General features: G+C 29.8%; 5 protein-coding genes across 7 annotated transcripts; 2 read left to right on the plus strand and 3 right to left on the minus strand.

The window, feature by feature from the left end:
* Positions 1-1,778: 1,778 nt before the first annotated feature.
* Lrrk (Leucine-rich repeat kinase) lies at positions 1,779-232,289 on the minus strand. The gene is made up of 45 exons (XM_075359136.1): positions 231,848-232,289; positions 230,683-230,839; positions 224,988-225,028; positions 219,318-219,483; positions 160,131-160,290; positions 158,705-158,849; positions 157,099-157,235; positions 131,196-131,343; positions 111,736-112,041; positions 108,800-108,970; positions 107,636-107,818; positions 106,433-106,578; positions 105,239-105,386; positions 103,554-103,730; positions 97,797-97,939; positions 96,709-96,903; positions 90,983-91,167; positions 84,673-84,863; positions 79,212-79,374; positions 76,903-77,180; positions 75,193-75,338; positions 72,044-72,188; positions 69,961-70,070; positions 61,829-61,968; positions 60,191-60,415; positions 57,900-58,022; positions 56,665-56,855; positions 52,792-52,912; positions 50,921-51,102; positions 46,102-46,262; positions 45,466-45,701; positions 40,561-40,703; positions 38,528-38,652; positions 37,255-37,435; positions 32,798-33,004; positions 30,750-31,001; positions 27,606-27,747; positions 26,969-27,078; positions 24,719-24,841; positions 20,988-21,183; positions 18,208-18,397; positions 11,258-11,512; positions 6,533-6,729; positions 3,251-3,384; positions 1,779-2,093 (listed from the first exon to the last, which is right to left on the minus strand). The coding sequence occupies exons 1-45, from the start codon at positions 231,899-231,901 to the stop codon at positions 1,779-1,781; spliced, it is 7,644 nt and encodes a 2,547-aa protein (XP_075215251.1). The 5' UTR covers positions 231,902-232,289.
* Positions 232,290-251,408: 19,119 nt separating this feature from the next.
* On the plus strand, positions 251,409-300,221 carry LOC142321145 (ionotropic receptor 25a-like). Its single transcript, XM_075359139.1, has 16 exons — positions 251,409-251,493; positions 252,296-252,436; positions 260,348-260,554; positions 263,191-263,357; positions 266,347-266,529; positions 268,424-268,588; positions 271,405-271,626; positions 275,079-275,294; positions 278,797-278,896; positions 280,383-280,560; positions 281,528-281,711; positions 282,733-282,854; positions 284,484-284,631; positions 285,617-285,786; positions 291,956-292,077; positions 299,945-300,221. The coding sequence occupies exons 1-16, from the start codon at positions 251,421-251,423 to the stop codon at positions 300,178-300,180; spliced, it is 2,634 nt and encodes an 877-aa protein (XP_075215254.1). The 5' UTR covers positions 251,409-251,420; the 3' UTR covers positions 300,181-300,221.
* LOC142320752 (serine/threonine-protein phosphatase alpha-3 isoform-like) lies at positions 293,563-298,108 on the minus strand. Its single transcript, XM_075358745.1, has 2 exons — positions 297,431-298,108; positions 293,563-293,805 (listed from the first exon to the last, which is right to left on the minus strand). The coding sequence occupies exons 1-2, from the start codon at positions 298,037-298,039 to the stop codon at positions 293,563-293,565; spliced, it is 852 nt and encodes a 283-aa protein (XP_075214860.1). The 5' UTR covers positions 298,040-298,108.
* Positions 300,222-408,409: 108,188 nt separating the features above from the next.
* LOC142320909 (uncharacterized) lies at positions 408,410-421,241 on the minus strand. Of its 2 annotated transcripts, XM_075358891.1 has the most exons (3): positions 420,919-421,241; positions 414,257-414,422; positions 408,410-409,621 (listed from the first exon to the last, which is right to left on the minus strand). In XM_075358891.1, exons 2-3 carry the CDS (start codon positions 414,265-414,267, stop codon positions 408,478-408,480), a joined length of 1,155 nt encoding a protein of 384 aa, XP_075215006.1. In that variant the 5' UTR covers positions 414,268-414,422; positions 420,919-421,241; the 3' UTR covers positions 408,410-408,477. The 2 variants fall into 2 exon arrangements, with proteins under 2 accessions (XP_075215006.1, XP_075215007.1); XM_075358892.1 differs by lacking the exon at positions 414,257-414,422 and having other exon boundaries at positions 420,919-421,239.
* A 14,630-nt stretch (positions 421,242-435,871) lies between these two features.
* On the plus strand, positions 435,872-965,420 carry gukh (NHS actin remodeling regulator GUK-holder). 2 transcript variants are annotated; one of them, XM_075359939.1, is made up of 7 exons: positions 435,873-436,345; positions 916,147-916,415; positions 939,695-939,858; positions 941,093-941,281; positions 942,328-942,612; positions 945,873-947,803; positions 963,877-965,420. In XM_075359939.1, the coding sequence occupies exons 1-7, from the start codon at positions 436,057-436,059 to the stop codon at positions 964,932-964,934; spliced, it is 4,185 nt and encodes a 1,394-aa protein (XP_075216054.1). In that variant the 5' UTR covers positions 435,873-436,056; the 3' UTR covers positions 964,935-965,420. The 2 variants fall into 2 exon arrangements, with proteins under 2 accessions (XP_075216055.1, XP_075216054.1); XM_075359940.1 differs by lacking the exon at positions 942,328-942,612 and having other exon boundaries at positions 435,872-436,345.
* The last annotated feature ends 23,005 nt before the right edge of the window (positions 965,421-988,425 follow it).

Below are 988,425 nucleotides of genomic sequence, written 5' to 3' on the forward strand. Positions count from 1 at the left end.
GTTGCTATAATGAAACCAACCATCAAAAAACTTTCCAATTAATTAAAGTATACATAAAACTGTGTTCTTAAATATGCACATCTATCTTACATATAATCTCTTTTGAAACTGCATTACTAGGAGAATAAACAAATATCACAGTATTTTTATGCATTGTAACACTTCACTATTACTACTGCAAATATTCTTCCGATAAATTGCAATTCACAAGAATATTGTGAAGATTGCAAAAAAAATTTTAAAGCTATCAAATTTAATTTTTTTATCAAAAGATATAAGTCTTCAAAGATAAGGTTATTCTTTTAGTAACAAGTATTACAGTGGAGTTCTAAAGTTTTGTAATGTTCATGAATCTTATTAGCATAACTTGAACTAAAATAATAAACTTTAATATATTTATAAAAACAATGATACCTGATACATTAAATTAACTTTCTAAACAAAAAAATTAAAAAGTTATACATGGAAAGTATATTTTCCAGCATTCAATTTTACAAAAAAATATGTATTTTCCAGTGTTTTAACGTCTGACCAAACTATCTGTGATCAAAGATTGTTCCTGTTTACGGATCGTTAAAGTAGTTGGGTAAGATATTTTAAGTTCTCACAAATTTAGTCCCTTGTTTGTATGAGTGCAATCACAAAAGCAATTGTCACAACTTTGATTTGTTAATTTAATAAACATAACCGTTTCTTATTTGTAAAGTATTAAGTTTGTTTTTGTTATTTCAATATTCATATGGTTATAAAACATTTAATTTTCAGTGTTATACAGAACACACAAAGCAACTATTAAACTAATTGTTCATTTCTGGCTCTTTTTCATTAATTTGAGAACATTTTGCAAACAAAACCTTTCATTCACAATGTGGATTGAACAAGTTGTAATATTCTGCTCTCAATCTTTCATAAACATTACCATTCAGAATTTATAAGGAAAATTTTTAATGGAAAAACAAGAATTTATTTTAAAACTAAACTAGTAGGCTATATTTAAAAGATTTTACTTCTAAAGACTTAATTTTTAATATTGACTTTTTTCATGGAGAAAAACAGAGCAACATATTTATTTGTTTTTATTCTGTAAGAAAATAGTCTATTTCATTTTATCATAGGTAACACTTTTGAACAACAATTTCCATCTCTTCCTCTGGCATAAAATAAATATTTGCACAGATATTAGCTGCTTTGACAAAAGTATCAGTTTCATAAATGTTATATTTTTTTTTACTTTTACAAATCTGAAAATGTAACAAGATAAAATTAAAAAAAACAAATGTACCAGTTGTAGAAATGAGATTTAAAAAAATAATGCTTTTTACGGGGGGAAAAATACGTTTCAAACTTAGTAGAAACCACTTTTTACCTCACAGGATTAAAATTACCGAGTCATTAGCTCAAACAGTTCCCAACATAAATAAAATATACTTATAATAAAAACTAAATGTTAAGAATAGACAATAGATACACTAAAATTATACTTAAACAGATTTTTAAAATGATCTCTTTCTATACAGGTTATTAACTAAGAATAAAATAAATAATTTGTACAATAATTACGTAAAAGACTATAAAATTACATGACTATGGTTAACATAAGTCATGAAATGCAATTCTACAATGACAAATAAAGATACAAACATGATAAAATTATTAAAAAAATACAAAATTTATCATGGATTAATATTACATTACAAAATGATATATAAAATGTATCCATGTATGTTTTTGTAACTTGAATGGACATCCTTGATAAAAAATATTTTCTTTTTGAGCAGTTAAGTAGCTGCCCAGTTTTCTGTAGCCCAAAGTAAGGCAAATGAATTGTTGTGGGTTTGTGAACTTTGACTCATAAGTGTTGGTGTTCCAACAACATCTTTATATCTTTTGATTAAACTTCGATATCCTCGTCCAATAGTAGCAAGTACAGTTTCACCTTCTTCATTGGGTCGTAATGCTACTATAGCCGAGACTTCTTCTTGAAATGGTCGGAACACAGTGATAGGTCTCATAGTTGTTCTTTCAGCAACTACAATGCAACCCCATGTTGTACCGATATATAACTCCATATTTAAGACACAGAGGCTGGTTACCTGAAATTCATTAAATATATTAAATATTGTAATGTTTTGAGGGAGGGCATTCACCACAAACAACCTGAAGTGTGATATAGAGTAATTAGATATTCAATCACAACAATACACCCATCCACACAGCCTATGAAGCAAATAACAATTGTCTAAAGTAACATGATTATTGCTACAAACCTGGTACTTACCAGATTTAAATACCTGAATTTTTCCCCAAGATGAAGCACAAGCTGAAGCATCATTGTTTTGATGTGAAACAGTGACAGTTACAAAGGTGCTTGACATAAATGACTTACTAAGTGAATTTGGACAGCAGGAGAAGTACTAGAGGCAGTTTCGCACTGCACAAGAGGACTATGGTGAAGTAAATGGTAGCCAAATTAAATATTAATAAAATTTAATAATTTTATAATATTTTGATTCCACCTTGTTTTTATTTCAGTGTAATGAATTGATATGCTAAACATGTATAAAACTGTTTTCTTGCACATGTGCATTTTTAACGTTGCATATGATATGTCTACCAAATAACTCCAAAACATAAAATGGTATGTTTACCACATGTTCATACATGCTAGAAGATCATTTTATATAAATTTCAGATTTTTGTGTTCAGTCCATTTTTGGATATAAGCTATAAAAAATCAGAATTTTTAGAAAAATGCATTTGAAGCCTATTACTACTTATACAATGGAAGGTAAAAATAATGAGCTTCTTATTTTTTCATCTATTTAACTACATATAGTAAATGAACTGATGGAATAATAGTGTGTACATTTTCCCTTGCCTAACTCTGAACTTTAAAAAAATTTAACTTTTATCTACAAGTTTTAACTTAATTCTTATATCCTTAATAAAATATACCAGGACATGTAACATCTCAATTTGTAGCTTGTAATTTTATGAATTAAAAGTTTTTAAAGTAAACTGATATCTTACAATTGCAGAAGTTATTATAACATGCACAAATGCTTGCAACAATAATCTTTATTGGTTGGAGGCAGCAATTATTTTTTTAAAATGGTTGGTTGTAAAAAATAATTAGTATTTTTCTGAGTTTTAAAGACACTAGAAATTATGGTGAAAAAAATAATTGTTCTAAGAATGTGCTATGACCATTTAATTCAAATTATGTGATATTTTACAAAATGACACTTACCTGACATCTTCCAGGACTAAGGTGCTCTTCAATGCTTATTGATTTCAAACTCTCACTGCATGGTACAAGTTTAGAACAGTCAAGTTTATTAATAATAGTCCTTGTAGCTGGGTCCCACTGATATACCACACAACCTGTTCAATAAGTAAATTTCCATTAGAAACTATGAACTCAAAGTAAAACATACTTGCTTTAATCAAAATTATATAAGAGACAGTTTAAAAGTAAGGGCCAATCCGTAACAAAATTGAACAAATGTAATTTTTATTAATGGTTTCAAGTACTTCGTATTTACTTTATGTTTCTACATAATCACTATTTTATTCCAAATACTTTTGATGTCAGGTAACAAGCATCTTCAAAGCCACTGCTTAAAATTCCATTGCCTGAGTGTAGCCACTTTTGCACTTAAATTTTCAACTCTTCATTTTCCTCAAATCACTGATATACAAGCCAGTTTTAGAGACATAGGAAGAGATATAGGAGGTGTAGTCATTGGATGTGAGATCAGGACTGTAAATCAATTATCAAAAAAAAATCCTCCTCTGAATTTTTTACTGTTTCTGTTGTGAATGCAGCTGTGTGTTATCATGAAGAACAATTCTTGATCTCAGCAGTCCCCATCAACAGTTTTGAATGGCAAGACGCACTTTAGAAAGTGTTTCACAATAGACTTGTAATGTGATGGATGTTCGAGGTTCCATGAAATTAATCAAAAGCACACTCTTTTAGTCCCAGAATACAGTCGCGATGATTTTTGTTTGAGACTGAGCTTGTTTGAATTTTTTCGGTTTATATGAACCAGAATGATGCCACAGCATTGATTGTTGTTTTATCTCAGCACTGATGTACGAAATCCACGTTTCATCAACAGTGACAATATAAGAAAAAAATTTGTCTCTTATGGTTAAAGCAGTTCAGAAAAGCATGTACAGATGTCATTCAGTGTTCTTTGTGAGCACTTATCAGCATTTTGACTCCATCATTCACAGTTTTTGATTAGGATAGAATGTCAGTCACAATTCTCTGCAACGTTGTTTTTGAAACTTCTGGAAAATCTAAAAAAACGACTGCTAATCGTAAAGCAATGATTTTCTCTCACTTTAATATTCACACATTCAACGAGATCATCAGTCCAGACACTAGGCCTACCACTTCTCTGTTGGTTGTGAACATTTAAATGGCCTTCATTAAATTCAGGGCACCATTGTAGCATTTTTCCTTCACTCATTGTGGTAGGCCCATATGTTTCACACAATTGATGGTGAATTTCAGCAGCATTATGTCCTATTGCATTTAAGAAATTTAACTGCAATTGAACTTCACAAATGGCAAGATTTTTTATTAATATACTGCTTTGTAAAGGGCAAACAACAATGAAGTGATGCCAATGTGGCGGTTACATGCTCAACAGACTACTTAAAGCTACTCCACATGCATGAACCAATCAGTGTTGCCAATCATTATTTATGACTCATCGACCCTTACATTTGAACTGCGCCTCGTAGTAAAAGTTCTTTCTGAGTTTGTCATCAGAGTTGAGGTCATTTTTTTGGAGTTGATTTTTTTGTAGTAGTTAGGAATGAGGTATAATTCAAAGTTGTTTTTGGCCATGAAAATATAGTTTAATGTCAAGAAAAAAGTTATTAAGTTTGGCTTTATTTAGATCAAAGTTGTATGAAGGAGGCGCAAACATGTTTAGTGTGATTTTGGGCTGGATGATTACTTTTGTTTGGGAGTGTTTAAGAGCAAACGCTTAAATGAGTTTGGGCAAAGTTGGCCTGAGCCCTGAAGGAGTGAGGACAGCTAAGATGCGCCCTATGGGTGCATCGAAGGTTAATTATCCATAATGCAGCTAACAATTATATAATATAATATATATATATCAATTAAAATATACATATCAATTATAATATAAATCAATACCAATATAAAAACTAATATATCAATTTAAAAACTAATGACATCCACAAAAAAATATGGATGAGGAAAAAACAAAGAAATAAAGAGTGCAATGAAAAATAAGAAAAATCAAGTTAATTTTATTACTGATTACATAGTTAAGGTTATAAAGTTAATTATAATATTTGAAATACCTACCACATTAACATTTTTACTGTACCAACCTGATTGCTATGCTTTCACTATTTGTATCTTTTAAGTTAAAAAATTAATCGGTAAAATTTTTGGCTGATAACATGGAATTTAAAATGAAGGATAAGTGTTTCAAAACTCTTCATACCCAAAGTAGTACAAACCCTTTATGACCTGTTCAGAAAGCATGCACAATGCACAATATCAGACAATGTGCATTAATCTCTTTCATTGCATGGAATTCCTATGTGGCTAGGAACTCATTAGAAACAGACTTACATATTGCTGTCTGTAAGAGACAGATATGAACTAAATGAATATCCCAAATTATTGGGATTACATATATTACTTAGATCTTGAAGAGTATTACTAATCAAAGCATACCAGCATATGGTGGAATCCAAATGTGTTGTGAAGAAGTGGAACATTTTGGCAGTAAATATTCTGGAATGGTAAGGCAAACTGAATCTGTAAACTCTGTAACTGACCACAAAGTAACAGAACATCTAAAACTATCAGAAATATTTGGATAGAATTATAAATAGCTATATGTTAGAATCTTACAACAAACTTTTTTTTCAATATAGTGACTATTAGAATTTATATATTTGCCTCATTGTGTCATTAACTTTTTTCATCATAGTGGAAATCTGACATAGTTCTCAGCTTTTCTGACCTTTTCATCACTTCCAAATTAATTACAACCTAAAACTCTATTTACTTTAGAAAAAATGAATATCATTAGAAACAGATCAAGGCTGAATATTAGTGCTTACCAAGCAAATTTTTGAAGCAGCTCATAACAGTTTAAGGATACCTTAAAGTTGTAAAAACTTAATTGTTGTAAACATTATTAGATATAATTTTATACATTATGCATGACTAGCATATTAAAATACTCTAACTAGTTAAGAACTGCATCTAATAGGGCAAAATTTTTCATTAGCTGTAACTCAATAACAAAGCGGCTTAAGACCTATGTTTATATTCAACTTTATTCCTTATTTCAAGCTCTAGAATCAGTTTCCAAATTATTTACCCCTCCTGAACCACCCTGTGTGTTTATATATATATATATATGTTGTTCAAGTACATAAATTGTTATTCATGTTGAGCTCCCTTTAGATATAGATTAGGCAGTTTCTTTAGAACAAATGTTTCCTCAGCATGATTGTACTTCTTAATTACCTGGATAAACATATGTCCATACAGATGCTGGACCATCATATTTAACAGGTGAATGAGATGAGATGATCTGTAGCACATCAACATTTACAATTATTGGTTCATAATGGTTCAAAACATCATGACCTGTAACTATATTTTCACGCATTGTATAGACTGATAGCGCTCCATTACTTTCACCACACCATAACTGACATTCCCTAAAAATTCAATCAAAAAGAAAATTTATCAGCTTTATGTATTTAAAAAAAATTAATCAGTAATAGTTATTGTTTTACTATTTTAAAACTCAAGTTATACATAGGTTTTCTAAAATAGTCTCTTAAAACATAATAATAATAATATGTAAACAACTATATATATATATACGGTATAATTACAATTATCATGCCTTATTAATAGTAAATTTATGGTTGATCATGAGGGCCTAATTTTATGGTTAATAAAAAATATACATGTCGTTTTATCCTCAATCAGAGACTAGTTTCACAAAACTGCCTGATTTGGATTTGTATCTGTATAATTCCTTAAATATGAAAATATACGAGGTTTGATAAAAAAAAAAAAAAAAAAATAAGCTGAATTTTTTAATTTTCCGTGGTCTGTACACCACGGACAATTGTCACAAACAAAAAATTTGTGACAATTAGACTTAAGTCTAATTGTCACAAATTTTTTTGTTTGTTGGTACACTTGTCCCTAACATATATTTACATTTGTAGCCATATTGGACGCTTAGTTTATTGTTGGCTTTCGCAAAGGCTATACATGTTTGCATATGGTCAGGGATTTTTAACTTGTGAAAAAAATGGAACTAGGCATTCGCATTAAATTTTTTTTTTGTCTTCAGTCAATAGACTGGTTAGATGCAGCTTTCAAAGATTCCCTATCTAATGCTAGTCGTTTCATTTCAGTATACCCCCTACATCCTACATCCCTAACAATTTGTTTTACATACTCCAAACGTTGCCTGTCTACACAATTTTTTCCTTCTGCCTGTCCTTCCAATATTAAAGCGACTATTCCAGGATGCCTTAATATGTCGCTCGTAAGTCTGTCTCTTCTTTTAACTATATTTTTCCAAATGCTTCTTTCTTCATCGATCTGCTGCAACACCTCTTCATTTGTCACTTTATCCAACCACCTGATTTTTAACATTCTCCTATAGCACCACATTTCAAAAGCTTCTACTGTTTTCTTCTCAGGTACTCCGATGATAGGTTTCACTTCCATATAAAGCTATGCTCCAAACATATGCTTTCAAGAATGTCTTCCTGACATTTAAATTAATTATTGATGTAAACAAATTATATTTCTGACTGAAGGCTCGTTCACCAGTGCTATTTGACATTTTATATCTTTCCTGCTTCGTCCATCATTAGTAATTCTTCTTCCCAAATAAAATTCTTCTACCTCCATAATCTTTTCTCTTCTGATTTTTACATTCAGTGGTCCATTTTCATTATTTCTACTTCGTTTTGTTCTTGTTTATTTTCATGCAGTAGTTCTTGCGCAGGACTTCATCCATGCCGTTCATTGCTCCTTCTAAATCCTTTTTACTCTCAGCTAGAATTACTATATCATCAGCAAATCGTAGCATCTTTATCTTTTCACCTTGTACTGCTACTCCAGATCTAAATTGTTCTTTAACATCATTAACTGCTAGTTCCATGTAAAGATTAAAAAGTAACGGGGACAGGGAACACCCTTTCTTATTACGGCTTCTTTCTTATGTTCTTAAATTTTTACTGTTGCTGTTTGGTTTCTATAAATGCTAGCAATTTTTTTTCTATCTCTGTATTGGAACCCTAATTTTTTTTAAAATTCTGAACATTTTATTCCAGTCTACGTTATCAAATGCCTTTTCTAAGTCTATAAATGCCAAGTATGTTGGTTTGTTTTTCTTTAATGTTCCTTTTACTATTAATCTGAGCATTAAAATTGCTTCCCTTTACCCTATATTTTTCCTGAAACCAAATTTCTCTTCTTCTAACACTTCTTCCACTCTCCTCTCAATTCTTTTGTACAGAATTCTAGTTAAGATTTTTGATGCATGGCTAGTTAAGCTAATTGTTCTGTAGTCTTCACATTTATCTGCTCCTGCTTTCTTTGGTATCATGACTATAACACTCTTCTCTAAATTCCACCGATTCATCTGACCACTTTTCTTCAGGTTTTTACATCCCAATCTACGTTTCATAAACAATAAATTATGGTCGCTCTCAATGTCTGCTCCAGGGTAAGTTTTGCCCTGGACGACGAATTGATTTCTAAATCTTTGCTTAACCATGATATGATCTATCTGATACCTTGCAGTATCACCTGGCTTTTTCCATGTGTATATTCTTCTAGTATGATATACTGGGTGTTAGCAATTACTAAATTATACTTTGTGCAAAACTCTGTAAGTTGGTCCCCTCTTTCATTCCTTTTGCCCAGCCTGTATTCACCCACTATATTTTCTTCCTTGCATTTGCCAATGCTCCCATTCCAATCTCCAACTATTATTAAATTTTCATCTCCTTTTATGTGTTTAATTGCTTCGTCAATTTCTTTGTATACACACTACCTCATCATCATGGGTGCTTGTAGGCATACAGGTGTTAACAATCGTTGTCGGTTTAGGTTTCAATTTTATCCTTATTACAATGATTCTATCGCTATGCATTTTGAAATACTCTACTCTCTTCCCTATCTTCTTGTTCAATATAAAACCTACTCCTGCCTGCCCATTATTTGAAGCTGAGTTAATTATCCTAAAATCACCTGACCAAAAGTTGTTTTCCTCTTTCCACCGAACCTCACTAATTCCTACTACATCTACATTTATCCTATCCATTTCCCTTTTTAAATTTAGAAACCTACCAACAACCTTGAAGAAACTGAATCCCTATTAGAGAGATTGCTGAGCAATGTCAAGCAATTTTTCGGAGTTTTGTACATGAAACATGCGGCAGCAAAATTTGTTCCAGAATTGTTGACTTTTAACCAAAAGCAGTGCAAAATAAATATTGGTCACAAGTTGCTGAATGAAGTGAATGATGATCCAGAATTGCTCAAATGGGTCATAAGTGATTTTAAAGTTTATATCAAAAGTTTTGACAAATTTTGTTTTATTATATTTATCAAGATTTTTATTTTGTTAATGTTGCATATTTATAATATGTAATATTACGTGAACAATTAAAAGAATTGATCAACTGAAGGTGCAAGAAAATTGTGAAAGTACTTTTGTGTATATATAATGATGTAAGATAAGTGTCATTCTACCTAATTTAATTTTATTCTGTACTTGGTGGATCAAGTTATTTATATTTATATACACACACATACATGCATATATATATATATATATATAATTCTCTATCAAAAACGTTTGCTCCAATTAAAAAGGATTTCAGTGATAAAATGCTATCAGAAATTTTCTGATTTTGAAATTTCAATTTCATGGGGAGTTGCTGAATTTTTAAAATAGTTTTATTTAACTTAGCCCAGTCAAGTCAGCATCTATACTTCAGTGAACAACAAATAAATAAACACTTTACTTAGACCATAACATAATACGTAATAATTATAAATATATTTGAACAATTATACATTATACAGACCCACCTGGAATGGTAGGTGAACTCTTTAGTTTACATTCATTCTTGAGCAGTAAAAGTACTGCTCAAGAATCAAGGGAACATTACTCTGTTCAAGAAGTTAGCATTAAAAAGTAAAAGATTAATTACTAACAACTGGTGATAGTTGATGTTAATGTATAAAAATAATAATTATGTGAAATAACAGCGTGGCAAGTATGTAAAAATTATAAACAAATAATCTCTATGAATAAAATAATTTTGAAAGTGTTAAATTCCAAATTTTAATTACATATTTAAGTATATTTTAATTGATTGTGCAGAAAACCTAATTTTATCTAACCAGTTAAATTAAAATCCAACTAACACTAATTCTTTTTCCACAAATGGAAATATTCTAATTTTAAATAATTAATGGAAAAATCTTACAGATCATTAGATAATGTTTTCTAAAAAGAGAAACTGAGGCATAGTAAAAGGATGGGAAAGTACTTTCTATTAGACTAATGGAATATTATCCTACATAATGAATAACAGTTTTATTATCTAGTTTATTATAAATGAATATTTTTATTTTGTAAAAACATATTAATATTCTTCTTTATATCAAAATCTTGTACTTAGTAAAATTTTCGAACTGCCATAATTATGGCTCAATTAACAAGAGTCATATTTATTGGCACTAAATGAAGATCAACAGGCTAGTTTTATGTCCTAAGGATTCTGGTATTTTGAAGTAACTCCATTATGTAGATAGAAGTATAAAAAAGCATAATTAATAATTAATGATGAGCTTATCGATTGTATAAGCTGCTTCAAAGTAAAACAAAATGGTTTGATTTCATAGCAAACATAATGAATTTGGACTAAAGTAAGTAATTAATAAATGAACAGTGATGAAGATATCCAACTAGACTCAGTAAAGTTAATAATTAAAGTTAAATCAATTCAATTCAATCTGTGAATATGATACTTTATAGTTTTTTTTTGTGCATGAAATATTACTTTCAGCAATCATTTACAGGTAAAGAAAATTTCAAACAATTTTCAGAAATACTACTTTTTAGCAACAATTTATAATCAACATCAAAGCCACAAAAACAAATCAAGTAATAGACAGATGAAAAAGTACTATCATACTTACTTAGGATTATCATTAAACACAGCAGTAATTGCATGTAACACAGTACTACTGCCAAGTTCACTCATAACAAAACTACCTTCACCCATAGTAGGGGCTGTAGGTGACATATCATCACGTACTAAGAATACTCGACCATTTGATAAACCGACTGCTACTCGACTCTGTTCTGGTAAATGTAACAATGCACAAACTCTTGCATTATCTGGAGAATCTGGATCCAGAGCATAACTGAAGACATGCTGACAATCACCAGCACTAAAAGCAAACAATTTATAACAACAACTGAACCTTTGACTACTAGTTAGCATTGTCATACTATTTATCTGAAGGATTTATAAAGTTGCATCGCTGTGAAATTTTCATCCAATTAAAAAAAAAAAAAAACATGTAGTGTATTCAAATATCCAATAGTTACAGAGTGATTTTATAAATACCATTGATTTAACTAGTTTATTAAAAATCAGTATATATGAAATTACTGTCTCCTGTTACAACTAGTTTATAAGTTATATAAAAATAATTTATTAATAAAATTTTAAGCAGTACGAGCAGACAAAACGATTTTTGTAAACAAATAATAAGTTTCATGACTGTAATAACACAGATTTTCCCATAATAATTACCTAAAAAACCAAAGAGCCAATAAATCAAAGACTGCATTCAATTTTTAAGAGCAATCCATTGTCTGTTTGAGGAAGTCATAAATGAGATTACCACATATCTGAATTCTTCTAAATTATTTTTTCTACATTACATGTTCAATAGATAAAACTCATTTTACAGACTGCTCTTTAACCTATCAAGTTCTGTATTTACAGAACATTCCAGAAATAAAGTATCATATAATACAACTATTTTAAATACAAATTAATATTATATCCTTCTACTTTAACAGTATAGCGGTCAATATTATTCAAACGTTTATGCTGAAAAACCATAAGGGTTAAAAATGCCTTCTGATCAAATCATCTTCATGAATTTCATTCAGCTTACTGTTCCATTTTCTATTTCGTCATCGTACATTATCAATTTTGTATGTTAACACATTTTTACAGATGCCTTCCACCCATTATCTTATTTATACTGCTTCCTGATAACTCTGAGGAATCTCTGTTGTAAAAATGTCATCAAACTTAAATAATATTCATCATATCTGGATAGTAAATTTGTTTTTCTATTACTTGTATACTGTTAAAACTTAAATTTTCTAATCTAGTATTCTGTATTTTATTAACTTCTTCTTCGTCATCTGTTACACATTATAATTTGTTTGTGTGTTAGTAATCTCTTGATCATTCTATTCTTCTCTGATATTATCACAAACTGGTAACAACATTGGCAGTGTTCCATTCTCATGTTCATTATCTCTATTTTTCTTGTTCATCAAAGAAAATACATTTAGCGGTAGCAACTTAATTTCTCTCTTGATTCCACAGCCAATACCCATTTCATGTGTAACATATTGTATAAAATTCCTTATTTCTTGCATAGAGTTTTCCTTTGCCATCTTCTTTTGGTACATATGCTTCAGAATCAAAGATTTTAATATTTTCTTGATCTATCTTCTTATCTTACAATAATTCCATGAGTACACCCCTATTTTATTGATGTAAGTAATAGTAATAGTTATATACACTCATGATTATACTGCCTCATAATGACCTTAGTAATAACAAATCATACAATAAATATTTGGTCATAATCAGAATAATTCTGCTGAGTCTTTCATGGACTCCATTTTGCTCAGCATTCTGGCATACAATGTACTCAATTACATTCTTGGCTGATACAAGATTTCTTAATTTTGTCATAAGTTTCTTTGTGGTCCATCATTTTTTGTCATTCTTTGTTTCTGGTTATATAGATCCAACCATACTTGCAGATATAACCTAATAGCTTTTCTTCTGATATAATTCTCAATTGGAAGCGTGTTTGTTTGCCCTTTAAATAGAGAACATAAATTTTAAGGATACAGAAATGAACATCTCATCTTTTGACACATGTAATCTTCTGTGAAATTTACAATATTTGTATATAATAATAATAATCTAGGATTGAATATAATTCACCTTCAATTCCTACCTTTAGATCTTCATCCAGAATTTTAGCATTTTGATTTTTTGAATAAGACCCCAATCCTGAATTTTCAATTCATTTTACTGAAAAATGATTAAACTCTACTTGACCTGAAGAACATCACACAATCATTATTAACTATCATCAGATAATTGAAAAAACATTTTTCCACAATTATTTGGTTTAACAGATACACCTCATTTGCTATATGGATATCAAAATTTATAGATTTTACTTCCATTAAATGTTTACTCCATTTGGAATTTATTAAATGATTCATTGCTCCAGGATCTATTACAAAAGGTATTTTTTCAATCATTGACAATAATGAAATTAAATCTTTTGACATCTCCTGATTCCTCTTTTAATTTAATATTTATTTCTTGGTGTGCAGTAAAAACTTATTTCTTCTTTTACTGTACAAGGCTTACTTCTTGAATTAAATTTTCTACAATCAATTTCTTTATGATCAATCTCACCACAACTATGACATTTAAATAGGAATGCATTTTTCTCCACCCTGCTGGTTCCATTAATTAAACTCTTGATTGGCTTGACTTAGTTTGAAATTTCTTTTACTTTTATTTGTCCTTTAAAATCTTTCTTTCCAGTGAAAGCAACTTTCACATTAAACATCTGATAAATTCATATCTGAATTTTTACGTGCTTCTTCCTGTAATAACTTATTTTTAACAAATTGAAAATGAATTTCATTACGTTCTTTTGAGTACAAAACATCAACAACAGAAGTTATTGAAATTATATACTTATCCAACATAACTGATAATAACTGTGTAACTATTTGTCAGTTCATTCAAAATCTCTGATGAATTCACCCAGATTACCTTTTACAACTTCATATTGCTTAACGTTTTTTGAAATTCTACTGGAGCAGCAAGTGCCTTTTTAAATTTGTGGTTTTAAGAGCATTAGACATTTTCTTGGAACATTTCTAGTTTTGATATATTTCTTTTGAAAATCTTCCGATGTTTGTACTGATAATAAAATTAAACAAATATGGAATAAAAATACATTTTACTTGCTACAAAACATCTATTTTTTTTCTATGTAGTCATCATTGACAGCTACACATTTCTTCCAATGATGAACCAGTTTTTTCATTCCATCAATGAAGAATACTGGCAGTATTTCTTTAATCCACAACCTCACTGTGCATCAATCAGTTCATCATTTATGGTGAAATGAATACCTTGAACATGACATCCCTTATTAATTGAAGAGAAAAGTGAAAATTGCAGTACCCCAAATCTCAAATAGTTTCAAATTTCAACTTCACAAGAGCCTCAGTAGTTGCATGTGACATGTGTGGCCAAGCATTTTGTGTTGCAGAATTATCGGTTCTGCAGATTGTTGAACATGACACACACTTCTTCTAAGGTGTTTTAAAACCTCTAAGTGTGTGATGTAACATTAATTTTGAGTCAATTCATCCACCTTCTTTTGGTGTTTTTCATCAGTCACAGAAACTGGTTGATCACTGTAAGGTTTATCTTCAATACTCACTTTACCAGCTTATGATGCATACAATTCTATTGCTCACCTAATCACAGTACTTTGATCATCTGTTTTATTACCATGAATGAATGGTTTTTAGACGACAATGAATGGTACTAGCATTCACTTTTTCTGGCATTAAAAATTCAATCACTCATGTTGTTTTAGATGCACTGACAACCGACAGTAAATGAGAGGGCATGGGTCAAGTTTTGGAATGTTAATAGTAGAAGAATGAAACTACAAGGTGGCAGCATCTGTCACTTCATGCAACATTTCATTCTCCCATTTGCTTCCAATGTTGCATTACTTTTCAGCCACCATTGTTTTATACTAAATTGTACCTCATTTTTAATTACATGATATGTATTCATTGATATATTAATATAATTATTCTAATCTACAATATTGTAAGTAAAAGATAAAAATAAAAAGGTAAAAAGGATACACATCTCATTTATCTTTTGGTTATATGAACAACTATATAATAATTTAAAAATGCAAAATTTGAATTTAAAAATTTTAGATTTACTAACTTCTGATATTTTTTCAAATTTTTTATTTTTATTGTTATTATTGAATTATTATTTATCATAATTTTTTTACAATCAGATAATTATTAATAAATCAATTTATTTAAATTAAAAAAAAAAAAAATTAAAAAAGTTGATGAAGTCTGATTTGAATTGATATGCCTTTCTCTTGTAAGATCCAAATATTTCATTAATTAAAATTTAGTTTGGCTATAACTCTGGAACCAATGAAATAAGTACCATTTATGATATATCGTTGAAAAACTCTTAATGAGGGCTGCAGTTAGGAAAAGTCCAAAATCCAATTTCTTTTTTGGATTTTGGGCTTTTTTGGACACTTTTGGTTCAATCAATTGTAATCAAAAGGGGAGGTGCACAACTAGTTGTTACAACAGTCCTAAATCCAAAATTTCAAATTCCTACAACTAATTGTTTTTGAGTTATAAAAGATATATACATACGTACAGATGTCACACTGAAACTAGTCAAAATGGATTCCTTTACTTTGTACAAGGAAGTAAAAATAAATGGCATTATCAGGCTTTTACACCTTTTACAAATTTTTCAAATAATTCTTAAAACCAAAAGTATAACAAAATACATCACATTACAAAAAAAATATATACATATATGTACACAAGTTGAGAATAAGAATATAAAAATATTAAACCCTTTTATACTTCATGTATGGGCCAAGGTAAACATTTGTGTCAAGCAAACAATATCAAAATAGAATTTGTAAAACACTTAAATAATATAAAATTATATAAATTTAAAACAAAAATAGTGATCATTAAACGATATATGCTGCGCCCCAACTAAATTGTTATTTCACAAAAGTTTGTTCTATCTCTATCCTTTCCACTGCTATAGCTTATCATAAGCAGTTTATTCAAAGTATCATACACTACGCCTGAATTAAAATATAATGTGCAATTTAAGTTTAACAATAGATTCCTTTTAAATTTTCTGTAAATTTTGAATCTCTCTACAATTCATCTTTTATCCTTTACTTGCAAAAATGTAAAATGTTCATGTTAACTTCTATTTTACCACAACCATGATTTTCGTTGAAGTGTGCTCTGCAAAACTTATATTTTTTATTTTATGTTTAACTTTATTTGTTGTTCCCTAACTTGCTGCTTAAATGTTCCATCAATTAGTTATATGTACTGTTTTTTATACACATTGCACTTCAAGTCTGTACATCTGCTGTTATATTTATTGTGATTGCTTTCTGCATCCTTAATGAATTGGTTAAGTTACAGGAAGCTGGAAAGAAACCAATGTCATAACTCTTCTCAAAGTTTGTATCTGACAGCAGTTTACATTTGACAGTATTATATTGCTTGTAGTTTCCTCTTTGCTCAGTTGCTGGTTCTTCCTATTTGTTTTCAGTTACCTGCTCAAACATCTATGGATAATTTTAGGTTTGTAATCATTCTGCAGACAATTCTATAAAGTTTTTTATGTGTGGGTTAGAATAATATAATGATACATGAATAATGCAGCTTGTTTTCTATAAACTCTAAATATATTTTTTTTTATTGTTACATTTAAATAATTAATACTATTATTCTTTTCTACTTCATGATGAAATTGGCTGCTGAGTGACTTAATACTTGTTAACACTTTTACCTGATCATCTATACTTGGTCATTCTTATTATCGAGTAGTTCTTTATTTTCAACATAGATTAAAAATATCACAAGAAAGAGAATAATGGAGAAGCAATACTTTTAAAATTACATTTAAATGGAATATTTCAGTGTTAAAACAAAGATTATTTTAACTACAAATGAACTATCTTTAATCTAATACATTATTGAGTATTGAACCTTGTGAGAAGCAATTTTATAAACTTAAATGAGTTTCATTAAATGTGTACCTTCTATACAGTTGTCATAGAAAAAAAAAAATGGTATACTCGTACTTAGAAGAGTTGGTAATAATGTGTGCAAAAACTGATAAATAATAGTTGGTTTTTTCAGCCAAACAAGTTAAACAAAATATTGTAACAGATATTTTTATTATGCATAATGTGCTTGCTTAAGTTTATATTTAAAAGTTTCATACGCACATGTAAAGAGAACATTTTTTGTTAACTGAATTGATGTGATTAAAATTCTTACTTTGATTTTTAATTGAATTCAGATATTTTATTAAAATTCCATTTGGTTGAACTAATCCAAAAAATAAAAAATTGAATTTGATAAAAAGTATATGATTGAACAGACAGGTAGATTATATCATATTAATAATACTATTATTTTTAGAAAATATTAAATAAGGATAAATAAGAATTAAGAAAAAAGTTATTTTCTTTTAATCTTTTACAGTATTGTTATTTTTAATCATGGTAATGCAATTTAGTTATAACCATACATATTTCAAATTTTCAAAAATAAATTGTATTTTAAACATAAATTCATGATAATTATATATTTTTACAGTTTACAACCATCAAAAACCTTTAATTATTCAAGAATATTATAAGATGACTGTCAAAACAGTAGCACATCTAAGAAATATTTACAAAGAAATTGCAAATTGGAACTACAGAAGTAAGGCAAAAGACATCTGCATCTGTATTGTCACTGGGTTGAGAGATGAAGTAAATAACTGTCAAGTATACAGTTAGCATTTTAAAAACAAGCAAACCATTTATAGTTCAATCTATAAATATAGGTAATTAAGTTAAAATTCAAGGAAATCCATTTCAAAATTTATATTTTAAAGAACCAAAGATAAATACAAAAAAATGTTAGTAAAAAACAACAAACATTATTATATTTTATTTTATTTTAATAACATTTAAATACTCACAAGTATGCATGTATCTGGCCTTGACAATCACCTAACCATACAGTGCTATCAACAACACAACCAGCAGTTGGTGCTTCAGGTAAAGCTAAATTAGAATACTGTACAAACGATTGTCCACTAACTACAAGTTGATCTGCTTCACAATTTGAACATGCCAACCACAATTCCCCAAGAGCAGGCAACCCATCTTCTGTAAACATAAAAAATCTGATGTGTAAACCACATGACTTCCTTGTACGCCTATTAAATTATACATACACATTTTTTAAAATGAGAAGTACATAAAATTTTATTTCATTAATAACTTCTGATATTTTTTCAAATATATTTTTTTTATTGTTATTATTGAATTATTATTATTATTATTATTATTTATTGTAATTGTTTTTACAATCAGATTAATAATTATTAATAAATCAATATATTTAATTTAAAAAAAAAGTTAAAAACAAAAGGTGAAGTCAGATTCGAATCGATGTGCCTCCCCCTTGTAAGATCCAAATATTTCATTAATTAAATTTTTATTTGGCTATAACAATGGAACCAATGAAATTAAGTACCACTTATAAACTTATAATTTATAGTTGAAAAGCTCTGAATGAGGGCTTATTATTGCAGTTAAGAAAAAGTCCAAAATCTAAATTTTTTGGATTTTGGGCTTTTTTGGACACTTTTGATACAGTCGATTGGAATCAAAAGAGGACGTGCACAACTAGATGTTACAACAGTCCTAAATCCAAAATTTAAACATCCTATGGCTAATTGTTTTTGAGTTATGCGAGATACATATGTACACACAGACGTCACACCGAAACTAGTCAAAATGGATTGAGGGATGGTCAAAGTGGATATTTATGTTGAAATTTGAAAACTGAAATTTTTCAAGATCACAATACTTCCTTTCCTTCATACAAGGAAGTAAAAATAAAATTAATTAACATCAACTTTTTCACAGGGAGTAAAATCTGTTAGCTACAAACATTGAATTTCTAAAACACAGCAAAAACAAATCATTATATTATGTTAAATGGTATAAAGTATGTTAATGACATAAATACTTATAAAGTTTATAAACTTACTGTCAATAGAGCAAACATATAAAAACTGTATGTGTGTGTGTGTGTTTGTGTCTTTTGAAATTTCAAATAATTCATCAGCATATTGACCACTATGCTAATTAAATTAAATATTAAAAACGAATACCAATAATCGACTTTTGCAGGATCCCACGTAATCCATAAGTCGGTACACAAATTTTATAATTACATAAAACAAATATTAAAATTTAGTAAATATAAATCACTATTAATAACCACAAAATCTGAATGAACAACACAACTCCATTGCCATTACTGGAATCAGTAAATACTACCTACCACTTACTGGAATTAATATTTGTTTTTTTGTAACTATAGAATCTGTGTGCTGTCTGATGATGCAGGTTCCAACAAAAGTCAATTATTGATATTAGTTTTTTTAGGTTTTATCTGTTATTGTGCTTTTATTGTTACATTTTTAATACTGAATATATATAAAATATAAAAAGAATCAATGATAATTTTCTTTATTATAATTCTTTACTTATTTTAACTGAAATGCAATATAAGTAAACACTACCCAAATTTCAGTTCTATTATAAACAAACTGCAAGAAAAATTGATAATGCAAAGTACATATGGAAAATAATACTTTTTCATGCATCCTTACTGAGCAGGTGATCCACAGTTGCTTATTTCTATTCAGCAATCTCAGTAAAGTGCCTAATTAGTGTGTGTGTGTGAGTTCTCAATTCATTCTTTACACTTGTATTGCTCTTCTGCACTAAGAAAATAGAGAATGCTATTTGCCTATGTAGTAATAGCTGTGATTTAATTCCTTAGTGCAAGAAATATGTGACTAGAGATATTCCGTCAAATCAAGGAAGTTTGCAGATTTGATAGATGTATCATCAGTATAGTGATGATGTCAAAATTTTAAAATTGGGAAAGAGAATGTTCATGATGATGAAGGAATTGGTAGCCAAGTTCATTATGGAAGATTTTCTGCATCACGATGATGAATTCATCAAACACGATCAGCATGTCACACTTGATGAAATTGGGGATAATTTTTCATTGATTCTCAAATATTATCTGTGAAGTTAGTTCAGATAAATTTTTGCTAAGTGCTGGTTAAAACTCTCAACTTCGAAATCAGCTGATTTGCGACGATGAGGTTAACCACTAGATCAACCAGATGGGGTGGGGCCATGGTCTATCAGCATTTTCCTACTCCGTGATAATGCACGTCCTCATGCCAATGAAAAAACAAAACAGATGCTTGTGAAATTTAAGTGGGAAATTTTTGATTATCTAGTCTACAACCTGGATCCTAATTATTATTTTTAGACTGAAAGACATTTGGAGAGGAAAACATTTTGAGGATACTGAAGACTACAAGAAAACACTAACTAATTATCTCAATGAACTAGTGACAAGAGAAATATGATCCTGGAGTACAAAAACTATGAGTTTTTACAAGTTGAGTACAAAAAAAAGTTTTTTAGTACAACTTAAGGTTAATTTATGTTAAATAAAAAATTCTATTCAAAAATCTTTGTCCGTTACATTTTACCATAAAATGAATACTACTTTCTGGACAAATTTCATAAAAACTATTATCCTTTGTGTAATAGCTTAAAATCACTAATATGTACTTTAAACTTGTTGATAAAATTTCTGTAATTCCTAAGACGGCAACAACTTTACAATTTCACAAAATTTTAATAATCGATGTCATACCTGGTGCTTGTGAAACAGTTGCAGTAACAGTTGAGATAACAGATCCAGAATGATTTAAAGAGACTACATCATACAAATGAGTAAATTCTGGAGCAGATGCAATAGATACTATTTGACTGGCTGATGGACGATCTCTTGGTTGTTGACACCAGCACAGTACCATCAAATCTAACATATAATTAGGATAAAGTGTTTCCTAAATCAAAGAAAAAATAAAAAGTAATAATGAATAATGAACAAACTTGCACATAAGTAATAAAGCTAATTAATAATAGTTTATGCATCAACGTATATTCATTTTCAAGGTGAATTTGAATATTATAATTGGCTGGATAAATAGGAGTAAAAAAACACAAAAAATATGCCTCTAAATAGACAATAAATGGAAAATTACTGTTTATAATTTATGGCAGACGCTGAATTGATCCCATAATCCATATATACTAATTTCTTATTTTCTAAAAAGTAAAAAGAATAGTCATTATTAAAATAGTTTCTGGTTTGAATAGCTCATATAAAATGACTTTACTTCAAACTGAGTAGATAATCCACATAAAAAAAGCTTGAATAAATAATTTTCTATCTAAAAATATTTTAAAGTCAATGAAGTTTTAATATTTATATCATCCAAAATCTTATTATTTAATTATTTTCATAATTTTTATTGTATAAAGTTACCTACTCTATAATAAATTTATCTTGGTATAACCATGTAGTGAAATGCACATTATATATAATATAAATAACAGCTTTTTTTTTTGTCTTCAGTCATTTGACTGGTTTGATGCAGCTCTCCAAGATTCCCTATCTAGTGCTAGTCGTTTCATTTCAGTATACCCTCTACATCCTACATCCCTAACAATTTGTTTTACATATTCCAAACGTGGCCTGCCTACACAATTTTTTCCTTCTACCTGTCCTTCCAATATTAAAGCGACTATTCCAGGATGCCTTAGTATGTGGCCTATAAGTCTGTCTCTTCTTTTAACTATATTTTTCCAAATGCTTCTTTCTTCATCTATTTGCCGCAATACCTCTTCATTTGTCACTTTATCCACCCATCTGATTTTTAACATTCTCCTATAGCACCACATTTCAAAAGCTTCTAATCTTTTCTTCTCAGATACTCCGATTGTCCAAGTTTCACTTCCATATAAAGCGACACCCCAAACATACACTTTCAAAAATCTTTTCCTGACATTTAAATTAATTTTTGATGTAAACAAATTATATTTCTTACTGAAGGCTCGTTTAGCTTGTGCTATTCAGCATTTTATATCGCTCCTGCTTCGTCCATCTTTAGTAATTCTACTTCCCAAATAACAAAATTCTTCTACCTCCATAATCTTTTCTCCTCCTATTTTCACATTCAGTGGTCCATCTTTGTTATTTCAGTCTTTGTTATAATAACAGTTTACAAATTTTATAATGAAATCTAGTATAAGTAATTTTGATGGAAACTTTGGGTACTTTTTTGTAATTGAGTATTTTGTTTGAAAAGATGGGAAATATTTTCCAATGTCTATACAGGAAAAAAGTATTATTTTCTGTAATACTATTATTATTATTATTCTGTAATGGAATTATAACATATCTACTTTCTTTCATCTTGTTGATCGTGAATCCAAATAATCACAGTCAGGTTTTTGGCATGTTTTTTCCATATGCTATAAAATTTATTTCTTACAGTTGAAAAAAAGAATAATGCAACTGTAACTGAGCATAGGCCTGTAGTTATTGGAGAGAAGAAATAAATAAATATTATTAATTTATTGCAATTTTTTGTTCATATCACCAGAAAATATTACCCTGTTATTTAAATAGGTATGGTCAATGCAGACCGAGACATTACATCCATTCTGATGACCTACATAGTTTAATTTTTATTAAATTTATACATTATAAATCACTTTCTTAGTTCTTTGATTTAAAACTTCAAAGAAATAATAAAAAAAAGCTGACACAGGGTTACAAAACTTTCCCAGCTTCACCTTTGACAAACCTTTTTTTAAAATGCCAGTCAAGTACCACTGGTTCTTCTCAAATGGTTTAATTCAAGTACCACTGGTTTTTTTAAAAATATTAATGATTTTATTAGTTTCACTTAGTGATCAAATAAATTACGAAATACAAATAGCAAACAATTTTTGTAACTGATTTTAGATATAACAAATTTAGTAAAAAGTTTTACAAATTGTTTTGACAGTGTTCCTACAGGTTCTGCCAAAATTTCACTAGCTGGTATTGACTGTAGCAATGTTACCTCATTAAAAATTAGTAATCTGTTGTATATTTCTTTATGAGGCATTTTAATAAAATCCTACATGAATATAAAATCTGTTTATGATATTAGAAGAAAACTAATTAATGAGAAATAGGATAATACCACCTTATCTGCTTGTTTGTAGGGGTGGACTGTAAATTATACAGTCTTATAATCTTCTGTCTGTTTTTTTTTTTGTTATAATTTTCATGATCCACCTCAAAAATTTCAGTCACATTGCGGCTACTCATTAGTTTATTTGAATTAATGATATTTTATTTTATTCACAATAAAATACTTATCTATTTATCTCAGCATGCACATATTAAAATTTGCTTACAATGAATGTGTTAATAAACCATAATCCATCCAAAGAAAGGGAAGAGTTGAATGTTCCTAATGCTACTGCCTTTACAAGATGAGAAAATATTAACTGTATTTTATCTAACATCGCTCCAAATTCACTTTGTTATAAACTATTGTATTATGATATAATAAATGAATAACACATATTTCTGAAAAATACAAACTTCTTGAATATAAAATGCTTGTAGCACAGTTATGTTTCTATTAATAATAGACCAAAATATTTAATAACAATAATAATTTTGAAAATAGCTTATCAAAATATATATATATTTTTTGAAAATTCAAACAATTTATAACACATTGATCACTGTGCTAATAAAATTTAATATTAAATGAAATATAAACCACCAAAAGCACAGTAAGATAATTAAACATACCATATCAATTCCAAGAATTAATATTCATGGGATCCTGTATCTTTAGTTGCTATTAAATTCTATAATTATATTAAAACATCTATTTTTGATTTGTTAACTTGTTGAAATTGTTTTTTGAATTTATTAAGGACGAATACACAAATTCTGCTGCCCAGTACTGAAATCATGGCACACTCTAGTACTGAACAGCAGAATTTTCATATTTGTCTATAATAAACCCAAAATTTATAAAACGGCAATAATTTTAATAAATTCAAAATTCACAAATTATAAAAACAATTTATTCTAATGTAATTATAGACTTAAATACAAACTGAAAATGTAGGATCCTGTAAAAATTGATTCTTGGAATTAATATAGTAAGTTCAAGTTAAATTTCATTTAATATTACATTTTATTAACACAGTGGTCAGTATGTTAATGAATTATTTGAATTCTCAAAAAAAAAAGTATATATATATATATATATATATATATATATATATATATATATATATTTAAATTCTATTAACAGCACAGAGGAATAATATTAATTTTAAAAAGATTAATATCATAATTGAGTGTTTGAAAATAAGGTTGCAAATAAAGGGCCTGTTAAAAGAAATAAGCATATACTTATTACTTTTAATAGTATTGCTAACCAGTAAAATTACTAAAATACAACTTATTATTATATTAAATTAAATAGAACAATCTGTAATTTTTTTTTAGCTTCCAATTACCCGATATGTTAAAGGAGGTCTGCCTCCTTCCAATATACATTCCTTTACTGATTCATGACTTTCAAATGGTTGATGAAGAGTTAAAAGTTCATATACAAACATACCAAACGAAAAACAGTCAACCTAAAAAAAAAAAACACAAAATACGTTACATATAATGAACACATAATAAAATGGCTGGCAGTGCTGTGAGACAGAATATCCTCTAAAAATTGCTGGACTAGCAGGAAAGTAAAGATAATTTTATTATAAAAGTGTCTAATAAGAAAATATTACAATTAAACATTTTATTTTTACTAAAACAACTTTTAGTAAATTTTTATTTACCTTGACCTACTTTTCTTCATAAATTCAGGCATTTGTCACATCAATTCATAGGCAACACAACAACCTTTTGTACAAACAAATGTTAATTATTTACTTCAATTCATCACTTATGAAATAATTGCCAATAAAAAATCCTTTAACTTTCTGAAGAAACAGAAGTTACTACAGCTAAGTCTGAACTTAGTGTGTGTGATAGCAATGAAAAAGATTGCTTTTTATTTTGAGTCTGGGACCAAAACTACTTAAATTTTAACTGCCTTTAAAGAGACAAAGAAAAAAATGTTTTTTTAATTAAAATAGAACCAAAAAATAGAGGTAGGAAACAGATTAAAAAGAGGGAGATGGATAAAAAACAAAACAAATATTTCAAATTTAAAAGGTAGGGATTGATTTAAAAAAAGAAAATTGTTGGATTATTTATATAAGCAATAAGTTGAATGGATGGATTGAATGAAGCTGAATTGAATGGATTAACTTTCTTTTTTTTTGAAAAGAATTTGATATTCTTTTTTTGGTAACAAATTTGCCAAAGTTTTTTTGAAGTGTTTCTGAAGAAAATCGAAATTGGTTTTTTTGTGATATCTCCTCCCCTCTGAACAAACTTTGAAAAAAATTAACATGACAAAATTAATGCATCATATATAGAAGTATTTGAGAGAAATTTGAAGAAAATCGATTTGGTCAGTCCTGAGATTTAAGGCCAAAAGCACTGTGACATATGCGTACAGATGAAAGAACGTACATTATACAAATGTTTTTTTGGTTTAGTAAATTTCATTTTTTATTTTTTTTTGGGGGGGACAAAAAACGCTTCCACATTATCATTTCCCAGATCAAAATAATAACAAGACACTCCTTCTTGGATATTAAAATATTAGTTAAGTAGGGTTAAAATTATGATGAAAACTAAGATAATAATAGGAATAAAATTGAAATAGTAAAAGAAATGCAACAATTAGGATAATATATGTAATGCAAATAACAAAATAATATTAAGCACTACACAAATCGCTACAGATAAGGATGCGATGATATTTGATTTAATGATATTCAAGGCAATTTTGATGGCATATAATAGTTCAGCTTTGTAGACAACTATAATAAGATAGTAAACCAAACACATAAGTTCTCATATTTGCAACAAAAATGCAACTAGTGGTATAATTCTGCTTCCACTGATCTGTGTATACTACTATTTTTTTTTTTTTTTAATAAAACTGAATCAGTAAAAGAAACACAACAATTAGGTTTGGTAAACTGGTTGGACCCTAAAACATAAAATTTGATAAAAATACAATATCCCACTCTTTTGACATGATCACCATACTTTCTCCTTTAATGTACATATTCTAGCTATATTTACCAAAAAAGTAAAATGGATAATTATCTGAATTTCAAAGTAGCCACAAAAAAACAATTATAATTATTTTACAACTTAATACTTTTATTTAAAAAACTTATTTACATTTATGTAAAAACTTACACATAAATGACCATAGTGAGGTAGTGGTGAACGATAGACTTTAGCAAACATTGTCAACAACATCTGCTAAAGAAACTATTTGAGTAGTAACTTAATATAACTCACAGAGAAATTATATGAATAGTAAGTTACAATACACCTATTTCAAAATAAAACACTGTAAAAGACATTCTTTTATCCCAAACTTAACTTGTTAACTGGGATTTTTAACTTAAGTTCCCAGTTAACTGGGAACATATAAATTTTATGTAAAGTATAACAATAATAAGAGATTAAGATGATTAGAAACACAAATAAAATAGTTCATCTGATGTTTTTTTAATCTATTGTAGTGTTGTTTGATAAGCAGTCTTATGAAACAATTTTTAACTGGAACTAGAAAAGTACAAGCATTCTGAAAAAATTTATTTAAGCTTTTTATTTCATATTTTCTTATTTACCTTTTCTGTATATTCTTCTTCACCATTGTACCTCATGATTTCAGGAGCCATGAAACCTTCAGTTCCTCCAAAACCTTTAGTTCCAGAAGGTAGTGTTAATCTACTAATACCTAAACCAAAAAAAAAAAAAATTAATCAAAATGTGTAAAATAATTTTTGTCTCATAAAATTCTTAAAATATCACTTGCTACTAAAATATGACTAGTCCTTCAATGACAATTTAAAGATAAATTACAGGAGTAATTATTGTCAAAAATATAAAATAATTATCCATTATAAAAAATGTATTATTTTGTAAAGGCTGTCAATTACTAGACATTCTCAATAACTATAAGGAAGAAAAACAGAAATTTCAAGCTGTTATATAACTGTAACGTGAACATTTTGTGAGTATTCCAGTTTTTCTTATAATACTCATTACTTTTCATAATGATTGTTTTGGAATAAATTATTTAGCATAATGAGGCTAATAATAAGTAATAAAAACATAAAACAAACAAAAATTTTACAGCCAACCTTACTAAGTTAAAAAAAGTTACAAACTATCTAATTATAACCTAACAATTTTATAATTAATATGGTTTATAATTAATTAATACAACAATTTATAATTAATTAGTACTTTTCAAATACTAACCATAATCAGCTAGTTTGATGTGTACAGAAACATCTAGATGATCCTGGAATGGTGGGGGTATTGACCAAACCAATACATTTTCTGATTTAAGATCCCGGTATATAATATGTTGCTGATGTAAATATTCAATAGCCTTTGCTACCTAAAAAAAATAGATACTTATAATGTATGTGAATAAAACAGATAACAGTATAGCACAAAAAGAAAAATATTTTTGCATTGATACTTACTCAAGGTTTCATGGATCTTCAATCTAACATAAGATATTTTAATGGCAGAACATATTTTTTTGATAAAAGTGACACAAAGGATTGAAACTTTGGTAAAGGGTCAATAATTTAATTTTTTTATTAAAATAGTATTTAATTATAAAAAGGAACAGAGTCAGATGTTTTTGACGCATTATTCAACTGAGAAAATGATTAATATACTTACTACTGTTTCATGGTGACTTCAGTTCATAATCACAAATTCTTTTGCTTTGCTATAAAATCTGACTACTCTTAGTGTTTTACATGTTGCAACCTAGATTATTAATTTTTTAAATATTAACTTTTCAAAATTAAACATATGGCTAAACCTTTCTTATTACATTGTTTATACATTTCACTAGATATTTTTAAGTTTTGATTTTTATTACTACTAATATCAAAAAAAATGTTGTTTTGTTCAATTTATAAATGATTTTATATAATCAGTAAAGAATGCTTATAAAGGTAGAAAAAAGTACTGTATACTGAACACAAGAGCACACGCATGTGAGCACAAACATTTTAGGTATATATAAAACACAATCACAATATAAATTTAAAATTATTAATTTCTATTTTACTATCCAAATTAAACTCAATGTATTCATAAACAAGTATATAAAAAATAGAAGAGAGGGGGACAAAAACAAGCATAGTCAAAATAAAAACAATGACATTACTAAAAACCATGGCTGATCTCCGTGGTGAACTGGTAGCGTCTCAGCCTTTCATCTGGAGGTCCCTGGTTCGAATCCCAGTCAGACATGGCATTTTTCATATGCTTCAAGCTTATGTGGTATTATCATCAAGAAAAAAAATAAAGGAGTGACACTAGAGGTAATTTGCAAGAACAAGAAGCACTGGAAACTAAAAGATTTAAATATTTAGAATGTGAAATTGGGGATAGGACAATCACTAAGGAAATTATTAATACAAATTGAAGAGGATTTTTTTTCTCTATGCTGCTATAAAAATCTAACTGAATTTAAGAGTTTTATTAAGAGTGCACCCTGATCACTGAGGAACTAAAACATAATCAAAAAATGGTTAGCTTAAGATCAGATTTTAATCGCTGAAATGAGCTTTGTTGTACTTTTAATAACAAACATATGTTTTTCTTAAATAATATTACAAAAATTTTTAAAAACTTGCTTTATATTTTTTAGTCATACTTTAATCAAATTATCATACATTGCATGAGTTTAATTAGAAATTAATTATTGGATTTCAGAAGATAATATCATATATTGAAATTTCTAATATATATATAAAATATCAAACAAATTTTCAATTAAACATTTACTATCAAAGTAACAAAATAGTGAAGTTTTTGATTACTGAAATACAATTGTAAATTAACAAATATTTTGTTGTCGCTTATATACATTTTACAAATTTACCTGTACAGGCTGATGTTTGCAAAAGTAATAGTTGAATATTGTATTGTCACCCGACCTTAGTAACTGTGTAAAATTTCATCAATAAGCAATGTCAGGAAGTATGTTAACTTATTACACCTGCACCCTTAATTTACCCCTGTACAGGGGGATGTTTGCAAGAGTAATGGTTGAATATTGTATTGTCACCAGACCTTAGTAACTGTACAAACTTTCATCAATCGGCAATGTCAGGAAGTATGTTAAATTAAGGATGCAAGATTTGACAACAAACATGAAAAAAAAAAACATTGTAAGTTAAAATAAAGTAAGTAAAAAGAAATGGAATCACCTTTTGGTCTCTCCCCAACTCAGCTAAGTTGCACTTTTTTTGTTTTGTAGTTGATTCATATATGAACTCCAGTTTAGTTTAAAAGGTTTCTGTCATCATTTACCATTTTAATAAATTTAGCAGACAATCCAGCAAGTTGATGTTCCAGTATTAAAAACAAAGAATAAAATACATGCACACTTTTTTCATATCTTCAACTAAAATTTGACTACTGTCTCTATTAAACACAGTCAATTATTATAACATATGATCACTCAAAGTTCAATCTTCAACCAAAAAGTTAATGATTGAAGCAAAGTTTTAATTTAAATCTGGTAATTTTTGCTCAGGAAGTTGCTTATCCATTCAGTTCTATTTGTTTTCTTTGAACCATTTTTGCTACTCAGTTGTTTTTAATAAATAATCTTCACTGTATAAAATTTTAAACATTTCAATTGTTTTGGAAGCCATTTTCACAAATTTTACCCCAAATTTATTATTTAAGCTTTGTTCTAATATAAGACTTAATCAAACACAAAAAACAGACCTTAACATAATAATTGTTAACTCACAATAGTATCAATCCAATAATCTGAAACTTGCAAAACTTATAAAAGAAACATTCTTTATAATTAGTATCATCAATCCCCCATAAACAGTTTGGCCGTAACAAGTTCAGTCTGGAAACATAATTGTTACATATATCTAAATATTTGCCTCTCCAAAATTAATTTTAAAACTCTGTGAAATTTTTATCTCTCTTAGATGAAGGTTCATTGGCTAAATGGGTTTGGGATTTTGCTTATATCCAATCACAACTACAGTCTAAGACCAGGGTAACTAATTTTTTTTATACATAACAAAAAAAATTTACATATAATAGTAAATACATATTGGATTGGTAGGCTGCATATTAATTATCTTAGGCTGCATATTAATTATTACTTTTTTTAAGACATATCAATTATATTTGGGTTAAAGGATTGGCAAGTACATAAAGGAACGGAGAAAAATATCTAATAATCAAATGACTCAAAAAGAAGAAGATTAATGTTGGAAGAGCCAAAATAGAAAGTATAAAATCAAAAAACTTAATCTAATAGAGGCATAATGAAAATAGTAAAGCTAATGAAATACTGTTCTAAAATTTAAAAAATATAATATATATATATATATACTTATTTACTTGTAAAATAATAGCTTGTAGTGTGTACGGTCCAAGTCTAGCACCAGATCTTCTGTAATGACGAAGTGTAACATCAAGAGCTCCCAGTGGTGCCAAATCAAGTACAAGTGCTAATGGTTTAGTACACACACCAACAAGTGGTACAATGTTAGGATGACGTAGAGTTAGCAATATGTTTAATTCTTGACGGGCTGTACAATATGCTTTACTAGCATATTGTAATGGATCTCTATCCCACTTACCTTGAGCTCCCTAAAATATTGAGAATTATTTATCAAAATTGAAAATATCAGATAAAAATTACAGAACTATACATAACATGATAGTAATGTACATATATATATTACTATTTTACATAGCTTGAATAAGATGGTTTTCAATGGGTAGTTGCCAATATACTACCAGCACTTTCTTTATGAAGTTGTAAATAATAATTTACAATAATAATTATTTATTTACCATAAATATAATCTTAGAACAAATAGTTAAAAATAAAAATATGAACTGTTATTATAAATAGAAAAATCACAATTATAATTATATTAAAGAATTTTAAAGAATTATAATTGTGAATGCCTTATTAATTTTAGGCAAAAGAAGCCAAAGAAGGTAGCTTGGATCAGACTCTTTCAATTCGACTTGAGTTTTTGCAAAGTGAAAAACGGAACAATTATTAAAAAAAGGACTAAACAAAACAATACCTCAATTTTTGCATGAATTTTTGATTCAATTTTCTGAATCTTCAGTCTATTAAATTTTCTGCAGGATACCACAGAAAAGTAATAAAAAATCTTGTAAGTAATTTCTCAAATGTTTCAGAAGATGTAAAACACATGCATACAACAGATATTCAGGTAATTAGTATTGTACAAGTGTTGGATGTCATAACCTAAAGATTGCTTGATATAAAACATAATTCACTCATGAAATTGGCAAGAAGAATGACTCATCCCTTACTGACTAGGAAAAAACTGTCAAATGGTTTCCTGTTGCCTTCTTCATCAAGCCTATACAACTATATCAATACTAAAGTCCTCTAAGCCTGGGCCCCACAGATGATTTCTTCAATATATTCATTACATGGAATGTTTGAATAATGAACACTACTAGTACATGTTAAGAAAGCAACTCTTCAAAAAATGCCACTTGTACTTCCCAAATTTTACACGCATCAGATCTTACAGAAAGGTTGTGACAAATAATGTAAAACAACAAATTAATACATCCCTCCTTGTATAAAATACCTCATAGTATATATTATCACCAGTTAATAGGAGAACTTCTATGATAATTTTACATATTTTTATATGGTGTTGTTTGAATAAAAACCGCCTTGGTGTCATACCTTGGTTAGGTGCACTTATTCTGTCTATTAACCTTGCTGGTTCATATTTAGTAATAAATAAAATACATTATTTAGTCATATTTAAATAATATATTTTCCTAAGTTATAATGATCATTATATGTTTCACATTTCAGTTTAATTTGTATAATATTGTTGAAGAATTTACTGTATGTATATGTTAAATCTATGAAGTGTAAATTTGGACCGAACAATATTAAAATTAGATACATTGTTACATTATTAATATAAAATATCAGCAGTTAACAAGGCCATCTTAATTGTAACAACTTATATAAATTTCATGAAAAAGAAGTTTGTTTCCTTATTTAAAAAATAATAAGGATGAATGATACAAGAATCTGAACAGGTATTAACAAATCCATATTAAAAAAAAATTAAAACATGAAAATACACAACAAAAAATATTATGTAAAATTGAACCTAGGAATGATTACAAGCAAGTTGCAACAGTAATGAAATTAAAATGTAAATAAGTTAAAACATAAATAATATATGTTAAAAAAAATAAAAATTAAAGATTTAAGATATTTCTCAATAGAGGTAAGTTTTATCAAAACTAATAGAGATAAATGGTTAACTATTTACAAATAAGATGCAAAAATAATCAACCTATTTTATTATCAAATATGATAAAATATAAATTTCTGTTTGCACAAAATAAATTTACAATAAAAAATATACCTTATATGCGATAATAGCAGACTGGCTAGCATTAGGTCCAGGCTGAACAGGTTGTAACATCTTCATGGCAACTTCAATAGTAGCATTAGTACCTCTTACTTTACAAGTTCCTTTGAATACAAAACCAAAAGCACCTCTACCTAATAAACGACCTCTTGTTATGCTGTTTGGACGAATAAGATGTCGCTCTCCTAAATCTAGGAACATCTGAAAAATATTTGTTTATTATTTAAATAGTTATTGTAATATTATACTATACATTTCAACATCAATATTCAATAACAGAACTAGATACAGATTATTATTACAATGAAAATAATATCCAAAGTAACTTATTAAAAAAACTACATATTTTTTAACTTATTAGAATGAATGAAAAATGATAAGTGTAACTATACAATTTCTCCAGCAATATTAAAAGAAGGCAAATTTTTAATTTTGATAAAAACATGGATATACTATTTTACCCTGGAGTCAAGACAAGCATGTATGCAGTAGTAATATTATACCTCCACCATAGGAAGCAGATTTTCATCTGGAAAAATAATACCAATCTTCTTTGCAATTCATAGGGAATACCCTCTACGTCTTAGACCGAAGTCTGGATGACAATCAATTGGAAGACCTGACAGAAAAATTTTCTTTGACTTTCATCGATGCCACTGAGAATTCAATTTCCCTTACTTCCCCTTAGTAGTCCAAGAGAGAACTAACTGCCCCTTGGTGGACTAGAGTTGTCATTGTTGAAACAGTTTGTAAACCATACCAGGAGAGCTACTCAGCAGGAAAATGATCTTGAATGGTGAGCAATTTTGGTACATGACTATTGAAGGCAGAAGTCTGAATATTTTCATTTGGTCAGGATATCAAAAAGGGTTTTGGCATTCTTTTATTTGACAGCAAGGAAATATGAATCCTTGGGGTGTTGTGTACAGTGTCCTAGGGAATAAGCATAAGAAAAATGCTACTGTCGGCTCTTGGATTCGCAGATGATATGAGGTTTCACTAGTCACAACATCATCCAGCAATAAATCATTCAATAGAATATTTAAAATCTCAGCTTTATTAGAAACAACATCCTGCTGGCTCGAGAGAGCCGACAGTAGCATTTTTCTTATGCTTATGCCCTAGGACACGGTACACTAAAGCTGAGATTTTAAATATTCTATTGAATGATTTATTGCCAGATGATGTTGTAACTAGTGAAACCTCATATCATCTGCGAATCCAAGAGGAAGTTGCTGCTTTTATTTACTTATTTTTTGGTTGATGAAGCTTTGAAGCTTGTACATGGAATATGAGAATGGAATTTTTAGCGTATGAAAAATCCCATGCCTGAACAGGAATCAAACCTGGGATCTCTGATGTTTATCTATTTTCGCTCTGATACTTTAACTATGGAAATTACATAACAGAGGTACGTCAGGTAACTTGCAGTTCAACGCAATCACGGTGGAACTCCTTGTCTGTTCTGCTGGAATTTGTGTAGGTACTTTGACTAGAATTTTTATTAGGATGCTCTTTGCTGGCTATTGCCCTGTTTGTTGGAAAAAGGTATTCTTAAATTGCTGTTTAAAGGTGGTGATAAGAACGTCAATGTGAGCTCCTCTTATAGTCCTTTAATGCTCCTACCGGTTATTGGAAAGGTTCTTGAGAAGGCTTTGTTCCTTCATATTAATGATAGGTTGAATTCTAGAAAGTTGTTGATGGATGATCAGTAATGGTTTTTGTTCAGGCAGAGGCACTGAAGATACTATTCTTAAGGGTATGAGCATTGTTTCTTCTTGAGAGTTTGAGTATGTCTTAGGTATCATTTTGGACATATTAAGGGTTTTTAATAATTTGTGGTGGCCCTCTGGCCTGATTCAGCTGCAGAATTGTGATGGTATACAGAATGAGCTGAATGTATTACATAGTTATTTCAGCAATTGAGAAGCTGTTCTTCAAGATGGCATCTCATAAGTAAGAAAGATGCTATCTAAAGGCTGTCCGCAGGGCAGTATTTTAGGATCCCTGCTCTAGGTTGCTGAATTCAATTTTTTGAGCTGGTTGAGGTTACCCAGTATATATTGCATCATCACGTATGCAAATGATGGGCTTTTGCTGGTTAAAGGAGATTCAAAGAATGAAATTAAATTCAGGACAGCCCTGGCTTGCAAGATACTCCAGTTGTGGAGTTTGCAACATATGATGGTGTTTAGCTCAGAGAAAACAACAATGATGTTGCTCAAGGGCGATTGATCAACCTCTTGATCAATGGCAGATCATTGAATTAGGTACGTCCTGCTGCAGAAATATCTAAGTGTTATCCTTAATGAGAATCTTCAATTTAAGGAGCACTTTCATATGCTTCCTAAAAGGCTTGTAATACTTTCTTTGGTGTTCGGAGAGCAGTTCACTCCAATTGGGGACTTAATTTCAGAACCATGTGTATTCTATATAAAGGTATGCGAAGCTATAATGCTGGTGCTGCACCTGTCTGGGCTCATCAAATAAGGTACAAATATTACAGAAATATTTTGTTGAGATTCCAACATCTCTTATCGTTATCTGTAACTGTTAGGACTGTCTCGCAAGAGGTAGTCCTTATTATTTCTGGTATTAAGCCCTTTGATATCCTTACAAATGAGTGCCGATTAAATTATGATACCATGAAGATATGTCAACTTATCTCTAGGTGCATAAAAGAAATAGATAACCTTGGTTCCCATTTATGGCAGGTCAGGTAGACTGATTTGACCAATGGCTGTTACACGCATGGTATTTTTCCTCATGTGAGAAGTATGCAGGTTGTTAGGTGGATTATTTACAATCAATATATTACACAATTTCTTTCCAGATATGACGTTTCTCGAGATAGGTTGGCCAGATTTGGTTTGATTAATTCAGAGTGTAGCAAGTGTAGGTGTCATTATTTCCACAGCGTAGGGCCGTTGATGATGTGCGCCATGTCTTATATGTCTGTCCCAGGCATAAAGCTGAATGTATCAAAGTTGTTAGAGAGCTTCTAAGGATCAATTCTGGTTCTGATCTGTAAGCTAATTGCAAAACCAAAAGGGGATGGAACATAGTGGCTTCTGAAATTCTTAGCCCTGAGGAGGATGGCTGAGGGGGTCTGATGCAGTTATGGATGTATAGATAGAATAGCAAACCAGATGGCTAGGAGCCCACCTAGGTACTTACGTCGCCAAAATAGGCGTTTGGCATCAAGCCCTGGTTAGCTGACATAATTGCTATTAGGATGAGAATGGATGTGTGGAGAACACTGTGATGCAGCTGTGGTGTGGGAGGGTGTAGGCATTGACCTTGCTCTCAAAAGTGGACCAGAGCAGTGAGAGGTAGGATGTTTCCATTAAAGCTTATTAAATTTTGGAATTTGTTTCTTGATTTTTAAGTAAATCAAGAGGACTTTGAGTAAACTGAATTATAGGTCAAAATTATCATTGCTGTGATCAACACTTGTTTTGTTGGTGTAAGAGTAGTATTTTTGGTGTTTAAGACAATCAAATTTTTATGTAAAACCTTTGGTGGTAGAGGAAGGCACAGAGGATTGCGTTTCTGAGAATCAGTTAATTTGATAGTTGAGGGTTTAAGTTATGGTAGATGGCTGTGGTTGGAAAAAACTATATGAAGGATATATATAGTATGCTGAATAAATACACCGATGAAAATGTCTGCTGAGGCATTTGCGTTAGTAGAATCCAGACAAAGACCAAACTGCTGACTGTTTCATCAGGTTTAGACCTGATGACCTCCTCAGGTTTAAAGATGACCTCCATCATGGCACTAGTAACAAATGGGGTGGTATGGATGAGGATCGTCACAAGGCAGGTGGTGTCTTTCCCTATGGGAGGTCAGGATTCAAACTGTTTTACTCAAAGAGTAAGCCTCCTTTTTAGGAGGTAAACATTTGGCTTGAATGATGCCATTAAAGCTGTGCAAGAATAGGTCTTGTGCAACCAAAACATTTCTCCTCTTTTATGATCAAGAAGCTTCCTTAGCACTATGACAAGTGCATTGAGTGATGGAATACAGCTCATATCATTGTATTTAATAAATGTTATGAAACTGCTGTTTACATCTGAATCTCCTTAATAACTAACATTTCCACAAATCAGCAAAAGCTTATTTTCCGTATATCTAATACTTATAATTTTTATTTAAGGAATGAATAAATAATTTTTTACAGAGTCTTATTATAATTATTATTTTATTTAGTTTTAACCTAACAAGAAAAGATATTTCATTAACTTCTGAATTTTTTATCACTTGTGACTGTACAAATGTAAAGTATATAAAACATTTCAATAAATATTGATGGTGAATATGCTTTGTAAATGATAAAATACCTAAATGAAATAGGCTGTATTTATTATATTAGTAAGAAGAGAAAAAAATATTAAAAAGTCTGAATAGAAAATATGATTTAGATGTTAATAACTAATAGTGAAACATACCGTATCAGGAGCAATGTGCGCCAGAGATATATCACCGTGTGTAGGACATTTAACACTTTTTTTATCATATGCAGCTAAAATACATTCTTCAACCATCCAACTATATTGAGGTTCAAGATCTGGTTCAGTATCACCATCACCAACACCAACAGAAGGATGACCTTCAACTGATGGCTTGCGGCTAAATAAAAAAAAATATTTTATATTAACCGAAGTCTATAGAATATAATAATAGATTACATTACATTATCTTTACAGTAAATAAGGAAACATAAATATAATTACTTTACATAATTTCAACAAAAATTAATTTTCAGTTTTTTTCACTTACTACTTTTTCTATTTTACAATTTTTTTGAGTATTTTCGTTGAGATCTACTTCTCAGACAATTCTGTTTTTAAGGATTAATTAAAATTTAAAATTATACATCAAGATATTTACTATCTTAGTCATTAAAATGCAATGAACTAACTATTCTGTTCTGTTACAATCTATCAGCAGATAATTGAACTATTTTTTTCACACCATATTTATATATTTTTAAAATAAATTTTTGAATAGACTTAAATTCAATTTAATATTTTTCTAAGCCAACTATTACCTTGTCTAAATTTGACCTAAGGTTAATTATATTTTTTTAATTACAGTTTATTATTATGTGCATCCTTTTTTATGAATGATTTCAATTTGTTACTACTGATTTCTAAAAATGGGACGTTTTCTATGTTTTAATATGTGTGTTTATTTTTTCAAAGATAATCAATATAATTCTTAGTGTATTTATATACCTGAAAATGTTTCTGAGAGCAATTTTAAAGATTTTTTTTGTCACTACAAAGTAAAATTTTTTAAAAGTTTGATTTCCACATTTTACTTTATAGACACAGTACCAACAAACATTAGAAGAAAGTTTTTATTATTTTACTTAATTTGTTGTTGTTATTTATAATCCACTGTTATTTAATTGATACAGGACTGTCAGTAGCACGTGTGGTAAAAGCTGTTGTAGCATGTGCCCTATCTGCCCATTTGAAAAGGCAGTTTGTAACTTTTCTTTTCTTTAGCTGAAAAAATGCTAAAATAAGTGTATGTTTCAATAGTGTATGATTCAATAATAATAATAATAGTGTATGTTATAATAGCGTATGTTTCAGTAGTCAATAAATATTATTGGAAAAAAATTACAGTTTTACATTTATTATTAAAAAAATTACTAGAAAAATATCTGGTTAAGTTAAAAGTTAATAAATATTTATATTATCTTCTACTTACCTTGAACCTGGACTGTCAGGTCCAACACCACTATCCCCATCAGATGTATAGCTCTCCTGTGACTTTCGTATTCTTCGACTACTATTACCACTGCTAGTCCCCAATCCGTCATCTTCATTAAATGACTATCAAAAGAAAAAAAAAAACAGTCCAATTTTTATATTTATTACTATTATAAATAAATCAATTAAACTTCCTAATCAATATAACTGTCAGCACACGCAGACACACACGCATGTACACATACACACCTTTTAGGCAGAAGCTCGTTCAGGTCTCAATTGTGATACACCTGCTTTTAAGTGGATTTCAGGTACTATGCAATTTTAAGGCAAACATTTGAGCAGTTCTGAAAAATAGCAGAACATGTCAGTCACATAACTGAGCATTAACATCACATCATTGACTGGTGTCTATTTCAAGTTTGCCATTTCATTTGATTATCCTGCACATTCTTTCTATTCTTATTATTACCATTATCACTGTAACTATTACTATTACTATTATTGTTCCATTTTCATCCATTACTTCATATCTATCCTTATAATATGTTATCAAGTAATGTGAGCACAACCAATATAAAAGATTATTGTATGCTACATAATTTCATGAATACTTCTCTTAAAAGATATTTGAGATGGTATATACTTAAAAAATATAGCCTACTGGGAATGAAGTAGATAATGAATCAAACAGTTATCATCTACAAATGTAAATCAGGAAGAATTTATGGTTAAGAGACATAAAAAAATAAGAGAAAACCTGTTTTTGTAATAACAAACATACAATAATAGACCTTTGTTAAGTTCATACTACATAAAGACATGTGGATTAGGTGAAGTAATTATAAACCAGGTTGCTGGAAAAGATAGAGGGAGAAAGAGTGCAAACAATGAAAGCTCGTTATGAAAAGGAATACAATCTTCATATTCTAAGATTATAAATTAAAGAGTGTTCAACTTAAAAGAGGCCCGCCCCATCACCCAGTAGTTCAGACTAAATGCATATTTTGTTAAAATGCATAAAAAGGAAGTACCATGAAAAGTTTTATTTAGAAGTTAGTTAACAAATTTTGCAAAACAGGTTCGGTGTTAGACCAGAAACGTGCTTGACACAGTCAGTTTTAACAACGCAGGTTGTACAGGATATTAAAGCAGCAGTTACAAGATCTCCTCATAAATTTTTGCAAAGACTAAGCTGGGAAAAGAACGTTTCACTAAATTCAGCCCACACTGCAGTAAGGAGAGAATGCTGATATGTTATCCATATAAAATACAAGTTTCCCATGCGCTAACTAATGCTGATTATGCTAAAAGGGTTCACATTGTCAATGGTTCAAGAACTTTATCAGAGATATATTGGCATTTTAAATCTAGAGTTTTTTTTACAAATGAAGCATGGTATCACCTTGATGAGTATGTTAATAGTCAGAACTACCAGACCTGAGATACTGAATGCAAATGGTATGTGGTTTCAAGGCGACGAATAATAAGACTCTTGTTTTTTGAAAAAAAACTGTGGATGCTGCTGTCTACCATGAAGTTATCCAACAGATTATAACCTTACTGCAAGAGAATAAGCGTGACTGCTGGTTGCAACAGGACAGCACCAATTGCCATAAAGCTCACTCTATTACGGAAATGCTATAGAATTTTTTCAGAGGAAGAATAATCTCTCGAGCATTGTGGCCACCAAGATCTCCTGATCTGACTAGTCAAGACTTCTTTCTGTGGTGTTACTTAAAAAAAATTGTTTATAGGAGCAATCCACATAACCTGCAGGAATTGAAGACAAACATTATCAATGCCATCCAGGAAATAGACAGGGTACGGCAAACAAAAGTAGCCAGGAAGATGGTCAAACATGTTAACAAGTGCATAGAAGTGGATGGACAATTTTTAACACCTTCTGTAAATTATTTTGTAAGCGTTTGCAAATAAACTATTATTTATAGACTATAATAAGTGGGGCCTCTTTTAAGTTGAACATCTAGAATCTAAGAAAAAAAGGAACACTCAACAATAATTTGTTACCTCATTAATATGTTGTCCTAAATGATGTCTAGATCCAGGCCAGTTGTCCATCTCATTTTCTTGTGCAGATGCTAGGCAACGAGGACAAGGTATCAGTCGGGTCACTAAAAATTTACCTTCTGAGGTATGAACAAATCTTGTACCTGAGCAAATAAATAAATAAATAAAAGTAGATAATTAGACGATAATTTCCTACACAAGCTCTCTTAGAATGAAATATATAAAACAATATTTTACTGAGACAGGATAATATCATTAATACAACATAATTGGATACAAAACATAATTATTGAAGTTTTCTTTTTCCATTTAATAGATATTGCATTTAACAACTTTATAAGAGTATCCTAAAAAAACAAGAGAATTTTGAAAATATGGAAATAAAACATTTTTTTAAATCTTTTAAAATCAACATTGATAATTATTTATTAATTAAAATTTAAACATGGTTGCCAAAAATGATTTTTTCTTTTTAAATTTTTAAAAAGAAGAAGTTTTAAAATTTATTTATAAAAAAGAAAAAGCACAGTTTTTTCTTACAGTGATATTTTTTTAATGGTTTCTCAACAGTGAATAAAAAAGTTAAATGATGTTAAACATTTAAAAAAAAAATAGTTTTACTAAATTTCTCCAGATAGTGCAATAAAATGCTACAAAAAAATTATTTACAGAAAATTGAAAATTAGACAATCATTTCAATTGTTAAATAACGATTATCAATCGATTCTGAGGAGTTAAAAGTACATCATTTAATTACAATTTAAAAATATATAATAATATATATTGAACTGGGTAATCATCTGAAAGTTACCGCATTTGTAATTAATAATAAACTGTAATTAAAAAAATATAATTAAGCTTGGGTCAAATTTAAACATGATAGTTGCCTTAGAAAAATATTAAATTGAATTTAAGTCTATCAAAAATTTATTTTAAAAATATTTAAATACAGCTATCAATCCCATCATATTTCTGTTGCAGGGAAGTATACAATTCTCAAAGGGCACCTTTTTAAAATTTTCAAAGGGGTGGAGAACCCACCCTCACCGCTACACCTTTCCTTTTTTTGTTTAACCTCTGGGACCACTGTTAGGTATTGTTTCAGAGGTTGAGATGAATGATTTCTAGCGTGTGTGGAAATGCCATGCCTGACTGGATTCAAACCCAGGACCTCCGGATGAAAGACCAAGACGCTACCACCAGTGCCACGGAGGCTGGTACATCAACTCCGCTACACCTAGCCCAACTCAAAAATTTGAAATGACAATGGTAACATTACATTAATTGACAATATGAAAAAAATAATGAATTTTGATGAAAAGAAAATTAAGATCCTCCCACCTCTTTGCTCAGTAAGTGCAAAAAACCATTTGTGGAAGTACTTTTTTTAAATTTCAGTCCAACAAAAATCACATGATATTTTTTAAACCATTTGAAATAATCATAATCTGTAAAAATTATTTTTTAAATTGCCAACACAAATTTCACTCTTAAATGTTTTCTAAATTTTCAAGGGTTGAAAACTTATTTTTTTTAAAATGAGATGATATAGTTTGTGACACCTCATTGGAAGGCCCTTTGAAGGTCAAGCGGTTTGGTACAAATAAAATAAAAATTGGTTCACTGGTATTGAAGTTATGATTAAAAATTTGTTTTTTTTTTTGTTTTTTTTTTAGGTTATGCTGGATAACAGTGTGTAACTGACCCAAAGCATTAGGTCTGATATTGTCTGTTTTTGTTAAAAATATGGATTTTAGGTTTCTCCAGCATTGAAAAAACAAAACATACCACTAAACACAGCATCAGTTAAATATATGAAAAACCAATAATAAGGTATCTACTTCTTTGCTGGCAACATGTTGAAAACTGATTACCTTATTATAACAGGTTATAATTTTCTGCCAATTAATCAGATCTTAGTTTCTATGGTAAATTTCTGCAAATTGTTTTCTTTCACGTTGTACGTAATTAGTGGCAAAAAGTACAAGGGATATCTCTAAAGTAAAAACAGCTGGGAAATTTCTCTCTTTAAGGTTGGCGAAACTGTAACGTTCTTGGCCAGACTAGTAATGTACATGCTGCATTGTTGTCTGTAAGTTGTCATGTTGTAATAACTTTGATTATGTGTGAGTTATTACAATATAAAATGAATAGGAAAATCTATGTTGCCGCCGACTGTGAAATATGTGGAGTTACACGTTTCTTAAACCATGAAAACATTAAGCCGGCTGTTAGTAATTTAAAAATAATCTTCACAGTTTTAATTCACAGATTATGATTATTTAAAATGGTTTAAGAAGAAATATCCCATAATTTTATAGTTATTTTTGTTGGACAGGTATTTAAAAAAGTTAGTACTTTTTGCAAAAACCCATTTGGGGTAGTCCCCAAATGATTTTTTGCACCTAGCAAGCAAAGGGGTGGTGGATTTTAATTTTTTTTCACCAATATTCATTATTTTTCAGGTTATCAATTATTGTAATTAAATGTTACCATTGCCATTTAAGATTTTTGAGTTGGGGTAGGTGTAGCTAAGAGAGTAATTTCCACACCTTTGAAAATAATTTTCAAAAGGTTCCCCCTGAGAATGGTGTACATGCCTGCAAATAGAAATATGATGGGACTGATAGCTATTGAATAATAAATGTGGTTACTTTGCAAATGATCACCTGGTATATTAAAACACACAATAAAACAGACCGTTATTGCTCAATTGCGTTTTAGAGAAGATAGTTAGAGAATGGAGAAAGGCAATTAACACCAAAGGCCTACATCTCGGAACAAAAAACAAGAGAGTTGTTATAGACTGCTTAGCTTTTGCTGATGATATGGCGTTAATCACCGACATAATAGAACATGTGCAAGAACAAATAACAAAAATCCAAAGACAAGCAGCTAAGGCTGGCTGGCTTACAGATCTCCTTTGAGAAAACACAATACATTACAAACATCAAGAATGCGCCACAACATCTTAAAATAAACAGAAATAAAATAGCCAGAACTGACAGTTTCAAATACCTAGGAGAACGGATAACACAAAACAATAGTGAAAAAATAGCTCTAGAAAACAGATTACTCAAAATAGAAAAAGCATACAATATCACGAAGAATACCTAAAACAAGAAATCCCTTTCCTGGAACACCAAACTAAGACACTACCAAACGGTAGTTAGACCAGAAATACTATATGTGGCAGAAATGCTAAAACTACATAAAGTACAGGACGTAGAGGGAATAGAGAAAATAGAGAGAAGAATCTTACGGAAAATATTAGGCCCGAAAAATAAAACAGAACTAGATTATAAACAAAGATCAAACCAAGAACTATATTCCAAAATAGAAAAAATAACAGATGTAATCAGGAAAAGAAGACTGCAATTTTATGGACACATATACAGAATGGAGAACACCAGACTAACAAAACAGATCTTCACCCTACTAAACACTCACAAGAACAAGATAACCTGGCTTAAAGAAATAGACAATGACCTAGTAAACAATTCAATAGACTCAGACATTTTAAAAGACAGAGCAACATTCAGAAAAACAATACAGGAATTAGAGTTTCAGGAGAGGAAAAAACTCACTTGTAGAAGAGGGAGAAAATGGACTCAAGAAAACCACTCTAGAAAAATGAAAGAAGCATGTGCTAAAAAGTTGATTAAGCGTGCCCTCTAAATGGGCTATTCGAAAAGAAAAAAAAAACACACAATAAATTGTAAAACAAAAAAATAATAAAAATAATAAATAATAATAACTATAAAAAAAAAAAAATAAATATAAAAATTAAGACGTTAATTTAAGAAATACTAAAATATATATTAATATATTAAATAAATATTAGGACAAGTATTTATGAAATTGTTTATAGCATAAAAGTAAAAAATACAAACAATTGTTGGCCAAAAATTAAAAAAAAAAAAAACTATTTTAATCAATTCTAAACAAAAGAATAAAGTAAGTTTAAAAACAGTTTCAACTACTGAAATCTCCAAATCAAATTACCAACCATGATCCAATGTTTGTTCTTTGAAAATTGGATAATAACCTCAAGGAAGATAGAGGGAGGTAAGCATGAAACCAAAACACTATTCCTTTATATGTATATAATATTTTTGAATATTCAAATAAATCAGTAACATTTTAACCGCTGTGCTAATAAAATTTAATATTACATGAAATAAAAATCATCAAAACAGTAATTATATAAGTTTAACTTACCTTATTAATCTCCAGTAGTTGGTTTTCATGTATCCCGCATCTTCAGTTTATATTAAATGGTATAATTATTACACTAAAGGTTATTTTAATGTCATTTTTTTCAGAAATTTATATTAACATTAATACCTGTCTAATACTGGACAGCACAAGTATTTAAAATTTAGAATTTGACAATAGAAAATATTATAAACTTCGCAAAATAATGACAATCATTAAAAAGAATAACTTTTAATGTAATAAATATAGAATTTAATTCTAACTGAAGATGCGGGATGCTGTGAAATCCAGTTATTGGAAATTAATAAGGTACGTTTAACTGGTCTAATTATTGTGTTTTGGTGGTTTATATTTCATATAATATTAAACATATATACATATTGTGCATGTGTGTGTGTGTGTGTGTGTGTGTGTGTGTGTGTATGTGTGTGCATGCGCGTGCGCATACTCATTATACATCGAGTGACTTTTACATATCTGAAAAAAATCTATTTAATGAAAATCAGCGCAACCATTCTGGGGTGTCAAATGCACCAAAAAATAAATTTATCACAGAAAGATATCGCTTTCCTCCGGGTGTAGGATGAAAACAATATTGGTGTATATAAAAAAAATTAATCATAACAATAGCAATGATTTATGTTCAGTATTTGTTTTTGTTATGGTTAAATGTAAAAACTAACTAACCTAATGTAGGGTACCAGTCCTCAAGCAATACGTCAATGTGGTCAACAGCAAGAGCAAGAAGTTGTGCAGTACATTCAGGAGATGGATCAAGAACAATTGCTTGATATCCAATTGGTTCATCATCATCTGTAATTGGTCGTTTAATAACAATCGTATCAAGTGGTAGTAGTATTTCCAGTATTGATGAGTTATTTAGATCAACATCTGACCATACCCCTTCTTGCTTCAACTTTAACCTGAATTAAAAGTTTTTATAAGAACGCATTTTAATACAAAGAATATCACTATAATATAATGTTTATAAAGCAAACATAACAAGAAACAAACAAATATTAATTAAAAAATATAATAAAAAAATACATTCCAATTATTTAAAGATGTTACATTACAGAATTTATAAATAAAATCACATATCAAACAATTACAAGGATAAAAAGTATGTGCCTAAAGGGTGATCTGACTCTCACTAATGCTACCATCAGCTATAACTTTCTTAGATATGATAAAATGTAACTGTCGTTTTATATAATAAATGAAGTAAAAAACTTAAACTTAATGGTTTCTCTTTTCAAATTCAATCCCTCAAAACATTACAAGCAACACTTAAATGACTACGACAATACTGAATTACTTTACCTGAGTCTACGATAATCAATAGGAGAATTTCTCACAGATGGTATAACTTCTTTCATACGAAAAAGAACCATATCTGAATATCTTAGTTCCATTCCAGTCTGCCAGAGAACCCATTCTGCTCTAACATCCAATAATTTTGCTAACTTTGCATCCTGAGATACCTAAAATTAAGATATCAACATTATTATAATTTACTAAAACTATGACAGACTATCAATCAAGAATAAATATAAAATTCTGCTATCTTTTCAGTATCATTAGATACTCATATATCAGAATAAATATGTATGAATCTATTAAAAGGGTTAGGAATCCTATGATGAGGCATGTGCATATGCTACAAACAGTATCTGATACTTTAATAACCTATTAACATAATTTAGTGAAAAAGTATATTCATTTGTTTGATAGCAAGAGGTGATTCTTTAAACTTAAGGTTATTCTATTTGTTTTTCCAAACAAAATAGAAAAGCTTCATTAACATTTGAATCTTAGCACCCACATTTACAAATTAAGCACAAAATTATCAAATGAATGGTGGTGTTCATTGATGTTCATAAAAATAATGACTGACTTACTTAACGTGATTGTGTGATGATTCCAATGTTAATTCTGAAAGTGAAAGCAATAATGAATCTGCTGCAGTTTCTTTGAAAAAACAAGTTTCATTTAAACAAAGTTTGAAAATGAAAAGTTAAACAACTTTCTTTGAAAAACGTAGAACTGTGGTAAATGCAGTAGTACTTAATATAATGAAATTATTTTCTTCACATTTACAATCTGTAGAAGAAACCTGAACATTTTTGTGAATTATTGATGCACAATTATTATTAGTTGCATACATTGTAAAGGCATGAAAAAATATTTTTAACTGACTTCAAAAAAAAAAATGAGGAAGTTCTCAATTAACCTACTACATGTTAGTTGACATAATACTAGACTCAATTAACATAATATTAATTTGTTAATTGCATATAAACTTAAACTTCTTATTCATGACCAAGCACCCTGATTTCAACGACTTTTTTATATATATTTTTTTTTATTACTTCAACACATGAGATTTCATAACACAAAAAACTTCCCAAGTCTGGCCAGAATTTGAATCCAGGTTCTTGAAAACTAAAGGTGAAATGCTACCACTCCACCACACAGGTCATAAAGAGAAAGTTTCTCTTATCCTGTAATACATATCTTCAGATGACTTAACTGGAAAATTTTTGAAATTAAAAATTACATGTTCTTGTAAATTATAATTTTTTTAATTTATTTGCCATCATAATATCAGAATTCTGCCATAAAATTTATAACCTGATGTCCTTTGATATGTAAGGTAAATATTTAAAGTTCTGATATTTAAAGTGTGTGAATCATTCTATAGATTGGTGGTACTTATGTAAAATAGATATATAAATATTAATTATTAACAAAAATCATCTATGAACACATCAAAATAGCAATATTTTGGTTATAATCTTATTTAAAAGTTAATATAAATTTATCAATTTATACAAAAAGATTTTTACAAGTATCAGGTTTTGTATGTAGATTTTGTAGAATGCAATACAAACTAAATATAATAAGTGATGGATTTGGAATAAAGACAAATTTAGAATCTTTTTGTATGATCATAAATGTGCAAGTTTTAAGTTTACTATTTTGATGTGTTCCTAGGTTACTTGTGTTAATAATTAATTATTAACTACAACATATTAGATGTGTTTAACACACACACACACACACACTACAGATGCTTATAGCACATGCTTGATGATTAGTTACGTCCGTAAACTTCATTCACTTCTACGCTTTACTTTTCTACTTTTTATTAAGAAGCAGGTTTCTTGTGTTTTTTGTTTTTGCATAAATTTTTTTATACGAATTTAGTTTTAGAGTAAATTAAAAAGGTGAAGTAAAAAAATGTTTCATAAAATCAATTTAAAAAAAAATTAAACCAACATTTAAAAATGCAATAAAAAGTAAAAAATAATACTTCTCAATCTTTTCTTTTCATTTTGATTTTTTTTTTTTAATTTGCTTTAAAAAAGCAAATAAGTTAAGTTTTAGGAGGTTAATTTCTTTTAATTTGTTCCAGATTTCAGAAAGTAAAAATATAAAGCACAATTGATTAATTTTTTAATTTTTATTATATAGGTCATTTTTTGAAAGTTTTTATAATACAGAAAAACAGTAGACACTTAACATGTCAAAAGTGAACATAAATAAAACAAGATGCATTAATGGTTTTTTTTTTTTCAATAAAAGATTAAGATTTTTTAACATTTATTTTTAAATATAAAAATTATTAAATTTCATAAACTTAGTCTATGAAATACACACAACTTTCTAATTTCTGAACTCTTTTTTGACTAGATTGAGGTAACTGAACATTAAAAATGAAAATGTGTAGTTCATTTTAATTCAAAATAAAATAAACTCAAACAGCATTCAAATCTGTTTTAGAAATATGGAAAGAAAGATTCATAACATAATTGACCTGTTTACAGCTCATACTACAGATTCCTGAACTGTGAAGGTAAAAACTTTTACTTTGATAAAAAATCTGATGTGGGCACATCATGGCTTTCTTGTATGCCTATTAAATTACATACACACATTTTTTTAAAATGAAAAGTACATAAAATTTTATTTCATTAATAACTTCTGATATATTTTTTTATTGTTATTATTGAATTATTATTTATTGTAAAAACGTTTTTACATTCAGAGATTAAAAATTATTAATAAGTCAATATATTTAAATTAAAAAAAAAAAAGTTGAAAAAAGGAGATGAAGTCGGATTTCAATCAATATGCCTTCCCCTTGTAAGATCTCTAAATATTCCATTAACTAAAATTTTATTTGGATATAACTCTGGAACCAATGAAAATAAGTACCACTTATGATATGTGGTTGAAAAGCTCTCAATGAGGGCTTATTACTGCAGTTAAGAAAAAGTCCAAATCCTAATTTTTTGGACTTTTTGGACACTTTTGGTCCAGTCAAAAGGGGACACTTTTTTTGCAATCAAACGGGGACACTTTTTTGCAATCAAACGGGGACACTTTTTTTGCAATCAAAAGGGGAGGTACACAACTAGATGTTACAACAATCCTAAATCCATAATTTCAACATCCTACGAATTGTTCTTGAGTTATGCGAGATACATACGTACATATTTATATATATATATATAAAAATATGTACAGACATCATGGCGAAACTAGTCAAAATGGATTCAGGGATGATCAAAACAGATATTTCCATTGAAATCTGAAGGTTTTCACAATACTTCCTTTACTTCGTACAAGTAAGTAAAAATAGTAAAGTCCAGCCCAACAATCAAGACTGGTAGTGAATGTAACTAAAGAAACTTTTTATTTAAATAACATTTCAAATATTTAAACATTAAAATGATACAGTTAAATAGTACAGTTCATTTTGGTTCTTTTTGTTATCTGACTGCCAGTACATTAAGGAAATGTTTCATTGAAATTGTCTTATAATCAATCTGTTCTATCTATAAAATAAACAAAACACATTTTCATGTTTGAACAAGCCAGATAAAACAATATCAAAATTCCTGGGTAGCAATGATACCTGATAGTTTATTTACCTGGTAATCTTGTATGTGCATCTGTTCTGCAATATGGATTTCATTTGTTTAGTTGAAACTATTAAAAATGAAAAAGAACCTGGGAAAGTGAAATTGTGGCCATGAAATGATTTTACAGTTACACAGTCACGAGAGATGATGTCCTAAACATAAGAATGATGAGAATATAAACATTTACTAAAAAACACATACTTGACAGGTTCTAAATTGCCTTCCAAATTTATTTTCCATCTATTGCTAGTACAATGAAATAACAACAAATCTTTGTGAGCAGGTCAATAACAATAGCTAAACTAAAAACAATAGGCCTTTGGAAATCAACCATAATTTTATGAAATTATGTGTAGGAAGTGTGTGCTAACAAATAATTGAGAAACCAAATACAAAAAATAGGTGCACCTGGAAAAATTGTCAAAATTACAAAACTCTATTTGTAACATACAACGATGTTGGCAGTGTTTTACCATAACAATGAATGTTTGAAGATGTATGTTATAAAACAGGAGAATGTTTTTTAGTTGCTGTTGAGAACCAAACAGAGGCACAGTTGTTACCCATCATCAAAGAACTTATTCTTCCAGAGGCAATAATTACATCTAATGAATGGAAACTATATACAACTCCCTTCAAAAACACAATTATACCTATCACACTGAAGTACATATATATAAAACTTTGTATACTCTGACACCAGCATGCATACACAATCAGCAGAATGCACATGGCAGCTTGTAAAGCAGTGCAACAAATCTCAGTTCGGTGCACACTGATCCAGATTGGGTAATAATTTGTATGAGTTTATATGGCGTTGATGGCATGAAAAGGAGGTATCTGAAAAGATTTTGGCAGATATTGTGTCCCACTGAACTACTGAGTAAATATAAAATATTTATATTTACAATTAATTATTTATAGGTTAATGTACTGGTAAGACAGATAAAAGAAAAGATCTGTCATTACTAGTCAGAAACTATTGGTCGTAAAAGACCAATTGGTAGTAACATATGTTACTGATATACCCTAATCATAATGAAACTGAATGGCAGAAGTTTCTATCCACTAGTTTATTTTAGCCACTTGCATCACAATATTTTAATTTCTGTGATTATGAAGAGACAAGTCCATCTGCACAAATTTTTAATTAATCTTAAAACATATAAAATATCCTAATAAATATTTAAATAATTTTTTTTAACACTAACCTCCTTAGGCATAATAAAAAAAGAACGAACAATATCAACAATAGCATCATCTGCCAAAAGACGAGTCATTAAGCGAGACCAGAATCCAGATGGAAAGTAAGACATCAGTAGCAATCGACGTATAGACACTTCCGGATCATTACGTTCACTCATTTCTAACTCTCCTCCAACTGATTCTGGAACTAATGTACATTCTATAAATACCTCTATTTTATTGTTAAACAATAAATTCAATAAATATAAATACGGGTCGATAAGGTTTAGAAGATCTTAATTTAAAAAATAATAATACAATTTAATTATCAATCCCAAATACATTTAAATATGATACAAGTGTTAATATTTAACATGAAATAATATTTTTTTAATAATAAAAAACAAATGGAAAAAAATATACAATCTTTCAGTATTTTTTACATAACGTATATCTCACTTAAAAAAGCATTCTTTAAAAAAATAATACAATCACACATGAAAAAAAGTGAAGGGAAACTTTTATTTCCCTCCATATTACAAGTCTCAGACACTGACTGTTGTATTATGAATCATAATACCATACCATCTGTCATTAGAATTGTCTCAATGTTAGCTGTTTGTGGTAGTGTTTAAAACTCAATCTAATATGACTGATTTTTTGTTTGATTGCATCAAGGAAGAAATGTGAGCAAGAAATGTTTTCTCAATTGAGAAGTTGTGAAACAAGCAGAAATTATTTGTAGAATGCAGCAGTAATATGGACAGTTGTTTGAGTGGAAGCATGAGCTACAAATGAATTGACTGCTTTAAAAAAGTAAGATCTCTCGCTCTCTCTCTCTGCGAACGTTTCTCTCTGATTTTTCAAGTACATCTGCATGAGTTCTAAGGGAATCATTTTTCTTCCATTGAAAAAGTGATGTAAGCAATAAAATCAGTTACTCACCTGATCAAAAAGTTTCTTTCAGATAGGGATTCAAAAGCTTATTAAAAGATGGACTAAGTGCATAGATGCAGAAGGGGATTATGTTAAAAAATAAAATTCATTAATGTAAATGTAAATAAATTAATGTAAAGGAATGTAGGATGTAGGGGGTATACTGAAATGAAACGACTAGCACTAGATAGCGAATCTTGGAGAGCTGCATCAAACCAGTCAAATGATTGAAGACAAAAAAAAAAAAAAAAAAAAATGTAAATGCAAATAAAACTAACAGTATTCTAAATCTCCCTTTACTTTTTGATTTACCCTTCTAGTTTTTATAATTTTGTATATAAATTCTACTAAATAAACCATAGTACAGAATAATGAGATAATACATAACTTAATTTTTCATGGTTAAGTGTTTGAGGGAGACGATCTTAACTGCAACAGATAGCAGCATTTGTTTAAATTAATACACAACTTCCATTATTTTAATATTTATATTTTTATTAATGCAATAACAAAATTATTTCAATCATGACTGAGGATGGGGATCCTGCGAAACAACTTTCATGAAAAATTAAGATAAGCTATGTCTTATATTAATATTCTGTACTTGTGGTTTATTTAACAGAATTTAAATATAATTTAACAATACAGAGGAATAATATGAATCTTAAAAAGATTAATTTAGTAAAATAGTTTTATATTTATAATCTTTTTCTTGCCTTATTACAAATTTTATAAATTACTTCATGATATATTTGTACTAATAGAACTTAATATACCCTTAAGTACCACAGGCACTAGCTACATATGGGGTACATAGTTCTAAAAAATTACTCAATGTGGGTAGACACTTCAAATTAAAAATTATTAAAAAAATACACAATAAAGTTTATTGTGGAACAAGAGGAAAATGAAAAAAAAAATCTACAACTTAAAGAACACAATAAATCAAACGATTTCTTACCTACTGCAGATGGCCCAACAGCAGAACCACTATAAAATGATGAATTACCAACAACAGTGGTAGCAGTAGAAGGAAGTAATTTCTTACTTCGAACTGCCCAGCCACGGGATCTCACTGGAATCTGAAAATAAAGAAAATACGAGGGTTATTTTTTTTTCAAGGTCTGATCAGTCGTGAAATAAAAAACCGTGCAAAAATTGGATGAAACTTTGTGCATATGTGTTGCGCAGCATCTTTAGTGTGGCCTTCAATCATGCCACGTCACTTCATTTAGTTCTAAACACGCAGCTTGCGCGTAAACATGTCAATAACAATAAAATCTCCTGCCAAGTGTGAAGTGCGTGTGGTAATTCGATTTCTCAGGCTGAGGGTTGTAATGCAGCTGAAATTCATTGACGAATAAGTAATGTATATAGTGAAACTTCAATGAGTGACAGCAAAGTGCGACAATGGTGCAGGAACATTAAAGCAGGACGTACAGATGTTCATGATGCAGGTGGTCAGGGAAGGAAGCGAGTGTCAACCGATGATCTCGTTGAGCGAGTGGATGAGGCAATTCGAGAAAATTGATAGTTCACAATTTCTGTATTGAGTGATTCGTTTCCTGAAATTTGAAGGTCAGCTCTCTACACCATTGTGAGCGAGAGACTTCAGTACTGCAAACTGTGTGCGAGATGGGTTCCCAAGATGCTATCCGACCATCACATAACAATGAGAATGGATGCCTACCTAATGTTTCTCCAGCGCTACCACAATGAAGGAGAAGATATTTTGAACAAAATTGTCACAGGGGACGAGACATGGGTCTATTTCGAAACTGAAGAACAAACCAAACAGTGGATGCATTCTCATTCTCCCAGTAAACCAAAAAAGTTCAAGTGAACCTTCTCCAACGGAAAGTGTATGGCTACTGTGTTCTGGGACTGGAATGTAGTTCTCTTGGTGGAATTCATGGAACGTGGCACGACCATCACTGCAGCCTCATACTGCGTGACTCTTTAACATCTACGAAGAGCAATTCAGAATAAGCGGAGAGGAATGTTGTCATCAAGCATTGTCTTTCTCCATGACAATGCTCGGCCGCACACTGCAGCTGTAACAAAGAAGCTCCTGCAGCGTTTTCATTGGGAAGTGTTTGATCACCCACCATACAGCCCGGACTTGGCTCCATCTGATTTTCACCTCTTTGCTCACATGAAACGCTGGCTAGAAGGACAACATTTTGGCATAGACATCGAGCTGCAGACCAGCGTAGAAACATGGCTGAAAACACAGGCGGCTCTGTTCTATGACGAGGGTATTGGAAAGTTGGTACCACGCTATGACAAATGTCTAAATCGGAATGGCGACTATGTAGAGAAAGAGCGTAACTATGTAAGTACTTGTTACAAATAAAAAAGCTTTTATCTTCGCTGTGGTTTTAATTTTGTGACCGATCGGACCTTGAAAAAAAAATAACCCTCGTATTAAATTTCATTAACTGTTTTTACAAAGTAACAACCATCTAACTAAAAATGAGATTCAATGATAAGAAAACCTCTGTGACTCTACTTATTTATTATTTGATTCATAAGATCTTTGCAGTTTTTTTTTTATTCACAACTCTTTTTCAAATAGTTGCATTTCACAATCACTTGTGATTTAATTTTCATAAAATTAACAAACACAAAGGAAAGTATGCTAAAATATATCATTACTAACCTGACCCCCGCAGGAAAGACACCCTCTGCCACCCCCTCTGTTCCAAGCCCTTATGGACTTTACTGGAGGTCATCTTCGAAACCTCGGCTTTTGACATATTCCAGTCTGACTCAGCTAGGATGCCACCAATGCCAATGCCACAAGTGACATTCCCACGGTGTACTACTAATTAATGAACTCAAAACAATCTCACACAGCTCACCAATCTTAAGAAAGACTGAAAATACCTAACTAACAAAGGAATTGAACTACCTACCTATAGAAGGCAAAAGTGAGTTCAACACACAACAGAAAACATAAAAATATTACATGGAACAATAACAACACAGTAACATTAAAATAAAACAAAGCAAAACAAGGACAAGAACAACAAAACCATAATTTATAAAACAAAACCTCAACAAAAATAGATTAAAAGAGAAATCTAAGCAGAGCTCTAAATCCTCTCAGCAATCTTTTACTTTGCTAAGTATACTACAAAACTCTCCACTACTGCCCATTCAGCCTGGCTCCTCCAGTTTACACGGAAGTCCAACACCGACCCGATAAGATCAAGTCTCCATACGCATTAACTCGTATTTTCAGCACTCATAAAGAACATGGTAGGTGTCGTCCAATTGTCCACACAGAGGACACACCCCAGAATCTACCAGGCCGAATTGCTGCAGCCTGTCCCTAAAAGCACCATGGCCAGAAAGAAATTGCATCACATATTTATTAGGGTGCACCCATGCGTCCCACAAACCAACAACATTTGGAGAGAGATCATGCATATAATGCCCATCATCTGTCTCATCCCATCTGGCCTGCCACAAGGCATTGCCATATTGTTCAATTTCTCAAACTTTATCTCACGTCAACTCACCAGACTTCTTAGCAACATATTGCTGCTGCTTCTCAGATGCAATCAAGTCTATCGGTTTCATGCCTGCAATCACCAAGACTGCCTCCCGTGAAATAGTACGGTAACGATTAAAAGAATGGATATTTCTATCTTTTGTTTAGTTACATTCCCTTTTACCTATTTTCAGACTAATCTTTTTAGCAATCCATTCTTTTATTCGTTTTTTAATTGCAACATACTGATGCACCATTAATGTAACAAGGGATTTTAAAGTTCAAATCCTGATCACGAGTCAGTCAGTACCAGAGTTATTGGGATAGATCATAATTATAACTGATATGAGTAAATATAGAGATATGTGATTACTACAGTTTATTAAAATTTTACGAAAAAATGCAGTGTAATTGAAATATTCTATTTCTTTATGTGGTCTACTGTCTTAAAAAGTTAAAAAAAGGTTTCTATTGAAGGGGTCTCATGCCCTCTGTACCTGCAGTTTTCTTCAGCAAGCATAACTTGTAACCAGAAATGATTAATTTTCTTGTCTTGTGGGAAAAAACTAGTTACAGAATTAGAATGGTTTAATAACTTTTAAATGCAGTATTATATTGAGTATTAATTGGTCATTCTGATTCAATAAATATAATGTAACATACAAATTACAAAAAAGGAAAACATATATATTTGCAATCAATTTATATACATAAAAAAAGAATCCAAGTTAACATGAGCTAGATACATAACTTTTCACAAGGTCCTTCTTAAACTGCATCACAGCTTAAACAAAAACAAGACACACCACTTCAATACTGATACTTCCTATAAGCATAATAATTGTCACATATCACCTTAAGGAGATAGACAACATAAGCCTATTGCTGTGGTTCTTTAAGAGAATTAATGTCCATCAATTTCCTAATTAAGAGAGTATATACAAGAGGAAATTTTTCTAGTTAAATAATTCATAAATTTTCGTTGGGCGGCTTCAATTTGATCCGTTATATAAACCTGCTCATATTTTCCACACAACTGAGAAATATTCAATAATTGGTTGGAGAATAATCTAGCAATCTGGCTAGCCAGTAATTTGGCTTTATAATTAAATAATTAATAATACTTAAACAAGCACAAACAAACAGTAAATAAAATTTTTGCACAGCTAACAGAAAATTACAAAAGAATTTGATAACTTTCTTAAAAAAAACAATGTGTGAAAAAAAGAATAAAAAAATAGAAATTAAAAAAAATATGACCGCTTAATTAATTATTTACTCATTCATAACAATCAGTTACACCAAAAATGTTACAAAAAAAGAAGTTATTTATACCTTGACTTTAACAGCTGGTGTATGAAGATCATCTTCAGATGGTAATAATGAAGGAATTAAGAGTGTTCTGTTATCCCAGGTCAATGCGACTTCAAACTTATTTAACAGATTAACAATATATCCTCGAGTATCAACAGGACCCAAATTAGATGATTTGAAAACATGCTTCAAATCATCCAGCTTCATAACACCTGTAAGATTTAAAACATATATACATAAAATATAAGCAACAGACATTAGATTTTATAATTAATTATCATTAATAAATGATTATTAATTATCAAATCATTTTGTGAATTAAATAAACAGTTAGCTGTTATTTATTAATAAACAATTCAATTGATAAAAATGACTAATAGTCAGTTGATCCAGGGATCAACTCATGGTGTAAGAACAACATTTTTCTCTCATCTCTTAAGAAAAAAAAAATCCTATGTTTTTTTAATCCTGAGGATCCCTGGTTCTTCCCACTAATAAATATCTAAATCTGATAATAAATATCTAAAAACTATTATCTTAAAAATCTTACTTTTGGTAATAAGCAAACTAAAAAGGACACACAATGAAATTAAATAATTACTACAGTAAGAAATAACAATTTATTCTTCTTTTTGATTCTCTTATAATTCAAAAGTGTACATCAGTTAACAGATACTATCACATTCAGTCAAATCTATATGTCATTCATAATATTAATACTGACTTAAACCATCAAAAATAATTTTACAAATAAAATAACATAATTTTCTATAATTCCACCAAACTCTATGGGGAAATTGTAGCATTTCATTCTTTCATCTAGAAGATTCTGATTCAAACCTTGATCAAACATTTTTTATATAAATCCTTCATACGCTATAATCTCTATTTTGCATAACCAAACAAAACCTTTGAGCTTATATGGTGAATTAAACGTCTACAAACAAAACTTCTTTAATTTTTTTTTAATAGAGTAAAAAAATGAGACATTATCAGTCAATACTGACTTCTCACTATTCAATAAATGAATAAAAGTTACAAATCTAATAAATTAAGTAATGAATTTTAGTTTATTTCAAGGATGCAATCCTCATACAGTTCTAAAGATCTTTGCCTACACGATTTGAATCCATATTAACTACTACAACCAACTGAATAGTAGCTAATAACTCTATCACAACAATATTATTCCTTAATTCCAATCCTTAACTCTATGAATAAATAAAAAAAGATACAAAAAATTAACATCAGATTACCAGTTCTTGCAAATGGATTTATTTCCCTAATAGTTACAACATGAGCTAACATATCACAAAGCCACTGTGGATCTAAGAAGTAGAGATCTTTCAATGTTGCATCATCATAGTGTAAAAGGACACCTGGAACAGACAGATGATTAAAATAAATCACCTTAAGTTAATAAATAATTAGTTGTATGAGTAAATAACAAATTCACTTTTTACTCAAACTTTACTAAAAAAAAAAATTGTGTAGAATTTCTTTTACTAGTGGCTAGAATTGTGAAAGTACATAGCATAGATTATGTGTAAGTACGTAGCATCTAGAAATATCTTTGGAAGTGAATTATATGTAATAATTAGTTTTGCCCAAAAAATATTGTTTTAAAATATTATGCAATAATTTTCTTTACCTTAACTTAGCTTTAGACATTACCTTTGTGACCAGCTAGTAAGGAAATCTGGTGTATGCCTACTTGAATAATTTAACAAACGAGGAAAAATAAAACCTATAGTAAAACATAAATCGTAAATCAATAATCACAAACCAAGAATTATGTGATTTAATTTACTATCAAATCCTTTTCTACCTAGCATCAATTACTTTAGAGTTCAGTTTTGTATTTTCCAGATTCAAATCAATTCTTCAGTTCAGTTAAAAATCCAAATATTTAACAACAAATCCTTTATTCACAAAATCTTTTAATAATAAATTTCAAAAAGTTACATTTTAGGTGCTATAGTCACTTCTATAAAAAAAAAAAATGCTTAGACATGCAATGAAATAGTACCCCATATTCTTTAACTTTGGTGATCAATGGGAATCAGCTAATTACCTGTGGCTTTGACTCTTTTTATATTTTATACTTTACAACAATTTTCTAAATGTAATTCACAGACATTCCAGGTGTTGCAAAATCTTCAAGACACAACAGATGCAGTTTACAATCACTCTAAATGACCCAAATCCTGAATTTACACTAAAATTAACAATATTAACTTCTTTTTCTTTTTTTCTTACTCAGTTGAATCCTCTTTTACCTGCTGGGTGTTAAGAGTAATAGAAAGCTCTTCATTTCTGTCTATCATCTACTAGATGACTTCTAATTAATTCTACTTCTCTTGCCTGAACTGACCACCCCTCCATATAGCTCTGGGCCGTTCTCTTCAACTCTGGCAGTCTGTCTTTTTTCACGCTTGTCAAATGGTGACAACTTAAGTTGTTAAATTTTATTTTCTCAATAATAAGGTTCATCTTCAGGAAATTCCATATATAAAAAGATCAATCTACTTCACCTAGTCTCAATTAGAATCCATTTCAGAAACTTCATTTCAACATTCAGTAATATTTATCCATTTGTTCTAAGAAATAACAAATGAATCATTTACATAAGTCATTAAGAACAATATAATATTCTGATTACTTAGGTGCAATATTAAGACATTTTCAATACGCTCCATGATGTAACATATTAAGAATTCAGGATTGTAGCATATTATCTAAATAAGATTCATACTGCACGATTCCTTTCAATTTAACAGAAAATTATTCCTTTCAGTTTAAGAGAAAAATGTCCATTTTCATTTTTACTTCCTTGTACGAAGTAAAGTATTGTGATTGCAAAAAATTTTGATTTTCAGATTTGAACGGAAATATCCATTTTGACCATCCCTGAATCCATTTTGACTAGTTTTGGCATGACATCTGTAGTATGCATCTCGCATAACTCAAAAATGATTGGTCATAGGACGTTGAAATTTTGGATTTAGGACTTTTATAACATCTAGTTGTGTACCTCCCCTTTTTATTGCAATAGACTAGACCAAAAGTGTCCAAATAAGCTGAAATAAAAAAAAAATTGTATTTTGGACTTTCTTAATTGCAGTAATAAGCCCTCATTGAGAGCGTTTCAATCATATATCATAAGTGGTACTTATTTTCATTGATTCCGGAGTTATAGCCAAATAAAATTTTAATTAATGAAATATTTGGATTTTACAAGGGGAAGGCACATCAGTTCAAATCTGACTTCATCTCCTTTTTTTAACTTTTTTTAAAAATTTAAAAATAATTATTTTTTATAATTTAAAATAATAATTCAATAATAAAAAAAAAAATAAAAAAATATCAGAAGTTATTAATGAAATAAAATATTATGTACTTTTCAGTTTAAAAAGTATTATGTGTAATTTAAAAGGTGTACAAGGCAGTCTTGTGGTGTCCACATCAATATTTTTCTTCTAAAAAAATTCTGAATTAAAAAGAAAAGATAATTATTGTAAAGATCAACATTATGTAAAATATGTACCATTATCATGTAAAAATAGAGTTGCTTGGTGTAATTCAGCAGCATCTCTAAAAGTACGTTGATATCTGTACTGCATCTCAGACCATACAACAGCACGATACTGTTCAGCATTTAGAACAGGATCAACACTCTTCTGTCTCCTTTCAGCAGCTACATGACTAACCACGTCTTCTAATGCAAGGTAACTAGCTGGAACACGCTGTTCAAGCAACAATTCTTTGCTTCCTGTAACAAAAGATTTTACGTATTAAATTATACTAAATACTACAAATTTTGTACTTCACCAAATACACAAAAAAAACAGATCATACCACAATGAAATTAAGAAAATATCTCCATCTGAAACCAAAAATATTGGATTAGACAATGAAGTGGAGAGGTGTCAAATGTGCTGATAAATAAAAAATTCATCAATAAAATTAAATTTTTAATGAAAATATTAATAATTGAATAAAAAAATATTGCATAAAATATGCTTTTTATAAAACTTAGAAAACATGGCTGTACAACAAAAAAAACAGATCATACCACAATGAAATTAAGAAAATATCTCCATCTGAAACCAAAAATATTGGATTAGACAATGAAGTGGAGAGGTGTCAAATGTGCTGATAAATAAAAAATTCATCAATAAAATTAAATTTTTAATGAAAATATTAATAATTGAATAAAAAAAATATTGCATAAAATATGCTTTTTATAAAACTTAGAAAACATGGCTGTACAACATTAAAAGAATTTTATACCATAAAGAATATAATCCTACAAATTATGATATGCCTAATTTTCAATTAAAATTAAAATACCTGTTATTCATAATATTACAGTCCTTAAGTATACAGCTCTTGATTTGAATGGTATTTCTGCAGTGTCACAATAAAATCATTAAAACATACATAATGCAGAAGGGTCTGCTCTAATTGTTCAACGAAAGGCAAGTGTATTAATTTCAAGAACTTCATTTTGTTCTTATTTTTAATCTAAACCTTGCTACAACACTTTCATTAACCAGTCCCATTAAATAGAACCTAAATTCACCAGTAAATTACATTAAAAAAAAGTCACCTTAATTGCTTGTGATATGACATGAGCTGTTGGATAATAGACTCAAATGTAATTTTCTTATCTGTTACTTAAAAATTCTGGATAATCTGGTAAAATTTTATACAAATAAATAAAATTTTACATTCTGAAACAACTAAGAGACTTCAGTATACAACTGCAAAAGTGCTTTTGCTCATAGATATCTGAAATATTGGTTTCATTTTATATACAAGTAGTTAAGTGCTCATCATTAATATTCATTTACCTATCTACATATATAGTTATTATTATATATAAAGTACATGTATACTTTTTCAACATCAGAATTAAAAATTAATCATACATACAGGCTAATAAAACAGAATTCATCATTGGAAAACTGTTTCCAAACTTATACAATACTGACTATTGACTAATTATTATTAACACAGTAATAACAATATTTAATATGAAAATACTGGTATTGGTAATGTCAGTAACATAGTTAATACTATGTTTAAATTGTTTAATATATATATAATATTTTATAATTATTAATAACTGATAAGTGAAATAGGATTTACAAAAACAAATTAAATTACTTAACGTACTAACCAGGTGGTCGGAGACTGAACGCTGTATCATATATTAAGTTACATAATAGCTTAATATTATGCCTGGTTTTACAACTGACTTCTATTGTGTCAAGAACTCTAGGAAGTCCACATTTTTCAGCATCAACAACATTAATAAATCTGTAAAATAAAGTAATATATAAAGTAATATTTAATAAAGTAATATGTTAAAAAGGTTAACTGCAAAACAGAATCAAGATTTATATCCAACGCACAAGCTTTAAGCTGTGGCGATATCATCAATAAAAAAAAATGTACATTTACTGAAGTACTTTCTGAGTAAAAAATATTCCACATATCGCAAATGCTTGATTAAAAAAATTAATGCTAATCATTTTACTTAGAATCTCAATTTTTCACATATTAAGTGAACGATATAATATTATATTAAAACAAGTAATTAGGATCTACGGAGTAAAAGATAATAATGGTAAAAATAAATAACATCCTTTCAACAATAAAGTACAATAAAAAATTCAAATGATTTTTTTTTTTTTACGCAATTATCAAGACTATACTATAATATATACCAAGTTAGTCATAAATATGTTGTAATAGTAAACATTTGTGTGTTTTTATCAGAATATTTAACACAAATTCATCATGAATATACAAGGCTGTTCAGAAAATAACAGATTATTTTTAATTACGTGCCAACAGAGATATTTAGTGGCTGTGGTTGGTAGCACTGTGTTCTGCATAATCTCCACTGTAACCACATGCTCTTGGTTGCAGATACTTCATTTAGTTTTCGTGTTATTATTATTTGAGTGCAATGTGTTTAAGTGTTAGTAGTGATTTTTGTAATGTGTGGTTTTTGGGAGCAATGATACAATGTACAATTTTGTGTGACACTAGGGAAAACTTTTACAGAAACGTTTCAACTTTTGAAACAAGCTTACAAAGATGATGCTCTGGGTCGCATGCAATGTTATGAATAGTTTTCATGAATTAAAAGTGGTCGTCAGTCAATTGAAGATGACACTCAACCAGGAAGGTCTTGACTTCAACTGATGACACTAACGTTCAAAAAGTCAACGATCTGCTGCATGCAAATCACCAATTGACTGTCAGAGAACTTGCAGAAGAGGATAGCATCTTAATTGGATCATGCCATGACATTTTGACTGAAAAATTGAACATTCATCAAGTTCCAGCAAAGTGTGTTCCTCGTTTGATGACCGTTCAGCAAAAAGAACATAGAGTGGACATTTATTGTCAACTTATTGAACAAGCCAATAACGATGAAACAGTCATGCAATGAATTATAATGGAAGATGAAAGCTGGGTATATGGCTATGATATTGAGACAAAAGTTCAATCATCACTATAGATTGGGAAGGATCTCTACGCCCCACGAAAGCATGTCAGTCTCAACCCAATGCCAAAGTGATGATGCTCACTGTTTTTTCGATTTTAATGGAATTTTACAATTTGAATTCTTGGTTCAAGGTGAAACAGTGAACTATGCACACAATCAAGGTGTTTTACAATGGTTATGTAAAAAAATCCGCAAAAAGAGACCAGAGTTGCGGCAAGACAATTCATGATTCCTTCACCACAATAATGCACCGGCACACTCAGCTCTGTGCCAAAAATGAGATGACTGTCCTCCCTTAGCCTCTATACTTGCCAGAACTGGCTCATTGCGATTCTTTCTTATTTCTGAAATTAAAGTCAGTGATGAAAGAATGTCATTTTGAGATTATTTATAACATTAAAGCAAATTCATCACAGACCTTAAAGGCCATTTCAAATGAAGCTATCCAGGACTGCTTTGCAAAGTGGAAACATCACTAGAAAAGTGTGTGAATAAGGGAGGGAAGTACTTTTAAGGGGACAAGGACCAATAATCTGTAAAATTAATAATAAAGATTAAAAAAATAAAGTTCAGTTATTTTCTGAACAGACCTTGTATGATTATGGATAAACTTGATATAATATTGATAATATAAAGCTTTTTTTTTACTTTGAAACTAATTTCCTAAACTAATGTGGTGAAGGTGTGTAAAATATGAACACAATCTTAGCACTCTAGTATTTACTTTCATTAATTAAATAATGTGATTCTTTGTAACATTAAAACCAATTTTTTTTTAGAACTGAGTTCTGATCCAGTCAGAAGATAAAACTGATATAAAATGGAATGAAAACTACATAAGAGGTTTAATATATAGATATATATTATATAGAGGTTTAATATATAGAACAGTTTAAAAATATACTGAATCAATGGAATTTTTACTTCAGCACCTTAAGTGATCAGCAATTCCTAACTACAGATCAATTTTTTCATTACCATAAAAGTTTTTAATAAAAATATAAAAAATAATTAATAAATTTGAATAAAAATAATAATTAAACTAACATCCAATCTGATCAAAACACTTTCTATATTTTTTTGTGGAAACTTTTTGGAAACTTCAGCATAACATGGAAATAGATCCAAGAGTGCAAGTGTTTCATAGACTTGTAAAGTCAGTCACTGCCAGCCAGCTAGTCTTTGTGCTTGCATGGTCACATGCTCACATACAAGGATTGCATTTTTACTTTGTAAAGACAAAACATACTGAACAGTACTACTGTATAAAATTTTCCCAAAAGTATGGAAATACCCAAAGTGAAACAATTCATAACATTCAATAGGTTTTTGTAAATGATGTTTCAGAAATTAAAGAAATAAAAAGAAACAACAGAACATGTTTAACTTTTTTGGATAAAATGTTTAAAAATGATGAACTTAACTAGGCAGTGACCAGCATACATACATCAGGCCATACATTTTGTTTCATTAATTCAGAGTATTATTAAACGATTTTCCATCATCTTTTATGGACAACCTCTTAATAAATAATACAGTGAAAAAATTGAACATGTGGAAGTCACACAACTCACATCCATTAAGATAGTTTCTCAGCCTATTCTTTATAACTGACAAAGGTTTTTTGACCGATAAGTAATTCTCCAAGTTTTACAGGCTGCTTACTTTCCAGATATAGTGGTTTCTGATTGTTTCCAGATTGAAAATATTGTTGAAAGTTTCCAATTTAAGAACCAGAAGGACATAAACAAATTATTAAAGCTCAGCTTATATCATAAAAAAAAGAAGAATTAGGAATTTTTCCACCAATAAAGTGGTAGGTTAAATGAGTTGAGTTACAAGAAAACCTTCAGTAAATAATATTAGATTTGGAAACCAAAATGTAAGATATTTTTTCTCCGGCCTATATTGGATACTATTTTGAACATATTTTGTATGTACATATGTAAAAATCAATGTACTCTATAAGAGGAATGGTTCCAGGAATGAGATATTATTAACATAGGATGTCATGAGCCTAAGTATAAGTAGTTTAAAAAAACAAGTGATTTCAGTGAGTAGTAGCTTTAAATTTTGCAAATTGTTTCAGTCAAAAAAAAAAAAAAAGAAGTTTTTTAAAGCCTCAGAATTATTCCTAAGGAAATTTCTACATAATGCAGGAAATATTTATAAGTACATACTTTTACATAAAAATGCAGATGAACTGATCCTCACATAGTTAAAACAAACCCTCAAAATAAAATTAAAAATACAAACATATGGTTTGTTTAAACATTCAGATATAAAAATATCTATCATTTCTTTGTTCTTCCTAGTTACACATCTTCAACATGAATAATAAATTTAACCACAAGTACTTTTAAAAAAATTTTATGTGGACACCACATGGGGTCCTTGTATGTCTATTAAATTATTTATACACATCTTTGTTGCTCTTCATTTAAACTTCTTTCATTTGAAAGTGAAATACAATCTTCCAATTCTTTAATAAACACGGACAGTTAAACAATTACTACAATATTAGTTTTTATTAATCAAATATTTATACAAATATTAATTCAACAATCTTATCTGAAATATTAGGTTAGAGTAAAAGTCCCTTGATTACTCTTTAAATAAATTGTTTACCAAACAATCCAATAATAGAAACTGATTGTTCTACACCGTCAGGTAAAATTAATATTTGTAACCAGTATATACAGGAGTTCACTAAATGGAATAATTTAATTATTAACTTTTATTTATACACCAGAAATATTTACACACCAGAAATCCAAAATACAAAATCTTGTGCATATTACACGTGAAAAAAATGTTCAACAATCACTTTAAATTGAATACAATTCAAAAATTAATTTTATTTTTCTGTCAAATAATTAAATAAAATAATTTTTTTAAACATACAATTTTTATAAGGATTTGTTAAAGAAATCCAAAAATAAAACAATTCTATATTATAATTTTTAATTAATATTAAACAATCAGATGTTTCACCAAATATATTACATATACACATATGTAATGCCTATTAAATTACATTTATACATTAAATGTGTAAATAAAATTTTATTTCATTAATAATTATTTTTCATTTTTTTCTTATTATCACTGAATTATTATTTATTATAAAAGTTTTTTACAATCACGCGTTAATAATTGTTAAAGCAATACTAATTAATTGTTACAACATTGTTAAAGCAATAATCATTGTAATAAGGATAAAATCAAAGCCTAAACAGACAACGATTGTTAGCGTCTATATGCCTACAAGCGCCCATGATGATGATGAGGTAGAGTGTGTATACGAAGAGATTGATGAAGCAATTAAACACGTAAAAGGAGATGAAAATTTAATAATAGTTGGAGACTGGAATGCAAGCATTGGAAAAGGCAAGGAAGGAAATATAGTGGGTGAATACGGGCTGGGCAAAAGGAATAAAAGAGGGGACCAACTTATAGAGTTTTGCACAAAGTATAATTTAGTAATTGCCAACACCCAATTTAAAAATCATAATAGAAGAATATACACTAGGAAAAAGCCAGGCGATACTGCAAGATATCAGATAGATTATATCATGGTTAAGCAAAGATTTAGAAATCAACTCGTTAACTGCAAAACTTACCCTGGAGCAGACATTGATAGCGACCATAATTTGGTGATAATGAAATGCAGATTGGGGTTTAAAAACCTGAACAAAAGGTGTCAGATGAATCGGTGGAATTTAGAGAAGCTTGAGGAAGAAGAGGTAAAGAAGATTTTTGAGGAGGACATCGCAAGAGGTCTGAGTAAAAAAGATAAGGTAGAAAATGTAGAAGAACAATGAAGAATGTTAAAAAGGAAATTCTTAAATCAGCTGAAGCAAACTTAGGCGGAATAAAGAGAACTGGTAGAAAACCTTGGGTTTCAGACGATATATTGCAGCTGATGGATGAACGTAGAAAATATAAGAATGCTAGTGATGAAGAAAGTAAATGGAACTATCGGCAATTAAGAAATGCTATAAACAGGAAGAGCAAACTGGCGAAAGAAGAGTGAATTAAAGAAAAGTGTTCAGAAGTGGAAAGAGAAATGAACATTGGTAAAATAGATGGAGCATACAGGAAAGTTAAGGAAAATTTTGGGGTACATAAATTAAAATCTAATAATGTGTTAAACAAAGATGGTACACCAATATATAATATGAAAGGTAAAGTCGATAGATGGGTGGAATATATTGAAGAGTTATACGGAGGAAATGTATTAGAAAATGGTGTTATAGAGGAAGAAGAGGAAGTTGAGGAGGATGAAATGGGAGAAACAATACTGAGATCTGAATTTAAGAGAGCATTAAAAGATTTAAATGGCAGAAAGGCTCCTGGAATAGACGGAATACCTGTAGAATTACTGCACAGTGCAGGTGAAGAAGCGATTGATAGATTATACAAACTGGTGTGTAATATTTATGAAAAAGGGGAATTTCCACCAGACTTCAAAAAAAGTGTAATAGTAATGATACCAAAGAAAGCAGGGGCAGATAAATGTGAAGAATACAGAACAATTAGTTTAACTAGTCATGCATCAAAAATCTTAACTAGAATTCTATACAGAAGAATTGAGAGGAGAGTGGAAGAAGTGTTAGGAGAAGACCAATTTGGTTTCAGGAAAAGTATAGGGACGTGGGAAACAATTTTAGGCCTCAGATTAATAGTAGAAGGAAGATTAAAGAAAAACAAACCAACATACTTGGCGTTTATAGACCTAGAAAAGGCATTCGATAACGTAGACTGGAATAAAATTTCAGCATTTTAAAAAAATTAGGGTTCAAATACAGAAATAGAAGAACAATAGCTAACAAGTACAGGAACCAAACAGCAACAGTAACAATTGAAGAACATAAGAAAGAAGCCGTAATAAGAAAGGGAGTCCGACAAGGATGTTCCCTATCTCCGTTACTTTTTAATCTTTACATGGAACTAGCAGTTAATGATGTTAAAGAACAATTTAGATTCGGAGTAACAGTACAAGGTGAAAAGATAAAGATGCTACGATTTGCTGATGATATAGTAATTCTAGCCGAGAGTAAAAAGGATTTAGAAGAAACAATGAACGGCATAGATGAAGTCCTACGCAAGAACTATCACATGAAAATAAACAAGAACAAAACAAAAGTAATGAAATGTAGTAGAAATAACAAAGATGGACCACTGAATGTGAAAATAGGAGGAGAAAAGATTATGGAGGTAGAAGAATTTTGTTATTTGGGAAGTAGAATTACTAAAGATGGACGAAGCAGGAGCGATATAAAATGCCGAATAGCACAAGCTAAACGAGCCTTCAGTAAGAAATAAAATTTGTTTACATCAAAAATTAATTTAAATGTCAGGAAAAGATTTTTGAAAATGTATGTTTGGAGTGTCGCTTTATATGGAAGTGAAACTTGGACAATCGGAATATCTGAGAAGAAAAGATTAGAAACTTTTGAAATGTGGTGCTATAGGAGAATGTTAAAAATCAGATGGGTGGATAAAGTGACAAATGAAGAGGTATTGCGGCAAATAGATGAAGGAAGAAGCATTTGGAAAAATATAGTTAAAAGAAGAGACAGACTTATAGGCCACATACTAAGGCATCCTGGAATAGTCGCTTTAATATTGGAAGGACAGGTAGAAGGAAAAAATTGTGTAGACAGGCCACGTTTGGAATATGTAAAACAAATTGTTAGGGATGTAGGATGTAGAAGGTATACTGAAATGAAACGACTAGCACTAGATAGGGAATCTTGGAGAGCTGCATCAAACCAGTCAAATGACTGAAGACAAAAAAAAAAGCAATACATTTAAATGAAAAAAAAGAAAAGTTAAAAAAATGGTTAAAAAAACAAAAGGAAATGAAGTCTGATTCAAACCGATGTGTCTCCCCTTAACATCCAAATATTTCATCAATTAAAATTTTAATTTTACTTTCGATTGCAATCAAAAAGGAAGGTGCACACCGAAACTAGTTAAATTGGATTCAAGGATAGTAATGGTTATTTCCGTAGAAATATGAAAACTGGAATGTTTCACGATCACAATGCTTCCTTTATTTTGTTCAAAGAAGTAAAAAAAAGTTAAAAAAAATAAAAAAGGAGATGAAATCTGAATATCGAAATATTTCGTTCAATATGTCCTTTATTTCATACAAGGAAGTAAAAATTAAACATTGTAAAATTATTTTAATTTAAAATATAAATAATTTAAATTGGATTTTACTATCACATTACTTTTTTATTTATTATGGGATAAACATTAATCATAAAACACAGAAAAAAAATTACAGTTGAATTTTAAAATGCCCATTAGAAAAAAGATTAAAACAATAATAATAATATATTTTACACTTTTAAAACTGAATTACCAAATTGACTGTAATGTGCAAACTTTGAGAATATTATTAAGTGGAAAAATCTGGAGACAGACTTTAATTTTTTTATGTTAATTTAGAGAGGGAAAATAAATTGCCACCCATATTCATAAAAAATTATCGCTGAAGCATTTCTAATACACAAAAAAAATTAAAGCTAATTCTCAGATATAATATTAATCATAATTCATCTCATTACTTACAAACCAAAATCCTTAAACAGGGATCACAGATTAAAACAAAGAGTAACGAATTGTTCTACTGTTAAGTAATCAAACACTTAAATCTCAAAGTTCAAAACCTAATAAATCATTAGAAATCAAAATAATTACTATGATTAAATAAACCTTATCTATCAAAAAATGTCATAATTTATGATTTAATTGAATCACTAAAGAAGAGTACTAACTTATCTCTTATAAGCTGCTGAAGATCTTCAGAGCGAGATGATGGATATTGTTCTCTCATCATGTCATAATGTGTGCCAACAATAAGTACAGGTGAATTAGGAGCTCTAGCCTGAAAAATCATCAAGATCTTCAACACTGTAAATATAATTTGGGTGTAATATTTAGGATCACATATAGTAACTTTCTCCAAACAACTTTAAAAAAAGTCAAATTAAGCCTTCAAGAGGTGTACGTGGATATATCCGAAACAAATAAGAGATTTGTATGGTGAACTGAATAAACAAATCTCACAGGTTCATTTATCATCAAATCACACCTCACTAGATCACATCCAAAGTTATAACTCAGGACCGAGTCCCACCTCAGGTGACTCCTTGACAGTCAGCCATGAAAGCTCCTTTAAGGAATACTTTACTGGCTGAATCAAGTAACACCAGAGTTCAAAGAAGGCAGCATTAGGATACGGTAGGCTGCCACTTAGAAGATAACATGTGATCGGAAGCATTGGAATGTCCCAACACTACACACATGGACATGAAAAATCCAAAGTCCAAAATCAAACTGAACCAAATCACCTACATTTCCACACACAATGTAAACTTGCTCGTGCAGACTAGTAAACTAAAAATAATAACTGATCTAATGGACCAATACAAAATTCTCATCATGGGTCTGCAAGAAATAAGAAACACCAACCAGGACACCATGGAATCTCAAGGATATAGGCTCTACAAAGGTATACCTGGGAAGAGAGTGATGAAAAATGTTCCACAGTTTGCAACAGGCTCAAAATAATAAACTCCATAAAACAATTCAAGTCACAATCCCCAAGAATCTTAACACTCACCCTAAAAGCATCTGATAAAATCTGCATTATAAAAATCATGGGCATTATAAATGCCCATGCACCCACTAATAATAAAAATAACACTTCAAAAGACCATATAGAAACAGAAAAGTTCTGGGATCTACTCGACCTAACTATAAATAACATCCCCAAAAACCGTGTTAAACAATTAATCGGAGACTTCAATAATCAACTAAGCAGAGAGAGAGAGAAAGAGAGATACCGTGACATCATCGGAAAATGGCCTGCCCAAAAGAAAACAATATAAACAAACAGATTCATCGATCTCTGCAGAATCCACGACCTAATCTCGAAATCCACATATTTTAAGAGAAAACCTCAAAAACTCAAAACCTGGAAACACCTCAACTACATTAAAGGAGAATGGCAATTAGACCATGTTTTCATGGACAAACACCACCTCAAGGAGATCTACAATGTAAAAGTCCTCCTCCGAATAATAGACATAGGTTCAAATCACTATGTAGTCAAAATTAAAATTAAATTTACTCCTCAAAGAAAGCAACAAAATCAAGCCCCTAAAACTAAAAGAAAAATGGACTCTACCCAACTTATCAAGAATGAAAATTACCAAAAAGCAAATGAAAAATTAAAAACCACGGATAAACTTGAAAACCTAGTCAACAACCTTAAACAAATCACAGAAGAATTGGCCCCAATAAAATCTCATAAAAAATATCAATGGTGTAACAGCGAATGTGACAAAACAGTGAAAAAAAAAAAAAACGAGCATGGCTATTTAACCAATCCCAAAAATCACAAACATCCTTCCAAAATCTAGTAAAACATACAGAGTTAGAACCCATCACTGATACCATGCATAAGAGGACACTATTCTTTGGAAATATCATGAAGATGCAAGATTCAAGACCTCTGAAACAGCTAGTACAGTACAATCTTGACTTGAAAAACACCAAGACAGGATGCAGTTGGATCAGAGAAATAAGCGAGAATCTGAAACATATTTTGGAGTGTATGAAAAAGTACTGGGAAGATCGCAAGACCCAAACAGTTCCATCGAAGAGATTTGGATAATAGACTGACAAAGGAGATCCTATGCGATCATAAAAGATAACAATAATAAATATAATTTATTTGCTAACAATACAATACACATAACTTTTTAAGTTAATGTAAATAAATAAACATATTGTTAAAAATAATAATGTACAATGCTATATTATAAAATAAATAATTAAATAATAATGTCATACCTGAATATTAACCAACCATTGTAATATTTCAGCAATACCTTTTTGACCATCAGGTATTCGCCAAACTACTAAATAAAGACTTCTTTTAGAAAGGAAGTATTGATGAGTTGCATAATATTCACGTTGGCCACCAAAATCCCATGTCCTAAAATAAATTAAATAAAAAATTGATAAAAAGCAAAGTATGTCTAATAAATAAATATTAATCATAATAATAGATAGCCTAAAAGAAATTGAGTCTTTTGTGTATGAGATAGCATTAGCGTATTCTTGGCAAAAGTTGAGGGAAACTGGCATGTAAGCAGTCATGACATCACCAATGACCCCCGCCCCATCATCAAACTATTTGGAGACAGCTGGCTGCAAAAAGAAGCTCAATGTTTGGGTGGCACATGATCTGACTCAGAAAGCTTTACTCGATTGAATTTTTATTTGCCGATTTCTACTGTCAATCTGCCGATTGAAACAATGAAATCAGGCTATTTTGATCAGAAGTGATGAAAAGTGGATAACCTACCATAACAATGTCTGAAAAAGATCATAGTAAAAGGCAAGGAGAAGCACACAGTCTGTGGCAAAGTCCACACTGATGCCCAGGAAAGTTACATTGTGCGTTTGGTGGATTGGAAGGGCATCATGCATCATGAGCTGTTGCCAACAGGCAGAACAATAAGCTCAGACCTGTACTAGTAACAGAAATACATTGTTGTATACCATGCTGACAATGCCAGACTGCACACATCTTTAATGAAACCTGTCAGAAATTGAGAGAACTTGATTGAGAGGTTTTAATACATCTATCGTATAGCCTGGACCTGGGAACATCATTTGTTTCCTGAATGGTGTTATTCATTTCACAGACCTGTGAAAACCACGTGTCACAATTTATTTGACCAGAAACCACAAAAATTCTATAGCAATGGGATTATGGTGTAGATAGAAAAATGGCAGAATGTCATAAGAAAAAATGGTGCATACTTGGTCTCATAATGTTATCTTCCAATAACAATAAATGTATTCACAATCTTTGGGCCTTCAACGGCTCAATATGTTTTAGACAATTTTTTTATAATTAAACATATGAGGGTAAGTCAATTATTATCCGCAATGTAGTTATAAATTTTATTGCAATACAAGGAAACTTACATGCACATCATTTTTCAACATAGTCCCATTGTATTTCAATGCACTTGATCCATCATTGTACAAGCTTCCTGATGCCCTCATAAAATAAGGTTTTCAACTGAGCTGCAAGCCAAGAATGCACCGCTTCTTTCACTGTTTCCAAGGTAAATCGACGGCCCCTTAATACCTCTTTGAGTGCACTAAACAAGTGGTAGTCAGAAGGGGCAAGATCAGGACTATACAAAGGATGAGCCAGTACTTCAAAGTTGAGTCTCTGGAGCGTTTCAGCAATGTGGGCAACAGTATGTAGATGATCATTGTTGTGCAACAACACAACACCTTTCGACAGCAGTCCTCGGCGATTGCTTAAATTGCAAGCTTCAGCTTGGCAGTAAGCATCTCACTGTAATGCACACTGTTTATTATCGCGCCTCTTTCCTCATAATCTTCCAGTATTGGGCCTTGTGAGTCCTAAAAAACCGTAAGCATCAGTTTTCCTGCGGACGGTTGGGTCTTGAACTTTTTTTGCAGGGTGAATTTGGATGTTTCCATTCCATACTCTGCTGTTTACTCTTCAGCTAGTAATGATGAATCCATGTTTCATGATTCTGTCTAAGAAGATGTCCCGTTCGTTACCATAGTGATCCAAATGTTTTTGGCAGATGTCCAAGCACGTTTTTTTATGCGATTGTGTGAGTTGTTTTGGGACCCATCTTGCACAGACTTTATGAAACCCAAGTCTGTTGTGGATGACTTCGTAGGCAGAATAGTGACTAATTTGCAGACGATGTGCCACTTCATGAATAGTTACTCATCTGTCTAAGAAAACCATGTCACATGGACACTCAATGTTTTCCTCATTTGTGGCGGTAAACGGTCATCCGGCTCCTTCGTCGTGCGTAACACTTGTGCGACCATTTTTTAAATTTTCAATCCATTCGTAGACACTCCGATGTGGCAACACACTGTTCTTGTACTGTACAGAAAGTCTTCAATGAATTTTGACCCCTGATACACCTTCCGATCACAAAAAACAGATCACTGAACATTGCTCTTCTTTGGTGCAAACAGAAAGCGGAGCAGTCATGGTTAATGGGAGGGCAGCAATAATGAAACTAACCTAGCAGCATCAAACCTGCACAGACATAACAACAATTAACCACACATGCGTCATCTACGCAACACGACAGTGCTACCAACATAAACAAAAATATAACTAAATTGCAGAAAATAATTGACTTACCCTCGTAGATATTAGTAAACAGATGATGATAATTGGTAATTAAAATTTACAAATTAGATAAACACAAAAGAGGCCACAGTTAATTAACAGTGAACAAAAATTATTGACATTAAAATATATTCAACAAAAAAAAAAACAAAGAAGACAAAAACCTGTAAAATTGTATATAAAAGATGAAATAAACAAAAATTAAAACATTAATAATTACACCAAATTATTAATATAAAATCAGCTCCAGTAATAATGCAGTAGTTAAAAAATTTACGCAAGTGTAAAAACGGATAAACCAACAAAAATGCAATAAAAATTTTCTTTAATCTATTCTTTCCAAATGTGTACAGGTATTATCAATGTTAAAAATAATATTTTTTGGATCTCTCAATAAATATCCATCTCTTAAACTATTAAAAATGGTAGAAGTTTGCTATGCTTAGGTTCATAAAATCCAACGTAAAATCGTGTGTAATTTAAGGCAATGTAATTAAAAATCATATTTTTAAAGGAAATGGGATTAATATTTGTGTCTGCCATTGACGTCAGCAGCCGCTGCTGCCATCTTCAATATCAATCATCATCATCATCATCATCATCATCAAATCACAGAAACTTCATAAATAATATTTAATATATATATATATATATATTAGAAAACAACATTTAATAAAATTAAACATATACATATACATAAACAAACAAATCTAAATTACCTAAACTGACAAAATAATAATATACAATATTAAAATTAAGAGTAATCCTATCATAATGTAAACTTCTTAATCACCTGAATATAACAGGTCCATACGAAGAATGTCCTCTAATTTTCTTTTCATAAACCCAATCACCAATATCAACACCAACAGTAGACATGTTGGTACCTCGAGAAGTTTTAACATTTATGTTCTTATTACCCATTCTTTTTGCCCAGTGCTATAAAAACAAATAAATAATATGCATCAAGTTAAATTTTTTTAAATAACATATACCCACTGCGCCAAAGACTAAAAGAAGCATAGAATGTAAGATATGTTTAAACTTTTCATTAAACTTGCTTGAGAGCAGCAGCAGCAACAGTGACTGAAAACATTTTAACATTAAGTATAAAATATTTCTTGAAGTTTATATGTATAAATAAATTCATATCATACATAATAATAAAATTACTGCTCAATAAATTTAATATGAACTAATTTAAACTTAACATCAGAATAGCTACCATTTTACTTGTCAACATTTTTCAGGAAACAGTGCCCAATACAATTTACAACAGGATCAGTTTAAGGCTCAAATCATGCAGATACAATAAAAAAATTTCAAATTTGGATGTCACCTAATATTGTATATGTGTATATTTAATATACTACAACATATCTTTGCAATATGGAGTTAGGGATTCATCTTCTTTAAAGAGTTGCTGATAACTTCATTATTTTCTTTTGGTGCATTGCTGCCTTGCACAATTTTATAGAAAATCATACCCTAAATATGTTTTAATGAAAAGATGATGTCTCTTTGATGATGTCTCTAATGAAGATGTCTCTTTCCAAATAGTACATAATTTTACATGACACTATGAATGTAGAAATCTTTTTTTAATTTTTATTCTATTAGAAATTTTTGCTGTGTGAGAAGTACTTATGTAGAAGATTTAATTGTTGCTTTGTTAATTTTAGTTGATGACAAGGGAATGACTAATACTCAACACTATAAAAAAATAAGTCGGAATGTCAATTAAGTAAGAAATAGCAGATGTTAGCAGAATCCATTCTATTCTATGCCTTACATTTAGTTCTAGGAGATTTTCTCATTACATAAAATACTACTATCAATAGTACTTCTGATGAAGAATAGTTGGTTGGTTCAGAAAAATCCAACCTTTTGCTACTTTAAATAAGAGAGCAGCATTATATTATTTTTAAAAAAAATCAAAATTTTTGTTTAAATCCAGTTTATTTCTTTTCATAAAATGAGCACAATAAACAAACTGACCTCATTTCATATATGTATAAAAAAATTTTAATCGCTAGAAATATGAATCTCTTGCTTAATTAAATATAATCTATAATGTTACATGTTTTTATTAAATGGTTATTTAATAAGCAATTAAAAAAAAAACGTAATGATTAATTATTCACGACAAAATGTATGCACAGCATAAAAGCAATTTAATTCCTTTTCTTTTCTGATAATCAATTTTTATTAAATATTAATTGACTGTTAAAATAAATAGTAATATATTTAATTTTATAGAAAAAATTTATTTATCTAGTTCATTTATTCAGTAAACAAAATAACTCCAAAATCATCAATTCAGGCATTAAATATGAATCTTAAACAAGTATTCATTACATTAAAAAAAAGAACTATAAAAATAAAAATTATTTGAAGATTTCATTCAAAATGAAAAACATTTAAGAAGAATGAATTGTCTTATTCTCTAGAAATTCTAATTAACTAATAACAAATTAAATAAATATATTAGCAACTAACAAACCTCAACCGGTTTTTTTCTATAAGATCCAGTTCCTTCTTGTCGTAACTGTTCTAACAATGAAGTTTTTCCAATACCTTGTACACCGACTATCATAAGTTTGATGCGTGCATATGGCCGAGCATCTTCCAAAACTGATTTTAAATAACCAATAATATCCATTGTTTTGTATTTTTTAGAATCAATCATTGATTTTAATGGTTCTTGTAAACTACAACCTCTTGTATTCAAATTCCATAAACGAGACAATAGTCCCATTTGAGGTGGTAATTCAGATATTTCTGAAAAAAAAAATTACTTGTATGAAAAACGTATTTAAATTGACAAATAATACATTATACACCAAACAATATATTTTCTACTAATTGAATATTTTCAACGGTATATAATCATGAATAATGAAAATAAAATAACTTAAATGGATTAACAACAACTTGCAATACACACATAAATAGGACCACAATTATCACATGAAAAAATACATACAACTTATTAGTCCAAAACAAACCTTTTATAAAGAAGTTGAGTAAATAGCAGCAATATCTGATAACACTATTACAGAAAAATGCTTAAAAAAACTTGTATAAAATTATATTTCAGTAACTCACTCTTCTCTTATTGCTTTCTTACCCAATCTTCACTAGACTTTCCAACGAACACTACGTCTTCAAAAAATTAAAAATACCATTTTTTATAAAAAATTATAAGTAACTGAAATTAATTCTTCCACTTGTACAGTGATGAACTATTTTTACTTATATGCTAAAAATTTTTAGAAGCAATTCAATAAATTTAGATGAGTTTGGATAATTGCACGACTCCCTTCAGTTTCTATCTACAAATTTAAAAGATTTAGAGTACATTTATAAAAGATTTGATAATAATGTAAAATAATAATTATAATTCATGCAAAAATTTAAGTTAACAGCTAAAAAATGTAAACAAAAATATAGGAACAAATCTTTTTTATAATGTATTCTGTACATGCTGATTATATTATATTGCCAAAATTTTACTATGGTTCATTTTTTATAAGTTATTTTCAAAAGTATTATAATTATGTAAAAATAGAATATACATCTCAGTGAATGATTTGATATGACTGAAATAAAATTCTGAGAATGTTAGCTACACTACAAAAAACTGAATTCAAAAACAAAGTGTATAATTAAATATTTGCTAAAACAATTATTTTAATTTGACATAACAATCACATTTTGGTGCTGAGATACAATTAAATAAATTATGTATTAATATTGTATACAAATTTTTATGACTTTTAAGAGTTTTATGAAATTTTTTATCAAAACAAGATTTATGCAGTAATAAAGAAAAAGATTCTTTACCGACCAACAACGGGTTGTATAATAAGTAAAAGTTTACCAAGAATAGAATCCGTTTCAAAAATCAGGCTATTTGGCAATTTTTAAGATAGGATTATAAAACTAATTAAGCACAATTACAGAATATATTGAATTTAAGCAAAATCAGTTCAGTGGTTTATAATCTAAATGCCTTAGACCTTTGACAGAAGTAAAAGGATAGAATAATATTTTTTTAAAAGGCTTCAGAATGTTAAGATTACAATTCTGGAAAAACGTTAGTAGTAGTTTTTTAAACTACAATTACATATATAACTTGTAGATAAAAAATAAAACATTCCGAATTTTAATACTACTACTTAATGTAAAACAATATAATGTTGTTTCATAAAGTTAAAACATAATTTTAGGAAAACTTATATTTCTGATCTTAATTTACCAAATTATCAGAAACAATTAAAACAGTAAATACTAACCAAGCTGTTAAAGTAAGTGTTATCCAGCTATTTACCATTATATTAAAAATTATATTTATCATTCTATTGGAAAGATATTAAATGAGATTTATTATTTTTATTGAAGTTCACTGCGTATGCTAGCAGCATTTTGAATTTCTAAAAATATTTTCTTGGCAACTTAGGTATATTCTAAAAATTATACACTGTAAAATAACAACGAAAATATGTTTTTTCATAATCAATTTTATTGTACCTACCTCCGGGAAACTACTAGACTAATTTTCATAAAAAACAAAAGCATTTGACCCTATCAAAAAGATAGGGTCAAGCTGGTATTATAACCAGATGATTACAAATGAAATACACTTTTGCATTTATAAAACATTTAACTTATATATGTAAAGACAGTAAGTAATATGGCTTTTACAGGAAATATTTTTAAGTTGGTACAGCTGCTGTTATTGATCAATATTAATTACTACGCAACTGACAATAATCTTAACATAATTTATTGAAAATATAAATATTTTACCTGAATTACCACTAACATTAAGAACAGATAGATTTGTCAGTTCATGAATATTGGATGGTATTTCTTTTAGTAGATTATTGCTTAAATCTAACATGCTTAAATTAGGAAACATAAGACGACATTTTGTAATGTTTAATGCACTCTGTGATCCTAAAACTTCTTGCTGCAAACAAACAAACAAACAAACAAATATTATTAAATAAAATTAAAAGGATACATATATAATAACATATTGCAATACACCTTTTTAATCCTTTTAAAATAATAAAATCTGGTATTATAGAGGGATGATTAAAAATGACTTTTGACAGTTTATTAAAAAATTAACTTTTATATGTAAAAACAGTAATATAACTTTTATGGGGAATATTTTTAAGTTGGTACAACTATTATTGTTGATCAATATTAATTACTATGTCACATTATCAGTCAGGAAAGATGAAACTACTCCTCTGTTAAAAGCTTATTGTGTGAAACATCATTACTATTGTGCAGCACATTTCAGAACAAAGTATGATAACTACCACTAACCAGGTAATCCATCTACAATACGAAAAAGCAAATAGTATGTACAAGCTACCTGTATAGAAAGAAAATTTCTGGAAGAGCTCCTGTGTCAGAAGAACAAGTTGATTGTATTCAAACCATGTAACAATGTAATCCAGGTAAATCGACTAATCAACAAGTTTAGAATTACATATTCCACAACCGATCGTGTGAAAATCTTTACAGAAGTAATTGAAAATGATATCTTATAAATTGTAGTTAAGTTTAAGGAGCAATGACAAACTCTTACATGATTTCAGTATGGACATGCTGGAACATGTTGACAAAGAAGATGGTTTGAAAATTATTCCATTAGGCTTTCATCGCTTAATTTTTAGAGATGAATGTACATTTCACACTAGTAGTAAGGACAACAGAGACAACTTATGAATATGAGGAACAGAAAACCATAGAGATAATGTGCAATATACACAAAATTTGCCAAAAATGAACCTTTTTGTGCAATTTTCAGACAAAAACGTAAATGGACTATTTGTTTTTTAAACCCACAATTGATAATTAGAGAAATTTATTTCTACATGTAAAGTGAATGGCTAATGCATCAATTTGAGCATGCTGAAAACTTCAGTTTTGTTCAAGATGGAGCTCTACTTAATTGGTACATAGAGGTTCAAAATTATCTGGATGAATTCCTTCAAGATGTTGGATTGCAGTGAAACTATCGAAAGCTTGGTGTCAATATGTTGGTCATCAAGAAGTCCAGACTTAATGTCTTGTGACTACTTTTTATGATTTTTTAAAAAGACAAAGTTTTGTCCCTGCCTTTCCTAATAGTGTAGGTGACTTAAAATAACATCACAGATGCTATTTCTCATTGCTTTTTTTAAAAGAGCTGAATATTCTGTTTCAAATCAGGATGTCAATCCTATTTAAATCCTTTAAAATTTAACTTTGCAAATGACAATTTCACTGTGCAACAACAGTGTCTAGACATGTGCCATTTTTTAAATGTCATACCACTAAATTAAAATAATATTTACACATAATTTATAATCTAGTAATGAGATAGATTAGCCCTTTACTGGATCTATTTTAAAAATTGGTTGCCACATGAAATGTAGATGCAACTTGCTTCTAAATACTCCTTTTGATTATCACTCTTTTTTACGCTTAGTTCACGGTGGATTTTTTATCAAGTAACATCCCTTTCATTTAAATGCATTAAAAATTTACAAAACTTTTGCATCATTAAAATTATGTACTTAAACATGAATGGTAGCTGAGATTTAAAACCAGTAATACTGATTTTACAAAGCACACAAATTCTAAACTAAATTATGTTTACTGTGCTGGAGATCTAATACAACAGTTCTATAAGTATAATAGTTATAAGTGACATGACAAGTCATCTCTAAAAATGATACAGATGGTGTCAAGAATAACAAACTTGCATACCAGTTTTAGCAAGGAAAGTAAGGAGTGAGGTGGTTTCCTATCATCTTATCAATAAGCCAAATATGGCTACATATCAGCAATCCAGTGGGAGCTGGATGATATTCATCCCTACAAACAATATTTTTTTGTCTATTTACCACAGGGACTGACTTTACACTTATTTATTTACCACAGGGACTGACTTTACACTTATTTATTTATTACGTACTTTCCACGTGTCACAGCCATAAGAATAACTGGGACAAATAGTGTTAAGCAACAAATTAATGTACCCCCTTTCTGTTGTGAAACAGTACATTACATGCATTGCTGCTTCAACTCAGCAGAAGACTGGTTAGCCTACCATCAGCAATGAAAATTATATCTTAGCTTCACACTGACATCAGCAATTTATTTTAATGTATTTTGCTTTCATTCATTTTAATTTTAATTCAATTTTCTTAATGCTTTATACAATGCCATTTGAGGTAACAAGCTTTGCTGAAATTTCAGTTATTTTCTATCTTATTATACAAAGCTAGATTACAGATATAATTTGATATCAGAATTTATTTTTATGTTATAATTTCTTAATAATTTTCAATCTAGAGCTAAAATTTTGTCATTCTGTATTTTGAGGCAAAAATACAGAATGCAAGTTCCAATGCAAAACCTTATTCAATTCCTTGTTGAATATAAAGTTCTGTATAATATAATACATATGCAGAGTGATACTAGCTGATTCATGTAAGCTTCAATTCAATTTCCTACCAATAAAGTACAAATAAGCAATTATTTTTAGTTCAAAAACAAATTATGGGAACAGCTAGGATTCAGTCTGAATTTTTTTCCAGGATGTGATGTATTAAAGTATAAAATAAGACTAGTTTATTATTTGACCAAACTTAATATTTCTCACTATACAGGTATTTTCCGAGTAATTATACTCTGATGATACTATACTTATAAAGTGTTAAAGGTAATATAATTGGAAAAAGGTGCTGTTTTTTGTTCTTAGTTATGCTTCGTTTTATTTTCATTTTACTGTTAAGTACAATGCGTTCGGAAAGTTGCTGTGCACTGGAATTATGGAAGTGTAACAACAAACTTTCTTAATTATTACTTTGTATTTTTATTTCATTATTTTATAGAAATAATATTACAACTGAAATAGTTTATGAAGTGTTGAAAATGACCTCCTCCATCATCAATACAGCACTGCACATGCTTCAATTTGTTTTCAAACACTTTAACCAGCTAATGTACTGAAATGTCTCATACGAATATGCCATCATTACTGTGGTTTTTAGTTCATCAATTGTGGGTGGTTTATTATGATAAACCACTTGTTTCACTGCCCACATAGAAAGTAATCAGGGGGAGTCAGATCAGGTGATCATGAAAGTTACAAACTCCTCGAAATGATTCATTCATCAGAGACATTTTGTAAAAAGTCACTGATCTGTTAGCTGTGTGCACTGTGGCGACATCTTGTTGGAACCAGCTGTGATTGATTTCCACTTTCTTTAACTAACTAATGAAGTTTATTAAAAGAAATTGGACCCACAATGTGCAATGCAAAGCTCACAAAACTCCAACACACACACTGACTCAGATTCCAATTTAAGATTCGTGCAAAGATTTGGAAATTTTTTCAGAAAACTTGTGTTTCCCTAAATCAGTATAGTTGTCACCTTCATGAAAGATGTATTCAATGAGAAAAATGTGTTTCTCTACTGAAAGAACCATTACATTTCTCACAACTGTTGATTCCAATAAACGAAAAAACACGAAGCATGTTCAATCACAACTGGTTTATTAATGAGCAATGCCCAACAAATCCACAAGGCAACCAACCTAATGCTGCAAGAACTGAATGCAACACATAATTCTAAGGCATACTGCACAGCGATGCACTGTATAATGATTGAAACAAATGCTCTGTTTTACTATAATATATAATATAGTAATATATACTATACTATATAATATAATATATATTTTTAATTTAATTTTAATTGTATTTATTTTTATTAAGCATAACTGACCTGAAGTTATTTTATTTTTACTCAGTTTTCTTTTTACAGTTAATAATATAGACAGCCATTACTGCAAAACCATTCTTTTATTCTTATTCTGATTCCATTCAATTATTAAGTGTAGTTAATGAACAGTTACTTCATTAGTAACTGTTTTTACAGTAATTGTAAAGTAACTGTTTTATTTCTGACTTTTTTCTTTTGTTTAGTCAGTTATAATTCAGGATTTTTAACTTTTCTAATTTTTATTAGATGCATGCATTGAGCAAAGGTTAATTTTTCTGAAGTTCAGCCAAAGTGCTGTTTTAAACTTACTTTATTTTCATTTAATTATTAAATGTAAGTTGCTGAACTAAAGGGACTGTTTTATTTTAAGTTTTTTTTTACTTTTATTTGTTATTTTCATTTTATTCTAACAAAAATATTACTTTATTGTTTCTTATTATATTTTCTATCATTACCTTTTTTATGTTTTATACATTTTTATAATATATTTTAGTGTGTTAGTGCATGTAAGAAGAACATTAGTTTACACCATTCTTAATTACGATTGCCAATCTGATAGATGGTGAAAGCCAATATCTGTGATGTTTCGATTATTTGAATAAACAATAATATTACTAAAAACTTTTTATTGTAAAATCTATGTATAAATATGTATTTATGTTACTTGTCTGAATCAAAATCTTATCTATACATACAATACTTGTATTAGATTATGATAGAATAAGGTTACAGATTACATTACATATATAGCTCAAGTTACTTAAAACCAATCCAAATGCTAAAATAAAATATATTTCTCTTATTATCAGAGCCTATAAAAATATAATCACATGAAACATATCCTTTAAATGCAGAAAAATCCCAAAATCATTGCTGTCAAATGTCATGAACAGCCTGAAAATCATTCCTGCATCACAAATGCAGCACTGCATTTGTTAACAAAATGTGAAGCCTGTCATTATTAAAATCATAAATTTGTTTAATGAAATGCAATGTACCAGGTATTTTTGAATCTAGAAATTAAATTACCAAAACAATTTATTGTAAGAAAAAAAGCATGAGTTGAAACTACACCCCCCCCCCCTGCTTAGAAACTGGAAAAACAATATTATGGAGTACATACAATTTAATTTACCTCTCACAGCAAAAATGGTGTTTGGAAACAAAGTCAAGTAACACCATAATCAGTCTTTGTGTGTAATACATTTGCTGAAAATTTTAAAAGGGTTAATTTTTCAGCTTAAAAGTGTTAATCAAGCTAAAGAAGTAAACAATTATTAAAGTGAAAATTTAATAATAAATTCTAATTTTGGCATTAATACTAAAATACACTTCTCAGGAAGTTTTAACATCCTCTTACGTATCATCAATTAACTGTATGTAGAATTAAATCTGGTAAAAAACCATGAAAACAAAACACAACAAAATCATTAAATAAAAACTAAACATCATTAAAAAAATAATCATTAACTAACCCATTCATTATCAAAATCCTCACTGTCTTGAGAGGAATACCCATCATCATCAGTAGCTAACTGAATACGAGTAATCTTATTATCAGCTAATATAAGTGTACGTAAATTATCAAGTCGTAAATGTCTTCTGTGTACACACAAATTGTTTAATATTGTTGTTCTCAATGATCTACTTGATCTCCTTGAGTTTGCTAAAAAACAAAAAAAAAAGACATTTTGTTTAACTTAGAAATTTGAATGTTTTACTTTTGGAGGACGATATACCTAACTTAATGAAAACCAAATGATAAATATAAATTTGAAACTTTCATTATGGAAATTAGTTCAGGTCACTTATAAATTAGTGCTGAGGTAATGCTATGTCTACTACCTATGCAAGCTTTGGTATTTAGGTAGTGTATTTAAAATTCAATTTATTCACTTACAGCATTATACATTGGGCTTACTTGTCAAAGTATTGCATTATTTCTACAGTATTTATTTATTCTCAAAGTCACACTGCTACTCAATTAATTATTGTCAATATATTTGGCACAAAATGAGTACAATGTAATTCTACAGCTAAATTGAAGCTTAAAGTAACTGATTTAATTGGAAAGAAAAGTAATAGTAAACAAGCAGCTGATCATGAAATGAGGCATAATTCAAAGTATGTTATATGTTTAACAAAATGGTGGTAAATCAAGGAAAGAAATTATGGAACTTAAAAGGAGAAAATGTTCTGAATGAAAATGAATGTTTGTTTGTAAAATGTATGCACAATGCGGATGCTGTTTCATCTGTTTCTTTTCAGACTGACTTAATTTAAAACAAAAGAAATACAGGATAAACAGCATTATGAATCGACAATTAAAAATAGAAAGAAAATGGAATTGTTAGTTAATAAGAAACATTAGCAGATGTCAACAAATTAAGAAATCATTGTGCTCAATTTCACATTTTAAATCAATTATGGAGTGTTTGTAGGAGCACTATGTGCCAAAATCAAAATTTTTCAAAAACAAAAAGACTACCTCTACTCTCATAATTTCAATTTTTTTTTTTTCATAATGTGTAGGTTTGTGTGAAATAATATGCTGTTAGTGACGCACACTAACTTTTTATTTTCCCTAATATATTTCTTTATTGAAAAACTATCAATAATCATAAACATAAGAAGTTAATTTGACACGTCTAATAGTACAACTACAAATTGCTTTTTATTGAGAACAATATAAATCCATTTTATCCAATGTTGTTCACCACAAGAAAAATGTTTATAATACAAATTTAAAAAAAGAAAAAAGGAATAATGATAGCTTATTTTTTTAACCTTAATAAAAAGTCTGTAAATCCTAATCTTTTAGAATACATAACTGAAAAAGAAAATTTATTTTAATATTTATTATTAACTAAAAAAATCTTAATGAAAAAAATTGTAAAAACTAATAAATTATAATAACAATAATACAATGTAAATTATCTTCAAAAAGAATTTTACAAAATTGTTCACAAGAATGAAAATACAGTAGATTCGGGATAATTGGACCACTTCAGGACCGAGACTAAATGGCGCTATTAAGTGATATTAACAAAAAATGAGGAGCTATGCTCAAATACAGTATACGAGTGTATTCTAATTATTAAACTCGAATTAGCGATTTACTATTCTGAATTTTATTTCTAATATTAAGATTACATGAACAATATTATAAATTACAACATAATAAAAATATAAATACTCTACCATATAATATGTGTCTAATAAAATACAATATATTATTTATTATCCTTTTACATTGTATAGCTATATATAAAAACAGGCCTATTACGTGTAAAAACTACTGTTCTGGTATAACGCATCACTGAATAGCTTTTGTAATCTTACATAATTAAAAAAACACACCAAAATAAATAAAACAAAACGATTGATAAACAAATAGAGGTAGAAAATACAGTAATGATCGCTACTTAAGATAAAAAAATCACATCGAACAGTAAGATAAAAAATACTTTAATATCTCTTACTTGTTTAAACTTTTTGAAAGAATTCTTTTATTTTGTCATTTCCCTATAAATACTTGGCATTCTACAAGTTCCGCAAAGACTTGTACTTCTTCTAGTGAGTGGGCTTCCTTCACTGCTTCTTGTATAAAATACTGCTGAAGTTCGTCAATGAACTTTTTGCATCTTGTGTAGATACGCGCGTTTGATATCAGGTTCATCTTCATCTTCTTCAATCTCATCCAGTTGTTGAGTACCAATAATGTTTTTAATTATTTCTTCATCACCAATTTCAATCTCATCATAGCATTGTATTTTTTGTCTGTATTTGAAAACTCTTCAAATTTTGAACCTTGTGCTGCAAAAAATGTAATCATTATCATCAGCATAGATTGTTTCAGTATCATCAACGGCATTGACTTTTAAACCACTTTTGGCCAAACAATTTCTGATAGTGTTACTTTTCACTTCATCCCAACTATAGGCTACAAACTGAATTGCCTGCGGCAAATTTACACATGCAATAACATCTTTAGGCGTAGCCGAGGAAGTCAACGTATTTCCTTCAATTTCTTGTAAAATGTAACTTACTAGTTTACTTTGGTAAATAAATTAAAATTTTTTTATTATTCCCATGTCAAGCGGTTGAATTAAACCCATTGTATTCAATGGCAGAAATTCAATTTGAATGTTTTGCAAATCTAAATTAGGTTGGGCAGAACAGTTATCAATAAACAGGTAAATCTTTCTTGATTTTTTCTGTAATTCGTTGTCCCAAGCACTCAGCCAATCATCAAAAATTAGACTTCATCATCCAGGCTTTTTTATTAAAATAGTAGTAAACTCTCCATTCTAACCCACTTAAAACATCGTGGTTTACCTGCTTTACCAATAACAAGAAGTTTTAATTTGTCACTGCCAGACATATTCATGCAACAAATCAAAGTAATTCGATCCATTGGTTTTTTGAACCAGATAACGTAATGTGCTTGTAACAGAGAGACCGATGATTAAAAATAATTATGCAAAAACAATAACAACAACACCATACACAATGAACAACGAACTCGCAGTGAAAAAAATAAAAACATTTACTTTGTCATAACTGCATGATGTCATCTGCGTCGCCACACACTACATACTGCACAGACCAGTGATAGAAGGAAGTTACCTCCCTCAACATAATAATCAACAATAGTCAAGCGATTTAAATCACTAATAAAACTTTAATATTTTAGAAGTAAAAGAAAGACATAAACGAGCTAATGAGCGTTATAAGCGGCATTTTGGACTGTTGAACCAGTGTAACTTTACATTAATTATACAAATATGTTTCTATTTTAACAAAAATTACTCAATTAAACAGCAGCCCTGAAAAACCAACTGGTGGTCCTATTAACCGGAATCCACTGTATTTAAAAAGACAAATATCTTTATATAAATCATATTTTTTATCAATGTAATCCAGAATTGATAGATGGTCTTTTCTATTTTCATTACTTATTTTATTTGATGAATATAATGCAGGAAAGTTATCTAGACTAACAATGTATTGATGAATTTTCCCTTTTTTGAAAACAGAATGATCATCCAGCTTTATAATTTACTTAATGATTGTCTTCTTAAAATTTTAGTTAGATATTCATTAAAAAGATGTAAACATGATATGTTAGTGACATGAAATTTTAAATTTATGTAAGAATCAACAACAACTCTAAGATCAAACGAGTCTTCATTTTTCATTTACATAACTTTAAAAGGTGATTTTATTCTTCTATCTCATAAATTCTTGTATTTATTTGGATATAATAGGTTTACAATGACATTTTCTTTTCCCTATGAGACCAAAGTCTCTATCACGTGGCTACATCAACAACTGATATATGTTATATCAATACTTTCAAAATATCCTTCACTAACATCACTAACATCCAGTTCCTATTTTGGTCAATGTGATTGTCAAACCAAACCTCAAGCTTTTCCTTCACAAGAAAATTGTGAATATAAAACTTTAAGACAGCAATGCCTCCACAATCAGAAATTCTCTCGTACTACATACATATGAATCTATTCACAGTCACTGAAATGGATCCGTAAGTTGTAATTAGAAAATTGGTACATGTGCAAGTCCATTGAAATACAGTAAACATCACTTTGTGGCACATAGTTTTCAATCATGCTTTAGTTCATTACATCTAAAGCCTTTATAACCTTTCTTTGATGATTAGAAAGTTGGGTTCTAGGAGAAAACTGATCAGCGGCTATATTTGCTCCCTTTATTTTTGCATTATACCTATTACAAATTCTACATATACTGTTTTAGGGATTGCAAATAACAGCTTATGGTAGTATTTCTTAAATATATTCTGATATTACCTATAAGATACTTTTTGATTCTGGGAGCTTAATTTTCATTAAATGTACAATGCATTCAATAGTAATTCAAATCAGAACTGAAGTATTATTTTATGCTTTTCCTTATTTGTAAATGTCGATTTTGGATGCTTCTGCAATATTTTGATTCTAACAGAAACAAAACTGCAGGCTTCTTTGGTGAATATAAATGTATGTTTACAAATTAGGATTTCTCCCTCTTTTATCATTGTATGCAATATTCCCAATTTTCTTTTTATGATTAAGTATTTGCAATTTACTGTTAGAATGGCTGAAAATTTCTTTAAATGTTTTTGCACATATCTGAATACGACTTTCCCTGAAACCTAATTTTTTTTATAATAGCTGATTTTCTCATTGTAACACTTGGCTTTGCTTCGAATTACGAGACATTTCCTAGAAATTGGCTCAGTGAAAGAAGAACTAGGTGCGGGGTTCGTGCTTCCGCAAACTCGGTTAGCTAGTTCAGAAGGCAATGATGTAGGACACTCAAGATATCCAGACAAGGCCTACAGCGAAGACAAAAGCTGAATTTAAAATCATCAATGTAAATGTTGACATCGGTGGCATCCCATCGAGGCCTGGCTTATTACTATGAGATGTAAAAAGTTAGAGGGTGAAAGATGATTCCAGGAATATGAAGGGGGTTGGTGTGGCAACCGGAAGCGTCACAAGTCCTCCCCCCTACAGGGTTGGGATGTAACACTTGGTTCTTTCATTATTCTACCTCATTAATAAAAACAAATTACTTTATTAATAAGTTAATAATCTCTTTATATCATAATGGCTGCCTGGTACTCATACAACTCTCTATAATAATCCCAAGTGGAGTAGTAGATGCTGCACTTCACCACTCCCAATACCTACTTTTGAAACTTGTTTAGGTGCGTATACGATTTTTAATGAATAGAAATGACTACACAGGATAATTTCCAAAAACCTTTTTTTTTTAATTAGGCACTTATAATGTTTTCTACAAACACTCCTCAGTTACAAAAGAAAATATTCATAGTAATAAAAAAACAGAAAAATTTATCAATCACTTCACTACTTATATTACTCTCCTCTGAATAATCTATCTCCCAGAGTAAAGAAAATGTAACATATGTATAACATGTAGTAAGAAACAAAGGGGTCACACCATTTTTTTACAGTAACTCATAAATTTCTTGATGCATTCACACTTTTTGGCATAAAATATATTACCGTATAGATTTAACTTTTAATTTACTTCTTCTATGAAGATTTTACTTTTGTAGATTTATCATCATATAGATTTTTACTTTCAAGGTTAATACTAACTGATGAGGTGAATGGGTAGGATTATCAGTGATATCCTACAAAAACTGTTTCCAAAGGATCCTATTTCATGCCAAGAGGCTAAAATGCAAATAAGTGTAGAAGGGTTTAGGGTAATAATAGTACTATTGTGGCTGGGATTCAGGATATAATAACTAATAAATATAATATTCTGTAGGAAAAGTCCCATGACAATAAAAAATAAATAAAATGACTTAAAAAAATTTTAAGATGTCAAATAGATAAAATTTTTCATAACTTGTGTAATTATTTGTTTTCTTATTTTTGGAGACATTGTATTCTCTCAAAATACACTGAGAAAGATTTTATTATCTATAGCTTCTTCCTCCAGAAGATACTATGGCCAGTAACATTCTATACATCAGATAATTGTAAACAGTGAACATCCCGTTTTATTAAAACCAATTTAGCAATGCTACTAAATAATCATGCTGCAATGCTAAACCCGCACTTTATACACTATACAAATTGGCTCTTAAAAATAAAACCATTTTTTATACAAGAAATATTTAATTGCTTTATGTAACTGTTTGATACTCCAATCTTAGTATAATATGTACCCTATCTTACTTCACACATTGAATAGTATATTGAGAAAAAATTAAGGGTCTACCTGTAAGAATTTTAGAAGTAGGTTTTATGCTATGTTCAGGTGCATAACAAGCAACAGCAGCCTGCTCCATTGGATCAGATGCTTCAATCTGAGGTAGACTAGGCCAGCAACACACCTGATTATGACTTAAATCAAGCTGCTTTAATGAACTTGGGTATGATGTTATATGACTCATTGTGCGCAAACTACAATATCAGATACAACAATAAGCAATAGATAACACACTGTACTGCATAATGAAAAAATTAACAAAAATAGTATTGCAATATAAACACAAATTTTTCATAGTAAAATATAAAATAAATACATTTGTAAATCATTTTCCTGGCTATACTACACGGTTGTATTGTATTTGTAGTTATACTGTATAGTACATACACTAAACAGCTAAACAGTGAGCTACAAAAAGGAAAAGTATGCTTAGTCAAGTTTTCAGTTAGGGTTATTGGAGATCTTGATGTTTTTTATCATCTCTTAACAAAAACAATTTTAGCATTGAAAAATTCCAGGAAGATATATGTATGTATGTACATATGTTGATCTGTTTTTTCTTGATATCTCCAACTGGAGGACCAATTTGCCACAATGATTTCTGTAAATGGAAACTGATGCTATTTAATTTTGGTCATAATTGGTCAAGGGAGCAAGGAGATACAAGGAGCAAGGAGCAAGGAGATCTGCCCACTTAGTGTTAAAGAGTCCCCATATCTCAAAACTTTACTAAATAGTAGATAAATTTTTTCACACAGTTTTAATCCCCCCAAAAAGGGGTAGAAGCAAAAAAACATTTTTGTATTAATTAAATTCCAACACTCTACATTCAGAGTGGGAAATTTAGAAGATGGGAGCATATTATTTTCCTTTTTATTATCAGTTGATGTTTTTCTTGATATCTCCAGATTGGATTAACCAATTCCTATGAAATTTTCTTTTTCTTGAATAAGGGTCATTGACACTTAGTTACAATTGGTATCAGGATAGGTTAACATGGTTCCATACCTAAAACTTTTAATCAAAGAGTAGAATAATTTTTTTATGAATTCCTTACATACTTTAATTTACTACTCTATGTAATAGTCTGCCTATGGCAAAGCCCTTAGTAGCGAGAGCATAACTTTCCCGATAAAGGCAGGAAAATTATACAATGCTTTGCCAGTTTTTTCTTGTTATCATAATAGTACATTAACATAATCTGACATTAGATCACTCAATCTAACATATCTGAATCATCTTTAAAATATGAGTACCCAAACACACAAAATTTATTTTAGTAACACCCTGTACTAATTATTTTTTATTTATTTTATTTTTCTAAATACAAAAATGGAAAATAATTATATATGCTGGATAATATCCAAATACAAAATGTAAAAGCAAACATTCTTTGAGTTAACACAGGAAACCAAACACGTCTTAATGTCAGGTTTTCCTTAATTTTAAGAAGAAATAATATGAAATTAACATTATCTAGATTACTAAATTACACTTTTCATAGTTTAAAGAAATAAAAATCATCATAATTAGTTTTAACACTTTATAAAAAGTAATGTTTCAGGATAATTTAATAATTCTTTGAGAAGTAATTTTCTACATGACATGCCTAAAGTACTTCAGCAAAGTGAACAATCAAGTCATTCTTTTCTAAATTTCTTAAGAAAATATTAAATTAAGTCTATGTGTCTTCTTTGAAAGTAACTTTCCAAAGCAATCAATTGATAAAATAAAGATTATATCAAACAAATTTCAAAAGAATTTTTCACTAACACTATATTATGTTTAGATTTTTTTTTTTAAATTTATTGAAGTTTTTTTTTACCTCCACAGAAGTAAACCGCTCACAAACAGATCAAACTTATGATAAATAAAATATACTAAATAGAGAACACAAGAAAGACCAATATAAAGACTAATCAAGTTTTTTTTAACCATTTCAAGATAAGATGGCATCATTAACAAAATCCCATTGGCAATTACCACTAATGAAATAATTAGGATCATCTGGATATATATTCCATGTATTAAGAAAGTAAATATTTTTAAATTAGTGTTTTTGACATTTTACAAAAAAAAGTGTCAAATTCTTACCAGGTCAATTTTTTTTTCTACAGTTACTTTTTTACTTTAAGGATAAGACAAAAGTGCAATAAATTTGTTGTTAACAATCTTTATAACTCTAATAATTGCACAATTGCTCTTTCCATTACTGGCATAATCAAGCTAGTTTAATTAACAAAATGTGTGAATTATACAGAAAATTAGTAGAATTATAGCACCATTTATCAAATCATGTGCAGTATTATTTTTACTTTCTATCTAGCAATCCTACTACAAAATAAGCAACTAAATTCTCTAACTTCATAAAATAAATCCTAATACCCTTTAAATAGAAATGTGCATGTATACCACATTACTGTAAGATATTTTTTTATATTTTTTATATATATATGTATGTGTGTTTATATATACAACAAAGCACATAAACATATAATCTACAAACATATAATTTATTGAAGATATGAGCAAATACATTTAATAATCTTCGAAAAAGGTTCCTTATGCAGCCACACACCACTCCCAATGATATTTCCATTATTGCTACACTATCACAAATTCTTGTTGCAGAGGTTCCTCGTCATGCTTAAAGGAGCTTCAAAGGTCACAAATGTGTGTCCTTTCATGTCTATTTTCAGCTAAGGTAACAAAAAGAAGTTTTAGATAGACAGGTTGGGGCTGTAGGGTGGCTGTCATAGCATTGGCACTTTCTTGTTGGTCAGAAACCTCCTTGATATCAATGAAGTGTGGTTTGACCCATTGTCATAGTGGAGAGTCTAACTATTGGAGATCTCAGGACAGATATGAACGATGTATTTTTGAAGTCTTGCCAACTGCAGTTAGTTGCTAAGACAACCCCATTACATTCCACCACTAAAGATTTATACGGAAAATCATAATTTCCCATAAATCACCGAAGATAAAAAATGGTATGTGGTTTCATCACAGACTGTTCACATTTATTAGTGGTTAATAACCATAGCATTCATTACACAACTTTTATTACACGTTTTTATTTGTTTTAAAAAAACAAATAAAAAATTTTAAAAATTAAGGAAAGGCTTTATTAAAGCTAATCACAATCACAATAATATAAGGTGTGTCAGAAAAGTAATGAGACTGGCAGTACTGGGAGCGATTTGGCAACAACACAGGCTCTCCTTTCACAAAGCTAGTGCATCAGCCACTCCCAGACATGAGTGAAAGTTTCAACTTCATGCGGCAACTAGGTGACCCTAGAAAGTGTGATAAATGAAGTTGTGTTTTTGAAGTGCATTATGAAAACGAAACAGCAAAATTTGAAGCAGTGTGTCGTGAAATTCTGTGTTAAACTTGATGAATGCATAAATTTGACTTACGAGCCTTTGGGGAACATTCCTTATCAATAGTACAACTTCTTTGGTGACACAAAGCATTTTTGAGGACCGAAAAGCAGTAGAAAACAAACCTTGCTCAGGGAGGCCTTCAACATTGAAAACTGAGAAAAATGTAGAAAGAGTGAGGACCCTAGTGAGGTCAGACCATCGATTAACATTGAGACTGATGCGTAATGTATTAAATTTGAATCGTTTTACTGTTGATCAGATTTTAACTGAAGATTTGGGCATGAGAAAGGTGTGTGCCAAGTTGATGCCAAAAAATCTTTTTATTGAAGAGAAAGCCAATCAGAAAAATGTGTACTTTACTTTCAGCACAGAATTGAAAATTATCCAGGTTTCCTTCAGTCATATGACTACTGGTGATGAATCATAGATTTTTTAATATAATCTAGAAACAAGACGTCAAAATCAAGAGTGGCACACTGACGTCTCCTCAACTAAAGAAAGCTCAAATGAGCAAATCAAAAATCAAATCCATGCTGATTTGTTTTTTAAACAATAGGGGGGGAGGGATTGATCACATAGAGTTTGTGTCTCAATGACAAACTATCAACCAAGTTTTTCTATGAAGTCCTTGAAAGGTTAAGAAAAAGGGTACTTCATGTCAAACTGAACATTTAGATACTCCATCATGACAACGCCTCCTGTAACCATTCTAAATTTTGTTGGTTACGAACAATATATATTATGTCATAAAGAAAAAAGTTTCAATATTTTCAAAAGTAGTTAATATTCATTTGGCTTAGCTGATATTAAAAACAGAAAATAGGCAAGATAGTATTATATTATTTTAATAGTTAAATAAATGTAATTAGTTTGATAAGAAATTGTATTACATAACTTTGTTTTCTGATGTATGACATGGTCTGGATAGCCAGACGGTGATGTCATCGTGGGCTGGTGGGAGCATATACATTCTCAGAAAAAAGTGTGTATGTGCATAAATACGAACGGGCCTCTGGTGGGGGAAGCCAGACTGACATTCTTTGTTTTCGGGGCTAGTGTGAATTTAGCAGTCATGGAGTGGAGACGTGTTATGAGTTGGCTCATAACAAACTAATCAATGACAAACTCATTCACTCGGAAGTGGTGATGTGTTCTTTGTTCGATGAGACAGGACAGTGAGACTGGGTAAATAGGTGTATTCGATGCGAGGTCATCGTTATTTTTATATGTGCAGGAAAGTATCCTTATGTATAATGAAGAGAAAAATTAATGATAAAATTTTTTTTTTTAAATATGACAGACGAGTAGTGTGGAAATGTGTTTTCTATGATTCCATATATATGATTCAAAATATATGATTCCATATAATTCTGATATAAATAATATGTTTAACTAATGTTAAAAAAATTATTTTTCGTATTGTTAATGTTAATTATTTTTTTAATTTTAATAATATACATGTGATCAGACTACATAGCCCTAGTACATTTTTTCGTTGTTCCCCCATTAATTTGAATTGTTTTGTGATTGAGCTTTTATTTTATATTGATTCACTTGAGCTTTTCAAATTAAATTTTCTTTTTTTTTAATTTGGAAATAAGCTCGCACTCCTGCCACATGGCCATCTCCAAAAACCAGTTTTTGACAAAAAGGGGGGATTCCAGTGGTTCATCAACCCCCCTATTTGCCTGATCTTGGTCAATATGACTTTATTTTGTTCTCCAGGATCAAACCCTACTTGAAAGGTCATCATTTTAGTATTATCCAAAACATTCATAAGGGCCTAATTCAGGAGCTGACAGCAATTCCAGTTTAAAACTTCTAGCATTGTTACAAAGAATAGAAGCAACACCAATGTATAGCTGCAGTCCAAGGGAAATATTTCAAAGGTGATAAAACTGATGTAAATAAAATAAAATCTTTGAAAAAAGAATGTCTGATTACTTTTCTGCCATACCTCATATATATCCTTCAGTAACATCACATAACCTAGGTATACAGATTAATAAGTATACAGTATATACTTATTTTTAGGTTGAAAAAAATGTTTGATCACTACCCACATAATAAAGTACATAAAACAGTTTGTATTATCCATTCCAAAATATAAACTTACAAATCACACAATTCTACAAATAAAATCAGAAAATATCAGACTTGTTTCCCACTTGGTGGTCATATAAACAGGGGTTCCCCTTTCCTATACAACTGCTGGATCCCGTTCCAGCATTATAAGAGAAAGCATTTTGCTAAAGCTATTAGCAAGGAATTTTGATAATACCTTTAAAAGAACATAGAGTGATAGTTTTTATTAATATCAAAAATAGATATGAGGTAAGACATAATTACCTGTTATACGAAAGATTCAGTCTTGTTAGATTAACAGCCAGGCAAGAAAGTACAGTAGGTATAGAAGTGAACTGATTGTGGGCAAGATTCAGCGAAGATAACTGTGAACAGTCTTCACAATTATCACGATCAGGATGTAGTATTTGTTCTGTAACTTCAACACTACGACTCCAAACATTGTGATGAGTTAATAACCTAAAAAAAGATTGAATTGCAAATTAAATTCTAGTTTCATAAGGTTTTACGAGCATAAGAATCTGAGTGCACATGTGTGGACACACATATGCACAAATACATTTCGTTCTTACGCATCAGGGTGGTTAAAAAATTTACAGTTTAATAATGGTGCATTTAATATCAGTGAAAATGATCAAAATGAATAAGTTAACTACATGAATGTAGTTACATGAATGAATAAACTAAAATACATTTAACAAAATAAGTTATGATAACTTAAAAACTAGGATGAGATTATAATATGATAAACATAATGGGAAAGAAATAAAAAATAAAAAAAACTGATTACAAAAGGTTAAGGAAATTTCAATTAGTAAAACAATCATTACAATTTATTAAGAGTAAAAATTGGTGGAATTATGATATCTGACAAACCAGTTTAAAAACATAAAATAGTTGTTTAAAACAACTGGAGTAAATTTTAATATGAAAATTAAATATTACTGCTGAGATTGCACTGGTATGGTATCATTGGATTTCTTGTTAAGTTTTCAAGGATCTTTATTGTTTGATATGTGTTAAGAGTGTATGCAATTTAAATTGTGCTAATTCATTTAGAATGTTGTTGATACATTATATTGTGAATTTGTATATTTTGAGTTGGTCAAGCATATCTAATTTTTGCCCTTTGTTTTGTGTGTGTGTTTTCTTTAATAACAAGAGGATCTTCCATGCCCCAAATACCCAAACATAGCACATAATTTGCGCACAGTTTCAGCACAACACTTTCAGTATTTTATAATATATTTTCACGATAGTTATATAGTTCCTGCATATATTTTTCCAGCACGATAACTCATTACTATAACTAATAAAAACAAAATAAATAAATTTAGAAAATTTTAACTTACTGTATAGTTCTGTCTTTTGATGCTAATTCTGAATTACTAATACTAAGAACTACTTGTGTTTTCATTGGCGAATTTAATGCCAGTTCTGAATCAATGCTCCTAGATGATTCAACGGAACATACACTACTTGTATCACTAATATCCTACAAATAAAAGAAAAAAAAATATTTACTGATAAAGTATCTACAGGCTGATATTCTTAATCTAACAATAAAGCAGAATAAGTTGCAGTGCTTTATATATATATATATATATATATAACACATATATAAAATATATAATATTTTTATTTAAATAACTTTGTAAAAATAAAACCCTATAATTACAATTATTATTTAGGCAATCTGTTTCAAATGAAACAGGTTATACCAAATAGACACACAATTAAAAATTTAAACAGATAAAATTATGGTTTTGTTAAATCAGTTCAAAAAGAACAAAAAGAGTTGTTAATTTATTAGAATTGATAACAAAATTAATTCATGAATGTTTCAACTGAACAATAAAAATATATTAATTTTTTTTTAAAAAGCTGAAATTTCCCCTAAATTAATGCAAAAAAAATAAACTGCAAAAGTAACCCATAAGTGTTGAGTATAACAATGAGATTAAATATATTAAGTAAATCATTTAATTTTACATACATAATATAATATTTAAAATGCATTTAAGTTTTTTATGATAATAATCCTTTTAATGCTTTATTTATTATTCACACAAAAATAACGACTGATATCCAGTTACAATTACTTTTTCTCTTTTTCTTGTGGTAAATGAGAAATTAATTTTGTAGTAAGTGAAAAAACATCAAGTAGGACCAGGATTTGTACCCTCATCTTTCTGAATGGATAGGAAACACTACCACCTGCCACAGAGGTCTGAAAATGCTAATGATTACAATTATAAAATCAATTTCTTATGAAATTTTGTAATCTAAATATCATTAAATAACTCTTAATGTTGATTATTATTAATACTTAATAACAATTAATAGTGTAGATATGAGTAACTGACTCTCAGTAATAATCAACTGACATTAATATCCATTATTTTATACAGTTAATATTTTTTATGGAAGAAAAAACCATAGTTCTATTTTAAATATTTATTATATATTGATATTAAGAGCAATAAATTAACAACAAAGCAGAATGTGATCTGAATAAAATTCATACAAATCAGAACTATTAAATGACTCTATTTGTATGGTAGTTTTTTGGCTAATATTAATGCTGATATAACTGGTCAAAATTTCTACAGTTTTTAGAAAACATTATGTTATAGATAAGAAAGGCAGTGACTTTTCATTTTTTTAATAATGAGATAATTTAACACATTGTTAGAAACCAATATAAACATGCATACAAGGTAAGAATAGCATCAACTATAAATTTGATGCTATTTTTACCTCGTATGCATCCCAAATATAAATAAAACCTTTTGTACTAGTAATAAACAATAATAATAATACTACATTATAATACAATAGTAATATATGTAAATTATATTTAACAAATCAACTCTTAAGATGACTAAACATTCAAAAAATATTTTTAAAATGGTTATTTCCTTTCACATAACACTGTATTTGATGCTTCATTTATTATTATTACAGATATTGATAATAATCAAGTTTTGTGAATAATATGTCTAACTGTTTCAAAATTGATATGTCGAGAAAATTCCATTTTACTTGTGAGGATATATGGCACTTCGATCTGCATGATCATGCACAACTGTAATATTATAAATTCTCACTGAACATGCTTTGTAAATAAAAGTAAAATTAACTATCAACTCTCATAATTCTCATTGCTTTTTACAATATTATACTAAACAAATGAGAATTACTTCATCCTTGAACTTCCTAACCAATAATCTGTTGAATTGTTACTATATTATTTATGTATTCGATTAGTTTAGTAAAACTTAAAAAAATAAAATTAGATATTTTATTTACATGCGCAATTTTAAGAAAAATTTGGGGAATGTTTAATAGTAATTTTCATATATCTTTAGTTAAAACTAGGTTACAGCTTCTTTGAGGCCAGGATTTGTTGTTCTTTGTAATAAATAATGTTGTACATCAATAAATAATGTTGTTCTTTGTAAATAATGTTTGATGAAAACAATATGCCTGTTTAATTTTTGTATTTTTACTCCCCTGGCATTATAGCTCCAGAGCTATGCTGGAAGAAGGAAAGTATGGTAACTAGTCAAAAAAAATGGGATATAGGTTTTTTGCATTTCTTGATGTTCCATAATCCATGGACCCCAAAAAGAAAAAGAAAAAGTGGGAGGGTAATGTTTGTACATGCATATTTATGTACATACAGATGTATCATGAAGTTCTCATGGGATTTTAATAACCTATTCTATTCGTGAAAATAATGGAAAATGTTCATAATAAACACATGTTCTAAAACGTTTCGTTCATGAGTTACGGCTAGTGAAATATTTTGCTCAGATTTCAGCTACCCTGGTGAAATGAAGTCATACTGAGATTTTTAGAACATTAATTAAGGGGCATAATTAATTATTTATTATGGTTTTTGAACTGAAAAATTGAATAAGGTAGATCAAAGAACCATATCTGCAGTAGTTTTTGAGAAATTTGGGGTGAAAACCAATAAATTGGAGTAAAAAACCCTGTTTTTTTATGTTTGACGTACAATAATTTAAAGGGTGGGTAATAATATGGGTTTATTACTGGGAATAATAAACATATAAAACTTTTAAACCAAACTTGTACAGCATTTAATTCTGAACAAAATAGTGTAAGATGATAAGTTGAATAAAACAAAAAAGAAAATAGAAAAATTTGATTTTATTTAAAAACATTACATTACTACATCTGTCAAAAAAGTACATACTAAATGTAAGCAAAAAATAAATTCTTTTTTGGTGCTGCAAGAAATTTTTAAAAACTAAATTTACTGTTAAACATTTTTAAAAAACTGTTAATTACAAAATTATTGTAAAATAAAAATTACTTGGTTAAGAGTTGTTTTTTATTAATGACAGAAATACAATAGATTATTTGAAAAATTATTATTTCAAAGTTGGCAAAAAAATAACAATAGCTGATCAGCACAATAATGTGAGTTTATCATTTTGTAAGGAAAATTAAGTATATTGAGTATTGTGAACTTAGCTGGCTTTAGCCAGCCATAGGTTTTCTGTGAATTTTAGTTTGAATATGATTGGTCTGCCATTAAAGTAATGCTGTACTTATTTACAACAGAGGAATATGTTGATATAGTATTCATTCTGGATGTATGTAATGGTAATGCTACAGCTGCTGCAGTAGAATATGAAATACGTTTTCCGATTCACAGGATTCCAGATCCCAAAACAATTAGCATAGCTTTTTGCAATCTTAGGTAGTGAAACAGGTTTACTACCTAGTATTCATACCAGCTATGAACCGTCTCTACAGCATGACACTGTTATTGATGAAATTATTATCGATGGAGTTAAGCACAGTCTAGCTATCAGCAGATCTCAGTCTTGTATTACAGTACATCTTTCTGTGAATCAAGGTTTCACATTCGACGATTGGTGGACACTTAAAACAAAACAAATTTTATCCTTATCATAAACAGTCAGTTCAACATCTACACCCAGGAGACAGCAATTTTCAACACCAATTCAGCTTCAATGTATGGTGTGCCTGCTTCACAATCAGCTGTTTGGACCATTCATATTATCTGGCCACTTAAATGCTGAGGTCTACTAGCACTTTCTTCAAGAAGAATTACCTCAGCTGCTTGAAGATTTTTTTCCAGTGATGAGATGCAAAAATACATTCTCGTGAGGAATTAATAGTCCACATTATGGATGCAGCTGAGCAACTTAAGGGCACCACTAAAGAATCTAAGAGAGCAACAAAAGCAGTACAGTAGCGTGCCAAGAAATGTGTTGAAAATGGCGAGCTCTCTTTTGAACATTTTTTATAAACTGGTAAGTATAATGCCCTTTGGTCTAGAACACTGTTTCTAAATAAAATTTGAATTTTTCTAACCTTTCTTTGTTTTATTCAACCTATCTTGTACCAATTTTTTAAGAATTAAATTCTCTACAAGTTTTGTTTAAAGGTTTTACGTGTTTATTACCCATTAACAAAGTTATTGACATCAAACATAAAACCAGGGTTTATACAGAAATTTATTGGTTTTCACCCCAGATTTCTCAAAAACTACTACAGATACAATTCTGAGACCTACTGTATTCAATTTTCAGGTCAAAAACCATAAGAAATCACTGATTTTGTTCCCTTAATTAATATCCTAAAAGTTTCAGTAGACCTAATTTCACCAGGGTAGCTGAAATCCAAGCATCCAATGCATTTTTGGACATATGTTTATGTGAAGTTTTCCATTATTTTTATGAGTAGAATAGGTTATGAAAGTCCCAGGAGAAGTTTCTGTTACAACTGTATATACAACATGTACAAGAACATGTACACGTACATGTGTTAGCATGTTTGAAGCTTAATAATTTTTGACTGGATAAACCAATTTTGATGAAATTTTAACCAGAGACTCATGTATATGGAACAATTTGTTGGTAAAGTTTGGGGTCAATATCTCCATAGGGTGGGGTAGACAGTTTTCTTGGGGTCAATTTTCTCAAAATTTTGCTAACATAACCCTAGTTTAGATTAGTCTCCTCAGTACATGGATTCATGCTTATCTTACCATTTTTTTTTATTTGCCCCAAAATTCCCCCTTCCCCAAAACTTGAATTTTTTTTTACCCAAAAAATACTTTTGGGGCAATATTGAAGGTGGGGGGAGTTAAAGTATAAAAATATTGATTTTTTGAATTTAAAAAATTTTTTTGGTTTATTTTCATATGTTATTATTTTTCTACCTATATAAGAATAAATAAACATTGTCAGCAAATTATTACAACTTTGTCAGCTCTTTTCATCTCTAGCTATTGAATTCTTTCAATCTCCATACTGTTGGTTTGTAGTTGTAAGATATCACCATTTTCATTATGCCAAAGAATAAAATAAAATTACTTCAACTCAGTTTTAAGATATTATTCTCATCATTATACAAAAAAAGTTACTTATTTGATTGGAGAATAAAAATTTATTGTTTTAGCCAAACATTACTACAGTAAATCTTCATTTTTTAATTTTAAATAAAAATTAATGACTTGGAATTTTGTTCTGAGTTTTAATTTTAATAAACCATTGTTTATTACTTTATGATATTGGAAAACTAGCTGATTTCTAAATAAAATCTTTTGTTTACTTCTAAAAAGTAAACAAAAACGATTGCAAAGAAGTGAACTTTTTTAATTTTTAAAGAGTTTATGAAAATTATAAATTCTCCTTCAGTAATTTTTTAAACCATGTTTATTAAAAACGGTCAGCAGTAAAAAGATTATTTTTTTAAATATTTATAACTACATACAATTCGTGACCTCAAAGTTTGCCTCTCACCAACAATTGTGTCTAGTGAAATATTCATTGTACTGTACAAGTCTGTTGCATTTGCATACCATATACAAATGTGTCATGTTATTAGTTATGGATGATGTCATCTGGTTACATAGTACAACAAACCCCACTCACCTGTCTCGTCTCAACTAGCCAACAATTCGCTTGACAAAGACTGAGGCAAACCTTCAGCTCACTTGGTGCACAAGAAGTATATCAATCATATAATTATTTATAAGTGAAATATTAATAAATAAAACTTATAATCAATAAAATAATTAAGAAAATTAAAATAATACTAACATCAGGCTGCATAGCAGGAAGATCTTTCAATAAATTGAATGCAGCATTCAGTTCTTTTAATTTAGGAGCTCTCCATATTCTAAATGGTAACATAGGTAATTTATTATTTGATACATCAAGAGTGACTAGTGCAGGTAAATTAAACAATTCCTCAGGCAACCATTCTAACCTATTATCCTGAAAAAAAATAGTATAAAACTACTAAATTGATGATACAGATTACTACAATAAAAAAATTACAAACCAATTTTATAAAAATTTAAAAAAAACTTAGTAAAATAATATTTCAATTTTGGAAAAGATTAGAGAAACACAACATAGACCAAAAATGTTATACTGTTGTAAATAAGCAGAATGAAATAAAAACAAGCAAAATAAAGAACTAACAATTTTTCTTTTTTATCTGTCCAAAAACGTAGAGAAGAAAAAGTAATTGAGTTATATAAATAACAGACTCTAACACTACATGCAAGAGAAAGGTAAACTGCAATACACTAAATTACATTAAAAACGAGAAAAAAGTTTAAAATAAATTCTCCAGTATAACAGGTATGACTAATCTTTATGCAATCTCCACCAGGACAATCAAAATAATTTGTATAAAGTTTCTATCTACCAACAATTTTCAATATATATATATATATATATATCCTAGTACTTTCGGAGTCACTACCCCATCATCAGGATTTCATAAAAGATGCTAATTCAAAATTCATTTGTATAACTTCTCTAAGTGTTATAATATTTTCTAAATTAAAATTGTTATCTTCATAATAGTCGATTGTCAAAAAATAACTTATAAATTATCATTTATTGACGTATAAATTATTTTTTATTTTTTGAAGATTGACTATTATGAAGATAACAATTTTAATTTAGAAAATATAATTAAACATGGAAAAGTTATACATATGAATTTTGAATTAGCATCTTTTATGAAATCCCTGATGATGGAGTAGAGACTATAAAAGTACTAGGATATGTAAACTGAAAATTGTTGGTAAGCGGAAACATTAATTTATACAAATTGTACTAATACCAACGGTGCCAAATGCTTAGGAAATTAAATCTCATCAATACCAGCTGTGGTGTACCGTAACATCAACTATGAATATAAAGAGAACAATACAAATGTAAAATAAAGAGAGAATAAAAATAAATACAATTATAAGTATACATTTGTAATACAGAAAATAGAGTAACAGTGAAATTTAAAATAAAAATTATTTAAGAGTTTAAAACACTGAAATAAGTTAAATAAATTATATATAATAATATAAGAATAGAATATAAAAAGTGTTTAACTTAAAGCCAAAACTGACAAAGTACATGAAGGACAGAACATATTATTATAAAGTAATATCTAGTTGAAAGAAACTCTAGATATGGTTAGAATACATCAACAGAATAGTTAAAGAAATAATGCGAACTGTATTTTATTAACATATAAATAAATGGCTGTCTATGAAAAATTAATTTTATCCAGTTATACAAAAACACATGTTAATGTAGAACACTAGTTGAATAGCATTAGAGGATAAAAAATTAAGACCACAATTTACATATTAGATTCAATAAGAAAGAAAGATGAATGTAAAATTACATAAGTAAAAAACTACTTTTATTGATTTTTTTTTAACAACTTACAACAATCAGATTTATCAAGTAAAATTATTTAATGATACCTGAAGGTAAAGCTCTTCCAGCATCGGAGCTGAATATCCTTGCTGAAATTTTAATGAAGATCTAGAATGCCTTTTGTTACTTTCATATTGATTAAAATCTTCAGTAGTAGGAAGTTTTTCAATCTTATTCTGGGCCACATTTAAATACCTGCATGAAATTAAAAATAAATTATAAATATTATTTCAATTAAAAATGACGACCCTTCTTTATTTATTTGCAGTGAATTCAAGTAGAAGAATTTCTTGAAAAAATTAAAAGTATAAGTTAATAATATATTTTTTCTCTAATAAACTACAGCTTAGTAGCATATCTTTCCAACGAATAAGATCCATTTTAAATTTACTGATAATTTATTCTCATGATCAAGTAAGACATATTTCTTTATAACAATAGTAAAATAATGTCCGATTATTACTATTATATTAGATGTTCTATCAATGAATAATCAGAGCTAAATCCTACTAGCTATGAAGTTTGAGATGTTATCTGGTTCTTGATGGTGAAAAACTGATTTAGAAATTAATGGGAAAAACTGTGAGATTAACTGACCAAAATTATGGAAAACAGTAAAATGTCACATGCTGTTTGCTTTGAGGAGGATACATGGATACTTATGACATTCTCTTAGAAAAGTTGTAGCCACCATTTTCTGAGAATTTAAAGATCTTGCTTGACAAATTTCTTGATTAAAGAATTATTTTCAATATGTATACATTTAGTGAAACTCTAAAAAAAAAAAGGGAGGTTATACAAAAGATATACAATGCTGTCCATCAAGATTTTAATTTGTATGATAATGCTTGCTTTTGGTAGCATATCAAACGCTTCAAGAATTGTGGTAATTACACTAGGAAACCTTTCCATAACCCAAATCTTGTATCAAATCATTACCACACTTTTTAAACGTAAATAAAACAATGACAATATAACAATTGACAACATAACATAAGTTCGAAAACTGAGAAAAAATAGAATTTATTTGGATAACATACAATTTTTTTTTTTAATTTACTATGATTTTTATTCCAAACTGAACTTAAAAATGCTGCTAATAACATTTATGAATGTCAATGAATGCTTATTATTAAAAACTTAAAACAATAACAAACTAACTGGAAAAAAGTATACAGAAACTAACTTAATTTTCAATCATTTAACAGGGTTAAACAAAATTAGATACCTGAGCAACTTACCTAAGACTGTGTAACTGGAAAAGCATAGATGGAAGCCAAGTTAAAGCATTATTCGATACATCTAGTCTAGTTATTGCATACAATACAACTTCTTGACTACGTGGATTCAATCTTAATTTAGGATTCACATGAAGTGCAGCATCAACCTGTAGGACCAAAAAGTCATGGAAATATAAATTTACACTTGGCACAAGTAAATAATTGAAAAAAAATAAAACCAAAATTTAATTTTTCTTAGATTAAAAAAAAGTTTTTTTTCAGGTCTAAAAGAAATTCAATTGGCTGCTATCTAGTTAGCATTAAGCTTTTAATTAACAGTTAAATCATCTATATTTTTTTTTACGATTCGTTTGAAAAATGTATCACTAATTACTAAAAAAATAAGGCACTAATTATTTAAAATAGTATATTAACTTTTAAAACTCTATTTCAGAATTATACTAAAATTTTTTGTTTAAAAATAACAATTAATGAATATTAGATGAAAGATTTATCTGAACTTCTATAATAAGAAATTGCAAAATCATCATCTCCACTTAAATATTCCTTTAAACAAAATGGTAAAAATGACTATTTTTGATAAAGTTAAATAATTTTGCTAAATATAAATAAATAAATAAATAAATATATATATATATATATATATATAAACCTTAAAAAAACTCAAAATTTATTTCCAACAATGAATTATCTGTTTTATTTATATATACTCTTTAAAATTAAGTGATAAATTCCATAAAATAATTAAAAGTACAGTAACTATTCAAACATATAAAAATACATATATATTATATATATATATATATATATATATTAATAATAATAGTTACACACATTGAAATTTAAGCAATTTAAAACAGTGTTCTAGGTATATTATCCACTTAACATGATACTTTCCATTTACATTTTTTTATTATATGGTAAATTACAGATAACTGAAGGATGGAAACCAGTCCATAGATGCTGGGGTTCTATTGTAATATATGACAGTATAAAGTCTGAAATAAAAGAAAACAATAATAATTTACAACACTTTAAATTGTTACTTTCTTTTATTACCTTATTTAGTTACACATAAAAATTTTTTAAAACTGAAAATAACTTTACATAACTTTAAATAAATTAAAGATTAACCTTCTCATTTGTACATGAAAGAATAAAACAGATGTAAAGAAAGAAAAAATAAATAAATATTGTTCTGACCAGCCACTGAGGACGTATTTGAGACAGCTGACAACGCTGGCAATGCCAGTTAATCATAACTGGTGTATTAGCAAACATGTTACTGTAAGTTAAACTCTGAAGGGCACTAAACTGTGTATTAGATGCAGGAATATGCTCGCTCATTGCTTTTTTGTTAATTCGATGCTCAGGATCTGGATATGCCTTAATAATAAAAAAAACTCATTGAATTATGACAAATACTTATTATTCAGTAGTTATAACTACAAATCACACACAATATAAAATTAATTAGCATTAAATTACATCTATTCACAGTTAAACTAAAAAGTTTAACTATTCCATACACAATATGGACAAACATGCTTTATATTAAATTTCAGCTTCTTTACACTCATCTATTTTTATAATCTGCAGTAATATAATATTCATTCAAAATCACTTATTTCTTTCAACAACTATAGTAATTATAAAAATGTTTACTTATTACTGACAACAATTTAATTATATAGTGTTGACAAAAACTATTTCAAAAAGTCATGGGATGTGGTCCCTCACACTAAAATAAAGAAAAAACTTTATATCATTAAATATACAAAAATGCTTACTTTACCAGCTATCTGCCATTTTGTATTTTAACAAAAATTTATTTTTCAGGAATGGTTAATCGCATCGAGCTGAAATTTTGTATACTGCTATGTTACCTGCAGGTTTACTTGTACAAAAATAATGAACCTGATCTCTTAATCCATTTCAAAATGGCGGCCATGTAAACTTTTTAATTGTTAATATCTTTGCAACCACTGGTTTATTTAAATGTTATGTTTACAAAAAATGTTAAGTTGTTTTATGAAAAAGAAAGTGACACCACCTTATTTATTCAGAATCATTCATAAATATCAAAGTTATGGCAAAAATTCTTGAAGTGAGCCATTCTAGATTAGAAATCCTATTTTCATTTCCTCCCAAAAATAACTTGACATGATCTCAATTGGAATAATTTTATTAACGTTATCATGTAATAAATTAATAATACTGAAAATATTATAATAAAATAAATTATTACTGATATCATGAAAATAATAAATAAAAATTAGTAATATTTAATAATAAGAATTTTTTAAATTCTAATTATTAACATTAAAATAATGAATAATATTAAATAAATTAATTAAAATGACTTACTTTAATGGATAACAATTTAGCTGTTAGAATATCATCCTGATTAGCAACTACGACAGATAATGCTTTACAATCATCATCTCTAGCGCCATGTTTTAGCAAAAGATCAACAATAGCTATATCTCTATTAGAACAAGCTTCAACCAAAGCTGAACCATTATGAACAATTTCTTCCTGTAATAGGCAATAACAAAAGAATTTATGATTAATTTTTTTTTTGAAATAACAAAAATTAATAAATATTTTAATTTTGAATAAATCTTTTAACCATTATATTCTAAATATTGTAAACAAAGGTTTTTTTAATAGTAAACAATCACAATAAATTACTAACTGGATACTTTTTATTCGTTGTAATCATCTCAATAATTTACATTAATAAACAATGCTTGACGATGCATGCCATCTTTTTGCATGAACCCAAATAGTTGAGTAAGCAGCAAAAACACAGCAAAAATGAACTTTCAAAGTTCCAAACGAAAATTTACAAGAAACAAAAGCTAAGAAATAAGTTAGCGATCAAAAAAGTCCTAAATGGAGTAATTAAACAAAAAGGATATTAGGACATCTAAACAAGATGCAACTGGAAAAAAATTAAAAAGACTGTTTAAGATAACAGAAAGATAGACAAGTTCAAACTAACAAGTGAGTGAGTTTGAAAAGATGATGATAATTGTATAACAGATGAATAAGAAAACAAATAAATCATCTAAAGATGAATTATTGGTAATAGGCGAGAGAGAGAGAGAGAAGAAATTAATTTAATATAGTCTCCAGATAAAGTGAGAAAATGTTAGGTAAAAAAGAACATTTTCCTAAAGGGAATCTAGATAAAACACTACAGATATCTTTTAGATAAAATAAGATAAGATATATTTTATTAAAAATAATTTTTAAAGGTATTCTTACTGTAAAAAGTATACATTTTTTGTTTTATAACAGATACATTTTGCAACTAGCAAAAGTTAATAAAAATTGAAACAAAATGTAATTCACAAAACATGCAACAAATACAAATAAATTTAACATTAAATATATAAATGTATGACTATTTTTGTACACCCACACAATCGTGGCAGATTTGACAAAATTAATGAAATTAATTAACTGTAATTCTCTCTTAGTTACTCGGTGAATAATTATGAATAAATCCATAACTAATAAACATGAGTAAAAAAATAACCTTCTATTACCAGCAAACTACAATATATGTAATATAGAAAAAACTCCCTAATACTCCTTATTCAATAAGAATTACTTGAAAAGTAAAGTTAAATAAAGAGAAAACAGTACCCAGCACTAGGAAATTTTAGCACCAGTATGACAAAATAGATCATCTCAGGTGGTTAGAAGATAGCAAGTGTTTAGACAGGTCCCCAACCTGCACTATTTCACTGTCTCAGTGTCATTTGCTTTTTAGCTATATTAGTGAAAAGAAGTACTGATGTATTGATGTCTTCATGGTCGAAATCTGAATATCAGGCAATTGCATTACTTTTCATGTGGGTTAAGTGTTGATCAGTGTTTACAGGAAATGACACCTGTACTTAGAGAGGATTTTCCTCATTACACAACAATATTTAGGTGTACCGAGAGTTAAAAAAATGATATTTTGGACTTGAGGATGCTCCACAATCGGGTCGACAGTCTTCATCTGTGACTGAGGGTAACATTGCTGCAATACAAAAAATGCTCGAGACAGACAGGAATGTCAGGAATGTAGGTAGGTCACCTACCCCCAAATAGAACTGTCCTTGGGCATTAATGTACCAGCAGTTCATGCTATTTTGCAAGATCATCTTCAAGTTAGAAAGTTTTGTACCCTTTGGATGCTACGTAACTTAACAAACGATCAGATGGCACATTGTGTTTCATGATGCCGAGAAATGATGAAAGATTTTGAAAATGGGAACTCTTCCTATTGTGAAAGGAGATGAAACTCGGTTGCACTATTATGATGTCCCAATCAAGGCTCAGAACAAAGAGTAGGTGTTAAAAAATAAGAAGACCCCTGTAGTATTTTGAAAATCCAGATCAACGAAGAAGGTAATGGTAACCATATTTTTAGTGAGAGAGGAGTTTTGGAGTGACTTGTTTTGGAAACTCTTTAAGTGGTACACTGAGGAATGGCTGCCTAAAATTGTTAAAGCTCTCAAGAAGGGCGGCCATACTCAAGGATCGAAACATGGTTCCTCAAACAAGGATTAACCATGATAAAACTCCAGCACACCGTTCCAAAGTTTGCTCCGAGAATTTGGCCAGCACCGGAATAAAACTATTAGATCATTCTCATTACAGTCCTGACCATGATCCATGTGATTTCATGCTGTACCCACAGGTGAAGAAGAGACTGAAAAGCGGGCATTTTACGAGAGATGATGACCTCCTAAGGGCTTGGGATGATGAGTGTGCCCATCTCTTGCAAATACTTTGTCATCTCTGACAAAACATGGCATAGTTTTTTGAATACTGGTTTTGAAGGATGGAGAAGTGTATAAGTGTATAATGTGTGGTGGAGATTATTTTGAAAAATTATAAAAAATAAAGACATATCACAAAATCTTCCTAGTGCCTTTTGTATTAATCAGTGTTAGTTATATACATTGCAATCATAATCACAGAAAGTTCTGTGAAATGTTTTATAAAGTGACTTTTTTAATAAGCAATATAAAACTGAGTGAAGAACTTTCTATGTATAAATAATGACATGGGTGAAAAAAGTACACAAATAATTTCAAAAAATAAAAATTAATAATGCTCTATTATCTTAATTTTAAAATGATTAATAATTATATGCATCAATAAATCAGTTGGTTTAAGTAATACAAGAAAACTCCTTCTTTCTTTAATAGAATATAATCCAAAATACACTGCACAAATATAAATAAGAAAAAACTTTACACATTACATCCTTTACACATTACATATAACAAACAGACCTGTTCAGAGGTTCCATGTTGAGGTAACAAATTTGGATTAGCTCCAGCTGACAATAAAGCACTTACAATATCACCATGACGACCCCGAACGGCAGAAAGTAATGCAGTTTCTGTACCATTGTTACAATAAGCATCAATATCCCATGGTGATATCATTCTTTCATTACTCTCTGGACTTGTATTACCGTTTCTGTTGCCTAAATTCAAACGTGACATAATCGACTGTATACCATCAGATATTCGCCTCCTTGTTGGACTTAATACCTCTTCATTATTTTCTTCTGAGTCTACTTTATCATCTATTCTCTAAAACACAGAAAAAGTAAACAAAATTTACGAGAAATATGTTGAAAAAATATAATTAATATCAATATAATTATTCTTATTCATCAATAACCAACAACAAACATTTCTATTAAGGTAATAGTTAATATTTATAATAGTTTTACTGTTTTATGTATTTAAAGTACAATCCAGTTTTTAAATGCAAGAAAGCTTAATTCCATAGAAATTTACAGGTATACAAGTAAAGTACAGGATAATGAGGTTATAAATGAATTGAGTGTTTGAAAATGATAAATTCTCTTCAATAAAGTAACACTTAATGTTCAAGACACAAGTCATTCGGGGCATCCCATTCTTGTCTCTCATCATTATCTGGTGTTCTGTCTAGAGACAAGGCACTTATGCCACAGATTGTAAATTACAATCTTCACATTATCTTAATCTCATCCTTCTTCTTCCTCCCTTCCTTTCTCTTTGTATTAATCTTTCCCATGCAATTATCTTGTAAATAAAATACTTAAGTAAATCTGAGAATGAAATATAAAAAGAAAAAGCTGACAACACAGTTGTAGGACTTTCCCATCATGCGACTTTTTCCTGATGCACAGCTTACACACACAATTTAATTTAAAATATCTATAATTTTATTTAAATATAATACTTTTTGTACAGCTATACATCAGTGCTACACTAGCATTCCTTGTGGTGACAAGAGGTACTATTGATGCAGTATACCACTTAATCATAGTTTAGAGCATTTTTTGGGTTGGGGTGTGATTTGCAAAAAGCTTTTTTTTGCAAATATTATTATTTTTTAATTCTTAACATTGTGCCTCAGAAAAATAAAACTTTAATTAGGTGAAATTTTGAGATACTTTTCCTCGAGATTTTTTGGGTTCCTTATATGTAAAAATGAAAAGATCTGATGAAAAACACATGTGCCAAATTGGACCAATTACAACACTTTACCTTCTACAGCTATAGCACTAGATGGGAATAAAAGATAGAAGATTCACAACTGATGAATTCAATAACCTCATATTTCAAGGTTTCTACAGAACAAAATTGTAGATGAAAATAGTGAATAAAAAATATTTATTTCAGACACATTTCTTATTTTCTGCCTCAAGATGTGATATAGTGAAGGGTTGATGAAAAATAAATATGACATAAAATCACTGAAAGTAAACATCAATCAGTGAAGTATGATCACTTAAGAACTTTTTCAAAACCAAAGAAACGCTGATCATAAAAAGAGATAATATTTTGGGTCTGGAAGAGCCTATTACTAATTCATTTCAACTCAAATGAAACAAAAATTTTACATGCTTACAATAAAATACCTAACCAATGGCATTATTAAGACTCAGGTTACATTTGCTACTTTTTTTATTAAAAAGAGGAACTTTACATTTTGTTAAAGGAGGACTTTTAAATTTTAAAATAAAAATTTTCACTTTTTTTGTTACTGTTTATAAATTCTCACTTTCTTTGTTACTCTAATTAACTGAATTGGTCGAATACCCCATTTTTAGTGAGTCTAGTTCCATCCTCCAAAGACTCAACTTGTGTTTGTTATGAATGTATAATTAATTGATATATATATGAATTACAAATTACAAGTATAATTAAAAAAAATTATATTATAAATGAAATAAAGACTTATCTATTTTCTTGAACTAGCGAATAATAAATATTTAGAATAATTAAACCTAAGCGATGTATAGAACCAAGGTGGCATATTAATCGACAGTTTGAATGTTGAAAATAATCAGATCTGAGGTGAGGTAGATATGGTGTTAATTTTTTTGACATCATTACTTCAAAAATGAGTGACACTTGAAAATTCTTTTCAGGAAATAAAAAAATAAAAATCACTGGGACCTGATCACAAGGTTTTATGGCAGGTGTTGAAATACATCTCACCCAAATTTTTTAAACTTTAGCTGGATTTATATTAAAGAAATATTTTAAAACAAAACAATACTATATTGTTTTGCTTCTCAGTGTTGCATTTTTTATTTTAAGTTGCATGATGACTGTCGAATAATATGCCGCCATGGTTCAATACCTCGGTTGGGTTTAGTTATTCTAAATATTTATTATTCTAGAAATAATAAATAATCATCTAGCTACAGCATGCTGGAGGGAAATAGACGATGATCCCTCAATGGTGTCTGGTATATTGGTAGAGTGAAACCTTGCAACCTTGAAGTCAGAGGCAACTAACACGTAGAAGAGGCTGAGGTGGACCACCAAGCTGCTAAACAAAGACTATGGGACCAGATATGGAAGGCGAAACAGGAGGAATGAGATAAGCTGATCATCATGTTGAATGACAATCCGTGGGGGAGGGTTTACCATATTGTCATGAAGAAATTTGTTAAATGCCTCCCTCAGCTGTCAAGAGGTCAGACGAAGAGAGCAGTATTGAGCCTCTTCCCAGTCATGGATCTGCATTGGGAGGAGGTCGGAAGCAGAATGCTTCAGCCCAGAGAATCAGCACTTTGAAGAACCCACGGCCTGACAGGAGTACCAGGCGTGGTTGTGAAGAGCCTGGTGAAACACCACTCATGGGCAATTTTGGACAGCATGAATGCTGCTTTGATTGGAAAGGTATTTCCCTGGCAATGGAGGGAGGCCAGACTTGTTTTCATTCCTAAATCTGGGACTGCTGAAAATAGAGAAATGAAATTCAGGCCCATCTATCTTCTGAATGAGATAACAAGACTATATGAAAGACAGAAGTGAAAGAGCCACTGACCAGCAAAAGGAAACTGATAATGTCGGCAACAGTGTTGTCGATTATGTACGCATTATCTGTCTGGATAGAGGCCCTAAAGTGTCAACGGAACATGGACTGACTGGCCTCTCTACAGTGCTGCGCGGCTCTTTGGGTAGCGGCTGCATACTGCACTGTGTCAGGGGATGCAGTCGAAGTGATTGAGGCGATTCCCCGATCAAGGTTCGAGCCAGGGAGCTGACACGTATGCAGAGCGGTACACTGAAGAGTATCACATGGCAAATGATGGAACATGAATGGCAGGAGAAGTGGGATGCCTCAGCAAAGGGCTTGTGGACTAGGAGATTGATCTCACATCTGGCGCCATAAATCTGGAAGAAAAACATGGTGAGGTGACGCATCATCTCATGCAGTTTCTCTCCAGACACAAGGGAGTTTGGGGCTTACTTTATCGTTTCAAAAGGAGAGCCCTGTATTGCATATACTGTGGCTAGGTGGACAGCCCCCCTTTACACCTTCTATTAGTGTGATAGGTGGGAAGGACGGTGTAGACTATAGGGTCTTGAATGGGTCACACCAGAGAATACAGTAGCGCATATGCTACAAGGAAGGCAAAAGTGGAAGGCAGTGTCTGTAATGGTCTCTGGTATCCTATATCCAAAATGGAAGAAGCTGCAGAGTGGGGGTCGGATTGATTATCAGTGAGCACTGGTGTCTTTCCTCGTTGGTCTAGATATAGTTTATGATAATTCATTGCTGTTTTCTCTTTGTATTATTGTGTTTATATTTTCTTCATTATGACTTTGTATTGTATATTTTCTCATGCCTGTAACTTTATATTGTTGTTTCTAAACATGATGTGCTTTGGAATGCAAGACGATGGTATATTAGTTATCCTGCTGGTTTCCTATTTTTTGGGACCCTTCTTAACAGAAGCTTTTGTATTATTTATTTATTTTTAGTGTTCTGTATATTAGGTATTGTTTTGTTGTAATGTTCCACTTATGTTGTTGTTGATGTTTTGGATGTGCCACATCTTAGAAGAAGGATGGTACTTTTTCATCAATCATATGACATTAAGCTAAGTTATCTCCTTTTTTTTGTTTTTTGTGATCTTTTCAATGAGTTATAATGTAATTTATGCTTGGCTCCATTACATGTTACAATTTTTACTGTATTTCTGCCTTCAACACTGTTTGGTTACATAATATTTAGGTGTGGTATATCCTAGAATGTAGGACGATATTCTTTCAATGGTTGTGTGTTATTATGTTTGTTCTATGACTATTAGCTATGTAATTAAATTTTTACTGAAGTTTTTTGTGTAGATTCTCACATAAATGTATTGTGTGGGTGTGTTCTACATTGTACCCTTATAATTGTTGTGCTCTTCAGGCTTTGTGTCGCTTTGTGTCGGCCTTGCGATATCGTGTATTATAAAGATATGAGTGAATTTGTTTGTGCAAAAAATACTGGCGCCTGGGATGGATTGTGGACCAGTGTAGGGCTAAGGAGGTAGCCTTTCTACTGAGGATATCTTGGCTTAGCCACATGCAAGAGTGGCTTGGTCAGGGCATTTTTGTTGATGCATTAAGGACCCTCATGATATGTGGGGCGGGTGCGCAGGGTGGGGTACTCAGACACTGAGTAGAATAGGGATGAGAAGAGTGGCCCTCCTAGGAAGGGGTATTATGGCTATCCAGAAGGGACGGTTGGGATCCTCCTATAATCCAGGAGGGAGCCCGATGGGTGGACCCAGTATGGCCCTAAGCTAGCAGGGTGCTTTAACGCCATGACACATGGGCTCGACTGAGTCAATGTCTTTTAGTGATTACTGGTCAACCCCCACCCATTGTATTTAAAAAGGTTTGAATAAAAAAAAAATATATTTATTATTCGCTGGTTCAATCTAATAAATAAGTCTTTAGACTTATTTATTTCATTTATAATATAAGTTATTTTCATTATACTTTGAGTCTGTAATTCATATATATATATATATATATATATATATATATATATATATAGTCCCCCATTTGGATCTCTGGGTGGAGACTACTAAGGAAGGGTGCCAGAAAATTAAAAATTAACATTCTATGAATGTTAGAATGAATGCGTTGAATGTTGGAAGACTAAAAAAGGTTGGTAGGTTAGAAAATTTAAAGAAGGAAATGGATAGGATAAATGTAGATGTAGTAGGAATTAGCAAGGTTTGGTGGAAAGAGGAAAACAAGTTTTGGTCTGGTGATTTTAGAATAATTAACTCGGCACCAAATAAAGGGCAGGCATGAGTAGGAAATGAATTAGAAACTGGTGTTATAGAGGAACAAGAGGAGGTTGAGGAGGAAGAAAATGCTGAGATCTGAATTTAAGAGAGCATTAAAAGATTTTAATGGCAGAAAGGCTTTTGGGATAGACAGGATACCTGCAGAATTACTGTGCAGTGCAGGTGAGGAAACGACAGATAAATTATACAAACTGGTGTGTAATATTTACAAAAAAAGGGAAGTTCTGTCAGACTTCAAAAAGAGTGTTATTGTTCTGAAACCAAAGAAAGAAGGAGGAGATAAATGTGAAGAATACAGAACAATTAGCTTAACTACTCATGCATCAAAAATCCTAACTACAATTCTGTACAGAAGAATTGACAGGAAAGTGGAAGAAGTGGTAGGAGAAGACCAATTTGGTTTCAGGAAAAATATAGGGACAAGGGAAGCAATTATAGCCCTCAGATTTAGTAGAAGGAACATTAAAGAAAAACAAACCAACATACTTGACATTTATAGAAAAGGCATTTGATAACATAGACTGGAATAAAATGTTCAGCATTTAAAAAAATTTACAATTCAAGTACAGAGACAGAAGAATAATTGCTAATATTTACAGGAACCAAACTGCAACAGTAATAATGGAAGAACATAAGAAAGAGGCAGTAATATAAAAGGGAGTCAGACAAGGATGTTCCCTATCCCAGTTACTTTATAATCTTTACATAGAACTAGCAGTTAATGATATTAAAGAACAATTTAGACAAAGAGTAACAGTGCAAGGTAAAAAGATAAAGATGTTACAATTTGCTTATGATATAGTAATTCTTGCTGAGAGTAAAAAAGATTCAGAAGAAACAGTGAACTGCATGGATGAAGTCATATGTAAAAACTACCGCATCAAAATAAACAACAACAAAATGAAAGTAATGAAATGTAGTAGAAATAAAGTAGATGGACCGCTAAATATAAAAATAGGATGAGAAATGACTATGGAAGTAGAAGAATTGTGTTATTTGGGAAGTAGAATTACTAAAGATAGACGACAGGAGTAATATAAAATGCTGAATAGCACAGACAAAACAAGCTTTCAGTCAGAAATATAATTTGCTTACATCAAAAATAAATTTAAACAACAGGAAAACATTAGCACTAGATAGGGAATCTTAGAGAACAGCATCAAACCAGTCAAGTGACTGAAGACCAAAAAAAGCATATCATTATTACATCAATTAATTACACATTCATAACAAACATAAGTTGAGTCTTTGGAGGATGGAACTACTCACTAAAAATAGGGCATTAGAGCAATTCAATTAATAAGAATATCAAAAAGGTAAGAATTTATAGAGTAAGAAAAAAAGTGAAAATTATTATTTTAAAATTTAAAAGTCCTTTAAAAAAATTTAAAGTTCCTCCTTTTAATAAAAAAGAAGCAAATCAAACCTGAGTCTTAACATAACTGCCTTCTAAAAATCATTTTTTTTTTTAGTTTAACATTGTAAATGAAACTATTACAAACAATAACATGAATCATATGATTTTTGCAACTACAATAAGTTACATACATGATACAATCCATAATGTTGCATTTCAACAGAATAACAAACAAGTTTAACTATGAATAAATTAACTATAATATAATTAATTTGTTAATATATGTTTATTTGAAATGTATTTACATGCATTTGTGATATAATATTAATAATAGTACTCATATAAATGTATAATAAATTAATTAAAAGACTCATAATAGTATTTTTAATAATAATAATAATAATCAGCATATTGCTTAAATAAATAATAATACAACTGAATATTTTAATCTATAATAGTTTGAAATTACTTTAACATTAATCTTAAATGAGATTCCATCCTTGGCTCTTGTAGTGAAAGGTTGTGTTTTGTTGTGCTCTGTGAATTGTCAGTTGTAACCAGTCCAGCCAGGTGTTCAACAGTGCTTCTACCTGCGTCGCCAGACAATGTGAGAAGGGTCTGCTAGGACATCAGCCGGGCGGCCAGCTACCTGGACTACAGGCCAGTCACATTAAGAAAAGGATAATCCTTTTCTTAATTTTACTTTTATACTATTCAATATTTCTAATAATGTAAAGTGAACTCTTGTAGTCATTGTGAATACGTTAAGTAAATAGCCTATTATTATAGGACTATTGTGCTACTTTTAAAATAATTTTATTTTTTAATTGATTTTCTTGTCAGTGATTTTATTTTACAGCAAGTGTAGATTAAGAAGTGTAAATTAAGTTTAATTTTAATTTTTAAATTTTTCTTCCTTTTTTTCCTCAATGGAAGGAAAAATAAGGCCTCCTCCACCCCGTTCTCCCACCACGGAACTGTCCGACGGTGGAGAGGAAAGCGGGTCTGGCGCTAGGAAGCGCCAGAAACGCCGGGACTCCGCGCCTCCTATGGAGGCGGAGCCCGTAGCGGGCTGTAGCAAGGCTGCAGCAGCCGCCAACTCGCAGGCTGATGATGGGGCCCCATCACAGCCTGCTACCGTCAGGCGGGAGAAAATCCCGCCGATAATGCTGGACTGCCCGAAAGAGTGGCCAGCATTGGCGAGGGACATAAAGTCGAGGATTGGGGGGCGCCTGGTGGCTAAAAGCACCGGGCTCTCGATAAGGCTGCAGCTGGGCAGCGAGGCGGATTACCGGGCTGTGCAGAGTTTTCTGCACTCGAAGGGAATCGCCTTTCACTCCTTTCAGCTCCCGAAGGACAGGGAGCTGAAGGTGGTTATACGGGGGATCCCCTATGGGGCTGCCCCGGAGGAAGTAAGGGAGGAACTGACCTCCCTTGGCTATGAGGTGGTTTCGGTTAAGAAGCTCCTCACAAGGGACGGTCGGGAAACCCCGACCTGCCTAGTGGCCCTTAAGAGGACCCCTTTGGCCCGGGCCATTTATGACCTTGGCAGTATTTTTTACTGCAAGGTCGCAGTGACTGCATTTGTGTCACGAGGGGGGCCACCCCAGTGCCACAGATGCCAGAAATTTGGACACTCGTCCAATTACTGCCAGAGGGCCCAGCAATGCGTAAAGTGTGGTGGAAACCACGACACTTCTGCCTGCGTCAAGCCGCGTGAGGAACCAGCCTCATGCGTCAACTGTAAGGGGCCACATCCGGCCAATTACAGGGGCTGCCCCTATTATAAGGAGCAGACAAACAAAGTCAAGGGACTTAAAAAGCCCGCGACTTTGGACGGCCGCAGCTGGGCCCGTGTTGCCGGTGGGGGAAAAACAGTCCCCAAACCGGAGGTGCCGGCACCCGTGGCAAAAGCGGTCGTGAAAAAAGGGGAGGTAACCTCCCCAACACCCGCCAAGCCAAAACCGGCGGCAACCACCAAGAAGGTGGTAAAACAAAAGGCGGCGACAAAGCCGGCCCCGGCGAAGAAGGCCAAGCCTTCCTCGACGGGAAAGGCAAAGCCGGCCCCGGCGAAGAAGGCCAAGCCTTCCTCGACGGGAAAGGCAAAGCCTGCTCCGGCTGGGAAGGCCAAGCAGGCTGTTAAAAACACCGCGGCCCCTGTGGCCCCGCGCCCCACCAAAAGGGCGGCCGCGCCAAAAGGCACCCCCAGCGGCAATCCGAAACCGGCTACCCCGTTGGAGACCACTGGCATGGACTTCCTGTCGCAGATGACAGTGAAGGATATCCTGCCAGATATCATGATGGTTTTGCCACGCCTGCTCCAGGCAAAATCTCTCAAGGACTGTATTCAGTCCTTAATAGAGTGCCTCATGGCTGTACTGTCAAGGTATGGTTAGGCCCACCCTCAGACTCTTGCAGTGGAACGCCAACTCAGTAGTAGGCCGGACGTTGGAACTATGCCGTCTGGCCGAGGATCTACTGATAGACGTGATACTGTTGTCTGAGACGTGCTTGAACCCAAACAAGCAACTGACCCTTCGGAACTATTTTACATATAGGACGGATAGGCCAGTTCGACCCGGATCTCGCACCTCTGGTGGAACTGCGGTTTTAGTCCACAGACGCCACATGCATACGCGCGTTGTTCTTCATACAAACGTGATGGAGCAAACGTGTGTGCATGTGGAGCATCTGGGCACGGTGTATCGGCTGGTTTCGGCTTATAGCAAGCCGAACGACGCGGTAACCGGCGCAGATCTGGATGCCGTGCTGGAAAATTGGGATGGGCCCGTGATACTCATGGGCGACCTCAATGCCAAACACGTGTCATGGAACAGCATTCTGACAAATCCGAATGGCAGATTGCTGTACGAAAGGGCGAGAGCCCGCCGCTTGGTCGTTGTAGGCCCTGAGGTGCCCACGTTCGTGCATCGCTCAGGCAGATCTAGGCCTGACGTGCTGGATATCGCAGTCATGAAGGGGGGTACCCTCCCATTCATGATTGAAACGATAGAAGACCTCAGCTCGGACCATTCCCCTGTCCTGTTGGAACTAGGTCAGGCAGGGGGTGGCCGAGATCCCCCGCCTATACCCCGAAGGTCAGTCAACTGGAAAAGGTTCTACGAGACCCTCCAGCGGGAGTACAGGCCGGTAAATCCTGAGCTCCTGAACACCCCGGAGGAAATCGACGACACTGTCGGGCGCGTCACGTCGTCAATGACCGAGGCCCTGGCAGGCAGCTCATCGGCCAAAACTCGAGCAGTTGTTCGAAACGACCTCCCTCCTCATATCTCCGAAGCCATAACGGAGAAACGACGACTGAGGAGGAGATATCGAATCACCCTGTCCCCCGCTGATAAGCGGGCCTTTTATAATCAAACGGACAGGGTAAAACAACTGCTGACAAGCCATCGAGAGGATTCGTGGAACGAATACCTCGCCTCGGTCTCTGACGACATCTCCTCGGTGTTCAGGTTGAACAGGAGACTGCGAGAAGGGAAGAAGCCTCGCCATCCGGTTGTGGGGCAGCGAGGTTTTCTTGCATACTCGGAGGCGGAGAGGGCCGAGGTATTCGCCGATACCTTGGAGGAGCAGTTCACTCCAAACCCCCCTCCCTCCCCGAACGACGAGCACACAACCGAGGTGGAATCCTTTCTTGTAGATTATTTCTCACAGGTGGAGGACGCCCCTCTAGAGATTGACCAAGTCACTGAAGCGGAAGTTTCCGCAGCCATTAAGGCCACAAGCCCCGACAAGGCCCCGGGTGTCGACGGGATCAGCGCCCGTGCATTCCGGAACATACCGGCCTCCGTGATTACAGCAATTTCGGTGATATTCACGTCCATTTTGTACGTTGGATATTTCCCGAATTGTTGGAAAACGGCCAAAGTCGTATGTTTACCCAAACCGGGGAAAAGTTTACTTTTCCCACGGAATTATAGGCCAATCTCCCTGTTACCGGTATTGTCTAAGTTGTTCGAGAGGATTTTTCTCGAAAAACTGAGGCGATACATGGAGGGAGAAGTGCGGCCCGAGCAATTTGGGTTCAGGGAGGGTCACTCAACCACCCTCCAACTGGTAAAAATAATAGACGACCTTGTCGGAGGCCTGAACAGGAAACGGGTGACTGCAGCCGTTTTTCTGGATGTGGCCAAGGCCTTTGACAAAGTTTGGCATAGCGGGCTGCTTTATAAGCTAGCGCGATCGGCGATCCCGTACCGCTATATCAGACTGATGCGGTCATATCTGCTAGACCGACATTTTGTCGTGCGCGTAGGGGAAACGATTTCCTCTACCAGAGAAATAGCCGCTGGGGTTCCCCAAGGAGCAGTACTTTCCCCGTTCTTGTACACTTTGTACGTGAACGATATGCCGCTGTCGGAAGGGGTCAAAACGGCCCTTTACGCAGACGACACGGCATATTTCTACGAATCCGCAAATGTGGATTACGCGGTCCGGAGGCTCCAAAGGCAGCTGGACTTAGTGGAACCGTGGCTCGACATGTGGAGAATCAGGGTCAACGGTGAAAAATCGGTGGCCGTGATGTTCACATGCAAGACACGTAAACCGACCAGAGAGCTGGAAATCTCAGGGGAGAAAATCCCTTTTGAGAAAACAGTTAAGTACCTGGGGGTGGTGTTGGACAGGCGGCTTACCTTCGGCGAACATGTAAATTATGCGACCCGGAGGGCTAAGGCCGCCAGAGCCTCGCTATACCCAGTGCTGAACAGTGCCAGCCCGTACCCACTGGCAACTAAGCTCCTCATTTTTCGGCTGTACGTACTGCCGATTCTAACATATGCTTACCCGGCATGGGGGGCAGTGTTGAGCTCCTCGCTTCAAAAGAAGATCGAGGCCGTCCAAAACATCGCGTTGCGGACGATCTTTGGAGCTCCGTGGTTCGTCAGGAACGCCACTCTCCGATCTGATGCGAGATTTCAATCCGTGTCCGAGGTGGGGGTGGCGCAGGCGCGCAGACTGTTCGGGAGAGCGGCTGTGTCCGAACACAGTCATCTTCGGGACATCTGCCGAGAGGACCCAACTCCGACAGTTGTAAGGAAGCGGCCTCACGCCGTACTGGACGAACCACCGTGATGGTGCGGTGCGGTAGCCGAAAATCGACAAACCAGGCTTAGGGGCCTCCATATCGCATGAGCCATAAACGGAATAGTGCGTCAGACGCGTTTCCGGGGTCGCGAGTGAAAAGTTTTCGCGAGTTATATAGTTTGAAGACGTCAAACACGGTAAGTCGCGCATAAAACAAAAACGCGGTCTAAATTTAAAAAAAAAAACTTACAGTAAGACAAAATATCCCAGCAATTGCGACTCCTCCGGAAAAGGGGACGCATTGCTCGCTCCTTATAGCTAGTGCCCCGTTGTGGCGTATTCCTGCTAGCCTATTAAAGAGTTAGCACCGAAAGGACTTCAGTGGACGGTCTGAAGGGGAATTACGTCGGGAGGACAGGCTTTATAAGCCTAGCCTTCCGCGGTCGGCCCATGAAATGGGTTCGATAACGCTGGTTTAACAACGGATTGGAATGCAATTAAATCCGTCTTAAATTCACTAAAATAATAATAGACAAAACTTGAAAAATTAGATCCGAGATTAAAAAATAACCCTTTTAAAAACAAGCCCGATTAGAATGATCCAGCAGCAAGGGACTCTGTCCAGGTTCTGCGATAAAGTAGGGAGTAATAGACTCCTGCCAACTTTGCATTCCATTCCATTCCATAATCTTAAATAATAAATAAATCTAGGAAAACCTAATCCTTGAGAACAACAGATACTGGTGTCTTATAGCACCTAATCCATAATTGTATAATGTATAATATAAATGTGAAATCATAATTAAATTAATACAAATATGTAAATTAGGTTATAAATGTTAATACAATATTTATGAGCTTGTAAACAGTCATATTATAAGAATATAAATCAAATGAAATTACAAGAACAATAGTAAGAAAATAATTAAATCAATAAAAAATATTACTTAAAAATATTATTTAAATCAATCATTTGGGACAGGTAATAGGCATAATTTTTGCAAAGGTCTTCTTAATTAACTGTATGTAAATCAACAACCCTTACCAGGTTGTCAGAGCCTGGATAAACTTGGGTGACAATTCCACGTTTCCAATGCATGGGTGAAGAATTTTCATTGGTAACTAATACTAAATCTCCAACACAAAATACAGGATAGAAAACACCATTTATTGTGTTATTGTAAATAATGTAAATAGTCCTTAGACCATCGTCTCCAGATAGATTATATAAATTTTTAAAGTAATTACCAACGGCCTAAGCAATTAAATTAAATTTTTTGGTAATTGAGTTCAGAGAAGGAAGTGAGTGAACATCCTATGATACGTGTCCTGACGCTCTTGATTGACACTTTCCTATAAACCACCAAATTGGGGTGAAGAGCGAGGAACAGATGATCAGGTTAAATTGATTTTAGTTTTTCTGAATTTAAAAATTGATGCAAATTATAAAGTATATTTTTGGCACAACAGAAATTGTAACAGTTATCAGAAAGGCTTGAGAGGGAATACCCTAACGTAATATAAATCTTTTAAATGTTGTAATAAACTACTGCAAAGTCAGGTTAGAAACTAATTCTAAGTGAATAACTTTAATAGTGAGACATATGAAAAGTGTTATGTAAGATTTACATAAGGTCTTAGACCTCTGTTCGCCATGACGAATCATAATTGGACTGCTGCAGTCTACTGCGCATATAGAGAATGGTCAGGAAGGAATAACTCTAGAAGATGGTAACTGACCAAGCTGTTGCACCTGCCTTTTTGCATTATATCGAAAGCCTATCATGCATTTACAAATGATAGAAGAAATAATTCTCTTACTTAAAATAATTCTCATTTATAATACAATATTTCTGACAAAAAGAATGATGTGTTAATTGAACACTCAAATACAAAAGACGCAAATGCTCAGCATTAATAATCAATTTTGTTAATATTTGCATATGGATGTAAAATAAGAGGATGTTTAACATGGTAATGAAATACAGAATGTTGTAATCTGCCTCTACACAAAGTAAGCCTAAATTATCCAGAAATGGATCAAGTGATATAAGTTTGCTATGATTAGAAATAGTTTGATTCTTTTTAAGATTATTTATTTCAAAACTAAAATGCATGTGTTGCAATTGTTAAATAAAAAAGTAATTCCTTTGTAGATTGGGAAACAATGATTTGTTCTGTTTTAACTGATTTAGCATTATGAAAAAATCTAAAACAGAAACTAAATGTGCGAATTAAAGTCTGTAGTGAAGAAAATTGTTCTGTGTAATTGAATACAACAGTAGATACAGTTACTGTTACTACATTTTTGTGTTTTTCTGTTAAACAATCAGAATTCATATTACAGTTATTGTAAGTAATATTATTATCTTTTGGCCAATGGAAAGAAGATTGTGAAAGTCACTGAGGGCCATGCCACCAAATTGGCATATGAAGTAATTTTACTTGGTGTAAAACCTCTAGACAATATGTCTGCTGGATTATCAGAGGATTTGACATAATGCCAATTAGCATTTGAATTATTTTTCTGAATCTCAGAAATTCTATTGCTGACAAATACTTTCCAATTAGATGGTTGTCCATGATTCCAATTTAGTGCTATTGTAGAGCTTACATCACTTGTTTCACTTACATTGTGATGTAAATGAAACACTGTGGGATCACCTTTTAATAAACATAAGTCCTAATTTTCAGACAAATTTACATGTGCAAAAATTTGCCTGGCTACCAGAATCTACTAAGATTCTACATGAACAATGATTACCATGTATGAGTATATCATTAGTGTTGCATAAGCTGTTGATAAAAGTATATTTTCGTTTGACTGATTATTAAATGAACTATAGGTATTACCTTCAGGCTTATTGCCATCTAAATTAGAATGATTAATTTTGTCCATATGAACGAGTGTATGATATGTACAAATTATACATAAATCTTTTGAGTAACACTAATTAATAGAATGGCCTTTATTTAAACAAATAAAACAACAATTATTATGCCTCAAAAAGTATCTGCGTTCATTGATAGACAAATTTAAAAATTCTTTATATTATTGTAAATGATGATTTGAATTACAAAATAAATATTGCATAGACTTAAATTTTGAATAAAACTGACATTATTTCCTTTATATTGCTTGTTATGATTCAAGGTAAAGCATTTGTTAAAAGCTTTGGTTGAATTGTTATGACACTGTCCTTTTTTTTCTTTCGTTTTCTGTTTTCACTTGTGTGTTTAAAGTGAATGCATTAATATTTCTAGAAGTTGTTGTCTGGAATTAAAAAAATTGATTAAGTCTTTAAAGGTGGGGTACCTTTGATTTGACAACATTTCTTTCCATAACCTCGAGGTATTGAAGTCCAGTCTTGATGTTAGAAATTGGACAACAATAAATTAAAATGTGTTTACAGGAAGTTGCATTGATTCAAGCAAATTGACATATGAGGAAATTTCATTAACAAATTTGAATGAAGTATCGATAGATTCTCTTTTAATAGAACCTGACCTTAAAATACACTCAGCATTATGAAATTCAATTATATATTTGTTATCAAATTGTATTTTTAACAATTCTAGAGCAATAACATAATTTTCATTTTTTATTGGCAGATTATTAATAATAGTTAAGGCTTCTCATTCTTCAACAAGTTATGTAAATAGTGTAATTTTGAATAATAGATAAATCATTTCTATTATGTACTAAATCAATAAATACGAGGGTAAGTCAATTATTATCCGCAATGGAGTTATAAATTTTATTACAATACAAATAGGAAACTTACATGTATATCATTTTTCAACATAGTCCCCTTCTATTTCAAAGCACTTGATCCATCGTTGCACAAGCTTCCTGATGTTCTCATAAAAGAAGGTTTGCAGTTGAGCTGCGAGCTAGGAATGCACTGCTTCTTTAACTGTTTCATCCAAGGTAAATTGACCCCCTTAATGCCTCTTTGAGCGGACCAAACAAGTGGTTGTCGGAAGGGGCAAGATCAGGACTATACGAAGGAAGACCCAGTACTTCAAAGTTGAGTTTCTGGAGCATTTCAGCAGTGTGGGCAGCAGTATGTGGACAGGCATTGTCATGCAACAACACAACACCTTTCGACAGCAGTCTTTGGCATTTGCTTCGAATTGCAGGCTTCAGCCTGGTAGTAAGCATCTCACTGTAATGTGCACTGTTTATTGTCGTGCCCCTTTCGTCATAATGCTCCAGTACTGGGCCTTGTGAGTCCCAAAAAACCATAAGCATCAGTTTCCTGGATGGTTAGGTCTTGAACTTTGTTTGCAGGGCGAATTTGGATGTTTCCATTCCATACTCTGCCATTTACTCTCCGGCTCATAATGATGGATCCATGTTTCATCACCAGTAATGATTCTGTCTAAGAAGATGTACCCCGTTTGTTACCATTGCGATCCAAATGTTTTTGGCAGATGTCCAAGCGCGTTTGTTTATGCAACTGTGTGAATTGTTTTGGGACTCATCTTGCACAGACTTTATGAAACTTTATGTTGTGAATGATTTCATAGACATAACCATGACTAATTTGCAGACAATGTGCCACTTCATCAATAGTTACTCATCTGTCTAAGAAAACCATGTCACGTGCACGCTCAATGTTTTCCTCATTTGTGGCGGTAAAAGATCGTCCAGCTCCTTCATCATGCGTAACACTTGTGCGACCATTTTTGAATTTTTCAATCCATTCGTAGACACTCCGTTGTGGCAACACACTGTTCCTGTACTGTACCGAAAGTCTTAGATGAATTTTGGTCCCTGATACACCTTCCAATCACAAAAAACGGATCACTGAACATTGCCCTTCTTTGGTACAAACAGAAAGCGGAGCAGCTATGGTTAATGGTAGGCAGCGATAATGGAACTAACCTAGCAGTATCAAATCTGCACAAACGTAACAACAATTAAAACACGCATGCGTCATCTACACAACACAATAGTATTACCAACATAAACAAAAATATAACTAAATTGCAGATAATAATTGACTTACCCTCATACATTAAAATAATGCTGCCATTCTAACACGTTACCTCTAAATAAAGGTATATTAATGGGTTGTAGTTGTGTTTGTTTAAATTTTGTATTTGCACTAAATTCTTGATTAAATGATTTTTTACTCTTCCAGTATGCGGTCAGTGTAGCTGCCTTATGACTAAAAACTAACCACAACTATCTTGCTTGTCACCTTCACCGCATCCATGTGCTGCCATATCCTGAGTGTTAGCTGTGTGGTGCAGGACGATGGATGCTGATCACATGAAAGATTGTCTGGCCCTGGACCATACCCAGCTGGATGGGTGCCCTTTTTCTTTTTCCTGTTTAGCCTCCAGGAATTACCGTTCAAGTATTACTTCAAAGGATAAATGGGGATGATACGTATGAGTGTAAATAAAGAGTAGTTTTGTAGTCTCAGTTTGACTATTCCTGAGATGTGTGAATAATTGAAACCCAACCACCAAAGAACACCAGTATCCACAATCTAGTATTAAAATCCGTATAAAAATAACTGACTTTACTAGGACTTGAATGCTGGAACTCTCGACTTCCAAATCAGCTGATTTGGGAAGACGCATTCACCACTAGACCAACCTGGTGGGTCAACTGGATGAGAGCCCAGAGTTCACAGAAATCCGTCTTTGTTGGTCAGTACATTGCCAAATTGCTCAGCAGCCAAGGGCAGGTGTTGGCTAGTAAGTAAGTAAGATTTTTGACTATTATTTATTATATGTTGCAATTTGGATTCTATAGTACACAAGTCTTGTTTGACTTGTATACAATCCGAAGCTAAAACATCATCAAAATCTTGCAATTCAATTTCTGATTGAATGGTGTCACATTTGCTTTGCAATTCAAGAAGATGCCTTATTTTAATTTGTAAGGTGGGAATATCACCTTGTGAAGGATCATAATTGTGAGTAAATGTGCCGATCCTAGTTACAGCATCTTTTACTAACCCTCTTTGTCTAATTACTGTTCCCTATTCATAATAATATGAACTTAAATTAACAATGTGAATTATTAACAAAGTAAATTAAATATGAAATGAATCAAATGTTATTACATAAATGTTGAGACAATGTAAATTAAATGAAATAATAAATTAAAAAACATATTACATAAATAATGTTGTAGATCAAATTGCTGCAAACCCTTTTATTGTTGTAATTTGTTGAACATCAAAATTCTTGAAAATCTTAGGTTATATCTGCGATTCTGGAAGATCAAGATGATGATTCAGAATTTCAGATTTTATCTGTAGTTCTGGAAGACTAAAAATTATTATTATTCGAAATTGTAGATTATATCCTTAGATCTGGAAGACTAAAGATGATGATTCTTCAAAGTTTCAGATCATATATGTAGCTGGAGGCCAAAAATGTAGAGTAATATGCTACCTTAGCTCAATACTTCGTTTAGGTTTAATGATTATAAATATTTATTATTCGTTGGTTCAATTTTATAAATAAAAGTCTTTATTTTATAATATAAATTATTTTTATTATACGTTGAATTTGTAATTCATACATATAACATCATTATATCAATTAATTATACATTCATAACACACACACACACACACACACACACACACACCCACACACCCACGCACACACGCACACACACACACACACACACACACACACACACACACACACACACACACACACACACACACACACACAAGTTGAGTCTTTAAAGGATGGAATAAGACTGACTAAAATAGGGCATTAGACCAATTCAATTAATAAGAGTAATAAAAAAGGTGAGAATTTATCAAGAGTAAGGAAAACTTGAAAATTATTATTTTAAAATTTAAAAGTCCTCCATTAATAACATTTAAAGTCCCTCTTTTTAATAATAAAAAAGGAGCAAATGAAACCTGAGTCTTAACACAAACCTTAAAAAACTGTTTACAACTGAAAAAAGTTTTGGATGGGTTGAAGGTAGTTGCTGCAGCATATCTATATTTCACTGATCAGAATTTTTTTCTATATTAAATTTTTAATATAGAAAACTTTCTATATTAAACTTATTATTTCTATATTATTTATATTATAACTATATTATTTCTATATTAAACTTGAGAAATAATCTGTTAAGTGCATAGATCTTTGGGATAAATATGTATACTACCATGTAAATTTCATGGCTGAAGATCCTTTTTGATCATCTGAGAACTTTCCATCAACAAACATATAAATATAACCTAAAAATACAATACTGGAAGAAAAATTAACATCAATAGACAAATACAATAATTAATATCACTAAAACTAAATAACCATACATATCATAAGCAAATCTGTAATCAATAAACAATTAAACAGAATTAGTAATTTAAGAATAAATGCTAAAATTATATAAACACAGTAATGAATTTATTAATACAAAATTACTAAAATTCAAAATTTCAGGATTTATGATACTTAAATAACAACTTATAATAACTTAATAAATAACAAATTATTTAGCTTAATGAAATGACACTTATCAACCAAACATTCCAATTATATAAAATCTAAAACAAAAATATGTATACTTGCATCTAAAAATATTTCTTCTGAAATCAGAGCTTCTTGTAATTTTAAGAGTTAAAGTTTGAGTTAGAAGATCTGAATTCTTCTAGGAAATAAGCCAAACTACAGAAATTTGAATTTTATTTTTTTAATAATTGTATCATTAATGCATTAATCTCAATGAATAATAATTTATTTACCTTAACTTTAGCTGCCTTGACTTTAAATTTTAAAAGCAAATCGACCATTTTATAATTTCCAAGTAAGCATGCAAGATAAAGAACATTTTGTCCAGTGACGTCTTTCATGTTTACATCAAATGCTAATTGATATTCCCAATCACCTTCCCTGAAACAATGATATTTCATTATTAGAATGACCATAAAAAGTTTAAAAAAATTTACAATAAAAATCTTTTAATCCAGACTTCATAAGATGGAATTAATAGTTACTAATCAAGGCCAGTCACAATGAAATACAATTTGTTCAAAATAAGTAAATTATGTCACAAACAATAATTTGATTATATGAATTGTACAGTAAATAATAAAAATCTAAATAAAAAAAATTAAAAAGTGAGTACTGTAATGAAATTACAGTTACAAAATCAATAATAAATTTTATGCAAGTATTATTTACTTCAACTATTAGCAAAGGAAACTATGTAATATCTGAAGGGGGGTCAGTAGTGCACAGTGGCATTCCCTCTACTGCTCTTAACATCAATCAGCATCTTCTCATGCCAGCAGCCAAAGTAGTGTACTCCAGATGTCATATACATTAATTTGCAATTACTTGCACCATATCCAATTATGACGTTACTATTATAGTAACGAAATATGTTCTGATAATTTGCTATTACAAATAAAATTATTTATGCCTAATATTTTGTTCACTATGTAAATGAAGTAATTTATTTATTTATTTCTTCAAAGTATATGTTTTTTTTTTCAAGTATGTCAAACTAAATAAACAATGACGTACAACAAAAGTATAAAACAGTAACAATGATGTACTACAAAAGTATATGAAATGAATTTAATTATTATAGGCTATAATTTTCTTTGAAGTGGCTTAGTTATTTACAAAAATTATTTTTAAATAGCACATACTTTTTTGAGCTACGAGGACTATTCAGAAAGTAAGGAACGTTTTGGAATTTTAAAAAAACCAAGTACAAGAAAAACTTTTTATTATATACATGTGAAAGAGGAACTAAAATACTACTTTTCAACATAATCACCATACAAATTCAGGCACTTATCATAGCGGTGGACAAGCTTTGAAATTCCTGTGTCATAGAATTCTGCCGCCTGTGATCTCAACCACTCAGTGATGCACCCATCTTACACAAAATTTGTGGTAGCCTAGCTTCTGTGAAACAATTTCAAACAATAAAGTCTGTGAAACTTGTGGGAAACATAGAGAAGGCTCAGTTATTGTGAAACAGCAGTTTTCACGAATCTTTTCGTCAACTTTGGAGACCAGATCGTCAGTCACAATGCTCGGACGTCCACTCTTCTCTTTATTGTGAACGTTTGTTCGGCCATTTTTAAACTGAATGCACCAATTCCTGACAGAACTTTCACTCATTACGTTGTTCCCGTACAATTCACACAGTTCCCGATGAATTTCTATTGGTTTTAAGTTTTTTGCCAACAAAAAACGAATCACAGACCGCACCTCACAACTGGCGGGATTTCCGATTGCAGCAAACATTTCAAATTTGTATATAAAAAAAAACGGGCAGTGCAGAGATGTTCCCGTTGTCACGGCTAGACGCTGACTGAGGTGCCGAGCACGAGCACACCAATATATACGCGATTGGCGTGCGCCTGGCGGCGTCAGGTGGAAATGTTCCTTACTTTCTGAATAGTCCTCGTATTTTTGAATAGCACATACTTTTTTGGCAACCAGTACCATATGTTCTGCATGCTGGGTTTACGAGTGGGCGTAAAGGAGGCAAGTAGAGGCCTAGACAGCTTGTAGGAATGACCCACATTTAGATGTTACATACATTATAGCTTATAATTAAACTTTTATCAATGAATAATCATACCTTGTCCCCTATTTACAATGAACTCAACAAACATCTTCTCATACTTGACTGCAGAATGGAACACTATAGTGCTTTTGTTGCAAATCAGAACATGCTACTGACCATACAAATTATAAATAAACTACATATACGAATTGCCAATATGTAAGGGAGTATTTAGGGGTCTATGCACAAATGAAAAGTAATAGAAAATGAATTAACTTAACTAAAGATTGAATTAATTATAAATAATAAAGGTTCTTCAATTTTGGCTTTATCATTACCAAAACAATAATTTTGTATGCTAGTTTAAGTTGAAAATAGAACGCCAAATAAGACAAATAATCTAGAATGTGATGCAAAGTTATATAAGAAACACCAGATGATGAGACCTAGTGTGCCAAATGCAGTACCCTAAATGCAGCTGACAACCTCTGGATGACTGTTTTACACTGATGACTTCTAGTGCAATACATTAAGGTTAATATGACACAGCTTATTATCAACAACTGCCTTTATCTCAAATCTGACAAGGAAATCAGAAGGAAGAACATTATTCTAAAAGATCAGCTACGAACAAGCTTCATAAGTGGCTGGATCGGTTTGATCACAGCCAAAACTTTTTTCATGGCTAGGAGAGCTAAAGAACATGTATATTGTGGTTACTAAAAAGAGAAAGAAATGTCTGTAAGTCAGCAATTATCAGAATACATCACATAGTGCTTGAAGAACACTTACTGATTACAACACAAAACTGTAAGAATACTTGATATGAGGTGATCAGTAAATCACACTGCAAAGATATTGTGTAAGCAATTTAAGTATTCTGATTTGTTGATTTTCTACCAGTTTGAATAAAGTAAAAGCTAGCCTTTCTACTGCGGAGAAAGGCTAAATGTTTGTCCTTACAGCTGTTTTCCTCCACATGCTATCCAATTTCATACACAGGTTAGGGTTTACTTTTGGTAAACCTAAACTTGTTCTTAGGTAACCCTTAGTAACTGTATAAGCAATTATTACACCATTTTTTTTTGTTTTTTGTCAAAAAATATCCAGCCTTGAGTTTCTACCTTCTTGGTAAAGATATCTTAACTTCTTAGTGAAATGTAGTAGGTAAGACACCTATATATATAATTTGAAACGGTTCAGTTGGGTTTAGTTAGCTTGTTTTGTAGCCTTCTGTGGTCCACCCACCGGGTTGGTCTAGTGGTGAACGCGCCTTCCCAAATCAGCTGATTTGGAAGTCAAGAGTTCTAACGTTCAAGTCCTAGTAAAGTCAGTTATTTTTACACGTATTTGAATACTAGATCGTGGATACTGGTGTTCTTTGGTGGTTGGGTTTCAATTAACCACACATCTCAGGAATGGTCAAACTGAGACTGTACAAGACTACACTTCATTTACACTCATTCATATCATCCTCATTTATCCTCTGAAGTATTATCTGAATGGTAGTTACCGGAGGCTAAAACAGGAAAAAGAAGAAGAAGCCTTTTGTCGTAGACTGTCCCTTTTTTAATACATATCACTTTCCCCTATCAATAATTCTTTCTGATGTTCTATGTTCTGTGGGTTTTCAACAGACAACTGCTGGAGCTAAGATAAGAATGTGTACACTTACTGCACAGTGGGTATTTCTGACGGGAGAATAGCTTTTGATAAATCTATCTGGAGAACTCCAATACCAGTGATGGTTTTTAAAAAATTAAGCCTTCATCTTTTCAATTTATGCTCATGTATTATTAAATAATTTAACGTGTATCAAGTTAATTTTTATCTAAACATACAGATAAGTGAGGATTAGCTTAAATCTTAATTTGTATATGCCTGAAAGGTCAAACTTGTTGTTTGTGTTATATTGGATAGTTTTTGACTACTTTGAGAGTTAAACATTAATTTTAATTTTTTAAAATAATGAATTGGTGTTTGTAAACACTGATTCAAAGGTGGGTAACTACCTAATAAGGTGGGTTAACTACTGAGATAATGGATTATTATTACCTTATTCTTGTTATAAGTAAATGATTTTTATAGGGAAGGAAACTTCAAAAAATTGTTCTACCTTTACACAAAAAACCAGAACCTTACAGGTAATTGAGCCCAAGATCTTTGATACAGCAATCAATGATGCTACTGACTGAGCCACAGAGGAAATCAATATTGTTATTACTTTCAGCAATACAGGTTTTTTCTTTAATAAATTTTACTTGGCATCACAAATACATTTCAATAATAAGCAGTGAAATGGCACCCAACAACAGTGATCATGGGAACCTATTTATTATGTGACTTTGGCTGTTGGCATTTTACCTTACTTTACATCCTTTAACTTTCAGTTAATCGATGAGATTTTCCAGGCTTTTAGAACCATCAAAAATTTAATTCATCTCTTACTCAAAGACCCTAGTGTAGTACTGTATTGAACAATCTGAGATAAATAAACAGCCAACAGAATTTTACTTTAAAAAATAATTAGAAAACCCAATTTTATAGAGAACCCTGCACAAAACAGAAATTCAAAACCCCACCTGCATTCTAATAACCCTACTCCATCTCTATATCCAATTCTTCCTTAACTCCTACAATCACAGAATATAGATTACAATAATTACATATTAATGCATGTACTAACCAAATGCAAAAATACTATTTAATGTTATTAGAGACAGTTGTGATATACATAATTACAATTTAACCTTAAACATATTTAAAAAATAAATAATGTTTATGTAAAAATAATAACATTATTCTTTCTTTATAGCAATTTATTTTAAAGAACCAAGTATAAAATTAATATCTGCTGCATAAAGCCATAACAGATGCTCATAACTGAAATGAGGCTTCAGTGATACAACCTTTATTATAGATATCTTTTATTGGAATAGAATGATATTTTTTATTACAATAGAATTTTTTATTGCAATAGAATGATATCTTTTACTTCAGCAGTATAATAGTTTTTCTGCAGCATTAAAAAGACTTTTAAATTTGATTATTACAGTGAAAATAAATAAAACATATGAAATGCCCAACACATATGAATAACAATAAATGGTAGCTAAGCAATAAAAAAGTTTTTTTAAATTCTGTTTTTGCTGCTTTTATTATTTCTTTACTTTTTTTATTGTTTGTACTTAAGTTAATATAATATGCTGTACACATTTTCGTGTTTTAAACAATTATAATTATTTTTTATAATTCAATTAGATATTAAAATTGTTAATGCGTAATACAATATTTTAAAAATATGGAAATACTATTAGAAACTGTCAATAAAACCTCATTACAAAAGTTAGCACTATCATGCATAGTGGCAGGTCTCTTTATTAAAGAATTATGCCAAAGGCAATACAGAAAATTAGAACAGTAAGTAAAATATCAAGTTCATTTTCAACTTACTGTAACATTTTCTTTTTTCATAAAATAATTTCATTCAAAGCAAATTAATTAGAATTATGATTAAATGAAATTACAATCCACAGGAAAACCACCCTAATCTAAATCATACCAAGGTCTATGATACAAGAACTCTAGATAATTATCTAGAGTTCTTGGCATTGCTTATATTAGAAAGGACTATGATGATTTTTCCTGATACATTCCAAGTTCGTAGTTTGTTCACAGGTGTTTATGCAAAACCATCAAGGGTGAAATAACTCAAAGGTCCCAGTAAATCAACAAGATGTACATTGTGAGAGGTGCTGTAAGAAAGTTGTAAGAGTAACACAACTAGAGATGATAATAAAAAGCAATAACAATGTTTCAGTACTTCTGAAAGGATATTTAGTACTTTAGGCATTTTAATAGATTTAATATTTCTCATATTAAAATATTGCAATCATCTGTACACTAACAAGGACATATAACTGAATTTTCCTTGTATATTCCCTTTTTATGTGAAGAGATGTAACTTTTAAAAACTGCAACAAATATTATGAATGATTAGTTTTAAATTTAAACATTTAAGTGAAAACTATCTCAGGAAATGTATCATTAACATGAATAATGTATCACAAGTTTGCATAAATAAAAAAAAAAATGAACTTTAGAAATTAAATAAAGGAAACAATATTTTAATGGCGAAACAGATTCCATTAGAATATATTTATTTGTGTTATTTCTTATGTTTACATTTTAAGTAACCAAGTTTATAAATCCCCAAAAAAGTAAACTTAGCAAATGAAAATTTTTAATCAAAGATAAATACTATTAAAATAGCCCTACAAAAAACTAATCAATTCTATGTTTCAGTTTCTCCCTGTTTTTTCTTTTTGCATCCAGAATCTAAAAACAAAATAAACTGAGTCACAAAATGTCCATTTTCAAAAATTACTATTTAGTAAATAACCTTAATTTATCTAAATATAACTCAATGTTTTTTCTATTCTAGAATAATATAACTTCATAAAATTTCCAATATATTAATTTCTCTAATTCTACAGTTAGATAATAAAATTAAGCAACCTAACTGAGCAATCTATTATTATATAGAGATAATTTCTGCTTACAAGTAATTTAAAAAAAAGAAGTTTTTATTTTAAATTGGTAGTGTAGCAGTTAGATGTAAATAAACTGTACTTCTTTACGTTTCAGCTGAGTAAAGCAAGTATTTACTTGGGCTAAACATCATGTAGAAATAATTTTTGTTGATGATTCAGGTTATTTTCCTAGCAGTAAATCAGATAAACTACTTAAGGTAAAAAATATTTGTTTAATATTTATCTATCAAATCAAACATGGTTCCATAAAAATTGTGAAAGTTACTCAAATAAAATAATTAAATGTTTATTGTAAATCACCAAGCAAAAAATTATTCTTTTAACAGAAGTTTTTCATGAAACCATTTAACAATACTGATATAAACTCTTATTAGTTTCTACATTTTCAGCAGTTATAACATCTAATAACATTAAAATGACACTTTCTTTATTACATTCTAATTTTTAAATATAAATAACAATAAAAAGATATTTATTATATGTTAATAATGTATGAAAATTTTATAGACTGTGCTTCTAATTTCTTTTACTATACCCATAATAGTTCTTCACTAATGTTGTTCATTAGGTCTTTATGAATTTTAACTGATAAATACTGAAACATAAATTATGAAAGACTTTTTTTATGATTTCAGCAGTAATGAAGAAACAATAAACTCTAATACATACTGCCTAAATTCTATAGATTTAAGAACAGAAAAAGAGGTAAATCAAAATAAGTCTAATGCAACAGATAGAGCCACAGAAAATGTTTCAGAAAGACAGGTAACTCAAAATAAGTCTAATGCAATAGACAGAACCAAAGAAAATATTACAGAAGAAGAGGTAAATCAAAATACATCTAATGCAATAGATAGAACCATAGAAAATGTTTCAGAAGAAGAGGTAAGTCAAAATAAGTCTAATGCAATAGACAGAATTACAGAAAATGTTTCAGAAGAAAAGGTATGTCAAAATAAGTCTAATGCAATAGACAGAATTACAGAAAATGTTTCAGAAGAAAAGGTATGTCAAAATAAGTCTAATGCAATAGACAGAATTAAAGAAAATGTTTCAGAAGACAAGGTAAATAAAAATAAATCTAATGCAGTAGGTAGAAGCAAAGAAAATGTTACAGAAAAAGAAGTATATCAAAATAAGTCTAATGCAATAGATAGAACCAAAGAAAATGTTTCAGAAAAACAGGTATATCAAAATAAGTCTATTGCAATAGATAGAACCAAAGAAAATGTTTTAGAAAAAAAGTTAAATCAAAATAAGTATAATGCAATAGATAGAACCAAAGAAAGTGTTTTAGAAAAAAAGGTAAATCAAAATAAGTCTAATGCAATAGATAGAACCAAAGAAAATGTTTCAAAAAAAGAGTTAAATCAAAATAAGTCTAATGCAATAGATAGAACCAATGAAAAAGTTTTAGAAATAGTGGTAAATCAAAATAAGTCTAACGCAACAGATAAAATCAAAGAAAATATTTCAAACTCATCTGATAAAACAACAGAAAACCAATCAAGTAATATTAAAATAAACCTAACATGCAGATCAACAGGGGATGATTTAAAAATAACTGATAAAGCAACAGAAAAAAAATTAACAGGTATTACAATCAACACCATAAATAAAAGACCAGAACACAGATCAGAAGAAAGAATAAAGATGACTGGCAACAATCCAAGTATAAAAAGTGAAAATTTAATAGAAGAAACTAATGAAATGCAAGCCATTAATTGTAATGAAATCCAAGTACCTTATCAAACTGACTTAAAAGCAGAAGTCATAAGTGAATCAGAAAAAGGTAATTCAACAGTAGAATTAACTTCAGCTTCAACAAGTCAACAATTAAGTTTCATTAAAGAATGTGAACTAAATTATGAAACACATTCAAACGAAATGACAGTAGATAATGAGCATGGTATTAAAGAAAAAATAATGATAAATGAAAAAGCAAATAGTACAAAACAAGAAATAAAAGAGAAAAAACAAAATGGGAAAAATACCATACCAAAAATAGAGCTTAAGAAAAATAAAACAATGAAATTAGATAATGAAACAAAAGAAAAAATAGTAACAACAAAAACAAAAAATGAAACACAAGTTAAAGGTGCAATGAAAATGGTAAATGAAATAAAAGAAAAAGAGGCCAGTATTAAAACACAGTATAAAAAAAAAGAAAAAGAAGCAATGAAAATGGAAAATGAAAGAAAAGAAAAAGAAGATGCAATAAAAGCACAGAATAAAAGAACAGAGAAGGAAACAACAAAATTACAGAATGAAAGAATTATCAAAGACAAAGAAAATGAAGCAGAGAAACAATTAAGTAATTCCATAAATAATAATGCTGACAATTCAGATGAGAATAATAGTAATACTGCTGACTTAATTCATTCAAAAGATGGTAAAGATACCAAAATTAGCAATAATACCTTTAAATCAGAAGAAACATCTTTAGGTCTTTATTCACCAGAAGAAACAAATAAGAAAACATTTTATGAAATAAAGGAAAAAGAACATTTAAAGGCTACATTAGAATTTAAAGAAGTAAATGATTCTGAACAAAAACAAAACACAGTTTTTAACTTTTCCAAATCTAATAATTCATGGAATTTTAATAAAACAAATAGAGACAATAGAAACAAATCAAATACAGAAAACAGGGAATCAATCCAAATACAATATGAAACTGTGCAAAATCACAGTTTAAAAACTGCACCTGAATTCACATCAGGTGATGCATCTTCAAGAATTAATTTATCAGAAAATACAAATAAGAAACTTTATGAAGTAATGCAAAAAGAGAATTTAAAAACTATTTCTGGATTTAAAGATTTAAATAATACAAAGTGTAAAGTCAATAAATTTTATAACTTCCCCACATCTCAGTTACTGAATTTAAATGAAATAACCAAAGAAAAAAGTAAAAACCTTAATACTGAAAAATGCACTAATTCAACACTATTTTCTGACATACCAGAAAGTAGAGAGAATACATACAGGTATTGTCTGCGAGAGCAACTACCTCCAATAGATGAACTCTCTGAAGAATACAGTCAAGAAGAAAGTGATGAACCAGATACAGACACTAATTTCAGTAAAACAGAAACATTTTCTTACAATGGCAATAAAGATTTTTACTCTAGTCATAATAAAAAAGGAGATGAGAATGACTTGACAAATATTTCTGGTTCAAAAGAAGTAAGTTCTACAAATAATTCTCCATCAAAGAAAGAATCTGAAATTGAATTTACAGAAAATATATCAGAAATGGATTACAGAAGTGAAAAAGGTGAATGTGGGATTAAGGAAAACAAATTACTATGTGATAACATGACAGATGAAATAAAAATAGAAGCTCAGAAAGTTTATCGTAATCTAAAATTAGAAAAATATTTAACAAATGAAATACAGTTTCCAGATCATGAAAATGTAATGGAATGTCACACAATCAATGAGAATATAGCAAGCAACAAAAATGAAATTATACAGCAAAAAAGTACTGAATTATGCTTTCCTGCACAAAGCAATCAGACAGAAGAAAGTTCTGTACATACTGAAGTTTGTGAAAATGTGACAATGTAAGTATCCTAATACAATTAATTAAGAATATTATTAACATTTTGTAAATATTGGCATATAATTTACATTTACTTATATCTATTTGGTTATCAGTTATTATTCTAATTCCATACAATACTCTATTTCTTTCTGCCAATCTTTCATTTCAAATATTTACTATATCCTAAATCTTAAAATATCCATCAAAATCAAACAAAATACCTCATTTTTGACTTTCATTACAGTTTCATTACATTCAACAACCCTTCCTTGTACTATTAAATTAACTTCCTTAGATTGATTAAACAATACACTACCCAACTAGTCAAAAAATGAGGAATTCTGCCTGAAAATTTTTATAACGTGTTATCATTATTTTCAAATAAGTTATTTACAGGCTCAATATCTATTCCCTAGTATAACTTGGCTTTGTCAAAAAGACTTAATCTACTTTGTAGGTTATCTTCATAATTGGTGAGAGTTTAGAAACAAAGTAGCATGACCAATCCATGATATGTAAGGGGTACGTTTCAAGGAACAATTACTGTAATGTAGTAACAATAACCCCTTCTCTAAATGTCTGAAAAAATGCCTCTAAATACTTCATTCCTCCTTCTTAAACTATGCCAAACATAACAAAATTTAAACACAACATAAAATTTCCTTAACATATCAAATATTCTGTCATATTCTTATCAAATATTCAAAATGAAACTTAACTCTTTTCATCTTCAACTTTTCCTTTTAATTAAGATAAGTTAAAATAATCCAATGATTCTTTTAAATCATTTAACAAAATATATAAGGGGAGTAAGTAAAATTTCATCAGCTAACATATTCTGGGATTTCTTTAAAATAAATAATCAATGGAACTGGTTCAGCTAACCAGCTGAGCCATTAAACATCAAATTTCTCCTGCTATTACCAGGATATCACAAACCTACAAGATATTTGCAGTAACTATTTACACACATTCCATAATTTCACTTATCATATCAAATAAAACAAATATTACTTTAACCTCAGTGTAACTGTAAATAATATAAATTATTACTTTGATAATAGAATTTGATTCAAAAGTTATACTATTAAAAAAAAAGTTATGTTGTAAAAATTATATTTTAAAATTTGGAAAATGTTAATATTGTAAAGTAATTATTTTGCCTAAGATAACTTAACTAGAACTTATGTTATTAGTCATAATTTAAACAGGACTTTTTACATTTTTTCAGCCCAAAATACAAAGCAGAAGGATTTGATTTCCTTGATTATGAAACAACACTGTAAGTATATTCAAATCATTTTTAACCAAATAATTTTAAAAGTTTATAAGAACTAAAAGATAATAAAACAAGATTTTAAATTATAATCATATTTTCTAGGTACAATTCTGTTTTGTTAACATTTTTAAGGGTCCCTAAAAAGATAATTATAAATCTTTTTCTTTTTTTCTTCAAATCTAGATATATCAAGATGTTAAATAAAAATGTATTCTTTTTTAATAAATATAACCTGAACAACAAAAATAAGAATAACTGTAATTCACTTTGAAGAAACATTTTGAGATCAAAAACTTAACATCAGTATTTAGGTTTATCATTAAAATTTATTGTAATTTTTTAGCAATGTGACATTTACTCTTTTGATAAAAATGTTAACATAAGTTAAAAAAGACTGAATCATGGTTTGTTTTTTTAATAATTTTTAACAAACAACCTGCCAAAAATATTTTTAAATCTGCTTTTTAATAGTGGCTTAAAACTATTACAACAGCCATTACAAGAAACATAAAAAAGCCATCAAGTACAATAAATACAAGTAATTTAATAGATGTAATCATCAAAACATTTAAAATAGGAAAACCATCATTTTAAGTTGTAATAAAGCCCTACATAGGAGGAGTCCTAAGCAATAAATAATTTGCTAAGAACTAACTGTTAAGGAAAGTCATCATACTGCAACATATTTTTCCACAGTAGCAAAAATCACAAAGGTATTTTCAATATTAATAAACTGTACCACTTTACAACCCAACCAATCAAATGTTTACATTTAATAAACTAATTTCTTATACATTATACGATTAATATAAACATATATTACAATAAGTAAGTTCAAATCCCGCCAGGCATGGCATTTTTCATATGCTATAAAATTCCATTTCCAAATCCCACCAATAAGCTTTAAGCTTAAGTGGTAGGATCATCAGGCCAAATACTGGATACATTTTACATGCAGAGGGATAACTTGTTTACTGATGGCGCATTTTGGTAAACATTAGGAGTTATTACAATAGTGCATAGTGCATGTATTATAAATTTGGTGGGTAAATTTTTAATATCTACCCAGTTGAGGCATAAAGAAAAACTAATTACTGATGAGCTATATAAGAAATTCTATGTCTACTCACAATTTATAGTTATATGGAATGCTAAGTTATATCCAGTTGATATCAAACTGTAACAGATTATTCATGCTAACCCACTGAATTGGCCTAGTGATCAACTCGTCATCGCAAATCATCCGATTTCAAAGTCCAGAGTTCTAAGGTTCAGTCCTAGTAAAGGCAGTTACTTTTATATGGATTTGAATACTAGATTGTGGATACCAGTATTATTCTTTGGTAGTTGGGTTTCAATTAACCACACATCTCAGGAATGGTCAACTTGAGACTAAACAAGACTACACTTCATTTACATTCATCCTCGGAAAAAGAGAAATTACCTGTGCCAACCCCATTACCTAAGCTTAGATTAAAGCTCAAAAAACTTTGGAAAAGTCAATATAAAAACAATCTGAGAGCACAATAGGAAGAAAAATAATTACCTAAAAAAAAAAATTTGTTCTTAAAATACAAATTTAATCCTTTATAAATTAGAAATACCTAGAAATCATACTTAAAACAACAGTTAGTTCAATTTTTATCATACTTAAAATTAAACTTATAATTTAATCATATTATTTCAGGTCAGTCTCTACAGATTCCAGCCGCACTTTTGATGAATACGATACCTCTTCAAGCGAAAAAGATGAAGAAGCAGAGAAATTAATAGAAAAAATAAATCAAATATGAAGTTAGTTTTAAGTAGACTATTATTTACTTTAAAATACAAATAAACAAAATTTATTCAAAATGTAATAAATAAACCATAAAACTTAGACATTTTTGATTAAAATACAATACTTCTAGGTTATTGAGCAGAAAAGATGAAGAAAGAAAATTAATGGAAGAAATAAATCAAATAGGAAGTTAATAAGGGAATTGGCATTTACTTTAAAATACAAATAAACAAAATTTATTTAAAAAGTAAGAAATAAATCTAAAATCTAAGACACTTTTGATTATTACAATACCTGTATTTTTTTGAGTGAAAAGATGAATGGGGAGTTAGTTATAAGTAAACTATTATTTACTTTAAAATACAAATAAACAAAATTTATTTAAAAAGTAATCAGCTATAAAACTAAGTTCAAACTTCAATGTGAGAATTAAATTGTCTTATTTTTCCTTTGATAATAAATAATAATTTATAAACTGCATGGGTTTAATTTTTATTTAAGTTATTCTTACTAGGCATAATTTTAACAGGATAAATCTACGATAGACTACAAACAGCAATTAATCACTGAAGAAAACATTAAAATTTGACATCTGATCTCCCAACCAATATTCTTAAGGAAACGGTAACAAAAAAAGATTGTGAAAACAACTTACATTCCCAACTTGTGGCGACTGACATTATTAAGAATAAAATCCAGAAATTTATGTACTGCATATTGTATATCAAACACACCTGATTTGTGTGAATGGAAATGATATCTCGCTATAAGCTATTGAAAATATATGCTCTATACCTACAGTAACATATGCTCAATCTACACAACTGATAAGTCATTCTAAAGACAGCTTGCCTAAGAGACCTTCAGAGATGTAACTGTCAAGCAATTTTATACAATCACATCCCTGTTAAACAACCTCAGGAAAGCTCCAAAAGCTTGGAGGTTTTTAAGAATGATCCAATCATGGAATGCAGGACATTCTGGTATATTTATAATGAGACAGGAAATGTGTAATATATTTATAATCATATAATGACATGTGCAAGAGAGCTGATCCCAATTGCATTATTTGCCTTCAAGCTATTACAGTATAAACATGTTGGCTCTGCAAGCAGTTTGCAAAAAGTAATCAGCAACAAGAAGTAATCAGATTTCTCTGGTCAAAGGGTGTGAAAGGGGCTGAAATTTATCGTTTTTTATCATAACACAGGAACAGTGCTTTATCAAGTGCTTTTTTAAAGTAGCCAGATGAATGTAATGCATGAAGAGGGAGCAGGATGCCCATCAACCTCCACCACAAACAAGATTCATGAAGCTCAAGAGATGGTTCTGACGAATAGGCAAGTTACCAATGATGAGGTAGCATCTTCTTTGAACATCAGTCATGGTTCTGCCCATAAAATCGTCCACAATGAACTCAGTTTCCATAGTGTGTGCACAATGAGTATCAAGACAGCTTACTGCAGAGTACAAGTTTGAACGTGTTGGCATCTGCCAATGCTTATTTGATTCCTCAAACAAGAAAGGTGACACACTTTTTAACAGAATAATCACCGTTGATAAAACATGGGTTCATCACTATGAGCCAGAATCAAAATGCTAGAAAGTATAGAGTGAATATACCCAGGACCTCGGACAAAAAAAATTCAAGATTGAGCCATTGGGAGAAAGGTTATGTCAACCATTTTTTGGGATTCAAAAGAGCCTACACTGGAAGACTTCATGGAAAAGGGGACTACAATCATCAGCGCAAGTTACAATGAAATGTTGGAAAACAAGCTGAAGCCAGCAATTCACAACAAGCGCCTGCCCAAACATAGCTCATCACAGTGTTCAAACCATCAACAAGTTGAATTTTCAAGTACTGGAACACCCTTCCTACAGTCCACATCTTGCTCCCTCTGACTTTCATCTGTTTGGGCTGCTCAAGGATTTTTTGCGAGGTCTCGATTTTCCATAGACTTAGATGTGCAGGAAATGGTGCAAAAGTGACTTCACAATCAACCGAAAACCTTTCTTATTGGAAGGAATTTGCAAACTTGCAGACCACTCAACCCTAGTACATTGATAAGTGAAGTGATGTAAATGTTTGAACCCTTACTTTGTGTAAATAAACTGTAGAATGAAAAGTGTATTTTTTGACTCGCCCTCTATATAATTAGAAATAAATCACATCGTTAGTTACTTCACTCTTGCCTAACCAGTTCCAACCCCCTAACCTGTCCTATCAGCAAGTGATCCTGTTGTAATTTGATTCTTAATACAGACATATCAAAACTTTAGCTCTCAATCAATCATATGAATTTTGATTTCAAGTTCAATAGACAATGCACAAATTGCTGACTAAAGACATTAAAGATTAAAAAGACGGCCAATGATCATTGCAATTTACAAATACATTGATGTTTAACTAAAGTAAAAAATAACAAGTAGCATTCTAAACCTTGTGTGGGAGAGTAAACAGTCATGACGCATTAACATCAAACAAGTTACCAGGAAGCGATTAGAAATTAATTTACAATCTTGTTTGGCAAAATGGTCATAACATCAGTACTCTGACATATGTCATAATGACAGAATCATAATATCCGGAGTCTGGTGAGTCCAACAACAATGAGGAAGTTAAAATTCATATGATTTGTTTACAGACTTCAGTCCTTTTAGGAAGGCAAGAAGGTTAGTACATTATAAATGGTTTTTTTTTTGTAGGCTTATATATGCCTGTTAAACCTCAGCAAAAGCCTATAGTGAGTTAGTTAACAGAAAATATGTCCTAAATCTTTGTTTATTGTAAGATGTAATGAATTCAATTTACATAAGCAATATGAACATGAAAGAATTTAAATACATCACTATAGTGAAGAATATGCCTATATTGTGAATTTGGGATGTTGTTACATGAATACTTAGAAAATCAACTGGTTGATGTATTTAGCTCAAACAACTGAACAATGTTTCTGAACAGAAAATCAAGTGCACCTACAGTAGACTTCTCACTTTTGAAACCGTCCAGAGCTGCAATAAATAACTAGCAGTTATCTAAAAAAAAATTACAAACCTGAATCTTAGCAATTATTTGAATTAACATACAGAAAACAGCAAAAAGCAAAATAAGATATAGTATCCGTCTCCTTTCTTAAAATCTAGGATGAGTACTGACAGTTTAGTAAAGAAAGGATCACTTATAAGACATCCATTGACACAAAGATAAGAGCCTAAAAAATATATTAATATGTAAAATAATATAATATATTAATTTTTTTGTTACATCATTAGAAATTTCCCAATCAATTAGAAGACTTAAGTAAAATATCTTTGTTAATATTATATCACATCTTTTACCAAATATACCAAATAGTTAAAAAAGTTATTTAAAGTCTTTGGATGATGAATCCACAACTACCTTACAATTATACTTTACTTCTTTGATTGTAATTCTGACTGTACAATCAGAATAACAATTACCCTTTGTAGTAACTTTATTTTGTATACCTTCAGAATTATAAAATAAGCTAAATCCTATCTTAGTGTAACATTTTTATTTCATATTACCTTCAGAATTAATCCAATAACAATCTATAGACAGTTAATGTTCTAATTAATGACCCAAACACTAATAACAGCCTTCACAATAATAAAACTAAAAGTAATAATACACAATAATTAAGAATTTGCAGTGCTATAACAAATTAAATGGCAAGGTCAAATGATTTTACTTTGATTATCACAATAATTAACCTAAAAATTTAGTTACATGTTTTTTTCAGTCCTAAATTAATACAATAACTTTTGAAAACATACCATTCTACAAAAAATGTTTAAAATGATTCCCCTCTACAGCTTAGCAGTGCACTAACCTTAAGTAACATTCGTTTATACTAGTACTATTATTTTTGGTGGCATACACCCAGATTCGTCAATTATATGTCTTTTCAAGTCATCAGTGTTCAGATGTTAGAGGTTAATATATACATTATTTTTAAGCAAACCCAAAAGTAATAACCTAGAGGATACCAATCTGTAAACCTGTCAGACTATCCTATGGCTCCTCTATGACTTACCCAATGATCTGTAAATGTTTCATTAAAAATTTGCTGTGCCTTAGACCATCTTGCTGAAATCTTTAATTTCTTTTTGGAGTCAATTCAATTTTTTTTTAGTTTTTATTTTACTGTTTTTAGTTTTTTAATTTAGCCAAAATTGAAATATGAGCACCCCTACAAACAGACCTGCTCTTAAGAAAATTTCTTGAAAAAAAACCAAGATCGGGTTTTGTTCATTTGACTAATACAATTAAGCAACAAAACAGCATCACTGTTAGCAACACAACTATCGTTTAAAAAGATTATCATCAAAATCATTGAGGCTTCTGATTAAAAGTAATGCCTGGACAAACATAAACACACACACACACACACACACAGAGAGAGAGAGAGAGAGAGAAATATTTTGTGTACTTCATGTTGAATGAATAATACTGCTGCAAATGATGGATCTTGGGAAGCTGCCAAATGGAATCCCATAATTCTAATTAATGTCAACAACTTTACTTTTGGTCTTTTACATGCAGTAAAATTAGCTACAAGGACATGAATAATGTTGCACCTCATAATACTTGTCAGTGATGTTCTCATAGACGGAACTATGGGTACAGTCTAGAAGTTCAAATGGCCAGCTCTTAATATCATGTAAAAAATGCAGATAGTTATGATTGTGCCTGTCAGTGCAACTTTTCAGGCCACTGAAGGATATGGGGTTCCATTAATTCTAAAAAGGCTTAATAGAACTATTAATTCCTTTAATCTGGGTCATGACAGTACACAAATTACAAGGGGCTACTCTCAATAAAGGCAAAGATATTTTTGCAAAAGACCAAACGTATGTTGCTCTCAGTTGAATAAAGAGCTTAGAAGGATAAGCTTTGTGTGATTAGGACCCTAACAGAGTACTATACTCTATACCCATATATCATCTGCTATATTCTTTAATCCATGTAGCTAATACAAAACAGAAAAAATTACAGAAAACTTCATAGCATATTTTAATATCTTGAATTCCGAGTAGTGCAAGAATATGAAGAATCTGTCTTAACAGATGACTTCAACAGGAAAAGGATAGTCGTAGACTGTTCAAATTTTTCATTCAAGATGATGTGAATCATTTGAATGATTTTTTTTTTTGTTCAGATTAGGTGTGGTTTTATCTTTCTTGATATATTAAAAAATGAAACAATAGAGTACGGAGTTGTGAGACTTCCCACATTTATCATGAAAGACATTCAAAACGTATTCTCAAAAAATTGGTGTTCAGTGCATGATTTCACAACAAAGAATGATTGGAACCATTTTACTTACAGAAACAATGCCTGCTGCAGATCACTATTTAGAAATATCATGTTAATATTACAAATTTCATAGCCTTGCTTGAAATCTAGGACCAAACTACAGGTTACAGTAAGATGGTGCTATGTGCCCTACTGCTGATTTGACTACGGCTAAGTGTTAATATTGAAATATTTCAATAACCATATAATTTTCAGCAGACTACGACAGCTCCTGCCTAATCTTAAATAAATAAAAAAAGGGTAAATGAAAGTATCAAAAAGAAGGCAACACTGAACAGTTCTATTAAATAAAATCTAATAGAATTTAAACAAGAATCTAGAAAGACATAAATTAGGAGCGATTTCAAAATACAAACAAGAAAACAGATTTTAAGGCAAAAAATAAACCTTTGTAAAAAGAGCCTGCAGGAGTAAGAAAAACTCAGTAAGTATAAAAAAAGGTTCAAGAAATTTAAAACTACTAAAACCAGAGAGGAAATTTAACAAGAAAGATTCTAATAAAACCAAAAAGAAGACAACACCTAACACTACAATTTTATAAATTAAACAAGGATTTAGGCAATTTAAGCAAAAAAGAACAAAAACAATAATAGTAGAACCATAATTTTAGTGATGGGGTGGGATAAAGTGGCTCAGTAGTGAGGAGGAAACCCACCCTGATAATTTTTTGATGTTCTTTTATGGAAATTTTTAAAACTGATATTTTAATAAATAATTTAAAAAGATAACAAAATATATTTTATTTTTAAATGCTACATAAAACATTTTTGTAACTTAAACTCTTTTTTTAACTACTAAAATTGACTTTTTATAATTTTTTATATTACAATTACTAAGTAAAATTACATCAGTTATAATTATAAAGTGCAGTTTGCAACAACTAGACTTTGCAGAGTTTTAATTAATTAAAATAATAAATTATTTATCTCTGTTTTTGCAAACTGATTGCCTACAATTCGAAAACAAAGGCATTTATCAAGAAACGGTTTTTATCGTGTTTTTCTTGTAAAATTTTTATTTTAAAATTTTATATCACATGCCACTTTTTATTTCTTTTAAAAAAAGTTTGATTTAGTAAGGTTAATCAAGATGGCAGGCAAAAATTTCAAACACCATAAAGTAATAATTTGATGTAGAATTTTATGTAGATCCACACTTGTTTCTTCCTCTTAATATCTCTCAGTTTTGAAATATGGACCCATTTTGATATTTATCACTTTATATAAAAGTGTTATTTCCTAATGTGCGAATAATTTCCCTTAAAGAAATTAGACAACATCAATCTACACCAGAAAAGTGTCACATTTACCAAGAATTACAATTACTTTTAAGAAGATATACTCCTGTTATCATTTCATACATTATTAATTCTACAATTATTTTCAAAAGAACATCTGATGAGAATCAATAAAAAATTACTATAGAATCAATTGAAAATATTGTTTACAGAAGATAATGTTAATAGCATTTCATAGGTTAATAAGGCATTAATTCGATCTTGTATCTGTAAACAGATTTTTTTCAGCAATATGTCTAATTACAACTGATTTAATAGTACCTTAACTAATATTTAAATTGTCAATTTCAATTGCAATAGAACCATGAATTAAGAAAACCACCTAGAATGTGATGTCTGCCATTACTGAAATTTGGAAAAATATTGTCTAGACACAGGATAGAAATGCTAAGAAATAAAGTTACTTTAATTTGTATAAAAATAAACTAATTAACAGAATTATAAAATTAGTAAATTTGCTTTAGTAAATTACATAAACTTGGCACTTGGCCCAAAAAATTAGTTTCCCAAGTAGGCAAACTAGGTAGAAAAACTTTTATAACTACTTGAGAAAACTAGCTGAATTAGCAACAGTTAACCTTTAAACTGATACTTCAACTAAATTATGATCATTGATGACAGTAGTTACTTCAAAATGCAACTCCATACAAAACTGACTAACACAGAATAATTTTATATTCAGTGTTATTTTCTACCAAAAACTGACTCTTTCCACAGAGTGACTGAAATGTAATGCACGTTGGAAGTAACAGGAGAATAAAATCTCACACAAAACGACAGGTAGTGCCATCTTGTAGTTTCATTCCCTTACAACTATTCCAAAACTGTTGATGAACATCCTCTCATTTTCTGTCATTTTGTTAGTTGCCAGTGTTAAGGAATCAAATATGCCTATTATATCAACATCCCTAAAACAACATGCAAAGATTGAACTTTTAACAGTGGAAAATGTGAATGCTAGTAATACTCATTGTCATCTAAAAGGTATTTATGGTGAAACTATTGATTGAAGTACTGCAATTAGGTGAGCAATAAAAGTGTTTGTGCATCAGAAAGTGATAAAATTCATGGTGTGCAGTGACTGACGAGAAGAACTTAAAGGAGGTGGATATATTGATTGAAAATGACCATCGCATTACCACAACAATGCACTGTCACCACCTAGATACGTGTATCAAAAGAACAAGTAAGATTGCAAACTAGGCTCCCATTAAAATTTATTTGTGGTGAATGCTACATAAACTCAAAGAAAAGAACAAATGAAAACAAAAGGAATCCTGCAAATAGCTTCCGAAACGTTATCATGCCAAGGGAGATGACTTCCTTTTCAATATTGTAACGGGAAGCAAACCTGGGTGCATCATTCTGACCCAGAAGAAAAGTGGCGGAGCATGGAATATCAGCACTATAGTTTGTCACAATAAAAAAAATTCAAAAGGTAACACTGCAAAAAAAATTATCTTGAATGTTCCGAGATTCCTAACATGTGTGTGTGGGACTGACAATCTGGATGCTGAATTGTCTATAAAATCTGTACAATTCACAGAAATGTTAGAACATCTTAGTAGACAAGTATGTTGTGTTTGATAATCCACAACCATGCCTTGATTTTTATGGTGCAAGCAATGCAGTTCATTTAGTAACATCTTGTAATTCAAGTTTCTTGACAACTGCTTGATAACATCTTTTCTTGTTAATTACATCATTCTAAATAATTTCTGCAACAACTCATTTTCCTTGCACAACTCATTTGCTTAAACCGTTTAAATTACAATATTTATTGGATTATATAATTAGGATTATCGTGACCAAATAGCCTTATATCAATAAAGCTGACAGTCTTTTAACACCAGATTTTAATTATTTACATAACAACTGAACTAATTTCTCTAACAAAATATGATTTACATAATCTATTAAGGCTTCCTTACTTTCTTTTAATCTAAGAATAGTATTAATAATTAGATTTGTAAATGATAGGAATACACCATTACCTAGTGATTCAAAAAGGACTTCATAATTTTAGAAGCAAAAAAAAATTTATTGAGATAACTTACAGATTCGTTTGAGATCTCATTTCATAGAAAACACATCAGGTTTGTCACCCAACATTTACTTTAGTTCGATAAGGCTTCCATTTGTAATGTGACTCACAAATTTGTAATCAACATACACCTGAAGTCAATTTCATTCCAGACTGTAACCAGCAAGTCGGGTGTTACCTCTGCAGCTGCAGTGTTAGTTTGAAGTCTTAGCTCAACAAGATTAGCAGGCAAAGGTGGTACAAAAACCCAATCTTTAATGAAACCCCACAAGAAAAAACTAGCAGGGATAAAATCTGGGGATTGAAGTGGCTGGGCAATTGGACCTTCATGACCAATCCACCAACCTGGGAATTGAGCATCAAGGAAATTAATCTCAAACTTCTAGGCAGTAGTACGGTGGTGCCCAGTCTTGTTGATAGTAATGGCATCATCTAAATGAAGAATTAGAAAATTTTGAAGCATGTTCACATAAACAATACCAATTACAGTTGCTTCCTAAAGAAGGCTGTACAGTCTTTGTTTGCTTAGGGCACAAAAAACATTGACCAGCAATATCATGAATGTGCTGCAAAGTTTCATGAGGGTTTTTGCTACCCCATATTTGGTAGTTATGGGTGTTCACCTGCCACTGATGTGAAATGTTGACTCATCACTAAAAATTAGATTGTCTAAAAATATATCCTTGTCTGTAATTTTATCAATCATTTTTCCACACAACACAGCTGCCAAGCAGCTTTGTCATCATCTATAATGTGTTTAACTATGGTTACTTTGTGTGGCATCAAGTGCCAAAACAAACCAAAACAAACAGCAAGCCATTCCGCACCAGTAAATCTATCCATTTTTAACATTGGTGACAGTGCTGGTGACCGAATTTGGTACTAACGAACTATGTGAGTCAAAACTTGATTTATTTTGCTATGAAATGGGACCTCAACCGAATCTCTAGTTATTTAAATAAATTTTTATATATTTTTAAATTTGTGATGTCCTTTCTGAATCACCCAGTAAAATGGTTAATATTCTTACATCAACAATTTAAGGAATTGATTAGATAATTGATCATCAGTCAGGGAACCTTTTCTACAACTTTATTAATTTTAATGTCTGCAACCTTCCAATTCCAATAGATATAATAATTTTAGTGTTTGTTACCTTCCAATTCCAAAAGACTACACTTATTATAGTCTGTTGAAGTTTGCATTGTGTTTGCAGATTTAAAATATCTTATCTAACACTGTATATTCTTAGCAGAAGCAAAGGATGGGCCAGTAAATCAATAAAACTAGTTTGCCTATTTCTACAATAATTATAACAAAAAATCTGGTAGTTCTCAATTCTACAAATCCATTTTCAAGAAAATTAGTTTTTTCTTCCTTCTCAAGAATTTTTTTACTAATTTATATTTTGCCTTCTTCTTCTTCTTCTCCTCCTTCTCTTCAATATTATGTGACATTCAAAAATCCCTTTAACTGGGTGTTTAAATTATAAAAATATAAATTTCTGATTGAAAATATTATTAGCATTTTTTTCTTTTCTGAAGTTACATTATACATCAAAACATTTTAAAGAACATTTAATTTAATTAGGTTATAATGCCAATATTGGCAGTTTTCATAAACTAAAAATTCATCTATCAATAATTTCTTAAGAAATGCTATCCAGCCTCTTACTTCTGGAGAAAGTAAATAAAGCTTTGACTGGCCCTTTGGGCTCCATTTTCATTTACATTACAGGATCAGCTGTATATATATATATATATATGAGGTGCTACCCAAAAAATCGGGAATTTGAATTTCGCACGCGAACCATTGCTGGTACGACCTACTGTCGCTAGATGTGGCTAACAGTACTCTTTGTGAATCAGTGTTCCAACAGCTGTGATGGTGAGAGGCTGCATTGGTGATTTTCATGCGGTTGTGTAACGTTGTGTTTTATTGCTTCGGCGAATTTCTAAATGGCAGATTTTAAAGAGCAAAGAACGTGTATCAAATCTTGCTTCATGCTTAAAAAACTGGTGCAGAAACCCATTGCATGCTTGTGGAAGCATTTGGTGACAATGCTATGAGTAAAAGTAAAACTTTTTTGTGGTACAAACGATTCAAAGATGGACAAACAACAGTCGATGACGATAAGCATTCAGGAAGACCATCAACAAGCGCAACACCGTAAAACATTGCGAAAGTGCGAGAGACTATTGTTGCAGATCGTACACAAACAATCCATGATGTTTGTGCAATCGTACAAATGTCATATGGGTCTCTGCAACGCATCTTGTCGGACAATTTTAACATGAGACGCATAGCTGCAAAATTCATACTGAGACTGTTAAACAGCGACCAGAAACAAAATCGCGTAGCTGTCTGTAGTGAATTGAAAACTTCAGCAAGAGATGACCGTAACTTCATCTCCAACATCATAACCGGTGATGAGACGTGGGTGAACGGGTATGACCCTGAAACTAAGCAGCAGTCGTCGCAGTGGGAGTCGCCAAGTTCAACACGGCCAAAAAAAAGCACGCCAAGTTTGCAGAAATGTGAAGTCCATGATGATTGTTTTTTTCTACATCAAAGGCATTATCCATAAGGAATTTGTTCATTTTGGTCAAACTGTCAATGGGATGTTCTATTGTGAAGTTTTAAAGCGGTTACGTGAAAGCATTAGGCGCAAACGTTCAGATATGTGGGGGTAACAACAGCTGAGTTCTGCACCATGACAACGCGGCCGTGTACACATCGCTAGCCGTTTGGAATTTCTTGGCTTCCAAAAAAACGGTAGTTATTCCCCACCCAACCTATTCGCCTGACCTTGACCCGTGCGACTTTCTTCTCTTTCCGAAAATAAAACTTCAATTAAAAGGCCGTTGTTCTAATACAATTGAGGAGATTCAGGAAGAAACCCAGAATGTGCTTCGAACACTTACACCTGCAGACTTCCAGGGATGCATGGGAACAATGCTGGGATCACTGTATCAATGCCCAAAGGGATTACTTTGAAGGAAACAGCGGAAATTATAAGTTATGGTAAGTAAGCTATTTTATTTTTATGGTAAAATTCCCAGAACTTTTGGGTAGCACCTCATATATATATATATATATATATGAATACACAGAAAATGGATAAAAAAGAAAATGTAATATTTAATTTAAAAAATTTGAAGTGGCATTACAATAATAATAAATAACACTGAATTCATCGATTATAAAACATGGATATCCAGCCAAAATAAAATATATATAAATCCTTTTAAATTATTTTTCTTAGATAAATATTAATAATTTTTTAATAATAGTAATGAATTCTGCTTCTTGGAATGAATCATATTTCAAATAAATAATTGGTTTCAAATCCAACAAATCACAAGTAATATGTATTGATGTCTTTTATTGCTTTTTATATTCATAATAAATAAAAAATAAAATAAAAGTATTAATTTTATTTAATTATTTCTTATTTTATTAAAAAAATGTTATTCTCTAATTCATTCTATTACATAAAAAAAGGTTATGATGATTTGGTGGTAATAGACAAACAGTTTCTGTAGGGTACAGAAATGTATAACATCTCTATGATGAGGTCATTTCCCATCTCTGTTTCTTTTTCTTTTTTTTTACGGAAATGCTAAAGTAAAAAAAAACTCTCTTTGTGTAGATCTGTTAAGTATTTTCAACAATTATTTAGCTTGTAATATTACTATTAAAACAGCTAGCAATATTATTTACTTATCAATGTTTCACGCAGAACATATTAACAACTTCATGATTTTATCTGAAATACCTTGTGGAATAACCAACAGAAGCAAAAATTATTCATTCAAAGTCCTCTATCTATGTTCTATATCTAAGTCCTCTATCAACAATTTTCAGTTTGGGTATTAGATTTCATTATAATTCTTTTGAATGGAGTGCTATTTGCAAAATTTTATTTGTAAATTTTTTATTCATTTATTTTTCAAGTTTATTTTTTAGCAAATTATGGTAACTGCTGTTTTTATAAATAATAGTAATACTAAATTTTTTGCTCATATTTCTCTAATAACAACCTAATGGTACTTGGTCCGTAAAAAAAGGAAGAGTATGATCAACCTAGAGATGATTCTAAGGTCCTTGACAATTTAGGTAGTTAACAGTCTTTCACAGGACCAAACTAGTACAAAGCAATTGAGTAGAACTAAAATTTCAATTAGACTAATATCCAAATAAGTAAGTGCTACTGCAATGAACACTGTAATAGTAATAATGATGATAATAATAATAATTTACATATTTTACCTGTATGCAGATAAAAGATGTTCAGGATAAGTAAATTTTAATAGCAATTCCATAACTTGAACATGACCATTGATGCAGGCTGCATGAATCGGTAGCCAACACTCAACAGTATGATGCTGTACTAATTCTGGAAACCTCTATAATAAAAAAAAAAATATATATATATATATATATATATAAAAAATATATTCGTTTGACCAAGGAAGAAGTGTAAGGCAAAAGTGCTACAGCTCATCCTTATATATGTTGAAGATGTGAAATACGATGTGATATAAGTACCGCTTATGATATATCTTTGATAAGCTCTCAATGAGTGTATATTATTGCAGTTAAGAAAAACTTCAAAATCCAGATTTTTTTGATTTTGGGCTTTTTTGGACACTTTTGGTTCAGTTAATTCAATCAAAAGGGGAGAACCACAACTAGATGTTACAATAGTCCTAAATTCAAAATTCAACATCCTACATTCTAATCAATCTACATTCAAACATCCTACAGCTAATCGTTTTTGAGTTATGCAATACATACATACGTACAGACGTCATGCTGAAACTAGTCAAAATGGATATATCTGTTGAAATCTGAAAACCTAAATTTTTCGCCATCACAGTACTACCTTTACTTCGTACAAGGAAGTAACTAGAACAACAATGGCTAAAAAAAATTGTTAGTGTTTAAACAGATAAGATGGTGCTTTTTCTATGAAAATGTAAGTCTGAGACTTCAACAGCATTAGTACATTACTACTTACTCAAAGAAAAATAAGAAACATAATCATAAAACTTAAATAAAATACTAAAAAATAGTTCTGTTACACCAGATTTTTTTTGTCAGAATTTGGTGGCGGTATATTCATTTTTTTAAACATTTTAATTCAGCTATTTCAATCATTATGCAATACCTACAGAAGAGAAAAGAACAGCCTATTGTAGCCTAGCACATTTCATCAGTGCTATTTGTGTTTAATGTAACGGTATTTACTATTTTTAAAATCCTTCAGGGTGTTAACATATACATATATTGCACACATCAGAGGCCAATCTCATCAGAATTAAAAGGCAAACAAAGAAGTAAAAAGAAATGCTGCATTATATAATCTACTTATATATACTTATACATAAACTTTACTCCTATCTTCACCTATATTTATAATCAGGAAAAGCGGATAATTTCAATTTAAGAGTTAAACATACTAAGGCTAACTGATTATACATTAACTTTTAAAAAAATTAAATGACCTGCATCTAATTTAGCTAAGATTAAAAATTATACAATCAAGTACAAATATGAAAGGCTTACTTTAGATTATTACTACATATCCTTTACTAAAAAACCTGCTAGAAATATTCACTAATCATGAATAACTTTTCAAAAATGTCTCTCAAGATCAACAAAAAAAACAGTCATAAATATTTGTTTCATACTATAATTAAAGTATCTCTTAGTAATTGTGCATATGTCTCAGGTCCCATCTGATTAAAATTTTAAAATATAAAAATCTTTTCTTAATTTCACATCAAGATAGAATTACAAAATGCTATGAGGTAAACTTGGATGTAACCAAAAAATAATAATACTAAAATAAAATTTAAAAGTAATAAATTACCTTTAATAATAATTCAGCAACATCTTTTCGTCCCTTAAAACAAGCAATATAAAGAGGTGAGTATCGAGTAACAGGATGAATTCTTCCATCTGCATTTGCATCAAGTAATAATTTAGCCACATCTTTTCTTCCTAATTCACAAGCACTACAAACAAACAAATACAAAAGAATATTCAGAACATTAAAGGAGCATAATTATAACACATAAAATTATCAGATAACAATGAAAGCGAAGAAGAATGTTTCATTATTCTCTGCAATTTTATATATAAACATGTTATATTTATTTATATAGATTGTTCTTAATCATATATAATTAACTGTTAATATTGATTTTCTTGGCAAAACAAGAATCATTCTGATAGTTTCAAAAAGTATATATAAAAATTATTTAAATGTGGATCTATCATATCTAACTTTACTTATCTCCATTGTATGTAACAATAATAAAAATAATACCAAACAATAAAATTAACTATAACATTTTTTTTTATTCTTCTTCTTAACTGTCTTAATTTAGAAAAAAAAGTCAATGTTATTTGCATAATTCTACACCGGATACAAGCTGGGGATACCAATAACTTTTATAATTAATCGCCTATAAATCTTCAAATAAAAAAAATACAGAGTGCTGTATTAGTACAATTTACACTTTTTGAACACTTACTCTCTTTTTGTACAATTGTAACACTTTTTGAACATCTTTAAAATGTATGTTAGTTTATATTCAGCATCAGTGATAATATTTAATGTTTACTGATTTGTTTACATGAACATAAAAACCAGTAAACAAACTGGTTAATTTTAGTAATAAGAACAGAATACTGTAAGTAAAATCAAAAATAGTGCTTCAATAGGAACCTGTTAACTGATTTTCAAACTAGAATTTGATAGATTTAAGCCAGTTACATTATTTTGTTTTTAAGTTTTTACGATGTTTAATAAAAGAATACACATGATACTGTCTTAACCACCATTCCGGTGGTTAAGTTCTTCAACCAAGATCTGCAAAAGCTGTTATTGGAATATGATATGTGCCTTAATATGGGTGGGAAGTGTGTGGAGATTGTATAGATATGCAGATAACTTTTATATAGGATGAAATCTTTATACTATTTTTTCCTAACCTATTTTTTCTTTTTTGAAACTAGGAAGTTTCAAGTTTACGATTACAATTCTATTTACAACAACAAAGGCTTGACCAGATAAAGTAACTTACATCAAATAAGACAAATACAATTAATACTGTGGAATCATATAACGACCACACAACTTACGCAAACACATAATAATAATAATGATGCATAATTATTTTTTAATTACACATTTATGAATAAATTATTTGCTAATTAAAAATATATAATCAGAACTACTCTTCATAACTTCAAAAACTATCATTAAATTTAGAAAAATAATTATACATTACGTGAAAAGTAGAGTATTTGAGCCACTAGGTGCCATGTTTATAAGTAATTCAGCCTCAACACCTAATTCAGCTATTAGATTTTTAACTGTAGTTACATCACCAGCAGCAACAGCATCACGTAATGCAGAATGTGAACTCTGACGTGCCAGTTCTTTAGCATCTGTACAAAAATATAAAATCCTATCACTCAACAAATTAACTTTTCTTTTTTTTTAATTTAAAATAATCCCTTCAAGGGATGGGATCAACATTCAATCTTCAAGAGTGTTAGGATTAGGCCAATCCTTACAATTTAAACCACATCTTTACACCACATGAAGATTAGGACCACAGAATAGATCAACTTCACCATAGTAGTGTTTAATTTGAAATGTTTGAACAGATTTTACAAACAACAATAGAAAAATGAGAAGGAAACTTATTTACTAGAAAAAAACAATCTTAAATTTCATCAAATACTGTTATGGAATAACTTAAGCTTTTATATGTAAAAGTTTCTAATAATGAATAAACAATAGTCTTGATAGTCTATTATGCTTTCTTACACCACTTGAGTAGAACTTCTTCACCCTCACACATTGAATTGTTCGTAAAGTTTACAAGATTATAATGTAAGTACATTAAGTATATAATGTGAGATATACCTTCATACTTGAGTCATAATTTAAAAACCCCACAAAGTCATGATCAGGAAAATAAGAGAACTTCTTACTCTTAATATATTACAACAAAAGTAATAAAAATTTGTACTTTCTATTAACTGTTATACAATCTTTTTTTTAAATAAATTTAAAACCATTTATTACAATGCCATCTTCACATAACAGCTAAAATAGAATGAAACAGACATAAAAATAAACAGCCATAAACAAAATTCAACCCAAGAGATGAACTATACGTGTGACATAAGTTGATTAATACCAGTTTAAAAAGATAAGACAAAACTGGAAAAAATTATCACAATTTCTACCATCATCAACTAATCTATAATATATCATACTAAATTTCAAATTTATTAAAACATGATTTTCCAACTGATTATTAAATACCTATAGTTATGTTTATTGATTTTGTTAACACACCTTTGTTTGGAATTTATGTGCTAATGTACTAATCATTAAACTGCAAACTTGTGAAAGAGAAAGTATTTGTCCTCCTACATAATTAGGGTAGAAAATTTAAAAGAGGAAATGGATAGGGTAAATGTGGATATAGTAGGAATTAGTGAGGTTCGGTGGGAAGAGGAAGGCGACTTTTGGTCAGCTGATTTTAGAGTAATTAACTCAGCATCAAATAATGGGCAGGCAGGAGTAGGTTTCGTGATGAACAAGAAGATAGGGAGGAGAGTGGAGTATTTCAAGACGCATAGCGATAGAATCATTGTAATAAGGATAAAATCAAAACCTAAACCGACAACGATTGTTAACGTCTATATGCCTACAAGCGCCCATGATGATGATGAAGTAGAGTGTGTATACGAAGAGATTGATGAAGCAATTAAACACGTAAAAGGAGATGAAAATTTAATAATAGTTGGAGATTGGAATGCAAGCATTGGAAAAGGCAAGGAAGGAAATATAGTGGGTGAATACGGGCTGGGCAAAAGGAATGAAAGAGAGGACCGACTTAAAGAGTTTTGCACGAAGTATGATTTAGTAATTGCCAACACCCAATTTAGAAATCACAATAGAAGAATATACACTTGGAAAACGCCAGGCGATACTGCAAGGTATCAGATAGATTATATCATGGTTAAGCAAAGGTTTAGAAATCAACTAGTTGACTGCAAAACTTACCCTGGAGCAGACATTGATAGCGACCATAATTTGGTGATAATGAAATGTAGATTGGGGTTTAAAAACCTGAAGAAAACGTGTCAGATGAATCGGTGGAATTTAGAGAAGCTTGAGGAAGAAGAGGTAAAGAAGATTTTTGAGGAGGACATCGTAAGAGGTCTGAGTAAAAAAGATAAGGTAGAAAATGTAGAAGAAGAATGGGAGAATGTTAAAAAGGAAATTCTTAAATCAGCAGAAGCAAACTTAGGCGGAATAAAGAGAACTGGTAGAAAACCTTGGGTTTCAGACGATATATTGCAGCTGATGGATGAACGTAGAAAATATAAGAATGCTAGTGATGAAGAAAGAAAAAGGAACTATCGGCAATTAAGAAATGCTATAAACAGGAAGTGCAAACTGGTGAAAAGAGAGTGGATTAAAGAAAAGTGTTCAGAAGTGGGAAGAGAAATGAACATTGGTAAAATAGACGGAGCATACAGGAAAGTTAAGGAAAATTATGGGGTACATAAATTAAAATCTAATAATGTGTTAAACAAAGATGGTACACCTATATATAATACAAAAGGTAAAGTCGATAGATGGGTGGAATATATTGAAGAGTTATACGGAGGAAATGAATTAGAAAATGGTGTTTTAGAGGAAGAAGAGGAAGTTGAGGAGGATGAAATGGGAGAAACAATACTGAGATCTGAATTTAAGAGAGCATTAAAAGATTTAAATGGCAGAAAGGCTCCTGGAATAGACAGAATACCAGTAGAATTACTGCACAGTGCAGGTGAGGAAGCGTTTCATAGATTATACAAACTGGTGTGTAATATTTATGAAAAAGGGGAATTTCCATCAGACTTCAAAAAAAGTGTTATAGTAATGATACCAAAGAAAGCAGGGGCAGATAAACGTGAAGAACACAGAACAATTAGTTTAACTAGTTATGCATCAAAACTCTTAACTAGAATTCTATACAGAAGAATTGAGAGGAGAGTGGAGGAAGTGTTAGGAGAAGACCAATTTGGTTTCAGGAAAAGTATAGGGACAAGGGAAGCAATTTTAGGCCTCAGATTAATAGTAGAAGGAAGATTAAAGAAAAACAAACCAACATACTTGGCGTTTATAGACCTAGAAAAGGCATTCGATAACGTAGACTGGAATAAAATGTTCAGCATTTTAAAAAAATTAGGGTTCAAATACAGAGATAGAAGAACAATTGCTAACATGTACAGGAACCAAACAGCAACAGTAACAATTGAAGAACATAAGAAAGAAGCCGTAATAAGAAAGGGAGTCTGACAAGGATGTTCCCTATCTCCGTTACTTTTTAATCTTTACATGGAACTAGCAGTTAATGATGTTAAAGAACAATTTAGATTCGGAGTAACAGTACAAGGTGAAAAGATAAAGATGCTACGATTTGCTGATGATATAGTAATTCTAGCTGAGAGTAAAAAGGATTTAGAAGAAACAATGAACGGCATAGATGAAGTCCTACGCAAGAACTATCGCATGAAAATAAACAAGAACAAAACAAAAGTAATGAAATGTAGTAGAAATAACAAAGATGGACCAGTGAATGTGAAAATAGGAGGAGAAAAGATTATGGAGGTAGAAGAATTTTGTTATTTGGGAAGTAGAATTACTAAAGATGGACGAAGCAGGAGCGATATAAAATGCCGAATAGCACAAGCTAAATGAGCCTTCAGTAAGAAATATAATTTGTTTACATCAAAAATTAATTTAAATGTCAGGAAAAGATTTTTGAAAGTGTATGTTTGGAGTGTCGCTTTAAATGTTAGTGAAACTTGGACAATCGGAGTATCTGAGAAGAAAAGATTAGAAGCTTTTGAAATGTGGTGCTATAGGAGAATGTTAAAAATCAGATGGGTGGATAAAGTGACAAATGAAGAGGTATTGCGGCAAACAGATGAAGAAAGAAGCATTTGGAAAAATATAGTTAAAAGAAGAGACAGACTTATAGGCCACATACTAAGGCATCCTGGAATAGTCGCTTTAATATTGGAAGGAAAGGTAGAAGGGAAAAATTGTGTAGGCAGGCCACATTTGGAATATGTAAAACAAATTGTTAGGGATGTAGGATGTAGAGGGTATACTGAAATGAAAAGACTAGCACTAGATAGGGAATCTTGGAGAGCTGCATCAAACCAGTCAAATGACTGAAGGCAAAAAAAAAACATAATTACTGCCAGAATAAATCTCAGTGGCTTTCTAGGTTGGTATATAAGTGGTATTCGTGAGGTTTAGGCAATTTCTAGGTTTGTACAAATAATTTTAATGTAATTATGATACAAAGAAAGGCAAACTGGAAGAATAATTATTGTACAACAATGACTGAAGAACTCAGAAGAGGATAGAAATCCTTAGATAAAATAATAAAACAGGGAAGAAGATAAAAATAAAAATCAGGCATGCATACACAAAAGGTTTCTACAGGAAAAATAATTACTACTGCTATAAATATGAATCGTATTTTGTTTTAGTAAACAAGAAAAAAAGTTTTATCAGTTTGACAAGCACAGTAGAGAAAGACAGACATAGAAAGGCCAGGAAAGTAAAATATAGGAATGTAAGCTACACTGACATGGGAAAATATTGTAAAACTTGGTCGTTATAATAAGAAGAAATTACAAGTTTTCAAGATTAATCAAAATAAAAAGTAGTTTATAGGAAACAATTAAAAGGAAACAACAGTCTTTGAGAGGTAAATTAACTGCCCTAACCTTCTGAGGGATCATTTTATCCCTCTACATTATCTCTTTTTATTATTTTTAATACTCTCTCTTTTGGGATCACGTTAACTCCCCTGTATTCATACAGACTGTTTAATGGGGACACTAACAAACTAATCTAACTAATTAGCTATCAAATCTAGTTAACTAATCTATCTTGTTTTAGCTTGGTAGGGGCAACAAACAAGGCAGGCAAACAGCATAACAAAAGCCTTAACTAATGGAAGTGCCTAACAAGTATTTCATAGGTTTTGAAGTACCTAGCCTTAGTTAATCAAAATATTAAAACTGTAAAGGAAAAAATCTCTGTGAGGGCAGATTAGAATAGATAAAACCTAAACTTCAAGAATTTGAATATACATATTCAAATATGAATAAGAATTTTAATAATAATACATTCATAGATAATATGCAGTCTCACTCTGTACACAAAATGCAATCGTTTGCAAACAGTGATTGGGTTTTATCAGACATTTTAATCTTAAAAACAAGTTAAATAAAATGGCTCTGAAAAATAATAAATAAGAAGCATACAATATTTTTATTTTTTCCAAAATCTAAACAAATCATAAATTTAAGCTCACAAGTTACTGAAACAGAAGATTCAGTTGAAAATGAATAGGTAAGGTAAAAGGAAGGAAATCATTAAGGCAAGATAGCAGACATCATGTAAAAAAATAACACTAGGTAGAAAACCAAGGATAATGATAAATATTGTAAGATTGATAGACGAACACAGAAAATATAAAAACATTAAAAAAAGTGAAGGCAGAAAATTGCATAGATGTATAAGAAATTAAATTAACAGGAAGTATACAGTAACAAAGGAAGATTGATTGCAGGAAAGATGCAATGAAATACAAAAAAAAAATCATTACTGGAAAGATACAAAACAGCATACAGAAAAATAAGAAACCTTTGGTGAAATAAAGCCAAATATATTAGTATAATATAGAAAAATGAGTTCAAAACCTTTGTCACAGAAACAAGGAAAAGCTAACAGATGGAAGGAATGTATCCAAAAACTATGAGGAGGAGGAAAATTGTCTGATGAGTACAACAGGAAAATAAAAAATTGATGATGATTACTGAGAAGACTGAACTATAATTTGAATCTGATAAAGCTTTGAAAGATTTCAACAAAAATAAAGCAAAAAGTATTGATGATATACCAAATAAACCATTACGCTGTATGGCAGCAGTAAGACTGTCAATCTTTATGAACTAGCATGTAAAATTTATGAAAACGGAGAAATACTCTTGATTTTAAAAACTCAACCAATACGGTACCAAAGAAAGCACAAGCATTTAAATGTGAGAACTACTACACCATCATTTTAATGCCTCATGCTAAAAAAATACTTATTAATAGTTTACACAAAAAAAGAACAAGTGGTATAATGATTATTAGATAAAGATCATTTGGTTAGAAAAAAAGAGCATGAGTACAAGAGATTACATTCTGGTAAATCTGATTAGTTTTAGAAGGCAAGCTAAAAGAATAAAATGATCGACATGGCTCTTGTAGATGCAAGAAGGATTTAATAATTTAAAATGGAATAAAATTTCAAATATTTAAGAAAATTTAGATCTAAAAAGAAAGAAGTGTTGTCAATAACACTGATAAACATAATTTTTGTTTCCTAACATGCAATGGTGGGATACCAGTAACGCACCATTTTTGAAAAACTTTTTAAAATTTAATTAAAGGATTTTCTCATTTTTCAAAATATAGTTAGCATTTTAAGCTCCTATATCGAATTTTGTTAGCTCATTTTTTATTGTTTAACTTGTTAACATAATTTATAAGCTATAAAAAAAGAATACTAGACAAAAAATTAAATCATATCATAGTTACATATAATGACATCATATCTAATACTGAAGAGTGAGCCTTCATGGACAAGATTAATCATGTCTGGGCAGATCAAAACATGTAGCTGAAAACACAGCTGTGGTGTTTGTATTAAGCACAGGATTTAGGAATGAATTAATTTTGTTCAGTGTTATTGCTATCTTAAGTTTGTTAACAGTACAGTGTAATAATTCCACGAAATTGTGTAAATGATGTAGATGCCTTTAGTTACATATGTGGTGAGTTTACCATAAAATCAGACAGAAAAAACATAACACCTTTAATTAAAAAAGCATATCATTTGTACTTTCAGTGTAACATTGGTGATCAGGATAAGACGTGGGCTCCTCATATAGTTATATGATAATTGTTCTGTATATTTAAGAGGATGGCTAAAAGGTACATGAATGGCTTTGCCATTTGGTGTACCTATGGTTTGGCGTGAACCAAAGGATCATGTAACCAATTGTTACTTTAGTTTAACAAGTGTGTCTGGAATTTCTAAAAATCTAAACATACTTTAAAATATCCTTCATTGCAATCTGCAATCAGGTCTGTACCTCACAGTGAAAATATTCCAGTTCCTGAGCCAACTGTGAATGTATGTTTCAAAAGCAGCGATGAAGAATCAGGCAATACTGAAGAAGACAACAATGACTTTGATTTTGGATTATATTCCAATAAGCCACATCTTATATCACAAGGTGAATTAAATAACTTGGTTAGGGATTTAAATTTATCAAAAAATCAAGCTGAACTGTTAGGATCAAGACTGCAAGATTGGAATTTACTTCAAAAATATACAAAAATATTAAGGTTTCAAAGCTTAGAAAAAGAACTTTCTCAGTACTTTATTGATGAAAATAATTTGGTTTATTGCACAAATATTGATGAGCTTATGTTGCACTAAGGACAAGTTCATAAACCTGAGGACTGTTCCGTTTCATAGATTCATCCGAGTATAGTTTAAAAGTGGCTCTACTACACAATGGTAACAAATATCCTTTGATACCAATTGCTTATGGTATTAATTTGAAAGAGACATACAATGTGATGAAAGACGTTGTTGAAAAAATAAATTATAAAAAAATAGCTGGATAGCTGGAACATATGTAGCGATTTGAAAGATACAGCTATTTTGTTAGGCATGCAGTTATGCTATACTAAGTAGATGTGTTTTCTTTCCGAATGAGACAGCCAAGCTAGGGATAAGCATTATGTTACCAAAGAGTGGAAGAAACAAGACAACTTAACTCCAAATGGGAAAAATATTATTCATGAGCCTTTAGTTGAACCCAAAAAAATATTTTTACCCCTTCTCCTTATCAAGCTAGGAGTAATGAAAAATTTTGTAAAAGCAATGAAGAAGGATAGTGCCGGATTTTTGTAATCAGGCAGAAATTTCCGTATGTAAATGAATGAAAAATTAAACAAGGAGTATTTGTTGGTCCTCAAATAAGAGTTGGCCAAAGATGATGTATTTAACTCAATGTTAAATAATGTAGAAAGTGAAGCTTGGGCTTCATTTAAAGACATTTGCAAAAGGTTTCCTGGCAAACAAAAATCCAATAATTACCACAACATTATTAATCAACTTCTTACTTCATACAAAGCTATGAGATGTAATATGTCTTTGAAAATACATTTCCTCCACTCACATCTGGATTTTTTTCCCGGACAACCTCAGAGATGTAAGTGATGAACACAGTGAACGTTTTCACCAAGACATTTCGATGATGAAAAGCCGCTATAAAGGGAAATGGAATACTAACATGCTGGACATTAATTCAGGATGTGCCTGAGGCTATTCATAAAAGAAAACCATTGGCGTAATCATTCTCACAGGTATGGCCATACAAAATTATAAATTTTACGGATTTTAACTATATTTTCCCTTAATTTTTTTAAAGCGTAGTTTATTTAAAACTAAGGGTGATGGAAAAATTGTATTTACAGATCTGTAATGTACCCAAAACAGCAATTCAAGAAATGGTATCACACTTAGAGAACCATTAAATTTTTTTTTTGTCTATCAGTGTAATCTGTACAAGAATCACGTGGTGTAGTTAGTAGTGGATTATAAGATAAAAAAGATTCAGAGAGAACTGAAAAAATTTATTCTAGACTTGTTGCTTTTAAATTTATACCTACAAGAATTAATACAGGAAAATCTGAGAATAGAGTAACTACCCAAGGAAAAATTAAAAATGTTCAGATTTGTAGATAATTTTCTTTTAGCAAAACTCAAAGATAAATTAGAATAAACTCTGGATGTCATGGGTTTATTGTTACAAGAGAACTTTATCTGAAAATAAACAAGAGTGAAGCAAATCTAATGAAATGTGATAGAAAGTCAATAAGCAATTAAGTAAGTATTAAGACATATTTGGATGAATGAAGTGAAACAGAAGTTAAAAGGAGATTCTGAAGAGCAAAAAGAACCTTCATTCAAAAAATGTTTGTCAGTGTCAAATATAAATCTAAGAATTACCTAGAAATGCTAAAACATATTTTTGTGGAATGTATTGCTTCATGCTAATGAAACAGAAACAGAAAAGCGGAACAGAAAATAATAGAATCCTTAGAAATATTGTGTAACAAGAACATATTAAAAATTGGGTAGGTTGATAAAATATAAAATAAAGGTCTTATTAACATATATACAGAGGTGATAAAAATTTGTTGGCACAATTTTGTAGAGAGATGAACTATATTGGTTGGCAATGAAATAAGCCATTAAGTTTTAGTTTATCTGGTAATAAAGAGATCTGTAACGGTTACACAAAATACAGAAGTACTAAAGATTGGAGAAAATAAAGCAGTTACTTTAAGACATAGGATATAGAAATAGTCTGAGTTTAAAAGAATTGTACAGAACAGCGAATGAATAATAGCATCATGCCAATCGATTAATGATTCAAAAAAAAAAAAAGGTTAATAAATCATGCAGTCATTCTCAAGAAACTAAAAGAAAAGTTGAAAACTCCAGATTAATGTTTAACTAAGCAAAAGAAATATCTTTATTTTAGTAGCATTATCACAAGATAATGCTACTAAAATAAAGTTAATCTAAGGCAATCTTAGCTGTAAGATCAATCCTGAGAAGTAGGCTGAAGTACTGCTGAGATAACTGTACAGCATTTCTAAATCTTCAAAAAAATTAAATAACAATGAGCAAAGTAAAATAATTAAAATAAGAAAACAACGCATACAGAAATAAAAGTTAATATCTACATAAGAATTAGATAGCTACAATAAAAATATGAAATCAAAAGAGCTTTCTACTCTAAAGGAGACAGGAGCGAAACCAGGCTGTAAACAATCCCTAAGGTTTTCAATTTATGCAATAAAAAGCAGTGATTTAAGGGCAAAATATCAAAGTCAAAGCTGACAAAATAACAATCGGAGAAGAAAAAGTGTACAAAAGCTTTATTTTATTCAGCTGAATATAAAATGACTTTATGGAAATGACTGATAAAGAGAAAATCATTAAAAGAAAAATTTAATCTGAATGACAAAAAAAAGAAAGACAGTCATTTGAAATGTGGGCATAGGAAAGATTGGAGAAGGTAAATGACAATTAAAAAAAGGAAATGAGAATGTAATAAGGAGAATGAATGAAATCAGAAACTTAACCAAAACAATTAATAATAATAGATAAGTTAATAGGCTGTAAAACTGTCATGATAGGAAAAGGATTGATTAAAAGAGAACTTGAAGGGTCAGTAGAGGGTGTAAAGAATAGATGGAAAACATTGAAAAATGTAAACAATTTTTAAAAAGTAAAGCTATTAAAAACTTCTTAATTTCTTGAAATTTATTCTGAAACTGTAAGAATGAAGATGGACATGCTGCAAGGAACACGCCTTAGGGATATGTATTATATTTACTTATATAAAATACTTTATACTTACTACTCACACATACATCAGACATCTGGAATAAAGCTCTAAAACGTAAAAATAATTAATTTTTATAATTAGCTCAATTAACTTTTATATCTACTGGCATTTGACAAGCTAGTATATGTTTGGCCATTAAAAAATCTATAACAATATAAAAGCTTCAATAAATTAAAAACAGAAACAAAATAATTAATTTATACTTAAATGTAATTTTCCATCACGGGAATACTGAATACATTTAATCTTCATGTACAAAAACCAATATTTTTCATTAGGAAACATGAATGTATTATATTCCAAGGTTAATGATGTTTAGGTTATTCCAAGATTAATAATTAAGGTAAATATAGAAAGTAAGAACAGGAGACAGAAATTAAATACATAAATCAAATGAGAAAAATATTGCTGGACTAACCAATGGATTTTAAAAGGCAAACTGATGTTTTTGATTTCATGGAAGGGTAATTTCAGATAAGGAAGTAGGTTTGTCTTCAGAAAGAAGAAAATATATGTGTTTAGATCCCTGATAAACCCTAATGTGTAAAATAATACTTTGCACACATTTGGTTTCATCAACAGTAAATTCAGATTTAAACATTTATCAGGAAGAAGAATTTGCTGAGAAGATATTTCTGGATGGACTATTTAAGCCAACATCAAAATAAAACGGAACTTTTCTGGACCTTTACTTCTGAAAATTAGCAGAGTTATTACAACTAAGACATGAAACAAACGGCCATCTAATAAAAAATTTAATAATAGCTTGCTAACTTCTCATCCTTTCTTTAAATTACCTATCTATGAACAAAATAAATATTTAACTATTTAATCCATTTCTACAAATTTAATATACATTCCATCACAACAAGACAAAAGGCCTTTTCAACTGTACATAATGTAAAGGTTTTTCATACCAAGCAAGACTAAACATCATTTAGTCAAGTAAAAGTGATAGTGTAAAACTGGTTAACCAACATGTCACTAACTCTATGGATCTAGTTCAATTTCACATTACTCATACAATCCAACAAAAAAAACTTTAAAAAGTTTTATGGTACAATAAAACACTGTAACCACTGATATCTTAGATCAAATTTCATGTTATTAAATAACTAAGGTCAGTGAGAATCAGAACATTTTTGCAAGTTACCTTGATATCTACATTATGCAAAAAAAACAAAATTTGTTTAGATTAAATTCCTCAAAACAGGCTGTAAGACTAATTAAATTCAGCACTTGAATTTGTTTGGTCTCACGCCAACATTTCTGAATCAGTGCCACAACTGAACATCTACAACCAAACTACACAAACATAATGCACACTTCATTTACTAAAAGTAATTATATTCTAAAAGTAACATAATATTACAATTCACGTTATACTAAAAGTATAAATGATAAAATTTTAGTCTGATTCCTAATTAATTCTCTTCAATTTTTTATTACATAATTATCACATCACATAAAATACTTCTGTTTATAAAGAAATTCAACCAGCCTCAATAAAGGACTAGATTGATTCACAATCTAGACACTTAGAAAAAACAAATGAGATTGTTCAATGTAGCCTGATTTTTTAATTAATAAATAACTACAATGTGATTGTTACATCATCACATTGGAAATTAATAATTTCCAATGTGATGCATTAGCAGAAAGTCTTTATCTTTCTCTCTCTATTTTATGTAGTAGTTATACATATTATGAATTAATACAATATAAAAAATAATCGCAAACATTTCAATGAGCATCAGTGATTCAGACATGTTAAAATAATATGATATAATTTTATCAGTATAATGGCTAAAACCAGTAAAGTGCTGAATTTCCAATGAAAAATTAAACTCAAGAACTGTACGATTAAAATATTCAAATTTTATTTTGTCACCCAACAAATTTTCAAAGATACAGTTTACCTGTTTGTTTCTGACACAGTTATGATAACACATTTTCTAATTTTTATTAAATTTTGCAGTAAGACTCTATGGTATTAGGTGAAATGACATAGGACAATTTTTAATAAAGATTTCCATTTTAAAACTGCAGTTGCTACCTTCCTTGGATGAAGGAAAACTGAGGTGGATGAAAAGTTTTAGTCACCAACCAGTACATCCACAGTCTGAACACATGATCTCCCCTCCACTCCTGATGTGACCTACTCCTCATATCAAACAACATTTTCAGTCTGTCTGAGCCACTGAACATTGAAATACCTCACTCTTTTCACATTTTGCTCCACATTTAATCCTAATGTGATTTTCTGAGACTATTCTGCTATTATGTTTTTTTCTGTTTGCAATTAAGTAATATAATGTTGATTTTCAATATACTTATTTAAAATGTTTCTTCTTTTTGGAAACCTAAATTTTAATATAATTTTAAGAAACATATAACAGAACTTGCTCCTAACGATCATAAACTATAATATCCAGTGCATCTGGAAACAATGCTTACATTATTGCTGAAGAGTAATTTAATTTAAACAGTCAGCTAAATTAGCATCGGTTAAATTTTCTAGAATCAATTATAATCAATTCTGTTTTGTGCTTTATTTTAATTTTTACTTTTTAAATTCAATTTCAATGTAAAGTTAAATTTGTTACATTCAGTAAAAATTGAGAAAAACTATTTATTATTCATACAACTACTAGTAAATGACTGCGCCTAGGCTTAATTCTAAAAACAGAAATGATTTAGAAACATATTATTAAGTTTATAGTAGAAATTATTAAAAGCTCCTATATTCAAAATATGTATGTACATCTTAGAACCTAAGACTACAGTATTCAATTACGGATTAAATGCAATTCCTATTTGGATAACTAAGGAAATATATGCAGAAATTGAATTTTTAATAATATTTTTAACAATTAAATTTTTTAATAATATAGCCTACAGTAAGAACAAGATAATTATATAAAATATGTACTTGTATCCCAATAGAACACAAATAGGGAATTACTATTTGGATAACTAAGGAAATATATGCAGAAATTGAATTTTTAATAATATTTTTAACAATTAAATTTTTTAATAATATAGCCTACAGTAAGAACAAGATAATTATATAAAATATGTACTTGTATCCCAATAGAACACAAATAGGGAATCTCTTCTACTGGACACAGAGATGACCAGCTTAAGAGGAAGTTTAAGTGATGACTATCTATATCAATGGGATAAACTGTAAATACACACTACGTGTAGTATAACTAGATTGAAATTCACAATGCAGCTAATTTTCAATATCTAATAGCACAGAAGTGCTAATATAAAAATTCTTTATAAAATGAAATTATTTTCCCAAGCCTTCACTTCATATAAATTCAAAAGCAAATTTAAATAAGTATAATAATAAATAAATAAAAAAAGTAAATAAAATATATAACTTTTCTCAGATAAGCAAATATATAAGAAATTATAAGAAATTCTCCACAAAATTATCACCTTCATAATAAAGCACTAATACTAAATAATATATCAAAAACCAAATAACAGTATTTGCACAGAATTCAATAATCTTTAAAATATTCTGCAAAGAATATACTTTACCTTCTTCAACATCGTTAACAAAATAAGAACATGCTTCAAATGCAACATCAGGTTCAACAGGTGAGTCAGAACATCCTCCAGGTATTACATGTTTCAACATTATTACAGCACTTCACAATCATTACACACAAAACACAACTACACGACATCCACTTTCTAATTATTAAAACATTTAATTTTATTTTAAATTAAAATTACTAGCACTCAAAATTGGCCACGTATTTTTATATAACAACATTTAATATAAAAAGTGTCCTTCACGAATGAAAATGAAATAAAATGTTTAAATTTTCTACAAAAGATTTACCTTAAAAATTAAAACCTCTACTCAAAAATGTTTTCTCAAATTAGAAATAATTAACTAATTGCATCATAACATCTACAAAAAATATAAAACAATGATGTGTAATCTCAGCATCATTAAATAATAAAACTTACACTGATTTAGAGTTCTAAAGAAATCTCTTATGAAACAAAACCATCCAATCCACACAATAACAAATCTTATAATTTTATAATATATTAAGATCTATGATCGTAATATAATGTAATTTTATAATAAATAAAAAAATCATCTTATATTTTTCATCCATCATCAATATTTGTCAAATATTGATATTTAAAATACACTATATATATTTATTTATTTTAAATATCAAAGCTCTCCTGGGACTTTTATAGCCTATTCTACTAGTGAATAATGGAAAAATATTTCCTAAAATTCTTTGTTTGCGAGTTATGGCTTATGAAATATTTCATTCGGATTTCAGCTACCCCAGTGAAATTAGAGGGTACTGAAATTTTTAGGACATTAATTAAGAGGCAGAATTAGCTATTTTTATAGTTTTTGACCTGAAATATTGAATAAAATAGGTTTCAGGACCAAATCTGCACTAGTTTTTGAGGAAGTTGGATGAAAACTAATAAATTATGTAAAAACCTGTTTGTTAATGTTTGATGTACAGAAACTTTGTTAAATGGGTAAAACTTTTAAACAAAACTTGTAGAGAATTTAATTCTGAGAAGTTGAATAAAACAAAGAAAGATTAGAAAATCTCGAACTTTATTTAGAAACAGTACATTACTACATTTGTCAGAAAAGTACTTATTAAACATAAATAAAAACCAAAATCTTTTTTGGTATTTTTTTTTAAATATTTAAAAACAAAATTTACTGTTATTTTTTTTTTTTTAATTGGATATTACCCAAAAATTGTAAAATAAATAAAAATTACTTACATAATTTTTTTGTTAAAGACAGAAATACAATAAACTGTATGAAAAATTAATATTTCAAAGTTGACAATAAAATAACTGTTGATCAACAATGCGCAATACTGTATTAGTGTTTAAATAATTCTATAAGGTACATATAACAGGTACTGTGAACTGTGCTGTCCTTAGCGAAGGTATTCTATGAATTTTAGTTTGAAAGTTATCAGTCTCCACTCACATAAATCATCAGTTCCCTAATAAATGGATAGGAGGTCATCATGGAGGTCCACATTCCTGGCCACCAGAATCGTCTGATTTAACACCTTTACAGTTTTTCGAATGAGGATTTTTGAAAAATATTGTATATGAAACAAAAATACATTCTCATGAGGAATTAATTGTCTGCATTATGGATGCATCTGAGCAACTTATCTCATTCCTTTGGTTTATTCAACTTATCTCAAACCACTTTGTTCAGAATTAAATTCAATATAAGTTTAGTTTAAAAGTTTTATGCATTAGCCATTTAACAAAGTTACTGTAAGTCAAACACAAAAAACCGGGTTTTTTTACAATTTATTTATTTACACCACAGATTTCTCAAAAACTACTACAACACGGTTCTGGGACCTATTATATTAGATTTTCAAGTCAAAAACCATAAGAAATCACTAATTCTCCCCCTTAATTAATGTTCTAAAAATTTCAGTATGACCTCATTTCACCAGGATGGCAAAAATCCAAACAAAATCTTTCACTAGCTGCAACTCGCAAACAAAGCATTTTAGAAGATTGTATGAACTTTTTCCATCATTTTCATAAGTAGAATGGTTGTGAAAGTCCTGGGAGATGTTCGTAATACACTCTGTATACATGTGTATATATATATATATATGCGCGCGCGCGCGCGTGTGTGTGTGATACTAATATAAAAGCCGACAAACATTATTGAAATTACATACAATTAGGGACTCATTTCCGTTTTTTGATGAAATTTGGAATATACCTTAATTGGAATTCCTGTTTTTCCTTAGTTGGAATTCCATTTTTTTCCTGTTTAGCCTCCGGGAATCACCATCAGGTATTATTTCAGAGGATAAGTGAAGATGATTTGTATGAGTGTAAGTGAAGTGTAGTCTTGTGTAGTCTCAGGTCGACCATTTCAAACCCAACCACCAAAGAATACCGGTATCCAATTGGGATCAAAGTCATTCGTTACAATTAAAATTAATCGTGACAAATGCCTTTCACCCGAGTTAGTCACTCGTAAGTTACACAGTACCGCCACAAAAATGTTTAATTCAGCACTATACAAGTGTAGTAAATCGGTCAGTTTAATATTTAAGGTCAATTACACGAGGTTAAGGTAAGAAGAAGAGTTAAGGTAAGAACCGAAAGATCGGAGGGCACTGATAAGTCAGAGTCGAAAGCCCATACCATCTGTAGCTGGCGGGGTAGAAGGTAGGCTGGTGGTCGTGCCGAGTGGACGAGGAGATTGATCACAGACTTGGAGATGTGGCTCAGCAGAGGACACAGGAACGTAAACTTCCACATCACGCAAATGATGACAGGACATGGGAATTTTGAGTCGTACCTAAATAGGATTGGTAGGCGCGACTCCCCCAGGTGCACGTTCTGTCCTGCAAACGACACAGCGGAACATAATCTGTCCACTGGCCAGAGTGGCGTGATCAACGTACGAAGGCTGGAATCGTCGATCTTATACCGGAAGACCTGATGTCTTACATTCTTGGTTCATTCAGTAACTGGAGAGTATTTGATGAGTTCGCCACGGTGATTCTTCGGCGCAAGGATGTGGAGGGAAGAAGAAGGGGCTATTAGTGCTTTGCACCGATTGCATAAATAGCCTAGATCCAGTAAGATGACCCCTCAATCTTGAGGTGAAGAAACTGATCTGCGAGCAAGGGGGGTAAATGACAACCCCCTGCGGGAGTCACTGTGCGTTCGCGATTGCGTGGATGGACGGCGATGATGACGCACAGGGACTCTGAATCCGTCTTAGCTCGAAGGCACCTCTCGGAGGTGCCTTCGTTTTAGCGAAGTGCTTAATCGCTGGGCCGGCCCACGGAGGGTGTTTGGTGAGGATTGGAAAGGTCAGATATAGTCGGTAGGACGCAGGTATACATACGCAATTTAATAACATCTAGCGAAACCTGTTGCGTGTCCCAACACTGCCCCGTCGGGGACATACGTAAATGGTATTCTCCCACCTCATCAATAACAAAAAAAGTTATGTTAATATCGTACGACGTTCATAGACGGAATCTTTAGTTACATAACCTAACCTGCGGAATCGTTAAGTTACCCTTAACCTAACTTAACTCAATCAAATTTACATAGACCAAATTATTTACTCCGTAAATAATCTACATTGTCCATAACTTAAAGTAACTTGCACTTAACTTTAACCATCTTAAGTCTTATGTCAATATAATCTCATTCAGTTAATTAACAAACTTAATCAAATTATTTGGTCCGAAAATAATGTTTATTACACTTTTACAAAATTGAATTACGAAATTTTTGTGTGAGGGTACTGTCTAATTTACTAAACACATAACTCGGGTGAGAGGCGTACCGACGAATAATTTCAATTATAATGAATAATTTAGGTCCTAAGTACATTCCAAATTTCATCAAAATTGGAGGTGACTCCCTAAATGTGTACAATTACCAACAGTACTTTTTTTTTTAACTTTTAAAAATTATCTGAAATTTGTAACAGCAAAACTCTAAAAAAAAAAATACCTAAGAATGGACTAGTGATAAATAATTTGTATTTCATAAGTACTTTTAAAAAATACATACATTATGATAAATAGCTAAGTACAGAAACAACATGAGCATCCATCAATAAGATATTTAAATAAAATAAAATAATTTTATATGAAAAACTTTAATATGAGAAATGATAAACGTGAAGAAATAGATTTAATAGAATAATGTATAAATCACAGACAACAAAACAGACAAGCAAGAAAGATAACAAATGAGATAGAAATCAATAAGGTAAGTCGTCTAATTTAAAAAAAAAAGTGATAATCTTATTAATGAAGTGGTAGAAAACATAATTAATGCAAAGAAAGAAGATAGATGTGACCAATTTAAAAGAAAACAAAAAACAGGATGCACAGATAGGAAGAATCATGTCCGGAACAGAAAATTAGAGAATGAAATACACACAATCTCAAATTGTTTTACATTTGAAAAATTCTTGTTTTAAGACAGAAAACAAATAATAATGAATTTTACCTTTGCCAAAACAAAATTAAATCTATAATCATAGTTTTAATTAGATAAACAACCCGCTGAACGATTTTGAAATTGGAAATCAATCCTAAGAGAATGTATTTAAAAAATAAATCAGAAAGAAATCTGCTTAAATTTTACTAGTTTCTAAATTTTTGTAAAATAATTATTCAAAGCGGTAAAATGTGTGCGTGTTTTGAAAAATGTACTGTACTAGATTACCTTAAAACTATTACCGTCAACAAAACACTACAGCACTGTATGTGAAATTTATCACGTTACGTTAAATGCATCACAATGAATTATCACAATTATTGAAATACTCCAAAATAGATCATTAATTAAGTGTGTTTACTGTGTGCTTCTAATGCTTACTACAGCATAAACTATAAAATCTCTTAAGGTTTGCTTTAATAAATTAGAATAGATTTAGAAATATAGTAATTTAATATCAACCGACTAAAATATTATCTGTTTTATATGTACTGTAAGTACATATAAAACTTCTTACTATGAAAGTAAAACAAAACCACCTGTTTATTTACTTTATATACATACTCAATGTATGTATATTTCCTTAAAACTAAAAAATCAATTTGCCGATGCGAATGATTTTTTTGCCAATGATTTTACTGAAATTTGATAATAATTTTAAGCGTACTTTAAAATAATGATTTCATTACTGTGATCTTTACATAGAAAACTTGAATTTACCGGCGTCATTTTTATTTACTAATAGAAAAAACTGGTTTTCGTAAGGTAAAATTTTGAAAAAAGGCTAAAATCGTCATAAAATAATGCTTTGCGTTTAAAATTTAAAGTTTTTAAAATAGTTTATTTAGTTTTAGTTTTCATATTATTTGGAATCTTTTCCAACGCTGCTAAATAAATTAATTTTTCATCGTAAAAACTTTCTGTTAAATGTGCGACGTCCAATAATTATTACGGCGGCCACTTTTAATGAAAAAATAAACAAATAAACGTTACGTTTGCGTTTCATGAAAAATCTAGACGAAACGGGGTTTTCCTTCAAAGGTTTTTGTTTACGTCAAATTGTGTCTATTTTGAATTTATTATTTGTACGGGATTTCGCATAAAGAAGAACCTGTTTTAAGGATACTTAGGGAATTAACTTTTTCGGTATTTTAACTGTACAACGCGATTTCCGCGCGGATATCTTTATAATACCCATTATTTCTTTACTCTCAATATTTTCCACCGGGCCCCAAACTCTTGAAAAATAAATTTTTGACACTAACTCGCTGGAGAAAAAAATTAAATTCGTTCCTCTTTGTTTGGTAAAATCTTTCTTTTTAATTTACACTCTCATACTGGATTTTAGCAAAAGTTTTTAACTGTGGAATTAAAACAGGATCATATATAACTTTACAGAAACGTTTTTTTTCAACTTGAAACAGGGATCCTTTCCACCATCTTACGGGAACAGTTTTTGTGATTTACAAATTATGGATTAATTTTCGTGAAAGATTACAGAAGACGAGATTTATCTTTAATAGATGAATTTTGGTACAAAATACTTTTTCAATATTTACCAAGGTTTCCCTTTCGGATAATAAATAAGACACAGTAGTCGAAGAAACACGTAGTGCATCTTACAATTCACAAAATCTCAATTCAAATTTAACAAATTTTATTTCAAATACGTAATTTCGTGTATTCCATCAATTATATTACACATTGTATAATGAATCATTGAGGAGCACATTTATTCATTAACGAAGGGAGTTTTCAATTAATTAAAACGTTGAAATATTTTTTCAAATATTTTAAAAGCATGAAGTTTACCTTTTTGGTATTAGAAGTAAGAAATTTCATGCCAAATTCAAAGATGATTATTATTAAAGTGTATGTCCAACCGTTATTTAACATCTGAGAAAATCTAATTTATCTATTATTTTTAGTAAATTTCCAAATTCTTTGGAAATCGATACAGCGACCGGTCATGTTTATATACATGGGTATGTATGTAAATTTTTGTACGCACGACCGGACGCAAATTTCAACCGATTTTGACAAAAATGCTGGAGTGATATTAAACCTACAGGGAATAGAATCCTATGGATTTTCAAGTGTATTGGTTCACAGGAACCGAAGTTAGAACCAAGAAACGGAGTTTTTGGGTACATTTTCAGCTCGCTATCGATATATTGGTCGATAATAACGGTCGAAATATCGCGACTAGTATAAAACATCCTCTCTATTTTAGTTTATAAAAAGTAAAATTTTATTTTTTATATGAATCTTTATTTTGTGACGCTGCTATAATGAAAGTTTGGCTACTGTTTCTCAAAATTAATCTAGGAAATAATAGGAAAAATTTATTATTAATAAAGCAATCATACATTCCTTTTCGTTATCTGATCTTCAATTTGTAATATATGCCTACAATCAAAATATTGTATTATAATATATGTAATATATTAATTATAATATGATCAAAATAATTTTATTTTTTAAAATATTAAAATTTTTTTTATATATTATATCTAATAAATAAATGAGAAAATCTGTGTCGGGTTCTATCCGTTTGCAACAGCATGACGCGAGAATCAACCAACCGATTCCTTTGAAATTTTCAGGTTAGATTTGTGTTATACTACAGAAAGTTTTATTTAAGCCATAGATCGAGGCCCTAGCCCCCTTGGGGCGTATGAGGGGATATCAGAGCTTTTATATCAAGAACGAGGAAAACTTTGAAAGAAAAAGAGCTTTTCAGGCTTAATTGTTATTTATCAGTACTATTACCACAACCATGAGAATGAGGATAACACACAACGGGGATCTAGGGGGCGGAGCTCGGGCTGACCAATAGTGTATATATATCAGTATAATACAAGATTATATATATATATAATCTTGTAATTTTCTTCGTTTTGTTTTTTTAGCGAACTTCGAAAGAATTTGGAAATCACCCATCAGATTTTTTAAGGGGAGTGTCGGACCAACTTTTCTTTACGTTTTGAGTTTCCTGAACACGATTCTGCAATGTTTATATACATACGCAAGTACGTATAAGATTTTTTTCGTCCCTCTACCAGAAACAAATCTTAACAGATTTTGACGAAACTTGGTGGGGTTGATGTAAATCTGTTGAGATTAGAGCCCTATTGATTTTCAAGCGAATCGGTTCAAAGGAACCGTAGTTAGAGTCAAAGAACTGTTTTTTGTAGTTTTTGAAGGTTAACTAAAACCGGAAATCCGCCCTTCTGACGCACTTACGGCGACAGAGTTTTATTTATAACTGTTATCGAGCAGTGCTGGTGCCTCTAATCAATTACTTCACAGGTAATTAAGTACTTAACAGGTTTCTAATGTCTATGTTCCTCACTAGACCTAAAAAATTAGGTTTTATGTTTATTTTAAGAATTTCAATACTGTACTTAATTTTTTTTCCTAAAAATGATAGAATTATACTAAAATTGAAATAATTGGTATATGTATATATGAATATATTAATTTAATATAAAAATATTCTGATTGTTAGTAGGTAATGTTACTTACGATGGGAAAAAGTGGAAATATGATATCAGTATTAGTTTTTGTTTTATAATTATATTTATTTGTTTATCCAGCATAAAGAATTCATGTAAAAATGAATTATATACTTTTTATTTATAATGTTACCCATCAAAGACAGAAAGAAATACTACCGCAAAAATAAACTTTTCAAAGTAACTTTTTCAATCATTTATATGTTTTAAGTATCCGTAAATCCATTTCAACCTATTTCACAAAATTTTTTGTAAGTGTGTTTCTGTAAACATGCGTGTCAATAAATCTACATCCAAAACAATTTACCACCAAAAAAAATTTCTTTGTTGATTTTAGTTTTTAAATGATTTATGTACAACCCTTAAATTAATTTAAGCCAAATTAACATAAAAAGTTTTTATACAATATAAATTTAAATACCAAAAAACATTGCTTTTATAATATTTCAATTAAAAATAATGGAGTAATAAAAAATTAATGTTTTTACGATGTTGCCAATATAAGAAAAACAACCACTTCAGTTTTTAATAACAAACTTCCATTAAATTGGATTAAATTTTTCCTGCCTACATTTTGGAGGAAACTACAAAACAAATTTAGAATATATATTACGAGTAACAAGAATAAAAACAGGAAAGATATACAGATAACTTACTTATTTTGTATTATTATTATTAATATTCACCGTATTAGAGAAAAACTCTACTGACCACAAAACATTTATTTTTAAAACTTTACATAAAAATATAACTTTTCTTAATGTCCGACTTCTTACTAACTTCAAATAAAAATGAAAAAATCTACTAACAATAACAGAATTAAATATAAATTAGAACGATACTTCAACGAAGTAAGCCTACACAAAAAAAAAACAAGATAAATAAAAATCTCACTTTTATACAGAGTCCGTCAAAGGTGAGGCCAAACTCTAGGAAGTGATTCTACTTAACATACTGAGGAAAAAATGTGCAGTGAACATAGGTCTAGAAACGTATATTTTTCTACCTGTCGGCCATTTTGTGTTTTTTTAAGAAAAAAAATATTTTTCAAGAACGGTTGGAGATAACGCAATAACATTTTACATATTTTTTTTAAATAACATTTTTTAATAGGAAAAAATAACGATGATACTCTTCGTCAAAAAATTTCAAAATGGCGGTCGTTTCAATTTTTCAATTTTAATATCTTAGGAATTATTAGATTTATCAAATTGTCTGATAAAAATTATGAAGAATTTTTTTGTGAATAAAACGACACCTTAGTCGTAAAAATCCGACGACAAACAACAGAGTTATTGCAAAACGTAGGCCTAAACCGATATGACGGCCATCTTGTTTTTTTTTTATGATCGTGGTTTCTTTATTCGTAGAGAATCTGATTTAGTTATCACGTGAATCACGATAATAAAAAAAACAATATGGCCGCCATATCGGTTTAGGCCTACTTTTTGCAATAACTCTGTTGTTTGGCTTCGGATTTTTACGACTAAGGTGTCGTTTTGTACAACAAAAAAATGCTTAATAATTTTTATATACAACACAATGTGATAAATCTAATAACTCGTAAGATATTTAAGATTGAAAAATAGAAACGACCGCCATTTTGAAATTTGTCGACGAAGAGTATCGTTATTTTTTCCCTTCTTAAAAAATGATAGTTTATTAAAGTAAATAATTTTATTGAGTTAGCTGCAATCGTTCTTGAAAAATATTTTTTTTCTTAAAAACACAAAACGGGGGACAGATAGAAAAGGTTTTCGGACTTATGTTCACTGGACATTTTTTCTTAAGTATGTTAAGTAGAATAACTTTCTAGAGTTTGGCCTTTTAAGGACACCTGTATAAAAAACAGGTCGTACAATTGTAAATAAAAGTTAACATAGTGTAAAAGTGTCGAAGAAATTGCGACTATATGAAAAAAAAAGCTATTATAAATGTCGCTTTATAACAGTTCCAATTTTATTTCATTTAAATAAAAATAAAATGATTTACATAAAATCAAAATATTACAGATTACCTTTTCTATGGCACGCGCACGTAAGATTGCGTGGTCTCAATTTATTACTTTTTGAAGAAAAAAATAAACACATAATATTGCTATAAATAAATACATACACATACATATACACACAAGAAAACAAGAGTAAAACAAAAATCATACTTAATGTAAAAAATGTAAACTCAAGGAAAAATCAAAGGAAATAATTTCAACAAAAATAACTTTATAACTGTAGTGAAGGGTCATTGAACACATTAACAAGATGAAGAAAAGAAGATATGAAAAAACTTAATCCACTCCCGAGCATATATAGCTACCATAAGCCGATGATCGGCACTCAGTAGATGACACCTGTTCCTACCTACGTTACGTAACCTAAGCGTACAATCCAATCCGACAGAAAAGATGATAATCGTTTACTGAAAACCATAATATAATACTGTTATATAATAAATTAAGCTGAACGGCGCCACGATCGTTATGAAATTATTAATACAAGATTACCGAGGTGAACTACAGGTATAAGTAGAGGAAACTAAACAACGTTCAGTGAGACAACCAGAACAACTAGCTATCAATATAAAACCTGAGAGAACTGTATAGAATATTTCTACTGAACACTTTTCCAGAACGGTTAGATGGAATGTAAAAATGTGGCTCGCGCTTACTATTTCTCTCTTACTAACTCTCTCTTTTTCTCCACAAAAGTTCTTCCATCGCAAAATTTTTTATTCTCTTTTCTTTATTTTTCGTAAACATCACTTAATATTTTCTATTGAACAAGAACTTGACCGTGAAATCAAATATAAAAACTAAACCCTGATTTAAAAATAAAAACTAATGAAATAACTTAATGATAGTTTAAAACACGTTTTAAGTTATATAATACAAAAATTTACACGCAACCGGTTTAAGGACCATAAAAAAAAATAATAGTAATAACTAGCTATTGCACAACAATATACTAGCACGTGTATATATATATATATATATATATATATATATATATATATAGTATACATATTCACGCCAGGAATAAATCGTCATTTAACTATTTTTTAACGTTAATATATAGGTTTGCGATATCAAAGGTAAACAGATTAATTAAATATTAAACAATGAAACGTAATTAATTACTATGTTTATGACGTAATTTAACTGGTATGGATCGAAATAAAAAACTTTATACTTAAAATACAACGTTTCTTTAAACAATCGCGCTGAATAAAATTGTTTCAAAACTTCTTTTCAGACATATAAGCCATTAAAAACATGAAAATATATACAGAATAATATTTCTGTTGATCTGTTTGTAAAAAAAATGTGTTCGAATCTGATCTTAGATAAAATATCTAATACATTTTTGTTTAATAGACACATTTAAGAGGACTTCAACATATCCAAACACTATAAAACATAACTGTAGACCTGTCTATATTTCGAAGCACTTTATGCAACACCGTTAATAAAAATACTGAAACACGTTGAACGTTATAAAGTTACCAGAAAAAGTGGCTAAAGCCCATGTTATATTAAACATTTATTAAATGTTTAATACATCCATTGAAAATGCAAATAAATTAATTTATTATGAAATAGTAGAAAAAAAATGTGATTTCTGAGGGCACGATTCTCCTGCCCAGAACTGAATATTAACAGCCACGCAAAACAGAATATATATTCGTATATATATTTAAAAAAATTTGTTGCCAAAATGCTAAATACAAATACTTATACATTATCCTCGATAATTCGAAATAGTTAAAATAGTTATTAATTAAATCAAATTACGTTTAACTTTTGCCTTTTCCAGTAACTAAAGAATTAATTAAGTAAATTAATTAATTTAAATCTACTTTAAATTATAGATTTATTTTCATGTTCCACGATCTATACCCAATTATCTTTAAATTAGTTTTTTAACAATTATTATTATTAAATTATTACATACATAATAAATAAAATACTTTTTTTCTATAACTTTTAAAAGGAGTTTTCATGCGTAATGATGTTATAAAACAAATTGCAAAAAAAAAATATATATATATACATACACAGTAGATCTGAAAGTTCCAGAACTAAATTTCTGTCGTCGATACAAGTAGCGTCATTTCTCGGAAAACCAAGGAACTATGTAGTACGATGTCTGACGAGTCTGTGTACAAAATTTCATCATGTTTCGTCACTCGTCTCGAGTTATATTCGGCCGCGTACGTTGTGTTCATGTGACCTAGTGCGAGCTCGCGACATGGAACAGAGAAGTGCGATAAAATTTTGTGTTCGACTTCAAAAGTCTTTCGTTGAAACTTGTTCTATGATACACCAAGCATTCGGTAATGAAGCCGTATCTCATACTACAATACTCACGTGGTGGAAGCGGTTTAAAGACGGTAGAAAGTCGTTGGATGAAGACGAACGAAGCAGGAGGCCGTCAACAGCTGTTCCCGACGAAAACGTTGCGAAAGTGCGCGTGCTCCTGCTCGAACAACCTCATCTTAACCTTCGGGCCATAGGAGAAGAGCTAAACATCGTTAAAGACGCGATACGGACAATTCTAACCGAAAAAAACTGAACCGCCGAAAGGTGTGCTCTCGTTTCGTTCTACACTTCTTGACCGAAGAACAAAAACAGGTGCGTCTTTCTTGAGCCCAAGACTTCGTTGAAACTACTGATAGCGACCCGAGGTTATTGCAAACAATTGTAACTGGGGATGAAAGATGGTGTGCTTCATGTATGATCTGCAAACGAAGCGTCAATCCGCTGCTTGGCTGAGTCCTGGAGCACAAAGACGGGCGAAAGTCAGGCAAAAAAATCAAGAGTGAAAACGATGTAGATTGCATTCTTCTATTCAAGGGCCTGATTTATCATGAATTTGTCCCAAGCGGTCAACTGTGAATTCTTAATTCTACTTGGAAGTAATGAAACGCCTGATACGTCGCATTCGTCGAATCCGGTCCGAGTACCGGGATCCGGGCAGTTGGACTCTCTTGCACGACAATGCCCTGGCACACATGGCAATAGTTTTAACACGTTATTACGCCTCAAATCAAATCACCGTCTCATATCCCACCCGCCCTATTCACCCGACTTGGCTGCAGCAGACTATTTTTTGTTCCCGAAACTCAAGTTAAAAGTGAAATTCCGCTTTTTCGACGACACTCCGGCCATTCAAAGGGCTTGCACCGAGCAGTTAAGGCGATCCCACGAAGTGATTTCTCCAGAGCGTTTGACGGGCTCTACCAGTGCTGCAACGAGTGTATAACTAGAGAAGGGTTCTAAGTAGAGGGCTGATGTGAGTAAATCCATTATTTATCTTTAAATCTATTTTTATTTAATTTAGTTCGGGAACTTTTCAGACATACTGTGTATACATACATATAAAACTTAAAAAAGCGTACTGGAAGTAAAGAAATAGTACTTCATCAATCCTTTAAACATCGTCTTTTAGACGTGGGTACCAAATTAAAAATCAAAACTTATTAACATATTTAAAGATGACTTTACAGTATTATTTTTTACTCTTTACTAGTTTTTTAAGTATATATATATATATATATATATATATATATACAAAACATATTATTTGTATATAAAACAGACTGCAAAATATATAACTATTTTAGTTTTAGTTTTATTTAAAACACATAAAACCTAAAAAAACCCTGCCCGTATCAATAAAATCAAATCACAAAGGAACTCAAAAGGAGAAAAGAAGAAGGGGAAATCCTGAGTCTTAATAAAAATAAGAAAATACAGGTATATAAAACTGCTACCGAGCGCGAGCTAAGGTTTGTGAATGCAGGAAATGTACATTATTTTTTTTAACCTAAATTTATAAAATAATTCCATTGAATATTCACGGAGAAATACTTGTAAAATAAAAAAAAAATACTAATATAATTTTTAAGTAACATCAGATCTACATATCATTACTAAATAATCCAATACTATATCGGCAAACAAAATAAATCTTCTAATTATCACATTTTTATTTAAGACATTTTTTATTAAAAAAACAAAAACATTCAATTTAAATTATATGGAGATACCAACTGGACCACAACTGCAACAACGTTTTCAATATAATAAGAATAGTCAAAGATTATCCTTTGGTGAATAGTAAGGTCAACCGCATTGCATTTAAACAATCCTTTAAGTAAGTTATATAATTACAGATGGCGTTCTTTTTTAAGATTGATTTAGAAAACTTCCACTAAAAAAATGTTCATATATCACGTTCATGTCCTAAAATTTGATTTTTATAAACTGTTCTAATTTGAGACTGTTTCAGTCTGACTTCTATTATTTACATGAAGAAGTTTATTCTTCATGTAAATAATAGTACTCTTTGAAAATTAACCGATTTAAAAAAAATGAAGTTCTCAATTCAAACATCTACTTCTTTTAGTCTCGCTCATGATCAAACAGAACGATTTCGATGATTTTTTTTTAAGTTACTTTAGTCGGACCCGAATTAAGTTTGCTTTTAGTTAGCATCAGTGGAACGAAAAATTATATGGCTTTACATCTAATTATCATTTGTTTTCATTCCTTTTTTTTTTATTTATTAGATCCTCACCTTTACAAGGTTTTTCGGCTTTTATACATCTTTCATATTTCCTTTTTCTTATATAATACTAGCTGCTCAGCCAGGTTCTCCAAGCGGGCGGCGTCTCGGAATGGGGTTATTAGGCGTCCAAAATTGATTACCTCTTGTGTAAAATTTTTTTTTTTTTAATGATGAAAATTGATATAACGACAGTTAAATTAGACATTTAACTCTAGAAATTGATACTAACGAATCGGGATTTTCCGCTAGTGATCGGTTCATTCCGGGGCCTACTTTTTTGTTATAGTTCATTATTTTATGATGAAAAACAATATAAATAAAATAAATATACAATTTTTATAAGATTTTAAGAACGCTTAATAAGATGCTAAGAACATTCATAAATAATACGATTCTAAATAATAATTTTCAGTTATTAAATAATCAGATGTTTCACCAAATCTGATGTGGACACTACATGACTTCCTTATACGTCTATTAAATTGCATATGCACGGTTTTAAAAGTACATAAAATTTGAATTCCCTAATAACTTTAATTTTTTTATTGTTATTATTGAATTACTATTTATTGTAATCTTTTTTATAATCACAGACTAATAATTATTAATTAATAAATATATTTAAATTATAAAAAAATAAAAAGAAGTCGATTTCGAACCGATGTAACTTCCGCTTGAAAGGTTACAATTTCATTAATTAAACAGTTTATTTGGTTATAACTCTGGAACCAATGAAAATAAGTACCACTTATCATATATCGTTGAAACGCTCTCAATGGGCAATGAAGGAAAAGTCCAATTTAGGCTTTTTTGGACATTTTTGGTTAAGTTGATTGCAATCAAAAGGGGAAGTGCATAACTAGATATTACAACAGTCCTAAATTCAAAATTTCAACATCCTACGGCTAATCGTTGTTAAGTTGTGCGAGATACATACGTACGTACGTACAGATATCACGCCGAAACTAGTCAGAATGGATTCAGGGATGGTCAAAATTGAAATTTCCGTTGAAATCTGGAAACCGAAATTTTTCGCGATCACATACTTCCTTTATTTCATAGAAGGAAGTAAAAATATATTATTAATATGTATTTCGGATATGTATCGTATACATGCGATACGTCGATATATATATGCGATGTACTGTTGTATAATAATATAACAAGTATACACCTGACCACCACGAGACATGTGCAAACGAATCGGGATTTTTCGCTAGTGATCGGTACATTCCGGTGCTATGCTAAGGGAGACGGACACACATACAAATGACCTTTAGCAGGATAGGATATATCCAAACAAATATAATTTATATTTCTTCTGTATTAATATTTTGTCTTTATATGGATGTCGTTATTTTGTAGGCCTATCTGTATTTAAATAAAAATAAAGTTAAAAATAATTTTAAATATTTTTTTTAAAACGTAATAATTTTTTTAAATTATTTTATAAATTTAAATTTTGATTCTGAAGTCAAATTAAGGGATCTTCAGTTGATGTTATTTGTTTATTTTTAATACACCGCCGGCTTAAAAAAAATGAGTTTTAAAGAATTGTCTAGTAATACATTTTCAGTGCGTTTCGGAGTAGGTTTAATATTTTTTATTCGTCTCTTTCAAGGCTGAGAAACCCTGCAATATAATAATAAATAACAATAACCTCAAGAGGAGATTAAACAATTTTAATCAAATTCTTACAATAAGTGGTTTTAGAACAAAAAATAAATTAAAAAGAAGCCTATTGTAATATATCTATATCATTGCATGTATTATACTGGTGCAAGTGCATTCTTACGGAAACACACTAAAAAAAATTACTAATATTTCATAACCGGTATTAAATAATAAATATAATATAGCCCCACAGAAAATCATCCGATTATATTTGACCTCAAAAGCCAATTTCCCATCTTTCGTCTACACCGCGAAGGACATTTTGCCGATGTTCCAGTTAGTTTAGAAGTGGAAAACAAATTAAAAGATATTTGCATATTTTCCCTTCATTTAAATGGAAGAAGTAAGAAGAAAAATTAAGATTCCCAAAGACTGAAAAAAATGAACTTAAATAATCAAACTTTCTTTTTAAATTACATTTATTACATTTTCAGACGGTTCCAAATTTTTACAACCGGTAAATGGTTTGCATCTTACATCCAAACCATGCAGCATACACGATCCGAAAAAATTACAGAACGTCTGAAATGCGGAGAAAAATACTAAATATTGATGATTTTTAAACAAGAGAGAAATTGTAATTTTTTTTAACAATTTTTCATTAACACAATCGATATTAAAGGCTACACCGAACTACAACTATTAACTTAATCGTTAGTAATGTAATATATGATAAAAAAACGTCGACCGATAAATTGAATTCCTGGAACCGTCCTGTAATATAAGTTAGTAGGCTAGTAGTGTTGGTACACGCTAACCTCAATCAATGAAACTTGTATTCCCTCGTGCTTTGAAAAAGAAAAAAAATAGCACAAAAAGGAAATAACGTAACATCTGTATTTAGATTTGAATTTTTTACGTGTTATAAATAAAAAGTTAATGAATTTACGAAACGCACGTGAAAAATTAACATATCGACGAAAACGAGAATAACCATCAGAAAGCCTACGTTTCCGGAGCAGACTTGTGCTCTCAATCATTATAACACATGACATCACGAAAGTTAACAGCCGACTATAACTCAAATCTTACACTCTGAACATATTCTTCGGTTACAGAGAGTTTGATGTATTTATAATCATTCAAATAACAATTTGTAATTTCTTTTTTCTGCATTCAGCATCGTCTGTTTCCTTACACAAGTGCTAAGTACAACGGTTACAAAATTATAATAAACAATGGACGCCAAAGGATGATGATTATGATAATAATTATCCAGTAATTGTGTACCGATTCTGAAATAGTGACAGTATGTATATAGACAATATATATATATAAAATAAAATTATCTGAAATTTTTCTCTTAATTAACAAAATATTTCTAATTGCAGAACAAATTTATTTTCTTTCACTGATGGAAAATATTTTTTTTCAATTATGATTGATAAAAACCAATATGTGTATAATCAATCAGTCACAGTATACTCGAATTCAAACGAATTTGCTCGAATCTGCTCAGGTCAAACTCCATCCATTTAAGCAAATGAATATGTCACAATGGTATCCAATTCAAAAAAATAACAAATTCACATCGATGGGACTTCTTTCTTTTTTTCCTGTTTAGTCTCCGTTAACTACCGTTTAGATAATACTTCAGAGGATGAATGAGGATGATATGTATGAGTGTGAATGAAGTGTAGTCTTGTACATTCTCAGTTCGACCATACCTGAGATGTGTGGTTAATTGAAACCCAACCACCAAAGAACACCGGTATCCACGATCTAGTATTCAAGTCCGTGTAAAAATAGCTGGGTTTACTAGGACTTGAATGCTGGAACTCTCGACTTCCAAATCAGCTGATTTGGGAAGACGCGTTCACCACTAGACTGTCTTTTTACAACCGATGTATTACTTAAAAAGTAAAATATAAAATTATCTAAATAAAGGGTACATAAATATTTATTATCAACAAAAGCAAGACGAAGAAACCTGGAAAAGAATTGGCAAAGTTAAACCGTTCAAGTCATACAATATCTTGCACAGCATTTCAATCTTTCCGGCTTCGCCGAAAAGTTTTTTGCAATTCAAACATTAAGGGTCTGACTTTTATTTAAAAAATAAAACTAAAATAATTTAAAAGAGAATAGTTAAACATCTAGAAAAAAATTCCTTCTCATTTTGAGTCCAGAATGTAATAATGTGGGTGCCAAAGTAACTTTAATTTTAATAGTAATGAAGAAAATACAATAAAAGAATTAAGAGCCAAAAAAAAAATTGAATATACTTGTATATTTTTTTGAAGTGGTGAATAAATTTTAAGATTTTTTTTTAATTTTAATATACACTCAATCTTAACAAATTTTCTTACGTAAATTTTTCTTTAAATTTAACACCACTAATAATAAAGGTAAAATAAGAAAAAGGCAATTTTCAAAATATTTTTCTACACTTTAGGTTCGGGGTCGATAATTTAAAAAAATGGTCGAGATATTTTTATAGTTCTACATATGAAGTATATAAACTTTCAAAAATTAAAAAAAAATAAATAAAATATTTAATCCGAATTGTAGGTAACAAATTTGCTTTAATCACTAATCAAGCTTTCTCTAAAATGCATCTGAAGAAAATCGAAATTTGTTTTTCACGATATCCCCCACCCTCTTAACGAATTAAAAAAAAACTGATCAATTCCCCATATATGGAAACATTTGAGCCAAATTTGAAGAAAATCGGTTTGGTCAATCCTGAGATATAAGACCAAAAGCACTGCGACATACATACGTATGGACATATATACATGTTTTTTAGTTTATAGGAACTAATTTTATTTTAAAACGTGAAGATTTTCAAAAAAATTCGATACCCCATTTTTTAACACGATCACCATACTTTTACTTACAATACAGAATTTCAAGCTATAATCGCCGGGAAAGTAGTACATATATTATATCTAATACATATTAAATATTTCTATCTTCATAAAAAACAATTCTTATCAGTGCTGCTTGTACCCTCGTATGAGTTACATAACAAACACCAATTAAAGTGACTGGGAAAGACAGGATAAAGCAACAAATTAATGAACTACTTTAAGCAGAAAAAAAATCATTGAATGTATTGTCTCCAGTCAGTAAGGGTGAACGAGGAGAAAACCTCTGTTTTTAGAAGTAAATAGAATTTGATTTAATGTTAATGTGTCGAGATAAAAATATTCCCACAGAAAACGTTATTACAATCAGTAAAATAAAAAATATTTCCTGTTTAATAATTCATTTTCATACATTTAAAAAAATAATTACATTTTTTAATTGTAAATTTCGAATTGAGTATTAATTTAATAAAATATTTTAATGGAAAGGAAGACCATCGAGTAAGAGAAAAATAATTCTCATAATTTTCAGAAATTAAAAAAGGTCGTAAGTCATTTTAACAAATATATACAAAATGCTATAGTTTCCCATCCCCATGAATTATATAACTATTTAATTTGATGTTAATGTTAGTTCGCGGGACAATTTAATTATTCTTTTCATCATACAAATTCATTAAATTTAAATTCTATACACCACTATACAAAGGTTTTAAAATTGAAAAAGTACATTAATTAATAAGACAACATGTTTTCTAATGGTCAAACAGTTCAGTAAAATGTAACGTGTAATTATTATTATATTCTGTAGTACATAAATTGCTTAGCCTTCAAGTATCAAATTTCATTAGTTATCCAAAAGAAAACGGTCAGTGAAAATTACAAAAAATGTTCCAATCAAAAGTTGTAACTTTTATTTTATTTTAATTCGTGTTCCCCGATTCGTTTCTCGTAAGAGGAAACAGAGCCCACTTAAAATTAAAAAACCAACTTTCCCCTTTAAATTGTGTTACAATTTATATTGCTTTATTTTTTATTTCCTGAAATTATTCATTAAAACGGATCCTTAGCGCGTAAACACATAAATAGTTTTGTCCAGGGGGAATCCGGAATATATAAACGTATAGGTTGTAGTAAATATGTTTGTGGATATGCTGTAGGATGTATATAGTTTAAATATGTCCCGGTTAAAATACTAGCATAAAAAAAGAAAGTAATAGAGAATAACATCAAACCAGTCCACTAGTTTGATAACTATTGACTATATAAAAAGCTAATTAATTTTTTTTATGTATTAGTACATTATTCCACACAGTTGATAACAAACTGTAAGTCGCACTTAATTTTTTAGACCGATGAACTTCTTAATTACTTATTTAAAATATTTTTTTTTTAAATATATAGCCTACTTCTAAAAAAATAATAATTTTAGGCTATATGAAAAAAGATATAATTCACACAATACAAACACACACATATATTATCTTTACACACACACACATTACTTATTTGTTGCATTTTATCATTTTTGCTGTTATTCATGTTAACACGAGTTAGTTATTAATAAACCACTCGTACTTTTTAAATTGAACTGTTTTTGTTTTTTATCAAGACCCATTAATTATTTTATATAGAATCGATTTTTACTTCATTTATTAATATTATTTGTATTTTTATATTACTTTAATCAAGACTCTCCTTGAACCCTCCACGGAATAAAGGAACAATTCCTTTTGTTTTCCAGTAGTAACACAACAATCCAATCCTAATGCTATCCACATAAAGTACATTATCTACGGAACCGTTCAAATTATAATTACTAAGCTTAATTAAAATGTTATTAACAACAAACCTATATCACATAAGAAAAAAACTGTCACAGGAAGAGAGGAGAAAATTTACACAGAAAAGTTTCTGTTATTACTCACTTTTTTTGTAAAATTGCCAACAAATTAATTTTATATTTACTATCGAACAGCTAAAAAAAAAAAAAAAAAAAAAAAAAATTATATATATATAAACAGCCCAAGTAACCCGTTCTTTGTAAAGAAAAATGCCGAATTTTTAAGCTTATAGATCCCATTTAAGATTTTAAACTTTCCTATTCCTCGATCCATTTAAGAATAATAGCTATTTCAATTTTCCAATTATTGGGGAAATGGGAGAAAAAATGAAGAAATGATAACAGCATTCCCATTTATATACAGATTTACTATCTCAGCTGTAGGTCACTATGAACTTAATTTTTTCCCGCACTTTCGAATGTAAACTGAAAATAAGAAATCGCTACATACGGGTTTTCTCTCCGAAGGTTAGTTTAAAAAGGTAAATCCGTGAGTAAATTTAATAAAAATTTCACAATCAGAATTTTTTTCTCAATTTTTACATTTTATTCAACGCGTTAGAAATACGCACGCTTTTCCCCGTTTGATTTCCGGTGATGAAATTACTTTAGGGGTAAGTAAAAGGAAAGGTCTCATTTTTAATTATTTAAGAATAACTTAATAAGAAAAAAGAGTTGTTCTTTTAAGAGCATTTTGGAATTGTCATCTGTGATGAATTTTAAGCACCTTTGACGAGCTCATTAATTAATTACATGGAGATGAAGGAATACAACTTAAATGTTATATTATAACCTCTTTGATCTTAAAGGAAATTTAAAAACTTAGTGTAAATATTAATAAAATCTTAAATAAAATATTTGTTATAACTTTCAGTGTTGTATCTCAAAATGAATCAAGCGATGGTTTAGAAAAGAAAATCTCTTTTTAGAGGTAACCTAACTGAATATCGGGCCAGACTTCAGGTTTCCGGTTTTTCTAGCACCGATATCTTTTTTAAAAATTTTAATTTTACCCTCTGATTGATAATCAAAATAAACTTGACTATTTTTTCTAAATACCTGAAATTTCACGTAATCACTAAACGAAATTTCGGCTTTCCAATTATTCGGGAAATGTGCTGAATTAACGTTTAGTGAGTCACACTGAATATACATACTATTTATTATTTATTTTTTGTTATCAGAAAATTTAAGTAAATACTGGTCATTAGACACACAAGCAAAGTGCACATTAAGAGGTTTAATGTAGAAAATCAAGTTCTTATACAGCAACGTAGACAGCACTTCTGGCAATATACTTACTTTCACATGAAAATAACCTCAATAAAATACAACTTCAAACACACTTTTCTTAATTCAGGTTTAAAATTTTTATTTTTAAAAAATAATAAAATTTAATATTAAGTAAATAAAAAACAAATTTCACACATGAGTCTGTACATATAATGGGCTGCCAGCACAATTGTCCGGGCAAAGATTCAAAGGTTCCAGGTAAAAGGAAAGAAGGGATATTCTCAACGATTTTTGAATCAGTTCAGATGAAAGATAGATATAATATCTTACGAGCAAAACATTCGTTGTAAATAATAGAAATTAGCTTAGCATTTAATGAAACCGCACAAACTGTAAATTTAACCTATATATTTAACATACAACTTTTACAACTTGTAAGTAAATTGACCAACTGATAAAATATACATTATCACAATCACTTATAAACTATATATCCAAATTACAAAGCTACTTCATTGCTAAAAATATGCAAAATTTAAGTAGATAAAAAGGCAAAAAATCTCTTTTACTAACACCTCAATTATTAATGGTCAGGGGGGAATACGTAATTGTACATTTAATCCATAAAAACTATTCGTATCCATATTTATAAAAAAAATTATTACTTCATTTATGGTTAGATGACGGGCAGAAAAAATAAAAGATAACTTACTAAATGATAATTAAAAAACAAATAACGTAATTTCTTTTTTTTTCTAACTCTGAACGCCAATTGAATAATTTAAACATGTCTAAAATTGGACTACCGTAGAAAGAACACAATACATTACACTACTATAACAATAAACACTATACTATCGTAGAACCATAAAAGAAAGTACTAACGTTTTATATATATATACTTCACGGTCAATAAGGGTTCAGTAACCTTTTTTCTATGAAAAATAAATAAAAATAAATCAATTACATAATAAAAATATAACAAATAAGATTATAATTTAATCGGAAATTTGTAACACTTTTTAAATTGCATAACAAAATAAAATAACTTTGCTGACACACAAAACATTTATATATATATATATATATATATATATATATATATATATATATATATTACTTTAAAACCATAAAATAAATTAAGAATTAAAAAACTCATATATAACACGGTTTATTCATAATTATAATTATTTATGAACAATTAATTGGATAATGTGTTTATCATGAACTTCATTATAAAAATATTTATTTATGCTTCTATTTTTCTAAAAAAAAAGGCAATGAGACAAATCAACACAAAGTTTGTTTTTATTTTTTTTATGTTTTTATGTACCTCTTATAAAGATTTTAGAAATTTCTAGACATATAAACAGTTTTTCTTTTTTTCAAGATAAACTGAACTGATAAAAATATAAGCAATTCAACAAAGTTATAAAAAATGCCAACGGCAGATGTTTCCAAATACGCTCAATAAAACACATATATTTTTTAACTTATATAATTCTCATGTTCATTCAATTACGAATAAATCTATTAAATAAACAAATTCATCAATTCGAAAAATAAATCCTTATATTGGTTTGATTTATCTGCACGTAAATTTAGAACCACTGAAATGATTGAAGTAATAAACTTTGTAGAACTCAAAATATAGGTCCTAAGCAAAATAAATATCCAATATTTATTAGTCTATTTTTTCTTTCGTTATATTCTTCATTTCTTCTAAAAATGATATACCAATCTTCACCTAAATCCCTCAAGAAGTCTATCAATTTTTACTTTCCCGTCTACATCGATATACGCTGCTATAGCTAAAACGGGAAAGTATATAGATCGGTAAAAAAAGAATCTAAAAAAAATTGAGTCTTTTTTAATTTTTTCCCTTAAGAAGACATTCAAAAAAAATTAACAAAAAACAAATTTAAATAATTGTAAATAATCTGCGAAAAAAGTTGATTCCAATGCTTCCAAGCCCAAAAAATTTATTTTTGTCAGATGGACATTCGTGCGTATGTACGTAGTATGCTGGCCGTATTTCATCTTAAAACTTTGGATCCCGTGAACCGATTTTCTTCAAACTTGACAGACGGGAGTTATAGTTCCCGTAGTAACTACAGCTGTCGTAGCAGTTCATATCGATATAGCCGGAAAAGTAAAAACACGTAGACTTATCTTCTAGGAGGTTTTAGACGAAATAGTGTATGACATTTTTACAAAAATTGGAAAATGGGAGGGAGAATTTTGGCCGAAATAAATTTAAAATCATTACTGGGGCACTTAAGCAAAAAGGTTTTCTTCCAAAGTTGATTTCTCTTTTATCAAGATTACAAATTCCCAAAACCTTTATTTAATATTCATCCCCTCCATAAAAGATAACTTATATAATTTTCTTTTTTTAGCTATCTCTTGCTTCTGAAAAAGAGTTAATATGACTTTATTGTATCTATATTTTTTAGACGAATAGGCCCTCAAACCACTATAAAAATCGTTTGTTTACTTCACTCTAATGGTCTGTGGTAACGGAAATATTATTTTTATTTAAATAATGTCGTTTTATAATCTATTTTAAATTTATATCCATCTCGCAAATTACCCATTGCATTTAAAATGTATAAATTTTAATTTTTTAGTAGCTCTTTACTATTTCTCGATTAAAAAAAGAGCCAAAAATTTTCATCCCTTCCTAGAAAATTACAAATTTGTTTATTTAGAATTATGGCTGTACCTTTGTATATTTTGAAAAGTTCTTTTTTTATAAATTTATTATCACTAATTAAAGATTATTTTCTTAAAAATTAATTTCACCCGAATGGTTCCTCTTGACCGTGGAAACCCCAAAATGAAAAAAATAAAATTTTCGCTATTTCAAAATTTTAATGCTCAAAACGTATTTTATTAAACAATAGTTACGAATTTTTTGTTTGTAATTTCGATTTTAATTTATTTAAAATGAATTTTAGTGAAAATTTTAATCATAAAAAAGCCCCCTGATGGATGAGCTCACAAGTTCTCAAAAAGTCGATTTGAAAAAGTATTTTTTGAAATTATGATGCTAATATTAAAACTTTTGGTTACGTTTTATTTTGTTGAACATCTCATATTCTTCAAAATATGTTTTTTTAATATGAAACTTACCCAAAGGTTATAACAGCGCTGTAGAAAATTTTTGCAAGCAGCAAGTTTCATAATAACTGGTTATGCTGTTGCATAAATAAAGTACAAGTAAGAGTAAAGAGAAAATTGATTATCATGTTATTTGTCAGATGTGTACAGATAATTTCTTACATAATAATTTATTTACGAGCTATCACGAATATCTTTATTACAGGCTAAATCATTACCTTCAGAATCAAACCTCTCAAGATTAAATTCAACTGTAATCTGCTAGTAAGGATATAGTTTTATACAGAGTGTAAAATTAAAACATAAGATGTATTTTTTGATATCTTATTCATACACGAATAATTATGTATGAATGTCCATGGTATTGAAATTAAAAAAACTTATTTCCCTCTTATTATCAAATAAATACTAAACAATACACTCTCAAATTCTGCAATTGATACGAAGCTAGCCAAAAATCTTTTCCAAACCAATTTCTAAAATTATCTGGAAACTTATCAATAAAAGTATTTGAAACTTAACATCTAAAAGGGCTAAAACAGAATTCTTACTACTAAAGAACAGATAAATATACATACTATATGTAACTGTTCTTCAGATGAGTAAATGCTGAATATTTAATTCCCTTGTTTATATTTTTTACCCTTCGAACTCAAGAGATTATTTTAGCCACCAAATCAAAATGCGATTTTTATAGTCAAGTAAATTTAAAATTCAATGTATAAGTATGAATGCAAAAAGTATGAAAAGTTTGTAAATGTATAAATGTATGTTAAGGTTTTGTCCTTCACATAATGCTTTTGTTTAATCTTTCCATAACCTTCAGAATATAAACTGGAAATACGAAATCGATTCTTAATTATCATTACATTAAGGATAGTTTAAAAGAAAACCTGCAGTATAATTGACAGCAATGTATAGTTGGCATCTGCATAAAATGTATTTCCTTTTGAATAAGTTAAAAATAATCATGAGAAGTACAGAACCTATGCTTACCCTTTTTCACCACCATTTTGGATGGGTAATGAATAACTACACAGATTAATAATTCCCGTATAATATTTTTACATCCCCTACTCCTTTTCTTGTTTTCATATGAGGCTTTTTCTATCATGCAACTGTTCTTTGACTATCGAGTCAGGCTCTCAAAGTTAATTTCACTTAAGTTATTCATTAATCTGAATGCGATTGCATAACATACTACTTGTTAATTCTTGGTCATTATTGTTATAATATTTTTTGTGCTTGTACACTTATTTTATTCATCTAGATGGTTTGTCCTTACCTTTCTGCTGTTTTTCTGTTTGAAAATTATATTCTAGAATTCGTCTATGTAAGTTATAGACTTTTTGAATTTTTGTTTAACCAACAATTCAATTTCAAGACATCAGAAGGAACTCTACTATTATTCAGTGTACCAGAAGCACCCCTTCAAAGAATATAACCCCTCCTTAAATTTAACCGTTAATTTTTGTTAATTAAAAAAATGTTTCCTAAAATTTTCCTTGATTCACCCTTGGCAATAACTATGACACATCAATCTGAGAAATAGGAAAATGGTGAGTGATAGATGAGTCACTTAGTGTAGGTCTTAGGTAGGCCTTTCCTACCTACACACATCAGAAACAAATTATAGGATGTTTTATTACATTATTATTTGTGCACAATCAAAAAACTTTGCATACCGCTTTTTAAAAATATTCACGAATATATTTATTTGATTTTAGATTTTAATAAATTACAAAATATTACACAGTGGTTTAAAATAATTTAAATTAAACCACTGGATTTTTTAATAGTTTGTAATCGTTACGGAGAAAAAAATAACAGAAAGAACCATGTTATAAAACATAAATATGATAAGAAAGAACATTGTTTTGTAACATTTCATGTTTGCTTTCAAAATACTGTTTAGTATTTATGATTCTCCTACAACCAATACTAAACAAGAAAATTAAACAATCAGTAACAATACGAGTTTCTACCACCTCACATTTTTATAATAAATATTTTATTAACTCTTTTAATCAATGTTTTCAAAAACATATAATGGCATCAGATTTGATGTTCATGATTCCTCCGCTCTCAACAGAATACCAATTATTTATTATTATTTATTTTACATAATATTTAACATTAATATTTATTTTATTATTAATTATTTATTTACGAGTATTTTCTTAACCTTTAAGAAAATATTAAGTGAATTAAACATTAGATAAAGGTTGTTCAAAATCTTACAAAGATTTAAATTATATTTTTTAGAATTAAAAAAATTCTAAACCTAATTAGGTTAGGTTAGAAAAATATCTTAATTTTTAGGAAACAGAAAAAAATAAAAAATAGCAATAAGTCACTTTTGATCAACAGAAGGGTAGTGAGTGCCCTGGAATACATTTATAATGCTAAACAACCTAAAGTGAATTTAATCGGGAAGTTTCATGGAATTCTATGAGCAAATTTTCATAAATAAGAAACAGCTTTTCAGGAGTGATTTTCAAATAGACAGAAAAATTTTTATAAATTTAAATATAGTAAATATGTTTTTATTGTCCTTCAAGTTAATATTTAGCTTTCACACTTTAGAAATCCGTTCATAGTAACTATCTTGCCCGCTATCATAATAAAAGTTAATGTATAAACATAATAAATAGCAGAATAATGTTAATCTTTTTGTTTTACACAAAATTGACTGCTCTATTATTATTTAAATACAAAAGCTTTTATATCAAAGAAATTTCGATTTTTATTTTCATCTTTTTGTTCCCTTATTTATACTGATTATAATGAAAATAAAAGATAAATACTTATAAATATTTGAAATTTGTAACAGATAATATAAACAATAAAGTTATAAAAGATTTAGTACAATCTTATAAATGTCCTCCACACACACATACACACAGATATGGTGAGAGGGGGGAGCGGGAGAGAGATATTAGACACATTGGCAAGTACATAAATACTTCAATTGTGACTACAATTTAGAATATAAAAAAGTGCAGCAAGTTTCTTCAATAAATTTCTCCCACATTTCTTTATTTAATGATGGCAATATTTTATTCTGCAACTATCCCTCTACTGTAACCCTATTCTTAAACATATTACATTACAAAAATAACTTCTAAAGCTCTAGATTACTACTGTTATTTTATCGTTTATTGTGCAAAAAAAAAGCAGTTTTAAACTTGAATTCATTTAATAGAATGTTTGTAGATCAAGATCAGGGCATAAATAATGTATCCATTTAAGATGGTCAATAGTGAAAATTAATTAAACTCTCACTTTTACAGTCCCAAACCATAGAAAATAGCTGCAAAAAAATGAAACCATTATAAAATATATTTGTTTTAAATTTTATTTTAATAAATTTAGGCTGGCTTGTCATTAAAAACTTAATTAATTTTATTTTATACATTAAACCAATGTTAAATGAATAAAAGTAATTCTAATAAGAAACAGCGAAATAATTTCTTTCTTATAATGTAAACAACATATGGTATGGTTAAATTTAAAATTCTCATTTAATCTACTCATCTACATTTTTATCAACAATTTTTTACTGAAAATTTCTAAAAATACTTAACAGGCAAAAAAATAGTGAAAGTATATGTTAGGAAAAACTCTTTGCTAAATCTTATAAGATCAACCAAAACTGTACATAAGACATTTTCATAAATATTACATTAAAAGATATAAATAAAAAGGTTTTAATGTTTTAAACTAATAAAAAAGATGCAGTTATGTAATTAAAGTAAACTGCCAGGTTTCAATCTAACTAAATAACATTAACATTCATAATTTACCACATCCAATTGTATTATACAGTCATGCCCGCTGACTTTACATAAGTTTTCCAAATTTCAAAACTAAAATTTTCATCTATGGAAGTTTATAAATAATACAATGTAGATTTACAAATAAAAAGAATCATTAAAATAAAACAATGGTAATTTATTGAATAACTAGCGTTAAAAGTACTTATATATTATATATGTAATAATTATTTCTACAATAACAAACAACATTCAGTTACACAATTATAAATCTATTTTTACTGATGATTACAGATGTAACAATAAGATGAAAAGTAAAAATTCTTATGGGGAATTGAACATAAGTTGGGCTTAATTCAGCACGGTCAGCATGCAGACCTTAGAAACCCTGGCCATCAAATTACTTCAAATAATTAAAAAAGCTGTTTAGATGCATTCATAATACTTTTCCCTGTTTTAGCATTTTTTTAAAAGATAAATAAAATTATATTTTATTAATTATATTTCTTTTTTTATGTAAAACTTTTTATTGATATAAAAGAAGATTAGAACCCAGGAACAGTTGAAAGAGAAATTAACAAGTTCACTATTATATTTTGGTTAGTTTAACTGCTACCTATAAAAACTATTATTTTATATTTAAAATTATTCCCATACAATGATGTCACTATTTAATAAATTACAAGTAAGTATGTAAAGACAGTATCTTTCCTATTGTTTTAAAACAAAACATACACACAAATACACCAGTACAAATTTCATATAAATATATTTTTAAACTCAATTGTCCCTTTTAAAGTAGAACATTAAAATTATTTTCTGTGTGAGAATGAAAAATAAAATAACCAGACCAATAAAAATATTAGTAACTGTTTTATGATCAAACCATAAACCTTAAAAAAAACTTCACACGAGAAAAAATAACCGAAAAATCAGAAATGGTTCAACACACATCACAAAAAAATCAATGTGGTAACCAATGTGTCAAAAAAATATTACAAAACATACAAAATGTGAAAATAAAAAATAATAAGTTGTATAAATCTATATCAGACCGCGATTAGACAGCTATAAGCTGCAGGAAAGGAGGTGATTTTTCAGTGGATTCCATTCCATGTGGGTATATACATATATATATATACAAGAGGGTAAGTCAATTATTATCTGCAATTTAATTAAATTTTTATGTTGGTAGTACTGCCGTGTTGCGTAGATGACAAATGCATGGTTTAATTGTTGTTATGTCTATGCAGGTTTGATGCTCCTAGGTTAGTTCCATTATCGCTGCCCTGCCTTAACTACGGCTACTCCACTTTCTGTTTGCACCAAAGAAGAGCAACTTTCAGTGATAATTTTTTGTGGTTGGAAGGTGTATCAGGGGCTAAAATTCAAGACTTTCGGTACAGTACGGGAACAGTGTGTTGCTGCAATGGAGTGTCTACGAATGGATTGGAAAAATCAAAAATGGTCGCACAAGTGTTATGCACAACGAAGGAGCCGGACGACTGTTTACCACCACAAATGAGGAATACATGAGCATGCACATGACATGGTTTTCTTAGACAGACAAGTAGCTATTGATGAAGTGGCACATCGTCTGCAAATTAGTTACGGTTCTGCCTACAAAATCATCCACAACAGACTTGGGTTTCATAAAATCTGTGCAAGATGGGTCCCAAAACAACTCACAGTTGCATAAACAAACGCGCTTGGACATCTGCCAAAAACATTTGGATCACTATGGTAACGAACAGAACATCTTCTTAGACAGAATCATCACTGGTGATGAAACATAGATCCATCATTACACGCCGAAGAGTAAATGGCAGAGTATGAAATGGAAACATCCAAATTCACCCTGCAAACAAAGTTCAAGACCCAACCGTCTGCAGGAAAACTGATGCTTACGGTTTTTTAGGACTCACAAGGCCCAGTACTGGAACATTATGGGGAAAGGGACACGACAACGGTGCGTGTTACAGTGAAATGCTTATTGCCAAGCTGAAGCCTGCAATTCAAAGCAAACAAAGAGGACTGCTGTCGAAAGGTATTGTGTTGTTGCACGACAATGCCCGTCCACATACTGCGGACCACACTGCTGAACTCAACTTTGAAGTACTGGCTCATCCTCCGTATAGTCCTGATCTTGCCCTTTTTGACTACCACTTGTTTGGTCCAAAGAGGCATTAAGGAGACGTCGATTTACCTCGGACGAAACAGTGAAAGAAGCGGTGCATTCCTGGCTCACAGCTCAGCTGAAAACCTTTATTTTATGAGGGCATCAGGAAGCTTGTGCAACGATGGACCAAGTGCATTGAAATGCAAGGGGACTTTGTTGAAAAATGATGTACATGTAAGTTTCCTATTTGTATTGCAATAAAATTTATAACTACAATGCGGATAATTGACTTACCCTCATATATATATATAAATAAATGAGACCGATCTCTTGACAAAAAAAAGCACACAAATCCTGCTTCAGCAGTATTTATATAATCTTATTATTATGAATGATATTAACAACAAATTCAGAGTTTCTACTTGACAATACCTTCTGTCATGTAGTGAAAATAAAAGATGGTCTTCACTGGTAGACAATAAAGCTATTATACCTGACAGTCCTGGAAGTGAGAGTGTGGCCATGTTCAGGATAACAACTGGCCATGTCTGTCTTGGTGCCTATCTGGACCAAATAAATATATATCTTATATGTTGATAATTCATTTGTAAGGCGGAAAACAGTGAACTGGGAACATAGAGTGAATGAATGTGATTATTTATAAAATTTTAAAGAAAGTCTGTTGAAAAGATCTACTGGCGACAGGGAAATTAATGAATTTGTATCAAAATTAGAGTATTTGTAATAAATAAATTAATCACTTATAAATTTATAAGGTTATGTAAGGCTATTTAAATGGTTAAATTACATCCCTTGATTAATTGTTTTTATCAATTTTTTGTTTAAAATAAACAAAAAGTGATATTTAAGAAGCTACATTTAATGAAAATATTAAGCCTCACAGTAAAAACTAAACAATTACCAATAACAATTATAATAAATATATTTTGCAATATAAATATTGTAAATACATAGTTTTATTTAGTTACAAACCAACCTCGTGTTGGTTTATAATAAATATATCAACAAACCTAATGAATCTAATGCACGTGCCTAATGAAAATAAAATATCTATTTTGAAAAATAAGAAAGAAGAAAACCATATGATTTTTGATGGAAGGATTTTCTAAATCTAAGATCATTACAGAGCATCAAAATGCTGAATTTCAATAATACATTTTAAGTCTTTTACAATTTTTCTTTTTAACAAACCCAGCATTACTTGTAGGATACATAAAAATAATTTAATAAATAATTATAAAAATCCAGATTTTATATTAAATCATTATTCAAATTATATTTATTAATTTAATTTTTTAACAAACGGTTTTTTTCAGGACTAATTTTTAATTGTTTCTTTACAGAATTTAGAGTGCTTTATTTTAATTTTTTTTTCATCATATTACTTTTAATAATAATTGATATTAAATGATTTTAAAATTCATTTCTGCAAATTGCTTAATGTTCACAAGTCGAAAAGGTTGCCAGTATACACATTAGGAATAGAAAATAAGATTTTTCATGCTCACTATTAATATGGTACCTTACAAAATAACACATTTTTTAAATCATATCTTACTTTCAAGAGTTTGCATTCAATACTTCAGATCATTCAATTTCAAACAATTTTGGTTTTCAGTTTAGAAATAAGGCAAAATGGTCACAGAATCTTTTTTTTTTTTTTTAAATAATTATGAATTTCTACAGCCATTACACAGTAACAGTTCACCAACAAAAATATTACCTTACTCCTACCATAAAAAAATAAAATGTTTAATTTTGGATTATTCTTCTTCGTCAATTAAGATTACACTACTACATAAGGGCTAAGGTTAATTGCAGTTTAACATAGGTTTCCAGGTTAATAGTACCAAGGTAGTACAGTACTGTTAAATGAATCCCGACAAATTGTAACTCTAACACAAGCATTGATTCAATTTCAAGTAAATACACCTACTAATTGATTTCTACAGGATGATGCATCATGAAATAGGTGATAAACTTGTTAGAAACAGAAAACATATATATATATATATATATATAGTCAAGTATTGTCAGTAGACTGATAATCTTTACATTTATAATTATTTTCAGATAGGGTAATGCGGGTAAAATGTTCTTTACAAAAACTTTTAATGAAATTGATCTTTTAATGAACTAATTTTATCAAAGTTTTCTGTTATAAATAAATCTATTTACTGTACAAATATTCAGAAGTAACAATAAAAAAGAACATATATATTTTTATATGAATAAAGTATACTTCTTTAATTATGTAGTTCTAATTAACATTTCGATAAATATTACAAAAAAAGTTTTCAATAATAAATTTAAAAATATAAATCTTTAAATTAATTTTTCTACATAATTAATTTTTATTTATTAATAATTATTTTAAAATTTGATTTAGATGAAAATTAAGACTCAAATAATATTTTTCTTAAGTTTTTATAATAATAATAATTGAAATAAGTTTAATTATTTATGGTATATTAAAAATGGTATCCTAATATGTAAAACAGGAACCAATTTTAGCAAATAGATAACCCGTATTCTCCAGCTAAAGATACTAATAAAATCTAAAAATTACAATTAAAATTATAAAACAACTTCATACTTAAGAAATAAACACATTTTTAATAGGAAACAAAATAACGCATTAGATTTAAATACCAGTACCGGTAAACAAACATACATTCACCAAATATAATAGAAAATACAAAAGTCAAAACACTACCACATTTCACGCTGACTGACAGCAATAGAAAACTTCTTTCACAGTCTAATGGTTCAGTTTCTCTTTGCAGATAAAAATATCCCTATCCAAACAAATATTTCCCTGTCCATATTTACCCTCGTGAAATTCACTACTGATTATTTACTCTCATCATTTACCTCCATAGCCGACATCCAAAAAGGCTTTTTTTGTAATAAAAGAAAATAATTTTAAAATGTCACTGAAATTACGAGTATATTGTAAAACTAGCAACTGGAAAATTAAAAAAATTTACCTAAATTATTTTTCATTAATAATACAAAAGAACCTGTTGTATTTTTACAAAAATTTATATTTTAAAATGTACAATTAAATCAACATAAATATTAATCGTGCAATGCAAGATAAAGTTTATTTATATATTTTTTTCAAGTATTTTTACCCACGAAATGAAAACGAACATTTTTAGTTATTTAAAACAATTGGTAGTTAAATTAAAAAAAGTTTAGTCATAAACTTTGTTTTATTAGACATCCAGGAAACATTTCAACATAACGGTCGCGTTTCTATATTGCAGTCACACACGTCACTTCCAATCAACAATACTTGTATTACATTGATTTCAGCTAAGTTAAGCGACTAAATTTGTAAAGGTACGTGCCGAACTCCCCATGACCCGGCCTACTGTGTTAGAATTGTCTAACACAGTACGTCACCTCTCCGGCCTTCCTCCGTAGCCACGGGGCGACGCGTAATATCAGACGTCGGGTCCACGCACCTTTATGAGAAGCATCCCAAATCCTCTGCCACTCCTCTTCCAGTAGTCTGCGTGCATCTCCTCTAGGTGTTCCCTCCCGCATCCTAATGAGTTCTTCAGCACAAAGTTTAATCGGAGAAATCCCCACAATGACCTCGAGCGCTACTCCCGACACCGTTCTATGTGCAGCGGTCACCTTAATTGCCGCTCTCCGTTGCAAGGAGGACATTCCGCTTCCTGTTCAAGGCCTCAATCCAAACTAGAACCGCGTACATTAGGGAAGATAACGCGACCGTCATGCAAGCTTTCGTTTGCTCGCCTTTGGTCCTTTTTGCGTCGTCATCATCCTTCCCAATGTCGCGATCACCTGCTCAAACTTCTTAGTCGCCTCTACAAATGGGCGGTGAATAGCCCCGACCGATCAATCCACACAGTACCTTTACAAATTTAGGCGACGGGACACACCACACTGTGGCTCCCGGCACACACTTTTTTTGAATGTGCCAGATGGGCAGGCCGTCGGCGGCTATCAGGCCTGCAGTAGCTGACGCCGGACAACGCGGTAGAGCACATGCTACAGGGACGGCTGCAATGGGGAAAAAGTATCTAACCTTGTCACAGGCATCCTGAAAACCAAGGTGGAGGAGTACGCTGAATGGGGTCCCGAATGACAGGACTGTCGACATTGGCAAAGTTACTCACAAGGTTCGTTATTTGGCGAATGGCCTACAGTATAGGATTAGTTTTTATTTGTTGTCCTTTTCACGATCATTCTTTTTGTATAATTTTATGTTTCTTCAGTGGATTTTTGGCTGATATGTTTGTTTTATGTTTTTCTACGGTTACCTTACTTTTGATTGCTATAATGTATTTTATTGTGTGAAAGGAAGCCTTGGGCTGGTCACCCCGGTTTTTGGACAACGAAACGTGGAACCGTGTAGGGCCAGGAGGCAGCCCTATTGCTGAGGGCGTCTTGGCTTTAACTACACGCAAGAGTGGATAAAGTCGGGGCGTTCGATGAAGTATTAGGGACCTCAACGTATGCGGGGAGGTCGCGCTGGACGGAGGGGGTATACGTGGGGAGCATACCGGACCTTGTGTAGAAGTAGAAAGGGAAGGGTAGCCCTCTTGTGGAGGAATTTTCAGGCCCTCCAGAAGCGGAACGTTCCGGTGATGCAAGGGGGATCCCGATGGGGGGGGGGCCTGCAAGGTCCCCAAACTAGGGTGGGTTTTTAGTCATCGCCACGACTCATAGGTGCGGCTGAGGTCAAGCCTTCTAGGCGAATGCCGGCCGCCCCGTGTGAATTTAAAAAAGAAAAAAGTAAAGCGACTGAGCATACCTTATAACTGTTTTACTGAGCGTAAAACGTGTGTGTGCCTTAAAACGTGTGTAAAATAAATACAGAAAATCCCGTTACGTATAAAATTCAAAGCGTAATCCCCGGTTTGTAAAATGTTCGCTCGGTAGATCCTATAGGCAAATAAGACATGATGAAATGATGAATGGTTGGTGTCAGAAAACTGTTTTATCATGTTCAATGAAGACCGAATGTTTTACGACGGAGATCGTTTTAGAGGAGTCTCCTTTCTTGTGACTAAAGAGCTAAACCAAAAATCAATGTCGTAAGGACAGATAATTTTTTATTACAGACGGCCTCCAGATTTTAGGTAATATTGCCTCTGATTTATCTCAGATTTTCGGGTACAGCCTAAATAAAATTGTCGACAAACATCACGGCTAAAAAGTTATTACCAGATGGAACCTAAAGTACCGCTTGAAAAAGAAAACCTGTACTTTTAATAGGACAAAAGTAATGAATCGGTATTAATATTTCTCGATCGGTATACATGAGAGGATGTTAATTTCTTAATCAAATTATTTCAGAAAATCAATCGCATAACTAATTAAGTAAATACGATCGCGTTAGCATCATTCAGGAATTGTCAGAATTGAGAAAAGTAAGTAACCTCTAAAATCATGCCTGTGACCGGGTAGCCTTTTTATTCGTTCAATTTATGTCAAGCGTAAGAAGTTAACATTCACAAATTTACTATGAAATATTTGCCGTCTTCAATGCTCAATATAAAACAAACTATGTGACATATAATTTTGTTTCACATTAACTTTCGCAACAACGCGCAATCGCTGCTTCAAAAATGCATATTGTGATGAAATAGAAGTACAATATTAAAAGCATTTAAATTGAAATGGCGGCTAAGTAGAGAAATTAAGTAACTTTTGTTGTTATGTTACAAATAAACAAGAAATATATATTAAAAATTAAAAAACACGATTGCTGAAGAAAACATTGCTCTTTAATACAGGATAATTAAAGACCACATAGTATTTCTATACAGTATAATTTTTAGGTTTAATTTTCTTAACATTTAATTTACCCAACCTTAAATAAGAATAATATTATCAAAAATACTATTATCAACATAGAAAGTAATTTATTTAAAATTGATAATATAGAGAATAAAAATAAATTAAGAAGACATTTTGTTAGTATAATTTTTATCATTAAAAATAATAATAATTTAAATGATATTACCAAGAATTCCAATAAAAATTATAGCATATACAGAAATATAAAAAGCAAATTATAAAATAATAATGCATTTATTGTCAAATCAGATAAAATCAATAATCCTGTTATCATTAACAGTATTATACATATATACAGAAAAAACAAACAAATTTATAGAAGATAATAAAATTAAAAAAATAAAGGATCCTACAAATAAAATTAAAAAAGAAATCACCTCTAATATCAAAAAATGCTTATGTATATTACAGGATGAATACGCTAAACAATATTTCAAACTAATACCAATGCACCAATACTAAAAACATTACCTAAAATACATAAAGATAACATGCCCATAAGACCTCTTATAAATTACAAAAACACTTCCACGTTATCAGTTAAGTAAAAATGTTTATCTAATAGATTAAAAGAATACATTAATATTGAGAATAAATATAATTTAAAAAATATTTACGATCTAATAAATATAATTAATAATATAAATATAAATAATACAACCAAATTAATAACATGATATAAAAGATATGTATACAAACATTGGCACTAATAAAACTATAAAAATAATTAATAATACTTTGATTAAATTAAAAATAGATGATATAATAAATCTATTAAAACTACGTGTTAAATAAAATTATTTTAAATTTAATAATAAATATTATCTGCAAGAAAAAGGTCTAAGTATGGGATCTCCACTTTCTGCTCTTATGGACAACATATTTATGAGTGAATTGGAAAACACCCTGCTACCCAATATAATTAATAAACATCAAACCCAAAATTGTTGGTAAATGGATATTATACTTTTTATATAAATAGTATAATTTTACTTTTCATTTTTTAAATTTATTTAAACAAATATATTTATAGTCTATGACACTCCCAGTAATGTAAGGATTCCAACTCGGGTCATACATCTAAATCAGTTCAGCCATTGAGCTGCTATGGTGGACCATACATGATACATACATACACCCTAAATACATTACACTCCGTTTTGGGCAGTCGTGTATAAACACTAGTAGATAACAATTTCACACATATGAGAGATGAGGTTTCCGAATCGTTCAGAATGAAGTGCTGAGATGAAAGTTTTTCAAAAGTGACTCATCATCTGATACAGTTTTTTAAATTACAAATTTAAATACATTGTATTTAAATACAATATTAAAAAAATAAATATATTTATATATATATATATACAGAGCGAGAGAGAGAGCCTTTGATGTTCCCATTAATTAAGGATTCCAACATGGGATCATACATCTAAACAGGTTCAGCCAAATAGCATATATTACTGTTTAACTTTAATGTACTATAATCAGCCATTTTTTACTACACATCAAGAGAACCATGGAAGAGATAAGATGCAAGGCATTATTTTTTGGTGCAAAATTAGATTGTTTAAATAAAAGTTGCAGTTATCTCAACTACAGCTGACATTGTCTGTAAAATGAGAGTTCTATTTTACTTCGTTTCAGCAAAAATATTATTTTCCACAGGTTGATTAATTGGCAGTATCGGTATTAATTTAGTATTCTCTAGTATTAAATAAATAAACACTGTACAAATACAAAATTATTTAATTTCTTTAAGAAAAATGAACTTAAGGGAGTTTATGGAAATATCCATACAAATATGAGCAATCTTTTACTGCAACAACATGGACACAGATGTTAATTCTAAGCAAAATGTAGAACTCTATACAAGTAAATGTTAATTTGCATTCGGTAAATCTCCCCTCTGTTGGTACATACACTCCCAACATCAATATTCATACTAATTTTTTTTGGAAAACATTCACTAAACTTAATTACTTCAAATTTTACATCATCAGCTTCATGAAACACTAAAGGATGTTCATTATATTCTCACTAATGATAATAAAAAACTGCTACAAAACAGTTTACCATAAAAATTAATAAAAACCGTAATCATCATTGTTAAAGACAATACTTTGAAATAAACCGACGAATACATTTAATTTATCCATTACGAACTCCCTTTGTCTTCTCAGAGACTCATTGAGTAGCGATAAAAACCATTTTACTATGAGAAGGAGCTTGTAATTAACCAGAAAAATGTTCTAGACATCAGCCATAATAAATTTTATGAACTTTATTTTTTCCAAATTATTTACACATTTAAACAAAAAATAAAATAATTATATTAATCAAATAGCTGATTGTTTATCTATAAATTTTGCTGTCAAAACTGATTTTACAGAATGACAATGAAAGTAGATGTCATCAAGTAAACCATTCTACAATTATATAAATTAAGAGAATAAAATTTAAACATTTTCAAATACATAAAGATTTTACATCAAATAGATAGGTGTTATAAAGTATGTAAAATAAACACAATTATTAATAATAAAATGTATAGCGATTAACAATGGTAGAAAAAAGTAACATGAGGGAAAACTTTGATAAGGTGTAACAACCACAGAGAACAAATAAAGATATTAAAATGATTATGCTGTGAAAAGTAAGCTTTTATCTTAAACCAAAAACTTCTTAAAAGAAAAACCTACGTGTTGTAGGTTCCTTGCTGAAAGAAATTTGATGAGCTAATTTAATTAAATACAATTAATATGGTCTTTGCAGCTTATTTTTTATTTAGATGACAGAATTTTAAAAAAAAGAGGATGAATATATAAAAAGCAGACAAAAATAACAACAAGAACTTCCATCCAGAAATAAATTCCTTTAGAACCACAAGGACATTTTAAAATTAGGTAAAAGGATCTATAATACTTGCATAGTGCTTTATAATAGTGAACAATTTAATACAGGAAAACCTATAATGCAGAGGTAATGAATTTTCATTTGTGGTATTACAAAAAAAAAGAATTATAAATTAAATAGCTGACTGGATAAAGTTAGAAATGATTTCCAGACAGACTAGAGAAGAAAGGATGACTTTTTAGTAGAGTTTTAAAAACAAAAAAAATCTATGATAAAATACATTTTTAGGCATCCTGAGTTAATTTGATATTATAAGAAAGTGTAAAAGATAGTACTTTTTCAATAAAGTCATGATTACTAGTACAAATGCAAAATTTTGAAGCTGCATTAAAAATCACCACCACATTTTGTATAATTGTGATAAAATTCTAATACATTTTATTTGAAGGTAAACTACAACATTCTGACAAAATATTTTGAGCATCAGTAACCACCATTACAAATTTACGGAAAAAAAAAATTTATATTTCTTCAAAATACTAGATTTCAAAACTGATTTTTTAAAATAGTTCATCCAATTTAAATATATTAATTTGTAACACACTTTTAATACATACAGGTAATTTTCATATAATCACTTTAAATTAATTTTTCTATGACCAATTCTACAACAAAAATTCATAAAAATAAATTATAAATCAACCTCACCCATGGATATTTGTATGGATTCTCAGAAGAGTACTCAAGGAATTGCATATCCTAATCTTTTTTTTTTTTTTAAAGTAGAGAATTTAAAAAAAGATACATTTAGTTTACTCAAAAAAGCTGGAATTTTATTGTTTCACCACAACTAATTTTTCTGAAAAGAATTCAGTGAAGGTTTTAGATATCCAATAATAAATCTATTCTTTCTAATTCAATTCCAAAAAAATAAAATAGTAGTCGAACTAATAGGCTAACCAACTGCCTGACCGACTGTAATTGATCATACTGAGCAATAATTGAGGTTTTGATTTATTTAAATTATTAATAAGTTGGAAACATTATGATTAAGCTATTAAAAAGCATTCAATCCCTTCCATTAAAATCTATCCAAACTTTTAATTTTTAAATTACCAAAAAAGTGATAGATATTACTCAGAGAAACCACAAAAAATTAAAGAGCCAGCATTTTATTAACAAGTTATAAGAGTTTAACAACCAATTGACAACAGTCAAGCACAAATCTACATACATAAGTAAATATATAAAAAATAATACACTAAAAACTAATACAGCTCAGCATCTCCCAATCCCCTGGCATATAAAAAAAAGAATTTTATTTGAGGATTCTACTTACATAATTAGCATTAACTAAGATTCTTTTTAATAAACAGCATTGTCACCCTGCTGGCAGAATGACAAATGGCCAACATGGTCTACAAAGATTTCCTACAATCTTTGAACGAATGGATCTTTGCAAGAGTACTTTCATTTCTGAAATATCTGTAAGTTAGTTATATTTAAAAAGCTCATAATGAGATAGGCATAAAATTTCTGAATATAAATAAATCAATTAAAAATTAACTGTACCAGTATCAATCATACAAAGTAAATTATCATTATTTAGTTTTTCTTTCATTTTTTTTTTCAATAGGAAAACCAAAAATATATCAAATGCATGTTGTAGCTAAATTCACTTGGATATAATATAAATTTGAACAATATCTAAAATTATAAGCAATTTCTTGCTTTCTGGAGGAGTGGCTAAAATCCCAGTTTATTGCAGTATCTAAAAAAAAGTGTTAGGAAATGTGAAGAATACTGAACGATCAGTTTAATATAATAAACCACTTTTTGAAATTGCTTTTGTAAATCATACATCCTTAAATACATAAGCACTGAGAGAAAAATCTGATTCCCACGTAGTTAGGTTTCAAAGATGACCTATAAACAAAAGAAGGTTTGTTTGATTCCAGGATTAGATTCAGATACAGGATACAAGTTGTAAGGTATATACTGATTTTCTGAAGGTGTTTGATAATGTATACTCTAAGAAACTGGTAAAAATACTAAATATTGATAAAAGAAGGAAGGATAAGATTATCATGACTTGTGTTTTACAAGCAGGTTGAGGGTGAACTACTAAAAATGGTTAAAATTTTGTAAGGTATGAGAGAGGGTTTGATATTATATCCTTTTTATATAATACATACTCTGAGATATTAGAAACATTAGTATTACGTTTTTGATATTAAAGCCAGTAGTCTGCTAAATGGATAGATAGAATGTTTCACAGGTAAATGTGTAACAAACAGTGAAAAACTATAAAGAATAATGAAAGACAATCATAATTAACACTATTAAATGTAGAAATAATATATAATTATATTATGAACTATAGTTCATATAATGCGAAACACTGAAAAGAATCAGTTATTAAAAATATTCTTCAAGGATTTAAAGAATACCTTGGATATCTTTCAAGGTAAAATGACTGGGTAGAGAAACATTAGTAGAAGAAAGATATCCTGACTTAAACCCCTTCAAATGTGGTTTTCAATTCTTGAATTTTTCAAGCAACTGTAATGAAAATTAGAAAAGCCATTATGATAGCCAACTTCCAGAACAGAGAGGCACAAGAATATAATAATAAGAGTCACTAAAACAAAATAAATAAATAACATTTTTATAAACCATAAAAGGCAACTAAAAAGTACAGTAATTAGAGTAACTATAAATTAATTTTTTAAGAACTAACTAAAACCACTGATATTAATTGAATGAAAACAACTTACTTCAAAATTATCTGTTAGAAGAATATTTCCACAAAGTTATAAAATCAGCCATTTTAATTCCATTTTAAAAAATGTCAACTTTTCATGATTAAACTGATACAAATTAAGTAAGAGGTAATTTCAGAAATAAGAAATTAACCTAATTAGATGACAACAATAACTAAAAACAGTAATTTTTCCAAAGAATTTCGGTTCAATTTTATTAACAAAATTTATTATGATCTAAATAATCATAATTTATTATTATAAACTTTATTTATTATCAATTTTATCAACTTTATTAAAGTATATGTATATATTTTTATAAATTTTGTTTTAGTGATTTTTATTATTATATTCTTGTGCCTCTCTGTTCTGTAAGTTGACTATCATAATTGCTTTCCTTATTTTCATCAATTAGTAGTTTAATAATTTCAGATTAATTTGGATTACAATCCACGAGAAATTATACTAAAATAATATATTTATAATAGTGTAATATAATATACATAGCAAGAACTTTTTATATAAGGACACAAACTTTTAAATAATTTTTTAATAAAACAAGTGGAAATTATGAAAAATAACAATGATTAAATGACCATCTCTGGCAACAACACAAATTTTGCAATTTTGCAACACAGATTTTTCAATATATCAGAGCACATTTCTGAGGTTATTTGCTCGATTTTATGACAAGTGTTGGGCTTCAATTGTTGATCTGTTGTCTGCTTGTTAGTATAGGTTCTTTCCTTCAGATAACCTAAAGAAAAAAGTCTAGTGCTCTCAAACCAAAGGAGAAGGCAAAATGACATTGCCTGATTTGGATTTTATTCAACCAGGAAATGGGACCACCAAATTATCATTGTACAAGCCAGACGGTCGTGGTGCTATTCTCTTGGAACAACATGTCATGACGATTGTTCAACTTTCTGCAAAAAAGAAGCTTGCAGCATCACACAAATTAACCTCTCCCCCCCCTTTAAGAGAATAGTTAAAGCATTTTCAATAGCATCTTCAAGAAAAAATGGTTCCAATGACACCACCCGTTCAAAAAGCACAACACACTGGCACTCTATACAAGTACAGAGGTTCATTCATCAATTTATCTCAGACTTACAGTTTCCCAAAATCAGTTGATTTGGGAAACAAAGCATCTTCACATTTGGCACATCATTATGCTTTGTGCTTTATTATGGGTAATTCTATCTTGGATTGTGAGGTGAGTTTCACACTCACAGCTAAGTTTTTTTTTCTTAATTCAGGATCATCTTATTATGGAACTGTAACACCTTTGCACTCTACTCACATGGTAACTTTCTTGAACTTGTGAGAGTAGAATTTCGCACAGAAAAACTTTAAATCTTTCTATAAAATTTTCCATGCAGAAGTTGCAAAAACATTAACCTTTTGTACACATTTTAGGTCCCTCAATTTTAACCATACTCTTCCTAAGGCATTCACTTTTTCTTGGCTAAGAACTGTTCAAGTTCTCCCGTACTTCAGCAGATCTTGTGTAGCACATAGTATCCTGAATTTTTTTTTATTACATACCATATTTGCTTCTTTGAATATTGTGCAGTTTTCTCGAGTATTCAAAATTAATCTTTTTTTTAAACATTATGCTTTGTTAAACGTATAATGAACTGTTGTTTTCCGCACTCCTTAAGACAAAATCCTGCCCACATTCTCCCCAATTATCATTCTTTCTTAATTTTCCAACAATAAATTATTTACATCTACATGTCTGATGTAATTTAAGTTTTATTCCTGCAAAATGGTTTCTTTTGATTATAATTAAAACCATTTTCTTTGAGATTATTTTCTTTAATTAATCTTAATTTTTACTTTTCAACCACTCCTCTTTTCTACTTTACATTTTTCTTTTCTACTTTAATATACTTTAGTCCTCTTTTTAAGAAACAGATTTCTATCATGTTTATCAATTGAGATCCAAGTTATAAATTAAAGATATTGCAGCAATCATAATGATCAGTACACTTTCATTTCAGTCCAAGAGCAACAATAGTAGTAACAACTCATTACTTCAACATATACACACAGCAGTTATTTTTAATTTATCTATCCATTTAATGTGATATCTTGTTTTTATCATGTGTATGTGTATAATGTTTTAACAATGTTTATGAAATACAATTATTAAATTAAAAAAAAATCAACTCATTTACTCTTTAATACATAAAGCATCCTCTGATAATACATCATACTTAAAGCAAAAATCTATATTAGAAAATTATGTTTTAGTTTAAAAGATAAAAAACTTTGAAAGTAAATAAAATTTAAAACTCTACAACAGAGCCTAAGCAATCCTGGCAAGTGGTTAATTCCTTTCTTCCTTACAATTAATTCAGCATAAAAAATTAAAGCCACCTATTTTTTCATCAAAAGGTAGATATAAAAAACCCTTGGCATTAATAGATTGTACAAAAAAAAGTTAATTAACAGGCAACCCAATCTAATAACTTTTTAAGATCCACATCCTCAGTCATGATTTCTCAATTTAAAAAAAAAGCTCGGTCTATCTTGTATCTTACAACATAAGAAACTTCTATCATTTTAAATGGTTCATTTTTAGAAAAAAATCAATTATTATTCTTATCATAAAAAAGAATTTCAAAAGGCAGAAATATTGACTAGATAATATTTTCTAAAATATAACAATGTATTTCTAAAAGGTAACTTAATAAAACTGATGTACTTACCAGCTGCCTGTTTCAAAACTTGCATACATTCTGCATGTTCACCCTTTTCAGCAATATCAAGAGCAGTCATACCATTGCTATCTCTAGCGACTAAATCAGCACAATGCGCTAATAACAGCATAACATTGCCAACAAACCCATGTTCAGAACATACATGCAATGGAGTCTAATAACAAAAATAAACACAACCAAATTAACTACTACACCTATCTACTGAATCTATAAATAAAAATCTAAAAATTAAACAGTATTAGAACACTTAAAAATGTTATAAATTAAACTTCTAATATTAATAATACACCATTTATAAATTTACTTCGGCCTGTTATTATTCAAAGAACCAAGGTCTACTTGATTCACTGAATTAAAATTATAAATTATAATGAATAAACCACAATGATTTAATTGATTAATATGGATCAATTTTAAAGCATATTATTTATTTGACAAACTCTTTTTACCCCCTCTATAAATCATGAGACCTTGCCATTGGTGAGGGGGCTTGAGTGCTCAGTGATACAGAGTAGCTGGACCGAAGGTGCAACCATATCGTAGAGGTATCTGTTGAGAGCCAGACTAAGGAATGATTCCTGAAAGAGGGCAGCAGCTCTTTCAGTAGTTGTAAAGGGTGTGAGTCAGGACAACTTAAATGGCCATACAAACATCACTCAGGCCTATGAGTACTGCGCAGCTGAAAGCAATGGAAAACTACAGCTGCTTTTTTTCCAAGAAAATGTAGCTCTCTGCATTTTCATACAACAATGATGGAGGCGCTTTCCTTGGTAAAATATTCCGGAGGTAAACTAGTCCCCCGTTCGGATCTCCGGGTGAGGACTACTAAGGAAGGGGGTCACCAGAAAATTAAAAAATAACATTCTATGAGTCGGAGCGTGGAATGTTATAAGTTTAAAAAAGGTTGATAGGTTAGAAAATTTGAAAAAGAAAATGGGTAGGATAAATGTAGATGTAGTAGGAATTAGTGAGGTTCGGAGGGAAGAGGAAGGCGACTTTTGGTCAGGTGATTTTAGAATAATTAACTCAGCTTCAAATAATGGGTAAGCAGGAGTAGGTTTCGTAATGAACAAGAAGATAGGGAAGAGAGTAGAGTATTTCAAAATGCATAGCGATAGAATCATTGTAATAAGGATAAAATCAAAACCTAAACCGACGATTGTTAACGTCTATATGCCTACAAGCATCCATGATGATGATGAGGTAGAGTGTGTATATGAAGAAATTGATGAAGCAATTTAACACATAAAAGAAGATGAAAATTTAATAATAGTTGGAGATTGGAATGCAAGCATTGGAAAAGGCAAGGAAGGAAATATGGTGGGTGAAAACGGGCTGGGCAAAAGGAATGAAAGAGGGGACCGACTTATAGAGTTTTGCACGAAGTATAATTTAGTAATTGCCAACACCCAATTTAAAAATCATAATAGAAGAATATACACTTGGAAAAAGCCAGGCGATACTGCAAGGTATCAGATAGATTATATCATGGTTAAGCAAAGATTTAGAAATCAACTCGTTGACTGCAAAACTTACCCTTGAGCAGACATTGATAGCGACCATAATTTGGTGATAGTGAAATGTAGATTGGGGTTTAAAAACCTGAAGAAAAGGTGTCAGATGAATCGGTGGAATTGAGAGAAGCTTGAGGAAGAAGAGGTAAAGAAGATTTTTGAGGAGGACATCGCAAGAGGTCTGACTAAAAAAGATAAGGTAGAAAATGTAGAAGAAGAATGGGAGAATGTTAAAAAGGAAATTCTTAAATCAGCAGAAGCAAACTTAGGCGGAATAAAGAGAACTGGTAGAAAACCTTGGGTTTCAGACGATATATTGCAGCTGATGGATAAACATAGAAAATATAAGAATGCTAGTGATGAAGAAAGTAAAAGGACCTATCGACAATTAAAAAATACTATAAACAGGAAGTGCGAACTAGCAAAAGAAGAGTGGATTAAAGAAAAGTGTTCAGAAGTGGAAAGAGATATGAACATTGGTAAAATAGACGGAGCATACAGGAAAATTTTGGGGTACATAAACTAATATCTAATAATGCGTTAAACAAAGATGGTATACCGATTTATAATATGAAAGGTATAGTCGATAGGTGGGTGGAATATATTGAAGAGTTATACGGAGGAAATTAATTAGAAAATGGTGTTATAAAGGAAGAAGAGGAAGTTGAAGAGGATGAAATGGGAGAAACAAAACTGAGATCTGAATTTAAGAGAGCATTAAAAGATTTAAATGGCAGAAAGGCTCCTGGAATAGACGGAATACCTGTAGAATTGCTGCACAGTACAGGTGAGGAAGCGATAGACAGATTATACAAACTGGTGTGTAATGTTTATGAAAAAGGGGAAGTTTCATCAGACTTCAAAAAAAGTGTTATAGTAATGATACCAAAGAAAGCAGGGGCAGATAAACGTGAAGAATACAGAACAATTAATTTAACTAGTTATGCATCAAAACTCTTAACTAGAATTCTATACAGAAGAATTGAGAGGTGAGTGGAGGAAGTGTTAGGAGAAGACCAATTTGGTTTCAGGAAAAGTATAGGGACAAGGGAAGCAATTTTAGGCCTCAGATTAATAGTTGAAGGAAGATTAAAGAAAAACAAACCAACATACTTGGCGTTTATAGACCTAGAAAAGGCATTCAATAACTTAGACTGGAATAAAATGTTCAGCATTTTAAAAAAATTAGGGTTCAAATACAGAGATAGAAGAACAATTGCTAACATGTACAGGAACCAAACAGCAACAGTAATAATTGAAAAACATAAGAAAGAACCCGTAATAAGAAAGGGAGTAAGACAAGGATGTTCCCTATCCCCATTACTTTTTAATCTCTACATGGAATTACCAGTTAATGATGTTAAAGAACAATTTAGATTCAGAGTAATAGTACAAGGTGAAAAGATTAAGATGCTACAATTTGCTGATGATATAGTAATTTTAGCTGAGAGTAAAAAGGTTTTAGAAGAAACAATGAATGGCATGGATGAAGTCCTATGCAAGAACTATCACATGAAAATAAGCAAGAACAAAACGATAGTAATGAAATGTAGTAGAAATAATGAAGATTTTCACTGAATGTGAAAATAGGAAGAGAAAAGATTATGGAGGTAGAAGAATTTTGTTATTTGGGAAGTAGAATTACTAAAGATGAATGAAGCAGGAGCTTCATTCATCTTTAGTGAGCGATATAAAATGCCGAATAGCATGGGTGAAATGAGCTTTCAGTCAGAAATATAATTTGTTTACATCATAAATTAATTTAAATGTCAGGAAAAGATTTTTGAAAGTATATGTTTGGTGTGTCGCTTTATATGGAAATGAAACTTGGAAAATCGGAGTATCTGAGAAGAAAAGATTAGAAGCTTTTGAAATTTGGTGCTGCTATAGGAGAATGTTAAAAATCAGATGGGTGGATAAAGTGACAAATGAAGAGGTGTTGCGGCAAATAGATGAAGAATAAAGCATTTGGAAAAATACAGCTGAAAGAAGAGACAAGACTTATAAGCCACATATTAAGGCATCCTGGAATAGTCGCTTTAATATTGGAGGGACAAGTAGAAGGAAAAAATTGTGTAGGCAGGCTACGTTTGGAATATGTAAAACAAATTGTTAGGGACATAGGATGTAGAGGGTATACAGAAATGAAACGACTAGCACTAGATAGGGAATCTTGGTGAGCTGCATCAAACCAGTCAAATAGTCAAACCAGACTAGACAAAAAAAAAACTCTTTTTAATTACCAAAAACTTAAAATGTTCAATAGTAAATAATATAAATTTACTTTAGTAAAAAACTAATACAATCATGAATTAATATTCATACAGCTTTTTTTAATAAAATCAAATTCTAAAAATATTAAGAAATGAACACTAATCATTAAAATTACCTTGTTCAAACTTCTGTAAGTCCTTGATGCAAAAATTAAAAATATTTCAAATATATACACTCAATTTTGAAGTCAAAACCTTGATGTGCATGTAGCCACACATAATATGTTATGTCAAATTCAACTTGTTAATCTGAATTTTATGAAGTTTATAAATTAAAAATTTTTGGATTACAATAAAAAATACATTTTTGTGTCTGAAGATCCAATACCTAACTTCAACATATTATACATCAAAAATGTTTGATTCAGTCATATCTAATTTCAGAAAAGAAACATTTTTTAACATAATACACACTAACTTCATGCAAGTAATTATCTAGGAATCTGTTCGTTCATACATTCATATTTATAAGACTAAACATTATACTCTTTCATCCATCAATTATTACCAAAACTTAAACGAGAAGTGACTTGTTAGTCACAGAAAAAATAAAGCTCTTAATAATCGCATTTGATTACGTTCTAATTCATTTATACATTATTTTAGCCGAACAAACAAAATTAGTTTAAGAAGAGTATTAAGTTTACATGAGTCTATTAAAACAAATTTGAAAATATAATTTAGCATCATCAAACTTTGAATTTTTTCAATAATTATCACAAAGAACCATAAAACTTCAATGAGGCATCATTTTCATTAAGCATCAAAAATTTTTATACAATAAAAAAAAATTGAACATTTGAAGTTATACCAACCTGAGTTTAAACTGTTTAAAATTATTCCAATCACAATCATTATTTTCCTTTTTACAAAAATAAATTTTAGAACCCTCATTTAAATTATACTTAGTAAATTTAAATATGTAAATTAATATAATTTAATTAATTTTACTATATATATGTAGAAAGGAAATATTATATATATATATATATATATATAAATACACACTTTCTCTCTCTGAACAACTTTCTTCGAAAAATTTTCAAAAGATTCAATTAGAAAACATAACTATAATCAATTTTAATAAAAAAAAGTATAACTAAAACTAATAATTTTAAAGAATAAATTATTACTTGTTATGATACACGTGTACTTTTAATCAATACACTATTTTTAATCAAAACACAAAACACATAGATAAAAATTTGACTGATTTCTACCAAACAGAAGAATACAGTCAAAAATTGTAAAACATAATTAGCTAAAATATATCAATATAAGTAAAACAACATCACATTCACATGCTAAAAAACTAAAACGAAAAATATGTCAAAAGTAAACTACTTTGATAAGCAATACTTGAAAATTGTCATAATAAGAAAACAAACTTAGACAAGAAATATAGACTGTAACAGTACAGATAAAACACCTGAAGAAATAGTATTAACAAAAAAAACTATTAATGTATAGTGAGAGTTTAATATACATAATAAATAACAAACAGTACTGATTCCTTTTAGATTGGTAAAAACTGCTAGCTCCTGGCTCTTACTGCTTATGATCATAACATTCTAAGACACTTGTTAAATAATAATATTGTTAAATAAAAATAAAAATAAATAAATAAGACTAAAATTTCCATACTGCAATTTTCATAAATGAAAAACATACACTATTAACACTGAGAAATAAATAGTATATATTTCAAATTTCAAAACAATGAAATACTGGCTTTCATTATAATGTGTTCTTAAAACCAAAATAAGTATTAGATTTATTATAATTTTATATTACTTATACTTTTTTAAATATTTAATATGGAACATTAAACAAAATTTAAGTACTAAAAAAAAAAAAAGTTATTAACTTACACGATTATCTCCTCTCGGACCACATGGAACATTTGGATCTGCTGCAAATAAAAAATTAATTTTTAATCTATCTTTTCCTAAAAAGCTTTAGATTTTTCAAGAAACTTTTACATTTTTCACTAACATGAATTTTTTCAGAATTATACACAAAAAACACATTATATTTAAGTGTCAATAAAGTTTTAGGAGGTTACATCCATGAGGATAAAAAAAATAATAAATGAAATTTCAAATCATTTACAAAAAAAAAAAGGGGAATCAAGCTTTTAGGTGCTTTTTAAGTACAAAATGGTAACAGAAATTGACAGTTATTTAGAATAAGATTTATTATGTGTCTACAATAAAATATGAGGCAGAGACGGAAAAGATGATAGAACGAAAGTGGAACTACCTTCAAGCCATTCAAAGGAAGAAAAAAATAGGATGAAAAATGTTTATAAAAGAGTGATCTTACATAAGGGAGTAAATTGAAGAGTTGAATGAAATTGGAATAGTATAGAAACATAGGAGAATTGGTGAGGTAAGCTTTCAAAGAGTGATGGAAAAATCCCCAATGGTATTCTAAGTTCAAGGCAATAAGAGGGGGGTTAAGAGTAATGAGGAGAAATGAGGATTCATCATGAAATGAGCAGAGAAGAAATAATGGGAAAGATAGAAGATCAGGAGGCCTACTGTGTAATAAAATCTCTACTAAGGATTAGTTGGGTCAGAATTAGGGTATGTACATATATATTAAAGTAAAATTGCATGCTTACACTACATAAAAGTGAATATTTATGTCATACTGATCCTCAAATTAAATTTAATAATAGCAATTTATTTATTTTATTATAATGACGAAGTTATGGCTAGAAAAGCTACATGGACTAATCCCCATAAATTTCTACAACTACTCAAAGAATTTTATTCACTTTTGTCTTCCATTTATATAATTCAATTTAAAAACTTAACTTAGTATATTTCAGTACCTAGCCAAATTTGGCACTTTATGCAGACCTGATCTGTAATTACCCAACATAAGTTTCAATAATATTTAATGCATAGTTAGTAAAAGGTGAGGTTTCCCCATTTCCTACCCCAGCTAGATGATAATATGTATTATATTTAATGTCATAATTTGCAAATACAGCATTAAATCAACCAAAAACACTTATAGATACAAGCATTATGATGAAGTATTCAATTTCTGATAGATACCACATGTAAAAAGGGGAAAGTCTAATAAAATAGCCATTTTTTAAAAATAGTTATAAACTTCTGTAAAACATATCACTCTAGTCTCCTTCAAAGTACACTCCTTTTGGCTAGTACACCCAATACAAAATTTTTCCCATTGCTGGAAACATTTTTCAATTTCTGCTTTTAATAATTTAATAATGACAGTACAAAGCTAACATCATTTTCTTTTTTATCTTTTTGACATCAACAAATACTTCCCTATCATTTGGTGTTTCATATGAGAGAAAAAAGAAAACATTTGGCTAACAACAGATCAGCTGAACAGGGAGAGCAGTCACATTGGTTTTATGCTAAAAGCTTAATTTCCCGAGAGACTGCGTAAATAAGGATATAGGTATGAAAGATAAATTCAAAACTGCTCCACACATTCGCACATTTGGTTTTTTCACACACTATTAAATCATCTTTTCAATATCTCCAAATAAAAGGATACAGCTGGTTCAAAAAAAGATTTTTCATGTAAAAAAAAGAAAAGAATAATATTCATGTCAATCCCTATTTCTGTTCATTGTGTTTACTGTGCCTAGCCTGTTTATTTTAGGAATATAAATTTACACACATAATAATATGGAAATAACAGAAAAATTCAATTTTAAATATAATTATAATACCATAAGGAAATCTCCTAAATGACCCTAATGAAAAGTGTAAAAATATCACAATAAAATAAAAATTTTACAATAAATTGGCTGAAAGTTTCAAGTTGCTTAATTCACATAAGTTTTAAAGAAATGTGTTATTAAAAAATGTAATTGCACAGATAAGTCGTTAGACGATACAGGTCCTGGCTACTAGTAGTTACATACTTTTAAAAGATAAACTATATATTTTCTTCACAAAATACTGTTAATAGGTAGAGAAGCTTCCAGAAGATGAGAGAGAAAATGAAGAATGAAAAATCTACCAATTTACTTCATTGAATATAAAATGAAAGAAAACCAAAGAAATTTTTTCTAGAAAGAATTTATTGAAAAAAAATTGAATTTATTGAATAAATAAAAGGTAGGTTGGCTACTGTTACAGGTCAATTTTTTTTTTTTAGAGCAAAAAACACTTTCATGTTATCATTGCCCGGACATGATGCTTTACAGCAAATGGCATAAATCGGTGAAACACAGTAATTCAAATATTTGAATATAAATGGACGGCCCTAACAAACTGTAAAACGTAAGATAACTTCATTTCATTATCCCCTAGAATAGTTTGCATGTTAGCCCCTACTTTAAATTTCTGACGCAAAGCTACATAATAGATACAATCCACAAGGATGTAATGCACTGTTAGTTGGCAGTTACAACGAGCACAAATTACAGGTCAAGGCCTAGGCTTGTAGACTTAAATACTGTTGAGAATCAGTAAATTACAGTTCAGTGTACAATAAATGCAAGTACAGTGTGTAGGAGCATTTGGAATGAGTGCACTGTAAGAAACAAGCGAAGAATGCATCAGGAGTATTCCATTTCTGGATAATCGTTAAATACAAGAAGCTGTTTCGTCAGTTCATTGTGAGCAGGGAACAAGTGAAATTATTCATTTTTAAAAGTGTAAGCTAGTTTCTTTAAGTAAATAATGAAAGTAAATAATTTTTGTATAGAGTGAATTCTTGATTCTGTGATTTTTATCTTGATGTTACTATCACTTATTAATTTTTATTAACTATTATAAAGTTTATAGTAAAATTTTAATTGTATTTTGCTATTTATAATTGAATTATTTTGTGCATTAAAAGTTACTTAATAATAAATAATTTGTATTTGTAAGAACTTTTATGTGTGTTATCTCTTAATATCCATGTCAAACCGCAATCACATGACAATATTTTTACAAGAAGAAATACATATGTACATAGCTTGAACTTTTTCAGTCAAACTTAAACATCAAACAATTGCTTAGTTTACCTTCTGTCAACAATTAAAAGGAAATTTTTCAGAATTAAATTCCATTTTTAAATCTCCATTAACATTTACTGACATGAATTCCAAGATATGTCAAGTCATTTCAGAAACCTTTTCAATAATCTTCATTGGTTGTAAAAACTTTATCTATATTTTCATAATTTCAACTGGTTGAACGGAAGCCAAATTTTGAATTTTACTTACAGCTTCTTCCTTAAAATCTTCTTAAAGCACTATGGCAAATTTAAAACTACACATAACAACATTTAGTATAAAACAGCAAGCTAGTCTATTTCTATCATGATACACTATTACCCGAGCATGTCAATTTATACATAATCCTCAACAATTAAATTTGCAGGCTGTGCCTATTCATAAACACACCAAAACGTTAAAGTATTATCTGCATTTAATATAATACTCATCTGCTTCTGTACAATGTTTACACTGCTCATTCAATGAACCAAATACCTTAGAAAACACAACCTTTGAAATGACCTGCAGTTTGCACATCATAACTTTTTTATTGATTAAAAGTTATCCTTGAATCTCATCCTTTTTATAGCCAATTTTATTATAGGAGAAATAGAGTTGGCTAGTGCTAAATCAGGTGATATGGTGTATGGTATTATACAAGGATTCTTGTTAAAAAAGTGAACAACTATTGAAGAATGCTCTAACAGATTGTCATGCAGAAGAAATCAAAACCCATTTTCTGAGCTTAAACTCAAGCTTAACATGATAAATTCAAGCAGTCAAATGAATGAATTTATTCTGTTATTTCTGCCCATTTTTATTTCTGTTATTTCTGACTTTCCTGCACAAATTGTTGATACCTTGGCATAAAAATGTACATTTTCATTTGTCATTTTTGCAATCTCGGTTTCTAAACTTTGGGTTTCTTTGAACCAAGATAAATTTCACTTTCATGTTTCATTATTGAACTGTACAGGACTCTCAACAAACGTTATGACATAATTTAAAATAGACTTCTATTTTCATCAGCAATTTTAATAAATTAAGCAGCCTATGTAGCACATTGTTTCTGTTCAAACATTTACAAATGAGGAAGAAAATGTCCACATACTTTTTTCTTTTAACATTTTCTTAACTAAAATCTTACATATCCTCTACTAATTATTCTGATTTCTTTTGAATTCAACAGAAATTCTGATCTTCAGCTAAAACATTTTGAATCAGTTCTGTAAACTTTTATGTTTATGAAGTTGAAGGATGTCCTGTCCTTTTGTCTTCCTTTACAGACTCTTACCTTCTTTGAAAGTTTATGCCAAAACACATTTAATAACAATCAACATTCTTCACCATACACAATTTTAAACATTTCAAAAGTTTCAATATTTGTTTTTTATAATTTTATATGATGCCTAATCACTGCTTTTTGTTCTTAACTTAATCACAGATTAAAAGCAAACCTTACCACAATTGAAGCTCAACTGTATCAATAGATGAAGTTGAAATTTGTACAACCTATAAAAAAACACTTTCACTAGCTAGTTTCATCAATCCCCAATAGATAGCATCAGGAATATGGTGGTTATAGTGTCCAGGAACATAACTGTCAAACTGTGCATAAGTATACACACACTAAATAAGATACTAAGCCATGTAAGAAGGAATAAAATGAATGGACTTTTATTCTTAACTTAATTTCACTTAATTATTTAGTTTGCAAACAATTTGCACATATACAAGGTAAAATAATGAAATTTTGGGTCCAATACTTGGCCGTAACTTTCATGAAAGGCATTTCCAACAAATAATTTACTTGTAACACGTAATTTATTTCCTAAGTAAGATATAAACCAATTTTGATTAAAATCAGAGGTGAGGTAGTAATTTTATACAACTACCCATTCTAGCAAAATCTTTACTTTTATTTAAAAATCTAAACTGCAATTTTTTAATTAATAAATTTTATCTTGGAAAAAGTACCAAATTTAAATTCATAGGTATATAAAGTTGCATACAGAATAAATTCCTCACTTACATCATTAGACCAAAATATTACATCTTAACAAATAAAATGTAGTACATTATTCAACTTCAAATAATCATAAAATAATCCAATCATACAATGATCAAGCTAACCTTACATATGCTATGTATAGCAACAATTTTGTTCCCAGGAGCCATTATTTAAGAGATATTAGTTCTATCAAAGTATATGAACTTTCTAAATTTGTTTACCATAGTCACTTTTTTAAACAACTTTCTACAAAAATAAACTAACGCAAAGCTAAATAATAACTAAGGTTAAGAAAATAGGTATACATTACTTGTTTCATTAACTTTATATATACACCACTCTTCAAAAGGTCATAATCACAGTTAACATATAAGAAAAATAAATAACTAAAAATTAATAATAACTAATGGGAATTTGAAATTGGCAAAATCAGTGTATTGGCAAATCTTACTTTAAACAGCAATTGAAATTTTAAAAATTAAAATAAAACGTCACTCAAAAACTTTTACTGTGAATAGTGTAAATAGATTCAAGTTGTTATCAATTTCTATAAACATAAGAAAGAGGAACTCACCTCCAGCTTGTAACAGTACACGAAGACATCGTGAATTTTCAGTAGTTGCAGCAGCATGAAGAGGTGTACGACCCCATGAATCCTGGCTATTAATATGAGCCAACTGATCACCTCTCAATAAATCTTCTAATAATTCAGCATTGTCCCATAAAGCTGCCTGTAAATTGAAATTATGAATACAAAGTAAATTACTAAATATAAGCATATAAATGAAACACAATGTATAACTTCTTACTAAAGAAATACAATTATTTACACCAACAAATTAGTACAAAATAAACATATTTTGTAATTAAGCACAATTGCAAAATTTCAATAATCATGAATATGAATAACTTAGGAAATGCCAAAGCATTACACTCATATTCATTTCATTCACATGACTACGCAACTCTACTGCTATAAAATTAAAAATTGTAAGTGGTGATTATAATATATACATCATAACTTTTATTTATAGCTAGTTATCTTTTTTATAATTATTATCACTCTTCATAAACCATAAATAATTTTTTTTTAAATCAACAGTAAAACTGCATATTTATTTCCCTATTAACAGAATTCCAGATCATAAAAGAAACCATTATATTAATTTCAGCAAAACTACAAGCATCTAGGTTTTAGTGTCTAATATCTGATCAGTTTATATTACCATAAAACTTAAAACTAAATAATTTGTGTCATCACTCATATATAGATTTAAATTAAAATTATGTGACTAACCCAACTTCTAAGTTAAAATGTAAAAATCTTATACCATGAAGATAGACAACCATTTCTACATTTACATTAACACAAATTATTCCAAATAACAAACACTTTCACAATCAATGCCTTTAGTAATATCACGTACATGGATTGTGGTTCAACTCGCATAGAGTACAATAGCAATTTTAACTGTAATGTCAACAACCAGTATACTGTAAGTACAGAAAATATATAGATTGACAGAATACAAAATTAAACGTTTTGAAATGAATTTAAGAAGAAATAAAAGGTTGTGGATCACTTTAAAAGGCAACCAGTGTTCACACGGTTAGGACTGTTAAACAAAAATGATTCAGTTACTGTAATGCAGTTAAAGATTAGAGTGCATAGACAACTTAAAGAGGAGTGAATTCAACCAGTAAATGATTAAAAAAGGTTTTAACTAACTGTGAATTACCTGATGCAGTAATCTTCCAGGAAAGTCTTCTTCTTCAGGTGTTGAAAGATCCATCAGTATTAATGCACCATAAAAATTTTTAAAAGCATTTAATGAAACTTCATTTTACCTTCCTACACAAATTTGGTGCGGTATTTTCAATCATGAGATTGTAAAGTATCACCTCAATAAGCAACTTTACTTATACTCCAATCTATTTAATTACGTTTTTTAATCAATTCAAGCTACTCGAGACAAATAAAACATAAATAAACACACAAACTTTCTCCTTACATGATTCGTCGTAAGCTTTCTATTATTTAAACGACAAGAAAAGTTTGATGTACAAAAAGAGTATTAAAAACACAGGACGAAAAATATTTACGTTAGAAATTAGCGATCATATATACTCCTTACGACTAAATACTTTAAAATGCCCTCAGCCTAGTCGTTTAAAATTCAACATCGCTCTACATTCACTCAGCTGATACACAGCTGATCTACACTCAGATCACTGACATAAACTGGCGGTTGTTTTTGTAATCATTCTATGGTTGAGCAAGTTAGGCTGGCACACGAGTCCGCTCTTAAAGAAAATTTTCAAATGCATTAAATTGAAATGCTTGTAACAAGAAATTAAAATAGTTTATTAATTTCATGTGAAAAATAGACAAAAAAAGAAATTGTTAGGTAAATTTAATATGGTTGAAAAAACAAATCTTCAAAGTCAAGAGGCTTTGTTTTATTTATTTGCAAAAAAATAACCTCAAATATTCGCGAAGATTTTTTAAAGTATTCATAGATAAATTATGAATGGAAAAAAGTTTTCAAACCTCCAGAAGCAATGGATTTGAACAAAATTTCATAATGTATAATTTATGTAAAAATGTTAAATTTTTAAACGAAACTACCTTACTTATTAAACATAACATTTCTCTGACATGGATATAATTTGAAAAGTTAATTGTTCCAGCTGATTTAGATATGAACTCGTGAAGATAAGGGTTTTTTATCACTCAGATCAGGCAAGAGGGTTGTACTTTCAAACATGAGGTAATCTCTGTTCTGCCCAGGTCGTATGTTTCAAACAGATTTTGAAGATGCTAGTTATTGTCTAGTACCTCTACAAGCAAGATCTGAGAGTTCCAGTGTCAGGTGACGACTAGCCCCAAGCTGGATCAGTCCCTTATTTAATGAAAAAGAAATTAGAATTAAGTAATAAAAAGAAATTATTATTTCTGTAATTACGTAATTTTATATAAATATAAATTTTGAATATTGTTTTATAAGAAGAATTTTTTGTTTAATATTATAAAACTGATTATTTTTTTTTAATGAGCCTAATTATGATTGTAAGACACATGCTCTCGCCATATCTGATTTTTTTTAAATTGGATTTCCTAAATAAGTTAGATTCAACAACAAGATTTAAAAACCTTACACTTTCAATTTTCTCAGAAGGAACATTTTTCAGTTTTCAAAAGTAAAGAATTTTATCAGCACAGATTAAGTATATATTATATTTTTTAATAGGTATATCTTCTTTAAAATGTTCGTTAAAAAAAAATCACTATTTTGCAAATCATGTATTTTTCTTTTGTTGCAATTATGACAGCCATTTTTGCTCTCAGCAATATGTATTATTTTACATAGAAAACTATTTCATAAACACAATTAAATACAATGTAAAAATACAGGGGATCATTGAGAAAGGTTGCAGCAATTTAAAAAATATCATCTCTTAGAAACTACTAGAGATAATCAAACGAGTTTTTTTTAATTTACCAGCTTATTCCTCTACATTTCTTAGAATGTTTCAATATAAGCACCATTGGTCGCTCTGCAAACATCCAGCCGATAATTGACTTCTGCCCAGGTGTGCCTGATCATCGCAGGCATAACTGTGACAATAACTGAAAACTTGCATTTTCCCTCAAGTTGACCAAACTGAACAAGAAAGTAAAATTGCTGTAATGTTTCAACAAGATGGTGCGACCCCATACTTTAGCCTAGGCGTTCAACGCGTTCTCAATGAAAGATTCCCTAATCGTTGCATTGGTAGGGCCAGTCCTGTGCTTTGGCCTCTGAGAAGCCCAGATTTGACACCCCTAGATTGTTTTTATGGGGATACATTAAAAATATTGTCTTCAGTGAAAAAATCACGGAGATACATCATTTAAGACAATAGATCACCGCTGCTGTTTCCACAGTTATGCCTGCATTGATCCAGCGGACCTGAACAGAAGTCGATTATCGGCTGGATATTTGCAGAGCAACCAAGGGAGATCATATTAACACATTCAGCCTTTTTCTGTTTTTCCCCAACAATAGTTTTTTTTTTTACGTTGCGTATTAGTAATTACTCATGTTTAAGCATGTCTGGTTACTTAGTACAACATTGCACAATATTACTAGACATTGGTGTTGCTGCCTGTAATCAGTCTGTATCTAGTTAATTGCACTGTGAAGATGTCATTTTAGTAAGGGAAAATGATCTGTAGGAGAAAGGCATTGAATTGAAGGTTTGCTATCCTTGACTATTTGCTTTATTTATTTATTCATCTGAAAATAGCTATAAAGTGTTAATATTTTTCATCAATGGATAATATTCATTGCATTGTAAACATAATGTAAAGTTTTGACAGTTATAAGCTCTCGTCCTTTGGCGAAGGTCAAAGTGTAGTCCACAATCTGTTGTACAACTCGTACTTTACTCAAGCATTTTACAATTTTTATTTTACAAGGGTACTGTGGTTGATAATAACGAACCAGATATTTACAACCTACTACTCATGTAATTATGCTGAAATTTACAACCTTTGGCCTAAACAAAATTTCCATCTTGATATTTTTTTAAATTGTTTTAATAATCACTTAAAATTTTATATAACTCCTTAATACAATAGCTGTTTTAGGATCTCACATTTACTGGCAAAGGTATGTAATAAACCCTACAATCATTAACCTGTCAATTGCTAGTCAGGGTTCAGTGTTTAACAGATGTACTCAACAATTACCTAACATACAATATGAAAATCAACAGGCCTACTAAAATTAGAGAATTTTCAGATGATGTCAAGATCAGCCTAATCATTTTTTTTTTTTTTAATTACCTTTTTTCACTCAATCATTTTTTCTGCTTTTTATGATAAATTACTCTATTTCTGCAACTGATAAATTACAATACGACATGGTAATAGGTCAAATCTGATGTCATCGATACTATTTTTATAAAAAAATGGGTAAAATTGAAAATAAAATCCCTTTCAGCACACCAGAAGGTGGAGGTAGATTTCACAGCTGCTAAGTAGGAGATAAAAAAGATTTACACCTTAAACTTAAGAAAAACTTCAAATTTACTTAATACGACAATGGCTGCATGTGAAAAAAAGTTTCATGTGTTTAGCATATGACAAGCTCCATCTTCATACAATTCCAGCAACATTTTGATCCCTTACTGTAAGGGTTGGTCATATCAAAAACTATTTCAGACAAAAGTACACAAGTAATAAGATTCAATGCACCAAAACAAATACTTCTGAATCTTTTGAAAACAAATACTGATTAATATTTTTTCCCACCTTTATTATAATCATTGTTATTTTACTTAGTCACTAATCAGATTTGTTGTATTAATTCAAAACCTTTTATAAATTCCATAAAGGAATTTATTAGTTTGTTTAAATTTTGGAATTTTTTTGAATTTAATTTCAAAAACCATATCTTTTACAAATTTTATTATCTGAATTCAGAACTTCACACAAATTTTTCATATTTAAATTCCAAACTTGAGTTGTTATATATCATTATTAATTTTCTTTTTATTATTGCAAACTTTTTTGCCTAATTTATAATTTTATTTAAATTTTAAAATCAGTAGAACTTAAATGAAAAAAATTAATTATTTAGATAATTAAACTAAGCATACTAAGAAATAGAGTTGAAATTCTTAGCAAAATTATATTACTAAACTTAAATGAAAAAAATTAATTATTTAGATAATTAAACTAAGCATACTAAAAAATAGAATTGAAATTCTTAGCAAAATTATATTACTAATTATAAAATATTTATTACTAGCGGTTAACCATGGCTTCACATGTTTACTTGTAACAATAAAACCTATAAAAAAGGAGTTTTTTCTGTTAAAAAAAAATAAGATAAAAAATATTCATCAAAATCATTGCAGTAGTACTTGCAGAATAAAGAAATTAACACGTTTCATAAACTGAAAGATTTTTCAAAATTACATTATTTATTTTTTTGAAAAAGGTAAATATGATATTCAGCATTTTTCCAGCCTATATATGTCTCTATAAAAAAGGAGGCACTTTAAGAAGCGGCAGTTTCACTTCCCTATTTGAGTAACAGATCCCAGGTGATTTGCCTTTATATTTCTTTGCCTGACAACAGTTACATATGACATTTCAACATCCCTATTACTTGGTTACATTCCTATTGCGACTTTAGGATGGGTACAGTAATCGTATCCTACATTGTAATTAAATGCTCCTAATTATTGAAAACAGAATATCAACTCACTTCTTGATCCCTCCATTCTGCGTAGTACTTGTTCTGGATGCAACTCTCATTCCTGTAACGTTTTCCTTCCCCTCGACATAGAAGCTCTGACATTTCTGGTATAGGCAAAGCTCTTTCCTCCAACGTTCCCTTGTTCTTAACGTAGAGGCTTTGATACACTCCTGCTGTAGATGAAACTCCTATTGTTCAGGTGTTTTTTTTGGCCGCACAGTTGGTTTTTTTTTTGGCTGCAGTTGTTATCTGACCAATATCCTTTCTTTTCTTCAGTACACAATAAATTTCTACAGTAAAAAGTACACAATACAGTATCCTGATTGACTGCATTGATTAGCTGCGTTGATAGTGACAGGTATGAACATGCATGGATGAAGTGTAAAAACACAAGCAATTTACAGATTCCAACTTGATGTGTATGTACCGTTTATTGTTTGTAATTTGGTCTCCTTGCGTAATATTCACTGTAAGAGTGTCATGTTCAAGCATGTAAATGATATGTTTGAACACGTCATATTCTCAACAGTACAAAAGAGGCGAAAGGGATTGCAGAAGTCAGTTTAGTGTCGAACACGAAGCGTGAGTCTAGTGCCTTAAGTTTTTAAAAGCGTGGTTTCAATGAAAATAATTAGGTTTCGGCTATTTAGAGTGCAGGCAAACTGTGTAACTGCTCTTTTTCAATTAGATTCTTCTGGAAATCGTTAAATTTGCAAAAAACTAAGTGAACCATTGGAAAACTAAGTGAATCAATTGGTAAAAAGACAAGATTTACAATGACAATTTAAATTATTTTATGTTACTGGATGGAAAGAGCAATACGTTGTTTGCTTTCAAGTCTTTTCCGATGAAAGCATGAAGCCATCAAAATTAATTTGACACTTTGGAACTAAACATCCAATCATAAAAATAAACCCTTGAAATTTTTCAAAAGAGAATTACACACTTTGAGAAGTCAACAAGCTTCTACTTATAAATCAAGCCGAACTGATAGAAGTACATTTGAAGCATATTAACTCATAGCATTAATTATAGTTAATATATCCAAATCCTAAACAACCACAGAAAACCTCATTGCCTGCTACAATTAATGATCTTTTTTTTTTTGAGAGTGGAAGAAGCAAAAAATTTGAAAAAAAAATTCTGCTTTCTAACGACATATTCAAGGCGAATCGATGACATGGCTGCCGAATGATCGCGATCAGATAAAGCAAGCGAGTTCAAGTGAATTTTTTAGTATCCAATTTGATGAATCAACAGATGTGGCAAACATTTCTTAGTTCTTGTTTTATGATATGTGAAATGCGATAGCGACAGATCAGTCAAAGAAAATGTTGTTTGGCGGATCAATAACTAATCGTGCAACATGTTTGATTTTTATGAAGCTACTAAAAACTATAACATACGACTGGGGAAAAAAATGTATTGCAGTATGTACTGATTCTGCAAAGATGATAACAGTAATGAACAGTGGGCTTCTGAAAAAATAAATCCTCTTATACCAAGGGCGGAGACTAAACGCAATGCTACCTTTATAAACATGCTCTTGCCACAAAAATATGCCGGAAAATCTCAAACAAATTCCTTGTAAAACTGTAAAAATGCCAAATTTTATTAAAAAAATGTTATCTTATGTTTTTTTTTATTAAAAGTCGACGATTACAGAACAGGCTGTTTGCTAAAATATATGATGAAATGTACGAAAAGAAAAAAATTTTTCCATACAGAATTCAGTTGGTTTTCATGTGATTATTTGCCTTCAACGTAAAAATTTTGGATGTTTCCACTCGCTTCAGATTACATTAAAAAAAAATTACATAAAAAAGACACTTATTCACCACAGTTTGGATACCATAAAAATGCATTTGCGTGAGATAAAAATTCAGTTGGCAGATTAATTTCCCTGAAGATAAAAGCGATTTCTCGAAGAGATGGGTACTGAATCTAGTGAAAAAGTTGCTGCAGCTTCTAAGTTAGCAGTTGAAATTGACGATCAGTTCATCAAAGTGTTTGCCGATAAAACGTTACTACAATTCACATCTGAGGATTTGGATGCATTTTGGGCTTTGAATATGGACATTTAGTTACATTAGGATTGAAATATTAATCCCTTTCGCCACGACTTACCTCTGTGAAAAGAGTTTTTAATATTATCTACAACGTATAAATATATACTATGGATATAATTATGTCTTCCTCTATTTTTGTGGGTTTTGTGATTTTTTGTACTTTTCGTGTCAATTGTACATGTTAGTGTCAATTGCTAAATATTGTATTTGTTTCTGTGGACGGAATTAAATTTTGGTAATCCTAATGTTTACAAACATTAAAAAATGACATTAAGAAATCCTGTTTGACATTTAAAAAAGGAGCTGTGAACGGATCACAGCTCCTTTTTTAAATGTCAAACAGGATTTCTTTACCGGAGATTTGTTTGAAAATAAAAGTTTTCTGTAATTTTTAAACTTCAGATTAGCTAACTAATGAATTTCGAATATACGCAAACTAATTGGGATTATTATTAAAACATATTTTAGTAATAATTATGACGATCTTGGAAGAAGTTTCTTCTAATATCATCATAATTTACTAAACAATTCCAGCCTCAGTGTAATACCTTGGTTATGTAAACTTGTATACATTAAGTAATTGCCAGATGCATAAATATTTCTTAACACGTACTTTATTCACTTTTAATTTGCAATAACTTTAATTAATCATTACAGTGAATTATATAATATGTTATATTTCATTAAGTATACATTTTAATTATATTTTTAATATTCTGTCTAGATAAAACAGTTATAATAAGTAGTAATGTGTTTTATTTCACATTTTGAAGGAAATGTGACCATACAAATTAATAAAGTAACAATATTTAATATCAGCTGGTCCATAAATAAGAAAATGACCGTAATTTGTTTACATTAGGTAAGAAGATAAAGAAAATAATCTAATACTGCCCGTCAAAAAAGAAGTTCCATTTTTTTATAATATAAAAACATAATAATTGAGTTACAAGATAAGTTACATAAATGTTATAATACAAATATAAATTGTACCAATAATATGATTCAATAATTTTTACAATGTAACAGTCAAACCAAGTATACTGTAACAGTTGAATACAAAGCATCTATTTTACATTTTTTATCAATATAATATGATTATGTATCGTAATAGTAATAATAATAAGAATAATGATGATGCTTACAGTTTTATTAACCTTGTTATGAATTACATAAATATATAAACATTCTTGCATAATCTTTTATCTAAAATCATATAGATAAGGATTTCTTTTAGTATGTTTTTCATGATGCAATTATTGTGAGAAGATGTGTCCAATGGCTTGAATTATCATGGTGCCATTGGCTAATTAAGTGTAGTTTCTTGTACCTAAAATCATATAGACTAGGATTTCTTTAACTATGTTGTTCATGAAGCACTGATTGCGAGAAGATGTGTCCAGTGGCCCAAATTATCATGGTGCCATTGGCTAATTAAATGTAACTGATGACTTCTTGTTTCTTTTCTGTTTAGTCTCCGGAAATTACCCTCCAGGTAATACTTCAGAGGATGATATGAATGAGTGTAAATGAAGTGTAACTTTGTACAATCTCAGTTCAACCATTCATGAGATGTGAGGTTAAATGAAATAAACGACTTATTGCATCATATATAAATAATATCTATGTTGTATGTGTTTGCATATGTGCCTGTCTTTTTTTTTTAGAGGTGGAGGAACCCTATTTACAGGTGCCTGGGCAGTGTCGGGCTTGCTAACAGGTTCCGCAAGATATAATTAAATGCATAGTATTCCTGCACACTACTGACTAAACCTCCATCCCTGGCTACCCACCCTTCCTGGTACAGCTGGTGTGCATTACTTCAGGAAGGGGAGAATATGCCTTCACACACACTCAGACACCATAGTCAACAGAGACAGACCTCACATCCACAAGGTATCAAACATTAGACTAAATCTCATCACATACTCTACAACATCCAATCATCACTAAGAAAACATACCTCACGCCACACTCCACACATCACATCAAAGCTAGTCACATCCAATCAAATAAACAAACACCCCACAGACAATCAAACACTATAGTATACTTACCTCACAGGTCACCATCAGATGCAGGAGCAGAGTGCCCACGACCTCATCGCACCCAGGCAATTCCCACACATAAATGGAACCCTTTAGGCTCTCAGCTGCGTGCCTGTCTGTCCCCGCACCCTCCAACAATCCCTTCTTATACCCCTGCAAGACTCCTCCCAGATGTACAGCTCCTCCATTATCTTCCTAGCAAACCTTGCTACAGCCGTCCAGTTTTCTGCGCTTATCAACATGATCTGTTACAGTTCCTCTGTGAGGAACATTTCTCTTTTATCTATGGTATCCAATATTTCCCTCCTCGCATCCTCAAATCGGGGGCAGCGAAAGAAGACGTGATAGCTGTCCCTTCCTTGTCTACATACATCAAACAACTAGCGGAGTGATCTAGCTTAAACCTAAAATGATATTCTCTGAACCCCCCCATGGCTCACTAGAAACTGTGTGAGACAGTAATCCAGCGGGCCATGAGCCCTCTCGCACCAACTTCTCAGGTCCCCAGTTATGCGGTGTATCCATCGGCCTCTATCACTGGTGTCCCACAGCATCTGCCATTCTCTTCTCATTTCTTCCATGATGGAGCTAGTCACTCTCCTTTTTTCCGCAGGTGTTGACGCCCGTTGGTCTTTAATCTTCTTTCTGCGAGTGATCTCCAGTTCAACAGGTAATATTCTCGCCAAGACTTCGACTGCCTCTCGAGAAACCGTGCGATATGCAGCTGTAATACGGAGGCAGCTCCTTCTGTGTATTGAATCGAGAGCACCTCTGTATATACTGTATCTAATGACCCCTCCCCATATCGCAGCACCGCAAAGTAACGTGGAGTATATCACTCCAGACAGCTGCCTCGGTCCCCCACAGTTCGGTAGTAATCTAGCAACCAGACGCATGACCTTTTCAGCCTTCGAGCAGGCCTCCAAGACGTTGGTGCCGAAACTCATCCTGGCGTCCACCCATATTACAAGATATTTTATCGCAGTCCTTGAAACTATCCTTTGGCCCTCAAGCACCATCTTCTGTGTTGGCCTTCGCTTGGTTGTAGTAATTACAAAAATCTCCGTCTTATCTGGAGCCATAGTTAACCCGATTCCGGGCATCCAGGTTTTGATCTTTGTGTATGAGCCTTGTATCTGAGCGATGGTCTCTCTCAGGGCACTCGACTCCACCAAGAGGGCCAAGTCGTCTACGGGATTGACGCTCGGCGGTAGAGGAGTGCGAAATACGCCATCATACACTATATTCCAAAGGGCCGGCCCAAGGATCGACCCTTGTGGAACTCCTCTATCTATGCATCGTTCGACTGCTCCGTCCTTCACTTCGCAGATCAATTTGTGCTCACTGAGATAGGAGAGAATTATCCTTCTCAGATGTGGGGGGACTCTCATACTCTCCACCGCAGTCTTAATGACGTCATGGGTCAGACAGTTAAGTGCGTTGCGAACGTCAAGCGCCACGAGCACGCAGATCTTCCTCCCTCCAATGATTCTTCTTGCCATACCAACAACTTCCAATACCGCGTCCAAAGCAGATCTTTCTCTGCGACAACCGAATTGTTTATCCGAAAGTCTCCCTGCGTCCTCAATAACTCCGGTCAGCCTCTGCAGCAGCATGCGCTCGAGTATCTTTTGCATGGTGTCCGATCATCGCCAGTGGTCTATAAGAAGACGGAAGCACCGGGTCCCTCCCAGGCTTGGGAACCAAGACCAGGCGCTGTCGTATCCACCTCTGAGGGAACACCCTCACCATCTAAACAATTATTGTATACCTTCAAAAAGGCATCAGGATCCGCCCAAACAACCACTTTAACTGCCAAATTTGGCAAAAGGTCTGGTCCCGGAGCCTTATCCAGAGGCATCCGTTTTACTGCTGCTATAATCTCCTCTGTGGTGAAAAGTGGAGCGGAATTCACATCATCCTCGACTTCCGAAACGATCCCATCCCCATGAGGAAACAGTCCCTCAATTATGTTATGAACTTCTCCGGTGTCCAATGATAAGGGGACTTTAGCTCTTAGTGCCCTTTTAACGATAATTTTAAATGGATTCCCAATGAGTCTGTATCAATTTCTGAGATGAATTGCTTCCAAGATGCTCTTTTAGAGTCTCTAATAAGTTAAGCTTATTAGAGCTTAACTTATTATGTAACTTAAGCTTATTATGTAGCTCGCTCCTACATCGGGCCGTGTATAACTGTCCTAGTGAGCAGAGACACGTACGCTGCGCGAGTCTCCCAGCCCCAAGGCACTCCCTGCGTTTCGGAACGATGTCTTCTCTCCACCAATATGCTGGGGAATGATTCTTCCAACAATACCTGCAAAGGAGAAGAGCAGAACATCCTGTTTCTAAGCTGTCGACCAGACATGCGGCCTGTCCTCTAACGCAGGAACCTCGTGTACCGCACTGAAATCCAATGTCTTCGAAAATTCTTTGAAGTCCATACTTCTCGTACTCCATTCACGGGGAACCGGCCTTCCAGCCCCCGGAGACCTCCATCTGTAACACTCATGAGGATGGCCTGATGATCACTCGCTAAGTAGTCTTCACTCACCTGCCAGTTTCCAATCCTCGAATCCGCACCGCCAAAGCCGGCATAGCAAAAGTAAAATCAATAATGGACCCAGTGGTCCCCCTCCTGAACGTTAGTACGCCTCCAAACTTGAGGCGTTCTAGATTCAGTAATGCGATGGCCTCAGTCAGCAATCTGCTCCTCACGTTGGTCCTGGTTGACCCCCAGGTAACCAATCTGGCATTAAAATCCCCATCCAATAATGCCGGCCGGTCCACAGATATGTTAGGCAAAAGATAACAGCTGTAATAATAAACGCCTCCAATCCTCACTCTGATGAAACCACGCTCTCTCAGAACGTCCCGCGCAGGTAGGTGCGCAATCGGCCAGATGACTGCACCCCCATCCTCAGAGATAACCCATTCCAGCAGCGAGCGATGAACGCAGGGGTCAGAGATGAGCGCAATATCAATACTCATCTGCGAGACATACCTTGTCAGCGGGTCAAGCGCCAGTGTCGCATGGTTCATATTAAACTGAACAATTTTCATCTCCATCTACAGGTTGAGGTACGCGCGGTAATCCCCTTGTTATTCTTACTATTGGCCCCCTTGAGGCATGTGGCACTGCCAGTGCGGTGCCCCTTCGCATTGCTCGTAAGACATTTCGGTGTTTTACTACATTCTACAGCGTGATGTCCGTCACCCCCGCAATTGTAACATAGCCTTCCTGTCTTCGCCCCCGCAGCTCCTTGTCAGATCTCCTGTTTCTAAACATCGGTAGCATCACAGAAGGAAATCAACAACATCTACTCTACAGCTCACAAGCCCGACTTAACACTTCCGTTTTGTACAATGGGTGTAACAATCGGTGACGGTAGGCGACATATCGTCACTCCGGTTTCTCCTAAACCCGGTCTAATTGTCACTCTCGTGTCAGCCGATAACTCCTGACCGGAGGCCGTAGACAGTCCCTGTAAGATCTCACCCGGCTGTATGCCGTTCTCCAAGTTCGGTACCGGGAGAAAGGTCTTCTTGGTCTTTGTGAGAACACTACCATCTTTCATAATTGACGAAAGTACCTGCTGAAGGGCGCCATAGGCTTCCCTTTTCTCCTTAATTTTAATATCCATATTGCTTCCAGCTTTCCTTATAGAAAGAATTTCTGAATCCGCTGGGACTTTCACCTCCGTCTAAAATGATTTAAGGAGGTCCGCGTAGGACGCCGTCGTTTTGACTACTATAGTCTCCGTCCTATGGTTATACTCAGGAGAAACATCACACTCCATGCAGCTGAGAGTTTAACAAACCGGCGCAGTAATATAGAAGCGTCAGCCAGTCCCTCTCCCTTCACATTCAAGGATCTTCCGGACGAAGGTAGCAGTATCCTACCATATAATTCCACTTGTAGCAGTCCCAAACGGCTTTCACTGTTCTCTCTGATTTTTGTAAAAATCTCCACTAATACCTGCGCAAGATCTCCGCCATCATCCGAGTCCACGTAAGCCACATGGAACATGCTGAGACCGGGGCCTCCCCACCTCCAACTTCCCCTATCAGTCTCGTCTCCAGAGCAGCCGACACGACATTCCCATCTTTTATTTCGGATTTAATCAACAGCCAGGCCACCTGTAGGTGTCTGCCAATCAGTGTGTCCATCGTCCTAGGTTTTGTCAATGCGTGCATATCAACTGCAACCCTATTGAGCGTCCTCTCAAGTTTTGCCGGGATCCCAACTTGGATACTTCTGAAGGCTTTCTTTGGCCAGCCTTTTTTTTTATAAAGTCGACCATCTGGGACGCCGGCACTCCGTTATACAGAGCATCCTCAATGGGATAGCCCGTGGCAACACGTGTCTGCATCGCCATCTCTACAGTTAATTTCTTGCCAATGGTAAAAGAAGTACCAGTATCCATCCTCCTCAGATCTTTCACCGCTATGCTAAGTTCCATTTCTAGCCCCTTTATAAGAGTTCTTATCAACATTCTTCTACTGGAATGTTTCTTAATGTTTTACATTTTAGAAATACGGTATTAATAGTGTAATTCCGTATTTTATACAATGTTCATTTTAAAAATTAATTACTATATTTTACCCGAATTACGTTAACTTCTTGTGTGATACTATATGAAATAAATCAGAATCAAACTTTTTGCTGTTAATGCTAAAAATAATAGTTTACATATTATGTTTATTAATCATAAGAAGGTCCCTAGCCCAGGCATGGCTAACAATTTTTGCCTCCAGGCCAAAATGGAAAGAAACCTTTTTTCAGGGCCCGAACGAAATATTAAAATTAAAAAATGTTAAAGACAAAAACGATTCTTCAAGTAAACAAAATTTTATTATGGAATTTGTTGCACTTTTATTTAGATTCATTAAAGAAAATATTTGTTCACAAATATGAGTTGAGTGACGGTTACTAAATATTTCTTGGCAAATTTTTTTTTTAATTTCTGTATTTTCCATTATTCAATTGCTTTAAAAAAAAGAAGCTAATACTGAAAAATGTTTCGCAGGCTGCATAAATTCATTACATGGGACGGATCCTGCCCACGGGTCGTTTGTTAGTCATGACTGCCCTAGCCGCTTATGGAGATTAGCTATTTTGCTATAACAATGCTGTATGTCTGCTACAAACACATAGTTTTGAATGTTAAAAGTGTAGACTGCTGTTTTCACTATTAATTATTTCCAATTGCCTTTACGCTTGATTGCCTTCTTGAAGCCTTCAAATTCACCATTTTACTTGTCTCAAATACTGTTTTGGCTAATAATCATGTTACTTCTTTACAAAAAAAAGTTAGAAGCAACTTAAATAATTTAAAAAAATGAAAGAAGAGGAAAAAGAAAATGTGGGCAAAAAACTGGTTCATTGAAAGAAACAAGTCACATGAATTACGTTAGAGAGTTAACAGAAAATAATCCAGAGAATTATAAAAGTTATTTAAGAATGGCAGATGAAGCTTTCAAAATACTATTTGAAAAAGTCAATTTCATTTGATAAGACGTAAATGATAAAAGCTATTATAGAAAAAATGTTCAAATACTAGCTTTAGTATATTCATATAAACAATTGACGTTTTCTGCAGCTATGCCTTTGTAGTCTGTTGGAGTTATAATTCCTGAAACATATTTAATTTTATTTGAGGAATTAACCTTAATTTAACTTTTACACATCGTCACCATTTACAGCAACACATTTCTCCCAACAATTATCTCATTCTGTCAATGAAAAGGGCTGGTGGTCTCTCCTTGACCCACTACCTAACTGTCTCCTTCAGTTTATGGTCTGTAGTAGTGAAATGAACACCCTTAATATCATTCTTTATCTGCGGGAAAAAGTGAAAATTGCAGTGCACCAAATCTGGTAGTATGGAAGATGTGGAATAGGTTCAAATTTCAAATTCACAAGAGCCTCAGTGGTTGTACATGATGCATGTGGCCAAGCAATATTGTTTTTCAGAACTATCAGCTCGGTTGATTGTTCAACAAGACATAAATGTCTCCTATTTAATGTGTAGTATCGCACAAAATTTACAGTCTAATCAGCTTCTAGGTAGTCATATACATGTGTTTAGAATCCCAGAACCCTGTCAGGAGAAGAGTTGCTCTTTGAATTGTTTGATCATGGTGAACAATAGTTTTGGTTTCCATGCTCTATCATTTTTCTTCTGGGTCATAATGGTGCACACAAGCTTTGTTTCCAGTCACAATATTGAAAAAGAAGTCATCTTTGTCAGGATAGCGTTTCAGAAGCTGTTCACAACATTCCTTTTTTTATTATTTGTTCTTTTCTGTTTCTTTTCACACCCATTGCAAACAGTTATGGTAACCCAGTCTTACAATAATGTCTTAATCATTCTTTTGATTTGCATATTTGGGTGGCGATGTGTTGCATGATGCGACCAGTTCAAGCTTCATTTTCAATGTTATATTTACCAGCTTCTAATGCACAAAATTGTATTACCCATCTACTCACAGTATTGCAAACAACTGTTTCATCACCAGAAACAGCTTTTAGGCAACTATGAATGTCACTAGAGTTCACATACTTCACTTCATAACAATGGTGACTGATAGAAACTGAAAGGATGTGGGTCATCAAATTTTGGAATGTTAGTATTAGGGGAATGAAACTACAAGATGGCAGCCCACCTGGGATTTTGTTCTCCATGATCCAGTGTGCATTACATTTCAGCCGCCCCCATGTATGTGATGTTTTTAAGCATATAACCAGGTTCAGTTTTAAAATGAAAATCCCCACTATTGCTTGATGTAGATTGAGCATAACGATAAATATGGGTTAAATTAAGTGGTGGTTGTTGCAACAATCAGTATTAAAAGCATATTAGACTTGATACAGACACCATGACCTCACTCGTAGAGTATGTTACAGTCATTGCATCAACCACTTCTTTATCAAAATGTACTTAAAACAGCTTCTAGAAGTAGCCTACAATCAAGATTTGCTAATAGACAAAAAGGAAACCGATTAAATCTACTACTTCTGTTAGAAGATTTGTGTTTAAGTATAAAATGTCACTTTTTTTTTAGTTTTAGTTTTCTAGTCTTTGTTAGTATTGATTTTTATTACTTAAGAAGAGCACAATTGTTTCAAAATAATCCAATAATTATTTATTAAATGAATATGTTGGATATTATTTAGTTAATCTTTAAATGTTGGTGTAATTTTTTACATAAATTAAACCAGTAAAGTTCATTAGCCAACCAAGATAAAAAAAAAAAAATTAGTATTTGGTTATCTGTTTATTGTTGCACGCATGTCAAAAAAACATAAAATTGTTCAAAATTAATTTAATAAGGTTGTAGAATGTATTCTTTTATCATATCAGCAATTTAATCATCATAAATTACTGACAGCATATTGATGAATAAATTATTATAATATTATTAAAGCTCTTCAGTATCACCATTTATAATCATTGGATATTGATTTTCTTTCCAATCATTTTTTCTCTAATAAATATTGTAAAAATGATATTCACTACAGTGTTTGAATAGAGGTAATATAATTTGTTTATAACTTGTAAAAAGGTTCAAAAATTTAGTTATTTGTTAAATAATTACTCATTAATTTTTTATGTACAAGATAATTTTTAAAAACACATGTTATTGGTGAGATTAAATAAGGTAAATTCTATTTCTTAATTTTTCTGCGACACTAATCCGTCTGTGGGCAGCAACACTGCATGTAGTTAATTAATTATATTGATGCATTTATCTTATTGTTAGGTTGCATTAGTATTCTTTTATAAATTTGAAATTATAGAAGCTTTACGTTAATTAAAAAAATGAAGTAAATTATCCAAATTACTAATTCTTAGGTATTTAGGTACTCCTCTTTTGATAATTCATTTTTATCACATAAATTCTGTTTTAACTAATGTTTTATTTTAATTTAATTATAAAATTCACTAATTTTACAAGAAATTGATCCATAAAAATAGTCTTTATTGGTAATCAGAGTTTGTTCTCTTTTTTAATGTTTTAGAATAATCCTAGAAAAAAAGAAGATTGATTATCTTAAAAAGTTTTCTTTTAGAATATTTATCTAACTTTTTTAAAAATTAAATTATCATTCAATTAAAGCACTGCGTCTGTTAACATGAGGATGAATCAATCCCAATTTCATGATTAGTATAAATTCTGATCAATGAGTATTTTAAGGTTGAGTGAATGGGCTTGTATAATATTAAAATATATTATGTTTCTAAAGATTAAACATAGGTGATAATATTTTAGTGAAGAGCTCTTTATGCATATATAACTTTTCCCCTAATGTGTACATTACAATCTGTTCAACTAGTGAAAAATATAAGCAGCCCCTCCCCCCACAGACCAGTGAGATGAGGATGACATGTAAATGAGTTGTAGTCTTGTACAGACTGAGGCCGACTATTCCTGAGACATGTGGTTAATTGCATTCCTACCTATAAATACATAGTAACTACTGTCTAGTATTAAAATCCATATAAAAGGAACTAACTTTTACCAGGATTTAAACCCCAGAACCTTCAACTTCAAAAATCAGTTGTCAAGTAACTGATAAAACTATTTAACACATACATATATTTTTCTTTTATATGTATACACACATAAATATTTTCTTTTTATCTTTTTCTTTGTTCAAGTAAATTTTGGAATAACCCCCATTTATTATAATTTTCATGTAATTATTGAAATTGATCAGATTATAATTGTGGTGTAGAATTTCTCTGTTTGGAGACGCTTAAGACATAAAAATACATCGAATAATTTAGAACTGGAATTTTCACTACTATATTATTACATTATAAAGTTAAAAAGATAGTTTTTTAATAATGCACACAAAAAAAAATCTAAATTCATTTTCATTCTCTGATTACTCTTTTCTTTTAACTTCAAAAATTTTTTTTATTACTTTACCAATTTCCTGGTTATATCTGTCTCTATAATATATTCATTAAACAGTATTGAATTACATAATTGTATGTAGAAGTAGTAAGATTTTCTCATTAAATCTTTTTACTGTATAACAAAACCCAGTTTCATTTAATTGACTCTTTCTAGATTCAAAGATTTTCCATTGTTTTTTCTTCTTGTTTATTGTAAAGTCTATCAATAAAAATAGTGTAGTTTAAAAATCACAAAAAAATTATTATTATTTACATATTTTTTTAAAAAATTGGCTTGATAACAAATGTTTATTGTTTTCATGTTATTTATATTTAAGCATTGCCGTTGACTAATTTTGATGATTCATATTTTATATTATAGAAGAATTAATTCCGGTGATACCACTGTTAGTTTTTTCCATATAATCTAGGTGGTTTATTTAATAGCATTTAAATATAATGTATAGAGGAAATAAGGTAAGTATCTTAATTAAGGCAAGGTATGTCCTATCTCAATATTCTGTACTAGGTAGTTTATTTAATAGAATTTAAATATATATATATATATATATATATTTAATTTTCATACATTCTAGGAGGCTGTCTTTCTTCTCAGTTGATTCTAATTATCTTTAACATATTTCTTTAAATTTATTTTATTATGTTTATCAAAATACAAGTTTTTCTTTATCTCAATGTTCTTATGAGATGAAGCTTTTTCAACAGAAGCTGCATAATTTTGAGTCTGTTTTAAATCAAAATAGAAAGAAAAAATGGTAAATAAACTTAAAAAATATCCTATAACTGACTGAAAAAAACTATACAAAAAAGTAAAATGTTATATTTTTAATATCAACTTTTGAAATTTGTGGCCATTAATTAAGAGTTACTGATTTAAATGTGGCACAGACTCTTAAAGTTTAAATAATTTAAACATGAATTAAAACATTTTTTTGAAAGTTTTTTTATTTATTTCTCTTTTCCTTTAGATTAGAAATTTTCTGAATTTCTATTTTTAAATATAAGAATTTAGAAAGAAAAAGTAATTTTGATCTTGTGATCAAAATGGGTCACAATCTGTTTCTTGGGTATTAATTTATGTATTCATATTTTTGGTGTTGTTAGAATTTGTGTTAAATCATTAAATATAACTTCAGTTAATTTAGTATACTAAGAAAATCATCAGCTGCAATTGTGAAAGTAGTACAAATGGCTGACATTAGTTTTGAACAGGTATAGTTTTCATTTTCATCTAACATACAGACCACTTGATTGAATAAAATTTAATTTAGATAATTTCTTGGAATTCTGTGGTTAGAAAATTTACACAGAGTGCTGTAGTAACATAACAAATTTCTTTTTGTTAAAGAATCTGTTTTTTAGTCAGTTTAATTTTCATATGTTTATTACATGTATTTCATCCTGTTTAGTTGGTTATGCTTTTTAATAATTTTTTTCTTTTTAATTATATCAAACAGTTTTTTAATCATAGCTTATTGTTAGATATTTGTAATTAAAGCATTAAAATCATATTTTAATGCTAAATCATATTTAAAAATCTAAATCATATTTTAGAATAATGATAAATGCAAATGCATTTATCATTATTCTAAAAGTTAAATGTACTGATTAATTTTTGGTAAGTTTATTGATGAAATAGAGGAATTTTATGAAACAAAGTATGTAAGGATTCCTCAGTAAAATTCAGCAACTCAACATTCATGATGTTTCAGTTCTACAGTTTACCAGACCCTAACTAATTTGGAATTGTAACAGTTTTTTTCAGGTTGGCAGTAATTTTTTGTTTAACTTAAAAAAAAATTTTTAGACCACTTTATAAGCTAATTTTTCAGAATTTAATTTAATCTTAGTGATAAAGAAAAGTAAGTTGTATAGCTCATTTACTTGGTTTCTGTAAGAACCAGATGCAGTAACTTAAAAGTATTTTATGGCATTGTTATTTTTTTTTTGTAATACTAAATTCCGTTGCATAATCTTTATTTTATTTATTTATTTTCAGCAATCAATTGAAAAAAATGATATACTTATGGAAATATTTAGTTTTCATCATGATTACAGAAGTAATGAGTGAGATAAATGTAAAAATTTGTAAGTATAACAGTTATTGTAGTTTTTTGTTGTATATGATGGAAAAAGATTGTAAACTTGCCTGATCTAGTTCCTTCTAATGTAATACATACTATTAAGTTTTCCATATCAGAATATGGATTGCGATATTAAAATTTTCATTCCCTTCTATGATACATATGTACACACTCACTTCTCTTTATAATTAATGGGTCTAGGTGTTAAGCAAACCTTTTCCTCTTTTAGAAATGCTTTCCTAATTTTGTAACTGGAAATGGACATGGTTGCAAGGGACCTACCCTATGACAGATACCACATTATGATGTATGGTTGTATGTGTCTGTGTATGTATGTATTTGTTGTATGTGCACCCATGTACCCATCCATGTGTGCTTACATACAATTATCATTGTTAGTAGTCTTAGGTGAAGTTATTTAATTTTTTAAATATGTTATATTTACTTATTTGCTTCAGAGCAACAACACTCTTATTCCCTATTAGACTTCCTTCAATCCCTCAATAACTTAATGAGATAAATTTTTTAGCATATGAAAATGCCATGCCTGACCAGGACTCGAGCCTGGGACCTCCAGATGAGAGACTGAGACACTGCTACATTAAATATTCCATAATCCAGTGCAATTTAATTATCACATTAAACCTTTTTAACACATGTGGAGCGTGTGTTAAAAACAGAAACACCTGAAGCCTTCTGTCACCTATTTTTATTACAACTGGTTATGAGGGTTTTTTAAATGTAAAGTAATTTTTAATTAGAATGTTTTATTTTTGCTTGAATTAATATATAAATTTTATGTTTAGTAATAATTGGAGAGGAAAATGATAACATAGCTGCAACATTCTCTAACACACTTACTTATACAGAAGCACTGAGTAACATTAAAATCACAGAGAAAGTAATCTCGCTAGAAAGACAAAATGAAGATTCTACAATCAATCTAGGTAAGATATATTCTCTGTTTACTTGCATGTGTGTGAGTTAAGACATATATAAATTTAATGTATAATTATCAAACATATATAAAACACTTCACTTACATATAAAAAAAATGCTATATAATTATAAAAAATTTATTAATGCATCTTTCAGTTACAGAGAACTTTTAAAGCAGACAATTTTTCTACTTCACAATTGCTTTAAGTATAGAATTTGTTAATAAAATATTCCAGATAAGGTAATAAATAATGGATGTGAAAATATTTTAGTCAAAATTATTTGTTTTTAAATATATGTATTTTACACGAATATTAATTTTATAATTAAATCGATTACATTTCTGGTTTATGCATTGTATTCTTACACCTCTTGTTTGTTTAAGTAGAAGCATTTCCTGCTCTTTAAAATAAACTCATGCCTCTAGAAATCAGATAGATTTAAAAATTAAAGATTTCCAATAGAAATATAGATCTGAACCTCAGAAAACCATTTCTCAGCTCGGTAATTCCAAGTTGCTGAAACTTTTTATAGAACTTCTCAAAAAACAATTCTCAATTTTTGTTAAAGAGTACCTTTTTAATTAAGTTGAAAGTTATCCTTATAGTCACAGAAAAAATTAATTTTAAATGCTGTGCAATTCAGTGTCCCAGTCTAAAATTAATATTAATGGTAATTTATAGATGTTCTGGTTCTTTTAAAATCTTCCTGATAAATTATCAGAAACTCTTTAAAATTCCTAATAAATCCAATGTCATAGTTTGTGACAATTTTAATGTTATTTTTGTACACAACTCTAGTTTTGTGACAACCGGACTATTAAGTTACCTCAGTTTAAGTTAGCAGGTCCAAATATTTTGTACTTCCTTACAAAGTTTTCAGCCACTTATATAAACAATATTTTTACAAATTTGTCAAAAGAATGTTTTGTCCTTTTCTGAAGATTATTGTCTTTCAGATCATAATTGTCAAAGTTCAACAACATTATTTATTAATGAAAACATATGACTAGAAAATGATTACTTTTATTCATTCAAGAGGGTAAGCAGTAAGGATTCAGTTTGAAACTTGAGAATCTTGTCAAAAATAAATTCAGAAAGGTAATAACAAAATTAGCTAAATGAAAATTTAACAATTTTTTTTTAATGAGTTTTAGAAGGCTTTCTTTCTAGCTTGTCCTTTAGTTAGAAATAAACAGTTTAAACATAAAATGAAAAATGCACGGATTACTAACTGAATTGTAAAATCTAGCTCTATACTAAGAAATCTCTGTAAAATGGCTAATTGTAATTTATCTTATAACTATCAGAATTATATGAAAGATTACTAACAAATTTATATTCAAGTTATTCAAACTGCTAAAACATTATATCATGATAATTAATATATAATTCAAATCATAAATCTAAAACCACGTGGACAGTCATAAAAAATGAAAATGGATTTGAAAATAAAACACATTAGATAACTTCACCAAAAATACAGAAGCATTCAACTTCTGTTATCACCTCAGGCTAGTAATTTCTTTCCAATATTTAAGTACATATTGATCCATTTCAAGCAGTGCCAATCATCTTGAATAGTTTTGTTAATGAAACAATATTTTTATTTCCATTGATATCCAGGAAGTTAAAATTTGCAAATATAAAGTGTAAATATTTCATAGGAACTGACAATATTCCTGCTTGTATTTTACAAGCAGGAATTTTTCTGCTTGATGAATTATTCCCCTTCTTCAGAAAGGTTTGCCACTTAATTTACAAAATTATACACTAATTTTGTTATTGTCGGTATATTTTCATGCCTCTAATTTAAAAATTTGTAAAAAATTGATTTTTATCATTTCTTGAAAAGCATACCAAATTAACAAACTTTCAGCATGCTTTTAGAAAAAATGATTCATATTCATATAAAAAAATAGAAAATGAATACTTTGTGATTTTCAACCTTTGTAGCTCCACAACCCCCAAAAAAATATAATTAATATTTCAAGATCCCCCAGCCACAACCCAATAAAACCTAGTTAAAACTATTTAGCTGCATTGATAGTGACAGGTATGAACATGCATGTATGAAGTGTTCAAATTTGAGCGATTTACAGGTTCCAACTTGATGTGTACATGCTCCTTGTAATTTGTTGCTTGCATAATATTCACTGAAAGAGCACCATGTTTGAACATGCATATGATACATTTGAAGATATCATGCTCTCAGCAGTATAAAAGAGGCATAAGGGATTGCAGAACATCAGTTCAGTTTTTTTTAATACAAAACATGCATTGGTGCCTTTTTATTATTATTATTATGCTTTTATGGCCAACATGGGACCACTTAAGTCAATTTTAGTTGGATCTTTTCTGAGAAAAGCGTGTTATTTCACTCTTCCGAGCTGCCCAGTATTTCTTCATCCGTTCAGATCTTGCTTTCTTTTCTTCATCCGTAAACACCCTCTTCGTTGTATTTTGTCGTTTGTCTGTCTTTTGTTTAAATCTAATGCTTTTATCTTTTAGCTTTGTAATTTTTCCAGTTTTATTCTGTAGGTCAGTCGGGGAAATTCCCAATTCTTTCATATCTTCTCTAATTTCTTTGATCCATCCTACTTCTAGCTTTTGGAACCAGAGCTTTTCAATGATATTTCTTGACAGTCTTGTTTCCGGTGTCCTTATGAGATGACCAAAGAAAGAGATTCTTTTTTTCCGCATAGTATCAGTAACAGGCTCTATTTCTCGATACACCACCTCATTTGGCACAATCCACCATTGGCCTTCTTTTTGGTGTTTTTTATTGATACACGTTCTGACAATTCTCCTCTCTATTTTCAGAATTTTTTCAATTCGGTTTTTCTGAGTGATTTTGAAAAGGGTCTCGCTTCTGTAGGTGACTTCTGGCTGTACTACAGTTTTATAATGTTTAAGTTTTGTTTTAGCAGAAAGGCATTTTTTGTTATATGTTGACCAAGTTAATTTTTGGGATTTAATCATTTTATTTGTCCTGTTTTGCCATGTCACTTTTTCATTTAAATTATAAGTTATTATTTCCCCTAGATATTTAAATTGTTTTACTATTTTAATTTTCTGATTGTTTACCATAATGTGCTCTATTACCAGAGGATCTATGGCCATTAGTTCAGTTTTTTCGAAAGAGATATGAATCTTTTGTGCTAGGTTTTGAAGGCTCATGATTTGTGTTTTGGCTTCTTGAATATTATTTGCTAAAAGGGCGAGGTCATCTGCAAATCCTAGGCAATTTAGTGTGATGGAGTTTTTCTTAGTACCCATTTTTATATTTTTGGGATTTATTTCATACCATTTTCTCATGACAAATTCGAGGGCACAGTTAAAAAGGAGTGGTGAGAGGCCGTCTCCTTGCCTCAATCCAGTTTTTATGTAGAAGGGTTGAGAGAATTCACCTCTGAATTTCACTCTGGACTGGGTATTGGTTAAAGTTAATTTTATCATGTTTACGAGTTTAAGGTGAAGGCCCAGGTTTCTCAGAATATTCAGCATGGATGGTCAGTGTATACAATCATAGGCCCTTTTAAAGTCGACGAAGGTGATTATTAGTTGTTTTTTCCGTCTTTTATATAAGTCCATCATAAGTTTTAGGGATATTATTTGCTCCGGGCAACCTCTCCATGGCCTAAATCCCCCCTGGTATTCCCCAAGTTCCAGTTCAAGTTGGTCTTTGCATCGGTTGTATATGATTCTCGACAGGATTTTGTATGTGCAATCCAGGAGAGATATGCCTCTGTAGTTTTCCGGATTAGTTTTATCCCCTTTTTTATGTAATGGATGAATGAGGGCTGTGGTCCAGTGTTCTGGAAGTTTTTCTTCGTTCCATATTTTCACGAGGCATAGATGTAGGGAAGTTTTGACTGAATAAACTGATGAGTGTTTCCAGAGTTCTGCGAAAAGCTGGTCTTCTCCGCTTGCTTTGTAGTTTTTTATTTCATTTAAGGCTGCGAGAACTTCTTGAACTGTTGGCGGGTTGATATTTACCGGTGAAGTTTTAACTGGAGTTTCAGTGTCAATCTCAAAAAGCTCTGGGGGGTCATCACAGTTGAGGAGTCTATTGAAGGTTTCTGCCAAAATTTCAGCATTTTCTTTATTGGTGTGGGCCATATATCCTTTTTTTCCTCTCAGCATAAGGGTGGGTGGTTCATATCTTTGAAGAGCCTGACCAAAAATTTTATAATAGTCTCGGGAGTTAGTTTTCTTGGAACTTTCTTCTATTTGCTGAATCAAGTTTTTTTGGGCTTGTCGTTTGGTTCCTCTTATAATTTTCTGAGTTATTTTCCTTTGTTTGGTGAAGTCATGGTTAGATTCTTCAGTTTTCCAGGTTTGGTGGTTGATCCAAGTCGGTCTTTGAATGCTTTGTCACATTCTTCATTCCACCATTGGTGTTTTTTTCTTGGGTTTATAGGGGCTAGTTCTTCAGCTATTTCTTTCAGTTGGGATGTCAGTTCTTTTAAATTATTAGTTAATTTGATTTTTTTTGTTGTTTCTTCAAAGATGGCATTGTTTATTAATTTATGTGGATCATAAGCTCTTTTGTTTTTAGGTTGGGATTTTTTCTTTTTATGCGGGGTGAATTTTATTTTAACTTTAATTAAGTAATGGTCCGATCCAGTATCTGTTCCTCTCAAGACTTTTACATTATAAATCTCCTTGTGATAATTCCCGTCCATGCAAACATGATCGAGTTGCCATTCCCCTTTTTTCCAATTTGGGTGTTTCCAAGTCTTCAATTTGTTTGGTTTTCTCATAAAATAGGTGGATTTTGAGATCATATTATGGTTTCTGCAAAATTCGACAAGTCTTTGGCCGTTCTTGTCAGTTTTCTTTTGGGCAGGCCATTTTCCGATAATATCACGATATCTTCGTTCTTTACCAAGTTGGGCATTAAAGTCCCCTATTAAAATCTTGGTGTGGGTCTTATTTATGTTGTTTGCAGTTTGGTCAAGAAGTTCCCAGAATTTGTCCATCTCTTCTTTATCTTTTTTAAGATTGTTTTTTTCATTGGTGGGAGCATGGACATTTATTATGGTGTAGAATTTGTTGGCTGATTTTAGGGTTAAGGTTGAAATCCTCGGGGAGTAAGACTTAAATTCTACGACTGAGTCAATTATTTTAAGATTGATTGCAAATCCTGTTCCAAACTGTGGGCAATTCTTCATCACACGTTTCCCGGGGATTCCTTTGTAAATTCTGTAACCCTGAGATTCAAACGGCTCTCGATCGGTGTTTCTCATTTCTTGAAGTCCTGCGATTAGGATTTTTTGTTTGTCCATTATGTCTGTTAGAGTTTTTAGTTTGCCGGGTTGAGTTAGAGAATTAATGTTGTGAGTGGCAATGTAGTTTATTTGCTTGTGTCTTATCCTCAATTTTGAAGTTGTGTTGTTTTTGGGTGTTTCCAAACGCTCCGATTCATTGTTATCTTTTAAGCAGCTGCCCACCGGATCCGAGTGCAGCCTTCTCTGGTATTTACCAGACGGTGGATTTTTTCTTAAAAGACCTTCCATATTTGACTTTTAAAGGCAAGTCAGCCTTGGGTGGGAATAAATTCCCGAGTTACAACTCTAGATGTGATCCAGAGAGGTGATTCCGATTTAGTTCACCAGTAGAAATCTCCACGTTTCTAACTGGTTATCCAGACGAACCAACGTGGAGGCGCAAACCGATTTTCTTAATTGAGATTTTAAGTATGGAGAAAGTTTAAATCGGTTCTGGAATCATTTCGTCCATTGGTACCTTTATTTAAGTAATTAAAGTTTAGTTTCATTAAAAATAATAATAATAATAACTGAGGTTTTGGTTTTTAGTGTGCAGTCAAATGGTGTAACAGTTCCCTTGGAATTTTTTAAAAGAAATTTACATACTTTGTGAAATCAACAAGCTTCTATTTATAAATCAAGCCATACTGATAAAAGTACACTTGAAGCAACGTATCTCATAGCATTAAGAGTAACTAAGATGTCCAAACCCCATACAATAGCAGAAAACCTCATACTGCATGCTGCAATTGATATGGTCAGTGTTTTAATAGGTGTAGAAGAAGCAAAAACATTGAAAAAAATTCTGCTTTCTAGCAACACAGTATCTAGGTGAATCGATGACATGGCTTTCAATGTTTGCAATCAGATAATTAAGCAAGTGAGTTCAAATGAATTTTTTAATATTCAGTTTGATGAATCAACAGATGTGGCAAACATTCTTCAGTTCTTATGTTTTGTGACATATAAATGTGATAGCAACAGATCAGTCAAAGAAGACATGTTGTTTTGCAAATCAATTTGGTCAACCTGGTCATGTAAAACAGGACAATGTCTTTTTGGTATTTCTTTATAAAGCTACTAAAAACTATAACATAGATTGGACAAAATGTATTGCAGTATGTAATGACAGTGCAAAGTTGATAACAGGAAAGAGCAGTGAATTTCTGAAAAAATTAAAAGATCGTCTTCTACCAAGGGCAGAATGGATGTATTGCTTCCTTCACAGACATCCCTCTTGCTACAAAAAATATGCTTGAAAACCTCAAACAAATTCTTTGTAAAGCTATAAAAATGGTAATTTTATTCTTAAAAGTCGACTATTACAGAATAGGCTGTTTGCTAAACTACACGATGAAATGGGTGAAAAGAAAAAATTTCCTTTTAGATGCAGAAGTCATATGGTTTTTATCGGGGAAAGTATTAACCTGGTTATTGGAATTGCAAGATGAATTAATAATATTTTTCCAGGATGAACAAACATCATTCTCAATGTTTCTACAGAATAATGGGTTATGTTTCTGTTTGCTTACTTAACTGAGGTATTTTCACAATTAGATGACTTGAATGTAAATTTACAAGGATGTGATAAAAACATTTTATTAATGACAAACAAAGTTCATGCTTTTATTAAGAACCTTGATATCTGGATTATTCGCCATTAAAGCAAAAATTTTGATATCTTTCCATTCACTTCCGATTACATTTAGAAAAATTTGAATAAAGAAGACACTCTTATTCGCCACATTTTTGTATACTAAAATTTCAGTTAGTGAAGTATTTCCCAGAAGATAAAAATGATTCCTTGAAGAGATGGGTACTGAATCCATTTAGTAAAAATGCTGATGCAGCTGCTAAATTTCCAGTTGAAATTCATGACCAGTACATCGAAATGTCTGCCAATAAAACATTACAACTACAATTCACATCTGAAGATTTAGATATGTTTTGGTTTGCTTGTCAAAGTTAATATGGAAATTTAGTCACAGAAGCATTGAAAATATTAATCCCTTTCACCATGTCTTACTTCAGTGAAAAGGATTTTTCATCTATGATTGCCCTAAAAACTGTGTATAGGAGTCGTCTTTTATCACTTGAAAACAATTTGCTTTTGTATGTTTGTAATATATGTATGTATATATGTATGTATATACATGTATGGAGAAACTTTTAAATGAAAAACGAACACAGCTATCTCTAATTTATTTTCTTTACATATAAATGTAAGTAATATTTTTTATAATAAATGAATATTTTCTCATAAAATTATTTCATTATTGTTTGCATGTAAAGTTGTAGGCTAATTTTGCAAATCCCTTTCATATCACCATAACCCCAAGTTGAGAAACCCTGCACTTTGGTATTTGGTGTTTTATTATTGTTTACATCTTTCTAACTTACACATAATCTTTTATATTTTCTTATACTAATGAATAACTATTCTAAATAATTACCAAATAAACTTAGATCAATTATAAAAAAATGATTTTCCGACTACCCAAATCCCTAGTTCTCAGGGTAATTGATTCTCTGTTGTAATGAGAAATACTAATTTACAATTATTGTAATTTTGAATTTTTTTTTTGATAATTTTTTTATCTAATTTCAATTTTAGTAATAAATATTTTAGAATTCTTTTGTGTTTTAGTTTGCAGAGAACTTGAGATAGGCATCAGTTTGCTGTTGGATTTTACTTGGACTGGGTGGAAACGAGCTAAACTACTGGCTGAAATGGTTGGAGTCCCTTATCTTAGAGCTAGAGTGACGATTTATCCTTTCCTTCGTGTTGCTGATGATACCATTACATCACTGCGTAGTGCTACTGATGCAGTTCTTTTCTTTAAAAATGATTTAGGTCAGTGAGTCCATACAATTTTTTACAATAATCTTGAAATATATTTTGTGTCACCACTACAGCTCAGCTGGTAGAATTACTGGCTGAAATATATAAGGTTCTGGATTCAATGGTATTTAGAAGTTTTAGGACCCCAGAATTGAGCTGGCAGCAGTTTTACATCAAATTGTATATAAACTGAACTGCATTTGTACTATTCATCTTATACTCTTAATGCACGATATTTTTACAGTATAAACATATCGTCAATTGATGGGCAAAACCTATTATGTATTTTTTTATTTTTATTTATCTTATTTTTTATTTTGTGTCTAAAGTAGGGTTTTTGTTTTTTTCTATTGTTTTGGCATTTCTCTAACATTTGGTGAGATCTGATGCATAATATTTACAAAATACATAGTGCAGTATTTACAAAGTATGTAGTATAGTATTTACAAAGTAAGCTACGTAGTATTTAAAAAATAAATTTCGATGTAAGTATTTTCGATGTATTGAATTTTCCAAATGCAAGTGTCTTATTGTTTGTTTGGGAAAAAATAGTTTATGTATCACTACAAAATATTAAAATTTTTTTCAGAATTATTGTTTACAAATAGTAAAATGTTCTGTGTGTAACCTTATGCACATAAGAGGTAATGAAAGGTGAGGCAGTTAAAAAAGAGACTGTTTAAGAAAACCGTAATAACAATAGTGTAAGTAATCTGAGGGCTAATACTGAAGATAATGAAGTAAGTCTGTGTTCTAATAGTGAAATTGATTACATTTTTTCATCTTAATTAAATAATGAAAAACATTTATCAAGCAGATAAACCCACTGTCAACAATGAATAATAAAACATGTAAGAAAAAGGAATTTTAGATTTTTTTTGGAAGAAACATTTTTTAATAATAAAAAAGTTAAAAATATAAATGGAAAAAAGATTAGAAAACCAAAAGAAACATGATGCTTTTGCATAGCTTAGTTGGTAAGTTGATGGACTGAATCAGCTGATTGCACAAATGTTGAGGTCCCAGGTTTGATTCAGCTAATTTAGTCTAACACCTTACCAACTGAGTTACAATGAGGCATCATTTCTTACATATTCATTACTGATTTTTACATTCATTTATTTTTTATAAGTTTACAATTAATTTTGTAAGTAATAAACAAAAATACAGATGTGACATTAAATTTTAGATTACAATTAGTTAAAGAATGAAACAAGATAAAACAATTGTTAGCCTTGGTTTTGTATCTAAGAAGGAAACAGTGTTCTCAGTATTTCCTGGTATTTTAGCTGTCATTACAGGCCTAATCACATCAGGCCTTTTTGCCTAATGTCATCTACTTCATTTCCATCAGCACATTCTTCGTAGGTGTCTTATACATTTCCTTCGTAATATTCATTAAAAATTATCCTGTAAATATTTGCTAATGTGTAACACAGCGCAATACACAATTAGTTTTGGAACTTTTTTCAAAGATACTTTCACTTTGTTTCCTAAAATTGGAAACCTTTGCTTGAGCTAGCCAAATACTCACTCAACTGTGACCCTGTCCTTAGGATGCTTGACGTTGAACAGTTTCTGTTTTCTGTTGACAAGGTTTTTAAATAGTGTTAATAACCACAGTGAAATTCCGTAACCAATATATCTAAGCAAGCAGAAATTATCTTTAAATTGTGACATAATCTGGTATTCTAAACACTGAATTCAAATCATGAATTCATGTATGCTTCTGGACTACTGAACATTTACATCAGTATTCATTTCAGTTAAATCACAAGTGACTTGCACATTGAGGCTCACAAATTCTTTTCTGTTAATATAATTATCTCTGAATGCAGATGGTTTTTCAATCCTGACATGTGTGCAATTGAGTGCACCAATAACTGTTGGTACCTGAAATCTGTTAGATCACTCCTCTCTAGCTACTTCCATTGCCTGTAAGTCAGATGAAATTTGATCGATAAATGTGCTTCTCCTTTATGCTGTCAGCTACCGCTATTTATAGTCTTACATACTGTTGAGTGGTGAACACCAAAATCTTGAGCAACTCCAGTTTGATTGCCATTGTCACTTACGAATCATAAAAATAGTTCCATTTTCTGGTATGAGTTGAGAGCTCCTACTTAGTTTTCATCTGCTTCTGCCAAAAATTGATCTGAAAGCATCTATGTTTTCACTTTCAAATCCTACTAAAATCTTTGAATTGCTGTGCCTAATATCCTTTCACTTCAAGTAAGTCTTCTCTTTTCGAAATCTTATGTACACTGCCATATGCCTCAAATTAAAATGCTATAGTCACCAGTGCTGTAACTCAGTATTATAATAATATAATAATATTATTATTATTATTATAATAATAATATAATTCAATATTCTCAATAGTTAACTTAAAAATAAATAAGTGTTATCTAATTAATTTGAGTCAGTTCTTGATTTTTATTCAATTAAAAATAAGATATTACTGGAAAAACTTGAATTTCTTATAAGGTAAGTAAACACTGATTAAATTATAAATTTACTTATTGCAATAAACGAACACTTAATTTTTAAGGAATATTTTTGTTTCATTCAATTTGCCATAAGTACTTAAAATGTTGTAAGAAGTTAATACTTTCTTTAATCAATAGAATCAATCTGTTGTTTTACAGAAATGGAACAAAGCTTGTATTATATTACTGAATATTCTTATCTGCGAGTGTTAGCTTTAAATGGTCTGAATTCAGAAATTGAAAAAGCAATAGAAAATTTAGTTCCAATGCCTTCATTTCCTGTTATTGTTGCAGATACAAATAATGTTAATAAAATCTTCAAACAAGTAAGTTTGTAATTATATCAGATAAAATATAATAATGTATGTACTGATGTTTGATGATGTAATAACATTTTACACGTGATTCAGGATGACATTGTAGTAAAGGCCACAAGCTCAAACATATAAAACTAGTTAAAATTTATTTTTTGAATATTTATCTTTAACATTGAGTAAGGTTGTAGCTGAACAAGCCTACAAGGGGTGATAATTCCTTATTTACTACTGGTTTTGTACTGACTAATTAGTTTTATCTTTAGATTATTAATAAACTGATTGCTTCACCTTGATGTCTCGGCATGATATAGATATTTTAGTTCAAGTATAATTATTAAATATTTTAACACAATTTATGGTTAAGATTAGGTTATGGTAAGGAAGAAATAGTGGATTGTACTAATTATCTTATTCTCTTTTAGTTTAATATTATTATCTTTTTATATAAATCAGAATGCCTGTGGGTATATTTGTTCACATATATGTTAGTTTATACAGAAGTTCACTTAAAACTGAAGTACTGCTGTTGTGCTTGAATAATTCTTTTCTCAATATTTTTTTCTGAGATTTGAGGATAATTTTTTTTTATAAATTTATCTAGATAACTCCATTATTGAATGAACAGTAATGCTTAAGTAGAGAGTATATAAGTTTTTATTTTGTAATACTTTGATTCATTGATATGATTCCCGTAAGTGAAATTTAGAAAAAAACTTGAATTTTATTGTGATGTTTCATTTGTCTAAATTAAGTAAACTGTTTTTGATACTTGTAATTTAATATATAATTTTCTTTATTGCAAACTTTATTGTTTGTGGGCAGATGATGTAATTTATGTAGCATCTTATATCAGTGTACTATCTATCTATACATGTGGTATGTCAATAAAGTTTGTAATTTAATCCTGTAAAAAATATTTATTGAAAAAATAATATAATTATACATTCCATCCTTCAAAGTACTCCCCCTGAGCTGAAATAAATTTCTCCATTTGCCTTTTCCAGCCTTTGAAGCACTTACAAAATTGTTTCTCTGTTACCCCTGACAGTGCCTCTGACATTGACTCTTTAATAGCCTGCACAGTCTAAAAACTGTGCCCATTCAATTTTCTTTAATCTTTGAAATAAAAAGTCATAGGGAGCCAAATTTGGTGACTAGAAGGAGTGTTCAAGGACTGAGGTGGCCATTTTGGCTAAAAACTGCTTGACAATGATGGCTGTAAGAGGGTGCGTTGTTATGGTGAAGAACCCGTGAATGGTTCTGCCATAAATCGGGTCTCCTTTGCAAACTTTTTCACACAGATGTTTCATTAATTCCAGGTAGTAAGCAGAATTAACTGTCTGATCCTGGGGAAACCAGTCTTGGAGTACAATTCCATTTGAGTCAAAACAAACCATCAGCATTTGCCTTGATTTCTTATTTTGACATCCTGAATTTTTTAATTTGTGGCACATCTGGTTTTTCCATTCCATGTTCTCCTTCTTTGTCTCAGGATTAGACTTGTAAATCCAAGTGTTGCCTCCCGTAATCACGTTTTGAAGTTATCTCTATCACTCTTAACAAACATATAAACAATTTTCCTTTTGTTCATCTGACAAGTTTTTCGTAATGATCTTCGCACAACACTTTGACATCCCAACTTTCGTGTGAAGATGAGGCACAAAATTTCTCAGTTGATTCCAGTGACTTGATGACATCTCTGACAGTAGAAGGATGCTCCAAATATTCATCATTCTCTTTTGATGTTCTCCCTTCTCTGAACCTCCCCACCCACTTGAAGAAGAAACTTCTTTTCACTAGATGGCTCCGTAAACAGGGTTCATTCATTTCAAGAATTTCTGTGTTCGTTTTCCTCGCTTTAACAAGAAATTTTATCATAATTTGTTGCTCTTCAAAATCATGATTGATTTCAGTCATTGCAATAGCAAATCATATGTGTACAAAAACAGAGCTACACTCAACACAATGTTGTCAAAAGAACTGAAAACAATTGCATGACTGCATGAAATGTTAACAATCACTGCCACTGCTGCCAACCTCCCAGTGTTGCCTTTCCTTACAATAAAATGAGTCCACAAATTTTATTGTCATACTTCATGTGTATCATCAGTGTAATTATTTTAGAGTCCTCTTTTCACTTCATTTGTCTCTGAAGTCTTTTATTCTTGAATGGTCTTTTATCTTTTCTCAGCTGTGGTATGCTCTAACTCTGACTTTGCAATGTACGCTGTCAGATCTTTGTTAGATTTAGACTTTAGATAGATTTTAGGAGAATTAACAACTTATTCAACATCAACTATTTTGGCTTTCTGTCCAGCAACTGATAAAAAAAAAGAATTGTTAATTAGTCCCACGGGAAGTCTCTACACCAGAAAAGAAGTGGCTATCCCATAAGCTATTAGGTGCCAGCTTGGTCAGCAGTAAGACCAGGGTAGTAGTTTACCAAAATTCTTTGGTTCTTAAAAGGAATAAAAGGGTTTAAGGGTAAAAAAAGAGGGTAAAGGAGTAGGATAATCAATCTTAAGAAAAACTGGTTTTGATCAGGATAGTTTATTGTATTATCCATATTAATGATTTCTGCAAACCAATTTCTTATTCTCTTAAAAATAAAACTGCAGAGATATAGGGATTTGCTTTACAACTTCCTTAGTGATATATTTTATTTCTACTAAATAGTAGATGAAATGATTGTAGATTAGATGATTGTGAAGATTTTCCACACTTTAATAAAAGTTAATATGAGTTAAAAAATAATTTCAAGTGAGCTTTATCTTATAAGGATTTATATATGTAAATCTAAATAAATATCTTGGAAAAAGGATGAGAAAGATAGACTGGATGTTCTTATTTTAACAAAGGAGTAGTTTCCTGATTATATACAGGACATAGTTCATGGTCAGAGTTAAAAAGAGTGAATTAAGTGAGTGAATGATTTAATTATAATAAAACTAAAAATTATTTATTTTATTAAAATCTAAGTATTATCATACTTTTTCAGGCATTAGAAGCAGATGTACTGAAGAGAGATGATCGCTGGAACCTAGTATTCACAGATTTTAATTATGAGAATTTCAATCGAGATCTACTTACAGTCTCAACAACATTATACAGAATGAAAAAGGAAATATGCTGTAAACTATTAGAACTGCAAGATAGTTGTACCTGCCCAAAAAATTTTCAGGTGTCATTAAATTAAATTTTTTCTTCAGTTATTTGTATTATATTATATATTATGTATTTAAAAAATAACTAGCTTATTATCATGGTATAATAGTGTATATACTGTAAGATTTATATATTATATTACTTTTCAACTATTGAAATGATAAATTGCAAATATATACGAATATTTTACTTTATGTTTTTTAACTTACAAAATTTACAAAAATGTTAAATGATACAATTTATGTATTTCATTTAAGGATTCTAATGGATAATGACGTTTTTGAGATCTCACCATAGTTGTTTTTAAAAACAATAAAGGGTTGGTCTGTATTTTCATGTTTGTAGAGATATATATTGTGGAAGGAATGTCGTAATAAGTACAGTGCATTGTAATGTATTATTAAAATCTGAGGATTCCTTAGATTTCCAGTCGGTTTTACTGGTCATTATATGTCATAATACCATTTTTTATCAAGAGGAATTATTCAAAATAACCAATTTAGTAAATTTTTTGAAACAAAAAATTATAAATTTTAATTGCTTATAGCATTATAATTAACTTTTTAACACGCACTCAATATATTTATACAACATATATTTTAACATATATTCTTTTTAGAAATAATAAAAATTATGCTACTTTTTCATTAACTGTCAGGTTCATATTTTTCTACTTTCATATTGAAAATATCCTTTAATACAAATCCTGAAAATGATAACTTATCGCTTTAATCTGGTTTTAGCAATCTCTGAGTACAGTATTGTACGGTTTGTAGTGAAGTGAATTTAACTTCTTAATTTCATTCATGAAACCCTGGGATTTACCCACCTCAGAAGAAAGTACCTTCACACTATTTTTACATGATTATGGTATTGTCCCTAGCTCTCAGATATGAAAAAAACTGGCACAAAAATAATGCAGGACATATACTTCCCCAACGATGGAAATTCAGAGGGATTTGCCTTGAAAAAAAGTAGTAATTTGTTCTGTTATAAGCCTGACAGGTTCCTATAATTATGAATACTATTAAAATAACATTTTGGAGTAGTCTTTCATTTACAGTGATTCAGGCTTTCATATTGCACCTTGTCTCTAGAAGCTGTTGGTTTTTAACTCTTCAAAGATAATAACAGATTTATCTTTGTGGATCCATTGAAAGAAGGGGCATGAAATGACAAAACAAAAAGCACTACAGCAAGACACCATTTAGTCATGTCTTGCTGAGTTCTAGTTGCATAATGTGACTAGCAACATCTTTAATGAGATTCTAAAAAGAATAAATACTTGGCTGTCACAAATACAGAAATGTAAGTAAACGTTGTCAGTTTACAATTATTGAATACGAAAACATCAATATAGATTATTATATGGTAAAATTAGAGTGGCATCTGATTAATGGAAAAGTAACAAAATTATATGGAAACTGGTCTTCCAGAGGATCTTTCTTGATTTATTTATGTAGTGCCTTTTGAGTAATTTTGAAAGTGAGTTATTGTTAATAATAGATGTACCATGCTTTGCCATGCTCATCAAGAAATTTTATATTCTACAAATACAGTCCTACAGTAGTTTGTGATAGCTAAAAAATAGAAACAATATTATAAAACCTCTTAAAATAATAGAATTTTATATGGTAAGATTGGCATCTGTTAAATACCGACAAAGTTCATTATAAAAACCTTTTGAACAGTACCATAGCATGCCATAAGCGTTAGTCGATACAGGTGTTCATAACTCAGACAGTGACGAAGATCATCTTTGAGGTACTTTACTGTTAACATAATTATCATGTTTCCTATTATTATTCGTATGTTTTTAATTGAGAAAGTTTGTAACATATGTTCTGACAGATTATGGGTGCTACTTATCTGACTATTTTCTTAAATTTTTAATAAGTTTTATCTAATAGGTAACTCCTGAATTTGTACGGCTATTATCGAAGAAGTTAGGTGAGGTATTTAGTGAAATGGGAAAAAACAACAGCTATACTGAACCAATGAAAAGAAACTGTCAATCAGATTATAAAGAATCTCAAAATACATTGGCTGCAATATTTTATCAAAATATGTTTCAGGTAAATTTTCAGTATTAAAATTGTATTACACTATTTATGATCTATAAATAAAAGAAGCTGTTCATTAATTATAAAATCTAATTTCATACAGAGGTATTTATTTGTTACATCTCTTATTTCTATATCTTTCATTATTACTTTCAAGAAAGTAATAATGGAATATAATGCACTATAGCAGAGCTGTAGCTCTAGAAGGGAAAGTATTGTAATCATCCAGTTAGGGCATGTATGGTTTTCACCAGATTTTGATGTTTTGACACCTAAGGAACCCAAAAAACTGGATCTTAATTTTCTGGCTCTTAATATTCATATGTATGTGTCTTTGTATGCGTGTTCGGTGTTGGCCTCTGAATCACCTTATATCTCCAGAACTACTAGACTAGACTAGAACTACTAGACTAGATAGAACTTTTGACCAAACTTTGTCAGATTACTTTTATATATGGCTATTAAATTTTCAACTTAAAAGGTCAAGGGGGTGAGGCTGTAGAGCAAGGTCATCCTCAGTATCTTGAGATTTCACCTAATTAAGGTGATATTTTTTTTAGGCATATTTATTAACAATTAAAAAATAACAATATTTGCAAAAAAGTTTTGCAAAATCACACCCTCACTCCAAAAAATGCTGTTATAGTCATCTGCTATGTCATGATGTCACTGGTGAGTAGTAGAATTAAACAAATTAATAAAATTTAAAGTGTAAAAAAGTAACTCGATCTGGGTGGGTCTTGAACTCAATTGCCCGGTTGACTCAGTACTTGGTATGTTAAGCCTCACAGCTACATACAAACAAAGTTATGCTGACCATACAAACAAAGCACACCATACAAGTATACCATTGCTGACCATACAAGCAAAATTTGGTCTATGTAAGTTGTGAAATTACATTAGTTTAGTTAGTGCCAACTGTCACCACTAGTACTACTACGCCTGCACAAATTAAATATGGTATACGCATGTGCTTTAGTTAGAATCATTGAATTAAATTAAGGAAAAAATATTATATTTAAATAAAATGATAAATAGTTTAATTGTGTGTGTAAGTCATGCATCAGAAACAAGCCACAGTTGTAAGACTTCCCATCACACAGCTAAGGCTGCGTTCTATTAGAACACTGTGTTGTCTGCTATTTTTTTACATTAAACATATGTTTATCCTTTTATCACCATGAGGTTAGCACTTTTATCAATTTAAAAAGTCTGTCTTCATTAGGTTTTTTGTAACCCTCGTAATAATCAGAAATTAAATGGAACAGTAATTTTTTTTGCTTTCTTGTATCCATATGAAGTAATTTTTTGTAGCTCAATCTTTCTTTTCCACATTTTTATCTAAATCTGATTACTTTGTAATATATAAATTCATATTTGCATGAATTGAATATTTAAAGCAGTAAAAATTATAAATCAAAAAAAGTTTCCTTTTTATAAAAAGTAATCTAAAAAAATGGAGTACACTATTCCACTAAAATATTAACTGAAGAGTAAATTTTCACCATTGTAGGTTTGGGTTCAAAATATCCCTGCATATATAAGTCCAACCAGACATCTGGTGTAGCTCCTGAAAAACTGCTTTAATTAGGGATAAATGCCCAAGCATAAAAAATTCTTATTTAAAAAAAGTCCCTGTTAAAAAAATTACATTAGAAAGATGAGTTATGGTAAGAAAATTAGATTGGCCACTTCATCTTTAAAGCTGCAGTTCCTGAATGGTTGCATTTAAGGAAAATTACCCAACAATAAAAGAGTTTTAAAATTATGTGTTGTATTGTAAACTGGTAAAAACGAGGAATTATATATAAAAAACATAAACTTGGTTACCATATTCTATAATAGAAAGTGATTTGAAAAATACCAATACCATATTTTAAAAAAAAAACAAAAAAAATAGTTATATTAAATAGTTAACTATATTTAATGATAAAATTGCATTCAATATGAATATTCTTTTTTTATATTATTGTATTTAAAATCCTCATAACTATTTAAGTGAAATGTTACTGAACGTTAACATGTAAAAGAAATTTGAGAGTGGGAGTGTTGTGGGTCGCTTAAAAAACAAAGTGTGGAACAGTATTAGAAATGTTTATTTTGATATTTATATTAGTATGATCTTGATAGTTAGTTTTTTTTAGATTATATATAAAATTGTTAAATGCTTTTTATTTACATTTAATATACTGTAAATTGTAAATGTAGAATAAGAGAGAGGATAATAAGGTGGTAATGGAGCTTTGGAAATCTATATTCATATTTTTATTTTAACACATTTCTTGGATGATTGTAATTTATATAAATTGTTACAAAACTTACTTGCAAATACCTTTATATTGTCCTAAAACAACACTATCTTTCAATGGTTAGCCATAATCATCACTGGTTTTTTTAAAGCCTTAAATTATTAAAATGTGTGAACATGAAAGTATATTAAACATTTTAATACACTGGAAGTTTTTAATTTTTTAAGTTTCTTATTTCTTCATTTCTTAAGAGGCAGCTTCATTTTTACTGGATTGTTACTATGTAGTACAAGTATATTTGAGTTTTGTTCAAGTGCAATTATGTTTGAGTATATTCAAATTTAGTTAGTTGTATAACAGTGATGTCCAGTTCAGAAATAACTCAAAGATAAATGTGTTCACATCAGTGTTAATTTTAATGTCTATTGCTGCTTTTGATTTGCTAAATGTTTTTAAAAATAAAATTGTATTCATAAAAGCTCATTTATATAATAGTATCTTAATCTTAAATGAGGAAAAATTATACATGCCAATTCTATAAATTGCAATAATAAATAAATTTTATTTTAACTTCTTCAGGATAATAAAAATTCATGGATACGTTACTCTTCAGATACTCAAGAAATGTACCCTCCATTAGAAGTTGAAATTACTCTAGTACCTAGTGCATCATTATCATCAGAAGGTAATCGTGAACTAGACAAAGTTATTGCTACATGGGATACAGAAAAAGGTCTTCATGTATCTCCTGATTATGTTATCAAGCCCGTCAAAAGATTTTTTCGAATTGGAACTACTGTGGTAAGTTGCATTTATTCTCTGTGTGGAAATTAAATTAGAATATTACAAATTACTTTTTTTTGTTAAATATTTTTTCTTTTATGTTAATTTTACCATCAATTCATTAACTTACTCAAACAGGATGTATATTCTCTATGTAATGAAGTTTTATTAAAATGTGTTATACAGTTAGTGTTTGAGCAATGCTACAGCCCCTAACAATCAGACCTACCTTTGTTAGACCAACTAATATTACATTCTATGAAGTTTGACTACCCATAAAACGCATGATCATAGTAATGGTGTTTTCATTTTACACAAACTAAAACTGACCCAGCAAAAATTATATATTTTTGTGGTAATAACTATCAGTTATAAATGTATGAATATTTATTATCTGTGGAGTTTGTTTATTTATCTTTATTTTATACCATATACTATAATAAATAAAGAAATACTCTTTCCATTACTAACATTTGACTATGTGTATAATTCACTTTTTCTCACAAAAAGGGTTATATAGATTTATTGGTTACACAGACAGTTTTTTTTTTTGGTTTTGATGTACATGAAGCAGCAGAGTTATAAGGGGTATTCATTAGAGTTGATTCTCTGATAGTATGGTGTTCATTTTACCACTATTACCATGAGAACAGAGTGAAGATGTCCCTTGTTGGAAGAACATCACCTGCATTTTGATGGGCTCAGCATTCTGATTCACAACATTCTCAGTTAAAAAGATAAAAGAAGACCATTTCATTTTCCCTAGTTTCCTGATGTTTTTAAGAATTCTGTTATTCACAAAAATGGCTATGGTGTTTTAAAAAATAGCTGTTTTCTTGTGTTGGGTAGCGTACAACCACAATAGTTAAAATATCCATAATTTGCTTTCTCAGGGTGTTTTAAGCACAATCTTTTTCTGTTTAGCCTCAAGAACCACTGTAAGGTATTACTTCAGAGGATGATATGTATGAAAGTAAATAAAGTATAGTCTCAGGTCGGCCATTCCTGAAATGTGTGATTAATTGAAACCTAACCACCAAAATCACACCAGTATCCGTAATTTAGTATTCAAATCCATATAAAAGTGACTGCCTTTACTAGGATTTGAACCATAGAACTCTCAGTTTTGAAATCAGCTGATTTGTGATTGACGACCAACTAGGCCAACCCAGTGGGTTGTTTTTAAGTCCAGTTACAATGTAGCAGTTGATCTTGACTTTCAGGTCATTCATGTTGAAAGATTTGATTAGTTTTTTTTTAACAGAAAGTTTCTCTATGAAAATAATATCCCTATTAATTATAATTTTAGTATTCTGTTGTCCTTAGAATAAAATTTTTATGTCTTATTTGAGGACAATCTGCATGAGATGATCAGATTGGTATAATATGTAACAAGATCAAAATATATTACTTCATCTAGCTTGTAATCACTATTAAATATTTATTACATCTTTGTAAATCCTATGTGAAAAGTCATATAACATATTAGGGTAGAAAAAAAAGAAAAAGTAGCCATTTATCACTAAAAAGTAAGACTATTCACTTCTATCAAACCAGACAATACAATTATTTTTGTGTTACACATTATAATATTTCAGAGATGGGAACTTTTTATGTTTCAGTTCTTATTAATAAGAAATTACTAAAGATCCAAAAGTTGTTTTGAAAATTTATCTAAATTAAATTTAAATATTTTTTTTTTATAGAAAGAATATTATTTTGTTGATGAATTTTTTAAATAACATCTAAACCTAAATTTTTGGAACTTTGTTCAACACTTATTTAAGAACGTATTAAAATATTTAATAATTAACATCTTTAAAAATAATTTATTGCATATGAATTTGATTTTTTTATTTTCTTCATATAGTCATATTACTGTCATTTCTTAAAATAATTTTTTGTATTTGAACTGTAACCACTTCTCATAATTATTCATAATTGTGTACTTTGTTATGCTTCTCTAATCAAGGTTTTTTCTATGGTTTTACTTAATTCTTAGCAAACACTGAAGCAATTCCTTTTCATTATCTGTAAAATGGCAAACCTACTGTTCCTAATGTGATTTATATAATGTGCAATTATGTTATGATGAGAATAAAGCATTTACTTAATTTTTCCTCTTATCTTTTGGAAACATTAAACAAAAACAATTTGCTGGCATGAATATTTGAGCATATAATATTGTGTAACAATGTTTAGTAATGTTTCAGGTGAAGAAAGCTAACTTTATAAACATTAAAATTTTGACCGCAACACCAAAATTACATGTAATAAATCTGCATTAATCACTGGATCATTGAGTTAGAAATTGGAATAGTTACAAATAGAATCCTTAATATAAAATGTAATTATTACTACCAAATAAATATTGCTTGCATTATTTAACTAACTGAAATATCTATTCTTCACAAAGACAAATAGTAAATTTTGAAGATCCTTTTTTGTATGCCTTGACCTTGCAAACACAAGAAAATATTTTGTTCTTCCACATCAAGTTGTGCAGTTTTTACAATCGGATTAATTTGAAACAGAATTTATGAACAGATATATGATGCTTTACCCTTTATTTGATGATTTTGTTAAATGTTTCCATCACTTTCAGATTATAAACTGGAAACTCAGACTCCTTCAAACCGTTTCACTTTCTAAAAGTTTCAGTTACTGTAAAAAGTTTCCAATTCGTTTATTCAGTTTAATAATTTAAATAAAATTCTGAAATATGTTTTCATAGAAGCAAGTTTCATATTTTCATTTTATAGTTAACATCTTTGTTAAATTTTTAGAAAACTTAAAATGTATTTTTTTTTTAAATATTGGAGTTGTCAATTATACTGAACTTCAATTTTCTGTTAACAGATTGATAAAGATGTCTGGAAAGTTGGGTATACAACTTCAATGTTGTTGTTAAATCTTTTTAGGGATGATTTTAAGTCAAATTCCTAACTATTATTTAGAGTAAATATTACTTTATGTAACAGTACAGTAGTACAATAGGTAGTTGTAGCAATAAATATTCCTAATAAATTTCAATTTTGTATTTCAATAAGAGTGTGATGTGTTTATTCAGAAAAATCAATTTTCATCCCTTATGGGTAAATAAGGAAAAATCCCTTAAATATAGTTAATACTTAAGGAGAACATATCTAGAGGTTTCATATTTCAATTCTTCCATTGTTGACACTCCATTTTACAACCAATTGTTAATTCAACTGTTTAGGAAATAATCTTATCACTTATTTTCTGTTTACTTTGTTTAAAGTACTTACTTTTTTGTAAAGTTTTTAAGACCTCTTAAGTATATATAAATATGCTAATTTCATTTTCCTACCTATGAAGAAAATTGGAAAATTTGTGATAATTGAGTCAGCGAGGAGTTTCGCACTTAAATGCAGAATTATTTTACGTTTGTAGAACTTCATAAACTTGAAATGTATTAAATTTGCACTAACAGTGTAGCATTTTTTTAGTCTGTTCCATGGGCATACCATGTAAAAGATCCAGAAACTGGAGAAATTAAGCGAGACCATGAAGGAAATGAAATTTGGGAAGGATATTGTATTGATCTAATAAAACAACTAGCAAAAGATATGTATTTTGATTATGAGATACTAACGTCTGATAAGCATGGCATAAGATTTCCTAATGGTTCCTGGAATGGACTAATTGGCGATCTTAGTGCAGGGGTAAGTAAAGAGACATTTTTTCTTTTTATTGAATGTAATAAATATTTTATAATATTATATAACTAAATGCTCAATATAGTCCCCAAATTTTGAAAAATAATACAGTAAATATCATCTATAGTGACCCCAAGAAACCGACAATTTTAGGTCATTTTAACTGATAGTCACAATAACCGATGTTTAGGTAGCTTAGTAGTACTACTTTAATATTTCATTTTCACGGGTATTGTAACACACTAAAATAATAATCATTAAAAATAAAAACAGTTTATTTCAGTAATAAAATAAAATAAAATTAAAAAATATATATATACAGTAATAAATACAAATACGTAGAGTAAAAGAGAAAAATTGTAAAAATTACTTTTTCTGCAAAAGTCGGTTATTTTGCTTTGTTTTGAACATTTTGTGTTGTAATGCAGTTTTTGAAGGTTCTTTTCTAAATCAAAACAAAAACTCTGTTTCTTCATTAACAATTTCTGTAAAACTGAGAAACCGGCAAACAGTTTTCATTGCTGTTCAAACTTCTGGAAGATTTGGCAGGTTGATGCCTTCATCATTGTCGCTATCGTTACCTTTGTGATCATTACCTACATCCCCGTCTATTTCTGCTGGTACTGAAGCCACTACATCATCATCTGTTACAGTTTCATGCATTTCTAAATCTTTGTCAACCTCTTGATAATCTTCAAACAATGCATTTGACAATTGGTTTTGCAGACTATTGCCCCCATTCCCTAAAAATTCTTCGCATGAGACATCAGTAACTTCACCAGCTTGTGGTAAAAATCCTACATGTTGAAAACAATTTTTTACAATCAGCAGAGAAACCTCATTCCATGATCTTTCTAACATAATTATGGCAACCAGAATAGTTATTTGTGTTTTATTTTTTTATCTAAATCCTGTAACATTTGTAAAATAAGGTTTTTTTTGTAGTGGACTTTTAGCAACTTGATCTAAGGCCTTTAAGACTGCTGTTGTTTTCGGTTGTAAGAACATTAACTTTATACACGAAAGATTTCCAACATATGAATGAGCTGTACAGTTGTCAATGAGCAGCAGTATTTTGTCATTTTCAATCTTTAATTCACGATCCCATTTTCATAACCAAGACGTAAAGATATCACTTATTCAAGCTTTCTTGTTACTTTCGTTCATAACAGGAAGTGATTTCAAATTTTTAAAACATCGGGGTTTAGCACTTTTCTATATAAACAAATTGTTTTTTTTTAGTTCCAGTCACATTTGTAGCAGTTAGTACTGTTAGTCTTTCTTTTGATAATTTCCCCCCAAACACATTTCGCCTTTAAACCGAAGGGTTCTTTCTGGCATCAGTTTAAAAAAAGACCAGATTCATCAGCGTTACAGATTTTTTCATCCGAGTAGCCCTCTTTTAATTTTGGTCAAATGGTTTCTAGCCATTTTTCTGACACTGGTTGGAGCTGCTGCAACCATGCCACTTATTCTCCCCGACACACAATATCATGACGTGATGGAACCATTGTAATTTTGAGAAAAATCGTTCGCCTTAGTTTGGAATATAGGGATCTCTCTCTCTACCCCTCTCTCTCCCTCTCCCCCTCTCTCTCACTCCCTCTCCCCGTCTCTTCACTCTCTCTCACTCCACTCACTCTCTCTCACTCCACTCACTCTCTCTCACTCCACTCACTCACTCCACTCACTCACTCACTCACTCCACTCACTCACTCCACTCATTCGCTCTCTCTCTCTCTCTCTCTCTAAACAAGAACTATAGTACATATGCAGGTAAAAAGGAAAAGGTGACTCATTTTAACCGACAAAGTATTTCTGTAGCTACATTGTAGATATACTACGTTACTGACGAGTCACTTCCATCAGTTATTATAAACAGTAAAACGTTGCATTGCAGTAGAAAAAATAAGTCATAATAACCTATATGTCACTACAACCGATGTAATAACAAACATTATACATACTGTATTTATGTATTAACAGCATACCCAACCAACCAAGAGACAAGTTTTTGGTCACTATAAACGATACAGTATGTGGTAATTATAGTTTAGTAAGGTGAAAAAATAAAACTTGAGTAATTGTAGACTACAGCTTTACTTTCTTCTGTATATAAAATATCCTGATAAATTGTAGTAGAAATATAGTAGTTGGCAAAAAACTGGATCGTAAGCAGTCAACATAACAACCAAGAAGATGGACACGTGTTCATGCATTGGAAGCAGCAGATATAAATAGAATCCATATTCTGTTTTTATACCAAAAATAAATATTTACTAAATTTTGGGTATTAAAAATTTTACTTAGATTTTATCTGATAAGAAGAAGATAATTAAGCTAAAAGTAAGAAAAAAATGCTGAAAAAATGAAAGTAAGAACGCAAGAAATAAATGCTGGTATTTTTCATTTACTTATACAATTTTTAATATTATTGTTCCTAAACATTCATTTATGATCACATGTATATGTGTATAAAAATTGATTAACATTGTCATTTAAAAATTCATGTACTGAATCATATGCATTAATTGTCAGTAAATCTTTTTTCTGTAAGTCCTTGAAAGAACTGTTATATTGTGGGTGAAGCTTGTTGTAGTGTTTGAGATATGTATATTGTGGACTTCTTTTTATAAAAAGCAAAATGTGGAGCAGATAATTTAAAAATATTTTTTCTGGTTCAGTAATTGTATTGAAAGAAGTCACATAAAATCATTGAGATTTCTATAAACATGGCAAAAGATATTAATACACAGACAACTAAGAGTTAGGATGTTTAAACTTGTTATACGATGTTTACAAGTTATTGTTTTGTTGGTATGACTTATTGTTCTGATTATTTTTTCAGTTATGAAAAAAAATTAGAATTAGATCAGAAAGAAATAAGGGGAATTAGGTATTACCAGCTCCATAAATAATATTATCATACTTAATATAAAGAAATTACTTAATATAAGAACAAATTTAAAATATGAATGATTTGTAAAGTCACTCTTGATACAGTTTTGCAAAATAATAGATAAAACAAAAGATGTAGAATTTAATTTCTTAGTAAGATCTAAAAAGTGTCTTTTAACCTGTCTTTTATCGTTTATAACATCTAGAAATTTATGATTTTGGATACATTATATACAAGTTTCATCAAACCTAAAAATAATTTCATTATTTAATCTACTTTGGAAGTAAAAGACAGTAGTTTTTGAGAAATTTAGAATTAGACCATTTAATGAAAACTGTCAAACCTGTTAACTATCTTCATTATATTTTAGAAACAAGAGCTGAATTTTTTTACAGTTTTTTTCCTTGAAAACAACTGCTGGTTTTGTCAGCATGCAAAATAACACCTGAATTTAAAGATGGAGAATTATTTGCTTGTATTACAAAAAATAAGTTTTGGGTTAGATTAAAAATTAGAGCCGACTTAAATAACCAAGATTAAAAAGTGATGGATTTGTAAAAACATGGTTATTGGTGACCATTGATTAAGTTAATTATTTATAATTTTCAGAAAACTGACATAGTTGTTACAGCCTTAACTATGACATCAGAAAGAGAGCAAGTAATAGATTTTGTAGCTCCATATTTTGAGCAAGGAGGTTTCACAATTGGTAAACAATAAATATTAATTCTTTTTATTTATAAAATAGTTTATAAATAGTACTATCTAACTCAGTAGTGTGTTTAGTTTATAGAGCAGCTGAATGATGTAATGGAGACTAGGGTTGAAGTTCGGGCTTCAGTTGTTTTTTTTATTAGACTGTTATGTTACTACCTACATACAAGCAAAGTACTTGCATAAAAATTACTCAAATTATTTTATTTTCTTCTGTCACATAAAATAAACTAATTAAGAAACAAATTCTTAATTATGGATCAAGGTTTTATTGTCAAGTACACATGCTAAAAAATATGTGATCTCTAACAGATATACATTCTATAATCTTGAATATACATTTCAATATCTGGGACATATGTGATCTGAACGCTAACTTTGTAACTACTATTAACTAATAATTGCTATACTTTATAACTTGATTTAAAAATAATAATTATAGTTTAAAAATTGATAGGCAGAATTCAGCTTCAGAAATTTACCTTGGTACAGTATTCAATAAAACATTTAGGTACTTTACAGAATAATGAGCATCCCTCTCCATATTTTGTCCTGACAATCCAGTTTCATAATTACTAGTAATTTCATTCTCAGATTGTTCCTTTTCTATTACATATAATATTACAATCTGTGGTGTTTAAAAAAATCACTTTCACCATTATTCATCTAAATAAAAACCCAGATTGTTAAGAATTTAAAATATTTCATCACAGATTGTCTACTCTTATTTTTGTTACACAAATATCTATCATTTGTTCCCTTGGAATAGTGAATTGAAGTTTTCAAAGTCTTTTTTCCATTTTATTGGCACCCTGTAAAAGCTCCCACCAATGGATAATAATGAAACTATTATCCATTGAATAATAGGTTTAGGTTAGGTTAGGTTTAGTTTTAGTTTAGGACTGGGACTTGAACCCAGACCAGAACCTCTGGATGAAAGGCATAACCACTCTGCTTTGGAGATCAATGCCTACTCATATAATTGAGAAAAATAACATGCATGAATACTAACAAAGAACTAGTAAATAAAACTTTGTTTTTGTGTATTGAATGTTCTTTTTATTGTATAAAAAGAAGTAGCACTAAAGATGAACTTAATATAAACAAAAATTCAGACTATAAATTAAGTTTATGGAGGTTATAAGTCTGGTGATAACCTCTTAAAATAGAACAATCTACTTGTGAAATCTAATGACAGATTTAATCCATTAGAAGCAAAGACAACCAAAGAAATATGACATACTTGATGATAAGATGCAAGAGACAGCTGCTATCAGCTGTTGAGTAGCACTTGACATTCTTTCTAAGTGTTAAAATTAACAGAATCTCAATCTTTAATAGACTAACTTTCATATTAAATGGCCAGTGCTGAAGTGACAGTTTATTGAAGCAAAATTAATTATAAAAAATAAGTATTTGATCTGACTAGTTCAAAATTCAGTTAGAGATTTTGTAATTATATAATTATTAATTTGTTTCAGTAATAAGAAAACCTGTTCGTAGAACATCATTGTTTAAGTTTATGACTGTACTTCGTTCAGAAGTTTGGCTCAGTATAGTGGCTTCTCTCGCAGTAATTGGTATCTTAGTTTGGTTCCTTGACAAGTATTCACCATATAGTGCGCAAAATAATAAACAACTCTATCCTTATCCTTGCAGGTTAGGTATTGCAGTTTATTTCTAATAGTAGTAATTAATCTCAGTCATGTTACGTTAAAGAAAAAAGGTGCAATAATACTGTAAATTCTGTCTGAAGCAAATCGAAATTCAAAAAATGTTTTTCTTTTTTTCGAAAAGGAGTAACAAGGACAGTGAACTCTTTCTTCCTCAAAAAAATTTGGTTAAATTCCGAGCATGGTAAAATTACAAAAAATTAAGCTTAAAATAATGTATTGAAATTGATTCTATTCTGAAAGTTCTTATTGCTTTAATTTTATTTAAGCAGGCAATATTTAGAATGTGATTGAAAATTGTGTTGGATTTGAACAATTACTGTGCAAACTTTCAGAACTTCATATTTGCTACAAATATTTGTGATATTATTTTCCTTGAAAAATTTTATTTATAATACTTCGACGTTAATTTTTCCACTGGTTATTTGTTTGTTGTGTGATTTTTTTTCCTTTTGGAGGCCACTTGAAAGACCTGTTCTGTTTGTATTCTGTTTCTTATTTATTCAGTTGCATTTTTACTCTACTTCCTTTTTGTATGCACAATACTGGAGGTTTATTGTGTACTGTTACTGTGCATTGAAGATGTTCTTCAATATTACTGTGCTACTCCCAGTTACGGTGTGGCAATTGTACGTAGAAGAGGAGCAATAGGAAAGAAGTAATTTTGAATGGACTTGTAGATAGAAATTCATTAAATCTAATTTTTTATTAAAAATCCAAACTATTATTGAAATTAAACAGACTTGAAATCTATTTTTTAAATATTTCAGGTCAAATGATGATTATTTTATTATTTTAATTATTTTTTGTTTAATGATTTTTTTTTATTTACAGTTAATTTTTTTCATTATTTTATTATTATTCAAAATGTAGATTAGTAACATGATTTGACATATTTCTTCATTAAATTAAATTGTATTTATATGTTTTTTTTTCATTTTCATTAATAACAGACATTTTACACTGAAGGAAAGCTTTTGGTTTGCATTGACATCATTTACACCACATGGAGGAGGTGAGGCTCCCAAAGCTTTAAGTGGAAGAACATTAGTTGCAGCTTACTGGTTATTTGTTGTTTTGATGTTGGCTACTTTTACAGCAAACCTTGCAGCTTTTCTTGCTGTTGAAAGAATGCAGGCAAGTTTTTTAAATTTTTCTTTAACTTGTGTTTCAAAATATAATAGTATCTTCTAAATGCAGTAATAAAGAATTTTTTAAAAATAGAAATTTATTTTTAGATATTCATATAAAGATGTCATACATGAAAAATCAAGTTATCTTCCTTTGTTACTGAGAAATTACAAAAAAAATAACTGGATTTGAAACAAAGTTCAAAATCCATTTTAACCCTTTAAGCTCAGAATTTCAAAGCTCTAGAAATAAGTTGTTTGATATTCACATGAAGATTATCCATACTAAAAATCAAGTTGATATCTTCATTTGTTACCACTGAAATATTTATAAAAATTGTAAGCTTCATTGTTACTCCATTTTAATCCTTTAAACTCAGAATTTCAAAAATCCCTTTCTTAATGTACACTTTTATCATAAGAACATGTATATAAATTTTCATCAATATATCTTAGTAGTTTTTGTTTGGCATTATGAATCAGTCAGTCAGGATAAGTTGCTTTACAGATATATAAATATATTTATATTTTCAAAAAAATTTGTATTCCTCACAAAAATGATGTTTAAATTTCTATACAAAAATTGTTTTCAGGTTGAGAAAAATATATATGAATTTTTTGCAAAATAATGGATGTATTTATACTGTAAAGTATCAGTTTTTGTAGCTAACAGCTGGTTCAATTTTATGTACACACAATGACAAGATCTTATTTTCTAAATGTACTTTATATATATTTATTGTATCAGAATAATGATTGCTGCTCAGTTAAAGGATAATATGAGGAATGTGCACTATGTACACTGACAATCTCCTTTTTCTTGACGTCATTCATCATCTTCTGTATCTTTTCTGTGTTTTTATATTCTAAATTTTTCATTTCTGCTACCTCTTGTACTGGTAACAAATACTTGGATATGCAGGACTTGGAAGTTTTCCATTACAATCCTCTGTCATGCTAAGCCTTCTCAGCTGCTATCTGCAAATTAAACAAGGAGAATTCATTTTTTGTATTTAATCTTTTTCTAGTTGTCTGTTCAATCTCTAGATCAGCTTGTGAAACAATCAAAAATAAATTATACAGTTGTAGCAAATCATGCTGCTCATAAATATTTCCAGAACATGAAAAATGCTGAAGATATTTTATACAAGTAAGTGATAAATAAATGTAATACTAGTATAATATATGTAAGAAATATTTAAAATGCATTATATCCTCTTCTTAAATTTTATGTTTCTATTTGCTATTATTATTTTCAACATTATTTACTATAACATTTTTGTAATTGTACTTATTATTATTACGCCCCGTTAAATTGTGAACCTTTTTTAAAATTAATTTTAAAATAAAGTTATTGTATTGTTGTTCTTATTTATGTATCCTTAATTAAGTCATGTTTCTCTGTCCATTCCAAAAAAGAAAACTGATAAAGGTTTTGAAATTTGAAAGACTGATTGGCTTAATTACCCAATTACATGTGAAAATGAGAAAAAAATAGATTTTACAGAAGGCTTAAAAACGTATTTCATTTAAAAAAATAAAATACGATAAAACAAAACACAGTTAAAAGAAATTATGATGACTAAATTTTTTATTTTATTATATTAAATGTGAAACATCTTACTTTTTTTTATCACATTTCATTATGGGAATTTTACAGTTGTTCAAAATTTTTTTTTTTATTGTGCTCATATTCACAAAAATAAAAGGGTTGTTCAAGAACTGATGTGGCAAATGACTGTAGAAAAAGAAAAATTGTTTATTCAATGACAAAGAAACTAACACTACTTTTTAACATTATACCTGACTATATTTAGGTACTTATCCCATCTTTATCTTTCAATAATCCTATTTCAATTATTGAAAGACCCTTGTAGCATTCAAGAGATTTTTGTGAAGAAGAGAAAATGGAGAAGTTTAACTTTCTTAAAAAATCAAGCTTTCTTTGAAAAGAGTCAGTATTAATTTAAATAAAAAAATATGAAAAATATTTCATAAAAATAAAGTAAAAAACATTGTTTTTGTATTTTGTAATTAGTTTTGATTGTTGAATTGTAAATTATTGTAACTATATGATATACTGTGAATAATTGTAAATATTGAATGTAAATTATAAGTATTAATCATATCTTTCACAATAACCACCATTGCAAAATTTTGCATGATAAATTTTTCATGATTATACCAGAATAAATTCCAATACGTATTGAGAAAAGAATAATTCTATACCATAGTAAGTTGATCTGGTTTACTTTTACAGGAGTAAATTATGTTTATACCTTTAATTTTTCAACGCCTGTAGTTGAACTTTCGTGGAATAAAATCCATAGAAGTAAATCAGTTTTTATGGGCAATTTTTTTAAATATTTTTTATGTACATTTTTGGATTTATGGCTTGTACTTTGCACATTGTTATTTTACGTATAGATATGTATAAAGGGTAATCTAGACAAGTGATGTAGACACTGGATAATAGGTGAGAATGTAATCATTGCAATGAACTCCTTAAGGTGGTGTATCAATTGAAAATTCACAGTCAAATCTATGACTGCTTAATTAATTCATTACATGATTTAAAAAATGACCCAATAGTTGATAATTTTGCAAAAATAATGTTTTAAAGTTTTCATGATAACTTGCACTTATTACTTGAGATTTAATATTTTATAGCTAAAAGAAAGTTCTTTACTTTATGGATGATGCTGGTATATTGAATTAAAGAAGTTTTACATATTCTTTTGCTTTAAATTTACATTAAGTTATTGGTTTCTTTGTTTAGAATGTGGAAGGAAATAACTCTTAATAATTCAAATTTTCAAACACAATTTCGTGTCTGGGATTATCCTGTCAATGAACAGTATGGTCATATTCTGCAAGCAATTGAAAGAACTGGACCTGTTCCTAATTCTTCTGTTGGTTTCCAAAAGGTATCAAAAAATTATGCTATCAAAAAAAAAATATATATATTTTGTTGAAAAGTAAATATACAATGTTAATTAAGGCTTAAATTAGAGTAATTATGCCTGTTATACCTAAATTAGTTAATCCCTATTAGAATGTTAATTTAACCAGACCACAATATACAAAGAAGGGTTATTTATTATCTAATAAGATTTTCAAAAGACTACTTGTTTTTCAAAAGAAAAAAAAATATATATATATAAAATCAACTGAAATGGTGCAATAAATAATATATCAACTGAAATAAAATACTTGTATAATGACTATTACTACTAAAAAATACAACTAAAAGAGTTGTCTTTTAAAAAAATTAATACCGAATATTTAAAATATAATTTAGAGATTGTCAGTTATCAATAAATTAATGTAAATAGGAAAAATAATAAATTCCTAACAAATTATCAATGTTTCTGCATGTTTATATATTTGAAAAAGTTGCTAAACTAAAAAATTAGTTTTTCTCCTGTTATTACTCTGTAACTAATTTATTTACAACTTTGTTGAGACTCAAAACACTCATTACATCAGGTCACAGATAACAAGCGTGCACCGACTAAGCTCACCAATTATGAGAGGAGTTTTTAGAAAATATAGCTTTTCTTATATTTAAAGCCTTACCACAATGGCGTTCAAATTGAAATATCTCAGTATATAATTAAGATACAGCATTCGTAAAGGGTCTTAAAACACTCGCCATGTCATATGCCATCTTTTGAGTCCACACAGACTTCGATCAATGCACATTTCCTCACCCTTAAAAATACACTTAAACCATTGCTGTGGAACAGCACAAGTCTTGTAGTTATCGTAATTTTTTGGTAATTTTTCAAAAAATATGCTTTAAATTATTTTCTAATTTTAAGTAATTTGAATTTATAGTTCAGTTACGAGCTTGTAGTTGTGGCATTTTTCTTATACTTTGTTTGAAAATTATTTTTTTTACTTTCTCAGGTACTTGATAGTGAAGAAGGAGAATTTGCATTTATCCATGATTCAGCTGAAATCAGATTTAGGATATCACAAAACTGTAATTTAACAGAGATTGGACATTTATTTGCAGAGCAACCTTTTGCTGTTGCAGTTCAGTTGTCAAGTGAACTTGGTGGAGAAATAAGTAGAAGGTATACCACCAATACATGTTTGGTATATATTATCATATACAAAGATTATGTTATATGAACATTATTAATTACTGCTAATATGATTGAATAAATATTTTAATTCCAATATGGATTAATTTGTTAATGATTGATTCAGATGAATTTCCCCTTTCAAAATACATCAGCTTTGGACTCTGTGTATTTATTTGTTTACATATATCCTAACAATTTTACTAGTTTTTAAAGAGAACCAGATATAGTGATGAAATCAGCTATGTTTTGTGTACATGAATTTTTTTTGTCACTACTCAAGAATAATACTGAAATACTCTACTTTCCTGTGAGAATCTTAAATCGCAAAATTAAAAATGGGTGTGAATAAAATTTTGAAGTTAGTTAATGTAAAAAAAATTTGCTAAAGTAGGACTTAAAAAAAGAGGAAGTTGTTAAATCTTTCTGAATAGGTTGTTTTTTGTGTATATATACATTTGTTTAAGCCTTACCTTTTAGCAAGTAGTACAAGTTTGATGATTCATTTCGTTGTACATTTTATCCATGTAATGTTTGTGAAAAATTTATATTTTAAATGAAAACTTACATAACTTCATGAAAAATTTAGAAATATATTTTTTTTCTTATTTCATTATTTCTAGTATGTTTTAGCACCCTTTTTTTTAAAGCTTTAATCTACTAAAACTAATTAGGATAGCTAACTTAACTAATAAGAATTTTTGAATAGGGTTTGTTACTTGTTTTTCTTTATTTTTTGTTTTTTACCTATAATGGTATTTCTTGGTTGTAGTAAATTGTCGCTAACTGTGTTGCTGTATAATGAGTTTAGTTTTCTTTTTTTCTTTTATACTATTAATATCATTTCTGTAAATCAAAGACATAAATTTGGATTCTGTAAATCTACCTTAATTTATGTCTTTATTGCTATAAAAATTGATCTAACATTTTTATAACAATTTATTTTTTATAGCAAGATACTACTCTTAAACAATTAACGTTGAAACTTGAAGAATTATTCATTTACTTTAAATTATTTTGTTAATATTAATAGAACACCATGTCTTATTTCATTTACACCCTCACAATAACTTGCACAACATACTGAACTTGTTTTTGCTGAGATTAGTACTTAAATTTTTTTAAATGTTTCCTTCCTATAGTTAAATCAAAGTCTAATTATCTGAAGTAATTTGAACTTCTTGAAGATACCAACAGATAGTTTGCAGTAGGAAATTGTCACTTTGGTGAAGACTCGCTAATATTTTTAGTTATTAACAACCAAGATATTGTAATTAAAAAATATCTGTTGTTCATTTAGTAGTCATTTGCAAGCATTTTAGTGTAATTTTCATTAATGGGAAACTGGTGTAATTTTTGTACATGATAGGTAATCTAAGCTACTACTTGTTTTTTTTTTAACTTTGATTTCTGTTCCACTGATTAAAAAAGAGAACTGTTTTTGTTTTCACCTTGAAGGCTCAAGGAAAACCATGGAAAAACCTTGCTCAGAGCAGCATTACAAAGTACAAAATTTTCAACGAAAAAGAGAAGTGATACTGTTAATAATAATATATAAAACTAATTATTTTATGAAATAACAGTAATGCATCCTACCTGAAGATAGTACTGGTCAACATAAAATTTGGAACTGAAAAGAGAGTAGGTATTCTATATAGTAATTTATGTGCTGAATCCTGAATATACGAGGTGTGATCAAAAAATATGGTGAATGAATTTTTATAACGACAACTGCAGACGCTACATCCATATGCTGTAATTTGTCCAATAGCGTGATCAACTGAGACAGGCAGGGACAAGTTGTAACACGTTCAAGCCTGCCAGTCAGCTGCCAGAGCTGCTAGAGTGAGATTGTGTTTATCGTGTCTGTCGCGCAACATGGATTTTGAACAACGCATTAACATTAAGTTTTGTTTTAAGTTGCAAAAGAGTGCCAAAGAAGCTCACGAAATGTTAGAATCGGTGTACGGCGATAATGTGTTAACTTTGAAGACTGCGTACAAGTGGTATGACCGATTTAAAAATGGAAATGAGTCTGTTGAAGACTAGCAGCATGCGGGACGTCCAGTAACCTCAAAAACAGTTGAAAATGTGCAAAAAATGTAAACACTGATTCGTTCAAACAGGCGAATTCGAGAGCTATTCGAGAGCTATCGGAAGACCTTAACATCTCGTACGGATCCGTTCAAAGCGAAACTACGTACGAAGAAAGCGACCAGAAAAATGGACCAATGGCTTCCTTCTTCACCACAACAACGCGCCGTGTCACAACTCGCTTCTCATTCGTGAGTTTTTGGCCAAAAAAAGTGTTCCTGTCTGTCCACATCCGCCTTTCTTTTTCCTGTTTAGCCTCTGGTAAACTACCGTTTAGATAATTCTTCAGAGGATGAATGAGGATGATATGTGTGAGTGTAAATGAAGTGTAGTCTTGTACATTCTCAGTTCGACCATTCCTAAGATGTATGGTTAATTGAAACCCAACCACCAAAGAACACCGGTATCCACGATCTAGTATTCAAATCCATGTAAAAATATCTGGCTTTACTAGGACTTGAACGCTGTAACTCTCGACTTCCAAATCAGCTTTGGGAAGACGCGTTAACCACTAGACCAACCCGGTGGGTGTCCACATCCGCCTTACTCACCGGATTTAGCACCATGCGACTTTTGGCTCTTCCCAAAAATTAAAACTGTGCTTAAAGGAAAATGTTTTGACACCATTGCTGACATTGAGAGGGCCACGACCGAGCAGCTGACAGCCCTTCCGAAAGACGCCTTCCAGAAATGCCTCCAGTCATGGAGTCAATGTTGGGATAAGTGCATTGCTAGCCAAGGACAGTACTTTGAAGGAGATTACATCGAATTCTATGTAACCTTATTACTTTTTTTAATAAAAAATTATTCACCGTATTTTTTTATCACACCTCGTATATTCCAAAACAACCAATCACATAACGTTCTTTAGTTACAACCCCTTAAATTTATTTGTTCAAATTGAACAAATAATACAAATAAGTTAATTTTTATTATTATTTTTATTTATTTTATTATTATTTTTATTTATTTTATTATTATTTTTATTTATTTTATTATTATTTTTTTTATTTTTTATTATTATTATTTTACATTTTGAAATCGGGCTTGTAAAAATTCTCCAGTTTTTTTTTTACGTTACATTTGCAGAGAATTCACCATGTAAAGTCAACAAAAACCAGTATCTGTCCCTTGAAGACAAAGATAAATTCTGAGCTCCATATGTAGCAAGCAGCAAGTGCTACATTATACTAACCCAGTGGTTAAAATGAAGAAAAGAGCATTTGCCTTTTGACATACCTATGATTTGGTGAGAGCATACTAACCATTATGATGACTGCTATTTTTGCTTAACAAATGTTACTGGTTTCAATTCAAACAATAAAAGGATATTGCATACCATGTTGTTGTTGGCTTACTCCAACATCTTGGAAAGAAAATTTTGATTACCCAGAAGGCCCAACCAATGAATCCTTAACTTCAATAGATATTTACATTCCAGAAGAATCAAATACTGAATCTCACCTCATTACTGAGTGACCTAATTCATGACTTGTATTTGTTGAAACAACATGCAGAACTCCTAGGATCACGTCTTAAACAATGGACTTTATTAAATAAACAAGGATACTAAAATTTCAACACACAAAAATTGAAACGAAAATTTACTGAAATACTATAGAAGAGATTGTTTAATTTGTTCCTGTCTTGATGTTTTTGGGCTAATGTCTGAACTGGTCATTGAATATGTTATTCATGATTGATATTTATTTATAGACTCATCAAAAAGAAGCTTAAAGGCAGTGTTGTTACATAACTCGAATAAGTTTTTTTCTATACCGGTAGCACATGCTGTAGCAATAAAGCATATGATAATATGCCAAAATTTTAAAAGCTATTAATATGATGAACACTCATGGCAAATCATTGCTGACTTGAAAGTGATAGTCCTTCTTCTTGGTCTCCAGATTGGCTTTACAAAATATATGTGTTTGTGGGATAGACAGGGATAAACACTACGCAATTAAAGACTCAGTTTACCCCAGGAAAGGAAAATGTTGTCAATATTCTCCTTGTCAAAGCAGATCGTATTATTTTACCACCTCTACACATAAAACTAACTATGCATAATGAATTTTCTAAGAGCATTATAAAGATGGAGATGACTTTGAATATTTCGCTGAGGATTTTTCACAGTTAAGTCAAGCCAAATTAAATGAGGAAATATTCATCGGGCCACAAATATAAAAATTAATTCTTGATCATATATTTGACAGCAAACTGAATCCAAAAGAACTAGCAGCATGGAAGTCATTCAAAGATGTTGTTACTGGTTTTGTTGGAAACAAAAAACTGAAAACCATGATCAGCTTATAAATTAACTTTTAGTGAACTACAAAAATTTAGGCAGCAGAATGTCATTGAAAATTCATTTTTTACATTCTCATTTGGACTTTTTTGCTTTAAACTTGGGTGAAATCAGAAACAAACAAGGAGAAAGGTTCAATGAAAATATATTACAAATGGAACAACGTTATCAAGGCAGATGGGATGAATCTATCTATGATGAGTTACTACTGCTATATGATAAAAGAGAAGACTTCACTGAACACAAAAGGAGAATAAGAAAAAAGAAATTAAGATAAATGTAAAATATCTGCAAAATAAAGGTAGGAATTTTAATTTTTATTATATTTTTATTCTATTATTTAAGAAGTTTCTCAATATTTTAAAGGGTCATAACTAAAAATTTGAGGATGATGAAGGAAAACTGATTTCATTTCAAGATTGGCGATAAAAAATACTCTCTAATTTACCTACTTTTATCTCAGTTCCAAATTTTTTTTTAATTGGCCTATGCAACTAATAAATTAAATATGTATACAATAAAATAACAGTTTTAATACCATTAATCTCTAAATATTACATTATGTATGTAAGTAGGTACATATATACGCTAGATGTTAAATTTAAGTATATAAAAAATTCTTGTTTACCTTTTCAGCAACTATTAATAAACTTGTCAACAGAGTTAATATTGTATTTGTCAAAGGAATCATTTAGTTTTAAATAAATTGATCAGTAGTGTTTTCTAATAGGTCAAAGTATTACACTGTGTAACAAAAATAATGTTTTTTTTTTTTAAATAAATGATTTTCTCTTTTCAGTAAATGTTGTGTATTCATAAATATAAACACATGGAGTTACCAGAATTTTTAATTTACTAAAAATTTGTCTTAGTAATATTTACTGGCAACACACAAAGACTTTAAACCCCATTTTTACATATTAAAACTTATTAGTTTTTTTTTTGAGTAGCTTCAGTTTTTTTTTCAGTAGCTTAAGTTTTCATCCCACAAAAATTTGTCATCAATAAATGTCCAAAGGTTTACATTATGGCAACAGAAAAAAACTATTTTTGTCATTAATGGAAATGCTTTCCATATAATTAGCAAAGCTACATCTACCTGAAAAATACATTGCAATGGTTTATGCAAAATGTTCTAACTCTGTTGTATCTGTTGATTAATATACAGTTTTATCATCTGTGAAGAGAGTAAAGGTGTATAGTGTGATATTTTGAGAAAAATCATTGCTAAGTATTAAGAAGACCACAAGACTAAGGAAGTGTCCCTAGGAGTCTCAATTCTACATTCTGAAATAATTATCTCCTTTTAGAATTTTTATATTTTGAAAGATGAAATTTCAACTGGTTGTTAGTCATTGTAGCCAGTAACGATCACTCTAAAAATTTGACTTGCATTTGTGTATTTATTTATTTGCTTTGTTTTGTATTTAAATTATTTTATTTATCTACTTTTTTCCAAACAGCAATTTAATAAGTTTTTTTGTTATCCAATTTATTCACTCAGTACATGCTGTAAAGAGAATTGTATTATGGTCTTCCATTTATACATCTTAACCATTCAATTATCTTTTAATACTAATGATATATAATTTCAGTTTCTGCTTTGGTTTTGTTTCATTTGGCTGCAATATGATGAAATGGAAAAATTAAATAAGAAAAGTCTTACCTGTACTTGTCTTACATGTACTTTTACTGCATGCATTTACTTTTTGTGTGAATTCACAGTGCTTTATATATAAATTTTTTAAATATTTATAGGATTTTGGATTTGCAAAAAGATCGATATTTTGAAGTACTCAATGCAAAATACTGGAATTCTTCAAATAAAGGAATTTGTCACAACTTTGATGATTATGAGGGTATTTCTCTGGAAAGTTTAGGTAATTATTTTTCTGTATGAACATAAAATATTTCAGTTTTAGTAGCTATTTTTTTTTATTCTGTAGATTTCTGTCATTAAAAAAAAAAACAAACAAAAAGAGAAAGCTGTACTATTGTTGAGTAATATTAGTGTAATGTTAATATCAAACTTTAACTGAAGAGATTTCATTTAACTCTTCTGGTACTATTTACTTGCAGAAAACTCTGTTGAAATCATCGGATGACTGAATTTAGATATAACTTATTTATGAAAACCACTTATTTTATGTTATTTTTATTATGTGAATTCCACTTAATTAAAATTGTACTGAAAGGAAAATATATTTCCTCTGATGAAGATTTGAGAGATACCTTATATAATTATGTCCTAAAATTGTAACTGCAATCTTTGATAGTAAAAACCTTTGCTGAACGTTGTATTGAGTAAACTGGAAATAATATTGAAGCCTGTATACCAGTTATGTGATTGTTCCATCATTTTTAGAGAAAGTCTTCTTTTCTCGTATATTAAAAAGATATTGTTAAAAAAAATATTTTTATTATTTTAGTAATTCTGTTAAACTTTAATTTGTAATTCTGTTAAAACTTAGAGGAAATTATTACTTCTTTGTACTATGATAAATGTTAAAGGATAATTTTATGTATAAAGGTTATTTGTATAACCTGTGTAACTAAATTTAAGATTGTATAGAATTAATTGCAAAAAAAATGTTAAAAAAGTAACACAAAATGAATAAAAGTAATAATAACAATGATGATGATAAGTGGTAGCATCTTGGCCTTTTATCTGGTGATTTTAGGTTCAAATCCTGTTCAGTCATGGCATTTTTCATATGCTACAAAATTCCATTTCTATATTCCCATGTACAAGCTTTTCAAAGCTTCTGTAATGAATTAATCCGTCAAGCAAAAAAAAAAATGTTTGTATCAGATTATGTTTTTCCTGTTTTGTTTTTTTTTTTATTTTAAAAAAAAAAACAATTTTTTAAGTGATTCTCAGCAAATAGTGTGAAACTAAAAAGTCTAGACTAAATTTTTAAAATTTATTTCATAATTTAAAAAAAAGAAATTATATTAAAGCTAATATTTTTAATTATGATATTTAATGATAATATCGACCATTATTTTCTGTATTCATTACTATTATTAATAATAAATATGTATTAAATATTCTTTCTTTAGCGGTTTTCCTGCTCCCATATATCCTGGATTGGACCACTGAAAGTATGCCACTTACACATATATATATATTACAAATCTATCGTTTTCACTTTATACTATTAGTTTTGTTATTAGAATAAAAAACAATTTTAATTATTAATCAGCGATTTTAAAATTTTAGTAACATCTTATTTTCATGTTATGAATACAGTATATTTTTGTTTTTAAAATGAACATTTCTTTGTTTAGGAGAAGGGTAAATGTAACAGTAGTGGTTTAAATTCTTATAAAAATAAATAAATAAATTATATCACATTATGTTATTACTGTAATGTGGAGGTTTCAGTTAGTTGTTTTACTTTTGGTTTTAAGGTTTTAAATGAACACAGAAATGTTTCATCTATATCAACTACGCCACCATCATTTTCAAATTCACCGCAGTAATTAGGAGCTGAAAACAATGTTACTAGTTTTTTATTGGCAAAAAATTCATATCCATCTTCAACAACTTGGTGTGCTCTACATATTAAATCTAATTGATGTTTTTCTAAAAACTTAGCTACCACCTGAAATTTAGAAATTATAAATTGAAATTATTCAAGTAAATTAATTAAATGTTAAATATTAAATTAACTTTTTTAACAGATATTTAGATGTCTAAATTATTTTCTAAAATTTATCAGCTTTAAGTGCAGTAGATGACATATAATTTAATATTATGATATGGTAGTAAATACCAAAAATTATTTAAATATTTCCATTTGTTTCTATTTAAAAAAATGCTGCACAAAAATTGATTTCCAATTATATTTTGAAAATAAACCAGTTATGACAATAAGCAGAGCATGCAGAATTGCCAGCAGTAATCCGTAATCTAATTGCACTACTAAAATATGACTATAGTGCTTTGAAACCCAAAGAGAATATTTCTGGCAAAATTCATGGAACTTGGAAATATAATAATGTCAAAAACTTCTGTAGAGTGTGAAAAAACATTGCAGCTCAAGAAGTTGTTTATAAATACCAGCAAATAAATATTGTCTCTGCCATACACATAAACTAGAAGAAGTATTTGTAAACTAGAACTATTTTTTCCACTGTATAATTTATTAGGAATAAATAAATTATATATTTACTGTTTATTTTTTTTTTTGGAATTGGTCAGTTGTGAATTAAATGTAAATAATGAAATATAAAAAAATAACTTGCAATTGAAAATATTAAGTTTCATGGAATAAAAATATTAGATAATTGTAAAGAATAATAAACCAGCAGAAACTTTTGTAAAAAATTATAATAAATAAATAAATAAAATGTATAAAAGAAGATGATCATAATATAAATGTATTAAAGATGCACCAAAGCATAAACAACATCGTCCGAAATGGTCTGAAGAACGGAAGATGACCTTTTCTGGAAGAATGAAAGAATTTTAGAGGGAAAAGAAGAATGCCAAGCGAAAGGAATATGAATCATGAATGCTTAAAGTCTTCCATTGGGAAGTTCTTGGCTTTTATTATTATTATAATGTATGTATTAAAAACAAAGTGCTATTAAAAAAAAAAAAATATTTTATTGTACACATAAGCTGTCTATGTACTTATGTTACTTCAGGCAGTCCCCACACACATTTAGTCACTTATTCTACCACAATACCAATTTTTGTTTAAAGAACTTTATCATCATGTACTCTTGGGTTTCTCATTAGTTTAAAGCTGCACAGACCTTTATCTTTTTAAGAAGATATAATTTGCATCAAATATTAGCTGTTGGTGGAAACCTCCCATTTGATCTGAGCAAGAATTCATGCTATCATACAGAATAATACCTACTTGAGCTGCAAAGTTTTTTCATATTCTGCAATTTCCAATGTTAAACCCCCTTTGAGTTCCAAAGCACTACAGTCATTATATTTTAGTTTGATAGTGCAATTAGATTATAGACTACTGTTGGCAACTCTGCATGCTCTGTGCTACTGTCATAACTGCAAATTTTGTAACACATTTTTTTAATATCTGTTTACAAATAATTTCAAATGTGTAGTATAGAATCCCAATACAGTATAAATAAATACATTGCTTAACAGATTTAATCTAGAGTAATCAACTATCATAAAACTATCTAGAGTAAACAACAACAAAAAATAATAAAAAATTATGATTTATAATATTTACCATTGTATAATTCTAATTAAATATTTCCATGTGAATTTAATTCCCCAAAATATTCTAACACTTAAACTACTAAAGTAATTTTATTTAATAACATTAATATTAGTAAGATTCCTAGTCCTCTTTGGTTCAAAGTAAATATTTATTTTTTAATCACTATTACACCAAACTGTTTTTTATTTCCTTATAAAGCATGAAAACATTAAGATTATTTTTTTACTGAAAATATTGTGGGCAGAATTATTAACTTTCAAAAGGATTACTTCTAAAGATTTAAAAATACATTTAGAACTTAGGATAAGTGAATAATCAGTCTCAAAACTGAAAACACAAAAAACAATCAACCTTAAAAAACAACATGTTTGGTAACTGTATTAAAAAATTCTAAATAAACTGTTTGGGAAGCAGAATGAAAGAAAAGACAGGCTTATTTCATTGCTAAACTAGTACAAGGTGTTTTATAAAGTAGTATATAGCAATTTATTTCTTCCTCACTAGCTGTTGACAGAAATTGATTAGTAATAATTAATTATGCAGAACTAGGCAGTGAAAGATAACAATGATGGTATCTTTTTATACTTTATCCATTCTTCTGTGAATGATAATTGTAATCATAATGCTAAAATGAATTTGTTAAATGAAATTTTATGTTAAGGAAGGCAGTAGACAAAATATTTCTTAGTTAGATCCATCCACAAAAGAAACTTAAAATAGTAATGATTCCATTCAAAGAAACTTTTAAGGGATTGAAAAATACATCCTTTTACTGTTACAGACAATAGATAATTGGGAATGTCTTCTTGACATTCTTCACTCTTAACAAATAACACCCAATTTTAAAAATCAGCAGAATATGAACTCAACAAATCAATTAACTTTCTAGACTTCACCATATACTAAGTGAAAAGCTTGACTTTCAAAGCATATAGAAAAACTATAGATTTAATTAAAGCATATATAAAAAAATCCTATCATAACTGACATTTGTATCCACTATAGATTTAATCAAATTACCCCATATAGCACAAACATGCATTTCTTTTTTCATGCTATATTGCCAATTATACACATTCAATTAGCTGGCAGTATACTGCCAGCTAAACAACTAAACAAAACAAAAACAAAAGAACTAAACAAAATTAAATATAGCATTTGTGAATGGTTACACACATATTCTTATAGTAGACTTGTAACAAAATATTTATTCCTAAAGACAATAAACATATATTAATTGACATTTACACAAAAATTATTGCCAATATATTCAGAAAAGGTGGAAAATTACTTCTTCCTTTTAAAATTATAAAGAAAATGTGTAAAGCTATAGGAAAAAATCACAAATAATTAAGAAAACAAATAATGATGTTTGCAACAAAGTTTAGAAATTTAAGTACAATCTAAGTTTTAAGAAACCAGGTTATACATTCATCCCCAGATATAAACAACATATTTGTTCACTGTACACAACAGACTCAACTTCAGCAAATTATTTTATAGAAACAAAGCTGTCAAAATTCTGATATCAGATTTTATTTAGTGTATATTGTAGCTTACTAAACCTGAATTTGATATAAAAAACAAGTTAAATGTATTGTTACATCCTAAAGCAGTTTCCTAATTACTTTAAGGTAAGGTATTTATAAAATTGCAATCTATCAACACTGATGATAAACGAACTGGACTGTAGTTTAAAGACCTTCTTGAACTATTCACTATAATTTTGAGTCATATTTTAAATTATTTTTTTATAAACATTAAAAATAAAGAGAAAATTTGGTTTGTTGCATTAATTTGCAAAATTTTCATGCTTAATAAGTTTAAATAAAATAGCTGGAGGAGATTTCATGTTATGTTAGTTGTATTTTTATACATCAAGAGATAACTAAGTGAAAATAAATTTACTACATATATTTATATTTAGTTTTCTTGTACTTAAAACATACGATGTATATTATATTATGACATAATATGTATTATTACTTTTGTAAGATATAAAATTAAAATAACAAAACTTGCTTACATCACGTCCAAAAGAGTAAGATATACCACGTTCATTCTGTGACCATCCACTTGTCATTTTACAAGGATCAGCCCATAGTAGGTCACAAACTAGCCCATAATCTGGTATTTCCAATGGTCTTTTTAACTTTCTTATCTGATCAAAATTATTAAGCTCTGGACTTAATCCACCATGACAGCAAAATATTTTATTTTCAATTAAAGCAGCTACTGGTAAACAGTTAAATGTATCTGTAAATGTTTTCCATATTTTAGTATTGTACCTTCTTTTGCAGTCATCATAAAAACCATATATCCTATTTATAAACGCACATTCATGATTACCACGAAGTAGGAAGACCTTTTCTGGATATTTTATTTTGTATGCCAAAAGTAGGCAAATTGTTTCTAAACTATTATTACCTCTGTCTACATAATCGCCTAAAAATAAAAAGTTTGCTTCTGGTGGGTAACCTATCCCATCAAACCACCTTAGCAAATCATAATACTGTCCGTGAATATCACCAAATATTTTTACTGGTATCTTTAATTCAATTAAAGATGGTTGTGACATTAATATTTCTCTTGATTTTATACACAAACTTCTTACCTCACCTTCTGACAGTGGCATATCTCTTCGTACATTTTCATCTTTCCCACCAGCTAATAAACTTTCTATAATTACATCGATATTTATTTCATCTCCACCTTCATTTTTATAATTATCCATTTCTTACTTATATTTCAATTGTTCCTTTTTGTTTCTGTATTTCTGTATAAATTATTAAAATTACCTCCTCCTCCATATGTATGTATTTATTGATATTAATTTGTTTTTACATGTTTTGTTTAATTTGTTATACATACTTGTAAATTTTATTGATCAGCTGCATGAAGTGTTTGCTTTTTAAGGTTAAATTGTTCTACTAATTAACATAATTTGTTTTTTATTAAAAATCCATTTTATTATATATATATTTTTTAATTTAAATATTTTTATAACAAATATTTATTTTGTCCTTTAAAAAATTTTAACATAATATAGATTATATCTTTCCTATTTACTAATAATTACTTTAATTTAAATTTCATTTTTGTTAATGAATATTTTAGCAAAACTTATTTAAATTTAAAAATGGTTAAGAAGAAAATTCAGAAAGTTTAGTTTTTTTCTATATTTTCAGTGAATTAGAAAATATAAAATAATTTTATTAATTTCGTATTAAAATTAATTAGCAAAGACTATGAGATCTGTGACTTTTTTAATGAAATAGAAAATAATAAAAAATGTAATTAATGTTAAAATAATACAAGAATCTTAATATAAATTTTCTTTGATGGAAAATGTTAACAATTTTTCTAAAAAACCTTTTATAATGATTTATTAGTCAGTCAGCTGCATAAGATTGCATCATATTTAACAACTTATTTTTAATGTTTGAAAAGGTTAATTTATCACATTCCTATAATGTGTTGTATTATTATAAATGTTGTCAAATAAATTTAAATATCTACCTGTACTAATATGTAAAAATACAGTTTATCTCTTTGAAATAGTCTCAAGAAATTTTGAACTAATAAGAAAAATTTGTACACTTTTTTTAAGCTTTATCTTTCCTGATTATAACAAGTTATACAATAATTTTGAAACTCCCTTTGCCTCCTTTGGTACCTCTTCATGGTATTATGATTAATACTGATTGGATAGAAATTCCCTTTTTTCTCAATCTGTTCTGTAGTGAAAACAAAATTAAATCATAGTAGAATTTCAAACACTACTACTTTGTATATATAAATATATAATATGCAGGTAATTCAAAATTGCTTGGCATTACTTAAGGAGCTGATTTGGGACAATACTGTAAGAAAAAAGGTTCCTAAACATGTCTTAAAATGAATTCATTGGGCCTAAATTAAGGAGCAAATTTGTTGGTTTTATATGCTTTTTAACTTGAAGAAATGAATAAAACAAATTCCAAAATTGTAACTAGTAGACTCCAAAAAAATTGTTATGAAGCCAAAAAATTGAGATAAAATATCCTTTTATAGATTTGCCAAAAATTAAGTTTGTTAGATTTCCAATAAATGAAAATTTCTAACAAAATTTGTTTAGAATTTAATTCTTACAAAATTAATGTGAGAAATTTTGAAAATCAAATTAGTATCTTCAAGTGGTAGTTGCATTGTTGAACTTTGTATGCTACACAGTTCCTAAGAATTTAACCTTAAAGTCTCATCTACACTTTTGTGTGATAGAAAATGTTGTGTAGTAAAGGAAAAGATTTGATTTATTTTTTTATAATTTCTTGAAATTTAAAAACAATTTGGAGAATTTTTTGATTTACTAATAACTTACAATTATGAATTCTGTAAGTGTGGATGTGTGATTAAATTTGAAATTAAGTTTATTAAATTTAATTAATAAATTTATTAATCTAACTAAATAAATTGAAAATTATCAATTGTATCAATATTCTTTCTTGAGATTATGTTAAAATAATATTTTATTATTGTTTATAATTGATGTGTTCTGCAGGTGGTGTTATTATAGCAACATTATTTGGACTGGTGTTGGCAATGATTACATTATTCGCCGAAATTGTTTATCATAAAAGAAAGAAAAATAAAAATGATAATCATCAAAATGAAGATAATATACAATTGGATATTCTTTCAGCTAGGGAATTTGGAGCTTCTATCAAACGCCGGTCACATATTATTAAGCCAAATGTAAAATATATATCTGTATTTCCTCATTCTCAGTTATATTAAATTATTTCTAAGCTGGAAAAAATTAAATAACTAGATGTGTATGTATATGTACTGACACCCATTAATTTTTATAAATAAAATGCACTATGGTTATTTATTTTTCTTATATTATTTATTATCAACAGGCAAATGGCCAGTTGTAGAGATTTTTTGTTGGTTTTCGGTTGAAATGAAGAAACTATCAAACTTTTACTGGTAGTTGAGATCGAGACTAGTTGAATTAAAAAAGAATGTAGATTTATTTTTAGTCTGCTATTTGGTAGCACTTTTATGTTAATAGTAAATAAATTTTAGTTAATAAATAAATGTTATACTTACATTTTTTAGCAAATAAACTTACTAATAACATATTCATTCATTTTTGATATGAAAAATACTAACAAAAAAGAGTTTTTTTGGGCATTACAAATTATCAGCATCATGACATTTAGTGGTAGCTCACATAGCTTGTAAACATATTGCTTTTACTGATATGAAATCTCAGCATCTAAACATCCTTCCTTCGTGTCAGTGACTTATCCTTATAAAATAGAATTGCACTCATCATCATTCCCTTTATTATAAATAGTAACACATTATTTCCTACTACACATTTACTCTATTTTAGTAGTAAATGAATCATCCAACTGAAATACCTTCTGTAACTGCTATGCTATTATTAATAAACAGCTATTTGTTTATTTACAGTGGGCCACTTCACATAGTATGTGTAATAGTTAACAGTAGTAATTTAATAGAAAAAAAGACTGTAATCATTTCCCTCTATGTTAATAGAAAATTATAATACCCCGTAAGCAATTTAAAACTGAATCAAGCCGGCTCGAACTGCAGTTATTTGTATGTCACTTTTAATGCTGCTATCATCACTGCTACTAATAGTGCCACTGTTTGTTGTGTATGTTACTACTCTCATCTATTGTTGTCATTAACTGTTCATGTTTCAGTGTAGTACAATTTTGTTCTTTGTAGTTGTGTTTATTTAAAATGCTTTATTCAATCGATGAAAGGATTGCTATAGTGGAAGCTTATGTGTGTTCTGGACAGTGTATCATAGAGTAGAAAAACTGAATTCCAGTATCCCAGCAAAGTGTGCATGGTGTTCACAATTTGGTTAAAAAAGGCATTTAATGAGGGTCAGTTTCAAATGAAACGAAACAAGCAACCTTCCATTAGAACTTCAGAGGCCATAGCTGATGTTCAAAGAAGAATTTTTGCCTATCCAAAAAATTTATTTGAAATTTATCACAATAAAGTGGTGTAAAATACACGTCTTGCCATTAGACTTTGATTTAAATTTGAAACCACATTGTATAACAACTGTGCAATAACTTAAGAACAGAAAACTAAAACATCTTAATTATTGTGATAATTATTGGCTTCTCAAAAACATTGTTGATGGTGATAGACCCAATGCACGTAATTCATGTTGGATGAGGCATGCTTTCATTTGTCTGGACATATTAATTCAGAAAACACAGGTATTGAATGACTGAAAATTCTTAATGGATATTTTGAGCATCCACTTCACAATGAAAAAAATTGGGTATATGGTGTGTTGTTTCTGGTAATCATATTGTGGGGCCAGTATATTTTGTCCAGACTATCAATACAGAAGTGTACCGTACAATTTTTGAAGAATTCTACACTTAACAGATTGTAAAAGTAAGCATGTCTTCTTCCAACAAGATGAAGCAACATGTCACACATCAAACAATTCACTAGCAAGCATTCACGCACCTTTCACAGAAGAACAAATTGGCAGCAAAGGGCATAGCCTCCACATTCCCCAGATTTGTCTAGTTGCAATTTTTTCCTTTGAGCATATTTGAAGGATGGAGTTTATGAATCAAATTCCCACAGAAGGATAAACTGAAGGTGAACATTGAACAAGAATCAACAGCATTTTGCATCAGGTGATTCTCAGTATGATCACTCAAGCAAAAAAGTGCATCCATTACTGTACAGGGCGCCTCACTTCAAACATCTTTTGTAAAAATATAGTAAACATTTAAACTTTTGATCATAAAAATATAGAATTATTTTAAATTTTCATCTCGTTCATAAAATGTTACATGTCACAATTATGCACAGTCTGTAGTAGTTCAGTTTTAAGTTGTTCACCTATATAAATGTTGTACTGTATAATTAAACCAGTACTGAAGTAACACAAATAAAACAAGAGTGAACATTTTTTAGAGTGATAACAAAAACCTGATATACTAATAAATTATTAATGAAAAAAACACAAAAAACAGACTAACTAAAAATTAATTCATGAACAATTGCCTAGATTTAAATAATGTGAGGCTTCATGTAAAGAAGTCTGCTGTTGGAAGCACACCATTTCTTGCAGTCTACCTATAGGATCAAAGTAACTACAAAGTAAAATCAATTGAAATGGTAATAGGTTGCAAACAGACATCTTGATCTTGTTTGGTTGAAATGGGTTAACCCAAGATAGTTAATTTGCTCTTATTATCCTATGTAGCATGTGAATTAGTTTGATGTTATTTATAAAAGATCTTTTTGGTATTTTGGAACTTAGACATATGAGTATAAGTTCATTTAAGTTTTTTAATAAAATATGACTGTTTATTTTTTAAGTTAATTGTAATTTGTGTCTTGAAAGAAATGTATGTCTGCTTACTGTAAAACTTGAGCTATAATTTTTTACTTAGCATATACCTCGAAGATTGTTTATTGATTTCTCTGGCTTAATACAGTTTACCCTTTTCTGATTTATTTTATAAATTGAATTTTTTTTTTTTTAAACTAATGAAATTAATATTTTTCAGTATTTGTTTACGATTACCTGAACTGGAAAATCCACTTTGGCAGAAGGTTGTATTCATTAAAAATAATTATCAAACAGGCTTCTTTAAATACATTTTTTATTATAGATCATGGATGTTTACTTCCCTTTAAAAGATATGTGTTTATTTGCAGGGGAATTTTCCCAACATTATGTCTATTTTTTCTCTTTAAAATACAGCTATCTGTATATAAATCATATGACCTCATCTATATTTCTTTGTTACAAATAATTTATTAATAGTTCCAGAAGTCTATGTTTTGAATTATTCATTTTAATTTTTTATTTTTTTTTTTAATTAAAAAAATCTTTGGTGAGTGATAAATTTTACACAGGTATGATATTAAAAATTTTCCTTGGTAAAAGTTAACCGATGTATTATATAAAAATAGTCTATAATAGGAATGAAAGATAACTACCATCAGAAATCAAATTTAATGAAAATTAAGTTAAAACAATTTTTGAAAAGTGTTTTATCTTTCTTTGAACCTGTAGGTTTTGATATTTATCTGATTTTAGTAAACATTCTTATTTACTCATTCCTGGTTCTATCAGTAATTTTTTCTCTTTCAAATAACTATGTATTTTAAAATTTTATTTAATGTATTGTATGTTACCAGCTTTGCTCATATTGTAACGTGAGAGTGAATAAAGAAAAGAACAAGGAAAGACAAATGAATTTGCTATTCTTTATCAAAAAAATTACACAAGATTAATTTTCAAGAATATTTTTGTTTGTTATTGAGAGGATATAGAATGATTAGGTAGTCCTACTTGGTGGTCCCAGAGGTTAAACAAGAGAAAAAAAAGGTAGCTCAGCAATGAAAGGTTGATTTTTTTTTAATGAATCTTTGCAGTTTTTAGTCTTACATATATGATAAAACAGAATTTTTATGAAAAATTAAATCTTTATTGATTGTGCCTTTTTTTATCCTTTATTTCCAGTTTTTTATATCCTACTGAATCTCCGGTGGTAGATTTTTTGTATATTTAGTATCTGTTTTTGTATTTGCAATCTTCACATTAATTTGAGACTTTTGTTTGTCTCTGTTTCTATGAAGCCATTTAGATTATGATCTGATGAAGAGTGGATGTAATGTAAGGTATTGTGTTTACATACAGAGTGATTCAGGAGGATAAGGCAATACTTTGACAACTCATTCTAGAGGCTAAAAATAAGAAAAAGTTCATATAAACATAGGTCCGAAAACTCTTCATTAGCAAGTTATACAGAGTGAAAGATTTCGCCCGAGTTTCAGTTCCTCCGGGTAAATTAAGTCTTTCTGAAATTCTGGGAAGGTCAATTAAGGAGCAAATTCAATTGTTTCTTATGGTTTTTGAGCTGGGAAATCGAAAAACATAGGTCCCAGAACTATATCTCTCTTAGTTTCTAAGATATCTTATGTAAAACACCAAAATTAGGGTCAAAAAACACATTTTTTTACGTTTGACGTACAATAACGTTGTTAAATTGGCAATAAATCATACATTTTTTAAACATAAATTGTAGAGAATTTAATTATAAGAAAATTGATGTAAATTATGTCATCAGAAAACAAATAAAATTTTAAACATGTCGACTCTTATTAACAACAAAACCGACGAAAACTTAGAAGAAAATGTTACAAAAAAAAGAAAACAGATGTGTCTAGTAGGTACAATAATTTTAGACCTACAGAAAACAAGTTGGCAACACTGATTTTTTTCATCACAATTTGTTTAAATACTACTCATTGTTGTCAGTTAGTGGTAATGTGTTAAATAACCTTTCGCTGATCAATTGTGTTTGCAGTAATTACATCGAATTCTTATCGTAAAAATTTCAGAAAACTGTTAAGTGTAATTTTGTATTCATTTTACAGTGCATAAAAATCAAGTCTGTTAAAAAAAGTGAAATTCTGTTTAATTTTGTTTTGAAAAATGCCGCGTATCTTTACTAATGCCGAATATGCCGACTTGATTTTCATCGATGGATTTTGCAATGTAAGTGCTGCGGCAGCTGTTACGGAATATCGACATAGGTATCCTGGTTCTGTTGTACCAAATCGTAAAGTATTTATTAGAATTTTTAATAATCTTCGTGAGAATGGTACACTTCCCAGCGCTCATACTTCATCTGAACGACAAGCAAATCATGCTGATGAAGGTAAAAACATTCTGCAGATGGTTCAATGTAGTCCGGCAACGAGCACACGATTAATTGCAACACGGCTCAATATTTCAGAAAGTAGAGTATGGAGGACATTAAATAATAATGGATTGCATCCTTTTCGTATTCAGAAAGTGCAATCTCTAGCCTGGTGACTACGCCAGCCAGCTGCAGTTTTGTCAATGGGTTAATAGGAATCAGCATTTAATTCCATTTATACTATTTTCGGATGAAGCTACTTTCACTCGTAATGTAATAAACAACACACGGAATGCGGATCGGTGGTCTGAAGAAAACCCACATGCTACAGTGGAAAAAAATTTCCAGCAACGATTTTCAGTGAATGTTTGGTGTGGTATCATAGATGACCAATTAATTGGTCCTTTCATACTGCAACATCATGTCACAGGGAGAAATTATCTGGAATTTTCACGTAATGAATTTATTATATTGCTGGAAAATATCCCCTTAGCAAAACGAATTGAAATGTATTACCAATTTGATGGAGCTCCTACACATTTCGTTAATGAAGGCAAGTCTTGATGAAAAGTTTGCTGGTAAATGGTTAGGACGTGGAGGGCCAGTTAATTGGCCACTGAGATCCCCAGACCTCATCTGTTGGATTATTGTTTATGGGGATGGTTGAAAAATGAGGTTTACAAGCAAAAAGTACACACACGCAATGAACTGATTGCTCGCATTCTCAACGCTGCAGCTACAATCAAGAAATGCAAAGATACAGTTAGACTGGCAACACAAAATCTAGTACAACGCGTTGAAAAGTGCATTGAACACAACCTTTTTGAAAGTTGTTAAACCACCTGAAATACTACTTGTAAGCAGCATTTTATCATAATCATAAAAAAACAGTAAGTATTCTTTCTTCCTCCAGTTATTTTCTACTGTACATAACAAAAAACTTTTTTCAATCTGTTAAAAATTAATCTCTTTTGTTGTCAATAAGAGTCGACATGTTTAAAATTTTATTTGTTTTCTGTTGACATTATTTACTTCAATTTTCTTATAATTATATTCTCTACAATTTATGTTTAAAAAATGTATGATTTATTGCAAATTTAACAACGTTATTGTACGTCAAACGTAAAAAAATGTGTTTTTTGACCCTATTTTTGGTGTTTTACATGGGATATCTTAGAAACTAAGAGAGATATAGTTCTGGGACCTATGTTTTTCGATTTCCCAGCTCAAAAACCATAAGAAACAATTGAATTTGCTCCTTAATTGATCTTCCCAGAATTTCAGAAAGGCTTAATTTACCTGGAGGAACTGAAACTCGGGCGAAATCTTTCACTCTGTATAACTCGCTAACGAAGAGTTTTTGGACCTATGTTTATATGAACTTTTTTCTTATTTTTAGCCTCTAGGATGAGTTGTCAAAGAATTGCCCTATCTTCCTGAATCACTCTGTATATTCATTGTAATTATGTCATGCACATGTAGTGCATTAATTCAGTCCAGTTGTATTTAAAGTAGTTTTTTATTTACTTTGCTTATCTTCTGTCAGGGTGATATAACTTAGAATCCCTAAATAAATGATTCCTAAAAGAATTGTATGGGTGTTAAAATAATTTAAAAAATTGCACAATTTTCAATAACTGATCTGTTAGTTTTTTATTGCTTTTGTTCTGTTGTATTTAAATATATATATTTATATAAAATTTTTAAATAATTTAAACATAGTTTCCAGTCCATGTTTTATTTATTATTATTATTATAAATTAACTATCTAATAGATTAGTAAAACAGAAATCAACAATTGATGATGTTTTTCAGTTCATAGATTTTCTTCAGTATTTTTTTGTGATGTAAGTTATATTAAAAAAAAAAGATATTGATTTGTTATATTTACATATATGTATAAATAATTTTGGGAATTGCAAACTGCAGTATCTGTAATAAAAACTATATTTGTATTGGGTATAATGTGGCTGCTTATTTGAATATATGTAATTAAATTACATTACCAAGGCCGTTTTAACTGTAAGGTTCGTCATTAAAGTACAGAATTTAAAAACATACTTACCCATTATAAAACAGTATGCACAATTGTATTTATAGCTATTCTGGCTCTTATAATAAAAACCTTGATTATGTGTTAACAGACAGCACGGGCAACATACAGTAATTTTCTTTTTAAGAATTCACTTGCATAATTTAATATTTTTTATTATTTTAATTTATTTTTGGGAGTACATAATTTCCCTGGTACAACTATGGAGTAATTTAGCCAAAGAACATATTCCTTCATTTCTACATTTGTGAGAGGTTATTTTAATTTTTCTCCACATTCAAAATTTAAACTTACTCATTTTATTAGTTTGTAACAAACTGAATACAAATTTCCATATTTTTAGCAATGTTCATACTCCTGAAAACGCCTTCTAAAATGAACAGTATAAAATTTACCATAATTTTCAATACACATATTTTGTAAAAACTCTGATTTTTCATTATTTCCATTATGAAAATTTTTACTTGCTTTATTAATTCTATTATTTTATTTTATGAGCAATTAAAACATTGTTTCAATCTATGGAATAGTTATTTATTTATTAATATATTTTTTGTATTAGTATTTTTTTTTTAAGAAACAAGCTTTTATTTGTTCTATGTGAATGGGTATCAAAGGAAAAAATTACATAGAGTTAAGAAATCTTAACTATATATAATAATCTTAACTAATCTTAATATATATATATATATTAATATAAAGTAATGCATTAAAAATAGTTGTTGAATAAACTGGTTTAATTTTTAAAAGGAGCTACAATGAACTTGGTTTAATTACTTTCACAACATTACACTTGTCTCACTTAACTTTCAGAATTAATTTTAAACAAGCAAGTACATGTAAGTAAAAAAAGAGCTTGTAAAATCAGAAGAGTATAGTGGATGCTCCAGAAACATTACTTTGAGTTGGCCAAGATATTTCTTGATCTGCATGGCTCGGTATGTCTATCTATGCATTGTTAAACAAAAAAAATTCAACTGTTTGTTCTTCTTTTTTAGGATGTTTACTTTTGATTTTGTCCAATAAATTATGAAGGATATCAAGAACATTTCCTAGTTCATTGTTTGCCTTTCAGAACAAATTTATGGTGGGCAGTACCTTGTGAATCAAAAGAAACTTTTTTATTCAACTTTTCCTTTGCTCTTGTCCAAATAAGTATTATCAATAGTAACACGGCCTTCATGGGAACACTTGTGCCACTGATATTCTCTTTTTTGTTGTTTTCTCTAATAATTTTTCTAATAACAATAATGTTTCTGACAAACCAAAATGCAAATCTGACTTTGTACCTTGTACAATGACAAGCATTTTGGACTGCAGTGATGATGAATCATATATCTTATATAAACACAGTTCAGGTTTGAAAGAAAACAAAAATATGAGCTGATATTGTGATGGTAACAATTTATTTATTTCAAGTTTTATATATTATTTGATTAATTTTTAAAAAAACTTTTCAACAGAGTTCAGGATAGTGTATCTGAATACTTTGTGGATGTAAAGGTTCTAATTCATAATATTTCTGTAATTAAATTAAGAAAGTTTTAATTTAATTTAATACTACTTTTGAGGATAATATTATATGTTTTAGATAATCATTTAATAATTCATTATGATATTTGACAATGATTTTAAATGATATTTTGTAAGACAATCAAATCTTTTGTTTATTAGGAAAATAACAATTCAGAGAGTTAGGTCCTTGTTATTCTTTTTCTTGTTTAGATGTTGTATATTATATACAGTTAGTAAGATTACATTTTGTGTTGTATGACAAATTTTAAAATTCAAATATAACTAAAAAATAAAAAGTAATATAAAAAAAATAGATATATCAAAACTCAATTGCTTTGGTATTTATGTTATTACAGAACCATGATTGTGTGAAAGAAAGTAAGGTTATACTATATACTACTATTATGAACGATCTCGCCTGAAGACGCCGTTAACACGTTATGGTAGATTTTAGAGTGAGGTTGGACTGTATGTTCATAGGTGATGAATGAAGACAATGCCTTGTTCTTGTTGAATAATGGTTTAATGAATTGGTTTGACAGTTAATGAAACGTATAACTTGACAAATAAAAATCAAAAATATGAAATTAAATACAACATTAAAGCTAACGTTCATCCGAACAAAGAATGGAGTCCATCCAGACTAAGAGTATGACGTGACTGCCTTGAATCAGATTCAAGCGCCGAATGAATAACTCGCTACCTCATAATGACCACTCCCTGCGGCATTATGACGTAGGACATGGCGTGATCAGATCGCCTGACCAAGCTTGTCGTGGAGACTCTAGCCCTCGCTAGGTAGCATCACCTGACGGCAAAGTGGAACGTAACTCACCGCCCACCAATTATAATTATTTTAATTATAATTTTATGACTTACAATTTAACTAACCTACAAATAAATTATGATAGATGAGATTAGTCATACTTACAATTTTAAATTAAAGTTAGTTCAACAATACAGTATTGATAAGAACAAAGATTGAAAGCAAATAAATTAAAGAATGAACAATTACATTAAAATGACGTTAAGTAAATTTCAAGGATTACATTCTGAATGATTCATGTTATCACAATCATTTAAATTTGGAATAACAATTAATTTGTTAATGGTTCTTTTCATTATTGTATCATTTGTCTTTACATCTCCTAATTTAACAAGTCTATTCTTATCTGGAGGTACTTGAACTATTACTCCTAATTTCCACATCAGTGAAAGAAGGTTATTTTCCTTAATTATAACCACATTACCAACACAAATGTTACAATTTGAAATTTTGGACATATTTCTCTGTTGCAGAGAATGTAAGTAATCATTAGACCATTTTTTCCAAAAATCCTTTAGTAATTTTTGTATAAGCTGTCACCTAGTGAGTTTATTTAAGTTAATGCCTGAGAAATCAGAATCAGGTAGGGAAGTTAAAGGAACAAAAATTAAAAAATGTCCAGGAGTAAGTGGAGCTGGATCAATTGAAGGTAAATATAATGGTCTGGAATTTAAGTATACCTCTATTTGGATTAACAAAGTGGATAACTCTTCGTAATTTAGAACAGAATTTCCCATGACTTTTCGCATGTGAAACTTCATGCTCTCCACAGCGGCTTCCCACAAACCACCCCCAACTAGGAGAGTATGGAGGAATGAAAGACCACCTTATGTTGTTTGAGGTGCAAAATGATTTAATTTTGGGACTAGCAGTATCGGCATTAAGAAAATCACACATTTCTTGAAGATAACGATTTGCATTGCAAAAGTGTTTTCCATTATCAGAAAAAATATGAGGGCAATCCTCAGCGTCCAACAAATCTTCGTAGGGCAGTGATAAAGCTTTCTGTAGATAAATCGGTCACAAGTTCAAGGTGTACTGTCTTTGTGCTGAGACATATGAACAATGCGATGTAAGCCTTAATAATCTAAGTAGTTGAGTACGCCACCCACCATGACGGTAAAGCATTGGGTCAGGATAATCAACACCAATTGACGAATGGTTTGGATATTGTGACTCTTTCTTTTGGCAGTTGACCAAGTAACTGACTTTGAAGTTGAGCTCTAAAGCGAAAACAAGCTAAACATTTATGTATGATGGAGCGAATTATGATTTTGGAATTAACGATCCAATAATTTTGTCTAAGTGAGGAATGAATCAATTATAATCCTGCATGGGATAATCATAAATGCTTTTGAGAAATAAACAATCGAGTGAGATGACTATGAGGAATTAAAATCGTAGGATGCTTAGCATTTAAAGACAAATTTGAAAACTTAAACAACCTCCAACGCGAATAATACCATGTTGACCCAAAAATGGGTTGAGAGAACCTAATTTGCTTTTCCTAGATAAAGCAGAATTTTTTCTTAAATCGATTAATTCTTTTGCAAAATACAATTCTTGGGTTTGGCGAACAAGAATTTCTAAAGTGGAATGTATTTCTCGTGGAGAAAGATCTGACAATATGCGATTATTTTTATTTTTCAAATTGTGGATGAATCGACGAAAATATGTTTAGTGTTCGCGTGAACGAAAAAATGGCTTTGAAAGTTCTACAGATTCTGTAGCTTGAAGAGCAGCTGCAAACACAATAGTTTTTCTAGACTTCTCTTCCTTAAGCGAATCAGGCGGAATCATAGAAATAACAGATTGATTGGATGGCCACCGTTCTCCTCTTCCTTCAGAAAAGATGGACCATTCCACCAGAGTTGTGACAAGGTTAGTGCAACCACGTGACAGGATGTCTGCGGGGTTATCCCTTGAAGGAATAGCTTCCATAAGCATTCCTTAGTTAACTCTTGAATTTCGCAAACTCTATTTGCGACGAATATCTTCCATCGACTAGGAAGCGATGACAACCTGTAAAGTACTACTTGAGAATCCGACCAAAAGTGGATTGAATGAAACCTTATACCTAAAATACACTTAAGCTTATTGAATAAACGAGATAATAGAAGAGCCGCATTCAGCTCCAACCTTGGAAAAGAGATTTGCTTGACTGGCGCAACACTAGATTTTGGATACAGTAAGTGGATTTCAACGTGTTCATTACTATCAACAGATCTGATGAAAAGATAAGTACCATATGCGCTGCTATTTGCATCACAAAAACCATGTAATTTATAAATTTTACTAAAACTAATTTTAACTAATCTAGTAATCTTAAAATTACTTGACGATTTGAAGTGAGGGTACAGAAAATTCCATTTTTCAGCTAGTGGAGCGGGAAGAACTTCATCCCATTGAAGGTTGGCACACCATAACTCTTGTATGAACACTTTAAATGGAACGATTGTAGAAGCAATTAGTCCCAAGGGATCGAACAATGAAGAAATAATTGACAAAATAGAAGGTTTGGTGTAAGAAGCATTATTATCTTTTGGTTTGATTTGAAAAATGAAATTATCCTCTTTAGGATTCCAATATAATGCAAGTGCCTTGATATTTTCATCCTTGTCTAATTTGATGAAGGAATTAGAGTTGTCAAACATATCAGGCATGTTTGAATGACATTTATGTAGTGAAAGTCCGTATTTGTTAAGCAATAACGAAATATCATTGTATAATTGTTTTAACTGATCGATGCTGTCACAACCAGTGAGCAAATCATCGACATAAAAATCTTGCTAGATAGATTAGCAAGCTTGAGGAAAGGAGGCTTCATTTTGATTTGAAATTTCAATCAAACATCTTGTTTCTAGAAAACTTGAAGCTGCTAAACCATAAGTAACTGTCTGTAAATTGTATGGAATGATTGATGAAATATCATTATCATACCAGAGGATTCTTAGCAATGGAAAGTCTTGAGGACTGATGCGAATTTGTCTATACATTTTAGGAATATCTCCTGATAGCACTTAGCTATGAGTTCTAAAACGAATAATTATTCGTTTTAGAACTAATTATTATAGAATAATTATACGTTTTTTATTTTCAATTGAAAATAAATCTTGTACTACAGGAGCTGTAGCAAGAATTGAATTGAATGATTGGCCATTCGAAGTTTTCGCACTACCATCAAATACTACTCTTGTTTTGGTAGTGGAAGATTCACGAAGTACGGCGTGATGGGGCAAATAAAAGGTTTCAGATGAAACCTTGGACTGAGATGAATCTACAGGTTGCATGTGATTCAATTCTTGATATTCCTTCATGAAATGGAAGTAGTCTTCCTTGAGTTTAGAATTTTTCTTAAATCTACGTTGTAACAAATTGAAACGATGCTTGGCATTTGCAAACTTATCTCCTAAAGTACAATTTTCCTTGCGAGGAAGACACAACAAATCTGCCTCGTTGAACACGAAAGGTATTTTCAACGAAATGTTTTTTGCAAAAAGATTCCTCCTTGGTTGGTAAACGATTTTCTATCGTCAGATCTCCAAAATGATTCTAATTGAGAGGAAAGCTGTTCATTACTAACAAGAAGTGATATTGAATTTGAATTGTTTTTCCGCTTACTAGATTTAGTACGGATTTGGCCCGAGACTATGGGCAAGGCAAGTTTCTTGAAGTATGTTATGATTGGAATTATGAGTTAATTGAACAGGCTTAAGTAGAGAAAGATAATATTAAGTTCCCAGGAGAATATCGATTTGCCCAGGAATATTAAAATGAGGGTCAGCTAGAAAAAGGTGAGAAGGAATTTCCTAGTCTGTTACGTTTATAAAATCATTAGGTAACATTCCTGTAATGGATGGCATTATATGGCATTTCAAATTAAAATGTTCATATCTAGAATTAACATTTAAATCAATACTTAACTTAGATTTAGTAACAACATTGCTAATACCTGTGATTTACATGAGAACAGGTTGGGTTTGAAGCCCAAGTTTGGCGGCAAATTTTTCAATACAAAATGAAATCGTCGAAGCGGAATCAAATAAGAGTCTAGCTTGGATGAAATTACCTTTTTTATTTTTGACGTTAACTATTGCTGTTGCAAGTAAAACAGGCTTGTTAGGTTCTGATTTTAAAAGTACAATATGAACTATTAGCTGGAGGAGTTTCATTCGGCTTAGAAGATTTATTTGCTGCGTCTTGCAGCGCCTTATCTAAATGAATTAGCGTATGATGCTTCAGTGAGCATTTTTTACATCTATGATTGCTTGCACAATCTTTGACAACATGTTGTTTACTTAAACAATTAAGACATAATTTTTCTTGAAACACAAAGTTTTTTCTTTCATTAACATTATAACTTAAAACTTACCACATCGATACAATGGATGGTAGTTGCTAGTTTTACATAATGTACACATAGAATTATTTACACGAAATACATTTTTACTAGAAATATGTTTTAAATAATCATATTTTTGCCGCTAAATCCTACATTAGACGGCTGTGTCTTTTCATTACTTTGAATACTGTCTGTGGATTCAAGTAATTTACGTTTAGATTCTAAGAAAGACATAAGTTGTTCTAACTTAGGGAATTCATTACTTTCTAATGATTGTTCCCAGTTTCTTATAGTATTTAAATTTAAGTTTTGTGTAATTAACTGTATTACAATAAATTCTAAATATTTAGATTTTTCAATGCATTATTGTTTGAATTAACTTGGTCAATGAACTTAGATAAATTTTCAGAATTTTCCTTTTTTAATGGTTTCAATTAATAATTTCTAAAGCATGTTTAGCTGCTATTAGCCTTTGTTATCATAACGATCTTTAAGTAATTTTATAGCAGTTTCATAATTTTCAGACGTTACTGATAAATTTTTTATTACATCAAGTGCGTTACTCCTTAAGAAATTTGTAAGGTAGTAAAATTTTTCAACATTAGAAAAATCTTCTCGGTTGTGGACTAAACTATTAAAAAGATCAAAGAATTTATGCCAAGCCTTCACATCACCGTGAAAGGGCTCGATTTGTACAAGTTTTAACATAATTGTGTTAGGTTTATTAATCGCTTTAATTGCATCAATTACTTCTGAAATTTTGAAATGATTTTCTAATTTTTTATGTTTTAATTTAAGTTTATCAAAGAGATTGACATATGTGTGTCACTCTTGTAGATCTTTATCTGTACGTCTTTATGTAACTCTATTTCAGATTGAACTTCAAAAAATGCCTTTTCGTATTCTAATATTTTGTTGAGTTTAATAGTAAATAGATCGTAATCATGTGATTCGGAGTTGAAGTTATCAATAAATGTTTTTAATCTTGTTATGCTATTTTTTACAGTGCCTCGTTTTTTAATTAAATATTTAAATTCCATTTTTACAGAAATGATATAAACAGAGATAATATTGAATCTGAATGAAATGAAGATATCATATAATAGTATTAAAAGATAAAAATTGCATGCAAACAATGTTGTTAAAATATGATCTAAGCTTAAGGTTGAATGAACTTCAACGCCTTGTACGTATATAATACTATTGTATCTATTATCATATGCCTGTGCAGGTCAACGAACAATATGAAATATGATCTGTGATTGTGAGTGTGCGTGCTTTGTACAGCGCTAACAAAGGGGAGCTTGCCCAAACCGGTATCGAGTTTGATCTCATATACCTGCTATGCTTATAGTAAAAAACTTAACTGCATTATAAACCATTGAAATATTTAATCGGAATATTTCACTAATATTAATTCTGTTAATTGCACTTTTAATGTACACCTTTGTTTTAAATACACTTTTTATAAATAAATTATAAATACCGCTTTGGTGACTTGATTTGACTTATTGAAGACCCTGGGTGAATGCTATAGAGCGGCGAAGTCCGTGTCGTTAATCCAACGACTTGAGGATGAAACGTTGGTAACCAGATGCAGTAGTCGATCTGGCGACGGTGTACCATGAAAGTGTGGAGTCGATCGTGGTTGAAACGTGGTACCAGATGTAGCATCGATCATGAGACGTGTTAGGTGCGGCGACTTGACGATCCGACGACCTTATCCTGGCCGGATAAGGTCGTCATAACATACGTTTTATGGTTCTCCTGGCCGGAGAACCATAAAACGTATGTTATGAACGATCTCGCCTGAAGAGGCCGTTAACACGTTGTGGTAGATTTTAGAGCGAGGTTGGACTGTATATGCATAGGTGATGAATGAAGACAATGCCTTGTTCTTGTTGAATAATGGTTTAATGGATTGTCATCTTGACAGTTAATGAAATGAATTGTAACATAACGTATAACTTGACATATAAAAATCAAAAATATGAAATTAAATACAACATTAAAGCTAAAGTTCATCGAACAAAGAATGGAGTCCATCCGAACTAAGAGTATGACGTAACGCCTTGGATCAGATTCGAGCGCCGAATGAATAACTCGCTACCTCATAATGACCACTACCTGCGGCATTATGACATAGGACATGGCGTAATCAGATCGCCTGAACAAGCTTGCCGTGGAGACTCTAGCCCTCGCTAGGGAGCCATCGGGTACAAGGAAGTGGAACGTAACCACCAAAGAATTTGACTCACAGTTGATTAAAGTTAGACCTTTTCTTCTGGAGTTATGAAAGATTTATATATTTATGATAAGAAAAAAATTCATGCCAGTAAACTTTATATTACATATTCTTTATTGTTCTTTGAAAAATATAAACATTACAAATTTTAGATGGTAAAATTATTTAAGAAAAAGAATTTTGCAATAATTTTCTTGACATGAAGACAGCTTAAGATATTCATAAACAGTATGGAAGCAATTATTTGAACATTGTAGTAAATAAATTTATGCTCCCAGTCAGTTCTGACATGCCAGCAGCTGCTTTCAATGGATAAATAAAGCCAAAATTTTGCCAATAAAAATTAGTAATTTCACAGATTTTAGGGCAAAAGATGTAAAATATAGATGGAAAATGTGTATTTTTAAAAACAGTTTATTTTTTTCTATAGATGAATCCTGCTTCACAAATTCAGTACTATTCAATTTATTATAAAATAAATTGTAGTATTTTACATGATTATAACTGCTTTAATTTTCAACCACACAAATATACCAAAGGAAATAAAAATATGCTTTGAAGGAATCATTTTACTCTAGTCCCTCTCCCTTAATTAGCTTTCCTATATTATGAATTTTGCTTAAACAAGCTGCTAATATTTCACCACTAACTTGTTTGTAAAATTAATTTATTCACAGTAGCTGTAATCATGTTTTCTTTACTTATTAAATTTCATTAAAAATTCATTTCAAATTGACGTAACTTGAATGTATTGATAAATAGCAATTTCTATCATAACTTTTTTTATAAATATAATTATTTAAAAGATAATTAATCTAGAAAAAGTAATTTGTACATTTTGTTTTATTATCAAGTAATTACTCTTTTGTCTGCTACTGTATATATGTATGTTGTAAAATAAATTTAAATTATTTACAGGAAAATTGTTAAATTATAGCTTTTATTTTGAAATCAATAAGTAATTTCTAATATGTGCATGTTACGGTTCAGTTTTCATAAAATTGGTTAAATTAATTCTTTTTTCTATTTTTTTTTTAATACGTAAAAAGTCCTTATATGATTCTAATAAATCTAGTTAATAGAATTTCATTTAGATTTTTATTTCTTGATTTTATTATTAGCACATATATCAGCAGAATGTAATTTTATTATTGTTATTTTTGTAAAAAGCTTTATAATTTATATGTATAACTTATTTGTGATTAAAAATAATGTTTGGAAAACACAATATTGTAGATATACTGATTACATAGTCCTGTATATTCAAAAACTGCATATGTCCTGTATGAGTGGATTTAACATTTTAAGTTTATACACTTGAAAGTTTGTTTCTAGTAGATAGAAAACTTTTTTAAAAAATATTCGCTTACAAATAGTGAGTATTTTAGATTTAAACATTTCCTTTGTTATAAATAATTTGATTTTTGTTTAGAGTAATTCAGTGATTCCCAAACTGTGTACCACAGCCTTTTCACAGGGGCACTGTGAAATATTGTAAAAGCTTCATAATTAATAGAAACAAGACATTTATAATAATTCATTTAATGTTAATAAAGTAAAAAAATAATAAAAATACTCTAGTTTTATTTATTTTTATCTCTTAATTATAAGTCATACTTTTACTTGGGTAGTGTTCCATGAAAAAATTTTAATTGAAAAAGGGCACTGCGACTTGGAAAAGTTTGGGAACCACTGGAGTAATTAACAAAAACTGTAACACGTGAAGTAAGTTTACATTAAATAATCTGTGAAGTTAAAACATAAGTATTGTTTTAATATTAGAATTAAAACAATAAAAATAGGGTAGATTCCATTTAAAATAATTCTATGAATCCATTGTTACAAGTGTAACTTTATTTTCATTTAACTAGGCTTAATTGTGTGCTTTGAGTTTATATGTAATTCAATACTTCCAAATTACTGCTTACAAAATATTTTCTTAAAAAAGTGATAGTTGATCAATTTTCCTCTTCTCGTAGGATTGAATTCATTCAGTTATATGGCCACCCAGTAGTATTGTGCAGCTGCTTATTGCATTGGTTGTAGGTTTGATTTCTGCACTTTTTTACTTCCTTGTACAAAGTAAATAAATCCAAAAAAATTTGGATTTGGACTTTCTCTTAACTGCAGTACTAAGCCCTCATTGAGAGCTTTTCAATGATATCATAAGTGGTACTTATTTTCACTGGTCCCAGAGTTGTACCCAAATAAAATTTTAATTAATGAAATATTTGGATCTTACAAGGGGAAGGCACATCAGTTCAAGTCCGACTTCATCTTCTTTTTTTTAACTTTTTTTTTAATTTAAATATATTGATTTATTAATTATTAATCTCCGATTGTAAAAAAAAATTAAATAAATAATAATTCAATAAAAAAAATAAAAAATATCGGAAGTTATTAATGAAATAATATTTTATATACTTCTCATTTATAAAAAAATGTGTACGTGTAATTTAATATGCGTACAAGGAAATCTACTTCAATTTTTTTTTATAATTTTATTTTATCATTACTTTCTTTACATTAAAAAAGTTGTGGTAATTACACAACCAGAGGTATATATCAAATAAATAGCCCCAATTTTTTCCAATTTGTATTTTCTGTCATTTCACTTTATCTGACATCATTGTTGTAAGAGAGGATAATCTGTCCTAAAACCTAATTCTTAAGACCTGTCACAATTGATAATAATCTATGCAGTAAGAAAATATTTCTTTGCTCTTATTTTGTGTTAATATTTTTTTCTGTAAAGCAGATCCCGAGGATTTCAAAGAAAATATACAGTCAAATAATGATGATGTTGTTGTTCATTAAAATTAAATAAAATCATCATAAATTAAATAAAAGAAATTTTAAAAAATATTTTAAAAAATAAATTCTTCAACTTAATAACACACATTATCAAATACAGATTTTCTTTCATTTAAACAAGGATCTTCCTTAGAATATTCACAAGGACTTCTTTATGAATAGAGATTCACTTTTCACTTTATTAAGTTATAAACATGTTTGATTTGGTTTATTGATATAGATTTATTTAAACATAGTTTTTATTTATAATATCTTACTGTAGAAATTTAAAAAAAAGTTACATGTGTGTAAAATCTTTTTAAGATTCATATTCCTCTGTACTGTTAAATTATATTTAAAAGATATTTCTTATCTCAATATTCTGTACTAAGTGATTTATTAATAACATTTAATATATATATATATATATATAAACTGATCTTCTCCTTTCATATATTTTGTTATCCTCCGCTAAAACATTTATCAAACTTTAACTTTCTAAAATCTACTAAACCAGAATAATGAACCATATCTCCTCAAAATGAAAAATGTCCTATCTTCTGTAAATGGGGTATCATTGAGACCAAGGTTATTGACCCACCCTAAATCTAAATATAGAATTATTTATTTATTTCTTACTAAAAATTAGGTGTTCTGCTGTGTAAGATATTTTTGAATTTCCATCTATATGTTCAGAAAAATATTTAAGTTATCAAATCATTATACAAATTACCAACTTTTACTTCAAATTGAGTGGTAATAAAAATAAATACAGTAATTAAGAAATAACTTTTATTACATATGTATTGGTTTTGTTTATTAATATTTAAGATAAAAAGATTTCATTATTACCTCTGTAAGCCCTGGCAGGTTGGTAATCTATCCTTATGAATGGATTATCTTTTCTCAGCACCTCTTTTCCTTATTTTTGATTCCTTCTTCTCTTTTGTCAGTTTTGTGGATTAGGTCTGACCCTGCTAGAAACTCCATGCTGAAAGTATATAATTTATAATTTAATTTCTATTAATAAACCACCAGTACAGAATATTGAGATTCTCTTAAATATAATTAATTTATTAATTTTAACAGTGCAGAGGAAGAATATGAATCTTAAAAAGATTATATAAATATATATGAACATTTTTCAATTTTACAGTAATATATAAATAAAAACTCTAACGCTACAATTCCATTACCATGATGGTAAAATCAAGGTACATCTATCCTTCATGTTATCTAGTGGGCTGCCTACAGACCATCTTAATGGCTGAAGTGTTACTGGGTAAAGCCATGTTAAACGAAATTCTAGAGAAAGAGAAGTGTGATTTAGTCAATTTTAAAACTGTTTTGTCTTACATTACTTTATCAAAAACCTTTAGAAAGAAACCTATCATTTACAGTTAAGAAAAAGCAAACAACTCAATTGCCATATACACAACACAACTGCCCATGGATCTCTTCAGTGCTCTGCCCTTCTACTTACAGAAAACGAGTCATACTATGCAGCTCACAAGTCTCATGTTTCATCTTCTCCTGTTTTACTAGCATTTAACAGACTGAACAGGAAATGGGTTACTTATGACACTGTACATTGCTGGTGGCTACTGTGCATGAAGCATGTACCTGTGGCAAATAATTTGTTTTCAGCACCAAATCAGAAATCAATTTTGAAGTAATCCTCGTAAAACAGTTGGCATTTTAACAGTAAACTGTATATTATGAACAAAATGATATTCTTCCGGTTTACAAATAATTATTAAAAATTATTGCTCATTCTTAAAACAATAATATTCACACATTTTTTTAAATTATTTATTTGTGTTCAGCAATTTCTTAATTTTAACAGTACAAACGTTTTTGTCATGATAAATTACAATTTTTATTGGATGTAACAGAAAAGACTATTTAAAACATACACTTACTTCCAGTCTGTTTTTAATTAAAAATATATCTAAACTTGTGGAAAAAATGTTATTATACTTTTATCTATTTGTTTATAATGCTAATTAGATTCTTGGAGCCATTCATCATCTCAAAATAAAAACAAAATTCTTAGAGTATAATGGTGATTATACTCTAAAAAGTAAAAGTACTTATTTTTATATCATATATATCCAATCAATCAAGAATGTTAAGTGTAATAATTTAATTTAAATTAAAATAAATTTATCCATACAACTGAGATCTTGTAGCTGCTGCTCACAAAAATAAAATACTTGTAATTAAAGCATATATCCAGTAAATATACTGTTTATATAAAAAAATTTCAAACGTAAACCCAGACTACTTCAAAAGTAAGGTTAGGAGGTGTTACCATATCCACCTTACAATCCTGATGTTTGATTCCTCTCAAAGAATTTTTATGTGGTGCCAAGTTTTACAATAATGAGCAGATCAAAAATGTGCTACAAAAAAGCTCAGACAGTGAGGTGAACACTGAATGAAGAGATAATTGATATAATAAATTCTCAGAATAGTTAAAAATTACTAGTTGAATAATGTTTTTATGTTGTTTAGGAATTTGTGGAAGTTCAATATTATTAGTAATATTTGCAGTTTTTATTTGTAATAACTGTAAATCATTTTTCTTATTAACTTATATTCCGTGTAGTGCGCATTGTATTTGCTAGATTAAAAATAATTAAAAAATAATTTTATAAAAATCTGTGCTGAATTGAATTTTTTTTATAATTTGTTGGTATCATATTCAAAAAGTAAATTTAAATTTAAACAAGAGTTACAAAAGTATTACTGTTTACTCTTTAATCGATTTTTAAGGTTTATTTTATATGAAAGATTTATTGGTGTAAATAATTGCTGCATAATGTTTTATGAAATTTTTAGGTTCAAATTCTAAAAAAATGAAAATTTTTATTTGGGTAATTTATATATAGGATTAAATAAAAGAATTTAATTGTCACTTGCACTGATAATAATACTATTATTTCATGAAATCAGTATACAGTATTTTGATTTAAAATTTAATAATTTAACATTCCATTTAGTTTTAAGAGATTTTATACTACACTAAAGATATTATTTTATTATTAATGTATTCTATGTTTTGTTAGTTTATTCCACTGATGACTAATATATTGACTACTTGTCATGTAATTTATTACATTATAAATCATTAAAAATGAATCATAGGTGAATTTTGTAAAATAATAAAAATATATGCAAATTGTTTTAATAAATTATCTATTATTTTTTTAAAACCTTCAGTATAGCAGTATTTCATACTTACCAGTCATTGTTTTATGACCAACATTTTAATCAGCTATTCAACTTGACCTTCCTTACCTAACCATAACCTAAGCTAAAACAGAATTCATTATACCAATTTGATTTTATTCTTTCTCCACATGAGAATAAAAATGTTATTATCTTCCAGTTAAGTAAAATTCAGTCATATAAAAATTAAAATTAAAAAAAATATTCATTCATATATGTTACAGGTTTCAAAAGTAGATTAAAATGAATTTACAGTAATTGTCTTTTCTTCTAATCCTAACAGTAACATGAAGTTACCATTATTGTATTTGCTATTACTACCTGCATTTTTCGTGAGTACCCAAAAGAATGAAAGGAAAGGAATGGAGTTGGTTAGTGATTATTTTGATGAGAGAGGTATTAGAGTTGCTATAATATTTGCTTGTACTTTAGAAGGTAAGTATATTAAAACTCATTCAAAATGCTTTAAAAAAAAATAACTGTATTTTATTGGCTAAAATAATCAAAATCCATTTTTAAATTACACTTAACCTTATTTTAACTGTTTCAGTGAAACTGGATTAAATAACTGGCTAATTAATATAATTACATTTTAAGAATATTTAAAGTGTAACTGATTTGGTTTGCAATATAACTGATGTTATTTACTGAAGACCATTCTACATTCAGTTTTTTTAATTTCCAAATAACTCAAAATCTTATGCTTGATAGATTATAATTATACTAGTTAGTTGTTCAATTTATTATTAAACTTTTACATTCACTGTACTTATTTTAATATTTTAATAACATCAATTTAAAAAAAAAGATTTTAAAACACTTCTTCACTGAACTGCATAATACTAAACAGTATTATTTAACTAATTTGATGTGCTGTATATTGAAATCTAAAGCTTAATTATTTGTCCTGGCTATCTATGGCAAGAAAAATAGGTAAAACAATATATTCTAATCTTTTTTTAACTTTTATTCATAAGCACTGTTAGCTTTAGAGATCTACAGGGAACAATACATTGAACATGGTGTTGGCAGTTGCAATTTTATATGCCCTTCAATTTCCAGGATTCATGGAATGATATAGGCATTGTGAAGCCATCAGGTTGTAAGGGATGGAATTTACCACCTTATTTAGATCCATTTAATTTTTAACTTGATGAATTGTCATAGTAAAAAAAACTGTAGAGAATCACTGGGCCTTCAAATGTACGGCATTTCTGATTGTTCTGTGAGATACGAAATGATTCAGGGAGTAGTACACTGAAATATATGCTAATTAATACAAACTGCTAGTCATAAAATTTATGTAACACTGGATGCAGTTTTTCTAAATTTCATTGGTATTCATTACTGGTTTTTGATAATGATAATAATAATTAGTTAATTTGAACTTCCCAATGCTAACCTTGAAATCAGTCAAAATAATTTTTCATTTTATTATTGGTCCACTCTGAAAATACACTACACATTATTATAACAATGTCATTAAATGACTTTATGTCTGCAATATTGATTGCTGTGCGGAGATAGTTTTAGCACTGAAGATCATTAAAAACATTACCGTTCAGTGAGTCTGAAGTCATTGTTTTTATTTTTTAATATATTATCTTTGTTCATAAATTTTTTTTTTGTTTGTTTACTTTTTCATTTTTTTTTCAGAGTCAATGGACATGTTAAAATTATTAATGAAAAATCGCACAGTTACATCAAAATATTATTATTTTGAAATGGGTCCATTATATATTAATATGACAATGGCACAGTATGATAAAATTGGATTCTACCTCAACTTTTCTTGTGAATTTGGAAGATATATGTTTTCAAAGGTATCATTATTATATTGCCATACAAGGTTGTTATCTGTTGTACTTTTTTTGGTCTATTAATATTGATGGGACCATTTCAAAACTGATTTCTAAATTCAAAGATTGGTTGATAAAAACCAAATGCAAATGCAGCAAATGAAATTAATTTTTAAACAGCCTTCATACTAAATTTACACAGTTGAATACAGTTACTATAGTAAAAACTCAAGTAGCCATATTGTATCTTGTTACTTTGTTATTATAAAATTTATAGAATTTAATTTTACCAATTTAAAATAACTTTGTACTTGCAACATATTGAATACTTTGTAAATATATGTACCCCAGTAATAACTCTATAAAACATTTTAGGCTATTGGTTTCAGCATATTATAATCGTATTGATATTCATGCAATTTGTATTTTTTTTTGTTTTTTTTTTTAAGTATTAGCATTAGTTAACTAGATGTGATCATAATTTGAGTTAATACTAATCCTTGTTTAAATATTATACAATTAGCCTTTAAGTGAAGCCTAAATTTATTTTTAAAAAAAATTTGATCAGACAAAAAGATACCTGTTTATATGGTTTTTTTTATTTAAGATTATACTGTCACATGTGATCATAAACTGTCAACATTCAGCAGTTGAATCTATATCAGATATGCCACTGTCCAGTATAAGATTTACCACTCCTAACAGGACTTTTAATTGAAACCAAACTGTCACAGTACATTGCTGACAAAGATATAGGTAACTTTTTTTTTGTTTTCAGTCATTTGACTGGTTTGATGCAGCTCTCCAAGATTCCCTATATAGTGCCAGTCGTTTCATTTCAGTATAGCCCGTACATCTTACATCCCTAACAATTTGTTTTATATATTCCAAACGTTGCCTTCCTGCACAATTTTTTCCTTCTACATGATCCTCTAATATTACAGCAACTATTCCAGGATGCCTTAATATGTGGCCTATAAGTCTATCTCTTCTTTTAATTATATTTTTCCAAATGCTTCTTTTTTCATTGATTTGGCACCACACCTCTTCATTTATCACTTTATCCACCCATCTGATTTTTAACATTCTCCTATAGCACAACATTTCAAAAGCTTGTAATCTTTTCTTTACAGGTACTCCAATCATCCAAGTTTCACTTTCATATAAACTGACACTCCAAACATATACTTTCAAAAATCTTTTCCTGACATTTAAATTAATTTTTGATGTAAACAAATTATATTTCTGACTGAAAGCTCGTTTTGCCTGTGCTATTCAGCATTTTATATCACTCCTGCTTCGTCCATCTTTAGTAATTCTATTTCCCAAATAACAAAATTCTTCTACCTCCATAATCTTTTCTCTTCCTATTTTCACATTCAGTGGTCCATCTTCATTATTTCTACTGCATTTCATTACTTTCATTCTGCTCTTGTTTATTTTCATGCGGTAGTTCTTGCGTAGGACTTCATCCTTGATGTTCATTGTTTCTTCTAAATCTTTTTTACTCTCAGCTAGAATTACTATGGCATCAGCAAATCGTAGCATCTTTATCTTTTCACCTTGTACTGTTACTCCAGATCTAAATTGTTCTTTAACATCATTAACTGCTAGTTCTATGTAAAGATTAAAAAGTAACAGGAATGGGGAACATCCTTGTCGGACTCCCTTTCTTATTACAGCTTCCTTTTTATGTTTTTCAATTATTACTGTTGCTGTTTGGTTCCTGAAAATGTTAGCAATCGTTTCTATTTTTGTATTTGAACCTTAATTTTTTTAGAATGCTGAACATTTTATTCCAGTCTACGTTATCAAATACCTTTTCTAGGTCTATAAATACCAAGTATGTTGGTTTGTTTTTCTTTAATCTTCCTTCTACTATTAATCTGAAGCCTAAAATTGTTTCCCTTGTCACTGTACTTTTTCTGAAACCAAATTGGTCTTCTCCTAACACTTCTTCCACTCTCCTCTCAATTCCTCTGTACAGAATTCTAGTTAAGATTTTTGATGCATGGCTAGTTAAGCTAATTGTTCTGTATTCTTCACATTTATCTGCTCCTGCTTCCTTTGGTATCATGACTATAGCACTCTTTTTGAAGTCTGATGGAACTTCACCTTTTTCATAAATATTACACACCAGTTTGTATAATCTATCAATCGCTTCCTCACCTGCACTGTGCAGTAATTCTACAGGTATTCTGTCTATTCCAGGAGCTTTTCTGCCATTCAAATCTTTTAATGCTCTCTTAAATTCAGATCTTAGTATTGTTTCTCCCCATTCATCTTCTTTGACTTCCTCTTCTTCCTCTAAGACACCATTTTCTAATTCATTTCCTCCATATAACTTTTCAATATATTCCACCCACCTATCAACTTTGCCTTTTGTATTATAAATCAACCATCTTTGTTTAACACATTATTAGATTTTAATTTATGTTCCACAAAACTTTCCTTAACTTTCCTGTGTGCTCCGTCTATTTTACCAATGTTCATTTCTCTTTCCACTTCTGAACACTTTTCTTTTACCCACTCTTCTTTCGCTAGTTTGCACTTCCTGTTTATAGTATTTCTTAATTATCTATAATTCCTTTTAATTTCTTCATCACTAGCATTCTTGTATTTTCTATGTTCATCCATCAGCTGCAGTATATCGTTTGAAATCCAAGGTTTTCTACCAGTTCTCTTTGTTCTGCCTAAGTTCGCTTCTGCTGATTTAAGAATTTCCTTTTTAACATTCTCCCATTCTTCTTCATTTTCTACTTTATCTTTTTTACTCAGACCTCTTGCAATGTCCTCCTCAAAAATCTTCTTTACCTCCTGTTTATCAAGCTTCTCGAAATTCCACTGATTCATCTGATACCTTTTCTTCAGGGTTTTAAACCCCAGTCTACATTTCATTATCACTAAATTATGACCGCTATCAATATATGCTCCAGGGTAAGTTTTGCAGTCGACGAGTTGATTTCTAAATCTTTGCTAAACCATGATATAATCTAGGTGTTGGCAATTACTAAATTATACTTCATGCAAAACTCTATAAGTCAGTCCCCTCTTTCATTCCTTTTGCCCAGCCCATATTCACCCACTATATTTCCTTCCTTGCCTTTTCCAATGCTTGCATTCCAATCTCCAACTATTATTAAATTATGATTTCCTTTTTAATTGCTTCGTCAATTTCTTCGTATACACACTATACCTATCATCATCATGGGCGCTTGTAGGTATATAGACGTTAACAATCGTTGTTGGTTTAGGTTTTGACTTTATCCTTATTACAATGATTCTATTGTTATGCATATTGAAATACTCTACTCTTTTCCTATCTTCTTGTTCATTACAAAACCTACTCCTGCCTGCCCATTATTTGAAGCTGAGTTAATTATTCTAAAATCACCTGATCAAAAGTCATTTTCCTCTTCCCACCGAACCTCGCTAATTCCTACTACATCTACATTTATGCTATCCATTTCCCTCTTTAAATTTTCTAACCTACCAACCTTTTTTAGACTTCTAATATTCCACGCTCCGACTTGTAGAATGTTATTTTTTAATTTTCTGGTGACCTTTTCCTTAGTAGTCCCACCCAGAGATCCAAACGGGGGACTAGTTTAGCTCTGGAATATTTTACCAAGGAAGGCACATCCATCATTGCTATATGAACATGCAGAGAGCGACAGTTTCTTGGAAAAAAATAGGCAGCTGTAGTTTTCCATTGCTTTCAGCTGCGCAGTACTTAGAGGACTGAGTGATGTTGATATGGCCATTTAAGTCATCCTGACCTATGCCCTTATTAACTAACTTAAATAAAAGAGCTGCTGCCCTCTTTCAGGAATCATTCCTTAGTCTGGCTCTAAAAAGATACATCTCCAATATGGTTTCACCTTCAGTCCAGCTATTCTGTATCACTGAGCACTCAAGCTCCCTCTCCAACGGCAAGATCTCATGATTTATAGAGGGAAATAGGTATCTATACTTTTAAATTAATTTGACCTCTGGTTTTGCGGTATTACATGTTAGTCTTAGTAATCATTGATCGATAATAATGGAAAAGATTTTCATTACCTATCATGATTACATCAGACTTTTAACTTTTTTCCTTATAGATATTGACTAAAAATCATGTTAAATTAAATAAAAGGAAAAAACCAATATTCTTAATTTCAATTATTATTATTTTATATGAACGTTTTGCATAAATAACCACAGATATACGGGAATTACAACTAACACTTTTTACAGAGAAAGTTGTTTTTTTTTAGAAAAATATTCATCCTTTGTTGTATAATCATCATAGTAATGGATCAAACTGAATCCCAGTCAGATTTTTTACAAAATGATCTCCATATTTGTTCTTAGGTAACTTGAATTTGTTGACTGGGATGAGCTTAGTTTGTCAGTTTAAAGATTCTGGGTTCAATAACTGGTGCTGAGATTCAGCATTTTCCTAATTAATTATATTTTCACTCCAATACAAAAACATACATCAGCAGCACCCAATTTTAAAAAAAGAAACAAAAGAAGATATTAGGGATACATTAGAAGTTAACCACTTTCTTTGGAACTGAAACTGAAATTTCATTTCAGTTAAAATATTCAAAAACTACCAAAGATAGAACTTTATTGGCGGTTAACTTAGTATTTTAATACTAGATTGTGGATACACCACGTCGGTGTATCAACAATCGTTCTTTGATGGTTGGGTTTCAATTAACCACACATCTCAGCAATAGTCAATCTGAGACTGTACAAGACTACACTTCATTTACAATCACACATATATCCACATTCATCCTCTGAAGTAATACCTTACGGTGGTTCAGGAGGCTAAGCAGAAAATGAGAACTTAGTAAGCATCTATTACCTTAAGTTCTTGGGTGCTGCAATGAAAGCTAAGATTCTTCCTTATAAAATATGTGGTTTCCAGACTGCAGAAAACAGGAAAAATTATACATGTTTTTCATAGTTGTGTTTTTCATATAAAATTATAAACCAATCAAATTGATAATTTTATTGTTAATGAAATTCATAAAATCAAAGGATTCATTGTTTATAGAAAAAGGATATTGCCAAAATGCTTTGAGCTTGTATAATAAACTTATCACATTAGAAAAATGATTTTTTTAATTTATTTGATTTTATTGTTACTTGTTATTTACCCTGAGTAATCTGCACAACAAACAGATTATTTTACACCTCTTATGCTTCTCCAGAATTTGATTAATTCTGTCATTTGTAATTACCAAGGATAATAATTAGAAATATATATATATATATATATATATATATATTTTTACTATTTATTAGCAACTTTAAAAACACATGATTTAAAGGAAACACTTATGATGTCTGTTCAGAAAATAACCAAACTTTTTTAATTACTCGCTAATGGAGATATTTATTGATGTGGGGTTGGCCGTATTGTGTTTCGCATGACCTCCTCTGTAACCATCTGTTCTTGGATTGTTGATATCGCGTTTTCGTGTTGTTATTTGAGTGCAGCGTGTTGGTAACGATTGTAGTGTCGATTTTTGGGAGCAACGTTACAACGTAAAATTTTGCGTGAACTGGGGAAAACTTTCACAGAAACGTTTCAACATTTGAAATAAGCTTACAGAGATGATGCTTTGGGTCGTACGCAATGTTACGAATGGTTTTCATGAGTTAAAAGCGGTCGTCAGTCAATCGAAGGTGACCCTCGACCAGGAAGGCCTTCGACTTCAGTTGATTCGTTCAGAAAATCAACGATCTGATGCGTGCAAATCGCCGATTGACTCGGAAAACTTGCTTAAAAGGTTAGCATCTCGATTGGATCATACCGTGACGTTGACTGAAAAATTGTACATGCATCGAACTTGCAGAAAAATTTGTTCCTCGTTTGATGATCGAACAGCAGAAAGAACACCGAGTGGACGTTTTTCGGCAACTTCTTGAACAAGCCGATGACAATGAAACATTCATGCAAAGGATCATATCGGGAGACGAAAACTAGGTTTACAGCAATGACATCGAGACAGAAGTTCAATCATCGCAATGGATCGGCAAAGAGCTCTGCGCCCAAGAAAGCAAGTCAGTCTCAATCTACTCTCAAAGTTATGTTTTCTTCTCGATTTTTATGGAATTGTATATTTTGAATTCTTGCCTCAAGGTGAAACAGTGAGCAGTGTGTACTATCAAGGCATTTTACAACGGTTACGTGAAAAAAAAGCAAAAAGAGACCGGAGTTGAGGCGAGACAACTCATGGTTCCATCACCACATCAATGCGCCCGCACACTCAGTTTTATCAATTCGTCAGTTTTGTGCCAAAAATCAGATGACTGCCTGCCCTCCCTACTCGCCACACCTGAGCTGTCTCCTTGCAATTTTTATGAAAAATTCTGTGAAGAATGACAACCTTTTTTTTTTAAATTAAAGTTAAGTTTTAATTAACGTTTTGTTTGATGTTTGTATTTTTCAAATAAGATTTAGTTGATCAGGTCTTTCCGTTTAAATGTAATGCGCATTAAGCATTTTTCATTGTTTGCTCAGTCATAACAATTAAAGTTTTGTTTGGGGTGGAAAAAACTGCATAAGTACTAAAAAAATAAATTACATTATTTTCTGAACAGACCTCGTATATGATTTTTGATCATATTTAATAACACTTATAAGCTATTTAAAAAGTTAAAAAAAAAAATAAATAGTAACTGTTTTTTCTTTTGTTTTTCTCTAGACTTCTGAAAAGTTAATGTTTAATGAAAGAAATGTATGGGTTTTAGTAAGTGATTATAAAAACATTATTTATGAACTAGGAAAATATAATCTTCAGTTAGATACTGATATGTTAGTAGGTGTGATAACCGAAAATTACAGCTCTAACTTCAATGAAATAATGTTGTATGATATATATAAAATTAGAACAAATTCATCAATCATAGCAATTGAAGCTGGTTATTGGAATAAAGTATCACGACTGAATATTATATTGGAGGGAACTAAAACCTCTCGTAGAAGTGATTTTCAAGGAATTACTATCAAGGGTACTGGTGTGGTAAGCTGAATTAATTCTTTATATTATAATAATAAATATATCTTATAAACTAAGCGGAACTTACCAAATGAAATGCATTTTTTGACCCTTAGATTATATTCAATTTTCATTATTATACTTTACATACATTATTAATTCAATAGGAGTGAGATTGTAGACTGGTAACCTGATGATTCCACAAAACATGAAATTTCAGGAAGTAGCATCCTGAAAATTGATGAAGGATGATATAGCAGTACTTAACACCATAAATAAATTAAATATATTAAATAAGTTCCAGTAGAACTCCAGAGTTAAAGAACAGTACTGGTAGTTTCAGTGCATTCTACTGGCATTTTTTTAATGGTTAATGATGTAGTTGTCATTGCCATTTAAGTATATGAATGAAGAAAAGATTTTTTGAGAGAAAGAGAAGACAAAACAGGTCACTGATAATAGAGTACTGTAAAACCATTATTGCCCACTTTTGAGATAATATTGTGTGAGAATTCTATTGAGGAGCTTCCAGATTAGTTACATTATGTTAAGATCATTACAATTAATAGTAAATCAATAATCCATTTGCCTACTGTCATATTTTGTAATTAAATTATTAATCCATCTCCTGTTTAACTGAAATATGTTCTCAATATCCTTTATATATCTCTGTTTGAAAAGGGATATTTTTTAATATCTGATTAAAAACTCCACAGTAATTTGAACTGTTTTGATTTTTGGCTTGTTTTATTTAATCTTAAAATTTGAATAATATTTACAAAGTTTTGCTATTAAATTTTGTTATAAAAGTATACAAAAAAAGATTTTATAATAAAATCCTTGCTTCATCATTCCTTTTGTAATATAATTTTTAAATATATACTTAAATTGATTTTTACATCCTGTAGTAAAATATTTGTATATTACTGTGTCAAAGAGACATAGTTACATACAAATCCACTATTAGTTATAGTTATTAGTAGTTATAAGAGACATAGTTATATACAAATCCATCTGAAGCCAAATAATTTGGCTTCAAATGGATTTTATTTTCTGTGTATATGACACCATGGATATTTACGGTGAACGATGATGGTGGTATCTCCTATTAGTTGATTAATTTGGCATTTCAGTCTCAAAGTTGTATATAATTTTTAACAGTTTATGATTTCTTATACTGAATTGTAATTGTTTAGGTAAGTGCTTATTAATAATTTTTTATATATTTTTTTTTATGTTAATATTTCAGTTAACTGACTTAGTTGTAAATGAGACAGAAGGATCTTTTCCACTGATTATGGATATTTCTTATGAAAGTCATTTGGATATTCTAAATAGATTTGCATTTACAATGAATATGAATTTAGCCAAGATGTATAATTTCACGTATGTATTTTAAGGATTTTTTTTATTATTAATACTTTTTTACATTCTGCTATTTAATTCACATGTTTAACCTGTAAGGCCCTACATTTACCTATTACATACATATTTTTGTATCTATTTTTCATTGCCCATAATGAGCTATTCCAAAAATGTTTCAGATTAATTCCGTTTTAGCAACAATCTGCAGGTGGATATTCGATCCGTTAGATTTCTCATTGTTAAACCAAACATAATGTTGTTTTGTATCCAGCCTTCTTCAAATGGTTTAAAACTGTTTTGTAATCAGGGTTTAGTTTATTACTGATATCATGGTTGCTAATGTGCTAGTCTTGCTCAATTTTTTCCATGATTTCAGTTTTCTTTTTCAGTCTCTTGCTGACTACAGTGAGGTATATCATTGACATCAAAATTTCCAGATTTAAAATGCGTGTACCAGCTTCGTGATGCATGTATCAATTCTGCATCATGTACATAAACAACAATTTTTTTTAGCAACCTGAGTCACATTCTTCCCTTTTTTGTAATGAAATTTCAAAACTGATTTAATTTCTTGTTTAGTTTGATTAGTTTTCAAGAAGCAGTAACATTTAAATAAATAAAGTAATATAACCTTTCTAAAAATATTCAGTGATATGTCTGTCACCTTTCAAAAGCCCACAATTATTGCCAGATTTGATTAATATTACCAGAATTAAGCGATCATAAAACCATCACTGGAAGAATATGAAGAAAATGTTCACCAACCCCCAATAATTAGAAAGTGAGGTTTTTTTTTATTTGCTGTCTTTTTTTTTTAAGTTTAACCACATTCTGTTGTACTGGTCACTGAATTTTCTCCTTTATGGACATTATTGAGAACTAGTCTCAATAATGTTCTTTCATGACATGAACAAATCAACACAAACTCGTGTTAATTTAATTGACATATTTGTCAATTATTGATATGACCAATCATTGAGTTAATGTTTTGGAGGGTTAATTATATTTTTATTTTCTATTTAGTTTTGGTTTTTAGCTCCTTGACAACTGGACTGAAAATCGTATTGAAACAATATTGTATACTATGTTTTAGAGAATTTAGGTTGTAGGCAACCTGATATTCAGCTCTACAAGTGATATCTTCACTCCATGGAGTCCATGTATGATGAACATCATTACTCTCACAGAAATAAACTTTGCTTAATGACATTGTACCTCAGATGTTTACTTGCAACACTGCTATAAAAAAAGACTAGTAAAAAGAATGCAAAGGCTATAAATTAATGTACTGCTTCATGGAGGAAACAAAGTAAAGTATATACCAATTGGTTGTCTCTAACCAGTAGGGGAAAATCTATGCGACTGCAATTCAATAATACTTCAGTGTATGTTGCTTAGGATGACTGTTACACTGATGAACTCAATTTATTAAAACTTCTGGCTCAGATTAATGGCTACTTGATAACATACGTTCAGAACAAACCAGTAACACCTAATTAAAGAAAATACATAACATTAACATATATTAACCAACTATTATATCATACAAAATTATCATCATTTTCAGGAAAGAGGGTTGTACTGAGTGTCTCTCAAAACTATGAACAAAATACACAAGATCATACAGCAAAATAACAAACAAACTGACAATTCAGAAGTTATTAAGTGCTGTACTAAAAATATGGATATAATTTCACTACTAAAACAAGGAACAAAACAAGAAAACATAACAAACAAAACAAACCATACCAAAAACAGTAACTAAAAGCTAACAAAAAACCACAACATAAACTAATGTCTTAATACACTTAAACAATATAGAAATTACAGTCAAACTAAATTTAACAAAGGCAGTATATTAAATGAAAAAACACAATACTGATCATATATACTGTTGAGCTACAAACTAAGAAAGAATCCTAACCACTCATACACCAGTATCAATAATAACAGTGGTGCCCTACTTACTTACCTTACTTAAATAATATCTTATCTTTGCTTACCTAAAAAGTGTTATAGAAAATTTTAGAGAAGAGCTTCTGGATTAGATGGTGTTTCCACATAACATGAAAGTTACCTATTAATAATTCTAAAAACACTTTTTCATGTTTCATCATGATCTACAGGTAAAATGTGTGTTATTAATAAAGTATTATGATTGACAAAATGAAAAAGGAAAGGATTTCCTTTTGCGGACATTTGATGGGAATGCCAAAAGATAGATTCACTAGACAGATAATAGAAAAACTATGAAAACAGAAAACACCACCCACTTGGATTAGAAAAGTCAAAGAAGACATGAAAGAATTGGTTCTGATGCTAGAGAATTTAAGAGAGAAAATAGAGAAATTGAAAAAATTGAAAGATAAGAATATAAGATTTCAACCAAAGGTAAACAAATCAGGATTGATCAAGAGGGTTTTTTCAGAAGCAGAAAGAAAAGCAAGATCTAATAGGATGAAAAAGTGTTGGGAATCAAGAAAACGTATAAATACCAAAGTTAAGAAACAAATCAAATACCAGAATAAATTACTAAAGTGGTCCAATGAGGCCGTAAAAGTAAAAAAAAGTATCATGAAAATGATACCTTGATAACTATCCAAAAACTAAAAGAAATATGTATGTATAATTTTTTTTCTTTGTTTTGTAGAATGGATGTGACATTTGCTGATGATTGGGGTGTAGGAAGACCTGATCCTGATGGGTTATTTGATGGTATGTTGGGAGAAATTGAACGAGGCAGATCAGAACTCGGATTAAGTACTGTAATTATGAACACTACTCTTATGGATATTATGGATTTCAGTTTTCCGATATGGAAATTCAGGTAAATATCGTATGAAAAAAATAACTGCATGACTAATAAATTTTTTTTAAGATTATTTATTCCATTATATATTAAATGATAACTTTTATTGTGTTACAGACCTATATTTATATTTCGTAATCCAAGGACATTTGGTACATATCATGCATTATTAATACCATTTACACTTGATGTTTGGATATTTATTGTAACTCTAGAAGTATTAATTGTTATAATACTAACTTTTATGAAAAAGATTAATGTTTCTGGTGTAAGCAGCAGTGATGATAGTAAATCCTTTGACAGAACTTGGAGTGAAAATTTTGTTATAATTATTGGTGCATTTTCTGCTCAAGGTAATAATTATTTCAGTTTTTTTATTTTAACTTTTAATATATATATATATATATATATGTATAAAATAAATATTTTAATAAATAAATCTACACATTTTTTCTTTGCACCTGCTATTGTATAAACATGTGATTTTCTCAGTTCAGCATGCAAATATTTTTAATTTGAATTATGTAGTATCATTTTTCATTGTAAACGTTTTATCTAAGCAATGTAATAAAACTAATTTTTAACATGATATTATTTCTTATAACAAATGTTTTAGATATAAAGTTTAAGAACATATAATGAAATTCATGAGGTACAGTTTTTTTTGTTACCTTATACTGAAAAAAAGAATCACAATTAATTAGATTAAGTCAACATATTCTAAAGTTGTTTAATTAGAATTCTTTATAATTTTTTTCTGATTTCCTTAGAGTTCAAATTTCCTTGTTTATTGGTAAATGTAAAATTATTTGTAAAGTATTTCATTGCCCATGGTAGTTGCTGAATTCTATCATCCATCTCATAGGTATATCAAATTAAGGTACTTACGTATTAACACCACCGCAGCTACAGCTTTATTTATAAACAAAGTAGTCAATCGGGTTTCGGTGGATTAACATTAATTGGATTTTGGTGCTATAACATTAAGGTTATATTATTAATAAGTTTGCGTATTTAATTAATAAATGCATATTTAATGTTAATTATAAGAGGTTAGCGAGCGAAACGAGCGTAGGTTATATTTAGTTAGGTTATTTTGATATATGTACGATTTGTCAGTACACAAAGTCAACATAACCTAAACAGCAGCTGTAGCTGCGGCGGCGTTACTACGTAAGTACCCAAATTAAAAAAATTCAAAATTTTTTACTGTTCATGAAAAAGAAAAAACTTATACAAAAGTTAAATTGAGAACCTTACTATCTTTTTAAGCCAGTGAATGTAACATTTAAATTTAACTGTATTTCATTGCAGTTTTTGAATTTACTGTATGCTTAAAATACATGCACAGAATGTATCACAAAGTTCTTCCAGGGTCTTTGTAACCTACTCTACTCGTGAAAATAATAGAAAAAGTTCATACAAACATATGTCCTAAAATACGTTTTTGCAAGTTACGGCTAGTGAGAGATTTTGCTCAGATTTCAGCTACTTAAGTGAATGAGATCATACTAAAATCTTTCTGCCGTTAAGCTGCTTGCTCAGCCGCATCCATAATGCAAACAACAAATTCCTCACAAGAATGTATTTTTATTTTTACACAATATTTTCATCCCCAAACACAAAAGTCTAAAGGTGTTAGATCAGGTCATCTTGGTGGCCAGGAATGTGGACCTTTACAACCAATCCATTTCCCAGAAAAATTATGGTTTAACTTAGTGGCTGTGGCACAAGAGAAATGGGGAAGTAGGCCATCGTGTTGGAAGTATACTTTGCATATCAGCGCTACAGAAACATCTTCAAGCAGCTGCAGCAATTCTTCTTAAAGAAAGTCCAAGTAGACATCAGCATTTAAGCGGCCAAGTAATATGAACGGTCCAAACAGCTGATTGTAAAGAAGGTAGCACCATACACTGGACTCTAAATCGATTGCCTTCCACCGTTTCATGAGAATTTACTTCTGCCCATGTACGTTCTTCATTGCTTAAGTTGATGACGCAATCTCGCGTGAAATTAGCCTCGTCGGTAATGAAAACATGCTTGTAGAGTTGTCGATTTGTATCCACCAATTGCAGAATTCCAAGCAAAGCGGACCGTCTCCTGTGTGTATTGTTGAACTGACTGTTTATGATAATGATAAAATTTGTTATGTTTAAGTGTTCTCCAAACAGTCGAATGCGAAACTCTGATCACTTAGAAAGATGGTCGTGTACTGATGCCTGGATTGCGTCAATAATAATTTCATCAAAACAGCCTAGTTTTGGACAGATCGTTCGTAGCTGATATGAATACCAAGTTGTGAACCTGTTTCCCAAAGATTCTGAAAAGTTGCACTAATTGATATGGGGTCTAGAATCCTGCGATTCGGCAACCGTATTTCATATTCTAATGCAGCTACAGTAGCATTACAATTAAATACACCCAAAATCATTACCATATCACAGTATGCCCTTTGTTGTAAATAAGTACAGCATTATTCAATGGCAAATCAATCATGTTCAAATTAAAATTGACAGAAAACTTTTGCTAACAGCACCGTTCACGGTACCCGATACACTTAATTTGTCTTACAGAATGATTTAAACACTAGTACAGTACTGCGCATTGTTGATCAGCTGTTTTTTTATTGCCAACTCAAACAATTTATTGTACTTTTGTCATTAATGAAAAAATTATCTAAGTAATTTTTATTTTACAATTATTGTCAAATTTCTAGTTTTTTAGATTTTTTAACTGCAATTTTTATCAGTAAATTTTGTTTTTATAAATATTACACATTACCAAAAAACAATTTGTTTTTTTGTTTATTGTAAACAAGTACTTTTTTGACAAGTGTAGTAATCATTAATTCTACTCCTTAGTTAACGTTCTAAAAATTTCAGTACGACTTCATTTCACCGGGGTAACTGAAATCCGAGCGAACTCTGTCACTAGCTGTAACTCGCAAACGAAGCATTTTAGGACATACGTTTATATGAACTTTTTCCATTATTTTTCGCTAGTAGAATAGGTTATGAAAGTCCGAGAGAATTTCGAGTGTATCACATATATCTTATATATATATATATATATATATATATATATCACACTAGCAGACCCGGCAATGCTTCGCTATTGGTAGATTTGAGAATATATACATATAGATTTAAATGAACACAATTAAAAATTTGATAAAACATCAAAATGAACATTACGGAACTTGTGTATACTTAACACTCCATGTTAAGTTGTTCATCCACAACAGCATATCAGGGAGTGATCATTTCAAATTCTGACCCAACAACATCTTGGAGATGCTAGTTATTGATATAACTGCATTTCCAGATTGGATCTCTTCTTTTACAAAACCCCAGAGTGCATTGTTAGGAGTGGTGAGGTCAGGGCTTCTTGCTGGCCAAGGCAATGGAGCCAATAACCCTTCTGACCCAAATCTGAACCACTGATTCGGAAAAATTTCATTTAGGCATCTACAGAGATTCATAGCAAAATGCACTGGAGCACCATCTTGCTGAAACATAATGATTTCAGCGATCTCTTTTGCTGTTAATTCTGGAAGCAATCGATCATTCTCAGATAACTGTGTTGTTTAACTGTGCATTGAAAAAATTTGAACCAAGGATATGTTCAGCTGTCATCCCAGCCCAAATCATAACATGAGGCAGTTGGTGTTGGATTTCTTCAAAAAAGTGAAGATTGCCTTTCGCCCAGAAAAAAATTTCAGTTATGAGAACTTTGATAAATCCACACTTGTCTGAGTGTGGATTCTTCTTTCTGTCGTTTGCTCTTGGAATGCATTTAAGCTATAACTAACATGCATAAACATATCAATCAAGGTCATTGTCACTCAACTCATTAACTGTGGCTGGACGAAAACATTTAACTTTCAAGTCCTTCCACATATGGTATCGTATTGTTGATCTTGGAATGCCTAACTCTGCAGAACGTTTTCACGTTGATTTCATTGGTGATCGTTGAATCAATGCCTCCACAGCAGCGCACATCTCAACCTGCTATTGTGGCACATCAAGAACACTTCCCGTTGCAAAAGTCCTCTCATATCAGTAAGGTTTGTGTGATGGTGACGATTTCCCAAAAGGCACAAAGAAGTCATTCATAATGTTCTCCAGTGTTTTACTCATGTGTGGACATTCATGGACCCATACATAACCCAACAAACACAAGGTCATCCCACCACAAATGAACACACCGAACATCCCAACCTCATAGGGGTGGTCACCTGCCTTGTGGCAGTTCTGGTCACCACACCACCCTGCCCGTTCCTAGCCCTGATGGGCTGGCTTTAACAGGAGAACACACTGAACAATCCCCACCACGGGTTATCCTCCCCACCTTTTCCAGCAGCAATGAGCAATATCAGTGGTGAGAATTGGCAGCAGTAAAGGTTAAGCTGGATTTATTACAGTAATAACAGGACTTCCTGCTTACATAGTACATTGATACTGAAGTGGGTGACAGTTAAGTATTTCTTACCTTAAACTGAAATTTTTTTATACATAGTAAATCATCCTGTTTAGCCAATTTTGTGGAACTATTTTACATCTAGAAAGACAGTCAGTTAAAAAGAAAAGAGAATACAGAAAGAATGAATAGTTAAAAGATTTTGCATTCCCAATTAATTGTAAATAGGTGTTCATCCGTTATACATGTGTGATTTATTATACATATTCATCATCATTTTGTGTTAAATGTTAATGTTTACACTTTTGTATGGTGTTTTTTTTTTAACTTTTTAATTTATCTATCTTATTGAGATTTTTATTGAGAAATGCAAGTAACAAAAATATTAATAATAGAAAAAAATAAATGATATCAGCAAAAAATAATTTTTACCTTAATATGATATTCATGACCTCAGGCCTACAGTGTTGTAACACTTTTGATTTCTGTATGTATGTTTTAAATTTGAGTTGCTGTAATAAAAAATTGTAAATCTCTTCGTCTATGTTTAGCAACCCACAGGCTGCTTTGCAGAAGTTCTCTAGAGTTCTCAATCTAGTGCCAGTCCTTTAGGTTGTTTATATGACTGACAACCAAAACCTTGAATCATTTGACCAATATATTCCACCAAGATCTTCCTCTATAATTCTTACTCTCTACAGAATCTTAAACAATATTTAGTAACGAGCAGTCACGTCTAAATAAATAATCCAGTTATGTATTCTCTTCCTCATGTAATCCATCAAACATTGTGGTTCTCCGATTTTTTTCAAAACCACTTCATTGCTTACTTTCTCTGTCCACGATATCATCAACATTCTTTGGTGGCACCGTAACTCAAAAGGCACCAAAATTGAGTCTACAACCATCCATTTAATTACAGTGTAGTGCATACCTCCTTTTGTATATTTCAAATCTAGGAAGTAGATGCAAAGTAACAAAGTAACTTTGAGTTATTGTTATATATTAATTGCAGTAAAAATGATGTATTAATAATAATAATAATAATAATCGTTATTTCACACCAAAAGAACAAAATATTGTGTATATGCTCGTAAAAAAATATACATTACAGAAAATCATATTAGAAAAATTTGACATATGTATTGATTAAAATTATTTATTATAATTACAGGATTATCAAGTTGTTCAGGAAGATTATCAGAGAGGATAATATTACTTATGTCACTTCTTGTTGGTATGCTCCTTTGTACTTTTTATAACTCAATGGTAGTCACATCATTATTAATGCCACCACCACCTAGTATTCAGACATGTGAACAGCTGTTAGAAAGTCATTTAAAGATTGGCATTACTAATATAACTTATTATGTTAAATATTTTGAGGTTTGTAGTATAATTATTTATTTACAACATCTAATAATACTTATTTGAATTAGAACTGTTGATTTAGTTGTATAAATTTCTATTTATTTATAAATCTTTATTTTTTTAGGTTTAATGATTTTGTAAGCAAATATATTTTCAGTGAAAAAACATATTCACTGTTAAAAATAATCTACCTATCAATTATTTCAAGTGGTTGATAAGAATGTATAAAAATAAAATATGTTGAATGATAAGTGGACTAATGTAGTTACATCTAGCTTCTCTAATTTTTTTATTTTGTGATAATTGATTTCAATGTTTAATTAATGATGAAAAGGTTATTGCTATCAAAAGCACTGTATTGTTATAGTTATTTATTATCGAACATTATAAACAGAACTTTACAGCTGAATTTAAACGTAAGCGATACATAATGTTAATAATAACTGAATAATTATGTCCAGCATTTATGTAATATTCATATTCATGGTGATGCTCATGTAATATTCACGGTAAACTTGATATTATTAAAATTAGTCATAGGATGTTGAAAGTTAACATGTTGTAACATTTAGTTGTGCACCTCTCATTTTGATTGCAATCAACTGAACCAAAAGTGTTAAAAAAAAACCAAAATCCCAAAAATTTGGATTTTGTACTTTTTCTTAACTGCAGTAATAAGCCCTCATTTAGTGCTTTTCAACAATATATCATAAGTGATACTTATTATTTTCATTGGTTCCAGAGTTATGACCAAATGGAATTTTAATTAATGAAATATTTGGATCTTAAAGGAGCAGGCACATCGGTTCAAATCAGACTTAATCTCTATTTTTTAAGTTTTTTTAAATGTGTATATGCAATTTAATAGGCACATAAGGAAGTCATGTGACATCAGATTTTTCTATTGCTATATTTTAAAAGATAAATTTTTTTCAGTAAAACTGACCAATTTCTTCCTTTTTTTTATTTTGTGTTTTTATCTTTACCACCCCTACATACAGTTTACTGACGTCTAGAATTGAAATAAATCAAGAAATTTTTAGTAAAATATAATTTATAGTATAATTTAGTAATATAATTTTTAGTATAATATTTTTATGTAGAATAATGAAAATGGAGCAATCATATTCAAATCCTGCTTGTATATTTTGTTGACAGCACTTACAAATCAATTCTTGGAAGAAGAACAAATACGTTCTTGTAAAGATTTGCATAGTTGTTTGGAAATATGATCGCAGTGGTAAGATTTATTTTGCTTGTGTATGATATTTTCTGATGCTAGTTTTGTTTACAGAATAGTTTTTTTCTTGATTATAAGTTTTAGTAATTTATTTCAGATGTCAAATGATGAACTGAGCAAGGAATTTTATAAAGTTGCATTGCTAGATGACAGTTTTATTGGACCGGAACAAGGAATGTATTTGGTTAAAAATACAGAGTTTGCATTTTATGGTGAAGAAGCAACTTTGTACCCGATTGTAACGGATACTTTTTCAAATAAAGAGATTTGCAGATTAGTAGAACTGGAATTAATATCTCCTTATTACTTACCATGTCCATATAAGAAAAGAAGTCCACTAAAACAGTTCATTAACAGTGGGTATGTTTCTTTTATAATTTATTTACATATAATATACATTTTTTGCTTAAAACAACTATCATTTTGAAGGATTGCATAATTTTAGATTTACGTAATTTTTATATAACTGTTTAAAGTTATACTTTTTTTTTTACTCTTCAGTCATTTTACTAGTTTGATGCACTTATGCAGTCTGGTATCATATACTATAACTTTTAGTAGCATGTAAAAAATATAATATCACAAGTGTTATGTAAAAAAAAATTGTCCAAAACATTGAGTTCTTATTCTGAAACACTTCATGTATTATTCTTTGTCTGAAACCCTAATCCACAGAAATACCATTTTACAGCCGTCATGCAAACTCATGAACAATTTTTTACAGTATATAAAGCCTACAGTGTAGATGGATGCCTTATATATGGGCTGTAACTTTACCCTTACTTTTATAAACTACTAAAAATGTCTCCCTTCCGTAATTCATTATGCTATTAACCTAACTTTTAATATTCTCAAAATTTTCAACTGCACTAAGTCTCTAGCTTTTATTTTATATATTCACAACTGTTAAAGTTTGCTGCCATAAAATTCTGTCCACAAATATTTTTAAGAATTTCCTTGTAATTTTATATCTGGTTGATATGTGTAAATTTCTTTAGTGAAAGCAGATGGGAGTAAATCACAGGGGTCCTTGGAAGTTGCAAGAGTTTAAAATTGTTTCAACCTTCATGATGGCATCATAAAACCAGTTTAAAAAAGTTTATCTAATTTTTAAATTTATGTAATCTTTAAATGTGTGAGAGTTTTCTTTCCAATTTATACCAAAAATTCAAGCTGAGACAGTACAAAAGAGTCAACAAGTAAATGTCAATGATACTACTGCATTTACAGTCGCCGCCAAATAATGGTGAGCTTGGATTGGCGACGATTACTACCCAACATAAAAACATGTTTCTTCCTCTTAATAATCTCCCTTACCAAATAATTGTTTGATTTTTAATGAATGGATGCAACAATTTTAAATGAAATATAGTCGGCTATTGTAAAATGTAATAATGGCTGACAAAATATTATCTGTTACTAATTACATGGTAAATATTGCGATAGATGGTTATTACTATAACTTTTGGAAAATGAATTATCCATTTAATTCCTCAGCTAGAACACTCTCCTCACTGTCTTCACTATCTTCATTGTAATTGTCACTATTATCTCTGTCATTACATAAAGAGACAATGAAAGATTCTGTCAGTGAATCTATTAACGATTCTTGGCTCCAATATTCATCTTTGATTTTTTAACTTTTTCACAATTAGGTTTTCAGTCTTCATCGCTCATCAAATTCATTTTACCTTCATACAGTTTCTGCACTTCTGACATCTTAAACATTTTCTTATGGCTCACAATATGTTGTTTTACCTCTTACCATACCGTCTTGATTAGATTTAAATCAGGATGGTAAGATAGAAGCCGTAGAACTTGATGTCCACTTCTTTCCAACAACTCGTCAAATTGGTATTGTTTTCTGTTGTTCAACTTAATTAGTTCGTACAATTGTAGTTTAAACATTTGTGAGACGAAAATGGAATTGATATTTCTGTAGCCAGTCATGTCTTGTTTGACACTTGACACTTTTCAAAAGGTGTTTCAGAAGGGATGTTATGATATGGTGCATTGTCAATAACTACTACAGACTTAGGAAGAAGGTTAGGAACTAATTTTTCTTCAGCCCATTTCAAATAATTTTCAGTATTCATGCTGTCATGATAATCGCCACTTTTTGTTTTGGCTGTCCAAATTAACATTACGTTTGGAATAAGGTCCATTTCACCTTCGGCGTGAAATATAATTAAACATTCACCTTTATTCATAGGTAAATTAACTCCTGCACTCCTCTCGTCAGCTCATGATTTTGCTGTTGAAAGAGATGATAAAATATAGGATTTATCTATATGATCACCCAGTTAAATTTTCTAAAATCACTGATTGCCTGCAAACATAGAAAGAATCTTCTTCTGCCTAATATGGTTTTCAACAAAAATTTCCTTTTGTTTTCTGTTTTGCGCCACTTAAAACCTTTTTTCTGTTTTCTATTTAGCCTCTGGAACTACAGTCAGGATTACTTCAGAAGATAAATGAAGATGATATGTATGAGTGTAAACGAAGTATAGAGTCTTGTACAGTCTCAGGTCAACCATTTCTGAGAGCGGTTAATTGAAACCCAACCACCAAAGAACACCAGTATCCACAATGTAATATTCAAATCCATGTAAAAGTAATTGCCTTTACTAGGATTTGAACGTTAGAACTCTTGACTTCGAAATCAGCTGATTTTGAAAAGACGCGTTCACCACTAGACCAACCTAGTGGGTTAACCACTTAAAACCTAATTCTTTCAAAATTTTTCTTAAACTAGTTTCACTGCCATTAAAATTAATTTTAATTTTCAATTCCCTACAGAGTTTTTTGTATTGTTGCAAATTGGATGTAGGATGTAGAGGGTATACTGAAATGAAACGACTAGCACAAGATAAGGAATCTTGGAGAGCTGCATCAAACCAGTCAAATGACTGAAGACAAAAAAAAGAGTTTTTTAACTGTTGACAGCTCCCCTAACTTTGAGTGAAATTCATTTACAGTTTGCCTAACCTAACATATCTTTCTTTTTCAGGGTGATAAATGAATATTCTGACCCCTAGGATCAAAGTTCTATTTTCTCTTTTCTTAGGTTTTGAATAGAAATGCCACAGGCAGCTGCACTTCTCTCTTCACACTTCTGTATAGCAATTAAATGCTTGTCATTCTTTAATTTTCCTGCAGATTCTTTCTTCATGAAATCGTGCATGTCGTTTACAATTTCACACACTTTGGAGTTTTTTACCTTTCACAATAGACTGAAATTCAGCCATAACTATTAGCACTTGAACGAACTACTTGTTTAATCGTAAACCATGATAAAAATATTTTTACAAATTATTGTATTGTACATTAATTGACTATATAACAAAATACACAACATATGTCAAAAGAACTGTACTGAGAGGAAGAACCACAAAATTGAACTCAATATACATGGAAAAGCAAAAGAGAAACAAAAATAAAATAAAAATAATTGTTTTGCATTTGAAATATGATGTCACTTTCTTAGTTCTGTAAACATAAAAATACATAGCTTTGTAACAACAGTTGCATTATGTTTATTTCACAGGTTATTTGGACATGTGGAAATTAGTTGCAAAATGTTTACCCAAGCTACTCTCAATTGAAAAAAAAAGATTTTAAAATGAACTTGACAAGACTGGTGAATTGTGGCAACATTTATTCTAATTTCTTAAGAGAATGTTTTTAATACTATGAAGGAGACTGGAATTGAATAAAAGATTTAGTAATAATTTTATAATGTTCTTTCATATTACAGAATTGATTATCTAATCCCAATGAAAAATGATGTCAGTTGCTGTTGAAGACTTAAGGAATTAGCAAATGTGTTTGTTCATTAACTACACTTTTTACTGAAACTTACCAGTATTGCTTGTTTTAAAAAATTGGTTTACCGAAAAGAAACTAGCATACCTGATAGAAGTCTTCCATTACAACATTGTAAGTAGAATTTGAATTGGATTCAAACAAGTAAAGATCATTTTCTCCACATGGAAGACATTTAGGGAAGCTTGTGGATGATGTGTGGACTGAGTATAAATGTTAAGTGTTGCTTCATGCGCCATGTAATAACTCAGATATGCTTACAAATTTTTATTTTGTTTCTCAAGAATGTGACATATGCCTATCATTCCTAGCCCCCTCCCCGGAGCTTTATACGATAATCATTGGTGCTTCCCAGGGCCAAACAAGATTGATGACCACATTGGACAGTAGTTATTAAGATTTAGGGGTAACAACATTTTAAAGAGATGCTACATTAAAATGTATATGAAAATAAAAAAAAAGAATAAAAAGTAGCCATTACTAATGAAATCTCTTTTGTAGGATATATTTGTACAGTTTCCTCAACTTATGAAGTACCTTGTCAGAAAATGGTTTAACCCTGAGCATTGCATTTAACTGTTATATGCTTTACATTCATTCATTGACTCCATGTTACACTTCTCAAAATACCAAAATCCATTTCATACAACTGTATCAAGTTACATTTAAAAACTTATGAGAATTTCATTTTAAAGTTTTTACATTGATCATTTGTTTTGTTTTTTATTTAATTAAAAAATGTACAGATGTTCTTGGTATTGCTTTAAATACTTAATTGCTTTTTATTAAACAAAACTTTTACTAAAATTTTATTATTACAGGCTTCACTTAATGAGAGAAAGAGGTATAGTAATGAGAGAACGTAAACGATGGCACAGAGAGAAACCAGTTTGCCAAGGTCGAGAAGATATACCAAGTATACAATTACAAACATTAATTGTTGCTTATATTATATTGTTATGTGGAATTTGTTTATCACTTATAATATTTACTGCAGAAATATTTATTTACAAAAGAGATAATGTTAATAATCATAACAATAAAAAACGAAGACGAAACAGAATGAATGAGATCATTGAAAATTATAAATATTAAAGTCAGCACTTTTTAAGAAGAAAAACTAACAATAACTTCTACTACATATTAAAAATACAATATTTCTTCTGTTATACAGGATGCCTATACATTGTTTTTTTACTTCTCCGATGGCCAATTTTAAATCTGAAGTGGGGCTCTCATATTATGTTGATAGTTGCTATATGAATAATTGTATTTATGTATTGATTATTGTGATACAGAAAATAAATAATTGCCAATTTTTTTAAGAATCAGTTATGTAAACGGTCAGTTAGAAGAATAATCACCCTGTTTTTTTTTATACATACTGTTACTAAAATGGTATCTAGTATAACATACATCAGTTTTTATATATTTCTTTAAACACTCAATAAAAAAAAATTAAAAATTATTAATGACTTACTACTAATCCTTATTTCTTGACACTTATCCTTAATTTTTATTATTACTTATACAGCAAACAAGAAACAAGAATGATTCTGATAGTAGTAGATCACTCAACAAAGTATTCAGATACAAAATTCCTTCTGCACTCAGTTTCAAAGCTGAATTGAGAATGAAGGAAATAATTCTTTTAGACACTTATGTCAAGTAGGTGTTTCCTAAACTTCGTAACCAACAAAGAAAATTTAAGAGGATCAGTGCAGATCTAGCTAAGTTAAACTAGTGTTGGCTCAGCTAGAATTTTATAAGAGAGGTTTTTTGGTTTTTCTGGGATTTTGGCATGAGAGTAACATTTGGTTTTTCTGGGATTTTGGCATGAGAGTAACATTAACTATTAGACTGCTATTAGAATAAAAGAATGCTACAGATGGAGAATGGTTTGATTCCTGATACATCAAATAAGATTAAATTCTTTAATCTATCCATAATAAATGGAGGCAATGTAACACCAATGTAAAAAGCATCTTTGGCATAAAAAACTTAAAAATAGAGTTGAAGGTGAAAGATGTGTTTAGGCAGAAAATATCGAATTAGGGCTAAGAGTCTTAAGTGGACTTGAGCACCATTGAAGATAAAAAACAGCACAGTTTGATTAGGTCTTACATTAAGTTGTGTGTAACTTTAACTGAGTATTATAGGTGAGCATAAATTTTATGAACCAGGGGTAACCAGGAGTCCAGTTTAACTGAACCAGCTCCTTTCATCTTTGCAGTTTACTTTACCTTTAATAGTCATTTTAACTGATAATGTAGATTTTAAAGCTATACTTAATTAGTTAGCTAAAAACTTAAAATGATAAAATACGAATAATGCATTCAAAATATATTTAAACACATGAAATTAATGGACATAAAAGCACAGAAATGTTTAACAAACATTGGTCAGTATACATTTCTAACAAAATAAAAGAGCTGACTCGATATTACAACTCACTCACTGGGTAGATTTTTATTTGACTTTGTAATCACTGATACTGTTTACAGTTTAGCAAGTTATTTAATCATTAAAATTTTACCATTTATTTAAAATTTTATCTCCTCCTACTTCTGAGCTTATGTTTACTAATCAAATACTTTTAATAAACCTAAGATGATCCTTTACTAGAACAATTTTTTCTTCTTTTTTGTTTTATTTAGAATAAGTGTTTACTAAAAAAAAATTTAATATTTTCTTTGTATATTTTTTTTTTTATGTACTCAATACTGTTTTATAATTATTATTGTGATTTTACAATTTATTAAATTATAGTTATTCTTCACGTAATCTCCTTTAAATTTTTTTTAGCTGTAAAATTATCATTAATATTGTTTTTTAATGGCTGTTTTTCTTAGTTATCTAAAATAAGAAATGGGATATAGAGGGAATTTTAAAGGCCAAATGGTCTTCCTGACGCCAACTTACAACAAAGTATGTGAGATGGAAAACTTTTTTTTTTTACTTCACACATGAATAGACTTATAAAAAAACAACCCATATGAATAAAATTCCTTAAAAGAACACAAAAGATGAGATACCTACAGGTTTTACACTTATGTATTTGTAAAATAAATTGACAAAAATGTTAAAACATGCTTTCTTCAAAAAAATAAGAACAAACAAAACAATTTGTCCTAAAAAGTAAAAATAATTGTTTTCTAGAAAATGGCTTTAAAAAAATACTTTTAAAAAAATGTTCTATTTATACTGAGGTTAAAAGAAAAGTATGGGGGCGCTCTCATATACAATCACTTTATAATTAGTGTGTGCTCCACGCTTTTCTTTTTAGTCACATATAAATAAAAAAAACTTTAGAGCTATTTTTTTTAAAACAAAGATTTTTTTCCGTTTTAGTTCGAATTGGGGGCACTCTCATATACATACAATCACTTTATAATTAGAGTGTGCTCCACGCTTTTCTTTTTAGTCACATATAAATAAAAAAAACTTTACAGAGGCAGTTACACTCTCTTTTTAATCGTAAAATAGGGTTTTTCGATACCTTCCATGCCTTCAAATTCATTTTATTAAATAAACAAGAATGATTTCGGTTATATGAATTGTGTTCTACCAAAATATGAATCATTTCATATTATTAATTTTAATAATTATATTTATTTTAAATTCTGAATACAATCAACAAAATTTCATTTAAAAAAATTATTAAGATGTACAATAAAAAAAATTGTTTTAATTTTTTACATACGTTCAATTTTTTTAAAAGCAGTACGAAAATTATAAAATAGATTCTGCAGTTAATTCAGCTCCTTTTGTTTTCATATTACTTTGTTTTATTTATAGTATTTATAATAATTATGTAAATTATTCTCTGATTTCATGTAACTTGCATAATATAAACAATCTGATTCAACTTATTTGCTTGGCTGCAGTTTTATTAGAATAATATTTAATAAATCTTTCTCAAAAATGATTATTATTTACCAAATTTTTTGTAATTATCTTGTTTCAATCATTAAAAATAAACTATGTTTTCTGAAAGTTCGTTTCTTCATTATAAACAAACTATTCTTTATGCCTATAATATTATTTTCATATTTTTCACATTGTTTTACTGCTGTGGTGCTTGAAGATACTCTAATTATTAATTAATTTCCTATTCCAGTTCAATGAAAGCTTATAAGGCACAATTAGTTATCGAAACAGTAATTATCATTCATTAAATCTGTATTGAGATTGTAGCTATATGAAATAGTTATTTCATATAGTTTGTTTGTAGTTACAAACAAACTGAAAAAAGTGACAAAAATAAATAAAATTTTTCCTTCTTAAGGTATGTTTACAATAACTATATTATGTAAAATAGTGTGTGTAATAGTCGTGCAACATTCTAGCTAAATGGAGATGAAAACGAAAATACTGGGCACGGCCTTTACTATAATAATGAAAATTCGCTGTGTTGGTAGTTTTTAAACTTTTAAGAATCGCTAGTTCTGATTTTGAACTGTTAATGAAAATGACCGCACTGAAAATAACAAAATAATAATAATATAAAAATTATAACTAATAGTGCAATGGAAATTTATTTTCATATTTCTCATATTATTAATTTCATGTTAATTTCATCCATTCACTCCACTTTACCGAGAATGACGTTCAGTATTTTTATCTTTGATGAATAATAGCCAAAAAGGGCTAAAAATATAACAAAATCATCATTCAATGAAAAAAAGTGCTCTGTTTCTTTTTTTTCATATTCAAACCACTTTTATTTTAAATCTTAGGTCCAGTCAGTTTTTTAGCTTCTCCTTGAACTTTGCCTATCAGAAATTGCATTTTCTTCTCAACTTTATTTGTTCCCATCTCTCTACCCATTTCACTCCATGCATTATGTTTTTTATTCCTGACTTTATATTCCAATCGAACAAATCCAGGTTTTCTCTAAACAATTCTATTAATTTTTACCTTGTCACCTTCGTTCCATTATATTCAGTATTTTTAACACTCGCAGATTCCATCACAATTTAACTAAAAAATGTATCTGTATAAACAATACGGATTTTGTGAATTTGTTGAATTGTATAAACAATTTGTGAATTTTGTAATAACTCAATCGTGGCATAACACTTAACAATTTCTGCTACGAGGGTCGTTCAATAATTAAAGAGACAAATGACAGTGGAAAACTATTTTAAAGAATAAATTGTACTGACTGATGTTGAAGGTGGTCAGCTTATTTGAAAAGAATTTCAATTATTATAACCTGTGTTTTTTCAAAATGTCGGCAACGCTTGAGACACCTACCGCGAAAGAACAGCATGCTATACTAAGATTTCTATTTACTGAATGTGCACAACCAGTCAAAATTCACTCGTGTATGTTATAATAGTATGGTAAAAAGTGTATTAGAAAAATTGGAAATTTCGACTGACACTGTAAATTCTAAAATGTGTAGTGCAAGTATCGGAACTGACCATTTAATTACCCATAAGTTGAATTACTGCAAATCAGTAGAGGGACACGGGAGATGGGCAACTGTACGAAATTTTGTTCCGGTGCATTGTGATTACCGTTCCGCTCCGGTTCTGGCTCGGCTCGAAACCGCATCCCAAATGCCTCGGCCTCCCGACCTCTTCGCAACTTCCACATGACTGCTCGAACTTTCACCACTAAATCGATTGGGAGAGCCTTTCCCAATACAGTAGTAGCCTCGAAGGAGGTTGTTTTTAAATACACCATTGCATGCTATCATGGCTCTGCGCTGGGCACTCCTTAAATTTTGAAGCAGTGCTCTATTTCTTTCCAACCTATGCGCTCAAACTGGCGCGGCGTATGCGATCATACTTTCGAAAACGCCTCGGCAGACCAAGTTCATTTGGCGGCCCGACAGCCCGTAATCCTTCCGAGCTATCCTCCTAAGCTTGTGCATCACAGAGACAGCGTCCGCCGCAACTTGCTTAATATGGTTACTAAAAAGCAACTTATCATCAAACAAAACACCTAGGTACTTATGAACCCTTACTCGGCTGATTACGCAGCCTTTATATTTAATATAGGGGGGGGGGGGTTCGACTGCATGATAATTTGTCTGCACCCTTCAGAAGCATAAACTTCGTCTTGGGCACAGAAATCTTTAAATTTTGAATGTCCATCCAGCCCTCGGCGGTTGACAAAGCCGCCTGCGCTCTACTTTCTAACTGCGGTCGTGAATTGCCACGAACTAAAAGGAGACAGTCATCGGCGAAAGCCTGGGCCGTGACCCCTTCTGGGAATGTCAACCCCAGAAATCCGTCAAACACCAGGTTCTACAGCAGGGGGCCGAGAACGGAACCCTGCGGGCTTCCCCTGGTGACGGACTTTTCCACAACTAGGTGCGCATCTTTAAACAGAGCCGTATGGTTAGACAAATAGTCTCTAACCACGGCCTGCAGGGCTTCGGGAACATTGCGGCGTTCCAAAGCATAGAGGACGGAACTCCAACACAAGGAAGGAAATGCCGCCTCTATATCAATAAAAATAGCCAAACATATTTGCAGTCGGCGCTTTCCACTTCGGCAAGAGCATTTAAGATGCAATCCTCGGTGCCAACCCCTTTAATGAAACCATATTGGCCTCGATTTAGAAAACAGCTCATATCGATGCTTTCCTCGAGCCGTTCCACAACCAGCCTTTCAAGCAACTTGCCGAGAACCGGCAAGAGGCTGATGGGTCGATAACTGCTGACCTCACCAGGATCCTTTCCAGGTTTCAGGAGTACCCTCACCAAGGCCACCTTCCAGCAAACCGGAAAGCAGCCCCAGCTTAGGCATCCCGTGAACAGTCTGCCAAATGGCTCCCTTATGACAGGCAATAGATGGTGAAAAATATCCGGGTCAAGTTGGTCAATCCCCGGTGCCTTCTTCAATGCCATTCGAGAAACCACTCGGTCTATATCTTCGGGTTCCACGACGGTCCCAACGTCAGGGAATGGTGTTTCACCCGCCCTAACGCTGATTTCCGCTTCACCCTCCGGAGCATCTGGAAACAGAGTATCCAGGAACGCCCGGTAAGTCGCCACAGATGTTACTGTGTGGTCACGACCACCTAACCCGCACCGGACACTGGACAACACGTGCAATGGCTTTGGCCTGTAACACATCTTTGCGAGCTGCCAAGGATCGCGCTGCAACTCGCGCATGGAGTCTTTCCAAAACTTGAATTTGGCTTCTTTGATGGCGTGAACATATTCGTTACGGGCACGCCGGTAGATTCGAAGACACTCAGCGCGCACGTCGTTGACGATGGTCCCGCGGATCTCACTCTTGCGCGCAGCACACTAAGGTCAGAGGACCACCATTTCTTGCCGGGCCTACGTCTGCGTTCCACAGACGACCCCCCGGAAAATGGGGTCATGACAGCTCCAGGCACGCTCAGATCAGCGGACTGGCTGTCTATGACGGGTCTGTCCATTGGCCTAGGCCGCCGTAGGACCTCGTCACAGCCAGTCTTGATGGCCTTGCCGATTAGCTCCGCCATCAAGTCCACCTCCTCCCTACACTCCATGCGCCACTGCAATCCTTGTAAGGTAGCATCGCACACACGCCGCAGCTTGTGTCGATCCAGGCCCCTTAGGTTGTAGCGACCTGGATTTGGTGCCCTTAAACCGCCTCCGTAAGCAATATCATAGGTTATAAGCCTATGATCGCTCACACTGGCCTCGGGCCAGACAGTCCAACCACCTGTCCTCCGAAGCAAGTCACCCGTCACCAAAGTGACGTCTATATAACTCTTTCCCAGTTCGCTGGAGAAAGTTGGCGGCTGCTCCGCATCGTTAATAAGGTAGAGGTTTCTGGCTTCTGCGAACTGCTCGAGACCAGCGCCTCTGGGGTTTGTGAGTGGCGAGCCCCAGGCGGTAGACTTGGCGTTTGCATCCAGAGCAACCAACACTCTGGTGCCCGGGAGACCGTCCAGAATCCCGCCCAACTTCGCCAGCAAGTCATCGATACTCCATCCAAGCTGGAAGTATCCCGACACAAGTACGACATCGAGCGTACCCCTCGTGATTCGCACGACGGTGAATCGCTCGTCAGACCACTGGGGCATCCAGAATACACCTAGAGCGTCTGAGCTTACCACGACCGCAGAGAGCGGCCGTCCCCCACGAGAATGAATAACTTTCACCCCGTGGAAGCTGACCACCCTATCCGCGACCGTGTACTGCTCCTGGACCAAAAGGACCTCGAGGTCGTACTCCTCAAGGAGCCTCATGGCCTCGCTCGTGGCCGCCTGGATATGGTGCAGATTAATCTGCTCCAGGCGCAGGCGTTCGAGTAGGTGGAGGTCGTCCCCAAAGGCTTCCTGCCGTTCAGGCGTCGCCATAAGCTGTGTTGTTAACAGCTTTAGCCCGTGCTATCTCGTACGCCCTACATTGTCTACTGCCGACCCGGTGTCCAGCATTGCTGCCTTTCACCTGGGCACAGGCGGCGCACTTCGCGGGCGACGATTTGTGAGGGCAATTGGCTGCCCTGTGCCCCGAAGCGGCACAGTGGCCACACATCTCCTTTTGCGCTCTGCAACGGAGAGCGGTGTGTCCGTAGCCCTGACACTTAAAACAACGGGCAACTTCTACATGTTCGACTACCCTACAGGCAGTCCACCCAAAAAACAACCTTCCACCGGCCACTATGACCTGCCGGATCTTAGGCGAGGTTTTCGAGTACCCAGTGCCTTCTCGGGGCATCCTTCCTCCCCAACTGCCGGACAACCTTGGCTTCCCTAAGGAAGTCTTCGACAGCCATATCCAACACAGGAGTTTGGCTGTGTATCGCTTTGAGGATTTCGGGCTCCTCTACCCTCCTTGCCTTCGGCATATCGTAAACCAATATCTGCGGTCTACGCTCGGCCAGCAGCTGAGCCTTCAGTCCGTTCTTAATAAGAACTGTGGCCTCAAGCAGTTCTTTAGCCTGCTGCTCATTTATAACCTCCAGGACCACTCCGTGATCCCTTGTTTTGATGACCCGGGAAATCTGGAACTTTTCTTTCCTCGGGTCCAGGATCTTCTTGAGGGTTAGCTCCGTCATTGCTGATGAAGCCCCCTGATCAGGTTTTATAGAGACTACCTTGACAGTGGCCCGCTTAATTTTTTTTTAAGTAGACCGCCGGCGCCTGGGCTGGCGGCGGCGGACCTACTCGCCTAGGCGCAGGCGCGGCCGTTACTGAGGCGAAGGAGATAGGCTTCTTAACCTTCTCCTCCACCCTGTTTATGGACTTCTGGAGTTCACCCAAAGCTTGACCGTTTACCGGTTTAAAACTTCGGACTCCCTCCACAATCTGATCCACCTTGCCCGATAGTCGAGTAACGACCGAATCAAGAGCAACGTTGGCACCTGGAGGCCCTCACATCTAATTGCCAGGTTCGACACCAACAATCCACACTCGTCTAGATACGAGTCTACGAGCTGCCTCAACTCGAGAGCAACTCTAGACTCCTTCTTTGAGGAAATCTTGGCCCATTCGACCCTCATTTCCTCGATTGGCCCCAAGCCATCCGCCCCAGAGGTCACCTGCTTTAACACAGGCTTCCCCCCAGAAACATCACGCTCAGGGACAAAATCTGCTCTGCTGTTCTCAGCCTTCCCCGACTTCGCAGCGAGGCGTCCTTCGGATTTGGTGCCCCCTCCTGTGCCGTGTCCTCGCTGTAAGGATCCGGCTTTCGCCTTTTCCGCACCGCTCGAGACAGAGGTGTCCCGCAGGATTTTCGGGCAGACCGCATCACTCGGGCGCTCCACTACCCGAGGGGCTTCCGCGACTTCCTTATCGGAAGACCGGGGCCGCGGCGGTGACCTACCGATTGACCTCCTCGGCAAGAAGGGGTCACCGGAAACCAGATCCCTGGCCAAACCGACCAAGTCCTCCAAACAACCTCCCCCGGGTTGCTCCATCGCTGAACAATTTAGCAATACACCAGCTGTGTTGCCAGGCACTACAATTCACAGCTTGAACGAATATAACACCTACCAGAATACCAGGTCTAACCTCTCACACCCCGAACGGACCGTCTGTTCCGCAGTCCACCCGTGGAGTCAAAAAGCTAAAAGCTGCTTCCACCGGCTAGGTCGGAGCGAAAACCGCTTCTCGAACCTGCCAGAGGATCTAAATATATTTAGGCCTCACCAACTACGGGACACGATATTACAAAGGAAACGTCCTTATTTGGCCGACAGCAGCACTACTACAACACACTACGTCGCCGCTTCGTCAAAACTCCACAGCAACGCAGGTTGCTGTGGACGATAACGTAGAACGCTGTACTTGCAGAATCAAATTAAATTAGCACCGGTTGCAAAAAACACAAGTTTTACAGCACGGGGCCAGAGGCCGAGAAGCGATCAATGTTATAGGGATATTCTATTACGAGCCCAGCGTCTTCTTTTATTAGCGGTTGTCGGCGGGAACAGGACTGTCTCGCGAGAGGCAGTAACTGTGATCGCAGGCATCAAACCTTTGGATATTTCGGCTACAGAACGTAGCCAGCAGTATGTTGCAAAGAAGGGAGGCCTTCTTACTTCAGGGCGTATGCGTGAGATCGAAGACCAAGATTTGACTCTTGGCAAGATAGGTGGAACGATTCTTCAACAGGTCGTTATACGCATGGTATATTTCCCAATGTTAGAGAGTTCCGAGCGGTAAGCTGGGTGCCCAATCGGCACACGACGCAGTTCCTCTCCGGACATGGTGCCTTTAGGGATAAATTGGCTAGGTTTAGGTTGGTTGATTCCGGCTTCTGTCCGGACTGTAGGATCGATGACACCGTGGACCATGTCCTACACATATGTCCCAGGTACGAAGCTGAGCGTACCAGAGTTACTAGGGAACTCAAGAGAGTAAACTCTGTTTTGGATCTACGAGTCAACTGGAGGACTCGTAGAGAGTGGACAATAGTTGCTGGCTTCCTTCGCTTCCTCGCTCTGAGCAGGACTGCCGAAGGGATTTAGTAGGTGATAGGAACCTGGGTGGCTAGGGACCGCCTGGGCAGTAGACTGGCCGAAGGTAGGCGCTTAAGGCAGCGTGCCTCGGTTAGATCTAATTGGTGTTAATTTGTGTTAGAATAAAGCTGTCAGCGGAGTTGCGGCCGCTGCCAACGGGCATGGTTATCCTTGTCCCGGGGGGGTGCGGTCGCGCTCCAACGAGGGCGTTTTGTGAGCATACGACACTGTCGGCGGGACGTGGCTGTGTGCCGCTTCGGTGGTAGGCAGTGGCGTTTCGACGGCGGTTACGAAAGTTGGTGAATGTCACGCGGGACTCCGCGAGGGAGTAAATCAAAGATACTGTGTTGCCATGGGATTCCTCCCACAGGAAAATTCGCCGAGGAAGTGGTCCTCTGCCGATTGCGGAGAGGACATACGAGAGCCATTCACGGGTACCTGATGTCAGCGGAAAATGCACCACTATGCCTAATATGCGACTGGCGCTTAACTGTGCACTACATCCTTGTAGATTGCGTATGCTATGCGGCTTTATGTCGCAAATTTAAACTATCCAGTAGCATTCACCATATCCTAGGCAATGACGAGCAAGTGGTTGATCAGGTTAATTCCTATGGAGTATAAATATGTTTAAAAAAAATTTAATATTTACCTAGTTCTAGTATTTGTATTTTTTATTCTTGAGCAAAAGTTTTTTTTTATTATTTTATTTTAATTATCATACTTTTAAACTTAGAACTTTAAGCTTTGTTATCTGTGAAGGGGCCTTTACAACTCTTACAGATTTTCTTAAATTCTATATATTTAATTCTAATAAATTTATTTTACTGTGAAGATTCTGACTGGGATATTAATTGTAAGATTTACATGATAATAGTTTTAAGTTTTAGTGATATCTTACCTGTGATATTAGATTTAAGTTTTAATCGTTAATCTTTAAGTTAATTTTAATCTAGATTTACTATTTTTGCTTCTTATTTTTTCTCTTGTATATAATTTGTATATTACTTGTAACTTTTAGTGATATTAGTTTTTAAGTTTCATATTTTATGGAATTACATTTAAGTTTTAATTTTTACTTTTATTTTTAGTCTTTACAATATATTTGATCCAGGTGAAAGAAGATAACATAAAAGCGTTTATCGCCCTCCAAAAAAAAAAAAATTATAAGCATTTTTATAGCTAATCCCTATGGTGAACAATGAAGATGTCGCTTTTAAGACTATCACGTAATCTCCATTTCAGTGGGCTTGGTATGCAGATATGGAAAAAATATATTTGGTTCACTGAAGAAAGTAATGAGAAATCACTTTTTTTCACTCTCCTTAAGCCTGCCATGGGATGTTGTTATCTTGAGAATGGTTATGCCATTTTTTTGGATGACTGAGGAGTTACATACATTGTATGTTTAATTATTTTGTTATCAAAATGTATTGCTAACATTTTATACTCTTTTTACCAAAATAATTGGGAACTGTATATATACCTAATTTAATTGTTAGGTAAAAAATTATAATAAAATATTTAAATTCAAAACATGTATTAAACATCAGTAAATTACTCACAACAACATATAATTATAAAGTCAGCTCAAAGGTGTTAGTGTGATGTAGTTTAAAACTTACTTATTGATTAAATGACATAAGCATCTAAGTAGGTGTACTCTATTGATTTTTATTTCTTTTATTTTAATTTTGGAACATGTAAGTATGTTAATAGCCTTTAATGTGACAAGTTTGCTGAGCGAAAGAAAGATTCATTATGAAATTGTGTCTCCATTTTTACTTTATTATTTTATTTACCTGTAAACTTTGCAGATTTTTTAAATTTTATATTTTTTTTAACTTGGATGAAATAATTGGTTAGGTAAATTGGTTATTAACAAAAACATAAACATTTTTCATGTGAAAGTTAACCGCATTCAATATAGAATAAGTCCTATGTGTAACAGTTGATTTACAGTTTATAACTGGGATTTATGTATACTTAAGTTATAATGAAAACTCAAAATGATGTCTTTTGCTTTAACTTATACATTTATTCAGGAGAGAATACATAAGGTCAACAGTTTACAGAAATATTAATTGTATTTGAATTTCCTAATTTATATAAATGTTATTTTATATGAGACTCAGATCAGTTGCCCAAGGTGTGGCATACATTCCTTACATATGTTTTACCTATAACTATTATATAAAACATAGATTAATCAAAAACACTGCAACATTTATAGAAATTTTGTCAAGTTCTATAGTGGAAAACTAGTGCCCTCATTTCATCTGGAACTTCCGAGCTTGAATCCAAGGCATGTTTAGCATTTTTCATATGCTACAAAATTTCCATTTCCCTGCATAAACTTCAAGCATATGTGGTGAATTAATCATTTACAAGAAAAAAAATTGTACGTTGAAGTTCTAAACTGTTTGTATTTCAGCTCAGTTCAGCGATTCCCAGATACTTTTCTACTTGTCAAATAGATAACAGCAGAATCTCTTACAGCAGCATATTTCTTGATTCCTTTTAAATACAAAAACAAACCTGCAAATGAATGTTCATTAAAACTCATGTGAATGTTATAACAAATCCAACCTCAAAAAACATAAATTTTCCTTCATTCATAATATAAAAAATAACAAATTTCATGTTTATAAATAATAAAGATCATAGATTACTTTCTAAATATCTGGAAATAAGTTTCCAGAAGATATTTTCAAGACTACAGTATTGTCTCTTTGCCAACTGTAGTTAGCTGGGGGTTTTTTTTAAAGTGGCTGACAATCCATTTAATATATAATCAGATAATACATTTCATCAGTATTTGTCATTTAGTGTATTTTTTGGCATGTTTAGTGTATTTATAATTTTATTATTGACATTTAGTGCATATTTTTTTGCCAAGTTTAGTGTATTTATAACTTTATTATTGAAGAATGGCATTTTGATGATTTTTGCAAACTATATATAAAATTTTTATGCTCTGGTTATACCTTTGTATTATATAATATCTTGTACACCATTCTCTGCAAGGTGATTTGCTAGGATTGATTTTGATGTTGTGTGTAGTGACTGTATGAGTGAGTAAATGTGCACCTGATTTGACCCGAAGTAAATTACAACAGAGCCAGATGTAAGCATATTGCAACATTTCAACTCCTAAGATGTACTAAAAAAAGTGTTTATGCTTGATCCAGTGGACATACTGCATAACTGTTACATTCATTTTAACTCAAATACCCAATTAAATCAGTCATATCCTATTGATCAACTATTTTTTTTAGCAAGAAATCTTGTGCAAAGAGTAATTTAGTTCAATTATTGTTCTTTTGTTATTTCATATTTAAAATATTCTTTGTGAAATGATGTCATAAAATCCAATAATGTTTAAAAATTTAATTTTTCCTCTTCAACTCTTAAAACTAATATTACAATTTCTTTTTATTCCCTTATATATATTTATTTTTAATTTATTTAAAAAAGAATTTAATCTATATGTATTTTTTATCTGTGCTCTTCACCAAATGACCAACATATAATCATGGTTCAGAAAACCGTGATTACCCTTCCCCAAAGAAAAATCTTAATGTATTTACATTCCTTGTGAAACCTATGGGTCAAGGCATAGTACATATAAAAAATTTTAATTGTTTATGGCATTAGAAAGAGAAATATGACACTAGAGGAACTAGTTATTGCATAGAATATAAAATATTTGTTTATGCTCTATAAAATATGTACTACTTACGAAATCAGTTTTTATTTTAGTTTTAAATTTAAGTTATTGATAGTAGGTTAAGTAGTTCTAATAATATCATGCAAGAATTTTTTAGTCACTTTTAGGTATTTCTAAAGTGATTACATTTTCATATTTTATGAGATTTAGGTAAAATATTATTGGTTATAATTTTGTTAGAACATGCATGTTTATAAAACTTCATTCACTAATGAGCAATATGCATTAATCATTAAATTTTTTGTTTATTTTTTTTTTAAATACTAATCAATATTTCTGATTATTATTGGTAGAATAAAAGATGAAAAAAAACCATTGACATAATTGTATTGTCATAGTATTGGTTACTAATAAAATAAAACCAATACTAGACAAAAGAGTATAAGAATTGGTTTAATGAATAAAACAACCTACTAATATGTAGGTTGGTTTAATCTACATATTTTGTTTTATTGTATAATAAATTAGCATGCATAAAGATATTGACTATTAGTAAATTAATGTACTTTTTATTTAAAATTGATATTGGTATGATTTACATGTTTATTTCAGGTATCTAAAAGCATAGAATTATATTCTTGAATTGAAGTTCAATGATTAATTTCTTTATCAATTAAGCAGAAAAACAACATGAAGTTAATACTGCTGTTACAGTATCTGATAATGCAGAATGTATTTTTTGTAAACAGTATGAGAAATGATACAGTTATGAGGATGGAATTAAATTTTGTGTCTGATTACTTTGCTAAAAGAGAGATTAGAGTGGGTGTTATATTTGCTTGTACATTACAAGGTAAGCTTACAAATTTATAATTACAAAAAAAAATTTACATTTAAAAATGTACAAGATTCTGAATATAAATTACATTTTAAGTCCTTTTCATACCTGTTTGTTGGAGGATTAGAAAGAAACCGATCATTTGTTAGGTTCTTTGTATACCATCCCCTCCCACAGGCAGTAAACAGAGTTCATTAATTAACAGAGGACATTAATAAAGCAAGAAGGCTACTAAAAAGAAGTAGTTGGCTATTGCCTCTCCAGCTACACAGACTAATGCAATAGCCGAGCCAATTCCCTTTAAGAGGGCCATGAATCCTCTTAAAAATTAAAAACGATTACGCTTTTCGTTTTTTTTTTTTTGTATGTATAATATAATTTGAAATTCTTATGGCAATCAGAAGGATGATTAATTTGAAATATTTAAAATTTTTTCCTTAGATCAAATTTGCTGGAATAACTTCTACCATTAAAATAAGGAAATATTTTGTAATTTTTTTTTCTTTACCCAATATTTTTATTAATCTTTGTTTCAATACTTCCGTTTCCTAAGATTGGTAGTAATAATCAGATGCTGTAGCCTAATTTTTTTTTAGATTATATGAACTTATTTATGGTTATGAAAGTAACCATAACTACTTGTCTATTAAAAATAATATTATAGTTATAGTTTTTAAAATAATAACACTGATAAACATAATTTTTGTTTCCTAACATTCGTTACATGATTTTAATTTTTTTTTTATGCTAAAAACGAATATGAACTCAGAATCTTTCTATCACCCACCATTTTTGAAAAATTTTTAAGTTTTAATTAAAGAATTTTTTCTTTTTTCAATAAAATATCTGTATTCTGTAATATATACAAAAAAGCAATTCAAGAAATGGTATCACACTAACAGAAATATTACAATTTTTTTTTGTCTATCAATGTAATTAATTATAAAAGAGGGAAAGACTTCAAGGAAGAATTTTTATATTTAAATTCTTCAAATGATAATCCATGCCATCAGTTCAGAAAACACATTGTAACTACTATTAAAAAGATGGAAAATAAATAAATATATATATATATATATATATATGTAAAACATATACATTAATATACATAATAACTCTCACTTACTACAGGGATGTATAAAAATCAATATTTACAAATTTATAGATCCAATTATTTTAGAAATATGCATAAAGAATTAAACATGAAATCCCAATGAGTCGCTGAACAGTTTTGGTCGTGAATACAAAAAAGATCTTTGTTAGTGTATATAATGCTATTAATAGCTTCGACAATATGAACATTGTTAAAATTTGGGCTATAGAAGAAATGGGAATTCAACATGAGAAGAATTTTATAAATACCAAAAAAATTGGCCATCAAGAGAAGTGAAAAGCTATGTTGGAAATAGAAAAAAGGATTAAACAAAAGACATAACTATTCAAAAATGAAGAATGATCAACTCCTGTTAAAAGGAAGTTCGAAAAATGTTATTAAGACAGTTATTGTCCTTAAGGTGCTGGGCATTACTAATTAATTATAAGGAAACTAAGTGAACTAAATATTGTTTTGTTTAGTTTTTTTTTAACTGCTCTTTCTAACAATTATGATTTTTTTTATCCATTTTACCAATCTCTAGACAAGATACCTGAGTGTATGTTACTTCTTTTAAAAATATTTGTTCGTATTGCATAATCTTAGTTTAACATTTAAAATGAAATAAATTTTTTTTTTCCAAATAATATTACTACAACCTAAGGGTATTTTACTACATAAAATGTATCTTAAACTCAAAATGTGCCACAAAGAAAGATCTGAAGAATGTAAACGGAATTAATGTCTACCTTAGTTGTTAGAAAAAAATACAAACATTAACATTATAAATTATAGGAATCTGTGGCATCCTTAAAAAAAAAATAATTTACAGAAGAAAAACACAGAATGTAGCTAAAACTTTTATCTGAATTTAATGTGCTTGACTCTTATATTACATACGTATAATAAATAGCATATAGCATGTGTACATATGTATAAACGGTGTAACTCTAGGATAGTCAAATGTTAATTGTGTAATAAATTAAAAATCGTATTTCAGCATACATAAATAATGTTAATAGTTTTACAAATGGTTTTTTTAAATCATGACACATTCTAGGTAACTCAAAATATATTCTTGTAAGATTGATACTATGATTCCATCTCTACCAGTAGTATTACAAATGGTGTAACTACAAAGTAGTTAAAAAAACTCCTAGGACAAGAAGAAGACAAAATTATGGAGGAGAGAAACAAGAAGAAAAAAAGAAGGAAGGCAAAGGAAAGAACAAAATGCCAAAAAAGAAGGAGAAAAGAAATAACAAGAAAAAGAAGGGAAATGGAAAGAGAAGAATATAAGCAAAGAAATAGTTAATACTACTTGTCATTAAGTGTTAGAACATGTTTAATATGTGAGCAAATATTAACCATTAATGAGCATGTCATTAATACTAATACTAAATGAATAAATTAGATTAATTCTATGCTCATACTTTAATTAATACATTAAATTAATACTACTACTGAGAAAGATACTACATCACAATTCTTAAAGAAGTAAATTTCCAGTAATTTTGAAAGTAAGCCTTTGTTTATATTCTACAGAGTGATTCATGTAATGTTAGTGGTGCTTTCTAATCTCATTCTTCTAGAAGAAATATTGAAAAAAGTTCATATAAATATAGATCCTAATGAAAATTGTTGCCCTGATTCCTGGGCAGAGGATGAAATAAAACCATACTGAAATTCTAGGAATCCAAATTAAGGGGGTAAACTTAATGGTTTCTTATGGTTTTTGACTTGAAAATAGAATAGAAGAGGTTTCAGAACCATATCTCCAGTAGTTTTCATAATATCTAATGTAAAATAGAAAAGTCTATAGTCTAGAATCACATTTTTTACATTTGTAATACAAAAACTTTGTTGAATGACTAATATGTGCATAAAATTTATTAGTCGTTACATTCATTAATAATTAGATTTATTTGTCACCACAAGTTGTAGAGAATTTAATTCTGAGAATTTTCTTTTTGCTTTTTAAACAAAATCAAAATAAGCAGATGTCTTGCTATAAATTAACAAAACACATACTAATGAACACAGCAGCAATCTAACAGTACAAAAATGTAACTGCAGTGAGCTAAATACAAGATTAGGCATACTGGATATACAATTACCTACAGTTATGAAGGACATGAAGAAGTATAACACAGAATAACCTTTGTATAACTCAAAAAACATAGACCAACTGTTTATATAAGGTTCTATAAACAGAATATTCAGACAAATGTATTAACTGCAGTACACAAATTTAGTAGTTATCACATGTGAAGTCAACATGCCTAAACATAATAAAATTTATAAACTCAAAATTTGACCAAAAAAAAACTTTTAAAAACAGATCAAACTTGCTATTCAGCATATAAATACTAAAATATTTGTAACCGTATCAGCAATTGTAAATAAAAACAATAGTTAAACTTGTAACACCAAGCTGACAGTCCTACAGTGACAGTTCTAGCGTGTCACATGGGTGGGAAAGTTATAAAATAGGTGGGCCTAACCTTGATTTTGCTGGTATAAATTTGAATTTTAAAATGTAGTTTTATTTATGGCAAAAAGCTAAATTTTTACTATAACTTAGATAGGGTTTATATATTTGTACTATATGAATGTAGTTACTGTATATGTTTGTGGTTTATGTATGTTTCATTTACACAAATTGATAATATATCAGCTGGACAGTGTTTAAATCAGCGTTGACAAATAAAAATAATTGATATGCCAAAATTTAATAGCTGAAATATTAAACAAAATAAGATATTTTTAATACAAAATAATAAACAGGATTTTATTTAATTTTGAAACCTTAATTCTATGATTATTGTAATTAACAGCAAAACCATCAATGACTCTTTTCAAATCAGTATTCTTAGTCAAATCCCTTTCTATTGCAAGTACAGATAAATAGCTAAGATGTTTTCATCATACATTGATTTTCATAAATAACTCTTTACATGTTCCATACATACATGAAAATGTTCTCACACATGATGCAGAAGAAACTGAAAGGCACTGCTATTTGAGTCAGTCTGTATGATGAATTTGTTTAATGGTAGTTAATATTGCAGTACTTGAGCACTATAAGTAGATCCACAGTCTCCGCTCCGGTTTGTTGTTCATGCATTAGAATAAGATTATTTAAATTTTTATTTCTGCCTTCAACAAATCAAAGTTGCATGAATAATATTGTATCAATGGTAATAACATTTCTTTATTCAGTTTACAATTGGGATTCAAACAAAGAATTCCTGCAATTATTGCAGAGTTTGAAATAAAATGTCTTTCAAGATATATATCTTTGATATATAGAAATCTGAGAAGATTAGAAGCTTTTGAAATGTGATGCTATAGGAGAATGTTAAAAATCAAATGGGTGGATAAAGTGACAAATAAAGAGGTATTGCGGCAAATAGATGAAGAAAGAAGCATTTGGAAAAATATAGTTAAAAGAAGAGACAGACTTATAGGCCACATACTAAGGCATCCTGGAATAGTCGCTTTAATATTGGAAGGACAGGTAGAAGGGAAAAATTGTGTAGGCAGGCCACGTTTGAAATATGTAAAACAAATTGTTAGGGATGTAGGATGTAGAGGGTATACTGAAATGAAACGACTAGCACTAGATAGAGAATCTTGGAGAGTTGCATCAAACCAGTCAAATGACTGAAGACAAAAAAATATAGAATTTTATCAAATACCAGAGATTTAAAATCTCTGATATATACAGAGGATATATATCAGGATATATATCCAAGTTCAATATGCAGGATATACAGGTTCCAAGTTCAAGTTATCCTCATTTGGCAAATCACAAACATATTCCACAAGATGTTTTGGTAATTTTTGAATTCTGCCGTGATTAGAAGAATCTGTGGGAATAACAGGGTCTACTTTTGTTGCTACCTCTTCACCTTCATTCATTGCAGAAGTGAAACCTGTATCAGATTCACACATATGGTTGAAAACATGCCTTGACCTGGAGGAAATCAGAAGGTGACTTGCATTTTTTCATGTGAACAGGTAAAAATGAGAAATAAAAAAAGTTCAACTTGACAATTTATCCTGACATTTTCGCAGCTCGTTCTGAATTTTCACTCTGGATAATGGTTATATAATAAATAATGTTTTCTTCACACCCAAACATGAAGCATACTGACAGGCTCATTGAGCATCACAACTTTTTCAGTTCCACTTTTCCGGTCTTAATTTTTATTTTTGAGTGCCTATAAATATTTGATGGACTGCCAACCAACTCATGAAAACATACAGTTTCTGCAGTATTATAAAAAAATCTGTAGCTGACTTAATCTTTCTATTGCCATTACAACAAGATTTAATTTATAGTTCATACAGTTTGGGTCCTCCTCTATGAATCATGAGACCTTGCCGTTGGTGAGGGGGCTTGAGTGCTCAGGGATACAGAGTAGCTGGACCGAAGGTGCAACCATATTGGAGAGGTATCTGTTGAGAGCCAGACTAAGGAATGATTCCTGAAAGAGGGCAGCAGCTCTTTCAGTAGTTGTTAGGGGCATGAGTCACAATGACTTAAACGGCCATATCAACATCACTAAGTCCTCTGAGTACTACGCAGCTGAAAGCAATAGAAAACTACAGCTGTTTTTTTTTCCAAGAAAATGTGGCTCTCTGCATTTTCAAAAGCAATAATGGAGGCGCCTTCCTTGGTAAAATATTCCGGAGGTAAAATAGTCCCCCGTTCAGATCTCCGGGTGGGGACTACTAAGGAAGGGGTCACCAGAAAAGTAAAAAATAACATTCTACGAGTCGGAGTGTGGAATGTTAGAAGCTTAAAAATGGTTGGTAGGGTAGAAAATTTAAAAAGGGAAATGGATAGGGTAAATGTGGATATAGTAGGAATTAGTGAGGTTAGGTGGGAAGAGGAAGGCAACTTTTGGACAGGTGACTTTAGAGTAATTAACTTAGCGTCAAATAATGGGCAGGCAGGAATAGGTTTCGTGATGAACAAGAAGATAGGGAGGAGAGTGGAGTACTTCAAGACGCATAGCGATAGAGTCATTGTAATAAGGATAAAATCAAAACCTAAACCGAAAACGATTGTTAACGTCTATATGCCTACAAGCGCCCATGATGATGATGAGGTAGAATGTGTATACGAAGAGGTTGATGAAGCAATTAAACACGTAAAAGGAGATGAAAATTTAATAATAGTTGGAGATTGGAATGCAAGCATTGGAAAAGGCAAGGAAGGAAATATAGTGGGTGAATACGGGCTGGGCAAAAGGAATGAAAGAGGGGACCGACTTATAGAGTTTTGCACGAGGTATAATTTAGTAATTGCCAACACCCAGTTTAAAAATCATAGTAGAAGAATATACACTTGGAAAAAGCCAGGCGATACTGCAAGGTATCAGATAGATTATATCATGGTTAAGCAAAGATTTAGAAATCAACTCGTTGACTGCAAAACTTACCCTGGAGCAGACATTGATAGCGACCATAATTTGGTGATAATGAACTGTAGATTGGGGTTTAAAAACCTGAAGAAAAGGTGTCAGATGAGTCAGTAGAATTTAGAGAAGCTTGAGGAAGAGGAGGTAAAGAAGATTTTTGAGGAGGACATCGCAAAAGGTCTGAGTAAAAAAGATAAGGTAGAAAATGTAGAAGAAGAATGGGAGAATGTTAAAAAGGAAATTCTTAAATCAGCAGAAGCAAACTTAGGCGGAATAAGGAGAACTGGTAGAAAACCTTGGGTTTCAGACGATATATTGCAGCTGATGGATGAACGTAGAAAATATAAGAATGTTAGTGATGAAGAAAGTAAAAGGAACTATCGGCAACTAAGAAATGCTATAAACAGGAAGTGCAAACTGGCGAAAGAAGAGTGGATTAAAGAAAAGTGTTCAGAAGTGGAAAGAGAAATGAACATTGGTAAAATAGACGGAGCATACAGGAAAGTTAAGGAAAATTTTGGGGTACATAAATTAAAATGTAATAATGTGTTAAACAAAGATGGTACGCCAATATATAATACGAAAGGTAAAGTCGATAGATGGGTGGAATATATTGAAGAGTTATACGGAGGAAATGAATTAGAAAATGGTGTTATAGAGGAAGAAGAGGAAGTTGAGGGGGATGAAATGGGAGAAACAATACTGAGATCTGAATTTAAGAGAGCATTAAAAGATTTAAATGGCAGAAAGGCTCCTGGAATAGACGGAATACCTATAGAATTACTGCGCAGAGCAGGTAAGGAAGCGTTTCATAGATTATACAAACTGGTGTGTAATATTTATGAAAAAGGGGAATTTCCATCAGACTTCAAAAAAAGTGTTATAGTAATGATACCAAAGAAAGCAGGGGCAGATAAACGTGAAGAATACAGAACAATTAGTTTAACTAGTTATGCATCAAAACTCTTAACTAGAATTCTATACAGAAGAATTGAGAGGAGAGTGGAGGAAGTGTTAGGAGAAGACCAATTTGGTTTCAGGAAAAGTATAGGGACAAGGGAAGCAATTTTAGGCCTCAGATTAATAGTAGAAGGAAGATTAAAGAAAAACAAACCAACAAACTTGGCGTTTATAGACCTAGAAAAGGCATTCGATAGCGTAGACTGGAATAAAATTTTCAGCATTTTAAAAAAATTAGGGTTCAAATACAGAGATAGAAGAACAATTGCTAACATGTACAGGAACCAAACAGCAACAGTAACAATTGAAGAACATAAGAAAGAAGCCGTAATAAGAAAGGGAGTCTGACAAGGATGTTCCCTATCTCCGTTACTTTTTAATCTTTACATGGAACTAGCAGTTAATGATGTTAAAGAACAATTTAGATTCGGAGTAACAGTACAAGGTGAAAAGATAAAGTTGCTACGATTTGCTGATTATATAGTAATTCTAGCTGAGAGTAAAAAGGATTTAGAAGAAACAATGAACGGCATAGATGAAGTCCTACGCAAGAACTATCGCATGAAAATAAACAAGAACAAAACAAAAGTAATGAAATGTAGAAGAAATAACAAAGATGGACCAGTGAATGTGAAAATAGGAGGAGAAAAGATTATGGAGGTAGAAGAATTTTGTTATTTGGGAAGTAGAATTACTAAAGATGGACGAAGCAGGAGCGATATAAAATGCCGAATAGCACTAGCTAAATGAGCCTTCAGTAAGAAATATAATTTGTTTACATCAAAGATTAATTTAAATGTCAGGAAAAGATTTTTGAAAGTGTATGTTTGGAGTGTCGCTTTAAATGTTAGTGAAACTTGGACAATCGGAGTATCTGAGAAGAAAAGATTAGAAGCTTTTGAAATGTGGTGCTATAGGAGAATGTTAAAAATCAGATGGGTGGATAAAGTGACAAATGAAGAGGTATTGCGGCAAATAGATGAAGAAAGAAGCATTTGGAAAAATATAGTTAAAAGAAGAGACAGACTTATAGGCCACATACTAAGGCATCCTGGAATAGTCGCTTTAATATTGGAAGGACAGGTAGACGGAAAAAATTGTGTAGGAGGTCACGTTTGGAATATGTAAAACAAATTGTTAGGGATGTAGGATGTAGAGGGTATACTGAAATGAAACGACTAGCACTAGATAGTGAATCTTGGAGAGCTCCATCAAACCAGTCAAATGACTGAAGACAAAAAAAAACAGTTTGGGTTGATGGCTTGTGGAACTTCCCTGCTTAAAAGAGCTTGATTACCTGAAAAAGCCATTTATAACTGCAGCTCCCTTATGCATTTGTGCAATGTAAATAGATTTTAGTGTAGATAGTAGGGTAGATAGTTGTTTGGGGTCAATTTTCTCAGAACATAATCCCACTTTATACTAAGCTCAGTACATGTGTGCGTGCTTATCTTTCCATTTTAAAAAACTTTGCCCCAAAAATCAAAAAGAGCTATCTTTTTATTTATTGCATATTCTTTAGCTTATTTTTTTATATCTTCCTAGGTATAGTTGTAGTAAATGACCCAAAAAAAAAATACTTTGGGGGTCATTATTGTGGAGAAGAGTCGATCAAAGTTTAAAAATATTGATTTTTTGAATTTTTTAAATCTTTTTTTGATTTATTTAAACTTTTAATATTATTAAAAACAATTTAGCAGTAAAATTTCAACATAATTTACCCCTCCCCCAAAAAAATAAATCTTAAGGTAAACTGTTTATTAGTTGTACATTTTTCAGTGTTTAATTTTTTTTTTAGTTTCTTCCATTTAACAAAATAAACAGAAAGATCAAAAAAATTTCTTGAAAGGTGACTTTGGAGGTGGAAGAGTAGAAAAAAACCACAGATTTTTTTAGTTTTCTAAACTTTTTTTGGTTTATTTAAACTATAATGATAATTTTATAATAAAACTTCATCATAGGTCCTTTATCATGTATCATTATTTTTCCACTATATAAAAAGAATAAATAACAAACGCCAGGAAAGTACTACTACAACTTTGTTGTCAGCTTTTTTGTTATGTGTGTTAGTTGTACATGTAATCTACAAATTGTGGTTTGTGAAATCTGTTGTACAAATACTATATTATAAATGAAATTCAGTGTCTTTTTTAATAGTTATTAATCCATTTACCAAATTTTAATGTTTCATGATCAAATTATTTTGTATAACCAAGTTTTATGTGCATTTGATTAAAATTTTAGGAATAACCTGCTTCCTATATATGTTAAATACACAATTATTGTGATAACACCTTAAAATTATTAGATAAACAACTATTTTATACTGCATGGAATTTGTTCTTTCAGAGGACCTATCAGAACTGATTGCTAACTGTGTAATTAACTTCAAAACGTCTTCTGAAAGAACAATTTCTATGTAATTTGGAAGTAAGTTGTTCAACATTTTTTAAATTTATATTTACATCAAAGTGTACCTCAGTAAAATCTATAATAGAATAACTATTTTATTCAGAACATAATACAAGTAGCTGCAGGGGAACTTTGTCACTGATGTTAGCAGAATTATTTTATTAACAAAGGAGTTGTGTAATAGCTTCGAGAGAATCTGGAAGCATATATCTGGATATTTAAAATAAGTTTAATCACATTTCATTATTTAATAAATGTGTTTATCATCTGCATTTATGTATATAAATCTACTAATTTATTAAAACTGACTATTTTTAGTGATAATTATTATTAACTTATAATTTTAGCACATAAATTTATTTTTTTCAGAGTCTGTAGATATGTTAAGAGTATTAATGCATGATCGTACTGTTCTCTCAAAGTATTATAATTTCAGCACAGATAAACTTTTCAAATTTATGATGACATCACCATATGATAAACTTGGAGTGTATCTTAATTACACCTGCGATTTTGGAAAATATGTATTTTCAATGGTATTTAATTAAAGTTTGACATTTATCTATGTGTTACTGTAAGGTTGTTATTACTATAAGGTTTAATTTTTTATGATTTATATAACCATAATTGCTAAGCTTAGTTTTTTAAGTGGCTTTGAATTACTTGATGAATTTATTACTGGGGGTCTAACTGATAATACTTTGTTGGGAACTGTTGCCTCAGCGATGATTCCATCTTTATATATATATATATATATATATATATATTATTTTATATTTTGCAAATTTTATAGATCTCTTGAATTTTAAATAGTGCAGAAAACATATGAATAAACCTTCATTATCGAGTTATATTCAGAATTTAGCTTTTCAACTGAGCAATCAATTTTAAAAATAGTTTTACACAAATAAAAAATTATCAAACCCAAATTTTTTTTTTAAGTCCAGTTATAAGCTATAATGTGAAATCACTGTATTTAAAATCAAGTTATTAAAGTAATATCAGAAAAAATCCTACAAGATGTACTCTCAATTAGGTTTCAAAATTTACTTAACTTTTATTTGTATTTGTAATGCCTTTGCATTACACTGTATTATTTTTTCAATATTTGGTGGATTTTTGGGAGCTTTTTTCTTTGAGTGCAAATGATATTTCATTTTTAGAAAAGATTTGCGAATAAATTTTTGATAAGCTGGACTTTTTCAGCACTCTTACATGTATTTGATAGGGTGAACGTACAAGATTTTCTGGATATAATACAGTTTGTCCAATTATATTGTAATAAGTAATGTATACAACCCTACATTCTATTATACAGGTTTACAATTATACAATTATTACAACAGAATGTTTCTTTTTACTAAAGGTGGAAAGCATTAATTTATTTCAAACATAATTCAATTAAATTTTATTGGATTAGAAAAATTATAGAAAAAAGTTAATATAAGTTTACTGAAATAAATTTTACTAATTTCATTAATTCAGGTAATTAAATAAAAAAAAAAATTGTACATTTAGTTGTGTTTTTAAGATTTTGGGTATGAAATAGGCAATAGTATATCAAAGTTTGCCTTTTCAGTTAGTATAATTTTCAACTTTATAGAATCTTAAGTACAACAAATGTAAAGAAAGAATTGTGCTACATTGTGCTAAATAACAAATAAATAAAAAATGCAAAAAAAATTAAATGAGAAATAAAATAGCAAAGAACACTTATATTTATATTTAATAAATGAACACTTATATTTAGTAAAAGATTTTATTAATTGTAGGATGGTTTGTAATAAGTTTATAAAAACTTATATATTATATTAACTTACCTTAGTTTTAATCCTTTTCTTACCCACCCCATAAAAAAGAATGGTACATGAGTTTGTTTGTTGCATATGATCACATTTTTATTTTATCTGCTATTGGCGCAGAGCGTACCAACAGTGCTGCGCCAGTACATGAACGCTTCATTCGTTCAAATAATTTATATTTCTTGATATGAACGATTTATCTAAAATTATATTTATGTTTTGGGGATAAAAAAGGAAAACGTTGGGGTTAGAGCTGTGTTAAAAAAATCACAACTCAAGAAACAACTAAAAATGTGAAGGATTTTAAAGCTTTTTGTAATAAAAGTTTTTGTTGTTGTTAGTATGGTAAATTCATGAACATTATTTAGTAATAATTGGCAAAAAAACATTTAATAAAATCATGTGTAATGAAATATAAACCGTGTAACATTTTTGTGGCAGGCCGTAGTCCCGCATTTTTCCTAGTAAAAAAATAATGAGTACTTAAATACGATTAACTTTTACAGTTAATCGTATAAATAAGCAAGAACACGTTAACCTCTATATTATTTATCGATGAACAACATCAACATCAAGTCAAGAGTCTGTAAATGTTGTGATTCCATTGATCATTATAAAACAATGGTGGCTGTGGCATGGACTTAATATGTAACATGAACTAATATGTGATTGATTAGATTTTATGGAAGTGTGAGACCTACCTTTACACAGTATATACCTCAGTCACTAGTTTATTTCTATTTCTCCACCTTCTACAGGTAAGAAACAAAGTATTAGACAGTTCCACAGGCACTGAGGTCTGTCTTCCTTTGATCTTCAATAAGAGTCACTGTTCTACCAGCTGCAAGAATTTACCAGATTGACATCACAGATGGAACCAGTTTCATAGCTAACCTAATTGCTATGGCACTCATCAAAAAATAAAAGGAACAATGGACAAGGAAAAAGATGTAGACGATCAACCAAAAGTATCTGATTTGGGTAGATCAGAACAGTTTACTGTCTTTTCCAGGTCCTCTGAACTGTGAAATTCCTATAACTGGTTATGATTTTAGGCAGGATCATCACTGTGTCCAAGATGACAGCTATTCCAAGATGATAATGTCAAATCTAGTATTTCTTTATCAAGTGTAAATCATACAATGTGTCTTCTTATCAATGTGTCTTCTTATGACAGAGGACGAATGCTTAACTCTAAGACACTTAAATTATTTATCTTTTAATACACTGGAACTACTGCATCCCTCTACAGTGGCTTTTGTTTTCTATTATTAACATAAGGCACTCTTTATGTATCCTACTTTACACACATAAATGTCAATGTAACCTTGAATCACTCTGCTATGAGAACAAAATGTACTAGTTTTTCTTTATACATTAAGTTTTCTCTTTCAAGGCCTACCAGTCTTTTTTAAACTGGTATTGGTGTAATTAATAAATAAAACTTATCTTTACATTTAAATAATTAATAATTTCTATATATATATATATATATATATATATATATATATATATTTTTTTTTTAAATTTAAATTAAATTCTTATTGAAAATTAAATTCTCTACATTTGAGATTCATTACATAATTTTGTAATCAGTATTATACAATTATAGTTGATTATGCTCTCTACTAATATAACATTTAGATGCTTTATTTATTCTAATGCAGTATATTAAATAACAAAAGATTATTTAAAAAATAAAATTCGTAATAGTGGATGGATGAGTTTTTTAAATTTTTATTTATTCCTTTTAAACAAAAATTTATTTTTATTTAAAATTAATTTTTAGTTTATGTTTTTGTTTCGATTATTATTTTTTTATTTATTTAATCTGGATCTGATGTTATCATCTTGGTATAGCTGTCATCTTCGGCACAGTGATGATCCTGCCAGAATTCGTAACCAATTATAGGAATTTCATAGTTCAGTGGACCTGGAAAAGACAGTAAACTGTTCCGATCTACCCAAATCAGATTCTTTTGGTTGATCATCTACATCTTTTTCCTTGTACATTGCTCCTTTTATTCTTTGATGAGTTCCATAGCAGTTAGCAATTAGGTGAATCAAAATTTCCCGAATTGCTACTTTATATAATATTAGTGTTAGAACCATGCATTCAGTTATGACGTACTGAATTATTGCAAAACGTGTTTGAGATTGGTTCCAAGACAGTTGACTCAAGCCCATAAAGACAACCAGATTTGCATTTATTCTGAACTCAAAGAACTATTTGAAGCAGATGACTTTCTGTGAGAAAGATCATATAATAACCTGTGATGAAATGTGGATACACCATTTCAAAACCTAACTAGAAATTCCATTGTAATTTTGCTGTATTTTTCAGAGTTCTGAATCAAACTTGTTTACTGAAAGATATGTTTGGTTAGTAATTAATGATAATGAAGATGAAATCAATGAATTTAAGAAATTTAATTTACAATTAGATACAGACATGATTGCTGCTGTTTTCAAAAAAGGTAGTGATTATAACAGCACTGAGAATAACATTACTGATCTTTATGTCAATGACTATGAAAATAATGATAAAATTCTCTTACATGATCTGTATAAAATACAACATAATAGTGAAGTTATTGTAACTTTTGCTGGTTACTGGAATGAATCACAATTAAATATTACTCTAGAAGGTACCAAAATATCTCGACGAAGTGATTTTAGAGGTATAACTATTAATGGCACTGGGGTGGTAAGTAAAATTTTTGTATTTTTTGTATTGTGCTTTTTTAGTAGTCTTTTAACTGATTTCATGTACATATCTTCATTTGTTTGCATGTGCCCTACCTCAACATATTTGCTTATTATCATTTAGTTGCTTTATAAATTCCAGTATTGTCTCCTGTTGTAGTTTCTACAATATGTAGTTTCTGCACTCAAAGTAGTTGCAGTGAAAATTTTCCACAGACCTTTTCTTCTCTGATTCATCTTTAAACCTCATAACTTAGAACCTAATCATGTGACTTAATTATCAACATTCTACGATAACATATTATTCATTATATATATTTCAAACGTATCTGATAGATTTGTGACCAACAATTTTTTCATTACTTGCAAGACATGTGGCAAGTTGTATATGATATTACTCAAGAATGTTAAAACAGTATTGTGAAAAGTGTTTAAACCGCAGTAACGTGTTTAAGTGGGTGGAACAGTTTAATTTGGGCAGAACAAGTGTGACTGATCTCCACGGCTCTGAAAGAGCAGTTGAAGTTTGACTACCGCGCTGCAAAATGTGAAGACAGGCGAGTCAAAATTTCCCAGATTGCTAGTTTGTGTAATATTAGTGTTGTAACCGCGCATTCAATCATTCATGACGTGCTGAATTATCGCAAAAGGTGTTCGAAATGAATTCCAACACAGCTGACCCAAGCCCATAACATCCGGATTCATATTTGTTCTGAGCTCAAAAGTACAGTTTGAAGCGGAAGGTATGCTTGAAAATAAGCGGAAGCTGAGATTGAATGACTTTCTACGATGAAGATCGCATAATAACCTGTGATGAAACTTGAATAAACCATTTCGAGCCTGAATCCAAATGGCAAAGTCTTGAGTGAAAACATCAGGATTTACCCACCAAAAAAAAAAAAATCAAATAAAACTCAACCTAGCAATTACTTAAAGATGTAACATTAATTTTATATACAGCAAATAATAACTGATTGAGTATAGTGAAGTGTTAAATTATTAAACACAACTAAATTCAGTACATGTGAATACATCAACAGGAGGAAGTACAGTTCGTTATCTATGAATGAAATTGAATTATTTAGCATCTCAAAAATTACTACACAAGATTGATGTAAAAATAGCGCAGTAATATTTTTAAAGTAAATTATAATGATTATATTATTTCATTCTTTCTTAAATTTTTGAACGCTGAGTTTATTATTACCATGTGTTAAAATAAAATAACACATGGTAATAACAAACTCGTTTACACCAGTAAATGTAAATTTCACTGAATTACAACCTTAATAACGTTTTTAGTAAAAATTTATATTGATTATGTGTGATATATATATATATATTGAAAAATAAGAAATCGACAATCGCTAATCTCAAAATCATGTAGATTTGGTTAAAGATATATTGAAATTTTGTTTCTTTTCACAAGCGAAATTAATGCAAGTAAACAAATCATATATAACCCTACTATTATAACTGATTTTAATTCTGATTAATAAAAACTGATAAATAAATGTTTATCAAATGATAAACAACTGACAATGCACATTCATCTACCTTATCAGATTCATATAAGTTTCATCACTCCTGACTCAAAACACTTCCAAATGATCCAATACTGTGGTTCGTTCACAAAAATAATTAAATGAAAACCAGAAATATTCTTGCATAGTTTTCAATATCTGATCTGAATAATAAAAGATATCATTATTGTATACCAAATGACTACCTGGTCAGATTGTGTATTTCTCTTCGCTGCAGAATGAACATTGTAACAAGACATTTGACTACTCAAGTCAGAGGAGTTTTAACACTGGCACGCAATATTTAAACAACAATCTAAAACGAGCCTGAATTTGATACTTGAATTTCTTGCAACCATACACAAAGTTGTGAAAAAATAGTATATAAAAATTATTTTAAAATTAAATTTAATAAACTATAAATAAGTAGTATTGACAACATAGTGATCGATAATTTATATTTTCTTTTAATATTGAATATTAAATCTACAGTAAGTAAATACTTCATTTCCAAAATTATATAGGTATTTCTTGAATTTTGTTATTTACAAAGAAAAAATAATAGAATATTTCATTTTACATTTGCATAAATGCCAGAGCATACTTAAAAATAAACTACGGAATTAGTTGTTTATGTATCTGTGATTTGGTCTTTTACAGGAAAACTTTTCACTTTATGACTTTCTAACTAATTTCAATAAAAATATGACGTTCCCAATTTGTTCCAGATGCAATTTTTAATTTTTTATGTTCAGGCTTTACTTTTTTTATCAAATGGAACAATTTGGTAATTTTTTTCCATAGGGAACATCTCAGATGGTTGTTCCATTGAACATTTTCACAGCCTTCATTACTCACAATAGCATTCCTTAACTTTCCTTTATTCATTTCTATAGACTCAAATGTCACATCAATCCCATGAAATGTACATGAAGAAGAAATTTTGCATTGAGAAAGCAATTCATGTATAAGAATTTGAAACTGGTAGGACTTATGAGCTGCACTTTGAATTTATTATTCTATTCATAATTACTAACAAATGTGGGAAAGTAAGTAACAAGACTGCTGATAAAACGTTCAATATATATAAAAATATGACAAGAAAATACTAGAATAAAAAAAGAGTGGGTCGGAGAAAAAAAAACAAATATTGTAGAGAAATATTTGTGAATTTATATAGGAGAATGTTAGGGCTTGATATTCCCTAAGATGCCCCATGTTAGATTATTTTTGCTACTATCAGGTAGGTACTACTACTATCTTGAGTAGGTTATAAGGATAGCAACCTTCACCTTGTGCTCTACCGTACAAAACATTTTAACATAGTGGATATGTATAACCACAGTTTGTCTTATTCAGTGATATATGCCTTATAGTAAATTTGGATGACGCACCCATTTAGGCCTTTTTAGAAGAGTTGATGAAAGTGTGGGTGAGGTTCTAGCCAACCTTCTGGGTGATAATTACGCATACTATGTGTGTGTTTATTATTGATTTGCCATTAATAAATTGGATTCTACCGTGTAAGTTTCATGTTGCTGTGCAATTCAGATTACTAGCTATTTTAGCCTTTTGCTAAATTTTGTTGTATTTTAGCAGTTAAACAGATATGCCTATGTCATAAAATTTCACGCATCACTTCTGTTTTGATATATTTAATCTTTTGCTATAGGGCTCTAAATAAATATGTTTGTGATTTAATACTTTACATTTCAGTTGACAGAACTAATCATAAATGAAACTGAAGAATTTCTCTCAAAGATTGTGGATGTAACTTATGAGGGTCATTTAGATATTTTGCACAGATTTGCTTTAGTCATGAACATGAATTTGGGACAGTTATATAATTTCACGTAAGTAATAAAATTATTGAACCTATTACCATAATCTAAAATAAAAATTTTCACGGGTTTTTCACGTCATTTATATTGTTATTTGGTTGAGATGAAAATTACAAACGAGGTTTTTCAAAACGCTCCTGAACTTGTTGCATAACTATAAAATAAAAAGATTCCTGTTTCAAGACACACTTAACAGTACTATGTAGCCATGATTTTGTTTGTCTGTACTAAGAGGGATTAGGAGGCTTGGCTTTATCAACCAAGGTTGGATGTTTTATACCACTACTGGATAAGAAACTAATCGGACCATATGAAGAAGAGCCCCTTCCTCAGATCATACAAACACCAACAAGGATGCAGGCAGAAGCTTTATAGACATTTATGTCCTCACCCTCTGCAAAGGGCCAGGGAGTTTAGCTTAAACACAAAGAAGGAAGTTCAAGGATAAACTAAAAAAAAGTGAATAGTGGAAGTGGAACTACCTACCCATAGAGGGACCATGAAATGAAACAAACAGCCCTATCCAAAGAAGTTCTTCCAGGCCTCCACTTAAGTAGTACTGTCATGCATGTTTTGCAGCATTTGAAATGGTTACATTACCAAACAATGTAACATTAAATTTTTGGTTAAATAAGTAAATCTCTTACCAAAACACATGAAATGAAGCAACAATTTTTAACAAATTTTAGAACATAATTAATTAATTGTTCTCTTCTTTTAATTTAAAGATATTTATACTAATTTATGATAAATTATTGTCAAGATTTATAAATTATCCACTAACTGAAATTTATTTTGGCTCGATATAAAATGTACAATTGGTTGCACTATTACAGAAACCACAAGTAAACATAATGACATATTCAATAAAATGTAGAGAGGCTTCTATCAAAGCTCCTCAAAAATTATATACTAATAATTAATAGTACAATAATTATACAATATAATATATATATATATATATATATATTATAATGCAAGTACACACATAAAGTTAGATATTATTTTCTTTTCATTTTTTCTTTTTTTATAAATTCTTATGATTGTTTTTATTTTGTGTTGAACTATTAACTAGAAATGAATTAGAAATTTGATGAATTAAATTCAATTTTTTTTTTGTTTATTTTCCAGAATTAATGTAACATTTGCCAATGACTGGGGTCAAAAAAGCCCTAATGGTTTGTATGATGGTATGATTGGTGAAGTACAATCAGGTAGGGCTGAAATTGGATTAAGTACTGTGATTATGAATGATTCACTTTTAGACATTGTGGATTTCAGTTTCCCTATATGGAAATTTAGGTAATGTTATTCAGTATTTCATGTTTATTAATTTGTAGAAAAGTTGAATGTTAGTATCCATGTTTGAAATTAGTGCTATAATTTATAATCTTTATTCCATGAAACATTTTTAGTAATATAATTTTTAATATTTTGTATTTCTATCTTAGAATTGACACATAAAGATGATTGAAATACAAGATAGACTGACACATATGATGCATGTGTCAGTCTACTTCTCTGTTAAACTCATAGTCCTGGGTTTGATTCCCAGTTGGAATATGAAAATGTTATTGTCAGTTGCAAGTGATCTCTAAATAAAAAGTGTGTGGAGGGTCAAGTAGTTGATGCAAATTAAAAATAACAAAAGAATGTTTATACTATATATACAGAGTGATTCAAAGAAACGGGAAATTTTAAAAATTAAATAACGCTAATGAAAAATTTTTTTTAGAAAATGAATTTTATTTCAATTGTACAAATGTTGCCATTTTAGGATACATACATTTTAGTTTATTTTTTAAAGATGACATCTTCCAGGTGACCTCTTCTACGTAAACACTCACGAAGTCTCTTCGTTAAATTGTTCATGGTTTGACGTAACATCTCAACTGGAATTTCCGCAATTGCTTCTCGGATCTTTGCCTTCAGTTCTTCCATTGTAGCAGGTCTACTGTGGAACACTTTGTTTTTAAGGTGACCCCACAAAAAGTAATAGCAAGCTGAGACATCAGGCGATCTGGGAGGCCATCTAATGTCACCATTTCGTGAAATGACACGTTGTCCAAACAATCGGCATACAGCTGCCATCGATATTCGTGCAGTATGTGACGTTGTTCTGTCTTGTTGAAACCAGGCTGTGTTAAGAATTGGTGGAAATCTCTTTTGTTGTTCCACAACAAAGGTTTCAAGCATGGCTACGTAACGAGCCGACGTCACTGTAATCGCAAGACCGTTGTCATCCTCAAAAAAATAAGGGCCTATAACACCGTATGATGACATAGCACACCACACGGTCACTTTCTGGCTGTGCAATGGATTTTGATGTGTAGGATTTTCTTGTGCACAGTATCTGAAATTTTGCTTGTTAACAAATCCACTGAGGTGGAAATGCTCTTCGTCTGACATCCACAGTTCGTGAACAAACTGTTCGTTGTCATTTATCTTCTGAAGCATTACATTAGAGAATTGTGCTCGCACAACTGCATCGTTCAGTTTCAGTTCCTGGACAATCTGCAACTTACATGGATGGAATTGCAAATCCTTCACTAACATTCTTCGAACACTTGAACTATGCAATTGTAAAGATGCTGAGAGACGATGGATTGACCGATGTGGACTTCGTGTGACATCATCTTGTAAAGCTTGAACATTCTGTGGTGTACGAATGGTTCGCTCACGGCCTGGAGGTTTCTTTTTCATTGTCGAACCAGTTTCCTCAAAATTAGATATCCATGTTTTAATTGCATGTGCTGATGGAACACGGTCGTGCCGTCCCAGAATAAAATGACGAAGAAAATCCCCACGCGCTCCCTCCACACTGTCATTGTTTTTGTAAAACGCTTTGATAGCAAACGCACGTTGCGTACCACTCCAAGGATCCATGACAACTAAATGGCAGGTTAGGTTAGAGAGGCTGGCGCCACTTAAAAAGTGGTACCAATCGCCCACGGCTACCAACAAAACTTTCAAAATTTCCATTTCTTTGAATCACTCTGTATTATAAGTTTTTATTATTATTAGTACTTTACCTTCATTATGTACTTTAATAAATAGACACTAGTCTAATTATAGACATCAATCTAGTACAATATGTTAAATTAAAACATTGCCACTTCATGATGAGAACTTCTTCCCAAAACATCCTGTTAGACACCAAGAATGAAGTTACAACAGATTTAAATAAAGATATTCATAAATTTTATAAGCAAATAAAACAAATTAGTAGAATGCTGATCTCAGTGATGGATGGTAGCATCTCTGCTTTCGTGCAGAAGTTCTTCTTTTTGAGTACCAGTCAGGCATGGGATTTTTTCACATGCTACAAAAAATTCATTTCATTATCATCCATTAGCAGTTGTTACAGTATGCTAACCAGAATAAAATTGAATATACTGTAATTAATTGCTGTTGAGCTTTCTCTCCTACAAGTCAATTATAGACATTCAGTAATCTACTCATTGTTCCCAGAGAACAGAATGTAGATATTTATTGTGTCAGAAAAAATAGAATACCTAATTTAATTATTAAAAGAATATTAATAACATATGGAATAAAACATTTCTTAAGTATATTGTTATTTTTTTGTGTGAGTCATTAACACATTCTGTAGAAAAAATAATAATTTGGGATCTCATTAAGCTAGTAATACTTGTTTTGAAGTCACCAGATTCTGAACTCTTACTGGTATTTCAATATTGGTATTTTAATAAAAAAAAAGAAAGAAAAAAAGTAGTATATTAGCTGTTAAGTTGGGTGTTTAAAATCACAAATTTAAGCTTCTTCAGCTAATGTTGACATTTTAAATAATTAATTTTATCTTTATTTTGCAGACCTTTATTTATTCTCCGTAATCCAAGAACATTTGGTACTTATGATGCATTATTGTTTCCATTTACTATTGATGCTTGGATATTTATTATACTTCTAAAAATATTTATTATCATTTTATTAACTATTTTTAGAAATATTAATGCAGCTAAATGTAATAAAAACAGAAGTACTGTAGCAGATTTGACATGGAGTGAAAATTGTGTCATTATTGTTGGTGCATTTGCTGCACAAGGTATTATTTATGAAGCATGTCTCTTATGTGCATGAATACATATATATATATATATATATATATATATTCAACTCATTTACTCATATTACATCTTTATATTTATATATATATATATATATATATGTATACATGCATTGATAATACACACTTAACATTGATAATAACACATATTTAACATTAAGATAAAATAAATGAATAGAAGCTGAAAAAGTATCATAAACATTCTCAAGTCAAGCTTTAGATTTTAAACTGGTTATATAGTGTAACTGTAAAGTTATAGTTACACTATAGTGTAAAATAAAGAATCTCTGCCTTCCACCAAAGGATACACACATTATTTGTTGTTTTATATTATCACTCACAGCCTTTTTTATGGCTATGGTATGTATTAAAGCACTTGAAATAGAAGCAACTACCATGAACTGTTTGCTTTGATTAATCTGATTAATAGCCACTCACATGTGAATTGAATGTTAGAAATACAATAACTGACATATAATTGGATAAATAAGCAAGAATTCATTCTTACATTAAGTTGACAGGTATTTAGTAGTGTTTAGAGTACCATCCATTATCTACCACAGAATAAATTTTCAAGTTATATTCAAACAAGTAATTCCTGACTGAATTAGTGAACTTCCTTCCAGCATTACTTTAGTCAGTGTGCTGCAAAAAGTATGCTCTTGAACAAGCTGAAGATATTATCATTTCAGTAACAGCAACCATTGCAAGAAGAATGGTATTTCAGATCAGACTGAAGATATTGTTCTATTTTACTTTTGCTTTCTTACGGCTTACCAACTCCACTCCTTGATCTCTCTAATTATTTTTATTTTATGACTAATAATTTATATACCTATGGTAAAATTATGTAAGATAAGAAAAAATATATTATTATTATTCAGTAACTACTAAATAGTCCTTAAAATAATAATATCTGTATGTATGTATGTGTGTTTGTGGTGGAAGAGAGAGAGAAAGATATTTTGTAGAATTTGGTAAGTACTATTTGGTACAATTATACAAAGGCCATGAATAGTATTATTATATACCATAAATATATTACTATAGTTTTCTAAACAAGTGGACATGAGAAGACTTGTGAAAGAAAAATAACAAAAGAAATAACAAAAAAGAAACATGTTTATCCACTGCAGGTAGACTTAGAATTAAAAATTAATAACACAAATTAATTATAAAAGAATGACTCAACTGTCTATTTAAGAAGTAGGTCTTCATTCTTAATTCTCATCATCCTTAAATTCTTTTCTTACTTTAAGTATCTTTTTCTGAGTGACATCCTAGAAGAAGAGATATGTTTGCATACTTAAAGGGATTAAATAGAAAGGAGTCCTTTAATTTTTCTAAATTAAAGTTCAGAGACTATTTTACTCCTAGAGATATTCTAACTAATGTAATGATTTTATGCGTCTTCTAATTGTTCTATGAAGGAGTTTGAGGCTGCTTTGAATATGGAACCAGGAAGGACCATCTAATTGCGGTCAATTTTAATGCCAAATGTGTGGCCTGCGGGGGGCCGTATCACGAATGTCAGAGGAAGGTTACTTGAGAAGGTGATGGCTGGGTTGCAGTTCAACTGCTTCAGTGATGGGAGGGGGCTGATGTCGGCAAGGGGGAATGGTAGCTCCTTCATCAACATCACTTTCACTTTGAAGAGAGTAGCTAGAGGAATGAGACAATGGGAGGTGATGAGTGAGGAGACGCTAAGTAATCATCAGGTGATCCTTCGAGACCCCAGGCTGGTTTGTGAGGTTGGTCGGGCCAGGAGGCATGCGAATCGGGGCAGTGTGGATTGACGTCCTTTAGGATTATGATGTTGAAGCAGCTGGGGCATCTTGATTCGGTGTCGCCCACTTTTGTTAAGGAAGTGTTGGCCCAGGCCTCTGTAGCATCCTTTTAGACCAGGACCTGTGGAGCAGAACAATTTATTGGAGGACGGCGGAGGTGTCAGAGGCTAGGGTCTGTTTGATAGTTCGTCGACATGTTCAGAAGTCACGTAGGTGAGGGGATGCGGTAGTAGTCAAGCAGGCTGTAAGAAATCTGAGAGCGGCTTGCAAACGATATAGGGCGGCCATTTTGGGCTCGAAAAGAAGGAAGTGGCTGGACCTTTGCAAGGAGCTTGACGCAGATACTTGGGACAAGGCATTTAAAATTGCAACAGAGAGGTTCGGCAGAACTTTGTCGGCCCTCACTACGGAGATATGCTTCTGTGCATCTGTGTCTTCTTCCCTGTCGCGGAGCCGATGGCCATCAGAGAAATTGTTGCTGTTGAGATCCCACTGTTTGAAATAGCAGAGTTGGTGGCTTTGGCAAGTTGTCTCAGGAGAGGGAAGAGTCTGGGCCTTGATGGTGTTTTCGACAAAGCAGTGGCAGGGGCAATGGGGTCTGTGCCAGCACTGATATTATCTTGTTTAAACCATGTGCCCAGGAAACGGACTATTCCACAGGCATGGAACGAGGCCAGGCTTGTCCTGCTCCATAAAGGTGGAAGAGACGAAGCGGATCCAGTTGGTTATTGTCCTCTTAGCATGTTGAGTTGTGTTGGCAAGTTATTTGAGAGACTTTTGGTGGCACACCTTATAGAAGAAGTGGTGTGGAGTGATTTGGAGTGAGGCTGGAGGCCTCAGTCAGCTGTTCGGCTTTAGGAAAGGGGTCTCCACTGCTAGTGCATTGGCATGGGTAATGGAGCAGTTGGTGGAACGTGGCACACGCTGAAAATTCTGGCGCTGGTGGTGTTGGACATGAAAAACGCATTCAACTCACTGCCGTTTCTATGTGCACTGGTGGCCCTTGAGAGGAGAGGAGTGAACCCTACTTATTAAGAATGGTGCAAGATTATTTCACCAACAGGATGTGGTAGCTGAAGAGGGTACTGGTAGAGTGACCGTGCCGGTTTAAGTGTGAAATAGTGCAGGGGTCAGTGATATCCTCTTGATAGCTGCAACTAGTACATTTGGGGTTTGCTAAAAAGGAAGACAAGCCACCCAGTTCCGCCAAAACATCATGGGCCAACGGAGCAGATCTGCCAGGCCTGCCCCTGGCTTGCAAAAACTCTTCATTAAGTGGGTTCATACCCACCTGGTTGGTTGTCCCTATATCTACTTCTGAACTGTCGTAGTCAGAACCAGTGTTCGAGGAGGTCAAAGGAAAACGCTCCGGCTAGGCTTCCTACCTACCTCACTAACATCTGTCATGGTCAGAGATGCCCTGACCTAACAGTATAACAAGTGCTCCCTGTAGTCCTTCTATTTAGAAACATTCGACACAAGCTCACAATTGTTACGACTACCTGCAGTGAGCCACAGGCAGCTGGAGACCTTCTGTATTCTCCTGTCACTCTTTGCACCTCTGTGCCACTACTGGATCAAATGTGTGAAGTCAAAGATCAACACACATTACGGCCCCCACTCTAAAAGAGCACGAGCAGGATTAAGAGTAAAGGCCCCTTTGCTCGTAAGAGGGACTTGTGACCAGGTGTCGTTGCCACTCTTTTCGCCGTAATGAGGTGGGTGCTCGAACAAATCGTGTCCCAAATCCTCTGAATTCCCACGAAATGGGTGTGAATTATCTTAACAATAAGGGCGCAAAACCATTGTAACAGTTCTCAGACAGCAAGATAATGAAACTGGGGAAGGTACACACTTGACCACCACTCAAAAATAGCACTGAAAAAGACTTTATACAACGCAAAACCTCTGTTTGTGAAAAGAGACCAGAGGTGAGTGAACAAGGATTCCTGGGGTCCATAGGATGGGTAAAAAGAAAAGACCGGAGTCCCGGGTGGAGGGCCCTCTAGAAAACCTGCCACTTTGAAACAAGGCAACAAAGATAAGACCCAGTCCCAGCTAACAGGGCGGTACCCCGTGCAGGGAACAGCATATCCAGACCCAGCATGGTCACCTGGGAGGTTTGAGGCTACGGTACTCTAGGACTGAGTAATGCTATCGAAGCAGGGTGCTCGTCCAAGGGGGGAGGGTAGATAAAAAAAAAAATGTTTAAGAAGACTATCTGGAAAAGTCTTATTCTACTGAAGTTTCTAATCAATTCTCATTTGATAAATTTGAACTTACTGGCAAGTTTCTTTATTTAATTTTTTCCAAATGTTATCCTTACACCAAGTTTTTCATTAGCAAATTTCAGACAAGTTTTCTGTGCTATGAAACCAGACTCAAGTCAGACAGTTGACATGCTACAGAGCATTGAACATCAATCTAAGAAACTTTACATGAAATTTTCTTAAACTTGACTGTAAATATCATGTGGTATAGTATTCCTCATATTCAAACATGATTATAGATTTTTTCCAAAACTAAGGGGGCGGCATGTAATTGTTTTAACATGTAAACTGCGGTTTCCCCCTCTATAGTAACCAAGTACCGTTTTTTATACAAATCAGTAACGTTTACATTCTTTGAATAAATGATGGTTCTTGACCTCAGTGTCACGAGTTGGTATTTCATAAACTTGAAGCACCAACTCGGTTGAATTTTTTTAGAGTATTTAATGGAAACAGGGGTTGGATATTTGTTATTTCCTATTCTTCAGTTGTAATAATAAAGGTATCTAATGGGAGAGAGAAAATTATTACTTACTTCCTGAAAAAAATGTTCATGTACACTGCAAAAAGGACCACTTTTGTACAATTAAGTTATTACTTTACAGCGGTTATGATCTCCAAAGTCAATATGATTGCTTGTGGTGTCAAGAGCCATTGTTGCAAAATAAAATGTTGTTTCACAGCGGTTCTTATCTCTGAAGTAAGTATGACTAATAATGTACAGACTTGTTGATACATGTCAATATGTGATTTTGATAAAATTTACTTCTTTGTCTTTCAGTTTTGTAGTTCAGTTTATCTGTAGCATTTGTATTAGCCTGTGCTGTTCTTCTGTAATGATGTCTTCGTAACACCACTGTAATGATGTTGCGAAGATAGCAATCGGTTGACTTAACTTTAGCTCAAGGTGTTCGGGAGAGTAGTAGTGAAAGTAGCAAGAGTGAACTGTTTAGTTTAGAAGCAACTAATGAGGTAATTCAGCAGAATAATACTTCAGAAATCATGAAAGATATTCAAAAGTGAAAACATATTTCAGTTCGGTGCTGCTTTACTTTGGCAGCAGATTAGTTTATCAGATGAATAATCTGATTTTCATCAATCTAAAATTAACTTGGAATCTACTGATGTCAAAAATCCTCTTGATATTTATCAGTTATTGGTGAATGATGGTATTCTTCAGATAATAGTTGAAGAGATGAATAGATATACCATAATGAAACTTAGTAGCAAATAATAATAGAAAATCACATGTAAAAAAATTGGTCGGTAATTGATATAGCTGAAATAAAGATTTCTTTTTCCTGTTCTTTTAGTAATGGGATTAGTTCATGTCGCTTTTACTGATTTGTACTGCAGTAAAGATAAAATATTTCAAAATGAGTTTATTACACAAGTCATGCTCGCTCAGGGATCAGTTTTTACAACTTCATAGGTTCATTAATTTATTCAACAATGAAGAGCAATCACAACAGACAGAAAAATACAGACAGTATTAGACTTGTTGGTAAAAAATTTTCCAAAAACTCTTGAATCTGGAAGAGACCTGGTCACTGATGAAAGTATGGTTCCGTACAGAGGTAAGGTGTACATGGACGGATATACATATAATGTAAGGGTTTATTCCGATCAAGGAGATACATCTTCTGGCAAGGGACATACCACAGCAGTAGTAAAATAAACTGCTTGATTGCGTGCAAGAAAAAAAGGAAGGCATTTCCAAAAGGAAATGCCTTAACTAACTGGCTCAAGCATCCAGTTAGTTATTGACTTTTAGGCTGAGAAAATAAATACAAAATAGAAGCTGAAACATTATCCCTAAAAATTGTAAATTAAAAAAAATGAAAAGGGTGTAATAATAAAACGTTTAAAAGGGTTAAATATTAAATTGGTGTTAAATATTAAATTGATATATTAAATATAAATTGGTGGGAAGATCTTTTAAATGGGTCAGTAATACATTTGAAATACTAATAAAGGTATCTTTTGTTTATGCTAAAATATCATGGCGAGTATCAACAATAAAATCTTCATCAGATTTGATTTTGGCTATACATTTATAATTGTAATTGTATATTTATGTTAAAATCATTAATCTACTAAATAATAGTCTACATAATTTATATTTATGGGCATCCAACAGTGATCTGACAAGCCGCTTTTATATCTTTAAAACTTGTTCTAAATATATATTTTTTTTTCAGGTCTTGCAGGCTGTTCAACTATTCTGTCAGAACGAATATTACTGTATGTCTCACTTGTAGTTGGTATGCTTATTTGTGCATTTTATAATTCAATGGTTGTTACAGCTTTGTTAATGCCACCTCCTCCTAGTATACAAACATGTGAGCATCTATTAGAAAGTAATCTGGGGGTTGTTGTCACCAATATAACGTACTACATCAGATATTTTCAAGTTAGTGTAGCATTTACTTTTCATTTATACTTTACTAGCTGTAGGGCATGCCTATGGCACACCTCCGCAGCTAGGTCCTCCGGGCAAGTGGCATCTCAGAATGCTATTATTAGGTGTTCAAAATTGATTACCTCTTGTGTAAAAATTGTTTTTTTAATGATGAAAATTGATCAAGGAAAAGTGAAAAAATATCAGCAATCTTCCCAATTAAATTTAGTTTAGATCAGTTTTGGCATCTATTAAAGATTACACACTTTCAACATTTTCATCATGATCTGTAATATTCATATGCAAATTCACTCAATACAAGAGCTGGAAGCTTAAAATAAATTAAATTAATTTATTTATTATTTATATATTATGTGCAATTTAGAAAACAAATTATCGTAAGATGAAACTTTCCTTCCTTGATGCAATAACAAAAGAGAAGTTGGCTTTAAAATCAATAAATTGCTAAGGAGGATAAATAAGTTTCAAAATTCTTCTAATTTTGACCATTATTGTTTCTTCTAATTTTGACCTTTATTGTTTATCATTTGATTTGACCCATGTGTTTTGTCTATATGTATGTTTAATTGCAACTACAAGGCCAAAAAAAATCATATACGATTCTAAATGGATAATCAATAGTATTTTCAGTATCGATTTATTTGTATCAAAAATAGTTGCATTTAAAGATCTGCTATGGTACTGAATGAATAAATTGTAGTAGTAAGATGTATTAATTTATTTTATAATTATTACAAGACTAACATAGAGCATTAGACAAATTCATTTAATAACTTAACAAAAAAGTGAGAATTTATAAAGAGTAAAAGAAAGAGTGGAAATTTATAAAGAGTAAGAAAAAAATGAAAAATTTTTATTTATACAAATTAAAAAGTAGGAAATAAAACCTTTAATATAAATAATTGATTTTATGAAGAAAAACAATCACATACATAAAAATTATATTAATAATAATAATATATATAAATTGGCGTTAGAAAACTAAAAATAGTTATACTTAAAAAAATCTGATGTGAACAATACATGACTTCCTTGTACATCTATTAAATTACATACACACTTTTTTTTTAAAATGAAAATTACATAAAATTTTATTTAATTAATAAGTATTTTTCTTTTTTTTTATTGTTATTATTGAATTATTATTTATTATAAAACATATTTTACAGTCAGAGGTTAATAATTATTAATAAATCAATATATTTAAATTAAAAAAAAAAAAGTTAAAAAAAGGAAATGAAGTCTGATTCAAACCTTGTAAGACCAGAATATTTTATTAATTCAAATTTTATTTGGCTATAACTCTGGAACCAATGATAATAATTACCACTTATGATATAACGTTGAAAATCTCTCAATGAGGGCTTTTTACTGCAGTTAAAAAAAAGTCCAACCAATTTTTCTGGAGTTTGGGCTTTTTTTGAATACTTTTGGTTCAGTCAATTGCAATCAAAAGGGAAGCGCACAACTAGATGTTACAGCAGTCCTAAAACCAAAATTTCAACATCCTACGGCAAAAGTTTTTGAGCTATGCGAGATACATACATACATACCTTCAGACGTCATGCCAAAACTAATCAAAATGGATTCAGGGATGGTGTCAAAATGGATATTTCCATTGAAATCTGATAACTTAAATTTTTTGCGATCACAATACTTCCTTTACTTTGTACAAGGAAGTAAAAATATCAAAATAACATGACATAATAAATCTGTACATGATAACAATGAACCTATGCATGCAACAATGAACCAGAACAGAACTCAGAAATAATCAACTTACCAGATGTTATTACACAACAAAATTATTTTACATTGCAAAACAAATATTACACTTAACCTGATAGCCTTCCTGTATTTCTACCACCCTACCTTAAATATTCTACAACACATAGATTTAATCACTAACAATAAAAATGTTGATAAATAACATATTTTCCCAAATATATTAATGAAGCCATCTTATTTTATCAAGGCAACATAAGAAATGTATATGCATGTAGAATCATACCACACATAAACTGAATATACCACAAATAAATTAAATTACCAGATGAATATAAATATAATAAGCAAATAAATTTTCTTTAAAAATTTTTGCACTTTCAAAACACAGAAAAAAGTCAATGACAGACATTCTCAATCACAAACACCTTCAGACATAAACCACAGACAAAGAATGTGCATTTTAGAAGAAAAATCCATAGACCCACATATTATTCAATTGTAGCCCTCCCCCATAAAAACCACATAGAACTCAAAAACAAAATAAAAAATTACCTATAAGATCTGATAATTCCTGCTCTAAATTCTGTTTAAAAACAATGCAATGTGGATTTTAATTTGTCTTTGGTATTTGACCAAACCAGAATTTTTTTTTGAAAGAAAATTATAGGGATTTTAAAGTAACACAGGAAGAATAAAAATATCTTTCAATTAAGAATACTGCTACCAAATTACTATAATTGTATGGTTAATATAATACTTAACAACAAATATAATCTAGTTATAGGAAAAAACAACTTTTCATTTGAATAGAACATATCAATCAAAAATATCTTGTAACAATTTTTTCAATGATTTTTCTTTGTATCCTATTGGGAAGTTTGTATCAATTTAGCCTTCATGTATGGTTGGATCTTTTGAAATGTAATTAATTTTCATATCTTTGGTGATGCTTTCATATGCTCATTTCACAATTATGTGCAGACAATTAACCCGGCAGTATGCTTTCACACCATAATGCAAGGTGATAATTTTTATTATTATTAATTTATTTTTATTAATTTACTGTTATTATTTATTATTAATATTTTTTATTACATTTATTTTATTTTTCTAATTTATATTTATTACTTTGGAGGAAATAAAAACAGGTAAAAAATTATCAGCTTGTATTATGGTCCGCAAGTATACTGCCGGCTAATTGTCTGCAGTAACTCAATTGTTTGTCAAAGGATTTTTACAAATGAGATGTCATTTTGTTCAAAATATAATGCTTAATAAATTTTATAATAAGTAAAAGTTGGATCAAACAAATAATTACAAAGATATTGAAGATTAAAAAATTAAGATGGCCGCCACTTTGAAATTTTTGATGGTGACGTTTTCAAAATTTTTTATTTTGTAGAACAAGACACTAGTCTTAGGTTTGCCAAATTGAGTTAAAGTAAGTTTACCCGTTCCTGAGAAATAATTTTTTTATTGAAAATCACAAAATGGCATTCAGAAGGAAAACAAATCAAAATAGGACTTGTATCATCGATATGAACCTTTTTGCTCGTTTTGGTGTTCTGAATCAGTTCCTGAAGTTCAACGAATACGTCCCGGACATCCTATTTTTAAGTCATTTCATCTAAAAAAAAAACTGTTCTTTGTTTAAGTGCAGTAATCAATGGAAGTCAGTTTATTAAATAAGCATGGCTTTTACCACTTAACCAGTAGTATTTAGAATTACTTATTTTGATTTCAAGAAAAATCCTCCCTAAGATATTTCAGTTTTCAAGGGCAATTAGATATAAAGGGATGATACAGTATGAATAACCTTAAAAATTATTAAACATTTTTTTTTTCAAATGTAATATAATATTTAATAGATGAGTAATTTTTATTTTTATTAATTTACTACTAATATTTATTACATGAGGTACATTTGATATATTTTTGGCATATTCAAAAATATTTAAATATTTTGCTATTCGTTTTTCCCTCTATATATTCTTTAATAGTTTTAATTACAGTGATATTTATATTGGCAATTTACAAGATAATTTTATATTAATTTTCAGATTTCAAATGATGAATTAACTAACAATATTTTTATTAAGAAGTTGAGTAATAATAAGGCCTTTATGGGCCCCGAAGAAGGAATGGATTATGTAAAAAGAAAAAGATTTGCATTTTATGGCGAAGAAGCTACTATATACCCATTAATAGCAGACACATTTACGAATAGTGAAATATGTAAATTAGTTGAAATAGAACTAATTTCTCCTATTTATTTGCCATGTCCTTATAAAAAACATAGTCCATTAAAGCAGTTCATCAATAGTGGGTATGTATTTTCTCATAATAATGTTAGTAATAGATATACTTGTCTGAAATCATTTAAAAATTATTCATTATTGAAAAATGTAATGTTCAAATACTATTAATAAATTGATTTGATGCTAATAATGAATGTCACTTTGTAAAACAATATTTAAAAGTAGATTAATTTAATCTTAGGATTTACAATAATCCATAAAAGATTTTCTGTTTTTGGGCATCATAAATTTTCGCTCTTAATAGTTTTAAGAATGAAACTATTCCTAAGTACTAAGACAAATTTTACATAAAACTTTATTGTGTGTGTGTATCCATTCCTTCTTAGTTCCAGGGTCTTCTTTTTTGGCTTTTTCTTTTACTTCTCATTCTAACATTCTCCTTTACATATCTGTCTTCTAAAGCAATTTAGATGCTTTATTTAATCTCCTCACTACATTTTATACTCCAGCTTCTTTTTTATCTCCTCATTTTTTATGTGACCCACTCTTGTTTTTCTTATTGCATTTGACTAAATTATTAAAATTACTTGGTTTTTAATTTCCTTTTGTAATAAATGACTCAAGCTTCATCACCATATGTCAAGATTAGTAAAAAAATATTTTTAACAAATTGTTTTCTTATGAAACCTTCCTACTCCAAATCATCAATTCTATCTTAATTAGAAAAATGTTCCTGCCACCTTTACTTTTCAATCTACTTATTTTTCCAATTGGAACCTATATGTCTTCCATAAGAAAAAAAAATCAGGAGATAAAATTGTTTATTCACCGGTTCAGATTGTCACTGGTAAATCTGTACGTGCATATGGTAAGTTAAATATGCTGTAAATTAATACAACCTAATAATTTACTCATACATTGATCTACATTAATAATATAAAAATCATTTTGTTCTGGAAGACACAGCAGATTGATCCAGAGCTCCATTTTTCAGAAAAATTTCTAAATTAACGATATAAACTGTGATAATATTTTGTGAGTGCATTTAAATTACTATAAACTAAACATTTGTCAACATCCGTGGCGCTAGTCGTAGCATTTCAGCCTTTCATCTGGAGGTCCTGGGTTTGAATTTCAGTAGGACATGGCATTTTCACACATGCTACAAATCATTTCATCTCATCCTGTGAAGTCCACCTAAGTGGTGGACCCACAGGTTAACACAAAAAAAAAATGGAAACAAATGTGCTTTCTGAAGAAGTTAAAGTTTTAACTAACATTTGGTTACAGTAGTGGACATTTTTAAACTGCTCAAAAATTAATGTAGATTTTGAAATTAATAGCTAGCTACTTATTAAAAAATTATTACAAATAAAAATAACATTTTTATGTATTTAACAAAAATGTGTACTAAACCAGAATAATCAGTATTTAAAGATTATGATAGGTATGAACAGTGTCAATTAAAATATATTAATTACAAAAGAATTTTATATTTACATTATGATTACACTTGGGTGGTTCTTTGCAGTACATAAAAATTGTCACTAAAATTTTCTTCACTATACCACTTTTCAAAATAAAAAACAATGCTTCATCTCCTACTGATTTAGTACTGGCTATTATTTCTCTAGTATGCTACTTATACTACTGATAATTTCTTCAGTTATCTATTACAAATATCTTATTTGTATCAAGATAGCTTGAATGTAAGATCAAGATTCTGTGGAGGATTATTGATCATCAATCAACACATTTCCATATAATCCCAGAGGTGTTCTATTGGATTACAATATGGGAACCTTGCTGGCCAATCTCTTCTGGCTAACCTTTTAACATCTAGAATTGCCTCAACATAAATACTTCACAAGGAGGTACACAGTCTCATTGGTAAATGATGCAACACAGTGCTGCAGGATATTGCCCAAGTTGCTTAATACTGAAACAAGTTTAGTGTGCTTTTTTAAGTATACATTACCCAATACTGGAATATAGCTTGTCTAAAAAAAAGTGTCTTACTTTCATTTAACAGTCAGCTTAACTGTATTAGGGTGTCTCTAAACTTAAAACCTCTAGCCTGAGTGATGAAATGTAATGTTCTACTCATTCATGAAAGGGGATCAAGCACAACCATTTTTAGTCCATAGTGAATGCTGCTCTGTTCGTACTCCCCTGACTGTATGCTTATTTATGAACGTTGGAGATTTTGCGCTCCTCTGAGACTTGGTGTTCTTGTTCAAAGGTGGCGACAAAGATCCTATTGTTAGTTCTTCTTACCACTATCAGCAGTCATGGGCCACTAACCCTCTTGCCCATGATAGGCAAGGTTTTTGAGAAGGTCCTATATTTGCATATTAATGTTAGATTGGGCACTGATCATTTGCTAATGGACAACCAGTATGGTTTCTGACCGGGCAAGAACACTGAGGATGCCAAAGGTGATGGATATAGCTTCCTCTAGTCCATGTAAATATGTATTAGGGATTTTTCTGGACATATCCAAGGTATTTAATAACGTATGGTGGCCCTCTGCCCTGATTCAGATGCAGAAGGTCGATTCCATGTTGCGTTTAAGGTTGCCATGTGGTTGTCATGTTATCGCTTATGCTGATGACGCACTGCCACTGATTAAAGGGGATTCGCGTAACGAGGTAGAATTCCGAGCTGCTCATGCTTGTGAGACACTCCGACTGTGGAGTCTCCAACATAAGATGATTTTCAGCCCAGAGAAAACCACAATGTTGTTGCTTAAGGGCTGATTGGCTGCTTCCCAACGAATTCGGATGGCTGGTCTCCCCAATCAGTATGTTACAGCTCAAAAATACATGGGTGTTATCCTTGATGAGAATTTTCGGTTCAAGGAACATCTGCAGTATGTAGCAGAAAAGGTCACTGATGCTTTTAATGGAATCCGTAGAGTCATTCATCTCGATTGGGGGTTGAATTACCGTACCATATGTATCCTTTACAAAGGTGTCAGCGAAGCTATTATGCTGTATGCTGCACCTGTCTGGGCTCATCGCATGGCTTTTAGGTATTGCACGGACATTTTGCTGCGGGCCCAGCAACTTTTTTTTGCTGGTTGTTATAGGCGGTTATAGAACAGTCTTGCAGGAGGCAGTCTGTATTATAGCAGAGTCAAACCAATTGATATCTTGGCTAATGAACATATGGAATGGTACATTTTGAAGGTAAATAACCTCTTGACATCAGAACGAGGAGATTGATGACCGGGGCCTTGCATCTTGGCAGATCAGGTGGAACGAATCCCCCACAGGTCACTAGACGCATGGTATATTTCCTATAGTGTCTGATTTAGGTGTGATTGGATGGGTCTCCCCCAATCGGTATATCAACATAGTTTCTCTCCAGGCATGGTGCCTTACAGACGAGTTTGGCTAGGTTTTGTTTGGTGGATTCAAGTCAATGCCCGGATTGTGGGGCTGATGATACAGTGGACCATTTCCTCTACATCTGTCCCCGATATGAGGTCGTACGTTCACAAGCTGTTAGGGCACTTGAGAGAATACATTCCTTTCTGGATCTCCGTATTAACTGGATGATCTGCGCGAAGTGGTCTATAGTGGCTGGTTTTCTTCATGCCCTTGCAGTGTGTAGGTCTGCAGAGGGAGTTTAATCGAGGTACTCGATCGTGGTAGGATCCTGGGTGCCCCTCAGGGCTTGGAAAGGAGGGGGTGGTGTAGCGATCAGTAACATCACAAGGTGGGTGTCTTCCCCCTACGGGGTTGGGATGGCCTCTTTTCCCTCTAATATGCAATATGTAAACTGCAAAGAGTGTTTTAAAAAACCATGTTGGTAGCACCTTATTAAAACATAATGTAGGACTGTTGCCTTTGTTCTCTTATTTTTAAAGCCAAACAATAAATAAATTGATTTTACATTTAAGTTGTTGGTTACCAGATCCCACAACATAAAATTGGACTACAGATTTTCATCTATACATTTAAATAATCCAGAAATTGATTTACATTAAGTTTCTTTGCTGTTTGTGCTTGATCGACTGTATCTATGCATTAGTAAAATTTTAGCTCTTTATAAATAAGGTGTTTACTGCAAAGTATGGTTCCCAAATGAAAACAATTTGTCTTTAGAGGAATTATATTTTTTCTAAAACCACCAACATAAGTTGGTTAATTGACAACAAAACTTTGATTTTTTTTTGTAACAACCCATTTATTAAAATCAACTGAATAATTTGATGTGCATGATTAATATATTACTTAAATGTAATTTAATTATCTCCACCCCCACAGATATATTGAAGCAGACTGAAAGAAATATCTATTTTAATTTTGATGAGAAAAATGGTGGTTCTCTTATTAATAAAACCTGACCAATTCTTTTTTTTTGTAGATTCCATTTAATGCGAGAGAGAGGTATAGTAATGAGGGAGCGTAAACAGTGGCATAAAGAAAGACCAGCTTGTCAGGGAACAACTGAAGTATCAAGTATTCAGTTGCAAACATTAGTTATAGCTTATGTTATCCTACTTGTTGGAATTTTTCTATCTCTTACAATTTTTATTATTGAATTATTAATTCATAAAGTAAACATTTATCATAAACCAAAACAAAAGGGAAGGATAATTTTAACCCCTAAAGATTATAAATACTGATAATAAAATAACTTGTAAAAAATATTACATCACTTTATTTAAATGTAATTCCACTCACAAATGTTTAGAAAATATGTATTTACCTACCTGATGTGAAAGTAGATTATATAGTGTGTGTCAACTCAAATGAATTATATATTTCTTCAATTAAAAAAAATATATAAATAGAAAATAAAAATCTAGATATGTTCAATTGTATAAAACATTTTCCATTTTTTTATTTATCATATATTTTATCTTTTTTATTATATGACCATTTTTTTATTACATTAATTTGATTTATTCCCGACTGTATTGTGAGTTAATTCATTTTATTTTTATGTAATATATTGATTACATTACATATTTCAGAATAGCTTTTCAATGAAATGAATTTTTTTAATGAAACAAAGATTGTATATAAGATTGTATATATAATAAATAAAATTATTTTCTATATTCAGCTTACAAATCAAAATAAGACAAAACAGATAGATATTTCTTTACCCTTGCCTTGTATCAATTTTTCTCAAGTTACATTGCAGGGAATATTATTTTAAAACTGAATTACGAGAGGTTATCTCTAAAGTAAAGACCGTTTAATTGTAAAAAATTTATTTTGAAAACTTCATAAATATTTTTTATTTCTCTTAAACTACATACTTTATACTAGTTCTCTATATAATCACCACATGAATTAGAACATTTATCGTATCGATACACCAGCTTCAATATACCCTCGTGGTATTTTTCTGCTGCTAGTTCATTTATCCACTGATTAACAGCATTTTTAAATTCATTGTCATCCACGAATTGTTTACCACCCAAAACAAATAATCTGTAATCGGAATGGCATCAATTTACCAAACAAATGGTAATCAGAAGGAACAAGTCCGATCTATATGGTGGGTGATCGTAAATTTCCCATCCAAATGTTCTCAGTAAATCACGTGTCGGACCCGCAACATGTGGACGTGCATTATCGTGCAGCAGGACGACGCCGTCGTCAGCCGCCCACGTAGCCGATTTTGAATGGCGCGCCGTAACTATATAGCGTTTCGTAGTAGGCTTCTGCATTTATAGTCATTCCACATCGCATGAAATCGATCAGCAGTATGCCAAACCGATCCCAAAAGACTGTGGCCATCAGCTTGCGTCCAAATGACTGCGGCTCGACCTTTGTTGGTCTGGTTGATGATCGAGGATAATGCCATTTACTTGACTACCGTTTTCTCTTTGGCGTATAATACGAAATTCATGTTTCTTCGCCTGTAGCAATTGAATTAAGGAACTCATCACCTTTTTCTGTGTAGCGCATCAAAAATTCAAAAGCAGATCCCATTCAAATCTTTTTATGACTTCCGTTAAGACCTGTGGCACCCAACGTGCACAAACCTTTCTGATAATTATGAAAAATGCGACCGATAACAGCTCTTGAAACATGAGGAAAAAGAAGGGCCAGGTCGGAAATCGTTGAGCGAAGTTCTTTTCTGATTTCATCATCAACACGTTTCAACAAGTGCTCTGTGATTATCGAGGGCTTCCCCGAACGTTCTTCAACATGCACATTAATTCTGTTATTTCTATACCTTTCATACCAATTTCGGACTTTTCTTTCTTTCATTACATTATCACCGTACACAGCAACCAATTGCTTATGAATTTAGTACGGCTTAACGGTTAAAAATTTAGTACGGTTTTGATGGTTAAAAAACGTATGACTCCGCATATTTCACAGTCGGCAGCCACATCGATTTTCCTATTCATTTTATAACATAATAACTCACACGTAATCAAAGATATTACAATGCGACAACTTAGAGACAACACACAGTGTACTGTAATGTATGTCTCCTTAAGGTTGACGAACCTGACACAGGTTCGCCGACCTTAAGAAGAGAAATTTCCCAGCGGTCTTTACTTTAGGGATATCCCTCGTGTGTACCTTAACCGTCAAACTGAAAAATTATTATTAGTAATTTTTATCAATTTTATATACAATAATGGTTAAAATAAAATATTTAATTTAGCTGTTTATTATCATTATTATTTACAAAAAAAATTATTTTGTATATTGGTTATCAAAATAAAATAACAAAGGAAGCTCTCCAAAGTTTGAAATTTGTAACTAGTAGTCATTGCATTCTGTTCCAGTTTTATTTATCGTCACATATTTCTGTTATAATTATTATTTTTATTTATTTATAGGCTATTACCATTACCTTATTTTATTGATCTCTATTTTACTTTATGCTTTTCTGATCAAGATTTTTCCATGTATTTCTTTGGGTTTTTTCAGAAAAATTTGAAAGCAGGTCCTTTTGTTGCCTGTGAATTACTTCACCTATAATTTCTATATAAATATTAATGTAATACCATAAAAATATATCTGCTACATATTATATAAGAAAATCTATGAGGGTTTGGTGGCCAATCCATATGGAAAGTTGAGAGATATGGATTATTTTTTAAACAAACTTTTTTCTTTTCTTTAGACTATTCACTGTTAAGTGGTGTTGTTTATTCTCATTTACTCTTTTAATGATAACAAACTTACCCCACCGCCTCTAATTACAGTCATTTTTTTATGATGTATATGATGAATTTTTGTAACAAATAATAAATTCTAAGCATAACTGGTATCCAAATACCTTGTATGAAAGGCAGCTCATAGTGTCTCTACCACTGATTACTATTTCTTAAAGGGAACTACATTTTATGAAAGTTTTATTTGCAATTTTTAACCACTACTTCTCCAGTGATTAAGTTTTTTATAGATGTATTTTTAAAAGAGAGATTTTTAACATATATTTTAGAATCTACATGACCTCAGCAAAAGCCTGTAAAAGCACTTATAGATTTCCAAAGAACATAAATCTTGTTCATGATTGTCATTAGATAAGCCTGTCTGTGTGCAATGTGGGAGCAACTATGCTGCCTCTGATCATTCTTGTCTGAGTGTAAAAAAGCAGACTACAAATGATACTTTCTGAAATTAATAAATCATTTCTTATAATAAGAACCATTTTATTGAACAAACATACATTTAGTCTGCTAGTTTCTCATCAGATCATTCAAAATCTAAAACAGGTATACACCAAGAATAATCTCTTAAATAATAAATTTAAATTGTTATCCAGAAAAAAGAATGGTGACAATAATCTGACTCATTTCTTAAGTATTTCTCACCCCACAAATCAATTACAGGAGAAATTTTCCTCCATTGTTCCAATATTACAATAGCATCTTCCACAACTTCTATGATCCTTACAAAGGAAAATTCTCCATAAAATTTATCGCGGACTGTGACTTTGAAATCTTATCTGCAAATTTATCAAACTGATACTGCAGCAGGCTGCTGCCCTTCCATAAATGACTTCCTTCTTACATACTGCTTACTACCTTTTGAAAAGAGATGTTGTTAATTGCATTAAATGTGTAAACCTTACATTTTTCCAACTTAAAACTCTGAAATCTATTTCCAAATTGATGAAAAAGCAAAGATATACCAAACACTTATCCAACACCCTATTTCTATTCTCTCCAGCTGTAATGATTCTGCTGTCTGTTACTAGTTATATTGTTTGTACTATCCAAGCAAATAATTGTTTATAGTTACATACACAAAAAAATTACATAAACATTTACTTACTTGTTTGTGATATTTTACAAATATTATATCCTGAAATACTCAGTATGTTATACCAAAATGGGTTGAATTGTTTTATTATCTATATTATCATGATTTATATATGGCACTGATGCAAGAAATTTCAGAAAAACCATTCATACCTTACAGGTCACAAATCATGTGTTGCAAATAGATTACAATAATGGATATGGGAGGTTTGGCAATCGTTCTTTGCCATGGCTTACATAAATAAAAATAAATGTATCCAACATGAGAGTCTGTTCTGTCACCAAAGTTATTTAAAAAAAATAACTAACCAATATGGAAATCTCATAATAACTGTATAGAGAACTACCATTTACCAAATATTTTTATAAACCTCCTTTTGTCTAATTATGAAATCGTCTTGTGTATACATATACAAGAGTATTTTTCCTTACCGCACTTATTCTACCTATACAATACTAAACACCAACAAAATAATAAATAACCTCCATGGATCAAATGCTGAAAGAACAACATGGCCACATAGCAATGTGAAGAGAATTCCAAAGTTCTAAATTCAACCATTCACCAGCCTCCAACCTCACTTCTGTTAAATAAAATGTTCATAACATGTAATTCTCACCAAAATGATTGTGGACACCCAAATGTTGATTGATCACAGACTTTTGAAGAGATACTTCTGTTGGACAGTTTTAATGTATCACATTTCTAATACATGGTTTAGATCCCACTTAAGAAAAGTTATCTTCACAAAATTTTCATGATTTCATTTGCTTAAATGAAAGCTAGCAAATTTCAAATATACTTAGAAGAAAGCTAACATCTTATACTTACTGAAAGAAGTGATTCAGTTAAAAAAAATATCTGAAACAAAAAACTGTTTTGTCTAGACAATGACAAACTTTTTCAACTTTAATTATATATCAAAATACAAATGAATTTCTATTAGAATGAAAGTAAGTTAAAAATAGAGAGAAACAACAGCACGAGATTAAATATAAAACTATGATTAGCTACCAATGATTTCTTTACCTATGCCTGAATTAATTCAGATAAAATGTTTAAAATTTGTTTGATGATAAATCCAAATCAGACTGAACATTAGAGCTATTTAACTTTCACTTACAAATTTTTAAAATAAAAAAATGACTTATTTTATTTAACTCAATTTTTTTCTATATTTTTGTTTTTTGTTGTATATTTATGTATAAGAATGAGAAAAATAAAATGTATTATTTATTAAACTTATTTACTTTATTGATGGTTATGGCAGCAGTATGCATAATTCCCATGCCTTTTAGTTTTTACCTGAGTTTTAGTATTTTTCATTTGAATTATGAATAGGCTTATAAAAAAGCACTGCCTTATGGAAAAAGCTGTTTCAATAGAAACACAAACATGTAAAACTGAATGTAGATTAAAGTAAGAAAAGGACTGTAATGAAACAATACTGCCACTGAGTGTGACCTAAAGCCCTCAGGATGCAAAGTGAAAAGTTGTAGGGACACTGAAAGTTCAAATGTTAGTTAAAATTCAAATTTATTTTACTGGCTCAATGATGCCATCAATCACCACCATTGCTTGCCATATGTATATTTCAATCATTGTACATATATATACTTCAGTCACTGTACAGCTATGTTTTTCATATCACAAAATTTTCACAAGGATCTGCTTGTGTTTGATAAAATCTGCGCCTTATTCAATAATTAATTATACTGTAGTTTTTGTTCTTTCCTCAACAACCACCTAATAATACCATATTCAGATGCTTAACTTGAAAACTCACATCTAATACTTCTTATTAGATGCAAGTTCTGAAGTCTTTCAGTTTAAAAAGTTCTAAAATACTGAAAATAAAAAAAAATTTATTAATAAAAGTTTTTTTAAGTAGAAATTTCACACGTAATAAAAAGATTATCCTGTATTTTCACTAGCATGTTTGAGAAAGGTAAATCCTGAGGAAAATATTTGAACCTGTGGGTATAAATGGGGTATGAAGAATTAGAAAAAATCTAAAGCTAATGAATATGAATGAGGGGACTAGAAATGATGCCAGTAAGCAGGCTATAGTGCTTGAGCAATGTTGAAAAAATGACCAATGGACTGCTGTTCAAGAGGTTTTCACTGGTATGCCAGTAGCTAGGACAACTGTTTGATTAAGAAAGGGGCATATGATGATGAGGATATCAGAGGTTAAAGTTCAAAGATGATTCTTCAAAAATGTTTGATGCTAATCTCATTCTGATTGGGTATGGTTTGTTGAGGAACCTCAATAATCAAAGTGGAAAATATTCTTACTTAACATCCCACTTATCCCTATAGGTGTCGAGATATGGATTAAGTTACAGCTCTTTAATTATTACTCCATATTTAAACATTAAATCACTTTTTTTATAAATTTCTTTCTTTTTGCATTGACAGTGTACAAGTATTTGAGCTGAAGTTGCAATAATCTACTGCTTTATTAAATATGCATGTGTAAAACTCTTGTGAAGTCTGATCCCTTTGTAATATAGAAATACTTAACATCCAACCCCAAACTAATTCTATTAAATTTTTTTTTTTAATTGGTTTCCTCCGCAGTGAAACAGATACCACACCAGATTGTAGGTTAAACCACTCATAAGATACAAATTGTAGTACAAGATTTGAAAAAAAATTTGTGAAATTTTAGTTCTCAAAGTTTTTTCAAGATTTTTTTCTCAAAAATCTTAATTTATTCATCAATATTGATTTTGTCACTTTCAAAGTACTCCTTTTCAGATAAACAATAATCCCTTGGTTTAATGCAATTTGATTTGCATGGTTGATTTTAAAACACTGTCGCTTGACTTAATACGGGTCTGGTTTCGAATTAACGTAGTCAGAATTACTGTATATAAGACATAAAAAGTAATGTTCATGAAAGCATCCTTAAAAAGGTTTTTTGGTAAACAATACACTTGGACTTACATACACATGTAATGCAATAAACAATGAAACAGGGTTTCCCTTTCAATAATAGCCTAACTGTGTTAGGTTGGTAATACTGAAGTGTTTGGTTTATAAACATTTATAATAGTCATTTATCATAGTCAGTCAGCCATTAGCTATTCAGAGAATATGTTATGTTATGTTATTCTGTCTTACATTATAGTACTGTGCATTATATAATTCTGATCAGTTTGTGTTCAAGGTGTGATATAAAGGCTACAGTACGTACAATATTTGTAATTTATTGCATGTGATATTTTAGGAATTTTTGTGAATTATTTACATATTACTTTATTATTTTATATTTTTTGTGTATTTTACTACATCTGACCTTAAACATATTGGAAAGAAAAGGAAAGCTATCTTTCTTGAGACAAAGTTGGAGGTGATAAAAAACATGATGATGGTTTATGTAACATTGATATCGCAAATCATCCTGGCCATGTTGAATCAACAGTTCATTAAATAATTAAAAATAAGAATACAGTTATGATGGCTGGAAAAATATTCCTCTTCCGGCTTCATGAAAGTCTTATTACGATCTCCCTTAATGATTAAACTTGAAAAACTATTGAACATTCTCATAGAATATTGTACTCAATGTCAAAGTCCCATGACAACTATTATTATTTGCGAAAGAGTGTTAAGTTTGAATGAACTATTAAGACTTAAATACCATGCACAAGATATCAATCTATTCAGTGCAAGCAAAGTATGGTTTGAAAATGTTTAAAACATTCAACATTTTGATTCAAGGTGAAGCAGCCAGTACAAATGAAAAAGATGAAAAATTCCAAAAAGATCTACAAATTATCATTTATAAAAAAATTAATTGTGAAAGAAGGATACACATCACAGCAACTATTTAATGTTGATGAAACTGCGATTTTTTAGAAAAAGATGACTAAATTTACTTTTATCGCAAAAGAAGAACGCCATATGCCCAGTTTTAAAGTATCAAGATCGATTCACACTTTTACTAGGAAAAAACACAAAGGGAAACTGTAAACTAAAATTGTTGCTTGTATAACACTCAGAAAATCCCCATGCTTTTAAAGGAATTAACAAACAATCTCTTCCCATGTACTGGACATCCAATCAAAAAGCATGAGTAATAAGGCGCATTTTTTCTGACTGGTTTAAGAATTGTTTTAGCCTGCAACTCAAAGATTTTTGCACAAGAAACAATATCACACACAAAACTGTTCTATTGCTCAATAACACTCCTGGTCATCCAAGCTCTAAGGAATTGGAAGCAATTAATTCACATGTAAAAGTCATTTATATGCCTGCAAATACAACATCACTGATACAGCCATATGATCAAGGATTGATAGCCACATTCAAGGCTTACTATCTTAAAAATTCATTTTCTTAGGTGGTTTCTGTGACTAACAGTTCAAGCAATGAGATCTGTGATTTGCGAACACTCTGAAAAAAATATAACATCCTTCATGCTGTACATAATGTTGGCGAAGCTTGGAAAGAAATCAAAGAGAGTATGCTGTGTAGAGTATGATACAAGCTGTATCAAGATGATAATCAAGATCAAACTGCATTCAATAACAATGGACAAAGAATTACAGGTACTATTAAAAATGAAGTTGTGCAACTTGCCAGAAGTGTAGAACTCGAAGTTGATGCTGAAGATATAAATGAACTTGTGGAAGGAAATAGACAACTTGTAGAATGAAGACTTCTTAATACTAGCCGACTCACCAAATGAGCAGCTAGATGACAATTCGAGTAGCACATTTAAATCACGGTCATCAAAAATCAACAGTGGTGAACCTTCAACCTCATCCTCCATTTCTCAGCTGCAATTAACAGTAAAAGGATTACAGCAGGCATTAGGATATATTGAAAAACTTTGTGATTATGTAACTGAAAATGATCCTGATCAAGAACGAAGTACAAAAGTTATAAATGGATTGTTAAGTAATATGAAATGATGCTTTTAAGATGGTGATACTGCTAGATCAGTTGCAACTATCAGTAAAGCAGAGTAAACTGGACAGTTATTTTAAGAAAATAAAGCTGAATTAAATCACAAGTTTTTTTTTTAATATTCCTTATTGTATATGTTTATTTTAAGGTAACTACTACTTTTTTAATAATACTGTACTGTACTGTATTATGATTTTTCTTTTGTACTTTATTATTCTTATATTTTTTACTTTGTTTCTACAATAATATACCGTATGTAATCATATTTACTACACTGGATTCGATCTATATTCTATTAATTAAAGTATGTTTAGCCAAATTGTCTAAAAAGTTTATGTCTTCTACCAGCGAAAAGAATTACGAATTTAGCCTACTAAATATGTGCACAAACAGATACTATAATGTACAGTAGTACAGTACTGTACTGACTTTTTGAGAAAACAGTTTTGATTTATGCAGTTTTAATTTACATGACAATTCTCCTTAGGGATGAATTAACCATGAATATCAAGGGATCCCTGTAATATATTTGTGCCTGTGCTTTTTCCGGTCTTCAAAGTACCTTAGAATACTTTTTCTAGTATGGCATTTAACTCCTTCAGTTATTCCTTATTTCTTTAATGTTGACAAAACATCATCTTTAATGGTTCTTTTTAGTTTGGGAAATGGGAATGAGTCATATGGGGCCATGTCTGCTGAAAACAGAGGCTGAGACATCATAATGATGTTGTTTTTGACAAAAAATTCACAAACAAGCTGTGAAGTGTGAGCAGGTGCATTATCGTGGTGCCATGAATTGTTTTGCCATAAATCCAGATGTTTTCTTCAAGCTGCTTCATGCAAATAGCATAGAACTTCCAGGTAGTAACCCTTATTGACTCTCTGATAATGATTTGGCGATTGTCCCTAATCATTTTCTTCATTTTTTTGAGTCATAGGTTGTTGTGCTGAGACATCCAGGGCACTCATCTTCAATGTCTTCTCTTAGAAACATTTGTACCACTTGTAAACTTGTTTTATTCATAGAAGAATTGTCAAAAGCAACATTCAACATTAACAGTGTGTGCTGCACTTATTCCATTCTTAAAGGAAAATTTAATGCAAATTCTTTGTTCCATTTTTTCCACAAGTTAAAAATCATCACTATACCAAAACACGTGTATCCTTTTTGACAGTCAATAATAAACTAAGCATCCAATATGGCTACCAATGTAGACATACATTAGGGACAAGTGTACCAACACAAAAAAAAAAGAAATTGTGAAACTGCCTGGGAAATTTAAAAATTCTGCATATTTTTTTATAAAACCTCATATACATTTAGAACTTTGTTATCAATATTTTATTATCTTTTAGCCCTGAGACCTTAAAAACTCCAGGAGTACCAAAGTGTGGGATGTTCATAATTTGGCCAATAGCAATACTTTACTATTGAAATATACTACTACAAACAAACAAGTAAAAATGTTAGTTTAATAAATTTTGATTATCTTCAGCAGAAATTAAAAAAAAAACAAAGTAAATTAATTATTTTTATTCATGATATAAAATACAAATTTATTATTTTTTTTTAAAATTTATATTAGTATTTATATTAATGTCTTGCTCTAATTTTTGATTGTGAAATAATTTTATCAATGTACTGTTTACTCTGTTCTTGGAGATGAGTTTCTTTTACACATTCTGAACCACCGTTTGTGACACAGAGATATGGTCCCCCAAACCCTCCTTCAAATTCAAGTGTGTCAATGCACTCAGGTTTTTTTGTTATCTCGGAAACTTGAAAAATGAAATTATTTTCACAAGGTCCTTGTTCTTCAAGAGTATAACATGCATCACTTCCGTTTTTCCAAGGAATGAGATTTGTATTTTTACATGGATTTTTTATACATTCTGTTTCTTTGTTATCATTTTCTACAAATAAGTAACCATTTGAACATGGACCTTGTGTGTACAATTTAAAACAAGAACCATTTACATACAGCCCATACGTAGTTTTACATTTACATGCTCCATAACCAAAAACATCAGTTTGCACTACATTTCCAGGTCGGCATAATAAATCTATATTACTGTCACTATAATTAAAACAGGTCCTAGTTTTTGGCCAGTAAAATTGAAAATATTTACACATTTGTTTTTCACATTTTGGTGTAATCTTTGGTGGTGTAAGAATTGCAGACTTCAAATCCAAAACTAACCATTCTCCTTCATTACAATTTTCTCTTTCTAACAGTTCATGGCAGGATTCATTGTAATACACTTGTTTTTGTGAAAAACATTGAATCTCATCTTTTGTAAAACTATCCATTGAAATTGTTTCTTCATTAGGAAAAATAATTTTATCATTATTTGAAGTAATAATCTGAAAATATGTATCATTTAAATTTCTGTTTTGTGATTTTGAAGTTATCAATATATTTGATAAAGGAGGATTATGAGATAAAAGTTTATTTTCATCTGTATCTGGTACAGTATTTTTGATTGAGCCCAATACATTTGTATTCGCAATTATTTGTTTGTTAATATCGGTATAATAATCATCATTCCTATCAGCTGTGGCTAGAAAAACTTGTTTAATTTTAAAATAGAAACAAGTTATTAAAAATATTGAAATTTGAAATTGTTTCATGTTTATTTTACTGACATTAATATTTTTGAAATTTTTTTTATTAAAAAATAATAATTTATGAAAATATTTAAATATTTCTTTGCTGAAGTTGTGTTGAATAATAATTCTGTAACAAATAAATTATCACAAATTAGTATAAATAAATTATCACAAATTAGTAGTACTTTTTAATCATAAATTAATTATTAAGAGAAGTTATTGTAATAGTGAAATCTTCTTTCTTTACAATGTAACATAATCTGCAGCTTTGTTCAAATGTTTCATTACACAGTTTTATGAAATTTTAATACTAGTGGATCAATTCTCATATAACTTGGATACCAACAGAGAAGTTGGTTTATTAGAGATAATCAGATACAGTTTTGTAATGATACATTTTTCAAATGTCTATTGAAATAAAACTGTATTAACTTTACTGCATTTGCTATAAAGGGGGATTGCTTATACAAAGCAACATTATTAAAACTGTGCAATTTATATATTTATAATTCATCATTATGTAATTTGTAAACATTCTGAGTACTGATATCAATTACGCTGAGTAATTACTATGGCATTGTTTATATATTACTGTTTAATAAAAAGACAACTTGCTAAATATAGAATAAATAAATCATCAAGAAGAAAATAAAAATTTATTTATTAAAAAACATCAATTTTTTTTTATTTATGCTAAAATTTACTCAAACAAATGCCACTATTATTACAATGACCACACAGTAAATATTTATTAAATTTTTATCACATCATATTTCCTAATAATGTTTGTATACAGAATGCATTATGTTTTTATAGTCTATTTTCAATATTACTCAGAAAGAATATGGATCCAGTAACATTATGGATGATGTGTAATAACAAGCGTGTATGCTCAAACAAACATTCTTAGTGATTCAGTTAACCTGTTTGTAGTATTCAGCTGAAGAGGGATATTTCACACATCAGTAGTTTTTTAAACTTCTCTGCCACCTACTAGCTTCTTTCATAAATTACTCTTATCCCAATTTTACTTATACTCCTTGTTCTTTAGCTCTTGTTCCTTCTATTATAATATTTCTATAGCAGGGATTACCTTTTCAATTGATACTCTTCTCAGCTCCTTGTCATATTTTTGATTCCTGTCAAAAATATCGTTTATTGAAACTTACTAGTAACATCTTTTTTCTCACCTCAATCCATCTGATTGTTTTTTTTACTTCACCAGAATTACATCTCAAAACATCTCCAGTCTCATTTCAATTTTTGAGTAAATAATTCTATTCTATTTGAGAAGAAAAATGATTCAGTGGAATATCGATTATAGAATATATTATTAATTGTATGAAATATCAATTGTAATTGATTATAGAAGTCATGTAGTAGATTATAAGTTTTAGTAAATCATTTAAAAGTAAACTTATACATTGTCTAACTGAATTTAGTAGACATTGTATGTGACTAATGACAAGTGTAGTTTTCGAGGGGTAATCATTTAAATCAGCTAGAAATCTGTATTATCATCTCTGTACATTATATATAACATGAATGAAGGTAACTATAAGTGAGAATTTCTTTATTTAAACTTCATTTATAACTTAATATACTACTGAGAGTAATTACTGTGAAATGGCAGAATATCTTTTCTACAGTGCTTTAAACTGAAAGAAATGTTAACGTAAGACATACAAACAATCAAAAATTTCCATAGTAAAGTGAACATAATATTTTACACTCTGTATTATGAATTGCTATAGTTTTTCTTGCACTCCAAAAATTTGTTCTTCCATACAAATAAATAACCTTTAATTTACATTGTTAGTATATTATAAAAAGACTAGTTCTATATTTTTAAGTTATCTTATTCAAGAAATATGAACACTTCTAAAATGCATTCAGATGTATTATTTTACAAATGATCATTAACAATTTAATCTGTTTGCTGCACTATAACTTTTACTAAAAGATGAAATTACAATATCGCTTCAGCCTTTTCTATTTTATATATGACATTCCTATTAGTATCAAGTATTTAGAAAATAATCCTAAATGGTTTGTAAATGTATTTTAAATAACTTTTTTTTATTATTTAGATAGGTATTACAGTTTCATAAATTATTTATTACTTATGACATCAATGTGTGTAATTAACCACATTCTAAAATTAATTTAGTTGTATTTTCAAATTTATACCTGTTGATCTATATACTGTGCTTTTTGCATTATAGCTTTAGAATAATGTCTGTAAATAGCCTAGAGTTTAGCACCAACCTAAAAATTGTTTGTTCTACTGTATTTGTACATAGTATTCTGCATATACAACACATTTTTCTATATATTTTTGTATAAAATTATAGTCTGAGATGTTATTTAGAACTGAGTAATAATTTTTGTTGAGTATGACATAAACAAATACAGTAGAAGTCCGATAATCCGGCACGTTCGGGACCGGCTCGGTGCCGGACTACCGAAAATTCCGGTCTATCGGGCGGTAATTATAAGAACAATTAGGTTAATAATTAAACTACAAATACATTATGCAAATACATACAACAAAGTTTATTTTACATTTCATATAATGTATGTACACGTACTGTAAAACATATTTCACTTAGATTTAAAAAAGTCACGAATGTCTTTTTGTTTTCTTGACTTGGCATTTAGTATAAAATTTATTTCTAATGATATGGAAATCAATCATTTCTGAAGCACTGTAGCTAGTACTAGCCTCAGCAAAAGAGATAAAATTATTTAGTGATTCTGCAGCTTCTGCCCAGCTGATTTTTTTCCTTTTCTTCCGTTTCGGCATCTCGTTTTTTTAATGTTTGTCTAGAAGCCAATTTTTCAGTTGTTACCGATTGAGAAGCAAACTTCATTAGTTCATCTTTTTGTTTTTTAATGTCATAAATAGTTGATGAGCCAATATTAAACTCATTCATTAAAACATTTCTATTCTCGCCTTTTTCTAGCCGTTTGATGATTTCTAGTTTCTGATTGAGAGTCAGTGTTACGTGTTTTCGTTTCTCTCCTTTTGAACTCGAAGGCTTAGGTTTTGAAAACATGGTCACTATACAGTTAGAACGAAAATCACTTTTTTTATAAACAGTTTCAAAAGTTACGTTTACTGCGATGTGAAAGGACACAAAACAACAACACACAAAAAAATGGCGAAGGCGCTTCGTGATTGATTAACGGAGCTGCACTACACCTGAATTTGTTGTGACAGCTGAGACTAGCCGGCGCTAATTGTTTCCGAACAATACCGAGCGTTTCCGGATGATCCCGAACTACCCCGAAAACTTCCGAATAGCTCTCGAGCGTTTTTATTTGCTTTAAAGACACTTTTGGAGAAAACCAAAATTTTTACAATTTTCCGGAGCGATGCTGGACTATCGGGCATTCCGGACTGTTGGATGCCGGACTAATGGACTTCTACTGTATATATGCCTAACTTTCAGAATAATTTTTTTATTCACAAGATACACTTAGCTATTAAATGAATAATTTATTGATTTATGTTATTTTTATTATACTATTAAATTTAATACGATACTTATATTAAATTGCTATTAAATTTTATATCTCTTTTAGTTATTACCTGGTTTAAATTTTGTAATTATTTACAGCTCCACTAAAATAAAAATCTCAGTTAAAATGGATTTGTTTTATTTGAAAACATTCTTTGTTTAAATTACTATAAATATAAAATATAATATATTTTCACAGTTAACATTATTAAAAATAGATCTTGTAAAACTTGTAAGTTTATAATGAAAGCTTTAATTTACAATGAACGTTATATTGCTGTGTGTAGCATTAAAGTTGTTCAAGGAATTTTACGATGAAAGGATCTGTTTCTTTCTCACCACCAATTCTTTACGGACTGTAGTCGGTATCACTACACCTAATTATCATCTCTTAGGTTTATGTCAAAGTTTGGTAACTTAAATATGACTGTTTCTTATAAGTTCATCAATTTATTTTTTGATTGACAAAATAGCACCAAAATTATCGATGTATGATGATACCCAGTTTTAAATTACATGAAATAATTTCATGGTTATACAAATCATGAATCATGTTTTTGTTTTACAAAAAAATAAATAAAAACAGTCAAATGATAACTTTTGTTTTGACAAAAATATTTTACAAAATTTCTTTCTGATCACTAGATCTATATTTGATACTAGCAGAGGTCTATTTTTTGTACAAAAGCTCTTCTTTATAGACATGAAATTGTGTTTGATTAAAATATTAAAATACTTATAATACTTTTAATACTTATAATCCTTACTTATTCCATCCTTTTTAACTTAATCTAAATTTTTTTTAAATCTCCCACTTTGGTATATTGTACTTTATCCTGATTACCTTATTGTCCTCCTTTCTGTCACATTTCATCAATGCTGTTTTTTAATCTTATTAATTTTCAAACTGAATTTCTCTTTTAGCAGTAAGTTAACACAACCTCAACATACAATTTATATGTATACAAAACTAACATTAATTAGAAATTTTTTTAAGTATTCTCATTCTTTGTAATAATAATCAATGAAAAATGATTAATTTTAAGATCATCAAGAATTAAACTTATCTCTAATTTTGAAATCTTATTAACTAATTAACATTCTCAACGCAGCATTAATATACACAACCACAGCCATGAATAAAAAAAAATTGAAAAATATGAATTGATAATTTTCTATTACTCTAACAATAACAACATTTAAAAACCAGTAGTAAAATTATGTGTAAAACATTTTACCTGTTATTCATGTATTTTAGAAATTTTTTTTTTCTTTATGATTATATTTATTTCTCCTGTTGAGTTGAAGCAGTGTTTATAATGCATTGTTTTTATAACAGTAATATATTAATTTACTGCTTTACTCTCTTTCTGTCCCAAACAGATTGTGTCGCATGTAAAACATCTGAGATACAAGAGAAACCAGTCAGAATTACTTCCTCTAAGAGTAATAAAATTCATTGAACACCAGTCCATGTGTGAACAGAATGAAAGTTGATCATTTGTAGAACTGAATATCACCTGCCTTTCCGATGGGCTTCATATGCTGATGTGCAACCATACATTAGAGAAAGTTCATTTTGTTCAGTAAAAATGCAATGGGAAATCACTTCACTCATCACTTTCCATAGTAAATGGCGCAAAGGATATTTGTTATTCTTGAAAATGGCTGTCAGTTTTAGGAGTGACTTGTGACTCATGTCTGAATACCAACAGCCGTTATAGTTATAACAATAATATATATATATATATATATATATACTACACCTTTTATAATATTTTATGTAATAAAAATGGTTGTATTATTAATAATTATACTTATGAGCTCACTTGGCTGAAGAGATTATCAAAAATACTGGTGTGAAGTACTAAGCGAGGTAGTGCATAAAGTACAGAATGATAGTGTCTATGTTTGGAATTTATTATGGTAAGCAGCTTGTTTATAACGCATTTTACTTATGTTTTCAACTGATATAAAAAAATTGTTCCAATTTCTAGGTTGTATTAGAAGTACCATTCCTGTAATGGCCAACATACATTTGTATCATCCATTGCCAGGGTATGACCATGTGTAGTAAGAAAAAGAAAATACCCAGCTTAAAAAATAAACAATTTTACATTATTTACTTCAACCTGTAGATCATGCCTGGCCAACACGTGGCCCGCCACAATAAATTGTGCGGCCCGCCGGGAGATTTTATACTTCTATTGAAACTTTTGTTTCTCTTTGTATACAAAAAATATTATATAAATTATGTGTCATTGATATAATGCGTAAATGCGACTACGAACTCCAGTTCTACATTTGATATCTACGAACGCCAAATGTTACTGAAAGAATCGGTTTCATTAGGCAATTATCGGTAACGTTCATCTGTATTTTGAATTCAGTTATGCAATAAAGAACCAATCCACACATTTTTGCTCTTAGTAATATAGGAGTGGAATGATGACGTCGAGTGGCGGGCAGCGGTTGTCCGATGCGCCGTTGTTTTGCAAGCCAAACGAGAGGGATGTACGATAGGAACACGATGAAGGGCACGTGCGTCTCCTACACAATTAATTTTAACTGTAATTTTAATTCTAAAAATAAGTATATATACATTATGTTACAGGAATTGACGTTTGAAAAAACATTGGATTCCCATGAATAAAAGCGACATTTGAAGACATCAGATTATTTTTCCAAAGAAATTCTGAAATTTATTCAAGTGAGTATATTGTAAAAATTAATGCAAGAAAAATTAAAAATTAGTAATAATTTAATAAACTGTTAGATTGATAAAAGTTATTACAAATTATCGTGTCAGTGCACTATTTTCATCACTATTTGCATTGTGTTTAGAAAAGTTATTAAATATTGGTATTTTTACATAATATTAATATATTATTAGAAAACAAGAATACTAAATTACTTAAAAAAGTAAATTTTGTTGCTCAATGTAATATAACAACATTCTCCAACTAACGCCTATTTGTAATTTTTTTTAATATTTCAATATGAATTCAAAGAAAATTTGTCGATGAAAACAGGAGATTTAATGATCATTGGGAAAAAGATTATTTTTTCACAATGCAGAACTCAAAATTAATGTGTTTAATTTTCAGAGAGACAGTTGTTGTATTTAAGGAACATAACATTAAAATCTACCATTCTCAAAGCAAGTTATTCTGTTGCCATGTTGATCACAAAAAAAATGAAACCATTTTCGAATGGTGAACTGGTGAAGGACTGTTTGGAAGCAGTCACAAAAGATGTTTTGCCCAATAAAAGCAAGTTATTTTCAACTATCAGTCTTTCACGCCAAACTATACGTCGTTGCATTGATGACATTTCAGCTGAAATAGTAGTAACTTTGCGAGATAAAATGAACCAATTCATATTCTTTGGCATTTGATGAAATACAGATGATTCAGACACATCTCAACTTGTGATATTTTTTCGCAGTGTGAATGATTCATTCCAAGTGATAGAAGAAATGTTAAATCTTTTTAATTTAAAAGACACAACTAGAGGAGAAGTTGTTTCCCAGGCGACTGAAAAATGTTTTAGCCGAAAATAGCTTAAATTTTGAGGCTTTTTCCAGATTAACAACAGATGGAACATCTGCTTTGGTAGGTAAAAATAAGGAAGCTGTAAAATTATGGATAAGCTAGATTGCAGAGGCATTAAAATCAGTGATATTTTTATTATTCACTGTTTGATACATCAACGAAATTTATGTGCTCGGGTATTATCCATGAATAATGTTATGAATGTAGTTATAAAGATAGTAAATTATATTCATTCACATGCTCTTCAACATCAGCAATTCAAAGAATTCCTTAGCAAATTATCTTCTGAATATCGTGATATCGTACATTTTACCAATGTTAGATGGCTAAGTCATGGAAAATGATTAAAAAGATTTATTAATTTACGGGAGGAAATAGATATGTTCATGAACAAGAAACAAGAATCTTTTCTTGAATTAATTGATTATGATTGGTTGTTAAACCTATGTTTTTTAGTGGATATTACAGAAAAACTTAATCGGCTAAATAAGGACTTACAAGGGCAAGATAATTTAATAATTAATGCTTGTAATTTCACCAAAGCTTTTAATAACAAATTATTTTTACTTAAGTGCCAACTTAGAATTAATAATGCTCAACATTTTCCGCTGTTAAATAACTTCCCAAAAAGCCAACCTAAGAATTTCTCGAAATATGCTAAAGAAATAAAGAAACTTATAACTGCATTTGATAGTAATTTCTCAGAATTAGCAAAATATGATAAAATTTTTTTAATATTTTCATGCCCATTTCATGTTGACATGATCAGTGTTTCTGAAAATCTGCAAATGGGGTTAATTGAGTTAAAGCACAACAATGAAATAAAACAAATTTTTGCATCCACATCAAAAATTAATTTTTACAATATTAATATTACATCCGAGAGGTATTCTAACTTAAGATATTTTGCACGAGTTGTAAATTGCAAGGATCCACATTTGTTTGTGAAACATTTTTTTCAAAGATGAACTTTACAAAGAGTTCATCACGCACTTCATTAACTGCTGCCAGTTTAGAAAACCAGTTAAGATGTGCAACATCGAGCATAAATATAGATTTTCAAAAATTAAGTGAAAGAAAGAATAACTTGAATGTTAATTATATTGAATCATAGTATAACAATAAAGTTTTATTCATTTTGTATTTGTATTACATTTTTTAAAAGCATGTTTACCTAAGCATATCTACCCGCTGTAACGTTACGCATCATCAAAGTGGCCCGTTTAACCATTTGGGTTGGCCAGGCCTGCTGTAGACAATAAATTCTAAACCAGTTTCTTATCTATAAATTTATTTATAACATACATATAACTTTCAGATCATTTTATTTTGTATGCATTCAAACTACTCAATTTTCTGTCTTATTTATTAAGTTAATTGTCTGGTCTGCAAATAATTATTCTATGCCCTTGGAAAGTTAAATTATGAATAACTTTGTGAGAAATTTGACTGCAGTTTTTGCGTTTTATATGACCATTAATGGTGAGTTGTTTATTTTTAATATTACTAGTAATTACATAAATAACCTAAGTACTAGGATTAATATGAGTAAAATGTGGAATCCACTGAAAAGGAAGGCATTAAAAATTCATAAAAGAATAAGTCATAACAAATTTGTATTTTAGTTCAGCAAATGATAACTTAATTATTGTCATAAAAGATCTATTGAATATTTTGGTGACTAGGATAAGCTTTAGCAAAATTGTAAATAATTGAGATAACCTTAATCAAGACAGATAAAAAAAAATAAAGGATAAACAAAAATAGTTATCCTAATAAAAATTCCATTCAAAGAAATATTCAGGCTTTTTATTTTTTAATTATGCTTCTTAACTCAATAACATTTTTAAAATTTGTTGTAACAAACAGAATTTTTCTAGGACAACTTTATTGTGTTTTAAAGAACATCCGTTATCCATTATCTTTTATCTAGGAAAAAAATTAATTTTTTACTAGGAATGATTTTGCTTTGGGGTAGTAAATTTTTTTATACCATAAATTTAACAATACAAAAACAAAGGCAGAAAAATAATTTATTTAGAAGAACTTAGATGCTTGTCTGCATACAAGAGTATTATGAAGAGATAAATATTTTAGCAATTATATAATAGTTTACCAAAATCTTACAAATTTGAAAATAATTCAGGTATTGTAAAAGGCAATCCCAAATTCCATTTTGTTATGGCCAAAAAATGTAAAAGTTTATCTAATGATAAAATAAGAAGTTGAGAATTCAGTAAAATTATTATTGCTTCAAAAGATTTGTTAATAATTGAACTCATAAACTGGATAAGTCAAATAAAAATGCAATATAAATGTAATCAAAAAGGTAATGAACTCCAAGAACTGTACAATCCATTGGCTTCTTCCTTTAGATACAACCTGAATTAAGGAAGAAAACAAAAAAATCCTAATAAATTTGGTAAAATTAAATTAATTTAATTTTTAAAGTAATTTTTTTAAATGTTGTGCAAGGTTGATAGATCAATATTTTTATAAGAAAAAATTAAATAGTTCTACATTGTAATACTAGATTAATAATAAAAGTAATTATTTATCACTAAATATTTTCCTTTAATATTAAAATATTTATCTCACTCTAAAACTGTTGTAGTTAATTCTAATTGTTATCAAACATTTTGATGTTTTATATATATATATCACTATAAATTAGTCAGAATTACATTTAAGTAAATTTATTATAATTATACTGAGTGAATTTTAATTTGAACGCATAATTGTGTGATTAGAGGGATGTGCCATATTAAACTTTTCAATGAGCTCAATAACACAACCAATAACTGGGTTACATTTGTTTACGATTAAAAACAAATAAAATGAACTTTGATATTTCACATAATGATAAATTTTGTTTTAAATTGTATTTTTATTTATCACACATTAATGTAACTTTTGAGGATCTCTGTATTGTTTGTAATAGCAGCAAGTTTTTGTTTATTGTAGAACAGCTCTTATTACAAACATAGAATACTATATGACACTTGAATAACATAATGCAGTAGAAATGAGTATGCAGTGCTTGTACACTAAGAGCAATATTTATATTATTAAGTGTTATATGACTTACCTCTCCTTTTTATTCATTATTTTTTGAGACTGTGTAGTGTGTGATTATTATAATATGCTGACAACTGAGCACAATAAATCTCTGAATGTGTAATCTGTAAATTATTCAGCAGAAAATCTACATTTTTAGTATGCTTGGCGTGATGGTACTTTACTCATCGATGAAGACAACAGGTAACCACTTTCTTTAATAAGTGTAGCATGGTATATGTTTTTGAAAATAGTCATGCCATTTTTGTAAGTAACTGCCAGGTCGCCTAAATCATGATTATGACACTAAACATGCATTCAATTTTAAAATGATAAAGGGAAATGAATATATACTATGTAAAAATAAAATTTACCCATTAATCATAGCATATATATAGTAAAAAAATGGATTTTTATTAAAAATATTTGCTTCCAACCATATACATTATTAATAATTATTTGTTTGTTTTTGATTTGATTTCAGAAATGGATCTAATCCCATACATCTTAATGTTAAGAGATACCTATCCTACTTTGCTTGATAGTGTTTCTGACAACAACAAAAATCCTTTTGTAAATATATTTCTTTGAAAAAATCCTAACTTTTAAGGTCCTCATAAATGTTAAGAAAGATTTTAGCATTCAACCATGAATTGCAGTGTACATCTAATAAATACCTGGCTACTAAAGCAACTCTGATTACTTGCATGAAGTTTTGTGTTTGTAATGGATTTTTCTCTTTTAAAGCGTAAACATTTTTGCTTCGTAATTAATGACAATAATATAAGTATAATTTTATAAATGGCAGATGATAATCAGTTCTCCTTTGTTCACAGTAGCCAATTTATATCTACCCCCTACAGTAAATAATTCTGATTGGTGTCTCAAAATGATTTGGATATATAGACAGACAAATATTGTGCAACAAGAATTTAATATCATCAGGAGACAGCTCTTTTGTCACTAGAAAATGTTACATATATGCTTGCTTCCTTTCATAGAAGTGAAATTATCAAGAGTAAATACTGATAAAAATGTGGCCCTCCATTAAATCAAAGTAATTAAATAAATAAAATTAATGTTTAGTTAATCATTCCTATCATAAACGTGTTTTTCTTTTTAAATTAACATGCCGTTTTTCCTAAAGAAAATTATTGTTCTTAAATATATTACTTATGCTACTGTAACGTTTCTAATTTGCAATGATATTATTTCAAATAAAATTATACTTAATAAAGCGGATTAAAAAATATAATAAAAATATTTAAAAGATAAATAAATAAACCTACTTCGATTACCGTCCTTTTCGTTAATAGAAACCTCTTGTCTACGCTGTTTAGGATTAACAAGCTCTAGGACACTGGCGCAGAGTACTTGAAAGCGGATTACAGAGAAGCTCTAATTTAACATTCAAGTGAGGCAGTGTGTCAACGTTTGTTTCGCTTTTGTTTTTTTACTCCCTCCACTAAAAAGAGATATATTAAAATTTTAAAAAGTAATCTTTATTTGTTTTATTAGGAACTGTTTGAAACCGAAATAAAAAATATGCATTGAAAAACTTCTTTCAATTTAAAAAAAAAGATTGCGTTAGATTGCCCACAGCACATCGTAACACAATCGTTCAACCTTTTTTTTTGCGATGTGTTACACCGAATGTCAATAACCATGTATGTTGCCTCGGCTTTAAGCCAAGACCTCCGCAATATATTATTTTGTACTCGTTTCCTGCTGAGCTAAGCCAAGAAGCAACACATTCCATATGAAATTTTTATAAAGAAAGGTCAAGGATATTTGGAACTAACCATTGCTTTACTTTTTTCAGGTTAGTCTCCGGAACCATCGTAAGTTATTACTTCTGAGGAGGAATGAGGATGATATGTATGAATGTAAATGAAGTGTAGTCTTGTACAGTCTCAGCAGCTATTATGCAAATTAAAAATCTGATTTTACTTTAAGTGGTAATAGCCAGGTTTCTATCGAAAAAATCGATTGAGACATAAAATTGCTGTATATCATTAATTAAATTTAAATTCAGTTAATCATATTAATTTTTAAAAGCTGCATATTTATTTCAGCCAAAACATTCAATTAAATAGATCTGAATAACTTTACAATGAATGAAATGTAACAAATTGTCTATTACGAAGTGTGCGCGCTGACAGACATGACACATCGGCGTATGCACATTATGAAGACCTTCGCCCTGCCCAGATCCTTATTAAGTTCATTACTATGCGTTTTAGAGTAAACTGGCAGAGGAAACTTTTAAATTATTATTGAATGATTCATCATTATTTTACAGTTATATTACAAATGTTTTAAATAATTAATAAAAATGTACCAAACAAACAATACTCCGGTAAGCTTGTGAATATCTTTTTTTACTTTTAATTATTTATCTTAACCAGTTAATATTGCACTGGCGTAGACAGAACTACTATTTACATACATATAAAATACATAAAAAGATAATAAACACGGTAACATTCCGACACAAATTGTCACAATTTTTATTAGACAGAGACGGAGGAATCGCTATTAGAAAAAAATTCTTCTAAATAGTAAAAGACCTTCCAAAATAAAACATTTTTTCAGTTCTGTTCAAAAACGGGGAAAAATCCTATACATGAGCCAAGCCATCAGGTTGGCAACATAAGAATTAAGAGCCATATATATATATACATAGAGAGAGGGTTGCTCTCAAAGATGGTTAGCTTGAGACTCATTGTAATTATTGCATTTCCTTTCTGTTTTATATTGGTGTATATATATATATATATACACACACATATGAACTCTTTCCATCCCAAATGTTCTGTCTTTTTGGCTAGTACAAAATCTCTAGTATATAAGGGGATGGCAAAATATTATATTTCATTTTTTCTAAAAGTCTCACTGCAAGATGCTTACCAACTTAGTCCTTTTATGTTCCTAACTGCTAACATTTTGCTACAGCAGAATACTCTCAAGCCTTATTTTATTTTTGCTACAATAAACGTTCAGGGTATCCATTGAAAAAATTAAAAAGTACTAATTTTACATTAAAAAGAAAAAAATACAATTAATATAATAATTTCATCAATATAGTTTTACATTGCGCAATATTATGGTACAACGAAAAATGAGATAAATGTTAAGTTAAAAAAATTAAAATTCTTAGGTACTAAAATGTTTGTTAAATTAGTATAATAAAAACAATATAAAAATGCACAGTTAAATCAATGCAATAATTACATTAGTACAGTTTTAAAAAAAAGGGACCCCAAGTAAGACTGTAGGGCATAACATTGATTGATTTGCAGAACTTATATTTCATCATAACTTGAAATTATCTGTTTAGTAAATAACTTTTCAGCCATTCCAATATTGGACCATGAACTCTAAGAACATTTAGTTTAGATTAAATGAATGAATTACTCTACCAAATGCTTTTATTACACCTATATAAATTGTATCGAAGTGGTCTGAAATATATGATAAATATAAGTTTTAAGTTCAACTAAATTAGTTGTTACATATCTAACTTGAGTAAGTTTGTGTTTATTCATAGATATAACACTTTTAAACAATGTATTTAATTGGTCCCAAACTAGCATTTAGAAAGTTTTGAAATAGTCTATCTGTAGCTGTATCTTCTCCCCATAGCGTGATACTAAATATTAAATGAGAATGTACGAATGTATAGTAAACAGATATGAGCATGTTCTTAACTCCAAATTTAAATAATATGGTTGTAATAAATACACCTTTTCAAACATGTCTTATAACACTCTTGAATTCAGATACTCATGAAAGATTCTGTTTATCTAAATCCTAATACCAGGTAATTTTAGTTTATCAACTTTTCCACCTCTTAGCTTCCTAAATAGTTAAGAGAAAAAAATCATGAGCTAATTATTTTTGGATCAAGGAAATGTAATTTGTTTTTTCAGAATTAATCATAAGACATTATCATTATCTAGACACTGGATTAAAGTATCTGCCTTGTCATTCATATTCATCTCAAGTTTATTTGGGTTTTAATATCATCTAGAAAGGTGGTATCATCACCTAAACCAAAAAGATCTTTGGTAAAATATTGAATATGTATTTAAAATAAATACGAGTATAGAATCACTCTAAGGACTTCTTCAAAGCTGGAGGTTACATACTCTGATCAAGATCAGGAATACGCATTAGTGACTGGACCTCAAGTACATGCAAAAACAGCTCAAGGAGTTGCTTTTAATTCCAATTTTTATCAGTTTCATCAAAGTAGCATTTCTATATTCACTGAACAAATTTCTTTGAGAAGTCCAGAAACAAAGTCTATACTCAACCAAATGCAACCAAAACTGATTCATTATCTAGATGATGCATCCCTGACATTTTTTCCACAATATCCTTAATTAATTATGTTATAGAGTGAAATATAATCAGTAAGTCTACCACAAGCAATATATATATTTTGGAAAAAGTACTAAGTGATATGGACTGATAGCTATTAGGGCTGTTGGTGGTAAGCTTGTTTTAAGATAGAAACTAGATTTGGTTAAGTAGAGGAAAAATTACTTTTTTTAAATGTCTGGTTACACAAGAAAGTCAGTATGTGGGCCAGTAGATTGTTATACTGTATACAACATAAAACAAAAGAGTCTAACCCTACCAATGTTTTTTTTTTTAGAAATCTTTTAATAATATTAGTAACTTCTTCATAACTAGTAAAACTTAAACAAAACACAGTCAATGGTAGGTATTTCTGTTTCTTTATCCTCTAGAGATGAATTGGAATTACAATTGAATGTAGATTAGTAGAGTCAACATCCATAAAATGTTTATTTAGAACAAATGCCATATCTTAAGAAATTGTTACATCTTCAGTAATTATTTTTTGAATTTTATTGGTTACCTTGTTCACTTATACAATTATTAAAGACCCAGAAATTTCATGTAAATTTGTGAATTCCCATCTCTAGAGGTAGCTTTACCTAGCCTTTTACTTTTATCAATTCATTTCTACATACTTGTATCTTTTTAAGATTTTGATATACCAATCTATCTATGACACCATTAAATTATCTGTGCCTAAAGTAAGCAATCACAACAGATTTATGCAGATATTGCAGTCAGGGTCAATATTCACCTTTTTCGTTTAGTATCTTGTTTGGAGATCTGTTTTTTATGAAAAAGCTTATTACTTTCTTGGGAATGACCAAAGATTATATTTAAATATTTTTATTGTGTAGATTTTCTCTCATTTTGCTAATTTTTACTTCCTTGTACGAAGTAAAGGAAGCATTGTGATTGCAAAAAATTTCGGTTACCAGATTTCAACAGAAATATCCATTTTGACCATCCCTGAATCCATTTAGACTAGCTTCGGCGTGACGTCTATTTGTACATATGTGTATACGTATATATCTCGCATAACTCAAAAACGATTAGCCGTAGGATGTTGAAATTTTGGATTTAGAACGGTTGCACTTTTCAAGTGCAAGTTATGCACCTTTCCTTTTGAATGCAATCGACTGGACCAAACGTGTCCAAAAAAGCCAAATTTTTTTGATTTTGGACTTTTCCTTAACTGCAGTAATAGCCCTCATTGAGGGCTTTTCAATGATATATCATAAGTAGTACTTATTTTCATTGGTTCCAGAGTTATAGCCAAATAAAATTTTAATTAAGATTATTAAATTAAATTTAATTAGTTAACATTTTAATTAAATTAATTACAAATGGAAGGCACATCGGGTCAAATGCGACTTCATCTCTTATATAAGATATATATATATATATATATATATATATATATATATTAACAAAGTTTGTTTTATCAAGTTTGATAAAACATTAAAAAACTGAACATTATGGAACTTCACAAAATTTAACCTTTCCCTTTTTTCCTTTCTTCCAGTTTCCCCTTTTTACCTTTCTCTCTATTTCCGTTTTTCCATTTTTCGCAAAAATATTTATTTTCACAACTAATATATTATATTCTGAATATGAGTCAAATCGGACCATAAATACAATTTTTCGAAATAATCGACCCCAGCGCCATCTAGCGGGTCGAAACTAATTCAAAAATCTTCATGGACGTGCGCAAAACAACTCACCAAAATTTCATCACAATCGGATGAATGGTATAGGAACGCATACGGGACAAAGAAACTGTATTTTTATATACAGTGAATTACATCAGTGAAATTATGTTATTAGGACCACCGGTTATTCGGGACAGCCTTTTAATTGGGGCAGTTTTGTAAAAACAGAAACATATTATTAATTCATGTAAAATTACGCTGGTTAAACGTCCCAAAATGCCGCTTAAAAGGCCAACTAATTCGCATGTTTCTTTATTTTAATCGTAAAATAACAAAACTTAAAACGGTTAAAAAGTAATGCAAGTCGTTTTACCGTTGTTTAAACACTATAAGGAGAGAGGAATAAACATTCAAATTGAGTTTTTGCTATCAAATACAACAAATTAAACTATTTACCCAAGTAAACTAGTAAGCTACATTGTACAAGAAATAGAAGGAAATATGTTGACTTATTCCGCTAGGGCTAAAGATATCAGTCACGCCTCAATCTATTACAGGCAGTTCTGTTCATAGTGAGCACAATCAGAAATTGGTTTGCCAAATAAGGTTTAAAAGTCGCTGATATATCGATGGCGAAGATGATGCTAATAATTTTTTGTAGCAGCAGTTCAAAATTTTTAAGAATTCTAGAAAATCTACAAAAATACAGAATGCTATGATAAAAATGAAATCGTCGCTGGCGAATAACAAAAAATAATATAAAAAAAATTACATAATGTTGAACATAAAAAGACGAACTCGAAGTCAAACCCTAGCTTATACAAGGTGTAAAACATTTTTTGACGGATTTCAGCAGTATTACTTATATGCAAGATAGAAACCCGATAGCAGAATTACGAGTCTGTGCTAAATTTTTTGAACACCAGGCGATGAAAGGGAGACGACACAGCAAAAAAATAAGAATCTTTTCAAGTGGTTTAACCAAGTACGAGACATTAAAGCGTATTTTTATTATATTTTACTGAACATAAAGGCACTCATTATTTTTATTTGTACCTTTATTTTGTTTATCAAGCTTCGTTTTTTTATTAATGATCTAAAACTACAAAACCAATTCTACAACTTAATAATACTGTTTATGAAACATTGTTACTGTATTAGAAATAGAATTTAGAATAATAATACCATACAGCGTGTTTAATAATGAGTATCTACTGAATTGTATTTGTATGTATATCCTCATTTTTCGTTAATATCGCGTAATAGGGGCAGCCGTTTAATAGGAACACGGTCTCGGCCCCGAAATGGTCCGATAATCCGGAGTCCATTGCATATACTTGCAAACCTGGCAATGCTTTCCTGTTGGTAGATTTGAGTATGTGTAGAGATTAAATGAACACAACTGAAAGTTTGATAAAACATTAGAAAACTGAACATTACGGAATTTACAAAATTTAACCTTTCAATTTATCCCTTTTTCCTTTCCTTCCCTTTCTTTCATTTTATCTCAGTACTTCATACATAAAATATTTAGATAAGAACCTTCTGTTGGAATTTGGATTAATTATTCTAGTAGTGATTATCATTCACTTGTGTATTGTTATTAACTAACATTTTGAGGGTTAAGTAACAAGGAAAAATTATCTTTTTTAAATTTTTGGTTACATAAGACAGTCATTAGACCCAGTTGATTGTTACACTGTTTACAACATAAAACAAAATACAGGAAGTATTTAACCCTGCCGATATATTTTTAGGAAATTTTTTTATCTTAGTAAATTCGTTATGACTGGTTAAAGTAAAGTCACAGTTAATTATAGGTTTACTATATGGTGTTATATCCTTACCACCAGTTTTTCCAGCTAGATCTTGCTCAATTGTTCCAGTTTCTTCTATCAATCACCTTGATCAATAAATCTTCCAGTTTTGTTAGTTCTTCAAGTACCTGAGCTGCCCTTCAACTCCTCATTTTTCCCTAAATCCACCCATTTGATCTGTCGGTGCAGTGTCTGCAAACCATCATCGCAAAAATCTGACAAAGAAGTGGGACACAAACCACAGCTATAGACATATCCCCATCAAAACTAGGACTGAAGCAGGATTAACTCATGGACTAATGAAAAGACCATTTTTTTATAATTTCCAGGTATGACATGAATGTGAGAATTTAATTCACCTACCTACTTCACAACTATATATAATCCAAAAATAATTTAGATGTATTAATAAAATTTTAAAATTAAAAAAAAATTTAATTCCAGGGGGTTGCTATATTTTGAGAATGATGTTCCTTAATATGATAATATGATGCGATATGAATGACAATTTAATTATTCCCTGACTTCTTTTTGTGGGTTTTGATTAACGCCTTACTATTTCTTAATTCATATTGCCAGACTATCAATCCTAAAGTGAGTTCTTTATTTATATCTTCTAAAAGTGTAATTTTATTATAACAAACGTGAATAAATTATAATTTTATTACTTTCATTGTTGTTTATAAATATATAAACCAGGAACCTTCAATGTTTATTAAATAAGAACCTTGCGTGTACAATTCAAAACATGTAACGTTATGACAAACAATTTCCAGTTGCTACATTAACATTTATTTGTTATCAGCCATTTACTGATTTGATATTACTCTCTGTACCTTTCTATTCTGAGCTAATTGTTAAATTAGTCCTACTACATAACATAATTAATCTTGTGTCCCCAGCTATCTGTTTTGTAAATCCCAATCTTTGTTTTCTCTACAGTTTTTACGCTCTATCATTAAATAAATATTTACCAATGTGGATGTACACATCTAGGTTTACATGTTTCTATACATATAATATAAAATCTTGTACAAAACAGGGAACAGAGAATCTTACACAATATAACAGAGAATTATCCACTAAGATTATCTTTAAAACTTTAGTTTGATTAAAATTTAACTTTATTATTTAACATGTTCATTATCACTGTCTATTTCACAGATTAAAAATAAAGTTATTTTAATAAAAATTTACTTAGTTTAACATAAGGGAAAAGGCATACATATTAAACAGTTTAATATGTATTATTAATATGTTTAATATGACTATTTAGGTAATGTAAAGCTAAAAATACAGAATTTTGTTATTTCAGGAGTAAAATTACTAATGATGGATCAGGTAAGGTATAAAAAGTAAACTGGCTCCATCAAGGAAAATTTTGTGGAAAAGATGTCTGCTGGAATTTAATTTAGGCCAAAGAACTATAAAGATTTTCTTAAAAATATTGTATACGTGTACTGTAGCAATTTATGCTAGCAGAACATGTCGATAGAAAAAATAGAGAAATATAAAAATGTGATATTATAGGGTGATATTGAAAATTAGGTGATTGATAAAACACAAAATGAAATGGTGAAGAGAGGAGAGAAATTTGTTGCAGAATATTGAAAAGAGATGAACTATATTCTCTATAATTTATATCTGTTCTTATTTAAATATTTAAGAACTGTACACATCATATAAAATTAATTGTATCCAACTAGTAGAATATATTTATTGGATTGAAAATTGCATTCACTTAACCTTTTTGTTTTGTTATCTTCCTGGCAAGTATTTTTGCATGATGTTACTATGATGTTTTATTGGGCAAAATTCAATATACACAATTATAGTGTATTAATTATCTCTCTAGGTAAAAAGTAAGTCTGATACACAACATGTAAATAAGTTATAAACAAAAATGTAAAACATATTAAAACAAGTATTAAATACTGAATATAAGGTTATTATAAATATCAGTTTGTAAATTAATAAAAAGATTATAAATTTTATTATAAAAAGATTGGCGGTATAATGATAAATTAAATGAAAAAGTCTTTTGTATGGTTTGATGGAATAGATATTGTTATTTGTTAGGAATAAATATCTATTTTTCTCAACAAATAAGCACATTTTAAGTATAAATGCACCTCCAAACTACAATTTTTAATTTGTTGAATATTACTCTGCATGATTCATATTTATAACTACCTAATAATGATTCTCCCACTTCTATAACTTAAAAACTCTGTCCTGATTACATTTTTGCTGTCTTTCATGTAAGACAGTAAAAATACATGAAATACATTTGGAGAAAGAATTCTACTGTTTCACATTGATTATATGCTTATTTGTATATTTTTTCGTACAAAGGTTATTACATCTTTGTTAATACCATTTCATCTCAATGATGTTAGAAAATGCTCTCAGGATGATATGAATACAACATACTACAAGTTATGTTTTCTGGTTACGTAGCAATTATTGTTTATTTTCAGTATCTTGTAACATAGATTTCTTTATCACTGAGATGATATTTTAATTTGTCAAACTTATATCAGCCAAAATTATGAAATTTAATTTACTCCAACTCAAAAAAAAATTCAAGATCATATCAAGAATTACCTGAATTTTTAATTAACATAACCTTTTTTATGAATTTCAAATTCTATCAAGTGGTCCTCTCAGAAACATTTTATGGCAGGTACATCTACATTAACAACAGTTTTGTTACCTCTCAATTTTTTATGATCAAATATGGCATTTTTAAGATGAGACCAACACAAACAGTAAATCTATTTACAGGAAAAATCAGATTCTTCAGATTTGATAGGACTACATCTGGTACAGATCAACAAAAACTCCAACTAATTGAAAGTTACTTTACTGTCCCAGATTTTATTTATAGTTACAATATTCAATTTGCTAACTATCTTGGTTTTTTTTTTATTGAACTATATGACAAAATTCTGTATATTTTAACTAAATATTGCCTGGTTCAAGTTATATCAGTAAAAGATTCACAGAGAAGTATATGAACCAATTTCAGAGAACATGTTATACATTTTCAAATAACAGTATGGTTAACCAAAACACTAACTTTATAATCGTTATATAAATTAATAATTGAGCTTTAAAACAATCACAAAGTGTTGTTTGTAATTTCTTTTCACTACACACATATTTTTTGTCAGTTTAGTTGAATGTTCTATTGAAATATATAAAATGTACATATTACCAGTTCAAGTATAACTACAAAAAATATAAATTTCTTTCTTAAATTCTGCACTCTGAAGTTCCGTACCAGAAAAGAGTATTGAAAGGTTGTGATTTACTATCAAATTGATTTTCTGATGAACCCAAATTTTGATTGAATAGAGTCAAGATAACCAGTACTCGGTAGTAAATGAACTGATTAAACAAACAGATGAGAACCAGCCTGTGTACATTTAAACCAGTCACAACATGATTGATTTACCTTATTTACAGTCCTTATCAAATATTCTTGGCACCAAATTGAATAATCTTCATGTGAACAAGCTTGTGTGTATATGTGTGTTCGCACGTGCATGCACATGTATGGATTATATACTTCTGTATTGGTAAAAATATTTACTTTTATTATTTTCTTATTTTAATTTTAATTATCTTATTTTAATTATCATAAATATTAAAGTTATTAAATGACTTTCTTTTAAAATTGAGTTATTTTTAACCAAATTACTACAATCTTCTTCCAATTTCGATTTTCTTCTAACTGCTAGTACTAATGCTAATTGCATTTAAATTAATTATTTAATATTAAATAATTTAAAAGTATTATCATATACTACCATGATGTTCAGTTAAATTTATGTGTATTTCTTTAATTTTAAGAGGCATTTTTGAATTCATTTTCTTATGTCAAATGATTAATCAATTAAGAGTATTTTTAGTAGTGAGTTGAGTGATAATAATTTTGTGGGTGCCAAAAAAGGAATGTTAAAAGATAAATGATTTGTATTTTGTATTGTATTTGTATTGATAAAAAAGTTTTTATATATCTATTAATAACAGACATATTTACAAATAATGAAATATGTAAATTAGCGGGAAAAAAATTAGATCATTCTTTTCATATTTTTTAAAACCTTAGTACACTAAAATCAGTTCTTCAATAATTTCTATATATTTTCTAATTTTACAATAGTAGTAATAACTATTATTGCACTTAAATCTGAACTTTAAAAAATTATTTAAAACCATAAAATCTATTTTCTCATACTATTAATAAATGATCATTACCATATAGTGTCAGTTTGTAAAGCAATTGTTATAATCTCTGTTAAATAAATTTAACACAAAGGATTTATAACTTTATATTGATTGTTTTCGTTTTCTAGTATCATGAGTTTTCTTCTCTGTGATTCTTAAACTATTCCCAAGTAACTTGATAAAGTTTAAAAAAACTAATGTCTTTAATCTTTTATAAGAAAGTTTTAAATTTATCCTCATTTCGTTTCATGAAAGTTTTCAATACCTTTAGTTGTGAATGAGAAAGAATCTGAAATTTCTAACATATGTTCAGTATGCATGTCATTATTGAATTACACATATTATCATATGTAACAAATTTTTAAATTTATTGGATGAAACAATGAATTGAATACATTTTTTTACAAGTTTCCTTTAACTATCTATTTTTAATTACTCCTTTTCTACATTATTGATTGTCTCTTCTATTCACTTCTTCTCTCTTAGTTCCTGACTTATTCCTTTTATTCTCATTCAAACATTCTTTTTTTATTTATTTGTCTGATATGCCAAACCGTATTAAACCAAGGTAGATTACTTTGTTAGTCTGATGTGATCTGCTCTCATTTTTTCTATCATAAATGACTGAATAATTTCCACTACTTCTGCTACTGTGTGCATCCACTATAAACTATTTTATAGAAGGTCATTTATTAATTTAATTTAAAACATCAGAAATGTTTCTTCATTTAAATATTTTAAATACTTCTTCATTTGATGACAATATACACTTCCATGAATAATCACTTTAAGTAACGTAATAATCATTTTTGTGTAAAGTATTTTTCATTATGTGACTTCTAACTTATAACAATCTAGAAAGAAATAAAATAAAGTATACTACAGCAATTCTGTACAATTGTAGGTGAACATTGCATGGTATATTTTTTTTAGAGCACATGTTGTAGTTAATAATGTAGAAAATAGGTAAACAATGATTTGTAATCAGAAACTTAAAAGATATTAAAAGATTAATTGAAAAATTTTTAATTTATAAGAAATTGATTAATTTAAAAAAATAAGAAGTTTAAAAACTGGCCATTAATACAGTTTTTGTGACCTCTCATTGATTATAAGACTTTAAAAACAAGATTCATCTTTAACGTTATGCTTTTATTCTTCTACAAATTTACCAAATTTTTTCCTTTTGTAGGTTCTACTTAATGTGAGAGAAAGATATTACAACACTAACGAAGAGAAAATAGTAGCATAAAGAAATACCAGCTTATCACAGAACAACTGAAGTATCAAGACTGTATGACTAAAAATAAAAGTATTTTTTTTTAATGATTAATTTACCATATGAGCTCAACGTTTGTTCTTGGAAATATGAATTGGAAATTTTTTATTATCAAATTATTGGTTCATAAAGTATGAATTTATCATTAACCAAAAGTGACAGGATAATTCTATCCTTTAAAGGAGTATATCACATCTGTCAGTGTAAATGTAATTTCACACAGAAAAATTTAAAGAATACATATTTATTTACATGATGTAAGTAAATTATACTATACTATCACTTCAAATATTAATTATATATTTATATATATTTGATCAATGGAAAAAAAAGATCTATAAACATTATGTCACATAAAATTCTTTCTCCGCACTTTTTAATTTTTTATTGGATTGAATTCTTCCAAGCTGAATAATTTTTTTTTTTAGTATTGATGTATTATGTAATTCAAAACAGCTTCAGACAAAGTAAATTAAAAAACTATAAAAGAATATTTTCAATATTTTATTTATAAATTATAATTAGACAAATAAAGTATTTCATTACAATTGTTACCATATATAAATTCGTGTTTTTAAAAAATAACTTTTATGCAGCTTCAATATTGGGATGGTAATTTCAAAAACTGAACTTTTTCACTTTAACTAAGTGAAAACATTCTTAATAACTTTCATTAATTTTAGACCCAATAAATTCTTAATTAATATATTTACTAAGTTCCCCCATTTTACTGAAGCATGTAAAAAAACACCTTGTTTCACAGCAGAAATAAGTACCATTAAATTGTTACTTCAATTTACTACACTACCTTTTTTTAACCTCTGGGACCACCATTTATTACTTTAGAGGATGAGATGAATGACAATTTTTGTAGCATGTGAAAAAGCCATGCCTAACCGAGATTTGAACGCAGAACGTCCAGATGAAAGGCCAAGATGCTGCCAAATGTGCCATGGAGACCAGCTTTACTACACTACCTGTCTCAGTTTTTCTTAAGGGCTGTGATGCATGTAAAGTACCTGGAGGACCAGTCAGTTTTGCTTTCTCTGAGAATAATGATATTCACTGCACGGCCACTTCCTGTAAAGAATAGAGTAAAGGTATTATATATAAAGCTGAATGTTGTTTGCATTTTAATGGGCTTGGAATGCTGATTTGCAATCATATGTTTGGTTCAATGAGAAGACAATGGGAAACCACTTCACTCCTCAGTTTCTATAGTATACCAGGAATAGGATACTTTTTACTCATAAAAATGATTATCATTTTTGGAAATGAGTTTATCTCATGTCAGGTTGCTTATAACCAACCCAACGGGCCGGTCTAACAGTGAACGCGTCTTCCCAAATCAGCTGTTTTGGAAGTTGAGAGTTCCAGCATTCAAATCCTAGTAAAGGCATTTACTTTTATATATAGACTAGATTTGAATACTAGGCCATGGATACAGATTTTCTTTGGTTATTAGGTTTCAATTAACCACACATCTCAGGAATGGTCAAACTGAGACTGTACAAGACTACACTTCATTTACACTCATACATATCATCCTCATTCATTCTCTGAACGGTAATTCTCAGAGGTTAAACAAGAAAAAGAAAGAAAGGTTGCTTATAACCATCATAGTTATCACCAGTAACATATTACACCGTGCCTAAAATCATGGAATTTGGTTCAGTAGTTTGTGCATCAAGAAATGTTGTTTCTGTTAATTTTTTTAATCAGGCTAAGAGTTAGGGCGATATTAAAGGGAGATATATCAAAATGGGCTGAAATTTATGCAGAATATCACTGGATGTAATATCTATGACAAATTTTCATAAAAAGGCCTGCAACATTTTTTCTAATTTTTCATTGTTTCAGCCTATCATCTTGAAACGTTTTAACAAATGAATCATTATCAGGAAATAGTTTTCAACCTGAATCATTATGGTGAAGTAAAAAGTAAATTGTATTTTATTGTATGTCCACAAGTGAATGATTGTCATCAATTTGACATAAGATGTAGCTGAGCACTGAAAAATGGCACAGCCAATCATAAGTATCCCCTGTCGGGCTTATTAAGGAAAGTGAGCAGTGAAATCATTTCCTATCACCTTCTTCACTGAACCCAACTCAGAAAAAAATGTAGAAAAACAATAACAAGAGGGCCCTTTAAGTCCATTATTGTTTTATTTGATTTTGAATCAAATTAATTTTATTAAGAATAAACCAGGAGCTGCACAACTTTAAAGATTTCTCCATAAATTTTGAAATTACAATGTCTTTATAATCTGAAATTGAGTTTTTAATATTAAGAAATCGAATTTTAATATTATTTTGAACTGTCATAATATTCAACATACTTTTCAGTAAAAATTCTAGATGTTTTGTTAAGAAGATAAGTTAGTAAATAAAGATGAAGATAACTAAAATCGTAAAGGTAATAATAATTTTAAACTTTTATCACTGGTACAGGGTTATTTTGAACACTTGGCAAACCCCGGGAAAATTCAGCACCATTGTTCTCAGCTTTTTTCCAATTTTTATTTTATTCATCTCAAATAAATAAAAAAATCTGAATTATGGTTAGTCTAACTTCTTTAATTTTAACATTTGTCAAAAATAAGATCAAGTAAGCAAAGTTTGTTATGATTCTTTCTTTTTACTAGTTTATTATTTAGATATTATGATAATTATTTTTATTTACTCAGAACAATACAATCTTTTACTTAGAGCGACAAAGAAGAGAATCTTCATTCTGTTATTAACGCTATGTAAAAACAGTACAAAATAACCAGTAGTTAATCGCCTGATGTTCTTTAGTAGTTGTGTAGTTCAGTGCTGCACTCTGTAGTTAATTGTTTCTATCAACTCATGCGCTCTGACGTGCCGGCTGGAAAGTTAGCGCGCGCTTGTCAGTTGCCCGATGGTACGTCCTGTGTTCAGGTGGTGATAGTGTTCGGTTTGTATTGTGTCTGATTGCCGGCATGAAAATGTAAAATTCACGTTTAACGACAATATTTATGTGCGTTTGCATTTTAGTTCGCGGTGTGATGAAGTGTGTTGTTACCCGCGTCGTCAATATAGTGTATAACGATGCCATTTGTTCAGCGAGTGGTTCAACCTATACACGTGAGTCGGGTAATCCTTCACGACGACGAAGGTAAACCGCGAATTAAGGATGGTGAACTAGAAGCCGTAACTAATTACACTCTAAGCAGTGCTCTTCGACAATTGGCATCTGTAGTTGTTTTAGCCGATGAAATTTTTAAAGAATTAAATAAACAATTACATGATGTCACCGAACGAACGAAAAATCTTCGGATACGAATTGATACTATCGATGAAAAGGTTGCTTCATTCGATCCAAAAACCGTTACAGTCCGTAAGTACTTTTTTTACAGTTCAACGATTTTAAATGATTAGCATTTTATCGTATAAACCATTCTAATTGTTTTACACATTCATTAATTGTATGAAGGGTAACTTGTTAGTTGTTTACTTGTATACCTGACAACGCAGTAGCGTAGCTTGCGTGCAGTTTTTTTTGGAATTTACGTTAAGCTATATGTGTTTTTTCTTTTTTTTTTAGATATTCGTTCTATTATATTACAAAGAGCCTACTGATATCATGGTCATCAAAGATGTAGTGTATTTTTAACTATAATTAATTCGATCGACAGTATCAGAATAACATACATAAATATATAATTATATATATAATTAAATAAAATAAAATATATAATTTTTTAATATAAGCATATGATAAAATTATGAAATAAGTTAAAAAGTAGTGATTTTAAAATGCCTTACCTGGCTTACCTTAATTTCCTTTTGGTAAGATATTGGCCGTTAGTATTTCTTATGAAAAAAAAGGTGGTATTTTTATCTTTTAGTAATGATTTATTAAAACGATAAAACTGTAGAAATATTATGTGTCTTTTGATTTTAAAGCGTTGTGTGAATGTTGTGTAATATCCAATTAAAGTAAAATTGAAAAATGAAGCATTAAATTTTACTTAATTAATCATGATTAATACATTTATTTATTTTGTTCGATTTTTAATATTTATCTCCCAAACATGTTTATATTAACTAAGAATAATTTTGTGGACAGGTTTAGAAACTCGTTTACGTTCTACCCTTTAAATAATTTGATGAGGTATCCGTTCATTAGCAAAATTAGGACATAGGTCTGTGTGTGTAAATGTGTTTTAATTACTTACAAAAGAAATTAAGGTTAATTTATGTAAATAAAATATTTTGTTGTATGTCTTCCAAAGTACGCTTTAATAGTATGCTTTTTTTGTTGTTTTATCTCTTATTTGCTACCACGTATATTACTACTATAATTCAGGAATATTATAAAAAAGCTTTATATTTTTTATTTGTGGGAAAACGTAGTTTTTTAATTTACTTTTTTAACGTAATTATTTAATGTGTGTGTTTTATGTAATATATATATATATATATATATATATATATATGCTGTGTGGTGCGTGCGTGTACAATTGAAATGATATTAAGTAATGAAAATATGTGTATTCGATAATTTATACCATTCGTAAACATGTTATTTTATTTTCTCACGTACGTTTTCACAATAATGTAAAATTACTTACTTTTATGGTAAATACGTATTAACGTGTACATGGTAAAGGATATTGAAGATAATTACTTATCATTTTATTGTTTATTTTAAATTACTATACTCATATTATGCAACTGTTGTGTCACATTTAGCACAAACTCCGTTTGTAATTATTGTTCTACGTTGCGAAAATTACTGAATTTAATTTTTTTAATACTATATATGTCTTTACTGCAGAAGTATTTTAAAAAAAATGTTTAAATCTACTTTCGTTTTTTTTATTTATTTGTTTTATATTAAATAGGATATCATGACGTTATTATATGCATTTCGTAGTGAATATTAAGCAAGAGTCAACAAAACGGATTGGTAGATGACCGTACAGATAAAATAAACATTTTTCATAGATGATAGTATATCTTTCACAAATTTTTATCAGTTGTTTCAGAAGTATTTATTACTTCAGGATTTCCCTTCCGGGTAATAATAAGAACTATTGTTCTCGGAAGAACACTGGATGATTCAGTTAATAACAGAAAACAAACATGAAATAAAAATTATGTTTTTATGTAAATTTTAGCAGAAGTGTGAATTTGGCATCGCATTTTGTCAGTCAGTGGTCCTTGTTATAATTCATAAATCGTAGTATGGAGTCGAGTAGATTACAGATTTCTCATGTTACGTGCATGCGAACTTGAAACTTACTAAGCGCTTTATCCAGTATTTATTTAATATATAAGATTTTTATTTACAGTCTCGGCAATTTATAAAATTATGCGTAGATATTACTACATTTATTAACCTGCAATTTGTTACATGTGTTATATATATATATATATATATATATATATATATATATATATATATATATATATATATATATATATAGAATTTATATAAATAACGATACATTTTATATTACCCTTTAATGGTCCGTCACGTAAATTTATATTTAATTTTTCAGCTGTTAAAAAAGGATTTTTATTTATCAATGTTCGTGGGATTGTAACATTTTAACTGCTCCTGTTTTCACGAATAAGGTGTCATACTTGAGTTAATTCTTATTCCTCTGAACGGCAAAGGATAACTGCCAGTTTAAACGAAACGGTAGTTACGACTATTTGTTAATAATGCATTCTACAGTTAAATGAAATAAATATATACGCACATACCGTAAAGTTAACGAAAAATTTAAAGTAAAGATACGATTTCTGTTCTAAAGATATTTGTATATAAATATGTATGCGGCAAAATCACTGGTTTTATGTTGTTTGACTTGAAAGGTCAAAAACCCGTAAAGGGTCCCAAACTATATCGTCAGTAGTTTGTGAAAACTTTTGTAAAGTAATCAATTAAAATATATAGTTCGTTAAATATTAGTAATGCTGAATTTTAATTCGGTTTGTTAATGAAAATTTCTATTTTCGATATAGTTTGGGACCCAAACTATATCGTCAGTAGTTTGTGAAAACTTTTGGTAATTTTTTTTTTTCTAATGTTTTTGTTTTACAATAAATTTATAGTCAAAAAACACCTTTTTTTGCTTGTCTTAAACTTAACTTTGTAAAAAATTTAATTTTGAGAAGATTGATGTAAAATAAATGAAAAGTAAACGCAAGTTTAACCAGCTTCAATTTAAAAAAAAAAATATAACCATTCCAAATTGTGGGAGAAATTTTCATTAACAAACCGAATTAAAATTCAGCATTACTAATATTTAACGAACTATATATTTTAATTGATTACTTTTTAGATATGTATACTATTTAATATGATCTATGTTAATTTATACAAAACCTAATCTAATTTTCAACTAATAATTATCTTTATTAATACGATTGTTCTTACAAGTATAAATTTATCCAATTCGTTTGATTAATTCTGCAATTTTTTTCCGCCGTAGTTTATTTATTAATACTGCCCTTGTAATAAAACTTATTGTGACCTTTATAATGCAGCTGAAAAATTGCAGTCATAAAAATAGAAGTCGATAGACGTAATACTTGCATTCAGTGATGTCAATAAAGGCCTTTAAACGATGCCAATAAATAAGTATATATTTTGTATTAAAAAAAAATAATACATATTTATTTTTTTTTTGTATCTACGTTTAATTTCCTTTTGTATTGTTTAATAATAATATGAATAAGCGTTTCGGTCTTTCATCCGAAGGCCCCCGGTTAGGCATCGAGCAAAGTAGTCGATACCCGTAAGCTAAAAAAAAAAAAAAAATTGTTTGCAATTTAACTATTTTTTTTATTTATAGTATTAGTTTTCTCGGGAGTAAACAATTGTAGAACCTACTTTTCTTAAGATCAAATCTCATAAAATTATTATTTTTTTGATCCAGAAATTGTAGTATAGCATCATTTTTCCTTCGGAAAGAAATCAGAGCGAAACTCTTTACACTCGAACGCGAAGCGTTTTCGGATCCACATTTAAAAGAGATTTCTATCTGTATAATGCTTAAGTGTATCCGTTTTCCTGTGGTAAACTTTTGTACATTTTATTTACTATTTTCGTAGAGATTTTGGCATTTGTAAAAGTTATTCTACCTACTCGCGGTCCCTCTGTTAAGTCGAGTTATTAGGTGGAAGGTTGGGTACCCAATTCCATCGGGAAACTTGAGTCGGAATTCAGTGGAATTCAACGGGAAACTACCGCTAATAATTTTCACTTGACAATCCTATGGTTTTACTTTGGGGTCACGACGCTCACCATCACGTTCAACGATTAATAAGAATAAATAAGTGATAATAAAAGGTTTGCCGTTGTGGTTTTTTTACATGCTATTTTACTGTTAGATTATTGACCGTATCAGCATCAAGATTTGCTTGGAAGTGAAGTGGTCAAAATCGACTGGGAGATTTGGATTCTAAACGTTTTGATAGAAGTCGCTACCCGTTCGTCACGGATTTGTTTTTAGAGTAATTTTTATGCTATACTGTATTCATCTAACTGTTTCTACCATTTGATGTTTTATTTCACCTGTTAGAATTCCTTTTAACTAGTTGAATGTTCAATTCTTTCTATATTGGCCTTTCTCATTTTTTATTTGCGGAGGACTTTTTATTTTTATATTTTTACTTTTACTACCCTGTACGATTATATACATTTATAAAAAAAGGGAAAAATAAAAAAAATACATTTTTTAGTTACAAAATAAAATGATACATGATAATGGGGAATCTGAATCATAATAATACGTTTTAAAACTAGGTATGTAAATGAGACTTGCTTAACGGGTTTGGATTTTCATTTTAGAACTACTGGCAGGAAGGTAGCAGCGGGGGGTTCGAGAGGTGAACAGGGCCGGTATCCAATCTACCCTTAAACCATATAGGTCTGCTTACATATAAACCTACCGCACTATTCGTTCTCCCTATCCTACAACCTTTTACGACGAGTCGTTTTTTTAACGGTCTGCAAGACATAATCTAAAAACCTTTTTTGACTGCTACCTACTTTAGTATTACTTCTCTATAAATGAATCGATACTTTTCAATCTCTTTTTTTTCTTCTGATCTAATGGTACAAACCAAAATAGTCATTTTTCAATTTATAGTACATTCGTTTACGTAAACGAATGTACTATAAATTCCAGTAGGTAAGACATCCGTGATCGATGTAGTAATCATCAATAACGGTACTTTCCCGCTCTTTTTATACAATCGTATCAGTCGGATAATCCGAAATTACCGTTTATCATTCATTCAAAGTTTTTAAAATCTCATACCCTAATTGTTTTGCTAACGAAATATCTTCATTTTTGTTTCATTCTATAAGCATAACGTCTAGCTTGGAGGCTGATACATGATTTTGCCTCCAAATTAATGCATTCTACGGTCGACATTTCTGCATTCTGCTTAATAACTTTGGTTTATTTTAGCCTAAATAATGTATATAATATTTGAAATTTAGTTTTAAAATGATTTTGTTACATGCTGTAAAATTTAAGTTATATAAAAATTAAGTTTATATTTAAGTTATATTAAAATTTAAGTTTCGCGTATTTTCATCGTCGTAATGCGTATTTATTCACTAAACCTTTTTAACTTGAAAATAATATATCATCAGTCGAGTCGAAAACGTCTACTGTGTGCATTATTTTTGTTACTTTGTAGAGATATATATTTTTTTTATTTCTCTCTTAGTCGGTTAATATTTGTAATTGTTAGCCATAATCGTATTATTCCCCGACCACTTTAAAATAAGTCTATAACATTTTATTTCATTATTTATAAATTTATTATTATAAAGAGAAAAAATAATTATAAAACTTTACGAAAAGTTCCTTGTTTTGATTAATTTTTATTGTAACTCGACTTTACACCGATATAAAAATATACACTATTATTGGGGACGGGACTAACTGTCTAGTAACTAATCTTTTCCCATTTTTTCTTGCCCTACGTGGGCATGTTTTTTTTTATGAATAATATTACAGTTCAGTCATTTATTTTTAAAACAACTATTATATTTATGATTACTTTAATTACAATATACCCATTTTCTTATTTAGCTTATCATAATGAACATATCAGTTTATTTTATCAATTTTTAAAAAAACTCCTGACAAAAATATCTATTACTTAGAAAATGACAGGTAACTAGGAAGCGGTTGGTCCAAATACATTATAAGTATTACTAAATTGGGCGAGGACAACAAAAGAATTTTTTTTTTTTTTGCATTTCACAAGAGCTTAAATTGGTGTAAGGTTAAAAAGTAATCAAAAAGAGTATTTTTCTCGAAATTTAAAAATTTCAAGAAAAATTTCCTTTTTACTGAAAAGGAATTTTTCAGTAATGAATGAAATTCTGTATATTAACAAAAAAAAAATTTTGTATATATTAAAAGTTAGTTATGTGTATTAGTATTAATGTTAGTAATTAGTATTTAATATTGTGTTGTTAGTTATGTGTAATGAAAAAAAATTTTGGAATGAAATAAGATCGTTCTTGATTTTTTTACTACTATCTTTAAACTCATCTTAAGTGATATATCACGACTTTACATAGTTAGTTTTTTGGTTTACTGGTATGGTTAATTAATTATGGTGTAGGTATGTATTTATGAATTTATCTTGGTTAAAACTGGATTAACAACATGGTTATATTTTATTCAGTAAATATGTTTGCAAACTAAATCCCATTTATTTCTTAATTTATATTTGGATTTTTTTTGTTGTTGCATTTTTAAGGCATTTTTATACGGAAGGTTGTTAGCGGCACTTTTTTAATTGGTTATTTACCAATTGCATCCATTATTAGTGGAATGTTTTTTTCTTAGCTTCGATTAAGAAAAATTATGTTTAAACCTTAAGTCGAATTTAAATGTAATTTTACTTATTGTAAAAATTTAGCATAATATATTTATGTACTTTAGTTCAAAGACGCAATACCTGAGAATTAATTAAATAATTTAAATGCATTTATCTACGTTCACTCCATCGCTAACGTTTCATAATCATACATTGAATCCCTGTACTGTAGTGTTTTTTTTTATATTTGTGCATCACTTCGACCGACGATAATTTTATAACTAGCTGTCCCGGCAATGTTCCGTCATTGCTAGATTTGAATATGTATATATATATATATATATATATATATATATATATAGATTAAATGAACACAAATGAAAGTTTGATAAAACATTACAAAACTTCACAAAATTTAATCTTTCCCTTTTTTTCCTTTTTCTCTTCTTCTCTTTTCCCCTTTTGCCCCTATTCCCCTATTTTCCTTTCACGCAAAAATATTTCTTTTCATGTAACTAACACATATTCTGAATATGAGTCAAATCGGACCATAAATACAATTTTTCGAAATATCTCGACCCCAGCGCCGCGTAGTGGGTCCAAACTATTTCAGAAACCTTAGCTTGCGTGCGCACCACAACTAACCAAAGTTTCAACGCAATCGGATGAACGTTTTAGGAACACATACGGGACAAACATTCATTTATATATATATATATAAAATTTGTAATAAATCGTTAGCTGACTTTCCTACTTTTTATTCACCTTTCCGTATTTTACATTCTCAAAAAGAAAAGCGAATACCCCTTTTAATTTCAGCCCCTATTAAGCTATCGTACAGCCTTTCCATTGTATTTTTTTTAAGACCGTTTCCACTAAAAATATCAAGTAGTCATCTCAGAATACCATGAAGAATATTAGTGGTCACGTTTTCATAAAACTAAGAGTATTATGGGGTTTTGTTTTATTATTTTTTTAAAATTTCATTTAAAAAACCCATATGCACTATTTTTAAATAAAGGTCGTAGAGTTTTCATTTTAACATAATTGTTTACAGTTCGTAGTCGTGTTGTTGCTGGATCTGTGGGATAATAATTTCTCTACTTGTATTATGTGCGGTAAAAAAGATAAAATAATTCCTTTTCCCCTAGTTAAATCCTCTCATAACCTTTTAATGTTTAAACTCGTTACTAGAGGTATATTATACTCTTATATAGTGGCGTGTGATTTTCTTTTTCTTTTATCAAAATGATCCTTAGTTAAGTACATTTATTTTAATCTGATTACAGCATGATATATTTTATTTCGTTACGTTTTCGCAAAAGTTTGAAGAATTATTTTTAAGTTATAAATAAGTAAAAATTGAGTACTTTTACGTAAGTCGTAATTGAAACAATCGTTGTGATATAAAACTAAACATATGTATGTGTGTTTGTCACGCGCGCGTGTGAAACGAGTAAACAGAAGAACCAAGAGAGGTAAAATGTTGCTTATTTATCTAAAACCACATGCATAGATACCTAATAAAAATAATAATAATAATAAATAGATTAAAAGATTCTCTTTCATCTATACAGAAAATAAGATAGTGCAAACTATGTATTCATGAAGTTGGTAGCTTTTTTTTAATTAACGTACGATTTTTGTACCAGTACCTTTCTGATTCTAGTATACTATTTAATTTTTAAATAACTTTGTAATAACTTTTAATTTTTAATAACTTTTGAAGTAAAACTTGGGGGGGGGGGAGTGATATATTAACTCAAGTAGGAGTTATATTTTCATTACATTGTAGTGAAAAGTGAATAAAATTTAGAGGGCCCTACACTTTGCAAAAACTCTGTTTTTTTATGTCAATTTACAGTAAATTGTCACTCTTTTATACAGTTTTTAAATTGAATATGTATCCCTCTTTTTTTTAACGAACCTTTGGCATAATTAAAAGGCTAAACTGACTGAATTAATAGGGCTAAGAGATACAGTAAAATAGATTTTTGAAATATTTATCTTCAAGAATAATTCGTATGTTGAGATTCTGTAATAGAATGTTATGCAAAATGAAAGTGACATTTGTTGAGCTGAATAAGTGCACTTTTATATGCTTGGCATGCTGGTATTTCAGAATATCAAAATATAATTATAGTCCTTATGAACTAAAAAACGGAAAATTCACTTTAGTCATTTCCGTAATAAGCTTGGAATAAGACTTTAAAATGATTATATTATTTTCATAAGTTACTTGTCTCATGTCAATGAGACTGAACCGTTTTATTATGGTACGTAATAAACCAAATATTGATTTAAAAAAAAATAAATTTATATATACATAGTTACATAGAACATATTCAGTAAATCAAATTGGATATTTTATATATATATATATCAAAAGTTAATACATAAATTATATTTACACGTGGAAATTAAATGGTATTTCAGCAACTATATTAGATGTGCCGTCTTATCTACTCTGTATTAAACTCAAATTTATTTTTGTATATGTATATAATAGTATAGTATATTTTGTGTGTATATATATATATACTTTTTTTTCTTTTTATGGTTACATGTTTATGTTTAGATTAATGCAGGTTTAGTTTCATCTCCTCGGACTTCTGTGGTGGTATAACATTTCTTCAGCCTTTCATCCGGAAAAGCATGTGATTTTTCATTTGTTATACAGAATTAATTTTTCATTAGCATAATCGGGCGGTTAGTTTGTAATTATCTAAATAAATAAATCTACTTAAAAAAAAAGCGTATTTAATAGATGAAATAATTTGGATACTTGTGGTTTTATTAAAAATAAAAAAAAAATTAAATTTATAGATGATAATATTACTGCTGGTGTGTAACATTCGAATCATTTGAAAATGTATTCAGTTATTTATTTGTACATATCTTTGTAATTATATGATGATTAGGCGTTATTATTTTTGTCCTGATCGATTGAATGCCGCCAGATAATTCGTGCAAATAAAACGTGACAAAATCTCTTGGCGCTCCTTTATTCAGTTCTCATTTAAAAATTTCTTTTTTTAAACTAGTATTAAAATTTGAATGACATACTCTATTATTATTACTATTACATTCTCCTACAGATAAAAGCATATAATATGCGATTGGTTTTTTATATTTGACTTAGGCAAATAAAAAAAATATTTAACTGCGTCTAACATAAGGACAGAATATCATCAACTGTTCTTAGAATGTAAAGGAATATAATTTTTAACTTCTTTTCCTTTTTTTCTTCTCTGTTTCTGTCCTTAAATTTGAATTGAACAGTTTTTTATTTCTCATTCCCAAGAAGGTTTTGGATTTTATTTAACCGGTGTTGTTTATTTTAAATCTCTTAATGGTTGTAGGTAACATGACATAAGAAAAAGTCGCTCCCAAAAATTGCCATTATCATTTTTAAAAATAGCAAGCTTTTTATGATAGGATTATAGTATTGACTAAAGTAAGAATTGAAGTTGTTTCTTACCGTTTACATTAACTAAATATATCGTTATACTTTTACAGCCAAGCTCACTAAAATGCATGCAGTAGTCAACCTTTTAAGTAAGTTATTCAATTGATCACCATAGAGACTGAGTTTATGATTGACATCATTACTTTCAGGGAAATGAACTCTGATTAGTTTAATTTATATCTTTAGATGCTTTACATCATAGTGATGAAAAATACAGTGAGGGATGCTATAAAACAACAAATTAAATATTATATTTTCTCCCTTTTTCCGTAGGGATTAATGATTTTGATTAGGTTAGTAGAAGCCTGTCTTCACTAATTAGGTAAAAGTATTATTGTTATAAAATTTTGTAATTTTTTTATATCTTTTAATCCTAAAATATATTTTCAGAAATATAAGTTAAATATAAAATTAAATATTACTTTTACGGAAATATGGTATGATGTTATGCAACAGTTAAGAAGGCGACGGGAAGTAATTTCGCTCATTTTTTTTTTTTAGTAATCTTGGCATGGGATGCTTGTTATATTTTAGAATAGCTTTCCATTTTTCGAGATTAATTCTTATCACAAGCACTTAACATTCATACAACTGAATAGATTTCGATGTCATCACTTTACAAAAAGTTTACTCGTATTGTGGATTTTTTTAAAAGTAATTTAACTTTATTTGGCGGCTGAAATTTAATTCAGATTATATAAATAGGTTTGGTGTTTCCACCTCCAATATTTATTACGGTCAATAAAATGCCAAATAGTTTTATATTTTTGTTACATCGGCCCAAATTATTGACTGGACAATCTTTTGTTAATAATGAGAACATAGAAGGAGTGTTACAAAAATATATTGTCTTATCTTTGCCAGTCATTTTGAAACATCATACATACACAAACATTGTAATATTGTTTTATTTACTTTACATGAATAAAAAATTGACAAATTGAATAAACGTAGTGGAAAAAGTTTGAAGAGCCGATAAAAAATTCAACCCTTCTATTTACATAATTAATGAATTACTCTATTACATTACGCAAATACACGTATACACAGTTTGATACATTAATCCAAACGAACAGTTTAATTAATTCCCCTCTTTTTTAATAACCCTCCATTCTTATTCTTTTTCTCTTGGTACTCTTACTTATCATTGTAACCCATATTCACACGTTCTGCATTCACGAGATCATCGTCTCCGACAGACCTCCTTATTCGCGGAGGATGAAACTATTCAAGGTTTGTGTTAGTATAAAGAAACGTATACAGCTGATGTAGAATTCAACGAAAACGCTCCTATGTATTATAGTGTGTATTATGTCCCAGTCATCAGATGTTATTGATATTACGGCCTTTATTTAGGTTACAGCTTTAGTTTACAATTACGATGCATATTTTTTAATTTTTATGTTTCTATTTTTATTAACCTTATTGCGTCGTATGTAAGACTCCCTGTTAAATTTATGATTCCAAATTTCTAAATATATAAATTTATAATAGATTTACAGAAGAAATGTAAACTAGGAGAAATTACTCATTTTTAACTTCAAAATTATTTTTAAAAATTATTCACTCAAATTACATGAAAATTGTTCTTACTAAAGGACTTTCTGGAACTAATCATATTATAACTGTTTCTTCATTAGAGTTAACCAGTAAATGCATTACTGAAATCATATAAATTTCCACATAAGATCAGTAAATTTTTATAAATAAAAAAAGGTGTTCGTTTTATAATAATCGAAAGTGTTTTATTTCATTATGATGTTCAACAATTTAAAAAAAAATTAATTCACTAATTACTTTCCCGTAAAAATTAAAACTAAATGTTTTGTGTTGTACTTTTTTTTAACCGACTTCAAAATCCCGAAAAGGTTTCCGGGGGTTTTCTCCTAAGTCATTATTTTCAGAAATGGACTTATTACACAACTACCCAAAAAGGAGTGTAGTATATTTAGGATGTATGTACGTAAGTTTGTTCCACCGTATCAGCGTGGAAATTTGCCGATTGAAGCACAAACTTTATTAATGAATTGAATTAATGAACTGTGAGTCTCTTCTATCACTGTGTGAGTTGGATTTGAACTGAATGATTCGAATCAATCGAATGAATAATCTTACAAAAATAATAGATTTACGTTAAATAAAATAATATTAAATAAACTTAAAATATTTCTGTTTAATAATAATAATAACGGGCTTCCTGTGGGACACGTATGATGCTCTAGAGTGGTGAGGTGGTGTGAACACCTAGTGCGAGGCTACACCAATCATCATCAACCTGTAACAATCGGTTTGCCCTTGGAGCGCTGTTTTAGGAGGTGCTCTTATAATATCTCTGCAAACAATCGTGCGATCTTCAAAATTCGAACGGGATATTTGTAATTAGGTTGAAGGCCAACTTTTGCACGCATCAGATACACTCTCGATCTAACAGATCACACTTATTCGGAAATGTTGTTTTATCTTCGCAATCGATCTTCTGATTTTCAAAATCCGAACGGGGTATTTGCAAGTATAATACAAAATAACGATGGAACCATCAGAACAAAAATATCAATTGTTTGTCAGCAATGTTTTTTTTCGGCAATCGTGTTGTTTTATTTTTAATATGATGATTTTTTTTAAGCAGGAGATTCCTGCCGTGGTCACGTTATTTTTTTATTTTTTATATTAACATAAGTAAAAAGGTTTTGTAACGAAAAATTGCATCATTCCGATAAAAGATTTAAGGATTGTATTTGTAGTCAAGCGTTATTTATTATTGGTTTATTAAAACGTTATAATTTATATTATGACGTCATCCACGTATTGAAATTATTTTTTCACGCTAAATTCTTTAAGAAAAACCAATCAAAAACTTATTAAAAGGATTAGCTCACGCTTGGTAAATTAAGAAGCAACATAAATAAATTTTCTGTTACTTCTTTACGTTCCTTCACTTATTTTTATCAAGACGTAGGTTTTTTAAATTTGTTGCTGGTGGATTTTTTTAAATTTATTTATACTGGTAGCGTTGTAGGTCTTGTAATAATTTCATAAATAAAAAAAAAAGTAAAATAGATAAAATCGATTAAAAAATTAGAAAACTAAAGACTTTTTCAGTGTTTTTTTTTTTTTTTTAACTTTCGACTTTTTGAAGTCAGTTTTCCAGATTAAGATTAGAAAGATATTGGCATTGTTTTTATTTAGACTTTACAAAACTCGAAATTTAACATATAATTGAAAAAGTATATTTATATTTTTTAATTTTAATTGCGTTCTTTATTTTATTTTTTATTTTTGTTATTTTTTTTTTTATAAACCAAGTTATAGTTTGTAATTTCCTAAATCTATTAGTTAACTGAATATTTTTATGTTATAATATTCTTTAGTCTATGTTCAATATTAATCTTTTATATGTATTCATAGATTACCAATAGGTTTAAAAATTTATATATAATTTTGTTAATCGATATTTAAGTGATATATATATATATATATATATATATATATATATATATATATATATTATATTTTTATAGCGTGTGTTATTCTGGAATTATTTTGTAAATATACTTTCATTAAAAACAAAAATTTCCCATTACGATACCAAATACAGTTGTCATAAAGTTTACGGTTATAATTTCTATATCATTATCTTTTTTGTTAAAATATTTTGAACCTAATCTCCCCCACAAATATGGGGTACTCTACTGTATGGATGATGCGAGTAAAAACAATAGAAAACAGCTGTCTACTCAATTAACAGTGACTTTTGTCACATGTTTTAATTTTAAACAAGTTTAAAATGAAATTTTATTTTTTATTTGTTGTAAAAAAATATATATTTTCTTTAACTCTTATCGGACACATTCGATATCCTTATATTTTAAATAAATATGTTGAACCATAACTTTATTGATAATTCAATGGAAAGATTGTTTTATTTTAACAAAAATTATGATCGCATTTTCGTTCGACAAGGGTTATTATGTTGTCAGAAGTTAGTAATTTTAATCCTGTTATTATTACATAACAAAGCGGTGTGTTGCCAACATATTCCAAACTAGTTATACATGCTGGTATTTCTTTCTTTTTTTTCATTTATTACATTAATTTAATTGTTTTTTTTTTTAATCTCAATGACGTTCTCTATAAATTATACAATTAATTTATTTTTTAGATAAAACAACTATAGCAATTTTTTTTCAATCACATCAAAACATATATATAAAATGTTCGCCTTGAATTTGTTTTACGTTTTATTTATCTTATTTATTTAATTAATTAGTATTTAATTGTACGAGTTATTGTTTGTTAATTATCCATAAGTAAAATACTCTGAACTTGCACTTTTATTACAGTTTAATGGTAATTTAACATTGTGATACAATCAAAAAATTAATATTAGTTTTTTCGTCTGCTTTTAACTGTTTTATTGGAAAATATAAATCTTATTAATTTTTATTCTGAAAAATATACATTTTTATATTTAATTGATCGATTGTTTTTCCGAATTATAATACCGTATATTTACGATTATAACTCTCGCTATAATCATATGCCGGTTTGTGTTAGAAAAACTTGAAGTCATGGGCTACAAAAAAGCCAACTCATTGTAGTATATCACCACAAGAGCTCACTTCCGATCGTAATCTATCAAAGAGCCTGTAACACAATACTCCCATTCGTTACTGGTGTAGTCTAGGTTACTCGACTAGAATGAAGATATTTCTTTTGAATATGAGGCTGTAAGTATATCTTTTCCTGTATATTTTTTGTTGTTGACTTTTTATACGTTTAGAAAAAAAGGCTATGCTCTTTTAAAGAGTATACATGCATGTTATTCGATGTTAATTTGATATAACGTTATATTATAATTGTATTATTAATGTAAGTCTGACATTAAATGAAAAAAATATTAAATGTCTGATTAATTAAAATAAACTGCAATTTTTTTAATTTCTTCACGTTTTGAATCCCCCGTAGAAAAAAATACTTAAGTCTGGGGATTCAAATCTTGGTTAACAGTTTGACTGCCATACTGAAAAATGCAACATTTCCAAGGTTGCTATACTTATTTTGCTAAAAATGTACAACAGTGCTGCCAATATTTTTTTTTCAATTTCAATAAAGGTTTTGTTACTCTGTTACTAATTTTTGATACCAATTTCTCTTTCCAACTTTACTTTTTGAAATATTCAAAAATAAAGTTGAGTCATAAATTTGTGTCTCATAGCAACCGTGGATAACGAGACACCAATTGATGTCTCAGAATTTTAACAAATTTTAATTGAATTGTAATGTCTTTTACTTATTAACAACTGATTATATTTATTTTTAATTCTACAAGCCCAGAATTATATGAATACTATTTTTGATTAATTGCTATACTCTTTTTTAACATAAATTACTAAGTAACTTTTCTGTAATAAAATCACATTTTACTGATAATTGTACTTTGAATTGAGATTTTTTTAAAGTAAAATTTGAATTTAATATTCTTAAGAGTACTTTATATTAAAATCTAACTAAACTATGTCAATAAGTAAAATTAATTCATATTTTATTACAGCACTTTTCAAATATGTTTAATTTGCTTTTATTCGGTGATTTAAAAAAAAAAATATTCTTTAATTTCAGATTTAAAGAAACACTTCTGTGCTACATGCAACACAAAATATACAGAATTTTATCTTTAAAATAATATGTAATTTGATAGAAAAAAAATTAAAAATATATAATAATATTGCATCTTTAGTGTGAAATTACACTGAGACATCATTTGATATCTATCTCAGCAGTATTGGATTGCGAAACTGAGACATCAATGATGTCTCACAACAATAATGGATAACTGGCTGAGACATCATTTGATGTCTCATGGCAGTTAATCTGTTAAAAATTGTTTTTTCATCTCCCTCATTCCGCCCTTCTCACTCGCTTTCTCTATCACGCGCATGTGTACATACGCGCAACAACCTCTCTCTTCCTCCCTCTCTCTCCCACTGTGTGTGTGCGCGCGCGCATGTTTGTTCTGTTTGGTTTTATAACTCAGGTCCTATTTTAAATTATTTCCATAAATTTAAATAGAAAATTTTTTAAACGAAAAATAACATAGTCTCCGTAAACGATTTGTTGTCATTAACGCTTGTTATTGGATTGTTATAACGTAATGATGTCACTCTGGTATTCAAAGTACTTTCATACTAAAATTAAAAAAAAAAATTGTTGGAAAAAGTATTAGTAATTTATACATATACTTAGGAACATACTTGGAAAAATACAATGAATCAAAAAATTCAAATATTTAGGAGAAAAGATCCTACAGAATGGTTTAGAAATTACAATCGATGAAAAAATCGGAAAACTGGATAAATCGAATAAAATTATTTAACGTATTAACAAAAATTGCCTTTCTGTGAACGCAAAAATAAGATATTGTAAGTAATAAACTCGAAAGAGTTTAAACTTTTGGGTTAAAGTAAGCTATAAGTGAATCAAAGTGCAACCAATCCAAAAACAACTTACTGATTAATCACTATTGTTCAGGTTAAAGATTTTAAAATATTGGATTTCTTCTTGGTCAACAAAAATTGTTCGAATTTTTAAAAAGTTGAATTAACCTAGTTCTCAAAAGTCAGAAAAGATTTATGAGAATAACAGAAGAAAATATTCAGTATAGGGAAATTTTTAGGGAAAATCCCAAAAATGGAAGTTTCCGAGGTAAAATTAAGAAAAAAAATACGCTGAATTAAGATCCAGTCTTTGGAAGAAAAAAAGAAACAGGAAGTGAGATATATATTGGTAAAAGAGATCTACAAACTAAAGCGAAATAAAAGTTACAACGCGGTCCATTGTGGTCAAATCAAGAAAAACTGACCTCATAGACTTCTGCACTAAAAAGTTAAAAAAAACTTCTTTCAATTCTTCGATAATTGTTAAATTTTTTAAGGATGCGCCAAGTTAAAAGTTAATGAAGTTATTAAATTTTTATTTATTTTGCGCTAGCTTCTAAAATTAAAATTTTAAAACGTAATTGAAAATTATTATTATATATTTTTTAATCAGTTTTTTATCTGTAGAACATTTAATTTTGCACGTAAATAACATGTGTCTGCATTACAGTGTTTGGAAATTACTTTTAATCTTAATAAAACCTTTCTTGAAATAAAAGTGAAATCAGCTTCTTAACATTTTAATATAGGTTTGCATATTTTAATTTTTATATTATTATAGACTGGTCTGGTAACGTGTATTAAGTAGAATGTTTCGTTGTCTGCTAAAATCGAGTAATATGAAGCATTTATTAATATTCTATATTAATTAGCCATAATCAAGGTTAGAATGAAAGAGTAAATTCATTCAGTTTAAACATGTAATGATGGGTTTATTTAAATATTTTTATGAGTATCAATTTAAAAATAAATAAATCACCCTTATTAATAATAGATTAAGAAATAGGATGTTAAGAATAGAGTTCAAGGATGTAGACTCTGGCATGCTTTATTGTAAGTATACTAGAATTGAAATATTGTATAGCTTTCGGTGAATGACCTGTAGTGACTTTCATTCATATCCTGAGAAATATTAAAAACTTTTTCTACCAAAGAGGCCGACAGGAAACTTTTACAGTCATCTATTTATTGAAGCCGTTTCGATCCTTTTATCTTCAGTTTTTTCGTTTATTTATTTATTTTTTTGCTTAATTTAAAAAGTAACTTATCTGAAAAAATGTATTTTTAAAAGAAGATATTTCGTAAATATCTAATGAAAGTTATTATATACTGCGCAATAGATTCGATGTGAATAGTTTTGAAAAATAATAATAATAATAATATTTAAGTACCGATTCTTCTTTTCAAATATTTTTTCAAAGCCTTCACAGTATAATTTTTTTTCTTTTTCCTTTTTTGAAGGATTATCAAAAGTATGTTTTTTAAAGTTATTTATTAGTTTATTTATTTATTACTACTTGATTTTTGTCAAATTTGCGCAATTTTTTATTGTGATGAATTTATATATTAAAAGATTATAAATTGCGATGTGGTTACGACAATAAAAAAGTCGAAAGGTTGATGATATTCGTTTTAAAAAAAATTAATAAATCGATAACAATAACTGTAAAGAGAATATGTGTTCCAATTTTGTGTAATCTTGGAATACAGGAGGCCCCCCTTGGAAAAAAAACAATTTTTTTCTGTAATGATTCGAAAATTGTAAAAGGTTTTTAAATTACGCTAAGAATCTAAAACTAGATGGTCATTTCGATTATTAAACAATCATCATCATTAGACACTGCAGAAAAGTATACGTAAAAATAAAAACTCTTGCGAAATTCTGCGCAATAAGACCGACATTTCGTTTCCGACGCCTTCACTATTTCGAAGTCAAATACTCGCTGATTTTCAGAATACTACAAAATACTACAAACGTTAGATTAACGATTAGACCGTACACACAAGCTTCAATTCAAGTTTCAATTCGCTCACATGTGTGACTCACTACATTAGCGCGTATGAAAACTACACCACTATTCACTCAACATAACCTCAAATTTGTATTATGTTTATTGTCGATCTTAAATTAAGACTAACTGAAGAACGACTCAACCAATCGTCAACAAATTTTCACATGCACAACTCCAGGTACACTACTACAGCACTCTTATTTCAATGAAATTGATTTAGTAGAGATTTATGAGCCGTAAATTTTATACATACACACAAACACACACACACATTATATATATATAAATATATATATATGTGTGTGTTATATTAATTTAATTAAAAGTTAATTATATAAAGAAATTACATTTTTAAGTGAATGATATTTTCGTCATACGTCAAAACGTAAAGAATATTCAATTTCACACCCCAATCCTTCAGTGAGACCGAAAGTAATACCGTACTTTTCTTCAAAAAGTCGGTAAAAACAATGAGGAAATAATTATAAATAATATTATTTGACTTTTTTTTTTGATCAGAGTAAAAATAAGTTTCTTTTTAATAGTCACTGAAATACTCATTATTTATTGTTTCGGAAGTACTATTTATTTATCACAGTTAATATTATTATTTCATTTTTTTTAAATTTATATTTATTTTTCTGGCTCAGTATCTGCTCATGATTGTTAATCACTCGAAATGGCCATCTAGTTCTAGATATTTTTTTTTAAATTTTCTATTCCTAATGTGTGGGTTGCAATCTGTTCAGCTCGTGAAAAAGAAACGATCACATGATCCAATGAGATGAGGATGTTATGTATGGTACGTAAATGAGGTGTCTTGTACAGGCACAGGCCGTCATTCCATTGATGTGTGGTTAATTGAGCCCCAACCAACAAATTACACCGGTATCCATCCACTGTCTAGTATTCAAAACCGTATAAGATCTAAACTTCAGAACCTTTCCCTTCGCTTTGTTAAACGGTTGATTTGAAATAACAATTTTACCACTAGATCAACTTTTGAGAGTTTTAGGGTTTAAGTAAGATTTTCATGTAAACGGTTTTCGATCGTTTTATTGCTTCACAAATAATTTTAAGAATCGATTAGTTTAGCTCTTTTTTATGGTAACAGTATAAAAAATTCCTCCGTTCTGCTAAAATTGCATCATTCCAGGTTAAAAATACAAAATTGTTTAATGTAAAACGACCAATATAATTTTTTACCAATTTTTTTTAATGAAAAAAAACCAGAAATAACATTTTAAATTAAATGATATATTTTTATTTATTAAAAAAGGGTTGAAAATAGTTATTCTGTTACTTAAAACTATGCAGAAGTATTACTTGCAACATCTGAAACTGTAGGCTTAAAGTTTTGTCACCCGATCCAAATTAAAGTTATGCACCCGCAAACCCTATTGATGTGTAAAGTTCAAACGTAACTTATTAAATAGCATTCAATAAGTTATATTTCAATGCTTACTGTTTCTTCAGGAAAAGTATAGGGACAAGGGAAGCAATTTTAGGCCTCAGATTAATAGTAGAAGGAAGATTAAAGAAAAACAAACCAACATACGTGGCGTTTATAGACCTAGAAAAGGCATTCGATAACGTAGACTGGAATAAAATGTTCAGCATTTTAAAAAAATTAGGGTTCAAATACAGAGATAGAAGAACAATTGCTAACATGTACAGGAACCAAACAGCAACAGTAGCAATTGAAGAACATAAGAAAGAAGCCATAATAAGAAAGGGAGTCCGACAAGGATGTTCTCTATCTCCGTTACTTTTTAATCTTTACATGGAACTAGCAGTTAATGATGTTAAAGAACAATTTAGATTCGGAGTAACAGTACAAGGTGAAAAGATAAAGATGCTACGATTTGCTGATGATATAGTAATTCTAGCCGAGAATAAAAAGGATTTAGAAGAAACAATGAACGGCATAGATGAAGTCCTACGCAAGAACTATCGCATGAAAATAAACAAGAACAAAACAAAAGTAATGAAATGTAGTAGAAATAACAAAGATGGACCGCTGAATGTGAAAATAGGAGGAGAAAAGATTATGAAGGTAGAAGAATTTTGTTATTTGGGAAGTAGAATTACTAAAGATGGACGAAGCAGGAGCGATATAAAATGCCGAATAGCACAAGCTAAACGAGCCTTCAGTAAGAAATATAAGTTGTTTACATCAAAAATTAATTTAAATGTCAGGAAAAAATTTTTGAAAGTGTATGTTTGGAGTGTCGCTTTATATGGAGGTGAAACTTGGACAATCGGAGTATCTGAGAAGAAAAGGTTAGAAGCTTTTGAAATGTGGTGCTATAGGAGAATGTTAAAAATCAGATGGGTGGATAAAGTGACAAATGAGGAGGTATTGCGGCAAATAGATGAAGAAAGAAGCATTTGGAAAAATATAGTTAAAAGAAGAGACAGACTTATAGGCCACATACTAAGGCATCCTGGAATAGTCGCTTTAATTTTGGAAGGACAGGTAGAAGGGAAAAATTGTGTAGGCAGGCCACGTTTGGAATATGTAAAACAAATTGTTAGGGATGTAGGATGTAGAGGGTATACTGAAATGAAACGACTAGCACTAGATAGGGAATCTTGGAGAGCTGCATCAAACCAGTCAAATGACTGAAGACAAAAAAAAAAAACTGTTTCTTCGTAATAACCGTTTAAAGATTATTAAATATTATACGATTTAGTTTCAAATTAACGGTCCACGTTTAATGATCATCACTTAAATAATCCCTAAAATCCTATGAATAATCCGATCTGTGTTATTTTTGTTAGATCTAAATATCATGTTATTCAAGGGGATTGAAATCTTGATTTTTAAATCCTATGTATAAATTTGCATACGGAGTTAATAATATCTATATTTTATCTGTTTCTATGAGTTGATTTGCAAATGTTATTGTTTTTGTAAATGGTATTTGAGTTTACTTCTTTGTGTGAATGTACGTCAAGTCTATCCGATTTAGTTTAATCACTGAAACCCACCGGGTTGGTCTAGTGGTTAACGCGCCTTCCCAAATCAGCTGATTTGGAAGCCGAGAGTTACAGCGTTCAAGTCCTAGTAAAGCCAGTTATTTTTACACGGATTTGAATACTAGATCGTGGATACCGGTGTTCTTTGGTGGTTGGGTTTCAATTAACCACACGTCTCAGGGATAGTCGACCTGAGTCTGTGCAAGACTACACGTCATATACATTCATACTTATCATCCTCATTCATCCTCTGAAGTAATATCTTACGGTGGTTCCGGAGACGAAATAGAATAAGAGAGTTATACAAGACAAGTGCAATGGCGGGAAAAGTCAATAGTTTCGTTACCAGTTGGTGTAATGGTAGCATACTGGCGTTCAGATCAGTTGGTCTTATGTTCGATTCCTAAGAATTCAAAGATTCGGACTTTTTTCACCTTTAATCATCTCATTTTCTTTACTCTAAGAACATATTATAAGTATGTCGGTTATAAATAAAATAAAATAAAATAAAATGTTTTGTAATTAATTTTTCTCATTAATAGGGCTAAATATAAATAAATAATTTTATTTTTTAATATTGTTTATTATATTGTATTTTTTTCTTTGTTTTGTTTACAATTGAGTATTTAAAAAAAACAGAAAAAAAACAATTTTCTCGTTTTACCTTAGTAGTACCTGTTTTAAATACCTTTTAAAGTGTTAGCTGTTCAGATAGATTCCCAGTTGAAAGTTACTCTTGATTATAAATCTCTAATCTTGTCGTTTATTTCAACCGATTACCTTATAAAGTATTTGTAGCTTTATGAAGATAATGGTTAGCTAAATTTAAATCGATATATTCCTTGAATTTCTTTTTTTTTACAATTTTCATTATAGCAATTTCAGTTTAAATTATTTTTATCAGAGAAATGTTTTATTATATATATATTTTTTGCAAACGTTTTAATGTAAATTGGCATTTTAAACCTGTAAGATGTCGTGAAATGTCGACAAAAATAAAAAATAAAATAGTGATCTTTAAATTTAAACAACTCTTTTTATAATAGTTACTAGAATTCTTATACAGGTAACATTTTTAATTTTACAACTATTTATTCATTAATTCGTAATTATAAGTTCTATATATTTTTTTTTAAATTCACATAACCTTTGTTATAAAACTGTGGTTTTATTCCTTGGATTTCTGTAAGCAAGATTAAGAAATTCTATTTTGTTAAAGAATTCTTAATTCTATTGTTTAAGAAATGAAACGTGTTCACTAAAGTCGTTATTCCTTTGCTTGTTCTACCTTTTTGAAATTTAATCTAAGCGGTTATCCGAATAAAATCTTATTGAGATTGCCGAGTATTACTTTAATGTTTGAATTAATAATCATCTGATGGCGGCTGGTTTTAATTTAAGATAAAATAATTTTTATTGTTTTAAGGACACAAATTTCTGCTTCTTTTTGATTGTACAGTCAAAATATAGTTATATAACTATAAAAACCAAATGATTTCTTTTTAAGAAAAAGATTTAGAATTACAACATCAAAGTTCCGAATTAACATTTAAAAATCTGAGTGGAAGAGTATAAATGACTGACTAGCATATGTTTTCTCCCTAAAAGTAGGAAGTGGGACCACATATTAAGATTCAGGTCTCATTTCCTTTATTTTTTCCGTATAGACGTATTTTTAAAAGGAGTATTGAATTTTTTCATAATTTTAACCTACTTCGCAAAAAAATGGAGGTCCGCAATTTGATCCGGATGTTCTTTTAGGTAGATTTCATAAGAAAGCTACCTATTATAATGGGTACCATAATTCGACTTCCAAAAAATTTCGACATATCTTCGTGTTTCACATCCGCCAGACCCCAAAACCACCGTCAGTTCAAAAGTTTATATATACATACAAACAAATATATATATAAAGGGTGTCGCATATAAAACGCAACCCAACCTTATATTGGTAGGTATTGAAATAATAAAAAGGCGTGTGTAAATGTAAATGTAGTTTTTATTATTACCATCCATTTTACGTTTAGAAAAAAATGTTGGAAGTGGCGGCCATCTTCTTGAATACAAGCTTCAATTCTTTTTACAGCGTTTCACGCAACTTTTTTAAAAGTTTGTGGCTGGATATTTAATACAGCTTGTTCAATATTGACTTTCAATTGTTCAAGTGTTCGTGGTTTGTTGCTTTAGGCTTTTTCTTTGAGGTAACTCCCATAGAAAAAAATCCGCCGCAGTCAAATCTGGAGATCTTGGTGGCCACAAGCCTCGACCGATAACACGATTACCAAAGAATTCCTCAACGAAATCAGAAGTTGAACCTGCGTAGTGCGATGTCGCACCGTCATTTTGTTGCCAGCAGTGTCTGTCTTCCTCTTCCAAGAGTGCGATGAACTGAAATAAAATATCCTGATATCGTTCTGCATTAATGGTGTACTCGAAAAAAATAGGACCGATTATTTTCTTCCGCGATATCGCGCACCACACGCACAACTTCTGCGAGTGTAATTGTTTTTCGTGATAAACATGGGGATTTTCAGCACTCCAAATTCTACTGTTTTGGCTGTTTACGTAGCCATCCAAATGAAACCGTGCTTCATCTGTGAAAAATAACGAATCCATAACATTAATTCCCTCACGTAGAAATCGACGGAACCGTTGATAATATTGTAGCCGTTTTTCTTTGTCGGGCTCAAGAAGTTGATGAACCGTTTGAATGCGATAAGGTCGTAATTGTAATTTTTGGTCGCCCGATGAACAGTTGATTTAGACAAATTAATTTCAGCAGACAAACGTCTGATCGATTTATTTGGCGAGGCGAGTAATCGGTTTTTGATTTCAGTGACTATCTGTATTCAACACTGACGCAGATCTTTTGTGTTCCTTGTTATTAACAGAACCAGTCTCTCTAAATTTTGCAACTAACCTTAATACTGATGTTTTGTTAGGAGCTGGTTTATCTGGGTACTTATGGCGAAACAAATCTTGCACTGCAACCACTGATTTCGTACTGAAGTACGACTCGACAATGAAAACACGTTCATCTAGCGAAAACACCATCTTGTCTCTAGCAATACACTGAACGTCATGACTGCATTGTTGTTACTATTGTGTTCTACTGCGTCGCCGCGATGATCAGATGTTGGACGAGTTCATTTCAGTAACGAGTAGGGGAGTAAGCTTGACTTTTGAAATTTCATGGATGGGTTGCGTTTTACATGGGACACCCTGTTATATATATATAAATATATATATATATTTCACTTTCTTGTGGACACGATAACTGCCTTAATTTTGCGCCAATCGCTTTCAAATTGATACATAAAATATAACAATCCAAAATCTCGGTCGAGTTCGTTAATGGGCAAAATCTGATCGTGGGGGTGTAAACGGGGAAGCTTTTTCGAAAAAACAAATTATCGCTGTAACTTTCTTATTAATTAAAATATCGAAGTCGTTTAAAGTTCCTACTATTCTGTGGATAAGGGCCTAAAACTTATCTAAGTAAAGTCTTTTGATATCACCAATCATTGGCTCAGGGGGTGGAAAAAATGGGGTTTTGAAGATAAAAAATCATACTTCCCTTAATATGCACAGCTTCGAATCGGTTTAAAGTGGTCTTAGTCCTTTAAACATTATTTAAAACTTTTATCTGAAACAATTTTTAATATGACCAACCCTTACGGCAAGAGATGACCAAAATGTTGCTGGAATTGTAAGAAGGTGGGGCTTGTCGTATGCTAAACATGTGAGACTTTTTTTCACATGCACCATTGTCGTATTGAGTAAATTTGAAGTTTTTCTTAATTTTAAGGTGGAAGAAGTCTTTTTTATCCCGTACTTAGCACCGATGAAATGTACCTTCGACTTCTGGCGTGTCGAAAGGTTTTTTTTATATTAAAGTCTTTTTTTACCAAGTGATAATCATTTTATCGATATCATTTTTTCAAGAAAGTATTTCTTATGTTCCGCTACACTTCTTTTACGTTTTCAGTCAAAACTTATTCAGTTTTTTTAAAATAATATTTTTGTGTATTTTTATCATTACCGTGTAACATTTAATTTTTGTAAAGTAATAAATATATAGCTTAAAATTTAAAGTATTTTCTTGTAAAAATTCAAGAAAATTTATTGGAAAATTTACAGTTACGTCCTCCAAATGTGAGAAGTAGATTTTAAATCGTACTGAAAAAACCTTCTTGATTTATTTTTTTGTATGAATTTACAAATTATACATATATATATATATATATATATATATATATGTACTATTATACATACATACATTTTGGTGAATAATAGTGCATATATTTCTGTGTAAACTTTGAAGACCTTAGATCACCTTCTGTAGTAGTCAATTTATAGCGTTTCACTGCAACTCTTCTTATTTTTATCATGTCTTGTAAACTTTTTTATTTCTTATGAACTTTTTTTTTACGACGAGCAGCACGCCTTGAACGTGTATTATATTTAAAAAAAAACTACAACTAATTACTAAAATAATATTGCAAAACTGGCCTAATTTATTCGTAAAGAAAAGTAAAAACTACTCTTTTTAAATTTAGACTAGGTGTAATAGACTTTTAGAAGAATTGTTATATCTCTGGTGTTTAATTTGCTGTTATATAAAACAGAAGAAATTTTTATAAGTAGACTTTTTTTCTTTTCATTTTACGGTGTTTTTTTCTTTATATATAAAACTGTTTTTTTAATTTCTATTTGTATTGTTTTAGCTGTTGTATAAAATAATTAACTATAAGAAAAATTCGTTATCAAAGGAAGTAAGTTAAAAAAATATCAGATACTTTGTAAAAGAAATAGTAAATCATTATTCAAATTTAAAAGCGTTATCGTTTATTTATAAAAAAAGAAAAAAAATATGGTTGCATATGTAATTTGTATCCTGAACCATTTCGCGAGATAAAAAAGATTATTTTTATCCAGACGATTCGTTTCTTTAACTTTTTATCTTAAGGAAATCAGAACAAATTTATTTTTATCGTATTATTTATTATATTTTTACTCTTTTTTAGCTTCGTAATTATTTGCTTAATAATAACTATTAAAAGAAAAATTTTAGCGTTAACTAAACTGAAGTTTTTTATGTACATTGATCAGTTAGTTTTATCCATGATATTTTTGTTTAATACGGTTGAAAGAAAACAATCCCGTTATCTCGATGTGTTTGTTGTTTCTTATTTGTTCATGTATCACATAAGAATGGTCGAACCGATTTTGAAATAAATTGCTAATAAACTCAGCTTGGAAAACTTAAAAAGACGTAACTTTAATATTTTAGAGAATATATTTTTAACTTGTGACTGGAAGCCTTCCGTAATATTTTCTTTAAATATTTAAAAAAATTAAATTTTTAACAATTTTCATTTTTTATTTAATTCACGGGGTTCATTTCCCGCTGGTAAGACTTTTTTTTTAATTTTTTTATTTATTTGTACGCTGGGAATGTATTTTCATCAAAATATTTCGGAGGATAACAATACTTAAGTATTTTTATAACAAAGTTTATAAAAATAAAACAGAATTTTTTATTTTATTAATTTCATATTAGTAATTAATTATTTTATATTAAAGAGCTCTGAATAATAATTATCCTATATTAAAGAGCCCCCAACTGCATTTAAAAATTTTCATCGAAGGACAAAATTTTCTTATCGATGTAAGACCAGGTGAGAACTTAATCATTAGACAACCTTAAATGTCTACTATTTCTACAATATGAATATTTAAACAAATTAAAACTGCCTGAAAGTAGGTAGGTATCCAATTAATTTAATTAAATATTGCATGACGATATTTAGTCCTTTAATTCCATACCTTTTTTTCATTTCTTTTAGTTCGATTTATTGTCGTTTTTTTAGTTCAATTTATCTTTATTAGTTCTTTTTTTAGTTTGCTTTTTTGGCAGTCGTGTTTTTTAACTTTTATATTGTTTTTATTATTTCATAGTTTTTAGTGATCATCAAGAAAAATTCACGATTCGAAAACTTATGGATTTATAATGCATATAACGAACTGAGCCAGATGAGGAAACAATTTATTTATTTATTTAATTGGCGTGTGCCAATCTAACTTACAGATTTCTCACTTTTATTACTCACAGATTTTACTTTTAATCGTGCGGATCTATAGCAATTTTCTCTGGGATCCAAACAACTAATAGCTAAGCCCTCCAATTGTCTCACGCGACCTAGTGCTACATAGGCCTGGCCCTTGGCAAAGATGAGAGTGCCCAGATCTACGACGGCTCTATCTAGGGTACTCCCTTCTAGTTTATGCACCGTTAAAGTCCAGCACAATATTAGTGGCAGCATACGCCGTTCCACTTTGCCCTGTCCCCTTAAAACATCAAATTCGACAATAGTGGGCGCGATCCTCAATCCGATGCCGACCTTTGATGGTTCTGTTATCAAACTCTATGACACTTCCGGTAACGGATGGATTCTAACGCGGGTTCATACATCTAAATCGGTTTGGCCGTCGTGTTGCTACGGTGGAAGAAACATACATAATACATACACCCTAAATACATTACACTCCTTTTTGGGCAGTCGTGTAAAAATTAATTTTTAACATTGTCGGATCTCACTTTTGATCACCTATTAAAATTGATCTCAAATCTTTAATTTAGGCCTGATTTCGAATTTTTCAAATCGTTTTCTGTTTTAGGATGAATGGATCACTTAAAAAATCTTTATTATTTAAAAAAAAAATACAAATTTTTCAGTACTCGCGCTAGAAGTTATATAACTATTAACGACATATACGTCAATATATTGATGTAATGCGAATGTCAGTTAATTATTTCATAATCTGCATACTAAACATCCGATGTGGACACCTCATGACTTCCTTTTACGCCTAATTAATTACATATGCACATTTTTTTTAAAATGAAAAGTACGTAAAATTTTATTTCATTAATAACTTCTGATATTATTTCATTTTTTTTTTTTGTGAATTATTATTCATGGTAATTTTTTTTTTACAGTCTGAGATTAATAATTATTAATAAATCAATATATTTAAATTAAAAAAAAGGAGATTAACTCTAATTCAAATTGATGAGCCTTCCCCTTGTAAGATCAAAATATTTCATTAATAAAAACTTTATTTGGCTATAACTCTGGAACCAATGAAAATAAGTACCACTTATGATATATAGTTGAAAAGCTCTCAATGAGGGCTTATTACTGCAGTTAAGAAAAACTCCAAAATCCAGAAAAATTTGGATTTTGGACTATTTTTGGACACTTTTGGTTCAGTCAATTGCAATGAAAAGGGGCGATGCAGAAATAGATGTTGCAACAGTCCTAAATCCAAAATTTCAACATCCTATTTATACCGTTTTTGAGTTATGCGATATACTTACATACATAAATACATACGTACGTACAGACGTCACGCCGAAACTAGTCAAAATGGATTCAGGGATGGTCAAAATGGGTATTTCCGTTAAAACCTGAAAACCGAAATTTTTCGCGATTGCAATGCATCCTTGTACGAAGTACAAGGAAGTAAAAAACGGCCTGAATTACTTGATCAGGATCTTAAATAGTTTGCTTCTTTTTATGATTAAACATTTTTAACAAACGGTATTAAATTGAATCTGATCACCTGTAATATTTCCAGAAAAAAAATTATTTAAAAAAAAAATTAAATTGACCTACAGATCTCTAAATATATTAAACTATTTTCGTTATACTGTTTTAAGATTATGGCCTTCAAATCTTGTATTTTTCATTTTCATAAAAGGAAAATGATAATAAATTCTGAAAAATTCATTAGTAATGCTGTAATAAAAATTATACAAATTATTGGTTCCTTTAATTCGATAAAACATTTGATATTATAATGTAATAAATTAAGATAAATGATACATCCTGAAATATGTTATGAGAAATAAAATTATATTATATTAGTCTAATATTAAATTTACGATAGGTTTTTATTTTAAAATAAGAAATGATATAAAATTTTATATGTTACATGATTATTTTTTTATTATGTATTTATGAATTTGTCGAGTTGAAGGGTCAATGAAGTTGATCTGTTTAATTTAGGTCGTTGTGAATTACTGTGTTCCCATTACTCACGATTATATTGAAAAAAATAACTTTTAAGATAAAAAAACAACATTACATATCTAAGTTTGCGGGAAATAAAAAAAAATTGTAATTTAAAACCGACTTCAATTGTATTTATTTGTTTTATTGTGTTATAAAAACAAATTACTAAATTATATTATACCTATGATTGGCTAACGTTATTTAACTTTTTTTTTACAGGTTAATTAACATTATTACATAATGATAATTACAATATATATTATGGTAGCTTAGACATTAAATGCCTATTTTAACGTGAGATCGAGTTCTAGTCGTTTATTTGATTTTTAAATTTATCACTTCTTCAGTTTTGCCTCCCTATCAAGATTTACTATTAAATTCTGATTTTTGTGATATTTGAAATAGAAATCGTTTTGTAACTGTTAGATTGCTTTTAATCTTTGTAATAATTTAAAAAATATTTGTTCCCAGAAAATTTGGAAAAAGGAAAAAATAATATTAATAAAATTTTTATTTTTATTTTTTACTATAATACCTTTTTTACATATAAAAAGAAAATTCTTTATCTGTAATATCCCACGCTTTCCTTTTTAAAACTTAATATACTCTATGTATATATATTGCTGAATCATCAGTTAATATTTTATCTGTAATTTTCTTTTCTTAAAGAAAACAAAAAAGGAAGAAAAGAAAGATTTGATTATAAACAAATTAATATAAGATATATTTGACAAATAAATAGATTTTATAAAATGTATGTAAATTAATGTTATACCTATTAGTAATTCTGTGGTAGACATTAAAAAAAAATTGTAATACAGCATAAAACCCTTTACAGCATTCTCTAATAAAAAAATATTTATTATATTGAAGAAAGAGTGGGAGATAAAAAACTGAAATTTGTGAAGAAATTTGGCAAATCAGCAAATTTCGAAATATCTTTTCCAGGAATCGACGAACGATTGTGATTAAGTTTAGTTAGAATTCCTTACTACCGTTCAAATGTAATTTTTTAGAAAAGCGCTAAACCTGTAAATACACTAACATTTAATGCTAAAATGGTGCTTACACTTCCTTCACTCAATAAAAAATATCACTATTTAGAATGGAGTAAGATATATTGATTCTGTTTTGCTTTAAAATAGTGAATAAAATCCATTCATCGGAAGAAGAATTAACTTTATCGTTTAGCACAATCCAAAAGCTTGTAATGCACCGCCCAGAGATTCTAAACAATATTTTTAATCAGAAACGTTTTTATTTTGAATGTTTTAACTTTCTCGGAGTGGTTTTTTATAACCAAAGATTTAATTAACAGTCTAATTTATGGTCACCTACGTAATAGTGAATGGATACATAAAATGCTGTAGTATTTCTCACGGGTCAAATGAATTTTTTAAGTAAAGTACTTGATAGAATCGTTGGTTTTCTATTCTAGGAAAAATATATTACATTTATCTTTAATTTACCAGTTAAACGGAATAAGTAAATCCGAAACCAGCAACTGCGGTAATAATTTTAAGGGAACTCTTATTTCTTCCTCTAAGGTCTTATTTATTGGCTAAGTTTGGTGTTGCTCATGTCGAAAAAACGTCTTGCTATATGTAACTGCCATTTCCTTTGCCCACTGTTCCTCGTTCTTTATTTACGACAAAATTTTTATTTCTCGATGTCAGACAAAGTAAATAATAATTACCAGTTTCATTGCTGTTGGTCAAAATGATACAGTTATGAAAATATTTTTTATTATGTAGTCCAAAAAATTTCTGGTTTACAAAAAACTAAATTCTGTAGATTCGATCTTATTTTGGGTTCCAAAAAGTTGTACATAAAATTCTATTTAAGAATACACGTTTGCATTGTAATATTAAATAGAGAATCGTACAAATCTATGGAAAATAGAAAAAATATCAATTTAATCAATAAAAAAACGATTGTCATTCAAAGATTTAGTCGTTTGCGTAATAATTTCTACTTTCCCGGTTATATACAGTACGCTCCATTTAAAACGCAACCCACCAATCTCCCTTCTATAACATTTGAATTGACTGCCCAACTCCCCTACGTTTTTCTAGAATGGACTCGTTCAACAAGAGAACATCGCGTCGACGCAGTAAACTGCTACCGATAGCCATAATAAAGCAATAATAACGCTCTGTGCATTGTTAGAGAGAAGATGGTGTTTTCACAAGAGTAATGTGATTTTATTCTTGAGTCGTACTTGAACACGCGATCAGTGGTTGCAGTGCAAGAATCTTTTTGTCGTTAAGTACAGCGATAAACTAGCACCTAACAAAACATCAGTTTTGTGGTGGCTAAATCGATGGTGTTAATGCAGACACAGTCGCTGAAATCAAAGACCGATTAACTGCCTCGCCAAAAAATCAATTAGACGATAGTCAGCTGAAACTAATTTACCAAAATTAACCGTTCATCGGGCGGCAAAAAAATTAACTTACTACCATATCGAATTCAAACAGTTCATCGACTTCTTGATCGAGACAAAGAAAAACGGTTAAAATAAATGTCATCGGTTTTGTCGTTTCGTGCGTGAGAGTATTCGTGTTCTGGACTTGATTTTTTTCACAGACGAGGCGTGTTTTCATCTGCGCGGCTACGTAAACAGCCATAACAGTAGGATTTGGAACGCTAAAAATCCCCACGCGTATCATACATAACAATTACACCCGCAGAAGATGGGCTTGTGGTATGCGATATCACTAAAAGGAATTATTGGTCCTGTTTTCTTCGAGTACACTATCACTGCAGAACGATATCAAAACATTGTATTCCAATTCATCGCACTCGTAGAAGAGGAAGATTGATGCTGCTGGTTCCAACATGACAATGCAACGTAACGCTACGCACATTCAACTTCTGATTTCGTTAACGAATTATTTGGTGATCGCGTTATTGGTCGTGGCTTATGACCACCAAGATCTCCAGATTTGACTGCGCTAGATTTTTTTCTTTTGGGTTATCTCAAAGAAAAGCCTACACTAACAAACCACTAACGCTTAAACAACAAAGTCAATATCTAACAAGATGTTTTGAATATCAATCCACAAACTCTGAAAACAGTTCCAAGAAACACAATGAAAACGGTGGAAGCGTTTATTCATGAAGATGGCGGCTACTTCCAGCATTTACTCTAGAATTTAGGTCTTGAAAATTTTAGAAATAAAATATTTAATTTAATAACTTACAAACGCCTTTTTAATTTAAATATACCTACTGACAGAGATGGATTGGGTTTTATATGGGACATTCTTTTAATTGTACATTACTGTAAAGCTTTACAATAAAGCTATACGATTCTGTATAAAGGGAAATATGATAATCGGGTCAATTTTTTGTCGGGACTTGTGTAGATCTTGACATTTCATGGTATCCTCTAAGTAAAAAAAATTACAATTTCAGGAATGCAAAATTCAGGAAGGATTAAGTACGTATGTATTTCATCCAGTTTGGATGAAATTAGGCTGGTTTGACGATTTCTGTGTATAGGATTTGAATATGGGTATCATATCTTAAAATTGAACCCAGGTGGTAGGTTAATTTTTTACATAATCGGTATACATCTAAGATACATTTCTGATAGTGTTTTGGTTTTATTCAAACTGCCGTAAAGGAAGGGAAAAATTCTTTTTTTTAAGTGTCTCGTTTTTTGCCTATCTGGACTTCAAGTTACATTCTTTTACTGGTTAGATTATTCCTTTATAATGTGTTTGGGAAATTTCATCCAAGAATGAGAGATGTAAGCCTTATTTATTTATTTTATTTTTTTGCTTTTTTCGTCGTATCGTTTCGCTTGATATCTTTAGTCGAAATTAACCGATTTTTATGAAGTTTGGTACAATGAATTCTGAATATGGGTCATTAATACCATTTAATTTTGGTTACAATTAGTAAAGGGGTTGGAGAGATACGATCACAGGTTTCGTATCTCGAAATTTTATTCAGAGTAAAAATTGTGAGGTAAATTATATAATGGTTTTATTTTACACAATTCTTTTCCTGCATCGCTTACATACTTCATTTAATAATCCACTTAATTTCTTTTTCTAAGTAATAGTCTGATATTCGTAGTCGAAGTCTGAATAATGTATACATTTTTTTAAATGTTACAGATATATGTTAAAATTGAATGTACTATTTTCAATATACCTACGTTATGAAAAATGTTTTTTTTTCGTTGATTTTTTACACAGACAATCTAGTATGCTGAAATTCAACGAAATCTTGATATTTTTTGTAGTAGTAGTTAATCAATAATTTTTTGTTTCTATTCGCATCTAATTAAAGTATTATGATTTTTTACTTATTATTATATGTCTGTAATATTTGTTTTTTCATCCTTTTTATTCACTTTTATCATTTACAGACTTCTCAATAACCTATGAAAGCTTTCCTATTTTATCTTTTAACTTTACTGACTTTTTCATGCTATTTGTATCATTATGATAAAATGATAAGAATATCCTTTAATTAATTACGAAGAATTTTTTTTCATTTCCTCTTTAAAAATATTTTACAATCTGCAGTACTCTATCAATTAAAATTGTGGCTTGTTTTTTTTTATAGTAATAATTAAAATTAAATACTTGAACGACTCTGTTTTATGTTATAGAATTTTTATGAAGTGGTTTAACAGTTTTTTTTTTTTTTTCATTAGATTTGATTTTATCAGTAATAGTCATGATTGATTGGAAAAAAAAGCGGACGATACATATAATTTAGTAAAGTAATCAATTTTGGCTTTTCTAGTGTAACTTAAGATTTAATAAACTGTATGAATTTTTATTGGTTATTAATAACGTCGGTTATGAATATTAATATGCTAATTATTATTTAGGTGATGATTAGTTTAATTTGCAAATTCTTGTATTTTTTTTTTAATGTTGCTGAAATTAATAAAGTGTTGAATTAATTTGCATAAGAATTATGAAATAAATATTGGTAGTTCGTGGGCTATACAGAGTGTTTCACGATTTTTGATAAATTTTAATAGAGTATTCCTCTTATTAAAATAATAAAAAAGTTCTTTTAAAGCTCCGTAATAATTTTGTTTTTACGTTTAGCGAAATATCTGCTCTGATTTTCTCTGTTATTTCGATAAAATTAGGCTATATTGAAATCTTGGGACACTAATTATGAGACAGTGTTGGTTGTTTGGTAGATTTTTGACCTGAATAATAAAAAAAATGTAATAAATTAAAAAATCATTTGCCGAACTTCATCTTCAGTATTTTCCGAAAAAATTGCTTTTAAAAAATAATAAATAAAATAGAATCGAAAAACACATTTTTAGGTTTGGTGTAAATTTACTTTGCTAATTTTCCAGTAAATAAATTAAACTTTATAACAAAATTTATTAATTGTGAAAAATTTTATGTATGTAAAGGCAACTGATATATTTTTGTTTTAGAAATTAGACTTATAATAAAATACACCAAAAAATGGTAGAAAAAAATTTGTAATTTTACATCAAACCAAAAATCTTTTTGATGTTGGCAAATTATTCTGGAAAATTCGCTATAACTGAGGGAAAAATTAAATTAAACATTTTTTTCAAAATATTATCTGTCACTTTTTACATAATGCCTTCGCACGTTCTAAATTCCTCAGACCAATATTTCTATCAGGATTTTTCATAAAATACAATGATGTTGAAAAATTCTAATTGCTCCTTTTTTTATAGCACGAAATAAACAATTCATCATGTAGCTGTACAGCTAGCACACTTCTGTTTCGTAAAGTGGGTTTAAACAAAATATTTGCCCTGTATTCTTTAATAATATTGAAAAGGAATTTTTGAACTTTGGCATACGCTTCCTTTTTAAGTTGATAAAATTACTGGTGCACAAAACTTAATTGTTGTTCAGCTGTTAATGTGGCCAACTTGTGGAAAAAATTTCTCGAGTAATTTAATCGTTAAATTCAATTTTCACAATTAATTTCATACTTTTATTTGTTTTTCATTATTTTTGTTTTTAAAATTTTTCTGGGTTATGAAAAATATTTCTTAATTTGGCTTCTTTTATGAGACTGAACTTTCTTAAAAATTTTGTTTGTTTAATTTTTAAAAAATTTATTTTTCCTCTAAAATAATTTTCTAGGAAATTAACTGAAATACAGTACTGTGAATGATAGTTTTTATTATTTTAAGTCAAAAAACATAAAACAACCTAAATATTCTTCATAATCTATGTCTAAAGAATTTCATTATAGCTTCATTGAGGTTCAAAGGTAAAATGAAACTGAAATCAGGCCGAAATTTTTCGCTAACTGTAATTCGAAGCAAAGCGGTTCCGGACCCATTTTTATAAAAGATTTAATTTATTTATTTCTTTATCTGATGAATTGAAGCAGAGTATGTAGTGTATTCTTTCATTACAGAAAGGAGTGTACTCGGTACTTTGTTTTACACTACTGATCCAATTTTTAATTGTGGTTCTTACACATGTAAAGCATCTTCGGTACCAAAGGCACTATAGTCAATGTTGCTTTCTCTGAGAGTAATGTTTACTATGCAGTTAATCACTGTGATATATTGAATGAAGGTAAGAGTTCTATCACCCGCATTTTTGTGGGCTTGGAATGTTGATATGCACATTTCGTTCAGTGAAAAAGGCAACGGAAAACCAGTTCTCTTTCCTAGTGTTCATCCTAACTATTGGGCCCTTATGAAGGACGTAAAATTTCAATCGGAATGTATGACTTTGGGTTATCTGGAGTTTCCGTTCTTTTATTTGGGAAATTGTTTGTTGTGAATTGGTTGTTAATTATGAAATTGGTTTTTGATAAATTTCTTTTCTTTCTACTTTTCAGTTAACTTTCTACTTAACAGCTTCTCTTTTAGTTTTAAAAACTATTATTACAATCTATTTTTCTATTTATTTGTCAATTGAAAATTAAATATACAATATTATTCTACATATTTATCCTTGACGCAGGTAGCAAAAGAAACCTTGAGCGCTACCCACGAGTTCACATCATTATAATAGGATGATTAATAAAAACTGAAAAATTAAGTTAAAAAAATACTAATTTTATATATATATATATATATATATATATATATATATATATATATATTGTTAATTAGAATATAATATTGCTACTTGTTTGCTATCATGATTCACCTCCTATTACACCATGCACCTGGCTGTTTCATTTACTTTCGTTTCGTTTTCATTTAACGAGTAATTACCGAAAACATATACTACCTGTTAGCCAATTTAGTTTTGGTGCGTTCTGTTATATGAAAATAAATTTCGTAATTCGTGCTCATTTTCTCGTGAAATTCTGTATCGTTTGACGTGATATATTCATAATTATTAATACGATAGTGTTCAATCTAATTACCATAAAGGAACCCTTAAATTCTACCAAAGACGAGATGTGTTACCGAACAATTCCAAATGTTCCAGTTTGAATAAGGAAGACGAGAAATTGTATTTTTGTACTTTGAAATTTTGTATGTGCAGCATGAAATCGTATATGTAAAACAGTTGTAGATTTGGTGTTTTATACATTTTTGGATCAAACTAAAGAATTCTGCAGTAAACAGTTAAATGTTTGCAAAGAAAAGGTAATCGTGTAGAAAATTCACTTACCCGTGTTTGTTCTTAAGCTATATCCAACGTCGATTTCAGAAAAATCGGCAGAAGATTGCTAGTCGTAGAAGTAAACAGAAGTCTTATTTACTTGCCACAAAACTTGCAGATAGGATACAGGTTCAGCATTTTTTGTGGTTATGTAACAAAAGAAAATACAGTAAGTTCACTGTACATTTTTTTTTTGTTGAGATGACGGGCATAAACTGCTTTGGTTATTTTACCCTATGAGAATAAAAATTTGTAGCGTATGAAAAATACCATGCCTGACCGGTATTCCAACCCAGGATCTCCGGATGAAAGGCTGAGACTCTATCACACCGCCACGGAGATCGGCGGAGGAACCTGTACTGTTTCCTGATAGTTGGACGGATAAAATAAACGGGGATAGAGGTATCAGATATTTTCCAAAAATCTACCACCCAGAAGGGTCGCCGACTGAAGGAGATGACTCCAGCAATACCACCAACCGCTTAGCATATCTAACCGTAACGGAAGTCATCGTTTTTCATTGAAAATCGTTTTTTCCTAGAACTATTAAATCCTGTAAACTGGTTATAGATATCTTGAATTTTGTTGTCATAAAGTAAGAAGACCAATAATAATGAATTCAACACGCGTTAACGAGATTCCTAGTTGAGATATTTAATCATGAGCAGAATTAAAACAACAAATCGGTATAATTTCCTAATGATCCAAAATCTGATTTAAATTTCTAATGATCCTAATTTTCCGGATGATTTCCCTAATCGTTATACTCACTGATTTTAATTTTGTTGATTTCTTACAAAACCTACTGCTAGGTTTTTCGATAATATTAATAGGTTTGTTTCTAATAGATAGAAGAAATTGTAAAAATAAAGAAAATGTTGGTGATAAAAAGCCATTTCTTTCTAATTTAAAAAAAAATAATTGTTATAAATGATTAATTTATGTATTTTACACCACTGCAAATATAATAATTATTACCTCGCTTAATTTAACCTTGAAAATATATCATTATGACAAACCTTTCAAACGAAATGTGATAAACGTCCGGACCGATACACGACTGGTAAGTTCACGGAAATAAGGTTATAGGATTATTTAAAAGATTTTATTGATTGTTATTATTATCAAAATAAATGATCTTATGCATTATTCAACTTATTTAAAAGAATTATAATAGTTTTACCGATTATTACGTCACATTATTTGGCTGTTTTTCGTGTAGGTCTCGTTCACTTGATAAATGAAGCTAAAGAATCACTCATCTATTGAATTCAAAAGTATAATATTATAACCTTGCTTAAACAAAACGTATTCGAAGTTAATTTTAAGCAAGAAAGATTTTTGTTGAATTTTATGCAAATAACTCCGTTTACGTCATTGTGAATTGTAATTGGTTAATATTAATAATGTAATTTTTAATTGTGTAACCTTAAAGTCTAACATCCTAGGTTAAAAAATGGCATATTAAACACATTTTAAGTCCTTTAGACTTTAATTTATTGTTCTATATGAAATTTTTTCAACAAACTTTTTTTTTTTGTTTGTTAAATGAAAGTGTTTCATTAATGCTTATGTGTAAATATCATTTTTTATTTTATAAAACCGCTAAGTAGAATAATTTAAAAGGGGTGTTGTGAAAAGATAGCCAACCCTTCGTTTGTGATAATATGAAGGGTTATTCTGAAGTAAATATACCCTTTTTTATATTTAGTACATTTATTACTCTTCTTTCCCTTTAACCAATTATTTTTAATGTTTCAGTTTCATACATATATATATATATATATATATATATATATATATATATATATATTTATAGAGATTAAAACAAGTTTTCTGTAAGTTTAAAATTTATTAGGCTTTGTTTCAAAATAAAATTTTATAATAAACAGTGAATTCATGGTTTTTTACGACCATTTATGGATACGTGGGGGTATCCATAAAATTTATTTATCGCTTAAAAGAATTAAAATAGGTTTAAAAAATTTTTAATTAGTCAATTTACGGATTTCTGAGTTAAAATATATATTTAGCTATAATATAAAAATTTATATTTTTCGACATATATATTCATTAACCATAAATCTTATTTAAAACTAATGAATGCTATAGTTTAATGAGAGTATGTGCTTTAATGCACTATTTCTGTATTGTATTGGCTCGGCGAATAAAAGGCAACTGTTTTAAACTTTTTTCCTCGTCTAACATTCCATTCGCATTTACTAAATCTAACATCAAAATGACATTCGCTATCAGTCTTCTATGAGACGGAATAAGCATTCGGACTAAACTTATTTACGAGACTCGGCTGATAAATTTTGCAAACTAGCGTGCTACACGGAGACAAAAGGTACTATCGAGTTGGGCGTGGCAGCACATGATAGCTAAAATCCCCCTCTACAAGCCTGCGATACGCGTTTAAATCCGTTTACTGGTTTGTTTTCAGTAGCAGTTAAAATGGAGTCGAGTACTGCCAATATGTCAACACGGTTAAAACAGCGCGCAGTAATCGAATTTTTAACAGCAGAAAATGTGAATCTTACGAGTATGTTCCATCATTTAAAAGCTGTTTACGGTAGTGAAAGTGATGACAGGAGTACTGTGAATAGGTGGGCGTTGAAATTTCGCATATGTGAAGCTGGTAAAGCGACAATTAAGAACGCACCTCGTAGCGGACGACCAGTTTCTGTGACTGACAAGAAACAACGAAAGGAGGTGGACGACACCCAGCAACGCATCGCTATTCAGTTAGGCATATCTAAAAAATGAGTAGGCCATATTATCGAGCACTTGGATTACCGCAAAATCTGTGCACGATGGGTACCGTGCAAACTCGCTGATGGCTCTCCGCAAGCTGAAGTTTGAGCATATTCCGCATCCGCCATACTCGCCCGATTTGATTCCCTGCGATTTCCACTTCTTTTCTCATCTCAAGAGGGATCTCAAAGGTAATCATTACACCACCGACGATGAGATGAAGGAAGCTGTGGCTTACTTGGATCAGAGGAAGACCGCCAGAAGTTTTCAGTGACGGAATGAAAAAACTTGTTACACATTGGGAAAAGTGTATCAGTGTAAACGGTGATTATATTGAAAAATAAGTACTGCATTTTGTAGCTAAGGTAAAAGATTAGAACGCGTAGCTAAAAGATTACATTTTCACCCCCAGAACCGAAAAAGAGGAAATAGGGATTAAGTAGGATGGCGAAAAGATGATCTCCCTCGGAAAAACCAGAATAAGAGACAAAAGATCCTACACATAGGAAAGCTCAAAAACACTTCCATGTAAAAGGCAGTCATACTTACACCCACGAGATCGGGACTATTTTATCCGGTTGGAGACGGCACATTACCGATTTTGCGGTAAACAAGTTAAATATATACGATAAAAAAAATTATTTTTCTTCAACATAAATTAGTCATCCAGTCCCAAATTTAACATTCCTGAAGGACCAACTTTAAGCATCCCCGAAATTGCATTATATTGAAACTATTCGACTGAAATATTCACCGTTCAACCTTAACTTCCACTGGAGATACGGGCAAAACCTAAATATACTGTAGTTGGTCATTAAACAAAGTCTTCGTGATTCAGTTTCCTTTCTTTGAGGTGAGTGAATAATCTAATACAACGGCAGATTGAGCTTACAAGAAAGTTATAACTTCGCCAGTAAAAGGATTCCTTAAATGTAACATATTTACTCTCGGTGTATAACATTTATTTCTTTAAGTGTAATTAGATTAAAGTAGTACAAATTACAGAAAATATTAATTACTTAATTTTTTAATTTTATATACAAATGAAGAATGATATTTCTTTAATTTTCACTTTTGTAGCTTTTACGGATTATTTTATGAAATAGTTAAAAAAATTCGAATATATATTTATCTCAAGTATTATTTGAACGTTTAAATGTGTTGTTAGGGTAATTTGTTTACTTTTACAGCATATGTATTGTTTTTAAGTGCTATTTTAATGAAAAGCAGTAGTTAACATTTTAAAGAGGTTTCAAGTGCTCTGAACGATTCATTTTGCGAAAAGTCAGGTCCTTGTTCTATTACATTAGAAAATGTGATATAATCAATTCATATTTGTTCATACACCTGTTCTGTTTAATTCTTAGGTGAATCGTATGATTTTGTTTATGTTCTCTTTTTTAAAAAAAATATTTTTAATCAGGAGATGTTTCGTAAAATATGTAGGTAGAAAACTTATTTTCTGAATACATCCTTAGATTCTAAGCATTTTTTCCCCGTATAAAAATTGCTGAGTTGACCTTTTTTAAGTGGTGAATCATGCCAGCATTGTGGTACTTATAATAATTACAGTAATATTAGTTAACTTATGTTGTTCTTATTATATTTGAATCAGCGTAATTTTGGAATTCAATGACATGAGGGATTGGATGGATAATTATTTATAAAGTATATTCTAGCTACAATTCCGTGACGGTAGCGTCTCGTTCTTTCATCGCTTCAAGCTTATTTGGCGATATTATCGAAGTTAAGCGGAAATTAAATACCATTGATTTTTTTAAATTTTAAGATGATCACAATTTTAAAAAAAAATTTCGCTTATATTTCTCAGAAAAAGAGATTGGTGTGATTTTGATCAAATTTTCTTACGTATGTTGTATGGAATAGTTACTTAATTTTTATGCATATCTTATCTTTTAAGGATTTTTTTAATTTAAAGAACTTCAAATTATCAGGCATATGTTTAAAAATATTATCCTTAGGGAATCTATTCTGTCTGTTTTACAATAACCCATTGAGAAAAAAAAAACATTCCCCAAAATTTCTTTTTTAAGTGCTATTACTTGAGATATGAATAGACATCCATAAATATTCTCATAGCATTCTCGAATTAGATTATAAATTACTTGAAACTATTGATATTTTCTCTCAGCGGTCTTGTCAAGAAACAAATCAGAAAATAGTTACCGTTTGAGGAATTTTAATTGCCATTTTTACACATGAAATTTCTAAGATGGATTGTTAAAAATCGTTCTTACGCTTTTAATATGTACGAGGGTTATTTTTTTTCAAGGTCCGATCGGTCACGAAATTAAAACCACAGTAAAAATAAATGTTTTTTATTTGTAACAAGTACTTGCATAGTTACGTTATTTCTCTACGTAGTCGCCACTCCGATTTAGACATTTGTCGTAGCGTGGTACCAACTTTCCAATACCCTCGTCATAGAACGGAGTCGCCTGTGTTTTTAGCCATGTTTTTACGCTGGTCTGCAGCTCGATGTCTGTGCCAAAATGGTGTCCTCCTAGCCAGCGTTTCATGTGCGCAAAGAGGTGAAAATAATCGGTACTTTCTGATATTACACAATATTACAAGTATATATGCTTAAAATAAAATTGAAAAATTTTGGGGAAATTCCGAACGAGTACCTGATAAAGGAAATCGTTTGTGGATGATCTAGCCAGAAAGGGATCGTGAAATGGACGAAAAATTCCATTCAAAGGAGCATCTCAGGTCTCTTACAGACAGTAAAGACATCCTGGAGGCAATCTCTTGATAGGACATCAATCTTAATATCATTATCTTATATATGTATTTATACACACACATACAGGTTGCGGCAATAAGTCGGGCGATTCTGCAACACTATTTTTCACAGAGTTAGTGATGAAACCGCTGATGCCATTTTGTAGCTTAATTAAAAGCGTTTAGTTGCAACTGAATGGAGAACAACGTACCTTTCTTGTGAAAGTGTTTACAAGAACAGTGACAGTTACATATTCGCTGTGCATGAATTTCGAAAACATTACGCAATTGATCAAAATCGTGCTGTTCCAATAGCTCATGCCATCAGTACTTAGGCTAAAGTCTTTGAGGCCATTGGTTCTACGCTAAAGAAGAAAGACGGTAGTGTAAAAACAGTAAGTATACCTGAGAATATTGCTACTCTGAGAGAGGCATTTGAGTGAATTCCACGCCGCCGGTCAGCGAGTCGTCATTCTTTGTCACTCGGGTTATCTGACTGCAGTATACAGCGAATTTTACACAATCACCTCAAACTTCACCCGTATAAAAATCAAATAACGCATGCAACACACGAACGTGACATGAAAACAGGGTAAATTTCTGTCAAACTTTACTGCAGTTAATGAACCTTGTTAACAATTTACTGATGAGCGATGAGGCTCATTTTCATTTTTTTAGGATTTATTAACAGGCAAACTTTCCGATACTGGTTTCCAAAAACCTTAGAATTCCCCTAGAAATGCTGCAAAGAGTAATGGATGATTTAAGCAAGAGATTTCTGAATGTGTACGGCGGATTGGCGGTCATTTGCAAGATGTCATTTTTGGACGATAAATTTCTCTTTTCGGTGACATAAAATCAGAAATAGTAAATGCTTTCATGTCTATGTTGTGTTCATACTTGTAAAAGCCAAATAAAGTTAATAATTTACTTTTAATAACGTTTTAAAAATCACCCGATTCACTGCCGCACCTGTATTTTTGTTAGAGGCCCATCTGATTCATGTTAAGAATGTGAAGATCTTTTTGAGTATTTTGTTCTTGGTATTATTTTTTTATTTTTTTTCTATCCGGTAGTTTGTGCAAAAAGTCCAATCTGGGATAAGTTGCTTATCAGATAAAACTTTGGCTATTAATCATTATTAATAACGATGTAATACGAGGTCTGTTCAAGAAATACGTAGACTGTTTGAATTGCTCGGGTCCAGTTGGTTCCAGCCACATCCTCTTGGCGTCGCCATATTTGTACAGATCAGCTGATTACAACACAGTTTTTTGATTGCAAATATCATTACTGGTTGCTTAGTTACGCGGTTGTTTGTGAAGTGTGTTTTTTCGTTTGGTGAATTTTAGAATGAGAGACTTGAACGAGCAAAGTGTTGGTGTGAAATTTTGTGTTAAAACTCGGAAAATCTGCGAGTGAAACTTTTGATATACTCAAGACGGCTTACGGCGAAGTTGCTATGAAGCGTGCGATATTAAGTGGCATGGACTTTTAAAGATGGTCGTCAGTGTATTGAAGATGATGAGCGTCCTGGACGTCCTTCCACGTCAACTGACGACCCACACGTAGACAAAATCAATACCCTGATTCGGGCAAAGCTACCCCAAGTCTCCACAGTGAACCAGACTTACTACATTGAAGTTCTCAAACGTCTGCGGGACGCTTTCGGCGGAAAAGTCCAGAAATGTGGAAGAGTGCCGACTGGTTTTTTCATCACGACAACGCTGCAGCCCATTTAGCCCTCAGAACTGGTGAGTTTTTGGCCAAAAACTCGATCACTGTTCTTCCCCACCCACTCTACTCACCTAACCTCGCTCCTTGTGACTTCTTATTGTTCCCCAAACTCAAAAGACCTTTGAAAGGAAGAAGATTTGAGACGATTTCCGAGATTGAGACAAATGCAACGAAGGAACTGAAGAACATCACAAAAGAAGCGTTCCGGATTGTTTCCAAAAGCGGAAACACCTTTGGTATAAGTGTATGCTTCGGGGAGGAGAGTACTTTGAAGGGGACCCAGACAAGTAACTTCTAAATAAAATACATTTTGTTTTATGACGTTAGTCTACGTATTTTTTTTTTAGCAGACCTCGTATAATGTATAAAAAAATTCTCTAATGAATTTAATTTAAGTTTGTCATTTACTCAAGTTATCATGGTGCTAAATGATCACGCCATTGACCACCCAAGTAGAATTATAATATTATTTTCTTAGGTCACTCGGTAATGATTTATTTCGTCGATAATTAAAAATTTAACTCTTCTGGATCTATATGAGTTGAAGAGAACGATTGTTTTGATTGTGAAATTTTTTTATAGAATCTTGTCCGGGTGGTTTTGTTTTACAGGAAACGAATTGTTTATTGTAAAAGTTAATTGAGTTCGTTGTATGAATTAATCTTTGCTTTTAAGGTTATCGTAAAATTATCGGTTTTAATTTCCTGTAAATTTATATAGATTTATTATTAATTCATTTTATATATTTTTAATCGGTTATAAATAAAAATAATGAAATATTATTTTGAGAAATATGATATAATAACGTTTTAATTGTTATGAGAATTTAATTGATTTTCATTAATGAGATTTCTTATTTGATATGAATAGGATTTAATGAATCGTACTAGATACAATAGGTTAGAAATACTATTAAGAGTAATTTATCTGGAATAATAATTGGTTTCTTTTAAACCACCCAGTCCATTGAAGATTTTATCAGTCAATCATTCCATTGCCTATTGAAACGAATTTAAATCATTATTATTATAGTTAAAAATACTGTACCTTCATTTTGTTGAGAAATAGAATCAATTGTATTGTAGCGATTGTGAAATTAAATAAAGTTTATTAAGCTTAAAGAATATTAATTATTTTTCGAATTAATAGTATTATTTAATCGTAAATTGTTGTTCAGTGATAAATACTTTTTAAAATTAATCACGTCTTATATTGACCATCGATGAAAGTAAATTTAAAATCTAAGCAAGATTTATTTAAAATTCTACGTATTATTACAGGACTCCAAAAACTCATCCATCATTTAGAACCATTTCCAACAACGTAACCGTTAAGTTTTTAAAAACCTTATGTTTTTGTTTTAATTTAAATGATTTATAAGATTACACCTTCTTTTCTTCCGGACTTCCTTATAAAGCTGTTCATGGTCGAACTGTATTTACAAACGATATTAATTTTTTATTTTGATTTTGTTTTTAGTTTGATGTCCACAAATACATGTACTCATCGATTCATGTATTACATCAGGATACTGAATTAACACATATAATCCTTTAGATATTTTCCCTATTATGTAGTCAACATGTAAAACTCAATATAGATTTGATTTATCTTAAGTACCTAAAAGCTTCATAGACGGAGCCATCTTTTGATTTAGAGATTTTTTTTGTTTAAATTATTTTATTATTAACTTACATTTAAATATTCATTAGGACTCAAAATCTAAGCTTTGTGCGGAGACAAGATAGAAATTCCTCTTTATCCAAGTTGAAAAGTAAACTTTTTGATAGTAGAAAACGAAAATTTACAGCGTGGCATTGGATATTGTCGTCGGGTATGATAAAATTGCAGTTTGTAAGTAAAGATAAGTGTTTGTATTTAATATTCATCGATCGTTTGATGATAATACAGACCAGTGAAAAAAGAAAGCGAACATCTAAAGGAATGGTTAAAGAGCAGAACGGGTTCATCCCAGTCCAACATAAAATAATAATTTCCCATCTTTTAAAGCTAATTTTCTTTCGTTTTAGCTGACTGCAGTAGAAGATCATATTTAATGATCTTTACTATAGATTTCCAGTAGATATTAAGTAAATTTATTCCGCCATTAATTATGTTAGATATCTTACATACTTTTTCGTGGTTGTTCTTTTTTCCCACTTTCTTTAACGGGTTTTATATAAAATAGAAGTAAAAACTTTCTAATATTCATTTACACTGACTACTTTTGTACCTATCTGGGATAAACAATTGTTGAAAATAAGTTCCTGTATTTTATTTTAATTCTTAAAAAGTTTTATAAGGAATTAAATAACATTGACCGATTTGTATTGTACTTTAAATAAAATAATTTTGAATTTTAAAATAAATCTTTAAAATGTAACATAAGATTAAATATTTGGTACAAAATGAGTGCCAGTTAGTATCGTTCGCGTTTGTATGTTTATTAGAATTAGAATGCTCTCGGGTTTACCCGAGAGCAAGACCAAGTTTGGTTTTTTGTACAACCATCAGATATGAAATAGATTTTCTGGTTATATCCATAAGTAAAACTGCCTTCAATAAACAAATGATACATGATAAGTTGGAATCTTAATTTATCTACATCTCAAATACGGATTTATTGAATACATAAAATGCCCAGGGAATTTTATTAGGTGATCCCTTCCTCTGAAGATTCATGGCAGGGTGAAGGAAAAGGTTGAAGTGAGAAATTGATATCGACAGAAAAGGCCCGAGAAATAGAACAACTCTTCCCAGAGAGGTCCTTCCGTAATCGTCAAAGATGCTGAACATCGTCATGGTCCTTTTATGTCGATGTAAATTTCTCAATATTCAACCTTTTCCCTCATCCTGCCATGCAACTACAGAGGAAGGGGTCGCCTAATAAATTTCCTTGGGTATTTCAGTGAATTCGTGTTTGACATGAGGATAACATCAGATTCCAATTTTTCATGTATCATTTGTTTTGCCCACTCAGGAGTTGGAGCATCACGTTAATAATCAACGAGTTTGCATCTATCAACTAAAATTGTTTGTGATGGGAGGGATTGTTTTTTTCAGGCTCGACTTTTTTTTTCGAGAAAAACCCTTGCCCTTCTCCTGAAGTTTTTGGAGCGTGAAAGCGTTCAGTCGGATGATTATAGTATTTCACCATTATTTTGTTAGTTTTAGAATTTTTATAGTAAATATGTTTTTTCCGTTTGTCAATTGTGTACAATAAACAGACTTTTTATTTTTAATCTTTAAACTCTTTTATCTTTAATTTTGTATTTATGCGGTAATATTATTTTTATGGAATTAAATAAGCAGTGCATTTATCAGATTTAATCAAAATTTGCAATGCAAGTGGAACAATGGTCTTTTTGGGATAAACAAATGGATTAAGATTTTTTTTTAATAATTTTGTTGCTCTTAAACATTTAGTTTTGAGATTACTGAAAGCGGGTGATATATGATATAAAACACCATCTTATTTATGCGACATTATATTAATTTATTAAACATAACTTCCTTTTTTACTTTCAACATAAATTAAACTAGTAAAATGAAAATTTGTTTCGGCTAATCTTATATGGAAATTATACATTATTATTAAGTATTACTGGTTTTAATTGACGTTACACTATTATGAAGTTAATAAACAAGTTTTCAAAAACATTATTACCATGATTTCTTGTACCTATTATCATTTTTTTTTAATCATTTGCCGGTTTAGTAATTTATACAAAAAGAAAAGAAAGAAGTTTAAAATGAACTGGAAATTGTTTTAAGAGCAAATATTATCCTTATTAAAGTGTTCTTTATTTTGTTTATTACACTAATTGAATACTACTACGTTTTTGTGAGATAATAATCACTTAATACTACCGCATACTTAGAATTGCTAACTATGACGAAGTATTAATTTTATTAAACGTTTTCTTGGATATAACAATATCTACGTTATTTATGTTTGTATACATTTCCTCATCGTATTTTCTGTTTATAAATGAATAAAAAAAAGTTGCTTATTGAACGAAACGGATGTAATAATAATAATAATTCGTAGTAATGTTGACCAAGCGTAGTTAGATCTCTGTTGCAATTGCCATCTCGGCATTTTATGCTTGAGAATTTGTGTGGTAGTAGATTTTGAACGGCTGATTGCATTTCAGGTCTCTTTCATTCTTGAATAAAATAAATTCATTGAAAGTGAAATGTCTTTTTGATATTTTCGGTCTCCTTATTGGAAAAATACGTTTTATTTATTTTTTGTTGTATCTTTCTTAAATTTATTTTCAAATAAAATATTTTACGGGGTGATTCAGGAGGAAAGGGAAATAATTTGAGAATTATTTGAGCTTGAAATAAGGAAAAAATTCATACAAACATATATCCGAAATCGTTTTGTTTTCCAGTTACGGCTAGCGAAAAATTTCTTTCGGATTTCAAGGTTCTTTTTTAAGGTGTTAAATAAGGGGTAAACTTGGAAGGGAAATTTTCGAACATTTATCTTAAATTTATACAGTATAAATCACAGTAATTATTTTTTTTTAAGTAAATTAAAGTATTGTAATGTTTCAAACGTCTTAATTTATTGTAATAAAAACAGCTATTTTAATATTTACAAATTTACATTTTTCTGTTAAGTTTAGTTCTGTTATGTTTTTATTACTCGACTGCCCAAAAAGGAGTGTAATGTATTCAGGGTGTATGTATGTATGTATGTTTGTTTGTTCCACCGGAGCAGCGCAACGGCTGAACCGATTTAGATGTATGATCCCGCGTTGGAATCCTTACGGTACCGTTAGTGTCAAAGGGTGTTTTCATATGTGTATATATAAATAGAATTACAAATGTTGTGCGGTGACAGTTTTAAGAGTGCACACACTATTTAATTATCCTGTATTAAAGGTAGTGTTTGCCAGCGCTGTTTTTTTTACAGTGGTGTTTTTTAATTTTTAAAGCGTGTCTCAAAAAGAATCATCCAATTTGAATTGGCTATATTTTTAAAAATGTTGAATATATAAACTTAAGATTAATTTTGTATTAAAGATTTATCCATGAAGTTTTTTACATATCAAATCATAGGTGCTCATTTTCTCGCTTGACATCCACACGGTAGTCGAATTAGTCCTACACCTTAGCAAGCGTTTCTCTATTCAGTGCAGCCAAGGCTGCTGTTATGCGGTTTCACAGTTCGACCAATATAGCTGGAAGGAAAGGCACATTGACAGAATCTTTTACAAAATCCCAAAAGTAAAAATTGCACACAATGAGGTCTGCAAATTTTGGAGGCCGGTAATGTAAAGCTGAATCGTTAGGTCCCGTACGGCCGATTCATCGTTGAGGGATCCTATCATTCCAAAATTCTCGAACCTACAGACTCTAGTGAGCGGTGCTCCGTCCTGCTGGAAAATTAAACTCGAATTTCCTCTTTCTAACAGTACTTTGCCCGAGCAAAACGGATTAAAACCTGAATACTTATGAAATTTTAAACCGGATGATTCTTATAGGGATACGCCTATAAAAATTGATTTTTTTTTTTTGTTTTTTAGACTTTATTACATCAGTTTTCTCAGAATTAAATTCTGTATAAGTTTTGATAATAAAATTTGGTGACAGCACTGGTGGCCGAATTCGGTACTAATGAACTAGGCAGAGTCAAAAATTCATGGATTTTGCTATGAAATGAGACCTCAACCGAATCTATAAGTTATCTCAATAAATTTTTATACGCTTTTAAAGTTGTGAAATCTTTTTTGAATCACCCTGTATTTTCCTTTTTCCAACACTGATCTTTTCATCTTTTTCTAGAAGATTCTTCTTCACATCTTCAACATATACAAGTATATTAAGCTTGATGATAGGCAGTCCTTATCTTATTCTTTACCTGGATCAAACCACTCACTTTGAAGATCATTCATTTTCATAGCCATTTTCTGATTTAAGTACAATTTTGTGTTTTTATCTTCTCGATTTGTTATTCCTTTACCTCTTTCTGTTTGCTTCTTGCCAATAGTAATTATTATCCCAATCGCATCCCTAATTCCCTTCTTCTCCATGATGTTCTTCTGTATCCATTTGCTCCATTTTTTACTCGCTGTTCTGATAAGAATTCGCAGAAAAAGTTTTACTAAATGGGAATTGGTTGCCTTCCATTATCCTCTCGCCAGTTCTCCCATTCTCCCTTGTCCGAAATCTTTAAAACCGTTTTGTGTCCTCATTTTCATAATTTATTTGCAGCGAAATTACTGTTATTTTTGAACATACAAACATAGGTATTTTTTTCACTAATTATTTCGTACAAACGAAATGCATTACCGGGTACTTCTATTAAGGAGAGACAAAAACTGCAAATATGGTAACAACAAGCGCCTAACTTACGCGTCGTCTCTGTGAGACTCGATCATTTGGCAAGCATTAATATGTTCGGGAAGTGAACAAGTAGAAACATGTCAATAGACGCATTGTCAAATATAAGTCACTCTCTTATTATAATATAATAATATTTTCTCTTTTTTGAAATATGTATATCTTTAATTGCAATAGAAGTATAGTATTGTAAAAGTACTGAAAAGTTTTTTCAGTAATTTTTACTTCTGAAACTCAATTCATTGATAACAACTGGTGGGAGGATAACGAAAGAAACCTGGGAATTAAATTAATTGTTCTGTAATCTTTACAGTTTATTTTACAATGCCTTTTCGGAACGAAATTATGGTTGTTTTAACAAAGTTTTATGGCCACATCCCACTGCCATTTACAGTGTGATTATGGCCAGTGATGTACACTGGCCATATGATATGACAGTGATGTAGTTTCATCATCTCTTGTAATCGTTTGTTGATATTGTCAGCTCATCTATTCGATTAACTTTTCTATTTTTCATGTGAAGATATCACTTCTTTCTGTTATAGTATCTTGTAATTTTGAAGTTATTTGTTGAGTATTGTATGTCTCATGTCCTAATAGATAATGTCATCTGTGACCCTTGCACAATTTTTTTTTTCATTCTGCAGCAATGCTTCATCTTGTAAAATATTTTTGACCATATCTGTGATATATAAAGTGTATTTCAAAATTAGTATGATGTAAAAATAGCTTAATAATTAATTATGGAAGATATGCATGATTATTATTTCTATGATTTTCATTGTAGATGAAAGTAAGCTACTTTTTTTGTAGACAGTAAGGAATATGATTCGTTGAATCGTTTGTCATTCATTCATCTTTATTTTTACTTTGCTGGTATCATAGTTCTACAACTGTGCTGCAAGAAGGAAAGAATAATAATCAGTAAAAAAATGGGGTATGGGGATTTTTTCATTTCTCAACGTTTGATATGCCCAGGAACACAAAAAAAAAATGGAGGATATTATTCGTATGTACGTGTGTTGACGTATTTGAAGTTAGATATCTTTTGACTGGATTAACCAATTTTGATGAAATTTAGCACAGAGAATCTTGCGTATGGAGCAATTTGTTGTTAAAAGTTTTGGGTCAATATTTCCAAGGGACTGGATAGATAGTTTCTTTGGGGTCAATTTTCTCAAAATGTTGTAAACTTAACCCCACTTTATATTAAGGTAAATACACACGAACATGTTTATCTTTCCACTTAAAACATTTTGCCCCCAAATTTTCTCTTTTACTCCAAAATCGAAAAACTATCTTTATTTATTGGATATTGTTAACAGAATTCTTTTACGTTTTCGTAGGCTTAATGGTAGTGCAAATTACCCATAAAATACTTTGGGGGAAATATTGAGTGTGGAGAAACTGATAAAAGTTTAAAAAAATAGTTTTTTAATTTTTTTCGAAACTTTTTTTGTTTAAACTTTTAATAATAATATTACAATAAGATTTCATCATAAATCATCACCACTCCCAAAAAAACTGATGTTAGCTGACTTTATTGGTTGTACATTTTTCAGTGGAATTTTTTTTTAGTTTCTTCCATTTAACATAGCGTATGTAGAAAAAACAAAACATTCTCTTGGACTGTGGCTTTGGTGATGGGGAAACAGAGATAAGTAAAAAAATTTAGATTTTTTAAAACTTTTTTCATGTATCTTTATTTTTCCATTACATAACAGTAAATAACCAATGCCAGGAAAGTATTATAAGTTTGTTGTCAGCTTATTTCTTATCGTTCACACATTTAGTTTTGATTATTTAAGTGTAACCCACCGGGTTGGTCTAGTGGTGAACGCCTCTTCCCAAATCAGCTGATATGGAAGTCGAGAGTTCCAGCGTTCAAGTCCTAGTAAAGCCAGTTATTTTTACACGGATTTGAATACTACATCGTGGATACCGGTGTTCTTTGGTGGTTAGGTTTCAATTAACCACACATCTCAGGAATAGTCGAACTGAGAATGTACAAGACTACACTTCATTTACACTCATACATATCATCCTCATTCATCCTGTTATAAATAAAATTAATTTAATATATTTAAAATTCGGGTAATACACGTATTTAAATAGGTGGAAAATAGGTGAAAATACGTGGTTCAAAAAAAAAACTTATTTATAACTTTTTTAAAAACTTTTTTAAAATGTCTGTTATAGAAAACTGTCATCGAAATAAGACAATATAAAGGTTTAAACACAGTATAGTAAAATAAGACCCACCGGGTTGGTCTATGGTTAACGCGTCTTCCCAAATCAGCTGATTTGGAAGTCGAGAGTTACAGCGTTTAAGTCCTAGTAAAGCCAGTTATTTTTACATGGATTTGAATACTAGATCGTGGATACCGGTGTTCTTTGGTGGTTGGGTTTTAATTAACCACACATCTCAGGAATGGTCGAAATGAGACTATAAAAGACTGCACTTCATTTACACTCATATATATCATCCTCTGAAAAATTAAATAAACGGTAGTTACCGGAGGCTAAACAGGTAAAAGAAAAGAGGATTATTTAAGTGTAATCATATTTGTGTGTGTGTATCAGGAATGTATATCTCTGTAGTTATCACTTTTCGAACAAGTGACACAGCTACGCAAAGAATTCTCAGTAGATAAACTTGCTTTGAATATCCCTGAAACCTACTATATAACATAAATTGTAAAATAAAACTTTCCCATTTAAACGTATTAATAGAAAAAATTATTAATCTGAGCTTTATCAGTATAAAAATCGTTTCTGTGTGTTTTTTATCGTACATTTTTTAAAAAGAACTGATATTACTTATTGTTTAATTTTTCATTTTTAAATGTTGTAAAATAGTATAACTGTTAACATAGTATTTTCGTTTAAATGAAAATTTTATTTCTCATTTAAACGAGAAAGCGTGCGGTTCTTTGTTAATTTATTTTCTAGCCGTATATTCTTTTAAGAATGTTAAGGTTATGTTAGGGTTACATATCTGTATTTTTTATTTTTAATTTATGTACCACAATTAGTACAATATCATTGTTCAAATGGAAATGAATTTTTATATTTATACTGAATATATAACTTTAGCCATTAGCTCTTTTATTACAATTATTACTGTTAAATAATGTAATGGTAAACTTATTCAAGTAGGTATTCAAGAGTAGCACCTGCAGAATAACGGTCGTGTGTGTTCGGGGCCGTATATAGTTAAATTCGTTTGCATTTTGTGGTTCTTTATTATGCTAACCGTCATCCGTTCCATATACGTGAACTGTTCCTGACAATGGTTTTTTTTACGTTCGCTAAGTTGTCCTACCGTAATAATAATATTGTGTATTTATAAAATATATATTTTTAGAATATCGTCTTTTTTTTAAATAATCTGAAAATATTACAATAAAAATTTTTACCTTGATAAATTATCATATATAGAAAGCGCTAGAGGTCAGATATGAGTATATACCCTAGTCTCTTTTTACGTTAAGTTAAGTTTATGCCTACCCAAAACTTACATAAAGAAGGATACAATCTTAATACATTTGAACATTATTATCTGATATGTTGTATATTTGTAGATGGTACTTTTTCATTTTACGCCTACCACACTTTTTATCATTTTTTCACATTAAAATTACGTAAAAAAGCATGTTTTATAATAGTTGATGAATAAAATGTTAGAGAAATACCGTATTAACCCAATAACTCAATAAAAATAACCCAATAATACATTAGAGAAAACACACTGAATGCTGTTTTATACCGGTCATTTTAAACATTTTCCATATTAAAATTATAAGCATTATTCCTTATTATTATAAATATAATCTAACCAAACTTAACCTACCCTCGCTTCGCTCGCTAAACTACTAATTAACAGTAATATTTTGATTATTTAAATAATAAATAATTGCAATAATTACTAAATTTATTATTTAACTAATCAAAACATTATTTTAATAAGTTAATGTTTGCGAGCGTAGGTTAAGTTTGGTTAGATTATATTTATAATTTCTCTGTTTATACTTCTCAGGCACATTTTCCAATCCGTTATTGCTTCAGTTAACATTAATCTACGCTCGCTTCGCTCGCTAACCTAATATGTAAAATATGTTAATGTGGTTAAAATGACTGTATGAAACAGCATGTTAGTGTGTTTTTTTCTAATATTTTATTCATCAATTATTATAAAACATGTTATATTAAGTAATTTTTATGTGAAAAAATACGAAAAAAGTGGGGTGGGGGGGCGTAAAACGAAAAAGTACCATCTGTAGATACACAAAAACCGTGAACCAAAATGAAAACATTTTACAACCACATTCTATAAACATATATATGTTTGCCTAATTAAAAATTCCACCATTACAAACATCAATTGACACTAGGGTGAGAGCAATAGCAGCATCAAATCTCTGAAAATGCTCACAACGTCTGTTTTAAACGGATTTTTGCTAGTTTTTATTTTTAATCGGTCAGACTAGATTTAGAATGTGGTCGAAAAATGTATTAAATTTAAATTGCATCCTTTTATTTTATCTTTGTTACACGTTTATATTTCATAATGTTCGAATATGGTAAGATGAGGCCTTTTTTGTGAATCTATAGAATATCAAGGTTTGTTAATGGTGTATTTGTGATTTGCATTTATGAGACTGTTGACAAAATTTGACTCTGTGTTGCTGACTAACGTCAGTGAGTACAGCAGAACAATATTCAGTGAAAATATAGGCAAAAAAACCACGGCAAACGTTCTGAAGTAAGTTATTAAAAACGTTGTATAATAACATTTAATTGGTTTGTCATTAATAAAGTTAATATATTTTAAAATATATATAAATAAATTCTCTACAATGAGAAAACTGAAATTGTTATCAGTGAAATGATACTGCAATTAAATTTTCAGCGATTTTGTAAGTATCTCAGTTAATCAATAATAAAGGAAGCTAAAAATATCTCAGGGTTTTTTTCTAATATCGTTTGTATTTTATGCAATAATTAGACTACATTTAAATGAAATTTTTATATATGACGTGATCAGTTTTACCAAAACCGTCGGCTCATAAATCATAACGAATCTCGACCCTTGTATCCATAATCGTAAATATGTATTCTTTTTTCTACGTTTGCACTGAGTTGAGAAATTCTTTACATTCTATTTATAGGAGCAAGCAAAGACAACAACGGCAAATGTAAAACCTTTATCTGGATAATAATATGTAGATTAGTGTCTTTAAATTCTACTATTACCGATCCTATCATTTGATTAAGTCTGCATTGTAAGATGTATATCCATTTTCTGTCTTGAAGGTCGTACTTTTTTTAATAGAAAAGAAGAAATTTACCGTCGTATGAGAAAAAAGACCAAGGAAAAACTGCTCTTCGTTTAAGCAGATGTAATAACAAAAAAATAAACACAATGAAGGTTTGATTACTGAATACAGCTACAACAATAAAATCTAGAGATTTAGTAGGGGAGGAAATAAAAGAGGAATTTTATTTTATTTTAGTTTTTTTGAATAAAGGATTCTTTAATGCTGCAAAAGGATAAAAAAATGTTTGATTTTAGGAGGTTACTTCCGACAACATTTAATTAAACCTAGTTTAACCTCCTTAAACTAAAATATCAGATATTAAAATAAACAAAGTTTTATTTTCTAGGAAAGTTCTGAATAATTTTTTTTTTAAGAGATACTAAAGAGTAAGGGTTATCAAAAAATTGATATATTTTTACATTTTAGACGCAGTGGGCACTTGCGAGATGGATTTAAATTTAAATTAACTTTAAAAATTAAAAAAAAATATATATATTTTTTGTTACAACTGACCACTGAAATAGAATGGGCAAACAATTTTTATAGCGGTTTGAAGTCCTATTGATTTAGAAAATATTGATATAACAAAATATTGATTTAGATAATATTAATATAAGATTCCGTTAATCCCTTTTCTGAAGTAATATATATGGCAAAAAGAAAAATATAGTCTTTTTTTGGGGAGGGGTGAATATAAGATTAAACGTTTTGGTAATTTGTGCTGATAAAAAAAAACTTCAATTTTTGTAAGAAATTTTTTTTGACTAAGTATACGAATAAAGACTGAAAATTTAATTTAGGCCAAAACAATCACACTTCTTTTTTCCGTTTTTACAAAAATGTAATAACTACTTCCCAATCTCCACTCGTAGGTAGTACCTGCCTACCAAGTTTGAAGAAATTCGGTCGACAGGGTCAGAGTTATAAGATTGAATACAGACCAACATTACATAAATAGGTACCGTACCGTACATACGCCCAACGTCCGTCTCACAAAAATAAATTGTTTGAACTTTTGAGTATTGGAATAAAAAATCGCTATAGCCGGGAAAGTAAAATACTACATGTTTAGTATTAAAAATGGTATATGATTCGAAAAAAATATATAGCGAACATTCATTGATTGTTTTACACTAACTTTCTCACCCTTTTATATATGTTGACTTATACATAGTACGCCAATCAGAATTGCTTTTTCGCAGAGTTATGATGTTCATTATACACTCAGTCCGTTCATTATACACACAGTGTAATGGTATACTAGGGCTGAATATCAAGTACATTCGGTGAATACCATCCTGTGTAGTGTATTCAGTTTTTTTTTATACTCGATATCTCTTTAATATTATTAAATAAGTATGTTAGAGAATAAGGCTGTTAGGGAATGACTTGTAACTTATGAATCTTAAGTGCAAAACATATATACATTTTTGTTAAATCTGATGTGGACACAACATGACTTCCTTGTACGCCTATTAAATACCATATACACATTTATTTAAAATGAAAAGCTTATACAATTTTATTTCATTAATAACTTCTGATATTTTTCCTTTTTTATAATCAGAGATTAATAATTATTAATAAATCAACATATTTAAAATAAAATAAAAAAGTTAAAAAAAGGAGATGTAGTCTGATTCGACCCTTGTCGATTCAACCTTCCCCTTTGTAAGATTCAAATATTTCATCAATTAAAATTTCATTTGAAACTCTGGAACAAATGATCTTTTAGAACTCTGGAACAAATGAAAATAAGTACCATATATCATAGGTCTCAATGAGGGCTTATTACTCCAGTTAAGAAAAAGTCCAAAATCGATTTTTTTTATTTATTTTGGGTACTTTTAGTTCAGTCGATTGGAATCAAAAAGGGAGGTGCACAACTACATGTTACAACAGTCCTTAATCCAACATTTCAACATCCTACGGCTAATCGTTTTTGAGTTATGCGAGGTACGTACAAACGTCACGCCGAATTAGCCAAAATGGATTCAGGGATGGTCAAAATGGATATTTCCATTGAAATCTGAAATTTCACAATACTTCCTTTATTTCGTACAAGGAAGTTAAAAGTGAAATAAAAAAGCTTTTTTATTTAAATACCTTCTTTTCTTTTTCCCCAATTTACCGTTTGAAACAATGCATATTCTACAATCGATTATTATTTTAGGTTAATTTTAATATAACTAATAAATCTTGATTTTGATGTTTCACAAATAATATAAAAGTGAAATTTTAAAAAATTCACTTCTTTTTAAACAAAAAACTTTGTTTTTCTAATTAAATTTTTTTAGGGTAAAAAATAACTACACAGTTTTGAATATTTTGCTTTTTAATAACTAAAAATGTTTTATTAATAAAATTTGATCTGGTATGTAGTTAAAAATATTTTAATTTTAAAATTTAGTCCGATAGAAATAACTCATTTATTGGAAAAAATATATATTACCTGGACTTTTATAAGTGGAAATGGTAAAGGGGCTTATAATAAACGTAGAAAAAATAAATGCGTGGGCGGTGATGTTGGGGGGGTTGAAAAGTTGTAAAAAATAATATTATTGCGATTTCCGACGAAAGTTGACGTTAAAAAAATTTGTGGTTATTTAAGAGACAGAAAGTTATACTTTCACCAAGTTTCGTCAAAATTAAATTATTTTTGCGGAAATGAAAAATAAAAAACGAAAAAATAAAAGATTTTAGCATTTTTCTCGGAAATTTTGAGGTTATGTTAAAAAGTTACCTCTACAAAAGTTGGAGATTTTTGCATGGCTTACAACTTTTGTATTGGAAATTTTTTTTTCAACCCCCCCCAAATCACTTCTCCACCTCCACAGCTCACGCAATATTTTTTTTACGTTTATTATAACCCCCCTTTACCATTTTCTCTTATAAAAGACCAGGTAACAATTTTGTTTTCTCTAAGTGTTATTTGGTTGGAGTAATAATTCTCATCGCCGACATAGAAAAAAAACCATAAAAACTTTAAAGTTGAATTAGATAATGTTAGTTATTCAATTTTTACCCACACAATCTTTTAGATAAAAAAAAATTCTGTTAAATTTTTAAGAAATTCACATTCCTAATTTCCTAATGTAATTTTGATTATTGTGTTCATTCGTGTACTTGATTTTTTATAGTCTGTTTTATGTAACCCACCGGGTTGGTCTAGTGGTGAACACGTCTTCCCCAATCAGCTGATTTGGAAGTCGAGTGTTCCACCGTTCAAGTCCTAATAAAGTCAGTTATTTTTACACGGATTTAAATACTAGATCGTGGATACTTGTGTTCTTTGGTAGTTTTTTTTTTTTTTTTACAGTGTTGCCGAGAAATATCATTTACGTACCCTCCACAAAGACAAAGGGAGTGTCGGACTCGTACAGGTTCGGCTAGATATTGTTATCAGAACCTATGTGTGCCCGTACCCTACCGACTAAAACTCCTATTTCACCGTATCTCCCCACCCGAGGTCGGATCAACAGTCAAGCATAACCTCGGGGGTGACGTTTGAGCTCAGGAGGTCAAGAGTCCCCGTGCCTCATCACCAGCACCCATCCGTTCAGGTGCAGACGAGTAATGGCTCTGCAGAGGGCTGTCCTTCACCCCTTCGTTCTCGGTTAACTTTACGTCTTTTGGTCTTCCCAACCTTTTTCTTTCTTTTTCCTGTTTAGCCTCCGGTAACTACCGTTTTAGATAATTCTTCAGAGGATGAATGAGGATGATATGTGTGAGTGTAAATGAAGTGTAGTCTTGTACATTCTCAGTTCGACCATTCCTGAGATGTGTGGTTAATTGAAACCCGGTATCCACGATCTAGTATTCAAATCCATGTAAAAATAACTGGCTTTACTAGGACTTGAACGCTGTAACTCTCGACTTCCAAATCAGGTGATTTGGGAAGACGCGTTAACCACTAGACCAACCCGGTGGGTTTGGTTTCCCAACCACTAGTAGTGTATTTTACAGGCCAGTTCTCTGTTCTGTTGGTTGCCTCTAACTCCTAGAGTGAAATGGCCAGTCCAACTATGTCGGCCAGGTCCCACTATTACACATTTTCTTTACAAGCAAGTTGGTTTAAATTAACCAAACATCTCAGGAATGGTCGAACTGAGACTGTACAAGACTATACTTCATTTACACTCATACATATCATCCTAATTTATCCTCTGAAATATTATCTGAACCGTAATTACCAGAAGCTAAACAGAAAAATGAAAAAAGAAAGAAAGTCTACTTTATGTATTAAGATAAATAAGATTATCAGCTCAATTAATTTTGTTAACGTACTGTAAATTTTGTTAAAATTGATCGAATGTCTTATAATAGATATACAAAATTTGTTTCGCACTATTATTTTTGTTGTTAATAATAATTTTAATTATTAATAATATTGCTTCCGTTTTTTAATTATTATTGTTTTTATTATAATATCTTTTCATTGTTCATAGGTTTTGAAAGCTCGAATATTTTCCGGTTTCAATTTTATTATTATTATTTGAACGAGTAATAATAATTATAATTTAGTAACCCCAGTGGTTTAAAAAAAAAAATACTAACTTGTTTAATTTTGACTTAATCTTTTTATTTATAATGACAAATATGTCATATCTAAAATATTAGATAGCTTGTTTTATTTATATAATTTGTATGTTTATGAATTATTTTTATTTTGATTTATTTTTTTTCTTGCGATATAGTTCACATGAAGTGCTTATCAGCGTAAATAATGGGTAATTAATTTTAATTACTAATACAATTAAAGATGAATAAGCCATTCTATGATTTTTTTCTTCTTTTCGAATGACCCTTTTAGAGGATACGATAAATTATCATTGCTGTTTCCTTGACTTCAGTTTTCTTTGTGCCCATTCTTCTTTCATCTTTTTAGATTGTTGTTTCTTTTCTTCTTGTGTACATGTTTTTTAATTCTATGATATTTTATATATAATTTTGAATCATTCGTCGTTATTCCTCCGGTAATTAGCACAAAAAACCAGATGGGGTTGTTTCCTTGATTTTTTCAAAATGTATTCTAAACTACTAAATCATGGAAAAAAGATTATTAAAATTTTGTGCTCCTTCGGTTACAAGTAAATAATTTTCTTATTCCTGTCAAGTAAATATTCTTAAATTTTAGTTTTCTGTTTTAAGTTTTATGATTAACAGTATTTATTACTGTTAATTGAATTATTTTTTATTAAGAAACTGCGTTACAAGTAATAATTAATTAGAATTATATCAGTCGTTAAAATAAATAACGTTATGTAAAAAAATTAGGCTTAAAACACATGCATAAATATATTTTGAAAATACAAAATTATAAGTTGTTTTCTATCGATGGTACATTACACGTGTGTAAATCTTTTTCTTTTGTCTTTAAATTTGTTTTAAATTTTATTAATTTTCATTAAAGCAATTGATCTTATTAGACACAAGCTCCTTAATTTTAGTCTACTTGAATCTTACAAATAATTATTGATATTCCTAGTTTGTAACTAAATGATTACGTTTCGATTATATACCAAATTTTTGCATGTATTAGTCTTTGTGTGTGATTTAAATTTAAAATTAGACGTACTATTGACGGGTTACTTTATTCGCTATAATTATTATTTAACTTTTAAGGTTACTTTTGATAAATGGTGATGATTTTTTTCACCACGGTGTACAGTCCTGATGCCAGGTTTTCAGCCTAATCCTTACATCAGTAAAAGTTTCTGGCAGGAAGATTTATAGTTCAGTCGGTTGATTTCAAATTAAACACTTTACAGCGATAAGATAGGGAATTTATTTAAGTAGTTTGAAACTTTTTTCTTACTGTATGTTAGAAACGCGGACTCCCTTTTTAAGCATATATAATATTTGAACATTTGATCTGATCAATACAAAAATTGTCAGACAGTAGTAATATGACGGGATATTCTGATGTCGCGAATAAGTGTGGAGGAAGGGATCGTTATTTAAATTTCTTTTATCTCTTTAGATTTGTTCGATTTTTTATTATCGATATCATTTATTTAACCGTAATATATTCTTCTCCGGAATTATTTCAACGGTTTTTGGCTTAATCCCACCGGATTAATGGTAAGGACATGTTTATCTTATGAGGTTCTTGGTATATGTGTAGTTCGGTGGAGGTAGCTTTGGTTTTGGATTTGACAAGTTCTATTTCGTATACGATGGCTGTACATAAAGCCCAACTTGTAGCAGAGGTGCTTATCGTGTAGATATTTGTTACTAATATATAATACAAGTATCGCTAAAACCAATCAGGTTTTAAATATAAATATTATAATAAGAATTTTTGTTGGATATTCTTGTATTATTGTTTTTTGTGGTTAAAATGGTGACAGTTTAGGCGTTATATATAGTAATACATTCATCTTTTTTTTCTCGGTAGAATTTAATTATCATTTATTTCATTTTGTAGCAGCGGAAATTCAGATTATATCTATGCGAATTGAAGTGGGCTAAATCTTGAGTGGGATATGCGTGATAAATACTGTTTTTCCTTCCTTTATATTATTTTTAATATAAGACGTTTAACATGTAGTTCAAAACTTACTTAAACAAAAGGTGTATCTCTCTTTTATTTTGCAGTTATTTAATCTCATTGGTAGTTCGGCATTTATTATATTCGAAGGGAGGGGAGCTGAAAGGGAAAAGGCAGCTGTCGGAAACAGTGGTGTGTGGCAAGGTAGGGAGTTGCCAACGGCCTTTTTCAAAAAAAAAAAAAAAAAAAAAAAAAAAAAAAAAAAAAAAACAACTAGTTCGGTTCCTAGCTACAAATTATCAGTGTGAGACAAGCTGTTAATGAAAAGAAATAATATTTTTGATTGACATTTTTATATAGTTTTGAGGATAACTATGAAATGAAAACTTATGTTATTGCTTCTCAATAGGGTCTGATTGTATAAAAGTCGATATATGAATTTATTCTTCGTTAAAGTATAATGATATTTAACGTTTCATTTGTAATTTCAATTGATAATTCGACATTTAAGTATTTTTAAGAGTTTATCTTCCTTTAAAACTGTTCTGTTAATGAAGAAACAGTTCATTTTTATTATTCCTAAATCTTCATTTTTCTAGGCGAGTGTTTAGAACTATAAAGGTCGTCTCTCACATCCCAACCGCCAAACTCTTCTATCACGACAACTTTCCTCCTCCAAATTCCTTCTCTCCATCACATCAGACATCCATTGCTTTGGAAGTGGTCCACGTTTCCTCCTCTCTCCTGGGGTCAATTTCAACATCCTCCTGGGTCATCTATATTTCTCCATTCTTCGAACATGTCCGTACCGTTGTAGTCTTCTTCCTTCCAAAACATCAGTCACTGTACCGGTTGCCCCGATTCTTCTTCTGATCTCATTTCTCACGCACCGCGTTCTATGAACTCCACAACTCCTGCGCAACACACATCCATCTCCACAGACATGTGGACTCTTTTCTAATTTCCCAAGCTTCTGACCCGTAAAATAAAATGTTCTCAATAACACTTCTGTACAACCTATACTTAGTCGATTTCCGTCAGACTAGAATAGCACTTCTGGATAGCAATCTGCACCAAAGCTATACGATGATTTCTATCTTTTACACTATTAAAGGTACTTAAAGGCTTTACACTCCTCGATGATATTCCCATCTATAGTCAATTAATCTTCTTTTAATCCAGCTACTACATAATTCGTCTTATTAAAATTTATCTTCAAACCCCACTTAATAGTTTCCTTCAATTTTCTTATCATGTAGCTAATATCAAACCAGTCTAATCCTATGATGACCTGATCATCTGCAAACAACGACGTATTAATATATATATATATATACTCACCATCTGCCTCCACTCCCTTCTACATTTTTTCGCCATTCTACTAGTACCTTATCCAAGTAAAACTTAAACAAAGTGGGAGAAAGGCAGCAACCATGACGTGAACTCTTATTAACTTAAAAAAACGTTGATTGATGTTTTCCCACCTTAACAGTGCATCATTTTTAGCTAATGAATCGTATTTACGTAATAGTATAATATCTCTATCTGTTTCGCTAAGGAAATAAATATATATATATACATTAGTAACCCCATCACGACTTCGTCCCCACTATATGTTTTCTTGCTTTTCCAGTCACGATCATTTTGTTTATTTTATGATTTTTAGTAAAGTAAGCTGAGGCAGATGCAGCCAGTCACGTCGCACGTATGGTAACGTTGGCAGTGGTTGTGTTGGTTGAGCCGCCGCGCCGTACACCGTTGCACCCCTTGAAAAAACTGGAAAATGGTTTTTAGATATTTATCTGAAGAATATTTGCAAGCCCAAATCTAGGGATTACCTTGTTTAGTATAGTCGGAAATGAGGAAAATTGCAATCATTATTCAACATTTTTTAACTTTCTTCATTCCTTTAAAGGTCGAATTTCGAAAAATCTACAAATTTGTTTTTAGATATTCACATAAAAATTACGCACACCAAAAGTCAAGGTGATATCTTCATTTGTAATCGAAAAATTAAAAAAAAAAAAATAAATTTCATTGTTACTCCATTTTAACTCTGTAAACTCGGAATTTGAAATTATCCCTTCTTACTGTGCACTTAAGCCGTAAGAAGAGCTTATATTCAAATTTTCATCAATTTATTTTCTGTTTCATATCAACGCCTTTGATGAGCGTTCATTATGAATCACTCACGACATATTGTTTTGTATAATTTAATAATGATTTATTTATTTACATAGTAAAAACAGGTAAAAATTACGCCCTCTTACAGTTACTAAATGAAAATTTTCTTTATCTTGTAGTATATGAAAAATCCCATCCCTGACCGGGATTTAAACCCTGGACCTCCGGATGAAAGACAGAGACTGTAATATGTACAATACGCGCATTACAAATATTTTGAATTACGTATGAGTTTAAATTATTAGTTTATGTATTATAATTATAAGGAAACAGGTAATGTCGTGGAGGGGACAAAAAATCAGATATTACCAGTTTATAGCAACTGACTTGTTTAAAATTGTTAGTTAAACCTTTTAAAATATTAACATATCTAATTGATTTTAAATTCTTAAAATCCCTCTAAAATTAAATAATCTCACAAAAAATATTTTTAATTCACTAAACAATTTCAAAGAAAATCTAACCGTTGATTTTTTTTTTATTTATTTTTTTTTAACCACGTTTACACTGTTATACGTATTACTTCAGAAGATGAGATGAATTACAATTTATGTAGCGTGTGAAAATGCCGTGTCTGATCCAGATTCGAACCGGGACCTCCAGATGAATGCCCGGGAAGCTACCACTCGCGCCACTGAGGCTGGCTCTTTCTTAATAATCTAAAAAGGATTAAAAAATTAATAAATATGAATTTTTCTTCTTATATATTTATTGAGAATTAATCTTTAAACATTTTTATTAATATTCAGTCGTAAAAAGTCGTATCGATAAAACTCATAAGAACTTCTATTTATTTATATTCTTCAAATGAAGTAAACAAGGTTACGAATTGAAAAAGAAAATTTAATTAATAAATTTAATTTATTAGCTAATAATTATTGTTAAAACAAAAAATCATTAGTTCTTTAAAATACAAAATTAATAATAGTTTTTATCAATTTTCAAGTAACTTTATAGCGGTTAGATTTACTTTAAAAGCCCACCGGGCTGGTCTAGTAGTGAACTCGTCTTCGCATATCAGCTGATTTCAAAGTCGAGAGTTCCAAGGTTCAAATCCTAGTAAAAGCAATTGCTTTTATACGGATTTGATACTACATCGTGGATACCGGTCTTTGGTGGTTGGGTTTCAATTAACCACACTTCTCAGGGATGGTCGATCTGAGCACTTTGATTCGATCAACTTGTTCCATCCACAAGTTCGATCAAAGTGACTATTTCAGGATGCCGTTATATGATGTATCCTCTTTTGATGATGATAAGTCTGTCTCTTTTTATAACTATATTTTTCCAAATGCTTCTTTCTTCATCAACTTGCTGCAATACCTCTTCATTTGTCACTTTATCCACCCATCCGATTTTTAACATTCTCCTACAACACCACATTTCAAAAGCTTCTAATCTTTTCTTCTCAGATACTGTGATTGTTCAGTCCTGTGTATATTTATTTTTCTCCACCTTATCTAAAATATATAAATACATTTATGTTCTTGCCTCTCTTTATCTCAATATAAACAAGTTTGTTTATTACATAGCTGCTTAGTTGCCACCTGAGATTAATGTATTATGTCGAACTGTATTATTCTAGTTGTCTAGTTATGCTGTATACATTCATCAACACACACTGACATGAACAAGACACATTAACCATCACTAACAGATAAACTATGTATCCAACATTAAAGTGTAATAAAGGATAAGTTAATATAACTAAACTGTGTTAAGTTGTAAATTGGCGGCAAAAATGTTGAGTTGATGTAACAAGAGGTTATGGAAACAACACCAATCATCCAAGTTTCACTTCCATATAAAGCCTCACTCCAAACATAAACTTTCAGAAATGCTTTCCTGATGTTAACTAATTTCTGACATAAAAAAATTATATTTCTGAAGAAAGCTCATTTCGCCTGTGCTATTCTGCATTTTATATCACTCCTGCTTTGTCCATCTTTAGTAATTCTACTTCCCAAGTAATAAAATTCTTCTACCTCCATAATCTTTTCCCTTACTAGTTTTATATTCAGTGGTTCATCTACATTATTTTTACTATGTTTCATTTCGTTTTGTTCTTGTTTATTTTTCAGTTCTGGCATAGGACTTCATCCATGCCATTCATTGTTTCTTCTAAATCTTTTTTAATTTCTGTTAGAATTACTATATCAGTAAATCGTAGGATCTTTATCTTTTAACCTTGCAGTGTTACTCCGGATCTAAATTGTTCTTTAACATCATTAAATGTTAGTTCTATGTAAAGATTAAAAAATAACAGGAATAAGGAACATCCTTATCAGTCTCCCTTTTTTGTTACAGCTTTCTTTCTTATTTTCTTCAATTATTAATGTTGCAGTTTGGTTCCTGTAAAGGTTAGCAATTGTTCTTCTACCTCTATAATTGAACTCTAAATTTTTTAAAATGCTGAAAATTTGATTCCAGTCTACATTATTAAATGCCTTCTAAGTCTATAAATGCCATTTGTTTTTCTTTAATCTTCCTTCGACTATTAATCTGAGCGCTAAGATTGCTTCCCTATACTTTTTCTGAAAACAAATTGGTCATTTCCTAACACTTCTTCCACTCTCCTTTCAATTTTTCTGTACAGAATTCTAGTTAAGATTTTTGATGCAGGAGTAGTTAATTGTTCTGTACTCTTTACATTTATTTGCTCCTGGTTTCTTTGGTATCATCACAATAACACTCTTTTTGAAGTTGAAACTTGGATCGAACTTCCTCTTTTTCGTAAATATTACACACCAGTACTTGCTCACCTGCACTTCGCAGTAATTCTGCAGGTATCCCGTCTATCCCAGGAGCCTTTCTGCCTTTCAAATCTTTTATTGCTCTATTAAATTCAGACCTCAGTATTGTATCAACCTTTTCGTCCTCTTTGACTTGCCCTTCTTCCTCTATAACACCTGTTTGTAATTCATTTCCTCTGTATAAATTTTCAATATATTCCACCCACCTACTGACCTTTTTGCATATTAATCAGTGTACCATATTTGTTTAAAACATTATTAGATTTTAATTTATGTACCACAAAATTTTCCTGTATGCTCCTTCTATTTTACCAATGATGATTTCTCTTTCCACTTCCGAACACTAATCTTTAATCCACTATTCTTTTGCTAATTTCCACTTCCTGTATATAGTATTTCTTAATTGTTGATAGTTTCTTTTATCTTCTTCAGCACTAGCATTCTTATACCTTCTAAGTTCATCCATGAGCTGCAATATATCCTCTTATATTGAAGGTTTGCTACCAGTTTTCTTTTTTCTGCCTAAGTTCGCTTCTGCTGATTTAAGAAATCCCTTTTTAACATTCTCCCACTGTTCTATATTTTCTACCTTATCGTTTTTACTCAGACCTTATGTGATCTCAAAAATCTTCTCTACCTCAAGCTTCTCTAAATTCTACCGATTCATCTGACACCTTTTCTTCAGGTATTGAAAACCCAGTCTACATTTCATTATCACTAAATTATGGTCACTGTCAGTGGCTGCTCCAGGATATTCTTTACAGTTGACAAGCTGATTTCTAAATCTTTACTTAACCATGATATAATCTGTATCAACCAGGGTATAATCTACCTTGCAGTATCACCAGACTTTTTCTGTGTGTATATTCTTCTATTATGATTTTTAAACTGGGTGTTGGCAATTATTAAATTATACTTCATGCAAAACTCAATATGTCGGTCACCTCTTTCATTCCTTTTGCCCAGCCCAAATTCACCCATAATATTTCCTTCCTTGCCTTTTCCGATGCTTGCATTCCAATTGCAAACTATTATTAGATATTCATCCCTTTTTATTGTGTTTAATTGCTTCGTCAGTTTCTTCATATATACACTCTACCTCATCATCATGGGCACTTGTAGGCATATAGATGTTAACCCTCATTGTCAGCTTAGGTTTTGATTTTATCCTGATTACAATGATTCTTCTATTGCTAAGCTTTTTGAAATACTCTACTCTCTTCCCTATCTTCTTGTTCATTATGAAACCTACTCCTGCCTGCTCTTTATTTGATGCAGAGTTAATTATTCTAATATAACCTGACCAAAAGTAATTTTCTTCTTACCATTGAATCTTAATTCCTACTAGATCTACATTTAACCTATCCATTACCATTTTAAAATTTTCTAACTTCCTAACTTTAATTTTAATTTTAACTTTAATTTTTCTAACTATTTTCAACTTCTAACATTCCACGCTCCAACTCGTAGAATGTTATTTTTTAATCTTATGGTGACCCCTTTGTTAGTAGTCAGAGAATCGAATGGGGACTAGTTTACCTCTGGAATATTTTACCAAGGAAGGCACCTCCATCTTTGTTCACATGAAAATGCAGAGAGCTACGTTTTCTTGGAAAAAAAAACAGTTGTAGTTTTCCATTGCTTTCTTTCAGTTGCACAGTACTCAGAAGATTGAGTGATGTTGATATGGCTGTTTAACTTCTCCTGACTTGCCCTTAACAACTGCTGAAAGAGCTGCTGCCCTCTATCAGGAATCATTCTTTAGTCTGGCTCTCAACAGATACCTCTCCGATATGGTTGCACTTTCAGTCCAGCTACTCCGTATCACTGAGCACTCAAGCCCCCTCACCATCGGCAATTATAAAATAGTAAGTGATTAAGAAATTGGTGAATAATGATAATTTTATTTTGTTGTTACTTGTGATGAATTGTTGTAGAGTATTATTATAATAAATTTATACTATTATTTTGATTGGATATGGTAAATTGATTTCACACAGACTTTCCATGCTCTAACCTTATTAAAAACTGGTAATAAACAGATAGAGGATCAATATCATTTCATACATTAATAAAATAAATTTTTTTTTCAATATAATTGCGCTTTATTATTAGGTTGTAATATTTTTATAATGTGACAGATTTATAACATAAAAAAGTTATTTATTCCATGAAATAAAGTCTGTACTATATAGAAAATAGATGTTTTTATATGTGCAATGAATGATTTAATTAAAATTATAGTTTAAAGTATTAAAATTACAAATAGGTTGAGTTTAATTTTTGTTAACTGATTATAATTTTTTTTGTCTCACACACACACAAATTCTGATGGGCAGAAATTTCTGTGGAAATGGTTAACATTGGATAGTAACATACATTTATTCTGATTTAAAAGAAAATGTAACTGCTCAAGTTATAAACTTCTTTGTTCCATTTATAAGTGTTTTGAATTTAAGTAAGTAGCTGATCTTCCTATTGAATACTAACATTCTTCTCACAAAGACAATTGTTGTATTTAAACTTACTCAAAAAGGAAGGAGAATTTACTTTAAGTAGTAAAATAACCTTTTACTTATATATCTTCCCTATTCTTCTTTAAAATACTTTGGTATCTTTTCTTTTGTCAGTGAAATAGTCTTGAGTTTAAAATATTTTCTTGAATATTGTTAATTATGTATTTTTAATATTATATTATTATACTAATTGCTGTGTATATACTCGTATATATCCCAAATATAGATTATGTTTATTATATTTATAATATTTTGTTATTTATTTATATATATATATATATATATATATATATATACTACCGGACCCGACAGACGTTGTCCTGACGCGGCATTATTCTGTAATAAATGCACACACATAAATATAAGTAACTTAATTAAGTTAAAATTAGCAGGAATGTGTTCTAAATTTCATTAAAATGACTATTAGTATGATATTATCAGTTTGTGATTGTTGTATTATTGCAATGGGTTTATTGATTGTACATGTGTAGTATGGTTAATATTTATTTTCACTAAATATTGAGATGTCCAATGAAAATTGAATTAAAAAAATTAATAATTAGTGTAATTAATAAATTTTCATCCACATTACTACTAATTTTCACTTAACATCATTCTAAAAAAGTACCTCCTACATATTTTTTTATTTATTTAATAATTTAGATGTTTCATAACCATGTAACAGCTTAATTAATAAAAAAAAAACACTGTAAAAAAGCAAGGTAGTTAAAATTTTAGTAGAAATTTTTATCATTTTTCTCATTCTTTATTTTAACATCAATTTTACCAAATATTAGATAATTGTAAATTAAAAATAATTTTAGAAAACATTTTATAAAATTAATCGGCTAAAACATTATAAATTCATTTTTTTAAATATACTTTAAACTAATTTTTAGTAACTTATATTTTGATTTTATAAATATTATAATTTATTTTACAAACGTAAACTTTTATTTTCAAAGAGCCGTTCAATACTTCATACGTTGCATAGAATAAAATTAGAACTGACAATTTAAATTTGTAGGTTAAGTTGATTGTTATTGTATACATCATTAAAATTCATGAAAAATCATGTAAAATACCACTTCAATACTGCACCTTACAAATTTGCACAATGTACATTTTTTAATTAAACTTTAAAACGTTATTTCAATAAATAGTAATATAATATAATATTCTCAATAAGCGCGCAATTCTAGCAGACTCGGCAATGCTTCGCTATTGCTAGATCTGAGTATACATACAATTTAAATGACAACAATTGAAAGTTTCATAAAACCTTAAAAAACCGAACATTAGAAATTTAACCTTTCACTTTATAAAAGTCAGAATGTAAATAAATTCAAATGGCAAAACAACAGCACTCCCTATCGGATTTAATTCATACCACTCTCTCTAATCACATTATTCGGTGGAAAATAACTTTTTAACGAAAAGTGTTTGTTGTGGCTGAAAAATCATTACAATTAATACTGGACATTAAGAAACTTACAAAACATTACGGAACCTTATAAAATTTCACCTTTAACTTTATAAAATTCAGAATGTAAATAAATCCAATTGTCAGAACAGCACTACGTATCGGATTTAATTCAAACTATTCTCTAAATACGAATTTTAATGTAAGAACATCACTAAGCTACGACGCAAGTAACTGATATGCGAAAAAGCAACAAAATAAAAAAAATTCCTACAATCCGATCGCAGCACCAACTACCGGGTTTGACTGATAAACCAAAAATTAAAAAAAAAAACGTCTAAAACGCGATTGCAGCTCTGCCTACCAGACCCACACGCTGCCTACCGGACCCAATTGTGAACCTTAACCATCCCAAGATCAACAACACATAAAAAAATTAAAAAAACATTTTCACTTCAATACTGTACCTTACAAATTTGCACAATGTATATATTTTAATTACACTTTAAAACGTTATTTCAATAAATAATAATATAATATAATATTTCTCAATACGCGCACAATTCTAAACGCGATCGCAGTGCTGCCTACTTGTTACTTAATCAGTTATGATTTTGTTTACATTGGAAACGGCCATACGAGCTCTTTGTGATTGGTCGTTGTGTTTGACAGCGGCCATCTTGCATTGATCTGATTGGTTTTCCTTTGTTTACATTTCCATCTGATTTATTAGCCTCTTATTTATTAAAAAACTGTTTTCTCGCGATTTTTTGTAACAAAATAATAACACAAAATTACGAAATATTTTTCTCAATTTGATCGCAGCACCAACTGTCGGGACAAATTAAAATTAAAATAGAATATTATTGAATATTCGATACTGCGATGGTAGTGCAGTGTGCCGGATCCAATGTAAAACATTCGAAAATCAACAACTATTTATAAATAAAAAATTAATTAAAAAACACTTTCCAGTGGACCAAATTGTGAATCTAAATCATTCTCGAATCCCCTTGAACACACACACAAAATTTCATCAAAATCAGTCCAGCCGTTTAGGAGGAGTTCACTTTCATACACACGCACACAAGAAATATATATATACATAAAACAAATATAGATTTCTCCATGGGGAGGCATTCCCATTAAAATCAGAAAAATAACAAGAATTAAGAATTTCTAAAGGTCCTCGATTCAATTAGTAATAATGTAACGGCGCATTGTCTAATTTTGTATAAAAAATCCAGACCAAGTACGAATCGAAGGTAAAAGAAAATAATGAATCATGAAGAAAGGGATGAATATGAAGGGATTCAAACAGACTCGTAACTTTAGAAAAAACAAATGTATCCAAAAATTTTGTAAGTTTATTTTTTTAGTATTGAGTATCCATCAAGAACACAGTCCTTCGAGAGGTTCCACGATGGAAACACTATCATTTTTCTTGAAATTTTCTGACTTGAGCCATCACATCCACAGTTCCTTGGGTGGTTCCATGATGGAAGCATCGTAATTAAAACACCATAACTGTTCTGTAACTTAGAGATTTTAAGTTATCTTTTTATCATTCATTTTAATGTATGATTACCTTAGTCCAGGATTTATTTTACCCTAAGCTTATAAAAAATTAAATCATTGTAGAATGGTTTTTTAAATTACCTTTTTTTAAAGAAAATAAATAAATGTATTCAAAGTAAGTAAGATCATCAGACTTTAAGACCTTCTTCCTCCAAGTTCTTAAATTATATTTAGTCCAAGAATAAAATTATGAAATAAAGAAATATTTTTCAATAAAATTAAATTATTTTATAATTACCCCGTGCTTATTATTTATTATAATTAATAAAATAAATCTTTTATTCTGATCAGTACATAATAATACATTATATCGATCGTGTCAAGAATGGGTAGATATGCTATTCCATGGTTTAAAAAAGCAGCAGCCCCAATATTTTGGATGGACCAAAATAAAACCTCAATCATAATAACGTCATAAAATACGTTAAAAATTATATAAAAAAATAGATTTGAAACCGAAGCGGAAAAACTTTATTCCTCATTATACATATTTGGGTCTTGCTCTATTACTTATTGGCAAGTACCCATTTTTCATACTATGAAAAATACAAATACAGAACAGGATGCTTTAATAATTACATCAAAAAATAAAATTTTAAAACTATCTTCTACTAAGTTTATTATAAAAGAAAAACAACACAAAATTGTGTATTACTGAAAACAGTATAATATTAAGTTTTCAATAAAAATCTGATGCGAACACCACATGACTTCCTTGTACTCCTATTAGATTACTTATACGCATTTTTTTGGTGAAGTTCATTTAAACTTATTTCATTTGAAAGTGAGATATAATCCTTTAATAAAGCTGACAGTTAGACAATCACAAATATAATTTCATCCCATTGTTTTGTGTGGTGTCCGTATCAGCATTTTATATTAGTTTATATATTAATTTTGTTTCACCTCGCTTAAGTAATTATGTAGTGTAAGCGAGAACGTATAGGATCCGTAATCATGCACACATTGGTTCGAATCCGACTTCATATACATTTTTTTACTTTTTTTTATTGTATGTTGATTTATTAATAATAATTAACCTGTGTACAAGTTTTAGAATTAAAAAGAAAAGTATATAAAATTTTATTTCGCTAATATAATTTGTCACATCTTTTATTTATTTTGGTAACATTATATAAACTGGAACAACTTTCAGTGACTTTCTACCATATAAATTATTATATTTAGAAACATTTTTATCATATTTTTTTTTTTCAATCGAAAGTTAAATTATTAATAAATCAATATATTTAAATTAAAAAAAAGAAAGTTAAAAAAAGAAAGACGTGAAGTGGAATTCGAACCGACGTGCGTTTCCCGTGTAAGATCCATTTCATTAATTAGACTTCTATTTGGCTATAACTTTGGAACCAATGAAAATAAGTACTACCTATGATATAGCGTTGAGAAGCTCTCAATGAGGGCTTATTACTGCAGGTAAGAAAAAGTCCAAAATCCAAACGTTTTTGGATTTTTGGGCAGTTTTGTTTCAGTCGATTGCAATCGAAAATGGAGGTGCACAACTAGCTGTTACAACAGTCCTAAATCCAAAATTTCAACATCCTACTGCTAATTGTTTTTAAGTTATGCGGGATACATACGTACGTACGTGCAGACGTCACGCCGAGACGAGTCAAAATGGATTCAGGGATAGTCAAATTAGATATTTCCATTGAAATTTGAAAACGGAAATTTTTCGGGATTGCAATACTTCCGTTACTTCGTACAAGAAAGTAAAAATACTATTAATTATGAAAAATATTTAGTGGCGTCGTTAAGTGGTTGCGGAAAAAAAAAATATTTCAATCGTAACAAATAATTAAATGATTTAACTGTTTGTTGCGTTAAGATTAACAGATATTCTAGATAATTATAGTTTCAGAGGCTAGCCATTGAAACATTTCTTTCTTAAACAAATTATAATATCTCATATCTTTTATTTCTTCTGGTAACATATCATATAAACTGGGAACAACTTTCAGTGACTTTTGCCATATAAATTATTATATTTAGAAACAACAAACAGATCTTTATACCTAGTTTGATGAATAGTTTTTTTTTCTAGTTTTAAATTCATTTTTCATATGAAACATACAAATCAATATTCACTGATAAAAACATACAGATGATAGTGTTGATTCAGCATTAAAGTAGTGTCTATTAAAATAGTTTTCTAATCATCTGACGGTTTTTACTCAGAATTATTTTAATTACTCTATTTTGAGCTTTTGCTGTTGAACCCCACACTTCAACTCCATACCTAATTAATGATTCAAACATTGATTTGTAAAACAAAATCATTATTTTTGAAGGTAACATACCACGGAGATAGGAAAATTTATTAGTAACTATATTAATTTTTTATCTAAAGTAATTCCTAAATATCTAAATTCGTCTACAGTTTGCAAAATTTTACAGTTGCATCCGTTATTATTCATAGTACAATTACAATCATGAGCCTTAAAAATTGGAAGCTTATTAGAAAGCTTGTGACTGGTTCTGAGTGAACCACAACCGTTTTATCTTTATTTAAGCAAAGTTGCTTTTCATCCTATTCATAAAAGAATTAAAAATTCCTGAAGACTTGATTCAGCTGTTTCAAACAACTTATGAGCAACCAAGATTACTATATGATCCGCATACATGAAAACTCTACTGCATTTTAGTTCGCGGTAGGCTTTATCTACGTATATTAAGAAAAATATCGGCCCTAAATTACTTCTGAGGTACCCCGACATCAATTTCAACAGGATCACTCAAACTAGAACCAATTTTTACCGCAGACTTCTGTTTTTTAAATAGTTTTCAAACATTTTCAAACAAGGTCCTTCCACTCCAATCTCTTTCAAACACTATGTCAAGATGGAGTGATTTAGAGTATCTAATGCTTTGCTGAAATCAACAAAAGCGGTTAAAACATGATTTAAATTCATGTTGATTATTTAAAATATAAACAGATGAAATAATGTTAAGGTAAAAACATATGAACATATTAAATATAAAAAAATAATTACAAAATAATTCACAATTCAGAAGGCGTTAATTAAAATTATTTGGATATTTATGTACGCGTTGAAAAAGGAATACAAAAAAGTCAGTTTATTAAACGTTTTTAATAGTGTGATTTAAAAATTAATCAGTTTTAATATTGTTAACATTTATTATTAATATTACCGGGTAATATAATTTTTATAAAAAAATTCTTTAATTAAATTGGTGAGAAGATTTGGTAATTTATTAAAAATAGCAACAGGAGCATAAAGACGCTTTCTCGTTAAGCCGAAGTACTGTGTGGAGTTACTCGAAAACCAGATCTGTTGTCTGGTTTCATAATGGAGAATAAAATTATATTTTTTAACTAATAACTATTCTTTTTGTTATTTACTAAATACTGCATAACTTTTTAATAAAGATTACTTATCACACACTGCATATTTAAAATGCTGTTTTCTTTAACTATTATATACAAAAACTATAATTTATAAATTATTTTTTCTCTAATGCTAGTAATAGGTACTTAGAATAGAAAAGTTTTATTTATTTCCCCAGTTTTATTATAATGCAACAGGAAAATTAAATGAAACTGCATGGTAATATATTTGCAGCTGTTTTACTGAAATATGAAAAGTTCGTACACATTTTTTTTAACAAACACTACGTCGATGTATTGTTCGTCGTACGTTGAATGATTAGGTACGGTATTTATAAACTATTAAAATGGGATATCGTTAAAAGACAAATATATAATTTTTTTCAGCGTTCTATACACTTTCTGATAGGGATTAAATATATTTTACACTTTTGTAGATAAAAATCATAAAGAAGAAAATCTTTCTATTTAAGAATTTTTGGTTAGTCTGATTTTTTAATATTTTTTTTACAGTTAGAAATTTTTTGTCAAATCAATTAAATTCGTTTTACTTTCGATTCGATTTTATCTACAAAGATGGACAATGTATAAATTTGTATAGGGAAACTTAGCTAATAATATTTTACGCTCTTCTCCCATCGTGTAAAATGAATTAAGATTTAGCCAATCTCGTTTCTCCATTCATACTTTTGTTATTAATAGACGTCCTCATACTTTACCTTTATCTGTCATGATTTCATATCGTTTCGTTTTATTTTGTATTGTTTTGACGTAGAGATATATGTTTGTTGGTCTGTAACTGTTAAGAGAAAAAAAAAATTATCTTGTATGTTCGTATTATTTATTACATTTCAGGAAAGAGTTTTGTATTTTTTTTATTCTGTGATTATTTACTATTCTATTCGTTAAAATGGTTGTTTTGACGCATGTAATATATGTTAAGTCAAGTTAACTCATAATTCAGTCGATTAAAAAATTTCTATTGATAAAAGCAGTAACTTCTTTATCGCACGCTCGCATAAAATATATTGTATCCGTAGCAGCCATTATTCAGACTCGTTCAGACTTAAAGCTCGTTACAACGTTGACATATCACAGTTGCATGATGTTTAATCTACGTAATTATTGTATTGCCAGGTGGTACCGGACAGCAGGTGTTAACTGCAATTTAGCGCTTAGTGCTCGGTAGGTTATATGAAGATACCTTGTCTGCAGTCTGTCTGCTGGTATCTGACTCTACTATTAAATATGCAATCGGATGTAAGATTATTCCTGAAGATAAACACCTTATACTGATGGAATGATGCCCGCGTGCTGTTTTTGGCAATCGGCCCATTACTTAGATACTACGTTGCATTTAAAACAACTTCAGCACAGGAACTTAGTTTAATTTCCGTTTGCCCTCAATTCAGTTCGTTCTATTGCCGTAGAAAATTCCTTAATAAAAATAAATTCATTTAATAAATGTAAATAATATTCTCATCTTTGTAGTAAATTCATTTTTTAACGGAAATTTATTATTTTTTTTAAAGAAATTTTGTTAAAATTGATTACTATTTGACTCGTTTGCTTTTTTATCGGTAATTACCTCAGTTATTAATTTATTTCCATCATATATATGTAATGTAGGTCTATTTATTTGAAAGCCGATAATTTTCGTGAAGTATAATTAATTATCCAATCATTTAGTACTTAGAAACCACTTTATCTGCCAGCCTATTGTCTTTCACCTTCTATTACATCGATATCATAACAGTTATGTAAATTAATTACCCTTTGTAAATATATATAATTATAAATTTATTAAATATTATTTAATCAATATAAATAACTTGCTCCTACAAGCAATTTTGCACGCGTACTTATAATAATGTATCCTATAAAAAATTAAGTTTTTTCGAAAAAAAAGGTAGAAAATAAAAAAAATTCATCGAAATCGGTACAGTAGTTTTCGCGTGATTGAGTAACAAACAAACTTTCAGATTTGTATATTACTATATAACAACTTAATTTTTTCCCAATTTTTTCCATTTGTCTTCTAATTGTCTTGCTATTGAAAAATAATTTTTTCAATAATCATCGATTTCCATTGAAACGATTTTATTTTCTTGCTATATTTTTGTAAATTTTATGGCAAAATTTAAGGTTGGTTAGAGGCTACACTGAACGAATAAAAATGGATGAGTGTGTTTTTTCAAAATGAAATTTAGTTAACAATTTCTCCCCTTGTTTAGAATTATTAAAAAACTATTTAACTATTAAACACTATTTTTGTGCAAAATGTTATTACGGTCGGAATAAAACTATAGATCTGTATAAAAGACAAATGGATATGCAAACATTCTTCTTTATTATTATTAATAATAATAATAATAATTAAAATAGTAATTGTTACATTCGAATGAAGTCTTTGTATTTTTACATACTGTGAATAGTAGAATTTAATCATTTTTGAATTACTGTTTTATTAATAATTATTAACGAATATATTTTTAAATGTAGACATGAAACAAGTTTGTCTAGCATCTAATTTTCAGTCTGGTTATGATTACTTCATTTCCCTTTCCTATTCCTTCATTGCAAAATAAGATATTGTATAACATATACTCACATATTTTTAATATCTGTATTCAATTTCGGCTCAATTACCTATTAAGGAGTGTTCATCTTTCTATCTATCTTCTTCACGATACATAATGTGGATCATCGCTTGCAACACTCACTAGAACAGCGAAGTTTGTTTTTAGAAATAACCTTATATCTATCTAACAAACTGCTTGAAGAAAGAAAATTTAAACAAAAAATCATTTTGCCGCTACTGGAAACAAATTTCCTTTGAGTAAAATGCTAAAGAGTGTGTAGAGTATTAATGATATGTGTATATGCGTGCGCGCGCAAAAATTTAAAACTTTAATACTTGTTTTCAGTGATGACTGACAGAAGAAGTTCAGGATGTGGCCCTAATACGGTAACAGTGGTGGAACATTTTAAGTATGTCTTAGGAACAAAATAATTTACGCTGATTTTAAAATTAAAATGCTATTACTGTAAAAAAACGAGATCAGCGTTGCCGTTCAATATTTTAAAACTCGTAAGTTTTATTTTAAAATTTGGTAAATAATAACTATTAATGTACATCATTAATTAATAAATATCTTAAAATAAATCTACTATGACAATCGGTTTCCTGAGAATTAGAATCTGCAATAAAAATAATTGAGTAAAAAGGAACAAATTTTCAAGGACTATCGCTAAATATATAAAAAGCCCCGTAATATTAACCAATAAATTAGTGTTTTAGTAAATAAGTAATTAACCTTGTAGCGACAATTCCCACACTATTTAATAAGATTGTCATCTTGCCAACAGCATGCATTACTATGAACACAAATTTTTTTTTTTAAGTTTAAAGTTTCTGATTGGTTTTTAACAAGGCGCATTAGTCATCCGATTACTCAACGTCAAACTATCAATGCCATTCTAATTGTAATATTAAATGAATTTGCTTTAGTAAATCGATTTTTAACATTAATTAAATCAAAACGAACAGAATGGAATTCAATACAAAATGTTATAAAAGCTAGTTGTGATCTGATAAGAGATATCTGTAATTTTATTAATACGTTGAAAATAAAACTTGTTTGAGTGTGTAATAATTTTTTTTCGGGGCGAAAAACGCTTTGGTGTTATCATTGCCCGAACACGATGTATGTGTTTTAAAAAACTAATTTTAAAAAATTTACTATTAAAAATTAAATAAAAACGCCCGGAAAAAAAACATGAAACATAAGTACAAAAACAATAGAATAAAATAATTAAAACAAAATGAAAACTTAAAGTAGAGATTTAAAAACAAAATCAAAACAAACTAAAATATTAAAAATAAAAACAAACAAAAAACTTAAAACTAAATGTTAAAACACAAAAACATACATTTTCTACAAAAGAAAAAAAAAAAAAAAAAATTAATTAAAAAGTATGTAGAATATTAGCACCCCGGAGAAATAAAAACACCTGGTCTAAAAGTTCTTTATTATTGCCAAGAATTTGACGAAAATTCCTGAGCAATTTAAATTTATGACGCAAGGCCGCATAACGTATGCGTTCCACAAGAATGTGGCGAATATTAATATTTCATATTTTTGTTAAAATGCATGTAAAGATGTGAGATTGGTAAAAATAATATGGAAGATGTTAGTACGACTAAAGCGGGAGTGTGGAGGACTGTTTATTACCTGGAATTTATTTTTTTCTATTTTTCTCCGGAACCACCGTAAAGTATTTCATCAGAGGATGATAAGTATGAGTGTAAATGAAATGTAGTCTTTACAGTCTCAGATCGACGATTGCCTGCAGATTTGAAAATAGTTATGTCGAGCATTGGTTTTTGAACAAGGTTGCGTAATTGTGTGTTTGTTAAAATGGGGTTAGCTGTTGGAGAAAGAATATTGATGATGGAACTTATTTAGAGACGAAATCTCATGTAGTGTGTCGCCGAAAGTTAAGGGAGAAATTTGTAAAGGAAACGCCAGTGAAAAGTGATATTCAGAAGTTAGTTAAAAGATTTCGTGAAACAGGTTCGGAGTTTGAGAAGAAACGTGCCCGACACAGGTCAGTTTTAACGAAGCAAATCGTACAGCATATAAAATCGGCAGTTACAAGATCTCATAAATCTTTTCGTAAACTAAACCCGGAAAAAACATTACACTAGGTTCAGTCCACAATGAAGTGAGAAGAATGCGAAATGTTGCCGGTATCGAGTACAGGTTTTCCGTGACGTAACTATGGATGATTATGGTAAAAGGGTTTACTACTGTCAGTGATTCAAGAACTTCATTTAAGACAACATTGGCATTTAGATCGAATGTTTTTCACAATAAAGCGTGGTTTCACCTTGGTGGATACGTTAAAAGTCAGAACTACCGGATTGGGAAAAGCCGCATATTTTCTTTGAATCTCCCCTAAACCCACAAAAAATAAGGGTATGGAGTTAGGTTTCAATGCGACGAACCAAGAAGTTAGCCAACAGTTCAGAGCCAAGATGCTACAGGATTTTTTCAGTGGAAGAATTATTTTTAAATAATTTTGGTCACTAAGGTCCTCTGATCTGACTAGTCCAGATGTCTATTTGTGGGGTTACTTACAAGAAATTGTTTATAGAAGTAATGCGCACACACTGCAAAAATTGCAGACAAACATTACCAATTCCATCCAGGAATAAGTCAGGGTACAGTTAACAAGAGTAGCCAGAAACATGATCAAACGTGTTGACAAGTGCATAGAAGTGAACGGATATAATTTTCAATACCTTCTGTAAATTATTATGTGTTTACCAATAAACTATTATTTACCGACTAACCTAAGTGATGGGGTCTCTTTTAAGCTGAACATTCAGTATCTTGGTTGTAAAAGGATATTGAAGCAGGACAAAAGATTTATATTTACAATTGTGATAATTTTACTTTAATAAAAAATATTTATATATATATTTATTTCTAAAAAAATATCACCTTTATCAGACAAATAAGGAAAGAACCTTAGAAGCTTTCTTTGCTCTTTTTTGAAAATTATCTAACCAACTAAAAAGTATTCCGACTAATTACTGTATAACTAAATTAAATGATCCCATCTTTTAATTTATGATTATTATTACTTTGATAATTAGTTTTTAAATAATATTAATTAAATACATGAATTTTCTGAAACCTTAACGTGTACTTAAATATTTTTTTATTATCTCCATCAAAATTGTTATTTTATTCTTAACAGAGTTTGTATTTTACAACTGATTTTATTTGCATAATCATTATTTCAATAATTATTATTCTTATGTAAATCTCCCTTTCATATTCTTTTTACTATAATGATACAGGTACTACTATCATTATCTCACATAACTGCTTGCCAAATTAAAATTAAATATCACAAACGTGATACTGATTCGTGTTTGGATGCATCCTTATATTATGAATTTTCGGTGTAAGGGAAGTGGTCATATTATATTAGCGGCAGCGATGTTCTTAATCGTTCCTTCTTATAAAAACACGTCCGAAAATTTATCTTAGGTCGCAAATATACGTATTTATATTACGTATGCGTATCGCCTTCCTGTGGCAAGTGATGTTACGAGTGGCGTGAATGAATGTTTATTCATTCATTCATTCATTATGAATGTTGAATATTTTACAATATGGGTCGATGAAAGTATATGTTTTTATAACATGTATCATGGATATAACGTAAGGATGATTGTGGGCGTATCTTACACTTTTTTCTCTCCGTACAATATTATATTCACATTTTATATATGTGATTTTTAAAAAAAATATTGTAAAAATAAATGAAGTGGTTGGTTTACATTAAAAAATTGTTAAGTGTTATCGCTTTACTCTGAATTTACTACTACTTTATTAATTATTTTATCATTCAGCTGACCTCTGTTAAAAATGATACGTATCAGCATTTCATCAGGAAGGTTCGGGATTTATAACCTGATCAAGATTGCCACTCTAAAAATTCATATTATCACATACAATTTTTGATTTTTTTTGTGAATTTATTATATTAAAAAAATAAAAAATAAAAAACCCATATTAATTAGCTTTAAACAGACTTTTTTACGGTGCTGAATAAATCTGTTACAACCTGATGATTTTGCTATACCTCGGTCGTCCCAGAGAGTAGGAAACGAAACTAAAATGTTTGAAATGAAGTAAAATGTTTGAATAACTCCTTCCACCCACCCACCCATGTTATTGGGTGGGGTGAGAAGTTATTCATTTAGGAACTATTCCTTGTTTTTGTCGTCTAGTTACTTTTTCCTATTTTCTCTTCCCCTTCCGACCATTACTGGGCTCAGGTTATCTCCGTCCACTCATTCGTCAAGCAGCTTACCCATAGCGAATGTCCTCATATTCATCCAGTTATATTTATTCACTCTGTCCCCCTCCCCGTCACCCCAATCGCATAATATTGGAGTCTGCCTCTTAACTTTGCTATCTATCTCTTAATATTTGTAAGATGTTTTATATTTTCATTTATCTATTTATCTATCTTTCATCTGTCTATTTGAAGTTTCGAGGAAAAATCTGTTGCCTGGTAGTAATGATTTTCAGTTATGCGAACAGCTAAGCTTCTTTCAGCTCCCTCTGCACTTCAATAAAATTTAATTTAACAAATATGTAAATCCATTTATTAAATATAAATATCATTATAATGTAATATACAATAATTTGTTTAAAAAAATACCAAACTTTTAAATGTAAAATTTTAAAAGTGTATGAATTTGAAATTATTTTTAAATAATTTATTTTAACTTTTATTCTTTTAATTAATTAAAATTCAGTTAAGTAAATCATATATAACTGATACAACAGAAGTTATGAAGTTTAAAATGATTAATTTCATTTAAATAAAAAAATATACATTTAAAAAAAAATATATCTATTCAATAATAATTATAAACATTATAATCAATAATAATAATACATTTACACTCATATAATATACAGCAAATTCAATATAATAACCTTCCTCCAACATTCAACAGAACGATATTTTCTGTTTGCAATTTTACATCTGCTCTCAGAAAATTATATGAAGTAATTACCCCAATATCAACAGTATTATAATTAAAACTATAATTTTCAATAAAAGATTATTTTGAATACTAATTAATTCTATTTACATTGATTGATTCAAAAGAAAAACCTTCTATTTCAACAAGAAAAATCTTAATAAATGATTCATTTTAGATTATTTTATCAATAATTCTTTAACAACAGAAGTATGATAAAAAATTAATAATAAAGTATCAAAAACATCATTATTGCTTGAAATTATAAAAAAAATTGTAATTATATTTCCTAGTGACTAAAGCACACGTGTTTAGTGCTTTATTCTATTACATAAAATTTGTGAATAGATAAACTTTTTAAAAATAATGAGTATATGTATGTATGTGCCTATATAATTATGTGGTTTTGTGTGGGTGTGTACAGAATGATTTACAAATAATGTAACAAATTTTCAGGACATGTTCTACTTGTCAAAATAAAGAAGAAAGTTGATACATATATAGGTCCGGAAACGCTTCGTTAGCGAGTGTTAGTTGACGAAAGATTTCGCCCTGATTTATTATGGTAAAATTTAGTCAGACTTTAATTCTTTGGACTCAAATTAAGGAGTAAATTTAATTAGTTTTATATGAAATCTGACCTAAAAATTAAAAAAAAAAGATAGTTCCCAGAATTGTATTTTTTGTAATTTTCGAATACTTTAGGGTAAAAGACAAAAGATCGGGGTTGAAAAAACCTATTTTGCAGTAAAATATATTTGTTAAGTGGGTAATAAACGTAGCAAAGTTTTAAACAGAACTTGTAAAAATTTATTTTACTTCCTTTTTCCTGTTTAGCCTCCGGGAATTACCGTCAAGTATTACTTCAGAGAATGAATGAGGTTAATATGTATGAGTGTAAGTGAAGTGTAGTCTTATACAGTCTCAGGTCTATCATTTCTGAGATTTGTGGCTAATTGAAATCCAACCACTAAAGAACACCGGTATCCACGATCTGGTATTCAAATCGGTATAAAAGTAACTACTTTTACTAGGACTTGAACGCTGGAACTCTTCACTTCCAAATCAGTTGATTTGTGAAAACGTGTTCACCACTAGACCAACCTGGTGGGTTAAAATTTATTTTACTAATTTTATGCTACTTTACAGTCACCATATATTTGTTAAAAATGCAATCGGAACAGTATGATGTAATAATTTAATTGAATTTTAGGCTACGAATTGTCTAAGAATTAAATATATATATATTAATTTAATTATTATATTATTATTATGCTTTTACGGCCAACATGGGACCACTTAAGTCAATTTTAGTTGGATCTTTTCTGAGAAAAGCGTGTTATTTTACTCTTCCGAGCTGCCCAGTATTTCTTCATCCGTTCAGATCTTGCTTTCTTTTCTTCATCCGTAAACACCCTCTTCGTTGTATTTTGTCGTTTGTCTGTCTTTTGTTTAAATCTAATGCTTTTGTCTTTTAGCTTTGTAATTTTTCCAGTTTTATTCTGTAGGTCAATCAGGGAAATTCCCTATTCTTTCATATCTTCTCTAATTTCTTTGATCCATCCTACTTCTAGCTTTTGGAACCAAAGCTTTTCAATGATATTTCTTGACAGTCTTGTTTCCGGTGTCCTTATGAGATGACCAAAGAAAGAGATTCTTTTTTTCCGCATAGTATCAGTAACAGGCTCTATTTCTCGATACACCACCTTATTTGGCACAATCTACCATTGGCCTTCTTTTTGGTGTTTTTTATTGATACACGTTCTGACAATTCTCCTCTCTATTTTCAGAATTTTTTCAATTCGGTTTTTCTGAGTGATTTTGAAAAGGGTCTCGCTTCCGTAGGTGACTACTGGCTGTACTACAGTTTTATAATTTTTAAGTTTTGTTTTAGCAGAAAGGCATTTCTTGTTATATGTTGACCAAGTTAATTTTTGGGATTTAATCATTTTATTTGTCCTGTTTTGCCATGTCACTTTTTCATTTAAATTATAAGTTATTATTTCCCCTAGATATTTAAATTGTTTTCTATTTTAATTTTCTGATTGTTTACCGTAATGTGCTCTATTACCAGAGGATCTATGGCCATTAGTTCAGTTTTTTCGAAAGAGATATGAAGCCCTATCTTTTGTGCTAGGTTTTGAAGACTCATGATTTGTGTTTTGGCTTCTTGAATATTATTTGCTAAAAGAGCGAGGTCATCTGCAAATCCTAGGCAATTTAGTGTGATGGAGTTTTTCTTAGTACCCATTTTTATATTTTTGGGATTTATTTCATACCATTTTCTCATGACAAATTCGAGGGCGCAGTTAAAAAGGAGTGGTGAGAGGCCGTCTCCTTGCCTCAATCCAGTTTTTATGTAGAAGGGTTGAGAGAGTTCACCTCTGAATTTCACTCTGGACTGGGTATTGGTTAAAGTTAATTTTATCATGTTTACGAGTTTAGGGTGAAGGCCCAGGTTTCTCAGAATATTCAGCATGGATGGTCGGTGTATACAATCGTAGGCTCTTTTAAAGTCGACAAAGGTTTTTATTAGTTGTTTTTTCTGTCTTTTATATAAGTCCATCATAAGTTTTAGGGATATTATTTGCTCCGGGCAACCTCTCCATGGCCTAAATCCCCCTTGGTATTCCCCAAGTTCCAGTTCAAGTTGGTCTTTGCATCGGTTGTATATGATTCTCGACAGGATTTTGTATGTGCAATCCAGGAGAGATATGCCTCTTTTCTGGATTAGTTTTATCCCCTTTTTTATGTAATGGATGAATGAGGGCTGTGGTCCAGTGTTCTGGAAGTTTTTCTTCGTTCCATATTTTCACGAGGCATAGATGTAGGGAAGTTTTGACTGAATAAACTGACGAATGTTTCCAGAGTTCTGCGAAAAGCTGGTCTTCTCCGCTTGCTTTGTAGTTTTTTATTTCATTTAACGCTGCGAAAACTTCTTGAATTGTTGGCGGGTTGATATTTACCGGTGAAGTTTTAACTGGAGTTTCAGTGTCAATCTCAAAAAGCTCTGTGGAGTCGTCACAGTTGAGGAGTCTATTGAAGGTTTCTGCCAAAATTTCAGCATTTTCCTTATTGGTGTGGGCCATATTTCCTTTTTTTCCTCTCAGCATAAGGGTGGGTGGTTCATATCTTTGAAGAGCCTGACCAAAAATTTTATAATAGTCTCGAGAGTTAGTTTTCTTGAAACTTTCTTCTATTTGCTGAATCAAGTTTTTTTGGGCTTGTCGTTTGGTTCCTCTTATAATTTTCTGAGTTATTTTCCTTTGCTTGGTGAATTCATGGTTAGATTCTTCAGTTTTCTGGGTTTGGTGGTTGATCCAAGCCCGGTGTCGGTCTTTGAATGCTTTGTCACATTCTTCATTCCACCATTGGTGTTTTTTTCTTGGGTTTATAGGGGCTAGTTCTTCAGCTATTTCTTTCAGTTGGGATGTCAGTTCTTTTAAATTATTAGTTAATTTGATTTTTTTTGTTGTTTCTTCAAAGATGGCATTGTTTATTAATTTATGTGGATCATATGCTCTTTTGTTTTTAGGTTGGGATTTTTTCTTTTTATGCGGGGTGAATTTTATTTTAACTTTAATTAAGTAATGGTCCGATCCAGTATCTGTTCCCCTCAAGACTTTTACATTATAAATCTCCTTGTGATAATTCCGGTCCATGCAAACATGATCGAGTTGCCATTCTCCTTTTTCCCAATCTGGGTGTTTCCAAGTCTTCAATTTGTTTGGTTTTCTCCTAAAATAGGTGGATCTTGAGATCATATTATGGTTTCTGCAAAATTCGACAAGTCTTTGGCCGTTCTTGTTAGTTTTCTTCGGGCAGGCCATTTTCCGATAATATCACGATATCTTCGTTCTTTACCAAGTTGGGCATTAAAGTCCCCTATTAAAATCTTGGTGTGGGTCTTACTTATGTTGTTTGCAGTTTGGTCAAGAAGTTTCCAGAATTTGTCCATCTCTTCTCTATCTTTTTTAAGATTGTTTTTGTCATTGGTGGGAGCATGGACATTTATTATGGTGTACAATTTATTGGCTGATTTTAGAGTTAAGGTTGAAATCCTGGGGGAGTAAGACTTAAATTCTACGACTGAGTCAATTATTTTAAGATTGATTGCAAATCCTGTTCCGAACTGTGGGCAATTCTTCATCACACGTTTCCCGGGGATTCCTTTGTAAATTCTGTAACCCTGAGATTCAAACGGCTCTCGATCGGTGTTTCTCATTTCTTGAAGTCCTGCGATTAGGATATTTTGTTTGTGCATTATGTCTGTTAGAGTTTTTAGTTTGCCGGGTTGAGTTAGAGAATTAATGTTGTGAGTGGCAATGTAGTTTATTTGCTTGTGTCTTATCCTCAATTTTGAAGTTGTGTTGTTTTTGGGTGTTTTCAAACGCTCCGATTCATTGTTATCTTTTAAGCAGCTGCCCACCGGATCCGAGTACAGCCTTCTCTGGTATTTACCAGACGGTGGATTTTTTCTTAAAAGACCTTCCATATTTGACTTTCAAAGGCAAGTCAGCCTTGGGTGGGAATAAATTCCCGAGTTACAACTCTGGATGTGATCCAGAGAGGTGATTCCGATTTAGTTCGCCAGTAGAAATCTCCACGTTTCTAACTGGTTATCCAGACGAACCAACATGGAGGCGCAAACCGATTTTCTTAATTGAGATATTAAGTATGGAGAAAGTTTAAATCGGTTCCGGAATCATTTCATCCATTAATTTAATTATATAAATAGAAATAACATTGTAAACGTACGTAATGTAATCTAATTTTTGTAAGTAAAGGTTAAGTAAACGTTATTAGTAGATTACAAAAATTTACAATTGGTAAGATAAAAATGTTATGAAAAAATAATGTTTTCTGAAGAAAACTTCTTTATGACCAGTAGTAAGTTTTATAAAAATTTGGTAACCACAAATCGGTCAGGTGATAGAACTTTAAGAAAGTATGTTGTATCATACACTATATCTGCTGTTAGACTGGCGGATCTTTGAATGGTACTCTATGTAAATCAGGCGGACCTCAGTTTGACCGATCTCAGTCTGGGTAAAAATAATCCGATCTACCGGGAGATTATGAACAGTTGGATCGCATTGAAATAGAATGCATAGAAAGGATCTTGAGTTATCCTCTAGGCGAGGTTGTTTGTCTCGTGCCTCCTGTACGCTTTGACAGTTTTTTCTCATTATTCAATCGATTCGTTATCCTTGATACCACCTTTTTCTTTACTACGATAACTTTTAGTGTCGATAAGATGAGAATGATAGGCTCACGGTGAGATTCCAGGACCTGTAGAGCAGCTGCATCCTTAGTATAATGAAGGATTAATGGAAGGATGATGGGAGGGTTGGTTCTTGCCTGGAAACTAATCTAAAAACTCTTGTTTCTTATCCAGCGGTTGCTGAAAACTGTTTCTAAGGTAAAACATAATCTCTTGTTAAATACAAATATAATTATTAAAATAATAAACTCTTGTTAAATAGAAAAAAATTATTAAAATTTTCATGCTCAATAAACCGGTTCTTGTAGATCACCGAAATTAAATAATACGGGTCTAGTAGATAACAGTAGATCAGTAGATGTCTGGGTATTTTTAACATTTTTATTTTTTTGGTCAAAAAACTTTTAATTAATTTACCTTAAAAATGAATAGTTTTAATGCATTTTGGTATAGATATATACAATTTTTTAATTTAATTTAATTTTTATTGATAACTTTTAGAAAATTTTATCATTTTATTATTTTTTTTCAATAGAATTGATTTATATTTTTTTAAATCTATCCTTTATGTGTATGTGTTAGAACAATAATTATAATAATGTAACTATTTTGGATCGAAAAAATGTGTTATTACTTAGATAAGTTATTTGATACGATAAAACGCATTTGATTTACGACGGAAATTTTTATATACTAAAAACATGAAGAAACCATTAAACAACATTTCTCTTGCGAATTCTTTGCTAGACTCCGACCTGTCTGCTGGCAATACAACCATACATAGTTATGTACAACTAATCTCTTCTTAACATAACTCAGTCGCATCTGTTAATGATGTATATGCTGAATCGAATATTATATTAAATTATCTGTCGTTCTTTTGACGATTTTAGATATTATACGTGGGAAATAGTTTATTCATAGGTTCGGTCTTCTGTGTGGTATTTATGTAGGTGTGCCGGCTAGGGTACAGGTAAACAGGTCAGGGACCGGAAGAAAGGCAGGTAGGGTGAATCTATAGCCGCCACAACTATACGGCTTTAGTTCTATCTTACCTCTTAGCACTTTCTGTATTCCTTTTTTTTTACCTTGGGAATATTTTAAAAGGTTATACGTGTACATTGTATTTATTTATTACAGATAGATAGTCATCGTTAACTGTTTGTCAAGTGGATGTTGAAATATGTTTGATTTTCTCAAGTTATATTGAATGTTTTCAAAAACGTTGGACGACTCTATTATAATAGGTTGTCAAAAAAAAAGAAAAAAAGTAGAGTACACTGAAGAATATTAAATGGACAGTCACACACACTTCCGTCACCTCAAATGAAACATAGTCGAATTATCTGTTGTATTGTAATATCTTGACGAAACTTTTTTTTTTTTGAGGGGGTGAAATGATATTACGGAAATCTTCGTTATATAGTGCAGCTTTGTTGAATAGAGGAATAGAGCTTCGTCTGTTGTTCTTTGTAATGAGTTTGTAGACTGTTTGGGTTACAACATTCGCGCAAGGGTGACTTGTGACTCGACTTGAAAAACGCTTTTCGAAGTGAAACGAAAGATTGATTTAATAATGGTTTCAAATAATTTATGAATTTAGATCTTACCTAAGAAATTAATTGGATATTTCCTACAAATTTTCGGAGTTTTATTGACTTATTACATATTTTGTTCATCAAAATTTTAGCGGTTAGAAATTTTTTATTTTTTCATATTATTTCCAATAGTATTTCTGATAATTTTTTCATTTTCGTTTTTAAGTTAATTATCACGCACGGTGAAATTTTTCATAACTTCAGTATATACCACCTCTCAATAGTTTCTCATCCCCTCAAACTATTTAAAAAACAAAGAATTAATAAAATTAGTGTCTATCAGAAATTAACCATCACACTAAATTTATTAATAGGTTAAGTTGAGCCTAAAATAAAAAAAAGAAAATATATATATAGAAGTCAACATACTCGTATATGGATACGTAATGTAGGATTCTATAGTTTTTATTTTAGCTCATGGTTGTGTCAAGAAATATTATATTTTCTCAGCTGTGATTATATATAATTAGAGGTAAAGTATTGCCGTGGAATAAAAAATCAGACTTACCGAATTTTTATTTTTCCTGATATTTTGAGATCTGTTCATTCAAAAATAGTAAAAATATTATTAAAAAAATTATTGGTTTTAATAAATATAAAGGCCGACAGAAAATTAATTGAGGCTTTTGAGTTGTAGGTGTAGCGCAGAATGATAAATGTCAGATAGCGCAAATGTGATAAACGTAACAGGCTATAGCACATTACACGAACAAACGAAGCTGTCTATAGTACTCTTTTTAACAAACCTGCACTATATAAATGTGATGGTTTCCGGAATATCATTCAACCCCCCAAAAAAAAATTCTTCAACGTATTACAACAGATAATTCCATTCTATTTCATTTGGAGGGGGATTAAGTGTGTATGACTGTAACAAATGAAGTATTAAGGTGAATCGGAGAGAACAGGAAAATGTTAAATGTGACTAAATATACAAAAAGGACTGGCTAGGACATTATATGAGAAGAAGGTATTTATTAGCGGATGCGATAGAAGACTTGGTGAATAAAAGGAAAGGAAGAGGAAGGAAAACATTTCAAATGATGGATGGGATTGTGGAAAAGGGAATATATGCTGAAACAAAGAGGTTAGCAAAGAATAGAACAAGGTGGAGAGCAGCAGTCGTGACAGGACCTGCTTAATGGCAGAACACCATGAATTAATGAATAAATATATTTATAAAAATTTCAATATGTTTCATATGGTAAATATCAATTTTCACCACCGCATGAGTGGTGTTGGTAGATTTTATTTTATTAAATTTTAAAAATCGTACGAGCGAAATTATATGGAAAGGGTTCTACATCTCGAAGGTGTTTGAACGTTTTAAAAGTTTTACTTGCGCGTCTTTTTTCATTTATTAAAAAATAAGTACCGTTTATAATTTTTTGATAAAAAGCTAGATAGCCTTTCCCTAAAATTAAAATTATTATTTCTCTCTTTTGACTATTTGTTAGTATCAGTTTTAAATCAATTTGTTATTTTTCTATGAGTGTTTCTTACGATAGTGGAAACTTTCAGCTCGATTAGAGGGTAATAAAACTCCCTGGATGTTATAAAGTAAGAGAAATTCTATTGAATTTTTATTGTTCCAATTTGAACTTTTATTTTATTATTATTTTCTGTAAATGGGTTTTTTTATCACAATGGTAACAATTTTTATACCTTTATTAATGGATTACGGTCTAATGAATATCATCCTGACAAACGGCTTTTCGTAAAAGAGGCGGTTTAAAAAAAAAAAAAAAACGTAGAACTAATTTTAAATAAAATAAAAGATAATGATTTTTTTTCGTGTGTGTTTTAAATTCCCCAAAATATGGCATTTGAGGTGTTTTTATTTACCTATTTAGTTTTTATTACTATTTAGTTTTTTGAGTTTTTATTACAGTAAGTTGCCATATAATTTAATTCGTTTGGTAATTTTATAAACTTTTACTGATTTGTCAAATGAGAATATTAATAATTTTAACTAGGAAAAGAGTTAAATTTTTATCTCTGTTCATGCAAAAAAATATCTGCAAACCGCTAACAATTTTGTTAATGTTTTTATACATGCATGTATATATCCATACATGCATGTATAAAAATACAACATGCATACATAAATACAACATGTATATATATGTTTATTTATTTACTTTTTTCATTTCGTGCTTTGCTTTGTTTTATACTTTTAATTAAGAGTTACTGTTTTCCTGGAGTTTAAATCAGATACAGTATTACATATATCCAGTAATGTATGTAACATACGTAATTACTTGTTCGTAGAACAAGGAATATTACTTAGTAATCTTCCTGTTTTATCTTCTGGCTCTTTACAAAAGATTTTAGTAACTTATTTTATTTAACAAACTTTGAGCTAAATAATAATTCTTTGCTTAAAACAAATTTTATAAAACTAGACAGATTATAATTCTTAATAATAATAGTTAGGAATTTATACATGTCTATTTACTAATGTTACTGTAATAATTATTCCTGCTGTAGTTATATTAGTATTATCCAATTCAAATATGTGTTATTCCTGTTGTTAATAAATTTATTTAACGTATTTTATTTACCTACCATGAAAGTGGAAATAAAATTATCACTTTTTTTTTCTTCGTACTAAAATATATTTATTAATTAAAACTAGTTACGGTATGACTATAAATTTAGCTAGTCTCCCTAATAGAGTCATGTACATATAATATAGATTTATTGGTATGACCATCAGGTTTTATCGTGAGTTAGTAGTGTGGAATGTAGTTAGTTACCCATTGTTGTCTGTTATAGTTTATACTTTTTGCATAAATTATTAGTATCTTATTTTTTACATAACATTCTTGATTAAACCTTACATTTATTCAAATATTTAGCAATAGTTTTTTGTTTATTTTTATCTTAAATGTCCTTAGAAAAAAAATCATTGTTTTGCAAAATAGGATAAAGAAGGTGTTCATATATATATATAACACATGTATAGATTGTTTCATTATCAGATTTAAACTATCGATGACTGGCCAAACTTCTCTTTTTTTATTGACCATCCACCAATCAGCATTGTTTATTTTTAGTGGCAATAGACGAGTTTGAAATTATCTTGATATAGATTCATTTTTTTACGTAATTTTATTGCTAACTCATTCATGATTGATTAATAAAAAAATCAGACTAAATGAAAGATTGTGTTTACCGGCAGTACATATAGTTATTCTAAGCAGTTGTTACTATGTCTATAAAAAATAAAGTGCATATAAATGTAATAATGAATAATTAATATTTCTTTAATCTGATTTTAAAATATTGTATATACAAATTTTCTTTAAACACAAAACTGTACCACAAATTGTTGTTGTTTGTGTGTTGTCTTTTTTTAATAAATCTTATCATTGATTTTTTTATTAAAACAAAAATAGTAATTATATGTTAGGAAAATTTATGTTTCAATTATTGTAATAATTATAGTTAATATACGAAAAACCGCTTACCAAAATTGAATTCGACTAGTTTAAGCACTTTCGGAATTAAATTCCATCTTCAGGAATTCTCATATTCGTCCCATTTATAACATTAATTACAACTTCACATGTAATATATAACAAAATCGTGATACGTGTAAAAACATGACGTTTTTTCATCCAACGTTTACGTTGACAATTTTAAAACATATGACGACCAACTGTTTTGTTTTTAATCATATCACGATTTTCTTACAAATTACATGTGAAGTTTCAATTAATATTAAAATAGGACGAATATGAGTGTTCCTAAAGATGGAATTTAATTCCGGAAGTGCTTGAACGGGTCGAATTCAATTGTAATAATATAAGTTTAGGAAATAAAAATCTATTTTGATTTGAGAAAAAGTTTTGGATTTAAACTACTTTCATTGTTTCTTAATAAAACGGATACATTAATTAATTGTTTTATACACTCTTCGGTCTCTCTTATTATAATTGTTCTGATTAATGATGTATTTAAAGCATCTGACAACTGATAAAAATCAGTTTTTTACAGTTCTGTATGCAAAGAGTGGTTGTTAAACTTGTTCCAGTACTAATTTTCTCACAAATCTTCCAACATCTCGTTTCCCTTTTGGAATTTACCTATAAGCCATTAGTAAGTAATCTGTCAAAATTCATTGTAATAAATTACTTTTCAACCTCTTTGTAATAAACATCTTTTTCGTTATTGCCGATAACCCATTTTTCTATTTTACTATTTTTTTTGTCAACTACTCAGTAATTTACCTTGGAGTTAACTTGGTTACCTCTCATCTGCTGTTGATTTATGTCAAATTTTCCTTGCGAACAAATTGTAGAACAGGCAACATGTCTTAACATTTTAGGCGTGTCTTTGATTTTTAGTTTAGATTTTAAAGTTTGGTATTATCTTATCCGCTGATATTATGAAACTAGGCAAACTTCTTTTAGTTTGCCAAGTTTCAAACTTCTTTTCATTGAACAAACTTCTTTTAATAATAAGGCAAACTTCTTTTCATTGAACTACTCGATTATCTTTTCCGTACAAGATATCACAGCCTAACTATTGAAACTACTCTGTTCGGATTAATAACATTATTAATCATAACATTATCTTTGATACTGGTTACTTTCTGATAAATATCTTATTCTTTGATATTCCTTTTTATGAAAGTAATTTATATACACTATACATCCAGTCCTTTGCGGTGAGTAAAGTAACTATTATCACTTGTAATTCAGAATTTCATCTGTATTTTAGTGAGCTTGGTTTGATGTTCACAGTATATTCCGTTCAGTAAAGGTCACGTGAAACAGATTCTTTCTTCCTTTTCTCTCGTAAACATGGCACAGATTACTTGTTATTTTTGAGAATGGCTTTCAGTTTGACCTACGGGTCATGTTAGGTGCCTATAGCCGTTCTGGTTATGCCACTTAACAAACAAATATTTTAAGTACAGTATTAAAAGAACAATATTTTACAAACTTTTTTATTTTCGTTCGTTTTTACATTTCTATTTATCCTTTATTTCTCTTTTACACATGATGAATAATTAATTAGTTAAATCAAAGTAAGAGTAAAGCTAATTGTTTCTTATCTAAATTTTCTATAATTAAATTATTTAAGTGATAAATAGATAATAATGAATGTAATTTAAAGGTTATTAACTCGCAAAGTAATTTAACTATTCCTTTAAAAAGAAGACCGTATATTTCCAGTAACTTGATCCACAACTATTTTTCTATATGCGTCTTGTGAAAAATGTTCTTTCTGGAAACAAATGACTTCCTCATAAACTGCTTTACCATTTCATAAACTTTAACTTAAAGCATTGGAGGTACTTACGATAAATGTAATAGTTTTCTACCGGCGATGACTCACATTGTAATGATTTTTAAAAAAAAATAAAATTGTTTTAATGGTAAACTTCTCTTAAAAGACATGTCTCTTACTTATGTGGGCAATGTCCCTTCAATCGTAAACAAAAGAGGTATTTCTTGGAAGAGATGGTAGTGTCCTTGTGTGAGAACAGAGCAGATAATAACCGGTTGAGCGCGCCGAGCCTTATAAAGCCTCGTAATGGAATCTCTTTCTTTCCTCGGTTTGTTCTCTCTCCTCTCAGACCTGTATCTGTTGTAGTGAAAAACTGCCTGTAGCATGCTGGGCCACCAACCTGCACCGCTTCTGCAATGCTGCCGATGTCCTTGTTGTCCTCCGTTCATATTCTCTCTCACACGCACACACATACTTACATACACACACGTTTATGTACGGTACGTATATGTAAAAATTACATTACAGATATAAATGCCGACTCAGTCCTTTCAAGGAAGAAATCAAGTTGCACGTGGATCGAATTATAAAAAGAGCGCAATTTAAAAATAGTAACTCAATCTGTACTTTTGTCGATGTATTGATGTCGAATCCTATTCTAGCATTTTAAAAAAAATATTGTATTCTGAACCCGCTGATTTAAATTTACGGTTATTTAGAAATTTACCATTAATTTTGTATAATTTTGAATTCTGTGTAAGTTTTATTGATTAGATTTAAAAAAAAATAATTTCTGAATTATATTCATACAAACCACAGTATATAATTTTTTTAAAGGATTTTCTGACGGTCTCATTCTTCTGTTCGAAAAATTAGTGATGGTTGAGTCAGTGAGGGCTTCTCCACTTATTTTCTGAATGTAGATTTAATTTCTCAATAGCTGATCGTTGCCATGTTAAATGTTTCCAGCAGTTTACCGCGAGCCTGAACTGCTGTATGCAGCAGCGCGTTATCGTGGAGAAGGACGTTGCGAATTGGTTGCCGGCGTCGTCTGTTGCGATTAACAACCCTGACCTCATCCTATAATTGACAGTAGTATGCCACATTTACCTTTCTTCGTTCGTGCAGGAAATCAGCAGCACCTTTTAAGTACCAAAACACAATTGCCAGAACGTTTCCAGTTACGTTTCTTGGCCTTGATCGGTCCAAAAACGCCTCTCCTTCCTCTAAGTGATTCAGAAGCTGCTGACAGATATCTTTCCCGACACTTCTCTATGTCTCAGTGAGAAGTCGTGGAAACCAACTTGCTGACATTTTGCTGTATCCAAGAATGGCTGACAATATTGTATGCACATTCCCAGTAGTTATGCCCATCTCTGATGCAATTTCAGTTTCCTTCCACAAGGTTACGGATGACCTGAATATTGTCATCATTGACACTGTACACGGACGACGTACGTGATTTTCGTTTTTCACTGCATCACGGCCACTTGGAAATTTTTTTGTCCAATTGAACACTTGAGTTTTTGACAGGGTAGCATCTCCGAACTGTGCCTGAAGTTGAGTCAAGATTTCAGAATATTTAACACCTTCGTTGGCGAGAATTCGGGTTATAATTCTTTGCGTAACAAACGATGGTGGCACCTCCTGCTCAGACATTCTATTACTGAAATGGGAACTTGATGTGCGGGAGTGGCTGGCCGGTTGCTTCCTTCCACATATATCTGACTAACTTCCCACAGCGGCCCACCACGTTCACTACTCATCCTAGTGCGCGCGACAAAATTCCAGTTTATATTTGAATAACCTTCGTTAAGATTTAAGAATAGGAAAATCCCTTATCAGATTTTACCCTCTTAAAGATAGAGTGGGATATCCGAAATAGATTATTATAAAACTTTATAGTTATTGTATTGATAAATTGTTGGCGTCTGTTCATCATGTGTAAAATTGGACTTAAACTTTTTTGAGGTCTGTTGTTAAAATGGATGTTCTACTTTCTTTTTCAGATATTCTTTGAGTTATTGTGAGTCTAGCTTTTATGACGACTGCATTGCATGATATACGGGAACTATAAAACCCATCCTTAATACAACTTTAAGGATGGTTTACAGTAAACTCTTGATATTTGTTTTCGTGAATTGTTGGAATTGCTGTTTGAATTCTTACTATCTGTGCTAAACTCAGTAAATTTAGATTAATTGATTACTCATAAGATATTTCGCTAGTTTCCAAATATCTAATTCAGCTTGCTTCATTCCCCGGGGCCTATGGGTATTTATGTTCCATGCTCGTGTGAATAAGTGAATATGAAATTTGTTACTTCCATGGATCGTTAGACCAGGATTTTTTTTTAAACTGGAAACCAGTAACAAACTTGTGACCTGGGATAGCTACCAGAAGATGTTAATATTACAGTAGAAATAATTAATGACCGTGAATCGAACTATCCACCTCCCTGACAGAAAAGCTAACTTTAACCATTTATGCCAGTTCGAACCATAACATATTCATTTGAGCACATTAGAAAATAATCCTGTTAACCTTCTTTAGGGATGATTTTTTTAAAAAAATATTCATGAAGAATTCGGTTTTTTATCTCAAGTAAGGTGATAAAGCTAGCTTTCATTTCATCCCTTAGAGGTAAAAATAACTCGTAAAATTGCTCTTAATATCTAAGGGGAATATCCCAACAATGTTTATCAAATTTCCGTAAGGTTTTGACAAACTTATACGGCATTTAACCCCGATGTTAATCAAAATATGTTTTACGTTAACGGTCCCATTAATAATTTCAACCGCAGATTTCAACTTCTGTTATTCCTAATTGGAATATATATATATATATATATATATATATATATATCTGATTTTTAATCTTCAGCCTTTCGGTCTGGAGTTTCTTTTGAATTCTTCTTACATATATATTGTTGTTAATTTACTTGGTTTTTACAAGTGCATTATTGATACGTTTTTTTTGGTGTTTTTTTTTTTTTTTTTTAATCATATAATCTAGCTCAAAAGTTATACGTTGTTGGTATTATTACGTGATTATAGTGAAGAACTGTCCTTGTTCTTTTTTCTTTTTTTTCTCCATGATTGGTCAGTTTCACTTTCATACGTTGTATTGTGGGTAGTGTGATAATAACCATCAATTGTTCAATGCTATACAATAGCATACTTTGTGGGCTGATAGACCATCTGCTCTTCATTGTATAAAATGAATGTTGAATATATGTATAGCTTAGATTACGTTAGTAGTAAATTCAGTTTCGGTTCATTTATTTGCTTTGTAATTGAAATTAAAAGAATAAAAATAGAAATGATTTGATTTTTTGTTTCAAATTAATAATAATTTGTGTTGTTTTTTTAAAATATTATAAAAGTACTTATCGTTTTGCTTTAATTCATTCAATCGCCCATTACAAATTTTACATTCTTATAAAAAAAAATATGCTAATATGCTTAACTTGATGTTTTCTCTTGATCATGTAAATTTTTTTTGAAGGTTATGGAGTATACTTTTATTATGAAGGTTCAAATCAGGTCGTTTGTTCGTTACCTACAAATTGTATATGAATAATACTGGATAGTAATTAGTTTCTGAAGACGTTTATAATAGATGATTTGTATTGTTGGGTGGTCTGAATATATATATTCTATTTATCTTTAACTTAATTTACTGCATAAATTTTCCGTACTTTAACTTTAATGAATAAACGAGCCTAAGCTTACAATGAGCTGAAACATGGCTTATTTGAATATGAAAAAATTATTAGACAATTATTTTAACTAAATTTACACTTTAAATATAAAATAAAAAGTATTTATCCATTTTTGCAGATAATATGCTATATATATTTTAGTATTTTTTTACTTTTTTACTCAACTCTAGGATCATTGTTTTAGCCGATAGATCTTTGTTTCTACTCGCATTATTCCAGAAAAGATGGATTAATGTTTATGAAAAAATAACGATAGCTTAAACAATTTTTTTTCAAATCGATAAACCGAAATTTTTATCAGTAATTAATTATTTTTTTATCACTTTAAATAATTGTTTCTAAGAAATTATAATTTATATAGTTATGTTTACATTTTCGTAAAAATATTAAGAAAATAATGAAACTAAAGTATAAATATCGTTTTACAATAGAGCTTGAATAATTCGAACCTTCAAAAATCCGAACGATCACTTAGGCCTAAGTAGGTATATTTACATATATATTTTTTTAACTTCCGGCGCTACCGTTAGGTATTGCTTCAGAGGATAAGGTGAATGATTTATAGCGTGTGAAAATGCCATGCCTGACCGGGATTCGAACCTGGAACCTTCGGATAAAAGGCCGAGACACAACCAATCGCGTCACGGAGGCCAGAAAATACATACATCTAGATTTAATTAAACGATCCATTTACAGATCGATTTGAGTTATTAAGAGTTTATGTATGACCATGCGCACTTGTTACTGAAACCCGCATGCCACTCAGGATCGAAACCAGGGGGGCTCCCCTCCAAAGGCTTGAAGGCATTTTCAAAACCCAGTTGAAAAGAATTGAAACAATTTATCAATACTGTACTGTCAAAATAACCAGTTAGAAATTGAAACTCTGTAATTAACGTCAATATATATTTTTTCTTAATAGGTAATTAAGAGAGGCTGATGTCACTTGCTCTAATGTAAATTCGTATAGACATTCAAACTGATACAGATCGTGTTATCGATCGGTATGCTAAGATGCGTTATCATCGAGATAAACTTATTTTGCAAATAAATTATTGTACTATTATTATTATTATTATTTTTATGAAATAAATTGTGTAAAATTTTGGATTGTAATGGATTAATTATGATTTATAATGGATTGACATGAATGAACATATAAATATCACCTTAATTTAAATCTTCATCTTATTATTCTTTACATCTTACATTATATAATTTTGATTATTTGCATGGTATTTTTTATTAACGTTGTTAGGACTACACAGTCCGATCTTAAAGTTAATTTAACTTCTGGAGTCCCTGTTAGGGTTACTTCGAATAAATTACAGCTGAATTTTTATAAATCGAAATAAAATTTAAGAAACTTTTGGTTTTGCCGAAACCTCTTTTTGCCTTCTTTAAAGCAGTAATAATGATTGGTTAAACGATTTTTGTGTTTAAAAACATCTCAGAATATAGTATGTATCCAATAAAAGTGTATGAAATATTATATACTCAATCCACTTTGTAGGGAGTAGAAAAATATGTTTACTTGCCACCAATGTTCCCCCCCCTTGAAATTCAATAGCTGGATCCGCTCCTCCGAACCGACATTCTTCAGTACACTCTTTTCATTATTAAAAGTAGATTATAAAAATTAAAATTTAGTAGTGTATTGCTGCAAACACACGTTACTAGCGTGAATATAGTGTACAATAAAAACTTAATGTATTTTCATTGTGATGTCAGTGGTTTAATAAATAACATTGTATTTTTTTGAGTGTATTCCTTAACAGAAAAATAACAGTATACTGTAATTCAGAAACCTATGTTTTAGATTTGGAAATTTCTAATAATTTTTTTACATTTACCAACACTTTGTTACGTAGTTCATTATAACATTTTACTACCAAAACTAACTAAGCCGTACAAATTATTCAGTGATTTATGACAATATTTAGTAATGTTTATAAATTGGATAGTGATGAATCATTTGTATTACTCAAATGTATAATTTTATATATACGTTTGGAATAAGGTAGCTTTAAAATGAAAAACAATAATGCATTTCATTAACAAAGTCTAGTTAACGTAGTTTTTCTCTAAATTAAAACTACGCTTGTATATGCTCGGTTTTCAATGCAAATACGATATCAATATTACTTAATAAAATAACGGAAAAAAATTTGTTTTTAAAAGTAATATTCTGGTGTATTTTACAAGTACGTATCTAATAGAATGTCATCTGTGACAGATTTATTTGTTTAAAAGTCTATCTAATAGGCAGTATTCTTAAATCTATAACCAAGTAGTAATTTTACTTTACAAAACGAATTAAAAATGTAAATTCATAAATTTACATTTTTAATTCGTTATAGTGTTTTATTAAATCAAGACCTTAATTTTGTATTATTCTTATTTTACAAAATGCATTGAAAAGTTACTGCCTTTCACAAACGAATTACAAACGCGAACTGAAAATGAGAGACAAATGTTAAATAAAATGACTCTCCTTTTCATCTAATTCCTGAATTTTATTATAGTGATGCATTATTATAGTGCAAAAGTACAGATAGTAAATGGTAAGAAATATGATTAAGGAATTACTTTTGCACTATAAAAACCTCAGCCCTTACCAGACATGAAAAGAAATGGGTTTGTCGTATTTTGTTATTTAATATCATAAAAACATCAGGTATGTAAATCTACAGATCTCAAAATTCTTGATACCCGATTATTGAGTGTCTATCCAAATCCATTCACTTAAAAGAAGAAAGGAACATTCGTTTCTTTCTTCTTTGAAGAAAGAACAATAGATGAAGGAAGGATCAAGAATAAGAGAAATGAGTGGGTAAAGAGAAAAGGATGATTATCTAATAAATATATAATCCAATGTATCCGAAGGGTTACGTCAAAACACTTCCAATGAATGTCCATCCCTACCACAACTTCTCGATAGATGTGGGTACGTTTAGACTCGTTACTCACTAGGCAATCTGTTGCCGGCGATCAAGTTGGCAAAAGATCAAAACTGAGAGACCAGAATAGGAGATCAAATCGGCAAATCAGTATTGCATAAACCAGCCAGCAGAATGGATGTGATAACTAACCAGCTATGGTTACTAACAAATGTTTAAAAAATAAAAACAAAACGGAAAGAAAATACTTGGTGCGTTCTTTATTAGAAGAACGTCAAAAAAAAAGAAGTTATGTACAGTTTTTTTTTTGCAAGTAAAACAATTATGAAGATAATTTTTTTTTAGTTTTGTAGGAATAATTATAAATGCATTTGATGCTTTGTTAAATATATCGAGCTTATCAATAAGTGGCAGGGATACGAATTTTAAATCTTGAAATTGTCATGAAGAAAAATAAACGACGCAACCAACTTGTCGCTCATGTTATCTTTTATGTTGGAAACATTTTGGTTTCTGCGACCATGTGGGTATACATTTATAAAACTTTGAGTTTAGCGATTACTGTCAATTTAGTCAACGGAAACTGATTGCCTAGTGTGTAACGAGCCTCTTATGTACATTTCTTTTCTGTCCGAAAACAAAAGAACCACCAGCGGACCGCTCAGGCTTCACCCTCTCTTACACCAAAAGTGTGTGATGTGTAGAGTTATCCAGTTGAACTAGCAATTCCCGCTACCAGGTAACAGAAAAGAGGTTTTTTAAACCATTTAAACCTTAATACAACATTGAACACAGCTTGTTTATAAATTTCGTCCTTAACTTGGGTATTATCTACTTCATATTTCAGGTTTTAGAAAAATCAAGATTTTATTATTATACGTGTGTGAGACGTTTCAAAATAATTAGTTTTGATAGCCGAGTTGTACTCTGTTGTTCCGTGAAGCAAGCTGGAATAGTTAAACTTATTTATAATAATCGGTAGTTTTATGTAATTTATATTTCCTTTTCTTGTTTTACCGACTTTTCGAAGAAAAGTAAGGTATTGTTTTTGTCGCACGGTGCGATTGGGGGAGGGGCGGTGGTGAAATTGGATTTTTTACGTTTTGAGGTATAAGGAGTAAGAAATACCAATCACATAAACATTAATTTCCTTATAAATATGCGGGCCAATGTATAAAATTTGGGTTTGGCTCAAAAATCTCCAGAACTACTAGATAAATTTAATTGAAATTTATATATGTTGTAGTAATGTATCTGAAGCTATGTATGTGAAGATTTTATGAAGATTGATTTAGTCGTTCTTGAGTTTCGTTCAGTTTAAGGCGGACAAAGACAACATAACCTCAATTTAAGGTATTTTTGTCGGTCGAAAAAAAAATTAATTTTTTTACGTTTTGAGGCATGAGAGTTAATAAAATACCATTCGTATATAAAATTTTGTGGCTCGAAAATCTCCAAAACTGCCAGATGAATTTTACTGAAATTTAGATTCACGTATGTACTGCAATAGTGTATCTGAAGTTGTGCTTGTGAAAATTTGATAAAGATTGGTTGAGTTGTTCAGTTACACTCAATTTAAGATTTTATTGATGTATTTTTCATACGCTTAAACAGTCAGTTACAGTGGTGAGCGAGTTTAAATTTGATACTTGTGTTTGTAGGGTATACTCGTTATTTTTAATTACTACATAAAATTATGATTATAATAATTTAATTTTCGTATTAACAGAAAATATATTTTAATATTAAATTATAAATTTTCTTATTTAATTCAGTTTGTGTATATTTATTGCGCAAAAAATAAAATTTATATCGGTCTTCTTGCGCTCAGAACTGCACACGTTTTTTTTTTTTGTTAAATCATTCTGAAATGAAATGAATAATAATTCATTTGTAGATAACATTGTTATTTTTATCATTGCAGGGAGATAAACGTGAATCATTTTGATCTAATATTTTATTAACTTTCTTGAATGGCCCACCGATACGATATCAAATGTTTTAGAGATAGCTTTTTTTGACCCTTCCCTTCTTTTTAATTTTAACTAACTAATCCAAGTTATACTTCGGTCGGACTAAATGAACTGTTACTTTTTCGTTATCATTTTATATAATCCCGCTCTTCTGATTCGCTGATTGTTCTCGTATATCGTTCTGTCCTCTCACCCCCTTTGGAAAATTAATATATTAGTTCTTTCATTAGTTCTGATAAGAATTAATGAAAGTAATTTTCGCTATACCGTTAAGTTTATTATAAACAATTTTACTTTCTCTAATGGAGATAACAGGAAATGTATTCATATAATAACAGAAATTTATTCATATATATTTAACTTCTCGGGTAAGTATGCCTACTAAAAATGCTTGCCTTAATTAATTCATTAGTTGATTTAATTTATCAAGGATGATAAAGGAAAAAATAAAAATAAAATAAAAGGAATCAAGTGAAGTTTTAAATCAGAAATACTCCAATATCTTTTTATCACGGTTTAGTGTAAAGTCGTTGCGAAAGAACTCGTTAGTTTTTTTTTCAATATTTAATTCTGAATGTCTATATTAACCCTTTAAAAGTTATACGAGAAAAAAGCGATTCTGTTGTTAATGTTTTAAGACTTTTTGAGACGAATTATTTAACAACAGTTTTACCGAAAAACTCTTGCATGAAATACAGTTCTCATTCATTTATGAAGTGCTATGCATTGTTAAAGATACGGAAAAGTTTGTGATGCAATTAGTTTGATATTATTTTTATTTTTTACTCTATGTATCATTAGTTAACGGTTCTTTGTTGATTTGTAATTTCAGTATTTTTGGTACGTTTTAATACTTTTCGGAATTATTCGTAATGGTTTATCTGTTTTTATTTATTTAAAAACAAAATATGTTTTGTTTTGTATTGTATTTCTTCAGCGCTTTTGAAGCTATATGTATATTTTAGCTAGTGGTACCAATGAAAATTGATGGTCAGATCAACCTTATGGTTTATCTTTACTTTTCGTATCTTACAATATTTAATTGAGAAAAAATATTATTCAAAAAATAATGACCCTTTTCCAGATTTAAAAAAAAATATTCATCAGCGTTTTGAGGACTTTTTAAATCTAGAAATACCAAGATAATTATTACAAAATTGATATTTTACAGATACGAGTTTGTTACAGAATATTTACTTTATGTTTATTGTGACTCGCATGGAATGCTTGTTTATATTGGAATTGATTATACTTTTTTTGTAAAGATTTTTTCACGTTATAGCTATCACCTAAAATATATTCCTTTTTTCTGTTTAGCCTCCGTAACGACGGTAAGGTATTATTTCAGAGGATGATATGTATGAATATAAATGAAGTGTAGTCTTGTAATGTACCTAAATTATATTAGGAACAGTTTTAATTTCGGTCATCAATTTTGGTATGATACTCAATAATGTAAGGGGATCGTGCTTAGTTACTTATTTGTTTTAATTCGATGACTGGTGCTAGCATTTCAAAAAGGACATTGGAATATCATGACAATTTTACTTGTGCGTGTTTTTTATCTTATCAAAAAAATAATACTTTTTTAATTACCAACAAAAATAATATCATTCAGAATTTTTTGAACTTTTTTTTTATTAATAATACACTAACTTTTACCTCCCCCCCCCCTCCGTGTACTTATTTTTATTTTCGTATATTTTTCTATGTTTCTCTGAAAACGAAGTAATGAAATGGAAACATTTTTCATATTCTCATTGCTGGAGTAAGAATAGTTTTTCTAACTTTCCTTAAAAATAATTTTTTTTTCTAATAGCCCAAAATATTCACACTTAAATTGTTCTTAAATGTATTTTATGATATATATTTTGATCGAATAACTTTGCCCAATTTAAATAGGTTCAATTTTTATAATTTGTTTACGGGTTAACCGAATTAGTTAAGTAAGCATATATTTTGTATTTTTTACTACTTTTGAAAATAAAATCTTCTTTATCTTTTCCGTCATAAGTCAGCTCATTGATTTTTTGTGGCATTATCACTTCCTTGGTCTGCCTGTTTCTTTTTTCCATTAGTTTTATACCTTAGAATTTATTATCGGAAATGTTTATCATCTATACATACAACCACCTCAGAAATTCTACTCTTATTATTATTGTTCATCCTGTCTAGAATCCTTTTCATGTTGCTGGTACTTTTCAAGGTACTACTATTATTGTATAAATGTATGATTGTCATTTCTAAGAATATAAAACAAATTAATATGAAAATCCATTAGATCGAAATTATTAAATTTTACGCTTGCAATTGTCGGGAAAGCTCAGCACCGTTGTGCTTTTCAAGTTTTTTTGTTTTTAATTTTTTTTGTTATATTTTCTAATATCAGTTATTTATATTACTGTAGCCTTTAATTATATCATTCATTTTATTTAGTATTATTATGAAAATATTTCTGAAGTAAAATTGATACCTGTCTTTTAGCTTACAATTCATGTAGTTGAACCGAGGAATTACATTTTTAATCAATAATTCATTTTTATATTTTTATTTAATTAAAAATAATTTAACTCTATTTTATAAAAGTTTAAAAAATAATTTGAATAAACTTGTTCTTTCTTTACGTCACAGATATACAGACCAGTATGACGTAATTAAGTAACAGATGTTTTATTTTTTTCATTTTATTTTGTTATTATTTTTACTTTTTTTTACTGATGTGATGAAAAGACAACTCGGATCACGGTAGACAGCGTTATTTATAGTGTGTAACAACTAGCTCGGTGAAATTTATGTCCGCCCTCGTGACACAGTTGAATAAAGTAACCAACCACTTAATTTTCATTCATTCAACAATTTATTTTTAATTATTGAATTGATAGTTTAATTAATTATTTAACGTATTTATAAAGTTTAATATTAATTTTTAAATCGGCTATTTATTTTATTATTTATGTATTTATTTAATTTTTAATTATTTTCTTATAAAACATAAGTAAAAGTCGGTAAATTTTATTTTATAAAAAGTTTCATTTTTTTTAAAGATGACGTATCAGATTTCATAATTCGTTTTACTTTCGTTCAAACAAGATTCAGTTTGTTATTTACTTCGAATTTAAATCGTGAAAATAAGATTTAAACCGTTAAATGTTTAATTATCTAATTCAAAACAAAATTAATCTAACTTTACGTAACGTTATACTGATTTGTTTGACTTAAAAGGGAATGAAATGTTACTGAATATGGTAGTTTATTAAAAGTTAATTTCGCAATTATTTCATCATGATAAATTCCAATTGCTATAAGTTTGTCTTCAATGGTGAATCTGCGATCGAAAGGACGGGCTATCCCCGAGGATTAAAACATCTTATTTTGCTTTTTATATTGGTAAAATATTATTGTGTGTATACAGTTTTCTCAGCGAGACATAGAAAATGAAGAAAACCAAAAATTTAATCAAATAAGCTCTTTTTTAAACACTGATAGTGAAAATGTTTTTTAAAAATTAAGTGTATTTATTAAGCTCGAAATTAAAAACTAAATTTTGCGACGAATAGAGAGAGTTAAAAGAAATCTACGGTAAATTCTTTATAGAAAAGGCAGTCAGAGATATAGTTAATAATAGGAAAATAGTAAAATATATTTCATTTTATTCCCTTTTAATTCAAACAAATCAATATAACATTACGTAAAGTTAGATTAATTTTGTTTTGAATTAGATAAATAAAGATGGCCCAAGTCGCTGTAAGAAAAAAAAAACATTGTAGGAAGTTTTTTCATTCTACCAATGTTTTGGTAGAATGAAACACTGGTTAAATTCTACCAATAAGTTTTCTTATATGTTGAAAAAATGTGTGTGTGCGCGTATATATACATATATATTGTGTGTGTGTGTGTGTGTGCGCGTGCATGAGTGAGTGAGTGAGAGAGAGATTGAGTGAGAGTGAAATGTGGTCCAGGAAGACCAAATGCATGTGCAACGGAACAAGGTGCTAAAACCAAAACGTACAATGCTTTGCTTGAGTTCATTTTGTAGTTAAACTATACCTTTATTGAAATTCAGTTTTTTCGGTGACGTCTTGCGACCTTGAAACTGCCTGTTATATAATTAATTTATCGTTAGTGAGTAAATTTCATGTTTATAGAGAAAACAATTAGCACTACAAATTGTAAAAAATAATGGAAGAATACAGGTTGAAATACACAGACTATTCCGGGACGTATTCCAGGTACTGATTCAGGATACCAAAATGAGAAAAAACATTCATTTCGACATAAATCTTATTTTGCTTTGTTTTCTTTTTAGACGCCATTTTGTGATTTTCATCAAAAAAATTATTTCTCAGGAACGGATAAACTACTTTAATTAAAGTTTGCATATCTAAGAATAGTGTCTCATTCAAAAAAAATAAAAAACTTTGGAAACGTCACCTTAAAAATTTCAAATTGTCGGCGATATTAATTATATTATCTTCAATATATTTGTAATTATTTATTTTATCAAATGTTTACTTATTATAAAATTTACTAAGCATTTTATTTTGAACAAAAAGAAAACTTCATTTATAAAAATCCCTTGAAAAATCGAGTTATTTCATGCAGTTAACCCGGCAGTACCCTTGTGCACCGTAATGCAAGCTGATAATCTTTATTAATTTACTATTATTATTTATTATTAATAATTTTTATTACATTATTATTTTTTTTTTTTTTTGTGAAGAAATAAACAGGCAAAAATTATCAGCTTGCATTACGGTACGCAAGCTTACTGCCGGATTAATTGTCTGCGCTAGCTCAATTGTTTGTCAACGGATTTTTACAAATGAGGTATCATTTTGTTCAAAAGAAAGTGCTTAATAAATTTTATAATAACTAAAACTTTGATCAAATAAATAATTAAAAAGATATTGAAAATTAAAAAATTAAGATTGCCGCTATTTTGAAATTTTTGAAGGTGACGATTTCAAATTTTTTTACTAGTTAGTTTTAGATATACCAAATTTAATTAAAATAAATTTACCCGTTCCTAAGAAATAATTTTTTTACTGAAATCACAAAATGGCGTTCTGAAGGAAAACTGTGAAAAATAGGACTTATGTCGATATGAACTTTTTTGCTCATGTTAGTGTCCTGAATCAGTATCTGAATTTCGGGGGATACGTAAATACTAAAACTCGTCTGGAAATCCTGCGAAAGAGTATTATCGCGAAAAATTAATTATAAATCTCTTAAATTAAATTTATCAGTTATTTTTTCCGACTGTGTTGTTTGTATAAGAGACCTATCATTTTGATTTATAAAAACTTTATTAGCTATTAATTTTCTCTAAATAATATTCTTTTAAAACACTTCAGTAAAAATTTATTTTGTTTTCGATGAGCGAGTAAAAGGTTTTGTGATGTCGAAATAGTTTTGGATCTTATATGTTACTACATCCACGTAAAGCTCCGAATTTTTTTAATTTAATGAAAATATAAAATTATCTTTCTACTAGGTTTTTCTTAGGAATTTGAGACAGTGTTTAATTAACACTTTTTTCCATAACATTCTCCCTAGAATAACACCGTGTATACTGCATTATTGTTAATCACCCTTGAAAAGTGTATATTACAATGCTTACAGACTACTTAATTTAATCACTCGTTGTTAAAACGAGTCCTAACTTGTTAAAAGTCCTACAATCCCGAATAATCAAAAGTATTTTTGGTCAGTTAGTGAAATTTTTACACTATCAAAATTATTAAAAAAAAAAGAAAATTATTTTATGATTAATTTGAATTAATCAGTATTAACGCCGTACGAAATCTGTGGGTAAATAGTTCCATAAAATTTTATATTCCACCAAAATATATTATGATTATTTCTTTAAGGTTGAAAATACAATTTTCTTGTAACGTGTGGAACGTTTCGGCTAGTTGCATCTTGTAAAGTAAAGTGTGCAAAATAACGGTCAGCGTAAAATCTTTGATTAATATTGCGGTACTTCCAGCCTAGATAAAAATAATCCCAATCTCCTTAGGTAGTTGTTTAATTACGAAAGATTTGGACAATGTTAAAGCTGTTTAGTCGCAGAATAGTGACCAAACGTTTTGGTATGATTTATTAATCGTGACGCCTATCTGTGGAACTGTCACATGACTACACAATACATCTACTAGCTAAACGTGTCTACAGGAATTTATACTTTGGTCAGATCTCGTAATTCCTCTTAAAATATTGAATAATACACCGATAGATAATCCGTAGAAGTATCAGTAAATATTTAATATTTTACTTAATTAAATGAAATTAGTTTGCATAATTCACCGAATTTAAAATTTAACGAGATTGAGAGAATGTAGTTTCTCTTTAGATTTATAACTATCTTATGGCTGATGATTATAAACTTAAGTAACTATTATTAATATTTTGATCTGAGTTAAATGACTTAAATATATTTTGCTTAGAAATTTAGATCGTTCTGAACAGCCAGCCGGTTTCAGTGGCACCCAGCGTGTGATAGCATCTCGGCCTTTCATCCGGAGGTCCCAGGTTTGAATCCCAATCAGGCATGGCATTTTTTCACACGCTACAAAATTATTATTTCTTCCCATCCTCTGAAGCAACACCTAACGGTGGTTCCGGGAGGCTTAACAGTACAACCTAATATATTTTCATTTTTCCCTTTAAATTGATGGTTAAAAAAAGGATAATTTTATAATAATATGAATCTTGTTACATAGAACAAGTTTTTATACCTTTTGGTGACTAGTTATCAAACGTTGGAATTTTACCTTCGGGCATACCGACTCGTATAGCTATCAATCGTAAACTATGCTTATACATATATGTACACACTACGCATAAAAAATTCTTTTACATTGAGTTAAGGTTGAAACTTTTTTAAGTTAACGTAAAGTTTTATTCCAAGTTGAAAACAAAAATCTTTTTTTAATTCAACTTATAAATATCATACTGAATCCTGATTTAGACTTTAGCGCGTGACTTGATCATGGTAGGATCGATGTTAAAATTGTGCAAGGATGCTGTTTGATAATGTTTAAAACAATAAATACTTTTCTAACATGATTATGTACCATTCATATATTTCTCTGAAAATTTTTAAATATTAAATTTATAACGCATAAATATATCCAACGATACCTGAGAGAATTTATATACCGTTCTGGTATTTTTTTTCTTTTACTTGGAGATTGAAAAGATAACATATATATACATCTAGGAAATATAAGAAAAAAATATACAACTATGTATCAGATTTAAGAAAAAAGAATTTAATTTCAGAATAAATTTTCGTAAGTTTCTTTTCATGTTTATTTTGTATATTGATTTAAAAAATATTGTTTTTATTAATTCATACAAAAAGAAATATTAAAGCAGTTTCCTCGAGCAATTGAAGTTATGTTTCTTGTTTTGTTTTGTAATATTATTTCTCTTTATCGTTTCCTTTATTTATTTTATACTTTCTGAAACACATTCTCACGTCTTGCAGTTACATTTATCATATTTACTGTAGTTATATCCAGGTTACACTTAACTACTGATATAATATTATTGCACGGATTCATTTATGGTGATTAGAAATCATTTGTACTCTCATGCAATGAGTTCACTGTTCACTTAACGTGCGTGCTTGGTAGTTAGTATTTCAACAGCATATAATTTGTGGTATACGTTTAAATTATATATGAAGTTCATTCATTTATTCACGCTTTATAGTAGATTCATTCTTTTATACGATATTATTCTGCTACTAATTTTTTATATAATTTTTTTATTCTAATGTAATTTATTTACAAGTTACGTAAATAGATATCATTTTTTATGTTTTTATTTTGCGATATTTCCTTCGTTATTTAAGTGTCACTGAATTATAATATAAAACAAACCGTAAACATTATGTAATCCGCTAAAACCTTTTCTTTTTTTTTGATATAATATATTCATAATATTAATCCTGAAAAAAATTATGTGTATACTTATATAGATTGATATTTTAGCTTATCTAGATTTAATTAGATTCTAGTAAATCTGTGAAAACATTACACCTCTTTCATTTTGCATTGAATTTAACAAATTTAAGAATGCAAAGAAATTTAATTAATGAAATAAAAAATAAAATTTAAGTACAAAACTGAATTGTCGATCGTGAAGGTTTAGCCATTGTAAACATTATATTACTATACTAGCAATATCATTAGCATTGTTTCCACGATATTAATTAAGTAATAAGCCTCGAACAGGTACTTCCACAATATTCCTATAATATTATTTTGTATTTCACAATTTTTCTCGATAAGATGTCCGATGGGAAAACGATAAAAAATAATTTGATGAAAACAAAAAAAAATCAATATTTAAATGTACTAAGAAAGTGACGATATTTTATAGTAGTAAGGTAATAATGGTCTTGGAGACAAATTTTAGTATTAAAGGTGGAGTAAAGCATGAAAGAGAACGAATAATGTAACGCTGGCTCTGACAGATAGAGTGACTTGAAATGTTGTGTGACGTCAGGGTAGTAAAAAGACGACTTGTTTAGCAGCGGTGGGTTGAAAATGGAACTTTCAATATTTTATTTGTTATTTTTAAAAGGAATGGGATGCTCCGGCGTCTTACTTTCGGTGATCGGGCGGGGATTCGTTCTGGAGTCGCCGGGGAAAAATTAAGACCGTAGTCCCGATGGGGGATCCCTTTAGGGGTTCCCCATTTGAGGCGAGACAACGTAAAGACCGAGAGTTCCGGTGAGGGTACCCCCTCGGGATCTCCTTATTTGTGGCATGGCAAGAAAAGACCGAGTCCCGGCTGCCTGGGTGTGGCCTTGGGAACGGCATAGCCAGGTCCAGGGTTATTGCCCAGTTGGTTTGAGGCAATGGCATCCCCCCCCCAGAGCTGAGTTTCTGTTTGAGTATGTGTCCGGCTCTGGGGGCGGAGCAGATAAAAAAAAAAAAGAATCTAATTGTAAGATATCATAAAAATGGGAAGATGTGTTTGGCCGTGACTGCCACAAAAGCATAAACGAAGTACCAATAGGTCAAACAGCAGTTCGTTTACCAAGATTAATAAATTGTAAGTATAAAAATCATTTAACAAATTTTTAGATGTGGTAGGAATTCCATATTCAGATCTCTGCTTTTACAGTTAGTTTCGATTCCTCATCTAAACATAAACTCCTGTATGCTTGTATACTATACTTCTCGGATCTTTATATTATATTTAATTGTCAAAAATCATGTAAATTGGAATTTTCTGATCGAAAATCCAACTATGCAATTTTAGATGCAAGCTATGAGTAGATCCGTAATTTATTTATATGGGATTAAAGATAAATTTATTCCTCCTGAGTATTTATTTTATCTCCTTTCTATGTAAGCTTCCTATCTTTTTTTACTACACCTGAACTATGGCAGTAAGAATATTCTTTTTAAATCTTTATTCATCAGTATTATTTTTTAACTCTGTTAATCATTTACAGTTCATATCTGATTATTTTATTGGTTTTTATTTTCGGGTAACTAATTTATATCAATCGAAGATACTGTCTTAGGCCTATAACTTGTAAGCAGACAATTTAATATGTGTACAATTTTTCATTTTTGCCAGTAAATTAATTTTTACTTACAATCGGTCCCTATTAACCGAAACCTTAAGTAAATTTGTTACAATAAACACATAATAATGAAGAAACGCCTACAGTGAAACCTCTGAAGAATTACAAATTCACTCCCAGTACACTAAAATATATAATAAAGATAAACAGTTAAATACTGATATATCCAAAGAATATTGATCAAGTCCAAAACATAAACAAAAAACAAAGAAAACACTAAAAAGTATATCTCTCAGTTACACAATTATATGTATATCTGTAGAATAAAACGTGAAATATCGAATAATATAGCCTCTGATAGAGACTTCAAATGGTGTGTGACGTCAGGGTAGTAAAAAATAATTTTTAAAAGAAAATAAATAAAACATACGTCTTAATTTATTTATTTTTTTTAGCTGAAAAAAATCATTAAGATAAGAAAATGTTTAAAAGATTAGTAATAGGAAAAATATGTAGAATTGAGAATTATGATAGTAATGGAACTTTTCTTAAAAACACAAGTATTGTAAACATTCAAACAGATTTTAAGTTAATGACGATATTACTTAAGATTTATGTTCAGAATTTAGTTCTGTTCCATTAATAATTGATGTACATATAAAAGAAAAATTAGAGATATTGGGTTTGTGGGAAATTATAAAAATTAAGATTAATTACCATGTCTCTACATTATACAGTCATTAAGGATAGAGAAAAAGAAAGATTTCTATATAAAGAAAAAGAATTATTATATAATTGGATTATTTATATCTAATTTCGTAAAATAGCTTGTAGAAACTTGAATACTTGATAATTTTATTAATTATTATTAAATAATTTCACTTAGAATAATTAAATCTTTTCTTCCAAAATATATTTCCAAGCTGATTTAGATTTTAATAATACCAAAGCATTAGAAAGATGTTATACAGTGCTTTCGGAAACATGCTAAGCACTAGGGTTATGGAAGTGTAATGACAAAATTTTCTTAATTATTACTTTGTGTTTTTCTTTATTGTTTTATAGAAACGAATATTTTAATAACTGGCATAATTTGTAAAAGGTGTTAAAAATGACCCCCTCCAACATCAGTTCAACATTGTACACACTTCAGTTTATTTTCAAACACTTTAACCAGCTGATTTACTGGAATCTCTCGTACGTATGCTGTTATTGCGGTTTTTAGTTCGTCAATCATGCGTAGTCTGCTGCGATACACTGTTTGTTTATTTGCCCCCGCACTGAAAATAGTCTGGGGAAGTCAGACCGAGCGATTTTGCATGCCACAGATCCCTCAAAATGATTCATTCACCAAAGAAATTTCGTAAAAAAGTCATTGACCTGTTAGCTCTGTGGCACCATCGTGTTGGAACCAATCGTGATTGTTTTTCACTTTTTAACTGACTAATCAAATGGTTAAAACAGATAATGATCACTATTAACTGTATTTTTAAAAAACGATTGGACCCACAATTCGCGTTCTACTCACACCGACCCAGACTTCAATTTTCTCTTCTTGTAAAGATTGTTCGTGTAATTCATGGGGGTTAGTCGTCGATCACAGCCGTGCATTCTGTGAATTAATATATCCTTCCAGATGAAACTATACTTCATCCGTAAAAAACGTAATATCGAGGAATTTTGGTCATCAAAACGTTTAAACTGTTGACAATAATTTAGTCTTTTGGCATGATTTGTTGGTTTCAGTTCTTGAACACACATTGTTTTGTAGAGGAAAAGTTTCAGTTGTTTCTTACAGTTTTATGTGCAGTAGTAAATCCTATGTCCTGCTCTTATAACGAATCCACTGGGCAACCAATCCGAAAGAACAGAATGCACCACATAATTCTAAAGCATGCTGCACAGCGACTTTCTGAACGCACTGCAGTATATTATTCTGTGGTCAAAGCAAATCAAAAGATAAAATTTTAAAACATTGGTGTTTCAAGAATAGTTAATCGGTGAAAAGAAAACTGGGTTAGGCTAGGGTTTTTCTTTTTTTTCTAGTTTTGGTAACAATTGGTTTAATATCTATCTGGGATTTTCATTATTTTTTTTTTTTTTAATAAAAAATTTATATTTAGATAGGCTATAGACTAACTTATATTTTGTTCAATTATTATCATTATTTTTTTTAATGTGGAAGTAAGAAACGTGCTTGAAATTTTTTGAAGCAAATAATCAAAATTAATTTAAATTTTATAGAATTGATTAAATATACTCAGTTTGATTATTAATTATCAATCGTTTCCGTAATGATTAAATAAAGTGTACGTTTTTTTTTATAACAAAGAGTAGTTTATTGCTTTACACTATCTGTCCCAATCACATTGTTTTGGCTGTAAGGCATGTATAAGATTTTATATACAAATAACACTTATAAGAGTTATTTTCTCTGAGAGAAATGATGACCATTTTACTGTCAATCCATGTGATAAACAGAGTAAAGGTATAACGTGTAAGGCTAAGAATCTCCTCCACCTGCTGATATGCTCTAGATTATTGAACTTTATGATAATGACAATGGAAAACTATTTCTCATACTTCAAGCTGGATAGAATGACTGGTTACTCATATCAGATCGTCTAGTCATTTGGTTATGGCACTTAAATACCAGTACATACAAGTAAATACATTGTATAACATTATTTTTGTATTAATATTATTTTAATTGAATTATTCTATAGCAGTTCTATTAATTACTAGTAACTTTATCTTTAAAAGATTACTAATTGTAAATGGTGGAGTTTTTGTCAAAAATTTCCATTTGACGCAAAATGAAATACCGAGTATTAGGTAATTAATAAAAGTATACAGGAAAAAATACTCGTAAAAAATATGTATACATTTTATAGTACAGGAGACTAAATCATGTACAGATTAATTTTTTCAAACTTGATTATTTTTCTACTTTGGACTTGAATTCGCGATTAACAATTTTCATCATTACAGTGTTGCTTGGGATGGTATTTTAAAAAGTGAACTCTCGCTTGTTGCAATAAAATATTTAAAATTTTGCTGATTACAATAAAACTGTTCTTTATTAAAATAATTATATTTTAAAAATTATTAAACAAATATTTTTTTTTAAATTGCAAAATTATTTTTTATTTCGAGAGAGAGAGGCAAAATGCAAGAGTCTCGGGACTTGTATTTGTGTTTAAAGAACCCATGCTGTTAATGTTCTGTATCTATTAGGGTTCAATTAAAGGAACTGTAGTATAAATGATTGGCCATAGACTGGGCGAAATCAGTTGTTGAATGGTAAGTAAGGGCTACTATCTACTGTGAAGTAATACAGTATTAAAATTAGTTAAAATGTATATAAATAATTTTAACATTTTTATAATTATTTTGCTAATGTAATTTTTCTTTTTTTTACAGGTAAGTGTTCTCTTCGGTTTGTCAATGTTGATCTGTTTGTATGTGAGTACATAACTATTGATATTAAGTTTTGAGAGTCAAATAATTTAGTTAATTACAGGATACTGTCTTAAACTTAAAGAGTAAGTTGTTTAGTTTTCTTAAGTTGATCGTAAAGTTGTTTAATTATTAATAATAATAAAAAGTTTAATATAGATTTTATTTGTATTGTAATCGAAATTCAAACACTACGCTTATATTTTTATTTTATTAAATATATGAAAAATACTAACAGAAAGTATGAAACAAAAATTTAATTTGATAAACTGAAGATCACGCCTGTAAGACATTTTAGTGGTATCGGTTACAGTGGAGGAGGTAAGTAATGTTAATGTTTTTAATCTGATTTCAACAGAAACATGTACTAGTTTTGTAGATTTCTAGTACCGTTCAAAATCTATTAAAAAAGATCGTCTAATTTAAAAGATTGAATTTTTTAATTTATCATTCTATTTGGGAAAGAAAAACTAAAGTTTATAACAATAACGAATATAACAATAAAATAGTAAAGAATATTTAAGAATAAAAATAAATAAATCTTACTAGATGCGCATTTCGATTATAGCCGATCATCATCAACAAAAAGACTTTAGGAACAATTGTAATATAAGTACGATTACAAAATCAAAACATTCAAATAAAATAAATATTGCATGACCTTCCCGGCTATTAATAATAGAAATTAAAAGAAAAAAAAAACATAATAAATATTTTTTAGAGGTGGGGAATAAATTTTAAGAAAACGTTTTCTAAAAATATTTATGTGTAGGTTAAACTTAACAAATTTGGTTAATAAAGTTTTCGCTAAACCTATCACTTCCTTCAATAAAGGCTAAGATAAGAAAAAGAAAAATTTCAAAAAAATATTTTCGCATTTTAGTTCCGGGGTCAATAACAAAAATTATTATATATATATTATTTATACATATTTTTATTTATATATTTTATACATATTTCTTGATAGTTCTGTATAACAAGTGCAGATTTAAATTTTTTTGTGATACGTATTCAAACCGAATAGAAATTGAGCAAAAGAACAAAAACATATATTTCAATTTTAAGAAATGGAACTTGTTAATTCTTTGAAAACGTTTTTATTTGATTATTTGTAAATGCCTTACAGGTTACAAATTAGCTTTAATAATTTTCTCTAAACTGACTCTGAAGAAAGTCGAAATTGTTTTTTTTCACGGTATCCCCCACCTCAAAACAACGAATTAACAAAAAAATAATATGATCGTTGTCCCATATATAAAAATGTTTGCGTCAAATTTTTAAAACATCGGTTCGGTGAATTCTGAGATATAAGGCAAAAGCAGTGCGACACACATACGTACGTGTTTTTGGTTTACATGACTAGTTGGACCCTAAAACGTAAAGATTTGAAAATACTCGATACCCTGTTTTTGACATGATCATCATACTTTCCCCTTTAATATAGCTATTCCTAGCTATATTCGCCGGGAAAGTAATGATAATAATAAACTAAATCATCATTTTAGAAACAGTAATTTTTTATATATAAATATTTATAAAATGAAAAAAAAATTAACAACTCATTTTATAAATACCGGTAGAATTATTTTCATTCCTTCAAACATTTTTGTTTATTTATTTACATTTTAATTTTGTATTTATACTCATTTTTATTAATTCTTCTTAATGTCTATCTGCTAGTGATGATTATCTGAATACTGAGTTGCTCAAATCAATTAATGGTGTTCGAGCGTTCTTTTTACTACTCGTATTTTATTCATAACATTTCTAATCTCTTGAAATTTTGTAAGAACTTTTTATCAGCTTATAGAAATTATTAAAAATTTACAAGATTGGTCTTAAAAAAAAAATATTCTCAATAGGATTGTTAACGATTGATGTTTAATTTCGAAATATATTTACTTAAAGAGGATTTAAAACGTTATTGATGTGTTTTATCTTTTAATATTACCTTTAGTTGTTTTTTAACGTTTGCTTTTTTTATTTGTCGGAGTACGGTGGTTAGGCTTGCGATTGAAATATCAATGATATAGACTAATTTAAGAATTTTTTTATGAAATAGCGACGTGACTTTTTTAAAAAAAAAAAGTAATATTGACATTTTTAGAGTTCCTAACGGTTATTTTTTTTTACCGACTTTTATTTATTTATTTTTATACCTATATTTATCCATTTTACTCTTTTTTACTTTTTCGTTGTATTATTTTACAGTATGTGAGTTATCAAATATTATTTTAGACGCGGAAGATTTAACTTTATCTTTCTTAATCTGTTGTCAATTTATAATAATTTTAATTAGTCTATATTATGTACTAATGATTAGTGTAATTAAAAAGTATATATTACATTATTATAATTTTAGAAGTTGAGCTTTCGCAATGTTCTAAAAATAAACATAAATAATTTTTTTATGCTAAATTCATTATCTTACTTATTATTTGGTGTCATTTAACCGCGGTATTGGTTGGAAATGTTTAAAATGAATTAATTTTTTTGACCACAAATATATTTGCGGTTTTGAGTTTTAATATTTTGGTTATTATTATTATTATTCTTGCCAACGAATTCATGATCATGAATATAGATTTCATCAATATGTATATTCTGTTATTAGAAATACTATATAAAAATTAAATAATAAAATATTCTTCCTTAAACCACATTATTAACCTTATTTAATTAAATAAATGCCGACGTTGTAAAGACACTAGTTTAAATTACACAAGTAATAAAGTATTACTATTACATTTTATACTGTTTCTTTACGTAAATATTTCTTTTTCCTTTTTTTTACTTATTTAATTGTAAGATTTAAAAAATTTGTGCAGATTATTATAAAACATAAGGGTTTTCATTCAGAAATTAAATTGTACTAGGGTTTTTAAAGAGAAAAATTATTTTATTTTTGTTTTTTGTAAAACATAAGATAAATGGCTAGAAATAGTCGTATAATGAGAGGCAACAGAAATGAAAAAGAGAATTAAAAAATTCTGCTAATTTTAATGAAAAAAAAAAAAAAATAAAGGACCAAAAACCTAAAGAAAATAAAAAAATTATAGTTAAACTATCAAAAAACAAAAAGGTGGCATATTGGGGTAAATTTCATTTTTACGATCTCGGTAACTTAATGACTTTTTGATGGTTTAACTATATGATGTTTTACTTTTCTTTAGGTTTTTTGGTCCTTTAATTTTTTTTTATCATTTAAATTAGCAGACTAAGAACTGAGGAGAATATAGATATACATTTCATGTTTTTGGGGGGTTATTTTTTATTATTTATAATTGATAAGTTGTCTTATATTTTTATTGTTTAAGAATTTGAACCTGTGCTGTTGTTTTTATTTCTGTTTATTCTTTTTAATGACGAGGTAGAAAAACTAAGAGAATTCCAATTTTGTTTTTTGTTACGTAATCCAAAAAAATTGAGACATGACGACAAAAAACAAAATCATAGAAGTCGTAGATAAAATAATATTCGAGAGAAAATTGAATTAGGCTGACCATATAGCTAGATCTAAAGAAAATATTGAACTAGTGTCTGAGGCAGATGAAGGTGAATAACCCACCGGGTTGGTCTAGTGGTGAACGTGTCTTCTCAAATCAGGTGATCTGGAAGTCGAGAGTTCCAGCGTTCAAGTCCTAGTAAAGTCAGTTATTTTTACACGGATTTGAATACTAGATCGTGGATACCGGTAACATATTTCCAAGTACTTTCGGAGCCGTTATTCCATAATCAGGGATTTCTTATAATATGTTAATTCAAAATTCAAATGTATTATTATATTTAAATTAAAAATTGTTACTTTCATAATAGTTGGTCGTCAAGAAATAATAATTTGTACGTCAATAAGACAATAACGTCATGTCCATCAGATGTTTACGACTATTATGAAAGTAACAATTTTTAATTTAAATATAATTATTTATTTGAATTTTAAATTAGCATATTATAAGAAATCCCTGACGATGGAGTAACAGCTCCGAAAGTACTTGGAAATATATTTTGAAAATTGTTGGTAAATAGAACTTTGCAAATGAATGCCTCTTTTTCCTTTAATAATTTTGTTTGTTTTTAATTTTTTTTATTTATCTGTAGTTACAAATATAGGTAACAGACATCATTCCATATATATCTTCTTAATATTAAACAAATACAAAGTTTCTTTGTAAATTACCCTCAGAAAAAATAATATATATAAAAAAATAGATAAAAAAAAAACAAAAATAAATTAAGAAAATAAATGAAAATATAAGAAAAAGTGACAACTGTGGGTTTTTCTGATGCACGGCTCACACACGACTTAATTTAAAATATTTAAATATATATTTTATTTAAAGGTAATTTTTTTTGTTTATTTAATTCAGTGATTCTAACCACAGCACGCGCGCATAACTTACTTCATTCGCGCGGGTGTGGCGGTACTAGCGGCGACCATCGGCACTAACTAAACTAATGTAATTTCCCAACTTACATAGAACAAATTTTGCTGATACGATCGGAAGACTTGTGTAGCCGCGAGGCTTAACGCACTAGGTATAGAGTCAACCGTGCGATCGAGTTTGAGACCCAGTCTGATTGTGTTACTTTTTTTACACTTTAAATATTATTCATTCATATAATTCTACCGCTCACCTGTGACGTCACAACATACCAAACTACTACAACAGCATTTTTTGGGATGGGGTGCGATTCTGCAAAAAAAAAAATTTTTTTGACAAATATTGTTATTTTTTAATTGTTAATAAATGTGCCTAAGTAAAATATCACCTTAATTAGGCGAAATCTCGAGATACTAAGGTTGACCTTGCTCTACAGCCTCATCCCTTGTTTTTTTTTAAGTTGAAAATTTAATGGCATCAATACATAGAAGAAAGCTAACCAAGTTTGGTCAAAATCGGTCCAGTAGTTGTGGAGATATAAGGTAATTTAGAGGCCAACACCGAACACACATACATGCGAACATTCAGAAAATTTCTATCTGGTTTTTTGGTTTTATTGGGTTCCTTAGGTGTCAAAACGTCAAGATCCGATGAAAACCGTATATGCCCAAATTGAGTCGATTACAATACTTTCTTTTTTGAACTACAGCTCTGCTATAGCGCTATCTAGATCGGAAAGTAAAAGTAATGTAAAAATTAATAAAGGGTAATAAAAAAAATTAATTGTTACTTCGTTAATAGGAAGTACGTTTAGGACTTTTATTTAATGTTTTACATGTGCGAAAAAATTCGGAGTTAAAAATTAATAAAAAAAAGGGACTTCTCTTTGGTTTTTCGTTTATTTTTATTTTTTTAAATAAATTTTTAATACTGAAATAAAAATTTGATGTTGTAGAAAAGTGATAGAATAATTAAATAAAACCAATCTCTATTTTTGTTTTTCTTTTTTTTTTTTTTTATTTGCTTTTACGACTTCATAGGATCACTTTAGTTCAATTTCAGAGCCAATCCATTTTGTAATCGGTTCTTGTTATTTCCGAGTCGTGTGAGTTGTTTTATTCTTGCGTGTTTCCTTTTTGCCTACGCCTTTTTGAGGCGTTCTGATTTTTGGCACCTGTCCTCGTCTGAATACACCCTGATGGATTTCTTTTTGATTTTAGGTTCAAATGTTATCATATTAGTTTTAATTAGTTTGTCGTATTTTTCAGATTTGTGATAAGATTTTCTTTGGAAATTCTCAACTCTTCCATATCTTTTCGGACTTCCTTTATCCATTTCGGTTTGTTGTTCTTTCCCAGTATAAGTTAATTATTTGGCTTGCAAGTCTGGTGTTTTCTGCTCTAAGTAGGTGCCCCAAGAATGAAATTCTTTTTTCCTGAAGAAATTTGTTAGTGGGGTTATTATTTTATATACTTCATTTGGGATTATCCTCCACTGTTCTTCTACTATGTTTTTCTTGTTTATGAATTTTCTGACTATCTTCCTTTCTATCTTTTTGATCCTTTCTACGTTTCCAATTTTGTATGGTCCGAAGAGAGTCTCGTTGGCGTCTTGTAATTCTGGAAGAATTACTGTTTGGTAATGTCTGATTTAAGTTTTTGTCGATAGGCATTTTTTATTGTATATGTTTTGGGTAGTTATTAATGATTTTTTAAGATTTATCGATATTAAGTTTCATAGATATCGATAATTGTCTAAATCCCATAGTGACTCGTATGAGTAATGATTAAATACGTTTTTTGTGTTATTCTAGTAGTAAAATAACTTTTCGAATCAGAATGTTATTAAATATGTAAAGATAATGTGATGTAGTAATCTCTATTAGATATTACTTATTATGCTACATGTATAACGTGATGTTTTAAATATTTCTTATACATCATTAGAGTATGTACGTTATTCTTATCTAAATTTCAGTTTATCTTAAAATTAATGTATATAAATAACAGTAAATTACACAATTCTGAATCCTTTATTGGGTACAATGTAATAATGTTCCCTCCACTCCTTATATCTCATTTACTTCGTTATAGCATTTTATTTCTTTTTTATGGTGTGCATTTCCTCTACTTAATGAATCACTTGTACAGTGAAGTTACTGATAAATTTTGTCGTTTCCTTTTAGTTTTTGAATTTTACGATATTTATCGATTTTATGTATTCTTTGCAGAATAAATTTCGAATTTATTGATATTTTCTTATCATCTTGACCTAACTTGATTTTTTTTTTTGTATCTACGTAATTTAATATAAGGAATTTATTTATTTTATTTATATGTTATGATTATTTACAAATTTTATTATTATTTATTATTATATATAAATAATAATAAAAAAAAATATATATATTTTTAATTTAATATTTAGTTAATTTTATATATGACTTTTTTCTCATAAATTTTTTTGTATCGATAGTTTAATCTGGCTCCATTTTAATACATATTTATTTTCTAATAGTTATATTGGAAGTAAATACTGGATTCGAATCTCACGTACTATGATGATATTTTTCATAAGCTAAAAACTTTATTAACTATAACTGGTCATGAGCCTATTGTTAATGGAGAAAATAAATGCAGTTAATTAATAATTTTTCTAAGAATATATACAAAACGTTTTTGTTTATACGAATTGTTTCAAAACAGAAAAACAAAAATTATATTAATTTGTAACTTTACGCTAACTATGTCCCCGTATTTATTATGGTTTTGACGTGTATTTTTTACTTTATGTTCAAGAAGACCAATCAGAATTTTTTTCATCGAGAATAAAGATATTTTATTACATGAACTTTCCGTCTGATGATCAGAGTGTAATTATTACAGATAATGGGATCAGTCGACGAAGGGCAGATGGATCCACAAAGATGATCCTGACCGCAAACACAGAGAACTGGGGTACGAGTTGACCCAGTTCTTTACCGGTCACCGGGTGTTTCAAAGCATACCTATGCGCGCGGATATCAAGACACTATGCGGAATGTGACTATTGCGGGGAGGAAAACACCGCAGAACACACAGTTTTCATGTGCGATCGGTTCTGCAGCATAGGAAAGCATGCTGGAGAAAATTTGGCGTGATTTCCCTAGATATCATCTTGGGGGGATTTCGCTACGGACAGAACGGTCCCGGAACGCGATATCCACGATGTTAATCAAGATTATCCGTACGAAAATGGCGGAAGAAGTACGGGTGTGAATAATTCCTTTTGAGTCTCCCTTGGAGCTGTGTTCATATTTAAGCAGGTCCGGCTCCAAGGGGTAGAAACAGGGAAAAAAACTTGCGCAGAACTGCACAGGAAGACCGACATTTTTGTTCCCGGACGTCCTCACTATTTCGCAGTCAGAAACGCACTAATTTTCAGAATACAATTCAATATTAGGTTTGGAATGCTAATATGTAATAATATAATCTGCTCAATGAAGACCAAATTGGTAATGCAAAATTACTTAATTACTCAGTTTAACTATTGAGCGTGGTATTGTATGCCTATTTTTTTTTTTATAATAGTTATGTAACTTTAAGGAGTGATTGCATGTTATTCCTGAGAATATTTAAATATTCTTGTCCTGTACAGCAAATACGCCAATGAAATCTGATAAACTATTAGTTTTCATTCCATTCCATTCCATTCATTTGAATGGGTTTTTAAAAAAAATAAAATATAGCTTTGTAGAAAACAAATTAGGAGCCGTCGTTTGTGTTGCGTTTGAAAGTTAATGAAATTAATTATATACCCAAAATAAATAAAACGTAATAACCTTTTTTTAATTACTTAAAAAAAGTATTATCTACAGAAAAAATTAAAGTTGAGTATTATTTTTTTTTATATAAGAAAAATTGCTTTTTCTTACATAAAAAATATGTATAATTTTTTTTTTAATTACTATACTCCAATTTTCATAAAGTTTTTCTCGTTATAGCTTTATTTTTATAACAGAATTTTAAATATCTATTCAGCTTCCACAATTTTCAACAAACTTTTGTTTCATCGAACAAATTTAATCGATTGTTCAGTCTGACTAACTCGAGCTTTACAACAGAGAACTGCATCGTGCTGACAATTGGAATTTATATTAAATTTCACGTTTTATTTTGGTTTTGAAGCATGAGAAACTGAAGAATAGTTTTCAAGTTACTAGTGTTTCAATACAAAACATGCTAGTAGTAATGAAATTTCAAGTATGACAGTCTGATATTTATTACATTACTTTAGAAATTAATTAAATACCCATTGGTTTCATTAGTTTAGTCTTTCATTAGCGCATCTGTTCATAGATAGACGCCAGCATTTATTTACATTTTATGTACTGGAGTATGTTGAGATGATATTAATTATTTGTTGATGAGCTCTTAATTGATTCGTTATTTGTATTTATGTAGTCATATGGGACTGACGATAAGTTACGATGATTTTTTTTTTGTCTGTTTTAAAGAGGATGAGTTATGTATTGATTTTCAGTTTTCATTTATCCGGATTTAGTATTAATTTAATCGTTTTAATGGAGTTATTTTAATATATTTTTTTTATTCTATGAAAATAAGTTTTGTCAATTTTTTATTTCTCCAGTTGTTACTTTCTGTATAAATGATGGAAATGTTACTATCAATAAAACGTGATTCCACTAACTTTTTTTATTTCGTTACATTTCAGGACCCCAAAATAAATGGGACTTCGGAAATAGTAAAATGTTGAATTAATTTTGTTGGTGTGGGTTGTTTTTTAAATCTTTATTTAGATTTATTTTTTAAAATATCTTTCCTAAATCTCAATTTGGTTTAACCTTTAATTATAAAATTTGGTTTTTGAACTAAAAATGATTTAATCTATCAAACTTAAAAAAAAAAAAAAAATAGGTAAAAAAAAATGGAATGGTATGGTATTGTTTTTATAGTTTTAATTTTATCTTCTTTGAGAATTTTATCTCAAATTTTAATTTTGGGGCCCTTTACACCCCATAAGTGTTGTTTTGTTTGGTGTGGTGTTTTAATGTTTCTGTGTATTTTGTGTTTTTAAATAAAATGTAAGGGCCCTTTACACCCTTACATATGACGATCCTCATGGTGATACTAATTTCCTTTAAGAATGTGACGAGGGCTAATGACCTAAGTAGTCGATGCCCGTAAAAATATAAAAAAAAAAACAATATATCATTAGTGGTACTTATTTTCATTGGTTCTGGAGTTTTAGAGAAATAAAATTTTAATTAATAAAATATTTGGATCTTCCAAGGGGAAGGTACATCGGTTCGAATCAGACTTAATCTCCTTTTATTTAACTTTTTTTTTAAATTTAAATATATTAATTTATGAATAATTATTAACCTTTGACTATAAAAAAAATTTACGATAAATAATAATTCAGTAATAACAATAATAAAAAAAAATAATATGAAAAAATATCAGAAGTTATTAATTAATTAAAATAAAATTTTATGTACTTTTCATGTAAAAAAAAATGTGGATATGTAATTTAATAGGCGTACAAGGAAGTCATGTGGTGTCCGCATCAGATTTTTTAAATAATGCATCATTTAAAGCTGGAAAAAATATTAATGTATTCACAAAGGTTTATGAAAAGCTCATACCTACGCCAAAAATATTAATTATCCTTTCTTTTTACTTTTTGATCCATCTACTAGAGGTATTTTCTTAATGAAGTTTTATTAGGTTGGTAGTAATTATTACTGTTAATATTATCACCGAGTAATGTGTAACGGAATAACGCAAATAATTAAAGCCGTCCTAGTGTCCCATACGGGAGGTTATTAAAATCGGTCCAAACCAGTTGTACTTTAACCGGTAATAGTTCCTTGATGTTGTTCCCAGCCATAATTCTACTGTCGGATTCAAATTGATAACACTGGTGTGGCGATATCGTGGTTGTAAGAAGCTTTTTAAGTGTGCTCATTCCGCAAACAAGTGATACGCTCCTACGGACACTGAAACAAAAAAGCTGCACCAAAAACATCTGAAGACCTCCGGAATATCGTACGAAAATAATAGTGGAAATTTTTAAGAAGTTTTTTCATAATCCAAAGTATTTTTTTCAGGTGTTCTTAACTAGAGTTTATGGTAGAGTAACTTAATAATAGTGTTGTAGATATACGAATTTTAATAATATATTATTAATTTAACGAAATCAATGTCTGGAATTGTGTATACCATGAAATATTATTAACAGTGGTTAATAATTCCTTTTTTTACGTGTTAATTCTTGGAGATTAATACTGATATAGAAATATACGTTCATGAGAATCTTTTTTATAATATATTACTGTAAAAATTATAATACTGCATACATGCATTTTTAAAGTTTATGGTTGTATTATAAATTAAAAGGTTGCATTATTTTCCTTTCTAATCGATCCCGTTTCGTATTTGTTGAAAGAGATTCTGTTTTGAATTATAAATGCAACATTTTTCCGTGTAATCCTGTGCGTTTAATATCTTAATCTCTTCCCTTTAGTACGATTAAGATTACTATATGTCACGTCATAAATTTCAACAACATGTCTGTACCCTTGCCAGATATTTACTTAGCGCCTTTTAAATGAATATTTATAGTTGGAAAACGAATGTCGGCAAAGTGGTAATACTACATTTTTACCCTCTTCCGTTACTATTTACTACACTTTGTCTTGCGGTACGACAGGAACTATTTTCAAATTAGGGTGACCGTGAGGAATGTGACAAAGAGTGGGGAGAAAGCTATAATAGAAACCTCTTACTATCTCTTTTCCCCTCTGTTGCCTTTTACTATCTTCTTAACAAATTCTTTAGCGAGATTATTTTCAGTTAGCCATAAACCTTACAAACAACGTTCATTTATGTACTCCTACGAGTACTTTTATACGTAGTGGTGTAAAAATATGCTGAGTCAAATGTTCATTGTTCTAATAATATACAATCACGTCAGGACTTTTTTTACGTATCTAGTGATTTTTACTTTTCCGACTGTTGTAATTTATAACAAATGGAAATTATTTGCTGTCATTTAAAAAATAACATTAAATTTTCATATCTTAATTTTTTTTTGTTAGTAAAAAATCTGATGTGGATACCACCTGACTTCCTTGTAGGCCTATTAAATTACATATTCATATTTTTTTTAAATGAAAAGTGCACAAATTTTTATTTTATTAATAAGATATTTTTTTCATATCTTTTTTTATTGTTATTATTGACTTATTTATTGTAAAAAAATTTTGAACATTCAGAGGTTAATAATATTAATAAATCAATATACAGAGCGTTTCATAATGTTCTTAGGAGTTACAAAAATTCAGTACAAAAAAAGTATTTCACTTACCTAAATGAAAGTTGTACGAGGTGCAGGGACTCAATAGTTTTTGTTAAAAATCTATAAATTTTCAATACGTGCTCCTCTGGTGACACGGCACACATCAACACGAAAGTCTAGCCCTTGCCAAACTCGTTCTAACTTGCCATTTTCGATAGAGTTGATTGCATTTATTATGCAATCCTTTAGCTCAGCGATATCGTGCGGCATTGGTGGGATAAGCATCTTATCTTTCACGTAACCACAGAGAAAGAAATCACATGGCGTGAGGTCTGGTGATCTTGGTGGCCGCAGCATAATGTGTTGGTCTTCTTCAGACGCACGTCCTATCCAGCGCCGAGGTAATGTTGTATTAAGGTACTGTCGAACCTCGTTATGAAAACAGGCAGGACAACCATCTTGCTGGAAAATGAAGTCGTTGAGTAGCTGAGGCATAAGCCATAATTGTAACATATCCAGGTATATCATGCCGGTTACTGTCGTTTCCATAAAAAAAAAAAAACGGCCCATACACTGCCTCACGAGAGATCGCACAAAAAACGTTTACTTTCGGAGAATCCCGAATGTGTTCCACATAAGCGTGTGGATTTTCAATTCCCCAAACTCGCACGTTATGACTGTTTACTTTGCCGCTAATATGGAAAGTAGCTTCATCCCTGAAAATGATCTTGTTTAGAGAAAACCTTCATCTAACAACATCTTTTCCTGTAACTATAAACAAAAATCGAGCCTACGTGTTTTATCTTCATCAGAAAGACGCTGGATTAATTGAAGATGGTACAGTTTGCATAATAAAAGTTTACGGAGAACTCTCCACACTGTTGTTTTCGGAATTCCTAATTCTCTGCCTGCAGCCGCAGTCGATTTTGACGGGCGCGAATGAAACTTGCACGCACACGTTCGACATTGACTTCTGAGGTTGATGGACGACCAGTTGATTTTCGCTTGCACAAGCAACCAGTTTCACTGAATTGTTTATACCATACACGAATTGAATTGTCACTTGGTGGCTCCGTATGAAATTTCAACCGAAACGCACGTTGCACAGAAATTACTGAATTTGACAAGTGAAATTCTAACACACAAAACGACTTCTCGCTTCCCGTGGCAGCCATTTTCTCTACTGCCGATTCCTAGCGAGCAAATGGTTTACTAACTGCCTATTATACGTGGAAAAAATTATTTGAAGTACTCTTTCGTACAGTACTTTTTTTATTTTTATGAGTGAAATAGTTTTTTGTTAATGAATTTTCGAAACTCCGAAGAACATTATGAAACTCCCTTTATTTAAATTAAAAAAAAAGTTAAAAAAAGGAGATGAAGTCGGATTCTAACCGATGTGCCTTCCCCTTGTAAGATCCAAATATTTCATTAATTAAAATTTTATTTGGCTATAACTCTGAAACCAATGAAATTAAGTACCACTTATGATATATCGGTGAAAATCTTTCAATGAGGGCTTGTTAGTGCAGTTAAGAAAAAGTCCAAAATTCAATTTTTTGGGGGTTTTGAGCTTTTTTTGGACACTTTTGGTTCAGTCGATTGCAATCAAAAGGGGAGGCGCACAATTACATCTTACAACAGTCCTAAATCCAAAATTTCAACATGCTACGGCTAATAATTTTTGAGTTATGCCAGACACATACATACACATGTACGTACAGACGTCACGCCGAAACTAGTCAAAATGGATTCAGGAATGATCAAAATGGATATTTCCGTTGAAATCTGAAAACCGAGATTTTTTTGACCACAATACTTCCTTTATTTCGAATAAGGAAGTAAAAAAATCTCCAAACCATATTCTTCTTTACCAACAATTAAATTTTCACTGCTTATCAACGAATTGTCCTGACTATTTAAATAATCTTTATAAAATGAATGGTTTCAAGATCAGACTTTTCAACTTTTGTTCTATGAATATTAAATTATGCTATTTACGATTTAATAGACCTAGAGTGATGTAAGCGCTATACGGATGTTTGGTTCACACCTGATTTGTGCCTGATTACTGTGGATTTCTCTCTTTTGTTCCATAATTTTATAATTCAATGTTTTATGTAGTCTTTGCAACTACTGCGTTGTATCTAAGTGTTATATTTTTATTTTAAGTTTGCTTATTTGAGAGATAAGTAATCTGAAAATCTTTACCGTAGGAACAGAATGATTTTAAAAAAAGAAACACATTTTTAAATGGAAAATTTAGAGTAACATATTTATTTATTACTTTTTTTTTTACTGTTTCAATCTTAACTTTCTATTTTATTTTTCTCGAAACATGTCCTAAACATTTACAAACATGAAATTAAGAATAACAGTTGAGTAAATTAAATGTTTAAATAAAATATGACAAAAGTGATAAAAATGAAAGGATTTTAAAACTATTACGGTTAGGGATAGGTCTCATACTATCACCCATGTAGACATGATGCATATATAGAGCAGGTAAGGTACAAAATGGTGTTTAGTTTTGTAAATGTTTAAAAGGTAAAAGGACCGACCAAAAAAGATTTCTTGATAGTTAGTTACTAAAATTCAACTATCAAGAGATCTGGAATAGGGCAGGCCGGCAACTGCTGGTCTATTTCTGTTATAAGTTAGGGTGAACAGTGTTCTTTTTTTACCCTTACAGCGTTTAATAACCCAGCACACCACTTCAGATTTTTGGTCCACTTCTAAGTAGTAGGCTTTATAAAATGTTTGGGGGTAGCTATAGGTTACCACTTATCGTGTTACTTTTGTTAAGATTATTTCTGGCTAGTGATCTTTTCGGTTAAATTTTTTATTATTATTTTTTTTATCTGGTTTCTTTTGTTTTTAAAGTGGTTTTTATCTAAAAGAAAGTTTACTTATATGTAAAATATTTTATTCATATAAATATATATATGTTCCAGAATTTATTCTTTTGCATGAAGCAAAAACAAAATCATTCATTAATTATTTGCACTAACTCGTAGAAATTATTTTAATTATTTTAAATTTAAATAGATTAATAAATCTAAATTAATTTAAATAGATTAGCAGAGATGTTTAATTAATTCTTAACTAATTGCGTAATAACTTACTATCCAATTTTTATATAAAAATTGTTATTTATAATTTATCTTACTTATTTTAGTAATTCTTCACGTTTAAATGTAAATTACAGTTTAAATACAAGGGCATTTATAATTTTACCGTTTATTTAAAAATTATAAATTGATAGGTTAATGACGTGCCGATTAAATATCATTAGAAGACATCCAATTAGCTAGATGATAAATAGTTGGCTTTTTTATTCGGTAGGTAATAATTCGAACGAATGTAAATTAATTGAACTAATTACATTATCTTGTGGGTGATTTCATTATTTAATCTAGGCTGTTTTAAGAGTACGTTGCGTCATTAATATTGGCATATGCACTAGGTTAGACATCTCCCACTGATATTATATATCGCTTCCATATGTACGGTTAGATAAGACAATAAATTTAGACTTACCTCATTTCTCAACTAGTATGCACAAAACATACGCTTTAATTCTCGCTAAAAATGGTAACTAAATTTGAAATTCATTACAATTGATTATATAGATTTCGCATTTTAAGAAATGCGTTAAGTCGTATGACTTGAGATATCTATAGAAAATTTATATTGTGTATAGAACGGCAGGGAGCCTAGCAAAATATTTTAAAAACGTTTTTGAAATTGGGTGTTACACGAAAGTGGTAAAGTTATTGTGGTCCTCCAAGAAAGTTTAATAGGAGTAGAAAAGAAATACCAAATTATCTACCTCTGTAATAAATTAGTATAGTGTATATATATATACATTATACTTATTTTACATTATATATATATATATATATATATATATATATTTATATAGTATATGTATGTATAGGGTGTCCAACGAAGAAACTTTCAGGAGATGTTCTACTGGTGAAAATAATGAAAAGAGTTCTTATAAACATAGTTCTGGACACACTTTATTTTCGAGTTATGGCAAGCGAAAGATTTCACCCTGATTTCAGCTCTTCTAACAAAAAGAAGCCGTGCTGTAATTTTTGGGACCCAACTTAAGAAGTAAAGGTTTTCGTTTCTTATGTAATTTGAGCTGGGAAATAGGATAAATGGTCCCATAACCGTAACTTTAGTAGGTTTTAAGATATCCAACGTAAACTCACCGGGTTGGTCTAGTGGTTAACGCGTCTTCCCAAATCAGCTTATTTGGAAGTCGAGAGTTATAGCGTTCAAGTCCTAGTAAAGCCAGTTATTTTTACACGGATTTGAATACTAGATCGTGGATACCTGTGTTCTTTGGTGGTTTGAGTTTCAATTAACCACACATCTCAGGAATGGTCGAACTGAGAATGTACAAGACTAACACTTCATTTACACTCATACATATCATCCTCATTCATCCTCTGAAGAATTATCTAAACGGTAGTTACCGGTGGCTAAACAGGAAAAGAAAAATATCCTACGTAAAATAAAAAAATTCACTGTCGAAAAACAATATTTTTTTTAGGTTTGCATTACAATAGATTTGTTAAATGACTAATAAATGCGAAAGATTTCGTTAAAAGAACTTGTAGAAAATTTAATTCTGAGAAAACTAATGTAAATAGTCAATAAGAAGTAAATACAAAACTTTTAAAATCAGTTTTTTATTGAAGCGAAACAGATTAAAAATAGACAGAAAATCGTACTATTCTTTCTATCTCTAATAAACATTATTCTTAACATAGAAAAAAAAAAATACATGAAATGATAAATGACAACAGAATAACAAACCTCAGTTACAGTAAATCTTCCAAATTTTCTCCTTTACAATGTACGCAGTACTCTGCCCGAGGTAAAATATTTCCGGTAGCTTTCCGTATCATCTCTGAATCGTTCGTTTAAATTCAGTAGCATTTCGTATTTTAATGAGTAAATTTTCTTTATTAACATTTTGGCCTTCCAGGGAATCTCTCCCGTTATATTCACGTCGAGCACCTTTAAAATTTCCGTTACAAAATCCATAAACAAAAATTATATCAAGATATACCTCGTTAAAAAATTGAAATGACATCTTTAACTACTATATGATAACACTACACTTCCTTTATCTATATGATAATTTATGACAACAAATTCAAACGAAGTTCACAATTTTCATTGTTGGCCAACTGTTAGTATATCCAACCTATACTATTTCTAATGTAATATAAATTTCAGTTTAGTTTTTTCCGTAATTATCTTATTTTACCTGTCTAAATTATAATGAATGTACACAAACAAAAATATTTTTTTATAATCTTATATTTTATTTAAAATTATTTTCAGTAATTAGCGTTTTTATTTATAAAAAGAATGTTTATTGGGAACAGAAAGAAATAATACGATTTTTCATCTGTTTTGCTTAAATAAAAAACCGACTTTTATTTAGTTTTGTTTTTAATTTTGGCTGTATTTACATTAATTTTCTCAGAATTAAATTCTGTACGAGTTTTTTTACTAAATCTTCCGCATTTAACAAGCTATTGTACTACAAACCTAAAAAAAACTTGTTTTTTGACTCCGAGTTTTTTGTTTTATGTCCGATAACTTAAAACCTACTGGAGTTACAGTTCTGGGACTTGTTTTATCCTATTTCCTAGCTAAAAATATATAAGAAACCACCAACTTTCCTGCTTAATTTGGAAACCAAAAGTTACAATAAAGTATCGTTTTATTAGAAGAGCTGAAATCCGGGCAACATTTTTCGCTAGCCGTAACGCGAAAACAAAGCGTTTCCCGAGTTATGTTTACGAGAACTTTCTTCATTATTTTCACCAGTAGAACAGCTCCTAAAAGTTTCTCCCTTTCTTCTTGGGACACTGTGTACATATGTAATTAAAAATATTGATTACTTACAATCTGATGCATAAGCAGCCTCAAAACATTTAAACACATAATACATATATTGTACGACGCTTGCTTGTCTTGTCAGTTAATAAAAATTCCCTTGTACTTTCTTTATAACAGTCTATGTAACCTTTCTTTGTACCACGATTGTTATGTAGATAAAGGTAGAAATTAAAAGATGATAACCAGGGAGACTAGCTAATTACCCATTGCTTAAACGATGTTAATGCTAAGCTGTATTAGTTATTTTAATGAATATTTTGTAGAGTTTAAATTTGTTCTATATTTTTACACTAATGTTATATGTTCAATTACGATTCACGTCGATGCAGATTTATTGAAAAAATGGGATTGTTTTCTCTTTTTGAATCTAAACATAAACAAAAAATATTTTTTTTTTAATCAACGAAAATGTGTAACATGTCAATAAAATGAAGACATATATGATTGCATAAAATTAAAAAATATCATTATCAATTTTTACTTTCTTGTATGAATTACAAGGAAGTATTGGAATTACAGAAAATTTCAGTCTTCAAATTTCTATGGAAATATCCATTTTGACCATCCCCTAAATCCATTTTGATTAGTTTCGACGTGACGTCTTTATGTACGCACGTATTTATGTGTGTATGTATCTCGCATAACTCAAAAACGATTAGCCGTAGAATGTTAGAATTTTGGATTTAGGACTGTTGTAACATTTAGTTGTGCAACTCCCCTTTTGATTGCAATCTACTTGACCAAAAAAGCCCAAAATCCAAATGTTTTGGATTTTGGACCTTTTCTTAACTGCAGTAATAAGCCCTCATTGAGAATTTTTAAATGATATACCATAAGTGGTACTTCTTTTCATTGGTTCCAGAGTTATAGCCAGATAAAATTTTAATTAATTAAATATTTGCATCATACAAGGGTACATCGGTTTGAATCAGACTTAATATCCTTTTAACTAACTTTTTTTAATTCTTTTAATTAACTTTTTTCTAACTTTTTTAAATTGAAATATATTGATTTATTAATAATTGTTAACCTTTGATTGTAAAAACAGTTTTCCAATATATAATAATTCAATAATAACAACAAAAGAAATTAATAAAAAATGTAAATATATAAAAAAATATATGTAATTTAATAGGCGTACAAGGAAGTTATGTGGTTTCCACATCAGATTTTTATTGATATAAAAACAGAGCTATGGAACGTCAGTGTTAACGTACATCGTATATGCCTGTTATCTTGAAGCAGATTGGAAAACAGAGGAAATTAACAAAATCCTTTAAAAAGATCTAGGTTGGTGTCCATTCATTAAGGAATCCAGATTAAATTATTTACTAAAGAAAATGCAAAGGATTCTAATTGTGAAAAAATACTTGTAATTTTGGAAGTGGACTACAAGAGGTATGTTAAGGCTTATAAATTGGCCTAGAATAATAAAGAGTGACGTGTTATACGAGTCAGTTAAAGGACTGACTGTTACGTAGTTCCACAATTTTAGAATTATTTTCGATTATTAATAAAGTTCTATACTTACGGTTGTGTCTGTAATTTTTTAGGAATTATTCAAATTAATTTTTTTTATTTTTATTGTGAACTCATTTGTTATGCTGCTGTTGCTTTCCTGTTTGTAAAAAAAGAAGAAGAAAAACAAGAACAAGTGCCCCTAGTGAAAATGTATTGAATAGACAGTGATAAACCACTTAATTTTAATGTAAATGTATAATGTGGGTCTAAAGAACCTTTGACAGTAAATGGATCTTCTTTTATTAATACATTTTGTCCCGTTTTCATTCACCCTTTAAATTATTTACAGTTGTCTCTTTCTTGTTGCCGTATAGTTTCTATGACTTATGAGAATTGAGAGTTCGTGTAATTTATCTTATTTAAATGATTTCTTATAAATAATTTATGAATTAATGAAAAAAATAATAACTAAAGAAAGCCTGGAGAAATATTTTAAGTAATGTTTGAAAAACGATTTGCAGCACTGTTTTGAACTATTTTGCCTACTTTATTAATGTCATAAAAATTTTTTTCGTGATTATAAAGCATATATTTTACAGTACATCTTTAGTTTATCTGTCATTACTTATTTTAAAAATATTTAAATTTATAAAAGTTAATAAATATATTAAATACTTTTAATTATGAAATATTTCTGGTTTTAAAATTGATTTATTTGATTTTAATTGAGTTTGGTGACAGTTTTAGCTGATTTGTCGATAATTCGTTTTAAAATGTGTTGAAAATTCATTTGACCTTCATTTAAAATAGTAAATTAAGCATAAATTTTATTATTATTATTATTAGTTTAAATTTTAGGCAATAAGTGGGCTATGCTATGCTTGTTTTGAAGGTTGTATTGCGGTTTTGGTTATTGTAACGTAAAATTTCAATTTCCCTTTTATTATTTATTTTTTATTAATATAATGTAGCGAAAACTTTTATTGCATTTATATTTTAATTCTTTTAATTTTGTACATCCCTTTTTATTTTAATAGTAGATGTACGTCACTTGCTATTGATACGTATAAAAAACTATCCTTTCCAGATTTTTATATTTCTTCATAAATTTAGTTCATTAGGCAATATTTTATCAAACTTCAATCAATCCAAAAATATGAAAATGATTAGTACAGAAATTTGTAACAAATATTTTAGTATATTTTACGTTTTTTAGTCTACGTTGATTTACTTCGCATCTTAATAATAGTTTTATTTACGATCATTGGATATGGGAGTTTCTATTTGAGGAATTGATTCAAATTTTTTTTTTTTAAATCGTATGATGTGGTGCTGTATCATGGAATTTATAAAATGCGGATGCATTTATAAAGGTATTTGTAGAGTTTATAAAAATACTAATAGAATTCATACCACGGACAACAAATTTTCTATAATTCGAAAAATTAAATTTTTTATTACATTACATGCATTTTTTAAAACCTCTATTTCAAACTACCGACTTAAATTTTTTAAATGCGTGTTAGGATTACGGCAGTAATCCTAAGTTTGTATGCGATCTGCCGTAAGATATTAGTCACATCCACAAAAATTGGATGTGATATAATCTAATTTGAGCACATAAATTCGTAATAGTATGAAATACATATTACGAATAAATAAAATTGCATAAATTCGTAATTTGTATTTCATACTAATTACGAATTTTTTCTAATAACTATTGCTTAGAATAACAAGCAATCCTTGTAATCTTTACTAACAAATTGGTTTTCCGTTCCCTTCTTCATCAAACCGAATGTATTGTTGTATCTAAGTATGAGAAAACCACCAATATACAGTTAATGTTCAGCCTATAAGTGACGTCTTCATTTGTTCATATAAAGAACTACTTAATGAATATCATTACTTTCAAAGAAAGCATCTTTCATTAGTGGAAAGATTTCTTATTTATTTCTTATTTTACAGTGGAATCTAATTAGTTTTTCCACGCTGTGGTTAAACAAAATTCTTTATCATAGTTCGATATTGAATTTTATCCATTTTTCAGAAAAAGTGAAAAATTGTTTGCTTTACTCGATCGCCACAAGCAACATGTCATCTAAAGGATCATACATAAGAAATTATTCATTTTTTTATACTTCAGCCATCTCTGTATCAGACTGAAAGCTTCCTGAACCTCCCTATATTATAATATGTGTGTGTATATTTTTCCCTAATTGAAACATTATGAAAGAAAGAGTAGATTTCAAACTTTATCAGATAAGTTGGGGTTAAACTTTTGAAAATAGAAATTTTCCATTAAAACAAACAATACATTTGTCTTTCAAGATCACAATTGACTATCTGATATGATTATCAAATTTGATTATATTTGAAAAACTCATGAAAATAAAAGTAATTACGAATTTTATCTCTATGAAAGAGGTAGGTCTAGACCTACGCAAATACCAGTGAACTATTCAGAAAAGTTTTATGTAATTTGTATTACATTACACCACTAGTCAATACAAAATTTATTACTATGTTAAACAAATTTTCTCTCTGCAATTTGGGTGTTCATTTCAAATATGCTATTGAAATTGTGTTACCACTTAAGGTTTTACGTTAATTGTAAATTTGTTAATTTTTTAAAACTCATTTTGATCAATTACTGGTTAAAATTAAGAATAGTTTCTGTATTTTTACTTTTAAACAATATGCATACATACTTAAAGAAAATATAAATAAATATACATTGTATCATGAGAAGTAGACACGTACAAACATGTCTGTATGATATCATACAGACATCTGTTGTTGAATACTACGTAACATAAAATCTTATTTTAAGCTTATATCCAGCTTATTAAGCTTATCTTAAATCTTATTATCCAACTTCTTTTGTCTATATTGTGTGTTGTGTTTCACAGAGTTAGTAGTGTTTTGTTATATTTTATAATACATAAGTGATTTTTCTCATTTTTATTTGTTACAATATGTTTCTACAAAAGTTCCTGGACGTTGAGGTAATCCAGACAATTTTTTTTTGTCTGTGGTACATTTACGGCTAAATCTCAAATAAAACCTATTTCTGAATTTATAAATACAGCATACAAATTTTATTTTGATTGCGCATTAGGTGATCATAATAAAATCTGGCGCCTCATAGTATTTGCTTATCGTGCTCAGTAACTCTTAACTGAATGGTTGAAGGGGAAATGACGAGCCATGCTATTTGCTGTACCAATTGTTTGGCGTGACGCTAAGACACAACACCGACTGCTGCTTTTGTATGACAAATATATTTAGATTTTCATTTAAAAATAGAAATTTCATAAAATATGCAGATGTATCCTCAGCTCTAAAGCCGGTACTACTCGGAGAGCGGTTACCTGTACCTGTACCACTATCTAATCCGACATTGCTTGAAGAACAATCCGAAAATTAAGCAGATGTAGTTGCAGAGGATATTAAAGAATTTCTTTTTGTACCTGATGAGAAATCTCATTTAATTCAACAACATATACTTAGCGATTTAGTTTGCGATTTAAAGTTATCAAAGCAAGCTTTTGGGATCTAGACTGCAGTAGTGGAATCATTTAGCGGAAAAAGCAAAAGTTACTGCGCTTAGAACACGAAGTCAAATTCTTTCAACTTATTTTACTATGAAAAATTTATTATTCGTTTATACTAATGTCTATGGTCTAATGAAAGAGCTGGAATTCTCCATATTCCTGAAGATTGACGTCTTTTTATTGACTATTCTAAAGTTAGCATGAAAGCGGTTTTATTGCATAATGGTAACGAACATCCCAATCCCCGTAGGGGAAAACACCCGCATTGCGACGACTCCGGTGGCCAAACCAACCCTCTCCCGCTGTTTTTAGCCCTGATGGGCTTCAGCGGACTAGTCTTTTGATCCTCTTAACTGATTACACTTCACAGAAATTAGGCAGTTCCTCGTTTGGGATGACACCGCTATAAATTCCTGGGTAGACATTTACATCAGTGAATTTTGACTCAGCCTTTGCCTTCGCTGTAGGCTTCTTTCGGACATCTTGATTTCTTCTTCGTTGCCCTCTGAACTAGCTAATGGAGTTCGCGGTAGCACAAACCCCGCCCCTAGAATGGTAACGAACAACCATCCATTCCATTAGCTCATGAAGTCGACATGAAAGAAACGCATGAAACTATGGCATCAATATTAGAAGCAACAAAATACAAACCATATGTGGAAGTTTGCAGTTATCTGTAAGTTGTCGCGTTACTTTTTGGTTTTCAAAGTGGGTTTACGAAGTATTGTCGTTTTCTTTGTCTTTGGGATAGTCGTGATGCAAAAGTCATTACTAAGTAAGGAACCGGCCATTGAAGTAGAACTTTGTGGTTAGTGAAAAAAATGTAAATCATTTATCATTAACTGAGAGTGGTAAAATCTTACTGCCGCCACTTCACATAAAACTCGGACTCATGAAAAATTTCGTAAAGACATTACAGAAAGATGGATCAGGATTTAATCATTTAAAAATACATTTTCCTAAATTGAGTGATGATAAGCTTCTTCTTCTTTTTTTTTCCTGTTTAGTCTCCGGTAATTACCGTTCAGATAATACTTCAGTGGATGATATATATGAGTATAAAAGACGTGTAGTCTTGTACAGTCTCAGTTCGACCATTCCTGAGATATGTGGTTAATTGAAACTCAACCACCAAAGGAGACCGGTATCCACGATCTAGTATTCAAATCCGTGTAAAAATAACTGACTTTACTAGGACTTGAACGCTAGAACTCTCGACTTTCAAATCAGCTGATTTAGGAAGACGCGTTCACCACTAGATCAGCTCGGTGGGTTACGTTTTTTAATAACTGGCAGCAGTTTTGTTAACGGTTCCTATTTCAATCTCTCAATATCCTGATCAAGCCGCGAACACGCGACAATATTATTGAAGTCTAATGAAAAATGGTTCTTATTTTTTAGGTGCGAAATTTGTGCCGGCCTCCGTGGCGCAAGTGGTAGCATCTCGGCGTTTCACCTGGAGGTCCTGGGTTCGAATCCCGGTCAGGCATGGCATTTTTCACACACACACGATACAAAAAACTCATCTCATCCTCTGCGAAAAGAATTCCTTGAACCCGGTGGTTAAAAAAAAAAGGTGTAAAATTTGTATATTATATTACATTTACAACTCAGATAAGTTTCTAGCTTTCCCCGTCGCGCTTCTTCCCCGAAATACAAATCAGAATTTGATCATGAATACAAAAAATATTCCTCAAACAAAACAAATTTTTTTTAAAATTAAAAAACAGAGTAATTAAAAATACAAAGTGTCTAAAAAAAAAATTAAACACAAATAGTACGAAAATATGAGTTGAAAAAGAGATAAGAGATAGCCGATCAGGACACTTCCCTCTGTGCTCATTAAACACAGGCTGGTAAGAATAATAATGATAAACAAAAATTAAAGTCTGTTGAATTTAAAAAAAAGATTGTAATTTCTTCAGAGTACTGTTTGGTCACTACAGGACTCGGAACTTTGAGTGATTGAAAAATACAGATTCCAAAATTGTCTGCCCCCATCTTACAAATAATAGATAATTGATCACGCGTCCTTCGTACGGGTAAAAATGTATTTTGATAGTTTCTTAGCGTTATCCGACAAACACCACTAGTAGGTATCGTACTTTCTCAATTTTTTTTAAATTTTGTTTTTTAATTAAAAAATCGAAGGCGAAAAATCCAAATCAGCTGATTTGGAAGTCGAGAGTTCTAGCGTTCAAGTCCTAGTAAAGTCAGTTATTTTTACACGGATTTGAATACTAGATCGTGGATACCGGTGTTCTTTGGTGTTGAGTTTCAATTAACCACACATCTCAGGAATGGTCGAACTGAAACTGTATAAGACTACACTTCATTTACACTCATACATATCATCCTCATTCATCCTCTGGAGTATTATCTGAAAGGTAATTACCGGAGGCTAAACAGGAAAAAGAACGAAAGAAAAGAAAAGTTATTAAAAAACGTGCCGATAATTACCTTCATTTATTTGAAAGTTTGTAGTTTATAAAAATATTAATAATTAATTCATTTCTGATTTATTTTTTAAAAGGAGTTATATTATTACAGAAGTAAAATTCAAGACATTTTACTCTGTTATTGAGACCAGGTTATTTTACTCTGTTTTGTTTTACTTTCACGTTTATTTATTGTCGAAAGTAAATGTGTGCGGTTTTATATAAAAGTTTCTCTGACAGTTTTGTTACTTAAAATATATGGAACATTCTTTTTTTTTGTTGCTGTTTTTATTTATTTTAGTTTTGTAATCAATATTGACGGTTATTGATATCCCAGAATATTTCAACTGTGCATAATAATAAAGTGTGAGAAGATAGCGTGTTCTGCGGTTATATTCTAGGCGAAGTTAAAGTTTCAAGTATAACCAACGTGTCTTCAAAGCGAAGCGGTATTTTAATAAAAACAATAAAACCGGTATCTTTATTTCGTCGGTCATCCGACGAACAAGGACTTCAAGAACTTCGTGATAGCGTGCCGCTTTTAAACCAGATGGTAATGGTTGCGGTGCGGTGATGCTGTGTCAGCCGAGACAGCGTTGTCGTTCATAACGTCATTTTAACTCATTAACCTGTGCGGCACCGGAAACGCTTAACAAAATACATCAACAGTCCTAGATTTTATCCCACGAATCCTAGTATGTGGGTGTTACCACCAATGTTCAGACGAGTGACGTAATACTACTCTATTAAGTGGAACAACTGGCTTTTACGCTTGAATATGAACCAATTTTCGTGGGTAGTATTTTATACTACTGTTTTATTTTATTTCTTTTTATTTTAATTTTCGTTTGCGTAGGTTTCTTTTAAGATAACTATTATTATATACTTAAATATTGTGTTTGTTTTAAACAATGAAAAAAATAAAAAAATAAATCTTTTTATTTTTTTATTTTTTTAAGAGGGGACTATATATTTTATAATTTTACGTAATAAAATAAAAAGAATTATCTGCTATTATTGCTTCTTACAATTTTAAATGAGAATCTGCCACCATTAATTTGCGTATAAAACAACAATAATTTATCTTCATAAAAATTATATTTGGATCTGCTATTTTATATATTACAACTTCTAAATAAGTAATATATTCCTTTCTGACGAATTTGCTTTTACCTGTAACTGCGTAAACAACACATGGAATTCACATCAGTGGTCTGAAGAAAACCCACATGAAATAAAATTTCCAGCAACGATTTTCAGTGAACTTTTGATGTGGCATGATCAACAACGAATTTATAGGCCCTTTCATACTAAAAAAAAAAGTATCACGGAGAAATTGTCTGGAATTTTTAAAAAATGAATTTCTCATAGTACTTCAAAATTTCTCATTGGCGAAATGAATTGAAATGTACTATCAACTAGAATCAGTTCCCAAATTATTTCCTTTTTCTCCTTCTTTTTTCTATTTAGCCTCCGGAACCACGGTAAGGTATTCCTTCACAGGATGATATGTATGAATGTAAATGAAGAGTAGTAGTCTTATACAGTTCCAGGTTGACCGTTCTTGAGATGTGTGGTTAGTTGAAATCCAACCATCAAAGATCACCGGTATCGACGATCTAGTATTTAAATCCGTATAAAAGTAACGTAGGATTTGAACCTTAGCATTCGACTTTTCCTTTTCTCCTCTCTTTTTCTGTTTAGCCTCCGGAATCACCGTAAGGTATTACTTCAGAGGATGAATGAAGATGATATGTGTGAATGTAAATGAAGTGTAGTCTTGTACAGTCTCAGGCTGACCACTCCTGAGAAATGTGGGTGATTGAAATCCAACCACCAAAGAACACCGGTATTCCACGATCTAGTATTCAAATCCGTATAAAAGTAACTGCCTTTACTAGTAGAACTGTCGACTTCGAAATCAGCTGATTTGCGATGACTTTCCTTTGATTTGATCAAATGATTTTCCTTTTCTCCTGAATTATTTCATATAGTGATAAATATAAACTGATTTTCTTGTATTAAATCTTTACTAATTAGATTATATTTATATTTGCCACCCCAAAATTTTGAAAATGGTTTAACAGGTGTCAATCTTTTTGGTTTTGTTTTTAAAGAGTATAAAAATTTTCATAACTAACATCTTCGGTTCCTGAAATACAGGATATTCTTAAATTCTTTTCACGCCCTTATGGACTTTCTTTTTCCTGTTTAGCCTCCGGTAACTACCGTTTAGATAATACTTCAGAGGATGAATGAGGATGATATGTATGAGTGTGAATGAAGTGTAGTCTTGTACATTCTCAGTTCGACCATACCTGATATGCGTGGTTAATTGAAACCCAACCACCAAAGAACACCGGTATCCACGATCTAGTATTCAAGTCCGTGTAAAAATAGCTGGCTTTACTAGGACTTGAACGCTGGAACTCTCGACTTCCAAATCAGCTGATTTGGGAAGACGCGTTAACCACTAGACCAACCCGGTGAGTTTACGTTGGATATCTTAAAACCTACTAAAGTTACGGTTATGGGACCATTTATCCTATTTCCCAGCTCAAATTACATAAGAAACGAAAACCTTTACTTCTTAAGTTGGGTCCCAAAAATTACAGCACGGCTTCTTTTTGTTAGAAGAGCTGAAATCAGGGTGAAATCCTTCGCTTGCCATAACTCGAAAATAAAGTGTGTCCAGAACTATGTTTATAAGAACTCTTTTCATTATTTTCACTAGTAGAACATCTCCTGAAAGTTTCTTCGTTGGACACCCTATACATACATATACTATATAAATATATATATATATATATATATATATATATATATATAATGTAAAATAAGTATAATTTATACTTTACTATAGTGTATAGTATACACTATACTAATTTATTACAGAGGTAGATAATTTGGTATTTCTTTTCTACTCCTATTAAACTTTCTAGGAGGACCACAATAACTTTACCACCAGACCAACCCGGTGGGTTACGCCCTTATGACTGAGTTTTCAAAATCTTTCTTTAATGGGTACCTACGTTATAAAAACAATCTATCCTCAATCTTCACGTAGCTAAGTAAAGCGATATGAGCTGTGTGTTGAATCAATCAGGACACTTTATTTTATATGATTCGTTTTGTTGAAAATTAATAATGCAGAATGTATTTTAACTATAAATGAGTAACTATATTTATAATAATAAATTATTATTGTCGTATCGTTTTTCCTCACTCACAGAACAGTTTTTATTACTCTTTGCGTGGAGATTTTTTTTTAGAGATAGTTATACAGCTTGGTTTTATTGACTAAGTATTTAAATCTTGCTGAAAACATAATTTCTTGCTGAAAATGGATGGAATAAAAACCATTAAATGTAATTCAGATTGCCAATTAAAAACTCCATAAGAACTCTCTTATTCATGCAATTTACGACTTCGAAAATTTTCGTCTATTTTATAAATGAACAGAGACAAGTTAACATTTTCATATGTTGTCGTACACGTCAACTGTTCCGATTTATAAAACCTGTCGCGGTGTTCTAGAAAACGCTAGGGGCAAGTAATCGAACGCTTTCTATGAATACATTGCGTTTAATGTATAACACTATTTGAGATCCCCCTTTCTCAAGAGATCTTAAAGGTCAGAGTTCGATTTTTACATCACATATTTATGTACTATATTTAATCTCACTGAAGCGAATAGTAATGTTCATCAGCAAGATAATAAATTATTGTTGATTAATTTCCTGGAAGGTTTTTATAATTTAATTTTTTTTTCATTTTCACCAGCAAAACATTTCAAAAGTTGCCATAATCTACTCACAGTTACACTTAGACTGTAAAGCAAGATGCATATAAAGCTTCGTGGATTCGAATTAGACCAGAAAATGAAAATTTTGTTTTTTGACTTTCCCCGATAAATAAAATCCACTTAGCCACTCATTAGCAGGATCATTCATCGGTAAAAAGGTTAGGAAAATTCTCACAGTCACACCTCGATTTACTTTGTCGCACGTAGTTAGCTCTTACACCATTTTTCGAAGTTACTGTGGAATGAACGAAGGGATACAGCGTACTTTCGGTTGAGCGCTGATTGGCCTTATTACTCATAGTTCCTGCCTGACTTTGTCAACGGTGGGGTGTGAACATGACCGTTGTTCGTAGAGTGGCGATCTCCGTGGAGGAGTGGTAGCGTCTCAGCCTTTCATCCGGAGCTTCTGGGTTCGAGTCCCGGTTAGGCAAGGCATTTTCATACAGCAAAAATTTCCATTCTCCTACGGCAAAAAGACCAAAGCAATCGACGCTCGTTATCTCGAAAAAAAAAATTCCTGTTACTACGAAGACGATGTACAACACTCCCTTTGCTCCGTAGTTACTGAAATGGAATCTTGTGTACAAGGTCAATAATCCAAAATCTGACCCATCTAGATGACAGGATTACCAACCTATTCTTTGTTTACACGTTGTCAGGTTGCCGTCGCTAACCCTGTACTTTTTTTACAATCTTTTCGTGACCGTAAACCAGACTCTTCCCCAACGATATTGCAGATTGTTATTGATAGCCCAATGACACCAATTTCAATAAAATTTAAGAGAACACTGGATTATAATTTAAAAACAAAAACGATTCTTTTATGCCGTTGAATTTCTTATTAGTTACTCGTTTCTCAAATCAAATATGTTTTCTATCTTCCATCACTAATGTGATTGACTAACTTAGTTAGTCGACTAAGGATTGACTAAAGAATAACGATTGATCAAAGAAATAAAACAGTTTTTTTTTTTTTTTAATGTACTTGTAGTATAATTGGATGAGTGGTTCTAAGCCTAAGTTTACAGTTAAAGAAATAGAAAGTACTTTTTCTATATTTTGCAACTAATTATTGACGGAAAATTAGAAAAATATATATATCTATAAAAAAAAAACAACTTTTAGCCTGAATAAAAAAAATTGGATATGTAATCAGTTTTATTTCAATAAAATTTTAATTTGTCTAATTTTTACTTCCTTGTGCGAAGTAAAGGAAGTATTGTGATCGCGAAAAATTTCGGTTTTCAAATTTCAACGGAAATATCCATTTTGACTAGTTTCGGCGTGACGTCTGTACGTACTTATCTCGCATAACTCAAAAACGATTACCCGTAGGACGTTGAAATTTTAGATTTACGACTGTTGTAACATCTAGTTGTGCACCTCCCTTTTGATTACAATCGACTGAACCAAAAGTGTCCAAAAAATCCTAAAATCCAAAAGATTTGAACTTTGCGCTTTTCTTAACTGCAGTAATAAGTCCTCTTTGACAGCTTTTCAACGATATATCATAAGTGGTACTTATTTTCATTGGTTCCAGAGTTATAGTGTAATAAGGTTTTAATTAATGAATTATTTGGATCTTTCAATGGAAAGGCACATCGGTTCAAATCCGAATCAACTCCTTTTTTTTCAACTTTTTTTTAATTTAAATATATGGATTTATTGATTATTAACCTCTGATTGTAAAAAAATTTTTACGATAAATAATTCAATAACAACAATAAAAAAAAGTGTCGAAAGTTATTAATGAAATAAAATTTTTCGTACTTTTCATTTTTAAAAAAAATGTGTATATGTGATTTAATAGGCGTACAAGGAAGTTATGTGGTGTCCACATCAGATTTTTTTTATATGTATTGCAGGGTTTTCGAGGTAAAAATTAAAGTGACGAGTTGCAAAATCACTTTGCGAACTACGTTTAAAAATCGAATCACAATACAAAGCAGGAATATGATTATGAAGATACCTTAATTGGAATTCGTAGTAACCGTTAATTTTGTATTCCCTGTTTGTTTTCGTTTGTTATTTTTTTCTCACAAACATATCTTTAAAGATTATTTTCCTTAATCTAATCGAATATTTAAAAGAGTGGAATTCGTGTTAAACTGATTTTGTATTTATGTATTGATTGGTTGTTTGCTCTTTTATTTAGTCTGTGATGAACATTAGTCAGGTGAAGTGTTTTTCTCAAATTGTTTTAAAATATGGGATTTCCGAAGTTATTACTATAAAAATAAAATTAACATATGAATTATTTATCTTTTTTAATATAACACATATATTATTTCGTTATGATATATTTTTAAGCCTTTTTATGTGTTCTAAGTTTTTGAATTTATTCTTAATATTATGACGAGCGCATATTTATGGTATAATGAATCTTTTTATGAACACTGTTTTACGTGCATTACTAAGCGAAGATATCTTAATTGAAAAATTCATTTGTGCGATGAACTTTTGTATAAAAATATAAAACATTTTAGTAGTTAAATTTATACTTCTTTTTTTACATTTAGACCCTTTCTTTTTAAAATTCTTTTTTTACTCTAAGCCATGAGAATTCATAAAGTCAAAAGAATTGTTTATCCCTAGGGATACTCAAACCAAAGAAGCCGTACAGCGAATAAACGAACCCTCTTGAAATTGATCTCCGTCTTTCTTCCCTATGGTGCATAGCCCCTTAGAGGAATCCGGAAAAGTTAAGGCATCAGTCCTAGATGCTCGTAAAAAATGTATTAACGTAGACTCGTTTAGTGCGGGGGTAGGAGTTGATGTCAGTTATGTAATAAAGAAGGGGTTGGCAGTAGTAGTTCGGTGTTGAGGCTTACGTCAGAATTGAGGGAGTTCTTCGATACGCTTATACCGGAAGTTAAGTAGAATTATATTTCTTTTGGGTTGTGGTAACATCTGGACGGACAATTATTTTGGCTGTCTCTGTTTATTAAATTCCTTAACGATTTTTTGATTATTATTTGTTTATTATTACTACGTTGTGGACTTTAGTACACCAAAATAAAAAAAAAAGATCATTTTTTGTTCCTCTGAGAAGTTATAGACCTTAATAAATGAATTTAATATTAATAATCGTAAGGTATAGTACATTTTTTAAAATCGATATTTCTGTTAAAATTCTCGTCTCAACCACTTACTTTTTATTAATCGGTTGTATTTTTTAGAAGTATTGTATTTTTAATATTTAATTACTTCCTTTCAGTACGAATTCGTATATTTTAATTACTTTTAATTTATTATTTAAATGAATCTGTTTTTACTTGCCGAAGGGAAGGTCTTACTTCTAATGTTGCCAATAATCATTCACAAAATCTAGACATCACTGGCAAAGTATGCTAGAGTTAAATGTATTCAGTGCATTTATATTCTTTTATCATTTAGAGTTAATTATTGATAAATTACTAGGAAAAAAAAAATATATATATATATATATATATATATATATATATATATATATAAAATTAACGTTTACTATTATTGATTACATTTTCTGAATTATTTAAATGTATTTATTATAAGCAATCTTTCAGAGTATTTATTAAAGGCCTACTGCGATTCTTTCTTAGTAAAGGACTGGCTTGCTGGTTCATATATAAAACCTTTTACACCACCCTAATGCTTCCTGTTCTTTAGTTGTACCGTTTATGTAGCTCTTCGTAACGGTCGAAAAGAGTATAACGAAGTTTAGAAACTTTTAATTGAACGTTAAAAAGATTAATTTTATTAGAAGAGAAAATAATCAAGGGCAGCGGTTGGACCACTATACTGAAAAATTGAACCCACTAACTTCATTAACGATTTCATTATTTTAGCGATATTGTTTCTTTTTCTTTCCCTTTAAGAGTCGAAAAAAATTATGAAATAATAATTATTTATTTTTTAATACTTTTATTTGTAGTCGCATCAAAGTAATTAGCGACTTATCAGTGTATTGTAACTGTACCGGTAAATTTGTTGCCTTGAACAAACTCAGGTTGACTACTTACGTGTGGTTAATTGAAACCCAACCACCAAAGAACAGCGGTATCCACGATCTGGTTTTCAAATCCGAATAAAAGTAACTACCTTTATTAGGATTTGAACGTGAGAACTTCGATTTCGAAATCAGCTGATGTACGACGACGGGTTTTACCACTAGACCAACACGGTGGGTTAATAATAATTATTAGTATTATTAAATTCTAAATAAAGTAATGGTGTAAATTTATTTATATTTCATACCGTACTAATACTCGTCGACTGTATATCTCTCAAGTATTAAAGTATGAAGTTTTTTATTAGACATGGTTGTTAAAATAAGTCGGTCAGATTATATGAAAAATAATAATTAAATTTTCCATACTTCTATTTAATTTTAGGTTAAGCTGGATGATTTACTTTGCTGTTAAGTGTAAGAACCTATTATAGTAGAGAACCAAAGAGGAGTTAAATGTTTATTGCTAGAGCTTATCTAAAGTTTTTCCTTAATTAGTTTCCATAGCAACCCACTACAAAATATAATTGTCGCTTTGGTATGTAGTCAAAAACTAACTGTATTAACATTTTAAAACACTTTTTGTAAATTAAGGTTTATTTATTTGAAAAATAAATTACTATTTATATTTTCTTACACGTATTGTCTGTCTTGCGCTTTCCATTTCGTGTGTGATGAAACCATATGTGTAAGACACATGTCCGTGAAACATCGGCGATTTCTTTCTAATATATTACGTAAAAGTTCTAATAATAAAAGAAAAACAATAGAAATAAATATGAAAAATCAAACAATAAAAATATTTTTATAATTTATGTATTATATATTATTACTTTTTTTATATTTAAAGAACTAGTGGACCCGGCATTGTTTCGCTGTTGTTAAATTTTAATGTATGAATTAAATAAATTAAATTTAAAATGATCCGATTGCCTGTAACTGTGACATATGTAATCTATTTCGTTGTGCTGTTTCTTTTGTTTCTTTTGTATTCTCTTGGCTTGAATTACGTGTCGATCAATATTTTGACGTTATGAACGCATTATTATATTTAAATTATAAAAGTTTTGTCTTCTATATAAATATTTATATTACTATTATTTACGGTTTTTTTTTTTACATTTTTATAACTGACAAAAACAATGTAACGGACAATATTAATTTACTTTCTTTTTTTCTTTAGATGCTAAAAACGCTTTCGCGTTCACATCACTCGGAAGAAAAATATTAGAAAAACAACAAACAAGTAACTAAAACTACACTAAAAAAATTCAACAAAACAAAAACTTACAGCAATTAATGTCACAGCTAAAAATCATCTTATAATATAACTAAAACAAAACAAACTAAAATTAAATTAAAACTAAATTATTGAAAAAAAACTAAAACTTATAACTAGAATATAACAGATAAAATATCACAAACAAGTTTCAACTAAAATTACAGTCGAAATAATAATAATTAGAAAAAAGATAAAAACAAAAAAAAAATTGAAATTCAAATTAACATAAATAAAATTTTAAAATCCGAGGGGGATAGTAAAGAACCCCGTTACGAGTAACAGCAATATTAAATAACTAATAAAAAGGCAAAAACAATATTAAATTCTATGTAATACACTGACTTGTCGAAGAAATGATAACACCCGGTCTAAAATTTCCTTATCGTTGCTCAGGATTGGTCTAATGTTTTGGGCAATTTATATTTATGACGCAAGGTCGTGTAACATATGCAGTCTACAAGGATGTGGTGGACAGTCAAGCGGCTATCGCATCGTATGCATAATGGAACGTTTTCCCCTGACAGCAAAAAGTCGTGAGTAGCTCTCGTATGTCATAACCGCAATCGACAGAGGACCACTTCCTCCAAATGGCAACACAGTAACTTTTATACGTCGAAGTTTTCTTATCAACTGTAGCGGTCCAGTACCTTTCCACTTTGCACGAATAGTGAATTTTACACAATAATGTCAGATGTAGTAATACGAGCGGTGAAGGACGGCTGACTACATGCGTCTTTAGCAGCGTAATTTGCACGTACATTACCCGGAATTCTCACGTGGCTAGGAATACAGCAGAAAATTACTTGTGTTGCGGTGGTTAATTCGCTCTTAATTTTCTTTCTTTCTTCTTATGACCCCCGGAATGTTTACCACAGTTCAAACCTCATCAATCTCGCTAATATATAGATTATAAAAATAAAACCTATAAATAAATAACCTAAAACTTCTTTTACTAAATTTAATGTCGTAAATATCGAGAAATATCATCTATACCAATCGTTGTCTATGTCAAGATAGACCTCCTCAGACAGTTATTATGTGATTAAATATATGAAACTAATAACATGTAAATACTCCCGAGACAAGTAATAATAAATCGAGAAATTTTCACCGAAATCGGTTCAGTAGTTCTTGAGTTATTAGGGCATACACAAAACGAAGATTGTATTTTATTTATACAGATGTAAAAGATAGAGGAAGACAGCTATTCATTTTTAGACTTGCATACCAAAGAACACCGGTATCCACTAGATCGTGGATACCGGTGTTCTTTGGTGGTTGGGTTTCAATTACCCACACATCTTAGGAATGGTCGAACTGAAAATGTACAAGACTACTCTTCATTTACACTCATACATATCATCCTCATTCATCCTCTGAAGAATTATCTAAACGGTAGTTACCGGAGGCTAAACAGGAAAAAGAAAAGACTTGCATAATGGGTTGGTTATGTGTGTTTGAAATATTTATTTTACTCCTTGGTGGCCGATTGGCTTGATTATGTTTGTTTAAACGCAATAATTAGTCTCAAAAAATAAATAAATTTAGTTGGTTTTTACGTAAAAGTATTATTCTTTTCTGAAGTACAAGGAAGTATTGTAATCGCGAAAAATTTCGGTTTTCAGATTTCAACGGAAATATCCATTTCGACCATTCCTAAATTCATTTTGACTAGTTTCGGCGTGACGTCTTTCCAAAAATTTGGATTTTGGACGTTTTTTTAACTGCAGTAATAAACCCTCGTTGAGAGATTTTCAACGATATATCATAAGTGGTTCTTATTTTCATTGGTTCCAGAGTTACAGCCAAATAAAATTTTAATTAATGAAATATTTGGATCTTGCAGGGGTAGGCATATCGGTTCGACTCCGACTTTCTTTTTCTTTCCTTTTCTTTTTTTTTAATTTAAATATACTAATCTATTAATTATTTTTAACTTCCGATTGTAAAAAAAAATATGGGAAAAATAAAGAAATATATATTAATAAAAATATAAAAAAATATATGTAATTTAATAGGCGTACAAGGAAGTCATGTGGTGTCCACATCAGATTTTTTTTATGCTTCATTTAATTATCTTCGTTTAAAAGAAAAAAAAATGGATGTCCTTTTTCTATTTGATTCAACTTAACCTGTGATTTTAGTCCAAGACCTCTGCAGTTATTTAATTGAAAAATAATATTAATATTTAATATTTTCATTAGGTAATACTTTTATTTAAAATTTACAAAACTGTTAGTTTGTTGTTATTGTGGTTTATATTTTAAAACAGTTCTCGTTTAGGAGTTTTTAATTACATTTTTAAAAATTATTTTTGTAAATTATGTTCCGGTATGTGTTTTAAGGAAATAAATCATGTTTCTTCAGTTATGTTTAATTTATTTAACGGAAGCATTTAGTTTTGTTAAATATTAATAATGTAAATAAAACATTATATTTACAAGGTATTTTTCCTTATCATATTATTAAATAATATGAGTAATTTACAAGTTTTTTTTTATAATCTAATTGAATAATAATGATAAAAAAATAAACATTTATTGTTGTAACCTAATGAACAAGTTAAAATTGGTTAAAATTGTTAATTATATTTACTTTGTGTAGAGCAGTGATCTTGTTTTAAAAATTGCCGGAAAAGATTTCATCAAACCATATAATTATTGTTTATATCGACCTCTAGTAGCCCCGGCTGCCTAACTTCTCATGAGTCATAGTATATCCCTACTAAGAAAAGACCGAAAGCCTTCTGGATGATTTCTCCATGTTGATTGTTGGCGTATAATGTAAGGTTATACTACAGCATATTTTCGTTATTGTTCATAATTACTGGTTTATTGATGGAACTAATTGTAATCTTAAAATTGTTGTATTTTTCTTTTTATTGTTGTTATTATACTATTATAAAAAATAAAGAATAACGTATTAGTATTCCTATTTTCCTGATTTAATGTCTTATTTAATGCATTATTCAACAATTAGTTTAGATCAATTTTTGTTATTAAAACTGTTGACTTCTGACATTATTTCTGATATTATTATTATTATTCTGATATTATTTCGTAGATTTAAATTATCAGAATTAGTTGTTTTTTTAGGTGTATTAGTTTTGTTTTAATTTTATTTATTTATAATTTTACGTTGAAAGTCAAGTAATAGTTTTCTTATAATTATGAGATAAATGTTTACTCCTGTATAATATACCTATATTTTCTGAGTTATAACGTAGATTTTGCTGAGAGGGAACTTAGTTTCCTCATAAGTATTGTTTGTGTAATCCATCGGGTTGGTCTAGTGGTGAAAGCGTCTTCCCAAAACAGCTGATTTGGAACTCCAGAGTTCCAGCGTTCAAGTCCTAGTAAAGTCAGTTCTTTTTACACGGATTTGAATACTAGATCGTGGATACCAGTGTTCTTTGGTGGTTGGGTTTCGATTAACCCTTACATCTCAGGAATGGTTGAACTGAGATTTGTATAAGACTACACTCATACATTTCATCCTCTGAAGTATTATCTAACGGTAATTACCGGAAGCTAAACAGGAAAAAGAAGGTGGAAAACGGTATTGGTTTTATAATCGTGAAAAAACCACCACCACTAGTCAACTGGGTGCAACGTTGCACCCGTCGTTGCTAACGCGCAATCGTTCAGTTTACAGTTTGTCTAGCCAGCCACTACAAAATTATTTTTTGCTTGCTGTTACTTTGCGAGGGAAACATATTTTACGTATATGCAATCCGACAACTATGTTTCAAGCAAGTTCACTCTTTTCTACAAGCTGTTTAAAAATATAGGAGTAGAATCTGAGAATATTATTCAGGACCAAGCACACCTTCCACCTCTGAGAGGATAGCACGCTGATTACTGAATCCAGTTGACGTTAAATTTCAAAGGAATATATTTGCTTGTTTAAAAGAAAATTGCAGAAATTTATTGCCGGAATTGATTGGATTTGATTTACTAAACATTACTTAAAAATTATAATTTTTTTGCTTAAAATATGATATCAGTAAAGAAGATTAAACGGAATCAGATACGAAACAGATATTAATGAAAAATCCTTGCCTTCGTTTATTCTCCAAGTCCTTGTCTTCTCTAAAGATTTATTTATTTATAGATATGATAAAACTTCTTATTTTTATTCTTCCCTTGGATTCAGACTTCTTTCAACTGGTTTCAGAACTTCCTCCATTTTTCTGGGTCCAATGTGTTCGTTCATTTACTTATAATTTCTAAACTTTATAATATCTGTAAAAATGGCAGTTCTTCCTCTTCTTTACTATCCTTCCACTTTTCCTTCTATAGTAAGACAGAAAATTAATAATGGCAAGGAAATTAATAATGGCATCCTATGCAGGATATGCTCCGACCAGATGTTTTATCATCTTTCTTTATCAAATCTCAATAATTTATTTCTCCATTGTTTTCAACAATCACGCTTAACTTGTTCCGTTTTCATATTGTTTTTTCCTTTTTTTTTGTAGTCATTTTTATATTTTCTACTCTTATCTATTTTACCTAGCTTCTTATTGATTCCTTCCTTCTTAGTTCTTCTTTTCTAGTTTTACTAACTTCTTCTTTTAAGCTCTTTAATGCAAGATTTAGAATATTAAAAAACTTGAATCAAATTTTGAAGATAAACATCACTTTCATATTGAATTGGTCAATTGTAATCTCTGAGATAGGTTCTTCATCATTCGATAGGTCCTTGCTTCGTATATAATTGGTTGTCCTATTGATTTTATCTCTTGCCATATGTACAATTCAACTCCTCCATAAAATATTCCAAGATTCTGGTAAACAAACCTGCGTCATTTTAGTGCGTCTAATCTGAGTATTTCTTTCATTTATTCCGAATCATTTTTTGTTTACTTGATTTTTAATGCAAATAAGTTGTCCTGCATCCGTTTTTATAGTGTTATAAAATTTACGAATTTTGGATTTTTAAACTGTTTATGAGACTTCCAAAGATCTTATAACTTAGTTATTTGTATTGCGGTGTGATATTTACGTTAGAACGTAGAATTCATGTAAGATTAGTAGATTTGTAAAATTTAATAACCTACAATTTTGTTATTTGTTCCAAATGATATTGAAGTAAAAGTTTTTAATAAAAATTGTTTACCATCGGTTGTATATGATCTGACCCAAGATATAAACGTTAACCTAAAAAATATCATATCTTTATTCAATTACAGATCTCAACTAGATTTAAGCAAAATTCAACCCAATTGAGATATATTCTTTCTGTTCACCTCAGGAACTAATTATTTATTGAACATTGTTACTTTCAGTGAAATCTCTTCTCGAATGAATTTTTTTCTAGTCCCAAAAACCGTACATGATAAATGAAACTACTAATTTTTCTCCAAAATATTCTTTATCATAAAAAAACTAAACAAATATGTTAAAATTAGCATATCTTTCTATATTTGGAAATTTTTATTTTCTACGATAGTAATTTTTCCGTTATGATTTGAACTTGTTACGTTTTGTATAATGCCAGAGATATTGTACAAGTTAAGCGATAAACATCATGTTATTACGTTTTTATTCATTATTTATTACTTTCCTGTCTGCCGGTATCGTCTTCGCTGTTGTACTTTAGATAATATCAGATAGTGATGTGTCATGAATTATGTTATATGACGTGATAGTATTATTAAAGGAAGGATCACGACAGCAAAATGTGTTGACGTGATATTGTAATTAAATGTTTTCTACCTAAAACGAAAGCCGTTACGTTTTTCATTGACATTACCCTTAGTGTTGTAAAATTATAATTTATGTGTACTTTGTCATAGATGTTGTATTACATGATAGGCTACATTACTTTTATATTACTTTACCGAATAATGGATAAAGATCAACGGTAAAAAAAGTTATTAAAATTTTTGTCTTAGAAATTTATCCATTTTCATATACAAAGAAATTAATTGAAATTTTTTATCGCACACAATTCGTTTTTCGTATCTTGCCGTTACAAACAAATCTAAAAAAATAAAAGGTTTTATTTTTATTTGTACGGGTCTAACACAAGAACAGCAGAACCAATTTTCACGAAAATTGGTTCTGCCGTTGAAATGAATATTCTAAAACTCTTCACAGACTAACTCACTAGCTTTTTAACTTAAAATATTTACGGGAGTTCCACCCGTCATTTAAAAAAACGTTTTCTTGCATATATTTACTCAGAGGTGAGCAAAAAAAAAAAAATCATTCTTTTTTTCTGCCGAAAATTAACAATCTTTTTGTAGAATTTAAAAAAAAAATTTAACAAAGGCTCATCGTTTTTTTGTGATTTATTAACTAATCATGCATTTAAATAAAAATTCAGGGAAAATAATATTTAGTTTATTTATTTTATAACTTTTTTTTAATAGAAAATCATCTTTGAAGTTTCAAACGGGGACTGCATTTGATAAAACATTTCAGTAAATAAAATTTAAATTTGAAAACGTTTTTTTTGGAAAAATCTTTAAAATTTCGAATATAACCTCCATTTCCATTCTCAGTTTGAAAAATTAATTTCGAATAATAATGAATACAACATTTTCAACATTTAAAATTAAAGTAGACAGAAATTCTTAAAATATTTATACGATATTATTTTCTTTTTTAAATTCTGAAAACTTTTGTATTTCCACTTGACCATCTACTATATAATGAATAATGTGTTGCTTATTGATTTTTCAACTTCAAATGATCATACAATTTCATGTTTAAATCTATATCATATACGTAATTAATGGAAAGGAATGTATTTTAAAATATTCAAACATCCGTCCATATTTTACGAGTATAAATATCGGTGTTTAAAAAATTGTAATAAATTTTTATTACTATTAAAAGAATTATTATATAAATAAACTAATAAACCAAACTTAAAAAATTATGACCTAAAAATAGTACTTTTTTAAAATTTTATTACATTTTGACTTTTTGAAATCAACGTAATAAAAAACAAATAACAGAAATTATTATTGTTATCGCTGACTTCAAAAAATTAAAATTTAATTGACTGGAAAACTATTGTTATCTAGGACTTTTTTTATGAAGTCAATATAGTTCTTTTTCTTTATTTTATTTTACATTTTTAATTATATATTTTTATTTAAAATGTGGATGTGCTTGTAGAAAAAAATCAGATGTGAACACCACATGACGTCCTTGTACGCCTATTAAATTACATATGCACACTTTTTGCTGCACTTCATTTAAACTTATTTTATTTGAAAATGAGATACTATCCTCCAGTTCTTTAATAAAGTGGACAGTTACACAATTGCTAAAACATTAGTTTTTATTAACATCGAGATTTATTAGTTACTAGATCAGTATTATTTGTATCTTCGTGAGTTGCTAATTAACAAAAGTTTCAGATTTCTGTTGTGTCGTATAAATAAAAGTTAATAATAATTAAACTATTCCGTTTAGTGAACTCCTGTATACAGGTTACAAATGTTAATTTCGACCTTACGGTTTAAAATATTCATTTTTTAATATTGGACTGTCTGGTAAATAATCACAAATGAAAAAGAAACAATCATACAGGAAAAATAAAGATAAAATGAAGAAATATATTTCAAAAAAACGACAAGAAGATAAATATGAAGAGGAACAAAATGTTAAGAACAGGGGAAGAATAAAAAGATTAAGAGATGATAAATACAAAGAGGAAGCAAATGTTAAAATCTAAGAAAGAATAAAAAGTTAAGAGAGGATGATGAATATAAAGAGAGAGAAAATTTGAAAACTAGAGAACGTGCACACAAATTAAGATCAGAAGAATATCAAACCAAAGAGCGATTAAATGATTGGCAATAAAAAACAAACAAAATGATGATCAACTTCGACTTAAGGTGAATATTTTTCGACAATATCAGAGGAGTAATGAACTAAAACATAAGAATCTCTTTGCAATTTATTAAAAATAAATCAGGGATGTATGCCTTAGTGTATATGTTGTTCTTGTGAGGGTCTATTTTTCAGTCACTCTGTAGTTAACTTTAATGTAGATAAAATTAAACAGAAATTTCAGAAAAATTTATTAAAATTAAACGAAATTAAACTAGAAAATCAAAAAAATAATACGATTCTAAATTATAATTTTCAATTAATATTAAATCAGATGTTTCACTAAAGCTATTACATGTACACCTTTCTACAAGCACATAAAATTTTATTTCACTAATAATTGCTATTATTTAATTATTATAAAATTCCTTTACAATCACGGGTTAATAATAATTAATAAATCAATATATGTAAATTAAAAGAAAAAGTTAAAAAAGTAAATTCAAAAAATTAATTTAATAGAAACAGGAAAAGAAGTCTCATTCGAACCGATGTGTTTTCCTTTGTAAGATCCAAAACTTTCAATAATTATAATTTTATTTGGCTATAACTCTGGAACCAATGAAAATAAATACCACTATATACCGTTGAAAAGTTTTCAATGAGGGCTTATTTTTACAATTACGAGAAAGTCCAAATCGAAATTCTTTTGGATTTTGAGCTTTTTTTTAGACACTTTTGGTTCAGTTGATTACAGTCAACTAGTAAATAGGTACTAGTCACATCTAGTTGTGGGTGCACAACTTGGTGTTATAACAGTACTAGATCCAAAATTTCAACATCCTACAGCTAATCGTTTTTGAGTTATGCGAGATACGTACAGAGGTCACACCGAAACTAATCAAAATGGATATTTCCGTTGAAATTTGAAAACTGAAATTTTTCGCGATCACAATGCTTCCTTTACATCGTACAAGAAACTAAAAAATGCTGTCTGTATTAAAAAAAAGAAGATTTTTGGAAGAAAGCAAGATGAAAAACCTGTATCTTGATAAAAATATGAACAAGAATGCGGAGAAATACATAAATTGACTGTTGCTTAGCGTGTCCTTAGGGAGGCTTCCTGAAATTATACTAATTTTATGTTAAGTTTTAAAAGTAATTTCCTTAAATTTTCTCATTAAAATACTTAGAATTTAAGATTAATCGTAATCTATCTAGGGTATCTAAAGTGATGTTGGTATTGGTATTGGTAGTAGCACAGTGGAAGGAATAATGTACCACGAGAGGACTAACAAACCAATCCGCCGGTCCAACAATCCATCCCCATCCTATTCCTCAGATGAGAGGTTATTACTCGTACATTGAAATCATCTTTTAATATTTTTAAATATACATATATATTTTTATTCTTTTTTTTCTATATGTGTATTTACCATTATAGTAAATTGAGTATTGTTGTGCAGCAGTGGAATAGATAAAAATAACTTATTTTTTTGAAACTGTAAACAAGATAACTGTGTATCGTTTGCTGCAATTTGTAGTGTCTGTTGTTTGTAAATTTTTCTACATTTTTCCTATAATTTTATTTTATATTTTTACTTCCTTGTACGAAGTAAAGGAAGTACTGTTATCGTGAAAAATCTTGGTTTTCAGATTTCAACGGAAACATCCATTTTGACTAGTTTCGTCTGTACGTATTTACGTACGTATTTATGTATGTACGTATCTCGCATGAAACAAAAATCAAAAACGATTAGCCGTAGTAGGATGTCGAAATTTTAGATTTAGGACTGTTATAACATCTAGTTATGCACCTCCCCTTTGATTGCAATCGACTGGTCCAAAAAGCCCCAAAATTCCAACAAATTAGGGTTTTTAACTTTTTCTTAACTGCAGTTATAAGCCCCATTGAGAGCTTTTCGAATCTATATCATAAGTGGTACTTGTTTTCAATGGTTCCAGAGTTATAGCCAAATAAAATTTTAATTAATGAAATATTTGGAACTTACAAGGCACATCGATTCGAATCCGACTTCATTTACTTTTTTTTAACTTTTTTTTAATTTAAATATATTGATTTATTAATTTAATAACAATAAAAATAAAAAATATGAAAAAAATCAGAAGTTGTGTTTGAAATAAAACTTTATGTACTTTTAAAAATATGTATATGTAATTAAATAAACATTATTACATATGGGTATATGTAATTGGATTGGTGAAAAATCTGTTTATTTAATATTAATTGAAAATTATAATTTAGAATCGTATTATTTTTTGATTTTTTAGTTTAATTTTATTTAATTATTCTGGAATTTCTTTTTAATTTTATCTACATTAAAGTTAACTACAGAGTGACTGAAAACTAGACCCCCAAAGAACAACATATACACTGAGGCAAACATTCCCGATTTATCTATAATAAATTGCAAAAACATCTTGTCTTTTAGTTCATTACTCCTCTGATATTGTCGAAAGATATTCACCTTAAGTCGGGAGTTGATTATTTCGTTTTATTTTGTTGCCAATCATTTAATCGCTCTTGGCTTGATGTAATAGTTCTGATCTTAATTTGTGTTCACGTTCTCTAGTTTACAAATTTTCCTGTATATTCATCACCCTCTCTTAATCGTTTTATTCTTTCTTTGCTTTTAATATTTTCTTCCTTTTTATATTTATCATCTTCTCTTAATGTTTTTATTCGTTCTTTGTGTGCAACGTTTTCTTTCTGTTTATTTTTTTTTTGGTTTGCAACATTTTTTGCCTTTTTATTTTTTCTTCGGTTTTAACATTTTCTGATCTGGTAATACGAGTAATAAAGGGACTTCTACTCTATCCTAATATTTCAGATAAGATTGTTGAATCAATAATTGTATAAATATTTGATGTTAATCAAAATTAATATTTTAGGAATTGTGTAACTGTCCACTTTATTAAAACTGTCTCACTTCTAGTTGAAATAACATTTTATATATATTTCATTTTAAGAAATGTGTATATATAATTTAATAGGCGTACAAGGATGTTATGTGGTGTCCACATCACATTTTTTTTTTATTACCGTGTATTTGTTTAGTAATATTACGTATTATGTTAGTTATTTATTTGTACTTTGTTTTTCTTATTGTGTTGTTTTAAAAGTACCTGTGAGACATGTTGGAATTTGTCGTATAAGTCGTTTGAAGTATTTTTAAAGAAGATAATTACATATACTATGAGTTCAATGTATTTTGATTGTCAATACCAAGGTCAAAAGAGCATGGTAAAGCATTTTTATTTATGTTTGTAATAGATGTAAGAGAAACCGTTTTTATTGTAATATTTATTATTTATACTAGCAAAAGGTTTTTCAATATTACTAATCTGTATTCTATTAAAAAAAAATAAGAAATGCTAAATACTTATATCCGTTCTAGTTTCGATGTTGATATTTATGTTGTCAAGTCTTAAAACTGGTTTCAACTTCTGTTATAATGTATACAAATTTAGTTACTCCTGCAGAGTTATGTTTTAAGCTGGGAGTTTTACGATTTTTTTAAATACATATTTTGGTACGTTGCATTGGAAAAATGTTTTAAAATTTTTTTTTCATGGATAAAATATTTAGTGTTCATTTAATTTTACCCGAATTAAAATTAAAATAAAAAACACAACTACAACTGAAGTCTATTTGTTCAGAGTATTTATTTTTTGAAAACAAATATATTAATTTATAAGTTATTTAATTAAAAATTTATGTATGATTTTATCTTATGAAAAACTTATTTTTAGTTTGTTCATTGTTTAATTTAAATGAAACCGAACTGTTTTATGCTAAACGTTTAGTTTGCCATATCTTTAATAAAATAAACGTGTAATTGAGTACACTAATTGAGTACATTAATTTACAAAAGCTGGTGGATTAATCTAGGCAAAATTAATTTGGATATAAAATAAATAGATGGTTTTTAAGAATTATTTTGCACTTCCTTTCCCAATAATATTGCAATTTGTAAATAGAGTTCGTCTTAAAGTGGTTAGGATACCCTTTTATTGTGTGTATAATGATGTATTTGATCTATGTTTTATTTGTTTTATTTATTACATAAGCTTTCACTTATTACGTTAACTTTTTTATTTTTAAATTTATATACTAGTCAGGTGTGATGATCCCATGACTTTATGTACACATTTAAAATTTGTTAATTTTCATTAATGTGAAACTGATTTTAAGGTTGTATATTAGTATAAAGTTAAATTTTGATGTGTTTCTTTGTCAATGTACTTCAATATTTGTTTTGTTTAAACGATTTATTATTCACTACTATTTTATTTATATACTCCTGGGTATAAAAGTTAAAAGTTTAATACAATTTCAGAACATACTTTTTTAAAAAGATCATAAGATTGTCGTTCAAAATTATGGATTTTCCGGTAAATAGAAAATAAAGAGTTTTCAAAATTTTTTTTATTATGAAAATTAATATTTAAGGTTTTTTTAATAATCGAGTCTAATTGTTATATTTTATTATTAACGTAGGCATTTTTTAGACGTGCTTATTTATATTTTTTGCTACAAAAACTTATTTTAATTCGTTAAAAAAATAACGATCGAGTATTATTTTTACATTACACGAATTTTTACAATAAGTCGAATTAATTAATTGTAATTGGGGAAAAAATTCAATATTTGTAAAGAATCGAAACCGCCGTGACCTCTTTTTATATATATGTATGTAGAGGTGTATCACGAAGTTCTCTCGGGACTTTCATAACCTATTCAACTCTAAAAATAATTGGAAAAGTTCATATAGACTTATGTCCTAAAATACTTCATTTGCGAGTTACAGATAGTGAAATATTGTGCTCGGATTTCAGCTACCCCGGTGAAATGATAATGTATAATGCACTTTGGTCTAGTACTGTTTCTAAATAAAATTCAAATTTTTCTACCTTTTCCCTGTTTTATTGAACTTGTCTTACAATATTTTGTTGATAATTAAATTTTCTATAAGTTTTATTTAAAAGTTTTACGTGTTTATTAACCATTTAACAACGTTATTGTACTTCATATATGTAAACAGGAATTTTATCCCAATTTATTGGTTTTCACCTGATTTCTCAAAAACGACTGCAGAGAGTTCTGGGGCCTATTTTATTCGATTTTTCAGGTCAAAAACCATATGTAATCACTAATTCTGTCCCTTATTTAACGTTTTAAAAATTTCTGTACGGCCTCATTTCACCGGGGTACCTGAAATCCGAGCAAAACTTCTCACTAGCCGCAAGTCGTAAACTAAGCATTTTAGAACCTATGTTTTTTATGAACTTATTCCGTTATTTTCAGGAGTGGAATTGTTATGAAAGTCTCGGGAGAACTTCGTGATAAACAATGTATCACGATATATACACAGTATAAACACACACACACACACACACATATATATATATATATGTGATAAAATATATCATCTATTGATGCTACCAAATGAGTTACGTAATAAATTTTATGAAGCGGCTGACTGATTTCAAGGGTCAGGTCGATATTTATTTGTTCGAACGACGGCGAATTGGGCATTTATTGCAGTGAAACGGAATTTATTGAGAAAAATAACTATTACTGGAATATCTGCCCTCGTTATTTTAATTAATTTTTTTTTTTTTTGTGAAATAGTAGAACTGTATAGTATTGTGCATAGACGCGTAGCAGCTTTCTTCCGGTAAAGTATATGAACTAGGAAATAACAGTTAGAAATTCAAATAATTAGAATTATCTTTGTTTAGATCGTGCTGTAGCCTAATAAAAATATACGTACTATAGCTAAGCAGAACTGTGCATCGGAATGAAACGGTTAGAGTTATTGTGGTCATTAAAATAGAATATAATTTGTTGAAAATTAATAATTTTAGATTTAATTGTTATACCTTTTACTGTTACTGTGAGTTTAGATCTTATTCTGAAGGCTTCTTAATTTTTTTGATGGTTCTTTTATTAATTTTAATATTATTATGATTATTAGTTTTTAAATACTTGTTCACTTAATAAAAGAAAAATAAGAAATAATAATTCATATTAATTTAAAAAAATTCTTAGAAAACATTATAAAATGATTTCGTACAAGCGTTCGAGGAATAAAAGTAAAAACCTATACAAACACTGTTGCCGTTTTAGGCAATTCCAGTCGAAAGCCTAAAGTTAACGTAAATACCATCTAAATTACTGAAATCTCTAATTCAGATTGCACACTACGATCTAATCTTTACCCGTATGTAGCGTTGGATAAAATTTATCTTGAGAAAGATAAAAGTTATTAAAAACTCCAATCAGACCAATATTTCCTTGCATAGCAAAACGTAAAGGAAAGGAAAGCCGTTAATTTTTATAAAAAAATTTCAGATTTATAATAAATGTAAAATTCTAAAACTTCAACGATTATTTGTTAATTAATATATATATTTAAATTAATTATTTATTAACTTTTTTTGTATTATTATTCACTGATGTTAATTTGTTTAACAATTGAAATTTCCCTCGTTTTCGATTTAAATAATTCAAATATTTTTTTTATAAAAGGAATTTGAGCGGTTTTAGTTTTTCAGTGTATTATTATTAATTGATGGAAATTTTTAAAAATTAATTGTAAATAAACAAATATAAAATTAATTCTTTTTTATGCAAAAGAGTCTGCAACATACATATATATATGGAAATTCTGAAGCATAAAAAATATTCAATTTAAATATTCTTTTTTTTCTGAAATAGTGGTCAAATTGTTCTGTAGTAATAGTATTATTTAAGTTAGTTAATTGTTGTTGTAACCATTAAAGTTTCTTTGGCGTAAGCATAAATTAGTTTCAAGTTCAAGTATTTCAACTGTTACGAAGCATTAAACTTAATGAAGTGTTGTTAAAACTTATCACAACATCAAGGGTCTAAAGTAAAATTGTTGAAAGGACTTCGAATGCAATTAATTTTGTTCCTTTTTTACTTCCTTTTACGAAATAAAGGAAGTATTCGCGAAAAATTTCGGTTTTCAGATTTCAACGGAATTATCCATTTTGGCCATCCCTGAATTCATTTTGACTAGTTTCGGCGTGACGTCTTTCCAAAAATTTAAATTTTGGACTTTTTCTTAACTGCAGTAATAAACCCTCATTGAGAGCTTTTCAAGATATATCATGTGGTTCTTATTTTCATTGGTTCCAGAATTATAGCTAAATAAAATAAAATGTACGTAAGCATGTATACGTATATGTACGTATATAACTCGCATAACTCAAAAACGATTAGCCATAGAATGTTGAAATTTTTGATTTAGGACTGTGGTAACAACTAGTTGTGTACCTTCCCTTTTGACTGTAATCGACTGGACCAAATGTGTCCAAAAAAGCCCAAAATAAAAACAATTTGGATTTTGAACCTTTCTTAACTGCAGTAATCAGCCCTCATTGAGAGCTTTCTGACGACATATCATAAGTGGTACTTATTTTCATTGGTACATCGTTATATCCAAATAAAATTTTAGTTAATGAAATATTTGGATCTTACAAGAGAAAAAAACATCGATTTGAATTCGACTTCATTTCATTTTTTTAACTTTTTTTTTTTAAATTTAAATATACTAATTTATTAATAATTATTAACCTGTGATTGTAAAAAAAATTACGATAAATAATAATTCCTTTGTAACAATAAAAAAAAATATATGTATATATTAGAAGATATTAATGAAATAAAATATTATGTCCTTTTCATTTTAAGAAAATGTGTATATGTACTTTTACAAGGAAGTCATGTATTGTCCACATGAAATTTTTCATTGGGTACAGAAAGAATAACATGATCGATTTTAAAATTGTCTTCGATCGTAGGCCGTACTTATTAAATAAAAAAATCTATATTCTGTTAACGATAGCAAATAAGCTAATAGAATAATTACTTAATGTGATGTCCGTAAGTATAAAATAGGTCTGAATTGCGTATTTGATTGAACTGATTGTACCTGTTACTTTAAAAACTGAAAATTAAAATAAAAATAAATGAAAAAGAACTAATTTATGGAGTAAACCTCAAACAGATCAACTGGTCAGATAGAAATCGTTAATTAAGTGGAACAAAATACGACCTTGTTTTTTAAGGTTATTATTTATTTATTTTTATAAACTATAAATCACAAAGTGACTTATTCATATAGTAGTGTTATTCAGTTAAAGTAAATATGTGTCAATTTTTTTTGCTGTGGTTGAATTTTTCCAAATTTTCATTTTGCCTTTCTTAGGGTTCTGAAAAATAACGTCTTGTATTATTTTCTTTATTATTTTACATTGTATTACAAATAGTTCATTTTAGGCGATGCTGATAAGCTATCCGACCTTACAGAAATCTCTTTAAAGGTTAACTGCACAGCAGTTATTGTGAAAGTGAGATTAATTATTGGTATATATTAAATTATTAATAGAAATTAAAGTTTACATATTAAAGTTTTCCGCTAGACAATTTAACCTTGTTTAATTTAAAATAATCTCTTTATGATTATAAAGAAAATGTTTGGTTGGTGTTAATGTAAAAATAGTTTGTTTAGCTCTTTGATACGAAAGACACCTAATTGTGTATAACATGTGAACAGTTTCTTGGATCTCTACCAAATTTTAAACTGTAATGATATAGTAGATTTTAATACTGTTGTATTCAAAATGTAAATAATTATAATAAAAAAAATTATGCACATGTTTTTATGTCTATTTAAATGTTTATAATATAAGCATAATATTAAGCTATTTATTTAAAATAAAAAATTATTATTTAATAATAATAATTATTATTATTATTATTTTTCGTTTATTTTCGGAATGAAATGTAATTTTATGAAGATTAATTATTATATATATATATATATATATATATAATAATGTCAGTTTGTGTCTTGTGTATAGAGCGGCTAGAATAAGATTGTTTTTTTTTCTGTCCCTAATGTGTACGTTTTTTTCTGTTCAGCTTGGAACAATATGCAATCCCATGACCCAGTAACTTGAGGGTGATGTGACGTGTAAATGAGGTGTCTTGGGTCGATCATTCCTGAAGTATGTAGCTAATTGAATCCCAGCCACCAAAGTACACTGGTATCCATTGTGAAGTATCTAAATCCGTATAAGTTACTTACTTTTACTGGAATTTGAATCTCAGAACCTACGATTTAAATAATCTGTTAAACAACTGTTCTGCTATAACGATTTTACCAATTTATCAACACTGTGGGTTAATAAGAAAAACAGCATAAAAATTACACTGTATGTTCTTCATATAGAAATTATATGCTAAGAAAAAGTATTAATTATCGCTAATTTATTACAATTTTATAATTTGTCTAGGAAGAATGTTCAAACGAGAGGGCAACACTGGTAGCTCTGTTAACGTTATTGATAAAAATAAATACTGGTATAGTTTCTTTTAGTGGATTCTACGATTAATTATGTATTAATTGTTGTGTTATACCACCCACTCCGATAATATTCTTGCAAAAATAGAAATATTTATCTGTCATGTATATTCGATTATATTTATGCAATAAATTGATTACGTGCCCATCCAGGCTGATTATGTGCCCAGGGCTGGTCTAGTGATTAACTCGTCATCGCAAATCAGGTGATTTCGAAGGTTTAAAGTTCTAAGATTCAAATCCTATTAAAGGCACTTAGTTTTATACGGATTTGTATACTAGATCGTGGATACCGGTGTTCTTTGTTGGTTGGGTTTCAATTAACCACACTTCTCAGGAGTGGTCGACGTGAGGCTCTATAAGACTATACTTCTTTTACATTCATATATATCATCCTGATTATTCCTCTGAAGTAACACCTTACGGTGGTTCTGTAGGCTGAACTGAAAAAGAGAATAAACTGAAACGTAATTTTTTCCTTAGTTGAATTGATCATTAATTAGATATTATTAATTCATAGTAATAAGATGTTTTTGAAAATATACTCCTATATATGTTGGTTATTCTGTAATCCTGCTAGGTTTTATTTATCTGTTGATCTGTAATAAAAATTGGTTTTATTTTATAATTATTTTTAATTATTGCTGTGTTAGAAAAAAGAATTGCCCGTACTGAATCGAATAATTACTTCATGAATGTGATCTCAGTTAGCGTGTTAATTATTTTTACAGTTTGCTTACTATCATTTTTTCTGATTATTTTGTTTAGCAGTCAGCAATATATAATATCACTTAAATTTCTAGGAAGTTATGTTTCAGTGCTTTCGTTGCAGGATGTTTTTTTTTCAAGGGAAAATGATGTTACTACATACGACATAGGTGCGAGTGAAATGTGATAACAATGCATAGAATGGTAACAAAAGCATATTGTTATGGATCACTCCGTACCCATACGTGTTCTCGTTGCGGTCAAATTCTTTTTGTATTGTTAAAAATGTTTCGATTATTTTTAATAGATGTTATCTGATCCATACTTTGTTACACTTTTTACTACGCATTTTTGTCTTTTTTTTTAAGTCATATGTATTTAACAATTTTATGTATGTATGATATAAATTTTGAACAGGAAATATTTTAATAAACAAAATCCCGAAAATTACGTAATTTTTACACTTCATTAAAGATGCGATTTATTTTTTTTACTTTCCCGGCTGAAGCATTTTACTGTAGCTGCTACACCAGCATAGCTTTTTTTTACCTGTTTTAACCTCCGGGAATTACCTTTTAGGTATTATTTCACAGGATGAATGAGGATGATATGTATGAATGCAAATGAAATGTAGTCTTGTACAGTCTCAGTTCGATCATTCCTGAGATGTGTGGTTAATTGAAACCCAACCACCAAAGACACCAGTATCCACGATCTAGTATTCAAATCCGTTTAAGTAACTGCCTTTACTAGGACTTGAACGCTGGAACTCTCGACTTCCAAATCAGCTGATTTGGGGAGACGCGTTCACCACTAGACCAACCCGATGGGTTATACGTTTTTACCTTGTTTGAATTTATGCCCCTGTGAAACCCCCAGAACTTTCTTAAAACCACTACTGTTAATAAGCCAATTTTTTTAATAATTATTTCGCTTAATTTAGGTTTTTTTTTGTTTATCGTCCATTTTTTAAAGGTATTTCTGTTTCAGTTAAGGATCATTTTTAAAACTGATTGAGTGGTATAATTAATTTTTTTTTTTTTAACTAGACCTACCACAGCCAGAGTTTGCCTCCCTGGCACAAATGGTCGCGCCTCGGCCATTCATCTCGAGATCCCGAGGTTTTAATCCCGGTCAGGCGTGGCATTTTTCACTCGCTACAAAATTACCATTTCATCTCATCCTCTGAAGCAATACCTAAGGGTGGTTCCGGGTGCTAAAAAAACTTACCATAGCCAGCGTTAACTATTTCCCCCATCAAATACCTAAAAAAATTAAGATTTAAAATTTTGTAAGGATAATTGTAAAATTTCGTATTTTAATCTTAATTTAATGTTCTTAACATTTGTGTTTTTTTTATTATTATATAAGTTATTATACTGAATGAGCAACATAAAACCGAACCCATAATGAAATCGCTACCCAACACTATTTATGAATGACTCTAACACAACTAGCGCGACTAGTGGATGTATGTACTACTACTGATTGTTGCTGCCGTTTGGCACATGGTTACGTGTCAGTGCAGTGCAATATTGTGAGTGCAGTTGTGTTTATGTAAAATGTCTTATTCAATCCAGCAGAGGTTAGCTACAGTTGAGGTCTGTATTCGTTCTGGGTTGTTGGAAGAATCACGTCAAGTATTCGTAGAAAAATTTCCGAATGCTTGTATCCCAGGGAAGAGTAGCATACACGATTTAGTTAAAAAATGGCATATAACAGGTTCGGTTTCAAATGGAAAACGAAATAGGCAACCTTCCGTTAGGACTTTACAGGCCATTTCCATACACAAAGCAGAATTACTGCCAGTCCAAAAAAATCACTACGCAAGTTATCCTAATAATCTAGTGTTAAATACACATCTTGTAAAATTCTTCATGAATTAAAATTGAAACCAAACCGCGTTACAACTGTGCGACAACTGAAGCAGCAAACTGAAACGACTTGATTATTGCAACTGGCTTCTCGAAAACATTGTTGGTGGACAAATAGACCTGATGTCGTATTTCATGTCAGACGAGGCATAGTTTCATTTATCCCACCATGTTAATTCGCAGAATACTAGGTATTTAATGGCAAGAAATCCTCACGAGATATTCGAGCGTCCACTTCACGATGAGAAAATTGGTGTTTGGTGTGCCGTTACCGGTAATCGTATAGTGGGACCAATATTTTTTGACCGGACTGTCAATACACAAGATTACCTCGCAATCTTCGAAGAATTCTGGGCGTACTTAACTGATAATGAAAAAGAATACGGCTTCTTCCCACAACACGGAGCAACGTGTTACACATCAAACGTTTCACTGAATCGCGTTCATTCAGGTTTTACAAATGAACGAGCTGAGCAAAGGACGGTAGCCTCCACGTTCCTCAAAGTTGTCTACATGCGATTTTTTCCTTTGGGGCTTCTTAAAGGAGAGAATTTATGCATCTAATCCCCACAATATTGATGAACTGAAGGTGAACATTTAACGAGAAATAAGTCCAATTGATAACAACGTTTTACGCCAGACGACTCTCAATTTGACCAGTCGAGCACAAAAGTGCATCGATGCCCAGGAACCGTCCTGGGCATTTCAACATCTTTTGTAACAATAAGTTAAATAAATGCAACATTTAAATTACATTTTATGTTTTTCTTATTTAATTTATCCGTATAATTTATAAAATTCCAACATAACCTACGATTCTGCAACGGTTACGTTATGGATTCGGTTTTACGTTGTTCATCCTATAGTGCTGGTAGTTGTATGCATAAAAATAATAATTAAAATAAATGCTTGCAATTTAATATTTATCTGTGTAGTAACTATTCAGTTATTACTTTTTTGATTTTATTATTATTCATTTATGTTTAATAAAGTATAACTTAAAAAAAATAGTATTAGAAAATATTATTTTTTTTTATGTTTCATTTATGTAACAGCATTATACAATTTGGAATGAGTTGTATTAAAAAAAAAGAATAAAAGAAAAAAAGTTGTTTGCTATCTTTTGTTTATTTAAGGAGATGTAAGTTAAATAATTATGTAATAGAACATAAAAAAGATTAATTAAAATATACAATAAAAGGAAAAGTTTATAATAAACGTTTATTTTTCTTCTTTCTTATTCATTTTTTTTTTTTTTTTACCTTTTAATTTAATAAAGTGTAATAAACTGATAAAATTACGGTATAAAATTCTCATTTTTATGTTACCTTAAAAGTTAAAGTCGTTTTAAATATTAAAAAGATTATAGGGTGTTGAAACAGTGCGTTGAAATGTGTACACCGTGTTGTAGAATTCCTTATAAAGATTATAAAAGGGAAAACAGAAAGTCGTGAACTTTCAAAAGCTGTATATTATTGAAAATTATTCTCCGTGTTCGTTAATAGTAAGTAGTACAGGTGGTAAGATTTTGATGCTGAAGGTGGTATGAGTGTTTTGAGTGTAGAGCTTACAATGGAAGGGGGGTTATGTTGGAGGGGATGGTACACGCTGTGCATATTACCTAATACCTTAACCCTCTCACTACTACCGAAGAAGGATTGTGCTGTAATCTTTCAAGAATGGTATGTGGATTGACTTTATTGGTGTCATCATCCCCACTTTAGCTTTATATTAGTTCGTATTTAATCTCTCTTGCACTTTCGTCCGTCTCTATTTCTTTAATTATTACACAGTCTGTTACATATATTCAGCTATGTGTTGTTAGTTAATTTCAAATATTTGAGGATTATTTGTACTTAAATAATTAAACCAACAATTTAAGGATGTTTATTTGAAGAAAAAAAATGAAAATAAAATTACATCCTTTCACGTATACTGAAAAATTTATGTGATGGAAAATAAACTGTGGCCGTACTCAAAGCATCGTTTAATAACCTGAACATTTTTTATAAATGTTTCGCTGAATGTTTTGTTTAATACATTATTTTTCTCGGAATTTTTTACATTTTTCATTTCGGAAAAGTTCTAATCAATTAAAATTTTCATTAAATCTTTTATTCTCTTAAAATGATAAAACAGCATTTGGTAAAAATTATTAACAAAAGTCCAAAATCAAAGTCGTTTACATCTATTACATTTTTTGTTATAAAAATTTAAGACTAAAAAAAATGATTTTAGTTAGTATTGATAATAGTAGCAAGACGGTTGACCATGTTAAAAATACACAGATGTCACCACTTCTTGACATATTTCTTTGCTGTAGCGGCAAGGAAAATCCAAAAACTTCATAAGATGGAATACGAGACCTGTCCAGAAAGTAACTTACGTCTTGAAATAAAAAACCAACCAAATAAAAAATAGAAATTTTATTATATATATTTAAAAGGGACAATCTTAAACTATTTTTCTACATAGTCGCCATTTATATTGAAGCACTTATCATAACGATGCACAAGCTTTTCAATTCCTTCACTGTAGAAATCTGCCGCCTTAGATTTCTGGCACCCATCTTGTACAAAACTTGTGGTAACCAAGCTTCCCCGATAAAATTTCATGCAGTAAACTTCGTGAAATTTGGGAGAAATAAAGCAAGTGTCCCGTAATCATAATGCAGCGATTTTCACGATTCTATCGTTGATATTCATCGTCAGTTCATCAGTCAAGGCTAGGCCGATCTCTGCGGTCCTCATCATGAACATTGGTTCGGCCTTTTTTAAATTGAATATACCACTCCCTCACTCCACCTTCACTCATTATTCCATCTGCGTACACCTCACAAAGTTGCCGATGAAAAAAATATTTCAATTGTTTTAAGGTTTTTTGCCAGTAAAAACCTAATCACTGAACTTACCTTACAACTCGCGGGATTTTCTGTTGAATCGCACATTTCAATAATTCACAACAAACAAAGTAGAATAATCACAGACCACACGCTACGACAGCTTGATGCGTACTGTGAGTAGAAACGTTTTGACGCCAAGATGGCGGCTCTACCCCCACCCATTTCCACGCTAAGCACAAAGTAAGTTACTTTCTGAACCGCCCTCGTAAATTAGTAATATGTTTACATATGATTATACTATATTAGTATATATATTATATATTATTGTCGCATGTTCGCGGTTCGACGAGGATACTGAAAGACTAACAAAGGTTATAAAACCTTCTTATAAATATAACTCATTACTCTAATAATACATAAAATAATAATAATAAATATATATAACATACAAAATAGTAAGAAAAATATGTTTTGTACAAAATAATACAATAAGTTTTGATAATGGAGTGGTGTCGAAACTCGTCAACAAGTGATAAAAGAATGAATCTAAGAAAGGTAAGCAGTATTCAATTTAGATACAAAATAGTAATTCAAATAAAAAGAAAAAATTAATTTAAAGACAATTAAATCATCAATTCCAAAATGACCGATTTACTGAAAACGTTGTAATGATTGATAAAAACTATTATTCTGTTAGCAATAAAACAACAACAGAAAATATCTTAATTTCATACGATTCAATTTTTACAAGTATTTTTATTTTTACTGTTTACAAAAGAACTACCCTTAATTTATGAATGAATAAAATACTTTCACTTTCACTCCTAATTACAAACAACTCACCGAACGGCTTATTGTTTTCAAACTCTGTCCGAAATGGAATACTCGTAACGCGCTTTTCACTTTTTGTTACCACACGCTTACTACTATCACCTGCTGCACCGAAATCGGACTTGCAAAACTACTGACTCTGTCCGCTGGTCCTCGGCTATATTTGTACCTCCTGGCTAGCAGATCATCCTTTTGATTGTTGAAACATAATAATTTTCATTTTCTGCGCGCCCTTATGTTTTTCTGGAAGTTCTTTTTCCGGTCCGGTAAGCCTTATGGTCGAACAGAAGGTTTTGGAGGTGCCATTCCCTGTATTATAAAGAAAAATTGTTACGGACACGTTATTCTAAATAATGAATATATTTTAGTTCGTTTAGATTTTTCTTTCTTTATTTTCTCTCTTTTTAATTGGAAGAAACCCGTTCGTTATACTGCCCCTTCCTTAAAGCTGTTCGTCCCAAACAGCCTCCTTATAAGGCGCCAAGCGATCCAGATGAATAAGAACTTATTCATAAGCACAAAGTAAGTTACTTTCTGGACCGCCCTCGTAAATTAGTAATATGTTTACATATGATTATACTATATTAGTATATATATTATATATTATTGTCGCAGTCTTGGATTGCGCTGAATTCTGTAGACTACGTCATTGATTCTGTTTCAATACGATGTAAGGTTCTACCTTACTACCTTTCAGACCAATTGGTCTGAAGGTTCGGAGAATATAAAAATACACACATATTTCCGTAAGTTTACCATGAATTCAGTGAGCGTCTATTTAAAACCTACAGAAAAGGAAAAGAGTGGATAATGAGAAAGGGATGGACTTCCTCAGAAGGACCACAATAGAAAACAAGTCCTGTCTAAAGAAATCTTATTAGTCTCTTACGAATAGTTGGTAACCATTTCACAGTTCCTTGGAAGATCGGAATACTGGATGTGGATCTTCGTATTTCCTCGTGGAATCCAAAATACGACAAATGAGACCAGCTGTTTGGGTGGTATCAAGCCAAATGCCGTCCCCGTATTGCATCATCCAATCGTATCACTGTCGTCGATTAGATCTGGTAACTCCTCTCCAGAGGTTTTTCCAGATTTGACGATTTCAACGTCAGTGATCACCTCGATAATCACAGGACTGGCCTCCTATCATCCCATATGATTGTGGACCACAGAATTTAATAATGTACACTCGCCGACATTTCTATCTCCCAATTTGTATGATTTCAGAACTTCTGACTCAATCTCGCAGCTTCCACCAAGACCAACGAAATTTTGTCGGGGTAAACCTAATCCGAAGGCCATCAAAGGTCTCTGGTGAAGCGAACCCAATCTTTGATCGGCTCACCACGCCAAACAGAAGCGCTCTGCAGATATATAATCGATCTTAGGACCTAGAAAGACCATTATATCCTATAAAGGATGCGACTGTTCAAGCGTTATATTTTCAATAGCTCAAATCTTTCAGTTATCATTCAGTCTTCTGAAAATTCGATCTAGTTTCTGTAAGAAAATACCTTCGTCTATCATCAGAATTGTGTGGTAGGTGAATTATTTTTGGTTCCGTTGACAGAAAAAGAGGGTTGTGTAATTCTGATATAATTTCCATCGAAAAGAGATAAATAATGGAGGTTTAGGTTTAAAAAAGTGTTAAAAAATTTATATTAATTACTCGTTGTAATATACACATGAATATTATAATATTATGTGCATATACACTGAAAATTATAATTAGGTTCAAACCTTTTTCTACATTTATTTTTCAGTTAAAACACTATTTAACGAAGGTGGTTCGCATTTGAATTGTAAGTATTTTTTATTTTACGCTTTTATAATGCAGTGACAGAAAAAAAACGGGAACTTTTGAACTCCCTTTGTGCACCTTCCAAACTAACGTTGGTTTTGTAAATTTCTATGGCAAAAAAGTGGAAGGGCACGCTATTGCCCTTCTACTGCTCCATAGTGGTTGAGTGGCTGCAAAGGCAATCTAGCCGGTTGCCTTTGCATAAAGCTGTGCTGTCAACGGTATATGGCTGCCCCTACGCATTTCAGTTCCCGTTGTTGTTTTTTTTTTTTGCGGGGGTGGTCACTTGTATATTCACGACTAGATAAACAGATTTTGAAAATTAGTGTTTTTTTTTAATTTGAAGTAGAAGTTATTTAGGCGACCACGTAATAAATTTCTTCAAAATAACTTAAGTGCAAGATTTTTAAAACAAAATTTATATGATATTGTTAACATTGTATTAATTTATGTCTCGTTGCATAGTATTGAATTCTTTTGGCAAAATTAAGTAACATAGTCATGGTAATAATTATAAATATATGAAATTCAAGAAAATCGATTAGAAAAATTAAAATAAAAAATACATATTATTTTCGCATTCGATAAGGTAGCCTTATCTCACGATCAATATAAGACTGATATTTTGTATTTTTTTCTTTATTTTGTTAATATGTAAGTTTTTCACTTTACCGTTAATTTGAAAGAAACATTTTTCTTTGCCTGTTGATTATTTTGTTAGACCTTTCTATGTTTGAGATAAAATTTTCTTTTAATGGTTATTGTAACTTCTTTAAGTTTAATTTTGTATAATTTCTTCTGAAGTTACTTTTACAGGGGCCTTATCAAAGTACTCGATCTACTTTTAAAAGTTTAAAAATTTAGATTACAGAACGCCAATGATGAGAGTAAATTCAGCTAATATAGCCTTATCAGAAGAGCGTAAGATTATTACGTTTTGAATTAGTGATCTAATTTTTGGTTAATACATAAAACGATATTACTAATGTAGTTCCTTCATTTGAAATAAAATTATAAACGAATCAATTATAAATAAATTTTATTAAATGATTTAAAATATTATTTTTAAACAGTTACGCACTAACTTTAAATATAATTTAAATACTTCTCTTTTTTAATACGATATAGGATCTTTTATTGGGTTGAATATTTGAGATTTTCTTGTACAGTGTTACGCGTAGAATTACTATCCTAATTGAATTCCTTCACGAAATGATCTAAAAGTAAAAAAGATTGGCATGGAATCCCATTCCGCTTTTAAGATAAACTGTTGTAATAAATCGTGATAAATAACCGAACACTAATGAAGAAAAGCGCCTTTCCTTATTACTAGTAAGTTTATTGCTTACAACTCCCGTATTGTAACAAAAAGGGGCAGCGGTTTGTTGGCTAAAAGCGCATTTATCGGAGATTTTCCCCTTCCTTTTCTGTCTAAATCAGTAAGGTGGGGTTTTAATCAAGTCAAGCTAATTCCAGTAAAAGTGTCGAGCCATTATTTCGGGGTGAGTTCTAAAAGGGCGGGCAGGTGGCATTTCTCTTCACTCGGTTTCATCTACCCTTTCTTCCTTCCTTGTACATTTAGGCCTTTATGGCGCCCCATACATTCAAAACACGATCTGGAACAACATTTCCTTATTTTTCATTTACTATTTTATGTGGTCTAAGTTTAATTTTATTATCATAAATTCTATTTGGCTTTGTTTTATTTTGAACATTAAGAATCTATTTATTACTACGTTTAGGTAATATTTTATAATGTTGTGTTCCGTATTGTTTTTATAATTTAAATACTGAGTATATGTTATTATCTTTTGTTTTCCAGATCAATCATTTTTCTCTATAAAAATAATACAACCTCATTATGTTGTATTTTTTCAGTTTTTTCTTTACAATAAAATTCAAGTCATTTTTATTCTCCTGGCTGTATTTTCAAACATTATACCCTATATAAGGGAAAGTATGCTAATCTGATAACATTTTGCATGACCGGTTTTTTGTAGATCTTGACGGTCATGACTCTGTCTAACAAAAAATATAACTTTAGTTTTGAAAAACTCTATGTATGAACACATATATATATATATATATATATATATATATATATATATAGAGAGAGAGAGAGAGAGAGAGAGAGAGAACGAGAGAGAGGTATGTTGGCATGTTTTTTTTCATAATATTCCCAAAAAAAAGTATGGTAATACTTTAGTGGCACGGTATGATTACGGGGTTGAAATTGAATTTTCTGTACGTTTTGAAGTATGAGTACGAAAACAAAATTCTCTTAAAATGTAACTTATTTATATATATAATCGTATGTATAAAATTTGTGGTTCGAAGCTCTTCAGAATCAGAAATACTAGATCAATTTCATTTAAATTTATGTGGTAGTAGTGCATCTAACGTAAAATTTGAGGAAAATTGGTCGAGTCGTTTCTCAGTTACCCTCAATTTAAGGAGTACAACAGACAACGTAATCTCAATTTGAGGTATTTTTGTCGGTCGCATGGTGATTGGAGGGTAAAAATTAATTTTCTCTACGTTTTGAGAATGAGAATTATGAAAATACCATTCATGTATGAAATCTTTTGGCTAAAAAATCTGCAAAATTACTTGATCAGTTTCATTAAAATTTATATATGCAATAGTAGTATAACAAAATTTGTGTGTGTGAAAATTTGATGAAGATTGGTTGAATCGTTCTTCAATTACCCTCAATTTAAATTCGACAACAGATAACATATCCTCAGTTTGAGGTTCAGTTGACTGTATAGTGGGGCATTTATCGTACGCCCTTATGCAGCGAGTCACAGTGGTGAGCGAGTTGAAATTTGATTTATAAAAATTTTATCAAAGATTGCTTGTATGATTATACAATAAATAATTAAAATTTAAAATCCACTTACCAACAATCTTTTAATGCGTCCTAGCGCTTTCGAAAACGAATTTCATCTTCAGGTACTTACATTTTTTTTTTAACTAAAACTTTGTCGTCATGAGTAGAACTGTTATATAAAGTGTGTGAAATGTATAAAGGTGGTCGTCACGTGTTAAAATTGCGTCGATTTAACGTCCTGTCATAATGAATATCTCCACCGTCATGGTAAAATGGGAGGGGAACTGTATGGTCATCTCACTCTATTCTTTTTGTTTAGTACTTGTTTATATATCACTTTCAAATCTTGTTTGTTCATTTATTAATTTATTATTATTAAGATACATATCTTACTTTTCTATAATGTATATATTATTTGAAAAGTCAAGAATGCCAATAAAATTATCTGGGTTATAATTATGTTTGTTATTTATAATATGCTTAGAGAAATTAGATTTTTGTATTTGACCTTTTTTTTTTCACTGTTGACATGTCCACGTATTCTAATTGAGAATGACCGAATGCTCTTGCCAATGTGGTCATCGTAGTAATAGGGTTTACTTGTTAATCGAACGTATCTATTGCAACGTACTCTGAAAATTAGTGCGTTTCTGACTGCGAGATAGTGAGGGCATCGGAAACGCAAAAGCCGATCTTCTTGAGCAGAACTGTTTACTGAGCAAGAGTTTATCTTTTTTATCGACTTAAAGTTTCGTTTATCTACAGATTAGATGATTCCATTACATTAGTATGTTCCCTTAATTATGTATTTGGACCATTTAATTTAAGAGTTAAGTTGGGAGATAATAATTCTGAATGTGGATCATTAATGCCATTTATTTTTGTTACAATTGGTCAACAGGGTAGAGAAATACGGTCACCACGAGTCTCGTAACTTCCCCGGAAAAGTTGTGCAAACTTTTTTCTTTTAATTGTTATATTTTTACGTTATTTATTTTTCTTATTTTGCCAGATTGGTTCAGAAATTCTGATCTTCCGAGTGACTGTAGGCGAAATTGATGTCCACTGTCTGGTGCAGAGTTGCACACACCCTTCTCTTTTGTAGTTGCATCTACAATTGAATTTACTTTCTTCACGACAAATTATAAGGATACGGGCCGTATCATAAACCAGTATTATCAGAATAGTGATAATTGTTTGTTTACATTTTTTATGCTAAAAGAAAATATTAACTTATTCAAAGCATATCGTACCATTTCGGATGATACAGTTAAAGGTATATGAAACAGAAAGAAATAAGAATACACATTTTTTAAATTCATATTACCTAACCTTTTCTTTTTTAAATTAAATTTTTTTTAATAAAATATTTAATGGAAAGAAAATTTCACGTAAAATTGATTTAACTTTTTACTTGTACGAAATATTGTAATCACGAAAAATTTCGCTTCTCAATTTTCAACGGAAATATCCATTTTGTCCATCCCTAAATCCATTTTGACTAGTTTCGGCTTGACGTCTGTATATACGTATGTATCTCGTATATCTCAAAAAACGATTAGCCGTAGGGTATTGAAATTTTGGATTTAGGACTGTTATAACATCTAGTTGTGCAGCTCCTTTTTTGATTGCAATCGACTGGACCAAAAGTGTCCTAAAAAGCCCAAAAAATTAGGATTTTGGACTTCTTAACTAGAGTAGTAAACTCTTATTGAGAGCTTTTCAACGATATATCATAAGTGGTACTTATTTTCATTGGTTCTAGAGTTATAGCCAAATAAAAGTTTAATTAATAAAATATTTGGATCATAAAAAGGGAAGGCACATCGGTACGAATCCGACTTCATATACATATATATTTTTTTAAATTTAAATATACCTCTGATTGTAAAAAAACGTTTTACGATTAATAATAATTGAATAACAAAAACAAAAAAAACAAAAATGAAAAAAATCATAAATTATTAGTGAAATAAAATTTTATGTACTTTTCATTTTAATTCAAGAATTTTTACAGAGGTTAAAAATTATGAATAAATCAATACATTTAAATTAAAATGTTTAATTTAAAAAAAATATCTGTCTGTGAAGTAAGAGATTCGAACCGTTGTATTCACGGTTATGGGTTCGACACGTTCTCACTTTAACCACATGACTAATTGAGCCACGTGAAACATAATTTATATATAAAGTAACGTAAAATGGTGACACGAACACCAAAAAAAAAATGTGATGCAATGTGATGTCCACCACACCGCAGATGTGTAAGTGTCCACTTTATTAAAGAATTGGAGGATCGTATTTCACTTTTAAATTAAATAAGTTTAAAAGAAGTGCAGAAAAATTTTTTCATTTGTAATTTATTTCATAGGCGTACAAGGAAATAATGTAGTGTCCACATGAATTTTTTTTATTATAAAACCGTAATATTAGGTTTAACATTTTTAATGAATTATTTTATTATAAAATATTTTTTATTCTTAACTTATCCTTTATACCTATTTTATGTAGTCGTAGATTATTACAATTGTTTCCAATAGAGTCACACTGTTAAAGTAACGACTATTTTTATTTTTTTCACTGCTATTTTACGGTCTATTCTCTTGAATTATGTCGGTTGTATTATGGTTCACTTGACACCCTTATTTCTATTAACTGTTGTAGTTATAAAAATAGAAATCGTTAAAACTCATGGGACTTAAACTTTACGCGCTAGTTTATGAATGTATAGTACCATTCGTGGTAATGTATTTGACTGGTAATAAAGTAAATTGCGTATCCGAGTGCGTGCGTGTCGTACTTTGTACTATTACGTGTTGTGGGCTATCTTTTGTTATTTAAGTTAATTCACTCAGTTCGATTTATATAAACTGATGTAATGTTAATTTTTGTTTGTTACCTTCATTTTAGTTCAGATTTGTGTTCTATTTTTTTTTATTTAAAAAAAAGTTTTTTTATGTTATGTATACCTTTTTACTAACAGATTCATTAGTTTTTTTTTTTTATTACCAAATGTTAATTTAATTATATTGATTTATTAATAGTTATTACCTCTGATTGTAAAAAAAATTATAATAAATAATTATTCAATAATAACAATAAATAATGGGGAAAAAATTCACAAGTTATTAATGAAATAAAATTTTATGTACTTTTCATTTAAAAAAAAAAAAAAGTGTATATGTAATTTAATAGGTGTACAAGGAAGTCAGTCATGTGATATCTACATTAGATTTTTTTACGAAGGTTTCTCTGATCTTTTAACCGAATTTAAAAAAGGAGGTTATCAATTCGACATTTTTTTTTTAATGTATGTGACGCAATATCTTCGACGTTAGTAAGAAAAATACCAAAAAACCGAACGGCTCGACACATTTAGCCGTTGACCGCTCACACAGTATAAAAAAAGGTTCTATAAAATAATTTATAAGAAATAAAAATAAAAACCGACTTCAACAAATAATAGTATTAAAAAGTTACAAATAATTATATTTTTATTTATTAAATAAAGTAAAATTATTTACAACAAAATAATTGTTTTTGCAAAATTAAATAACTGTTAATAACTATACTGCTGGGGGGGGGGGGATCAGCTGATTACGATTAAATACACATGAAAATTTTCACTTAACACCGCATTAAAACTAACAGCTATTGTTATCTATTATTACAGACTAATACTAAAAAAAAAACCTTAAAACGAAATATTATGAAAGGAGAACGATTTAAAACCGGACATAATGTTGACGTCGGAATATTCCGACAAAGGTCTTAATCATGCATATCGGCCATGTCGGAATATTCCGACAAAGGTCTTAATCATGCATATCGGCCATGTCGGAATATTCTGTCAAAGACTGGTAAGGCGTTAAATATAATATGATATTATTTATATATAGTTACTAGACACCACTAAAAACTGTGAAATAAAATAATTTAAAAAATAAAAACCGACTTTTAAATATAATAGTCTAAAATGTTGTAAATAATTGTATTTTTATTTATAATTAAAGTAAAAGTATTTATAACAAATAACTATTTTTGAAGTCGGTGCCAGACAACACAAATTAAACATAAAGTTAGTACCTCAAACGACCGCTAGGCGGCTAAACGGTATTCAAAAATGTGAAATGGGATCTCAAAAACTTATGAGAGGGAGCATCTCACGATTATACCTCATCTTGAGTTCGCTAAGGCATATATACACGTATAATTGGTGATAATAGATCTACCTAAGCATCTATAAAGTATTAGAATATCATATTTTTGTAGGTCGCATTTTATTCTTGTATTATATTTTTGAAGATCTCATTTTATTGTAGTAAAACTTCTATTACCAATTTTATATTGTTTGAAGTAGGATTTGTATTTGGATCATAAGTTTTATTTATTTTTTAACTATATTGGCTGGCACAGACTTCAAAAATAGTTAATTGTAGTAAATACTTCTTCTACCTCAGTTAATAAATAAAAATATAATTATTTATAACATTTTAGTACTATTATATTTAGCAGTCTGTTTTTATTTTTATTATTTAAATTATTTTATTTATCTTACAAATTGGTACTGGGTGATTTTTTTTTTTTAGTTTGTAGTTAACGTTTCGACTCCCACCAGAGCTTTTCAGTGTTTGTCGATTTATACCGGGAAAGGTCCGAATAAGCAAATATTTCGGCCTTTCACCGACGTACTTTTGCATGTGTCGACATTCACCGAAGAATATTAACATACTCTAATCTCGGTCTTTCACGGTAATATATATAGTATACTGGAAAAGAAGTAAATTATATGCTGTTAGTAGCTAGCTATACGCTCACTAAAATTTTCTTTCTTTTAAATTTTATAATTCCTTCCTTTAGCTTTTATAAAAATATTATCTTTTAATAAAATTATACAATTTGCGCTATTTAGTAGGCGGAGTATATTTAAATCACTGTTTTTTTTTCAATTTAAGTAATTAATTCATGCTTTATATTATTTGTTCAAGTTAGTTGAACTATCTGAAGTTCAAGAATTAGATTAGATTTAGAATTAGATTTAGATTAGATTAGATTAGAATTAGATTTTTCAATGGTCTCAATTCTGAACAAGTTCTTTTTTCTGAGAGTAATGATGTTACTTATAGGGTTGAATATGAATTACATTTCAGTGGGCTGGCATTTTCTGCATACGTTAAATATGGTTCGGCGAAAAAGGTATTAAGTACATCCCTCGCCTTCCATTATAAGCCTGGGATGTAATTCTTATTATTTTTGAGCTCTTTTTGGGAATGATTTGTACTACTCGTGTAAGGTTATGGCGTCAAGTATATACAAATTATTCTATGTTGTATTATATACAGCATGGTTCCTGTTAAACTTGATTAAATAAATATGATTTTTAAAACATGTTCAATGTTTCTATCCAAGAACTCTACTTACAAAAAATTAATAGAATCTATCTCCAATAAACAATCTATGTTTCTGTGATCGTAGATTTAACCGTATCGTAATAAACGTTATTATAAATTATTTGTTTTACTTAACCTAACTTCGTTACTTAAAGTTCAATTCAATTAGCAATCGATAATTATAACGGATAATAATTACGCAATTTAATTCTCTACTCTAAACCATTACAGTTCTATTACTAGAGTTGAATTAGAACATAAGTTACCAGACAATAATTAGAGACAACAATGTTAACCGATAAGTATCTTTAATTACAACTAACATAAATCAGTTCATGATGTAAACAAGACTTTGTCAGCCGTTGAAATCTACTTCAGCAAAATTACAGTAATATCCTTTGTTAGTGCGTTAGTTACTACATCAATAAGAAAACAGACAGATCAAAATTTTTTAATTCTATTTTAGATAAAACATTTCATAATTATCTAAATATTTTTTTTTATATGTTTGAGCATATCATATTATTCAGTTAATTTATTTCAAAGCGTTTCAGAACATTCGTGTTAAATTTCCATTGAAATAATAATTAAAATAATGAAAAAAAATTCATATAAATATTTAAACGAAAAAGCTTTGTTTTTATTACGGTTTGCGAAAAATTTCGCCCCTGTTTTCTTTCCAAAATTAAAAAGGGGCTATATAGAAATTCTTGGAATTTAAATTCTGGATTACAATTGATATTTTATCTATTTTTTGACCTAAAATAATACACGGCAATGAGTTGCAAAATTTTATGTAAGCGCTGGCTGAAGTCATTTTAAAATGCTTTTAAATTAAACTTAAATATTAAACTAAAAAAAAAAATTAGTAAAAACCAACATTCATTCAACTTTGTACATTGAAAATGTTTGAGGAAGGAATGGTTTTTTAAATAAATTTTTTAACATTTATTAATTATACCGAAAATAAATAAAGTTATGTAGAGCTGCATAGAGTTTTAGCGAGATGTAACAAAAAGTTTTTTAAAAACGTTTAATAACATCATTGCCTTGTATGTAGAAGTAATAGTATCAAATTTTAGATCTTAGATATTAAGTGAAGAAGATCAACAAACGTACATTATTATTTTTCTTTTGAAGCGATTTTTGGTGCATCCCTTGACGTTTTTTCAAGACATGAATCACAATATATATATATATATATATATATATATCAGTGGATCATTTTTGACTCGCTAACATTACATTCCTTCTACTATATTCTGCAATGACCTAAAAATAAAAATTCTGGAAAATTTTTTATTTTTTAGTTTAATTTTTTTACAATATCAAAAAGTCGTTTTATTTCAGTTTAAACTGAAAATATCTTGCTGTCATATTTTATTTCTGTTTTAACATAAAATTTCTTAAAAACTAAATTTACTAAAATATTTATTACAAAATTAATAATATTTTTATTTTTTGTTTATAGTTAATTTAACTAAGTAGCAAATTTAAGCTAGTTTAAAAACTAGGTTTTTCGAATCTAATTTATTAAGTATATATTTTTATCGAAAATCCGGAACTGAAACTTTATACTTACGTTCAAATCAAAAAAATAGTAATATTCAGAACTAGAGAAAAAATTAAAAAACAAAATTTAATTACCTTTTATTTAATAGTTCCAAGTAATTGTTATTTAATTAACTACGTTTTATGACAAATCAATTAGAAGAACTTAGGACAATATTGAATTTTTATAAAATTTTAACCAATTATAAAAAAAATTTTAGACTTTTTTTTGTATTTTTGTAGTTAAAAAAATGATTAAGGGTGATGTTAATTTTCAACTTTACCCTAGAGTGAAGGGTTAAATATTCGTTCTAATTCTGGAACAATTGAACAAATTGGGTTGTTTTTTCTGGTTAGTAACGTTGTTATCTTTACTGATGTTTATTTTGTTTACTTAATAATTTTTTTTTAATTTCTATTACGTATGCGATGGAATCTTTTTTTTGTTTAACTCCGAGATCACCGTTAGGTATTGCTTCAGAGGATGAGATGGAATGATTTTTAGCGTGTTGAAAATGCCATGCCTGACCGGGATTCGAACCCGGGACCTTCGGATGAAAGGCCGAGACGCTAACACTCGCGCCACAGAGGTCGGCAAATGTGATGAAATTTATCATTATTAAACGTAACGATTCAGTTGAATAATGCGTTCATATTCAATAATAATATAAGATTTTATGCTTTGCTTGCTGGCAAGTGTGCATTTATGAGATATTCTGCAATGTTTATATTATACGCCAGCAGTGCGATGTTTGTGTCATGATCACGAACCTTTATTCAGTCTATAAACGCTGCATTAAAATAACATCGTGTCGTTTGCTATTTTCAACTTTGCATTCCTGCAAGAAATATATATTTACTTTTTAAATTTTTAAGATCTATAAGATCTTTAATCATATATATATATATGATATATATATATATATATATTATAAGATAGATATCATCATCTATATGATATATATATTATCTATATGTTTAAGAATCGTAAAATTATTTTGTTTATTCTTATTACATTGAAAACCTTTACGAAAAATATTTATTTATAAATTAAAATTAGGTGTTTATTTCGTCGTAATTAATAGAAATCATTACCAGTAGGTTCTACGGAAATAGTATTAAAAATAGTAAAATAAAGAAATAAACAATTTAAATAACATTACTTACGAAAAACTACAAAACTAGAATTTTTATAGGGTTTATAGAATAATATATATATATATATATATATAATATAATAACTATTGAAAAAAAAGTAAGAAGATATTTTCGGCAGTTTTATTGAAAGCGTAATGTTAGCATAAAAATGGCAAATCTCTCAGAAGATTTTTCAGGAACTTAGTTGGAAATGCACGCCCTATATATATATATATATATATATATATATATATATATATATATATATAAAAGTTTGGATGTGATAAAAATTTATCTCAAAACATATACTGAAGCAGGATTTAAATCAATTATAATTGCTAACCTCTCTCATGAACAAAAATTAAATTCAGTAATAGGGAATAACCATTTTAAATTCTTAAAGACTTAGATATTTATTGGACTTCTACCGTTCTGAATAGACGGATTTATCAGGTTTACGACTGGAACAAGTGCTTTACCTAAATGGTGAACTGTAGATAATGATAGTAGGGGATTTGATTGTATTAAATTTTTGAAAAATTATTTTATAACTATGAGAAAAATTTGGGAGCAACTCCTCAAATGGGGCTGAATTTATTTTTTCGTAAATGCCTTTTAGTATATAAAAAAATAATGTAGCCTCTAATATCATAGGAGATTATATACTCTATATTTAAAAAAAAGCAAACACCAAGCAATAAAATTTGAAATTGTTTTCCGTTTTCTATATAGGCGTTGTAATGTGGGTTAGTGTCTTTTATAAGCATCATCATAGGATTGTGGTTGATATTTATAAATTGTTAAAAACCTTTCTTTTTTTTAATTATAGTTGGTCAAAATATTGTAATCTAAGGTGTTTTGAATTATATTTTATAATAACTTTTGATACATCACCTTAACACGTGTATGAAAATGTTACTTTTTGGATTTAATGGAATCTGTTACTAACGCCATTAGCCATCTATCCTCATATATTTAACAAGAAATAAATGCCCAAATGGGTACGGAAATATTTAACCCCATACTAATTTAACGATCAATTATTCATCTGTACAAAGAAACGTAACTGTATAAAATCTTCAAGCGTCTAGTATTCTCTTTTCATTCGCCTGGTATGATAGAGAAAGAATACTAGGAGAGTATTCTACCATCCGTTCGGTCCCAGAGGAGACAAATTTTTATTATTTTTTAAGTAGAAATTTAAAGTATCAATCAAATGAATCTTTATTACTTTTATTTTGATGTATATCACCTATGATGGTTAGGGGTTACCTGACACAAGTCATTAATCACTTTAGAAAATAATAGCCATCTTCAACAATAACAAGCATCTTTTACCATGTTTACTAGGGAAAGTATCGAAGTGTTTCCCATTACCTCCTTCACTGAGCTAAATATAAGTTTGAATATAATTATCAGTTTTTTGATTTTTTTTAAAAGTAGAGATTAATTTTTTCCGATAACAATTTAAAATAATATTTGATAAAAAAAAGATGTACTGAAATTTTAAATTTAGGATACACTATCTGATAAAATTTAATTTAAATGAAATTTAATCCATGTGATCCCAGGTTCGATCCCACGTTCGAATTTATTACACACTACGAAAAGTCCATATCATACTTCTAAGCACAAGTTTTCGAACTTATACGATGAATTAGTCATTAAAAAAAAATTAAAGAGAGTTGTAATTTAAATGATCTCAATAAATAAGTGGGAGCTATCAATCAGAATTTTTTCTGAAAGATGTTTGAAAAATAAAATATGGCCTCAGGATTTCAATTTGATGAAATATTTGCATCTATACACAGGACTATCAAAATTACAGTCTAGTAGATGTCTAATTAAATATTGTATGAAAGAAAGTATCCCACAAATAACTAATAATAATTTCACGTAATTTTTCTAGATCTGATACGAGTATACTCGTAGATTGTATAAAATCTACGATTTTTTATAATAAAATTTTATTATAATATAAATTTATTTTGAAATAAAGAAATCTATCAAAACCAAAAAAATGATTATATAAAATCTTAAATAAAATGGTTATTTCGCTTTTTAAAAAAATTATCATTAACAGGTACTGAGAAATAATATATATATATATATATATATATATATATATATACACACACACACACACACACATAAGTATTCTGTATATAATTCATGTATATGAATTTAGAATTGTATTGTTGTTCGATTTAAATCGGAATTTAAGTGGAATTTAATGGATGAAGAGGAATTTATATTCATTCCTTATAGTCAACTTGAATCCCGTTTTTACCATTCTTTTTTTTTATTTAATTAATATCCTTATTGACAGATTTAAAAAAAAAACTAGTTGATTCTTCTTAGATTATTTAAACAAAATGACATCTGTTAGGCGGTCATTTGTTTATTTTTCAAATGTTCATATATCGTCAGTTGCACTTTCGAAAAAAATTAGATTCCTTTTTAATTAAAAAAGTTGACTACACAGTTATAGGATACTCCCGTCACACGGCTAAAGCCGCGTTCCGGGAAAGTCCTACAACTGAGGGTTGTTTCTGATCCACGGCTTTAACACACACAACTTAATTTGAAATATTATAATTTTATTTAATTATAATATTTTTTCATTTCATTCAAAGCGCGCGTCATGTAGTACTTAATTCGCGCGGGCGTGGCGGTACTAATGGCGACGTCGTTCGGCATTAACTAAACTTATTTAATTTCATAACTTACATCGAACAAATTTTGCTTTTACGGTCGGCAGACACCAGTCTGCTGACCAGACACCAGTCTGGTGTATCCGTGAGGCTTAACGCACCAGGCACCGAATCAACCGGGTGATCGACCCAGCCAGATCGAGTTACTTTCTTACAATTAAATATTATTATTTAAGTAAATATTATTCATTTATTTAATTCTAGCGCCTACCTGTGACTTACAATAGAGCAATAGTTTAGAGCATTTTTGGGGGTGGGGATGCGATTTTGCCAAAAAATTTTTTTCAGATTTTTTTTAAAATTAATAAATGTGCCTAAGAAGAATATGACCTTAATTGAACAAAATCTCGACATACTGAGGGCGATCTTGCTCTACAGCCTCACCCCTTGACCTTTTAAGTTGAACATTTTTAATGGCCTCGACGCCTCATGTATAGAAGTAATCTGACCAAGTTTGATCAAATTCGGTCCGTCATTCCGGAGATATAAGATTAATTTAGAGGCCAAACCGAACACACACACATACATACGAAAATTAACATCCGGAAAATTTATGTCCGGTTTTTTTGGGTTCTTTAGATGTCAGCACGTCAAGATCGGATGAAAACTGCATTTGCCCAAATTGGAGCGATTACAATACTTTTCCTTCTAGAGCTATAGCTCTGTTATAGCGCTATCTAGAAAAAAAAAGTTCAATCATTCTAAGGAAGTGGAACGTAAACGTTCTTATAAAATTGTTAAATCTTCCTCAGTCTGTTAAAAATTATACCACTAATTATTTTTTTAGTTCTGTTTTATTGTTTTATTAATTCATGTGTTAATTCATTTTTTTCTCTTGTTTCAGGTAAGTTACATTTATTAAACCTCTCGTGCTGACTATACAGTATATGTCTCTACATCATGTGTCGTAGTAACTTCTTTGTGCGTAAGGAATAATATACTTTGAAATATGATTAATGAAATTTATAATCTGTATTGAAGTTACTCGTCAGGAAGGCAATATTCAGGATAAGTAATTATTGTATTAAATTTGAATAGAGTTTGGATAAAATTTATCTGTCGTATAAAAAATGTTTCGATGTTACAAAAGATTGTTATTGTTAATTCGAGGTAGAGAAGTCATGTTTGAAGGTAAACTCGTGAGTCAAAATAATTAGTTTGATTTTTGTAAATTCTTTTGATTTACCCTCAGTATTTGTCATTATCTTAACTAATTTTGATTAAACGTTAACTTTTTAATCCTTCATCAACTAAATAAAATGAATTTTTTTATTGATATGTCATCGGTGCAAAAAGGTGTATAAAATATCTAGTTTATATTTCATTTTAAGTTACTTTATATGAAAGTAGCTAGTGAAAAGGAATGCACAGGATATGTAACAGAACCTTAGCGGCTCATATGACCGGCAACTTACTACACGTAGCCTATTTGATCGCCGAGTAACTTGTGTTGATGTCAATGCGTGTTTGTTTATATTACGTTAACTCAAGTCGACCACAATCGATAACGCATCTCTTGAGAAGTAGTGTGTATAGTACGCAATGCGTAAGGTCTGGCATACTGGCCACGTCTACCCCGACCACCCAGCTGGACTGAAAGTTTGTTTAAAAGACCGACAAAGTACTTATATAAATATAGACAGTACTTGACTCCCCCAACAGGCTCTTCACATGTTTTTTCCTACTTCCTCTTCTTCACTTAAAATTTATTCTCTTCCTTTTAAACCAACTGGAGTAGAACGGAAATAACTTACTCGAGTTAAAACGGGATTTCTTAGTTAATTTAAACTTTTTTAACAACTGTTTTCATAGGAACTTATGCTGTCCTTTTTTTTAAATAAAAACTGTTGCATGATAATTTGTTGAGATTTAATCTTAATTATTTGTAATTATCATTTCGGTTTACACTGCATAGAATCTAACTGAAACCAAGTGAATATTATTGTAATTATTTTCTGTTAATAACAATGTAGTTTTTTATTGTCCAAAATATTCCTAAAGATTACTAAAACAAAATGATAATCTTCGAAGGCGGTTACCATTTTTTAATACTAATAAATTATAACAATGGTGGATCCCTTGAAAGGCATTTTGGATAAAGAACATATTACTGAACAAGTTTCCTTCCATAGATTTTTTTTTGCGATGAAGGACTGAACTGTTTTCATTATTTTAACATTTTTCTACAAAGGAATAAAACACTTTCAGAATACGTAGAGCTATTCTACTTTACCAAAAGATTAAATACTTCCTTTTAAATTTTCTGTTACGTTAGGTTCTCGAAATTTGGCCCTTCCTCTCTTGTTGATCTTCCATTATCTTAAAATTAAGATTAGAACTTATCTATAAATGTACAAAGCTTATAATAAACTATTATTTTGTAATTAATTGTATCGAACCCTGTGAAGAAGGTAGCTGAAATCTCCATAGATTTAAATTTACTTAAATTATTATTATTTATTCTTATGTGTGTGTATACATACACACACACACACACGCACTCACGCACGCATATATATATATATATATATATATTTACCTTGCACACCTTTTTCCTTCCAAAAAAGTGTGCAATTCCGGCTTCGTAGGAAAGTCTTTGCATTTAAATAATTAAAAATTTTATTTTTATAATAAGTGTTTAAATATGTGTAAAAAAAAAGTTTTTCCGAATTTTTAAAACTTTTTGGCCGCTATATCAATGGGGCTTTTTTATTGATTACCAAAATAAGATTTAAACTTCAACATTTCCAAATTTAAAATAAAAGAATGTTTTATTTTGGGAACTCTGTGGGAATAATTTATTGAAAATATTTTTATAAAGAAGTGATCCTTAATAAGAAAAATTCTAAAAGAGAATTGTTTAAACATATTGGAAAAATGAAATATAACTTTTATGATAATAATGAAAAAAAAAAACTGCTTCTTATTTAAAATCCGGAGTGTATTATTGGGGCTAAAATTACTTAAATTTTAATTTGAGTAGACTTAATGCTCTTTTATTTGTATGGTTACTAGAAATCGATTAAATAGATAAGCTGTTATTCTAATTTAATTAGTGATAAAAGTGTTAAAAGAAATTACTATTTTAGGATTACAACATTCATAGATTGTTATTGTTAAGTTGCTGGCGATGTACATCAGAATTTTTGTTTCACTTTATAAATTGTTATCGTGTTGGTAACCTCTACACGGATTTGTCCACGAAGGGTACCTAAATTTTTAAAGAAGTTAAACATTTTATGTTATATTGCAGAAATTGTTTTGTTGAATTATCTCTTTTTTATTATTATAAATAAGCTGAAGTCAAAGGTTCTGAAGTTCAAAAAAGTGATCGCAAAAGTTAGGTACTTGTACAGGGATTTGAATACTAGATATTGGATACCGGTGTACTTTTGTAGTTAGGTTTCAATTAACCACACATCTCGGAATGGTCGGCCTGAGTTTGTACAAAACTATACCTCATTTACATTTAGGATATATTATTGTTCTCTACTTGAACAGATTGCAGATTATAAATAATAATAAATAAAAATATTTTAACCAAATGGAGGTGGTAGAAAAGTAAATAATAAAATTCATATATCTCAGTTTTAAGAGATAGGTATTGATTTTTTGAAAAAAAAAGTTTCTTAGATTATATATGATGCATTTTAGGTTACAGATTCACTTTATTAGAGTTTTCTCTAAAATGCCTCTGAAAAAATCGAAAGTGATTTTTTCGTGATATCCCACCCACCACCATCTTAATAAATTCTGAAAAAGTAATATGATCACGCATGTGTGGAAATATTTGAGCGAAATTTGGAAAAAAATCGGTTCGGTCAATCTTGAGATATAAGGCCAAAAGCAATGGAACACATATGCGCACGTCATACATATATATGTTTTTTTTCAGATGAACTAATTTGACCCTAAAACGTACAGATTTGCAAAAAATCCGATACCTCATTGTTTTACATGATTATCATACTTTCCACTTTAATATAGCTATTCTAACTATATTCGCCGGGAACTAAAAAGTACAATACTTATGAAACTATACTAATTAGTATTTTTATCTCTATTTCATAAAAATAATAGAGAAGAAATAAAAATAATGTGGAGTAAAGCAATTATTAATGTCGGTATAGACAGCCCAAGTTGAAAGTGAAAACGTTTAGATGACACATAATGTAAGTCAATTAAATGATTAAGTCCCATTGATCATCACGCTCCTCGTTCCGATGCGCTTTTTTTACGCTTCCTTATAACTGATAGCATAACCTAAAAATGTATCTTAGGAATGATAGGTTGTATGAATGTAATTTAAACCAAATATCTCCTCGATTAGATTGAATTCAGATATATAAATGTTTTGTATTCTTACGAAGTAAAGTTTTATCAAGAAGTTTTAAATTAATTCTAAGAGGTCAGATATCGTTATTCAGATAATTTTTTTTCCATTATTATTAATAAAGAAAGTTTCTCAGTTGTGGAATTCCTGTTAATTATCTGTTACTTTACGAATAATAAGGATGCGATGAGACTATCACAACTTTAGATCACTCGCTGAAGATATATTCCGTATTTATCAGATATTTTGCTAAAGATGTATAATAAAATTATAATAGAATAAACAATACATTTATTGCATTTAATAAAATAACAGCAGTTCTTAACATGTTATGCAAGTAAGTTATAGTTGGGACATATTTCTTACACGATTACAAGTTTGTGTTAGCTTTGATTTTTTAACTTTTATTGTTATTTTATATAGTTTATACTTTACTACTACTACTAAAAATTATTGTATTTTATTAGATTATTGAACAATAATTTCTGAACGGATAAAATTAAATTCCGGTTCACGTTTACGTCAGTATATACCCGACGTTATTAACCTATATCTTAATAAAACTACATTTATAAGCTATAAATATTAGTCCACCTACACCCATGAAACAGGAAAGTTTTTAAATTACATTAATGATGTGATATATTTTCCGATAGATTTGAAGTTTAATACTTCATTTCATAATGACCATAAAATCTCGTGGGTGGTCTTATTCTATTCCCTAATTATTTGTTTATTAATCTTTGTAACTTAATTTCATTAATAAAATTTGATTTAAAAAACTTAAAAACATATCATATTTTCCTGTTTTGATATCCATCTATTAACGTTGGCAGAAAATAGTAACTATATGTATAAATTATGTAACTGTTTATATATATATATATATATACACTAGTGATTATTTTTGAAAACTAAAAAAAGTATTGTAAATTAGTTTGATAAACTGTATAAGTATTCAGTTAATAAATTAACCGTTATTACGTTGAAAAGCTAATGTTTAAAAAAAGATCTTTTCTATTAATGAAAAGAAAGTATAACGAGGTCGTAATTAATGGACTGACTGTGACTACTATTATAGTTGTTACTCGTAAGACAAAGTAATCGATAATTTTTTCTTGTGAAAGTTGTGATCACTACTATACTGACCATATTGGCACGTAATATTTAATCAAACAATTTTTTACATGCATTACTTCATTCACAACATAAGAATGATGGTTTTCATTAATATAAATGCTTTATTTCAGCTTATAGTTGAGCTAATAAAACAGGAGATATTAAAAATATAATTATCTTTAATTATTATTTATTTAAAAAAAAAATCTTTTTGTGCTGATTAACAATTCGTTTAATAACAATATTTAAACATTCTACACTTTGAATACGTTATTCTGAAATTAGGTATCATTTTGATGCACAATTTTTCAGGTCGAATTTTTTTTTTTTATATTTTCCTTCAGATTACCTAACTTATCCACAGGAATTGTATGTTGTAACTTGCTGATAATTTTTTTTTCTTTGAGTTCTACAACGTCGTACGGGAAATGGCGTCTTTAGAGATATCTTGCTGTAGAAAAAATCTTTTGATTGCATTCATTGATCGTCTAATTTTGTGATCGGTTTGCTCTTTCCTGTTTTATCCACCTGTTTACATTGGTTTCAGGTTTCTTCATTATTTGAAGAGATATAAATTCTTCAATAATTCGGGCATACCACTCTGACGTGAACGTTTCGTACACACTTCATTATCCTTAAAGAAATATGGAACGATTATTCGAAAGGGTACAACTGCGCTCTATACGGTGACTGTGCAATGGTTCTTGATTCATTCATTCAATTACTATTATTTTTTGCTCAATACCGAAAATTTATTTCATTTACATATTCGCACAATTTAAAATGTGATTACCTGTTATCATATTGTGAATAACGTCTACGTAGGATTGAAAAGTTGGTGGTTAAAGGTCATTCGATTAATTCGATTAGCGCCGTTTAACACCTGCACTAATTGAATTTTATATGGATCTATTTTGTGAATCCTTATGAAATATTCTTTCAAGACCGAAGTTCGACAAGCCAAATGAAAGAAGAGTGACAACGGGCAGACCGTCGACGTATGGGTCTTCGTAGCATTCCAGCTTCTACAGTATCTGTTTACTGTTTTATCTGGATTTACGTACGTTCCTTTGGTTATAAAGCAGTTTCTTGTTCAACATTGTACCAATTTCTCCAAAATGCTGTACTCATCCTGACCTCCGTAGAAGAAGATTCTTGGTGTCTATCCCGGTCGCCACATCACCCTCTCCGTTCCTAGCTCTGATGGGGTTTACTGGAGGTCGGCTTTTAGACCCTGTTAACGTGATAACATAACACTGTCATCAGTTTGGCCTCAGGATGCTACCGATGCAAATACTTCGAAAGACATTTCCGTCAGTGTATTTACGCAACATCAAACCATGGTTGTTGAGAAGATTTGGTGAGGTTGATCATCACCTATCGCAGTTTTTTACAGGACATGGTTCCTTCAATAACTATCTGCACAAAATAGGTAAGAGAGAAGAGCCAATTTGCAACTACTGCAACGAGATAGATGATGCTGAGCACACCTTTTTTGAGTGCAATAGGTGGGACACACTTAGACATAGTAAGGCACTCACAGGTATAACTTCAGAGACATCAATTGAATACATGCTAAGAAGCGAGTTAAACTGGAATAATATTGCAAGTTTTGTTAGACAAGTCGTACTACAGAAATACTCCGATGAGAGAAGACAAGGTGTTGGCTAGAATAGGACTGGGTGGACAGCCTTGCTGGTGAGGTCCAACATACTGCGGTGTGTTGACACTGATGAGCCACCAAGGACTCCATGGGTAACAGTCAGGTAACAGCACACTGAATACCGAAAAGACCCGGCACCACGTTACGATACACTACGATACGACCCGGCACTAGGTTACGATACCTTCGTTACGAAAAAGAACTCTGAAAAAGAGCTAACCGGTAGGCCGACCTTCCATGCCGGTATATAGTCGGTAGGTGGGGAGGCCTCTCTCTCTCTCTTTTTCCTGTTTAGCCTTCGGTAACGACCGTTTAGATAATACTTCAGAGGATGAATGAGGATGATATGTATGAGTGTAAATGAAGTGTAGTCTTGTACATTCTCAGTTCGACTATTCCTGAGATGTGTGGTTAATTGAAACCCAACCATCAAAGAACACCGGTATCCACGATCTAGTATTCAAATCCATGTAAAAATAACTGGCTTTACTAGGACTTGAACGCTGGAACTCTCGGCTTCCAAATCAGCTGATTTGGGAAGACGCGTTCACCACTAGACCAACCCGGTGGGTCAGGTGGGGAGGCCTATTTGAGGTTAGAGACACTCCCCTGGGTGGCGTAATACCAACAAGTCGGTCCGGCCCAGGGGAGCTGAGAAAAAAAAAAATATATCGGTATCCTTTTTTTTTGGAGCGTCCCCCGCCAACCGGTTGTACACCCGGCACGGCAGGTTAGCTCCCCCTGTCTCGGATCTTTAATTTTATTTTATTCGCCTGCCTCGGAGACGGGGCATGGCTACGCCACCTCCCATCCCCCCAGCAGGGAACCGGGTCTCGGTCATTATGCCTTTGCCTCTAATCAGCGGCACCGACCCCACTAAGCGCCGAGGCACCCGCAGGAGCGGCACCACCAACCGGGACTCGGTCTTTTATTTGTCCCACATTCCCCAGGAGTTCCCCCCCTTCTCAGGAACCCGCACACCACGGCGTACGGGCCCTCCACGGAGGGACTGTCCTCCCTACCCTAATTTCACAAACCCCTTCTTCTGTCCTCTTCTTCCTTGGTACGTAAGATTTCCCCGGCAAACCTACGGAACCAATCCCAGTTATCGTCACTATAGACCATCCAATTTAAGAGGTTTTCAGGTGTAAGTCCGTTGTCCGAAATTTCTTTTCTATTTGGAGCCCATCTTGGGCATACAAACACAGTGTGTCTCTGTGTGTCTCTCACAAATCAGTCTCTGGGCAGTACACACATTGTGGGGTAGGTCTTTTTCCAATTCTAAACAGATAATGGCCGAACGAGCCATGCCCCGTCAACAGTTGTGTCGTATAAAAATAAACCGTCGTATAAAAATATACCGGTATCCACGATCTAATATTCAAATCCGTATAATCGTAACTGCCTTTACTATGATTTCGACTTTAGACTTTCGACTTTGAAATCAGCTGATTTGCGATGACGAGTTCACCACTAGACCAACCCAGTGGGTATGGCCTCTTAACATCCTGACCTACGAAGGGGAAGATACCCTCCGCCCACCGTTCCTAGTCCTTATGGGTTTTATCGGACGTCATGTTCAAAACCTCAGCTTTTGACATATTCTAGTCCGCTTCGGCCAGGATGCCACCGAGACGAATGCTACGAGTGACATTACCATCGGTGTATTTAATGAACTCAAAACAAAACACTTCTTATCGAATCTTAAGGCTGAAAGAACTTAACTAAACAAAGCAACTGAACTACCTACCCATAGAAGGTAAAAAGTGAGTCAACACACAACACGAAACATAAAAATATTATACGGAACAATAAGAACACAGTAACATTGAAACAAAATAAATGACAAAAACAACAACAAAAAAGTAATGTATAAAACAAAACATCAACAAAAACAGAATAAAAGAGAAATCCAAGCTTGGCTCTAGATCCCCTCAGCAATCCTTACATTTGCCAAGTACATTATAGAACTCTTCCACTGTTGCCCATTCGGCTTGGCTCCTTCAGTTTACTCGGAGATCCAACGCCGATCCGATAAGATCAAGCCAACAGATTGTCTCCGAGCTCGTTAATTCGTACTTGGAACACTCATACAGAACCTGGTAGGTGCCATCCTATTGTCCACACTGAGGACACATCCCAAAATCTACCAGGCTGAATTTCTGCAGTCTATCTCTAAAAGCACCACGGCCAGAAAGAAATTGCTTCAAATATTAATTAGGGTGTACCCAAGAGGCGTCCCGCAAACTAATAACATTTGGAAAGCGAACATGCGTATAACGCCTATCTTTTGTCTCATCCGATCTGGCCTGCCACAAAGCATTGCCATGTTTTTCAGTTTCTCGAACCTAATCCGGAGTCATCTCACCCGACTTCTTAGAAACATACCGTTGTTGCTTCTCAGACGCAGCCAAGTCTATCGGTTTCACCCCTGGAATCAACAAGACTGCCTTCCGCGAAATAGTACAGTAACCACCCGTTACCGTTAACAATATTAGGCATTGAGCCCTTAATAATTATGTCCCGATAACTTTTATATTTTAGCCTATCCACCCAAACAGAGTTTTTAATGGCAAAAGGCTGTTATATCATTCCCGTAGGATATTAAATTGTCGTAGAAACAACCGTAGAACATTTGTAAAATTACCGCCATTTTTGTAGATTGCTTTAATCGCAAACGCACTCTATTCATCCATCGAATGATCCATAATAACCAAATGTGCAGAAAGGAAAAATTATTTTTACTGATTATTATCGGAAAAAATATATTTATAATCCCTTATTTCAATAATTTTTACCTTACTAAAAGAGCAGTTACTTAAAGAATAGCCGCTACCGATTATTGGAAATCCGTTGATCCAAAAACAGTAGTTTAGAAAAGACTTTGAATACAAGTTATATAATGAGCATTTTTTTTTTTAACTTCCGAAACCACCGTTAGGTATTACTTTAGAGGATGAGATGAATTACAATTTTTGTAGCTTGTGAAAATGCCATGCCTGACCGGGATTCGAACCCGGGACCTCCGGATAAAAGCCCGAGACGCTACCACTCGCCCCACGGAGGCCGGCATAATTTTTTTTTATTCTCAAGCAGGCGTATGTTTGTAAGTCTGGTTAAAAAAATGTAATAAAAAAGAGTTTTTTCAATTTAAACAAAGTTTTTTTACCTTAAAGTTTTAGTAAAAACATGAAATTAATATGTTAAAATAAAATTATCCCTCTGTCATATACCGGTATTATGAAGCAAATAATTAATTAATAACTCATCTACAATGATTATATTGTGATATTATAATGCGACTACGTTGTACAAATAGAGTCGTAGCTACACGAACAGATTGATGTTTTATTTTTATAGTATTATTAAAAAATCTAATTTGATTTGTTGAATAATAATCGATGATAAACATTTCGTAATATTAATTATCCCTATTGGAAAATAAAGACATCATGTAGCGAAAAAAAAAGTTATTTTTGAATGAGGTTTCAAGGTCAGTGTTGTACTTTACATATATAAACAAAAATAATTAATGCAGCTTTATTACTGTTAAAATAAATTAGCATGTAGGCTTCTGCAGTACGGTTGTAATTAATGTATGTATTTCTTGTAGTAAAGTTTTTTACGTTTTTTCTTTGACTGAACTGGAATTTCTTTCTATATTAGTAATGTTAAGTAAACAAATTTTACATAATTATTGTTTTAAAAATTGTAATTTATTTTATCTGTAGATTTTTTCTTATTTTTAGATTATTATCGCTATTTTGTTAAATTCGTAGGTTGTTTAGATAAATTGTACGGTAGTTAAGAAAAAATTTCATAATTATAACGACAATTTTGAAATAATTACTTTAACGGATTTATCAACTTGAAAAACTTTTTTTTATTTATAATTTAATTTATTCAGGTTAAAATTATTGTAAGCTTCAAGCATTAATACAGAAAAATCATGTTATTTTATCTTAAATCTTTACCGTTAAAATTCTATAATTTGATCTATTTTACTCAGGATTTGCTTTGGTAGTGTAGTGAAGATAAAATAATATATATCGCTACTAAAATAAAAACAAATACTAAAATGTTTTTTTTTCTACAGTGAAGTTTGATTTTGGTTTGGAAATAAAAAAGTTTTTATAACAACTTTAAAGAAAATCTCTTGAGACATTAAACGATTTATTTCTCTAAGTCTTCTTAGGTGTTATTTAAAAAGTTTTATACAAAAGAATAACAGATCTTATTGTGCGATTGTGTGAAATTTCAGTTTATATTACTGTTTAAAGTTAAATAATTTTAAAACTTTTCATTACCTTTTTATTAGCTAATAATAAATTCATTTGTTTTGCTGAAAGTATTGTTTAATTTGTAAAATAAAATGTGAACACAAAACTTTTCTTATTTGTATTTCAGCGTGTACGAATATAAGTTTTTTCATAATTTTTTAATTAGTTTTAATGTTAAGGATTCATTAATTGTTACTAATAAAAGTCATATTTAATTTTTAAAATTATGTAGATCGTTTAGGTGACAAAGGTTGGTGGGGATCAGATTTGAGATAGAAACCCTCTTAATATTACAATATAGTTATTTTAAAAATTAAAAATCACCCGCTGATGTGGATTTTAGGAAAAGTGATGAGTGAAATGGTTACTTGTATTTACGCTGACTCGAATTGTTTGTCTGTTCGTTACCTTCTGTAGCTTCACATATCCAACCAATTACAACCAACTTCTGGGTAGTAACATGTATTGGCTCAGGAAGTAACACAGGCTAACTTAAATTGTCTTATCTAGACTACGTTTATCTTTCTTTTCTTTCTTTTTCTGTTTAGCCTCCGCGAATTACCGTTCAGGTATTACTTCAGAGGATGAATGAGGATGATATGTATGAGTGTAAATGAAGTGCAGTTTTGTACAGTCTTAGTTCGACCATTCCTGAGATATGTAGTTAAATGAAACCCAACCACCAAAGAACACCGGTATCCACGATCTAGTATTCAAATACGTATAAAAGTAACTGCTTTTACTAGGACTTGAACGCTGGAACTCTCGATTTCCAAATCAGCTGATTTGTGAAGACGCGTTCATCACTAGACCAACCCGGTGGGATAGACTATATTTATCTGTTTAATTTTTTTTAATTTTAATGAATATTTTAAAATTTTGATCCTGTTTTCAAATTTTAATGGTGGTATTCCATAATACGATAAAAAAGAAACACTTTTTGCCTCTTGTGAGTTTTTCGAAAAATTCAGCGTTCTCGAAATATAAGCAAAAAATATGCTCAGTAAAAGGAAGCAGGAATACTTTCCGTCTAGCACACTCATGCGTTACACCCATGTACATTCAAATTTTTTCTTAAATAGCACAAACATTTCTAAAAAGAAAAAACTTATATCAGTGTATCGTGTCTAAGTGACTAGTATATTGAACGGTAAAGTGACGGAAAGATAAAAAAAGGCTAAGTAAAATAATTATTAAAAAACAAAAAAATAATTAAACAAAAATTCTTTCATTTTTTACAGCCAGTTTTTTTTTTATATAGCCGTGTATGCTATATACACAGCTATATAGTGACTTTCACGGCCTACACTTTGTTAAGACTAACAGGCACCCGAATACAACATAAAATGTAGAAGTAATATTAAATTTCACATCGCTGTAGAACCTGAAAAAATGCCTTTAGAAAAGAAAGAAGAACTTATTTTTTTTATACTTTTATTTATAGTCGAATCAACAATTTAAGTCATTAGCGACTTGTCAGTGTAATGTAACTGTACCGGTAAATTTTAAGTTGAACAAACTCAGGTCGACTACTCCTGAGACGTGTGGTTAATTGAAAACCCAACCACCAAAGAATACCGGTATCCACGATCTAGTATTTAAATCCGAATAAAAGTAAAACTACCTTTATTGGGATTTGAACCTGAGAACTTTGACTTCGAAATCAGCTGATTTAAGACGACGAGTTTACCACTCCCGGTGGTAAGAAACCCGGTGGATTAAGAAAAATTTGTTTTACTTTTTTTTTTCGTTTTTCATAATTATTTTAGGTAGATGTAAACAGTTAGTAGTTGGAGTTATTGTCTTTTAATAAATATTGGGTATTTAAACTTGAATATATAAAATAAAATGTAAAAAAAAAAAATTATGAAGAATCTATTTAGAAAATCCCATTCGTAGAAATAAATTCTGTCCCAATCTAATGACTCTATCTCTAACAGAAGACACAGAAATAGACTCTACAACTTCAAGAGTCATTAATTTTAATGGTTGGGGGCAATCTGTGTTGAAAGTTTGAGTGATGCAAACTGTTTTTAAAAGTTTAATTTCCGCTTTTTAAAAAAATTATATAAAACGATACTTACAGTTTTTAGTAGACTTCATTAATGATGAATAATGATGATGACTAAACAATCAAAATTCAGTTATAAATTTCAATTAAATATTTCTAAACGCTATATGAAAATTGATAATTTCTAATTTTCGTCCATAATCGTATGGATATAATTGTAAAAGCTTAGCTTTTTCTTGATTTACCTTATTCATCATTAATAATCAATACAACCAAGAATCAACCAGCTATGACAAAAAAATCTGATATAGACACCACATGACTTCCGTGTACGCCTATTAAATTACATATGTAATTTTTTTACAATCAAAGGTTAATAATTGTCAATAAATCAATATATTTAAATTAAAAAAAAAGTTAAAAAAAGGAAGTGAAGTCGGATCGAACCGATGTGCCTTTCCCTTATATGAGCTAAATATTTTATTAATTAAAATTTTATTTGGGCATAATTATGGAACCAGTTAAAATAACTACCATTTATGGTACATCATTGAAAAGCTCTCAATGAGGACGGATTACTGCGATTAAGAAAATGTCCAAAATCCAAGTATTTTGGGTTTTTTTGGACACTTTTGTGACAACTAGATGTTACAACACTCCTAAATCCAATATTTCAACATTCTACGGCTAATAGCTTTTGAGTTATGCGAGATACATAGTATGTACTATGTACATACGTCACGCCGAAACTAGTCAAAATGGATTCAGGAATGGTCCGTTGAAATCTGAAAACTGAAATTTTTCGCGATCACTACTTCCTTTACTTAGTACAAAGTAAAAATTAGTAAAAAAGAAGATATAATTCTAACCAAGAAGTTAGCCACGGGCATAGTCTACCCCAGTTGCTTTTTTTAAAAATTGTATTTAGAATAAAATTAAATGAACTGAAGGAAAAAAAATTGAGAACATAGTTACAATTCAAGAAAAAAAAAAAAATTATTTTTTCTTTAAAATTTTTTTATTTTCCTTCTTTAACAAAAAAAAAAAAAAAAAAAAACTAAAAATGACGACGCGCTTAATGGACATGTTAATTGTGTAAAGAGAAATTCACTTTGAAACTAATTAAAATTAAAGCAAAGGTAATAAATTATGACAGAATGATATAAAATATTAAGTTAGGGGGAAATTACTAATAATTTAGGCAGTAAAATTACAAAGGAAAGACAAGCAAGGTGCGCTTTGATGCAGAAAATAAGTCTGCTTCTTATCGTATATATACAAAGTCTTAAAAATTATTAAAACATTCTTAAAAATATTCGTAGGGCTTAATGTTTACGAAATTTAGGTACATGATATACAAAAAAAGGAAAAAATAACATTTTTTTATTAAACGTGGTCTAATAAGATGTCGAAAATTTGTTGGATTTATAATGTTTCTAATTAAGAAACCTAAGAAGGAATACCGAAAAACGGAAATTAATGACAAAATCTAGTAAATAAGTTGGTGGTCTATACATTACGATATTAAGAGTTTTATTTATATGACAATAGAGGAGTGTAAATTAAGTAAAAAAACAGTAAATAAATGTAAAAGCTTGGAATACGTTAAACATATAACTGAGAATGTATATAATTAAAAATATGTTGAAATTAAAAAATTAGCACAAAAAATGAAAGAAACGGTGTTGTAACGTAGACGTCCTACCATCGACAACGAAAGACAACTTATAGAATTTTAAGCTTTACGTTAATAAAAATCGTATAAATCTTCTGTAGCCAAACAAACCGGGTTTGTGTGTTTTTTTATTGTAGTTATTTAAAACAAAATTTAAATTAATCGGACAAATCTCCCAAGGGAAAACAAAAAACCAAATTCTTTTTTGGTGATATGAAAAGTTTGTAAAAACAAAATTTACTATTAAAAATTTTTCCAAAAAAATTAAAAAACTGAAAATTATACAAGTGTAAAATAAAAATAAATAAATAAAAATTACTTAGATAATAATTTTCTTTTTATTAATGACAGAATTACAATAAACCATTTGGAAAATTATTATTTCAAAATTGTCAGTAAAATAACAACTGTTGATCAACAATAGGCAATACTGTGTTAGTGTTTAAACATTCTGTAAAGTGCACTAAGTGTATAGGGTACAGTGAACTGTGCTGTCATTAGGGAAGATTTTGTGGGAATTTTAGTTTGAACGTGATCGGTTTGCCACTGAAGAAATGCCGTACTTAAACAAAAATACTATCTTGTGAGGAATTAATTTATCCGCATTATGGATGCGACTGAACAACTTAAGTACAACTAAAAAGAACAACAAAAGCAGTACTTTTACACCATTTTGTTCAGAACTAAATTATCTACGAATTTTGTTTAAAATTTTTATGTGTTTATTACACATTTATATATCAAAGTTATTGTACGTCAAACATAAAAAGAAACAGGGTTTTTACTCCAATTTATTGGTTTTCACCCCAAATTTCTCAAAAATCACTGCAGATACGGTTCTGGTACATATTTTATTAAATTTTTCAGGTCAAAAGCCACAAGAAATCACTAATTCTGTCTCTTAATTAACATTTTAAAAATTTCAGTATGACCTCATTTCACCGAGGTAGATGTAACCCGAGCTAAATTTTTCACTAGCCGTAACTCACAAAGAAGCATTTTCGACATACGTTATAAGAACTTTTTCCATTAGAGTCTCGGGAGAACTTTGTGACACAACTATTTTATATATATATATATATATATATGCACACACTCACACGCACGAGAATATATATATATATAATTTTTAGGGTTTGCTTTATTAATCATGACTGATTTATGAAATCATAGAATTATAAAAATAATAAAAATATATTAATTAAGTAATACCCATAATTGAAGTAATTTCCGGTTCTAAATCATTTAAGTAAATTAGTAGTAATTATTGTCAGAAGCAAATGTCACACTACGGCAACCTATGACCGTCGCATTGTTATATAAACTGACCTTAGGTTTAACAATCTTTTGTTTAATTTACAGCTATATTACTACTTAGAATTTGCATAAAAGTTATTAATAGTAATTATTATTAAAGATCCAAGAAATCTTTCACCTAAATAAATATCATATATGATACACTAAAAATGATAATATAGGCTGATGCAGTAGTTCTAATAAAAAAATTGAGATACGACCGGTGTAACAGGATGCGGGTTGAAGGCATCATTTACTTGAGTCTGTTGCCCTGTAATATTCGTTTACAAGGCTTGGGTGACGGTTATTTTAAAAGACGTGTGGGCAGACGAAGGTATTTCTTAACTATAAACTATGTAACCTGTTGTTAGACTATAAAACCACATATAATATTTATTTAGTTTTATTTACTATTTTTTTCAGTTTGATGGTAGTTCATAAATAATAAAATATTTTTTTTACGAACATAATACGACATAAATTAGGATCGATCATGTCTAGGATTAACGATGTTTTACTTGGTATGACTAAGAAACAAAATTTTTAAAGCATATTTTTTTAACTATATTATACTATTTTATGGCGGTATAAAAGATTATTACAGTTGAAACTTTAATAGCAGTCATGAGCCGGCACTACGATCATGACAGATATGAGAATTGACGGTTACAAAGAAGGTTCATTAAAACTAATAATGCTAAGTTAATATAATATCTATAGATAAATATACAGGTACATAGTAGTAATATTCAAGTAATTTAAACGTAACAATTTTTATGAATAAAAACCAAAACAAAACCACTTATACAGTACTGTTTAATGTGCAATATAATAGTATATTTTTTTTGTAATAACGATCAGATTTTGGAATGAAGCTACAGTATTATATTTATCATTTGTAAAAGGATAAAAAGAATTAACAGATTATCAACTATGCAAGTATTTGATTTCATTATTTTTTCAATTACATTTAACTTTTTAACTTCCATTTGGGCAATTTAAATTATGAAACATTATTATTTAAGAAATTAATCGGCCGTGTAGTATTATTTTACATCAGATTAGGTTTAAAATTGAATGGATAATATAAAAGAGTTTTGTTTAGTTACTTCAGTTTTTTCTTAGAAGAAAATTTTAATATTAAAACGAAATTGGTTAAGTCGGAAGAAAGATGATTAAGGAAATAATAAGAGACCCCTCGTTATTTTTTTTTTTATATTTTTTACTGTTATTACCGACCACCGTGATATTGTGGTAGCGTCTCTCCATTTTAACCGGAAGGTTCTGATTTCCAATCCCGATTAGGTCTTGACCTTTTTTTATTCCTTACAAAATTTATTTATCATTAATAAACTGTAATTGGCTGAAAATCTTTTTTTACTTTGAAAATAAACGAATTATGGAATGAATTATTAACTTTCAAACTCATCGGCAAAATACAATGCGACTAGTACATGGAGAGTTATGTTTCAATATATAGTAATTCGAACGAACAGCACAGTTCTAATGAGAAGACGATTGTACTCGGACGATTCTTTTTTTGTTCATGACGGTTAACAGTGACCGATGATTAAACGGGTGACCTATAAACGAGATTTTCTGTATTAACCACTGTATGTATTTTAAAATGATTCAGATCAATCAGACTTATATTTAATATTTGTCATCGTTTAAAAAGCGCAGGGTGGGTATGGGTTGTTAGACCGGCTATTGGCTTGCTACCTACAACGTCCTGTCGCGGTACACTATCCCTTCGACTGTATTATTATCTGTGCCAATATTACCTTTGACACCCCAGGCAGAACTTCTATCTATCTGTATGTTTACGCTTTCTAAATTTTGACGAATAATACATATATTTAGAAGTTAAATTGTTAGAGAATTACGGAATTTGACTACTTTACTGGTAAGCCTTTTTCATTAGGTTTTTACGGTAGTAAACGTGAAAGTACTTTAACTAGTAAAACAAGGTTAAATTGTTCCACCAACAGCAAAGTAATAGACTGAATTAAAAATAATTGACTGATATTTCTCAACTTTTTAGTGTTATCTGCACGCGGCTTAAAAAAAAGAATTACCTTTTCTTTTGATATTTTTTTTCGTTATTTTTACCCCTAAATCGCAGCTTGATCTGTTAAAAGAAATATTGTTTGTTAATTTAGGTAACTAGCAAAATTTTATAAAAATTTAATCTTTTACTTAAGTAGAGTAATCTGTTGTAAAGTATTATAAAATATGACTTCTTAAAATGATAATAGTTTTGATTGTTATTGAAAAAAGTTTTATATTTACCTCCTCTCTCAATCATGAGGTCTGGTTAAACGATTTACCGTTCTGTTGAATACTGCAATAAAATTCTATAATAGGAATAGGTGAGGTTATTTCTTTATGAACCTCTTTTCCCTATTCTTGGGTGGTTCTTAAAAAAAACCGTTTTTGTTACTGCGTATATTTAAGCTTTCATTGCAGCTGTTGTTCATTATTATGCTGTTTCCAAATATATAAACATGTTTTCATTTTCTGAGGGATTGTAGACTGTGTGGATTTGCTTTATAGGAAATCTTTTCTGTGTGATTGTTTCATTCATACTGAAGTTTTTTTAAGAGTGCTTTTCCTCATTTTTCTTACCCTTTTGGTTCGGGTGAACTTTATAAGTCTGATCCAGTTTGGTCCAATTGATGTTATCTGGTTGAGGTGCTGTCCGCGGATCTACGTAGGTACTCCACTGTCCGGTGATTTGTAATAAGCTTAACGGCTGAAGTGCCGATTGAGTAAATCGGCACTTCAGATACCCTTCCATACCTTTAAATACTAAATAGTTAGCACTTTAGATACAGATACCCCTTCCTGTATCATAAAAAATTGAAAACCTGTTAGTCTAATGTTGTAATTAAAAAAAAGAGTTCGTATCAATGGGTTGAAAAATTTAGAAGTTAAAAAAAAAGTATATAAAGCCACAATATTTAGGATTAGGACGCTTTTTGAAATTAAAATGATAATAATTGTGTTATATATTTCCTAATGTGTATGTTGCAATCAGTTCCAAGTAGTGAACAATAAGCAAACCCCCCTCCCTTGACCAATGAGATGAGGATAAATTGTAAACTAGGTGTAGTGTTGAACAGACTTGGTCGACCATTCCTGAGACGTGTGGTTAATCCTCTACTACCAAAGTATACCGATATTCACTGTCTAGTATTCAGATCCGTATAACTTTTACTAGGATTTATATCTTGAATGATCGACTTCGAAAATCAGCTATTAACCGATTGATCTGCGACAACTAGTTTACCATTAGATCAGTCCCGGTGGGCTGAATTGTATTAAATCGTATTAGAATCTATTTTTTTGACATTACATTTTTGTATCAAAATACATGCACGTGTAAAATATTTATGAAATTTCCAGATTTAAACGAAAATATCCATTTTGACCATCCCTGAATCCATTATGACTAGTTTCGGCGTCACTTTTGTACGTACGCATTTAGGTACGCACGTACATACGTATGTATCTCGCATAAATCAAAAACGATTAGCCGTAGGATGTTGAAATTTTGGATTTAGGACTGTTATACCATCTTGTTGTGCACATCACCTTTTGATTGCAATCGAATGAACCAAAAGTGTCCAAAAAAAAACAAAATCTAAAAGAATTTGGTTTTTAGATTTTTTCTTAACTGCAGTAATAAGACCACATTGAGAGCTTTTCAACGATGTATCATAAGTGGTACTTATTTTCATTGGTTCCAGAGTTATAGCCAAATAAAATTTTAATTACTAAAATATTTGGATCTTACAAGATTCAAACATCGGTTTGAATCAGACTTCATCTCCTTTTTTTTAATTTAAATATATTGATTTATTAATAATTATTAACCTCTCATTGCAAAAAACGTTTTACTATAAATAATAATCAAATAACAAAAAAAAATTAAAAATATCACAAGTTATTAATGACATTTATTTTTCATTTTAAAAAATGTGTAAATGTAATTTAATAGGCGTACAAGGAAGTCATGTGTTGTCCTTATCAGATTTTTTCCTTTAAAAAACAGTCGAATGCCTCTAATATATTCTTTTTTCTACTAATTGCATATTTGTAAGTGAAACCATTTCTTTTTTTTTTTTGGTTTATTCAGTAATTTAATTACAAATAAACATAAATTTACAAATTAATACATTCAGAATTTACAGTAAATATTTCATTATCTTTTTTGGTTTCGTAGATCTCACGTTGAAAAATGGAAAAAATCTAAGAATTCTTTTTTTCCCCCTTTATTGCGTATATGTATTAAGTATGTTTGTATAATTTGTTAAAATGACAGGGGTGAAGTGTATTTGAATCAATATCCAGTATAAAAGTTGTTTTTTATGTTAATACAGTATTTTATAACTTTGATATAATTTGTGTAGTAAGTGCGTCTTCTAATTCAATATATTCGGTAAAGATAAACTTTTATTCTCGATACTTATTTTGAATTGGAATTCTTTTCACGATACCGCATGTATACGTTCTATAGTACGTTCACTATAGTATTCGCTAGAGAATCGTTTGGGTTTCAGATAAGGAATTGTTGATAAGTTTCACAGAAAGTTAAGAAATTTTTTTGGTCATAAAAGCGTCTTAAGATAACTAATGATAACATTCAAGCATCGTTTGCTTTTATGTGAATCAGAGTAAGTTTTGTTAGTTGTTACATCTAGCTTACGTGTTTTGTGTTAACACGTTTCCTTCCTACCAGTTTGTACAATTTTTGTTTTCAACTGTACACTTTACATTTTAAAATTAAAAAATAGAGTATTGTTTGTTTATTAATGTGTAATTTATTTAGTGTATTTGAAGACAGTATGTACAAATTTGACTAACTTTTCAGGTATTAGAATGTTTTTATTTATTTACCTTTTTCTTATAAAATATGAAGTTATGTTCTTTTAATTTAATCAAGGTAACCTATTTGTTTAGACTATTAATGTTATTTTATTTGTTCTCATATATCTCGTTCTATAATTAAAATTATATGATTAGTTAAAATTCCCAGCATTTTTTCAGCTACCATTTCTTATCTACCATCTGGTAGAAAATTTTCGGTTAAAATTCTCAAAAAAATTCATACAATGAACAAAAAAATATTCTTATTGGAATGAAATATATATACTACTTCTTAGTTCTAATAAAAAATCTAATGTGGACACCACATGACTTCCTTGTACGCCTATTAAATTACATATACACATTTTTAAAAGTACATAAAATTTTATTTCATTAATAACTTCAATTTTTTTTTTTATTGTTATTGTTCAATTATTATTTATTGTAAAACTTTTTTACAATTAGAGGTTAATAATTATTAATAAAGCAATATATTTAAAAAAAAAAAAAAAGTTAAAAAAAAGGAAATAATGCTGGATTCGAACCAATGTGCCTTCTCGTTGTAAGATCCAAATACTTCATTAATTAAAATTTTATTTGGTAATAAATCTGGAACCAATGAAAATAAGTACCTGTTATGATATACTGTTGAAAAGCTCTCGGTGAGGGTTTATTTTTGCAGTTAAGAAAAAGTCAAAAATTAAATTTTTTTTGGATTTTGGACACTTTTGGTCCAGTCGATTGCATTCAAAAGGGGAGGTGCACAACTAGATGTTACAACAGTCCTAAATCCAAAATTTCAACATCCTACGGCTAATCGTTTTTGAGTTATGCGAGATACATACGTATGTACGTGCGTACCTAAATGCGTACGTACAAAAGTGACGCCGAAACTAGTCATACGTACGTACAGACGTCACACGATACTACTCAAAATGGATTCAGGGTTGTCAAAATAGATATTTCCGTTGAAATCTGAAAGCCGAAATTTTTCGCGATTACAATACTTTCTTGTAAGAAGTATCTCTTTCACGGAAGTAAACATTGCCTACTACCACTATTAAAATATTTGAGCTAGTTTGAATAATCCATTATATTTGATTGATTGCTAACCATTTATAATATATATATTTTGTTTTGTTGAGTGATGGATGATTTAATTCTAAACGTGTAATTTGATATCGATTGATTTCGATTTCAATGTTTGGATGTCCTATTACTGTACGCTACCTTTATTCTTATTAAAAGCTTAAGAGAACTCAACGAACCATATGTAATTTTCTGTAAACTGTATATAACTGTCCTATAAGCTCTTCAACTTTGAAATTAATTTTTATAAATTATTTCTCACGTTTATAGTAGTTTTATATATATATTACATTCTGTATTTTACAAAATTTAATGATTGATTTTTCTAGGAGGAAAACTATAGCATTAGTAGTAATTTTAGTATCTGCCGCTACCTATCAACCGGGTAAAACATTTCCAAATCGTTGCGGATGCTTAATCGTTATTTGCGTAAGGCTATCAAGCCAATCGTCAGGAAGTTTCATTTTATGTGAAGGTCTCAGTGTGCGAGGGAGGAATGAATTAATAATGGAAGTGGTGTTACATATATGCATTTCGGGAACTAATTCAACCAAGACAAACTTTTACATCTCAGCTTCCAATTGAAAAATACAGTACAGTATCGGATTAGCCTCTACCGGGCCGTTGACAAAATTTAAATTTGGGACTCCGTTTATATACGAGGGATATCTCTAAAGTAAAGACCGCTGGGAAATTTCTCTCCTTAAGGGTGGCGAACCTGTGTTGTTCATGGCTACGCTAGTATTGTTGACACACTACATTGTTGTCTGTAAGTTATCGCGTTGTAGTATTTTTTATTACGTGTGATTTATTATGTTATAAAATTAATAGGAAAATCGATGTTGCTGCCGACTATGAAATAGGTGGTGTTATGCGTTTTTTAAACCATCAAAACGTTAAGCCGGTTGAAATTCATAGGCAGTTAGTTTCTGTGTACAGTGATAATATAATGAATGAAAGAAACGTCCGAAAATGGTATGAAAGGTTTAGAAATAACAGAATTAATGTGCATGAAGAAGAACGTTCCGGGAGGCCCTCGATAATCACCCAGGACTTGTTGAAACGCGTCTTTGATGAAGTCACAAAAGATCGTCGCTGAACGATTTCCCACCTGGCCTTTTTCTGATGTTTGAAGAGCTGTTATCCGTCGCATTGTTCATGGCCATTTAGGTTTGTGCACTTTGGGTGCCGCACGTCTTAAGGAAAGTCACAAAAATATCCGAATGGGATCTGCTTTGGAATTTTTGATGCGCTACGCAGAAAAAGGTGATGAGTTCCGTAATTCAATTTTTACCAGCGGTGAAACATGGATTTCGTATTACATTCCAGAGAGAAAACGGCAGTCAAGTGAATGGCGTCACCCTCAACCACCAACCAGACCAACAAAGGTCAAGCCACAGCCATTTGGACACAAAATGATGGACACAGTCTTTTGGGATAGGTTTGGCATACTGGTGATTGATTTCATGCCACGTGGAACGACTATAAATGCAGAAGCCTACTGCGAAACTCTATGTAAGTTACGTCGCGACATTCAAAATCGGCGACGTGGGCGGCTGACCGACGGCGTCGTCCTGTACGATAATGCACGTCCACATGTTGCGGGTCCGACACGTGATTTACTGAGACATTTGGATAGGAAATTTACGATTACCCATCATATAATCCGGACTAGCTCCTTCTGATTACCACTTGTTTGGGAAATTGAAAGAATATTTGAGCAATTCGCGGTGGCGAATTTAAAAATGCTTTTAATCGGTGACTAAATGGACTGGCGGCAGAAGAATATGACGAGGGTATATTGAAATGAAGCTGGTGCATCTCTAATTGTCTTAATTAATGTGATTTATAATTGTCTTAATTAATGTGGCGATCGTATAAAGTACGTAGTTTAAGAAATAAAAAAATATTTATGAAGTTTTCAGAATAATTTTTTTTTGCAATGAAACGGTCTTTACTTTAAGAGATAACCTCTCGTAAGTTGTGAACAACTTCAGAAATAATTGAAGGGTAGTCGGGAAATTCCCTTTGCACCGCCATAAAAAACAAAAAGATCGTCTTTAAAAATTCTTATTGGATTTAAAAAAAAAAAATGTGCAAAAAATTGTTTTTGCACATTTAAAAATTTTAATGGTATTTTTTATTTTTTTAAAAAATGCGCCATGGTTACCTCCATGGAGTGGGCCATGACCTCCGTAGGACCTCTTTATATCCGTCGTAGTGGCATAGATCAGATTTAATTACGTTCAGTTATGATGACATTTATTCGTATTATTTAAAAATTATAATAACATTATATTCTATATTTTTAAGATTATTATTTATTTTTATTTTCCCTGTACTAAATTATGGGCCCAATAAGACATTCGTCTTATTTGCCTATTGTTTAATCCGGTCTTGATACATTAGACGTAAGTAATATTGTATCTGTTTGTCTGTTAAACAACACATTAACAGTGTTTATAAGTTAATAGGTTCCTTAAAAATTGTTTAAAAAAAAACAGCTTAGATGTTTATTTTTTTTATTTGAGTGGGCGAAGAATGCTTTTGCGTTATCATCGCATGGAGATGTTTATAACAAGTATACTTAAGCGATTCCTTAAATTAGTAAAAGGAATTTTCCATCGGCTATCTTTGATTACCAATAAGAATTTTTTTTCTTAGATACACTTTTAAAGAGATAAATAACTGAAAAAAGATAGAGGCGTGGAAGAGTGGATCGCCAGTAAAATATATTTGCCTATTGTACATAATAATTAAAACGTTGCGTTATCTATCAATATATACCTATGTTAAAAGTACCTATATTTTAATTTTACGTAGGAAAATTACGTTAGATTGTCAGAGATGTTTTTAAGTCGTATATGGGTTTGGAAGATTAGTTTGGTAAAGTATTTTGGATGCGTAATGAGGATAGGAAAGCGAGAAATACTGAGAAATAGACTGGAAATAAGATAGATGGGAGAAGGACCAAGAGGTTTGCTAAAAGTAATATGGTTAGATTCTATTAGGGGGAAAAATGCAATAAGTAAAAATGTAGAGAAATATTTTACGGTGAGATAGAAGTGAAGAAGCCTTTTCCATGTCAGCGTCTCAACCCGATTTTTGAGAAGTTAAAAATTTATTGTTGTAAAAGCTTCTATAGTTTTTTTCTTTTCTCTTGGTCTGTAAAGAGTCCGTTCTTTCAGTGTGTTCTTTTAAATTTTATTCTTTCTTGGATCGTAGTCATCCCTCAAATTATTTCCGCTTCTCTTGCTGTATTGTATTTTCTCATCCTGTCCCCGACCTCATACACCTTTTTTAGTATATGTTTTTTGTTTTTATGTTCATGTTTAAAAAAAACATTTGTTTCAAATTTTTAATTTCGTTCCAAATCTTTTCCATTTTTGATTTTTCGATTTCTTTCTTAATTTTCATAATAATTATTTACTTGAATTTATTTCATCTTAAAACAAAATCGGTGGATAAAATGGCTGCTTAGTTTAAGATTCCTAACTGCACTGATTTGAGGGTTTTATCCCAATCCCTACTTCATAATATATTTTTATGCCATCCCATCTGCTGAACCGCCTGAGGGAGATTCACCTTTAGCTGAGAATTAATTTTCTACCCTACCCTCACCTCATATCTAGTCACCAATTCAATTTACTGCTAGAATATCTAACGTTAATGGGTTACTAGACCGAACAGGAACTATTTCGCAGGTTTACTGTAATGGTATATGTGAAAGAGGTTAAGAAATTTTGTTGTACAAATTCTTTTATTATATGATACAGATTGTGTCATTATACCCGTTTATCTAGGTTAGATCTCTCCTGGATTGATTTCCAGCACCGTGAAGGTTTCCATTTCTTTTAATACAATAAGTGATAATAAATCAATGGAAGTAACATAATATTTTAAGATATCTTCACTTTTTTCCATTGATGGGATACTTATTCTCTTGTGTATCATAATCATGCTTTTTTTAACAGTACAATATCGAATCAAAATCTTTATCTTATGAACTTCAATTAGCTGTTAAAATTTAAAGTTGTTTTTCTGAAACTGAAAATGGACACACACACACACATATATATATATATATATATATATATATATATATAATATACATATGTAACTATAAAACAAATTGCTCTGTCTGACCGATTCATCAACGCCCAGCAAAATTAAGATAAATTGATGATGGTAGGTATACATGTTCTTACGGTGTAAATTCACACAAAGAAAAGACTTTGAAATTTCGAGTTAAAAGGTTAAAATGAGTGAAAATGAAATTTAATATTTTTTTTTTTGCAATTTCTCGGTGACAAGTTAAGATACAACTTGATTTTTGGCGTGTATGTAATTTTCAAGTAAATATCTAAAAACCAATTTCTAGATATATAGAAATTCGACCTTTAAAGGGGTAAAGAAAGGTAAAAAAAATTGAACAATGATTGCTAATTTTCCCCATTTGGGACTGCAATAAACGAGATATTCACTCACTAAATTGAGGCTTGCGGGTGATTAAAAGTAAATAAATTTCGAACAATGATTACAAATTTTCCCCATTTCCAACTATACTGAAAAAAATATCTATTAGATATGCGTTTGGAAATTCTCTTTAGATAAATAACTATAACCGTTTTTGGATTTTTTGGTAATTGAGTATTTTATGTAGTAAAAGAACATAAATTTTTATGCTACATAAAAATCTCTTTATGAGATTTGGTAACATTGTGCTGGTAATATATGTTCGTAATTCTGATTATGTATTTCGCGTGCGAAGCAATGACGGGAGATCTAAAAACCAATTAGTTGGTTTTTCCCCACCGTTAGGTATTGCTTCAGAGGATGAGACGAATGAGTTGTAGCGTGTGTGAAAATGCCATGCCTGACCGGGATTCGAACCCGAGACCTCCGGATGAAGCGTCGAGACGCTACGACTCGCGCCACGAGGCCGGGAATTACTCGATCCCCTGTACTGGCTAAACTATCGGTTTAAAGAAATTACAATACACTGAAAGTTTTTATAAATTGAATAAACTTAAATATTTATTTATCATTATTATTCTCACAAGCATGAGTTTAATGAACATTCATGAGAATTCAGAGGGGAAGGGCAAGGGAAGCAAGTTGTGATCGGTTAAACCCCCCTGACCGCGGGAGGATACTAGTAAATAAATATTATGAAAAAATATTATCAATATTTGAACCGTCTAAAAAGATAGAGATAAGGAATTTTTTGAGATTTTTAAGGTATTAAAAAATCTTAAAATGTCTTTTCTGTAATATAATTTTATTTCGATGTTAATTAAATACCAGTTCTCAGATTTATATCCGTGCCTTTACATTTTGTTAATGTCCAGATGACCGTAAAACAAGAACTTTTTATCAGTTCTAAAGAATTCATCCGTTAAAAATAAAAATCAAATTAGAGATCATTAATGATTTAAAAATGTATACATCAAAGATTCATTCAATATTTCCAATTTTTTTTTCATATTAAGATAAAGGAAATATTTATTTATTATTTTGCATAATTTTTATTTGTATTCTTTTTGCTATTTTCAGTTTTGTTTAAGTACTTTTCATTGTTCATTACTTAAATTTATGGATTGATTTTTATTTTTAATATTTTGAATTTATTTTTGTCTTATATTCTATAAAAATAATGAATAGTTTGCGTGTTGGTAAAATCCTGGAATCAAGATAAGATCGCGTGTGATCTATTTTGTTTGATGACTAAGTTGTATTCGGTCAAGGATCAAAAGTATTAAGTGAATTGAATAGGAACTACCACTTCCTGCCTTATCATTTTAAAAGATTTTGTTTCTTTTTATAGTGTTTTCGATGGAAATTTAATATAGTATTTTTATTCTTTTGTTTTATTTTAGTTGAGGTTTTTATCTATTTTCGTAAATAAAAATTTATGACGTTTGTTTTACTATTAATACATTTGAAGTTTGTAATTTTCAATATTTATACTCCGGTTATGTATTTAAGAAAAAAATCTAAAGATAAATTAACCTGTTCCAAATATAAAACAATTGTGTGATTTTTTATTCATCTCGTTTTTACGAGTGGATACTTTTCCTGATATCTACCTTCCAGGTAAGGAGGGATTCAGCAACATGTGATGTAAATTTAAGATTTTAAAATAAATCTGATATAGCTTAATGTTGATGATAATTTATCGGAAACTATTTATTGTTGCGGCTGACGTAACGTAGCTAACGATCAAAGAATGAAATAGAGGGCACTAGAATGCGTACGACATATACGATTGTTGAATTCAAAAAGTTATCGATAGGCTTGAGTGTTTATTTATAATAACAATTATCGGGGAATGTGTGCAGCCAATAGAATGTGATGAGCTGTTATATGTTTGATGTTAAATAGTAATGAACATTCAATTGTAACTATTGCAGCTGCCGCTGTATCGGGGCTGGAACTGAGAGCCGCATCTGCCGATCCTCGTTTCATGTATAAGCAAGGATTGTTATGTACTACACGGTGCTTTCTGTAATACTAGTTTTGGTTCTTACTCTCCTCTTCGGAATACAAATTACCCCTATTACGTATGCCTGTGCTGTTGTTACACGTACAGACCGACGGAATAGGGGACATCAGGGATGAAAAATATATTTTAAGATAGGCAAAATGTGTGGGTGTTCCGGTCTACATTCCTTTCGTTTCCTTGTCTGATATTACATAATATTTTCCAGATTTCACAGTCATGAATTATAATTTAGTTTTTTTCTATGAATATATTTTCTAAGATTGTGAGTTTATATTGTTAATGTAATATTTCTTCATCTTATTATGTTTTAAAAAATGAATTTTATTAAAACATAAGTTAAATTTTGCGTATTTGTTATGTTAATTTATCTCTCTGGCTTGAACACGTCCGACTAAAAAAAATCATCCAAGATTGATAATGTAAATTATACAATCTACAGTCTGGCAATAACTCAGATTGTTTATTGTTAGGTTTTTCGCAGATCTATATTAAACGGTAGCAACGCCTTTTGCAAATTAATGTGAATAAGGAGAGAAATTTAGATATTTTTTTTTTATGTTTTCTGTAGTACATTTATGATTCTCTACTTTTCTGCAGTAATTAATTTTATGGTTATACTTGTCACTCATTATGATAATCAGTTAAGAAGATTTTCATTGTGCAAACATGCTTTCTGTACTCTTAAATATAATTTACCTTTTCTTTCTTTTTTTTTAATTACATTTTGAAATGGTTCAAAAATTGATTTAACATCTAGAAAAATTTCATCTATTATTCAGAAAAATACTAGTTTTATGTAACAAGAATTTGTTAATTATGTTTTTAAAAGGTGCAAAGTTTAGATATATTTCATAATATTAAACAACTATACAGTTGAGAGTTTTTTTTTATGGAAAGTTCATTGACCGTCGAAAGCGGTCAACGAATGCTAGTGTTCGAGGGACACTGCTTTATGTTTTTGTAAAATAAGTCTGTAGACTAGTTTTGAATTTATTAAATAAATTCTTGGTGTTAATTTAGTGTACATGATGAGACTACCCGGCTCAGTCTATTTGAAACTAATCCAAAGCTTACAAGACCAGTAAAATAAATTTTTAACTAGATTCATGATGAAAGACGAATTCAATGTGTTGACTTCATGCAGTTGGAGTGTTGAATAAAGGGCATATTTTCAGATAAAAGTAATGATGAAATGAGAGTGCAACATTTTGAAAATCATATGATGATAATAATTTCACTGAATTTTCTTTTTTCATAAAAGAAGATTTTTTTTTTTGGGAGGAGGTTTCATATAAATGGCGTTAGAAACCATGTGTGTGAATTAGATAGTATGTTGAATAGTACAAAATATATAATTTTATTTTAACAGTTTAGCACCATTTTGCTATGATATGATATTTCATCAGTTTAAAAACTCATTGGTTAGATTATTATTTTTTAAGTATTATATACTTCTGAGTACTTCTTTTCTTCAGATGACAAATTCTCATGGGATGCTCAAATTGATTTCATTTGAAAAAAAAATCAAACCGTCTATTTATTAACCTTGAAGCGACCTCATCAGTAATTAAGGTTGTACCTGATAATATATTACATGAGTTTTTAATCGCGTTTAAAATATCATAACGGTCAGAACAAAGATGTCATGGTATAAAAATATGTTGTCAGCAAATCTTTATTTGTTACCGGTAAACGTGATTCATAGACATTTTAATAAATTAAAAATTCTAACATTTCCTCGCTTTATATTTACGATTTTGCAGTCTTGACAAAAAATAAGTAAATAAATAAATTAGTAGTAGTTCTTACTTATAATATAATTTTTTTTTTTTTTTTAACTGAATTTTTACGGGCATCGACTGCTAAGGTCATTAGCCCTCGTCACATTCTTTAAAAGAAATTATTATCTCCATCAGGATCGTCATATGTAAGGGTGTAAAGGGCCCTTACATTTTATTTAAAAACACAAACTTCACAATAAACATTAAAACATAAAAGACAAGGACAATCACAAACACTTACGAGGTGTAAAGGGCCCCAATATTAAAATTTGAGATAGGTTCTCAAAAGACCATGAAATTAAAATTAAAATTAATCTTATTAATACCATATCTTTCTTTCTTTCTTCTACGAAGTCTCATTTATAGTTTGTTTAAGCACCCTCGGGGCGACCAGAACCGCCGTTGAGCAGTATATCAGTCGTGCCAGGGTGCCGTGGCAGTTGAATCCTTCTTATATCAGGCCATAGGCATGCACGGCGTACACCCATAGCCTAGCGCCCTCAATCCACCCTTGAGGGTCCCCCATGCCATCATCGGACACACCCCGACTCACTGCTCTTGAATGCAGGTGAGCCAAAATGGCCTAGGCAAGAGGGCTACCTCCCGTCACTATACGTGCCACGCTTCGAGACTCCCTTATATGTATATATAAAACTACCGCTTAGAGTATCTTTTACCACAGCTTTAAACTTCCATTTTATAGACTTTTAAGAAGTCCACTGGCGTGTAAAAATGCAACTATATTTTCTTCATTTCCATTTTCCAGATCAGCACTAATATTATTTATAAGACGGAACCTCTTTCTGAGGTCCTCATATATGGTACTACACTCTTCTATTAGATGCTTGATTGTCAGTGTTTTATTACAAACACCGCACATTGGTCTCACTTCGCCGGTTAACAAATATAAATTTGTTAATCGCGTGTGACCGATTCTAAGTCTGGTCACCGCTACTTGTTCACGGCGAGTCAACTTAAAGTCGCTTTTCCATTTATAAGGAGAAGTTTTAACTGAGTTTAATTTTGTATTTAAACTCCTCCATTCACCGTTCCACTTGTTTTTTACTATGTTTGTTAGACGGTTTTTAACATCTGCCACTCTTACAGGAAATGCATCCAAATCATCGCAGACTGTTGCCTTTCTGGCAGCTTCGTCTGCGATTTCATTTCCTGTAATACCAGCATGCCCCGGAGTCCAAACAAAAACGCATCGCTGTCCTCGTTGTTTTAGTACGTATAAAATGGACAGGCTGTTTGCAATTAGGACATCCTTAATGTTCTTGTTCCGAATTGCAACGAGTGCACTTAATGAATCGGAACATATTAGCACGTTCTCTTCGCAATAGTGATCAGTGTAGCGAAGAGCTTGCTGAATTGCAGTGAGTTCTGCCGTGTAGACACTGGCCACATCTGGCAATCTCCAAAAGTGGGCTTCTTCATTTACATATATCGAACACCATGTTCGGTTTTAGAACCGTCAGTATAAATTCTAATATGTTCTTCGTAATTACTGACGGTTGCCAAAAATTCCTGCTGGATGATCACTGCTGGTTTCTTTTTTATTTCTCCTTGAGAGAGATCCAAACTTGTATTTACCGCTGGCAAGAGCCATGGCGGTATTTCTCTAGTAGAAATTGCTAGAGTCTCTGGTATAGCAATTTCATATTTTCTTCTTAATTCGTGGTACCTAATTCCGGCTGGTCTGGAATAGGTAGCACGACGTTCTTATAATGCAGCCATGGAATGAATCGTAAACAATTTATTATTTATATGAGCAGGGAAAGCCCATATATTTGCTGCATATCTTAACAAGAGGATCTCTCTTCTATAATGTAGTGGCATTATTCCGGCTTCAGACATCAGACTAGCCGCCGGACTTGTGCGGAAAGCACCTGTTGCATATCTTATTCCGCTATTATGAACTACGTCTAACTTTCTTAAGTGCGACTTTCTAGCGGATGAATATACGATACATCCGTAGTCTAGTTTAGATTGAACCAATGCTTTATACAGTCTCAATAATGTCTCTTTTTCTGAGCCCCAATTTAAGTTCGATAAACATTTTATAATGTTTAGGGCTCTTTTGCATCTATCACTCAAGTCCTGTATATGTAATCCCCATGTAAGGGATTTATCCAATACTAGTCCTAAATACTTTACGCTGTCTTTATATTGTATTGGATTATCATAAATTGTCAACGCCGGACTTTGATGAGGAATTCTCTTCCTACAAAAGTGTACACAGCACGTTTTTTCTGGTGAGAATTGGAATCCGTTATTCCTTGCAACTTCATTTAGAGCATTGATGGCTCGTTGCAATTTGTACCTCACCATAGCAGTCTTGTTGCTGGCATATACGATTGCCAGATCATCAACATAGAAGCTTTTGCTGATTTCTACTGGAATGGCTAATATCAATTTATTAATGGCAATGGTAAACAAGGTACCGCTCAACGGCGAACCTTGCGGTATGCCATTTTCCAATATTCTTTCACATGAATATTCATTTTTGACGCGTACTTGGAAGGTACGGTCATTCATGTAGTTGCTGAGCAGTATAGGCAGATTGCCACGAATGCCCCATTCATGTAACTGAAGCATTATACCATGACGCCAGGTCATATCGAAAGCCTTCTGAAGATCAACGAAGACTCCGACACAATGTTTCCTTGTAATAAAGCTGTTATATATAATGTCCTCTAAGCTGATCATTTGATCAGTGGTAGAATGGTATTGTCGAAAACCTGCTTGATACGGTGATATCAGGTTTTCTTTTTCCAAAACCCAGACGAGTCGATTATTAATAATTTTTTCCAATATTTTCCCCATAGCACACGTCAAAGAAATAGGACGGTAGCTATTGGGGTCTGTTAAATTTTTATTTTTCTTTGGTACTGGAACAACATGAGCTTTTTTCCACTGCTGCGGGTACGTTCCATCCCGCCATATTTTATTATAAAGTTCTAATAATCTACACTTTGCAGTGGTATTCAGCTGCCTGATCATATTATAGTGGATTTCATCCGGACCAGCAGCTGTGTTACCTGCTTTTTCCAACGCTTTCGCGAATTCTTCCATTTTAAATGGTACATTATATGAGTAATTATACTCAGTTCTAAAATTTAGTAGACCTTCGAGTTCTTCTTTTTTGGTTCGAAAACCTTCCTCGTAGTTGGCCGTTTTGCTGGCCTTTTCGAAATGATTGGATAACAGCTCTGCAATTCCATATGGAGTATCTTTTATTTCATCTTCATCTTGAAGGCTAGTTATGGGAGCAAAATCATTACGCCCACAAATCGCCTTCACTTTCCTCCAAACACCTGATGCAGTAGTAGTTTTGTCGATGGATGACACGTATTGCTGCCAGGATCGTTTTTTCGAATCTATCATAAGACGTTTTGCATACGCCCTGTATTTCTTAAAGGCAACAAGATTTTCTATACTAGGACGCTTCTTAAAGGCGTTATACGCCCTTTTCTTTCTTTTTATAGCTTCACTTATTTCATCGTTCCACCATGGAACGGGTTTCTTTGTAAGTTTCCCAGATGTTTTGGGAATATATCTCGATGCCGACTCAATTATTGCATTTGTTATGGCGTCGACATCGTCTCCGATAACTCCAGTTGTTTCCTGGAGTATCGTTCTAGCTGTGAAGCTCATCCAGTCTGCCTTTTCAAATAACCATCTTTTAGGGATGGGATATATTGTTCTTGTAACATCAGTTACAATTTGCACCGGGAAATGATCGCTTCCATGCAGATCGTCTATAACATGGAAGCTGTACCTCGGTGCTATCGATCCGCTTATAAGTGCAAGATCTATACAGGACGTCGATCCATCTCTGGCATTGAAAAAGGTTCCTGATCCGTCGTTTAAAATAATAAGTTCTGAATTCATCAGGAACCCTTCCAGTTCTCTTCCACGGGCATCTACTCGATCCGATCTCCAAAGAGAATTATGAGCGTTAAAGTCACCCACCAGTAAAACAGGTGGGGGAAGCTCGGAAATTAGTCTTGCTATGTCATCCTTATTCCAATTGTAATTCGGTAATTGTATGCTGCAGACAGTGACCTGGGGCGGACGCTTCATTCTAACGGCGACCGCTTGTAGGTTTGTGTTTAGAACAACCGCTTCGGTGGTAGCTCTAGTCGATGTTAATATAGCTACTCCACCTCTAACTCTTATATTTGGCGGTTGATCTCGCCGAAATATATTGAATCCTTTTAATGTAAAATTTTCATTTCGGCGGAAATGTGTCTCTTGCAGACATATACAGATCGGGTCTACATCATGTACCAAGCGTTGGAGCTCATGGATGTTTGAAAAACATCCATTGATGTTCCACTGTACTATCGACTCACTAATTTTTAATTAAATTATTGTCTGGGTTTTCCTTTCGGCCATCCTTTTTTTCGTTTCTTCTCCATGTTGCGAACAGCAGCATGATCGCGGAGAAGGTCGTCGCCTGTAAGGCTTCCGGTCTCCGTGTCGGAGACCACCGAAGCCGCCGACGACGACGGACATGGATCGGCGCCGGTTTCAGGCGCCGATTGAGAGGCGGCAACCTGGCCACTCCCCGACACGGGGATAGCACCGGTCACCGCCTGAGGGAGGGGGGACACTCAACCCCCATGTGTGATTTTTTGTGGCCTCTGAGGCTTAGAGGCCACTTCAGTTGCAGGAGGCTTGGGAGCCTCCATAACAGTCTCTGTAGGTATTATCGTTTTCTTGTCATCAAGAATCTCACTAAGGCGGACTTGGCATTCTGCTTTGGCGTCCGTTTTCTTCAGCGCGAGAGCAGCTTTCGCTGTTTTATCTTCGGGAGGAGGCTGTACTAATATCTTTGGCTTTATTGGATCTTTAATATTGAAAGATTTCATTTTATTGTCAATAATTCTTTCAATCATGTTAGCCAAGTTCGGAGCAAGTTTACTGATGAGCTGACTTTCATCTACAGCAATTGGAGCAGGAGCAGGAACAGTAGCCGCAGCTTGAGCATAAGATGTTGTTGCTCTGGGTTTGTGGGCGTTAACAATCTTTTTGGCTTCGATGTAGCTGACTTTCTGCAGAGTTTTAACTTCCTGCACATCTACTTCTTCTTTGTAGACAGGACAATTCCTGGATCTACATGAATGCTGTCCCTTGCAATTGATGCATGTAGGGGGCTCTTTACAGGGCTCTCCCTCATGCACCTCTTCGCCGCACACGCATATTTGCGTTCTCTCACATTTGATGGCGGTGTGGCCAAAACGTTGGCACTTGAAGCATCGCATTGGTTGCGGGATAAATGCCCGCACATCCAATCGATGTATCCCCGCTCTAATCTTCTCCGGCAAGGTAGGCCGGTTAAATGTGAGAACATGAGAGGCTGAAGGTAGGACCTCGCCATTCCTCCTCATGTTCAATCGGCGACACTCTATGACTCCCTGCGTTGACAACTCCTCAACAATTTCTTGTTCCGTACAATTTAGAAGGTCCCGACAGACGACCACACCTCTTGAGGTGTTGAGCGTACCGTGGGGATCAACATGCACAGCCAGTTCTCCAATCTTTTTAAGCCCTAAAATCTTTTGACACTGGACATCATTTACAGTCTCAACATGAAGTCCCATGAAGGTCTTCCTTATTTCTTTTACAGGGCCACCAGCGCATTTGGTTATCTCCCGAGTGATGAGAAAAGGACTCACCCTCGATAAATTTCCATCCTCCTTGGTAATAACCAAATATTTAGGTTTCGGTGTATTATTGCTCTTGAAAAAAGCTTTTTGTAAGCTTTTTCTAACCTCAATCTCTATCATCTATACTTATTTATTCATACATATTAATTTATTTGCTGATTTAAATGCTAAAATCATCAATCTCATTATATAAAAAAAAATATTATTTTAGGCGTCATATACAGGTGCTACGAAGGAACGGAGAAAATTTCAGGACACGTTTTATTAATGAAAATAATGAAATACGTTTTTATAAACATAAGTCTGGAAACGCTTTGTTTTCGAGCCACGGCTAACGAAAGATTTCGCCCGGATTTCAGCTCTTATAATAAAAACAAGCCCTACTGTAATTATTGGAAACAAATTAAGGAGTAAAGTTTGTGGTTTCTTATGTAATTTGAGCTGGAAAATGGGATAAAACAGGTCCCAGAACTGTAACTTACGTAGGTTTTAAGACATCCTACGTAATACACAAAATTCGGTGTCGAAAAACAAGTTTTTTAGTTTTGTTACATAGACAGTAGTACAATAGTTTTGTTAAATAACTAATAAATGCGAAAGATTTAGTTATTAACAAGATTTGCGAAGAATTTAATTGTGAGAAAATTAATGTAAATACAGCCAATAAAAAGTAAATAAAAACTTTTAAAACTCTGTTTTTTATTGAAGCAAAACAGACGAAAAAGAGAACAATGAAAATTGTGTATTTCGTTTGAATCTGTTGTCATAAATTACCATACCAATAAAGAAAAGGGTAGTGTAATTATAACGTAGTGTAAAAGTGCTATTTTAATTTTGTAACGAGGAATGTGTCTGTATAATTTTCGTTTATGGATTTTATAACGGAAATTCTGAAGCTGCTCGATGTGAATATCAGGAGAGATTTCCTGGAAGGCGGATTCCAAATTCGAAAACCTTTTTTTCTTTGGTGTATAAACGTTTACGAACGAAAGGGTCATTTCCAACGTGTTCGTTTTGTGTTGAACGCCAAGTAAATCATTATGTCCTGAAAGTTTCTTCGTTTTTTTGTGGGACATTATGTATATGAACATTGTGTGATTCAGCGTAGCTCAGGCACTTGTACAAGGCGAATTTCAAGTCGCATTGATTTGTCACAAAAACTAAGAGTGGTGCATCCTACGGAAAGAAAAATTAGATACAGAAAGAATAATAGGATTTTCTATTTTTTGTTTCCAACAAGTTTTGTTACTAAATCTTCAGACATTTAACAATGCTATCTACAAACCTAAACAAAAAAAAAACTTATTTTTCGATGCCGAATTTTGTTGATTTACGTCGGATATCTTAAAAAATACTGGAGTTACAGTTCTGGGATCTGTTTTATCCTATTTTCCACATCAAATTACATAAGAAACCACCACAACTTAATTTGGGTCCCAAATATTATAATAAGGCTTATTTTTATTAGAAGAGCTGAATTCCCGGCGAAATCTTTCGCTAGCCGTAACTTGAAAACGAAGCGTTTTCAAACCTATGTTTATATGAAATCTTTTCATTATTTTCACCAATAGAACATGTCCTGGAAGTTCCTTAGTTTTTTCGTAGGACACTGCATATAAAAAAAAAGTCTGATAATTTCCAAATCTTTCAAAAAGGTCTGTTTTTTTTAAGTTTAAATTTTGGAATAAAATATGGACTATAAACGATCGTAATTTGTATTAATTAAATATATATAGTTAATTGTACCCGTGTGCAAAAGATTACACCCAGGTATAAATATTCAGACGTATAAATATGCAAGATAAAACGGTAAGTAAAATTAATGTTCCTCTAACAACCAGGAATACCGCTAATTTCACATAAGATATAAATTTACATCTTCCATTTAAGGTTAATAAAAGTGGATAAATTTATACAAAACTAGATTATCCATAACAAATATAACAAAAAGTTCAGTGTTTCGTTGTTTATGAAATAAAATTTAATATTTTACTCTACATTTATTTGGATTTTAATATCTAGATTAATAAAACTTTGTTTCATAAAGTTATGATTATAAAGTTGCGAAAATTAAAATGTAACATTTTCTCTTAATTGCATTACAACTTATTTTAAACTTCTCTTTACTAATTTAAATTTTATATAATTCTTAATAAATCAAAATACACATAGTCACTGTATTTAACCTTAAGTTTATATAAAATAACTTCCATACGTAAAATATTATTATTCATTGTGATTGAATTGTATAAATCCGTATGTTTTATTATAAATCAAAAGCAAAATTTCTTAAAATGAAGACCGCTCTTTTTTTTCATTAAGGATTAATTGGACTGGAAATTAAAAGTAAGATAATTTATAATAAATAAATTAAACCTTATTCAAATCTTAACTAATTATAAATTATATAGATCACGTCATGAATGGTAGGTGTGCTATTTTATTAAAACAAAAAAAAAGGAAAATGGGAACTGTTCAGATACTTGACTGGAAGGATCAAGGGAAACCATACAAAGCTTTTATTAATGCAGCATTAAAAATACATAATTTATGAAAAAAAATATAATTGCCAATTTATGGGAAATATAATTTCCCATAAAAAATGATGTTGGGTGTGGGTTTATTTGTTAGATATCTGTGCTCACATTTTTATTTTAGCTTCTATTGGCACAGAGCGGATCAGTGGTGCGCCAGGCGGCTGAGCGCAACGCACGAACGATTCATTCGTTCGTACGATTTATCTAAAATTATATTGGTGTTTTGGGGATAAAAAGGAAAAACACTTGGGTTATAGCTGTGTTAAAAAAACCGCAACTCAAGAAACAGCTAAAAAAGGTTAGGATTTTGAAGCTTTTCGTTGTAAAAGTTTTTGTTGTTAGTACGCTAAATTCATGAATGTTATTTAGTTACAGTTGGCAAAAACATTTAACAAAATCATGTTTAATAAACATAAACCATGTAACATTTTCGCGGCGGTCCACAGTATCCCCTTTTTTCTAGTCTATACTTAAAAATAATAAATATATGAAATAAATGAAAATCATAAGTAAATAAAATAGATTCAGAAAATTAAAAAAAAAACCGATATTGAAACTATTAATATTTGCGCAAATATTTAAATATATGTTTGCGGGAAAACAAATATTCGGAAATTTAAAATTACCAAATTTTTATTGTTGTAATATTCATTTATTTTAACAAGAAGAATATATTTTACACGCAAAAACAAAAAAAAATGTTAAAATCTCTAATGGCAATATATGAGTTGGTTTTACGTCGATGCGAAAATAAATTGTTACTAGCAATAACCAGCGGTGACATGGCAGGCTATGATGTTTGCATACTCTCTTCAAAATTCAGTCACGTGAAAAACTAATTATACAGTACAGAATTACGGGTATTTAAATAGATAATAAATAGGAAATAAAAGATTATTCTGTGAAAAGTTCAAATCGATTAATTCGTACATAAATTACAGAGAAACAACAAGCGCATTTTCTGTCAAAAACATATATCTATTCCGGTGGTCGAAAGTCGTGGATAAAAATAACATAATTTAACTAATTAACACATAATAAGATTTTTAATAGTAAATTCAACCCTCTTTCGCAGTACGAAATATTATAGTGTATTACGCAAAATAATACTGATGAAGCTGTCATCACATTTATTTGGTACTCTGATGAAGATGAAGTTTAAAGATCTTCCTCTATCCCCTACGGAAAGGATTGAAATTGTTTAATATAATGTATTTCAGCAAATTTAAAAAAAAAATAAATTGAGTGTTGCCTTTGAGCAGGTTAATTACAACCATTTTTCTTCTATTTTTACTTTCCCGGCTATGACTCTATTACTGCAGTATTTAGCTATAAGTAGGGAAGGTATAGCGATCAACCAAACTTTTTAGTAACGGGTAATGTTTTACAATTGTTGATGTTTCAAACTCTCCTTAATATAAAAGACATAAAAAAATTTTATAGGAGAGATTTATATTAAGAAAAATGTTATAGAAGATGAGTTTGCCTGTATTTTAATTAATATTTCTGAATTTACTCAATATATTCTTCGAAAATGGATAAAAAAATTTCTATGTATGGGGTATTAGATTTTGGACAGAATTATAAAGGGAAAAGCGTAATTTTCACAATTTCTAATTTGTTACGTTCTGTACAGAGGTCGTAGAAACTCAGCTTTACTATGATGAAAGTACTTAAGTTTTTAACCGAATTTTCGAAGAAAAGTACAGTTTTAATTTAGGTCGCACGGTGGAAGTACGGGGTGAAATTAAACTTTCGTTACGTTTTGAGGTATGAGGGTGCCAAATGCTATTCACTTAAAATGTAATTTCCTTATTTATACATATACTTGTGTGTGTATACTCACACATAGGTAATTCTAAATTAATTATACAAAAGTAACCTTTAGTAATGAAAAAAGTAAATAACATGCAAAATTATTTGATACATCACCTTTCCTGTTTGGCCTCCGGTAATTACCTTTCAGATAATACTTCAGAGAATGAATGAGTATGATATGTAATGAGTGTAGTCTTGTACAGTCTCAGTTCCACCGTTTCTGAGATGTGTAATTGAAACCCAACCACAAAGAACACCGGTATCCACGATTTAGTATTCAAATCCGTGCAAAAATAACTGGCTTTACTAGAATTTGAACGCTGGAACTCTTGACTTCTAAATCAGCTGATTTGAGAAGACGCGCTCACCACTAGAACAACCCGATGGGTTATTTTATTCATCACTGAATACAGTATATCTTCAAGTTTCATTCCCGCCTAACACCGTTAGTTCCTGATGTTCTCGTGAGGTAGCACGCGCGAATGAGTAATTCCATCAGTCATCATGGAGTCGTATGCTGGTGGAGAGCGAGCTCGATATTCTTTAGGACTTTCATGAATCCAAATCGACTGCTACCGTTCGGAGACAATATCCCAAGCATTGCACCTCTGTTATTGCATGATACGATCGTTTTATTGGCACAGGTTTTGTATCACATAGAGGCCAGGTCAGGATAGACGTTCAGTTTCTGAAGCGGCAATCGTTAAAGTGCGGGACATTCATTCATAGTCCAGGCAATTCAACGGGACGCGCCAGCTTAGAATTGAATATTCCTAGAGTTACGTATGGGTTAGTATGGAGGGTATTGCGTAATCTACTGTAATTTAAACCGTACAAGTTTTAACTGATACAAACTTTGAGTGAAGGTGATAAAGATTTTTGTGAAAACAAAATATATGTTAAGTACTTCTTTTAGAAAATCTATGAAAGGTCTGCCATTTCATTTTATTACTAAGTTTTCAGTTTTAAAGAATTTGAGGCATTATTTATAACATAGTTTAAATTAAGTTATAGCTTTATTGTAATGGAAGAATCTGTTTCGAAATTAAAAATTTTCGTAATTTATAATTGAAAATAATAATAGTTTTTAGTAATTATAATCTCTGTGTTTTAAACCTGATTGAAACATCCTGTAATAAATAATTTGAGCCACTTTCTGGAACCGGAGGATGGAAAATTCGACTTAAAAAAATACCATTTAAAATTTGTTTACATTATGCTATACCTGTTCTTTTTACGGAAATGTTATACAGTATCAAAATCGATGCAATACTACGTTTATCCTATTGCAGTAAAATGTATATATCCTGTCTCTGGTGACTTAGAATCAAATTTTCAAGTAGTACTCGATTACGCATACAAAATTAATCGACTGACAATTGTAACTGTGTAAATTGCTTTATTTTCGCGTCTCCAAAACTAGAATTATCGATTGCGTAGGAGGGTCGTTGATTTTACTTTTCAGAACTTTTCGCCTTAATTTAAACTGTTGGAACCATCTACCTGAAAAGAAGTAATAATGATAAATAAAAATATATTTATAAACGTTATCAAGCGTGCAAACGTACGCACAAATATATTTAGATATATACACATCGTTTATCGGTAAATGTAGAAAAAATTTAAGGGAAGAAGCATGCTAATTGCCAGTTACCTCTTTGTAAAAAGTTTGTACAAACTTGGTTTAGAAGTCAACGAACTGTTGTTTATTGGTAGTTAAATACATTTCCGTGAATTTGAATTAATATACTACTACTCGCTTCTATTCGTATGAAAGAAATATTTTCGTTTCTTTTTGCAGTGGTTTTATCAGAACTTCTATTCTTATTATAAAAAAGAAGTATTTTACTTCCTGTGACGGATTCTCATTATAAATTCAACAATTTATATACGACGAAATATTTATTTTCTTCAAAATAATAATGAAGTTCTTCAGTTTGTTAATAAAAAAGAGTTGCTTTTATTTATTTATTATTTTCTTTTAATAAGAAAAAATAAATATTAGAAAATGATTTTTTGGTGTCATTAAAATATTTCCATTTGTCACGAATGAATGAATCATCACTCGCTTGTTAAATTCGTATATTATTTTTTATTTTTTGAAATGATGGATAAAATATTATCGTAATAAGAATTCTAAAAAAAAGAAAGGATTTACGTATAATAAATCTTTTTTTCCGTGTCAATGTATATAAAAAAAAAAATTATAAAAAGTCGTATCACTAAAATCTATCAGTTTCAGATAATTTTATTGGAATTCGCTAAAAAAACTTCCTAAATGTCGTTTATGAATAATTAAATTTAGTTAAACAAGAACGACTCCCAATTATCATGAAATTATTTATTTAAAATTAGTTTACCCCCCCCCCCCCCTCCACCAGTAGCAATTTTATTTTATATACGGTTATATATAATTTTATTTTACGGTTTCTGTTGATGCTTTGTTTTTATTTCTAATTAGATTTTCCTAGAAACGTATTTTTTATGAAACCATTTTTTTTTTTTTTAATTTAACATAAAGCTTTTAATTTCGTTATTTTATATTTATTATTTTAATTTTAAAATATAATTAATTAAATCAATGAAGCAACTTAAACCACTAAACTGAATTACATATACATTTGTTCATTCTTTTAATTTCGACCTCTGAAGTTTGCAACAAAAAGGATAATTATTGTTTGTCATCGATTTCAATATAAAGAATTGAAAAAATATTTTCCCATTTTTTGTGTTTTTTTTTTTTTTTTTTTTTTTTTTTTAATTTCATGCCGACCTCCGTCGTAGAGAGGTTGGTCATAAAATTAAGAGATCGGTATAAATTAAGAGAGGTTCGGTTAAATTTAATCTTCTTAGCTTTTCATACGTAAGGTCCTGCGTTTAAATTCCGATCAGATTTGGCATTTTTCGTTCACTAAAAAAATGTCAATATAATTTCCTCATGCAGTCTTTAAACTTATCGATGAATTAATACGTATAAATTTTTTTTCGTTATTTTGTTATATGACAGAGGAGAAAGTATTACTTTTTATTAAAATATAACCTTATAATGGATATTTTTAATTCTTGACGATTAAGTATCTTTTGATTTCAATAATATAAGGTAAAAAAGCTTTACTCGCGCGTATTTTTTTCTGTGTATTTAGGCATATGTTTTCCTGTTATATTCTACGGTTAGCGTTCATGACATCTGATGAAGTAACATTCGGGGATTGATTGTATAATATTAAAAAAAAAAACTCAATATTCGGGAGATATATTTCAAAGGAGGTTTGATTTAGAGAAAATTTTACTCATCCATGTTGATTTATTTTTCAACAATGGTACTAAGATTGGAAGTAATTTTATTTAACATTTTTTTAAGGAAATTTTTCATCAAAACGCACTACACTAGAAAATTATATATTGGTTTTTTCTAGAAATTTTTAATGTTATTTTGTGGTAGAATTTTTATTCTGTGATTTAAAAAGAATTTCACTATTTCTTTAGCCCATCGACTCATTTAGAAAAAAAAAATAATAATAAGAATGAGCGAAGTCATAATGGAAATAATTTTAAACTTTATCACAGGCAGATGATTCATTTTTAAATGCTTATAAAAATTATTTTTTTAGCTGCAATATTTGCAAGCCGAAGTAGCTCAGTATAATATTTATATTGCGATTGACGTTATTAAATTAAATTTTCTGTTAAATCAGAAGACACTACCTTAAAAGAGGAACGATAAAAGATCTAATCTTTATAGTTTATTACTGGTTTGTTTTTTCTTTCTTTTTGTAAGTAAATAAGTTAATAAATAATTAAATGGTCTTAAAAGGGGTCTTAAGACCCTTTAATGATCCCTTAAGACCCCGTAAAAGGGTCTTAAGACCCTTGGAAAATACGCTCTACTGCGGAAAAAAAGGCTTGTTTGCAGCCTCCTTTTACTAATTGCGTTGTTTCTGAAGATCTTGTCTTTTTTCTGAAGAGAGTGGTTCGTGTTGAGTGGCAGAGTGAATGGCATGCTACCATCAGTAATAAACTTCGTCCATTTAAAGACAATTTATAGACATTTAAGGACCGTGGGGCTTTTCGTCCAGGAGTAGCCGATGAAACATTATTTGCTTTGAGAAAAGGGTACACACTCTCTCTTTTTCCGTTTTAACCTCCCGAACCACCGTCAGGTATTACTTCAGAGAATGAATGAGGATGATATGTATGAATGTAAATGAAATGTAATCTTGTACAGTCTCAGGTCAACCATTCCTGAGATGTGTGGTTAATTGAAACCTAAGCCTTAAAGAACACCGGTATCCACGATCTACTATTCAAATCCGCATACAAAAGCAACTGTCTTTATTAGGATTTGACTCTTAGAACCCCCGACTTCGTAGTCAGCTGATCTGCAATGACGAGTTCACTACTAGACCAACCCGGTGGGTTTGAGAGTAGGATGCACTAGACTCGCTCATGAACACATCGTGACCCTGACCGATGCACCTGTGTTTGTGTTCGCTGCCGCTGCCAGCAATGATACACCACATACTTGTTGCCTGTATCTCTTATGCAGCATTGCGACGGAAATTTAAAATTGGGACTAACATCAGAAATATTTTAGGTAACGATACGGCTGTGTTATCCAAAGTCTTACTGTTTCTTAAGGCCGTGCATGTGTATTCAAATATTTGATTATTACTGTCTTTCATCCAGGTTTTTTGTTTTAAGTCACATTTTCAGTATTGTTTTTTTATTGCGGTTTTATTTTGATTTTTGGATACGGAATAGACGTTTTAGATGAGTCTAATTTTCAAGTTAATTTTTTGGTTGCTTACGATAGTAATATTGTGACCGGGCGTTTATAACGACACTTCGTCATGCGCCCCAAAAAAAAAAATGTACTACTGAAACAAAGGATTACAATTTACGCTTTATACAAGTAACAGAAAATTTAAGCGACATCTGTAGTAGCTGTTTTTTTTTCTAAGTTTTATTTAATTATTATGTTTTAAGAAGTAAAATTTATTTTGATTTACCTCTAATATCTGATACTTTGTTTTTCAGAGGTTTCATTGCACGTAACGTATATATTTAAAAATTCTACTTTCATTTATGTAAGGGTTTGTATAATGTCTCCCTTAGACGAATTATTGAATTTTTTAATGAAAATATTTTTTCCGTTGAAAAAATTACGCACGGCTTTTAAATTTTATTGCATAATTTGTTTTATAATCTTGAGTTTTTCCGTGTACGATAGCGAAATATTTGTACTAAATTAAACTAATTTTGGCACAGAGCTCTGGAAACGAGTTATAATAAAAACGATCATTGTTTGGAGTCACTGCAGGGATAGTGCAGTGTTGTCTGTACCAGATACGCGGGAGGGGTACTTCATTGCCTGTCTCGTCTCGACCGGAGACCCTTCTCGCCGCTGTTATACCACTATAGTTTACGTAATAAATCACCGACGGTCGCGGTCGTTTTGCGCCAACATGAATATATTGTAATCCGTTATCTGCAAGTATCAGTCGGAATTATATCGCTATGCTCCTGAGTGAGCATTTCCGCCAAACTGCGTGATGAAGTGCCACGCGTCATATAAGGTTACACTTCCGGCTTGCTTCCCCTTGTAACTTCCCGTACACCCGCTGCCATCGACACTTGTGGTTGAAACGGGAAGTAGAATTCAAAACTTATATGCTGTATTTTTCAGTTCGATTTTCTATATTACTTTCATATTGAATATATATCGCCACATTTTAAAAAAAACGTTTTTTCTTTTTATCTTTTCAGGAGGGCAGTTGAAATAATATTTTTAAAATGAATCTTTAATTAGTTTACTGAATATTTTAAGAAAGAATATTAAAATTATGTTATTAAGGTATCTTTTAAAATCGGTATTTATTTTTCAAAGTAATGTTTAATATATGCTTACATCAGTGATTTTCCAACTGGGCTCTATCACGTCTTGAAGGCCTAGGTGGTTCTGACAGTGGGGAGTAGTAACGCTATTTGTAGAAAAGCTCAATTTTAAAATCAGATATTTAACTTAAGTAGTTTTGATAATTTAAAAATTAATAATTTTTTTTTTAATTTGTTATCAGCTACCCTAGGCTGTTGTGCATCGTAAAAATTCTTCATTTCGTTTCACCATTTTCTCTTTTTGGTTCTATCTCTTTCATTGTTTCCTTGTTTGATTAGTTATTCTTTTGTAATTAATAACAAATTATTTGCATTTTATGTTCTCAACCTTTTATGTACTTAATAATGTTTATTGTATATAATGTCTAAGTTATGTATACATATACATTTTTTTGAGGATTTCAATGGAAACGCCTTTCAGCGCGTCATTTTTTTTGTATTCAAATCCATTTATAGTTCCATTGAATTGGAACCGATTGTAAATTAAACATTACGGAAAAAAATTATGAAAAATTTATAAAAACTAGTTTAAACCTGCTTTAATATTATTTTTTAATATTTATTAAAATAAAAATTTAGAAGAAAATCTATGCATGCACGTTATTTGAGAGGTATGATGTAATGTGTGAAAAAACAAAAATGTGCAGTTACTAAATGTTTCTATTATTGCGAATTAACTAAAATCATTTGTCATCGCTGAAAAACAATAAATAAATTTATTTCGTTTTTTTTTTTTAATTTTAAATCTTAATTTATATTGAAAAAAGTGCGCACATATTTTATTGCTTCTGAAGGAATTGTAAAATCTTAATGTTTCAATTAATTTTGTTAATAAATAAATATTACAAGTTATTATAAAAATTATAAGAAATAGTTTCAACATTTTTAGGGATTACGAAATTTTCTTATATTTATTAAAATAAAAATATATTCATTTTATTTATTAAAGTATTAATTAAATAAATGCTCAATAATATTTTTAACAACTCATTTCTAACAACCTTTATTAGAGTGGGAAACTAAAGAAATATTCGTCCGAAAAAAGTGCCAGATGAGAAAGTTACCAGCGATGTAATCATTACAATAAACCATGAGAACTGCTTTAAAATTTGAGATCATATTCTTGAAATCGTCAATTTTCAAAAAAGAGGGACTCGCCTCTTTCCTTTCAAAAATAAATCTTGTTGTTTCTCATAATTGACTGAACAAAACGAGGTTCTGTTTTAATTCGATCGTGTCTCTATTTCTTTATTTTATCTACGTGTTTGTGACGCGACGCAGTACCGGCATTTTTTTTATGAAATTCTGCGTTATTAGGCGGAACAATCATTACTAAATATGGTAATGAATTTTTCTTTTCAAAATAGGGCCCATTACAGTTCAAGCTATTATAAGTTTTTAAAATAACGACTTAGTGAGTGAATAATAAGTCTATATTACTAATTGTTATCCATCGTTAACAGAAATTGAATGATCGATCTGATCATATGTTGAAGTTATTCCTTCAGTGTTGTGAATAAAAAATATTCGTTACCAAGTCACGGTTGCTGAAAAAATTGACAGACTGAACTCGTGGTATTCCTTTTATTCATGTTTATTTTAATTTTTCAAGTATAGTATTAGAGTCAAAGTGATATAAATAACATTTTTAAAAAACAATCGTTTTTAAGTATTCAGTTTTGTTTTTGACAGACTCAATTTTGTTTGTTAAAAAAAAATAATAAATGATCCTGACATAATAATTATTTATTGCATTATCATCTAATTTGTTATTGTCTATACATTTTATTGACCTCCATTTCTAATATTTTGGCCTGATATCAAGGGTTCGATAATTAACATTATGAATAGAACTCATTTCGTAATATCCTTTTTCTATTGACTTTGTTATTTGATTATGAGCGTGCGCGTTTGTGTGTTAATATTAACAGTAGTAACTTACTGTTCTCCTTCGACAACAGTCGTTCAATTAGATATTATTATCTTTTCTTAATTTTTTAAGACGTAGCACACCTTTAAATAAATCATCTCTCTTTATTATGATTAATTAAATAGGCTACCTGTCCGTTGTACTCTAGCGTATTAATTTTATCCTTCTTTGTATTAATTAGACTGACATATTTTCTGGTCAATATTTAGCTTTACAAATTAAAATCGAGTTGCTTATAACCGTCATGTTAAACACTGTTACTTTGTACTAATTTATTTTTATGAGAAATAATATGTAAAGTGTTAATATATGACTCTTTTTTTATTATTTGTCTAAGCGATACGAAAAATATATGTAAACCTTAACCTCTTTTACTTCCGATATAACGAACGAATTATTTTCCCTATTGATTTTGAAACATCTTTGTTCTGTACTAAGAAAGTTAAAAAATTAAACAAAAATAGGAAATTTTGTGTCTGTTAATGTTGGTCTCACAGTATGAAATAATACTTTTCATTAGTCTTACTATTGCTGCAACAAATAATAATTACTTCATAATCACAAAAACCAGATTAGTTTTGGAGATTTTCTAGATTTAAAAAAATTAAACATTAAACAATGTATGATCAATTTCATAGATAGATTACAACTTTCGTTTTATTGGGAAGAAATTTTGAGTAAATTAAAAAACTTAAAGTTGCAATTACAGTTCTCTATAATTACCGCGCCAGAAAAAATGAAACGCAACGCCGGTCACATAGGCACAAAATCTTTTTTAATACACGCAAATCATGCAACTACACTTACTTTTAAGTTAATCTATTTCCTAGAGATAAACATCTCCCAAAAGTATGATAACGCATATAAGTTGCAAACAGAAAACTTGAAACGTTACCAAAGGAAAATAAAAAAAATAAAACTAAAAAGTTTAAAACAAGTTTTTAAATTTTAAAACATGAGTAAAAAAAGTCATTGAGATATGCCGGCAAATACGTCTGCAAAGGTTTCACGTGTTTAATTATTTTAAACTAAGTACTCATTTTTAATACTTTGTTACTGGAATTAAAATAATTAGAACTGCCATTTTTTACGTTGCTAGGATTATATTACTTTGTTTTTCCAAAAAGGATTTCTTAATTAAGACAGTGATTATGAAATGTGGTATTAAGTTATTAAATTAAAGTAGTTTTAAATACAAATATGAAATTACTTTTCTTTTTTTTGTAAATGAAACTAATTATTTAAAATTCCACATTTAATTGTGTTTATATTTTTTTTAAATTCATTAAATGAAAACAAATAAATTAGAAACCCTTATTTTGGCATCCTATTCCATAATTTGAAGTTTTGAGAAGAAATTATTATTTCTCTTTTAAGAAAAAGTATTAGTATTAAGGTAAAGTATTATTTTTCTCTTTGTAACTGGTTTTTTAAAAGTCAATTTTATTTTTATGGAAAATTAAAAACAATTACTAATCTCTTATTTCATTAGTCCTGACTTCAAAAGGAAGATAAACTTTAAAGAATTGAAGTAGTTTTTTTTCAGGACGATTTTTTGTCGACTTATTTTTTAAATTTTATTGTATTTTACATTTTTTTAATTACTTTTTATTTAAAATATTGATATTCTTGTAGAAAATATATTGATTTTATGAAAAAACCTGACAACGCAGTTGTAGAACTTTTCCGTCACGCGGCTAAAGCCGCGTTCCGGGCAAGTCCTACAATTGTAGGTTGTTTCTGATGCAGGTCTTACATACACATACCCACAGACCTTAATTTAAAATATTTATCATTGTATTTAAATGTAACATTTTTTCATTTATTTAATTCAATGATTGTAACTAAATCGCAGACGTATATGTAATTAATTCGGGCAGGTGTGGCGGTACTAGCGGCGACGGTCGGCACTAACTAAACTAATGTAATTTCACAATTTGCACAGAATCAGTTTCGCTTGTACGATCAGCAGACTGGTGTTGCCGCGAGGCTTAACATACCAGATACCGAGTCGACCAAGCGATCGAGTTCAAGACCCAGACAGACCGAGTTACTTTTTTACACTTTAAATATTGTTCATTTAATTAATTCTACCGCTCATCTGTGACGTCACCACATAACAGCCTACTACAACAGCACTTTTTAGGGTAGGGATGCGATTTTGCGAAAATTTGTTTTTGCAAATATTGTTATTTTTTTAATTGTTAACAAATGAGTCCAAGAAAAATATGACCTTAATTAGGCGAAATCTCGAGATAAGGGTGACCTTGCTGTACAGCCTCATCCCCTTGAGCTTTTAAGTTGAAAATTTAATGGAATCATTGCCCCATTTGTAGTCTAGTTTTGATCAAAATCGGTTCAGTTTTAACAACTCTTGGTTGTTAAAACTAATTACAAGTTCTGGAGATATATGGAGATTTAGAGGCTAACACCGAACACACGTATATACAAACATTAACATCCGGAGAATTTCTATCAGGTTTTTTGGGTTCCTTAGGTGTCAAAAAGTCAAGATCCGGTGAAAACCGCATATGCCCAAACTCAACCGATTACAGTACTTTCCCTTCTTGAGCTGCTGCAGTGCTACCTAGACGAGAAAGTAAAAGGCATTTCCAAGAAACGTATTTCTTGATAAAAGTAAAAAAAAGAAATGCAAGAAAATATACTGATGATATTACTGTCGACCGTAAGAAAACTCTCTTGAAAGGGGGGCATATATTATCCCTTTAATTTTCATTAATTTTCGGAAGAAAGTAATTTGAATATTAAATACCAGATATAAGATATCATTGCACACAACTAAAATTAAATGATGACGTTTAAAAAAAATAATAACTTCAGATAGTCTACACAAACCTTTTAATTTTACGTTTTAAAAATTTTCCACATGTTTTTCTTGAATAAACTTACTCCTGCTCTGCAAAGGAACTTCTACATATAAAAAAAAAGAATCATTTAAACCATTATATTTGGTCGTGAGTAAGGGATGAAGAGTTGATTTATACATTCCGTTTATTTATCCGTACGTTTATTTATATATTCCGTGCTCGAATTAAGAACGTCCTCGTTTTTATGAAATTTGTTTACATTGAATAGAATACGAAAATAACAATAAAATTTGTGTATTTCAAAAATCGTGAACTTATTTAATTTCGAAGTAAGCTTTTATTTTGCTTAATAAACCAAAAACTAAAACCCTTTTCTTCTCTACGGTTATCTTCGTAATCTAATCTCTGTACTTAGATTAACACAGTATACATAAATTAAAAATTAAATAAAATTTACATTGTTTAACATATTAAAATATAACTTTTGTGAAAGTAATGAAAAAATTACTTCTCATTTTGGTTCAGGAATTTGTAATATAAATGTCAAAGCTACTTTAATTTTAATAGCGTTTTATACAGGGTGTCCCATATAAAACGCAACCCAACCTTATATTGGTAGGTATTGAAATAATAAAAAGGCATGTGTAAATGTAAATGTAATTTTTATTATTACCATCCATTACCTTACATTTAGAGTAAATGTTGGAAGTGGCCGCCATCTTCTTGAATACAAGCTTCAATTTTTTTTACAGCGTTTCTTGCAACTTTTTTCAAAGTTTGTGGCTGGATATTTATTACAGTTTGTTCAATATTTACTTTCAATTGTTCAAGTGTTCGTGGTTTGTTGCTGTAGGCTTTTTCTTTGAGGTAACCCCGTAGAAAAAAATCCACCGCAGTCAAAACTGGAGATCTTGGTGGCCACAAGCCTCAACCGATTACCAAAGAATTCCTCAACGAAATCAGAAGTTGAACCTGCGTAGTGCGATGTCGCACCGTCATGTTGTAGCCAGCAGTGTCTGTCTTCCTCTTCCAAGAACGCAATGAACTGAAATAAAATATCCTGATATCGTTCTGCATTAATGGTGTACTCGAAAAAAATAGGACCGATTATTTTCTTCCGCGATATCGCGCACCACACGCCCAACTTCTGCGGGTGTAATTGTTTTTCGTGATAAATGTGGGGATTTTCAGCACTCCAAATTCTACTGTTTTGGCTATTTACGTAACCATCCAAATAAAACCGTGCTTCATCTGTGAAAAATAACGAATCCATAACATTAATTCCCTCACGCAGAACTCGACGGAACCATTGAAAACATTGTAGCCGTTTTTCTTTGTCGGGCTCAAGAAGTTGATGAACCGTTTGAATGCGATAAGGTCGTAATTGTAATTGTTAGGCCGCCCGATGAACAGTTGATTTAGACAAATTAATTTCAGCAGACAAGCGTCTGATCGATTTATTTGGCGAGGCGAGTAATCGGTCTTTGATTTCAGTGACTATATCTGTATTCAAGACTGACGCAGATCTTTTGTGTTCCTAACACAGAAATTAACAGAACCAGTGTCTCTAAATTTTGCAACTAACCTTAATACTGATGTTTTGTTAGGAGCTGGTTTATCTGGGTACTTATGGCGAAACAAATCTTGCACTGAAACCACTGATTTTGTACTGAAGTACGACTCAACAATGAAAACTCGTTCATCTAGCGAAAACACCATCTTGTCTCTAGCAATACACTGAACGTTATGATTGCATTGTTGTTACTATCGGTAGTGTTCTACTGCGTCGCCGCGATGTTCAAATGTTGGACGAGTCCATTTCAGTAACGAGTAGGGGAGTAAGCTTAACTTTTGAAATTTCATGGATGAGTGATTGATGGGTTGCGTTTTATATGGGACACTCTGTATATTGTAGAAAAATACAAAAGAAAATTTTAATAATAAAAATTAAGAGTTAGACAAAAAAAATCCAGAATATATATGTTTTAGAAACGAGGAATAAATTTTAAGATAGATTTTTCTAAAAATATTCCTATTTAGGTTAAGCTAAAAAAATTTGCTTAAGTAAAGTTTTTTGTTAAATCTAACCTCCTCTTCAATAAAGGCTAAAATAAGAAAAAGAAGATTCTCAAAAAACGTATCTGCATTTTTGGTTCGGAATCTATAATTTAAAAAAAAATATTGACATTTCTTTATAGCTCTGTATGTGCAGTATAACTTGAGTAAAACTTTTTAAAGATATTTATACCGAAGGAAGATAGAAGTAAAGAACAAAAAACATACATTTTAATTTTAAGTGGTTGGGGTTGGAATTTTTTTGGATTATTTATCGGTTATATGAATTTTAGATAACAGATTTGTTTTAATAAAGTTTTATCTAAAATGTGTCTGAAGAAAATCTAAACTGGTTTTTTCACGATAACCCCCATCCTTTGAAAGGATTTTGAAAAAAGAATTATTATAATCAGTTTCCCATTTGTTGAAATATTTGAGCTAATTTTGAAGATAATCGTTTGGTCAATACTGAGATACGAGGACAAAAGTAGTGTACACACATATATATAAATGTTTTTTTTTGATTTTGAAGTAGTTGGACCTTAAAACGTAAAGATTTTATAAAAACCCGATACCCAGTTTTTGACAAGATCAAAATGTTCTAGCTATATTTGTCGGGGTAATAAAAATAATATATTTTATTCCATCTCCTCATTAAAGTTAATTCTTTCTTATTAGCAAATGTTATCTATTGAGATTTACTATTTAATCTAGTCTGAAGTTGCGGAAAATAAAAACAGATTAGAAACAGTAGTTTCCGTGTAATTCAAGGTGATCGTAGGGTAAAATAATTACATTAAAAAAAATACAATTACCGAGTGGATTGTTTTAACTTTTCTCACACCATGTTGCGTGATTGCGTGATTTATTTAGTTGCAAAAAATCTTTGTACTATTCAAAAACTAAAAATCGACTATTAAATTTTATTTTACAACTATTATTTGTTTCTTTTTTTTGGAAACAAATTTCGTATGCTTAAACAAAGTACCTAAAGTTGTTATTTATCAATTTATAATTTTAATTTAATCTTTAGACAATATGTTTCCAATAAAAAGATCGAAGGTGTTAATTATTAACAATTAAATAATCCATTTACCCTCATACTGAATAATAAAACGGCAATTAGTTATTAATATTCGAGCCATGTCAATATGCATTTTCCTGTGACAGAAGTTATAAATACTTAAGTGAACTGATATTGAGCTCATGATTAATTAATAATTTGTGACCATCCGTTTACATCCATACTTGTTACGATATGTATCATTTAGCTGAGAGATGTCAGAAATGCTACTCTGGTTTCCTTTTTTAAAAAAAGATTGAAAATATGTTTATATTTTCTAAAGAAAGATAGTTGACATTTATGAGTGAACAAAATGGATGTGCTAAAACTCCAGACGCTGTTGGTACATGCTAAGGTAGTTAAATGTTAAAAATTTAGGGTCGTCAGTGTTCTTAGAACTGAGCAAGAACACAAATAGAGCAAACACTTTTATTGTTCATGAAGCGTCCAGTATCATCTAAAACAGTATAAATAAAGTGTATTATTATTGAAAACAAATCTGTAGATGAATCACTACCACTTAAACATCTTTCCTTCTCTGAAAGTTCCGACTTGTGCTGCTAGTTTTGAGTAATTCTATATCTTAATGCCTTCTCTTATGTTAACCACAATTTTATTTGAATGAAAGAATATGAAATATATTCAGGTACAAGAAAAAAGTATGTTTTTATTTTCTGGAGATGACAATATCAATCAATCCTTAAAGATTTACACGTAAAACTTTGCGTCACAAAAGAGACTTTAAAAACAAATACTGAAGTAATATTTAAGTAATAATACTTTAAATAATACTTTTTGTGTGGTTAAATTTTGGTTTTCATGAGCGAAAGTTCTTTCTGAAATTTTTGTAGCAAATTTGGACGCTTCTGTAGTCTCATAACTTTTGGGCTAAGCACGTTATTAATGAATGAATCAATGAGTAAATTCATTTAATCCTCTTTTATAATCTCTGAACCTATTTCTAGATTTAATTTCTGGTACAAAGCAATATTTGTGACGTTTTAATCTATTCAACGTAAACAGAATGGTTATATATACAACTGCTATCAGAATAAAATTGTTGTAATAACCTAAGGAATCTTGGATTAGATGGTGATTGCTACCCATCGGGATCTAGTTGTTAACACGTCTTCCCAAACCAGCCGATTTCTAAAAGTCGAGAATTCTATGGTTCAAATCCTAGTAAAGGCAGTTACTTTTATACGAATTTGAATACTAAATCGTGGATACCGGTGTTGTTTGGTGGTTGGGTTTCAATTAACCACACATCTCAGGAACGGTCGACCGAGAGTGTACAAGACTACACTTCATTCGCACTCATACATATCATCGTCTTTCATCCTTTGAAGTAATAGTTTACTTGGTTCCGGAGGCTAAACAAAAAAAAAGATGGTGATTGCTGCCTGGACACGGCTAGACAACGATCTGGCTTGGGCCTTGTGTTTTGCTCTGGGCGGAATTGCTAATCATGTTTCTGTAAAATATCGTAGGATTGATCTTTTTCCTATTACTTATCTCTTTCACTTATCCCTGATCCCTTCAATTTTTCAGCTAGGTACAGGTCTGACTGTGCTCATAAAAGCGAGAACCAATACATCTTGTTGACTTGTTCCCTCTACGGTGATTTGTAATGCGTAAATAGTTGATAGTACCTACGGGTTAATACGGCTTTCTAACTTCTACTAAAATTAGGTTGTTAGATGCCATAGCGAGAAACGTAATAAGTCTTTCCTTAATTCACATCGCCGTTCTCAAGATTACAAGCATTTCATATCAGACTTATAAGAAAAATAGATTAAAATGATTTCTAATGTTTTCTTCAATGAGCAGAAAGTTCTGTTTCACATTAGGATAATTAGCCCGTAGAAATTCAAAAGATATTCGGTTCTGCAAATAACAACTCGGTTCACAATACGGACGGACTGGATGTATAATGAATATCATTTCTCTCAGAAAAAGCAACTCTATTATTGCCTCTTGTACGTCTGGTATTTTATTTGAGTCACAACTATAACAAATATTGGGACCAAGTTAATATTAATAAGTCCTCTACCCTTCTGGGAGTCTTCTAAAATATAAAATACTACAATCCAGTTAGTTAAATGAGATTTGCTTCGATAGTCGGTTTGAAGAATCTGTACCAAAATTTATGCTGGTTTTTGTTTTTGGTTTATGAAGATAAAACTTTTTTCTCGCACCCACATTTTTGTGAAACCTGTTAAAGTAAATTGATGCTTAAAATTACTAAAAAAAAAATTAACTTCATAAATGTTAGATTTACGGCTTTTTTATTGCTTATAAAAATAGTAAAAGTATCGTATTTATGTGTAAAGTTATTGAAATAATGTTTTGTTATATAATTATTTATTAATAGTTAAGAAGTATTAGTTACAGAAAGATAATTTTATGGTTATACTGTAGATTGATTTAAGAGGTTGACGCAAATTGTTTTAAATTAATTTATCACTTTTGCTAGACTTTAATTTCTGTAATATATACCTATTAATATCTAAATACGGTTATAATACTGTACTGTTTAAAATCATTTATTACATCTTAAAATACGGTTATAAATGTTAAAAAGATACAAAATACAGTTACATTTTACTGTTTATTCGTAATATACTGTTTATTCCTTTACTGTAAATTTCTTTTAAATTGACTGATAGTTATGTTGATGTGTAAAATGTTTTCGTTACAAGTGCAAGTTGTAGAGGGTTGTTGCTGATGTTTTGTAATATATTCCTGCAGCGACGTTACGTGGTGTAGCATCTGAATGCCTCATTTAAATTTAGGTTGCAGCACGCGTTTAAACTCTCCCTCCACTTCTTATGCCTTCCTGATTTCCCTACTTAGAGATAAAAATTTATGTTTATATGTAATATACATTTTGGATAAACTTTTTAAATATTCAGCAAAATTTTGTCGTTAACTGTCGTACATATAAATATTATTTATATAATATATAAATATTTTATACTAACGTTCATTTTTATTTTGATAAAATTTATGTTAAATACTTATTCTATGTTGATTTTCACGATAATATTGAGGAAATTTATTGTGGATTAACAAGATTTTCACCTAATTCTAAATATTTTTAAAACTTATTTTATTTCAGATAGTAGATTTTTTTATTTATTTTTTATAAAGCGAAAATTATGTGTTACATTAGGGTATCTATAGAGGCTTGTTTCTGGAAGTATTGATCATCTGATATTCTTTGTTTCTAGTTTTAATAATAACTTCAAGTTATTCTTTTTTAAATATTGCGGAGTTAATTATTCAGTTAATTCATCCACAAATGTAATTATGTTATTGTTATTTTTTAACTCTGAATTATTAATTATACATAGCTTAGATATATTATATTTGCCCTTAGCATATCACTATACATAACATTGGTCATGGAGGCATCATCTAGTAATTTGAATTTTGTGTTTTTTTTTTTAATCCTTTCTTATTTACCTCAAAGGAACAGTAATGTATTACGGATGAATTGTAATTTCAGACTTTTATTTCTTATTCTTTATTTATTATTGCTTCTATGTGGAAACTTATTATTTTTATTGTCAACCTAAGGACTGTAGATATTATAATATATTAAAAGTGTTGTTGTGCATTGTATTTCAAGAAGCTGCTTGTCGTGTGCGGTTAAATAAATAATAATCGTTTTATATATATTCGATTATTATTTATTTAACGTATATATATATATATATATATATATAGACTCATATACATATACGTAAATTAGAATGTTGGTGTGTCCGTTTGTCTTTTATACAGATCTACAGTTTTATTCCGATCGTGATGAAATTACACTAACAGTTCCATACAAGAGGAAAGGTGTTATCTACATTTAATTTTGAAAAACTATCCCCCCACCACCCTTTTCAAGTCTGTAAAAAAGTCGTTACTATAGAAATGCATTATCAGTTTGCGAAACAAGTAAAACTTCTTTATATCGCGAATATTACTGCACCGATTTCGATTAATCTTTTTTTATTTTCTTTCTTTTTTTATAGAAAAAACTTACTTTATAGGCTACATTGTTATAAGAATGCGTGCGAAGCCGCCGGTAGGAGTTGATATTATTATATAAAATCAAATTTTATTTTTAGAATGGTTAAATGTTTTACTTTAAAAAAATTTCTTTCTATGATTCAGATTTATTATCATCATTTGTGTTCTTACGCTTTAAAAATGGCTATGTTAACTGACTTTAAACTGATTGTTGTGTCCTAACTTTGATATCGCCCAAAAAAGGTCTGATTGAACGGATTGTTTGTTTAATTTGCCACACAATTCTCTGGATAGGTAAGAACTGCTCTAAATGAGGCTAATCCTGTTCATTTTTCCAATTTGCCGAATATACCTTTGTTGTAGCAAATATAATAGGATGACAATAATTTTTGATAATTTATATGCTCAACTTGAGTTAAAATACTTCGATTTCCTAGGGATTAGGGACAGGATGTGCACGCATACTATCTAGAGTAGTTTTGAATCGTTCCTTTGGGTTGATCTGTGCGTCTTATTCGCAAACTCCGCTCATGTAGATTGTCCATGTCTCGTGGTTTACTATTTGGTAGTTTTTTTTTACCCTTTTTACTAGCTAACGTTTTTTACATTTACTTACATTTTTTTATGCATTGGATTTTTACTCAGCATGTGAGAAGCTTAAATTTTTTATATGGTTAGAATGATGCACCTTTGTCTATAGATCGTCCATAGAACACAATTTTCTGTGCTGTGGCTGTATATAAAATATTAAACTCGGAAAGCTAAGATGCTTATCGAATAAAGTTGGTCAATCTTTCCAAATGCATAGGTACCCATAGATTGAAAAAAATATGGATGGATGGAAATTTAAATAAAATTTTACGTTATTTGAAGGAAATATTTTTATAAACCCTAAAAAGAAAACATTAAAGATAAATCATTGTTTTTCCTGAGGAAATATTTTGCATAAAACTTTCTGGAAAATATGTTTTGAATTGAGTTATTTCATAATTCGAGAGTCATTCAATAATTAAAGACTGAAATAGCTGTATAATCAAAACAATTGATAAGAGGGTTATGATACTTTCAAAACAATAAGTTGGTAATGCTAAAATGATTTTTGATCAGCTATTTGAATAAAATTTTGTTATATATAATCTAATTTTACGATGGCAGTCTTCTTGAAGATTTCAAATTAATTGAATAGCGTGTGCATTTTCAGTTTTTTGCTTTCTGAAGGTGAAAAACCGGTTAACATTTATTTTCGTATGACAAATAGTACGGACAAAGTTTTATTAACCGCTAAAATATTTACAAGTGGGCATAAAAATTGAAAGATAGTCGGACTTAAGTGATTGACGAGCACTGTTCTGAATTTCCAATAACTCCAGCGTTTGAAATACGCATAGATTCTCTGCCACAAGAAGAACGATGGATTACTGTTGAGATTATAACTGAAAAAAGTACATGAAATTGTTAGTACAGTTCATAATATTATTACCGACTACTTCAAAAACCATAAAACAAGTGCAAGATGAGTTGTAATAGAGTTGAGAGATCACTATAAGAAAATTAGACTTCACATGTGTACAGAGTTGAAACAACGGTATCAGCAGAAAGGAGATGCTTTTTGCTTATTCTAATCTGTGATGAGGTCTGGATTCGTCGTTATGAACCGAAATCAAAATGAGTTCATCTGTCAAGAAAAAATTCCGAACCCGACCATCAGCAGGAAAAATTATAATGAAATCTCTTTTGAGGTGCAAAAAGCCCGACTTTTATCGATTTTCTAGTAGATTATCGAACAATAAACAACGCATGCCACTGTGTGTCATGCGTTGGATGTCAGCGCAAAGGTATCATTCTGCTTTATGATAACGTCCGGCGTTACACAGCTCAGATTACTCGAGAAATTGTAGAAAAATTGCGTTGGGAATTACTATCTCACCCCTCCCATACAATCCTGACTTTTTTCCCATCGGATTTTCACTTACGTTTGGTCCACTCAAGAAGGCGCTACGTGATAAGAAGTTTAATGATAATGACAATGTCAAAGGAAATGTGTTAACTTGGCTCCGACATAAAGGCAAAGATTTCTTTGCAGCAGGCATAAACAAGGTGATTCAAAGACGAGACAAGTGTATTCATGTTGCTGGAGATTATGCTGAAAAATGAAAAAGAATGTCACATTGATTAAATAATCCGTTTTAGTTCCACAGAAGTTTTGTGTGTGTTTGTGTATGTATGTATATTTATATATTTTTTTATTTTATAAGCTGTTAAAAGAGAATTGTAAAAACTATACAAAACTAAATAAAATACTATTGTATTATTTACTTCCTATTTATTCTCATTAATTACAGATTCTGAAATATATAAAAACTAAAGCGCATATTTACATTTATAAATATGAAAAAATGCTTTTTCCTGTAGAAATTGAATAGAGATAATTTATTAAATGAAGAAAGTGACAAAATTATTGTATTGCTCTTACATTTTCTCACAGTGATCTACAAATGTAGTCCTACCTTGAAGATAATGTAGCCTATCTTATGTTCTACTTTGTTCTCGGTGAACGTATTTTGACACCAATTGCGTAAGATACCGGTCACGTAGGCGCTAAAACATTGTAGCCCAATCAGATACGTTAACAGACTTTTAAAACTTGTGATTCTTCTTGTCGTTCCACCTCATGTAAAAAAATTAAATTTTTATCAATGGATTGTATGTTACGATTTTTTGATCTACATAAAAAATTTTTTTTTAGTCCTCAATCATTTAACTGATTCTCTCATTCTTTTCTGTTCTGTTCTAATCTTTTATACTTTGTATTGCTACATCCTGCTTCCTCAGTGTTTAATACTTTCCAGTGTTTGTCTTTATATAAAATTTTTACTCTTTACAATCCCCTCTATTATTAAATTAACTAAACCTGAATGTTGTAACGTATTGGCCATCAACTTTACAAAATTTCTATCTACCTACTTGTTTCAAGATCTCTTCATTTTATATTTTATCTACCCACATAATCCTTTTTTTAGGTCAATATTTCAATATCATAATTACATTCCGCATATAAATATAATACATTTTTATATATAGAAATATGCAGATGTATCACGATGTTCTCCCGTGACTTTCATAACCTATTCTACCCATGAAAATAATTGAAAAAGTTCATATAAAAATATATCCTGTACCCAAATGCATTTTGTTCAAAATTAAACTCTTTACAAATTTTTTTAAAGAGTTTTACATATTTATTACCCATTTAACAAAGTTATTGTACGTCAAACATAAAAAAAAATTGTTTTTACACCAATTTATTGGTTTTCATCCCAGATTTCTCTAAAATACTACAAATTCGGTTTTGGGATGTATTTTATTCGATTTTTCATGCCAAAAGTCATAATAAATCAATAATTCTTCCCCTTAATTAACGTCCAAAAAATTTTAGTATGACCTTCACCGAGGTAGCTGAAATCCGAGCGAATTCTTTCACTAGCCGTAACTCATAAACGAAGAATTTTAGGACATTTGTTTATATGAAGTTTTTCCATTATCTTCATGTGAAGAATAAGTTATGAAAATCCCGGGTGAATTTCGTGATACACCTGTATATGTATAATGTGTATATATTTATAGAAATTCAATAATTGATATATATATATATATATATATATATATATATATATATATATTTTCCAATTATTAGATCTATGTTTAATATCTACAAATTTGTATTTTTACATTAAAAATCTCCTTTCTTCTGCCAGTTTGAGTTTGTAATCGGTCTATCCTTTGAAATATTACTAGTTAAATAATACATCTTAGTATCATTATTATTTATCTCGTATGAATATCTAGAAGTCTCCAGATATCCTATGCAGTGTTTCTTTCTGGATTCGGTTCCCGGTAGGTAGGCGCTCCCTTTTCGTGACGTGTAGTCTTTTTCAGACTCAGGCCGATCATACCTGAGACATTTGGTTAATTGAAACCCAACCATCAATGAACACTGGTATTCACGATCTAGTATTCAAATCCGAATAAAGGCAATAACCTGTATTAGGATTAGAACCCGAGAACTGTCGACTTTGAAATCAGCTGATTTACGACGACGAGTTTTACCGCTGGACCGACACAGCAGTTTATACGTCTTAGTAATATCTATTTTCAACTGAATTTCGTATTGTTATAGGAAGCCAAATTAAATAAACAATTTTTTCTAAATTTTTTAAAATTTTTTTATTTAACGCAATGAAATTAATTCGCTTTCTGAAAATCGGGTGACTTAATATGAATGATTGAGGATCACCTTTCATCTTAAATTATGATTTTATTTAAGTTTTATAAAAACACGTTGTGATGAACAAAGATCTTTGCCAAAACATTAAACGTGGAAGTAAAAAAATAAAGCGTTAAGTGTAAGAAATTAACTATTATAAACAATTATATTCTGTTGCTAGGATTTAATTTGCTAAATTATTTATTTTATAGGATTTCTTTTTATAATATTTATGGTTCACTGTTAATTTTTTATAGTATTTCATTCTTATATAAACCATAAAGTCAGTCGGTATTACAGATAACCTTATCTTAATTTTTATGGTTGTAGAATATCTTATATTCCAGCAGTGATAAATATAATTTACTTCTGACATTTTTTTCTGATACTAAACATTTATATTTTCCTTAATAATCTTTTAAATATAAATTTTACATTTTTTAAAATAAATTTATAAATAAGATAAATACTTAAATATGTTAATGACTTATAAAATTTCACATGTGAGTTATAACACACATTTTTATTAACTGAAGACACTGCATAGTTGAAGTTCAAATTTTATGAGGTGCATTCATTATATTAAGTTCTTCTTGCCCTTTTGGATGACATTTCACGAATTCCTACATTCTTTGATTTCCATCATGAAAATTATGTTTATGATATAACATTATACGTATAAGATAGATAATATATGGTGGTATATCATTATGATTTTCTGTAATGTAGAAAGATGAGTGTTCTTTATTTAATTATTATGTATATATAAATATATATTTATGCACGATTCTGATTGACTATAATATCGACTGCATTTACAGTTCTGGGTAATGTTATATATATATATATATATTGTAATGATATGTAATTTGCTTATCATGTGTAATGAAGTATACTGTAATTACTGTTTATTTTAACCATTGCAATTTGTTTATTTATTGCTATTTCCCCGTTTGAAAAATCAACAGGAAAAAATATTGTAAAGAAATCTAATAAATATAAAGTAATAAAAATTAATTATATTGTGTATCGTTTTACTACAACGTAAAGCAAAAAAGCTGGCAACAGTTGTTGTTAGACTTTGCGTATAGTTTAAAAATGTAAACCTTCTCCCTCTTTTATAATGTTGAAATTTACTTTTATGTTTTATTTTCCCGGTACTTAAATTAAACATAGAAAGAAAAAATACGGCATGCGTGATAATAAATTTTTTTGGTTTTTTAGACTCTGGGTGTATAAATCTTCAAGAGATTAAAAAGCAGGGTAAATTTTATTCATTCGTATGTGATTTTACGTCGAGGCTTATGTGACGTTCGTGAATGGGTGGACAAAAAATCTTCATATTTATCATAAAGGTTCTTATATAATGGAAAATTATATTATTAAAGTTTGGAATCGGTATCTTAATAGTGTAATGGTGATCAGGAGTAATATCTCAACTTTGTCGGGGTTTAATAATAAAATTTAATTTTGAAAAAAGAAATTGTTTATATATTTTGTTAAAAGCTGTAAAATAAATGCTAAATATAGACCTTTTTAGTCTTGTAAATACATTGTTAGTATTGTCAAACAAAAGATAAATGTTAAAAATTAAAAAATACGACTGCTAAAAAAACATTGCTCTTTAATATAAGATAATTAAATAAGATTAAAATTACCTAAGATTATTATATATAATGAAGGATAATTTAACGTGCCTGTGACAATTTTGTTTATAGTATAATTTTGTTTTTAAATTTATTATAAACATATATAGTCATAGATAACAACCGATAACGTAAGGATTCCAACGCAGGGTCATACTTCTAAATCGGTTCAGCCGTTGAGATGCTATGGTGGAACAAACATAAATATATACACCCTAATACATTACATTCCTTTTTGGCAGTAGTGTAATAAATTATTAGAGTTTAAACCACATTGAGTATTTTTTTAAAAGTAAACTAAAAATATTTAAAATTTTTCAAAGGTAATTTATTGTACTAAAAATAACTGTTTTTAATTTTTATAAATTCATAAGATTTTTTTGTTATTTATTAATAAAAGTTGATTTTTTTATAGACTATTAAGTCAATTTTTCAGAATAAAATTTTCTACACGTTTTGATAATAAAATTTCCGCATTTAATAGTCATTTAACAAAGTTATATTGTACTTCAAACTGAAAAGAAATGTTTTTCGTCACCGAATCTTTCTGATTTACATTGGATATTTTAAAACTACGGAAATTACAGTTCTGGGACCTGTTTTATTCGATTCTTCAGATTAAAAAACATAAGAAACCATCACGTTTACTCCTAATATACTGAAATTTCACCGGTGAAATTGAAATCCGCTGGAATTTTTCGCTTAACTATATAACAAAGCGTTTTTTGGACATATGTTTGTGAACGTTTTTTCTTATTTCAAGCTGCAGAATCAGTTTCCAGATTATTTCTCTTTCCCTTTCAATCACCTGCATATACATATACATATTTACATAGCATATGACACTCCCGGTAACGTAAGGATTTCAACGCAGGGTCGTACATCTAAATCACTTCAGCCGTTGAGCTGCTACGGTGGAAAAAACAAACACATACTTACACTCTAAATACATAACATTACACTCCTTTTTGGGCAGTAGTGTAAAAATATATAGCGCTAAATGATTAGGGTGGTCGTTAAATCGTTTTTCGAATGTTTTAATAACCAATTTTGTTCTTTTCTTTAAGCCGTTGTAAATAAATGGATTTTTAATTTACAAAAGTACCCTTTATTAGAATTGTTAAATTTTTTAATTCTTGATCTGATGATCAGTAATGTTTTTATTATTTAACGTCTTTTTTCTTTTATTTTTTTATTCCTGCCTTCCGGAACCAGATTCCCAATTAACCGTGTTCATGTTTAATTCGGTGTCTGGTTCCGGGAAGCAGGGATAAAAAGACACGTCTTTGTGAACTCAATTTATTTTTTGTTTTATATATATATAAACATACACAAATTAAGATATGTTGTTATTTTGCTATTTTTACAATAAATCATAATATTTAGTTAATTTTTTTCTCTCTTGTTTCAGGTAAGTTAACATTTCTAAATTCTCAAGCTGATAATAATACAGTAAGTATGTTTCTACATCGCATTAATCAAGTTTGATGGAACGTTTTATTTACCAAGTAGTGGAATTATTTTTATGAAAGTATTGATGAATGTGTGTACCCTGTTATTCAGTGGTATAATTTTTTTTTTTAAATTATCGGCCACTTAACTAGATTTATATACTTTTTCCTTTCTATCCTGCCATGACCTTTTAATTCCAGTGTATTTTCATTACATTCTTAATCTTTTATAATTTGTTTTTCTTTTTCTAATTTTTCTATTATTTATCTTTTTTTCTCATTCATTTCTGATTTAAGTAGGATAAATATAACAAAAGGTTATGTCATCCTTTCTCTATATCTGTTATGTCTATACAATTCGTGGAGAAAAAGTCAACGAATTTTTCAGAATGCAAAAATAGGCTGACAGATCATTTTGACGTTAAATATGAAACACGTTGTTCAATATTTAGAAGAATAAAAAAAAAAACTACATAAAATAATACTTTTACCAGAAAGAGGTTAGTGTTATGCTTCTGTATCATTTTATATAATATAACTACCTAAAATCTTTTTGAACAATTAATTTATAATTAAATTTAAACAAAATTATTTTAAGAAGATCTATTAAATTCTTCTTAGAACTCTTCAGTTCTCTGTTAATAATTTTTTAAATAATAATAATAATTAGGTAAAGTGGACATTTCTTCATCGACATCCCATGTTACTTAGATTTGTGCTTATAAAACACCTATAACCTCCATTAAGTAAATAATGACCCGTCCAGTAAACGAAACACAGCGACATTGTCCAGGATCTGCGATTAGTAGGGAGATAACAAACTCCCGCTATCCTTGCATTCTGTTTCGTTCCATTGTGCTAAATTTTTTTAGTTGTTTTTGGAATTGCTATTCTTTAATGGTTTATTTTAAGTTTTTCTAACATGGCACCATTGGTAAAATGCAATTATTATATTTAATATAAACCGCTTACTAATATATTATTCGTTTCCTTCAAGCGCTTTCGGCTATTCTGCCAACTTCAGGAAGGATTGTAATTTATGAATGAAATATATAAATGTATAAAACTCACATATTTAAATTATAAACATAACAATTGATGTCGTTTTGTAAAAATTAAAGTCTGAAGTAAAAGTAACTATGTCCTATTGTAATTGTATCACAATTGTTATCTTTATTTTTTTTTGACTTAAGACTAACTTTCACAAAATGACGATCAATTGTTATGTATATAATTTAAATATGTGAGATTTATACATTTACATATTTCAATCATAAATTATAATCCCTCCTGAAGATGGCAGAATAACCGAAAGCGCTTGAGGGAAACGAATAATATATTTGTAAGCAGTTTATATTATATATAATATTTTATTTATTTATTACCTTTACGTTAATATAATTATGAATTGTTTTTTTTATATTATTATGAGCTATAACCGCTTATATCTAATTCAATGGCTGACAGTAGATTCAGTGATTTCTAAACTGAAGGCCAATATTCAATTTCTAATTGGCTGGATTTATTTGGTGAGTTAAGACGACCTTTCTTGGACTCCTTATTAATAAAAACTATACGCTTGAAAAGCAAATTCGATATACTTCTATTTTATAGTTTTTTTTTTTTAAATTTTTTATACTGTGATGCTGCTGTAATCAAAGTTTTCATCATGGTTTTCCTAAATCGTTCCAGGCTAATCTTTTTCTGTGAAGTACTAGCACACGTTATCACTTTTATGAGATATGTTTGGTGGATAATTATATACTGTTATTAATAAAGTATGGATTTATTTAAAATCCTGTTAAACGAATTTCAAAATAGGTCTAAATATGGACTGATTCTGATTTATATTTAAAATTAATTTTACATCGTTTAGAATATTAAAGCTAAATTTTAATTCGTATTTTAATTTAACTGCAGATATTAAAATTATTCCTTGTAGATTGTCATTGTATGAATAATTTGTTAATTTTTATAATTAATAGTACGTAAGCATAATTTCCTTCGTTTTCACCGTCATGTTCAGTTGCTGAGTAAGCTTGGTGTCATATAAATTTTAACCTGCCCGAGTTGTATTTGGAAATATATATTTTGAATAAGAAAAGTGGCGAGCTGAGGTTTACTAGTTTTGACTTTGTTATTTAGAACATATACGTTTTTACTTTACAATATTTTAAACCTTATGCATAAATCTTTTTTGTGAAATTTTCAACTAAACTAATTTATTTTAATTTAGAATTAATAATAACTAATTAACAGCTGCTAAATTTCCTGTTTTAAATGGTCGAGTATTTTTTTGTGAAAAAGAATTTTTTGATTATCTGCTATGAAATAAACATTACTACGTTCTTGTGTAAACTGAGTGAAGGTAAAGTGGTTAAGAGCTGAATTGACGTTCGTTGTACGGACTTACAAAATAACATAGTTTACAACTCAGCCTATCCTCTTGTGTGTAATTCTACTGCCACTACTACATAAGGATGTCAGTAGGCTGTAGGCCTACTATACGTATGTGGGTTGCTGTTTGGTATATCTTCCTAGCTTTTACAAACAAAACATACACACACACACACACACACACACACACACACACACACACACACACACACACACACACACAAGCATAATTGATGATGTTCCAAGATTAACCGGTGTAGAGGAAGCTGCGAAATGTCATTACCACTACAGATTTTAACACGTAGTTAAATACCCTGGGTATACAAACAGAGTGTATACACGTAATACTAGGGTGGTAAAAAAGGTAGAAAAGGGAATGTGGTTTACGTTTACTTTTGCAACTGTTTGACCGGTGATTGTATTTAAAAAAAGTTTTGAGTATGTTTGTTATGCAACTTAAATTAGGTTTAATTATTGTTGAGAGTGTTTGTATAATAATTATTAAAATTTTCATAATTATTTACAATTACAAAAAAAATTCTCAGGAAAAAATTGTTTTTATTTACTTTCTAAAATTTAAATAGCTAAGCATATTTTTTTAGTAAATCCTTATAGTAACACAAATTTAGATGTATTCGTTTGAATTATTCCAACTAACGTCTTGGTTATTAAAACATTTCGTCGGTCTTCCTAGGTTTCTTAATTCTTTACAGTTATATTTTAGGAATAGTGATTGCATATTTCCCAGTTTGAATAATTTATGTAGAAAAGTTGGTATTGTTGATACACAATGCATAATAGCCATATATATAAACGTAAAGTCATTATATTTGTTTACTCTGAGGCAAGTAAACATTATGTCCAATTATATCCTTTAATTGGACATAATTTTATATCACTTTTATATCCATTATGTCCTTGCATTATGTCCAATATTATTCTCTTCTTCCCTCTAAATATTTAAGTTTCCTATTGCTTTCATTTAATTTAGTTAATTTCATATTTGTACTGGCTTCTCTTCTTTTCAGCTTTCTTATATTTCGGATTTTATTTCTTTAATAAACTTTTATTTGTACCACCAGAAATATAAAATTATCGGTTCCTCGCAATCTGTGTGCATTTTTAATCCCATTTATGAGACTATTTTGCAATTATGCAATCAGTTTGATTTCTATTTTCATTTCTTTCTCCTATACGTAATAAATTTCCCTAACTATTAAATTTCCAGATGTATTAAATCGTTTTTTATCATTTCACAATGAAATAAAATTTTGATGCATATAAGTTTTTTTTATTTTAAAATTTCAACCTGTGACAGACGTATTTTAACTTAGAACATGAAATCCATAAAGAATAATTGATTAAATGTCAAATAAAATACCAGGAATTCGATCAAAAACAGATAACGTAACCAGATTATCAATACATTTCTACAGGAAGGTAAAGGGTATTTACACTGTATATTATTGTAAAACGTTTTATTTTTATTTTTTACTTCCTTGTACAAAGTAAAGGAAGTATTGTAATCGCGAAAAATTTCGGTTTTCAGATTTCAACGGAAATATCCATTTGACCACCCCTGAATCCATTTAAAAGCTCTCAATGAGGGCTTATTACTAAATAAGCCCTCATTGAGAGCTTTTCAACAATATATCATAAATGGTACTTATTTTCATTGGTTCCACAGTTATAGCCAAATAAAATTTTAATTAATGAAATGTATCTTACAAGGGGAAGGCACATCGGTTCGAATCCGACTTTATTTCCTTTTTTAACGGTTTTTTTTTTTTTTTTTTGATTAAATATATTGATTATTAACCTCCAATTGAAAAAAACTGAAAAAATCTGTAATTATTAGTGAAATAAAATTTGATGTACTTTTCATTTTAATTCAAAAATTTTTGCCGAGGTTAATAAATAATTATTAAAAAAAATCAATATATTTAAATTAAAAAAACATATATATATGTATATAAAGTCGGATTCGAACCGATGTCTCTAGGGTTACGGATCCGACACGTTCTCACTTACATCACATAACTGTTTCAGCGACGGGAAACAAAATTAACATATAAACTAATATAAAATGCTGATACGGACTCCACAAAAAAATGTGATGCATGTGGTGTCCACCACAATGCAGTTGTCTAACTGTCCACTTTATTACAGAATTGGAGGATCATACTTCACCTTCAAATGAAATAAAATTTTATGTACTTTTCATTTTAAAAAAATGTGTATATATATAACTTAATAGGTGTACAAGGTAGTCATGTGGTGTATATATCAATTTCTGTTTTTAGATGTTTGCCAGGAATATCCCTTGGTCCTTTACTTAAGAAGAATTCAATATTCGGATTCCAGTCCTTGTTTAAGTGATCATGAATGTTTTCGTTTTCAGTTTAATTTTTTGATTTTTTTATAAAAGTTGTTAAATAGGGTAATAAATTTAAAGAAAAGAATGTATTTAAACATTAATTAATTTGTTTGAACTCTGAAATGTATAAAACGATTAAAGTTTTTTTAACGTTTGCTTTACCATTAAAAAAAAATTTCATATTTTTACTCATTGAATCGTTTTTGAGAGGATATTCTTTTTAAACATGAATTTCTTATTTTTTTGAAATTGATTTTAAGTTTTTTTTCTTTTTCTATTGTAAATAATTACACAAAATGGTTTTTACTACCTTAATTTAATTATATTTAATAAATATCAGCTTTAAACCCCGAAATACACGCTATGTAATTAAATTATGGAATCAGGACAGGGAAAAATACTGTTATGTTTTAGGGACTCAGCTGTTTCTAGCAGGCCTAATAATGTACGTGTAAATATTGAATTACCTTAAATCCTTCTCATATTGTTTTCTGTTTTTAGAGCATTAAAATTACGTAATGTACATACATACATTTTTATAATTCCTAATTTGTTAAAATATATATTTTTGTTAAATTTCTCAATTTTTTTTTTATGTGTATTTCTGTTATTTTTTTATAGAGTTTTCTTTTTTAGAGATTTTTTATTGTAATTCTACATTTAATGTAATAAATATTTTCCCAGTTGAATTTTGAGTGAAGCATTTTAAGTTTTCCAATAAATTGATGTCTTTTGTAAAACTCATTCATTATTAAGTGTTAATTAAGTGCTATTTAAGTGTTCATTTAATTTTTCTACTTTCCCGGATAATAATTATTATGTAATATATTATATTTATAATATTTATCTCTTGTTTAATATTTTTAATTTACTGTAGGTAGAATATTTATATTAAAGGGAAAAGTACGTTGATAATGTCAAAAATGGAGTATCGGGTTTTTTAAAAATCTTTACATTTTAGATCTAACTGGTTCGTCTAGATAAAAAAACATCTATGTATATATGTGCTGCGTATGTACGTATTGTGTATCGCATTGGTTTTGTATCTCAGGATTGACCGAACCGATTTTCTTCAAATTTGACTCAAATATTTCTATATACAGGGCTGTGATCGTACATTTTTTTCAAAATTCGTTAAGAAGTAGCTGAATATCGCGAAAATCTAATCTCGATTCTCTTAAGAGATATTTTAGGGAAACATTTATTAAAGCAAATTTGTTAACTGCAATGAATGCGTATATGAATAATAAAAAAAAAATTTTTTTTCAAAAAATCAAATTTTTTAAATTGAAATAATTTTTTTTAGGTAGATTTCATAAGAAAGCTACCTATTGTAATGGTACCATGATTCGACTTCCGGAAAATTTCAACATATCTTTACGTTTCACATCCCGCAGACCCCAAAACCAACATCAGTTCAAAAGTTTATATATATATTTATATGTATGTATATTTCACTTTCTTGTGGACACGATAACTGCCGTAATTTTGCGCCAATCACTTTCAAATTGATAAAATAAAATATAATATAATAAAAATATAATAAAATAAAATACAATATAATGACTCAAAATCTCGGTCGAGTTCGTTAATGGCCAAAATCAGACCATGGGTTGGAAATGAGGGGGATTTTTCGAAAAAAATCAAAATATCGCTATAACTTTCTTAAGTAAACTATCGAATTCGTTCAAAGTTCTTACTATTCTCTAGGTAAGGGGCTAAAAGTATCTAAATAAAGTCTTTTGATATCACCAACCATTGTCACAGGGGGTGGAAAAAATGGGGTTTCGATGTCAAAAAAATCATACCTTCCTTAATAGGCACAGTATCGAATCGGTTTAAAGTGATCGTTAGTCCTCTAAACATTACCTAAAAATTTTATCATAAACCATATTTGATATGACCAACCCTTACGACAAGGGATGACCAAAATATTTCTGGAATTGTAAGAAGATGTGGCTTGTCGTATGCTAAACACGTGAAAAAATTTTTTTAACATGCAACAATTCATTGAGTTTATTGAGGAAATTTGAAGTTTTTCTTAACTTTAAGGTGGATATCTTTTATATCCCCTACTTTGCACCTGTGAAGTCTACTTCCGCCATCCGGCTTGCTGAAAGGGATTTTTTGTTCTATTTTGCCTATCTCCCTTCGATTTAAATATTTTTCAAAATGTTTTTGAAATTTTATACTTCATATATAGAGCTAACAAATATTGTCTACAATTCTTTTAATTATCGACGCCGGACCTAAAGTGAGGAAACCTTTTTTTAAAAATTTTATTTTTCTTATTTTAGCCTTTATTGAGACAGGTTTAGAAAAAAACTTTACTTACGCATATCTTTTAAACTTAACCTATCTGTATACGAATAGTTTTAGAAAAAGTTTTCTTAAATTTATTCCTCACCTCTACAACTTATCTATTTTATTTGTTTTTGGCTCTGACTTTTTAATCTTTATTTTATAGTCGGGAAAGTCATGTAATACTTTTGCCAACTTTTTACAGGATTATGTTTCAGAACAATTAATTTATAAATTGTCCAACTTTAAATAATAAACAATTTAAGATGTATTATCTAAAAGCTATTATTAAACAAATATATATATGTGTGTGTGTGTGTAAATTATATCTATTACCATTTCCATTAACAGTACCACAAAAATGTTATTTTGTGGTTTATACATATTGGAGTTATTCATCTTGTAAGGTATTCTTCAGGCTAATAAATCGCCATTCGATTATATTACGTTTCGTTATAGTAAAAGAATTAGCCGATTACTTCTTAAGTTTTGAATCTGAAAATCAACATTCGTATTACCTCAAGCACGCTATTTAAGTTTTATGTATCACTGGCGAGGTTTAATTCTCCACTGTGTGTTATGTATATACAGAGTGAGCAATATAAAACCGAACCCGTAACGTAACCGCTGCAGAATCGGTAGGTTATATTGGAATAAGATTTTATGATTGAAACGGATAAATTAAATAAGAAAAACATAAAACGTAATTTAAATATTACATTTATTTACTTTGTTGTTATAAAAGATGTTAAAAATGACCCCCCTGGGCACGATGCACTTTTTTGCTAGAGTAATAACATACTGACAATCGTCGGACGCAAAACATTGTTGTCAATTGCGTTGGTGTTTCGTTGAATGTTCACCTTCAGTTCATCAATATTTTGGGGATTAGATGCATAAACTCTTTCCTTTAAGTAGCCCCAAAGGAAAATATCCTGATTGTTGGGATAACTTGCGTAGCGAATTTTTTGGACTGGCCGTAATTCTTTCAATATCGGCAGTAGCCTGTGGAGTCCTAACGGAAGGTTGTTTATTTCGTTTGTACTTGAAACTGAACCTGTTGTTCGCCATTTTTTAACTAAATCGTGTATGCTACTCTTCGCATTCGAAAGTTTTTCTACTAATACTTGACGTGATTCTTCAAACGATCCAGAACGAATGTAGGTCTTAACTATAGCTATCTTCTCCTGGATTGAATAAGGCATTTTGCACAAACACAACTGCACTGCAACAAAACGTATACTGCACTGACACGTAATCACCTGACAAACGGCAGCAACAATCATTAGTAAGATATACATCCACTAGTCGCGCAAGTTGTGTGAGAATCTTTCATAAATAGTATTGGGTAGCGGTTTCATTATGAGTTCGGCTTTATGTTGCTCACCTTGTATATCTGAAAAACTCAGATATTTTTTTTCGACACCGGTCATTGTAGGACTACCTAGAATAGTTAACTTGTGGCTAGTTGTTTTACTCTCCAATACTCCTTTTTTCTTTTAACCACTTTAGGTTAGCGCATTATTTCTTCTCTTTTTGGATCCCTTTGAATTCTACAATTCTTTTCCTAAGCACCCTTGTCTTTTAACTGTACGTTTATGTTTGCTATCCTTAGGTCCTCTTTAACTTGCTTGACCCGATTAACGTTCGTCTTGACACCATTACACTTGTGAAACATTCTCTTCGTAAGCCTCTTCGAGTCCATTATTGTCAGATGTCCGTAGAATGCCAGTCTTTGCTTACGCATCGCTTTCGTGATTCTATATACTCCCGGTAGAGTTTCTCATTCTTCCTTAATTTTCAACCATCGTTAGATTTTCTGGGCCCTAGGATTTTCCTTAGTACTTTTTTTTAAGATGAAAAATTAAATTTATTTTAAAAATTAATTATTATTATGGAGAATTGAATTAAACTTCAGTTTTTAATTTTATTTCAAAGCTATTTGTAATATTGTTATTGATCAGTATAAGATAATACCAGTAAATGAATAGACTTAATTAATTGTAAGTACAGATGAAACTAGAATGGAGGTAACATAAAAAAATCTGATGTGGACGCCATGACATGACTTCCTTGTACGCCTACTAAATTACATATACACATTTTTTTTTTTTTTAAATTAAAAGTACATAAAATTTTATTTCATAGTTTTGTTTTTTTTTTTATTGTTATTATTGAATTATTATTTATTGTACTTTTTTTACAATCAGAGGTTAATAATTAATAAATCAAAGTAAAAAATAAATAAATCATTACAAAGTAATAAATCATAAGTTAAAAAAAGAAAAAAAGGAGATGAAGTCTGATTCGAAACCGATGTGCCTTCTCCTTGTAAGATCCAAACATTTCATTAATTAAAATTTGACTTGGCTATGACTCTGGAACCAATGAAAATAAGTACCATTTATGATATATTGTTGAAAAGCTGTCAATGAGTACTTATTACTGCAGTTATAAAGTCCAAATTCCAAATATTTTGGATTTTGGACACTTTTGGTCCAGTCGATTCTAATCAAAAGGGAGGTGCACGACTAGATGTTACAATAGTCCTAAATTCAAAAATTCAAGATCCTACGCCTAATCGTTTTTGAGTCATGCGAGATGCTTACGCACATACATACAAAGTTACGTACAGACGTCACGCTGAAAATAGTGAAAGTGGATATTTCCGTTGATACGAGAAAACCGAAATTTTTCGCGATCACATTACTTCATTTACTTCGTATGAGGAAGTAAAAATGAGTCAACGTAAATTCCATCATAAAGGGATTCTATAAACACACCTGAAAAACTTCTTTTTTTTTGCATATGTTTATAGAAATTATATGTAAACCAGTTTTTATTTGTATATTGCTAAGAGCCTACAGATGTTACTGAAGCCTATAACCAACTAGTAGCTTGTTAAAGTGTTTATGTTACTACTCAGTTTCAAATTATTGCTTTAGATCTTTTGGTTATTTAATACGGCTTCGTTAATTGCGAAACCTATTCTGTATGTGGAAAAATAACATACTTGTTTGATTCGTGTTATGTTATTTATTTAATATTTTGTTTTTGTTGAATTCATTTTGTACGTAAATTTTATACTGTTTAAATGAAACAATGATTTTTATTTATGTGTTAATATATTTTTGTGTTGCTTATACATATTGGTGAATACTCGCCCAGTCTGCCTGATTTACTATTTAATGTAGACACTTCAATTACTTGTGTATTCTTCTGGATTGTTGTGTCTGCCAGTGTGTAATACTAGCTTGATCCAGTGTAATTTGTTTTTTTGTTGTTGTAAAAGCGTCACATAATTTTCTTTCTTGAAAAGTTTAGCAGTTTTATATGATTATTGGCTATTTTCAAAAAGAAAGAAAAAACTTATGTATAATTTGTAACAAAATATACACAAGATCATAAAACAGACTGATAGGAAAACGGACATTAACCTCCAAATTAAAAAAAACCAAATCCATTCGGGAGTATATAAACTAAACTGCAGTTTCTGTTTAATTAATTTAGATTTTAATGACCATATTGTTAAACTTTCCTGGTATTTGAATAGAATTTAAAATTTAACCTTTTCTCAAGTGATAAATTTGGAAATAACTATTATAGTCTTACCACTTAGTAATTTTCTTAATTAATTAAAAATAATAAAATACCTTAACAAAATTTGGCGATGCTTTACAAAGGTATTTCAAGGAATAATTAAAACCATTTAAAATTTTCATTTTAATTCTGGGGTAAATTATCCTGATGCTAATTTTAAAAGAAAAAAAAGTAACGAAAAAATTTCAAATATTCAAGCTAAAACTGTTAAACGTTAGAAAAATGTATACAACTCTTATTTTTTGAGATAGGAAATTTATTTTATTATCCCTAATCTTCTCATAAGGTATAAACATTTTTATACTTTTATACTTTAATAAAAAATGTTTTACATACATACATAATTGCGTGACTAAAATTTTAGAACTTTTTAAATCTGAGAATCTGAAAAAGATAAGAAAGAAACATTTTAGAGAAGTAATATTTTGAACAAGAACTCCTTCCTTTCTGATTAAACGTCTGGACGGTAATATTATTACAGGTTAAAAAATTAGATAAATTTAAGTAAATAAATGGATAATAGAATGGTGGTAGACCACGAAGCAAATTCGCTGGAAGTGTAAAAGTCTTTTTTAAATGATTTGATTAATAGATGTTCGTAATTTATTATTGTTCATATTAGAGTTCAAAGTCAAGAACTGTATCTCTTAAGGTTCACACCTTTTAGAGGAACAAATTATCGTTGGGGTAATAAAAGATATGACTGAGTTCATATGTGGCGGTGAAAGATATTATTATTAATAATAGAACCTGATTGCTTTTTATTTTTTCTATAGCTATTTTTTAAAACAGCTGATGTGGAACTCCATGTGCAAGTGTAAAAGAGTACAATTTCTTTTATAATTCAATTGTAAATGACGCAGATGGGTCGGTGACTTATTCATAGTACTTAATTTTTATTGTATGAAACTTTATAAAGCACCTGGCAAAACTAGAACTAAAAAGCTGCTATATTCAATGTCGAGTGTTCTTTTTTTATACCGATATCATACCAATGATTAAATTAAAGCCAGATGTTCAGTCGGTTCATCAGTATCAGTTGACAATCAGCTGAGAAAGATATTTTTCCGGTTAGGTCGCCTGTTTGAAGGACGGATATACATAGTCTCCTCTATGTTATAAAAACATCCCCGATCTATCACTACATTGTTGTCACGATCTGTTAACGATTGCAGACCAGTAGCTGAGGGGTAAAATATAAAAGATCCGCGAGCCCAACTGTTCACCTGTTTTTTTATCATCAGTTTTCCCCCCTTTTATTTACTTTTTGTCTCCCTTAACTCCTAATAATTGAATTTATTATGAGTGCGGTGTACTATCCGATTATATGAGTAAATATTGAATAAAAATATGGTATTTGCTTTGATAATTTCAATATTTAAGTTTAAAATATAATGTGATGCGTTGTTTATCGTCAGTTTTAATTACTCGTAAAGTAAAAGAAATCGAAATTTATTTGAATTTTATGGTTTTAACCAACAAAGCGTAGCCCCTTTGAATATGAATTAATGAATTAGTGTTTAAAAATGTATAAGATGTAAAAAAATTAAGTTTATGCTGTAATTTTTATTTTGTTTAAAGGAAAATTAGTTAAGTAAATGTTATTAAAATTGATTTTATTAAATAATCTATATATACTGGTTTAAAACATTACGAATTTTTTTGTAAAGTCTTACTAATATTATTATTAGTTTTCTAATTAGCTTACATTCCTATTTTTATGTTCTGAATAGAATGTAGTGCGCAATAAATGTGTGGAGTGAAGAGATTCAGAAATGTGATCGAGGCAGGTGGAGAAATATTTTGAAGGCCCAACCCGAGGAAACTTGGATTAAAGGGAAGTGAAAATGATGATCATGAATGGAGGAATTGTATTTTAATGCAAATCTATGTAGATAACCAGTTTATTTTAGTCGTCATATTCTTGAGTAGTTTATGACAAATTCTCCATTCCTATCTGTTCTACACTAATTTTAATTATCCGCGTTAAAAGATATGGACATTTCTTCAGCTATTTGCTCCATACAGGCGGGACAGAATATAACTGGCTCAGGCGGATTTCTAATTGGATCAGATTTCTTTTTTCAGAAAGCAATTCAAGAAATTGAATTGATTAATGGACCTGGAACTTCCACACATATGTTGTTTATACAGCATTGAAAACTTCGAAAACTATATCCTAAAAAATGTGAAATTCTTGCCTGTTAAGATTTCCGATCTTCAAAAATGACTTTTCTCTATAAAATCAATACCAAAACCTAATCGGTTGGGTGGGTATATTGCATCGGATTTTTCAGATTTTCAATAATTTATGTTTATTCGGAGGATTGATTGAATTTAATGTACACCCCGCAGTTGAAAATAAATACAACATAAAAGTACATTTTATTTCCTGTAAAAAAAATACGCTTACTTTTTTTTCATGTAATAAACATATACAGCTACTCATTTTTTCCAGTGGTAAATTAGTTTTCTCATTCAATGAAGAATTCTGATGGTCTTGTCTTGATCCACTACATTACTGCGTCCTTCAGTTTATCTTCCTTAGTAAAATGAGTACACTTAGTATTTCTCTTTAATGGCAGAAAAAATGAATACCGCCGGGAGCCAAATGTGATGAATATGGAAGGTGTGGAATAAATTTAAATTTCAACTTAACAAGAGCCTCGGTGGTTGCACGCGATGTATGTGACCGAGCATTATAGTGTTGCAAAACACTATAATGCTCCTTGGCTTTTCGAACACGAATCACACGTCTCTTACGGTCTTAACGTTCTGAATCGTTTAAAATTTACAATCGATCTAGCTTCCAGGTCGTCAGTCATTTACATATGTTAGCAGTCCCAGAACACTCTCCAGAGAATTATTTTTTTTGCAGAAATTGAGTTTTGAATTTTTTTTTATTATGACGAACATAGTGTCAATATTACATGCTCTGCCATTTTTCTTCTGGGTCGTAATGATACACCAAACCTTAGAATATTGTTAGAATATTTAAAATAAAGTCACCTTCTTCACAATAACGTTTCTGTAACTGTATTATATTCCTTTCGTTTTCTTTGTTCTTTTCTATGACATCTATCGTGAACAGATTTTATTGTAGTCCAGCTATGCAATAATGTGTCTTCGGTATTTCGATATGCCTTTCTGGATGGCGATAGGTCGTTGTTTGAATTTATTCAACCACCTTCTTTTGGTGTTTCTCGTCAGTCTCAGAAACTGGTGGTCCACTCCGAGGTTCAGTCTCAATATTCAGCTTACCAGCTTCATATGCACGACATTTTATTTGCTCCTTTACATAGTACTTCGATCTGCAGTGTCCACTATAAATAGCTTTTAGATGACGATAAATGTTAGTAGTGTTTACTTCTGACGTTGTAAAAAAATTCAATTACCGCACATTGTTTTAAACTTGCTGACATAGAAAGCGTACACGAGCCAAAAAAAGCCTGAAGTCTGGCGACTTCAGAAAATGAGAGGGCGTGGATCAACAAGTTTTGGAATGTTAATTGGGGAATGATACTAGAATATGGCAACCATTGTCGCTCTGTGGGATATTTTGTTCTTCTGTTACGTTCTAGTGTCCATGACATTTCAGTTGCCCCTCGTACATATATATATTCTTTTTTTTTTAATCATAAATCAACTGGTTTGATGATTTCGTTCATTTATTTCTGTCTGCGCTAATTTTTTAACCTCAAAACATTTTCTACATCCTCAGGTATCATTATAATCTTTGTCTTTCTGTGAAGAAGTTCTTCCTTCTACTTGACCATCTATCACCAAATGAATTAAACCTAAATCTCTTAATGCATGGCTCACCAATTGATTTCGTCTCTTTACAGGATTCTGCCTGAAATTACTCCCTTTTTTCCTCTTTGCCCCTTTCATTTCGTATTTTATCAAACAAATAATCCTTCTGTAATACATTTCAAAGACATCTATCTAATCTTTACTACTGAAAAGCATTTTCAGCAGTTCGTTTTAAAATTCTTAGATCTATATTTGATACTAGCAGACTACTTTTACATAAAACTCTCATCGATTTTTACATTTTCTCAGGTCTTATTTTTATATTTGCATATTTCATCTAGTCTTTCTAATTGGACTCCCTAAATTAATTCTCAAATTTTTTGTATATTGTTTTTCATCTTTGTAACTAATTCTCGCATTACTCCTTTTGATCAAATTCGATTAGCTTTGTTTTGCTTTTATGTACTTTCAAAATAAAATTTTTTCCCATGCCAATCATAACTATTTCTTAATCTTTTTGGTTTCTGCCAAAATGAACAATAATGTCATGCGGAAATTTGAACATTTACTTTTTCTTAAATAGTTATTCCGTTCTCAAACCTTTCATTCTTGTATTATTTTTTATTCTACATACAAGTCAAAAACCAAGACAGGCCATTCTCACATCTTTATTTCACTTCTTTCTGAATCGTTCGTCTGTTTTCCATCATCACGATACCTAAATTTCGTACACCTAGATTTTCCACGAGTTTTTTATACTTACATTTCAGTAAAATTTTCTTGAAAATGTTAACCGTATTAAATATTTATTTCATTATATTATGGCCATCCAGAAAGTAAGAATCGTTAACGCATCACGCAGCTTCACTCACAACAATGGGTCAAGGCCAGCTGGTCTCAGTTTTTATTCTGCTAGCGCAGTGTACTAAATTTCGTAGCTGTACTGTTACTTGGAGTTATTGCATGCGTTTATGTTTATAATGAATAAAAAATTGAAAATCCCGCCGATTGTGAGGAACTATCGATCATACGGTTTTTTGAACGCGCAAGATTTTCGTCCTGTAGAAATTCATCATCAAATTACTGCCGTAAATGGTGGCAAGTGTAATGATTGAAGAAAACGTAACAAAATGGTATTATTTACAAGAACATTGGTCATGATGAGCAACGTTCAGGACGCCATACACTCATTCCTGAATAGCTGAAAGAGCAGACTGACAGATATGTTAAAGAGAACCGGTGTTAGACGAATGTTAGTGATAAATTTTCTGTATGTTCAAGTCTCTGTTACGTGAATTTGTGACTGTTAACCTAAATTACATTGTGTCCGTCGGGTCCCAAGAATGTTGACAATCACAAAAAAAAAACGCATATCCCCTGCTCTGTCATTCCTACCACGTAGATGGCGATGAAATGCTGGATCACATAATGACCGGTGATGAAACGTCGGTTTCGCACTACACATCAGAAAGTAAACCGCAGTCACTTCAGTAACACCATTCTCAACAGCCTTCAAAGCAAAAAAAAAATATCAAACACTTTCGAAACAGAAAATGATGGCCAAACATTTTTGGGATCGCTTTGGAGTTTTACCGTGTGAGTTTATGTCTGGCGGAAAGACAATTAATGCTGAATCTTATTTGAGAATTTTGATGAAACTTCGTCGCGCAAATCACCGGTGTGGTCTTTTGACTCGTGGAGTGTGTTTGCTTCTTGATTGCTTATGAAACTCTCAAAGGTTTTGGAGGAATGTTTGTGATCATCCGCCTGGCAGTTCACATCTTGCTCCAAGCGATTTCCTCTTGTTACAAAATTGAAGGAGTTCTTGGTGGGAACTGCTATGAAAGTGACAACACCAAGACAGCTGTTCATAAGAGGTTTAATGGATTGGCGGCAGAGTTCTTTGACGACGACATACAAAAAACTAGTTGACAAATGCTTATTAATTAATAACTTATTATGTAGAAAAATAGCTAAAATTGTGGATTATGATGCATATATTAAACTTCAAATAAATACAATGAATTTATTATTTAACAAAAACGGGTTTTAGATTTTGGACGACCCTCGTATATAATGGTGACCTCTCTTTTTCTGTCTAGCCTCCGGAACTACCCTAAGGTATTACATCAGAGGATGAATGAGGATGATATTTTTGAATGTAAATGAAGTGTAGTCTTGTACAGTCTCAGGTCGACCATTCTTGATATGTGTGGTTAATTGAAACCCAACCACCAAAGAACACCGTTATACACTATCTAGTATTCAAATTATTCTGCCTTTACCAGGATTTGAACCTTAAAACTCTCGACTTCGAAATCAGGTAATTTGCGATGACGAGTTTAAACACTAGACCGATCCGGTGGGCTATATAATGGCGACCTTCGTGGTTGAGTGGTAACATTTCTGCCTTTCATTCGGAAGCTTCCGGATTCGATTATTGGTTAGATGTGGCGTAATTTGATATCAGCCTATTGTTACTAAAGGAAATAATTAATGTATTTTTTAAAATTATTTATACTTTTTGATTATTAAATAACTATGTATGTATTATATATATATATATATATATATATATTCATTTTATTGATGACATTCGGATATCTTAGAAAGCAATCCATAAAGCGGAATTGGGGAAAAAATTTGTTCAGTTTTAAGAAAATAGGGTTGAAATGTAGAGAAAAATGAAGAGTTATTTATAAATTGTATAAAAATAAGTTTGCTGTAAATGTAAAAGACCAGGGAAGTTAGCTCCAGTACGGAAAGAAGTGAAAAAAGGATGTGGACTATTTTCTTTTCTTTTCAACTCATACTCGTACAAAGAAGTGACAATAGAAGATTTGAAAAAAAATGTGAGAGAAAACTGTAACAATACAAAGAAAGAAAAAAATAAAAATGTTGTTAGATTCACTGAATTCTTTTAGTAACTCGAACTAAAAATGAATTAGAAAAATACTGAATAGCTTGGATTCTCTGATAGAAGAGTGGTTTAATTTAAAAATAAATAAAGAAGTAAATTAAAGAAAATAAAGATAAATAGTAAAATAATAATGAGTAAAATATAATCATACATGAGAACTGTACTCGTATACTAGTGAAAATTTTTTTTTATTTAACCAGTGTAAAAAAAATTGGATAATGCAAGGAAGTTTTTAAAGCGATTGTCACCAGGAAGGCTTTTACCTTTTAGGAAATAAAATTTGTTAATAGATTTAGGAATTATAAAAAATAATAATATTTATGCGGAACATTATGTCAAAGAATAAACATATAAATAGAAGACATTATGTCAAACAAACATAGGTTATAAGAAAGCCAGTAAGGAAAAGAATACATTTTTTTTAAGTAACGTAATATTAAAGAAAAATATAAAACATTCAATTGAGATTATATGTTTTGATACGAATCGTTTAATTAAAGAATCTTCCATTAAGATTTATACTTAAAAACAAATTACGCAGGTAGAAAGTACCAAAGGTTAAGGTTAGGTATGTTTATTAAAAATTATTTGCAAATACAAACAAGAGTTCTCGAGCTACATATTTCTTTATTAAGCTAATATTACATGATACTGATTGTAGCTCGAGATTGAGTTCGAGTCATATCAATAGAAATTCCATCTGTAATGAAATATTTGCCCTGGAAACGTCTGTATTAATGTTCTGCTTGAGAATTGAATGCGTAGGCTCGCTTCATATCATGATTAATGCTTGTCTTTGACAGTGCCTTGCTCTAACTTGTATAGTTAATAAGATTGTTTCCAAGGATTATAATGTATAGATATTGGAACAGAGAAGAAGGAGGGAGAAATAAATTTATTAAGCAAGAGATTGTAATGACAAAAATAAAATATATAATTTAAATCTTGTTTATTATGCAATTTATAAAGTTTTGATTATAAATTTGATTGATTTAAAAAAAAAATTGATAGTAGAAATGTATATATATATATTTTTTTTTTCCTGGTTAACTTAAGCAAATGTTGTTTCAATCATTCTTCCATCATCCTCCTCTCACAACAGCTGTTTTGCTGCAGTAGATAATTTATTGAAATTATTTATTTTTTTTTGTTCCTATCAATATTACGAATTTAAAAAAATCCGATGTGGACACTATATGACTTTCTTGTACGCCTATTAAATTTCATATATACATTTTTGCTGCACTTCATTTAAACTGATTTCATTTAAAAGTGAGATACAATGCTCCAATTTTTTAATAAAGTGAACAGTTTCACAATTTCTAAAATATCAGTTATTAACATCAAATATTAATACGATTATTAATTCAACAACTTACTTGAAATATTAGGATAGACTAAAAGCTCCTTTATTACTCATTAAATAATTGTTTATCTTATATATATCTAATACTATGTTATTTACCCACCGGGTTAGTCTAGTGGTTAACGCGTCTTCCCAAATCAGCTGATTTGGAAGTCAAGAGTTCCAGCGTTCAAGTCCTAGTAAAGCCAGCTATTTTTACACGGACTTGAATACTAGATCGTGGATACCGGTGTTCTTTGGTGGTTGGGATTCAATTAACCACACTTCTCAGGTATGGTCGAACTGAGAATGTACAAGACTACACTTCATTCAGATTCATACATATCATCCTCATTCATCCTCTGAAGTATTATCTAACCGGTAGTTACCGGAGGCTAAACAGGAAAAAAGAAAGAATACTATGTTATTTAAATTATTATGATGTAAACATCTTCAAAATGAAAACAGAAACGAATAATCAGATGTTTCACCATATCTGATATGGAAACCACATGTCTTACTTGTACGCCTGTTAAATCGGGCTTGTTTTTGGACACTTTTGGTTCAGTCGATTGCAATCAAAAGGAGAAGTGCGCAACTAGATGTTACAATAGTCCTAAATCGAAAATTTCAACATTTTACGGCTAATCGTTTTTGAGTAATGCGAGATACATAGGTACGCTCATATGTATGTACGAACAGACGTCACGCCGAAATTGGTCAAAATGGATTCAGGGATGATCAAAATGGATATTTCTGTTGAAATCTGCAAACCGAAACTTTTTGCGATCACAATACTTCCTTTACTTCGTACAAGAAGTAAAAAATGTTAAAAAATTAAAATTATTGTATTTATCAAATGATTTTTTTACTTTCCCATTAACCCTGCTAAGATTAAAAGAAAATAGCTTATTTTTTGCGAATATCGTTGAACTAACCAAGCTACTAATAGTTTTAAGATGGGCCCGAATCTTATTCAGCCTTGGCATTTCTCATCCTCTGTAGAATTTATCTTTCATATTTAACTGTAATTTAATGACCAGTCTGTAGTTGCTAGCATAGAACAAAGAAATAAAATTTATTGCATTTAGATTACCTGAAAGTTTGTAAAAAAAAGTTGAAGAAAAGGTTTTTTTTTGTTTTCCGTTTCGGAAAATAAAATTAATTTTCTCTGTACATGAACTTTAGATGATAATTACCAACTAATAAATTACTATGGTAGTAATTGGTTTTATTCTTCATCTTATCTCTTCATCGAGATGAATATAGTCTTAAACGTCAGGAAGTCGAACCCAACAATTGTACATATTAGTCCCCCAACTTACCTTCACACTATTCACTAAAAAGTCTGACTACAGTAAACATCAATACTATTAGTAAAACTCCCATCATCAATATATAAAAAAGCTTATACGGAAATTTAAAGAATATTTGTTTAAAATTTATTTTTATTTTGATATTAATAATAATAATAATAATACTCATGGAAAATGCTTAAAGTAAAATTATTGAGTCACTGTAATTTTTTTTTCTCTTTTCCCTGTTTAGGGAAACCCAACCACCAAAGAACACCGAGTCACTGTAATTATTTTATAAAAATCTAACTTCCTGGATTAATTCCAAGCAAGCCTGCATTTCCAAAATTTAGAATTGATGTAAAGAATTTATTTTTTAAATAAGTTATTTTTTTCTCTTGGAATATTCAGCTCGAACAGTCCTGGTGTAGTACCGGTAGTAATAATAATAACAATAATATTATGACAATGTTATGAAAGTTCTTGGATTTGAACTTGTCCACTGAATTGCTAATGGTATAACATAGTTGATTAGTGATGACTCTCATTAACTGATATTGGTTGATAGTTAACTATAAATTCATTTTTTTTTAACTATGTATTTTATTAATCTCTGTGATAAAAGTAAATTTCTTTCTTGTTATAATTATGGCCGTTGTCAGAAAACATCTATGTTTAAAGTAGTGTGTATATATATATATAATTTTTTTTTCCGTTATGGTCTCTTTGGACCGCGTTGAACGTTTTGCACAACAAATGTCTTCCGTCTGTTTTCCCAGTACAATTTCATTTCGTCTCGTTTAACTTGTTTTTGTTCATCAGTCCACTGTCTCCCAGTTCTTGTCTTATCTGTAAGTTTCCGGAAAATGTGTTTATTAATTTTATCTTTAAACTCAGATCTGTTACACTCATCGCCTTCGTTCAGTTGTAGTTCGCTGAGATCCTTCTTAACTACGACGACCCAATCCGTAGTCGCTTTCATATTTGTTAAAAAACTAAAGACGCGCTTCATTAACCTATCATCCGTCATCCTGAGTATATGACCGTAGAACTTCACCCTTCGTTTTCTCATCGTCGATGTCAGCGGTTCGCTGTTCCCTTTATAAAGTTCTTCGTTACTTCTTAGTCTGTAAGATCCGTCTTCTAGTTTTCTTGGTCCCAATATTTTCCTCAAGATTCTTCTTTCACGTATTTCCATCTCCTTCAGTTCATTCTTCTTCCTGAGTATCAAACATTCTGATGCGTAGAGTGCCTCTGGTTTGAGCACGGTAGTGTAGCGTCTTATTTTTGATCCGTATGTATACTCTTTTTGTTGTAGATATTATTCTTTGTTATCCCGTATGCTCTTTCTAATTTCCTGGTCCTTTCCGTGTTAACTGCCTCATCGAGTCCATTAGCTTGAATAATTTCTCCAAGATATTTGAAACGATCGAATCTCCTGATATTCCCTCCTTTTGTTTTTATTTCTTTCTCCTTGTGATGTCGGTATTCCATGTATTCCGTCTTCTTGTAAGATATCTGTAGTCCTGTCCTTATGTATATATATATATATATATATATATATTTTAATTCATATTTTACTTATGATTTGCAAACAGTTTTTATCATTACATATAAAATATCATTACATTTAATATTTAGTACAAAAAGTCAAATTATGCCTATTCTGTTTTCTGGAATTTTGTTACGACTACTTATGATAGAACTGTTTATAAGTCATTTTGCTTTAGCGTATTTAGTCTTACTAATGTAACCTGAAAAAATTACAAAGATTTAGATTTTTAGTCTTCTTCTTCACGAAAAAGATTTTTTTTATTCACTCAGAATACATTTGAAACACAAAAGTTAAAAAAAACAAAAAAAAAAAAAACAATTTCTTTATTAAAAACATTTTTAAGTATTTTTGATACCGCTTCCTCTATTGTAGATATATATATATATATATATATATATATATATATATTTGTTATTTACTCGCTGTAGATAGAAAAAAGTAGGGATTAACAGTAAACCGAACAAAATTTAAGAACTGATTATAATCAATTCTTACCTACAGCGTTAGTGAAACGCTGGGGTAATTCTGATTTGTGTATCTAGTTTATTTCTTAAAATTTGTTTGCATTTTTTTAGCGATTTAGTATAAAAATATACAACTCTTGGGGAATGATTTCATTCCTTATTGATAAATTATCGAATATTCCTGTACCCAATACATTATTAAAACTGTTTCTTGCGAACTTCATCTTTACTGTTTTTGTACGACTATCCTAATATAGTATACAACAGCAGGAAAGTACAAGCGATACAAAAAACGGGAACTTTTGAAATGCGTATTGGCAGCCGTATACAATTGGCAGTACTGCTAAATGCAAAGGCAATCTTGTCACTCAGTCATCAGCAGTGGGATGGTCAACAGCATGCTTTCGCCATAAAAATATTTTGTGGAAGGTGCGTAGGAGTTCAAAATTTCCCATTTTTTTAAGTCATACTATATTACTATCACACAATTTATATATTCCGATTTCTTTTGAATAAGGAGTAAATAATAACTATTGGATAGTGAATCTATGTTTAGTATTCCAAAAATACTAAAATTCAGAGTAAAAATTTTGGATGTATGCATACGATGGTCTCTTATATCGAGAGCCAAAATCATAAAATTTACTCCTATAGTTTATATCAGGTCGATTCATCCTGTTACTGTCTGTTTATTTATTTTTTATTCGAATGACTGGTTGGAGAGATTTTGAACTTCTATATCTTAAACGGTATTTTTAGCAAATAAAAAGAATTACAATAATACGATAATTAAAAATAACTTTACAAAGATCTTAAACGCACCCTTGCTAATTTCACATTCTATCCATCATGAGAGATATCCGTTCTATTTTTTCGTTTAGACCGTGTATGGATCGCTATAAAAAAAAATGGCTTTTTTTGCAGTTTATTTTTCCGCCAGTACTCTCATTCAGTTTGTCTCACTCTTTTTGAGAAAATTTTTCTTCACCCTTTTTCCTTTTGGTTTTTCTTAAAAAATTTTTGAAAATTCTTTTTTTCCGAAAGTATTTCATCCAAAATTTTTTCTTCCTTTAGATCTTTTTCATTTCTCAAAACTCAGTTATTTTTGGTTTTTAATTTAAAAAGATAATTAAAGATTCTTTTTTGTTAATGTATTGTTCTGAATTCTTTTAACGCGTCCATAAAAGTCAAATTTTCTTATAGAATCCGTTTTTTTTTTAAACTTCTGGTAAATTTCTTAATTTTATATGTTTTGATTATTTTTACATTCACTTCATAAAATCTTTCGTAAATGTTTTCTTGTTTTTTTAATTATTTTTTCCAGTCTTGATTATTTGACTGTCATCATTTTTGCAACATGTAGCATTTTAATTTTATGGTTGTGTAAATCTAAATTTTGCGTTAAAAGAAAGGAACTTTTTTTTATTGATAGGCTAGCTCCATGTTATTTGTTCTAATTTCTCAGTTGAATTTTTCCTGGGCGTTACACTGTATTATTTCTCCGAGGTATACCGTAATTATTTTTATTTTTTTTTATTGTAAATTTTACATCATTTATTTATTTCATGATTATTTTTTTAATATAGAGAAACAGATACTTAAATAAGGAAATCAATAAGGTCGTAAGAATTATTTTTTCTTTTATCACGAAGGATTAAATTTTTAGCTCTATGGAATTACCGGGAATGTTCAGCAACATTATACACTAAACCGACTTTACACATTTTAGGGGCATAAAAAATGTTTATCCATGTGTTTAATGTTAGTTTATTATTTCATTCTTTAATCTTGTCTTTTAATACAATCCGAATATTTAACGTAAAACATACTGAAAGTGTTTTGAATTTAAGTTTATTTTAATTTTAAATTATTTTGAAAATCATTTAATACTTAAAATATGGTATGTTAGTATTTAAGTTCTTTCACTCTGATATTGTTTATACTACAAACATTGTCTGATTTCATAGGAAATTCACTAAAAGTTAGTATAATGTGAATTGTATTAGTTTAATGTACGTTCAATTACCGTTTATACAGTTAATGCATTTAAGTACATATTATCGAATTCTTCTTGGACTATGTACGGGATTAATTGGACAAGAGAAACATTTGAATTGTAACGTCGCTTCATTAAAACGGATCGTAAATCAAATCAACTCGTTTTTCTCTCTGTTCTTCCTCCTTTAAGTTGTTAATTAGCTACGTAAATTTTGCTGGGGTCTTTGACTTCATGAATTTTTTTAGGATATTTAGTACTGTTTTTTATTCTTGCTATCCAGTCCCCTTTCAGATTCTGGTTTAGGATTATCGTTTTATAAATTACTATTTATTAAATGTGTATAATTTTAAGCTAATTTATTTCTTTTAATTGTTAAATTGAACAGTTAATTTTATAGTTTATTACTATTAAAATAAAATATCTAAAAACCCTTTGTTTTAAAAACGGATAACGTAGTACTCCATTTTTACTTTCCTGGCATCATAGCTCTAGAGCTAAGCTGCAAGAAGGAAAGTATGGTAATCAGTCAAAAAATGGGGTACGGGCTTTTATTTTTATTTCTCAACTTTTAATGATTCAGAAATCCCAAAAGAAAAAAGTAGGGGTTGATATATATATGTACTTGTGTTGACGTATTTGAAGCTTAATAACTTTTGATTGGATAAACCGATTTTTATTCAATTTTATACGGAGAATCGTATGTATGGGGTAATTTTTTGGTAGAGGTTTAGGGTTTCGAATCGGTTGAGTTCGGTATGCGGCTGACTGACGACTTAAACCGATTCGCATCGGTGGCGTCCAGGCTGAGGCAAGAACAAGTCTGAGCCTTTTGCCTGGCCTTTTGCCAGGGTTCTGAAGATGACATCTGGTAAAGTCGGTAAGGGCTAGGTACGGAAGTAGTGGCTGGCGACCGAAAATGCCAGATGGAGGTAAAGTTTTAGGGTTAATATCTCCGGAGGGTGAAGTAGATAAATTTTTGGGGTCAATTTTCTCAAAATTTTGCAAAAATAAACCGCTTTATATTAAGCTCCATAGATACGTGAATGCTTATCTTACTATTTAAAAAAATATATTTTGCTCCAAAATTCCCGTTTCCTCAAAAATCGAAAAAAGTTAACTTTTTGTGTAACAAAATTAACAACTTCGTCTAGCTTAACGAATTTATGCACGGCTGGATGTAGTAATGTACATTCGTACATACAAACACATTTTTAAAGAATGTTTCTTGATTATTCAAAGGATGTTTTTCAGAACATCCAAAATATGAAATTTTTTTATAATTTTCACTAAAGATCCATTTTCGGGTAACCTAACTTCCGCTTATAGGTTGCGGTGGTTTTCCCTAGAATGAGAGAAAGAACTTGAAAAGTTAAACATATACGAAAACATAAAAATGGGCACTATAACTAAATTCATACATGCAAACCTCCCTTTTGATTGCAATCGACTGGACCAAAAGTGTCAAAAAATTCCCAAAATCCAAAAATTTGGTATTTGTATTTTTTCTTAACTGCTGTAACAAGCCCTCATTGAGAGATTTCCAACGATATATCATAAATGATACTTATTTTCATTGATTCCATAGATACAGCCAAATAACATTTTAATTAATCAAATATTTGGATCTTATAAGGGGAAGTCACATCGGTTCGAATCAGACTTCTTCTTTTTTAACAATTTTTAATTTAAATATATTGATTTATTAATAGTTATTAACGTGTGATTGTAAAAATGTTTTTGCAATAAATAATAATTCAAAAATAACAATAAAAAAATATATGAAAAAATGTTAGAAGTTAGGTGTCCACTTTTTTATTACTATAAAAAATAATAATAAAAGTATTAATTGAAAAATAATTAATTTATATTTATTTTATTTGGATTTTATAAATCATTATTCATATTAAAAATGTAAAGTGGAGTAGAATATCATTCATTAATTAAATTATGTAATCAATATTTTTTTTAAATTGTAATTTTTTAACTGAAATAATTTTTTTCGTAGACAAATAAACTGATAACCTCTTCGTATTAATAGGATTATATACCATATTAAAACGTTAATTAATATTTTAAATAACCATTTTTATAACAGATTAATTTCTAAACAAAGCATTTAGTACGAGCATTATTTTATATTATAAGATCGCCTTTAATAATTCGAAGACAGATGCACCACTTCACAAACCGATATCCCTACTGAATTTAATCCCCAGGGAACGAATGGATGACCGAGCCCTATCTCCTCTACAGCTTCTCTCAATTGTGATGATAATTTCAAAATGTTCTTTTGTTATATTATCGAGCGTAAAAAAGGAGGGATTTAATATCCTTTCTTGCTTTGTTTCAATGCTGTTATATTTCTTTATTTTAATCAGTTCAAGATTTTTTCAGACGTATTTATTATGTGAGGGTAATTTTCCCCCTCTCATAATAAACACTTCATTCATAAAATTTGTATACTTCCAAAGATCTAACATAATCTCTAGGAATATATCTGTAACAAGTTTAAGAACCCTTCCGACCGGTTCAAGAACATCCATACCGCCAAGATCGGCCCGAATTATTTGAAATCGTTTTCAATTAAGGGCATTTATTTCATGAATCTTATATTTTAAGAAACTGGAAAGAAATTCTATTTAATAAATGTCATCCCCGAGTAAATACATAATAGAGAGATGCCTTCGGTATTGCCCGTGTCCAGTAATAAAGTGTAAGACCTTCAACAACGTATTCGTACTTAATCGGATGAGGAAATTCGAGAGAGTTACAGTTATAAGTTTGCCTATTCCCCACACCTTATCCTGGATACTTAAGTCAATTTATAGTATGAATTATAAGACCGCTCAAAACCTCTATTTTAGCTGGAGTAGAATTTAAACTCAGATTGGGTCAGGTGTAAATTAAGAAACAGCTCCATTCTTCATCACTGCATTAGTTCTCACTTATCTTTTATGCCTTATTAATCTGCAATCCAAAGCAATTTCACCTTATCAAAGAAAGAAAAAAAAAAGAAAAGATGAGCATGGTAGCATTCCCGTGTTAAGTCAAAGTTAAAACGATATGAACTGTTCAAATAGATGAAAATTGGTTACCTTGCAGCCCATTTCATTACATTGTTATATATATATATATATATATATGTATATATCATAAAATGGTATAAATCTTGCCTAGGGATACAGTCTATCTACCGAGATTTAACGATGAGAAGCTGACACCATATACTCCAGTCCCTGCTTGTTCGTTGCTTCACATGTCATTTATTTAAAATACAAGACAGATCCTGGCTACTCCTGAACTAAAGTTTCACATCATATCGAACTTAACAAACACCTACGGTAATTTCACATCAAACAAGTTCCGGATAGAATTTAAATATTAGAACATAAGAAAAAATTTAACATCGTTTAGATTACGCTCCAGAACTTATAAATTACGCTTGAATGATAAAAACAAACAGTAATAATAAAACTTTGATTTTTATTTGTTTTAAAACCCATAGAAGTGTAATTGCACTTCGTATACTATTCGAGTATCCCTATTTAAGTACTAAATTGAGTGACGTTTTTATAGCTTTCCTATAAATATTTATATTAGTAATAGCAATACTCACGCTCGTCTATAAGCTACTTTCAATATAAAGATACCTTATTCTTCTTCATGCAATTATCTTTATTATTTTATTGTTTTGTTAAAGCCATAAAAATCCAATTTATTTTGATCCACTAACCCTTTATACATAAAATATATCTGTTCATGTATAGATCATATATCATCGTAGTTTTTGTTGTAGTATTATCATAACAAGTACTTCTCAGCACATCATAAATTTTGTACTTTATATCCCTAACCATAAATCTTTCACGTAAAGTCAAATTTAATTTTTTTTAAATACATCTTTAATTATAATAAAAACGTATGATTTATGACAATATACGGATGGCTTAAAAATATGTAAAATGTTTCCTTAAAACGTTTAAAAATGTAAAAAAAAAATTCTGTTTTAGATCCATCTGTTTTAGATTTGCTTATATTCATTATTCTTGATCGAGCATCTATTTGCAGTTTTAAAAGGAATAATTTATGATAAAATATAAAAAGTAATAAATTTTGCAGTAGATGAAGACCAGTTTGGTTCTAGGAAGTACCAGGAACTCTCAAAAGTAATTTTAACTCTCACGTTAACTTCAAAGGAAAATTCGAAAAAAATAAAGCTACGCAAGCAGATCTTTTAAAAGCATCTTCAACAATGTTGAACGTTATAAAAGATGTTATGGAAAATAGAATTGGAATTGTAAAGAAATAACGGTTTTTTAAAATTTGTTCAAGAATCGGATAACTGAAATAAAAAAATAATAGTCGAAGAAAAATGAGGATGCATTATAGAAAAGAGGAGTACAAGTACGAAGAGGACGGGAAGCCCTTTTACACTACAATAATTTCAGATTAATCATACTCTATTGCAGCCAATTTTCGCCACTGATATCGCTCACAGTTGCTGGAAAAGTTGGAGAAGATAACCCGTAGTGGGGTCGTCCGGTGTGTTAGTTCGTGGTGGGATGACCTTTGTCGAGTGTGGAACGATGGCGAATACGGTGCGTTTACTGTCGAAGACCGTTACTTAGGTTCACGCCTAAGTGAACAGGATACACTGTCCACGAACGTCCACGCACTGGAAAAACATTAGAGAAGATTATGAATGACTTTGTGCGTTTTGGGAAATCGTCACCATCAAGGCAAACGTTACCGACATGGGAGAAGAAGGCTTTTGCAACGCGAAGCGTTCTCGATGCGCCAGACAGTGGGGGCCCGACCATTCAAGCTGAGACGTGTGCTGCTGTATAGACATCGATTCATCGATCACCGATGTAGGACTTGAAAGTTAAATGTTTTCTTCAGCCACAATTAATGAGTTGAATGACAATGATGTTGATCGTCGTGTTTACGTATGTCAGTTATTGCTTGATCGCTTTCCGAAAGCAAACGATAAAAATAACGTCATGTTCTCAGACGAGTGTGCGATATATCGAAGCGTCGTAATCGAAATGTTTTTTCGGAACGAAAAATAATCCTCAATTTTCGAGAAAATCGAACTCCAGCCGCCTCATGTTAATTGGGCTTGCATGAAGCTGAACATCTTCGTGGTCCTTATTTTTTTCAGAAGTTGTCTGAGAATGATCGACGAGTAGCTGCTTCCAGAATTAACGGCAAAAGAGATTGCTGACATCGTTACGTTTCAGCAAGACGATGCTCCAGCGCATTTTGCTTTGAATGTCCGCAGACACCTCAATGAAATTTTTCCTAATCCCTGGATCGAACGTGGGTCAGAAGAGTTGCCGGCTCCATTACCTTGGCCAGCAAGAAGCCCTGACCTCTCCACACTTGACAATGTACTCTGGGGTTTTGTAAAGAAGAGATCCGAAAACAGAGATACGTCAACAATGAGCAGGTCGTTGTCTGAAAGTTGTTAACTTTTCGTTTTGACTGAAAGTAAACCCAAGAGAGAGTTTATAACCATTATGTTTCCACAACACTTTATGACGATAAAAACGGAAAATTATAAAATCAGACTCAAAAAAAATATTGAGGCTTTTAAAATACGGCATTAAAGGAAAATTTTGACAAAGGTAAATGGCTTGATAAATTTAAAAATGGTTTTGCAGTATATTAAGACATTCAGGATACTTAAAAGGTACCTTACCAGGAACAAAAATTAAAATTGTTACGATTCATCTACAGATTTTTATTTAAGCTGAAAGTGAAAGTTTCTTAAAAAGAAACTAAAAGAAATGAATGGAATTCGACAAAAATTACAGTAATAAAGAGAATAATATTAGAAAACACAATATACCAAAGACGACAGAATTTATTTTTATTCAGTTAATAAAAGTAGAAAGGACAGTCAAGTGTAGACGATATCAAAAAATCACTTTTAAAAAACTTGAACGTCTGCGTGAATAGGAAATTTGCTTCATCAAATTTATATTTAGAAAATAAATTCTTAAAATAGAGTGTACTGCTGTATATGAGAACGAATTATGGATATTAGGAAAGACGGAAAAAAATATTAGAAACCTTTGAGGTATGGCATTACCAAAGAATACTTACTGTGGGCCGGTTGCTAGAATACAAAATAAAGTGGTTTTAAAACAGATTGAAGAAGATATAAATTACGGGAAAAAATAAAATTATGGGATATAAATTATTGCTGAAAAAAGGGCATTTTTTTGGACGATATTAAGACTGCCAGAATTAATGAATTTGGCTCTAGCAGGAAGTATAGAGAGTATAGAAACAATAAAGTATACGAAACAGATAATTCAGATAGTAGGATGAAAGATATATCTTGAAATCTTTATATTCACGTTCTTTCTTATACGATGCTTTGTATGGTCGAACGCCGATTAACCGGATTGACCTGTGCAAGGCAGAGTCCGGCTAATTGGAAAGTAAAAAAAGGTTTTTCATACTTTCTGAATATACCATTCTAATGTTTAATTAATTTTACACCTAATAAATAGACGGAATATTTAAAAAAATAAATTATTTCAGCAAAAAAATCTGATGTGGACACCACATGACTTCCTTGTACACCTATTAGATTACATATACACTTATTTTTTTCTAAATGAAAAGTTCGTAAAATTTTATTTCATTAATATCTTCTGATATTTTTTCATATATTTTTTTTTTATTGTTATTATTTCATTATTATTTATCGTAATTTTTTTTTTACAATCAGAGGCTAATTATTAGTAAATCAATATATTTAAATAAAATAATAAAAAAAAAATGTATAAAAAAAGGAAATGAAGTCTGATTTGAACCGATGTGCCTTCCCCTTGTAAGATCCAAATATTTCATTAATTAAAATTTCATTTGGTTGTCACTCTGGAACCAATGAAAATACATACCACTTATCTATCTCGTAGAAAAGCTCTCAATTAGGTTTATTAGTGCAGTTAAGAAAAAGTTCAAAATCCAATTTTTTTTTGGATTTTGGGCTTTTTTGGACACTTTTGGTTCAGTCGATTGCAATCAAAAGGGGAGGTACACAACTAGATGTTACAACCGTCCTAAATCCAAAATTTCAACATCTTACGGCTAATCGTTTTTGAGTTATGCGAGATACATACGTACGTTCATACAGACGTCACGCCGAAACTAGTCAAAATGGATTCAGGGATGATCAAAATGGTTATTTCTGTGGAAATCTAAAAACCAGATTTTTCGCGATCACAATACTTCCTTTACTTCGTACAAAGAAGTAAAAACAGATACTGTTTTATAAAAAAAACATCATGATTAGAATTTATTAGAAAAAAAACTTACAAAAAAAGGAATTGAAGAGAAACTGAGTTAAGTTATTATGTATTGTAAAAAAAAATAATTTCTTACTAATGACAAAAAAATTTAAAACAGAATTACTGTATCTTTAATATAATAAAATTTGGTGACTGTTAGTAATCAAGACATACCTTTAAATATGCTATTTTTCCTTTAAATTATCTATAATCTGTGCTTCCTTTAATGTTGATCGTTTATGCGCCGCAAATCGCATACTATTTGAAACAAAGTATGTAGACAGAATCTTATTTTGTCGCTTCAACTAGTCTATAGCGACAGACAAAAATTCATGATATGTTTTTTTTGACATTTTTCCTTGGATGCATTTCATTTTATCTATTCCCGTTACCTTTTTCAGAAGTTAATTTTATAATTAGTTTAACACGAACCTAAATTTATATAAGTATTGCGTTATAAGAATTTCAAAAATGTCAATTAAAAACCCAGTAAAAACAAGATCTATAAAAATTATTTTCTCTTAAGACAAAGATTTATTAGAATGGTATTTACATTTTTTTAAATAGTGAATTATTTTTTTAATTGCTTAGTTAGTTAATAGCAGTCCGGGTAGTTGGACATCTGGAAAATCGGCTCCCACTGTATTCATTCCGTCGCACAGGAAAGAAGTGCGTGTAAAATATAGGAAGGGGAGAATATTGCGCGTGGTCAGTCATTTATGCGATGACGTACAATTGAACGAAATGCAGATCTATTTTAGGACAGTACTCTTTACCACATGTTTACTCTCGCTGCAGTTACTTCAATGTTAGTAAACGTTTTTTAAAGTTATATATTTTTTTTTTTACCAAACAATTTTTTTACGTATAATTAGCGATGAAGCATATATTCCGGTACTATACTTCAATCCTCAAACGATTGTTCCGTCACTAAAAAACTTTTGAGTGGGCTGTGACGTGTTCCTCTGCGGTAATACTTTTTCATTATGGTGTTTTGTTTCTTTTGTCTTTGACTTGGCCAAGTAAGACGTTAAAACAAGATATGTCTTATTCTTAAGTAATCTTTGAAGTCAACCGAATGATTTATATTCCAAGATGGGTGGCCTAAGGCCTAAATGTTATCTATTCCTTGACACGCAACCTGCTTTTTCATCTTTTTTCGGACGACAAAGCTCGTTAAAATTTAAAAGCGAGTGTAAGATTTTACTTTGAATCGAATCTATATCGCAATATGTAAATAAACATTATACGAATTTATACATGGTACTTACATAAACTATACTTATATAAACATTGAACTTATTAAACATTATAACTGTATAAATATGGAAGCAAATAAATACTTCGTACGGTAACGAAGTCAGATTAATCGCTTCCAAAGTACTATAGTATTGTAAAACTATCCGAATGTCAGACGCTCCCTGAAATGCGAATTGTAGCACATGCTTTCATCCGGTTATCTGTACGCAGTTGCTTTTTACACATCGATTCTTTCGCGTTCGGTTATAAGATGAGACTTATTAACTAGCGAAAGACTGTGCGTTAATTTTCGCGAAAAACTGCAATCCCGTGCGATTATTTGTTATTTTTCCTTCATATAAACTATACGCTTCAAGTCGCGCGGAAAGAACATGCGTGTAATGCTAATTGATGTTGCAGATTAAAAAAAAAAGAATTGGATCAATCCTGCCGAATGATCGATGACACAAAAAAAATAATTACAGTTCGTGTTACACAGAAATTCTAATCACTTAACAATAAGTTTAAATGATATTTAAACTTATAAATTTAAATAAGCTATAAAATAACTTTATAACCTAATATAAGTTTTCTGAAAATACATTTTAAAGTTTCAGTTGAACTGTTATTCGAATGTTAAAATTAGGCAATAAAAAATATTTATTTCAATGTTTTTTTTTTGTTTTTTTTTTTAACGTGCGGGACCACCGTTGGGTATTGCTTCAGAGGATGAGATGAATGATTTGTAGCGTGCGAAAATGCCATGCCTGACCGGGATTCGTTCCCGGGACCTCCGGATGAAAGGCCGAGACGATGCTTGAGATGGATTAAATGATGAAGTTGCAATTGAATAGTGTTTTATTTTATGAACCTTTTGATGGTTAAATGAACTTCCCTTGTACTAAATGTACGGAGAAATAATGATAATTACGTTAGAAAAGGTAATCCTGTACAATATACAATAATTTTTTTTTAAATTTTTTAAATCGCAGACTATTTGTTTTTTGTATATTTAAAAAAAAAATATATATACTGGTACTAAATTTTATTGTTGTTTCACACTAAATGATTTATGATTATCTATTATGAAAATATTATCATCAGTTAAGGTATAAAATAGCGATAAAAATACATATTTGTTCAAGACAGTTATTTTATTACGCCTGAGCACATTGAGATGTTAACAGTGATTTCAACCGGTTATTTAAATATCATGAAAATAATATAAAATAAATTTTTTATTTATTTTGTAATTATTATGATCAGAAAAAAGTAGAGGCTAGAACTTAAGTTTTCTTCTTTCTAAAGTACAAATTATATACTAACAATTTTTTTATCGTGTGATTTATTTTACGATCGTTTAATTATATATATTGTACTTATTAGGCTTGCTGGTTACCATACAAAGTAATTTTATCATTACAGGGTTGTAAAAGTCATGTGTAATAAACACATGACTTTTTTTATATTTAATAACAAAAATAAACATTTACCTTACCTTACATATGCCTTACCTCCACTCGCATCGGAAGATAATAATTTATTTAATAAAAAATTATATTTGTTTATATCTTTTATCACTTAATCTTCGTTTTACTCCAGGTTAAAATTTTCCAAAATGTGATAATATACACTTCAGTGGTCTTAACAAAGTTATTCAAAATTACTGTAGTAGCTGGTTGAAATATTTCCACCCTTTAATATTAAGTCAATCTATTTTAACTTTTCCGGGAAAATTATGTTACCGTTACAGTTTGTAATTCCGTCTATCCGTCCCACTAAATTATAGAATAATTTGTTTATTTCCTTTTATATATATAGCATATATATTTATTCTAGCGGCAATATTAGACTTCACTGAAATGGTGGTCGCATACAATCAGCTCTTACTCATTGAGGTGGTAAATATTATTTCCATGAAAACTTAATAAGACATTCTACAATTTTTATTAACTTTCATTAACCGCAGGAGGAAACTCTTGGGTAAAAAAAAATAGTAATTTTTAAAATTAAACATTCTTTATTATTATTATTATTATTTTTTTTTTAATTGAAATTTTTGCTGATGGATTATTAACGAGTAAAACAGGAAATATTTGTTTTATTAAATGGAAGAGCAGTGTCCCATTTAAAATTTCTGTAAGCTTTCTACCAGAAAACTGATATAATTTTTTTTTACCCACGACGGAACGGAGACGGTATATGCGTTTGGGGTAAGAGGTTGTGTGTTTGCACGTCTGTTACCATTTTCCTCAAAAACTACTGAACCGATTTGGTTTTTTGTATTACACAAGTATCACTTCAGAACAGGTTGTTAGATATGTTTTACGGTTATAGGCCACCAGGGGGCGCTGCAGTAATGTGTTTCTCTAAAACGGTCGGGCCGATTTTGATACGGTTTTTTTACATTACATAGGTATCACCTCAGAGCAGGTTCTTAGATTAGTTCTATGGTTATAACCCGCCATAGGACGTTGCAGTAGTTATGTTTCTTCAAAACGGATTCGTGTGTTTTTAAATTTGTTAATTTTATCACTTTTTATGTGATAAAACAAATTTAACCGTCAAAGGAAAGATATAATTAATTTGTTTACTTCAGCTTTTTCGCAAAACGCTAACACCCAATGAAAGCGTATTCTGAGCTTGAAGACAAAAATTTAATTTTGTCAAATATAAATATAAACCATTTTAGGTTTGTCAAAACACATCAGATTTTTATCAGTTGAACCGAAGAAGGACTCAGTTCGATTTTCATCACTTATATTTTTTTAATTATATAAAAAAAATGTTTTTGAAATTTAATTTTTTTTTGGAAGAGACCATTGGGATTATAATACTAGAACAAAGGGGTTGATTTTGTGATATCGCTGGCCCCTAACAAGAAGGTATTTTGAAGAACATGAATGTCTTCATTTTTTTTTTCTAATTGAGGTGTCTGTGAGATTAGAATTATCGATGTTTATTGCAATTTATTACCCAATCAGATTATAATAGAATAATCTTCATGGCTTACACCCACCTGTACTATTCCTTTCATCTTGGCCTTATAAACAATCACCGACAACCAAGAATCTCTCCGACAACCATGAATTTTTTATTTGATCCTGAAGGTCCTTTATATAAAAACAAATTTTATTTGAATATAGCATTATTTCAATTTTTTAATTTAGGAAGCTAAATTTCTATGGAAAATACAGCCTGCAAACTGTAAGCCTTACTTTGTGTAACGTATCTATTTTTAATGAGACAGTTGTTATTAACGTTTTCCTGATTCAAAATAAAATATTTTAGAAACAATAGAAGCATAAAGGAAGCCATTCTGGCCGTCAGGTTTATCTTAGAAAGCAGATCTAAAAAGAATAAATATATCTACATGGTATTTTCTGAGCTTAAGAAGGCATTTGATAATGTAGAATGGAAAAAAAATGTTAACATTTTAAGGAGATCTGATTGAAATTTAGGAAAAGAAAGAGTGATACTTTTTATGTGTGCAAGAATCATATAGCAACGATAAGAATAGCTGAAGAAAGACAATCTCCGATTGAAAGAGGAGTGAGATAAGGATAATCTTTCTTTCATTGCTTTTCAAATTGTATAAGAAGAAGTATTCAGAAAATAAAATTTAAAGAAAAAAAAAGGTTTTCCGCTGATATTATACGTTCAACAGAGATAAAATTGAGTTAGAATAAATTTTGAATGACTTAAAATTTTTATACCGGGAGAGAAATTCTATTTTAAAGTATATAAGACTTTACAAAAGTAAATAATTGTGGCAGAAAGAAAAATGAAATATTATGATCGATGATAAATCACAGATTACGGAATTTCTATTATTTAGGGAGCGAAATTATAAAGGATGAACCAAGTAAAAAACAGATCGACACTATGATAAAAAAAAAAGAATTAGAATCTAAAAATTACAAAGATTCTCTTACAAATATTTGTGCGGATAATAGGACTTTAAAGTAACGAAATATGGGCAATGAGTAAAGCAGAAGAAAATAGAGGCGTTTAAAATTTGTGTTCCAAGAATTTTCTGGAAATTTGGTTGATTGATAAAATTCGAAATGAAGAGGTGGTACGGTTAATAGGAGAGGAGAGAAATTTGTTACATAATCTTGTAAAGAGATGAATTTGAATAAAATTTGTCTCTTTGCAATCTCTTACAGTCAGAGAAGGTAAAAACTGTATACGAATACAAGATCTGAATTTTTATTTGCACACAGATTACTGAAGATGAAAATTAGTAATTTGGTTGAGATTAAAAAAATTAGTACAGAAGAAAAGCAAATATGAGTGAGTAGCTTCAAACCAGTCAGTTGACTAATAAAAAAATGTTACATACATGATTTATTATAGTAAAAAATAGTATTAATTACCTTATCATTTTTTTAAAAAATTTTATCATTATTTATAATTTCTAATTAATATAAAACAATAATTAATAATTTTATTCCCTTTTTACTGATATAAATTTGGGACTACATCTGTAATTAATGATTGTAATCTGTGTGATATTATTAACTACATTAGTGGTGGTATTTACGGTTAATTAATTATTGAACTTATTTATTTCATTATAAATAATTTTTTTTTTTAGTTTTTATTAATTAATTTTCTTAAAGAGACATCAGCCCCTATATAAATTAAGCGGGGGAGAAACCATTCATTGCCATAAAAATTCATATATAATATTTAGACGGGATGTAAACGTCAGCTGGATATTGCTAAAAGTATGTGGGTTATCTTTAAAATATATAATAAATAATTTTTTTCTGTATCATATCTTTATTATTTATTACTGTAATAAATTTCAATAACCAGACATTATAAACGTTAATAAATAATTTCATTAGGTATAGCTTCTTTTTTTTGTGTAAAATATAGAACTTTTTGGTTTTATTTATACACTTTTTTATAGTCGTAGGTATACTAGTACAACAGTAACTGAAATTACGGTGAAGATACTTTGTGTATTATTTCTGTATTTACGGACATAGTTGGCTCTCAGAAAAGGTGATTGAAGTCGACTATTCTGAAATTAAATTTCTGTGGTTTCATATTTCTCTTGAACAATCACAGAAATATTGTTTGTTTTCTAGCCGTTTGTTATTCATAATTGAAAATTTAATCCTTTTCGTTGTGTGAATACATTGTAAACTATTTACAAAATTACAAGTTAATGGAGTACAAAGGAAATTATCTACTTAAGCTAACGTCTGTTTGGTTATTATTTTGTGAAGTAATTTCTACAAAATTATATTATTTCAGAATAAGAGCTGATAATTTACTCTTTAGTTTCTTTTAGTTTTGGTTTTAAAAACACCATTCAAAATAATTTATGTACTTTATTAATTATAGTACTGGTTTAAAAAAAAGTTAGCTTTTTTCTTAGTACAGATTCAAAGTGGTAATTAGTAAAAATGTTATCAAATTTATTTCGTTTTCTCTTCTGAAGAAGAAATTATTTGAAAAATTTAAGAAAACATTTTCACGAAGTTTAATCCACATTTCTCAAAAATGGTTCAGCTGCTTGGGTTTGTTTCCCCGGCTAATATACCTTGTAGACCTATACTAAAGGGAGAGTTAAGTAATGGATTTCAAAATATGATAATAAAATCACGTTTTTTCAAGGGGACTTTTTAGAAAAAACGTTTTCACAAAAAAACTTTTTATAGTTTTTTTCTGTTTAGCCTCCAGAACCACCTCCGGTATTTACTTCAGAGGATGAATAAGGATGATATGTTTGATTGTAAATGAAGTGTAGTCTTGTCAGTCTCAGGTCGACAAATTCCTGAGATGAGTTGTTAATTGGAATCCAACCATCAAAGAAAACCGGTATCCACGATCTAGAATTCAAATTTGCATAAAAGTACCTGCATTTACTAGGATTTGAACCTTAGAAATGACCTTCAAATTTTTTGTATTAGAAATACAATAAAGAGATTTTTTAACGTTATCCGTAAGCTCAAAATAACCGTTATGTATGTTTACGTAGTTAAAGCTTAACAATTCCAGACTCCGTCAACCAGTGTTGATCAACCTTGGTAGAAAGATGCTCTCCTCAGGGGGATTTATTGTATTGCATTTTTGAAAACTTTGGATAAAGGGGTAGGAATGTTTTGGCCAAAATAAAATTAAACGTTTTATTAAAAAAAGTCTTATAAAAGTTGAAGCTCTTTTTATTAGAATAACAAATTGATACAACATTTTTTTTTTTTAACATTCATCCTCACCCCTAAAAACTGACTTGATTTTTTTTTCTTTTTTTAGCTATTTCTGGCTTCAGAAAAGAAATTAATGGAGATGTTTATATGAATATTTTCTACATCAGTGGGCCTTTAAGTAATTAAAAACTTTTCTCCTATTTCGTTCCTCTCGTCTGTGGCAACGAAATATCACTTTTTGAATTTTTAAAAGTACAAAAGCTCACTGTATAATACTCATTAGGTTTAAAACATGAGTGTATTTATAAAAAAAATTTAGCAAAAACTTTACATGATCCCGTTCCTAAAAAAAAATCACATGGTTGTACCTTTTTATTTTGTATAATTTCTGTATTCTAAGTTACATTCTTTGACAAATTAATGATTTCATTACATGATATTGTTATGTCACTTTGTTAATGTAATGCACCAATTCATTCAGGGATGGGTGATAATCCTAATTTTTTTTTTATTTTCATCTGTTTTGGTTTTTTTTTATATATTTAGACTAAAATTACCCAATTTTTGTGAAATTTTGGACGATGACTTCTGAATGTGCACTGATGCCATTTAATTTTGGTTACAATTGGTCAAGAGGATAGGTAGATTGGTCACCATGGGTCTCGTATATCAAAATTTTACTGAAAGAGTAAAATAATTTTTTATTTAATTCTTTACTAATTTTTAAAATGCTATACTTGTTTGCTTGTTTTTCAATCAACTAACAGCGGGCCAATCGATCTGAATTTAGATTAATTTATCAATTAAGGTTTCACAATAATATATATAATAATTACCCGTTGAGAATAATGATATTAATTACTAAGCTGTAATAAACAAATTGACGTTATTCCGTTGTAGGGCTGAATAGCTCCTTTATTTTAATGATGTTGAATACCGATATGCAACAATAATACTTGACATAATGAAAAAGGCTAAGAAAAACAAGTACACTTATCATTAACCCTAGCAAACCCGATATGAAAAAATCATTTTTTTATGAATAGCTATGAAAATTTCGGTAGCGATTTGTCTCATATTAGGGTAATGAGCTCAAACCATTTTTCTGAATGATGTATCGAGCCGATACATCATTCAGTTGTTCTGCTGTGCAAGGAAACTGATGACGCGTTTAAACACAAAGAGAGGATGATTGTCAGGTGTGTGTGTGTGTGTGTGTGTGTGTGTGTGAGTGTGAGGATGGCTGGCGGTTTACTAAGCTGCTGGGTAAAAGGTGACTGATTGCCGGAATCGATTTTAAGCTGTTTTTATTATTCCCGTTTATTTCTTTACATAATACTTTTTATCATTTTATTATTTTTCGTATTTGGGTTTATTATTTTTTTAAACTACATTAAATGGGTTTTTTTTGTTAATTTAATTAAATTACAGTTATTAAGTACAGTGGAAAAATGAGGAATAAAATAATTTGGATCAAATTATTTGTGAATTGAAATGCGCCATGTTTTTACACGACTGCCCAAAAAGGAGTGTAATGTATTTGTTCCAACGCGGTTATGTAAGTATATATATATATATATATATATGTGTGAGTATGTGTGTATGTGTGTTTAAAAATTGGAAAAAAATTATACTATATACAATATTGTCACCGGCACGCTTTTAATTATCCTATATTAAACAGCAATATTTTTGGCAGTCATGTTTTTGTAATTTTTAATATTTATTATAATAGTAGTTAACTGTAAAAGAAAGGTAGCTGATGACATTCGAGTAAATTTGTAAATTATCATTTCCTGATTCAGTTTCGAAGGAATCTATAACTCACAATTCGTCGGTTTTATGTTTCATTCAGCAATAGTATTGATAAAAAATTCTAGATTCACTTCAGTTGGCTCATTATTAGTTGTTTGAAAATAAATAAAATAAAATAAAACGTCCAGAATTGTACAAATCAAGGACCAGACTATTTTAATAAAATTTGTATTATTTCGTTAACGATTATTTGCATGAAATCAAGGTACTCTTAAAAGATATATACATTAATGTAAACATGCAACTGTTTAAAAAAATGTTTTCTTGTATATATATATATGTCGGAGAGGCGAGGAGATTTGTCAGGGATTCAACGCCTTGTGCTTCACTCATTCCCACCATTACAAGTGGAGAATATATAAGATTACAATAAAGTTCAATTAATAAAAATGAGTAGATAACTCGTACAATGAAATAATTACAAATGATAATTATCACTTATCAATAACTCAGTAGCACACGAATTACAATATAAGATTAATTCAATTTAGAATTCAAATAATATTAAAACAACTTGCGATAGACCGAGGCTCAGGGAAATAACGAATTCGCGATCACCAGGACGTCTGTTCGATCTGGGTTCCAAAGCAAGACTACCCTTTCTCCATATTCTCAAATAATATACCTACTGCATATTTCCTTTTCCTTTTTAATTTTATGATACCCCTATCGTCCTGGGATCCCGACTACGTTGACAACCATGTGCCTACCTAGACCTAAGCCTACCGCAATAAAACAATTTAAACCTTATTTTACAAAACATTACAAGTAATGGTACATTTCTTAAAACTACTAAAAATACAGATATTCTAAAGAATATTCTCATCGTTTTGTCGGAAGATACTCCACTGTACTTTATTCTCCGACACGGCCATTCTGACAATCACACGCCCTCGGGTGTATCTAAAACATTGAGTTACAGTGGTATTTTAATTTTTGTTTTCAACTGACCTCGGTCATTATAAAGCATTTTACAATAGTTAAAGTACAAAAGATAGATTCAGAAGTCCTCTCGAGTAACAGAAATCCATTAATTATTCATTATCCTAAATAGTTATCGTACAGTACTCAAGAGATCGAAAAGCCATCAATCATTATTCCTTATCAGTTAACTGTCAAATAAGATTTTATTTCCTCCACCAATAGACCTCTGCACTATCTCTAGGCTACCCTGTATGCCACATACAGTATCATACATATTCTGTAGTTGCCACAACTACCTGCCCGACACATCATCAGGTGCCCATCGCGCCCTGATCAAACTAACATTAGCCACTAATTTAGTTTGCAGTTACGACTACACACTGATGCATGTGCGAAAAATAAAAATTCCAGGTCCACGACCTGCTGCCAGCCATTAGTGCATTGCGTCATTGGTGGTCTCTTTTTAAACCATAGTCCCTGTTTCAGGACCAACATCAACAGTCTCCTCGGCACAACTTTCATTGTCCGAGGAAACATCCAACTCATTAGGAATATAATTCTCAGGCATTTCTCTCAACTTATCATGACTATACTTATAACTTCTACTACTACTTAAAGATTTTAGTGTGTACCTGTCGGTATCAAGTAATTCTGTTACTACGAATGGACCTCTAAATTTCCTATCGAGTTTCGTTTGATTACGTTCTTCGTTCTTAATCAAAACGTGATCTCCTATTTTAAACTTATTAACCTGTTTTGGTAAATCGGACAAAGGGTTTCGAGAGAAGAAATCCGCGTGCGACATACGTTTGCCTTCTCTATAAACTATATCGAACTGAAAAGCCTGTAAATAAGCCCACCACCTATGGACTCTATCATTAAGATCAATCTTATTTTGAGAAGATTTCAATGAATTACAATCAGTTACAACAGTAAATTGTCGTCCATGCAAGTAATGCCGAAAAGGTTTAATAGATTTAACAACGGCCATAGTTTCGAGTTCGTAAGAATGATACCTGGACTCGGCTGGGCTTGTCCTTTTACTAAAGTATTCAATAACTTTATTTTTACCGTCTACTTTATGCATGAGTATTGCTCCGTACCCATCGGTATGCAGTTCTATAGGGTAATCCGGGTCAAAGATAATTAAGACGGGTTCGTTGGTCAAAGTATGAATTACTTTTTGTCGGGCGTTTTCATGTGTCTCAGTCCACTCAATATATTTTTTACCTGAGGTAAGAGCATATAATGGTTTCATGATTTGTGAAAGTTAGGGACAAACCGTCGGAAATAAGATGCAAGGCCAATAAACTGTCTAAGCTGAGTAACGGTCCTTGGAGTGGGTAACATTGTTAAAGAGTTTATTTTACGACGGTTTGGATGAACTTGTCCTTCTTGAATCTCATACCCAAGGTATGAAACAGATGTTTTGAGAAAAGAACATTTTGAAAAATTAAATGAGAATCCCGCATCTATAAGAATTTTAAATACCACTCGAAGTCTTTCAAACGCTTCTTCTATCGTATCTGCAATTATAAAAATTTATAATTTCGAATTTACTACATTCATTTACTACTTTAGATTTACAGATTTTAAAATTATTTTGAGAAATATTTACTTCAAAACCCAAGCTCAAAATTTCTCGACCAATTAAAATATTATAACTCAAATATTCATCTGGGACAACGTGAAAAAGAATCTCTAATGTAAACAAATCCATAATTACAATAGATAAAATTTGCATGCTACAATTTACTACAACATTTCCGATGCCTTTCAAAATTATTAATTCATTAATTCTACGTCCAGAAAACTTAATCGCTATCGATTCCTTTATTAATGAGCATTCCGCTCCTGAATCAAAATAATATGGAAGCGACTCACCAAGATGGTTTAGAATACCAGTAGGAGCTGCAACTGTGCAAAGATTCACACGGCGTTCGACGCTACCATTCTCCTTGTTGTTCCCTGGACCGCTACGGCTGCTGAACCTTCCAAAGCTTTGCTAAGCGCAGATATCAATTCACTGCCTTGAAGAGGATTTTCTAATAGACACAGTTCTGCTGCAGAGCACCAAGCAACAGAATCCGATCCCGCACTCTCTGGATTAAATCGTGGTAACGCAACACTTTTCTTTGTCGATAATGGCTTTTGCATACAACACTTCATAAACTCAAACAATGTATTCCACTGATCAGGTGATGGACCAGATGGAGACGATCCCACTTCTGATGTCGGAGAGGCGAGGAGATTTGTCAGGGATTCAACGCCTTGTGCTTCACTCATTCCCACCATTACAAGTGGAGAATATATACAATAAAGTTCAATTAATAAAAATGAGTAGATAACTCGTACAATGAAATAATTACAAATGATAATTATCACTTATCAATAACTCAGTAGCACACGAATTACAATATAAGATTAATTCAATTTAGAATTCAAATAATATTAAAACAACTTGCGATAGACCGAGGCTCAGGGAAATAACGAATTCGCGATCACCAGGACGTCTGTTCGATCTGGGTTCCAAAGCAAGACTACCCTTTCTCCATATTCTCAAATAATATACCTACTGCATATTTCCTTTTCCTTTTTAATTTTATGATACCCCTATCGTCCTGGGATCCCGACTACGTTGACAACCATGTGCCTACCTAGACCTAAGCCTACCGCAATAAAACAATTTAAACCTTATTTTACAAAACATTACAAGTAATGGTACATTTCTTAAAACTACTAAAAATACAGATATTCTAAAGAATATTCTCATCGTTTTGTCGGAAGATACTCCACTGTACTTTATTCTCCGACATATATATATATATATATATAATGCTGTAGGTTAGGCTGTATTTTCCTTTCGTCTTTTTGATTTCTTCTTCCGTAAACACAAATAATAATGAGAATGTTGATTTGATGATGTTTTGATTAATAGAGGCTATATATTTCTTTAACGGGTATTTTTTTATGTACACTTTTTTTTTGGAACGGATCTATCCTTCAGATTAGAAGCCTGTAATACCAATTAATATTTCATCGATTCGAACGTTGTATACTGCATACAAACTTCATACTCATCTGGGCTGTGGACGTTCATTAGTCATTCGAATAATTATGGATATAATGTGAACCAGAATTTCGTGTAATTAATGAATGATGTTTTGTTTTAAGTTAATAAATGACATTTTTGGCAACTTGACATTTTATGTAAATACAAAAACAAGTGTATGAATCATCTGCGTTTGTCGTCTACCTTCTTCACCTATTCATATTTTTAACCATTTTATCGCGGTCGTTAACCCATATTATATTGTACGCTACTATTTACGTTCGTCCTCTTCCATTTTTATACTTTTTGTTATGCACGTGTCATGCCCTTTTAACACATGTACTGCATAAAATAATAATAGTACAACAGATGTTACCAAACAGTTCTAAGTTCTAAAATATTTTGTTTCAAATTCTCTGTTTCTTTTCACGGTTTTTTAGAGTCTTTATTTAAAAAGTCATTTTATTTATTTATTTTTTTTTTGAGTGACAAACTGCTTATTTATACAATGAGAAAAAACAGTTACGATAATATTATATAACACTGTCATGATTATTCAACGAAATTACTTTATTTCGTCATTTAACGTGCGCTCTTGGCCAGTGCGCGTTTTTAAGACTAGGAATACAAAAAATCGACTAAAACTGTTAAATTGTAAATTACATAATTAAAATTATTTGATTTTCAATCTTATTTAATTAAAATATACACACACACACACACACACTATATATATACACACACATACACATAACATACATACAGAGTGTTCCTAAAATGGTGGGCTGGTTATATTTTTCCGATTCTACTTGTAAAACTAAACAAAAAACACCTTTAGGAATAATGGCAATTTTTCTTTCGTTCTCCCACTGTCCGCCATTTTGTTATTTCTATATAAAAATGTCGGCATGGATAAATCGCATTAATATTTGATAAGCGTCTTGGTAATAATGTTTTAAAATTAGCAAAAAATCAGGACTTAAATACCTTCGCAAATTACAAAATAGCGGCCATGTTTATTTTTCAATCCGTTATATATTGTATCTGACCGGGATTCGAACACGGGACCTCCGGTCTTTCATCCGTAGGTCCCGGGTTCGAATCCCGGTCAAGCGTGGCATTTTCACACACGCTACAAATCATTCATCTCATCCTCTGAAGCATGCCTAACGTTGGATCCGGAGGTAGAAAAAAAAACAAAAAAAAACAGATAGTCCAGTTTTGGGAGAAAATTGATGTAATTTTGTGTCATAATTATTAGGTATATTATTGTGAGAAAATTATTACTTAATTTGATACTAATCTGTAATACTAGAATTAACAATAAATTAAAAAAAAAATTAATATTTAATCGAATTGAACGTAAAGCGGAGAACATCAAAACAGACCCAAATTACAACATAATTTTCTGCCATACTTGGCATGACAGTGTTTTTTTATTTGAAGTACCCCAATGGAGTATTTTCACGCGTAATTTCCGTTTTCTACTTACAATAACTATTCATTTTGTTTTTAATGGTTTTTGTATTAAATCTAACAATGAAAACTTTTCTCATTTGGTTTTGGCATCACAGTTACAAGCTTCCTTTCCAAAACAAATTTTACCCAATATTTTTTTTTAATTTACATATGTAAATCTACGTGAGAAAGTTTATCCCTTTATATAGGACTTTTTATAAATATTGTTTTGAGTGTTTTCACTATTTACCAATACTGTTTATTAAAAAACATTCTTGTTTCGTTAACTTCTTGTATGAATTTGAATAAAATGAAATTTAATATTCTAACGTTCTGTGTAATATGCATGTTAAATCTTTAAGACCAGTTTGGGAAAAATTTGTATAAATTATTTAATTAATACAGTAAAATTAATATTATCCATTTATTTATAATACCGAGACAGGAGCCGCCTACCGTAGGAAACAGCTTCCCCCTTACCATAACCATTTCTACCGTATCTAAAGTCAATCCTGGTTATGTTTGGAACTGATGTAAACAGTCGTTCTGTACGATTACTGATGGATTGTGTCCTAGAATTCATTGCAAATACGAAGTACGTCCCACAATATTATAGAATGATGTGTGAAATATTACATTTTTTTAATATTAATATAAAGTTATATTAAACTGTTATCTTTAATTTTATTATCGCTGCGGCCACTAGATTGTGTTGGGGGCCAGACGATACAAGCATACATTAGTTTACCGCCATAGGATGATCATAACTTTACTTTGGATACTAGTCTTCACTGAAACAGCTTATTTATAAACATTAGTGAGATAACAGATTATATTAGGCCGCTTGTCCGCTGAAAGAGACCACGAGCGGTTCACGCGTGTACGTTTGTAGTATAGCATCTGATTTCAATGCAAAGATTGCTACGGAAAGTGTTCATTGTAAGTGACCTTGAGCGGCCGACTGCGTGCGACAACTGGCTACAACAAGCAACATTGCCTGTCGGCAATGGGATTTGCCTGTCGTAGTCGCTAGTATACTACGGTTCGTTTAACTTATTTTAATTGTATACCAGTCAGCATAAATAAATTTTACTATTTAAAACATATTATTTTATTATTACATATCTGACATGTATTTGATAGTGTAAAAATTGATCAATATAGTTTATGAAAAATTACCTCTATAGAATATGAGAAAAATCTTTATGTTCCTCGGGATGTACAACTCAGACTATGAAGGGGTCAATAATCTTTTAACCACCTTAAAAAACTTCAAACCTTAAAACAGTCCAAAAGAATCTTGCGCATTTTGTTTCCACGTTCCAACTTGCACCGTGATAACAAACCACGCTTTTAACTTGCCCCGCTCAAATATTTTTCGATCTAAAATTGAGCGTAACACAAGAACGACTCGACCAATTTTCATCGAATAAGGACAACTTCAGATACATTAATACATCATATCTAAATTTCAATGAAATTGATAAAACAGTTTTGGATATTTTCGACCCAAAATATTCGAGCCTTAATTAAGAGTAATTTAAGAATGATTCAACCAATCTTCATAAAAGTTTCACATACATAACTTCAGATACAGTGTTAGAGCATATCTAAATCTCAATGTAATTTATCTAGTAGTTTTGGAGATTTTCAAGCCACAAAACTTTATAAATTGGTCTATAAATATATAAGGAGATCCCAATTTAAGTGGATGATATTTTCCTACTCCTCAAATCTCAAAAGGTAAGAAAATCTTTTCTTACCCCCCCCCCCCCAATACTACCATACGACCGCCGAAAGTAATACCATACTTTTCCTCGAAGCTGTAAAAAAATTACATACAGCAATACTATGTAAGCTATTACAACGCCAACTGACAGTCACGCGAACTAGCTTGTGAAGGACGACCTCAGACTTACAAAGTCGGCTGTAATCGCGTGATCTTGTAGTAGCTCGTAATCTATGCCAGTGTACGAGCAGCCTGAGTCATTATTTCTATGCGTTTCTTCCTGGGAACATCTTTTTTACTTAGCATTTTGCATTGCAGGCTGATAACATTTCGAAAACCAATTGCGACTTGGAATTTATCAAAATAGTTTTTTCCATGAATCTGAAATATAAATTAGATTAGACAAACAAAAGAGCTAAGTAAATATTATTTTTAAATTCTGACTATTGGACAATTAATTATTTTATGTTTTATCAATTGCTAAATTCAATTTATATAATAGAATAAGCAAAATTTTTCTTATCCTTATTGGATTGCTATACTTACATAATTATAAATAATAAGTAATAAATAATTCGATTATTATTATTAAAAGATAAAACTCTAACGAAAAATAATTATTTGATTTTTAAAAAAATTGTTAAGTTAAAAAAAAGGAAACTTTTCAATATATTTAGAAAAAGTTACATGTGAAAGTTAATAGAACTTCTTAGTGTTTTCCATTTAACTTATTTAAAACTTTTGTTGAAAGAATACTGTTAAAATAAAATAGTACTGAGATTCAAAAAGCGTATCAGATCTACTTTTCATGAGATAAACATTTTTGTAAGGTTTTTTTTAAAGTGCACGTGATGTGGTAACTTATGTGAATACAGATTATATGAAACTAATGTTAACTTTCAATTTAGTTTTAGAATTTTCATACACTAACCTAATTGATCCTATATGAAAATGAAAGTATGCGTAACTGAGATGAGATCATGTTCAAATATAAGTTAATGTAGCACGTGAAGTATGGTTTTCAAATTTTATTCATTACATTCTCTTAATATAATTATTGAAACTGACTATACTTTTAAATTATCAGTGTTTATGTAAATATTTTACTACGGTTAGTCAACAATATTAAGGATAAAATAATGATTTTTATTAAAATCGGTTTTTTAGTGTGTATTACGTTAATATTAATTAGTAATGAGAAGCTATTTATATTTTTAACCTTTAATTTTTTTTTTTTTTTGGCGGGAGGGTTTGTAGGATAGGTTTCTTTTGCATAGAGAACACATTGTCTATAATGTATTGTTTCGTGAAAAAATTAGTTTCTTTACACTAACTGACTAACTATTGCAGCCTGTGTTACAAATGTTGTACCTATGAAGAACGTAAAGTACATGAGGAACCTGTAACAGCTGCTATCTCTGAGAGTAATGATGTTTTTATACGGTGGATTCTTATCGTAAACACCATGATAATATACATTTTTAATGGATAAATATCGTCTATATTTTCGTAGGCATGACATGTTGTAGTCTTTAGTAACTAGTCTTTGTTACGGTTGCGTGTAAAACTACTTGGTTTGAGACACATCAGAGTTATTCTAAGAGTAATAATATTTATTATATAATAAATAAATATTAGTTCTTGTTACACATATAGTTTAGATACCTTTTGTAGAACAAAATATCAGCTGTTTTTCGGTGGGTTTGGCTCGCTAATTCATAAAGATTTATTCATTTCTCAATTTCGAAATCAATTCACTTCTCTCTTTCCCTAGTGCCCCGACGTGAAAATAACTACACATTTTCAGGTGTAATTTTTTTTTATGTCTGATCATCTACCATAGTTTTGGTTACACCTAAATATATAATCAAGTAATCGTTTCAACCCACCGGGTTGGTCTAGTGGTGAACTCGTCATCGTAAATCAGCTGATTCGAAGTAGAGAGTTCTAAGGTTCAAATCCTAGTAAAGGCAGTTACTTTTATACGGATTTGAATACTAGGTAGTGGATACCGGTGTTCTTCGGCGGTTCGGTTTCAATTAACCACACAGCTCAGGAATGGTCGACCTGAGATTATACAAGACTGTACTTCATTTACATGCATACATCATCCTCACTTATTCCTCTGAAGTAATACTTTACGGTGGTTCCGGAGGCTAAACAGAAAAAGAAAGAAGTCATCGTCTGAGATTATCGGTTAAAGAGTCTATAATCAGCTGACATCAGTTAGAATGTTTTAAAAAGAAAATTGTTCCAGGAAGAAAAACATTTGTTATTACGACTAGTAAGCCATGGTATTAGATCCGGTAGGGAAGAATGGGTTCAGTTGGAGCTATATCTTAGATGTCTTCTTCTCAGGATTATTGACATGTATGGTACCATAGCTAGATCGATAACAGCATCATTATACTATTCCTCGAATTATATGAACGCTTTACTTCAAGATCATTAACTATAAACTTATCTATGGTAACGGAATTAAATATTAATTAATTACAGTAATTTTATTATTACATTAGTTCAGAAAGTATTTTGTATTTAATATCTGAATTTTTTTACAGTTCTTCTAGTTAGTATAAAGCCACATTTCGTTTATTGATTTTCAAAACGAGAAACTTTTATTTGTAGTCTTATGGTATTGTACTTGATTATTTTTTAAGGTTAATTTTTTTTTTATATATATAATTATACAATTGATTGAAATAGTTTGTATTATTCAAATGAATTTTATAAATTTTAATTTGAAACTTTTAAACATTATTTTTTAATTAAATTATGTAAATAACTTTTAAAAACTAAATCCTTAAAATATTAAGATAAAGTTATAAAATGTGAATATATTTTATCCTCTTATCAGCTTAATAATCCTTAAATTTGATTTCGTATAATTTTGCAATCGTATTATATTATTTAAGAAAATTCATTTGATAATTTTATTATCAAATGAATTAAATCTGATTACGTAAGTTCTAGTGTATTACAAAGACATTTACTGAATTTGTACAGTAGAAACTTTCTGGCTTTTGTCCAATCTTTTAGTGTTATTTATAAATTGAATTTAATTATATGAAATTTGCCGTAATTTGTAATATAACTTGTAACAAGTGTTTTAATAGATAAGTAGATTTTTTTCTTATTAAAACAATCACGTTCCATTCAAACAAATTAATAGCAGTTTAATGCTACGTTTAATGAAGCGTAAAGTTAGGATAAATTGTTTTAAATTTCTATAGTTAAGTAGTTTTTATTTAAAACAGTTATTTGATATGGTATAGGCGGTTATTTTTTGATCACTTATTTATGGTATATATATTTCATTTATTTTTTTTGTAAAATAATTTATTATTAGTCTTAATTCTATATTCGCACTATTTAACTTTGTTAATTCAAACATTAATTATTCGAATTACTTATTAATTAAAAGTTCCTTGAATTCACAATGTGAAAAATATTTGATAATTTAAAACTTATTTCGTTAATTAAAAGTGAAATTTTTACAAATCTAAGAATAGGCTCTCTATTGTTTTCAAAAATAAACTTTTCTGAGGGGATTCCTCGAGATTTGTAACTTTAAAAAAAAAATGGTCGTTAAATAACGAAGGATATTTGACTGAAATTCCTATCTTTCTATTTTAAGGCTATCTTATTTACGTGATACAAGTAAGAATATCTTAATTATAATCTGAATATTATTTTTTTAAATATTTTTTTAAAAACTGCCAATATATCAACAGATAACAGCTAAACAGTGGTTAATAGAAAGCAGTTTTGTTTTTCTGTTAATTTTTTATCATTTTTTTTTCTATTTTTTTCAATACTTTTATTTATTTAGTCGTATCAACAATTAATATCATTACCGACTTATTAGTGTAATGAAATTGTACCGGTAAATTTGTAGTCTTAAACTCAGGTTGACTTCTCCTGAGACGTGTTGTTAATTGAAACCCAACCACTAAAGAGCACCGATATCCACAATCTAGTTTTCAAATCCGAATAAAAGTAAAACTAACTACCTTTATTAGGATTTGAACCTGAGAACTTCGACTTCGAAATCAGCTGATTTACGACGACGAGTTTACTACTAGACCAACCCGGTGGGTTAATTAATTTTTTTTTTTGTAAACTGATGTCGCAAAAATAATAATAATAAAAAACCAAATTAAAAATGTTATGTAATTAAATCATTAATAATATTAAAAATATCTAATTAATTAACTATAAGATAAAATACTAACAGTACATTTGTTACTTCACTGTTATCTCGGATAAATATGGTCTAGTTTACATACTTGATCTTATAAGTTATATATGTGATTATATACAGAAACCGGCAATCGCTTTGGCCTAGAATCACGAGTTAGCCGTGAGAAGAATATAGTAAAAAATATTAAACAAATTTTCTATAAATCTAAAAGTAATAACATTTTGTCAGGTTTATATTACATCTTATACATATTTTAGTTAGCTCTTTGACGGCTGTTCGCATCTGTTTTAACTGACCCCACCCATTTAACATGCAACCTGAATGGGAAACCAGAATGTCTGCGAGTCTTGCCTGTAATAGCAGATGGTGCTAACCACCGAAAACCCCTGTAGTTTTTCCCCTACGGTCTTTTTACTTTTATAATCTACCTTCCCTTGAGAATTGGACCTACTTTAAAGTATTACTTATGTTTTGTTTTTTATATATATATATATATATATATATATATATATATATTATTAATTCATTTATCTTTTTTCACGTGCAGTTTATTCATGATACCGTTAAATTAATTATAGGTTCGTTTTACGTGGTTTGCTATTTGAAAAAAAGAAATATATATATTTTTTAGCTCTTTCAGTATTGCTAACCTTCTTTTCGTTAAACCAGATACACGTTTTTATAGAATTTCTTCAAGTTAGTTTTTTTTTAATGTTTTGTACATTTATTATTTTGAATGGTAAATGTTTGATTAGTATGCCTGCGCGTACGTATTCGTGTTTAGGTTATGTAGCATTTTAGGCTGCAAAAATAAGTTTTCCTAGTGTTTTTAAAGTCTTGAATGATATTATCCAGTGGAAGAGCTTAATTTAATTTAAATTATATATTTTTAAGAATAATAACTGTAATTACTGCACCAGTTGTTGGTGGCTGTATAATGATATCTAACCTAAATATCCTGTTGAGCAGGACTTTAAATTGGTTTAAAAAGAAACCGTTTATTTAATTTCTTGCAAGTTTGAAAAAATCTTTTTACGTTTACGTTTACTAATCGTTTTAATGATCGTATAATAGTTTCATTTTAAAATTAGATAAAATAAGGTTTTTAATTATATTTATTTAAAGATTATTATTTTTGCAATTTGTATCTTTTAGAAATCAGTTATTTAATAAAATGGTATTATAACTAATTGTTGTAAGGATAAAGTATTTGTAAATTGTTTTTCACTTTAATTTTATGTATTAATTAAACGCTAATGTTTATTTAGTCTGAAACTTAATTCTCATTTCAAAATATATATATACACATATATATACTTAATTGGAAATGTTTTATTAATTTTTATTAATTAAATGTAATTGGATTATTTTTGGTTTTCTTTTAAATAATAAATTAAAATCAATTAGAACATTAAGTTACTTTCTGACGCTACAGATTTTAGTTACTCTTCCGCTCTGTGATTCTTGCTTTGAAGAAATGGAGTACATTATGGTTTAATTAATGTTCTTTAGCGATTTATTTATTTAGAATTAATTTTGAAAAAAAATAAATGCAATGTAATTCATTTGGTTATTTAAAAGTACAAGGAAGTATAGTAATCGCGCAAAAAATTTCGGTTTTCAGATTTCAACGGAAATATCCATTTTGACCATCCCTGAATCCATTTTGACTAGTTTCGGCATGACGTCTGTACGTATGTATCTCGCATAAATCCAAAACGATTAGCCGTAGAATGTTGAAATTTTGGATTTAGGACTGTTGTAACATCTAACTCTGCACCTCCTCTTTTGAGTGCAATCGACTGGAACAAAAGTGGCCAAAAAAGCACAAAATCCAAAACATTTGGATTTTAGACTTTTTCTTAACTGCCCTCATTGAGAGCTTTTCAACGTTGTATCATAAATGGTACTTATTTTCATTGGTTCCAGAGATACAGTCAAATAAAATTTTAATTAATGAAATATTTGGATCTTACAAAGGTAAGGCATATCGGTTCGAATCAGAGTTCATTTCCTTTTTTTTTAATTTTTTTAAAAATTAAATAAATTAATTTATTAATTAACCTCTGATTGTAAAAAAAATTGAACGATAAATAATTCAGTAATAATAATAATAATAATAATAATAAAAAATATGAAAAAAGTCAGAAGTTAAAAGTGAAATAAAATTTTACGTACTTTTTAAAATTTGTATATGTAATTTAAGAGGCGTATAAGGAAGTCAAGTGGTGTCTGGATCAATTTTCTTTTTACAGTAACCTAACTGAATTTCATCACAATTATAGTTCTTCTTTTGATTTGAGGTATAGTTATAATAAATAGTAGTATTTCATAAAGTTTATAGATTTTATTATAATTAGAATTATTTTATATCGATATTATATATCGGCTATTGTTATTTTTTGCATTTCAAACGACTTCACACTCTCATGTTCAGATTTTATTTACTAACCTTTTATTTTCTCTGTAAGACCTCCGATAATTTTACAGATGCTTCGATTTTATGGAGTATTTCCTTTAATTACACTTTGTTGTGTGTCGATTGATAGGTAGTAAATTTGTAAAATTTGCGATAGTCTTTTTATCATGAGTGATTGAACCTTTGCTTTTAAATGATAATTCTTCATTCTACCACGCTACGTAACAAAGGATATCCGGTGTAAACTAAACGTATAGAGGGCCACCTTGAATATTCATTTGTTGTTACCTCATCCATTCATTCATTCGGTTTTGTACTGTATTCTTTGATGGTTTACCTGAAGGTAGGTCAGTGGTAAGAATGGTTTTCTCTGAATTTTAATTCGTGTTAACGTATTTTTTTTATGACGTTTTCCGTTGTCAAATAATGTTTTATGTAGTAGGCTTTGATTTGTAGTAGATAATTTCACTTTTGCCATTTATACTCTGGTTTAAAACGGGTAATAAGAAATAATAAACGCGAAGAAGTTATAACAAATATAGAAGTTAGTAACATTTTTAGTTTTCATAAAATAATGTTAAAATTTACTTATTTCAGTTTTTGTATCTGCTATAAATATTTTGGTTTAGTATACATCAGTAGTAAAATATTTCAGTCGTTTCCAATAGTAGAAAATTCCTTCTTTGGCAGTCTGGATTTTTTAATTAATCTACAATTCTTTTTGGTCTATTTCTTTTCTACCGAGTGGTGCAGTTTAAGGGGTAATAATCTTATACGTAAACCTGTCTATTTATGTAATGTACAGATAAAACCATGGATTGAATTCCTTCAATAAAAAGTTTTTTTTTTTGTTTTCAGTCATTTAACTAGTTTGATACAGCTCTCCAAGATTCCCTATCTAGTGCTAGTCGTTTCATCTCGGTATACTCCCCCCCCTACATCCTACATCCCTAACAATTTGTTTTTCATATTCCAAACGTTGCCTGCCTGCACAATCTTTTCCTTCTACCTGTCCCTCCAACATTAAAGCAACTATTCCAGGATGTCTTAATATGTGGCCTATAAGTCCGTCCCTTCTTTTAAATTTATTTTTCCAAATGCTTCTTTCTTCATCAATTTGCCGCAACACCTCTTCATTTGTCACCCATCTGATTTTTAACATTCTCCTATAGCACCACATTTCAAAAGCTTTAATCTTTTAAAGCTTTTTTAATCTTTTCTTCTCAGGTACTCCGATCGTCCAAGTTTCACTTCCATATAAAACTACGCTCCAAACATATACTCAATAAAAAGTAAAGATCAGATAAAATTTGATGAAAGTTAAAACACATTCTTAAACGAATATTTAAGTGTGAGATATTGGAACTGATTTACTGTTTACGTAAAAAATATGTGTAATTTTTAGGCATTATAAAAATAAAACCATCCATCAGATTAAAACAAAATTTCATCTCTTTATGCGTTTTTTGATATTTGACTATTTTTTACTAATTTTTTGAACTATGTTGTCGCGTTAATAAAAAGGTACCGTTTTTGAACTTTCTATTGAGTACCTTGATTTTGATTGCTCGTTACTAATATCCTGGCCTGTAATAATAGTCTGGATCGCGTTCAATATTTTACTCAAGCTAGCGTAATGTAATTACCAAGTTTCAAATTGGTAGATCGATTGTTTTTGACTCATTCGATTTGTGAAACCATATCATCTTTGAATCTATACGATGTTCAATCACTAAAAAACTTTCTTTCCGTTCATCGTTGTTTTAATTGATGGTTTTGATATTTGATTATTGGATATTTGTATCCAATGATTATATCCATTTGATTATTGGATATTTGTATCCAATGTAATTTGGATATTGGTAAATATCCACTTGTTAGGGATATTTGTTAAGAATTCATGTTTTATGAGGCAACTGTCCTTGTCTTGCGTATTTGTATGTTGTATAGATCCAACGATTGCGTGGTTTTACAAATAGAGTAACAACTTAAGATGGATATCAATTTAAAATTTCGTAAGTAATAAAGTAACAGTTTGGTTATTTCGTAAAAACAATTTAAACGTGATCGGTTCGTTGGTTTTTTAGTAAGAAATGAACAAAATAAAGGTACGAAACTGAAACCTAAAAAAAACGGCACCTTTTATTGTTATCCCTGTGAATAACATTTTTAAAAATTAATAAAAAATAATAGTTCGGTAGCGCAAAATAATCTAAAAGATGGTTCAAATTGTTTTGAAACGTATTGGACAGTTTTATTTTCATTAAGTTTGAAATTCAAATTCATATACCTTCTTCGTCAGCTGCAATATATTACACTTACATATTCCTTCAACGTGTTTTAATTTATTATTTACCTATTATTTACTGGATGATATGTTGCTAAGGTTTTATAATATGTGGAATGAAGAAAGGTTTGTTTACATGGTTTGATCCTGATAAAATATTTTAAGATGGAATTTAAGCAGTTTAGGCCGGTAGCGAGTACGACCTGCACTCGCCACTGGTTTTTTCCTTCTGGCATGTGTTTCTTCCATCTTCAACTAATAAACATCTCCTATATTTACTTCGATCATGTTCCTTTCTCCCGTCTTCTACATTCACATCTTAAAACTTTTACAATGTTTATCTTTATTTACTTATCAAAATCCACTTAATTGTACTGTGTTGTATAATCATTGTACCACATTCCGTACAAAAGATTTAACAAACTTCTATCTTCTTCTAATTTCTAATTTACATTATTATTATTATTATTATCCATTATTTTATATTTTTGTAATTTCTATCTTCTTCTTGTTTCTATTTCCTCTAAGCATGATTCTTAGATGTTAAACATCTCCTACAACTTAAAGTTATTAATTTATACCAATTGTTTAACTTGTATTTCTGTATTTATCATGGAATCTAACTTTTTGGAAATTCCAAAGTTTTTACCTTTTTTAACTTTATTCACGTTCTAAACTTATTCATCTCCTTTCTGTATTATCATTCTGTTCATTAATTATTTATAATTTTTCTTTTACATTCTCGATTGTAAATGAAATAAAGATGAGAACAGAACTGCATCTCAGTAATTAGTAACAGCATTCAGAACTCATTTTATAATAGTTTGAGCATGACAAATAGTGGCACGGGACGTATATGGATTTTCTAAATATTCTTCTTAAAAGACTACATTAGTAATTTACTTTTTACTTTTTTGTACGAAGTAAAGTAAGTATTGTGATGGCTAAAAATTTCGGTTTTCAGATTTCAACGCAAATATCCATTTTGACTAGCTTCGGCGTGACGTCTGTACGTACGTACGTACGTATGTATCTCGAATAACTCAAAAACGATTAGCCGTAAGATGTTGAAATTTAGGATTTAGGACTGTTGCAACATCTAGTTGTGCACCTCCCCTTTTGATTACAATCGACTGAACCAAAAGTGTCCAAAAAACCCCAAAATCCAAAAAAAACTTTCAATTTTGGACTTTTCTTAACTGCAGTAATAAGCCCTCATTGAGAGCTTTCAACGATACTCGTATATCATAAGTGGTACTTATTTTCATTGGTTCCAGAGTTACAGCCAATTACAATTTTGATAATGATATATTTGAATCTTACAAGGGAAGGCACATCGTTTCGAATCAAACTTCTTTTTTTTTAAATGTAATTATATTTATTTATTAATAATTATTACGATGAATAATAATTCAATAACAAAAAAAATCAGAAGTTCTCAATTAAATAAAATGTTATGTACTTTTCATTAAAAAAAAAATGTGTGAATGTAATTTAATAGGCCTACAAGGAAGACATGTGTTGTCCACATCAGATTTTTACAAATTACAGTGAAGTAATTCTTGTAAATTTACGTTCAGTAGTAATTATAAGTTTCTAAACCACTGCTAGCGTAATAAACTTATTTACTGTTGTAATTAAACGAACAACTAACTTTAGCGTCAGAACAAATGACTTCAAAGTGGGAATTAACATTCCCAGGTGTAGTGGTATTTACTGATGGTGGGGTGAGGATTATATGCGGGCAGGTCTTCGATATTTATCGCCTTTAGGCCACTAAAGACAAGAAACGCCGCGCCGTTGTCTGTGATAGCCGTAATTTTTCAGGTATATGTAATGGCGGGTTTGGGTCGTGGTCATAGGCAACTTGATAGAATGGTGGGTATTTCGTGGTGTATCATTAAACTTTAAAACGTTGAGGTAGTAGAACGTAGTTCCAACTTTGTAGTATTTTAATTAGAGTAGTATATTTTTTAAAAAATTCTATTAAAATAAATCGTTAGCTACCTTTCAAATATTTTTTAATGAATTGGATGCTTGACATTAATTTCTAATTTTTATCTCGGGTTTAATAATTTTGGTTATGTACTCGTAATATGTGTTAAGGAAAAATATGGTACTTTGTAATTTAAACACTGCAGAAAAAAATTGTATGTATCATGTTATAATTTTTTGTGCTAAGGAGATAAAATTATACATTATCATGTTTTAGAACACTGTTCTTGAATTAATAAAAACATACAATGCCATATTTATTTATTATGTGATTCAATTGTTTCTTTTTATGATGCTATAATCAAAATATTTGTCGATAATGTGAGATAAGTTGTATAACATTGCCGAAAGCGAAATGATCATCTTCAACAAGATCCAGTAAATGATCATCATCCCGAACCCTGTTTACTAATGAGAATGAGGAGTGAATTAATTTCCTTGTCTTTACACTCAGCTTATTTTATTCAACGCTTTTTCTATTGCTGGATTGTTAATTTATTCTCATGTTTTGCTTAATATGTTTGTTAGTTTTGATAATAAAAAAAACCATTGTCAACGATCTGACATGAAGTACTTCTGAAAATGGTTCAGCCAATCTCAGTAAAACATGATCTCATGCCAGGATTGAAAGTGAGGAGTGAAGTGGTTTCTTGATACTCTTTTTTACTTGAATAAACAGATTGTTTCAAATTTTTACGCCAAGCCTACCGAAATATAGGAGGTTTACAACTCAACTGAGTAATACCTTCTTACAGTTCATCCATTATTCTCAGTTCTAGGCTGAATTATATAACAGATAAGTATATAATAATTAGTGCCTTTTGTACTTCAGGTATTGTTTATCCGTAACAGTCATAAGAAATATTGGAACAGAGAATTTGAGCGTTAAATTAATGTACATCTTTTTCGAGAAATAGTCCATACTATACACGGTTTCTACTTGGTGTGGTATAAGTTTTAATTTATCTAAAATTAACAATGTAATTTTTATCATCGTCTTACCATATTTTTTTCCTAGAAATTTCCTACATAAAAAAAAATACCGTACGATTGGATGAAAACAAAATGCTGATCAAAAAGTTAATATATGTAAACACTTTATATATAAACTTAAATAAACGTTTTTAATTATTATAATTGCCTTAGAAAAGAGTAATTATTTTGCTAGAAAAAAATGGCATAATTATTTTAAATTACAAAAGCGTATCCATGTATGAATATTTTATGAGGTTAATGTTAGCTTTTAAGATGTGAAGTAGAAATTCAGGGAAAATTGTATTAAAATTAACAATGACGATTTAAATATTTGATTATTTTTCCGGAGAATATCGCATCGTTTTATTCAAGTAACAAAAGATTTCATTATAATAGACAGCTTTTATTATAAAAATTGAAATTTAAAAATTAAAGACTAGAAATTGGTAAAATGTTTAAAAAATGTCTTTTCTTAATTGTTTTAATAATTTAAATTATATTATTATTATACTATAATTAAAATAATAGTGGAGCTATCTTCTTTGTCATTGAAATATTGGGAACTTCTGGTATTTTTTTTCCATTTAAACATTAATAAAGATATTTAAAAATTAAATAAATATACTTAAAGGTATTTAAACTTTGTTAGAATATAAGGTGGGTTATATTTATAGAATTAACGAAGTTAATTTTGTGCTACGTAGGCTGTATAATCGTTTATTTTTTGTTTGTTTGTATAACAATGATTTATTTTTATTTTATTCTCCTGCTAGCCTATTTTCCTTTCTTTATAAATTGTTATTAAACACGCAATAAAATTACAAAACTTGTTTCAGATGACAGTGGTTTGTAGTCTACCGTTAAATTGTCCTGTTCAATAATAATTCAACATCACACAAATTTTTTTTAGCTGTTAGAATAACCAAATTACCCGCTTATTCAGACAGATCATTGAACAGCATCGGTTTCGTTTGTCACTTTTAATAATAATAGTAATAATGCTGTTGAAAGTCACGGTTATAAACAAAATTGTAACGGCAAGTTCATAAATTTTGTGGTAGCAGGAAACGTCTTATTAACCCTAATAATAGTTAAACCTATTCTTATTCAAGTTGGTGTATGTACGCCCAAAATATTGTTATCGCCTTCTTTTGTAGGGTGTAGGCAGATTACCGCAGGATAATTTTTTATTGTTAGTTCTGTTTTTTATTTTCTTAGTTTGTGATACATATTTATTACATGAATAACAGATATTTCAAGAATTTCTTTTGTCCATTTAAAATTATTAACTCCATTTAATTATATTTTTGATTTATTTACATAAATTTATATATGAATTTCCTTTTATTGACCTAGTAACTCGGTGTAAAATTTAACACATAAAATAGGGAAGTAAAATAAATTATTTTGATTTGAACCAATAAAAGGTTTTTTCAAAAAACTAGTAAAAACTATTAATATATATAATATTCCATCCAAATTATGTTTAGTTACTTATCTTTTTCTTTTTACGAAATCTAAAAAATAAGAAAGTATACCTTAATCAGATAAGATAAATAAATTCTAGATTTTACTATTAAAAAAAAATCCACGTAATTTAAAATAATGTATGTGATAATTTAATGTTTTAATTAATTGAAGACAATGTTTTTTCCATATATTACGATGGAATCGATAGCAAGTTTTTCCACTTTAAACACAACAGAATTAATAAAAAATTTGAAGTGTATTCCTGAAAGGGGTTAAAAAAGTAGTTAGTAAAAAGTTGTTAAAGAAAAAATTCAGATGTGGAAAGTTTTACGTATAAAATCAAATTAAACGACTATACTCTTATTAGAATACACAAAAAGTTCATTAAATTAAAATTTCCTCTATTCAGAAGAGGCAGTGAACGTGTGTAACTAGGCTGTTTCACTACAGAAAAAAGTATATTAACTTGTTGCTTTACTATATATGTAGTTTATATGGCTTTGACCCAATTAAGAGATAGACGTAAAAAAAGTTCTCACTTTCAGAATTCTAGTACTTCAGCAGTTTAGCTCGCCTATTTTAATTAGTTTAAATTAAGCGATATACTAAATTAACGAGGTGAAAATTGAAGTATAAAACGGAATAGCTGATGATAATTGGATGTAGAAGATGTATCTAATAGAAAAAAATCATAGTAGGGTGTTCAAAAAATGATACAACCTTATATGAAAATGAGTAAGTTACAGTGGTTGTTGAAAGTGGCCTCCATTATGCAATTCAGATAATTGAATACGACGTCGCAGCTCTTAAACACGTTTTATATCATTTGTTGAGGAATTACAGCGACATATCGTTCAATTTCGATCTACAATTCGGGAATGGTGCGAGGATGAGTTTCGTAAGGACTATCCTGTAGGTATCCCCGCAAGAAAATGTCAGGAAGGGATAAATCAGGAGACCGAGGAGGACACAACCTCGAAATCATTTGTCCATGAAAATACTGTTTCAAGAAAGTGTTGTTGGATACCGTAGCATTGTCCTGCTAAAACCACATGTACTCTAGCCGGTCTGCAGGTATAGTGTTTAGAAATTGTTGCACCATCTGTATGTAGCGCTCACTGTGCCATGAACGAATGTCATGAAGATTCGCCTACTTGAAATTGCACACCAAACACCCACTTTTTATCCTTGCAGAGAAGACTTGTGCAGCTGATGTGGATTTTCCGTACACCAAAAGCGTGAATTCTTCGCATTCACGAATCCATCAAGGTAGAACCATGCCTCGTCAGACCGAAACCTATCGTCGAATTCTTCTCCATCTGGCGTTACAGATGACATGGACAACTGACAGAAAGCTACCCGTTTTCCAGTATCTGCAGGTAACTCGTGGTTTGTACGAATTCTGTACGGATTCATATTTAAACACTTGCGATACCGTGTGGGCACTACTTACAGAGACCAGACTGGCTGGATAGGCGTCGCACAGACTTCTTGGTACTAACAGAATAATAAGCTTGCACTTCGATCAACTTTTCTGTGTTAACAGTTTCGCTCGACCACTTTTCATGCATCTATCACATTCCCTGTCTCTTGTAACTTGTCGTACAGCCGATTGATGAAGGAAGGATGTTTCGTGCATCCACATCATACTTTTGCGTGCATTCTGGATCTGGGCATAACTGGTATATTTAAATTATTGGGAAACAATGAGTATTGTCTGTTGCATTGTGTAACCCATTTTTCCTTAATTAAACTAGCAAAAATAGAAGGAAACATTCTTCCGTAAGGTTGCGTCATCTTTTGAACACTCTTTTAACGTGTAAGGTAAGATTTGTTTACAGGAACACTAGATGTCATTGACCAATCATTCTCAAATGATATTTCCATTAATTTAATTCACTTTTTCTTGCATTTGTTTTATTTGTTATTATTACAGTCTGCTCTCTTTTTCCAATCATTTTACTTTTAAGGGGGAAATTTTATGAAAAATCGTTACATTACATCTTTCTACCAAAAAACAATGAGGAAAAGCCTTACTCCAATTCAAAATGTATACACTTTTACAGCAAAGAAGTATCAAACCGTTTTCATTTTTTTTTAGGTATCGTACATTAAAAAAAATAGCTGAATCAAGACTCAGCTTTGAGAAAAGGAAATTTATCCTTAAATCTTTCTAAAAGACAAAAAATTCACATGAGAGTTTACATTAAAAGAAAGTTTAGAAGACAGTTTTAACGAGACTCATTGCTTTTATCCAGGATAAGTTTGAAGTAGGAGAAATAGGTTGCTATGTTCACAAGAAGCATTCTGGAAGACAATGGACATCCACCAGCCTTACAAGAAAAAGAGAGGTCTTATAAACGTACGAGCAATCTTCTAGAAGATCTGTTTGACAAGAGGCTCCTTATACAGGACTTTCAAAATCGAGCATCCATCGCATTTTGAAGCGTACTAAGTGGTGAAGTTTTACTTCCACATTAGTCCACGCTCTCAATGAAAACGATCCTGACTAGATTCATTTTTGTGAGTGGTCCATGCGAAATGTGGAGAGGATAATCATTTTTCAAACAAGATTGTTTGGAGTGATGAGGCCGCATTAAAGGAAACGGTTCAAATCATCGTTATAATTGCAGTTGCTGGGAAAATAATCCTCGTTTGACGATGAAATACCATTTAAACTCCAGGTGTTACAGGTGGTGTTAACAACTTATCGTGTGGCGTAATTTGTCAGCGTTTGGATTAACTGCATCTTTTTTATTTGAAAATATCGTGACTACTTTTATCTGTTTAGCATCCGGAACCGCCGTAAGGTATTACTCCAGAGGATGATATGTGTGAATGTAAATGAAGTATAGACTTGTACAGTCTCAGTTCGATCATTCCTAAGATGTGTGTTTAATTGAAATCCAACCACCAAAGAACACCGGTATTCACGATCTAGTATTCACATCTGTATAAAAGTAACTGCCTTTACTAGGACTTGAACCTTAGAACTCTCGACTTCGAAATCCGCCTATTTGTGATAACGAGTTAACCACTAGACCAACCTGGTGGGTCGACAATATCGTGTCTGGTGAAGTTTACCTGAACTAGTTACAGGAATATGTTATGCCATCCACATTTCAGTAGATATTTGGGAATGAAGAATGGTACTTCCAGCAGGATAGAGTATCTCCACATTATCACGACTTCAGGTCCTACCTTGATGGAATTCTTGTGAACAGATGGTTAAGGCGAAAAGTTAGCATTGAGTTGCTCCCATACTCTCCGAATCTCACTCCGTTGCCTTTGTTTTTGTGGAGACACTTCAAACATAATGTTTATAGCCCAGAACATCTACAATCGACGAGTTGAGAGCAGTCATTGAAAAATAATATGCCCAGATATCAATTGAGAGGCTTAGCGAAGTTAACAATTCCATCGGTTGGCATTATCAGTAGTGCCTAGACAAAAACGGGCAACAACTCGAATATTTCCGGTAACTGAAAAACATCTACAATTCTATTAAGTTGTGTTGTGAAACCTCGCTGTTTTTTAATTTATGTAATAATTATTATGTGTTAGTATATCTTTTATTGGAACGCGCTCACACTAGTTATCTGAAACAAACACATTGTTTGCTGCCATTTTGGTTTGGACGATCAGAATTTAGTTTTAATTGTATCATTTTTCTCGTATCATCTAACTCTTTGAAATGATATATCAAATAATCATTGATCCCATTTGAAATTTTTGAGTTAACCCCCTGCCACCACCCCGCCCAAAAATCAAAAAGAATGAAATATACGTTCATTGAAGTAGCACCATAGTACAAGGAAGAATTCTGCAAATCGCATCCAGTTATCTTAATTATAAAAAAGTTACAGGGGATGTAATTTACTCTTTTGCCATCCAGTATAAATATACTAAATAGGTGCGAGTTAAAATCGATCGAACGAAAACAGATTGGATAAAAAATCATAACAATAGAAAAGTCAGGGAAATAAAGGGTTGTGGTATTTTAAGATTTGATGATGTAAAAGGATTTTGAAAATTGGGTGGGTTGACAAATTAATAAATAAAGAGAGAAATTAGTGGTACAATATTGTAAAAAGAAAGGAAAGGTTGATAAGCCTAACATATATAAATACATCCAAGGTCAGTGAATTTGGTTCAAGTGTTTAATTATATTAATAGAAGAAAATTATTATAATAATATATGAAACAGATAATTGGAGTGGAGATTTCGGTTGTAAGAAGTATGTTGAAACTAAAGGTTACCATAAAAAGTTGAAAGTACACCAAACAAATCTAACATCTTATAACCCGAAAAAGATATATTAAAATAAATATATATTTATTTTATATAAATATATATTTTTATACATATAAAATTGACAGTCTCTCATGGTCAGTGAATTATAAAAATTACTCAAATTCAACCCAATTTTATGTTGTGTCTTGTTATTGAAAAGGGTTATTAAAAATAATATTTTAGCACAACCTACATCTATAAATCTATTATGTAGCTTGCACGGTAAATATATAGCATAATCTGGCACAGTAGACATTTATGTATACTCTTATATACAGTATGTATACTATTGAAATTATTCCTGAATTCCTTTACCTTTTTTCTATCTTGTTATTTTAATTTATTTATAAAATTAAAACATACTAGCATTACATTTATTTATTTTTAAATGAAATCACTCAATAGTATTTCTATTTAAGTGTTTATTACCTCAACTATCGGTTTGGAATTTTAATTGAAAGATTATTGAACTCCTAATTATTCATGTATATGATTTTATGGATTTCTTATAAATAAAAAATTTATTCATTAGTAATTTCTTGTAAACTTATATATTTATACGTGTAAAACTGGCTTTGTCTGCTTGTTTGAAGCACTCTTAACGTATTGCATACTAATACTTGCAAATAAATATAATGTAAACAGCATGGACTGAATGGCAATACGTGTAGAATTTTAATAAACTAATCTCATGTTGAAATGGAGTTTGTCATCTGAATTTACATTAATACAAATTGTGGGTGTGTTTTTTCTCGTTTTCTTACGTATTTATTTTATGGGATAGATTTTAATTAATTTACGAGATGAAATTCTATGTTCTTTTTAAATTTTTTAAAAGGGTTCATGTAGTTTTTACCAATCATGAACTTCTAAAAATGTGTTTGAAAATAATTTGTTTTAAAGTTACGACTGGCGAAATATTTCATCCCGATTTTTGCTGCATAGATAAAAATGTTTTAAAAATGGATACCAGAAATATATCTTCGGAAATTCCCGAAAAAATTGTAAAATTAAAAAATTCAAGTCGAAAAACATTTCATTTATTTTAGATTGGGCGTAAATTAACCTTTAGTTAATGGTCGATGAATATATCTTCGCCACATTGCGTTAGAATGTTAATTTCTCAGAATATTAATTAAATTAAGAGACATATTAATTCAAAAAAATTTACTTTGTTTAGATAACGTATGAAAGAAAGTTTTGTTTCTAAATCAAACAAAAAATCAGTGACTTTTATCTCTTCAATAAAAAATCTGATGTGACACCACATGACTTCCTTGTGCGCCTATTAAATTGCATACACACATTTTTTCTGCACTTTATTTAAATTTATTTCACTTGAAAGTGAGTTTTTCTTTAATAAAGTGGACAGTTAAAAAATTGCATTGTGGTGGACACCACTTTGCATAAACATTATTTTGTGGTGACCGTATCCGCATTTTATTTTAGTTTATATATTAATTTTGTTTCACGTCGCTCAAGTATTTGTGTGGTGTAAGTGAACGTGTCGGTTTCGTAACTATGAACAGATCAGTTCGAGTCCGACTTCATATACACTTAATTTTTTTAACATTTTTTAAATTTAATTATATTGATTTATTACTAATACATATTATCCCCTGTAAAATTATTGAATTAAAATGAAAAGTGCATAAAATTTTATTTCACTAATAACTTGCGGTTTTTTTTTCATGATTTTTTTTATTTTTATTATTGAGTTATTATTTATTTTATTTTATTTTTTTTTTACAATCTGAGGGTAATAATTATTAATAAATCAATATATTTAAATTAAAAAAAGTTAAAAAAAAATATGTGTATGAAGTCGTATTCGAACCTATGTGCTTTCCCCTACCTCAAGGTGTTACAGAAAATGCGTATTTATTCCTGCGCACTACCGACTAAACCTCCACCCCTGGCGACCTCACCTTCTGGGAAACCGCTAATAAAGCATTACTTCAGAACCGGGGTAAGCGCCCACACGCATATTCGATCTCAATTAGCAAATGTCATCCATATCAGACCGCTTCACACACACCACAAATACCTAAAAAGAAAACATTCAGAAAAAATAGAACACCTAACAGGTACTAAGACGTACCACACACATTTATACTTTCTTACAATCAAGTCAACAAGACAAGCGCACCACAATCAAGAAGACATGGCCACAAGACATAACTTATCCACCAAAGTATATTCAAAAGTTAATTAAATTTCCACAATCTCACCCAAAGTACATAAAACACATACACAAACTCTACTTATCACTTACCCACACGACTGTCAACCATAGTCATTAAAAACGTGAGCAACGCCCTCAGGCACCGGGAGTGGAGTGTCCAGGACCTCACCGCACCAAAACGACCCCCCCCCCCATGCTCGAGAGGGCCCTCCAGGCACTCAGCCGCAGACTTGTCCAACCCGGCACCCTCCGACGCCCCATTCCATCGCAGGCCGCGTCAATACGCCATCTCTGTTTTACTAAGTTCCGCTAAAACTTTTCTATTATAATTTGCAATAATAGTCCACTGCTTCACACTCTGAAGCATTATTTGCTGAAAATCCTCAGGTCTGAACATGTCCACTCGACCCAGGGCATACAGCATGCACTTCCGTGCATCTTGGAACCTCGTGCAACAGAAAAAGACATGGTACGGAGTTTCCTTCACATCGCAGACCGGACAGCTATAACTCTGGAATGTATGAAAATAATATCACTCTGGATATATCACTTATGATATATCGTGATAAGCTTTCAATGAGGGTTTATTACTGCAGTTTAGAAAAAGTCCAAAATCCAAAAAAAATATTGGATTTTGGGCTTTTTTGGACACCTTTGGTTCAGTCGATTGCAATCAAAAGGGGAGGTGAACAACTAGATGTTACAAGAATCCTAAATCCAAAATTTTAACATTCTATGGCTAATAGTTTTTAGTTATACGAGACACATACGTACGTACTTACAGACGTCACGCCTAAACTTGTCAAAATGGATGTAGGGATGGTCAAAATGGATATTTCTGTTGAAATCTGAAAACTGAAATTTTTCGCGATCACAATACTTCCTTTACTTCGTACAAAAAGTAAAAATCGTATATTTTCACATTGTAAATAGTCTTATCTCTTGCTCGTTAGTAGGTGATTAATTTTCTTTCTTTGTATTCTGTATCTTATTTTCATCAAGACGCTAATTTTTTGCCTTTTGGATTTTTGGAAACAGTTTTTTTTTTTCATACCGGTGACGTGTTTCTTTGTAGGTCTACTTGCATTATTAATAATATTTTTTTAAATTGTACGTAGTGAAAATCTTTTCTGTATGGTTGTAAAAAGGCATTCCTAAAAATGTAAGTCGATAGCATACAACGCTCATTAATGTCAATAAAGTTCTTAAAATAGACAATAAATTTTATAGGTTTCATTCAATTTTTTTTATATAACTACACAACAATGGTATTGTTACATAGTTACTTCAGTACGCTAGATGTTTTTTGAATAGCTAATTTAATTTGAATAAATAAGGGAAGATTTCAATCTTAAAATTCAATTGGCGTACGCATTCATTGATTTACTTGTTAATACCTATTTTACGTTAGTAAAGTTAATATGATTAGGTTAAATGTGTTAAGCATCTACGAATATTGTAGATTTTCGCCAATTAAAATGTACCAGACAAATCCATTACGTGATCCCTTCCGCTAATCGTAGAATAAGTTCTAAACGTTGAACATATTTTGTTTTGAAGTGAATAAAAGAAGATTTAAGTTAAATTGCTGTAGTGCATTTGCTTAACAAATAGTACTAAAATTATTTATTTTTGAATAATTTGAGAGGTTGATATTCAGGTGAATATATTTTTGCATTTTAGTGAACTTAGAATGATGATAGATAATCGCGATATATTTGGCCTCATCGAAGAAAGCAACTTCTCTCCTCACTTTACTTAATAAACCTGGCATGATATGCTTGTTATCGGGAAAATGGTTACATCATATACGAGAATATTTTTTGGTTTATATCTATAACAGTTACGGTTATGTCACTTACTACATATAAAGTTTAACCAGATATATTTTTACAATCAATCTGGAGTTTGTATGAACATAGTATAGTTCAATAATATTTGGATACTTCAACACGTAATTCAATTCCAGAGTCGGGAGAGATTACTTCTTTAGAAATCTTGCCTCATCTCAAATTCTTTTTTTAATTCTGGATGGAAAAAATCACTGTTAAAGCGTTTATTTAAGCTTATTTAGACGCAAATTTGTTGATTATTAATATACTTCTCCCATTCGGAACGTAAATTGCCCCGATCTCGTGTACGATAGAAGTGGTCACCAGTTATCGTTTGGGTGGGGTTGTCTGATTCGTACCACGGTTCTTTTGTGGATAGATCATCCTTATCCTTGATTCCCCTTCTCTACTTTCGGTTCTGTGGGTACCTTATCGGTTCTAGCAGAAGATGCCATGTTTGAGGGAAAGAAATGCATCTTAGTGTGATTTGATGGAAGGGTGGATCCATCCTGAGGTTTGGTTGTGCAGTAGTCTTAATCACTCTGTGTTTGTTGGGTAATACTGGCCTAATCTCTCCTTAAAAAATTGAACATAATAAAAATTGTGGTAAATTAGGAAAAAATAAAGTGTTAAATTCGGAACATACTTATTTCCTTGTTTCCTTTGATACAACATTGGATCTTGTTGTATAAACAACTAGGGAGACAATTAGAGAAAATTGTTTACGGTAACTTCAAGTTTAATTGGTCTCTAGTTTAGTCAGAATACTATAATTGGTCGTTAGCTACTTTTTTGCGCTTTTGCTATCAGATTGTTTTTGTTGGCGTTGAATGTAATTTAGTAAAAGTAAATAACAATGTAGGTTTTATTTCTATATTTATGTGAACATGTATTTTCGTTTTTTCCCCGTCCAAGATAATTGTTTATATTTTGTGGTTTTCTTACAAGATTTTTTTTCGCATTTTCTTCTAGTTATATGTCTTAATTTGCTACAAAGTAAAGCTACCACAAGATTGCTGATCTTTCACGATTATTGCATAAAGCTTAAAATTTAACTCATTTCCACATTATTGCAGTTGAAAATTATTAATATTCTTACAATCCTATTTATTTGTGTATGTATTTTCTTAACGAAAGAAAAAAAACGTTTTTAATATATTTTCTGAAATTTGTATATACAAAGAGTACATCAGTGAAGAGGGGACATTTAAAATTGCTGTATTTAAATAAGTTTTTATGTTTATTTAAGTGGGCAGCATTACGAGCTGCGTACTTTCGCAGTTTTAGTCGAAATTTTTCCATTATTCGCTGTAATGGCCTACAACCTCTTGAATTCTAATTTTAGTTCCGCCAACCTTTGCGATCGCTCGACGTACACGTTACTCTTGAGCAAACCCCGAGAAAAAAGTCGCCTGTGGACAAATCAGGCGATCTATCTGGCCAAAAATTTACCCATTGTTGGATATGATGTGGTTCGGAAAGAGTTCTCTTAAAGCAGTAATATAGTAACGAGCAGTATGACTTATAACAATGTATTGCTGGAACTTCGTAATTTGTGGAAATTGTACTAACTCTTACCTCAAAACTGTTTGATCATGCTTGAGTAAGTGCTGCAACAACGGTTGTAGCATTTTCTCGTCTTAAAAAAAAATGATGATCGTCTTGACAAAAATAAAGGTTCGGTAATGCCAGATAAAGTGCAAACAACACCTTTCGGACTATACAACGGTTTCTCCTGTAATTGAAGTCGGTTTTCAGCGTTTCAATATCGACTATTCAGCGTATTTTATGTAGCCGTTCAGGAAAAAAATGAGCTTCATCTGACTAATCATACGGTGAAATATGGTTTCATCACCATCCAAATTCTATAACATTTCTTGAAAAAAATTCATACGAGCAACCGAATAAGCATCTTTTAATTTCTGAACAATTTGAATTTTATAGGAGTGAAAACTTAAAATCGTTATGTAAGATTCCACGGATTGACGGTTACTCTATCAATGATTTCTGGCTTACTAATAGTTTTTGCTTCTTTATGTTTTAATTTTGATACGGACCCAGTTTTCTCAAACCTTTGAACCAACTAGTTTAATTGCATGAATAGGACGGTACCCGCTCATGACGCGAAATATTGGGTCGACTGCGAAAAGACTTACGTACCGTTGTCGCGGATTCACCATTTTTATAAAACGATTTAAACACAGAAAGCATGATCTGTACCTGACTATTATTCCATGTATACTAATTGGTATTAAATAACTGACAATATATAGTCGAGTTCAGCGCGCGCACCCAAACTTCAAATAATAATAATAATCAAGTTTTTTATAGCATGCACTTTATATGGTAGTAGAAAAATTCCCGTGTCAAGGTATTCTATTTTAAATTGTAATAAAACGTATTCAACAGTACCACAAATTACAATATTGTAGGGTATTTGCTTAAAAAAAGCATTTATAAAGTTTCCCATTTATTTAAGTGATCAGGGTTGAAAACTATTTCGGATTTCTTATTATTTCATTTCGAACTATAATATAGAAAATATTTATAATGAAGATTGAAGCAATTTGAAATTATGTTTTATAGGAATTTATTATATCTTAATCCTGTGATAAGATTTAAAACTATTACCCCCCTGATAATAGCTTACTAAAGGAATGTATTTTGGAAATCTTAAGTTATACATAAAAAAAAAACATAAAAATTTAACAAATGTTCAAAAATTAAATTTTGTAATGTAGAGAGGGGTTTTATGTGTTGTTTTTTTTCCAATTTTTGAATTGTACTATTTCTAGTTGTATTTCTTATCTCCGTTGATGAGTGGTAGCGTCTAGGCCTTTCATCTGGAGGTCCCGGGTTTGAATCTCGGTCATTTTTCACACGCAGCAAAATTGATTTATCTTCTAGTAACTGTAAGAGGGCGTAAGCTTGTTGTTACTATGTAAGTAAATAAATAAAAAATCATGCATGTACATGATTTTTATAAAATTAAACTCTTTTAAGATATCGTTACCATAATATCTTTGCCCCAAATCTGTTTTTAAAAAAAATTTAAGAACTAATCTCCCTAATCCATAGGATACCATCACTCATATGTGATGTATACTCATATATGTACACACACGCGCGCGTGCGTGTATATATGTAATATATACACATGCATACAGTACCCACATTTTTAATGCATACAAATAGGATTTGTATTTTATATATAAAATACAGTACCAAGTGTATCAGTGGCATATTAAGTTGCATATTAGTTGCACGCGTTGTTTTACAGGTCACATTTATGTAGCCTACTTTTACAGGCTACATAGTTCGTTAGTATTTTATTATTATATTTTTAACGTATGTGGGTGTGATAAGAAAAGGGGAATGAACGTTTTATGAATGCAGAAGAGCTCGTTCGTTTTTCTCCTTTTGAGGTGGGTTGATATGGTCAATTGTTAGTATTATGAATTGATAGACAAAGGTCAGCCCTATTTCGGTAGATTACTGTATGTTGTAGAATTATATTAAGTAAATGCTCTTTTTTTCTCATTGTCTGTAAGGAAAAGAGAGGTAGTGACTGTTGTACAGACGTTGTTAAAACAACAGCCAGTCCTACTCATCCATCAGTCAAATGCGTTAATGAATGGATGGAAGACTTATATTGTGGTCCCTATACGCTACTCAGTGTTGTCATAAAACTTATTATTAAGTGTTTAGGAAACTCTTCTCTACGCTTTATTTCACGCTACGTTTCCGGTTATGACTTATTAACGATTTAAACCTTTAGCAGTTTCTTTAATATGTTTTCTGTCAATTTTACGGTCTTCTACTGGCGGAAATAATAGGCTATTAACATTTTAAGAAGAGAAAAAAAATCATATTTTCGTATTAACTACGGAGTTTATCATGTTATAACTAAAAAAAGTATTATTTTATATGTAAGTATCTTTACAAATATCAAGATAATCTTGGCTACGACATTTTTATATTCTGAAAAAAAATCTTCTTTTACGCTTTCTCCAATTATTTCTTTATTATGTAATTATAGTACGTGTAATTTCGTAGACTTGTTGAAAAATAAAAAAATAAATATAAAGCTAATTTTTTTTTGGAGGTTACATCAGACACTTCCCTATACTTGAAGTGATATGTACTTTTTCAATGCAGTTTGAAATTACAATGATTATCTGGGTATTTCTTTTAATGAGATAGCATGAATTATTTATTTTTTTTTTATCTACCGTTGTGCTGTTATGTTAAGGACAACAAGAAGTATTGCTATACAGCACTTTATTACATTATTCTCGATTTAATACATCTTGCCGATATTGTTTCTTAAACTTATTTTTAAAAATGAAGGTTAACATTCTTTAAAGACTGAAACCAGCCATCCAGTTTAATTTTAAACCAAATAAAATTTTACATGACAATTATCATATGATGTCGCAATCATTGCCGAAATTGCGTTCTTTTTTCCTTTCCGCCATTATTAATAGCTGTGTGAAATTACTCCGTGTTATATCGATGCATTTCAAAATTTCCATCAGTGTACAGTATGCAAGTATCAATTTTCTTTTTTGTGTTCGGCAAAATCATTAGGTGAAAAAAAGTTATGCATTACATAACACGTTTCTGATGCGGGACTGCTGAATAAAAAGCCTTATAAGATCGATAAAATCGAATAACCGTCGATATTTATGATAATGTTATTTGTTCAAATAAAATTTTGTACCAAAAATGTTGCCAGCCCGTCATACCTGACCTTGAATTCAATATTTTATCGGCTGAGTAATTTGCTGTACTCTTCTCAATTTTGATTATTTTCCAGCTAGAAATTGTACAACTGTTAAAATAATTATGAACGTGATACTATTGCAAGTATACATAGTACAAAAAAAAATTGATGCGGACACCACATGACTTCCTTGTACGCCTATTAAATTACGTATACACATTTTTTGCTGCACTTCATTTAAACTTATTTCATTTGAAAGTGAGATACGATCCTCTAATTCTTTAATAAAGTGGACAGTTACACAATCGCTAATATATTAGTTTTTATTATAAATATTTATACAATTATTAATTCAACAAACTAACCTAAAATATTAGGATAGAGTAAAAGTCCCTTAATTATTCGTATTATTAGATCAGAAAATGTTAGAAAGAATAAAAAGGAAGAAAATGTTAAAACCAAAGAAACAATAAGATTAAGAGAAGATGATAAACGTAAAGAGGAAGAAAACGTATGAAAAAATTTGAAAACTTGAGAAAGTTACCAAATTAAGATCAGAAGAATTATATCAAGCCAAAGAGCGATTAAATGATCGGCGACAAAAATAAATAAACGAAATGATCAACTCCGACTTCCAGAGAATATTTTCCTACAATATCAGAAAAGTAATGAACTAAGAGATAAGAATGTTTTGCAATTTATTGAAGATAAATCGGGCGTGTATGCCTCAGTATATATGTTATGCTTGTGAGGGTCTATTTTTCAGTCACTCTGTAGTTAACTTTAATGTAGATAAAATTAATCAGATGTTTAAATAATAAAATAATCAGCTGTAGATTAAATAATCAGATGTTTCACCAAATCTATTACATATACGCATATGTAATAATGCCTATTAAATTACATATACACATTTTTGAAAGTACATAAAATTTTATTTCACTAATAACTTCTGATTTATATATATATTATTATTATTATTATTGAATTATTGTATATTGTAATTTTTTTTTACAATCGGAGGTTAATAATTAATAATAAATCAATATATATAATTTTAAAAAAAAGTTAAAAATATATATATGTATGAAGTCGGAAGTATGTATGAAGTTTTTTCCAAACATAAACCCACTTTTTAATTTACCCTTAAGTTCTCCTCTCCCAAAAATCCAATAAAACTATGTTTTCGTTTATTTCATGCTTTTTAACTAAATTTGTTTATGCCTTCCTAAGCATAGTAAGTAATGCAAGTGGCAAAGAAATGCTTTGGGGTCACTGTTGGGAGCGAGCCAATTATAGTTTAAAAATATCGATTTTCTTTTAATTTTAAAAACTTTTTTCATGTAACGTTATTTTTCCACATATATGAATAAATAACAAATGCCAGGAATGTACAACATTTTTTTTTGTCAGCTTTTTTTTTTAAATAGATAAACAAAATTTTCTTATTCGATCCATTATTTGATTTGGTTTCGAAGTTTGGATTTTTGTAATATTTTTATTAACCAATGAAACCACGCATTATTGGTGATCTTTCACTCATAAATATTATTTGATGTAACCTGAAAAGTATGCAGCTTAATATTGTAGTTTTTTTTTTAATAATTGTGTTTTCAAGGCACATTGAGTATTTTCTAAAAAGGTATTTTTTTATGATTTGTTGGTATGATATTATGTGTAATTTTATAATTACGTATATAAAGATTATATATTAATGATATATTAAAATATGATATTAAAATAAATTAAAATATGATTATATTAAAATGATAGGTCTATAAGAAAAAAAAAATTTAAATGACCTTTTCGTTGAATGATTACTTAAAACATTTAACCTAATTGTAGGGAAGAATTTGTACAGACTATTATTATAGGTTAAGACCTTGAAGATAGCTGTTGCATTTCCTCAACGGTTAGAGAACCATAAAAGTACAATCGGGAGCAGAGGATCAGGGACAAAATTCCATGTATTTATTCCTATTGAATTATTATAAGAAAACCTGCTAATTACTGTTCTCAAACTTTTTTTATAACTAATTTGCTTCTTTCATCTTACCGAACATTACCCTCCACTTTTCTTTTGTTGGGTCCCCGGATCATGTAACATCGAGAAATAAAGAAACTGAACCCCATTTTTTAACTGATTTACTGTGCTTTCCTTCTTGTAGTATAGCTCTACAGCTATGATGCCAGGAAAGTAAAAATGGAATTTTAAGAATTGAAAAATCAATTCTGGGTTTTTTATTTAATTTAAAAAGTCTAGTTAATTTTTAGATGTACAAAATAAAATCATTATCCGCACAAGAAAAACCATCAAAATGCAGTGGATCTTCCGGTCCTGTTAATGATAATTTTATTCTGTTTAGCATAATGATTGGCTGTATAATGTACTAAAGATTTATTTAGAGAATACAACTGATTTATATTCATAATTACTATTAAATTTATGAAACGACTAGATAGGGAATCTTGGAGAGCTGCATCAAACCAGTCATTTGACTGGTATAATAATTATATTTTTGGGTGTTCTTATCCCTTAATTTATACCTGTTTAAACTCTTGACAATCTTAACTTTATTTTAACACAAGACGCTTCATTAATTTTTTTGTCTCATTTCTGATGTAATGAAACGGATAAAGTATACTTTTTATGTGTCCAGTGTATTTCAACTTATTTATCGGAGTGGGAACGTTGCCCCGAAAGTGAACATATTAGTTGAAACAGTGTTTTGTAATCAATCTAAATGAAGTTTTGTATCTCTTTTTGTGTTCAATATTAGGAAGTGATATAACAGATTTATATTGCCTTACAGCTTTAAATATTTAAGGTGAAAATATAAAAAAGTTGCTACTTCTTATATACCTATCGAGGAGCGTTTAAAGAGGTAAACGCTCCTATTTAATACAAAAATAAGAAGAATTCTGGATGTATGAATTGTGTATAAAAATCCTGACGGCTTGCGTATAGACACGGACTACAGCACCCCCATTTCCACTTGATATTATCGATAATATTTAATATAATGAATCCTTTTCAATTCTTTTTAATTGCACAATATAATCCCAGCGGCGTGGTGTTTGTCTGTTGTGCGCCTGCCCACATAGGAAGCTGCACGGGAGGCTGCGAGGGAGAGAGCACTGTCGCACCCGCAGTTCCGACCCTGGCGTGCTGGTGGAGTTTTTTTTCTCCGCGTGTGTATGCAACTTTCCTTGTTCGTTCCCTTTTCTAATTTAGTCGGTGGAAGGAATATGAAAGTGGCTTAGTTGTATTTTCAGTAGTGATCAGAAGGTGGCGGAAAGCAAGGGCTCTTTGATAAGCAAGGGCGAAAGAGAAGGTAGTTAGTAAAAACTAATTATGCATTTGTTTCTGTGTACGTAGAAATTTAAATTAAGCACCATTGGACTATAGTTTTAACCGGACATTTTATTAAGTTATTATCCAATCTTACTAAATAATATTATCTGTCATTATTTATTCGGTTAAAGAGAATTCGGTTTTTAAGCACAATACCGTGTACCATATTCTTGAATGTGATAAAGTATAGAATTAGATTATTATCCTGCTTCCAGCTATTCTATTTGATTCATTTTTTCGGTTCTTTTATTTTACAGAAAACTTTAACCATGGCCTTGAAAAGGTCTAAAATATTTTTCTGGAGCAGCACCCCCGCCAATTTTTGCTACGAGTCGCCACTGCGTAATCTTATGCTCATGCTCATTTCGATTAACATTTTTTGTTTTATTGGAGCGGATCAAATGAAAGAAAAGAGAAAAGGTTTACTCCATTATTTTTTTATTTTTCTGTGTAGCCTCCGGAATCACCGTAAGGTATTTCTTCATATGTATGAATTTAAATGAAGTATAGTTTTGTACAGTCTCACATCGACCATTTCTGAGATTTGTGGTTAATTGAAACCCAACTACCAAATAACACCGGTATTCACCCACCTTTGACCCTTTGAACCTTAGAATTCTGACTTCAAAATCAGCTGATTTGCATAACGAGTTCACCACTAGACCAGCCCGGTGGGTTACATTAAACGTCCGTACAACATGTGGTACTCAGGCATGTTTCTGAGGTCGAGTATGTTTTACCTTGATGCTTCACAATCAAAACAGCCTATCAAATATTTTTCATAATTAGTAGTATAATATTTTTTCCACATAGTGGATTAAATTTAATTCGACAATTATTAAGTTCAACGTATAATTTTGAAGAAACTTTTTTCACTAATGCGATTTTTTTTTTGTTAAAAAATAATTATTTACGTCAGTTTTGTGAGCCAATAAAGTTGGATTTTTTATTATAGATATTTTTGACAATTTCAAACGCTCCTCTATTACTTTATATATATATATTTTTTTTTTTTTTTTGCTATATATATGTATAAATTAAAGGAAATTTCGATTGGATTTTAGTTTATCTTAAAAATGTTCTATAAAACGAATAAATTTCAACTAAATCATAAAATAAAAACAGCATGTTAATGAAAATTGATTTTATTGTCAAACACTTGTAAACGTTAGTGAGTATTATAAAAAAAAGAAATTAAGGTTAGTTATTTAGCTTTGATACTTAAAAACATTACAAGCAGTATTTTATTTTTTAAATTAAACGATCATCCATTTTTTGTATTTCTTAAAAAATCTACCTTTGTGTATTCTTTGAACGGTACGTAAAATCGTTGAGACATACATTCTAATCGTGATGAAGTCCGCAACTCATTTTACAGGCAATTTTATAGTATTTTAAATGAAAATATATGTATAACAGTAATATAAACTTACCACATAAGATTTGATGAAATATTTTTAAGATAAATATTTTTATGGTTCAAACAATTAATTTTAAGTTTTATATACGAATCCTATTTGATTATTTATCAAAACGCTGAAAAACGATTGTTTACATTTTTTATAGCATGAATTTTTAAATCAAATTCATAATTTAATTAAAAATCAAAGCCAGGAGGTCCTGGGTTCGAATCCTGGTCATACATGGCATTTTTCATACTCTACATTTCCATATTCCACACACAAGCTTCAAGTTTATGTGGCGATATCAAGCAGAAATATAAATAATTTTTAAACATTGTTTTTATTTTTGGAATTTTGGGTCTTAATTCAGTCAGTTATGCTCTGTGAAGAACAAAAAAAAAACAAATTATACGAAATTAAATTCTTTTTTATATGTTTTTACAAGAAAACCGTATAAAAATAAAAGATTTCCTAAAAAGGGTTAAAATTTATGGAAGACTAAATATAATTCTCAATCTTTAAAGAGTACTTTATTTTAGACGAGATAAAAACAAGCAAAATCTTTTTTGTATTTTATCTCTATGTAAAATACATCAAGGTAGAAATTTTATTATTTTTTTTATTATTACTTTTATGTAAATATTAAAATCCAAACACATCCCGTCAAATATTTCTCATGATTAATTTATATATTGAACACTGTTCAGGCATACCTGAAATTTATAAATTGAAATTCTATAACTGAAATTTGTGTTTAAATATTTTAAAAACTAGTAATTTTTTCTTTTTCGTGAATGTTACATTCTTAGAAAAGGAAACATGTTTCTTTTAGTTACTTAGTCATTCGTCCCTTCGTTAATCTTCATTAATTACTTTGAATTGAGGCTTGAACTATAGGTAAATGGTAAATAACTCTATAATCTTATCGATTAATTCAATTTTTATCAGCTACATATTTAATAATAAGTAATACTGAATGATGGAAAATTTCCATCTCCCTATAGCTTGAAAATTAGCTTATATTACCGTAAAAATGTATGTAGGTATTTCTTGTTTCTTTTCTTTTATCAGTTATTACAAAAAATAATTATTTAATTCAATTAATGTTTGAGAATACAGAACAGCGTACAGAATCTTACATTCAGAGAGTTACTCTTTTGTTTCGGTTACCGATTTGTTAAACGGAGTTATCTGAGTATATATCAATTTCTTGAAATCATACAGTTTGTCGGTGTTTCGTCAAGTTTTGTCATACACTGCCAAGTTTTGTCAAGTTTTTGTCATAGATCTTATTTAATGATACAGTTTTGCAAAATGAATGAGCACATTACTTATTTTAACTACTTTGTCGTTTGATCTTCCCTGGATCATGGAATCATTTGTTGTAAAATCCGAAAAATAAAGTGTAGGTTTTTTATCTTGCATCAGTAATAATGTTTTAAGTATGTTATTCGCAAATAGTAAACAAAAAAAATTAAAACATTAGGAGCCCGTATTTAAGCTCAATATCCGCCTGCTGGCAATTTTTTTGTAATCGGTTAAATTTCTAAAAAAAAGTGATAAGATTCCTATAAGTAATGATAAGAATAACATGTCTTCTAATTAATCACAAATGAACATCATTATAAACAGTAATTACTCTGTGCTTACAAATTAACAAGAAGCCTTACCGATATCGATAATCGATTAGTGATTTTTTTATGAATTCCATTTCTTAAGAGTGAAAAGATCTTTTATCCGTTTTGATAAAAATTACAAAACTCATGAAAACCCTTTTAATTTATTTTATCAGAAAATAAAGCAGATCTTGCTTTCAAAAAGTTTAGTGGAATCAATAATCGTTCATAATAATCGTTCATAATTCATCAATAATCGTAACATAATAGAACTAACTGATTGAACAGAAAGAAGCCTTGGCAAGATAAATAATCAATTAGAGACTTTTATTGTCGTGTTAAAGTGACTTGCAGTTAAAAGTAAAAGATCTTTTATAAGTTTGAAAAAAATTTATTTTTTCTATTTGATTATAAACTTGCATCTATATTAAATCCGATTACTACCGGTTACATATTCAAAGTAGACATCGACAATCAATTGGCGAGTTTATCTTCTAGTGATTTTGATTTCTTAAAATGAAGAGATCCTTATATATTTTATAAAAACCACTCATTTTGGCGAATTTATCTCAAATTTGATTAAAACGAGTTTACATATTCAATAGCATTAATTGAATGGTAAGCCTTGTCAGGATCAATCTTTACAATCAATCCTGATTGTTTCTTGTCAGGAACCATATTCAATAGCATTAATTGAATGGTAAGCCTTGTCAGGATCAATTCTGATTGTTCCTTATCAGGAACAATCGATAACCGATTGTTTTGCCACGGATAAATCTGTAAAACTGAATAATAGACCCTTATTAATTGTGATAAAACAAATTATCCTTGATATACTCGTATTTTATCTCAATTGAACGGATATTTAAATGCGCGATATCATTTTTTACATATTTTTGTATAAATATAATGTTTGCAGTGAATCTTATTTAAAAACATTTTAACAGGAAGAAAAATTAATTCAAAATTCGGTAACCGGATGTGGACCGTCGATTGGTTGCAAGATAAGCTTCATTGATGTTCGTAGTGCTACGTAGTGCAGTACGACAAATAAAATCCCTCAACATTTCACTGCATTCTTTCTAAGCCTTTCATTTTATTTATCGTACTATATATATATATATATATGAAGCATCAGTTATATGTATGGTTATTTGGTAACTCTGCATTTCTTAAATTGGTTTTGTTTTCATTTATTTATTATTTTATTGTAAATTGTTGTGCCAGATGTCCTTTTAATTTAAGATTATCGTATTATTATTGTATTTAAATTAGAATTTTGGTATCAGGTATGACATTTTTTTATGCATTACGAAACTTTGTTTAATTCACATGTATGTTCAATCTGAGGTGAATTAATAAATCTTTAAAATATATTATTAAATTCTTTGATGAAATGTACTTTAAATTAGAAAATTAGATTATATTTATGAATAATTATTGAATTTTCAACTTGTAGTACTGATATATTTTTAATCGTTTCTTTATTTACTTTTGAAATAACAGCTGATGCGCTCAATTACACTTCTTTACGTTAGATGAATTTTCTGGAATATAAAAAATACAAAGCCTGACCGAGATTTGAACTCAAAACCTTCCGACTAAAGGCAGAGTCGCTACCACAACACTATCACAGAGGTGGGCAATAATAACAATTTTATTATTTCTCTCCATGTACGTTGTTTATGATTCTACGGCTGATATTTTACATTTAACTTTTTTAAATTATTGATACAAATACATTAGACAAATACAGATAGCATGAAACATTTTCAGTAGGCTATCAGTTTATAATTAATTCCCTTTGCTTCAGAAAGTTTTCTACCGAAATATGTATTTCATATTAATTTTAATAATTATACTAATTTCAATTCTGAATATAATGAACAAAATTTCACTTTAAAAAAAATTTATTAATTTTTATAAAAACATTACGAAAATAATAAAATTTATTCAATAAGTTTGGTTCTGAATTAATCCAATCCAATTAATTTGCTCGGCTGTAATTTTATTTGAATATTTAATAAATAATCTTACCCAAGAATAAAAGTTTAGTTTACAGCATTTTTTATAATTTTCTTGCACGAGTCATTAAAATAGGCCATGTTTTCTGTATGTTCGTTTTTGATTATACGCAAAATATTCTTTGTATCTATTACTAATTACCATATTTTTCATATTGTTTTCTTCCTGTGATCCTTGGAAATGCTCCATTTAGTTAATTCATTTCGTATCCGATTCCGAATTCCGGTTCAATGAAAGTTTAAACGCACAATTAGTTATCGAAATAGTAATTATCATTCCTAAATCCATATTGATTGAGATACTAGATGTATGAAATAACTAAATTCAACAAACAAAAGAAAGTGACAAAATAAATTAAATTTTTTTTCTTTATGTAATAGTCTATGTAATATACTGGCTAAATGAAAACGAAAATACTGGACGCGAGCCTTCACTATCAGATCGGAAAAGTTACCATGATTTGATGGTTACCTGAAAAAATATGATATTGACTCTACAAATGGAAGTTCGTTGTATTTGTAGTTTTAACAACTTTTTAAGAATCGCTAGTTATCATTTTGAATTGTTAATGAAAATGACAACCGAAAAAATAATGAAATATTAAAAAATTGTAATAAGTGCAATGGGAATTTATTTTCATATTTATCATCTGATTTGAAGTGTTTTTGGTAGTTTTTTTTTTATATCCAAACCACGTCTATTTTAAACCTTCTGCAGTAGGTTATTCATTTGTTTTTTAGCTTCTCTATGAAATTTGCCTGTCAGACATCGCATCTTCTTTTCAACTTCGGCGTTTGTCCCCATTTCACTCCATGCGTTTTCTTTTTTATTCCTGACTTTATATTCCGAACATATCCAAGTTTTCTCTAAACAATTCTGTTAATTTTACTGTTGCACCTTCGTTCCATTCCGTTTCATTCACATTCCTTTCGTTTTTAACATTTATAGATTCCATCACAGTTTAAATAAAAAGTATATCTATATAAACAATACTGATAAATATTTTTCACGAAAACGACGGCGTCTAATGACAGCTAGAGGATGAATGAATCTGACGAGCGATGATAATGTCAGTAGAAGTGTTTTGATATATCCTCCAACATTGGTATTAGCAAAGGTTTATGACATCTTTAATCTTTACCGACAACTTGTAGATAAGATTTTTGCGATAAACAAGACAAATATGCTAACGTTTTGTAATAATATGAGCTGATTTTAGTATTCATAAAACTTAATCGTAACGTAACATTTAATAAACATTATGCTAGGTGGATCGTTCTATAATTAAAGATACAAATGGCAAAAGCGGAAAAACTATTTAAAAGAATGAACTGACTGATGTTCAAGCTGGCACCCCTGAAAGTATCAGTTATTCAAAAAGAATTTCCATTATTATAACTTCTGTTTATTCACAATATGGCTCCGCTTGAGGCATCTACCAAGGAAGAACAGCATGCTGTGCCAAGATTTCTATTTTCTGAAGATATAAAACCGACCAAAATTAACTCGCTTATGTTAAACTAGTATGGTAAAAAGTTATCAAAATTGGAAGTTTCGACTGACTCTCTGCAAATTACTAAAATTTGTAGTGCGAGTATCGGAACTGACGATTTAATTATCCATGATAACCTGAATTACTGCAAATCACGTTTAAAGGGGATAACGAGAGAGTCGACTCAAGATCACAGATATCTAAATTCACATTTCACGGAACTTAAACAATGGTATTTAGCGGAATAATACTTTTTTAGTTTGCATAGTTAGTAATCATTTTGAACTGAAATCCAAATGTCAGAGTACGCAATAGAAAATTTCAGTTTGCTCGTTAGAAAAAAGTCAAAACCAACTTATCCGGTAAAGTGATCCTACCGGTGTTTTGAAACTATAAAGGCCCATTTTATTTCGATTATTTGGAGGAATAACGTACAATCAAGAGTGAGTAAGTACTGCTTCACACGGTAGAAAAAAGTGAAACCTGCAATAAGGAGGAACTGTCCTGATTCTCTTTGAAATGGTAATTCTTTTGTTTGACATTGGCCGCCCCCATAAAAGCTTCCGTTCTAAAGACAAGGGAAGCTATTCAAATGTCTGGTCGAGAGGTATTGCTCCATCCACTGTACAGTGTCGATTTCGCAATATCATTTTTATTTTTGTTTTTACTCACATCAATGAGCGAGTCAAGGATGACTTATTACCAAGGTGAATAACTCTACTTCTGAAAAAAAGAACATTCACAGAAAGACCGAACAAATATCTAAATGAAACCTGAGATTATGTTGAAAAGTAATGTTATTAGATTGTCGTAGAATAAATAATATTTTTTCTACAATCATTTGCCTCTAATTTTTGAATGACTCTCGCACATAATGTAATGCACCTTAAGAGTCATCTAGTTTTAAGATTGCCGCGTAAGATCTTGACAGAATCAGACTGAAGATCTGGTCACTAATGAAATATCATTACGGGTGTCAACACAACACACATTATATTTTGTAAAAAAAATTCTGTGAAAAGTTTGAAAGCATGACCCTTTTATGGAAATTAATATGTGAACTGGTAAAAATGATGGGAGAATATTTGTCACTAATAGACAAGTTACATAAGTTAAGTATTGATAATACAGTAATAAATTTTAATCGTAATGAGGATATTCTATGAACGGGGAGCAAATTATTTTAGACTTGCTAGGAATTAATAATGGACTTTTACATTGGCTAACATATAGATAGTAGGATACAATTATCAGTATTATTTCTTTTTAAATTCGCTTCGATGGCAACAATAATACAGATATCTTCACTGTAAATTTCTACAACGTTACATGAATAACCCAGAACTCTTGAATTATTTCTATACAAATCCAGTTAAGTTTTAAAAGCACTTCTTTGCGCTTTGCAATTTCTTGCCCGTAATAGGCTTCTGAAACGTCGGTAAAAACTAGGATTCTTAATTTTTTTCACCTTTTTTTTTTTAATTTGCTATCTATAAATATACAAATTATATAAATTCTCCCACCTATATACTATCAAAGTTTGTTATATAAAGAACAAGTGCCGGTCTCCGTGGCGCGAGTGGTAGCGTCTCGGCCTTTCACCCGGAGGTCCTGGGTTCGAATCCCGGTCAGGCATGGCAATTTTCACATACGCTACAAAACATTCATCTCATCCTCTGCGGAATTAATTGCTTGAGTGCGGACCCGGAGGTAAAACAAACCAAAAAAAAAAAAGTAGGATTAGATAAAATATCTGCGATTGAGGTGTGTAGAATTGAACAGTTCCTTTCTTGTTTAGAAACATAGAAAAAGATTTTAATATTACGATTATGCTTATAGATAGAAATATTTAATTTTAAAAATTACATGTAACACTATTGTAAACGATTTATACTTATCTATTTTTCTTTTGTAGAGCTGAAATTTATGTTACTGTAAAGTAATGAAAGAAAATAATTTAATAAATTGATGCAAATGATTTTTAGAATTTATCATAACTGTCTTCCTTCAAAAGTAATTTTCTGTGTTTTTATTAATATTTAGATTTAATAAAGCTTACAAACTCTCTGTTATAAGTATTTTATTTTTTTTTGAGGCAGGGCCCGTCCGCCCTCCGTACCTCACACAAACCAGCTCCATCAATGACTGATGTTTTATACAAAATATATGTTGCTAAGGTACTGCATTAACAATAAAAGATTTATGAATCGTTTTCGATTTATTTTTTAATTAAATTTCATTTGGCGTTTTTAACAATTAAAATATTTTATAGTATATTACTACTTTTTTTAGACGCTTCAAAATTTCTAGTATTTTTCATGATTTATTTGATATTTATTTTGAACACTGTGCACGCATACAACCACGCTTTTCAAAATAGAAATTTGTTTGAATTTCTTTTCAAAATCAGTGATTTTTTTTTTTTTACAAAAAATATTATTTATGAACAAGTACCACTCTACCAGCATCTCTTTCAGCAATCTAGTCAAGTATTGTCAATGTCCGATGTGTTTTCGATTGAAAATTAATCGATTAACGATGTGGGTTATTTGATCGATCCCATTTTTTCTATAGCGTTCCCATTTTAATACGTGACGTATTGTTTTTATTCTATAACGAATTCTATAGAATGAATTCAGTAAGATACGAAACACTATTTAGAATACTATTTAAAAAAATAAGTTGTTATACTTTTTGTTAATTATATCTCTTTCGTTGAGATCTAGTATATAAATGGTTTCCAAAAAACATTAGCTCAACATAAATTCTCTTAGGAATAGAGTTGTATGTAGAAATAAAAGAAACTTCATGTAGTAGGAAAATGATCGAATGAAAGTTTAAGCTTGACAGAATGTCTTTTGATTTCATTTTTTGCTGTTGAAGTTGAAGATGGAATTGTAATAATAACTAAGATACTCATTTAAAGATATTTATAATGCGGAAGTTATTGAATTAATTGTTAAGAAGTAAATAATGAATTATTTTGAAATAGGAAAATGTACACGTAACTAATGATCTTTCAGATCTCATTTGCTAATGTTATTAATAAATTTTTTTCTTTTTTTTCTTTTTCAGGTAAGTCTTGTGAACTATTTCCTTGGTTGTGTATTAGTAAGTAATTTAAAAATTTTAGTTATTAGGTTTAATATTATACGCATATTATATTTTAATAAATGACCCTTTCAGTGTAAATGCCACTTTTATTAGAATAATGCTTCTGTTGTTTAGTTTAAGAGTAATAATTAAAAAAGCAAAATTTTTAAAAAGATATTCTTAATTACGCAAACAAGATATTAATTTTTTTTCTTAGAACTACCATCCTCTTTCAAATAACCTTTTTTTCCTTGTTTTAGCCTCCGGAAACCACCGTCAGGTATTACTTCAGACGATGAATGAGGATGATATATATGAGTGTAAGTGTAGTCTTGTACAGTTCACTTATACTCATACATGACAACCTGTAAACGTTTTCTTTTGAATGTATATATATGAACAATTATCTCTCACTAAGAATTAACCTTAGTTGAAGTTTCTTGTTTTATTCACTAATTTTCATTTGATATTTCTTTTTCTGTAATTGTAAAAAAAAATGAAAGTAATTTTGGATCGTTGCAAGTAGTAATTTAATTCAATGTTGACATTTTTCTCACGGTTTTGAAGCGTTTCATTTTTATTGTTTGTAATCGTTAGTCGTCGTTTTTTCTCATAGTTTCTATACAGTGTCTTACAACAAGCAAATATATATATATATATATATATATATATATATATATATATATATATATATATATATATATATTAAAATATTTATTTCACTATTTTTTAATTACGTTATTTTATGGTCTTAATTTACAAATAATTTATAAAAAATAGAAAATGTGAATTTCTGAAAATGTTTTGATGATTAATTTAATCTACATTAAAAAAAATTGTTCATTATATATATATATATATAATAATAATAATAATAATAATTTTATATAATAATAATACAATGTAAAAGTAAAAATAAGGGGCTCATAATATGACCGATACCTATATTTTTCTTCTGTGCATGAGATTGGAAATGAGGAAACTAAATAATTAAGATATTAATGAATTTTATTAATTAATTTATACATTTGTTCTAACATAATTCTTTATAATTTAAATAGGATCATATTCAGTTACATTATTAAATTGTTTAAATTGTAATATGTTTATTATGTTTAATATATTATGAGTTTATACAAATATTAAAGAAAAAATGTTACCCTGTAAAGAATTTAAAAAAAAACCACTACTAAATGTAACTTTTATAAGAAGAATTTCTATAATCACTGTAAAAGGAATGTTGTATTTAATCAAGTTTCTTTGATATTTGTCCTTTAATTAACATTATAAAAATTATTTCCAGTTTCATACTTGTTTTGTATGCTAATATATTTTTTTGTTGACACGTTTCTTTGATCGTTTAATTTATTGAAGTTAACGGAATACATTTTTCTGAGTTTTTTTCATGATCTTAGAGGGATATTATTTCCTATTTATAATTTGGAAGCTTTTTTTGTAATGTCTGTTCTGTATCATAAACATGGTTTTCCGTTGTAAAACTTGTTTTAAGTTTTTCTTTTAAGAAACTATTACCTTGAAACAAATTTTGTATAGTTTAGACCAGATTATATTAAAATAAGAATAAACCAGCGTGATAACTATTATGAGTGGAACAGTGACGATTGACGAGTGAGCAGTAAAATTTAAACGTAAAATTTATTTCTCTTATATTTGAAACTGATGTAAAAAGCCGCATTATTATGTTATTAGCGGGTTTGTATCCATTAAAATTATAAGTGCGATTCATCCCAGTATTAATTGAAGAATATTAGTATGATAATAGGTAGTCTAAAAAGTTGCGAGCCTTTTGCGCACGAGATAGCGTTAGCGTCTTAAATCTCAGGGTATATGAGTCGCTGTGGATCAGGCCGAACTTCATTCGATAGCTGGCAGTTGAAGCTAGTAGATGTGCAAAGTGTATTGGAATTCTTATATTCAGACGTAAGGTGTTGCGCCGTATAGATGAATGAACTTTTCTCAAAACCGCATTAAATTTTACAATTTTATTTCGATAAAGGCGCAAATGTTGCGCGGTCCGTGAAGAAATTTGTGCTGTTTATGGGTAAGATATATTATCAAAAGCAACAGCCAAAAGACGGTTCAGTCGCTTTCGTTCTGGAAATTTCGATGTCCAAAATGCTCCTCGCAGTCGGTGATAAAGCACAGAAAAAGTGAATGATATTCTGGCTAAAGTTGAGGAAGACCAGCTTGTAAGCACTCATGACATCGCCAGTGACCTAAACATCCATGACCAAAATATGTTAAACCATTTGGAGAAAGCCGGCTACAAAAAGAAGCTCGTCGTTTGGGTGCCGCATGATCTGACTCAAAAAAATTTACTCGATCGACTTTCTGTTTACGAATCTCTACTGAAACGTAATGAACTCCCGTTAAAGCCGTTCAAGGAACGGGTGGGGTGGTGTGGCGACCGGAACCTCACTAGGCGGGTGTCTTCCCCTACGGGGTTGGGATGAAACGTGACGAAATCGAGTCATTTCTGAAGTGATTGATCAACAGTGATGAGAAGTGGATAACCAACGACAATAATGTGCGAAAAAGATCGTGGTCGAAACGAGGAGAAACTCTATAGTCTGTGGTAAAGCCCACACTAACGCCCAGGAAGATTATGCTGTGCGTTTTGTGAGATTGAAAGGGCATCGTGCATCACGAGCTGCTGCTGCCATGCCGTACGGTAGACTCAGACCCGTACTGTCGACAATTAGTGCGATTGCACCTAGCAATTCAAAAGAAACTGCCTGAACTGGTCAAAAGAAACAGGTTCATATATCATGGCTGACAACTCAGACCGCATAAATCTTTAACCATTCGTCAGAATTTGAAAGAACTTGATTGGGAGGTTTTAATGCATCCACAATATAGCCTGGACCCGGAACTGTCAGACTATAATCTCTGTTTTGATCTCTGCAGAACTCCCTGAATGGTGTTAAGTTAGTTTCCAAAGAGGCTTGTGAAAACCACGTGTCTTATTGTTTTGACCAGAAACTACAGAAGTTCTGTAGAGACGGGATTATGGTATTGTGGGAAAAATGGCAGGTCATAAAAATAAAAATAAAAATGGTGTATATTTGATCTTATAATGTTCCAATAACAATAAATCTATTCTTAATTTTGGCCTCCAAAGGCTCAATTCTGTTTAGACAACCTAATGTAAATGTAAAATTGTAATAAAATGTTTATATTATCATCATTACGTGTAATATTAAATTATTAATGTGTTAGTTGGTTATCATTTTTCTAATCGCTTTGACTTCTAGTTGTATCGGTAAACACATAAAATGTATTGAAATTTATTAGCCATGATAGCCTACATTCAAGCTTGCGCTAGAACAGTGTTTACATAATTTTCCCAACATAAATAAAATGTATTATATTAATCTAATGAATTAATCTCACTCTCATCTTTACATGTCCAATTTTTTCACTGTATAATTTACATATATTGTTGTAATCTTTACCCGTAACTCTCAATAAAAAAAATATAAAAAAAACAAAAAAATTTATTTACTTTTACCGGTAATTCTAAATTAGCTGAAAATTTGAATTGGTAAACATGTTTTAAATCTTGTTTTTATATGTGTGGTTCTCCAGGTATTTTGTGTTTTTATCTATTTATTGCATGAGTTATTCTTTAATGTGATTAATTTGGGTGAAAACGTTTTCAAAAATAATAAATTTAAAAAAAACAAAACAGTTGACTAGTGTAGTCGGTACATTTAACAAATGAAACTATTGTCATCAGTAAATCAAATGTTTAATGTACAGTTAGCCAATTTAAATGCTTAGGGATAAATTTACTAAAAATAAAAGAACATCGTAAAAAGTTAGAAGAGAACTATCAGATTTGTCTCGAATGAAACAACGACTATTTTTTTATTGAAATTGTATTAATAAATTCAATAGATTTTACATTATTTTCAGATTAACTAGGAAATTCACTAATACTTTATCAAAAAGTTATGATAAAAAAAAAAATGCTGTTTCAATCTTAAAATGATTAAATCCAGTTACCATTTTTTATAATACATATTTTCTGCAAGTGCAAATTTGTCCAGATGAATCGAGCCACATTAATGTTAAACAAAAAAATCGTATTCAGGCCAAAGTAGGGAGGCTCATGTTAGTCTTCACTATAACTTCTTTCCTATTATAGGTATAAGAATATATAACATATTGAATGCAATATAAATAGCTATTCCTGTTTTGAAATTTCAAACATCTGGAAGTTTTTCCCTTATTTCCGGGTGTACTTACTTAAAAATAGAATTATTATTGATATTTTTTAGTAAGTACTCCCTTTTTACTTACTCGGGAGTCGAAACCTCCCTTGAGTCCACTTAAGATAGTCCGTAACTGTATGAATTATGTACCAGTCATTTACTAATTCTTTTTTATCGATTTTTTTTTGAATTTTTTCCCTTTTACTCGATATTGCTTCCGTATGAAAAATTATTTGCAAATTTTTCTGATTGAAAAAGTAGATTTTTTAATAGTTTTGCAAAAATGCTAACAACGCTAAAAAATAAAGGAAAATTTTAATAATTTGACATTTTTCATTAAAATATCATAATTATGAACTTTTTCTTCAGATTTTTAGCTTTGAAATTTTACAAAATATTTTTACATATTATTTCGAAATTGAACTTCAGTAAAAATATTTACATACTTTTATTAAAATTATAAATTAAACAAAAACTTAGTTTTACATAAATAACATTTATTTTTTCTTAGTAAAGGAAATATTGCGATCGCGAAAAATTTCGGTTTTCAGATTTCAACGGAAATATCCATTTTGACCACTCCTGAATCCATTTTGTCTAGTTTCGGGGTGACCTCTTTTTACGTACCTATGTATCTCGCGTAACTCAAAAATGATTAGCCGTAGGATATTGAAATTTTGGATTTTATAATACATTTACCAAAATGTATTATAAATCCTCTGTATATAAAAGCTCTGAGAGCTTTTCAACGAAGCGTATTATAGGTGGTACTTATTTTCATTGGTTCCAGGGTTATAGCCAAATGAAATTTTAATGTATGAAATATTTACATCTTACAAGGGGAAGGCACATCGTTTCGAATCAGACTTCATCTTCTCCTTTTTAATAATTTAAATATTTATTAATAATTATTTCTGATTGTAATTTTAATTTTACGATAAATAATAATTCAATAATAATTTTTAAAAATGAAAAAATATCAGAAGCTGTTAATGAAATAAAATTTTACGTACTTTTCATTTAAATAAAATGTTTATATGTAATTTAATAGACATACAAGGAAGGCATGTGGTGCCTCATCAGATTTTTTAAGCTAAAAAAACTAACCTCTGTATTGGAGCCACCTTCATCCAGTTGGTTCTGAAATCCTCTTTAGACTTGAGATTTTTTTCTTATATTACAAAATTTATTCTTAATTTTTGTCTTAAAACAAAAATTTTAAACGTATTTGGGAGCCTATTTTTTCAAAGAGTGCATAAATAAATAACAGAATAAAACTATATTTAAAAGAAAATATGTCCCATAACAAGATATGCTATCTGTATCTACGGGCCTGTTCGACGAATTTTTAAGTAATAGTTTAAAATGAGTCGTATACTTTGTAGAGGTGATATAGCAGAAAATAGTGTTACTTTTCTTGTAATGGAATCCTTAAAATAGGAGTGAGTTTTGTGAAAGTGTGTTTTTAAATTTAATGTTCTGTAATATGTAAATATAAAATACTCATATATTCCAGATTTATTGGTTGATTCATTTTATTTTTTTCTCATTACTTTTTTTTTAATTTTACATTATGGCTTACAGATTTTTTTTACTTATTCCAAGCAGATGGTTTGAAAATAAGCAGTGTATCTATTTCTAAACATCTGTACTGCTTATATATCCACATTTAAATTAGACTTTGGTTAAAGTTACGTGATAATTATTAATTTGTAATTTGTTTCTTCGTATCATCAGTTATTGTTTTTATAGTTTTCAAAATATCGTCGTTCTTTTACGGATCACAGTAATATACTTCTTTAACAAACTAATATTCGGTATCTATTTTTAAATTATTAATGGGGCATTTGGATAATTATGCTTTTATATATATATATGTGATTAAAAGGAAGCCGGTTTGTTGTATATGTTACGTTACATTTAAATTATTACTGATAGTGATGTGGTGGGAAACAGGTTCATACAGACGTCATTAGCATAACAGGTAGGCGGCTTTACGAACACAGCGCTGAAGTTAAAGGCGGCGGTATGGAAGTATCTCCTTCTCTCTCAGTCCCCCCCTTACATATACTCACTCACTCCCTCTTTCTCTTTCTGTGACTCACGTGCCCGTAAAGCACTCTTTTTCATTCCACCGTTATAATGCGTGCTTATACTAACCGTTTATTTTAACACGAACACCTGCTGCAAGGACTTCATGCTTACTTAATGCTTAGTTATAAAATTTGATCGTCTAAGTTTTTAATAATGAATATAAAGTGAAAAAATTAATTATACTATTTTATTAATTTTTTTTATAAGGTTTTTGGTGGTATTATCGTGGAAATCCATTATTTGATGACTAATACACGAGTAAAAGGTCATATATACAGAAGAGCATACCATTTATATTTGTTACAACATATACATACAAAAAAGTCGTTCTTGCTTAAACCACACAGCGTGATACAGAGAAACAGTATATTAATTTAAGCTAGAGCTAACATCTGTAAAATTGAACGCAAATAATAAAAACTTTTTTTAACGTTAAGAGAAGTGGATACTTTCCATTAAAAATGCTATAATTTTTTAAACACCTGAATTATTTTATATTTAAAATTAAAAAAAATATTGATTCATTCATATGATATATCGGAAGGTTGGAATATTTTGTATAGCATTATTGAATCATGACTTGTAACCAACTACGCATCCTGTTGTTTCAGAATAACTTTAATTTCTAACGAACAATACAACTGTTATACATATATAACGTATGTAGCTTGGCCTCGAATTGTCAACCTTCCGTTTGAAAGGCAAGTTGTAATTGTTTGTTAATAAATTAGACATTATATTAGTAGTTATGCTGTTATTGTATTAAGAAATAAACATTGTGTAATGTAATCGATTTACGAAAAAAGCTGACAAAAAAGTGTTTATACTTTCTTGAGATTAGTTATTTATAAAGAAAATTAATCATCTACTAACGAGCAAGAGATAAGACTATTTACAATGTGAAAATATATGATTTTTACTTTTTGTACGAAGTAATGAAAGTATTGCGATCGCGAAAAATTTCGGTTTTCAGATTTCAACGGAAATATCCGTTTTGACCATCCCTACATCCATTTTGACTAGTTTCGGCGTGACGTCTCTACGTACGTACGTATCTTGGCATAACTCAAAAACGATTAGACGTAGGATGTTATAATATTGGATTTAGGAGTGTTGTAACATTAATTGTGCACCTTCTCTTTTGATTGCAATTGACTGAACTAAAAGTGTCCAAAAAAGCTTAAATTAAAAAAAAAAACTGGATTTTGGACTTTTTTTAACTGCAATAATAATTCCTCATTGAGAGCTTTTCAACGATATTTCATAAGTGGTACTTATTTTCATTGGTTCCAGAATTATAGCTAAATAAAATTTTAATTAATGAAATATTTAGGTCTTACAAGGGGAAGGCACATCGGTTCGAATCAATTTCATCTCCATTTTTTAACTTTTTTTTTAATTTAAATATATTGATTTATTAATAATTATAAACCACTAATTGTAAAAAAAAACTTTTTCAATAAATAGTAATTCAATAATAATAAAAATAAAAATAAAAATAAAAAATATCAGAAGTTTTAATTAAATAAAATTTTATGTACTTTTCATTTAAAAAAAATGTGTATATGTAATTTAATAGGCGTACAAGGAAGTCATGTGGTGTTCACATCAGATTTTTTTTTTATAAACAGATAAATATTTGTCTCTATAGCGATATTATGAATTGACAACTCCCGACTGTATCTATTATATTCTTCGAATTTCTGTGTTTCTTCTCACTTGTTTTTGTTAGTTTTGTTGTAATATAATCATGTGTGTAAATTTATTTTACAATTTTACAGTTAAATGTATTTCTACGAGTATATATAATTCACATCCACAGTGTTAATATTTTATTTAAATTCCATGTATTTCTTTATTTGCTCATTTATTCATGTTTTTCTTTCGTTATTTCTTTACAAATAAATAATTCAATTCATTTAAAAGATTTCAATACAAAATTACTAGTTTCAGTGTTTTTTTTTTCAAATTTAAATTAACTGCTTCGTGTTGAAGAAATGATCAGTTGTTTTTTTTTATTTTAACTGATGCTAACTTCCGTTCAGTGTAGTTGAATGAAAATAAAATTATTATTTAAAATTTAAATGGACATGATTTTTTTTCCTTTAGTATGCATAATATTATAACTTAATTGTATAGTAAAATTTTTCTTTTTGTTTTAATACAACTGTCATGATAATTCATTTTATCACGAAAAATAAAGAAATTAAGTAACCAGTTTCTTCTTGTCTTCGTGAGAAAAAAAAACAAGCAGCTGTGAATGCTATAGATGCATCTGTAAAAATTATAAACGTTAATAAAATCATATGAGAAGCACTCAAATAAATGACTTTTTTTTTCAAAAAAGTACGTGTTTTATTAATACTACATTATTATATTCTTTGGATTAATCATATAAATTTCTTACGATCAAACATAACACCCATTATATACAGCATTTTTTTTAACGATACATACATTAAAACATTTATTTGTAATTTAACTAATGTAAAGGAAAATAAATTACTGTACCGAATATATGAGAATACTTTGGAAACATTTTTTGCTGGAAATAAAAATACAACGATAAACCAGTCTTATTATTTTTAGAGTTTAAAATGTTTAGAATGAATAAAAAATTAAAGGAAATGTATTTTAAAATAAATATGCAAAAATCTGTTAAAATATTATTAATAGTTTTCTACTGCAAATGATATTAATTTATTTATACAGTACAGTAACAACGGACTTACTTCTTCTTACAGTTACCGATGGAGGATAATGAATTTTTTGTATTGTGCGAGAAATGACCGGGATTCGAACCTGGGAGCTCGGATGAAAAGCCCGATACACCACCACTCCGCCACGGAGATCGGATACAAAATATCCAACTCGGGGTGGATTTTGTATCCACCCTGTGATTATTTTTACTCGGGTAATAAAATTCTAATTTTCGAATCAAGAGTTTTATTTAGTATTAATAAATTAATTTTCTTAAAAATCAAAGGTTTTTGAGTTTGTAGCGAGAATTTTTTGTATACTGTTACTTAAAGATTTCTGCAGTACTGGTAGCAATAATAATAAAGGTTTTATATTCAAATGCTGTATTTATCTAATATTTAAAAAAGTTATTCGTCCATCGAACAATTTTCACTACGGTAAGGTAATGAAAAATTTTTTCCGTTGTGTTTTTGCATTTTGTTGAAATTTACCAGACTACTCTATAATTGTATTAATATAGCTAAAATTGTAGTTGAAGGTAACGTCTTATTTAACTATTATCACATGGGTTATAGCAGTATAAAAAAATATAATAAATTTCAATCTGTCTTTTGTACTATTAATAAAATATCGGATAACGGAGCCAGCTAAGAGACAAAAATGAAGTTTTGTGATGTAATAGGTTCCCCAGATTTATTTGTGTACGTAAGTCAAAAAATCTCTATGAAGCAACAGGAAAAGAAAATTCAGGAATCTGAGATGAGAGTTTTACGTATGACAATGGGCTCTAAATGGTTTGATCAAATTGGGTATGAAGTTATCAAAACTGAATTGATTCTGTTGTGTGATTACGTAAGTGGTTTAATACCGTAATGAACGTATATGGAATGGAGGTTATTCCTGAAGGTTTACAATTAAATGTCCCGAAGAAAAAGGGAGTTTAAAAGATAATTATTAATTTATAATAGATATTTATGAGTTTTGGAACAGGAAAGAACCTAATCTTTGACTGTAAGAAGAAAATTTTTATGAGAGAATTAAAAATAATTGAACGGAAAATTAAATAACTTTTGGGATTTCGTTCAAGGATTCCCTCTCTGATAGTAGATTACAAGGTATCTGAAAAATGGAGTCAGTTCGAAGAGTTTAATTTGGTTGTGATTGATAACTTTATATAAATATAATTATATACTTCAAGTAATTTTTCATTTGGCCCTAAAATGGCTTGATGAAATATATGAAAAGAACGTTTACCAGATTTCCTATCGATTTTACTTTTTCAGAAAATTTAATCACTTTTATTAAAGATAATATAAGGACCTTATATAAATTATGTAATCCTACTTATTACACTTTGAGTCTGTTTGAAATTTGTTATTATGAGAAGTTGAATGTATTAATCTCAGGTATTGTTATAAGGAAATCTTGCGTATCAAGTAAGAATAGGTGAACCATAGTTCTTAATCAATCGAATTAAGTTTTTGAATTCTTTTTTTTGTGATGCGTTTCTGTTATCTTAAAATTGTTTCTTTTTCTCTTATACTCTTTTCTTATTCTATTTTTTCCCTTAAAAATTAAGAACTATGCCTTCTCAAGCTCCTTCAGATCGCCTCTTCCTAAATTTTAAGTTTCTTATGCTGCATGGATGATATTTAAGGCGTGTAACAGCTGTAGAATAGATGCACATTCTTTCATTTTTTAAATCTTCTTATTCTTTACTTAAATAGTCTCTCATAACTGGGTTCTTCCTCCCTAGTTGCCCATAATAACAGATTTTTATATTAAAATAAAGTCTATAAAAACTTTTGCAAAAACTATATTTCTGCTGTTCAATAATTATTAAATTTTTTCGTAACTACTTTAATTTCACTGATATGAAAATACTGCGTAAAGTGATGAAGGTTTATCAATATGGAGCCGAATTTCCCATTACACATCTTGAGCTAATTTTTTTGTTTTGCTTTCTTTTTAAAATTTTTGTTTTCCGTACCCTATATAATTTAAAATCAATCATTTTTTTTATTTTTAATATTAATAGGTGATTTTCAAATGTTAAATTGCATCCAGGATAAATTAAATGAGTCAGAACAAGAGAATCAATAAGAACGATCTTTGTTCTTATTGGTTCTTTTTCCAAAAATGTTACTCTTTTCGTTTTTGAAAAGAACACCTTCATTTTAAACATATTACCAGTCATAGGGTTTATTACGCTTATATATATATTTTTTTTTTGGATCGATTGATCTTACAATATTCTGAAAATCTACAGTTATCTTGTGAAGATATATTAACCCATAGGCAGCTGATCTCTTGATCTTGTATTGAATGTACCTGCAGCTTGTCGGTCAGGATATTTTGTTAATTAGAGCCTATACAGAATGAAGGCCGAGGACAGAACTGGGGAAGCCGTTAGCTATAAAATGCGACTGGTTCAACCAGGCCCAAACTATCAATCTTTTGCTCTACCGAGGGCTAACATTTAATCAACTACGCCGACACATGTTACGGATCAAAAACTTTATTAGGAAAATAAAATTGAATTCAATTTTACGTTTTATAATAATTTCTTCCTATAAATCAAATATTTATTACCATTATTTTTTTACCAATTAATTTGTGTTATACTATTACAGATCTATGACCAAAATAATACCAGTTTAGAATATTTTAATGATAAAAAAAAAACTAGGATGAATAGCGGCAGTTGTTGTAGCAGCTGTAATAGTTTATATACCTAAATCTGGCACATCAGTCTATCCCATCTGTTGTTATAAAAAAAAAAATTTTTTTAAGTTTTATATATCTTATTAATTAGACTACTAATTTTTTCTGCTTGTTAACCTTCTTTATTGTTGTTATTCAGCGGTCCATAGCATCATTTTGAACAGGAAATGTAATAATATAAGTATCTTTATAAATATAGTATTAAATAAAAATAGTTTATACGAGAGTTATATTATTAGTAGTAATAATATTTAAATTAATTATGACAGTAATGATTATTGTTGTTATTATTATTATTTAGTACTGGTAAGGGAGTTATTAGAAAATTAGAGATCATCATAAATAAACTTGTCATGGAAATTTTGTAGTACGACTGGATAACCTCGTTCATAAATTGATTCTATGAAAACATGTTTTAGTATACTAAAGCAGTCATTAGTTTCACTTAACAGTTTAGAGGGTTGTTTATAGAAATTGTTGATATAGTCAGGGTGAGATTAAGTGGAACTAAAATACAATCCGGGTTTGATATTTTCAAAACATAATTACCCCCTTAATTATTTGGAATGAAAATTATTATCAAAGTGATAAAAATAATTTGTTTCTATAAAAGTATTTTTTATAGTCCGAATTTCAATCTCAAGTCGTTATTTTTGTAATTCTTATCCGAGTTCAATATTCTGTTTAAATTATTACTAAATACATCTATCATCTTTCTTTTTCTACTCTTGATTCTCTTTAGTTAACTTAGTTTTTTAATCGTATATATGTAACGTATTGTAAATTTAAATAATATAAATATTCCGTTTGATTATATTATCATATATTATTCTTCCGTTTTGATTCATAAAAAACTATAAAAGATATTTTTCATTGATTCTTAAATTTTTTGACAAGCAATCCGCCACTTAAAGATTTACATTTAACATCGGGCCTTCTGGCCATATTCCCGAGTTTATTGATGGTTAGTTGAAACCAGTTTTTATAGTATAATATACATCTAAAATTTTACCCGATTATTCATTTCCATTCTATAACCCTGTTATTGCAGCTTAAGCGAAAAAAAGTAATACCTGATTTTTTTTTCGACTGTAATACATTGAATGACCAAATAGAGTTTCATATAATGACCTAAACATCACTTCGACGTTAAGTTTTATTGAACTAGGTTAGATCCACTTTATACAATATGATAAGATCGTCTAAATTTTGTTCCGAACGAAATCTTTTTAATAGCCTGTAGGGTTTATTGTTCTTTAAGCGAAATAAATGTGGATTTTTATCTTGTCTTATTTCTTTAAAAAATGTACTTAATTTAATCTAACGGTTAAGAGATATATCGGTGTCTGTGTCTATGCGGTTACATACGCGGACGCGTGTATCTTAATATCTTAAATAGTTTTTTTTATTTATAGATAGCCTATAGATTTTCTTTATTACTGCAGAAAAGAAACAATAAAATATTATGATGAATTATTCAATTTTTTATTGTATTTTTAAATTGAAATAATTTTTTATGGTAATTTGAATTTTACAAGTTATATTATTATTTGAATTTTTTCATTCTTATTTAAAGAGTTATTATTACAGATAGTGGATATTAATAACGAAGTTTAAACAAATTTCTACATATAGACACTCAGTCTATATGTAGAAAAGAAACCGTAAAGACGATTTAACAGTTACTGATGCTATTATAAGTTGATATATAGAAAGCTTAGGCAGCATTCATATAGGTTAATAAACCTAGAATCATGGGGAAGGATAATGTAGTCCTTTATTGTTAAAATGATTCTATCACGTTAAATAATTAATGTAATGACAAGAAAAAAATTGTTTATTAAAAAAATAATACACTTCCAATAGAAATTATGGATGAAATAGCCGGACTGATGCAGTGCGAACGAAATTTAATCTTTGGTTCTATACCTCGGAACTTATCGTTCTAAATTCACTAATAGAAGAATTATTATGGTTTTTATAAAGCTTGATCTTATTTAAAATTAATGATTTAAACATACAATTTGCTTTATAATTTTTTTTGTTCACTTTTAATGAACAAAAATTACCTTTTTCACTCTTGTCGTCTAAGAACATATTTAATTCCATCATAAACATTTGCCATTAGTATAAAAATTGTCGCACGTTTTTTTCTCTATGTAGATATAAAAATGTTTGTTTAATATAAAATTTAATGATTTTATTTATTTTAAATTTATACGTTATTTTTATTGCTGATTTTGATACATTTACAAAGGAAGCAAAGGAAGATAAACTATCTCTCGATTTTAATATAACTTTTAATTTTCCTAATTATCTATATTTAAGTAACAAAAAAAGAAGTTACTGTATTAATATATGTAGTTAATTAATGATGTTCAGTGTTCGGATAATTAAAACTTGCTTGGCGTTACTAAAATAAAGTTATTAGAGAAAGTTTAAGTTTGGTAATGGATTTGAGACCCCAGTTCAGTCTATTTATTCAGAGAGGAATATCATGCTATAACTTCATAGTTATACGTAACCTGTAACTGTCATGTAAACAATCAGTTCATTATAAAATTTGTATTTATAAAATAAAAATCCATCATTGTCTGCTCTGACAATAATCTGCCGCCGCCGAATCGCGTCCAGTGGACCAGTCACTGCGGTGTTACCGGCAATATACAATAATGTCATTTTAACCCGTACCGAGGCGTGTTTACACAACTCCCAACAAAAACGCAAATGCTGCTGCTGCCACTTAACACGGTAAAGGTCCAAACATATTTCAACATTAAAATTATTTACCGACTCAAAATCTTCTTAATATTTCCATTGTGGACGTATTATCCATCCTGAGTTAAAATTAAATTTACGTATCAGAAACATTAACTAACATTTTTAATCCTCCCTCCACAGCTCATCAAATTCTTTGATCAAATGTGTTTCATTTTTCTATATGAAAAACTGTGAAATTTTTACTTCTGTTTTCTTTTTCTACCTAACCAAACGCTAAAATATTTAATATTTTTATTAATTTTTATTTAGTTTTCTAAAAATTAAAGATAAACACTGATGGAGTTAATAAATAAACATCTGAAAAATATGAGTAATATGCTTTTAAATACCAGAATAAATAAATTTACTTGTCTATACATTTGCGTGACAAATGAGTGTCACACAGGTTATTTTATATATTTTTAATAACACTATTATATTGCTGCTTTTAGAAAACTCTGCTGTATTTTTTAGAGTACCTTGTTTTTTTTTTTTAATAAAAATTATAGTACAAGCGTAGGCAGTAAATCTTGCTCTGAGCTCTGTTTTATCTAATAAGGGGTGGATTAACAGTTTCCCCGGGACTGGTTTGTTGTTAATACCGTGAAGTTTCTTAGTGATATCGCGCAATCTTTTAATTTAATTTTAGGTGTTAAATATAACTGCTATTATTTTTTAATAAGGAAGAAAGTTATTTAACATTAAAGTGTGCGTAATGAAATGAAATTATGAAAAATCTTCTTTTTTTTGTTATATTCTACAAAATTCAGTTTTTATATTTAATCTTTACATTTCACTATAAATTAGATTAACATAATTTTAATGACTTTTATTTTATGTTGCTGTTTCTTTTTTTATTATTACAAGAATCAGTGAGATATAAACATGATAAAACACGTATTTTATCGGTGTCTTATTCGAGTAATATTTAATTTACTTTTAAGTAAGGAATTTTTATGTAGCAATAAATCCATTAGCTTATTATTTTCTGATAAAAAAAATTGTTAGCTTACTTTATTTAAAATGAAGTTAATTTATTTAAAAAAACATACGTACATCAATTTTCGATATGAATTTTAAACCTTTATATTCTAAAATTAGTAATTTATTTTTAAAGTATTTCTTATTATATTCGTAAAGACAAAAACATAAAAATCTAAATCATAAAATATAAACTGTTTTTGGTTGACAACAGCACATTACTTTGACTTACGATAAAAGGTTCTTATTATACTTCTGTTGCCATTTTTAATAAATGACCGATCTCTTTTTAAAGATTTTTCATCGTGGATTAATTTTACGCATCTTTTTTTAATAATGTACAAATGGGTCATAAATAATTTATATTACTTTTTTTGTACTTACTTTATTTAATTAATATTTATTTGTAAGAGTTCTCATATTCAAATCCTAATAAAGCTTTTATTCGGATTTGAATACTAGATTGTGGATACGGAGTGTTCTTTGGTTATTGGGTTTCAATTAACTTCACGTCTCAGGAATGTCGGCCTTAAGTTATTCAAGATTATACGTTTACCTACCGATTCTTAACATAATCTACATAATATATTACTACGTACTGATAAGATTAATACATTCATTTTAAAAAATACACATTTCGAAATTTAAAGTAATTCTTTCGTGTTTAACATATCTCTTTCAGAAATCTCATTCATGATGTTTTTATTACCTATAATAACATCAAACCTGTTAACTGTGCTGTATTAGCTACTGATTAAATTTTGTTACAAGTTATTTTTAATACAGTAAAAAAGTTCAATTCGCAATTTTCTTGGCGTAACGGATTAGGATAATTAATAGACCCAACGTTCACTATGACGCGCGTATGTTGCTAAACCTATACGGAAACTAACTAAATTACACTTCATTAAGTGTGACAGATTGTACCTATGGTACGAATTGTCTCATTTCTACCGTCAACCAAGGGGAAAGGAAATAGTGGTAAGAAGGATATATAGTGTCTCTTACCGCACCAGTTTGTTTATTTGTTGTTTATAAACGACTATAAACACGATTCAACTAAATTTGGTTTACGAGTTCTTCCCTTGTTTGAAATGGTACTACTTTCTCTTTTATATATGAACAAGAAATGGTTTTTGTTTTACTGATTGTAAGAAAAGGGAGAGATATTAAACATAATTAAATTTGTGAAAGAAGTGCTCAAAATATGTTTAAAAAGAAAATCCTGGTAATTCTATTACTGGTATAATACATTTCGATATAATAAACTGCAAAGAATCTTTTTTTTTACATCTCGTACAATATTAGAAAGCGGGTTTTATGGTGATGGTTTAAGAGGACAAATCAGATGCAATTTCATCTATGTAAACTTATTACCAAGAAATGATTTTTACTAGAGATCTAGCTTAGTTCAATGGTCTTACTGAAGAAACTATAAGAAGCATACAGATAAAAATCAACAAGTAAATCTTTAGTGAATTTTTTTATCTTAAGAAAAATAAAACGTTTATTCGCTTTCTTAAATGTTTTCTATGCGTTACCTGTCTTTCTTGTAATAATTTTTAACTTATTCAACATGCGTACATTATATCGTAGTTTTCAACCCTAGTTGGAAGTTTAGGTTGTTTTTAAGTTAACTATACGCTTATGATTAGGATTGACCAAATAAAATGTTTTTTTGGTCAGTGATTGCACTTAGTTTACATTCTTATTCAAAGTATACTATCTGGTATGTGTGTGTGTGTGCGCGCGCGTGTGTGTATGTATGTATGTATGTCAACTGTTTCAACTGATGAAACAGTATCAACTGATGATATTTTATTAATCAAAATGATAATCTAATTTTAGATGTAATTTTTTTTTTTTTTAAATTTGAGGGTTTTGTTTTTATATTATCCAATTTCTTTCAATAACCGTTTATATCATTTTTTTGTATTTAACGTAAATGTATTTTATATTACTGTGGAGGTTTAAAGTAAAATATAAATGTTGAGTCAAATAAATAGCGTATCGTATAGTTGGCAAAATATATTAAACACCTAATGATTCCTTTTATAAATCAGAATTGCAAGACTAGTTTTTTCCCAAGGATATTTGTTGAATACAGTTGAGGTAAAGCTGGTATTTGATGTGTAGAATGCATTCGTAGAGAACTTTAATATCTGACGTTTTTTTACAATTTTATGATGTTGCCAAATTACCGGTATAATAATGATTGTTAAATTTCTCTCCTTGTTCAGCGCTGTAAAAACCTCTCCGTAAGCAATTACCTTAACTCAAGGTCAAACTTCCTTACTAGTTGTTTTTTCTTTAACCTCAATTCGTTTTTTTTAATCCGTAATTTCTACATACATTCTTTCATATTTCATAATATGTTTTATTTATATAACTTCCTGCAATATTAACTTACCTATAATTATTATCGTCGTATTATTTTTCTGATAAAAATTATGGAAGAATGAAACAGAAAGTAAGCAATGCTTTAAAAGAACCTGTCTAATCTTCATTCACTTATTAAATACAGTACGATATATATTTCGCTATTAGTAATACGATAAATGCAGAACAATAATTCTAAACTTTATGTTACTTTGTATAAATATAACTCTTACTTAATGAATGATTCCTTTTTCTTAACATATTCAAAGTTAGAACTATTTTAAATAACTTTTTTAAAATTTTGGATAATTTTTTGTTTCTTAAATTATATATACCTGTAGGAGAAAAGTATCTGAATTTAGGATGGATTTTTCAGGAATATTAAAAAAGAATTACAAGATTGATAATGAGCTATCATCAGGAGATCTGAAGGCATTAATTTATTAATTACCTTTTTGATTTTATTTTAATAGTAATAGATAATGTTTTAAATAATAATAAATAATCTGAAAATAATAAATAATATTAATATCTTTCAAACTGGTGTAGTTTTTATTTTTATTTATTTTCTCTTTCCCGGTAAATATAGATAGAACAGCTGTATTAAAGGGGAAAGTATGGTGATCATGTCAAAAAAGAGGTATCGTATTTTTTTTTGGCAAATCTATAAATTTTAGGGTCCAAATAATTAGTCGAAATTAAAAAAAAAAAAAACATATGTATTGTAGTGTTTTCGCGGCTTGATCAGGATATTGAGAGATTGACAATTGGAAATGTAATTACAATTTATTATTTAAAGAACATAAGTAAAATAAGACAAATCAACTATAATAATAATGACATTAGTATTGATAATAATAAGTGACAACAATAAACAACTCACAATAAGAATTAGAATAATAAAAATAGTAATCACAACCACAATAATAATAATAATAATAATAAAAAACAACAATGACTACATACAAAACAGAATTTAAAGTAATCGTCAAGATTTATTCGCAGTTAGGTAAATAATGAAAACCAAAATTCCGTCCCATTGACAAAAGACATTAGCATGACCGCTAGTAACACTTTTAACCACTACTCTTGTATTAACAAAAATAGTACAATAGATAAGACAAGTGTAAAGTTCTTTTACTGCAAATATCTTTGCTGAACACAAATAAAACTACCCTAACAGTTTATGAATGAAATTTAGACCATTATCTCTTTCACTTATTGTCCTATCCTTAATTTTTGAATTGGAAAAAGTTTTTTAAATACTAAGTTTTATATTAACTAAATAACGCGAGGAAAACTGAGGATGTTAATATCTTTTATGTTATTATCTTAGCTAAAATAATATTAATATCCTTGTAATTCGTACTTTTTATTTCTATTTATTTATCCTTTTTACTTATCTTAATTATAGTATATATCTGCTCTGATTGTAGTGAACCGTTCTGCATTAATTTGTTGTGTTTTTAGAGATAATTATTGGGGTAACTCAAAAATTAAACGTTTACAGATCGTGGCATTGCTGTATTAAATTTAACCTAAAATTAGGTATAATTAAAATTTATACCAACCTTTGATAAACATAAGTTGTAACAATTATATATTATATTTTCCATTAAGAGCGCTTTGACGCTAAAACAAACATCAGTTTCTTTTAGTACTATCGGAAAACTGTAAGTATACATTGAAACATTTATAGAGAATACTACTCGCCGAAGTCAACATACAATTAGCTGATTAGTTCGGTTGGATCAAGCTACAGTATTCGAAATAATTTAAATGTATTATAGCTAATGACACCAACAATATAAGTATAAAATTATTCCCTTATTTTCAGTTTAACTTGGATTTAGCACATCTATCTGTGGGTTTCGATCTAATAAGTTAGAGTAATTTATTATTTACGAGTTTTAAAAGAATAAAACCAGCTTAATTACGTACTCTGTTACTCCTGCAAATAACCCTGAATATACACTTCAACTTTCCAAATTTTTACACTTGCAAGTGTTTTTATTCCAAGATAACTATTCTTTTTATTAAAATGATTACTTATAACATTTTACATTGTCGATCGTTTTTCAGTTTTAATTTCTGCATTTAGGATTATAGATTGAAATAAGAGTAAGAGAGGATTTACGAGAAAGAGAAAGAGGAGGGCAAAGAGGAGGAAGAGGGGGAATATATACATATATATACTCGTATATAAAATATCATTTTCAGGCAGTATTTTACATTATATCTTTGTTATTGTTTCGATTATGTTTGTATTTACGTCTGGATGTTCGAGTATTAATAAGTATTTTATGCATTAGCAGGTTTAACCATATCCCTGAAGTTGTTACATTAATAACTGTTCCGCTAAAAATATTACCATCCATGATTATATTAATTGTCGACTTGTTTATACATTTGCTAAAATGCGAGTATTTATATACTTTTTACCTCCGAGTCCACTGTTAGGTATTGCTCAGAGGATAGGATGAATGATTTTTAGCGTGTGTGAAACTGCCATGCCTGATCGGGATTCGAATCCGGGACCTCCAGATGAGTATTTTGTATACTTCTTTTTTTTTTAATTATAATATTTTTATGAATGTAAATAAGGACTTAGATTAGTTACGTTATATAAAAAATAAAAATACATGAGTAATAAAAGATTTTATTTTTATTAAGATAAGTATTAATTTATTCATTAAAGTAGTGAACGGCCAGAATATAGTAGTTCTCAGGTATGCGCATCTGCAAATGATTAAATTTTGTAGACAAGGAGCCAAATTTTATTTTTAAAAAAATTAGATAAAAAAAGAAGGAAATTTTACATAGTAAAAGCCACGAGGATTTTTCCACTCTGCAAGATATCTGTTAAAATACATTACTTAAAATACCCGAGAGGAAAATTAAGCATTTTGTGGATACAACGAATCAAATATAGTATATAGAGTGTAATGACATAAATTTAAAAAGGTTTTCTAATAATTTTTTAATTAATATTTACCATTTCTTTTATCTTTTTATTCATGAATTTGAAAAATTATTTGTCTTTTTAAGATAAGTTTAAAGCTTTGCCATTAAAATCCTAATCCCACTTGCCATTACACCATTCTTTCTTCTCTATTCTTGTAAAAATTGTTATTTCTATTTTTCCATTTCTCTTTCATGCCCCTATCTTGAAATTTATTTCTCCTGTTCCGACCTTTGATCTCTCTCTTCTCATCCGAAATATTTCATCACTGTTAGATTCCATGTTCCAAATCATCTTTTATTTATTTATTTTTATTTTTCCAGTTAATTCCGTCAACATCCGGATCTTTGTTGCTTTCTTTGGTCTCCAGTTGTGGGGAAATTAGCTCAACTATTCGTTTCCCGTTACCTCGGTAGTCTGATCTCTAGAATTTTCCTCCCAGATATTAGAATACTAAGTAAGGTTCACTGATACTTGCATTCTTCGAATGCTGTAATATCAACAAACGTTCGAGTTTATCGAAAAGGAATGCTAAAAGATAGTAAAAATTGTTATTAGTTTACCACAATGTTTGAATATCAGTGAAAGTCGATTATCGAATATCATTATCGATGATATCGAATTATCTATATTTTATTATCGTTTAGTCTTAATACTGAATAAGATTTTCAAGTTATTGGACGATGACCGAATTGTAGCCTCTGGAGAAACTTCAGTTGATGTTGGATGCAGTCAGTACGTGGCTACACAAATGGAAGATTTAAGACAATTCCGCGAAATATACCCGTGTTTCGTTTACTACTAGGAAAGGTGACTGCTCTCCAGTTTACTTGATAAAGTTGAAATTCCTCATCCAACTACTGTGAGATAATTGGCTTTTATTTAGATCGACGTATGACGTGAAGAGGTCATAGTAGTGGAGAAGAAGAAATAAATTGACCAGAAATTCAAGCGTTTGTGTTGGCTAATAGGTAGGGATTTACTGTTATCTCTCTCTAACAAGGTCCTTCGGTATAAGATCTTCTTGACCGATATTGACGTGTGGGATTCAGTCCTTGAGGATGATTAGTAACAGCAATATTGAAGTGATGCAAAGGTCACAGAACAAATATTGAGGAAAGTGACCCAACCGCCTTGGTTCGTCAGAAATTCTGAAATACATGAATACCTAATTCGAGATCCCGTATGTTTGGGATGAGATTGATCGTTTCAGTTCTAAATGCATAGTTTGGCTAAACAGACACATAAATTCCCTTGCTTTGAACCTGCTAGATAACAGTGATGATATTAGACGATTGAAAAGGGTTCTGTGCTGGACCTTAGTGATGGTCATTGAAGATATTCTATTTTCATGTTTTTTTTTTCAGTAATTTTTTACCTTGTGCGTTTACCGGTTTCTGTTATTTTTTGTTTCCATAGCTGATACCTATTTACTGTTGTTGTTTTAATGCTATTACCGTTTTTCATATTGTTGCTTTACATTTACCTATATTCGCTTATTTTGTCAGCCTTTTATTTATGTCTGTGTTTAATTTTTCATTCGTTCCATTAACTTCCTGTTCATATATGCATGATTTTTTTCTATTTGATAAAAAACCGTCGCGTGCGAACTGAATGTGTTGGACATATGTGGTCCATAGATTGGGCAAGTTATAGAACCCAGTGATTATTATAGTGCTTACCAAATAATGAGTTTACTGTGTTTACTATTATTAAAATTATTTATTTTTGTTTTCTTGGGGGGAGAATCATCACTGGATGGCCCTCTCTCATGTGACATTTGAACATATTATCTACTTATGTTTCGTCAGGAAAAACCGATTTAAAATTTTTGCCTACAACAAAAAAAAAAGAAAAGTTACTGGGAATGATTAACTATTTTTATCAGTTAATGAGATTAGGGATTTAACATTTTAAACTTCATAATGTCTTTCTTTTGTATATTCGTGTACTTACTTTTCTCTAGAATGCTTTCCTTTTGTATGTACGTAAAAAATTAAACATTTTGTGCAAAAAACACTAAACCTTTATATTTTCTTACTAGAATAACTTTGTTATTCTCTAATAAATTTATTAACTGATAGTTAAACGAGCTTTATGCAAAACATTTATGAATCTTAACATTTTATAATATTATTTTGATCCTTAAAACAATGTTATTTTTATACAATATATCACGAAGTTCTCACGGGACTTTAATAACCTATTCTATTAGTGAAAATGACGGAAAAAGTTCATGTAAATTAAAATGCTTTATTTGACTTAAAATGACTTAAATACATTGTCTTAAAATGCTTTGTTTGCGAATTACGGCTAGTGAAAGATTTCGCTCGGATTATCCCGGTGAAATGAGGTCGTACTGAAATTTTTAGGAAGTTAATTAAGGGGCAGGAACGTTTCTTTGTTTTATTCAACTGATTTTACAACATTCTGTTCAGAATTAAATTCTCTACAAATTTTGTTTAAAAGTGTTTATTACCCACGTAACAAAGTTATTGTTCGTCAAACATATAAAAACAGGGTTTTTACTTCAATTTACTGGTTTTCACCCCAGATTTCTCAAAAACTATTGTAGATACGGTTCTGCGACCTATTTTATTCGATTTTCATGTAGAAAATCGTAATAAATCACTAATTCTGTCCCTTAATTAACGTCCTAAAAATTTCAGTACGACCTAATTTCACCGGGAAGCCGAAATCCGAGCGAAATCTTTCACTAGCCGTAATTCGCAAACGAAACATTTTAGGATATATATTTATTTGAACGTTTTCCATTATTTCTACGAGTAGAATAGGTTATGAAAGTCCCGGGAGAACTTCGTGATACATTCTATATATAGGCTATATCTCATTTATACGCGTATTAATGCATTACTCACTGTTACAAAAAAGTTGAGTTTACTGAGAAATAAAATATTTTTGCATTATTAACAATAAATATAAAATAATTAAAAAATTTAAACAATAAAATCGATTTATTTTAATCATTCGTAATCACAAAACTTCTTATATCTACTGTCTTCAATACAATCAGCAATTATTCTAAAAGAAAAAAGAAACACTCCATCACAATAATATTTTTAATTTAAAATAAATGATTGCATCTTCATAAATTTAGCAAAATATTTAAGAACAATCAAAATAAACGAATGTTCTTGATTTCATTCCAATTCAGTTATTTTTTGGTATTGGGACATATCCTTATTTGGTCTCAACATATACCTAAATGTTTCATATGTTGCATAACTGATAATTAAATTTTTATGAATGCCAAATCTATTACAAATAGTACACACTTTTTAATCCGTGATAACTTACACTAAGCCAAATTAAACATGTAAATATTAAAGAAGTGCCTTATGAAGGCTATTTCTACTTTAAACTGTAGTGTACGGAAGAAAATCGAAAGTAAATGTCATTACTGATTACTTGAACAACAATTACTGGTAACACAAAAAAATTGCTTTTTAACAAAATATAGATCTATTATCTGTGTCGATAATTCCATGCCGTTAGCGATGTTAAAGAGTGTACATTTAAAGTTTAAAAATCCGCATTCAATATATCTGTATTCATGAAGAAAGGCAGTTGGAGGGTTGTTTATGTAGTTTTTGTGACTTCAGAATTTTTCACATTATTCTTGAATGTTGTATATGTATGTAGTGATACTTGATGTATTAGCAAATAAAAAAGATAAAAGATTCACTTTTTCTGTTCTTATAAAATCTATCTTATTACATTATTCAGGAAGAACACACTTTAATCTTATTTACGTCTTTGGTATAGTGTTTTTATTTGGTTGATATTTATTTCAGCTTTGACTTGATCAATATAGTGAACTCTCCGACAACGAACATTAATAACCTGAATGAGATCCTACTACTAATCATTCTACTAACATTCGTCTTGACTCTTATGTGTTCGTTTTATTCTTTTATTTCTTAAAATAAGGTTTAAATGAGTACATCATAAATAGCCCAGTAAATAATATATATATATATATATATATATATGTATAGTACAATTATATACTTAGATTAAAAATCATCACTTTTTTTATCTAAGAACGAAGAAACTAGATACTGTCGGTTATTTTTTCTTTCCTTCATATCATTTGGGAATGATGAAAAATATAATGATTAATTCATAAATATTATAGAATATGACAGTACAAAAATGATAATATATTCATGTGTGCGCGAGTACGGAAAATAGACTTGAAAAAATTATTTTATCATTATACATTATTATTTGGGAACATTTTTATTCTGTCAGTCTACACATCTTCATCATTATATGATTAGTTACCTTGAAGTAGGTGCTTTATGAAATTTCTGTCTTCATTCTCCACTGAATTCCCAGATAAAATCTTCAGATCCTGTTAGTTACTATTTTGTTTTAGATCGTGTAAACGTTTACTTTTTTCAGCCTCTACTCCTACTGATACTTCTAATACTGTTTTAATGAATTTTTTTTCTCAAAATACGTCCCAAAGAATTAGTTAGCTTTCTATTCTGAATTTTTCTGGTTACGCTTCTATTTTTATTCAGTTTTCATTTTTCACATTTTATCTTTTTCTTATTGCCCGTGTTTCACATCCATATAGAAGTACATTCTAAACGTTATATTTCACAAAACGCTTCTTAAAATGTGATTTTATCTTATTACATAATAAGTATTTATATATATTTTTATGTAGTCATTCCTATTCCTGTTTTTATTTCGTTTTCACTTTTGAAATCTTCTGTTAATATAAAACTGTACTATTTTAATTGTTCAATTTTTCCTTCTTTTGTGCAGGCATTAATTGGGTTATTGTTTCCTATCCTTCTTGCTTTAGTTTCCCTAACATTCATTTTTATTCCATATTATGTCGTAATGACATAATATTTCTTATTTTGAAATCATCTGTTGAATATTATGAGACATGTCATTTCCTAAAAATATCATATCACTTGTCGACCTTATACAATTTATTCTTCTTCCAACTACACTGATTATTTCATATTTTTTTCCAGAGGATTTTTTAATCATATCATCAACATAAATATTAAACAAGATTAACAGTAGGTAAAATCCTTGCCCTACTTTCTAGGTTAAACCACTACGTTTGGCATCCTATAATTTCACAACCGTTTTCTGATTAAGGTAGAATTCTTTAAATAATCTTCTAACTTTCCGATAGCTTCTTCTCTTACTTGTCTTTTTACTCTAGAAGATATCTTCGTCTTCTACACTTTAACTTTTTAATGTCTTCATTTAAGTTCAATTTTTATTCCATACCTTAATTAATTCAATAAGCTGTAATAGAATTTTACGTATTTAAAGAAGAAAAAAGTAGAACAAAGTAGTGCGATGTGTTTATCTGCTTTGTTATTTTTTGTAACAAAAGAACTTTTGAAAACAGTTAGAGATGCGTTAAAAAATCATTCAACCTAAAATATTTGTAAGCACACATATTAACATCGTAATAATTTCTTTAAAAAAATATGGATTGGGTTTTGTTTTTTTTTTAATAATAAATCCAATCAGATTTTTAAAAGATGTTTTTAATTTAAGTCAAAGCGCTTTTATTTGCTCTTATGACAAAATTTATATTTACATTCGTCAGTAATATTTTTAATAGTTTTGCTTAATTTTTACCTTCATCCGTTATTGACACATTTTTGTCCTTAACAATTAATTTAAAATCAATACTATTTTCTTTCTTTTTTTTTAAAGCTATAATATAATTATAAAAGCTGAAAAAACATAACAGATTGAGAAATTTGGCCAATATTTTATAAAAGCCAAGATTTTAATAAAGTGATATACCGAAAGAATAAACAAGGATAGATCATTCTCTCTGTTCGTCAAACAATACGTTCTGTTAGGCAAGGCTTTTGTAATATTGTCGTGAGTGGGTGGCTAATTGAGTTGAGAAAAGATTTTTCAACCTTTTTGATCGTCAGCTTTGTTTCATTATAGAATGTAAAAAATATCTCTCCTGTTCAATCGCTGATTAGAGAATTTTTTGCATGATCGCGGTACCGATTAGGTTTTACCTAGTAACGCCTCTTTTTTGAACTAAAATTTGATTTTATGATACATTATTAAACGAGTATTATATGTATTATGTTAATTTATCTCTTGTATAAATCAACATATTTTTACTTAAAACGCACACAAAAGCGCTAACAACTGTGCTTTGTTTAGATCCTAGTTATTTAGTAAATTACATAGATATGTAATTTACAAAAAAAAAGAAGGTTCTAACCCTTTTATTTAATTATATATTCAAGAAGAAGGTTTGTAGAGATTTTGTAACCATCTATTTCGTGACGCACTGAATGAATGCTTTTACGTAAAATTCAACTTTTTAGGTTAAATGAGTAAATGGTTTTACTTCTTTTTCCTTATTAAGGGTTCATTTTATGTAATTTATTTTTTTATTCAATGCAACAACAACTTTAGTTAGGTTTTTAAGGTTTCTTAGAAAAATATTTTTTGTTCTTAAGGTGTGGAATTTATCTCTTAGATATACACTAACACTTTATTTCTTAACGTGTTTAATTATTAGAAAAACATCTTGTTACAATTTCAAGTTCTGTTAATTATAATAATTACTAATTTTACGTGTGTGATTGTTAACACACACGCGCGCGCGCGCGCAGTTAATTTTACTAGAAAAAGTATTGTATTGTTTAAAATTAAAATTGTGTTATTGATTTAATACAATGTACATTTTCTTTTGTTAAAACTGGATTGCTTTGGTGATGTCGGCGAACTGTCTCTTTGTGACAGGTTAAAACAGTATACTCTGTAAACTGACAGCTTTATATTCTAGTTCTTCGAGATGAATAGGTCATAAAATAACTATTCCGTATATATTAACTTATAATTAATGTACTTAGTCAAATCTACATATATATATAGCATAAAATAAAATTTTACGTTGGCTTCTTGTTTATAAATGCGAGTAAAGTGTAAATTCTGTTTTTATATCGCATAACTGTTATGTAAAATATCTGTTGAATTATGTTTTCGTTTTCTTGTGGTTTGAATGTTTATGATTCTGGCAAAAAGAACCTAATTCTTAAGTTTCCAACTGGTGAATTATCTATTTTTTGATGAAATTAAACATAGAATATATTTTTATTAATATCTAATCTAATCTATATTTATTAAGCTATATCTAATTCACTTTTGGATATTTACTTTGCAATAAAAAAAATTATTTTGAAAATATTTTATCTGGAAAAATGGTAGTACTACAGTAAAACATATATGAATGTGATTATTAAGTTAATCAACCGTCATACCATTCTTTTCATTTTCTTGCTATTGTTATTCATGTTATCTCTCTGTTATTTTTTTTATCTTTGTTTTTGAAAGCTCTGTACCAGAATGGCCCATAAGTAGTAGACCATACTTTAACGAGCCATAACTTCTAGTAGAGTAGGCATGAAAAGAAAACAGCTTATTTTTTAACACTCTTTAATATCGGTGTTCCATTTTGTGATCATCAACTTGCGTGCATTCCATTAGCGTCAATACAGGCTTGTAATCACAAAGCATTTTTACACGATTTTGCACATAGTTCATAAGGAACAGCAGTAAATTCCTCAGTAATAACATTCTTCAGGTCCTGTAAGATGTTGATTTTGCGGGAATAAATTTTGACCTTTAAGTAGCTCCGCAGGATATAGTCTGGTGGGGTGAGTCAGGAGAGTGGGCCGGCAATTTAATTGGCCCGTGACGTCCGATCCTACGTCCAGAGAATGCCTTTCTTTCTTTCTTTTTCCTGTTTAGCCTCCGGTAACTACCGTTTAGATAATTCTTCAGAGCATGAATGAAGATGATATGTATGAGTGTAAATGAAGTGTAGTCTTGTGCATACTCAGTTCGACCATTCCTGAGATGTGTGGTTAATTGAAACCCAACCACCAAAGAACACCGGTATTCACGATCTAGTATTCAAATCCATGTAAAAATATCTGGCTTTACTAGGACTTGAACGCTGTAACTCTTGACTTCCAAATCTGCTGATTTGGGAAGACGCGTTAACCACTAGACCAACCCGGTGGGTTAGAGAATGCCTAGTCTAACCGATTCCATACTGTTGTGGCATAATGATGGCGAGCTCCATGCTGCTGCTACCACAACTGATCAAAGAGGTCTCTCTGTTGGAGTAAAAGGTAAACAGTGTCCCTAATGAACTCCATGTAATTCTCACCATTGACGTCATCTTCAAAGAAGGAGTCATTACGTACCAATGGCTCCTTGGTACGTAACACCTCCCCAGACCATGATGCCGGGACTTTTAACGTCGTACTCGACTACCACGTTTGGATTCGACGTACGCCAGTAAACATAATTTTTTGTTTACACTACCGGACAAGTGAAATTTGGCTTATCAGTCCACAACACACTCTGTTCCAACTGTGGGTTCTCTTAATTTGATGAGCCACTTTGCAGCAAACTGTGGGCGACGATCAGGACCTTCTTCATTCAACTTATCAATAAGTTACAATTTTATATCTTTGAGCGTTCGCTGTAATAATGTTCTGGGAATTGTCAGTGCTTCTGACAGCACTGACCATGGCGTGTTTATTTTAATCTTTTTGGTGACGACACCAACACTTGCGGCAACCGCTCCTTGTTCTCGGCCGTGTTGACAGTTTTTGGTCTCACTGCACGCGACATATACAGTATGGTGCCAGTTGCATCGAAGTGATTGTTTAAATGTAAAATGATCTTGGCTTTTTGTGCATCCTCCATACTCCAGACGCATACGGCGATGAACTTCCTGCTCGTTTTCGGTTGCGGAGTACAAGATTATGCACCAAATTAATTGCTCTAAAGGAATCCTATTAGTCACCAGTACAGAAGTTCAACCTGTAAAAAAAAAACCTTTTGGAACACTGGAATATGATACCTCTGTTATTTGTTAAAAGTTAAACCTGTCAAAAAATGCGATTTCGCTAGAAGTTATGGTGTTTCAAATTGCCGTCTACTACTTATGGGCCACTCTGTATATAATGTACACCACTTTATTCGGACTGTGCCTCCATAAAAACTTTCCCGACCTCTATTCTTTTCCGAAAAAATCTAAATATTTCTTTCTTAGTTATAAGTTATAAGTTATATTTAAAAATAAGTTTTTTTTATACTTCCACTTGACATTTTCTGTAAATGCACAAATCATCTTAATCTGCCCTGTTAAATTCTCTCTTATGTAATTTGATATGCCCTAAATTTTATCGTATTGGAAAATTTCTCGTTGTACCCTTTCTCGACTTTCGTAACATACTTCATTAATGAAATAATTAAAAATCTTCATTTAAATTTATAAACTATTGTGATGTAAATACAAGTAATTTGGGAGTTACAAATGTACTGTATCTTTCCTCTTTCTATTTCTGTTGGCATATTGAAAAAAAAAAATATTGTTGAAGTTGGTAAAAATAATGTTATTTAAAGATGTTTAACTGATCTTGAACTGTAAGTTCAAAGACGTCCTGTGTGCAGAATTTCAGCCTATATTCTTAAAGGGATATAATCAGTGTAAAAAAATCCAGAAATAAAAATAATGTTGTCTTGGTATGTTTGTATATTTCTTTTTATTTTTAATACCGTATAATTACCGTATAGTACGGTGTAATTATATTATTATTCAATACCGTATTAAATTTTTTATAATTATTTTCTTGGCATTTTTATAAAAGAAAAATTCTGTGTTTAAATATAATAAAATGGCATTGTTTATAATAAAAGTAACGTTACAAATATTGTAATGTAATATTCTTCCTTCAGGTCATTAAAATTTGTTGGAATGTATATGTCGTAAAACTTTTTCATTCAAAATATAAATCACATTAGTAAACGATTTTGAAAAGCCGATTAAGTTTTTAATTATATTTTCAAGTACGTTTACTTATTGTACTTACCACTCGTTTGTTTTTCGGATAATAAAATCTTTTGATCTCGAAAAATAAATTCTTTACAATTTCGTCATTAATTCGGTTCATTGTTAACAAAAAATTAATTTTTTTTATGTTTTAAAGTTCAATCTAACTATGAGAATAACGGTAACATAATTACATGCATCTTATTATTTCTAGAATTTTGAAAATTCTTTATATCTTATACGTAAATTACTACTGCAAGCACAAATTAAGATTTCATCTAGATTTCACCAGTCTATAACGCAGCGAATTTAACTTCACATTCAGTAGAAAAAATGAACTAAGGAGCTTGCATTAGAAATGATCTACCTTTATTTCTCTTCGTCAAAATATTTAAAAATATTTTTACATTCGTTATGAATATACGGTTTTCCCATATTTGCGGAATTGTCCTTGTTTACGGTTTTAATCATTGCAAAATATTAAAAATACAGTGACATAATAAAATAACTAAGTTGTAGAGTAAATTTAACGATTACTGAAAATCCCGTATATAAAGAATGCAAAATTAAGTATTATCCGTGGTCAATACAAATAGTAATAATAATAAAAATCTGTTACATTTATTAGTCATAATAAAAAAAAAAATAAAATGCTTAATGTACAATACATGAACACCTGCATTAAACGTTTACAACCCGCTTGTACATGTTACCATATGACTGTTGAATCAATTTGCGATTTAGAAGTTTAGTTGAGGTTTTTTTCCGCGTAGATTGTTAACTTGATCAAATTCTACCAGATTATAATTATTATACAGTAAAAATCTGTACTTGAACTTTATTGTGTCGTATATTCCTTTGTTTTTGGTAAGAATAATTCAGTTTTATTCAACCGTAGCAATTTACTGTTGCTCTGTTATGAAATTGAAATTTCCAGATTCTTTATTTTCACTAAATTTACAAATTTACATGTACAATTATTATACATTATTCTATAAAAACTAGTATTCATAAATAAAAATATACTATATAATGTTAAAACTTTACAATTTAAATCCAACAAACAACTTTTAGTCATACACATAAGTGAAAAAAAGTGGCTGGTACTTCGTGAATTAAGAAAATTATGTTGAAGCACCTTCAGAACAATTAATTTGAATTAGTTTTAATCAGTGAAATTTATATATATATTTTTTTAACCTCCGGGACCACCGTTAGGTATTGCTACAGAGAAAGATATGAATGATTTGTAGCGTGTGTGGTGAAAATGTCATGCCTGACTGGGATTCGAACCCGGGATCTCCGGATGAAAGGCCGAGGCGCTACCACTCACGCCACGGAGACCGGCTAATAAATGTAGTTACTCAGCGCGAAACTACAACAGCCATGCCACAGCGGATATATATCAAAACGGTACATACTTAAAAACATACCTCGTATCACAGGGTCTTACTCCTCTTATCGGTGTTTTACGTTTTCTTAGTAACCACTGTCCCGGCCCAAGTGATTCAATCCACAAAGTTCTGTCTATTTTGGTTAGTCCTTTAAATAATGGGTAATTTTAAGATATATTAGCTAAAACATTTGGTCTCTGGTTCAATTCATAAAGATATTTTTTCATCAATAATTTTAGTTACATCATCTTTTTTACTAAAATAAGTGAATTAATATTTACAAATGAGTATAAAATTTATTGGTATTGTGACTGCTTCTTGTTCTTTTTCCTTTACAGATAATCTTTTTTTTTTTACATTTTAATATATAACTATTAAATAGTTTTTTTTTGTTAAAATGATTTGGTTTTATTTCATTTTATTATTTTAATTTAATTGGTTTTAAATTATAATCTATTATTTTATTTTATTTTTTATTGTAATCTGCTAAGGAATTTACGTTAATATGTTGCTCATAATGGATAGCGGAAGAAAATTGCTTAATTTATTGGAATTTAAGAAGTATATTTATTATCGCTATGCAAGTATAATTAAGTTGTGGTAATGTTATGGTTATAAGATTGTGGTATACTGTATAATTTTCTTCCTATTTCATTTGTTATTTGTATATACTTCTCAAAAGTCTAATCGTAGTTTACGTCTAGGATTCCAAATGAATAACAGTTTGTTTCGAAGATAATCATTTGTGTGAGAAATTAGTTTATTTCTTGGATTTAGTAATAGTATTCAATTAGTATTATCTCTTTGTTCGTAGAGTTATGTGAAAGTAGATGTTTTCATACGCAGAAGTATTTTTCAATTTAATAACCTAATATTTTGAAGTAAATATTAATGTTTAATCATTATTACAATAATAATAATAATAATATTTTTTTTATGATCATATAAATCATGAACAAATGATGAGTAATCTGAGAAATTTTATATGATAAGCTTTTATATATTAGAAAATTTACATTACGGAATTATGATAAAATTAATGGAAGTTCACGATGCTTTTTTTCCATTTGATGGTTGTAATAAGTGCATAGCTGTGAGATAATAGGTTCACGTAATTCATAAAGGTTATGAAATTATTTTTTTTTAAATGTAAAACGTAATTTAAAATGTTGTCATTTAATAATTAATGATGTAATTATGACGTCATTAATTTTCTTATAATGGTAATTAAATGAGATAACATCATTACTGAACTCGCAAAACATACGTCCTGTACGTAGTGGTTACATAAGTAAAAAAAAACCATATGCCAGCCACGCGAGTGGCGTTTCGGCGTTTCATCCGGAAGTCCCGGGTTCGAATCCCAGTCAGGCATGGCATTTTCACACACGCTTCAAATCATTCATCTCATTCTATGAAGCAATACCTAAAAAAAAATTGCAATTGGGATTCTACGTGACAGACTGTTCCTGTTTAAAAAACATAAACAATTGGCAAAAATATCATTCGGAAGATGTTAGGTATAGTATTAGTTTATAAAAAGGATACTCAGTACATATTATTCAGTTATATAACTTCGTCTGGCGTTTCTACTTTATATTTAAGTAGATACTTAATATTTAAGTACATATTTTTCTTAAATATGGATTATACTTTATCTTTGCTATCAGTTTCATAAATGGCTTAACCAATTATAAATAAAACATTATGCTCGCATATTGTATTATTTAAACATAGCTTAATATATATATATATATATATATATATACACACACACACACACACACACACACACACACTTAGAAGACACATATTACTTTTTTAAAAATCGGGGTACATCCTCCCTTGGAGTTAAAAGGATAACTCGGATATTTCTTACGAGAACCGTATTTCAATTATACCCCAATTTAATAGAAATTATAAAACAAAAATACTGATACAAAATATTATCTCATCCATGATATTTAATGTTACCATTTTAAAAAATATTATCAGATAGATGATTTTTACATTGCTGTTTTTATATAGGATGTGTAGTATACAGTATGTAAGAGTATAAAAATAATTAAAGTTGTTTGTTCATAGATGTAATTAACTAAAATATTTAACCCTCGACCACTGGAAGAGGTTCGCCCCTCCACCGCTACTTTAAGCTTACAAAATGTATCGAAGCAAATAATTATTTTTCTGTATAGGATCTTATAAAGCGTAAAATAAATTTACAATCAATAAATATTATGAGAAAACTGCAGTAAGTTGGAGGGGAGGGATAATTTTATTATATGAATTTTTATTTTTAGATTTGCGTATGGATCTACCAAAAGTTGGGAGTCTAAGTCAATGATTTTTCTCACCACTGAGGTTTTAATTATTCTTTATATTCAACTGTAATTTGTTATAAAGGAATTTCAGTTTAGTTTCAGTATCTGTTCCGTTGAGGAATAAATATTTGTGCCTTAAGTTTTCATTTGTACTATGATGTCCGGGCAATATATATGAAGTAAAGGTGTTTAGAAAGAGAGAAAAGAGTTTAGAAGGGCGAATCGAGAAGAAGTTTTCGCAAGCAATATATGTAGAACCGCAATCGCTATTTCTATTCGTCTCTTCTCAATGAGGAGTGGTTCAGAGAAGTGAGGACTCGGAATATTTTGCCTTCCTTAATTTTTCTTCTTCCCATCAGGTTACAGGCGAATCACCTGTTCCCATCTGAAAGAAATTTCACATTTATACATCTAAATTTAACTATTGATGATGCTTAATGAACCAGTAGGGTATAGGTAAAGCAGCACTTCTCATAAAAATATAATTTTTTTTTAACCTCCGGGACCACCGTTGTATTGCTTCAAAGGATGAGATGAATGATTTGTAGCGTGTGAAAATGTCATGCCTGACCGGGATTCGAACCCGGGACCTCCGGATGAAAGGCTGAGACGCTACCACAGGCCGGCATAAAAATAGAATTACATTATCTTTCCATCAGCATACTTATGAAATTCATGTTTATGAAATACTACATTATTAGTTTCCCTATATACTTATTTATATAGATTCATTATTGTTTCGTTTATGGAAACAAATATTTCCTTGGGACTGTTTATCACCATTGTTTCGTTGGTCTACCCACATCTCTCCAACCCATCGGTTTGTATTGCCAAACCTCCTTGGGTATACATCCATCGGATATTCTATCTAAATGCGTTATCCATCTTTGTCTATTTTTTTAATGTTATCTTCCATTTTGAAAACACTTAATTCCCCGCGAATCTCTTTATTATAGCCTATCCAATCTCGTATAGCCCTTTAGTGATCCCAAGAACCTCATTTCCGAAATTGTACCTTACTTAAATGTTTTTGGTTTATCACCCTCGTCTCTGAACCGTATAATAACATTGATACGGTCAACACCTTGTAAAACTATAATCTCGTCTCCTTTCTGGTTTTCTTGGAGAGCGCCCGTCGAATAAGTCCGCACAGTGTCTGATACTTTGTCAGTTTCTGGTGAATATCATGCATGATCTACAACATAAGTGACGTCGCAAGCAAGGTATCGGAAATGCAAAACTTACTCTATGTTTTTATTATTTATTGTGATTTTTGTGCGCACGGGGTATTTTCCCAAGAAAACCATAGTTTTTGCTTTTTTTTATGGAAATGATCATGTTGTAAGCCGCACTAACTTGCTGAATTAGGAATCTACCGATCTCTGATGTTCATTCTCGCTCTGTTGAATTAATACTTGGTCGTCGGTGAAAAGTATTGTATTCAAACAAATTCCATCTCCCAAATCAATCCCAGCGTCTACTTTTAGTTTCCATTTCCTTACAGTATTATCGATATATATTTATATTAAAAAGAGTGGGAGAACCATTATAGTCCTGACGTACCCCTTGATTAATGGGAATGTTTTCAGATAAATGGTCTCCTGTATCCTTGTATGACAATAAACATTTTTTTATAGTCTCTATTAAGTATTTAGGATAACCTCTCTTATTCATTATGTCCCACAGAAGATTTATTTGCTCTGTCAGATGCTTTCTCGTAGTCGATGAATTCAAGATGCATCTCTAAATTAAATTCCCTTCTCTTCTGTGTTAGTATTTTCAAAGAAAATACTAACACAGAAGATCACAACATCGTTTATACATGAGCGTCCTTTACGAAATCCTGATTGTTCTTCAAGCAATAAAACATCATAGATAAAACGAAATCGTTCATTAACAATTTTCCAATATATCTTGTAGACAGTAGTTACTAAGATTATCCCACCATAATTCGGTGTTATGGTTCTGTCGCCTTTTTTGAAGAGAGAAACCACCTTTGCCTTCCTCCAGTCGACCAAAATCGTGCAGCGCTTCCAACACGTATTCAGAAAATATAGCAATCGGAATTTAAAACCCATTTAATCAATTTTGAGTTACGCCATCGAAATCAATCCCTTTCGATTTTTCACAGATACGATAGCTTTTTCCAATTCTTTAATCGCAGTGGATCTGCACATAGTTCTTCTCCTCCTTCTCTCACAATCTCTTCAACAACTTCTGGGTTATACCATAACTCTTTATAATGCTCTACTCATTGGTCTTTAGAAATGAAATTCAATCTCACTTCTTCTCTTTCCTCTTGTTTAAGATGTTGATTAAGATCTTGTATGAAAAAGTTTGGCGGTCATGTACATTATCTCCTATGTTAATAAACCTATCGCGTTCTACGAATAATACTTTTTGCGACTTTTCGTTCCTGCTTACAAACGTCAAACGTCAAGTTGTTTGTGTTCGGAAATACTGACGATAGGCTACTTTTTTTATTTTCTATTACTTGTTTTATCTGCTCATTCCATATTCTAAGACCTTTTTTATGCTTTTTGACTACTTTCTTTTCTAGCACTTCATCCGCTACTTTCACCAGAACTTTTTTTCACGTTGTCACTTTTTGTTTACTTTTATACTTTTGTTAACGACAAAAATTCTACGCTAACTAACATTTGGTAGAGAAGAGTCTGTTGTGTTTCACCAAGCTTCATTTCTTCTCACCACAATAGGTTAACCTAATGTAGATTAAAATGGCCGTGAAATTTGTTTAGAATTTTTTCGTATGTAGCATAATCTGGATCGTTATAAAATGATTGAAAGCAATTACCATAATTTCGCTTTATCAGTGCTTTGTGTACTATATACGTTCATAAATTATAGAAAAATGTGTTATGATATTCTGATCGTTTTGTGAATCAAATATATTTTTGTTCTGTATCCTTACAGAATGTTTTGTGAACAATTTGTTTTGTTGTTCTGTTTGATAATATTTTATTTTTAACAGAATTATTTCTTGAACTTTATCAAAATTGTCTAAATATTCTTTGGGCGTATCACAATAGCGTTTTTGTTTAAAAATTTATCAAATCTGATTTGTAGTTTTATTTTGGTAGTGAGAAATTTTAATATTTTTTTTTTTAATCAATTATGTTACATAATTTTTTATTAATTTAATCTTGATTCCAGCTTGCGTATAAAAAATGTAAGTATAAAATGAGTTAAGCGAATAAATTTTGTTCTTTGTGTAGATAAAATAAAGATCTTAGATGAAATCTATAACACCTGATTTGTTTAACCGCAGTTGTGTTTTCGGTCGTCCGTAAACCGCATTATCACATTATTGTGCGTTAACGTGTATCAAATACGAAAAGACGTGACATTTTTATTGCCGTTTTTTTTTCTGATTTTATTCAACGAAAAGAAACAGTATTGTCGGAGAAAGAATAGAATAAAGCTGATTCAGGAGGGATGTTCAACTTGATACCCTTTTATATTGTTCAGTTTAATCGAAAGGGGCGGTATTTAGAAGAAAAAAATCAAATCCTCCGATTCTTGTATCTTACACAAAATGGTATCTAGTTAGTGATAAAAAAAAAACACGCCTCCGTTTAATATAAAAATAGTGATAAAGTCATACACCGTTTTTTTTCCTGTGGTTTACTTAGTTTCATTTCATTAGAAACATTTTAGCATAATATGGGTTTAATGCTTAATAATTAAATTATATAAACCCATGTTTTTATGGTGGATCTTTATGTAATCAGAAAAGGTAATAATGTTAAAAGTTTTTTTTCTGCTAATCGATAATTAGCTAAATACTCTAATCGATATTACTTGTTTATTCAGCATAGCAGTCTGGTTTTTCGATGAATCGTTTATTACAGATTAATTTCTTTTGTACGGATTTACCAGCTTTTTTAAAGATATTTAATTCAGACATTTTAACTTATAATAAACCAATTATTAACTACTTAATAACATGCCCAGAAAATATTAAAATACTAATTCTGTTGTTAAATATGCATTTGTGTATGTCTATTATATATATAAAATAAACATTATATTATACTATATATATATTTTTTTTTTGTTTTTGTTTTTTCTACTTCCTTGTACGAAGTAAAGGAAGTATTGTGATCGCGAAAAATTTCGGTTTTCAGATTTCAGCGGAAATATCCATTTTGACCATCCCTGAATCCATTTTGACTAGTTTTGGAATGATGTCTGTAAGTACGTATGTATGCATGTATGTGCGTATGTAACTCAAAAACGATTAGCCGTAGGATGTTGAAATTTGGATTTAGTACTGTTGCAACAATTAGTTGTTCACCTCCCGTTTTGATTGCAATCGAATGGACCAAAAGTGTCCAAAAAAGCCCAAAATCCAAAAAAATTTGATTTTGGACTTTTTCTTAAGTGCAGCAATAGCCCTCATTCAGAGCTTTTCAACAAAATATTTTTCAACAAAAGTTATACTTATTTTCATTGGTTGCAATGTTATAGCCAAATAAAATTCTAATTAATGAAATATTTGGATCTTAAAAGGGGAAGGCACATGCACATCGGTTCAAATCTGATTGTTTTTCCCTTTTTTTAATTTATTTTTTTAACTTTTTTTTAAAAATAAAATATATTGATTTATTAATAATTTATTAGCCCGTGATTGTAAAAAAAAAATGCAATGATTAATAATTTAATTATAACGATAAAAAAAAAATATATATATATATATATAAAATCAGAAGTTATTAGTGAAATAGTTTTATGTACTTTTAGAAATGTGTATATATAATTTAATAGGCATTATTACATACGTGTATATGTGATAGATTTGGTGAAACATTTGATTTTTTAATACTAATTGAAAATTATAATTTAGAATTTTATTATTTTTGGATTTTCTAGTTTAATTTCTGTTCAGTTTTATTTAATTATTGTGGAATTTCTGGTTAATTTTATCTATATTAAAGATAACTACTGAGTGATTGAAAAATAGATCCTCACAAGAACAACACAAACACTGAGGCATACACGTCCGACCTTTAATAAATTGCAAAAAATTCTTATCTTTTAGTTCATTACTCCTCTGATATTGTCGGACAATATTTTCTCCAAGTCGGAGTTGATCATCATTGCGTTTATTTGTTTTTTTTTTGCCAGTCATTTAATCGCTCTTTGGTTTGATATAATTCTTCTGATCTTAATTTGTGTACACGTTCTCTAGATATTGTGTAACTGTTCACTTTATTAAAGACTGAAGGATCGTATCTCACTTTCAAATTATTTTGAGTAAGTACACTGTACAAAAATAATTAAATTATGTTTTAAGGGCAATAGTATATACATTTTAATAAAACAATACTATATTAAATTGCGACAAAAAACTATTTTAAAAATTAAAGTATCTAAGAAATATTAATCTCAAATTTCTTACACAGATGATTTCAACTTAGATAATTTAAAAAAAAAATCTATTACTTTAGAGACTATCCTTTTCATCAGTTAATTAAAAAAAAAATTCAGTGCCTATTTTTCAATGCTTGCTTATATTGCATGTATTTTCCTGGATCATAAATTGAATAATGACAAATATATTGTATCAGCAATAAGTATTAAGTTTACTAATGGTCTAATAATGCTGTTTTACCTAACAGAAAAAACTAACCTAATAAGAGAAAACATTAAAAATATACAAATATATTTTATCCAACGTATGGAAGTGTTCACCGGTGGCTTTATAAATTGTAGCAGTTCCTTAATACTGATGATGTAACGTAAATTATTTTATACCAAGTGAGAACAAGCAAAATGCTACAATACATTTACCATGGTACAAAAAAAAAAATTAATATCTTTTACGTAGAATACATTAAAAAAACTCTGTGGTTATTAATAAAGTAACAATTCATCATATACATAGACGTAATGTTCTGGATGTCGTATTTGATTTTGTATTTTAGGATGGACAGGATGCCCAGCTTCAACCGACTGATATTTCAGCCGATAGATGTATTGTGTAGACGCCGAAAAAGAAATATAGTCTCTGATTGGTTCATTATAGTAACCAATTCAGTGAAAAATCCAACTATTGATTTAGCGGAATGTTTATCAGACAACCCAGAAAGAGGATGGCTCAAGATCTTCTCCATTACCAAATGTCCATCCCACGGAAGATGAGGGTATTTTTAATCAGAATGGTAACAAAAGATTACTGATCACTCAATTTTTATTAACCAATTTAAATATACGCTGCAAAAAAAATATTTTTCGCAAAAATAAACAGCTATCCAAAAACAGATTAAATGCTTTTTTTTAGGACACCTGTGAAATGTTTGACGTGGTAGAACTATCGGTCTGATAACTGTTCACTCAGACCCTTACTGAAGGAATGAGTATACAACAAGCTTTGATTAATTCACACCTTCGTATGATTGTTTTATTTGAATTCAGTGTAACTATATTTCCACTATGAAATTAATGTCCTTTCGTCAAAAAATAAATACTTATAAAACACTAATACATTTTTTTTTCTTCATAGAACACGTTTGTGTCATGTATTGTTTTACAGGTTTATACTTTATATGTATACATTTTATCAACAATTACTTTGAATTGATATCGGCGAAACCCAAAACAATACTTGTAATACAATTATCTCGTTATTGTTTGTTTGTTATGCAGTAACGGTAACAAACATGTTTTATAATTGCACACGTGGTCGGTAACAAGAGAATGAAAAAAAGAAGAAAATCACCACTGACTGTGCAGATGTCACTCCAGAAAAAGTTTCTAATGTATAAAAGTAAAATAGTTGATGGTTATTCTATCTTTTTTCAACAACTAAGCCTATTTTTAGAACAATTAATTGATAGAAATGTTGTACATCGGTCGCATACTTATTCTTTAAGCCGGATGTTGTTAGGTAAAGTGTTCGAAGCACGCGTATTGCGGTAGTATATTCCAGTTTGTCCCTACTTCTGTTCACAGTAGTTAGCATTTCCAGTATATGTCATTTATATAACTCTTAAGTCTACAAGGTTTCAGGTTTTAAATGAAACAGACCTAGGAAAATATTTAATTTTTTTAAATGACACTTACGAAAAATAAATCGAAATAATAATTTTTTTTAAATTAACTGAAAAAGCGTGTTACTTTATTCAGTTTCAAATATAAAGTAATCAATGCTAAGTAATTTTTCTTTTTAATCAGCTTTGCTATTGTAGAAAAAAATAATTGAAAAAGCTTGTACTACGTACGGCTGCTTTATTTTACCCTTAAGCCCCAACAATTCTGAGATTTAATAGTGTGCACAAAACTCAATTATATGAAAATATTTCAGACAGATGTATGTTAAAATACAATCTTTCCTTGTGTTTTTTTTTTTTTAACTAAAACGAAATCATATTTATTTAATAAGTAATATTTAATTTTGAAGTATAAATATTAATAATTCAATTATTTGATGTTATTATCAAATAATGCTTTATCAAATAAATGTTATTATCAAATAATTGCTTTATTATTATTAAAACAACCGTCGGTGTCGTATAATGCATAAAAATATAACGTTTCTCAAGTTGTTTTCTAATAAAATTACACAGTTTGTACAATGAAATGTTATTTAAGTTAATAACTAAGCATAAACTAATCTTAAATATTTACTCAAATCTTACTTTGCACCCCTAGTAGATATTTTTTATTATATTCTGATTATAATTCAAATAAATTTAAACAAATTTTATAGCAAGCTAGTAAAAATTATTTAAAATTTTGTAAAAAAAGTTTTCTTTTTTGGTGATTAACTGCGTGTATTAAGACGTGATATTTAATCATATTCCCCTTAGTACATCATGCAATTTGTGAATATCCTTTAAAAAAAGATTTTTAATTTTTTTTTTAAACCAGATGAATAATTATTAAGAGGGGAGGAATCTTATAACTCAAGACAGAATCACAACTGAGATAAGAGGTTCTGAAAGCCATTATCTTATGTTAACGTGATTTATGAGCACCTCTGTTTCTTTTTTTTAAATTCACAATTTATACTCGATTTATTGTAGTAGTATAGTTAATTTTTTCTACCTTTTCAGTCATGAACAGCACAATTTTAAAAAAATTATATTGAATATACAATATATTATTAATCTTAACAGATTATGTTTTTCTTCATAGAAATTCAATCAAAAGTTCACGACTTTCATATTTTAATTTCCTATTCTGAATTGTAAATACATAGAATATGTTATAAATCATTTAAATTAAACGTTTCATCAATGAAAAGTATAAACGAGCATTCCTTTTACTCCTGCATTATGTGGAAAAATTAGCTTAATTTAATATTTAAGCGTTTGTTAATTTTGACACTAATTTATCTTTGAATAAAGTTAGTCAATTAGAGCAGAAATTACGGTTACAGACTTCTAATGTAACATCAAATTTTCTTTGGGATGGATTTTATAGTAACTTTATAACTATGTTTGACAATTTAAGATATGCCAACTTAATTAACGAAACCTTATTCTTGAAGGAATTATTTTTTTATCCTTGGCCGTAAAATTATTTTATAACATCATTTAAATAAACTTGTAGTTTATTTCCAATGTGATTACCGTAAGGAAATTTCATTTCTTATTTAAAAAGTTTTCTCTAAATCTAACATCCCCTTCAATAAAGGCTAAATAAGAAGAAAAAATGTCAAAAAACTTCTCTACATTTTAAGTAAAATAAAAACTCTTGCGCAGTTCTGTGCAAGAAGACCGACTTTTTGTTGCCGACGCATTCACATTTTGCAGTCAGAAACGCATTGATTTTCAAAGTAAAACGCACCATATATGCTCAATTAACCAGTAAATCCTACAAACAAGCATTAAGTTTCAACTCGCTCTCTACTGAGACTCACTAAATAAACGCGTATGAAAAATACACCACTACAGAGTCAATATAACCTCGAGGTTGTGTTGTCTGTTTTTTTCCTGTTTATCCTCCGGGAATCACTGTCACGTATTACTTCAGAGGATGAATGCGGATGATATGTGTGAATGTAAGTGAAGTGTAAAATATTTACTTTAAATATATCCGTATTTTGACTTAATTTTGAAACTAAATATTATATATTTTTTAACTATAATTTACAATTTTAACATATAACAATTATTAAAACCTATTTCAAACTATCAATTATTAACAATTCCCTCTTGTTTTATATTTTTTAATATAAGTTTGAGGCCATTAAAAAGTAAATAGAGTTACCGTAAAAAAAGGAATGTTGTTTCACTAAACGACCATCATTCGGACATCTCTTTTAATTCCTCAGAATTAGCTTCGTAACGGAAATTTGAGATCCATAAATTGTGAGTGGAGTTAAGAATGGCATTGGAAAAATAACTTCCAATTCTATAGGCCTAATGCTTTTTTAATTGTATACAAAGCCTTAGTTTTTCACATTTTAAAACAAATTTATTAGAAATCTAATATTGTTTGCTTATGTTTCATTTCCTTTCTTTTGTTATATTTTCTATTTCTTAAGAAATAGAAAATATATTAAACGGCCTTAAGAGAAAATATATATATATATACAGGCATATAACGTTCAGGAACCATATACATGTTAATTTTTTTTCTGAATAAATAATAATTTGTTTTACTGATCGGTAATTAGTAATACATTATGTAGATCACGTCTTTATAAGATAAATTATAAATATTAAAACAAATAATAAGATAAACAAGCTGATACTGACACCACATGACTTCTTTGTGCGTCTATTAAATTACGCATACACATTTTTTTAAAATGAAAAGTACATAAAATTTTATTTCATTAACTTCTGCTATTTTTTTGTTGTTATTAAATTATTATTCATCGTAATTTTTTTTTTTTATATTTTATTTATAGTCGTATCAACAATTTAAGTCATTAGCGACTTATCAGTGTACTGCAACTTTACCGGTAAATTTGTAGTCTTGTACAGTCTCAGGTCGACCATTTCTGAGACGTGTGGTTAATTGAAACCCAACTACCAAAGAACACCGGTATCTACGATCTAGTATTCAAATCTGTATAAACGTAACTGCCTTTACTAGGATTTGAACGTTAGTACTCACGACTTTGAAACCAGCTGATTTGCGAAGATGTGTTCACCACTAGACCAATCCAGTGGGTTAAGTTGTCTGTTATCTACCTTAATTGAACGTAACTCAAGAACTACTAAACCAATCTTCATCAAATTTTCAGGGGCACAACATCAGATACACTTCTATAATATATCTAAAATTTCAATGAAGAAGTTTTGTCGATTTTGTAGATATATATATATATAAAATAATAAATTATAAGTTCCCGGTTGCTGTTAAAATAACAAGAACACAAAATATTCAGATCCAAATAAGTCAATACGCAATTAATAGAAATAAATACTAATACGCAGATAGAATATCTAGATCAGAAATATCCCATATTATAATTCTTCATATAAAACCAACCATTTTACAATATTATGATATTATTACTTAAAATAAAACAAGTTACAAAACAATAACAATGTTTCGTCTTCAATGCGAGGCTTTATCAAGAAGTGCATTTTGATGTTGCACGAGGCCTTATTAAGTGCAACTTGAAGTTGTACTTGATAAAGCCTCGCATTGAAGGTGAAACGTTGTTATTGTTTTGTATCTTGTTTTATTTTATGTAAGAATATTGTAATATTGTAAAATGGTTGTTTTTACATGAAGAATATGGAAATATTTGTGATCTAGATATTTTATCTGCGTATTGGTATTTATTTCTATTAATTGCATCTCGACTTATTTGGCTCTGAATATTTTGTGTTCTTGTTTTAATAAATATATATATATTACACATATATGTGTAGACTTTATATATATATATATATATATACATACATACATAAGGAAACCGCAATTCCCTCCATTTTACCGAAAGTAATACTGTAGTTTTCTTCGAAAAGTGAGTAAAAAAATTGTAGTAATTTCTTAATAGCTCTATATAAGAAATATAAACTTTAAAAAAATCTGTGAAAACTATTTAAACCGAAAGGAAGTAGCACAAGAACAAAAATCACATATTTCAATTTTAAGAGTGAGGCTGATTTTAGAAAAAAAAATTGGATTCTTTAATATGCATGGTAGTAACAAATTAGTTTTAATAAAGTTTTCTCTGAAGTGCATTTGAGGATAATTGTTATTGTTTTTTTTCGCGATATCCCCCTCATTAACGAATTTTGAAAAAATGGGTTTGGTCAATTCTGAGATATAAGTCCAAAAACTGTGCTCACAAATACATAAATATGCTTTTTTTGGTCTAGATGAACTAGTTGGGTTCTAAAACGTAAAAATCTGCAAAAAACCCGAAACCCCATTTTTGATGTGATCGCTTAACCTTTCCCTTAAATATAAATATTCTAGCTATATTCGCTGGGAAAGTAAAATTATTATATGCTAAAAATGAAATTTACAAAATGCGTACAGACTTAACAGTTGAGTGTCGATAAGTTCAATTCAACTTGTAGTTAGTTATAACTCCTCAAGTTTTAGGTCTTAGCAAAATTTTAGATATCACATTGATATCTATAGCCAAAGGTCCTGAAAGTTCTGCTTAAATTAGGAATTAAAAATTTACACCTGTTTTATTATTGTCAGAAGAGTGACGGGAATCAGTACCGTTTATAAAAATTAAGTTTTTTTGCGTTATCATCGCTCGGTTGTAAATTAACTGAGGTACATACTGATAATATTCGTGAAATAAAATCCGGTTCTTCAAAACCAAAATTTTCGCATTAATAAAAATGAAGATGCTATTACATTAAAAATTAACATAGATCAAGTCAAAAAGTAATATTGAAGAGAATCACTGTAGTACACAGTTCGGAAGTAAAATTTTTGTTATATGTAGAAGGAAAAACAGCGATAAGAGAGACCGAGAGAGTATAATGAAAACCCGTTTATTTCAATTTAAGTATTTTATTGTCTTTTCGATCGGAGTACCTGAGAAGAAAAGATTAGAAGCTTTTGAAATGTGGTGCTATAGGAAAATGTTAAAAATCAGGTGGGTGGATAAAGTGACAAGAGGGGTTAGAGGTGTACAAGTGACAAGAGGTGTGAAGAGGTGTTGCGTCAAATGGATGAAGAAAGAAGCATTTGGAAAAATATAGTTAAAAGAAGAGACATACTTACAGGCCACATATTAAGGCATCCTGGAATAGTCGTTTTAATATTAGAGGGTCAGAGAGAAGGAAAAAATTGTGTAGGCAGGCAACATTTGGAATTTGTAAAACAAATTGTTAGGGGTGTAGGATGTAGGGGGTACTAGATAGGGAATATTGGAGAGCTGCATCAAACCAGTCAAATGACTGAACACAAAAAAATTGTCTTTTAACAGTTGGTGAGACAAACTAATTTTCTTACTGTTCGTCTTGTCCAATAGATAGATCATTTTTTATACAGTTCGGTTAATAAAACCCAAGGACCAAATCATCTGGGATTCCTTCCCTCACCAGAGAAAAAATAAAGGACCAAATCATACCGTTTACACGCGCATTCAAATAAAATTAAAAGTAATTATAACATACCGGATTTGAGGCAGTACAACAGAAAGTTATCACATGTGATATTACCTACTGATCCAACTTCGGTCCATTACTAAAATTTATATATATTTGCGAAGGTGCGTAAAAATACAAATTCAAGCTCTATGTAAAATTTTCTATTACAATACCGGTTTTATAAAACAAATCCATTATCTGTAATGACATAATTATAACTATTACAAAAGTAAAATTAATTACGATAAATGTAGTAGACGGAAACGTTTGTGAATTTATATTTTGAAGATGAAAAAGCCTTTAGACTAATTACAAATTTTTTCAACTTTATTCAAAATATTATTTAATTATAGCAAAGCTACATCTAGAAAGGGGAATAAGCAAATATTACAATCAATTAAATCCCTCTCGTAGTCGTAAAATCACTTCGATTAGCTTGCAGCAGCTTAGTTCAGACACCCTTTTATCCTACCATAAACTGTACACGTCACGGCCTTAATTCCATCGATGATAAATAGTAGTAGTATTAATAACTTATAATGAAATTATAATTAAAATTGACATTGATAAAATTAAAAAAAATAATAAAATTGCAGTTAGCACAATAATAGTAGCCTATAGATGATTCTTTTATAAAAAAAAATTATTAAATTTTAAGTGTAATTTCCAACTCAATGAATCTATTAATCATTATTAATTTAAAACACGAGTAATTGAAATGGCATTTTATTATTACGGTCGTAAGAACTTCCTGCTTGTTGTGTGTGCGTGTAATTTTCAAAAAGTATTTAAAGGAATTCTGAACTAAAGAGCGAAACCACGTCTAACATTTTGTGTCTTAGATGAGTCTTTAGCATTCTATAGATCCTCATTTTTATTCTCATTCATTTAATTAAATTGTATTTCATTTATGACAATATTTTTTATCTTTTTCTTGGGTTGTTCTGATAACCAAAAACAAAAAAATTGCAAAAGCAATATGGTGGAAAATTTGATTTTGAAGCACCTGAATACAGATGTAACGATTAATTAATCTACTTAAATAAAATACTGGGCACGGAGGTTAGAGTTTATAGATCTGTGAAGATTTTTTAGTACATTTATTTCAGATCGAACATTTTGTGAATGATTTTTGTGATCTAATGGAGTAGGATAAGATGATATGGAAAATACTGAAAGTGTTATTGGAATATTTTGTTATCAATCAATCACATTTACTTTCATGTACTCATGAGCAAGCAAATAAAATTTTAATAATTTTCTAATAACAATTTTCCCAATATACTTGGGGTTAATTAGGAGGGATATAATAGAATTTTTACTTGGGATATCCTTCCTGATGGCAATCTTCTAGAAGGAACAAACTTTTTCAGCGTATGAAAAATGCCTCTTGTAACAGGGAATAAAATTGGGAACTTTTTAGATGAACGAAAAATACATAACATAAAGAGAATCGATAGAATAATTATTCTCAAACTAATGTTCCATCGATACTTTAATTTATTCACTTTATTTTTGTTTTGTTTTATTTAATTAAAAAATCTGTTGTGGACAATACATAACTTCCTGTACGCCTATTAAATTACATATACACATTTTAAAAAAAACAAAATTTTATTTTACTAACTTCTGATTTTTCATGTTTTTTTTTTTTTTTTTATTGTTATTATTGGATTATTATTTACGGTGAAATTTTTTTTACAATAATGGGTTAATAATTATTAATAAATCAATATATTTATATTAAAAAAAAAAGATTAAAAAACTGAAATGAAGTCGAATTCGAACCGATGTGCCTTCCTCTTGTAAGATTCAAATATTTCATTACTTAAAATTTTGTTTGGCTGTAACTCTGGAACCAATGAGAATACGTACCGCTTATGTATATCGTGAAAAAGCTCTCAATGAGGGCTTATTACTGCAAAAGAAAAAGTCAAAATCCAAATGTTTTCGATTTTTTGGACACTTTTAGTCCAGTCGATTGCAATCAAAAAGGGAGGTGCACAAGTAGATGTTGCAACAGTTCTAAATCCAAAATTTCAACATCCTATGGCTAATTCGTTTTTGAGTTATGCAAGATACATACATCACATTTAGACTAATTAAAATGGATTCAGGGACAGTCAAAATGGATATTTCCGTTGAAATCTGAAAACCGAAATTTTTCGCCATCACATACGTCCTTTACTAGGTACAAGGAAATAAAAACAAAAATTAATTTTTATTTTTTTATTAAATTTTTTTTGGAACGACTAAAACATTCAAAAACGGAAATCTCAAGAGATTTTAAGGAGTAGTTTTTTTTATCTTCCCGAAATACTGTCAATTCTTTCATCCGTCTTGTTAAAGGTCAGATCTATTTAAAGGTGAGGAATTGTTTATCATTTAAAATGTTCTTCGTACCTACAAACGTCACAGATTTTGATATTACATAACCTACGTTGTTGATGATCGCGTGGCTCAAAAGTTATTAATTTTTATATGTACTTTTATGTTACCCTTTAGTTGTAAATAATTTAGGAAAGTTTGATGGATAAAGTTATTATTTTTTTTTAATTAAATACAAGTATATAAAATATATACTTAATATTGATTGATAATTTGATGTTCTAACATCAAAATATAATTTAAAATTTATTCTAAACTCTAAAGATAGAAAAAAGTATATTTCCATTACAACTAATTTTTTTTTAAAGTAGTTAATACCACAATTGGTTTTTTAAGTATTAGCCAGTGATTTTTTCGTATCTTTATATTTTGTTTATTAATAAACTTTCATTTTTGACAACAAAAGTGGCATATGGTAGTATGCATAATTTCATTTTGGTAAAACGAAATTTATTTAAAAAATTTTTTACGACAGCTTTATGTCTTTTTTCTCATCTTCTACTCAATTTGTAGGAATGAAATTTTGGATAACAAATTTGTTTCGGACAGATTGTTTTTCTTTGTATGTAACAGATATGTTATAAAAACTTAATTAGAAATATAATTAATTATTAGGGCCGATCGTAACTACCAATGCACTAAAAGCTTATCGTACAAAAAGATCCTCCGACCAGTTTGGATGTATCGTTCCCAAATTGCCAAAGTTCATCGGTTCCAGTCAAAATATTTACAAATGGTAGCTGAAGATTCACAATGATTTACAGGTTCCGTACCTTAAAAAACGATTATGAACTGCGCACTTGTTTAATTCCTTTTTACCTCCTGCTCGGGTAGACCAGTAGAGAACAGCACGAATAGCGCACCATGCCTGATCATTAACCCATTTAATTTTTTTTTCTTTTTTCTTTTAACCTCCGGGTCCACTGTTAGGTATTACTTCAGAGGATTAGATGAATGATTTGTAACGTGTGTGAAAATGCTATACCTGACCGGGATTCGAACCTGGGACCTCCGGATGAGGTCGCGGGTTCAACCCGTTTCTACCTGAAAAATATTTATACATTTATATTTCACCTGAAGAATATTGTTATTGTAGAACAACCACAAGACGAACGATTAAAACGATATTCGGATTATTTGATTGATACATACACAAAGGAAAATGAACTTTTTCCACCAACGATATGGACCAGTTTCACAACAAATAGTTTAGAGAGACGTACGAATTTCTGCGAATCGTTTCAATCATGACTTAATGGAAGGCTCTTTTTTACAAAGAACAGGATTTGTACACAAACTATAGAAAACACGTGGAAATTAGCTAAATAACCATCCATATTTAAATAATTTTGAAAATATTCTTTTAGGGTTTTAAACAGATATTTATATCAAATTGAAAAGTGTAAACAAACCTATTAGCATTAAGATCTTAAAACCAGAAATTGAAAGAATTTAAAAAAATATAAAATCAATAAATATGAAAAGGGAGACTGCAGTATGTGAAATGTTTGGGGTTTTTTTTTTTAATAAACAATAATTTTAAAGGTATGACAAATTTTACAAGCGAAATTTTATTATTTTAATGTATGTAAAATATTTTCATTCAATTTTTAATTTTTTGTTTTCGTATTATTATTATTATGATATCTACATTAATACATATTTATATAACTCGGGTAAACGGTGCACAGTTCGTCTGTTATAAAAAATATCCTAGTCTAGGATGCAGTGCGCTATTTTTGTAATGACTTTTATATCTAGGCACTATGTCCGCAGTTAGAGACTAGCGACGCTAATGATACCTTTCTTCGAGTTTATAGACGTTTCAAACAAAACCTTTACAATCAAAACAACCCACTCATTCGCCGTACTATCTTTCAGGAAACCCTCAGTGACTATGTAGGAAATAAAAGAGATGTTTACATTAAGACGTAAAAAGGCTTTTGTCAACCTGTTTTTTCTTTTTCTTTTTACGTAATTAAATTTAACTATTTTCCTGTAAAGTCCCACATGAGTGCTGTTTCATTGACTACTCACGTTATCTCATCATTCATCATCAGTTTTACAGGCTGTCTTATAAACATAGGTGGAAATTAAGTAAATAAACATGAGTGTGTGTGTTTGTAAATGCGCGCGCATATATAATGGTGAAAAATTGATTTTTTATTTAATTTTATTATTGCAATTTTTTATTCGGCAGGGTATGTAATAACTTTGCGTCAAAAGTAAACGTATATTAAAAAAAAATACTGAAAATTCATCGCACTAAAATAAAAACATTAGTATTGAAAAACAACATATCGATAAGGAACTTCAAGAAAATTTCTAATCGTTCTTAAAATATCATAATAAGAAATGCCTTAAACCATAAAATAAATTACAACTGTATTAATCCAAAAATAGTAACAAAAGGACAGTTAAATTCAGTAAAAATATTAAATAAACAGAATTAAAAAACCAAGAATTTTACAATTCAATGGATATTAGATGAATTTTAACAGTTAAAAACCACTTCCACAATAATAAAAGCTCGTGGGGAACTGGTGTGGAAAACAGATGTTTTCTTCAACTACTCTGAACGTTATTGGACTGCATCTAAGCGTTCTTTAAAATTACTAGTTTCTTTTTACGCATTAAAACTCTCTTTTTTCTGTTTAGCCTCCGGAACCACCGTAAGGTATTACTTCAGAGGATGATATGTATGAACGTAAATGAAGTGTAGTCTTGTACAGTCTCAGGTCGACCATTCCTAGATGTGTGCCTAAGTGAAACCCAACCACCAAAGATCACCAGTATCCACGATCTAGTACTCAAATCCATATTAAAATAGGATTTTACTAGGATTTACCTTAACCGTTTCCCCGTTACTACTTTACGTCCTGTTTACTAGGATTTGAACCGTAGAAATCTCGACTTCAAAATCAGCTGATTCGCGATGACAAGTTAACCACTAGACCCGGTGAGCTTACGCATTAAAATTAAAAGCTGAAGATGAAAAATCATAATAATTTATATACAGAAAAATTTAAATACGGTAAACATATTATATAATTAAATTCCGGCAATATTTGAAATTTCGAAAATTTAAATGATTTAATTTACTTATACGAGTAAATTCTGCAGTACAGAAAAACGATTCAAATTAAAATGAATTCGGACCAATTATTATTACTCGTCAATGTTTAGAAAGAATAAATACCAGCATAGATGCTCAGTATATTTACCTGGGGTGTTTCAAATAATGTCGATAATGCTAATAAATCAATGAACGTGGTAGTGTATCAGGACAAGATATTGTAGAAAGCAAGAAGTCGGTCACCGACCGGTTCAGCAATCCATCCCCATTCCTCAGCGTCAACTATCCCTTCTAAATTTTGACAATTAAAAATGTAATGAAGTTAATAAACTGTTAGAATATTTCTAATGAATAGTTGAATTGGGAAGTTGTGTTGGGAAATGAATAGTTTATAGAGGACTTGAATATCTAACCATTAAATAAACAAATATGTATGTCATATAAAGTACATTTATATTAATATATATTAAAATAAAATACATATAAAAATAAGTAAATATATAAATAATAAATAAATATATATTATAAATAATTAATGTATAATTTATAAATATATTTACGTATATAAATATAATATTTATTTCAATAAATATGTACATCAATATATGTTACTTACGTAATACGGAACACTTACTGTTTTAGAGTATGGAATTATTGTTTAGCCCTGTTAGATTTAATCTAATAAATTGTTATATGTATATATATAACAACAGATAAAATAAGCTACAGATCGTAAGTTTTAAAGATGATGTCTCTGATCTTTCACTTCATTTTCAACTTCCTTTTCTAATACCTTAATTGATATAAATATATATGTAATATTTTTAAACTTATACCCTCTTGGAAATGAACTACGGAAAAAAAGAATGACTAAGAATAAGTTTAAATATATTATATATATTTATATCAATTAACTTATTAGAGAAGGATGTTGAAAATGAAACGAAAGATCTTAACACGAATAGGAGAGGAAAACATTTGCACCAGAATCTTATAAAAAAGACAAATTAGGTTGATAGCTCGGTAATAAGTCATCCATGCTTAGTTATACTGATAATAAAGGCATGTGTGCGTGGTAAAAGATGTACAGAAAACCTACCTCCCTCTACCTTCACGTTCCATGCTGAAGTTAAAACAGTACGATTTTTTAACAGCTTTGTTTATTTATATATAAAGCTGTTTATATATAAACAATATTTATATATAAGAGTATTATGCAGATTTGTGTCGCTTCAATTTTTGTACGGGATTAGACCTGAACAACTAGACGGTTTTTAATAATATTTGGCGAATGCATTTTCTTTTTTAGTTACGCGTAGCAGTTTATATGATTGAAAAATTACGTAAATGTCGGCTACATCTTTATATGAAATATATACCACTGGTGCACTCCCTTTTGAGGAAAAATAAATTTTTAACATTTGTGCTCACGAACAATTTGTGTAGTTTATGAACAAAAAATTAAACCCGTCTTCCTTTTTGGTAAAACACATTTTATGTTATATAATGTAGATATAATATAACAAATAAATTCAAGCGATGAAATTTAAAGCAAAAATATTATATGAAAGTTTCGCATCATCGCAAGATTAACTCTCCTGAGGCAGGTCCTTCGCACCATGTCACTCTTGATTCTCTTCTATTTCCAGTTAAATTTTGTAAATGATTTCCTTCATCCAATGATTTATTAATCTTTTCTTGCCTCTCTTCTTTTCTCACTAATACTTCAATATTTCTAGCACTGTTCTAATCCATTCTTTTTTGTCAAGATACGTTCCAGCAATCAGCTTTCCTCTTCTGAATTATTCTGATATAGCTTCTATTATCGGTCATCCTCCTTACTTATTTTTCACTCCACCTATTTATTTTCTCCAATCTCCTCCATCCCCATTTCAAATGCATCCAGCCTTTCGTTTTCACTTGCTCCTTATACTATATTTAGCTCCTTGCTATCTAATAACTGTTTAAAACAGTTTTGTATAGTAATATAATAATATTACTAAATAATAGTAAATATTACTAAATAGTATAATATTTTAATCTTTTTAACAATATATAATGTTAACTTTGTATTAGAACGCTTCCTTAGCCGTTGGTAATGTTTTTATTTAATTTTCACAATTTCAATCTTCTGTCCAGATCGTACGTAAATATCAGTACTGTTTTACAGGTTCAATTCTTCATTTTTTGTGCAAATTCTTTAATTTATTACCTAACTAACCTCATTACTTTTATTTTGTTAACAAGTTAATAATAATTTTAATTCGAATTCTGTCATAAAATTAAGACCACTATAACACTTCATAATCACAGTTTGAACAAATTAAAAAAAAAACCTCTAGTGAAGAATTATGGAAGAAGATCGATTTTTAGTTATTTTATTGCGTTTCCTTTTGAAAAAGTATCTAATCTAAAATTTTTACAAAAAATAAATAAAAATAAATAACGACTCCACCAATCTTCATCAAATTTTCTCATGAACAACTTCAGATAGACTACTACAGTATATTTAAATTTCAATTAAATTGATTTAGTACCTAAGGAAATTTTTGAGTCATAATATTCTATATATACGAGTGTATATATATATATATATATATATATATATATATATATATATATATATATATATATATATGTGTGTGTGTGTGTGTGTGTGTGTGTGTGTGTGTGTGTGTGTGTGTGTGTGTGTGTGTGTGTGTAAGGAAATCCCATTTTAAGTAATGTTATTTTCGTACTCCTCCTGCCTTAAAACGTAAAGAAAATTCATTTTCACCTCCCCATCACCCTATGGTCCGAAAGTAATACTGTACTTTTTCAAAAAGTCGGTAAAAAAAAAATCTGATGTGGACACCACATGACTTCCTTGTACGCCTATTAAATTACATATACACATTTTTTGCTGCACTTTATTAAAATTGTCTAATAAAACAGGTTAACTAGAAAAAAAGTACATAAATTAAAACAACAGCTCTAGTATATTTCTACTTTTATTGTCCTTCGCGGTTTTTGAACACGGAATTGCGTTGTTTTTAAATTCATGTTCCGCATGGAGTTTACGGGTTATAGAGGTTCATATGTAACATTAGCCTTGGTGACCATTCTCTAGTTCATAATTTTATTTAACTAGATATTTGATCAAACACAATATTCTTTACATAAAAAAACAAAATTAACAAAAAATTTTCATTTATGATTTTTTCATAAAAGGGTTAAAATTTAGCCCACATTAAAAGTAATTAAAAATCATAATTTTATCATAAAATCTTTTATTTGTAAACGTTTTTTTTTACAATCAAAGGTTAATAATTATTAATAAATTCAAACAAAAATCAAAATTACTAAATAAGAAATAGAATAATAATCAAATTATAATTTAAGGAAAAGTATACTAATTGGGGTTTTTGCAGATCTTATATATATATATATATATATATATATTCATTTATACACTAGTAAATAATAGAGTTAATTTTTTTTTTAGATTCATTTAATTTAAACTATTAAAAATACCTCCATTTTTATCAAAATGAAATATTTTGTAGGCTGATATTTTATTTAAAGGCAAATAAAATAGTAGCAATGGGGTTTTTTTTTAGTATGAGCCTGTACGAATATTTTAATTGTTAAGAAGAACGTAATTTAGGACGGTAAGTTCACTCTATTTTTTAAAACAAAAGGATGGTAGCCTACATAGAGTAGAGAAGAAATAATGGAAGCATACAACGTGTGCGATATGTTATATTGTGTTATTTTATTAATGCTATTCAGAAATTCCATTAATTTTTCATTAAAATGTAAATAAAGTTGATTTATATTGCAAACCTTTTTTATTTGATTCTTTGTTTTATATATATTGTTTTAATATACAAAAAAAGATGTTATTAACGATTGCTAATTTTTTTTTGCAATTAGTTATAATGTATAATTAATTTAGTTCTTTTAATTGTGTTGTGCATTATCCGTTAATAAATGCATCTCTTCATTATGTATTTACTTGATACAGGAAGGGTTATTAAATAATAAACTGGCTTGCAGCATGCACGAGTGCTCACGCATATATTTTATTCTTTACTTATTTTCCCCTCCTCTTTTACCCCCCACTCTGACTCACTCGTTCTGTATTTATATCTCTCTTCATCATATAAACACACAGTCGCACTAACAATACATAAAACAATTATTTAATTTTTTTCGCTCTCTTTATTCCAGAGTTCTCTATTATTTTTTGTTGTATTTTTACGACTTTAGATGTAAGTTTACTTATTGTATAAATAGTGCTATGAACAGGATACAGATATTATTTTTTTTTACATATCTTTCAAAATTTGAAATGTTTGTTTTTATATTATATTACTTTATGTTATAGAATTGTTAACTTTTTGTTAAAGATAAAAAGAAATAGGCAGAAAGTTTTTTTTTTACAGGAAACCTTAAATTCTGTTTTTACTTTCGTAAACAGAAGAGTAAATTTGAAAAAAAAAATTAAAAAGAATATGTACGTTTAAGAGTAGGAACGAGTGTATCAATTTAAGTTTGGGATTTAATTATTAACAATTCTGTTTAAATAGAAAAAAATCATAAGTCTAATTATATTCATGTGATCCATTAAATGTCGCTAATGACCAATAACGTAGATACGACATTAAAAAAAAAAAAAAAAAAAAAAATATATATATATTATAATAATAATAATATCAAAGCAAATTTTTAAGAATTTTGTTGTTTTTAATAACTGATTTTCAAATTAGGTATATCAGTTTTACTATTTCATTTTATATGGTAGTTTTAAGTGGCTTTGGCCGCTGGGATTATTAACCATTTAATACAAGCAGCGTGCAGTTATCCATTTCAAGGAGCAATTAAATTCAGCAGCATTGTCTAGCTTCAGAGATCAGTGCTTTTACAAAAACACTTTAAATTGTTCTATGAAATTAGTTTAGTTGTTGGAAATAAAACCTCACAAAAAATATTGGGCATTTTAAGAATTAAAATTTGTCGATTTTTTAATCATTTCGAAATTTTGTTTTTATTGTTGCTCTATTTTAACTATTTAAAAAAGAAATGGTTGTTTATATAATTTTCGTTGAGTATTTAACAGAAACATTCAACCGGAAAACAAAAATAAAAACATAAGTAGATAATCTATTTTTCCTCAAATAAAAAATACATTTTTGAAGAAAAAAGAAGAAAACTTAAGTCTATTGAATTCAAATAATATTTTTATCACTTGATTTACTACTTATAAAAATTTAATAAAATATTTAGCAACTTAGTTCTCTGTGATATCATGTAATTTTACTTATCTTTTTAAAACAATTAAAAAACTTAATTAGGAAAATCCTGTGCAAGACAAACAGGAAGGAAGGTTTAATATACATAGTCTGGTTTTTCCCAAGTCTGATGTATCATATTCTCAATAACCATGCATTTTATTAGATGTAACTAGTTATTTGATTTCAGAAGGTAAAAGTAATTTAAATTAGTTATCTGAAACGCGCATGCGTATACATACATATATATATATGTGTGTGTGTGTGTGAGTGTGTGTGTGCGCGTGCGTGTGTGTGTTAGTGTTACCGTTACCGTCAACGACACAATGCCTAGCCAATGTCGTCGAATAAACGTGTATTCGACAATGCTTAAAATCATCCGGCATTTTTGACACTGATTAGATAATGATGACATTGCCTAGTGATTTTAGACAATGTCATCATTGTCTAGGCACTGTTGACAGTACCCGAAATTCCCTAGCCAATGTCTTTTTCACGAAAATTTATTTATTCGTATATGACAGGAAAATGCTTAAATAATAATGTGATAATTTGATTTCATTGAAATCAAGTTAATGAGATTAAATTTACTTAAAACTAAATTAAGTTGCCGGCCTCCGTGGCACGAGTGGAAGCGTCTCGGCCTTTCATCCGGAGGTCCTGGGTTCGAATCCCGGTCAGGCATGACATTTTCACACGCTACTTGTCATTCAACTCATTCTCTGAAGCATACGTATCGGTGGTCCCGAGGTTAAAAAAAAAACAAAAAAGACTAAGTTGAACTTAAGGGATGGCTTTTGGTAAATTTGCAATATGCATTAATTCTGAATTAAATAACTTCATTTATATGAAATTTAATTGAGTTTAATTAGGTTTAGGTTAAGGTTGAGTTAGGTAACTAACGATTCCGTCTACTGAATTTCGTACAGCATAAACTTTTGCTTTGCTCGCTAACCTCGTCTAATGAATCTTAAATCGGCCGATTGTTAGGCTGATTTCATAATTGCTTACAATAACGGATTATTTAGTCCGAAAATAATGATGTTTTGTATAGCGCTAAATTACGAAATTTTTGGTGATAGTACTGCATACCTTACGAGGGATGTAACTGGAGTGAAAGGCGTTTCCGACGAATTTCATTTGTGACGAATAACTTAGGTCCTAAATAAAATATATTCCAAAATTCATCAAAATCAGAGGTGCTTTGTAATTGTTTATAATTACCCTTCTGATAATTACGGACGGACATTGGTAATTGTGGTAATTATGAATTATGTGGTACTATGTATGGACATTGCCTAAAACCATTAGACAATGCCTACATTTCGGTCATTGCCGGGAACATATATATATATATATATGTCGTATATATATATACAACAGTAATGTTCTAATTTTGGTCGTAAATGCAGTTTGTTGATTGTAGAATATACATCTATTGATTGGATAACTGGGATGGCAGTATCGTCGGGAGTGGTTCCAATCAAATTACATTTAAATAAAAGGAATATAGTTAGTCTTATTTGAATTTAATTTCCCGTGTTATCGCATTTATGTTTTTAATGTTCAGTTAACGACATTTTCTCAGTAACATTGTTTTCACAGAGGATAATATTTATTACCGACGAGATTTATAGTGTATTATAAAATTAAAAAAATAAAAAATCGGAAAATATTAGTATGTATAATATTTTGTATTATATATTTATAAAATATATATTCTTGCTGTTATGTAATTGTAATCAAAAAGTCATGCATATAACCCAGATAACTTTAAAGTGTGTTCCTTATATCGGGTTGCATGACTTTTCCATCACCGAATATAATTTGAATTATCAAGTTTCTGATTCGTTAAAAATTTATTAATGGGGACAAATATTTTAGGTTGCGATAGAATTTTAGAAAATTTCATTTATTTACTATATGACTGAACTTCAATATAAGCCGTTGTTTGTATAAATGTTAGATTAAAGTGTGGTAATTCGTCGTCGCCGTTTGGTTTTGTTATTGACGAGAGCTGGACCGTTTCGACTAAAAACAAAATGTTCATAACAGGATTTCACGGTCACTAATCTTATATACCTTATTTGTTTGTATATACTTCGGGTTAGCTTTCGCTACGGTATTTATGGTTTATATTACAAATGTGTCTCGTAGTAAAATAAAAGGAGTAAAATGTGTCTTAAGTGGGACAAAAACGCTATTGTTTATTCTTTTCAAACGTGAGCAGAAGTTTTTGTTTAAGTTACCATTTTTATCATAAATTTTGTTGAACAAATTTATATTAATTCTTAAACTTTGTTTTTATCTCTTATTTTTTTAAATTTTTTATTGACATGCACATTTCATAATTTTTTTAAATTTTTATTATTATTATTTGTTAAAAGAAATATTTTAACTAGATTATAAGTATGTATTTCTTATAAATAGTTTTCAATATTCCGTTTATATTATGGATAACTGTTTTCCATTCGTGATATAGATTTATAAATAAATAAAAACTGATTGTTGCAGTATTGTTCCAATAAGGACACGCTATTGTTCCTTTTATTAAAATTTATTACACGAATTCTTTCTCAGTTTGTATCGGTTCTTCTAAAGATGGTATTACTGTCAATAAACGGTAACAAATAGCTGTGATGGTTTAGTTCATAAAGGAGGATTAGGTAGGATATTATCTTCTGATAGAACTGTCCGAATGAATTGAAATATGTTCCTTACTCAAGCCGAATCAATAAATCTACGAAATCTTTAAGATTTTGCAAGCACAGCAGCTTTTTTGTTTTCTTGTGTGCATTTTTTTTACTTCCTTAATTAAAAAACTTTTTATAACTTTTGAACATTATGTTTTCTTTCCGTAATCTTTGAAGTACATAGTAAGTATCTATTGGTCTTTCTTGTGTTATTATTGAAATTCTTAGATACCCTTAAAAATTAAAACTTAAAAAAGGAAATTATAATTCCGAGCAAATTGATGTCATGCCCCCCAGTAAAATTATAGAATATACAGAAATTATACAGTAAAAGATTATACAGTAAAATTATATGCAGAATAATAACGGTAATTAATTTACTATTCTTATAAAAAATTATCGATAGGAGATTATAAATTCCAATATTTTTTAAAAGCAGAGAAATAATCCGTGAGGCTTTATCTCTTTACCGTTGAGTTTAAAACTTTTTAATAATACTCTTCATAATGGTAAAAATCAAAGTTGGTCTTAATTTAGCCTTTAAATTTCATTCAGTTATTAAAATATTATTACTCGAAAAACTGAAGATTTTTTGAAAATAACCATTCTTAACTGAAATTGCTAATTCTGGAAAAAAATGACCGATAACTAGAAAACCATTGTTCCAAAAATGGCCAGATAGGACAAGAATAAAGAAAAAAAATTAATTATCATACAATTCGTAGGACATATTGTTAAACATTTCCTAATGTGATTTTCATACCCCAAAGATACGGTTTTTAAAAAATGGAGTCTTTATTTTAATTTTTTTTTAGTTTTTTTTTTAAATAAAAAAAAATATGAGTAATAAAAAATAAATTATTTGGTTAGTAATTAATTGAAATTACTAGGTTTTATGATTAGAGAGGAAAAAAGATCAATCTTGATTTTTTACCGTGACCGTGAAGCCAATTTATTTAGTGTCAACTTAATGGGTAAAAAATAATGCACTAAGAACAAAAGAACCCAATTTTTTTTTTTTTTTAGTTGATTCATTTGGATGGTAATTTGTAATTTTAAAACCGTATAATATGGTGTGTGTTTTTATTTCCTTGTACGAACTAAAGGAAGTATTGTGATCGTGAAAAATGTCGATTTTCAGATACCGTCCGTGAATCTATTTTGATTACTTTCGGCGTGACTTCTGTACATACGTATATATGTACGTACGTAAGTACCTATGTATCTCGCATAACTTGAAAACTATTAGTCGTAGGATGTTGAAATTTTGGATTTAGGACTGTTGTAACATCTAGTTGTGTACCTCCCATTTTGATTGCAGTCGACTGTACAAAAAGTGTCCAAAAAAGCCCAAAATCCAAAATAAATTGGATTTTGGACTTTTTGTTAACTGCAGTAATAAGCCCTCATTGAGAAATTTTCAACAATATATCATAAGTAGTACTTATTTTCATTGGTTCTAGAGTTATAGCCCAATGAAATCTTTGGATCTTACAAGGGGAAGGCACATCGATTCGAATCAGACTTCATCTCTTTTTTTTTAACTTTTTTTAATTTGCATATATTGATTTATTAATACCTCTGTAAAAAAGTTACGTAAATAATAATTCAATAATTAAAAAAAATATATAAAAAAAAAATATGAGAAGGTATTAATGAAATGAAATTTTATGTACTTCTCATCTTAAAAAAAATGTGTATATGTAATGTAATTGGCGTACAAGGATATGAGCAATCGTAATTTAGTATACAGTATTTGGCAAACGAAATGAGCAATCTCATTTCCAAGTACAGGCAACGGAACGTTTATAGTACGTGGGCATTTTAACCAAGTTAAATATTTTGTCACATTAGCATTGACCCTTACGGATTTAATGGCAATGGTCCGAAATTTAGGGGCTCCACACTGGAGCCCCTAAATTTCAGACCATTGTAGAAGTCCGGCTAGTGCAGATCATTACACGATAGTGTAAATGATCTGCATATCCTACTTTTTTTTTGCTGTCGTATTTTTTAATTTTTACCAGATTTAAAACTTGTTTTAGGCTATATTTATTTCGAGTAGGTTGAATTTAAAAAAAGTTTTATTTACGATTAAATTCACCTCATAAGCTCGTATATGAGAATATGGAATGGACATTTTGTAGAGTATGAAAAATGCCGAGTCTGACCGAAATTCAAACCTGGGACCTCCCCAGGTTTCATATTTCACTTATATCTGTTCTAGTCGATGATTAATTCACCACTTAAGTTTTAAGCCAGTGCATGGAAGTTTGACATTTTTTTTTGCATAAAAATTGTCACACCTGACCGGGATTCAAACCCAGAATCTTCCGGATGAAAGGCTGACAAACCACTCCATAGCTGAAATCGGTATATAAGAATTTTAGGTAAAATTTCAAATTTCGAGATCTTAAAAACGTTTGGATTTCTTTTCGAGGTGGACAAAATATTAAAGGCATAGGGAATTCAATATCAAGAAACTTACTGTATTTATATACAGTTCTGCTTATTTATTCTTTTTGGCGACTACGAGATTTTTCCGAATAGTTACGATTTTTTTTTGATGATAAATAAATTTTTAGCTTGAGAAATACTGTGCTTATTGATTTTATTTAGTACATTGTTTACCTGTTAATCTTGATTATAGATAAAATTCACTTACAAACATGAATACTAGTATAAAAGCATTCCTTGCTAATTTCACTGGGAAAATGAAAGAGTGAAGTAATTTTTCGTTCGCTTCTTCGCAGAGCTGATTATATTGAAACGTATCGGTATTCCAAGTCCACTTGAAATGCAACTGATGTCAGGCTTAAAAGTAACACCTGTTACATATCTCATGTTCATCACAGAGAGTGGTTTTGTACAGAACATCACTACTCTTAAAGAAGGTGACTCTTATTTATGGCTTTTGCACGCTTAATATCAGCGAATTAATTGCTATTTAAGTTTAGTGTTAACAAAGAAATTTATATATCAGGTTTCACAGACTTTTATCAACGTATTTGAAAATTTTGGATAATTTTTTATTGTTCTGTTTCTTAATAAAATTATTGACGATTGAGTTGTTAGGGTAATTAAGTTAGATTTTCTGGTGTGGTAATCGAATCCAATACTAATCTACTTTCCGAGAAAACTTTATTTGTTTATTTTTTTATGTACTGCCTTTTTTTCACCCTACCCCTCGGGCGGGATGCACAACAAAGCAAAGTACAACCAAGGAGGTTGTCTATTCAAAAGGGCCTTCCCGTCCGCCAACAATAAGTCTAGTCCGACAGGTCAGTCCGCCGATTAGATCTTTTCATTGCCTGCCTCTAACCCCTAGGGCGGAGTATCCAAGCCCGTCTATGTCGTTCCTAGACCCTACCACAGAAGCCGGCGCTCGGTCTTGACACCAGTGCCTCTAGTGAGAGCACTCTGTGTAGAGCACTCATTCCGGGTGTCGGTCTTTTTCGCGAAGGGGTTGTGTACTGCCTTTTATTTTTTTAACCTCTGGAACTACCGTTAAGTATTGCTCCAGAGTCTGAGTCGAATGATTTGTAGCGTGTGTGAAAATGCCATACCTGACCGGGATTCGAACTCGGGACCTCCGTATGAAAGGCCGAGACACTACCACTCGCGCCACGGAGGGTACTGCCTTGAAATTAACTAACATAACGAGCATATTCTTGAAAATGAATAAAATTTTATCAGATGACATGTTTATTTTCTGGTTTTTTTATGACATTGTATATTATTTAAATTTAATATCAAACATTATATGTTTCTTTAAGAATGTTATAAAAGAGTTTTAAATCTAAACGATGCTTTATTTAATACTTTCTCACCGTTCTTTTTTTATCTGTGTAATATGTGTTTTCATTTCATGCTCGTGACTGATTGTATTGTATACTTTAAATGTCTTTTGAATATCTTTGAAAAGAAGAGCGTATTTATGATTAATACTTTGTTATAACATGATGCGGTTTCGAATATAAGTTTATTATGTAAGTCTTAGTAGTTACAATTATATAAAATTACATTAATAATAAAAAATTGTAACGAATTTTTTAAAAAATTTTATTCTTTTGAATTGCTTTTATTTATTTATTTTGCAATACCTTAAAAGATAACATATATTTTTTTAGCCTATTTATGAAATTTGTAAAGGATTTTTTTTTTTAATTTGTTATTCTTCACTGATTTTGTAATATGTAGGACTTCAGTATTAAAATATAGACTAAGCTGAGGTGTTACGTCAGTTCTACAATTTCTATTATTTATTTAAAAAAAGACTGTAAGGGTGATGTTCTGGTTACATTGTATTCTAATCAAACCACTTATATGTAATATAATTCATGCATAAATATCTCGCCTTAAATCTTCTTTAACATCACACTTTATGTTACGTTACTAAGTCTAACTCTAATAATAATTTTTTTTTTAATTTTATAAGACATTCATTCAGTTTTATTTTAAAAAATCGCAATTGTTTTTTTAAAAATACTTTCAACAATTGATCACAAAATTACATCATTTTATCCTGTCATTTTTTTAATAAAAATTAGAGAAAAAATTTTTTCAACCGGCTGAGAAGGGATTGACGGGGCTTAATTCCGATATTCACTTCGACCTAAATGCGTGCTATGAAGCTTTCATGTCCCTGGATCGGCCTCTAAAAATATCAAACAGATTAAATCATGTTACGAATATATTTGATCCATATAGCCCAATGTTTTTAGTAATAGCCGATCATGATACAGTCGTAAATCCATAACTCTAAAGATAGGGAAGAAAGGTTTAAGGATGAGGAAAGGAGGATAAAAAAGAGCAATCTACCGTAGTACGCACTACGGGAACAGCAGTCTGAAATAAACGAGTCATCTCAGAGGAAAGCTCAAACCTCTATTCACTTTCGCTAGGAAAGTCGAGTTGTTCAGGATAACAGTAGATTATTGGTGCGTTGATCAGCTTAAATATATGCTGTAAAAAAAATTGTCTCCAATTTTACATTAACCGGACTGGCAGAAGGTTTTATTTAGCTTTTCTTCTATTAACGTATAAAATTGTTAAGCGTAATACACAAGCGGTCTCATCATCTATAATAATAATTTGCTTTGTTGACCTTGATAGTATAATCTTCGCTGCTAAAGGGAACAAAAATGTTGGAGTCCATAAAAAAATTGATTGAGGTGATTTCTTTTTTGAATTTATTAATCAATAAACTACGAGTAACAAAAATTATCGTCCTACTTCCTACTACTATTTTTTTTTTAAATATTTTTTTAAACACCTTATTTAAGTAACTTTATTTTTACATTTTGAAAATATTATTCAGTAACATATTTGATTTTCATTAAATTCTTTGTACAACTACTCACTATTATTAATTCAAACTTATCCTTTCATTCCAAATTCGCGACAATTTATCGGTGATGATTCTATAGCCAAAAATGAGAAAAAAGTTCATATAAACATAGGTCAGAAAATGGTTCGTTAGCGTGTTTCGGCTAGCGAAACAATTAGCCCTACTTTTTGACCCCTCTGTGAAATTATTTTTTTTAGCATTTGTATGTAAATTGTTCTGTTAAAATCCTATCACTTTTTCGCTCCAGTTTTTGTGTTTTGTTTCTAATTAAAGTTGAATTTCTCAATTTTTTTTTTAATCTTAATAGACATTATTTACATCAATTTTCTCAGAATTAAATTCTGATACAAAGTTAATTGGAAATTTTAATTTTTTTATTGATAAATTAACAGGTACTTTATTCCAAACTTAAAAAGGTACATTTTCTGACAAAATCTTTTTGTGTTTTACCCCATTTTTCTTAAAACTTAAGTAAAATAGAGATCTGGGACTACTTTTATTCAATTTCTTAGATCAAAACCCATAAGGAAGCACAAACTTTATCCCTCGGTTTGCACTCCAAGAATTTTATTACGGTTTAATTTCACAGAGGGGACAGAAAGCAGGGCAAAATGTTTCGCGAACCGAAACTCGCTAACGAACCATTTTCTGACCTATGTTTATATGAACTTTTGTTTTATTTTTGGCTATAGAATCATCTCCGGAGAGATTGCCGTGTAGTTTGGAATCACTCTGTATGTAATAAATAAATTTAATTTCTACAATAGTACACACAAACACTATTCGTTACACATTATTTTATTTCTAGTTTCATTTGAATTTAGAATGTAGACTTAAAACACTGATAGGCATTAAAATAATAAATTATAATAATAATAATAATACAATATTATTGCTATGCAGTGCCTACTAAGCGAAGCTTCTTATTAATTACAGTGCGCATGAAATGAATAGAGATTCCTAGGATGCATGTGTTGTACACTTCCTACATTAACTTCCCTTATTCTGATATAGCTTAAAGCAGCACTATATCATGAAGCTCAAGTTGTATGATGCATACCAACAGTAGGGGGGATGCTTTTCATGTCAGTGAAAGGGAATGACCGAAGTATTACTATAGTGAGAACGTACATCTGCATGTTAATGACCTTGTGGGTTCTATAAAATCTGTATTGGCTGTAATAAAATAGAAATAATTTATTCTGATCTGTATTTAATTGCCTTTCAGTTGCAGACTGTATAAATAACATCAATATGTAAAAGATTTTATAATATACTTTAAAATATCATTATTTTTTACCCTAAAAAAAGTTAAGAAAATTTATATTAAAAGTCTATGGTTTATCTTGACTAAAACAGATTAACAATATAGCAGCTTTTACAACATTATAATATCGTATTATGAAAAAGTATTATAGAGGAATGTATTTATCTGTAACAAAACTAAAATTAACAAAACAATTACGTTATATATTATAAAATAATAACAGAATAACGGATCTTTTGCTGAGATTATGCATTTCTTTTTTTGTTGTTAGTATATTACGCTGTATTGTTTTCCTCTTAATAAAAATTGATATATTATTTTTTCTATTATTTATTTAGTACTAGAAAAAAGGCGGGCCCACGGCCCGCCGCGAAAATCTTACACGATTTGTAATTAATTACACATGATTTTGTTAAATGTTTTTGCCAACTATAACTAAATAACGTTTATGAATTTAGCGTACTAACAACAACAAAAACTTTTACAACGAAAATCTTCAAAATCCTGAACATTTTTCGCTGTTTTATGAGTTGTAATTTTTTAAACACAGCTTAACCTTAATATTTTCCTATTTATCCCCAAAACACAAATATATTTTGTGTATAAATCGTTCGTGCGTTGCGTGCAGCTGCCCGGCGCACCACGTGGTCCGCTCTGCGCCAACAGCAGCTAAAATAAAAATGTGAGCTCGTACATCCAACAAACATACATACAAACAAACGCATTCAGCATCCTTTTTTAAAGAGAGAGTGATGAAAATATAAAAATAGCATAACTATTTTATAAGGATAGTCTTACCTTTTATTCCAGTGATTACCAAAATATTCCGATTATTACCCCAATTGTTACCCCCTTTTAGAACAGCAATTTTTCCTTAATTTTAATCGTAAATTAGAAAAAAGTTACTATTTAAGGAATTATTTTTTTAAAAAGTACATAAATATTAATTAATGGAGGTCATGAATCATGTAAATGTAATTATCTGTTGATGAATGTTATTGCCTTTTTTCAGAACTAGAAATAGTCTTACTACTATTTTTAATGTGTAAAATATGTTTAGTTTAAAAACTGATTATATTTCTAGTTGTTTAAATATCAAATATATTGATTATTTATATTTATGAAGAACGTTCATATATTTAAGAATATTTTAATTTTAAATACCCGTTCATTTTTGATACGAAATCGGAGGTTCCGCAGGGTACAATCTTCGGCCCGGTTTTGTATACAATCTGCTCTGCTGATTTTCCTAACACAGAAAATATCACTCTTGCGTCGTTTGCTGATGTCACGGCGATTATGGCGTTTGACATTAACTTAACAGAAGCGTTGAGAAACTGCAGTCGGAGTTAGACCTTCTAAGTAAATGGCTACTTAAATAGAAGGTACATGTTAATACAGCAAAATCGAGTCACGTGACGTTAGCGATAAGGTGGGAGGTTTGTTCACGAATCTGCCTAGATGGGGTTCACATCCCTCATTTGGATAACGTACGATACCTAGAACTTCATTTGGATCGCCGCCTAATATGGAAGAATCATGTGAGAGAAAAGAGGAAACAATTAAATAAGAAGCTTAGATGGTTGAAATGATTATTAGGAAGAAGATCCGTGTTATCGTTAAATAACAAACTTTTACAAGGCATTTTTAAAGTCCTACGGGATAAAACTTTGGGTTACGGCAACCAATAGCAATATCGACATCATCCAAAGGTTGCAGAAATGAGTGCTGAGGATCATTTCGGAGGCGCAATGGTTTGTGGGGGAACAAGGAGATTCACGATTTGTTAGGAATTCCATCAATTCTTGATGAAGTCCTCCGGAAAAGTTCAAAATATGTACTTAAATTTAAGGCGCACGAAAACCATCTGGCTGTTAACCTTTTGGATAATAGCGGATGTGAGACGACTAAAGAGGCTGCATGTATTTGATCTAGAGGCTGCTGTGCGTTGAATATCATCCGTTTGTTAATTAAATTATTTTATGTGTATTGTTAACGTGTTATGTCTTTTTTTTCTCATACATGACTTTTTTTTTATACTCAGTTGCTTGTTCTTTTTTGTTGACCATTTAATTTTATTGTTATATTTTTTTATTTTACTATACTTTCTTTCTTTCCTGTTTAGCCTCCGATAACTACCGTTTAGATAATTCTTCAGAGGATGAATGAGCATGATATGTATGAGTGTAAATGAAGTGTAGTCTTGTACATTCTCAGTTCGACCATTCCTGAGATGTGTGGTTAATTGAAACCCAACCACCAAAGAACACCGGTATCCACGATCTAGTATTCAAATCCATATTAAAATAGGATTTACCTTAATCGTTTACCCGTTACTACTTTACGTCCTGTTTACTAGGATTTGAACCGTAGAAATCTCGACTTCAAAATCAGCTGATTTGCGATGACAAGTTAACCCGGTGAGACCCGGTGAGCTTACGCATTAATATTAAAATAACTGGCTTTACTAGGACTTGAACGCTGTAACTCTCGACTTCCAAATCAGCTGATTTGGGAAGACGCGTTAACCACTAGACCAACCTGGTGGGTCTTATTTTACTATACTGTGTTTAAACCTTTATATTGTCTTTTTTCGATGACAGTTTTCTATAACAGACATTTTAAAAAAGTTTTTAAAAAAGTTATAAATAAGGTTTTTTTTTGAACCACGTATTTTCACCTATTTTCCACCTATTTAAATACGTGTATTACCCGAATTTTAAATATATAAATTTTATTTTCGTTGAGATTTATGTAGCAGAGGTTGAAAAGTGAAGAGGTTCTATTACGCTGATAGTATTAATAAATATAAAAATATTATCCCTCATAGTTGTGTTTAATAAAAAGTTCTACCTGTATTCCAAACGGATTTGTAGTAAGTTCAAGGAAAAGGATTAAGTCTACTTGATTCAGAATCGGGTAAAATATATGCTGGAGTTAAGAATTAGAGCGTTGGTACAACATAGATTCGCTATGCTTCCTTCATCTTACAATAACTAGTCAGCTTACAATAACGTAATAACGTTTCACAACGTTATTACGTTACGTAGATAGCTTAGTGTTTTCAATTGACAACGAAATAGAAAACGTAAATAAATAAGAAAACGTAAAGGTTAAAAAAAGAAGAAATTCCATTTAATATTACTGGAACATCGACTAAGGAAAGTGTGTAGCAGCTGCAAAAAAGTATGAAATTTTTCAGTATTTTTTGCTTATGTAGACAATAATAACGCAAATAGGTGCAAAGTTTGGTTGACGGTCGTCTTGGAAGATTTTCCATGACTGCATAATAAGATTCTCTAATGTTTTAAAACCCATAATCAGATCTAGTTAAAGACACAGTTATTATTATTCGGATTGGTTTTCTCAGTTTTATTTATATTTTAGTATTTAAGTAATATTACTGATCAGAAACTGGATGAAACCGTTTAAAAAAAAATTCTTTTAAGGGTAGTCCGTAGTACTTTTACTAGGGAAAAAATACACTCGTGAATGTTATTAAATATAGACCGACTAGTACCGTCCCCAACAGCGACCGTCATTACAGGACGTGATGGTTAGTCTACAATCGCGATCGGGATTCCTGGTCGTACTGGTTTTCAATCGTGCTCTCCTATTATAGTATGAGCCGGTGACCAGCACGCACAAGGAATATTTTTTCAATAAAAAAAAAATTACCATTTCCTGAGTACAAATATATGCTAGTCCGCATCGAATTAGTTTATCTGATCATCTAGGTTACAAGTCTACGTTATGCTGATCCATGCATTCGTAATCTTTTAGCGAAGTTAGTTACCCTATTTTTAATTTAAAAAAAAGAAAAAAATTACCTACAGGCAGTAATATAATATAAAGCCGAATGAATATTACTAATTCTCTGCCGTATCAAAGTGGTAATGTAAATATGTATATTTGGATATAGTATAGTGGAGTCCGTCTGGTATAGTAATGTGTAGAACTGATTATCTACTCCTCTTATGTAATGTATTTTATTGAACTTTTTAACTATTTATTTTAGTTTCTACTCATGTCTTCTACGATTTATACCAATATGTTAAAAATTAATTCAGCCTGTTCTATTTAGTAAACTAAAAGCCATTATATTACCGCATAAGGATAAAGCGAGGAGAAAGTCAGACTTATAAAGTCATAGCTATAAGAAGTTTATAGCTTTGTGTGACAAAACTAAGGCGTAATAAAATGTAGAATGGCCTGAAAGTTTACGTACAAACCGTGATTATCTCGCGTATGAACTTGCGTAGGAGGTAATAACCTCATGTTAACATTTTTTCCTGTTTCTTGAATAGTATTAACATCGTGTTATTCATCGTTGTGAAATGAAATGTCATGTGTTGTTATTCTGTTCACACTTACTGTATTATCATCACACAAAATTGACATGACAGTTCTGTTCATGCTTCATGCTTATTTCATTCACAAAAGGCCATGAAATTTTCTATATAGCTATGGCCCTCACATATAATATTTTTTTTTAACATCCCTTTATTACCGTTATGCGATTGAACCGCGGTTAATATTCTACAAGTTGATTAACCTGTATAATTTTGTTTTAGTTTTAAATGGTATCTGACCTCATGTTGTAACTGTATCATACTGAAATGTAACACATAAATTTTCTTTTATAATTTTATTAGTGTGTTTATTATATTACATAAATTGCTGTTATTTAAGTCATATGCATATCTAGTATTAAATAAGATTGCTTCGGTTTATAAAAGCCCGTTTTTTTTCTCATGTACATTTTTATATATTCTTATTCATAAATACATAAGGAGTCATTTAATAATTAGTCATCCTATCTACTCTAGTAGAAAAGCAATAATTTTCTGTTAATGACCTTCTTTATTGTTAAATACGTGTATTACCCGAATTTTAAATATATTGATTTTATTTTCGTTGAGATTTATGTAGCAGGGGGTGAAAAGTGAAGAGATTCTATTATGCTAATAGTATTAGTAAATATAAAAAAATTATCCCTCATAGTGTATTTAATAAGATTGTCTACCTGTATTCGAAATGGATTTTTAGTAAGTTCACGGAAAAGGATTAAGTCTACTTGATTCAGAATCGGGTAAAATATATATCGGAGTTAAGAATTAGAGCGTTGGTACAACATAGATTCGCTATGGTTCCTTCATCTTACAATAACTAGTCAGGGAGCCGCCTGAAGATACCATATGCGACTTCCTTCACGAAGGGAGTGCATTGGACCCTTCGCAACACTAGAGTCCCATCAGGCGCATTCCTGCTAGACCGAAAAAGCCTTCAATGGACGGACTGAAGTGGAATCGCGTCGTGATAAGGACGCAGATATCTTACTAACGTCCCAAAAAATAACCCGAATAAAAGTATTTTTCACAAACACGATCTACAAAGGACCGGAATGCAATCCCAAACTCCGTCCGGCGTAAAATAAATTAAAAATAAAAATATAACTGTTATTAAAAAAATAAAAATAAATAACCGCCAGATAAATAGAAAGACCGGTAGCAAGGGACTGATGTCCCGGAATCTACAATAAGTAGGGAGGGATAAAACATTACCCGACATCCTTGCGTTTAGTTCCGAGAAATGGTGCAAAAATTAAACGTGTTGTTTTGAATATTTTTTGGATCGTCTGATAAATTTGACCAAGTTATCATTTTATTGGAGAATGTTAAAATCGTTCCCCTATGTTAAAATCCATTCCTTGGGCTCATAAGCCCATCTCTAACAGCTCAACAGATTGCTATTTTTTTTTATTTTTTTTTTATTTTTGTAAAACAAACATTTAATGTTTTCTTTCAACAAAATTGTTAAAACAACTCATTCCAATATTATCTTAAATATATTCCAAAATTATGCATATGATAATTACCGGAATATAATATTAATTGAAAGTATAGTATTAAATCGGTTATATATGTGTTAGTTACCTTTATTTTTTGTTACTGTTGATATCTGTTGTATCCAAGGGCAGATCCAACGACTGAATTGGGGGTTCCATTGATGGGAAGGGGTCTTATTTTCGTACTCCCTTCTAATTGGGTTGGCTATATAGTATTTATATATTTCATACACTTTTATTAAATACATACTATATTCTAAACGATTTTTAAAAACGAAAATGGTTTAACTAATCATTACTGTTGCTGTAAAAGAGGCAAAACGGGTCGGTTTCGGCAAAAACAAAAAAAGTGCTTAGGTTTTTTCAATTTTATTTCGATTTATGAAAGCTAAGTTGTAAGTTATTTGAAGTGTTCCTCACAACTTTAATTAAAACGTAAAGCAGTCCTAACAACTTTAATCAAAACTGCCTTGCAAACAATAAAAATTATATAATAATATAAAATGGGATAAAAAATAATAAGATGAAGTTTTTAATTGATTTTTATTTGTTCATTCATTTCAATATTTATACTCGTAATTAATCCGTTACAGACCAAAATTTTACACATTTTATTTCATACAATAATAATAATAATAATAATACAATAATCTATTTACAAAATAAATTCATCTTGATGATTACGCCACTTAGCATATCGATCGATAACACGATCTATATCAATTTGCATGTCGTTATGAATATGAATTAGAGCAAGTAACGTCATCCTCTCTTAAAAGATATATTCACGTTAATTACAGATTTGCGACTTGCAACTGGTTATTTTGACAATATAGTATAGGTAAAATGTTTCAATTCTTTTCAACAAGGTATTCAAAATGCAAGGCCTCGAGGTGGGGGGGGGGGACTATGGCCCCCATGGTTCTCCTGGATCCGCCACTGGTTGCATCAGCGACTGGCAATACACAGATTTTTTGTGTACGATAAGAATGTTTTTACTAATCCAGAATTATACAGTTGAACGATTTTGTTTATATCATTGTCAGACATGAGTTAAAATAGATTAATATAAAAACCTACTGTTAAAAAAACAAATGAAAGCTTTTTTGTTTGAGTTGGGTGGTAAGAAATATGAATGTAACAACTAATGGTATAATGAAGAAACTGTGGGTTTAAAATTTGTTTAGTGGATTGTCAGAGGTATAGAAAAAATCTAGAATTAATAAGTATTTTCAAAATTTGTTATCTGAGGTATTGTATGATATTGTGTAATTAAACATAACTGATTCCTACTTCGTAGGATTATTACGATTACAATATCAATAGGAAATGTAATTCAATAAATCAAGAACATATTTCAGTTTTTTTCGGTAAGCTAAAATATTTACTTTAATTATATCTGTATTTTTACTTAATTTTGAAACTAAATATTATATATTTTTCAACTATCATTTACAATTTTAACATTTAACAATTATTAAAACCTATTTCAAATTATTAATTATTAACAATTTCCCCTTGTTTCATATTTTTTAATATCAGTTTAAGGTTATTAAAAAGTAAATATAGTAACCGTAAAAAAAGTCTGTTGTTTCACTAAACGACTATCAGTCGGACATCTCATTTAATTCCTCAGAATTAGCTTTGTAACGGAAATTTGAGATCCATAAATTGTGAGTGGAGTTAAGAGTGGCATTGGAAAAATAAATTCCAATTCTATAGGCCTAATGCGTTTTTAATTTTATAGAAAACCTTGGTTTTTCACATTTAAAAACAGATTTATTAGAAATCTAGTATTGTTTGCTTATGAGTAAGTTTCATTTCTCTTATTTTGTTACATTTTTTATTTTTTTTACGGCCTTAAGAAAAAATATATATACAGGTATATAACGTTCAGGAACCATAAACATGTTATTTTTTTTTCTGAATAAGTAATAATTTTTTTTTCTGATCGGTAATTAGTAATACATTATGTAATCACGTCTTTATAACATAAATTATAAATATAAAAAAAAATAATAGGATAAAAAATCTGATATTGACACCAAATGACTTCCTTGTTTGTCTATTAAATTACGCATACACATTTTTGTAAAATGAAAAGTGCATAAAATTTTATTTCATTAACTTCTGATATTTATTTTTGTTATGAAATTATTATTCATCGTAATTTTTTTAAAAATATTTTATTTATAGTCGCATCAGCAATTAAGTCATTAGCAACTTATCAGTGTACTGTAGCTGTTCCGGCAAATTTGAAGTCCTGAACAAGCTCAGATCGACTATTACTGAGAGTGTGGTTAATCGAAACCCAACCACCAAAGAACACCGGTATCCACGATCTAGTATTCAAATTCGAATAAAAGAAACTCCTTTAGTAGGATTTTAACCCGAGAACTTCGACTTCAAAATCAGATGATTTACGATGCCGAGTTCACCACTAGACCAACCCGGTGGGTTCATAAAAATTTGTTTACAATGAGAAGTTAATAATTATTAATAAATCAATATATTTAAATTAAAAGAAAAAAAAGTTAAAAAGAGGAGATGAAGTTTGATTCGAACCGATGTGCCTTACCCTAACCTCGAAGTATTTCATTAATTTAACTTTTATTTGACTATCTAACCCTGGAACCAAAGAAAATAAATAGCTCTTATGATGTATCGTTAAACAGCTCTTATTGAGGATTTATTACTGCAGTTAAAAAAACTCCAAAATACAAGTTTTTTAGATTTTGGGTTTATTTGGATATTTTTCTTCCAGTCGATTGCAATCAAAAGGGGAGGTACACAACTAGGTGTTACAACAGTCCTAAATCCAAAATTTCAACATTCTACGGTTAACCGTTTTTGTGTTATGCAAGATACGTACGTATAGACGTCACGCCGAAACTAGTCAAAATAGATTCAGGGATGGTCAAAATGGATATTTCCATTGAAATCTGAAACAGAAATTATTTGCGATTACAGTACTTCCTTTACTTCGTACAATGAAGTAAAAATAAATATGATAGTCATATTAATTATTTAAATACAAACACATGAAATAATGATAAGGTATATTAAATATAAAATAATTAAAATATAATAATTCAAAATTCAGACAGGGCATTGAAAATTATTTCGTTGATATATCTGAGTACAAGTTGCAAAAAAATCAGGGTTTCTTTTATTATTATTTTTAATTAGTATTATCTGAAATTTCATCGACAGAGTAATATTTGTTTTCGTAAATGAATATCTTTTAATTGTGGCGGGGAGAATCTTAAATGCTTTGTTAATTTATTTAAAATGGCAACAAAAAACCCTTCTCGTAAACCAAAGTTCCAAATTATACGAAAATAGTTGCGTTGTGTGGTTTGGTAATAGTAAAAATTTACTTTTTTATATTTATATTCCTACAGAGTGATAAAGGGGCGTGTACTCATTTTTGAATGAACATTACACAGTTAATTTAACACCAAAATATATATATATATTTTTTTTTTGTGTGAACTGCCATTTATTTTACGTTTATTTCAGACCATGCATTAATTATCCCGTCTGACTAGTGGTGTGTGATATCCAAGCGTAACGTTATCGGTCTCTATTTTTTTCATGAGGAAGGGTGAGCGATAACATTAAATTCCAGTTGTACGTACATGATAAACACATTTTTTCTGCCAGAACTACAGGTGTTGAACTTGGAACAAGATTGTGGTTTCAATAAGATGGGGCTACTGCCCACACCGTCAGACATTACATGAACATCCTACAGGTTTTTCTCCTGGTCATTTGATTCAAGGTTTGGAGATGTGCCTTGTTCTCCTCGATCTTTCGACTTCGGTATGCGCGACTTCTTCGTGTGAGGGTATTTAAAAGAACAAGTTTACGTCGACAAACCCCGTACATTAGATCAAATAAAGGCAAAAAAAATAAAAATAAAAAGGCTTAAATAAACTAAACTCTAATCGTAGAGAGAGCATCACCTTCTAAATGTGATTTTTTTTGTACTTTACCCAAATTGCATTCCTTCCTACACCTACTCAAACCAAAGTAATAAAATTTGATGTATAATTATTATTATCTGTGTAATGTTCATTAAAAAATGAGTACATTCCCCTGTATAAATAGTTTAAAGATTATTTTCAGTTATTTCTAAAAATAAATCAAAATTGTAAAAATCCTTTATAATGAAATTTTGTTCATCTTTGCTCACAAAGCTATTTAAAATTTGTTCACCGGGCGTGTTTCCACATATTAGTCGTTATTAGCTGAACTTATGCAGTAACTCTCCTAAAAAGAAAAAAAAATTTACATTGCTAGTATGCCTGTGTTAAATAGGTTTAAACTATTGATATTACTTAAAACAATAAATATTAGAGAATAAACAAAGTCGATTTATCGTTCAATCCATCTGTAATGTTTATCATAACAAGACTACGAATTATCACTATTCACTAATTTTACCTTTCTTTTGATAAACCTTTTGCTTAATTTTTTTTTAAATTTATATATATATTTATTTATTTTTTTACTTTGATACCAGAATGAGAAAAATCTGGAGAAAATAATGAGGTCAAATCGTTTTGAAAGAGAACGTGTCCTCCTGTATTATATCTAAATTTTGGGGAAGAATATTTATCATCTTTGGAATTCGGCAAGGTTCCAGGTTTCGTCGTTTTTTCTTTATTCTATATTGTTTTTTTCTTTTCTTTTATAATACTGTATTTTATATTTATGACTTATTTATATTTTTATTATTTTTTTCTGTTAATTTTATGTATGTAGATAAATGAAATAAATTTGGTTATATTATATAATTTATGTTGCTCGAACTTTTATGATATCCTTCTTTATCGTATCGTAAACTTTATCGTATTTCACTGATGTACTGTATGAATGAAAAATTCTTTTGGCTTGATAGAAAAAATATTTTTGAATTTGTAAATAAATAATTTTTTTATATAAAAAAGAACATTTTGCTGACTAACTTGTAAAATATCTTTTGTTATGAAATTTCGTAATATTGTTAAGGGAACAGAATTATGAATCCTGTTTCTAATTTAAGTTCAAAATATACCGAAAATATTATTTAAAAGTTTATGTCTTTTATTAAGACCACAAGATGAAGTGCAATCAGACATTAAACTTTTATCGAGATACGATTCAGTTTATCTTTCATATCTATTACAGACATATGTAAGAAAATAGATAAGCAAGTAACTTGCTATATTATAAGTTTATTCACATATTTCAGTAGTTATTAAAAATAAACTTTTATTTTTATTTTTTAATACTCTTACGTATCCTTTAAATGAAATCAGATGTTATTAATAAAATAAAATATACATTACGTTTTTCATATCATTATTTGTTTTATTATAAATTAAAGAATTTTGTTGTTAAATTAATTTAATCATTTGTTTTTTGTTTTTTTTAAGAATTAATAATTTAAACAAGTAAAAGGTAATGCTAATACCGATCAATCTCCAGGCGCTTTGACGCTCGAACAAGCACGCATATATAATTATTTAAATATAATATGTTCTAATATTAATCGATTATGTATAAAATAAAGAATGGAAGCCATAAACTTATATTATAATTTTATACTGTCACGTTATATCCTTCCAGTTCTGTAGGTGTCCGCCTATATCCTTCGTGACATGTAGGTTGTAAATGCAAGCCTTCAACTGCGTCTCCTACGGATTTATTATGGGCTTGTAGAACTTAACATATTATGATCATAGAAGGAAGCTTGGTTGAGTCATATTGTATTTTGCAAGGTTTCATTTACGGTATCGTACTATTAATAAATATAATATATAATGAAAGCCGAAGGTCATTGTTTACCTAAAAAAATAAATAAATAGAGTTTATATTTAGTAAAATTGTTACTAGAATAGACATTTTTTGACGGAACATGATTCTTTCAAATTAAACTTAATTTGTAAACAAAGCCTTCCGCGTTAATTCTGGGAAAATAATATTCCGGCATTCAATCGTTATAATTATAAATGTATTCAAATTAGCTTTCCGTTTGAACAACTTCGGTTTCTTTTTTTTTTATGCTCCATTGAAGACCTATATTATTTGTAAATAATTTTAAAAATTGGGGTGGTGGATCCTTTTAAGCCTGATAATCTTATTTTAATTTCTGTTTTTCATATTTAAGTATATAATCCTTTCTTTCATTTAAGCATGTAAGTTTCACACGTCACAAGTCATTCGATTTGTTAAATATCCATTTTAATGGACAATATATACATTCTCAAAAATAACAAGCATCCAATGAGAGAGTTACTAGAAAAAGTGAAATAGTTTACTGGTCGACCTTTTCATTGAACTGAATGCTCTGGCTCTCATCAATATGCTAAGTCCACCGAAATGCAGTTTATTCAACCTTAAAAGTAACACCTTCACTGTATTCATAGCGGACTTAATTATGGTTGCGAACTCATGGCTACGTAGTGTACTTAATTATTCTCACAAAAAGAAACCCTAACCTTTTGTATCTCAAGTGCTTTACATGAGTCATAACCGTAAGAAAAATTTTGACTTTGCTGCTATAAGAAAGACTTGGATAATGCTTCTTGATGCTTAGCGTTAAGCAACAAATTATCCTATTTCTTTGTTATGAAATAATGCGTTATATACACTACTTCAACTCAGTTGGGGATAATAATTTTGTTCCTTTACGAGTACGTTTATTACGAATATATTTTAGACCAACTACTGAGTTGGAAAGTTGTGTATATAACCCATTGTTTCACAGCAGAAAGGGTATAACAGTTACTCTAACTTTTCCGGTTATTTGCTTGTGATGCATATAAAACCTTTTAAATACAAGAGAATTCCTTTCTTTCAAAGTAATTATTTTCCTTTACATAGTAGTTCCTTTGATAAATAAAATAGAGATGCTACTTTTGGAGTTCAATATTGTACATTTCGATGGGATCGGCATGCTGATATGCAGTTATATACACGTCTTTAGCTCATTAAAGAAAACATTGTGAAACCACTTAATTCCTCAATTTTTTATAATCTTACCCTGTAAGCTTTGTTACTGTGACAATGTCGTTTTCATATTGTCGTATTACCGTTTTTGGGGGTGAATTGTGATTCATGTTAGTCCACCTACAACCACCACGGTTATTTTAATTTACATACGTATAATATTTTTAAGTATCTTATAAATTAGATTGTAAGTAAAGTTTTATTAGGCTGTAGCAGTTGGAGGTTTTAAACATTTTTACATACCATAGAATAATTGGTTTTTTTAGAATTAAATAAATGTTTGATTTTGATGTTTCATTTCTGTTCAAAATATAGCTGATTTTGGTCTAATTTAGCTGATTTGTATTTAAAAATTTTGAACGCGTATAATATAAATACTAGATTTTTATTAAATAAATTACTTTTATTTAAAAACAATTTTTTTAATTTTATAATAAAACTGTACAATTTATATATATTCTATTTTATTTTTCTTATTATTTAATAATTAGTTTAAATAATTTAATTCCGAAATGTTTAAAATACGATAAGATGTTTAACAATTTTTGTACGATTTCATGATGTGAGAACGATATGGTGATAGAAATGAAAATTAAATTGAATGAAGCGATGCGTATTTATTACGTGTAAATCGTTAAGCTTCTTTTCCTATTTGATAAATTTATTTGTATTACTTTATAGAAATTCATTATGAATGAAATTATCTTGAATTATATTATGGATACATAATATAATCATAAATATGTACTTATCGTTATATATATGTATGCTTCTTTATTAGTTTTAAAAATATTATTTTATTAACACATTGGTTAATTGTAAGTTATTTTTTAAAAATTACAATGAAAAATTTAAATATTGTTTCAGTTCCTTTTTCTTCTTATTTCAAACGTAAATGACTAATTTATATTTTTTAAACAAATTTTATCAATTAAAACTTTGCAATAATACAGATTGTTCAAAAAGTGACGCAACCTATGGAAAAATAAGTGAGTTACAATAGTTGTTGAAAGTGGCCTCCATCAGGAGGCTTTTTCACATCGATCAATTTCGTTCTGCAATTCGGGAATGGTGTGAGGATGAGGCTTTGTAAGCAGCATCCTTAACGTATCCCCACAAGAAGAAGTCAGTAAGAGATAAATCAGGAGACCGAGGAGGTCATAACCCCTTTGAAATCGCCTATTCATGAAAATACTGATCCAAGAAAGTCATAGAGCCGTGGCATTGTCCCGCTGAAACCACGTGTATTGTAGCCGGTCTGCAAGTATAGTGTTTACAAATTGTTGCACCAATTTGTATGTATGTTCATGGTGTCGTGAAAGAATGTCATGAAGATTCGCCTACATGACATTGCACATCAAACACCCACTTTTTGTCCGTGCAGAGAGTACTCGTGCGGCTGATGTGGATTTTCCGTACATTTATTTGTTTGAATCATCAATCAATTGACCGGTTTCATGAATTCCAATCCTTTCTGTTTTGTGCTGATACTAACATAATTAACCTAAACATAATTACTAATTAATTCTACGTCCTAAATTATTTGCATTAAATATTGTAATTTTTACTTTCTTGCACGAAGTAAAGGAAGTATAGTAACAGCGAAAAATTTCAGATTTCAACGGAAATATTCATTTTGACAATCCCTGAATCTATTTTGGCCATCCCTGAATCCATTTTGAATTGTTTCGGCATGACGTCTGTACATACGTATGTACATGTTTCTCGCATGACTCAAAAACGATTAGCCGTAGGATGTTAAGATTTTGGATTTAGGACTGTTGTAATATCTAGTTGTACACCTCCCCTTTTGATTGCAATTGAGTGGACCAGAATTGTCCGAAAAAGCCCAAAATCCAAAAAAGTAGGTTTTGGACTTTTTCTTAATTGCAGTAATAAGCCCTCATTGAGAACTTATCAACGATACATCATAAGTGGTACTTATTTTCATTCGTTCCACTGTTATACCAAATAAAATTTTAATTAATGAAATATTTGGGGTTCAAATCTGACTTCATCTTCTTTTTTTTAACTCTTTTTTTTAATTATTAACCTCTGATTGTAATAAATTTTTACAGTAAATAATAATTCAATAATAACAATAAAAATATATACGAGAAAATGTTAGATGTTAATAAATAAAATTTTCTTTTACAATATTTGTATTTTACTCAACTCTATCATCAAATTAACTATTACTGGAGCACTTATTGTATGTTTCAGTAATGTAAATCATAACAATTCTGCCGCAAAATTTCTCGGTACTTTTTGATTAAACGGAGGCCTCCTGTTTTCAGAAGGAAGAATGACATTTAAAAAAAAACTGTTTATATAATAAATAAATACAATTATAAATATAATCTAACCAAACTTAACCTACTATGCTCGCTTCGCTCGCTAACCTTGACTAGTGAGTGAAGCGAGCGTAGGTTAATTTTGGTTGCATTATATATATACTTTACATTTATTTATTATATAAATATATACATATTTATTTAGTTAAAAACACCATTATTCCTTCTGAAAATAGGTGGCCTCTGTTTAATCAGAAAGTACCAATTTCTCTCTTCCATCTATTCGTTTAAATATTTTTTTTATTTCGAATTATATTGATCTACATAATTTTCAACGTCCTCCATTAACAACACATTTCAAACGTTTCTCTTTTTCATATTGTTCATGTTTCATTATAAAAAAACTTTGCTTCCTAAACAAATATTTTCAAGAATTTCTCTATAATTCATAGATCTTTACTTGATATCACCAGTCTTTTTTTCTATAAAAGCTATTCTTGCTTGTGATGTTTGGATCCTTTGTAATTTTACAATTGAAATAATAGAATTCTAGTTCATTATATTAACCTAATCTAATATTTAATATCTTATTATACTCGTTTTTATTATGTTTCTTTATCTATTTTTGTTCTTAATTATTTTTTAAGCGAATTTATCTTTTAATAATAATCATTCAAAATTTCTTCTAACACATGTTTGATAATCAGGAAACATTAGTTTTTCTTTGTGTAATCATTTGATCTTAAATTTTATCCTAAATTTTGTATTACTTAAGTAAAAATCTTACTTGTATATTTTAAGTTGAAAAGAAATTGATTAGTTCATTGTCTTTTTTGAAATAGAGCTTTCCTTTTTTTCGTTTTCCACTCATATCGAATGTTACCGGATTTTTTAATATATTATTGCACTTAAGCCTTTTCCTATATTTCATTCTAAAGGCAAGAGTGACTTTTTGTAGTTTTGTATTTCTTAAAACTAAACTGATCTTCATTACTTACTTTCTCAACCATACCTAATTTTTTACATTGTAAACTATATTTTTAAACCTTTTTCTTTTTTTTAATGGTTTTCCTATTTTTGTTATTTCACTTTTATAAAGAATTTGTACTTCTTACACATATTTAAAGAACTTCTTTCTAATTTCTAAATCTATGCGAGGAGTAATAGATTCTGTCGGTCGTTAATGTATTTGTTATTTTGTCCATCCTTTGTACTTAAATAAAAAAGAAATTCTGTAACTTGTAAATTTTATTCTCCTACCTTTAATATTTAACTCTTTATTATCCTATTTTCTGTCAGATTTTATTACCTTTGTTTTACTCCTATTCCTATTTACATTTAAATTGAATTTCTCCTTATCCAGTAATGAATTCATACCATTCATCGCTTTTTTTATGTAATTTCAACTCTCACCCAAAACAGTTGCATCATCGTTAAATGATAACATTTTTATTTGATATCCTTTGCCCTTTATTTCAGCCTCTGATAATTTTTCACTTGTTTCTTCCGTATACAAGTTACAAAGCAATCGTAATAATTATTACGTTGCTTTCTACTTTTGTATAGATATATCCCCTGCTGTGTGAGTACGATTCATGCATAGGTTTCGTTACTGAAAGAGATACTTTAATTTGTTACTTTAAAATCTGTTCCAGCTTTCTTTCTACCTGTTATATGTATAGCACACCATACTCTTCTCTTGTAGTACATGGTATACAAGCTAGAGTTGCTTTTTCTGAATGTAATGTTATTCTGTATTGTAAATCTTTGTGATAAAAAAAATTGAAGTTTTCAAAGCCGAATATAACATGGTTTCGGTGAACTTAGCATGTTGATATACAACATTACATTCAGGTAAGTAAAGAAGGTAATCGCTTCACTTCTCATTTTCTCTAGAAGCTGGGATTTGTTTTCTTTGAAAATGCAAATCCTTTTTCCGGGAGTCACTTTTAATTCATGTCAGTTCGCCTACAACCATAACAGTTATTGTAGTAACAGACAAAAGAAAAGGTTTTACTTAACTGATTCTTGTGTATTTTATAATAATAACTCTTCTGTCATATATTATTCCTATTTTTCTAAATACATTAACTTCTATTACATTTTACATTACCAATTTTCCCCTTGCTTTTTCGATATCAACAAACGATATGTTGATAATTATATCTTCCTTCAGCTTGCCTTCTAATATTAATTTTATAGATTAAACTTTTTCCCGTCCTTCCATGTTTTAACTTACTAAAAAAAGGAGCCGCTACCTCAAATGCAATCCTTATGTTACTTTTTGTTTTTATTAAAAGGACAAATTTTGTTGATCCTTTTTTCCTAGAATAAGTACCTTTGTATAGTCCCCATTGTAATTTTTTCCTCGTAAAATAAACAGAAGATTTTTTTTTTTTTTTAAAGGAAAAATTCTCCTTTAAGACTTTATATATGTGACTTTAAATATAAACTCTTTATAGATTTCATTATTTTTTTCATAATTTTTGTTTAGTATTGGATGTAGCTTAATTATATATATATATATATATATATATATATATATATATATATACTATAATATAAAAACGAAGAGGGTTTTTCTTTGTTCGGGAAAAACAAAAAAACTACTCGATCAATTGCAATCAAATTTTTACCCATGTTTGTTGGTATAACTAAGAAGGTTTGTAGATATATTTCATCTCGAAAAACCTCTAAAATATGTATATATATATATTTTGATATATATATCTTTAATGAATTGAATTAATGAACTATGAACTGTGAGTTTATCATTGTGTTAGCTGTGTTTGAATAGAATGATTCTAATCATCGAATGAATAATATTTAAAAAAATAATGGAATGAAATTTACGATAAATAAAATATTAAATAAATTAAAAAAATGTCTGTTTAACAATAATGGGCTTCCGTGGGGCCTGTGTGTGAAGGTAGCTCTACCTTCACACAAGAGAATTAAGGTAGATATATTAGATCATTCAGATTTTTTATAAACACGATGATAAATTTCAGGATACATTTCTAAGCTTCATTTTATAATTTTCTCTACTGATCCGTTAATATATTAATTTTATGAATATTTTTGTTGCGAAATCAGTTGGCGAAATGTAATAAAAATAATCGTATTACTGAATATAAAACCGACTGTTATTTTGGTTTGTGGTTACTTTTTTATTTTTTATTTTACCCCGTTTTCCCAATATTTTCCTGTTTAAACGGGATGAATTTTTTATGGCATTTTTGCAATCTGATAGTCTTTCTAATGGATGACAATAGGATATGAAGAAAATCAACGGTAATCGTTTTACTAATATTATTAATAATCCTCCAATTACTAATAATCTGGTGTTACATCAGATGATGATCTGATGTTACTTAACTTCAGTTTTGTTTTTTTGAGTTCATCAGTTTTTATCCACCCCCTGGAGCCAAACCGAAACCAAGCATGAACACAGCTTCAGTTTCGTTTTTTTTTATTTAACCTCCGGGACCACCGTTAGGTATTGCTTCAGACGATGAGATGAATGATTTTTAGCGTGTGTGAAAATGCCATGCGTGACTGAGATTCGGACCCGGGACCTTCGGATGAAAGGCGCTACCACTCGCGCCACGAAGGCAGACTCAGTTTCGTGTTATAATCAGTATATCATCAAGGTCACAGTCGTCGGTTTAATCATAGGTTAATTTATTGTGATAAAAATTAAAAAAAAAAAAAATTAAAATTCAGAGTACATGTAATTAGTTTTTTTTGTTTTTTTTTTCTGTAATGAGTGAAGATTGGTAACGCTCAAAGCTTATTTTGTTATGAATTTTTGTTCTGAAATTTTTCGACTATATTTGTTTAAATTCATTTACATTATATTAGCCTCTAGGTAAGATTAATAATTTGAGTTAGCAATTGTTATCTATTACTTATATTTTATTTTTCACTGATTATATTTCATTTCGATGTATTTTTATATTTCTCTTGTTTTTTTTTTTTAAGTTATTATTTTTACTTGACATTTATGCTTGTGTATAGAATAATAGACCTGTAACAATGTGATGTTCCAGCCTTGAGCTATTGTTATTTCGTTTTATAAAAAGCTGTTATAATTAAAATAGCATTTTTGCATTTATTTTCACAAGAATAGTGAACACATGAGGGCATTGACTAGTCGAGACTATTTTATTTATATATTTATAATGTTTATATATATATTTTTTTACCAAGTGTTTTTGTAATAGCAATTATTTATAGCAGAATACCATTAAAAATATGTTTTTTTTTAATATCATTTGAAATTAATTGTGTCGCAATTAATTACAGGGCTTATGTGACCAGCCTGTTATTCTAAATTTAAGCTATTAACAGTTATTATAGTATATTCTAACTAATCCAGTGGACGCCGGTTCGAATCAGGCTCAGACAGCTTTAAATATCTTACCTAAAGGATTACAACCAAGCCCACCTCACTATAATAGCTCCTTATCTTCTTTGACGGGGAATTCAAGGCGGCCAAGCGTAAAGTTATTCTCGTCACCTCTTTACTGCTTGATGGCCATGAAATGATGTGATTCCTATTTTCCTTTCCTTTAAAAAGTAATAATTTTTTTTAGCAATAAATAAAAGTCGATTTTAATTTTTAAACAGATTTGTATGAGTGCATTTTTATGAGATTGTGTAGTATTTAAAACATGTAAAGCTTTTTTTTTATGTTTGTGATTATTAGTTGAGAAAGATGAACGGTTTGATTATTAAGATTAATAAAATTTAAATTTTTAGATAATTACAGTGAATAATAGAAAAATGTACTGTAGAAATAAATCTTAATTTAATGTAAAAAAAAAGCCCTTGCGCAAGAAGACCGTTTCCAACGCCTTCAAATTGATTATGATGTCTGTTGTTGACATTAAACTAAATGTAACTCAAGAACGACTCGGTACTTTTTCGTTTCTCCCCCCCCCCCCAAAAGTTTTGCAAGTTTTTCACCAGGAAATTACTCAAAATAGCAGGAAATATACCGGTCATTTTAAACATTCTTCATATTAACATATTTTACATATTACAAATATAAGCATTACCGCTTACAGTTATAGATATAAATTACAAATATAATCTAAACAAATTTAACCTACGCTTGCTTCGCTCGCTATCCTTGACTAATTAACAGTAATTTTTTGAGTATTTAAATAATATATTCGCGCCGGCCTCCGTAGCGCGAGTGGTAGCGTCTCGGCCTTTCATCTGGAGGTCCCGGGTTTGAATCCCGGTCAGGCATGGCATTTTCAAACGCTACAAAAATTGTCATCCATCTCATCCTCTGAAGAAATATCTAACGGTGGTCCCGGGGTAAAATAAAAAATTAAAAAAATAGTAATTTTTGCAATTATTTATTATTGTAAATTTATAATAATATTTATTATTACAAATGATTACATCGAGTTATGTGGTTATTTCTCTATCCTGGTTATTGTTAATATCACTGATCTCTATATAAATGGATAGAGGATCCTTATGGCGTAAAATACAATTGTTCAATATTGAAACATACTCAGCGCCCCAGAATGAGTGGCTGGAAACTAAATAAAACCATTCCACGCTTGCGCGTCTGTAATCGTGTGGTAGTAGGGATGTTTATTTTGTACTCTTACCCATACCTCTGCGCATGTGACGTTTAATTTTATTTAGTTCTAACCACTCATTTTGTAGCGCTAGTTTATGCTTCAATTTTACCAATTCCTATACACATGATGCTCTGTCCAGTTATTTAGAGATCATTGATTGGTCAATATCAGTATTTCTTGCTATTTTGAGTTATTTCCAGGTGAAAAACTTGCAAACTTTTGGAGGGGGAGACGACTTAATCAATCTTCATAAAATTTTCACGTGCACAATTTCAGATACACTTCTACAGCATATCTGAAGTTCAGTGTATTTTGGGAAATTTTCGAGCCACGAAAACATACAATTAAATGGTATTTTCGTACTCCTCATACCTCAAAACGTAAAGGAAATTCATTTTCACCCTTGAAAGTACCGTGAGACTGAAAAAATACCTCAGTGAGGTTATGTTGTCTTTTTGTCAACCTTAACTTGAGAGTAACTCAGGAAGCACTCAAGTATTTCATCAAATTTTCATATGCACAACTTCAGATACACTAAAGCAAATCTAAATTTCAATGGAATTGATCTTGTAGTTTTGGAGAGTATCGAGCCACAAAATTTTATAAATAAATGATATTTTCATATTCATATCTCAAAACGTAAAGAAAATTCAATTTCACCCGCCAATCCCGCCGTGCGACCGAAAGAAATACTGTAAATACCGTACTTTCCTTCGAAAATTCGGTAAAAATTATTATTCACTTAAAAACAAATTATTTAAATCATAATTAAATAAACGATTAATTTAAAAAATGCTTAACCATAATTTATATTTTGTTTATTTTTAAGATTTACTCTTCATGTGAAGCACAGATTTCGACCAATTGAGACCAATTCCAACAAGTTGACTAAATTTTTAAAAATATATAGCAAAGGAATTTCACAATATTAAAGTAGTGTTCACAATATTTCAGTCGAAAATTAAAGAAATAAATCTGATGTGGACACCACATGAATTCCTTGTACGCCTGTTAAATTACATATACTCATTTTTAAAAATACATAAAATTTTATTTCACTATTAACTTCTGATTTTTTTCATATATTTTTTTTATTGTTATTATTGAATTATTATTTATTGTAAAAACCTTTTTACAACCAGAAGTTAATAATTATTGGTAAATCAATAATGTCAATTAAAAAAAAAGCTAAAAAAAAGGATATGAAATGTGATTCGAACCGATATGCTATCCCCTCGTAAGATCCAAATATTTCATTAATTAAAATCTTATTTGGCTACCAGTGAAAATTATTATTATTATTCTGAACCAGTGAAAATAAGTACCACTTACATGATATACCGTTGAAATAACTCTCAAATGAGGGCTTAATACTGCCGTTAATAAAAAGTGCAAAATCCAAATTTTTTTTGGATTTTGGCTTTTTCTAGACACTTTTGGTTCAGTCTATTGCAATCAAAAGGGGAGGTACACAACTAGATGTTAGAACAGTCCTAAATCCAAAATTCGAACATCCTACGGTTAATCGTTTTTGAGTTATGCCAAGATACGTACGTACGTACAGACGTCTTGCACAAACTCGTAAAAATGGATTCACGGATGGTCAAAATGGATATTCCGTTGAAATCTGAAAACCGAAATTTTTCGCGATTACAATAGTTCCTTGTACGGAAGTAAAAAGCTTGTAAAGTAATACATGACTTTACCAGCTATGCCGGTTAAGTAGTAAATTCTAGAAATTTATAAAATACAAATTCCATAAATTTGTAAAAAAAAAAAAATGTAAATAAAAAAGTAAAACAAAGTTATAAACAAATAAATCGTGAAAAAAATTCTACGAAATGTAAAATAAAATAGCTTCTAAAAGTCATTACGCGGTTCTTGCACAATTTTGCCCTTTAAAAAGATTTTTAATAACGCTTAATATTCACCAATGCTAGTTTTAAAACATTGAAATGGAAAAAGGTGGCAATACAAGTTTTCTTATTAAACTTTTTAGTAAAAAAAAAATAGTAAGATTTAAATGTTTATTATCCATTTAAAATAGTTATTTTACACTAAAATAAGGTGTTTTTGATCACAAATTTTTATCTTTTAACACAGATTTCTCGGAAACTATTAAAATTGTAGTTGTGAAACCTATTTTTAAACGTTTTTCAGGCCACATTTCATATAAAACCACTAAGTGTATTCCTTACTTTGAGACCCAAGAATTACAGTCTGGCTTAATTTTACAAAAGTTTTTGTAAAATTAAATCAGGACAAAAGTTTTTGCCAGCCGACACTCACGAAGCGTTTCCAAACCTATGTTTATTTTCACTAATAGAACATGTCATGAAATTTTGTTACATTCTTCGTGAATCATTCTGTATATTTTTTTACTCTACAACCGTCTATAATTCATCACACACCAAATTTTTGGCCGGATTTTAATGAAAATAAAAAACAAATTATTTGTTTAGATTTACAAAATGTTGTTTAATAATTTCAATAGAAACAAAAGGCTTATACGGTGTGCTAGTAATGTTTTTCCTTGAAGCACCTATTCGTGTAAAATTATGTTCACTCACAGCCGTTATTATTTAATTGCTTGTTTTTTTATTATTCAGTTTTACATATCTAGTGTCAATCTCATTATTCAGGAGAATCGTTCAACGTTTGCTTTATGCATACCGTTTTAACCGTTATCGATGTAGCAGAATACAACCGTTTTTTTTCATTTTTTTACAATTATATGTTTGTTATCCCCTAACGCACGAACGATCATACTGTTTTTATTCGAGTAAATCAAATTATTTCATAACAAAAATAATTAATTCAGTCTTTCGATAGATGAATTGACAAAATAAAAATCGCTTATTATACAAGGATTTTTCTAATATGGTATTTTTTTATCCCTGTTTATTAACAGGTTACTTATTTTTTCAAATTCATTTATCTATCTGTGTGAAAACGAATATAAAAAAAATAGCTGGTATGAGGAATATTAATGTGTTTTCTTATAGAATTTGACTATGTGATATCCTTTACTAAGGAGACAATGAGTATTAATGAATTGTTTTTTTGATTGAAAAAAGTACATTATTTAGTTGTTTTACATGGCTGTTCTAGCCTTTCTTATGTCTTTGAAACTTAGAAAACACTTGAGGCGTAAGAAAAGCAATCAGAGTGTCTTTCTGTGATAATAATCATTCTTATTATCCGACCAATCCCTTGATCGGGTTGAAGGTGTCATTTGTAGGGTTGGATATCAAATCGGGTTCGATGGGTTTGGTGCGCTGATGTGCAACACTATATTCGTAAAGTAAAGAAGATAACTGAGAAATCATTCATTCATTTATTTTGTTACTATGTGTAGTGTGAATTTTTTGTTCTCTTTAGAACAGCTGTATCTTTTTCTGTTTATTGTTTTATACTAGGTCGCCTGCAGTATTATGGTTATGACACCTAATATACAGACTCTAGACGATTGGGAATATGTATTTATGAGTGTTTATTCATGCACGTCTGTATTTACAGAAGAATATCAGTTTTTTTTTTAATAACGATTTGTGTGACGTGGGATTTTCTTTATCAGGTTTATTTCATTATTAATCCCTAAGACGTAATGTGTGAGAGTTTTTTGAGAATTTATTCATAATTTCTGATACTTGTAAACGTTTTTGTTTTATTTATATTTTTTCCCTATTTTCATTATGGTTTATTTATTTCAGTTTATATTGTAAATGGTTTTAAATTGTCATTTTTTACATGTAATATATTTATTATCAGTCATATTTTTGTTTTATATTTTAGCCTAAAATGATTGAGTACTGTCTAGGTTATCGAACGTATTTCAGCATATTTATTATATTTTTAATAGTATAAATATTAAAAATATTATTATTAGTTGTTACTTTTCGGTTTGTATTTATTATTTCATATTAGCATAAAAATACGATTAATTTATTCGATTAATTTTAATTTAATTTACAAAATATTAATTTTTCACTTTTACCAATTTTTTTTTTAAATTCATCTTCACTGACACTAATGCCATTGTTTTACACCCCCTCGGGTGAATTTATTTCTGGCGGTCTTGGGAGTCAAGAAGGCTGTACAGGTGTGAAAAAATTATCGCGATTTTAAAGTTATTATAATATCTCTTAACTTTTGCTTTCAGTAATGAATCAAAATTAAAATGAAAGAGTAACTCTTATAATTTTTCCCTACAAGTATTCATTGTGAGCACCTTTCGTTACACGGTATACATCCAACCGATTGAGAGTTCATCTCATACTTTAACCGACAAGTCTGGAATAATGGAAGCGACAGTTGCTTCAAGTAATCTGGTAGATAAGATGGTAGAAGAGGCAAATACACAAGATCGTTGTGAATTTATAGGCCATAGCAAACAAGCTATGACATGATCTATTCATGCCAACCGATCCAGCGGTCGGGAAAAGGTGATTCAACCGATCCCGTACAGAGTTAGGTCGGTAAGGAGGCACACCAACTTCTTACTAAATAGATATTAATTTATTTGGTAATATATTGTTCATCATGTAATTGAGGAAAAGCCGTATACCCGTATATCCAAACAACCGATTCCTGTTACTCTCACTTCAGCGAAATGAGCAGCCCATACTCTTGCGGTCGTGATATTGCACAAAAAAGTTTAATTTCGGGGAGTCCCTTTTGCATTGTAACAGTTCATAGGAATTTTCTGATTCCCAGACACGGATATTATGTGGGTTATATTTTCCATTACGATCCACTAAACACTACCAAAATATTGTGCAATATGAAGATGGTAGTGTTTAGTGGATCGTAATGGAAAATATAACCCACATAATATCCGTGTCTGGGAATCAGAAAATTCCTATGAACTGTTACAATGCAAAATATTGCACAATATTTTGTATGCGAAGTCTGCACGCACAGCGTAGACGGTAGGCTTTAAATCTGTAACCAACTGTAAATGGATATGTAAATGTTTCCTTAAAAGGTTCCAACCTCTCATCACCGGTATCGCCAACAGACGTTTTAGGAATACGCAGGAAAGACTCCTTGATATATTCAACGTTTTCTCCGGACACCCTCGGTCGCCCCGTAAATTTCTACGGAATGCATGTTGAATTGTAACTACAGATTTATATTTAGCAAACTGCAAAACATTGAAGGCTTTCTGTTCAGGAGTTGCCATCTTTTCTAGTAACACTGTTAAGTGGAAAGATAGGAAATCAAACTACGGCCATGGATGTAGCTAAAACTGTCCTTTTTGCTGTTTGATTCTAGCTTTAAATCAACACTGTTCACCTCGTTCAACAGAACAAATGAAAACCCCGATATTCTTCTTTGTACACACAGTATTTAGAATATAGACATTCTTTTTAAACCCGTATGTGTGCGTGCGTGCTTGTGTGTGAACAGAGCATAAAATAATTTTTAATTCAAATATAAGTGTAGACGAAAACGATTAATGTATGTAAAATTACATAAAAAAATTTAATTTGGTTTGAATCTCTTTGTATAATCTTTAATGTAATGATTCACATAATTTCTGTTGCCGTTTAAAATCTGGCGATTTGTGAGCAATCATACAAGTGACTACAGAATTTATATTCCCTACTCAATTAGTGGTCTAACATTTATTATTAGTTTAATATTTAAATATATATACTATACATTTAATGTATTTCATGATAAATAAACATTGAATGTTTCATGGAAAATTCCAGTAATTAATTTATACTTTTGAGGTGATCGTTTTATAGGGTTGTAATTTTATGGTGTATCTTAATGACTTTATATTTTCTTCATGGCCAGAATAGAACTAAACATACAGAATATTAAATTCTCATTAAGTTAAGTGTAATTAGAAATTTTATTCTTTTAATTTTGTAATGCATGACCGTTTGTAAACCGTTATTTCATGTGTTCTTGTCAGTTTATTCTTGAGAATATTAATGGTTTTTCTTTTACTGAACAAACATTATTTTCTGTTTTCAATTTGTAACTAGATACGAACAAAAAAGCCATTTGATATATAGCTATTGAAAACTAAGAAGTTTTGTTATAATGGTAATAAATCTTAGTGAATGAATGACAGGCTACATTGCTGACCGGCAATACATTTAATTTCAATTTTATAAAAATCATATTGATTTGGGTTATTTTCAGTAAATACTATTTAAATGCGCTTTTTTTCATTTGTATTTTTCATGATTTTTTTTACAAATGAATCTATCTGAAATGAAGTACCAGTTATTCAATGCATTTTTAATATCAGTTAAGGAGTTTTTTTTGTTTTAGAAAATGCATTTAATGAAAAATCATTCAAGATTTTTTTATCTTAATCTTTTTACCAAATGTGGGCTCGAATTTTCTTAACTAATTTTTTTTTTCTTTATATAAGCTTATTCTATTTTATCCCGATAATCCTTGTGAGACGTATTTTTCAAATAAATATTCTGTAGGTCTACCATATGTTTCAAGGAAAACTTTTAAGTATATATAATATAAAACAGTTTTTACATAAAATCATCAAAGGTAATTAATCTTAGAAATCATTTCTTTACAATCTTTATAAATTTTGAACTGTGACATTATTTAACTTTAACAAAATTATTTGCTCCTTCATTATTTAACAAGCAGTTCCTGTGCTCAGCTATCCTGAAACCTATTTGGACCTACAAATTCAACTATGGGGTACGACAAGCAATAATTATATCGAAGTCGTATAGCTATTCCAGATAAACTATTGACAAATATAACAGAAACGCCGGTGGTTTGCGAAAAACATTGAAATACACGATTGTCTGGGATTGCCAGCGGTTTCAGAGGATATACGATGATTCATTACAAGATACAATATGAGACTGAACAAACATATGAGCTGGTTCGCGCTTAACCTCCTGGGTAACAGCGAGGACGTTAGGTGCCTAAAGTATATATTAGATCTATAAGTTCTCTGAGATTTGAGGTAATCAGCTACGTTAGGGTGTTGTTTATCGTCAAAATTGTTAATTTCGTTTCCCCGTCTACTTTTGTTGGTTCTTTGATTTTTTTCACTGTTTTTGGTTTGATTAGTTATCCTTGAATGATTGATAAGGCTATTTTTTGGGAGTTTCTTTACTTTTTGTGCTCTGAACTTTGGACTTTAATTAATGCTCTTCAGATTAATCTTTCTGTGTTATGTTTTATTTATGTTTAGTATTTATTTATGTATACTGTATAAGATATGTATACTTATGCGTACATGTATGTACCATTCTTTGAAGGATTTCATTGGAAACCCGTCTTTGCATGTTATTTTTTTGTATTCAAATTAACTTTGGTTCCCGTAAATTGGAATCGATTGTAAATTAAATACTACGGTAAAAAAATTTTCTCTGAGAATACATTGTAATAAAAAAAATCTAGGTACAAAATCAAAATAAATGAAATTTTAAAGAATTATTCTTAAAAATCTTTTTTTTTTTATTTCAATGGAATTCTACTCCTGTAGGAAACAATGTTTGTGATTTATATGCTGAGAAACCTTTGTGGCAAAGTATTGTATGAGATAAAAATTAATGCAAGTAAACATTGTAACAACCTTTTTAAGGAAATATTTTTCATTTGGTTGACCTTACGGTTCCCATTATTCTTCAATAACCGATTGATCAATTATGAATTGCATATTGTGCCATTTTTCAATGTTTATTTTCGATTTAAAAATCCACACATTTCTGAGGACGGACGTGGATTATCCTTGTAACCTGAGTAATCTGATTTTTTCTCGGGTGACTTGTTTTTATTTTTTTTTTCAGCCTCCGACACTACAATTAGGTACTGGTTCAGAGGAGGAGATGAACGGCAAGTTTTTAGCGTGTGAAAATGCCATACCTAACCGGATTCGAACCCAGTTGTATTTGACTTTGGAGGAAACGTTTGGAGGAAAAGCAATAGTAATATGTTGTAGTATATAATTTGGCTGATTTAAACAAAATTATTGACCAGTACCGATCCTTGGAAGAATGGACACTTACTCATTGTCAGTAGGGAGCCGTGCAGTATTCCATCGGATGGGGTTGTCTCACTTCGTGATCGCTCTGTTGGTAGATAGCTCCCTTTATTACTATTTACTCATTCTGCTTCTCCGTTGTCACTTTATTCCTGTTAATATTTTTTTAGATTTCGCTAGATGACCTTTGGATAACGCTAAGGTTGTGAGTAATCTGTAGAGTTAATGTCACTTTGATTTTTCTACGGTTTAGGGAGGCTCTGCCTATAGATATATTCCGGAATTAAATTACTTTCCCGGTGAATATAGCTAGCTTTATTAAAGGGGAAAGTATGGTGAGCATTTCAAAAATGTGGTATCGTTTTTTTTGCAAATCTTTACGTTTTTGAATCTAATTAGTTCTTCTAGACCAAAAAAAAAAAACATATGTGTATTTGTGTGTATGCGTGATGCAGTGCTTTTGGCCGTATAACACAGAATTGACCAAACCAATTTTTTTTCAAATTTGCCTCAAATATTTCTCTATAACGGGCATTGATCATATTAATTTTTTTCAAAACTTTTTAGCTTGTGGGGAGATCACGAAAAAATTAAGTAAAATATTTTTTCAGAGAATTTTTAGATAAAATCTTATTAAAGAAAATTTGTTAAATGTATACATAAATAATCCAAAAAGATCTTTTTCATAAAATCAACCTCCACCTCTTAAAATTGAAATATATGTTTTTCTCTCTTTTGCTCTGTCTTCCTTCGGTTTAAATACTTTTCAAAAATCTTTTGAAAATTTATATTTCACATGCAGAGTTATCGAAAAATGTATACAATGTTTTTTACTTATAGACCCAGAACCTAAAATGCAGAAAAATATTTTGCAGTGAAAAAGCTGTCCACGGTATTGTATGACTTGACCGGCGTAGCCGGGAAGTCATGCACTACTTTCTCCACTTTTCTGTTATCTGTTAACTGTATTAAAAAACAAACAACATAGAGTTGGGAAAGATTTAAAAAAATTAATTCGGGTAATTATTTTTTCTAAATTGTCCGCCATAATATCAGTTACGTACAGTATTGTCTTACATTCAGTAAATTTCATAACTAGTATAGTAAATCACATTACTCAAAAAGGTTGTGCCTTTCATACTTTACGTCAGTGGTTTCCAAACTTTTCCGAGTCGCGGCGGCCTTTTTCAATTAAAATTTTTCCATGGGGCCCTACCGTAAGTAAAAGTATGACTTTCGTAGGAGATAAAAATAAATAAAACTCGAGTATCTTATTATTTTTTTACTACATTTCCAATATTACAATATTTCGCGGCGTCCCTGTGAAGAAGTCGCGGCTCCCCGGGGCGCCGCGGCGTACAGTTTGGGAATCACTGCTTTACGTAAATGTTTAGTAATTTAATATGGTAACATCCATATTTGTGGGAGGAGAATTCTATCTATATTAATCAACATATATATTTACCGGATTAACGCACCATCAGTATCCATTTTTTTTTTATATTTTTGGATTAATTAGGTGTGACATTTGTTTTTTCTTTCTCTTTTAACATATTGTACCTTTCTTAAGATGATAATATATATATATTTCTTTATTTATTTGTAATAGAAATAATTTATATTTTCTGTTCTGAGGTACATTCCTATTTCATTAGCAATGGTTCTCAATAGAATGGAGAATCTCAATGAACAAGTCGGCCGGGACATCCTGATCCCATTGGATCTGCTACTAATACTAATACTAATACTAATCTATCTTTCTGTTCCTCAATGCTATTATTATACCGTTTTGTACTTTCCTACATCCTTACGATATTCTTCTACAACTTTTATGAACCGCTTTTTGGCTCAGATTTCTGATTTATTTTGAAATGTTGGATCCAATCTACTTCAAGTGCGGTAAACAGTACGCTTTCCTTGAATCGGGATTAACTTTCTTTTTTTTAAATTTAAACAGTAGAGAAGATTCCGTATTCATATAAGAACACAATGGTTGTTTTTATTCAATCTAGATTGAATACTCCCATAACGGTGGCGTATTTTAAGATGTGCGTTGTTTAAAATCACGCCTCGATGTTTTAACAGCTCAGTTAGTAAAGTTAGTTAGTAGTTATTAGTAAAGTCAGTTTAGTTAACCTAAGTTAGTCGGCTTACTATCGGAAGTTGTAATTTTGAAATCAGTAGCCGCCACGAAATACCTATCTATCAGTAGTAAATCTATCAGTATCTATCAGTAGTATCTATCAGTAGTAAATAACGCTATCTTTTTTTGAGGAGCATAGGAACTAATCTTTACTCGGTTATTTTTTTTTTTACTTTGTGCGTCTAGTAGTTTATTACATAGATTTTATTTAATAATTTCAATTTTTCAAAGTGGTAAGAATCTTATCGTTTATTTTTTTTTAGTCCGTGTCCCATAGTGTAAATTTTATTGCGTAAATGGTAAATTTAAGTTAAACAAAAAAGATGATATGAAACTGTAATTGAAAATTATTGGTTTATACTTCACTTGAATGTCTTTATTATTTTTCATTGTGAGATGTAATTATTAAACATTGAATTTATGTTTTAATATCTTTATAACCGATTGTAATAGTGCTGATGTTCGGTTCGTAAAACATGTTAGGTTAACATTTTACGGTCGGTAAACACGATTTTTCTTATCATCCAACCCCCATTGTACCGTTCCTTACCGCACAAACTATTTCTCTTAATCTATCTACCTATTTATAAAGCATATAGCTCGCGGAGGGCGTGGTTAAATAATGTTGTAATAGTGTTACACTATCAGCTGTCTCGTATCTTCCGCTGGCTTCATCTAATGTATTGTTTCACTTTGTAGACAGTGCTTTCTGTGATATAACTTTTTATACGTTTTTTCTTTCTTAAATAATTTCAAAACATTTCATTTTATTAGACAATCGAATAATTTGCCGTCTTGGTTTAATACCTCGGTTGGGTTTAAATTATTCTAAATATTTGTTGTTTGCTGGTTCATACATTAAATAAAAGTCTTGAATTCGTTTATATTATGAATTTTCTTTATTATAATCTTGAACTTGTAAATTATATATTTAACAATATTATATTAATTACTTGTACATTTATAACAAACGCAAGTTGAGTCTGTGGATGAAAGAACTAGAATAAAATATTCTAGTATAGCGTGGATGGATCCGAATGAACTGTCAGGAGCTGTGTGAGCCGTAAGGAGCCGAGTGCAGCTGTACGAAGTACTTTTTAAAAATTGAAAGTCCTTTAAATAAAATTTAAAGTTCCTCATTAATAAAAGGAGTCACAAAAAAGTGAACATTTGGCAGGGATGTCAACCTGAGCTAACGAGTAACAAAAAAATGAGAATTTAGCAGGGATGCCAATCTTTATTTTAAAAATTAAATAACTCAATTAAATAACTCCAGTACCTATTTCATACAGATTATTTGTGATTGATTTGGTGCAAGCGATGATACGGTGCGAATCATTTACCTCTAAACAAATAAGATTCTGTGGTTAAATAAAACGGCCTGCTTCATTGGTTATATCAGAGAGATTATACGAGAGTTATTTATTTTTCAAGGTCCGATCGGTCACGAAATTAAAACCACAGTGAAAATAACAATTTTTTTATTTGTAAGAAATAGTTACATAGTTACGCTATTTCTATACATAGTCGCCACTCCGATTTAGACATTTGTCGTAGCGTGGTACTAACTTTCCAATACCCTCGTCATAGAACGGAGCCGCCTGTGTTTTCAGCCATGTTTCTACGCTGGTCTGCGATGTCTGTGTCTGTGCCAAAATTGGCTGATGTCTGTGCCAAAATGTTATCCTCCTAGCCTGCGTTTCATGTGAGAAAAGAGGTGAAAATCGGATGGAGCCAAGTCCGGGCTGTATGGTGGGTGATGAAACACTTAGTGGGTGAATAAGAATAAGCGGAGAGAAATGTTGTAATCAGGCATTTTCTTTCTCCATGACAATGCTCGGCCGCACACTGCAGCTGTAACAAAGAAGCTCCTGCAGCGTTCTCGTTGGGAAGTGTTTCATCACCCATCATACAGCTCGGACTTGGCTCCATCCGATTTTCCCCTCTTTGCTCACATGAAACGCTGGCTAGGAGGACAACATTTTGGCACAGACATCGAGCTGCAGACCAGCGTAGAAACATGGCTGAAAACACAGGCGGCTCCGTTCTATGACGAGGGTATTGGAAAGTTAGTACCACGGTACGACAAATGTCTAAATCGGAGTGGCGACTATGTATAGAAATAGCGTAACTATGTAACTATTTGTAACAAATAAAAAATTTGTTATTTTCACTGTGGTTTTAATTTCGTGACCGATCGGACCTTGAAAAAACCCCTCGTAAATGATAATCTGATAGATTTGGCTCTGATATAATTATTATAATGTCTCTGATATTTATATTATCAAGTACAGAAACAAGTATGGATTCACTTTATAGAACAATGATTGTTGACATTAATATTTGATTGTGGACTCAAATTAGACGTGGGACTGGATATGTTTTTTTTTTTTTAAATTATTGATATAACTTAATATAAAAGTAAATATTACTGCAGATCTGTATTTGTAAGTTGTAAAAAGTTTTATTTTTTTCTTAATTATATTTTATACTATTGACACTGTGATTAGTTTAAATTACTAGGCCGTATACTAAAGGATGTACCGCTAGTATTTGCTTATCTAACACTGCGTACTAGTGGTGGTAATGTTAGTTCTATGTTAATCTGTTAGTGGAAATATTAAGTAATTAATAAATGGCTACAGAGAGTATATCACGAAGATTTTTCGGGAATTTCATAACTTATTCTACTTGTGAAAATAATGGAAAAAGTTCATACAAACATATGTTCTAAAAAGCTTCGTTTGCGAGTTATGGCAGGTAAAAGATTTCGCTCGTATTTCAGTTACTCCGGTGAAATGAGGTCGAACTGAAATTTTTAGGACGTAAATTGATGGGTAGAATTAGCGATTTTGTATGGTTTTTTTAATTTTAAAAATCGAATAAAATGGGTTCCACAACCGTATCAGCAGTAGAAGTCGAACTGAAATTTTTAGGACGTTAATTGATGGGTAGAATTAGCGATTTTTTATAGTTTTTTTACTTTAAAAATCGAATAAAATAGGTCCCACAAATGTATCAGTAGTAGGTTTTGAGAAATCTGGAATAAAACCAATAAATTGGGGTAAAAACCCTGTTTTTTATGTTTGATGTACAATAACTTTGTTAAATAATTAATAAACACAAAAGATTTAAAAAAAAAGCTTGTAGAGAATTTAATTCTGAACAAAATCGTGGTAAGATAACTTGGATAAAACAAAGAAAGTTAACAAAATTCTAATTTAATTAGAAACAGTACATTAGACCAAAGTACATTATACGTACCAATTTATAATAAATTTTCAAAAATTGAGTTCATTTTCAACACATTTCTTGGTACGCTTCTTATCTGTATTTCTTTTGTTGCTCGTTTAGTTTTTTAGGGCTGTCCTTAAGTTGCTTAGCCGTATCCATAATGCAGACAATTAATTCCTCATGAGAATGTATTTTTGTTTTTAATACAATATTATTCATCCATCCCCAGATGCAAAAATCTAAAGATATTAGATCGAGCGATCTTATTTTGGCTAGAAATGTGATCGAAAACCATTTTTTTATCCCAATTTATTAGTTTTCACTCCAGATTTCTCAAAAACTCCTGCAGATACGGTTCTGGGACCTATTTTATTCAAATTTTGAGGTCAAACAACATAAGAAATCACTAATTCTGCTCCTTATTTAACGTCCTAGAAATTTCATTACGATCTCATTTCACCGGGTAGCTGAAATCCGAGCGAAACCTTTCACTAGTCGTAATTCGAAATCGAAGCATTTTAGAATGTGTTTATATAAACTTTATCCATTATTTTAACGAGTAGAATAGGTTCTGGGAGAACTTCGTGATACTTCTGTATATTATATGTTTATGTGGTTAGTAATGTAATGGTTATTATTTATATATATATATATATATATATATATATGTATAAAATCTGCAGTATTTAATTTAAATTTGTTCCAAAATTTTAATTATGTTTAGGAATAAATAAAATTATTCGTAACTGCCTGTCACAGTTAATTGCATTATTGGAATTATAATAATAAATTACGGTTACAAATTTATCCATACACTAAAAAAAAAGTGTTTTTGATTTGCATAAAATTACAGACGCATTTGCAAAATTTTCTATTTAGTTTTTGTAAAACTTCATTATTTCTATTTTCATATATTTTTTCTTCCAGCTGGCTTCCCATCAGACCTTTAAGACGTGATTTTTATTAACTTATTTTGTCTATTATCTACTATAATATTTTTTGGTTGACATGACAATAAATACGATTCATTTCTAATATCGATGCAATCATTCGCAAGAATAACAACTCTCCATCCAGTCTTATAAGAAAAGGTTAGAAGTGAAGGTTAGAGTTTACACTATACCTTCTTCTCTGAACCGAGTGTATTGTTAAGCATCAGTATGCGTGCTAAGCCCATTAAAGTACATTTTTTATTAGGATATACAGCTGGTATTTTCAATACCTTCACTTTTTTCACTATTGGAAATAGTGAATAAGTGTACAATATATAATAACATTACTATATATAATCATCATTACTCTCTGAGAAAATATTTATATTTGTATTTTAGGTCGGGTCAGGAGACCCAGACTTATCCCGTAAACTCCTCAGAGTTACGTTCATTAAGCTTATGTACAGCACCAGATAGTTAATAATCCTCGGTTCATTAATCGTAATTAATCTATTATTAATTATCAGTTATTGTTAATAAAACTATTTTTAACTACAGAAACCGTTCTTTAGTGTCTTAGTAGAAGATCTTAAATGAAAATATTCTTTCCGGGAGAATATTTTAATAAATATTTATTCAAATTATTCAATTTTTTATTTTAATTCATTGAGGAAATGAGTTCTTCTATTTAATCCAAAATAATTAATTTTGAATAGCTCTTTATCAGTAACCATTTTGGTTTACCATTAAAGAACTTTATTTTCTTTAAACCTGATAGTCAATCTTATTCTATAAGAGGCTTCTTCATTTAAATTAATTATAAGATGGACTTACTGCAACTAAAGAACTATTAAAATAATTTTTTTCTTTAACCTCCGGGACCGCCGTTAGGTATTGCTTTAGTGGATGAGATGAATGATTTGTAGCGTGTGTGAAAATGGTACGCCTGACCGGAATTCGAACCAGGGACCTCCAGATGAAAGGTCGAGACGCTACCACACGCCAAGGCCGGCATTAAAACAAAAATTAAACTATAAAATAATTACTAAAATCAGTAATAATATTAGAAAAAATTTTGAAAAATTATCTATCTATATGAAAATCTTTTATATTAAAGAAACCTGTAAAAAAATTTCTTATCATTATAGAACAAAAAAAAAAAAAATAGCAGTTTTATTAGATTATTTCATAGTACAACATAACAAAAAAAAAGAAATTTCGTTTTTTTTCTTCGATTATTTTTATTAAGTGATTTTTAAAGAAGAGCATGAGTTAATTAAAAGTAAAATTGATTTTATTATTAATATGTTGTATTATCCTTATAGAAACATTCTTTACAGTAAATATTTATTAGTTACTTTGAGGATTTGTATATTAAAATGCATTTAAAGAGAATTCTGTTCCAGCGAATTTTAGCAATCAACATTTCTCTTAATGTTATTTTATACAATTGAATGGTTTTCTACGTAAGGTGCATGTAGATATTATTATTGCTTTTATAATTAATTAAAGTAACGGCTTATATTCTGAGTAAAATTAAATTATTATCGCGTAAAGTAATCGTAAAATTATATTAATTACAGTACGGTTATAAATTTAAATATTATTGATATACAGTATAATAAAACATAGGTTGGTAGTAACTTTTGTGTTGCATTAGTGGTAGTTTTAGTAGCAATAATAATAATAATTGATAATAATATTACGTTCTTGACAAGTTCCTGTTGAGATTTTTTATTTTGTGTCGTGAATATGATTTATTTTTGTGCGATGTTCACATTCATTCCATTCCGTTCTAATCATTTTTAATCAGTAAATTTTACGTAGTAAGCCGAGTTAACCATTCTCATTGCAATACATCATGTCGGCTCTACCTCGTTTTATTCGCCTGTGGGAAGGACGTTATGGAATGGATTGTTAAAGCTTCTGGTGAGGTGGTCTTATAATCTTCGTCAGGTCATCAGAAACACGTTCTTATACAATACTGAACACCTTAGTTATTGATCTTCAACAGAGATTATTTCCCTTTGAACAATATTATTTTAACTTATGCCGATTCTTTGTATTGTATTTATCTTTACAATTCATAAGAGAAAATAAATATCTGACTTAAGATAAATTAACTTCGAAGAATTTATTTGTAACTTTTTATTAATATTATTTTTTACTTGTTTTGTATTCGGCATTAGTATAATTCTATTCGTTTAATCTTATTTGAAATAATGGAATATAGTAATTCAATCCGACACAGATTAAAAGTAAAAAGATGAGATGATCTAGATAAAATGGTAAGAAATTGTTTCATTGTTCTGCAAATCTGTGTCATTTTATTACTAAACACAGTTATAAAGTCATTAATTTTGAAAAGCGTCACTTGGCGAAGCCGACTGTTTAACCGGATGTTCGAAGAAATAAATTTATCTTTACCATTCTGACGCGACGGTACAATATCTTGACGTAGATAATTTTTTTTTTAACGTAGTGTACGATTCCATCATTTGTGTCATAATTACATATACTTACTTTTCAGAAATCACGGGTATTAAGAAGTATAAATTTCATACATTTATTTTGATTTATTCAGTTTTTTTCGTGTGGATGCATAATTACGGTATTTGTTGCAATTCGTTATACTACGTGTAATGTGTACAGAAATTAATATATATTTTTTAAATTATTTCATGAAAGACATCAATTAAGTATTTACAAAATAGTTTGCCAGTGTTATGTATTAATCTGTTTTTTATGACAATTAATAGTTTTACTTATTGAAGTTATTTTGGTAGTCAGTAGATAGAATATAAATGATGATTATAATATAAGCTAATCATGCGTGTAGTAAAAACGACTGTACTACTCTTTTTAAGGCTATGTCTTTTTAATATAAATTGTGTTGCTCCTCGTCTGGTGAAACAGTTAGCTTGGTCAAATAATATTATTATTTTGTTTTAATTTAAATAAAGTAAGTCTAATAAAAATTGCTTGTATATATTTACCTTAGTTTTTCTTTAATCATTCTTTTTGTAGGTTTTATGTTATTTTTTTATTTTATTCCTTTCTGTTATGAGTTAATTAATAGTTTAATCTCAAAATATTTATTAAATCCTTCATTCTGAATTATCAGTTTTATAACTCGTATTTTAATCTTATTCTTCTTTTAGAAATTTTTAATTTCTAATTTTCGTAGCACCGCTAAATTAATTAACTAACCTTTTTTACCTTAAGATATTTTTTTTAAAATTTTTTTCTTATTACAAAATTGTTTTACAAACTTGTCTTCACCCTAGTTTTAAAATTTCTTCATTTTTAACTTTATTAAATTATTTGATTTTATATATTTCTTTCATATCACATTCCAAAAGATTTTTCTTAAAATGAAAGCAAAGATGTAGGTCTGCTTTTACTTCTTAAGACATTTACGTTAATCTGAAAATTAGATGTGTCAACATAAGCAAAGTTTTTATTTTTATTTTGTTTGAATGTATTTCAATTTTGAACGCTGATATCGTTATATATTAAAATAATGTACCCGAAAATTAATGGAAGCCTGATAAATAGCAGTCATTAAAAACCATGTGTCAAAAAGGTAAAGTAATGATTTTAAATAAAATTATTGTTATACATTCGAAAATTTTTTTATTGTAATGTTGGTATTAGTGAAGATAGAATATCTGCTATCGATGTATTGTATCGTAGAATACAGTAGTTTGGTTTTAATGAATAATTTTTTTTACACGACTGTCAAAAAAGGAGTAATGTATTTAGGGTGTATGTATGTATAAGAGTATAGGTATGTTTGTTTCACCGTAGCAGCCCAACGGCTGAACCGATTTAGATGTATGACCCCGCGTTGGAATCCTTACGTTACCGGGAGTTTCATAGGCTATATAATAGATTTTAAAAATTTGAAAAAATATACTATATATAGAATTGTCACCCACATACTCTTTAATTATCCTTTATTAAAGATCAATGTTTGCCAGCAATGTTTTTTTTGACAGTCGTGTTTTTAAAATTTATATCTTGTTTATTTAATTTTTTTAAATTTTTATGTAGTTTATATTTTAAATTTTTATTTATAAAAAAAATTAATTACTTTTTCCAGCCTTTTTTTAAATTACATATGATAATTATTTTAACTATTTTTTATTCATAGACTATTAGCAATTACAGTTTCAAAAAAACTTTCATCAGATACGAACAGTAACCCGTTTTATTAATTGATATAAATAAATTATTTCCAAATAAAAAAAATCGATAATTTAAAAAGGAGCTTTCTGTGTGAAAGAATTTATATAAATAATTTCATACTTAAGCGGAACATCGTCTTTATACATTTATTGTATTTAATCATTATTTGACTAGTTCTAGAATATTTTCCCATCAAGAAATATATATATATATAACGTGTGTATCGGTGTTTTTGTGTTGGTAATTATTGATTCATTATAATGGAGTGGGTTTTATTTGAATACGTGCTTCAAAATCACAAGAGTTCTTCACCTACTCTATTCCCCACTACAACTCACGTTATATTAGTTAACACTAAATTGTTACCTACGTGGCGCCACGTTACTTCAAAAGTAAGTCTGGGCTCAGTTAAACTATAGTGAATTCACTATAGTCAATATTTAATATAGTACTCCATAAACGGAACTGTAAATGATTCATTCCTGCACTTTCTCCTAAGTAAATCTCTAATAAACTTAACCTTAATCGAAGGAAGATGATACATTTAAGTATTTATCAGTGAAAGTTAACATCTTTTCTTTACACTGCTGATATTAAGGTATATATATAAATATATATATATATACACGATTATACACCCTTGTTATAGGCTAACCGAGTTATTTTAAAGTGATAACGAAAAAAGAAGCAATGTCACTTGAGTTAATATTATGGCAGTTAAAATATTACCGAATATTAAGTTAAAAAATGAAAATATTATTGAATAATATAAAATGTAGAAAAAATAAAAGTTCAGTACTGAGCATGTATTATGTAGTTCATAAATTTTTGTATCTGGATTTTATTTTTACATTGTTTTTTACTTCTTGTATGAAGTAACGGAAGTATTGTGATCGTTAAAAATTTCGGTTTTCAGATTTCAACGGAAATATCCATTTTGACCATCCCTGAATCCATTTTGATTAGTCTCGGCGTGATATCTGCACGTACGTATGTCCGTATGTATCTCGTATAACTAAAAAACGATTAGCCGTAAGGTGTTGAAATTTTGGATCTAGGACTGCTACTGTTAAAGTCTAGTTGTGCACCTCCCCTTTTAATTGTAATCCAAAAAAAAAATTTTGTAATCCAAAATCCAAAAAAATGGATTTTGGACTTTTTCTTCACTGCAGTAATACGTCCTCATTGAAAGATTTTCAACGATATGTCATATGTGGTACTTATTTATATTGGTTCCAGAGTTATAGCCAAGTAAAACCTTAGTTAATGAAATATTTGGATCTTACAAGGGGAAGGCACATCGGTTCAAATCCGGCTTCATCACCTTTTTTTTAACTTTTTTTTCTTCAATTTAAATATATTGATTTATTAATATTTATTAATCACTAATTGCAAAAAAAAACTTTTACGATAAATAATAATTCAATAATAATAAAAATTAAAAAAAAAATTAAAATTATCAGGTTATTTATGAAATAAAATTTTATGTACTTTTCATTTTTTAAAAATGTGTATATGTAAATTAATAGGTGTACAAGGAAGTCATGTGATGTTCACATCAGATTTTTTCGGAACGAATTTTTTTTTGCGGTAACTGTAAACTTTTAAGCATTTTTCCTTAACACCCTAAATGAAAATACATTACTGTAGTAACTGATCTTAATTCAAAATAGCATAAAGTAATACACAATACTATTTTATTACATTTCCAAAACACATGTGAATGTATATAAGTTAACATTCAGATTTAAGACAGTTATTTGAAAAAGTAGGAAGTTATTTGTGTTTACTTGGAGTTATATATATTTTTTTTACAACTATGTGTAATTTCTCAGAGCTAAATGTATTAGCATATTTCTTTATTCTGTTCAGTTTATTACTAAATATTAAAACGTAGTTAAAAATGCGTTTCTATGTACCACTAAAAGTAAATTTTTTTTTTATAACAGGTTTTTTTGGCGAGGAACCCTTCTAACCGTGTAATTTTTTACAGCGCGTTCGTACTGTATTCAAAAACGAAGATATTTTCTTAAAGTGTAGCACTTTACGGTAATGACAATAGAAAAACCAGAAAGAAAAGAACAATTTTTTTTAAAATTGGTCTTTATGAAAGGATATTGGAAATTGGTTAGTTGATAAAATTTGAAATGAAGATATGTTAAGACGATTTAGAGAGAGGCAGAATTTATGGGAAAATCTTTTAAAGAGAAGAACCAGATTGGAGTTTCACATACTAAGAAATATTTGTTAATTTGTAGATAGAGGACGTATAGAATGTAAATAGGGTAGAAGAAATCAAGAATGGAATAAAATTAATTAAAGATGTAGGGTGTTGTAAATATATTAAGATTAAAAGATTAGCAGAGAACAGAAAAGAGTGGAGAATAACATAAAACCAGTCAATTGACTAATGATTAAAAGAAAAATTAATTAATAGAAAAAATAAATGAAATCAACGGGGCGCAATCTTAAATTTCTGAGAAACATTGAATTTATGCAACTAGAATTACTTAAGTTGGACTTGAAATGTGATGTTGCAGTAAGGGATTGAGATTTAGAGCGATCGATCGATAAAATTGGAAATGATTAGATTTTAAAAGATGGTTAGTAGAGAACTGAATTTATCCGGATACAAAATAGGAGAGTTGGTTATTTAATAATGTACCCAGATTTAATTAATCTACTTGAAAGAACCTGTAGAAAGTAAAAACTGAAGATGACTGCAACGATTAGAATATAAAAATTGATAACTATGAATATAAAATGTGATAAATAAGTTGAAATTAAACGATTTGTATAGATTAGAAAGGAATGGAGAATAGCATCAAATCATTCAACTGATTCATGATTAAAAAAAAATAGGTTCAAAATGCTAATGACATTCAGCCTTAAAAATAATCTTCATAGGTACTGGCTGTACATTTAACATCATTACTCTTAAAGAAAGAAATTTTATTGTTTTTTGTTTTTTTTTTGCTTATTTTGTCCTCGTTTTTGTAAAACAATTCATTGTATACATTTCTAATCACTTGAATCCTGTAATTAACGAAAATAGATATTTGGGTAGTTTTTTTAGTTTATTTAAATTCGGTAATTTTGCTGTATAATCTCATTATTAATTATAATAAAATTGATAATTATAGTGCAAGTGGATTGTATAAAGACAGATCACCATGTTTTAATCGTAGTTAACTTTATTTTTATTACTTTTGATAATTAAGTTATTTGTAATAGATTATATTAAAAGTTAATTGATTAAACAGCAGATGTAACTATAAAATTAAAGTAAGTAAATATTTGTTTATCTCTTGTTTTAAAAAAAACATAAAATTGCAAGGTATAATTTTCTAAACTTTTTTTGTTCATAATATTGCATAAATCAATGTATAAAAGTAAAGAACAATTCATAGTGATAAATAGCATAACCAGGTTATTTGTTTTATGAATTACCTAAACTTGTATTGTAATTAAAGGTTTTGTTTTGTTTTATCAAGGTTATATTAACATGTAAATTAAAATTCGATATATATATATATTTTTTTTTTAAACGTTGAAAAGTAACTTAATGATTTCAGTGTTATAAATAAGCTAACGATGTTAGTAACTTAAACACTAACTTACATTAATAATAAGTCGTGTTGATGAAAATTTTTAAATCGCAATTTATTTTTAAATTTCGTTTTATAAAGTTAGTATGATTGTTAAAAAATGATTGCAAAAGAAAAATAATAAAGTATGATGTCGGTTTTAACCATGAAGCATGAAATAAAAATTAATCTGTTAGTTTCTTTTAAAGCGTAAAATACAGTGTACCGTAATTAATATATTTTCGATGAAAAAATGATTTATGATCGATGAAATATTCGTTTTTTTCTTTCGTACATTATTTGCATATAGTTATAAATTACATTCTGAAAATTAATATACTTCATAGTAAGCTTTACAATTAATAATAACTAAGATTATTCTTGTCAAGAAGCTCTGTTATTTATGAGTTATAGATACGGCATTGAAATTTTATATTATAATTTTAGTTTTATTATTTTACTACCAATTTTAACTTATTTTTGCTCTTATCTACTGGCCATAGATATTTATAAAAAAAAACCATTAGTATTAGTTATTTTACACGGTAATAACCACTACATTTTATAACGGCTATTTTCGTTTGATTCCCATTTAAACGGTTTAAAACTTGATTTTAGTTGCCTGTTAAGTACGCTAGATTTTATTTAATAATTTCACGGAGTATTTTTAGAAAAATGATTATTTATTATATATATTTATATGGATTAGTTAACCTTTCCCACTCAATTATCACTAATTATCTAATTTTCTGAATAACTAGGAAATTAAAATTTTGATTAATTTTCCCTTAGGAGTCTTTAAGTTAATTAAAATAAATTGTTTCAATTAATAACCCGTTAAAGGTTAAATAAAAAGGGATTGGGTGGAAAGGGGCTGCGTAAAAATGAATTTTGAAGCCTGGCAGGTAACATTTTAGGTAATAAGCTACCGTTAGAAAGGAAATCTTCTCCTTCCACATCTAAGAGAGTGAAAAGAATCCTAACCCGATTTTTAAAAATCATAATTAATTGGACTTCATGTTAAGATTCAACCTTGAAATTTATCAGAATAAATACTCCTAAAAATTTATTAATTTTCCATAATACTTCTCCATTATAAAGGATAAATGGGATTAAATTTGTTACCTAATTTTCATGAGCCTTTTATTTAAAATTGTTAATACTGAATAAGATGTCATAGTTACTGTAAATCTCGCAATCTAATTATAATAAAAGTTAGCATTCAACTTTGAAATTAAATTCAATGAAATCTGATAAAAGTACGAGGTACTATTACAAAATTGAAACAGAATAAGTATGGATCCTATAATCATTAAATAATTTTAACACGTTGAATAGGAATTAAAAATTACAGATGATAAAAACGAAATTTTAAGAAAACATATTTGGGATTTGTCCTTAAATCATTCTAATTAGAGAATGAAATAAAGAGGTTTTATATTTCAATTACGAAAGTTTTCTAAACATTTAAAAAAAAAGGTTTATTTGAACGAGATATATCAATAAGTCGGCCACAGACGGAATTTCAACTAACTTGGCAATACAGATTCCACATAAACTTGGAAAGTGCATGTCTTCAAGAAAATTTTAGGGAAACGGGACTGATTAAAAATTAGGTTTTTCCCGTGAAAAAAAGAAGGGCACTTCAGTTAGTTTAACTTAACCCGAAACTTAAATAATTTAAAACAAAATAGTTTTATCTACCAGTGTTGATTACCACATTAAATGCATTTTGAACAGAGTATAAAATCTTAATTAAGAAAATGAAAAATTGACTATCCGTAATGATAAATACCTCTGCTAGATGAATTATTTTGAATTTTCAAAAAAAAATAATTAAAGGAAAGAAGTATTTTAATGAAAAATTTATTACTTTTTAGTTTAACGTAATTTTGATAATTCGTTTACTTTAGTTTTAGTTCATTTTTATAAGCTAAAATTTAAATATTTATTATTCTATTCATTTTTTATTACTGTTATTTTTCTAGTCTAAGCCTGTTTATGGAAGTTATTAATTCAAATCTAGTAGTCATTTTAACTTTGTAGTTTTCGTTTTTTTTGGAAACCAGTTTGAAATTAAGAATAACGCCCAAGTAAGGTTTAAATATTTGTTATAGATTAATTTATCGTTTGGAATTCAATTAACGGCAATGTCTGAATCGTAGTTAAATTGAGACCGGAGGACAATTTATAGGCTGATATGGGTTAGTAGTCAAACAATTTTTAAATTATAAAGATGTTTTCTCATATTCCCAGACTTTACTATGATTAATGAAAAAAAAAAAATTATTTTACTTATGATTACGAATTTTTCTGAAAAAAAAGTTGGATATTTTTCAAGAAAAGTAAAACAATCTTTTTAATAAAAAATGTAAAAAAATCATTCTTTTTGTCGGTTTATGTATCTGGGTCTATAATTTTGTAATTAGGTTCGTATTTAATAATCGTTTATGTCGTCTTATAAAATTTTTAATAGGTTTAGAAATAAAGGTATAATAAACCTTCTCTGTTCATTCATTAATGATACAGGTAAGAAGACTTTAACGAGTGTATAGAAACGAATGCGGTGCGGGCGGGTTGAGAGTGCCGGAGATTTACCGAAATGAGGCCCCTGGTTGAGTCCGCTGGAATGCGGTGTTGCCAGCCACAGCCGTGGCCTTGGTCCGTTCTTTTGTTCATCCTGGACCAGCTCGGCATTCTTGATTCCATTTGATTTAATGGTCAATGCTCTGTGATTATTTCTGACCACTGCCATATAAATATTATCTCATAACTATATTAATATGAACTTTATTATCTAGTTTTCTTTTCATGTGTTATTGAAAAATAAGTCTTATAATTCTTATCTAATTGAATTAAATCGGCTTACCTGCCTGTCATTGATTCATTTATAAACGTTGCACGTGTTTATACCGTACACGCGCAGCGGGTCGCTTCTACTAGAGCTTCACGACTACAGAAATCGCAAAGATTAAACGAATGTTATAATAATATATTCAGATATTTTTATTTTCTGTCACATATATTGTCTTGATACTCCCGTGCGTAGTGAAGTTTTTTTTGTGATTACAAGAAATATCGTTTTATTTTCACTAAGAAATACAAGTCTTTAGAGTACTTTACTTGTTTCTTGAATGAATAAACTTATTGCATTTCCAATGTTATCTTGTACGACGTGGATATATTATATTTTTACTGCAAATTTGTCTTCATATGTAAGTATAAATGCTATACTTGTAATTCAGGTCCTGAATTCTGTACATTTATGAATAAGTTTCCAGTTTAATAGAGAGTATTGAGTAATATAACCGTGTTCAGTATTTATTTCTTATTTCAAGTCATAAATAATTTTGCTTTCCTGTTTATTTCTGCTTTATATAGACTATAAATAATCAAACATTTTTAAGTTCAATGTTCTGTTTTATGCTATTTAATTTTTATTAGGTTTATTTCAATAAATTTGATTGTATTTTATTAAATATCTCTAAATAGATGTATTAGTGCTTATATCTTTTCCTATGAGTTTAAAGAGTAATAAATCACTATTAATTAATAAGAAATTGTGGCTGGTCTTATGTCATTCTACAATCAAATTAACATAATTTTATTTTAATGATTAAATATATATTAAAAAACTGAAAAAGTACCGTTTTTCACTTCTTTTTAAATTTTACAACTATTCGCCTGTACCAAACGCGTAAAAGAAATTGATAATACATCACATTCTTATTGAGTGATCGATCAATTTGTATTAACTCTTATAAAATTTAGTTTTTTTTTTAAAATCTCCTTTTTATAAAAGTGCTTTGTATCTTAAAAATAGGATTTCTATCCATAATATCCATTTTTCTAACATCTGTCGATTTACTATTTTTTTCTAAATGAGACTTTTCAATTTTTTTAAATTAAGGTTTTTTTTCAAATAGTATGATCGTGATATTTTAACTACGATTATGATATTCAAGATAAAAATTTTTATTATATTGTGATATAAAAAAATAATTTTATACCTTTTTATATAATTTAACTTCATCTATAGGAAAAGGTTATTATTAGTTTTTAAATTTTAAATATATATATTTTTTATTTAAACTCTTTAAATTCTATTTAAATACAAGGAAAAGTCCATCAACATCTATTATATTAAACCAGATACTTTATAAAATTACACATTAGTAATTCTTATCTTATATAAAATACAAATGTTTGTTTATTGAAACGAGAAAGTTTTCTATTGATTACTGAGGTATGTCCAATCTGTATTTAAAGAAATTAGGCCTATTTACTGTTGGCGTATTTTTTTGACGTGAAATGTAATGCGTGTGGCTTTTTTGGTGCACAGATTAAATCAAGGTTACATTTTTTAGCTTTTCATTGTGTAATCGAATTTGTTTAAATATATTCTTTTTTTTTACTATTAATTCTATATTGAATATTTTAATAGAACTTCAGTTATGAAATTAATTTTATAAAGGCTGTAAAAAATTTGATGAGGGGTAAAAAATCATGATTTTAACATTACATATTTTTTATTATTCATTATTTATTAACTATATGTACTTAAAATTTATCTGCATGAATTAGCGTTCGAAAAATATCTGTTAGTGTTTCATACACCGAACCTTCCATATGAAAGACAACGGCACTATCAGTCTGCCAAGGAGATCGGCAAATTATTTATATAAAAATATTTATTATTTATACTAAAAGCTACCATTAGTTTTTTTAAACTAAAAATTAAAACGAGTTAAACTCGTCAACGTAAATCAGCTGATTTCAAAGCCGAGAATTCTAAGGTTCAAATCCCAATAAAGCTTTTATTGGAATTTGGATGTAGATCGTGAATACCGGTGTTCTTTGAATAGCTGAGTTTATAACTAATTACACTTCTCAGGAACGGTCAACCTGAGTCTGATCATAACTACACGTTTACCGGTACATTCACACAGATCTTGATCAGTCGCTAATGAATTTAATTGTTGATACTACTATAAATAAAAGGAAAAAAAAACAATTCTTCCAAAGGATAATAAAAATCATTGAATTAATACATCTATACAAAAATTTGTATAAAAATATTAATTCATCCATTCATCGATAAATAATGTATCATACCATTAAAAACAAATTCTTTTGTCGATTGTTGAATTATTAACCACAGAAGTTTATCTGGAAATTAGAATGCAGAAATTTGTAGGGTATGAAAAATGCTATGGCGCTGAAGGGATTCAAACTCGGGACTTCCGGATGAAATTCCGAGAAGCTGCCACTCTGGCACATTTTTTGAAGATTAGTGGAGTTAAAATGTTTCTAAAACTTACAATTTGTACAGAAAATGTATTATTTTTTTAATATATTTTTAATGGATATAACTATCTTCATGATAAAAGAGATTTGTTACAAGAAATGATACGGAATAAAACCGGTCCTTTCCTTTTTATAGACTGTGTACAGATTGTTTGGTTAACTCAATTGTCGGATAATGTTAGTTGTAACCTGACATATCCTGACAACTTTACTCTGGTATTATAGAATTTTGATAAGTAAACATATTGACATTTTTCATAGAATAAAATCAACTATAGTTACTTAAAAATAATTAAAAGTTTTGAAAGTGGATAATTGTACAAAATTGCGTGAATTTAGTTATGTAGTTACTTTGAAACTTACAGGTGGGTTAAATTTCAAATGTTAATGAACTATTGTAATAATTAGAAAAAAAAAGCTGAAACAGTAAGTTGTTCCTGATGCACGCTTACACACACAACTTAATTTAAAATATTTATCATTTTATTTAAATGTAATATTTTTTCGTTTATTTAACTCACTGATTCTAAGACGCGCGCGCGCATAGCGTATTTAATTCACGCGGGTGTGGCAGTACTAGTGGCGATAGTCGGTACTAACTAAACTAATGTAATTTTACAACTTACATTGAACAAATTTCGCGTGTACGTTCGTTACTGTTTTACACTTTAAATATTATTCATTTATTTATTCGAGTTCGTATTGGTTGGTGGCCTGTAGGGTACCGAGGAGGTCCGCCGAAGAGCGATACTTTCGATGCTGGGGAGTGGGGCACCGGGCTGGGACCTGCAGAGGTCCCGACAGGGGGGGCAGTGTTTCAACTGCGGGGGCAATGGTCACCTGCGGATGGACTGTCAGACGGAGGCCAGTGTCCTTCCTGTAATGTGCGGGGGCACTCGCTCGGTGGCCGTGACTGAAGGGCCATGCAGCAGACATAAGAGCTGCGCGCCTGCGCTCCGGGGAGGACGTGGCTTAGGGTTGGGACAGCTCCGTTCAGGAGGGGTGGGATGCTCAGGTGTTCACCTTGGATGATTGAACGGGTACTCCCTCGGGCACCGTACGGAGGGGAAAAAAGACCATAGTCCTGGTAGGGGATTCCCTTCGGGGTCCCATATTTGAGGCAAGGCAGTGGCTGACCGGAGTCCTGGCGGGGAGATACCTTTTGGAGTCTCCTCTCTTGAGGCACGGCACTCGTAAGACCGTAGTCTTGAGGACGGCAGAGCCGGGAAGATGACTACAACGGGATTTTTTTGGGATGGAGTGCGATTTTGCAAAACGTTATTTGCAAATATTGTTATTTTTTAATTAAGAAATGCGCCTAAGAAAAATATGACCTTAATTAGGCGAAATGTCAACAAGGTGACCTTGTTCTACAGCCTCACCTCGTTGGCCTTTTAAGTTGAAAATTTAATAGCATCAATGCCCCATATATAGAAGCAATCTGACCAAGTTTTCTGAAAATCGGTCTAATACTTCTGGAGATATAAGGTGATTTAGAGGCCAACACCGAACATACTCACACACTAATACATAGGAACATTAACATCCGGTTTTTGTGTTTTTTGGGTTCCTTAGCTGTCAAAATGTCAAGAACTGGTGAATACCGCATATGCCCAAATTGAACTGATTGCAATACTTTCCCTTCTAAAGCTATAGCGCTATCTGCTGTAACGCTATCTATACGGGAAAGTAAAAGCCTATTATAATTCTATACTTATTGATGTAGAAATATTTTAAATATGTTTTTATAAACATCATTGCTAGGCTGTAAATTAAAAATTGTTTAAATTGAAAAAAAAATACTTTCTACGTAGGGATTTTCATTATCTAAGTAGAGATATTGTTTTTCAGAAAAAAATACATTAATTTTTTGCTTTTCGTTGTTTGCTTCATTATTTCTTATAGTTGTGATACTTTGAAAGCAATAGTTACTGTTTTTTTCTTTGAGAATAATGATGTCTACCACACACTTTCACTCTTCACAGCGAACCGAATGAAAATGTCACTTATTAGGTGAATATAATCAGCGTTTTAGTAGGCTTAATGTAGTTATTAGTAGGCTTAATTATCTGCATGAGTATGACTTTCACGTGACTTATTCAATATGAATATCTATTTCAATATCTCTTATTGAAAAGGTCAACGGGAAATTGCTGTACTCTACTTTCCCTAGTAAGCCTGGCACGGTATACTTATTTGTCTTGAAATTTTTTTGTTATTTCAATCATGAGTAACTTGTATTTCATATCAATCGTTTATCATTGTTTTGTTATGGTATCTAATAGAGATACTTTCAAGGAATAAATTGTGATAATTTAATTAATTAATTGATGTATGATAATTTGAGTGGTGTAATAATCCAGAAGTCTTTAGAATATCCGGTTTATGAAGTGGCTGTGTAAAATATAAATATAAAAATTACCAGATAACAATATTTTTTTTAAATTAGTACTTAATAATAAATGATGGCGGGAAAACATAATTATAAGCTCATAGCATTAAAATTTAACTGTTGTCGATAATCTCAACCATTGATTTTTCATTGTAAAGACAAATGCTTAACTGCTGCTTCCGGTGTTTTATGAATAAATTTTTTTTTTCTTTCTTAAAAATTTACGATTTGAAAAATAATAAGTTGATTATCATATTCACTGTAATTAAAAAAAATAAAGAAAAAATAGTTATTCCACAAAAGTTTTTTAATTTTAACATTTTATTCTTTGAACAAACTTCATTATTATGTACATTATTTAGGTATAAATTTTACACGTAATATGTATAAAATTTTTATAGCCTACAATTAATTTAATATTCCTTAGAATTTCTATAGGAATATGTTTGAAAAAATAAAATGAAAGTAAAGAAAAAAAAGTTCTGTTATCTTCTTGATATTGCTAAGATAATAAGTTTAAATTTTAAATGATCTCAATCTTTAACGATTAAGTTTTTGTTTGTAAGAGCTTGTATTTATTTATGTAAGAACTCTGAGTTGCTATTATTTATTTTTAAAATAGTTTTAATTTGTATATTCCCGTTTCAGAAATATTATGTAAAGTGGCTCATACCTGCGCGCAGGTTATCCTTTGCATTTTGTTATATTACTAATTATATATCGTAATTCTTTTTTATGTCGTATTGTTCAGAAGGGAAATAAAGGTTTATTTATTCATTCAAAATAATCGACAAAAGACAAAAAAATAAAACAATTTGAGTAAGAAAAGTGTTTATTAATTTATTTTTAATAAACCAAGCCTAATACAAATAATGTACATAAATTAATTTATTTCTTTATATTTTTCTGTTCTAATCTTTTTTATTGTGCATGCAGTAAAGCATTTCATGTATATGTAGTATTAAACAAAGTTGCTTTCTTTGAGAGTATTGCCGTTAATGTACGTTCACTCTCTATGGTAAACAAGAGTGAAGGCATCATTTGGATGGCTGATATGCAGCACTAAATTCCGCTAACGAAACGGGTAACGGGAAACTACTTCTAACTTCAATCTCCTAATTAGCCTAGAGATTAGGTAGGCATTTTTTTGGTTGCCTATCCAAGTCTCAAGTCAGGTCGCCTATACAATTTACGATTCCCAATTTTCATATTTACATTATATAAATATAAACGCGTGGTGGTTTTTTTGGGGGGTAAAATTTCATTGTTTGTAGATATCTTTGTACTAAAATTTATCACGGTTATTCTGTTAATTTAATTAAGTCATATCGTGTCTTACTTGGTTTTTTATTTAGAAAACCAGCTTCGGGCATATTTTGAATTATGCATAAAGATACGCCCACTGATCGTTGATCTTTGATATCCACTAGTTCAACAGTTGTTACTATAGAGGGCTCCAATATTTCTTATGAATATTTATTAGTTCTTCACATCGTACCTACAGCAGTAGGCAAAAAAACTTTGTTTTGTTGTATCTAAATCTGTTACAGCTAAACATTAATCACTAATCTGTCATGGATTTTGTTCTATAAGTAAAGCGTCAATTTGCCTTTCTGTACCGTATATGTATATATATATATATATATATATACACACATATATAACTCAATCTCTCTCTTTTTCTCATGTGTATATATATATATATATATATATATATAGAGAGAGAGAGAGAGAGAGAGATTATATATAAAGAGAGATTTTTTTTTCATTTATTTTCTGAATATAATTATTCATTTTCTACAAACGTTTAATTTTTACCTTACTTTTAAATTTATAGTTGGCTGTTACTTTCAATTTGTTGTCAAATATACATTTGACATATAACATTTTTCTACATTTGTCTATTATGACGAAAGTGGTATAGTTTTTTAATGATTAGTCCGTATTCGAGTGTGTGTATATATATATATATATTGATATTAACATCGAACAAGTATTTATATTAAGATGTGTAAACTGTATTCTGATATATTTTCTTCGTTGGGATCTATTTAATGGCATTGTTTGTAGTTCGATCTGATTTTGAACAAGGTGTTCATCACGTTTGTGTATTATTATTTCTAGAAACAGTTAAAATAATCCTTATATATCCCATAACAGTCAGAAATTAAAATAAATATAAAAATAGTTGCACCGTATTTTCAGCTGAACTCTCGTGACTTTCTAAACTCAGACTTTTAAGACTTTTAAATGTATTTATATCAAAAAGCGATAGTATCAAATCTATTAGGTTTGTTCGTATTGGATCTTTAATTACTCTTGTACACCTGAACACTCTTAAGATAACATCTCCACGTTCTTACGAAATGTTGATTTCGAAACAAGAGAACGTGTTTTTATTTTTTAAATTTCATTTTATGTCTAATAAATATAAAAATTGTTAACTGATCAGGATATTCTTTAGTTTCTTTTTCCTTTAAAATTATTTTGTATTTATTACTAGTATTATCATTGTTTGTTGTTATATCCAGTTTTATTTTATTTTTTTTTTTTCGATAAATAAGTGAGATTTTTGTCCGTATTTTAATTTTTGTACCTAATTAAAATGAGCCTACAGAATTCAGTGATCGACATAATTTCTACTTCCAAATTTTTTGTTGGTTATTTTATTAAAACTCTTTGTTTATTAGATTTTATTTATGCATGTATGGTATTTTATCATTTATTTGAATTAAAAAAGATAAACAATTGTTTCCGACTGTTGCAAAAATTGTGGAAAAATGCCGATTCAGATCTCATTTTAGCCTTGAAACTTGATGTGTGTGTATATGTGCTGGATTTTCTTTACACACAGCACTCACATTTTAATGAGCATATACATATCTGTGTTTAAATAACAGATACCATACTTTTTTCTTGTTTAGCTTCCGGTAATCACCGTCAGGTATTACTTCAGAGGCTGAATGAGGATGGTATGTATGAGTGGAAGTGAAGTGTATTCTTGTACAGACTCAGGTCGACCATTTCTGAGATGTGTGGTTAATTCAAATCCAACCACCAAAGAACACTGGTCTCCACGATCTAGTATTCAAATCTGTATAAAAGTAACTGCAACTACAAAATCTTAAACTCACGCTTGCACGCGCACATGCACGCTAGGTTTCAAGGTTAAGAAAAATCTCAATCATTTTTTCCTCTTTTACGTTATATAATTATAATTAAAAAATAATAATATATAACATAATTTTTTTTCGAATATTAAAGGGATTTTTTTTGTTTATATATATTCAAAGAAGTTGTAGAAAATGAAAATCTTACTAAAATATTTACTGTTTAGTTTACAAAAAAAATCTGATGTGGACAACACATGGCTTCCTTGTACGCATATTAAATTACATATACAATATTTTTAATGAAAAGTACATCAAATTTTATTTCATTAATAACTTCTGATATTTTATCATATTTTTTATGGTTTATTATATTATTATTATTATTTACTGAAGAATTTTTTTACAATAGGAGGTAAATAATTAATTATTAATAAGTTAATATATTTAAATTAAAAAAAGTTAAGAAAAAAGAGATAAAGGCTGATTCGAACCGATGTGCTCTTCCCCTTATAAGATTCAAGTATTTCATTAATTAAAATTTGATTTGGCTATAACTCTGAAAGTAAGTACTACTTATGATATATCGTCGGAAAGCTCTCAATGAGGACTTATCACTGCAGTTAAGAAAAAGTCCAAAATCCAAATTGCTTGGATTTTGGGCTTTTTTGGATACTTTTGGTTCAGTCGATTGCAATCAAAAGGGGAAGTGCACAACTAGATGTTACAACAGTCCTAAATGTTACAACATTCCTTTACTTCATACAAGGAAGTAGAAAACTACATTAAAATAATTTTTTAAGATATACCCACCAGTGTAATTACAAGTTTATTGATTTTTATGTTTTTCACTTATTTATCAAAAATATTTATTATTTTTCTTTATATGAGGCGTTATTATGGTGTTAATGTTTTAGATCCAGTTAGGAGCAGGGAAAACATTTTTAATTATTAATACGTATGATTTTTTTTCAATTAGTCCAAATTATTATCATTTGGGGTGTTTTTATTTTATTCTCACTTAGTACTGAGTTTGTAGGTATTTATTATAACAATTTATTAAAATTTATAAAAACTTCAGTTCGATCTCATTTCAACTGGGTAGCTGAAATCCGAGCGAAATCTTTCATTAGCCTAATTCGCAAACGAAGCATACACTCGGTGTACACACACACACACACACACACACACACATATATATATATATATATATATATATATATATATAGGATTTATTAATTATGTTTTTTAAACGTATATATATATATATTTTACGTAATAAACTGAACGTAGTTTATTATTTTGTTGTTTTTAATAAAATATTTTCAGATAACCTTTGTATATATTCCAAGAAATTATTAATTTATGATTAAAGCCGGGTGCTACTAGTGGCATTAGAACTTTTTACTTCCTCTCTGGAGTATTAAAGTGAACTTTGTTGATATTTTAGTAATAAGGTTACGTTTTTTTAAATTATTTCAACTAATGTAATTAAATTCATTTTTTTTTTAAATTGATTGAATATATCTTTCTAAATTTGAAATATTTTAACTATGAATATGTTGTATTTCGGTTGCTAAATATTGAATTTTCCTCATGAATTAAAAAAAGGCTTTAGTTTTATCAAAATAACCAACTTTTTTGAAATAACTAACTTTTCTTAATACGTTATTCTGATGGTATGGAATAACATTCTTTAAAAGACTTTACTCTAAAAAAATTCTTTAGTTTAATGAGAGAACGATTCTGTTTTTCTTTTTCAACGATTAAATAATCATAATAAACTTTTATTTCAAAGAATTTTAATAATTTCATCTTTATTTATTTATTGTAACTAGCCCTGAACTGTGGTTTATAAACATTTGTGCACCCTAGCTGAGGGAAAAGTAATTTATTCTAAACAAAAAAATATTGTAAAAAAATTAGTTTATTAAGATGCGAAAACCTACTTAATGTTTTTTTTTATTTTAGAAGGAAGTATGAGGTCGGGTTTTTCCCGATAGATAAATTATCCGTTAGGCTTACTGTGTATCAATTGATAAAATAGAGATCTACATCAGTCCGCAGGCAGCCCCTCCCCATCAGATAACACCAAAAATATATTGGTCTAAGTCTCAGAGACTCTTCAGCGTGGATCTGGCAGGATTAAATATATACTTAGATGAAACCCAAAAATTATTTTTAAAAAATGATCAAGAATTACGGATGGGTGATTAGGACGATCTATTTTTGGAGATGGCGTAGTAAAAGAAAAACAACCCCATCCAGAGGAAGCTAAAGTCGTCTCCAGGCAGTGGCTGGTTATCATAATTACAGTAGAAAGCAGATTTATCCAGATCGGAGCAGCTGATTAATAATCAACTATTTCGCGTTAACCATCCTAATATACGAATTAATTTTCCTTCAGAAATTGAAGAACTACTTGACAACAGGTAAAGGATTTTTAAGAGAACAACTTCATCCATCCTGGAGGGCATTGTGTGAGGTTTGGATATATACGAATAATTATAAATTCTTGTAAATATGACTCCCATTTTTTTCCTCGTAATATAACTATTCCACGATATGTATCTCTTTGGGCGTTTAATGTATAAGATACACTGTACCATTCACTTGAGATCAGGCGTAACCTTATTTTACAACCCGGGTTTCAAGATAATATCCGCCTTGGTGTAGTAGCTTGTTAGGGTAATTACTCTATGTATTTACCGCTGATTCAAATAATAAATAAATATAGACATTTATCACTTCATAATTAGATATTATGCTTTAATGTTTGAATAAATAATACAAGATTATGAATAAATGTCTTTAATGATTCCATAAATTATAAATTGTTAAAGAATATATATTATATTATGTTCTGTGCGTTGAGTCCATGAAGATTGATAAAAGGCTGGAAGAACACCGGCTAATGTAGTGCGGAGCCGGCTTACATAGTGTGTATGGATCGGCTGAATCGTCAGGAGCCGAGTACATCCGAAAGGAGCTGTGTGAACTGTACGAACCCGAACGCAGCCGACTGGAGCCGAGTCTGAACTGATAGAAAGACCTTTAAATTTTAAAGTCCATCTTAAATAAATTTTTAATAACATATACTGAGTCTGAACATCGAGTTTTGATTGTAAGTTTTTGTACTTTTTGATAATAATTATTTTAATGTCTTTCCTTTTGGAAGAAAAAAAATTGTAGAACTCTGGGAGATAAACTTTGATTTTCTTTTTGGTGTTGATTAAGCTTTTTTCAATGTTATTTCAAATGATTTTAGGCATTAAAAATTATTGTAGTTATCCTTGATGGTTTACAGAATATATACGTAGTAGCTTTTAAAAGGATCTGATTTTTTTTTAAACATAGCTATTACAGCTTAATCGGCTTATTATTCGTGTTAAATAACATGAATGGAATTCCGGTATTATCCCGCAGTGGTGTTTATATTAAAGCTATATTCGATAAAAGTTGTCATTTATTTAATCCTATTGTTTTAATATTTTATAAAGTATTGTATTATACCTTATCGTAAATCTTTTAATCTATTTCTACCCACAGATAAACTCCTACGCGTGCAAGTTCTACGCTTTACAACCCGTGCGTGTTTACATTTACATACATGCATACACAAAGCGCTCTACTCTTACATCTTCAATGAACAGATGGACGCGAATTAAAATATGTTGATATAGGTGGTTAAATGAGGATTTTAAAGTGATCTCTTCTTATTGATGTCTACCTTTGTAAACAGTTCAGAGTAAAAAAAGATTATTTAATTAAAATATAAATATTGATTACCAAATTTTAAATGGTTTCATTTATTATTAATATTATAAAAAATGAATAAGCTAAAAAAATAAGCTATTTATCAGTTTTTTGTTCGTTTATAAATCAAATATGAATATGAATTAAATGGTTGATTATTTTATATACATTAAACAAAAAAAAACTGTAATATTAAAATTATAAAATGTTTGGTTTAAATAGATATGTATGTAATACTTGATGAGAGGTGGGACATAAATATATTGTAGTTAACCTTACGGTTGTAGGTTGTTTGATATTAGATACCATTCAATTTAGAAAAAAAACTCTTTCCAAGCTTTCTGGAGAAATTGTGACGAGTGAAGTTATCAACTGTTGTCTGTTCCACTTAGCTAAGTATTCTGTTGAATATCGTTTTGCCAACCTATCAAAATGCAGCAGATATTAAAAAATTCATAAGTAACACTTTATTTTATTCTTAACAAGGACTGGTTGTGTAATAGACATCATTACTCCAGAAAATGCAACCTAGATTATTTCCTTGTGAACGTCAAGTATTGTTACAGCTATAAGAAATACAGGCATATGTTGCGAGTATCGACAAATTTTCGTTTCTGTAGGATTATCTATATTCAAAAGGAGAAAAAGAGGATTAGAATTTCTTAAGAGGCACACTTATATTAGCTCCTTATTAATTCACTTTATGTATAAATATATAAAAATTGGAAATAAAATATGTGAAACGTTTTCTTGTAAAATATATGTTTAATTATTTTGAACTTTGTTATAATATTAATTTGGTATTTATTTCAAAGTGAATTACTTTTTTTTTTAGAAAGGTTGGTGTTTAGAATTTTTGTAGATGTTATTTGGGCTTTCAGATGATCAAGCAAAGTGTGGTACTACTTTAACACAATGTTTAACGCATTATCTATTTGTTTGTCTTTTTATGATATAGTTACGGCTAAATGCGTTTTCCGATTTTTATGAATCGGAACCTTGCTATTAGGTGGAGCGAAGTATGAGTAACGATTTTTTAAATAGAGGCTGCAAACTCACCGGGTTGGTCTAGTGGTGAGCTCGTCGTCGCAAATCAGCTGATTTCGAAGTTGAGAGTTCTAAAGTTCAAATCCTAGTAAAGGCTTACTTTTATACGGATTTGAATACTAGATAGTGGATACCGGTGTTCTTTGGTGGTTGGGTTTCAATTAACCTCACATCTCAGGAATGGTTGATCTGAGACTGTACAAGACTGTAGTCTTCATATGTATGCATATCATTCTCTGAAGTAATACCTTACGGTGGTTCCGGAGGCTAAACAGAAAAAATAAAAATGGAGGCTGCAAAATCTATGTGATAGAATGAATAAAGAAGACGTTTCCTTTACTAAACTACCGCTATTGCAGATTGGACACATACTCTTTCCTACATTCCTGCTGTAATATACCATTTACAGTCGTTTTTCAGCGGCTAAAAGTTAGATAATTCACTATCTCAAATTCTCAATTTGAGATCAAATTGAATTAAATCAAATTCTTATTTTTTACTTTTTAGAGGGTTTTTCTAATTTGTTATTTTTTTTTATTAATGTTAATTTTAATATTAGTTAAATAAAAGCTTTTTTAAAAAATAATTTTTTATATGTAATCAAATATATTTTTGTAATTTTTTTTGTTGTATTTGTTATTAAAATGAAGAGGGGCTCAGGTCAAGAAAATTGACCTGAGGCCCTTTAAGAAGTCAGATTTGTAGATAAAGGATCAGTTCATTATTATTTGACAGATCTGTTTATTTTCAGTGACAGATCTCTTGCTATTATCAGTGTTTTTTTTATTTTATTTTTTATTTTTTGATGATTTAATTCGCCACAGAAATTTGAAGCTTGGAAATGGGAATATGGAACTGTAAATTCTGTAGAGTATGAAAAATGCCATGTCTGACCGAGATTCGAACCTACGGTCGAGGCTCTGCCTACCACTCCGCTACGGTGGTCGTATTTTCTTACTAAAATTTTGAAGTTTACTGATTATATTCTACATTAATGTTCAGTTGAATTAAAACGATTAAAGTCTACTCATTGATATTTTTATAATTCATTAGTTTTATTTTACAATTTATCACATGGAGAAGGAATATTTCTAGAATTTTCATCATTTTATTACTTTATGATTTTTTTGTCATTCTTTTATTTAATATATTTCTATGAAAGTAGTCATGGCACAAAACTTGAGCTGATTACAATTTTCAACAATTTCTATCTGAAAGATTTTTTTAACTGTCAGTCTTAAGGCTCCGCCTCGCTTCTCAGAAAAAAAGTTTTTTATCATTTCCTCTTTTACTTTGTATTTTATTAAAAAAATGTAACTTAATATATTTTTCAGTAACCTTTGTATTGTATATATTTTTCTTTTTGATTTGATCGGTCGCTTTTAGTAGAAAATTAATTTTTAATGTTATAAAACTTAATTTCTGTTTACGTGTACTGTGAATAGCCTACAAAGTACGTTAAAAAATATATATATATATATTACTCAATTTAAAATATGAGGCTGCAAAAAAAATTGATTGTAGAAAATATTGCATAGTAGAATGAAAAAAATGACCATATTAGATCACTTTTAAATAAATTTTATTATATTAATTCTTGTTTTCTACCTATAATAAACTGATATTTATTATAAAATTAGTTCTTTTTGATTCTGATATACCGTGTAGTAAGGCGTTAATTAAAGAAAATTTCTATCAGCAGATTACGAGTAATAAACAACCATCAGAACACGGTGTGCACGACGTCATTACACCGTAATTATACCCTTCATACTTCAACAACAATCGTGATTTTATTTATTATTTATTTGCACACCAGACTCCTTAACTGAATTATTAATACGTTTACTTAGAAACATACCTATGCAATTTTATATACTTTTTTTTATTTGTTTTATAGATGTCAGTGTCCTTTATAGAATTAAATAATGTGCAGTAAGTATGAAAATTTAAACAAATTACCAGAAGGAAACAAATTAAGGTAAACGAATTAACTGTAGATAACCATAAAAAAGTATAAAAAGTAATAATTATGTATTTTATTATCTCTGTAACTTAGGTTTTAATTACAAGTTAAATAATAATTTTTAATAAGTGAAAGTATTTGACTAAGCGAAGCGGAAGTTTGCCGTTTTATTACTGTGTCAGTTTGGCAGTTACGGTCAAATCCATTTTCCGATTTTATTATTTTATAGTAAGATTCCATCATACTTTAGGCGGAACAACATATGTGTAATGACTTTTCGTACTTTTATTCATTTCAGAATGTTGGTTTTCGTCTTTCTTAGATTGACGATGAAGCAGAAACGCAGTGGAGATCAGTTTTTCGTTTTCAAGCCACCGTTACGCAGAGAATATGTGGTCTCCCCTTTTCTGATTTCACACACCATTTCAAGTCTTTTTCTTATCGTTTATTCTTAAGATACTTCACTTTTTTCTGTTTTACTTTGTGTTTTTTTTAGTTAAATTCATAATTTTAATTTGAATTTCGATAATATTTTTTTAATAATTTTCTCTTAAAGATATTTTGGTAAAAAAAGTAGATAATAAATTTTAAAAAAAAGTATAGAGATGTAGTAGAAGTATCTACTCGATAGTAATGAATCGGCGATTTTCGGAATCCGATCCACAGTACGCTTACGTTATTGCTAATATTTTAATTTTGGCACTTTTAAAAATAAATTGCGATTGTCAATTCCGTTTTATGTTTTCTTTTAATTTTTAATGTAATTCAATTTTCTTAGAGAAATTAGTTTGTTAAATTTTATAACAAAATTTTCACAGGCATAGTTTGTTTTTATTTAATGTGTACGTTAACTACGTTGGAAAAGCAACTTGATCTTGCTTGATTTATTAGGTAGTTATAAACACAATTAGAAGTATTTATTTTCTTTGCTGAAGAAATGAATTCAAAAACTTGTCCACAACAGTTTTTTTTATATTTCTAAAACGATTTGAAGTTTCCCGATTCCAAAAGTATAAAATTTTGCTCTAAAATCTTGAATGTATTGTTGAATATTTGCTTATTGTTGTCTGTTTTTTACCTCAGAAATGTTTTAGTCTACAATTATGAAATTTGTTGTAAAAGATTGTGTATTAGGCGGCTTGATGATATTAAATTGATAGAAATAAAATTTAAATCTTTTGACAATTGATGATTTTGTAAAATAGTTCTTATAACTGTACCTATAAATAATACTTATAAATTGTTTAACGGTTGTCTCATGAAACTACCAATACTGTAAACAAAAACGTTTCAAATTGTTAAAAAAATTCATACATTTTCGGAATTTCTCGGCCAAAAATAAGTAATTATAATTTATATATCAACATTAATTACACAAGGTTAGCGAGCGTAGGTTATATATTGTTATGTTATGTTAAATTATTTCATTTGAAAAGGAGATAATCCTCCAATTCTTCAATAATCTCCATTGGAGATTATCCTCCAATTCTTTAATAAATTGAACAGTTACACAATTTCTGAGATGTTAGTTTTTATTAACATCAAATATTTATACAATTATTAATTCAACTATCTTACCTGAAATAGAATAGAGTAAAAGTCTCTCACTTTATTACTTTTTAAATAAATGTAAGTTTTACATCTATCTAATACTATGTTTTTTTAAATTATTAGATGTGACCGTCAACAAAATGAAAACAAAAACGAATAATCAGATGTTTCACCAAATCTGATGTGGATATCACATGACTTATTTGTACGTCTATTAAATTATGTATACACATTTAAAAAAAATGAAAAGTACATAAAATTTTACTTCATTAATAACTTCTGATATTTTGTCTTTTTTTTATTGAATTATTAATTATTGTAATTTTTTTTACAATCACGGGTTAATAATTATTAATAACTCAATATATTTAAATTAAAAAAAAAGGTAAATTAAAAAAAAGGAGATAAAGTCGGATTTGAACTGATGTGCCTTGTAAGATACAAATATTTCACTAATTAAAATTTTATTTGGCTATAACTGTAGAACCAATGAAAATAAGTGTATTAATTATTAATAAGGAATGGAAATAAGTACCACTTATGTTATGTCGTTGAAAAGCTCTCAATGAGGGCTTAACTGCAGTTAAGAAAAAGTTCAAATGCAAAATGTTTTGAATTTAGGGCTTTTTTGGTCCAGTCGATTGTAATCAAAAGAGGAGATACACAACTACATGTTACAACAGTCCTAAATCTAAAATTTCAGCATCCTACGGCTAATCGTTTTTTGAGTTATGCGAGATACATTCGTACGTACAGACGTCACGCCGTAATGACGTCACGTCATTTTTCGTGATCACAATTCTTCCTTTACTTCATACAAGAAAGTAAAAACAATGAATTAGAAAGCGGCATAATTTTGGAGCATTATTTTACCTCGGAATGAATTTATTAAAACTTTATAAGTACAATTTTTAAATTATAAACAACTGGGCCACTACAATTAATCCATTAAAAAAAAACTGAAAGAAATATTAAGTAAGCCCTTCTATGTTCCACTCTAAACCGGAGATTGTAGATTTCTGTTACTTATTACTGTTTTTACCTTACCGTCGCGTCAGCACTAAAAATAATTATTGTTTTTCTTAATGATTTGTTTACAGTTTGGAATTAATTCAGACAATGGTAGAAAGTATACGAGTATTTACAAATTTTTAACAGTAGCTTTTTGAAGAACTTAATGTTACCAAATAATGGTGGATCTTAGCATTTTGGAAATTATTATCTATATCATATTACTACTTTAAGAAATGAATCTAGAGCATTTTTTTCTTTAGTAAAAAGGAAGTGAATAAATAATTGCTGACGTATTGAAATGGGTTAGGTCGTAATGGTAAAACCAACTTCTAACTTTATTATTAGGTGAGAAGTTAAATTTTAATTAAGCTTGATGAAAATTTCTGAGGAAACAGCTTCATTATTAACAACTTTATTAAAACTTGAGTCATTCAATTTATTTAATAAAATCCATTTTCTTTTATGTGGTTGTCTTTTAATCTAAAACATTTTTACTCTCCATTCTGCAGCTCTATTTATCTGTTTTGTGTGTTCTAATAATTAATAATTCTTAATTTTTTCTTCTTCTGTTAATTAATAATCTAAGGTTGCTTTACTATATACAGCCAACACCAATATATACCACTAAGATAATTTCAGATTTTATGAGTATCTCAGTAGTTGTCAGGACGTATGTTGCAGCTATCTAGTCGGAACCCATAGATAGATAGCTGCGTCACTTCTTTGTGAAATGATATTTTATATCCTAGGTTCACTCATTCAGAACTTGTTAATTACAACACGACAAAAAATAAAACTGAGAAATTGGTATTGTTAAGTTAAAATTTAAGTTAACGGTAATATATTTAATGATATCTGATTATTAGTAGCTTAGCAGCACAAAATTAAATTCGTTTAAGCGAATTTTGAAATTTAGAGATTCCTTTTTTAATCTTTTACTAATTTAAGTATGTTCTTTTATATAAATTAAAGTTCCACTTACAAACAATTTTAGAAATATATATCCGAGTACTTTCGGAGCCGTTACTCCATCATCAGGGATTTCCCATAAGATAATTCAAATTCAAATGTATAATCATATTTAAATTAAAAATTGTTACGTTCATAATAGTCGGTCCTCAAGAAATAAAATTAATTTGTACGTCAATAAGACTGTAACGTCATGTCCGTAAGAAGTTTACGACTACTATGAAATAGAGTTCTATGTTCTTCTAGTTCAGCTAAGCGTTACAAATAATTCTGATTTAAAATCTACGTTATATATATTTAATCTTCCTTTAAAAAAAGCTTTCAAGAAAGTGTTTAAAATACGTATTCACTGTGTTTAATTATTTTTTATTGATTTTTATTAACTTTTTAAATTTTTTTACTGTTATTAAATTTAATTTCACTAAGATTTTGCAAAATATTAATAAATGTATTATTTCAAACATCTCTGATTTTAGTGTAATGGATTATTAGTACAGTAAGTAAATTACAGTTCTGCTTTCCGTTATATTCATAATGAAAAGAACTGTTCATATATGCATTATGTTTATTCATAATGAATTTTAATAATAATTTTCGTTTTAATTTTTGTCTATTTAATGAACTGAATATACTTCGATCGTTTCTATTAGTTTCGAATAGTCTTCTAGTTCTTCAGAAAGTTACGTATTTTACGAAATTAAATGTCATTGTCTAATCCGGCGGTGAACCGCGAGAACTCATTCTCACGCAAGTAAAGATAGCATTCTGTGGAATTTTATATTCTGAACTAAATGGTTTTATTAGGATAAGCTGCCCACATAATTTGTATAGGTTCGATTTTCACATTTGTTACTAATATTTTCAAAATGCCTAGGTCGGCAAGGTTACTGGTAGAAGAACTTCTAGGTACACTAGAATTTATGATCGTTTACAACGAGTCTACTCTTCTCAAAAAATTGAAGAGCATCTTATACGCTTGGGTTACAATCAAGTTTAACCTTCGAGAAATATGTTGGGTATCAAATCAGGTTTTGATTATCATCCTGAAATTAACTGTCTGAATTTGAAATACATTGAAAATAGGTAACATGATTAAAATATAAAACCAGTACAAAGCCAAAAAATGGAACGATAAAGCTCTTGGACTTAGCTGTATTGCGACCTAAGTAATTCTTGAATGACTTCGATATCATCTTGATATCATTAAAGATTTAATTTTGGGAACACATTCTTTATCTAAGCATTTTATTTTATCCGGTAAGTGGTGAATAGCGATTACTCTGAGAGCAATAGCACACCACATAATTAATAAATCTATTTCCAGTCTTTGAGATTCTATATGCATACAGTACGGGCGAAGCAGCGATAAGATATGGTAGTTTTCTTACATTCATAATCATCACATTTGTTCGTAATACTCGGTCGACTACTTCTAATACACATGATAACTTTAACATTAGAAAAAAAAATCGTAGTTTAATATTTATCTAATTGTAATAAATTATAATTATGAGAATCGTATTGATATAAGAAAAAAAATTGTGTAAACTTTTACAAAATGTGGGTATGGATTTTCATTTCCTGTAGGTAGGTTTGGATGATTAAAAACAAACAAGAGTTTACGAAACTATTGTAAAATTGTTTATATTTTCCTGTTACATAATCGTGTATGATAAAAAATATATACGTGCATATATTTACGCAAATAGGATGTTTGTTAATAAAATTCAAAGAAAAATACGGTATTTAAATATTTAATATGGCCTTCAATGATAAATTTAATTTATTTTTTCCTTCGTCCTTGAATTTTAATTATTATTTTTTTGTTATAAATATTATCTTATTCTTTTGTTATACCCAAGGCAGTTTAATTTTTTTTCTTTAATTAAATTTATGGCATTTTCTTTGGAAATCTTTCTTATTGTCGATATTTGGAATTAATAATCATAACATCATCTCAAAGGATGTTTTAAATTCCTCAATGCTTTTGTTATAGAATAGATGAAAAGTGACGTTAGACAAAAGTTATTTACAGTAATTTATTACTTTCAGATCTCAAGTTACCGAATTATTTTCTTTCGTTATTAACATTTCGATAAGATGGGTAGCTATTGTACTTTTCAAACGCTATAATATGTATATAAAATGATGAAGCTTGGACTAAAAACTGCTAAGCTGTTTCATTACAGTTTTATAAAAATTCGATATTTCTCTCATTTAAGATTTTTTTATTATATTAATTTATTGAACCCTTTAAAGTTGTTAATTAAAAAAATAATAAATAATAGAATACTGTTTTCGGAGGTGCAGTTATGCGGAATTTTAACGAGTAGTCAACAAACTACTTTTCCTCATACGTTTCTTAGAACGACAATCGCCCTCAAAAAAAAAATTTCTTTTTTATGTTTAATTAATATAATTTACTGACGAATTGTATCTGAATTACACCACGCAGTATGATCGTAGAAAAACGGGATAATAATAACGATAATGATGATTTTAATGGTAGTTTAGAAAATATTATTAGTCTAAGATTTAGAAAACGGAAATTTTCCAAAATAAGTTGGCCCTAGCAAAACTGAATAACTATTAAGCGGATTATAATTACAAAGGATGATATGGTGCTATACTACCACAGAAGAAGATATAAATCAGGATTGTAAACGTAAAGTTATTAATTTTAAAAAATGAATTAATTAATTTAAACTTTAATTAATTTAAACGTCAGGAAAAGATTTTTGAAAGTATATGTTTGGAGCGTAGTTTATATGGAAGTGAAACTTCGACGATCGGACTACCTGAGAAGAAAAGATTAGAAGCTTTTAAAATTTCTTGCTATAGGAGAATGTTAAAAATGAGATGGAAAGGTTTCAGTTTTTCTTACCGTTTTATGTGCGGTAGCAAGTCCGATATCTTGCTGCTGTCTTAACTTATACATTGACTTTGATGGACTTTCGACCATAGCAACCGAAATATCAAGCCGATTCTGTTCGTTTAGTTTAGGTGGTCTTCCACGTCGATCAGCGTCTTTAACAGAGCCTGTTGCCCGAAATTTTTCGGTAAGAGTTCGAACTGCATTGCGGCGAGGTACAGGAGTATTTGGATACTTTTCAGAAAACATATGCTTCACTATCTAAATCAGTATACTTGTCACCTTCACAAAAGACATGTTCAACAAGAAAAATGCGTTCCTCTACCGAAATAATCATTAAATTTCTCACTACTATTGATTCCGATTAACGAATCGAAGCACGTTCAATCACAAATCAACAATTGACGTCTTGGTTTATTACTGAGCAACGCTCAACGAACCCACAGGGCAACCAACCTAACGTCGAAAGAACAGAGAACACCACATAATTCTAAAGCATATTGCATAGCAACTTCCGAACGCATTGAACAATAATTCAAATACTATTATTTTCATAATAATACTTGTATGCTGTGTATTTCTGACTTTAAAAATAATTTCCAACCCTAATCTTCCGTACTTGATTCATGTACTCCATCCTTCAAATTTTTCCCTTTATTCTCCTTTTATTATTTTTTTTAAATGCCGTCTTATTGCTTCATATCAACCTCATTCATCCCTTCTTCGTCGTATTAAATTTACTGTTCTGTATTGTCTGTTCTTTTATTTCCCGTACTCAGCATTTGATCCACCTATATATATCGGATAAAACAATCAATATTCACTCCTACTGTATTAGTATCAAAATTAAACTGGAATAGACATTTGGACTGAAGAATAATCGTGTAATTACCGCGACGGAAAACTGAGTGTGAGAAGTATCGCTTTTTGTCAATTAATTACCAGCAAGATATCACGTAATTTAATTGTTAAAATTGGTTCTTTCAAACTTTATTTCGTTCTTTAGATTTTGCTCGTTATTGAGTTTTGTTTTAATTTTTTGTATTACTTTTTCAAGTGTTTATTTTTTCTCTACATAAATGTTGATGGAAAAACACATTACCGATTCCTGCGTAAGCTAATTAAATTTTTTTTTAATGATACTGTATTATTATATTATCATGATTATTTATCAACTTTTTAAAAATTAATTTGATTTGGTTTTTCATTTTTATTTCTTTACAGTTGTCAATACTGTTCAGATTTTAATAATACTAATAAAAAGGTGATTTAATTTAAACACTTATTTTGGCTGTAAGTTGTTATATTCATTAAGATCAATTGATCCATGAGATTATATAATGTTTAATCTAATTAGTGTGCGTTTATAATAGATAACATTGTATTATTATTATTTTTAACTTAATGTTACTGAATATTCATCCAATATTACTTGTCTAAAGGTATTTTATTTTTCTGGTTTAACAGCATGATTTGAATACGGTTGAATAGGTTTTAATTCCGTAATGTCAAAGTCTCTTTGCATTTAATTCCTTGACTAAGGGAGAATTTGGGGAAAAGTAAACAAAAAAAAATCTTTACTATTAATTAAAATACGAATGTAGTGATCAGTTGATAGAATTACATTATTTACGTTTTTATATCGTGTATTTTTTTTTTCGAGAGCTAAAAAAAGTATTTTTTTTATTTATTTACACATTCTCATCAAGGTACGCGTGAATTCTGTTTATTCTTTAAAAAAGAAACCTTTTTAAAGGTTTTAATACTAATGAATAATTTTATTAGTATTAATTTCGAAGGTCAATTACAGACCGTAGGTGACACCGACGTGATGGACTTCGTTGTTCACTTTTCTTCTCTGTTACACCGATATCAGTTATTCGTTAAGATAATGTCATTATTATTTTATAATACTATATTTGATAAAAATATATTAACGATTGAAAGACTAGGTTATGAGAGAGATGTTGCGTTTTTGGTTTTAAATTCCATTATTTGAAACATGAAATAATTATATTTTGTCCATTTTTTTTATTTTTAATAAAGCAGAGCAGTAAACTAAGTAACAAAAAAATTCCTTTTGAGATGGATGGATTGCTCACTAAAAAAATATATATATATAAAAAATCAAGTTGTAAGCTTTCATTCTGTTTCTTAAGGTTTTTTTTTATCAGAAAGCAAATTGTCAGAAAACATATTTGTACCTTAAAAGTGTCTGAGCTTGGGATACAGATTTTAAAAAGCCAAAAATTTTAACAACGGAAACGATTTCTTTCAAATTAGATTAATAATTCTTATGTTACTGAGTAACAATCGAACAAACAAACATTTTCAACTGAATAGTAACCACTTCTATACAACAGAAGAAACTCTTTATACTTATTGCAGAAAAAAACAAACATTTAACTTCAAATTTGTTAATATAGATTTGTTTCTTTATATCAATATTTAAGGATTATAATTGTAAATCAGATGGTTTGATAAGTTTTAATTTTGTTTCAGCTGTTAGCGATCTTACAATCTTCTCGGGATTAAAGAATCATTTTAAGAGTCAACTATGTCAAGAGAAAGGACTTTTTACGGAAGCTACACGTTCCAATGCATTACGACGCCTATACGAGGAAGCCGCCCCTACTCCTGTTCCGGTTGTAAGACAGCTTGACAGATACCGACGTGATGGACTTCGCTGTTCACGTTTCTTCTCTGTTACACCGATTTTGGGTGGGAAGAGACGACGAGCCAACCAGACTAGTGAAATTGAAACTAGAACTGTGAGTAAAAATTATATTTTTACTGAATTGCTTCTTATTTTTTTTTTTCTGTCGGTATATTATTAAATTAATAGCAGCGTAATTAGGCTTCCATTATTGTTTTCAGTTAATTACATAACCGTTTACCTAAATCTTCCGGCCAATTAATTTAAAATTAATTTGGTAATTTTAATTTTATTTAAACGACATAATGTTGATTGGTTTATAATTCCCGTATAAAAATTAGAATCCTGAATTAACCTGTACTTAAATATTTTTAAATTAATTCTTTTTTTTATTCTATAATTATTATATTTATTTACTACTATTATCTTTGTACTATTGCTTCAGTATTATTTCAAAAAAATATTTTTATGTATTGCGGTGCAGTACATAAAAAAACAGTTTAAAATCGCTTTTCTTTTTTATTTCCTAATTATTAATTTTCTGATGCTGCTCTAATCAACCTTTTCTCCTCAATTTTCTTTAATTCTTCTCTGCATTAACTGGAACAGTTTCTTTTTGGTGTAGTATGTTTTATTTTTGGTGTAGTTCGTAAATATGTACTCCTCTGAATTAAATATTTATTTTTAAGTCATTGACCATTTACGACTTTTATGTTTGTGGTTTTTTTAATAAGATGTAGGTCTACAATATAATCTTACAGACGTTGAAAACCCAAACGTTGGTTCGGTGTAAGTAATTTCAGGTGGGTAGTAAAATCTTGCATTTATTTATTTATGTTATTATACAAACACATTATTAAGTAAATAAGTATTCATAGAAAAATATGAGTTGGTAATAAATCTATCATTAATAAATTAATGATACTTTTACTTTCCCGGCAAATATAGCTAGAATAGCTACATTAAAAGGGAAAGTATGATGATCATGTCAAAAATTGGGTATCAGGTTTTTTGTAAATATTTACGTTTTAGTGTCAGACTGGTTCATTTTGACCAAAAAAAACATATGTACGTGTCACACTGCTTTTGGCCTTGCATCTGAAGACTGACCCGATTGATTTTTTTTTAAATTTGGTTCGGTTTATATTTATATATGGGGCGTTGATCATATTAATCTTAATTTAAAATATCTATAATTTTATTTAAATATAATACTTTTTCGTTTATTTAGTTCAATGATTCTAACTAAACCGCGCGCGCATACCGTATTTCACTCGCGCGGGTGTAGCGGTACTAGCGGCCATTTTAAATACTTTTTTACACTTTAAATGAATTTTTCCGATAAAGAAAAACCCAGTTACTCAATAAATATCGAAAAAGGATGTTCATAGAAAAATATGAGTTGGTAATAAACATCCTTTTTCGATCTTTATTGAGTAACTGGGTTTTTCTTTATCGGAAAAATGTTTAAATATGGTGCTTTTTAGCATCCTATGAGGTACGGGTGTGATAAAGTAAGAACCGAGATGCAGCGGGAAAAAAAGATTAACCTTGAAAAGTTATGGACAGTTAGCCGATTTATGTAAATGTATTGTACAGTAGTATAAATTTCTGGTTAAAAATTATTTTATGTAGTTAACGGTACAAGAAGGATCATTATTAATTTATTATGATAATTAATTATGAGTTTATGATCCATTATTAATTTAACTTTTGTTTCAAGTAAATTGATGGCCAATAAATAACTACAGGAAATTCCTCAGACATCTCAATCTTTCCCATTCGCTTTTGATTCTAAGCGGAAACCTATCTTTCCATATCCGATATACCAACTGGCGCCAGACGCATTCCCTCCCCTTCACAAAAAAAAATCACATTGACCGACTGTTTAATATTTTTTTTAATTATCCAAAATGAACATTTAAAAAGAGCATGGTTAGTGCTTCTTTGCTCCTTTAAAGTAGGCTCTAGAAGGTATAGTTTCTTTTCTTTTCATTTGCATATTCTCACTGTATTCCTAAATCACCTATCACCTTGTTTTTCCTTCTTTTTTCACAAGTTTTCCTTCCACTGTGATTCTAAAAAATCTCTTATTACACAACAACAACCAATTCCTGTTAATATATTTAAAAAAAAAACAACTCTGTCGCAGTAAGTGTCGGAAGGACGAATTTCCGGTTTTAGTTAAGAAAGAAAAGATGTACTTATGTAATGATTTTTGAAAATAATATTGGTTTCAGTGTTTTAGCTAGCTTTCGGTGTTTCTTTATTTCATATTGTGTTAGGTATCATTTTTTCTTTTATACTGTGGATTGTTCCAGTAAATACGTTATACTTGTATATTTGTGATTTTTTTCTTTCTGCTTTACACATAGTTGCTGTTTTACCCAGTTTTTTTCTCTAATTCTGGTTCCTTTGAACCGATATTAATAAGGTAAAAATCAATAGGGTTCTATTTGTACTAGGTTTACATCATCCTACCAAGTTTCATCAAAATCGGTTAAAAATTACTTCCAGGAGAACGAAAGAAAGCTGAAAATGTACCCCACAATCCCGTTTTTTGGCTCTAACTTCGGTTCCTCTGAACCGATTCGCTTGAAAATCAATAGAGCTCTATTCCCAATAGGTTTACATTACCCCCAACACGTTTCGTCAAAATTGGTTTAGATTTGCGTCCGGTAGAGTGGACGAAAAAATCTTACTCGTATATAAATACGTATGTAAATAAAAATTGCAGAATTGAATTATGTTCAGGAAATCCCTAAACGTAAAGATAGGTTGGTCCCTCTCCCTTCGACAGGCTCTTAGAAAATCTGATCGGACACAGTAGCAATTTCTACAAATTCTTCGGAAATCGCTAAAAATTTTGATTTTTTATTAATAAAATGAAGCGATAAATGTTATTAATTGAAAATTGGGAAAGTTTTAAAGGTCTCATGTGTTGTGTTCAAAAAAGAAAACAAAAGTCAAATTGTATCGTATTTAAAACATTTCGTATTCAGAGTGCAAACTGCCTAGTTATAAAAAGCTTGAATTATTGTAACGGTGTCAAGCTGTATGATAATTTTTTTTAGGGAGTTTTCAATTTAAAAAGTAAAATTCTTCCTATTTTATTCACTGACGTTGTTCATCACTCCACTTCTAATTAAATGGAAATTGAATGAAAAATTACATTTTAATGAGAAAAAAGAGTATTTACAATTTTTTTTCAGATTGAACATTAAAAATGTTAATTATAAATTATTTTTTGATAATAATCATCAATACAAAATAATGATAATAATGATAAAAAATACTAAATTTTTATCAAATTTAAGAAATTTCATAATTGCTATAAAATATTACAATAAAATATTTTTTTAGCCTACGTTTTTTGATATTAAGACGAAGCAAATTACTGAAAACTAAAAATATAGTAACATGAGTACTGTGTTGTCTAGACTTTTAAAAAGTATAATATATTTATTTGTGTACAATATATTTATTTCTAAGTAATTTCGGATTTGAATAAATAAAAAAGTCCAGTTAATTTTATCATATATTTTTGTCATCAGTAATTTAGAGTTTTTTTTTGTGGTTTTTCCATAATATTTTTGCTAAAATAAAATACGTCTGCAAAGGTTTTATTCTGTGAATAACTTTAGAGCATATATGTTTATTGCGTAAGAGACAACTGAGCTTTTTTTATTCATTACTTTTCTCAGTAAAAAAAAAAAAAACAACGGAAATTTATTGGTGATGCTTCGTTTACGCTTCTGCATGTATTTATTTTTAGAAATATTTATTTTATTTAAAATACACCTTATTGTATTAGAAAACATTGTTTTTCGGATCATGGTGTTTTTCTAAAGATTCTATTAATTCATTTTCTACATATTTAAAAAAAAAGAAGAAAACTTGTTGAAATTTGATACTGAATAAAGTAAATATTTGAATAGTGAAGATTTGTGTGGGATGTATTTGCAACTTCAACCTTGTATTTCCCGCCTTTTCTATCTACTTTAACGTTTTCTTTATTGGTGATTAATGTGCGGGCAAACCAGAGACCAGTGTATTCTAATTTTTAGCAAGGTTAACCACTCTATATGTATATCTGTATTCCACTTGGTCAAGGTTTTTTAAACCGAATAAAAAGACTTGAGGCTAAAGCAAATTATTTTGCACCTTCCTTCTTGTTTGTTTTGTTCTATTACCATCATTAAAAATAAGATCCGTTGTAATTAGCCAATTGTAATAATTATCTTCAATTATTTTTTGTTGTTGTTTTAACAAGAGAATTAATAAATTGTCTGGATAATTTATATATATATATTTTTTTTTGTTGGATCATTCTCCATTATTTCTTGCGTGCATTTATAAACTGTTTGAGGGCTTCTGGGAATCATAACATATGCTTATATTATAGATGTTGTACATGCACCTCAAATGTGCATAACAATTTTAACCCCATGTTTACATATTTAACGTATTACAATGTGTATTTTTTATTGTTGATATTAATTTAAACAGCTTAAATATTGAATTTTGATTGTGATACTTTCTGATACTCTTTATTAAGTGTTGTAATAATTACAATACATGAAAATGAAGTGGTATTTAAAAGAAAAGAATTCTTTTAAAATAATTGCTGCAAAGAGGAAATATATTTCATCTCATAATCTATGTAGTTGTATGGTTTACATTTTGGACGGCTGCTTGTGAAACAATGTTTCAGATAATGGTCAATTAATTGAAATTGATTATATATCTGGTACCTCGATACTTCTGGTACAAAGTTTATCTAAAAATATAAATTCATCCACGTCTAAATTAAATTTGATTTTTTTTTGTTACTATTTTCGTTTCCTTAATATCACAATCTGAATTTTCCTTTAATCTCTAAATTCATACCTGGCTGAAGTATCTACTTCTTGAAAAATATCCGATGGTTTGGCTTATTGAGTGATGAATGAGAAAAAACTTTTTATTAGCTAATTTATAAAGCACATTTTTAGAATCTCCAGTTAAAAAAAAAGGTAGGCAGAAAGGATACATTTTTAGTTTTTTTTTTCAGTTTTTGAGAAGTCATTAATGGATTGATAATGTATGGTTTAAAAAAAATGATTGGAGGAATAAAATAACATCACAATCAACTTATTTTTATAAGTTATGTAAATTATTAAACTTCAAACACATCGGCAAATGTATATACGCCCAATTTTAGTTCGATATAGTCAAACACACATCATCAACATACGTTTGTTGATGAAATATTTTGATAGTTATTTATTATTTTATTTCTTTTGTATTATTCATATGTTTGTTATCGATTTATGGCTTAAAAACTGTCGAATCCTGCATATGAAGTAAGATGTAATAGAATGGCATTAAAAGGTAGAGCAACATGTTACTAAACGTTCCCAATATTTTCAGAGCTTAAAATTTTACTTCTATTTTCAGTGATATAGTACAAAAACTGTTTTACTCTTATTGTCCTATTTTTTATTTTTACTTATTTACTTTTCTTAGAAAAATGCGCTAAATACATTCTTATGATTCGACCATTCTTATTTAATTCATTCTTATTACACCAGAAATTATAAATATTATCAATACATCTTGGGTACTCTGTTCTGAAATATTATAAAACTCTGTACAAAATACCTTTCCAATGTTTTAAGTTATTTAAACGAAAAATGGCTTTTAAAATTGACACTGATAAAAATTGAAAACTATTTCCTTCAGGTAATACCGTATCTGGGGAAAAAACGGAGAAAAAAACAGTACCAAGTCAGTTATAAAGGAATAGTAAAGTGTTAAAAAGTTTCGTGTAACTCCATTTTTAAGGGAGTGCGGGTCTATATATATATATATATATATATATATATATATCCTACCCCCTTAAAACCTTTCCTTTTGAATGTTATATTTTTGTGTTATAGTTAACATTAATTGATATAAATATAAATATATTATAGTGTTTCCCGAAGAATGTAATAAACATTTAGGACGTATTCTACTCGTGGAAATAAAGAAATAAGTTCAACATAGGTTCGTTTCGTAAATGTTTGGTTATGAAACCAAAAATTAAAGATAAGTAGGGTAAATTTTTCCCCCGTTTAAATAGGATTTCGTAATCCCATAAATAATCCCGATAAATGGAATTTCATAATTGTAACGAAGATTTTAATTTCATTGATAAAAAAGTCACTACTTTATCCTGCAACTTATTTAAGAGTTAATTAAAATAAAATTAAAAATAAGCTTATTTTTTTTAATTTTCTTCAATTAAAATAATACTACCTTTAATACATTTTCGGTGGATCTACCTTCATCACAGAAATAATTTCAAATAAACCTTAAGAAAACAAGAAGATTAAAAAGAGTTATAATTAATTGCTTTTCTGTTTTTAGATTTTAGTGTTTATTTAATATATTCTTGACGATTTCTGTGGCATCTGTCTTTCATCCGGAGATCCTGGGTTTGATTACTGGTCAGGAATTATTCATATACTAAAATGACCAATCTCATAGGGAAAATGACCAAAGAAGTCGATGTCCTCATTTAAAAAAAAAAAAAAAAAAATACAAAAATGTATTTATTTTTTTCTTCTAATGAAGATAAATTACCGAAATGCGATAAGGCAATAATTTAATTTTAACAACTTGATAAAGATTTTTTTTGTTTTTTTTTATAGTTTATCTTAATTAATAATAATTTTTTAGTATTAAAAGTCTTAGCGACTTTAAAATAAATGAGGTTAAAGCGTAGGAAGTTACAAAAATCCTGAAAGTGTTATCTAGTCTGTCTGGTAGTAATTTATTCTCCTTAAACGAGTATATATACTAAAGGTAAAAGTAAACATTTTCATTTTTTGAATCATGCAGTTGTAATCCTGCACCTGTACTCAGCTACCTGTTTAATTTCTGGAGAAAAATGTTTTTTCTACATGTATTTAGACTGGACAACGCAAATTAATCTTTGATGGATAATGTGTATCTGGATAAAACTTCCCAGATCTTCCTAGAGATGTAGACAGCATGAGTGCCTGCTATTTGGAGGAGATCCTGAGGTTTCCTCTGAAGTTACAGATATTTCACCATCTGTTCCTTTTCCTTATCCTCTAGCTACTTTTCTTTTATTGAGAATGGCAGGACATGCAAAGATCAGTGCACGGTTTGTGGAATTTGGTGGAATGATGGGAGGGTTCTGTTCCTGTCCAGTGGCTGCATAATAGCCGACTTGTTTATAAGCTTGTTGTTGGACTGCTACTTTGTAGTTCTGGGCCTGCTGATCTAAATATGGAATCACAGTGAATATTTGAAAATAAAAGAATTGTCGGTATGGTTTTTTTTTATTCTGTATGGCCCTATAGTTTGTTGTGATATGGTCGTGTGTTAGTTATTTTTTCGTATTTGTATGTCTAACTCTATCTGGTGTAATGAACAAGAGTTACATCCAGTCCTTCTATTCTATTCCTTCTATTATATTCTATTATGATAAACAGGAATAACTTAAGGGATTTTCTACGGCTTATAGAGCCAATCCTGGAGAAATTACAATTGAAAATCCGAACAATGGATCGCAAGTATTTAAAAAATATACCTTTCATATTTAAATTTTCTATCGAAATAATTACTCTTTGTTTTATTTATTTTTTTTAACAACTATTATTTGTTGCTTATTTTTGATTGCGATTACATGTTTATATATTTAACCATTCATTTCGGGAACTGCAAGCTAACCCTCCTGCCCATTACAGTTACCTTTTTTTAAATATATTGTAAAAAGAAATTTCATCGTATGAAAATGCCAGACCTGACCTGGATTTGAATCCAAATTATTATTATATAAAAAAAAATACTGTCTTTTGTTTTCCTTTACTGCTATTGTTCCCATTTTTTCTGGTGGTTTGATGTAATGGATTATGTAGGATTTTTATTGCTGGATATTCTTCCTGAGTGCAAAATGCTGCAGTATTTGCTGTAGAATTTAATGTGAATGGACATTCCCAAATCAGCTAATTATAGTTTGTGTTACTTAATTTCGTTTTTTTTCATGTGGGAATCCGTGCTGTTTTCGGTTATAAGCTATATTTAAATAAAAAGGAAAACAAAATGAATTTGTGACGATTATTATACAGTGACGCACCTACAATTATGTATGCGCGAGAATTGTAGGAGTGGTGGTACTGGATAAATTTTGTGGTTTATATTTTAACTATTGTCAATAAACAGTGGTCTGGAACGGGATTGCCGCATATACTCCGGATGTCCTGTATAATAAATTTAGTTTCTCTTCAATACTTGATGTACTATTTACTTACTATTATTATTATTTTATTTTTATTTCTTTTATTAACTGTAATATATATATTAATAATTTATGTAAAAAATATTTTAAATATTTGATGTGTCAAAATTAAAAGTTAACGTTAAAAAAATAACCATTCAGAAAAATGTTAACTTATTTTCATACCTTAATAATATTAAAAAATAAACTAAATAAATTGTTATGGATTTTTGTTTAAGTGCAAATATTTCAAGGAAAAATTGAATTCAGCAGTGGGAGGTGTGGTTTTGTTTAAAATAATGGCTTTTAATTAATGGTCTTTCCTGACAGTTTAAATTAAAATAGTAAAATTTACACCCGTGCTATAATTTTTTATTGTAAAAATGAGAAAGGGGTTGTTAATTTAAATGAAGTTTTCGACGAAAATGGAAAGCTTATATTTAATCATAAGCTAATACTTACATTTTTGAATGTTTTATAAGATTTTAATAATTTTATAGAGATATGCTGCTTTATACCTTAATTATTTTTTGAATCTTGATTTCATATTAGTAATGGACAATGTTAATGCTTAACACTAAAAGATTTTTCATGAACAAAGTATCATTTACCAATACATTCACCCTATGCGATAATATTACAAGATAAAAACTATTAACTATTAAAATTATACATTTTTATGACTTCTTCGCTTTGTAAAGATTAAAGTTTTTGTCATTTTACTCTGTACAATAAAGATTGTTGGATTACTGTTACTGATCAGTATTTAAAGTAACCAAAAATTGTTCGTAATCGTCTGGAGGACATCAACATGATCTGCCGAGAAATTGTAGATAGAATGGACACCTATTGTCTGGAGGTTGTCTTCTTAAAGCGCTTCTGTTTTGCGTCCTTCCGTCGAAGTCCGTCCTTTCCTTCTTCAAAATCCACCCTTTTCCTTTTTCTTGATCCCTTCTTCTTAGTTGATGTTCTATGGTTTTTGACTAATTGCTTATATTACCAGATGATCTATGTTAAGAAGGTGGTGATGACCTTGGAAGTATCTCTTCTTTGGTATTTGTATGGTTTTGCGAAAACGGATCTGACCGGAGGAATCTATTTCCTACTTGGTGGCAGTACGAAAGCCTAATCTGTTTTCGTACTGGTGCTTATCGAGAATTATGGAATTCCTAACCCTTCGTAATAATACGTATGTATCGTACTTATCCTACAAATAAGTACAGTGATAATTATCACTGTAGTTATCAAGTGGATCTAGCCAGTGTTCGTTAGCGGCTTTATTATTACGGCCTCACCGAACAACTGACTACGTCTGTTGATCCCTGACAATGTTTATATTCCCTTGCCTGCAGGACCAGTACCCGCCTCGACCATTTAATTGTTTAAACGTATTAATTTTCATTGTTTGTCTCCTTACGTTTTTCTATAAATTCTTTTCCCGGTCCGGTTCTTCTGGTCGAACAAGAGCTTTTGGAGGTGCCAATGTCTGTATTACAAAGAGAAAATTGTTAAACAGACCTGTTATTCTAAGAAAAGAATTCCTTTTATTTGTTTCTAGATTCTTCTTTTCATATTATTTTCTCTTTTTTTTCATTTTAACTGGAAGATATGCGTTACCCTGTACCATTATACTGGTCCTGTTACAATATTAATATTGATTTTATGAAGAAGGTTTCAACAATTATCATTAGTATGGTTATTGCGTGTGGTCCGAGCTCTAAAACCTGGTAGCATAATGGCGGGGTCATTCTGTCCACTAGTAAACACGATATTGATGTCACTGAAATCTTAATTCTGAAAATATGAGGATGATTTTTATTCGCATATTTAGTGCGCTCAAGATCAGAATGTTGAACGTTGGTATATTTATTTTAATTATAAATTGAAAATCACTTTTTTTTTCGTGTGATTATAAAAATATTTTTACGATTCAATATTATGTAGGCTTACAGTTCTCTGAGGAAGTAGATGTATTTTTTTGTTATAATATATTTGTTTTATGATTCGTATTATTATCCATAAAGCATTCATCAAAAAAAAAAAATCATAAATAAAGTAATAAAATAATAAATAATATATTAAATAATTTCGAACAAAGAAAAAAGAATAAAAGGAAAGTGTGTGTTAGATGATTTTAAGAATTATTTGTGATTTTTTTTTATAGTTCTGTTACCTATTTATAACTAACCTATTAATAACTGATTAAAATTCTCTATATTCTAACTTGTACTGTAGAATTTTGTACACTCTATAATTCTAGAACTATTGAAACTATAAAGATGAAATTTTACATACTTATCTAAAAAAAAAACCTAGACATGAAAATGTTATTTAATACGAGTAAATAATTTGTTTTATCTGTGTACAAAAAATACAGCCTAGTCCAAAATTAGATATCTGTATAACTGTCATCATTGCCAGTAATGTTTAAACGCACTGAACATTTTATTTGTTTACAACTTTTGTTTAAATAGTAAATAATTGTTTAATAAAATAATTTATAAAGATTTTTTTAAATTCTTTTTTATGTAGTTCTAAATTTATAATTTTTTGTTTAATTAAGTATTTTTAATATATAATCCAAATTATTAAAAAATTGATTTTTATAAGTATAAAAAAATTTTTTTGGCGAGAAATTAAGTAATAACATATTTCCTTTAATAACTATGTTAGGTAGAATGTAATAAAAGGGATCTGAAAATTTTGCATTAAACCTTTTTTAAAGTCAAAATATAAATGAAGTGACATTATGAAAATTTGTTTTTTACACCGTATAAAATTTTACTATATAGATGGCTGTGTACTCTGAAAATTCTTCGAAGTACATTAATCGGCTGAACTAAATTTGTACGTAAACTTTTAAATAGAAAATTCCTAATGATTGTATATTTCTTTCACAAAAAAGGGTTATTAAATTTATGGATAAGTTAAAAATAAAATAATTCAGTTTTAACACTGAAGAAGCCTGTCAAATAATTTCAACATAGCATCCTAATACGGATGAAATTTATAAAGTGTGTTCCTTATAATACATAAAGATTCTGATATTCTTCGTAAAGATAATAGTTTGATCACGACAGTTCAAATACATAAATGTGTAAGCTGTTAACACATAAAGAGGACCTTTTAAAATGTTATTTAGTTTCAAATATTCGAATGATATATCAATGAAAACATGATTCAAATTTTATAATAATAAAAAACTAGAATATATTTTAAAGAATTATTATACAGCTCGGAAGGTTTTCTTCTACACGTACTAGTAAATAAATTTTGTAAAATTATTGTATTTTTCAATGGTTTTTCTTATGTTCAAAATCTTGTATAGGTCAAATTTAGTAACTGAAATTTGATATACTCCTCGTTATTCAAGATGAAAATTTGCACACAGCTTTGGTTCTGATGATAATATAATATAATATGTTTAATATCGTTCAAAATCCAATATGGCAGACATGGGAAAACATATTTCTTTGTTTACATACGGATAAAAAATCATATGTTTCGGCAACTAAGGATTTGTTGTGGCAGCGAAACGATTTTGTTACGATAACAAAATGGATTTGTTACTATAACCTATCGTTACTGATTTTTTACTGCATTTTATCAGATTTTGTTATGACAACAAACCGATTTGTTATTCTAACTAAATGAGTTTTGTTACTATAATAAAATCGTTTGTTATAAGCGAGCCAATGAAAGTGAAAAGGCGAAGCGGGCGAGAGTTGATCTTTTACGCAGCGTTAGTAGAGTTAGATAGAATAAGAAAAAAATATAAACCAGTGTCAGTGAATTGTTGGCATTTGAATGAACAAGTACGGGCAGGAGAATAAAAAGTAACAAATCTGATGTGGACACCACATGACTTCGTTGTACGCCTATTAAATTACATATATACATTTTTTGCTGCACTTCATGTAAACTTATTTCATTTGAAAGTGAGGTACGATCCTCCAATTCCGTAATAAGGTGGACAGTTACACAATTGCTGAAATATTAGTTTTTATTAATATCAAATGTTTATACAGTTATTTATTCAACAGTTTTATTTGAAATATTAGGATAGAGTAAAAGTCCCATTATTAGTCGTTTTACTAGATCAGTATTATTCGTATCTTCGTGAGTTGCTAATTAACAAAAGTTTAAGATTTTTGGTGTGTCGTATAAACAAAAGTTAATAATAATTAAACTATTCCGATTAATGAATTGCTGTATACTGGTTACAAATGTTAATTTCAACCTTACGGTGTAAAATATTTAGTTTTATTATTGGATTATTTGGTGTATAATCAAAAATGAAAAAGAAACAATCATACAGAGATAACATGAAGAAATATATCTCAAAAAAAACGACAAGAACATGAATATGAAGAAGAAGAAAGAACAGGGGAAGAATAAAAAAATTAAGAGATAAATGTAAAGAGGAAGAAAACGTTAAAACCAAAGAAAGAATAAAAAGATTAAGAGAGGATGATGAATATAAAGAGAGAGAAAATTTGAAAACTAGAGAACATGTACATAAATTAAGATAAGAAGAATTATATCAAACCAAAGAGCGAGTAAATGATTGGCAACAAAAAACAAATAAACGAAATGATGATCAACTTCGACTTAGGGAGAACAATATCAGAGGAGTAAGAACTAGAAGAGAAGAATTTATTGCAATTTATTAAAGATCGGTATGTATGCATCTTTGTGTGTTGTTTTTGTAAGGGTCTATTTTTTAGTCACTCTGTAGTTAACTTTAATTTAGGTAAAATTAAACAGAAATTAAACTAAAAAATCCAAAAATAATACGATTCGAAATTATAATTTTCAATTAATATTAAATAATCAGATGTTTCTCCAAATCGATTACATATGCACATATAATAATGCCTATTAAATTACATGCACAGATTTTTAAAAGTACATAAAATTTTATTACATTAATAACTTCTGATGAATTTTCATATTTTTTTTTATTATTATTGGATTATTATTTATTGTAAATTTTTTTTGCAATTACAGGTTAATAATTATTAATAAATCAATATTTTTAAATTAAAAAAAAAAAAGCTAAAAAAATGAAATGAAGTCGAATTCAAATCGATGTTTTTTTCTCTTGTAAGATCCAAATATTTCATTAATTAAAATTTTATTTGGATATAACGATGTACCAATGAAAATAAGTACCACTTATGATATGTCGTCAGAAAGCTCTCAATGAGGGCTTATCACTGCAGTTAAGAAAAAGTTCAAAATCCAATTTTTTTGTGATTTTGGGTTTTCTTGGACATTTTTGGTTCAATCGATTGCAATCAAAAGGGGAGGTGGACAACTAGATGCTACAACAATCTTAAATCCAAAATTTCAACATTTTACGGCTAATCGTTTTTGAGTTATGCGAGATACATAGGTACGTACGTACGGACGTCACGCCGAAAGTAGTCAAAATGGATTCAGGGATGATCAAAATGAATATTTCCATTGAAATCTGAAAACTGAAATTTTTCACGATCACAATACTAACTTTACTTCGTACAAGGAAGTAAAAATAAATAAATTTAAAAAAATTAAAACAATGGTTTTCTTTTAAAACGATATTGCTCTAAAAAGTAGAAAATAGTTTTTCAGTGATTATAAGATAATCAAAATAGTTTTCTACATTTGTAAAAAGAAAACCATTGTGCGCTCATCAAATATAACTGACGAATTTGAATAGGTGTTCTGTGAGAATCCATAAAGGTAAAAATGTGAACATAAATTAAAATGATTAGACAAAGTAAGTTTTTTAGTTTTTATTAATTTTGAAGTAACTGTGCGAATCTTTTTAAAGCCCAACTTTTTTCTACTGTTAGTCCAAATTGGTCAATCTAGCTAGACATTGATTGATGATAATTGATTATTTCATTATTATAATAATGCCGGCTTATAAATAACCAGAGATTTTGAAAGAAAATATAAATAAAATAATCTTTCAAAATTCGTTCTTGTAGGAGATAAATTCAAGTGCAATAATATTTTTATTTTATTTTATATTCAGAATATTTTTATTTAACACTAGTCTTTTTCATCTCTTAATGTTTCGAAATATTTGAATAATTGTATCTTGTCTTAATAGATTTAAAATAATTAATTGAATGAGAAATCTCTGACATAAAAGACAAATTTATTTTTTCGTATCGTCGGTTTTCAATTTAATTTTGATCGAGATCAGTCGTTTAGTCGTTGAAATAATAATACATTTTAAATATAGTCATATTAAAAATGAAATGAATGTAAAATTTAAATTTAAATTTTGTCAATATTGTCAGTATATAAAGAAAGAGTGGGGAAAATATGAAAAGACGTATCAGTCGGTATAATCAGCGGACATTAAAAAGTGCAATTGTTTATGAAGACAGACTGACCATGACTGGAATTCCGGCGCCGCACCCTCTAAACCTGCCATAAACTCTGTCTATTAACACGGCACGCTGGCATGCCGCTATTTCTCTCCTTCATTCACGTTTACATGTACACATACAAACACGCGGGCGCTCATGCTGTGAATCTGGTAAAGAGGAAGACAGCGTGTGTTTTATGTGAGAGATCGAATGAGAAGTAGGAATAAATTCTGTGCTTATTATAATCGGTTTTTTCTCTCTCAAAATTATGAACTTTTTCGATGTTCGTGATTGATAGCTGTGTCATTTTTGAAAAATAATTTTTAAAATTTTAATTTACGTACCATTATGTATAAAAAAGTTCAACAGGTGGTTGTTTTGACCTTGTCTGTACTAACATTAACACAATAATTATTGTAGTACGTATATTACACATTAACATTAAAAAGATTTTTGAGAGACTGGTCAGTTCTTTTCTTTTTACTTAGTGGATTACTCATACCTCTACCTTTAGTCAATAATACTTTTAAAAAATCTACTTAAAAATGAATAATACTTAAAAAGAAACTATCGCTTTTTTACCAAAGGGAAATCAGGATTCCCACAGAAAAATAATCTAAGCTTTATCCAAATCTTTTCCTAAATGAAGATGAACCACTCATTGTGATTTTAAATTTCATAAATATTACGATAATAAATGATTTATATAAATTCCCTTTTGTTTAAGTGCGGGTAATAAGGTGACATTTTGACTGATAATAAAAAAAATAAACCCCAAACTGGAAGATGATGATAATTTAGATGATTAGTAAATCAATTGTTTAGTAATTATTATACACATTGTCTTATCCAACTTTCAACATTTATGTAGCAATAAATGATTGATATTGAAAACCATTGATCCAAAATCGTATGAGGATGTCTATAAAGAATTTGTTAACAGAATATTGGTTATTGGACTGTTTGTTAATATGGCATGTTATTTTATTTTTCCATGGTTAAAAAATCTTAAAGTTAAATAGGTTAAAAGGTAGTTAAAAAAAATGATTTCTTTTAAAATGTTTTCTTCAATTTTTACGTTTATTACCTTTTTCGATTAAATTTTGGTTACAAAATAAGATTATATACATTACTAAAAAGAAATTACGGATAAACATCACCATTGATTTTTTGCCATTTACTATGAAATCATCTTTATGTTTCAAACTTGTCTAAAGACATAATCAAACATGTATACTCATTGGCTGTTTAAGAGCGCAGTAAACAATGTGCTAAAAAGAAAGAGACATGCTTGCAGTAGGATTGATTGTTCTACTGTTTATCATAAAACAGCTTCTTCACTAATCTCATAACTGTCGTTAATGTCTCGTAGTTCAAATGCTACAAAAATTATAAGGTTATACAAAGTGGTTTTTATTGTCTTACCTTTATTTCTGTATTACATGTATTGCAGTAGCAATTATTTTATCATATGTATTAAGTATGGAGAAGAGTATAAGTGATTTCTAATAATATCATCTTCAACTGTCATTAATATCCTTTTTGTCTACTTATATAGTTCATGAAGATTTAAATGTAGTGTAACAGTTACACAGTTAAATGTAAGTAAAAAATGCAACATTTTTTACATTCCCAGGTATAGCAATATGTGCCGCTGTAGCAGCTATATTTATAGCAAGAAAGTATATAGATTGGTCAAAAAGAAATCTAAGAAAATTGTCTTTTTCTGTCAGACAGATGTTTATACATATGTATGTTGGTGTGGATTTGGTCTTAGGATCCGTTTTACAATAGTCTTCAAACTTGGTAGACAGGTACTACTTTTGGGGGGGGAGAAGAATGTATTAAATTTTTTCAAAAATTAGAAAAAGTAGTGGGGGTATTTTGGCCAAAATAAGATTCATCTCATATAGTAAGTTTTGTATTTTGGAAAGTTTACCAAGAGGATCATTTTTACGTATAGAGCAAACTGACTCTTGTCCAAATGATACATTTAACAGTAATTTAAAAGTTGAATGAGCAGTCCTACCACCAGTGAGGAGGGTCACAGCAATGCCTGATGATGCCTGTCACTATGGATATTGTGAGTGATGGAATCATATGCTTGGTGCTGATCTGGTATTAATTTAGAAAGGTTAATATTTATGTACTCTGGAAGTTCATTGATATTAAAATAATTTTGGAACATTGTATCATAGGGGTTTCCATTATATTGTTTATCATGAATTGATATTGGTAAACCAAAATCACATAAACACATTTTACCAAGACTTACAACTTTGTCCTCAATTTCAATAAGACCTCTACTTAAAAATATCTTGGGAGTAGCTCACAATAAGAAAGGAGCATGAGAATGTAGCAGCTTGCCACCTAGCTGTCTGAATGAGAAGTGCAGCACCATAATAGATTATTTATTATTTATATGTGTTAATAAATAATTTTTCTTCTTTATATAATAGAGAGGTAATTAAGAATGTGTGGCGTCCTGAATGTAAAATAAAATAAAAAGTTTACTGTAAAGTTTACTTTATTTATGAAGTTATGATTATTTAATTCAACCAAATAATATGTGGCATTTATATTTTAGCTAGAAGTAAGTACCACTAGCCATTGTGACCTTTTTTTCAGTACATATTTTAAAAGTCAAGTTTAAAAAATTCCTTCATCCCTGTGAGATTAATCTCCTACATGTTTTCTGTCCTGGATAAATTAAATGTTTATCTTTGCTTCTTGATAAGAATTGCATCCTCATTATATGAACCTGTATCTACTGCAGCACTGATGGGGTAGTTGCTACGTTAGTGGATTAGCAGCTCTACCTGTGAACATATACAGGAACTCTACTACCTGAGGATTGTACAAAAAGCCAAATCAGTGACTAAGATGTATTTTCTAAATTTTAATGTAATTTAAAAATTCTGTTAATTAAAAATAATATAGTAATTTTATAGAGAAATATTAATTTTGTATATAGAGTATTAGTTATCTGGCTTTTAAAAGTATGCAGTGCAAAAGTTGTTTGCACTGCATACTTTTATGATGGAATGAACTATTTATCCCAAAACTTTTAGCTTAAATAATCTCTCTTGTACTGCCTAAACTTTTTTATTTTATTTTTAAACACTCCCAAGACGACCAGCCCACGCTAAAAAGCTTAACACAGTCGCCTCAGGGTTTCATGGCAGCGCAGTCTGCCCTCCCTAGCTCGTCTGAACTCGGACATCCCATCGGGGTTTCTCGTGCCTCCTCGAAAACACTAATCACCTCTTCCGGTGATCAGAATTTTTCTCCGCAGGAGAGCACCCTTCCAGTCCCGTATTGTATAATCCAACAACAACATGAGCAAAGACACATAATACACAATCATAAGTTCCTAACCTAGCAAAGTACATTAAGAACTACACAAACAAAACACATTTCGACGCCTCTTTTGACATCGAGGGCCGTGTGCACGTCAAGGGGGTTCCTCCTGCCTCTTCGCTGTTATTACGAGACGAGCCACTCTCTCTACCTCCCTCCATCCATTCTCACTCAGGAGCATGTGTCTGACGACGTTATCTGGTGTTAAGGCCACCGGAATCTGACGTCTCTCGTTCTCCCACCTGACACAGTTGAACCAGGTGTGTTCGGCTGTCGCACAGTACCTGCAACCCGCCGTTCTCCTCCTCTTGAAGCGATGCAGATAGCTATCAAAGTTCCCATGGCCCGAAAGTAGTTGAGTGAGGCAGTATCCAACCTAACCATGCTTTCGTTCCACCCAAGCACTCACGTCCGGAATTAGACGCATAGTCCACCGTCCTACCTGGCTCGGCTCCCACCGTTGCTGCCAGATGGCCATGATCTGCGCCCTTGCATTCTCTTTGTTTAGGCCTTCAAATCGCAAGCATCGTTCCTCAACCAATAGGTCTATTGGCGGCGTTCCCGCAATGACGCAGATCGCGTCATAGGAGACCGTCTTGTAGGCACATGTCACCCGCAGAAGCAGCCTCCTATGAGTGGCCTCCAGCTTCCTCCTGTACTTCTGAACCGCCACTGCCCTTTTCCATGCAGCGGCCGCATACAATAGGACTGATGTCACGGTTGCAGCTATGACTCGTCGACGTTTCTGTCGTGGCCCTACTGTGTTCGCCATCAGCCTCGAGATAGCCCTCAGCTGTTGTTCTGCCTTCTTTATTGCTTCCTCTACATGAGGTCCGAATGAATGGCGCTTGTCCATCCTGACCCCGATGTATTTGGCCCTCGAGACTTGGCTCATCTCTGCACCATCGATGGTGAAGCGCATCTCCCTTAGCTGGCGTCGACCTGCAAGCACCAGCGCCTCCGACTTTTCTGGTGCTATTTGCAGACCGTGAGTCACCATCCAATGGTGCACCATTGCCAAGGCAATGTTTCCATTGGTCTCCACCTGCCTCATCCCTTCCTTTGATCAGTAAGGCCAGGTCATCGGGAATCCGAAGACTTCAACCCCCTCCGGATAAGCCTGGCAAAGAACTCCATCATATGTGTTGTTCCACAAGAGAGGGCCCAGCACAGAACCTTGCGGGACCCCTGCTCGCATCTGAAACACCCGTTCGCCAGTATCCGTGAACGTGCACACTTCCCTGTCACTTAAGTAGTTACTAATGATCGCTTGAAGTTGTCCGGAGACTCCTTTCGCCCTCAACGCCTGCCCGATGACCTCCCATGGCAGGCTGTTGAAGGTGTTCTGACATCCAACAGTATCAAGGCCGGGATCGTTCTTGTCCGCCGCGTACCATTTGCTGCTGCGTCGACAGAGTACACCACCTCACGAATTGCGTAGACCGCTGACATGCCCTTCCGGAATACAAATTGACGAGGGGAGAGTCCCCCTTGCTTCTGTACCTCTGCCAAGAGCCGCCTTTCCACGACACGTTCATTCATCTTGCCCAGTGTACTGAGTAAGCACAGTGGACGGAAAGATCCTGGCTGGTCTGGATTCCTCCCCGGCTTGGGTAGAAGTACCAAGCGTGCCTTCTTCCAGCATGATGGGAAAGCACCCCGATTGAAGGCCTGGTTAAAACAATCCAGCACCGTCCACGGGAATGCCCCCACCACCATCTTGCCCACCTCCCCTGGAATTCTATCCGGTCCCGGACTTTTCTTGGGGTTGAGCGCTGCCGCTGCTCCCTCCAGCTCCTAAAGCGAGATTCGCCTTAGCTTTCCTATTGGCTGCCACTCGACGGCCGGTGGTCTGGGGAAGAGTGATTCCACTATTCCGTTGATTTGCTCTCCTGGGATGACTGGCAGTCTCCTTCCCAGCTTTTTGGTGACAAGCTTATACGCTTGTCCCAAAGGATCTTCTTGCAGTTGGTCAAGGAGACTCTTCCACGACTCACTCTTCGCTCTCCAAATCACTCGCCTCAGCTTTTTCCTAGACTCGCGGAGCTGTTGGGTCAGCTCTTTTGCGTCATTTCTATCCAGCGCCCTACTCCTCTGTAGACGGCGGCGTGCCCGTTGCACATCCGCCCTTACTTCCCTGACTTCAGCGGTCCACCAATAAACCTTCTTCTTGGGGCGTCTTGCTTCTTGAAGTTCAAGGTGGCAGGCCTCCTGGACTGCTGCATCCAGCTCCCACCTGCGATCCTCATTGAATACTTTCGTAAGCCTCCCCTTCAGCTCCTCAAGATGTACTCTGTCAACATACCACGTCGCTTGACTTCTGGCTGGAAGTGGGCCACTCAACTCTACCCACAATCCCCTGTGGTCGCTCCCTAAGTCATCTGCCAGCACCACGCACTCCTGTACAAGTGAAGCCACCGTTTCTGAAGCGTATGCGTGGTCAAGGATCGACCCTCGTTCTCCTCTCCAGAAGGTGGGGGTGTCATCATTGAGGCTGACCAGATTGAGTGAGGAGGTGAGCTCTGCAAGAGCCTCCCCTCGCTTATCCGTGACACTGCCTAAACTTTGATCAGAAATAAATGATTACATTTTAAAAATCAAAGAAGCATTTTTGGGCTGATGACCAATTATTAAAATTTATTTTTTTATATTCAAACCTTACCCTTCAAGTAGACTCATGTTGATGATTCTTTTTAGTTTGTTTTGTAGTGGAAGCTTTTGTGGTTCTGCTATAATTTTTTCTATGGCACTTTAAGTGAGAAATTTATTACACAAAAATGATGTTGCCTTACCAAATTTGAAGATTAAAAAAAATTGATATTTCTATATGTTGGTTTCTTGCAGTGTAATGATGTTTAAACAAAAAGTCATTCTGATATTCAAAATATTTTATGTGAAAATTCAAGAAAATTAATTAGAAAAATTACAGTATAAAAATAATACATATTCTTGCAGTCTATAAAACTGTACCTCATGTTTGGTAGCAATCTGTATGAGATATTCATTGTTTTTTTCTACAAGATACAGGTTTTCATTATTTTTCTTACTTCAAGATTCAGATTTCTCATCTTAGCATTTTTGATAAGCTGTTTTTATTGTATGAATTGTATTCCTACAGTGAATGTAAAATAAAATAAGGTTAATGAAAGGTTGAAACTGATTTAAGAAAAAAGTATAAAAAAAAATATAATATTTTTTGATTTTTCTTAATTATGTTGTACATAATTGTTAAAAATATAATTTATTATAAAATAAATTAATATAATTGAATTAAAATGTTTTACTTTGTATAAAATATTTTAACACTCATATTTATAACAAGTATTCTGATTTTTTTGGTATTAATGATAACATTAATGAATTAACAAGATAAATGTTATTGAAAACTTGGGTAATAAAACTTAGACATTAACAAATCTCATTGAATGTGAGCATATTTCACTTAACATTTATGATTAGTTTTTGTTATTAATATTGAGGTTTAGTACTGCGTATTGTGGAGAATCATTTCAGTGACTTATACAAACTGCTATTACATTGTTGAGTTGATGTAATTGATTGAAAAGGTGTTATCTTAAAAAGGTAATAAAATTAATAATTTTATTTATATGATCTTCTACAATACTTATTTTATAAATTATGTTATTTAATGCTAGAAGCCTTTTTTTTCAGTAGTACATTGTTTTATTTAATTATACTGCTGTAACTAGTACTTATTTATGTTAGTTTGTGGGTAGCAGGTGGTTTGTTTAATGTTATGTTACTGAAACTGACACTTCACTCACATCAAACCCCATTTGCTAATTAATGAACATGCTGGATTTATGCCCCTTTTCATCTTTATGTGCTTACAGTTGTTATTTATGTAACCTTTTGTTTGTAGTGTCAAAATGGTGATATCATTATCCATTTTGATGATTGTGAATTATTAATTTATTTTTATTATGTTTATTGAAAGATTACAGTTTCTTTATGAATACATTATAACAGTTATTTTTTATTTTAGTAAGGGGCTAGAGAATTATAAGTAACTTTGTTTAATTGTAAATTTAAAATGTACTAAATTTGTCCATTGTAGATATTTCTCCAAGATAGATAGCCTATTAACCTCCTGTCTCATATGATGTGTATGATTTATTAGTTTAAAGTGGTGGGATCTTTATAGTGTTCATAGTTGGTCTTATTATCAGATTTTTTTTTATCCAATTTCAACAAAATTGTCAAAGTGATTTTTATTTTATATTTTATTATAGAAATTTATTAGTATTAATTTAGTAATAATCCATCAAAATTCTGGTACAAAATCAAAACTATAAATAAAAACATTTTTTTTTCATCATAAAGTAGTCTGTCACTGCTTGGTGACACAAGCAGTAACATGCTTGTCTGCTATACCAGAGGGTCTAGGATTGATTTTTCACTAGGTTAACTTGTAGATTTAACATGGCATTAGCTAAAACAGCTGTCAAAGCTGTGTGTTCTAAAGAAGTGATTTAATGTTGGAGGACTCAGAGCTCAAATAAAAATCATGAGCAATTCTTACTGGGTATATTTTTAGACACTAGTAAAGTAATAAGAAGTTGATCTGTTTGCCAAACTTGAAACTAGTTCAGTATATTTGGGAATTATGTAAGATTGAATATTTTTTTGGTGAAAAAATCACAGTCCTTGCTAGAAATTGAAGATATAAGACCAGCTGATCTGGAAGCCAGCTTGCTAATTGTTACCACTAGTGTAGTGCTAATGTAATCTGACTTTTCTCCTACAGGTTACTTGCATGTACTGTTGGTGCGCTTATCCCAATTATTATTATATCTGCTCTTGTAATGCTCCTGGTATTACCTGTAAAATTTTATATAGATTTCATCTGGTGTGTTTCATTTGTGTATTGTGTTAATAGTCCAGGAAAAGTGGATCGGTGTTTGTCCTTCTATAATCTGAGGTCCTTTAAAACTAAAGAAATACAAATTTTTGGGTTTTATCTTCTCATTTATAGGTAGATATGTTATGGTAGGACAAGTTCTGCAGTGGACTCAAAGAATCAGAAAATTTGTTTATGAGGTGTTTTGAGTTAGTCAATCTTCCTCAAATAAAATTAAAAAATATATAATTTGATGATAAATTTGATTTTTATTTATTTTTGGGTAATATTGAGTGATTTATTAATGAATTTTGCAAAGCTGAGTAAATTTCTAAAATTTTTAATTTATTTGTGAGTTCTCATTTTTACACTGGCTTATGTACACTTGTTTAATGCTAAACATTTTCACTGTTAAGAATTATTTTAGATAAAATATTTGTATTGCGTAATTATATAAATTACAAGTTTGAACATAATGAAAGTGTTTTTTTAAAATAAAGTAATTGATAATTTTTTTGTATTTGATGTTACAGCCGGCAGTGGTGTCAAATATGCGCATGTGGACTTCAATGGAAGCACTTGGTGATGTCACTGTTGATCCTGACTGTACACATCGTGTGGCTGTTCCTGAATTGTCAAATGATATTGATCATAGGCTGCCTTCTCCTGAAGAACAAGTGCAGGCTGTTGCATTGAAGTATGTGCTAAATTTAATAATGTATATTTTATTTTTGTGATTTTTGACTCAAATATATTATTACATACTGAATGTAAGTGTTCAGTTTCTGTAATTATGAAGTCAGATTGCTGATGATATCACAAAAAAGTGTCTGTTTTTAAGTGATTTAAAAAATTTTCTTGCATGGGATATACTGTGCAAGAATCATTAGAGATTTTTTTTTATTATACTTAGTTGTCATGTGTCTTAAATTGGAAAACCAGCTGTTTAATTTTTATCATTAGTGTGTTAAAGAATGTTACAGATACTGTGTACTAACAGAAAGATTAATGAGTAAATATTATTAATGAAGCCAAGCTAAATATGAATGTACATTTGGAATAACTTGATGCCGTATTAGGTGTTTATTTTTTCCTAATTTTAGTTTTAGAAAATTATTTATCAAATATCTTTGCCTTTTGGAGTTCATAGAAATTATTTTTTAAGGAGAGGAACATTTCCTAACTCCTTTTCTAAATTTTCAAGTGCCATCATCCAAGAAGACTAGGCTATCTGTAAGTTTGTTTGTGTCTATGTACACATGTTTTACATGGTATTGTAAATAATCTTTGAAAATTTGTTATTATAGTTGTTATTTTCAACCTGACATTTGCTCCTGGAGCAGGAAAGACATTTTAATACTCCTAGTATTCTCTGATCTGAGACAATCTCTCTTGTATGGGTTGATCAACCCCTTTCCCTCTTTATTTTTTATTTTTTGAATGAGTTCCATGGTGGTTGGATCAGTTGCTGTTCTACTTCCATCACTATTTAGTAGTTGGAAAAACAGTTGCTCCTTTATTGAAGGTAGTGGTAGCTGCCTTTGGAACTGTCAAAGACAGTTCACAAAAAGCCAAACTAGCACTGAGGTGCCTAATGAATTAAGCAATGAAATGTAATGTAATCAATAAAATAACTGTATGACAGCAGATGCACTATATTAGGAACATCAACTTGTCTTTTCCTTAGTGTGTGCGTTGTTTGTTTTTGCCTCTGCTATTTTTTTCTGTATTTCCTAATACATGAGCCAAGTACATTGAATATCATATCAAGCAATGGTTTAGGTTAAGAGTTTTCCTCTTACATACTTCATATGAATACCTTTGACTATGCCAAATTCAAGATTATTTTTAATTTTCCATATACAGATTTGCATAGGATATACGGTTATTACGTTTGTTTTTGATTATTCAAATAGGATTTTTACTTTTAGGTTTCCTGCAGAAGTGGTTCCAGTGGATATAAGTGGTCGAAGTTTTAACAGAATGTCTGCATTTAGACGTTCTTTAATGCATGTAGAGTGTGAAGATTCACGAAGACGATCAAAGCACAGACGAAGCCGAGGGAAAAGACGTAATACAATTGCTGGCACCGATGTAAAAGAACTTGCTGCTACTGTCTGGTGGGCATTATTCTGAATATTTTCCGTATGTTGCATTTGAAATTGAATATTGATTGTAAATGTTTGAAAATTGAAAAATAATTTTGAATGTTTAAACATTTTTGTTGCTTTGTTTGTTGAATTAATATTTTTTACCATTGCTTAAAATAAAATAACCTATATATTATATAACTTAAACGGAAAAAACATTTGTTTAAAACTAATCCTAACTGTTTGCATTTAAATATGTATGAATTTTTAATTGAAATTTATATTTGTAATTCATTCTTTTCCAGCTTATTTTATCATAATGTTTGATGATTAAAATAACTATTTTGTTTAAAAGATTTCTGTATTTATTATATTAGTTTTTATTTTTTAGAATTCCCTATCAGCTTTAATGGTCTAAAATTTAAAAGTGTGACCGTCCTAAATACTTTTAATGAAGAAAAAATTGTCTGTAGAATAAACTTTTATAATTTTTTAATATATTTTTCGTGATTTGGTTGAATAGTAATGTACTAGTATAGATTCAAGTGGTTGTTGTAGAGACTTTTAGATGAGTAATTGTTTGTGTGGTAAGTAGTTATTTTTGTTAGTTTCAGATTTTGATATTGCATTATAGCTTAAGGGAGGGAAAGAAAATAAACTGTATTTATATTTTTAAAGTAGGGTAGCCGGGTGGGTAGTAAACTTATTTTGTCTACAAATTTCATCAGTATCTATCAATTAATTATACTAATAATTTTTTATTTCAGATTTTCTTAATATACCTCCTGAATAAGTTTTCTAAATTTTGTCAATATTTATCATTACAATTTTTTTTTATTAATGGATTTATCATTATCATCTTTAACCTTGTTTCTGTTACTTTATTGTAAAAGAGTAGTGTTAATTTCTCTTGACCTTAATCAGTATATTAATATCATTGTGTAAGCTTTCAGATTATCTGAAATTTCTTGCTAACAGTTTGTAATATTGATAGAAAACTGTAGTTTTAGAATGCCATAATTATTATTACTTGATAGGTGTTTGTAGGTTTACTTATTTCTTTTATTTTATTTCAGTGATTCTTCTGATACTAATTTTGGTAAATCAACACCAGAATCTGGAGCAATGATAAGTCCATCTGAGAAGAAATCTCATTTAGAAAGCTTGAAAGAATGGGGTAGATCTCGTCTTAGGTTAATAAAAAACAGTGAACCAGCCGTTAGGCTACGAGAACGGTCGTTATCACGTTCTCGTCGGAAGTGGGATAATGATAAAGATGAACCCCCACCACATTCTTCTTCAGGAAACTGGAGTGCTTCTTCAGAGAGTGGCCAGTCTACAGCAACTAGCCATCAACCTAGGTACTATGCTGTCATTTTCTGTTCGTTTACAAATGATACTATATGAAATATTGGGGAGAGACTATCTTGAAAGAACAAATTGAAAGTAATCTGTAGTTCCTAATAAGTTTTTATCTTTAAAGGAGATTGAAATCTATTACTATCTTCACTACACACTCTTAAAACACAAAACAAAATCGTAGATTCATAATGGTTAAACTTTTTCCGTTTCTATAAACTTTACCTTCTAATTCCATGATGCATCTTTTTCATAATTATTTCCTTTTACTTTCCTGGCATCATAGCGCTAGAGCTGGGCTGCAAGAAGGAAAATATGTGCTGCAATCAGTCAAAAGAGTGGAATATCTGGTTTTTTTTACATTTCTTGACCCAGGGATGCCAGAAAACAAAAAAAAATGGAAGGTAATGTTTGTATGTACTTATACATATGTGCTGGCATGTTTGAAGTTTAAGAACTTTTGACTGGATAAATTGATTTTGATGAAATTTGGTACAGAGATTCATGTATATGGAGAAATTTGTAATTTTTACATAATGATAATTTTAAATAAAATTTTATCATATGTTACTCCTATCAGAAAAATAAATTTTAGGTAACTTCTTCCATGTATATCACTTTTTTTCACATTTTTTCAGTATTTAAAAATAAATAACCAATGCCAGGAAGGTATTATAAGTTTGATGTCAGATTTTTTTTTAAATACCTATTGTTAACAGTAATACTTCCCTTTTCTGTTGAGGTAGTTAAAACAAACCTATTTATTTGTTAGTTCCTTAAAAATACTGATTTATCGTTTAGTATTTTAAGCATGTGCATGTATTAAAACGTGCACGTGTAAAAATTATTTATCTTTTTTTTTTAATATATGGTATGTTATATTGGCAAGATTTTTTTAGTTTCTTATTTTAGATTCCAACTTTTTATTTATTAAATATGTATTGTAGCTTTTTTATTTTCAGTGCTTTATATGTGTAAATAGTATTTAAGCCAAGTTCTTCTGTAACAATTTTTTATTTATTTATAAAATGCTATAGACTAATTAATGTATTTAAATAAATTCATAAAATCTTCTTCATATTCTAACATTGCTTGAATCTTAACTACTGTTGAGCCAATATTTCTGCTATGAAAATATTGGTAAAAGTAAATCGATTTTTAACTGAATTAAACAGTAAGATTGGTTATTAAAAGGCAAGTTGAAAAGGTTATTTAAAGGATTAAGAAAATGTTCTTTTGACAGAAGTTATTGAAATGTTTTAGTGTTTAGTTTTGTGCTTATAAAGGTTTTGTTAAAATATTTCCTAAACAATAAAAAAATTTCTTGAAGCGAAAACTATCAACCCTGTTTAGAATTTCATTGAAAAAAATTGTTTCTATTAAAGGTTTCAGTTTTTATCTATTTCTTTTTAAGGAGAAATCTTTAAAAAAACTTTAAAAAGTGTTCTTTTCATATTGTGAAAAAAATTAAAAAAATATTTTTCATTTCTCTTTACCTTTCATGGTTCAGAATTTAAACACTAGTATAATAAAATCTTACATTGAGATTTGATGATTCAACCCCTACTTGAAGTTAACATGTTTTAAATAAACTAGAAAATTTTAAATATATTTAAAGTTAGATCTGTGTTTAAAAGTATCGATTTTTTAATCATTTTGTATATGACATATAAAAAGTGTCAATACAATATTACAATACATCATTATTGCAACCTAAAGTAAATTAAGCACATGGTTAAGAAAGCATAATTTTCACTTTTGGTGTTCAATCTATATGTTAGGAAATTTCTGTTATTTGTTTGACAGATTTGGATTTAAATAATAGTAGGAGGTCTTTTCTACCTGAAAAGCCCTCAACTTTTAGTATAAATTTTATTGGAACCCTCTGGGCAGGAGACCCCAGACAGTCCGTGTAGAGCTGCCATTCTAATAATCCCTGACAAAGAAGGTCTGTGTCAGTGGCTACAAGATCTCAGCATGGTGGTACATGGGCAATGGTGGGGTTGAAAATTATTTCCACCGTATCTAGTGGATAGGTAGTGAAAACTTCTTCTTCCTTAATTAAGAAAGAAGGGTTGAAGGATAGGCAAAGGAGAAAATAATTAGATAATTGACCTACAGAAAGACTAACTCTGATTGAGTAGTTTACTGTTTCGCTCACATATATTTTATAGTTGTGAAGGTATTTTTAACAGAAATAAATAATATTCTATATATATGGGTTACAAATCTAAATAATTCAAATTTTTTTCCTTATATAAATATTTTAAAATTAAGTTTCTTTGTTATTTAACTAGTATTTTTGAAACAGAAAAATTTAATTTAATGTAATTTCAAAATAAATAAAATTAGTTTCTTTTTTACATTGTAATCTCAACAACCTATTGTTGATAATTTTATTTGTTGTTATACATATATCTATTGAATTTCTCCTCTTAATATTATTAATTACTTCTTAATATTGTTATTTTGAAAATTACTTTTGTGCAGTGTGCACAAAAACAAATGAAAAGAAAATATATGAAAATTAAATTTTTATTGTCCCTTCTGCTTATTCCATTGCAAGTATTTTTTGATAATTTTTAAAAATTTATTTATTATGTGTTACATTTTATTTTATATATAATATCACATCCCATCTACTCCAAAGGCCAATTAAAAAAAAATACATAATATAAAAGTGATTTGAATCAGTTTAGAGTTTGTGATATTCAGTGCTGAATTAGCCAGCTACTTTTTCTTGATTCATAATATTTGTATATTTTATTATGATGTCAGCTAAGATATTATTATATGTAAGATATTAATTTTTAATTCAAATTTTTTCTCACATTACTTATTTAGATTATTTGATACTTTTTTCCAGAATTTTTAACTGATTATTTCATTACTTATTTTTCGATATATGGAATATCTATAAATAATGTTTATTAAATTTCATTATTAACTGAGCTTACTGTCATTTTTGCATTGCTATTATATGTTACAAGAAGGATTTACTTGGTTTTAAAAGTAGTCCATGAATTTAATTGGTAATAACTACAACTAATTTTTATTGCAAGTGTTGGTGAATTGTTAACACATTAAAGCAAAATGTTTCCTCCTATTTAATTGTACTATTTTTATTACTTAATTATTTTTTTAAGTTTTAAAACATTCTCCTGTTATACACATAGCAGTTTAAGAAATGGAGAAAATATCTGCACCTTATATTACACCTTTATATTGTAGTGTTTAACTTTTTCCTTTCTGTTGGTTTCAGGTCAAGTATCAGTAGTGGTAGCACATGTCAAAAACATGGAAGAAGAAATCCAATGGTATCAACATCATCATCTGTTACTAGTGAAAGCACCTTGACACCAGATGATGGTGAAACTTGTTCGATGTATTCTTGTGATACCGAGGGTTATTATACATCATTTCATATGGATAGTGGATTAAAAACACTCAGGGAAGAAGATCCTCTTCCAGCGATGCAATCATCTTCAGCACTCAGTGGGAGTCGTAATAATAATTCATCGTTAACTGCGGATAGTGAATATGAATTATTTGGTAAAGGTTCAACATCTACTACTGCTAGTTCTGCCGGTACTGTTTGTACAACTTTATTGATACCACCTCCAATTGTACCAGAAAGAATAAGCAGCCAATTAACTACTGAAAGAAATGTTAAATCACTTGGTAATCTAAGTAGTAAAGAATTGACATTAAAGAAAGAAACATCAAGTTTTAAATCCGATAAAAAATCAAATACAGATCCTTGTAGAGGACGGAACTTACATGAAATCAAAAGAATTGAATCTACAAAATCCAATTTAACAAAAGAAAATATAACAAAATTAAAAGACGAATACAACAGTGAAATGAAGGATGATACAAATTGTATGATTACTGTAGAAGTTCATCATGAAGGTACCGATAGTAAGACCGAGAAATGTGGTGATTCACCAGACAGTGGGCATAATACTTGTAGTTCTCCTGTTGATTCTGTAACAAGTCCTTCATTAGATCTTGAAATGTCTGAATGTTCTGATTTAGAAGGAGTTGATAGAGTAGAAAGAATTAGAGTGAAAACTACCATTAATTCTAGTAGAATTCCATCGATGTGTGTTATAACACCACCACAAAGCGATGATGAGGTCAGTTTAAATGCAATGAGAACAGCTACTGACAGTGGTGATTATGTCACAATTGCTGATGTGCGCCAGTTGGTTCCTACTTCTCCTGTGCTGACTCGTGAATCTGAATATGTCTCATTGAATGAATTGCCGGCAACAGACTCTTTGGAGAAAAAGAAAAGATTAGGGGCACGTGTGACATTAGATTCTGAGGGAAAAGTTGTTTATTCATCTGACAGTTTACGTAGAAGGAAAGCGATTCATACTACTGGTACGTTTGAGCCTGGACCTCATGTTGCGACTACGTCGAGTCCAGTTTTACAACATCGTGTTACAAATGTTCGTCCTGTTATTACATCTAATAGTCCGATATTAAAAGGAAATAGAAAACCCATTTCACCTACTTTGACTCAAACTACACAAAAAATTATATCGAATCAACAGAACACAAGACCGTTATCTCCGCTTGTAACATCTGATAAAAATACAATTACCTGCCCTGCTTCACCTGTTGTTAATAAACCTGTTCAGAATGATTCAAATGAAAAGACAGTAACATCTGACGATAAGCCACCTTCATCACCTTCACTGACAGCATCACCACAAAGAAAAATTGGTACATCAAATCAGAAACAATATTTTCCAAAATCATCTTATGGTCGCATGTCCCCTGTTGTTAACTCAAGTCGTCCGCTTTCACCACTGATATTATTGAATCAAACAAAGGTATCAAACATTAAATCTAATATAGAACTTTCATCTTCACCCCCTTCAAGTCCAGTTAAATCGCCTGCCATTTCTCGTCCGTTATCACCACGTATGGTAGTCAGAGCGAATTTATCAAGAGCTGTTAGTCCTAATTCTCCAAGAGGTGCATATGTTAAAGTTCAAGATTCTCTTGGTCAAGATGAAGATGGTCGGTTAGTTGTAAAAAGAAGTGATAGCTATAGATTGGCAAATGATGAAACAAAAGATGTCTTCAATCCGAATACTCTAGGTAGACGACAGTACGGTGCTAATGTTATTGTTGGACCAAAGTTGCTAAATGTAATCAACAATAATCAGGCAAACAAAGGTAAAAAAGACAATACTGATATTTGGTAATATATCTGTGTTTGAATGGTTTTTTTTCATGTATGTTTCATGATAAGTAGTTTCATAGTTTCAGTTTGAAGAGATTGCTCAAAATGCTTTGCTATTATTACTGCAACAATTGTTTTACAAAGACAATTAGTATTATTTTCTAAGATAACTTTTATATGTATCGTACATATTATTTAGTGCTGTATATCTTTTAAGTATTAATTTTTCCTTCACTTCAGACAGTTAAATTAATTTTTATTTTCATTGTTGATATTTTGCCTGACAATTTAAAAAAAATATTTTTTGTTCCTGATATATTTCTTACTTTAACATCAAATTTTATTCATTATAGTTTTCAAAAAATCTAATTGAAGACATTTATCCATTCAATCTATTTCTGGACATTTAGTCAAAGACAAGTTCTCATGAATACTACTTATAGAAACATTGATTTTTGTTTCTACAACTTAGTTGTAATGCTTCATTCAGTTTGTTAATGATTGATTATAGGTTCTAGTTTTTTCAAACTGATAGTACTAAAGAAACTACTTTTTTTCTTAATTAAGAATTTTTTTCATGAATGAACAAAATGTATGAAATGCCAGTTAAATATTTCATAAATAATTGACCTTATTTAACCCTAAGTTAAATAAACCTAAGTTTAAAAAAAATTAGCATTTTAATGTAGTTCTGTTTCAAGAAAAAAGATTGACATATTAATCCATGAATTTACTGATAAAGTTATTTCTGCTAATTTTTATTTTTTTAAATAAACATACCTGCGTGAAAATCATCAGAAAAAAAGTTATTTTGGAATAAAAAAATTCATTTTTAGTGCATTTTTTTAATCATTAAAATTTAATGTATTAAAATATTGTCATTCTTTTAATACATCACATATATGAACTTAATTTAACATCACTGACGGTTATTAGTTTAAGTAGGCAAAATCTACTTCATTTACTTCAATTATTTCTAGATTTGTATTAAATATATTATAAAAATCAACCGTGATGATCTTTCTGTACTGTTTTTATATTGAACATTTCTCTGAATTTCAGCTTCTATATTTAAAAAATAAATTTATATTGTTAAAAGTTCATTGCTAATTTAATTTTATCTATTACCTGAAATGTATTATTATAAAGATCTGATCTAAATTTTTTAACATTCCATCCGTTACCTTTTATTGTAATCAATCAGATGTACATACTCCAGTTTCTAGATTGAAATTTTCCTTTTGTAACAGTCTTGAATATTGTAACACATGCCCTTAAAAACATTGTTTTTGTAGTTAAACATTTTTTTATATTATGAGTGGATAACAAGAGAAAGAATTAATTCAACCCATAGTTTTGAAAACTTTGTGAACTTTAACATCTATATCATACAATATAATCTATATACATATATTAACATTTATATCTTCTATAACTACACTATCTCTGTACTAATCTTCTATATCTTCAGTTTTTATTCATTTCTGTTCTTAGATACCTATAAATTATTTCATCCTTCTTATTACTTATGGCTGTAGTTCGTAACTGAGAAATTTTACATGTATTTTTATTAACCAATCATTATTATCACCTCTTTTTAATGATAATTTAAATCCCTTCTTTATTAGAATAAAATAATGAAATAGGAATGAGAATGCTTAGAAACAATTTTTAGTTTTAAAACCCTTTTCCTAAGTGGTATGGTCTAATCCTGACAAACATTTAGACTCAAATCAATTTAGTAAGTTACTCTACTTATATATGAATGCAGGATTATATCATGAATAATATTATATCATGAAAAATGTATTCTTAGCAGTTTGCTATCAAGACATCAAATAGATAAAAAATTGAATTAATTGCTTATCTGTGAAAAATATAAACCAAATTTTCTATTAACTTGGTGATAACTCTAAAATAGACTGCCCAGCATTTTAATAAATTAAAGACAAAAAACAATTCAGACTGCCTTTTAATTTCACTTATAGGAATCATCTAGTAACTTCCAACAGAAGATGACTTAATCTCTGATTCAAAATATTACTATATTGAAAAGACAGTTTAAAATATACCACACTGTTGATTTAGAATGTGCTATTCAACTATCGAGTTATTTTTTAATAATTTTATTCCTCAATCTTCTAAAAGTGTTCTATAAAATTTTTGTATAATGTCAAACTTGACAGATTTGTTTTCATTTTAACAAATTTTATCTAGTAAGGTTTGATTCTGTATTAAATTTAATTTGAAATGAAAACTTGTATCTTTTATTACCAATGAAAAATATAATTAAATGAAAAATTATGCTTTAAAATAGAACATACATTTAGTTTAAAGAAAACTTCATGTTATTAAAAAGAATCAATAATCCAAAATTTTTCTTCTCTTATTTTGTGAAGTAATCTTATTTACCACTGTTGTTCTTTCTAACTATTATTTAATGTGGTAGACCTACTAAATGTGATAGAAGTCATATTGGAAAATGGAAAGAAGCTGAAATTTTAGTAAAATGTTGGTGTTTCTCTATTTTTAATAGTGTAATAGATTTTGACTGAGATCCAGTAAGTTTTATATTAATTTTAATGTATTGACATTAAAAAAGAGACTTAGCTTTTTCAGTTTCATTTTCTCTGTACTTGTTTTACTAAAAACATGTATAAAGAGTAAAATTATTCTAATATATAACCAGAAAATCTAAGATAATCATAGTTTACCTGTACTTAATTATGAAAAATCAGATAGTATTTAATTAAATTATCTTTTTTCTCACTTTCATCTTTTTAAATAAAGGTTGAAAAGTTTTGAGATTTTATAAATTTACTTTTGGTTAACTTTAAATGCATTATGAGCCGTATATTATTGTTTTAAATCGTCCTGTGAAGTCAGTTTTATAATTTAGAATACTACACTTGTTAAATAATGAGAGTGTATATATTTACATATATATATATATATATATATATATATATATATATATAATATATTTAGATATATTTGTGTGTGTGTGTGTTTTATGCCTATAGTTGTTTGTGTATGTATTGCTGTATTGATTTAGTTTCAAACAGCATTAGTTGTGCGAATATAATCTAGTGTTTTTCTTTTTTGTAAAATTATTAGTAATTTATGCAGTTGTAGGTATTTTCTCTTTTATATATTGTTTTAAATACTTTTAGTTATAAACTATTATAAATACCTTGCTGTGTTACCTCTTTACTGTAATTTTATTGAGATTTTTATCTACTGCTACATATATATTTTTTTTACAACTCATGACATTAATGTTTACAGATTTTTTTTTCTCTCTATATTTTACCACTTTTTAAAGGCTGTGAAGTAAATATATTTTATTTTTCATTTTAGTTGTTTGACCTTTTTTTTTATTATATTTGTATGTATTTTTGGTAATGTGTGTATTGCATGTCATTTTTGTCTGTAGATTTTGTTGCACTTCAGTTTGCTTAAAGCACTTATCGGGAAAAATATATAATCACATATTTATGTATAGATAGGAATGCTTATTTTTATTACAATTATTTTTGTTTATTTAGAAAAATGTTTCAAACCATAAGTTAGTGTAATTTTATTACTATACATAACTGTTTTTTTTTTTTATAGTTTTTACACATTATTAAAAAATTATTGTGTAGATATTTTGTCATGATTGTAAAATATTTGTTTTCTTTTATTTATTTAAATTTTTAATATGTAAGAAAATTTTGTATTTTCTCTAGTGATGGTTACAGTTTCAGTTCTGCTTGTAATTTTGCTGAGATGGTTTTTAAAATTTCTGCTGAAATCAATTAATTTATTGATACTTTTTTTAACTTAATTTAGAGCAGCTTGGTCTTTGGTTTTGCCCTAAATTTTAATGAAATATATGAACAGTGGTGTTGGTTTTATTGTTTTTGTTCACTACTAATATGTGATGTCATTTCAAATTATTGTTTCTATGCCAACTGGAATGGATGAACATCATCTTGGGATTGTGGTTACTTAATACAGGTTTAAATAGTAAAATTATTTCTTCTAAGTTGTATAGATTATAAAGTATTACTTGAAAATTTATAATGTAAAGACCCTTTAAATTCAGACCAATTTATCAGATTGGGTTTAATAATGTAACAGTGTGGGGGGAAAAAGTTATTCTATTCCCCTTTACTGTCTTTTTTTAAAAGCATCAGATTCCAAAATCATTAACTAAAAATGCCATTGGTACGCAGTACATAAGTAAATGGATACTTTCTTCAGCCTTATTTTATTTTTGTGATCTATGGAAACCAATTTAATTAATATTGCTTCAATAATTGCCATTTTGTTTCTACTTTACAATAATTTATTTTCTGTCAGTTTATCTTATCACTATGATCTGTATAAAATATTTGAGTTAAAAGTGGTACTTGCCAGAATTACTTTTTCTTAAGAGTAATGATGTCTGTTATAGAGTCAGTCACAGGGATGAATAGAGTAAAGGTGATACTTTTAAGGATGAATATCATCTACTTTTCAGTCGGCTTGATATATTAATTACATATTTGACTCGCTGAAGAAGGCAACCACTTTATTTTTCATTCTCCTTAATAAATCTGTCATGGGATCTTGTTGTCCTTGGAAATAGTCTAGCCATTTTTGAAGTAACTTTGTCTTATGTCAGGATCTCTATAACCAATATAGTTATCGTACTTAAAATAGAAATGTAAGATCATTGTAATAATTGTAATTAGAATATATCCATATGCTGAATGTAATTATCTTTTTTTATAGTACTAAAACAATAAAAATAAAAATAAATCATTCCAATCTAGAGATTTCACCAAAAAAATTATAATGATCTCCTTTTTCCTACAATAATTGCTAATCTCATTGGCAGAGTGGTAGCATCTCATTCTTTTATCCAAAGGTTTTGGGTTTGAATCCTGATCAGGCATGGTATTCTTCACATGCTACAAAATTCCATTTCAATTGTCCCACGTATAAGTTTCAAAAACTTCTGTGGTGAATTAATGAATTAATTACAAAAAAAAAATGTATTAATTATAAAAAAATTACATTATTTATACTGCATGAAAAAGAATTGAAAAAAGTAACTAAGGCTCAACTGCAGTGATTTTTTTAATGCAGTTTGTTTCTGTTTTTGTTTTCATTAATGTCCTTTACGTTTTGAATGTTGATTTGTTGATTAGACATGTATTTCGTCTATTTGTAAAAAAAATGACAAAATTGAATTCTTTGTGTAATACATTATACTTTATTCATACACAAGCCAAAATTTGTTTACTCTTGATATAAACCAACAATGAAAGTAAATTGACTTTTATTAGTAGAAGTAGTGAGAACAAAGCTATCTAGCAAACACACAGGCAAGACTAAAAATGTTAACAGCATCAGGAGGAGTTTTTATTATGTATGTTAGTTTGTTTTTTTAACTTTCATAATCATTATTTAACCAGATTAGTTACTATAATTTTGAACAACATGGTTTAGAAAAAATAAATTTTTCTTGTCTTTAGCTACTAGGAAATAAGAATAAAGTACAAAAAAAGGTATATGTATAAAAATATTGAAATGTAAGGTGTATTTTTTTTTTTGTTAGAAAATATTTTAGTGTAAATATTAGTTTTTTTTTTTTTTTTACTAATTTCATCTCTGTTATTATTTGTAAATATTATGCAGACATTGTAAATATATCACCACAACCAATCTGGCTTGGTTCTGCATGAAATCTGTTATTTGTATAGTATATGCTTTAAAATTGGGTAAGAAAAAAGATTATTTTCTTATGGCAATAAAACATATATTTATTATAAATATATTATAAAAAATGCACTTTTATTTTTTAAAACTTCTTTTACTGTAGAACTGTTCTTTTGCTTTCTTCACTATAAATATTTCTATCTTAAAGGGAATTTAATACTACTTTCTGGCTGCAGTAATTTTAAGTAATTGCTTTGGTTTATCTCTGGGGAATTGAGTTCTTAAAACAATGGTAAATTTTGGTGTTTTACCTTTATTTATTTTTGGTTTATGGTAAAAATTTTGTGCTTAGTAGTAGTTTAATTAACTTGAGAAGTTTGTAAATAGTTAATTTTTTCCTCTAAACTAATTACTTTTTTTTTTGCTGAAATTAATTGTTATTTAAAGATGTGATTTAAGCAAACAGGATAAGAAAAATTAATTGACCACTAAATAAACAAAAATGTTTGTTGAGTAAAAACTCACTTTTACTCTAGTTTGAGTAAAATGATAAACACCAATTTCCATTTTTAAAACATTTTCTTTAGAAAATCCATATGCTGTCTGAATATATATGTATAGCATTTATGTATAGATATCAGTTCCGCAGACGAGAAAAACTACAGTTATATAGATATTAGCATAGTAATCCACCTTAAGCAGGTTTCTGAATTACACTTTTTCTTTTGTTACAGAAAATTTACAAATTAAAAAATATGAACCATGTTGTTAGGACACTGTAATATGACCATTGTAATTTCTTATATTTTTCAGTACCTTTGGCTTTTTTTTGTTTCTCTTTATTTTTACCTTCATTCTGTTTAATTGCAATTTTAAAATGCTGTGTTGTTCAATACCCACTTATTACTGTTTAAAAAATATTGTTTAAAATTTTTCTCATACTTCTCTGTAATTAATGGGAATGCTAGGAATGATTCCTTTAATTTGCTTTTAATAGTATTTCATTTTCTTTGTCTAAATTTGTACTCTTTGGTGATCCACAATTGTAAGTTAATTGTGGAGATGTAATGTATTATTTACTGGTTAGAGTACCAGAATAGCTTACAGGAAAGAACTGGTTTTCACATCTTGAGAGTTTAGGTTCAAATCCATCACAGGGTCATTTTTTTTTGGGTTTCTGGACAACTATATGACCTATTACAGTTGTAACAAGTATTTATTTATTTTCAGTGATGAAGGAATTAAAGATAATTAGCCATGGTTTAGATTTTTAGGCATGGCAATTATTGCCTGCCGTGTATATTCAAAGTGGAGCTTACAGTTTCCTATTAGTTTAATTATATTTTGATACGGTTACCAACTATTATGGTTTTTAGATTTACTTATATGATTTGGGATTTAGGAGAGTCTGTTTATTAAATTTATCGTAATTTATTCATGTGCTATCTTTACTGTTCAATCTCATTAGATTTCAAAATGCTTTTTCTGATATTTCCTGTTTACAGTCGAATCAACAAACTTTAATGTATTTGTTGTTATTATTTTAACTAAAACACCATTTAAATGTTTTACTTATTTTACTAATAGATTAATGTTTCTTTTTTAAAAGTGATTTTCTTAACAGAATTCTTCATAGATGTTTCAGTATCTCTATTATTTTTCATTTATTAATACATTTGTTATATTAATATATTTTAACATGTTTTAATTCATTTATATGGATCTATTTGTCTGTAAGTAATTTTACTTATTATTATGCATATTAATCGTATTTACCCTATTTTAATTACTTATCCTTCCCTTATTTTGTTATTTCAACTTAAGATATAATTTTTGTTAATAAAGTAAAATTGCAGATTTTAATATTTCCTGATAGATTGTCTTTTTCTTGTCAGCTTATTAAAAAATTATCATTGTTTAACATTAGCTGCTGAGCAGCTAATTTTTATTCTCTCTGCAACAATATTTCTGTTGAAACTGAATTGTAAATTTTTTTAATAAAAAACAATTGTGGTTTATTTTTAATCTAAAAAAACATTTTTTACTATATCATTTTTTGTAAATTAATTTCTTATAAATTTATTTACCATTGAAATATCATTACCTTTATTTTTTTTAATTTGAAAATATAAAACTGATTTTTTAAAAGAAATATTCTGTAGTAATTGCTTCGTTCACAATGTTTCTTTGTTCAAATATTTATCTTTCACTTGTAATTTTAGTATTAAAATAAATTTATCTTAAAAGTTATATTTTTCTTCCCATTTTAATAACTGCTGCTAAATTAATTTTGGTTTTATCTTGGAACTCCTGCCATTTTCTTTGAAAGTTTAGGCGTTTTAAATAGTAATTTGAACAATTGCAGTCATTATTTTTTAAATTTATACAAATACTATTCATTATTTTACTTTTTTTACATTAGTGTATTAAAGCAAAAGAACAGGTATTTTATATTCTTATTGTATTTGAAATTTAAATAATTATAGATATTTATTTATAATGTTTATATTTAATTCTTTTATACTGCTATTAGAGGTATTATTTCTACAATTTTTTTGTAATAAATCTATTGAAATTGAAAACATAACATTATTTTATTGAAATTATATTAATCCACTTTGAAAATTTTATTTTCTGGTACTTTTTATATTAATTTTGTGCATCATCAGGTATTTTCCTGAGTAAATGAATTGTTTTTATAATTTTATTGTACTGTGAAACATTAATTGTTTCATTTGATCTCTAATTAGTTGATTTCAAATTCAATCTTCTATTTGAATATTTCATTTTAACAGTACCATTTGCCTTTTTATGTAAGTGTAGTTCTTCAGTTAAATTATTCATAGTCTAGCTTTGGTAATGTATTTTTGGTGAATTTCTTGTTTTAAAAATGTAAAATACATTGATTTTACTAAATATTAGAATGCAGTTTTTACTTTAAAAGTATTAAAAATTGTAATTGGCTCACATAAAAATTAATAGACGTTTCTTCTACAAGTCTTTTATAGCTAATTATTAGCACTTCTGTCGAATTTCAAATCATCCGATGCTCATCAAAAGATTTACAACATCTCTCCTTAAGTATATAATTGTGTAATCAATCAATACATTAGATTTATGTTTTGCTTGTTTGCTTAATGTGATGAATTTAGAGTGATTTTTCCAGATTTAATATAAATTTCATGTTGTTCAAATTTGTTTGAACAAAACAAAGCTTTTAGTTTTTATAAGTTTGTTTAAAATTTTAATCTTGTAGTTAATTAAGGTCTTTGTATGTTTGCCATATTTTTATAAGATGATTTGGAAAAGTTGCTTCTATTATTAAATACAGTGCCTGTGTATGTTCCTTGTCAATGTGAATAAATGTACATACTCATATGCCAGATATAAAGCATACACAACAACCAAATTATCTTTTACGCCCACTTAGACATTAACAATTGCAAGTAAATTTTAAATAAATGACAATAAAATCAAGGTATCAGCATTTTTTTAAATAATGTGAAACTTATGAATTTACTAGCCGACTAAATTTGACAAAAACATTTTATAAACAATTAAAATTTGATCATTCAGATTAAAGGGTTATTATATAACCATAAAGAAGTTTCAGAAAACCTTTGAAGAAATAAGTTCCAGTAATTGAAGTATGAATTGTTTTCTCACTGAAAATTAGAAAATCAGGTCTTGAGGAATTTTATTTAAAATCTTTTAATGAAATAAAAAATAAAAAAACCATTCAAGAACTGTTTATAGAAAACAATCTTGCATTTTAGTTATTAAAAAGTCATCACCAATATTTAACTGTATAAGAGTTTCTTACTCATGAGGATATCAGCTCATTTCATATGGCTAATATTTCATACCATTTCATATGGCTAATATTTTTTTTATAAAATTTATTAAGTTTGTATTTTGCCTGTTATTGTTCTTGGCAGTTTCATTAGGCAATCAGAATCTGCATATATTCTTATTTCCTACTGAAATAATTATTCTTATAAATCCTACTGATTTCAATTATTTAGCAGTCAAATTTTATTTTTCTATAGCAGTCAGATTTTATTTTCTATAAACAATTAAATTTTAGATTTTTTCAGTAACCATTTCATATGGCTAATATTTTTTTTATAAAATTTATTAAGTTTGTATTTTGCCTGTTATTGTTCTTGGCAGTTTCATTAGGCAATCAGAATCTGCATATATTCTTATTTCCTACTGAAATAATTATTCTTATAAATCCTACTGATTTCAATTATTTAGCAGTCAAATTTTATTTTTCTATAGCAGTCAGATTTTATTTTCTATAAACAATTAAATTTTAGATTTTTTCAGTAACCATTTCATATGGCTAATATTTTTTTTATAAAATTTATTAAGTTTGTATTTTGCCTGTTATTGTTCTTGGCAGTTTCATTAGGCAATCAGAATCTGCATATATTCTTATTTCCTACTGAAATAATTATTCTTATAAATCCTACTGATTTCAATTATTTAGCAGTCAAATTTTATTTTTCTATAGCAGTCAGATTTTATTTTCTATAAACAATTAAATTTTAGATTTTTTCAGTAACCATTTCATATGGCTAATATTTTTTTTATAAAATTTATTAAGTTTGTATTTTGCCTGTTATTGTTCTTGGCAGTTTCATTAGGCAATCAGAATCTGCATATATTCTTATTTTATGTTACTAAGTTACTTTGAATGTATGTTCTAGTGCACTCATTTAGATTCACGTCATTCTAGAAATTACGAGAGAAAAAATTAAAAAATATATACAAAGTTTATTATTTGTCATAATAAGTAGCAAATGAATTTTCTTTAAAATTAAATAATTACAAAAATTTTTAGTGTTAATTTTTTACATTTTGAAAAATTTTTTTCATTTTAAACTTACTTATAATGAAAAGAAAATAAAGTAGTTTATGACAAAAAAAGAAGATATCCTGTAAAATTATCTGACATATTTTTAAATTCAACAGGCGTAAGATGTTACATAAAATGAATTTGTGGGTAAGGATTTTGAAGAATAAATATGATTTATTTTTCATTGTAGAAATTAATCGGCTATTAAGGAATAAATATGACAGCATAGTCTACACCATAAAATCTATATGATGCACATACTATATACTATGCTGTATACACAGTGTTGTATACTACCCTGTGTTTTACAGAGTTCTATTGATTTTGAGATCAGAAGCTATTAAATCCTTTGTCCAAACAGTTGCTGTACTTGTAACTTGTTATGTATGTGGATTACCATGCCAGGATTTGTCGTTAATCATAACCCAACAACTAAATGGTGGCTAGGATACAGTATCGAGCAGCTGTTAATGTTAAATTATAACTAGTTGGCCAATTGTTATAACAGTTAGAATACTGGCTATTTGTATTTTGCCTGTTGTTATTGTTCTTGGCTGTTCATTAGGAAATAAGTATCTGCATATAATCATGTTTTATGTTACTAAGTTCATGTTTAACTGCTGGGAAGTATCTAGAATTCTTCTATCTCTTATTTCATAATTCCTTATAAAAATACATGCAAAAGCAATATCCATGTTGTATTAATAAAAAATAAAAGTGATCCAACTATCATTCAAATGTTTACCGTCTGCATGAGAAGGTAGAGTTTATCTGTAACACTCTGGACAGATACTTCAAGTGGTTAAATGTGAAGGTTGTATATGTGGGCAGGTTTTAATCTTAATATAATTTTATTTTGATTTTCACTGTAAATTTTATACTACAAATATATGATATAGTACATATTTCAATAAAATTAATAAATCTGCCTTAAACATTGATTCTAAAGATGGATCTTATTTTATAATTCTATGTTTATATTTATTTAAGAATAATGTACCTTTGGAGATAACACTATCAATAACTTCTTTCTTATATAACACTGAATTTTAAAAATCATAATTAAAAAAAAAATTATTTTTAATATATCAAATTTATTTATTTTTTTAATTTGAATGACTTGCTTACTTTTAAAATTCAGTATTATTTATGAAAGTAACTAATGATGGAGGTACCTCCAGAAATATTTTTAAATAATGAATTATAGTGTTATATATAATCATTCAACAATTCTTTGAAGTGAACATTTATACCCCTAGACATTATTAAAGGTACTCATCAGTTTCAAAGTGCTTTTATTGTCAATTTTTTTTAAGTTAGTATATGGAAAAACATATTTTAAGAAAAGGATGTATATATACTGATTATAGAATTAACTCATCTACTTCTGATTTATACTAGTCATCATTTTCATACTCTGATAGTATTTAGTATTTCAGTAGAATTTATAAACATATATATATGTACTATTTATCTTCTAATATATAAATGCAAAAATTTGTTTGTTTGCAACAACGTCATGTAAGAGAACCAACCAACTGACTGCTTTCAAATTTTCAGGATACATTTGTGTTATCTCACAGAAGCGTTTAAGTCATAAATTGAGGTCCTAGTCCCCTTGGAGGTTGAGATATTCACTGAAGAAACAAAAATTAATCCTTTTACTTCATTGTATTTCTGCCACCATGGCAACAGAAATATAATGAAGTAAATCGACTAACTATTTTTTCTTTAATGAATATCTGTAAAATTTTTATTATTCTCACAACCATGAAGATAAAGAATATGTTGGAGGTCCAGGAGGTGGGGCCCCCTGGCTACATGGTTGATCGAGCGAAATAAACACTGACCAGCTAGTATAAATATAAAAATGATTTAATGTTAATAGCAGTTTTTCACGTAACAAGCAATTATTTAATGATAGTAAGGTACAAGACATTTGCTTAATGTTAAAAAAAAATAGTCTTACATAATCTAAATTGTTTGAAAAATTTTTAACTTTTGGTTTTGTAAACTTATTTAAAGTGAATTTAAAAAAAAAATGTTGAAAATTTATTCATATGTTGTAACTGTGATGTTAATTTGCAAATCCACATACTTTGTATGCTAGTAGTGTGCTCGATTTGACTAAAGATTAATTAACTGGATTTTCTTCATTAAATAACAAGTAGCGTATCTCTTTTAATGTACTGATTCTCCGCATGAACACCGAAGTTAAGTCAGATAGTTTACTTATGTTGCGTGCAACGTGTGTTGTCTAGTAGATTTATGTCAGGGAAAAGAATCTCACTTCAAAATCCTATATTTTTGACTATAGTGGAGGAAAAACTGAATGAAAAAAAAAGTTAATCTGTTAGATATAATTAAAATATATCATGTGTAAATACTGAGGTTGAATGTTTATTATTTTTATTGAGTATTGAAAAATTGCTAAACAGATGTTATTGCTGGGGTTGTGCTTCTAAGTAGGAGATGCAATGAAAAGTATTCACATCTATTTCATCTCAAACCACCTGACTTGACATAAGTTATAAATTTTTAAAAGTATTATCCACAGAGAATATTCATTACATTTATGTCACCTGAAGATCGCCTGTAAGAACTCAAAACTATAAACATATAGTATGTAATATCACAATCATCAATTCTTTTATAAAACAGATACTAAGAAAATAAATCAAAAAGTCAGCCAAAACAAAAAATATGTTAATTCTAACATATATAATAATCAAAAACTTAAATGAAGTAGTTCACTAATTTTAAAAACCAGATACAATGAAACCTTCAGAACAAATAACAAACACAAAGCACAGTTATCAAATAAATATATACCTCTGACTATATAAATTCAACTTCTCCAAATGAACAATATTTATGGTTTAATAGAATGTAACTTACATTATTAAATGTCATTCATATGAGCATTTGCTAACCATCTTGTAGATGCAAAATTACAGCCTTAATATTTGATACATTCACAAAAAACAACTTAACACAGTTGACATCATGATTTACACAAACATATTATGATATACAAAATCTTATACATTTTTTATCACATTTTAAATATGCCTAACACAAGAAAATCACTTGGAGTAACATTACCTGATAGTGAGAGAGAAACAGCCTCTGAAGATGGCTGCAAAAAAAACTGAAAATGTTGTTTAATAAATTTGGTTTGGTTATTCGTTTAATTAGTTGATTTATATAATCTTGTTTTTAATCTTCAGAATTCAATTAAAGGCTGGTTTGTTTCAAATTCTACTAATTTGAATTAGTAATTTTTAAAGTACTAAGAATCATTGCTTGAACATTAGTTCAGTGACTAATGTATTAGTGATTAATAAATAATTCTTTTTTATAGTAATATTTATTTTTATTTATAGTAATATTTTTATTTTTTTTAGTAGTTTGTCAAGAAAAAGACAAATCATCATATTTTTCCACTAAAAAATTTGTATTTAATGAAAATATCATTTTAAAACACTTAGAAAATATATGCCAGAAAGTTTTGAAATCTTATATACGCTCTGTTTCTTGAGTACAAAGGGATTTTTTATCCTACCCTGCTGAACGTGTAATCTTAATTGCAATTTTTTACTGTTAATAAAGCTCCATATTACAGTTGATATTAACATTTAGCTATTTAAAATTATTTAACCTTTGAATATCTAATGATAATACATTTTTATTATTAGTAATTTAAAATTAAATTTTATACCATTCTTTACATTAGATTTCTGTTCATTGCACATACTGCACGGCTTTTTAAAATATGCACTTAGGTTTATAGACGATTGTGAAGGTAGCTGTTAGAATTTATCCACATTCATTATATGGATGGTGAAATGTAAGTAAATTTTTACATTATCATTCTTTTTTTTAATTTATGTATTTTTTTGTATTTTGCATGTTGTTGCTTTTGGATTGCTTTCTTTTTATTTTTATTATTTTTTTTTTAATATGAATGAATGAATTATATATATATATATATGTATGTATATATGTTGCGTTGTAAATTATCTTCTAAAATTATCATGGTATATTATCATTATATCATATAATATTCAATATATTCATTAATATTATTATTATTAGTTGTTTTAAGTAAAATACTTCTTAACTTAAAATTGTAAGTTGTAAAATTCTAAGGATGGGATTTATTTTTTTTGGGAGGTAGTAAGAATCATTTGACTGATTTGATGATATAACTTTATATTCTATGATAATCTTTTTCCAGAAGACAAAGTTCCATTAAAGTTTTTTATCCTCTACAAGTTTTATTAATAAACTAAATAAATCTGGACGTCTTAATTAGTGGTCTAGCACATAGTTTATCTCTTTACAATATTTCACCACAAATTTTTCTCCAACTCTTGTCATTTTGATCTTTATGGACCTTCTAATTTTAAATTTCATTGTGTAATACTGCATTTCAAAGGCTTCTATTTTTCCTACATTTTTCTAATATAAAGTGTTATTCTCCTTGCAAATATTTTTAAGACACAAAGAAAAATTTTTTTTTTATATGTACCTTATTTTGTCCTTTGTAATTATACTGTGTAAATAACATTTGTTTTATTATTTTCTCCTGTCTAATATTGTAACTCCATATTATTTTCTTTCCTGTCACATTTCATTGCTTTTGTTTTATTCTTTTTAAACTGAATTTCTCCACTAGGAATAAATCTATCTTTTTTTTTATTAATTTTAACTCTCATATGATTTCTGTTAGATTAGTCTCATCTGTGAATCTGACATTTTTATTTTCTCACACTGAATAGTTTCTGATCTCAAATTTTTCCTTCCAACTCTGAATTGTGCCTTCTACAAAGTTTGAAAAGGAATTCGTACAGACTATATCTTTGCCTAAATCCTTTTTGAATAACAGCTTGTCCTTTTTTTATTTTATGTTTAACAGTTCTATCCGATTTTTGTACAAATTGTAAATAACTTTTCTTTCTTTATTTCTAAGTTAAACTTTCTCCTTCAAATTCTATTTGCAATATATCTCTTGGTATTCGTGGTTTTCTACCAACTGTTAACTTTTTCCTTCAGGTTTCCTCTCCTGGTTAATTATTTTCTTTATTATATTTTTTCTGTATTGAATCTAACTATGTGCCTATACCTGTGATTTGTTCAAATTTTAATTTTATACCATTTTATTTTAGTCTGTGTAAACTCTCATTATTTCCAGTTTTAATTATCTTTCTCTAAATTTAACCTAGATTTAATCAGCTAAACTGTGGTCGGAATTAATATATGCCAGTGAATATTTTTCACTGTATATAAAATCTGTGAAATAATTTAAAATTGATCAATCTTCTGTTCTGTTTTTGATGCAGATTATTTTTGTTAATATTCATTGTTTTGGAATATTTACTAAGTTTGTTGGTAATTGATAAAATTAACATTATATGTAAAATTAATTACTTATTTAATATCTATATTCTGAATTACTTGTTATTCAATACTGTGAAGTTAAGTGGTGCTCTTTTTGATTTATTACAGAAAGCCTTTCTACTGAGCAGCTGGAAGAAAAACAGCCAAAAACTCCATCACCTCAGACATGGCAAGGAACTTGGCCTCAAGGCAGTCATAGTGGGCATCAGAGCAGTATGAGGTCTTCAACACCAACAAAACCTAACACACCACAAATGAATTTGACAGGTACACTTTCTCCGATTCAACGCAGCAGCACACCTACTCCTACTGGTAGGACACCAATGGATCTTTATGCTATAATACATGAATCCAAGAAAAAAATTATGAGACTTCGTGGAAGACATTCTCCTCCTGTTGAATGCGATAATCCAAAAGATAGTCAGGCTAAAACTGTTCCAAACTGGCCAAAATGTATTCCTAATACCCAATTGAGAGCTCAGAATGTATCAACATCTGATGATCACTTTGTTTTGCCACCAAATGGACAGTATCAAAGACTAAGTCCTTCTCCAACACCTCTTCCATCATACCCTGATCGTTCACAAAATAGAGCCTCTCCTGATCATTGCTATGGTAATGATTTGAAGAGTTGTTTGTTATCACATTCCCTCACAGAAAATGATCTCAGAAATACTCCTACTCAGTATCAATCAGTTCCTAATAAAAATTTAATTATTAAAACTCCCTTGAGAAGAAATTTGTTGGCTTCAGATAGAAAGTTATCACCACAGAAGAGTCCAGAACGTCCATTATTGTCACCGGATAGGCGAGGTGTACTGCAGTCAATGACACGGAATGATTTTAAACAGCTTCTTCTTCGTACTGGTTGTGGTTCCAATACAGCAGGGAAACCGTCAGCTGTAGAAAGGTTGAAGAATAAAACACCAATGCCTGCACCATCACCTCAAAGAAAGACATGGAAGTCAGATGTTCTCTCTTCCACAATACTAGAAGATTGTGATGAGGATGAAGAACAATTTGGTGAAGAAATTGAGAATGATGTTAAAAAAACTGCTGAAATTAAAAATCCAAATTTAGCCATTCCAAAATCAAGTGCCTTAGTAAACCAGCAATGTAAAGCATTCCAAGCAAGATCCAGTCCTACTTTAGAAACAGCTCTCTAGATTTTTAACTATCTGTATCTCTTCTTTAGTACTACTGTTAAACAAATAATAATGTAATATTTATAATTATATATGCTTCTAATATTAACATAAAAATAAGTTATAAAGGTAACAACACTTTTAGTACCGGTTACAAGATTTCAGATACTGTTTTCTTTGAATTTTTATGTGATTTTATAAAGGTTCATTTAAATTCCATAACTTTTTATGCTGGAAATACTGGCACTTATACCTGCAAAACTAGTGGGTAGATATTTGTAAACAAATAAATTTGTATTTTTTGATGTATTAGTGTGTAATATTTATACACTGCTTATAAGCCTTCTAAATATGGAGAGGTTATATTGTCTTATGAATATTGTTGTCATTTATATGATGTAACAACATGTATGATAGTAAGATATATTGTTAATAATGTTGCAGTAGTTTTACATTACAAATATCAAAGATTTTTTATTTTATAAGTTTTAAAAAAAAATTATATTAAAAAATACCCGTATTATTTTAATTTTAAAATATATAGTTTATTAAAAATGTTTGAATATAAAATAATTTTAATTTTTTTTAAAAATACAGTTATTTTACATCTGATACTTATTTTTTAAATATATTTTTAAGATTCTTGTATATAAGTTGAATAATGCTTACAAAAAAATAAATATGAAAAAATTGTTGCGTTAAATATTTTTTACAGTAGAGGCTTATGGTTTGTAAAGGCATGTGTAAATATTATTTAATCATTTTTAATTATGCATGGTAATAAATGTATTTATAAAACAAGAACTATTTATGTAAATAATCTTATATCATAACTACATTTACAAATGATTTTTCTGTTGTAGAAATAAAATAATTTTACTTAATGTGTTAAACACAAAGTTTTTGCTGCTGAGCTCTAGTAATTAATGTAATAAAAAATGACTGCTGAATTGATTTTTTTTTAGTTGAGAACATTGTATTTTTTAAATGTATAATTCTGAAGATGAGTACTGAAATGAAAAATTAAAGATCTTTACTGATTTTTAAGTATTGAAGCGATGGTATAACATTTATCACATAGCTGACCATACCTGTAATTAACAGATATAATTGTGATTCTGTTTTCTTTTAGATAAAAAAATATTAATTTATTGACTGAATGATTAAGGTATTTTAATTTGAATTGTAAACATTACAAAATTTACAAATGGAAAAGCAATAAATTTGTATAATGTATTATTTATAATATTTTTAATGATTGTGATAAAAAATATAACTAATGAATGACTTAAGTGTTCAGTTTTTAAATTTTAGTTCTTGATCAAAGAAGGGAATATAATTCTTAATGTACTGGTACATTGGAATGCTTCAATTCCAGAAATTTCTATTTTACAGATATATGAGTCTAGTTGTATTTATTATTCCAATTTTACTATTTGTTATTGTATGGTTTTTGGATTTGTACATACTGCAACTGATTGTAAATATATAGTTTATATGTATATTTTTTTATTTCTACGTAGAATGTTATATTTAATCTTGTATATACAAGTATTTAAATGTATAATTTATTTTACATAAAGTATTAATATATAAACTGATATCTTGCCATTTTAGAATATCTGTTATAATTTATTTATTGATTTTAAAACATTCTTTCATGTCTTGTAATTTAAACTATTAATTTTAAAAAAATTCTGAATAGATTAATTTATCTTGTTGAAAACAACTATTTATAGTTAAAAACTATTTATTTTTTCCATAGAAAAGACATGTAAATTCAGAAAAGAAAATACAGAAAATGTCAAACTATTTAATTTTATTTTCTGCTTATGAAGTTATCTAATTAAAGTAATTATTTTAATTATGAGAAAATATGTTAAGATAGTGGTGCTGAAAAATAAATTGGCGTAATTTTAAATTTATAAAAATAAATTTTTTTTCGTACTTCAAAAAGTCAAAGTGAAGATATAAATAATTAAGAAGTAAATATAATTCAATAAATATATTTTATGTTGAATTTTAATTAATAATTTTATATGAGAATCTGTTTGTTACGTAATTTCATGCTATTAGTTGTACTCTTTTTGTTTTGATCACATTTTTACTATTTCTTGATTGTGTAGTTGAAGATTACCTTAAGAGTATTAGACCATATGTTTTTCAGTGGTCTTGTAGACCATATATTCTCCTGGTCTTGTAGAGAGAGACATATCCACCTTTGTGTATTTATTTAATTTATGCATTAAGCTTGATTTTTAAACAAATATGTTAAGATGTCCTAATTGTAATGTCCAATTATGATTTAAGATATTTATCACTGTACTATTGATTACTGTATATTGATTCTGTATTTATCTCTGAATTGAAAATGCTTCATTTACATTTTAAAATCTACCGTTTAATTTTTACTGAAAAATAATAATAAAGGTGATTCAGAAGTCCTTTAAAACCCTACATAATTACTGAACTATGTAGAGCGATCATTTTTTTGCATTTCACAACAGGTTTTGATAAGAAGTTCTCAACATCATGATCTGCATCATAGTTATGATTTGTGTATGCATTTCAAAATAGCTAAATGTATAGATGTAGATAAAAATACTTATAAATAAAAATAAATAATTATTTCATAAAATTCATAATTGTACATGTTGAAGATGGCACATTAAGAGTCATTGTGGCAAACTGTTGATGTTTGTATCAAGCAGTGGATGATATAATTAACATGTTGCTATCAACATGTAAAATTATGATGAAGTTTTGTATTTCATGAAGTAATTTTTTATTTATTAATGTTTTATTCAATTCATTGAAATATAATATATTAATAAAAATTTTATTCTGATTAGACATGTTAATACTAATCACATAATAATAATATAAATAATTATAATCATTTAGATACATTTACATTTGATTTGGGTAACGTTTTTCTCAAAACATGTTGTCTTATACAAATAACAAAATTCCAAGACAGATTTAAAATTTAGATGTTTCCATTTTTTGAATGTGTATAAGTATTAGAAGTAAATCAATTTTTTATCATAACTTCAGTTGAGTGATGAGCTGTTTGAAATCTGTGATTGCACATTTGTATGTGCTGTAATATTTTTGCAGCTTGCTGTTGCTATGTATTGGTCATCATTATGGCACTTTATTACTATAATGGCTAACTCTGGGTGTGTTTAGCTTACATGAAAAAGTGTTAAGTATGAAAGCCTTTAAAATTAATCGGTACACTTCTTTTGAATGACATTATACATTTAAACTTCCAATTATGCTATGCATTTAATAGATGTTTAGTTCTTATGAAATAAATTACCATTATGCTATGCATTTAATAGATGTTTAGTTCTTATGAAATAAATTACCATAGAATATCATCTGATTAAGTCAAATATTAGGAGCTGTAGCTATTTTAATATGAGCTATATAATAACTGAACTTAAGTTGTCTTGGGTGTAATTTTTAGTGGACATGACATTTATTTGGATCATTTTAAAAACCATTTTAAGTTGAAAATGTTATCCCTTTTTTTTTTACAACTTATTATTTGTGAGTGGATGAATAAGTGAATAAGAATCTCTTGTGGTGCTTTGTAAGAAAGAAAGCAACCCCTATTTATTAACTCTGTGAACTAATGTAAGGGCATGTTTGCTTCATTACCTGGAAGTTTTGTAACTGACATCTGTACAGTATTGATTGTAAAAGTATCTACCAAGAAAAACGTACTTGTATTCCACATTTTCTTTGCTATGAAATCTGGTAAATCTACTTAACTTATTCTCATTCTAAATAATGAGGGATGCCTATTGATTTCAGGTGATAGCATTGAAAGTAACATCAGAGTATAAAAAATTAAGACTCAAAAAGTGTAACTAATTGCCAAAATTTTGTAACAACAGATTTGAATTAAAATTGTTAATTATCCTGCAATATTTCACTGAAATACAGTTATACTTTATGTTATATTTATAATATTTTTAATTAATTATAAATTAACTATCTAGTCCTTTAGTTTTTATCCAAAGAATGTTATAATATTAATATATTTCAGTTTTTTATTGATTATTAATTATTTATTAAAAATAGGATTTTTATTACAATTAAGTGCCTTTTATCTTCACTATTTCAATTTCATGTTTTTTTATGCTTCAGGAGAACATGACAAGTAAGACAAATTAAGTGTAATGATTTACTTTATATTCATGTGTTACATTTTGCTAATTAAATGTAATTTTATTTTCAAACTGCATCTGTATTTGTTTTTATTTATTATTTTATTTATAATTCCTGAGCAGATGATTTTATACTCATTAATATATTTGATTTCTTAAAATACCCTTTTTTTTTATAAAATAATTTGTATCTTTTTTTTAATACCTGTATTTTTGTTAAAACATATTTCATATATTTACCTCCAGAAGTAAAAAAGTGGGAATTATTTTGATTTTGATTTTCTGAAACTGTGACATTATTATAACTATTACAAGTGATTGACTAGCAGCATTAAAAGGATGGTGTCTAATGAGCTATTAGATTAAGCGTATGCTTATTGAAAGTGTTTCCTGTCATTTACTATCACTATTATTTTAGAATATTCAGTTAGCATTTATTATAGTTTTTAGTTTAATATAATGTAGTTCCATACAATTACAATCCCACACAAGGTGATACTTGTGTCACTAAATGCACATCACATTTTGAGAATAAACATAAGGAAATATTTCTAAGTTGCTCTTAAAAACATGATTAAACTTTGCACATGATATGAATATAAATAACTTTTGAAAAAAAAATAGTTTAAATAAAAAACTATATAGTTTACTTTTTAATGTCTGTCTACATAATACTAAAAAATAAAACCTTAAATACTCTGTATGTCAGCTAAGAAATGCTAGAAAGCCTACTAAACAATTAATTACCATTAGCAATAGGATCATTGTATGGATCCATCACAGTAAAACTACTGTACACTCCAAAGAAGATTATTTTTGAATTGCAAGATCACTTTTTGTTTTTATTTGTTATGTAACTATCTTCAATATTCATGTGTATCTATAATGGCTTACTTAATTTTCAGATTGTAAATTTTTTAATTCCTTTTTTGTGTACTGTTGAGTTAATAGTAGTTTTAAATTTTGAAAGTTAGGGATGCCAAAAGACATTAGTTATAATTGAAGATGTGTTATTTACAATATATGTATATATTTTCCCATATCCTTTATTTTTTATTTATAAAAACAAAAGTGTTAACAAATTGTAAACATGAAGTGTATTTCTCTTTGTTCATTATGTGTCTGCCACAATTTTAATTGTAAAAGGTATAAACAATCTGACATCAGTCATAAGTCATTCGTGAAAATGGAAAATGGCATAGATCAGCAAGTGTTCTGTCAGCTGTACTGAGTAAAATGAAGAGTAAGTGTCTTCCTGAAATGAATATTTGTAGTACATCAACATTTCAAGGACAATTAAATGTCATTGAGATGCAGTCTCATCTGATAAATCATTCACTCAAATCATTAGTCAGAATCCCAGGGTCTGGATGTAGTGAACGTCATTGATAGAGAAAGCAACCTGATTTGTTTGTTTAGCATTTTGGATGCTTAGGATATGTCAGAAACAAGGTAAGGAAGGTTAGGACAGATAATCTATAGTAAAGAATTAATTTATCCTTTCCGCTGTGGAACATTGCATATTGTACGTTGACTTTTACTCAATATTAAATCAATTTTATGAACTTTCTAATTCTGATTAACTGAACAGAAAACGGATTGTTCTTGAATGCATATGTCCCTTCTTACCATTTGATTACTAATGATAGTTTTAAAATTCTATACAGCTCTTTAACCTAGATACAGGAAGTGAGTTTTAAGTTTCCTGAATTAGTGAAAACTCATTGTTTTTAGTTCATCTGCATTGTAATGGGAAGGACATGCAATGTATCAGAAAGGATCATACTTTACGTATTGCATACCTCCTTCTTCTGTTGGGCTTTTTGTATTAAAATTGATAGGGAACAACTCATCAGATGCATCACTGGTCAGTTCCACTTTAGATCTGGCTGAATGGTTAGTAGTTCTGTTGATTACTTTCATGTGCTTCACAACTTCAGCAAGATTTTTATCTTGAAAAACCATTTTATTGTGTTTCAATTGCTGATTAATTTCTAGAGAAAATGCAATTTTTTATAGTATTTTGTTTCAATGGCCCATTAATTTCTGGAGAAAGGAAATTTTGTTGCAGTATATTTAAGCTAATCAATAAAAAATCACATAGCTTGCTGCTGGTCAACATCATCAGTGTATGTGCTTGTTATTAGCCAATTGTTTTTATGTGTTTATTTTTATAGTTTGTAAAAAAATGTTGTTTTTCTTTATTTTGTGTTTAGTGTTAATTAATTAATACTGTTTTTGTAGTGTCTTAGATTTCAGAAATGTCTGAAACTGAAGGAAAAAAGGTAATTCCAAGCCGGCTAAACCTCGCGAGGAGATTACTTTACCGATTGAGGTTGGGCTCGATGACTGTTCATCCTCTTCTGGGGATGAGGAGTTGGAAGCAGGTGCTTCTGGTTCTTCGCAGGCTGCAAAGAATAAAGCTCAGTTAATGATTGAGAAGTTTTCTAAAGGTAATGGGAGTGCTGGAGATTCAGTCCTGTTAATGCGGGCGTTTGAAGAGAAGTACGTACGACTTCTTAATTAAATTTTTGGAAAACCCAACAAATACTAAGGCTAATGTGCGAGGTAAGATTCTCCCTAAGATCAGGGAACTCAAACTATTGTTGAGACCTTGGCTCAAGGCCTCAAAAAATTGGCTATTATGTCTGAGGTGAGAGAGGTTGTGAGGGAGAGTTTCCATCCCCATCATGGTTCCACAGTAGGGGTTGCCTCAGCGTAAACGGTACGCAGAGGTGCTGAAAGAGAGGTGGGAGGCTAGTCTGTCCTGTAAGCAGTCAGAGATTATGTTCATCAACCTAAAGGAGCTGGCAACTACTAAAACAACTAAGGAGTTGAAGGAAAAGTTTTAGGTCATCCTTCGACAAAAGATGCAGAACCTGAGAATTCGTAATATTCGAGAGACTAAAAAGGGTTTAGTCGTCATTGTTGACGACAGAAACTGTGCGGGTCATCTCTGACGCCTTTAAAGTTAGAAAGTCCAACATGAAAGTCAATCATAAAGGCAAGAGGTGTCCTAAAGTGATTTTCTATGACATAGATTGAAGGCTGTCTGAGGAATTAATGGCTCTCATTAGGGACCAAAATACTCCGATGGATGTGTGTGTGTGTCGATTATTGGTCACAGGGCTAAGTTTTGTGAACATCCTGCAGTTTGTGCTCATTCTGGTTATGAAGGACACATGTATGAGGAGTGTCCAAAGAAGTCAGAGGGTCTGACTTGTGTTAATTGCAAATGTCTTCATAAAGATCAAAAGCACTCTGAACAGTAAAGATTGTGGGTGATATCAGAGAGCTTTTGATATGTACTGTAATTCTATTCCATTAAATGATTATGGTCAGTTAAGTGCACAGGGCGCTTACATTGCTCAGGTTGAGTTTGGAGAGATTGCATTACGTAGAGGATTGGATGTTGTTTCGTTGCAACATCCATATATTGTGTCTGATGATCTGCCAGGTTTTTTTGTTGGAAGAGGTTCTATTGTGGAACCTGAAAGCATTTCCGCTGTTTTGTGCTGAAGAGAACTTGATTGTCTTTTTATTCTACAGCTCTTGAACAATCATCATATCGTTGTACATGTGGATGTTCAGAACTTGTATCTGTATGTTGCAAGTTCATATTTCCAGTATAGAGATCCTACTGACTGTCATCTTGAGGTCTAGGATAAAATCCTACAATTCTCTGGCACTGGCCCAATCCATATAGGTATGGATGTGAATGCTAAATCACTCTTGTGGCATAGCAGTTTCACCAATGATTGTGGTGAATTAGTAGAGGCCTTTTTAGCCCAGCATGATCTGCAGGTATATAACGTACCTGGTGAGTTGCCCACCTAGATAGGTATGGTAGATGGGCATCAGTTGTTTGGTGGAACGAACATCGATCTTTGTAATTGGAAGGTGTTGATTGTTCAACTGATCATCGATTGATTGTCTTTGAGAATGCTGATGGCTTAAGTGAGCACTACCGATGTAATGTTCCGGTTCAGCAGGGTAGTCTCCTGCATAGGCATGCAGACTGAAAGAAATTTATTGACTCTTTCTTTCCTACCATGTTTTATATATATATATATACATGAGTATATTATAAATTCACTTCATATATTAAATTGAAAAATAAAATAAAATTTATATAAAACAACAATTGATCGTCAAGTAAGTAAAATCAAGTCATACGTACGAGTATATGTGTCTTGTCATCAAAGTTGTCTCAACTGTTATAATGATAAATAAAATACTTAGCAAATAAATTACTTAACAACCTCCCCGTAGAAGATAAAAGTGAGTTCAACACACAACACGAAACATAAAAATATTACACGTAACAACAACACAGTAATATTGAACAAACAAAGGACAAAAACAGAATTCAAGAGGAATCCAAGCAGAGCTATAGATCCCCTCAGCAATCCTTTCCTTTGCTAAGTACACTATAAAACTCTCCATATCACCCATTGGCTTCTCCAGTTTACACGGAGATCCAACGCCGACACGATAAGATCAAGCCGATAGATTGTTCCTGTGCGTATTTACTTGTACTTCTAGCACTCACATAAAAATGATGGTAGGTATCATTCAATTGTTCACACTGAGGACACATCCCAGAATCTACCAGGCCGAATTTCTGCAGTCCGTCCCTAAAAGCATCATGGCCGGAAAGAAATTACGTCATTTTATTAGGGTGTACCCAAGAGACATCCTGTAAACCAACAACATTTGGAAAGAGATCATGCGTATAACGCCCACCCTCTGCCTCATCCCATCTGGCCTGCCACAAGGCATTGCCATCTTGTTAAAGTTCTCGAACTTTATCTGAAGTCAACTCACCGGACTTCTTAGCAACATACTGCTTCTGCCTCGCAATCAAGTCTACCGGTTTCACACCAGCAATCACCAATACTGCCTTCTGTGTAATAGTAGCCAACCAACCATTACAGTTAACAACATTAGGCGTTAAGCCCTTAATAATATGTCCCGATAACTCTTACATTTTAGCCTATCCGTCCAAACAGGCGCCGCGTACAGCTTAATATCCTCGCACAACCTTTATACAGAATGCTCATGGTCTTAAAATTAAGACCCCAATCAGGACTGACCACACGTCAAATACCAAAGAAGGCAATACAGGCCTTCTCCGTGACGTATCGAAGGTGTTTCTTAAATTGCAGTTTCTCATCAAGAAACACCCCGAAGTACTTTGAACCTGAACATACTTTATACGCTGGGCTGCCATCGAAACACATACTCGCCGACTCATTGCCAAACGGCCATGGAGGAGCATCCTCATGTTCTTTTCCGGGCTAAACGTCATGTGTTGATGACCCCACAGCCCAAGCATCCTGCAAGCTTGAGTGGCTCGGAGTTTAACCTCCTTCCACGAGCTTCCTTTGACCAGCAGGAGTCCATCGTCAGCATAAGCCACGATGCAACACTCGCTGGGAAACCTCAGCTGCAGAATCAAGAATCCACCACCCACAATAAAGGACCCAATTCGCTGCCCTAGGGACATCCTAGGGACATCATTATTAATAGCTTCCTTTGACCAGCAGGAGTCCATCGTCAGCATAAGCCACGATGCAACACTCGCTGGGAAACTTCAGCTGCAGAATCAAGAATCCACCACCCACAATAAAGGACCCAATTCGCTGCCCTAGGGACATCCCTTAGACAGCAATTTGCCAAAACACATGGCTGCCCTCGCGGAGCAGCACATCCTGATGACTGAAGTAACTCTGCACTCTGCATAACTTGCAATTCACTTACAGTACATTCTCTTTTTTGGAGTTGGTAAATAGCAGAAGGCCACCATAAATTATTAAATGCTCCGGAAATGTCCAGGAAAATCCCCAGGACATATTTTGTCTCGCTGGTCATTAACATACTCATCACACAGAGTATGGCGTCCTCAGTATCTTTTCCGGGACGAAACCCATTCTGATTTTCCATCAGCAATCTTTGCGAGGTTAACCTCTCATTTATGCGCATATATAGAACCTTTTCAAAGACCTTACCAATAACCGGAAGCAACGTCAAGAGCCTATACGAAGAAGTAATGTCAGGATCCTTGTCGCCACCTTTAAACAACAATTTCAAAATCCCCTTCTTTCAACACACAGGGAAGTATCCACCAAACAACAATTTATTAAAAATTTGTGTGACAGTTCTCACTCTCACCCAAACCGAGCGAACAAGAAGCTCCACCGTTATTCCATCAAAGCCTAGGGCCTTTTCCCTACCTAAGCTACAGATAACTTGACCCACCTCAGCCTCGGTAATCTCTAAGGACACTGCACTCCCGCGGAACTGGGCGACCTCTCGCTGCACCCGCAGATGGTGTGCAAGGTCTCCAGCTTGACTATCATCAAGAAGTAAATCGTCTAGTAATTTGTGTAAAATTTCAGAAGTATCGGAAATTATACCAAACCTGATCGAGAAAACAGACAGAAGAAAGTCCTTTCGTCGTTTGTGTCCCAAGACCCTATATACTACCCCCAGGGATTCCTGTTCTCCTGCTCATGAACAAAGTAACACCAGAAGTCCCTTTTTGCAGTCTAGACTTTATGAAAGTAATGAGGCCTCAGATTTCTGTTTCACGCTAGCCACTGCTTTATTTACATTATTCTGTTTAGAATTAAATTTCCTACAAGTTTTATTTATTAAAGAGTTTTATCTGTTTACTGGCAATTTAATAGATATTATAAGTCAAACGTAGAAAATTGCGTTTTTCGACTTTGATTTATTTTTATTTTTCGTTGGTTTTCTAAAAATACTACTAAAGTTACGGTTCTCAGAGTCATTTTTTTAAATTTGTCAGATTAAATTTCACATGAAACCATCAAATTAGTTTATATTTTTATGTTTCAAAAATTTCTGTATGGCTTCATTTAAGTTAACTGGAGGAGATGAAATCTGGGCTAAATTTTTCGCCAGCCAAAGCGAAACTTATTAACGTAGCGTTTCCGGACCTATGCTTATATATTTTTTTTCTCTGTATTTACATTAGAATGAGCTGCTAAAGTATCTGAGTAACCTTGTAAATCACTCTGTTTAATATATATATATATATATATATATATATATATATGTGTGTGTGTGTGTGTCCAGAGACACATGGCAGGTTTTAAGTGTTTACCAATGTATATCAGTACATTACTATAGTACATATTAATTACCTTTTTAAGGAAAAAATAAGACTAATAAATTATACTACCACAATTTCTGTGTTCTATTTGTCATTACTGTGTAATTAGGTTGTTTGTTCCAATAATAAATTCAACTGTAGATTAATTTACATTTAATAAACACCACCTTAGCAGTGAAATATAACTAAATATTTGATAAAAATGTATAATTTTAACATTTACTACACTTTTTTTTAATCTACATATAGTACTTTCACAGAGATCTGTACTTCATCAAAACTTATTTGTAAAAAAACTATTAAAAATATATTTTAAAACATTGAAACTATAGATTCGTATATATTAACTCTCTCAAATCACTAATTCAGTTTTTTATTAAAAAAAAAAAATTATGAAGGAGAGATCCCTTTGAAAATATTTAGTGTAGATTGCAAATAAAATGCTTTAGTGATAAAGATATAAATTTTTAATAAAATTGACTTTTATGACTTTATTCTCACTGTAATTGAAAAAAATAATTAAAATTTTTCAAATCAATCATCTTTTGCATAAGAATATAAATTTTAGTAAGGTTAGTTGGTTCTATGAGTAATAAAAAGATAATTTGAACTCATTATCTTTGCCTTGATAGCCTGTAAATAATACTAAGTTAATTGAATTTAATGTTACAAAATAATAATACTAAGTATAGTTTATAATAAGTATGTAATTTAATATAAGCATTACAGAGAATTATTCTACTTTTGGTTTCTTTATACAACTTCTACTTTGTATGCATTACTTTAGTGGACATGTTTTTCTTGGACATGTCTCATTCAGTTATATTTTATCTTGATTTACAATCCATTAACTGTTTTTAAAGTTCTGTCATGATAAGGTTCGTTTTAAGCAACACAATCACATGCTTCCTTATATCTTCAGTTCTTTTACATTTCTACACGTAATACACATTACATTGAATATATTCTAGACTCCGGCTTAGCTGAAGTCCAACGGCTGTAAAAGAACATATGTATTGCAGCAGAAAATAAAATCGATAATAAAAAACTCTTTATTGTGCTAATGATTTTCTTTTTTACTTAAACATTTTTGGTAGATTAATTACCTACCTCAAGAATATGTGGTGTATTTTAGTTAAAGTAATAAAAAAAATTATTGAAAAGAGAGGGATGATCACCATTACTTGATGTAAACTGACTGTCTTGTTTTGAATAATATACTTAAATTATTTAATTTTAACCTATAAAATGTGAACCTCTTTTACTTAAATTCTTTTATAGTAATACATTCTTTATTTTAACAAATATGAGAAGTTTTTATAAAAATCTTACAACTACAGACTGTGTGGTGTAGATGAAAATGATTAAAATTCTTTCAAAAGAAGAAAAATATCATAGCCATGACATTATCCTATAAATATTTTAACTAACAGTCCTATATAACATGCACCTATTTGGGTAGGTGCCTGAAAGATGTTTTTTTTTTGTTTTTTTTTTGCTTTAAAAGATTATGTTGTACATTTTGTCCCAAGTTAAATACAGAATGTATCATATAGTTTAAAATATAGGTACAAAAATGTTTGTTGTCAGATTAAAATTAATATAAGATGTAATCAAAAGTTTGTAAAAATCATAATTAGTCAATCAACATTTGCAAAATCTTGCTAATATTACAGCAGAATTAATGATTCTAGTTGCAAATTCTGGATAATTCAGGTTAGATGGTCCAAAGCCTATAATTTATCTGTAAAAATTATAAAACTGTAATGATAAAGTTCCATTTTGTTTAAAGTCAAACTACAATAAAAATTCTTTAAAAATTAACTCAAATAATGAAGAAAATTAAACTTAAGTAAATAAAGTGAGTAAAATAAGCATTAAACTGTAAAAATTCAATTTTCTACCAAATAAAATATAATGATCTTTTTAAAAGAAGTAAAACTGGTATTAAAAAACTGCACTACAAGTAAAAAAATATCAATGTTTAGTTTTTAAATTTTGATAGAAATAAATAAAAATCAGAAGTTGGTAAACTCTTAATTGGTTCTAAAAAAATTTTATAATTTAAACAAAAATTGAGATACATTTTTTACTTTTCTGTGAATTTTTAAGCCGTTCACAATAAATAAAAAACGCACGTAACCTCTGTTTAAATAAAAATAACAGAATTGTAAAAACGCAACATAAAGAATGTCCCAGTCTTAGCATGAACTAAGGCTGTTTGAATGGCAGGGACATATATTAATCTTTTGCTTAAGTTTTCCTACTAATTTTCTTGAATTCTTAGGCGAAAATAACTTTAATATGAGAATGGCTGTAGAGTGTACTCGTTTATCATTATGTTATAACAATCCAATACTATGAGACGATAAAATATTAACGGTATAGTAAAGTACGATTTCCACTTAACCGAGCTCCGATAATGAAATAAGATACCAAATTATTTCACATGGTTTATTTGATTACTTTATTATAAGCAGTTTAGTTTATAAAGTAGCTGTGTTTTGTTCACCTGATAAAAAAAACTATATTTCCTGTACATTTTAATTTTTCTTACTCGTATGCTGGTACTGTATACTAGATGGTACTAACTGAAGGTTACTATCACGATTCTATATGTATATTTGCAAGTAAAGCTTTATAATTGCTTTCATCTGCATTATCATTGTTGCGGTGGAAGTGTCTAAGTTGTCCTACATTAGTGTTGTTCTTGAACATGAACAATACAGTATACTGCATGCCTTTTTCGTATCTTTTCTATGAACAAATGGTGTATTGTAATTGTGGGGGAGAAATGTAAATGTCATTTAAGAAGTTAGAGGGATGATTATTAAAAAGACTAGTAAAACAAACGGACGAAATGAGTTGTAATCGATTTTGATTTTGTGAAACAACGATTAAAAATTGGATATGTTGACAAATCCAATAGCCTTCACCGCTCAAATAGATAACGAAACATCTTTATATCTCCTCTGGGCGCGTAAGAGACCAAATTTGTAATTTTGAAATGGGATTTTTTCGACTGGGCTTTGGGTAATCTAATAGAAAAATTTTGCGGTTCCTATTAGATGTTCAGTAACAAAAAAAATCTTTAAACCACATGCTCAATAAAAGTTTTAACGCTATCGACGACTGTGAACGAAATATAAAATAACGAAAAAATAAAATGTCAAAAGTACAGCACGGTAATCTATTTAAAATAACAAATTTTTGAAACCCCAAATCGAACGAAAATGTTCGGACATCCTGACTGCTAGGGGAAAACACCCATCATGTGACAGTTGCGGTCGCCACGCCAACCATCCTTCGTACCTAGTCCTTACGGACTTTACCGGAGATCATCTTCAAAACCTCGGAAAAAGGCATCTTCAGCCTTGTTCTTGCCTCGGTCAGGATGCTACCGATGCGAATGCCACAAGTGTGACAATCCCATCGGTGTACTACTATCCGAAAAAAAAACACATCTTACGTTAGTCTCAAACAAGACTGAGTAAACAAAAAATATGGAAAAGAACTGAAGTCCATTACCAGACAGGTAAAAGAGCGAGTTCATTACGCAATTATAAGAAATAAACCAACAATTAAAACTTACTAATTACAAAACAAACAAAAAAAGAACGCGGGAAGGCCCAGGCGGCACCCTAAATGCTCTCGGCAATCTTTTCTTTTGCCAAATAGTGAATAAAATTCTCAACTATTATCCATTCGGCCTGGTTTCGCCAATTGATACGGAGATCCAACGCCGAACCGATAATATTGAGCCGACAGATAGTCTCCGTGCCTATCAACTCATACTTTGAAGAAACATACAGAACATGATGTACATTGTCCAATTGCCCGCATTGCAAACACATTCCTGACTCCACCAGGCCGAACCCCTGGAGCCTGTCCCGGAAAGCGCCATGCGCAGAGTAACAAATATGAAGACTTATTAACGTTCGGACAGTCACGTACACTTAATTTTGGCTTATATAACGTTTTTAATAAATTCAAAACATTTTCTGTTGCTATCTTTAGTGACTGATGCTGCTCGTCTTAACCGGGCATCAGCTACTGTTATTGCTAGTGGTTTTTTTTGTTGTTACACAACATGTACTTAGAATTTGATAAAAATTTTGTTGGATTTGAATTGTGTGTTTATTTGAAATAACAATAATGATGTATTAAATGAATCGACAATTCGTCAAATCATACTTTTACATTCTAAATATGTATCTTACTAAAAACACAAATCGCCAGCAGTGACGTTGCTGACGCCAGTTTGAGCACAACAGCACCAAACACTGATTGCAAAAATGAATTAAAGTGATTAGAAGGTATTAAAAACGTTGTATCTATTAATATTGGTTCGGTAAGTAGTTTGAACATTTTTATAGTTTAGTTTTTCATCGCCTAAGTCATAGACAATAATATTGCAAATTTGTTCAGTAATTTAAACAATTTTGAAACTCGTACTATCATAACGTTAATATCCAATAATACATTTTATTTTATTTATTAATAAAATAAAGATTTAAGGACGTTTTGAGGCCAAAACGTATACGTAACCTTTTGGCCTCAATTAAATCGGATTTTGTAAAAGTCTACAATATCATCAAATTATCCATTTAGATAATATAATCTTTCAGGTTAAAAAATCTTTCATTTAAGTATGTGGAAAAAATTTATTCCAGACCAATTTCCTCTATAAAATAAACACTCCTATTGAAATACATCAGGTCAAATTGAGATCCTCCTACTTTTTTGAAATCATTTAAGAATCAAAAGATTTAGTTAAGCATTCTGGTACACAATAAAAAATTATAAAGAAATTGTAAGAAATATTTATTCTCTCAAATTAAATAAATTGAAAACTAGATTTTAATAGCACTACTGAAAACATAGTAACTTACAGAATAAAATTAAATTCAACTTGATATTTAAATTAAAAAGAAAAATTATTAATAGAAAAGCTTACATTTTTAAGTTGTTGGTTGTTGGCTGTTCAACAGTTGAGTTGTATGCTGTTTCTGAATAAGTTTCAAGCAAACTGAATAGTTGTAAATGCCGTGAAAAACATTTCAATTTTCTAATAAAGAGAAGAGAAATATAATTTTAATTTGTAAATTTTGTAACATAAATGTCCTTGCTACTTTCTTTAATTATCAAGAAAGATTCCTAACAGAAGTAAATAAAAGCACCAAATGTACTGATGTATTAATATTTATGTAAAAAAAGGAGGTTCAGTTTCATCATTTTTGCAGTTTGCTAAATGCACAGTACAATATTGTGCTAATGAAGAAGAAGAAGCTTACTCAGTATAGTCATCAGTTTAATACACATTATTATGTGCAGTCTCATGAAATATAATCTCATATTGTATTAGTTTATTCCATAATAAATTATGATAAGTACTTCATAAAGAGAATTCCTTTTCAACTAATGAATAAACAATTCATACCATCATCATAGATGAAGTTTTAAATATCCATATGGAATAATAGTAAATGTTTATTATTACTGATTTACCATTTTGTTTGGTAGACAACAAAATGATTGAACCATTCACTTTTAATGAGAAATATGCACATACATTTTTTGCACAAAAATATTGTGCATATATGTGCACAAAATTTTCTTACCTTTTCTTTATATGTTAAACGTAAATGTTGTCTATTAAACATTTTTAATAAATACATAAACAAGTTGGCAAATAATTTTCATGTTGGCTAAATATTAGTTGAAAAATATTTATTTAAACAATTGGATTGTGCATGAGGATCTATTTAATAATTAGGCTCCAATGTCACTTGAGACTCATTGTACTTAACCCATCGAGTTGGTCTAGTGATGAACTCGTTCATCACCTCTGCAAATCCGCTGATTTTGAAGTAGAGAGTTTAAGGTTCAAATGGCTAGTAAGGGCAGTTTTATACGGATTTGAATTCTAGATCGAGGATACTGGTGTTCTTTGGTGGTTGGGTTTCAATTAACCAGACATCTCCGTAATGGTCGATCTGAGACTGTACAAGACTACACCTCATTTACACTCATACATATCATCCTCATTCATCCTCTGAAGTAATACCTTAGAGTGGTTCCAGAGGCTAATCAGAAAAAGAAAGAAAGGTACTCATTGTACTACTATGTGTGAGAATATACAAAAACTTTGGTTGAATAAAAAGTACAAGAAAAGAACTAGAAATCAAATCTAAAATTTGCGAAGTTGTTTAAAACAATCCTAGTATTGTACAAGAAAATACCTAAGCATTTTTAGAGTGAGTATATTAATGGTTGATAGTAATGGAGAACATGAATAATTTCTGAAATTTGGGTTTATAACATCAATTAATTTTTTTTATATTTTTTTGTTTATTAAGTTGCTATTTCATTCAAATTTTTTTTATGTTTAAAGAAGATTGTACAGCTTTAAATCTTTCTTTTTATTTAAAGTAAAATCTGAATTTTTGTTGCTTACCTCTGGTCCCAGTCACTTTATATAAATTAGTATTTTATAATTCTAAATTATGTAATCTCAGTCTTGTGATGCTAGAGAAGAAGGAAACTTTGATCATATGACTACAAGCCACCATGGACCTGAGAGGGGATGAGACTGACAGAAAAGATTGGTTCTTTCAAAAGAGTTGTGGAGATGTTGTCTTTTGACAGCAGAAATGTCTGGAGCATATCAAGTGTGGTTGGGATATGGGAGTTTCCAGCAGTTATCAAACCGAGGCAAGTTCTTGTGATTTAGCTGTGTCATCTCCAGTCAGTTTCATTTCTGAACTGATAGAGGAAATACTTCTACTGTCAAATCAAGAAAAAGAAGGCGGTGAAAGGTTATTAAGCCTCTTTAAGTTATTTTTCTTGGCATTAGCTACGCAAGGGACTTGGTTAGCCTTATGCAGAGTTGTTTAAGGTCAGAATACAGTGTGACTTCAGTAACATAGCTGCGAAGGTCCCTCGGCCTTTTGTACTTCATAAGATGTAAGATCAATCTAAGAAGTTTCTTTGGGCAACCACATTGTCATTATCGATGGTATGAATGCATCAATAGGCTCCCAGAGCATATCCCTAGATTTGCAAAAAGGAACAAGAAGTTGTACCTACAAGAGTGTTATTGGTAACCTTTGTTGGTTCTAAACTTCTGTGTTTGATTCCTCATCCCTGAGAAACGTTATCACTAAATTTAAGATTTCCCATTTAAATATTCAGTGCCTAAGAAATAAGACTTCTTCAGTCACCAGATTTTGAATGTTTTTCAGAACACTGACCGACCAGTGCAGAAGCCATTTCTGAGCTCAATAATTTCAAGCTTGCTGATGCTTTTTATAGGACTTATTATAAAAATAGGGGAGTCTTAATTTTGGTCAAAGTTTATCTTTTTAATAAAGTTGAAAGTTACAAGTGTTTAGGGTAAAATAGTAGCCTGAGTGGCTACAAACCAATTTGGGTGCTTTTCCGCCTAAATACTTTGATCTCCTAGCCAACTTGAATTACAAGGACTTCAGCAACCTATATAGAAATTTTCTTTCAAATTTACCTTAACATAATTTTCGATCCTTTTGTGCAAATTACAGTCTTTTAGACCGTAACTGTCAATTTTCAATAGCAAGATAATAAAAAATAACATCAGCCATGAAAAGGTGCTGAGAAAATAACTTTTGTACTTTTAAAAGGGTGATAAAGATTCAATTAGAAACTTGAGAACATTGTTATCAAAAACAAATTAGGAATGTAATAACAAACTTAACTTGAAAAATTTAACAATGTTTTTAATTTATCTGAAAAGGTTTTTTTATAGTTTGCCCTTAAGTAAAACAAGAAATAGTTTAAAAATAAAAATAAAAATGAATGGATTTATTATGAAGGAATTATATACAATAATTTTTTAAAAAATCGTATACTATTCCAGCTTATATTGATTTTTTAAATTTATTATAAATATTCGGATTTGTAAATTACGAGGGATACCTCTAAAGTAAAGACCGCTGGAAAATTTCTCTCCTTAAGGTTGGTGAACCTGTGTCATTCATGGCAACGCTAGAATGTACACACTGCATTGTTGTTTATAAGTTGTCGCGTTGTAGTATCTTTGATTACATGTGAGCTATTACGTTATAAAATGAATTGGGAAATCGATGTTGCCAACTGTGAAATAGGCGGAGTTATACCTTATAACCATCAAAACGTTAAACATTAAATATTAAGAAATTCATAGGCAGTTAGTTTCTGTGAACGGTGATAATGTAATGAATGAAAGAAACGTCCGAAAATGGCGTGAAAAGTTTAGAAATAACAAAATTAACATGCATGATGAAGAAAGTTCGGGGTGGCTCTCGATAATCACCGAGGTTGAAACGAGTCGATGATGAAATCAGAAAAGATCGTCGCTCAATGATGTCCGACCTAGCCCTTCTTTTTCCTGATGTTTCAAGAGCTGTTATCGGTCCTATTATCCATGACCATTTAGGCTTCAGAAAGGCTTGTGCACGTGGGGTGTCGCACGTCTTAACGGAACGTCACAAAAAAAATCCGAGTGGGATCTGCTTTGGAATTTTCGATGCGCTACACAGGAAAAGGTGATGAGTTCCTTAATTCAGTTGTTACCGTTGATGAAACGTGGATTTCGTATTACACGCCAGAGAGAAAACTTTAGTCAAGTGAATGGCGTCATCCTCAATCATCAACCAGACTAACAAAGGTCAAGCCACAGCCATTTAGACGCAAACTGAAGACCACAGTATTTCGGGATCGGTTTGGCATTGATTTCATGCCACGTGGAACGACTATAAATGTAGAACCTACTGCAAAACTCTACGTAATTTACGGCACGGCCGCGCCATTCAAAATCTGTGACGTGGGCGGCTGACCGACAGCGTTGTCCTGCTGCACGATAATACCCGTCCACAAGTCCGGATTTAGCTCCTTCAGATTACCATTTGTTTGGGAAATTGAAAGAATTTTTGAGTGGTAATCAATCGCGGATGACGAGGAACTTAAAAATGCTGTTATCAGTGGCTAAATGGACTGCCGATAAAAGAATACGACAAGGGTATATGAAGCTGGTGTATCGCTACGATAAGTGTCTTAATTCATGTGGTGATTATATAGGGAAGTAGTATAAAGAGAAATAAAAAACATCTATAAAGTTTTCAGAATAAATTTTTTTACAATGAATCTGTCTTTACTTTAGAGATAACCTCTCGTAATTACATTTTACTTTACAAAATTTAAATTTTAATTGACTGGAAATAAATAAACATGTGATACCCAAATTCAATTAAAGTTTAATTTCATTTTATTCCTATTACTAAAACTTAGTAAATAATTATTGTAGATATTTTTGTAATAAATTATGTTATTTTTTTTTAAATTTGGATAAAACAAGGTAAAAAAATAGAATTTCAATGAATTTTCAAAATACATTTTCTGTTTTTTACCATTCTTTGTAATAGATTTTTACAGTCATAATGAAACTAACATTTGATGTTATCCTTATATTGTTTTTTTTTTTTTTTTTTTTTTCAGTGAGAGTTAACCATGAAATCAAATTATAAAAAGTGCATTGTTGTGGCTTTTTCATCTATTATTTTATTTTGCTGAAATATGTAAATAAATTGTTAGTTTTACATTATTTATCAATTTGATAACTTCTTATTTTAATACCTCATAAATTTCTGAGAAGTTAAGATAAAAAAATTAAAACAAAAAAGTTATTATTTTTTGTTCATTATGGCAGGTGCATCAAAAATCGTGATAACTGGTAATCAGTGTAAACAACAGAAATTTTGCTATTATGTATATTCTGGAATGGAAATATGGTAAGATAATTTTAATAACTTAAATCAGCATTTATTATATTTATTTTTATTTCTTACCTTCTTTATTTTATATTGTTTTTACATGACTGTTTTACTGACCCAAGTAAAGATCTTCCTTAAAAGAAAGAAATGTAAACAGTATACTTATATGTTTAAATGTTTCATTTGTCATCCAGATTTGAAAACTTTATGAATGTGGTTATAAATTAAATTTAATAGATGCTGTTGTGGTTAATTACATAATTTATTTTTACTGTTTTATTTAATGTTTCCTAATTTTATAATTACTATAAAAAAGAATTGATAATACAATTTTGTATTAGTTATTACAGATGTATTAATTATTTAAGGATATTTTAATAATTGTTTTGATGAGAAAAAAATTCATATTATATTACATACATTTCTGCTATTATATTTATCTTACGTTAATCAGAAGTTCTCACAAGCATTTGAATCCTTAGAAGTCTTGGAATTTTTCAATGTTCCAAAAATGTGAGAGCTATATTATTATTTGCAAACTTCAATGTAAGTAATAAATTAACAATTTATAAAACAAACAAAAATTAAATAAACCTAAAAAAAATAAACTGACTTCAAAAAATTGTAGTAAAAATTAGAGCCTAATTATTCTGAAAATTTTTACCTTTAGGAATCTGCCAAATTATAAATTATTAAGTTATTGGTAATTGTTTTTATTATACTAAATTCAAGTAAAACTTTTAAGAATAACTAAGAAAAATTATAATTTAATTTTTTTCTGTTGTTTTTGATATACACATTATTTAGGCTTAGAAAAATTTCTGTTCATATAAAAAACAATTTTTTCAAGTAAATTGCATCTTGATAAAAACAAAAGGGGAGTACAGAGAAACTATGTAAAGAGACTGCTAATAAGCACCAGCTGAGATTTTCTGGAATGCAGGAATATGCATTATTTTTTTACTTCAACTTTTTTCTTTTGTTAGAGAGTATTGTTTTCATTTTCAAGTGAAAAAGATGTGTTGAATATTAGAATTATATCAAGTCATAATCTCTGAAACTTAGATCAGGACAATCAGAGGAACTGCTTCTACATAAAAAAAAGTTATCAATATTAGTCTATCTAGGGCAGAATGGCTTAAATAAACAAATAATGACTTAAATATATAAAGAAAAGTATTACTCAAATTGATAGTCTCCTACTTTATTTATTGAGGTCTGCTAAAAATTTACCAACTTTAAAAGAGTGTTCACTTGTTAAAGTGATTGCACTTAAAAAATAGTTTTTTTTGTCAAATTCATTGTTTTGTGATTTTATTAGATTAAACGGGAGGAAAAATAAATTTTCTTTGTTGCGAGTAGTTTATAAATAATTGAATATGATCAGAATTACAGAAAAATTCTTGAACCAATGCAGGAAAATAATATATTATAGAAGCTACCTTACAAAATGTTACTAGCACCTACAATTACACACACATACACGCAAGCGCGCACACACATCCATGTGTATATTAGTGTGAGAGCAAAGAAATCAAGTTAATTGTAGTTTAAGCATCTGTTAACTGATTAGCAGATGCCTTGTAAGCATAGTGACGTGTAAGCATCTGCTAATCAAGTTAAGTTTTTGTGGATACAGTTCATTTCTTGTGATTAATTCTTTGTATCAGCTTGCCACTGTTAATTCTTAGCAGGAATTTAGCTTTCTCATCTGTAAACCAAAGTTGTTTAAAAACTGTTTATTATTAAAGTTGTTTTGTTTTATAACGTAAAAATTTGCTATAATACTTGTAGATATCACTTTGTTAAGAGTATTATTTATTTTGTTAACAATAGAAATGAATGTTTTTGTTGGAGTTTCAAAGGTCAGTAAGTAGAAAATCAGTGAGGTTAGTGCACGACAAACTTCTGAGTATAGTAATGTTATTAAATGGGACTCAGTGAGTATAATGTCTGACAGATTTTTAGTGTGTTTCATATCACAAGTTTATTCAAACCTGACTATCTTCCAAACTAGAATAACACACACTTTTAAATATCTTTATGCATGGACACAAAGTTTGATCTCACCTGATTATTCAGTTTGTAAACACATCTGGTGTTGAATGTGTTACTCTTTTTTTGTCGGAAAGTAATTTTTAAAACTACTAATGAGTATTGTTTAAGTGTCACTGACATTACTTAAGTAATTAATATTTTGAAGTGTGTAAGTATATACTAAATGTATGAGAATTTTGAAATATCAAAAAATATTGAAATGGATGAAGGTAGGAGTGAGTGAGTGGTGTAAAATAATTAATAGGCACTGTGGTTTAAATCTTCATAAGTTTTATAAAAGTGCCCATTTAATCATTTTCTACTTATTATAGGACACAATAACTAAAGCATAAACACAGTCTTTTTTT

Source organism: Lycorma delicatula, chromosome 3, assembly GCF_047948215.1.
Source record: "Lycorma delicatula isolate Av1 chromosome 3, ASM4794821v1, whole genome shotgun sequence".
In the NCBI taxonomy this organism is placed as follows: Eukaryota; Metazoa; Arthropoda; class Insecta; order Hemiptera; family Fulgoridae; genus Lycorma; species Lycorma delicatula.

Coding starts and splice junctions, on each gene's coding strand:
- gukh (XM_075359939.1), top strand. CDS start 436,057: ATGCCATTTGTTCAGCGAGTGGTTCAACCTATACACGTGAGTCGGGTA. Junction 939,859..941,092: donor GTGCAGGCTGTTGCATTGAA/GTATGTGCTAAA, acceptor TTTTACTTTTAG/GTTTCCTGCAGAAGTGGTTC. Junction 941,282..942,327: donor GAACTTGCTGCTACTGTCTG/GTGGGCATTATT, acceptor ATTTTATTTCAG/TGATTCTTCTGATACTAATT.
- Lrrk (XM_075359136.1), bottom strand. CDS start 231,901: ATGGATCTTTCAACACCTGAAGAAGAAGACTTTCCTGGAAGATTACTG. Junction 105,387..106,432: donor TTCCAGTTACACAGTCTTAG/GTAAGTTGCTCA, acceptor AATTTCATGCAG/GTATTTAAATGTGGCCCAGA. Junction 33,005..37,254: donor CGCACATTGCTCCTGATACG/GTATGTTTCACT, acceptor AATATTTTTCAG/ATGTTCCTAGATTTAGGAGA.
- LOC142320752 (XM_075358745.1), bottom strand. CDS start 298,039: ATGCCACTGTCAGAAGGTGAGGTAAGAAGTTTGTGTATAAAATCAAGA. Junction 293,806..297,430: donor CTTACTCTTTTGGACGTGAT/GTAAGCAAGTTT, acceptor TCTAAATTTCAG/GTGGTAGCTAAGTTTTTAGA.
- LOC142321145 (XM_075359139.1), top strand. CDS start 251,421: ATGATATACTTATGGAAATATTTAGTTTTCATCATGATTACAGAAGTA. Junction 271,627..275,078: donor TTCGAATTGGAACTACTGTG/GTAAGTTGCATT, acceptor GCATTTTTTTAG/TCTGTTCCATGGGCATACCA. Junction 275,295..278,796: donor TTGGCGATCTTAGTGCAGGG/GTAAGTAAAGAG, acceptor TATAATTTTCAG/AAAACTGACATAGTTGTTAC.